Source organism: Pleurodeles waltl, chromosome 9 (genome assembly GCF_031143425.1).
Source record: "Pleurodeles waltl isolate 20211129_DDA chromosome 9, aPleWal1.hap1.20221129, whole genome shotgun sequence".
Taxonomy (NCBI): Eukaryota; Metazoa; Chordata; class Amphibia; order Caudata; family Salamandridae; genus Pleurodeles; species Pleurodeles waltl.
Window position 1 is genome coordinate 273,475,112 of NC_090448.1, and position 1,153,433 is coordinate 274,628,544.

Sequence of the window (1,153,433 nt, forward strand, 5' to 3'; positions counted from 1 at the left end):
TCAAAGGATTTCAGGCTGGAGGATCAGCTGTTCATCGGGTACGTGGGCAAGAGGAGAGGAAAGGCAGTCCACAAGAGAACACTCTCCAGGTGGGTTGTTCTTTGCATTAAAATCTGTTATTCTTTGGCAAAGAAGGATCCTCCTGAGGGCATTAGAGCTCATTCCACCAGAGCTAAGTCGGCCACTTCGGCCTTGGCCAGAGGTGTTCCTGTGGTCGACATCTGCAAGGCCACAACTTGGTCGTCCCTTCACACTTTTGCGAAACATTACTGTTTGGACTCTGAGGTCAGAAGGGACGGCCATTTTGCACTGTCAGTGCTGCAGGATTTCTTGGTTTGACCATTTAGGCACCCGCCACCGGGCATGGTACTGCTTTGGGACTCTATTCATTAGGTGAGGAATCCACAGGTAGTTGTATCCATCAGAAGAACGAGTTACTTACCTTCGGTAACGACTTTTCTGGTGGATACATTAGCTACCTGTGGATTCCTCACTGTCCCACCCGCCTCCCCGTTGCCTTTCTGGTCTTACCAAGTAATCCTTGAGTGCGCTCCTCTTGGTCTTCAAGGTTGCAATAGATGTTGTATATATGGATACTTGTGTATATTTATCTGTATATATCTTTGTGTACATACATGATTTGCATATATTTGTTCGTTATATTAAATTTACAGCTATTCATTGCAATATTGTGTATTTTACAAGGTTATGGGATGTTGCCTTGCTCTTTCATTGCATTGGGTTGTTGTTCTCATGCATGTAAAAAATGTTGGTACTGACGTCGGCACGTCGTCGAGGACCTCTTATTGCCTGTATGACGTCAGACGGCGTCGCGTGGGCTAGAGTGACGTCCTCGTCGACGTGCAGAGACTAGGAAGAAGATTTCCGTCGAATGCTGGCGCCATGGGAGTATTCATTAGGTGAGGAATCCACAGGTAGCTAATGTATCCACCAGAAAAGTCGTTACCGAAGGTAAGTAACTCGTTCATTAGGACCACCAGCACCGCCACACCATCGTGTTGACGAAAAGTGGTGGTGTTGGCGGTCATTTGACCGCCAGGGTGGTAATGAGGCCCAAAACTGTGATACAGTTTCTTACAGATGTTTTTTTCTAGAGAAGGTTTTGCACCTAAACGTTTGACTAATGATGGGGCACAATTCATGTCAAGTCAGATGTGAGAATTTCTTGAAGATGCTGGTATTCAGCATAAGAGCTGCAGTTGGTATCATCCTTATAGTAATAGTCATGTTGAGAGAATGAACTGGTTGGTGACTAAATCCAACAGAGGTCCTTTTGCTTCTGGTTTTTGTATGGGGCAGAACCCTACTAGACACCATGGATTACTTTTTTTATTTTTTTTATTTGTACCCATATGCCCCTCTAGGGGGGGGCAAGATGCCCACTAGACACCAGGGATGTCCTTTTTTTGTAGGGATGGGGTCTTTCAAAATGGGGAAACAGCTTTCTGCTCTGCGGACTGAAGCATCTCATCCCAATGGCACGCAAGAGGATATTTGATTCATTTGGGTGTTGTTTTTACAAATGGGCCAGGAGTGTTTGACCAACTCCCAATATCATCCCACTTGCAATGGTGAACAGCTGCACTTTTTGGGCATGGGTAGGCTGCCACCTGGAAAACCCTATCAGACCCAGAGAGTTCTGAAAACTAGACATCTGGGGGAGTCCAGTGTGGTGTGCTTTGCATCCATCCGACACCATTTTCTTACCCACAATGCCCTGCAAACCTCAAATGTTGACTGTGATGGAAACTTCTGGAATCCACAGGAAACAGGAACATATCCAACTGATGTCATTAGGAGTCCCAATGCAAGGGCTCCCATTGGCGTGGTTTGATAACTTCTTGTCAATGGCAATAGGCCCAGCCACACAAGTGGTGCAGCATTTTTATTGGCACAAGTGGGGCAATGCTGTGTGATAGGAATTCTTCTCATTTTTTATTGTTAACAACTTTTCCCCTGTGATGAATCTCCATGGAACTTTGACCTTGCAGACCTATTCTTTTTTTCTACACAGGCAGATGATACATATTTATGTGATTTGTTAAGGGGTGCAGAGAAAAAAGGGAGTAATAAATACATGTTTCCCCCCCCAATGCATTTTCCATAGACTTTTAAAACAGATGTAGCAGCAAAATGGCTGAACAGATTTTGATGACTTTTGGCAGGAATATAGATCATAGTGAGGAAAGGGTCCCTTCTTAAGTAAATTTGAAGTGGTTCAGTAGTTTTTTAGTTATAAGGCGCAAAATCTTGGTGCTATATTGGGCCGTGTTATACCGCAGTAATTTCATGATATACACAGCTCAAGGCAAGGACGAAGCAGTTTTTTGATTGGTTAAGGAAAACCCTTATAAAAGTAAAAACCACACGTGTTGTTTAGAGCACAGTTTGGCTGTGTTCTGGGTTTGTACGTTAGATATAGGTTTTTACTTTGTTTTTTTTCACCTATATGAAAACATGAGCCACTTTATAAAATTGTGAATATTAGAGAAACATCTGTATTTTTGTATAAACTTTTAAAAAAGGTAACAGAGTGCTGAAGTACTATGTAGGAAGTACCACAGTATCTTTTGAAATGTAAAAAAAAGGCATTTATGATAAACAATAAAAACAATAATAAACAGCAATAAAACATTATTGTGTTTTTGTTTGTCATAAATCCTTTTTCTTTTATTTCAATAGGTACTGCAGTACTTCATAGATAGTACTGCAGTACTGGGTTACCCTTTTTTATAAAGTATATAGAAAAATAAAAGTACATTTTCCTAACTATTCATACTTTTGTGAAGTGCTTTATGCCTTCTTTGGGTGAAAAAAACATAGTAATAACCTATATGCAGCGTAGAAACCAAGAACTCTAATTTACTGTTACCTCTATCTACAAAGTTGATGGAGAATGCCAAAGACACTCCACAACATGCCACTCAATGACATGACACTTCACTCTACAACACGCCACTCCATTCCACCCCACGCCACGCCACTACACTACAGTCAGCACCACTCCACGCCCCTCCTTTGTAAGACACTGTACGATACGTCACTCTATGACATGACACTCAACCCTGCTTTAAGACACGCCACTTCACTTTATGCCACTCCAAGTTTCCACTCTATGCCACTACACTCTATGCCACTACAATTATGCCCCTCCACTGTAAGATACTGTATGCGCCACTCTGTAACACAACACTTCACTCTATGACACGTCAAACACTCTACGCCACTCCACTCTATGCCCCTCCTCTGTAAGACACTGTATGACACTCCACTATATGACATGACACTTGACTCTACTCTATGACACACCACTTGACTCTATGCTACTCCAATCTACGCCAATCCACTCTATGCCACTCCACTCTTTTCCAATACACTCTACAACACTCCACTCTATGCCCCTTCATTGTAAGACACTGTAAAACACACCACTCTATGACACAATACCACTCTACTCTACGACATGCCACTCAACTCTACAAAACACCCCTCCACTCTACAACACCACTCCACTCTACTTTATTCCACTCTATTCAACTTCATTCTATGCTAATTCACTGTATGCCACTCCACTCTACTTTATGACACGCCGCTCCACTCTAAGCTATTCTGCTGTATGCTACTACAATCTATGCCAGTACACTCTATGCCCCTCCTCTCTACACCAGTACACACTACACCCCTCCATTGTAAGGTAATATATGACAGGCCACTCTATGACACAGCACTCCATTCTACATTATGACACACCACTCCATTCTACGCCACTCCACTATGCTGTACTGTACAACATTCCACTTTACTCTACAGAATTCAACTGTACTCTATTCCACTCCAATCTATGCCCCTCTATTCTATGCCAAAACACTGTATGCCATAGCACTCTACTCCACAAGATTCTACATCATGACACTGTACGACACAATAGAGCACTCTATGACACAACACTATATGCCACTCCAATCTGTGCTACTCCTCTTTACTCTGATCTATGATACTCTACTTCCTTCAAGGGCACTCTATGTCCCTCCACTCTACCACACTCTACTCTACTCTAAGACACTTCACTTTACAACACTCTACTCCACTGTATGACCCTGTACAACGCGCTACTCCATTTAACCACACTCCACTCAAATCCCTCTACGCCATTCCTGTTATACGGTTCCCACAAATAAGGTAGGACTGTGTATCGGGTCAACATAAATTTCAGGATATAGGGACTCAGTTCATCTATACTATCAGAAAATGTTGACACAATCCCTAGCTAGCTCATATTGCCCCATCTGAAACCCTAAACTTACCAGAGTATCAAATGGTATCAGCAACCTCAAACATGGCTACTCGGATTCCCAAGAAAACATGGAAAGAGGTTTACCCTTTGCTGTCTCTTTGCATGCTCAATGTAAGACACAAGAAAGATCCGAAAATGTATTTTCAAACATTTATTAAAAGAATTGTATTCTTGTTTGGAAAGCATGAAAAACGATTATTAGGCAGATGAAACAAAGCATGGTACCCAGTATTATAAGAATAGTAAAAAAAGACCAAAGTCAACTATGATTATGTTACTGTGTTGTAACACTCCTATCTCTTACACTACACTATTGAGAGCATAATGTGAGTACTTTTTGCCGTATCGATTTGGATAGCCTAACCCCCCACTCCTGGGTAAGATGTACCGGGAAGCCTGAAAGCCGGTCTGATGTAGTGCAGGCTATTGTCCTTTGCAGCATGAAGGTCAAAGTCAGCAGGGCTGCATCTCAGTCACAGTGCACCATGTTACAGGATAATCTCAGCAGACATGCTCCTCTGCTGAATGTGGCACAGAGACAGGTTATGTAATGAAAGCACTGTGTCAGAGGTGCAGATCTGATGCGATGATTTGTTCCTGGCTATGGAGCTGTCTCCAACTGACAATCTTGATACAAAGGCATTGACGGGCATTGCGTTCTATGTGCCTAGCCTTGGATGGCGTGTAGAGACTTCATGGCAGCAATGCTTATGTCTTCTAAGTACATTATTGCATAAGTGTAAAACCATGTAAAAAGTCACCATCAGAAAAGATGGCAAGCTAAAATGTGCAATCTAAAATGGAGACTCTGTGCGGGCCCTAACGTCCTTCATCACATTCACCCCCACTTTACTCCACTCTACTCTATGACCCACTACTCTACTACTTCACTGTACACCACCCCACGCCATTCTGTGCCACTTGACACTGAAATACTCTATGCTGCCCCACTCTGCCACACTCTACAATAGTCTATGTCACGCCACTCTAAACTATTCCATTGTACGCAACTCCACTCTACTCCACACTACACCACCATTCCACTCTGTGCCACTCAACTCTACGTCACTCTGTGCCACTTCACTCCATCACACTCTGCTACAGTCTACTATGTGCCTCTCCACTCCAAATCAAATCATAAATATTTATAAAGCGCGCTACTCACCCGTGCGGGTCTCAAGGCGCTAGGGGGAAGGGGTTACTGCTGCTCGAAGAGCCAGGTCTAGAGTAGTCTCCGGAAAGCGGAGTGGTCCTGGCTGGTCCTGAGGATGGTGGGTAGGGAGTTCCATGTCTTGGCCGCCAGGTAGGAGAAGGACCTCCCACCCGCCGTGGTGCGGCGGATGCGAGGGACGGCGGCGAGAGCGAGGTTGGCGGAGCGAAGAGGACGGGTGGGTGTGTAGAAGCTGAGGCGGCGGTTGAGGTATTCGGGTCCCTTGTTGTGGAGGGCTTTGTGTGCGTGGGTGTGGAGTCGGAAGGTGATCCTTTTGTTGATGGGAAGCCAGTGCAGGTGTCTCAGGTGGGCGGAGATGTGGCTGTTGCGGGGTATGTTGAGGATGAGGCGGGCGGAGGCGTTTTGAATTCGTTGCAGACGTTTCTGGAGTTTAGCTGTGGTTCCTGCGTATAGGGTGTTGCCGTAGTCCAGGCGGCTCGTGATGAGGGCGTTGGTCACGGTCTTTCTGGTGTCGGTGGGGATCCAACGGAAGATCTTTCGGAGCATGCGGAGGGTGAGGAAGCAGGAGGATGATACGGCGTTGACTTGTTTGGTCATGGTGAGAAGTGGGTCCAAGATGAAACCGAGGTTGCGTGCGTGGTCTGAGGGGGTCGGTGCAGTGACCGATGAAGTCAGCGATGGAGTCGCTGAAGAGGGCGCGTGGTCCAGGGGGTCGGTAGATGGGAGTTCCTCTGAGTGTGGTCCTGGGGTCAGTGTGGATCTGGAAGTGCAGGTGTTCGGCGGCGAGGGGGGTGTCTTCGGTGGAGGTGGTGACGTTGATGGAGTCCTTGAAGACGATGGCGATTCCTCCACCTACTTGGTTGGTGCGGTCTCTCCTTGAAATCTTGTAGCCGTCGGGGATGGCTATGGCGATGTCGGTGGCCGAGGAGGCGTTCATCCAGGTCTCAGTGATGAAGGCGACGTCCGGTGCAGTGGAGTCCAGGAGGACCCATAGTTCAACGGCGTGCTTGTGGACAGATCGTGCGTCGATCAGGATGCATTTGAGGTGGTTGATGGCACGTGGGCTGGCGGGCGTAGTGGTTTCGCGGTGGAAGGTGAGTTTGCAGGTGTGACATGCGAAGGGTCCGTGGGTACGTTTCGGGTTGGCTTGGAAGCAGGTGCTGGAGCGCCCCGGGTTGAGGGCGTGAAGGGTGATGGGGTCGTAGCGCTGCAGCGGGGTTTGGGAGTGCTGGGGGCCAGGGGTCGTGGCGCTGGGCGCGGTCCAGGCGCGGATGGGCGCAGACGAGATTGCCTTTGGCGCGCCTTCGGCGCACAACACTCTACTCCACTCTATGCCTCTCTACTCTATGCTATTCCACTCTACATACCTGCACTTTACATAACTCCACTCTATGCTCCTCCACTATAGGACCCAGTACAACATGGCAGTCTGTGACATCCCACTGTACAACATGCCATTCCACTATATGCAACTCCAGTTTACTGTATGACAGGCCACTTCACTCTATGCCACTCCACTCTACGCTATTCCACTCTATGCCACCCCACTTTACGCCATGACAATGTGTGCCATGATGCTCTGTGCCATTATACTCTATGATACGACAGTCTACAACATGACAATGTACGACACTCCACTCTATGCCACTCCACCCTATCCCACTCTACGACTCCCTGTGCCCCTCCACTCCACAACACTCCACTCCACCATCTGATACTCCACTCTAGAATGCTCTACTTCACTCTGTTCCACTGTAAAACACTCTGCTACACTCTACACAGCCCCCTCACTGCCACTCCATCCCATTTTATTCCACTCTATTCTGTGACACACTACTCCACTCAATGCCACTCCACTGTACTCTACAACACACCACTTCACTCTACGCCAATCCACTCTAGAAGACTCTATTCCACTGACTGCCTCTCCACTCTATGACACTCAACTCCACTTGCCTGTATGATCCTCCACTGTACTCTACAACACACCACTTCACTCTAGCCACTCACTTCACTGTGTGCCCCTTCACTTTATGCCACTCAACAAAATTCTGCTACGTGCCACAGTACAATACACCGCTCTACCACACTCCAGTCTATGACACTACTGTATTACACTCCCCTCAACTCTATGACACTCTACTCAACTGTACTCCACTCTACAGCACTCTACTCTACTCTGTGCCACTCTACGACATTCTACTCGATGACACTCCAAGTTATTGCACTTTGCGACACTCCAGTCAACGACACTCCACTGTTCGACATGCCACTCTATGATACTCCACTCCGACACTGTAATCCACTGCACTCTACAGTGCCCACTCCACTCTACGCCACTCCACTGTAGAACACTCTACTGAACTGTTTGCCCCTTCACTCTACACTGAGGATGCTTTATTTTTTGTTGCAGTCTATCTTATTATTAACCAAACACCCGTCGGACACAGCAGCTTTTAAGAAAGCCCTCAGCAACTACCACAAACTCATCAAGAGAACCAAGAGAGCAGCCATATTCACCCACATCAACACCACAGCAAACCACTACAAAGAACTCTTTAAAATCATCAACAAGTTCGCCAATCCTACAGCCACAGAAACCAACATACACCCCTCCCAAGAACTATGTGGCTCTCTCTCAAACTACTTTCACAGCAAAGTGACTACCATTTACAACAATTTTGACCCACAACCCGCCTATGCCGACCTGGTCAACCTACCATAAGCAACATCCGCAGGGCACGTCCTGACCACTTGGACCCCAATCAACGCACATGCCACAGACAACATCATGGCCTCCATACATTCAGGGGCACCCTCCAATCCCTGGCCACACTTTCTCCTCAACCTTGGATCCAGCACTATCAGCTCAGTACTAACCAGAATCCTCAACACCTCCATCCATCCCAGACAAATGGAAACAAGCAGAAGTCAGACCGCTACTCAAGAAGCCCACAGCTGGCCCCAATGACTTCAACAACTACAGACCCATCTCCCTGCTACTTTACCCCACCAAAGTCATAGAAAAACACATCAACAAACAGCTCATCAAACACCGGGAACAAAACCACCTGCTTGACCATTCGCAATCATGATTCTGAACCAACCACAGCACAGAGACCCCAATGATTGCAGCCACGGATGACATCTGAGCCCTCCTAGACCGAGGAGAAACAGCAGCACTAATCTTACTGGACCTCTCTGCAGCAATCAACACAGTCTCCCACTGCACGCTCCTTAGGAGACTCCACAATATCAGAATCAAGCAAGACGCCCTCAAGTGGATCACCTCTTTTCTCTAAGGCTGCACACAGAGCATCTGCCTGCCTCCCTTTACCTCTGCTTCCAAATCCATTAACTGCAGTGTACCCCAAGGATCCTCCCTCAGCCCCACCCTTTTCAACATATACATGACCCGCTGCGCAGACATCATCAGATCGCACGGCATCACCATACTCTCCTACACCAACGACACACAACTGATCCTATTACTTACCAAGGACCCTCACAATGCCCAGACCAACTCCCACAACGCCATGAACGATGTAGCTGCATCGATGAAGCACAGCTGCATCAAGCTCAACACCAACAAGACCTAGGTCCTAAGCATTGGGAGCAACTCTAGCATTTGGGACCATAGCTGGTGGCTTGTGCCCGGCAGACCTTGGAACTACTCCCACCCCAGCCAATCACGCCTGTAACATCGGCACCATTCTAGACAAGAAACTGTTCATAAGGCATCAAGTGAACTAGCCTCCTCCTGCTTCCTCATACTCTTGATGCTCCAAAAAATGTTCGAATGGAAGCCCATCGACACTAGGAAAACGGTCAGGCACACCCTAATCACCAGCCACCTCGACTACTGCAACGTTCTCTACATCAGCATTCCCTCACAGCTACTCAAAAGACTACAGAGCCTTCAAAACGCAGTGGCCAGACTCATCCTGAACCTGCCCAAATGCCACAGCATCACTCCCCACCTCAGAGACCTACACTGGCTTTCGGTCCAGAAGAGGTGCCAGTTCAAAATCCTTACTCTGGCTTCAGAGCTCTGCACAATCAAGGACCAGCGTAGATCAACCACAGACTTAACCTCCCCACCCCTCAGAAAAACCTGCGCTTCGCCGCACTCAACCTCACACACATGCCACGCATCAAGCGCACCCACAGCGGTGGCTGATCTTTTTCCTACATCACAGCCAAGTCTTGGAACAACCTACCCCAGCACCTCCGAACAGCCTCCTCCCGAGTGGTGTTAAAAAAAGGCTCAAGATATGGCTTTTCAACAGAGACACAGCAACCCCAGGGCCCAACGACCCTTAGGTGTGAAGGTGACATGCTTAACAAATGTCTGATTGATTGATTGATCGATCTTAGCTTCAGTCCCTTTCCCCCTCTGCTAAAAAAAACCTGTTTATTAGCTGATTCAGCCATGCCTAGGCTCGTGTAAATTGTTAAATTACAGTACATGTAGAAAATAAGTACTATCAGTGCAGAATGTCCTTTCCTTGGCTCAAAGATCATTAAAATGAAAAGACTGCTTATTTATTGCTTAACTCTGTATGCTATTATCTGGGTCCAAAGAGAAGCTTTGACAGGGTCTAAGTTATGCAGCTGCTCACACAAAAATAGATGTTGTTATCCCAAGTTTCTGTTCTCAAGGTTGGTGATAAAATCAATGTATGAAAAGTTTCCAAGGACATGAGTGAAATGGAAAACTCATTATTATTGGCGACAGTGAGTGGAAAAACTGAGAACATTCCTGTTGTAGCTGTAAACTTTGATCTTTGATAATTTTGTGTTGCGGTCATTACTTTCCATTATATCCTGTGTGGTTACGAAAGTATATATACTTTTGTTGGGTTGATACAGGGAAGCTTTCTTGCAGCAGGTTATTATTAAAATTGTAAGACCTCCAGTGACTGACTCCTCCTATGTGATTTTGAATCTGTGTTGTCAACTGATGCCGAAACCCAGGATGGACATGGAATGCCCTCCTCGGTTCTTAGCAGCGTGGGGAAAGGAGCAGCGTGAACCCCTACATATCCTGAAGTACCACCTCTAGAGGGACTTGTTTCCTGAAACAGAATCTGTGAGGGACCTGCAGTAGCTGCAACACACGGTGAGTGATCCATGCTCCATCCTAAAGAACTATTGAGAAGTCAGTTAGTTAGTAAGGGTGGCAGGTCGGGGAAGGGAGAAAAGGAGGCACTAATACAGAGAACAAAGGGGATTGAGCTCCTCAAAGGGAGCTGGTTCTTCCTCATCTCAGTAGGTTGGTTCCTCCAAAATAGGATATGTGAAGTTCCCAGGGTCTGTCAGAATTTTTGGAGTGCTTAAGGATAGCTTTAAAATGGGTTGGCCCTTACCAAATGTAATTGGTTAGACCAGAGTCAGCTTCCACCTTCCAGAGGGTCTCCAGCTCATAAAATAATGACAAAAGTATCAACAACAGGTTTATGTTTTAATCAATGGCATGGGTATACTAAAAAGAATAATTATTTGCAGTTTCCAATGGCAGGAACTTTTGACTTCACAAAATTGCAGTATTTAAGACACTCTGTGATTGAAAGGACAGGAAAAAGAAGATCAGACTGGCAGAATGGGACTGTTTGAATGAATGGGAGTTGAATGCCCGACAGCTGAAGTGTGCAAAACAACTGAAGGGTATAGTAGGTAGTACGTTGAAACAGGAACTCCAGCAATTTAAATAGACTAAGAGCACACATAACCATAAGGAATATTGGCGGGAAGATGCCTTTGGCAGAAAGCAAGGCTTTTGTGGCACAATCTTCAGTACCACCCCAAAATTAGAGGGCCTTCTGGTGCCACCTTACAGAAACCCTCCTTCTTATAGTGAGATACAGAAAAGTGATCAAAGTCAGAGAATATAGTACAAGAAAACAAAGGTAAGCGTAGGGTCAGAAAGAAGGCAAAGAAACCAGGTCAAAGAAAGATACCCCAGAAAAAGGCATCATTGAGGAATTCAGCCCAGCATTTGATACTAAGTGGAGATGAAACTGCGCTTGTTGGCCTAGTTGAAAAGGCCATGAATGGGCTGGCACGTGAGATAGGGGACTTGGGGTATCAAGCATATCGCAATACTGTTAATTTTGCCCAGTGACACCCTAATTACAAGGAACTCTTGTTAGCGCACCGGGAATGTGACTGGAACAGAAATCATGAGGAATTGGGCAAAGGAGAATGGGATGAAGAGGAAGCTAGAACATGGATAGAGAAGTTGTACCCGTAGATAGAGGAATGGCAGAAACAGTCAGACATGTGGAGATGGGAGAGAGAGGTAGATAAAAGGAAACAGGGGGAAGTTAGATTGAGGAAGCAAACTCAGACTCATGTTACCAATCAGACATCCTCAGACAGTTCACTGTCTGGTGATGAGACACCTTCAAATACGTCTAGTAACTTGGTACTTCTAGAATCTCAGGATGACATTCACTCAGTAGACAATATCACTAATAACACGCCTTCCTACACTTGCCCAATGAGAAAAGTGCTAGGTACAACCTTGGAGGAGTTTCAGTATATTTATAACCCCGGACTAAGATGGACTTATATACTTTTACTAAAGACTTTCTGAACTTACGAGAGAACCCTGATGCATGGTATTTAAAGGTAGAAGAGGTATAGAAATTAGTTGATCTAATGTGGAAAGCCCTGCATACCATGTTTTCAACAACTGTACCTTCAGAACTGAGGGATAAGGTTAAAAAGGATAAAGAGGTGGACTGGCCAAAGGAGGAGCCCGATTGGAATGAAAATGGCTCTGTCATTTACACCACTTTGGAAGTACCAAAAAACATTTTAAAATGCTTTGATGAGTTAGCCCCATATGATTGTGTTGTCTCTCATTATATTAATGAGACTGCTGGATTTGGGTAGCAGCACCACCAGGTTGTGGGGAGCTGAGACCAATTCCATACCGTGTGACAGGTTTCGACCTAACTCTTCCAGCCAGCTAGTAGTACCTCACCAGCACCTGAAAGTGGCTGTGATTTGCCGCAGCCGTACGCATGACGTTCTGATTTCTCAGGGAAATTAAACTTGTCTCACACATGCAAAGACAAACAGAATCAGAAATCGGTTCAATGTGTTCAATAAATCAACTGTGTTCTGGATAAAATAGCATGTACTGCAATAATTAGGGTGATAAAACGTAATGGTAGCAATGCGGTGACAAGGAAAGTGAAACATAAGGAAAGTCCCACCATAGTGTCAGAATGCTACATGTTAGAATTCCTATATATGCCACTGAGGTACTACTAGAGCACAGCAGTGTTATCCCTCATCTGCCTTTCAGGATCTCTAGGAAAGCACCAGCCCCCATACCTGGATATGGTAGTAGCGAAGAGGGTTGTTGGTCTACTGAGAGTCCTCTGTCTTATAGGTGGAAAAGACATCAAGTCCCAGCAGACAGTTGTAGTGAAGCAACAGCATGCAGTGGCAATTTCCTGGCTGGAACTCCCCATGTAACGTATAGGGGACAGAGGGATGTTGTATAATAGGACAGCTGGGCGTTCTGAGAAAACTGGCCTAACGTAAGAACACATATGTTTCCTGTGAAATAGCAAAGATTGTGGTGTTCCTACTTTGTACTGACAACAATATCGGGTACAGCATTGAGCAGGGTACAGAACGACAATGTCCTACTGTCAGAGTCACCAGATCCTCAGGGTCTGCGCACGTTCCCTACACGTCCACCACAAGACAGCTCCAATACTCTGATTAGAATGCAACAGAGTCTAAGAGAGTCCAAGTGGAGAAAAAGGGATTAGGTAGGGAACAGCTGGGAAGAAGACCTGTAGGAAGCAAAAGGTTAAAACACACAATATCAAGATTATACCATATTAATCATTACTAGGCTATGACTATAAGCATTGTCATATTGGAAACATGGATAACTTAAGCATGAACTTAAATAACTAGGCCTCAAGATGTCTGGATACCTGTGAGGGAATCAAGAAAGATTAGTACCTTTTTCTAATGAACCACTCAATGAAATGTTACACATGGATTAGAAACATCAGAACCTTCTAGCATTACACTTTCAAATTCAAGAATAGTCTTTGAATGAGGACCAGGAAATAATCTGAAAGGTTTCTATAACATGATGTGAATTGTACTAGATGGACTTATTATGCACACACAATATAACATCTAGAATTCTTAACACTTTAGATTTTCTTAAAATGCAGGAACATGAATTGCTCACATTGCAGATTTCCACAAAGGTTTATAAATGCCATGAAATGATTGTGCCCAATGAATAACATGAGTTAGGCACGAGAAATGAATTGCGCGTCTTGCCGATTCGAAGGTCACCAAGTAAATGCCATAAAACGGTAACACACATTGAATATCATGAATTTAACACAAGGAATGAATCGCGCGTCTTGACGATTCTTAGGCCACCATGTGAATGCCTAGAAATGGTCGCGCACACTGAATATCATGAATTAAGCAGAGGAAATGAATTGCGAATCTTGCCGATTCGAATACCACCATGTGAATGCCATGAAATGGTAATGCACAATGAACATCATGAATTAGACATAAGAAATGAATCTCGCTTCTTGCTGATTCGAAGGCCACCATGTGAATGCCAAGAAATGGTATCTCGCACTGAATATCATGAACTAAACACAAGAAATGAATTGCGCGCCTTGCCGATTCGAAAGCCACCATGTGAATGCCAAGAAATGGTAGCGTACAATGAATAACATGAATTAAGAACAGGAAATTAATTGCGCGTCTTGCCGTTTCGAATACCACCATATGAATACCAAGAAATGGTAGCGTACAATGAATAACATGAATTAAGCACAGGAAGTGAATCGCGCGTCTTGCTGATTCGAATGCAACCTTGTAAATGCCATAAAATGGTTGCGCACAATGAATATCAAGATTTGTACTCGAGTAAAGAATCATGCGTCTTGCCGATTCGAATGCAACCTTGTAAATGTCATTAAATGGTTGCGCACAATGAATAGCAAGATTTGTATACGAAGAAAGAATCACGCGTCTAGCTGATTCAAATGCCAGCATGTAAATGTCATTAAACATCAAGCGCACTTTCACACGCACAAAAGCAAAATAGATTTATCATGCTAATTAGGCCCAAGAACTCAAAATCCTTCGAGAACGGGATCGGGGGCCAGCCTTACGTCTTACTGCCCTGATCAAGAATCACCCAGCAAAGTGAAAGGGCGAGGCCTGGAAGATCAAAGTAGGCCTCCGGAACAGGAGCTCTGGAAGTTGCTGCTACTCTGCACTGGGACCTCTGAATAGTGAGCACGTGGAGCTGGGCTGGCTCCCTTACATAGAGTCTTGGCCCGGCCCACAAACCACACCCAGGCATGCTGCAGGGAAAGCTTCTAGAAGGCCCTGGAAAGGGGACCACACCCTGACACACTCTGAAAGCCTGCAACCGTACATTACAAATGAACAGTATTTATATGCATCTTGAACATAAGTCTTCAGGATTAAACTCTGCAATGCAAAAGGTTAAACAACAGCATATCACCACAATGCATAAATTACATTATCTTGAGAGTGCTGGATTTTTGTATTCTAGTCGCCCGTAGAGCGCGCACTGCCCTGATGTTGACAGTACTCCCCTCTCCCAGACGCGCTCTAGGGCCTGGTTTGTCTGGATTGAGACACTGAAAATGCCTTACAAGTACTGGAGCATGAATATCAGATGGGGAAACCCATGAGTTACTTTCAGGGCCATAACCTTTCCATGAGATTAAGTACCATAGATTACGCCCTCTCAGTTTGGAATCCAACACCTTCTTGACTTTGTATTCTACTTTCCCTTGTACTAGAACTGGAGCTGGATGAGGGCGGACCTTCTGGACTCCCTTTTTCAAGAGGGAAGTGTGGAACACTGGATGAATCCGTAATGATCCTGGCAATTGCAGTTTATAGGTCACAGGATTGATTTGCTGAAGAACAGTGTAAGGACCTATGAATTTAGGGTTGAACATGTGCTTCTTCTTGAAGTCTATATGTTTTGTAGAAAGCCATACTTTATCACCTGGTTGATACTGCGGTCCCTCACAATGTTTCTTGTCATAATGCTTTTTGTATTTTTGTTTGGCCTTTTCTAAATGCTGTTGAATCAATTTCTGGGTTTGATGAAGATGTTGAATGGTTTCTGACAGAGCTGGTGTAAGAGAACTTTCTTGAGGGATTGTGATAGGCAAGGTGTCAGGATGATAGCCAAACAAGCCAAAAAAGGGTGTAACGCCAGTAGAAGTGTGGAATGAGTTATTGTAAGCTAACACAGCTAACCAGAGCATTGAAGTCCAAGAATGAATTGCCTTTTCTGTGTAAGCACCTAGGTATTGCTTCAAGGTCTGATTTAGTCTCTCCATTTGACCATCTGTTTGAGGATGGTGGTTAGTAGATAGTGTGGATATCACTTGAAGTGTTTTGCACCATGTCTTCCAGAAATTGGAGGCAAATTGCGACCCTCGATCGGAGAGGATCACTTTCGGCAGTCCATGATAACGATCCACCCTATTCAGTAAAATAGTTGCCAGTTCACTGGAGGTGGGCAATTTCTTACAGGCAATGAAATGTCCATATTTCGTGAGACTATCTACTACCACCAGGATTATTGAATGTTGTTGAACCACTGGTAGACCTGTAATAAAGTCTAAAGAAATGTGCTCCCAAGAACGACTTGGATTTGGGAGTGGATGCAACAACCCTTTCGGTTTTGAATGACTTGTTTTAATGTGGGCACAGACTTCGCAGTTGTTCAATATTGTTTTAACATCTTTTGTCAGGGTAGGCCACCAAAAATAGCTTTGGATTAATTCAAGAGTTTTAGGAGTACATGGATGGCCTGCTGTAGGTATAACATGTAACCAATGAAATACTATCTTGCGAAGTTTGGTAGTGGGTACGAACAAACGAGCGTCATGAAAAGGTAATCCTTGCTTGATTGACCTTTTGGGATCTGCTTGGGCCCATGTCTGCCATTTCTAAACAGTGAAAGAATTACGGATGTCTTCAAAGAAATCTTCAGTTTTTATGATACATAGGTCTTTGTCTGGAGCAATGATAGCTCTGGAGGTTTGAACTGCAGGCAACGTGGTAGACTCTTGGCGGGACAAGGCGTCCGCTTTGCGATTGTCCTTACCAGGATGGAAAGTTACCACAAAATCAAATTCGGCAAAAAACAGCATCCAGGGTAATTGCCGAGGAGTCAAGAGTCTGGCTGAAATCATGAACTGAAGATTGCGAGGATCAGTATATATTCTGACACTGTATTTGGCACCCAGCAAATGATGTCTCCATTCTTTAAATGCGTCACGAATCGCCAGAAGCTCTTTTTCAGCAATGACATAGTTCTGTTCGGCTTCGTTCAATTTCCGAGACATGTAAGATACGGGATGAAGTTGGCCAGTGTCTTTGTTTCGTTGTGACAAGACTGCACCTATTGCCACATCTGAAGCATCAGCTTCCACTATGAAGGGACGATCCGCATCAGGATGAGTCAAGACTGGGGCAGTGGAGAAAGCTTCCTTCAAAGTTGAAAAGGCTTGGGCAGCTTCTGGGGACCATACACATTTTTCTTTCTTTCTTAATAGCTTCGTGATTGGAGCCACTGTCTGGGAGAAATGATTTATGAACCTCCGGTAAAAATTTGCAAACCCCAGGAAACATTGTACATCACAAACAGTCTTTGGGGTGGGCCAATCAGATACGGCCTTGACTTTCTTTTCTGCCATCACAATACCTTGAGGGGAAAGGATAACCCCTAAAAACTCAACTGGGATAACATGAAACTCACACTTGGTTAGTTTGCAATATAAATGGTGCCTTCGAAGGGCTGCAAGAATTTTCTTGACATGTTGTACATGTTCATTTTCATTGTCTGAGTAGATCAAAATGTCATTGATGTAGACTATGGCAAATATTCGAGGTACTCTCTAAGAACGTCATTCAAGAAAAATTGAAAAGCTGCTGGAGCATTACACAGACCAAAAGGCATGACGGTGTATTCAAAGAGGCCATATCTTGTCTTGAACGTTGTTTTCCATTCGTCGCCCTCTCTCATTCTGACCAAATGATAAGCACCTCAAAGATCAAGCTTCGTGTAGATTTTTCCTTTCTTTACTTGTTCCAACAAGACCGCAATTAGGGCAAAGGATATTTATTCTTGATGGTGACTTTGTTCAATCATTAATGAATCAAAAAAGGTACACACGGTGCCAAAAAACGCCAGAAGATTTCTTTCACACTTAATGGTTCAGCATTTGATGGGAACCAAAAAATGATCGAAGCAAGAGCCCTCACTCACCTTCCGGTGACATGCTTCATCATAGGGCCAAGCTCCTCGTCAGGCCGGCACTGCAATGCCTGACGGGCCCCACACAGGGGCTCTTTGCCGGAGATCTTTTTGAAGTGATGTACAATCGGTCAAAAAAAATTCTATGAAGGATTGGTGGAAGAATAATTAAAAATGACTAGAGGTAACAGTTATGCAAGTTTATTTGAATGCTGGAACCTCTGGCATGATTAAAAACAAAACGTGGGGATACGGTAGATTAATGCCTACACTCCCCATATAAATAAAGTACAAATTCTCACAATCGAGAGTAGTAAAAAGAGGGAAGTAAACACAGGATCCCCTGTGTTACTCGATATCATCGGTCAACATGTTTCTCGCCTTTTTTTAAGTCAAAAAATTATCTTAATGCGATTCTTCAGGACCACAGTACATACCTAATCCTTTAAGTAATCAGGACTTCCACAGTACGGAAATCCAAAAACCTAGTAAAAACAGGAAAGAAAGAAACCAAAGTCAAAGCAGCTCGCAGTAGTCAGAGTTGGAATATTCACCATATCCAGAGAAATTATCCCATACACTTGTGAGGAATCCCACACGGTGCCATGTGACGGAAATACAATATTAGTGAAGTCAAAAAAAGGCTCATTTAGTAAAAACCACAATGCTTACCCTCCAAATATTAAGGTAGGGCCTCATCGGGGAGACTTCAGGCTTTGAAAATCCACTATGGTCTAAATTAGTACACAGAGAGCATAAGATCCATCGATGATACATTAGTTCAATAAGGGATCTGCTCGCGTAGCGCAATCTGAAGATCATAACAGGCATGGAGAGTTATCGAAAACAAACAAATTCTATCACCGAAGACTATTACACGGCCTTTTAACATCTCAAAGCAGATTACAGTGAAAGGAAAAAGAGCATGGGGGCTGGTGGATGCTCCTGGTGCACTCATAAAGTAAAAGAAACAGAGAATCACTGTGTCAAACTCCATGCATATAAGTATGGATATTGATTCAGAGAAGGAAACAATGTTCCAAGGAGAGAAGTATAAAAAAAACAAATGCAATGACTATATCACATTTTGGCAGGAAGTGTCACTACTGTCTTTAAAAATATGTATAAGGCACAAGAGTATGTATAGGGACATAAAATATACATGGAAAACAAAATAAAGGCTGTCACTAAAAAGGTTTTACATACAGCCACAGATGTGCATAAAGTAAGAACATATGTCCATACCTATCGCTCCCTTTCACTTTAAGCGGGGTGGGCGTAAAACTCATAGTGCATAGTAGCTTGAAACAATAGATAATAATAAACGAGCAAACACGCGGAAATCCCAGCGTGTCTAGACTTGTTTAACAAATCAATACCGGATGAGTCAGTGCACAGTGCGTGCCTGCTCATCCGGACATTAAACCCAGAACCATGCTAGAGTTCAGTTGTACAAGCTGGGAGCCAGCGAGAAATAACACGCGCTCCCAGTTCGTTAAAAGAAAAATAGGAAGAAGAGCGTACGCGTAGAAGACCGAACGCGTCTCATCTTCATTCCAAAAAAACGGAATGTGAACGGGTGCGCATGCTGGACATTTAGCGCGCTGCTAAACTAGGGAATCCCATAGTGTCCCTGTTGAGGCCCGTATATAAACGCGGGAAGCGTTTCGCTGTAAACACCAAGGTAGTTCAATTTACAAAGACGCAGGTAAACAGTTAAAACTGCGTCTAGAGGAAAGTAATTATACAAACATCCAAAAGCTCATAAAAGAGCACTTACTTAATGTGGAGACCAGGGTACTGGACCACCTACGCCTGCTGTTGATCCCCGGAACTCTGGGGGATAAGTGATTTACACAGCCATTAAAAGGAGGGAGGAGAGAACAGAGATAGAAAAAGGACTCGTAGGGAAGATGGAGAAAAAGAATGTCACACTTTGTCGGCCATCTTAAAGGGGTCCATACAAATGATGTCTGCTACACCATCTATTAGAGAGGTCAAAGTCCCCATCCTCATCCTAATGATGAGGTTAGGTCTATGTCAAAAAAATATATATATTAGTGAAGGAAAGGAATTCCTATATAAAAGAAAAATACAAAACGATGTGGTTCTTAGTGGATAAAACTAGTCCACTGAATATCGTAGTTGAGGCCAAATATATGGGCCTTAAGCCTGAAGACCCATCGCTGCTCTTTCTCAAAAAGTCTTGTCGTACAATCTTTATTGTCCCTAATAGTTTCCAGAACGATCCATCTGATATCCTCGGAAGTGTGTTGTTTCTCAATGTAATGGTTGGTCAATTTTGTGGCGGACCTCTTACATCTAATAGTGCTGCGGTGTTCGTTAATTCTGATTTTTACCATCCTGGTCGTCATACCAATATATTTCAGATCGCACGGACAAGTAATCATATAAATACAGTCTTTTGTGCGGCAATTGGTATGGGACCTCAATTGCCAGGTCTTGGGTTCACCAATATCTACCTCATGTGTGCTCCTAGTCATTGGGCAGACATTACAACCTCCACACGGATAGTGTCCTTTTACTTTGAGCCATTGACTGGGAGGTACGTCGTAGGTCTTGTGTGGACTACTAGGTCCTTAATGTTATGAGTTCTCTTGAAGGCAAATAAAGGACATTCTAGTGTCTCGCCTGCACTTGTAAGAATCGGCCAGAGTCTACGAACAATACCTTTGATCCGGTTACTTAACGGGGTGAATGTGGTCACACAAGTCAGCCTAGATTGTTGTGTTCGGGTGTTGGTAGTCAATAAAGTTTCTCTAGGTATATTGCTGGCCCTCTTCTTAGCTTGTCGGATGTTTCTCTCTGGATAGTTGCGTTCGCCAAGTTTGCGACACAATGCATTGTCTTGAATGCGGAAATCATTCTTATCTGAGCAGTTACGTCGTATTCTCAGGAACTGGCCAAAAGGTAAGTTGTCTCGTAATGCCTTAGGATGATGGCTATTGTAGAGTAGCAGACTGTTCCTATCAGTGTGTTTATGGAACACAGAAGAGTGAAGATAACCATCTCTAAGTATGATACGTAGGTCAAGAAAGGATACCTCTTTATCAGAGATGGTGGAGCTAAAACGAAGATGCGTATCTAATGTATTAACCCACTGCGTAAAAGCTGTAGCTTGATCTTCATTGCCCTTCCAAATCACTAGAATATCGTCTATGTAACGACGCCATAGCCTAATGTTGGAAAAGAAAGGTTGTTTAGGAGTGAGAATATGGCGTCGTTCAAAAGCGAACATGTACAAGCAAGCTAGACTTGGCGCAAAAGTACTGCCCATAGAAGTTCCCTGTATCTGGTGAAAGAGACGTTTTTCAAACTGGAAGAAATTTTCTTGGAGGGCCACACCTCCGCATTGCATGACAAAACTAACAGGAGTATTGTGAGTCCAAGTCTTGGCCAGAAGTATATCCTCCACAGCAGCCAGTGTTGCTTCTTGTGGAATGTTAGTGTATAGGGCCTCCACATCTAGACATATTAATATGTCTGTGGTGCCTGCTTCGTTAACATCATTAAGTAGGACCAATGTGTCTTTCGTATCTTTTAAGAAAGTAGATGTTTTCTGGACAATCGGTTGTAGAAAAAAGCCACAACATTTTGATAAGGGTTCCAAAAGAGAACCTATCCCGGACACTATAGGGCGCCCCGGGGGAGGGAGACCTTTGTGGATTTTAGGAAGACAGTAAAAGTATGGGATCCTGGGGTTCTTTGTATCCAGGAAATCGGCTTCTTGATGAGTAATCCATCCGGCTGATTCAGCTTCTATTATCATTCCACGTATCCTACGTTGTAGGCGTGGGGTCGGATCAGTAGAAATATGGTGGTAGTAGGATTCATCACTGAGTAACCTGAGACATTCTTGTCTATAGTAGGTTGTATCCAGGACCACAATCGCACCTCCTTTATCTGCTGGTTTTAATGTAATGTCTGGATTATGGGATAAAGAATGGATCGCTGTACGTTCCAGTTTGGAGATGTTCTGAAAGGCCCTGGGAGGTTCCAGGTGTTTGATTTCATGGCGGACCGCCTTCTCAAAAGTGAGTACCTCTAACGGGACTGCGGTAGTGGGGGGCGTAAAGGAAGATGGATTCCTTAGATTGGTGTCGCCACTTGTATCCAATTTCGGGCGGTCTTTAAAGAAAAAGTGTAATCTGATCTTTCGAAACAAAGCTGCCATCTCACAGTGCAGTTTGAAAGAATCTTCTTTGGGGGTTGGCACAAAACCTAGGCCTTTCTCTTGGGGGGTTAGGGTGGAGCTGGAAAGATTTACCACTAGGGTTTCTTTTGGGTCATCACACTGCGACTTCTGGTGACCATCTGTGGTTCTTCCTGTTCCCAGTGAACGTTTCTTCCTCTCCTTCTTTTTCTGCCTCTGCCCCGGCCTCTTCCTAAAAAAAGATTAAAGTTGTATTGAGGTTGTGGCTGGAAAAAAGGCATCGGCATAGATTGCCAAGGTGGAATCTGCTGATAAGGGAAGGGGGCGTTAAAGTGAACGGGTGGAATATAGCGATTCCGGTTGGTCCTCTGTCCTTCATCGCCACTCCAATCATCCGAGCTGGAACTGTACTGTGGTGTACGTGCCCTTCGTTGCGGTGTGTCAGAGTCGTCTGAGGTATCAGAAGGTACCTCACATTGAAAGTCACCTTTTGTATACAGATAGACTTTTTCTCTATTAAAGCGTTTGGTATCCTTTTGCAATTTGTTAATTTTCTGTCGCGTCAGATATTCCTTTGTTTCGTTCAGTTCCGTATTGATCTCAGCTAAGCGAGATTTGAACTGAGCCAGTTGGACCGTGGTTTTCATGGCTGCTTCTGTGATGGAGATCTGAATGGTAATGGAGTCCGCCAATCGTTTGGAGGTGTTAATAATCAAGATCAACCAATCACGGGTGCATTTTCACGAGATTTGTGACCAATCCAGTCGAAATTGCAAGTCTTGTAAGAAAATCCTAGGGACATTGGTAACTATGAGACCATTAGGTGAAATATTGTCCCTAAGATATTCTGTCATAATAGTACCGTGTAAGACGGTTTTAATGAGTTCTTTCTTCAAAGCCGATAACTTCGTCCAGTCTTCTTTTGTACCACAGGAGGGGCCACTGCTCTCATCCCCTAGGATAGAAGGAATCTGTAGAATAGCCTTCACCATGCTGTCATCAAAGCTAAGACCTTGTAGGTCCGACATATTCACCACCAGATATAGTCTATCGGGGTATATTCAAGGAAAGAAGAAGCACCGTAGCCAAAAGGCTACACTAAATCATCAAAAAAAAAAAAAAAAGGGAGGGGCAAACGTGGGAGATTCGGAGAAAATACTCCTGGTCCTGTGTGTAGAACTCCCGACAGATAATGAATCAAAAAAGGTACACACGGTTCCAAAAAACGCCAGAAGATTTCTTTCACACTTAATGGTTCAGCATTTGATGGGAACCAAAAAATGATCGAAGCAAGAGCCCTCACTCACCTTCCGGTGACATGCTTCATCATAGGGCCAAGCTCCTCGTCAGGCCGGCACTGCAATGCCTGACGGGCCCCACACAGGGGCTCTTTGCCGGAGATCTTTTTGAAGTGATGTACAACCGGTCAAAAAAAATTCTATGAAGGATTGGTGGAAGAATAATTAAAAATGACTAGAGGTAACAGTTATGCAAGTTTATTCGAATGCTGGAACCTCTGGCATGATTAAAAACAAAACGTAGGGATACGGTAGATTAATGCCTACACTCCCCATATAAATAAAGTACTAATTCTCACAATCGAGAGTAGTAAAAAGAGGGAAGTAAACACAGGATCCCCTGTGTTACTCGATATCATCGGTCAACATGTTTCTCGCCTTTTTTTAAGTCAAAAAATGATCTTAATGCGATTCTTCAGGACCACAGTACATACCTAATCCTTTAAGTAATCAGGACTTCCACAGTACGGAAATCCAAAAACCTAGTAAAAACAGGAAAGAAAGAAACCAAAGTCAAAGCAGCTCGCAGTAGTCAGAGTTGGAATATTCACCATATCCAGAGAAATTATCCCATACACTTGTGAGGAATCCCACACGGTGCCATGTGATGGAAATACAATATTAGTGAAGTCAAAAAAGGCTCATTTAGTAAAAACCACAATGCTTACCCTCCAAATATTAAGGTAGGGCCTCATCGGGGAGACTTCAGGCTTTGAAAATCCACTATGGTCTAAATTAGTACACAGAGAACATAAGATCCATCGATGATACATTAGTTCAATAAGGGATCTGCTCGCGTAGCGCAATCTGAAGATCATAACAGGCATGGAGAGTTATCGAAAACAAACAAATTCTATCACCGAAGACTATTACACGGCCTCTTAACATCTCAAAGCAGATTACAGTGAAAGGAAAAAGAGCATGGGGGCTGGTGGATGCTCCTGGTGCACTCATAAAGTAAAAGAAACAGAGAATCACTGTGTCAAACTCCATGCATATAAGTATGGATATTGATTCGGAGAAGGAAACAATGTTCCAAGAAGAGAAGTATCAAAAAAACAAATGCAATGACTATATCACATTTTGGCAGGAAGTGTCACTACTGTCTTTAAAAATATGTATAAGGCACAAGAGTATGTATAGGGACATAAAATATACATGGAAAACAAAATAAAGGCTGTCACTAAAAAGGTTTTACATACAGCCACAGATGTGCATAAAGTAAGAACATATGTCCATACCTATCGCTCCCTTTCACTTTAAGCGGGGTGGGCGTAAAACTCATAGTGCATAGTAGCTTGAAACAATAGATAATAATAAACGAGCGAACACGCGGAAATCCCAGCGTGTCTAGACTCGTTTAACAAATCAATACCGGATGAGTCAGTGCACAGTGCGTGCCTGCTCATCCGGACATTAAACCCAGAACCATGCTAGAGTTCAGTTGTACAAGCTGGGAGCCAGCGAGAAATAACACGCGCTCCCAGTTCGTTAAAAGAAAAATAAGAAGAAGAGCGTACGCGTAGAAGACCGAACGCGTCTCATCTTCATTCCAAAAAAACTGAATGTGAACGGGTGCGCATGCTGGACATTTAGTGCGCTGCTAAACTAGGGAATCCCATAGTGTCCCTGTTGAGGCCCGTATATAAACGCGGGAAGCGTTACGCTGTAAACACCAAGGTAGTTAAATTTACAAAGACGCAGGTAAACAGTTAAAACTGCGTCTAGAGGAAAGTAATTATACAAACATCCAAAAGCTCATAAAAGAGCACTTACTTAATGTGGAGACCAGGGTACTGGACCACCTACGCCTGCTGTTGATCCCCGGAACTCTGGGGGATAAGTGATTTACACAGCCATTAAAAGGAGGGAGGAGAGAACAGAGATAGAAAAAGGACTCGTAGGGAAGATGGAGAAAAAGAATGTCACACTTTGTCGGCCATCTTAAAGGGGTCCATACAAATGATGTCTGCTACACCATCTATTAGAGAGGTCAAAGTCCCCATCCTCATCCTAATGATGAGGTTAGGTCTATGTCAAAAATATATATATATTAGTGAAGGAAAGGAATTCCTATATAAAAGAAAAATACAAAACGATGTGGTTCTTAGTGGATAAAACTAGTCCACTGAATATCGTCGTTGAGGCCAAATATATGGGCCTTAAGCCTGAAAACCCATCGCTGCTCTTTCTCAAAAAGTCTTGTCGTACAATCTTTATTGTCCCTAATAGTTTCCAGAACGATCCATCTGATATCCTCGGAAGTGTGTTGTTTCTCAATGTAATGGTTGGTCAATTTTGTGGCGGACCTCTTACATCTAATAGTGCTGCGGTGTTCGTTAATTCGGATTTTTACCATCCTGGTCGTCATACCAATATATTTCAGATCGCATGGACAAGTAATCATATAAATACAGTCTTTTGTGCGGCAATTGGTATGGGACCTCAATTGTCAGGTCTTGGGTTCACCAATATCTACCTCATGTGTGCTCCTAGTCATTGGGCAGACATTACAACCTCCACACGGATAGTGTCCTTTTACTTTGAGCCATTGACTGGGACTGGTGTTGTCAAGGGGTCGGTACGTCATAGGTCTCGTGTGGACTACTAGGTCCTTAATGTTATGAGTTCTCTTGAAGGCAAATAAAGGACATTCTAGTGTCTCGCCTGCACTTGTAAGAATCGGCCAGAGTCTACGAACAATACCTTTGATCCGGTTACTTAACGGGGTGAATGTGGTCACACAAGTCAGCCTAGATTGTTGTGTTCGGGTGTTGGTAGTCAATAAAGTTTCTCTAGGTATATTGCTGGCCCTCTTCTTAGCTTGTCGGATGTTTCTCTCTGGATAGTTGCGTTCGCCAAGTTTGCGACACAATGCATTGGCTTGAATGCGGAAATCATTCTTATCTGAGCAGTTACGTCGTATTCTCAGGAACTGGCCAAAAGGTAAGTTGTCTCGTAATGCCTTAGGATAATGGCTATTGTAGAGTAGCAGACTGTTCCTATCAGTGGGTTTATGGAACACAGAAGAGTGAAGATAACCATCTCTAAGTATGATACGTAGGTCAAGAAAGGATACCTCTTTATCAGAGATGGTGGAGCTAAAACGAAGATGCGTATCTAATGTATTAACCCACTGCGTAAAAGCTGTAGCTTGATCTTCATTGCCCTTCCAAATCACTAGAATATCGTCTATGTAACGACGCCATAGCCTAATGTTGGAAAAGAAAGGTTGTTCAGGAGTGAGAATATGGCGTTGTTCAAAAGCGAACATGTACAAGCAAGCTAGACTTGGCGCAAAAGTACTGCCCATAGAAGTTCCCTGTATCTGTTGAAAGAGACGTTTTTCAAACTGGAAGAAATTTTCTTGGAGGGCCACACCTCCGCATTGCATGACAAAACTAACAGGAGTATTGTGAGTCCAAGTCTTGGCCAGAAGTATATCCTCCACAGCAGCCAGTGTTGCTTCTTGTGGAATGTTAGTGTATAGGGCCTCCACATCTAGACATATTAATATGTCTGTGGTGCCTGCTTCGTTAACATCATTAAGTAGGACCAATGTGTCTTTCGTATCTTTTAAGAAAGTAGATGTTTTCTGGACAATCGGTTGTAGAAAAAAGTCACAAAATTTTGATAAGGGTTCCAAAAGAGAACCTATCCCGGACACTATAGGGCGCCCCGGGGGAGGGAGACCTTTGTGGATTTTAGGAAGACAGTAAAAGTATGGGATCCTGGGGTTCTTTGTATCCAGGAACTCGGCTTCTTGATGAGTAATCCATCCGGCTGATTCAGCTTCTATTATCATTCCACGTATCCTACGTTGTAGGCGTGGGGTCGGATCAGTAGAAATATGGTGGTAGTAGGATTCATCACTGAGTAACCTCAGACATTCTTGTCTATAGTAGGTTGTATCCAGGACCACAATCGCACCTCCTTTATCTGCTGGCTTTAATGTAATGTCTGGATTATGGGATAAAGAATGGATTGCTGTACGTTCCAGTTTGGAGATGTTCTGAAAGGCCCTGGGAGGTTCCAGGTGTTTGATTTCATGGCGGACCGCCTTCTCAAAAGTGAGTACCTCTAACGGGACCGCGGTAGCGGGGGGCGTAAAGGAAGATGGATTCCTTAGATTGGTGTCGCCACTTGTATCCAATTTCGGGCGGTCTTTAAAGAAAAATTGTAATCTGATCTTTCGAAACAAAGCTGCGATCTCACAGTGCAGTTTGAAAGAATCTTCTTTGGGGGTTGGCACAAAACCTAGGCCTTTCTCTAGAACCGCCATCTCTGGGGGGGTTTGGGTGGAGCTGGAAAGATTTACCACTAGGGTTTCTTTTGGGTCGTCACACTGCGACTTCTGGTGACCATCTGTGGTTCTTCCTGTGCCCAGTGAACGTTTCTTCCTCTCCTTCTGTTTCTGCCTCTGCCCCGGCCTCTTCCTAAAAAAGGATTAAAGTTGTATTGAGGTTGTGGCTGGAAAAAAGGCATCGGCATAGATTGCCAAGGTGGAATCTGCTGAAAAGGGAAGGGGGCGTTAAAGTGAACGGGTGGAATATAGCGATTCCGGTTGGTCCTCTGTCCTTCATCGTCACTCCAATCATCCGAGCTGGAACTGTACTGTGGTGTACGTGCCCTTCGTTGCGGTGTGTCAGAGTCGTCTGAGGTATCAGAAGGTACCTCACATTGAAAGTCACCTTTTGTATACAGATAGACTTTTTCTCTATTAAAGCGTTTGGTATCCTTTTGCAATTTGTTAATTTTCTGTCGCGTCAGATATTCCTTTGTTTCGTTCAGTTCCGTATTGATCTCAGTTAAGCGAGATTTGAACTGAGCCAGTTGGACCGTGGTTTTCATGGCTGCTTCTGTGATGGAGATCTGAATGGTAATGGAGTCCGCCAATCGTTTGGAGGTGTTAATAATCAAGATCAACCAATCACGGGTGCATTTCCACGAGATTTGTGACCAATCCAGTCGAAATTGCAAGTCTTGTAAGAAAATCCTAGGGACATTGGTAACTATGAGACCATTAGGTGAAATATTGGCCCTAAGATATTCTGTCATAATAGTACCGTGTAAGACGGTTTTAATGAGTTCTTTCTTCAAAGCCGATAACTTCGTCCAGTCTTCTTTTGTACCACAGGAGGGGCCACTGCTCTCATCCCCTAGGATAGAAGGAGTCTGTAGAATAGCCTGCACCATGCTGTCATCAAAGCTAAGACCTTGTAGGTCCGACATATTCACCACCAGATATAGTCTATCGGGGTATATTCAAGGAAAGAAGAAGCCCCGTAGCCAAAAGGCTACACTAAATCATAAAAAATAAAAAAAAAGGGAGGGGCAAACGTGGGAGATTTGGAGAAAATACTCCTGGTCCCGTGTGTAGAACTCCCGACAGATAATGAATCAAAAAAGGTACACACGGTTCCAAAAAACGCCAGAAGATTTCTTTCACACTTAATGGTTCAGCATTTGATGGGAACCAAAAAATGATCGAAGCAAGAGCCCTCACTCACCTTCCGGTGACATGCTTCATCATAGGGCCAAGCTCCTCGTCAGGCCGGCACTGCAATGCCTGACGGGCCCCACACAGGGGCTCTTTGCCGGAGATCTTTTTGTAGTGATGTACAGCCAGTGAAAAAAAATTCTATGAAGGAATGGTGGAAGAATAATAAAAAATGACTAGAGGTAACAGTTATGCAAGTTTATTCAAATGCTGGAACCTCTGGCATGATTAAAAACAAAACGTAGGGATACAGTAGATTAATGCCTACACTCCCCATATAAATAAAGTACTAATTCTCACAATCGAGAGTAGTAAAAAGAGGGAAGTAAACGCAGGATCCCCTGTGTTACTCAATATCATCAGTCAACATGTTTTTCGCCTTTTTTTAAGTAAAAAATTTATCTTAATGCGATTCTTCAGGACCACAGTACATACCTAATCCTTTAAGTAATCAGGTCTTCCACAGTACGGAAATCCAAAAACCTAGTAAAAACAGGAAAGAAAGAAACCAAAGTCAAAGCAGCTCGCAGTAGTCAGAGTTGGAATATTCACCATATCCAGAGAAATTATCCCATACACTTGTGAGGAATCCCACATGGTGCCATGTGACGGAAATACAATATTAGTGAAGTCAAAAAAAGGCTCATTTAGTAAAAATCACAATGCTTACCCTCCAAATATTAAGGTAGGGCCTCATCGGGGAGACTTCAGGCTTTGAAAATCCACTATGGTCTAAATTAGTACACAGAGAACATAAGATCCATCGATGATACATTAGTTCAATAAGGGATCTGCTCGCGTAGCGCAATCTGAAGATCATAACAGGCATGGAGAGTTATCGAAAACAAACAAATTCTATCACCGAAGACTATTACACGGCCTCTTAACATCTCAAAGCAGATTACAGTGAAAGGAAAAAGAGCATGGGGGCTGGTGGATGCTCCTGGTGCACTCATAAAGTAAAAGAAACAGAGAATCACTGTGTCAAACTCCATGCATATAAGTATGGATATTGATTCGGAGAAGGAAACAATGTTCCAAGGAGAGAAGTATCAAAAAAACAAATGCAATGACTATATCACATTTTGGCAGGAAGTGTCACTACTGTCTTTAAAAATATGTATAAGGCACAAGAGTATGTATAGGGACATAAAATATACATGGAAAACAAAATAAAGGCCGTCACTAAAAAGGTTTTACATACAGCCACAGATGTGCATAAAGTAAGAACATATGTCCATACCTATTGCTCCCTTTCACTTTAAGCGGGGTGGGCGTAAAACTCATAGTGCATAGTAGCTTGAAACAATAGATAATAATAAACGAGCGAACATGCGGAAATCCCAGCGTGTCTAGACTCGTTTAACAAATCAATACCGTATGAGTCAGTGCACAGTGCGTGCCTGCTCATCCGGACATTAAACCCAGAACCATGCTAGACTTCAGTTGTACGAGCTGGGAGCCAGCGAGAAATAACACGCGCCCCCAGTTCGTTAAAGGAAAAATTAGAAGACGAGCGAGCGCGTAGAAGACCGAACGCGTCTCATCTTCATTCCAAAAAAACGGAATGTGAACGGGTGCACATGCTGGACATTTAGCGCGCTGCTAAACTAGGGAATCCCATAGTGTCCCTGTTGAGGCCCGTATATAAACGTGGGAAGCGCTACGCTGTAAACACCAAGGTAGTTCCATTTACAAAGACGCAGGTAAAAAGTTAAAACTGCGTCTAGAGGAAAGTAATTATACAAACATCCAAAAGCTCATAAAAGAGCACTTACTTAATGTGGAGACCAGGGTACTGGACCACCTACGCCTGCTGTTGATCCCCGGAACTCTGGGGGATAAGTGATTTACACAGCTTTGTTCAATCCCCTATAGTCGATACAAGTTCGAAGTTCTCCATTCGCCTTCGGAACAAAAAACAAAGGAGAAGCTGCAGGGGACTTAGAAGGGTGAATGAAACCATTCTCCAAGAATTGATCCAGATACTTTCGTAAATGTTGATTTTCATGTTGTGACAGGGCGTATACACAACAGTTGGGGAGTATCGCACCTGGAACGAGATCAGTTTGACAGTCATAAGATCTATGAGGAGTACGTTTTCTGCTTCTTTCTCATCGAATACATCTTCATAGGATAAATACTTCTTGGGCAATTTAACTTCTTTCTCTGCAGCAGTGGCTATGTACGAGTTGCCAACTTTTGGTACTTGAGACTTTTGGAGGCATTGTTCTTTACATAGCGCTGATGAGAACACAACCTTTCGTTCTGCCCAATTAATCTCAGGATTGTGATGAGTTAACCAGGGCAAGCCAAGGATAATTCCATACTGGGGAGCATGGATCACGTCAAGGATGAGTTTCTCTTTATGTTTCTTTCCTCGGTTCTTATCCTCACAGATTACCGACAAGGGAACAGTCTGCAGAGTTACCGGACCTCCAGTCAAGAGTTTTCCATCTACTGCCCGGATGATTTCTGGGGTCTTTTTCTCAATACATGGGATTCCCCATGCACAAACCAATTGGGCGTCAACAAAGTTCCCAGTAGCTCCAGAATCTACTAGGGCCTTCTTGAAATAGGTATTTTTCTTTACTTGAACTTTTATGTCCAGCTTGAGATGTCTAGATTGTGAAGGGTCCACGGTGACACCCAAGAGCAACCCTTCTTTACATCTTGGGTGTTTTAGTTTTCCGACTCGACTTGTGCATTGGCTGCAACTTTCTGGACAGGACCTCGTTTGCTCTTTGGTTTGATTGGACATTCTTTGGCAAAATTACCCTTGCGGCCACAATAAAGACATTGCCCATTCTTTCTACGTAGGTCCTTTTCGTCTTTGGTCAATGTTCTCCTGATTGTTCCAATTTCCATAGGTTCTGGTGTCCAGGAATATTTTTCAGTCTTTTTGCGTGTTCCTCTTCGTTCTGTTAAACGATGATCCAGTCTCAAAACGAGGTTTATCAGGTCTTTACAGTCTGTAGGCTGCGGATCTATTTGAGCTATAATATATTTTAGATCCTCTTTGAGTCCCTTGTAGAACAAGGCCGCTTGCTTTTCTTCAGGCCAGGATGTCTCGGCTACCAGCCGGTTAAAGTTGGCTAGATATGATACTAAATCTTGATCAAATACTCGCTCAAATTCACGAACAAAGTTTCTCCAGTTGTAAAGTAGGGGACTGTCTTTACACACAAGAGGTATAGCCCAAGTAGCTGCATCTCCAGTCAGATATAATAACAAGAAAGCTACTTTGGACTGGGCATCTGGAAAGGTATGTGGTCGGCATGTGAAATGTAATTCCACTTGAACCAGGAAAGATTGCGCTTTCAAGGGATCGCCTGAGAAACGTTCTGGAAGAGCTAAAGGAATGGCCGAAGGAACATTGAGGGAAATGTTTGTGGGATTACCTCCAGAGGTCTGAGAGGAAGAACCTGGCAAAGACACACCTGTAGGATTTTGTTCCTTCTTCTCTGCCTTATCCTGTAACTGACTCACTCTCTCAGCTAGACTAGCTGGTAAATATTTTGATGACACCACTTCTGCCTGGAGCAGCGTGATCACCTTAACTAGCTCGTCCAGTGTGGCCATGCTGAGAACATACACAAACCAGGAGGATTATTAATTTGTGGGCTCACTATTCTGTCAGAGTCACCAGATCCACGGGGTCTGCGCATGTTCCCAACACGTCCACCACAAGACAGCTCCAATACTCTGATTAGAATGTCACAGAGTTTAAGAGAGTCCAAGTGGGGAAAAGGGGATTAGGTAGGGAGCAGCTGGGTAGGAGACCTGTAGGAAGCAAAAAGGTTAAAACACACAATATCAAGATTATACCATATTAATCATTACTAGGCTATGACTCTAAGCATTGGCATATTGGAAACATGGATAACTTAAGCATGAACTTAAATAACTAGGCTTCAAGATGTCTGGATACCTGTGAGGGAATCAAGAAAGATTAGTACCATTTTCTAATGAACCACTCAATGAAATGTTACACATGGATTAGAAACATCAGAACCTTCTAGCATTACACTTTCTAATTCAAGAACAGTCTTTGCATGAAGACCAGGAAATAATCTGAAAGGTTTCTGATGGATACAACTACCTGTGGATTCCTCACCTCATGAATACTCCCATGGCGCCAGCATTCGACGGAAATCTTCTTACTAGTCTCTGCACGTCGACGAGGACGTCACTCTAGCCCACGCGACGCCGTCTGACATCATACAGGCAATAAGAGGTCCTCGACGACGTGCGGACGTCAGTTCCCGTTTTTCCGTGCATTCGAAACGGTTATCTTCGAGGGAGCAACTGTTACTCTTGCGGTTACAGTGTATATCTTGCTGCGTAGTCTTTCGCTGTGGAAATAATGTCGCAGAGAAAGTCTGGATTTAAGCCTTGTCGTGAGTGTGGAGGCAAGATGTCGGTGACGGATCCTCATGCCGATTGCCTTTGGTGTTTGAGCTCCGACCACGACGTCTCGACTTGTGATTCATGTCAGCACATGAATCCAAAAGCCCTCAAGGAACGTGAGGCGAAGCTGTTTATGGCCAAGTCAAAGGAGAAACATCACAAGAAGTCTTCTTCCCCAAGACATCGGCGTCATCGAGACTCCCGGCGCCGTAGAGAATCTCGGCGTCATTCAAAGGAGACTCGTTCCAGGTCTCCGGATCGGCGCCGAAGGACATGGGAGGTCAGTCGCACGGTTACGCCGCATCCTTCGATGCCGTTGCCCTCTCCGGCGTCTCCAACTTCACCTGGACAGGCGTCGGTGATTGAGGTATTGGAGCCTCAAGTGTTTTCTCCGGCGCAGACGCCGAGGCCGGCGTCGGGGTCGCCTCCGAGACAGGCACCCCAGTATCCGGCTTTTCCCACCCCTGGAGCCGATAGTTCCGCATTCTTGAATGCGATGTATGCCATCTTCCAACAGATGGCTCCAGGGGGTGCTCCGGCTGGGCCTCTGGCCTTTTCTTTGGGTGATCCTGCGCCTCTTCGGCCGGCACCCTTTATGCCCTTTCTCCCGTTTGGGAACGTGGGCTCGGCGCCAGTGTCGGCGCCGGTGGCCGCTCCGGTGGCTTCAGAAGGATTGGCCCCGGGGATTTCCATCCCGTCGACGTCGGGATTTCGGCCTGTGACTCCGGTGGGTCCATCTGCTTCAGCTGCTCTTCCGTCGGCGCCGAAGTTACCTGTGGCGCCGGATGCGGCGTCGGTGGCTTCTGAAGATCGGCGCCGATCTTCGACTTCGGCGGAGGCATTGTCGACTCCGCGTATTGAGCAACGACTTCATTCAAGGAGACGTGCTCTCCGGGTATTAGAAGAGCAGGAGTACCAACGAGCCCTAGAGGAAGGAGAGCTAGAGGACTCGGGTGATGGGCTGCGTGGACTGGAGTCGGCCAGTGGGCTGGACACTTCCCCTGAGTGGGACCTTTCGTCCCTGGGGGAATATACTGAGGAGGCTGCTTCCTTTCATGCAGTGGTACGGAAGGCAGCTAGTTTTTTGGACCTGCCTTTGCCGGTGGTGGAGGCAAAACAAAACCTTTTGACAGAGGTGTTACATCCGGCCTCAGCCGCGGCGGAGCCTCTGTTACCATTTAATGACGCTCTGCTGGATCCGGTGTTAGAGGTGTGGAAGAGGCCGGCATCTTCCCCAGCAGTTCACAGAGCCGTGGCCAGGAGGTATCAGACGGCTCCAACTGACCCTGGTTTCCTATCTAGGCACCCTACGCCGGAGAGCTTGGTGGTGCAGGCCTCCTGTTCGTCCAAGTCAGCGCCTGGTTCTTTTCCGACGGTGCCTGGGGACAGAGATTCAAAGAAGCTAGAGGCGCAGTCGAAGAAGATTTTTTCGTCCTGCAGTCTGGCGTTAAAAGCCACCAATGCAACCTGTATCCTGGGGAGGTATATTCATGCTCTGATGGATGACATTTCCTCTTCGTTTACAGAGCTTCCCCAGGGTCTTTTGGATCTTGTCTCAAATGCCCAGGCTGCTGCGACCCAAATTATCCAGACGGGACTGGATACCACCGACTCGGTAGCCAGGGCAATGGGCACAACTGTGGTGGCAAGGAGACAGGCCTGGCTCCGTAACTCGGGCTTTTCGGCAGATGTACAGTCCACATTGTTGGATCTCCCGTTTGATGGGGACAAACTGTTTGGAGCTAAGGCTGATTCGGCCTTGGAACGTTTTAAGGAAAGCAGGGCCACGGCTAAGTCGTTAGGGCTCCAAGCTCCTTCTTCCATGGCCTCTTCCAGATTCTTCAGGAGGTTTCGTGGATTTGGGCGTGGCTCTTCCTCCTCTTCCTTTCGGGGGAGATATCAGCAACCTGCTTCTTCCCATCCCTATAGATCTTTCAGGGGGAGAGGTAGGGTCCGCACCAGAGGAGCCTCTCAGCAGCACTCTGCCTCTTCCTCATCCTCTGGCGGGGTGCAGCAGGGGAAGCAGCCTTAGGCTTCCACCATTTCCCACTCACTCCTCTCCTGTAGGGGGAAGATTACAGCATTTTCTCACCAAATGGAAGACTGTTACATCGGACACTTGGGTTCTCAGTGTTGTGGGAAAAGGCTACACCCTTCCCTTTCGGGAGTTCCCGCCCCTCATCCCGCCCCGCCCTTCGTATTGTTCAGAAGAACACCTCCTGTTGCTAGAACAGGAGGTGCAAGTCCTCCTTTCAAAGGGCGCGGTGGAGTTGGTCCCGGAGCAGGAAAGGGGTCGAGGAGTTTACTCAAGGTATTTCCTGATTCCCAAGAAGGATGGTCGTTTGAGACCAATTCTGGACCTGAGGATCTTGAATTGGTTCCTCAAGCAGGAAAAGTTCAAGATGCTGACCCTAGCACAGGTGCTTTTGGCGTTGAACATGGAAGACTGGATGGTGTCTGTCGACTTGCAGGATGCTTACTTTCATATCCCGATACTCAAGTCACACAGGAAGTATCTCCGGTTTGTGGTGGGATCGCAACACTATCAGTTTGCGGTCCTTCCGTTTGGTCTTACTTCAGCACCTCGAGTCTTCACGAAGGTGATGTCGGTGGTTGCGGCAGAACTCAGAAGGAAGGGGATAGCAGTATTCCCTTACTTGGACGACTGGTTGATCAAAGCCAAGTCCCCGGAGCTTGTGTCGCATCATCTGCAGTCAACAACCCAGTTGTTGTTCGACCTGGGTTTTTCGGTGAACGAGCCCAAATCTCACCTAGAGCCCTCTCAGCGCCTCCTGTTCATAGGGGCAGTACTGGATACAACATTGGGTCGGGCCTTTCCTCCGCCTCAGCGGATTCAAGATATTCAGGATTTGGTTCCAATGTTTCGAAATGGAGCGGTAGTTCCAGTCCTCAAGGTCCTTCGTCTGCACGGTCTTTTTGCCTCCTGCATTCTGTTGGTCACGCATGCTCGCTGGCACATGAGGGCTCTTCAGTGGTGCCTCCGAAGGCAGTGGTCTCAACACAGAGGGGATCTAGAGGGTACTGTCAAGATCTCCAGAGATGCTGCTGTGGATTTGAAGTGGTGGATTGCAAGCAACAATCTTTCACAAGGAAAGCCGTTCCAGCAGTCGCCACCAGTGGCCACAGTCATAACGGATGCTTCCACTCTAGGGTGGGGAGCTCATCTGGGGGATCTGGAGATCAAAGGTCTTTGGTCTCCAGAGGAACAGATGTTTCACATCAATCTGTTAGAGTTACGGGCTGTACGTCTGGCTCTCAAGGCCTTCCTCCCTTCCCTTCGTGGTCAGTCGGTACAGGTCCTAACGGACAATACTACCACGATGTGGTACATAAACAAGCAGGGAGGAGTGGGGTCGTACCTTCTCTGCAGAGAAGCTCTTCGACTATGGTCCTGGGCAAAGGACCATCGGATTTGCTTGATAGCAAACCATCTGGCTGGAGTTTTGAACGTGCGTGCGGACAGTCTCAGTCGCCACTTCTCGGCAGACCACGAGTGGCGTCTCCATCCAGATCAAGTCCGTTTAATCTTCCAGAGGTGGGGGTTTCCTCGGGTAGATCTGTTCGCCACTCGAGAGAACGCGCATTGTCCGTTGTTCTGCAGCCTTCAGTATCCGATGCAGGGAGCGTTGGGGGATGCGTTTCAAATAACCTGGTGCGGCCAGTTGCTTTACGCGTTTCCTCCCATACCCTTGATTCCTCGAGTATTGAGGAAGATTCGCCAAGACCGGGCTCTAGTAATCTTAATAGCTCCGGATTGGCCAAGGAGGGTGTGGTACTCCGACCTTCTCCAACTCTCAATGTGCCCGCCGCTCCGTCTCCCTTTCAGGGCAGACCTCCTCTCGCAGTCGCAGGGGCAGGTTCTACACCCCAACCTCCAGAGTCTGCACCTACATGCCTGGAGATTGAACGGGGCAACCTGAGTTCCTTCTCTCTCCCGCCTGAGGTAGTGGATGTTATATTAGCGGCCAGGCGACACTCCACTAAATCTATCTACGCTAATAGGTGGTTTAAATTTGTTGCGTGGTGTGGAGAGAGGCAGATTGATCCTTTGCATGCTCATCTATCGGACGTTTTGTCTTTTGCTCTATCTCTGGCGCAGAAAGGTTGTGCAGTGGCTACCATTAAGGGTTATTTATCGGCCTTGTCAGCCTTCATATGTCTTCCAGACCAACCATCTTTATTTAAATCCCCTATTGTTATCAGATTCTTGAAAGGTCTTCTAAATCAATATCCTCCAAAGCCATTCGTTATGCCGCAATGGGATTTGTCCTTGGTCCTGACTTTCCTTATGGGGTCCCCTTTTGAACCTATGCATTCTTGCCCCTTGAGGTATTTGGTTTTAAAAACAGTCTTCCTGATAGCTATAACATCAGCAAGGAGAGTGAGTGAGTTGCAGGCCTTATCAGTAAAGCCCCCTTATACAACTTTTTATGGGGATAAGGTGGTGTTGAGGACCAAGGCTGCTTTCCTCCCGAAGGTTGTTTCACCCTTCCATTTGGCTCAGGCAATTACTTTGTCCACGTTCTATCCTCTGCCTCATCCTTCCAAAGAGGAAGAAAGACTGCACCGTCTGGATCCAAAGAGAGCGTTGAGCTTCTTTATTGATAGAACAAAGGATCTCAGGCTGGAGGATCAGCTGTTTATTGGATACGTGGGCAAGATGAGAGGAAAGGCAGTCCACAAGAGAACACTATCCAGGTGGGTTGTTCTTTGCATTAAAATATGTTACTCTTTGGCAAAGAAGGATCCTCCTGAGGGCATTAGAGCTCATTCCACCAGAGCTAAGTCGGCCACTTCGGCCTTGGCCAGGGGTGTTCCTGTGGTCGACATCTGCAAGGCCGCAACTTGGTCGTCCCTTCACACTTTTGCAAAACATTACTGTTTGGATTCTGAGGTTAGAAGGGACGGCCATTTTGCACGGTCAGTGCTGCAGGATTTCTTGGTTTGACCATTTAGGCACCCACCGCCGGGCGTGGTACTGCTTTGGGACTCTATTCATGAGGTGAGGAATCCACAGGTAGTTGTATCCATCAGAAGAACGAGTTACTTACCTTCGGTAACGACTTTTCTGGTGGATACATTAGCTACCTGTGGATTCCTCACGGTCCCACCCGCCTCCCCGTTGCCTTTCTGGTCTTACCAAGTAATCCTTGAGTGCGCTCCTCTTGGTCTTTGAGGGTGCAATAGATGTGTATATAATATATATATTTATATATATGTATATATGTATACATCTTTGTGTATATACTTGGTGTGTGTATATATTTTAAAAGAGAAAGTTTTATATATATATTTATATAAAAAGATTTACAGCTATTCATACAATGTTGTGTATTTTTACAATATAATGGGATGTTGCCTTGCTCTTGCATTGCATTGCCTGGTTGTTCTCATGCACGTAAAAAATGATTGGTACTGACGTCCGCACGTCGTCGAGGACCTCTTATTGCCTGTATGACGTCAGACGGCGTCGCGTGGGCTAGAGTGACGTCCTCGTCGACGTGCAGAGACTAGTAAGAAGATTTCCGTCGAATGCTGGCGCCATGGGAGTATTCATGAGGTGAGGAATCCACAGGTAGCTAATGTATCCACCAGAAAAGTCGTTACCGAAGGTAAGTAACTCGTTCTTCTGTAACATTATGTGAATTGTACTAGATGGACTTATTATGCACACACAATATAACATCTAGAATTCTTAACACTTTAGGTTTTCTTAAAATGCAGAAACATGAAGTGCTCACATTGCAGATTTCCACAAAGGTTTATAAATGTAATGAAATGATTGTGCACAATGAGTAACATGAGTTAGACATGTGAAATGAATCGCGCGTCTTGCCGATTCGAAGGTCACCAAGTAAATGCCATGAAATAGTAACACACATTGAATATCATGAATTTAACACAAAGAATGAATCGCGCATCTTGCCGATTCGTAGGCCACCATGTGATTGCCAAGAAATGGTAACGCACACTGAATATCATGAATTAGTCACAAGAAATGAATCGCGCATCTTGCCGATTCGAATGCAACCTTGTAAATGCCATAAAATGGTTGCACACAATGAATATCAAGATTTGTACTCAAGTAAAGAATCACCCATCTTGCCAATTCGAATGCCACTTTGTAAATGCCATAAAATGGTTGCGCACAATGAATATCAAGATTTGTACTTGAGTAAAGAATTGCGCGTCTTGCCGATTCAAATGCACCCTTGTAAATGCCATTAAATGGTTGCGCACAATGAATATCAAGATTTATACATGAATAAAGAATTGCACGTCTAGCCGATTCAAATGCCAGCATGTAAATGTCATTAAACATCAAGCACACTTTCACACGCTTCAGAGCAAAATAGATTTATCATGTTAAATAGGCCCAAGAACTCTAAATCCTTCGAGAACGGGATCGGGGCCCACCCCGACCTCCGTCTTTCCGCCCTGATCAAGAATCACCCAGCAAAGTGAAAGGGTGAGGCCTGGAAGATCAAAGTAGGCCTCCGGAACAGGAGCTCAGGAAGTTGCTGCTACTCTGCACCGGGACCTCTGAATAGTGAGCACGTGGAGCTGGGCTGGTTCCCTTATATAGAGTCTTGGCCCAGCCCACAAACCACACCCAGGCATGCTGCAGGGAAAGCTTCTAGAAGGCCCTGGAAAGGGGACCACACCCTGACACACTCCGAAAGCCTGCAGCAGCACATTGCAAATGAACAGTATTTATATGCATCTTGAACATAAGTCTTCAGGATTAAACTCTGCAATGCAAAAGGTTAAACAACAGCATATCAGCACAATGCATAAATTACGTTATCTTGAGAGTGCAGGATGTTTGCATTCTAGTTGCCCATAGAGCGCGCACTGCCCTGATGTTGACACCTACTAAAAAGAATGAAAACAGTTCCTAGGCTAAAAGTGTGTGAGATAAAATAAAATAAAATATCACCGCAGAATGAAGCTTCTCAGAAATTAAAATTAATTATTATTAGGCTAAAGGGCACAAGTGGTAGGCCTATTACTAAAATAACGTGCGCATAAAAGCTCACTAAAATAACCTAATGACAACGTAAGGATATGAATTGGAATACAATTTAACAGGTAACCCAGAAGAAAGATGATTTGGTTCATTGTTATTATGAAAGAATAAGGCAGGCTTTTAAAAGCCATAGTGGGATGGATATAGATAACCCTGGTTCTAGTTCAGCTTTGGTGAATGTCCTGGTATATGAATTAGAGCCAGCTGTTGAACAGCACTTGTAGATAGTTTTCCCTTGCTGGTTGGTAGAACTACTTGATAAAATATTGGCTAATGCTTAATACTGCTTTGAATTCCAACAATAACAAGGGGGACCAGCATGAGAAACAGCGTAAAGATACTAGAGCACAGTTGATGGTTCAACAATTACAACAATTCAGTCCTACTAGTCGGGAATAGGTAGCAGTTTTCATGGAAATGCTCAGACCTAGAGAGGCAGAGGTTTTACGGGACGGGGCAGAGGAGGATGACCACCTCAGTCAGACCGGGGATGTTGTATATGTGGCACTGTTGGTCACTGGAAGAATGAATGTCCCAATAACCCCAATAATTCTCAAACAGGTACAAACATTCCCATGCAACGCCAACCCAATTCTTTCCCTGCCTCCCATCCTGGACCACCATTGTGTCCAATAAACAGGAATTATTTTGATCAGAAGAAGCAATAGATCCCACATCAAATGGTGGCCCAAGACATTTACAGCAAAGATTGTTATGAACCATAAGGATGCCCTCTAGGGGAACGAGGAATAGTGGCAGCTTTGCTACCAGTGGATCCATTGGGTCCTTATGTTCAAGGAAAGGTTGAAAGTCGTGATGTTAAGTTCTTCATAGACACTGGTGACACTTATTCCACATTATCAGCTAAAGCTGCTCCCCACTTGCTCCTCTCAGGGATGACAAATACATCTGCGGGGATTTCCAATGTTCCCAATACAAGCCCCGTCAGTAAACCTGTTACTTGTATTATTGGTCCCATCACAGGTAAGCAATCTTATGTGGTTTCTGACCAGAGTATTTTTAACTTGTGGGGAACTGATTTACTGAAAAAAGATGAATGCTGTCATCAAATGTGTACCGGATGGTGTTTTCTTTAAATGTAGTGATGAATATCCACTGACGTCTCAAATATATGTATATCATACTGACATGGAATGTGGTGTTTTTTTGGCTTTATACCTGATATTGTGCAAAGCAAAGTAATAGTTGATGTTAGGGTTTTGAACAAATTTGATGTTGATAATATACTCAATGTTGAACCTACTCATATTTTTTAAAGGTAAATGCTGTACTACCTCAAATACCACAGTATGCTATTTCACAACAAGAAGAGTTTGGTTTGCAGGAGATAAAATCAACATTTATCAAGGAAGGGATACTGGGGACTGTATGTAATTACCTGATACTTCCCATATGCAAATTAAGTAAGGACTCCTCAAAACCTGATTAATGGCATTTGGTACAAGACCATCACCAGATTAAGAAGATACCACAGGCCAGATATCCTGTAGTGTCAAACCCCAGCACTATTCTTACGGCTATCCCCCCTTCACCCACCTATATTTCAGTAACAGATCTGACGAATACCTTCTTCTCCATTTCACTCTGACAGCGAGTATTTATTATAATTTTCATTCATCCAGCATAGTTTCTCATGGACACAACTCCCTCAAGGGCATACAGACTCACCCTCAATTCACTTCCAAGCATTGAAAGAAGATCTTGATCAACAATTTGATCAATTAGAATCTTGGGTAGCAATATGTAGACGATCTCCTCGTAGCAGCTGATACAGAAGAACAGTATACTTGGGCTACTATAAATCTGCTTAATTTTCTAGCATCCCTTAGTCACAAAGCATCTCCAAAGAAATTGCAGTTTTTGTAGAAAGCAGGTGTTCTATTTAGGTCATCTGATTTCTAAAGGGGAGAGGAGAATGGCACACACATGCATTTGCGCAATAATGCAACACCCTGTCCCCATGTCACAGCAGGAAATAAGATCATTCTGTGGCATTGCAGGATATTGTAGACCATGGATACTTAACTTCACCGTCATTTCCAAACCTTTACAAGATCTCACACACAAAGATGTTACTGATCCCCTTCCCTGGATGCAGGTACATAAGAAGAGTTTTCAAACTATTAAAAAAGCTCTTTGTGAGTCTTCGGCTTTAGAGATTCCTGAATATGCTAAAGAGTTTCATCTTTTTACATATGAGTGAGAAGGATGTGCCCTTGCTGTCCACAGGAACACAGAGGTCTGGAGAAAAGTTGTGCATATTTGTGTGCGATATTAAAACCCATAGCATGACCATTTCCTAAATACGTTAGAGCAGCAGTTTCAGTGGAACACAACGAAAGCCTGGTTTTAGGAAACACATTGAATGTACATGTTCACTATTCTGTTAATGTATTATTAAATAAAACTCTCACACAACACTTGACCAATGCCAGATTAACCAGATATGAACTGATTTCATTATCGCGTGACGGGGATGTTCATGGGGGCCCCTGCACTGCCTATGCCAAGCGCATAGGCAGTGCAGGGGCTGCCAGGGGCCCCCTGATGCCCCAATTCCACCAGCCTTTCCATGGCGGTGCAAACCGCATGGAAAGGATGGTGGATGGAGACTCGTAATCCCCAGGGCAATGCTGCTTTCAACGCTGCCCTAGCAGATTACAACCGCTGGGACCAGCAGTCATAATGTGGTGGTCGGACCGCCACGACCGCGGCGGTCCGACCACCACTGTGAGTCTGGTGGTCAAAAGACTGCCAGACTCATAATGAGGCCCTGAATGTTTAGCATAACCAGGTAAAAGATGCCTTGACCTCATCTTCTACAACTGAAGGGCATGGACTCCAACCTGGAGACAAGGTTTACACCAAAAACTTTCAACGTAACTACTGCCTCCAACAAAGGTGGAATGACTCTAGACAAGTACTGCTAGTTGCTGACACTGCTGTGAAATGGCAAAGGCATACTACCCATGTGATTCATGCTAGCCACATGAAGAGAGTGTCCCCACCTGGCTCTACAAATAATCCTCAGCCTCCATAGACTGCAGACGTCCCACTGTATACTGATGCACCTTGATACAGTTTGAGACCAAGACCACCCTCTGGGTCCAACCGACAGCTCTATTATCGGATCCTGAGCTTTGGTGTGCTGGTAACCTCTTTTAGCCTTGTGGTGGTGAAGAATTGAGAGTACAGTATCAACATTTTCTGCATAAATGAGGTAATCAACAATAATGAGTGGCTATCCTATGATGCGGACCAATTTGACAATAGACAAAATGATTATTATGTCATGTATACTATTTACTTTTATAGCTTGTACACAAGCTAATGTTTCTGTTATTGCACATGAGAAATTCTTCAAAAAAGGGATAGCCTGCTACCCTACAATGCACCAAATGCATTGTGGACTGCCTACCCGATGTCCATACAGAACTTTACCTTCCAGTAGCCACCAAACTTAAAAAATACAAGGCTGGTTTAGATTTGCTTACTCAGGTCCTTGTCTTTACAATGAAAAACATCAAGGAATAGGATATCTTAATTGTAATAGGAACTCATATTGTGATTCAATATATTTTGACAAGGAAATTGTTACTTTGACAGTGCTCTCTATAGAACTGATAACGGTAACAAAGAAAGAAGGGAGTCACATGACATGTGACATAATATCTATGAATGCCACAGATTGGATAACACATTGTTCAGTGATAGTATAAAGACATTCTAATTATACTGCAGAGTCTAAGACAAAGGCAAATATGACCATAAACAAGACATATATTTCAGTAAATTAAGGGGCATCGCCCATGTATGCAGAGACAGGATTTTTCTTCCTGTCCAATGGGACATATTCAAACTTTTACAGTGGTACAGATGATGTAGCATTGAGTATGGTCTTGGCAGTTGGTGTACCCTGCACAGACACCCACCTCATACTAGATGGTATAAGGGGGCACTTGCTGTTGAATTCTGTGGTGGGGTAACAGACTTAGAGGTAAATAATTATAGCAATGGGAAGACATTTGGATATCTTTTAGCATTTACACTGATTGTAGGGGGGAAACTGCATCCAGAGAAGAAAAGAGCAGAGAATATTTTGGATGCAATTTACAGATATTGTTTAATTCTAATATAGCCGCCCTTAACATTGTCACTCTGGAATTAAAAAGTATGCAAACATATTCAGGAAAAAACAGATATGCTATTGACTTTGTTGTAGCACAGAACGGGTGACTATGCGCTGTCATAAAGGATAAGTGCATAATGGGGATACATAACAAAGAATGCAATATAACTGCATATATACAGGAAACAGTGAATAATTAAGAGGGCATGAAGAGTAGAAATTGGAATTAGAGTTCAGCCCTTGGAAGCTCGGGTTGGGTAATCAATAACCTGTTACTCCTAGTAGTGATTCCAATTTTTGCGGCATTCTGATACAAGCCTTACCATCCTGTATTTCTGCCTGTATCTCCAAAGTTTATGTCAGCATTAGCTGAAGCATGGTGTCTCCAGCAAATGCAGACAAGCCTGAACTGATGCAAATTATGAAAATAGAAATATAGTGAATGCCTGTGTTAGGTGTAAATTCAAATAGAGATTGAGGACGCTTCATTTTATGTCTCTACTCTACCATGTGAAACACATTTTTATCAAATAAAAACACTGAAATTCAATGCGAAAACAAAGGTTAAGGCTAAGGTATAGTTAGGAGAATGTTATTATTAAACCATTCTAAACTACACAAAACTTGAGCATTCTAAAGTTATTGTTGTAACTTTAACTTATTGTTGGGCCTGGCCCTCTCTGCAGGGTCACCATCAAACTGCTTGCCTTTATCCTCCACTTTTGTGCTGAATTTGTCTTTGCTGGCCTTAGGACTTTGTGCACTTTACTACTGCTAACTGGTGCTAAAGTGCTTGTGCTCTCTCATTAAAGCATGGCAGAAGTGGCTTGCAACAAATTGCCATATTTAATTTACTTGTAAGTCTTTAGCAAGGTGACACCACATATACCCAGGGCCTGTAAATTAAATGCTACTAGTAGACCTGTAACACTGACTGTGCAACTCACTTAAAAATCCCTTTAAACATGTCTCAGGCCTGCCATTGCAGCCTGCATTTGCACTTCTAAACTGCCATTTCAGCCTGGCAAAATAAACCTTTTGCCATGCCCAAACCTCCCTTTTTAATACATATTTTATCCCTAGGGTAGGACCTGGACAGCCCAGAGGGCAGGGTGCAGTATAGTTAAAATGTTGGATGTGTACTTTTGAGTTTTGCTTGTCCTGGTAGTGAAAACCTCCTAAATAGTTTATTCGCTTCTACAAGGCCTACCTCTACCATAGGATAGCATTGGAGTTGCCTTATTATATTTGAGAAGTGTAATTTCCAAATGGGAATAGGTAATCAGTTCATGTTAGGTGTCTCTGGAATCACAATTTAAAATCCTAACTTATGGTGAAGTCAGATTTTAAATTGCAACACTTTTAGGAAGTTGTTATTTTCCTGTCTTAGCCATTTAGTGCTTGTAGCCTGTCTATGGTCACAAGTCTGGGTGTAGCTGACAGCTGGGCTTTGTGTATTCCTCCTACACAGACACACACAATAGGAAGCTTAGGTGTGCCTGGATGGGCCATTACTGACAGGAAGAGAGAGAGGAGCTGGGGACAGCCCCATGTACATCTAAAAAGGCTGTGTCCGGCCTCCAAACAAAGGGCTGCATAGCCCTTGTAGTTAGACTGGAACCAGGATTAGGAAGGCAGGATGCCTAGGGAATTTCAAAGGGAAACCTCTTGAAGCTTCTCCCCAACTTCAAAGGCACAAATGGGTATAAATACTGGACCTCGGACACCAACACTTTAGTGCAGCTCTGGATCTGTGGATACTCTGTCAGGAAGGACTGCCACTCTGCTGGACTGCTGGCCTGCTGTTCTGAAGGAACTGCTGGCCTGCTGTGCTGACCTGCTGCCTGCTGTCCTCTTGCCTGGGTGAGAAGGTCTGGACTGCGTCTCTTGAACCCAGAACCTAGAGTGACTCCAAGGGCTAGTTGGCTGGCCTCCTGCTCGGACGTCCCAGGGACATAACAGCCATCCATCAACCTTGCATCTGCATCTGTACTCTGCCACTCAGTGATTCTACCCTGCCAAGCGGTGCCACCCCATCCTGGATCTTTGGAAGTAGGCTTAAGGTGCTCTGCCTGTCTCTAAAGACTGAGCGGAACCGATGCATCTCCTCTGCTGCTCGGTGCAAACTGGAGCAGAACCAACCCATTTCACTGCTGCATGGATTAGACCCATCGCAAAGACCTGCATCGCAGCTATTTGGAACTACTGCATTCTCCCGAATGTACAATGCATACTCAGCGCATGCTCTCGCATCCCCCATCAACGGCAGCCTTGGCAACAACGCTGGACTCAGCTTCCCAGCATCCCAGCTCTTCAGTACTGATGCATTGTCCAAACTGTGCGCCTCATCCTCAACATTTGACTTCGCATCACAAGCCCCATTGACAGGATCCTCAATGAGGATGCCCACCCTCGCATCGCAGCCTCAGTGCTTCTCTGAATGATGTATCGCTTCGGATGCACCTTGCATTTTTAACGCAGATCCTTACAATGCTCCGCAAACCAGGATTTAAGGTACTTTGTTCAGCGGGCCTAACTGGTCCCTGGTGCTGGTCCGCACTACATTGCGGTCAGCCTGAATTTGTGACCTTGTTCTGGTTCGGCCTAACCAGATAGCCACATTTAACGCTTTAAGCTTTTTGCCGCTAGTTTCACAAAAATCTTTACAGTACAATTGAATATCCGTGGTTCTACTAATTTGATTTTTGTTGTTTTGTTCTAGTTTTATTTATTAAAGAATCTTCTATTTTTCTGACTTGGTGTGGGATTCTTTTTGGGTGGTGTTTTTACTTTATTACTGTTGGAAGTGTTGCACATATGCTTTACACATTGCCTCTAACTTAAGCCTCACCGCTCTGTGCCAAGCTACCAAAGGGTTGGGCACACGTCAATTTAGGGTTGGCTTTTGCCCTATCATGAGAAGAGTTATGGTTGCTGCTTGAGAAGCACACTCCCAATCAGTAATCCCATTTTTAACAGTTATAATTTGCACCCTACCCAAATGTTAGTATAACTCACACACCTCTGTACATAGTGTTGTCAACTAGCTAGCTACACTACATCAACCATAACTTGGCCCAACATCGTGCAGAGTGTTCTCATAAATTAAGTAATTTGAGATGTCATGAGTCTTGTTAGAAATGCTTTCATTTAACATGCTATAAGTAATGTAATATGAAAAGGTATAAGGAGTGAAGTATTTTATTTTCTTTTGCTGAAAATACAAAGGAGAAATAGGACATTCACAATCACACACTCCTTCCCTGAGGTCAGGGATGTTTCTATGGTGGTTCCATGTCCCACTTAGTCCTCGTGTTAGTGATCACGGTTATTCCCCATTCACTATTGGTAACATCCAGGGTTTGCCCCATTAATAGTCTGAGTTTTAAGATTCCACTACAACTTTAAATTGAAGACAACAGTGCAGCATCACTATCGCACTAAGGGCCAGATGTATCATCACAGCCCTTTGCAATTCGGAAATAGCGATTTTTAAGAAATCGCTATTTCCGACTCGCAAAGTGCCATGTATCACATTTGCAATTCAGTAATAGCGATTTCTTAAAAATCGCAAATGATATTACCGAATCGCAAATTGCGATACCGGCCCCATTCACAGCTATGGGCCTGTTGGCCCATATCTGTGAATTTTTGGCATTTCCAAAATTGCGATTTCTGAACCAGAGATTGCAATTTTGGAAATGCAAAACCCCGGGGTGCTGGGGGCCTAAGGCCCCCTCTGCTGCACCCCCAAGCATTTTTTGGTGACATGTAAGGTGCACACATGCAAAAGGGCATGTGTGCTTTACATGTACAATTTAAAAATGCATTTTTAAATTTTGCACCTGGTCACCACCTGGTTTCTTTTAATGGTATTTTGCATGTGCAAAATGACATTCTGCGAAAAATCGCAATTTGCAATTTTTTGCTGCATCTCCTAGCAATTTGGATTTTGCGAAGCGCAAATTGCGACTCGCAAAACCAGGTCGCAATGCAAAAAAAATCGCAATTTTTCCGATTTCTTATTTTTGGTCTGCGAATGTCTTTCATGCATCGCAGACCACTTTTTTGCACTCGCAAACGGACGATTTTTGCATTTTGCACCGTTTGCGAGTGCAAAAAAGTTTCATACATCTGACCCTAAATTAGCAGCAAGTTCCACTCTTACCCGCACCAACAGATTTAAAGCATTTGCAGTTCCTGAGTGCCTCTTGTCCACGGATGCTTGAAGTTCAGGTGGGTCAGTTGCACACGGCCCAGGCAGCTGCACTCCGCGGGTGCAGAGTCTCTCACTTATGGTCACACTCCTGAATCAACTGGAGGATTTCTGGGGCTCCTCCTGCAGAGTAAGTGTTCAGTTCATCTTCCAGGGTTCCCTGGTCAAAAATGACTGTCCATGGAAATTTGACCTAGAAAAGATCCCCAGGAGAGCTCTTACTACCAGCCATGCAGTCATGCTCCTCAGAGGTAGAAATTAAGTGTACCTGGTGGCATGATCCCCCATACCTAAGATATAATTACTGCATGGGTGTGAGGGGGGTCAAATGTGCTAACTATGTCTATTCTACCCACTCAAATGAAACACCTAAGACTGGTAGAGGCAGTAAAAATGTCTTAGGCCCTCATTACAACCCTGGCAGTAAAGTCCGCTGACTGCCGTGCTGACTGCCGCCAACATACTGTGTCCGCGGCGGAAATCTGCTACGGGTATTATGACCCACACTTAGAAATCCTCCACAATACAGACACCCACACAAGTCCGCCACACCAAAGGTCAGTGATAAACTGGTGGTACCAAAACCCACACCGTTACGCCAACAGGAATACGCCCACACTATCACAACCCACGAATCAACGCGGCGGTCATTCAACCGCGGTAAGCCATTGGCGGTACACATCGCCGCGCTCAAACTACACACACATTTACAAAACACAACCACATTGGACAATTCAAACTACACACACCTGAAACACATACACACACCACACACCCACACCACTATGGGCCAGATGTAGGTAGTTCCGATTCGCAAAATCGGATACAGAACGGTGCCTCAGACACTGTCAGGATTCGCTACCCACCTCATTAATATTAATGAGGTGGGTCGTTTTTTGCGACCCCATAGCGAGTCCCTGCACTCACAGGGATGGTGGCCTGCTGAAGACAGCAGACCTCCATGTCTGTGACTGCTTTTTAAATAAAGCAGTTTTTTTATTTTATTTTGCAGTCCGTTTTCCTTAAAGGAAAACGAGTTGCAAAATAAAAAAAATAACGAAACCATTTGGTTTAGTTTATTCAGAGTAGGCAGTGGCCATGTCCAATGTCAAAACTGCAATGCAAAGTGAAGTTACAGTGTCTTACCTGTGTGTCACTGGAAGTACTATTGTATGAGTGAGCTTCTGTTGTCCACATCTTCTTCCTCTGCCTCCTCTTCCTTACTGTCCACAGGCTCCACCGCTGCCACAAGACCATCTCCAGGCTCATCCTCCTGCAGAAAAGGCACCTGGTGTCTCAAGGCCAGGTTGTGCAACATGCAACATGCAACGATGATCTGGCACACCTTCTTGGGTGAGTAGTACAGGGATACATCTGTCAGATGGAGGCACCAGAACCTGGCCTTCAGGAGGCAAAAGGTTCTTTCAATGATCCTCCTTGTTTGCCCATGTGCCTCATTGTAACGTTCCTCTGCCCTTTTCCTGTTATTCCTCACTGGGGTCAGTAGCCATGAGAGGTTGGGGCAACCAGAGTCACCTGCAAATATTCGAGGGATACACTCACCCTTAGGGACAACCCCAGACCCATATACCTACATCAACTGGGTGGGGACCATGGGCTCACCTATTAGTCACACCCGGTGCCTCTGGAGTTAAGACATCACATATGGGATGCTGCTATTCCTCAAGATAAAGGCATCATGCACAGAGCAAGGATACTTGGCATTCACATGGGAGATGTACTGGTCCGCCAAACACACCATCTGCAAATTCAGAGAGTGATAGCTTTTTCTATTCCTGAACACTTGTTCATTCCTCCGGGGGAGGGGTGACAAATGCTACATGTGTACCATCAATGGCACCAATGATGTTGGGGATATATCCCAGGGCATAGAAGTCAGCTTTCACTGTGGCCAAATCCTCGATTGGATCTGTGCATGTGTTTCAGCAGGGCAGACAACACTCTGGTCAACACGTTTGAGAACATAGGCTGTGACATCCCTGATGCCATGGCCACTGTCACTTGGAATGAACCACTTGCCAGGAAATGGAGCACTGACAGGACCTGTACAAGAGGGGGGGGGGGATACCTGTGGGCTGGCGGATAGCTGAAATCAGGTCTGGCTCCAATTGGGTACACAGTTCTTGTATTGTGGCCCTATCAAATCTGTAGGTTAGGATAATGATGGTCATTACAACCGCATACCGTACTACAACCGTAATACCGCAAACAGGCCGGCGGACAAAAAAAGGGAATTATGACCCTGGCGGAAACCGCCAACAAAGACAGCCACTTTAACACACCGCCCGCCACGGCAGTACAGACAAGCAGACAGGCGGGAGACAATGTACCGCCCACACTATTACAACCCGCCAATCCGCCACATTTTCCGGGGCGGAATCACCGTGGATAAAAACACAGCGGAAACAGTTTCTGCAATGGGAAAACGCTCACCTTAGCACATCCCACGAGGAAGGAGGACACAATGGAGCCGGAATTACAAATCCTACCTGCCCTTGTTTTTCTGCTCCTTTACGACCAACAGCTACGTAGGCGCAGAAGATACCGGTGAGTACTTCACCTACGACTCGGGGGACGGGGGAGGCAAAAGTTAGGGGGACACCCACCAAACACCCCCACCCTCGCATTATACAACATACACACCAATGCAGTCACAAAAATCAGAGTAACAACCCACAATCCCCCCGGAAGAATGCAAAGACAATGCGAAATTCGGGCAAACATTGTAATGTGCCAATATACATGTCATACAAAAATATACAGATATATATCTCAAAATCACTCTTATTTACACATACAATCCGAGAAGTAGTGCAGATATGTACAAAACAATGTCCGTGCACCAACAGTCCAAAAATGCATGGGCGAGGCCCACAATAGATACCTGACCAAAATCGGAGAGAACACTGCCGGGGCATCAGATAGAAACACTACAGGCACCTCAGGGGGAAGGGAAGGGGGGGCACCTCAGCCAGATGAATGCGAAGCCAGATCCACGACGGGGCTCCATGCCCATTGATGTATCCTGGGGAGTGCAAAGCCACAGTCTCTCAAGTCACTACAGTGGGTGGGTTGCCCACTGTGCCATCCTGGGGAGTGCAAAGCCACAGTCTCTCAAGTCACTACAGTGGGTGCGTTGCCCACTGTGCCATCCTGGGGAATGCAAAGCCACAGTCTCTCAAGTCACTACAGTGGGTGGGTTGCCCACTGTGCCATCCTGGGGAGTGCAAAGCCACAGTCTCTCAAGTCTCTACAGTGGGTGGGCTGCCCACTGTGCCATCCTGGGGAGTGCAAAGCTACAGTCTCTCAAGTCTCTACAGTGGGTGATTTGCCCACTGTGCCATCCTGGGGAGTGCCAAGCCACAGTCTCTCAAGTAGATGCAGGTCTCCACTGGTTCTTGAGGGGGACTGGTGCCCAGACTGGATGAGTCTCCCCGTGAAAGTACCTGTCCTGTCACTGTCCCAGCTGCACATGGCATAAGGATGCCTGATGTGGCGGTCCATTCATTCCTACACGGTGCATGCCCTGTTCAGCGGTGCTGTGCCATGGCGGTCTATGGTCTGTTCAGCGGTGCTTTGATATGGCGGTCTTTGCCCTGTTCAGCGGTGCTTTGCCATGGCAGTCTTTGCCCTGTTCAGCGGTGCTTTGACATGGTGCTTCTGGACTGTTCAGCGCTGCTTTGCCATGGCTGTCTTTGCCCTGTTCAGCGGTGCTTTGACATGGCGGTATTTGCCCTGTTCAGCGGTGCTTTGACATGCCGGTCTTTGCCCTGTTCAGCGGTGCTTTGCCATGGCGGTCTTTGCCCTGTTCAGCGGTGCTTTGACATGGCGGTTCTGGACTGTTCAGCGGTGCTTTGCCATGGCGGTCTTTGCCCTGTTCAGCGGTGCTTTGCCATGGCAGTCTTTGCCCTGTTCAGCGGTGCTTTGACATGCCGGTCTTTGCCCTGTTCAGCGGTGCTTTGCCATGGCGGTCTTTGCCCTGTTCAGCGGTGCTTTGCCATGGCGGTTCTGATACGGACATTGGTGTGTGGCATGACGATCTCTACACTGGGCATTGGTGTGTGGCATGATGATCTCTACACTGGGCATTGGTGTGTGGCAATACGATCTCTACAATGGGCATTGGTGGGTGGCATGACGTTCCATCATTGCCCAGTGGGGCTGTGGCATCCTGGCCCCTCCTGGGCTGTGACTCTGGCGGTGGTTTCTGGACCAGTGATGATACTTGTGCCCTCATGGGCTGTGACTCCGGCGGTGGTCTCTGTACCAGTGACGATACTTGTGCCCTCATGGGCTGTGACTCCGGCGGTGGTCTCTGGACCAGTGACAATACTTGTGCCCTCATGGGCTGTGACTCCGGCGGTGGTCTCCTGACCAGTAACGATACTTGTGTCCTCCGGGGCTGTGACTCTGGCAGTGGTTTCTGGACCAGTGACGATACTTGTGCCCTCATGGGCTGTGACTCCGGCGGTGGTCTCCTGACCAGTAACGATAATTGTGCCCTCCTGGGCTGTGACTCTGGCGGTGGCTCCTGGACCAGTGACGATACTTGTGCCCTCATGGGCTGTGACTCCGGCGGTGGTCTCCTTACCAGTAACGATACTTGTGCCCTCCTGGGCTGTGACTCTGGCGGTGGTTTCCGGACCAGTGACAATACTTGTGCCCTCATGGGCTGTGACTCCGGCGGTGGTCTCCTGACCAGTAACGATACTTGTGCCTTCCTGGGCTGTGACTCTGGCGGTGGTTTCTGGACCAGTAACGATATGCCCTCCTGGGCTGTGACTCTGGCGGTGGTTTCTGGACCAGTGACGATACTTGGGCCCTCCTGGGCTGTGACTCTGGCGGTGGTTTCTGGACCAGTGACAATACTTGTGCCCTCATGGGCTGTGACTCCGGCGGTGGTCTCCTGACCAGTAACGATACTTGTGCTCTCCTGGGCTGTGACTCTGGCAGTGGTTTCTGGACCAGTAACGATACTTGTGCCCTCCTGGGCAGTGACTCTGGCGGTGGTTTCTGGACCAGTGACAATACTTGGGCCCTCCTGGGCTGTGACTCTGGCGGTGGTTTCTGGACCAGTGATGATACTTGGGCCCTCCAGGGCTGTGACTCTGGCGGTGGTCTCTGGACCAGTGACGACGGTGCTGGCGGTTGTGTCTGGACCGCCGGAAATGATGGCGCACTTCTCCGCCGTGACACTCACAACAGGCTGGGCAGACTTCCTCTGGACCTTCCCCCCCTTTTTTGGAGTTACAGCTGACTCACCAATCGCCTTCGATCCCATGTCACTTGTTGTCCCACCAGGAGTCTTAAGACGGTCCCGTCGTCCACTCTCCAATTTCTGAGCCTTTACAGGGGTTTGGCTGCCAGTGCCTTGGCTCCGGGTCCTACTGCCTGCCCTGGTGGCCGGTGCACTCCAAAAACCTGGAACACGCACCACTGGTACTGGAGGCTTTTTGGCTGAGGCGCTACGACGGGACTGATGAATTGGAGGAGGGGGTGGGGGCAAAAAGGTCAATTTGACATAGGGACAGTTTCTGACGGACACTGGGATGGGTAGCTGTAGGGGGTCTGGGAGTGGAGGAAGAGGAGGTGGTTGTAGGAGGTGTCACTTTAGGTGTTTTGGGTGCAGGTGCAGGTACTGGAGGCTGTCGTGAGGTGGATGGATGTTGGGTGAGTGATTGCCGGCGTTTGTGTACTTTGGGAGGGGGCGTCACAGACACACTGGGAGAGGACACAGGGGACGTGTACATGGCAGTGGAGGTGGTGAGTGCAGGTGAGTGGCTTGTGGTGCTTGGTGTCCTGGTGCGAGTCCTAGTGCCTGTAGATGTGGTGCATGCAGGTGTGTGTGTAGACGAGACTGGGAGGGAGAAGGGAGAAGAGGAGGAGGGCGACACAGTGGAGACAGTGGATGTTGCTGTGTCTGTATGTGGGTGAGGCTTGCGTGAGTGCCTGTGGTGTGTGTGGTGCCTATGTTTGCTTGAGTTACTTGTGTGTGCTGACTTGTGTGCATGCTGGTCTGTAGGTGTGCTTGGGATGGGCTGAGGTACAGGAGATTGGGTCTGGGTGGAGGAAGTTGGAGGGGGGAGGCTAGACACAGGGACAATGGCTGCCACCAGTGCTGAGGCCAGAGATTGCAGGGTTCGCTGAAGGACAGCCTGACCAGAATGAATGCCCTCCAGGAATGCATTACCGTGTTGCAACTCCCTTTCTACACCCTGGATGGCATTCACAATGGTAGACTGCCCAACCGTGAGTGACCTGGGGAGGTCAATGGCCTCCTCACTGAGGGCAGCAGGCGTGACTGGGCCAGGGCCTGAGGTGCCTGGGGCGAAGGTGATGCCCACTCAGCCCATACAACGTGCTCCCTGTGTACTAACCTGTTGGTCTGGAGGACCGTAGAGTAGCGTGTACTGGGGGAGGACCCCATCCAGAAGTTTCTCCAACTCCTGTGCAGTGAAGGCAGGGGCCCTTTCCCCAGACACAGAAGCCATCGTCGCTTCCAGACCGAGTTCACAGCAGCACTAGCAGTGTAGGTCCTCTCCTGTCGAAGGTCAGGTATCTAGTGAGTGAACAGATAGAAAATGGCGGTGACGTCCGCAGCGGTGACGTCCGCGGCGGTGCGCATCATCACCGCCGGCGCACCTGTTCATTGGCTTCTGGGACCCATAGGGTCCAATGTTAACCAATGCAGCATTGCGCCGCGGTCTACGACCGCCTACCGCGACGGTGTGCAACGCCAGCGCAGTTACCCCACAATCCCATTGTCCCAGTTTAGAGGTCAGGCAGCCGCCATTTCAGGGGCCCACATGGCTTAATTTACTACTGCGTCACGCATAGCTAGGCCTATACTCAACACACATACAGGAAGGGTTTTTTGTCTGGTATAGTCTTGTGTGTAACTGTGGGTACATACCTGGAGGAATAGTGACTGGTTCTTCGCTGTTGTCCTTCTTAGGCACCGTCAGCTGGGACATATGAGAAGATGGCGGAATCCTCCGGTGCACCGACCGCTGGTGGACCTGTTGAAAATGGAAGAAAGACATATCATCGTCACCTACAGGTTTGACCGTGCCACAATCCAGGAACTATGTACCCAGTTGGAGCCAGACCTGATGTCACCAATCCGCCATCCGACTGGAATCCCCCCTGACGTGCTGTCAGTGCTCCATTTCCTTGCAAGTGGGTCTTTTCAGACAACAGTGGCCATGGCATCAGGGATGTCCCAGCCTATGTTTTCCAACGTGCTGTCCAGAGTGTTGTCTGCCCTGCTGAAACAAGTAAGGAGATACATCATTTTCCCTGAGGTGGGGGATTTGCCTACAGTGAAAGGTGACTTCTATGCCCTTGGACATATCCCGAACGTCATAGGTGCCATTGATGGGACCCATGTAGCTCTGGTCCCCCCCTGCAGGAGTGAACAGGTGTACAGGAACAGGAAGAACTATCATTCGATGAATGTCCAGATGGTCTGTTTGGCAGACCAGTACATCTCGCAGGTAAATGCAATGTTCCCTGGCTCTGTGCATGACGCCTACATCCTGCGGAATAGCAGCATCCCTGATATGATGGGTCAACTCCAGAGGCACCGTGTATGACTATTGGGGGACTCTGGTTACCCCAACCTTTCCTGGCTATTGACCCCAGTGAGGAATCCCAGGACCAGGGCAGAGGAACGGTACAATGATGCCCATGGGCGGACTAGGAGGGTGATCGAACGCACCTTCGGCCTTCTTAAGGCCAGGTTCAGGTGCCTCCATATGACAGGTGGATCCCTATTATACTCACCGAAGAAGGTGTGCGACATCATCATCGCCTGCTCCATGCTCCATAATTTGGCATTGCAACGCCAGGTGCCTTTTCTGCAGGAGGATGATCCAGATGACGGTGTTGTGGCAGCTGTGGAGCCTGTGGAGCCAGTGGACAGTGATGAGGATGAAGCTGAGGATGAAGAAAACGACAACAGGGAGTCAGTCATACAGCAATATTTCCAGTGACACACAGGTGAGAACATTTTCTGGTTTAACATTACATTAACTTTCACACGTCTACCTCTATCCTGTACCTACATTTCACTCACTATTTGTTAATTGAATTGTACCCTTCCATTTCAGTTTCACAAGTGTGGTAACCTACATGTCAACTGCTTGCATCCTTCAAGGGCTTGTGATGTGTGACATTGGTATGTTAGCCTTACAATGGGTAACCCATTATGACACTGTAATTGATAAAACAAAGTTACAAATCATAGACTGACTCCAGATTTATTTGGCTTTCAAGGGTGTTTATTTAAGTGCTAAAAAAATCAAAGAAGGTTGTAAAATGGGGATGGGTGATGGTGGAGGAATGTCCATGCAGAGTCCAGTCTATTAGTCTCACAGGTGCACTGCCCATTGGAAGTGGAGCTGGGGCAGTTCCAATCTGGACAGGGTGACAATGTGGGACAGTGGGGGGATAATCAGGGTGGTCTTATTTCCTGGCGGGGGTATTGCCATCTTGCTGTGTCCTGTTCCTGGATCTCAGGGCCCGCTTGCGTGGTGGTTGTCCATCTGCAGGGGATGGGGTGCTGGTGTGCTGGTGTGTTGGTCCTGTGGCGGGGCGTCCTGTCCACTAGTGCCGGCGGAGGTGGTGGGCAGTTCGTCGTCCTGGCTAGTGTCAGGGGCCCCTTGGAGTGCCACGGTGTCCCTGAGGGTCTTTTGAATGTCCGTCAGCACCCCTACGATGGTGCCCAGGGCGAATCTGATGGTCCTGAGCTCCTCCCTGAACCCCAAATACAGTTCGTCCTGCAGACGCAGGGTCTCCTGCAACTTGTCCAGGACCGTCGCCATCGTCTCCTGGGAGTGGTGGTATGCTCCCATGATGGAGGATAGGCCTCGTGGAGAGTTGGTTCCCTTGGCCTGTCCTCCCTCTGTCGCACAGCAGCCCTCCCAGTTCCCCGGTGTTCCAGTGCCTCCGTCCCCTGGACCATGTGCCCACTACCACTGCCCCCAGGTCCCTGTTGTTGTTGGGGTGGTGGGTTAGCCTGGGTGCCTGTAGAGATGATGTAGTAGGTAATACTAGAACTATAGGAGAAGATAGATTCTAGAATGGCAGAGGGGAGCTGGGGAGAGTCGGTGGGGAGAGGAAGCTGGGAGCTGTGCCAGGGATGCTGCTCATGGCTGTGCTGGAGATGCTGTACATTGGATATGAAATAAAAGAAAGGTGGAACTAAACTTTGTTGAAGATTCATCTTTACATTGGCGACGAGGATCACGCCGTGCAGGAGACGGATTGTAATTAAATAGAGCATCTCCACTCCTGGAAACAAATTCAGAGTCTTAACCTATGAATTCAAAAAGAAAGATACGGAACAAGAAGGAAGGAAAAAGAAACTACTGATGGAAACTTCAAACATTCATTTTTTTGAACTGGTGAACTGATGAGCAAGAAAAAATCATTATTTAAAACCTGACGGTTTATCCCTGAAAACCAAATGGTTTTATAGGAGGAAAATATTTAAAGGACCTCGTGAGAAAATTGAAGCGGAGGCTGAGCGGCTCTATAAGGGTAATTAACAAATCTTTTAAACCGTCTACGCCCGCGCGCCTGTATAAGGTTGTGTATATATATTTAAATATTCAACCGAAGCAAGCGCGTGCTCCTGCCAGCGCGTCTCTGCCAGCGCATGCACACAGCAGTCGGTATGGCGCTCGCGGCAGTACTCGCGGTCGGCATTTTGATAAACAAACACACCGCGAGCACTGCACGTGTTGCTGTCGGCGTTTCCTTAGCAACGGGCGCACACAGCTTTTGAATACAAGCATACTACGAGCGCAATTAATGCGAGTGGAAAACCTGCACAAATAAAATACGGATAATTAAACAAATAAAAGAAAAGAACTCACGTGCACACCTAATGTCTCTATCTTTCACTTAACCTTCATCTAGAAATTGAAATTGAAAAGGGACTTACTAAAAGAAATTGAAGAAAGACTTTACATAGGTTCTATATTGCTTTAAGAAAAGACTAAAAAAAAAAAGTGTATAGATTGAAATTATTAGTATAATTGACTAATATTTACAATAATTATCGATCTAAACAAATTATGGGTGATCAAAATATGTCTTCTCCACCACCCTTTTTGCCAACCCCTGGAGAGCCATCCATTCCATGGAAACAGTGGAAAAAGATGTTTTCTACCTACCTGCTAGCAATTGGAGGTGATCGTTACAGTCCAATCCGAAGACAAGCAATTCTTCTTCATCATTTAGGCATAGAGGGAAGAAGGATCTATGAGGATCTACCTGAGGTTTCCTTAGGTATGGGCGATGGTCAGCCTTCCAATCTATTTGAAATGTCCTTACAAATGCTAGATTTGCAGTTTACACCTAAAACTAACTTAGTCTTGGAACGTTATAAATTCTTTTCAAGGATGCAGAATGCTGATGAAGATGTAGCATCATATGTTGCAACCTTACGTGGTCTTGCATTGTCTTGCCGCTTCGAACAGTTATCTGATTCTTTGATAAGAGACCAGATTGTAAGGTGTGCCTACAACAAAAAGATAAGGGAGAAATTACTAATGAAAGATTCTAATTTGGATGAGGCAATACAAATTGCTAAGACTATGGAGCACACGGCTGTGTGGCTACTGGAAATGGATGGTTCAAATAAAGATGGGAAGCAGAATATTGTTAATGAAGTAAGAGATAAGAACAAACTCCCAGTTGAGGAAGTGAAGAAAAAAGTGACAAGAAATTGGGAGGACCTGAATCGTGGAAGATTTGCTGCAAGGGAAGTGAAATGTTATAGATGTGGAGCACCTGGGCACATTGCATCAAGCAAGATGTGTGCTGCAAAAACCGCTATATGTCGCAATTGTGGGAAAAGAGGGCATTTTGCCAAAGTCTGTAAATTCAAAAACAACGAAGGTGGCGGACGTGCAATTCAGGAAATACAGGACGTATGTGGAAATTTGGAAGAAATAATATTAACAGTGGAAGGAAATTTCATTGATGCAGCGTCTATGGTTATAACTGCTAGTGGAAAACATTTTATACACAATGTTGATCTGGAAAGTACAAGTATTTTGGAGAAACCTCATGCTCAAGTGTTATTGAATGACATACCAGTTAAATTGTTGGTAGATTCTGGGAGTCTGTTTACCCTCATTGCGAGAAAAACTTATGAGGAATTGTGGAATAATGAGGGTGAGGAGGAAATGCTGGAACCCGATATAAAAGCTATGGGATATGCAGGGAAAAGAATAGTGATGATAGGTATGATTTGGATGACGATCGTTTTCAAAGGAAGAGCAGTGAAAGGAAGAATATATATCACGGACTTTGGTACCAATCTATTGGGTTGGCGTCACCAGAAAGATTTGGGGATAGTCCTGAATCCCAATGCCAAAGAGCCTGTGATGTTAATGGAAAAAGGAAAAATTTGTGAAGTTAATGGAAACTCTCGTCATCCTTTGATTCAAAAGCATCCACAAGTTTTTTCTCTGAGATTGGGAGTCTTGAGAGGATTTTCTCATAGAATTGTATTAAAGAAAGGTGCAAAACCGGTTGTTCATAAAGTACGTGGCATACCTAACTTAATGAAAGACCCTTTAAAAAGTGAATTGGATAGATTGTTGCAGGATGGCATCATCGAACCTATTGAGTCTTCAGAATGGCTTGCTCCAATTGTAGTGGCACCCAAGGAAGGGGGGAGGATTCGTCTGTGCATCGACCTTAGAGATTTGAACAAAAATATTTGGGTGGACAGACAACCGTTGCCAAATATTTCTCAGATGTTGTCTGTAAAAGGTAAAGGGTGCATTTTTAGTGTGTTGGATATGTCTTCAGCATATCATCAGATAAACTTACATGAAGACTCTAGGCACTTGACTTCCTTTATCACGCCTCTGGGGGCATTTCGTTATAAGAGGATGCCTTTTGGATTAGCCTCTGCCTCAGCTGTTTTCCAAAGACTGATGGAGGAGATTTTTGGGGATTTGGAAAAAGTGTTATGCTTTCAGGATGACATTTTAATTGTGGGTAATGATGAAAGAGAGCATAACCACTTATTTGAGGAAGTGATGTCCAGATTGGAGAAGAGAGGCTTAACCATTAAGGAAGAGAAGTGCCAAATTGGGAAATCTGAAGTAACTTATCTGGGACACTCTATTAGTGGAAATGGTATTAGACCTAAGAAAAGTATTGTGGCTGCAATTGAGAAAGCACCTGAGCCAACTAATAAGGATGAATTGAGATCTTTTTTGGGTCTTGCAGAGTATTGTGCCAAATTTATAAGGAACTTCACGGAGATAGTAGAACCTTTAAGGAGATTGATGAAGAAAGGAGTAACATATGAGTGGTGTGAGGACTGTAGATGTGCTTTTCAGGATGTGAAAAAATATATTTTGAGTGCTCCTACTCTAGGCGTCTTTGATGTAACAGCAAAGACGTATGTAACCTCGGATGCGAGCAATGTAGGAGTGGGAGCGGTCTTAACGCAGGTAAAGGATGGTGATGAGTATGTTGTAGGTTTTGCTTCCAGACGTTTGCAGGGTGCAGAATTATCGTATTCTGTAATAGAGAGGGAGGCCCTGGCTTGTTGCTGGGGAATTAATCATTTCAAGTTTTACTTGTGGGGAGTGCCTTTTAAATTAAAGACGGACCATAAGCCCTTGATTTATATTTTCAAAGGGGGGCGAGGTTTAGAGGGGAATGTAACACCGCGAATTTCAAGATGGTTATTATCTATAATGGAATATAATTTTGAAGTGGAGTTTGTAAAAGGTAAGAGGAATGTGGTGGCGGATTGCTTATCAAGAATGCCTGTGGAAGTGGATGAAATCGGAAGTGAGGTAGTGGAGAATTTTGTGGGAACTATCTTGGGTGAACTGGCCTTGAGTGAAAGTGAATGGGCCAATGCTAAGGCGAGCGATTTGGTTATGAATAAAGTGGAAAGTAAAATAATTAATGGGTGTACATATGAGGATGAACATGATGGTGATGTGTCTTCTTACTTTAGGATCCAGGATCAACTGAGTATATTGGAGGGTAGGTTGTATAGGAAGAGTCAAATGGTACCACCAGAGGGAGTTAGAAAGCACATTATTGACATAACACACCAGGGACATTTAGGACGAGGTGTGATGAAAAGGAAAATAAGACAATTGTTCTGGTGGCCAGGGATGGATAAACAAGTGGAAGAGACAGTGAAACATTGTGTGCCTTGTGGTAATAGTGACAAAACTAAGATTTTAAGGCAAGCACCTCTAGCTCCCATGACTTTTCCAAAAAGACCTTGGGAAAAACTAGCTGTTGATTTCATTGGTCCTGTTTTTAAGTTGGGTGCTAGGAGTAAGTTCATTATTGTACTTGTTGACTACCATTCAAAGTGGTTTGTAATCAAAATTGTTGACCAGGTGGATACTACAAGAGTCATAGAATTCTTTGAAGAAGTTTTTTTAGAAGAAGGAATTCCAAAAACTATTGTATCCGATAATGGGGTACAGTTTGTGTCACGTAGAATGGTGGAATATTTACGGAAAATGAGTATTAATCATGAAAGAGTTGCTCTATTTCGGCCACAGGCCAATGGTTTGGTTGAAAGGGTTAACAGACTGATAATGGATAGTATTCAATTATCCTTGGCTAATCATCTCTCTTGGAGAAGTGAATTATGTAAGATGATGTGGACATATCGCACAACTCCACATTCAGTCACTGGGGTGGCACCGTTTGTGTCTCTGAAAGGGAGAATGCCTGGTGTGAAAGAATGCCCGGTGTGGTTAAAGATTAAAAGGAATGTAAGAGTGTCCAGGGAAGCAATGGTAAAGAGAGTAGAGGAGATGCAAAGGAAAAGTATCCAACAATATAACAAAAGAATGTGTGTAAAATATGGCCACATAAATAAAGGAGATTGGGTAGTGACAAGGAGAAGTGGAATAGTTGTGAAGGGGGACAGCAAATACTCCACCCCTCAACGTGTGAAGGAGGTCAAAAGAAATGTAGTAGTTTTAGAAGATGGCTCTTCCTGGAGTATGGGAAGTGTGTGTAAAGTTCATCATTAAGTTGTTAAAATGCAAAGTTCTTAGTTATTTATAGAACTTATATTGTAGCTTGTGTCAATGTTATTGTCTTATTTCTATGTATATAATCTTATTTATGCTTTTCTTTATTTGTTAGGTGTGGTATATTATATAAGGGGGGTGAAGTGTAGAGATGATGTAGTAGGTAATACTAGAACTATAGGAGAAGATAGATTCTAGAATGGCAGAGGGGAGCTGGGGAGAGTCGGTGGGGAGAGGAAGCTGGGAGCTGTGCCAGGGATGCTGCTCATGGCTGTGCTGGAGATGCTGTACATTGGATATGAAATAAAAGAAAGGTGGAACTAAACTTTGTTGAAGATTCATCTTTACAGTGCCCTGTAGTGGTGGACACACCGCTGATTGACCTGTCCTGGGTAGGGAGGTTTGGGCCCGCTGAGTGGGTGCTGTGCTGGTGTTACCAGAGGGTGGCAGCTCGGTGTTGGGCTGTGGCTGTGCAAGGGGAACCGACTGTCCTGAGGCCCACGATGGTCCGGGCTGGTCATAAGGATCCAGTGGGGCAGAGCTGCTGTCATCACTGTGGGCCTCTTCTGGGGGTGGAGTGGTGTTGTCTGGACCCTCTGGTGTGGTGACGTTCCTTCGGGTTCCTGCAGGGGTATAAGAACATGATTATGGCATGTGTGTGTGTAATGGTGTGCAATGGTTGGGTGTGCGTGATCCCCAGTGCAGGCATTCCTGTGTGGGGGCTTGTGTGGGGATGGTTGGGGGGGGTCTTCTGGGTATGCGCAGTGGGCATGCTTTAGTGAGGGGTGCCCAGGCTTAGTTGTGTCATGCAGGGCTTGGTGTTGGGATGGGTGCTTGGTGTCATGGGTAGATTAGTGAGGATTTGGGATGATAGGGGAGGGTGTGAGGGTGGGGGTGTGTGATAGCATGCAGGTAGGGTGGGGGATGTGATAGTTAAGATTTGACTTACCAGTGTCCTATCCTCCACCGACTCCTCCGAGGCCCTCAGGATGCAAGATGGTCAGGACTTGCTCCTCCCATGTTGCAAGTTGTGGGGGAGGAGGTGGGGGTCCGCCGCCAGTCCGCTGCACCGCGATGTTGTGCCTGGAGACCGTTGAACGCACCTTCCCCCGTAGGTCGTTCCTGATGTCCTCCCTATTTCTTGGGTGCTATCCCACGGCGTTGACCCTGTCCACTATTCTGCGCCATAGCTCAATCTTCCTGGCTATTGATGTGTGCTGCACCTGTGAGACAAATAGCTGTGGCTCTACCCGTACGATTTCCTCCACCATGACCCTGAGCTCCTCCTCGGAGAAGCGGGGGTGTCTTTGGCGTGACATGGGGTGTTGTGTGTGATGTGTGGGTTGGTGTATGTGTTGATGAGTGTGGTGAGTGTAGTGGTATGTGGTGTTTTGTGCGTGGATGTAGTGTGGGTGATGGTGTTGTGTGCCTCTGTGTGATGGGGTTGTCAATAGCTGTGCTATCTCTCTGGACTTCTCTCAGAAATTCTGGTTGTAGGGGTTTGTGTGTGATGTGGGTGTGTGTTTTATATTGTGTTGGGTGTGTGGGAGTGGTGTGTGTATGTGTATCAGGTGTGTGTATTTTGAATTGTCCAATGTGGCAGTGTTTTGGAGATGTGTGTGTATTTTGAGCGCGGCGGTGTGTACCGCCAATGAAATACCGCGGTTGAAAGACAGCCGGGTGGATTCGTGGGTCGTAATAGCATGGGCGTGTTTCTGTTGGCGTGGAGGTGGAGGATTTGTTTCCGCCAGTTTATCGTTGACCTTTGGTGTGGCAGTGTTGTGTGGGTGTCTGAATTTCGGCGGATTCCGCGATGTGTGTCATAATAGCTGTGGCGGTCTACCGTGGCTGCGGTGGTGTATTGGCGGTCTTCTGCACGGCGGTAAGTGCCTTATACTGGCAATGTTGTAATGACCCCCAATGTGTCTGTCCTCCATTGTCGCCAGGTCCACCAGGGGTCTGTACACGGGAGGATGTCTCCTTCTCATATTCATCCTCAACGGTTGAAGTCTAGGGAGAAAAACGATGAGCAGAGGGTCATATTCACACATCTATTGAAATAATGATGCATCTCTTCCTTTACAGACACAGTATGTGAATTCGAGAGTCAGTTGATGTGCCAATGTCTGCTGTGACGCAGTTAGGTGTCATGCCCTGTGCCCCCCTGAAATGAAGGCTGCTTGACCTTTGTGGAGAGACAAGTGGAAATGACGTAATTCCGCTGGCGTTGTGTGCCGCAGTGGTCGGCGGTCGATGACCGCCATGCAACTTCGCATTGGTTAACATTGGGTCCTATGGGTTCCAGGAGCCAATGGCGATGTACGCCGGCGGTGACGGTACGCACCGCCGCAGACGTGACTGCCATTTTCTATCTGTTCACTCACTTGCTACCTGACCTTCAACAGGAGAGGACCTACACTGCAAGTGCTGCTGTGACCTGTGTCTGGAAGAGACAATGGCTCAAGTGTCTGGGGAAAGGGCCCCTGCCTTCACTTCGGAGGAGTTGGAGAGACTGGTGGATGGGGTTCTACCCCAGTATACTTTACTCTATGGTCCTCCAGACAAACAGGTGAGTACACTATGAGCATGATGCATGGGCCATGAATGTATGGAGTGCTGTGTATGTCAGCATCCTGTGGGGGGGGGCTGAGGGGTCCTGGGCAGAGTGCTGCATGTGTGATGGTCAATGTATGTGCGTAAGGGGATGGGAGGGATATTGTGGGCCATGAGTATGACAGTCCGAACGGTATGACTAATCCTTTTTCTGCTGTCTTTTCCCTGCAGGTCAGCGCCCATCAGAAAAAGGGTATTTGGCGTGCCATCGCCAAGGAGGTGCGGACCCTGGGGGTCTTTGACAGGCGGAGCACCCACCGCGGCAGACGGTGGGAGGACCTGCGCCGCTGGGCAAGGCCGATGGCGGAGGCCCAGCTGGGGCTGGCCTCCCAACGAGGAAGGGGTGTCCGTGTACCCTGACCCCCCCTGATGTTCTGCATCCTGGCGGAGGCCTAACCAGCGTTGGATGGGAACTTGAAGGCTCCACAGCAGCCAAAAGGGGGTGAGTACAGATTCAGATTCCTGACTTTGCGCACGTTAAGTTTTTACCTGGGTGGGGCATGTGGGCTGTGGGTGCCCCTAGGTCAGGTGCGAACATGGCAGGGTAGGTCCCTTGTTGGGCAGGCTCTGAAGCACTCCAACCCCAATAGTGTTAGTGGCCATCCACTACTGGGTAGGGTCCTGTGGGTTTCAGGTGTGCAGCTAATGGTGTTAGGCATTATACCCCATTGGCTGGTGACTAGCTGTAACTGGTAGTGCATGGCCTAGTGCAGCTCCCTGTGTGTTGTGTACGCCAACGATAGTGTTGTTGCTGGCATTGACCAAGTGTATCCTCTGTCTCTCCCCCTCTTTTTGTTTTGTCACCCTGTCCTTGTGTGCATCAGCATCATCTGGCAGAGGAGCAGAGACACCGGCAATGGAGGGAGCTGCATCCCACATGGGCCTGGAGGCCGAATCCACCGACGGTGAGGGCACCAGTGGGATGGATGGCGAGGGGAGCACCATGACGGAGACAGGAGGGTACACTACAGACAGCGACTCCTCCTCCGATGGAAGCTCCCTGGCGGTGGCAGACACCTCTGTGCCCACCCCAACAACAGGTACAGCCGCCGCCCCCAGTATCAGCACCGCCCTCCCAGCAGCCCCTCAGCATGTTTCCTGTGCCCACTCACCCAGGAGGGTGGGCATTTCCTTCGTCCCAGGCACCTCAGGCCCTGCCCCAGTCAGCCCTGCTGCCCTCAGTGAGGAGGCTATTGACCTCCTGAGATCCCTCACTGTTGGGCAGTCAACCATACTGAATGCCATCCAGGGTGTCGAGAGGCACTTGCAACAAACAAATGCATACCTGGAGGGCATCCACTCTTGCGTGGCGGCCCATCAGAGAGCATTTCAGGCTCTGGCCTCCGCACTGATGGCAGCCTTTGTCCCTGTCTCCAGCCTCCCACCACCAACTTCCTCTACCCGGTCCCAATCCCCTCAACCCCAGCCTATCCCAAGCACACCTGCAGACCAGCATTCACCCAAATCAACACACAGAAGTGGCTCAGGCAAACACAAGCACCACACTTCTTCTCACAGGCACTCACACAAGCACCATCCCCATTCAGACACACCAACATCCACTGCCTCCACTGTGTCCCCCTCCACCTCCTCGTCCACCTCCCTCCCAGTAGCGTCTCCATTCACACCTACATGCACTACATCCTCATCCACTAACCTCCATCACCAGCACGCCTATCACTACACACCCCTCACTGGCAGTCACCACCCCCACATCCATGCACACGTCCCCTGTGTCCTCTCCCACTGTGTCTGTGACCCCTCCTCCCAAAGTACACAAACGCAAGCACAAACCCACCCAACAGCCATCCACCTCACAACAGCATCCAGCTCATGCACCTGCACCCAAATACAGCAGACTGACACCTCCTACAACCACTCTCTCTTCCTCCACTCCCAAACTTTCACCCTCTTCCCGCCCCAATGCCCCTAAGAAGCTTTATCTAGCCAACATTGACCTGTTCCCTACCCCTACCCGCCCCCCGTCCTTCACATCGGGCCAGCGTGGCCAGAACCGAGCCCAGCACCTCAGCCACCAAGTCCACGTCCGCTGTGGTTTCTGCAGCTGTCAGAGGCTCTTAGGGGGCACCCGTCAGGCCAGCCAGTGTGCCACAAACCCCTGCCAAGATGATTCCGCCACCTGGCAAGGTCAAGAAGGGGACAGCATCCAGCAATGAGAAGGAGCCACAACCATCCAGCAAGGTCACTTCAAAGACTCCAGCTGGCAGACCCAAGGTGATACCACCATCTGCCAAGGGCAGGAAGGGGCACAGAACACCAGCCAAGGCACTTCAGTCGTCTGCGCCTGCAGGTGAAGGCCTGGTGGTTACCAGCACAACCGCCAGCACAGCCACCTGCACCGCGGCAAGCACCGCCACCTGTACCGCCTCAAGCACCGCCACCTGGACCGCCGCAAGCACCAATACTGTCAGCAGCCCCAGTGGGCAGCCGTCTGAGGCTGCAGGGGAAGGGCTGGAGCCTCCCTCCACCACTGGCAGCACCGGCAACTGCACCGCGGCCAGCACCGCCACCAGCACCACCGCAAGTACCGCCACCTGCACCACTGAAAGTAGCACCACTGCCAGCAGCAGCAGCCCCAGGGGGCAGCCGTCCGAGGCTGCAGGGGAAGGGCTGGAGCCTCCCCCCCACCACTGGCAGCACCCCCACCAGCACCGGCACTACCACCACTGTGCAGCCGTAGACGGCGATGGATGGACGGTAGTTCTGCCTCCATGGAGTGTCATGCATCCTGGCCAACGGTGAGGGGCTGCAACCTGGCACCCCCCAAGTGCTGCATCACTGGGCACAAGGCCCCCTCCAGAACCAGTTGAAAAAGTCATCCACTCACCCTATTTTTGGCAGGATGAAGCAGGATGAAGCAGGATGAAGCACACTGGGCACAATGCCCCCTCCAGAACCAGTGGAAGGAGGCATCCACTCACCCTATCCTTGGCAGGATGAAGCACACTGGGCACAATGCCCCCTCCAGAACCAGTGGAAGAAGGCATCCACTCACCCTATCCTTACCAGGATGAAGCACATAGGGCACCAGACACCCTCCAGAACCAGTGTAGGAGCCACCCACTAGGGAGACTGTGACCTTGCACTTCCCAGGACCAAGCAGTGGGCAAACCACCGACTTGAGAGATTGTGGCTTTGCACTCCCCAGGACATCGCAGAGGGCATATAGCCCCCTCCAGGAGCAGTGGTGTTGTCCCATCTTCCGGGTGAGGTGCCCCCGTCCTCCTGAGGTGCCTGTATGTTTTCGACCTGTTGCCCCTGCAGTGTTCTCTCCGTTGAGGCAGGAATCAAGTGTCGGCTTTGCCTATGTGTTATGGCCCAATGGGCCACAGACTATTTTGGTGTGGGCATTGTCCCTCATTTTGTATATATTGTACATACTGTTCATTTATCTATGTACGTATTTCTAAGTATTTCTAATATTACACTCATTTGACTCCATTCCTTTTGTCCTTGCGTTATTCCAGAGGGTTACCGGGTGTAATGTAATGTTGTTGCATGTGTTTGTGTGTATGGTGTTGGGGCTGTGGGTGGGGGTGTTGCATGTCGCCTGTGTGTGTCACTCTTTTTCCTCCCCGCCTCCCTTGTGTGCTAGGTGCAGTACTCACTGTGGTCGTCGTCGCCAGCGTTGGTGCTCCTAGTATATGAGCAGATACACCAGCATAGGGAGGACCTGCAGCTCGGGCTCCATGGTGTCCTGGTTCTTCCTTGAGTGTCGAGAGGTGAGTGGTTTCCCTTCTGTGTACTGTTTCCGCCGTGCTTTTGATGGCGTTGGTACCGCCCTGGAAAAGCTGGCGGATGGGTGGGTTGTAATAGAGTGGGCGTTACATTGTCTTCCACCTGGCTGTTGGCAGTTGCTGCTGCGGTGTTTGTTGCTACCGCTGTGGCAGTCGGAGTGTTAAAGTGGCTGTATGTGTTGGCGGTTTCCGCCGTGGTCATGATTCCATTTTTGTTTCCCGCCGGCCTGTTGACAGTATTACCGCTCCTTTAACACCGACCGCCAGGGCTGTAATGAGGGCCTTAGTCCTTCCTAAACCCTCATGCTTGCTAATACAGATGCTGATGGGTCAAGATCTTTCGCCTGACAATTACCCACATTGTGATACTTTAACCAAGTCACCACCTTGGACTTGGAAGAACTTCTCAGTCCTCCCTTCTCAAGATGCTCCTTCTGGGACACACCATTACCATTCTCACGTTTCCTGGGCCCTACTCAAGTCACATGAGAATTACCCTGGCTCTTACCCTCTGGTTCAGAACCAGTCTGCAGAGAGTTTGTCTCTTTCTCTGACTTAGAACCATGCTGCTCTAAATTAGGGTATTCATTAATTGGGTTTAAATTAGGTGTATTACACACCTTTTCGTCAATGGCCAGTGTAGAGCATTCCGCTCTCATCGCTCACCTCACCTCGTTATCCAAGGCTTTATGCATCCATTCTTTTATGGATTTATCCACATGTTTCATGGGCCACCAGTCACCACTTCTCGGATGGCTAATTTTAACGGGAGAAAGCATCTCCGCTCCTAAAGAGCCTCTCAGCACTTCGGCTGAACATTCTCCCTCAAAATTCCAGAATTTGTCATTAACTTCATCATCTTGTTTAAGTCCAAAATATATTCATCAAGCTCTTTACCGTCCAGTGTCAGAGAGGCTAGACCCATGTCAGCCTGCCATCAGTCATCTTCCTGAGTGTCGCCAAGGACACCTTTCCTTTGTGTGTTGCTGAGGACACCCGATCTCTCTGTGCCTCAAAGGACACCTCTCCTCTTCCCTTTTTTAATCATATATATGTCGTCCAATTGCTAAGTTTTTCTCAATTTATTACCTCCTTTAGCATTTCTTTACTCCTCCTCGTCTGACAACCAAAAATACTCCTCTCCAGATTACGTCTTTCCTCTTCTTACTTTTTAAAATATTATCCACTGTTTCCTGCACTTAATTCCTTATTTAGTGCTCAATCAGTCTTCTCTCTACCTCCTCATACATCACTGCACCAGTTACCTTCACACTACTACCTTGTCCTGACTCCATAACAAGTGATACAAAAATAAACCAACCACACTTTCTAAAACTAACCTTACAAATATAAGATTTGCTGTCATGGTTTTCACTGGGCTTACCGTCGAAGTTGATGAGGGTTGGGGAACGACCCCGGTTCCGGCAGGTTCTGCTCTGGCCGAGGTAGGTGCGACCCCTTCCAGTAGCCACGGTGCTGTTTGACAATAGCAAGCCACTACAGTCCGTGCCCTCCAGAAGGAGTCCCAGAGGAAAAACCCCAATAGGGTAAAAAACCTCCAACAGGAACTCCCTGAAACAGAAGGAGGATACCAAGGCGTTAGAGTTGAAGATCCGAGGGTACAGAAAGACTGGAGACGAAAACAGATCAGGAAATACTGGATTCACAAGAAGAAACCAGCCGGAGCGTGACTACCACCAAAGGAGTGTTGCAACGCAATGAACAAGCAGCTGAATTCCCCTTATATACCCCTAGACAGGAAGTAGGAAACAGGAAGTAGAAACACCACCATCTTGGATTGGGGAAAAGAGTATAATAGTGAATAAAGCACATGCGTCCAAACAAAGAGAAACAATGCATGCTGGAAAGAGAGGAAGTGGGCAGCATGCTGGGAAAGGGAAAAGGCAGGCATAAAAACACCACCATGTGCAGGTATTCGGCTTTTGCCTGAAGATACTGTTAAGTGGTGAAGCAGAAGTTTATATAAAATAGTCTGAATGTAAAGCACACTAAATGCGCTATGCGCGGCAGGTCTGAAACCCACTCGGGGTCTCAAGTCCTCCTGCCGCGTCTGCCCTTGCGGCAGAAACGAAAGAAGGGGGTGCGGCGAGTGTCGCGACCCCTGACCAGGCTTGCTGCTTCTCCCACGGCCTGTCTGCAAGCCGCGGCTTCTCCTGCGACTTGCACACAGGCCGCGGTATTAAACAAATGCCGCACCTCGGCGACCCGAGCCTGCGACCGCGGCCGCCACAGGAGCCGCAGCGTGACAGTAGGTCCCCCCCCGAGGCCCCAGGTTTGTGAGGGAAGAGTCAAAAAAAGCGATGGACCAAAAGAGGGGCATGAACTGAAGGGGCATCCTCCCAGGAACACTCACTCATAGGGTAGCCTTTCCAATGAATAAGATATTGGAGGCGCCCATGGAAAAACCGAGAGTCACAGATTTCCTGGAGCTCGTACTCGGGCACATTATTAACCAACAGAGGGGGAGGACAGGAAAATTGTCTGTGAAAAGGATCAGGAAGGTAAGGTTTAAGTTGCGAGACATCGAATACAGGGTGAATCTTCCAAGTCCGGGGCAGGCGAAGACGCACAGACACTGGGTTAATCTTTTTGAGAATCAGGAAGGGACCATAAAAACGGGGTTTGAATTTGTTCTGAGTGAGTCGGAGAGGTAGGAATCTAGAGGAGAGCCAAACTTTATCATGGACCTGATATTGAGGAGCCCCATAACGTCTCCTATCTGCTATCCTTTTCATGCGGGACTTAGTGGCCACAAGGTTGGAATGGATAACACGTTGGACACCCCGTAGCTGTCGAACATAGGAGGATATGGCAGGAAGATTGGAAGTATCTTTCAGGGGAGTTGGAAAGGCCTTGGGATGGAAACCGTAGGAGCCATAGAAAGGGGAGACCTTCGAGGCGCTGTGCATGGAGTTGTTATAGGAGAATTCTGCAAGCGGTAAATAGGTAGCCCAATTACTCTGCGTAGCATTGCAGAAGCTACGTAAATATTGTGCGAGGCCTTGATTGAGTCGTTCGTCTGTCCGTTAGTTTGAGGATGGAACCCTGATGATAAGGCCACTTTGATTCCCAAGGTCTTACAGAATTGATTCCAGAATCGGGAGATATATTGAGGACCCCTATCCGATATAATGACCTGAGGTAATCCATGAAGTCGAAAGATTTCTTGTGTAAAGATTTGACCTAAATCTTTTGCCGTTGGCAACTTTCTTAAGGCCGTGAAGTGAGCCATTTTAGTGAAGGAGTCCACGGTTACCATTATTACGTGATTTCCCATTGAAGAGGGTAATGAGCACATGAAATGTGTGGAGATGGTGTGCCATGGACCTGGGGGAACTGGTAGTGGGCGAAGTAACCCTACTGGTTTAATACGGGGTGTCTTGGCTTGAGCACATATAGGACAGGATGATACATATTCTTCTGTATCTGTCTTGAGAGTTGGCCACCATAAGGAGCGAAGCAGAAGTTCTTGAGTAGCTTTCATTCCTCGATGACCTGCGATGGGGGAATCATGGCACATACGTAAGGCTTCAGTCTGTACTCGTTTAGTGGGTAAGAACAGGGCCTTATCATGATAGTAATACCCTTGCTCTACATGAAGTTGTGTCCGCAACTTATTCAATTCTGTGTCTTCTAGACGGGCATATTCGGACCTGACTTGGTCTAAAAAAGTCTGTACTAAACCAATGATTTTGTTATTGTCAAATAGGTTCTGAACAGGAGAATCACTGCACTCAGGGTAATGTCGGGACAAGGCATCCGCCAGGATGTTCTGAAAACCAGGGATGTATGTGATATAAAAGTCATATTGGCTAAAAAAGAAAGCCCATTGAGCCTGCCGGCTATTCTGACACTGAAAGTTTCTTAGGCATTGTAGATTTCTGTGGTCTGTCCGGGCTTCAAAGGGTTCTTTCGAGCCCATCAGAAAGTGTCTCCATTCTGTGCATGTGGTCTTTAAGGCGAGTAATTCACGTTCTAGCACGGAATAGTTAGGTTCTGAGTCGGATAGGATAAGGGAAAGGTAGAATACAGGGTGCTCTAAATCATCATCGTCTTGTCTTTGCAGTAAGGCAGCCCCAATGGCTCTTTCGGATGCGTCTGCGACCACAATGAATTGTTTGCTGGTGTCTGGGTGTCGTAGAATAGGGGCTTGAATAAAGGCTTTCTTTAAGTCTTGAAAGGCTAACTCTGCATATTGTGTCCAACAAAAGCCCTTTCTTAGATGGTCTTTTTTGAGGGTTTGAGTAATATAGCTGGTTCTCTGTGCAAAGTCTGCTATAAATTGTCGATAAAAATTGGCTAATCCCAAAAAACACTGAGGGGGTCATTCTGACCCCGGCTGTCGGCGGGAGCTGCCCGCCTGGAGGGAACCGCCAGAATACCACTGCGCGGTCAAAAGACCGCCGCGGGTATTCTGTGTTTCCCACTGGGCTGGCGGGCGACCGCCAAAAGGCCGCCCGCCAGCCCAGTGGGAAACACCCCTCCATGAGGATGCCGGCTCCGAATGGAGCCGGCGGAGTGGAGGATGTGCGACGGGTGCAGTGGCACCCGTCGCGTATTTCAGTGTCTGCAAAGCAGACACTGAAATACAAAGTGGGGCCCCCAGGGGCCCCACGACACCCCTCACCGCCATCCTGTTCCTGGCGGGCGGAACCGCCAGGAACAGGATGGCGGTGAGGGGGTCGGAATCCCCATGGCGGCGCAGCAAGCTGCGCCGCCATGGCGGATTCCCATGGGCAGCGGAAAGTCGGCGGTACACCGGCGACTTTCCGTTTCTGGCCGCGGCTGTACCGCCGCGGTCAGAATGCCCGGCGGAGCACCGCCAGCCTGTTGGCGGTGCTACCGCCGACCCCGGCCCCGGCGGTCCATGACCGCCGGGGTCAGTATGACCCCCTGAGTCTCCTTGATGGAAGAAGGAGATGGGCAATTCCATATAACTTGCACCGTGTCTGAATCCATGGCGACTCCGGTTTGGTTAATGCAATACCCCAAGTGTTTTACTTCCGTCTGATCAAATTCGCACTTTTCCGGTTTGCAGAATAGATGGTGTTGTCGGAGTCGCTCTAGAACTTGGCGAACATGCTTAGAGTGTTCTTCTCAGTGAACAGAAAAAATTAAAATATTGTCAAGATAAACCACTACTGTTTGTTGCAAAAGATCGGAAAAGATAGAATCCATGAACCTTTGAAAAATGTAAGGAGCATTGGTGAGTCCGAATGGCATTACTCGATATTCGTAGTGACCAAAAGGTGTTCTAAAAGCGGTCTTCCACTCATCACCTTCTTTAATTCTTAAAAGATGGTAGGCTCCTCTGAGATCCAGCTTGGTGAATCTTTTTGCCCCTCTGACTGCTTCTAGGATGTCCTTAATGAGGGGTAACGGGTAACGATCCTTAATAGTGATTCTGTTTAATCCTCTAAAATCAATACAAGGACGCAAATCTTTAGTCTTCTTAGGAACAAAGAAGAGAGGGGCCCCTGCAGGTGAAGAGGAGGGAACAATCAACCCGCTTTGTAGGTTCTCATCAAGGTATTCCTTAAGAATCTGCTTCTCAGGTTCTGTGAGAGAGTACATTCGCCCGAAAGGAACCACTGTATTTGGTTCTAAAGGAATGGCGCATTCGTATTCTCTATGGGGTGGCAGTTCAGGCTTTACTGGCTTCTGAAATACGTCGGCATATTCCTGATATTGCCTGGGAACTCCCTGTAGAATGTTAATAGAGCATCCCACCTTAGGGGGTGCGATTAGAAGACCTTTTGGGGACCAATAATCTCCTGCTAGGTAGCAGTGGTGCTGGCAAAAGTGAGAGGATAAAGAAATAGTTATTGTTTCCCAGTTGATGTAAGGGTTGTGTCGTGTGAGCCATGGAATTCCCAGGATCATGACGTGGTGTGGTGATTACATTAAATCAAACGAAAGGTTTTCTTGGTGTTTCCCAAACTGTAGACAGAAAGTAGGGGTGGTATATTGTACGGGTCCTGAGGCCAAGAGTGACCCATCCACCGTGTGTACTTGTTCTGGTACTTCCTTATGTAGTTGTGCTATCTGTCGTTCTTTGGCCCATGCTTCATCTAAATAGATGCCACTGGCTCCGCAGTCTAGTAAAGCCAGGGTTCTTTCTTCTCGGCCATCAGTCAAGTGAAGGATAACTGGTAAAAGAAAAAGAGCAGTTCCTTCCTCCCTGGAAGAACAAATGGAAGGTATTTCACGATATCCCGTCCTCACCCTTCTCACTGAGGACGGGAGTTGGCGTTTCCCAAAGGCTTGGTTGGACGAATGGGACAGGTGCGAATTAGGTGACCAGCTGCACCACAATATAGACAAAGTCCCTTTCTTCGTCTGTTTTCTCTTTCACTAGCTGATAAAGGTCCTCGAGCCGTATCAATTTGCATTGGCTCTTCTTCGGTGGCTCCCTTGGGTTCAGGACGGACTTCCTCAGTACGATGAGAGAAGGTTTGAGATGTCACTGAGTGTGATGGCAAACGACTCTTCCTTTTCTCCATTCTTCGTTCATTCAAGCGATATTCTATAGTCAGAGTCTGATCCATCAATCCTTTAAGGTTCTCTATCCTAGCAGAGTGCACCAGTTCGTCCTTAATGTCCTCTCTGAGACCTCTGCGGAAATGTGTCACCAAGATACGTTCCACCCAGGATGTTTCTGCTGCTAATTGTCTGAAGCGGGTGATGTATTGTAATACATCTTGATTCCCTTGTTGGATATCGCAAAGAGCTTCTTCTGCTGAAGCCTCGAGTCCAGGGCGCTCAAACATCTGTTTAAAGGTAGTGACAAAGGTGGAATAATTAGACAGGCAGGGATCATTTCTTGTCACTAAAGGAGTGGCCCAAGCCAAGGCTGGCCCCGATAAGGCGCTAATCAAATACCCCACCTTGGTCTTGTCTTGCATAAATTGCGAGGGGCGAAAGGCAAAGTAAACCGTCAAGGCATCCAGGAATTCTCTCAATTTGTTAGGCTCCCCGGAGAAACGAGGTGTAGTGGCAGATACTGACGGGATATCAGTGGTCCTGGATGCAAAGGCTTATCGATAGACGGTATTTTCAGTACGTAGCTGTTGGAGTTCTTGAGCCTGTTGTTGTATTGTCATGAGCAAGGTCTGGCTGGTGGGTTCCGTATTTGCCACTGGATTATCCATGGTTCTGGACTGCAACTGGATTTTTTGGGCGTTGCAATCTGTCACGGTTTTCACTGGGCTTACCGTCGAAGTTGATGAGGGTTGGGGAACGACCCCGGTTCCGGCAGGTTCTGATCTGGCCGAGGTAGGTGCGACCCCTTCCAGTAGCCACGGTGCTGTTTGACAATAGCAAGCCACTACAGTCCGTGCCCTCCAGAAGGAGTCCCAGAGGAAAAACCCCAATAGGGTAAAAAACCTCCAACAGGAACTCCCTGAAACAGAAGGAGGATACCAAGGCGTTAGAGCTGAAGATCCGAGGGTACAGGAAGACTGGAGACGAAAACAGGTCAGGAAATACTGGATTCACAAGAAAAAACCAGCCGGAGCGTGACTACCACCAAAGGAGTGTTGCAACGCAATGAACAAGCAGCTGAATTCCCCTTATATACCCCTAGACAGGAAGTAGGAAACAGGAAGTAGAAACACCACCATCTTGGATTGGGGAAAAGAGTATAATAGTGAATAAAGCACATGGGTCCAAACAAAGAGAAACAATGCATGCTGGGAAAAGAGGAAGTGGGCAGCATGCTGGGAAAGGGAAAAGGCAGGCTTAAAAACACCACCATGTGCAGGTATTTGGCTTTTGCCTGAAGATACTGGTAAGTGGTGAAGCAGAAGTTTATATAAAATAGTCTGAATGTAAAGCGCACTAAATGCGCTATGCGCGGCAGGTCTGAAACCCACTCGGGGTCTCAAGTCCTGCCGCGTCTGGCCTTGTGGCAGAAACAAAAGAAGGGGGCGCGGCGAGTGCCGCGACCCCTGACCAGGCTCGCGGCTTCTCCCACGGCTTGTCTGCAAGCCGCGGCTTCTCCCGCGACTTGCACACAGGCCGCGGTATTAAACAAATGTAGTGCCGCGGCAACCCGAGCCTGTGGCCGCAGCGGGAGCCGCGGCGTGACATTTGTAATCTAAATAACATCTAATAACTGTATTACAAATTAACCTAAATAATATACTTAAAATAAACTTTCTTATACTCTATTGCAATCCCAAACAATCCATTTTTACACCAAAAGACTCAGTTAAAGAAAAGTTTTGTTTCATTTGAACATCTGTACACATTCTGTTTGACCGGGTAGCGTATTCCTTATCATTAAAAGGTACTTCAGTCAACTCAAAATGTCACCCAACACTCACGAGATTACTCGTGTGATTTTGCTTAAACAATAATTTGCTGCTTCATATGCGCATGTCCTCATTGGAAGGAGCTGGCACCACAGAATAGAATGCTCTAGAGAGGAAAAACAGTAGACAACCAACGTGGTACGTCAGCAAACACCTCAGCTCCAGTTATAATTATGCTAATACAACCTCTTGGGTGGCAGCTTGAACTCAATCACTTGCTCTCTCTCTGAAACAACCGCCAACTTGGAGCAAAAAACCTTCTCAAATACTTTAGAGAAATCTCCTCTCAGCCAGATGACACTGAGGCCCTCATTACGACCCTGGCGGTCGGTGATAAAGTGGCGGTAATACCACCAACAGGCCAGCGGTAATTACCGCCAAATTATGACCATGGCGGAAAGATGTTCGAAAGACAGCCAATGTACCACACCGACCGCCAGGGCAGAAACAACAGCCACCACGGCGGTAGCCGTCTACAGCCAGGCGGCAGTCAAAGTTCCACTCACCATATTAAGACCCTGCAAACCGCCATCTTTTCCGGGGCGGTACCAATGACATCAAAAGCATGGCAGAAACAGAGCTCAGAAGTGAAAGGACTCACCATTGGAGACACAGGGAACAACCACACCTGCATGTATTTCTGATGAAATTCTACGTTCTGTTCCACCACGATCACCAATGCCAGCGAAGATGACAACGGTGAGTACAGCCACCTAGCACACAAGGGAGGGGGGGAGGAAAAAGAGAGTGACACACACACGCACCACAGACACCCCATACACACACACCATACACACAACCAGCTGCACAAGAAAACAATTTATCCCCGTAAATCGGCTGAATAATGCAAGGACAAAACTAATTTACTAAAGTGAGTGTAATAATATCAACACACTATAAAAATAACTTAGCCAATGTGACAGATATCTACAAATGTACAGAAAAAGGGACACTCCCCAGTCCAAGGCCCCACTTGTCATCTGCATCAATACGGAGAGAACACTACAGGGGCATCAGTTGGCAAATAGGCAGGCACCTCAGGGGGAGTAGTGGGTATCTCAGCCAGAAACAAGACCACTGGTTCTGGAGGGGGCCACATGCCCTGTGCTTTGTCCTGGGGAGTGCAAAGTCACAGTCTCTCGAGTGGGTGTCTTGCCCACTGGTTCTGGAGGGGGCAACGTGCCCTGTGCTTTGTCCTGGGGAGTGATGGGCCACAGTCTCTCGAGTGGGTATTTTGTCCACTGGTTCTGGAGAGGGCAACATGCCCTATGCTTTGTCCTGGGCAGTGATGGGCCACAGTCTCTCGAGTGGGTGTTTTGCCCACTGGTTCTGGATGGGGCAACGTGCCCTGTGTTTGGTCCTGGGGAGTGATGGGCCACAGGCTCTTGAGTGGGTGTATTGCCCACTGGTTCTGGAGGGGGCAACTTGCCCTGTGCTTGGACCTGGGGAGTGATGGGTCACAGTTTCTCAAGTGAGTGTCTTGCCCACTGGTTCTGGAGGGGGCAACATGCCCTGTGCTTAGTCCTGGGAAGTGATGGGCCACAGTCTCTTGAGTAGGTGTCTTGCCCACTGGTTCTGGAGGGGGCAACATGCCCTGTGCTTTGTCCTGAGAGTGATGGTCCACAGTCTCTGGAGTGGGTGTTTTGCCCACTGGTTCTGGATGGGGCAATGTGCCCGGTGCTTGGTCCTGGGGAGTGAAGGGCCACAGTCCTTGAGGTGTTGTCTTGCTCACTAGTTCTGGAGGGGGCAACGTGCCCTGTGCTTTGTCCTGGAGGGTGATGGGCCACAGTCTCTCAAGTGGGTGTTTTGCCCACTGGTTCTGGAGGGGGCAACATGCCCTGTGCTTTGTCCTGGGGAGTGATGGGCAACAGTCTCTCGAGTGGGTGTCTTGCCCACTGGTTCTGGATGGTGCAACATGTCCTGTGCTTGGTCCTGGGGAGTGCAAGGTCACAGTCTCTCGAGTGGGTGTCTTGCCCACTGGTTCTGGATTGGACAGGCCGCAGGGCAGCCCATGGAGGCAGGATCACATTGCGTCCGCCGGCGGTGACGGCTGCACTGTGGTGGTGCTGGTTGTGGTGGGAGGCTCCTGCACATCCCCTGCACCCTCGGATGGAGACACTGTGGTGGTGCTAGTGGTGGTGGGAGTCTCCTGCACTGGCCCAGCACCCTCGGATGGCTGCACAACCACGCTTTGTGGTGGGGGCTCCGTGACAGCTGCTGGTGCAGGCTCCTGGTCCTTCTTGCCTGCTGGTGCAGGCTCCTTGCCCTTTTGGGTGGTAGATGCAGGTTCCTTGCCCTTCTTGCCTGCTGGTGCAGGCGCCTGGTCCTTCTTGCCTGCTGGTGCAGGCTCCTTGCCCTTTCGGGTGGCAGGTGCAGGCTCCTTCCCTTTCTTGCCTGCTGGGGCAGGCTCCTTGCCCTTCTTGCCTGCTGGTTCAGGCTCCGTCCCCTTCAGTATATGTGGCCTGGAATCCTTTACAGTAGGTGCGGATAGAACTGGGCCCGTGGACTGTGTGGCTGAGGGTCTTGGCTGGGTTCATGATAGCCTGGCCATACGTGCAGGACGGGGGTGGAGGGGTAGGGAACAGGTCAGTGGTGGATAGGAAAAGTTTCTTAGGGACATTGGGACGGGAAGAGGGAGAAGGAATGGGAGTGGAGGATGAGGGAGTGGTTGTTGAAGGTGTCTGTCTGCTGGATTTGGGTGCAGGTGCATGGATTGTATGCTGTTGTGAGGTAGATGGCTGTTGGGTGTCTGAGTGCTTGCATATGTGTAGGATTGGGTGGACAGACACAGTGGGTGAGGACACAGGGACGTGTGCATGGATGTTGTGGAGGTGTCTACCAGTGAGGTGTGTATTCTGCTTGGTGTGGTGATGATGCTGGTAGTGGATGTGAATGGGAGGGAGGTGGTGGTGGTGGAGGAGGGGGAGACAGTGGAGGCAATGGAGGCAATGGATGTTGAAGTGTCTGCAACTGTATGGTGTTTGCGTGAGTGCTTGTGGGATGAAGTGTGGTGCTTGTGTTTGCCTGTGCCACTCTTGGGTGTTGTCCTGTGTGCATGCTCGTCTGACTGTGTGCTTGGGATTGGTTGGGGTAGAGGAGAATGGGACTGGGAAGAGGAAGTTGGAGGGGGAACGGTAGAAACAGGGACAATGGCTGCCATCAGAGAGGAGGCCAGAGCCTGGATCGATCTCTGTTGGGCCGCCAATCCAGTGTGAATGCCCACCAGGAATGCATTAGATTGTTGCATCTGGGCTGCCAGCCCCTGGATGGCATTCACAATGGTTGACTGCCCTACATAGATGGATCTCAGGAGGTCAATAGCCTCCTCACTCAGGGCAGCAGGGCTAACTGGGGCAGGGCCTGAGGTGCCTGGGGCAAAGGAGATGCCCACCCTCCTGGGTGAGCGGGCACAGGCAACTCTATGACGGGCTACTGGGAAGGCGGTGCTGGTACGGGGTGGCGGCTGTACCTGTAGCTGGGGTGGTCACAGAGGAGTCCGCCACCACCAGGGAGCTTCCATCGGAGGAGGTATCTGTGTCTAAATTGTCCCCTCCAGTCTCCTCTGTTGTGCTCCCCTCGCCCTCCATCCCACTGGTGCCCTCAGTGTTGGTGGACTCTGCCTCGTGGGTCCTGTGGGATGCAGCTCCCTCCTTCGCCGGTGCCTCTGCTCATCCGCCAGATGATGCTAATGCACATAAGGACAGGATGGCAAAACAAGAAAGGGGGGAGAGAGACAAAGGATACACTGGGTCAAAGGCTGCACCAACACCACCATTGGTGTACACAGCACCCTCACACACAGGGAACAGGCCTGCGCACTATGCATTGCACCACCACTGATATTGATAGCCACTAAGGCTTGAGGAGAGGCACACACCGCCAACTGCAGCACACCTGGGACCCATGCAGCCCTGACCAGTAGTGGATGCTTACAAGCTAGGTAGGAAGGATTATTCCTTCAGAACCCTAGCCACCAGAGGACCTATGCTGCTATGTCAGGCCTGGCCTAGGGGAACCCACTTACACACATCCACCACCCGAATACAACCCCACCAGCCGTAAGTTGTAATGATAGCCACTGTACTCACCCCCTAGTGGCTGCTGTGATGCCCTCAAGCGCCCACCCAGCTCTGGATAGGCCACCGCCAGTATGCGGGCCATCAGGGGAGTCAGGATTCGACGGGCACCCCTTCCTTGTTGGAAGGCCATCCCCAGCTGGGCCTCCACCGTCTTCGGTGCCAAGCGTCTCAGGTCCTCTCACTGTTTGTGACAGTGGGTGCTCTGCCTACCATAGACGCTCAGGGTCCGCACCTCCTTGGCGATGGAACGCCATATACCCTTCTTTTGATGGGCGCTGACCTGCAGAGGCAATAAACACAGGAAAACACCATAAGACAAACAGTCCAGCATGTTACACTTATCCCCACCATACCCGTTTCCCTCACCTTTGGCACATACATAGCCCAGCACACAGCGTGTTCACCGCAAAGAAGACATCCACCCCCCTTACACGAGGCTTTCACGCATACAACTCCATGCATTCATGCCACATGCATCGTGCCCTCAGTGTACTCACCTGTTGGTATGGAGGCCCATACAGCAGTCCGTACTGGGGTAGGACCCCATCCACCAGCCTCTCCAACTCCTCCGAAGTGAAGGCTGGGGCCCTTTCCCCGGTCAGACGGGCCATGGGAGGTTCCAGACAAAAGTCACAGCAGCACATGCAGTGTAGGTCCTCTCGTATGCAAGGTCAGGTAGCAAGTGAGGAATATGATTTAAATTGGTGGTCACGTCTGCGGTGGTGCATACCATCACCGCCGGCGTAGATCACCATCGGCCACTGTAACCCATAGGGCCCATAATTAACCAATGAGGAGTTGCACGGCGGTTCCTGACCGCCTCCCACCACGGTGCACGTCAGCGGAATTACCTCACTTCCACCTGTCCCTCCACACAGGACAGGCAGACGCCATTTCATGGGGGGGGGCAGTCCTATGGATTCGTGCTGCGTCACAGGAGAAATAGGCACATACTGAACAAATCATACTGACCCATTACAAGTTCACAGATTGCAAACCCTTGTTGTGGCTCCAATGTTCAGTTTGTGACAGCATCCTGCAGGGCAAGTGTCCCTTAGATACCTACCGCTGCAGATGAATAGGAGATGGAGATATACCCCCGTGTACAAACCCCTGGTGGACTTGGCAACACTGGAGGACAGGCACATAATACTCACCTATAGACTGGACAGGGCCACAATTGCAGATCTGTGTGCCAAATTGGAGGCTGACCTGATATCTTCTATCTTTCACCCCACTGGGATCCCCCCTCTTGTGCAAGTGCTATCTGTACTCCCTTTCCTGGCAACTGGTTCTTTCCAAGTGACAGTGGGCTTGGCAGCAGGAATGTCACAACCAATGTTCTCAATAGTGCTGACAAGAATGTTGTCTGCCCTGATAAAACACATGTGCAGCTGAGGATTTGGCCACAGTGAAAGCCGAGTTTTATGCAATGGGACATATCTCCAACATAATTGGGGCGATTGATGGTACACATATTGCATTACCCCCCCCCCCCACCAGAATGAACAGGTGTTTAGGAATCGTAAGAGTTTCCACTCCATGAATGTTCAGATGGTGTGCTTGCCGGACCGGTACATCTCCCACGTCAATGCTAAGTATCCTGGGTCGGTGCATGAGGCCTTTGTCCTGAGGAATAGCAGCATCCCAAATGTGATGGCCGAACTACAGAGGCACAGGGTGTGGCTAATAGGTGAGCCCTGTTTCCCACCCAGTATATGTTGGTATGGTATGGGCCATATAGGATAATGTGTGGCTAAATGTTGTCCCTCAATATTTGCAGGTGGCTCTGGTTACCCAAACCTATTATGGCTGCTGACCCCTGTGAGGAATGCCGAACAAGGGCAGAAGAACATTATAATGAGGCGCATGAGCGAACCAGAAGGATCATTGAAAGGACCTTTGGTTTCCTGAAGGCTAGGTTCCGGTGCCTCCATCTAACAGGTGGATCCCTGTGCTACTCACCCAAGAAGGTCTTCCAGATAGTAGTGGCATGCTGCATGTTGCACAACCTGGCCCTCAGACGACATGTCCCTTTTCTGCAGGAGGAGGAGACTAGAGATGCCCATGTGGCAGCAGTAGACCCTGTGGACAGTGAGGATGAGGAGGCAGAGGATGAGGATGAGGACAACAGAACTTCAGTTATACAACAATACTTCCAATGACACACAGGTAGGACAGTGTAACTTTACATTTCAATGACTTTGGTTGTAATCTGTGTGACAATGGCATGCTGATATCTCCCACTTCTATGCCCACTTACTGTTCCCTCTGGCAATTCATTTTGCAGATGTTGGTGAATTTACATATATTCCTGGTGGGATCACTACAGCAAGCTACAGGTCATTAATCTATGCTTATTCTATGTACATTTAATTTGAAATGTTTGCACCTGTTTCAAAGAATACATATTTGATATACATGACATACTGCAAATGTTTTTTTATCCAAGGGTGTTTATTGAAGTGCTAACATATAGGGGGAAAGTGCAATGGGATGGGGTGATGATGGAGGAAAGTCCAGGGTATTGTTCCTGTCTGTAGCACAGGTGCATTGTCTAAGGGGACATAGGAAGGGGAGCAATGGCAGTTCAACGTGGACAGTAACTGAGTGGGACACAAGGGTGACAATCAGGAGAGTCCCATTTCCTGGAGGGGGTCTTGGCAAATGTCTCTGGCTTTTGTCTGGATCGCAGGGAACATTTGTGGGGTGGTTCACCTTCTGCAGGGGGAGGGATGCTGGTGGCCTGTGAGTCCTGTGGTGGGGCCTCCTGGCCACTAGCGGAAGCGGAAGGCTGTTCAGATGTCCGGCTAGTGGCAGGGGCCCGCTGGTGTGAGACTGCCTCCCTCATAATGTTGGCCAGATTGCTAGAATGCTATGGAGATCAGGGTGTTGTTGATGGCCTGGAAGTCCTCCCTGATCCCCTGGTACTGTCCCTTCTGCAGCCGCCTGTTCTCCTGCACGTTGTCCAGGATCTGGCCCATCGTGTCCTGGGAATGTTGATAGGCTCTCAGGATCTCAGAGAGTGCCTCCTGGAACGTCAGTTCCCTGGGCCTGGCCTCCTCCTGGTGCACAGCAGTCCTCCCAGTTTCCCTGTTGGCCTGTGACTCTGTCCCCCTGAACCGTGTGCCCACTGCTACTGACCCCAGGTCCCTGACTGTCTTGGGGACGAGGTGTGGCCTGGGGTCCCTGTAGAGGTGGGCACACTGCTGATTGACGTGTCCTGGGGACAGAGGTGTGAGTATGTGGACGTGTTTCCAGATGGTAGAGGCTCTGTGGTGGTCTGTGACTGGGCTTGGGTAACCACCAGTGGTCCCTCATGGGCCAGGTAGATCGTCCAGAACCTGAAGACCAGAGTTACTGTCATCATTGTGGGCCTCTTCTGTTGGGGGACTGGATAGTGCTGGCACCTCCTCTCCGCTGAAATTGGCTGGGGTACCTCTGGGGATGTAAATGATATGTTATGGTTTATGTGTCTGACATATTGTACATCCATGGCTTCCCCTCTAAAGTTGGATTTGCCCTGCCAGCTTTCACATGTGTATGTTAGTGTATGGTGGGATTGTTAGTTCTCTATGGTGTGCATGCTTTAGTGATGAGTGTCCATGCAGGGCTGTGAGGGGTGCCCATGCATTGGTACAGCATGCAGGGCTTGGCATTGGGATAAGTGAGATGTGATGGTGGAGTGTGTGGGATGTGATGGGAGTGAGGGTATGTGATGGCATGCAGGTAGGGGGGTGATAATAGTAGAGAGTTGACTTACCAGAGTCCAGTCCTCCTCTGACTCCGGCCAGGCCCTCAGGATGCAGTATTGACAAGACTTGCTCCACCCATGCTGTGAGTTGTGGGGGAGGAGGCGGGGGTCCACCGCCAGTCCTCTGGATAGCGAGCTGGTGTCTTGCTGCTATGGAACGTACCTTCCTCCGTAGGTCGTTCCACCTCTTCCTGATGTCGTCCCTAGTTCTGGGGTGCTGTCCCATGGCGTTGACCCTGTCCACGATTCTCCGCCGTAGCTCCCTCTACCTTGCTATAGATATCTGCTTCACCTGTGCTCCAAATAGCTGTGGCTCTACCCTGACAATTTCCTCCACCATGACCCTTAGCTCCTCCTCTGTGAAACGGGGGTGTCTTTGTGGTGCCAGTGGTGTTATGTGAGGTGTGTTGGTGAGGGTGTGTTGGGTAATGTGTTGGGGTGTGTGATGTGGAGTGCATGAGTGGTGGATAGGTGTGAGTAGTGTGTGGCTCTAGTTGTCTCAGTGGTCTTGGTGTCTCTTTGGTGGCAATGCTTTGTAGTCGTAAAGGGTTGTGGGTAATGTGGGTGTGTGTTTTATAGTGGTGTGTGTGTGGTGTGTGTATGGGTGTCAGGTGTGTGTTGTTTGAATTGTCCAATGTAGTGTTTTGTATGTGGGTGTCCATTGTGAGCGCGGCGGTATGTACCGCCAATGGTTTACCGCTGTTGAATGTCTGCCGTGGTGATTCGTGGGTCATAATGTGGTGGGCGTTGTTCTGTTGGCGTAACGGTGTGGGTTATTGTACCACCAGTTTATAACTGACCTTTGGTCTGGCGGATTTGTGTACGTGGCTGAATTCTGTCGGATTGGTGTGTGTGTGTCATAATATGGTGAACGGATATCCTCCGCCGCCATGGTAAGTTGGCGGCCATCAGCGTGGTGGTACGTGGGATTTACCGCCAATGTCATAATGAGGGCCTTAATGTATTTTCAATTTGCTGAAATCATAATAAATGTAATTTGCTCACTTATTATAATCATATTATATTGAAATGCTTCTATACATTAGAAGCTTATCCTATGTACATACCCAAAACAACATATATCCTCAAACAGTCTAAAAATAAAACGTAAAATATATAAAATACTGGTTAACAATATAATTATAAAAAGAAGGTACTTATCGCTCCCAAGAGCAACTGTTAAAAGAGGACACGTGTTCTGAGAGGGGTCTACTTATGGACTACAGTGTTCCGGTTCTAGATTGTTTGTTTGGAAGTTCTTTGAAGGTGCTGCAGGAGTTACATTAAAAGATGTTATGCGTAATGGTAGCCCCTGGTCTTGAAACAAAATTACCCTGGCCCTTACCCTCTGGTTTAGAACCAGTGTGCTGAGAGTTTGTCTCCCACTTTGACTTAGAAATATGCTGCTCAAGGCCTTTGTAAACCCTATTAGCTAACTACTTGTCAGCCAACAATGCAAGCTTCTCTGAATCCCTCTCTGTCAAGTCAGTCAGGTATTGCCTGAGTGGGGTAGAGCACTCCTCCTTTGGTTTCTTTGTCACCATCAACTGGTTTACATATGCACAAGATCTTTTGGAAATTTGGCCACAACTTGGCCTGAACTGGAAGTAGAGTCACTATGGACCTGTCATTGCTGCCATGTTACGTTTCTCTCTCTCAATGATGATCTTTTCCCTTTCTATCTCTTTTTCCTTTTCCGTCTGTTTCTATTCCCACTTTCTCGGTTCCCATCCCTTTCTCTGTTTCTCCTTTCTCGCAATTTCTCTTCCTGGGTTCATTCCTCCTGTCTCTCTTGCCTCCTCTCCCCGGAGAGCTAGTCTTAGCTTTTCCTTCTTAAACTCTCTGGCTTTCTCATCTTCCTCAGCCTTAGCTTTATGAAGGGCCAATTTGAAGCTCAGTGTCTCTGCTAGACTTAACTCTCCCATCTGATTTATTCTTGGAATTGATTATAGTGGTACCCTAGAAATTTGATGTGGTGTAAACACCTGAGGTATTATAGAGATTAATGGTGATGAGTGTCTTGGTGTCTAGGGGACACACTTGGCATGTGTCTGGGACAGATCTGTGGTAAGGGAATCCACAACTCTCTCTTCCCGGGTTCCTACCATGGTTCCGCCCCCGAGTTAACTACGGTGTTGTGCCTTTCACCCAGTATCTCAAACTGATCCCTAATGAAAATAGCAATGACCTCTCTATCCCAACTTGTGGGAATCTTCCACCCTGTGTCCCAACATAAATTCTTTATCTGATCTATGGACATAGTGCTGAAGTCAATTCCCAAACTATGTTTTTTCCATTGTCTATGTGCGTTGCCTTTGTGCGTAGAATAAACTGATGCTGCTGGCCCAAATTGGATATGGCAAATGCCACACCTGCATTCAGGCTCCTAAACCCTAGGTGCCTGGCTTGCTACCAATTGTCAAAACCACTATCTAAGGGCCACAGGGCATTCATGAAGGTTCTGGGCCCAACTGTTGGGTTAAGGCCTTTTACTCCTGATGTCCCAAGGCATGATCTATTATGCATTCTGAGCAATTGTGACAAATATTCCTTCTGCACTTGACTCTCAGGATAGTATAGTCCGAGCAGTCCAAGGCTCCCTTGGGAGGGAGGTGGATACAGGAGAGTGAACATGGGCTCACAACTTAAAACGTGCACAGCACCAGGAGCAATACATCATTGTCCAGCCAAATACGCACTTTAATGCAGTGTGTGACTGACACAGCTTACAGGAATGCCGCAATTCACAAATCTGTCTGAGGTTATCTCTCTACCTCCTCACTGAATTTCACCATGCAGGCCTAGGTCTCCCAAAATGGAAGCCAAGGCCCGCCATGTAGTGTACCATCCACAGGCACACACACCCAGTGCTTGTATACTGCACAGTATGCTATCCAACCTGTACTGTACCACTCATAGTTACACATACATCTAGCGTACTATTAACATTCACGCAATGCACCCTTCATGCAATGCACCCCTCATGCATTGTACCACTTACAAATACAGATACACCCAGCACATGCATTTGTCCTACACACACTGCACAGAACTACATCCTTCAGGTACTGTACCACTCATAGGCACATATACATTCAGCAGATGCATTCACCTTGCACACACTATTAGGTACTGCATTATCCCTGTATTCGCAGCCACACATAGACCCAACACAGATACACCACCTCTGTGCAGCACTTTGCACCAATCTGATGTAGGCAATGGTGAGTTAAGCACACAGCAGCTGAACTTTAAAAGTGAGTGAGCTTGTAGTCCTCACTCCAGTGACAGAGGTTAAAAAAGACCTGTTTATTTCTCCTGATCACTACATGATACGCTGCCACCATCGCACGTGAGTTACTTAACTCCTGGTGAATGCAGAAGCATCACTATAAGAGTAGTAATTTGAGTGCCCATCCCGGTCCAACAAAACCGCAATCCATGAGACAGGCCTAAGTCATGGTGCATCCGCACAATCTGCTTTTGCCTATGACAACAAAATCCAGCATTAGGGATCCTAACATCAGTACAGATAGCCACTAAGGGCAGGGGTGCATGTCCATTACATTGCAGAGGTCTTTTCCGCCCCAACACACAGCAGACCTCAAGTAATTGTAATGACACTTGGCAATCGGAATTTGCAGATATGCATCCAAGAGATCCAAGGTTGTTAGGAAATGATTGTTAGGAATTTGAAGTTTAATCTTCTACAGGGCTTTCATCTTAAATCTGATGTTTTCAATGAAAGTATTGAGGTTCTTCAAGCCCATCACTAGACGACAGCCCCTATGATTTTGAGACTGGAAAGACAACTGGATACTCTCCATACCCTGATTCTTCCTTGGGGGCCTAGACAATCGCTGCCTTCATTTGAAGAGCTGATACTCCAGTTAGTAAAGCCTCATGTTTGGCGGCATCCTGAGGAAGTAGAGTACAAATGGTCCCCGAGAAACTGGGCCAGACAAAAATTCAATTCAATTCACAGACGTACTGCAGAATCCAACAATCTGTTGTTAGTTCTTTCCATTGTGAAATGAATTGTTAAGTCTGTCCTCCAACATTTAATGGTGATCCCTTCATCTTATCATAGTCAGCAGTGATGATTCTTGGTACCTGTGTCCTGTTTTGATTTCTGGTATGACTTGAAGGATGATGATTTACCCTCATCACAAAATAATTTGGAACCCTCAAATGCCATTTTAGGGCAGTCGCCCTCCGAGCCACATCAGTGTTCTTATCTTTGAAGTACAGATCTCTCATGGCAGCTATGAAAGCCTCTCTCACATGTGCTGCTAATCTGACCATGTCAACTGAAATATCTGATAGAAATTATATCTGACTTCCTATGTACTCCAATAAAGGAAGGCAATCCAACTCATCTTGTATTGCTATGAACAGTTTCTTAAAATCTGAGATGAGAGATTGGGCTGACTAGGCACCATGAATTCCAGCTTTTATACCCACATCCTGAAAAGACTTTTAAATGCAAAGTCCATCTTTTTATCCAATGAGTCTTTCAATATATTTTCTTCCACCACTGAAGATCTGCCTACCTGAATCCCACCATGGAATCTATATGCATGTTGTCTGGGAACAAACTGTCCATATTTCCAATAGTGTAGAGGTTGGCCGTGAACCTTGGTAACATAATCCTATCAGGATCCTTCCATTCCTGTTTGACCACATCCATGACAAACTGATGTGTTGGTAACCTCACATTAGATGGGTTTTGACCCTGTCTTAATTCAGATTTATCTGATGTTCCCGGCTTTTCCACAGGAGGTAAGTTCATATTCTCTCTGACATGAACCAAGAAGTCTTTTAACATGTCTTTTTCAAACACTATGTATTACCAATGAGAGGCGGTCATTAATTATTGTGATCCCATATGCTTGCACAATCAGACTGTAGTTTTGGTTGCACATGTGCTGTTAATGATGTTTCTATATATGTTTTGCAGTGTAATTTTCAGTGAAATTAGAGGAAATAGGGGATTCGTCAGCACTATCTGAATCCCCAACATCAGTCATCGCCTTTGCCTCTTTCCTTCTCTGGCTGGAAGCAGCAGCATCTTTAAATGCAGCCAGAGTCTGCAAAACAATTCTTTGAATTCTTTACTTCTTCATCCTTCCATGTCTTTGGCGTTTAGGGGAAGGATAGCGATCAGGGGATCAAGATAAGGAAGAAGGCGATGGAGAAACATACCTTACTGCCCAATTGTTGCACACTGCTATGAATAAATACTCTAGCCAAATACAATAAAATTGCCCAGATATATTTTACCCACTGTAAAAATTATTACTTACGCGTTAATATTTGAAGAAAAGGAGCACTGGGCTCTCGCATCTGAAACTAAAGGACTTGCATGAGCAAACTAGCCACTTCTCACTCCCCATGACGAGTCATGCACCAACTTGCATGCGCGAGAAAGCAGGAACTCCCTCCACTGGTTTCCAAGGCCTGCAAAAGGGAGTCTCAATGTGGTAATGTCCTAGCTGGCCTCAAGCTAGAAGGTAAAAGATGGAACAGCCAGAGCGAAGAAATCAAGGAAGCACCAGAGAACCATCTCTCCTATGATGCTCCTGCAATTCAGGCCAGGATCCCCCATGCCGGGCAAGGAAAGTAACCAAGCCCCAAAACAGGGAAGACTCACAAGTTTAAAGACAAAATTGGCTCTATTATAGCTTTCCACCATCTGAAATTACTCCCATTTCAATGAAGTCAAAGTAGAAATCACCATCCCCTAATTTATTTGCGAACACCCCCTCCTTTCCCCCTTCCAAATGTTGGCATGTGTATGCTTTACAGCACACAGGCAGCCTAGGTGGGTGGGGCTAGCATTCTAGGATCCTCCTGCTTTGTTGCTGTCATGAGGCGACATCAGCTTGATTGTAATGACGGGGATAAAGACATGGGACAGGGATAATGTAGCAAATATAATTCTATGTCCGGACCGGAGGCTTCGGATTATGCTTCACTTATCTTTACCTCTCAGAACACACCAGCAAATGAAATGTTTTTAACCATTGAATTCACCTCCGTTTAAATGAGCGCTACCTCTGCTCCTGATTATGCCCGAGGAGGCTGCATAATATGGATTTAGAGCGCTGCTCGAGGGGTTAGGCACCTCCCGAAGCTCATTACAATTAAAAATTAGAAGGGACACCTTGTCAGTTGGGCCCTGTATTGTGCACAGGCTTGATCCTCAGGCTCTGGCACGTGCCTTTCTGGGGCAACCCTCCCTCACTTGATCTTCACCATGTGAACTGCCTGATAAATTCACAAATCTAGAGAAACCATACAAAGGCAGACTACTCACAGGAAGAGAATGCAAATAAGGGCTACAGGGATGATTATTGTGAATATAACAGAAATTCAGTTTGAACATAGACTGTTGAGGGCCATTGATAATTCCATTCAGGATTCAGTCAGTAGATCCTTGGCGGTCTCTCAGAGGCCCTTTCAGTAGCCATTAACAAATTTTGCCCTCAGAGATAGAAAGCGTAGAGCTCAAGACCTGCTCGTATTCAACAACTGGCGGAACTACTGAGAGTGGAACAAGAGGGGCCTCATTCCGCACCTCTGCAGTCCAGGGCTAACGAAGTGTTGGCAGACCATGCCTATGGGTTGGTAGGAAACCCAGGCCCCACTGCTTCGTCACAACCCTCAGACGTGATGCAAGATGACGCAGAATCAAGGGCTTCGTCAACTTCTAGTGGAGGTAACTCTGCCTGCCTCCGGCGAAACGCAGTTGAAAAACCCATATTTAGGGCGCGCACTTAGACTGCTTTTTGGATTCCAATCCATATTCCATTATTCACCCCAGGTTCACTGAATGGTGCCCATCCAGGGAAGTGGCGGACTATGTGCAGTCGAGACTCCGCAGACGTTTTGAGAAAGATGTGAGGGCCCAGCTACGCACGGAATGCCTTTGTCCTTCACTACAGGGCAAAGTGGCAGAAACACCAGAGATTGACCAAAGTATGGTGGTATTCCTGCACAAATATGCCAAGGACCTTAAAAAAGGTATAGATAGGGTCTGGAAAGGCTGTCAAGACAATGTGTTAGACTTGGCGGGCCCCCTCACCAAAATACTGGAAATGCAACCCTCGCCAAAGAATCACAGACACAGTGGATCTGGATATTTTATTAGGTTGGGGAACGCAAATCGTGCCATTTCCTGAGAGGAGATGCTCTATTCTCATGAGGATGGTTACTGTTTGAAAGTGGATTATTGGTAAGGGCAGGTAAGTACCTACACTTAGCAATAGGCCACCAACCCCCACTATGTCCAGTTAGATCTTGATAAATTAATCCCAGCTCAACCCTTAGTAGCTTGGCAATGAGCAGTTAGGCTTAACTTAGGAGACAGGTGTGTAAAGCATTTAAAAAACACAAAACACAATAAAAATCCAACACCAATTTTAAAAATAGGTTATATTTGTATCTTTAAAATGACACTAAAATGACAAAAATCAAATGTAGGGAACCAGAGATATGAATTTGTAAAGATTAAAAGTAATCCTAGCGCTTAGAGGCAAATAGCACTCAAAGGTTTTAAAAAGGTCACACTGGACAGGGCCAAAGTCCAGAGTTCAGGCCACCCACGATGTAACACAGTTACACTTACTTTCAGAAGTGTTTCTTGATACAGGAAAGTGATGCACAGCACTAGCCAAGGGCTCAGAGGCTCTGGTTTGCCTCTTGGGGTCTGGGATTACAACTCCCACAATGCATCTATTCAGCTTATGGAGCGGTTTGGAACAGTTGTTCCACATGTCTCAAAACTTCTTTCAGGGGTCCTTTTTGGGTCCTTGAAGTGTCCACAACTTTATCCAAGGTTCCCGAATCTCTGAGTTGTTCCTTGGGAGTTGGGACTACAATTCCCAGAATGCACCTGGTCAGAATCCTCAAATGGTCACTGGATGCTGGTCAGCTGGGCTCTTCTTGCAGGACTTGATGCAGGGGACTCTGGGCAGCTCCTTTGTACCTGTAGCTTGCAAGGGGTCCTTTCTTGAAGCAGTTGAAGATAGGCAAAGTCCTTTTAGTGGTGAAGCCCAAGTGTACAGCCGGTGCAGTCCTTCAGAGTGCAGTGTCAAGGTGCAGGTCAGGGGTCCAGCAGGGCAGTCCTTCTTCTTCTTTGTCTTGTTCCTGGTAGGGATCTGAGGTGTGGATGCAGCTGTGCCACATTTATCCTTGCTCCTTGGGTGAAAAGCAGGTGGCACAACTGTCCAAATTAAGGCAAGCCATTTCCCCCTTGGATGACCACTTCCTGGGAAGTGTAGCAAAAATCAATCCGAGGAACCAACATTCTTCAAAAATCCAACATGACTGAAACTGATTTTTGGAAGTTATAACTGGCTGTGCCCACCCACTGGTGTGGCTAAAAATCCTAAACACACCCCTCTCCTGCCTTCTCCTAACCTAAACAAGAGGGCACCTAACTGTCTGGGGTTGCTGAAAATGGGGGCGGTCCTGAGCTGTTCCAAATGTCCTTCCATGCCTTTGAAGACCAATTTGTCTGCTCTACCTCATCCTGTTTCATCATCTGCTGAGACAGATTTCCTCCCCAAGGCACATCCTTTGTGTTTAGCCCACTCCACTTCACACCTCATCAAGGCAGCCCGGCCAGGCTGCCAGAGGCTGGCCAATCAGAGAAGGGCACTACAGAGCTGAAGTTGGCAACTTTCAGGTACAGTTTTAAAACTCTTTACCTGAACTGGTTATATTAAATCCAACAATGGCAGGTTGTGGGAGTTATTATAACAGTTAATTTGACAACAAACTCAAAGTATCTGTCTCTTATGGGGACTTTGTTAACTAAAATAAAGTCTCCCCATTTTAGCCTGTAGAGGCCATTCGCTACAGTGAGGGAAACATTTATTTGGCTATTTTAACTCACCAGGGCTTATAAAACAATTTTTTATAAGGTCCCTGCTTATAGGTACATGGCACTCAACCCAGGGGGCACATATGGCACATCTTAGGAGTGACTCACATGTAAAAATAAGGTCGTTTAAGACTTTGCAAGTACTTTTAAATCCAAAGTCGAATTTGCATATAACTTTACTTATAAAACAGCAAGCAAGGCAGGTCTGCCCTCAAAATGACACTGGGCATCTCAACAATGTACCTATTAGTGCACTACTATGTTGGGGTCCCTAATCCTATATCCCCTACCATATACTAGGGACTTATAGGTAGGTTGATACTGCCAATTATAATTAGCCTAATTTGCCTATCCACTTTTGACAGAGCACTGGTCCTGGGACTAGTAAGCAGTACCCAGGGCACAGCCAAGAGTCAGTAACCACCAGTATCTGTCCAAAACGTTTGGGAGTGACCAGAGCAAAAAGGAGGAGGTTCCTACAGTTACATTTTGTAACTGATTTAGCCAAATATGTGGCTACATTTTCTAAATTGGATAAAGCTCAATCCTCATTGGAAAAAGTTTTTCAAGATTCTATTTTTGGTAAGGCCAGATGCTGTAGAGGTTGAGTGCTAGGCTGTGGATATAATCAGGCCTCCACCATAGGTCTCCAACCTAGAGAAAGGGGTGGTTACAACTTCACCCAAGGACAAAATACCTTCTGCCCCTCCAGACAAAGACAATCCAGGGGCAATTACTGCAGAAACACCTTCAAAGGACGCTACACCAGATCTGCATACTTCACAAGTGAACTTAATTTCTCCCCTTCAAGTGATGTTAAGTAGGAGGGTCCGTCATTTTCTATCTCAATGGCAAAAAATCTCAAATGATCCATGGGGCAGACAGACGGTCCAGGGGTTCAAGATAGAGTTTTATGACAATCCCATTCCAGACAAGCCTCTCATTCCTCTGTCTTCTTCCCAACAAGAGATGTATTTCATAGACAAAAAAATTCAAAATCTTTTGCAGAAGGGGGCCATAGTGCAGATGATTTCTCACCCCCTAGGATTCATCAGCACTATCTTTCTAATGCAGAACAAAGGAGGTGGTTCTTGGCGGGTTCTCAGTTTGAAAGCCTTCAATGCTTGGGTGGTTTATCACCACTTCATGATGGAAGGGATCCATCTCCTCAGAGATCTGCTGCAGGTCAACGATTAGTTAGTGCGTCTGAATTTGAAAGAAGTCTTTCTGTCAGTCCCGATGTTCCCACCACACAGGCGCTTCCTACAATTCTGCTGGAGAGCTCATTGGTATGAATTTACGGCCCTTCTGTTTGGACTATCTTCTGCCCCTTGGTGCTTCACCAAGTTGATGAAGCTGGTGGTCGAAGTTCTCAGACTCAGAGGCGTACATCTTATTATTTATCTGGACGATATGCTCATCATGGCCCAAAGCCTGGACGAAGTGATTCATCATTTACACTGAGCAATCAACTTGATAGAGGATCTATGATTCATAATCAGTGTTCCGAAATCTTGTCTGTATCCATCTCAGGTGACAGAGTTTCTGGGTTTCACATTAAATTCCTGGCAAGCGACATTACAACTTCCCTCTCAGAAAACTCTATCAAGAGGGAGTTGAGACAAACACTGTCCTCTTCGACGGTATCTTTGAGGTCCCTGTCTCGATTGGTGGGACTCTTAGCCTCATCCAGTTAGGCGATCTTCCTGGTCCCTGCAACGGCTCAAGTTCCTTCATCTTTGGAAGGGTTTGTCCTATTCAGAACTAAACTTGTCCATGGAGGCCAGGACACAGATCTCCTGGTGAGTAGATCACATGGAGACCTGGAATGGCAGGGCCATCTTTAGTTGCACTCCAGATATGGTGATCAAATCGGATGCGAGTCAGTGGGGATGGGTGGGCAAGGTGCTATCCACAGGGGGCGTCGTGGGTCCCCAGCGAAACTCCAACTACACATAAATTGTACAGAGCTTCTCACAGGCTCCTTTGCGATCAAAACCTTATCCTCTCTCAAATCACAATGTTGTATCCTTCTGTGGATGGACAATATGTCCGCGGGTTCTGTACATCAACAAACTGGGGGGCAACAAATCCCGACCGTAAGTGGAGATTGCAAAAGATTTCTGGCATTTTTGTCTTCAGAACAAGATCTCGGTGATTGCAGAATATCTTCTGGGAAAACTGAATGTTGTAGTGGATTGGCATTCTCAGTATTTGAGAGACTCCATCGACTGGAAACTTAATTCCTCAATCTTTCTTCAGATCAACAGCATGTGGAGTCCTTGCAGGATAGATCTGTTTGCATCCCGACTGAACTCCCAACTTCCGATGTTCTTCAGTTGGAGGCCGGATCGGATGCATTCCTCCAGAATTGGTTCAGGAACCTTCAGTATGCCTTTAACCCTTTCTCCATGATTCCACAGGTCATTTCTCACGTGAGACGACAATTGGCCGAACTGATCCTCATTACTTCTTGGTGGCCAACTCACCCAGGGTTTCCACTGTTACTGGAGATGTCATGTCAGAATCCAATTCGGATTCCAATGTTCTGGGACCTTCTTACAGATCCCTTGGGCCAACAACATCCATTAATTCTGCTCAACCACCTCAATCTGATGGCTTAGAGGGTTTCGGGAGACGTTGGCAAATGCCAGGTCTATCGGACAGATCTTCATTCTACCGTAATCAGTCTTGGGCACCTGGTACACACATACAATATGCCTCAGTCTGGCGGTGATGGCTTTGTTGGTGTGACGAGAGGTGTGTGGATCCACTGGTCTCAGATTTGTGTGTTGTGGTGAATTTTCTTTCGTCTCTAGTGGATCAAGATCTGGCTTATAAATTCATTAACAATTTCAGATCTGCTATCTCCGCAGGACATCAACATGTAGAGGGTAAACCAGTAGGTGAACATCCCCTTGTCTGAAAATTGCTGAGAGGGATCTGTCTCATTCAACCTCCTAAACCAAAATATGCGGAATTGTGGGATTTCAATGTAGTTCTTTGCTACCTTCTGGCCTGGCCTGACAATGATGGTCTATCGTGGAAACAGCTTTCTGCAAAACTCACTGTCCTCTTATGCCTCGTATCATGTAAAAGGGTTTCAGATATGTGAGAATTAGACGTAACAGGTAGAGTATTTTCCCCCATGGGGTTCTTTTCCATATCTCTAGAAGAACTAAAACTCACACTTATTGAGTCACTTATTCTGCATTTTTAGATCATCATAAACTCTGTGTGGTCAAATGTTTATAGGTGTACGAAGACCGCACCAGAGAATATTGCCAATCTCCAGGGGGTCAATTATTGATTTCCTTGCAGAAACATTTGAAACCTGTCATTTCAGCCACCATAACAAGGTGAGTTAAATGGTTATTGATGGAATCAGGCAAAGACACTTCCCTTTTTGGTGCCCCTTCTTTAAGAGGGGTGATGGCATCCAAATTGTTTGAATTAGGTTCTAGGTTAAATCATGGCGGCAGCTGATTGGTCTTTAGACTTCACCTTCAAAATATTTTATCACAAACTTATTGTGGATGTGGCATCAGTTGTTGTGGAACAGCTTTGAGCAAGCTTAGTCTGAAGCCTCCTGTCCCGTTATAGAATAAAACATTTTCTAGCTTTCGCAATAAAGGATTTTCAATTCAGTTAAGGACACGGGAGGCGAGGATTATCCCACCCAAATGCTTGTTTTGATAATAATGAAAGTACATTATAATCGATATTGATATTGTTTTCCAATTGTTATTTTCCTTTCAATTTTCTTGGTATAGTCTTGGTGATAGATTGGTCTTATGGGATGATTTCTTTGTTCCAGGTTCGGAGAACAAACAGGGATGAAGCAGACGGTTGAACAATCCTTGGTTGCTGGTACATTGGGTTAACATTCCTGTTTCTTGGACGAAAGAGTTTTGGAGGAGGTCGCAGTTTGAGGCTTCCAATTGAGGTGTCGAGCAGATATGAGTGCTGTGAGGATATACTGCAAAGAAAGAGGATTTAAGATGGCCATGGCTGATTAAATATGCTGTTGAGGGACATGATTGGACAAATAATGTGATGTCACTGGATATATTATGTGGTATGTTTTTAATTTCAATGGTTAAAAACGTTTCATTGGCTGCTGTGTTATGAGCAGTAAAGATAAGGGAGGCATAATCCTCGCCTCCGTGTCCTTAACAGAAATGAAAATGAAAAAATTCCTAGCAAACATAAAGGAAAATTTCAATTCTGTTAAGGACACGGAGGCCAAGATTATGCTTAACTTCCTTTACTCAAACTCACGAAGCAAAAAAAAACAACAAAAAAAAACTACAAATTGGATGAATACATTCCAAAGATCACTGAACATCTGACCCAAACAGACCAATCACAGTGTCTTCCACCATATAACGCCAAAGGCCATTCCCATCTTGTCCTCTTTCTTTGTGCGCAGGCCGTCAATGCGATGATTTCTCCAGAGTATTATGCAAACCTTTCATTTTACCTCTGTTGCTAAAATTGAAAAAACATATGTTACCAGTCTGTTCCTATATACTCATGTAAATGTAATCCAATAGAATACGCCAACTTCTATATTCCACCATGAGACATAAAGTAAATAGATATGTAATAAACAGTCAAATTAAACATTTTTACTTATCCCCAAAGTAGATCTGAATAAGGAAGCCACATCAGGAGGGAAAATAACTCCGCAGGAGGCAAGGGTGAGATAACCTTTGCCTCTGTGTCCTTAATAGAATTGACATTTTCCTTTACGTTTGCTACGAAAGTTTTCATTCTATGGCAGGACAGGAGGCATGATTATGCTAGTTCAAATTTTACTTACCACTATGGAGGACAACTGTGGAGTTGGCTTAAAATTAATTCTTTTAAAAATAGAATCTGATGCTCAGTCGTCTGTTCTCAATATAGCCTCTAGACATGCGCCTAGCATTAATGCTTTGGAGGACATGGCTTCCCTGGTCAAAGGGGCCCCAAAAATTGAGACTTCAATACCAGCCTCTTGCATGATCCAACAAACTCACCTAGCCATGGTGGATTACGAAACTGGTTTGTGTGGTTTAGTAAAGGAAATCAATAACTGGGAAGTCCCTGCAGGTCTAAGTGCTGCAACACTCTCACATAATCTTTCAAACAGTTCACCACTCACAATCTGGGTCTGTCAGGAAATGCTGTATAAAATATCGACCTGGTATTGGCTTTGGTTCTTCTTGAAATGATGAAAAACACACCCTCTGGTGAAAAGGAGCATCCATGCAGATCCAGGGTCCTGACATTCAAAACCCTCTTACAAGAGATAAGACAAAATAACATGGTCAGTTTGGGAAAAAGTGGAGAGGGACGTATTTTCTGGCCATTCCATAAAAAGGTTCAAAACTTTATTCACATCCCAAGTGACTGTATATTTAGGTTGTGGAGGGTTAGGGAATCTATTGCCCTTCATAAGTTAACATACCAAAGGATAGGATCCTACTGGTTTCCCCATTACTGGCAAATGCACCGCAGAAATCCCGGACCTAAATGAGTTAACCATTGAATAAGCCTTACCTGTTCCTGCTAGGTGAGCCAGAAAATTCAATATATAGACAATGACGACCCCCACGGGAACAACCTTCTGTTCCAAACACCAATGAGACCAGGTGGACCAAGCAGATCTGTATCGTTTGTTGGTTCCTGCAGCCCAGGCCTGTCCCATGTATGTTGAAGCTGTTTCTGAAAGGCCTGGCACCTGCCAGCAGAGTCTGATATTCTCCAAGCCATCATTTGCAGAGTGTTTTTCCGAATCATCAAGTGGATTTCTCCTACAGGACCTTGCCATATGGACGGGAAGTTGGGTATCTATACTGGAAAGTCACAAGACATTTCCATAAGAAGTGGGAACCATGAGTGCAACCTCCAAACCGGAGTCACCAGTATAAGCTCCGCCTGTTGCCTCCTGATCTGGGTCGCAACCCGGACAACATAATGAACTGGGGAAAGGTGTAGTTGAGAATCGACCCCCAATCGATGTTCAGCCATGAGGCAAACAGATCCGTGTGAGGATTCCCCCATCTCTGACAAAGAGTTTTGAACACTTGGGTGTCCAGTCTCCAGTAGCTGGAATCCCTCAGATATCTCAAATTCCAATCTGCTATGTTGTTGGCTGTCCCCGGCAGATGAACTGCCTTTACCGAAAACCTTGTCTCCAGACAGTAGTGCCAAATGTCCTTGGCTATTTCCGCTAGAGGTTTCGGATTTCGTTACCCCCAATTTGCTGACATACTGCACTGCTGATACATTGTCAATCTTCATCAAAATGGAACATGCCATCTTGTCCCCTGCTAGACACTTGATCGCGAAGGATCCTGCCAGAAGCTCAAGGCAATTGATGCGCAGATCTAGCTCCTCCTGTGACCATCTCCCGCCGGTGGATATCTCCCTGCACCTGGCTCCCCAGCGGCTGGAGTCCAACTCTATGACTATCTCCAGAAATAAACCAATAATTGCTCATCTATGACATGCCTCCATGTGTGTTAGCCACCAGCTCATTTCTGTCCGGAATTAATCCGTTAAAGAGACTTCTTTGTCGTAGGAAAGACCCTTCTGGAGATGTCTGATCTTCAAACATTGAAGAGCACTGTACTGGAGGGGTCCGGGAAAAATCGCCTGCATCGAAGAAGATAGAAGACCTACTGTGCGGGCCAGCTGCCTCAGAGAAACAAAATCAGCTGAGATCATATTCCTCAACTCCTGCTTGATCTTCCTTAATTTCTGGCTTGGAAGTTCCAGGGATGCTTTGACCAAATCTATCATGAATCCCAGAAATTCTATTATCTGGGAATCAGGTCGGAGTGATTGATCACAACTCCTAGATCTTCCAGTAAGGAAATCGTCGTTTGTGCCTGCTGTAACCGGGATCTTTGGTCCTGCGCCATAAGAATGATGTCATTCAGGTAAATGATGAGACAATGTCCCCTCATGCTCAGCCAGGCAACTACTATTTTGAGTAGTTTTGTAAACCACCATGGGGCGGAGGAAAGGCCGAAGGGAAGTACTTTGAATTCCCACACCTGATCCTGCCAGGGAAATTGGAGGAACCGGGGATGAGGCGGACAGATTGCTATAGTCAGGTAGGCGTCTTTGAGATCGAGTCTGATCATCCAATCCTCTTGCCTCAGTAAGTCTCTCAGAAGATGGGTTCCTTCCATCTTTAAGTGGTGGTACACTAACCAGCTGTTGAATTCTTTTATGTTTATGGCCATTCTCACTCCTTTGTCCTTTTTACTTTCCACAAAGGTACTGCTCAAGAAATATCTTGGGTGAAGAAAGGATCTTTCTGTGGCTCCCTTGCTTACCAGATCATTGATATCGTGATCTATAAAGGCATATATATCCTTTGAAAAACAAGAGGGGTCAGCCTTGTCCTTTGAATCGGCGAACCCCAAAACTCGATGTGGAAGTCCAGTACTGTTTGCAGAACACATGCATCTGACAATATTCGTTTCCATTTGTTCAGACACTCTGCCGTCCTGCCCCCCAGTTTTTGAAGGGAAATAAAAGGGAAACCTTACCTTGATTGGGTTGGTTTCCTCTGAAGGATTTACTGCAACGGCCTCTTTGGATTTCCTTCTTAAAGGGGAAGAACGGTGAGACTCCTCTTTGGTCTGACCAGTCTGATCTCTTGGGACCTTGAAATCCTCTATTGCCTTGCAACAGGAGACGGCCAGACGAGAGGCTCCTACTTCGTCCAGCTCCAGCAAAAACCTAAGGTTTAAACACCTTTTTTTAAAGACGCCTGGGCTTTGTCCAGGGCTGTGAAAGTCTGCACAAATTTTACTAAGTCCTTCACAAATGCGTCCCCAAACAGATTTTCCTTGGCATCTGGTCCAGCCTCCGCAGAAGCCAATTCCCCCAATTTGGGGTCAAGGTGTAACAAAAAAGAGAATCTCTGTTCCACTGAGATTGCACAATTGGTATTTCCCAGGAGACAGATAGCCTGCTGGGTCCATCTAGATAAAATCTTGAGGTCAATTGCTGCTCCTGTCTTTTTGGCGTCTTCCGCCATTTCCATTATCTTTGTTAGGGGTCCTCTAACATCTAATAACTTATCTTGACAGGAACGCCAGGAGCGATCAATGCCTCTCTTTGTGTGCTTGACTAATTTGCCCATGAAAGTCACCATGGTGGTATCCAGTTCCTGGGTTGCTGCCACCTTACCCTCAATGGAGGGTCTTGGGCATTCTGCCCTCAATTTATTGCAAACCTCTCTATCTAGTGGCTGGGGAAGATGCTGCTTCAAATAAAATGCCACTTTCTCTGAATGTTCCCACTCCGAAGAGCGTGGATGCCTGATATCGTCGGGATTTAATAAATCCTTGTCATAATCCCGGTCATTAACCCCTGGAGGGGAATCCGTTTTCATCTTTCTCCTGGTCCTGACAGAGTGATGCCAGTCTCTGGATTGTTTAGACTCCCTATCAGAGTCATCAGAGTAGGGGGAATCTGAGTGCCATTGGTTCTAATCAGACCCCAGATTTGGAGGTGGTGCAAGGCCACTAGGGCCCGCCGACTGGGGTAGCTGGTGCAAAAGGTTCAATGCATATGTCTGACTTTTTATCGCCCCCTCCCCACAGGGAGCGCACCTACATCTGGACGATACGTCTGTGGCGAGTTTCCTGTAGAACTACTAGGGGTCTTGGCAGTGGAACTCTGCCACATTTTCAGTGCCAATGACACTGTGGTCCCCACTCATTTGGAAACAGCCAGATCAATCATCACAACCACCTCTGGGTCCATATTCAAGCCCTCCTGAGCCTCCTCCTGGCATATATAAACATGATCCTCAGTCATGCCTTAATTATCAACTTGAGCAACAGTAGAAAAAAACACCAAATATGTATTTTCTAACTATGCTTCCCTAATCACGAGGTACCAAAACCCTACTGACTGACTTATTAGACTTAAATGCTCACTCCTAGTTAGAGTTTATCCTAAAACTAATCTACAGAACCCTATGTAGGACACAATTTCTCAGAATCCAAAATTCATACACAGAAGTTGACTGAAAATGCTATGCTTGGGTATTGTGACCGCGGAAAAACCCTAGCTACTATCTCGCACTGATAGTGGATTTCACGCATCAGGCCGATGACCCGAACCAACATTGTTTTGAGGGGATGTCAACTGTAATACGTCATAAACATCACAACAGTAAATGAAAATCAATGCAACCTCAAATAACACTTCAGTAACCACACCAACTTATTAAGAGGTTAACCATTTTATTTCCCTAAATTAACAACGGTAAGGTCACGAAAATAATTCTCAAACATAAATGATACTTATAGAGGGACAACAAAGGCTGATTTGAACACCTTATATATCTGAGTTTAATAAATGCGGGTAGACAAATCAACTCAAGAGTTGTAACACAAAACCACAGCACCAGAATCTGAGCAAGAGAGATTGAATATATCAGTACAATGATAAACGAAGAAGCATCAGAAACATTTCATGAGCATGTGAGAAAACACCTCCCTCACTAACTACTAATTAGCATTAACATGTTGGGCTTCAAGTAAAAGTTTTAGTAAAAAAAAATTTTTAAAACATCCAGCTCGAGAAATATTAAAAATATATTTGCAGCAGAAACTAATCAGTTGCAGCTGGTATCTGGAAAACAAAAAGACACATAATAAATCACAGTCTATACATTACCAATGGTCTACAGATAACACCAATAACGTCTACTTCATCAGAGGGACACCATCAGCATCAGGTTAGACAGGAATAAGGATACGGGTAATGGTTTAGAATTTGGACTATAAGATACGCTAAACCATTAAAGCAATACACTTTTCATAAGGCACAACTCTAAGTGAGTAAAATCATCGGAATGCACTGAATGATGCTAAAGGATAGAATGTCCCGTAGGACTGAATGACCAAAAAATTACCCAACCCAACAATGGTGACAGAATGTTAAATGAAAATTGTAAGTGAAAATGATTGGATGAGACATAAGGCGAGAACATTATGACCAATCAGAATATTAACAGATATCTAAAAATTACGCATTAGTTTTACACCAAGTTTTCTAATCGCTGTTGCTTCATTGACGAAACCTAAAATAATACATTTTATATTCTTGACTTCCTTCCGTCTCATCTAAGGATCCTTTGTTCCCACTTCACCAAGAATACGAACACGTAGGAAGAACAATTTACACTGTTTCTCTTACTTCCACCCTTGAGGAAAACACACATTAGTAACATTTCCCTAACAATGAGACAGTGAAAACTAGAGAAACATTTGAAACATTTTCATTAGTTATGTTACACAATGACCTTGTATCTGCTTCTGCTTTAGTCCTGCAGATGTCACTATTACCACATTTACTGGTTAAGAAACACACTCTTCTCTTGCGAGAATTGAATAATAAAAAATAACTCAATTTAGCTTAAGTTAGCATGAGCAGTTTTTAAAATTGTGGCTATTACAAAATGTCACCTGTTGTGTTAATATGATCATTAATCAAAGTTAGTCCACACATTAGTCTGTCAAACTGAATACATACTAACTCTACATTTTTATCACCAAAATCTCTGCCTCCACAATCCCTCTTCTGATGACTATATTTGTAATCACACAAACACTCAAATAACTGTAGTTATTTTATTTAAAAATGTAGAACCTTGTTTCTTTCACCTTTTGATTAGTTTTCTTTCTCCCTGTATTATTCCTATAAAATGTATCCATTTGAACATCCAATCTTACTTCCACCCTTGAGGAAAACACACACGTTAGTAACATTTTCCTAACAATGAGACAGTCAAAACTAGAGAAACATTTGAAACATTTTAATTAGTTATATCACACAATGGCCTTGTATCTGCTTCTGCTTTAGTCCTGCAGATGTCACTATTACCACATTTACTAGTTAAGAAACACACTCTTTTCTTGTGAGAATTGGATAATGAAAAATAACTCCATTTAGCTTAAGTTAGCAAGAACAGTTTTTAAAATGGTGGCCATTACAAAAAGTCACCCATTTTGTTAATATGGTCATTAATCAAAGTTAATCTACACATTAGTCTGTCAAAATGAATACATAATAACTCTAGATTTTTATCATCAAAATCTCTGCCTCCACAATCCCTCCTCTGATGACTATATATGTTATCACACAAACACTCAAATACATTTATTTATTTAAATTTAAAATGTAGATCCTTGTCTCTTTCACCTTTTTATAAATTTTCTTTCTCCCTGTATTCTTCCCATAAAATGTATCCATTTGAACATCCAGTCTCCTCTGATTCTATTCAAATCATTACCCAAATTCCAGTTAGACAAAACACAATAATTGAAATCCATTTGACCAATGTCAATATAATACCTTCTCCCAAGTTGCCAAGCCAGTTTCCCACTGATGCCATTACCTTGCCAGCCTTTTCCCAGACAGTAGTTTCAGTTAGTTCTTTTAGCTCAATTTTATCATCTGTTAAATTATTAATCAAACCTCTAACTGATTTAGAATTGTCCGGTATGAACGAACAACAGTGACTTGAACCAAGTAATTTGCAAACTCCGCCCTCCTTCTCTCAAAGAATGTCTAATGCAAGGCGGTTCTGAAGAGCCATAGCTCTTGTAGCAGCCAATTCAGTATCTAGGAGAATAATAGCTCCAGAATAACTTGTTAACATGTTATCCACAACAGTAGACAACTTCTGTATTTTTATTGAATTCAGAACAACTCCCCCTGAAGGCATTATTGCCAAATATATCTCCCCCAATGCCGGAAACTGATTCTCGCTTATGTCTTGTTTGAATTTTAGTACATTTGGGAAACTTACTCAAGTCTTCCAACTGATACATTTTCGGAAAGACTACTCACAAATAACATGTGCCATCCCATTCTCTGGGAAGACAGTAATAAGCATTATTTCCACAAATATAATATACACCAGGCACTGGAGGGTCTTGTCCATTCAAAGTAAAATTCCATTTACTCTGAAACAAAAACACATTCACTCGTACCCACATAAATTTTTTCTAAGTGACTTTGCGGCCTGTATATACAAAGGTTCCCTACATGTTCTGCATCCAATGCCAGTTTCTCTTGTTTAGTAATGCCAGCATAAGGATAGCCAATTCCAGGTCTACGATTAAGTATTCCCTTATCTATCTTAGCTTTAATTTCTCTTCTCCTGTCTTCTGTGTTATCTAATAACTTCTTCTCTACAGGTGTCTGTAAACAAGTAAGGTTATTCCGATGGGCAAATGCAGTCCCAAAAGTTCGTATAGGCTCAAAGAAGCCCCTTCTAAAACTACATTATTATCCTCGGCTATTTTATTCAAACAGGCACAAAAGAAAACACCACATCGAAATTAGAAAGAAATACTGTATATATTCTTGGTTATAGAAACTTGTTAGTAAAAGACTAGAACTTATAGCTTAGGTTAAGGGTAAGCTATGATAGGCAATTCCCTCCTCTACAGAGGCTGGAATCTGCGTGCAGACATAACAATCTTTGGCATCCATCACCTCAACATACTCACGCAATAAGCAATAGAAGACATTAGAAGTAAGCTAACTTTCTTCCTGTAAGTATTTGATATCTATCTTAAACTTATCTACTGCTGAATGAGTAGTATTAGTTTATAAAGAACTAACAGTTGTGAGTGTCTGTGTAGCATGGTTGGCTCCATTCATCTCATAAGCAATCACACTTACAAATAACAATAAACATACTATCACACAAACAAGCGCCAAATCAATACTTATGTATTTACAACAACTATTTTTAGTATGTTGATTGCTAAAGTTTCTCATGTCTATAGAGAACCAACAAATATAAGTATGCAAAGATATGACTATGCAGCAAAAATCCAAACAAAAAATTTCAAATTTTCAGCATCAATTCTCAGCATCAATCCCTCCTAATTTTTTCAAAAGTTCACTATCAGGATCCTCCTTGTCATAATTCGGCAAAATCTGTCAAAACCAGTTTAGCAGCTTGCCAAGTTAGGTTATCAAAGTCTCTTTAGGTATGACTTTATCAAAATTCTTTCTATTTCAAAATTCAACTCAACACCAGTTCTTTTCTTTGTCTCTTCACGTACCCAAATACCAAATTGTAATGTCTCTTTCAAAACAAAAACTCAAAAACTCTTCTTGCCATTCATTTGTAGTTACATATGCCCATTCCGGACCGGAATATCTCCTGTTAGCAACTTTCTTTCTCTTTGCTCTTTGACTATTTCCAGCTTCTTCTTCACTAATGTTTTCTCTTTCATTCAGCTCTTTTTTCTTCTTGAATTGGTGGAACTGTTGTGCAGCCATTTTAGTTGTAAGCTTCATGCACGTTATTTTAGCATACTAGGCCTGCCGCTGTGCACTTTCACCATGATATGTTTTATTCAGCTTCGCTTTATTATTTTTACAGTAGTCACTTTTACGGTCTTGTTTTATTTTCTTCTATCTGACTGTTTTTGCCTAGGCCAGCACTCTGTTCTCAAACAAGACATTCTTGCTCACTCTGTGCTTCTTCCAAGGCTATAGAAAGATAGGTTGCCGGTGAACGTGTTATGAGTTTAATCTTTGACATTCATAGAAAACACACACCCTTACGTAGGGACAGTTTCTCAGAACATCATCTGTTTTTTTATAAAAACACTTCCCTGTCCTTTACATGTTAGAGGGAGATTCCAGCCAGAGAACCACAACTGTATTCTGATTGCCGAATGCTTCGCTACAGATGCTAATGCAGAATTCAGGCCTTTGCTCAGGTATGGGGGATGATGTGTCCCAGGGGAACCTGAAGGGCAGATTTAGAGCTTAACACGCTGTGCTCTATTATAGCCTAGATAGGAATTAGTCTATTGACTCTAGTGACAACATAGTAGCGTTATTTTTATGCTTTACTCTCCTCGTCACAATTCTAATCTTGTTATGTTGTGTCATCCTGGTTATTGCAGCTCACACTTTGCTAAATAAGATGCAGTCGCTTTATAAAAATTGTATTCAAACATATACTGCCTCTGTTTGTCATTATTTATATGAGACTAATGTAATTGAGAGAAACGGATGTGACCTGAGTGACCACGGCTTCCCTAAGACACCATTTATGTCATGCGATCGGCTGCCCAATCATCACTGCCCTTGGGTAGAGATGAGGCACTGCTAGTTAGCCGGAGCAAAACCCAGATTGGAGCAACAGGTGTCACCCACAGTGGGTCAGACTCAGGCCCTCATTACAACCCTTGCGGTAAATGCCGCCGTGCTGACGGCCGTCAACATACTGTGACCACGGCGGTATACTGTTACGGGTATTATGATCCACACAGAGAAATCCGCCACTATACAGACACCCACCCAAGTCCACCAGCCCAAAGGTCAGTGATAAACTGGCAGTACCAAAACCCACACTGTTACACTAACAGAAATACGCCCACAGCATCATGACCCACGAATCACCGCAGCGGTCATTCAACCGCGGTAAACCATTGGCGGTACATACCGCCGCACTCAAAATACACATACACTAACAAAACTACACCACATTGGGCAATTCAAACTATACACACCTGAAACACATACACACACCATACCCACACACCCAATCCAATATAAAACACACCCACAATACCCACAACCACTTACAACGAAAACAAATATTGCCAACTGAGAGAGAGACAAGCCAGGAGCACCCACTGAATCTGAGCCACATAACACCATCACCCATATACCATCCACGCACCTCACAGCACACACCCCAACACATCACCCCACACACCAGTCACACTACACTCATGGCACCACAAAGACACCCCAGTTTCTCAGAGGAGGAGCTAATGGTCATGGTGGAGGAAATCATCCGGGTAGAGACACAGCTATTTGGATCACAGGTGCAGCAGATGTTCATTGCTAGGAAGATGGAGATATGGCGGAGAGTTGTGGACAGGGTCAACGCCCTGGAACAGCACCCCAGACCAAGGGATGACATAAGGAAGAGGTGGAACGACCTACAGGGTAAGGTGCGTTCTGTGTAGCAAGACACCAGGTAGCCGTACAGAGGATTGGCGGTGGACCCCCACCTCCTCCCCCACAACTAACAACATGGGAGGAGCAAGTCTTGGCATTAATGCATCCTGAGGACCTCGCAGGAGTAGCATGAGGACTGGACTCTGCTAAGTCAAATCTTTACTACTATATCCGCCACCTTACATGCATGCCATCACAAACTCCTACCCTCACCCTCACCCCCATCACTCCACCACCTCACAAATACCCCACTATCGCAACCCACCCATCCCAATACCAAGCCCTGCATGCAACACCAATGCATGGACACCCATCACAGACCTGCATGGACACCCGTCACCACAGCATGCACACTAGTGACACTCACTTAGCCATACCAATAACATCTCACACAACCCAAACGTGCCTTGCTAATAACAACCATAGAGGGAAACATATCCATGCACAAGATGGCACACGCAGATACAATAACACTGCATTCAAATCCCCACAGGACCCCCACTCAACGTCACCAGAGAGGAGGTGCCACCAATATCCAGTGCCACCACAGAAGAGGCCCACAGTGATGACAGCAGCTCTGCACGCCTGGATCACGATGACCAACCTGGCCCATCAGGGGCCTCTGGACAGTCGGTTACCCTGCTACAATCCCAACCCACCAGATAGCCTCCCCCCTCAGGAAACACCAGCACAGCACCCACCCAGCGGGCCCATACCTCTGGCCCCAGGGCACGTCAATCAGCAGTGTGTCCACCACTGCAGGGACCCCAGGCAACCCCACAAACCCAAGACAATCAGAGACCTGGGGTCGGTGGCAGTGGGCACTCGGTTCAGGGGACAGAGGCACAGGACAACAGGGAAGCTGGGAGGATTGCTGTGCGACAGGGGGAGGACAGGCCCAGGGAACCCTTTCTCCACGAGGCACTTGCAAGGATCCTGGGAGCATACCACCATTCCCAGGAGACCATGGGCCAGATACTGTACAAGTTGCAGGAGACCCAGCAGCTGCAGGAGGGACAGTACCTGGGGATCAGGGAGGACCTGAAAGACATCCACACCACCCTGGTCACCATTGCAGGGGTGCTGGCAGACATGGCCAACACCATGAGGGAGGCAGTGGCACAACAACGGGCCCCTGACACTAGCCACACAGAAGAACAGCCCTCCACCGGCGCTAGTAGACAGGATGCCCTGCCACAGGACCAACAGGCCACCAGCACCCCACCCTCTGCAGAAGGAGAACCACCCCGCAAACAGTCCCTGTGATCCAGGCAGAAGCCAGAGAACATTGCCAAGACCCCTGCCAGGAAATAAGACTCTCCTGAATGCCACCCATGTGTCCCACTCTATCACCCTGTCCACCTTGTACTGTCATTGCTCCCCTTCCTATGCCCCCTTGGACAATGCACCTGTGATACAAATAGACTAGACTCTACCCTGGACTTTCCTCCATCATCCCCCCAGCCCATTGCAATACCCCCTCCACTTATTAGCACATAAATAAACACCCTTGGAACAAATACAAGTATGGAGTCTGTCAAATGATTGAAATATGTATTAGTTTAACAAACTGTAAACATTGCAATTCAAATGAACAGTTATATATACATAGGTATGACCTGTAGTGGGCAGCAGGAAACACACCAGGAGCCAGACTGGGGAACAGAGATCTGAAAATAGAGATGCCAAAGGGTACAGTAAGTGGCCATAGACATAGGGAAATCAGGCTGCCATGTTCAATGTCTAACACAAAACTGCAATGGAAAGTGAAGTTACAGTGTCTTACCTGTGTGTCACTGGAAGAACTGTTGAATGAGTGAACTTCTGTTGTCCACATCTTCTTCCTCTGCCTCCTCTTCCTCACTGTCCACAGGCTCCACCGCTGCCACCAGACCATCTCCAGGCTCATCCTCCTACAGAAAAGGCACCTGGCGTCTCAAGGCCAGGTTGTGCAACATGTTACAATGATCTGGCACACCTTCTTGGGTGAGTAGTACAGGGATCCACCTGTCAGATGGAGGCACCGGAATCTGGCCTTCAGGAGGCCAAAGGTTCTCTCAATTATCCTCCTTGTTCGCCCATGTGCCTCATTGTAATGTTCCTCTGCTCTTGTCCTGGCATTTCTCACTGGGGTCAGTAGCCATGAGAGGTTGGGGCAACCAGAGTCACCTGGAAATATCGAGGGATACCTGTAAGATACACACTCACCCTTAGGGACAACCCCACACCAATATACCTACATCAACTGGGTGGGGACCATGGGCTCACCTATTAGCCACACCCGGTGCCTCTGGAGTTGAGACATCACATATGGAATGCTGCTATCCCTCTAGATAAAGGCATCATGCACAGAGCCAGGATACTTGGCTTTCACATGGGAGATGTACTGGTCCGCCAAACACACCATCTGCACATTCAGAGTGAAATATCTTTCTATTCCTGAACACTTGTTCAGTTCTCCAGTGGGTGGGGGGGACAAATGCAATATGTGTAACATCAATGCCACCAATGATGTTGGGTATATGTCCCAGGGCATAAAAGTCAGCCTTCACTGTGGCCAAATCCTCCACCTGGGGGAATACGATGTAGCTGCGCATGTGTTTCAGCAGGGCAGATAACACTCTGGTCAACAAGTTGGAGAACATTGGCTGAGACATCCCTGATGCCATGGCTACTGTTGCTTGGAAGGAACCACTTGCCAGGAGATGGACCACTGACAGGACCTGCACTAGAGGGGGGATACCAGTGGGCTGGCGGATAGCTGAAATCAGGTCTGGCTCTAATTGAGCACACAGTTCTTGGATTGTGGCCCTATCAAGTCTGTAGGTAAGGATAATGTGTCTGTCCTCCATTGTCGCCAGGTCCACCAGGGGTCTGTACACGGCGGTATCTCCATCTCCTATTCATCCTCACCGGTTAAACTCCAGGGTGGAAAACGGTGAGCAGAGGGTCATATTCACACATATGTGAAAATAAAAATGCATTTTTCCCTTTATAGAAACAGTATGTGAATACAAAAGTCAGTTGATGTGCCAATGTCTGCTGTGAGGCAGTTAGGTGCCATGGCCTTTGCCCTCCTGAAATGGCGGCTGCCTGACCTGTGAGTAGAGACAAGTGGAAATGAGGTAATTCCACTGGTGTTGTGCACCGTTGCGGTCGGCGGTCAATAACCGCCGCGCAACTTCGCATTGGTTATCTGTGATGCTATTAATTGTGTTTGACCAATGACTTTGTGTTTCACCACTGCGCATATTATTTGCTCAATGTTCACCAGTAGCACATTATGGGGCTCATTCTGAGCCCGGCGGGCGCCTCCCGCCGGGCAGAAACCGCCGAAAGACCGCACCGCGGTCAATAGACCACGGGGGTCATTCTGACTTTCCCGCTGGGCCGGCGGGCGATCGCCAGAAGATCGCCCGCCGGCCCAGCGGGAAAGCCCCTGCAACGAGGAAGCCGGCTCCGAATGGAGCCGGCGGAGTTGCAGGGGTGCGACGGGTGCAGTGGCACCCGTCGCGGTTTTCACTGACTGCATAGCAGACAGTGAAAATTGTTGTGGGGCCCTGTTAGGGGGCCCCTGCACTGCCCATGCCAGTGGCATGGGCAGTGCAGGGGCCCCCAGGGGCCCCACGACACCCGTTCCTGCTATCCTGTTCCTGGCGGTAAGAACCGCCAGAAACAGGGTGGCGGGAAGGGGGTCGGAATCCCCATGGCGGCGCTGCTTGCAGCGCCGCCGTGGAGGATTCCCTGGGCCAGGGGAAAACCGGCGGGAAACCGCCGGTTCCCCTTTTCTGACCGCGGCTTTACTGCCGCGGTCAGAATAGCCCTGGAAGCACCGCCAGCCTGTTGGCGGTGCTTCCGTGGTCCCCGGCCCTGGCGGTCATGGACCGCCAGGGTCGGAATGACCCCCTATATGTTTTGTTCAGTTTAGCCGCCTATTGGCTTTGACATGATATTAGACATTACATTTTGTATTCAGCTCAGCTGCCTATTGGCTTTGACATGATATTAGACATTACATTTGATATTTAGGTTAGCTGCCTATTGGCTTTGACATGACACTAGACATTACATTTGATATTTAGGTTAGCTGCCTATTGGCTTTAACGTGGAGTTAGACATTGCAGTTGAAACATCGCAGATGTCTGTATTCTTCCAAGCTGTGTTTTTCCACAAGATGAACCAAGCTGTTTTCTTCACACCAGACTAGACCTGATAAGAGAGAGTACATTTGGTGTTTTCCTTTCTGCTCAGCCTTGGGAATAGGAGAAGTCTAGGAGACCTGGCCAGTCTCCAAAGGCTTGCGTAGTTTTCCCAAGTCTGAGAGGAGGGGGCATGCTTTTGTAAGGATGACTCGAGGCTACAGTGAGTTAGATTCGAATCTGCTTGACTTCAGGCTGGAACTAGGCGTCAGTTGCCAGTCTCCCGTGTGGGTAGATAATCTCTTTCTCGCAGTTGACCGGAGTCATCAACTTGCAGACCCCAGAAAGATGAAGCTGAAGATAGGTCCTACTTGCTCATACGGTGATGAATTTTGATTTTTATGCTTTGCTACTGTAATCATATAATATATATCCGCTGTGTACATTGCAACTGAGAAGTACTGTGATATATTTTGTTTTCTTGCTGCGACTACTTTGTGTGCTTGAAATCTATTAATTCGTCTCTCAAGAACTTGTGGGTGGGGAAGAATTAACAACAATAAAGGTCTTCTTTGAACTCAGGAGTGCATTCCAGAGAGGTTCTGTAAGCTCTGATATGAGATAAGTAGGAAAGAAGAACATTTTGACGTAGTCAGCAGTCTTGAAAGTCGAATTATAGATTTCTACGTGCACAATTTAAAAGTGTAATTGTTTTTTGTTGTTTAGAGAATTACAGAAGCACGGCAGACCATGTTTGAAAATGCATGTGTAGTTAAACTGCCTGATGGTGCTGTGAGAAACATGTTTTCTTTCTGTGATAAAGCATATTTAGAAAATGTGCCTTTTGGAAGCAATGATGTTCCTTTTGTTTTTGACAGAAGGGTTTGGATACTTTTATCTGCTTACAGAAAAATGCAGGAGAAATGTAGGCAGTTGGAACATGAAAATAAGAATTTACATGAGCAAATTAGCCAGAATACATTAATGCAAGATAGTGCTGAAAGTTATAAAACTGCTGTTTTAGAAGAATCTGTCTTTTCCCATTCCAGTAATGAGGGGGTTAAGACAGCTGTGAGCCAGTCTGAGCCTCCGTGTGAGCCAGGTTTTTTGGCAGTCGAAGTGCATTCCTTAACTGATAACATGGAGAACAGAGCTCAGAATGTGATTTACGAGGTACTGTCGCAAAATGCACAAGTAAAACGAAAGATTTGAGAGTTTCTTACTGTTTGCACTAAGCAAGAGACACTGAGTTTCATTAGCTTGTTTGATTTTTGGAAACAGAATAGCCCTCATCTGAGTGAAATCTTAACACTTTGGTATATGGTCACTAGGAAAAATTATATACAGCTGCACGCTTGTGATTTGGCAAATGAAATAATGACTTTAGGTTTCTGCGCAGTGCAAGAGGGAAACACTGATTTACATGTAAATCAGGAACAGGAGAAGAAAAGAGTGCCCCTAGCTAGGATCATACACTGGATCTGGTACCTGCAAGACAGGGCTAGAGTACCACAGGTAAAAGAGTCACCAGTGAAATTGAGTGCACCATTTGAATTCGTGTCCCCTGAGGATAAAAAGCATGTTTGTTTGACTAATGATTCATTGATTGAAATGTTGTTTTCTAGCACAGGAGAAGGAACTGTGTTGTACAATGTGTGTCAGACTTTAAAGCAAGAGCTGTTTGAGATGTGTCATTTTTACACTGATTCTTGGTTCATTGCCAATGGTTTAGCCATTTGGTTTCCACATGGCTTGTACCTAACTGGTTCAATTCCCTTGCCGATGTTAAAGAGAAAAATTCAGAGAGAGAAGTGTACACCCAGAATTCTGACTTAGTGGGGATGGCTAAGTGGGTGCACCAGAAATGTGAACAGCTGGGAGAAAAAGCCACTTACAGGTGGGCAGAGAGGAGTGAGATGCACATTCCCCTAGATTTGATAAAAACTGTGCAGCACGCACAAGCGCAATCTGTCCCACAAGCAGTCACAGAGCAGTTGGGGAGAGGAAAGTTACCAGAACAGAAATGGCAAATTGATCAGGTTTTAGGGCGAGTGTTTGCTGCAGATTACCAAGGAGAAATCAAAATTATGCAGATAACTAGAAAATAATCTGATTTATTCCTACAAATTGGAGACAGAATGGCCCAAATTGTCAAAAATGCAGTGAATGGAGGTTTGGTAAAGAAGGAGTCTGCCCCAGCCCTTCTGACAGTGCAAGAAAAGGGAAGCTGTGGTGCAGCAGATAAAAACCTCAGTACTGAGGTGTGTGTTGAAGCCCCAGGTGACCCTCCAGAACCTGCAGAAATCATAACAAAGGTCCCTAAAAACATCCTGCTGATTATAAAACAGGGAAAGGAAGAGGAAGGGTACATTTCAAATGACAAATGTTATTTGCAAGAAAAGTCATACTTTTTTCTTTTGCAGATCCTACCACGTTTCGCCACTGTCCCTGAGGTGTTGTGTGGTCCCCCTTCGGGTGTGTGCGTGTGGGGTCGGGGAAGGGACCGAACCCCCAACCTGAACCTGACTGAGTAAAGTACAAGCACCATGGATCCATTTTGCGCAAATGGCGCCTTCAGTTCAAGTTCAACTTGTTTGATTGCATTCTTCTACTGGAACTAAGCAACCTTAACAGTTAACTGTCTGTGTTTTTTCGTGTGGAACTCTGACTTTCGCTTACATTCCAGCAAACCTTTCAGGTGGACCGTGCACCTTTCCATGAGTAGAACTCATGCTACATCAAATTGCTATTCTAGAAACACTGTTGAATTAGAGACACTATAATCTCATTCAGAGTATAAAAGTTTCAGTCTTTTCTGTGTAGATGTCTCTGATGTGAAACGTTATGAGATCTATATGTTAATTCACTTCCATTGCTTTACAGTGATTGCTTTGATCATTCAAATCTGATTTGCTTATAATGTTTTTTGTGCTGATGTTTTTTTTTTTTAAACAAGAGATATGTGAAACAAAAATTCATTGGTCATAGGGTGGAATGTGATGCTATTAATTGTGTTTGACCAATGACTTTGTGTTTCACCACTGCGCATATTAGTTGCTCAATGTTCACCAGTAGCACATTATATGTTTTGTTCAGTTTAGCCGCCTATTGGCTTTGACATGATATTAGACATTACATTTTGTATTCAGCTGAGCTGCCTATTGGCTTTGACATGACACTAGACATTACATTTGATATTTAGGTTAGCGGCCTATTGGCTTTAACGTGAAGTTAGACATTGCAGTTGAAACATCTCAGATGTCTGTATTCTTCCAAGCTGTGTTTTTCCACAAGATGAACCAAGCTGTTTTCTTCACACCAGACTAGACCTGATAAGAGAGAGTACATTTGGTGTTTTCCTTTCTGCTCAGCCTTGGGAATAGGAGAAGTCTAGGAGACCTGGCCAGTCTCCAAAGGCTTGCATAGTTTTCCCAAGTCTGAGAGGAGGGGGCATGCTTTTGTAAGGATGACTCGGGGCTACAGTGAGTTAGATTCGAATCTGCTTGACTTCGGGCTGGAACTAGGCGTCAGTTGCCAGTCTCCCGTGTGGGTAGATAATCTCTTTCTCGCAGTTGACCGGAGTCATCAACTTGCAGACCCCAGAAAGATGAAGCTGAAGATAGGTCCTACTTGCTCATACGGTGATGAATTTGGATTTTTATGCTTTGCTACTGTAATCATATAATATATATCCGCTGTGTACATTGCAACTGAGAAGTACTGTGATATATTTTGTTTTCTTGCTGCGACTACTTTGTGTGCTTGAAATCTATTAATTCGTCTCTCAAGAACTTGTGGGTGGGGAAGAATTAACAACAATAAAGGTCTTCTTTGAACTCAGAAGTGCATTCCAGAGAGGTTCTGTAAGCTCTGATATGAAATAAGTAGGAAAGCAGAACATTATCATTGGGCCCTATGGGTTCCAAGAGCCAATGGCGATGTACGCCGGCAGTGACGGTACGCACCACCGTGGACGTGACCGCCATTTTCTATCTGTTCACTCACTTGCTACCTGACCTTCAACAGGAGAGGACTGTAGGAGGCTGGCCTGGCTTGTAGTGGGTACCAAGGGGTACTTACACTCTGTACCAGGTCCAGTTATCCCTTATTAGTGTAGAAGAGGTGTAGAAGAGGTTTTTCTAGCAGCTTAGGCTGGTAGAAGGTAGCTATAGCAGAGCAGCTTAGGCATGCAAAGCTCCTACTATACCACTGGTGTCATATGCACCATATCATAAGAAAACACAATACACAGATATACTAATAATAAAGGTACTTTATTTTTATGACAATATGCCAAAGGTATCTCAGTGTGTACCCTCAGTATGAGGATGCCAAATATACACAAGATATATGTACACAATACCAAAAATATGCAGTAATAGCAAAAGGAAGTAATGCAAGCAGTGTATAGTTACAATAGGTTGCAGTAGGAGCACATAGGTACAGGGGCAACACAAACCATATACTCTAGAAGTGGAATGCGAACCACGAATGGACCCCAAACCTATGTGAGCTTGTAGAGGGTCGCTGGGACTGTAATAAAACAGTGAGGGTTAGAAAAAATAGCCCACCCCAAGACCCTGAAAAGTAGGTGTAAAGTGCACCTATATTCCCCAGAGAGCACAAAAGTCGTGATAGGGGAATTCTGCAAAGAAGACCAACACCAGCAATGCAACCAAAGTGGATTTCTGGACGAGAGTACCTGTGGAACAAGGGGACCAAGTCCAAGAGTCGCAACAAAGTCGAGATTGGGCAGATGCCCAGGAAATGCCAGCTGAGGGTGCAAAGAAGCTGCCACCGGATGGTAGAAGCTGTGGATTCTGCAAGAACGAAGAGGACTAGGAACTTCCCCTTTGGAGGATGGATGTCCCACGTCGTGAAGAAGCTTGCAGAGGTGTTCCCACGCAGAAAGACCGCAAACAAGCCTTGCTAGCTGCAAGGGTCGCAGTTAGGGTTTTTGGATGCTGCTGTGGCCCAGGAGGGACCAGGATGTCGCCACTTGCGTGAGGAGACAGAGGAGGCGCCCAGCAAGACGGGGCCCTCACAGAAGCAGGCAGCACCTGCAAAATTGCCGGAACAGGCACTACGAAGAGGAGTGAACCGGAGCTCACCCGAAGTCACAAAAGGAGAACCCACAACACCGGAGGACAACTCAGGAGGTTGTGCACTGCAGGTTAGAGTGTCGGGGACCCAGGCTTGGCTGTGCACAAAGGAAATCCTGGAAGAGTGCACAGGAGCCGGAGCAGCTGCAAATCACGCGGTACCCAGCAATGCAGTCTAGCATGGGGAGGCAAGGACTTACCTCCACCAAACTTGGACTGAAGAGTCACTGGACTGTGGGAGTCACTTGGACAGAGTTGCTGAGTTCCAGGGACCACGCTCGTCGTGCTGAGAGGGGACCCCGAGGACAGGTGAGGCAGTTCTTTTGGTGCCTGCGGTTGGAGCGGGAGGATTCCGTCGTCCCACAGGAGCTTCTAGTGCAGAGAGGAGGCAGACTACTCCCACAGCATGCACCACCAGGAAAACAGTCGAGAAGGCGGCAGGATCAGCGATACAAGGTTGCAGTAGTCGTCTTTGTTGCGGTTTTGCAGGCGTCCTGAGCAGTCAGTGGTCGATCCTTTGGCAGAAGGTGAAGAGAGAGATGCAGAGGAACTCTGATGAGCTCTTGCATTCGTTATCTAAAGAATTCCCCAAAGCAGAGACCCTAAATAGCCAGAAAAGGAGGTTTGGCTACCTAGGAAGGAGGATAGGCTAGCAACACAGGTAAGAGCCTATCAGGAGGAGTCTCTGACGTCACCTGCTGGCACTGGCCACTCAGAGCAGTCCAGTGTGCCAGCAGCACCTCTGTTTCCAAGATGGCAGAGGTCTGGAGCACACTGGAGGAGCTCTGGGCACCTCCCCTGGGAGGTGCAGGTCAGGGGAGTGGTCACTCCCCTTTCCTTTGTCCAGTTTCGCACCAGAGCAGGGCTGGGGGATCCCTGAACCGGTGTAGACTAGCTTATGCAGAGATGGGCACCATCTGTGCCCATCAAAGCATTTCCAGAGGCTGGGGGAGGCTACTCCTCCCCAGCCCTGACACCTTTTTCCAAAGGGAGAGGGTGTAACACCCTCTCTCTGAGGAAGTCCTTTGTTCTGCCTTCCTGGGCCAAGCCTGGCTGGACCCCAGGAGGGCGAAACCTGTCTGAGGGGTTGGCAGCAGCAGCAGCTGCAGTGAAACCCCGGGAAAGGTAGTTTGGCAGTACCCGGGTCTGTGCTAGAGACTCTGGGGATCATGGAATTGTCTCCCCAATGCCAGAATGGCATTGGGGTGACAATTCCATGATCTTAGACATGTTACATGGCCATGTTCGGAGTTACCATTGTGACGCTGTACATAGGTAGTGACCTATGTACAGTGCACGCGTGTAATGGTGTCCCCGCACTCACAAAGTCCGGGGAATTTGCCCTGAACGATGTGGGGGCACCTTGGCTAGTGCCAGGGTGCCCACACACTAAGTAACTTAGCACCCAACCTTTACCAGGTAAAGGTTAGACATATAGGTGACTTATAAGTTACTTAAGTGCAGTGGTAAATGGCTGTGAAATAACGTGGACGTTATTTCACTCAGGCTGCTGTGGCAGGCCTGTGTAAGACTTGTCAGAGCTCCCTATGGGTGGCAAAAGAAATGCTGCAGCCCATAGGGATCTCCTGGAACCATATACCATATAATACCATATACTAGGGAATTATAAGGGTGTTCCAGTATGCCAATGTGAATTGGTGAAATTGGTCACTAGCCTGTTAGTGACAATTTGTAAAGAGAGAGCATAACCACTGAGGTTCTGGTTAGCAGAGCCTCAGTGACACAGTTAGGCATCACACAGGGAACACATACATATAGGTCACAAACTTATGAGCACTGGGGTCCTGGCTAGCAGGGCCCCAGTGACACATAACAAACATACTGAAAACATAGGGTTTTCACTATGAGCACTGGGCCCTGGCTAGCAGGATCCCAGTGAGACAGTGAAAACACCCTGACATATACTCACAAACAGGCCAAAAGTGGGGGTAACAAGGCTAGAAAGAGGCTACTTTCTCACAAGGACCTACACTGCAAGTGCTGCTGTGACCTGTGTCTGGAAGCAACAATGGCTCGAGTGTATGGGGAAAGGGCCCCCGCTTTCACTTCGGAGGAGTTGGAGAGACTGGTGGATGGGGTCCTACCCCAGTACACTTTACTCTATGGTCTTCCAGACAAACAGGTGAGTACACTGTGAGAATGATGCGTGGGCCATGAATGTATGGATTGCTGTGTGTGTAAGCCTTGTGTAGGGGGGTGCTGAGGGGTCCTGGACAGAGTGCTGCATGTCTGGTGGTCAATGTCTGTGCGTAAGGGGATGGGAGGGATATTGTGGGCCATGAGTGTAACAGTCCGGACGGTATGACTAATCCCTTTTTTCTATGCATATTTTCCTGCAGGTCAACTCCCATCAGAAAAAGGGTATTTGGCGTGCCTTTGCCAAGGAGGTGCGGACCCTGGGGGTCTTTAACAGGCGGAGCACCCACTGCCACAAACGGTGGGAGGACCTGCGCCGCTGGGCAAGGAAGACAGCAGAGGCCCAGCTGGGGCTGCCCTCCCAACGAGAAAAGGGTGCCCGTCGTACCCTGACCTCCCTGATGTTCCGCATCCTGGCGGTGGCCTATCCGGAGTTGGATGGGTGCTTGAAGGCAACACAGCAGCCACAAGGGGGTGAGTACAGATTCTGAATCATGACTTTGCACGCGTTAAGGTAGTACCTGGGTGGGGGATGTGGGCTGTGGGTGCCCATAAGCCAGGGCAAAATGGCAGGGTAGGTCCCTTGTTGGGCATGCTCTGAAGCACTCCCACCCCAATAGTGTTAGTGGGCATCTACTACTAGGCAGGGTCCTGTTGGTTTCAGGTGTGCAGCCAATGGCGTTGGGCAATGTACCCCATGGGCTGGTGACTAGCTTTGTAACTGGTAGTGCATGGCCTAGTGCATAGGGCTGATCCCTGTGTGTTGTGTAAGCCAACGGTAGTGTTGTTGCTGGCATTGACCAAGTGTATCCTCTGTCTCTCCCCCCCTTCTTGTTTTGTCACCCTGTTCTTGTGTGCATTAGCATCATCTGGCAGAGGAGCAGAGGCACCGGCGACTGAGGGAGCTGCATCCCACATGGGCCTGGAGGCCGAATCCACCAACGGTGAGGGCACCAGTGGGACGGAGGGGAGCACCACGTCAGAGACAGGAGGGGACACTAGAGACAGTGACTCCTCCTCCAATGGAAGCTCCCTGGCGGTGGCAGACACCTCTGTGTCCACCCCAACAACAGGTACAGCTGCCACCCCCGTACCAGCACCGCCCTCCCAGCAGCCCCTCAGCGTGTTTCCCGTGCCCGCTCACTCAGGAGGGTGGGCATCTAATTCGCCCCAGGCACCTCAGGCCCTGTACCAGTCAGCCCTGCTGCCCTCAGTGAGGAGGCTATTGACCTCCTGAGATCCCTCACTGTTGGGCAGTCAACCATACTGAATGCCATCCAGGGTGTCGAAAGGCATTTGCAACAAACAAATGCATACCTGGAGGGCATTCACTCTGGCGTGGCGGCCCAACAGAGAGAATTTCAGGTGCTGGCCAGCGCAATGATGGCAGCCATTGTCCCTGTCTCCAGCCTCCCCCCTCCAACTTCCTCTACCCAGTCCCAATCCCCTCAACCTATCCCAAGCACACCTTCAGACCAGCATTCACCCAAATCAACACACAGAAGTGGCTCAGGCAAACACAAGCACCACACTTCATCTAACAGGCACTCACACAAGCACCATCCCCATGCAGACACACCAACATCCACTGCCTCCACTGTGTCCCCCTCCTCCTTGTCATCCACCTCCCTCCCAGTTGCGCCTCCACTCACACATGCACTACATCCTCATCCACTACCTCCATCACCAGCACGCCCCTCACTGGCTGTCACCACCCCCACATCCATGCACACGCCCCCTGTGTCCTCTCCCACTATGTCTGTGACCCCTCCTCCCAAAGTACACAAACGCAAGCACACACCCACCCAACAGCCATCCACCTCACAACAGCATCCAGCTCCTGCACCCAAACACAGCAGACTGACACCTCCTACAAGCACTCCCTCTTCCTCCACTCCCAAACCCTCACCCTCTTCCCGTCCCATTGTCCCTAAGAAGCTTTTCCTTGCCAACATTGACCTATTCCCTTCCTCTCCCCACCCCCCCCCGTCCTTCACCTCGGGCCAGGGTGGCTAAAACCCAGCCCAGCACCTTAGTCACCAAGTCCACGTCCGCTGTGGTTTCTGCAGCCGTGAGAGGCTCTAAGGAGGCACCCGTCAGCCCAGCCAGTGTGCCACCAACACCTGCCAAGGCCAAGAAGGTTCCGCCACCTGGCAAGGGCAAGAAGGGGACAGCATCCAGCAAGGAGAAGGAAGCACAACCAGCCAGCAAGGCCAAGTCAAAGACTCCAGCTGCCAGAAGCAAGGAGGCACCACCATCTGCCAAGGGCAGGAAGGTGCACAGAACACCAGCCAGGGCACTTCAGCCATACAAGGCTGCAGTTGAAGGTCTGGAGGCTACTACCACAACCGCGCGCACAACCACCTGCACCGCCGCAAGCACCGCCACCTGCACCACTGCCAGCAGCAGCCCCAGTGGGCAGCCGTTCAAGGCTGCAGGGGAAGGGCTGGAGCCTCCCCCCACCACTGGCAGCAACGACACCAGCACCGGCACTGCCACCACTGTACAGCTGTCCCCGCCGGCAGATGGACTGTAGTCCTGCCTCCATGGAGTGTCATGCATCCTGCCCACAGAAAATCATGTGGGTCTGACACCCAGGTGAGTGACTGTGACCTTGCACTCCCCATGTGCTGCATCACAGGGCACAAAGCCCCCTCCAGAACCAGTGGAAGAAGGCATCCACTCACCCCATCCTTGCCAGGATGAAGCACACTAGGCACAATGCCCCCTCTAGAACCAGTGGAAGAAGGCATCCACTGACCCCCTCCTTGGCAGGATGAAGCACGCTGGGCACAAAGCCCCCTCCAGAACCAGTGGAAGAAGGCATCCACTCACCCTGTCCTTGCCAGGATGAAGCACACTGGGCACAAAGCCCCCTCCAGAACCAGTGGAAGAAGTCATCCACTAGAGAGACTGTGGCTTTTCACTCCCCCGGACCAAGCAGTGGGCAAACCACCCACTAGAAAGACTGTGGCTTTGCACTCCCCAGGACCAAACAGTGGGCAACCACCCACTTGGGAGACTGTGGCTTTGCACTCCCCAGGACCAACCAGTGGGCAAACCACCCACTTGAGAGACTGTGGCCTTGCACTCCCCAGGACCAAGCAGAGGGCATGTTGCCCCCTCCAGGAGCAGTGGTGTTGTACCATCTTCCGGCTGAGGTGCCCCCCCTTCCCTGTCCCCCTGAGGTGCCTGTGTGTTTTTGACTTGACACCCCAGCAGTGTTCTCTCGGTATTGAGGCAGGAGTCAAGTGTGGCCTTGGCCTATGTGTTTTGGCCCAGTGGGCCACGGAAATTCTGAGTGGGCATTATCCCACCTTTTGTATATATTGTATATATTGTAAATACTGTTTTTGATTTCTGAACGTTTTTCTAAGTATTCCTAATATTACACTCATTTAACTCCATTCCTTTTGTCCTTGCGTTATTCCAGAGGGTTACGGGTGTATATGTAATGTTGTTGCATGTGTTTTTGTGTATGGTGTTGGGGTGGGGTGTGGGGGTGGGGGTGTTGCGTGTTGCGTGTGTGTGTTACTCTCTCCCCCCCCTTGTGTGCTAGGTGCAGTACTCACTGTGGTCGTCGTCGCCGGCGTTGGTGCTCTTGGTGTATGAGCAGGTAAACCAACATGGGGAAGACCTGCAGCTCGGGCTCCATGGTGTCCTGGTTTTTCCTTGAGTGTCGAGAGGTGAGTCGTTTCCCTTCAGAACACTGTTTCCGTCGTGCTTTTGATGGCATTGGTATCGCCCCGGAAAAAGTGGTGGATAGGCCTCTTGTAATATGGTGGGTGGAACCTTGTCTTCGGCCTGGCTGTTGGCGGTTATTGCCGCGGTGTTTGTTGCTACCGCCGTGGCGGTCAGAGTGTTAAAGTGGCTGTATGTGTTGGCGGTTTCCGCCGTGGTCATGATTCCATTTTGTTTTACCGCCGGCCTGTTGGTGGTGTTACCGTTGCTTTAACACTGACCACCAGGGTTGTAATGAGGGCATCAGTCTCCCACACCGCAGGCAATTCTGTCGCTCGAAACCCAGTAGTCTCATTAGAATAATGAGAGCCTATGCGACATGGCGCCGCCAACGTTTGGTCAGGCTCTAATTTTCGGGTCCTCCAGAGTATCTCTGTCTCATTACATACAATGACACCTTGTGGGGGATTGAGGCTGTGATCTGGGATACAGAGAACACAGACGCAGATTTCTAACCCTTAGTAGGGGTTTTCGTGCTTTATTTTAAGTTCTATGAGAGGTGAAACACAGTGATTAGGATAGTAGCTTTTCCTTCCTTCCTTTTGTTTCTCTTCTTCCAATCTTGGGACTTCCAGGGTCTTTAATGGCTTCCTTAATTTTCTCTCTTTCGGGTGGCGGGTTTCAGATGTCCTTCCCTTGGTCCACGGTTTCCCTCGGAAGAACAACAGAGGATACAGCAGGTAAGTGGGACGATATTTTTTTGGTCTACTGATTTCTGTGATTAGTGAGGGGGGGAGGTGGGGCTGTGAGGGAAATAGTGAGGGGTTAATTATACAAGTTCTAATAAGTTTTGTGGAGTTTTTCTTTTAAGGGGATAGTTAGGAACTTGTGAGGAGGAGGGGGTTTTTCTCTCTCTCTAGAAGTTGAGTGGGAGGGTGCCCTGGGTGTCTTTCCCGGCTCTCGCCTCCTGTCTTTTCCCACCTTCCCTCTCCCCCCTCACTTTCTCTTCCCTTACTGTTGTTGCCCTTAAAAAGGCTCTGTACCTTGTGTAGCCACGACCCTCCTGGGCCGTGGCAGGCTGCTTCGTGTCCTCCTCGAATCTCTGTTCCGGCCGTCTTCTCGTCATCGGAAACTTCTCTCCGCTCCTGGTCTCCTCGTTCGCGTTCTTCTGGGAATTCCTCCGGCTCCGGTTTCTCCTCCCTCCTCTTGGTCGCGGCGTCTCCTGTTTTTAACGTTCCGGCAACCCGGAAGTCGGGCGCCGATTGCCATCTCTGCCCCCACGCGTCTCCATGACGACGTGGGCGGAGGTCGGGGAAGGCGTCGGGCGAACGCCAAGTCTGCATGTTTATAGGCGAGGCGAGCAACGCCCGCCTACACACCCCTTCCCATGAACGGGACTGGTTGAGTACCGTGGAGTCCGGACAGCGGGAGAGAAAGTCAGCGGGACACTGTCGTGCCCCAGGTATGTGCCGGACCTGAAACGTAAAGGGTTGCAATTCAAGGAACCAGCGTAATACTCGTGAGTTGTGGGAAGACAACCATGTTAATGGGGCATGATCAGTGTAAAGGATGAAAGGACGCCCCAGGAGGTAAAATTGCAAACACTCTATCGCCCACTTTATGGCCAGGCATTCCTTCTTGATAGTAGGGTAGTTAAGTTCTCTAGGTAACAACTTCCTACTGATATATACAATGGGGTGATCATATCCCTGTTCGTCTGGTTGTGCTAATACGGCCCCCAATCCGACATTCGAGGCGTCGGCAAAAAGATGGAAGGGTCTGGAAAAATCGGGACATCGTAATATGGGTTCAGTAGATAGGGCTTCTTTTAGCCAGTGGAATCCCTGGAGTTGCGCGGGGGAAAAAGGGGGAAGGGTGCTCAAGTACTGTTTCTTTAATAGATCAGTCAAAGGGGCTGTAATGGTCGAGTATTGAGGGATGAACCGTCGGTAATAACCTACCAGCCCCAGAAATGAACGTAGTTCTTTATTAGTCTTGGGAAGTGGTATTTGTCTAATGGTGTCTACCTTATCTTTTTGTGGACTCAGTACTCCTTTACCGATGACATAGCCAAGATAGGAAATCTGGGTCTGTCCTATGACACATTTTTTTGGGTTGGCGGTAAGGCCTGCTTCTGCTAATGCTGAGAATACTTTTCCTAGGTGTATGAGATGGTCTGACCAGGTAGAGCTAAAAATGACAATGTCATCGAGATAGGCAGCCGTAAAGTCATGGAAGGGTCTCAGAAGACGATCCATCAATCGCTGGAATGTTGCCGGGGCCCCATGAAGGCCGAATGGGAGGACGGTAAATTGATATAACCCCGAAGGGGCAACGAACGCCGTCTTCTCTTTGTCTGAGGGAGCTAAGGGAATCTGCCAATATCCCTTCGTCAAGTCAATAGTGGTCATAAAGCGGGCTTGTCCGATTTTTTCTAACACCTCATCCACCCGGGGAATGGGGTAGGTATCAAAAAGTGATACCTCATTGAGTTTCCGAAAGTCGATGCAGAAACGGACCGACCCATCCGGTTTCGGCACCAGTACTATAGGAGAGCACCATGGGCTGGTGGACGTCTCAATAACCCCAAGAGATAACATTTTTGTTATTTCGTCCTCTATAAGGATTTTTCTCGCTTCGGGGATACGATATGGACGTTGACGTACAATTTTGCCCTCCGGTGTTCGCATTTGATGTTGGACCCAAGAAGTTTTCCCTGGCAGTTCGGAGAAGAAACGGCCATGACTTTGGATTAATTTCATTATTTGCCATGTCTCCATCTCAGAAAGGGACTCGTTGACCCTGGGGAGTTTTTGTGCTTCTAAATGGGAGGTGGGACATAGTTCTAGAGATAGTGGTTGATCTGGGGTGATCAGTTAGGCCCTTGCTAGTGTAGGACTTCCATTTTCCGGGTCTTCCCATTTCTTTAATAGATTGATGTGATAAATTTGGGTTCGTCTGGGTTGGGTGTTTAATTCTACTAAGTAGGTCACCGGTGTGACCGCTTTTACTATCCGGTACGGCCCTTGCCATTTGGCTATCAGCTTATGCTCGGAGGTGGGACGGAGGATTAATACCTTATCGTCGGGTTGGAGAACCCGCAGTTTAGTACCCTGATCATAGTAATTTTTTTGAGTGTCTTGTGCCTTTTCTAAATGTTGTCTCACATCCTCCCACACTGTCTGGAGATGGGTTTTTAATTTGTGAATATAATCTAGGATGGGCCGCTCCTCGTTATTTTCCTCTTCCCATAATTCCGCTGCCATGTCTAATAGATTCCTAGGTTGCCTCCCAAATACAAGTTCGAACGGGCTATGCCCGGTAGAGGATTGCTCGTGTGTTCTTATTGCATATAATACTAGGGGAAGTTTTTGATCTCAGTCTTTCCCAGTTTCGCTCACTATTTTTCTCAAAAGGGTTTTGATCGTACGATTGTATCGCTCCCCTAAACCATCCGTTTGTGGGTGATATACTGATGTCTTGATTTGGAGGACACCTAGGGACTTACATATCTGTTTCATCAGTCCAGATACAAACGGTGTTCCCTGGTCGGTAAGAAGTTCTTCAGGAAACCCCACTCGGGCAAAGAATGCTATCATTGCTTGTGCTACCGCTTTAGTGGTGGTACTAGTGAGTGGAATAGCTTCAGGATATCTACTCGCATAATCTACTAAGACGAGAATATGAGTGTGTCCTTTACTGGATGGCAGAAGGGGTCCTACTAGGTCCATACCGACACGTTTGAAAGGAGTATCAATAATTGGTAATGGCCGTAACGGAGCTCTCCTAATGGCTCCTGGTTCTACCAGCTGACATTTCGGACAATGGGCACAATATCGCCGGATATGTGCATATACCCCGGGCCAGTAAAACCGTCTTATTAAATACTCCTCGGTTTTCTCCCGGCCACAATGACCTCCCCCCGGTTGATTATGGGCTAGGAAGAGGACCTGTGTTCTATAGGGTTCGGGGACTACGAGCTGTCTCTTTTTCGTATTTGCGCTGGTGAGTACTCTATACAGCAAGTTCTTGTGTACCAAAAAGTAGGGACCTACCTCCCCAGTAGGGGCATTTTTGGCAGTTTTCCAGGCATTCACTAGTGTGGGATCTTCGTGTTGACTCATTCTAAAAGACATGGGGGCCGTGTCTATATTGGCCACCAATCCCTCTTTTCTTTCCCGTTCTTGTTTGTTTGCAAATTTATGTTTCTCTGCTCTTCTTTCTCTTCGGGTCAATTTTTTCCTCGAGGGTGGGCTATATATGGAGTCCTTCCAGAAAGGGGCCGTACCCCACCACTCGTCTACTGGATTATGTTTCCGGGTTTGGTCTAGAATATCTGATAATCAGTCCCAATAACGCACTCCTCTATTAAGTTATCCATGAGCCCCACGGAGAGAAGATCCAGGTGAGTGTTCCATCCAACTTCTACCCTTGTAAGTGGATACTGAGCACGGTCTCCATGAATACAACATATGGTTACCCACTGATCATCAGTCTCTGGTATTGGGTGTATTATACTACGACGAATCACCGACTGACTGCATCCGGAGTCAATCAAGGCCAGGACCAGAGTCCCATTTATTCTAAGGGGGTGTTTAAACGACACATCACTTTTTCCCAGGCATAGAACTCTTTTCCGAGTAACGCCTATTTCCATCGGTTCTACCCCCTCATGTTTTTTTGGACATCCGCGGGTGATATGACCCCACTCCCCACAACTAAAGCACTGAGGTTGATGCATGGGACTTCTTTCCGTACTTCGTGAGGGTCCTGGTTCTTCAGTTATTCGTCTGGGAGGAAAATGAGGAGTTGTTATAGGCAATTTCCCCAAGGGTCGGGTTGGCTGATGTTTAACCTCCCCTGACCTGTGGTAAGCGCATGCTAGTTCTACGGCCATCTCAGTGTCTATTTTGGGGTGTTGCCTTATCCAGTTTCAGGTGCTGACCGGCAGGGAATCCAAGTACTGTTCTAGGATTATCACTTTGATAACGTCCTCACGTTCAGTCCCTATGGGTCCCAGCCATTTTAATCCCAGGTCCTTCACCCGGTAATAATAGGTCCGTGGGTCTTCATTGGGGCCCCATTTTACTTTTCTGAATTTTGCCCTGTAATACTCCGTATCATGTCCCACACGTTCCAAAATACTTTTCTTTATCTCAGAGTATGGTGTGATACCACCCGGATTGGCAGCCTGATAAGCAGATTGAAGCGTGCCCGTTAGGAGGGGGGCAATGTATTGGCCCCACCTATCTTCAGGCCATTGGGCGGAGGAAGCGACTCTTTCGAAGTTCGTGAAAAAAGAATCAGGGTCTTCCCCCTCCTGATATTTTTGCAATACCGAACGTGGCACATTTAGATGTACCTTGCTGGCAGCGATGGTGTCTGTCAGTTTTTTTAAAGCCGTCTCATGGACCAATTGGTTACTGGCCATGATTGTCGCCTGACTTTTTAGAGCGGATTGTAGGGCCTCTCTGTCCTCCTTGGCCTCTCTTTGTTGTGCTTCCCACACTAACTGGAGGTGGCGCTGACCTTCCGCAAGTTGTTTAATCATGTCCTCGAGACCTGGTTTGTCCTCCATGGTGGTACTGTCTCTGTAACCCGTCGGGATTTTCCAATCCCACTTCTGACACCACTGTGGGGGATTGAGGCTGTGATCTGGGATACAGAGAACACAGACGCAGATTTCTAACCCTTAGTAGGGGTTTTCGTGCTTTATTTTAAGTTCTATGAGAGGTGAAACACAGTGATTAGGATAGTAGCTTTTCCTTCCTTCCTTTTGTTTCTCTTCTTCCAATCTTGGGACTTCCAGGGTCTTTAATGGCTTCCTTAATTTTCGCTCTTTCGGGTGGCGGGTTTCAGATGTCCTTCCCTTGGTCCACGGTTTCCCTCGAAAGAACAACAGAGGATACAGCAGGTAAGTGGGACGATATTTTCTTGGTCTACTGATTTCTGTGATTAGTGAGGGGGGGAGGTGGGGCTGTGAGGGAAATAGTGAGGGGTTAATTATACAAGTTCTAATAAGTTTTGTGGAGTTTTTCTTTTAAGGGGATAGTTAGGAACTTGTGAGGAGGAGGGGGTTTTTCTCTCTCTCTAGAAGTTGAGTGGGAGGGTGCCCTGGGTGTCTTTCCCGGCTCTCGCCTCCTGTCTTTTCCCACCTTCCCTCTCCCCCCTCCCTTTCTCTTCCCTTACTGTTGTTGCCCTTAAAAAGGCTCCGTACCTTGTGTAGCCACGACCCTCCTGGGCCGTGGCAGGCTGCTTCGTGTCCTCCTCGAATCTCTGTTCCGGCCGTCTTCTCGTCGTCGGAAACTGCTCTCCGCTCCTGGTCTCCTCGTTCGCGTTCTTCTGGGAATTCCTCCGGCTCCGGTTTCTCCTCCCTCCTCTTGGTTGCGGCGTCTCCTGTTTTTAACGTTCCGGCAACCCGGAAGTCGGGCGCCGATTGCCGTCTCCGCCCCCACGCGTCTCCATGACGACGTGGGCGGAGGTCGGGGAAGGCGTCGGGCGAACGCCAAGTCTGCATGTTTGTAGGCGAGGCGAGCGACGCCCGCCTACACACCTCGATACTATATACGGAGACGTCCGTGGTATTGAGGATTTCCTCCTCAGCTAAGTAGGACATCCTATCTGATGCTGGAGGTTGTTCAAGCTTGAACTATAAAAGGAAAATCCCTTTTTGGCGTACCTTCTCTGTGGACAAATCTAACATTTACTATGGCGAATCCGGGCCAGGTAGCAATTGCAGTTAATATAAGACAACCCCTGACTACGCATTTACTGGCAAACGGCCTAACGGCCCAGGGGGTCCTGCCACATTTGTTGTAGATACAGATGCAGCTTATAGAACAGAACTCTTCTATTCCTGGGTCACATTTCCAGCAGTTGATGGGTACACAAATACATTTCATCACTATACATTTGCAAACGTACCTGGACAATACAGGGCTTATGCATATTTAGAAATACCTTTATCTTATCAAGAACATAATAATTGGCTTGATGTCTCTCTACCCCACACGATATTACCAACTAGGGTTAGGTCCTCTAAGTAATAATGGTCCTACCTGGCCTTTATTGGTCACCTATACACCCCACCCTGCAGTAGCGAACTTAGCAGTAGCTGAATTCCATCGCTTATATACTGAACTGACAGCAATATATAGACGATTAGTGCAGTTTGTAATGCAAACATTGAATACAAACCCAGTGTGTGCTGCTCCAGCGCAACCACATGCAGTGACGCCAGGCATTAATCCTGTAACTGTACATTCGATCATGGGTAAGGTACCCGACAAACGAGAAGAAATTCTGTTTTGGCTAGCTCAGAAAATAAATGCACTGGAAGCAGTAATTCCCCATACGGGACCTCAGGGTAAACATAGAATTTTAATGATGTGCTTGCCATTTGGGATGGTCCCCACAGTGGATAACTGTAATACATGGGGCACGGTGTTTGCCGCGCTCTACACTACCGCACACGGTACTCCGACACTTGGCAACTTGCCGGAAGTGTTTAAACAAATTCAAGATGAATACAGGGCCGCCCGGCCCTATATTTGGGGATGCAATTAATGGGCAATTTTGCCACAGTATCCTCAATCATTTTAAGTAACCTTAAAGAGGAAGCAGTCACACTAACAGTGCGCATGCGGCTCTGTGATGTTCCTCAACAGGATCAAGAACGCGAGCTGCAAAAGATTATTGCAGAGGCCTATTCTATCGTTGGTCGACATAGTCTAGTGGCCAGACAACTGAACCACAGTTTCAGGATAAATCTAATAAATATTTTCCAAGCAAGCTCCTGAGGGTAACTAGAAACGCTGGGATAAAAAACAAAAAACTCCTAAAAAACAGAGGGGAGAATTTCTGCGTACGGAGACTCCACAGAATAGATGTAATCTCAGAAACAGAGATAATATAACGACGCCTGATAGATATCAATATACTGATACACGCCAATCTCGCTCCTTTCAGGACTCATCGGAAAAACGCAACGAGAGAGGTGTGCGATCAGAGCGAAGAACAGAGTACGTGAAACCGAGACAGGAATCACAACGCTCATCTGAGGTTTCTGTTAAAAAAGGAAGAGAAACCTCCCCAACAAAAACCCCAATTCAAAAAGAAAAAAGTGGCAGCAGTCGCAGTTCGACATGCCACTCAAGAAGAGGATCATCTTGAAGAACAGGAAGTGGGCATTAGCGCTACTAACCAGCGCGACAGAGGTCACAATAGTTCGCCGGAGTCTTCTAGAGCATCTGGAGGTGAAAGCAACTGATGACTTTCCACAAGTATAGACTGCGGACATGCGTGTCGTCACACCTGATAGGGTCTATAAAGTAACGCTACAGTTAGAATGAGACATTGAACGCACAGTAGACTCAATGTTTTGGGATCGCGTAGTTAATATATACAGTGTTTTATTGGCCGAACAAGATTGGCCACCAGAATTTGTCTATTCCTGCCCATATAGGGAAGATGTTATTAAACCTTCTTTCTCGACCCTTGTTCCGGAGGAACTCGCAGAATCCTATGCCATCGATTGGGCATTGGCGCAAGCACCGGTGTTATATCGCAACCACGTATGATGGGACAAAGATTCCTCCTATCATGTAATTCCTATTAAAAATCAACCCCAACCACAACCTGAATATCCAATAAAACATGATGCTAAAGCACCTGTCAGAGAAATACTCACACAACTAGAGTACCAGGGCCTAATTGAACCCTGTGTCTCCCCAATGAATAATCCTTTATTCCCAGTAGCTAAACCAGACCATTCGTACAGAATAGCCTTTTAACTACAGACACCTAAATAGTCATACACGCACATATGCTATACAAAACTCAGATAGCACAGCACTGATGAACAACATAGTGCGTAAAAAATACAAAACAACACTAGACATTTCTAATGGTTTCTTCTGCCAGAATATAGTGCCTGAGAGTAGAGACTTAACAAGTTTCAGTGCACTAGGCCCTCAGAAATAATTATGTTGTTTACCTCAGGGGTACAAGAACAGTCCAGGACTGTTTGTAGCTCGTGTGACTGCAATTTTGCACGACATTGATCCTGAAGCATTGTCCTTTGTAGATGATATCTATCTTGCGAATGATGAATTACTACAATATTTAAGACGGGTAGCCCGCATTGTTGTGGAATTTGCAGAATTTGGTTACAAATTCAATAAAAAAAATTAAAAAAATAGCCTTCCTCAGCGTCCTGTTTCTGGGATATGAGCTATTGAGTGAAGGAAAGAGCATAGCGCCACAATTCTTAGAAAAATGCACACAATTACAACCTTCAAATATGATTTAAAAACTCCAATCTCTATTGGGTTTCCTAAATTTTGGCTGAATGTATATTCCAGATTATGCTTCATGCATAAAACCTTTATATGATTTAATACGTCCTGATTTTTCAAGTAAATTTTGGACTATCAAACACACACGTATTCTCAGAGATCTGCAGACAGACATGCTTGCAGCACAACATCTACACACAAGGGACAACAAAACACACTTGGGCCCTCATTACAACCCTGGTGGTCGGTGTTAAAGCGGTAGTAAGACCGCCAACAGGCCGGCGGAGAAAAAAATTGAATCACGACCATGGCAGAAACCGCCAACATAGACAGCCACTTAAACACTCCGACCGCCATGGCGGTAGAAACAAACACTGCGGCGGTCACCACCAACAGACAGGCGGAAGACAATGTACTGCTCACACTATTATGAGAGGCCAATCTGCCACCTTTTCCGGGGCGGAACCAACACAAACAAAAACACGGCGGAAACAGGACTTGGAAGGGAAAACACTCACCTCTACATATTCCACGAGAGACCAGGACGACATGGAGCCAGAACTCCAAATACTCCCTGCAATGGTATTCCTGCTCCTCTACCAGGAGCACGAAAGATGGCGGCGGCGACCACAGTGAGTACTGCACCTACAACACGGGAGGGGGGAGGGAAAAGAGAGTGACACACACACGCAAAACGCAACACCCCCACCCCCACCCTCACCCACAACACCATACACACAAACACATGCTGCAACATTACATTTACACCCTCCCACCCCCTTTCAAGAACGCAAGGACAAAAGAAAACGATTGTAATAAATAAAAATCCATTAGTCAAAACTTGAAATACAGTATAAACAATTATGTATACGAACTACACAAGTCCAGTAAGTGCACCATTCATAGTCCGTGGACCACTGGGCCCAAAATGCATGGGCGAGGCCCACACTCGATACCAGACTTCAAATGGAGAGAACACTGCAGCGGCATCAGATCAAAATGAAACAGGCACCTCAGGGGGAAGGGAAGAGGGGCACCTCAGCCGGATGAGTGCACAATGCCAGCTCCACGAGGGGGCCCCATGCCCACTGCTGTATCCTGGGGAGTGCAAAGCCACAGTCTCTCAAGTCTCTCCAGTGGGTGGTTTTCCCGCTGCATTATCCTGGGGAGTGCAAAGCCACAGTCTCTCAAGTGGATAACAGTCTCCACTGGTTCTGGAGGGGGCTTGGTGCCCAGAGTGCTTCATCCTGCCAAGGACTGAGGTAGTGGATGTGATACGCCACTGGTTCTGGAGGGGGCTTGGTGCCCAGAGTGCTTCATCCTGCCAAGGACTGAGGTAGTGGATGTAATACACTCCACTGACGGTGGTGCAACATGCAAGTTGGCCAGGCTCCTGGAACTGACCACCAGCCTCGTACGACTGACCACTGGGGATGGCAGCCATGCCTGCGGTGGTGCCACTGGCTCAGGATGTTGCGGGGCTGCTGACGGTGCTGGCGGCGTTGTCAGTGGCATTGGGGCTTGCGGCGGACTCTGTGGCATCGGTGCTGGTGGCGGCCTCTGTGGCATCGATGCTGGTGGCGGGCTCAGTGACTGCGGTGCTGGTGGCGGGCTCAGTGACTGCGGTGCTGGTGGCGGTGCAGGTGGCGGTGCTGGTGGCGGTCTTGTCCGCCGTGCAGGTTGTCGTCGACGTGGCCCTTCCTCACCTTGGATGGTGGCGCAGCTGGCTTGCCACTATCCACTTTTGTTTTGCCTGAGCCCTTGGTGGCAGGTGTTTTCACCTTCTCCCTCCGGGATGTGGGCAACTTTTTTACTTTTGGAGGTGGCGGAATGTCCTTGCCCTCGCTCCGTGGAACACTGGCTGCCCTGTTGCTTGGCACACTCCAAAAGCCCGCAGTTGCTGGCACCACTGTGCCTGGTGATGTGGTGGCTGAGGTGCTGGGTTGGGAGCTGGAAAGGCAGGCCCTAGGGGACGGACGGGGGGAGGTGTAGGGAAGAGGTCAATATTAGACAGGAAAAGCTTTTTATAACACTGGGACGGGTAGATGGAGGGGGTTTGGGAGTGGAGGAAGAGGTAGTGGTTGTAGGAGGTGTACGTTTGCTGACTTTGGGTGAAGGTGCATGGGCTGGAGGCTGTTGTGAGGTGGATTGCTGTTGGGTGGGTGTGTGGCTGCGTTTGTGTAGTTTGGGAGGAGGGCTCACAGACACACTGGGAGAGGACACGGGATGTGTGAATGGTAGTGGGGGTGGTGAGTGCACGTGAGCGGTGTGTGGTGATGGGCGTGCTGGTGATGGAGGTAGTGGCTGAAGATGTAGTGCATGCAGGTGTGAGTGGAAACGAGACAGGGAGGGAGGAGGGAGACGTGGAAGAGGGGGACACAGTGGAGGCAGTGGATGTTGGTATGTCTGCATGGGTATGATGCTTGTGTGAGTGCCTGTGGGATGTGTGGTGCTTATGTTTGCCAGAGCCACCCTTGTGTGTTGAGGTGTGTGCATGCTGGTCTGATGGTGTGCTTGGGATAGGCTGAGGTACAGGGGATTGGGTCTGGGTGGAGGAAGTTGGAGGAGGGAGGCTGGACACAGGGACAATGGCTGCCATCAGTGCTGAGGCCAGAGCCTGAAATGCTCTCTGTTGGGCCGTCTGGCTAGAATGAATGTCCCCCAGGTATGCATTTGTTTATTGCAAATGCCTCTCTACACCCTGGATGGCATTCAGAATGGTAGACTGCCCAACAGTGAGGACTCTCAGGAGGTCAATAGCCTCCTCACTGAGGGCAGCAGGGCTGACTGGGGCAGGGCATAAGGTGCCTGGGGCGAAGGAGATGCCCACACTCCTGGGTGAGCGGCCACGGGACACACGCTGAGGGGCTTCTGGGAGGGCGCTGCTGGTAGGGGGGGTGGCGTCTGTATCTGCTGATGCGGGGGCACAGAGGGGCCCACCACCGCAAGGGAGCTCCCATCAGAGGAAGAGTCGATGTCACTGATGTCACCTCCTGTCCCCGCCGTGGAGCTCCCCTCTCCCTCCGTCCCACTTGTGGCTTCAGACTCTGTTGTCTCGCCCTCCAGGGCCATGTGGGATGCAGCTCCCTCCTGCTCCGGTGCCACTGCTCCTCCACCTGATGATGCTAATGCACACAAGAACAGGGAGACCACAAAATGGGGGTTGGGAGACAGAAGAAAGACATGTTCAGTGCATGCAATACCACTACCGTTGGCAGACACTACAGACACAGCAGCCCTCTGCACTACGCCATGCACTTAGAGTTCCCTAATTAATCACAGGGACATGGGGTACAAGGCCTATGCCCGATTGCTGCACACATGGAAGTCACAGGAGCCTGACTAGGTGTAGTTGGCTCTTACCACTGGTGAGGTTGGGGTGCCACATAGCCTGCATCACGAAGGGAGCTTGCCTACAAAACTCGCCCTGGCCTAAGGGAACCCACAGCCCACCTCCCCCACCCAGACACCTCGTAATGCACGCACAGTCAGCTGAATGAGAATGTACTCACCCCCTTGTGGCTGCTGTGATGCCCTCAAGCGCCCATCCAACTCCGGATAGGCCACCACCAGGATCCGGAACATCAGGGGGGGTCATGGTGCGATGGGCACTGCTCCCACGTTGGGAGGCCATCCCCAGCTGGGCCTCCGCCGTCTTCTTGCTCCAGTGGCGAATGTCCTCCCATCTTTTACGGCAGTGGGTGCACCGTCTGTGGTGGACCCCCAGGGTCCGGACGTCCTTGGCGATGGCACGCCAAATATCCTTCTTCTGGTGGGCGCTGACCTACAGGAATAGTACAGGGGAAAAGGAAAACCTTTAACCGTCCAGACCTTCACAGTCATTGACCCACGTTCCCACCCTTGCCCTGACACTCATACAGTCACCGTCCGCTCATGCAGGCCTTAGTCCTCCCCCATATCTTCCATTCACACCACTCCAAACAGGTATTGCCCTTACAGCATGCTCACAGTGTACTCACCTGTTTGTCTGGAGGACCGTAGAGTAGCGTGTACTGGGGAGGACCCCATCCAGTAACTTCTCCAACTCCTCCGAAGTGAAGGCAGGGGCCCTTACCCCAGACACATGAGCCATCGTCGCTTCCAGACTGAGGTCACAGCAGCACTTGCAGTGTAGGTCCTCTCCTGTCGAAGGTCAGGTATCAAGTGAGTGAACAGACAGAAAATGGCAGTCACGTCCGCGGTGGTGCGTACCGTCACTGCCGGCGTACATCGTCATTGGCTCCTGGGACCCATAGGGTCCAATGTTAACCAATGCAGGATTGCGCCGCGGGCTTCGACCGCCTACCGCGCGGTGTACAATGCCAGCGCAGTTACCTCATATCCCCTTTTCCTACCTTACAGGTCAGGTAGCCGCCATTTCAGGGGGCCTCATTGGCATTATTTTTAAATGGCTCACACCTATCTAGGCCTTGCATACACACAGTGACAGGCACATTGCGGATTGACAAATGTGTGCAATAATTATTTTTTTAATACCTCTGTGTTGGCTGACTCTCTGCTCGCTGTTCTCATCCATAGGGCACGTCCGCTGGGGCAGGTGAGGAGATGGCGGCATCCTCCGGTGTACAGACCGCTGGTGGACCTGTCGACAATGGAAGAGAGACATGTAATAGTCACCTACAGACTTGATCGTGCAACAATCCATGAACTGTGTGCCCAGTTGGAGCCAGACCTGATGTCAGCTAGGAATTCCCACAGGAATCCCCCCCTCTAGTGCAGGTGCTGTCAGTACTCCTTTTCCTGGCAAGTGGGTCTTTTCAAACTACAGTGGCCATTGCATCAGGGATGTCCCAGCCAATGTTCTCTAACGTTTTGTCCAGAGTGTTGTCTGCCCTGCTGAAACACATGTGCAGCTACATCAATTTGCCCACAGTGAAAGGTGACTTCTATGCTCTGGGACATATCCCCAACATCATAGGTCCCATTGATGGGACACATGTGGCATTGGTACCCCCCACAGGAGTGAACAGGTGTACAGAAACCGGAAGAGCTACCATTCAATGAATGTGCAGATGGGGTGTTTGGCAGACCAGTACATCTCCCATGTGAATGCCAAGTTTCCAGGCTCAGTGCATGACGCTTACATTTTGAGGAATAGCAGCATCCCTTATGTGATGGGGCAACTCCAGAGGCACCGTGTGTGGCTAATAGGTGAGGACAAGGACCCTAAACAGTGTGAATAGTTGTCTTGGTCTGGGGTTGTCCCTAAGGGTTAGTGTGTGTCTAACAGTTGTCCCTCAACATTTGCAGGTGACTCTGGGTACCCCAACCTGTCATGGCTACTGACCCCAGTGAGAAATCCCAGGACAAGGGCAGAGGAACGGTACAATGAGGCACATGGGCGAACTAGGAGAATGATCGAAAAGACCTTCGGCCTCCTGAAGGCCAGGTTCCGGTGCCTCCATATGACAGGTGGTTCTCTCTACTACTCACCAAAGAAGGTGTGCCAGATCATCGTGGCCTGCTGTATGCTGCACAACCTGGCTTTGCAACAACAGGTGCCTTTTCTGCAGGAGGATGGTCCAGAAGGAGGTCTTGTGGCAGCTGTGGAGCCTGTGGACAGTGAAGAAGAGGAGGCAGAAGAAGAGGATATGGACAACAGAAACAACGTTATCCAGCAATACTTCCAGTGAGATACAGGTAAGAAGATGTCACTGGCTCACACATCTCATACAATTGTTAGACCTATCATATGTCTGTCACTTTCACCCAGTGTATGGACCCTGACTTGTCACTTTGCCTTTCCATTTCACAGATGTGGGTCCCACTGTGTGACCTCTGCTATATTACCTCATGGACTAGAGCTGTGTGATATAGGTATGTTGACAATATAATCAACATTGCTATTTTCCTTAGTTATTGCAAATACACATTTGTGAAAGCACAGACTGACTCCAGATTGTTTTGTGATTCAAGGGTGTTTATTTCAGTGCAAAATAGTGGAGGGGGTTGTAAGATGGGCAGGGGTGATGGTGGAGGATTGTCCATGGCAGAGTCCAGTCTATTTGTTTCACAGGTCTCATTTCCTGGCAGGGGTCTTGGCATTGTTCTCTGTCTTTGTCCTGGATCTCAGGGACCGTTTGCAGGGTGGTTCTCCATCTGCAGGGAGTGGGGTGCTGGTGTCGTGGTCCTGTGGCGGTGCCTCCTGTCCACTAGCACCGGCGGAGGTGGTGGGCTGTTCATCATCCAGGCTAGTGTCAGGGGCCCCTTGTTGTGCCACAGTGTCCCTCCTGGTGTTCACAAGGTCCTTCAGCACCCCTACAATGGTGATCAGGGTGATGTTGATGGACTTGAGTTACACCCTGATCCCCAAATACTGTTACTCCTGCAGCCGCTGGGTCTCCTGAAATTTGGCCAGTACTGTTGCCATCGTCTCCTGGGAATGATGGTACGCTCCCATGATGTTGGAGAGGGCCTCGTGGAGAGTGGGTTCCCTGGGCCTGTCCTCCCCCTGTCGCACAGCAGTCCTCCCAGTTCCCCTGTTTTCCTGTTCCTCTGTCCCCTGAACCGTGTGCCCACTGCCACTGCCCCAGGTCCCTGATTTTCTTGGGGTGGTGGGTTTGCCTGGGTTCCCTGTAGTGGTGGACACACTGCTGCTTGATGTGTCTTGGGGACAGAGGTATGGGCCCGCTGGGTGGGTGCTGTGCTGGTGTTTCCTGAGGGGGGAGGCTCTGTGGTGGCATGTGCCAGTGTCAGGGGAACCGACTGTCCCGAGGTCCCAGATGGGCCGGGCTGGTCATCTTGATCCAGTTGGACAGAGCTGCTGTCATCACTGTGGGCCTCTTTTGTGGGGGGAGTGGACATGTCTGGAACCTCCTGTCCAGTGACGTTGGGTAGGGGTCCTGCAGGGGTGTAAAGGCATGATTATTGCATCTGTGTGTGCCATTGTGTGCAATGGGTGGGTGACCCTGTACTCCAGTGCTTGCATTCTTGTGTAGGACCTTCGGTGATAATTGGTTTGGGGTCTGTGTGGGTATCTGTAGTGGACATGCTTTGGTGATGGGTGTTCATGCTTTGTTGTTGCATGCAGGGCTTGGTATTGGGATGTGTGGGTTGTGATAGTCGGGCATATGTGAGGTGTTGGAGTGATGGGGGTGAGGGTGGGGTATGTGATAGCATGCAGGTAGGGTGGGGGATGTAATAGTTAAGATTTTACTTACCAGAGTCCATTCCTCCTGCTACTCCTGCGAGGCCCTCAGGATGCAGTATAGCCAAAACCTGCTCCTCCCATGTTGTTAGTTGTGGGGGAGGAGGTGGGGGTCCGCCGCCAGTCCTCTGAACTGCAATCTGGTGTCTTGAGACCACGGAACGCACCTTCCCCCTCAGGTCGTTCCACCTCTTCCTGATGTCATCCCCTGTTCTTGGATGCTGTCCCACTGCGTTGACCCTGTTGACGATTCTGCACCATAGCTCCATCTTCCTAGCTATGGAGGTGTGCTGCACCTGTAATCCGAATAGCTGTGGCTCTACCCGGATGATTTCCTCCACCATGACCCTGAGCTCCTCCTCAGAGAACCTGGGGTGTCTTTGCGGTACCATGGTGTGGTGTGGGTGATGTGTGGAGTGGTGTGTGTTGTGATGTGTGAGGGGATGTGTTTGTGTGTGTTGTCTGAGGTGTGTGGATGTTGTGTGAGTGATGGTGTTGTGTGCCTGTGGATGCTAGTGTTGTTGATGGTGGTGTTTCTCTCTGTGCTTCTTTCTCAATTTTGGTAGTAAGGGTTTGTGGGTGATGTGAGTGTGTGTTTTATATTGGATTGGGTGTGTGGGAGTGGTGTGTGTATGTGTATCAGGTGTGTGTATTTCGAATTGTCCAATGTGGTTGTGTTTTGTATATGTGTGTGTATTTTGAGCGCGGCTGTGTGTACCGCCAATGGAATACCGCAGTTGAAAGACCGCTGTGTGGATTTGTGGGTCGTGATAGTGTGGGCTTATTCCTGTTGGTGTGACGATGGAGGTTTTGTTATCGCCAGTTTATCACTGACCTTTGGTGTGGCGGACTTGTGTGGGTGTCTGGATTTTGGCGGATTCCAGCCTGTGGGTCATAATAGCTGTAGCGGAATTCCACTGCCGCAGCGGTGTGTTGGGGCAGTCTTCTGCACAGCGGTAAGCGTGATTTACCACCAATGTTGTAATGAGGGCCTTGGTCATCAGAGTAATTGCTGGTGCCATCGGTTTCACCTATGTGACATTTAATGAGTGTGAGACCATCCCGATTGCATACAAATCACACTTGTGTTCAGCAGCAGAACAACGCTTTGCTCCCACTAGGAAAATTCTCACTGCTGTTCAGATGGCTGTCATTAAAGAAAGACCTCTAGCCCAGGGCAAACGCATTATTGACGTTTCTCCAATCCCAGCCCTAGAGGCTGTCGCAAAAGCCAGCGTCCCAAATGCAAAAGCATTACCTCCACATGGATAGAATGGGCCACGTCTTTGACAGCCACTGATGTAGACTACATTTTTGACCCAAAGTTACAAACTCAGGAATTTTTGCAGTACGAACTAGAGTACCCAGTTCCAACAAACACATTGCTTATTGAACAATATCATAGAGTCATGTACACCGATGGCTCTGCACAACCTGCAGCTGGTACAAAGCATCAGTATTCCGCTGCTTGTGCAGTCGTAAGTGGCTATATGGAGGACAATACATTTTGTCCCCTACATACATTTACGCAAACCCTAGGGGATTGCACAGCACAATTGGCAGAGGTAAAAGCTCTGGTGATGGCACCGGAACATACAGATCCTGTACAGCACACATTGATTGTTTGTGATTCGTACTATTGTGTCCAGTCCTTCAATGAATACCTGCGCGAGAATCCGTTCAGAGAGTCTAAAGGCAACACCATTAAACACATACTTCTGTGGAGGAAAGTAAGGGATCTGAAGGAAATGCTACCAAATGTCCATGTTGTACATACACTTAGACCCCAGCGCATTGGAATACACGTGGCTGGAAATTCACTGGCTGATGAAGCCGCAAAGTCAGCAGTAGCTACGCCTGCTGTCGCTGCAGTAACACGTTGAAGTATGAAACCGGACACAGACATATGGGCTGCTGTGAAAGCTACGGCTGATGGTATGCCCTATCCCAAAGCATTTCCTACTAAATATTCCTACCGAGTGGGAGGCTGCCTGAACGCTGAGGTTCAGATACCAGGTGTAGGGGTGCAAGATATTCCCAACAAAGACATAAGACCAGAGTTGATTAAAGCAGCGCATGAAGGGGTGGCATCTGCCCATGCTGATGTGGTGGCTACACTGTCTATCTTACAAGCCCGCTATTGGTGGCCAGGCCTCTACAAGGAGACCAAGCAGTATGTCCTTTGTTGTGACATCTGCTAACAAATTAAAGTTTCCACTGCTAAGCGCCCGCCGCAGACACCCCTCCTAATTTCCAACAAGCCTTTTGTCAGGCGCCCAAATCCTCAGGATCTGCACGTCGCCAATCAGGGGTCCCACCTCCAGGCAACACCAACTCAGATGCCTTTGTGGTGCTGAGGATTGGAGGGGCCAGGCCGGGGAAGGGAAAAAACAGGAATGGAAGCCAGGAGGGAGATCTGGAAAAGAAACGGTTAAATGCAAGCAATAACAATAATCATGATTGAATGTCAAGCAATGTCTATAATCACTCACAGGTCTTACAATCAAAGAAACTTCTTAACTTGCGATTCATGAACTCTCAGCAATATCAAGAGAGAGCAACAGTCTTCAAGAAACAGCTTAACCTTGGCTGACAGAGAATTTAGGCCGAAGCCACTGCGCTTCGTCAACACTGAATCTCAGACGAGTATGTCTCGCTAGAAGTACAAGGTTGTCCACACCAAACTCTCTGCAGTGTATCTTGTGGACTGACAACATTAACCTTAAACAACTTAAGAACGTCCTTACTTTCCCTGTACTGGAGTATATCACAGTTCTGAGTCTCCCAAAACATAACCAATGCAGAGCCCAGCAATTTGTAAAATATCAAACGTACAGTGTAATCGTTATTGGCAGAATGACACTTTCATAAGCTTTAACAATGGAGACTCACACAGGAAGAAGCCAGCGTTTCTACTGACTAGCTACTGTTGCTACAGGCGCTCAGAATCCTGAGCAGAAACAAAATACCTACTCCGATTACGGAGACCAAAAAGCCGGTGGGGGAAGCCCCTATCGGAAAGAGCTCACCATCAGTGAGTCCGACCACTCGCTAAAGGAAACTTCCAGTCAAAGTCCCAGGAGCGGCACAAGGAGTAGCACGGAGATGATTATGCCAGAGACGTCCCAGAATAGTAAGCGCCGGTATTAGGGTGTGGCTGGTTTTTATAGAGCGCCCACACCCAAGACGGCCGCCGCCCAAGGAAGCTGGGAGTTGTAGTTTTACGTGGTGGTCTTTGACAAGGACACTGTAGCCACCATCGACCACTCCTCTCAGGCAGATGGGTCTAGCTACAGGGGTGGCAGGAGGAACGCGACCTGCTGCAAGGGAAGGAGACCAGTGAGGGCACTCGTAGGGTATGGCAGATGCGCAGATCAGTAGGATGTTCGTAGCGGGAGGGGCGTTTGAGACCGCGTGTCCCCGGAGTTCTGACACCTTTACAATGTGTGTACTTGGACCATTGTGGTCCCCTAACACCAGATAGTGCATACAAATACATCCTAGTTGCTGTTGATTCCTGCTCCAGATTTGTATGGTGTGGCCACAACGCTCTGGTGACACTCGGACTGTTATTAAAGATTTGCAAGTCCTTATCAGTACATATGCAGTTGTGGCTTTCCATTCGGACCAGGGCCCTGATTTCACCTCAAGGGCTTTCAGGGATGCCCTGGCTTTGTTGGGGGTCCAACTCCAGTACTCATCTCCATTTCATCCCGAGGGAAATAGTGTTGTGGCGCGATTAAACCGTGATTTAAAGCAATCCTTAACAGCCAGAGTCGTAGGTATGGGTCGTAGTTGGCTTAATCACCTGTATGGAGTTCAGACAGCACTTAACAATCTGCCTAGAAGGTCCCTGGGGGGTCGTACTTCATATGAGTGCCTGTTTGGATCTCAAATGTATGTTCCAGATCTTGATGGTCCTGGCGTGGAGGCGGCAGGAACACCTTTTGACATAAATGAACGTGTCACTGTCTTACAGGAATTACAACAGTTCCATGACGACAACTCTTCTGCCAGTGCTGTCTCCACTGGAATTAAGGATGTACCTGTAATGCTTACCAGCTGGATTCTTAGAGTGGGGGATCTAGTACGTAAAAAGGTTGCTATGAAAAAGGAAATTGGTCCTTCTTATTGTGCACCAGTCCCAGTCTTGGGAATACATGGTACCAGAACTGTCATTCTACCACCGTTGGCAGGTGCCGAAGAAAATCGCTTTGTCTCCATCAACAATGTCAAACTACACCATGTGGCTGATCCTGCACAGCGGACCCAAAGGAACAGCCAGTAGTTCCCAAATCCCTCTCACTACTGGTCAAGGAGTTCCTCTACAAGTTGTAAGCAGCAACACTGATACCTCTCCAAACTTGGGGAGGGTGGAAAATGATCTTGCATTGGTTCCACTAACACGTAATACAGAAATAATTGATCGATTTGATACCACTTTGACACAGACGGATGGTGCTATTTACTCAGTGTTACCACGGGAAACACCGACTCCACCAATTAACACAGCTCTAGTTTTTGCACGAACTGCTTCTGGATATTTTGCCGACATCCATGATGATGCCTCAGACTCATCTCTTCGACTCCAGAACTGTCAAAAACACGTAAGCTGACTGGCTTGAAGTAACTTATTTCATTCTTCCATGGAACTATCTGTGGCTTTCTTTGACTGTTCTAGCCTTCCTGCTTTCGATTGGGTTTGTCATCACTTTCTTTTTATTAATACATGATCATTTCCTTCCTGAAAGACCAACAGTTGAACTGGTGGATGAGGTCCTAAAACCACATTATTCTTCACACAAGGTCCGCAGAGACTTGTCCTTTGTGAACATTTCCGCTATTCCAATTCCTGATGGGATTGTTTGGGATAAAGTAATATTTGATAAATACGGCTTATCGGAGGTCATTCAAATACCATATGTGTTCAAACTTTCAATGAATTATATAATAGTACCAGGATGTGAAAACAGTTGATTCTATGATGACAGAGTTGCAGTATTATACTGTATTTGAAAATGAAGATGTTTATCAATCCAAAGAGAATTATGGTGATATGTATTGCTGTAATTATTATGGGCACTATTTCATCCACAGAGCAAGCAGCCCAAAGACTGTTTTTAATTATACACAATGGGAACATTGTCCGACTCCCCCACAAGGAAATTCTAAAACATATGCTGAAAAGTTTACATATTTTTCTGGGAATGATATCAAAAATGCTGAGTCGTATTATTTTAAATTGCCACTTACAGAAAACATACATATATTATTGACAAATATGAAATTCATATATTCAGATTCCCTTGTTTCCCGGTTGACTATAGAAGGCTATGAATATTGGCTGAAGTCGATTGACTTAAAAAGTGTGTGGGGAACTAGACATTGGCAAATAAGGGGGAAGGAAGCTATATTTAGAGCATGCCTGATACCTCTTCAAATGATATTTTTAAAAGAAACTGTACAACAAACAAGTTGTTTAGGCTTAGCAAAGATTAAAGAGTTGAACACGCCCAGTATACCTGCTTCTGCAAAATTTTATAAATGGCAAAAATATATAAATGCAACTGAAGATCAGCTCGATGAATGGGTCCAGAATGGTACAATTAAATGTTTCACTGACACGTCCTGGCGGGTGGTTATTGTGGCCAATATATACTAATGGGTGTCAAAGACGTTTTATTAACTCCTCGGGGGGGTTTAGAACAAGTAGGCCGGACCCTCGATACATATCGGCCGAACATGCGGGTATAGTAACTACATATAGTGTAGGGAAACTATGCCAGCAATGGTTAAAGACTTCCTCACTAGATGCGGTTTGAGAACACCTCAGTCTCCTGTCTAATAACACCGACTTACAGGACTTCCTGTTAGGCCCCAGAAAACAGTGTAAAAGATGCTTCCTATATGAAGTGTATAATGAAATTTGGAAGCTTTCACAACAAGAAGCTGCTGCCCAGTTAAGGCAAATAGACCAGGAAAATTTTAAAAAGGCATTAGCTGTTGTAGCTAATGGGATTAATACCCTGTCCGACCGGATATACACTTTAAACAACATTGTTTCTTCTGCAATAGACATTATACAAACTGATATGTCTTCCTTACATCATGGACAGAGTCAACTAAGGCCCATTATGCAGTTGGGTTGGACACTTCAAACATTGAAGGTGGGTCGCGGTCCTTGGCAACATGTCAGCACATGGGAAATATTTTATTATTTTAATTTAACGCGACAACAACAACTAATGGCTAAGAAAGAAGCGACTTATGTCATGTTAAACATCGAGAAATTAGAAAAGTTGCCTTTTACTGTGACTGAGATACCATCAGCTGAATGGTTAATACACGGGGTCATTAATCTGCCTATTTCCACACTACAATTCACCTCCTGTCTAAAACACATTCCTGTAGCCAGATATGAAAGGCTGGGAGATATTTACATCTATGAGGTGTGGGAGCTTCCCTTCTCGTACAAATGTCTCAGTGGCATGAAAGAGGTCTTTCTTAGCAGTAGTGAATGCGAGACTTCAGTCAGCCATTTGATGGTGGGTAAGCAGCTGTCCTTGCATGGGGCGTGTAACGCGCCTGCAGCAAACTTGGCTTGTTATCTGAAGGGAGTTCCAGTCCCCTTGATTAGACCTACGTTCCAGGTGCTTTCAAACGGAAGCTATGTCCTCCTCAATGGTGAAGACTGTTGTGGGATGCGAGCCGGGATAGTTTATGTTGTTTCGGTCTCTAAGATCGTTGCATGCTGCGGGAATGTACTTTTTCCTCCCACGAAAGTAAAAGAGGTAGCTGACATTTGGCCTCATATTGCTATTTCTAATGTGAATTTTGACAAGTTGAGCAGACTCAAGGCTCTATTGTTTCAAAAACATGTGGCTCTTACTTCTGCACGCAAGATCTACGCGCTTCAGGTGGCAAGGTCGTCAGCAGAGATACAGTCCCTTTTAAGTACCAACTTTACGAGACACTTTGGTGAACTCGTGGTACGGATATTTGATGCGTCCAGTACTACTGGAATCGCAAACTTCTTTAAGGCTGTTGGTTCTGGTTTCATTCACACTTTCTCCTTAAGGTATAACAACATCTCTCTCTTGCATTATGTCATATACAGAAAACGAGAAAGGAAAATCATAAGCAATAATACTATCAAACATCAATAACATTTATTCATACTGAACACAATAATATCATACTTTTTATCAAAAATAGAGATCATTACTATATACAGACACCCCTCTGAACAAGAAACAAGCCACCATAGGACCCAGACACAAAGGAGAACACACCATGAACAGAGACAACATATACCACACACATGGACACAGACAATGTCAAAAAACAAATCTCAAGACAAGACAGAAAAGTCCAAAAAACAGATAAACCCCACCAAACAATTTCACCATTTATCAAATAACTAACATTTCACAAATTATAACAGCACACAAAATTAAATATAAATTCATAGAGATGTTACATCAATTTTTGATAACTTATATCTGAGAGAACAGTTCGCTCTCTCTCTCAATTGTCATGATGCATTAAAAAATAGGTTCCAAGATGTAATTCCTTCTATCAAATGTCCATTGAATTAATCAAAAAAAGAAATTTCCAAAAATCTTCACATATCTTTTCTGATTCCGAATTGTCTCATCCAATTTGGCACAACAAAAGTCGCAGACGCGCATTTCGGTGGACATACACCAACAATGTATTCAAATCAATTGACTCCACCTTCCTCAGGGCGTTCAAAATTCTATGAAACATGGGGTCTCCTTCGTCATATGATATCTAATGCAAATAAATATAGGTGTATAAATTACACCATCAAAATAATAAAATAAAAAATGTTTATAAACTCAAGTAATTTTCACCCTCTCGTCCCATGTCATGAAAAAAGTGTCAAAAAAAATCCCACAAACTATCAACAAAAACAACACCCTGTGAGACAGAAAAGATATAATAAAAAGTAACCTACAATGGCGTAAATGGCAAAAACAGCTTCATTTTATGGCCAACTGTAACCCAGTAACTCATAAAACACTTTCCGGTCCTTTACATGTTAGAGGGAGATTCCAGCCAGAGAACCACGACTGTATGCTGATTGCCGAATGCTTCGCTACAGATGCTAATGCATAATTCAAGCCTTTGCTCAGGTATGGGGGATAATTTCTCCCCTGGGGAACCTGAAGGGCAGATTTAGAGCTTAACACTCTGTGCTCTATTATAGTTTAGGTAGGAATTAGTCTATTGACTCTAGTGACAACATGGTCGCGTGATTTTTATCCTTTACTCTCCTCGTCACAATTCTAATGTTGCTATGTTGTGTCATCCTGTTTTTTTTAATTATTATTTTTATTAGCATTTTCAACTTTTTGGTGTACATAATCAGTTCCGCTCATTGCATACACTTGTATTAATACACCTAGATATGGTCAATTGCCGTTCATCCCAATGTTGGTTTCGGATGTGTTATTAGTGAGTTCCCTTGTAAATCTGGCACTTACGTTTTGTATGGCCTCATCTCTGTGCGCTGCGTATGTAGTAGTTACATCTATTCCTGTGGCATGCATTCTAATATCTCATTTCATTTTCACACCAGCCTAACCCTTCTTAACTATAAAAACTGTCAACTTGTGGTGTGTCCCGAAAAGGGGCAGCCTTTGACCACTACTTTGCAGGGAGAAAGTACCAAGGGCCCAGCGCCGAGGAAGGCAACCATCCCCAGACATCTCTTCCGTGGCTCCGCAACTGTGCAGGAGTGTCCCCAGGCAAGGAGAGGGGCAATCCCCCCACCTGCATCCACTCAAGGTGTTCGCATCCTCTGTTATTCTCTAGGTCTGCCCACCCCCTTTCCTATCCTTGTCCTTGGCTACTCCAAAGTGAGGTACAATCAAATGTATCCCTTAGTACTATGGTTCAGTATGTTCCACCTGCTCCGGTTCCTCCCCTTCCTCTCGATCTGTGTTGGGTCCTGTCCCTCTTGTCAGTGTCCCCCCGTCCCATTCCCTACTTTCCCATTTGATCAGAACTTCCTCCCATGAGGGAGCCAGGGGTGTCAAACGCAACCCTCGGGCCTCTTCACTTCTCACCACCTGCAGTTCAGCTTTTGCTTATTTTGTCAGGTCCCGTATCCAGTCCTCAATAAGTGGGGGCCTCGACGACTTCCATCCCGATGTGATTTGCCTTCTGAACAGTACTAAGGCCAAATTAAGGAATCGATTGCCCACCTTCCCAAGTGAGGGTCCGGTGTACAAGCCCAGAAGACACACAGAGGGGGCCAGCCCCAAAGTGGTGTCCAAAAGGCCCTCCAGGTCGGTCAGGGCTTTCCCCCAGCTCCTCAGGAGTCCAGGGCAGCACCACATCATATGGTTCAGATCAGAGTCCACTTCTCTGCATCTAGGGCATCCCCTGGGTTCACCCTCGTATATTAAATTCAGCCTGTGTGGGGTGAGGTATGTCCTATGTGTGTAATTGTACTGTATGTATCGAAGTCTAGTATTCTGCGAGACCACCCGTGGGTATGTTGTAACTTAATAGCGATTAGATTAAGCATTAGCAGAAGACATCTTGTATTTAGCAACTATTGTGAACATTTGGCGGAATCCATTTTGTATTCATGGCAGCCATTTTCTCTGCCATGTGCTCTGTCCTACCTTTCTGTTAACTACTCTTGAAAATCTGCCTAGTGACAAGTTATATTTAGCATCTCCCACTTTCGCACATGCCCAGTAAGGTCTGCAGCTGTTAGTCCTTGAAAACTGTTAGCCCCTCCTACCTGTCGACTGTGCATTTCCACATGACCTTATATGTATAGAAGTCTTGCTTCTATAATTGTACCACCTCCTTTTAGCCCCTGTGTGGGTATAAAAGGAGCATGCTCTCTTAGTTCAGTGTGCTACTTCAAACATTACCGAAGGGTGCTGTTTGAACTGTAGTACCACCTCATGAGGTTTAATAAACTTTGGGGGTCATTCTGACCCCGGCGGTCTTAGACCGCCGGGGCCAGTGTCGGCGGGAGCACCGCCGACAGACCGGCGTTGCCCCGGAGGGCATTCTGACCGCGGCGGTTCGGCCGCGGTCAGACAAGGAAAACCGGCGGTCTCCCGCCGGTTTTCCGCTGCCCTACAGAATCCTCCATGGCTGCGGAGCACGCTCCGCAGCCATGGGGATTCTGACACCCCCTACCGCCATCCTGTTCCTGGCGGGTCTCCCGCCAGGAACAGGATGGCGGTAGGGGGTGCCGCGGGGCCCGTGGGGGCCCCTGCAGTGCCCATGCCCATGGCATGGGCACTGCAGGGGCCCCCGTAAGAGGGCCCCACAAAGTATTTCAGTGTCTGCTACGCAGACACTGAAATACGCGACGGGTGCCACTGCACCCGTCGCACCTTCCCACTACGCCGGCTCAATTCTGAGCCGGCGTCCTCGTGGGAAGGTTGATTTGCCCTGGGCTGGCGGGCGGCCTTTTGGCGGCCGCCCGCCAGCCCAGGGCAAATCCCAAAATACCCTCAGCGGTCTTTAGACCGCGGAGCGGTATTTTGGTGGGGGAACTTCGGCGGGCGGCCTCCGCCGCCCGCCGAAGTTAGAATCAGGCCCTTTGTCTTTTATTTCTTTTTCTGTGCCAACTTCTTCCTATATGGTCTGAGGACTTTGTGCAGAGAAGGGCGAACCCCTTGCACTAGTAGGCCTTGCTGAGGCTTACTTCAACAAATTGGCACCCGAACAGGGACTCATCGGCGACTCGGACGCCCAACGGATTGGTTGCGACGAAGGATTGGGATCTCGCTGCGGACGATCAATGCCTGAGGAGACCTGAGTCTTGGCAACCACAGCGTTTTTCCCTTCCTTCTGACTTGACCATCCAGGTGGCGCCGGTCCTCAACTGAGATCCTTTTTGTTCATTCATCATGCAGTGACCATTTGGTCGATTTTAGAACTTGGCAATTGGGATCTGGACACCCTGTGATTGGTAAGAGCCATTTTACGGCACTTGCTGTGGGTTTTGATGCCTTTGTTTGGTAATGAAGTTTAGCACTACTTACTGTGGCTCTCGTGTTTTGGGTGACTAGTCAATTTGTGTCCTTTGAATTGATATATAAATTGCAATTTATATAGGCAGGTAATGAGGAGAATGTTCGCCAATTTAATTTTGATTTGAACGGCACCTTAAGTGCTACTTTGATTATAATATTGCATATTCTGCACTATTTTTGGCATGCCTGTTTTTAGCGCACTTCGTAGGATGTGTTGCTTTTGTAATGGTACCAATTTGAGACTGGAAGAATCGCAACCGGCACCCCCAGAGGGGACGCCCAATAGAGATATGTATGTTTAATATGGTCTTTCTTCTATAATGTACAGCACATTATGGAATGAATACACTCGTGCGGATCCTGAGTTACGTTGGCCTATGCATGGGTCATTTGATTTGCAAAAGATTGAGTATGTAGGTCAATGTATGTGTAAGCGAAAGTCTAGGCAAGATATGTTTGACTGTGTACGAATGTGGGAGAACGAAGTACGTGGACGAGTGAAGCGTAAGCAAGCCTTGCTTGAGAAAGAGCAGTGGAAGAATGTATATGTGAAAGCATTGGAAATGAGAAAGAAAGAAAGAAATGACTTAAAGGAGCTGGAAGAGAAAGAACGTAAATTACAGTTAACTGGCCAATAGACCGTTAGGCAACCTCTCTATCCTATCCTTAATAAACCACACAATGATTTTTTGTTACTAGATCACCCACCACCTCCGTATGTCGTTCCTTCTGCCCCTCATGAGTTAGCTAAGGTCTCCAGTTCGGAGCAACAGAAAATGCAAGACAGTCGCTCTATGTTGCCTGCTGACCATGCGTCTGAGCTTAGATCTATTGCTCGTAAAACAATTCGTAGCGTTGTCTCTGCTTCTGAACTTTTAGACAACATGAAAGAGTGGACGGAAAAGGAGCAGCTATATTTTACGGAGGCATTTGGCACAGAAGTTATTGAACTATATCAGATATATTCTGATGAGTTAGAGCCCGATGATGTAGCTGCTGATCATAAGCAAATGCGTGATGGTCTTTTTGTTTTCTCCCAGGTGTCTGATGCAATCAGGCGTTTGATGAAATTATGTGTTGTGGCAGTCCATTTGCAAGAGGAGAAAAGGGCTGTGGACGTAGTTGCAAGGACATCTCAGACCGGCAGGGTGCAAGCTTCCATCTTCGGAACAGATAAGACTATGATAGTTCACGAAACCAATGCGGGAGGCCGCGCTTTTGTATGTTCCTCCTAAAGGATTAGGTACAAGTGATGATAAAACTTCTGTTGATGCTAAGGGTTATTTTATTTATAATTGGGTGTATACTCCTTGGAATAGGGCAGATGTAATGGCACTTAAAATAGCATTACCTGACCCGCGGAAAAATACAGCCGCCTTTTATGAGGAAGTTGAGGGAGCAATTAGTTCTTGTACTATGACTTTGGACAACTTGATTCTTTTGTTTTACCTGAAGGTGTGGCTCTCATACAATATGTCAATGATATTTTGTTGGCAGCTGATACCCCTGAGCAATGTGAAAAGTGCACTTTGTCCTTACTTTCTTTTCTTGCTTCACACCATCATAAAGTGTCACGAAAGAAATTGCAATATTGTAGACCAAAGGTAACCTATTTAGGTCACCTTTTGTCTAAGGAGGGCCGTGCACTTACATCAGATCGTATTCAAGCAATTTTAGACACACCAGTACCCTCTACTCAGAAAGATGTTCTTGCATTCCTTGGTCTTACTTCTTTTTGTAGGCAATGGATACTAGGGTTTTCACACATTGTCAAACCTTTGCTAGCACTTTTGACTAAAGATACTCCAATGCCCCTCCCATGGACAGATGAATGTAAGACTGCTTGCCAGCAGCTACGACAAGCCCTTTGTTCAGCACCAGTGTTAGGTACTCCAGATTACATGAAGCCTTTTGCACTTTACGTACATGAGAAAGATGGATGAGCATTGTCAGTTTTAGTACAGACACATGGCGATAAGCAGCGTCCCTGTGCATATTTTTCAGCAGTACTTGACCCTGTCGCTCGAGCGTTGCCTGAGTGTTTTTCGTTCAGTTGCCGCAACAGCTGTGTCAATATGTCAGAGTGAAGGGATAGTTTTGTCACATAAGCTGTTGGTGTTAGTACCCCATGCGGTTGATGCTCTTTTAAATCAAACAAAGACACAACATTTAACTAGCTCTCGCCTGACAGGATATGAATTGACATTGCTGGCTCCTCACATTACACTGAAGAGATGTGCAACACTAAATCCAGCCACTTTGTTGCCATATCTGGTGACTCAGCCTCAGTCACAAGAAACACATGATTGTATATTCCTTACCGAAGAACAGACAAAGGTTTGTATTGATTTACAAGATATGCCCCTTTCAGATGTAGACAGGGAATTGTGGGTTGATGGGTCTTGTTTGAAGTTGCCAGACGGTATGGCCTCAGCTGCATATGCAATCACCACAATACACACGGTAGTGGAGACAGCTCGTATACTACAGAAGTCAGCTCAAGCAGCTGAACTAATAGCTTTGACACAAGCATGTGAGCTTAGTACTGACTTATGTGTGAACATTTATACAGACAGACGCTATGCTTTTGGAGTGGCTCATGATTTTGGTTTGCTTTGGAAGGAGAGAGGCTTTCTCACATCCCACAGGATGCAGATAATGCACGGAGAATTAGTGCATAACCTCTTGACTGCATTGACATATCCAAAGAAACTAGCTATTGTGAAATGTAGTGCACACAAGAAAGTGACCGATAAGATAGGGCAAGGTAATGCCCTTGCGGACCACGTAGCACTTGAGAAAGCGATGCAGCGAAGTACTACTTCTATGTATGTAGTGAAGTCACAAGCTGAACGTTGGCATAATGCTAGACAAGACGTATTAGATATACAGAAATCTGCTTCTGTGAAAGAACGTGAGCAATGGTCTGAAGAAGGACAATTGGATGATGAGGGCTGTTGGCGGAATAAGCAGATGGATAAATGGAAACTGCCTATAGCTTTTGTACAACCTATGGTTCAGATGGCACATGGGCTGGCAGATGTTGGAGCTTCAACAATAACAAAGTTGCTTATGCAAGTTTGGGAGCATCCAGAAATTTCCTGTACAGCTAAGAGAGTAGTACAGTCTTGTTTGATCTGTTTACAATACAATCCTGGAAAAGGGACACGTAATCCTGCGGGAGGGTTTGCTACACCAACTGCACCTTTTGAAGTTCTACTTCTACTTGAACGCTGCAACAATTTAAAGTATGTCTTGGTGGTGGTTTGTGCCTTCAGTAAATGGATAGAGGCGTACCCCACAAAGGATAATACTGCCATTACCACAGCGAAGGTGCTTTTGAAAGAATTTTTCCCTAGGTTTGGTGTTTGCAGACTTTTATGGAATGATAACGGACCTCATTTTTTGGGGGAAGTTATTAAGTATGTCCTGAAAGGATTAAGGATCAAACAGAAGTTCCATGCGGTTTTCCACCCACAATCAGCAGGGTTGGTGGAAAGATATAATGCTACTTTGAAGCTGAAGTTAGCGAAGATACAGGCTTCCACATCCTTAACTTGGCCGGATGCATTACCGTTGGCATTATTGTCTATTAGGTCAGTGCCAATCTCTCGAATCGGCCTTAGTCCTTATGAAGTGGTATTTGGAAGGCCAATGAACATTTAGGGAGTTCCTAAGCCAAATTCTGTATATGATGTACCTTGTGTCCTGATGAATGATTATTTGGCACAGTTAACCGACAATTTGGTTTCTAATCATCAACAGGTTTGAGAAGCACTTCCTGACAGATCTACAGGTGAAGGCCATGAACTCCAACCTGGTGACCAGGAGATGATTAAGTCCTTTGAAAGATCAAGCAGCTTAGAACCAAGGTGGCGAGGCCCAGAACAGGTGCTCCTTGCGACAAGGACAGCAGTTCGAGTGACGAACCTGATAGAATTGGGTCCATAGTACTCACTGCAAGAGAGTGCTACCTACCTTAGTGGAACCTGCTGTGCTGACCGATCATCGAGAGATCTTGACAACGGAGAAAGGCCGTGCTATATCACCTGACGAATCTGCGGAGTTCTTCCCGGACCATACGATTTCTGGAGTGTTGCGATATAATTTGAGACCGAGGAAAGAATCTGAATTTTTTTTTTTTTAAACTGGTTGAGCTACCGCCCTGGGTTAGTGAAACGGAGAGCCAATGTTGCAAGGGGGGGATCAGCCATGCATTAGAGTAGTGACACCCGTCTTGGCCCGTTGTGAAGAAATCAGCGGCTGCCCAGGGATAAGAGCTCCAACGATTGTTTTTAATTAATTTCTGAACGGGTCGATTATCACTGTTGCTAAAATGAATACCAAACTGATCATTAGTACTATGGGGTTTGTTGTTGTTTTGGTGGTTATAGCAATAATCACCTGGTTTGTTGAAAAGAAGGCTCCTGCTCGTGAGTTTTTTGTTGCCACTACTCCAGTACCAGAGGATCACTATTACTTTACGCTTCCCTATCAGGAGCAGAAGCACCGTCAATCGTACTTCAATAATACTTTCATTCAGATGTTGCATCATACTCATAATGCTACAAATACTACTAACTATTGGGAATGTGGAATGATACCTGCGCATCAAAAGAAAAGAGGAACACCTTTCATTCCTCTTTCTTTTTCACACAATGGTTCTTCTCAAGCTTGCTACACGCTTTTGTTTGTATCTGGAAAACGTACAGAGGGCGGACTTCTTTTTCGCCTTAATAAAGTATGCTACCAAGACAAAGATGGGTATCCCCAAGCCAAAGGAACTAAATGGGAATGGGAAGAGTATCAACCGGACAATGTTTCAATACCATATGTCTTCACAAATATAAGAGACTCTGACAAGAAAGAACAATTTGTGATTTCAGTTAAAAAAACTAAAGCAGATTTATGTATACGTAGCATTGGGCGAATTCCAGTGGGATAAGCGATTGTACCTTGATTTTAACTATTGAGGGTGTAAATAATAGTAGTTTTACAGCTTCACATAATACATATTTTGTTTGTGGTAACTGTGGATATTACCAACTACCTGTTGGGTGGTCAGGTGTGTGTAATGATTGCAATATTTTTCACATGCTGTATCTGTATTCAATGTGGTCCAATGTTCTGCTCCATGTGTATTACTGCTTGTGTGCCTACCAAAAGAAATATTACAGAAATGAAAGCAAAACATATGCTAGATAAGGAAATAGCTGAAATTATGAGCATAAATATACAAGATGAATGTTTAGATTATCCCAGAAAGACGAATGTCTTCAGCTAATGCTGAAAGGGTCGTCTGTTGTAACTTAATAACGATTAGATTAAGCATTAGCAGAAGACATCTTGTATTTAGCAACTATTGTGAACATTTGGCGGAATCCGTTTTGTATTCATGGCAGCCATTTTCTCTGCCATGTGCTCGCCATGTGCTCTGTCCTACCTTTCTGTTAACTACTCTTGAAAATCTGCCTAGTGACAAGTTATATTTAGCATCTCCCACTTTCGCACATGCCCAGTAGGGTCTGCAGCTGTTAGTCCTTGACAACTGTTAGCCCCTCCTACTTGTCGACTGTGCATTTCCACATGACCTTATATGTATAGAAGTCTTGCTTCTATAATTGTACCACCTCCTTTTACCCCCTGTGTGGGGATAAAAGGAGCATGCTCTCTTAGTTCAGTGTGCTACTTCAAACATTACCGAAGGGTGCTGTTTGAACTGTAGTATCACCTCATGAGGTTTAATAAACTTTGGGCCTCATTCCGACCCGGACGGGCGGCGGACGCCGCCCGCCGGGCGGAAACCGCCCAAACACCGCCCCGCGGTCAGAAGACCACGGGGGGCATTTCAACTTTCCCGCTGGGCCGGCGGGCGATCTGCAAAAGATCGCCCGCCGGCCCAGCGGGAAAGCGCCTTCCACGAGGAAGCCGGCTCCGAATGGAGCAGGCGGAGTGGAAGGTGTGCGACGGGTGCTGTGGCACCCGTCGCGCTTTTCAGTGTCTGCTAAGTGACTCAATCCGCCAGGGTCAGAATGAGGGCCTTTGTCTTTTATTTCAGTTTCTGTGCCAACTTCTTCCTATATGGTCTGAGGACTTTGTGCAGAGAAGGGTGAACCCCTTGCACTAGTAGGCCTTGCTGAGGCTTACTTCAACAGGTATGCCAGGACCCTTCTCCACTCTGCCTCCGATAAATCTTTACCTAATGTCTTGTCCCATCTCTCCCTCAGTGTCCGCAATGGGTCAAGTGTGTCCTCACTCTGGGCCTTATACAACCCGGATACCTGGTGTCGGTCAGTTCCAGAGGTCAACAGGAGATGTAAGATCCGGTGTGTGGGAGGTTCTGCATTAACTGTGTCCCAATGTGTCTTTATGTGGTGTAACAGGTGGTGATGTAGTTGAAATTGCCCGGTTGGTATTCCTTTCTGACCAGCCATTTCTGTGAAAGTTCTTAATATCCCATCATTGAAGAGGTCTCCTATATTCTCTACTCCAGTTTTGGCCCAGACTCCCAGCCCGGAGCCCAGTAAGAAGCCCTCCTTGGTGCCCTGGGTCATCACACCCAGGGGGAGTGCAGTAGAGTAAGGGTGCCCGTCCCCCATGCGTCTCAAGCATTGTTTCCAGCACGAAAGGGCTACCTTCGTCATGATGCTCTTATCCTGCGCCTTCACTCGTCTGCCAATCATTTGTGCTATGATCCGACCTGTGTCTATCACACCCCTGTGTGTGCACCTGTCCAAGCGCCCCCCCCCTCCCAGAGCACCATCTGGAAATCCACTGTAGCTGGCATGCCAGGTAGTAGAGCTCAAAGTCCGGGACTCCCAGACCCCCTGCACTAGCCGGTCTACACATGATCGTGAGTGCCGTGCGTCTGCGTCCGCCATCCCAAATGAGGTCCCTGAGGAGACCGTTCAGTTCCCTAAACCAGGACAGTGGGAGTAATGCTGGCAGGTTAGTGAAGTAATAAAGGAGGCGCGGTAGCAAGACCATCGTGGATAATGCTACTCTGGGCATTATGGACAATTTAAGAGATCACCAGAATCCCACAGAGGCACGGAGCGATCGGGGTGCCCTTCCCACATTACCTTCCAGTAGGTCCCTGAGGTCATGAAATACCTTTATGCCCAGGTATTTGAAGGTGTGTGGTGCCCATACCATATCCTCCGGGCATGACTGGGGGCGCGGCCCTCCCACCACCAAGGGAAATACAAAGGTCTTACCCCTGTTAAGACGCATGCCGGATAAGCTCCCAAAGCAGTCCAGGATGTTGAGTGCCCACGGCAGTCCCGAATCGGCATCACTTAAGTAGATCAATATATCGTCAGCATAGAGGGAGACAATGTGTTCGTCCTGTCCCCACTCGATTCCTCTTCCCTTGCCCTCCATCCTTAACCGTGCCGCCAGGGGTTCAATCGTCAATGCAAATAACAATGGGGACAGTGGGCACCCCTGCCTGGTGTCCCTGTATATAGGATACGTTTCCGATATCGTCCTGCCCGTCCTAACTTTAGCCAGTGGGGCTTCATATAATAGGTCTACCCATCCCTCCCCCAGTCCCATCCGGCGCATGACAGTCCTCAGGTAGTCCCATCCAACCGAGTCAAAGGCCTTCTCAAAATCAATGGCCAAGAGGGTCCCCGCAGGGGGCCGCTCTCCGCGCGGCATGTGCAGGATGGCAAATACGTATCTAAGGATTAGTGAGGTATTGCGTGCAGGTACGAACCCGTTCTGATCCTCATGGATCAGATTGGATATATGTAGGAGCAGTCGGTTAGCCATGAGTTTGCTGAGGATTTTAAAATCATTATTCAGCATCTATAGTGGGCGAAAGTCGGTCACAGACGCGTCGCCTGAGTCCGTCTATAGAGGAAGGTGTAATATTCTCTGAAGGCATCATTTATTGTTCCCTGCGTACTTCTGTGTTCCTCCTTCAGGTCTCTGACTCCTACAATGGGTGTCTCCCCTCCTCTTGGCCTCACCAGACAGGCTAACATCCTGCCCGATCTGACCTCCTCCGCCTGCACAGAAGCCCAATGTCCCTGCACTGTGGCATCTCAACTGCTCTTCGGCCTGTGAATAGTTCTTCTTGGCCTCCTTGTATCTATCTCGCTCAGTCGCCGCTCTGCTCTCCTCTTTTGTGTCGTCCTGGTTATTACAGCTCACGCTTTGCTAATTAAGATGCAGTTGCTTCATTAAAATTTTATTGAAACATATACTGCCTCTGTTTGTCATTATGTATATGAGACTAATGTAATTGAGAGAAACGGATGTGACCTGAGTGACCACGGCTTCCCTGAGAAACCATTTATGTCATGCCCTCTGCTGCCCTATCATCCATGCCCTTGGGTAGAGATGAGGCACTGCTAGTTAGCTGGAGCAAAACCCAGATTGAAGCGACAGGTGTCACCTGCAATGGGTCAGACTCAGTCTCCCACACCGCAGGCGATTCTGCCACTTGAAACCCAGTAGTCTCATTAGAATAATGAGAGCCTATGTGACAGAACCACATTAATATTTTCGCCTTTTAAGCTTTCCTCTGGCCAATTGTCATCTTTCAAAGGTTTTCACATCAAAACTCTTTTCAGAATCGAACTCGAATTCTTCCCTCCTGATGTTCCCGCAATTGGCTCAGGAGGAGTCAAACCCACTTGGTCAGGATCTGTCTCGACTCCCTCTCCATGGGGTCAGTCACTGTTCAGTCTGGTGTGTCAGACCACCTGCTTCTGAGGACACCCTCCTCTGAGCAGAACTTCTCTCATTCAGGTGTGTCAGGCCACTTGCTTCTGAGAACACCCTTCTCTGATCAGAACATAGGTAAATCAGTTTGAACATTTCCAGGTATCACCTCCAGTTCTTCTCTTTCTTGTTCTTGTCAGGGAATAATTTTAGCTGCTGGCAATCTCAATAGCTCTTCTTCTTGTTCTGTTGGATTGTTCACTTTCCGTGTATGGCTTGCATGCACCCAGTTCGGTAAACCTGGCCACTTCTCAGCCGTCGTCGTTATCACTATCACCTGATAAGGGCCCTACCACCTTGGCTCCAAACATGACTTTCTCACATGTTGTTTTGCTTTCCTTATCTTATGACCGAGCTCACAAAACTTCTCTGGAATGCACTTCTTAGTTTAAGGAAGACATTTATTATTACTTTACCACGAGGTTTATGAGAGACGAGATTAGTAGGTTAGAAGCACACGTTTAAAAGTAGTCACAGCAATGAAAGCAAAATATATCAAAGTACTTCTCAATTGCAATGTACAGAGCAAATACATGTGATTATATCATAGCATAACTTCAAAGCAAAGAATAAAAGTCAAAATTCATCACCGTAGGGCCTATCACTGCTCGTCATCTTTCTCATGCCTGCAAGTTGATGAATCCTGTTCAACTGCGAGAAAGAGATTTTCCACTCAAACGGGAGGTCAGGCAGCTGAAGTCTGCTCCTGACTGAAGCCTTGGAAAATTCCCCCTTGCTGCTGCCCAGGGACATCGTCTTATAATGCAAAAAGCCTGCTAACAGGCCACTTAGTCACAACATGCTGGCTACTGTACATAGTGGGAAGAGAACAAGAGTTGGAGAGTGGCCAAGTCTCCAAACCTCGTTCGTTCCCAGGCTGGATAAAGAGGAAAACACAAAATATACGCTCTCTTATCACGCTAGGGTTCGGTATAAACACAATACGAAAAACACAGCTTGGTCTATCATGTGGAAAAATACAGCTCATCTGCAATGTCTCAACTGCAATGTCGAACTCCACGATAAAGCCAATAGGAAGCTAACCTAAATACCAAATGTAATGGCTAATGCCACGTTAAAGCCAATAGGCAGCTACACTGAATACAGAATGTAATATGCTACTGATGAACATTGAACAACTAATATGCGCAGTGGTGAAACACAAAGTCATTGGTCAAACACAATTAATGGCATATCACATGTTTACGAATGACGACCCAAACACCAGCTCTCAGGTTATGTCCCTGACCTTGGGATTGTTGAATTGTGGTTACTTCCACCTGATGAGAAAAAGATCGAACCACATCAGCCAAACCTTTGCAGTATTCTAACACCATGTCAACTGTAATATTTACAAGCAGCGCATTTGCATGAATCGCTGGCAGTCTCATGGCTCTCCCCATTAAAATCTCATAGGGCAACAATCCTGTCTTCTTGTCAGGGGTACTTCTCATTGACCTTAGAACCAGTGGTAAAGCATCTGACCAGTTCAGATTCGTTGATGCACACATGTTTCCAAGTCTGGACTTCAGAGTTCCATTCTTGTGCTCTACAAGTCCTGAAGCTTCTCAGCAGTTAATACAATGGAGTTTCTGCTGAATATTTAAAGCTGAACATAGTAATTTTATCACTTTATTGTTGAAGTGGCTTCTCTATCTGATTCTAAAGAGACTGGGAAATCAAAACGTGGAATCAATTCTCTAAGTAGTAACTTAGCTACTGTGAGACTATAATTTCTCCTGATAGGGTAAGCCTCAATCCAGTGACTGAAAATGCACACAGTTACCAACATATATTTCAAACCAGCACGTGCAGGCACCTCAATAAAATCCATTTGCATTCTCCTGAATGGACCTCCTGCCATGCCAATGTGTCTCATATTGACCACTGTCCCTTTGCCAACGTTCATCTGCTGGCAGACAATACATCTATGACAAACTACTTCGGCAACTTGTCTAAATTTTGGGTTAAACCAATGTTGCTTAAAACTCCGAATCATTGCATCTCTTCCTATGTGTGCTTGCCCATAGTAGTATCTAGCCATTTGAGTCATCAAACTGTTTGGCATAACCACCTTCCCTTCTGCTGTCACCCAGATATTATCCTTCCTCTGGATTCATTTAAGTTTCACCCAGTCTTTGCATTCTTCTTTTGGAACATTGTCTTGTAGAGCCTTTGGCTCTTCCAAGGTATCACCAATTTCCCTTGCAATAAATACCATTTAGGGTGCAGAATTTTGCAACCTGATCTGCGTATGCATTTCCCAATGTCACATAATCATGTCCCCTTTGGTATGCATTGCCTTTTACCACAGTAATTTTCTCAGGTTTCTGAACAGCTTGTAACAATTCATGAATTCTTTCACCGTTCCTTACAGGTGAACCAGAAGAAGTTAGGAAACCTCTTTGTGACCATATCTGGCTAAAATCATGCACAATGCTGAATCCATATTGACTATCGGTATAGATTGTTACTTTCATCTGATCCAAAATTTGCCATGCTCTAGTAAGAGCCGCCAACTCTGCTATTCATGCAGAAAACACTCCTCAAAGCCACAAAGCTTCCAGTATGCCAGTAATGGTACATACTGCATATCTTGCTCTCAGTGTATCCACATTATCTCTTAAGCAGGAACCATCAGGTGTCTCTAATATCTGCTCTGGGTTTTGTGCATAATTCTGTAATTTCTAAACAGTCATGTTCAGTATCATCCAATTTATCTGAACCAACTTTTTCAACTGGGAGTAAAGTTGCTGGTTTAAGCATTGTACACCTTTTGATTGTCACATTAGGAGCTCCCAGAATCACTGTTTCATAACGTGACAATCTTGCATTGGTCAAGTATTGTGTCTTTGAACATGTCAAAAGAATTTCTATTGAATGAGGCACCATCACAGTAAGAGGGTATCCCATTACAATAGCCTCACTTTGAGCAATGCTCTGCTCTACTGCTGCAACAGATCGCAAACATCCTAGTAAGGCTACTGCGACTGGATCCAAAGTAGCTGAAAAATATGCTACTGGGCGATTGACACCACCATGTGTCTGTGTCAAAACAAACAAAGAACATCCATCACGTTCATGACAAAACAACAGAAAACTCTTTGTGTAATCAGGCATACCTAAAGCTGGAGCGTGACACAAACTCTCTTTCAGTTCTGTGAATGCCTTCATACATTTTGCATCCATCTTATAGGATCGGAAACATCCTTATGTGTCAATCTCTGTAGAGGTCTTGAGATAGCGGATAAATTTGGAATCCACTGATGACAATATCCAACCATTCCCAGAAACATCCTTACATCTTTTTGAGTACCTTGTACTTTGCAGAATTGTCGCAACTCTTTCCCTCAAGATTCTTCTAATCCCTTTTTTCAATCAGATGACCAAATATCTCATCTCTTCCTGACAATATTGCAATTTAGCAGGGGACACTTTATGACCATTGTCTCCCAGGAAATTGAACAACGCAATTGTATCCATTTTTCATCCTTCTTTTGTCTTTGATGCAATCAATAAATCAACTATGTATTGCACCAATGTCGATTGGTAAGGCATTACCAATGACTCCAGATTTGTTTTCAAAATTTGATTGAAAATCGATGGTGACTCTGAAAACCCCTTCGGAATTCTACACCAACAGTAGACTCTACCCAAGAATTTAAAACAAAAGAGATATCTACTGTCCTCATGAAAAGGCACAGAGACAGAGAAAAATACTTGACACAGGTCACAGTAAACCACTCAGCATCACAAGGAATCTGGAACATAATCACAGCTGGATTTGGCACAACTGGACAACACTTGGTCATAATATCATTGATTTTCCTCAAATCCTGCACAAGACGAATGTTCCCACATAATTTTCTCAAACCCATTATTGGTGAATTGCACGGACTACTCAACACCTCTTTCAGGACTCCTTGCTCCAGAAACTGTTCTATCAAAGGTCTTATACCTTCAATTGCCTCATTTGTCATTGGGTACTGTGGAGTCTGAGGAAATACCACATTCGGCTTTACTGCAACTCTGACTGGTTCCACTCCTTTAATCAACCGACTGTTTTTCCCTGAAAGGTCCCAAACCTTAGACTTAACAGTCTTCTGTAAATCAACTGGAAGATCCTTTATCTCGAAAACTGGAAAGAAACTAATCAAATCAGTCAAAGTGTTTTCTTCAACTTCTGGCTCATTGAAACTAATCAAAGGAAACTCTTCAGACACTGGCTCATTGTTAACAGTAAGTGTCGAGTCATCATCATCACTGTTTGTCTGAATCTCAATTCCCTCATCTGAACAAGTAATTAAACACTTTGTTTTACACACTAAATCTCTACCTAGAAGTGACACAGGACTGAAATCACAAACCACTAATTTATGCAAACCCTTAAAATTACCAATTTTAACAATGACTGGTTCTGTAAGAGGATTTGTCAAATGTTGGGTTGCAACTCCCACAATCTGAACTGCCCTCCCTGACAAAGGTAAATCTGGAACCTCTACTGATCTCACCGTTGAGCGTGTAGCTCCAGTATCACCCAGTAAAGAAACTTCATGACCATGTATTTTTTCCTTTACATAAGGACCTCTCTCATCCACTTCCATTGATGTTGCCATCATACACTCCTCCTCATCTGAGCCATCCGTCAGCCATACATTGTTTATTTCATTCTCACTATGTAAAGGAAATTGATGCACTGTATTGACACTCTTGTTTTTTTTCTGATTTGTGACCACCTGAGAAGGCATCACCTGTTGCTGATCCATAGGATTCTGTGGCACCTGAATTTATCTCGGTATCTGAATTTGTTGTGCAGGCACCATATGCATCTGCATCTGTGGCTGCAACTGTTGTACCTGGGGCATTTGTATTTGTTCTACCTGCAGTTGTATATTTTGCATTTGCTCCATTGGCTGCAAAGGCTGGAAACTAGTATTCACACCATTCTGAAAATTCTGATTTTTACCTCTTATTCTGGGTCCTCTAATGCTCTGATAGGTTTTGATACCATTTGTCTGCTGAACATCACCTCCTTGGTTCAACATTGGGCACTGCCGTTTCCAATGTCCAAATGCTCCGCAAACATGACAAGGTAACATTCTTTTTACCTTGCTGCTCTTCTTGCATCATCACAGCCTTCAAATCTACATTCCGATTAATAACTGGAAGCATCATTCCACCTAGACCTCTACCTCTGCCTTGATTCTGAAACATACCATTCCCCTGCGGCTGTTGAAAATTCCCCTGCATTTCTGTCTTTGCAGCTTTAATCTGCGTCATCATTGTCTTCTGTTTCAGCTTTCTTTGCTTCATGTCGATCTCATCACTACAGTATTTTGCATACTGTAACACCTCATCAATTGGTTTAGCTTGCCAACAGATCAAATGACTCTTAATCATCTGGCTAATTTCTGGTCTCAATCCTTCAACAACCCTGAACACAAAATTAATCATGTCTTTCGGCTCAATTGTTTCCGTACCACTGTTATGTTTAAACACTTTCAACTACCTTTCATAATACGCAGGAATCGACTCTTTCCCTTCCTGTGCTGTTCTATCTATGTGCTGCCAATCAATACGTTTCTGCAAAATCCTCGTCTTCAGGAACTCAATGACCTTATAGTAATATTTCATTACTTCTGGAGATGGTGCACCTGTTTTCAAATCTCTCTGTGGTTCGCTTGTAGGCCAATCTACACTCCTCTTACACTCCACCAATCTGCTGGAACAACAATATCAAAGAGAGTATTCAAATCCTCCCACAGGCATTTTGCAAGCTTCACAAACCTATCTGTCTGCTGAAACCATTCCACTGGCTTCTATCTCAACCTTGGATAATCATTTGTAAAGCTTAAAATATCACTCCTACTCCAAGGTACATGTACAAAATTCCCTCCAGGAGTTTCTCTCATCGGCAACATCTTCACCAATTCTCTTGTCTGTGCTTATATAAAGAGGAATATCTAAATCTTTCTTAGGCCTTTCTATTTTCTTGACCCATCTGCCTTCCCATTTTTCTAAAGTGCTCCAAACTTGTACTCTCTCGAGTAATTACCTAAGGTGTGTTTTCATTCCTGCAGACCTCGGTGCGCAAAATCTTCCTCTTCAAAATTTAATCTATAACTTCTTTTCAGGTCTTTTTGTTTTTGTAAGATCTATTCCATGTTGATCTGCTACTTCCTGTAATTGTTGATGTACTTCCCCTACTCTTTCTGTAATAATCTTACATAGGTATCTCAATTGAGATTCAGTATATGACTCGAGTCTATTTACACCCATTGTCCCTTCAAGAAGCTCACCTGCTTCTTTTGATAATCTTGTTCTGTTTACAATCTCCTCTTCCTTATTCTGATTCTCTGGAGTTTTTAAAACACTCAAGACTTCTAACCATTTTGTTATTTCCTGTGCAGACAGACCCTTTAAGGAAACCTTGTCTGGCTGAGCACTCGATGTCTGCTGCTGTATCGGACTCACACCTAGTGGAGTAAACAATCCCTTCTCCTGATTCCTGCATGATCTGATACCAGAATTCCTAATAGGAGGCAGATCTATTAAAGACCTTGACTTGTTTAGGATTTGTCCTTGCCCTAAGGCAGATATAACCCCATTCTGACTCTGAACTAAAGAGTTTGCTACACCATTGTTGCCCTGGACATATAATGGCATAGGTGGACCCATTGTAATTGGTACTGTAATCGCATCTGGGCTTCATGTTTCAACATTCTATGACTGTATTATCCCCATATTCTGCATCTGTGGTATCAATATTGGAGTAGGCTCCTTCTGAATTAATCTCAGCTCTTGTAGATTCTGAACTGAAGATAACACTAAATTAGTAGTCGTCCTTACAATTGGAACCTCTGCATAAATCTCTGAAATATTTATCTCTGGTCTTTGTCCATTGTTTATTGACCCATTAAAACTACTCTGCATCTGTACTTCTTCTCTTGGACCAGAACTACACTGACCTAAGCTCTGTGAATCTCGTCCTGAAGAACTCTGATTCATTTTGGAGTTGACCTGTAAAGGACATTCTGTGGTGACACAATCACCCTGAACTGAACTCTGTGATACTACAGCTGGCAGTGGTGCAATAGGACTCATACTACTCGTTCCGGAACCCTTTTGAACCACATATGGTGGCGGACAATTATGCAAAATCTCAGATATAAACTCATCATGGTCCGATTCTTCATCATCGTACAAAACTCTTTTAAGCTCTTTTGATTTCTGTCCCTTGACTACTGTAGAACTCTCTTTTTGTCTTCTTTGTAACCTTGTTTGACTCATTCTCATCATCTTCTGACGATGCTGGAAACAACCGAACTCCTTGTAAAGTAGCTAGTCTCCACTCTCTCTGCTTACTGTCCCATCTAGCCTCTGCTGAATACTTTTCTACCCTTCCCATTCTCCTCTCAAATTTCAAAGACTGTTGCTGCCTAGCCACTAGTTCCCAAATCGCTAAAGCTTCGAACTTAGCTGGTCTTGGAGGAGGTCTCAAACTATACATTTTCTGCCTCAGATTCTCCAAAATCCTCAAATTAAAAGTACAATTTTCTAGGAAAGCTAGACAACCTTCTTTCTTTGTGATCTTAATCCAATGTTTCAACCAAAGGCATGCTTCGGTACCCTTCTCCTCAATTACGATATATGCTGGAGTACCTTCTGGCGGACAAATGTCTCTCTCTCTTGCCGGAATATACTCATCACCTCTAAAAGCACTTTTAAAAGTTTTAAAAAACTTAATTTTTAACCAAATCTGTTCAAAAAGAATGAATCAGGAAGTGACTACAATCCTCTTCGGTGCTCTTCTCGTCCAATCGCACCCAGCGATTGTCCACCAATCTGTGCACGAACCTTCTCACTAACCAACCTATCTCAGCGCAGCACAAAACTGACGTCACACCAACACACACACATCCGCAGTGCGGCAGTTGAGGCGCTGTCAAAGTCTTTTGGCTTCTCTTCAGTAAACTCAGCACACGCAAACTAATGCAATATTAATTTGCGAGCAATTTCTCAAACCAACAGAAAACAAAATGTGTCTATTTACTACAGGTAGGGTAACACAACCGCTTCAGGAACCTTCCAATTTCACTATTGGCTTTCACACTTGTAGCTATTCTTTTTCACAGTTCCCCACATTCGCAAGCAAAATTCGACCTGCAAATTTCACTCTCAGCCGATCATTGGATACTGTCCTGGTGCACATAGAACTCGCCAAATCTCAGTCGAAAATTTCAAACACCCAGATTATTTGGAAACTCGATTTACCAACCACGCCGGATTGGTCTATTAAATAGACAAATTACAACATATACCAAGTGTCTCACTACACTTGTCAATATACTCCGGAGTATCAGACCTCTCGCATTAGATCTGTCTTATCAACAACCATGTGGACAATTTTTCTGAGCACTAAGCGCCACACGCATATGAAGTTCGCTGACTTCCCTACTCACATATCTCTTTTGGAGTACACCCACTCTCTATAAACTCACAAACAACTCAATCGTCTGCAAATTAGCATAAGCTGTGCAAGTGCATATTCTAACCACCCTCAAGTCAACAGCAGAACGCTAAAAACACTCCCTATCAACCTAGAACATCTCCAAGGACTGGGGAAAGTCACTTTAGGCATCTACTAACTCATTTTGTCAAATCCGTAAACCATCTTGAAAAATGAATAATCAAAACACACTAAGAAACTTTCACAAATTATGACGTAAACAAGCGCAGAGAAACCCTAGCTATTATCTCAGACTGAATAGTGGATTTCACCTATCCGGACGATGAACCGAACCAACATTGTTTTGAGGGGATGTCAACTGTAATACTTCATAAATATCACAACAGTATATGAAAATCAATGCAACTTCAAATAACACTTCAATAACCACACCAATTTATTAAGAAGTTAACAATTTTATTTCCCTATAATAACAACGCTAAGGTTGTTGCATAGGTTCTCATTATCCTAATTAGACTACTGGATTCGGATGGCAGAATCACTTACACTATGGGAGACTGAGACTAAACCCACACCAGGTGACACCTGTCGGCCTAATCTGGGTTTTGTTCCGGCTAGCTAGCAGTGCCTCATCTCCACCCGAGAGTAGGGATGATTGGGCAACCGAGCGCATGACACAAATGACTCCTCAGGGAAACCGTGGTCACTCAGATCTCATCCGTTTCTCTCAGTTACATTAGTCTCACATATGCAAGGACAATCAGAGGCAGAGTATAGTTCAATATCGTTTTTATTGAAGTACCTGCATCTTGGATAATAAGACATGTATTGCAATAACTAGGTTGAAGAAACACAAAAATAACGCTACCATGTTGACACTACGGTTTTTAAGGATAGTTCCTAGCTAAGCTATGTTAGAGCACAGTGTGTTAATCTGTAATTCTGCCCTTCAGGTTCCCGCTGGGAAGACATCATCCCCCATACCTGAGTAAGAGGCCTGTATTCTACATAAGCAGGTGCAGCGAAGCACTCACCAATCAGCATACAGTCGTGGTCATCTGGCTGGAATCTCCCTCTAACGTACATGGGTCAAAGAAGTGTTTTTATAATAAAACAGCTGATGTTCCAAGAAAGGATCCCCACATAAGAGTGTGTATGTGTTTCTGTGAACATTAGAGACAAAGCGTACCACTTTTGCCGGCAACCTATCTTACTGAAGCCTTGAGAAAAGCACAGAGTGGAAGACATGTCTTGTTTAAGAACACAGTACTGGCCTAGGCAAAGAACAGCTATATAGAGAAAATTAAACAAGACCGCAAATGTGGCTATTGTTAAAATAATAAAAACAAAGCTGAATAAAATATATCTAGGTTAAAGTGCACAGTGGCAGGCCTAGTTTGCTAAAATAACGTGTATAAAACTATAGCTAAAATGGCTACACAACAAGGTCACAAAAATAATTCTCAAACATAAATTATACATATAGAGAGACAAAAAAGGCTGATTCGAACGCCTTATATATGTGAGTTTAATCAATGCGAGTAGACAAATCAACTCAAGAGTTATAACACAACACCACAGCACCAGAATCTGAGCAAGAGAGATTGAATACATCAGTATAATGATAAACGAAGAAGCATCATAAACATATCTTGAGCATGTGAGAACACACCTCCCTCACTAACCACTAATTGGCATTATCTTGTTGGCCTTTATGTAAAAGTTCTAGTAACACAAATTTTGAAAAACATCTAGCTTGAGTAATAGGAAAAACATATTTGCAGCAGAAATTAATCAGTTGTAGCTGGTACCTGGAAGAAAAAAAACACACATAACAAATCACAGTCCATACATTACCAATGGTCTACAGATAACAGCAACAACATCTCCTTCATCAGAGGGACACCATCAGCCATCAGCATCAGGTTAGACAGGAATAAGGGTAGGGGTAATGGTTTAGAATTTGAACTATAAGATACGCTAAACAATTAAAGCAATAAGCTTTCCATAAGGCACAACTTTGAGTAAAATCATCAGAATGAACTGAATGACGCTAAAGGACAGAATGACCCCCCCAACAATGGTGACAAAACGTTAAATTAAATTTGTATCTGAAAATGATTGGATGAGACATAAGGCGAGAAAATTCTGACCAATTAGAATATTAACAGATATCTAAAAATTACGCATTAGTTTTACACCAAGTTTTCTATTCACTGGTGCTTCATTGACGAAACCAAAACTAATACATTTTATATTCTTGACTTCCTTCTCTCCTGTCTCTTCTGAGGAGCCTATGTTCCCACATCACAAAGAATACGAACATGCAGGAAGAACGATTTACACTGTTTTGCTTACTTCCACCCTTGAGGAAAACACACGTTAGTAACATCGCCCTAACAATGACACAGTCAAAAGTAGAGAAACATTTGAAGCATTTTCATTAGTTATATCACACAATGACCTTGCATCTGCTTCTGCTTTACTCCTGCAGATGTCACTATTACAAGATTTACTGGTTAAGAAATGCTTTCTCTTGTGAGAATTGAATAATGAAAACTATGACTAACTCCACTTAGCTTAAGTTAGCATGAGCAGTTTTTAAAATGGTGGCCATAACAAAAAGTCACCCATTTTGTTAATATGATCATTAATCAAAGTTAATCCACACATTAGTCTGTCAAAATGAATACATAATGACTCTAGATTTTTATCACCAAAATCCCTGCCTCCACAGTATTGATCGGTATCGGTCTGACAGAATCTGAAAGATCCACTCTTTGCGATTGTAAAATGGCCGCCGCGTCTCCAGGACTCTACCAGTCGAACTCCGAGCGATCGGAGACTGGCTCAGGCTACTCGGACACTGTGTACCTTGTGGTCGCAAAGCCCACCCAAAGGACACAACACAAACCGCCCAGACACTTCACAGAGGGCACCTGTGCAGACGTGCACCACGAACAGCGCTTTCAGAAACACGCCGCGTCTGCCGATATACTGCCAAGCACCCAATGCCACCCATCACAAGATAAACGCCACAGTTAAAAAACGCAAATTACAACACCCACATAGAAAAATCGAAGCATTTAACTAAAGCTACTGTGAGCAGCAACGAAAGAGGACAAGATGGTACAGTTCTTTGGTGTTATACAGTGGAGGACACTGTGATTGGACTGATTGGATCAGATGTTCTGTGACCTTTGGAATGTATTCATTGGATTTGGTTGTTGTTTTTTGCTGTTATGAGTTTGAGTAAAGAAAGTTAAGCATAATCGAGCCTTCGGTCCTGTCATAGAATTCACTGTCGCGATAGCTAGAAAAATGTTTATTCAGGTATCTGAAATAATGAAAGCAGTGGTTGGCTGCTATTTTCCCGCCCACAAAGTCTGACGCACGCAAATGCGTTCTGCGCATGCGCGCAACATGCCTGCATTTATTTTCATCCTCTGCGTTAGCCCAAAGTAAGGCAGGACTCTAAAAAATAGGCTTCCCATACACATTCGAACATGGGAATCTATATCAATGAGACTTCTATAATTTTCAGGTCAAGTATTTAATTGCGATTAAACAGCGGAATAACGTACCAAATGTTCGAGGAAGTGTTTAAATATGTCTGTCAGAGTTCTATATTACTCCTGCTAGTTTCCTTGTAGTCCTTCTTCCTTGTTGGTGTTTGTTTTGCCAGTCTTTCACACACTCTGTAGTCATTACGGAATGTGTTGTCCATCTTTTATGTCAACTGGGTAGACCCTGTTGAATAGAGACCGAAAAGCATTACACTTGCGCTCCAGTAGCAACAGAGAGCGCTGTTTCGGGTGCGCCCTATAGATTTTGCTATCACGCAAGCTGCTGCCACCATTATGTCTTGCATTGCTGACTGCTAGCGCCTCTGGGTGTTGGACAGCAGATGGCAGTGTGTCGGATTCAGCTCCGCTGCTAGTAGTTCCTCTTGTCGGCTGCGCCCACTCGTAAATTGCAATACAGCAGCAGCTGGAGAGAGAAGATGTCAAATCAGGAGGACCCGGTGCAGCGCGAGATCCACCAGGACTGGGCGAACAGAGAATACATCGAAGTGATAACCAGCAGCATAAAAAAGATCGCGGATTTCCTTAACTCTTTTGGTGAGCCGGGGGAGGAAGGGCTTCCTGGAGATACTCTTTAGAGATCCTGGGCCTTCAGTGGGTCTCGGGAATCTGCGCCTGCAAGGGTGGGGCTTTGCCTGATATGGGGCGGCGGTAGTAGCATCTATTCCTGTCCGTAAGTACCTGTCTCTCTGTCGCCTTTCGAGGCGGCCGGGATACGAAGATTGTGCTCCAATGCAACTAAGAGCTTTGCCATAAGTGGGTGTGGTGAGGAGGTCCGGTGCCGTGACCCACGACAGATGGAGAAGTCGAGCCAGGACCGACTGTAATAGTCTCTGGCCCCAAAAAAGAGAGAGGGGATTTGATGAGCCGATTGTAAAGCAACGTATTCTTTAATGTAGTGTTTTTTTCTGGGACAGATTTAATATGTTAGGTCGAAGTCTACCTACCAGACAGCACAGCAGCCTGGTTTGCTTGACACCTTGAGAACATTTGGAAAAGAGACTTGGGAATGCATTCTTACCATTGTGCTGCGATATCGTGTATAGAATGTGATTGTCATAGATTCAGTGCTTCAAATGGAAAAATAGAAGTGCAGGCACTCCGTACTAGAGTACATGCTTGTTTCTGAGAAGTGCCGGTACCCTCCAATTAAAAGTATTGCGTTTTTCTTGAGCAGTGCAGGTACTCTCCCTCTCAAAATAAAAAAGTGCTGGTACTCCGTACCGGACAATACCGGCCCATTTAAAGCACTGCATAGATTGCAGGTTAACTTAACGGGATTCTGCACACAACAATTATCCCTGAGCTCCTGTTGAGCAGACGTGTCTCCGCCCACTGAATAAATGCATGAACACTTAAACGCCAACGAGTGTTCACTTCACATTGCCTTTGTGGCATGTAACCTACGCGTGGTTGCTTTTTGTTTGCTGGATTTATTTGTTTTAGGTCGTCCAGCTTGAGTTAGATCCATCCTTCAGAGCATAGCAACTGTCAGGCTCTGTCTTCCGAGAGAGCTTGATGTTTACTTTTCTTTCTCTGACTTCAAAGAGAGAGGCTTTATCTGGCAATTTCAGAGTGTGACAAGGGGGGGTCTTTTAGTCCCTTGATTCTGCGTAGGGTTTTCTCACTTTTTTCATTTGCTCTTCGTGCCTCTGTCGCAGCTTCTGGGTTTTGCTTAGCACGTGACACCTTTGGGTACTGTCCACTCTATTTTCCTTACTTACTAAAGGCTTTTTTTTCTTCCACACAACAAAATTGAAGTGTCTGTAAATAAACTGTGCAAATATTTCAGAATATATCAGAATTAGGAAAGCACAAACAAAGCAATTTTTTTTGAGATTCTGAAGTGCACGTTGAAAACAAATCATGCCCATTCTGAGCAGCAACTGCAAACTTGTAGTCATATGCACAACTGTAGGGAGGTTCTCAAATAGCTTGCATGGCTCTTCCTCACCAAAGTGAAGTAGGAACGACCCAATTCACGATGCCATTCACCTCCCTAGTAGCTCTGAAATAGTCTCCCCGCCCATTTTCCATCAGGGCGTGTCTGTGTAGTCCCCTTGGCTAATTAAGTTTCCCCAGTCCAGTGATGCGCACAGCGGATGTGACGCTAGCGCGCCTAATGCAAGCCAGTCTGCACCCGTCCGCATCTCGACCAGAGCCAGCCATGCTGCCGGTGAGGCCTGCCTCAGTGCTCCATTACAGTTATACTCCAAGGAGAGGCTGTTGAAGCTGTTAGTTGCTTCTTCTCTCATGTTCCAAAGGTTTAGCATTTACTATTGTTCTGGCTCCCTCCATTGCTGTATCTGGAGCACTTATAGAGCCCCCCTGACTGCCCGGTTAATTCTCTACAGTTATTGTCCAATACTTTAGGTCAGTTGTCTCCTCTTCATGCCGATTTCATGGTACTAGGATATTTTAATCTACATATTGACGACTTGAACTGCAGACTGCTCAGCAGTTTCTGACCTCCCTGAAAGGCTTTAATTTAGAACAGCTAGTAAAGGAGCCCACCCATAAGGCTGGTCGTACTCTCAGTCTTATCTTACCTAACTCCTCGACGTTCTTGGGTAAATCTGCATTAAAGATTACCTAGTCTCAGCATTTTATTATATTCCTTTTAATGTTCTTTCTATGGTACCTTGCAGTCTGTAGGGTCTGTTCCGGAAAACTAACAGACCATGGCTAAAAATCTCTGATTCCCACCTTGTTCCAATACCCCCTTCAACTGCACAGGTGTACTGTAACAGGGTGTGGCGTGTTTTAATAATTGGCTCAGCAGTGCTCTGGATATTGTTGCCCCTCTAAAATCCTCCACTTCCAACAGATCAAAACCATTTGTTGCTTGGCTTTCGTATCCTTTAAGGGGGAAAAAATCTTTATCTAAAAGGCCAGAACGGAGATGGAGGATCTCGTATGAAAAGGTGGCTAAAGTGGTTTTTCAGGACACATTGAAAAGGTATCATGCTGCCATCCGGAAGGCTTAAAAAGCTTTCGGGGCCTCTAATAAACCTCATGAGTTGTTCAAAATTGTTATCTCGTTCCTTTCCCCAAATTCAGCCAAGAACATCGCTTCCCCCTCTCTTGATTTATGTGAGAATCTTTCTGTTTTCTTTTTAAATCCATCTATGAGCAGTTTTCTGCGCAGGAGTGCATAGGTCCGGGGGAAGCTTTTTTCTTCTCAACCTGGTCCACTGCTTACTATATTTGAGCACATATTGTTAGAAGAATCAGCAGCTGAGCTTAATAAATGCAAATCAGGATCCCCTTTGGATCCAGACCCACCCGCCCTTCTAACATATGCCACCCTTGTGGTGAATCCCATCTTAAACAAATTTAATTATTCTTTGGATTTTCCTTTAGTTCCTAAGAGCTGAAGGCAGGCTTTCGGCTTCCTTTACTAACATCATCGGCAGACCCCGAGGTGCTAAGTAATTTTAGACCAATGTCACTCTTACCATCATCCGCTAAACTCTTGGAGAAATCGGTCAGTAAGAAGCTGTCTCACTTTCTAAAGTCAAACCATTTGTTGAATGATTCCCAATCGAGCTTCAGTGTGGGAGACCGTACAAAGTCTGCCTTGCTTGAGGGAATGGAATTTCTAAAGACAAATCCGGACCAGAACTCATCTGCTGTGGTGATTCTGCTGGACTTGTCCTCGGCGTTTGATACGGTTTCTCATCCTATTTTGCTTGACAGCTCAAGAGGATTGGCAGTAGAGATCAAACTTTGTTATCAAAGGCCATTCTCGAGCAGTTTTTCTTTCTTCTTGTATCTCCTATTTTAAACCATTTGCCGCTTATGAAGTTGGTAGAGGCACGGGGGGCCATCAGGTGACCTCTTGTGCGGATAGTACCCAGCTCCTTTTGGCTTTTCAAGAGAATGCGCCAAAAGATTTGGGTTTCCTTTAAGCTTTGCTTGAAGGCAGTGGTTGAGTGGATGAATGCAAGCTGTTTAACGCTTAATTCTGAAAATACCGAAATTCTCTTCTTTAGCACTAGTACCTCTCCTGATTGCAGCAACTGATGGACTCCTCTTCCGTCACCTATTGTGAAAAATCTGGATGTGAAATTTGTCGCCATTCTTTCTTTTGAGCCCTATATAAGGCTATTTCTGCCTATTGTTTTGCTACATTTAGGTTCCTAAAAAGATACTCCACCTTATTCTAGAAGACTTTCCCAAAATGATTGTTCATGCCCTGGTTACGTCCAAATTGGATCATGCCAATAGCTTATATCTGGGTCTACCAGCACACCTAATTCAACTCTTACAAACAATACAGGACACTGCTGCTCGTCTAATTTTGAAGATTCCTCCATGGGTCTCAGTGTCTTCCCACCTATGCCAACTTCATTCACTTCCAGTTACTAAGAGGATCTAGTTGAAGACACTAACCTTTGCCTTAAGGGAATTTGTGTGAAAAGGTCCCCTCTGACGAAGTAGGAGATTTAAGCCCTATTGTCAAGTCAGATCCCTGAGATCCAGCAGTCTCAAACTTCTCCAACTGCCTTGGATTTGTAAGGCCAGGAGAGGCGGTAGATCTTTTGTTTTTCTGGCTTCTAAATTGCAGAATGCTCTTTCTCTTAGTTTGTGGTGTAGGGATTCTGAAATAGTTTTCAGAGAGAATCTTAAAACTCTGCCTTTTGACTCTTGTCTGGAGGGCATTTAAGCCAGCGGCTATATGATGCTCTGTTCTCAGACCTTTACCGCTAGCGGCGGGATGCCTGTTTGGAGGCTGCTGCACGTTTTAGAAGTGACTTATATGGGCTGCAGATAATCAGTCATACCCTTCTATATAGTGACTTGTCTGCATAGCTCTGACATTTTCACCCGATGTTAATGTCTCTGTTTATAAATCTCTTGTTACTTTCCTTTATTTGTGTTCCCTGAGCTGGTAGATGAGGTGGCTTTAGGTAGCCTAAATTCACTTACTTGTCCTCTTAAATGTCAGTTTTCACTACCGTGATAAGGCTGTATGCACGTTTGCTGATTTCACCTGGTGGCTACAGTGTTAGGATTCTGCCGCTGCAGGGAGGAGGGCGTATGGAACACATTTACATATGCTTGCAGCCCTCCAGATCCAGACTTGCCATTAATAGACACAGCTCTTGTGCCGTACTGTCTCCAGCACTCACCAGTCCACCTTTTTTGTTGCAGTCTACTACAACTGCTGGCCTCCGCTTCAGAATGCTCTGTCCTCTATGGCACAGTTAGGCATCCAGTTTGACTTTGGATTATTCAACCAGTATACTACTTGCTAAGGAGGGATTGGACGTTTTAGTTTTCTCATTCTCATGCATCCACCAATAGCAATGATGGATTGGATTCATGGCTCTACCTGCTGCAGCCTTTGCTCTTGCCCTGTGTAACGTAACACTGCATTCTTGTCGCCAGTGTAGCACCTTTTGGTTGAGGCCCCGTACTCCCACATGGCTTCCAGGGAAGGCATGAAACGAGTACAGACAGAAGTATGTTGTGGGGATCGACCACATGAGATTAACCTTTTTTTCCACCCGACCCTGCATTAATGCACATTTATTAATGTATCCCTCACCCAAGACTGGCTCTCTGCAACATCATAGGGAAGCCTTAATAGCTGAGTGGCTCACTATAAATGCCGAGCTATTGTTTCTGTGAACAATCATCAAACTTATGTATTGTGTCTCTGGGCAATCACCTAACCTATGTTCTATGCGCTAATTCTCTATATAAAAACATGCACATTTTAGTATTAACCTTGTGCATCAGTACTGCTGTTTAAGCCTCATTAGGAAAATTAATTCATTTTTCAATGCCTCTTTTCTGTCAATCCATCCTTCACCATTAAACATAAAACCAATATTTTAGTACAGCTTGAATAGTTCTTACAGCGAGATGCATGAAAACATGTGGGTGTGTGTTTGTGTATGTATATATACATATATATAATCAGAATAACCAATATTGTCAGAATAAAGTACTTAAGCGTAACTCGAATACATAGAAGATTGAGAACTCTGGTCCTCCATTGGGTAGAATTGAAGCTTATCTCAGGAGGGACTAATCTTCGCCTCCATGCTCTTAATAGAATTGAAACTTTTCCTTCCGCTAGCAAGGGCATTTTTAATTCCGTAGCCGGACTGGAGGCGAAGATTAGGTTGGTTTGAAGCTCATCTACAACCAACGTTGCCAAATTCTGCCTTGGCATAAAGTAGAATCTCTTGAATGCTAGGACCAATCTGGTGCGTTGAGTATATCCTCCAGGCGAGCCCCTAAGGAAAAGGCTTTTGAGGCCATAGCCTCCCTTACAGAATGGGCTCTAAATATCGAGACATCAATTCCTACTTCCTGCAATACTCACCTGACCCATCGAGGAGTGATAGGAGAAGACACAGCTTTGTGTGGCTTGGTGGAGAGGCTTGAGGGTCTCAAGCGGTCCAAGGAGAGGACTGCATAGGCGCGCAGCGAGCGCCCCCTATGATGCATGTCTGACAATAAGGGGACACTCCCCCTCCTGGATACCAGAGGCCAATAACCTCTAGGTATAGGGCCACCTCAAGGTAGTTCCTTGGTAAGGTAGGCCGTTTGCTTTTCTTCTTAGACCTGTTACCAACTGAACAGTGTTTTCTCAACTCCTAACATGAGTCTTAAGGATCCGTTGCCCTTATGAATGCCCGAGACCATCCTAGGCTCACTACTGAGTGCAGAAACATGTTGGCTACCTCTCTTTAGATAGGTGACCCTGTGAGTCCTTGCTTTCACAGAGGTGTCCCATTCTACGCTTTTAACCACACCAAACAGACCCTATTGTTAAATTGTAACTTTACACAGGTACCTGTTTAGGTGTTTTTATTCCCTAGATTAGCTCGATCCCGATCTTTCAGACCTAGAATTTATTTACGCACTCCCTCCTGTTCTTTTAACAGTGAGGTTGAGTCCACCCAGGTGGCACTGTCCTACCTGGGTGGGGCTAGGTGGTCAAATGATGAAGCATGACACTATATAGTGTGTGAGACCACCTAGTCTGTAAAGGCAATCTCCCCCCCCCCCCCCCCCCCCTTTTCTCCTCTTTAACTGCTCTCCAATCTCATACTGACCCTCTTCCTCTAATAGAGGACCACGAGGAACCAAGGGCACAATTAGTACCCTTGGTGTCTATCCTTCGATTTATAAGAGAACCCCGTACTCCTTAGTGTGCTTTTTGGCTTGGTGGAGAGCCATTAATAGTTGACACTCCCCAGCTAGATGGACCTCTTCCGCCATGACTTCGTATGCCTTCAGAGCCCAGACAACACATTCGGGTTTGTCTGTAAGCAAGGGTAAGAGACTGTCCTTGTGTTACATTTGGTCCGTCTGGAACTATGCAATGTCATCCCATCTGGGGTAAAGACTCTGCTGGTAATATCCAGTGCCTGAACATCGGAGACCCAACAACAAGACACCAGGCACAGCAAAGTAGCCAACTTTGCCGACATCTGTTTCCTCAACAAGTATTTATTGGATTGCCTCGATTTGAATAATTGAAGGGCTTTGTTGACCTCCCAGAGAGTAGAATATCTAGGACCCGGAGGAAGGGACACCCTAATGCCCCTGAAAAGTTTGCAAACCAAGGGGTGTTATCTGACAGTGCGCCCGTGCACAGGAAAATGACTCGCTGAGAGAGCAGAATGAAAGATGTGGATGGACTGATAGGCTAGACCATGTGCCTCCAACTATTCGATCGCGAGCTACCAGTAGCTCCCCGACCCCTTCAGAGTAGCTCACAGCCTAGAGTTCATTTTGAAATAAATGCAAGGTCACATTTTTCTTTTAAAGCTAAGGGAAGGCTGTGTTTATTTTACATTAATATCGTCAGGCTGCAGATAGCAGGGCCTTACAAGGAGCAGTGCTGGAGTCAGATTTATGACCCAGGTCACAGAGGTGAAGAAGTGAAGTACTAAGGTACTTAACGCTTAAATAAAAGTCCTTGTCAACTCAGTATTGGAAGTCAGAACAAAATATTGTTTCTCAGTCCTTTTAAATCAGAGAAAATTAAAGTTACCTCATATTTAGGTTAGCTTTTTTAATTTTCTCAAATTATTTTTCAAAGTGTTGCATTTACAAACAGCAGGCCTCTTTCTCCCACTGGCCGTCAGAACACTGTGGAATACTTGTAACTGAAAAATACAATCATTTTTTTAAATGGGAGAAATTTAATTTGCAGAAAAATGTTTCACAATATGAACATGTTTGCACTTTTAACTTTCTCCCATTTAAAAACAAGGGTGTATATTTGTGTTATACATGTAACGGTGCCACTTAAGGTGTGCCCTGTGCCACAAGTACATACGACCCCTGCTCTGTTACCCATACTAAAATATACCATTCATATGCACACATGTTCATGCATCGTCAAAGACCAGGCTCTCCCTGACACACGTGGCAGGCCGGTCATAGTGCCCCATGTCAAAGTATTTTGTTCAAACCATATAATCTTGCTCCTGCAACATTAGGCTTAAAGTTAAGGAAGTTTACCGTGTTTGGTAATAATGCGTGAGTTGTTTAGCCTTCGGTAGCTCATGATTTTCATTGATCAAAAGTAGCTCTCGCTACATAAAAGGTTGGAGACCCTGGGCTAGACCATCAGATACCAGGGATGCCAAGAAATCCAAAATATGAACAATATCCATCCCCACGGGATCAGGGTGCTGAAGATTATATCAACGCAGCCATCTAGTCCAGGCTGATCTGTACCTCTTATTGGTACTGTCTGGCCATGACTTTGCGTGTAGGACGTCAGCCTCTTGCAAAAATGCCTGGGATTGTCCATCATTCCCTGTAATCCTCCAGGCCATGAGACGGAGACAGCCTTCCATCACAAGGTGGTGACAGTTCCCCTGTGGATTGCAGAGGAGATCTGGGAAAAAGGGGAAGATGGTTCGAAAAATCCTAAGAAAGTTCCATCGGAACTGGAAACAAAACTTGAAATTTCCAAATGGGGGTGACTACCACCAAGTCCGCCGTCTGCCTCTGAGTTTGAGGGGACAGTCTCTTGATCATGGCGAACGGGGGAAAGGCATACCTCTTTTCCCAGCTCCAGTCTTGTAGGAACGTGTCTGTCGCCGTCACCAGGGGGTCCGGTTTCCAGCTGCAGTATCGGTCCAGCTGATCTAGACATGAGGTAAACAGATCCATCGTGAAAGGGCTCCAGAGGGATTCTATCCAATGAAACACCTGCAGGAGTATCTATCAGAGACTGATGTCCCTCCAGTGACGGGAATTCCAATCCGCCACTTCATTAGTCTTTCCTGGAAGGTGTTCCACCATCTCCGAAATCTGGCTGTCCAGGCAGCACGCCCAGAAGTCGCGTGCCAGATTCAATAGGGTTTCCGATTTTGTCCCCCACCCAAATAGTTTATGTAGCGGACTGCTGCCATGTGTTCCAGCATTTCACTGCAAAAGACCCCACCATGAGTTCCAGGCAGTTGCTATGAAGAGCTTTTTCCTCGGATGACCAGCTTCCTCCAGTAGAGTAATCTCCGCACTGTCCCCCTGAACCGCTGGCATCGGACTCAATGATCTGGTCTGGTTGGGATCCGAAGATGCCTGGCCAATCCAGGCTTCCATGTGCAAAATCCACCATCTCAGCTCCTCCTTGGCCTCCTCTGTAAAGGGAACTGATTAAGAGTATGTGAGACCCCTTTTTAAGTGAGAAATCTTGAGTCTCTGGAGGGCATGAGTCTGGAAATATGCCCTGTATGGAGGAGGATAGGAGACCTTCAATCCAAGCGATTTGTGGCAGCGATGTGATGTGCTGGGTTTGGCCAGGGTTCTTCTTGATTTGTGTTTGATTTTAGTTAACTAGCGAGAAGGAAAACTCAGCGTGGCTTGGACAGAGTCCATCACAAAACCCAGGAATCGAATCGACTGGGATTGAAGAAGGGAAGGTTTTGTGTCATTTATCACAAATCCGAGGGATTCCAGCGGGGAGATGGTCTGTTGGAGATGTCCCAATATTCTCTGTGGTCACCGATCTAGTAATAGGATGTCATCCAAATAAATGATCATCATTAAGCAGTTCCGGACCTCTTTATCCAAGGCCTTCCTGAAGAGGCTCGCAACATAGGATGCAACCTTTGTGGCCGGAAACCACTGTGTAGAGCATGGATATAGCAGCTCATCAGGGTCCAGCATATCCAAGTGTAAGAGAGGTTGGTCATTGTCTGACTTATTGTCCTCCGAAAGGGAGGAAGAGGCAGCAGATAGTCGCCAAGGCCTAGAGTATTCCCTGTCACCCTCCCCATCAGTAGCTGAAGGGGAGTCCGAGCCGTCTGACGGAGGGGAGGTATTGGGAACAGGCGAGGGGAACCTAGGAGGAGGGTGGGACTCCATAAAAGCTTTCTTTAGCTTTGCAAAGGCGTCCAGGTCCACCCCTGGTTCATGTGCGCGTTTATGTGCCGTATCTAAAGATGCCTGGGGCTGCCCGGGAGGTGAGGGGGTCCAAAGGCCCAGATGGATCTTCCCTCCCAGAGAGGGGTTGAAGTCACTGTGTTTGTAAAAGAAGTATTTTCTTCTCCAAAGGTGCCACAACCTGTGAGACTGCCTTAAAGATGGACGTATCCATAAAATGACAGAACTCACTGTCAATAGGGAGGTAAGCAATCTATTCCTCCTCCAAGTACTCCTCACCCAGGCAGAATCCTGCTTTTGAATTGAAGTAAAGTAAATGGAGGGGTAAATGCCCTCTATTATTGGCAGTCAGCACTTACAACCACGGCCAGTGGAGTTAAAATATATAACAGCAGGAGATAGGGAAACATGGGGAACAGGACAAACACATCCGCACCTACAGCTACACATTACCGCACAACCTGCTCATCAACACCCCCTATGGGCAAACCCTTTACATCCCTATGCAATGGGCTGTGTTTCGGTCAAGCACGTGCCCAAACTAGTCCGACGTAGGATGCGTTAATAACGTGGGCACATCAGTTCCTTAAAATCGTCAGAGAGATAGGAAATATAGGGACCCCATGTTTTATCAGAATTGGGCAGGGATCCAGTAGCCACTGCTGTCAGTTTCTCCATTCCCAGTATATCCCATAATTTGTGTAGCCAGTCTGTGTGAGTGGGGATCACCTCGGTACCCCATCGGGCTGAAAGAAGCTGTGTAGCTGCTCAGATCGCCAATGTGATGGCTCTACCTTTCGGGGCTTTGAGGGGGAGTATGTCTGTGGGTTTGGAAGCCCGAATAGTACATAACCGGAAAAGCGTGGTATTGTGGTGTCATAGACCTCATCAGTAGTGTTCAAAATGTTGTCCCAGAAGGAGGCTATTCAAGGGCAATGCCACAAAAGATGTGTTAGTGTACCTAGCTGTCTACATTGTCGTCAACCGGCGACCTATGCCAGCGTGAAGTACCAGTAGTGCACTATTTTAAAAAATAATTCTTTAGTGGTCATATTGCGGCTGTCACTCGCGCACAGTGTAGCACACCCCGCCATTCCCTGTCTGTAAAAAAACATTCACGTTCGGTTTCCCATCTGCGCCTCGCCGTGTCTGGGGCAAAATCGGTGGTGTATTAAAAAGCCATAAATGTCAGATATTAGCCTCTTATCATTTGTGCGTGTTAGTAACCACTTCTCAAAGGGAAGGAGGGTCCTACTCGCGTGTGGTCTCATCGCTGGAGACGACACCCAATGTTGGAGTGCCAGGTATTGCCAATGGACTGTTCGCGGGAGGTCATAAGCCGACCGTAGTTGAGTAAATTCCATGATGCTGTGGGCATCAAGAAGACCTTAAATTCTCTTACAGTTGTAATCCTGCCAAATCTTGAATAAGGGCCCAGTAAAAGCTGGAGGGCAATCTGGATTGCCGATAATCTGCATTTGCGGAGATTTGAGAGAGGGTAGACCCTTATTTGTCTGTACCTTATCCCAGACATCCACCATGTCTTGCAGGTCGGGGGAAATATAGACTACCGGGGGCGATGTGCCCGAAGGAGCCAGAGGATCCGCCAGATATGTTGTCTTGCCACTGCCTGGTAAATAAAGCACCAGTGTTTCCCAGTGCTTTCCTGGGACCATTCCACTAGGTAGCTTAGTTGGGCGGCCTGGTAGTAATTAACCAAATGAGGGACTCCCAATCCTCCCCTGACTGCGGGAGATAAACCTGTGCCTGTGCCATTCTTGCCTTTTTCCCAGCTCATATGAAGTCCTAGATCAGCCTCTGTATAGTGTCAAGTACCCCGGGCGGGGGCTGTAATGGTAAAGTTTGCATAATGAACAACACTTTGGGTAGAAACATCATCTTTATAGACGCCACTCGGCCCAGCCAAAAGAGCCCATAGCCTCTCCACTTGACCAGGGTTCATTCAGCTGGGAGGTGTAGTTACTGTAGGAAGTTGGCTCTGTATGCACTATTTCAAAGTAAGGAATAGTATGCACAGAGTCCAAGGGTTCCCCTTAGAGGTAAGATAGTGGCAAAAAGAGATAATACTAATGCTCTATTTTGTGGTAGTGTGGTTGAGCAGTAGGCTTATCAAAGGAGTAGTGTTAAGCATTTGTTGTACACACACAAGCAATAAATGAGGAACACACACTCAAAGACAATTCCAGGCCAATAGGTTTTTGTATAGAAAAATATATTTTCTTAGTTTATTTTAAGAACCACAGGTTCAAATTTTACATGTAATACTTCAAATGAAAGGTATTGCAGGTAGGTACTTTAGGAACTTTGAATAATCAAAATAGCATATACAATCTTCACATAAATCACATATAGTTATTTTAAAACTAGACAGTGCGATTTTCAACAGTTCCTGGGGGGAGTAAGAGTTAGTTAGTTTTTGCAGGTAAGTAAACCACCTACGGGGTTCAAGTTTGGGTCCAAGGTAGCCCACGGTTGGGGGTTCAGAGCAACCCCAAAGTTACCACACCAGCAGCTCAGGGCCGGTCAGGTGCAGAGTTCAAACTGGTGCCCAAAACGCATAGGCTTCAATGGAGAAGGGGGTGCCCCGGTTCCAGTCTGCCAGCAGGTAAGTACCCGCGTCTTCGGAGGGCAGACCAGGGGGTTTTGTAGGGCACCGGGGGGGACACAAGTTAGCACAGAAAGTACACCCTCAGCAGCATGGGGGCGGCCGGCTGCAGTGTGCAAACACGCGTCTGGTTTGTCATTGAAATCAATGGGAGACCAAGGGGTCTCTTCGGCGATGCAGGCAAGGGGGGTGCTCCTCGGGGTAGCCACCACCTGGGCAAGGGAGAGGGCCTCCTGGGGGTCACTCCTGCACTGGAGTTCCGATCTTTCAGGTCCTGGGGGCTTCGGGTGCAGAGTCTTTTCCAGGCGTCGGGATCTGGGAGTCAGGCAGTCGCGGTCGGGGGGAGCCTCGGGATTCCCTCTGCAGGCATCGCTGTGGGGGCTCAGGGGGGGGGGGCAACTCTGGCTACTCACGGTCTCGTAGTCGCCGGGGAGTCCTCCCTGAAGTGTTGTTTCTCCACAAGTCGAGCCGGGGGCGTTGGGTGCAGAGTAGCAAATCTCGCGCTTCCGGCGGGAAACGCAGGTTGTTTAAAGTTGCTCCTTTGTAACAAAGTTGCAGTCTTGGATGAACAGAGCCGCTGTCCTCTGGAGTTTCTTGGTCCTTCTAGAGCAGGGCAGTCCTCTGAGGATTCAGAGGTCGCTGGTCCCTGGGGAAAGCGTCGCTGGAGCAGTGTCTTTAGAAGGGGGGAGACAGGCCGGTAGAGCTGGGGCCAAGGCAGTTGGCGTCTCCGTCTTCTCTGCAGGGTTTTTCAGCTTAGCAGTCCTCTTCTTCTTAGGTTGTAGGAATCTGAGTTCCTAGGTTCTGGGGAGCCCTTAAATACTAAATTTAAGGGCGTGTTTAGGTCTGGGGGGTTAGTAGCCAATGGCTACTAGCCCTGAGGGTGGCTACACCCTCTTTGTGTCTTTGTGCCTCCTCCCTAAGGGGAGGGGGGCCACATCCCTAATCCTATTGGGGGAATCCTCCATCTGCAAGATGGAGGATTTCTAAAAGTCAGAGTCACCTCAGTTCAGGACACCTTAGGGGCTGTCCTGACTGGCCAGTGACTCCTCCTTGTTTTTCTCATTATCTCCCCTGTACTTGCCGCCAAAAGTGGGGGCTGTGTCCAGGGGGCGGGCATCTCCACTATCTGGAGTGCCCTGGGGCATTGTAACACGAAGCCTGAGCCTTTGAGGCTCACTGCTAGGTGTTACAGTTCCTGCAGGGGGGAGGTGTGAAGCACCTCCACCCAGAGCAGGCTTTTGTTTCTGTCCTCAGAGAGCACAAAGGCCCTCACCACATGGGGTCAGAAACTCGTCTCTCAGCAGCAGGCTGGCACAGACCAGTCAGTCCTGCACTGAACAATTGCGTAAAATACAGGGGGCATCTCTAAGATGCACTCTGTGTGCATTTTTTAATAAATCCAACACTGGCATCAGTGTGGGTTTATTATTCTGAGAAGTTTGATACTAAACTTCCCAGTATTTAGTGTAGCCATTATGGACCTGTGGAGTTCGTTTTTGACAGAGTCACAGACCATATACTCTTATGGCTACCCTGCACTTACAATGTCTAAGGTTTTGCTTAGACACTGGAGGGGCATAGTGCTCATGCACCTATGCCCTCACCTGTGGTATAGTGCACCCTGCCTTAGGGCTGTAAGGCCTGCTAGAGGGGTGACTTACCTATGCCACAGGCAGTGTGAAGTTGGCATGGCACCCTGAGGGGAGTGCCATGTCGACTTAGTCATTTTCTCCCCACAAGTACACACAAGCTGGCAAGCAGTGTGTCTGTGCTGAGTGTGGGGTCCCTAGGGTGGCATAAGACATGCTACAGCCCTTAGAGACCTTCCCTGGCATCAGGGCCCTTGGTACCAGGGGTACCAGTTACAAGGGACTTACCTGGGGGCCAGGGTTGTGCCAATTGTGGAAACAATGGTACATTTTAGGTGAAAGAACACTGGTGCTGGGGCCTGGTTAGCAGGGTCCCAGCACACTTCTCGGTCAAGTCAGCATCAGTATCGGGCAAAAAGTGTGGGGTAACTGCAACAGGGAGCAATTTCTTTACAGTTACCTTGAGCTGTAGTTGCTGGGGTGGTGTGAATCTGTAAGCCTAGAAATTGCACTGCTTGCTTGGCCCATGTAGAGGACGGGGCAGGCGTCAGTGCTTCCACCTCTGTCTCCAGTACGGTCAAATTGAGAATAGAACATTTAGACAAGTTGGCCTCGAACCCAGCCACACTTCCAAAGGCACTCAGTTCCCCTAACACTGCTAAAAGCGATTCATTCGGTTGCAACAATTAGAGCAGAAAATCATCTGCATATAGTGCTATGTTGTAGTCTCGGCCTCCCATCAGGAGACCACTGATATTCAGATTTAGACATATACGCTCAGCGAATGGTTTCATATAGAGGGCAAACAGTAAGGGTGACAGTGGGGAGCCCTGCCTAGTCCCCCTGGTGATAAGGAAGAGAGCTGATAGGCCACCATTAACACTCACTCGGGCCTGAAGAAAAGTATAGTTTCACTGTACCCATTTGCAAAATCTCGGGCCCAGACCATAGCGGAATAGGACTGTGAACAGAAAGTCCTAGTGGACCCTAAGGAAGGCTTGCTCCGTGTCAATAGAGAGTAATAACAATGGTGGGCCCGTTGCACCTTGTCTAAAAGGTGACAAAGCCTCCTAGTGTTGTGGGCACAGGTTCTCTCCAGAATAAATCATGTTTGGTCTGGATCTATAAACCCTTGCATGTAGGGGCCCAGCCTGTTTGCCAGGACACTAGTGAAAAGTTTGACTTCCACATTGAGTAGCGTAATAGGCAGATGGGATGAGTAGAGGGCTGGGTCCTGTTCAAGCTTTGGAATGACAGTGACCGTTCACAATTGCATTGAGGGGGTAAGTGTTCTCATAGTTGCAACGCTATTAAAGAGCATTGGTGCTAGGAGGTCCCCAAACATTTTCTAAAACTCTGCCCCAAACCCATCCTGTCCCGGGCCTTTCCTGAGGAGAGGTGTTGTATAGCTGAAAAAACGTCAGTAGAGGTGATATCTTTATCCAATGCCTTAGCTGTCGACTGTGGGATTTGGGACAAGAGCATCAAATCCAAGTAACTCATGATTGCTTCAGCATCCAGTCTCTCCCGTGCGTAAAGGGAGGCTTAACATTTCTCAAATTCCTGCAGGAGCAACCCATCAGTATCAGTGGCAGCACCATTCTGGGTCTGTATCACATTTACCCCTTAAGTTGCATCGCCTGTGCACGTAGCCGATGTGCCAGACGTCATCCTGATTTATCCTACCCCACATAATACATTTGCTTGGTACGCACCAGTTCATGTTCCGCAATGTTCATGTCTAAGGCCTTCAGTTGTTTACGTGTCACCCCAAGCTGGCATCTAGTTTCAGTGGCACCCGTTCCCCCTATACCTCTCTTCCAGTTCTTTTATCTTGGATCCAATTGCTGATGCTTCTCCTTCCGGAGGGCGTTAGAGTGCGCAGCAACTGCTATAAATTAGCCCTTCACCCCTGCCTTCAGAGCATCCCACATCCCAACCACTGAAGTCTCCGGTATGTCATTAATTACCAAATAAGATCTAACCGTGTCCCTTATTTCTGTGCATACCTCAGCATAAGTGAAAAGTTTAGTGTTGAGTCACCATAACCTACACCCCTGCCTCGGGGCTATTATTGCGAAATGCAGTGTGATCAGGGCATGACCAAAAAGAGCCGATCTTTGTCTGCATGATTGTTTTTAGGAGACCGGGGGTGGCTAAGAAGAGGTCTAGTCTTGCATATGTCTGATGTGTATCTGAGAAACGTGTATTCTCTAAGTGGTGGGTTGTGAGCACATCATACATCTGTTAACCTTCCCTCCTGCAGCCAGTGTTGAAAGCCCGTGGAATATGCTCCTGTCTGCCCATATCGTTGTGCCGATCTGTCCACAAGGGCATCTGGGACCACATTGAAGTCGTCCCCTATAAAAAATGTCCGTGTCTGTTGTAAGCACCTGCCCAATGGTCTCTCTAAGAAACCCCTCCTGATGTCCATTAGGGCCATAGATACAGGCCACCGTCAGTTTATAGCCATGTATATCTATATGCAAGGAAATGAGCCTCCCATTCATCTCTGCCTGGGTACCCAGCACCTTCCCTGGGAAATGTGTAGCTAGTAAAATCGCCACCTCCACCTGCTTCCCCGGTCCCGATGAGTGGAACTGTCTATCGAACCAGCGTGATCTCAGCCGTTTCCAGTCCGTTCGCAGCAAGTGTGATTCTTGTATCAGACATAAGTCGCATTTGGTTTCCCTGAAGAGCGAAAGTAGAGCTCGCCTTTTCACTGCAGCATTAAGGCCTCTAACATGGAGACTGATTATTTTAATAAACATGCATGTGGGGTAACAGAGCACAGGAATGCCATTGAGTGCTTAGCCTGCATCTAGATGAGTTAATTATCAGCGGTGTTCGTACTGGCATCAAAGAGTAAGGTGTGGCTGGAATAGTCTACTTAAAAACAAATAGACCAAACAGATAATCAAAAACTGAACCAGTTCCCCGCCTGGGAACCACACAAGGTCTGTTGGGGAGGTACATCCTACTGTACCAGGTCGTTCTCCGTCCCGCCGTCTTCCATGTTGGAAGCTCCGCTGTCGTTCTTGTCTCTCCTCTTGCTTCCAGTTGCTGTCAGCTGCTTATCTCCGTCTAGGAAGTCCCGCTCGGGATACTCCCTTGTGTGGGGTCTCCCTGTCACCCCCTCCCCACGCATGTCAGCTCCTCCAAGCACTAAGGATCTGCTTCTGTCTTGGAGACACTCTTGGAGCCGCAAGCTGCGCAGCAGGTCTGCCCGCTCCTTCTTGCTCTCCTTTTTGGATGGTTTATGGGTTTTTCCTTTGCGCTGTCGAGCAGCATGCCCACGACCTCCAATGTCTGCTCGCGAGGTCCGGTCTGGATCGGCCAAAGAAGGTCGGCCCTGCCCCACATTCATGTCTAGGAGAGATTCCGCCTCCTCCAATGTTCGAATAATGTGTGTCTCATTTTGTCAGACAGACTAGCTGGAAGGGGTGACCCCACTTATAACGAATACCTCTCTCTTGGAGCATGGCCGTGACAGGTCACAGGGCCTGACGGCGCTGCGGTGTTAGTGATGAGAAGTCTTGATACAAATATATTTTGTGGCCCTCAAAGTCTATTGTGTTCAGGTCACATACCGCTGCCAGAATTTGTTCCTTCTGTTTGTAGTAGTGGGGGCACGTGAGTATGTCCTGTGCCTGGCCTGGAGTCTTGGAAGGGCGATCCGTTTTGTGTGTGCAGTCCAATATTATCTCCTGATCTTTAAGTGCTGGTGCAACCTGCCGGAACAGGCGTATCACAAAGTCCTCCAGTGACCCGGGCGTCACCTGTGTTAGTACTCCCCTAATACGTTTGTTGGAGCACCGCGACCTATTCTAGAAGTCTTCAAGTCTGTATTGCAGTTCACAATTGGTATCTTGGAGGGTAAGAATTTCTTGTCCGTGGCGGTCCAATTCTTCCTCTTGGGCATCATGGGTGCGTTCCACCGAGTCCACTCGCTGTTCCAGTTCCGCAACCTCACTCTTAGTTCCTTAGCCGTGGTGGTGATCTCCTGCCTAAGGCTGGTAAGTAGCTTCCTTCTGTGTTTCAGAAAGCCTGACAGATTCTTCCACAGTGATACATTCCAAATTAATGCCTGTTTTGGAGTGTGCACTTTCCTGAATTCTTTTATGTTATCCACCTAATCTATTTTTTAAAGCCTTTCTTTTATCTAAGCATTTAATAAGTGCTTCCTTCCCAGTGCTTCTTGCTTCTATTCATAGTTTTGTATTTGTAACAATGTTTTTCATTTCACCTCGAGCTATGTCCAAGATTTTGTTTGAGTTTTGGCATCTGTGCTCTCAAATGCAACGTCCCTTTTGGTTCTAGGCCGGTTTAATGACCTTTATGACATGTTTCCTTACATTTGAGGCATATCTGTAAACTGAATAGTTCTGACATTGGTTTTAGGGCAGACAACTGTGTCAGTTTGTTTACCAGAGAAGACTATTTCTAAGTTAGTGAAAATAGGCTGGATTACTCTTTAAGGATCAGTGAGCTGGTTGGTTTTTCAGGGGATTTTGTCCCCATTGGTAATTTGTTTTCTTCTTCAATAGGATTGGGTAAACTGTGGCAGCCTCCACGATCTCCCGATATCTACAGTTCATATATGATAGTGAAGGGTACGGAACTGGAGGAATTCTAGCCTTGGGAGCCTAGACCACTCTGTGACATACCTTCAAAAGCCATATGACCGAAATATACAAAGATCCTAAATCACACAACCCAGCTGTGTTATAACAGTTAAAGGAATGATGGGAAGGGGACATAGAGGGCTTAGAAGAAGGTGAGTGGGAGTAGACCCTAAGTTGCCATAAGATCAGGGTTTTGGTTGGTGAACCTCCTCATACTGCATCGCTCACACTACTAGAAAATTACTGTGATGAAAAAGGGTAAATCCACTTCCAATCAGTTTGGGGGGGTTGTGGGTCAATGCTATTTTCACATCCTAGGGTCTTGTCTAGAAATACAGGCTTTCTGGACAGCACATTGGGACCGCAAGGGACAGGCGGTGGGTGGGGGGGGGGCAGGACTGGATCAGACAAAAAGTATGCACTGAATATGTAAGGGAAGGCGCATCTTTAGAACATCTTTAGTCCATCATTAGTACATGCCAGAAGGTTTTGAATTTTCCTTTAAATGATGGATGAAAACAGGTAATTGGTCCTCCTAACTCCTTTGTAGTGTTAGGACTGCTATTACAGGACAGGTTTTACTAATTTTCTATGTAGGCCTTTTCTGCATATGCTGGTATGTGCTCTGTTGGACTTGTTTTATCTGTCTCACAGCTCGATGTGATGTGTGGGTTAAGTTTAACCAGTATGAATCGTAGCAGATAAATGCAGAGGTGTGCCTAAACAAGGGTTTTGATCTTCAATAAACTGTGTTCTTGCATTGTGGACTGGGAGTTGAAATTGACTTGATGTGGCAGAATACTACATGTCCATTTTTTAAGTCGAGCCTAGACAGTGCTTGTGCTGTCGCTTAGCGACCTGTTGTAGATGGTTTGTGAGGTTCAGATCCACGCAGTCATTGTGATTTGTAAATGCCAGTGTCCTTTAAAAGTCCCTGCTTGTTAGTGGGTAATCTTACTCTTTGTCCCACCTTTTTTCCTTTTTGTCTCCTCACAGGAGATCGGACCAACTACTATCTAAATAACCTGCTCACTATTTTAAGATGTGTTCAGTGATTACTTTGATCTTTCATCTGGAGCACTGGAGAGTACTTCTTGTCTTTCTGAGCTCTGCTGGAGACAGGGTTGTAAATGTTATCTGGTCACATTTGCTGTGCATTCCAAGACTTTCCTCCATGTTGTCCTGCTCGTTTGTTTGCATCAAGAGTTTAATTATTGTTTTACTTTGGAGGCGGTGCGCCTTTTAACGACAAGCCCGCTTTCATTTTCACTGTCACAGGTTGTTTCCTGCCCGTGGCCGCCTGCTCTCCCTGTGCCCGCGCTCATTTTATTGGTGTATTACATGTATTTGTCCCTCCTTTGTGTGTCTCGTTCCCTCCCTTGTTGATTTCACTAATGGTTCCTTTTGGTCGTCCTGTAGGAGAAGGAGGCAACACCTTGCGGGTGGGAGCCGCGCAGGGGCCTGGGCTTCACACTCTGCTCTTTGTCGCTCGGTGCAATGCCCAGCAGCTTGTTTACTTTAGGAGCTGTGTTTCTGCTTATTGTTGGCCAGCCTCTCCCTGATCACTAGTGTAACCATTTCCTGTCACTTAATCTTCCAGTGCCCCTCCCCGGCCCCCTCATCCTTCCCACAACACTGCTTGCCCGCACCCAGCACCCCTCCAAATTCTCTGCTTGTTTTGTCTTTTAATTGAATTTAAATTACCGCTTAATTTGCACTGCCGTCACTTAATCTCCCTGTGCCATCTCCCCTCACCTGTCCCACAACACTGCTTTTTTTAATGAATGTTTCTTCCTGCACATTCTTTTAGGTTTGCTCCTCCGCTTGTTTATCAGAACGGCGTGCGATTTTGTGCTTAGCTGACAGCGTTATTCTTCTTCACTTGCTGAAAACCAGGATTTCAACTGACAGCGCTTACCCTCTCTTTCCTCTCCTTTTCTTTATTTGTTCCCCTTTGAAATGGATCCTAAAAAGAAAGAAACACTGTGGCTGCACATGTCGTGTTTTTCTGACATTTTGCTGTTCCAAAGTGCAGCCTTGGGACGGAGAGGAAAACAAAGGGTTAAAAATGCGAGGAAAAAACCCCAACAAGATAGAGTAGTCGCAAAGAAGGCAGTTCGGTTTTATTCACAACCACACGTTAGCGCCACCTTACAGTGTTTGCCATTGAACCGCTACTTTTGTTTTCTGGTCTTTCTTTGAACAACATTGTTTTCCCCAGCTGGGGAAGTACACCATTCCTGGAGGTACTGCAATACCTGGTTGATGTGTACAGTGAAAAAACATTTAACTTTGATCCTCGGCTCATCTTAGGTCCACTTGCACTAAATCCAACCGATGGCCTGGATTTATCTGCCTCACCATGGTGTAGGGGCCCCCCTTCTGAAAAGGATGAACACCACTCCCTAACCCATCACCACACACATTTCTCACTGCCCACCTCTCTACAGTGTTCACTTCTCCTGCTGTGCTGCTGGCAGCTGTCCCCCCTCTCTTTCTACCCCTTCCTCTTATTCCCTCTCTTTCTGTCTCACTCCTCACCTGCTGAAAACAATGACTTCAGCAAACGGCTCTTACACTCTCTTTCCCCTCCTTCCGCTCCTTTTCTTTATTTGTTCCCCTGTGAAACCCAAAAAAAATAAAACAGCATTTTGGCTGCAAATGTCTTTTTCTGACATTTTTCTATTCCAGAGTGCAGCCTCGGGACGGAGAGGAAAAAAAGGTTCAAAATACAAACAAAAAAAACCCTAAATAAAGCAAGACAGAGTGGTCGCAAAGTGTCCAGATTGGTTTTATTTACAACCACACACATTAGCGCCCCTTGTCAGAGTTTGCCAATTAAGTGCTACTTTCATTTTCTTGTCTTTCTTTGAACAACATTGTTTTCCCAGGGGTGGGAAGTGCCCCGTTCCTGGAGGTTCTGCAGTACCTGGTTGATGCATACAGTGGAAAACATTGTAAGTCGTTTAAGTTTGCTTCTCAGCTCATCTCTGGTCCACTCGCAGTAAAACCAACGGATTGCATGAATTTATCTGCATCACCACAGTGTAGGGGACCCTTTTGAATATTATGAACCCCACCTACTCCCATTCACCACACTCCTCTCACACCGCCCACCTCCCTACAGTGTTCACTTCTATTCTGCTGCTGTCAGCTGCCCCCCTCCTCTTTATTCCTCTTCCTCTTATTCCCACTCTTTCTGTCTGTCTCGCTCCTCCTCACTTGCTGAAAACCATGACTTCAACAAACATCTCTTACCCTGTCTTTCCACTCCTTTCCTTTATTTGTTTCCTTTGTGAAATAGACCCAGAAAAGAAACACACACTTTGGCTGCAAAGGTCGCATTTTTCTGACATTTTTCTATTCCAAAGTGCAGCCTCAGGACCGAGAAAACAAAAAAAAGGTTCAAAATAAGGGGGAAAAAAATAAACAAAGCAAGACAGTGGTTGCAAAATGGGCAGATTGGTCTTACTCACAACAATACACATTATCCTCACTTCACAGAGTTTGCCAATGAAGCGCTACTTTTTTTCTCCTCTTTCTTTGAACAACATTGGGGCTTATTTACAAGCCCCTTGTGCCGCTGGTACGTCACTGTTAATCATATTAAGAGTGGCGCTCTGGCGTCGCAAGGGGCTTGTAAGTAACCCCCATTATTTTCCCCGGGTGGGGAAGTGCACCATTCCTCGAGGTACTGCAATACCTGGTTGATGCATAGATTGGAAAACGATTCCCTGTGAGTGTTTGCATTTTCCAGGGTGTTGTTACTTTTTTTCAGCCAGCATATTACTCTTGTCTTGTTCTCAGTGCTGGCTACTGACATCTTTAGCTGTCCGACCAGGCCGTTTGTGTGCAAAACAATACCATATACATTTAGAGAGGGTCTTTCAGCTTTCATTCAGCTTTTGCCTTGTTCGGGTGAGTCTCTTTTAGTTATTGGCTCACTGGGTTTTGCTTCAGGATTGGGGACCGGATCACAGCATATTATGGATGCTTACTCTTTTCACTACGAATTTCAGGATTGTCCTTTCTGAGGCAGTGCCTGAATGGAAATGTGCTAACTCTGCTTTGCCATTTGTGGCAAACTTTGTTAGTGTTCGGAAAATCCCCTCATCTAAGATGGCCACAGAATCATGACGTTGACACATTGCCATCATTGATGGGGGATTAACCTAATAAAAGTGCTACGGCGGCGGGGGGGGGGGTCTGCTTATGTCTTTGCAGCTCAACTGCCATAGGGAAACCATCTCACCTAAGATGGCTGCACATAGTACCATGACTCCAATGCTGTGTGTATCCTGAGTGCATATCCTTTGCAAAATGAACCGGGGTATGCAAGTGTTTCTTAATGTGAGGCCTCCAAATGTGGATATGAGCTGGCTGCACCAGAGGCCATGCAGGGTTTTGCATTAAGCTCATCTGCCCACTCACTATGCACTGCATTTGCTCTTGCTACGTGTTGCCAACATGAGCACTGCATGCACTTTTCACAATGAGTACCATAAAGAAAAGACATGACTCACTCCAGTGCTGTAGGAATTTGCTGAATCAGACGCGGCTGACTACCATCTTTCTGCTATCTGACTGATCGTTGGTAAGTGTCACTGTTAAATTATAGTTTGCATATGCGAGCATGAGAGCATAGCTTCCTGTCAATAAGAGAAAGAGCGAGGCCAGGTAATTGCGGGCACGAGAGCAAAGCTTCCCGTAGGTGAGCCAGCCATTTTTGAGGGTTTGATGTTTCATGTTTTTTTTGTGTCTGTTGATGTTTAGCATCTGTAACAAGTAATGCCAGTAGGTTGGTGGTTAGCTAACTCCTTTCAAGCATTTAAAAAAAATAAAAAATAAAAACTCTGGGTGATGAGTAAAAATGTAAAAAAAAAAAAAAAAAAAAAAATGACCAGCAACCTTTCAAAACTAGCCTAAAACACTTTAATAATAGTAAACCGCTATGGCGCTGATTAGATCATTGGGATTTTCAGTGCTTGACAAAATACATATGCATATGGGAGCTTTCAGTACTACAACTCCAAGCTCGGTCTGTAACCCCTGTAGCGGATCAAAACTGCTCTGTAGGCTGCAGAAAAAATAACCCGTGGCTCTGGCCAGTTTATCCCTATATCGGACTCGGTCTGTGCAATATCACTCATCTAGGCTGTCACTCTGTATTCCTTTAATGAATATCAGACTGGTCTCCATTGTACAGTAACACAATAATGGGTACAGGCTTTTCAACCACATACCTGAAGCCTGCTATGTTATATGTAGCAGGATCTGACTTTAACAGCCCTAGGCATTATATTCCCATACTGGCCATTGCTGGGCTGCAGTAGTCCAGTAAGAGGCCAAACAGCCCCAATCTTGACATCCCGACAAAGGCTTCCATACTGTGCTAGATGGTGCAGAATCAAATCATGTAGCTCACAGTACATATCCCTGCATGAGACGCTGTTTCAGTTGTCGCGAGATAAATCTCTGAATTGCGGATTGCATTGAAATATTTGCACCCTTAAGTACAAGATGCATGCAGCTGTAGGCTTCTGGTTGCACTCCTCTACGTTAGAACCGTGGGTGTGTTCTGCCCTGCAGTATTAAATACTGTTGCTCCATAGTGGCATGCAACAAAACGCTGTTTCAGCTGTATGCTGCACAATCAAAGCTCGCAGCTCCAGGCTGAACATGGTACCCTATACCGGACTGTTATTCATTGTTTAATGAAGTAGTTGGTTCCGGTACCCTGAATGTACACTCTGGTATCATACTGCAGTCTGTGCTGCATACTGCAGTATGGCGACCCTCGGCTCAGGTTGTACGTCTTAAGTGAACCGTGCCATATAATAGTGTCACAGCCATAGCTGGGGCTCGGGCTGTAAATCCACATACTGGACCCTGACCTATGTTCTATGATCAGTTTTAAGCTTATGTTGCTCCTAGCCCTCACGTATATGTAAACTGTGTTACAGCGTTATGATATATATTGCAGTATGAAGCCTAAGGCGTCATGCCAAAGCTGTCCATCCCCAGGCTGGGCTATGTAATGCAAAATTGAAACCTTTAGCTGTGTGCTCAGGGTGAAGTCCTGTACTGGATTCTAAGGTATGCTGTCTAAAATGGGATTTGCTCCTATAGTTGCAGAGAGCTCGGACTGAACATGCGTATATGGTCCCAGTCTGTTTGAAATATTACAGTATTAATAACCATACGTTTACCAAGCCTCCTTTATTAATAGAAGCGTTGTAGTCTGTAGCTCTGTAATCAGGATGTATGTGCTGTACCCGACACTGGGGCGTGTTATATACTTTAGGCTCAGCTGTGGACCATGAAGGCTATGCGTCCTGTATGGTCTAGGCCTATGCTGCATATTACACTGATCAAACCATAGATCGTGGCTTGAGCTGTACATATCTGTATCAGTCTTTACATCCTCATATGTACTGCAGCATCAAAGCTTACAATCCCAAGGTAAGTTGGGCTGTTCAACTTACCGTTTTATTGCCTCATAGATTCAGGCTGTACCATACCATGACTCTGCCTATCTTGAGTATCTAAACCTACATCACAAGGCTCAGGCTGTAAGCCATACATTGGCCCCAGACTGTAGCATGCAATGCTTATGTTTCACCTATGCCTTTACATTTCTCAGGTTGCAAAACATGATATTTCAAGCCTAGCCCTTGGTTGTGTTACATACTGCAAAATCAGAATATATAGGTCCAGACTGCACATCATTTACCACAATTCCTGGGTTTGATATTTATTGCGTTATGAAATCACCCCATATCTGCAGGCTCATGATATATGTCCCTGGCCTTCGTTGTTGGGTTGTGTGATTAGTACACAATCTGTGGGCTTCAGGCTGTATATTGTTTTAATAGACCCTCATGACTATGATGTGCATTGCATTGTAGCAACCCATGATGGTGATGATAGGCTAAATATCTAAATACAGAAAATTCACAGACCTAATGAGCTCTACCTCATCAGGGTCTGCTTGTGCAAAGCAGCAATGGGTTCTCTTGCTGTGGCCACCTCTAAAAACTGTGGTGGTCTGCACTGATCTCAGTTGGATAGTCGCTAGTGTGTCAAGAGTCTCCCAGTAAATGTAGACTTCAAATAAGAGAAAACAGAGCACCTGCTCCGCAAAGAAGTGCTTTCAATAAAGATATTGAAATGTTTGTAGCCTCATTGAAGGCTTTCTACTGAGTAGGTTTCTATATAAACGGTGATTGGAACTACAAACCAAAGGTAATGAAGTATTGCAAACAGTATATAATATCAGTTTAAAATATTGTGATTGTTCGAAAACGAAGCATGAAATCAGTCATCGATAAAGATTTCTATTAGAATATAGAGGTGTGTTTATCCAAATACTCGAATTATATCAAGTAGAATGGGAGTTAATTTCTGTGGTTCACAATCTTGTATTGCTATTTATCATTAATACGTCTTGAGTCCCTTTCTGTAGAACATTATAATTTAAATTAAAGTAGATTTTTACTTCCTTCTGACAAAGATCCGTATCTCCCCTTTAAATCTGTTAATATTATTTGAGTGACGGGCTTTGTTGTAATTAACTAGGAATTGCACAAATCAGTTATTGTGATTTATCAAAATTAAAGTGCAAATCGGGAAAATTAATTTCAAACAAAAGAATGTAATAGAAGAAAACCGCAAGTAAAGTTTAGTTTATAGGCATTTTTTTTACAATTGAAAACTAACCTAGTGTACGCCCATGGCATATCTTTATTGGCATGGATTGATTGTAGCAATTATGCGGTGCTTAAATATAACTGCATGGTAGAAGACCTAGTGTAGCCGAGTTGACTTAAATGTTTGCATTTCAAGCACTCTGATCTAGGGTGATAAGACTCCAGTGTTCTTCTCACATTCCATGCTTCAGCCTCCTGTGTCTTTTGTGCATGATTGGCAGTTCTACAGCTGTGGATCAGTGGCAGCACCCACCAATAGTAGTTAATTCTCTTGGGAAGGCAGGCATATGACCTTTTTTTGCACTCAAAGCGCTGATGTCCCCTAACAAATACCGTAAAACCCAGTTCAGTGTTTCATGCCAGCCTATCTGTTCTAAAATGACGTTGATTATGAGAGTCCAGTATGTCCACTAATCAGATGACACTAGATGGGCTGAATGTGGAAACGTGATTATGCTGGGCCGCTCTATATTGCCTTTTTCCTCCATAATGCTTACCATTCCAGTACCTTCTACATTCAACATCCATACTTATCTTGGGACAACAACATTAACCCTGGACGTGCAAAACTTCTGTAGATTGCCATATCATCTGTTAGGGCAACTAGTATTATTCCACACATGCACCCACCAGTGTTAAATTCACATCTGCTCGGTGTGGGGGCGCCAAGTGGCTTTATTGATCAGTCTGTTTTACTCCCCTCATATCTGGGACGGAATCTGATCATTTAGCAAAGGTGCCTGTGTCAGTAGCGCTTAGGTTTTTTTAAAAAAATGTCTCTTTATTGATGAATTTGTATATAGAATTAAGGCCATTATACCTTATTACCAGTATCAACAAAAGAGTTTTGCAGAACAGTTCTCCCCTCCCTTATTCCCCTACCTGATACAAAACCAGTTGATACACAGTGAGCAGAAGATTTGGAACCCCCACTTCCATGCAGCTGCACATATCAGTAACTCCAGTAACATGTCAATTACCGTATTTAGCGGCGTATAACACGCACTTTTTCTCCCTGAAAATAGGGGGCAAATGATGTGTGCGTGTTATACGCCGATAAAATGTAATGGGTTTTTTTTCTGAAATTTCCTCTTAAAATGAGGTGCGTGTTATACGCCGGTGCGTGTTATACGCCGATAAATACGGTAAATGATCGCTCCAGGGCATCGCCATGGACATAGCACCCAATAATTTTAATCCCCCCATTGCAACGCCGCAGGCCTTTTGTCGTGCCTCGAGCACAATATACCCCATACCTCTTCCACGCTTAACACGATCTATCCTCCCCCACACCCTCTACTTCATAGCCTTCTGGCACTTTTACTTCTGTACTTACTTCTCTCATAAGTCTTTCCCCCACTATGGTGTACTCTCTTATATCCCTAAGACAGTTCATACACAGGAGTCTAGGGGACATCCACTGTTTAGCTAACTTGCACTTACCTAACCAGAGACTCGGGGAAGGGAAGCCCTTCCTTGGCTGTGGTATGAGACCGGACAAGCAGTCTCTATTGGAAGCGATGATGCCCATCTCAGATTAGTCATGACCTCCTCCCACTAGGGGAAGACGGGACCACTTTCCCTTGACATAAGTTTAAATGTGCCATTGTCCTTGGTGTATTTTATGAAGGCAGGGACCAATCCGAATATATTTTCTGAAACCTTTCCAGGGTGAGGTATGTGCGGTGCAGTGAATGTAAATACGCCTGCTTAAATGGTGTCTTGCTCACAATATGTTGTACAAGTGCACAGGCATTCTTCCAATCCTTATCGGACAGTGGCTGCATTAATCCTTCTCCTACCTGTGTTTTATCTTTGTTTGCTTTTTTTTTTTTTTTTTTTTTAAATATATTTTTATTAACTGTTTGCTGTTTTACATATGTAGGTCAATTTACAGTAACATTTTGTCCTTGTTGTACATTTTTACTAACTGATCTGCACCTCTGTTCTGCTTTGCTTTCAATGTGTTTCACAATTACCTATTCATTTCAGTAATTTTATAATATTTAAACAACATTGTTTCCATCTCTTAATCACTCCGTTTTTTTGGTGTCAGTTCTTACAGTACCCTTTGTTACTTTTTATATTAATGACCTTATAACAGACTTAACTCCACTACAAGCTCTGTATAAACTTATTGGCTTATGTGGGTGGATCTGCGTCGATTCTAAAGGGGAGGGTTGTCATGTAGTTTCATGTTATGTGGGATTGGCCTATATTCCGCTACCCCACCCTACTCTATTCTTTTGTTATTGTGTCCTATCCCCCGCAGTCTCTCTCCCTGCGTCCGGCCTGGCGGGGCGCCTAGTGTTCCTCCCGTCATGGTTCCAGAAACCTTCCCTCTACCAGCATAACTGTTGGGCCTTTCGGCTAGTTCATCCCACCCCCTCAGGTGCTATCGGCCCCTTCGTTAGGTCATCCCAGTTTGTCACTAGGTTTTCCCACTCCGAGGCGATGGGGGTCTGGCGAACTCCCCTGGCCTCCTCAGCCTTAAGGACCTGTAGCTCAGCTCTGGACCATCTTGTGACATCGATTCTCCATTCCGTTAGTGAGGGGGGTGCTTTAGACTTCCAACCCTTCGTAATCAGTCTTTTATAGAGGGCTAGTGACAGGTCAAGAAAACGACCCCCAACCCTGCTCCATCTGGCGCTGGCTCTAAGGCCCAATAGGCATATGTCGGGTTGGCCGGAGCTCCGTCCTGAACAGCTCCGTGAGGGTCGCCATCATCGCGCCCCAACCCCTCTGGAGTGTCGTGCATCCCCACATCATATGATCAAAGTCGGGCTCACCGTCTCCACATCTGGGGCATGTCCTGGGCACCCCCCCATATATGCGGTGCAGCCTTTGAGGGGTGAGGTATGTTCTGTGTAGATAGTTGTATTGGATGTACCTCAGCCTCGTGTTGCGTGAGATCACCCTAGGGTAAGCTAGTGCTCTGTTCCACTCTGACTCTGACATATCCCGCCCAATTGTCTTCACCCATTTTTCTCTTAGGGATTGCAGGGGGTCTACGGCTGCCTCTATTTGGGCTCGGTATATTTTTGCAATCCAGTGGGGTTCCTCTCATGCTGTCAGCAAGAGGTGAAACACCCCGTGGGCAGCGGGTTCTGCGTTGATCGTGTCCCAATGCCCCTTCAGGGTGTGCACCAGCCTCCCGAAGAGTAAAAATTGTCCTTGTGGCACTCCCCCACCTGCTATGTCCGCAAAGCTCCTCAGCACCCCCTCCCTGAATAGCCCCCCCACTGTCACTATCCCTGCTCTCGTCCATGGTCCCAATCCCAGTCCCCCTCGCTCTCCCGCACCCGTGTCCAGAGCGACGGCCGCCAGTGGCAAAGCGGGAGAGTACGGTGGCCCCACCCCAGTCCTCCTCTCGCACTTTTTCCAGCATTTCATCGCCACATTGTACATTATGTTGTCTCTAATGGGGGCAATCTTCCTGCCCGCCATATTTGCTGCTATCCGAGCTGTATCGATTTCACCGTGTGCGGTAGCCAGGTCCCGCCGTCCCCTACCCGCCAGCCAGCCGGCCACCCATTGTAACTGGGATGCCAGGTAATAAGCCTCAAAGTCTGGGGCACCCAGACCCCCCAACCGTGTCGGTCTGCAGATGGTCGAGAGCGCCGTTCTTCTGCGGCCCTCATCCCATATCAGTTCTCTGAGCAGGGCGTTCAACTCTCGGAACCATGCAGAAGGGACCTGTAGTGGTAAGTTAGCAAAGTAGTAGAGGAGGCGTGGAAGCATGACCATTTTTGAGAGCGCCACTCTGGCCATTATTGTTAGTTTTAATGATCTCCAGAACCCCACCGAGGAGCGCAGGGATCTGAGTGTCTTACCAAGATTACCGTCCCTAAGGTCGCCCAATTTGTGAAATATTTGTATGCCCAGGTATTTAAATGTCCGCGGGGCCCAATTTACGTCAGTTGGGCACGCATCAGGGCGCGCGCTGTCTGGCATCAAGGGGAACACATATGTCTTCCTCCGATTAAGCCGGAGTCCAGATAGGCCCCCGAAGTCTTCCAATATCCCCAGTGCCCACGTGAGTCCACTTGACCCGTCCCTCAGGTAGATAAGTATATCATCTGCATACAGAGAAACTATATGCTCAGTCGGACCCCAAACGATTCCCTTACCCATGCCTTCACATCGTAGCTGCGATGCCAGGGGCTCAATTGCCAGGGCAAACAATAGTGGGGACAAGGGGCAGCCCTGCCTAGTTCCCCTGTATACTGGGTATGCACTGGAGATCGTCCTTCCGGTTTTTACTCTTGCTAGTGGGGATGAGTACAGCAAGTCCACCCATTTCACCCACTCCTCCCCCAGCCCCATTTTAAGCATCACCGTCCTTAAATAGTCCCACCTGATTGAGTCGAAGGCCTTCTCGAAGTCCACCGCGAGTAAGGCCCCCTCTGACGGCCTCAGGTCCCTGGGCATGTGCAAAATCGTGAAAACCCGTCACAGGTTCAGGGAGGTACTACGGCCGGGGACAAAGCCGTTCTGGTCCGCGTGCACTAACTTGGTCATAAGGGGGAGTAACCGAGCAGCCATTATCTTGCTAAGAATTTTGAAGTCACTGTTTAACATTGATAAGGGCCTAAAGTCAGTCACCGAAGCTTCCCTGTCTTTCGTCTTGGGGAGCGGCACCACTAGAGCCTCCCGCATTGTGCGCGGTAGCTCTCCGCATTGCAGTGCCTCCGCATACATCCCTGTCAATTGGGGAGCCAGCAGCGATTTTGTATTTTTTATAAAAATCCATGGGGAGACCGTCTGTTCCTGGGGTTTTTCCAGGTGCTAACTGCGCTATTGCTTCGTTTACTTCATCCACCGATACTGGTCCCCCCAGGCTGTCTCTCTCCTCTACACTCAGTGTTGGTAGTGGAGTTTGCTGTAAGTACCTATCAAAAGACTCTGTCTGCAGTTCGCTGGGTTTCCCGTACAGCTGCGTATAGTACTCCCTGAATGCGTCATTTATGGGGCCCGGCCTGAGCCTGCGGGATCCCTCCCCATCTATCACACATGTGATAGGCTCACCTTGCCCCCCCGGGCGGACCAGCCATGCCAGCAGTCTCCCCGATCTGCCCTCTTCCGCCTGCAGGGATGCTAAGTATTTTTGCCTATCGTGGCACGGGAGTGCTCTCTGCGAGCGCGGTTATATTCTTCATTTTCCTGAGCTGTCTTACCCTGTCCTAGCTCCCCCTCGTGCATGTCCGTCTCCAGGGCATTCAGTTCCTTTTCAAGTGTGCGCCTCACCCCCACCGACTGCCCCAAACAGAAGCCCCTCGTCACCACTTTGAGTGCCTCCCATTCCAAGGCCCTGGAGGGGATGGACCCATTGTTCGTCTCAATATATTCTGCCAGGTGACCACGTAGGGCCTCTCTGTACGCCTGGTCCTCAAGTGCTGAGGGAGAGAGTCTCCATGACGGTATGGGGGTCTATCCTCCGACACCCTCATCGTTATTAGCAAGGGATTATGGTCAGACAAGGTGCGGGCTAAGTATTCCGAGCGTGTCATATTGTTTATCAGGCCTGCCGTGCAGACTACTCTGTCAATTCTTGTGTGCACTCGGTGGAGACCCGAGTAGTATGAGTAGTCTCTGGCAGTTGGGTGATGCATTCGCCAGACGTCCGACAACCCCCACGTGTCCAGCCATTCGCTCTACCTTTTGGCTGTTTTAATTGTCGCAGCCCCCTGTAGAGGCGGGGTGGACTTGTCCATATTAGTGTCTAGCACTGCGTTAAAATCCCCCCCCCACTAATAGTTCTCCGGCACTTTGGCATGTGAGGTGTCTCGATAGATTCGACATGAAGGGAACCTGGTCTTGGTTGGGGGCATAAATGCAGCTTAAGACTATCGGTATACCCTGTAGCCTCCCTTCTAATATCACAAATCTTCCCTCACGATCTATGTTGGAAGAGGTCACTGTGAAGGGGACCCCCGCTCTGATCCATACTAATGCACCTCTGGCGTAGGCTGAGTATTCCGATGCAAACACCTGCCCCCTCCACCTGCGTCTTAGTTTCTCTCCCTCTCCAGGCGCCAAGTGAGTTTCCTGCAGTAATGCCACCTGTACCCCCCTTCTCTTTAAGTAAGAGAGTATTTTGTGCCTTTTAGCTGGTGTGCCCATCCCCCTAACGTTCCAGGTCAATAAGTTGTAATCAGCCATTTCATGATAACAGTCTGGTGACAATGTCCCCGCTTCTCCCAAACCTCAGGGTTATTTTCCCACGTATTCATGTTTTTGCCATGGTCTAACTCCGCCACCCACTTTGCCATATTAACTTGTAACTGTGTATCCCAACTCCCGATCCCCAGGGCACCTCTTAACCTGTGGGCTGCCCAGAAAACTATGCAACCGTGCAACTTGTTCAATCTCTTATCAGCAGTTCTCGACATTCTATTGAATAGGCGAGGTTCTGGTCCGGGGGGTGGCCAAGTCCGGAGGGGCCGCTATTTCACATGACTTGTCCTGTCTCCGGCACCTTCCGCAGGCCCAGGCTAGCCAAGTTCGTCAGACGTTTGTGGGGTCACCTTCGGGGCTCGGGCCGAATGCTCCAGGTCTCCCGCAGAGGACACCAATGTGTCATCCGTTTCATTCCCAGAACCTTCCTGGGGGGATGCCTCACCACCCATGCGTGCCGCTGCTTCCAGTGCTTCCTTCCTGCCTTTCTCTTTCTGTGTTTGCGTAGGTGCCAGTCGTCTACGATCTTTGGACTTCCTTCCCTTCAGAGCTCGGCGAGCCCTGCCCTCAGTCGGGCCCTCTCCTGTGGAACCTCCCGCTTGGGAGCTGTGTGTCTCCAGCCATTCCCATGCCTCCTCAGGGAATTGAAGGAACGTTGTTTTCCCTTCCAGCATCACTCTTAATCTGGCTGGGTAAAGTAGCGAGTACTGGATTCCTTCCTCCCTTAGGGCTCTCTTGACTGTCAGAAACGAAGATCGCTTATTTTGTACCTCCAGGGTGAAGTCCGGGAATAGTGTCACCTCCCCATTTGCGACTTTAAATGGGCCCGATTCCCTGGCCCTCTGCAGGAGAGTGTCCCTGTCTCTGTAATGTAAGAGTTTAGCTATCACGGCCCGGGGAGGCCTCCCCGGAGCAAGGGGTCTCGCCGGTACCCGGTGTGCCCGCTCCAGCGTGTAGAAGGGGGTCAGGCGCCCGGGCGCCACTGTCGTACTAAACCACTTCTCCAGAAATTTAACAATGTTCGCCCCGTCTGTCCCCTCCGGGAGGCCCACCACGCGCACGTTATTCCTTCTGTTCCTCCCCTCCGCATCTTCAGCTCTCTTTTCGAGGCGCGTCACTCTGTCAACCAGGGAGGTCACTTCAGCCGCCAGGTCTTTCTGTTTTGGTGCAATGTCCGCCAGTACGGTTTCTGTCTCTTTGACTCTGTCTGCCAGTTTATGGTGGTCCGCTCTCAGTAGGCTCACCTCAACCGCTACCTGGCTGATCTCCCGTTGCAACGTTGTTTTGGTGTCCTCAATCGCCCCGAGTATTTTATCTAAAGTATCCTGGACATTGACCTGCGTGTGGCCCTGTGGGTCCGGTTCCCCGCTCTCAGCCAGAGCCGCAGTGTCCATGTTTCTGTTCTTGTGGCAGCTCTTGGAGGGCATCAGATCGGCAACGGGCCTCGCCCCGGAGTCCCTCGGCAACGGCCCCAGCGGTTTCTGTAGTTACACTCCGGGACGTCACTCCCCGTTCACCATAGGCCTCGCTCCTATTCCCGGTTGGTACTCAACGGGATCCCTCTACCCCATCAGGACCCACTTTTTTCCGGGCCGTGGCGCCAGGGGCTCCGCGCTGGCACTCTCTGTTTAGGCGCTAGCCTCTTCAACTCCGGGCCCTTTAGCCCGTCATAGGCTCACAACTGTTGCACCAATTACACTTCTGTGCTCGGTCCTGCTCATTTAGAGGGTCTCCAGCACTCCAATGCGCCCGGGGGAGTCCGAAGTTCAATCTACTGGGTAATCCACCCTCCGCTCACCCCCAGGGCGCGATCCGCCACTCACCAGTTCCGTCAGTTGATCCTTTTGCCTCGCTGGCTTGACCCTGTCAGCTCGATCCTCCTGCCCCGGATATCAGGTCAGCACCCTGGGGTCCCGGGTCGATGCGGTCCAGGGCCACCCATCTCTGGCACCCAACTCGAGTGGACCATCTGTCCCGCAACAATCTCACCAGTGTTTGCTGGGGTTCACCAGGGCCCGTTGTCCTCTGTTCACTCCGCTTCTTTGGTGTTTGCCAGGGCCCAGAGCCCTGCCTCAAGTCAAGCGGCCTCGCCGTTTGCCCCCAGGTCAGGTCGTCACCTCGGAATCTCCCCGCTCCGTTACTCACTCATTCATGGCCTCGCACCGTCCCCAATCCTTTCTGGGGCCTCGCCCGTGTTCTATAATATCGGCTCTTTGCTGCCCAACAGAGCGCGCCTTCCGCTGGGCCACCGTGCCCCAATCGGCCTCTCCGCCACCGCAGGGAGTCTCCGCCGGCGTCCCCCGCTATCTTCGGGCCTCCGAGCCGCCTCGGCCCGCAGCCCAGCCCGGAGGCGCAACCTCGATCTCGGGCCCGCTCTCGTGCTCTCCCGAGGCCGCCCGCCTCCGTGGGCGCCGTCTCGTCGCACCCCGACTGGGCGCGACCATACCTGGGCTCCCAGGCCCCCCTCCGGTACCTCCGCTGCCGCTGGGGAGCTCGCCCGGCGTCCCCCGCCGCTCTGAGCCGTCCGCCCTCACGCCGCTACGGATCGCGGCTCCACGCGAGGCCGCGGCTTCGGCCGCGCGCTCAGGCCTCCGGCTTCCAATGTCTCCGACGGGCCGATTCCGGCACTCTCCGGAGTCGCCGCAGGGGCCCACCCACGCTCGGTCCCCTCCGTCGGCTTCGCCCCACAGCCTGGACCTCGATCGGCCCGGGGAAGGTGCGCTTCCGGACCTTTACTCGCCGGCCCCTCCGGAGCGAGATATTCAGCCGTGTGCCATCTCCGGGTCCTTGGCCACGCCCCCATCTTTGTTTGCTTTAATGCCTTGAAGATCTTGGGGGGTGGCGGAGCCATTAAGCGAGTACTGTTGGTTCTCAGTATAGCCTCAAATATATGACTGGGTTTTGGGGGTATTCTAAAATCCCTTCCAGATTTGCCCGACTGTATTAGCCAGCTTGGCAAACTGAAAGAATTGTCCCCAGCTTAGAGTAAAAGTCTTGTTGAATGTAATACATTTATCAGCGTGGTATAATCCTCCCGTCGTAGAGCACCTCTTGTCCTCCCATTGTGTCAAAAGACACAGTATGGCTAATTATCTGAAAGGGCTGCAACCACCTTAAGTGAAGGCCCTGTGAATAGCTGTTAACACTTAGTAGTTAGATACTGTGGAAAATCCTTGTTGCAGACCATATTTACTCAGCCTGCAGATTTCATCAGACGTGTGATGAGTGTTGACTGGCTCTGCCATCTTGCTGCCTGTTGTGGCTTTCGTCTACATTCTGTTTTGAAACATGCCTCCAGTAGAAGCATGTACAGTGTCTGGCAGCAGTAAGAAATAGGACGGGTTCCTTTTTAACAAGGACATCCTTGAAGTCTTTCCTGCTCGAATCAATCTGACAAAATGCTTAAAGTATGGATACTATGAGAGGCCAAATGATGGTTGTAGCATTGCTTTAAAAGTGTTTTGCGGTTCATAGTGAATTACCACTTACACTTGTGGTGTTCTACAGTATTCACTGACATCACAGGCCAACTGATATATTGACTGGTGTGTAAAGATCAGGCTTGCACAGAAGGGTATTTTGTTTAGATAGTAATAACTGATTTGTTAAATTAAAAGTTCTGTGACTACGCACTACATGTTAATTCCATTTGATCCAGCTTGTTATCTTAAGGACACTCTGGTCTTAAAAAAAACTTGTGCTCAAATGAGCATGTGATTGAAAGCTGAAAGTACATATGTAAACAAATAATCTTTATCATAGCTAGATCCCTTTACTTTTTCATGCATCACAAAAAACTGGTGGAGGATATTTTCTTACTGGGAACATATGGGTATGAGAGCACCTTGGATAAAAAACTGCTTCAGTTAAAATAAAACGCTCAGGAGATAGAGTCCCTTATTGATATTTAAAACATTACTTAAACATAAATGCTTTATTTTAAGGTCACATGGGCAGGCTGAATACACTGTTCTTAGGCCAGGTTATTGTAATATTCTGAAGGTTCAGTAGAACAATTTCATAATTACTAGAGATTAAGTATCATCTGTTATTTTCTCTTTGTTTAGATATGTCGTGTCGGTCTCGACTGGCAACTCTAAATGAAAAATTGACAGCTCTAGAAAGACGAATAGAGTACATCGAGGCAAGGGTAAGCAAAACTGTTGATGTTCAGAATTTGTTTAATACTTCATAGGCATTTGTCAAAGGCAGCTTTTAGGTCAACTACAATACAAGATGGAGTTGTAATTTTTAGAAAGTATATTTATCATGCCCTAGTTAAGCGTGGATGTAAATCACTGTTTCTATACAACACTATCTAAGTACCGTCTGGAGAGCATGGCATAATCTTTAATAGTATGTAGCATGCATGGCATAATCTTAAAATTTGTAGGCATCCTCATTCTAACTACAGTGATTAAAATGATGGAAAAACTGTATTAGAGTGGAATGCAAACAACAAAGGTTAGAAATTGTTACCAGAAAGGGCAAGTTACACGGGTGGCAGAAGCACATGAAACTCAAGGTAAAAAAAAAAATAATGAAACTTTATTCCTGCTTACGTTCTTGGATACATGAAAGAATCGTAGAGGTTCTCTGTTATTAACAATCTCTGTTGGACACCTTTTCTTTAGATTGTTGTTTATTGATGTTTCCCTTTTTCTGAAATGGTAGACTTTCACAATAGTATAGGTGTTTGGTTGCTGCCAAGTGTCTTTTTTTTCCTGGAAGTTATGTTGTTCACATAAAGCAATTTAACATCTCAAACACAGCATGAAATGTGGGTTGCCTCAGCTCTTACCAATGATCAGTTTGTACACTTCCTCTCAGCTTCAAGTCTGGAATTGTTTGTATATGTTACTGTGCTATGCTTGGGGCTTTTTTGGGGCATAGACCAATAGTTGACTGTTTAAGACTTGTATTTTAGAAACTCTAAACCTCAGACTTAATCGTGGGCAGGGAAATACAGGGGAGCAGGAAACTGCCAATAATGCACAAGTGGGTTGGCATCACATACTACATTTGTTCCTGCAAAGTACCAAACCATGACAGTGGACCTCTGAATAACCCTTATTCCATAACCAAACAATGACAGTAAATTAAATCACTCTGTTCCGACCTACACACCCCAACTTTGTACCTGAAATTTAGAAGATGAACAATTAGAAGATCAGAGCCCACTTAGCGGGAACATAGTTGGTGAATTGAGTAGTGAACACTACATGTCTTGGTACATTCACTTTCAGTAAACTGACTTGGTCAGCATAATGAAAGAAAAGATTGGGGCTCACACCCTTTGTATTTGGAGGAAGCTAAGCAAGTTAAGACTGGATCTTACAAAGTGATTGATAGATACAATGTAAAATACAAGAATGAAGCAAGTACCAAAGTAAGCACACCACATATTCTACGATGGGGAATGTTAATATTCATTTTAAGATCAACTATTGCTAAGAGAAGACATCCTATATAGAACATGCTTAATCATTTAGTAGGTATGAGCTGGTTACTTTTCTGCTTGTATATGTCAATGACTGTTGATGTAAGATAAAGAAGATGGGTAAAACTTAAAAACGCAAGTAAAGTTATTCAAACTAAAATTCATAGGTCAGAATGTTAGTTATTCTTATAAACGAATTAAATGTTTTGTTGACATTAGAGGGTTGTTTGCTTACTCTGTGTAATAGGTTATCTTACCTTAATACTTATCAGTATAAAATACAGTAACTTTATGAGCTACATTTGCAGAATGTGCAGCTGTTCATGGGTGTGGCGAATGGTAAAATATAGGCCTAATTTTGAAGCAGGTACATTTGGTACGTTTTAAGACCTCAGAAGTGTATGTGAACATTGTGTTCAAACACGCATGAAAACCGGTTTTCTTTTTTAACCCACCCTTATTCATTTTTTAAAGAACACATCCTTATCTGATCAAGTAATCGTTCCCTTCTTTTCCATCTTAAGTTGTTTTAGTTTTGCAAATTATGTAACTTATTCACATAAAGAAAAATGTGAAATGTAATTGTAAAAGGCAGACTGCTTCGACCAGCATCATTTTGAATGCACGTTGGCTGGGTTAAACAGTGAGTCTTGACTGCTGTACAGCAAGGATTTTGAATAAAACATGATCCTTGCAGAATCCAGAACTTTAACACACCCTGGTGGTGTTAACAATTATTGAGTAAACAGACCTAGGTATGAATTGCTAGGCTCTGCCTAGGCTTGTCTGACCTAGAAGGATTTACTTGGTCTTTGGTGTTGTCTGAAATTTCAAAAAGAAATTTTTTTTCATCAATCTGAATTGTTGTATTGGTGAATACATGCTATCTGTGTAAGCATCTTTAATGCTGATCCAGGAATGTAGCCATGTTTAAATATTCCCGGAATTCTCTAGGTTGTATGGAGCGTATCCTTCCTGTGCCATACATCTGAGGCAAGTAGGGGATGATATTACCCTCACCTTCTGCATTCTGCACCGTAGATATTTTAGTTGTATTAGGCGGAGCTGGGTTGCAATTGCTGGGTGTTTCATGCCTGCCCTGGCATCTGCCCAGTCCTCATTTGCGAGATTGTCCGCTGCCATGTGAAGCGAAGAGCCTGAAAAGGATCTGCCATGTGCTGTATCAGCATGTGAAAGAGTTAAGTCACTTTATGGTCAGTCAGTTCCTCCATAAGTAGTTTCACCTTTAGTGGGCAAAACTTGGGAAGATTTTCAAGGTTCGAATTCTGTGGTGTCGGAGCATGCCTCAGTTGTAGATAAAGATAAAATTGACCATGGTGTTGGTCGAACTCCTGTTGTAAGTCCTCCTAGTATTTAAGAATCGTGCCCTCCCTCAGGTCTCCTAGAGTGCAGATGACAATGGCCTCCCACCCCAGATATTCGCTCAGTAGAGCGAATAGTCTTAATATGTCACCCTCCCACAGCGGGGTCTGTTCCCTCAATTTATGTAGCCACCCCATGCGTCTCAGGGTAGACTTTCATATCTGGATTACCACTCGGGTCAACGGTGGGAGTTGCAATTGCCTCCTTATAGTAGGTGTTCAATCCCTCATTTGTACAGCGCTGCTCTATCACCCCAGGGGTATCTGGGCGCTGAGGGTGCTGGGTCTACGTTGAACAGACTGGTACTGAGTTACTTTCTGAAGACTACCAGGAAGGGTGATGTTCGGAGCTGGATGGGCAGTTCGTTCCAGGGCTTGGTGGCGATGTAGGAGAAAGTGCGGCCCCTGCTGTGGCTGCAAAGGATGCAGTGGAGTGTGCGGAATGCAGTTTTCTTGTGAGTCAATGGGAGTTCTGTTGATTGTTGTTGTAGGATGGTCCTTGATCGTGTAGAGTTTTGTAGGCGTGCATGAGGAGCTTGAACATGCACCTCTTCTAGATGGGAAGCCAGTGGAGTTTTCTGAGGTGTTACGATCTTTCTGTTGTTGAGTGGGAGACATCTGAAGATTCTGAGGGGCATGCAAAGGATGTGGAAGCAGGAGGAGGCAACGGCGTTGATTTGTTGTTTCATGATCAGTTCACTTTTGAGGATGATGCTTAGGTTTCATGCATGGTCTGTTGGTGTCTGAGTGGGCCTGGGTAATGCTGGCCACCAGAGGAGGTTCCAACTGAGATGTTCTTCCCAAAGATCAGCACTTCTATCTTGTAGGAGCTGAGTTTGAGGCAGCTGTCTCTCATTCAGTTAATTATGTTGGTCATGTCCTTGCAGAAGATGGTTTTGGCTTTGGAGGGGTCCTCGGTGAGAGAGAGGATTAGTTGAGTGTCGTAATCATAGGAGATTATGGTGAGGCTGTGGGATACGACAGTGTCTGCCACGGGGGGCGGGGGAGGGATATGTAGGTGTTGAACAAGGTGTTGCTGGGGGACAATCCTTGGGGTACGCCGCATATGATGTCTTTGGGAGCTGGGGTGAAGGGGAGCTGTCAGATGCTCTGTGTGCATCCTGTGAGGAAGGAGGCGATCCACTTTAGGACATTTTGCTGTAATGCGATGTAGCAGAGCCTGTTGATGAGGGTGTGTTGGGAGATGGTGTCCAATGCAGCAGATGGGGCGAGAAGGATCAAGGCCACGGTCCCTCTGGTCAAGAAGAGTTCTGATGCGGTCTGTGGCCACGATCAGTGGAATTTCAGTCCTGTGGTTGGCACAGAAACCGGATTGTGAGGCACCAAGAAGGTGGTTTTGTTTCAGGTATTTGGTGAGCTATTGGTTGATGGCTTTCTTAAGTACTTTGGACGGTTACGGGAGCAGGGAGATAGGTTGATCATTTTTTAGGTTGCTGGGGTCGACTGAGGGTTTGTTTAGGAGGAGTCTGACCTGCAAATGTTTCCGTTTATCCAGGAACGTTGCTGTGGAGATGGAGGTGTTGATGATGCTGGTGAGTTCCCTGTGGATTGGGTTGGATCCGAGGTCGAAAAAGTGGTGAGGGCAGGGGTCATAGGGCACCCCGGAGTGGATGGAGGGCATGATGGCTGCGGTGGTCTGAGTGGTGAGCGGAGACCAGGTGGTGATTATGCGGCTCTTGTGCCCTGGTTGGTTGAAGTTGTAGAGGTTAAGTGTGGTGGATTGGGGGGTTTAAGTTGTTGTAGATGGTGGCAATCTTGATGTCGAAATAGTCCGAGAGGGAGCTGCGGAGCTGTTGGGAGAGGTGGGCAGTGTTTCCTGTGACTGTCGGGTTGGAGAATTCCTTGACTATTTTGAGGAGTTCCTTCGTCTGGTTGACTGCCATCTCGATATGGGCTGTGATAGCAGTTTTCCTGACTTCCTTGATGCACAGGTGGCAGTTGCTGTGGGCTGCTTTGTGAGTAGTCCTGTCAGAGGGGTTCCTTGTGGTGTGCCATTGTTTCTCCAGTCAGTTGCAGTTGATGGTTCTGAGCCCCACGGTTTACCAGCTGGCATGTTTTGTAGGATTTTGCTGGTTTTAGTGGGGCAGCTCTGCCAGCACATTTGGTGATTCATGTGAAGAAGTTCTGGACTGCCTAGTCAAGATCTGATGACGCTTTGGGTTTGGTGGTGCTGAGGGCTTGCATCCACTGCCTTGGTTATCTTGCCCCAGCTACAGTGGGGGAGGCTGTGGTGCTTGGTGATGGTTCATTGAGCATATGCCAGCGCCAAGATGCTACCGACTCGAAAGACAAAAGGTTTGATCGATTTATGTCTGAAAGTTATGGATATACACATGTCAGAATGATTTATGGTAGGCCTGTCAACAATGATTTATGACCCGTAACTATCATAAATTTAAACGTGGTTTATGACAGGCATCAATGATTTACGGCTCGAATAAAACTAACAAGGGATGTATTGCTATAAATCCATGTTAATACTCTGCGGCCATTATATTCCAAACTAAGCAAAAGTGTCTAGTATTGTTTGTTCGGGAGCAGGCTGCATGCAGGGGTTTATATTAGTGGCTGCATCTTCTTGGTTATAGGCACGGGCCACTGGGATAATATAGCAGAGGATGACCAAATTAGGTGAAGATTTGACTGAATTATGAGGCATATTGTAGCTCATTTTGTGATAGTATTACTTCATTATTTCGTTTTTTATTTTATTTTATTTTTTTGACACGTTAATACTGTTTGGAAAAATATTTCACTTTAACATTACCAGTTCAGCTCCCATATACAGCAAAGAGCAGTTAAAAGATAACCAGTCAAACTTTGGAAAGGCCCTTCCAGTGCGCAGAAAGATGTGTCAAAATGTTTTTTTCTATCTCAAACAAATCAAATGCTACAACAAATTTAGGAAAAAAACTTGATTTTGCAGTAAATAATGGAGCATGTGGTAAGGGCGAAAATCCATAATTATAAGAAAAATGCAGAGACCGCAGAATCTCATAATTCAAGTGGCCCTGCTTATATGTCGGGGAGAGAGAGACATCACCCAATTAGCTGGTACTTATTCAAAGCCATGAAGTGCATCAGTAAAATCGAGTGGATACTTTTTTTTCCAAGTATGAGAGGTGACAAATACGGCAATAATTCTAATTCTTCAGGTGTAGTTCTCCTTCCTGATGTTAGGAAAGCAGTCTGTGGTAGAAAAGTGTATTTACAAGACTTGGTCCAGAATACCGGGATGCAGTCGCATTTGAGACTGGTTGCCTTTTTGTCTGACAATGACATGGCTGGGAAGTAGTACTGCAGTAAACCTCAGCTCTCACCTACCTCAGATTAAAAACTCTGTATCTCTATACTGCTTGCTGACAGGGTGATTAATAATATGCCTGGTTTGTCTAGAGCCTACAAAAAGAGGGTAATTTTCTACAGAATCTTCTTCTGTTGTTCTAAAAATGTTATGTGCTGTTTGTATTAGCAGAATAATGGGCCAGATGTACGAAGCGTTTTGCATGGCGCAAACTGTGAAATTCGCAGTTTGCCCAATGCAAAAGCGCATCGCGATGCACAATCCCATTTTGCGAGTCGGTCCCGACTCACAAAATGGGAATGCGACTCGCAAATAGGAAGTGGTGTTCCCTTCCTATTTGCGATTCGCACTGTGATGCAGAATTGCTTTGTGACCGCGGTCGCAAAGCAATTCGCAGTTAGCACCCATGTCAAATGGGTGCTAACTCATTCGCAAAAGGGAAGGGGTCCCTGTGGGACCCCTTCCCCTTTGTGAATGTCGCCATAAATATTTTTTCAGAGCACTGCCTACTCTGAAAAACCAAATGGTTTAATTTTTTCTTTTGTATTGCAACTCGTTTTCCTTTAAGGAAAATGGGCAGCAATACAAACAAAAAAAAAAACTGCTTTACTAAAAAAGCAGTCACAGACATGGAGGTCTGCTGTCTCCAGCAGACCACCATCCCTCTGAGTGCAGGGAATCGCAAAGGGGTTGCAAATTGCGACCCACCTCATTAATATTAATGAGGGGGGTCTTTGTGACCCCCTTGCGATTCGTAGAAGGTGTCGGAGACACCATTCTGCATATGATTTTGCGACTCGGAAATTGCGAGTCGCAAAATCTATTATTCCTACATCTGGCCCAGTGTGTCTTAAATCATAGAGCAGCGCTTAGGCGTACCCAAAAAAGGCTACAAGCAGCACTTTTCAAAACTCCCAAGTAAATAGATAATGTGTTATTGAGCTCTAAACTTGCTGCTGCAGTCACTTAATTCCATTCTGTTATGTTTCATTCACTCCACAGGACGTATACTTCCAGTATTGCCAGTGAAAACCATTCTGCAGTTCATAAATCTAATGCAATCTTAAGCCAAAATTGCATATTTGAGTAGTTGATAGTTTGTTAGATCATAACACTACATTCCAGCTTCGGAATTCAGCTATTGACACATTAGAACATTGCACATTCATATTTATATGTATATAGCAGATAAAGAAACATGTGACAAGTGCGACAAATCCATAATTAGGAGTAAAAAAAAAAAGCTGCAGCTGCATAATCTCATTCATTTCAGTGGCCCTGCTTACATGATGGAAAGAGAAAGATGTAATATAATCAATCCCAAAGAGATTCCCACAATTTATTTTTGTGAAGTATCCACATAATGGCTTTTGTAGGTATCCATAAAACACTAACTTTGGACTAAACATTAGGGCAGAATGTGCTCTATGCTTTAGCCCACTGATTGCAGTATTTTTTTAATAAGCATTCTTTATCACATATTTCAAACCCAGTACAATACCTTTCCCTATCTCATGTGTGGAAATATTCACAGCAGTAAACTCGTTTAAGAAGTGAAGTCATAAAGTGAAAGCAGCCAAATAAAAATTTGTTTCCTTGTGAACCCGGTTTAAAATATTTCCACATAGGACTACAAATCTTATCATGTTTCTTCAGGCAGCCTCTTCTCATGTATACCTCCCTTTTCACTAATCTTGCAGAAGTCACTCTACATTTGTGGGATTTATCTAATTTCTAGTTTCTCACTATGTCTCTTTTAGCAGTGAGGAAACCGAGCCCAACCAAGATTCATATGGGGGGGCAAAGCATCTTGCACCCCCCGCCTTATCACTCCTAGCAGGAACATTTTGGGGGAAATGTGCACAGGTTGCCCGGAGTCATGGATAACGTTGTACCGAATCTCCAACAAAAAGTAAAAGTTGACGGGTATGTCCAGATAACATGGAACCAATCCCCATATTTTTACCCACAATTTTCTAGCGTCTGTTTGGAAGGTAATAGAATCTTTAAAGAAATGCAATCTGAATTAAACGCTGGTGTAGAGATATGGCTAGTTTGCAAGGAGCCAGTCTGTTCTCAACCCATTCCTTATCTTCCAGTGTCCCACTGTCTATTTTTACACGCATCACTCAGTGCTGTGAACCCGTCGGAGAAACTTACTGTTAGGGGGGAAAAGTATATTCAGGATATTCCGTGTTTCCTCCAGTATTCCTAACCTTTGCCTTTAGGGTGTTGTAGTCCAGGATAGATTTTAACTCGGTTTAATTGTAATCTAGAGCATTTCTCATGTGTAGAAATCTAAAAAAAAATGCAAATGGTTAATTTTGTACTCTTCTGAGAGCATTTGAAAGAGATTTAGGTGACCTGCATCCCCAAACATCTCTCATCCTTGCGATACCAATAAGATCCCACTGTTGGAATCCCTTCCACTTCTGATATCTGTTTCATTATCGGGCAATGTCATAACTGGGAATCCCATGTAATTTAATTCTGCCAGCTAATCCATTTCAATGCCTTACGCCAGTATTTCAAGACCACCTTAGTGCAATCTGGAAAATAATTTGTAAAGTAAAGAGCCATAGAGGTATTTTGGTAAGTTAAAACACTCAAAAAGCTGTAGTTCTAAACAGATTGATGGGCCACCTCGATTGCCAAAGAATCAGCCCTTTATTATAGGGAGTTGCAAAGCAGAGTACTATATTCTCATATCAGCCATGCCAGACTCTCCATCGTATGTGTATCACATGTGTATTGAATTATCTTTTCCCATGCAATTCTTGTGAATTTTCCTTTCCACATTATCTTTTGGGACAAGCCTCTGATGGTATTGAAGAAGTTTTCAGGTACTTCCGTGGGATAATTCTCAGCCACATATAAAAGTTTGTATAATACGATTATATTTAAAAGTGCAACTTAGCCCATGATGTTGATCAAAAGAGCACCCTGAGTGCAGAGATCTTTTAGCAAGTTGCAAGTGAAGGGACTAGGTTTAGCTCCCAGCTTACCATTAGGTCTAAAGAGATGTGCATCCCAAGGTATTTAAAACTGTGCTAGCCTATTCAGTAACTTTGCGTACTCTCACAAAGGCAATCCCTTCTTATTGTAAATAAAGGTGATTTCTTACAGTTTAGCAGGAAACCAGATGCCTTCCCATATAGATCCAACATCTTTATCAATCTGTCCCCAGTGCATGAAGTGTAGCAAAGGAATAGCAGCATGTTGTCTTCAAATAAAGCCACTCTGTCTTCAATCAGACCATAGCACTAATGCATTCTTTTGTATCCATGTTTGATCTCATTATTGGTACGGGGGATAAGGCGATATGAGGTGCCTAGGTCTGAGGGCTGCTCTGATTTGATGATAACAGATAGTGTACCCTCTATATGGTCCGGGGAGGAGAAGCCTTGATGGGCTACCTTGTTGACTAATGGCACAAGATGTGGGGTTACAAGAGACGTTTGTTTCTTGAGAAATACAGCTGGGAACCCATTGAGCCCCTATGTTTTCCCTGGGTGCATATCTTTCAGTACTACCGATGCTTGTTCTATAGTCACTGGTGCTTTTAAAAGCTCCCATTCCACTCTTGACAATGTTGGGACAGTGAGCTTATATGCCAATCATCTCTTGTGCTCTTTTAGGGAACAAGCATACTTTATGTAGTTGTCTGTAATACGCAGTGAAAGTGTCCACAACACCAGTGGTGTAATACACCACTGAGCTGCACTCATCCCTTATCACAGCTTAAGTTCCAGGGTCCATGTCATGGCTGGCTGATAAAGGAGCCTTCTTGATTTCTCACTCATCTCCTAGACCTTGTTTTGAAAGGCCAGCCATTTCTCGCAGGCTTCTTCAGTGATCAAGTTTTTAAGTTTGTGGATCGCTAGCTCTAATTGTCGCAGCAAGACTGCTTCTGTGGTTGTAGTATATTCTTGTTAAAGAATCCCGACTCTTCCGTCTAATTCTGACTTAGCCACCTCTCAATCCCACACCCAGCCCTTCAGGCCTTTGCCCTACCCCTCAAAATTGATTTGTTAGCTTCCATAGAACTTCTTACATTTCTAGTGAGCCATCATTTAGATCGAAGTAACTTAGGGCTTGATTTAGATGTTGGTGGTAATGGTCCAGTTGTTGACATTTCGACTGTAACCCTTCCGGCTGATGCGACAATCCACCCGCCATATTTAGATGTTGGCGGTCCCACAGAAGAAAAACCGTATTTGAGTGGCTGTCTCTTCCAAAAAAACATCAGCCGCATCAATGGCGGGAAAGGGAAACTAGGATGCCGGTGGGACTGCAGACAGCTTTCCCACCATGCAGAGATAGGTGTGTGCCTTACCGCAAGGGAAAAAATGGAGGTCCGACTGCCACTCCTTAGTTGGTGTATTACCCCCCCTCTATCTTTTGATGGCCCACAACTGGACAACACCTGCTGCTGCCACCAACCCATGGTAAGCCCCCCCCCCCCTTTTCTCCTTTCGAGTCAACAGACTACAAGGTAGGGATGCTGCATTGCCAGGGTACATTGCGTAGGCGTTGGACGGGAGGTGGGAGACCACTGGAGACATATACATGTCACAGTAACATGGTTGGGGACACACGGGTATATATCACGTATCACACAAATATGCAACTATCATTATGGTGCCAGTATTCATTGGCACCAAAATGATTGTTCATTCATACCTTTCAACTGTCCATGTGTACACGTTGCCAGGGGACCCTGTAGCTGTCATGTTGTGCTACAATTTGTGTGTGTATCTGTTTGTGTAGTTGTGTGTGTAGTTGTGTTTGTTGCGGTTGTGTGGGTGCAGTGTCAATGGTGTGTTTATGTTGTGGCATGGATGTGTCAGTGTGTTTTTGGCATATACGGGTTGTGTTGTGTCAGACAGGCAATGGGTAAATGTGTATAATTGTTGTGTAGTGTGGAGGTGCACCTATGGCTAAGGGACAGTGTATGTCACTTACCACCCTTCCATAGCCACTGCCATTGTATGAAGTCCATTGAGTCCCAATACAGTCTCCCACCGTCTGTGAACCGCCGCCAGTACACCGCCTATAGGACTGTAACATCTAGATACAATGGGCGGAACACAGACGTCATGACAGTCTTCTCGGGCCCGCCGCCGACGCAGATTGGCCGTAAGTACACCAACCTCAAAATCAGGCCCTTCGTTTCTGTACTAGTATTGCTGACTCGCGATCTTTCAGCGACCAGGCATTAATATGTCCTAGCCCCTGCTTTCATCAGTGTGCACCCCTTAGATTTATTTCCAATGGGTTTGGTCTGAACCATGTGGCAATACGTGTATCTTGTTGACCTGTTGCAAGACAGCTGTGTGCATCAGAACAGAATCTATATGAGAAAATGTTCAATGTGTGTCTGAGATGAAATTGTATTATCTATTAGGGTGGTGCTGCTTTCTCCACACATAATACAGGCCTAGTGGGTATGTCCATACATGGAGACTAAACGTCTTTCACAATGTTTGGGGGTGGACTACAGGGAGTGCAGAATTATTAGGCAAGTTGTATTTTTGAGGATTAATTTTATTATTGAACAACAACCATGTTCTCAATGAACCCAAAAAACTCATTAATATCAAATCTGAATATTTTTGGAAGTAGTTTTTAGTTTGTTTTTAGTTTTAGCTATGTTAGGGGGATATCTGTGTGTGCAGGTGACTATCACTGTACATAATTATTAGGCAACTTAACAAAAAAAAATATATACCCATTTCAATTATTTATTATTACCAGTGAAACCAATATAACATCTCAACATTCACAAATATACATTTCTGACATTCAAAAACAAAACAAAAACAAATCAGTGACCAATATAGCCACCTTTCTTTGCAAGGACACTCAAAAGCCTGCCATCCATGGATTCTGTCAGTGTTTTGATCTGTTCACCATCAACATTGCGTGCACCAGCAACCACAGCCTCCCAGACACTGTTCAGAGAGGTGTACTGTTTTCCCTCCTTGTAAATCTCACATGTGATGATGGACCACAGGTTCTCAATGGGGTTCAGATCAGGTGAACAAGGAGGCCATGTCATTAGATTTCCTTCTTTTATACCCTTTCTTGCCAGCCACGCTGTGGAGTACTTGGACGCGTATGATGGAGCATTGTCCTGCATGAAAATCATGTTTTTCTTGAAGGATGCAGACTTCTTCCTGTACCACTGCTTGAAGAAGGTGTCTTCCAGGAACTGGCAGTAGGACTGGGAGTTGAGCTTGACTCCATCCTCAACCCGAAAAGGCCCCACAAGCTCATCTTTGATGATACCAGCCCAAACCAGTACTCCACCTCCACCTTGCTGGCGTCTGAGTCGGACTGGAGCTCTCTGCCCTTTACCAATCCAGCCACGGGCCCATCCATCTCAGGGGTGTGGAATTTATTAAAATATCTACTTGTCCACGGGACAGGTTGCTTCTCAAATCTACTTGTCCTGTAAAAAGATCTACTTGTCCCTTTGGTGCCATGTAGTGTGGCGCCAAATTATAGCAGCAATCTCATTATGTAAGAGCTCTGATAATAGCCTCTCTGATTATGCCAGGGCTACTACCATAGTAGGGCTTGAATACTTGCAGTTTCAATCCCTACTGTAGCAATTTCCTTATTTTTCCACCTTTCTGCAGATCTGCATACTGGGGCTGGAGGAAGCAGTAAGCAATAGTTCCAGGGCTGGAATGCCTTTGAGTCTGCAAACCTACTAACCTGCATGTTTTAAAGATTTTCACCAGCTTCTCTCTAATATTTTCCCATAATAAGAAAGGGTGGACATTTACTCCTGACAATGGCAGGATTAGAACTTCTTCCAGGGTTGGGAAGAAAGTGGCTGGAGGGAAAATGAACTTGCAAATGCTCAATAGATTTTCACATGAGCAAATCTACACATGCGTATTTACCCATGCTAAAATACAGTTCACAAATATTTTATAGGGGTACGACATATACCATGGGTGCACTTCTGTGACTTTCTTTAAGAATTTGGGGCCACATGTAGGTAGGTTCAGATTTGTGACCCGCAAATTGCGAGTCGCAAATCCGAATGTAGGATGGTGTCCCTGACACCATCTGTGATTCGCAAGGGCTTCGCAAATGCACCCCCCTTGCGAATGGCGGCCTCACAGGCTGGAGACAGCAGACCACCATGTCTGTGACTGCTTTTCAATAAATAAATGCCTCCTTGTACTTATGCCTTAGCTCAGAACAGACAAAGGGGTAACATATTAATTGACTTGGCTTTTGCACTAACAAAATGTGCAATTGCAAGAGTTGGAAGTCTTCTCCTCTGCTTGTGCACACTTGGAAAATACAGATCTGGGAGTGGGTGCAGGCAGAGGATGATGTGGTTAAATGATTATGGTATGTTTCTGACCCACGGTTCTTAATTTGTTCAAAAAAAAAAAAAAAAAAAGTGTTTGCCAGTGCCTTTCACAGGAGGCCACTGTAGTTTGCACCCATTGCCCCTGCCATTGATAGCATCACCGCAAGCACTAAACTTTACTCCTACAAGTATGACAGTTTAGACTTTCTAGGCCACTCAGTTACAACAATGGCTAGGGTGACAGGTATTCGTAATTTTACTGTATTTTGAATTATAAAACAGCTGTTGTGCTCATTTTAAAATTAGGTAGCACCACCATGTGGTGGACTGTCATAAGTGCCAGTGTTGATAATAAAGTGCTGGTGCTGAGCACAGGAAATCATTGGCTTAAATTAAGCACTGCTTTCTCTAGATCCAAGGTCAGATTGAAGGCCGCAGTAGATCTCCGATATGAACTCCCTTGTAATACAGCATGCCTGATACCACCTGGTTGCCTTTCTCCTAACAGGTGCAGCAAGTGCACATTAGTGAAGTACCTCCAAAATTCCAGATTCCGAAAACTTAAAACTTAATGTCAAAACTCAAGGTTAAAATGTTATGCTACTAGTTTTTGCCTAGCTCTGGAATTGTATTGTATATATGTTTTTCTGCCAAATACCTCTGTTTAATGAGATTGCATCACTTGTCAAATAATCTTTCAACAATTGTGTTCTTTTAACATTTCTCCGGTTGATTTTTTTTTTTTCATCATTCTGTTGCTTCATATCTCTCGGGTTTTTAAAATCTCAAAATCTGGATATTTTGAAAGAGCAGCAATTGTGGGCTTTATTTTTATTGGCATTTTGTCAGTTACACAGACCAGCAAAGCATGGTGTACATCGGAAATATTACGACTGGCGTAACACAGTATCAAATGACTCAGCATTTTAAATAGTTGCCGATTTTAAACAAAAACAACGCTTGCAAGCCACGTACAAAGCTGAGGCCCTAGATATTAGCTTGTCTAGACTCAAGTGCTATTGCCAAATGCCAAGAATGCATTAAAACAATAGTGAATACAATCATAGTCAAACTAAGGTTCATGCACTCAGCGTGTATTACAGTGGATATTCTGACAATTGAAAAGGGCTATAAGAGGATTGGGGGGGGGGTTGGAGGTGTTGGTGGCTTGGGGGGAATGGTGGGCAGGGAATACAGGGAAGTAGGGTGGGGGGGGTGATCACACAGGAAGGGCAGCGGCCCAATATGAGCCCTGGCCACCAGCTGAGGTTATTGGGCATTTTGGGAATGACCCGTACATAGTACTAAGAGGGCTGGTCTTTAGCTGCAGTCCCTTGCAGAACTTCTCCAGCCGAGTGTCCCAACCACTGGAGATGGAATATTTGCGGAGACTTCTTGTCACATCTCTGTGTAAGGCTTTACTTTTCATACCTGTGCCCAGGCCACCATCGACGTTGCCCATGCAGTGGAATTAGATGGAATCACTGTCTTCCACCTGCAGGTGAGCAGGTGCTTTGCTTGGATAAAGTCATATCTGTGAAACGTGTAACAGCCCTATTTCTGTTTGTGTGGCGCGTTAAACTCAGCAAGCACACTTACCAGATATGTAGTGTAGTGAGGCCTATGCAGCTTGACAGATGCGTCGTCCCATCTAGCCAGTATCCGGCCAGTGACGAACAAGCCCAGAGCATGTGTAAAAAGTCTGCACCTGGTGTAGGGCAGCAGGGACAGGTAGTGTCAGCATGGTGAAAGTATTGATTCGATTTTCTGGGCAGTTAAATAGGTTCTATGTATTATATAAAGCTGTATCAAGTTGAATCATGTGTTACGGGAGCCTAGGCATGCCATGCCATTGTCAGTACAGGGATGTCCGAAGTCTGTGTCTCCATGTTGACGCAAAGCAGTAAGGGGAGTGGCTGCGCGAGGGCACAGGGGATCACCTTTCGAGTGAGTCAGATAGCAACCTCTTCCCAGTACGTGTAGATATTGAATTGTAAGGTGTCTCCAAGGAGTGAAATAAGTTTGTGTTGATGTATAAGGGCAGATTGGCAAAATAATACAGCTAACATGGCCATCTTTGTGAGGGCTACTCAGCCTGCCACAGAGGGTGGTACAGTTTGCCAGAACGTTATTTGCAGCTGCATGACCGACACAGGGCAAACCTGATTTATTTTTTATTAGGTCTGTAGGCGCATGATAAACACAAATGCCTAGGTATCAGAAAATGCACGGTTGCCATGTCCGACAGGTGCCGCCAATGTAAAGTGCTGGATCACCCGTACGATTCGGAAGTGGAAAACAGCAAGACTTGCCCAAATTCACTTTAAGGGCCAATACTGCAGCAATCAGGTCAGCCGTTGTTAAATGGTGGGTGGGGACGAAGGTACAGAAGCATGTCATTCACGTAGAGCCAGATTGAATGTGTGCTGTCACTGAGGGATATACCCCATCATTTGTCTTGTGTACGGAGAAAGTAGGCCAAAGGCTCCATCACCAGGGAAAACTGGAGCGGGGATAGTGTGCAGCCCTGCCTCGTGCCTTTCTGTATCTGTATTGGGTCGGAGCTATGGCAGCCTATTTTACCCTGGCTGTCAGATTGGCGTACAGTAGCTTGATCAGAAAGAGAAAGCAGGTTCCCAGACCATATCTGGAGAGCACCTGAAATAGATAGGGACATTGTAGATGGTCAAATGCCTTCTGCAGATACAGCACCAGAATCCCGATTGTGGATGTATCTGCGGTGCATTTTCCAGTACTCTTAAAATAAATAAGTAAATAAAATAAAAATTTCATAAGTTAAGGGAGATGCTCCTAAATGGCACAAACCCATTCTGATCGAGATGGACCAGTTGTGGGACCAGGGTTGCAAGCTCGTCAGCTAGGATCTTCACCATTACTTTGAAGTCTGTGTTGAGAATCACAACGGGCCTGTTGGACTCCAGCTCCATTGTGTCTTTCCCTGGTTTAGGAAGTGAGAGGAGTAAGGTGTCATTTAGCATGGGTTGTAAACAGGCCTCCGATAAAGCCTCATCATATAGTGTTTTTAGGTGTGGAACCAGTGAGGAAGCATAAACTTCGTAAAATTCGGACTGTAATCCTTCAGGCCCAGGAGTTTTGCCCGTGTTGAGTGGGCGAATGGCCTCCTCTATCTCCAAAAGCATAAGTTCCCCACTAAGTTCTTCTCTGTGTTCAAACAGAGCCTGAGGCAAAACATTGTCAGTGAGAAAGCCCTCAATCTCCCCTAACAAAACAGACCAGTATAATGTTGGATAATGCCATGTAAACGCAGCATGTATATCTCTGGGTATGTAATATGACCCCTGTCCGGTTAAATGGACAAAATGGGCCGCAGTGGTATCTTCTGGCATATCAGTCATGCTGACAGTGTTCTTGGCTTATTAGCTTCAGCATGTGTTTTAGCATGGGGGCTGCATAATTAAGACATCACAGCCTCTGCAGCAACGCTCTGTGCTCTTGCGGCTCCTTATTGAGGCTTGCTCTGCCTGTTTCTGAAGACCGGGCCAGACCCTCAAATCTGAGTAGCTGCTGTTCCAAATGAGATATTTCATTGTCAAGCAGACTGCGCATGTTCGATGAGTTACCCAGGCAAGGACCTCTAATAAACCCTTTGAAGTTAACAGTCTGAAGGTAGCAGTATAAGTGTTTGTATCAAAATATTCTGCTATGCAAGTACTGACTGAAGCCCTAAACAGGGGATCTTCCAGCGTTGATGCCTGGAGTCGCCACATGGGTATTAGGGGAGGGGTGGGTGTTTGCTCCGAGTCAAGCTGTAGCTGTAATGAGTCATGATGGGAGTGTGTCCTACCCAGATTGTCTGTGTGGGATTGTGTCTGATATGCCTACGAACCGATCTATATGGACATGCAGTCAGTGTAGGTGCGAATAGCATGAGTATATCCACGCATTGGCATTACACTAGTGTCAGTTGTCCAACAAGCCCCAACGTTGTATCAATGTACTTAAAGTGTGGGCATTTCCATGTGGCTGTGGTGCGGTGCGCAAGCTTGAAGGAGCAGTCTAGGGCCACATTGAGAACACTTTCAAAATCTCCGCCTATAAGCCAGGGGAGTCTTCTCTACCCGGATATGCTCATGGTCCGCGTGCTAAAGAACAACATTTGCTCAGTATTGGGCGCATATATGGTACTTAGGAGCATCTGACGGCCATCTTGCTGGCCGCCACTAAAACATATCTGCCCTCCTGTTCTGTGAGCATGTGTGCAGCTGTGAAGTTGAGCCCCATCTTAATCCACACTAGTACTCCCTGAGGGTAGGTGGAGTAGTTAGTGGAATATACCTGTCTCCTCCATAGCCTTTGCAGCCACAGAGCCTCCATCTGGGTAATATCGGTTTCTTGCAGAAAAGCAATATATGTCGGTCTGCAGCTGTAGGAAGTTGGCTCTGTATGCACTATTTCAAAGTAAGGAATAGTATGCACAGAGTCCAAGGGTTCCCCTTAGAGGTAAGATAGTGTCAAAAAGAGATAATTCTAATACTCTATTTTGTGGTAGTGTGGTCGAGCAGTAGGCTTATCAAAGGAGTAGTGTTAAGCATTTGTTGTACACACACAGGCAATAAATGAGGAACACGCACTCAAAGACAATTCCAGGCCAATAGGTTTTTGTATAGAAAAATATATTTTCTTAGTTTATTTTAAGAACCACAGGTTCAAATTTTACAGGTAATACTTCAAATGAAAGGTATTGCAGGTAAGTACTTTAGGAACTTTGAATAATCACAATAGCATATATACTTTTCAAATAAATCACATATAGCTATTTTAAAACTAGACAGTGCAATTTTCAACAGTTCCTGGGGAGGTAAGTATTTGTTTGTTTTTGTAGGTAAGTAAACCACCTACGGGGTTCAAGTTTGGGTCCAAGGTAGCCCACTGTTGGGGGTTCAGAGCAACCCCAAAGTTACCACACCAGCAGCTGAGGGCCGGTCAGGTGCAGAGTTCAAACTGGTGCCCAAAACGCATAGGCTTCAATGGAGAAGGGGGTGCCCCGGTTCCAGTCTGCCAGCAGGTAAGTACCCGCGTCTTCGGAGGGCAGACCAGGGGGGTTTTGTAGGGCACCGGAGGGGACACAAGTTAGCACAGAAAGTACACCGTCAGCAGCACGGGGGCGGCCGGGTGCAGTGTGCAAACACACATCGGGTTTCTAATGTAAATCAATGGGAGACCAAGGGGTCTCTTCAGCGATGCAGGCAAGGGGGGGGCTCCTCGGGGTAGCCACCACCTGGGCAAGGGAGAGGGCCTCCTGGGGGTCACCCCTGCACTGGAGTTCCGATCCTTCAGGTCCTGGGGGCTGCGGGTGCAGGGTCTTTTCCAGGCGTCGGGATCTGGGAGTCAGGCAGTCGCGGTCAGGGGGAGCCTCGGGATTCCCTCTGCAGGCGTCGCTGTGGGGGCTCAGGGGGGACAACTCTGGCTACTCACAGTCTCGTAGTCGCCGGGGAGTCCTCCCTGAAGTGTTGTTTCTCCACAAGTCGAGCCTGGGGCGTCGGGTGCAGAGTTGCAAGTCTCACGCTTCCGGCGGGAAACGCAGTTGTCTTGAAGTTGCTTCTTTGGAATCAAAGTTGCAGTCTTGGATGAACAGAGCCGCTGTCCTCTGGAGTTTCTTGGTCCTTCTAGAGCAGGGCAGTCCTCTGAGGATTCAGAGGTCGCTGTTCCTGGGGAAAGCGTCGCTGGAGCAGTGTCTTTTCGAAGTGGGGAGACAGGCCGGTAGAGCTGGGGCCAAAGCAGTTGGTGTCTCCGTCGTCTTCTGCAGGGTTTTTCAGCTTAGCAGTCCTCTTCTTCTTAGGTTGCAGGAATCTGAGTTCCTAGGTTCAGGGGAGCCCTTAAATACTAAATTTAAGGGCGTGTGTAGGTCTGAGGGGGTAGTAGCCAATGGCTACTAGCCCTGAGGGTGGGTACACCCTATTTGTGCCTCCTCCCGAGGGGAGGGGGTCACATTCCTATCCCTATTGGGGGAATCCTCCATCTGCAAGATGGAGGATTTCTAAAAGTTAGTCACCTCAGCTCAGGACACCTTAGGGGCTGTCCTGACTGGCCAGTGACTCCTCCTTGTTATTCTCATTATTTCCTCCGGCCTTGCCGCCAAAAGTGGGGCCGTGGCCGGAGGGGTCGGGCAACTCCACTAGCTGGAGTGCCCTGTGGTGCTGTAACAAAGGGGGTGAGCCTTTGAGGCTCACCGCCAGGTGTTACAGTTCCTGCAGGGGGAGGTGTGAAGCACCTCCACCCAGTACAGGCTTTGTTACTAGCCACAGAGTGACAAAGGCACTCTCCCCATGTGGCCAGCAACATGTCTCGAATGTGGCAGGCTGCTAATACCAGTCAGCCTACACGGGTAGTTGGTTAAGGTTTCAGGGGGCACCTCTAAGGTGCCCTCTGGGGTGTATGTTACAATAAATTGTACACTGGCATCAGTGTGCATTTATTGTGCTGAGAAGTTTGATACCAAACTTCCCAGTTTTCAGTGTAGCCATTATGGTGCTGTGGAGTTCGTGTTTGACAGACTCCCAGACCATATACTCTTATGGCTACCCTGCAGTTACAATGTCTAAGGTTTGGCTTAGACACTGTAGGGGCACAGTGCTCATGCACTGGTGCCCTCACCTATGGTATAGTGCACCCTGCCTTAGGGCTGTAAGGCCTGCTAGAGGGGTGACTTATCTATACTGCATAGGCAGTGTGAGGTTGGCATGGCACCCTGAGGGGAGTGCCATGTCGACTTACTCGTTTTGTCCTCACCAACACACACAAGCTGACAAGCAGGGTGTTTGTGCTGAGTGAGGGGTCCCCAGGATGGTATAAGATATGCTGCAGCCCTTAGAGACCTTCCCTGGCATCAGGGCCCTTGGTACCAGGGGTACCAGTTACAAGGGACTTACCTGGATGCCAGGGTGTGCCAATTGTGAAAACAAAAGTACAGGTTAGGGAAAGAACACTGGTGCTGGGGCCTGGTTAGCAGGCCTCAGCACACTTTCAAATCAAAACATAGCATCAGCAAAGGCAAAAAGTCAGGGGGTAACCATGCCAAGGAGGCATTTCCTTACAGCAGCGCAAATATAAATATAAGGACGATAGGGTGTATGTATCCCACGAACATTCCATGTTATGATATTAGTGTCAGTTATCGTGATAGGATTTGAGCAAAGAGAGCCTGTCTACCCCATGGGTCGAGGCCATTCCCGCCTTAAGCGAAGTAGGCAAAGCGAGTGCAGCATATGATAATAAACCAAACAAAATCAACCAAATAAACATAATACCTGTGATACCATTGAGCGCAGGGAATACAACCCGCCCAAAAATGTAAAGAAGGATATGCTGGTGGTAAAGGGCTGGTTCTAGGGTATGGATAGCGGCAAAAACAATGAGGATATTGGCCGTATCCCATGTGTGATGGTGTTAGTGTTGTAAATGGGCCCGATGGCCACCAGTACCCCCATGTAGTGGGCAGAGGCGAACAGAAGACCAGAGAAGGAAAGCTCCTTGCAATCCTAGGAGGGACCATGCTAGTTATTCATAAGTGACATTGCTATGGAGGTGGGGAGAAGAGTGCAGCAGGGGAAAGGGCTGCCTGAGGCATCACAATAATTATATTCATAACTCGTCAGCCCACGCACAAGTGTGAGGGATGGGGCAGGAAGAAAGGTTTTTTTTTTTGGCTTTTCATTGTAATGCGCCAGACACAGTGTGCTTTTAAATGCACTGTTCATTGATAACTGTCAAAAAGATTTCTTATGTGTGGAAGCTGCAACTCCTCGTTAGGTGGAGAAGTTTGACAGATGTGCTGTGAAATGCATATACCCACCAACCCACTATTCCTTCCCTCCACCGATGCCAATTCAGGATTTCCATAATTTTCCTCTATGACTCTCACACAGAGTAGTAAAGAATTATCTTCATTGACTTAAAAAAAAAAAAAAAAAAAAACATGCCCATTGGACTCTCTCTTCATGTTTGTAAAGATAATCTCATGGTTGGTTTAAAAACTTACTGTTGGTTTACTTGTTTGGGCGCGTCATGCGTTTTCTGGCATTGATAGTAACTGTTGTTTCTTCTGCAGGTGACCAAAGGTGAAACTCTCACATAAGTAACTTCGAAGGTTTGGAAAGAATGGATGTTAAAACGCTGACCAATGTGGAAAAAAATAATCAATGAACATATACATTTTTTTTAAATATTTTGTTTGTTTCATCGTAACTTGATGCTGGCAGGGGCGTTAACTGCTTTTGTTAGTTCTGAACATGTCCCATGAAAAAGGACCTCTGTACCTGGATTGGTGGCGTGCAGCTTCATTTGATGTGGATAAAGAAAACAAATTGTGGAACTGAGGTTGGATTTTATGTCACCAAAATGTGACTAAACAAAAGTGCTAGCCTTTCTTTTTATCATGTGCACACAGAACCTTATCAGCTCTTTCATTCGTTCAACCTCCACATTTAGCTGGGACTTTTCGTAGTTTTGAAAAACAGAGTATTGTCTTAAAAAAAAGTGTACATTTTATTTCTTGGAGTGAATCTATTGCATAAAGACCTGGATGGGGTGGTCACATACATTAGCAGGTCCTTGTCTTGCTTGCCCGCTCCCCTTCCACCCCCTCTGCCCACAACCCTCCTACGAATGTGGTCTTAGTGCTCCTTATAGACAATTGCTGCTAACATCTGTGTTGGAGAAATTGTGGCAGCATGTATTTTTTAAATATATTGAAGAAAATCTAGTTGATCAGGAATCATGTGCCAATTTAGTCTTCACAGGGGTGGTTTTTCAGAATGTCTTTCTTTAAATGTAACAAAACGTGTTGTTTTAACTTGTTTAAACAATAAAACGTATTTGATTTCTTTGATTGGATGCTACTGATGCCATGAACAGAGGCTCTCTTTTTGACCACTTACCCATCCAAGCTAATGGGAGGAATTTGACTGTTGCCTAAAGAACCGCTTATCCATCTGTTTGTGGGGAAGAAAAGGTGAATAATAATCAAGCGCTATAATCTCTAAATGATGATTGATTCTGTGTCAGGAACGGAGGCGAGGATTAGGCTTAGTCTTTCTTTACTTTATTTATTTAACAGCAGCATTAACCAAAAAATATTAATCACTCATCAGAGCTTTGTTTCCCATAAGAGTCTGGAGAAAAAAAAAACCACAAACAGTTCCAGTAGACATCAGCCATTCATTCAATGGCTACCATGTCCATGAACAACTTGTGCAGTAGTCCTTCCTTCCTCTTTCTTCACTGCTCCAGCGGCAAGATAAGTACCACTCGTCTTACTATTCTTCTTATAGTGTAGTACGTTTTAATGTTTCTGTATTTCTATGTGTACTAGGAATAGTTCAGTTTTCTTTGATTATTGCTGTCATTATAGCTGCCGGAAAGATATTGACCCTTCACGGCAGTTGCATCTATCGAGTCCGAGTGCGGGGCAGTCTTCTGACCGCCAGAGGGCTCCGCACATACTTGGAATTCCGTGCTCTGTGCATCACACCCGGCAGCCAACATGCATCAGTTTCGAATTCCAAAACAACCAAAACTGACCGCCTGGGAAGACTCCAACGTCTCCGCGCTTTGTGCGAGCTGTCCTTTCATAAATAGATTTTGGGAGCCATCCTGGGGCTTGACACCTATTATGGTGAGGGCCTCGCAGACCAACAAGTTGAAAAAAAAATAAAAAAGGGACGTGGCCCAGGCAAATATAACGCTTGGCGTTATTAATTTTTCTCCTATAAAACTGTAAGGAGAGACAATTACGTCCTGCATTCCTCTTCTGCCCTAGGCGCGCATTATTCTTGGGCCTCCCCCCTGAACCCTAAGTGCCATCATTGAGTGAACGCACAAGGCACCTGCAGCGTTGTGCATATTTAACCCTTGCACTCCCAATTTTCAGCATGACTAAAAAACGTCAATTTAAAGACCCCTCGGGAATTTGTAGAAGAGAAGCAGATATCCAATCTGCCAGTTGCAGACAATTGTTGTCAAATAATGGACACCTCTATTTTCAAAGTTGTGACTCAACTGGTTGCCCTCCTGGAGAGTAAACTAAACTTGATGGCATCCCAATGCCCGTTACCCCTCACAAGGGAAGACCAGTCTGGGCCCTCGGTCTTCTACCTCTCGGGCAGTCACTGATTCTAGATCCCAAATGAAAGCGAGCAGGAGAAGATGGCGTTGATTTAGAAGCCTTTGCGTTCATCAAAAAGGCATTTATGGACCCCACTGCCTGGTCCTTTTAAAGACATTTCGCCACTACACCTGGAACCTCTCGAGGCTGATGATTCCCCGCACACCTCATATAGGGATAAGGACCCTGACAGACCATGGCACCCCGCTGGCCCCTCAGACTCTTCATAAGGGGACAACAAATCAGAGAGTACTCCCCTTGATGACTCAGATACTCTGGATCCTGAGGACTTAATTCATCCACAATCGGGGAAATGGGTCCCAGCACCCAAAGTGGCTTCCTGCGTAGCAGGGTGCCTCAGCAAACCCCTGGATAAGGAGGTGAGGAACCGCCTTAAGGTGGAATGTCTGCATCCCTCCCTAGAGGGCAAAGTGGCGCTCACCCCTGAGATTGAGGCCAGGATGGCCTCTTTCCCAGCTAAATTTGTAAAGGGATTGACTGGTCTTTGCGGGCTTGCCAGGACAAACTGTTAGATGTAGTGGGCCGTCTTGTAAAAATTCTTGATGTGGCGGAAAACGCTAAGTCTTCGGGTTCCCACATCTCCCCTGAGGCGTTGTCAGGCCGGGCCCACAGGCCATAATTTTCCTGGGCAATGCAAACTGCCCACTCTTGACAGAGACACACATATCCTTACTTGTCAAAGTGGACGCCAAACTGGGGTAGTTGGCCACATCTGAGACAGGCCTTGTAACACAAGGGGGTCTTTTCGGAGAACCTTTCATCTGGGAGTTGGGGAAATTCGTGAACACCTTCACCTCTCTGTATAGGGCTCAAACATCCATTAGGAAATTTTACTCCCGCCGTGTTTTTGCCTTGGCCGATCGTGGAAGGGGGTGCTTGACCGGCCGCCTCCCTCAGAATGCCTTCAGAGGTCCAGACACCAGATGAGGACAGTGGCAGGACATGTCGCATTTTGTTACCTTTTATCCAACAAGGAGATACCCCAGACAGCGGAGTACCAGAGGCTTTGACAGGGGAATAACAACCCCTTCAATCCCCATCAAGGTGATTGTTCTCCCCTCTATGGGGTGTCCTTTGGGGGGGAAACCAGGTTGGCACAACTGGGAAAGCCTTACTTCAGATGCCTGTCCCCGGCAGACAGTGAAAGGGTTTCATATAGAGTTTTATGGCTCCCCAGTCCAAACCAGGAAACCACAACTTTTAGCTTTTTCTGCGACCCAGATGAACCCGGTGGATGCCGAAAGCTGCAAACTCTTGGGGAGAAGCATGATAACCTGATCTTCTCTTCATCCCACAGCAACCTCTTTCTGGTAGAAAAGAGGGACGGGAGGATACCGCCTTGTTATCAACTTGAAGGAAATAAACAAATGGGTGGTATTCCGTCACTTCAAGATGGAGGATATTCACCTCCTATGAGACCTCCTGTAGGCCATCGACTGGCTAGTGCGCCTTGATCTGAAGGACGCTTATCTTACGGTGCCCATCTTCCCTCCACATCGTCGCTTCCTCCAATTTCAGAGGAGAAGCCAAATATTTGAGTTCACTTCCTTTCTGACTTTCTTTGGCCCCATGATGCTTCACCAAGCTCATAAGGCCCGTGGTGGATTTCCTCAGGTCCCTCTGTATCAGACTCATCGTCTACCTAGACGACCTTCTCCTCATGGACCAGTACCCTCATCGGCTGTCCACTCGCCTTCAATCCTCCATTCATCTCCTGGAACCTCTCGGCTTCATCATCGAGTTGAAATCTGCGCTGATCCCTTCCCAGTCCCTCCAACTTCTGGGTTTTGTGGTGAACTCAGTCAAAGCCACCCTCAGTCTTCTCTCTCGCAAACTGTCTAAAATCTGTCACAAACTCAAACAGACTCTAGCCAAGGAAACTATTTCCCTACCGAACCTGGCTCACATTGTGAGTTTTCTTTCATCCTCCACTCAAGCTATCTTTCCAGGCCCTCTTCATGGGGCCCTGCAACGCCTGAAGGTCTCACATACTCCAAAGTAATCCCCCCCTTTCGGAGGAAGCCAAAGAGGATATTCAATGGTGGATCTCACACAAGGAGGCATGGAACAGATGTGCCATCTTCGGCTCTCAACCGGATTTGGTTAGACGGAGAGTGGTCTTCCAAAGAGCGGTTTCTCCATATGAATTGTCTGACGTTATTGGCGGGATCCTTTGCAGAAAGATGTTGAACACGAGACAAACCTCAATGCTGTGTTTTTCTGAAGATGGAGAATGTGGTGGTGGTCCGCTACATCAACCATGTGTGCTCGAAAAGACTGTCCAACCTGGCGAAATCCATTTGAGAATATTGCCTCGACAATCGAATTTCATTGGTGGCAGGACACTTACTGGAGACATCCAATCAAGTGGCGGATTGGCACTCACATCATAGGCACGACTCGAGCCTTTGGAAACTCCACAAAGGAGTTTTCTCAGCAATCAAAAACAGATGGTTTCCCTTCTCCATAGACCTGCTTGACTTCAGGCTAGACCACCTGGACAGGGGCAGCTGGAGACCCGTGTGACTTGGACAGATGCGTTCCTCCAGGATTGGTCCCAGGAACAGGAATATGCGTTTCCCCCACCCCCTTTTAATGATAATGAGGACATCTTCACAACTCTGGAGACAGAAGGTGGACCTGAATTCCAGGATAATTTCATATCCGAAATTTCCAGATGGCCCAAAGCTATGCGTAGTCAGAATGACAAAAGCCTATGAAGTTATGACGAAAGAACTCTGCCCACACGGATAAAGACAACTACTTATCGCTCTGATGAAACCTCATAAAACGGTCTCATCCCCTACAATCGCCAGATGGGACAAGTGGGTCATGAGTGAAGCAGGGATAGACATACCTATATATTGATGCACACTCAATGAGAGAGGCTATGGCATCTAAAGCTTTTTCCTTAGCAGCTTGTTTAGAAGATATTCTTAACGCGGCCGACTGGTCCTCGGATTCCACGTTTAAGGCCTTCTATTTCAAGCCTGTCTAAAGTGTGGCCTCCCTAGTGGTCAATAAACTTTAAACTACCTTAATCCTCGCCTCTGGTCCTGACATAGTATGAACCATTTCTTTGCTATTGTAACACAAAGTTTAAATTCTATTAAGGACACCGAGGTGAGGATTAGCCCACCGTATAGACTGTGAGTCCCCGCCCTACATATCTGGTGGGTATGTTAAGTTTCTTGGTCTCATCCAATACAGATCATGTTGTGGTGTATCTATCGACAAGTTTTTGCATTTATGATGGTTCTTTGCAGATGATGCTATTTGTTGTAAGCCTTGAGACTGCCCTTCTACAATCTCTTTATTATCAAGGCTTGAAAAATCTACTGTACCACTGCTATGGGGAGTTTTATTTTATGAGGACAAGCTATTTTAAGAGTCCACTCAACCATTCTGGCAAGTGAACAAAGAACAGGTGTTCTGTTCAGTCAGAAACTGAATTAGCAATTAAGATGCCTTTAAATCTTATTCTTGTCACATTTACTAGGTTTTCAGAGGTCAAAAGTCAGTTTGTCGTCTTGCAGTGCAAATAGTTTTCCTTGTGACTGAAGAGTTCCAGGATTTTGTAAGGTGAATTGTCTGACCTATGTGAAATGAAAGGCTTTTGGCATCAGGTTTTTCCTTACACACAACACATAGTTATATATAGTTATATATATATATATATATATATATATATATATATATATGTGTCAACTTTGCAAACATTTCAAAATCTATTTCATTAGCTGTGAAAGACCATCTTTTCTACTTCTGTGTGATGAACAAAAATATTTCATTAGAATGAAAAAAAAAAGTCAGAACACTTTACTTGGTGATGTGCAAATGTTAAATGTTTTCTGAAACCCAATTTTAACAGAATATTGTTAATACACTATATAGTTTTATCAGTAAAGCTGAAGTTAGTGGGAAGGTTTTCAGACATTTATTGGAAATGTACTGTCTGTAAATGACAGTGCGCTACCACATCATGCTTTAGTAATATATTTATTAAAAGTGAGTGTTCAAACATAAACTGAGAAACACTCCTACCTTGATGGCAAAGCTATTAGTAAACTAAGAGGCAAGTCATGCATGGATCATGTGTACCCTATATATGGGCTAGATTTATTACACATGGAGCAAACGTTTAGTGCATTTAATCAAACAAAAGAGCAAAAGAGGATTATTATTTTTTTTTTAATAGCAGAAATGCTGAACTCACATATTTGAAGGCGCACTCATATGTGAGAATGAAGAAAAAAAGTTACTGTAAAATACAATATTTTCCTAGGGTCACACAATTTGGGACTCGTTTCCCGGTCAAATACATTACAGTCAGGTCAAGTTGATTATTCAAGCTACTCAATCTGCAGGTCTAGTAACATTTTAATAATTTTTTGAGGCCTGATTGTGTTAAATTATGAGTCGGTTTATAAACCAGTTGTGAGTTTTTTTTTTTTAGGAATGCATACCTCAAAGCAGGATTGAGGAGTTCCATACTTGCTGAAGGTTGCAGAAAGGAAGGACTACTGCACGGGTTCTTCAGGGACATGGCCGCAACTGATGGGCTGACATCTACTGGAACTTTTTGTCTCCTCCCTCCCCCCCCGCGACTCTCATAGGAAACAAAGTTCTGATAAGTGATTAACATTTCTTGGTTAATGCTGCTGTTAAATAAAGTAAAGAAAGACTAAGCCTAATCCCCACCTCTGTGTCCTTAATAGAATTGAAACTTTCCGTTACAATAATTATTAAATTTTTAATTCTTCACAGTTTTACTTACATGGTGAAGTAACTAGACTGTTCATTTGGTAGATGTACATTGAAGACTATATAGGTTTCCGGTGTTTTTTTTATTTATTTTTTATTCAAACCATTGTACTGCGGATGCTTGACAGCAGGTGCTGGAACACTGTACACAACCAAAGTAAAACATATAAAGTCTATAACAAAACACATACAAAAACATGAAACTATATATGAAGCAGCACTTTAAAACTATTTTTTGACAATAGCTGTATGCTGAAAAATGTATTAATTAAATTAAAGACCTTAATGCAAGAAGAATTTCCAATGTAAAGTTTGTAATTAAGATCAGGCATGGTTTTAGAATCTTACTGCTTAAAGGACAGTTCAGCAAATCTAGGTCTTGAAGTGCATTCTCTCACCATGTTTTGTACCTGGTAAACAATCTTCCAATTTAGCTAAAACAGGTTGGGAGCTCTACGTATTACTCTCTACGGACAAAGACCAACTATCATGATACATGAGTTTATGTCTAGAGATCCTAAGCACTGGCTGCACCAACCATGGTGAAAACAATTTTTTTTTAATGGCATTAAGTGTTACCATGCACTGCATTTATCAGAATGCACCTGATTGAACTGGGTGTTGGGATGAAAAGGCTGTGTGCTCCCGTCCTGTTTTTGCTGTTAACATTTAGGCCCATATTTATACTTTCTTAGCGCCGCATTTGCATCATTTTTTGACACAAATGCGGCGCAAACTTGCAAAATACAATTGTATTTTGTAAGTTTGCGCTGTTTTTGCATCAAAAAGCGGCGCAAATGCGGCGGTAAAAAAGTATAAATCTGGGCCTAAGCTTTCTTCTCCTGCTTTGAGCTCCACGCAAATAGTTTTTCTAGTCTCAGATATCACTTTAAAAATAAATGCTGGAGGCCAACGATCCATTCACCTCAAGAGATCTTTATTTCGTAGCTTTGAATAAAAAATTTGCTAGCATTCGCACCAAGAATTTTCAATTCTATTACGGACACGGAGGCTCAGATTATGCTTCTCTTTCTTTACTACTCAAATTACAGCAGCCAATCACAAAACACACAAACTCAAACTACATTTCCCAACATGCTTTTGTCAACATGTCCACCAATCATGTATCCTTAGATCCTATTAGAGTCCATAACGTCAACCAGAACTCCTCTTTCTTTACTCTGCAGAACTCCATCACGATGAACCTTCGTTAACCAAAACTTGACGAACATCTTCAAAGAAACCCCATCTGCATGAAGAAAACCAACCACAGAAAGAACCAGGCTTGAAACAATTCTCCAGGTAGTCAGATTTCAGCTCAGATCCTAAGAATAACCTATGGTAATCTTACTCACACACATCATATCTCGGGTGGGCAAACTTAAATACTACATACATATCGTTCAAGTACTACATTGATAAATGACACAGTCATAGATAAAGTGGGATAATCCTCGCCCCGTGTCCTTAATAGAATTGAATTCTTGGTGCGAGTTCAAGCAAATTTTTCATTCTATGTCAGGATCGGAGGCTCAGATTATGCTAGTTCAAAGATGCATGAAAAACTCTTGACGCAAAATCACCCACTGGTTTATAATAAAACTGCTTAAAAGTAGAATCTGAAGACCAGTCAGCTGATCTCATAATGTCCTGCACGGACACTCCCAAATGCACAGATTTACATGCCATCGCACCCCTAATCGAGTGCGCACCAACTTGTTGAAGATCAATGCCTGCCTCGACCATTAAATCTCTTAACCACCTCGCAGTGGTCGCTGCAGAGACACTGATCAAAGGCTTACGTAATGAAATCAGTAATTGACCCATCAGATTTGACCTCAACGTTCTAGTACGTTCTTCAAACGACTTCAAGCAATTGACAACACACAATTTAGTGGAAAACGAATATGCAAAATACTCTATACTTATAGATTTTTATTTTTTTTTAGTCATTGTAGAGATAGAGAAAGAAACACCCTCTGGTGTAAAAACTCTACCTTCAAGATCCAGAGCTTTCACATCCGATGACTGTCGACAAGCTGCCAAATATAAAAGCATTGCTAATTTGGCAGACAATTGTTTCCTTGTCAAAACCAGAATTATCTGGCCAAGTCTCAAACAATCTGTGAATCAGATTCACATCCCACAGACACGTGTATTTTGGGTTTGGAGGAATGGAAACTCTCACACCCTTAAGGAGTTTAACAACAACAGGATGCATGTCCACTGGGTTGTTATTAACTCTGACATGGCCAGCTGAAATGGCTGATCGAAAATATACCGTTCCAGGCACCAACATTGCCAAGCTCTCCAAGCTTAGGAGTATCTCTTCCTAGTAGATGGTGCCCATGCTCTCCTGATAATGTTTGCAGCCGAGTCCGAAATGCCTTGCAAGTGCCACTGTTGCCTGTAAGCCTCCAAGCCATCAGATGCAATTGTCTCCCCACTACTAGAGGATGCCTCACGCCCTGGAGGCCCAACAGCATGTCCGGAGACCAAGGAAGACATAGAGATGAATCGCTCGCAAGCTCCAGAAGTAATGGGAACCAAGGTTGTGCCCTCCAAATTTGGGTGTTCAACACTAGTTCTGCCCCCACCTCTTGATCTGAGTCGCCACCCTTGGAATCATTGCGAAGGGGGGAAAACGCATAATTGAGAGACCCTGACCAATCCTGAGCGAAGGCATCTGTGGCCTTCGCGAGAGGATCCAGCCTCCAGCTGAAGAACTCCTTGAGCTGTCGGGTCAGACATGAGGCAAAAAGGTCTATCTTGCACTGACCCCACAGTTGTTGAGTTAACTGGAATAACTGAGGAAGAAGCTTCCAGTCGCTGTAGTCCCTTAGATACCTGGAATTCCAACCTGCTACTACATTGACCTGACCCGGAATATACTCCGCTATCTCTGTCAACCTGTGGGCTAAGCAATAATGCCAAAAATCTTTGGCTATCTCGGCCAGGGCAGGCGACCAGGTGCCCCCCCAACTTGTTGATGTATCTGACTGCCGAGATATTGTCCATCCGCAGAAGAATGGAGCACAAAACCTTCTTGGCAGATAAGGTCTTTATTGCAAAAGACCCTGCCAGTAACTCCAGACAATTGATATGCAACTGAAGCTCCTGCTGAGAACATCTCCCTCCTGTCTAGATGTCCCCACATCGAGCTTCCCAGCCCCACCAGCTGGCATCCGATTCTATTACAGTCTCCGGCTGGGAACTGAAGATAGCCCTACCATTCCACGCATCCACTTGCATCAACCACCAACTGAGTTACATTCCCACCTCCTCCCTCAGAGGAATCAAATCGGAATATGTCAGGCCTCTCTGAAGGTGCTGGATTTTGAGCCTCTGTAAGGACCTGTATTGAAGGGGTCCCGGGAAAATCGCCTGAATTGAAAATTGAAGAGGCTAACTAGCCCACAGTACCTGTGATTTTCCTCTGAGACGGCGAGGGCTGGGCTAACGGTACCTGCAACTCCTCCTTGATGTCCCGAAGCTTGACTTTGGGAAGGATCAATTGGGACATCTTGGAATTGATCACAAAACCTAAGAATTCTACTGTTCTGGTGGGAGCAAGAATCAATTTTTTTCTCATTTATGACAAACCCAAGATCCTGTAGAAGAGAGATCGTCATGACACTGTGCTGCTTGAGCAGGTCTTGGGATTTCTCCATAAGCAGTGTATGGCCCAGATATATGATCATGCGAATCCCTTTCTCCCTTATATGCGCTACCACCAGCTTGAGCAGCTTGGTGAAGCACCAAGGCGCTGACGAAAGCCTGAAAGGCATGACTAAATACTCCATCCAACTGTCCTTCCACCTGAACTGGAGGAATCTCCTGTGAGGATGCCAAATGGGAATAGTGAGATGCATCTAACCGCATCAACCAGTCCCCTGTCTGAAGGAGATCTGGCAACAGGTGAAGACCCTCATCTTGAAATGTCTGTATACAATGAAGGAATTGAGCTCTTGGAGATTTAAGACCAACCAATGCCCTCCTCCCCTTTTTTGTACCAGAAACATTTTGCTGCATAACCCTGGTGGGGTTTGCAAAAGGCAATTGCCCATTTTTGGAGCAAAACCTGGATCTCTAAATCGATCATGCTGGCATCTTGTAGGGAAAAACTGAGAGGAGGAGAAGGGCTCTCTTGCTGCGGAGTCTGATAAAACTCTAGATTAAAACCTTGTACTGCCTGCAACACCCATGTATCTTGCATTATTCAACACCAGTTGTGGAGAAAGTACTGCACGACACCCCCCCCCCCCCCCCCAACTGAATGAGAGAAGAATCTACAAGTCTCACCTGTGGCAAAGCTTGGTTCGGCGCTGGTTCTTGAACCACCCGTTGACCTCTGACAAATGTAACAGGAGCGGGAGGGGAAGAAGGTGCCTCCTCTTGAATACTCCTGTAGCCTTTCTGGCAGCCTTGGAGAAATGGATGATCTGACGAGTGGCCCCTGCCTCGCCCGGCCCACCCAAAAAGGCCAGACTGGAATACATTCTTCAGGTTCGCCTGTGCCTTATCCACTGTCGTAAACGTCATCACATACTATGCGATATCCTTCACAAACTTGTCACCAAAGAGATGACCTTCCGTTAGAGGACCTGCATCTGCCATTGCCAGTTCTGGCAAAGAACGTTAATCCTCATGAGTGTGACTTCCGTCTTTCCATTGATATGGTGCAATTGGCATTGCTGAGAAGGCAGATCGCCCTCTGCGTCCATTCAGCTAGGATGTGCGGATCGATCGGAGGAGTGCCAGTGTCCTTGGCCTTTAACGCCATCTCCAAAATCTTCGCCAAAGGACCTGAAAGGTCTTAAAGTTTGTCTTGCCAAGAGCGCCAAGCTCGATCATTGCCTTTCTTTGGGTCCCTGGTGAACTTCTTAAGGAATGTGAGCATGCTTGCTTCAATCTCCAGGGTCTCTGCCACTCTGTTGGGGATTTCGGGCCTAGGGCATCCGGCCCGCAATCTATAGCCTACCTCCTTATCGAAACTCTTTCTTAGTTTGTCATGTAAATAATCTGCCACAGCTTGCACGGGGCCCAATCCGCCGACCGATGATGCACTCTGGCCTCCGGATTAAATTGAAACGGATTAGGAGGAGACCTGGAACTTTCCTTCGCCTGGGAAGAAGACCACTTCTTTGCTCTCTTGCGTTTACGCATCGAGCTGCCGGAGTGAGAAGAGTCAGAAGCAGCTGAATCAGAGACAGATGAAAGTTCAGCCTCAAGAGGGAACTCCTTAGAAGTAGAGGGGAGGGAACAATATACATGGTCCGATGCGGAAGACTGAGTCAAAGCTGACATGGCTCCATCATGAGGCCAGGAAGGGGACTGAGCTTTGGGCTTATTCGAAACAGTAGGACCATCGTCTGCCAACTTGTCGTCTGGTAAAGAAATACAGGCTTCAAGGCTGCCATCACGGCCTGATTTATTTTCTGCGGTACTGAAACTGGTAGCGCCCTGCTGAGAGACTGCTGAACTGAGGCGTTGATAACTTCAGACAGACCATCTCGCAATTGATGACCGAGGGCCTCCTCAAAACATTGCCCATAGTCCTCCTCAAAGAGCAAAGCATATATGAAGGAAAACCAGCTAGACAACTGAAAAAAAAAAACGGGGAGGAGCCACCCCAGGTGCAACGAAAAATGGCCTTGAAATGCTGACTCCTCAGCAAAGCTGTGCAATAATTATTGCAGCCCCCTACAGAATGTCGAGGGCATCAGGGAGAGCCACAAAGAAAACCAAATCGAAGAATATATAAAGAGTGTGCACACCGCTCAAGATGTAGGGGTTGCTCCATTATTACAGCCAGGTTGCAGTCTTTCCCGTTGACAGGCACGCCAGCAATGCAAAAAGAACGAGTTACTTACCTTCGGTAACGACTTTTCTGGTGGATACATTAGCTACCTGTGGATTCCTCACCTCATGAATACTCCCATGGCGCCAGCATTCGACGGAAATCTTCTTACTAGTCTCTGCACGTCGACGAGGACGTCACTGTCTCGCACGCGACGCCGTCTGACGTCATACAGGCAATAAGAGGTCCTCGACGACGTGCAGACGTCAGTACCAATCATTTTTTACGTGCATGAGAACAACCAGGCAATGCAATGAAAGAGCAAGGCAACATCCATTATATTGTAAAAATACACCACATTGTATGAATAACTGTAAATCTTTTTATGTACATATATATATATATATAAAACTCTCTCTTTTAAAATATATACACACACACCAAGTATATACATAAAGATATATACACATATACATATATATATATATATATAAATATATTATATATACATCTATTGCACCCTCAAAGACCAAGAGGAGCGCACTCAAGGATTACTTGGCAAGACCATAAAGGCAACGGGGAGGCGGGTGGGACCGTGAGGAATCCACAGGTAGCTAATGTATCCACCAGAAAAGTCGTTACCGAAGGTAAGTAACTCGTTCTTCTGATGGATACAACTACCTGTGGATTCCTCACCTCATGAATAGAGTCCCAAAGCAGTACCACGCCCGGCGGTGGGTGCCTAAATGGTCAAACCAAGAAATCCTGCAGCACTGACCGTGCAAAATGGCCGTCCCTTCTAACCTCAGAATCTAAACAGTAATGTTTTGCAAAAGTGTGAAGGGACGACCAAGTTGCGGCCTTGCAGATGTCGACCACAGGAACACCTCTGGCTAAGGCCGAAGTGGCCGACTTAGCTCTGGTGGAATGAGCTCTAATGCCCTCAGGAGGATCCTTCTTTGCCAAAGAGTAACATATTTTAATGCAAAGAACAACCCACCTGGATAGTGTTCTCTTGTGGACTGCCTTTCCTCTCCTCTTGCCCACGTATCCAATAAACAGCTGATCCTCCAGCCTGAAATCCCTTGTTCTATCGATAAAGAAGCTCAACGCTCTCTTTGGGTCCAGACGGTGCAGTCTTTCTTCCTCTTTGGAAGGATGAGGCGGAGGATAGAACGTGGACAAAGTAATTGCCTGAGCCAAATGGAAGGGTGAAACAACCTTCGGGAGGAAAGCAGCCTTGGTCCTCAACACCACCTTATCCCCATAAAAAGTTGTATAAGGGGGTTTTACTGATGAGGCCTGCAACTCACTCACTCTCCTTGCTGATGTTATAGCTATCAGGAAGACTGTTTTTAAAACCAAATACCTCAAGGGGCAAGAATGCATAGGTTCAAAAGGGGACCCCATAAGGAAAGTCAGGACTAAGGACAAATCCCATTGCGGCATAACGAATGGCTTTGGAGGATATTGATTTAGAAGACCTTTCAAGAATCTGATAACAATAGGGGATTTAAATAAAGATGGTTGGTCTGGAAGACATATGAAGGCTGACAAGGCCGATAAATAACCTTTAATGGTAGCCACTGCACAACCTTTCTGCGCCAGAGATAGAGCAAAAGACAAAACGTCCGATAGATGAGCATGTAAAGGATCAATCTGCCTCTCTCCACACCACGCAACAAATTTAGACCACCTATTAGCGTAGATAGATTTAGTGGAGTGTCGCCTGGCCGCTAATATAACATCCACTACCTCAGGCGGGAGAGAGAAGGAACTCAGGTTGCCCCGTTCAATCTCCAGGCATGTAGGTGCAGACTCTGGAGGTTGGGGTGTAGAACCTGCCCCTGCGACTGTGAGAGGGGGTCTGCCCTGAAAGGGAGACGGAGCGGCGGGCACGTTGAGAGTTGGAGAAGGTCGGAGTACCACACCCTCCTTGGCCAATCCGGAGCTATTAAGATTACTAGAGCCCGGTCTTGGCGAATCTTCCTCAATACTCGAGGAATCAAGGGTATGGGAGGAAACGCGTAAAGCAACTGGCCGCACCAGGTCATTTGAAACGCGTCCCCCAACGCTTCCTGCATCGGATACTGAAGGCTGCAGAACAACGGACAATGCGCGTTCTCTCGAGTGGCGAACAGATCTACCCGAGGAAACCCCCACTTCTGGAAGATTAAACGGACTTGATCTGGATGGAGACGCCACTCGTGGTCTGCCGAGAAGTGGCGACTGAGACTGTCCGCACGCACGTTCAAAACTCCGGCCAGATGGTTTGCTATCAAGCAAATCCGATGGTCCTTTGCCCAGGACCATAGTCGAAGAGCTTCTCTGCAGAGAAGGTACGACCCCACTCCTCCCTGCTTGTTTATGTACCACATCGTGGTAGTATTGTCCGTTAGGACCTGTACCGACTGACCACGAAGGGAAGGGAGGAAGGCCTTGAGAGCCAGACGTACAGCCCGTAATTCTAACAGATTGATGTGAAAAATCTGTTCCTCTGGAGACCAAAGACCTTTGATCTCCAGATCCCCCAGATGAGCTCCCCACCCTAGAGTGGAAGCATCCGTTATGACTGTGGCCACTGGTGGCGACTGCTGGAACGGCTTTCCTTGTGAAAGATTGTTGCTTGCAATCCACCACTTCAAATCCACAGCAGCATCTCTGGAGATCTTGACAGTACCCTCTAGATCCCCTCTGTGTTGAGACCACTGCCTTCGGAGGCACCACTGAAGAGCCCTCATGTGCCAGCGAGCATGCGTGACCAACAGAATGCAGGAGGCAAAAAGACCGAGCAGACGAAGGACCTTGAGGACTGGAACTACCGCTCCATTTCGAAACATTGGAACCAAATCCTGAATATCTTGAATCCGCTGAGGCGGAGGAAAGGCCCGACCCAATGTTGTATCCAGTACTGCCCCTATGAACAGGAGGCGCTGAGAGGGCTCTAGGTGAGATTTGGGCTCGTTCACCGAAAAGCCCAGGTCGAACAACAACTGGGTTGTTGACTGCAGATGACGCAACACAAGCTCCGGGGACTTGGCTTTGATCAACCAATCGTCCAAGTAAGGGAATACTGCTATCCCCTTCCTTCTGAGCTCTGCCGCAACCACCGACATCACCTTCGTGAAGACTCGAGGTGCTGAAGTAAGACCAAACGGAAGGACCGCAAACTGGTAGTGTTGCGATCCCACCACAAACCGGAGATACTTCCTGTGTGACTTGAGTATCGGGATATGAAAGTAAGCATCCTGCAAGTCGACAGACACCATCCAGTCTTCCATGTTCAACGCCAAAAGCACCTGTGCTAAGGTCAGCATCTTGAACTTTTCCTGCTTGAGGAACCAATTCAAGATCCTCAGGTCCAGAATTGGTCTCAAACGACCATCCTTCTTGGGAATCAGGAAATACCTTGAGTAAACTCCTTGACCCCTTTCCTGCTCCGGGACCAACTCCACCGCGCCCTTTAAAAGGAGGACTTCTACCTCCTGTTCTAGCAACAGGAGGTGTTCTTGTGAACAATACGAAGGGCGGGGCGGGATGAGGGGCGGAAACTCCCGAAAGGGAAGGGTGTAGCCTTTTCCCACAACACTGAGAACCCAAGTGTCCGACGTAACAGTCTCCCATTTGGTGAGAAAATGCTGTAATCTTCCCCCTACAGGAGAGGAGTGAGTGGGAAATGGTGGAAGCCTAAGGCTGCTTCCCCTGCTGCACCCCGCCAGAGGATGAGGCAGAGTGCTGCTGAGAAGCTCCCCTGGTGCGGACCCCACCCCTCCCCCTAAAAGATCTATAGGGATGGGAAGAGGCAGGTTGCTGATATCTTCCCCGAAAGGAAGAGGAGGAAGAGCCACGCCCAAATCCACGAAACCTCCTGAAGAATCTGGAAGAGGCCGTGGAAGAAGGAGCTTGGAGTCCAAACGACTTAGCCGTGGCCCTGCTCTCCTTAAACCGTTCCAAGGCCGAATCAGCCTTAGCCCCAAACAGTTTGTCCCCATCAAATGGGAGATCCAACAATGTGGACTGTACATCTGCCGAAAAGCCCGAGTTACGGAGCCAGGCCTGTCTCCTTTCCACCACAGTTGTGCCCATTGCTCTGGCTACCGAGTCGGTGGTATCCAGTCCCGTCTGGATAATTTGGGTCGCAGCAGCCTGGGCATCAGAGACAAGATCCAAAAGACCCTGGGGAAGCTCTGTAAACGAAGAGGAGATGTCATCCATCAGAGCATGAATATACCTCCCCAGGATACAGGTTGCATTGGTGGCTTTTAATGCCAGACTGCAGGACGAAAAAATCTTCTTCGACTGCGCCTCCAGCTTTTTTGAATCTCTGTCCCCAGGCACCGTCGGAAAAGAACCAGGCGCTGACTTGGACGAACAGGAGGCCTGCACAACCAAGCTCTCCGGCGTAGGGTGCCTAGATAGGAAACCAGGATCAGTTGGAGCCGTCCGATACCTCCTGGCCACGGCTCTGTGAACTGCTGGGGAAGATGCCGGCTTCTTCCACACCTCTAAAACCGGATCCAGCAGAGCGTCATTAAAAGGTAATAGAGGCTCCGCCGCGGCTGAGGCCGGATGCAACACCTCTGTCAAAAGGTTTTGTTTCGCCTCCACCACCGGCAAAGGCAGGTCCAAAAAACTAGCTGCCTTCCGTACCACTGTATGAAAGGAAGCAGCTTCCTCGGTATATTCCCCCGGGGACGAAAGGTCCCACTCAGGGGAAGTGTCCAGCCCACTGGCCGACTCCAGTCCACGCAGCCCATCACCCGAGTCCTCTAGCTCTCCTTCCTCTAGGGCTCGTTGGTACTCCTGCTCTTCTAGTACCCGGAGAGCACGCCTCCTTGAATGCAGTCGTTGCTCAATCCGCGGAGTCGACAATACCTCCGCCGAAGTCGGAGATCGGCGCCGATCTTCCGAAGCCACCGACGCCGCATCCGGCGCCACAGGTAACTTCGGCGCCGACTGAAGAGCAGTTGAAACGGATGGACCCACCGGAGTCACAGGCCGAAATCTCGACGTCGACGGGATGGAAATCCCTGGGGCCAATCCCTCCGAAGCCACCGGAGCGGCCACCGGCGCCGACACTGGTGCCGAGCCCACGTTCCCAAACGGGAGAAAGGGCATAAAGGGTGCCGGCCGAAGAGGCGCAGGATCACCCAAAGAAAAGGCCAAAGGCCCAGCCGGAGCACCCCCTGGAGCCATCTGTTGGAAGATGGCATACATCGCATTCAAGAATGCGGAACTATCGGCTCCAGGGGTGGGAAAAGCCGGATACTGGGGTGCCTGACTCGGAGGCGACCCCGACGCCGGCCTCGGCGTCTGCGCCGGAGAAAACACTTGAGGCTCCAATACCTCAATCACCGACGCCTGTCCAGGCGAAGTTGGAGACGCCGGAGAGGGCAACGGCGTCGAAGGATGCGGCGTCACCGTGGGGCTGACCTCCCATGTTCTTCGGCGCCGATCCGGAGACCTGGAACGAGCCTCCCTTGAATGACGCCGAGATTCTCTACGGCGCCGGGAGTCTCGATGACGCCGATGTCTTGGAGAAGACTTTTTCTTGTGATGCTTCTCCTTTGACTTGGCCATAAACAGCTTCGCCTCGCGTTCTTTAAGGGCCTTCGGATTCATGTGCTGACATGAATCACAAGTCGAGACGTCGTGGTCGGAGCTCAAACACCAAAGGCAATCGGAATGAGGATCCGTCACCGACATCTTGCCTCCACACTCACGACAAGGCTTAAATCCAGACTTTCTCTGCGACATTATTTCCACAGAGAAAGAGTACGCAGCAAGATATACACTGTAACCGCAAGAGTAACAGTTGCTCCCTCGAAGATAACCGTTTCGAATGCACGGAAAAAAGGGAACTGACGTCTGCACGTCGTCGAGGACCTCTTATTGCCTGTATGACGTCAGACGGCGTCGCGTGCGAGACAGTGACGTCCTCGTCGACGTGCAGAGACTAGTAAGAAGATTTCCGTCGAATGCTGGCGCCATGGGAGTATTCATGAGGTGAGGAATCCACAGGTAGTTGTATCCATCAGAAACACGTGATTCCAGCGTCCTGTCAACGGTCGGGAGGAAGAGAAATTGATGAAGGAATGCACATAGCCCAAACCTACTAAAACTACCAATTGGGCTATGTGCACCTTTTACAGCTCTCCTCCCCGGGCCGTATTAGGGAAGGCGCTGGGGAGCGCTGTAAACGCCGTGTACAACAGGGCAGCAGTCCCATACCAGGCCAGGCCTGAAAAAACGCCCCAGAAAGCAGGAACTTACCTGCAAAGGCTGGCGGGCGTAAATGAGCCGAGCGGAAGCTTCGACCACGCGGTGTATGCTGAAACATTCGAAAACAAATGATCACAGTGGCAGCAAACTCGCGCCACCGAAGCAACACAGCCAAAAGGAAATACAATTAAGGTACAAATGACACTAACACATAAGACAAGTCAAAACAGCAAAAGCACCATGAGGTAAGTGAGAGCACTTGCACACGAGCAGCAATGAAAGTGGAGTTCTGTTTGATGTTGTGGACTCGAATAGGGTCTAAGGATACATGATTGGTGGACATGTTGACAAAAGCATGTTGGGAAATGTAGTTTGAGTTTTTCTGTTTTGTGATTGGCTGCTGTAATTTGAGTAGTAAAGAAAGCATAATCTGAGCCTCCGGTCCTGACATAGAATCTGCCTTCTCAGTGATTAATCAAACCTGCTCGTTGGCCAAAAGTATCAGAAAATAATGAACTAGAGTATACTGTCGCTTTGGCTGCTCTCTGGTGCTTCTTCTCACTGGAGAAGGTTTTCTAGTTCATATATCCATATGAGGCCAACATCTTTAAAGTGTAGGTGAAGTAGTTCTACAGGAATACTACTAATACCTTGCATACCCATAACTGTATTTATGACATTGCACTTCTACTAACAGTTGGACATTTCCGAGCCAAGAGAGGCATGTTCCTTTCTAGATGAAAATTACGTTGAGTGGTTCTACGTGAGTATTACTCCGCCAACAAATTCCCTTCATGTACTCCAACATGACTTTGTGAGGTGGCACCATGATTTGTATGTGGTGCACTTTATGTAGTCTTGTCTTCTCTGATTAGCAATCAAACTATGTCTTCAGCAATGTGTTTAATCTTGCCTTTTGTGACTTGCAGTCATTGCCAAGCCTCCAGGTAGAAAACAAATCTGAGTTATGTGAGACATGTAATGGACTTCCTCACACCATATCAGTCAGTGATTAAGGTGGCACGTGCAAAGATTAATATATTAATGAGATCGAGAGATTTGGTGGAAAGCTCTGACTGTAAAGGGCAGGACTAATCACGATACTGGTAATGGTAGACCTCTCCAGATTCCTACATACATCTCTGATCATACCAATTCCTTTGACTTGTTCATATTGTTAGAACAATCAACCTTGGACTACTGGGGTTTGCAGAGACACTTTTACAGAACAGTGTTACAGAAGGTGAAGTGCAGCTCTTGTTCCTTGTACTTTGAATTGTACTTTTTTCAGCGCAGGACTATTTCCATGCTTATTGGTACCAACTGAATTGTAAAAAGAAGCAAAATGTATTTGTATAACAAAATGAAGCAGCCATCTCTTCTGAGAATCCTTCACTGAATAAAAATAAAAATTAGGTCACTTCTTGCCAAAGGTAACCAGTGCATCAAACCAACTCCAGTTTCTTGGTTTCAGTTCAATAGGTCAATCAACTGTAATCGACAAATTCTTAGAATTAGTCAATATGTTAAATCAAGCACTTTTGCCATATTTTGAATCTCTCAGTTCATGCTGCAATGGAGAAGCACTCTGGACCTCCCTGAAGCCAATAACAATCACACATCACCAATACCTTACTTCATTAAAGGCAGCCTTCTTGATGATAGTGTTCTAAATACAATCATAAGCACATGCACAAAATTAGTCTTCTCTCAGAAATTGGCAAATTCTTTCTCTTCTCAGTAAAAATAAACCCTGGTACCAGCATGGCACTGCAAATACTGGCTAGGTTCTCTATATTCCCTGGAAGGGTCACAGAGAAAGCAGTCACTGTACAAGTACTGGATCACAGAGATGGCATCACCCAAAGCCACCAGTGTCAGGGTAGGTCATGCTGCAGCGCTGAAATCATCATGGAACTGAATGGTGCCCTCCACTTCTTGAATAATCTAGACCAAACTCTCCTAGCCCTACTCTGTCTCTTAGTTGTGTTTTATACTAACGCAATTCGGCTCCTGCCTATTGACAAGACCACAATGCCTGAAAACAGTTATCTTGTTAGTCACATCCCTCGAGGGCCTAGTCACACACTGCAGTACTCATGCATTACAAAATGCCAATCACAAACGGATGGCTTGAGACCCCCATCTCTTATCTATTTGGAAGGAAAAGGGTGAGTGGTTGGAAAGTGGGGAAAACTTTCTACTAAATGGGAACTGGTAGCAAAGAACACTTTTTATACAGTTCCTATATTGCACTCCTTCAAAATGCTTACAGTTAGCAATCCTTTTTGTAATTTTTGATGTGCTATCAGTGTACACTCTGCTCCAGGGTGTCGGTACTTAGTCCAAAAACAAGCTAGCTGTCAGTTAATATTAATCCCATAGATGCACTGTGGGCTGAAATCCATTTGACACATCAGTAGTCGAGATTATCCGCTGTAATCCAAGAAATTCAGTTCAGTTGTCCCTTTTACCTTGAATCAACAGTATTTATTTTTGCACAATTTTGTGTTATTCAACAAAGGTATTGTTTAGAATAAAGCACCTCAATCCCTCAAAGAAATCACCCCCTCATCCCTGTTGCATTTTGGACTAGGAAGTCCCTTATTAGGGGGACGAGTTGTATCACATGATTTAAAAAAAAAAAAAAAAAACATAAACACAGACATTTCCCAGTTATTGATCAGTGAGCTAACTGTAACCGCCAATGCCATGCACTTATGAACTCACATCATTGATGACATCATCCAATAACTGATAGTTTGCTATACACTTTTCATACTAGAGGGTATTCAACTAGCTACACCTAGACCCATTTTTCTATTGCCTTTGTAACGTTAATGGGAGTAGACTTTCACAATATGTAGGGGACTATGTGATATTACTTACGTTTACTAGATATTATGCCTTTTTTTTGTTTTTTTTTTTAACTTATTCAGTTGGATAAGAAAGGTAACATGCGATCAGCAATTTATTAACCTTAAATACATTTCAAAAGAGTGTTTAATCTTCATTTTCCATGATAACATTTACCTGTTAAATACCTCACCTGATATAAAATGTTAAGTCAACTGCCTCACAGCCATGCATTACCAACTAATAAGGCATGCACAACCCTTCATAGCTTGTAAAAATGCCTTACAGATATTCCTGAAATAAGCAGAATGGCGTACACCGTTAGAACAACGCTGCAGTTACTACTATATTGAGACTTGAACCATTTGTCATCACTGATTGATAAATTATACGTTCTTCAACAACGTATTCGGTTTCAGAATTTTCACTACATTTCTTGAAATAAATATCCACAACTCATAAATCTTTAGTTTGTAAGGTGTTGGCTGCGGTTCGATCAATCATCCTTGTCTAGTCTAGAAGGCCAATAATCCGATGAAGATGCCGGGGCAATACGGGACGCTTTGTAGGTGGTTGAACTGCCAGAGTAGCTGCTGGGTGGCCCTCATGTCACTCCAATGACTGCAAGTGTGTTGCAGAGTGCTTGATTGACAAACGTATTTCTATTTTTATTGATAGTTCTTTCACATGTGGAGCCGGATGAATGAGGTGTAGGGGGTGTTGAGGGTTGATTCCACTATTATAGTGCAAAAGGTGAATTCTCTACTCTTCTTTCGGTGGTGATCTGGACTATGGCGCTCAGTGATGGCATGCTTGGGCCACTCCCATCATCGCATAGACTTTGTATTCGTTGCTGAATCTTTGATGACATTGCCTGATTGTGGCCAACTAAGGGTGGGGCCTGGGTTTTGGGTTTTTTTGGGGATTGTTTCTGATGTTTGATTTTTTTTTTTCCTTCTTTTTCCTTTGCCCTGCCTGCGTGCTCCTGCACCAGCTTCCCACCTCGCAAACAGTGGAGGGGGCTGCACACTGCTTGCGATTCACATGGCCACGCGTGAATATAACATATTGACATGGAATGCGAGGGGCATGGGCACCCATAGTAAGCATTACAGGATCCATTAATACCTGAAGCGGCATAACATCCAGCTTGCCTGCCTTCAGGATAGATTTCACAGCAGGGAAACTCTGTAAGAGCTGGCGAGGGTTGTTACTAGGTACCATTTACTCTGCCTATGCTATGGAGTTTTACTATGAGTGGCTCCTGTTCATGTCTGAGCATACCTTGGTAGACCCAGAGGGCTGGTATGCTGTTGCAGAAAGCACGTTAAATGGTGAACCTCTCACTTTAGTGGTATTGTATGCTCCAAATGTGAGTCAGACCATCTTTCTTACCTCCCTGACACTGGCTTTTCTCTCTGCAATGTGCCCGACATTCTGGTGGTGAGACTTCAGTTGCGTTCTAGAACTAGCGCTGGATCTATCCACTCCTCCCGTGCTGAAGGCCCAATACACCACCATAAGGCAATTGCAACACTGGGCCCACAATGTAAAGGTGTTAGATAGTCGACACACGTTGCACCAGAGAAAGTACTCCCATTACTCTGCCATTCTGCCATACATGCTTTCTGCACATAATTGATTTGGTGTACAGTAGGGGGAGTAGTTAACAAATGCAAATGAGTGAAGTACTTAGGCAGAACACTGTCTGACCATTGCCCCCTTAAAAGTGACTTTTCAATGGGGGAGGCTGTGTCTGGTGTTCCCCACCTGGTGCCTGCAACCATTTGCATTAGCAGACACGCCATTCCGGACCCATGTAGGTGAACAAATCGGTAGATACTTCATTGAGGATGAGGGCTCTGCTACAGATTGAATGGTTGAATGGGATGCATCCAAAGTGGTGTATGTATGATTACACGGTTTGGCGTGAAACTGGGTCTTCAGACAGATGTTGGAGCTGGAGACCAGACAGAGGAGAGATTGGGCAGCTAATCCTTCCGGGTACCCCATGTTGGAGAGTATCTGGTCTGAATACAGGGGAGTGTCCAAGCGCTTATCAGCCTTTGATTACAAAAAATATACCAAATGTCATCATGAACTGGGAAACAAAGCCAGTGGCCTATTTGCCTGACTGCTGATCTCTGAACGCCCGTGCACCCATATTGGAGAACTCCGATCAACTGCAGGCCCTCTGGTGAATTCTCAATTGGATATTGAGAGAGACGATTATTATAGTGCACTATATCTGGCCCCACCAGGTGTTAGTCAAGTTGCGATTGCCACCTATCTGCTTCTTGTTGAGTCACCCCTTCTTAATCTACTGTTTATGCAGGAACTGGACGTCCCCATGAATCTTAAAGGTCAAACTGGCGATTAAACAAATGGCCAGAGGCAAGATGCCTGGCACTGAAGGACTGCCCATAGAGTTCTATGTCACATTTGAAGCCCTACTGGATCCCTGTTATTGGGATTATATGAACGGGCCAGGGAACGCGGCAGACGTTTGGATTGCATGCGGGAGGCCTTGATTGTGGTGCTTCCAAAGCCAGGGAGGGACCCACTTGAGGTGACCTCCCATCGGCCACTCTCATTACTTGATCTTGGCTATAAGGTGTTGGGAAAGATCTTGGCAAACAGACGGTCCCTAGTGGTACATACGGTGATTTATCCAGACCAGAATGGTTTTAGCACAAGCAGAAATAAGTTCCTGAATTTCAGTCTGTTATTCAGTATCATGAACTGGACATGCAGAAAATATACTCAGTGTTGGGTGGCCCCGCAGGACATTGAGAAGGCGTTTGATACCCTGGAGTTGACTTACTTGCAAAATGTGCTGCTGAAGATATGGTTGGGATCGGGGTTCAGCAGGTGGATAAAGATTCTGTATGAATCCCCTAGGGCCAGTATACACTCAGGTGATATTATTTCGGACAGTTTTGCCAAGAAGCGCCACACCAGGCATGGTTGCCCCATGTCTCCCCTGTTGTTTACTCTGGCCATTGAACCACAACCTGCCTGCTGCAGGGGCGGGCACCCTCATGGAGATGTGGGGTTGGGGACTGCCCTAATATGGTGGTGATGTATGGGACGTTGTGATGACTACTTTACTTGACTAAATTAAATGATCGCTCCAGTTGATCAGACTGTTGCTGGCAAGGCATGGTATGTTGCATAGTTATTGTTTGGGAACGGGTGGCTCCCTGATGGGAGATACGGTGTATGCCTCTGTTGGTAAGGGGGGGGTTTGTTGATTAGATGCCCGACTAAGTCCCTATACTCTCTACTTCTGAATATGGGCGAAGGGACAGTTGTTTGCATGATATTATGTTTCTTGCTTTGTCCATGCTCCCGTGTATTGATACATTGGGTATTTGGTCCGAGTCTGCCTGCACACTATTAATACTATATCTTGATGTTTAAGGCACCTGTTGCATGTAAAATCAATAAAACTATTTACAAAAAAATAATCTTTATGTAGAAATTGTCAATAGCACTAAATGACAACTCTTTAATGTCAGCATATGCATAGAAATGTACAGATTACTAATGTATTGTAAGGAAAAGCTTTCGTTTTTTTTCACATATTCTTGCAGCAGGACTTTGATTTAAGCTACAACTGTTTAGCTTTCAGGAGTTAAAATAGAAAATTCACCTCCTAGAATGTTTAGGGAAATCTGCTCTTTCCCTTGTATTCTAGAGTAGGAACAGAAAATTTGACATTTCAGTGTCCACCATTTCCACTGCTGCGCGGAGGGCACACTTCAGGGCAAGAAATATGAATGTGCAGATGAGTGGCTCTCTCCAGAGATTCTCCTAACAAGGCATCTACAAACAGAACACACCCTAAAGAAATGCATGTACCTGTTTAAAAAAAAAAAAATGAACCCCTTTCGTCAAAGAGTGAGCTACAATCTCATTTCCCTGGAAGAACCAGGAGTGGGAGGAAAGGCCAATCATATCTCGATTGACTAAACAAATGTGCATTTCACGTGGGTCTGTGGCCACGTGAAGCCTGGTGGTCCCGGTTTTGAGACTCAGGACTGCCTAGGGGTCAAGCTTGTGCATATTCTAACGCAGCAGCTGTTGATTGCCCTTTGGTCGGTAACTTACTCTGTTTTACAATGCACAAACTGTAGATGAGAAAAGATGACACCAAAGATGGTGGCCTGATAAAAGCAGATGAGGTCCAGTATGAGACTCGCATAGCTTCCCGTCTTAAGACATGCAATAAATTGTTAATAATGATAGTGGCTACTGGTATTTTAACAATCACTTTAGGCAGCACTTACACAGCACATGCTTTATTACCAAGGCAGCTTATGAGGCTTAAAATGGTGCCGACCAGGAGGAGACACACAAGCCCACAAGATAACGCACCACCTCTTATGGGACATTTGTGGGGTAAGCATAGCGAGGGTTGTGCTGCCATAGTGCAGAACTTCAGGTGACCTTGTTTGCTGATCTTACTGTTCTCATCATCAGTTATAGTGCTCAGAAGCCTTTTGCGCAACACACATCTGCAAGATCCTATAGGCGGCACAAACTATCTGAAATTGGTTGAGGTAGGAAAGTGTTATTGTTTGAGACATCATGGTCACACATGCCAATTCTATATCTCAAACATGCCGACTTAGTCAAAATAGCAGTCCATGAACAGAAATCCAAACCCAGAAGAACCAAAGCTGACCCGACCCAAACCCTGAATCCTTAATTAAAAACAAAGCAGTCATCAATACCACCATGGAGACCGTCCTCAAAAAACTTTCAGATGTGATGGAGTTATGCCAGAGCACTAAGCTCAGTACTGACCATTTGCAGCTAGACATCTCAGGAATGCACAGTGACATCAAACAACTAGCTGAAAGAATAGTAACTTCCAAAGTAAGATAAGCAACCTGTAACCATGTAAAAAGCCTTAACCTACATCAACTCCTAATCACTCAGCCTTGAAAGGGAAGAGGCTGAACTAGAGGACAGAAATAGAAAAGGGAACCAACGCAATTTTGGCCTTTCTGAAGGAGCAGATAACTAGTTGGGCTTGTGTGTATAATTCCTAAAAAATTGGTTCTCCAAAAGTCACTGGCATTATGTTCCCTAAAGGCTTTGGACTAGGGAGCGACCATTGTGTCTCCTCACTATGGTTCTGACAAATGTCGTATTCCTCTACCACAAACTGATTGCTTGCAAACCTCTGAGATACGATCATGCAGAATTGATTGTAGAATCCATTTGTCATACTAAGGGGCATATTTATAAGCCTCTAGTGTCACATTAACTAAATTTTGTTTACGCTAATGTGGCTCAATGAGGCTAAAATCCTAGCTCCATATTTACAAAGTGGCGCAATGCATGCATTGCACCACTTTGTAACACTTTGGGCTACATTATGCACCCCCCCCCCAATTGGGGTGGGGCGGTGGTGGGGGGAAATGGCGCAAGGAGATCTCTTGGATTCCCTTGCGTCATTTTGTACGGCACTTTTAACGCCTGCTCAGAGCAGGCGTTAAAAGGGGGCTTCCAGTATTTATAATTGGCCCCTATGTACTCTGCATTTCATTGGTATTACTGGCTCTTGCGGTGACTTGTGCCCGGTGAAGGACATCTCGCCACTCCCTGTCTGTAATTGTGCGCTCGCATTCCATCTCCCATCTGCGCCTTGCTGGTGCTGTGGAAAGTGCGATTAATGTGAGCAGCAAGGCATAAATGTCGGCAGGAGCCACTTGTCTGTATCTCTGGTCAAAACCCATTGTTCAAATCGTGTAAGGGGTCGACTCTTATGTAGCCGTATCGCAGGCGAGGTTACCCGATGATGAACGGCCATATATTGCCAGTATGTGGATGTCAGAAGGCCGTACCCTGCCTGGAGACTGGAAGTCCATGACTCCGTCCTCGTCAAAAAGGTTGCCTATCCTCTTGCGGTTTGCTTCTTGCCAGGGTGTAAAGGCAGGGTTGCCAAATGTGGGGAGAAGTCTGGGTTGCCAATAAGCGGTGTCTGTGGGGAGACTGGCGTGGATAGCCCTTTCGGAATTCGTCCCTTGTCCCATGCTCCCATTGTGGCCCTCAAAATAGGCTAGACATACACCCCTAGTGGTCGATGTTTCTTGGGCAGCCTTGGTACCTTCCAGATGTGGATTCCTGCCACTGCCTGTTCGATAAAACACCAGTATTTCTCCGAAAGGGGTCGGGCCCATTTGACCATGTAACACAACTGTGCAGCTTAATAGTAGCTCAACAGGTGTGGGACTCCCAACCCTCCCTAGGTCAGCGGGAGTTATGCTTGGCCTTGGACATTCTAGCCCTCCTACCGCTCCAGATGTACTCCCAGATAAGCGCTTGCATTTTGTCTAGAAGGTTAGGGGGTGATTGCAACGGCAGGGTCTGCATAAGGTAAAGTATTTTAGACAGAAGTGTCTTCTTGACCGCAGCTAGGCGGCTAGCCAGGAGAGACCGTGTGCCTTCCACTTTGCTAAGTCTGAGCGTGCGGTGTTTAGTATCCTATTGTAGTTACAGTCTGCTGTTTCCTCTATTGTGGGAAGTATCCGCAGGCCCAAGTACGTAATACCTTGTGTAGCCCACGAGAAAGGAAGACTAGCTCCCAGCGGTGCCCTTTCAATGTCAGGAGTGGTGAAATTCAATATGGATGATTTAGTGAGATTGGTTTTTAAAACTTGTTACCTTACTAAAAGCCGTCAGCTCCGCCATGACCCCAAGGAGAGAAGTCTGAGGCTGGGTCAGGTGAAGGAGCACATCGTCTGCATAGAGAGCCAGTTTATGCTATCTACCACCCATTGGCACACTGAAAATGTCCGGGTGCTGCCTTATATGCTCAGCAAAGGGCTCCATATATAAGGCAAATAATAGAGGTGAGAGGGGGCATCCTTGTTGAGTGCCCCTTAGGATAGGAAATTTCTGGGACAGTCCCCCATTCACGACGACCATCGCTCTAGGCTTATCATAATTGCATCAGATCCACTAACGGAAGCTGGGGCCTAGTCCAAGTTTCCTTAAGACAGTGTAAAGATACTTCCAGTGTACTCAGTCAAAGGCCTTCTCTGCGTCAATGGAGAGAAGGAGGACTGGAGTTTTAGAGCGATGAACCTTGCCCAGTAGGTGACATAACCTCTTAGGATTGTCGCTACAGGACTGTTCTGGAATGAACCCAGTTTGTTCCGGGTCTACCAGAGCCTGCATGTACGGTTTCAGCCTATGAGCTAGGGTACCAGTGAAGATATTAGCGTCCACATTTAATAATGTGATGGGTCGGTAGGAGGAGCTTAGTTGCGGGTCATTCCCCGGTTTGGGGATAGCTGTCAGTATACCCAGTTGCACTGTAGGTGGGAGGGGGTGGGATGAGCCTGGCATGTTGTACAGTCAGGCCAGCAGAGGGGCTAGCTGGGTTCCAAAAGATTTATAAAATTCCGCTCCAAAACTGTCCGCTTCACGGAGCTTTACCTGGCTGCAGCCGGTGTATGCTCGCGAGGACTTCTGCAGGTGTAATATCCCTCTCCATGGTGGGACTGTCTACAGGTGGGATTCGGGGCAGAGGAGCGAAGTCCAGATAGTCCTCCATACCTTTATGGTCGAGCTCCTCCGCGGAGTATAAGTCTGAGTAGAAGCGCTCGAATTGATGACTGATCAGCTCTTCCTGACATGTCAGTGTACCATCAGGCAGCCTTAGCTCTGCCACCCTCCGCTCCGTGGCCTGTGTATGGAGTTCGTGGGCCAGCAGGTGACCCGCCCTGTTTCCCCCAGCATAGAACTTTTGCTTAGTCCAGAGTAAGGCATACTCCGCCTTATCCTCATCCAAAGCCTGTAGCTGTTTCCGATGTGTGGTGAGTTGCCTCCTCATTGCTAGGGACCCCGTCTGACTATGTGCCACCTCCAGGGCCCTTATGTTGTCTTCTAGTTGTTGACGCTTATTACAGCATGTGACATTTAGTCTCGCTGCTATTGTTAAGAACTGACCTATGATGACTGCTTTAAATGTTTCCCAAACGGTCGTGATATTGTTTGTGGGTATATCATGTGTGGTTAGAAAATGGCTTATCGTATCCCTAATTTCCACCAAAATATCCTCATACGCTAAAAGTCTTATGTTAAGACGCCAGTATCGTCTACCTGGAGTGAATGCGGGTAGAGGAAGAGAGAGCGTGAACGGGGAATGATCTGAGATTGAGGCAACTCCACACTCCGATTGCAGAGCTGGTAGTCAGAGTGGTAATGCGTGGAGAGGTGAGGAAAAGGTCTACATGGGCATATGGCTGATAGGCGGCCAAGAAAAAGGAGTATGCTCTATCTGCTGGATGTTGCCGGTACCAGATGTCAGTCTGTACTGCCCCCACAAGCCATTCCTGAAAAACCTTTGAGAAGGCTCCTGTTTGGCCATATCTCTGGATGGACCTATCTAAGTGGGGATCTGGGACTATATTAAAGTCTCCGTCCACTACAATATCTTCGTCAGATGTCGCCAGGAGTGGAACGGACGATCAAACCAGCGTGACCTCAGTCTTTTCCAGTCTGAGCGAAGTTAGTGAGTTTCCTGTAATAGACATATATCACTCTTCTTGTCTCTAAGCTGCAGTAGAAGGGCCTGTCTCTTCACTGGGGCGTAAAGGCCTCTTACGTTAAGACTAAGGCCCATATCTATACTTTTTGATGCAAAACAGCGCCAACGCAGTTTTGCGTAAAAAAAATTAGCGCTGGCTAACGCCATTCTGAAGCGCCATGCGGGCGCCGTATTTATTGAATGACGTTAGCCGGCGTTAGCCGCCGGCGCCGTCTGGTGTGCATTAAAAAAAACGACGTACACCAGGCAGCGCCGGCATAGGGGGATATGGAGCTTGGGCGTCAAGAAATGGGGCAAGTCAGGTTGAGGCAATTTTTGCGCCTCAACCCGATTTGCGCCATTTTTTTTCACTCCCATAGAAATGACTCCTGTCTTAGCAAAGACAGGAGTCATGCCCCCTTGCCCAATGGCCATGCCCAGGGGACTTCTGTCCCCTGGGCATGGTCATTGGGCATAGTGGCATAAAGGGGGGCACAAATCAGGCCCCCCTATGCCACAAAAAAAACACTTACCTGAACTTACCTTAATGTCCCTGGTATGGGTCTCTCCAGCCTTGGGTGTCCTCCTGGGGTGGGCATGGGTGACAGGGGGTGTCCCTGGGGGCATGGGGGGGCACCTCTGGGCTCCTTCAGAGCCCACAGTTCCCTTAACGCCTGCCTTTTGCAGGCGCAAAAAACGGCGCAAAAGCGGCCGTACGTCATTTTTTTTGACCCGCCCACTCCCGGGCGTGATTTTTGCCCGGGAGTATAAATCCCACGCACATGCCTCGGAGTCGATTTTTTAGACGGGAACGCCTACCTTGCATATAATTAACACAAAGTAGGTGTCCACGCTAAAAAATGACGCTAACTCCATGGACTTTGGCGCTAGACGCGTCTAACGGCAAAGTATAAATATGGAGTTAGTTTTGCGTCGAAATTGCGTTAAAAAAAAACGATGCAATTTCGGCGCAAACGGAGTATAAATATGCCCCTAAGTACGGTTATCATTGGGGAGGTAGATGGGTGTCGCTGTACTGTATGTCGTATGACCAGTGCATTATGAGAGTGTCCCTACGCATGAGCCCATGAATGATGAGGAGAGAAGGTGCCGCCCCCTCTGGGTCAATGTGGGAAGGTAGTAAAAACGAACAGTCAACATGGGGTGAACTATTAACTGCGTTCCCCGCCTGGGAACAGTCACTAGCAAGTCTGGGGTTTTGGATCACATCATCAGTCCGTCAGTTGTTCGACCACTACTCCGATACATTGTACCTGTGATTGCTGGGTTTGGTCTCTGAGGCGCAGCGGCGCTTCTTCCAGCGTGCGGATACTACGAGTTTCATCTGCCAGGTGAAGTGAAGGCGAAAGGGGTGGCCCCATATATATCTAATACCTTTCTCTCTGAGGAGGTCCGTCACAGGCTGGATCGTTCTAAGCCGCTGCAGCATTAGCATCGATAAGTCCTGAAACAAGCCGATCCGATGGCCCTCAAACTGAATTGATACTGTGTCACGGACCGCTGCCATTATGGCCTCTCATTGTTTATAATAATGGAGACAGGTTAGTATGTCCTGAGCCTGGCCCGGAGCACGAGCAGGACGGCCAGCTCTATGTGTTCTGTCAAGCACAATGTTCTGCTCTCTCAGTGCTGGGGCCACGTGGCGAAAAAGGCGCACCACAAAATCCTCCAGGGCGCTATCACTGCCTGTGCCGGCACTCCTGTTAAGCGAATGTTAGAGCAACGCAATCTGTTCTTTGGGTCCTCTAGTTGATATTGCAGTTCTTGGTTCTTGTCTTGTACGGTGAGGAGTTCTCTCCTGTGGCAGTCCAGTTCTTCCTTACGTGTGTCATGTGTCTGTTCCAGCGTGTCTACACGCTGTCCCAGGTCGACCACCTCTCTCTTAAGGTCTTTAACGTCTGCTGTTATTTCCTGTTTCAGTGTTGTGAAATCTTCACGTAGAGACCCAAAGAGTTGCTCCATGAACACTCTCGACAATGGTGCTTCATCGCCTTCCGATGGACCTGGCTCTGCTGTCTCTCCGCCCTCCGCCACCCGGACCCCAGGCGGGGCTGCTTTTTTGACTGGGGTTTTATTGAAGAGGTCTTTAAGAGAGTCCTCCTTCTTGTTGTGTCTCTGGGACGCCATCCCTGTTAACCCTTGTCTTATTAAAGGCTCTATCTGGACCATCGTCGTCCTACTGCTGCCTCAGCCCACTCGCCGCCCCAGGAATGCCGCTTGCGCTGATGCCTTCAGTGGATATGCTATTCCACAGATGAGTGGGGGGGCCAAGGGCCATCTCAGTGCCCACGGCAATGTGCTCCATCAAACAGGTAGTGGTGGGCCCCGGTGCATGGGACAGCCAGGACTGGTGAATTGCCGCCACTGCACCAGCTTCAGTTGGTACTTGTTCAGCCCCACCCAGGGCCTGCTACTGAAATGCCATCTTCCTTCCATCTGCTCAATACACTAGGCCAGCAAGGCTCTGCTGTTTAGCCACTAATCTGGACCGTGCCAGCCGCCGCAGGCCGCGGTTACCTTCACTCTGCACGACCGCGGTGGGCGATCGCACACCCTGTCCCTGCAACAGTCCCTGCACAGGCCTTCTCCTTGGCCTCCGCCGGGGCTCCTCAGCTGTTTCTCCTTGCTCCTGTCCTGTGTTGTCCAGGTGCTTACATAGCCCACGCCGCACCTCAACTGTTTCTCCTTGCTCCTTCGCCTTTCCTGTGACGTCCTCCTGGGCTCACATAGTCCACGCCAGCAACCTCACAGCGGCAACCAGGCCTGCAGCGATCAGGCGAGGACAGCTGTTCTCCAGGGGCCTCTGTACCAGGGGCGCCTCTCCTCTCTCTTTCGTGCTCATCCTGTGCCGCAGCCTGGGTCCGCAGGGCTCCCGGGCCCACCCGATGGACAGGGCCATCTGGGGAGCTACACGCGCTTGCCCGTTGCAATCCACACCATCACGGTGTGGAACTCTTCATCCTCCACCCCACGAAGCGTCTCCCCAGGTGGGGTTCTTCCTCCATGCTCCCCTGTGCTCCAGGATCTGCCCGGGCTGCAGTGCCTGCTTCAATTGGCCCGGTCTCTCCCTCGCACTGCTCCGACATCCGCCCGGTGGTGTCCAAGCTCACAGCCCAACGGGGCCCACACTCCAGGCTGCAGTACCCACTGTGTGGCAGTGTCAGGTCCCCACGTCCAACTTCAATACTTTTTGCATTTCCAGCGCTCTTGAGTAACAGCAGGACATTTCTTAAAATTTGAAACATGAGTTAGTGAATCACAATGATAACATACCGGTTTGGTTGTACCACAAACAAAACTTTTTTTCCTTTGTTCATCATCATACTAGTTTGGTGAGCAAGTTGTTTGTTACTACGACTATGGTCATTGTGAGGATTAACCCGTGACACTTAACTACACAACTTGCAAAATTAGTATGTTGCAATTGTTTAGAATCTTCAAGAGAAGATTCTATGCTCTTTGCAACATCTGTTGCTTCATTCAGTGTGGGATACCTCAAGCTAATAATCTTTGTGGAATTTTATTTTTAGAATAGCATCTAGATACAATTTGGTCTCTAATAAGTTGTGCTGTAAAACCTTCCAACTCACAATATGCTGCAAGTACTTTCAAAGCTGTAACATATGAGTCAATAGATTACTTTGGAGATTGTACACATGTAAAGAATTTGTGACCACACACCACCACATTTATTTTTCCTTCAAAATAAAGTTCTACTTGTTTAAGCGCAATCTCAAACTCTTCAGCATCATTACCAACCAATTCCAGTAAATGATCCAAAACATTTTGACCTTCCACACCCAATTACTAATACTATAGGTTGCGTTTCCTACTAGGTTTAAACTTCAATCCATCTAGGGCTCCTAAGTGTGCAGTGAAGGTTCTGAACCAAATTCACCATTTTAAAGGAGGATCGCCAAGCTCCTGTAAAAATAGAGGTGGCGGAGTGACAGCTTGCATATTATTAACTTGTATTAAAAATTGTGCTGAGAAAGAAAACAAATCTGTAGTTCAGTGCAGAGTACCACACAGTAAATTGATCAGCAATTCAAAAGTGTAGTAATCACTGAATAATGTATAATCAATCAGCACAAGCTAGTGTACTAATTAATCACTGTGAAGATGAAAAGTGTGCTGATCACTGTTGGTATACCGTTGACTGGCATATAACATAAGAATAACAGTAGGTGGCAGTGTGGGCCAATTTTTCCAGCAGAAGAAAATTACACAAAATTCAATTCTAGTTTGTGTCAATGAAAATAAAATTGACGTAGAAGAAAATCTTCAACATTTAGGCCCATGTTTATGAAGAATTTGTGCCACCATAGCGTCATTTTCTTTTTGTTTACGCTAAAGCAGCGCAAACCTACCACCATGTTTATATTTATATTTTGAGTTAGCATCATATTTTGGGAGCCTTGCATCATTTTGCAACATTGATATGCAATGTAGGCGTTCCCTTCCAAAAAATGACGCTAGCCTTCTAGCGCCATATTTACTGCCTGATGCTAAAACGACGCACAGGAAGGAATTGGTCTAAAAAAAATGACGCAAAGCCAGACCCCACTACTCACGGAAAACACACAGAAGAAGCATTGTCTACCTCCTGGATAGCATGGAACTGTTAATGCTCCCGCTTGGCACACACCACAGACAACAGCGACTACAACAGGTCCCTCCAGCACCACCACAGCAACCACAAAGGCAGAGCAGAAGGCAGGAGAGGATATTCTGACAGCACACAACCATCTGTGTGCTCAGGGAACAAGATGTCCTCAGAACCTACCATCTGAAGTGGGAGCCCATTGTATGCCTGCTGCATCCCATAGTGGCAGACATCACTGCAAGGGTGGAAACTCGAACTAATATACCACCCATGACCAAACTCCTCGCAGTCCTCCATATGCTGGTGTCAGGATCATTCCAGACAACAGGTGCACAAGTGGCTGGTTGCTCCCAGACATCATTCTCGGCCTTCCCACCAAAGGTTCTGGATGCAATCATCCACCTCACACCCCACCACATCTGCTTCCCAAACACCCTTGCAACTGCTGTTGGAGACCAAGCAAGGTTTCTACCAAGTCAATGAGTTCCTCCATGTGCTGGGTGCAATGGACTGCACCCATGTCCAACTTGTGCCACCTGCTGCAACAGAACACCTCTACAGGAACCCTCACACACCAATTCGATAAATGTGCAGGCCATTGTGGACCACTGTGGGCTCTTCACAAACTTCCTAGCCAGATATCCCAGCTGTGTCCATGATACTTACATATTCCAGCACTCCACCATCAAGGAGCGGTTTCAGAATGGGCAATATGGCAATGGCCTACTCGTAGGTAAGCCACCATCCCAACCAGTACACAGACAACACACCAACCTTGTAGGACAAACAAGACATACACCATACTAACACACATGGGTAGGGGAACACAGATGTACAGACAACAACACATGCTACATGCCACACTACATCGCATTCATTGCATATCACACACACATACATACATACATATGTTCATAATGCAGCCACAACCTGACTGGCATACCTTGTGAAGGACAGGCAAAACTAACCTATGTCCCCTTTGCATACAGAAGCTGGGCCCAAACAACCACAAGTGTCCACTGGTTGGCAACTAAACACAGATCCCACTCTCATAACATCAAACAATGAATAGCTCAGCCATGTGAATGTCAATGTAAAGAAAGTCACATATTGGCACAGCCCCACATTTGTCATGGTGTACAAGCTTCTGGTGGCACCAATATCAAATGCCACACAAGTGTTGCCATGACCAAAAGCATATCACCTGCACATACCTTACGTACCTTTAGTGAGCACCTTCACCTGTCTGCTGCATTGTGTTGCTCAAATAGGAATACAACATCACCAGCCATGAAAGACCATGAGGCAGATAAATGAGAAGTGGTGCTGCACCTAGTCCAGTGCACTTCACATGTGCCCCTTAGCGTCCAGTAATTCCACCATGTGTGCCACTCATACAAGTAACAGACCTCCAAGGAGCACAATAGGTACAATACTGTAAAGTTAATGGATGCCACCGTAGGACTCTGTAGGAGTATTGAGAACATACCTGACCTTTCATGCACCATACATAGGGACCCATGCAAAAATATGGTGTTCCCCCTACTGACTCCTGCACTATGCATGTGTTGAAAGTGTCTGGGAGAAGTCACATATAGGAACCTTGGAGATTGCACTACTCCTATTTTGTCACTCCTCCAATTGGGTGAATCCCACCCTTGTACACATGATGGCTAGCACAGCCATCATCTGCCACAAAGGGTCACAAAGTGTTGCATTGCAAGCGTAGTGCCACATGGTAACACGAAGGCCTGAGTTTGGCTCTGTAGGGAGTCAATACAAATGACATTGTTGTGGTGCAAGGAGGTGGTAGGATCCACTAACAATAGGACACAACCTTAAATATGGACAATACAACACGTTTGGCATGGTTGAACTGTCAGTTTGGATTAATTTGACCATCACCAGGTCCCTGAGCCACAACCCATGATAGTAATGTCCATCAACACAAACCAATGGAACCATACTACAAAACAGGAACACACACAATACCAGAATCAGGTTGGAGTCACCACTCTACCTAAAACTAACATCTGCCATGGAACATACAAAACCACAAATATGCATTACCAACACATGTTCTCTCATTCCTTTGTAGCCGACCAAGGTTACGGCATACAGCCAGGGGTGATGACTCCTTTTTGCAACCCGACAACAGTGGAAGAGCAGGCATACAATGAAGAGCGCAGAAAGACACGAAATGTAGTGGAGAGGACATTTGGGCTCCTGCAGCCAAGTTACAGGTACCTGGCCCTGACAGGAGGAAGCCTGTTGTATGCACCATCGCTGGTATGCAAGATGATACTTGTATATGCAGTCTTGCATAGCGTGCATACGGACCAATGTTCCCTGGGATGATCTGGTAGATGTCCCCAATGAGGAGGATGACGACAATAGCAGCAGAGGTGGAGGGAGAACAACAGAACACTGCTGATGGAGTTTGCAGGAGACAACAAATTTTACAGAACTTCTACACCCAGATACTGTACAAATAATATCACTTTTTAATAATCACCAATAAATAATTTGGCACCTGAATGTCCATTATCTACTCATTCTCCACTACATATACCATTGGAATGTCGCTCATACCTCTGAGAGCAGAAAAGAAACACAACAGTAACGAAGATGGTTGGAACATAGGTTGTGATGTAAGAGGGTATAGCGCCTCCATGTCACCTCTGTTACCTCCTGTGTAGCAACACAGTACAGACGCTGCACCGGCTCCAGCGACACCTCACATCCCAGACTTCATGCCATGTCTTTGACCCTGCCTCATTTCTAAGGTACTGTACCCGTGGTTGATGTGATTCGACTCCATGACCAGCACCACACTCCCTCACGAGTGGCATCAAACTGTTGGGAACGACTCAGTCACGATGCCAGGTGTGTGGGCAGAAATACTTAATACATTACCTCTGAGATAAGCCTGACTGCTCGTGCCAATCTACCAAGGGGGTGAGCAGGGCTTATTTTAGGATTATGAATCCCTTACCCTGACTAGAGTGAGGGTCCCTACTTGGATATGTATAACTGATTGCCAACTAGATACCCCATTCCCAACATGCACATTACTCCGTTCGATGACTTCTTCAAGAACATTGTTAAGTCAATCAATACAATTATTAAGACCAATAAAAGGCCATGTATATTTAAAAAAAAAAACAGAAGTTACTAAAAAAGGTTTAGTGAGGTGAACCTAAAAGACTTTAGAAACTACCAGTTGGCATTCCTGTTCAGTCAAGGCTCTTCCTAGCTTAAAAGTGCTGATATTTATTTAACTCCCTGGCTAACTCTTGAAAGAGCACTAATGGGTAATCTGTCTTTGATATCTGCTGAAATTATTCCAAAACGTAAAGGCTTTCAAAATAACAACTCTTGAGAATACAAAGGAGGGGATTCCAAAAAGTGACTCAAAATTTTCAGTAATTAACTCAATCAACTTAGCGTCACTGTAGTAAAAAAACTATATTGAAGTAGATTGGTAAAGTACCCTTATGAAGAGCGGAGTGAGACAGGCATTAGTTTTATGAAGAACCTGGGTTCTAAGCGCAGCCCCAGATCTTTCCCCACTTTTTCACCTAGAAACCATCACCAAATCTGGCACAATCTAAATTTCTACTTCTTCATAGGTATTTCTGGATGCTAGATAAAATCTTAAGACTGGGAATTTTAGATAACTCCTGTTGGAGTCTCAAAGCTGCATCTGATCTAGCACATGTGTTGTGTCCTCTTTTATAGGCTTTCTAGGCTAAGATTTATACACATGTTAAGCAGCGGCAGCTCCTCAGCAATGGAGGAGGAGCATCACCCCACTAGCTTAGAGCCAGCAGCTGAAAAATAAAACAATATTTCGTTTTACTTTTCAGCTGCTGGCTCAGCTGAGCCAGCGTGTGAAGGGAGGGGCAGGACTGGGCCATGGGAGGGGGAAGGAGGAGTGCACTTAAGTACACGTTAGTTTGGCTGGCTGTCTTAGGCTGGCCAAACTGACATGCTCACTTAGGTTTCTCCAACCCTGCTATGTACACAGCCGGGTGGGAGAAACTGCACAGACTCAAATGCAGTGTCTGGGCTGCAGATCAAGATGCTCAGGCCAATCCTGGTGCTGCTCTCATGCTAGGAATAGCATGAAAACAGCACCAGGATTGCATGAGGAGCCAGTGCTGGTGTCTCAGGGACTGCTGGGACACTGCCAGAAGAGGAGCGTGAGGCGGGCAGCAGCATTGGGACAGGTACGTTTATTTTTATTTACTCCCCGGTCTCCTTCTGCCCCCTCCCCCCTTGAGATATGAGGCCGCTCCTAATATTAGAAATGTACTTGGTAATTCACCCCTGCCCCCAAACGCAAAGATGTATTTTCTGGTTTGTACTGCAGCGAACTGTGACCACTGGATCCCTTTTCCTTATAAGGCCAATGTTAGTGGTCATTTTCTACAGTAAAACAATGCCTGAGAGGATATCTTCAGATGGGAAGTCTCTTGCTTCTCCTTGCCGGTTCTTTACTTTTCCTTAAGGTAAACATGCACTTGGAATTTAACTCCCTCCATCTGCTGGATCAACACTTGCTGTTGGATCGCAGTGTGTTAGGTTAAATAAACACCTCTGTCCTGACTACCTGCAGTAGAAAAGTGGAGGATACAGTAGGAGCTAAATATCTTTTTGTTTAACAAAAACAAGAAACTTCTTTACATGTGAATCTAATCTAACAAATTATTTATCAGTGTTGTAGGAACATCACTCGTTTTGGCATGGTTACCCCACACTTTCTGCCTGTTTATCAGTGTGTTTAGACTGTTTCACTGGGATCCTGCTAACCAGGACCCCAGTGATTGTGCTCTCTCCTCTAAATCTGGTTATGTTGATACCCTTTACACCCCACAATTGACACAGTGGTGTACCCCTGTAAGTCCTTAGTATATGGTACTTAGGTACCAAGGGCATTAGTACACTAGGGGTCTCCCATCGGCTGCAGCATGTATTATGCCACCCATGGAAGCCCATGTAAACTATGTCTGCAGGCCTGCAATTGCATCCTGCATTAAAAGGTACATACAACCTTTCACTGCTGGTCACTGCATCAGGTCACTGTAAGTCACCCTTATGGCAGGCCCTCCTAGCCCAGAGGTCAGAGTGCAGGTTCATTTGTGTGAGGGCACCCCTGCATGAGCAGAGATGCCACTACAAACTCCAGTTCCAATGCACTGGAATTCATAATTGTAGGGATGCCATTTTACCCATATACTGGCCACAGGCCAGTACCTGTGGTCCAGCTATATAATGGTAACTCTGGTATCAAACATGCCGGAATCATACTCCAGTACTAATGCGAGTATTGGTGGTATGATTCCATGCCCTCTGGGGGCTCTTTGGAAGACCCCAGTATTATTCCTACCAGTCTTTCAGGGTTTGCGGGCAGCCCGTGCTGCTGCAGCCTCTAAGGCAGGCTTCTGCCCTCCTACTGCTTGACCAGCTCAAGCAGGGGAAGTCAGAGCAAAGGATTTCCTGCAGGAGAGGGAGGCAACACCCTTTCCCTTGGAAATAGGTGTTACATGGCTGGGGAGGGGTAGCCTGCCCACAACACCGATTTGCTTTAAAAGGCATATTCGGTGCCCTCCTTGCATAATCCAGTTTACCCCTGTCCCTGCTCTAACACAAAAGCACACAAAGGAAAGGGGAGTGATCACTTCCCTGTCCATCACCTCCCCAGGGGTGGTGTCCAGTCCTCCTCCAGGTGGCCACTTGATTCTGCCATCTTGAAAACAAGATGTGCAGAGGCCCCTGGGAGAATCTGGTTGGTCAGGACAGGTGACTGATGTCAGTGACCCCCTCTTTTAGGCAGTCACCCTCCAGAGTGACCGAGCCACCTGTTAGGGCTATTTAGGGACTCCCTTGTGGGTGGGTCCCCAGATTCAGTGTGCAAGACTCCACCAGGACTCCTCTAAATCGATCTCTTCTGCTCCTGGCCACCGGAACCGCTGCTGGACTCTCGAGGAACCAAACAAGCCTGCAACTCCAGAGACCTTGCCTTGCAACAATGTTTCTCTAGCTCCTTCCAGCATTTGCAACATTTCCACTGCTGTGCATCCTCTGTGGTCAGCAAGACTTCAGCTGCACCAAAGAAGTAAGAAGGAATCTACCTTGGAGTGAAGGAGTAACTCCCTGCATCCGCAGGCACCTAAAGCAACAACGTCCAGCTGCCAGGATCTGCTCTGCTCTGGAACTGTGTGGATCCTGCAACAAAGTTGGTGGTGCTGAGTGGTCCTCTCTGCCCTCTGTCCAACTTGGGATACAGTGAACCCTTGCCTCTCCTTGCAGGACAGTACCCCTGTGTACCACGACTCTTGCAGCAACCAAGGCTTATTAACTCCAGCTCCAAGGGATCTTCAGGCTCCAAGTAGCCTCGCCTCCAGCATTTCTTCTGTGCAAGGACAGTCTCTTCTCTGCTGCTCCAGCGACGTGGGACTCCTTTCCAGGTGTGCTGACTGGGCCTCACTGTAACTTACTGTTCCTGCTGCCAGTGGGTTGCCTGTGACTGCTTCTGCTGGCTCTCCGAACTGCTGAGGGTCAGCTCGGACTCCCCTCCAAGGGTTGAGTTCCATGGACCTTGCTGGTCCTCTTCTCTGCAAATCTTCCTTTGCTCCCACTTGCATTTGCCAAGGTTTGTTGGTGGTCTTCCTGACCACTGACCATCTGCGACCCGGCAACCGATGTGGGACATCATCTGCATGACTCCAAGGACCTCTGTGCAACTCCTGGGCTCCATGGCTGATCTTCATCTTTCACAGTCGACCTGGATCTTCATTCACAGAAGGATGGGTAGTGGCTCCTGCCCCGTCTGGACACTCCTGTGTGGACTCGACTCTTCCAGGATCCACGGGGCTGGTCCTGGTCTTGCAATCTTCCTTTTCCAGGTCCCCTTGTTAGGCTTTGGGAAGACCAGGTAACTTATTTCTGCTCTCCTGGGTGCTGGGGATCATCTAGGTACTTACCTTTGGGGGTTCTGAGTCCTCCCAGCTCCCTTCTAACTATTCCACATCCTTGGGTGGGGGGCTTCACTCTGCATTCCACGATCTTAGTATATGGTTATGCCCTCTATAGGGCCCTAGCTATTTTTCACTATTTCTTCCAATGCTTGTTGTTCCTATATGCTGAGTCCTAATAATTATATAGTATGTACTTACCTCCGGTTTGGGGACTGGCTATTAGTCATCTAGTTCAGTGCTACTGCAATAAAGTGCCTTTATTTTTGTAACACTGTGTGGTTCCTTTCATGTGGGATAGGTTGCTGTGTGACTGCTGTGGTATTGCAAGTGCTTTACTCTCCTCCTAGATAGGTCTTGGCTGCTCACCACAGCTACCACTAGAGAGCCCTGGTTTCTTAGACACTGTATGTATTCACTAATAGGGGTTGCCTGGATCTGGTATAAGGCGCAAAGACCACAGGTATCCACAAACACCAGAACAGCTTCCTACATTGGTTGTGCAGCACTGGAATACGATACTTGCAATGGCCTTACCATTCTGTCACTGGTAACCTTCCACAGGAAAGTACACTACTAGTCTATAGTGTACACTACACTAAGTAATTAGGATCACTAGGCTTCTAGTTTAGATAAGTTGGTGGTCCGGCATAGCGCTTTCTCTAGACCCTTTAGAAAGTCTAGTCACTTAAAGTAGGTAGGTACACCCACACTACTCTAGAGAAAATGTCTTCAGTGGAAAACACAGCTGCGGACCCAGACTCTCAGTTTGAGGGCTTTACCTTTCAGGAACTGAGGGGGATCTGTGCTTCCAGGAAGCTGAAGACAGCAAGAAATCCCAACAAATCTGTCCTCTTAGGGCTGCTCCTCCAGGCTGATAGCCAGAACACTACAGATCAGGAGGAGCAGGAGGGAGATGCTGAACCCCCAGTCTTAGATAGGGTAGACCTTAACTTCACTGGGGAGGGTCAGGAAGAAACTGGGGAACACACCAGTCCTGTAGGGAGCACTCGTGGCAGTGTAAGGAGGGGCACACCAGTAGGTCCACTTTCACTCCTAGGGGGTTGGTGCAAAGGGACTCCAGGAGGAGGGATAGGTTCTCCTCATCTGTCAAAACCCATGTCTATAGGACCTCCTAATAGACAGACCACTCTAACTCAGGGAGGAGTCCCTAGTTAGGGAATTCCACAGACTAAAGGTAGACCAGGCCAAACTGAGACTGCAGCAGCAACAGTTAGCCATAGATAGGGAGGCCCTGGCAGTGGAGAGGGAGAGAGAGAGTTTGGGGTTAGCATCCCATGGTGGCAGCAGCAACTTTAGGGATACCATGGAGGACTCATATGACTCCAGGAACCTAAGCAAAATCGTCTCACCTTACAAGGTTGGTGATGCTATCCACAAATGGTTCACTGCCTTGCAGAGGGCCTGTAAAGTTCAGAGGGTCCCTCAAAGACAGTGGGCAGTCATCTTGTGGCTTTCCTTTTCTGATAAAAGGCAGGGACAAACTCTTCACTTTCAGTAAAGAGGATGCAGATAACTATGAGGCACTTAAGAATGCACTCCTTGATGGATGTGGCCACAGAGGAGTATAGAACCAAATTCAAGGAGACTAAGAAGGAGTCTTCCAAGGATTGGGTAGATTTTGTAGACTGCTCTGTCAAGTACCTGAAAGTCTGGTTACATGGCAGCAATGTGCATGATTTTCAGGGTGTGTATAATCTTCTTGTGAGAGAGCACAGTCTTAATAACTCTACATCTGATAGACTGCATCAGTTCTTGGCGGACTCAGATCTGACTCTCCCCAAGAATTGGGTAAGAAGACAAACAAATGGGTTCACACCAGGGTGGGTAGGAAATCTTCCACAGAGGACGACCTCAAAAAGAAGAATTCTTTCAAGAATTAGGACAAGGATGGGGACAAATCTAAACAAAAAAAGGTCATCATCAGGCCCACAAAACTCTTTGGGTGGGTTTAAGTCCTCTTCCTCTTACCACAAGAAACCTTGGTGCTACACATGTAGGCAAAAAGGCCATAGGACAGGTGACAGTACCTGTCCTAAAAAGAACACCAAGCCTGTTATTACCACTACCACGTCTACCTCTAGTCCCCCTAGCAGTAGTAATAGCAACAGTAGTAGCAGTCAGTCCAAGGGTGTAGCTGGGCTCACTCTGGGGACTGTAGTAGGCACCGGGTTAGTCAGAGACACCACTGAGGCAGTTTTGGTCTCTTATGGTGGCATTGACAATGCTTCCCTAGCTGCTTACCCCCTTAATATAGATAAGTAGAGGCAGCATCCCCTTTAAATGGTGTTCAGGCTGAGGCCTACAGGGACACAGGTACCAGTGTCACAATGGTGACTGAAAAACTGCTGTCAACTGAACAACAGCTATTGAGTCACACTTACCAAGTTACTGATGCTCACAACAGCACTCAGTGCCACCCCATGGCTGTTGTTCACCTTAGCTGGGGTTGAGGGGTTATTGGCCCAACAAAATTGTGGTATCCACTGATCTACCCATAGTTTGTCTGTTGGGTAATGACTTCAGCTTGGGTTGAAGTCGAGTTTGAAGTCCATGCAGCAATGCTGGGTATCCCTGGGCACATCTTTGCTTTAATAAAAGCAGAGGTGAGCAAGGAGCACTTGAGCTTGGAAAAAGGGCACAGGAAGCTCTTAAAAAGAGAGGCAGGCAGAGTAAAAAGTTACCCCCTGCCCAGGCTTACAATGAGGATCCCACTCCTAAGGGAGAGGAACCTGTTTCTTGGGTGGCACCTATACCAGAGGAGCTTAAAGGTGATACAGCAGAGCTCTTAGGTGCAGGAGTACCCACCAGGGAAGAACGCAGTCTAGAACAGAAGTCCTGTCCTACTCTATAAAGTCTGAGGCAGCAAGCTTGAGCTCAGGAATCAGGGAATGTCAGTGGGACCCATAAGGTCTACTGGGACAACAGCCTCCTTTATTCTGAGGCAAGGGACCCCAAACCTGGTACACCACCAGGAGGTTGGTCATGCCTCAAAAGTTTAGGGAGTTTTTGTTGACCTTGGCACATGACGTTCCCCTTGCAGGCCATTTGGGGCAAAGAAAAGCAAGACTTCGGACAGACTTGTCCCTCACTTTCACTGGCTCCACATGTCTGAGGATACAAAGGAGTTTTGTCGCTCCTGTATAACCTGTCAAGCCAGTGGCAAGACAGGTGGCACCCCAAAGCCCCCCTAATTCCACTACCAGTGGTTGGGGTACCCCTCCCCCTTTTTTTTGTAAACACATTTTTATTGATATTTTCAACTAGTAAATGATCATACAAATATAGTGGAATACATCTTTTTCCAGCATTATGACTATTCAGTTCTTCTCAAGTGTTCCACCACGCTGAGTCTTTAGGAAATCTCTGCCGTCCCCCCTCACCAGTGAGTCTAATTTTGTGTTGTGTGATGAACATGAACAATTTGTGGTGGGGTCAGTTGTGCACCATTGTCCTGTGGGTGAGACAACGTCAGTCTCTTGCACCGGGGAATTTCTGCTGTCAGGTGTGATGTGGTTGGATCTCATCAGTTCCTCATTTATTCAGGGTCCTGGGTAAACTGGGTCGCTTCTCTCATGGCTTCCATTACAGTGTTCCACCCTCTTGCTGCACCTAGTGATCTCGTCCCTCTTTTGGCCTCCCTGAGAAGTGCATCTCCCTCACATCTAGCCCATTTTTCTAATTCTCTATTCCAGTTAGAAATTCCCAGGCCAGTTGGGTTTTTCCAGTTCATTGCAATCTCTCTCTTGGCCAAAATATAAGCAATGTCCTGGAACCTGCTAGTTACCTTCATTTTAGACGTATGTGGAAACCATCCAAGTAGGCAATGACCCATTGTACAAGGAACCACCTTATCTATTGCAAGTGCTACCGATTGGGTCACCTCTCCCAGAACATCCCAAGTTGTGGGCAATCCCAGAACATGCGTTTGAATTCTGCACTGAGTATTCCACATTGTGGACATTTCGCTCCTTCTGTGTTGAAATGCCTATTAATCTGACCAGGGGTTAAATATGCTTGATGGAACACATAAAAGTAATTTAATTTGAATCTGGCATTTCTCGACTCCTTAGGGGTGCCTTCCAATATATCCTGCCACGCCTTGTCATAGCGATGCTCAGATCTTCTTACCATTTTAGTCTAAGGGAGACCAACGGGAGGGTCATATCTGACCATATTCTATTATATAAATTTATGACCACTTTTATCTTACTCGTTGAGGTCGTCAGATAGGTACAAGTCCCCTGTGTTTGTGGCTTCCCCAGTCCCGCCCGCCAGTGCTGTTGAATACTTGCAGTGATCGAACCATAGAGCAAGAAGTGACCCGTCGGCAGATCAAACTCTGCTCTAAGATCCTCGAATGGTATCATTGTCCCTTCTTTAAACAGGGTGACCACGGTCAGCACCCCTATGCATACCAGGCTTAGAGCCCCTCTCCCAGTTACCCCTATGCAGCAGTGCTGATACAGACATCAGGGGGAAGTCTGGGGAATATGGAGTCTTTATCTTACATTTGCGCAAATAGCTTGTCCAGCACTGTACAACTGTTTTCAATTCAGGGGAGTCCTCTTCCTTGTTATGCCGGATTCCCGATAGCACCTCCATTAACCTCGTTAGCGGAGGGGTGAAAGGCTTCACCAATGCCTCAGGATCACATCTGCTCGCTATCCATTGTGTGAGCCTCTGGAGCTGTGCCAGTCTGGCTACATTAGACCCATATAAATTATTTTCATGGAATGTCCGGGGCATGCACAAGATGGCTAAAATGTATAAGGCATTCTCATACTTACACAGAAGAGGAGTCCAGGTGGCAATGCTACAGGAAACGCACTTAACACAAGCAGAGGGGAAGGCTATACAGAAATGATGGAATGGCCAAGTCTACTGCACCACTTATTCAGCTTATGTAGGGGGACCCTGATATGGATATGAGCGGAGGTTTCATTCCAGTTGCTGGACAGCCTCATAGACCCGGAAAGGTGTTTCATAGCTGTAAGAGAGAGATTGGAGGGCAGGGAGCTTGTGATGATTAATGTTTACGCACCCAACACGGACCAGGGCACATTCTTTGCACAACTTTCTACCCGCCTGGCACCATTACTACAACCCTCAATAGTACTGGGAGGAGATTTCAATTGTGTGGCGGACCTCATTAAAGACCATTCCCACCCCCCATTACACGATTCTTCTACTAGAGTGGCACGCCAAATTACAGCTTGACAATCACATTGGGGCCTAGTCGACGCATGATGAAGGCTGTACCCAGACACCAGAGATTACTACTATTTTTCCTATTTACATGAATTACATGTACGGCTGGATGTTTTCCTGTGCACACCAGATGTGTTCTCTATATATACATAATGCTGAATATTTGGCTCGCACCATCTCAGACCATAACCCAATATTACTATCGTTAAGGTGGGGTTTGCCTCTCCCCCCTATTCCCATAATGGAAATTAAAATTGGAATCGTTGGAGGATGCACAATATCAGGGGGAGGTGAAACAACATATTGCTCAATTCTTTGTGGATAATGAGGCCACAACCAGTAGACCCCTGATAGAATGGGATGCTTTTAAAGTAGTATTGAGGGGGAGGTGCATAGCAAGCTCGGTGGGGTGTGTAGAGCATTACTCAGAGACACCATAAAGGCAGAGAACAAACTGAGCGAGGCAGAAAAGACCAGACTGAAGAATCCAGACCACAAGAATAATATTTTAGAGCTAAAAGAAATAGTAGCGAAATGTGTTGAGCGCCTTTGCTGCTTTGACTATAGGAACTACATAGCCAGAGCTCACGTAGAGAGGGATGAAGCGGGCCGTATGCTGGTGTGGGTTGCATCGCCGACTAAGTGAGGCTCAATAATTTTGGAAATGAAAACTGGTATGGGGAATAGCCTCTATAAACAAGAAAAAATGAATGCACATTTTCTGGCTTTTTACAAGAGGTTATATAAAAGCACCCTCCAGTATGATGGAGAATCCACAGATGCATACTTGGCCCAGATACCACTTGCCACACTTACACCTGACATGGCAGAGCAACTGGGAGGAGCCATTACTCAACAAGAAATTAGGGGCGCCATTAAAGACTTAGCTAGAGAGAAGACACCGGGGACTGATGGCTTTTCAGTTGAGTGTTATGCCATGTACGTTGATTTATTGGCCCCCAAGGCTGGAAGCCCTCTATTCAGTCCCCAGAGAGCGGGGAATATTACTAGCAACAGCGAGAGAGGCAGTGGTAATACCCCTACTAAAACCTGGTAAAGATCCTACAGAATGCGATGCGCACAGACCATTGTCCAAGCTGAATCTGGACTACAAGATCCTTAGTAAGCTATGGCGACAAGACTCCTCCCTTACATGCCGAAGCTGATACACCCAGACCAAGCGGGCTTTGTCCCAGGACGAAACACAGCAGGTAACATACGCAGTCTGCTGGCAGTCGTGAGAGACCCTTCCCATGATGACGGAAGTGCTGGCAGTGGACATTGAGAAGGCTTTTAATAGCCTAGAGTGGTGCATCCTTATATGCAGTGATGGCAAAGATGGGTTTGAGGAACAACTATATTGCATGGGTACGACTGCTTTACACTAAACCAACAGCTAGAGTTTGCACTGGTCGGACAATATCAGAGTTACGCAGTGGAACAAGGCACCAGGCAGGACTGCCCCTTGTCTCTATTGCTGTTTGCGATGGAGCCATTGGCAGCTGTAGCTCGTAGTGAGGAGGGAGGCCAAGGAATACGAGCAGGCAGGGGAAGACACTGCATAGCCCTTTACGCTGATGACCTGCTGATTTTTCTGAGGAACATGCATAAGGACCTGCCAAGGGCCCAACTGATACTATCCAAGTTCAGAACTGTTTCGGGACTTGGAGTTAACTGGGACAAGACCAGATTGTTCCCTCTGGGTCCTGCTGGGGCGCCCCCTCCTGAGCTGAATACTGTAATATGGGAACCACGTTGCCTTCCCTACTTAGGGGTCAGTGGTTGGGGTACCCTTTGAGAGTGTAGGGGTGGAAATTGTTGGCCCCCTGGACCCTCCAGCCATCTATGGGAACGGGTTTATACTGGTGATGATGGATCATGCCACCAGGTGCACAGAAGCAATACCCCTTATGACCACTACAGCTCCTGCAGTGGCCAAGTCCCTCCTGTGAATCCTTTCCTGGGTGGGTTTTCCTAAGGAGGTAGTGTCAGACAGAGGTGCCAACTTCATGTCTGCATACCTTAAAGCCATGTGTACGGAGTGTGGTGAAACATACATATTCACCACCCCTTATTATCCTCAAACAAATGGGTTAGTTGAAAGGTTCAACACAGCCCTCAAAGGTATGATCATGTGATTCTCAGAAAAAACTCAGAAGAAGGTGGTATGTCCTATTGCCTTCTCTCCTCTTCGCCTACAGGGACGTTCCACAAAAGGAAGTGGGCTACAGTCCCTTTGAGCTTTTGTTTGCACATCCTACTAATGGTCCACTTGCCCTTGTGAGGGAAGGTTGGGATCAACCTCTCACACCTCCCAAACAGGACATAGTAGATTATGTGCTAGGCCTTAGATCCAGGATGGCTGACTACATGAAGAGGGCATCTAAAAACCTTGAGGCCAGCAAAAACTACAAAAGCAGTGGCATGACCAAAGGGCTCTACTGACTGTTTACAAGCCAGGACAAAAGGTGTGGGTCCTGGAGCCCCTGGCTCCCAGGGCACTGCAAGATAAGTGGAGTGGTCCTCAAACTATTGTGGAGAAGAAAGGTGAGGTCACCTACTTGGTAGACCTAGGCACTCCCAGAAGCCCCACAGGGTGTTCCATGTGAATCGCCAGAAGCCTTACTATGACAGAGCAGACATGACATTGCTCATGGCCACTAGTGAAGGTCAGGAAGAAGAGTGAACTTCTCCCTGACCTCTTATCCCACAACCTAATGGATGGCTCAGTAGAAGGAGCAGTTCTTGCCGAGTGCCTCTCTGACCAGCAAAAGGATGACTGTAGGGATTTCCCGGGTCAGTTTGCTGAACTGTTTTCCCTCACTCCTGGTCAAACCACATGGTCTGAACATACCATTGACACAGGTGACTGTGTCATAAAAAGCAAAATATATAGGCAGCCTGATCATGTCAAAGAATGCATCAAAGCAGAAGTGCAAAATATGCTTGATTTAGGAGTCAATGAGCCTTCAGACATCACTTGGGCTAGTCCTGTAGTCTTAGTGCCCAAGCCCCACTCTCAAGATGGTAAGAGAGAGATGAGGTTCTGTGTTGACTGTAGAGGCCTCAATACAGTCACCAGGAGTGATGATCATCCAATCTCTATGGCGGATGAGCTGATAGATACTCTGGCTGCTGCCAAGTACCTTAGCACATTTGATTTGACTGCTGGTTACTGGCAGATAAAATTATCAGAGGATGCCAAACCTAAAACTGCATTCTCAACACTTAGTTGGCATTATCACATTACAGTGATGTCTTTTCGGTTGAACAATACACCTGCAACATTTCAAAGGTTGGTGAACAAAGTTTTCCCTGGAAAGCTTTAGTGCGGCATATCTAGATGATATAGCTGTCTTTCGCGCCACCGGGGAGAATCACCTTGCCCACCTTGGAAATGCATTTGAGGCCCTGAAAAAGGCAGGCCTCACTATCAAGGTATCAAAATGCCAGATAGGGCAGGGCAAAGTAGTTTATTTGAGCCACCTAGTAGGTGGAGGCCAAATTCAGGCACTTCAGGGCAAAACCCAGACAATCTTGGATTGGGTTGCCCTTACTACTCAAACTCAAGTCAGAACCTTCTTAGGTTTGACTGTAGGTTTATTAAAGCATATGGTTCCAATAATGGCACCCTTAAATGACCTTACATCCAAAAGGATGCCAAAGAAGGTTTTGTGAACAGCCAGCCCCCAAAAGGCCATTGATGACCTGAAACAGGCCATGTGCTCAGCTCCCATTCTAAGAAGCCCTGATTACTCCAAACAATTAGGGACATATTTATACTCTGTCTGTGCCGAATGTGCATAAAAAATGTTGACGCACATTCAGCGCAAACCTTGCCCCATATTTAAACTTTGACACCCGAGCCCGCGGACGTCAAAATCTCACCGTGTGCATCATTTTTTGGATGCGGGAACCCGCCTTGCGTCAATCATATGCAAGGTAGGCGTTCCCGTCCAAAAAATGACTTAAACGGCCGTGCGTCGTATTTATGCTTCTGGGCAAAAATGCCGCACGGCCGGGAGGCGGAGTCGGAAAATGACGCACAGCCCGATTTGCGTAAAAAATTAACGCCTGGGTCAGGGCAGGCATTAAAATGGGGCAAACACCCCTGTATTTAATCAGAACACACAGAAGCAACAGCAGAGCAGCAAAAGGGAGACATGGAGGTGCTTCTCATCCAGCGTGCACGCAGACGCAGAGCCCAGCAACAACAGCAGCAGCCACCACAACACCAGCAGGGACCCCAAAGGCAGCGCAGAAGGCAGGAGAGAATATTCCGCACCAGAACAACCCTTTATGGCCTCAGGGAACATGACATCATCCAGAGGTACAGGTTGAACTGGCAGGCCATTCAGCAGCTGCTGCGCAACATAGAGTCACAGTTGGCGCCCACCTTGCTGACACCCCGCACCATCCCAACAGAAACCAAGCTGCTAGCTGTACTTCACATGCTGGCAAGTGGCTCCTTTCAAAGCACTGGCGCCCTGGTTGCCGGAATATCACAGCCATCATTTTCTGCCTTCTTGCCCAAAGTACTGGATGCCATCATTGGACTCACACCCTGCCACATCTGCTTCCCAAACACACTGAAGAAGCAGCAGGAGACAAAACAGGGGTTTTACCTAATTAGTGGCTTCCCACACGTCCTTGGTGCCATTGACTGCACACAAGTACGCCTTGTGCCACCTGCTGCAACTGAACACCTCTACCGTAACAGGAAGCACACACATTCCATCAATGTGCAGGCCATTGTCGATCACCAAGGATTGTTCACCAACATCGTGGCAAAGTATCCTGGGAGTGTACATGACTCATTCATCTTCCATCACTGTACCATCAATCATCACTTCCAGGATGGACGATATGGCAATGGACTACTTGTTGGTAAGTACAAAAACCTACTTATATACACACTGCACAGCAACCCTCTAGGACACACAACACATACACGACAGCAGCATGTGGACAGGAACACACTGAGGTCGTGACATCACTAGCCAGGTCTCATAGGTCTGCAGTGAACCTGTCACACATCTGAAATTAGTGTACAGTCTAATGTTAAGACGTCAATGATCACAACGCATGGAGAGGTTTGGCCAATTGTCACCTTGCAAAATGTAAGCGGATCACAGATGTTTAAATTAATCCATTGCATAAGTCTAAATGTATGGGATGTCCAGGGTACATAGATGCTAACGTGTTACCACCACTGTCAATTTGAATCTGTGTATGGAGCTATCATCTCACCCTCAGTGAAGACACAGGGACACCTGTATCACAAGTCACAATGCTAGGGAGTGCACACTGTACTGCAAATCCCAAAACATACTGCTGACAACCGGTCAGCAGGCAAACACTTGTTCAGCCAAGGAAAAAACCCATTGCAGATGGTACATCCTCCAAGCCTAGGAATCAACACAATAACACAAAAGAGTCACAGACAACAAAAGACAACTACTGCCATGCAAGCTGATATCAATGGGGCAAGCTGCATTACCATGATCCCATTCATTTTCTTTTTCAGCTGATCAGGGGTATGGGATCCAGCCATGGATTATGACACCATTTGGCAACCAAAGCACTGCAGCAGAGCGTGCCTACAATGACGCACATAGGAGGACACGCAGCATAGTCGAGAGGACCTTCGGCATCCTCAAGTCGAGATTTAGGTGCCTCGACATCACTGGTGGCGCCTCCTATATTCCCCAGAACTAGTCTGTAAGATCATTCTAACATGTGCCATCCTGCACAACATTTGCATACGAAGGAACATTCTCCTTTTTTTAACCAGAGCCACACATGCCTGAAGAGGAGGATGCTGGCCTGCAACATGAGGGGGAACAACAAAACACAGCTGCTGGAGTGCATAGGCGCCAACATATTGTGAACAATTTCTTTTAAACCAACTCACCATCACCACTGTATTAACTAATGTAAATAAACACCGATAATAATCACCATTTCATGGTCTGGGTGATAATTTTTGCTCCCCTTTATCTCTAACCATCAGAATAATAGTGTAGCCTCATGGAGCATTGCTGATATACCGATCATGACACTCAAATTTCCTGAGCAATTGTGATGCGTATAATACAACAGTCACATATACACACAATGTAAATGACATATATCCTGTACGTTTCACCTTTGAAGGGCAATAGCAGAGGACCACACCTATTTCACACATACATGTTGGCAATGTGGTTCATCGCAGCATATGACACACAACTAACACCATCAGTCTATAAGGGGGAAAAAAATGCCTCGTACATGACTCAGTGGATGTGCTATTGCATCGGTAACAGGAATGTATGACCAGACCCTCAACAGCAGTAAGTCGTACAGCACCTATCTTTGCAAGGACTATCTGTGACTAGAGTTCCATAGAAGCAGAACATAGACAGCACAAGTGCCACACCTATGACAAGCATTGCACACATGACATTCCATGTACATGTCAGCCCATTTCTTAACTCCTGACACACCCATGACTCTGGTCTCAACCCACCTGTCTGAAGAGGTCTCTGGAATGGTAATATGTGTACCCCAATATTGCCTCCTCTACACACAGAGACTAACAATAGTCATCCAGTGTGCTACACCCTTTCCTATGGTATGCCATTGTCATAGTACACCTGACTGCATGGGCATCAGGTCAATTAATACACTGGCTTGTAGTTTCTATGCCCTGTTATCAGCTGTAGATTGCTTCCAGTGTGAAAGGTACTGTTGGCCACTTGAACTCGGATCTCACCTACAGGACTTGTGATAAACTGATGCAGCACACACCTGTGATCACCTCCATGCACACCACCCATTTCAACATGCACTGCCAATGCAGATGATTGGAACAGCATAGAATTTGCCATTTTGTCAAATACACTGTTATGCATTGCTAGAATTTAAGCCGTGTAACACAGCCCTTGGGTTTATGTGTCACCTTCAAAAACACAGGACAAACACAGTTTTCCTTGTCAACTGTCTTGTTCTTCCTCCGACCATTCGTAGTCAGACCACTGAGTATGTACCTTGTGAAATTGCAGAATCCTGATTGACCCTTCATCCTGTCAGCCTGACTGGCACCTGTCTGAGTGTTACCCTAAAGGTCCCTTGTGGCTATATATGTACCACACTTGCGTTACCAAACCTCACATTCCTCAGGGGGTATTTTGTCAGGTGCTTCTTCATTGCATACCCAAATACATTGTGTAGCATCATCTGCTTTTTAATTGTACCATATTAGTAAAATTGTCTTTGAATACCAACATCATGGCCTATCCCTTGTCTGGGTCTCATGTATGCATGAACGACAAGGTGTGGCAGTATACCAGGGCCGTATGCAGGGATTGGGTATGGTGCCTCCAGCAGAACCAGCAACCTCAGATAATGTGCATGAAAAGTCAACACATGTTAGGACCCCGACAGTTCACATGCAGAATCACATTGCTCACAACATATTGATGGTCTGTGCGTGGTGAATAGCTGCAAGATTAATCAACACAAAGGCTATGATGTTCCCAGATGCAGTGGGAAGTTTACAGGCAAACCTGTGTACAAATGTTTGTAATGACACCTGCCAGAACATGACTCCTGACATATGATCTCACTCAGCACACCAAGGTTGCCCTGTTGACAGTCTCATAACACGTCTGTGACAGGGTGGGACCATCCCCATGTAGGTTCTTATATCCTCATCGACTTTACTTCCATTGATCTCAGAAGGATACTCAGTAGATATAGGAATAGGCGCAACTGACTCATGATGAGACCGGGACGTAGCAGAGGACCACACCTATTTCACACATACATGTTGGCAATGTGGTTCATCGCAGCATATGACACACAACTAACACCATCAGTCTATAAGGGGGAAAAAAATGCCTCGTACATGACTCAGTGGATGTGCTATTGCATCGGTAACAGGAATGTATGACCAGACCCTCAACAGCAGTAAGTCGTACAGCACCTATCTTTGCAAGGACTATCTGTGACTAGAGTTCCATAGAAGCAGAACATAGACAGCACAAGTGCCACACCTATGACAAGCATTGCACACATGACATTCCATGTACATGTCAGCCCATTTCTTAACTCCTGACACACCCATGACTCTGGTCTCAACCCACCTGTCTGAAGAGGTCTCTGGAATGGTAATATGTGTACCCCAATATTGCCTCCTCTACACACAGAGACTAACAATAGTCATCCAGTGTGCTACACCCTTTCCTATGGTATGCCATTGTCATAGTACACCTGACTGCATGGGCATCAGGTCAATTAATACACTGGCTTGTAGTTTCTATGCCCCGTTATCAGCTGTAGATTGCTTCCAGTGTGAAAGGTACTGTTGGCCACTTGAACTCGGATCTCACCTACAGGACTTGTGATAAACTGATGCAGCACACACCTGTGATCACCTCCATGCACACCACCCATTTCAACATGCACTGCCAATGCAGATGATTGGAACAGCATAGAATTTGCCATTTTGTCAAATACACTGTTATGCATTGCTAGAATTTAAGCCGTGTAACACAGCCCTTGGGTTTATGTGTCACCTTCAAAAACACAGGACAAACACAGTTTTCCTTGTCAACTGTCTTGTTCTTCCTCCGACCATTCGTAGTCAGACCACTGAGTATGTACCTTGTGAAATTGCAGAATCCTGATTGACCCTTCATCCTGTCAGCCTGACTGGCACCTGTCTGAGTGTTACCCTAAAGGTCCCTTGTGGCTATATATGTACCACACTTGCGTTACCAAACCTCACATTCCTCAGGGGGTATTTTGTCAGGTGCTTCTTCATTGCATACCCAAATACATTGTGTAGCATCATCTGCTTTTTAATTGTACCATATTAGTAAAATTGTCTTTGAATACCAACATCATGGCCTATCCCTTGTCTGGGTCTCATGTATGCATGAACGACAAGGTGTGGCAGTATACCAGGGCCGTATGCAGGGATTGGGTATGGTGCCTCCAGCAGAACCAGCAACCTCAGATAATGTGCATGAAAAGTCAACACATGTTAGGACCCCGACAGTTCACATGCAGAATCACATTGCTCACAACATATTGATGGTCTGTGCGTGGTGAATAGCTGCAAGATTAATCAACACAAAGGCTATGATGTTCCCAGATGCAGTGGGAAGTTTACAGGCAAACCTGTGTACAAATGTTTGTAATGACACCTGCCAGAACATGACTCCTGACATATGATCTCACTCAGCACACCAAGGTTGCCCTGTTGACAGTCTCATAACACGTCTGTGACAGGGTGGGACCATCCCCATGTAGGTTCTTATATCCTCATCGACTTTACTTCCATTGATCTCAGAAGGATACTCAGTAGATATAGGAATAGGCGCAACTGACTCATGATGAGACCGGGACGTAATTGTGACAACATACACCCCTAAAAAAACAACTACATTAGTGGCCAATGCACACATATTGAGCCATAGGCATTGAGGTATTGTACTTATGTGCGTCACCTTGCTATCCTCTCCTGACCCCAAACATGCCCAATTTGTGCAATACATATATGTAGGCCACACATATGGCCATCTAGTGCATCAGCCAAGCGTGAGAATCATGTTAAGGAAGTAGCGGATCATGGTCCGCAGCAGTATGATGTCTCACATGTGCCCATACACCGTCAACATCAAAGTGGGTGCAATCAGCCTATCTCAGTTGTGTCACAAATGTAACATTACATTAAAAAGGCAAAATTACCCAAACCCAGTTACTGCCCTGAAATTTTGACACATACGCGTCAAAAAATGACGCTCATGCCCGAAAAACAACACATTATTCCCTTAAAATTGGTTAACTGTTAAGACTATTTCCAAATATATAGATGCGGCCTAATTTTTACTCCTGTGCGTCGAAAAAAATGACGCACATACTGTATGCGTCAAAAATTATGACGCATAATGATAAAAACGGCGGCCAATTTATCCAGGAAATGATGTAATAGGATATCCTGTTTACAGAATATGTACAGTGGGGGTACTTTCACTTTCACTTTGCAGTCTGTGATTCTTCTAGACTGTGTGGCTGTGTTCTGAGTTTTGTCCAGTGAAATTGTGCTTTTGTCTCCTGTGTGCTCCATTACTTGTTAGTTTGTTATTTAAACTTGTTGTTGTATACTGTCTGAGTGTTGATTGTGTACTATTGTCGAGTATTGTATTGTCTTTGTTTTTTTGTGGGAGTCTGTTGTGGGTAGTGTTAGTTTGGGGATAGTTGGGCTCTTTTAGTTGTTAAGTTTACTTTTTTGGCATTCTATTTTCCCCCTTTTCTCCTTTGTTCTTCTTTATCCCCTATTCCCCTTTTCGGTGATAAGATGTTGGGTAGGCCACATCTTGGCAAGATGGGTGAGGAGGAGCATGGGGGGCTTATATGGCTGGTGTGCCATTTCCTCCCACTGATGATTGAGGCAGGGTGATACAGGGGTATCACACTGAGGAACGTCGAATCCGTTGGGGAAAGGTCCTGCATCACTTGCAGCGCGTGTATCAGAGCCAGAGGAATGACCACCAGCTGAAGCACCGCTGGGCTGACCTCATCACCAGGGAGCAAGATCTGCTGGAACACCTGGGAATAGTGATTGGTGAACCTGTTGGTGAGTACAAATCATGTAAATGTGCACAAGTAAAAGCTCTGTAGTGACATCAGATGATTTGTACAATATCTCCTGGCTAAGTTGTTGAGTGTGTGGAATGCTTCGGAAACATACAGGGTCATTGATGAACTATGTGAAGGACCACAATTGCTAGCTGTCAGGAAGCAAGTGCTCTGCAAACTTAGTGAATACTTTTGCTTAATGTAATTTGGTGCTGCCTTTGTGTCAGACAGCAACACAAATTAGGAGCCAATCATTTCTATATAGGTCACATTTGCCAGTTAAGTATAGATTTTCCAAAATATTGGCAACCTTTATTGACGCAACAGCTAGACTGACTTTAGAAACACTACATGATGCAGAAATTGAGTGCAGGCTTCACCTCAATTGATGATAGCAATGTGGCCCAGACATATGTATCATGTGTGTCTGGTGAGTGTGTAAGGAAAGCGTTCACTGAAGTTCTATGGATTTTAGGGATTATTGCGGTCCTTCATGATTTTGGATACATGTCAGATCTGGATTTGGAAACATAGGGAAAAAGTGTAAGGTGCCCTCAGCTAACATTTTACACTGGTATTTGGTGTTCCACCTTTCGTTTAGGGATGGCAGGCCAAAGGTATGCACATGGGTTCATATCTCTATGGTTGGTGCAAATTACCAAAGCTGGGCCACATCAAATGAAGAAACTGTAACAACATGAGGGCTTACAAATGTCCCTGCCCCTCTGTACATTGTACCTATGGGTCATAAATGTGTCATGGCCACAATGGCTGTTTGACTGGTAACGCACTCCTCAAGTAAACAGGCTTTGGATGTCTCTCTTGGATGCACATGATGAGACGAATACACGCCATTATTGTGTCTGCTCACTAATGAAGGAGCATGTTTGCCACCTCATGATAGTTAGGGCCACTGCATATGTGTATAATTGTCACAGGAGACCCATGCTATGTACATGAAAGCTGTGCTATATCGGATGCAGTATCATCATGTCTGAGTGGCTTTACTTACTTATGTCATCTTACACATCGTTTTTGTCTTTGGACTTGTTGTCAGTGCACAGAGTTTGAGCACATTTCTTCCTTCCAAGCCTTACAGGTGGACCAGCACCCTACACTGTGGGCGAGGTGGCTTCATTTGAGGACCCCGACAACTCCAGTAAGTGTTGATATGTCTGTTATGTGTTGTGTTTGCTGGTGATGTGTGATGGACTCCTGTGTGTTGAACACATAGCAAGGTGTGATGCGCTGGCCCATCATTTGGCTTGTTCCATGAGTGGGATTTCATTTTCTAAGCATTTTGGAGTTTGCCAATGCTTATCCGATTGTCTTATCTAGGGATTCTAGGTCATTCCTGTAGGCCCCGCAATGTGACCTGGGGTGAGTCATGTGGATAACACTTGTATCAACAAGAGTCGCACTGGACCTAATCTCAGATTTAGTCTGCCTGTCAGACCCACATTCTCCCAGAGTGGGGCTGCAAAATGCTTACCCACAGACTTCTGCTTCCCTATTCACTAATGTACTTATGAAACTGTAGGGTGAACTTCCTAGCAGCGTGTAACTCCACATGTAGTGCTCCAAGTATGTGGCACTTGAGCGCAATGGCCTAGGTGTGCATGCAAATCATGGCCCGGGGTGTTCTCGCAACTCTGTGTCTGTTGTAAGTCATGCCTTACTGGAAGTATATGATGTGGACAAAGGTCTGCATTTCCAGACATGTGTGGCGCTGGGATTGGTCAAGGGTTTGCTGTCTCCTATTTGTAGATACACCTTACCTGTGGTGTGTGTGTGTTGAGCCAAACACACGTCCAGCTTTCATAATCTTCCTGGGTGTCCATGTTGTTTGAAATTGTTAGTTGTTTCTCCACCCCCCCCCTCCTCTTTCCATGTTCTTATACTTAGTGGGCTTAGTGTTAGGTTAGTATAGGCTGTTAGTTTAGTTAGTGGGTGTGGGGGTCCTGATTATTTCTATTTTTTCTTTTTGAGTGTGTGGGTGGGCTATGTTGGGGTTCTTGTGTGTTTAGAAAAAGAATAAAAATAATTTTAAAAAACAAAATACAAAAAAATATATATTTTAGTATAGGATAGTATGTGTTTAGGTTAGTATCTGTTGTCCTCCATGTGTCCCTTCTCATAAGGGGGTGGAGGGTTGATGTTTAGAACATTTCGTTACATGTGCGTTTAACTTAGGTTAGTTAGGGACAGTTGTGGGTAATGAGTAGTTCGGGTAGAGTAGGGTAGGTAAGACTTTTCCCTGAGTTTCCTCTTCTGTTATTAACGTTTAATAAATATATAGTGAACTCTTTACAGTATGTGTTAAATGCTTGTTGATCAGGGCCTTGGCATAAGTGTACATGAATTTTGGTCTATTACATTTGTGTCCTATGCTACAAACAAATCCCAACTGAGCTGTAAGATTGCCAGCTACCCCAGAGCTACCTTGCAAAGATTCCACCATTAATTGCAACCACCAATCACAGTTACTATGGATCCCAATGTGTTTTTTTCATTCCATATGTTTTCAAAGTCACAAACAGTGCTTCCAGATTTGGTATTGGGGAAACTGTTTTATGTCTGACTGCAGTGTGATGTTCAAGGAAACCCTTATAAGGTGAGTGGTCGTAAGCACTCTTGTAGTATCGTCTTCATGACTCACAGACATCATTTGTGACACTGTTCAGCATGATTACTTATTTGGATGTTAACTCAGACACCTTCATTCATGCAGTTTTTTTTACTGTTTGCTTAGATTTGTGGGCACTGTTATATGTGTTAGTATTGCATGGTGACAACATTTTGCTGCCACTATTTGATGGCTTAGATATCCCTTGAGGAAGCATTATTCTGTCCAACACAGCATGATGGTGTATGGTTTCTCTTTTCATCAGATATTACCTTCAGGAAGGGCAGAGTATGGTGCAATCCAGGCCACTGTGCATAGTTATCAGACTACATAATTTCAGGACAGTTGTATTGACAAGCTACGTAATTTGACAGTAAGCACATTGCAGTTATCTACTGCACAGTTGATGTGTCACATTACACGGAGACAAAGCGGTTGTGTAAGTGCTATTTATTCAAAAGTGCTGTAGTGGTTTATGTACATTGTCCATGATTGTGAGTCCATTATAGTGACATCTTCCATTGTGGTCCCACACAAGTGGTAAAGGAAAATGCATTTGACATGCTGGGGTGATGTGTCAGACAGAGCAGAGGGACAGGATTTGCCAATGAGTAAGTGAGAGACAATCACTGGGCAGGATGACTAGATAAACAGTGGTTTGCAGAACAGTCATTGAGTACAGTTGTTGTAAGACTGGCATGTTACAAAGCGCTGGACCTTGGTAATAGTTGGCCATGTGGCAGGGACTAGTGCTTCTGCGTACTTTTCCGTGTGAAGGTGATCTGTTCCATGTCTTCTTCTTCTTCTGCTGTGTGTGTTGCCTCCTCTGTCCTTGGTGATTGTTGTGAAGGGGCAACACACACCTCAGTGTTAGAAGACGTGGAGTCAGACATCCCGGTCACTGCTACCTGTGAAGGTCTTAAGGGCAGTACTGCTGCAAGGAGGATCTGCTGATTCTTAAGAATAGCAGCCGTATCAGGATGGTAGGCAGCCAGGTCGGCCCTGAGGGGGTCATGATTGCATTTGTGCATGCAGTGGAAGGTTTGGGGTGCGAGGTGTTGTGGCAACTCCCTTACTGCAGTGGTGAATTCCTTGACAGTTTGTTGTAGTCCTTGCAGGATGGATGTTAGGGCATGCATGGCTGCTGCCTGATCTGCAGATGACGACATGCACGAACACACCCCTTCTAGACTGGTTGCCATAGTTTGCATCCCCACCCGCACCTCCTTGGCCAGCTCCCACTGTAGTCCGACTACAGTTCTCTCAAAGCCGGTGCCTGTGTCGTCTGGGTCCTCAGCTGTATTGGAGCTGGCAGGTCTTACAATTGGTGTTGTGGGTGGGTCCTCTGTGATGGCTGCTTGTTCTGAGCTCCTCCTTGTGACATAAGGTGGGTTCTGGAGGGTTCCAAGGTCATTGTCTGGTGGCTGATGTTTGTCAGCTCGTCATCAGGGTATTCCTGGACAGGGATATCCGCAGGAGATCCATCATCCGATGCAAAGAAATAGGGTACAGTTAGTGTGTCTGTGTTGTGGCATTGGTGATGTGACATGCCTGCCTTGTGATGTTTTCACATTGTGATCTTGTTTCCTGTTCATTGCTCCAGTCTTTCAGATGGGCATTCTCCCAGGCCTATGGCCCACCTGCATGTCACATGTATTGTATTAAGTTATTAGACTTGTCAGCATCATCTCCTCTAGTGTTGTTTTAGGCCAAATAGTGAATTGCCACCTTCTTGTCCTACTCAAGCCTCCGTCTACATCCATTCTAATGGCGAGGCCTTTCACTGGCTGTGTGTGTTCTGATGGCACTAGCAGCACACTTAATCTGGACCTGCACCAGTCTCTGATCTTTCACATCCACTTATATGTAGTTGAAATGTAGCGTATCCTATGCATACCATTGTTATGGCACAATATGGATGTTAGCATTGGTAATGTGTACAGCTGATGTTGGGGAATGTGTGGTACATTGCATTGCCCTGATAGTCGTAGCAGTGTCCTATTTCCTCTGACTGTGCAGGTGTATGTCAGTGACCAGTGACATGTGTCCTCCCCCTCAATGCTGTTGTCTGAGCAGTATGACATTTGGGATGTTGCATTGTGACCCAGGCACAGGATGGACCCTGGCATATGCAGCATGGGTGTGTCCTTAGTGCTGTGTAGCTCCTACTGTTGATGACATTGGCTGATGTTTGCAGCAACTATGGGCATTCACATTTGACAGGACTGGAGCCTTTGTCTTGTTTCAGGGGATTGTTAAAGTTGTCATCCTCAACCCACTAATTTAGGTGTGTGTGATCCATGGGGACGTTACTGCCATTGGCAACTTGAGCTGCACTCAGAGCGGAGGTGGTAGTGGCAACTGTTGTCACGGTTACATTCCAGTTGTCGGTATGGCTAGAGGTTGTTAATTGGGCCCTAGTTAATGTAGGGGGTATAGTGGCTGATGTGTGACGGGATGTCAGTCTGACGTTGTGCCCTTCCCTCCTGGCGTGCCTTTACCTTTGCTCCACCGTTGGCAGGGCAGCATGCCCCCATGGGACTGTTGTTGGTGTAGTGTAATGGTGTGCCCCAGCTTCTCTCTGTACAGGCCATGCCCCCATGCCATACCCCTTTACCCATGTCACTCCATGCATATGATGACTTCCATGCATTTTGTGGTCGGTATCCACCCTGCTTACAGTTGACATTAGTGCATTATAATTCCTCATGCGAATTACCCTGCATGTGCGTTGTCTCCTGGTAGTCTGCGCTGTCCTGTCCTTGAATCCCTGTGACGATCTCCTCCATGTGGTCCAGGGCCTCCTGGTGTGCTGGACTCCCACCTCCAGTCTGCAGTGCTGCCTTCCTGTTCCTGGCCATCTTTTCCTTGGTCCTGCGCTTGCAGTCATGCCAGCATTTCTTGCACTCAATGACTGTTCTACGTACTTCTGCCACACTGTTAATCTTGTCAACAATTTGTTGCCATATTGCCTCTCTCCTACTGATTGGCAACATTGAGGTGACAAACAGTCGGTGCTGGTGTTCCGTCACCTCTTTAACCAGAATTTCCTGTTCCTCTGCACTGAAGCAACACTTTCTTTTCTTCTTCAAACTGTCCTGGGCCTTGTGTGGGTCCTCCTGGCTGGTTCCTGGTCTGTTGTCATCTTCCTGGGGTCTGTACAGGCATCTGGGATCCATTTTGGCTCTCCTCTGCTGAAATGGCGGTGTTTGCGGGGAATTTTGACGCTATTGCGTCAAAAAACGCCACATATCCGGTGTGCGGTGTCGTAAATCGACCCACAGTCATTTCCGCCGCGTTAATGTCGTTTTGCTTGACGCTGCGGTGTGTGTAAAAAAAAATGACTTACACCTGTGGTTTGCACCGCCGGGCATCAATGTATAAATTTGACACCCACACGGCGCACCGAAATGGCGTTAGCCGGCGGTAATATTTTTTACGCAAAACTGTGCCGGCGCAGTTTTTCATCAAAAAGTATAAATATGGGCCTTAATTTGTTTGGACAGATGTTTCTGAAGTAGGAATAGGGACAGTTCTTTTACAACTAAATGAAGCGAGTCAGGATCAACCTGCTCTTTTATAAGTAGAAGGTTGACCCTCAAAGAGAAGTGTTGGTCAGCCATGGAGAGAGAGGCCTTTGTCGTGGTCCAAATTGCTGAGGTGCCCATCTCTCTACAGAGAATGGATTATACCGTGGAACATAGACCTGGGAGTAACCACTACAATGCAGATGAACTCTCCAGATATTTCCACTTAGACAATGAAGACTCAACTGGGCAAGGTTAGCCTTATTGTCCTTCGTTTAGGGGGCTTGTGTAGGAACGTCACTCTTTTTGGCATGGTTAACCCCCCCTCCCCCCCTCTCCCTCTCTTTTGCCTGTTTAGCAATGTGTTTCGATTGTTTCACTTGGATCCTGCTAACCAGGACCATAGTGGTTGTGCTCTCTCCTCTAAATTTGGTTGCTTTGGTACCCTTTAATCCCCCAATAGCCACAGTGGTGTACCCCTGTAAATCCTTAGTATATTGTACTTAGATACCCAGGGCATTGGTTCACCAGGGGTCCCCCATTGCCTGCAGCATGTATTATGCCACCCATGGAAGCCCATGCAAACTGTCTGCAGGCCTACCATTGCAGCCTGCGTGGAAAAGTGCATACACCATTTCACTGCTGGTCACTGCACCAGGTCACTGTAAGTCACCCCTATGGTAGGTCCTCCTAGCCCAGAGGTCAGGGTGCAGGTTCCTGTGTGTGAGGGTACCCCTGTATGAGCAGAGGTGCCCCTACAAACTCTAGTTCCAATGCACTGGACTTCATAAGGGCGGGGAAGCCATTTTACCTGTGTACTGGCCACTACCTGTGGTCCAGCTACATAATGGTAACTCCGAGCATAGGCATGTTTAGTATCAAACATGTCGGAATCACACCCCAATACTAATGCCAGTATTGGTGGCATGGTTCCAGGCACTCTGGAGGCTCCTTAGCGGACACCACAGTATTGCTCCTACCAGTCTTTCAGGGTTTGCAGGCAGCCCGAGCTGCTGCGGCCCCTCAGATAGGTTGTACCCTCATGCTGCTAGACTAGCTTAAGCAGGGGAAGGCAGAACAAAGGATTTCATGTGGGAGAGGGAGGCAACACCCTCTCCCTTGGAAATAGGTGTTACATGGCTGGGAAGAGGTAGCCTCCCAATGCCACTGGCTTGCTTTGTAGGGCACATTTGGTGCCTTGCCTGCATAATCTAGTTTGCACAGGTCCAGGGGAATGACCACTCCTCTGTCCATCACCACCACAGGAGTGGTGTCCAGAGCTCCTCCAGGTGGCCACTTGATTCTACCATCTTGGAAACAAGATGTGCAGAGGCCCCTGGGAGTATCTGGTTGGTTAAAACAGGCGATTGATGTCAGTGACCCTCTTTGATAAGTGGTCATCCTGCAGAGTGTCCAAGCCCCGTTAGGGATATTTAGGGACTCTTTTGTGGGTTGGTCCCCAGATTCGGCGTGCAAGACTCCACCAGGACTCCTCTGCATTGACCTCTTCTGCACCTGGCCACCAGAACCGCTGCTGGACTCTTCAGGAACTAAACAAGCCTGCAACTCCCAAGACGACCTCACCTTGAAACATTGTTTCTCCAGCTCTTTCCAGCATTTGCAACATTTCCACAGCTGTGCATCCACTGGGGTCGGCAAGACTTCAGCTGCACTAAAGAAGCAACAAGGAATCTCCTTTGGAGTGAAGGAGTCACTCATCCGTGGGCACCCAAGGCAACAATGTCTGGCTGCTGGGATCTGCTCTCCTCTGGAACTGCAAGGACCCTGCAACACAGGTGGTGGTGCAGAGTGGTCCTCTTGGACCTCTCTGCCCAACTGGGGAGACAGTGAGCCCTTGCCTCTCCTTGTAGGACAGTACCCCTGTCCACTGAGACTCTTACAGCAACCAAGGCTTGTTTACTCTGGCTCCAAGGGATCTTCAGGCTCCAAGTAGCCCTGGCCTCCAGTACATTAGCCGTGCGAAGACAGTCTCTTCTCTGCTGCTCCAGCGACATGGGACTCCTCTCAAGGTGTGCTGACTGGGCCTCTCTGCAACTTACTGTCTGCTGCCAGTGAGTTGCCTGTGGGGGCTACGACTGCTTCTGCAGGCTCTTTCGACTGCTGAGGGTCAGCCCTGACTCCCCTCCAAGGGTCGAGTTCCCTGGACCTTGCTGGTCCTCTTTTTCTCTGCAAATCTTCCTTTGCTCCAACTTGCCTTTGCCAAGGCGTGTTGGTGGTTCTCCTGACCACTGACCATCTGTGACCTAGTGACCAACGTGGGACATCATCTGCATGACTCCAAGGACCTCTCTGCAGCTCCTGGGCTCCGCAGCGGACCTTCATCATCCTCTGGTGATCCGAATCATCATCCACAGAAGGGTGGGTAGTGGCTTCAGCTCCGTCTGGACACTCTAGTGTGGACTGGACTGTCTCCTTCTTTTGCAGGTCCTCCTCTTCCGGAATCGCCGTTGGGTTCCACCGGACTGTTCCTGGTCTCGCTATCTTCCTTTTCCAAGTCCGTCGCTGGGGATCATCTAGGTACTCACATTTAAGGGTCCCGAGTTCTCCCAGCTCCCTTCTAACTATTCCATATCCTTGGGTGGGAGGCTTCACTTCGCATTCATCTATCTTAGTATATAGGTTGCCCCCCCCGCTCCCATAGGGCCCTAACTATTTTTCACTATTTCTTGCCAATGCTTGTTGTTTCTCTATGATATTTCCTAATAATTACTGTATATATATATATATATATATATATATATATAGTGTACTTCCCTCTGTTTTGGGGACTGCCTATAAGTCATCTATTTCATTGTTACTGTAATAAAGTACCTTTATTTTTAGAACACTGTGGTTCCTTTCAGGTGTGATACGTTGCTGTGTGACTGCTGTGGTATTGCAAGTGCTTTACACTCCTGCTAGATATGTCTTGGCTGCTCACCACAGATACGATTCCCTTGGCTTCCTAGACACTGTCCTTATTCACTCATTGGGGTTGCCTGGACCTGGTATGAGGAGCAAACATCATAGGTGTCCACCACACACCAGGCCAGCTTCCTAAAGGTGCCATTTGTAACTATTAAATGTATGTAAAAGATCTCAGTAGCAGACTAATGTGCGAAGGTCGCATACTCAATTTTACACCGACTACATATTTTAATAGAAGATACAAGCAACAGGACACTTGAGGTCTATTGTAGGTTCTGTTCATAGTAACATTCTCTGCTTTGCCAATTAACACCCACCAGTATTGTCATACGCTTCATGTGAGTGTTTAAGCAATCCTGTTGTCTGTTTGGGCTCTTCCCACTGTCTTTTTCTCTAGGGCATGAGGTGTGTTGAAGTATATATACACTTACAGGAACACTAGCTCCCTCTGCCAGTCCTCTACAGTAGGTATTGAACCTTGTCCCTGACTGATAGATACCCTCCTCCTGGAAAGTAATAGGACCATCACTGTAAGCCATGTGGAGACCGGCAGCTCTGGAGAGTCACTAATGTAGATTAAGGGGGAGGGAGAGTTGGGGGGGGGGGGGGGGGGAGGAGGTCATAGGTGTAAAGAGTGCCAAAACCTGGTGCCAAAAGTCAGTCAGCCTAGGAAAAGTCTTTAGGGACTAAAGATCTGAAGGGACCTAGACTGTTTTCCACCTCATATCTTTTGTTTTTCTTCAATTTTGACCTCATTTTCTTTAAGCCTCTGTTTCTCTGTTATAGTTTCAACTTTCTTTCCTTGTCTAGCAATTTTACTTTCTTATTTGTTTGCGATTTTCCCTGTTGTAAATGTCAAGATTACCATCTCGGATGTCAAGACAATTGTAATATGTGTTAGTAAGGCGGATGCCTGACTGACACTAAACACCACACACGACTGCAGAACAAACTTACAACAAATCCCTTCTTTGAGAGAGCTAGGGATTCGGAGTAGAGCTAGAGGCAAGTGTTGCATTTTCAGTTTTGGCTTAATTTTCTCAAGATTAAATGGAGCTTCTTTCTGGGCCTCTTAGATGATCCTAGCTGAGATTCCAAATATATCACCCAGTGGGTTCTTTCTGTTCTAGTCCTGGAGTAGGCACTTATGCCAATTTTTTTATTCCAATTCAGACAAAGCGCAATCTTGAAGATGCTCATCAAACACAACGCCTTTGCCACAGCCCTTGAAAAGTTATTGCTTCTTTTTCTTGGGCTCAATTTGCGAATCTAGTTGTAATTTAGAGTACAGCATATCCAGAAACATAACCCTGATGAAACCCAGCTTAAATTCATCTCTTCCTCAGAATTCTGAACAAGAGACATCCATTGAAAGAACTTCAACACTTGACTAGCAGTGAAGACTCTGGCTCATATAATGAATAGGGTGGAGCTGCAGTGTCTTCGGGGACAGATGAGTACTGTCAAAAACAAGCTTTTGTGACTGTGTTAGATATACTGAAATAATTAAATTATATTCTTTGAAATACTGTGAAATTGTATTATTGCTTTTTCTTTGTCTTATGATGGAAATATATTTGGACAGTATCCAAGGCATTTAGTGCCTATTGAACTGTACTGACCAAAAGTTGTTACAATGCTCCATGACGGAATTCATGGCCAGGTACCCAGAGCAGTTAAAGAAGCATATCCTGTTTTCTAAGATACATAAAATCAATCCATCAGTTTTTGTAAAGCACAGCTACTCACCCGTGAGGGTCTCAGCGCTCGTTGGGGGGGGGGGGGGGGGGGGGAGTTTCGCAGGGGGTAGGGTGGAGCCTCATCCGAAGAGCCATGTCTTGAGGTTCTTCCTGAAGATGGTGAGTGATGGGCGTTGTCTGAGGTATAGGGGTAGGTTGTTCCAGCTCTTTGCTGCGATGTAGGTGAAGGATCGTCCTCTGGCGGTGTTTTTTTCTAATGCGAAGGATAGTGGCCAGAGCCAGCTGAGCAGAGAGAAGGGATCTGGCAGGGGTGTGGAAGGAGATGTGGTGGTTCAGGTAGGCTGGTCTGACGTTATGTATGGTTTTGTAATACAGCCACTTGTGCCCTTCCATATATGATCTATTATCACTATGCTAAGGATGCAAATATAAGAGCAGACTATCGATTTGGCCAGAGTCCTATAAGAGAGCGGCGACTCTGACCTCCTGGTCAACGTCTGTTGCCCTCCCCATTGCGGCTCCTCCTGCTGTTGCGGCCTCTCTCTTCAACGAACTGAGAGCTGGCCTGACTCTCAGTTTGAGGTCCACCTGCATCCGCAGGCTCCTGCCTACGCCTCATCCCTGGTGACTTCGTGGCCATCTGCAAGTATCTTCTGTCTCTCTTTACTCCTGCCTTTTACTTCTGTTACTTTTTCTGTCTTTTTCATTTTTCTCCCTCCTACGTTTTTCCCCGCACTGCTGCTGCCCCTGCACCCCCCCACCCCCCACACACAAAGCACTTTTCCCACCCTCCCGCCTCCCAGCTGACCGGTCCCACCGCCTTCCTCCCCTTCTTAATGGTGGCTGTGCCCAGCGGGCGTGGCGCTGCGCCCATCAATGGCTGGACTGCACCTAGCACCATGGACCCCGGTTCTCGCCCCATCTGCCGGTTTGACACCAGCAATCTATGCGCCCTCAACACAGGAAGATCATCAGCATGCCACCAAGCCGACCCAAGGAACCCCCATGGACCTTTTTCTTGCTGTGCCTGCTCCAGCATTCTCCAAGGACCACTATATGATCCCGCACCAAGCACGGACACCCGCCTCAAGTGCATACTCCTCAACACACACTCCCTTGTCAAGCACGCAGTTGAAGTCTGGGACCTCCTCGACTCTACAGCCTTGGAGATCGCCTTCATCCACAAGGACAGAGCCAACCGCCTGGAGGAAGCATTGCCATAATCTACAAGAACAATCTCCGCATGGCTACCACCATCGAGTCACAGTCTCAGTCCACTCACAACCACCTATATTTCCAGATCCAGACCAACCACCCGGGCCCCAACCCCAGATCTGAGAAGATATCCCCGACCTTGTCGTCCCCCAAGCGCTCACCTCCTCCGACTACATCCTACTCGGCAACCTCAACTTCCTCCTTGATACCCACGTTGACCACAACACCTCAAACCTCCTGGATAACCTCACAACTCTCAGCCTCAAACAACTCATCAACGTCCCCACCCTCAGAGCCAGACACATTCTCGACCCCATTTTCTCAGCAGGGGACAACATCACCATCTCCCACACCACCGGACACCATTGGACCAACCCCAAGTGCATCCACTTTACCTGTACAAAGAACACTGCATGCCACTACATCACTGTCTCCCGGCAGACGCTGGGGCAAAGTAATGGAAGCACAACTCGCCAACACAATCAACCACTCCCTCCTACCGGACGCAGCGGATGCAAATGGAGCCGCAAGCAACCTACACTGCTGGCTCTCAAACTGTGCCCACAACATAGCCCCCCTCAGGAAAACAGCAGGGAATCGACAGAGCAAAAACACCCAAGTGGTTTAGGGCAGACCTACAGGAATCCAAGCGCTCCTGCAGATGACTGGAACGTAAATGGAGGATCAGCAAATCAATTGAAGACCGCACAGCCTACAAAAATGCAGTCACCACGCACCACCAGAACATCAGAACATCAGAGCTGCCAAAAAAGCTGCCTTTCAAGCACGCCTCAGCAACAGTGCTCGCAACAGCAAAGAGCTCTTCACCATCGCCACCTTCTTTCACTGCAAGATCCAGGACATCTACGAAGGCTTCAGGAACCAAATCTCGCCAGCATCGCTCATCACCACAGATCTAGCACCTTACTAGATACTGAACTCCTGGACCAGCATGACCATAGAGGACACCCAAAGACTGATGAACTCCATCCACTCTGGAGCACCCTCTGACCGCATCACATCCTCCACCTGGCAAACACAACCATAGCACCAGAGCTCTACCGAACCATCAACCGATCCTTCGAGACTGCCACATTCCCCTCAGACTGGAAGCACGTCGGAATCAGCATGCTACTCAAGAAACCCACTGCCGACCGTAGGGACAGGAAGAACTACAGACCCATCTCTCTGCTCCCTTTCCCAGCCAAGGTAATAGAGCAAGCAGTCAACCAGCAACTCATCTAATTCCTCGAGAAGCAACCACAACAATGAAACCACACTCTTAGCAGCCACCGAGGATATAGCATCATACTGGACCGCAGAGGTATGGGCGCACTTATCCTCCTCGACCTCTCTGCCGCATTTGACACTGTCTCCCACTCCACCCTCTGCGACAGACTGCACGACGCCGGCATCTGAGACAAAGCCCTGGATTGGATCAGGTCCTTCCTCACCGGAAGAACACAGAGGGTCAGACTACCGCTGTTCACGTCAGAACCTAAAGACACTTGCTGTGGAGTGCCCCACGGATCTTCACTCAGTCCGACGCTTTTCAACATCTACATGGCCTCACTTTCCATGATCACCAAACAACACGAGCTAAACAAAGCTTCCTACGCCAACGACACCCAACTGATCCTCTCCCTGTCTGAGGACTCTGCTCAAGTCAAGAGAAATTTCCACAATGGGATGAGAGCAGTCGCCACCTGGATCCAGCTCAACTTGGATAAGACACAGATCCTTGTGATCGGCTCCACCCCTTCTGCCTGGAATGACGCATGGTGGCCCACCGCTCTGGGTAAAGCCCCCGCTCCCACTCAACAGACATGCAACCTGGGCATTATCCTGAACTCCTCTTGATCAATGACCCGCCAAGTCAATGCTGTCTCTGTCATGCTTCCACATCCTCGGCCTCCTGCGGAAGATTTTCAAATGGGTTACCCCGACACGAGATAGACAGTCACCCACGCACTCATCACTAGCAAACTGGGCTACGGCAACACACTCTATGCCGGCATCACCAAGAAACTTCAATCAAGACTACAAAGAGTCCAGAATGCAGCAGCCAGACTCATCCCGGACATCCCCCGACACAGCTGCATCTCCTCCCACCTCGGAGACCTACGCTGGCTCCTAGTCAACAAGCACATCACATACAAACTCCTAATCCACACCTACAAGGCACTGCACAACATAAGACCGGCATACTTCAACCACCGCCTCACCTTCTACGTACCCAAAAGACGTCTCTGTTCCTCCAAGCTCACCCTTGCAGCTGTTCCCAAGATCCGGAAAAGTACAGCAGGAGGAAGATCCTTCTCCTACCTAGCAGCCTGAACATGGAACGCACTACCTCTCAAGCTCAGGCAGCTCGCATCACAGAAGCAGTTCAGGAAGGACCTCAAGACTTGGCTCTACGACTGAGCAGCACGCCCACATTCATCGCCTTGAGACCCTATGGGTGATTAGCTGCGCTCTACAAATCCTTGATTGATTGATGAAATGTGTTTGACTGATGCCTCTTCCAGCCCTAGCTGCCCCATCTTGCCCCAGCTGATGATGGAAGTAGGCAGGATTTCTATAAATATGATAACTGTATTAACTCCAGCTGCCTTGGTCTTGTACGCCCTCTTCTGTTATCTCCTTCCACCTGCCCTAAATTACATCAGTGAAGTTATTTCATGACAGACAATTAATAACATTACTGACTGATGAGACGCAAGGCCTGATGGGGATTGTGGGTTGCAGGGGAGAAGCAACAGTATTTGAATGTAAGTTGTGCACACTAGGTCCTCAGACTTAATGTTTACTCTACTCTTAGAGATCCATTTCCAATATGCTAATTCAGTGGTAAAAGCATCTCAAATTTTGTCTCGAGTCTATGTGACTATACGTTCTAGATTTATTCTAAATATGCAACAGGCTACATCTTTAGATGGGTCCTGGTGCTTATAATTTTAAGATGGGTCAATTGATTATTTTTTTTTTTTTTACAACTATCTTTATTAGGACTTTTTGAGCAAATGCACGTAAGAACAATTGCAACTGAAACAGGGCATCAACAACGTTTATCAGAAAACAGAGACGCAGTAGTCAAAGTGAATAAAAAATTACATTGATAAAGAATTGCTCTGCAAAGGGGAATAAAAGTCAAGTGGGAAGGAGTTTGTGATAGAAGAACAAGTTACTTGCCTTCAGGAACGCATTATATGGTAGAAACTATAACCCCAGATTCCTTACCTTAGAACAGTATACTGAAAGTACAGCCCGTGGGCCCCATTCGGCCAGTCTGACCTTTACATGCGGACCCCATGGCAGCAGCAGCACTGGGCTGGTGTTTACTCAATGCGGCAGTAACATTAAAAAAAATTAAATAAACAGGCAATCCTTTATTCAATCGTTAATTGAAGATAAAGAAAGGACGTAACTAGGTTGTCCTGCACTGCTCACCTGTAGGAACACCTTCGTTCTTAAAGATTTATTGCACCAAAAATGTAAAAATGCAATAAGGTCTCCTAAAACTTCAAAAAGTGTATTTCATTAACACTCAGAACCATTTCATCCTAGTACATCAGATTATATCAGGGCATTGAGAAGTATTTTTTAAAGTGATAGTTTTCAAACAGAAAGATTTATTCTTCCCTCCACCCTGATAACAAAGGCAAGTTAGTTATGTGCACTTCTTGTGCGACCTGGTTTCCTATTATACATGAGCAACATTATAGTTACATCAAGGACAGGAGAAGGGTTTGTACAGCGCACATCCTGATGTCATGCACTGTGAGGTCCTCTTAAATACGATAATGTAGAAATTCGAGAGAAAGTGAAATACAACAATTGCCTAGGATCGCACAATTTGGTAAAGTGGGGAAGCTGGGATTAATTGCAGTTTATCTGGTTTCACATTGTGCAGTGCAGCCACTAGATATGTATGCTCTGCTGCCTTCTACACCCACCATACTGTCATAACCCCTCTCCAAAGCCTCCCACCCTTTGACTGCTATCCTGGTGGCATCAATGCGGCCCCCTGTGACACCACAGACCAAATTTGTGGCCTCTAGGAAATGTTTGCAAGTAACCATGCCTTAGAATTTTCCCAGGCAGCAGACTGGATCTGGAAGATTTTTCCTGAGCATTACCCCTGCGCACCACTAGGTGGCATTTTTCAGCTCCAGGTGCGTCTACTGTGCCAGCAGTGATATCCGCAGGACCTATATAGGGCCCACCCACATGCGCTAACATCAGTATCTTTTCACAACATTCCATGCCAGAAGCGCAGAGCAAATAAAGAACACTGACCAGTGGTGTGGAAAACTAAGGCCCTGAAACGGTAACATCCCTAGAAATTAGTTCTGAGAGCGGGGGAGGGTGGGTCGGTAAGGAATCTGCTGTTTCTACTAGGTAAGGCGTTACCAAAGGTAAGTAATTTGTTCATCTGACAGAGACTTCTAACCACAGATTCCATACCTTAGAATAGATACCCCAAAAATACCATTCCTGGAGGTGGGTCTGCAGACCATTTTCAGACAGGGAAGTCCTTCACGACCGAACAGGCAAAATGCCCATCCCTAATGACCTGAATGTTCAGGCAGTAGTGCGTAGTGAACGTGTTGTTACCTGGCAGATATCCAGGGCCGGAACTTTACATACTAACGCAGTAGTCGCAGTTTTAGCTTTGGTGGAATGGGCTTGCAAGCCCTCAGGAGATTGCTTTATGGCCAGTAAATAGCAGATCTCAATGCAGGTCACCACCCATCTGGGGATGTGCTGCTTCTGCATGGCCCGACCATTCTTCTCTCTAACATAGCCCATGAAGAATTGGTTGTCCACCCAGAAGTCTTGTTTGATGAGGGTAGAATGACTACGCTCTTTTTGGGTCCAGACAGTGGAGTTGCCCCTCTTCTTTAGAGAGATGTGGAGGAGCATAAAAAGTAGGCTGGATTGGCGTTTTTTGGAATGAATAACAACTTTTGGATCAAAGGAGGTTCTTGAGCAAAGCATCAGTTTGTCAGGATAGAGGATAGGAGTCTTAGATAACAAGGCTTGAAATTTGTCTTAATTGTAAGAAGCCTGAAGGGACAATAGTGGAGAGACTCAAAGGGAGCACACATCAAGAATGTCAGGACAAGATTAAGAACCCACTGAGGCATGATAAAAGGTGAATGGGGAAAGAGATGTACAAGACCTGTGAGAAACCTATGTACCAAAGGAGACTTGAAGAGGGATGGCTTGCCAGGTAATTGAAGAAAGGAGGAAATAGCAGAGAGGTAGTCCTTAAGAGTACCCAGAGCACCGCCCTGCTGGGCAAGAGAAAGAACTTAGAGGATAACCTGAGAAAGTAGGGTAGAAAGGAGATCAATCTGTTATTCTGCACACCATGCCACACATTTTTCCCAATGGCAGCCGTGTACTGTCTTAGTGAAGGGACGCCTGGCTGCCAAGATGACAATACAGACTTCGTGAGGAAGGTTGAAAGCTATCACCTGCCACTGCACAATCACCACGCAAAAAAGATGGAGACTGGATCAGTTTGGGTAGAGGACCCTCCCCTGTTGCTGCAACAGAAGATCTTCCCAAATGGGCAGCCTGACTGGAGGATCTATGGTCATGCTCAGTAGCTTGGGATTCCAGACTCTGTGCCCAGTCTGGCGACACAAGGATGACTTGGGCCTGGTAGTTCTTGAGAACTCTGGGCAGGAGTGGTATGGACGGAAAGGTGTACAGGGCAGACAGGACAGGAGCAAACATGAGCATTTTGAACTTCTTCTTGAGGAAGTAATTGAGGAGCCGTAGGTCTAGGATTGGAAGAAGGCCTCTGTCCCTTTTCTGCACCAGAAAGTAGTGGGAATAGCAACTATGACACACTTCTGGAGTCGGCACCCGCTCTATGGCTCCCTTGCCCAAGAGAGCTGTGACTTCCTTCCAAATCCTCCTTGTCTCCAAAGTGAGGAGCTATCAAAGGACATGTCCGTTCGGGAGGATTAGACATCACCTGAAAAGTCAGTGGTCCTCAACCGGGCGTGGTGCCTCAAGTCCACTGCAGACTAAACTGAACTAACTAGTAAGTTGGTTGTGTCAAGTCCACAGCGAATGGCGAACTTAGCTGCATCTTTCCCATCTACAGTAGCCTGAGGAAGTACGGCCCAGGCCTCCTTTGGGGTCGTTGGCAGCACCTGCACAACTGTGTCCCACAAAGCGGGCCGACAGGCATGCAGTGTTCACAGACTGCAATGCCAGGTTGTTAGAAGAAAACATCTTCTTTCTCAAGGTGTCTAGCCTCTTGGATTCGCTGTTCGGAATCTGGTAGAGAATGCACCAGGATTTATATGGGACGTAGAGGCCTGGACCACCAAGCTGTCTGGGGTAGAGTGTTGGGTGAGAAAATTTGCTGCCCTGTGGCAATGGCAACGAGGCAGTCCTATTCACAGAAGCCCCTGTGCTGTGTTTGGACCAGGTCCCCAGAAGGATGTCAGTGAGGGCTTCATTAAACAGGATTAGTGGTTCAGAGGGGGAAACTCCCAGTTGCAGCACCTCTGTCAGGACACTGGTCTTGTCTGGCACTAATGGCAAATAAAGGTCCTCAGCTACCCTCCCTACAACCACTGCAAAAGAAGCTTCCTCCTCCGTAGCCACAGTAGTGGGAGAAAGCATATCAGTATCTGGAGATTTATCCAGTCCACTGGCTTTACCCAGTTCCTCACACTAGTCCCTGCTGGGGTCATTATAGGGTTGATATTCTTCGGGACTTAGTGACTGCATCCATTCTTCACCAAGTCCCAGTCAATAAGATTAGAAATCTGGCTCCGACCTGGGAGGTACGACTCCAGTCTGTGCTGGAAATTGCATCAATCGATGCTCCTCCAGCTCCGTTTTGGAGTCGGGATCAGAATGGGAGCAGCACTGCCAGTTGGCGCCGGGAGCATCTGCCTCTGGGCCGGCATCAGGGAAGGTTGAGATGTTACTACTGGTGCAAGGCTGGATCCAATAGAGTATCCATGAGGCCCGATTGAAGCCAGGGCTGGAGCTGCCAGCAAGGAACCGGAAGGGGCCCGCAGACTCTCCATGGGGCCCAAAGGCGCACTGGGGGAGTCAGCCCACCCAAAGGGGAGGCATATGGCCTCATAAAAATCTTTCAATGGGGCAGGGGTCCTGGAAAATTAGGAAGGCCCAGTCCGCCGAGGCCCAGGCTGAACCGCCAAGCCAGGCCTTGAATGTTGATACTCACTTTTCTTTGTCAGCTGACGCATGAGGTAAAGTCAAAGACCTCTATGACAAATTATTTTTCTTGTGTCGGGACTTACCTGAATGGCCTGATGACTTAGAGTGGGATGACGGTCTCAGACTCTGCAACCGTCTTCGGAACATTCCTCTTGACTGGGACCTCGAATGTCGTTGCATTGCACGTCGGGCCACCATAAGCTTGAAGGAACATTGTTTTAAGGCCTTTGGGTTCATGGCACAGCAGTCGGAGCACGACTTAGGGTTGTGGTTGCGCTCCAAGCTCCAAAGGCAAACAAGGTGCAGGTCCGTCACTGACATTGGTCAGTGACAGGCACCGCATGGACTTTCTGGGTGACAGCCCTGGCATACCAGGACGAAAAACCTCAAATGAATTTGACAAAATGTTGAAAAAAGATATGTCAAAAAGTGACTGAAGGGCTATCTCTTCCACCTCTCTGATCAGCGCTGGCTGGTGCAGAAAGAAAAGAACGGATGTCAGAGCACCAGGGTGGCACCTATAGGGGTGCCGCAGACATCACTTACGGCACAGACGCACAAGGAGCCGAACTATGTCACCCATTGGCACACAGTTGTATTGCTCTTGAAAAATCTTCCAGATCAAATCTGACGCCTGAGGAAATTCTTAGGTAAGGAATCTGCGTTGCAAGTCTTTATCAGATTAAGCAAAACTATAGTAAGGCTCAAATCTCCTTTAAGTAGGCAAGGGCACAAGTATGAATAGCAGGGTCCATCGACATGGACACCATCATGCTAAACTGCACTACACTGCACATTTCAAGGTAATCTGCATGTAGTCATTAGAGCAGGCTTCTCCATCAAGTAGCTCATGAGCTACTGGTAGCTCTCCAGTTACCTATGAGCTCACCTCTATGCACTTCAGACTATTAAATTAGAAGTTTTTGTTTGATGCAGTTAATATATGTATACCAAATTTGAAAAGTGTGCATTCAATATGAAAGTGTGTGCATATTTTCAGAGTCCATAATTTCCAAAATCTATTTAAACCTGATATCTAAATCATGTAGCCTTGAGAGACGTATTATTAATATTATTACCTTGGTGCCAGTGGGCATTGCACCCGTGGCTGTTATGTTTTGCCCTTGTAGAGGTGAAACTAAACTAAGCTTTTTTTTTTTTTTACATTACTGTTGGCTGCTTTACATTACTACTGGGGTGATAATGCCTGGTGACGTTGCATAGGGTGGTCACTAATATAATCCTGTCTGATGTGTACACAACACTAGTATTATTAGTAGCTCTGTATGATTTTCACTCACTATAAGTTGCTGTTGTTAGTGAAAAGGTTGGAGACCCCTGCGCAGGCTTCTCCTACGAGTATCTTTCTAGCTACCTATGAGTAGCTCCCCTGTGTGCACTCCAGCCTACTAAATTAGAAGCTTTTGTTTGATGGATTTAATTTTTGTATACCAAAATTGAAAAAAGTGCATTTGATATGAAAGTGTGTTTTTCCAAAGCCCATAATTTACAAAATCCATTTAAACTTGCTATCTGAATGATAAATCATGCAGCCTAGATAGGCGTATTACTGCTATAATGACCTTGGTGCTAGTGAGCATTGCACCTGTGACTTATGTATTGCCCTTGTAGAGGCATTCCAAACTGACTAAGCCTTTTTACATTACTGCTGGCTGCTTTACATTACTACTGGGGTGATAACTGCAGATGACTGCATATGGTGGTCACAAATATAATCCTGTCTGATGTGCACACAACACTAGTATTATTAATAGGTTGGTATGATTTTCACTAAACGTAAGTAGCTCTTGTTAGTGGAAAGTTTGCTGCTTCGGAGTATCGCTATCACTCATCATATGTCCTTCACACCACTTTCCAATACACCCTCTCACACCACGGCGTGGATATCAGTGGTGCAGCCAGTGCATTGGGACCGGGGAAAGGAGGGGGGAGGCCCTGCCTGTTCTGTACCAGCTGCAATTAGATTGTAGACCCCTCATTCTGAATGACTTAAAAAAACAGAGCCTGCTTAGAGCATGGCACTGTCTACTGTAGAGAGAGGAGTTGCAGTGTGAAGACATTGGAGAAGAGAGGACAGGATAGACAATAGTGATGAAATGAAGACAAGAGAGAAAAGAAATGGAAGCCAATGAAAGGATGATAGGAGAGAAGAGAAAGGGGGCTGAAATAAGCATGTCAGGAAAAGAAATGGAGAAGTAAACAAAATATAGAAGTGATGGTCAAAATATAAGTAAGAAAAAGTGAGGAAAGAGAACAGTCTAATTAAGGGAAAACATGATACTATGCAGCAAAACGTTAAAGGATAGTTAGGAGACGGGGAAGAGAAATGTAGGAGACGGGGAAGAGAAATGAAGGAGAGGGTTGAAGAGGAAAGGTGGCACAGGAAGAAAGGAGATGAGTGATGGCTATGAGTTGACAAGAAACAGAGGAAGGAATACAGAAGAGAGATGGAGCCCGGAGGTGCAAGGGGCATTACACGCTAATTATGCCCGTCTTATTACTGGCCTGGGATGTAACTGCCCCCTTTCCCATTCTTGCATAAAGGCTTTGTACTGTTGCTTTGCCAGTGTCTAAGGTATGCTCTTTATCTCTCATCTACTTAAAAAATCCTCTATCTGCATATCTTGCACTTCATTGCCTCTTCATTACTGTCTTTTCACTCTGTACGTCTGCATGTATTTCCTTGCATTACCCCCACTTCATCATACCCACATACACACACACCTAGAAACTCCGCATTTTGCAGTCAGTATCGAAAGTTATGTGCATACCTTCAAGCTAAATTGTAATAACAATCTACACATATGGGACCATGACTGTGTGCTCTGCAAAAAGTCTGACGACTGATGGAGCATTAAGTCTGAACACCTTATGACTCCATAAGAGGCACTGGGAGAAACCTGCAGTGCCTTTAGCCTCAACTCCAGAACTGCCAAACAAACACCCTCCTCCTGAACACCCATCCACATATTAAATCACCCATACACCTACAGACGATTCAGTTCAGTTTGGAGTATCTCAGAGTCATAGTAACATAGAATATAAGCAACAAAAACATTGGAAAAAGCAAATAATTTTAAGAAATGGTAAATGAAGCAAACTGTAAACACAAACAGCATTGCTGACATTGATTACCTTAAGTGTTTTTACTGTAATTGTTGAGAAGTTGATCAGTGTTTTGTCTGTAGAGTTAATGACCTGAATTTAGCCTTGTCATAGTCAGTTTTTAGTTACTGCCAGTCTGTGACTCTGCCTCACTTAAAGCTCTGATTGTGGGACTTGTTAACATTCCAGGAATCTGGATAGACTAAGGTCCTCTTGTTTAAGGATCTCGGGGAAATGGAAGATTTGGAGTGAAAAGATCCCAGGGAAGTGGCAGTTTGTGACGTTTTAAGTTAGTGCAACTAGAAGTGTTACATTATAACAAGAAAAAAGTTGAAAAGACAGATATTTGTCTTCGGGCTCCTACCAGATGTGTGATTTCTTCAACACTAAATGGTTCTGCCCTAGTGTTACGGGGATCGATAAGTGTCTCAACAGAATACCTAAGGTTACACAGGGCCCATAGAGTAAAATAATGATACAGAATGCAGACTGATGCTATAAGATAACATTGTACAATTTGAGATTAGTGGTTGCTCGCAGAGTTATGGCCAGGCTGTGGAGCAGGTCTAAGATCCTGACTTTGGGAAGCTGGCATGGTAATAAGGCCTTGTGTAAGCTTGCTGAGAAACGTGTGTGAGGGTTTGGGATGCCCTATGAAATTCAGATAAAATCTGGAGGCCAAATATGAAATACAGGAGTAACAAGTGATGGGGCAGATGGGTAAATGAGTTCGTATTGAATACATGAAGGGGATTGTTGCTTGTGACAGACGGACGGAGTTAACTGGCAGGGATATATGCTCTTCCAGCCTCCCACCACTTCCTTCTCCCATTACTACTGCTTCTTAATTCTAAAACCTACACCGCTCAGTCTGGTGTCCTCAATGGGCGAAGCGTGTGCACTAATGCTACTAGAGGGCACGTGCATCGTATTTTCTTGATTTCTTACTGGTTAGGATAAAACAAACATTTTGTTGTTTAAAAATAATCATTGAAGAAAGAAATAAGAAGTGGCCTTTAAATCTCTAATTATCTATGGAAAATAATGTCATGTATACCAGTGCTTAGTATGTTTATATTGCTGAACACCATGTTTGTTTCATTCTTTAATGTGCCTACACCAGGAACGGACGGTCCATACACGCTTTACAATGCTTCTGAAATACTTTCCTCTGCACATTGTATTCAGCCGCATTGTACACATATATTGTAGATGCCGTCTAGTTCTTGCTTATTAAACCCAGTAAAATTATGTGAATTACTAAAAACATACCACTTGATTTATAAAAGCTGATCGCACCCAAAAACAATAATTGTGGAAATCCTGAAAAGCTCCTTAGTCTTCTTTGCTAGTCACCCTTCACACACTTGAGGTTTTCGCTTTTATCAGTGAACTGCAACCTCACAACAAATTACCTTTACGTTGTGCACTCAGTAAGTCGTTGCTGTTTCCATCTCCGTTAAATGTAAATGATTGCCTACATCAAATCTGGATGTGAAATAAGGAGTATTTCACATTCAGCCCACGCCTCTCAATTGGCTCAGGCCAAGAAATAATCACTCGGGAGAGTCGGGTATATCTTCGTCATTGTATTGTACAAAATAATACAAGTAAAACAAGTTTAAATATTCCGCTTGTAAAAGGGTTATGCTACTCAGTCAAATTTCACCTCGACGTCTGTAAATGCCCATACAAGCAATTTCAAATTATATAAAACTATACAACTTCCGTGTTTGTTAGTGTTGTGAAATTTAGTACGCTATTCTCTTCTGTGAAACAGTTGAACTTCGCCTCAATCAAGTTTTACAAGAAGTCTCCCCACCGTAGAGCTTGTACATGTGAACAGGCGACGTTTTTACTTTCAGAGAGTGCCACATCTCAGAACGAGTTCTATACAGTTTGGAATTTGATCTCGTTTCTGTCTTTCTTATACAGCAGTTACAGTTTAAAAATAATAGTGCCAACAGAGTAGGGGGTCAGCAGTCAACAGAATGTAAAATCAAGTCCGTTAATTCAGAATATTAAAAAAGGAAGTGAAAAACATGGAACATTAACAGCACCTTGATGGAAAAAACATACAAGCATTGCTTGCCGTACACAAAACAAGCCAGTGTAAGATTGTAAGAGGTCATACATATATCGGTTTGATTCACTCACAAAGGAGGGGGTCAATGAGACAGGTGTTCTGTCGTAATACAGAGCACCCGGGACTGTCCTTCCAGGTTTTAATGTAACTTTTGCAGCTCTCATGGGTAACCACTAGTTCCCGTTATAACCCAAGGTTAAGAAGCACGGGTGACTCTGTCCTTTCACTATTTAGTGTCCATCACCACTCATGTCTCTAGATTGACCTAGAAGAGATTGTTTTTTTCAAGTTTTTTTTATTTTTTTCAGACAGGCTGAATGAGCATACTTAAGTTTTTTAAAAAAGTTTTAGGATATGTCTCCCTTAACTCGCAACCAACAGAGGGAAATAAAAATTGCCGGTTTCCTTCGTGTCTGCTAATACATTTAAGATTCAGGCGAACAACTGAAGCCCATACAACTTTAATAATCATTCTAATTGTTTCAACATTCCATATAAGGGACGCATAAGGGTCAAACTTCAAGCAGACATCTAATATAAGGAGTTGAAATGCACTTCATGACAAATCATGGGTAAGAAATTACATTCATCTGGCCCTTTGATAGCTGCATAGCTTTTAAATATTTTAAGTTTGAAACGAATGCAAACGTTATAAACCACTCCATCGTTCTTTCTACTCTTATTTGCAGCTCTGTCTATATTAAAAAAAAACTCACTATTAAAAAAAAAAAAAAAATCTTATTGATGCTAAAATACCGGTCAGTCAATTATATCCAGAGACAATCACCCCAACATCAAGAAAATAAAGTGATGACAGTCACATTATAAGCTAGTTCTTAACATGGCGTAAATGAAAGTGGAACTCTGAAAGGAATGTTAACCTGGGATGTTGAAAATTACACTTTATATGTGTATCTCCAAAATAACTGCGTTCATAATTAAACCCAACATCCTAACAAACATCTTAATGCAAATACATTTATTTTTGCAAGCCCGTTAGCCTTCCAGACACAGTTGTATCTAACATATTTTGGCTTACATTAAATACCCTTCATTAGTCAACCAGTTCAACTGAAAGATGCATGCTTTCTCAAGGAATAATGTGGTTGCTCTGCTTCACATCAATTTACCAGCACAGAAAACAAATTATATCCATCAGGTGCTTTTGTTAAGGGGAACACCATAAACAGCTTTTCTATTTTGATACTTGGTCACGTTAGGACTTTGAAGGATTTGCCATACTGGAAATGTTCATCTAATCGTTTGGTCATTGGGTGGACTTATAACGGCCTCTAAGCCAAGCTGTCTCTGAGCCCATTACAAAATCTTTTCTGCACTTTTGATATAATTGCAGATGACCAAAATGTTATAAATGTATTTTTTACATTTAAACTTTAACTACAACAGCAATCTCAGAGTCATCATAAAGTACTTTATACTGCTGCGAGACTGATCCAATTCTGTGCTTCATATGAAGTGAAATGAATGGCTGCATATATGTCATATCTAAGGCTATGTTCTACTTTCTGCAGCAGTTCTAGGCACGATTGTACTCTTGATTTCAAATTAGGTCCACCATTTTACAAAAGTGTTAATGAGCTCAAGGTTAGCTCTTGCACAGACCCGGCAAGAAGGAATGCGCACCTTTGTTTCCCCTGCCACCCCAGGTAATACTTTTATACTTGAAACCATTTCTGTTGACGGTATTCTAGATTAGTTTTCTTGGAAGACATTAATATGAACGTTGCCTCCCTAGAGAGGCAGATAACAATTCTGTTATAGTCTAACAAACATATTGGGCAAGTACGTAAGCCATGAAAGTCTGCAAGCAATGGGCCAAAAATTCTGTTATAGTCTAACATATTAGGCAAATACGTAAACCATGAAAGTCTGCAAGCAATGGACCAAAAAATGCATAAAAATGTAATCAACAAATGGTTGGAATGGAAGATGCTGCATCGAGTAACTACAGCACATACTGTGTTCGCCCGATTACTGGCTAATATCTTGAAACAACACTTAATACATCAAACATAGTGAGGTCACTTTAAAGACAGACTCCCTCAAAGGAGGCACTCTTGGCTTGTTTCCCAAGAACCATAAGAAGACACTGATAATGTGTAGGGCATATACTGTATTCAAACAATGGCTTAATTGGGGTACAAAATGAAATATAGAAAGAGCATGCCCTACAGGATTTCCTGTTGCCTTATTTGGCCTGGTAATACTTTTCCACTTCTAGTAAAGTTCTTTGTCAGGTGCAGAACACAATGTATCTCCTTGTTGTTCACTGTATCAGGATTTGAAATCCAGAATGGATAGTATTTCTCCGGTACATATTGCATCTCTGCCCATGCAGTAGGATATGATCAAGAGGACTGTGCAAACTACACTGTATCCACCTGGTTTTCCTTTGGGGAAACACAAGAAAATGAGAGCAAGCTTCTGTGGCACAATCACTCGTCTCTCTAGTCATAATGCTGGTTGGCAGTGCTTGGATGACCAAAAAAACACCGCTGTGTCGAGGGCCACTGCACGCGGCCAGCCTAAGAACGACTGCACTAAGGTGTTCCATGGTGCAGGTCCAACAATCTCGCACAAGTTGCTCTGCTACCTTTGCTGTGGAAACATCGCAGAGTTAGGGATCTTCTACAGAAGTCCTGCATCCCAAGCCCATCCTCGACTCGCGTCCAAAATTCTAGAACCCTGTCAGAGGTTAATCAAGTCTTAAAACAGCATGCTCTGTCGCCGGTTCTTCCCATTACCTAGAAGGGACCCAAAAATATCATTAGACGCAAGTCATAAAATTGCTTGTAGTTTTATATATGAAGTCAGACTTAAATCGAGCTCAGATTGTCAATCTACGGAATGCTAACTAAATTATACTCGTACATAGTCCGGCTTGAGGCTCAAAGCAGGCAAACAAGATCCCATTCATAAACTCCTTTCTGAAGGCACACTAGCTGGCTGATTTCGAGTTTGGCGGATGGGGTTTCACTTCGTCGGGGTGACAGCGTAAAGAACTCAATCGCCCTGACGGAGTCCCTGCCTGCTAAATTTTGAGATGTGCATCAGAGCGCATCGCTAGCATGGGCAGGAACTGCTGTCACAGTGGTACCTGTCAATGCATTCTAAGTTTGATGGACGGCTCCTTCAACATCACTAAGCCATAACGCAAACTTACAATTTTTTATTTTATTTTCCAAAACAAAATCCCAAACCGGGATTTTGTTTGGGAAAATAACAAGAAATACCACCTGTCTTGCCAAGGGAGTTTTCGCCCATAACAAGGAAGGCAGTTTGCTGTTTGCATTATACCTTAATCCCAGGTTTTACCTGGTGGTGATGGACAGTGAAAACTGGCCATGTGTTCATCAACTCTAAATTGGGTGGGCAGACAAATGGCAAATCTCTGACAGCCCTTACTCCGCCGGAGGTTTATGTCAACATAATGAAGGTCCACCTGCCTCTAAATGAGGTGAGGGGACCTTCAGTTTGGCAGAGCTCTCTCCGCCAAACTCTAATTTGGCCCCTAGGAATGCAATGACTAGGGAACCTAAACTTCAGGGAATTGTTCACGTAGAACATTAACTCACTGCAACACACAATAGCACCACTATTCTTGCAGTTCCTTAAAATGTAGGTTTGAATTATCTGTCAGCTTACAAAATCTTACTGATTCTCTTACATTTTTAACCTACAGATCCTTGTTTCATTTATGAAGCAAGAAAATACATCTACGGAAATCTTGACCTTTCTGTGTACCGAGATGACTAAAAGGACAATTATATGTCTTAGCTTGCTGGCTATCGGGTTATAGTTTTAAATTCTTAGGAAATTCATTTCCAATTAGGTTTTGACCAAAATATGATAATGTTATTCTATTGTTATTCGAAAAACAAGAATTTCCTTGGAAAACGCCTCTTTTTCAGACAGCAGATTAACACATCAACCCCTAAAACTGTTCACTTATATAAAGAGAGAGCGCAGGCTGTCATGGACTAACGTTTTTAGTCAGCAAAATCATGACCAGTGTTCAATCTTCAAAATTTCGATGGCAACGGAAATGCTTGTGAGTTTTTGTACTTCAGTCAAAGTGGGAAGGAGCAGTGACTGTGTTCAAATACCTATGTAATCTATCAAACAATATCTGAGCAACTTACAGTTTTATGGACAAGAAAAGAGGCTTTCATGCTTTCTTTTAAAAAATGTAAAATAGATTTCCATTGTAACAGTGATTAGACGAACACGAAGGAAAGCACTTTGCTACTTGTCATCTAGATTGTTTATTTATACACTGGGATTGTCAGGGCAATTACATTTGTCATAAAACATTTACTAAAAATCACAATGCAATGCCAAGAGATCCAGCTCCAAACTAAACTGTCTTACCAATAGTGCTAGAGATGACATTTGAAGGGTAAGTGCCTCCCATGCGGTTAGGCTTATGATCACTATGAACGTGAGGAACCGCAAAAAATCAAAGAGGAGACGGGAAAACACCAATGCCCTGGTTACATGTTTATTGTAAAAGGTGGCATGAAAAACACAATCACGTGGTGATATGCCACACAAGGAATAGGGATTAAAAAAAACTAAATGACATAAGGAGAAAGCAGCGAAATAATGTAGGCTTGGTAACAGGGAAAGTGAAGGTGGCAGGAAAAACATAACCCCCTGGCTACATGGCACACAGAGGCAGTAGGCACACGGAGAAGCGAGACAAATCATGTAGCCTTAGCTACAGGGCAACTGAAGATGGTAAGAAAAACATGAACCCATGGGTATATGGCAGGTAGAGAAAATGGATGGCATCCAAAGGAGGCAGGAAAAGTATACAGACTTTTCTACTGGCCCATGGGAGAGGCAGGAAAAGTACTCCTGGCCATATGGCCAACAAAGAAGACAAGACAACACAGACATGGCCACACTAAAGGAGAAGATGGATAAAAAGAAAGAAACATCATTATGCTGAAGCTGCCCTGTGCAGAAAATGTATTGTAATTATGTTTAGACTTCAACTGGGTAGCGGATATTTCCTGGTAGCAGCAGCGTGGCTGTAGCCTGGAGCCGGACCTATGCTTCGACCGCAATCTCTTCTTGTGCTTAGTGATGCAGAGTTTTGTCTCCTGGTCCTAAAGCGCTTTAAAGTACATGAATGCATGTATGAGTTGTTTCCCGAAGACTGCTTTCTGCAGTCCTGGTCCAGTTTGAATCCTGTAGTCCACTGGGGACATAATTCCCTAGCATATCTGGTTCTGCATAGTCACTTCCTGAGTGGTATAGAACCACCGCAGATCCATATGGTGTTATCTACTGGTGCACAGAAGCATAGCTGCAAGATGTCGCCAGATCCAGTTTGGCTCCTGGAGGATATTTCAAAGGTGAGGAATCTGCAGTTACAAGTATCCACTAGAAACATCGATTTACAGTACCTGTCAACTGGTCATAGATATCTCCTTTGGGCTATATGGAAACATACCACCAACATATATGTTTAACATTTACAAATCCTAAGATTTCTACTGTTGGGGGCCAGATGCCTCTCGCCCTGACTGGCAGGTCGGGATATTGGTACTGAGTGTAATGTTTGTCAGACATATTCCCCCCGAAACATGGTAGTTTCCTTGAAAGTTCCTCACACAAGACCATATTCCCTTCCAAAGCTTGACCTAAATTCATGTTCCCCAATGTCTTCTGAGTTTGGGGTTATCCGACGTGGGCGGGTTTCCAAGAGTGTGCTAGCATCCACACACTAATGATGCCAGGAAGAGTTTTTTTTATAGAGGGAGATACCATGGAAAATGTCTGCAGTATATGAACACATGATCAGCCAACACCACACATTTCTGAAACAAACAGGTACTGGAGGTGATGTCACAAGCATAAAACCCTGCACGTTTTATTACATATAATACTCTGCAAATGGCAAAGAATGGATTTAAAAAAAATACAATTTCTTATCTTTTCTGTGAGGCAGAAAACTCCAGAGCTTCAGGTTAATTGCAAATATCCTACTATCCAATGTTCCCACACTAATGACAACAGTACCCCTACATGTAGACAGGCCTAATGTAGGGTACAGGAATATTCTAAAATTGTGACCACGTTAAGACCACAAAGACACTATATTGACTTCACACTGTCACATACTTGACCTATTCTTGCCAGTTATTCCCATATGAGATACTGCTGTTATTGGCAGACATGTGAACACCGGACGTAGGGAGTTTTGCTGTCTTCCACAAATTCCAGAGCTTTCCGTCACAAAATATGAGGAAATCTTTTTTCTTTAGCCAATGATTGACCTGCACATGGAACTCTAGGTAAGAATAAGTGGTAGCCATCCTCACAAGCCAAACCATCCAATGCATTTTCAGGTGTCTAGTGTTCAGAAATGTATGGAGTTGGCGAGCTTCCATAGCTGTGGGATGATTACACAATCAGGCACACACTTATGTGCTCCACTGAGGAGTCCAAAGCTGTATGCAGTTTTTCTTGAGCTAAGACAAAAAATAAAAATAGCATCCCAGCTCCTTGCTTGTGTGTTTATGTGTGGGCGTTTGTGCCCCAGAAGGGAGCCAGATGCAGATGGATTTTTTTTTTAGGCTAAGAAAAAATCTAAGTAGTGTCCGGACTCATCATTGGTGCACAGATGCGTTTGTGTGCCTACGCCCCTGTGAGGAGCCAAGCACTGTTCAGATTTTTTTCTGCAGCTAAAATCTAAACAGTGCCTGGATCCTCACCGGGGCGCATGAGCTCAGAAATAAGTCTGAAACAGTTTGTATATTTTTTTTCCCTAGGCTATAGAAAATCAAAATAGCCTCTAAATTCACTGTAGGGTACATACGCACAGCTCCTTCCTCTTCCATTTTTTCTCTTGGGAAGCGAAGCATTGTAAAGGAAAGTGATATCCGAAACTGAAACAGGAAATAGGGGCTGTAAGGGGAGTGAGTACTAGAAACTATCCTAGCTGCGCCCCCCTCACCTCCTTGTTCATTCATTCTTTTAGTGGGGTGGTAGGGTTGGTGGGAGAGAGGGCAGGAGCAGCTGGACAGCAGCTCCCGCCCCCTCTCACAGCTTCCTCCCTCCCACCGGCAGAAAACAGTGGGCATGAGGCAGCCTCATTTGGGAGTTTGACAGTGCCCAAAAAGGATCTGGCATTGCCAACCCCTTCCCCCAATCAGAATGACTAAAAAAATAAGGCCAACATTTGGGGTGACTGGTACCTTGGTTGCCAATGACACATATATAACTCATAGGGCTGTCACCCTTTCATGACGTGTACGTCAACTGGGCAGACACGGTGTTAAGGATGGATGGGAGAAAGAAAGTTAACAATGCTGACAAGGTCCTTTGAAAGGCTAGGAGCATTGCCAATGCTGGATGTAAAATAGAAGCAATGAGGTTTTTAATTGAGTTCATAACCAACAACATTTTCCCACCTCCGTTCTGCTCTTTCAGATCCTGTTTTAGCATCTGCCAACTCTGGGGGGGGAACGTGGACAAAGTTGTTGCATTGCCCAACTACATTTTTATGATAGGAGTCGTCGAACTGAGAGCTGTGATAAGTCAGAATGTGAAAACATTAAAATATCAATCTGGATCCACACTAAAATTTGCTACGGAGTATGAAAGGATTTATCAGTGTTTTGGCTGAGTGGAAAGTGATGAATATTCTGTCTTTTTCATATGTTTAGTAGTCGAAAATGAGCCGCAGTGTTAGTGTTGGCAAATTCTATTGCATGGCAGAACTGAAAAAAAACACAGATTTCTGGCATACGAGGCACGTTAGGATGTCTGAAGAGAAGTTAAATGAACAGGGTAAGGAGATGGGTGTAGCGGAGGAAGGAAAAATGAAACCTCTGCCTTTGATATTTTAGCAAGATGAACTACAGTACAATTGTGAGACAATCCAATTTACATAGAATTGAGAATGTTATGGAAGAGACAAAATGTGGGTATCTTCAGTGTAAAGATGGAAGGACAGGCCAAAAGTGGCGAAGCAGTCACCAAAAGAAATGAAGAATAGAGAAAACAGGAATGCATCCAGAAACGGATCCAACATTGAGCCTTGAGTGATGTCATGCGAGTGAGGAAATTAAAGTTGCAAGTGATTGAAAAGGCAAGGTAAGATACATAAGACTCCTCTTCTCTTTCGTACTACCCCTTTTCAGTTCCCCATCATTTGAGGGCTACTTCATTAATATGAATGTGAAAACCTAATGTGAATAAGTCAATTACATGCAAACACGCCATGTCTGTTGAGTGGAGTGAGCGGAAACCTTTGTTAAGGGGTTGAACAGGTTATCAGAGGAGAAATACAAAATAAGGCATTTAACAACAAGACGTTACAGTATCCTGGAAACAAAAGCTAGAGGAGATACTGGATATGTTAACGCAGACTGGAATGAGCTTACAGTTTGGTGAATAAAATAATAAAAACTGTGACGATAAGCCTTGAGATCCAGCGTGGGCTTTTTTTCACACCACCTACAAAAAATTGCTCTCATCTTAGTTTTAATAGAGTGAATGGTAGCTGAGATCCATGGGTGTGGGTGTGAAGCAAGTGAGAGACTGTATGCATAGGAGAATGTGCAACAAAAATTATTTTCAAGATACTGCTAAATTTTGTCCAATGTCAAATTTTGTTGTAGGGGCTTGGTGCAGAGATGCTGGGACGAAATCAGGAAAATAGTCCCTTTTGGAAATAGGACTGAGGGAAATCCGAGGATGGGGGCCCATATATTAACCAGAATTTTTATGAAGGTGTGGCCAAACAGACATCGGTCAATGATAGGTATAGATTGGGTCAATGTGTCGATAATCAGTATAAGATCCAGGGGCTTTGACCAATAATACAAAGGTAGAGTGGGTGTTGAGATGAGAGTGATCAGGCAGGAGCTGAGTATGCAAAGTACTCTGTAAATGATTGTTGAGATCTAATTTAATGTCCAGAAGCTAAGTGAGTGGAGTGGTGAGCTTAACAGAATCAAAAACAGTATATAGGTCATCAAAAAACAAGCCAATGGAACATGGAGTGCAGTTGGTACAATCCTTAAGATTTGTTTTAACCTTTGTTGTGAAGTCCCCCTGTATTTTTCCCATTATGGCACAATTTGTCAGGCTTCCTGATATAAATGCATCGTTCAAAATGCATATCTGGTGCACCTCAGTAACATCCTTGGTGTTCTCTGATATAGGTTAAACACTCATTTGGGCAATCAAGAAGGGCATTCCCTCAATCCACTCTGCACACAGCCTACCCAGTAGCCACATTACAGTATTTTATGGTGAAGTGGGGGAATATAGGGGTGGGTGCCCATGGCTTTCCCTTCTAAAGGGAGACAGAGACCAAGACCAAATGTTTCCCTTTCTTGTTTATTAGTGAACCTTACGTGCAGTGTTCTTTTAATAATGATCACAAACATGCAGAGAGGTTGCGAAAGAAAGTTTCTTATTTGTTTCTGTTCATGTATTGTTAGGGCTTACCTGTGTTGATCATGATCATTGTGTTGTATCACATCCACACTATACCTTCCTCTCCTGTTTTTTGTCTCCACAAACATACTATGGGGGTATACAAAATGTCCTGCAATGGGTGCCATCCCTAAAAGCTCCTGTGAGGGGTGGGGGAGAAACGTTGCCACAACCTGTTTGGCTGGATCTTCAAACTTAGAGAGGAGCTGGCTGGCTGCAGGCTGCTGCCAGATGGCCTAAAATTTTACAGAGAAGAATTGATTATTAATTTTGGACAGTGCTCTAATACCCTGAGGCGTCTCAGCACTGCTAATAAAAAGGTGATATGCAAAAGGCGAAAAAGGTACAGTGTTAGTTTAAAAAAGCCAGGGTTTTAATGAATTTCTAAAGGACCATAGACTGGGACTATCTTTTAGTGTTAAGGGAAGCGAGTTCCAGAGTTTCACTGTACCTAAAATGAAGCTTCTCCCACTCCAGTGAGCTATGTTGGTTCTGGGGAACACTAAGAGCTAAGCAGTGGCTGAACTTAAATTCCTTGATTGGGTGTACTAGGTGAAGCGATGTCTCAGGTGATACGGACCAACATTATGAAGTGCTTTAAAGGCTATACATGATGGTTTGAATTGAATTATTTTGTCAATTAGAAGCCAGTATAATTTAGTCAAGCCATGGGACACCGACTGATGCTTATGGGTGCCCAGGAGCAAACATGCAGCTGCATTTTGTAGCATCTGTAATTTCTGCAGAAATCTTTTTTGAATATTTTGAAATAATGCCTTTCCGTAATCAAGTTTGGACAGAGCTAGGGCAGTCATGACTGGCTTCCGGAGGTCAGATGGAATGAATGCACAGATCTCCCTAAACATCTATATGACTGATGTGACCACGGCATCTGATCTTTAAAGGTCAGTCTTATGAAAAATAATCCATAGCTTTCTCACCTCACTCACAGGCGAAGGTAGGTACCCCATGTCCCTAAACCACCATCTGAAGGCGAGTGAAGTTTTAGGCATTTAATCTTCATCCACTCAATGATCTGAGTCATACAGATGTTAAAGAGTTCAGCTGTTTCTTCTGGATTGCTGGACACAGACGATTTCTGGGTGTCATCAGAATAGGAGACGACTGAAAAGCTGAAAGATCTGATGAGCCTTGCCAGTGGGGTCACAAATATTGAAGAGGGTGGGGCTCAATGAAGACCCCTGTAGTACCCCACATGGCTGCCTAAACCTATCTGAAGAATACTCTCCCAGCGCCATGTGTTGTTCCCTATCTAAAAGGAAGGATCTTAGAACTGTCGAAAGCTGCCAAGAGATCCAGTATGATTAAGGCTGCCTTACCCCCTTCATCAAGGCCAGATCTCAAATCTTCAGATGCTGCAATCAGGGCAGTCTCTGTGCTATGAGCATCTCTGAAGCCAAATTGTGCTGGGTGCTGCAATTTATTATCATTTATGAAGGACGTGAGTTCAATGTTTAGTGCCTTTTCAAAGACTTTCAATGGAAATGGCAGTCTGGAGATGGGCCTATAACAACTGTGTTCCAATGGTTCCAGGTAAGGTTTTTTCATTAGTGGTAGAATGGATGTCCTCTTCCACTTGGCCAGAAAAAGTCCTGTTCTCATGATTTCATTAAATACCTTAGTCAGTTGGTCACTCACAACTTCTGGTGCAAAATGTACTATACTTGGAGGACAGGGATCTAAGGGTGAGCCTGATTTAGTTGTCTTCACTAATTGTAGATTCTGCTCTGTGTCCAAGGGTGAAAGTGTCTCCAGCAGTTTTATGGTAGGGAGTGTTTTAATAGCCGATTGAGCCTCTGTAGTGTTTTGTTTGTTAATAGGGAAAGTGTTGAAGACTTCCTCTACTTTGGTCTGAAAAAGTTTTTTCTAGAGACTAACAAAAATCAAGACTAGTTATTGTGAGTAGATTCTGGTACTTTAGCTAGACTTTTTACCATAGCAAATAATTCTTCAGTAGAGTTCTTAGACTAAGATTTTGTTAGAAAAGTATCGTAATTGGATCTCCACTTCCTTTTTTCTGACAAAGTTGTTTTTACATTGTGAGTTCTTTGGTGGACCATGGCTCAGAAAGGTTTTTTTTTTTCCTATTTTTGAAAATAGGGCTTCCTGGAGCTAGTGACTCCACTGCTGTCCTGATCCAAGAGGAATAGGTAAGGTCTGCTGAATGTGAATCTGATTTGCCATTTAGCTTAGTGTTGGATAGCAATGTCTGAAATTCAGTGGGATCTATTTTTTGTCAGATTCGACCTCTACTAACAGACAAAGAATTGTTATGTCTGCGTTGCGGACATGGCGTACCAAAACTGAATATCACCACTTTATTTTCTGACAATAATAAGGGTATCACATATAAGACCTTCAGTGAGGAGTTACGTATTCCATCTATTATGTGTCCTGCTACATGTGTGGGATGCACTACCAGCTGACATAAATCAAAATTGGCGAACGCGTCGACCAAAGAAGAAGTGTCACAATCATCTGATTTATTCAAGTGAAAGTTTAAATGTCCCAATACCGAAAAATCAGAGGAATCGATACTGGGTTCTAGGAACGTGCTTAGGTTGATGATAACAGAGGTTTTCGTGCCTGGAGGTCGGTAAACCCCTAGGCCTCTGAAGGGGTAGGTTTTACCTAGTCCCATTTGAAAAGAGAGGATTTCGCAGTCAGACCACTTCTTACTGGAGCCTGATCATGACAGATAATACCTAAAGACAACACCCAAATCCCCCCGCCCCTCCTCTACCTAACGACCCTCAGAATTGTGTATCCCACAGGAATCGCTTAGGCCAAATCTAGGATGGAGGCTGGGTCCGCCTAGGTTTTCGTAATGAATATGATATCCAGACTGTGTGTACCTACAAACTCAGCAAAGTATAAGTTATGCTTCACTAAGAATCGCACACTGTGTAGTCTACAGCTGAATGATTTCAATGGGATTATGTGTGAGGGTCCCTGGGAGTTTACAGTGTGGCTGGTCTGGATGGTGTGATAGGTGAGAATGAGTTTACAAAGAGTGCACTGAGTGGTGCCAAGATGCGGCTCGTATTCATACCAGCTGTGTTCAGTTTGAACAGATCCTCTCTTGAATATCTCACTGAGGACGTTAGCTCTGGTGAAAAAGGGGGAGGGGTATGGGCGATTGGCACAATCAGTGCGCAGATGGGTATACCTGGTGCGCTCGCGCTTACATATATTCTTGAATAGCCCTCAGAGAACAGGGGGCGAGTCCTGGGGACGTGGCTGCAATTGGTGCTTCCCGCGTGTTGCAGCGTGTTGTGGCAAACTAGTGGGGAAACTGGGGCCCAGCAAACCTTTCAGTCCTGCGGCAGGCTTCCCTGCCTAAAACTGATACTGGTAACTTAAGTACAATTAAATAAAAAATGCGAAATTCTAAACCACATAACGTTAATAAAATAGGGTAAAGACCATTTCTAAGATGGTGGATGCACTAACCGGAGCCAGGCTCCAAACAATTGCACTGTTGTGCATACAAGGAAAGAAAATAAAGCAAGCAGAACGGAGTCAGTATCTCCGGGTTAGAAGCTGCGCAGACACGCTTCCATATGTTTTTAACTAGCCCTTGGAGGACAGGAGTGTGTTCCGGGGCCTGGCTGCAATCGCACTTCCTGTGTGTTCCAGTGTCTGGTGGCAAGCTAGCGACGGGCTCCCCTGCGTAAGACTGATACTGGTAACTTAAGTAAACATTTTTTTAAATGTGAAATTTCAAACACACAAAATCAATAAAATAGGGTAAAGACCCTTTCTAAGATAGCACCCGCGCTAACCGGAGCAAGGCAACTCCAAACAATTGCACTGTTGAGCCTTCAAGGAAAATAATGTGAGCAGAGATCTACTCGAACTTGGACTATTCGAACAAACCTGGACTGTGTAACGCTAAGTGCTGTCAGCTTCCTCATGACTGGAAATGGACCATACGGGCCTTTTGAGGCTTTGCTGGTTTGCCCTGCCCCTATCCTGCCTGTGTTGAAGTCACACCCCAAAGGGCCCAAAAATGAGCATAGAATCTCTCACAAGAGGCTGAAGGAATTGAAGGGTCCAAGCAAATGACTTATGTTCTATGGGCTCATACACGATTTGTCTCAGAAGGTTTGACTGCAGCCAGCCCCTTTCACAATCGAGGCTGATTACCCAAAAGTGAATCCGCGGCAGTGTTCCCCCTTCTATCATGTTGTGTATATTTATTTTCAATGACCATCACTAACCTTAAAAATGGAGATAAGCTAATCTTTATAGTCATTTTGTTCCTCATAAAAGTTGGAGACGTTTTCCCCCTGCAGAGTTAATGGCCTGCAGGTGTACACATTGCCAATAGGCTGTTATTCTTTCACGTCCTTGGTGGTGATCCTCGGGGCTGGCAATACTGGGGTTTTTGAGCCGGATTCAAGGTCGCAGATTTTGGTGGGAGGATGGCAATCCTCCACTTCAAGAGCATGGCCTTCTGGGTTGGTCAGGGACAATAAACGATATGGGTTTGTAAACATTAAGATTGCGTGGAAATGATCTAACTGCAATGTGCTATTTTAAATTTCCTTTTCAAGAGCGTTCCAGTGTTTGAGATCATCTGCTGACCACAAACAATACAGAACTAGTAATCCAGTGGACCCGTTTATCACCGTCATTTTCGTAATAACTTTTTAATTGTAGGTTTCATTTTTTATGTGTTTTTACCTTTTGACCGTTGTTTTTAGGGCATGCGCCTGGAGACATACACCAAGAAGTCAACTGTTTCCTACAGATTGTCGCCAACAGTTAGTGAGAAAAGGCAAAAACTGCTGAAATGGGAGACTTGATGCATGCAAATATATATTGTGCACAAGGTTCGTTAAAACTTACCAGTTAGCTGAAGGCACACCGTTTCCACTCTCGACTTTGATCACACTTGAAATAACTTATACTCACTCGCATTCCACGGGAGCAATGCATTCATATGTGAAATAATCCCTCAGTTTGGACATATTTACAATAACAAGAGCACGTATGCAATTTAACATTATCTCCGGGGCATTCGGTCTATTTTCGGCTTTATCTAAATTAGCATATGCACACATTAGTCTTGCTAAACCGAGGGTCTTGCTATGCCGGTTAATGGCCACGGCTTTTGGCTTTCTCACAGTTTAACCAAATCATTCTCATTTATAATTCCAGGAAATTATTGCTGTGAAGATGTTGAATAGAACATCCAATTAAGAAAGAAAACCATGCACATGAATGTCAGTTTTAATTATGCACAGTCTGCGACCAATCACAGTAATGTTCCATCAATGGCTTTGAAATAAAACATTAACCCCTCACTCCTTCCGGTATTTAAAACTACACACCACCTGAAAACATGCTAGATTCTAGTTCGTGCCATAAAATAACAGCATTCTTTGGAAAACTGTTGGGTAAGACTCCTGTCAGATCTGGAGCAGGCAAATATTGCTGACTACAAGTGTACCCCTACTAAAACATTTAAAATCATTCAAGTTTATCCCACTGCATTTAATGAACGAAAAACACAATTAATATAAACTTATTTTCCTAACGACTGACCTGAACTTTCAATGATAGAATATGGTTCAATTTCCCCCATCAATATGGCATATTTTAGGTCACACCGGACAGGACTTCTAAGCACTGTGGAGTACTGAAATGTCTCTAAAATGGCATTAATGACAGAAGGGACAGTACCTAATTTACATATCATGTTCGGATGAAGGTCTCATTTTTCACTTTAGAATTGTTATGAATTGTTATGATGCATCGTGAATCTCGATGCGTCATAAGGGCTCGCGGGGGAGAGTTGCGGGATTCGATGAGAGACGGTTGGGCTGGAGTTGGAAGTATAGCCGTACGCCAGGTTGTGCTTTGAGAAATAAAGTTAATTTCTCACAAAACTACGTGCTCCCGCTGCCTTATTTCACAACATTTTTGGCGACGAGCTTAGAGAAGCACAACCTGGGTCGGCTTGACACTCTTTGCGACACTTACCTGGAGTCTTCCAAACCTTGCTGGAGAGCTGTTCTCAGCGACCTCTTGAGGAGATTCCCTTCTCCCTTTCAGCGCTGTGGAGAAGGGAGGGGCCGTCCACAAAGACTAGACCGGCGAAGGCGGTTTTCCCTGCACTTCCTCATTGGATTCATTGGCCTTGCAGTGGGAGGGGCCGCAATGTTAATCCTCATTGGAAAAGACTAGTCTGCATTCTTTGAGCCACCAAAGTAAGAGTACACGGACTCGGTGCTTCTGGAGACAAGGAAACTATTTCAAAGCACTGGTGAGACTGTTCTTTTACCCATTCTTAATTCAACGCTTATTGCATGTCCATGTGTGTGGATTCGGCACATTTATGACACATTAACGGTGTGTGGGACTCAGAGCAGTTTTATAGTCACTCAACCAGTAACACGCAGATTTCAAGGAAGTTTAGAAAAAAGGATTGTTAGTTACTGGTCTGTTCAAGAGCAAAAGCAAACAGATTTTTAATGTCATGGCTTCTCTAGGGAATATTATTACACCGCCCTTTTTTCTACAACATGCAGGCCAGCCTGACATTTGTTGCAGGATTGGATTGAAATTTTAGAAAATTACATCATGGCACTTGGCGGTCAGGGCTTTATGTCTGCCAGGAAAAAGGCAATTTTATTGAGTGCTCTTGGTAATGAAGGGCAGCAAATTTTTAAATATTTGCCAGTAGCATTAGGGCCCAACGGTCAGCCCATGGATGATATCTACAAGGAAGCTGTGAAAAGGTTGGAAAATCGGTTTGCAAAGGAAGTCAATTTAGTTATGGCAAGATACAAATTTTATACACAACCTCAAGGGGAACATAAGTCCATTGATGAATTTGTGTCCAGGTTAAGAGAGCTCTCCATCAAATGCCGCTTTGGCAATATGACTGAAGAATTGATTTGTGATCAGCTTATCGTGCAGTGCAGGGAGAAGAAGATACAAGAGAGGCTTTGGGCGGCGAAAGATCCTTCTCTCATGGAGGCCATTGGAATGGCTAAGATAATTGAAGAATCACAAAGGTGCATGAAGGAACTTAACAGAAGGGACAAGGCAATGGATGTTGCAGCAATTAATCTGAATCAACAAGACTCTGATGAAAATGGAGTTTGTGCAGTTAAGAAGAAGGGTTATAGTCTGTCTAAGGGCAAGGTTGAACAGAACTTCTCCAGTGTCAAGAGCAAAGGGGACGGTACCCATTGTGGCAGCAAATTTCATGATTCTGACTCAAAAAATTGTTATGCCAGTAACAACATGTGTAGGAAGTGTGGGCGTAGAGGCCATTATGCTAGAGTATGTAAAATGGACCTAAGTTCTAGTGTGGGAGTGGTTGAGAATGCGATGGGAAGTGTGAATACAGACAGGGTTCTGGTAGTAGGGAAATATATTAACTCTGACAGTACGGTTTACTTCGGGAAAAAAAGGAGGTTATCTAGACCTAAAGCGATTTTTAAAGTGTGTGGGAGAGACGTTGAACTTATGGTGGACTCTGGATCCATGTACACAATCATGTCTGAGCGAGTTTTCAAAATGTTATGGCAGAATGTCAAACTTAGACCTAAGGATATAAACCCGGGAGGATAGCAGGGTGAATCCATAGACATTTTGGGGTACATGGTGGGCAATATTCAGTTTGGCTCACGGTGTGTCGAAGGGAAAGTGTATGTGTCCTTAGAGGAACCGTCTATCTTGGGATGGATGCATCAGTTTGATCTGAACATTATTCTGAATCCCAGAGCCCCAAACCAGGTTGTTGGTGGTTGACGAACTTTCCCTGGAGCAGGAGTTGTCTGAAGCAAGGAATGTGTTTAGCAAAAAGTTGGGATGTCTGAAAGGGTACGTTCATAAAGTAAATGTGAAGTTAAATGCCATTCCAACTCAACATAAACTAAGACGGGTACCACTATCAGCATGTGAGTGTTTGAAAGAACTGTTGGTAGAGATGTTGAGAGACGGTATTATTGAGCCTGTTGAAGCGTCTGAATGGGTGTCTCCGGTAGTTATCACCAAGAAGGCCGATGGTCGTCTTAGGTTTTGTGTTGACTTATGCTCTGTGAACCAAAATATTGTGGTGGATGTCTTTCCTCTTCCCAATATAAATGAGTTACTTACGAGGGTGAAAAATAAGAGATACTTTTCCAAACTGGATCTAAGGAGTGCGTATCACCAAGTAAGGTTACATGAGAGCTCCAAGTCACTTACCACTTTTATCACTTCAGAGGGAACATTCCAATTTACTCGCTTGCCATTTGGGTTGGCTTCTGCTGCCAGTGTTTTTCAGCGGGTCATGATGAAAGTTTTAGAAGGGATGAAAGATGTGATTTATTTCCAAGATGACATTTTGGTGATGGGAACATCGGAGAGGGAACATAATATCACCTTACGCTTAGTGCTGAGGAAATTAGAGGAGCATGGTCTCACACTTAATCAGGAGAAGTGTACTTTTCTGGCTGAGCAAGTGGAGTATTTAGGCTATAATGTTGCTATGGGCTCAATCAAGCCAAAGCGTTCCTTATTGGATGCTATAGGAAGGGCACCTGTTCCGAAAGATAGAGACCAAATAAGGTCATTCTTGGGATTGGTAGAATACTATGCCAAGTTTGTGGAAAAATTTGCAGAGAAAACAGAGGGCCTGAAGAAGTTGTTGCGCAAGGGCAGCAAGTTTGAGTGGCAAGAGGAGCAACAACTTTGTTTTGACAACATAAAAGAAGAGATATGTCAAGCAGGCATATTAACGGTGTTTGATGGCAGTCTTAAATCTGCACTTACTGTTGATGCTAGTGCTTCTGGTCTTGGAGTGGTTCTTTCTCAATTTCATGGTAGGGAAGAAAACACTGTAGCTTTTGCTTCTCGTACTCTTACGACTGCTGAGCAAAACTACTCAGTCACAGAACGTGAGGCATTGGCAGCAGCCTGGGGGGCTGAATACTTCCTTGTGTATCTATGGGGTTTACCGTTTGTTATACGGACGGATCATAAGCCGTTAGTGAGAATTTTAGCTCCTGGTGGTGCAGGAAAGGGTTCAGCCAGATTAGCTAGGCTTGCATCAAGGCTTCAAGAGTATATTTACACCGTTGAGTTTATACAGGGGTGGAAGAATGTTCAAGCAGATTGCTTGTCCAGACTGTCTTTGAACTGGAAGGATGTGGATCATGTTGGAGTGAAAGATATAAATATGGAGGGTGCTGTCGCCAATGTACATGATGTAGTGGATAGTGGAAATGGTTCATTTTTGGGGATGCAGTGGGAAGAGGAGATGGCAGAGGACCTGGTGCTGGATGATGTAATTAGGATGATTAAGTTTGGAGCAGTAAGGGAGAGTGTGTTGACCCCTGCTGTCCGACCATATCTAAAGGTGTTGGGGGAGTTGTCTGTTTGTGGTGGTGTGATTATGAAGGGAGATTGCTTTGTCCCTCCTGTTGGGTTACGCTTCCGTATTTTCCAGCTGGCGCATGAGGGTAATCTGGGCCAAGGGTTGACTACCAGGAGGGTGAGAGAAAGCTTTTGGTGGCCAGGGATGGACAACCAGATTAAAGAATGGGTGCGTAATTGTTGCTTTTGCAAAGAAAGTGAGAAGAGATTGGTTCTCGAGAAGTGTGAAGGTGGACATATAGAGGACCCTGGGAAAGCATGGCGTACTATTTGCTTGGATTTTATAGGACTACTGAGGGAATTGCCTTCGGATATGAAATTCGCTGTGGTGTTGTGGATATTCACTCTAAATGGTTGGTAGTAGAATTATTAAGAGACATCTGGTACACAACTTACCTCACATGACATGGTAGAGTTTTTAAGAGCTTGGGGAATCAGGCATTCATGTACTTCCTTATACAATCCTAGAGGGAACAGTGTGGTCGAAAGAGCTGTCAAACTACTCAAAGGGTCTTTGCAGTTGGCTTTGACAAACCAATGTGATGTTAGAGAGACCATTTTAAATATGGTATGGGCCTTCCGCACCACGCCACACAGTGTTACTCAGAGGATTCTTTTTGTGGACATGAGGGGCCGATTACCTGGCACCAAGTTAGTACCATCCTGGTTAAGCAAAGTCTTGTATGATGGAACAGGTATCAAGGACTCAGTCAAATCTCCCAAGAGGAGGGACATACAAACGAGGGTACGAATTGAGATGGGTGATTGGGTCAAAGTGTGGTTGAGCAGGATCCAAAGTGGGTTAACCAAGTTCAGAGGGCCATTCCGAGTTCAACAGGTTGGCACATATATTGGAGAATGGTGAGAGGTGGAATCTCAGAAATGTAGCATTATATCAGAAGGGAGGAAGTGTTGATAAGGGAGTTGCTGAGGGTTGTTCAGGGTTGATGTTTATGAGTGATGGTGAAGTGAATAAGGAGAGTGATGGAATGTCTTTGGTTGATGGCACGGATGAGTCTGGAAATGGCTCAGTTGAGAGCATGAATGCTCCGGTCCTTCAGAAAAGGATTAGAAAACCACCTTCTTATCTTGAGGATTTCATTAGATGATTTACATTTATTGCAAAGAGTTTTATTTATTATAATTTTTCTGTAGGAGTTTTGTCTTGTTTCCGATTTATTATGCTTATCTTTGACTTATAACTTTCTTTTACTCTTATGGTTTTGAGAATTTTTATTATCTTTGTAGTCTGTTGGTGAATGGGAGAGGATGTGTTATGATGCATCGTGAATCTCGATGCTTCATAAGGACTCGCAGGGGAGAGTTGCGGGATTCGATGAGAGACAGTTGGGCCGGAGTTGGAAGTGTAGCCGTACGCCAGGTTGTGCTTTGAGAAATAAAGTTAATTTCTCACAAAACTACGTGCTCCCGCTGCCTTATTTCATGACAAGAATCTAATCTTGTGATAGTGTGTGGACAATTGGGTTGCCTTGGAATCAACGTAAAGATCAGTTTAGGATGGAATAGGTAAAAGATGCAACTGTGTTGGGCAACTGCTGTCTGTGTTAACACGCAAGACAGTGCAGATACAGAGTTGCTATCCCGCGGAAAGAAAATCCAAACAGAAATAAATCATAATAGTGGAAGCTATATCAAGCCTTTTTGGTTTTAACTTATTTTGCATTTTCTTTGAACTGGCTAATGGACAATTAAAAAAAAAATCCCTTTACAATCGAGATTTAACTGGACGTAAACACTGTATCTTTTAAATTGAATACCCCATTTATTTTCATTATATACAAACCTGTGAAATGGTTTTCTACATTTCATCAGGATCTCTAGGTCTATATTGTCGGGAACATTACAGTGGAAAAAGATTAGACGATTAAAAATGAAGGCTTGTCCAATTGTTTAACTTCTTTCAAGGCTGGACCGGGAGTACCGGGTATTGGGCATTTCCAAGTGGCCTGGAAAGGCGGGGCGGTTTTGTAGCAGTGGAGCAGTTTTAAAAGCACTGCAGAGTTCCTTGTATATCCAATAGCTTTCGGGCAACAATAAAAGTACCAAGAAAACTCCAGTGAATAACGTACCTGCTGGAGAAAGATAAGAGTTTGTCTAGTGGCAGTTTTGACTCATCTGAGGTAGCGCAGAGGGATTATATGCCTGCTGCAAAGAACCTATACTACGCATATCACAGAACAGTATTTCATGTGCAATGCTCAGTGGATACTGCTTTTCTCACAGAGATCCTTTTGTTACTGTGCAGTTCATAAGTTACAATCATAATCTAGCACCGTGAGCTATGAACTGCCATCAACGAGCTGCATGCAAACTACATGGTACAGATTAGAAGTTAAATGTTTTCCGAGTCTTTGATTATCCTAATTTTATCATAAATGATTTGTGTGGGTAGAACTACACTATTAGTAAAGTCAACACTAACCACTGTGTTATGTCCTGAATCCTGAGTTTAAACTTCTTAGAGCAGGAACTCTTAGCACTTGGCTACCAGTACGGATGACGTGAATCCTACACTTAGCCTTAGGGTGGTCTTTCCCAAAACTTTGTGCCTGCTGGCCTCCATCTTGACTGGATTTTAGCCCTGTAGGCCTTAGGACTCTGTGCACTTTACCACTGCTATCCAGTGCTAAGGTGCATGTGCTCACTACCCTGAACATGGTTTGATTGGCATATACCTGACTGGCATATTTAATTTACAGTAAGACCCTTGTAGAGTGGTATACCATATAACCAGGACATGTAAATTAAATGAGGCCTGCAGCACTTATTGTGCCACCCACCTAAGTAGAACCTTAAAGCGTGTCTCAGGCCTGCCACTGTGGCTTGAATGCAATGTCCGATAGCCATGTTGACTTGATATTTAAAACCCCTTGCCAAGTCTTAAACTCCCATTTTATTATATATAATTCACCCCTAAGGTAGGCCCTAGGCAGCCTATAGCGCAGAGTGCTGTGTAATTAAAAGGTAGGTCTTGTACTTTTTAGTTCCACATATCCTAGTAGTATAACAAAAAAAAAAACATGTGTGTTCTTACTACTGTGAGGCCTACACCTCTCATAAGTTAACACTGGGGATTCCTTATTAAATGTAATACGTTTTAATTCCTAAACCAGAGGCATTAGTTATATCATGTTTGGTATCAATGAACTTGTAAATAAACCCTTTTTAATGGTAAAGTTGGATTTATTATTACAAGTTTGAAAATGTCACTTTTGGAAAGGTGACATTTTCCTGCCCTTAGCCCTCTGTGCCCGCAGCCAGCTTTAGGTCACATGACTGTAACTGACATTTGGGACTATGTGGATTCACCCCAGACAGTCACACAATATTGGGATTAGCAGAGCCTAAAAGGACTTTCCACTGGCAGAATCGGAGAGGGAGGACGGAGCTGAGCACAGCCCCACTCACATTTGAATTGGCTGAACCCTGCTGCCACACAATAGGCTTAACAACCCTGTATTGTTAGTGCAGCCAGCTAAGGGCCACGGCAGGGGGAGGCAGAAAATTCCTGGAACTTCAGAGAACCCTTCTGGAAACGTCACCCAACTTCTAGGAACAGTGTACCAGGGTATACAAAAAGGGCTATCAGACCTGCTCCTCAGTTCACTACTGAACCTGCGGAAGGGCTCTCAGAGAACTGCCTGCTGCTACGACCTGCTGTGCACACTGCCAAAATGCTGCTGTACCTGGAAGGACTGCTTTGCTGTCGCTAGCCTGCTTCAAAGCTTCAGAGGCCAGCCCTGCCGTAGGGCCCTGCATCTCCACCTGCACTCAGGACTTCAGAAGGGACTACAAGGGCTAGTTTAGTTTAGCTGGGCTTCTGTTCTGAGCCACAGGAACATAACAAGCTCCCTCCATCTTGAACCCACACATGGCCCCAGCCTGTGTGTGTCCTAAGCCCCCAAGAGGTCTCCATCCACTCCTGGACCCTTGGTTGTGGTGCTAAGGTTGCCCAGATGACCAATTTCCAAAAGTGAGGCCTTAGACAAAATTTGGCCCAAAAGTGGTCTAAGAACCAGGAGGAGACTGGAACCAACCTGCTCACCTATCCGCCCAAGGTTTATCTCCGGTCAGATTGACTTTGAGGCTTCTCCTGCTACATTGTTCTCCACAGCAGCAAATCCTTTACAGTGGCTCCTCGAGAAAGGGGTATCCTACTCTGTGGAACTGTCTTCGGCTCCATCCCGCTGGAAATTTTCGACTTCCAACTCGACGGCTAAGTCCGAAGGTAAAAATCTTCACTGCACACCACAGCTATCCAACAATGTTGCTCCCTCCTTGGACACTACTGCAGCCTTGCCCCCACTAAACTTCTATCTTCCCAGAGACTCTATCTTCAAAAATAAATTGAAGTCCGAAAGTAAGCGCTGACCGGGCCCAATCCACTTTGTGTATCCGGACCGCACTCCACGGAGGTCGGACTCAACTTTTGACTTTGTCCCAGTCTAACTCAAACAGATGTCCGCGATTGCTGCTTTTCGGTTTTAAGCACTATTTTACACCTAAAACTTAAAAAAAATCATAACTCTGGTTCTACTAATTGGATTTTGAGGTTTGGTGTCAAATACTTTATTAAAATGTTCTCTATTTTCCTTAATTGGTTTGGGATTTTGACTGTGTTGTGTTTTCACTGTGCTGCTGTTTGCGTACTGCATAAATACTTAACATACTGCTTCTAAGTTTAGCCTGACTGCTTTTTGTGCCAAGCTAACCACGGTGAAGCACAGGTTAAATTAGTGACTTCTTGTGGTTTGCCCTGCAAGGGATTGTGGCTGTTGCTTGCCCAGAGCACACCCCAGTCAACTAACAACCCAATTTGTGTGTGTTGTAGAATGTACAATTTTTGCCATTTCTTTCCAAACTTTCCTGGTTTGGGGGGGGAGGGTTGGGGGGGGGGGGAGGAGACACCACAAGCCTCATTGTAGTTGTCAGGCTTGTTTGCTATGCACCCCATGGGGCCTGGTCTGACAACATGTGCCAGGGCTGCTTTGAGATCCTTATCTGTCCTTGACTTCTTTAAATCACCTTTTGTGCCCAAGGAAGGATGGATAGCAGTAAGGAGGAACTTAACACAGAGGTGTGGACAATAACTGATGCTTGTCTTTCTCTACACCTAACCTCTGGTTGCCTAGTGATAACGAAATGGATATTTAGTCGCAGGTGTAATTTTGAAGTGTGAAGAATTTTCTGGATTCACAGGATTTGATTTATCCCACCATCTAGTGAATGCATCTGTAATATTTCTCTTTTAGTCCAGTTTCTCATTTTTGTGTTGCAGTGTCATTGGTCAACATAGGGTGGAATGTCGTCACCTTGTAATGTCAGACGTGTGCTCAGGAAACTCTCTGCAGGGTCACCATTCTAAGAATCTTTTTCCCCTTAGCAGCCTTATGTTCATGTTTGTTTGGTTCCTGTTTTTGCATGTGTTGACCTTAGCCCATCGCAATCTGTTTTAAAGCACCTAATGTTTGGTGTGATGGGAGGGCTGCATTTGAATCCATGTGACTCTTCAAGCTGCAAACCTACACCAATAGATGTTTAACCATTTTGTTTTGCAACAGGACTCTTTCCAGGTTCTCATGCTGTGTATTGATTTTGTAGCTCTTGGAGGTTGGGTTGAAATGAGCTTGTGCTTGCAAACAGATGCTTTAATACTCTCACAATATCTTACTTGCAGATGTGATATAATCTTTGGCAGGAACTGTGGGTCAGTTTGCATGACTATCTATCTTTGTAATTATGGCTCCTGTGTGGTAAGCACTTGTACCTCGCCTACCCTCCATAGTGATGCAATTGCTATTAGAAATGCTATTTTTATTGTCAGGTACATTTGGTCTGCTTTATGTAGTTCAATGGTTCCTTCATTAAATGTGCAAACACCAGACTAAGGTTCTAATTTGGTGTTAGTGCAGATCTACATGGAGATATTCTCTTTGCTTCTTTTAGGACTATTTTGATGACTGGTGTACTGAAAAAAACTTCTACCTATGTGGTTCCTAGTGTATGCTACTATAGTTGACAGGTGTACTTTTAGCAAAGTATGAGTTAGCTTCACAGAGAACCTCTATGTTGCACCACAGGACATCTCTTTTCTATTTAGATGTATACCATTTATTTGTGCTTGAGCTTCTGACTTCTCTTACAGTGTCAATGGCTCTCTTTGAGAGGCCCAAATGTCTAAAATCTAAGTTTTCAGGAGCCAATCTGCTAGACTGAGGTTGGCTGGCTCCAGGTGCGTAGATCTGGCCCCTTTGCATTGACAGGAGGTTGAGCAAGGCTGGGAGCTTTATTTTATTTCTCTGTGACTGTTACATGAAGTCAAAGCACCATGTTTGTCTTGCTCGCTGTGGTAAAATTGGTGTCATGGCGACAGTTCCCACTTAGTTATTACTAGTGGTATCAGTGGTATCAGTGGTATTGGGGGAAAAGTGAATGCAATTTTCTCTAAATAGTCTACCAATAGCTCATTCCCTTGGGAGAGGTGGAGTGGCTGCCTGGACAAGAAGATTTGGCATTTTGTGGCTTATGGTGTTAAAACAAAATCTAATTCTGGTGTTCCCCACTGTTGGAAAACCTTTCCTACTACTTGTTGTTTTAACTCCCATTTGTGAGAGACAACTTCTTGTCTGATTCATCTGTCTGCATCTAGTTTGTATATGTGGTAAGTGTATTGTCATCAGGATTATCAGCCTTTAGATGACCCATTTCCAAATATCTTGGTCTGGTTTTGACATTGCTTATTACCTTGTCCCTCCTTGCTTGTTGAGGTAAAACACTGTGGTTGTGTTGTCCATTCGGATTTGTATATCCCTCCCTCTTACTTGTTCCTAGAAAGCCCTGAAAGCTAGGAAGATTGTTTTTAGCACTAAAAATATATAATTGTTGTTGTATTGCCTGCTTTTTCCACAACCTCCTGAATGTTCAGGATCACCATATGTGCTCCTCAATCTGTGCTTGATGCATCTGTGGTAATGGTCACTGATGGGAGTTGGTTGTACAAAAGGTCTGCCTACAGTTACATTGCACAACTTTCACCATGCCTTTCCCATTTCCTTCTGTAATTTCTGTGTAACAATCAATAAGTCCTCCCAACACACCGCTGCTTGTGATCATGGACTCTGTAGCCATTCTTGAATTGGTCTTGTACGTAATCTGACATATGGGATCATCAGATTGCACTAAGCCATTATGTCTCTCTGTCTTCAATGCCAGAGACTGCACCTCCTGGCAAAGGGGCAGTTGCTTTTGGCTGTGAGGAAAGCTTTTGCCCCCTTGAATTGAGTCTTGATCCTAAAAAGACTTTTACCCTTACCGTTATTGGTGACAATGTTTGCAAATATTTGAGAAACCCAGTCTTTGCAGTGTGTGCATGAATGTCTTAGAGCTCCTTTGGCTTGCTTTTCCTAGCCAGTCGTCTAGGTAGATGTACACATGCATCTCCTGTCTTCTTGGTTATACCACTACCTCAGCCAAACATTCTGTAACATACTGGTACCAAAAGAAGTACCTTGAATTGATGGTGTACCTGCGTCACAACAAAGCAAGGGAATATTTTGTGCTTCTGGTTCATAGGCACATGTAACTAGACATCCTTGAGGTCGACTGCCGCCAGATTTAGTCATTTCCATGCACACCTGAGATGACCTTTTGAAGTGGCGTCATCCTGATTTTTTGTTTTTATGAATTTGTTTAAGAACTTGAAAACTAGAATTGGTGCTAGGGCCTTGCCTGATTTGGACACCAAGAAATATAGAGTAGATTCCCTGATTGCTCTCTTCTTTGGTACTTTATCTGTTGCTTGTTTTTGCAGTAGTTCGTATAACTCCTGTTGCAAAATTTCAGCTCTTCTTTCGTATCTGTTCTGTTTTTTTCTGGTTTCAGCTCTAGAGGAGTTTTTAGGAGCTCAATACAGTAACCACACTGGATGATGTTTAGCATCCATCAGTCGGAGTCGTTGGCCCTCCACTCCTAAACATTCACTTTCCCCTCCTCCAATGGTGTTATGTGGTGGGATTCTTTTTGTGAGCAGTCATATGCTCGAACAGCCCACCCCTTTTGGAGGCTGGTCCCTTTCACGCCTTAAAAGGGATGGGATGTGGAGGTGAATTGCCAATGTGGTGATGTTGAGGTGAATTGCCAATGTGGTGATGTTGACTGCGGTGCACCAATTTTTGATAATTTGTTTGTGGGGATTACGGGTTGAAAGCTTTCAGGACAGCCTTCTCCCCGGGAGTAGTTCCCTTTCTTGCATGCCGTTGGAACGGCATGATTCCCATGGCCCTTGCGGTCCTGTTATCCTTCTTTAATTTGGTTGGTGTGTCTCATTAACTGACCTTCTAACTGGTTGTTCCCCTGTGAAAGGAGTGTTGATAATGCTTGCCTGCTCCTGGTTCTTGAAGCCAGAGACCCAAGACAGTGTCTCCTGAGGGCAGAACCAGCGCAGAGTTGCCTGCTTGCTGTATCTATGGAATCTACGGCAGATCTAAGACAGGTTTAATATGCAGTCTTGCCCTCATCTACAACATGTTTTGCCCTCTTATTGTATTGCTTGGGCAAGTGCATCATTAGTTCCCTGATTGTTTACCACTGTTAAAGGGCACAGCAGTAAGAAGTATGTTTGAGTTGGCAATCTCCCGTTGTGTGGCAGCTGCTTTCTTGGCTAGTGCCTCACAATCTCCTTCCCTTTTTCTCGTTTTCAGATTGAGGGCAAACTGCCATTGGGACACCGGCTCTCTAGCTACAATTTTTGAGTTTGCCACTGCATTTCCCTCAATGTATTAGGGTTACTTAAAGGCGTACTTATATTTTTCTCTCCACCTTTGGTGTTACAGGTTTGCATGCTTCCTGTTCTCAGAGCACCCCCCCCTCTTTTATCAAGAGTGGTTGGCAGCAAAGGAAGGTACTGGTTCTTCCTTTTGATAGTTATGTGGGTCTCAAGAGAAAACAACCCTGTAATTGTTCTTCTATTTGTACCTCATATTTATAGCCAGCTCTATCTCTACATTGCAAAGTCATTTGCAAGCAATAGCCTAGAAGGGTAGGATTCAATACCATCCTATAGAGAATCGGTGTTGAGGTCTAGTCATTCTGCCTTTGTGCTTTTGAAATCTTGAACTAAAGAATAAATAGCTGTTGGTGTACCTCTGGATGGACTTCTGACATTCTCAGCCATGCTTGCCTTCGGAACTGGACACTTCTGTTGGTCTCATGTGAATCAATGTCAGCTGCATCAATACGCTTTGTAGTTTGGAGTCTGTGATAATTTTACCTTCCTGCACTAACTTCATGCCTCTGGTCCAAAGGGCCCTAGCAGGTTTTTCACCAGCTGCTCAACTCCTCTCAGTGGTACTTCTTGTTCCTGGACTGGAGGCCCACTGAGTTGGTGATGAGCCACTGCACCAGTTAACCACTGTTTTGATGTTTGCACGCTGCATCAATTTTGCAGCTTTTCTTCTCCAGTGGTGGCGCTTTGCTGGTGCCCAGGTCATGCCTGCTTTCTGGCAATGTGAACCATCTAGGACTCGGGGATATGTGGCCTTTGATGTACAAGAGGCCCACATGTGCCACCTTGTACCATTTCTTGAACCTTGGTATTACAATTCTTGTTTTTATTATATACTTGGCATTTTTGGCCACACAATATGGTCCATGTAATTCAGCAAGGGCAAGAACTGAGCTGATCCTTCAGGCTTAGTGATTGTTTCTACCCCAAAAGGTCTTCCTCTTCTATTACATGCAGCTTCACCTTGTGGTGATCTGATGCCCTCTCGATGATGGTGTGATATGCAATGGTGTCATCCGGCTGCAAAGCCTTCACTGGGTATGGTACTAAAGAAGAGTCATGCATGGGATCCACGCTGTAGCCATCCCAGCGGTCATTTCCATCACCAATGGAAACGGGCTCATCATACGAACCATGCTCTTATAGCTCATGGTGTGGTCAGGGTAAGTGTGTACCGATGGTTGTGCTGACAGCAAATGTGCTGGTGATTGTAATGGAGGCTAGGCTGGTGTGCTCCACATGAGGAGGGAGGGCATTTTACGTTTCTCTGATAAGGCCTGGTCAAAGAAAAGCTTCCTTTAGTTAGGCTGTGCTGGTCCAGGCTCCTGCAATGGTGAAACACGTTTTTGGCCTAGAACGTGTGAGTGTAAATGGGTTTCATCAAGCTGTTCAGGCATTTCCATTGAGGGTGTTTACTCACTTGACATTGACACAGGTGTTGATGTCTCCTCTGAAGCTGACTTTGGTGCCACAGGTGTTTTGGTGCTGAGATTTTGTCTCTAGGCATATGGAGCTCTGACCCTTTTATCGCGATGGGCTGTTCCTGCAGAGTGCTCTCAGGGGCAGTGGTCAGCGCCAGATTTTGAGGCCTTTTTGTCGAAATCTCAGAGCTCTATCAATGGTGGTGCTTGTCCTGAACTAAGACACAAACACTAGAGGGACAATTCTCTGATGGCATGGATGCCTTGGGTGTGCTGCAGCGAATTTAGTCATTGTACAAACAAAAACATATTTAAATAATAAGTGAAAAAGCCAACTTTTGAGGTGGGTAGTCATACTTAGATCTTACAAGCATACAAGTGAAGTAACAAAATGTGCTGATATAAGTTAGCCTAACTGTTGATGCCAAGTTAACAGGGATTTATATATTAACACTGGAATGAGTTTTACAGTGGAGACAGAAAAATTAAATCTACACCTGCACCTACATCAGGTGTACATACGTTAGATGTGAAAAAGTTAAAGACTTCACGTATAAATCATCCAAATGATGATTTTACATCCAATGTTTATTCTAGATTAGTTCAGGAATACACTAAAGCTTTAGATGCTGAGGATTATTACATTTGAGCACACTTACCTTCTTCGGCGGCAGAATATGAGACATATCATCACATTCCACTTTCATATGCAATTATGTGTAGTACATTACTTTGTTTTATAGACAAGAGCTTTTTGAATATTATTTTTCTAACAGTGATATGATTCTTTCTAAAAGTTCCCCTTCAGAAACAAATGAACACTCATCCACAAAACTAAGGATATGGAGGTTGCAAGGTCCTTCTTTAGATCCCCTACAAAGATAGACACTGTTAAGCTACATGAACGAAATTTGACATGTCTAATGAGACCACTAGAAAATACATTTATTCTAGCATTAGAGAAAAGGAAATTTTGCCTTTCACAGAACAAACAAGGAGGAAGATGTTTTCAAGAATGTTTGGAAGAAGAATGAAGATGTATACAAGACTGGGAAACGATTTGCAATTTAGCTTTATTGCTTCCCAAGATGTATCATGTAAATAGCACTGAAGGTTTAACAATTACTTCATCTCACAGACACACACGTACAACCATTGACGGGACACAATTAGTAGGAGACATTTTTAGGACAATTATTTCTCCAGTGGGCATGATTTTGAATGATGCGAAAATCAGAAAGCTCTCTACTGTATCAGATAAGCTAGCTACTAGTACACTGGTGCCTTGTTAGCAATTAATAACGAATTAGTAGCTATTAGATCAAACGGCTTTAGATATACTGCTGGCTGAAAAGGCCGAGTCTGTAAATTGTTGAAGGCTCAATATTGCTGTTCAGACATACCTGGTGAGAGTAAGATGATTGAAGAATTTGCAAAGAACATTTCTGATTTAAAATCTTAATTACAAACTTTAGAAACGACTAGTGTGTTAGAAACGTTAGGCAAAGGTGCTTCTGCAGTAGGTAATTGGCTTGGAACCATAGGGAGTGGATGTTTAGGGGTCATATTAAAACATGTATTATTCACTGGCATTTGCTTTATATGCTTAAATGTTTAATATAAAGGATTTGGGTGTTACCTAACAAGTAAGAAAAACAAAAACGTAAAGGAGAGAAGAAACAAATGGAAGAAAGAAAGAATAGGGCATACAAGAAGAGGAAGGACGTTCAGGAAGTTCATCCATCATCCAAATGATATTGTGCAGAGTCGTGAGAAACCTGATAGTTCCTCAAGTGCCAAGAAAGCAGTGATGTTCATCACATCACATTCTGCACAATATCATTTGGGCGATAGATGGACTTCCTGAGTTGGCATATATCATGCATGCGTCATTAACAACACAAAAGAATGATGGACGGAGTGCTGACAATGCAAACACTCTCCCCCAGTCACAGATCTGGGTTTAATCCATCGTTTTTTTGCTGCCCATGCCATTCCAGTTTGGACCCAGCCATATGCAAATCAGTCTTGACCCTGTTCCCCATGGGAACAGTCCAGCCCGAACTGCCAGGCTAGGTCTTCCCTGGACTGGAAACAAGCATCCTGGGACCGGTTTCGGGGTTTCACCCCTCATCAGCCAGGCTAGCTTGAATCCAGTGGCATGGGAAGCACAGGACCCACGTCTGGGCATACCCTTCCCACTTAGGGCGACATTAACAACACAAAAGAATGATGGACGGAGTGCTGACAATGCAAACACTCTCCCCCAGTCACAGATCTGGGTTTAATCCATCGTTTTTTTGCTGCCCATGCCATTCCAGTTTGGACCCAGCCATATGCAAATCAGTCTTGACCCTGTTCCCCATGGGAACAGTCCAGCCCGAACTGCCAGGCCAGGTCTTCCCTGGACTGGAAACAAGAATCCTGGGACCGGTTTCGGGGTTTCACCCCTCATCAGCCAGGCTAGCTTGAATCCAGTGGCATGGGAAGCACGGGACCCACGTCTGGGCATACCCTTCCCACTTAGGGCGACATTAACAACACAAAAGAATGATGGACGGAGTGCTGACAATGCAAACACTCTCCCCCCAGTCACAGATCTGGGTTTAATCCATCGTTTATTTGCTGCCCATGCCATTCCAGTTTGGACCCAGCCATATGCAAATCAGTCTTGACCCTGTTCCCCATGGGAACAGTCCAGCCCGAACTGCCAGGCCAGGTCTTCCCTGGACTGGAAACAAGCATCCTGCATCACTAGGCATTCTCGAATTCTTTCTCTCATCCCGGTGTCTTTTTGGGTGCGTATGACTCTGTAGTAAAGGTATTCACCTCAGCTGCTGCGGTGTTATGGCGTTTAATTTTCAGATTGTGTACCTCTGTCATCTATGAGATATTATAGTGTTTGATTTCTATACACTTTCACAGCCTTGAAGAAGTCACGGATGTGACGAAACAAGTGTCAGCTGTAGAAGAATTTGTATTGTGTGCCAATAGAAGGATCTGAATTCCATTTATCTACGCATCCTTAATGTTTGGATTCAGGACTGATATGGGACTCAAATGTCAAGTGTGTCTGGTATCTTTTGAAAAAACACACTTGATGTATTATTTCAATTTTGACCGTCATACTTACCAACATTGTATTTTTCCGTGTATTGAAATATTGATTACTGGATTATATTAATTTCTAAAGATGATGCTTACAAGACTAATGTTTATTGAGTAAATAATTAAACAAAAGAATTTAGAGCATTACAACCCTTTAACTCACACAAATTCTCCTATCTGTCTGTACTGAAGTCCTTAATTATTTTACTGTTTATATCAGTGGTTCCCAGCCTGTGGTCCATGGCCCCCCCAGGGGTCCGTGACAGATTCCCATTTGGCAGAAAGGCACTTCTCCAGCTGGGACCTCTTGAAGCATATGTGTGTTTTTATATGCATTACTTCATTTGTGCAGCAGTTTTAAAAGCACTGCAAAGTTCCTTGTACATCCAGAAGTTTTTGGGCAAAAATAAAAGCCACAAGATAGTGCTGGTGATTAATGTACCTGCTGGCCAGAGATGGGGTTCTCTTGAGGGGTTGTTTTGACTCATCTAAGGTAGTGTTGAAGGTTCATATGCCTGCTGCAAAGAACATCTATCATGCAAAGAGCACTATTTTATGTGCATAGCACAATGGGTTACTGCTTTTGTCACCGAGAATCTTTCGTTACTGTGCAGTTCATAAGTTAGAATCATAATCTAGCACAATGCGCTATGAACTGCTATCAAAGAGCTGCATGCAAACTACATGGAACAAATAAAAAAAGATGCCCCCTCCTTTCATTTTCCGTATGCTGCTAAAAAAAAGTTTGCTTGCGTAGAAATACATTCTTCTTATTTAAGTTAACGCTAACCACTGTGTTATGTTCTGAATCTAGAGAATGTGATTCTCCAGACCAAGCACTTTTAGAAAATGCCGACCAGTATGGATTCCATGTGAATCCTACACCTTGTAGTACCTTGTAAAGTCCTCTGACACCCTACACTGGTATGAGAGGTGCTATAAAACAAATGATTAGATATGACAGAGAGGCTATGGAGCTATGAGAAGCACTTATGGTTTTACTCTCTTTCCCTATCACATATTTATGTGAAAAAGCTTTCTCAGATCTTATGTGCCTAAAAAATGAAAACAGAAATGGCTTGAGAAATGTAGAATCTGACCTGAATAAATTGGAACATTAAAAAGTTAGTCGCTGAGATGCAGCGTCAACGTTTCCATTAAACATTCTTGATTTTTGCATATTTGTTCAATATAAAATAATTATATCTTTAGTGATTTGAGTATTTGTTTGGTGTGCACTTGTTTGTGATTTTTAAAAAAAAAATTACTGTTTTAATGTTTGTCCCCAGCTTCTAGTAGTGATTAAGTGGGGGTCCTCAGGAGTCAAAAGGTAGGGAACCACTGGTTTATATGGTTTTGCTGTAGATGATTGCCCCTTTCAACTTCCCCATGTTGATGAACAAAAGTCCATATGATCAGTGGTGAGTGTTCCTTAAAGATTACACCAGAGGATTAAGATATAGAAGACACGCCTCTGTCAGGTGCTGTCTGTGACCTTGGTGCAGGTTCTACTGAGGGCTCTGAAGAAGTCTTATACTAGGTCCTTAAAATCGGAGTCCCCTTAGGACAAGGTTTCTAGACTGTGATTTCCTTGCCCTTCAAAAATGCAAGATTTGCACCCTCTCTCCATTAGAGTATGTACCCTCAATGTCCTCAATACTGGGCTCTGTTGATGGCTTGGGAAAACCTTTGTTCTCGGTTTTGTACCATGCCTACTGACGTTCTTCTGGATAACAATCGGTCGTTTTCAAAGGCATGATAGGTCAAACAGTTATATTCCTTGTGGTCTCTGGGTAACCAGAGATTACAGGTTCTATCATGGATTGATGATGGGAAATTTCTTTTACACTAAGGGAAAAACTGGAAGAGTGTATACGAATAACCCATCAACTATGAATCATTCTTGTATGTTTTTGCCTCAAATAATCATGTGGCTCAGGTCAATACTGAAGAGTTTGTTGTATATTCGTCTGTAGCTTGGTGGTTCCACAACTCTGAAAAACATGTCCATTTCCAATGGCATGAAAATCACTTTTAGGTACTGTCTTTGCCCTGGAGTTTTTTTTTTTTGGGGGGGGGGGGGGGTCCACGAGCCACCTTGAAATAGAAAACTTTACTTTGAGAAAAAAAACTTGTAACGTACGTGCACAATATTAGTTGGCAAGTGTGTACAAGATGCGATCTACACATGGTATGAAAAAATCGCTTCCTAGTGGTATGGAGTCAGCATTAATGTATACAGAGAAAGACTGTACAAAGGATATATGTTCACTTAAGACTCAGTGTGTTGCACCCATTCAACTGATTATCGGCGTAGCTTGAAGAACTGAAATGTGGGGTGAGTCAAGACATTGATCTCTTAATTGACCACCACACAACTATAGCATTTTGGGATGGCTGTGGGAGATGTTTATCAATGTTGAAACATTTCTGGACATGCTAGACCATAATCTGAATTTTTCATTTATCAAACACACAGATGTAGTATTTGCAATAAATGAACTCCGACCACCAACTACATTCACACAGAGTTAGTAGTACTCCACAATGAACTTTATCACAGAAGAAACAAAATGCCTCACTATGTAAAAACCTCAACCCCAATACAGGGGTGCTATGTGCATGTATATCTTAAAGAGTTCCCGTACAACCACCACACCAACAAGAGGCTAGGAAGATCTTGGGAGAATCACTTACAAAACTAATCTTAGCAGTTTACAACTTAGACTTGAAAGAGACGTAAAGGTTATTTACCATAGAAGAATTGCTATCAGTCAGGGAAGGTAAGGTTAGCAGAGAATGTGTTCATGAGTTACTGCAATCCGACTGCTTGTCTGGAAATATTCAGACGAGGCAGAGACAATCTTGTGGTGAACTGAAGGCAGAAAAGAGAAAGAGCAGAAAAAGAAATTGACAAAGAGAGGAAAGCAATATAAAGCAGGTAAAAGCATTTGTGGGAAACTAAAGAAGACAGATTTGACAGACTCATGTAAAACAGAAAACAGAAGTGAAAAACCAAAGAGACACAAAAAAGGGAGAGTTGGAAACAACAGCATGATTGATGAAGCAGTGGAAAGGGAATTAGAAATTTGGGAGGAAGCTAAGAGGTGGTATAACTGAACACAATAAAAAAAGAACAGCCCTCAATGGTGCATATGTGGCCTTTGCACTTTCTTAAATTGTATGCATAATTATTACACACTATCAAAGTGTAACTTCATGGTGTTATATAAGAGCTTACATTCATGAAAGCAAGTACAGCTTCCTGTGGCCAGTGTTCTTCCAATGGCCACAAGGTCCTGCAGGTACTCATTACTTTTAGGCTTATTGAATGCATGTCTAGAAGCAACTCTCTCATCCCATTCGTGTTTCCCCACCGCCCTCCTCCCGTTCTCCGATGTGTGTTCTCCCACCACCAACACCCCCATGTTTGTTCACAAGTTGCACAGCACTGTGTGCTACTGTGCAACATGGCTTAAAGATGAAAAACAACGCTATGACATGGTCAATGCTGCCCCCTTCACAGTTTTATTTAGGTCGCAGCTAACAATATCTAACAACATCTTGGGAACATTCTTAAAGTTGACCTAGGAATGCATTCTGCCTGTTGCTTGCCATTGGTTTTGTGGTTTTTAATTCACATTCTCTTGCTTTCCAAAAATTGGCTTTATTTGATTTAGGCTGTCCTGCTCAAGTTCGACCTTTCCCTTGCCCAAACTTTATTTACAGTATCCTTCAGCATGCTCCCTTTCTGTAATCAGGCCTGTAAATCTTGTTCTCATCTCGTCACATTTGCTGTGCATTTAAAGACCGAGGTCAAATGTGAAGCACTGTCTTTCGAGGGCGCTTTTTTCCTTTTGTTTGTCTGACTTCAAAGTCAGAGGATTTATGTAACAGTCTTGCTACATACTGAGGCCCAACATTTAAATGAACTGTGTAAGCATTTCAGAATATATCAGAATTAGGAACACAAATGGTATTTCTGAACTTTGTTAGAAACAAATACTTTGGTATGACAAAATAAAAAAAATATTCTAGGTGCTGCAATTTCCACACATTTTTATCTGTGCACTGTATAGTTTTGTCAGTAAAACTGTGTGTCTGTGCAACTGTAATGGTTATTTCAACTGAAACTGTGTGGTCAGTAATGGCAGTGTGCTACTACACCATGAATACTCCACTCTACGCCACTCCAAACTACTGCACTCTTCTCTGCACCACTCCACTCTACGCCCCTGCACTCTGCACCACTCCACTCTTAAGCCACTTTATGCTACGCCTCTCTACCCTCTATCACTACACTCTTCGCCACTGTGCTCTATACCACTCTAGTCTACACCACTCCAATCTAGGCCACACCAATCTACTCTGCACAGCTTCACTCTATGCCAATGCACTTTACTCTGTAACACTCAACTCTATGCCCCAGCACTCTGCGCCAATCCACTACACGCCACTCTAATCTACTCTACTCTGTACCACTACATTCTACACCACTTTACTCTACACCATTAATCTTTATGCCACTCTACGCAACTGCACTCTACCATGCACCACTCCACTCTATGCCACTTCACTCTACTCTGAAATAATTTACTTTATGCCACTGCACTCTGTGCCACGCCACTCCACTCTACGGCATTCTACTCTTAGCCACTGCACTCTGCACCAATGCAGTGTACTGTACAACACTGAACTGTCCGCCACTCTGCACTACTCCACTCTACGCCACAGTACTCTATGGCACTAAACTCTAATCTGGACCACTCTATGCTACTCTATATTGCACCACTCTACACCACTGCACTCTGTGCCCCTCCACTCGACTCTACACAGAACACCACTGCACTCTATGCCACTCGACTCTGTGCCAATGCATCACTTAACTCTGTGGCCCGATACTCTGTGCGATCCCACTCTACACCACTGCACTCTACTATGCATCAATCTAATCTACGCCACTGCATTCTGTACACTGCTGAATTCAATGCCACTGCATTCCACGCCATAATACTCCACACACTCTATGGCAATGCACTCTACACCAGTTCACTCTATGCAACTGTTCACTACTCCACACTACACTCTCTGCCACTCCACGCCATTCTCCTCCACGAAACCAACTTTTTGCCATGTTGAACAGCAGCCATGCTGGCGTACAAATTGGCTAAACACATTGGCAAAGCCAATAGTTCTTTCATAGGTGAGACCTATTGGCTTTGCCGATGATTTTTTTTGTTTACTTTAAGCCATGGTGAACAGCAGCTTGTATATTTATTCATCTCTGGCACTGGCTATTTGATGATAAGACTATCGGGCTGTGATACCAGACAAAAACTCCGGAAACCCCTGGGCATGGTTGCCATCTCCATTTTCTTTTTTCTCATTTTGCCACTTCCAGTGTTCTTTGGGTTTGCTAGTTCTTCACACCTGCTCCTTTGACTCTTCAGTTCTAAATTACCTAATTTCCTGAGGACGTGGATGGGGTGTATGCGACTCCAGAAAATTATTCAAGCTCCAAAACTATTCCAACAGGTAAGTAATCATTTCGTTTTGCATCATGAATCTTTTCTCAATTCATTTGCTGTGCACTGATTTTGTAGCAATAGTCTCTGTACATGGGGGGCTGGGTTTCAAGAGAGTGAGTTTGAGAACAAGTGTTTTAGTATCTTCTGTACCGACAAATACTTCCTTGCTGACCTGAATATCCTCACATCAGTCTTTTTGGAAGGTATTTATGGCTGCCTTACTGTCATCTATGGAAACATTAGTGATAAACGCTAATGTTGTCCGGTGCTTACTGTTGTGGTTCGTTTTAGGGCCTTACTCGGTCACATGTATTTTAGCTTAGGCCTGTGCCCCTTAACATAGCTGCATGCTCTATTTTTGTTCATTCATTCATTCATTTGAGCATAACTGGCTTTTAGCTGGGATGTTTTATTTTTCAATCAGCTGCTATTTTGCAAACTCGTTACTGATTTCAGTGCACAACATTTTCACAACGTACTTCTGCTCAAGATTGACCATTGTGGTACATGATAATCTATCTAGTATTGTCGCCACAAGAGTGCTAAGATAGCATGACACTTAGACACATGATCATGTTGAGCCTGTTTCTTTGAACATAAACACATTTATTATAAAACAACACACAAGCCAGAGAAGGTTAGATAGGTCATTCCAGCCAGGAGATCCATCAGTGCTGTATGCCATTGCACTGCTACTTTGCTGACCTCAGCCCTGTCTCTACAATTCACCAAGGAGATGGCAGGTGGACGCCTATTTCAGGTAATGGGGGCAGATGATCTTTCCATGGACTAAGTACGGACAGGTTTGGGCTAGTTCTGCTATGCTCTAGCTTAGAAACTTTGAGTTTGGGTAGAATTCCTATGCACATGTTTATTCCAATATGGTAGGGCTGTTAATTTTCTTTTCACTTATGGTAACAAACCTGTTAGTGCTCTGCCTCATCTTCTTAATAATTGCAGCCCATATATTTTATTGTAGCTTGCAGTCTTATCAATAAATGCATTGAAAAATGTCCTGCATCTGTCTGCCTATGTGTGTGTGAGATGTGTGCTAACGAGAGAAAGGGGTAAGACATGACGACCACGACAGTGTCATGAGTCAGGCTGCCACAAATCACCTTTACTTTCTAGGTTTTAGTGAGGTGCTGCTAGCTAGCCGAAAGGGTTAGGCAGACCGCTACCAAACGGTGTGGGATTGACTCAGTCAGCCATAAGCAGTGGTGCTGCCACCCGGAACCAGGAGTCTTGTCCCCATGACAAGAGTCCTATATGACATTACTGGTGAAGCGTGTTCCAGGTTATTCTGTCAGTGTCTGCCCAGCAGTTTCGTAGCATATTTGTATTGATGGTACAATACATCTTGCAATGGTCCCCTTAGTGGTTATGGGATACTGCCATCGTGGGGTGTACTTATCAGACTGATGTTTGGTGAGTTACTTGTCTAGAAAGCTCCTCTTATCAAGGTTCTTCTGGCAGGTGCACCTCTGAATAGCCCTCATGCCAAACAGGTTGGCCTCTGTAAAGGGCATATTGATGACTGATACCTTTACCTCTTGCTTGCACCCTCCTACTTACAGCCATGCATGTCTTCTGGGGGTTGCACCTGTAGACACCTGCCTGCTTGCAGTGTCTGCTGCATCCAGTGCCGACATTAAGCAGGCATTGGCTATGGTCTTTCTCTCATTTATGACTTTGTTTAACCCTTTTCCTGTATTGTTTGGGAAGGTGATGCACCAGCATTTCCATCTCTTCTGAGTGCTGACGGCCATACTGGTCTAGGAGGACATTCAAATCAGTTATTCTCCACTGCGTGGCAGCTGCTCTATCCATCTTCCCACCAACAATTTCCATATTCTTCTTTCCATGTCAGGAGGTGGTCCTGTTGATGTAGGAACATTGATCCTCTTTCTGGCTGTGGTTGCAATGACTGAGTTCATCACTCCATTGGCCTTTATGTATGTGGCGTATTGTGAGGAGTACTGGTACTTATTTTCCACTCTCAGTGTCACTGCCTTAGCGGAAGCAGGTTCTCTGAATGCTTTCTTCTTATCTAGGATACTCAGCAAAGGCAGATGCTGATATTTCTTTTGAGACAGAGTCAGGGTTTCGACAAGAAGCATGATTCAGTCTGCTCCTCCGGGTGCACACCATAAGTGTCTGCTGCTTCTTTAATGAGCACATTGTAGACTGCTATGTCTTCAGACGGTGAAGGCTTCCAGTGGTGCCAATTAGCACTCCCTCCCAACGAGTAATTGTGAAGATCTTGTTAATCCCCTGCCATCGTTTCGAGACTTTGAATGGAGCCCTGTTCGTAATGGTGGTACTCCTCATACAGAAGCTCTTGGTATGCCTCGTTGGGCTGTGGTGGTGTTGGAGATTCAAGCTCACCATGTTCCCTCCACCTGCCCTTTTCCCCCTTCCACTGGTCTTGTAGCAATATGGAAACCCTTGCAGGACTAATTAAAGTTCCATATCTACAGTAGGGGTGCTGCATTTCTGCCTTGAGCCAACGCTTCTTTCTCTCTACTTCAAGGTCATGTTGTTCAGCACTAAGCATCAGCTGTATCTTTTTCTTAAAAGTCAGTCTTTCAACACTTTTCCTGCTCTCTGTCTCTATCACTTCTTGTCATATAGCCAGTGTCTGAGGGCTTACCTCAGACATTGTCCCTGTATTTGGAACCATCGGGTTCTCTGTGTATAGTTCTCCCTTCCATCGTAGCGGATTTCGGAATTAAGGGGGCTTTTGAGGACTTCAAGATAGGGAGTTTTTGCTCTGTCCCAACACAGGGCTGAGGTGTTACCTGAGGCTGTCTCTTTTGTGCACTCCTTTTTCTCTCAATGTCTTTCTTGAATTGTCTGTTTCATGAGGATGACATTACCCTTTTAAGTGCCATATCCTTCTTCTTGCACTAGTTCAGTGTCCTTTCAGATTTCCTTCCTTGATCAAGGTATTTGAGGCAATGTTGTTTCCGCTGCAACTACATCATTGCGTAGTGCATTCATATTTGCTGCTCTCTAACTTTCAGTGCCTTGGGTTGTAATTCCCCTGGGTGTAGGGTCCTTTGGCAAACAAAGCTTACAGACTTTGTGGGTGTCCTTCTGCAGATACTTGTGGTGACATTTCAAGCAAACCCTAAAGGTGGCATTCTCCATCTCCCTTGATGTCTCAGAAACCATGGCAGTGCATTCCCAAAGACACGGCTAGATTCCCACAATGGCAAACATGATGCTGAATTTGGTTTCCCATTGAGTTTTTCAATTTTTCTTCAATGTCAGTGGTTGAATGGGCATTTTTTATGTCCTGTTTTCCAGTTATTTTCTCAATGTTTTATCAGCTAATTCACAAATCTGCTGCGCCTGTTCTTAATTTGCTTCCTGATCCAACGGTCGAAACAAAATCTGAAGTGACAGTTACATGGCATAGGTTGGACATCACAGGAAGATGGACTTACCACCAAATGGTTGACAATGCCTGAGTTGTGTATGGGGTGGGGGGGGGCGATTTGCAGGGAGTACTAGAAATAACTATTTCCATTAACCACAAGATGGAACAATAATTGTCAGCTTTTAAAGCCAGAAAATATTCTTGTCACAGAAATTATTTTCAATTGGTCAATTTACCAGCAACATCCTGCTTGCAGTTCATGTTCCACTGATTTTGGGCTTCTTTCTGTATTTTGCTTCCACTGCATGCTACTAAGGAGATTACCATTCTGCCACTTGGAACGTTCCTGTTATTCTGGAAGAAACTACAGAATATGCTCACTGCAAGAATATAGTAGTTTGGAATGCATATTAGAAACCAGAATCCAATAGAATCAAAAGTATCAATTTGAAAAACTGGCATCTACTTAATATATCTGATGTTTTCCAGAAGAAACCTATGTTTGCCTTCAAAAAGGGTAAAAATCTGACAGACCATCTAGTCAGTGCACATATTGACCCTGAACCAGCATCACTTAGACATCTATGGGGATTAGAACCAATGACAGGACATTAATCCTGTGGTAGTTGTACTACATGTGCTACTACGACAATGTTTAGAACTTGTATGATTAATGATAGAAGCTGGACTCAAACATCATATTCTAATTGTGCTTCCAAGAATGTAGTCTAATTCATAGAGTGTCCTTGTGCTCTGATTTACATCAGCAAAACTACTCAGGAAGTGCGGAAAAGAATCACACAATAGCAATCACATATTCGAGGTAGGGTACAATTGGTGGAACATTATTTAAAAATGACACATGCATCCAATACGATGAAATGCTTTGCACTGGAAGTGATAAAATGTTTTAAGCGCAGACATGCTCACAATTGTGAGAATAAGGTGATCCGCTTGGCAAACTCAATTCAGAAGGGGCTTAACCAACAGGTGGAGTGGCAAGTTCTAGCTACACTTTAGAAGAATCTGTGACTTGGATTATTTATTATATAGTAATGTAGGGTTTATTGCCTGTGTGCCTACAGCAGTTATTGAGTGATAGATTAGAACGTCTCTACAGATGTATGGGACTTATAGGATTAGTGTCATATTTTCTTCATGTTTGGAGTCCCGTTATACACCAGTTGTGAAGGAGACTTGTTGTGGTGCGATACCACATGATTGGTTGTACTAAACTTTGAGAAGAAAGGCAGTGATCCACACAGGTTGGTAATATCTTCAATGGAGCCCCATTCCTTCTATTTCTTGGTTCCACTCTGAGCTCCAGGTTGGGTTAAGTGTGGTATGTGTCTATATGTGAAGATATATTGTGTACGTCTTCCTGTAGAAGCATCGGATTACATTGAATTTATTGTTCCCAGGAAGGCCTAGACACGTGAGATGACAGGCAGCTGCTATTGTGTGTATGAGTTGGTGGGAGCCAGTATTCTGGGATATAGTCTGTTTTGCATCATGTGTTTTTTTTTTTATTGTTCTATGCTCATTAAACCTGGGCTAGGTATTGGTTTGTTTCATGTTCTTTCTTTCACAATATTGGCACTGAAGGAACCTTTCAAGTTGGCCGCCGTGCTTCGATATGAAACCATGTGACCTTTAAAAGGCTCGTCCAGTCATGGTGTATATTTAAATCAGATAATGGCATCTTGGTTCACTGCAGACACTCATTTTTTCCCAGGTTGGAGAAGAAGTTGATGTAGGGTCGGTGGCATTGATTTTTTGACAGTTTTGCATATGTCAGATGTATCCCGATTAGAAAAATTTGGATGGTGGAGGCTTGTATGTAATAATTAAGTACCTCAATGTGCTCGTGAATAAGGAGATTTTATCTATGTTGGGGCATTGAGCATAAGATGATGATATGTATTTTCCTATTAATATTGATTATACAGAATGCAGCGTCTAACCTGGAAGCTAGCCCTTAACTTTCATTTTGTGATAAGATTTTGGCTATGCATCGAATTTAGTTCTTTGGTATAATGGATATGCTGATAAGTTGGCTGACTATTTTTGGGGTGTTTCAGCACCAGCACAATGCCAGATATATTTGACCACTTTCTGGACAACATGACGTCTGTGTGTACAGGTATTTTTGATTAACAATGGGAGCCCTTCAGTAGAGAATCGTTATTGACCACAGCTGGATCTGTTCTGGTCACTGGCACTAGGCCCAGGGGCAGAGTTTTTAATCGGCACAGGCAGGGCATTGCTGGGTGGTAAGTATTTTGTGGATTCCAGAGATTTCCATCACAGAAACATGTGAAAATGTGTGACCTCAGGTAAAGCTGGAGGTTTGCAGGGCATTGTGGGTAAGAAAATGGTGTAGGGTGCATGTCAAGCACATCACCCTTACCTCCCCCAGATGTCAAGTTTTCAGAAGTGTCTGGTAGTTTGTTTTCAGGTGGCAGCCTACCCAAGCCCAAAAGTGTAGTTGTTCAGGATTGTAAGTGGGACAATACTTGGAGTTACCCAAGCACTCCTGGCCCATATGTAAAATCAACACCAAAAGAGTCAAATGTCCTCTTGCTTGCCATTGGGATGAGATGCTTTAGTCAGCAGGGGGAGCAGAAAGTGTGTTGCCCCCTTCAGTTGGGGTGGGGTGCATAACCATGCCCACAGTGGAGAGCAGCCCCCACTGCTCTATATTTTATTTTAAAAACTCCTGGTGCCTATTGAGCTGTCTGCCCCCCTGGGGGACATACCAGGGGTAATCACCCCCCATATGCCCTGCAGGGGGAAGAAAGACGTTGTCCCCATTTATTTGAGAGTGGGGGTTAGAGCATGGCCATGACCCCACCCCTCCTTTTAACAAAAAAAAAAAATATATATATATTCCCTGGTGTCTAGTGGGCTTTCTGTCCTCCAGCCACCCAGCCCCTGAAGAGTGTGGGGGCCTTGGCATGCCCATTTTGGGCAGTCCTCACCCCTACATATTAAAAAAAAAAAAAAAAAAAAACATGGTGCCTAGTGGGCTTTCTGTCCCCCTGGTGGGTACAGGGGGGCATATTAGGGGGCAGAAAGACTTTAGTTCCCAAGTATGTTAGGTGAGGGTATGGCCTTGCCAACTGTGGGCAGACCAAACCCCTCTTTTATTTAAAAAAAAATAAAAAAAATCCCTGGTGTCTAGTGGGCTTTCTGCCCCTCCCCCCCTTCTAGGAGTGGGGGAGGGGAACAGTTAGGGGTAGTAACCCCTATCTGCACCCCGGTGGAGCAGATAGACTGTTCCATTTTGTTTTTGGGGGTCGGTGACGGCATTGGCATGCCAATTTTGGACAGCTCCCACACCTACATCAAAAGAAAAATCCCTGGTGCTTAGTGGGCATTCTGCCCCCCCAGGGGACAGATCAGGAGCTATTGGCTCATCTGCCCCCTGACTGGCTTGAAAGACTGAATTTGCCTAAAAACTGGGGTTGGAGGAGCAAAAGCCCTTGCCCAAGGCGCCACTCCCCCCCCTTCCTGGTTTCTATTGGAGTAGAAACCTGCTTGGGGAATCGGTCTCCTGAGGCCATTCGCAAACAGGGATCCACTAGGGAAGGGTTCCATTTAAAAGGGGAGAACCTCCCTTTCCTAATGATACCTCTCTCGTCTGTTTTGGTGGTCAGGGGGCTGAAACAGCCCAGAGTGTACTGAGGCAGTGAAAGTGAAATAAGCCGATCAGCTCAGTTCACTTTCGTTTTCAGTGTAATTACATTAGTGCGCCATGTGCGGTGATAGTCATTTCACTAAAAACCAAAAACATTTTTAGGAGCAGAGGAAGCTATTCCCCAGCTCCTGAGGCGGTTTTCGGCACAAGGAAATCCCTCTGGTGCCTGCACCAAAGGGTTGTTTTATGCCATGTGCGGGGACACCAAGGAGCTGTCCTACTCCCAGGAGCACTGTGGCGTCGGGCGGCTCCCTGCCATCCGACGCACACAAGTGGTTAAATACAAATAGGTATTGCCAATTGTACATTTTAAGACAAATTTGCAGGAAAACAATCAGCACTGTAAACAATATGGTGACAGAAGCAGCACATACGCAACATTTCTTTTAAATCACATTTAAATTATAATGATTGAAGGTTTCTCGAAACCTTTTTTTTCATCTCAGGCTGTTGCGGGACTGTGGACTGTATATTTTCTGATGGTTAGTATCCAGCAATCACCTCCTCAGGAGATGGCAGTCTTTATCACTGCACCAGCCTTATAGCTTTATTCTGTGGTAACCCTACTACTGCTACATAGATACTGAGCGCTCATTCACTAAAAACCCTGTGCGTATTAATTCCTAGGATACGGAGTTTAGGAGATTGCACATTCACACCTCATAAAACACCTTAGACGTTTATGTTGCATTATGAAATGTTCTTCCTTGCACCACTTACCACAGACTTCCAGATGCACAGTTGTAATATTAGATCTGGTCTACAGGGCGTTACTTTGTCAACAGTCTTTCAAACACCAATCATTGGGCGAGCGATTTGCATGATTACAAGCACTGGCTAATCAGGAGATGTGCTTTACCTGTACAAATATCTTCAACGCGGTGTGAATTTCACTTTCAGGTCCCAATACCTGCTGGTTAATGGCCATAACAACAGCAAAACAATACGTTTTAACGGTTTTCTTTGTTGCTTGGATTCTTAAACCAGATTTTAAAAAGTAACTGCTCTTCGTAAATGAATTAGTAGGTTTAAAGAAAACTAAAAGTAAAAAAAACATAACATAACTTCAGAGGAGATATTGGCGACTCATTCTGGAAAATCCTTCACCGCTGATGTTTTTCAGTTGGCTGACTAATTGGATTATTCTATTTGAAGACACAATTATCACGTGGCCATGTGGACAGAGTAGTAACATTTAAATGGCTCCTGTGACGCAGGGGCACGTAGATAGTATGTTGAAGAGTTGAAGCTTGTCGAAACTGGCTGCAATGGACATTAGTACTTGGACAGTACACAGTCATATTTTTCTCACTCTAGCTACTGGGGAATAGCACACCTATAAAGTAAAGGACATTACGTAATTGACAAAATGCAGCGTTCCTCACGCCAGGGATCTCTTTGTTAACGGCCCCACGGGTAGGATTTGCTTAGCAAGTAAATATGTATTTTAATAGAAATGTATGTTTACTGTATTTATGACTGACACAGTGAAATGCAAAACCATATCTCACGAGTATGAAATTAGGTGCTGCTTACCTGATTCTGGGTAAGATGGTGATCGGTAGCCCGGATCTTTCTGCAACTGGATGTCTTTTAGTGAAAATATGGAAGCAGCTAAATAAAAAGGGTGTGAAGTGTCAGTTTGTAATTATCCGATATTTAATCAGACTGAAAGCAACTGCAAAACCAGTATTTAATATACAATTATATTTACAAATATTGAGAACCACAACGAGTGCAAGGAAACATCTACTACAGAGGTATTTCAGACCTCTAATGTGGGTCGCTAAGAGGAATACATTCCATGGTATTGTATTTGTGCTACCAGAAAAATCAACATGGCTTTGCTCTCTCATCAATAACATTGAGAGAAATATTACATTTCTTTTGTTTTTCAGAAGTAGCCTAATTGGGGGTATACTATTAAAACAGGTGACAATGGAGCCAACCTGAAGAAAAGTGGAAACACTGTAGTTTGACTATTTGTCTCTAAACTGTCCTTTAGTACATAAAGTATAGGCACCTTCTGCCAATCAAATACAACACCTAAATCCCTACCAGAAAGCAGCAAACACTGATGTGATGTCACTGCACTTTTAAAGTCAGTGGCCTAAAGAAATCATGATTGTCTCTATGCTTGGCCATTTAATTACTTTGAAACAAATAGAGATTTTTAATTTTTTGCAATTAAAAAAAAAACATGCAAAGCAGCCCACGGACATATATACCAATGCAACTGTTTACAACAGTTTATTACCTATACACATTACAGATGTTTATTGGAGCACAGTTGAGGGAATCGTATTTTGTATGCCACAATAGTGTCTATTCAAATTTTCAAGCTGAGTAAATACTGGACTTCCCTTGGGCCTTTACTGCCTCATTACCCTTCTAGACCTAGAGGCCCTAGGCAACCAGCTTCCTTTCAAGGGTCCGAGTCTGGCTCATACCCACCCACTGTGTGCCGCTCTCACACACACACACACACACACACACACACACACACACACACACACAGATACTGTATGCCGGGGGGGGTTGTTTCGAGACGTGGATCAAGGAAATATAGCCCTTTTCACAAAAGACTCTTACATTCACCCAGGAGAGAACACCATTCCTATCACCCATTCCCGAATAACATGTCTTTCCTGTACTAATGTTAACTTATTATCTCTCAGATGGTCTACCCTTAACCTTTTCAATGCGGGTCACGACCAGTGGCCGACACTAGGGAGGGGGTTAATAAATCCTCGGGCACGTTGCACCGAGGATTTTTTTTTTTTGGTGTCCCAGGGAAGCTTCTGTGTCTCCCCCCGCCCCCCACTCGCCCCTTTGTGACGTCAGCGCGCCGCCCTGGGGCAAAATTTATTTGTTTAAAAAAAATAATAATAATAATGGACAGGAGGTCGCACGTGGGCAGGGCGACCCCCTGTGGGGGAAAATGTTTTTTTTGTTGTTGTAGAGTTTCCCTGGGGGCCATTTTGGCCCCCAAGGAAACCATACAACAACAACAACAAAATTTAGCTATATATATATATATATATATATATATATATATATATATATATATATATATATATATATATATATATATATATATATATATATAGATAGATCTATATATGTAGATATATCTATGTACATGGATATATCTATAGATAGATCTATAGATATATATATAGATCTATCTATATACATATCTATGTAGATAGATATATATATATAGAGATATATGGAAAATGTACGTGGCATTAGTCGCTGCAGATTCACATGCTGTGCACATCCCGCCATCTGGTGTTGGGCTCGGAATGTTACAAGTTGTTTTTCTTCGAAGAAGTCTTTTCGAGTCACGAGACCGAGGGACTCCTCCCATTTCGACTCCATTGCGCATGGGCGTCAACTCCATCTTAGATTGTTTTCCCCGCAGAGGGTGAGGTAGGAGTTGTGTATGCTAGTAATAGTGCCCATGCAATGGAGTGAATACATATGTACATAATGAAGTTTAAAGTAATATATTTACAAATTTACAAATGTTCAAGATCAACTTCTAAACGGCTACAGGCTCCTGGGGAGGCGGGTGTGCGCATGTGAATCTGCAGCGACTAATGCCACGAACAGATGTACACTGGGTAAGTGACATTTTCCGTTCAATGGCATGTGTAGCTGAAGATACACATGCTGTGCATAGACTAGTAAGCAGTTATCTCCCCAAAAGCGGTGGTTCAGCCTGTAGGAGTTGAAGTTGTTTGAAATAATGTTCGTAGTACAGCTTGACCTAATGTGGCTTGTTGTCCAGTTAACACATCTACACAGTAGTGTTTGGTAAATGTATGAGGCGTAGACCATGTTGCTGCCTTACATATTTCGTTCATTGGAATATTTCCTAGAAAGGCCATGGTAGCACCTTTCTTTCTGGTTGAGTGTGCCTTTGGTGTAATAGGCAGCTCTCTCTTTGCTTTAAGATAGCAGGTTTGAATACACTTAACTATCCATCTAGCAATGCCTTGTTTAGAAATTGGATTCCCTGTATGAGGTTTTTGGAAAGCAATAAATAGTTGTTTTGTTTTTCGAATTAGTTTTGTTCTGTCAATGTAGTACATTAGCGCTCTTTTGATGTCTAATGTATGCAGTGCTCTTTCAGCTACAGAATCTGGCTGTGGGAAGAACACTGGTAATTCTACCGTTTGATTCAAGTGGAACGGTGAGATCACTTTTGGTAAAAATTTTGGATTTGTCCGTAGAACTACTTTATGCTTGTGTATTTGAATAAATGGTTCTTGTATGGTAAATGCTTGAATTTCACTCACTCTTCTTAGAGATGTGATGGCAATCGAAAATGCAACTTTCCATGTTAAGTATTGCATTTCACAAGAGTGCATGGGCTCAAAAGGTGGACCCATGAGTCGTGTTAAGACAATGTTGAGGTTCCATGAAGGAATTGGTGGTGTTCTTGGTGGTATAATTCTCTTTAGGCCTTCCATAAATGCTTTTATGACTGGTATCCTAAATAATGAAGTTGAGTGCGTAGTTTGCAGGTAAGCTGAAATTGCGGTAAGATGTATCTTTATTGAAGAGAAAGCTAGCTTTGACTTTTGCAATTGTAGTAAGTATCCTACTATATCTTTGGCAGATGCGTGTAAGGGTTGAATTTGATTATTATGGCAGTAATAAACAAATCTTTTCCACTTATTTGCATAGCAGTGTCTAGTGGTAGGTTTCCTAGCTTGTCTTATGACCTCCATACATTCTTGTGTGAGGTCTAAGTGTCCGAATTCTAGGATTTCAGGAGCCAAATTGCTAGATTCAGCGATGCTGGATTTGGATGTCTGATCTGTTGTTTGTGTTGTGTTAACAGATCTGGTCTGTTTGGTAGTTTGACATGAGGTACTACTGAGAGGTCTAGTAGTGTTGTGTACCAAGGTTGTCTTGCCCATGTCGGTGCTATTAGTATGAGTTTGAGTTTGTTTTGACTCAATTTGTTTACTAGATATGGAAGGAGTGGGAGAGGGGGAAAAGCGTAAGCAAATATCTCTGACCAGCTCATCCATAACGCATTGCCCTGAGACTGACCTGGATGCGAAGTTTTGGCATTTTGAGTTTTCCTTTATTGCAAATAGATCTATTTGTGGTGTTCCCCAAATTTGGAAGTAAGTGTTTAGTATTTGGGGGTGAATCTCCCATTCGTGGATCTGTTGGTGATCCCAAGAGAGATTGTCTGCTAACTGGTTCTGAATTCCTGGAATAAATTGTGCTATTAGGCGAATGTGGTTGTGAATCGCCCAATGCCATATTTTCTGTGTTAGGAGACACAACTTTGTCGAGTGTGTCCCTCCCTGTTTGTTTAGGTAATACATTGTTGTCATGTTGTCTGTTTTGACAAGAATGTGTTTGTGGCTTATTATGGGTTGAAATACTTTGAGCGCTAGAAATACCGCTAACAGTTCTAAGTGATTTATGTGAAACTGTCTTTGCTGTATGTCCCATTGTCCTTGGATGCTGTGTTGATTGAGGTGTGCTCCCCACCCTATCATGGAAGCATCTGTTGTTATTACGTATTGTGGCACTGGGTCTTGGAAAGGCCGCCCTTGGTTTAAATTTATACTGTTCCACCATTGAAGCGAGATGTATGTTTGGCGGTCTATCAACACCAGATCTAGAAGCTGACCCTGTGCTTGTGACCATTGTGATGCTAGGCACTGTTGTAAGGGCAGCATGTGCAACCTTGCGTTTGGGACAATGGCTATGCATGAAGACATCATGCCTAGTAGTTTCATCACCAGTTTGACTTGTATCTTTTGTTTTGGATACATGGTCTGTATTACATTGTGAAATGTGTGAACTCTTTGTGGACTTGGAGTGGCAATCCCTTTTGCTGTGTTGATTGTCGCTCCTAAGTATTGCTGTGTTTGACACGGCAGAAGGTGTGACTTTGTGTAGTTGATTGAGAAACCTAGTTTGTGGAGGATTTCTATGACATATCTTGTGTGTTGTGAACACCGTCTTAGCGTGTTGGTTTTGATTAACCAATCGTCTAGGTACGGGAACACATGTATTTGCTGCCTTCTGATATGTGCAGCTACTACTGCCAGGCATTTTGTAAAAACTCTTGGTGCAGTTTTTATTCCGAATGGCAACACTTTGAATTGGTAATGTATCCCTTGGAATACAAACCTTAGGTACTTTCTGTGTGAAGGATGTATTGGTATATGGAAATATGCATCCTTTAGGTCTAGTGTTGTCATGTAGTCTTGTTGTTTGAGCAGTGGGATTACGTCTTGTAATGTAACCATGTGAAAGTGATCTGATTTGATGTAGGTATTTAATGTTCTGAGATCTAGTATAGGTCTCAGACTCTTGTCTTTTTTGGGTATCAGAAAGTACAGGGAGTAAACTCCTGTGTTTATTTGTTGTTTTGGTACTAATTCGATTGCTTCTTTCTGTAGCAATGCCTGAACTTCTAGTCCTGGAAGATCTATATGTTGTTTTGACATATTGTGTGTTTTCGGTGGGACGTTTGGAGGGAATTTGAGAAATTCTATGCAATAACCATGCTGGATAATTGCTAAGACCCAAGTGTCTGTTGTTATTTCCTCCCAATGTTTGTAAAACTTGGTTAGTCTCCCCCCCACAGGTGTTATGTGTTGGAGATTTGTGACCTTGAAGTCACTGTTTGTTTGGAGGAGTTTTGGGACTTTGGAACTTTCCTCTATTCCTTTGGAATTGTCCCCCTCTATATTGTCCCCGAAAACCTCCCCGCTGATACTGGCTCTGGTAATTGGGCTTTGTTTGTGAGGTTGTGGCTTCTGTGGTTTGCCCTCGAAACCCCCCTCGAAATTGTGTCTTTCGAAATGTGCCTCTGCTCTGTGGGGAGTAGAGTGCGCCCATGGCTTTGGCCGTGTCAGTGTCTTTCTTAAGTTTTTCGATCGCAGTGTCCACCTCCGGCCCAAACAACTGCTGTCCGTTGAATGGCATATTCAGCACAGCTTGCCGTATCTCTGGTTTAAATCCTGATGTACGCAGCCATGCATGTCTCCTTATAGTTACTGCTGTGTTGACAGTTCTAGCAGCTGTGTCTGCAGCATCCATTGCTGACCGTATCTGATTATTGGAGATACTCTGTCCTTCTTCTACTACTTGCTGCGCTCTTTTTTGGAACTCCTTGGGTAAATGTTCAATAAAGTGTTGCATCTCATCCCAATGGGCCCTATCATATCTGGCTAACAAAGCTTGCAAATTTGCAATACGCCACTGGTTTGCTGCCTGTGCCGCCACCCTTTTGCCTGCAGCATCGAATTTTCGACTTTCTTTATCTGGAGGTGGTACATCTCCTGAAGTATGAGAGTTGGCTGTTTTGCGCGCTGCTCCCACTACAACAGAGTCTGGTGTTAGCTGTTGTGTAATGTACACTGGGTCTGTTGGTGGCGGTTTATATTTTTTATCTACTCTTGGAGTAATGGCTCTCCCTTTAACAGGCTCCTCAAACACTTGTTTGGAGTGTTTTAGCATTCCGGGTAGCATAGGAAGACTCTGATATTGGCTGTGTGTGGACGACAGTGTATTAAAAAGAAAGTCGTCTTCAATGGGCTCTGAATGAAGGCTGACATTATGAAATGCCGCTGCTCTTGACACCACCTGTGCGTAGCCTGTACTATCCTCTGGTGGCGATGGTCTAGCTGGATAGCATTCAGGACTATTATCTGACACTGGTGCGTCATAAAGGTCCCATGCGTCAGGGTCATCTTGACTCATTCCCGTGTGAGTTGGGGATTGCATCATTGGTGGAGTGGCTACCGGTGATGGTTGCGGAGAGTGATGTGGGGATGGTGGCGGTGTTACTTGTTTAGCCACCTTTGCGTGTGGTTGTTTGTCCTTGTCTTGGAAGGCAAGCTTGCGTTTCATTTTGACTGGAGGAAGAGTGCTGATCTTCCCTGTATCTTTTTGACTAAAGAGCCGTCTTTGTGTGTGATCTGGCTCTATTGTCTCTAATTCCTGTCCAAATCTATGTGTCTTCATTTGTGTGGACAGTCCTTGTTCCTCAGTGTAGGAACTTGTTTTCGGTTCCGAGGCCGGATGTTTCGGTACCGAAACCTTTTCGGCTGCTTTTTTCGGCTCCGACGAAACCTTCTTTACTTTCGGCGTAGTGCTCTCTCGGTGCCGACCCGTTTCGGTGCCGCTATCTTGGTGCCGAATCTTCTCTGAACCACTATCTCGGGCCCGAGATTGCTGTGTGCCGGAATCTCGACCGGAGTCGGATGACTTCGACACCAGCTCGCACTTTTTCGGTGCCGATGAACGGTCACCTATTTTTCGAGTTAAGCCATGGCCTGTTGGCGGTGGCGTCCCCTGGGCTTCAGCGGTCTTTTCGTGAGTTCTTTGTTTCGACGTCTTACTCACGGTTTTCGGCGTTTCCTCGGGGTCGATCTCCTCAGAGTCCGAATCCTGGGTGGAGAATGTTTCTTCCTCCTCCTCGAAACGCCCTTGTCCTGTCGGCGCCGATGCCATTTGCAGTCTTCTTGCTCTTCGGTCCCTGAGTGTCTTCCTGGACCGAAACGCTCGACAGGCCTCACAAGTATCCTCCTTGTGTTCTGGTGACAAACACAAGTTACAGACCAGATGTTGATCTGTATATGGATACTTGTTATGGCATTTTGGACAGAAGCGGAATGGGGTCCGTTCCATCAGCCTTGAAGAGACATGTGGCCGGGCCGACCAGGCCCCGACGGGGATCGAAAAAAACCCAAAGGGCCACCGGAGCTCTTCTTAATTCGGTGTTGATCTGTTGTAACTAACCCGATACCGAACGCAAACAATACCGATGATTTTTCCGAGATTCTAACTAACTTTCCGACCCGAAACACGGAGCGAAAAGGAACACGTCCGAACCCGATGGCGGAAAAAAAACAATCTAAGATGGAGTCGACGCCCATGCGCAATGGAGTCGAAATGGGAGGAGTCCCTCGGTCTCGTGACTCAAAAAGACTTCTTCGAAGAAAAACAACTTGTAACACTCCGAGCCCAACACCAGATGGCGGGATGTGCACAGCATGTGTATCTGCAGCTACACATGCCATCGAACATATATACATATATATATATATATATATATATATATATATATATATCACTTTTGTCAATATGTGTGTGGTTTCCCTGTGGGCTGCGATCGGCCCCCAGGAAAACCAGACCCACATATAAAAGTGATATATATATATATATATATATATATATATATATATATATAAAAATAGATTTGCCACCAGTTGTCTTGCAGTTGCAGCTTGCGTCTTCAAAGCAATGCACATACTTCAACTGACGCATTTCACCTGTAGCTTTTAGGCAGCAATAAACAAGTCAAGTAAGTATTGTGAATATGTTTCTGCTACGAAAGGATCAGACTTTTGTCTAGTGGCAGTTTTAATGCCATAAAGAAGCGCAGAAGGTTTATATGCCTACTGCAAAGAGCAAATCTGTATTTTATGTCAATAGCTGAGTACCTTAGTAAAGTCTGCCGTTACCTGCGCTATAATACAAATGAAATGTATGTGCAGGGCGGCTATGGAGAGATGAAAGGCACTTTTGCTGGATGGTAATGAGGGAATCCGAGGAGGAGGAAGTGGGAGCACCAATAATGATTGTTGGACTGGGCGCAGGAGGTGCTAAAGACTGTGACGAATGGTATGTGACAAGGTGTTTCTGAGTGACTTGAAAGAACATGCTGATTGAGGGAAGAAGCGCATGTAAGGTGGCCTCTACTGTTGCACGTATCTCACACACACCATCGATTTTGTGACTGTCTACGTAGGCTAGTGTTTTAGAGCAACAGTTTAGCCAATAGCAGAGATGGCATCTTGATAGATGACTGCTGCTGTCACTCGGGTTATAGAGGACAGCTCTGACATAGGATCAGAGACTGAGACATCAGATACTGAGACAGCATCTGAGGGATAGGACAATGGCGCAAACTCTGGGAGTGATTTTTCAGTCGGAGGAGTCCCATTCGATAACTCCTCTTCCAGTACATTATGAGGGAGGTGATGAGGACAGTCCTGCTGTCTCTCCGCAAGCAGTCTGTGCAACTGGGTAATAGTGGGTTAGCCCAACCCAGAGAGCAGGTGAATGCGGCGGCAAGCAGAGAGAGAGAGAGAGAGAGAGAGAGAGAGAGAGAGAGAGAGAGAGAGAGAGAGAGTGCTCTCTTGGGAGCTTCCCAATTTAGTTCAGCCCCAAATTCCACCGCCAAAATCGTATTGTGGAGACATCAAAATTATCTATCGCAAAACAAACTGGTTTTGTAAGGCAGGCAACTGTGTTTTTGGTCTTGGGTTCGGCAGCCATATAGAGAAACACACTAAACCCAAACATTTCTGGAAACTAGACATTCGGGGGAGTCCACAGAGGTGTGACTTGTGTTGATTCCCCAAAGTTTTCTTACCCAGAATACCCTGCAAAGCTGAAATGTTGAATAAAAACTCTATTTTTCTCGCATTTCTGTCACACAAACTACAGGAATATGCTGGGATCCACAAAATTCCTACCATCCAGTGATTTCTCACCTGTCCTGATAAAAAAACTACCCCACTTGAGCACCTACACCTAGTGCCTGCATCAGGAATGGATCACCCCAGGGTCAACAGCTGCCTCATGTAAGGACCAACACTGACCGTTGTGTGATCTATTCCTGTCGCGGGCACCAGGCCTACCCACACAAGTGAGGTACCATTTTTATCTGAAGACTTGGGCGAATGCTGGGTGGATAGAAATTTGTGGCTCCTCTCAGATTCCAGAACTTTCTGTCACCGAAATGAAAGGAAAAAGTGTTTTTTGGGCCAAATGTTGAGGTTTGCAAAGGATTCTGGGTAACAGAACCTGGTCAGAGCCCCACAAGTCACCCCATCTTGGATTTTCCTAGGTCTCTAGTTTTAACAAAATTTGCACAGGTTTGGTAGGTTTCCCTAGGTGCCGGCTGAGCTAGAGGCCAAAATCTACAGGTAGGCACTTTGCAAAAAACAGCTCTGTTTTCTGTCAAAAAATGGGATGTGTCCATGTTGTGTTTTGGGGCATTTCCTGTTGCGGGCGCTAGGCCTACCCACACAAGTGAGGTATCATTTTTATCGGGAGACTTGGGGGAACGCTGGGTGGAAGGAAATTTGTGGCCCCTTCCAGATTCCAGAACTTTCTGTCACCGAAATGTGAGGAAAATGTGTTTTTTTTGCCACATTTTGAGGTTTGCAAAGGATTCTGGGTAACAGAACCTGGTCAGAGCCCCACAAGTCACCTCATCTTGGATTCCCCTAGGTCTCTAGTTTTCAAAAATGCACAGATTTGGTAGGTTTCCCTAGGTGCCGGCTGAGCTAGAGGCCAAAATCTACAGGTAGGCACTTTGCAAAAAACAGCTCTGTTTTCTGTCAAAAAATGGGATGTGTCCACGTTGTGTTTTGGGGCATTTCCTGTCGCGGGCGCTAGGCCTACCCACACAAGTGAGGTATCATTTTTATCGGGAGACTTGGGGGAACATAGAATAGCAAAACAAGTGTTATTGCCCCTTACCTTTCTCTACATTTTTTCCTTCCAAATATAAGAGGGTGTGTAAAAAAGACGTCTATTTGAGAAATGCCCTGCAATTCACATGCTAGTATGGGCACCCCGGAATTCAGAGATGTGCAAATAACCACTGTTTCTCAACACCTTATCTTGTGGCCATTTTGGAAATGCAAAGGTTTTCTTGATACCTATTTTCCACTCTTCATATTTCAGCAAATGAATTGCTGTATACCCAGTATAGAATGAAAACCAACTGCAGGGTGCAGCTCATTTATTAGCTCTGGGTACCTAGGGTTCTTGATGAACCTACAAGCCCTTTATATCCCCACAAACAGAAGAGTCCAGCAGACATAACGGTATATTGCTTTCAAAAATCTGACATCGCAGGAAAAAGTTAGAGTAAAACAAAGAAAAATGGCTGTTGTTTTCAGCTCAATTTCAATTTTTTTTTTATTTCTGCTGTTATTTTCTGTAGGAAAACCTTGTAGGATCTACACAAATGACCCCTTGCTCAAATCAGAATTTTGTCTAGTTTTCAGAAATGTTTAGCTTTCCGGGATCCAGCATTGGTTTCACACCCATTCCTGTCACTAACTGGAAGGAGGCTGAAAGCACCAAAAATAGTAAAAATGGGGTATGTCCCAGTAAAATGCCAAATCTGTGTTGAAAAATGTGGTTTTCTGATTCAAGTCTGCCCGTTCCTGAAAGGTGGGAAGATGGTGATTTCAGCACCAGAAACCCTTTGTTGATGGCATTTTCAGGGAAAAAAACACAAGCCTTCTTCGGCAGCCCTTTTTTCCCATTTTTTGGGAAAAAACGAAATTTTCACTGTATTTTGGCTAATTTCTTGGTCTCCTCCAGGGGAAACCACAAACTCTGGGTACCATTAGAATCCCTAGGATGAAGGAAAAAAAGGACGCAAGTTTGGCGTGGATAGCTTATGTGGACAAAAAGTTATGAAGGCCTAAGCGCGAACTACCCCAAATAGCCAAAAAATGGCTCAGCACTGGAAGGGGGGGGGGGGGGGGGGGGGGGACGGCCCAGCAGCTAAGGGGTTAAGAGAATTTTGTCACAGTGTAGGTTTTGATATTAGCCAATAAGTTTTGATTTTCCACTGTGAAGAAAGACTCACTTCAGGTCTGAGTTTCCACTCTACTCAATGACTTTCAACTCTCTGATGTGCCCCCATGCTGTCAACTCGTCTTCTTTCAGCCCACCCCAAATCTGGCTTCCTGAGATGCTAATGACTTGAGTCACAGTGAGCAATGGCCTGCCATGTTTTGCTTGCAATTTGGGAAATGACCCAATTTTATGAATTCACCAAAATACATATCTATATTTGCAATACAGCGTTTCGGCTTGCACCTCCGCAACGCAATATACAATTACATTCTCAGTGACCGCGCAGATAACTTTCAGACCCGTTATCAATGAAGATTCCAAGTGGGAAGTAGAATCAATGAAGTCCTGAGATATGCTGTGGTATACAGTGATGAGGTAGCCTTGTCAACAAGGATAAAATTAGTTTGAAGGCAATGATTGTTAACAGTAGATCCAGATGTTTTACCCGCACTCTAGTAGTTTTCTCTTGAAGACATGTTTCAGAGAAAAAATCTAATTGTCGGAGAGTAATGTTTAAAATGGTATTTTAGGGGCTGTGAAGTTTATTATTTTTTGGTCTATGTACTGTTTTTCACAAACATGTCTTTAGCACTCGGTCACATAAATGACAGAAGTCTGTCATATTAAGCATGTTGTTGTATGCCACAGATCAGTGGTTCTTACCTTTGACTTTTGTGGACTCCTACTTAATCATTACTGGGATCAGGGGGCCCTCACTGAATCATTATTGGAGTCTGGGGACCCCTACTGCGTCATTACTGGAAGTCAGGGACCCGGCCATCACAATTTCAATGATTTGAAGCACAAAACAATGCACGAAAATACAGAAACAAGCATTTATCCAACAAATACATGAACAATGCTGTTTAATTCACAAATATGAAATCAAAACGTAATTTTAATGGAAGGTAGGAGCTTTTCTAAATTCAATTGAGGCCACCCGTCGTCCAAATTGTACTCTGTTTGGTGCACTTGCACTGCTCCCAGGAATCAGTCAGAGGATAGCAACATAATGTTGTCAGCTCTCACAATAAGTGCTTGCAAATTAGGAGCTCTGTGATAAGCACAGGAAATGTTGTTTGCATTCTATTTTTGTAGTGAGGGTGCTGATTGAAAGTAATTTACCATATAAAGTGTCTTTTTCAAGCCTGCTTTTGATGTTATTTATAAGAGCTTCCCTGTGTAGCCACAAATATGTGTTGGGATGTTGCTGTATAATATGGAAATGAAAGCTACCTACTGAAATAGTGTAAAAAGCACCTGTAGATGTTCGACACATATACCTGATGCAAAAGTGTCATATTCTAAGGTTTAACTATACACAATGTTTAGTTTAATGTGGTTGACAAAGTCCAGTTTAAATACAGATGAGTATCTGGTGACTTGTTCTACAGCGGTTACAATTTTCAAAACAATGCAGAGTACCCCATCCTGAAAATGGACACAAGGCTAGACTGGGGAATTTGAAAACAAGATAGAAACTATTAATGTCGGTGGCAGAATTTTCATAGTTAAAATAAGCCAACTATGTTTCATAGCCAGACTATGGTAGGGAATTTTAAGACCCTCTAGTTTGAACAGTCACACACCCACGCATTCATGAGAGAGTCAGTCTCAGTCTCTCTCTCGAAAAATAAAGTACATCCTTTTTAGATACTATGGTTTCACATTTTAAGGCACATCTGAAAAGGACCACATTTGAATTTCACTTTGCTATCATTAAGTAAACAAAAAAAATCAGCCAAAATTCCTACGTTGTGTGTGAAAAAGTGCATCCCGCGATGCACTATTAGTAGCAATAAACTGAAGTCAATATTTATTTTAAGTTGATCAGCTTCCCATATTGCCCGTGAGGTATGCTGGCCTACTCCTCTTACAAAACTGCTAAAGCTCGGTGATGTTTTAGAGCATTCTTTTGTGCACTGAACTCGTTAGCCTTAACCGCTGCATCTAAATCGTGTTGAAGCCTCTAATTCGATTTGGACATTCCTAAATATAGATTCTTTTCATTTTCAGCTATACAGATGTAGGTTTACATGTGTGTTTTGGACCACTGTTGTGCAGCATGATTCACTTTGTAAAGATTTACCTGTTGGACAGATTGTCACACGTTTTCCTTTCAAATGCTGGTATAGAGAGAAATTCATGGTGGACTTATGATTGTCAAGGGCGTTATGTCCCCCCCCCCCCTTCACCACTATGCTTGTTGTTTCATACTAGGTTCTTTTTGTAATGTGTAGCATTTGTTTTTTTGCCAAAAACTTTGCGTTACGGATGAACAACTCCGTTGGACTAAATGTCATTTAGATACTGTTGTGCAAACCTAAAATGTCACCGTGTTCTACCATTCCACAAAAGCAATACCTGTTCAATCTGTTCAAATGCAAACTCTACCATTTAGTGTTAAGAGGCTTGCAGATCACAGAATGTAGGTTGGTGGTCCTTTGTGATCATAAAGAGCATCACGAGGTCTGATCTTGCTGTGAACCTTCTGGGATACCCACTCCTGGATAGACTGGCAACTGTTCGAAACTTTGTTAAATTGCAAATATTCCTTATCACTGGAAAGAGGAGCCTCATACTGTTTGGAAATTACATAATAACACTTCCCGGACTGTTGAGGAGCAATGATTCTTTACCAAGAGACCATTTCAGATATCTTTTAAGCAACAAATTCCATATTTTGATAAACCTAATTTTCAGGTCTAACTAACAAAATAGTGTTACATACAAGCAGTCATGCTTCCCGATGAACCTGTAATCACATGAACTTGTTTGGCAGCACTCGATTGGAATTACTGTCTTGATATGGAAGCAGTATGGCGCACATTTTAATGGGTTTGATAAAATATTAAGAGGCTGCACTTATTTTTGGCATTACTGTTCACACAGACACAAAAACATACTTATGTTCAATGGTATATAACTACTGGAGCTTATTTTCCCCTTCCCACTTCTAGGACAAAGGCACTGCACAACTGAATGTATTTAAAATGGTTTAAAATGAAAGCAACGTTGGACTTAACATGAACCTGAGCATACTTACTATCCGGCAATTTAAGGACCTGCTCCCCGAGACTCTTAAAATATGGATGTTTCATTGCTTCTTCCGCTGACGCTCTTGTTTTGGCTTCATACTGCAATAAAATGTAACAGCATTAGCATTTTTTAATTGTTGAATTCTTTCAAGTTATGTTTTTCCAAATAAAAAAACAGATATTGAAGAATATGACACTGCCAGTAAAGGAAGACCTACTTACAGTTACCTAACCAGCACATATATCTATTTCACCTAAATATTATTACCATCCATTTTATCTTTCACATTTATATAACATACTAATTAGGAATTCACGAGACCCCCAGCTCAATATGTGCCTAGCCAACTCTGGGATGAATGATAGCACGTGGGCTTTTAAATTACGTCTGGAGATCCGGTACTTTCATTTCATCTTTATAAAGAAGATATGGAGCCCACACTCTTGTGCCTTACTCAACTTAAAAAGACTGGGTTCCTCTGTCTCTAAGGAAAACGTATAGTTATTAGAAGGACTTTTTAACCACCTCTAATTCATTTGTTGAAACGGAATTATGCAAAACCCTCACCTACATGTGGTGGCATGCTTCATCGCAGGGGTGTTCGTTCTCTACCAACAAATAAAATATTTTTCCAGAATGTTCATGATGACTTGAAATAGTATTAAGAATAGGATCAGAGGGTTAACACATTCAATTCAAAGCCTATACATACTGTCATTAATTCTGACAACAGTGCTGTTATCACATCAGAAGTAGAGTGAATAACAAGTTACTTACCGTGGGTAATGCTCTCTTTAGTGGATATTCTGCCCAACTACAAATTTCCTCAAACACCAGCTGTAAACATTTGAGTAATTATGCCTATAGGCCGACAGGTGATGCCTTTGGACTCCATGTTGGCTTCACACCTCCTCCGGAAGTGTAAGTATGGAGCGGTATACAAGGGCTATCCCTACACAGTGGCGTCAGTTTACACCAAAGTGTTTTGCACCACTAAGACACAGTATGTCAGTAACAGACTGAGAGCCGTGGCGGTGCGCAGAACCTAGCAATACATTAAAGGCTACTCTACAGAACAAGGAGGGATGTGGGTCAGTTAGTCATCTGCTGTTGGGTAGAGTACCCACCAGAAACAGTGTACCTACGGAAGGTAACTTGTTTTTCTGATGGGTACGTTTAGTAACAGATTCCGCGCCTTTTAAATAGAAACCAAACAAGCACTTCCCGAAAAAGAGGAGCTGAGGAGTGGACTTTAGACTAGGAAACTACGCAGGGACGAACAGACATGAGAGCCTTCGCTGCAGACCTGAGAGTCCAGGCATTATTGCATGGTAAAGGTGTGGACAGATGCCCATGTAGACGTCCTGCAGATGTCCAACAACAGATCACTGCGGCGAAGGCCGTAGTGGCAGTCTTAACTCTGGCAGAATAACCCTGAAGACCATCAAGACGCTCAGTTTGATCAATGTATACCACATTTGCAGAGAATGATCCAGCAGGTTATGGTCAGTTTCCGGACTGCCTGTCCCTTTTTTGTCCTGGAAACCCCAATAAAAACTTGGTCATCTACTCAGTACACCTTAGACTGATCTATATAAGCTAAGGAATCTGTTGGGATGAAACTAGTGCAGCCTTGCCTTCTGGATATGGCAGAGAGAAAAAAAGCAGACACCTTGATAGATTTCCCCAGATGGGAAAGCTGATACCATCTTGGGTAGAAATGATGCACAAGTCCAAAGCACCAGCTTTTACAGGGTGGTTGCCTCGACAGTGCCTGCAGTTCACTGACACTTCAAACTGAAATAATCACAACAAGGACGACATTTTTAAAGGTCAATATCCTAAAGCAACAGTGGTGCACAGGCTTGAGGAGATAAGAACCAAATTAAGGTCCCCTTTAGGTATAACAAAAAGCATGGAAAGAATTATGTATGCAAGCCCTAACAAACAATGCACCACAACTGGTGAGAAAGAGAGTACTGATCAGGTAATCATAAAAATATGGCAGGGGAGTACAAATAACATTTAATGCTGCCTAAAGTAAGGCCTTGCTGGCCTAGACACAGGACAAACAGAAGCACCTCGGGGGTGGAACCTGCAGCAGATTTAACCAACAGTCTTCGCAAAAAGCCAAAAACCTTACCCACTATCCACAATAGACTGTCTTTATGGATAGATGGCGAGATGTCAAAATGATATTCACCACTTCCTCAGGCAGATCAAATAAACTCAGCTCATTCTGTTCAATCTCCATGCATGGACGTAGAGGTTGTGTAGGTTTGGGTGTAGCACTCTGCCTTGTTAGGACAGCAGGGGCTTCTGGTCCAGCGATTGAGCAGAGGGAACATGAGCAGACTCAGCAGGAAGGTGTACCAAATCCTCCAGGCCCAGCAGAGGGATATCAGTATAATCTGAACTCTATCTCTCCCAGCCTTCTTCAGAACCTGGGGAAAAAGTTAAAAAGGTAGGAATGTGTAGAGACAAGAGTCCCACTAAAGATGGAACCATCCTTCAAGGTGCACACTGGTGGAAAAGTGCACAAAAGGTGAGACGAGTGTTCTCAGTAGATTGCCTTGAACTAACATTTGATGCAGATACCACTTGTGTTCTGCTAAATGGTGTCTGGTGAGCTTATCCACTGTGGCATTCAGGGACCTGCTGCATGGTTGCCAGTCAAGGAAATTCAGTGGAGGTCCAGCCAGCGCCCCTGCCTCAGCAGCTCCTGGCATATCACACAAGTCCTCATATCACCATGTCTGTAGCAGTGCCACATGGCTGCTGTGTTGTGTGGCACACAATTGCCCTTAATGGAAAGTAGAAAGGCCTTGAGAGCAGGCTCGATGGGATGCAGCAGTAGGATATGAATTGGGTACCTCTGCCCCAATAGAGACCAGAGGCCCCTGATCTCCAGCTCATCCAAGAGGCCTCCTTTTCCCAGAGCAGATGCATCATTTAACATTGAGAGGTCTAGATAAGGTAGAGAGAACAGCCTGCTGCAAGTCAGATTGGAATTCTTCATCCACCATTGAAGACCTTCAGCTAACACATGGATGTTGCCCGAGAGGCAGCTTCAAGTGCTGAGCCTTTTGAAAGTAGCGATTCTACTGCAGAGACAGATGGTGCCAACTGGAACGTGGCATCAGCAGGATACACATGGCCTGAATATCAAGAAGCCTCAGAGCTGTCTGGGTCAGAAAATAGGACCATATTTGAAGCATCTGGATCATATCAGGACTGTTGGGGACTTGCGACGGGAAAACAAGCTTTTGGCTCTCACCTCCCTTAAAAAGGGAATTCCCTGCAGTAGCCTAATAGGGAATTTTGGCTCACTGATGGAGAAATCCACAGAAGACAGAAAAGACATGGTTGTCCAAAGGAGGTCCGTGAAGGGCTGTGATGAGCCTGCTTTCAACTGCCAGACATCTAGGTATAGGAAAATGTGATCTTGGGACCTGTGAAGATGGGCAACCGCTACCTAGGTTACCTTGGCAAATATCTTGGAGATGCAGAGATGCAGCCAAAGGACAGGACGGTGAAGAGGAATTGCCCCTTCCCCACAACAAAGTGGAGGAAACACCTGTGGGACCGCAGCCTGGGTACATTAATCTTATGGGTACTGTGTCCCAAGGATACTGTTCATACTGGGTATCTAGGGTGACAAGAACCTGGGCCAGAGAAAAGGGTGAGACCCTTCCAGCACACGTAAGGCAGCTGGAAGGGATTTTGTCCTTTCTCTGTGGATGTGTGGGGACTCAGAATTTTAAGGCTGGGTTTTGTGGAGGCAGATTGAATCAGCAGAGGTGTGTTCTATTTATGTTTTTTTTGGACTTTCAGTCGTGGAAAGGATGATAATGGCCAAGGTGGAGTGAAGGAGGGTCGTCCAGTTCAATCCCTGACCAGGCAGAGACACAACAGGTGGTCACAGGTGTACCACTGAAGTGATTAAACACTAATGCCCAGCAAGAGGTCAAAATAGCTCCTCACCAAAACATCCAAGTATGACTAGTATGTGAGGTGTGCTTGCACTAGCTGGAAATAATGCATAATCTAAAAGAAAGAAGAAGGACAGCAAACAGGGAATGACAAAAAAGAAATACATTTATTACTCACTAATGCTCAAACAATTCAGAAGTGCCCTAATAACGTGCTATCTCTTCTTGGAGAACTTGACATTCTCATACATAAAGCAGATTATCCACCTACAATAAAAAAGTTTGAGAACCGCAAATCATTGAGGAGGGAGAAGTTCTACTAAGGAACCCTGCTGAAAGAGATACTCTGGCAGCAAAAGACTATAGTCAGCAGTCTTTTGTTTCCGTGCTCAGAGCTCAATGATTCAGTCTAAAAAGAGTAGTGCTCTGACTTGGTCCTGTGGGTATCCGAGCTGAGTGGCATACTTATGACCTTGGGCATGGTGTTCATTCAAGGACTACTGCTCTTTGGTGTCGCGCTCAAGGAGCCCATGTCCCTGCACTGAGTGCTTCAAGGTTGTTGCGTAGGCTCTCTTATTCTAATGAGACTACTGGATTTGGGTGGCAGAATCACTTGCACTGTGGGGGGCTGAGTCTGAACCCACTACAGGTGACACTAGTCGGCCTATTCCGCGTTTTGCTCTGGCTGACTAGCAGTGCCTCATCTCCGCCCAAGAGCAGGGATGACTGGGCCACCGAGCGCATGACACAATTGACTCCTCAGGGAAATTGTGGTTGCTCAGATCTCATCTGTTTCTCTCAGTTACATTACTCTCATATATACAAGGACAATCAGAGGCAGAATATAGTTCAAAAAGGTTTTATTGAGGTAACTGCATCTTAAATAATAAATATGTACTGCAATAATTAGGATGATGGAGCATGACAGGATTAAAATTGTGACCAGGAGAGTGAAACATAAAAATAACACCACCATATTGTAACTAGAGTCATTAAAATAGCTCCAACCTAGGCTAAGTTGAAGCACAGCATGTTAAGCTCTAGTTCTGCCCTTCAGGTTCCTCTGGGAAGACATCATCCCTCATACCTGAGCAAGAGGCCTGTAGTCTACATAAGCAGCTGCAGCGAAGCACTCAGCATACAGCTGTGGTCATCTGGCTGGAATCTACCTCTAATGTACATGGGTCAAAGTTGTGTTTTTATAATAAAACAGCTGATGTTCCAAGAAAGGATCCCTACCCACGACTGTGTATGTTTCTGTGAACATTAGAGACAAAGCATACCACTTTTGCCGGCAACCTATCTTACTGCAGCCTTGAGAAAAGCACAGAGTGAAAGAAATGACTTGTTTAAGAACGCCGTGCTGGCCTAGACAAAGAACAGCTAGATAGAGAAAATAAAACAAGACCGCAAATGTGGCAATTTGTAAAATAATAAAACAAAGCTGAATAAAATATGTCTAGGTGAAAGTGCACAGCGGCAGGCCTAGTTTGCTAATATAAAGTGTATGAAGCTATATCTAAAATGGCTACACAACCAGGTCTGCTGCGATTTCGGTTTGCCTTCTTTAATGCCAAAGATGTCTGGAGTCAGAGGAAGCCTGATGCATCACAGTGTACCTAGCACTTCTCCATTACCTAAGGGTCTTCCTTCAGTGAATGAGGAGGCGTAACTTGCAGGAGGGGGCGTCATAGCTGAGGAAAAGGCACAGATTGCAGACATTGTGATGGTCCTACTATGGATATTTAGAGTTACAACAGGGGTAATGATGGAAGGGTGTCTGTTTCATCACTCTCTTGGACTCTGCATTCTTCGATGCCAAAGGTTGAGGCAGGACAAGCGGTCCTCGAAGAAAGTCACAAAGGTGCTGACTTGTTTTCTCATGTGTCTGTGTCAAATTCAACTGTGCATGTCTAAAAAAGAAACAGGACAAACACACAGCCCTTTTGATGTCTCTCCAAACTCAATAGGGAAAAAATAATAGAAGATGGAGCCAGTTCTCACCAGCGCTGCCCACTAGAAGAAAAGGCTCAGCACATCACATGACTTGAAAGACTTTGTAGAAGAAAAAAAACTTGCAAATGTCTCAGCCCAAAAGTAGGCGGCTGGAGTATGTACAGCATGCGTATCTACTAATGTTTTTAATATTTAACCAAAATTCAATTTAATTGTGAAGTCAGATTTTTTATAAATATACAAGAAAAGTAACTTTTAGGAAGTTAGACTTTGTCTGCCTGAAACTCCATCTGGACAACTTGCGTTAACCTGTTGGCAGCAGCCCAGTCAGTACTTTTCCCCCTTGTTGAGCTGTGAAAACTACTCACAAAGCAGAAACAATGGCTTAAGACTTGTGTGTAAGGTACAGGACTCCTCTCAGCTCAGGATGGACAGCTGAGAAGGTCTCAGGAACTTCATTAACTTGAACCGGACCAGAGCAAGACCTACCCATTCACAGTTGAGTATAAACACAGACCCAGGGAAATCTTTTGTTCATGGGCCACGTGTAGCCAGCTTGGCACCAGCCCAGTGGGAGGAGAATCTGGTTCCAAAACCACTATGGCGTGGTTGCGGAGAATGGGACTGCTCAATTCCCTAGAAAGTCCCCTGCCTGTGACATCAGTCGCCTACAAGGGTTGGATTTAACTCAGAATAGTGCACTGTGCGATAGCTTGCTGTAAGGCAAAATTGGAAAGATGCCCCGTTGTGAAATGTTTTATCACTGATTCATTTAGGAGTGAGCTTCCAGGAGTCACCGCCTTCCACTGGCCAGTGAATCCTATAAAAGTAGCACCTCATCTGTAGCTCATCAGAACAATTCCTGGAACTTTGGAAGAACAGAAGACTGGATCCGCTGCTTGTGACCTTTGTGGAGACTTGAGGGACTAGACCGGCTCCCACTTGTATCCCAGACTGAGAAGTGGATGCTATGGGTCAGGTGGATGACCCAGTGTGGCTACAGGACAAAAGCTGCACAAGTTTTTTTTCCTGGAGTGTTGAGATCACCAATAAAAGATGACCAGGACTGAATCTTACAGGTTGCCTCTGTTAGAGTGAGTACTGGACACTAATTGCTGTTCCTTAAATCTTGGGACCTTTAGAAGAGATCAAGGTCAAGTGCTTGAGAAAATCTGAAAATCTGGGACTTTAGGTTTGACTCCAAAAACCTCAGGAGCTTCTGTGGGACATAGCTGCAATGGTATTTGACTTAGAGTGGATGTATTTGGTTACAGCATCCAGGCTTGCCCTGCTGGAGGATTTTGAGCTCCAAAAGAGAGACTACGCCTGAAGGTTGAACTCAACCAGGTAAAGAAGAGCAAAGTGTCCGACCGACGAGAGGACCTCGGAGGATGTAAAATTTGAATTTGAATTTTCCCACTGATAGAAATTTGGGCAACAGGACCATGTCCAACAGCTTTTGGACTTTAAGATGGCAAAGTCGAATACAACCTTCTTTGCTGGAGGATTTATACTTCCATTTCAGAGAGGGTAAAAACTGACCAAAATGACTCGTTTGTGGTATCACCTTGCTCTCCATCACGTTCAGCCTGAAATTGTGCCTAGATTCTAGTTAACCAACAACAGCGATTTTGATTGGCGCACTACCTTTTCTTGGAGCTTGTAGCCTAAAATGTTAAATATTCATATCTCTGGTTCCCCTTATTGGACTTCAACCATTACTGTGTGATTTTTTTTCTAATTAAATTGGTCTTTATTTTTAGAATTTGGCTGCATGATTTTTATTTTGTTGCAATATTTTAATTGTTTTGTTATTGCTAAATACTTTACGAACGTTATCTTAAGTTAAGCCTTTCAGTTCTATGCCATAACTACCAGGACGTTTGAGGTTTATTACTTGAACTTGTGCAATCCTCTCCATCAAATAACCCATTTTCGTATTCATGGTACATGTTGTGGTCAGGGCTTGACATCCTTTTAATATTAGTTCCCATTATCTAGCCCTACATAGACAGACAAGAGCCCAGTTAGGCACCCCATGTGACTTAAAAGTCACAATGATGATGGAAGACTACCTGTCAAGTCCTTATACTAATTCCATGAAAAAGGGTTAGTTTGCAAAATAGTGCAACAAAAAATAACCATACAAACATTATACACATCTGAGTAGAAGAATGTTATCAGGGAGTCTGTTTTGATTTGAGAAGTAAAGTATCTGTCGGAGACAACATAAGCACTTTGAAAACTATGTATAGAGCACCTAACTGTGGGGTAGTCATAGATCTTTCCATAGATGAAGGCAGGGGGGGTGGGGGGAGGGCACTGCTTAAGCAAACATGGTTAACATAGCAATTACCTGAAGAAGCTTTGCCAGAAGATCAAGGCCATCATTATCTAACCTGAAACAACAGTAAAAAGTTAAAAAAACAACAACAAAAAACAATTTTATAACATTACTTACACAATTGCCACCTGGCACACATCATGCTTTTTACAACTTCATTTTCTAATTTCAAGACGCTATAATGGTCACGGTCAGCATTATCAACAAAGGCAGTTCAGAACGCAGCTCCAAAATACTTAAGATATTATTTTAGCACACTGAAATACATAATATTCTGTAGAATGTCCAATACATTCATATTCATAGTTGCACAGTGTTAAATATGTTCCTATAAATCTTTTAAGGGGAGGTGGATTTAACATATTTTTTCTACACATCATACTGCATATGCTTCAGACGGAGCCTACGGTCAGAGAGAAATATCTAAGAGAACTACAAGAGAAGTTTATAATCTCACACTTCACTTTTAGATGTTCTCTACGTTTGTCTAGCAATTAACCTGGACAAGTCCAGTGCACATTTATGTAAGAATCTGAAAAAAACAAAAATGGAATTTGCTAAATAGGCATTAGAAGGTAAGCAATCATGGTTGTTCATTCACACTTCCTTTAAAGTAACTGCAATGGATATGAAGAAACAGACATTTACATGTTTCATGTCAGAAATGCTGTATTTTGCAAGTTCTGGGATTTTAAAGTGGAGAAGATATTCATGTGTTGTGTGACCAGGAGAAACCAAAAATGATAATGTACTTACAAATTAGATGGCAACCCTCTAACCCCAAATAAAATACCCTGAGGAATGCATTTTGTTTTTCTGCATCTAGAACCTTACGTTTGTGAGTGGAAAAAATATCAGAAAAAGTAAAAACATAAATACAAACATGAGTCTTCAAAAACTGAAGAGGTAGCCAAGTTAAATGGTGAGTCTTCATAAATGAAATATATGTGTTTATATTATAGAATAAAATGTAACCTATTAGCCCTGATGGGTTACAAATGAAATGGTCTTGTTAAAAGGCCCACCCAAGGCATTTTGGAACCTTTATATATACCCTGTAGAAGGCAAACACCATTCCCTCCAAGGGCTCGTTGTCTAAATCCTCAGTTCTTACTGAAATGAGACGTAACAGCTTCTTAACTTTGAAAATGGTGCTATGAAAATATGTCTTAAATAGGACTGAGCAAGCAAGCCCTACTGCCTCTAGATGGGTTCATTGACCCGGAAATTAATAAAACACAAGGGGCCCAATGAGGCATTTTACATCACAGAAACTGTCTGAAAATCCAGATTCAGTGCCACTGATGAAATTCCTCAATGTTTAAGATTCTCTCTGTATGTGTGTGTGTGTATATATATATATATATATATATATATATATATATATATATATATATACTAGAAATTAATATAAAACAGTTATCTAAGATGAGGTGAAGTGGGACTTTACTGCAAAAACATAGCTCTATATTTTTAAAGAGACACCATCAAGGGCATCATTTATCGGATCTGTGAACTAAAAAGACCATTTGATACACATCAACACAAGGTGGAACCGTGTTGTTAGGAACAAACAATTCCTATTTCGATAACAGCAACAGTCTGTCTGTATACCTCACCACTGCTTTGAAAGAAAAACTCATTTTTTCTTAGAATAGACAGTCACTAAGACTAACGAAAAGCAGCCAGGATCTTAATCGTAACATAGGCCAAACAGATCTAACCTATTTAGAGTGCATAAACAAACATATGCACTTTAAAAAAGGCAGATGGGCAATACGGGGTCCTGCATCCACCCCACTGTAACCATGCCCAAAGTAGACCAGTGTTCACTTAAATGTAGATTTTTTTTTTAAAGCATAATCCATCATGGTTCAGTCTGACCTGTATGAAAATTGTTCACGAAGAAGTGATATTTAAGGACCTACAATCATGGTCACTGGCTAAATATGGAAAGAGAATTGTTTTTCATCAATTTTCCCCTTATCTGGAACAGTCTTCTTGATTCAACCTGTAAAATCAAGCAGATTTTTTTTATTCCCACTAGACTAATTGCACAGCTGTTAGAACCTCTCAGCAGCACAAACTGTAAAACACAGTTACACATTAAGTAAAATACAAGGTCCTTTACTGGTTAACATGAATTATTGCATTAATTGACTTTAAGTCGTGATTGTATTATGTTTCGGTCCAATTTAGGAAGATTATTTACGTGATCTGATTTATAGGAGCAAAAATATCAAATGAAAATATAAAGTAGTATGCATTACCCTACATAAGAATTTGTAAGAACATGCAGGGATTATCTGTGAGGTAGAGGGGTTGTTGGAAGTAGATGTGATGATTGTCTTCTCGCCTGTGCTGTGCTCGAGGACTGAAAATTGAATCTATAATCCTGATTACTGGAAACATGTAATCTTTACATGTTGAATGGAAACATGTTGTGGCTTCTAGTAAGTAGTCACAAATTGGAGAAAATATAATCAAATATCTATGAAGATAAATGATAGAAACTGCTGACCAATAAGCATAAATGTATGCTATCTGCTCTGTCCCCTAAGTCTTTCTTCAATCTCATTCAAACTCTAGTCTTCACTTTTCTCATCATTAGTTTGACGACTCAACATACACTGAACTCCCTTCAAATCAAACATATTTGTAATAATTAACTGTATAATTAGGATACTGATACAAGATGGGAGGATTTCATTTATAGTCTTTACAGTCACCATTTGCAAAACATAAAATGGCACAACAATGATCAATAATAGCATCTACAAGAAATTATTAATTATTGTTATGTGTCCTCTTGAAGGCTTAGGTATAGGACTGTTCTTTTAGTCAAAACATATCTTCTAGCAAAATACAGGAGGCCAAAGGCTGACTAAAGCTTCGATATAAACTGTGTGATGATCCTCATATCAGTTATCACTCTTCATGTTGTTTACAGCCACTGAGCGGTCATCACAAAGGCTAACATTTCCAATGCAAAGCCTTAGATCCTAGATGGATATAACAGGCCACTTCCTTGACTGGCACTGAGGTAGACTATGTATCGGACTCTAAACTGCAAACACAAGGGCTTTTCCAGTACGAATTAGAGTACCCCATGCCCACTAACATTATGTCTCTTGATCAGTATAAATATATTATTTACACCGATGGCTCAGCCAACCTGTTGTAGGTACTAAATATCAATACTACACAGCTTATGCAGCTGTTTATGAGGAATGGAGAATTCCACCCTCAACAACCCTTTACGCAGCCCCTTAGGATGTGCACTGGCACTGGAACTTATGGATCTTGAATTCCTGACACCTATACTGTGTGATTCGTACTATTGTGTCCCGCCTTTTAATGAAAATTTGCATTCCTGGAGTCTCAATGGATTCAGAGACTCTAAAGAACACACTATCAAGCATAAAGTGCTTTGGGGAAAAGTAGCAGAACTGAAAGACAACCTGCCACAGGCTCACATAATACATACATTGGGCCATCAACATGTTGGAATACAAGTTGTAGAGAATTCACTGGCTTATGAAGCAGCTAAATCTGTAGTTGTTACTTCAACTGTAGATGTGATTACTCGCTCTCAAACAAGGGTGGATGATGAAAAACTAGCTTCTGTAAATGCCCCGGCTGACGGAATCCCCTTATAATACCAAAAGCATATCCAGCAAAATATTCCTACCATTTAAGTGCCCAAAATATTCCTTATGAAAGAATTTCAGGGGAGGGTGATCGCAAGAACCCCAACCAAGACCATAGGCTAAAACTAATTTAAGCAGTGCATGAGGATGTTCCCTCTGCTCAGGCTGGTGTGGCAGCTACAATTTATTTGTTACAAAAACATTACTGGTTGCATGGTCTGTACAGACAAACAAAACACAGTATGTCCTTAGTCGTGAAATTTGCCAGCAAATTAAGGGCTCCACTGTTAAGCGCCCACTGCAGACACCCCTCTTAGTCTCAAGCAAGCCTATGCAGTGTGTGTACCTGGACCACTGTAGTCTCTTAAATTCAGCTGATGCATACAAATACTTTCTACCTGCTGCAGATTCTTGCTCCAGATTCCTTTCGGTGTCACCACATTGATAGGCTGAGGACTGCACTGTTATTAAAGATTTGCAAGTCTTCGAGAGATATGCAGTATTTGCATTCCACTTAGACCAGGGCCATGCCTTTGCCTCCAAAGCATACAGCAAACCAACAACATCCTGGACCACTATCAGTCTTGATTCAGAAGTAACCATAGCACTGAGACTGCACTCCTTGCCACCGCAGATGACATCTGCACTCTCGACCGAGACGAAACCGTCGCCCTCATCCTCCTGGACCTCTCTGCCGCATTCAACACAATCTCGCACAACACACTATGCACCCGCCTCCACGACACCGGCATCTGAGACTCAGCACTGCAATGGCTCTCCTTGTTCCTCTCTGCAAAACACAGAGGGCCCGACCCCCACCCTTTCTCTCAGAAGCCACCAAGATCAGCTGCGGCATCCCCCAAGGATCCTAGCTGAGCCCCACCCTCTTCAACCTCTACATGAGCACAACAGCCGCCATCGTCAGAAGCCACGCACTCAACATAGTCTCCTACGCCGATGACACCCAACGGATAGTCTCCCTCACCAACAACCCGGCCACTGCCAAAAACAATTTCTAAGAAGGAATGAAAGCTGTCACCACCTGGATGCAAGATAGCTGCCTCAAAATGAACTCTGACAAAACAGAAGTCCTCATTCTCGGCTTCACATCATCGGTCTGGAACGAGTCCTGGTGGCCCTCCACCCTCGGAAACACCACCACCAACCACGACCGCAACCTCTGCATCATCTTAGACTCATCGCTCTCAATGAACTGACAGGTGAGCACTGTCTCATCGAGTTTCTTCCATGCCCTGCGCATGCTTTGAAAGACCTACAAGTGGATCCCCACCAAAACCAGAAGAACAGTCGCCCACGCCCTTGTCAGCAGCCGCCTCGACTACGGCAATGCTTTCTACGCCGGAACCACCGCCAAGACCCAGAAAAGACTGCAATGCATCCAGAACGCCTCTGCTCGGCTCATCAAGAATGCCCCATGACACAGCCACACCTCCGCCCTCCTAAGAGACCTACACTGGCTGCCTATCGACAAGAGAATCAACTTCAAGCTCCTGACCCACACCTACAAGGCCCTAAACGACACTACCTCAACCACAGACTCTCCTCCTACACTCCCGCCAGGCAACTCCGCTCCGCCGACCAGGCCCTCGTCAAAGTCCCCTGCATCTGAAAAACCGCAGCCCGGGGTAGATCCTTCTCCCACATCTCCGTCAAGACCTGGAACACCCTCCCCATCCACCTCAGGCAATCTCCCGCCCTGTCTCAGTTCAGGATGGACCTCAACACCTGGCTCTTCGACTGATCCTCGTATCCCCGCCTCCTCCCCCTTTCCACCCCAGCCCCTTGAGACTCTCACCGATGAATAGCCACGCTCTACAAGTCCCTGATTGCAATACTGCGATTGCAAGGATACTATGGGAACCCTGAGTGTAACTATGCATTATTCTTCACCCTATCACCCAAAAGGAAATTAGCTAGTGGAGAGAAAAAAATAAGACATAAAGCAACCTGTAACAGCTAGAGTATTAGGTTTGGGTCGTAGCTGGATCCAGCACCTGTATGAGGTCCAGAGAGCATTAAGTAATCTGTCTAGAAGATCTTTGGGTGGCCGTACCCCATTTGAAGTCCTGTTTGTCATTCTGATATATATCCCAGATCTTGATGGTTCTGGTGGAGTGGCGACAGAAACTCTTTTTGACATAAATGAACGTCTCACTGTCTTACAGGAACTACAGCAATTCAGAGATGAGCGTTCTACTGTGCATGCTGCCACTTCCGAAATGAGAAGTGCACCAGCATCTATAGGCTTGACTCCTAAAGTTGGGGGTTTATTTTGAGAAAAATTTGCTAAGAAAATATTCTACCCATCTTACCATGAACTGCTGCCAGTCCCTGGAATTCAAGGTACCAGAACTGATCTTGCAAACGCTTGCTGGATGTAAAGACAAATGTTTTGTCTCCATTGATCGTGGCTGATCCTACACAGTAGGCCCAGAGCATTCCTATGTAATTCCCATCCCCCTCTCACTACCATACAGGAAATACCTCTCCAAGCTTTAAGCAATGCTGGAATTGTTCTCCTAGGGTAGGGATAGCTGAGAATGAAATTCTGTTGATTTTAATTACCGCTACAAGTACCAGAAATGTACCAGATGAAGGTCTACAGTCTTCTACTACTTATCAAAGCAACGGAATTGTTTATGATGAACCATCTTTAGAGGTGTCTACCAGTTCCCTTTCACCTGCAGTGGCTCCTGTCTTCACACAGACTGCTTCTGGGTACTTTGTCGATATTGACGACTTGTCTTCAAATTCCAACACCACTTTGCTGGTATACGTCAGCCTTTCACTGGCTTTAATGTACTTATCTGATATGTCCAGAGTCCTATTTGTGGATTATACTCAAATTGCTTGCTCTGCTCTTGCGTATAGAGTTTTTGATTGTCTTTTTCTTGCTTATAAATAGGAATTATCTTCCTGAACCTTTTGGTGTTAAACTGGTAGATGAGGTACTGAAGCCTCAGTTGTCTTCCCTCAAAGTGCGAAGAGACTTGTCCCTAGTGAACATTTCCACTGTTCCAGTTCCTGATGGTTTTGTGTGGGAGAAGGTTCTATATGTTATATTTGGTCCTACAGAGACTATTCAAATTCTGAATGCTTTTAAAATTGCTATGGACGATATCATCACACGTGGCTGTGTCTGACTGGGATGTGAAAACAGCTGATTCAATCCTTTCTGAGCTTGAAAATTATATTGTATTTGAAAGTGAAGATATGTTCATGAATTCCGCATATTTTCGTGAAATGTTTTGTTATCAATATGAGCACTGTTACCTACAAAGAGCTAGTATTCAACAAACAATCTTCAATTACACACAATGGGAACATTGCCAAACTCCACCAGTGGGGAGTTCTAAAACATATTCAGAAAATTCACATTTTACTGGGCATGATATGGCTGCTTCTGTATCATATAATTTCAAATTACCAGCAACAAAAGCGAGAAAACATGCTGACTTCAATTTAATTTGTTTCCCACCTAGCGGTCAAGGGCTATAAATATTGGAAAGAAACAATTAAATTGAAATCAGTGTGAGGAACTGAAGATTAGCAAGTACAGGGCATGAATGCCTTTTTTAAAGCATGTCTGATTCCACTGCAGATCATTTTTCTTAATGACACTGGTTGGCAGACAACTTGCCTAGGCCTAGCAAAAGTTAAAGACATGAATGTGCCCAGTATTTCTTCAATTGCAAACTCTGACAATTGGCAAAGTTTGGTTAATTACACAGAAGATCAGCTCAATGGTATAATCAGAAATGGTCCATTTAATTTTACACTTTCAGGTCCCTATGGGTGGTTATTGTGGCCAGTAGACACAAATGGTTGTTATGCACGTTTTATAAACTTTACACAGGGTTTTTAAAGCAAGCAGACTGGACCCCAACATTCCATTTTGACAGCAGTGAAAGAGCACCTCGCTCTCCTCTCTGATGACATGGATTTCCAAGATTTCTTGTTCATTCCTAGATCACCATGCTCTGAAAGATTCCTGTCTGCAACATACAATGAAAAAAGGAAGCTGCTGCTCGTTTAAGACAAATAGATCGGGCAAACTTAGAGAAAGCATTAGTCGTAGTCGATTTTGGGATCAATACACTGTCCACTCGCATTTACATATTTAACATTATGTCATTTGCAACTGATACTATACAAAATGACATGCTGTTTTCACAACTTGGAGAGAGTCAGCTTAAATCCATAATGCAGCTGAGTTGAACATTACAAGGTCTAAAATCGAACCATGTGCCCTGGAAGCACATGAACTTGAAATAGTTATTCTTGCCCTTAATTTAACACGCAAACAATAGAAACTGGTAAAGAAGGATGCAACAGACAATGGTTAACATAGGAAAGTTGCCTTTCACAGTGGCTGAAACACCAACAGCAGTGTGGTTAGTACAAGGAGTGATCTTCTTGCCAATATCCATATTTCAATTCACATCATGTTTGAAACATTTCCCAGTAGGTAGGTTTGAAGCTTTAGGGGAGAGTTTTATACACGAGGTGTGGAATCTGCCTTTTGATTACAAATGAATGAGATGGGGAAAGTAAGTGTTTCTTACTGGTAGTGATTGTGAAACTTCTGTAAACCACTCAATGATTTGTAAACACAAGAGAATGCATGGCGTATATAACGCGTTGGGGGCTACTTAAGCTTGTTACTTAAAGGGAGTTCCTGTCCCCTTGATTCATCCAGTGTTTCAGTTACTTTCAGATGGAAGTTACTTAATGCTGAGTGATCAAGGTAGCTGTTTGATGAGAGCAGATGCCCTGTATGGGATTTCTGTTTGTCAAATAGTTCTGTTATAATATGTTATGCCCCTCACACATGAGATCTTAGATGCAACATTTGCATCAGGGTTGTACTTACAACACAGTATGGGTTATTCTATAAACGGTGCACTGACCCAGAGGGGCAGAGGGCATTCTGGCCATGACTACACTGGGTGACATTCAGCTTGGCTGGCACTTATCTACTACCCCCGAGAGTACTGCCATCTACATCGCAGGCTGACCCCTGACACTAACTCCACGTAGGGGGTTGGGGCTAATCCCTTAGATCAGGATAGGCGGAAGGGTACACCTGCTATGCTCAGAGCCAAGACATTGGGTTAGGTAGGAACCACAAGCACATCTAGAGCCACATTCATCACAGCTGGATCGTTTATCTTCTTTACCATGTTTGTAATGCTTATTACTTTGCTTTGTTTCATCTGCCTAGTTATTGTAGCTCACTCTTTATCTGCCTGATAGCAAATGTTTTAATACATCTATTGAAAACTCATCTTGCATCTTTTTGTCTCACCTTGGCATGCATGAGTACAAATACGAAAGGGGTAAGATCTGTTTCCACAGCTTCACTGAAGAGTCAGAATGTCTTGTTCAAGTTGCCATAATCACCTTGCACCCTAGTGGGTGTGGTGGTTTGGGTGAGGCACTGTGAGTTAGCCAGCCGTTAGACTGAGTCGCTCATAGACTCACTCTCCCACACTTTGCCGTTCTACAGTCATAAGCATGCAGTCCTATTACCCAAGTAGGATCCACATAACAAAGTATACACTGTGCGTATTTGTGAATGTATGGTGCATGATGCATTCAAAGTGTGTCTGAGTGAAATAGCGTCACGGAGGCCTGTGGGATCCATTTGGGAGGACTCTGACCCAGTCTTTTGCCCAAAATGGAGGTATTTCCAGATAGTGGACATGTATTGCTGACATTCCTAACGCTGGAATATAGAGACCATGACAGTGGAGTGAGGGGATGGAAGACCATGCTCCTTAGAAATTCAATTAGCCTTCTACTGGCCAAGAGTAGTCTCTTAGTCTTCCTGCAGCACTGCCGTTTGGTAGATGTTGAAGGTGAACAGCTGCACTGGAGGCTGTGTGGTGCACAGTGAAGGGGATCCATTAGAAAAAGCCCAGCCTATTGTTTTGTCCCCAAGCAGGCCTTCAGTTTGGCTGATGAATGCCATATGCAGAAAGTTCACATCTCTTTCTGCCTCTGCTGTGGGTACTCAGGCTAGAGCCCGCTACACAACACTATCTATTCACACACAATATACATTACAGTGGTGCCTGCCATTGCGAAGTTATAGTTAATCTGGAGTTTTCATCGGAAAGGCCTTTTTTTTTATTTTGCTGATAACCTCGGCGACGTTTGACTAATCTGCACAAAACCTTCAAATAAAAATATGGTCATCCAACCCAGCTCCTTCCTGGAAAATGTTGGGGTGATCTGTATTGTAGAAGCCAAGAAAAGGCAGGGTGGGGGGCCTCATAATACTAATTCCCATACTAATTGCCATAGGAAACTTCTCTCAGTTACAGAAAAAACAACTGACCAGAATTACTAATTTGGCAAAAAGTCAGAACTTTACTCACAAAGTGTGTTTTTCCTTATTTGGTGTAAATCCTTGTTTATTAACCCTCACAAACAGTTAGATATATCCAGATGGTTAGTTTTGCGGGCAGCTGCTGTACCCAAAAAATATTTTTTTTGAATGGCCATTCTCAGTGGCTGAGAGGGTCTTGTCTCCAGTCGGTCATTCTGGCTCTGAAGTACCAGTGCTGGTACTCTAAAAAAATATTGCAGCCTCTATTACAGAAGTTGGAGCCTTGGTACCGGAGTCCTGAGAAAAACAGAAGGTCACATAAGAGGGCAAGTGTCCACACCTTGACTCCAAGTGGACCCTCTCAAATCAAATAAAAAAAATAATACTTTGAGTCACTGGTACTGCAGTACCCAGTTCCGCTGTACCCAGTAAGGGTGGATGGGTACCTGACTGAAGAAAATCATAAAAAATAAAAATACCAAAGCATGGCCAAACGTTAAAAATAGACCAGACCCTGCAGCTAACCGCCATTATGCAGGATTTAGACTTTTCAGTGTGGGATGGCCATCTGCACGTGTTGATCATAGGATGTCCGATGGATTTAGTGTATTTTCAACATAGAATGTGATTTAAAAAAACACAGAAATTGACTGGAAAAACACAGAATAAACTTATGTTAGTTAACTTTTGAAATGGTAACTAATGTTTAAAAAAGCGAAACTCTCCTGAAAATCCTGAGCTATCTTCCCTGAACTATATTTAGTGAACTACATATAACTTTTGCCACCCTAAACCACAGCTTATGATCTCACATAATACATCACTCGTGACATGTTAAATTACATCCTTAATGATAACACTGATGATACCTCAAATTACATCATTGATGACATCCGGTGAATGTGACAACATTCTATAAGGTTTGTGGACATGAATTAGTTGAACATGTTATACCTGCGCCTAATTTTCTATCACCAATCAAGTAATAATGGACATAACGTTTAACTACATTCTGGACACATACCAGTTCTGTCAATTCCCCCAGATTTGGTAGATGCTACCCTCTTAACAAAATATTTTTCCATTGACTTTAATGGGGTTACCCCTTTTTTAAATGTTGAGCACCCTCCAATAAAAGTAGTTTATTCTCTATTCACCTTACTAGGATAACCCCGTTTAAAGACTTCGCATGACCATCAGTTTTAAGTCAAGAGGTTGGCAGGTATGCATCTAGTACTAGGCCCTTTGAACAACCCTGCCTAGTTTGACAAAATACACTACACATATTAGTGAGATAAGTACAATGGCATACAAACTTAGACCAATGCTCTAAATTTGAGATAAACCACCTTCTACATTATATATTATTCATTAACAATATGCAAGGCCTCAAAATCTTTAGCAAAGTTTTGGAAATAAACATTCACACTTATAAATGTCCTTGTTACACTGAATTTATCTCCAGCACTGTATTGCAACTGTTTAACATGAGCACAAACCCAGACATTCAAGCGTTGGCTTTTCCTAGTTGTTGTGTGACAAGCGTCGGCTTTAAACCACAATCTACCTTGCAACATGTCTCGGTAACCTACATCAGGTGACGTCAGCCTTTACCTTGTTTAACACTGAGTAATACTTGCACCCCAAATGTACTGATTTGAAAACAGGGCACCATGTAACAACATGCACAACCACACTTGCCTCTAGGGCATATGCTACTTCAATTCTATGCACTCACAGTTGAACGTACAGTATTTCTATGCTCTAGCTGACATAAGCCCTTTACTAAAGAATTTCTTTTAAAAAATGATTGAGGGCCTACGGAGTAACATTAATATCAAAATCAAGGATGATGTAATTTGAGGTGGCATCAATGGTGTGTTTCAACAGGTGATGTAGTGAAGTAATATGTGAAGTCATGAGCAGTTAATATCAGATGTTCAAGATATAGTAATTCATTAAACTATTACTCGCGGATTTCAGGGAGTTTTTGTTTGTTTTTAATAGCAGTTCTCATGTCAACATCTAACTATTACGTGACTTTAATCCTTATTTTTCTAGTGAAGAAAAAAAATATATATACTGAATATTAACACTGAACAGATCAGGGGAGGCAACAGTCAAGAAATGCAGGTTAACAGAAACCAATGACAATTTTCAAGTTACATGGGAAATGTCAGTATTTTAATATGTCGTATACAATTATTTGTTTTTAGGCGGTGCCGATGTCTCTTTATAACTAATAAGGGCTGCAATAAAGAATAATTAATAAAATATAATCCTTACCGCGGTGAATGGTTCACTAACGGCTCTGGTCGGTACTTAGGAAACTTATACGACTTAAACTCTTCGTTAGTTGACAGTGCTGGCCATGTCTCTTCTGTTGGCGTACCTACAGACAATAAGCAAGACAGAAGATAAGAATTAGTGGCTAAAAGTAACATTTTAGAAACACTTTCCAGTTTGATTGAGACAAACAGTCAAGTAATGTAACTGCTGGTAATCCTCTACTCTTATAGAATAGTTCATCGCACACTATTCTTATAGTCATACTGTCCTTTATTGTCTAATTCGGTTCCCAGACCACTAAGATGATCCTGTCATTTTGATACCACCTACCTGGTTCGTTGAGGTCTGGAACTATCAACGCCTTCTGCATTTTAAAATAATAAATATGAAATAAAGCTGTGTCATTATCGCCTCAATCAGGGACCTAACGCAACAACAGCCCTTAATTGAATTCACATATGTAATTCTGGAATACTCAGCACAAAAAATAGTAGATAAAAAGTACACTGTGTGTAAAACTGCACAATCTTCTCCACTCTCACTAACCTGTTTATCACTTCCTTATCTCTGGAGCGGTTTGGCATGTTCAGCTTCTTGCAGAGCGCAAACATGGCAGTCAGTGAGATATGAATGGCATGATAGCTCTCTTAAGTAAGCAACTGCTCGGCTTCTACTCTTCTTACATACATCTTTGTGACAGGTCAATGAGGAGCAGAGCTGCTCTGCTCAACCACTTGCCACCTTAGGTTATGTATTGAGAGAAGACGATGGAGAGGTATTTGGACTGGTGGTTGGAGAACGAGTATCTGGTTCTTCCACCCAGTGCTTAATTTGAAAGAGAATGAGTGCCAACGCCCAAAGCTGAGCTCAGAGGCCCGAGGCCACCGATACTGAATGCCAGCACAGCCATTACCAAGGCTGTGCAGTCTGCAGTCCACCTCATGCCTCTAGTCCACTACCAGACACTCCCTGTCTACTTATCTCACTCTTGCAAGTTCCTGTATTCTCCTTCTGAAACTTTTTCTGTCTTTCTCTTCCCCCTTTTTCTCATTTGTATGCTTTTCCCTTTCTTGCGCTCAGGAAATATTTGATGAGGAAAAATAAGTGCCTCCCCACCGCAACCACTGTTTCAGATTAAGCATTGCTCCTACCAGATGGCCAATAGGACTCAAAGTAATTCTTAATTTAAGCAAAATCACAATCTTAGAGAACAACTTCATGGATCTCTGCATTGCTATTGATACACCTAAAAGTACCTGTAGAACAGAATTCTTTAAACAATGGCAATCAGGTTGCGAAACATGAGCACTCATTTGCCATATAACAAAATATAAGTATAAGTACAAACACCATGTTATGGTGCAAACTAACTATTACAAAGGGACGTGATTGTTTATTGTTTAAAATACACGTTCGTTAAAAGAGCATTAGAGTCAAATTGAACTGTGAAAGTCTTTCAAAATATATAATAGTTTGAAATAAAAATGTCATTGGGTCCAAATCTCACATCCTTCCAACTGAAGTAACCTGGTCTTTTCTAGAGATCCTATTTATCGTAGCAGTATTGGCTAAACTGGAGAACAGGGTTTGAGAAACCACAGAAGGTCAGTGGGTTGTACTGTAAATCTGAGGGCTTGTCAGGATAAACGTCAAAAAAGTGAAATGCTATGATTCGTTTAAAACTGGAAAACTGCATATTGTTTTATTATCAATAACTGCTATGGGGTGAGTCAGTGTTACTTCTCTGTCAGTGTATGATTATCAAAGGTATTCGCATACACGTACAAATCTCTACATTTACGGATGCTAGTTCATACTAGTGACTGAAAAAATTTGCACTCACACACTGATTTATTCACACTGAAAATTATGGCAGTCACAGCTTCTCAGAGTAATCCTGGAATTCGTATGGAAGGCCAAGAACATCAGAAGCCTATTAAAAGCGCAGCTAAGTTAATGCAGGTACACGTCAGCAGTGGCGGCCCCCACCCCATGAAGAGTGTCTGTCAAGGTCAGCCTAACAGACACTCTTCATGTTCAGGTCAGGCAGCCAGGAGCAGACATGCGCGATTTGCGCAAACTCCTGGCTGCCTGAGCTGAGGAGATCACAACTCCTATGGGCGTGACCACCTCGGCCCAGCAAAGATGCCTCGAGGCCCTCCCCTGGGTGACGAGGAAAGCGTCACCAATTGACACTCTCCCTGGGCGCTTCAGGTTTAAGCCCTGAAGCGCCCAGGGCGAGTGTCAATCAGTGACACTTCGTCACAGAGTGGGGTGGGGTCAGAAGTCTCACTGACCCCATCCCACTCTGTGACAAGGCTGGGACTGCTGCCTTCCCTCATTGGCTGACCTCAGGTCAGCTAATGAGGGAAGGCAGCAGTCCCAACCCTCCTGGGACCTGGAGGCTAAAGGGAAGTGTGTGTATGTATGTGTGTTATGTTTTACATTGAATGTTTGGTGCGCGCGTGCATGTTTGAATGGAATGAGTGTTGTTAATGGATGTGCGTGCGTGTGTGTGAAAGAATGAATGTGCGTGATCTTGTAAAATGAATGTTTGGTGTGTGCGTGCATGTTTGAACGGAATGAGTGTTAATGGATGTGCGTGCGTGCCTGTGTGTGAAAGAATGAGAGTGTCTGTGTGTGTGTGTGTGTCTGAGTGTGTGTGTGTCTGTGTGTCCCGCCCGCCCCCTCCCAAAGCTGCCGGCCGCCACTGCACGTCAGTCCTTCTTAGTAAATCTGGCCCTGAATGGTGGACAAAAGGTTTTCAGCGCCTGCTGACAAAGTCGAACCTCACTTGTGGGTCGATGCTTGCCGCACACACGTCTGACGTCTCAAGTGCTCTTTGATCTTCGCCAAATGCAGAGGGAAATTCTGAGCGTTGGAATCAATTATTAATATTATGTAAGAGAGAAAAGAACCAGTCAGTAGATCCTAAAAATCAATACACTTAGGTAAGCGGATCAACACCCCATGCTTTGAAATGTAATACACAAAACAAAGGCTGTGAGTCGGTCAGAGCAGAACACGAGGACTACAGTTTAAGGACATTTGTAAAACTTAATATAAGACAAGCTTGCGAAAAAAATCCATTCTTTATACGCCAGTTGCACAGCAGCAAAGCAAGTGCTGAAGTCCATTAGCTTTCTAATGTGTACCAAACCGCAAACGCTTTCTTTAAATAAGGCCAGACAGAAGCCATGCAGACTTTTACATTCAAACGTGCGAGGGCACAGATACACACTTCAAAAGTTATACAGATTTATTCATCAGCTGTTCTTTTAAGTGGACACGTTAAATGCTTAACCAGCTCTGTCAATCTAATTCCAGTCTTCGTTACTTCTTTTTAAGTGCACTATAACACTTATTGCATTAAGTCGGCAGTAGAATTGCATTGAAAAAGTATGGGAACTATGATGCTGCATGCAGTGGGGGTGGAGTCAGTGAGCATGGGGATGGGAATACAGGTGTGGCTATAAAAAATAAAATATTCTGTGAGTTTGTTTTGTCTTTCACCATCAGGTGGCTTCATATAACATGCAGCTCAAATAAAAAAAGAAGAAAGGTTTTGCACCATAATGAAACCTCTATTAGTTGATGCACTGCAGAGGGTGTGTAACCAGAGAGTCACAGAATTAAGTCTTGGTTGGTTTGGTGGAGAAAAGTGACGTGTACTTTGGGTGCTAGGAGGTCACAGCCAGTAACAGAAAGCACTGTGAATATGTAATTCATTATTTTAAAAGACTGCTAAAAATGTTTAAAATAACATGGTGCTTCTAGAATACAGATTTTAGTAATACCCACATTATACATAATGCATGTTTTTTTACATTACTGTCCCTTCAACACCTCAAGGTTTAGTAAGCACTGAACAGCCCAGTTGTTAAATCTTTGTACTACCACTCAAAAAGAATAAATCTTTGTCACCACAAAACGTCCGAGTGATTATGTCAATTAAAATAGTACCGCCCCACCCAATCTTTCTTTGCATTTGCAGATTATCTCGCAGCGCACATTTGCATTTCTCTCAGGCAGCAGGCTCCCTGGCAGGAAGGCTTTTTTAGCTGTCTGCCCGGCTCCGGCTTCTCCACAAAGGAGAATCACTGAAGGACATTTCACCAAAGGCACTCCTAACGGGACGGCTCTGTTTTTGAAATAAGTAGGGGAATGGTGTTTCGTAAATCATATAAGTATGGGCACGTCATGCCCTTCCGATCTGCCGACTTCGACCACTGCATTAAGTATGCTTTTAATTAACTAAAATAAATGATTGCTTGAGTAACAAACCTAAAATACAGACAGAAAACAGACCAAAAAACCCGCCTGAAACTGATGCTCTAAGGATCTGGCATTTGTGTGTCCTCAACACCTTTAAAGCAGCTCCTGCTGCTTGCTGGAGTGTAGTGCGGTATCCATCCAGTGTAGTAAATAACCCATGCCCATTCAGCCGAAAGCAGACAACAGTGAGTCGTCAGTGGTGCACTTTGCCCTAAATGTCTGAATAAAATATGGTGTGCTACGGTATGCCTTTTACACACATCACATTTCCTACAGAAACAGCTGTGGCATCTTGCCTACCAGTTGAATACCAATCTCAGAGGCAGATCTCAAAGTGATGAGGTAGAAGGTACGCAATTTGGAATGTGAAGCTAGAACCTAGTCAAAGGCGGAATGATGCAGAGCCAGATGGTCTCCAGCAGCTGACATGGATGGGATGTTTCCTTTTTTTTTTCTTTTACAATATTGGTGGACCTTACTTCACATTGGCGACGTGAGCGGTTTCACCCAACTGGTCAAGGATCTCTCTTTGCCACATTATTGAAGGGAGGCCGGAGCTCTACACTTGTTCAACCCCATTAGGGAACGTCTCAACATGCATATTAGAGACGGTGAACGCTTGGGAAATTAGACAAAGGTTTGACGTTTATTTGACAGTGTAAAGTTAATTAAAACCATTACACAAACAATAAAACGTGAGGTTAAAACACACAGTCCACAGTAGCTCACAATATTAAAATACCAGGATTGGCAGTATGATATTCATAAAAAACATTCCATTAACAATAATCCCCAAATTTTAGACCTCAAGAGTAGTTTCACTCTAGAAATGGCAACAATGGTAAAGAGCAGCACCTCAATGCCTACAGTAAGAGTGCAAAAAGCAAAGAAGGGGAGACCGACCTCATAACATCTGCACCATTTGTGTACTCTCAATAACATACAGCGTAACATTATAAAAATACAATAATTCAGAAAAACCTTTCCATGAATGTTAAAAAACAGATTTAGAGTTTAAAGGGGCTTGAGGAAGAAAAATGTGCCCTGAAACCTAGAAGGGCATTAGCGCAGCGATATCTGTGAAAATGTGCAAAAAATGTCAAAGTTTAGGAGAGATTTCCACTCTATGAGAGACGTACAATTCATAACCATCTTTTTGTCCTTTACGTACAGTGCTTCAGAGCCCCTCTCTGGTGTTCCTCCCAATGGGTTGCAGGCCAGGAATGGACTTATAGCTTACAGACGATTAAAGATTACTTCTTGCCCACTTTCCTCTACTTGAGTATCAATGGCTCAAATAAAATAGCATTAGCGGAGCATAATTAAATCACGTGCCTGTTTTCTGTATCCTAAAGCATTGAGAGCCTGCTCCCAAGTTCGTCTAGAAATTCCACCTGTCTGCAACTGAGCTGTACATCCTCCCTTTTAACCGTGCCAGAATCGCCGACCTAAACAGACCCCTTTGGAGCCACGCTGGCCGAAGAAAAGTCTTGCAGTCTTCTGCAGTGCCCTTGTAGAAGCATATATGAAGGATCAATGTTTCTAGGGCTAGCCCGCAAAGCCGGCAAACACCTGACATATTGCTTTGTTTCCATTGGGGGAGATACACGTGCGTCGGAAGGCAACCCAGGCGATACTTTAGGAAGGCTGTTTTAATCCGTGGTCTAAATGCCGTGCCCAGGTAGGACTGCAGGGCGATTCGGTCATATGATGGCAAAACAAGCCAGGCATGGCCTCCTTTTGTTAGGGTTTCTTAGGCCATTAACTGCAATTTGATTGTAGCACTTTCCTTGGTCAGTGACAAGCTGATATGAACTATGACGGGCCCATTGATTTGTTAGACCCAGTGCAGTCAGGTAGGACTCGAGGTAAAGCTGGGCAGGAGAGCTGGCTACGTGGTGATTTCAACCCAAAGAAGGGAGCTTAGAGTGCCAGGTCTTGCCGCCTTAAGTTTTTAGTACATGTTAAAAAGTGCCCCCTTTCTCCCTAATGTCTGTCTGGGAGGCCAAATCCGAGGTGAACCTGGGCCGGCGATATGTAATTTGGTAGACAGAACAGTGCTTAAAGAGCTTGATAATAATTTTGTCCAGTTGCTCCCCACCTCTGCCTCTCAACGTTTCACTGCTGTATTTTTGACACGTTTAAATGCAGAAGTTAGAGAAATGGATTTCCGGCTGACACTTTCCAAATGAGGCTTAAAGGAGCCATTACAGTCTTGGGGGACACCCAGGTTTTTATATTCATCCACAGACTCTATTTTACTGTCACTCAGGTGCCACTGATGCCAGCATTGTGTTGTTGCACTGAAATACATTGGTTTAGATTTTCCCAGGGTGATGAGAAGAGCTTTTTCTTCAGAGTATTCAGCCAGGGCATTAAGTCACCTCTGTAGACCTACTCTGGTATGGCTAAAAAGAATGAGATCCTCAGCATAAATCAAACATCCCACAGCCGTTTTCCCCAGACTTGGAGGATGAGAGTTAACTTTGTCCAACCTTGGTGATAGACCAGCCAGAAAAATGGTGAAAAGAAGAGGAGCCTGTACACTCCAGTCACAGTCCTGGTCAAGTTGGAATTTCCCTGGAGATGTGCGTGCCATTGCCCAGTGTGACTCTAACCCAACTATTTGTGTGGAGAAGAGTTATTGCACTAACAAATGAGCCGGAACGCTCCACTTGGAAAGTTTGGCCCATAGTTTCCCTCTGTCTACACAAACAAATGCAGCCTTGTAGGCTATGAATGAAAGGAAGAAGGGATTTTTGTGGCGCTGACTCTGATTGAATAGTAACGACACAGCCATGAAATTAGCAGTTGTGCCGACCCCTTTGGAAAATCCTGTTTGGTTAAACGGAATTAGGTCATTATCTGCAGCCCAGGCTTCGAGTTCCTCCAAGAGGAAGGAGACAGAAAGCACTATGTATGTTGCGTTTGAGTGTCTCTGTTTGCTGGCCAGATGGTGACCCTATGGATCTGCAATGCCATGAGCCTAATGATTGGTGCGGGCAGAAGGCAACAAATTTGCGTATAAACTCCAAGGGTTTGTGCTGCTTGTCCGGGGGCAGTGTGGTCTAATATGGAGGACCACATTCGCTTGGCTTTTCCTGATAGTAAAGAAATGGTGTCTGATGACTATTCAAGCTTCCTACCATTGTTTGTATACACTGCGTGCAGCAATGCGTCTGTTGGATCATGGTGGTTGACTGCATGCGCAAAATACAGTTCTTGTGGCAAATGATCACTTTCACCTCTATTTGCTGCTTGGAATTTCGAGATTTGATGGAACAAAGAGGATGATAAGATCGTGAAGTCTAATAGTGTTCTCGCCCTCTAGATATAGAGCGTAAATGAGGTAGGTTGATCTGTGCTTTAACAGCCGTTGATGGCTTGAAGGCCCATTGCTTCTAGCTCTTTTATTAGCAATTTCCCTGGCTTGTCCCTTTTGAAGACTGCATGCATAAATTGATCTAGGACCTGCCAGAAGAAGTTCTGTGTCACAATGGCTTCATCAGAGCTCTGTGCCCAATAAGTTCATATTAAAATCTTCAGACAGGACTAGCTCCCGGCAGAGTGTGTTATCTTGCAGCTCTTCTATCTCCTTTTAAAGATGAGCTATTGCCTATGATTTACAAGCTTTCTCCGGGGGGAATACATACATTTTCTCTAGAGCTAGATAGAGTGTAGAGGGGCCTTGTGCGGTGGAGAGCAAAACAGTTTGTAAGGTTTTGTGCATGACTGGGGATATATGGTGGCTCCCCTTCATAGCTCAACTGATGTATATAATAAGTCCACCACATCACACAAATTTCCAAAGCGGGGTCTCCTTGCTGCCGGGACATGATAACTCACATATCCTGACATGGGCTGCGTTGTTTCCGCCCAGGTCTCCTGCAGCATTATTATTTGAAATTATGTTAAATAGCTCAGCAGGTTCTTATTCTTCAACTTGTCCAGCAGACTGTTAATATTCCAAGAGCATATGCTAAGGTTGGGTCTGTGTTCCGAGTGGTCGATAGTTGTCCTGCTTCTTCATGGTTCCCTTGGTACAGTGCTCAGAGTTCCAGGGAGCCAGCCCCAGTCGTCGGTAGAGGAGGGGTCCTTAGGGCAGTACGAGGAGACTCCAGCAGCGTATGCTGCTGGAGACGGTGGCACCTTACTTTGAGAGCCCCTTAAAATGTTGCCATGGATAAGCTGCAGAGGCTGAGTTCCCCCGTAGTCCGATCATGACAGTTGAAGATACAGATATGCCGGTTCAGTTGCAGAGGAAACTTGAATCCTTCAGTTTCTAAAGAAACCTTCAACTCTCAGAACTCGGTTAGCTACTTCAACAGAGGTCCAGGTCACTTTGGTTTTTTCATTTGCTTGAAATGCAGATGTGGGTATAAATTCCACTGACGCTGTGTCAGCAGAGGTGAAATTTCCCATCTCGGGGAGCTGGCTCATTAGCCGGAAAATGTTACCCTGGTTCAGCAGGTCGAATGTGCCCTTGGATTTTAATTCCAAATACATGAAGTTGCTCTGGAGCATGTACTGCCATTAAAGGAAGTCGGAGCTAGTGGCTCGGAGATAGCCTGAGGTGAGAGTGTCTTGCTGTCAATTACTGACTCATGGTAAATAGACTTCTGAGGTGCTGGTGCTGCCGGTGCAAGGTTGCTGCCCTGTGGACTACAGCTGGCGGTTCTTTGGTTTAACGAGTCTAAAGACAATTCGACCAAGCAAGTCTTTTTTATCCAAATCTGTTACAGTAAGCGATGCATTGGGTGGTGCACAGCTACCAGCATTGAGAGAGGCAGTCCGGAAGGTCCCACACTGCCTGGGAAGTTGATTTGATGAAGAATCAAGGCTTGACTGATTTGCCAGCCTAGCAGCATTGGGCAATGCTTGCTGAGGGGACTTTGTCACCAGTGCATAAGGACTGGCTAGGGTGCCATCCCTAGTTTCTATGTGAAGGACGCATGCTTAAGTCCGGGAGGAGCTCTGTGAGATAATTTTACTTTGCCCTTCCAGGTGGTCTCCATGTGTACCTGATTTAGAACTAGATGGCAATTTGGTCTGTCCTGTTCGATTGCTGAAAAAAGAGTAAATAGTCTTCTTTCTGAGTCCTTTCATCCTGTGCTTCTGCCCTTTCCGTCAGCTTTTCTTCAGGGGCTCGGGTGGTGAAAGGCTTATGGCTGGGACATCTCTAGTATTCAGAAGATAGTCATCCGAGTCAGTAGCTAAACATGGGTGATGGCTGCCCTGGGGGCAGCTCTTAGGGCTAGGGGCTTGTGGGGCTGCTTTGATAGGCTCTGCTGTTTGACAGTGCGATGCTCCCCTGTAGGCTCCTGTTTATGTGGCTGTGGCGGACACGCTCCCCGCAAAGAAGACAAAGGGGAGGAGTGTTGATAGGTGCTAACCACTTGCAGCGTCGCTAGCAGACTTAGGGTTGACCACAGCATATTGTGTCAGAGCACTTTTCAGATCTTCAAAGCCACTGCTTAGTATTCCTTGTAGGAACACCAACTTGTCCGGGATTGGAGAGCAGGAGCAAGAGCATACCAGCAGCCAGGAGTCAGCTGTTTTCTGGGCTCTAACTATCAAGTTGCTGAAATTTGTGATTTTCGAGTCGATCCCTAAAGTAAAGACTGCCAGCGTGCTTAATAATTTGATTTGAGTGTCCATATTTGCAGACAGAGTTGGACGCTTCAGCGGTAAGCTGGAGGGTGTTATGAAAGGCACTCAGAATCGCCGCTACACCTGGCTCTACTATGGTATCAAAGTGTGTACTGATACCCATGCTGTCTCTGGGGCAGTGCAAAAAACTTTGGGTGAGCGAGGGGTGGAGCTAGTATAGTTCTGCCCAGTGTCGCTGTCACTGTAAGTTGCTACCATTGCTTCCCACTCCAAAAAGTGAGTGAAGAATTCTGCTGTGTGATGGTCTCTGAGTTGCCCTGAGGTGCGGAACGGTCAGCGGAAGGCTAGCCATAACACTGGGTTGTAGGATTCTTTGATGAAAGTTGGCCAGGCATTGGGTGTATTTATCTTAAGCTGTGCTGAACGACACTGGGACTGGCTCTAGGTGAATAGTCTTGGTTCGGTTCAGGCAATAAAAAGTGATTTACACCTACCGGCTCGGCCAACTGCATTGGTTGCGTAAGATCCGAAAATGAAGGTGAGGAGTGAGTAGGTTTTACTAATAAGATAGACTTCTCTGCAGGACTGCCAACTCCATCTTCGCGTTAAGTCTCTGTTGCAGAGCCATTTAAGGTTACTTGTGCCGCAGTAGATGACATGGCTGAAAAAGTGTGGCTGAATCTGTGGTGGTCATGTGGGCTGGGTGGACACCCATTGGCCTGAAGATTGTATGATGTATTCTGGGCGAGGCCGAAGGCGGCTACTTGACTAATGATGGAAGGTTCCACTGGGGATGGCATGCCTACAATGCTTGAGTTTGCTGCATAAATAGCCGAAACTGGATCTTTGAAAAAAAGGAACTTAGCGTTGACTTTAGACTGATGCTTAGGGGCTGTGAGAATCTCTTGCACAGTCCTGGTGCCTGATTGATTGGTTTTGACCTGTATTCCCACCTGAGTGCATGCGGCTGAAGCGCTCCCCTGTGAATGCTTCGCTGGGTCAATAATGTTCGCAAGGTCTTCAGGTATTTCAACCCCTTTTGCAGAGCTGATCTCTTTTTCTGGCAAGAAATTGGGGGCGGTGGGGAAGGCGGGGGGCCCTTGTCTTGCTATAATGCATGTTTAGCTGGTTTGCTGGGTTGTCCTGCTACCGGTCAGGGACAGGGGTCAGGTTCCTATAGGTTCTAGCAGCCTCCTTTGAACCCTGGGTGCTCCTACATGTGCCCCAAGGGTGCTGCTTGTTGTCTTTTTGCTACGTTATTGTATTTAAGCGCTCTGCCAGGTGGTGCGCCAAATGTCCCTCCAAAGACCAAGTCCCTAGTGATGTATTCGCTGATTTAACTAAGTCGCAAGCAGAAAAGTAACAATGCTGCAGTCAGAGGGTAAAACAAGTCCTGATGAGACGTGGTGCTCAATAACTTAGTTGGGTTGAGAGGGAATGGGGTGCCAGCAAGCAGGTCTCACTCGGGTTCCACAAACTGCACCCAGACCTAGCTGGGCCATTTCCATGAAAGACCCCCCGCGGCGCACTCTCAGCAGCAGAGGAATATAGCTGCTTCGTTTGCTGGGCCCCCTTCATGAGCAGGAAATCCTGCGTTGCTGTGCTGCACTGCACTGCGGAAGCAGCAGCGCATGCCTCGAGACCCTAGAACTGCCTTACTCCCTCACAGGCTGAGGGAGGTTGAAGGGGGCAAGAGGCAGAAAGCTGAAGACTCCTACCCCCTAACTTGCTTCATTGTCACTTCCTTTTCCTTTATTTCTTTGTACTGGCAGGCAGGCGTATAGGCGAGAGAGTGGTCAGATGCAGCAAGGGCTTAGGGCACAGGCCCAAGGTCCCTTACTCGTGCCTTTGGGTGATGGTGCAGCGCTGTATAGGGGCGTAGGAGGCAGAGCTGACAAAGCGACTGATGGCGGTGGCAGCAGCAGTTCTAGCTGTCAGGTCAGATGAGTCTGCTATGACACGGCTACACTCCGCTCCGTGGCCCGTGCCTGTCTGGACAGCAGCTGCGACTGCCCGGGAGAGGGACAGGTTACGCGGGTAGCGGATGCCAAAGGAGCCCGGGAGTGGGACACTAGGCACGGGGCTCTTCACCTCAGTCCTTGTCTCAGTCAAAGGTGGAATGACAAGGTACTGTAATTTCTATTTTACAGATGACAACTCACTTTACGAGAAGCGTTTTCGTTCCGCTCGGTATTAGGCTAAGCTCGTCACTGCCCTTGCGCACTGCCTTCATCTGTCAGAGACGCACGCATTCTTCTTGAGGCCTTTGTTCTCTCACCCACCTGACGCAAACAACGCATCACAGTTACCTTCACGTTTTCCGAGCTACATGCTGCTAGGAGACACAACTCATACACTTTGAACAAACCTGAAGAGCGTGGATGATTTGTGAAGGGAATGCTTTCTGATGGCTGTAGCCACTCAGTGTTTTTCCACTTCAGGAACACGTGGTGTTGTCTACTTATGAGACAGCACAAAATAGTGCACACTCACTCAGTTCCCAAAGTCAGTGTCATATAACGATCACTAATAAAGTGGTTCTAGCACAAACCTTTATTATAAACTGCACCACCTACGATAGACATCCACCTGCTCCTAGCGCTCAGAAGTAACTGTCAGTTCTCAAACCTTAGCATTCCGATGCGGAATGTAATGTATGATAGAGCACGAGAGCTTAAAAGACACAAGACATCTTTCTTCTTGATGCGCTATATACTATTATTACTGCTTAAAAAATAACCTGTGAATAATACAATATAAACTTGACAAATGTAAAATATACAATATTAACCTAACAAATGTCGTAAGTTACAATAGTGAAAGAAAACAAAAAAGGATGTTAAAGCAGAATATCCAAAGAACTAAATAGGACAGTATGATCCGATATCCATACAGGTTTCTTTCTCATTCTTTTACCTTCAATAACTAACCTATCACCAGTTCCTACCCCCAGAGGCTTCACCCTCCTTAATCAACTCTTGCAAAAGTTCCCCTTGCTCAATATGGACACCCGAATCTTTCTCTCTTTCCTTGTCTCCACTAGCAGAATCTGCGCCATATTCAAAGTCATCCACACCATTGATTTAGAATACACCCAACTATCTCCTTGTAAGATGACAATACGTTTCAGGTTCCAAACTTTACCATCACTTAACCTTACAGCATTCTTAACAACCTCCATCAGTTCAAAATGTTCTGAAAGCTGACCTTCTCCTTTCTTTACCCTCCATGGTTTCTTTACTTTAACTAACATTCCTACTTTGACATGGGTTCCCCTCACAGTACCTCTTCCATGGTCATACATGGATTTGTAACTATCATGAATGTTTTCCAATCTTTGTCTTACAGTATCTAAATCCATGGTGACAATGAGATTTTCAACTAACCAGGCGGGATTTCTTTTAGCCCTAGCTACTCCTCCCCTCATAATCTCAAAAGGGGTGCACTCTGTCATCTCATTAATAGTAAGATATCCATACATACACATTGTGCATTTGCAATTCCCATTTTTCACTTTCAACACCGGTGGACTAAATGGCCCCCTTGAGCACTCTGTTGAAGCGCTAAATCATACCATTCTGACAAATTTTGTGCAGGGATAGCATATGATGCCTTATACCTATTCTTTGAAAATAGTTCTTTGCTTTTCCTGATAAAAATTATTCACCATTATCAGTGATCACTTGTATAGGTATACCTTTGTCAATAAATATCTTGTCTAAGAAACACAGGACCGTTTCCGTGTCTACTTCAGCAACTATCTTAATGGCAGGCCACCTAGACAAAAAGTCTATTGCAGCAATAATGTATTTACCTTTGACACCTACAGGATCCATTTTGTCCAGTGCAATAGTTTCACAGGGACTTTTTGAGATACAAGATTGAAAGGTTTTCAAACATTTATCACCATTATCACACGTTATGCAGTTACATGACAATGCTCAACGAAAATATCAATACCTGGCCACCAAAAAACATTTTTTACTGATAGCTTGGTTTTCACAATTCCTCCATGCCCCTCATGGCACTGCACTGTAACAAATTTTCTTAAGTTAGTGGGAGGAATCGCATTATATCCTCGCCATAAAGTTCCTTGGGCTAGTTAATGACTTCCCAAAAACACCTCAATCCTGACTAACACACCTTTAGCTGGCCATCTCTCAATGATGTATTTCAGCACCTTCTGTATTATATTGTCCTTTACATATTCTCCTTCCCAAGTTTTCTTACTAATGAAGGGAATTCCCTCATCATGCACCAAAACAACATGATATTCATCCCACTCACTACTTATGTTGTCCTTAATTCGTAGAGACATCCTAGATAAAAAATAAATGTTAAAGATTGGCCGGTACGTTGTTCTTACCAGGCACATATGATATTCTGTATATGAAATCTTGGAACCTCATGGACATTCTTGCTATGCATGCAGATGTTTTGATAATGCCATTGGTAGAGAGTGACAACTAACGGTTTGTGATCACTTATTTCACACACTTTGCCCCACATAAAAACTCTAAAATGCTCCAGAGGCTAAAGTCTTTCTTTCTATAACAGAATATTTCTCCTCTGCTGCTGTAAGAGCTCTAGAAGCATGAGCTATGATTAGATTCTCCTTTTCCTTTCCTTCCAATTTTGGGGACAAAACCACACCCAACCCTTCTGAATTGGCATCAGTAGTGATGACACTAATCAAATCCGGATCAAAACCTGACAGTGCGGTAGCTCTTGCAATAGCGGACTTGACATTTTCAAATTATTTTTTCACACTCCTTGCCTCAGTTAAATTTACTTTTGTTATTGAGTAACAGTCTTATATGGAAAGTTCTACATGAAAGAAATCTAATGTACTTGGCATAAAATTCTGTGAGACCAAGAAAAGACCTATCATCATCCTTACAAGTGGGTTCTGGAGCCAATTGTATTGGTTCCACCAATTCTGGCTTGGGCTTCACCCCATCCGCAATCAAACCATGCCCTAAATTTGTAATTGCATGTACTGCAAATTTTCATTTGGAAAATTTTACTGTTAGCACCCTTGTGTCTAGAATTCTTAATACACATTCCAGCGACTGATCATGCTCAGCCCTGTCCTTCCCATAAATTAAGATGCCATCCTGAAAACACTGGACGTTGGGCAGTTTGCCAAATAATAAATGCATATGTCTTTGAAAAACATCGGCAGCTGATGCTAATCTAAATGACATCGTTTTATATTGATAGCAGCCTATAGGTGTGATAAAAGCAGTGTAATTCCTACAACTTTCTTGTAATACAATCTGGCACTATGCCCCCCGAAAGGTCTACTTTGGTGAAAAATGTCAGTCCCTTAACTGAAGACATCTTGGAGATGCGAGGCAATGGAAATTGATCTATTAGTATATTATTATTTAGATAGCGCAAATCAATGCATTACCGAATATAACCATCAGAACGTCTGGAAATTACTACAGGTGAGACCCATTCAGACGATTCTATTATGTCTTCAGCCACTAACTTAGTCCATTCTTTTTCCACCTCCTTCCTGACAATCATAGGTATATTTCTTGCCTTAAAGACCTTAGGGACTGTGTCTTTCTTTAACACAATAGTATGTTAAAAATTGGTTATTTTCCAATTTTGTCACTGAAAACTTTAGGACATTTTTCAAGCATCAATTTGCCTGTATGTTCGCTTTCACAGATCACTATGACGGGTTCTGGGCTATTGGTGTCAAGTATAATTCTGAGCTCGCCTTGGTCGAGCCACCCTAAATCAGAAGGTCCCTTTCTGGCCACATACGATTTGCATACACTTTTCACATTTAAATACTAGCTTCCAGTACCCACAACATTTCAATTATTTATCCAGAATATCATTCTGGAGAAATAAGAGAACTCTTCAGAATACTGCCTAGTTTTTCAACAAATTTTGCATTTCAAACTTTCTCATTTTTAATAGAATATTAAGAGCCGGAATCACCGTAAATTTGAATATCGATCCCTCCAATGGTCATGACACATACAGGTTTCTTTTTAACCATGGCACTGTCCACATTCAAAATTTTGTTTTTATTATCCTTAATATTTAAAACTAATCTGTCATCATCCTGTGTGTCAAAAGAGCATGAGTCCTTATTACTGGCTTCATCATCCACACACTCAACCTTTAGATTTTTTCTTCTCCTGCATACTTTGAAGAAATTACCAACCATGCCACATATGGAACATTTTTGTTTGAGTGCAGGGAACAACTTGCTGTTGGCTAAATGTCATTTACTGGTGCACCGTAAACATCATTGATACTCTCATCACTATCCTGTGGAAAAACCTGCATCGTACAACACTTACACACACTTTGGGAGACACATATCTATCAAAATCACTAATGGCACAGTCAAAAACATTTCTATCTCATTCGCCCCCAGTTTCCTAAGACATTTGGTTACACACTTTTAAATCTTCAGAACTTACGCAATGTAAAAAATTTGTTTTTTTCTGTTCTGGTGACATATCACCCTGTTCATCTACCGTTTCCATGTAGTTTAGGAAAAACGCTTTTTAATCTGGTCATTTCATCCAAGGAACCCTTCCAGCAGGCCAAAACGACTGTGGAGGAGGCATTAAAAATTCTGTACACACATTGTAAATCACTTCTGAAAATAGTACAAGTAGACATATAAGTGCCACGGACTAGTTCACTATAAACTAGTGTCCTATTTTCACCCCATTAGATGAATTAAAGATGAAAAGACACATCCACAATAAGGTATATCTTCCAAACAAAATTAAGGGACCTCCTAGTTTACTTTCAAGCACAACAAGTCTCTCTAAGTCAGTGCTGGAGGGAGGAAAGATGGGTCTATCGGAGCAGGTCTATGTTGCCTCAAAATTTGCCTGTATGCAGATGGCAAGAACCGAGTTCCAAAGATCACTCGGAGGTCCCAGGAGGGTTGGGACTGCTGCCTTCCCTCTCTGGCTGACCTTAGGTCAGCCAATTAGCCAACTTCGTCACAGAGTGGGATGGGGTCAGTGAGAATGCTGACCCCTTTCCCCTCTGTGATGAGGTGTCACTGATTGACACTCGCCCTGGGTGCTTCAGGGATTAAACCTGAAGCGCCAAGGTCGAAGTCAATCGGTGATGCTTCCCCTCGTCGCCAAGGCGGAAGGGCCTTGAGGCATCTTTGCTGAGCTGCGGAGGTCACACCCATAGGAGCTGTGACCTCTTCAGCCCAGCAGAGTTCAGCTCAGGCAGCCAGGAGTTTGCGCAAATCGTGCATGTCTCGCTCCTGGCTGCCTGATACGAACATGAAGAGTGTCTGTCAGGCTGACCTTTGCTCAGCCTGACAGGCACTCTTCATGAGGGGTAACAGGTGGGGAGGCATGGCCCCTCTGCTCTAAAGGACAGGCCGCGGCTGGCTGCTAAGAGACTGTCAAAAAGCCTGCACAGTGAAGAATAAATGGCCACTGCAATCCAAGTGCATTCCAAAATAGTGGAATAGAAAGGATGGCAAACATTTCCTCACCTTGAAAACACACTCACACCCACAGCCCACTGGACAAAGTTGGGGTTAAGACTCCATTACTAGTAAATCAAGTGAAATAACATAATTCAATGGGCTTGGAAAGGAGATGATCTTTTTTTTGGGGGGGGGGGGGGGGGGGAGGGACTCTTATGTTAGAGGGGCATGCCTATGGATGCGTAGGCATGGCATTGTGGGTTCTCCTTGGTATGAATTTAATTGTACTATTTATGTGGTTACATTTCTAATCCTGCAACAACCAGTTGAGACTTCAGAGTTATGAACAGAAGAGGGCTTAACAAACGTACCACTGTGCAAAAAGCCAGTGACCTCTTGTAGAATGGAAATGCTAATAAGCATATCGTCATAAAGAATGGGTCAAACATCAGGGCCGGTTGGTCAAATGATGAACAGTGTGGGTGCTAATCCACTAAATACAAAATGGGACATATTTAAGAAATTAATTGAGACTGGGTAGAACCAGATCTTTTTTCTGGTGAACGTCTTTCCATCTAAATTAGGGACTTAACATTTTAAAAGGCATATCATATACACTTCTTATCGAAGACTTCTTGTAGTTTGCATGCTGGCAGGAGCAGAGAATAAAAACCTAGTTTATACAGAGTGGCTGTTTAAAAAAGCACTTTCAAGAGCACTACGAGTTATTTAGTCCAACAAACAGCCATAGAAAGCCTTTGTTAATGCCAAGCCAGACTAACAAACTTACAGTATATAAACTATTTAGCATTTTGCCAAATCTCAGAACCACATACACTACCTCTAGCTACATGCATACGTTGTCCTTTCCTTTGGACAAATACTTACACATTTTGTTCAACAGATGCAAAGACAAGATGCCAGTAGGTTGGCCTGTTTGTCAAACAAATGTTTAAACAACAGTATCAGGTTAACTTGTCTATAATACTTTTATCCTGCAAAAGCTATATGAAGGAAGCCACAAATTATTTCAATCTCCAGAGATTCTCCATGAAACAAATGTTCATTAGGAAGAGACACTCCAAGTAAATAACATGCACTTCTCCTATGCGTCTATGAGTGGAGCAAACTCTCAGTCAAACGTCCACAGAGATCGGGACTGGCTGGTAGTATTCACTACGATGCAGTATAAATTCACACTGATGATCAGATCCACCACAAGGCCACCGACGCCACTAATCCATCACAAAATGTAAATCTTAGGCTGACTGTTTCCCTTTCGAGACTGGCCTCACTCACACACTCTGAAACCAGACACTACTTTGCCCCGTAAAAATCCCAGTCACCCTGGGATTGAGAGTATTATAAACTCTGGTAACCCTTACTGCCACACCTATAGCACTGTCAGAGATGTCACACATAAATGTAAATATTACCCACTCGTATATAACACCTCCGCATAAAAGTCTCCACTCAACAAAATGCACACAATCATTCCCCCACTTACGGCATTTTGGATTTCCCATCGAGCACTGTGATACTTTCAGCTGCATTCATTTCTGGTATTCACACTTATAAGAGAGGGGTACAACAGTAACAATGCGAACATACATGAGTTTCTTTCATTTGATTTCTCATGTAGTTTCCAATGTTTGTAACTGTATACATTTGGTCATTTTCAGGGAAACATTGCCCCTTCAGCCACTGCCCACTCTGTGCATAGCTACTGTACATGTCATGAGTGTTAAGGTCAGGTCAATAAACCAAAATTGAATTTCACTTCACTGCCCTGTGCGAACGATCCCAACAAGAAGGCAAATGGTAACAGTGATACTGGCTATTCACAGCTGCTTGTATCAGTGTTATAATCTTCATCCAGTATACCTCTATAATGGAGAATGCCCATGGCATGACAGTGGTCTGCATTGGGTAAGTGGAATCTTGTACAATTGCCTAAGCCTTTGCCAAACAACGTATGTATTATCAAGTGTGACATACGTCCTTTGTAGGTAACTGAATTTTACTAGTTTGATTTTGTTTTTATTTCTGGAGACGTGGGCTGCATATGACACTATTTTGTCACCCAAATCACTTACCAATCATTCCTCCCTATGCAGCCCTAAATAAACTTCTAAGTGGCTCAGTTAAGGCCTCTATTAGTTTGGCACGTAAATGTGAGACTATTATGCTCCCTATTACCAATGATACTATATCCTCTAGTGAACCGTGTGGCTGCGGTTCAATGTTATCTTTGTGCCATGCAGACTTAACGACAATGACCAGTCTGAGCCCTAAAGGTCAGGAATTATCGAAACAGGATCTTGTACCTCCCCAATTTTAGCAGTTTGGTGGGAGGACGATTTAATGAAGCAGACACACAATGAGGATAGCACTTATCTGGACTGCAAATGAGATAAACACCTTTCTTACCAAGAGTCTTAAATATCAGATGCAACTCGTCTTCTACAGTTGAACCTGGAAAAAGTGGTCGCCCCGTTGCCATTTCGCAAAATATACAGCCTACGCCCCTGTGGAATTAGAATACAAAATTACTTATTAGTAAAAACACATTACTATGAACATAATACACTTTCTGTGTTTTTTTCATTAACAAAGGTGAACATCTGTAGAGCCCCCATCTTTTAATTCATGTGAGTGGGGATAGGGACGTGGTGTTGAGGGGTGTAGGAAAACAAATTGATTACTTACCAGTAGAAGTAGTTTTGCATCTTAAAGAGTTTTCTGGATTCACATGCTGTGCATTATTCCGCCATCTAGTGGTTGGGTCCAGGATTGTTTCTTTCTCTTTTGGTTTTCTGTGTGCATCGTCGACCACCATTTGGTTGCATGCCCATCCCCTATGGGATGTCAGACGGCACCCCAGATGTTCCTGTGCATACTAACCATCTTCAGATTTTTTGTTTCTTCTTTCTTTTGGGTTTACTTCCTCCTTGTTCTCTTCTTTCCTACTGGGTTGCATCTTCTCGTTTCCGGGGAGGTGGGTGTGTCGCATGTGAATCAAGAAAATCTTCAAGCTGCAAAACTAATCCTACTGGTAACGATTGCGTTTTGCAGCATGAACTCTTTTCTGGATTCACAAGCTGTGCATTAGATTATATAGCGGTATTTCTCCCTATGGGTTGGTTGGGATGAAATGAGGAAGTGTTAGCAAACAGGTGTTGTAGCACTTTGTGTTCCACCTGTGCCTCTTTGTTCATCTGAATGTCCACACAATAATGTTTTGCAAAGGTGTGATGATGCCAATGCTGCTGCACAGATTGTGTTTTTGGGTATGTTGGCTAGGAATGCTAGTGTTGTGCCCCTTTTCCTTGTTGAGTGGGCTCTTGGCACTGTGGGCAGCGTCATTCCTGTTCTAGAATAGCAAGTCTCTGTTACCAAAGTCCATCTTGAGATTGTTCCTTTAGTAACTGTTCTCCTTTACGAAACTTTTTGTTTCTTGCGATAGTATATTAAAGCCCTCTTTAAATCCAATGTATGCAAGGCTCTTTCTGTTTGTCTTCGGCTCTTTGAAGAAAGATGGTAGCTGAATATTTTGGCTGACATGAGAGTGGGTCACCACCTTGTGTAGAAACTGTGTGTTAGTTCTGAAGACTACCTTCTCATTGTGTGTCTGCAGGTATGGTTCCAGATTTGTTAGTGCTTGTAGCTTGTTCACTCTGAGTAATGATGTGATTCCAATTGGGAACGCTATCTTGTGTGTGAGTAATTTAAGATCTGCATTGTGATTTAAAATCCGTCTTAAGTTCTGTGATGCGCTGGTTCAAAGGCTTTGTCATTAATTGCATTAGCACAATGTTTAACACAATTTAACTGGAAATGATCTAGGTGGTGCAATTCTTTTGGCTACTTGCAAGAATCTCTTTATTACTGGTGATGTAAAAAAACTGTTCCCTGCACTCCCCCGGTATAGGCTACTATTGCTGTCAGGTGTACTTTTAAAGATGAGTAGGTTAACCCGTTTTGTAACGGTGAGGTAAGTCAATACAGTTTCCTGTTTCTTCCTTTTCTCAATTTTTGTGTTATTTGTGTACCAGAGAATGTACCTGCTCCTTTTTGTAGCATAAAACTTTCTGGTTGTAGCTTTCCTTGCTTCTTTAAGGATTTCCCTTGTCCTAGGCAGCAGTTGTAGATGCCCGAATTCTAAGTATTCATGAACCAGGCCGCTAGCCTGAGGGTTGCTGGCTTCAGGTGGTACACTCTTCCCCTCCTGCATTCTTAGCAAATCCTGATCTGCCTTGATTTTCAATCATTTGTCCCTTGTACACCACTATAAGGTCTGAGTACATGGTGTGTCTGGGCCACCGTGGAGCTAAAAGAATGAGGTTTGTACCTGGCTGTTTGTCTTTTTCTAGCACCTTCAGTATCATGGGAATCGGGGGAACAGCGTATGCAAATCTCCCTGTCCAGTTTATTGACCGGGCATTCCCTCTTGGCTGATGGTGTTGAAACCTAAAAGGTGAAGTGTTGGCATTTTGCTTTTTTGGCTGCTGTCAAGAGGTCTATTGTTAGTCTTCCTGAGACACTGAATATTTTCTCCAGTGTTTGTTTTAATTCCCACTAATGGGAGATGGTTTCTTATCTGCTCTGTCTGTCCGCCTCCATGTTCTGTATTCCTGGTAGGTGGACAGCTTGTAGAGTTAGTCTCCTTGCTATTGCCCATTTCCATATCTTTTGGGGTAGTTTGCTTAGGGTGGAACATTTCGTGTCTCCCCGTTTGTTGAGATAAAACATGGTTGTTGTGCTGTCCGTCTTTATTAGTACAGTTTTGCCTGACGTGTGATGGAAAGCCCTCAAGGCTAGGAACACTGTTTTCATTTCCAGGTAGTTGATGTGTTTCAGTGCATCTGTACTGTTCCACTGTCCCCATAACTTCAGGTTGCCTGTGAATGCTCCCCAACCTTTGTGGATCCGGGGATGCCTCTTTAATCTGGTCAAATATACTTGGGAGCATGGGAAAATATAGGTTCCTCTTATTCAATGGCATTAAGGTTTCAAGGAGAAAACGTGAATGTCCTTTCTCCTCCTCTAATTGGAGCCCATAAGTCTCTGCAACCCTCTTTATGTGGCGGTTGTAGAGGTTGTAGAGGCCTCAAAGAATAATTGTCTACACCTTCTTCTGGGGACTCAGTGTCCAGATCGTACCAGGATTCTTCCTCAAAGCCTGCTGTTCACTTCAGCCTCCTTAAATTCACGTAACTCTTCCTGCTTCTCTTCATGAGGTTCTGGTGTTGCTGGGGCCTCCAAGGCAGGTAGTCCTTGGGCATGGTGGACGTTGAAGGCTTGGTCGGGATCTGAACATTCTTGAAGAAGTCGAACAACTTCTTCCTCTGCAGGAGTGTGGCCATTTCGGCCTTGAGGCTTCTCTTCTTTCTTTCAACCTCAAGTGTTTTTTTTGGCGTCAGCCTCTTCTTCGGCATCAAAAGATCTACTGTCTCTGGAGCCTTGGTCTTTCCTCTTGCTTCCTCTTAAGCGGATTAAGTCGTTGGCGGGTTTTGACGGTGTTTTGCCTCCATCGCTATCCCACGGTCGGGATCCTTGGGCTTAGGTTGACGAATGTTTTGGCGCCAGACTGTCTTGTGGAACTTACTGTCTGAGGGTTTTGGGTCAGATCCGCTCTGTGGTTTTATAACCTTAGGCTTCTTTTCGGTGTCCTTCTCTGCCCTTTTTGCTGCTTGTCTCTTTTGGGCATCGACCTCACAGATAGCGACATCCAATTCCCCTCTATGCTCTGTCTCAGCGTCTTCAAAGTTCTCCTCGTCGCTGCACAGGCCGAGGTCCTTCAGCAAAACCTGTGTCTTTTGAGTGCTGGCCATGGTGGAGTGGTGTTCCAGCCTCGCTCTTCGGCTTACCTTTAGTGTTTGGTACGATCAAAGCACAGGCCTCGCAGTTCTTGACTCGGTGATCCTTCAGGAGTTTGTAGACCTCATGGGGGTCTCTGTGGGCAAACCTGTGGTGGCAATTGGGGTAGAAGGGGATATTTTCCATGATCCCTACCTTCTCTGACCACGTGGCTGGTACCAATGGGATCCTTGTTGGGTGGAGAGAAAAGGGTCCCATTCTCTCCTGTAATCTCTCTCGCGGTCTATGTTGAAGCGGTTGGTTTTCTTCCAAATACTTCTGATTTTTTTTTTTTTTTTAAACTTTCAGAGCTCATCCATTCCTTCCACACTTAATGGTGGAAAAAAAGAAACAGAAGATGGCAGCTATGCACAGGAACATCGGGGGCATCATCTGAAGTCACAGAGGGAATAGACATACCACCAAATGTGATCAACGACATCCAGAAAAAAAAAAAGATAAGAAGAAAAAGAAACAATTCTGGACCCAACTACTAGATGGTGGAATAATGCACCGCATGTGAATCCAGAAAAGGATTAATGCTGCAAAGCACTGAAATGTAAGTACTTTATTCCATGAAGGTTGTTCTATTATTCACCACAAAAGTGAAAAACAAATAACTAAAAATATATAGCTCTGCAATGCAAATATCTTTCATTATTCTATGCCTTTGTGGAAAAATGCACAGATAATGTCAAATACAGCATGTAAAATTCAGGGATTTTTTCCTAGATGGCTTAAAGCTACACTGAGGCAATGTCTTACATCCTGATGTATAAAGACTCACACATATCTGGAGAAACAACCAACTGTGCTTCAACCCATCATTAGTTCTCTCTGTTAGTAAATCCAGAACAAGACTATTACATGTTGTGACTGGATTAACTTAAATAAATTGGCTTCTTATATTTCTACACTTTTCCAGTTTCAAAGTAGTGTACATAAATTTCAGGCGCTCTACTTCCATGTAATTACTGAGGAATAGTCAAACCTCAATGTACAGTTTGTTTAGTTCTGATGTTCTACAGGGTTTTCTACAACTAATGGACGATCTTAAACTGTCTTGATCTCCTAAACATCCTCTCCCTACAAGAATCTTCAGAGACCTCTTAAAGTCAGAACGTAGGCCTCCTAAACCTATTCTTAATGCATTTTTGCAATCAGGAGTGGATCCAACGGAGTTTAAACTCTCAGCTGTTACTCTACAGCAGAAGAAATTGTACTTGGATTCAAAAGTCCTGTCTAACCACAGCCATATATCGAAGATGCCCTGCGTGGTTAAGATACTGGAGACCACAACCTTATCATCAGACTTCTGCTTCCGTTTAGTACAATAATTTGCTGCACCCTCTCCAAGTGGGCTTTCATCCCAGCGGTAGTAGAGATTCTAACACTCCACAATCTACAATGATATGCAGATGTCAATCTTCTTGCTACACTGATTCTTTCAGACCTTTCATTGACCTTCAACACGGTCCATCATTAGGTGTTGCTAGATTATTATGGTATGGAAGGTCACACCTAGTCTTTACAAATTTGTGTCTAAAAAGGCATTCTGAATTACAGCTAGAAATATTTCTTCTGTATTCCGCTTGCTATCCTGAAGGCTCCTCCAAGAGTCACTACTGTTGCCTCTACATTTCAATCTACATACGGCCTTATTGATTCATTCATTGGGTTTGTATATGTATGCTGATGACATGTGCAACACTTTAAAATTTCACTAAAGATCCTGAAGCTGTAGCCATTCAACTTTACTCTTGTCACTAGACTGAAACCATTGGGGAGACACTTAATAGGCAGCCTCAAATAAAAATACCAATATAGTTCCTGCATGGACATCTGTAACAGCTAAGTTAGGATGAGTTCAGTCCTTCACACTTGGATATCCAAGTATGCTGCAGTAAGCATTATTTTGTGGGTGATTTGGAGGAAGGGTGAATGGTGCTATGGAGCAATCAGGTTGGCTTTGATATAATTTGTGATAAGGATTAAAGGAGATCAGCTCACATGCACTATTAGCAGTGAAAAGTTGAGAGAATGCAATGGGATGCAAAACAGTCATGCTTAGAGACATTTTCCTTTTCTGTTTTGGTCACTGAAAAGAAGGGGACTGTAAGATCTCTAGTTCTAAGCAAAAACAGGGCAGTGGTGGCTGTCTCCCTCTGTCTTGACGAGCAGTGTGCAAGATTCTAGTGGCTGACAAATATTTGCTTGATAGACAATGGAAAGCTATTTGTATAGAAGAATGGGGCTACTCCTCATTCTTGATTGATGTGTTCCTAAGCAGCTGTTATGGGATTATGATGCAAGATAATTAAGATGTTTATGGTGTTCCTGGTGTCAAGAACAGTATGTACAACCATTGCCTACTCTGTTCTCAAGTATGTCTGCTCCTAGACTCAGACGGATGTTTTCCGTAGACTTTTATAGTTACCTGATGTACTACTGTATGGTGTTTTAATTGAGTATAGTGCCTTTAATGTGTATAGCACAATTATCTTGTGACATATACCAGGACATACAGAATGGCTTGGACTCTCAATACCATCTTTTCTCATTCACTCATCCCAATATAAATGCACCACAGATCCAAATGGGAGAATATCTTTTGGGTCAAAGTATTTAGTAGACATACAACAAAGTTACAGCAGTCATTCCTACAGATATTATTGGAGCCTATATCTAGGTTTAGTAGGGAATGCTATCTTGTAAGTAGTTAGAATTTGCTTACAATAATTGTGTTTTAATTAAATGTTATTAAATTGGTGTAGGAGTTTTGTTTCACATCTATCAAGCAATGCAAGTAGCTACTCTTGACCATTCCTTGACCCCATCTGTTGCAAAATGAAGAAGAACCAGACATTCCATTGAGTCAGAGCAAAAATACAATATGAGTAAAAGCAAAAACTCCAACTAACGGATTCAAACAATGACTAAGATGAAAGCTGCCTGTGGATGATGCATTTATAGACGTAAAATGCCCAAAAATATACATTGCAGAGCAGATGAGAGGACACCATTATACATAGCGTAAGTTGTAAAATAACGGATAATACAAACTGGGGAATCAAAAGAGAATGCCAACCAATGAAATGAAGCTAAGATATCAGACCAGATAAGGTACAACTTTAGAATGATAAAGAGGGAGAGAAAACAAAAAAGTCTAAGGCCCATATTACAAGTGGCAGAGTTTCACTTGGAGTGATAATTCAGGGTGACATTTCCTCATTTCACAATTAGAATTATCTTTTTGCCCAGAAGCATCATAGACCCAATTCATATGGGTTCTAGAATTGAAGAAAAAACAAATCACAATAAAGGATCTCTATCTCCAAGTAAGTGCTGTTATTTCTTTCTTCTGGTAGGAAAAAGTGTAATCTGTGGATTTCAGTGTGTGAACAGTGTCTGGAATCAAGAATTCCTGCTCTTCGGTATGCCAAGACCAAAATTCACTTAACTCATAATGCTGGCCTTAGAAGGTAGAGACAACTGAGGAGAGGTACTAATAACATTAGTTTTAAAGAAGCAAAACAGGGACACGAGATAGCAAGTGGAAATTACACTAATTTCAGGTAGTCACAGGTGTTTACTACTTCTTACAAGAAGAATGGGGCATCTGCACTATTTAAAGCTATTTAAAGAACCAGAATACTGCCTTCTGTATGCTGTGTGTGTAAGGCTGAATGACAGATTGATAGTGACAACAACACTGACGCCTAGGAGATATGGCTTATTTATTAAATGCTGTGGATACAGATACATGGCTTCTGTTGCGCTCTTTGTCCACACTGACATCCTTAAGAGTATGTTTAATTTCTCTGTGAGACAAAGAGAAGCCTCATGGAATCTAATGCCACATCCAATTTCCAGGCCCAGCAACAGAAGGAAATAGCTATTCCAGAATCCACTTGGATATGAGAGGTCTTAAACGGCTATTAACTATCTTCAAACTCTTTTGTCTGGTACAGCGATGATTGAAGCGGACTGCATTTATTAAAAATCCCCCAGGAAGGTCTGATGCTTCCACAGGAATGAATTCATGGGACAGCTGAGGCACAAGAATGTCAATAGGAAAAATGGGTACTACTTTTGGACCAAAGGAGGAAATAAATGATGGCTGAGTAGATAGCAGATGCTATGAGTATTCACTACAGTGGCAGAAGCTCTTCGAAACTGGCTTCCTTTACGTGTTGTGCATCCAGTACAACCCAGACAACACCGATATAATTCAAATCTGCATTTCCTTCTTGACTGCAGAAGTAATTAACATCAAAATTAAAAACACACTATTTGTTGTCACCCAAGCACATGAAATTGATGTTAAATTCTTTGTTTTGAAAAGTGGTAGTAGCATTAACTGGGAAAATCTTCAACTGGATCCAAGCAATCAGTGGCCAGTCCCAGAGCATCTACAGCTGTGCTAACTGAAACATACACTGACTTCCCATTGACCACTTGCCTTCAATATGGGCTTCAAACAAAGGGCCATATTGAAACGATATTTTGTGCACAAAGGAAATTGAATCTTTGGTTTCAGATAAATGTGTGGGGTGGAATACTTAATTTTCAAAAACGTGTTTAAGGATAGTCCTCCTTATTGACGTGACACTGTATTTGAATATACTAGAGCTGATGCTAATATCCAAACAACTGGGCCTTACCAAAATAACTCATTTACTTCTAAATTACTATAGGCTCTTCACCTGCCTCCCCTATGCTGATGCATATTATCAGGCAAGCTTTCCCCTTCAGATTCTTGATGGCATTTGATATATGCATATTCTTCTTTTATTTATAATTTACCACTGAAAAAAATGAATATGGATAACTAGTTGACTTCAAGAAACCTTTCAGTATTAGTTAAGGATTTTTTTTTTTTCTATTAATGGATTTGGGTAGTCAGATTTAAATCCTTTTCTGGCTAGAACTGAAGAAAAGTACAAAAAAACCTCATACTTTATGAGGGCCTTGGATTCCTCTGTTGCTCCTCGCATTACCACATTTTCAGGTAGCTACATAAGTATCTTGTTCAGGTCATGTGATGAACTGACAAGTGATGGGTTCCTCAATAATGGAGTTGTAGGCAGTTGCAGTAAAGAAGATCATAGATCTGTTGGTCAAGTCATCTTAAATGAGAGTACCTTATATCTCACTACACAGGCACCATCTAACAGAAGACATGGCCTAGAAAAAAACTGAATCTCAATTTTATAAACAATCCTTGGCACTAAACAGATGACACTTTTTGTTATCATTAGAACAGCAACACTGGCTATCTTGTTTTATTATTGTGACCCATGACCACCACCCCTTCACGGTCGCAGACAAAAACACATCCAAATTTTAACTCTATGTAGGTTTGTTCACATCAGTAAAAATCTGCACACATAACAACAATTCACAGATGTAGTGCACTATATTACTTTTATTACAAAATTAACATAAAGTCAACAATGTAAATACAAACAAAATACTTTATCCCCATCACTCTACTTTCATAATATACTCTCCTGAAAAACAACCTTACGTGATTCATCCTACGAACATCAGTTTGTCTCCAATCCCAATAACCTGATCACTTTAAAAGAGAGGGGCAGAAGAAGAGACCCATTTACCCTCTCAAATCAGGTCACAATAGATTTATAAATACACTGACAATGTTCTGGTAGCTGTACACATGTTTGCCAAGTCCTTCAGGACAGTATTCTTGAATCTTTTTTAACCAGCTGCCTTTAACAAATAATCCATTTAAAAAGTAATTTCTATTATGATATGCTATAAATGGAAACAAATCAAGACTGTGAATTTGTTCAAGAATTGACAAAGCTATAATAACCAAGAGTTCACAGAATGTAGCTTCTCAATCCTTAATACTTTGTAGCTGCTTGTCTGCAATTTTATCAACCAGTGTGCACTCTGCCCCTAAATCACTTAAGACTGCGGCTTAACAAATATCACCTTCTACATCTATCACCAAATAGTATCCACAGCTCAAGTGTCCTTAGGCCACAGTAATCTTTCTACATTATCAACTCTGAATAATGATCAGAATCATACATTTATAATCTTCTATATCCTATTGTTGAAGCACCTTTCACTTCACCTAAAAAGAAAATACTTATCTGATAAAAGCATGTAGAGTGTGGTTGTTTGCTCACTCTTGTATATTAATAAATGTTTGCAACTTGATACTACATTTTAAAAAATAGAAACCAAACGTTACTCTGTTCGGATGAGCCAAAATCAGCTAATTTGAAAACAGCTCTGCAACTCACTAAAATTACAGAATGGCTCATTTTTATGGCCGATGGCCACATTGTGATCCTCTCTCACAGGTGACTATACTTCATATTGTTACCAAATAACTTCTTCAGTCCCTGTTTGGTGAAAACCTCCAACCTACCTAATCGTTTCCTTGGACACTGAATAGGTGTATATTCTAAAAGTGGTCTTAATTCAAAAAAGTCTTCTAAAGTATTGTGCTTTTAAAATTCAAGAATCCCTCTATTGTTTTTCCTTAGAAAAAGACAACTTAAATCTAGTTACTTTTATGTTTTATACCTCACATAATTATCTACTAACACATGGCATTTGTAAACGGTGCTAGACTTCCAACACGGCATATCTTTTCCAAGTATTTGCTGACTGTCTTGCACTATACACCGATCACCGAAGGACTAGACCATAGAAAATAAAATGCCAAATCCATAGTGTCCCTTGGACCTAACTCACTCTACTAGGTTAGCATCCTAGAGACCTTGAAAGAGTGACCTTCTGCTGCCCAAAGTCACCTCTAATTCAATATTCATAGTCGCATAGTTTAAGATCCATGCAGGCAAGAACTAATTGGCTAATAACACTGGAATGCAGTATCATATGGTACCATCTTCATATGGCATGTCACAACAATGGATGCAGCGAGTACTTACCAATAACTGAAAATACGCCAGCTTCCTCTGTTTCAATGTCTCACCCTCTGTTTGAAAGCTAAAACCCAAACAGCTAGTTCATCTTTTTAAAGTAACCCTGAATGCCAAAAAGTTATCAAGCAAGGAGGAATATCTCAGTCAGTATCACCCAGAATCAAATGGCTATATATTATTAGCGGAGACAGTCTCACAATACTCATTTTCAATATAGGAAGATGTTGGATAGCACATTAAAGTTAGAGGTGCCAGCATCATCACAAAATATGAAGGCAGTATTTCACATGAAACTTCAGGTATCACTCTGACCTAGGTAACACTCAAGAGATTCAAAAAGAGTAGCCATGCTCACTCGTGCCTCGGTTGCGAACATATGCCACAACCATACTGAAGTTTAACTTAAGCCAGTGCAAAAACTAGCTGGTAAGGTCCAACATGCTGTCTTTGTGCTAAAGTCAGGAAAATTAATGGAATGAAAGATAAGGAGTATTGTTGAAATACTGGGATAAATATTAATTGTTGGGAAATAGTCATCATTCCAAAAAAATGAAGAACAGAGATTGACTGGAGAGCAAGTCCTTATTGGAACTGATGCATTGTATAAAGGCCACACAGCATTATGTCTTCAATGGGAAGTAGGGCCATCTTTAATGTTCAGAATGCTCACAATGACTTGAGGATCTTGAATCATGAAAACAATTTAGTGGTATTCATGTATTTAGAATTTAGAAGCATCACAAGCTTGGTGTTTTTGGGTCCTAACATGGTGGCTTGCAGGATCCATGTAGATTTAAGTACAGAGCATCTACATCACTGATTTATATTTCTGACTATATGACATTTCTTAAAGCAGCAAATGATCCAGGAGAACATTTAATGATCCTACTCTGCAAGGAATTACTCGAAGGAAAACCGTTTAAGCATTTTTTTATGCTTACCACATATCAATTGGTGTAGAATATTCTGTTGAACCCAACAAAACATCAGGGGGCCGATACCACAACGTAACCACTTCATTGGAGTATGTTTTGGTAGGAACGGACTTTGCCCGGGCCAACCCTAAAAAAAGAGCAAATTCAGACAAGATTACATTTAAAGGATATACCAGAATTTCTGACTAATACACACATTCTCCAATCACATTTTTTCTTTCCTTCATTAAATGCATACATTTATATCTTGTTGAGTTGAACAAATTAGGTGTTATGCTAAGCTATCACATGTATCATAGTTCAGCTTCAATTAATCACTGTTTTTTTTTTTATACATATTAAAATGTTGTCAAGACAAAGGTTCATAGAATGCCTTGGTTAACCAGAATCAATAATAAAAATGACAGGATGCCATTTCTATAGAAATTATAGACTTCAACAGTAAAAAAATAAATAAAAAAACAAAAATCAAAATACCCATGATGCATCACTCTTGATATTTAATCTACGTGTATATTATACAACCTACACCTCTTTCGAGAAAATGAATTATGACCATAATTCTGATGTGCAGAAAAAATGAAGAGAACAATACGAAAACTGTACTGTTATATTCTAAAACCACACATTCCAGTATTAACACAACTGTGGTCCTGACATTAAAAGTCAGATGGCTTTTCGTCTAAAAATAATTATCTGGACAGGCTATAGTCTCCTTAAGTGTGGATCACAAATACCCTCACTTTTAAAGAGTGTATTTGGAAGGCACCAATGCAGCAGAATCCAATCTGTAATAATAAATATCCTACTATTCTATGCTCCCACATATCTTATGATAAGAATGGTACCTCACTTGTGCGGGTAAGCCTAGTGCCCTCAACAAGAAATGGCCCAAACCACAACATGGATGCTTCACGTTTTTCCACACAAAACTGATAACTTTTTTGCAAAGTATGTAGCTGTGGATTCTGGGCCCTAGCTCAGCTATCACATAGTGAAAACTAGCAAACCTGTCATTTAAAAAAAAAACTAGACCCCTAGGGGAATCCATGATGGTGTGACGTGTGTGGCTCTATCAAAATCGTTTTACCCACAATTCCTTGCAAACCTCAAACCTTGACTAAAAACATATTTTCCTCACATGTGTGTGATGGAAAGTTTTGAAATCTGCGAGGAGCCACACATTTTTTTCCGCCCACATTCCCTAAGTCGTCTGAAAAAATGGTACCTCAATTGTGTCAGTAAGCCTAGTGCCCGCAACAGGAAACTGCACCAAACACAACATGAATACATCAAATTTTTCCACTCAAAACTGAATTTTGAGCTGGGGAAAGTTGGTGCACATTAGCCCATTGCTGGGATGGGGCAGGGCTGCTCCTCCCCTCCAATTATAGCCCTGGTGGCCTAGTGCGCTTTGTGCACCCACTAGGGGCAGAAATACTGCTGGGGCTTTTAAAAAAAAGGCTAGGGCAAGACCAGATGTCTGGGTGTGCCGTCCCTACTCATTTATGGCTGCATTAAAATCTCCCTGTGTTTAATAGGCTTTCTGGCCCCTGGAGACAGAAAGATGTTTGGGCCCGGGAAAGGGTGAAGGCTGTAGTCCATTGTGAGGGGTCAGTTCCCCCCTCACAAGTCTCGGGTGTCTAGTGGAATGGATCCCTGCTTGGGTGATCCTGCCGGGATCTCCCTCCTTGGGCAATACCCAAGCAGGTATCTACTAGAGAAAGGTATCATTAGAATGGGGTGATTCTCCCCTTCCAACGATACCTCTTCTGTGTGCTTAAGTACTTGAGGGGTGTTGGACTTTTGCTTTTGCAGGGTCATCCCCAGACTTTTTTGCCTCCTGCCTCCTATATTTTTCTGACATGTTGCTGTTGGCTTTTCAACTCTGAGCGCTTTACCACTGCTAACCAGTGCTAAAGTGCATATGCTCTCCTGTTTAAATTGTATGTAAGTGGTTTATCCATGGTTGGCATATTTGATTTACTAGTAAGTCCCTAGTAAGGTGCACTAGAGGTGCCAGGGCCTGTAAATCAAATGCTACTAGTGGGCCTGCAGCACTGGTTGTGCCACCCACATAAGTAGCTCTGTAATCATGTCTCAGACCTGCCACTGCAGTGTCTGTGTGTGTATTTTTACACTGTAAATTCGACTTGGCAAGTGTACCCACTTGCCAGGCCTAAACCTTCCCTTTCCTTACATGTAAGGCACCCCTAAGGTATGCCCTAAGTAGCCCCAAGGGCAGGGTGCAGTGTATGGATAAGGTAGGACATATAGTAATGTGGTTTATATGTCCTGACAGTGAAATACTGCCAATTTCGTTTTCACTGTTGCAAGGTCTGTCTCTCTCTCATAGGATAATATGGGGGCTACCTTTAAATATGATTAAAGTGTAGATTCCCCTAGAGAAGAGATGGACAGGTGGAGTTTGGGATCCCTGAACTCACAATTTAAAAATGCATCTTTTAGTAAAGTTGATTTTGAGATTGTGAGTTTGGAAATGCCACTTTTAGAAAGTGAGCATTTTCTTGCTTAAACCATTCTGTGACTCTGCCTTGTTTGTGGATTCCCTGTCTGGGTCAGTTTGACAGTTGGGTTGTTTTTCACCTCACACCAGACAGTGACACAAAGGGAGCTGGGGTGTGATCTGCATTTCCTGATTAGCCGTCTCTGCTAGGAGGGAGGGGTGGAGTGGTCACTCTCATCTGAAAGGACTGTGCCTGCCTCTGACAATGCTGTCTCCAACCCCCTGGTGTGTGTCTGAGGCCTTGCCTGGGCAAGGCAGGATTTCACAAGAAGGTGTGAGTCCCCTTTGAAGGAAGGTGACTTCAAAGACTAAAATGGGTATAAGAAGGGCACCCAAACTTACAAACTTTAGAAACACTTCTGGAACCAAGCGGAACCTCTGCCTGGAGAAGAGCTGATAGCTGAGGAAAACGTGCTGCCCTGCCTGTGACTGTGCTTTGTGGAGCTTTCCTGCAGTGCTGCTTCTGCCAGAGTAAGAGGGCAAAGACTGGACTTTGTGTGCCTTCCATCTTGAAGAAGAAATCTCCAAGGGCTTGATGTAGAGCTTGCCTCCTGTTGTTGAAGTCTCAGGGATAGCAAAGACTTCTTCCTGCCAGCACCTGGAGTCTCTGGAGAGACCCCTACTCTGCTCTGTGGTGCCCTTCCAGTTCCTGGGACCCTGAAAGGAGAGGCTGGCAGCCTAAGGACAAAAATACACGCACCGAGCACCGTGCGGAGAAAAGATCGACGCGAATCCGATCGCGGCTGAGAAAACGACGCGACGCCGGTTCCGCAGCTGAGAAACGACGCCGCAGGAAACGCGACCGAAAAACCGACGCCCGGAGCAGGAGAAACGACGCGCAGCATCGCTGACGGAGGCTGAGAGATCGCACCCTGCGCCGCGGGACTTTCGGATCGTCGTGTGGCTGGCTTTTTCGACGCGCACCGCCGTGCCGAGTTGTTTTCGACGCACACAGCCGTGCAGGGTTACTTTCGACGCACACCGCCCGTGCGGGGTTATTTTTGACGCAAACCAGGTACATTTTCACGCTAGCAGCGCTAGTGTGGTGTTACAACTACCTAAAGACTCTTTTTATTTTAAACCTTTAAAAAATCATAACTTGACTTGTGTATGTTGGATTTTTGTCGTTTTGGTCTTGTTTTGTTTAGATAAATATTTCCTATTTTTCTAAACCTGTGTTGTGTCATTTTGTAGTGTTTTCATTAAGTTGCTGTGTGTGTTGGTACAAATACTTTACACCTAGCACTCTGAGGTTAAGCCTACTGCTCTGCCAAGCTACCAAGGGGGTAAGCAGGGGTTAGCTGAGGGTGATTCTCTTTTATCCTAACTAGAGTGAGGGTCCTTGCTTGAACAGGGGGTAACCAGACTGTCAACCAAAGACCCCATTTCTAACATTGGTGGCAGCGGTGGGATTTGGACTTGTATTTGTACTTGACATACAGTAATTAAGTGTACACTACTGTTTTGATCTCAGACCACTACGTGACCACATACTACTTGTCTTGTGATTCTGCTTTTTGTTCTCTGATGTCCTCCTGGAAGTATTGATGATATTTTTGGACTTTGTTTTTTTGGTTGTGAAGCCTTTGCAGAAATGGAAGTCAATTTCTGGCACCTATCTATGTATAAAAAGTGGCAGCTTAAAGCATTCTGCATGGAAAGGGGACTGGCTGTGAACAAGGAATCCAGAAGGGAGGATCTTGAGTCAGCCCTGCTTCAGGATGAATTGAAACGTTGTCAGGCAACACCACCAAATGAGTCTGAGGAGGATAACTACTCTGAGGAGGAGGATTACTCCAAAGAGGAGGGCAGTGGCCCTGAGGAGGGAACAGAAAGAGATGATAGGCTCCTAGCTCGAATCCGGAGTCTGGAAGAGTTTAAGAGGGCCGAGGAGAAGAGAGCCTTAGCCCTGGCAGAAAGGAGGAGGGACTTAGAGATTAAAAAAATGATTTATGCTTACGAGCTTAAATTGAAAGAGCTGGAAGTCATGAGGGCTGAGTCCAGCTGGAATGGTGGCAGCAACAATTGTATATCCAGTGATGCTGCAGAAGTACACATGCCCAGAGAGGTGGTGCCCTACTTGAAGGAGGGAGTTAACACACGCCAGGAGGTTCAGGGGTATGAGGTAGCTCCAGTGATGCACAGGGTCCCTGAGGTGGATTGGGGAACTGGCATGGGGAGTCATATTCCTACTGGTGGGAGGGACACTCTACTGACTCTAGGTGAGAGTGACAGGGAGAGGGGTTCCCCCCAGGTAGAAGTCCTGGTTATGGAGTGTGAAGACATCCCAGAAGAGTGTGGGTTGAGTGTCAGGGACAGTCAGGTACTGTCTCACCAGTCTCAGGAGGGTGATGTGGGGTGCTTTTTCAAGGCAGAGTCACTGGATGGTTGGGTGAAGGGTACTTTGGTTAATTCATGTGAGGGGCTGAGTGATGTAATTGCTGGAGAGCATATGTCTAGTCCTTATTTTCCAGAGCTATGCCAACACCAGGTGGAGTGTGAGTTCTCTGACCCCAGGGAGCTTACAATGGAGGCAGACTTCTGGGTGAGTACCAGAGAGTCTGAAGAGGCATTTGGGGGTGCTCCTGAGAGGAGTGGTCTAGGTAGTTCCCAACCAGGTGAGGTAGGGAAGGATTGTAGTGTCCCAGGTAGGTCCCAGTGTAGTGGGATGGGTGAGGGACCCCATGTCCAGTCTCAGAGGAGAGGGAATGGGGATGGGTTGAGGCCCAAGGTGCCCGAGATCCGGTCCCAGGTCCTGGAGGGTTCCCTGCGGGAACACCAGGAGGGGAGCCTAGCCTGTACCATAGGGCCATCTGTTGAGGGAGACCCCACAGTGTCAGGAGAACTTGGGGGGGCGGCTGTAGCCAGCGTCCCACCAGTTCTGGTGTCTGGCAGTACCACTCCTAGTGAGGGGGTGCAGAAGTCCAGACAGAGGGTTGAGAGGGGGTTGCGGACCCCAGTGGAGAACCTGGAGGGTCAGGGGTCAGCTCTGAGAGCAGAGCCCCCCATGAATGACCTTGGTGAGACCATTTCTGGGCTGGGGGGAATCCAGACTCTGTCAGATGGGCAGAGGTCAGGAGACCTGCGCCAGCCAGACTCTTGTGTGGCCCTTCGGGACAGTGTGTCCCTTGAGGGGGGTAAGTGTGCCCCCCTGGAAGTCCTGGTGTGCCAGGCAATGGTTCAACCGCAGGGTGGTGACTCTGGGTTGAATAATCAGGTTCAGGGGGTAAACTCTGACCTGATGGGGGGTAAGTGTGCTCCCAAGGAAGTCCTGGTGTGCCAGGCAGTGGTTCAACCGCAGGGTGGTGACCCTAGGTTGGATGACCAGGTTCAGAGGGTAAACTCTGACCTGGTAGGGGGTAGGTATGCCCCCCAGGAAGTCCTGGGTTGCCAGGCAGTGATCCAGTCTGTGGGTACAGACCCTGGATTGGGAGGCCAGGTTAAGGGTGTCTCCCCTGACCTGGAGGAAGGGGCTACTGCTAACAGTGCCCCTACCATGTTGTCTTCTGGGGGGGCCACTCCTAGTTGGGTGGTTCAGGACCCCAGAAGAGAGGGCAGGGGGAGGGAAGCCTCACCCCTGGCCCTGGTCCAACCTGAAGGTACAGACCCCAGGTTGGAGGATCAGTTGCAGGTTAACATCCCTGCACTGATGGAAGAATTGTGCAGGACTGCTTCTACAAGCACCCTGACAGTTTTGGACTCTGGGGGTGCCGCTTCTGCAGGGAGGGTACAGAGCCCCAGAGGGGAGGACCAGGGTCAGGTTGTCATCCCTGACCTGGTGGAAGAGAGAGTGGTCAAAGGGTGCCAGGCACCTGGGGCTACCACCCCCCACTCTCCACAGTCACAGTGGTTAGAGAGGCCTGAGGTCGGGCTCTCATCCCTGACAGTTGTCTGGGGCCACTGTGGCTTGCTGTCCTGGTGGACAGAGTTGCCCCTGGGGGGGGGGAGGACGAGAGTCACACCCCGGGGGTGGAGTGGGCAACACCACTGTGTTGGCCCTGGTGGTACTATCTGCCCATTGCAATACATCTGTGAGCAAAGTAAAGTTAGGTGTTGCACAGATGGTGTCTGTAGATGTGGAGAAGGGTTCCCCATGGGTTAGCTTAGTGGGCCCTGAGAGTATGGACAGAGGGATCCAACTGGAGTCAGGAAGGCGTAGAACTGGAACATGCCCCTGCTGTTGTGGGCCTGGGTCCCTGTTCTATCGCCCCAATCAGGGAAGTACATCAAGGTATTGATTGTTCTCCCCTGGCTTTAGGCTGGTAGGGGGTCGTGTTGGACTTTTGCTTTTGCAGGGTCATCCCCAGACTTTTTTGCCTCCTGCCTCCTATATTTTTCTGACATGTTGCTGTTGGCTTTTCAACTCTGAGCGCTTTACCACTGCTAACCAGTGCTAAAGTGCATATGCTCTCCTGTTTAAATTGTATGTAAGTGGTTTATCCATGGTTGGCATATTTGATTTACTAGTAAGTCCCTAGTAAGGTGCACTAGAGGTGCCAGGGCCTGTAAATCAAATGCTACTAGTGGGCCTGCAGCACTGGTTGTGCCACCCACATAAGTAGCTCTGTAATCATGTCTCAGACCTGCCACTGCAGTGTCTGTGTGTGTATTTTTACACTGTAAATTCGACTTGGCAAGTGTACCCACTTGCCAGGCCTAAACCTTCCCTTTCCTTACATGTAAGGCACCCCTAAGGTATGCCCTAAGTAGCCCCAAGGGCAGGGTGCAGTGTATGGATAAGGTAGGACATATAGTAATGTGGTTTATATGTCCTGACAGTGAAATACTGCCAATTTCGTTTTCACTGTTGCAAGGTCTGTCTCTCTCTCATAGGATAATATGGGGGCTACCTTTAAATATGATTAAAGTGTAGATTCCCCTAGAGAAGAGATGGACAGGTGGAGTTTGGGATCCCTGAACTCACAATTTAAAAATGCATCTTTTAGTAAAGTTGATTTTGAGATTGTGAGTTTGGAAATGCCACTTTTAGAAAGTGAGCATTTTCTTGCTTAAACCATTCTGTGACTCTGCCTTGTTTGTGGATTCCCTGTCTGGGTCAGTTTGACAGTTGGGTTGTTTTTCACCTCACACCAGACAGTGACACAAAGGGAGCTGGGGTGTGATCTGCATTTCCTGATTAGCCGTCTCTGCTAGGAGGGAGGGGTGGAGTGGTCACTCTCATCTGAAAGGACTGTGCCTGCCTCTGACAATGCTGTCTCCAACCCCCTGGTGTGTGTCTGAGGCCTTGCCTGGGCAAGGCAGGATTTCACAAGAAGGTGTGAGTCCCCTTTGAAGGAAGGTGACTTCAAAGACTAAAATGGGTATAAGAAGGGCACCCAAACTTACAAACTTTAGAAACACTTCTGGAACCAAGAGGAACCTCTGCCTGGAGAAGAGCTGATAGCTGAGGAAAACGTGCTGCCCTGCCTGTGACTGTGCTTTGTGGAGCTTTCCTGCAGTGCTGCTTCTGCCAGAGTAAGAGGGCAAAGACTGGACTTTGTGTGCCTTCCATCTTGAAGAAGAAATCTCCAAGGGCTTGATGTAGAGCTTGCCTCCTGTTGTTGAAGTCTCAGGGATAGCAAAGACTTCTTCCTGCCAGCACCTGGAGTCTCTGGAGAGACCCCTACTCTGCTCTGTGGTGCCCTTCCAGTTCCTGGGACCCTGAAAGGAGAGGCTGGCAGCCTAAGGACAAAAATACACGCACCGAGCACCGTGCGGAGAAAAGATCGACGCGAATCCGATCGCGGCTGAGAAAACGACGCAACGCCGGTTCCGCAGCTGAGAAACGACGCCGCAGGAAACGCGACCGAAAAACCTACGCCCGGAGCAGGAGAAACGACGCGCAGCATCGCTGACGGAGGCTGAGAGATCGCACCCTGCGCCGCGGGACTTTCGGATCGTCGTGTGGCTGGCTTTTTCGACGCGCACCGCCGTGCCGAGTTGTTTTCGACGCACACAGCCGTGCAGGGTTACTTTCGACGCACACCGCCCGTGCGGGGTTATTTTTGACGCAAACCAGGTACATTTTCACGCTAGCAGCGCTAGTGTGGTGTTACAACTACCTAAAGACTCTTTTTATTTTAAACCTTTAAAAAATCATAACTTGACTTGTGTATGTTGGATTTTTGTCGTTTTGGTCTTGTTTTGTTTAGATAAATATTTCCTATTTTTCTAAACCTGTGTTGTGTCATTTTGTAGTGTTTTCATTAAGTTGCTGTGTGTGTTGGTACAAATACTTTACACCTAGCACTCTGAGGTTAAGCCTACTGCTCTGCCAAGCTACCAAGGGGGTAAGCAGGGGTTAGCTGAGGGTGATTCTCTTTTATCCTAACTAGAGTGAGGGTCCTTGCTTGAACAGGGGGTAACCAGACTGTCAACCAAAGACCCCATTTCTAACAAGGGGCTGAGATATTCCTCGAGCACGTAGGGAATCGCCAAACTCATAATGAGCCCATGTATCACTCTACTGAGTGGCTGTCTGGAAGGTATAAACAAAGTCTAACTGGGAACTACACCCACTTATGTGTACTAGAACAGCCTGCAGGCACCAATCAAGGGCAGGAAAATGCCAGCTTTCTGAAAGTGGCATTTTCAAAACATAACTTAAAATCTAACTAACATTAAGAAGGATTTTAAAATACAATTTCTAAGACACCAAACATGAATTGGTTGCCTATTCCTAATCAAATGTTAGCAATTATTAATTGTAATAAGGCAACCTAATGTTATTGTATGGGAAATGTAGGCCTCACAGTAGTGAAAAATTAATTTTGGAGTTTTTCAGTACCAGGACACATAAAACCAATGTGCATGTCTAACATTTCTATTACAGTCACCCTGTAATATGGGCTACCTACAGCCTGCCTCAGGGGTGGTTTGTATGCAACAAAAAGTGATTTTAAGACTTGACAAGAGGTTTATATTGCCAAGTCAAATTGACAGGTTAAAACGGTATTCACCCTGCAATGGCAGACCTGGGACATGTTTTAAGGGGCTACTTAAGAGGGTGGCACAGTGAGTGCTGCATGCCCGTTATACCTTTTAAATTACAGGTACTGGGTATATGGTATATTGCTCTACAAAGGACTTATAAGTAAATTAAATATGCCAATCAGGTTGAAGCCAATTTTACCATGTTTAAGGGAGAGAGTACAAGCACTTTAGCACTGGTTAGCAGCAGTAAAGTACACAGAGTCCTAGAACCAACAAAAAAGAACTTCAGCAAAAAACAATGGAGGGTAAAGGCGAAATGTTTGGGGAAAGACCATCCTACCTCTGACAGGTCTAACCATCAACCAATTATGGATAGTGGGAAGTCCTTTCAGAAAGGCGTATGCCACTCAGGGCCCAGACTATATTCATGGCAGTGTTGCCCTCTGTGTCATGCACTATGCTTCAAATTCCATGTCTGCAAAATTAGGCTATGTTTGGGAGTCAAACTCTATCTCAGCTCCCCCCGGTAAGAACAAATGAGACCAGTTTGCAGGCAGTCATATTCATTCAATATTCCTAGCATATCAGGTATTCACTGTTCAGGCATCTTTAAACAGATCAACATGTCTTCAGTGTATCTGTCACATTTCCTTTTTATTTGCTAATCTGTATTATTTATTCTAAGCAGTTTGACAACAGGCTTCATAAAGGGAGCCAAAGGATATGCCTTCCGGTGCCTTTCACAAGTGAAGTGCTTTATGAAATTGACTGAATTGCATTCACTCTCAAATGTGCTGAGAGTACAGGAGGCTGATCTAGGTTTTAATGATAGGACCAGAAATAAACTACTCCAGCATCAGAGACTGGAATTTACAAGCCAAGGTATCAAAGACCTTCTCAATGTCTGGCAAAGCCACATAAATATGTGATCAGACAGCAATAAAAAAATGCTTCCATGTTAATGATTTTATAAAGCACATGATTACCTGGATGTGTCCTGGCACTCGCTCTGCTAAAGGTATGCTGCCCTCAGGAAGATTATTTACAGACAGAAAAGCCAAGTTTCTAATTCTTTCAAACCATATCAGGCATGGATCTAATGTTGGGGGGGGGGGGTAAGAGGTTCCAAATGTTTGCTGTGTAAATGACAAAACCGTTTGCCTCCACAGTCAGTGCGCCAGCACTTTGGAATTACCAGTGTCTTGTCTCTAGAAGAACGTAAATTCCAGCTTGACTCTTAATAACTAAACTTGGATAAAATAGTCTGGGCTAACGGGATACAATGCTTTGTAAGCAGTGCATAGTGCCTTGAACTGGATTTGTAGTGCGATAGGGAGCCAGTGCAGTGTATGGATAGCTAGAGAAGCAGATTTAAATTTAGGAATCCCCAACAACAGTTGTCCTGCAGCATTTTGCAAAGTTTGAAGTTTATTTAGGTGGAGCTGCTGCATACCAAGATAGATGCCATTACAATAATCCAGTTTTGAAAGCACCAAAGCTGTAACCACCATTTACTCAAAGGACAGAAAGGGGAGAATTGTTTTTTCAGCAACCTCAACGTGTAAAAAGAGGACAATGTAACTCCATTTACCTGGTCACCAAAGGTGAGCATGATGTCCATGATTATTCCAAAATTCTTTGCTTTACTCACTGGTGTAGGGAGTGTTCCCAGATCCTAAGGTCACCACTGAGGAGTCCAAAATAAGGACAGATTCCCAAAAAGAATATCCTCTGTTTATCAGAATTAAGGTTTAGACAATTTTTGACCTTCCACAGACTGACTGTAATCATGCAGTCATGGAACCTCGATCCTATATTGATGTCGTTAGGCGCCAAAGACATGATTTGTGTGTCATCAGCTAAGGATGTTAAAGAAAAACCAAAGGATCTAATCAAAGTGCCCAAGGCTGTAACAAACATTAAACAGTGAGGACCTCTGAGGGACCCCACACAGTAGAGAGAAAGGTTCAGAAACATACCGATCAAGAGCCACCATTTGCTCCCGCTACATAAGAAACTATCATAGAAGAGCAAGTGCAGTCCCACTGATCCCAATCTCCCAGAGCCAGTCAATCAACCACTCACGATTGAGAGCATCAAAGGCTGCCAACAGTTTGTTTAAGATGAGGGCTGCACATCCTCCTCCACGGTGACTCTTACTTTCTCTGTTGCCTTGATCAATGCTGTCTCAGTGCTACGCCCACTACGAAAACCAAATTGAGTTCAGTCAAATATCTGATTGCTCTGAACAAAGCATGACAGCTGCTGATTCATAGCTTTTTCAATAATCCTTGCAGGTAAAAGGAGGCGAGAAATAGGCTGCTAATAGCTGGATTTAGACAGGGTTTCTTTAATAGTGGTAGAATAGAGGTCACCTTCCATTGTTTGTGAAAAGATCCTGTCCTGAACATCAAATTAAAATAGTTATGGCACTAGAATATGGAGGGCAGGGATCAGAGGTGATCCTGAATTAGCCAGGAGAACTTGCTTCGTTTTCTGCTTGTGGAAAGTAGAGAAAATACTGAACTGTTGTAAATCTTGACTTACCTACTTGTTATTTTCCCTCACTGTATCTTTACTACTATCAAGCTGATCATAGATATGTACAACCTTATCTTGAAAAAAAACTTGCAAGAGAGTTGCAGAACGCTTGATTGGAGTTTGTCTGATTTTTACAAGGAGATGATGACAGTTTCTTCACTACCTGAAATAACTCTTTGGATGAGTTCTTGGAAGATTCAAATTGTTGAAAAAAATACACTGATTTCTCTTTGATCAGCAAGGATTTGTATTACACAAGGCACTGTTTGTAACTTTTCTTTTATCTTGTGATAAATTAACAAACCCTTGAATGATTGTGATTTAGCAAGCTCTATATTAAATGAGAGTGCTTCACAGCATTGAATTGAGGCTGGGCAAAAACTGGCCTGAAAATAATCCCTATAAATGATCGCCAGTCTCCCATCACATTTAAAGGTTCTGTCCAGTCTGTAGTGGGTAAAACCAGGAGGGATTGCATATGCTAGGTCAGGTCCAGAAGCCGGACCAGCCTAGGTTTCTGTTACAAAAGCAATGTCAAAATGATGACAATCTAGACACATTGCAAATTCTAATTTATGTTTTATCAGGGATATGGCATTAATAAGGACACAGAGAATTTTATTTTTGTTATGAATAGAGTTAGTTTGTGGCCTGGGCGCGGTCTTTGTCATTTAAATGGGAAATTCACCACAGACTCATTGTTGTATTATAATTAAGTATAAAACATGGCTGGCATAGACGTGTTAACTGTGATATTACCTTGAAAATGAATCTTACCAATAGTGGGTATAAGTATTGTATTATCTACAATAATTACCGAGAGGTACAAAAGTATTTAAAATCTATGGAGTCACTCTCAGGCTTTGTTACGCAAATGACTATAGTTTCCCTCACTGATTTGGCCTCTCTGAAGAGACTCAATTTTAGGTGCAGCATCTTGATGGACATTGTGAATGCTAATTTTGATGGTCGCTGGCTAAAGACAGAAAGCACTGTCAAATTTTAGAACTCTCACTGGTGTCTCTGTTGGGAACTGTCTGTCATCAAGATGATCTCTGAGCCATTATTGACTGTCCTTTTGTGGCTGGGTGGAAGTGCCATGACAAATCAGAATACTTTAATACAATATCAATCACGGGTAGACTTGAAATTCCCTAACATAGAAATAAACATGTGGGACAACAGGCTGGCAAAACTCACTCAAGTTTTAACTAAAGTCCCAAAAGGCCTATGTGGTCCTTTAAGGAGACTTTGTTCTGAACCGTTTCAACACACTACCCTGGATTACACAATTTAAGATTCTAAATAGACAAAATCGGATACCACAGCTTTGGCATCATGGCATCCAACTTTAGCCAGCTAAATTCCCACTTCCACATTGACTGTTGACTTTTCTAGGACGTGAAGAGCATGGTAAGGGTGTGCAGCTTTTCTCTCACCCCATGGAAGAAGTCATCTTTACTACAGCTGCTAACATGTGCTCCAAAATTGGTCTATGGAAGGAAGACTCTTGGAAGTATCTCCTACTTCTGCATAGCCTGATTTCCATTTTTGCCCACCACAAGGAGAATATAGGGAGGAAATCCCCTTACCACAGTTATTTGGTCTCGTTTGCAATCTCTTAGGCTTGTGGATTCCTACAGCCCAAAACTTAACACCCAATCATGGTGCTAAAGACAACGTGGGAGGCACAGCTGGGCCTTCAGATACCCGAAAGTACTTGGGAGGTCAGTTTAGTTGCATAATCCTAATCCTAGAAACAGCAATAGGAAATTAACAGACTAGGTGCTTCACTGTACCTAATGATTCAGTTATTCTTGTCTGAAGCTTGTTGGAGGAGTGCAGAGCAAGTGGAACTTTATTTGCATATGTTGTGGGGCTGTCCTTGGAATTGCCAGTTCTGGCTATGCGCACTGAGTAAAACAGATGAAATGTTAAACCTTACAAAAGAAGGTATGTAACATTTACAACGTGGCATTTGCCACAATGGATATTACACTGCAAGCCGCAGCTAAGTGCAACAAAAGAGCTCTTTTTAAGCACAGGCCTTTATAACATAGGTACTTTTTTTTAACATCATTTTTATTTCACTTAAAAATAAAGAAGGGTTTAAGGCTTATGCCATGGGCTCTTCATTAATGATTTCCCATACTGAGAAAGGTTGGAAATTTACTCCTAACAATAGCAGGCATAAAACACATTCCTGGGTTGGGAAAAGAGTGGTTGGAGGGAATGGGAACTTGTAAATGCTCAACAGATTTTTGCATGATCAAATCTACACATACACATTTGCTCATGCTGGAATGCATTCACAAATATTTCCTGGAAATACAATTTCTTGGTCTACTCTTGTAAATTCTTGTGAACTCATGAAAGCTGTAAATCTGCACTAATGAAAGGACAAACCATAGGTGTACTTTTGAGAATTTCTTTAATAATTGGGCCCCTATTTAGGTCTGGCGCTAACCAGGACTTTTTGTGTTGTTTAAAATTTAATTACAAGACCACAGGCTCCCATTATGCATTATTCCTTTAATGCAACTCCAGGCAGCACTTGGAAGTATAACATCATAAAAGGAATATTCCAGAACAGAACATATACAACATAATAATGAGACTATGTTAGAAACAATCTGCCTCTTTTAAATGCTGCTCCCCGCAGATAAGTATCATAAAGCAACTTCTCTTATCTTTGTTTTGCCTTTTATTAACTTGTATGTATGTTTCCTAACATTTTGGGCTCCAATTTATGAAATCTTTTCATTGTAGTTTGTTTACTTAGTGACTTTTAGATTATATAGTTATTTTCACTGCAATTTTCATTACCGGCTTAGTGGTGATTACCCCGCTTCTGCTGAGGGCAGTGTGCACTGTGTTTCTGTTTAGAAGTGTCAGCACACTCCTGCCGAGGCCGGTGTGCGATGTTACTAAGTAGCAGTATTTCTGAATCCCACTTCTGCCAGGGACGGAGTGCGTGTTGCGCCTCCTTCTCGTTTCAGCCCCATGTCCCTTCAGGTCTCAATTCAGGCCGGTTTCGGGGCAGAGCTGCTACGAGACTGTTCCTTTTGGTCGCAGCACTCTGCAAGGCATTTTCTGGCCCTGAGCTTGACGCAGACATTCTTTCCTGTTGAGGAATGAGCTCGGCAACAGCCGATGCTCAGGTTTCTGAGCAGTCAAGTCCCAAGAGAACTTGAAACTTCGGTCCACGATTAAAGGAAAGATCATGACCTCTGATTAGAATGCTTGGGGTTTTTAAACCTCCACAGTTGACAGTTACAAACCCTGCTTAGCTGTTTTATAGGGACCAGCGATCAGCTCTTTAATGTGTTTGACTATTTTGACACCCTGACAGCTCTGCATTGTAACTAAGGTTGCCATACAACTTTTAAAGGAAATTTTAGGTTTTCCCCCTAACTTCTTCATTTTGTCTTGTACGTGGGTTATCACTTAGCTCTGTTTTATCACTATGACCAATGTTGCAGATGAGAGCCCTAATACGGCTCAACATCTTATTAATGAAGAATTAATCAAGAGATTAATTCAGACTGAAAAACTCACTTGTGTGCAAGAAACCGTAGATGACATTTAGGGCCTGATTCTAACTTTGGAGGACGGTGTTAAACCGTCCCAAAAGTGGCGGATATACCACCTACCGTATTACGAGTTCCATAGGATATAATGGACTCGTAATACGGTAGGTGGTAAATCCGCCACTTTTGGGACGGTTTAACACCGTCCTCCAAAGTTAGAATCAGGCCCTATGTCTTTAAAGGGCCCTGAGCCAAACTCAAAGGGAACCACGTCGGAGATTTTAAAAGGGAGGGGGGGATGAGGGTGTGTGTGCAAAAGGAAGAGAAAATCTAATCACATTGAGAAGGCCAACACACCTTACAAAAAATCCAAGCACTTCGCAAAGAAAGGGAGGTCCATGCACCTCGCAGAGAAAAGGAGGTCCAAGCCCCTGGCAAAATGTGGGTGTTCCAAGTGGCATAAGAATGAAAGTGGTCCCTCAAGATTCAGCAGACTCAGATACTCCAAGTTGCCTACATGTAGTTGATGAGGGGGCGTCTAGAAGCACCTGAAGAATCCCCAATTGAATACATCCTGACTTAGAGCATGAGGATATGGGTAATGATGACCAGTTGGAGGATAGCGACTGCTCTACTTTCTCTATGGATGTAGTGAAGGACCTCTTAGGGGAAGAGATGTTCTCTCCAGATAAGATAAAACACCCCAGGTGTTCTGAGTGGTGGCTCCTTGATCATGTGGCTAAATTGATCAGGAATCCCCTTGATAAAGGAGCACGTAATCTGTTAAGGGCCGAATGGCCCAGGCCGGTTATTGAGGATAAGGTGCGCCTTACACCTTGCTAAGATCCTGAACTTATAACATTTCTTTTTAAAATGGGTAGATAACCTGGAGAGATCACTCAGATCTTGTCAGGGCTGCCTTCTCGATACCACTGAACCCTTGGCTAGGATCAGAGACATGGCTGAGGAGGCTTACACCAACAACCTTCCTATAGAAACTGACCTACCCAGAGGCTGGAGCTACAAAGCCATGGTGCTTCTTGGCAACGCCAAAATAGGGCTCAATGCAGAAAGGCACAGGGTTGTCTTGATGAAAATAACCTCCAAATTTGGCAATCTGGCGGAGAAAGAACCCTTGGGGAATCCCAAAGGTATCTTATTTGGGGAAGATATGAGCAAAACTGAGTAAATATGTGGCAACTTTTCCCGCCTTAGACAAGGCGCAGAATAATATGCATAGAGTTTTTACTGCAAGGGTGTTTGGATGGGCTGGCAGAAGGGGACTTCTGCCGGCCGTGGCTTACAAAGGTCCTAGATTTCCAACTGCAGAACTTCGAGAAGTTCTTACAGAGGCAGATCATCATCGAACTTCTTCCCTCAGAGAGGGTGTGCTCGTGGAAAAGGACCTAGAGCACAAGAACAAGCCTTAGCCAGATTTAAGGGTGAGTACCATGGTCTCTCCTCTTTCATGTTCGCCAGTAAGAGTGGGAGGTTGCCTCAAACGTTTTCCCCAAATTGGGAATCTATTACCCAGGATCCCTTGGTTCTGGAAACCGTCTGTTGGTTCAAGATAGATTTTAGGCAGGAACCGGTTCAGGTTTTTCCCCCAAGGAGGAATGGTCCTATCTTCTGCCCAATTTCAGATAGCAGAGGATTAGGTAAAGACTACGCTTCAGAAGGCACCATCCTTCAAGTTCCTTTGGACCAAAGGGTTTTTGTAAGCACACTCTTCCTGGTGGAAAAAGAAATCAAGGGATGGAGACCCGTGATCAATTTGAAAGAACTGAACAGATTTATAGTATACAGACACTTCAAGATGGAAGTGATCCATCTGCTAAGAGACATGTTGTTAGAGGTCTACTTCACAATTCCCATGGCCAGGGTCCACAAACCCTTCCTTCAATTCACCTTGCAAGGTCGGCTTTATCAAGTTGAGGCCCTACCTTTCATTTGATCGTCAGCAATGTGGTGTTTCACAAATATTATGAGAACTGTAGCCTCTTACCTCAGAGAAAGAGGTGTTTGAATGATTGTTTACTTGGACGATTTACTCATTATGTCACAATGCGCAACACAGATCTTGAAGGATCCAGAGATTGTCAAGTCTCTTTTGGAGAGCTTGGGATTTTTTTTTTTTTTATAAACAAGGAGAAATCTGTTCTCTCCCGATCCAGGTCTCTGGAGTTCTTGGGTGCCACGATAGATACTGTTAATGTGGTTCTAATGATACCCTTACAAAAAATCTCCAAGATCTGGAAAGAGATTAGATACATCAAACGACAAGTCTTGTCGCAGAGGGAACTTGTCTGGCTTCTGAGCCTCTTGTCATCTTCCATTCTGGCAATCTTTCTGGGTCTGTTACACTATCGAGCCCTGCACAGGATAAAGACGAAAGTCTTTTGCAAGGGCCTTTCATACGAAGACAAGGTATCGTTGGACAAGAAAGCAAGGGAAGAGTTATCTTGATGGTTGGAGGACTCAGATGCATGGAATGGCAGGGCAATCTTTCATTGTTCTCCAGATTTTGTTTTGAAATCAGATGCCTGTTTAGTCGGCTGAGGTGCACGTTTGGGTCCCGAAGAGACTGGGGTCTTCTGGTTGCAAGCAGAAAAAATACAACACATCAATTATTTACACCTAACCACAGGTGTTTATGCAGTGATGAGTTTCAAACATTGTTTGCAAGGCAGGGCAGTATTGTTGGAGATGGACAATGTTTCTGCTGTAGCGCATATAAATTGCTTAAGTGGTACAAGATCCCTTGACCTTCCAGAATTAGCAAAGAAACGTTGGCTTTTTTTTTGGAACATAAGATCAACCTGAGGATGGAAAATTTGCCTGGAAAGGCGAATGCTACTGTGGATTGGAATGAAAGATTCTTGTGAGACTGAAGCGAAAGGAAACTGAACAAGTTTTATTTCAAGAGTCTTTCCAAGATTTGGGGCCCTCTACAATTAGATCTGTTTGCGAGCAGACTGGCAAACCAGCTGATGGATTACTTCAGTTGGATGCCAGACCCAGGTGCTCTAGCAGTGAATGCCTTTCTTCAGATCTAGAAAGGGACCAGCGCCTATGCTTTCCCTCCGTTCTCTATGATTCTGAGAGGTCCTCACAAGGTGAGGTTGGAGAAGTGCTCCCTCGTTCTGCTAACTCCATTTTGGGTTTTCCCAAGCCTGGTTTCGAGTACCATGGAGTTAGCCTGGAGAGTGTCATAGGTCAGCAATTTCTGCATGTCATAGCCTAAACAGTGGTAAAATGGTAGGTAAGAACGTCTTAGTCTTTAGAGGACTTAAAAGCATCAGGTTGAGATGACCACCCAAGGATAGATATGATACCCTGAGGAATGTTAATTTAGTCCTTTGTTTACGTCCTGGCAATAGATTTCTGTATCTGAAGAGAATTTCTATGAAGCTTGCCTCATTGCTTTGTCTAATTTCGTGCAGACGAATTTCTGACATCAAGGCTGTGGAGGTAACAGAGTTTATGACAACTTTGAGATAAGAAGAACTAAAACTATGCCCGATTCTATTTTTTTACCCAAAATTTGACTCTTGCAAAAAAAATAAACTTTGTGTTGTGGATTGCATGAAGGAGTACGATGCTAGAATGGACGGAGTTTGTTCTCATGGTACATACTGGATATTAATTGAATTTCTCAAGCCTTTTAAAACATATCACAGCAACTATTGCTAGATGGCTATGAAATTGGCTATGCAATTAGCTGAATCTTTAGCAGACATTTTCTATGCAGTGTCTTCTCTTGCCCCTAAGTTTGATTTCGCCGGCATGACACTAGACGCAGAGACCACTTTAAGGAAGGTCAAAACCCTGATAAAATATATGATGCACTACTCAGCCGGATACCAACCCAGATTTGTGACACAGAAGCATTGTGTTACTAGGTAACTTCTCTTTTTAGCAAGAAATGTTTTGACAACCTTTAAAAAAAGGCTGTTACTCCTCCATAACAACCTTCATCCTATACTGTGTCTCCCCCTCCTAAACAAAGTACTGAAGAGGATGGTCAGCAGACATGTGTAAGAACATATTGACTATTATCAAGTGAAAAACCTGGGAATGCCACAAAAATGCCACTTTGATACTGCAGTTATCATTTGCTGCTCAACTGCTGCTAAGGTGCACCCAAAGTTATTAGTACTGTTTAATCACTTGATCTGCTTGACCATTCTACAGTGCTACAGGGGTAATGAGATATCAGAGGGGTTGAGGAGGTCCTGTATTAATGGCCAAACACACAAAGCTATTCTGTCGGTGCAAGGCCTGTGATTTCCAAAAGCACAAGATTGCAACTTTGAAATGCCTTTTGCCATGTACCAAACCCCTTTTACAGCTAGAAAAAAGTATTTCTGAATTGCAAAAGTGGTTTTGTGACTCTCCGAATTGCAAATACAATTTGTCCCAAATCACAATGAGGGTATCAACAGTCTGCAATCTGGTTGCAGTCACAAACCACTGAACAGTTACCGACACGTCAAAGGAGTTGCTCCCTGATTTTCAAGATGGAAGCTGTTCCTGTTAAACAGCTTTTCCCTTTGGAAGATCCTCGTCCCTAAGGTATCTTTTGGTGGAGTTCCAATATACTCCCAAGACTGGGTTATATGGATGAGCACTGTCAGGCACACACTGCTTTGAAAAGCAAAAAAAGGATTGGGATGTCTGAACATTTCCTGCTCTCCAGATATGAATGTTTCACTCTTAATTCTTGACAAGACAATGCTTATTAGAACAACTGCTAGACCAGCATTTCTAGAAGGCTAGCTCCATACTCGCCAGTGACAGTATGTTTTAACCACAGTAAATTGTGAGGCACACCAACAATTGTAGGTCACATCCTGGTGTGCCCATTGCAGGTAGCCATATGGCCGAATGAAAACCATGCCAAAGGGCTTCATTTTAGAGCCCTTTCCTACCTTAAACATGAAATCTGGCGCCAAGCATTATAACCCAAACCATGCTGCAAAACAATATAATGGGAAGAGTTCTAGACCTACCGCACACTACTTCAACCTCAGAAATAGAGGACAAATAAACACTACAGAAGCCTATGTTGACAAGGACAGTTGGAGCTTCAAAGCCAACAGCATTACATTTATTGAGCCACCCCTACACCCTGTCCAGATGGCACAACCTGTAAGCGCAGGAGTGACAGATGAGAACAGACATGAGGATCTATCAAAGCCTTTCCTCCCAAGTGTGTTACAGGAGCTTCTTGCACAGTTCAGCATGAAAAATATGCAAGAGAGACGGTGCAGGATGAGTTTCATTTCAGATGTTTAGCTGTCGGTTTAATCACTGGGACTCAAAATATTTAATATCTAAACCACTTTATAATAGTAGAGGTTGTATTAACAGTTTCTTCATTTATTCCCATATTTATTGATGTTGCCATTATCTACAGGGTGAAAAACTGTAAACTTGTTTGCCTTCCAGGATATGTTATCTAGAAAACAATGGCAAAATAATAGAGAAATATTAGTCTGTTAACTAAGGCACGGCTGTATGGTTTTCAAACCACTGACAGCCTATGATAAATGTTTATTCTTTTATGTCATGGATGGTCTGTACAATGCTGATCAATAAAACATTGTGGTTTGTTAATTTTGTCTACATATAGCCAGCAATTCTTTATTATGCAGTACAGCGCACACAGGGACTGCAAACCAATGCACTTTAAAATTAGATGCATTAGTTATTAGGAAAATCAGCATTTCAGATTCAAAATATTGTCAAGGGAGATATCGAATATGGGAGGTATGCAATCTTGAATTTTAATGAGAGCTCTCGCTTGCACTTATGCGCATCCCATGAGTGAACAGAAGAGCTTAGCAACAACAATGATTTAGCTGGAAGGAGAAATAGAGGAGACCAAATAAATTAGCAATAAACTTTGGCTTATGTAGCAATGTCTGTTTATTTGATTCATGAAAAGGCCATTTAAGAGCAATGCTCATTCAGTGAAAACACTGGGATAAAAAGTGGAAAACAACCGTAGAAAGGTAGAACAGGTTGCCGTTTGCCCTAAAACACATTAAGAGTTTAATTTTTTTTTTTTTTATATTGTATCAATCAATTAATCAGAATTTATAAAGAGCAGAAAATCACACTTGAGGTCCTCATGGCACTGAAGTTGCTAGTTCCTTTGAAGTGCTCTGTTCATTCAAACAGTCATGTCTTCAGTAATTTTCTGAACTTCTGGAGAGATGCGGTGTTCCTGAGGTGCAGGGGAGGGTTGTTCCAGGCTTTGGCCACCAGGTGAGAGAATGAGCACCCTCCGCAGCTGGGTGGGCGGTTCCTGGGGGTGTCTGTGAGGAAAGGGGTGGCAGATCGCAGGTGTCTAGTCTGTTGGTGGCATGTCATTCGTTTGTTGATGTATGCTGGTCCTTCGTTGCATAGGGCTTTGTATGCGTGAGTCAGTATCTTGAACTGGCATCTCTTCAGGATCAGAATCCAGTGTAGCTTCTTGAGAGGTGGGGTGATGGGAGTCAGACTGAGGAGGGCAAGGATGAGTCTTGACGCTGAGTTTTGTATTGTCTATAGTCTCTTCAGGAAGTATACAGTGATTCCTACGAAAAGAGTATTACCATAGACCAGCCTCCTGGTGATGAGGGCTTGAGTGACTGTCCTTCTGGTGTCAATTGGGAGCCACCTGAAGATCTTACCTATCATGCATAGGGTGTTGAAGCAGGTAGACAAGACTGCGTTTTTCTGTTTCTGCATAGATAACTTGCTGTCCAAGATCATGCTGAGGTTGCGGGCATGGTCTGTCTGGACGAGGGAAGGGCAGAGTTCAGCAGACCAACAAGTGTAGTTCCGGACGAGGTGTTGCTCCTGAAGATGAGAACTTCCATCTTGTCTGTGGTGAGCTTGAGATAGGTGTCCTTCATCCAGTCGGTGACGTTCACCGTGCATCTGTGGAAGTTGGTTCTAGTGGTAGAAGGGTCTTCTGACAGCGAGAGGATGAGCTGGACGGCATCTGCATTGGAGATGATGTTGAGTCTGTGCGATCTGACTGTGTTGGCCGGGGGGTTATGTACATGTTGAAGAGGGTGCGGCCGAGGGAAGATCCTTGTGGGATGCTGCAGATGATCTCCTTGGATTCCACGGTGAATAGTGGGAGATGGACTCTCTGGATTCTTCTGGTAAGATACGAGGCGATCCTTTAAACGCATCTCCCTGGACTAAGATTTGGCGGAGACTGTTGATCAATATATGGTGGGAGACGTTGTCGAAGGTGGCTGACAGGTCCACGAGGACGAGTGCTGCTGTTAAGCTGTGGTCTAGAAGGGCCCTTATGTCGTTGGGGCTGCAATCAGGACTGTCTCAGTGCTGTGGTTGACTCAGAATCTGGATTGAGAGGGGTCCAGGAGGTTGTTATCTTCTAAGTGTTTGATGAGTTGCTGGTTGAGTGCCTTTTCGGGAACCTTTGCTGGAAAGGGGAGAAGAGAGATGAGCCGGTAGTTATTCGAATCTGCTGGGTCAGCAAATGGTTTCTGAAAGAGGGGTCTCACTTCAGCATGTTTCCAGTTCTCAGGAAATAGGGCCGTGGTGATGGAGGCTTTCAGGACTTTCTTGAGCTTGTTGCCAGTTGTCTTGCTACTGAGGCTGAAGATGTGGTTGGGACATGGGTTCGTGGGTGCTCCCGAGTGTACGGAGCTCATGATGGAGATCGTAGCTTGAAATGTGAGAGGGTCCCTATGGGTCAGCAGGTTTTCGGGGTACGTGTTCGTTGGTGTAAGCTGGTGCTGTCGTCGATCTACTATAGTGTTCCTTGTTTCTTTCAGGAGGCAGTGGCACTGACTGAGTGCTGTTTTGAAAGTGGAATGATCTTCTGTCTTTTCGGTAGTATGCCACTTCCTTCTAGATGGTGGCAGTTGCATTTTGAGGATATCAGCTCCACAGTGAATCAGCTGGCTCTTCTGGACGGTACTTTGGGTTTGACTGGGTTGGAGCGGCGATGTGTAAATGCATTCTGAGATCCACTGGGAGAAGTTCTTCACAACCTGTTCTGGGTCGTGTAATGTGTCTGGGAGGTGGGAGTTGACAGCGTTACTCCACTGGTCTTTTGATACCTTTTTACAGTTTCTGCATGTGGAGCTGGTGGTTGTGGTGCTAGTGTTGGTAGATTCTGAGAGGCTGAAGTGGATGCTCTAGTGGTCGGTCCAGTTGAGGTGTGGGATGTGGTTGTACCGACTCTGTTGCTGGACATAAAAATGGGGTTGAGATTGTGTCCTGCTATGTGGGTCGGATTGGTGACAAGTTGTTGGAGGCAGATATTGCTCATGCTTTCCAGGAGATCAGTTGTGTTAGTGTTGTTGGGGTCATCAAGGTGGAAGTTAAGGTCTCCTAGGAAGATGTTGTGCTTGGAATAGACGGCAATTGGGGCGATGAAGTCAGGGATGGCATTGCAGAAGCTGAGGCATGGTCCCGGTGGTCTGTATGTGAGGATGCATTTGATGGTGCTATTTCCGCCTGTGTGAAGTTGGAAATTAAGATGCTCCATTAACCGGGTTGGGTCATATGAGAATGCTGTGCAGTGGAGGGTGTCCTTGTAGATGATGGCAATTCCACCTCTTTGTTTGTTGACTCGGTCCTGGTGTGTTATCTTGTAGCCTTCGGTTGTGGCGATGGAGACGCAGGCACGGAGGCAGTGCTCAGCCAGGTTTCTGTGAGGAAGATGATGTCCGGGGTGAGGGATGAGATTGTGTTGAGTAGAATGCACTGAAGATGTGCCATGGCTGTCCCAATCGGTGTGGTGGGCACAGTCGTGTTTGTGGTATCTTGACTTTGTTTGCTGCTTCGATGTTGCAGGTGAAGTGGCAGTGATTCCAGAAGAACAGTCCTCTGGTGGTGCGTGGAGATGTGCTGCAGAAGTACTTCTTGTTGATGTGCCCAGGGCTCGCAGGTCTGTTGAGGTGCAGGTGGTGCAGCTGCATGGGGTGGAAGAACCAGGATTCCTGGCACTGGAAGCCATTCAGGCATGGACAAGAGTGGGCAGGCTTTCCTTTGGTGAGCCGGCAGCATGCCTGCTGGACGCCTGTGCTGCGGCCTCCATTAGGTTAGTCCTGGGAGTTGGGAGGGGTGCCGGGAGGCGGTGGGAGGGGTAGGCAGAAGACAGGGTAATCGGCAGGAGCGGCAAATGAGTTAAGAACAAAGAGAAGCAGTGAAAAATGAGTGAACACGATAAAGCACTCAGAAAACGGGGTGAAAGGAAGGAGAAAGCAGTAAAAAACGAGGGAAAAACAGGGGAAAGCACTCAGAAAAGGGGGTAAAGGAAGGAAAAAGCATTAAAAAAAACAAGGGAAAAGCAGGGGAAAGTACTCAGAAACCCGGGGGAAAGGAAGGAGAAAGAAGTAAAAAATGAGGAAAAACCAGGAGAAAACACTCAGAACAACGGGGATGAAGAAGAGTGATCTAGCAGCACGGGAGAGCCGGGCCTGGGACCTATCTATCTACTCAAACTAGGGGGCCATTATATTAGAATCCCAGATGTTTCTTGCATTAAAACCATATTAATGCAGGAAATAAGTATTACCCTGACCCCTTTATACAGTATTGTGGTCTCCATCACTATACATAGAAAGCAACTGGACAGCTGTTCACATTGTTTTCGCTTCAGGAGATACCAATGCAATGTTGCCAAGAACGTTTAGGGAGCTGTGTTCTGTGCACTGTGTTTTATTTTAGCTGGTTATCATTCCACCAATAATATTTGTTCCTGCAATAGGGCAAACTGAGTGTGTGGATTTCTGCTGCACAACACATAGGAAAGAGGTCAAACCTGAAACGAAACCATACCTTTAAAGTAATCGAACAAAATACTAAAAGTTGGGCATGCGTCCTGATGGACACATTCCCAACCACACCATCTAATGATAAAACCTGTTTAGCAGGTCTTGGAACGGTCACCAAATGATACTGGATTGACCCTACTTTACAAGTGCATGATTTACAGGTTGTTCTCACATTATTAAATTGAACAGAGCATCATAAATTACAGGCGTAATAAGGCGGGCCAGCAGAAGGAAAATGTGTGTTAACATGTTACTGAGTCCAGGTGTTTGATAACCCTATATCGGTAAACCGGGAAGGAAGCTTTTATCAGGAGTGACTCAAAATGTGGGTGAGCTTACTTATGCAATTATTATTCCTCTTCGAGGTACTCCTAATCCTTAGCAAGGTATAGATTTGCTATAGGTAACAACAGATGTACACAGGATACCATGTAGCGGCAATTACCCGTCTTCATAACAAAATTAATGTTTCTCTCACAAAAGTATAGCAACCTTTTGTGACACAAAATGTTATACATTTTCTTATAAAATCAAAGGATCATCGCATAAGACCAAGCCATTGTTTTTTTGGGCATTTTACTAAAGCAATAGGGCAAAACTCAAGAAGGAACCAGTAATCTCTAGATAGTAAAACAGGTAAATGGGCTGGGGGCTTCCTTCTGGAACTGGTTAGTAATGTTCAGTCCCGAGATTAATTCTCAGAGGTTAGACTCAACCTTTCATCCTTCAGGGGTCAATAAAATGAATCATATTGTACTGGATAACTATGCAAGCTTCACAGATGTGGCTGAGGTGTGCTTGTTCATCTTAATGAACATTATCAACATTCCAAGAGGCGCCAAACTGTAGACAGCAGAATCATATAGGTAGGCTCACTTACTAGCTCAAGGGTGCAGACTCTGCCAGCATCTCAGTTTCTGAATCATCTGCTTATTTTTCCTCTGTTAGATCCACCCAGTTACCTCCGTTCTGGTTTGTCTTGATTAGACACTCCCGACTTCACATATGACTTGCCTCTTGCTGAAAATTACTATGGTGGTGCACTCACTTCTACATCCCTAACTAGCATACACACGCTCTCCGTGCCTTGGCGTTTTTTCTACAAACGAGTTCCCTCCCAAATTTCCCATACACGCCCAACTTCGTCTCCCATATCTTACCTCTGCGCACCTGCTGTTTGCTCCTCTAAGTCTTACTATGTCTGTATTGTAATAGCCAGTATTCCTTCCTTAGCTTGCAACCTGTCAATCGACTTCTGTACCAATGACTTATTTTTAAGGTGTTCTTAAAACTCAAGGTTCTGCAAAGTTTAGGGCAACGACCCATATTTTTTTAAATTAAAAAAATAATTAAAATAAAACGTACTTGCCCTTTTTATTGTTGGCATCTCAACAACATTAACCTTCCTATTCATCAAATCGCACAACATAAGAGACCACCTTAACATACGAGGGTTTTATATCATCATTTTTATTATTGTTTTTCTAATAACAATATTTGAAAACATCTGATTTCAGAAGCAAGCATGAGGAAAAAGGATATTATTTTGCATTTGGGTTAAGCGCAGCGGCATGAGTATATGCTCCTGCGCAATACGGCCTTCAGCATGGTAAAGCTGAGAAACACAGGCCAACAGGCATGGTTGAAATTCAACATGATTTGACAACTGCTTTGAATGTGCAAAAGATGATGGGATTACAATTAAACAATTCATACACGATGGCCTCACCAAAATCAGCCAGTTTCAGCTCTCCTTTGTCATTAATGAGAAGGTTCTGCGGCTTGAGGTCTCGATGTAAAACCTTACGTCTGTGACAGTATGCCAAGCCTCGTAGTAACTGGAATAAAAAGATCTGTAGGGCGACAGAAAAAATATGTATGAGTTGGTTACTAACAAGAATCGAAGGGACAAGGTGGAATGGATCATCACCTCAATTTTTCTTAAACCATCTTTATTGTTGTTTTCAATTAAACAAACTTTTTATATCAAGAATTTAAGCAGAGTCCACGTATTCGATAATTGATGTTTGTGATATTCATTTTTTTACAAGTATCAGATTAATCCTCAAGATATGTGTGGAGTTATGGAAGTGGAGTTATGGAAGTAGAGATGGGAAACAAACAGGTTTAAACATGAAAACGGTGTAGAGGGGACACCAGTGCTAGATTGCCTGTGGGAGGGCTGGTTGAAATTAAAGAGTGGGTAGGGAAGTTAACAATAAGCAACGTCGGCTATATTTGTTTGTCATGTGTGAGGGTGATCAGAGGCAGCTGACTCCAATCTGTCACTCCAGAGAGGTTACCCTGAACAAGGATGGCGGTAAGAAACCAATGGAAACTCATGGGAGATACCCTAATTTTGAGTCACACAGTGTAACAGTGAATGGGAGTAGCGGGATAGACTATTAAGTGTATTAAGTCTCCGCTGCACAGCATAACCTCAATCGTCGCCTCATTCACAGTGAAAACAAAAAAGAACCATTAGTAAAACAAGAGAAATGGGTTCTGAGAAGAACATAATTTCTGTGAAATGACTTATTTCTCTTCACAAAGAAACAGAAGCTCACAAACCATTGTAGATGGGAGCACTGTACTCAGATAAGTGATGCTCCCCTTCACCCTATTCCATCACTGGTTGTCAAGGGCTCAAATGGCATATGGACAAAAACACAATGTACAACAATTAAATCTCAAACCATAAGTGTGACAGGGTTAACGAGTGAAGTAAACCATTACATTTGCTCTAAACAGAGAAACGTCACTACGCAGAGCAGTTAGAGAAGCAGGGTAATTGTGGGCAACAAGAATCTGCATGAGACAAAATAGAAACCCTCAGAGCCCAATGAAAAGCAACAATACAGAGTGGTCATTTATTTTTAGGTCGAGTGCACAAGCGCTCTGGCCTGTTGTCATCAATCTCTGAGCTTGTAACCACACTCACAGCAGGCCCATCAGTATCACTCGTTCATGGGCTTGCCATTCAAAAATCCTTTGTTATAATTCGTAAATAATTTACGTTTGTCCCTCCTTGGGGCTGTTTTGTTATCGCTTTGGCCATCAACCCTGTTACATAGATAATTGCACTTTTGCCGATATGTTTGACTGCAAGCAAACTTCTTTTTCCTTTTATCTCTCTCCTTTGGCTCCTGGTGATGGCAGCTGTGGCGCTTTGAATCGGCTCACGTAAGTCAATTGTTTTACTTTTCATTTTCAATTTATGTGGCAAGAAAAGTTCAGTTAGGGCTAATAGCTCTAACTTGAGCAAACACGAGATCCCTTGCATTGCAAATGCTTGCTTCTCAAGCTGTCAATTTTAGCTCCCGATCCAATACTGCTCTCCTCAGTGCTTGCGAATATGGGGTTAAGCCCAGGTCCTTCTGTTACAACATAACTCCATCCTCATGTAAAACAGAGACCCCAATTGCTTGGTCCAGTGTACAAAATCACTATTGCGCAGCCTTGGAGATACAAGAATAATTCACAGTTCTCTGCTTATGCACAACCTGTCAGGATATTGGTGATGGGAGCAACACATACAGGAATTTTTGTTCCGGAAAGATGATCAATCCTTTCTCCTCTAGGTGTAAAAAAAGGTCTCACTTTACCTTGTGTCTAGCGAGGCAAAACTATGAGTAGTCAACCCATTTAGGACAGAGTTGAATTTTTTTTGTCATGCAAGGCCCTCACAGGCAATAAATGTGATTCTGCTTAGGCTGTCTGAGTCTGGAAACCTTCTTAATGACACACGTCTGAAGAAAATCATGTGTTTAAAACTCCTTCAAGGCTGGTGGTAGCATCATTTGAGGCTATCAGAAAAATTGCATTATGCCACTTTCAACCTTATCAATGGGACCCCACACAATGCCTGTATAGGTAGTCTGGCATTCACTTGCTTGTGGCATTCGCAGCAGAGGTATAATTGTGCCTTGCTTAATCTTAATTCCACCCAAATGTGTGTAACACATATGCATTTTGCTGTCCAATGTCCACTGCCACATTTCTTAAGTCTTAAGCCCCAACCCTTTTCACAAGGCTTGTTGATGTAAAACGTCACTGCCAAGTTGGGGGGAAAAGTCTATCTATGTTCCATACACTTATGACTGAAAACTCCTTAAAGCCATTCATCACTTCCAGAATGTAGATGTGAAGAGCCCAATCCTGTTTATTTCATTGATGACTGTATTTTCAATCCATCAGTGATTATGGATACCTCCTGGTCTGAGAAGAAGAGAGGCACCCCTTCCCCAGTGATACACTTTTAAGAGGTTAAACAATGCAGACTCATAAGGATTGTCCACAAACAGCATGTCTTCTTCCTCATCTCAACAACAAGAAACCTACATCCAAGACAGTTGCACCTACCGGTGAGCATGAAAAAGCATACAAACCCAGGATGCCATCAGACACTATGCTTTCTGGTACCACCAAGTGATAGTGACTAAGCATTTCATGAAGTGGCACCCTTTGTCCTGTAGGGATGAAATCATCCATGCATTAAGGGTGTGTTGACAAAAAGGCATGCAAATACATTCAACCCTTGTAAAGTGACTCCAGAAATACCCCAATTGCAACTGTTAAATTGAGAAAAAATATTTAACAGGTTAATGCATAAAATTATGAAGTATCATTAAATAATTTATTCCGAGTCAAATATGTATTAGCAATATGCCTAGGTCAATACCCTTTTGCCCTATCTGGGAAGTAGGATAGCACCTTGCCTTGGACCTACCTGAAAAACACACCAACTGCGAATAAATAATGTTAGCTAAAAAAGTTAAGAGCATTCATGTAAATGGCTTGCCTACAGATTGGCATGTTTTGGTTTATTGTATATAGTTAATTAAAACCACTACACAATTAAAGAATGCAAAATCAGTTCTCAAACTAAAACAGTTAATAAATATTGACTTAAAACAAAGTGCCGGTGCACAGTTAATGCTGGCTATTTAGTTATTGCAGTGTGTGCCTGATCAACGTTCACTGTTTTTTCGTATGTCATCAAAAATGTAATTATTTTACAATGTAATCAAGGGTCTTCTGGATTAAGTCTACTGGTCACTCTGGCCCTATATGTTCGAATTGCTCTATCAAGAAAGCATCCTCTAAGTAGCTTAACCCGTGCTTGCCACAGGGAAGGGCAAATACATAGCAAGTGTATAGATTTTCCTTTTCGCTGCCACATAACCTGCATATTTTTAGGCCGTTATATTTCCATTTTGGAAGTTGTGCAAGAGCCGGGAGCTAACCAGTGTAGTGCCATCAGCCTTTTCTTGAGGCGAGGTGAAAAAGGTCTAGCTTAATTATGCAGCTGGCTTTATAACATCAATTATTACTAATCACCATCCACGCATGTGCCCTTTTCCTAAATATATTTTTATCTTCTGTAACTGAATGCAACTTTGCTGCTTTACTGGCCAGATACTTAAATTCTAAAATAGGTACATTATTTTCCCATAGTTCCTCCGAACCTGTGTACTTTATTGATGTACAAAGAAACTTGTGATGATTACAACTATGACTGTTTTCCACGGCCAACCATAAGGTACTATTTAACTTGTTATCCTGGGATGCCTTAATATTGTACCATGTTTTGATAGCCATATATTTTCTTGATAGAGTCTGCTGCATCAGGCCAAATTCAAGATGAACTTGCGCCTGGGAAACGTTTTTCGACAGGCCAAACACTGACTTATAAGTAATGACTTGCAGATTGTCCTGCAAGTGTCAGTCCTTCCCATGCATGAGCATGCTGGAATATGCTATAGTGGGGAGAAGTTTTGCAGCCATTATCATCAATAATGGTTTAAACGAGTGACCCTCTAATTTTTTATGAAGGATACAAAATGCATGGATTAATGCTTTGGCTTTCCTGGTCATATAGCGTTTCTGCTCCGCAAAGCTGAATTTATTGTCGAAATAAACTCCCAGATATTTACAGGTGTTAACTTCCTCTAGGTTCTCATTGTCCAGTAGGATCTTAATCAGGCGACCAAAGTGATTTCTGAGCACCATTAGTTTTTGTATTGTTAATTTCCAGTGTGTTTTTTTTGGTCTACCTTGATAGCTCACTGACTAGTCTTTGCATGCCAATTTTAGATAAACTCAGCAGCACTTCATCATCGGCATATGTGAGGTGGATCAGGTTCAGGTGGCCCAAGCGTGGTTGGTGGGAGTCCACCTCCTTTAGTCTTTTTGACATTTCAGCCATAAAGGGACAGAAGAGATGAGGAGCCAATATGCATCCTTGTTTCAACCCCACTGCTGCTGCAATTTTTCACGAAAGCTTGGACCCGTCACCTGTTTTAATCTGTATCCATGTATTTATAAGTAACTATTCTATAGCCCGTAAAAGGTTGTCGAGAGTACTCACCGACTTCAATTTACATCACAACAACCCACGATCGAACAAAAGTATAGATTTTTTCCTTGTTTGATTACATTTTTCAGCTAGTACACTTAAAGCTAAGATGTTCGAGGTGGTGCCAAAGCCGTTTCTGAAGTCTGTTTGATTTGCCGGTATTAGGTTATTATTTGATCAGTCTTTCAGCTCTTGCAATATTAACAATGCAAAATACGTGGCTTCAGAATTAATTAGGGATATGAGCCAATAGTTTGCTAGTGCTAAATGATCCCCACACTTAAATATTGGGTGTATTATTGACCCCCTCCAGCTGGCCGGCATCATACCAGCAGAAAACACTTCTCTGAAAAGGGGGGACAATACTTTTGCCCAGTTTTTGGTTTCATTTTTAAAAATAATGTAGGGGATGCCATTAGGGTCCGGGGTGCCATCTCTCCGCCCCATTGCTATTATCTTTTGAACCTCGGTATGGGAATAAGACAACAGCTCAGATTCTGAAGATTTGATGTTATCATCTTTTTACATGATAGGGGCACTGATTTCCGCTGCCAGAGGAATATCCGTAGATGCCAAGGATGAAGTGACAAACGATTAATATGGTGATTTAGAAATGCCTACGGTTGTATTCTAACCGAATGCACTGAGCAAATGCATAGCCCAGGTTTCCCCTGGCACATTTGTGGTAGTTTCTTAGAAGATCTACTGTATTCAAGAAGATGCAAGTGTTTGTTTATTTTGAGCTGTGCATGAGCTTCGCCCAAAAGTGAAGACTTTTTTCCTTCATCAATCTTACCAGACCTGTTTTTTTGTAAGCCTTCCATAATGCTCTTATTGTATCCCTGGTTCTGTTTACCTGTATATCTACTTTCTTTAAGGTACTAATTGCCTTTTGAAGCTCCCTCCTTAAAGTGACGGCTCTTGATGACAAAGCAAGTTGATTTTTGGTAGAATTTTGAGCCTTCTTTAATAGTAGGGCTTAAGAAAGCAGCTTTGTGGATAAGATCTTCCAACATTCTTTGTCACTTTTTGTTAGTGAACGTGAATTTTCCAGCAGCTCTTTGGCCAGCTTGGATAGATCGACTAAAGTGTCACTGGTCCACTTAAGTCTCTTTAAGTTAATACTTGTGAGGAAACCAATGTTAGGATGTGCTTGAATGTGCTTTGGGAGATTTATACGTAATATCACGGTTTGATAAGCTTGATCACTTATTGGAGTGAATTATAATGCAAATGTTCTAAAAAATTGGGTAGTTTAGATACAATTGTGTGGACGCGCCGTAGTAGGTATACTTTGGCGGATTGTCATCACATGACCTTCTGTTGTTCACTCTGAGGCCTAAGTGCTCCAAAGCTGTGACAAGCCACTCATCCTCGATATCACAGCATTTAAGGCTGAGATGTTTCTGATCACGTATTTCCCATCCCCCATCTATTGCTTGGTCTATAGGTAGAGGTATTGTATGCAGTGAAATGTCTGATGAACCCAATCTATACTATGAAGACACTGAAAATTATGGAAAATGCAAACTAAGAAGAAATAACCAGAATGTTGCTACAATTAAATTGAGCAGGGTGCACTCTTAGTAGAGTGAGGGAAACAGCATAAAAGCTGGAGGGCACTGACCCAATTGTCTTTAAAATTCACTATGGTGAACTGGAAAACTAGGGTAAACCTAGTGTTAGGCATCCTATATTCCAAACAATACCAGAAAGATAGAGGACAAACAATCCCCAAGCACATCCTCTTGGTTATATATATATATAAATCACACAAAGTTTATTGAGCAAAGTTTTTTTTTTTTAACCAATACTTAAGCTCACATACAGGTCCATAGTGCCGTCCTACATAAGAATCAAACAAGATATTTGAGGGGTCGTCTCACCCACAACTTCTTGTGGCATGCTTCATCATCAGCGTTTCCCTACACTGAAGTAGGACAGTGTCACTTCAGGGAACTTGACCATAAAGGTAATTCTTAGATATTATTATGTTCGACAGGACAAACTACAGGTGGTCCAGATATGAAGGTTAAAAACATCTAATGGTATACCCTAAAGTTTTACTCGAGGGCACCCTTAACATATTTAAAAGAATAGTTTTTAATGTGTGGTACAATGTTGACTAAAATGGACCACCTCACCATCCATAACTGCCAGCATGTTTTGATCGATATCTAATCTTGTATAGGTCAACAGTCTTCTTCAGGGCTGAGAAACTCCTTAACTAGCACATACATTTAATGCAATTAACATGAGGCATAAGGCTCTCACAACCTTCTACCGCTGTACTAGTATGTGCAACGTGAAGTACAATGGTTTTGTAACTGTACTGCAGGGAGACTGTATCTCTTGCCTCACCAATAGCAATTTAGTTATTGTACACATTTTGTGCCAAAACCGTACCGAGGTTTCACCGAATCCTTCTTCAATAGAAGTATACCTTAAAGACAGTCGTGCATCTCACCAAGGACAGTTTGGTCAAGTCTGCTGTTTGTTTTTTTGTTTGTGTTGTTTATTTTTGCTTACTGTGCTCGCAATATGTAACATAAGTTACTTATTAGCCAGCCACAGCAATAAAACATAACTTAATTAAACATATCACAAGGGTAAAAACTAAATGTTTTGTTATCAAGTCAAGTCAAAGGAACTTTATTTCGGCTACAAGAGCCATAAAAGCGCATAGCAGCAATAAATACAAATAAATAAATACACAAAATAATAAGTGTAACAATACATATAATAATGATAAAATGGAATAAAGATAAAATACACTCACACAATGTGATGGGACAGTCTTGTTGGAACCATTAAGCAGATAAAAATTTCCCTCTAGCAATCCAGCTAGCTCTGAGGAACTTGGCAACGGCGATCACTAGCGTTGGCCTAGTATCTGATCGGAGGATTCGCATGGCTATTTCAGAGCTGCGGACTCCCAGCAGTCTGCATGCCAGGCCAGCCATTTCCTGCGTGAGGCGGTGTACGTGGGGCAGGCAAAAAGGACGTGAGGGAGGTTCTCAACGGGGGCTATACAGGCTGGGCAAGCGGCTGATTCTTTTTGTGATCAGCAGCTGGTGAAAAGTCTTAATGGTAGCGTTCCAATGCGGAGCTGAAAGTACAGTTTCCTTTCCCTGGGGAGCGTGATTATGTCCCAAAAGGCCTCATACTTGCATGTCTCTTTTAAATTAACAAAGTTACAAGATAATGTAGTGTGAAGTGCGGCCCCTAGATCTTCGTGATCTGTCATTTGCCAATATAGTTTCTTTAGTTGGCTTTTAGAGGGAAAGACGGAGGTGGTTAGTGAATTCCAGAGTTCACTGATCCCGAGTGAGTAAAGTGACCCCTTGATGTATCGTAGCCAGGGGATGCTGTGAAGATGATCAGCTTTTAAAATAACCTGCAGGGCTTCAGTAAAGGTTTCAAGCTCTGGGGTAGTCCAGAGATGTCGCCAGTGCAGGAGAGGGCATAGGCGGGCTTTGTGACCGATGCGTTTTATGCCAAGATCCTTAAAAAGGGGGAACAGTGGAATGCTTGGCGGAAGAGAGTTGTTTTCAGCGATGGTTATGTCTTGTTTTTTAGCGTAACCCCATAGTTCAGCCCCGTAAAGTGCTGAGGTCACAGCCTGGGCTTCGTATATCTGTATTGCTGGGCGAATTGGTTTTGTGCGCGAGAGGTGAAGGTTTTTTAATAGTACCCCTGTTATTTGCTTTAGTTTTAAGGCTTGCTTTCCTATGTGTGATTTCCAAGACATGTTGTCAGTAAATGCTATACCCAGGTAGCTGAAAATGCCCACCTTCTCGAGTGTGGTGCCCTCTAGTGTAAGCTTCCCTCTAAAAGATCTATGGTGATTGAGGGTCATTAGTTTTGTTTTAGAGGCATTGATTTCAAGTCCCCGCGTTGAGCAGAATTTCTCAAAGCACGTGAGGAGTTTCCTTAGACCACTAGGGGTCTTAGATATCAGGAGAGTATCACCTGCAAAGAGCATGACAGGGATTTTTTGTGTGCCAAGTGATGGTGCGTCAGCCTCCACTCTGAGCAGGGAGGGTTGATTTCATCGATATACAGAGAGAAGAGGGTTGGGGCAAGGACACACCCTTGCAGCACACCCCTTGATACATGGATTCTATCAGCTAGTTGCCCCTTATTGTCCCACCTGACTCGTGCGCAGTTGTCCTCGTGGAGCCGTATCAATAGTGCTAGGATAGACTCCGGGATTCCCATTCGGGAAAGAGTGTCCAATAGTTTGTTGCGAGGTACTAGGTCAAAAGCAGATTTTAGATCCACGAAAGCTACATAAAGGCTCCCTTTAGCATTGAGCACTGTTTTCCAGTATAAAAACAGGAACCTGAGGACTTGGTCAGTGGTAGATATTTTTTTCCGGAAACCGGCTTGGAGGGGACTAAGGATATCATGTTCAGTCATCCAGTCCTCGATCTTTCCCAAGAGGCAGTGGCAGAAGACTTTTTGCACAGTCAATTAGACTAATTGGTCTGTAGTTGCAGGGGAGTGATCTGTAGCCCTTTTTAAAGATCGGGACAACAATAGCCCCTTTCCAGGACTCAGGGATTGGCGCCCCAGATGCTATTGCGTTCGCTATGATGGTGAGGTATCTTGACCAGGATGCAATGTCGGTTGAGAACAGGTCTGCTGGAACACCATCAGAGCCAGGGGCACTACCACGTTTTATGGTGCCTAGGGAATATGTTATGTCACTTTGAGAGAACAGCTGGGGCACTTCAGTGGTGGGTGCTAAAGAAGTGTTTAGGCAGGGGTCCATGTGAACAGGAGTGGGGCTATCATGGTCATGGGAGTACAGCCTACTAAAGTGGTCTACCCAGTCTTTCGGGGCGATGTTGGTTGTAATGTTCAATCCACTGCTTTCTGGTCCTCGCGCTGCCAGGGACCAGAACAGACTACAGTTCCTCTTGCGCACAGCGTTGCTAAGTGCTGTCCACCACTTATCATCTTAGTCACGCTTGGCTTTGCGTATTGCTGACTTGTAGGACTTTCTAGCTAAGCGGATGGCGGTGACATCCTTGGATTTAATAACTTGGATTAAGTGCTTATTTAAGGACCGGCACATTTTATTGAACCAGCGGTGCCTACCTTTGGGTCTCTTGCCATCATGGGCTGTGGATACTGAGAAGTGGGCTGCGATATCCCTGAAGCATGAGGTGTGGATTAAACTTATTTCCTTATAGGGGATTGCGGGACTCACATCTAGGTTCATTAATGTAGTCTTTAGGGTGTTATTAGCTGCGTTGATGAGTGTGGACCGAGCAGCAACCTTGTCCCACTTTAGGTGTTGTTTGTCGTTAACCAGGCTAATACCCTCTGGTGCTGCTACTGAGGAGTTAATCGTGGGCGAGTGGTTGCCCAAAGCTAACGTGTGGACAGAGAGAGGATTATGATCACTTTTAGTTCTTTCAACGATCGTCATGTCGATGACTAGGGGCCATAATCGTATGTCGAATAGCCAGTAGTCGATTCTGCTGGTGTGGTTGGTTTTGTTGAATGTGTGGCTGCCTTTGGCGTCTGATTTGGTTCTGCCATTTAATGCCCTGAGCCCAAATTCCATGGTCAGTGACTTAACTTGGACAGCAACCTGCGTCCATCTCGATGGGTGGAATGGACAGGGCGGGGATAGACCAAGCTCGATCCTACTCGTCTGTGGACCTGAGATCATACCAGTCTAGAGGTTTGAATGTGACATTAAGGTCACCTGCCACGATGGTTTTATGATGGCGGGGACAGTTCTGCAAGAGGGCTGCCAGGACACAAAAGGTTTTGGAGACTTGACCCCCCCCCCGACCCCTCGAGTGTAGATATTGAAGATGTTCACAACAGTGTCAGGTCCGAATGATAGACGAAGACCTAACAGGTCGGGAGAATCAGTGGGTAGCTGTAATGTACGACAGTTAAGTGATGTTCTGATCCAGATGGTCAAGCCCCCAGAAGGCCTGCCTCTAGTACTGGGCACGGCAGGGATGTGGAAGTTTGAATAGCCTGTTCGAAAAAGTGTGTCAGTTGACCATGTCTCTTGGAGAACACATATGTCATGTTCTTCAATAAAAGAGGTAAAAGATGGAAGAGGGAGATTAGATTTCAAACCTGCCACGTTCCATGAGACAAGTCGTACCCCAGTGAGTGGAGGAGCTATCCTGTCTAATTGCCTGGTATTTACTTAATTAGCTGCCAGAGGTTGGTTTGGCAGGTGAGGTTAAGTGGGAAGAAGTGGATCAATACCAATATTGGTCAGTGAGACCTGGGGTGAGTGGTGATGTTCCTCTAATGGAGGTGACCTGGCCCTGGTGAGGGAAGTGCTTGCAGGCTTGGCTGTCAGTTCTTGATTTGGTGGGCAATGTTCCTGCAAGATGAGAGGTGCAGTATTGTCATATTTGCACAGCAAGCCGTCAGAGATCTGGGGGAATATGTCATGAGATGGAGAATGAGTACTTGCACTGGCAGTGTTAGGGATTGCAGCAGGCCTGGAGGTGATTGATAAACGTTGGTTGCGTGGTTTTTCAGCATAGATTTTAGATGAAGCTTTGAGTCAATCGTTCTCACCAAGGGTAGATACATTTTTTGCTGGACAGTAGCTCGGGCAATCCCCGTAGTGCCCGGGTGGCCTTGGGTATTTGAACTGGATGCGCGAGTGTGCTGGTGGGCTTGTTCTTGCATCTAGGGCCACCAAACTGTCCACCATGGTCCCGTCCTTGAGTGTCAGTTTTAAAATGTCAAAATGTGTTCCTCGGTCAAGCCATCTTGCTACATTAATGATGTCCTCGCGTATTACAGAGCAACAGCCTCTTACATGGCGAATCAAGTTAATTGCCTTGTTTTTAATAGAGTCTGCCCCTTCCTTTTGTGTCGATGTGTTTAACTTGGGAACGTTGACCATTAGAACTACATTTCCTGATTGAGACCAATCAGTGGCAGGCTGTACAGAGTATTTTGGGGCAGTATTGCTCATGAGTTTGGGGATTTTGTGATGGTCGTCTAGTGTATTTCCTGCGCCTGAGCTGTTATGCAAAGGAGGCTGGTGGAAGTTCTTGGTCTTAACACCGGCTGGGAGGAGGCCATCACAACTGGGTGCTGGAATGCCTGGTAGGGTTGGGTTTTGGGTAAAGTTCATGGTGGCCGTGTCATCTGAAAGAGTTAACTGTTTTACTATTGCAATTAAGGAGTTAACCATGAGCTTAAGTTCTAGTGCTTCCTTTTTTAATTCTTGTATGCATTGAATGTGCTGTGGGTTTATGTGAGTTGACTGTGTGTTTGCGGCTGCTAGCCCATCCACCCTGGTGCCTGGGTCAATGTCATCATGTGATTCTAGGGCATTAATAAACGGGTTAAAGCGTTTGCTGCACTGGATGAAATCGTTAGAGCCCAGTGGTAGCTCGTTCACTAGAGAAGGAGCAGTGTGGGTGATAACATCACTGCCCTCTCCCTGCCATGTATTGACTGTGTCCTGTTGCCCACATTTCACAAAAATCTCAAATTTTCTTTGGGACAGCCCTCCTTTTGGTTGGGGAGTGCTCCCCCCCCAGTACCGTTAAAATTATTTCCCTGAGGAGTAGTTAAAATTACCTCGCATTCACCCAAAAGAGAGTTCTGTCCATAACGCAGTTACTAGCTGCATGCTTGTGCCTTTTTCGCTTAGCTTTTAGCACTGCCCCAGCTTCAGCCTCTATTGCTTTCCTTTTACCCATCTGGAACTGTTATTGGTGATAAAATGTTTTACAGAGTATCAATAGAACTATGCAACCTACGGGATGGCACAGTATTGACAATAGCGCGTAGAGCTAAGATCATTGATGCCTGCTTGAATGGTCAATGTTAGGGGGGTGGCCCAGCCCGGCCTCTTCCGGGCGTGGACGGGCCCGTCCTTGGCCACACGCGCGTCCCGCGCAGTGAGGTGCCCACACGCGTTTTATAGCGCTCGTTGGTGTCAAGTGGGTGCAGGTGAAAATGGCCGCCTCCTGGGGCCTCAAAGCAGCTTGGGATATGTAGTCCCTCTCAAGTCTTTAGTGCGTCCCCTCCACCTTGCCTGCATTCCCAGCCGTCACCCAGTCTACTCTGACGCACCTCTGGTTCCATGGACATCCATCATTGCCAGGCCTTGGCTGGCACTCACGAGGGCAGGGTGGCCGAGGAGGATACCCTCTGCCTTGCCTGCACTCCCAGCCGTCACACCAATCTACTCTGACGCACCTCTGGTTCCCTGGACACCCATCATTGCCAGGCCTTGGCCGGCACTCATGAGGGCAGCGTGGATGAGGAAGAATCTTCAGGAGCTCCCAGGCCAGGGTGATGTGCTGAGGGTCGGCTGCGGGGGCCTTGTTATGCCGCGGGGTTGGATCAGGTGATAGATTTGGCGCTGGAGCAGGGTGCGCACGCACCAAGGATGCGGAGCCTGGTTTTGGTATTCATAGCAGCATGGACATTCCAACTCCGCAATACTGCAGACTCATAAAAACAGCATTGCATTTATAAAGCATCACAGATAAAAAATAAAAAAAATAAAAATTTAATCAAACATCAAATGACCTAAAACACATCGACCAAGCTAAGAAATAAAAAGTCAAGTGTTTAAGAGGGAAACTGTGCAAATGGTATACATTTTCTTTTTAACTCCACAAACGTCTTAATTACGGTAAAGGTAGAGTCATAAAGACTAAATTTCCATTGAATTTTCACTAAAATTCTGTTAGGGGTCAGTTAAGGGAGTGGCGCTCCCATTCCCTTCAGCTCTTGTCCATGCAATCATCTAGTGGCTACAAAATATTGCAAAAGACTAATGACCTGCTGAACCTGGTGCCATAGAGCTAGCCCTTCAAGAAGACATTGGTCAGAGAGTCTACGTCAGCTTCAGTGTTGTGAAGGATGGGAGGGGCAGGGCAGCATCTTTCGCTCATTCCCGCTTCTTGCCCTGGACTGCGCCCTCAAGGTCGGAAAGGCGTGGCAGACACTGGAAGGTCAAATTTACTATTCTAACTCCAATCTTAGAATATTTGTGGAAGAACAACTTTTGCCCAGAAGAACAAGTTACTTACCTACGGTAACAAGGTATCTGGTAGGGACTATCTAGCTGCAGATTCCTTACCTTAGAATTATCTGGCGTCAGCATCGAATCCAGAATTTTTTCTGCTGAGCAGTACCCTGCGCACGCCGCCTGGCGTCGTCGTTCAGATCCACGTGCGTCGTCAGCGTCGTCAGCGTCGTTGGAGCAGTCTATGACATCAGGGTTGTCTATACAGACGCCGTCTCGGCGTGCGTACGTCAGTTCTTTACCCACAACTTACCACGCCAGAAGCGCAGAGTCATGGAAGAACCAACAGTTATGGATTTTACCTCTTTATTTGACTGAAGTAAAAATTCTTACATGCCTTTAAGAAAGGCAAAAATGCCAAAATCATATATATATATATATACATATATATATATATGTACGTACATATATACATACATATATATATATATATATACATATATATATATGGAAAATGTCACTTACCCAGTGTACATCTGTTCGTGGCATGAGAATCTGCAGATTCACATGCTGTGCATATCCCGCCATCTAGTGTTGGGCTCGGAGTGTTACAAGTTGTTTTTCTTCGAAGAAGTCTTTTCGAGTCAGGAGATCGAGGGACTCCTCCCCTTTCGGCTCCATTGCGCATGGGCGTCGACTCCATCTTAGATTGTTTTCCCCGCAGAGGGTGAGGTAGGAGTTGTGTATATAGTAATAGTGCCCATGCAATGGAGTAAGTATGTATGTACATAATGTGACTAAAAGTGATATATTTACAAATTTACAAATGTACAAGTTTTATTTTTTATTAACTTATAACGGCTACAGGCTCCCGGGGAGGTGGGAGGGCGCATGTGAATCTACAGCGTCTCATGCCACGAACAGATGTACACTGGGTAAGTGACATTTTCCGTTCAATGGCATGTGTAGCTGCAGATACACATGCTGTGCATAGACTAGTAAGCAGTTAACTCCCCAAAAGCGGTGGTTTAGCCTGTAGGAGTTGAAGTTGTTTGAAATAATGTTCTTAATACTGCTTGTCCTACTGTGGCATGTTGTGTTAACACATCCACGCAGTAATGTTTAGTGAATGTATGAGGCGTAGACCTATTGGCTGCCTTACAGATTTCTGTCATTGGTATATTTCCTAGAAAGGCCTAGGTGGCGCCTTTCTTTCTAGTGGAGTGTGCCTTTGGTGTAATAGGCAGTTCTCTCTTTGCTTTTATATAACAGGTTTGAATACACTTAACTATCCATTTGGCAATGCCTTGTTTGGATATTGGATTCCCTGCATGAGGTTTTTGGAAAGCTACAAACAATTGTTTTTTTTGCGAATTTGTTTGGTTCAATCAATGTAATACATTAGTGCTTTTTTAATGTCTAATGTATGTAATGCTCTTTCAGCTACAGAGTCTGGTTCTGGAAAGAACACTGGGAGTTCCACTGTTAGATTTAAGTGGAACGGTGATATGACTTTTGGCAAAAATTTGGGATTTGTGCGTAGAACCACTTTATGTTTGTGTATTTGTATAAAGGGTTCTTGTATGGTAAAGGCTTGTATTTCACTTACTCTTCTGAGAGATGTGATAGCTATTAGGAAGGCTACTTTCCAGGTTAAGTATTGTGTCTCACAAGAGTGCATGGGTTCAAATGGTGGACCCATGAGTCGTGTTAATACAATATTGAGGTTCCACGAAGGAACTGGTGGTGTTCTTGGTGGAATGATCCTTTTTAGACCCTCCATAAATGCTTTTATGACTGGTATTCTGAATAGTGAAGTTGAATGTGTAATTTGCAGATAGGCCGAAACTGCTGTGAGATGTATTTTAATGGATGAAAAAGCTAACTTAGACTATTGTAAGTGTAGTAAGTAGCTTACAGTGTTTTTCGCGGATGCGTGTAATGGATGAATTTGATTATTATGACAGTAATAAACAAATCGTTTCCATTTATTTGCGTAGCAATGTCTTGTAGTAGGTTTTCTAGCCTGTTTGATGACCTCCATACATTCTTGTGTAAGGTCTAGATTTCCGAATTCTAAGACGTCAGGAGCCAGATTGCTAGATTGAGCGATGCTGGATTCGGGTGTCTGATCTGTTGTTTGTGTTGAGTTAACAGATCTGGTCTGTTTGGTAGTTTGATATGAGGCACTACTGACAGGTCTAGTAGTGTTGTGTACCAAGGTTGTCGTGCCCAAGTTGGTGCAATTAGTATTAGTTTGAGTTTGTTTTGACTCAATTTGTTTACGAGATACGGAAGGAGTGGGAGAGGGGGAAAAGCGTAAGCAAATATCCCTGACCAACTCATCCATAACGCATTGCCCTTGGAGTGAGGCTGTGGGTACCTGGATGCGAAGTTTTGGGATTTTGCGTTTTCTTTTGTTGCGAATAGGTCTATTTGCGGTGTTCCCCAGGTTTGGAAGTAGGTTTGTAGTATCTGGGGATGAATTTCCTATTCGTGGATTTGTTGGTGATCCCGACTGAGATTGTCGGCTAGCTGGTTTTGAATTCCTGGTATGTATTGCGCTATCAGGCGAATGTGATTGTGAATCGCCCAATGCCAAATCTTTTGTGCAAAGAGACACAACTGTGTTGAGTGTGTCCCTCCCTGTTTGTTTAGGTAATACATTCTTGTCATGTTGTCTGTTTTGACAAGAATGTGTTTGTGAGCTATTAGTGGTTGAAATGCTTTCAACGCTAGAAACACTGCTAGTAGTTCTAATTGATTTATATGAAGTTGTTTCTGCTGAGTGTCCCATTGTCCCTGAATGCTGTGTTGGTTGAGGTGTGCTCCCCACCCTACCATGGAAGCATCTGTTGTGATCACGTATTGAGGCACTGGGTCTTGGAAAGGCCACCCTTGGTTTAAATTTATAGGATTCCACCATTAGCGAGGTGTATGTTTGGCGGTCTATCAACACTAGATCTTGAAGTTGACCCTGTGCTTGTGACCATTGTGTTGCTAGGCACTGTTGTAAGGGCTGCATGTGTAATCTTGCGTTTGGGACAATGGCTATGCATGAGGACATCATGCCTAGTAGTTTCATCACTAATTTTACCTGAAACCTTTGGTTTGGGTGCATGCTTTGTATTACGTTTTGGAATGCTTGTACCCTTTGTGGACTTGGAGTGGCAATCCCTTTTTTTGTGTTGATTGTTGCTCCTAAGTATTGTTGTATTTGACACGGCTGTAAGTGTGATTTTTGGTAGTTTAGTGAGAACCCTAGTTTGTGAAGGGTTTCTATGATGTATTTTGTGTGTTGAAGATACTGTTCCTGCGTGTTGGTTTTGATTAACCAATCATCTAGATACGGGAATACGTGTATGTGCTGTCTTCTGATATGGGCTGCTACTACTGCAAGGCATTGTGTAAATACCCTTGGTGCTGTTGTTATCCCGAATGGTAACACTTTGAATTGGTAATGTACTCCTTGGATTACAAACCTTAAGTATTTCATGTGTGAAGGATGTATGGGTGTATGGAAGTACGCATCCTTGAGATCTAATGTTGACATGTAGTCTTGTTGTTTGAGCAAGGGGATTACGTCTTGAAGTGTCACCATGTGAAAGTGATCTGATTTGATGTAAAGATTTAGTGTTCTGAGATCTAAGATGGGTCTCAGAGTTTTGTCCTTTTTGGGTATTAGAAAATACAGGGAATAAACACCTGTTCCTTTCTGATGATTGGGTACCAGTTCTATTGCGTCTTTTTGCAACAACGCTTAGACTTCTAGTTGTAATAGATCCAAGTCCTGTTTGGACATGTGTGTTCATGGAGGCACATTTGGTGGTAATTGTAGGAATTCTATGCAGTAACCATGTTGGATAATGGCTAGGACCCACGAGTCTGTTGTTATTTCTTCCCAGTTTTGGTAAAAATCTGGTGTTATGTGTTGGGGATTTGTGACACTGAAGTCACTGTTTATTTTGAGGGGTCTTTGGAACTTTCCTCTAGTTTTAGGGAACTGTCCACCTCTGTATTGTCCCCGAAAGCCTCCTCTCTGATACTGGCCCTGGTATGTGGGTCTGGTTTGTGAGGTTGAGGGTTCTGTGCTTTGGGCCCGAAACCCCCCTCTAAATTGTGTCTTCCTAAATGTGCCTCTGCTCTGTGGGGAGTAGAGCGCGCCCATGGCCTTGGCCGTATCTGTGTCTTTCTTCAGCTTCTCTATAGCTGTGTCCACCTCCGGCCCAAACAACTGCTGTCCATTAAAAGGCATATTAAGCACAGCCTGTTGGATTTCGGGCTTAAATCCGGAGGTGCGTAGCCATGCGTGTCTCCGAATAGTGACCGCTGTATTCACAGTTCTTGCGGCTGTGTCCGCTGCATCCAGTGCCGATCGTATCTGGTTGTTTGAGATACTTTGGCCCTCTTCCACCACTTGTTGTGCACGCTTCTGGAACTCTTTGGGCAGATGTTCTATAAAGTGCTGCATTTCATCCCAATGAGCCCTGTCATATGCATATGCATTGTCTATTGTTTTTTTTTTAGTAGTTGTCACAGTAGAAGAACGTGTACCTCTAACCATGTGGGTTGAAAAGTTCCAGTATATGAGATAGATCTGCTGTATGACATCTAGAGTAGCAAGATATTTTCTGAGGAAATCTTTTGAAAGTATGTATGCCCACTTGGGCGGTATAAGATCCAATGTTAGTAATTCCAACATGGGTACAAGTATTTAACATATTTAAAATATTTAAGGTTTATAAGAAATATATTGAAATTTTAAAAATATTTATATTGTGTATACCTTAATGTTGTAATGATCAATTTTATAATATTGCATTTTTTTCAATTAGATTTTACTTGTTGGATAATGATACTATGATGAATTTCATGACAGAATGTGAATGAATATTAGAACAAACTGGATTAATATTGTGTACGATCAGGGTAAAAACTACTGTGCGAATTAGTTTATATGTACACTCCAAGGTGGCCGCTGTGTTATGTGCTTTATGGTTGATGTATTTAAGATTTGTCTGTTGTCTATGTTTGTGATTAATTTGGTTTTTTAACTGAAGCACCTAAGCAGTAATCTATCCATGAGTAAGGCGGTTGCCAAAACGCGTTGGATGTTTATGCTGGATTAAATTAAATTTAAGAAATATTTTTTCATTTTGGAGGTGTCCTGGTTCTCCTGATATTTAAGGGAGTGTTGTAGGATATATATATATATATATATATATATATATATATATATATATATATGTATAAAAATATCCACAGAGCGGGAAGGCTTGGGAGGGTGTAAGGAATCTGCAGCTAGATAGAGTCTCTACCAGATACCTTGTTAATGAAGGTAAGTAACTTGTTCATCTGATAGAGACTTCTAGCTGCAGCTTCCTTACCTTAGAATAGATACCCAAGCTATAACCCAGGGCGGTGGGTCTGAAGTAGATTTTTATACCAGGAAGTCCTGCAAGACAGAACGGGCAAAATGCCCCTCTCTTCTCACCTGGCTATCCAGGCAGTAGTGTAGGGTGGTTAGTTTTACGTATTCATTGCGCTTTAGCTTCAGGCTTTAGGCCTTTGTGCATTTTGCCCTCAATATATTTTATTCATTTGCTAATAGCTTAGAGCCTCTGTGCACTTTGCTCTACATGCTTTTTATTAGGCTTCGTACTGTTATTTTTCAAATAGCCAGTTCTACGGTGTTGTTTTTTATTCATATCACACTGTTTTGCCTACTCTGCACTGGAGTTCTCCATAACATATTTACTCTGTGCTTCAGTCAAGGATACAGTCTGGTACATTGCCGATAGACGTGGTAAGAGTTTAGACTCGGCATTCCTGCGTAGGGACATTTTGTGATCTCGCTGACATGTTAGTTATAAAATCACTTCCTTGTCCCAGTACACGCGAGAGGGAGATTCCGACCAGGGAACCACAACTTGACGCTGACTGCCTCGTTGCAGATGCTGAACCAAGATCACAGGTCTTTGCTCAGGTATGAGGGCTGATATCCCCATAGTGATTCTAATAGGCAAGCTAGAAGCTTAACATGCTGTGCTCTAGATAGAACAAGCAGAGGGAGAGTAGAAACTGTTTGACAATATGATAGCTTTGTTTTTATGTTTTACTCTCCCGGTAACTATCACAATCCTACTGTGTTGTATCGTTCTGGTTATTGCGGCTCACGCCTTAATATCTAAAATACAGTCGTTTTATTAAAACATTATATAAAACTTATACTGTCTTTGTCATTTGTATATGAGATCATATTGGAAATAAGAGAGTTGGTTTGGATCTGAGTAACCACGACTTCCCTGAGAAGTTCCAAAGATGTCATGCGCTCGGCTGCCAAATCATTCCTTCCACATGGGAGAATATGAGGCACTGCTAGTTAGCCGGAGCAAAAACCGGATTTAGGGTGACAGAGTTCTTTACACATGGGTTAGACTCAGTCCCCCACACCGTTATCGATCCTGCTACCTAGAAATCCAGTAGTCTCATTTAGAATAATGAGAGCCCACGCGACAGTAGTGTTTTGCAAATGTGTGCAAGGAAGCCCACGTTGCAGCCTGACAGATGTCCACCACAGGTACACCATGTGCTAATGCAGTGGTAGCAGGTTTACCCCTAGTAGAGTGAGCTCTCAAGCCCTCAGGAGCCTGCTTCTTTGCCAAAGCGTAGCAGATCTTTATACAGAGAATGACCCAGCGCAAAATGGATCGTTTCTTTACTGCCCGACCCGTCTTTGCACCAACGTATCCCACAAAGAGTTGGTCATCCACCCGGAACTCTTTAGTGCGATCAAGATAGAACGATAACGCTCTTTTTGGGTCCAGCCGATGGAGACGCTCCTCTTCCTTAGAGGGATGCGGTGGTGCAAAGAAGTTGGGCAGGGTGATATTTTGACCCGGATGGAAAGGGGTCACCACCTTGGGGAGGAAAGAGGCACGAGTTCTGAGAACCACTTTTTCAGAAAAGATTGTGAGATACGGTGGTTTTGATGATAAAGCCTGTAGCTCACTCACTCTTCTGGCAGATGTAATTGCCACTAAAAAGGCTGTCTTAATAGTGAGCAGGCGAAGAGGACAGTTATGTAAGGGCTCGAAAGGAGCACACATAAGGAAAGTAAGAACCAGATTAAGGTCCCATTGGGGCATAACAAAAGGCACAGGCGGCAACAAATGCACAAGCCTTCTCAAAAATATCTGTACTATAGGTGATTTAAACAAAGATGGTTGATCGGGCAACCGAAGAAAGGCCGATAAGGCTGCAAGATAGCCCTTGAGAGTCCCTAAGGAGGAACCCTGTTGGGCGAGAGATAATATAAACAAAAGGATATTAGACAGAGAAAGAAGAAAGAAGAAAGAGGATCAATAGACCTCTCTGTACAATATGAAACAAAACGTTTCCAACGGCAGGCGTAGATCGACTTAGTAGAGAGACGCCTGGCTACCAGAATGACATCACAGACCTTGGGAGGGAGGTTATACACCATCAACTGTCGCCGCTCAATCTCCACGCATGAAGGCGCAGAGTTGACAGATTCGGGTGGAGAACCCTCCCCTGCTGCTGCGACAGAAGATCCTCCTGAAGAGGCAGCCTGATTGGAGGACCGATGCTCATTTTGAGAAGCTCTAGATACCAACTCTCCGTGCCCAATCCGGAGCCACTAGGATTACTTGGGCCCGGTCGTTCTTGATTTTCTTGAGAACTCTGCGCAGAAGTGGTATAGGCGGAAAGGCATACAGGAGGCCTGAACTCCACTCGTGGCGAAAAGCGTCGCCTAGAGATAGCCCCCTTGAAAACTCCAACGCGCAAAACTGCTGACATTGCGCGTTCTCTATGGAGGTGGACAGATCTAACCAAGGCTCTCCCAACTGCTAAAAGAGTCTTTGCGTCACCTCCGGATGGAGACACCATTCGTGATCCTCTAAGCATTTTCGGCTGAGCTCGTCCACCCTGGCGTTCAGAGAACCTGCCAGGTGTTAAACCACCAGGGTCATGCCCTGCTGTTCCAGCCATGTCCAGAGACGTAGAGCCTCTTGACAAAGGGTCCACGACCCCACACCACCCTGCTTGTTGCAGTACCACACTGCAATAGTGGTGTCCGTGAACACCCGCACTACCTTCCCTTTCACAACAGGAAGAAATGCTTTCAATGCTAGTCGGATCGCCTGAAGCTCCAGCAAGTTGATGTGGAGCCCAGATTCCGCCGGAGCCCAGTGACCTCTGATCTCCACCTCGCCCCATTCCAGAGGTGACCCATCTGTCACTACTGTGAGATCTGGTTGGGGAAGGGAGAGGAGTCTGCCTTTGACCCAATCGCAGTTCACTAACCACCACTGCAAATCCTTTGCAGTACCCTCCGAGATCTGAACCACGTCAGTAAGATTTCCCTGATGCTGTGTCCACTGGAACTTCAGGTCCCACTGCAGAGCCCTCATGCGCCATCTGGCATGCTTGACCAATAGGATGCAGGAAGCCATGAGTCCCAACAGCCTCAGAGTCTGTCTCACCGAAATCCAGGATAGAGGCAAAAACATTGGTATCATAATCTGAATATCCTGGACCCGCTGTTCGGGAGGACAGGCCCGATACTGCACTGTGTCCAGAACAGAACTTCTGAGAGGGAGTCAGGTGTGACTTCTTCACATTTATAGTGAACCCCAGCGAATGCAGAAGGTCCGCCATCATCTGGAGGTGGGTGACGAGAGCCTGGGGTATTGGAGCCTTCAGCAGCCAATCATCTAGGTAGGGGAAGACTGAAATCCCTGACCTGCGCAGATGAGCTGCCACCACCGACATCAATCAATCAATCAATCAAAGGCATTTGTATAGCGCACTGCTCACCCGGAGGGTCTCAAGGCGCTGGGGGGGGGGGAACGCTACTGCTCGAACAGCCAGGTCTTGAGTTGCTTCCTGAAGGCGAGATGGTCTTGCGTTGTCCGGAGGTGGATGGGGAGGGAGTTCCATGTCTTGGCTGCCAGGTAGGAGAAGGATCTTCCTCCGGCGGTGGCTCTGCGGATGCGGGGGACGGTGGCGAGAGCGAGGCTGGCGGAGCGGAACTGGCGGGTGGGCTTGTGGAAGGTCAGGCGGCTGTTGAGGAACTTGGGGCCCAGGTCGTGGAGGGCCTTGTGTGCATGGGTGAGGAGTCGGAACGTGATTCTTTTGTTGACGGGGAGCCAGTGCAGGTCTCTTAGGTGTTCGGAGATGTGGCTGTGTCGGGGGATGTCCAGGATGAGTCGTGCTGAGGCGTTCTGGATCCGTTGGAGTTTCTTCTGGAGTTTGGCGGCGGTGCCGGCGTAGAGGGCGTTCCCGTAGTCCAGCCGACTGGTGACGAGGGCCTGGGTGACCGTCTTCCTGGTCTCGGTGGGGATCCACCGGAAGATCTTTCGAAGCATGCGCAGGGTGTTGAAGCATGAAGATGAGACGGCGTTGACTTGTCTGGTCATCGAGAGGGAGGAGTCCAGGATGAAGCCTAGGTTGCGAGCGTGGTCCGTTGGCTTGGGGGTGGCTCCCAGGGCGGGGGGCCACCAGGAGTCATCCCAGGCGGATGGTGATGATCCCAGGATGAGGACCTCCGTCTTGTCTGAGTTCAGTTTCAGGCGGCTGTTCTTCATCCATTCGGCGACGTCTTTCATCCCTTCGTGTAGGCTGGCTCTGGCGGCGTCCGGGTCGCTGGTGAGGGAGAGGATCAGCTGGGTGTCGTCGGCGTAGGTGATGATCTTGAGGTTGTGTTGACGTGCGATGGTTGCGAGGGGGCTCATATAGACGTTGAAGAGGGTGGGGCTGAGCGATGACCCTTGTGGAACTCCGCAGATGACTTCGGTGGCCGCTGACCGGAACGGGGGGAGGCGGACTCTCTGGGTTCTTCCGGCGAGGAATGAGGTGATCCACTCCAGGGCCTTCTCCTGGATGCCGGTGTTGTTCAGGCGCTGTACCAGGGTGCGGTGGCAGACAGTGTCGAACGCTGCGGAGAGGTCCAGGAGGATGAGGGCCGCAGTTTCCCCATTGTCCATTAGGGATCTGATGTCGTCTGTGGCTGCGATGAGGGCGGTCTCCGTGTTGTGGTTGGCTCGGAAGCCGGATTGCGAGTGGTCGAGGGATCCGTTGGTCTCGAGGAAGGCAGCTAGCTGTCTGTTGACTGTCTTCTCGATGACTTTGGCAGGAAACGGGAGGAGCGAGATGGGGCGGTAGTTCTTGAGGTCGGAGGGGTCTGCAGTTGGTTTCTTCAGCAGGGCACTGATCTCGGCGTGTTTCCAGCACTCCGGGAAGGTGGCGGTGTTGAAGGAGGCGTTGACGATGTCACGGAGGTGGGGTGCGATGATGTGGTCGGCCGTGTTGAAGATGTGGTGTGGGCAGGGGTCCGTAGGGGATCCGGAGTGGATGGTGTTCATTGTGCGTGTTGTGTCTTCGGTGCTGACTGGGGTCCAGGTGCGGAGGGTGGCGGTGGGGGGCATCGGTTCGGTGGTGGGGTTTGTGGTTGGTGGGCCGAAGCTGTTGTGAATGTTGGCGATCTTGTCGTGGAAGAAGGCTGCGAGGGAGTCGCAGAGGTCTTGCGAGGGAGTGATGTCATTGTTTCCGGCGTCGGGGTTGGAGAGCTCTTTGACGATGCTGAAGAGTTCCTTGCTGTTGTGGGTGTTGTTGTCCAGTCGTTCCTTGAAGGCTGTCTTCTTTGTGGCGCGGATCAGTTGGTGGTGTTTGCGGGTGGCGTGTTTGAGGGCCGTCATGTTGTCTGTGGTCTGGTTGGTGCGCCAGGTGTTCTCCAGGGAGCGGCAGTTCTTCTTGGAGGTGATGAGCTCGTCGGTGAACCAGGAGGCTTTCTTGCTGCTGCGTCTGCTGGGGGGGTTCTTCTTCAGTGGTGCGAGGGCATCTGCGCAGTTGGTGATCCACTGTGTGAGGTTGTTGGCGGCTTCGTTGGGGTCCGTTGAGCTGGTGGGGGGGTTCTGGCTGAGGAAGGTGGTGAGCTGGTCGCCGGTGATCTTGTTCCAGCTCCTGCGGGGGGTTTGTTGAGGGTGGTGGTGGGTCGTCGTTTTACTGAAGCTGAAGTGGACGCAGCTGTGGTCAGTCCACTGGAGATTGGTGGAGTGGCTGAAGGTGACATATTTGCTGGATGAGAAGACTGGGTCAAGCGTGTGGCCGGCGTGGTGGGTAGGGGTGGTTACCAGTTGCTTGAGTCCGAGGTTGGCCAGGTTGGCCAGTAGAGCAGTGGTGTTGCGGTCCTTGTCGTCCTCCAGGTGGAAGTTGAGGTCCCCCAGGAGGATGTAGTCGGTGGAATTGATGGCGTGGGGGCTGACGAAGTCTGTGATGTCTTCGCTGAACTGTGTGCGTGGTCCCGGTGGTCTGTAGATGAGGGTGCCTCTGAGCGTGGTCTTGGGGTTGGTGTGTATCTGGAAGTGGAGGTGTTCGGCGGAGGTGAAGGTGTCATCGGAGTTGGTCGTGATGCGGATGGTGTTCTTGTGGATGATGGCGATGCCTCCTCCTGTCTGGTTGACGAGGTCCCTCCTGGTGATTTTGTAGCCTTCTGGGACGGCGATGGCGACGTCGGGTGCTGAGGAGGCGTTCATCCAGGTTTCCGACATCACCTTTGTGAACACCCGAGGGGCACTGGTGAGACCGAAAGGAAGCACGGTAAACTGAAAGTGCTTGTGGCCCACCTTGAACCGCATGTAACGCCTGTGGGCTGGCAGGATAGGAATATGGAAATACACATCCTGCAAATCCAACGCTACCATCCAGTCTCCTTGGTCTAGGGCAGACAAAACCTGAGCAAGAGTGAGCATCTTGAATTTCTCCTTCTTGAGGAAGAGATTGACGTCCCTTAAATCCAAGATAGGGGAAGGCCTTTGTTCTTTTCGGGAATCAGAAAGTAGCGGGAATAACAACCACTGCCTACTTCTGATATCAGGACTCTTTCTATGGCTCCCTTGGCCAAAAGCCGTAACTTCCTCGCGGAGCAAAACCAGATGGTCCTTCATCAGCCATTCCTTTGTCGGAGGGATCGAAGGAGGGAAAGACTGGAAGGAAAGGGAATCCGTATGATCAGCAGGACCCACTTGTCCGTTGTGATGAAAAGCCAGTGAGGGAGATGAAAATGAATCCTCCCTCCAACCGGACGGACGTGATCCTGCAGAACCATACTAGGAGGGCTTGGGTGCAGTGGAGGGGGGGTGTGTGGTGGTCGACCTCTGGCCAGACCATCTGGGTCTGATGTTACCACAACCACGTCCTCTTCCAGGATGTTGTGAAGCCTGAGGACGGTGGCTAAACTGTGACTGGTGTGGTACCACGCCCCTACCGAAGCCTCGAAAGGGGCGAAAGACATACTGCTGTCGTGCTGGCGCTGATAGGCCCAAGGATCTGGCCGTAGCCCGAGAATCCTTGAACCTCTCAAACTCTGAGTCTGCCTTTTCGCCAAAAAGGCGAGAGCCACCAAAGGTCATGTCCATCAAGCTTGACTGGACATCTCCTGAGAAACCAGTTGAACGTAGCCAGGCGTGGCGACATAGGGCCACTGACGATTAAATTGCTCTGCCCAGCGAGTCGGTCGTGTCCAAACCACACCTGATCGTAAACTTGGCTGCATCCCTCCCATCCTTGACAGCCTGGGTGAGAGTGTCCCGTAAGCCCTCCGGGACCTGGGGCAGCACTTGTGCCACTGTATCTCATAAAGTATGGGAATAACGGCCCAATATGCAAGAGGTGTTTACGGACCTCAATGCCAGGCTGGTGGAAGCAAACATCATCTTCCCAAGCTGATCCAGCCTCTTGGATTCCCTATTCGGGGGACTGGAAGGGAAGGCACCACGGGAAGTAGAGGCTTGGACAACCAAGCTCTCAGGAGTGGGGTGTTGAGCCAGGAAACGAGGGTCGCTCAGAGCAGGTCTATGGCGGCAGCCGACAGTCCTATTCACAGGAGGCCCTGTACTGGGTTTGGACCATGTACTCAGAAGGACGTCTGTAAGAGCCTCATTGAAGGGCAAAATCGGCTCCGATGTTGTCACCCCCGGTTGAAGCACTTTTGTCAGGATATTCGTCCTGACTGGCACCGTAGGCAAATCTAGGTCCAAGACCTCAGCTGCCCTATGCGCCACCACAGCAAATGAAGCACCCTCCTCCATAGCCACATTAGGAGGAGAGAGCATACGAGCATCTGGAGACGTGTCCAGTCCACTGGCCTCCCCTAGACCCTCATACCAGTCCTGCTGCAAGCCACATTCTAAAGGATCCTCAGACCCCTCCCATTCCTCTCCTGTGTCTGGCTGATCTAAATAATGCTCAGACAATGATCTGGGCCGAATTGGCTCCGTCGGAGTCGACGTCGTCGCTCCGGATCATCCAGAATAAGAATGGGGCTACCACTGGCGGGTGCCGGTGACGGAATCGTCAACGTTGGATCCAGTGCCGGAGGAGGTCGACTGTGAGGGACCGGCGCCGGTCCGGATCCGATATCGGATCCTGGGGTTCCCCCAATGGGGCTGAAGCCGCCGAATCCGAAGGGGACCCTGCTGACCCCGAAGACCCATCAAAGGGTGCAGTCCGCTCAAAAATGAGATGCATGGCCTCGTAAAATTCTTTAATCTGAGCGGGGGTTGATCCGATCCCCAGAAAGGGGGGAAGGCGCGGAGTCGGCCCTGGCGACGTCTCCGTGGAACCGCGCTCGGAACATCGACGTTCCACAGATGCCTTGTCAGCCGACGGGCGTGGCGAAGTCGAAGTCCGCTTGGACTTCTTCTTCTTGTGCCTCTTACCTTCAGATGACCTCGAATGCGAGGAAGAGGACTTGGGGCTCCGGGAGCGGTGCCGCGACCTCCTCCTACTGCGGGACCATGACCTCTGCTGAGTCGCGCCGACCGAGGAAGTATGTCGGGCTGCGAGAAGCTTGAGGGATCTCTCCCTCAAGGCCTTTGGAGCCATGGCCCGACACTCGGAGCACGAGGTGGAGTCATGGTCCTTCTCCAGGCACCAAAGACAAACACGGTGCTGGTCCGTCACCAACATGGTGTGATAACACACCACATGGCTTAAACCCGGTCTTTCTCAAGGACATGACATCAAACAGTCAAAAAAGCCTTGACAAACCGTCAAAGAAGGGTAGCTCTTTCCGGGACTGCATTAACCGGCAACGAAGGAAAAGAACTGACGTATGCGTGCCGAGACGGCGTCTATATAGACAACGGTGGCGTCATAGACGGCTCCAATGACGCTGACGACGCACGCAGAGCTGGTCGACGCACGTGGATCCGAATGACGACGCCCGACAGCTTAGCAGAAAAAATTCCAGATTCGAAGCGGAAGCCAGGGAATTCTAAGGTAAGGAAGCTGCAGCTAGAAGTCAGATATGCCAGTATTCAATTAGTTTCCTAAAGTGCCTGTGGATTTTCTAGCTAACAAGTCGTTGAGATTGGATTACTTAGTTGAAGTGTTCTAAAAAAACATTGCTTGATTTCTTTTGGAATGGGCGCAGTAAAGTGTAATATCAAAAACAGCCTTTTAGAGTTTTACCTATACTGTAGGAAGCTTGGTGTTTATGTGGTATGTGAATACCATGTAAAGGGTCCAGGGATTCCCAGGGATTTCTATGCAACCCACAAAGTGCTCTATTTAGGCGTAGTGTGGTCGAGCAGCCTTAGGCTTAAAACAGAGGAGTGCAAGACATCTACAAATACACACAACAGTCTGCAAATGAGAGACACCACTCAAAAAAGGAGATCCACACTAATTTATTGAAATAGAAGGTATCTTTATATATGTTGAGGCATCAGAGAAAAATAGTTCAGGTAAGTACGCTTTTAAACAGAAAATCTTTTAACTTTAAATAGTGGACACAGAACAATTTCTGAGTTCTGGAATGTTATCTAGGGGAGGAAAAACAAGTTCTGCAAACAAGTGGAGAAAAGCGGCTTACAAGAGCAGTCTTCAGAAGTTGAGGTGAGCAGTGGGCAATGTCCAAGGCAGCACCAGCAGTACACCACCAGCCGCATTGGGGCGGCCAGGTGCAGGGTGCAAATCAGTGTGCAAATACGTTTCTATTCGGTCACTGCAAAAAGAGGCTGCAGGCTCTGGCCAGGAGGCCAGTCGGGCTGAACCAACAGTGGGGCTTAGGCCTCACGATGCTCGGGAACAGGTATGCACCTTTGGTCCTCTTCTCCAAGGTTCAGGGGTGACGGGTGCAGAGGTGCCCTTCGGTGTTGGATCTCCTTTACCAGAGCAGTCACGGTAGAGGGGGGACTGTGTGCGTTGTCGGAGAGTCCAGAAGGGTTAAACTATGATTGACTCGGAACCTGGAGGTCCACTTCAACTGAGAACGGTGACGGCGGCTGCAGTGGTGACTTCAGGTGTTGGGTTTTGACTGTTCCGGAGGCATCAAAGTCCCTTCTTTGGAGTATGCTGGAGAACAGGTCCATTGTTCATGGGAGGTCTTGAGTCTTTTTCGAAGGCAGGCAGTCCTCCTGGGTTTCTGGAGTCACAGCTGCAGGAAGAATCAACTTTGGTGCAGATTTCGATGAGGGATGAAGACAGGCCAGCAGGGTCGCTACCAGGTCAGCTGCTTCTTTTTCTCTTATGCTTTCGTGGCACTGTGGTGTCCTAGGTCTTCTTAGGTCATCAGAATCTGCTTCTCTGGTGTCAGGGCTCCCCTAAATACTGAATTTAGGGGCATTAGGGGTGTGTCGGTAGTAGCCAATGGGCTACTGACCCTTGGGGTCACTATGCCCCCCCCCCCCCATATGAACACTTCCTGTGGGAAGTGGGCATAACGCTGTCCCAGAATTCCTAGGTATGCCATCACACAGATGGCTACCTTTGAAATTTTGTGTCCACCTCGCAGTAGCTCACCTTAGGGGTGGTACTAGCCAGGAGGTGACACGCCAAATTGCCTAGCTAATTTTCCCACTAGTCCAGGTGCCTAGTGGGCGCTAGACAGGGAGAACGTGGCTTCCTCTCCTGTGAGGAGAGCCAGATTAGCATTTCAAAGTTAGCAGCCATTTGAGGCTTGCACCTTAGGAAGGCTAATCAGCAGGTCATCCTTTGGGAGGGGGTGTTACACCCTCTTCCCGGACAGGCTTTTGTTCTTGGCCTCATGAGAGCAGAAGGCTCTCACCCTAGGGGATCAGAACCGTGTCTTGGGTGGCAGAAACCAGTCAGCAAGCACACCAGATGCTGGTAGGATTTCAGGGGGAACCTCTAAGGTGCCCTCTGGAAGCATGTATTGCTAAATCCAACACTGGTATCCATGTGGGTTCACCAATACGAGATGTTTGATACCAAACATCCCTATCTTCAATGAAGCATCATGTAGCTGGGGAACTCGTATTCACCAGTGTCCAGCACATGCATTTAAAATGGCTTCCCTGGCCACTTACTATGTCTGAAAATTGACAAAGACATAGCAGGGGCATATCTGCTCTTGCGTATATGCCCTCACATGTAATATAATGCACCCTGCCTAGGGCTGTAAAGCCTGCTGTAGGGGTGACTTACTTACACTGCATGCAGTGTTAGTGGAGGTGGCACACAGGCTGTGTGCCATGTCGTGTTTCCATTTTTGTCTGCACCAAGACACGCAGCCTTCAATAGCAGCCTGTCATGTGCTTGGTGAGGGGTCCCTCAGGGTGGCACAATTCGTGCTGCAGACTTTAGGGACCCTCTTTAGCACCTCAGGCCCTAGGCACCAGGGATACCATTTACTAAGGAGTTAAAGAGGGTGCTAAAGGTTTTGCCAATTGTACAGTTTTAGGGGACAGAACACTGGCACTGGAGACCTGGCTGGCAGGGTTCCAGCGCACTTCAGTCAAAGTTGCATCAAATACCAGGCAAAACCTAGGTGGGTACTGCAACAAAGAAACCAGTTCCCTACAAATGCACTTTATTTTTTCAAACCACTACATTTTGATAAATCAAGGGCAATACATCACTAACCTAGCTTCAGGGTATTTTAAACCTCAGGTCAAAAATGACTGCCTTATTTTATAATGCATTGGTAACTACATATTTTCCTTTCATTCTTTCTGGGGACTCTAATAACAGCGATCTATATATAATTACTTATTACACTGACAAAATATGAGGGTTAAATTGGTGGTTTAAAATTGAACCTAGAAATGTAGTCATTAATTCTAATAAAAAACAAATACCTTTCCATAACCAAGTCATTATTTAAAAAAAAAAGTGTAAGGCCTGCTGTCACCTATTACAATGGAGAAATGAACAGGAGACTAGATCAATATACATGTGTGTCACTGTATCTGCTTATGCTCATGAATGCACATTTTACTGGCTGAACCACAAAACAGCTTTGGACAGTTCTCAGTTGTTTTAAATTCAGTTTGCCAGTTTAAAAGATTATTAGAGTTTATCAATTATTTAATGTTTGTATGCAGATCACTAATGGCATTTCTATGTCCCCGTTAAGACCATTAATTCCAATCAATTCCTTAGTATTTTCAAGAATCTTATCCCAGCTTCTTTCACACATTCCTAATATTTTATTTGTCTTTTTTGATCAGGTTACTGCATTACTTAGCCACCTGTACTTTTCTACACCTTATTTTTATAATTCTCGGCAGAATTTTGTGTGGGGCTTTGGGATTTTATTAGATTTATGGAATTTGTTACATTGGACCACAATAACATGGCAAAATTGTGCTTCATGCATTCATTGAATCGAATTGTTTGCTCATTTTGGCAAAACTTAAAAATCACTGTTCTGTTTATGTGCATTGCTGTATTATACTTTTTGCATGTCGCGTTTTGATTACTTTTCAGAAGTGGTTTTTGCAGAGTTTTTTGCAAGAAAGTCAATATTTTACGCAGACTGCCATTTCCACTATTTTGAAAAACATATGCATAGTATAGAAGTGTTCTAGAACAACAGCTTGCTTTATGCCCTCAAATGATAAGTCTGCCGACGCTGCCAATTAAGAATCTTCAAACTGGAGCAAACAGACTCCTATACCCACAATCAGGAATCTTTTCAATGACTTAAAATTATTAAATAATTTCTTAGATATTTAAAGTTATAATATCTCCCGAGAACACTAACAATTCTATACAAGAGCATTTCAGCAGAAAAGCCTCACAGTCTGTGGACAAATGTATTCCATTAATACTGGACTGATTCCTAAGTTTGGTGACTCGGTGACTGATTCCTAAGTCTGAAAATAATTTATCAAAGCGCAGAGAGCCAGGGAGATGTATCTCCACCACATAATAGAAGCCTGCAATTCTATGTTTCCGTTACTGATGATTTTATGCCAACCTGTCTTTCTGGTGACATTTCCCCTGATAGTTCTATGTTCAGCAGTCTCTAGGTTTAAACTTACACGGAAGCAATGCTGAATGAAACCAGGCACGTTTCACGAACGCACTATCAATCTTTATTGCAAATTTAGTACAACATACCACTACTGTGTCAAGACGTTAACTTTTTAAAATTTGTATGGAGGTTGTGGCCAAGATAGCGGCTGAGGCAGAAGTACAGCACAGAGCTCCATTTGCAGCCCTCGTTAATCCTTCAATTACCTCGTTCTTCCCGGGCCCTGCACCTTTCTGCCTCATGCCCTGAGCCCTTCGGACCTGAAGTAGGGCTGGCAGCCACGGCCCGGACTTCATCAGCTCACCAGGGCTGACATGCAGGCTGCTTACAAACGTGGCCGCAAACCCGGCCGAGAGAGAGGGTAAGCATGGGACCTCCTTTACTGGCGACACGAGCCTCCCCCTTATTGGGGCTAGGGGCTGACCACCACCAGTGTGTGCTGCGGTGCAAGTGAGACGACTGAAATGCGGCTGGACCCGCCCTGGCCGCATCAGGTCTGCTGTCTGGCCTGCTCATGCATCAGACTTCCTGCTCTGAACTAGGCCGTGCAGCGAGTGCTTTGCTTGTGGCAGTGCTATACTTGACGTGGCATCCTGCGGTGCATCACCTGCACCTGAGATGCCAGATCCTGGAAGTACAATAGAGGTAGGCTGGCCGCAATATCGGCACTCTACTTTCCACCCTCAGATGGGGTGGCGCCTGCACTCATGGGCCATAGTGACTGAGCCCTCTGAGGGAGAGCTACTACTAAAATGCTGGCCCGAGTGGGGCTTTGACAATACTGAGCAGGTGATCATTTGACACTGATCCCCAAACAGATAGTGATAATAAGGTGGGTTGTGTACTGCATCAACTGGCTTGGGGATGATGGGTTGCTACAGCTGAGGACTGAATGCAGCCCACGGGGGACTAGAGGACTGTACCCCGACTGAAGGCCTTATTTTATAGCACAGGATGGTGAAGCCCAACTGGGCCCAAGCTGCCAACAATTCCGCTCAAGGGCATAATGGACTTCCTGGGAGGGAGGAACCCCACTGAAGGCTACCCTGGCAAAGCATTCAGATAAGTCTAACAATTTTATAAGCAATTCAGGCCTGGACTTCATTACATTTGTACAACATGGATAGAGATAAACTAGCTGAAGAACTTTTTGAAAACCTAGCCAAGGGGGGTACAGTTCAAAGCTCAGCACGAAGCAGCTTAAATACATCTAATGAAGGTTTAAGGAGCAAATGTATTAGGCTAGAGAGATTGAAAAAGAGTGAACTGTCCAAATGGTGGGACGGGGCGACACTTAAACAATATAAGAAATTGAACCGCATCCCCCGTGGTTTAAGATCACAGATCTTTCCCACATATGATGACCTGGATATGGATTTGCTAGCTCTGTGGGATAATGAGCTGACTAAAATATCCATCAATTTCATTGAGCTAGTAATCATTAATGCAGAGAGGAAAGTGACACAGCTACAAAGAGATATTGTAACTCTAGAAAAGGAAATTGTTAACTTAAATCTCAAAGAAGCAACTGAAAAAAATTATAAAATCCTGGAGGAAATTTTACTTAAGTATCAGGAAGAGATTACTCAGAGAAAAGCCCGGAAACTCAAACGGGATGAAAAGGACTACTTGACAGGGAGAATCTTCACCTTCTCAAGTAAATATGATCACCTAGTACACACCAATGTAGCCCCAAGAAGGGCAAGCACGTCCAATATATCAGATTCAACATCGATTAGCACCTCCTGTAGGAGGTAAGATTCTGCAGAGACTTTATTTGGATTGTTCAGGTGTTAATCATAAGCATTGACTTAAGTGTATTTCTTAGGGATCACATTAAATGAATACTTATATCTCTTTGTAGCCTTGGAATATACGGACCTCAAATTACTCGTAAACTACTATAAATCGAGGTTAGTAGGACTAAATTTCTGAACTGATTTGGGACCTTTAATTCGGGCATTGGTTCACTGATTTGGTCGTATTGGGTGTTATTTTGATCCATTAGATATACCGATCGGATGTGTTGCATAGTCAAAATAAGGACACTTTAAAGTAACTCACGTTTATTTGAGTAAGTAAGTTTATTTGTCATGTTTACTTGAGTGTACACAAATCACTAGGTTATATTCTTTACTTCGTACTGATCACATTGCATCTAACTTCCTGGTGTTTGTCAGCACCGTGATCACTGTTATAGGTTAAATTGATAGAGCACCAATGTGAAGGTGCATTAGGTGATGATATTTTGGTTTTTTGTCATTAGGCATGGGGTTATAAGGCTTGTAAATTAGGTAAATCACTTTTCCTCTCACACCCTTTGGTGTACACTGTCTTTTTCTTCTCTATAGGACATATGTCAAAATTTAACACCAAGTAACATATGGTTTGAGTATTTTGGTTTCTAATATAAAATATGTATTCATAATTTAGAGCCCTGAAGAAGTCGTTGGGGACAAAAGGATTATCCCAAGACGAAACACGTGTTGGCTCAATGTGTATGGCTCAAGATGTATCTTCATGAAACATATTGATTATTGGAAGATGTGATCCAATAAATCCTGGATGGAACTGGACTTTATAAAGACTGATGTGATATTTAAGATTGCGTTCACTTGAACCTTACTCACTTGAATTTTGACCTGTTTGATCGCTATAACTGATTAACTGTGTGAAATTTGTTATTTAACAAAGAAATACGAGGGGGGACCTCACTGTATGTTTATCATTTGTTTGGGTTTCTTTGAACCTTTAAGGGAAGGGTGTTTTCCCTAGTGTAGGCAACCCCTAATGAGATTTGTGGCCAATTAGCTTCCTGAGCGCCATCAGTCCCTTATCTATACACCCAAATTCTTTTCACAGGTCTGCTGTCTGGCCTGCTCATGCATCAGACTTCCTGCTCTGAACTAGGCCGTGCAGCGAGTGCTTTGCTTGTGGCAGTGCTATACTTGACGTGGCATCCTGCGGTGCATCACCTGCACCTGAGATGCCAGATCCTGGAAGTACAATAGAGGTAGGCTGGCCGCAATATCGGCACTCTACTTTCCACCCTCAGATGGGGTGGCGCCTGCACTCATGGGCCATAGTGACTGAGCCCTCTGAGGGAGAGCTACTACTAAAATGCTGGCCCGAGTGGGGCTTTGACAATACTGAGCAGGTGATCATTTGACACTGATCCCCAAACAGATAGTGATAATAAGGTGGGTTGTGTACTGCATCAACTGGCTTGGGGATGATGGGTTGCTACAGCCGAGGACTGAATGCAGCCCACGGGGGACTAGAGGACTGTACCCCGACTGAAGGCCTTATTTTATAGCACAGGATGGTGAAGCCCAACTGGGCCCAAGCTGCCAACAATTCCGCTCAAGGGCATAATGGACTTCCTGGGAGGGAGGAACCCCACTGAAGGCTACCCAGGCAAAGCATTCAGATAAGTCTAACAATTTTATAAGCAATTCAGAACAGTAAGACCTCCCTGAAGACCAAGATTGACAAAGTATCTTTGGAGGTCTCCTCTTTGCCTGTGAATCATAGAAAGTTATCAAACAGGGTCGATGATGCAGAGTCTGCTATAACTGTAATGCAGCACACACTCAATGAGGTACATTCTGAGACGCAAACAATAAAAAACGAAATAAAACACATGCAACTGAGGGCAGAGGATGTTGAGGACAATCACGGCCCAACAATATACACCTCATGGGAATTCCCAGAGTGTACTGAAAGGCCGAATACCGAGCTGTTCCTAGAAGGCTGATTGATGTGAACTGTACTGATGGGGAAGGTGCCAAAATTGAAAGAGCACACTGTGCCCTGGAGTGACCATCAATAATTGAGCGCTTACCAAACTACAAAGACCGTGATCTTATCCTACAGCTCTTCAGAAGGAAAGGACCATGGAACTATGAGGGATTCACCATCAGAGCGTATCCTGACTACGGAGTCCAACAGTGAAAATCATACTCAGCGGTTAAGCAACACCTCCACCTAAGTAACCTAAAAGTATGCTGTTCTCTTTCACGCCAAAAGTTGGGTGGTAGAAGGGGAGACAACACACTTTTTTTTAAACCTGAGAGGAGGCCTGGGTTTGGCTGCAGTGGAAGGGTGAGTTGCCCCTGGCGAAAACTGGCACTGCAATAGGAGATCTGGGAGTCACAGACATACAGACTGAGGCGGAGCTGGAAGCGGTTTGGCGGCCCATTCTCCGAGCAGGCTGCCAAAAAAAAGAGTTCATATGGTGGCTGAAGTGTTGCAACACAGCAAAAATACTTTAACTGTTCTCTCTTTGGAGCATGGATCAGATTCTGTGATTGGTACTACTAGGTCAAGTGCCTCGGGAGACAGCGGGTGCTGGGGCCTGACTCTCATTCCCTGATCAGCAGATAATGCAGGATTCAGGTGGCACAACATTGTGGATACTGCTGAGCCATTAATGGCTACTGGCACACGCACAGTGTAGGATGAGGCGGGTGATCATTGTAAGGAAGAAACCAGCCTCACTGGATCACAACAGAGAAACTGGTGTGTCGCCATGTAAACAGTATGGAACACAGAATTAAGTCCTATGTTTATACACCTGTAGCTTGAACTGTGGTGGCTTTTCGAGGCAGGCACCTATCACTTGTCCAGGCAAGGAGGTGGGGGGTGTAGGAAACATTCTTGTTTTCAGTTATGGCTCAGTTGGGACAGCACCAGCGCACCTATCGAGGGGAGTACAAAGGGACACTCTAGCTGGTCACATTGTGGGACTCCCACGAAGAACGGAGGCTTTCTGTGGATGGGGAACATGGGAGACACTCCACCCGCATCGACACCAGAGTATAGTTTCCTACCCTGAAACAATTAAGGGATGGCAACACCTAGGAAAAGGCATGCAGTGTATGCAGATCACAGACTCCACCACATACATATTGCCTGTTTGCAGGAGACACAATTGGTGGCCACTGAGTTGCAAAGACTACAGGAAAGGTGGAAGGGTAGAGTATTCTGCACAGTATAGTCCGCGCTGAACTGGATCTATAGGAAGTGCTGAACTGGATCACCCCAGGTGTCCCCTATGTAGAGCAGTCTCATAAAATTGATCCTGAGGGCCGATATGTGGTACTGGAGGGGCACCTGGAAGGGGATCCCCGATCACTGATAGCGATTTACGCTATGAATGTGCAACTCTGATTCCCTGGCTCTGATCACCAAAGCTATTCTAAGGAATTTCCAGGAGCCCTGGCTTTTGGGGTGGCGATTACAATTGTGTCCCAAACATAGACCTGGACAGGTACACCCTACTGTCAGATAGAGCCTAATTTCGCAGGTTTAAGCTACACTTACACCAGTGGATGGAGAGCGGGAGGATGCACAACATATGAAGATTTGCATCTGGAAGATAGGGAGTGCTCTTTCTGTTCTCCAATGCATGATGTCCTTACCCAGCTAGATTTATTTCTTGTTTATGATGAAGTGAGCTCCCGTTCCTTGGAGGCATAATATGTAGCCTGTACTATGTCAGACCACTGGCCACTGCAACTCGCCACACAGTGGGGCAGTGTACCGAAGTACCAACCTGGGGACTTTGGATAGACATGTTGCGAACCATGCTATACCATAGCCACACACATCACACAGTACTTTAACAACAGAGATGGTTCTGCCATGACAAGAGCTGTTGAATGAGAAGCCTTCAAAGTGGTCATACAAGTGCATTGCATTTTTACTACATTTGAGGGGGGTTAAGCAGATGCTACGTAGGCAATCTTGAAGGCTGAGGGATCCCTGCGCCAGGGAGAAAATTAAGCCCCCTCGCACCAGCACAGGATGCAAGAAGTCCATGACCTGTGCAGAAGCACACATAACTGAGTGAAAGATTGATTGCACTAGATTATAGGGAACCCTTGTCTCGCCAGAATGGAGAGGGTGATTGAGCCAGCTGACTGATAGCGAGGAGAAATACCCCACCCCTCCTATAGGGCAATTCAGGAAGAGGAGGAAACTGTCTGCACTCCTAGACTAAAATTATTGGCACATTCAAAGGCTACTACTGCACCCTATATGGCAAATGGGGAGCCCCTGTGATGATCAGATCCATGCTTTCCTCCAAGAGATCCCCTGCCTCAAATTAATCTGCTCCAACGAGCAGAGATGGATGAACCCATACAAGTGGTGGAGATACAAAGGACCATAGCCCATATAGCCCAGAATAAGAGGCGCTAATCCCTTGAAGAAGAAAGTGACATCGGGGAGAGACATGCGGGGGACATTCACAAGTCTGGGGAGATTAGCCCACATATGGGGGAACAGAGAGGAAATAGGAGTTTGGACATACACAAGCTAAGAGAGCGGATATTTGGGAGAGGGCTAAGAGAGTATGGCAGTAAGAACTGATGGCAAATGAGAATGACTAAAACGAGCACCGCTGCAATTATATAACAAAATGGAACGTGTCTTGATTTCTGCAACAGTGTGTGACTACAGGGAGGCGCTCCCACAGGACTCCAGTTTTAGTGACAAGGGTTATGAAACTCAGTAAGCGATCATCTTGCATACAAAAAAATAAAATATTTCACAGTTGGTGCACCCGAGTGAGTGCCTGGGTGACGGAGTGTTATTCACAGTGGAGGTGATGCCCTGAATGGGGGTTATTTGACTATACTTAATTGCTCACCATATGTATACACTTGGTACATATGAGTGGAAACACGCTTGTTCTTGATGTTTGTATATATTTATATGTTGGTTTGTCTGCCTTTCTAGGTACTTTTCCAAAGTGTGTGTACTAACAAATGGACCACTAAGTCTGGGATACCAAACATATTACAACCACAGGTACGGGGTGAAGATAGAGGGATCCACTGTCCAGGTGAAGGCCATCAGACCTACAAGGGCAGAATGAAATGGCGGAAACATGTTGACATACTAGCAGATGGCAGGGGTGATCGGGAGATAATTCCCCATTAACACTACCACTACAGGAGTTTTTTTTTAACACTATCAAGGGGACCCAGGAAAAAAACTAGAAGAGGGTATGAGATAGCTTTGATGTATATATGTTCTGCAAAATAGAATGAGGTTTACGTTGTGTATTGTCTATACCCCCTCCCTTTTGCTCCATCCCCGACTTTCGCTATAGCAGGGATGTTGAAGCAGTAGACTAGATGATGAAGCATGCCACAATCAGTGAGTGAGGCTAATTTTTAAGAACCTAGGGTTGTTCCTCACATGGGCAGGTTATTGACGATTTGTAGAGAGCACCTATCTTTCCTCCTTATCCTATTTTGTGTAAGTGTTTTTTCAGCAAGCTTTGTGGATTCCTATCCAATCTCATTTGGGGGGCTGGCGGGAAAAGGACGGCACTGGTCGTTATGCTGCGTGCCCTACAGGAAGGGGGGCCAGGGAGTCCCCAAATATGAGCTATATTATGCAGCAGCACAACTGGAGTGGCTGATGCAATGGCAGGGGATGATACAGATAGTGGAGGTCCAGCGAGGACTGGGCAGAGCATATATCCTCACATGGTTGATGCTTGATGCCGGATGCCTACGTCAAGCCTAGTTAGGTGATGCTGGAACAGGTAAGTCCACACAACAAGGGCTTGCTCCCCTCCTATGCAACCCAGCTACCCACCTGATCTCTGGCATCCATAGTAGATGCTCTGTCACGCCATGAAGCTCTGACATGGATGGAAGCCGGAGTGTTTTGTGCTGTGGACATATATGCAGAGGGTATCATGCAAACCTTTCAGGCGTTGAGAGACAAGCATGGAATACCACTGTGCCAATTTTTAACATATAACACCCTGCAACATGTTATGTCCACACAATGGGTACAGGGACATTCTGAGCCAACCTCATCCCAGTCCCTGCAAGCAATATTGACACATGGTGACTAAGAAAGCTATAACCATGTTGTATACTGCTCTCCATTTGCAGAGGTGTGGGTCATAGCTCACAATTCGGGGTAGTTCGGCGGCAGCATTAGACACAGAACTCAGTGACAAACAATGAGCGGAGCCGAGGCAACAAGTGAGGGAAATCTCCAAAAATCACCAATTCCAATACACCCAATTTAATTACTTACACCAGACCTACCTGACATCACAACACATTCCCTGCATGTTCCTGGGTGCGTCCTAGGAATGTACCTGATGTTGCACGCTGGCGCCAATCACATGGCCTTGGTTTGCGGTCTGTTACAACAGGCATGGCTAGGGGTAGCGATAATAATATCCGAACTAGCAGACTGCGCAATTCCACTCATGCCAGAGTTCTACCTGCTAGGTATACGCTCAAGGACTAAAGAGCACACGCTTACATGTAGGTTTACTAACGTAGCATTAGAAGTTTTCAAACAACAGATAGGGATGTCATGGAAGGACCCTGCAACACCTGGTGTTTGAAATGGGCCAGGGCTAAGCTAGATGTCCTTATGAGGGCCCAACCACACAGCACAAGGGGTCTGGTAATCACTGAGTGGGATGCATTCGTTCTGAACCTCATAACCAAGAACAACAAGAGACTGTTCTGAGAGGGCCAATGGGATACACCCTAGGATCTGAAAACTGTATTAAATGTATTGTGTTTCTCAGTAACCTGTATATCATACACACTCTACAAAAAAGCAGGAGGGTTGGTGTCACATGTACGAGGTGTCCCAGTGTTTGTTGAATCTTGCCTTCAAATGCTTTCACCCTGCTGATTATTTTTAGGATGATAGTGATGGTGGATAAAGTCCTGCAACTTCAACAAAACTGTTCACAGGAAGTTACCCAACCTTGCTGTTCTTAAATGGTTAAATGCCAATAAAGATATTCAAAAAAGCCTTTAAAAGTTTGTGCACAAATTCAACATCATGTCTTAGTTCCAATAACCAAATAAAACACTAAGTAAGTGGCCTATGATAAAAGAAAACACTCAAATATCTTTATATGAATCCTAAAGTGTACAGTTAACATAGTTATTCACTTATTTTACTGAGCTTTTTTCAAGGACTGCCAAAAACCCATTGTCATAATCACATTAAAAAGGCTTGGCAGCAGTGCGATGCTATTGTATCTGCTAACTCTAGTAGCCCAACAAACTTAATACTTAAATTATAGTCTAAACAATATGTACACCAAAGGAAATGGCAAGCTTGTACAGTTCTTTAAAAATCCCATCAAGAGTAGTGCTAAGTTGATGACATTGCATGTTTTTGGCAGGTAAATTCTCCCTCAAAAAGTAGGCTCTCACCCTTGGGAGGTGTGGGGTCGGGCTGGTACATGGTAGGTTTTTCAGGGGGCACCTCTAAGATGCCCTTTGGGTGCATGTATTAAATAAACCTTCACTGGCATCAGTGAAGTTTTATTAATATGAGATACCAAACATCTCTATTTTAAGTGAAGCCATCATATAGCTGGGGAACTCATAGGAGCCAGTGTCCAGCACATGTACTAAAAATGGCTTCCTTGTTAACTCAACTCACTATGTCTGAGAATCGACAAAGACATAGCAGGGGCATATCTGCTCTTGCAGATATGTCTTCACATGTAATATAATTCACCCTGCAAGATCTGCTATAGGTGGGATTTGCATATATTTCATGCTGTGTTAGGGGACATGGCATACAGGCTGTCTCATGTTGTGTTTTCACTTCTAGCTGCACCAAGACACGCAGACCGCAATGGCAGTCTGCATGTGCTAGGTGAGGGGTCCCTTGGGTTGGCACTTAGGGGCTCTCTTTGGCACCCATGCCCTAGGTACCAGGGGAACAAAAAAGTGTCCCTGCAACCTGGGGTACACTGTACTAGGGATTTACAGGGGGCGGTGGGGAGGGGGGCAATAGTACTGCCAATTAGGGAACAACTGTACAGTTTTAGGGAAGGAGATCTGGCACTGGGGACCTGGTTAGCAGGAACCCAGTGCACTTTTAGTCAAAATTGCATCAAATACCAGGCAAAAAGAGGAACTTTCCTACAAGCGCTAATTTAAAAAAAGAGAGCAAACATTAAAACAAAGTTCAGGACTGTTTAATAACTGAAGATAAAATAGCACAACCCTGCTCTTCCTTAACCCCATGGGTTTAAAAAACGGTTTAATAAAAAGAGCTGTAAAAGTTTCTAGAAAACGAAGTGCATTATTGTTTGCTCTGCCTACCCATCACCAGTGGCTGTTCGCGGGGCGCAGAATGGGCAGGGGCAGCACGCAGACGGGTTGAAATACAAATTCGAATCAGGTGATGCAGAGACTGCCAGATAAGCTTTACTAGAGCATTTACATAGATCATTATGCAGTTTCTGTGAAAGGAGGTGCTCTAGAAAACAGAACTTTACCTTCAACTTGTCAGCCTTTTTTAGGGTAGAAGGTGTGCTAAATAAATCGTATAAGCTCAGTACCTTTATAACATTCTGGATGCAGGCCATCTGAGGGATTGAGGAGCCCTAATCCAGTTTAATCTAAAATAATTTCCCTGTAAGACTTTCCTCTGTGTTAGTCCAGATGCTGACCCAGAGAAAGAGAGAAGCCAGCTTGGCTTTATCAGATAAATACTGGAGGTTTAACTCTGAATGAATTATAAAGTAAGAGCTGGTGGAAGGTAATAAAAACCGCCTGCAAATGTTATTTTCCTCAATTTGGATGGGATTAACATTATGATGATGACCTCAGACCCCCACGCCATATAAAGCAGCTGAAAAACTGGGAATTAAAGATTTTAAAAAAAGGAAAAACTATTCCCCGGCCTGTAGCCTGAGGCAAATTAATTATTGCACCAACCGATCCATTAAACTTTAGACGCAAACAACTGATCTGTGAATGCGAGCAGCCTGAGGAATCAAATGTAAACACTAAAAAAATTAAAACTGCTCACCCTGCTATATTGTTACCCTTTCATGGTTAGGTTTGATATGTTATGCCTACCGGGCCCACTTGCCATAATCTGCACAGGAATATACTATTTCCAATAGCTAGTTACCAAATCCAGCCAGCTCAAAGCTCAAAGGATTCCACAAACATACGTAATGCAGCTGGTGTCCGTCTCATGACTACCAGGCACCTAGATAAGTTTGGACCTAAAGGGGTTTGAGACTGGATTTTACTGCACTTATTGAAAAACCTAGTTAGTGAAGTAGGTTTATGGTGACCTGAATGCAGTACATTCTTTTGGGGCACTTTCACATGGTCACTCTTCAAGATGTCATTACTAGCAGCTTACTAGTGCAGACATAACATGCACGTCAGAGGTGGCAATCAGTGGTAGGTGCGCAGCAGGAATATCTACAGTGGCCTTGGTAAAAGAGGGACACAATTTATTAATGTAAATGATAAAAAGCAACGGAGCCAGGATACATCCTTGACATACTCCATGAGCTAATGGGAACATGTCAGACATACCTCATGCCTTGCCAAAGTGAACCTTCACGCCAATCCTGCAACATCAACCAGAGTTTGGTTCTTTTGACAAGGTCGAAAGCTGTCGACAAGTACAGGGGACAGCGCTTAACAATGGTATATTAAGCAATGGCCAGATTCAAATTCAAGCACTGTTACACTGTACCCAGCCCATGACAAAACTATAATGGAAGGGACATAAGATTTTATAATGTTCAGCCCAGGATTTAAAATGGTTGAATATCACCCATCCAATGACCTTCAATGTCCTATCGAAAAGAGAAATAGGGCAATTCCATTTTGGTAGCATTCTATCACTTATTCTAAAAAAACTGGGACCAATATAAGCACTCACGCTACATTTAAGAATCTTAGGTCCAAGAATGGTCTCATGGACCCATCTTTTGGGGGGAAAAAGGGAACAGAGTGAATAGCCTTATGTGCCTTGCTGGTGGAGTATAACAGTTCTATAGCTCATTTCTTGAGCAGGGCCTGTACTTCTTCCCCGAGCAAACTGTTGATGTTGCAGAGAAAGTATATGTTTGTGATAACATCCAGCATGACAACACCAGCTGGTAGGTGTTGACCATGGCCCGAAGGCAGTGGTGGTCAAACAATGGAGTTTGGCCTGTCTGGCATGGGTAGTTGACCCTTTGTGGTGGTCTCATGGTGTTGAGATGGAGGGGGCACATTACTCAAGGCTTGACCTGGTGGGAACTCGGGATTTTGTTCTCAAGAGCCTGAGCTGTCATCTGGAGAAAAGGTTCCTTCGTCAGCAGCTGACGTCTGTGCCTGTAACTCTTCCTGAAGGTCCTCGGGTGTGACGAGTTCTGGTACTTCTACAATGCTGTGGCGGGAGATTTTGAGTCATCGAGCTTGACGATCATGCAGCATCTTCTAGGACCAAAAAGATCTGCAGGCCTCGTCATGTTCAGGGGAGAGGCACATGTTACACACCTGATGGAGATTGGTGTGCGGGTATTTGACATGGCATCGAGGACAGAGGTGAAAGAGCATTCATTGCATCAATGGGCAGACATGGACTGCGGGTGGGGGGAGATGGCGGGGGTTTGAGCCAAAGGTCAGCTCCCAAGGGCAAAGATCCTCGAGGGCTGTGGCTGACTCGAGTCACCCCGACGAAGATGATGCCCTCAGGAGGGGAAGGGAAGCGAGGGGCAGGGGAAGCAAGGGGGGAGGGAGAGAGCAAGAGAGAGAGGGAAGGAAGGAGAGAGGGAGAGAGAGAGAGGGAGAGAGAGAGAGAGAGAGAGAGAGAGAGAGAGAGAGAGAGAGAGAGAGAGAGAGAGAGAGAGAGAGAGAGAGAGAGAGAGAGAGAGAGAGAGATATATATATATATATATATATATATACAGAGAGAGAGAGAGAGAGAGAGAGAGACCGAGACCAACATCAACATCAAAATCATACCAATGGTAAACCCTAAGAGAAATAACCTTGTTACTTGGAAAAACATTCTTAGAAGAAAAGAAACTTGCTCACATCCGAGCCCAACACTAGATGGCAATATTATGCTATGCATGTACATCTACAGCCACACATGCCTCGAACATTACATTTTTGGAAGCTATAGGAATGTAAGGCTGCAAAACAGGTTCTAGCATTTTAAGGGGTTTTACAGAATTTCATATTGACATGTTTAGTGTAGCTTGAAGGAGAAACGAGTAACAATTGATCTTGTTTGCAATATTATAAAATAAAGTCTGAATTCTTCTACATTCTATATCACTTCAGGGAGAAGGTGCATCCCTTACCACTCTGCCCAAACCACATTGCCTAAATGACACTTGCATATTTCCTAAAAGCAGCATCTCCAATGTAGAATTAGTTGACAGACAAATCAGTGTGGTAGTCCCACAACTTATGACATATCGCTATATTATTTAATCTGAGCTTTTTATTGATTAGTTCTTCCCTCACTTATTCAAACATTCCATTATTCGTGGCAGTTCGCAACATGTTTTATATTTAGTGTTCTGATATTACTCTATCCCTTACACTACTGAAAGAGAAATTTCAATTAACAGGAACTCAGAAATGAAAAAACGATGGAAAATGTATACTTGACAGCCACAAGATAGAGTTCAACAACTGTTAATCTGCACCAAGAGATCAATGGTTCAATTGCGTTTTCATCAGTTCAATGTGTCAATAATGGTGTTAATAAGGTATGGTATAAGCTCTTCGACTGCTGTACAATGATGCAAAAATGTACCATTGGCCTTTGTGAGAATATACAAAATCACTTTCATTTATTTTTTTTAAATCTGTTTATTGAAGTTTGACATTTTAGAATATAACAATGCCTTCGACGGTCAGTTCAAAATAACATGCAATGACAGAGTTTAAACACGAACTCATGGTAAACATGTTCTGTCAGGAAGCCAAATGCAGATTAACGGGCAAAACACCAGCAGCGGTGTGGACAGGTGCATACATTTTTATTATAATGAACTTACAGACATCTTCGCTTGGCTACCCTTCAACACTATTCACAGTTGCCATTGCTGAATGGTTGTACATGACGTTCCCAGTGTTGAAGACTTCGGAAGGTGTATGCATTAGGGGCATCACAATGGATAAGGCAGGTAGCAGCAACCAAACGTCTCGGTTACGTATCCAAGGTCCCTCCCACATTGGCAATGCTATCATTAGAGTTGTGTGATCAATTAGACTGCATGTCAGACAGAACAGTATTCGAAGTAAGTGGCAATAGGATATTTTCTCAGCCCTAATGTGTCTTCTCTGTACAAGGCTATGCTTTCAGCTTGTGCCCATTTAAGCATTGAGAGTTCCCAGGCTGTGAACAGTAGGTGTTCGAAAGTTTCCATCTCCACGTAAGAAGACGCTTGCCCGCTATAAAACCCAAGTCTAGAAAGCAGGAGGTCACCCTGTGTTTCCTGTGTCTACAGTACAACCCCAGATGAAATATTTCCCACTTGTGCACATTCAGGCACTCTGTACATGCAAATAAACTGGAGGTGACGCCTGTCCAGTAGGTATGCAGCCTGGGGCAGGCCCACTGAATATGCAGTAAGTCAGCATCTAAGAGAGCAAAACTCCGGCAGGCTACATCTACTCTGAGATAAAACTGGTTCACATTAGCAGGAGCAAGGCAAGCCCTATGTATTATGAAAAGATGAATGAGCTGAAATTGGGCATTGTGCAGCACATGCTTTGGGCTCTCAAGCAGTGCAGAGGCATGTAAGTCCACTTCCCAGCGCTGCCATAAAGGAAAGAGCTGTGCAATAGTGTGGAAACGGAGGGAATCAGAAAACCAACGTATGAGATGTCTACCCCTACCCATTACATGTAAATATTGAATAGTGAGGTGCATGGGTGATTCAATAGTCAAATCTCCCCAGTGGTTCCCTAGTGTGGCAAGCAAGGAATTGTGCAGTATAATTGACCAGAGGGTAGGCCATCCTCCTTCATCAGCTTATCAAATGCCGCCAAGGTACCATCCCTGTACAAATCTTCCAATGTGGGCAACCTGCAGTATGCCATGCAGTTAATTTGGCTGTCGACATAGGTCCACCAGTCCTGGGTGTTTCCAACAGAGCCAACCCTGGCACATAGGGAGCAGGTGCTTAGTGATGGGAAGGCATCTACGATAGCAGTGATAAGCTACCCCCAACAATAGGGAATCAGGTGCTCATATGCAAGGGTGGAATATATTCAGAATGTCTGACCGGCTCCAGCAAGGAGAAGACATGACATCACTTTCATATTCAGTAGACCCACTAAAGCTGAGACTTTACATGCCAAGAGGTCAAGAAAAGTATTAATATTTATAAGGTAGCCTAGCCGTATTTGGGCTGAGAGGATGTTGGTCATTTATATCTCCTCCCTTATAAATATGAATTAATTAATGTTCTTGTCATGATAATGGAACATCATTAGCATTAATAATCACAGCAATTTAAATTTTGTAGGCCAGCAGACAACAAATCATTGACAAATGTAATTACAGCATTTCAGATGTTGTCTGGATCTTGGGCATTCCTTTGATTCTAGACCGTGATTAGTCAAATTCATTAGTTTCTCTTACCTTGACATTCTGAATGCTCATAATATTGCCGCAATCATCCATGTATTGTTTCAAATCCTTTTCCTTTAAAAGTACAAAATTACATTTAAGAGTTAAGTGAAATCTTAACTGTTGAATGTCCAGTGCAATGGCCTACAAATCAGCTTGAGGAAGTACATTTTTAGGGAGGCAACCAAGAATTTTAAAGCTATGTCAACAAAATTAACCACTCTTCTAGACATGAACAGCTCCTGGTTACTAAGCATACAGCATGTGAGAGGCCAGGCATGTTCTACAATTACTATTAATACAGACTTCAAGAGTTCTTTTTTATCTTGCAACAAAACAGGACATTAAGTGTACACAATTTTCTTTGTACAATAGGCACATGTAGAATTTCAGGCTAGTAAGTGTGGGCAGAACAGTTTGATTTTGGTTCAGAAATCTGAAGCAAAAAGTAAATGAATACAGCTATGTCTTGCATGCCTACCAAGTGACTGATACACGTTTGAGGGAAAGGAAAGGCAATATAACTATCTTTGAGAACCTTGCAACCATCCCCTGCCAAATCTTCCAAGTCATGTAAGTGTTATCAACACTTTCATGGTTGTTGATTCACAAACCTGGATAGATTTGGTTTATAACCACAGATACTCAAGTCTCAATTTGGTAAGAGTCTCCCTAATATAGCCGGACCAGGAGGAATCATCTATTGCTGCCCATAATTGTACTTTTAGTTTTCTACTAGGGGCACATTTCAGTCCAAAAGAAGCCACCAGAAAAATCTCAAAACATTATAGTTCTGGGGTAATACATTCAAATGTAACCATATCCCCGAACATGAGGTAGATTTCAGCAACAGAGGTATAGTCCTAAAAACTAGAGACTGTGCATGCTCAAGCCACTATGACAATATAGACAGAAATACAATATAATGGTAGGGGAGCATATTAATCACATTTTACAGAAACCTAAGACATGATTAGAGAAAATGTAGGAACCTCTAAACAATCGCTGCAATGCTTAATTCCATAAATTATCTAATTTCACTTAGTTCTTAAGTTAGCGAAATACAACTTTTGCTTCCTCTGCTCCTCCACACAAAGTTATGATGTTGCTGGTGCGTTATCAATAGTTCAACAATCATTCAATTACCATTAGAACAGATGCCAGGCCCAAAAACCATTACCACGGACCTAGAAACATCAACAGGAAGATGATTGTACATAAGGCAAGTATGCAAGACTGTAAAAAGACATTGCAAGTCAATGGGAGTGTCATCCAATTAAATGGTGTTTTCTGCATACTGCAAAAAAGTAAATGGTGACCATTTAATTTTAGTGGAAAAGAGCACACGTTAGCAAGCAGCCATTATCTGCAATGGAAAGGCTGAAAATCAAGGGTGCAAACAAACCCCTGCTTCAGCCCCATTTAGTTACTTTCCTCGAAATGTGAAATTTCTAAACAAACTTGTTTTGTACCCAAGTAAAGATCAAGTTTTACAGACAAGTACAAGGTAATAAAATTGATTTAGGAAAGATTCTTGGATACCCCAATTGCATAACTTTACCCATAAAAAATACCTCTACTGACTCAACCACAGAATATTTTATAATCAATAAAACAAGCATATAGCTTACACTTTGCTTGCAGACAGCATGATGGGCCATCAACCGCTGCACAAGGGCATTCTCTATTGTTTTGCAGTTTTGTCTGTAACCCGTCTGACGGAATAGATTAAGGTAGCTCTCTGCCGCACAACTTTCAACATTTCAAAACAGAATTTAAAAATCATATAAACATATTTTCTTAAATGACTTGAGTTGAATATGTAAAGGCTGGATCGAATACAGACTATCTAGTAAAATGGTTGTATGTAGGGTTAAAAGAATAAGAATCAAGATAACTTTTATTTGAAGCCTTTATGATCATTAGTAAACAAAGTTTCCAAAAGAATGGACCAAGAAGGTTTAATCAAGTATTCAAATAACGAGGGCACAGTATCAAGCAAAGATTACCACGGCAACATAGCCATCCTCCAAAGCATTCCTTGCTTGATTGCTCTCTCTAGCTCAACAATCGCTGACCTGTGGGGTACAACATTAAATGGGGATGGGAAGGTGGGACTGTGAAAATCCAAGTGAATCTACGTGGATGGTGACATCATTGTTGCATAGCCCAGATCAGATAAAAATAAATCTAGAGCTGATGGCTTCATACTGTCAGTCCAGGAACTGTTACGTAGGAAATAATCAGTACATAAAACAATTTTGCTCCGGTATGAAACAACTTGTGCTCAGGATTCTTTGCATTAAGATTACTTTGTTAGAGGCTTAACTCGAGTGATCCTTTCAGGTGGTTTTAAGAAATGGTGTGCTACCACTTGAAAAGTAAAAACAACCCACCCATAGTCAGAATGTTTTAAATAACTGTTGTCCAATTACAACTTACTGGTTTTAGACAAGTTCATGATGACGTATGTATCAGTATAGGTCACATGTGTTTTTAACTAAGCACAACCTCCTGTGATCAGACTAATCATGATCTTGAGCTGTCTGTTGTACCAGTTTGCTGCCCTCCAGGTGTGTGATGATTTTCTACTTTAGTGGTTGCCAGTTTGGTGGTTTAACTTCAGGGATTTGAGTGGCATTCAATGCAGCTAAAGATAGGCCACAATTGAAAACTGTGCTGTATTAGGTATGTGTTTGGGCATGGCTTACCGTTTACACTTTCTGAAATTATTAAAGGGTTAAGACAAAAAGACTGACTTCAAAACAGTCTTGATCCCTTTTGGGTTACATAAAAGCCCCCCTTCTCAGGCCCATATCATTTAGCATATATACAGAGCTGAATGGAGTGTTTGGTGAACTAATTAGAAATCTGAATTGTATAATTATTTGTTTTTTATTCAAGTCTACCACCATAAACTGTGGTAAAGATATTTGTTTGAAATTTGCATATAGTAGAATACACATTTCCCAACTTCCCCAATACATATAAACACTCCATCGAAAGGAGTAATTTACGGGTGAATCATTAACACTTTGTTCATTAAAAGACTATTACGTCCTGTATAGTTCAGCGTTCTTCAGACCAATGTGTCAGATAAGACATTTGTGTAACAAAACTACAGATCTTTAGGCTCCGCAATGGCAATAATTCATGATCGGAGAGATCAGGTCTTTGAGCTACAGGAAGAAGATAATAAATCATTTTATAGCAAGCCTCCTTAGGGCCACAAAAAGAGCCAAGTCATTAAATCTTCTGGTCCCATCTCTGATGTTCAATGTGCGATCAAATAGGCCAATAATGTTGTGGTAGAGATACATAATCTGATACTTATACTCACAAATAAATATATTGTAATGCAGAGGGGCTGTACTTGATCTCAGTCATTTGTAAGATGCATTAGCCCTGGTTCTGCACGCCTAGAGCAATTATTTTGAATGGGTTAAATATAATTTATGAATTATCGGACAGTGTAACAAACCAGCTGTAAAAACCTAAAATGCAAGAGTTAGAATATGTAATTTACAGACAGAAAACGTTTGAATGTATGCATAACCCTTATTGGTCTTCTAACTTATATCGCAAGTAGTATTAGTATCTGTCTCTCATTCAGGACGTTATAAGTGAGGTAACTAACAGAGACTAAACTACCCCCATCCTCTAATCAAACATGGCCACTGCACCATCTTGAAAGATGTGAGCAGGAATAAAAAACAAAGTATGATTTCTGAGTGCTCTTGATTCTATGGCACAGTAGGATATTGAAAACCAATGTCCCTCAGAACAATTTTCCCGTGTCCAATCTCATGCCTGACCAATATCTGATGTCACTCTACTAAAAGGTAATAAGAATGACCTGAATACAAAGAATGGCATACAGGCTGAGCACTATTGTTTTGGTAATCAATTCCCAAAAACACCAGTGTGCATACTTCTTTGATTGACTGTCTTGAGCCTTCCTCTAGCACGGCCATAAATGGTTGTTCAGATAACAGCATGAAACAGATAAGGCATTTTCAGTCCCAGAACTCAAGACAATTCCTACTACCGGACAGCTATTTAAAAAATACCAGAACCTACTCTGCCTGTTCTCATGCCCAACCATCAGCATGTGTCATGGAAAAAGTTGAAATCAATGACAACACATATATTAAACACTTCGGTGCCTGGGATATAAAGGTTACGTCCTCCGCAGCACCCCTCTGTATTTGATTATTTTTTTTTTACAGATGGGGAGCGACCCCTTAGACAAGGGTCACTGCCCTGAGGGGCAAATTTATTTTGGGCCATTTCTGCCCCCCTTGGGGTCAGATCGGCTATTTCTACGAGGCCAATCTGCCCTGGGGGCAGTGGGGTGTGTGGGGGCAGTGGGGAGGAGGGCAGAAACCTCTTAGGCAGCAAGGATTGGTGTATGTGTGTGTTTTGTTTGGGGGGGGGCATCCCCTTGGGCAAGTGTTGCTCCCTATGGGATGGGGGCACATTACTGCTGGCCATTTCTGACCCCCTTGGGGGCAGATTGTCCTATTTTTGTAAGGCCCATCTGACCCCAAGGGGGGCAGAAAGCCCAGCAGAGACTAGGGAAGAATTTGTTAAACAAAAAAAAATAAAAAATAAACGTGGGACAAAGTTGTTCGGCCCACCGGTGGGCAGATGGGCAATTACCCACAATTACCCATGGTCCACTCCTTTGGGGGTGGGGTTAGCCTACAAGATGCCAAGGAATTAAAATAAAAATAGTGGGCGGTGGCTACCAACCAGTATGGGCATGGGTATGCCCCACCCCAACAGTAAGCAAGAGGACATTTGATTATTTTGGGTTTTGGTTTTACATTTGGGGCACGAGAGCTTGTCTAACTCTCAAAATTGACCCACTTGAAATGGTGAGGGCTGCACTTTTTGGACTTTGGGATGCTGCCATGTAGAAAAATCTACGAGAGCTAGACACATCTAAAAACTAAACATATGGGTGAGTCCAGGGTGGTGTGCTTCACATACACCCCGCACCATTTTCTTACCCACAATGCCCTGCAAACCTTCAACTTTGCCTGAAATCACACATTTTCCCCACATTTTTGTGATGGAACCTTCCAGGATTTGTAGGAATCCACAAAATTTCTACCACCCAGCATTGTTGCATCTATGTTTTTGCCAAGTTTTGAGGTTTGCAAAGGATTCTGGGTAACAGAACCTGGTGCGAGCGCCACAAGTTACCCCATTCTGGGTTCCCCTAGGTGTCTAGTTTTCAAAAATGCACGTTTGGTAGGTTTCCCTAGGTGGCGGCTGAGCTAGAGACCAAAATCCACAGCTAGGCACTTTCCAAAAAGCAGGTCAGTTTTCTTTGGGAAAATGTGATGTGTCCGTGTTGTGTTTTGGGGCATTTCCAGTCGCGGGCACTAGGCCTATCCACACAAGTGAGGTTCCATTTATCAGGAGACTTGGGGTAATGCTGGGTGGAAGGAAATGTGTGGCTCCTCTCAGATTCCAGAACTTTCTATCATCGAAATGTGAGGAAAGAGTGTTTTATTGCCACATTTTGAGGTTTGCAAAGGATTCTCCTGGTTTTCCCTAGGTGACTAGTTTTCAAAAATTCACAGGTTTGGTAGGTTTCCCTAGGTGCCAGCTGAGCTAGAGGCCAAAATCCATAGCTAGGCACTTTCCAAAAAACATGTCAGATTTCAATGTAAAAAATGTGATGTGTCCATATTGCGTTTCCTGTTGCGGGTATTAGGCGTACCCACACAAGTGAGGTACCATCATACAGAATAGAGGAACAAGTGTTATTGCCCCTTGTCTTTCTCTACATTTTTTCCTTCCAAATGTAAGACAGTGTGTAAAAAAGACATCTATTTGAGAAATGCCCTTGTAATTCACACGCTAGTATGGGAACCCCGGAATTCAGAGATGTGCAAATAACCACTGTTTCTCAACACCTTATGTTGTGCCCATTTTGGAAATACAAAGGTTTCCATGAAACCTATTTTTCACTCTCTACTTTTCACCAAATTAATTGCTGTATACCCGGTATACAATGAAAACCCATTGCAAGGTGCAGCTCATTTACTGGCTCTGGATACCTAGGGTTCTTGATGAACCTACAAGCCCTATATATCCCCGCAACCAGAACAGTCCAGCAGCCGTAACGTTATATTTCTTTCAAAGTTCTGCCATAACTGGAAAAAGTCACAGAAGAAAACGTGGACAGAAATGGCTCTTTTTTTTTTTTTTCACCTCAATTCTTTTATTTTAGCTGTTGCTAGTTTTCAGAAATGTTTAGCTGTCTGGGATCCACCATTGGTTTAACATCTATTTCTGGCACTAACTGGAAGGAGGTTGAAAGCACAAAAAATAGTAAAAATGGGGTATGTACCGGTAAAATGCCAAAATTGTGGTTTTCTGATTCACGTCTGCATGTTCCTGAAAGCTGGTCAGATGGTGATTGTAGCACCGCAAACCCTATATTGATGCCATTTGCAGGGAAAAGCTTTCTTCTTTTTTCCCATTAAAAAATAAAATAAAATTAGCTGTATTTTGGCTAATGTCTTGGTCTACTCCAGGGGACGCCACAAACTCTGGGTAGCTCTAGGATCCCTAAGATGTTGGAAAAAGAGCGTGCAAATTTGGCGTGGGTAGCTTATGTGGACAAAAAGTTATGAGGACCTAAGTGCGAACTGCCCCAAAGAGCCAAAAAAAGGCTTGGCACAGGAGGGGCAAAGGCCTGGCAGCAAAGGAGTTAACAACATAATAAATGTGTTGGAAACAATACTACATTTATCAGTGCTAGCTGATTGATTATGGGCGCATGAAGCCAAATACTGAACCGTAATATGAATACAGACATAGGTAATCATTCTTGATTAAGTCCAATTGAATTTAACAAATTACTTAACTGTCACAATGGTTTTGCAGCTTGGGACCATTCAAGATTCCCACTGCTGAATGATTCCATCTTCTAGGGGATGGAATCAAGCAACCCAACCAAATAAACACATACGTTCGACTTTTGGGCATCAACTATGGGTTGAGTCAGTGTGACTCATGATGACTTCAACTATAAATCCACAAAAAACATAATCTTTGGATTATTTTTTCCACCAACTGTCTCAGAAGTGAGAGGCTCCGTCGGAGGTCTATCACTATTCTCATGTAGGTAATCTAGTAAGGAAATCAGTTGAATCCCAAATCTAAACTCATTTTCCACCTTGTTATTAAAATTAATCACCATGAGTACTGACTAAATCTCTGCCATGATGCAAGCTATTTTTAAAACTGGATTATCTTTTAATTTCTTCCATCAGCATATATCTAAGGACTACTTTATGTAAAAATATTTACTACTCTCATCTGGATAATGAAATTGAAATGCTTGACCAACTGAGCAATAACCACCATCTTCAGGTTTGGATCTTTTTGGTGTAATAAGCAAAATAATCTATGCTGTTTGTAGACAGCGTATCTGCCAGGCATGAGATTTACGTTCTTTGGCAAGACAAGAGTAGGTATAAGAAGAGGTCAACTAGCTATGTCATTTGAAAGAATTTGACTTTAGAAATAATGTCTGAGTTTGATACAAGATTCTCAGATCAGGTTTCCCCAGCTTTAGTTGCAGCAGAATAAGGACTTTATCTAGCAGTTGGGATAGACAACCCCTCCTCTGTAAGTCCTCAAGCGCAGCTATAAGGCAGAGGATGGTGCTGTCTCTAAATTCCTTGCAACAAGTAAATGATAGATCATTAAGTCCCACAGATCTACTTCTCATGACTTTTTTATTGCCACTCATGTCACCTGCTCTACTACTGGTTCACTTAAAGACAATGCATTTATCCTGTCTTTTCTAACTAACTTATTGTATTCAAGGTAGGCGGCCTCAGGGTTCGTGATTTCTCCAACCTAGATGAATATTTTTTGTAAGAAAAAAAGAAATTCCAGGGCAAACAGGCTTTCAGGTCCCAAGGCCAATTACACTTTTCGGTCACCTGTTCAGCCACTGGCTAACTGAAATAAATTAATAAATTAAATACATTTTAAAAATAAACTACAAAAATCAACACCAATAAAGTGTGACGTACTCATCACCAATCACCACTGTAACTCAATTTAGAGCAATTGTCAGACACCTTTGTTGTAGGACTCTCATCATGGGGATGAGACTGCTGGTTTTGGGTGGCGGCATCACAGCGTGTAGGGGACTAAGTTGATCCCACACCTTCGGATAGCTGTAGGCCTAACCCTTTTGGCTACCTAGCAGCAGCTCACCAAAACCAAAAAGTCTCATACATGCAACGACAAACAGAAGCAAGATTTGGTTCAATACATTTATTGAAGCAACTACATTCCATGTAAAAAGGAGAAGATGAAACTCAATACAATTATCATTGTGACCAGGAAAGAGAAACAGATAAAAAGTCACAACATCCTGTCACACTAGTGAGTCTAAAACCCCTACCTGCACAACTCTACATGCGAGCATTAGGAGTGTCAGCCCTAATCTCCATGTTCTAGTCTCTCCAAAGAAGCAACATTCCCATACCTGAGAACACATAGGGGTTTTGTCTGTTGGTCTGCTAGCAGTCCTTCCAAGTGGATGGAGTGACGAGGCCAAGTTCAGCAGAGCTGCGACTACAAGGTACAGCCTGAGATGGCTTGCTGGAATGTCACCTCAAACCTGGTTTGGGGCAGCATACTGTTTTATAACAAAACGTGTTGTTGTTCTGAGAACTGCCATGACGTGATAATGCATCTTTTCTTTGTTGGTTAGACGTCACACTCTTGAACAGGTATTACTCAGTAAATTATCATGTAAAACCTTGGGCTGAGCACGAGATGAAATGTCATTCAAAAGAATTAATAACAAATTCTGCGTGGAAGGGCAGCTGATAAAAATAATAAAACATCTCTACTAAAATGAAGCCTTACTAAAATAATAAAAAGGAATATATGAAGTGAACTATGTAAAAGGGCACAGACCCAGAGCTAAAATACGTGTGCCCACGCAGAGCTTTAAAATAAACCCACAACACCTTCTAAATTCCATGCAATACCTACAGTAAAAATATCGGTAAAGATCAATTTCCCAGGTCTGCCATTTACTCTAAATTGAGTTACATAGTTGATTGTGGAAAAATAAAGAGAAGAGAGTATGTGTCACACATTATGGGGGTTGATTTCATAGCTTATTTTTAAAATGCACACATTTTTTACTTGTTTTGTTTTGATATCTGTGTGCGCGACAAGCAGTATTTCAGTGCTTTTCAATCTCTCCTTTCCCTGGAAAGTAGATTCTGCTAGCTTGGAAGTGTGGATTCTGCCTGTCTGTATCCAGGAGATTCTGTATATAGCAGCAGCTCCCTCCTCTATTCCACAGGAGCTAGGGCTTGCTGTTTGGCTCTCTAGCTCCCAGGCAATCTGAGCCCTCCTCTAACACCTGCACTGGGCCTTTAAGTTTGTGGAGAGAACCCCAAGACAGCCTCCTCCATTTTGTGAGCCCAACTTTTTCACTGAGCCTTAACACAGCCCAGTGATCAAGAAATCCCAAGAGACTGGTAAGAGCCCCAGACTTTCTGAGAAAACTTGTTATTTGTTAAAAAGTGTTTGTACTGCTACCCATGCCTGTTTATTTTAAGTTCCTTGTATTTCAGCCAGCGTAGCCTTTTTAAACTGCTGTTTTTTACCCGTCACTGCTTGAAATTTCCCTCCTAGTTTGTGGCAAAAGAATGCATAAAGCCAACAGCCAACCCTTCCCCCCTTTTTTTGTTTAGAAAGAAAAGGTTCCATACACCTCAGTGGCTGACCAGTGTGTTTAGGAGACTGCTTAATATGTTTCTGTGATTTAAATTGTGTTTAAAAAGTGTCTGTACCACTTTTTTGCCTTGAAAAATACAAATATCTGAGTGTGCGACAAGTAGTATTTCACTGCTTTTCAATCTCTCCCTTATCTGGAAAGTAAACTCTGCTAGCTTGGAAGTGTGGATTCTACCTGTCTGTATCCAAGGAGATTCTGAATAAGGCAGCAGCTCCCTCCTCCCTTCCACAGGGGCTTGGGCTTCAGTTAACGGTGCCCTTTTATAAGTTTCTATTGGTTGTTGCATATGCTGTTGTGATTGCTTGCTGTGATTAGTATTTCTATTGGCTTAAGGATAAGGGTCTGGGTTCTGACTGGTACTAGGGTTGAGATTCCTACTGGTTCAAGGTTTTAGGGTTGGTGTAGTGATTGGTACTAGGGTTGGGATTATTATTGGTTCATGGTTTTAGGATTGGTGTTGTTGGTACTAGGGTTGCGATTCCTATTGGTTCATGATTATAGAGTTGGTGTTGTGATTGGTACTAGGGTTGAGATTCCTAATGGTTCATGATTTTAGGGTTGGTGTTGTGATTGGTTGTCAGGACTCTGGGTGTGATTGGTTAATAGGGCTTGGCTGTAGGGTTTAGGGTTACAAATCGGATTGGTTAGGGGAAGGACTAGGTTTCTATTGGCCAATAGGGCTATTTAAGCTTAGGGTCAGGGTGTCTCAGTCCGGGCGTTGAGGCTAACAGTGGAGAGTACAAGGGCAGTGGGCGGTTGCCTGTTTGGGCCTGTTCGGGCCCGGCCAGGCACAGGGCCAGAATCCTGCCCAATTTACCATTTACCAGAAAGGACCCTACTCCCTACCCATCCTTCATAATGCAAACACAATATCAGCAAAGACATCCAACTCATGCAGCACAAGCGGATCTCATACAGATTGCAATGTCTCATCAACCAACACAAAACCCCACATACCACACCTACACACATATCCACCACAACTACAACAGTAAGACACCTTCATTCTCACCCCAAACATTATTCTGTCCATTCCCACTAACTCATCTTGCCATCGTCCACACAACACAAAACCACATTATGCATTACTTTCAGCCATCCTGCCAGACAACCTTTCAGCTCCTGCCAGACAACCTTTTATCATGACAAAACCTAAACACAGCCTTCCAACACATCATCCACAAACACCATTCCCCTCTCCTCACCAATTACACACAATCATTACACTTCACTCCACCACACGTTACCTCTTTCAGTGATCAAAACTAACAAAAACACCCCTAACCCTCATCCATCCCCTTACACACCTCATACACCCTTCTCCAAAACAGATCAACAACCCAGGTAATATTCTAATATCACTCACCAGCACTAACTCACATACAAATCCTTTGCAGAAAACCACTACAACAATATCTCCTCTCACTATTCCACAAAAACAAAACAGACCACACACATCAGCACCTCAAAATAACATTGAAAACTCAAATATTCAGATGCCTCAGAGCCGTTGATAGGTGGATGACGTGCAGCCATCTCAAACTGAATGCTTCCAAAACATAAATACTTAGATGTGGTGAATGGAAAAATTATAACCCACTGTGCACCTGGCCTGACGATCTGGGACCACTTCCTCAAGTATCCAAGGAAGTTAAAAACCTTTGAATTACCATGGTTAACAATGATTTCCCAAGTGGACAAATTAGCACAATCAAGCTTCATCACCTTGAAGACTCTGCAATGCATCTTCCCATACCTCTGATTTTCCACAAAAGGTGCAGGCTACTATCTCTTGATCTATCCAAACTGGAATATGCCAATGGTCTCTACCATGGATTTTCTCTATCTATTTTTAAAAAAACTACAACATATTCAGAACTCAGCTGCCAGGCCACTATTACATGTAAAGCCACATCTTCCCTGCCTTGAGAGCACTACACTGATTACTTATTGCCAGAAGGTCCACCTTCAAGCTGCTTTGTATCACCCACAAAGCTATACATGGAACAGGACCACTTTTCATCAGAAACAAAATAACCAAATACATTCCCCAAAGAAACCTCTGCTCAAGATTGGCACACCACTGTACAAGAAAAAGACAATGGGTGGTACATTCTTCTCTGTTCAAGCAGCGAAACTATGGAATTCATTTCCCCCAAAATGTAAGATCCACGGATAACTATCTTGCCTTCAGAAGACTAGTCAAGAGTTGGCTCTTTCCTTCATAACCACCATATTCAAACAGCAATGGACTGCATATGCCTGTGTTGCTAAATATTTATTATCTGTATATTCTACATACGTATAGTTTGTTAAGTAATATGTAAAGTTACTATTTCATAATAATAAATTATACACATACTCTTTAAGCCTGTATAACAAATGTATATTTACTCATGGTTATATATATATATATATATATATATATATATATATATATATATATATATATATATATATATATGTATATTGTTCTATTCTTACCATGTTCATAGATCATTGCATAACTCCTAGATAAGTTGTTATATTAAATATTTATGAATCCCTGCTTTCTTTTTTATATCACAATGAGCAAATGTTATCTTAACTATTTAACAGCAAGCATTTCGCCATTGAAAAATTGAGGAAAGATAAATGAATATTTGAAAAGTACACTTATTAACATCAAATATTACAAATCTTGAAAGTGTGTTTATACAATACAATACTACTTTTCTTCTCATATTATACCATTATATTTCTTACACATATATTCCCTTACTATGTATTTACATATCTATGTATTACTCAAGTCCTACTGTACTAGAGTAAAATAAAATTAAATCTATAAATAAAATAAAAATAAATAAAATATATATTAAAAAATTAAATAACAAAGAAATATAACTTTTACCAACTCGTAAGCTTTACTCTGTCTCCCCATCACCATATGTCTATCAATCTATCCTCCATCTCCACTCTGACTCATCTCAAACCCATTATACTACTTTCATCTGTAAAATAACCGTGCCTAAGCTCTCCCCTACTCTACCACATCTAGCTCACCCCAAACCTCAGTTTACTACCATGATCTCCCAAACGACCCTACTAAATTCTCGCTCATTTATTCCACCTTTATTCATCAAAAACTCCTCCTGACACTACGATGTCCCTAACCCCTTTCCACAGACTCTTCCCTCCTCCATCTCTCCTTTACTCATCACAAACCTCATCCTAATACCTTCAAACTCCTGATTAACACTTCTGGATTCTTTCCTCCTCTATTCCTCCAATACTCTAGTCAATCCAACTAACAAACGCATATCCTCTGCTCAAATTAACTCATAATAATATTAATACTGTACTCATATTTCCCTATACTAATCCACCACTAATTCCTCTTGGGTTCTGGAGTAGCGTGCTAGTCGCCGAATAACACTTCAAACACCTCATCAGGGGTAGTAAGCGCTATATAAATACAATTACAATTTATTCATCTAATGTGGAGAAATCAGAAATCCAGATGCCTCTTGCCTGGAGTAAAAAAAAGTTCCTTTGGAGAGACAAGATTTATGCATTTGTTTTTGTTAAACTACTTCCAGCTCCAGTTCATGCAGACAAAAAGCAAAACAAGACTAAAAAGGTGTTTACAAAGAGCATATTGTGGAAATGTTTTTATCATCTGGACAGACCTTTTCATCTCCAGTGCAATTACTATTATTTTTAACCTGTTCTCTTGTAGTTGTTACGTTAGGCAGATTTGTAGAGCGCACTATCACCGGGGAGGTTATCCTACTAATAGCAGGGATGTTGTTGGAATTAATGGAGTGGACATAGGTGGTAGCGGACATCTATTTGTACAGTGGAGGTATTCATTTTGTTGAAGGGCTATTTGGAGAACATAGGTTTGGGATCCTTTCAGGTCTGGTGATTCGAAGTATGTTGTTGAGCTACTGTGCGCATTTTATGGTGTGACAGAAGTGGGATTCTAGTTGGACCTGTGTGTTCTTAGAGTGGGATCTAAAGCACTATAATAATATTTTCTCTTGATTATATTGTCTTTCAAGTTTCTTTTTTCTATTTACCACAGTAAGCGTTAGCCTTTATCAATATTTCATGTCCTCCAGGGTTTGCTTATCATGATTTGCATCTCCCTTTGGTTGCACTGTTGCGACTTGCGCAGGTCCAGACATAAGTGGCTATAGGTTTGCGTACATTACAAGGACTTACTTTTTCCAATAGGGTACTACAGCACTAGTGAGGGATGTTTGGCATTGTTCTGAGACGGCACTGTGTTCCTGTGGTTGTATCTGTGCATTGTTTTTTCTTATTAGTAGTTTGTCATCTGATGTACTCTAATTGAAGCTGTCCAGTCTGTGCATTAATCCCCATATATAGTGCGAGGTGTCTGGGTATGTTGTGTGCTGAGGTATTCTTATATGTAGCTTCAGATTATACAAAACATGCCTGCCTGGTTACTAATGAGCCTTCCAAGGAATCAATCCGCAAGAAAGTCACTGCACACCCTCTATTGCCTTCCTGTGAAGCAACAAATTACATTAAAGGCCTTATGCATTTTGCATAAATCACACCAGAATAGAGGCCCCACTATGTCAAGATCATTGACCACTCACTACATCCCTGGAAGACCTCTCAGATCCTCCTCTGTTCACCTGCTACCAGTTCCTAAAGTAGGAAGATCTCGTTGGGGGAGAGAGACGTTCCTTTTTCAGTATTTAGCCCATAAATTATGGGACACTCTCCCTCTTCAGCTGCGCCTTGTACCCTCTGAACTCCCCTTTAGCAACGCCTTGAACACTTGGCTTTATTTGAGTTAATTCTTCCAGTGAATTCATATCTTGTGCTGTTCTTGCAGTGGAAAACCTTCGGGTAGCTATGCGCTATATAAAACTCCCTGAACAGAACTGAAGAGTGTGCTTGTTGGTGTTATGTTGGGCCATAAAAGCCTAGGCTTCGTTGAGTATTTTTTCTATCTTCATGTATTGTTCATAGGGACTCTTTCACCCGTCTGTTTGCTTGATTGACAGAAATTTTATGATCGGACGTTCATCATATCCTTTAACTCAGTTTCACAATTTTGCAATAATTGACCGAAAAATTACTGTAACCTACCCCTTTGGGGTAACCTGATGGCACCAACCAAAGTCAGCTTGATGTAAAGCAGGATAGCAGGATTAAGGTACCTGCTTAAATCATAAGTTTACCCAGCATTTCTTGAACGTTATGCAAGCTACAAGGCATAAATTCATACTGCTCTATTATCCAATCATCATAGACAAATCAAATCAAATATTTCTTGTGGGCATAAATCTGTAAACTTGTGGATGTAGATTATAATTATAATCCTCTTTAAACACCGTATATCTCTAAAAGACATTTTTTTTATATTTCCGTCCCCAATTTGAAAAAAACTTTCATAAAATAATTTTTGCCAGTGGCACTATTAAAATGCAGCTGCACATTTTAGACACTTAACTCAATTCACTGTATTATGTTTTAATTCCATTTGAAAGGTATTTCATTAAATGACAATTTATGACAGCATACAGCCCAGACACACCATTCATATATAGACATTTCTTCATTTTAAGGTCACCCTCTGGGCTCCTTTCAGACATCTGAAAATATCCTTTTACTGAACAAAGTAATTTCAAAACCTATTATATGAAATTCCCAGGTAGCGGAGTAAAATATCTTTCCCATTTACTAACTTATACTTTTTTAAAGCTACTATTGATGCTTTCCTACTACTATAGATGGAATTGCTTTGCACACACTCGTTTAACCTAAAACCTTCATAACAAGTTTTCTCTTTGAAGCTTCTGTGCATGCCTCTTTTATTACCACATATGGAATGGTTGACCATACATTGGTTTAATGTAAAATCTTTCTAGCAGAAAGGGTAAAAAGGAAAGGTGCTTCGTCAGGCAAGCTATATCTGCCCTTAGCCCCTTCAGTAGACATATGACGAATATTTCCAAACCAGAGTTTGGTAAATAAAAGGCTCAGATCCAGCAGCCTGCTATCCACTAAGAAAATATTGGTTTTTACTCATGAACAACCCTTCCATTAATCAATATATTACCAGTTACCCTCAAGTAGGCTTTAGGCGGGCACCTAACCTACGCAATAAACTTTGCCCCTCATTTTTTCAACGAAGACCCTCTACCACCTTTATACCATCTAAACCAAAAGGTTTTTATACTTGCAGTAAATGCTCTGTATGCAAAATGGGTCTTTCCAAATCCACATCAGTCAACATCAACAACTGTACCCATCGGATCGCTGACTTTATGAACTGTGCCAGCACTTATGTGGTCTATGCTATTTGGTGCCCTTGCAATCTAACTTACATTGGTAGTACGATTCGTCCCTTAAAAACCAGAATCCAGGAACACACGCAAGTCCGATATCCAGGCACCCATGGTTGAACACTATATTAACTGTCATCCACATCAGCGCACTTTTACGTTCAGTGGCCTATGATGCATTAAACCCTCTCCAAGAGGAGGCAACACATTACTGCGACTACGCCAAGAAGAAGGTCGCCTAATTATTAAATATGATACAGTCAACCATGGCCTGAATAAAGACCACGAATGGCATTTTTGGCTTATGTAAACAATAATGTGGTTTTCTGCTTCATTTATCTTATTTTCTCTTGCAATTTGTATTATGTTAATATCTGTCAAGCCTTACTTTAGATATTACAACATTGTATTGTTTTTGGTGCACTCCTAGCGACCCTATAATGTATATGTTCTCTTTTTAATGGTCTATCCACTCAAATTCTACATATTTTTAGACATACACAAAAACTCTGTTTTTCGTTTTCTCTCTTTATCTAGTTTTTCCTTCTTGTATTTTATCTCCCTTTCCCCCCCTAATTCTCTGTTTTCCCCTCCAACTCACTTTCTTCCTACAGAGTGGCCTATAATATTTTCATATACACTCTCTATTCACTGTCTTTTCTCTTTCTTTTACTAAATACTGGAACACTATAATATGGTACCATTTGGTCCCCTAAGACGACGGGCCATTGAGTTCTGATGACTAATCTGCCACTCAAATATGGCACTTGCTTTCTCTTTTTCTTTTCTCCATTGTTTACAAAAATGGCGCCCATCACTTTTAGAATCGTCGAGTCAGTCGTTTGTTTTTAACCTAAACACAACGACGCAATAGGATCGCTCCTTTAGCGACGTGCCCGTCCCGTTTTCCAGAGGATTGCCGCGTACATGCGGCTTTCCGCTTCTCTATGCACTCTTAAGGTGAGAATGGTAGCAATTCTGTTTATTAGTAGACGCTCTACTAACATACGGTGAGTTATTGCTCACATCATCCACCTCGTGATACTAGATTTACCTGACTTTTAAATACATTTTATTTCCAATTAGTGATTTCACATGAATATCAAATATTTGTTTAACACGGTTGAATACACGTGATGAGTTTTTCTCAGTCAGCAATTTACCTGGTTATATCACATGTGTTACGATTGTTATATCAAGCATATTCTAGATTACTACTTCCAAGCCTGGTATATTTCAATATTTGACTTTATTTCCTTACAGAACATGTCTAACTCATTATTGAAATCATAAATATTTGCCTTATCTTTAACGGTATGATTGCTAATTTTTCTTATATTTTCTTATCTTTATCTCTCTTTGCTAAGCACTGTTTTATTTTATATTCACATCTTTATATCCTTTTGGGTAACTTTTGAACTCGATGTACTAGGGCACCATTACGTTTATCTGACACTAACCTCCTTTTGTATTTTTCCTTTAAACTAGAATGACACTAGTTGAATGACCCTTGGTTACCGTTTTGGCCTTACTAACTCTTGCTGCTTTCACAGACTTCTTTTTTCCGTAACATCACAGATTCTGACAAATCATAGACTTTGTAGCACGTTTGGTATCTGACCTCTTCATGTTTTTTTTGTCTTAATTCTGTTGTAAAAGTCTAGCCTTGAACCCCACCCCATTCACTCACTAACTCGCTTCACGCCTGGTTTCAGTAATCTTTCCGACTCTGGACAATCACATCAGAAATCTTTCCGCACGGGATCCGTCGTTTGGCTCACCATTTGGTGGTGTCTGATGGTGTTCATTTCTCTTTTCATTATATCAGACCAACCTTATTAGAGACATTGATCTTTTCTTTCTTTTCCAGCCTTGAGAAAGCCCCGGCGTATATAGCCAGAGGGGGCGAAACACGTGTCGGCTGATCTTTCCTTTGTCTCTGTCATCGCTTTGGACAATACTTTTGCTTTGAACAAAAACATTTGTTGAATAAATGGAATCAACACGTTTATTCTGTACAACAATGAAATAAAAAAATTGAAAAATTTAAGAACGTCAAGAACTGTTTGGGTGTGACTTTACCTATTTTTTGTACCATATGCTATGTAGCTATATTCGGGGCTGTAACACCTTACTGAAGGCTTGCGATCATGCAATAAAGATTCTTAATTCAACCCAGCAACCAAATGGAAAGTAAAAGAGACATTCAGTCCAAGTAAATATTTCAACATAGACTCTGAATTGTTTACAAGTCCAATGTTGGTCTCAACAAACTCTCCACAAGCTGATATGTAATTATTATGCTTCTAGTGTTCCCTAGGTCTACATTACTAAATCATGGTAATAAAAACTCTACAAAGATAAAGCCTTGAATATTAAAAAACTGCATCATAACTGGAAATTTGAAAAGAGAGATTGATTGGAGAAACACTGAAAGGCTGAAAGGGGGCACAAATAACATTAACAGTGCCACAGCAAAGTTCTGCTGAGCCAAAGAGAACAAATACGAGAATATCAGAAAGCATCAGCTGAAGTAGACCACACACTTGGATGAAAGGAATGAAATTGTCCATCTAGGGCAAATCAAATTCACTCAGTTGACTGCGCTCAATCGTCGTTCATACAGATGTAGGTTGTGGTAGTTCGGACAGGAGCTCCTCTCAAAGTGGTAGATGAAGCCACACAGGGGAGGTGGGGGGGTTAGATGTCTATAGCTCAGCAGTTTGGAGTACAAGACCCTCTTGGATCAGACTGTGGCAATCAGAATGAGCTGAGCCCTCTGCTCTGATCTTCTGCAGAACCTGGGTAACCAGTGGAAGAGGCAAGAAAATGTAAAGAGACAAGAATTCTACAGCAGTGGTAAAGTGTTCCTGGGAAAGCTGATGCTGAAACTCAAGTGGAAAAGGCTCAGCTACGTATGATCTCTGCAGGAGTGAAAAGGACAAATCCAAGCATACCTCACTGGGAGAATATTCCTTGAACTACCTTAGAGTGCAGATGGCAGTCCTGGTCCAGAGCTTGTCCACCTTCGACTTAGGGATCCTGCTAGATGGATCATAGTCTGGGAAATCCACTAATGGTCAACGAGCACCAGAGTTGCGCGCCTCATAGTACATCACACATTACCTACCCCACACTGCCCTGTTTGTTGCAATACTGTCTGCCAGTTGTGTTTTCTGTCCGAACTTACCCAGGGCTGCCTGTGATGGAAGGCAGAAAGGTCTGGAGAGCCAATTAGACAACATGCAGCTCCAGAAGATTGATATGGTTCCGCTGCTCCAGCAGGGACCAGCGGCCTCTGATCTCCACTTCATTTAGGTGGCCTAACCATCTCAGAACTGACACGTCAACACTGTGAGCTCTGGATGGGGAAGGGTGTTCTTGATCCACAATGTGAGGGCCCAGGCCACCTCATCTAACACATGGATTTTATCTGAGAGGCACACACAGTGCTGAGCAGAATGAAGTCAGAGGTTCCACTGCAGAGCCCGCATGCACCAACTAGCATGGGATGCCATCAGAAAACACAAAGTAGAAACGTCCAGGCTAATATACAGAACAGAACCTGAAACATAGACACGATATACTGAATGTCTTGGCCTCGCTGTGGGGCAAATGGTCAGTGAATGCCAGTATTTAGAATGTCCCTGATAAAAGGAATCCTCTGGGAAGATGGTATTTAGGCATGTTGATAGAGAACCCCATGAAAGACAACAGCAAGATGCACTGTCGATAGGTGGTGTTTGAATACCTGTGTCAAGCCCACGTTCATATGGGTACAGGAACACATGTACACTGACCTGCAAAGGGATTTTGGGATCACCATCTTCAGTAAACACCTGAGGGGTTAAGGTGAGGCCAAAAGGCAAGACAGTGAACTAGAATTGCTCTGACCCCACTTTGAAGCAGAGAAATACATGTGGGTCTGCAGCACAGGTACAAGAAATTATGCACCCTGCAAGCCAGAGGCAATCATCCCATCCCTAGCATCTGGAGCAGTGAGGATCTAAATTAGTGACAATCTTAGATTTGTCTTTCTGCAAGAAGGTGTTCAAGAACCTAAGGTCCAACTTCAGCCCGTGGTTCCCCCCCCCCATCCTTCTTAGACACCAAGAAATAACAAAAAAAAGCATCCTTTGCCCCTCTTCTTCTCAGCGACTATATTGCTCCTTTGCACAGCAACAACTGAACTAATCTGGCAAAGATGGAGGCATGTCTGAGTGAAAACAAGAGAATTTAGTGGGGTAGGTTTGAAAGAAAGAGGAAGGCGCAAAAAGATACACGACCTGTAGAACCCACTGGTCTGAGGTAACTGCATGCCAGCTTGGCAGACACAAACATATTCATCCCTATTCACTGCAGCTGACTCTCAAAGGGAAACTCAGAGTAACCTGTCTGGCATTGGAGGCGAAAGATTAGATTAGGCCTCGCTGATGGAGGCTTCATCTTCAGTCACAAATGCCCCCTCTGGGGTTTCAAAAGGGTTGGATATGCAGATAAACCGGTTGAAGTAACTGCCTCTGTCAGTAAGACAGGGCCCTGGAGTAACCCCTGATTTTCCAGTACTATTGATGGAACTGGCAGGCTGGATATAGCAACCCTGGGGAGCAGGCTGTAACATGGCTATCTTTGAACTGCTCCATAGTTAAATCTGCCTCATATCCAAATAGCTTGGTATTATCAAAAGGCATACCATAAAGAATGCCTACATGTTCCAGGAGAAACCATCTACTGATGACGGCGAATCACTGCTACAGTGCCTATGCTAAAGTCCACACAGTCTGTGTCCAGGCCAGCCTGTAAAATGTACTTGGCCACATATTACTTATCACGGACTATCTATGAAAAGGTATTTCTGAATTATTTAGGGCGGTCAGGCAAGATCTCGCAGACATATTGTACGGCATGAATGTAGCGCCCCAAGAAGCCAACAGTATGCAGAGACCGTAATGATAAACTGGCACATTACAACACATACTTGCCTAATGTATCAATGTGTTTCAATTCCCTGTCGGATGGAGTCTTAGGGAAGGCATTCGAGTTCACATTGGTGACTGAAACCTGAACTACAAGTCTTTCTTAACTGAGGTGTGCACCTAAAAGGCTCCATCATACGGAGCAGTCCTATGAGGCTTCACTCAGCAGTAACATGGTTATGGTCATGCCACCCTCAGGGCTTCTGTCAGCATCACTGAAAGACAGCAACAGCTCTGAATTTGAAGGGCCAGAGATCATGATTCCGTAAGTGAATTAGCTTTTATTTCCACACAGTTCCCACAGCATGCATCTGCAACTTCAATACCTTTGCAGCCCTAAGCCCCACCATCGCAAAGACACTTTCCTCAGTAGGATAGTTCAATGTCACCTCTCAAGGTCACAAGCATTTTGAAGATTTCAATGTAGACTAGCATCAGTAAAGTCAGGGAGAGAAAAGTTGTCTCCCTCATCACCCTTATCATCGGGGGCATGCTAAAGGCATCAAGGTGCCAAATATACTTGCAGCAAGGCAAAGGCATCAGTGGGGAATACTCCCATGCCATGGGCTGTCCCTTGGTGATTTGGTAGCATTGCACTCTTAAAAGACACTAACTACCTTCAGAAAAGTCAAAGATGGCCCAGGAAATTCTAGGCACATTGACTCCAGGTTTGGAAAGGGTTGAAGTTGGATGGCTGGTGCCAAAGTGGGACTTTAGGAAAAACTCTCAACTGGGCTTTTTCTGTTTGTCGTTCATCATCAACAAAAGCAACTTAATTCCTCAGGAAAGCATGAGGAAAATGTTGCTTGCCCTGTCTCGAGAAATCAGTAGCTTGTACTGCAGTAGATGCACATGCTCTGCACTCTCCAGACGTCAAGTGTTGCTGGCGGACATATGCAAGTTTTTATTTTTTTGTAGGAAGACTTCGACCTCTAGACATCTTGTGACTCCTCCCTGAAGCCCACAATGCACCAGGGCAAGGATTACACCTCAGATTGTGATTTCCTCTTACCTCCCAATGGTGGTGGGTATTTGTAATGCTATCTGTATTTAACCACCAACTGCATCTGGACCACTGATTCCATTTTGTACTTAGCTTCAGGTGCCTGCCGTCACATTCGTGGCGCAGGTCAACAGCAAGCTTGTTTTCCATATAGAACGTTTTCACTCTTTTCACCGGAACAAGGAACAATTACTGGGGGATGTGGAGGTGATAAGAGTGTACCAGGGTTAGAATGTTTTCAGTAGAGAAAGGTACAGCTCTGTTTCAGGAATGTGTATTGGGGCAGGGCCCGCTCCTTTGCATGTTTTTGATGCAGACAGAGTACAAACAGCGCTTGAATTTCATAACTTACTCAAAGGAAGGGAGAGAGTGCCAGAATCTTCCGCTTGGGTTTGTTTAAGGTATATGAGGATGGGGAAGCTTGGCACTGAGGTAAAAGTAGCTCACCTGAACGTGGACACAGTTCAGCAAACACCCAATGTTGGAAAAACCTCCTGCCTCAGCCATCCAGGGTTCCTTGGCTTGATGATGCTGGCAAGGATGAAGAGTTCGATCCCCATGTTGATGCATTTTTATTCTTAATTATCTAGCTTGGCTGCGCCCATAAATATACATCTATATATTCACTGCATATATTCATTGTTGATGTACTGCACTTTTTATGCCAGTCATTGTTTAACTGCTATGAGTATTTTAGAATTGACATATGTTTTACTGCCTTCAACTTAAATGCTCATGTTTATATTTTTGTGTGCTTTTATTTGATATTTGGAAAGTGCCTTAATAAGTTCATTACTCAAAATAGGAGTGCTGCATTCCTTGGCATCGGTTTCCTATTAGTTTGAAGTAAAGAAGAACAGTATAGTAAGTGAAGCAGAAGGGTAAACATGTATATTTGCATTGTGAATGAATACCTAAAGTGAAATAGTAACATTTAAAGCTTCAGTTCGCATCCAGGGGTGATCAACCAAAACTTGGACAGTTCAAACAGCAGGTGCTCCAGGTGCAGACATAATGCAAGTAAAATTGCGAAGAAAACAGTATAATGCACAATTACATACACTTAGACCTGATCGCGAGGAAATTCAGAAATGTATCAGTTCAGGATCACGGAAAGTCCAATATTAAATGAGTGACCAAGACTAGGAAATGTTGACTTTTTGACACTCAGTAAATGACTGAGGTGAGTTCTTCTCAGAACACAAAGATTGGTAGCAACCAAACTTGGTAATGTGCGCCAAACGAATCATTTGTGGCCACAGCGGTGCTCTAGCAGATCTGCAGATGAGCTGCTGAGTCATATGCAAATAGTATATCTATATTGAGACTCTGATAATGTCAGCAACCATTTTTCTGATGGTACATAATTAGTTTAACACAAAAGTCAATGTCTTTAGTACCTCTATTTGTTTGTTTAGGTAATAATGGAAATAGAGCTTTCAGTTTGCTGCAAAACATGCCTTTGCAATAGGCCTTTGTGCTACACACAGAATGAGCGTACACATCTCTGGAAGACTAAGCTTCCTAAACACTATGACCTCAGGTGGCAAATTGTAAGATTCATTTCCTTGAGATATGTATGTCTCAGTTGAACCCAATTCAAAGTTGAATTATTTGCCCCGATGGAAAGGTTCTTGTGCAGGCGGATATATAATTCCAAAAGCACTGAGAATCAGGGTTACCTTGCCCAAGTTGATGCCACTAGAATGACAGTCACTGACGTCTGCTTGCTTTGCCCATGGCCTTAGGTGTAGGTATATGGAGGCAAAGCACGTGCATTTTGCATTTTCTGCTGTGGAGTACATATCGACTATGGGATCCTCCGTTTCTTGATGTAACGCTTAAGTATTTCAGAATTCATCTCTCATTCCAGTACTCTCTGCTTAGCAGTCCTGCAAAGTTCCTGTCTATCTCAGCAGATGCTACTCTAGGAGCTGGATCTGACTGTGAATGGCCCAGTGCCAGATCATTTAGACTAATTCTGACAGCATTTACAAGTGAGTACCCCCCTCCCCCAGCTTTTAAACGTAACACATGGCTGTCAATGCTATTTGTCCTTAATAGAATTATTTTATTTTAAATGAGTGCATTAAACCTTTTGAGCTTCAACTGTATTGCTGTCAGCATGAGAAAGTAGACTTTTTCTCCATTCCTTTGCAAGGTAACCTGAAAAGTTAATGCTTATCAGATGTGCTCCACGCTGTATAAGGGAGGCTCCAGAAAAGGCCTCCTTACTGGCTCTCAAAAAGTGCTGAATTTCTTGATGGTTGACCTCGGACTTATAGGCATTGATTATGAATCCAAGATGAGTAAGAGTGTGAGCTAGGTTTTGCTGCTGGTTGCTGCTCTTTACTAAGCCAATTGTCCAGATATGGACACACATGGATGGCACTGTGACACAGATGTGCTTCAACCAACAGACATTTTTCAAACACACTTTGGCTGAAGAGGAGGGCACTAAACTGGTAGTGTCCGCCAATCTCATATCTGCGATATGATGATGTAATGGATTAATGGGGATATGGAAGTAGGCAACCTTGAGGACCGGGGATTCCATGTGGTCTCTTACTGTCTATCCTGGAATTTTCCTCTACTTATATACTTGCCTCCCTTCCTACATTATTGTGTAGATACCCCACATACCAACTACTATAATCATGCCACATGTACTTCCTATCAATCCTACCCATATAAGAAGTCCAAAAACAAAACGGTGAACCTGGTGATTTCCAACCAATATTTATTGAGTTTATCGTTGGGCTTGTCTCTTTTTTCTATGCTGCATGTGTTCTGATAGCGATAGTATATCAGTACTTGTGACCATCTTGAAACATGCTGCATTATACTTAACACAGTCATTTATAGCTTGGAAACTGTATTTTCCCCATAACTATTGGGGGACAGACACTCCTCTTAGAATGTTAACCCCCAACTTATCTGGATAGAATATTTCCATCCATATGCCCCAACTCGAACAGAACAAATATTTATTTTCTTTAAATCCTGACCATGCAACATCAATTTCCCTTGGAACACTTCCACTTAAATCTTGTGCAGCTGTGTTAAGAGTAAATATCAAGCACAGCACACTTTTCTCTTGCTTTATGGAATTTCTGTAGGTTCTTTTCTCTATCACGGCTCCATATTTTTTCACTGTAATACATCTATAAAGTCTTTCTTTGTGATAGTTCTGAATCCAGTGTTCTACCAGTGGTGCTTTAATCTTCTCGTGGGCATATCATTGATTTATGCTTACTTAACCTAAGCTCTCATTTCACAATCTATTTCTTCTACATATCCTAAATTTCATGGACATAAAATCAAATATACCACATTTTTGGTTATGTGGTTTGTCATTTTCTTCAGTATGACCTTGTGTCCTCAATAATTAAGGCTGTATTTATAGCTCCTTCACAGGCACGGCAGGCGCTTCAACTATGATTATCCATAATCATTGTATGTCGCTGTGTGTGTGTGTATATGCACACACAGACATACATTCATCTATATATATATACACACACACACACACACACACACACACACACACACACACACACGTATACATATCTTCCTACTTGGGGCACATTAGCCTCCCATGGTTAGTGTGGTGTGTTATACTATTTCTCTATTGGGTTTATCACAGGATTGTTCTTCTTTATCTGTATTGTGTTTCTTTTAGCTATATCTTTCTCTTAGTTGGTTTCTCCCACTGCTTCCCCCACGTTCCCTTGTTTTCTTAGACTCTCCGGAATGTAGAATGTGGAGAGCCTTGGAAGGACTGGGAGGTGGAGTGGATGCTCTGTATCTTAGTGGTGGATGAAGTTTCTTTTATGGATCAAACAGGAAATAAACCTGCATCAAATCTCAATCCTGGTGTGTCTACTTGAATCTCTACATTGGATGGTCCTGTAATACTACATTTTTGGCGACGAGGGTGGGATACCCTGATTTCCAAGACCTCTGAGACTGTTATCTTTGGAAACTTCAACACCTTTATTTATTTATTCGGTCTCTAGCGTTTAAGGAAAAAAAAAAAGGTACTGTAAAATTCTTGTTTTATGTGGCTCATATCCTTTCTCATCGGTTTCCTTGAGCCACACAGTTATCCGTCTGGTGTTTGTTTTTGACTTTCTGACAAGCGTGCGGCAACCGTCTCCTTTAACCGTGCCTCTGGAGACACACGCTCTGCCTCATGCTGTGTCTGATTACTGTTGCCACAGCGACGTGTACGCGTGCCTTCACTCTCCGGCCGCGCTCGCTGTTTCTAGCTTTGGCTGACTACTGTTGCTACAACAACTTGCACGCGTCGTCTTCATTCTGCCGCGCGCTCAGTTTGAGCTGTGCCTGACTACTGTTGCCGCAACTATTGTTATATTTCAGACTGGAGGTTTTCAAGCTTCTTGTTAACTTTTAAAGATGTGCATTTTCACGCGTATGGGCTTGAGAGGCAGTTTTTTCTTCTAACTTGTGATTATTGTGTGCCATAAACAAAATAACAGAGTTAACAAAGAGGCCAGTCTTATATTGACTCTCAATACACTACTCTTGTCGGCCTGCTCTATGCTTGTCATTGTTGCTGTTTAATTTGTCCTGGATATTTTTCCTTTACGTGGCATTTCAGATTTTTGTGTTACAATTTCTCTGCAATAAAAAGATATAATGCAGAACATTACACCTCCACCATTTTTTCTTGCTCTTCCAGGAGAACCTCCCATACCGTGGCAAAAATGGAAAAAGGTTTTCCTGACCTACATGTGCGTCTGTGGCAGCAATTTGTCGCCTGAAAGAAAAACTTCTGTTTTACAACATTGTCTTGGTGCGGAAGGTCAGGAAATCTTGGAAACTTTACCTGCGATAACAACGTCAGATGGTGCTGAAGGTGACAACTCACTGAATGAATTTGAATCTACTTTACTTAGACTGGACAAGCACTTTCTACCTAAAGTTTCAATCATTTTACAACGCTACTACTTTGGGAAACGCAAGCAGACTGATGATGAATCTATTGAAGACTTTGTGACAGCATTACGCAAACTAGCTTCATCATGTAATTTCAGAGAGAATCTAGAAGAGCGCATTAGAGACCAATTCATGCTTGAATGCAAATGCGACAAAGTAAGAGAAGCGTTATGGGCCAAGAATGACCCATCATTGGATGAAGTGTTAATTATTGCTAAGCAAGTTGAACACTCCATGGCTTGTATTGAAAATTTGAGGAAATCGAGAAATGTTTCTATGGATGTCCAAGTTCTAGATACCAAAACGAATAACAAATCTCAAGCAAACATTAGAGCAAGACTGACGTGTTTTAGATGAGGCTCTACATCTCATCTTGCCAATAGTAAAAACTGTCCTGCAATCCACGTTACTTGTAACAAATGTTCCAAGAAAGGACATTTTGCTAAATATTGTAAATCATTAACTAAGTCTAATGTCAAAGTTCAGGAAATTGAATGTAATGGCGATCGAGATTTTGTTCTTCAGATTATTAATGATGTTAATTGTGTCGCTAATATCAGTTGTCCGTTTCCTTCGGACTTTGTGGATGTCAACGGAACATCTATATCAATGATGATGGATTTGGGCGCGAAACTTTCTCTAGTCTCAGTTTCAGATTTTACTAAGCACTTTAAGGGGAAAGTTTCTCTACTGGATCCTGACATAATTCCTTACAGTTATGGTGGAAAACCTATTGAGCCGAAGGGCTACTTTGAAGCCACCATAACCTTCAGAGGGAACACAATTACTGGGAAAATATATGTTCCGGTTATTGGCGACACAATTCGAAGTTGGCCGCATCAGAAAATGCTGGGCATTATATTGAATCCCAATTCTATTCCTCAGGTGTTGGTTCAAAATGTGTGCAGCATCAAAGACGACATCATGGGTGAATTTCCTGATGTATTTACCTCTACAGTTGGGTGCATTACAGGATACAAACATCATATTTGTCTTAAGGAGGGTGTCAAACCAGTAGTGTGCAAGGTCAGGAAAATTCCTTTCACCTTGCAGGACAAAGTTAAATCTGAATTGCAAAGGTTACAATCTGAAGGCATAATTGAAGAAGTCGAGGCTGCACAATGGATTGCCCCCATTGTAGTTGCTGTGAAAATATCAGGTGATATTAGACTTTGTGTGGACCTTAGACATCTCAACAAAGCTGTGATTGAAGACAGATTTCCATTACCCAACATCAATGAAATGGTCAGTCTTTTAGGAGAGGCTAAGTATTTCACAACATTGGATTTGAGTTCAGCTTACCACCAGGTTGAATTGTGTGAAGAATCCAAATTGCTGACATCGTTCATCACTCCCTTTGGTGTGTTTAAGTTTAATAGGATGCCATTTGGGTTGTGCTCTGCTGCTTCCGTGTTCCAAAGACTAATGTACCATATTCTTGGTAAGACTGATGGTGTTAGTTTTTTTCAAGACGATGTTCTCATTTTTTCTAACACTCTCGAACAACATCTTTCTAAGGTTAGAGAAGTCTTGAAAATTTTCCGTAGTAAGGGACTCACACTAAAGGGAGAGAAATGCAAGTTTGCATGTTCAGATATCACTTATTTAGGCCATGTAATTTCTGCTGAAGGTGTTAAACCAAAAGAAGATCTAGTTAAAACTGTTGTTAACTTAGCTGATCCTGTAAAAAAAAAAAAAAGACGTGCAAGTGTTCTTAGGCATGGCGGAATTCTATTCTAAGTATGTTCCCAATTTTGCCAGTAGGTCTTGCTGCATTAGAGAGTTACTTAAGAAGGGTGTTGAATTTGTATGGTCAGAAGCGTGCAGGAAAGAATTTGAGGATTTAAAGAATGCGCTATCTTCTGCTCAATGCCTCAGCAGTTTTCGTCCAGGGTTTCCATGTTGTGTCATAACGGATGCCTCAGATAAGGGTTTAGGAAGTGTTCTTAAGCAAAGGTATGATGGTAAGGATGTCACGATTGCATTTGCCTCCAGAGCGTTGAGGGGAGCGGAGTCCAGGTATTCCACCATTGAAAAAGAGGCACTGGCTATTTATTGAGCTATAAAGAAGTTTAAACAGTTTCTTTGGGGATCTCAGTTAGTTGTGCAATCCGATCATAAGTCTCTACAAGAGGTTTTTGAGAAAAAGGGGCTAGATTGTATTTCCTCACGTATTTGCAAGTGGATTGTTGGTCTCCAATACTTCCAATTTTCTGTCAGATATGTCCCAGGGTGTGAGAATCGCACAGCTGACTGTCTGTCAAGACTAAAGTCACTTGGTTGGGACCAAGATACAGACTGTAGTACATGGTGGGTTGATGAAAATGTTAAAGTGTGCACTTTGACTGATGGTTGTATCACAGAAGATGAGTGGTTAATGTAGTTTAGTAATGATACTAGTTTAAGACGGGTGAAGGATCTGATTGAATCTAATCACATTCCGGCGGATTGTGACGAAGAGAATGTGTATAAAAAAGTTTGGAATGAGCTTTCAGTCGAGGATGGTTTGGTCTTTAGGAGTGGGAGACTAGTTCCTCCTTCTGGTTTACGAGAAAGGTTGTTACATCTAGCTCATTTGGGCCACCATGGAATTTGCAAGATAAAGGAACGTTTGAGAGAATTTTATTGGTGGCCGAGAATGGATTTAGCGTTAGAGAGAGTTGTTTGCGACTGTGTAGAATGCAAATTTGCAGATAAAACGCTTAAGTGTAGGTCTCGTCCACTGGAAATTAGTAAAATTCCTAATGAAGTGTGGGAGGATGTTGCGATGGATATTATGGGACCTGTGGTCCTGTTTCTAAGTATATTGTAGTTGTAATGGACATATTGTCTCGCTGGCCAGAAATTCTGATTACCTCTGACATAACATCTCAGTCTATAACAAACTTTCTTGCAGGGGTATTTTCTAGGGAAGGATACCCCAAGTGCATCATAACAGACAATGGTGTTCAATTTACCTCTAAGCACATGTGTGAGTTTTTAGCATCTAGAGGCATATTACATAAGAAAAGTGCTCTATACCATCCTGAAACCAATGGTATGGTTGAGCGCTTTAACAGGACGTTAAAGGAAACCATTCAAGTGGCAAAATTGACAGGGCATGGTTGGATAGAAGCTGTCAAATCTATAGTTGAAAGTTATAGATATACACCACATTCCAGTACTGGTCAGTCCCCATTTGTATTGTTCAAGAAAAGAGTGCCTAACACCAATATAAGTCCTTCATGGGTGAATAAGTATATTGGAAAGGAGTTGAATCACGAAAAAGTAAAAGAACCACCTGTAGCCAAAGAGAAGACTTTGCAGGAGAAGAGGAAGTTGACACATGACCTTTGTAAAGCAGTCAAACCTCTTGTTGTTGCAGTTGGTGACTCTTAGGATTAAGCTACTGAAAAGAAATCGCACACGTTTTTCTCACTACAGTAAAATCTTTAAAGTTATCAAGGTGTTTAAAGGGGCTATCACAGTGGATGATGGGTGCATTTGGAAGAATTTGAATAGAGTTGTCAAAGTGTGAAGATAAAAAAAATAAAAAAACCTTTATAATTTAGGGGGGAAGATAGTGTGGTGTGTTATACTATTTCTCTATTGGGTTTATCACAGGATTGTTCTTCTTTATCTGTATTGTGTTTCTTTTAGTTACATCTCTCTCTTAGTTGGTTTCTCCCACTGCTTCCCCTACGTTCCCTTGTTTTCTTGGACTCTCCGGAATGTAGAATGTGGAGAGCCTTGGAAGGACTGGGAGGTGGAGTGGATGCTCTGTATCTTAGTGATGGATGAAGTTTCTTTTATGGATCAGACAGGAAATAAACCTGCATCAAATCTCAATCCTGCTGTGTCTACTTGAATCTCTACCTTGGATGGTCCTGTAATACTACAGTTATCCCTTTCAGCTGGTGACACAGTTGGCTATCAAATATAAAATTATTCATTAGAACCATTTCTAAGCACCTGACACTAAACAATACCAGTACTTCAGCTTTACATTTCAGTAACAATATCTTCAGCATTCTTTTTAGGGTGTTTCAATAGAGGGCTTAAATATCCACAGTAACTGATTATTTTTTTTGCACTAGATAGAATATTCTCAATCTTGCCATGTAATTGGCATCCCTAATGTATGAATCCAGATAGGCTACTACTGGTTCCAGGCAGGTTTCTACATACTTTGATGCAGGTTCTGTGAATTAATTGAGGCCACTTCAACAGATGTCTCATTCTCAGTAGTACTTCCATCATCAGATTTTGCATTTTGTGTTGCAATGTATTTAATATGCCAATTCTAACTTGTAATATCCTGAATCAGAAAGCAGCACTTTAATTTTATATCTGAACACGTACAAGTGTCCATTAACGCAATGCCCCCTTCTTTTATAACATGGTTTAATTGTGATACAGGCATCTTGCAGTTTTACCAAGGAGAAGATCTACTCTCTTCTTATATTTGCTTTGCTAAGTACTACAAATTTGGTGATATTCCCCAATTTATTTATTTTTTGTCTCCTGAGAGTGGTGCCTGTTCTCCATGCTCAACTATTTTTGAGGTGGAACTTCACATGGTCGGATCCTTGTGTGCAGAAGGAGATGTGTGTTTTTAGAAAAGTCTTCATCCAAAGTGCAAGTGCCTCGTTCCCCTGCCTCTCCCCGCCCCCAGGAAGTCTCTCTACCTCGGAGTTGGAGCCTTTTGAGGAAAGGCTGTCTGGGTTCTCTTCTGCTTGGTCTGGTGACATGCTAGACTAACCTTCCACCTCTAAGTAATGTCCTTGGAGTTGAAGACAGTCTGAAGTGGTCTTGTGCAGCATCTTCGAACATACCCAGTGACACTTCCTCCTGTATCATACATTTTTATACTTAAAGGGCTTATAGGTAAAGCAGCTCTCATCCTTGTGTCCTTGAGGTAAATAAAGGTTTCATACTTGATGAATGTCCGTACCTGGGAATTTAAAATTGCAATTAGAGGAAAACTGGAAGGACATGCTCTCCAAACACCCATCAACTCCAACTTAAAGAGTCATTCTCTATTGATCTGGTTATCGGTTATACTCCTCCAGTTCAGCTCAAATTCAAAGTGGCGATGACAAAGAGGAGCCCTTTGATGTTCTCTGTTAACATCCGGTGCCTGAGGTTAACGGATCAAGGTTATAGCTCAACAATCCCAGAGCTTAAGATGAACATCTTAACCAGATCACTGGATAAAAAAAGACTGCTTGAGGTGGAGTCTTTGTCCTGTGTTCTGTGGTATTTATGCAGGAGTCACAAGGTATCTTGAGATCAAAGAGTTATTCAAAGAAAACATCGAAATGTCCCTTTCCAACACTAGATTCCAGGAGTGTGCACAGCAAATGATGTAGAGCAGCAAATGCAACAAACATATCTTTTGGTGAATGATGATCCACATCAAAAAAAAGACTTAGAGTGAATCTGCCAAAAGAATTCATTAAGAAAGACTTTCGCCACTCACCTATCATGAACATGGGCAGTTCTGCAGACTAATATTTGCAAGCACACTGTCAATTTGGAAGAGGGTTGTATTCAGAACATCGAGCATAAAAGCATCATTCTACCAAAATATTGCAGCCAGACTATCAACTACCAAAACATTTTGAAGGTAAATATGTAAAATTAAGTATTGCTTTATTATTCTTTTCTCTCTTTACTCCACATCTACATACCTTGCATAAGTACAGTAAATTTAAACTTGAATGTTTCTTCCCTTCACAACATTATTTTAGTGGTTCACATTATGGTTACAAAATTTTGGTAGCACAATATTTAAAAACAGATATTCTGGTGATATACCCAGAACAGAGAGTCTAAGGCTATGCACGGTCTTGAAGTAACACAACACAAAAGCGGACATCCTGAAACTTTCACAACCAGCATGGCTGTATGCACAATGTTATAAATTATAGTATTTACCACTGTAACATAATTAACCTAATAGCTCTTCTCTGTCGTGGTAAACTCAATGTGAAGTGTTGTGGGCAGCTCTCTGACAAACAAATGAAGCAGAACTCTATTGTCGGGGTTTGATTTGAACTTTCATACTAAGAATAAATGCAACACACTTCCATATTCTTCTCAAAGAATTATTCTTACCAGATATTCAAAGACCAAAGTTAAAGACTTCTCTGTGTGTACAATGTCATGCAACGTCACAATGTTTGCATGCTTCAAATCCTTTAATAAGGACACTAAAAGGGAAAGAAAGAATGCAGTACATTAGTAGAATGAAAGGAGAATCCTTACACTGACAAAAGTTGTCACTAACAAAATGTACCTATAACCATAAAATATTTGAAAAGGCTAAACGATGAATACAAGTACTCGTATGCGCCAAAACTCCTATGTGGAGTAATATATATATATATATATATATATATATATATATATATATATATATATATATATGGAAAATGTCACTTACCCAGTGTACATCTGTTCATGGCATGAGACGCTGCAGATTCACATGCTTTGCACATCCCGCCATCTAGTGTTGGGCTCGGAGTGTTACAAGTTGTTTTTCTTCTAAGAAGTCTTTTCGAGTCACGAGATCGAGTGACTCCTCCCCTTTCGGCTCCATTTCGTATGGGCATCGACTCCATCTTAGATTGTTTTCCCCGCAGAGGGTGAGGTACGAGTTGTGTATTACAGTAATAGTGCCCATGCAATGGAGTGAACATGTATGTACATGATGTAGTTTAAGGTTATATATTTACAAATGTTCAAGATCAACTTCGAAACGGCTACAGGCTTCCAGGGAGGCGGGTGGGCGCATGTGAATCTGCAGCGTCTCATGCCACGAACAGATGTACACTGGGTAAGTGACATTTTCCGTTCGATGGCATGTGTAGCTGCAGATACACATGCTTTGCATAGACTAGTAAGCAGTTATCTCCCCAAAAGCGGTAGTTCAGCCTGTAGGAGTTGAAGTTGTTTGAAACAAAGTTCGTAGTACTGCCTGGCCTACTGTGGCTTGTTGTGCTGTTAACACATCCACACAATAGTGTTTGGTAAACGTATGAGGCGTAGACCATGTGGCTGCCTTACATATCTCAGTCATTGGAATGTTTCCTAGAAAGGCCATAGTAGCACCCTTCTTTCTAGTTGAGTGTGCCTTTGGTGTAATAGGCAGTTGTTTCTTTGCTTTAAGATAACAGGTTTGAATGCATTTAACTATCCATCTAGCAATGCCTTGTTTGGAAATTGGATTTCCTAAATGAGGTTTTTGGAAAGCAGCAAATAATTGTTTTGTTTTCCGAATTTGTTTGGTTCTGTCAATGTAGTACATTAACGCTCTTTTGATGTCTAATGTATGTAGTGCTCTTTCAGCTACAGAATCTGGTTGTGGGAAGAACACTGGTAGTTTAACTGTTTGATTCATGTGGAACGGTGATATGACTTTTGGTAAGAATTTTGGATTTGTCCGTAGAACTACTTTATGCTTGTGTATTTGAATAAATGGTTCTTGTATGGTAAATGCTTGGATTTCACTTACCCCTCTAGAGATTTGATGGCAATTAGAAATGCAACTTTCCATGTTAAATATTGCATTTCACATGAGTGCATGGGCTCAAAAGGTGGCCCCATGAGTCGTGTTAAGACAATGTTGAGGTTCCATGAAGAACTGGTGGTGTTCTTGGTGGTATAATTCTTTTTAGGCCTTCTATAAAGGCTTTAATGACTGGTATCCTAAACAGTGAAGTTGAGTGGGTAATTTGCAGGTAAGCTGAAATTGCTGTAAGATGTATCTTAATGGATGAAAAATCTAGTTTTGACTTTTGCAAATGTAGCAAGTAGCTTACGATGTCTTTAGCAGATGCGTGTAAAGGTTGAATTTGATTATTATGGCAATAATAAATGAATCTTTTCGACTTATTTGCATAGCAATGTCTAGTGGTTGGTTTCCTAGCTTGTTTTATGACTTCCATACATTCTTGTGTAAGGTGTAAGTGTCCGAACTCTAAGACCTCAGGAGCCAAATTGCTAGATTCAGCGACGCTGGATTGGGGTGTCTGATCTGTTGATTGTGTTGAGTTAACAGATCTGGTCTGTTTGGTAGTTTGATATGAGGTACTACTGAGAGGTCTAGTAGTGTTGTGTACCAAGGTTGTCTTGCCCAAGTTGGTGCTATGAGTAGGAGTTTGAGTTTGTTTTGACTCAACTTGTTTACTAGATATGGAAGGAGTGGGAGAGGGGGAAAAGCGTATGCAAATATCCCTGACCAACTCATCCATAATGCATTGCCCAGAGACTGATCTTGTGGGTACCTGGATGCGAAGTTTTGGCATTTTGCGTTTTCTTTTGTTGCAAATAGGTCTATTTGTGGTGTTCCCCAATTTTGGAAGTACGTATGTAGTACTTGGGGGTGAATCTCCCATTCGTGGATCTGTTGGTGATCCTGAGAGAGATTGTCTGCTAACTGATTCTGAATCCCTGGAATTAACTGTGCTATTAGGCGAATGTGGTTGTGTATCGCTCAATGCCATATTTTCTGTGTCAGGAGACACAACTGTGTTGAGTGTGTCCCTCCCTGTTTGTTTAGGTAATACATCGTTGTCATGTTGTCTGTTTTGACAAGAATGTGCTTGTGGCTTATTATTGGTTGAAATGCTTTTAACGCTAGAAATACTGCCAATAGTTCTAGGTGATTTATGTGAAACTGTTTTTGCCGAGTGTTCCATTGTCCCTGAATGCTGTGTTGATTGAGGTGTGCTCCCCACCCTATCATGGAGGCATCTGTAGTTATTACGAATTGAGGCACTGGGTCTTGAAAAGGCCGCTCTTGGTTTAAATTTATATTGTTCCACCATTGAAGCGAGGTGTATGTTTGGCGGTCTATCAACACTAGATCTAGAAGTTGACCCCGTGCCTGTGACCATTGTGATGCTAGGCACTGTTGTAAGGGCCGCATGTGCAATCTTGCGTTTGGGACAATGGCTATGCATGAGGACATCATGCCTAGGAGTTTCATTACTATTTTGACTTGTATCCTTTGGTTTGGATACATGACCTGTATTACATTTTGAAATGCTTGTACTCTTTGTGGATTTGGGGTGGCAATCGCTCTTGCTGTGTCGATTGTTGCCCCTAAGTATTGCTGTGTCTGACACGGCTGAAGGTGTGACTTTGTGTAGTTGATTGAGAAACCTAGTTTGTGTAGGGTTTCTATGACGTACTTTGTGTGTTGTGAACACCGTTCTAGTGGGTTGGTTTTGATTAACCAATCGTCTAGGTACGGGAACACATGTATTTGCTGCCTTCTGATATGCGCAGCTACTACTGCCAGGCACTTGAGCATGAATTTTACATCATCCATTCAAAATGAAAACACTGGCAAAACCAACAGAGCTGGCTGTTTTTCACTTGTTTTTTTTTTTTTTTACTTTTTTTTTATGTAAGGATTTAAATAGCAGTGAAAACATTTGCGTAATTTATCTTATTAAGTGACTTTCTTGAAAATTGCACAGACTTATGCATAATTTCGAACAATTAAAATTGATCAGAAAGCGCCAGAATACAGAGCGAAAACCACACTTGCTGTGAACAACAGCCTCTTGCGTTCTAGATGTTTGTATTGTTCATGAGTGCCTGTGCTACAATTTTGCAGTGAATGGAGGAGTAATTACTTGATGTGGTGTCATTTAGGAAACTTTGAGCTACAAGTGTAACATGCAATTCTAAAAATTACGTCAATTACAGTAGCCTAATTTAGACTAGGCCAGGGCTTAGTTTTAAGGATGGGTGATTCCAAGAATGAGTTACCAGCTTGACGAATGGTTAAGTGCCAGAGTCCATGGAAAATTGATGGGTTAGTTCATGGGTTGGTGGCTGGCTAACTGGGTGAATGAGTGCATGGGTGTATGCAGGCAGGTTAAACAAACCTTACAGAAGGAAGAAATGAACCACAGCTGAGACATTATATAAATGCTATGAATTACCAATATTATGCTACTGCAAGCATTACACCATGGTTGGACACCATAAAGCCAAGAGCACTTACAATTGGCAAAAAATTACCACCATTATGCCAGTGCAAGTCATTAAAGAAGTGGACATCGTTATGCCAATAAAGCTAAAAATATATCAATAATTACATCCATTAACCCTTGATCAATTGTACCTTCAGTCAGGAATACTTAGAAGAAGATAGTTATCTCCCCCTCCATTTAATACCAAACCCATGCATTTCTGCAGCAATCTACTTTTCCTTGCCATGTATATAGTGTTTGGTCAACTCTGTTTTTTTTTTATGCCTGGCAAGGCAGCATTGGAAATTGCCAATGCATATGGCTTGAACAAACCTGAATTGGGTTATAGCAAATAGGGACCTCGCTGGGCTAAGAATGGGAGCTGGGCTGGTATTTTTCACAAACACTGGATTTTGTAATGTGCTGAAGAGAGAATCTCCATTAATTCAGAGAAGAAATGGCTGCAGTATGTCCTTTCCTCATTCACAGTCCATCCGAAGATGGACATCATACTTCCCTGTTTTTACCTTATTAGACAGTAACTGCATGTATGTATTTGGGTAATATATATGTCTCAACCTAGCAGGAGGAACAGAGCAACGTACGGAGCCATGGGCCATGATTACAAAATTGTTAAGATAGTTGAGAAGAGGGGCTATTAAGTCTGTAACGGGCAAATGCATTATAACGCTGTGCAGAACTAGCGTTGTTTGAAGAGATTGCGGAAAACTGCTATTTTAATCACAGCTCTGGCTCCGAAAGAATAGCATTATATTTCTATAAATAAGTTTGTTTTATGTGATTCGAATTTGTCAGAAGGTTTATCAATACACACATCCTATGGTTCGGTTATGATTTTTCTTCTCAAAAAGGAATAAAACATCTTATGCCATCCTAGCAGAGTGATCTTAACTGTCTGGAATAATCTGTATCAATCCAGAAAGCTTTGGTTAAGATCGACATACTAGTAGACCACATTTTAAAAGGTCATTTGATTTCTATGTCAGGACCGGAGGCAAGGATTAGTCCTGCCTTCTTTTATTTTATGCTCCGGGACTTCAACATATACAGATAAACTATCTTTCCCATCAAACCATGGGAAAAGAAATACAAAAACCTTTGCCCAATGAACAGTCTCTTTTGTTCTCATCCGACCGTCTTCCCCTGTAACTCCCTCTTTCTTTCCTGCTCCCGCATAAGATAGATGAGTGTACTTTTTTCTCTGTTTTTAATGCCTATTTGTGCCTGATTTGTTCTAACAGGGTTTTTTTTCTCCTTGTAGCACACGCCACCCCGGGAACACCTTCCAGCACTCCATTTGCGGGTTGTATTTAGGGTCGAGCCTGCGTCGCATGCGTATCGCTAGCGAAACGCTTTAGGTATTACAAAAGGGCTCGGAGCCCCATCGACGTCACGTCAGTGTCTTTCATTGGCAAGTTGGCTTGCCTGTTAGAATCCGCTTCCTTTGATTAGTAGAAGGCACGCATACATCATGCCTTTTCCGGTGGTTAGCCCTCCTCGAGCGCAGCGACCAAGTACAGAAAACATGCGAGGCTCGCTGGGTTTGTGGACTACTTTTTCTCTATTTTCGCAGCGCGACCTTGCTGGGCAGAAGTCGAGCGCTTCGCATACTATCGACCTTGTTACACAGTTAATTGCACTTTTGCCGGTTACGTTCATAATTGCACTTTTGCCGATAGGTATTATTACGTGGGAACTGTAGCAGCACAATCACACAGTTTTTTTCTTTTAATTAAAGAAAAATCCGGTTGGGAGTTTACAACTGTGAATAGCTGTAACTCCGACAAATGTGAGAACCTAGTGCTTTGCATATGCTTGTTCATTTATGTTCCTGGGGACTGCATGAGTGCGCAGGGCAATTCAGCCCACTACACTGTGCACGATTTTTGGTAGATGAGCTACGCCAACTCACTGTCCGCGGGAGGCATGCTCATCCTCAGAAGTTTTTCGACAAGCAGTCTGCCTCGCGTAGCCTTCCTCATGGTCAATTTCAAGCCCAGGATGCCCGGAAACCAAAAATGCCCTGCGGGGTCTGTATTTCATCTGAGATTTGTAGCAGCATGACGCCAGCATTCTATCCTCTATCTATCTTCCCTCATCTGATTTAAGGAAATCATTCACACGTGCCATGTGCTAATTACTGCTGCTAGGGGGCTTGGCCCAGGCTCATAATGATTAACCCTTTAAAATCATTGCAGCCTGTTTCAACTCCAGGTTACTACTGATTGCGTGGTCCTTAGTGTGCCCCCAGTCACTGATGTCGTCCAGTACCACATTCACAGCCCTACAAGGTGCTTTACTAATAACAAAGCAGCTACACATAGCTCATATAAATGGAGGATGAATATGTGGATGAGGGGTCCATCTCTGTTCTTACTCTTGATGACATTCTGTGAGGCAGTAGATGCCTAATCCACCAGGCTGTAGCACCAGGAGAAGTTTAATTCAAATAACATACTCATGCCCAACTCCTTTAAACATAACTATGGACGCACCCCATCTCAGGGGTTCCCTCACAATGCCTCACCAGGCTGCACAACAGCCTCCCAAGTGCAAAGCGGATGCAGGGATGGGTCTGAGCACGTTTAGGAACATCAAAAAGGCTTTCCTTGCAAGGCCTACCGGTCTTGATGAGACCCAAGTGGTGCTACTGGACCCCACGCTGGACAACATGCCTTCTACCCCTTCCTTCCCAGATGGGGACTATGACGACTCCGACAATTGCCCAGTGGGTTAGCTGGGTCACGCAAAAAGCTGGCATTAACCTGTCGAATTTTGGTGCTCACTCGGTGAGAGAAGCAGAGGCTTCAAAGGCATTCACTTTGCATGCCAGATTGGACGATATCATTAATGCGGCCGACTGGTCGTCGGACTCCATGTTAAAGAGGTTTTACTTTAAGCCGGTCTCAGATATGGCATCCTTGGTAGTGGACAAGCTTTGAGCTGGCATAATTTTCGCCTCCGAGACAGAATGAAAAATGTCCTCGCATTCTTAAAGGAAAGTTTAAATTCTATTAAGGATACGGAGACGTGGGCATTTCCATCAAATGTTTCAGGGGACAATTCCTACCCTTCTTTGTGAGAACATCACTCATTAATTCCTCCATTACAGGGAGTGCAGAATTATTAGGCAAATGAGTATTTTGACCACATCATCCTCTTTATGCATGTTGTCTTACTCCAAGCTGTATAGGCTCGAAAGCCTACTACCAATTAAGCATATTAGGTGATGTGCATCTCTGTAATGAGAAGGGGTGTGGTCTAATGACATCAACACCCTATATCAGGTGTGCATAATTATTAGGCAACTTCCTTTCCTTTGGCAAAATGGGTCAAAAGAAGGACTTGACAGGCTCAGAAAAGTCAAAAATAGTGAGATATCTTGCAGAGGGATGCAGCACTCTTAAAATTGCAAAGCTTCTGAAGCGTGATCATCGAACAATCAAGCGTTTCATTCAAAAAAGTCAACAGGGTCGCAAGAAGCGTGTGGAAAAACCAAGGCGCAAAATAACTGCCCATGAACTGAGAAAAGTCAAGCGTGCAGCTGCCACGATGCCACTTGCCACCAGTTTGGCCATATTTCAGAGCTGCAACATCACTGGAGTGCCCAAAAGCACAAGGTGTGCAATACTCAGAGACATGGCCAAGGTAAGAAAGGCTGAAAGACGACCACCACTGAACAAGACACACAAGCTGAAACGTCAAGACTGGGCCAAGAAATATCTCAAGACTGATTTTTCTAAGGTTTTATGGACTGATGAAATGAGAGAGAGTCTTGATGGGCCAGATGGATGGGCCCGTGGCTGGATTGGTAAAGGGCAGAGAGCTCCAGTCCGACTCAGACGCCAGCAAGGTGGAGGTGGAGTACTGGTTTGGGCTGGTATCATCAAAGATGAGCTTGTGGGGCCTTTTCGGGTTGAGGATGGAGTCAAGCTCAACTCCCAGTCCTACTGCCAGTTCCTGGAAGACACCTTCTTCAAGCAGTGGTACAGGAAGAAGTCTGCATCCTTCAAGAAAAACATGATTTTCATGCAGGACAATGCTCCATCACACGCGTCCAAGTACTCCACAGCGTGGCTGGCAAGAAAGGGTAAAAAAGAAGGAAATCTAATGACATGGCCTCCTTGTTCACCTGATCTGAACCCCATTGAGAACCTGTGGTCCATCATCAAATGTGAGATTTACAAGGAGGGAAAACAGTACACCTCTCTGAACAGTGTCTGGGAGGCTGTGGTTGCTGCTGCACGCAATGTTGATGGTGAACAGATCAAAACACTGACAGAATCCATGGATGGCAGGCTTTTGAGTGTCCTTGCAAAGAAAGGTGGCTATATTGGTCACTGATTTGTTTTTGTTTTGTTTTTGAATGTCAGAAATGTATATTTGTGAATGTTGAGATGTTATATTGGTTTCACTGGTAATAATAAATAATTGAAATGGGTATATATTTTTTTTTGTTAAGTTGCCTAATAATTATGCACAGTGATAGTCACCTGCACACACAGATATCCCCCTAACATAGCTAAAACTAAAAACAAACTAAAAACTACTTCCAAAAATATTCAGCTTTGATATTAATGAGTTTTTTGGGTTCATTGAGAACATGGTTGTTGTTCAATAATAAAATTAATCCTCAAAAATACAACTTGCCTAATAATTCTGCACTCCCTGTAATAGCTATCTTTGACGTAAGGTATACATGTGCAAGGTTTTTGAATATATCTTGGATTTGAATTATTTGTTCCTTTCCTGTTCTTATATTGATGAAGTCAGAGACTCTATTGTTCCTAATGATATCGTTCTGGTTTTATCTGATGGAAATAATGTTTTGGATACAAGTCTCAGTACATTTTTTGTTATATTCCAGGTTCTGAGTCCACAAAGGAAGAATAAGGAATTTGTTTGCAATATCTCCTGTCACATGAAAAAACAGAGGAAGTTATGAGGGAAGATGGTTATGAGAACAAGAGAGACTGTTCATTGGTCAAACGTTTTTGTATTTCCTTTCCCATGGCTTGATGGGAAAGTATATTATTTGAATAAATTGAAGTGCTGGAGTACATAATAAAAGAAAGCAGAGAATAATCCTTGCCTACATGTCCTAAACAGGATTGTAACTTCCCTTTATGAATGTTTCATTCATGATGTTGTGAGCTACATAAAAGGCATTCTATGTGACCAGTCAAAAATGCTTAACTGGATGAAGCAAAATATATAACGGTATAGTAAACAGTGCAAGTATTATTGGTTATTACTGGTACTCCGATGCATCAATCCAGTCATTACTTTGAAGGGCAACAGTGCCGGCTTCTTTCCTAACTTACTTAACAGAGCCATGGATTCACTCATTTACACCAGCACTTGTCTAGATATAAAATGTATGTCAGCTGACTATGGATCGTAAACTCGGACTATACTCCAGTACCCTTAACTGTAAGTATACTACGGCACAGCATGTCTCTTGCACATGATGGAGGTCCTGGCATTAAGTGCTATCGAAGTGGGGCTTTAACACAATTCCCCAAGGAGCGCAAAGTTGAAAGACAAAATTCGTCTTATGAGGCAGGATGGAAAAATGCACCCATCATGAAATGGTTGAGAGGTGAGGTGAATCTTATAAGGCTCAACATGAAATAAAATGCATTTCCTGTTTTGTAAACGCAGTTGGTGATAAATATTAAGGTCAGTCAGAAACTTCTAGTCTATGGTGGAATAGAAGAGTATTAACAGCATGTCATTTATACTACCAAAACTGCAGAAAGTTTGTGTAAATGCAAGTTCCGGTACGGACTGAGAAATTTGTGGCACATTTTACTTTTAGTGCAAGGGGATCCACACTTAAGCAGAGAACCAAAGAAAAGCCTAGGCCAAAACAGAGAGGATTTTATGAGTCTTGTGGTCCATGTTTTCTTCCTCATTCTAGAATTCTTTAGTGCCTGAAAAGTTAAGCTACAACACCAGCACGTCTGTCAAGCAACATGGCGGCAACCGTTGTGGCATAATTGTACTTTTAAATGACAGGCAAATATTCTGCTGGAATATGCTAAATTAAAAATTAAAAAAAACAAAACAAACAAAAAACACAGATGAGAAACCACTGGCAGGCTCCTCTTTACAGTTTAGCCTTTACAAAATAGGATTCATACTTCGAATAGTGGTTCCAAATGTCAACAATAAATGCGGTTACTCATGGAGAAAATTAAACGTAATACTTGTTGTACATTGTAGGAATCTTCACTTTAGTCTTAAATACAGAATATTCCTATCTGCCTCGTGGGCACTAAAATGTCAAACCTACATCTTTATATTCATAGGCGCAGAAAAACGTAATTTGCAAATGAAATCTTTTTTTTATTTTTATATAACCAATTGTATTTCTTTTGAACAGTGTGCATTCGTCATACATCATTAGTAACAAGCATTGAATATTCAGAACTACAGCATCACGTCTGTTAATTTCTACACATTGTGGTTTTCTTACATTGACAACCAGTAGTAGTTCCCCCACACTTTATAAAGAGCACTATTTCCGGGGTCAAGTAAATACGGCGCCCCAAGACCAATTAAATCTCTTTCCCAACCGCCTCCCAAAAGGGCCCTAGCAGAATGCAGCCCCATACCACATGAAAGAAATCCCCTGTGGAAGGCTATACTTAGCACAGGCCAGGTGGGCTTCTGGGAACATTTGTTGCATACATGCAGGATATAGGTGAAAATAATTTAATTGTACCATGCGTAGTCGTGTGGATACAGCCAGTTTCCTTGGGGCCAGAGATGCTTCCCGCTAGTCGTTGTCTTAAGTCTCCAACCCAGTTTGCCCATTTCTGTCTCAAAGAGTCAAAGCAGTTGGGGGCCTGAGTGAGCAAGGATCGGTAGATTTGGGATACTGCATTTTTCCCCAACTGCCCCATTAGTATCTTTGCCTCCAGTGGGCTGTATTCTGAGAGCTGAGTGTCCAGGGGGATGTGTGCCCCGAGCTAGGGCGTGTCGCATCTATAGGAAGCGGAGAATGTGTGTATTGGCTAGAGAATATTGCTCTTTTAAGTAATGGAAGGACATCAGATTGTCACCTTTGTAGAGGACTCCCAGGTATGTGATCCGTATCTGGTCCCACTGATGGAAACCCTTCAGTGTTGTGAGTTGCTGCAGCCATGTGCCCTACCACGAGGGAGTCATCTGCTTTAAACGACAGTCCCGCCATATATCAGGAGCAAAGTTGCCCTCCAGCAGTCTACTGCTACTTGAGTACATGACGGCATCTCCCCGGACACCCCCACACCTCCACATACAGTAGGGCCAGAAGCCAATTAAAACTCACTGACTAGAATTCAAGGTGGTAGTCACGGTCGACCGAGCCTCCTGTAAACCACTCATTGACAAGGACTAGTTGTGCAGCAGGGTAGTAGGCATACAAGTCTGGGATTCCCCAACCCCTCTTCAAATGGTGACTTCAGCGTCAAGTTAAAGGCTACTCTGTGCCACCCTCCATTCCTCATAAAGGTTGTGATGGATCAGGGAATTAAACCACTCATGTCATATAGGGTAGGGGAAGTTCGCCAAGACATAAAGGTAAGAGGGAAGCCATATCATTTTAAAGATCGCAGTGCGTCCCATGGGATTGAGAGTTAGGCCCTTCCAACTTTGCAGATTTCGATCAAGGGCTGAGGTCAGACCTCTGAAGTTAAGCTGTCATGCCAGCTCAGGGAAGTTTGATATGTGGATCCCTAGGTATTTAAAGGCATTTCTCTGTATTGGGAAGTTTGGGCAACGGGCTTCGGCGTCTCCTGCCACCTCTACCAGGGTAGGCTTGTTTGCACTGATGCGAAAACTGGAGGCCTCTCCATATAAGTCCAGTAATTCTAGACATCTAGGACCCGAGGTTGGAGGATCTCCAAAAATACCAAGATGCCATCTGCATATAGAGTAACTCTGTCTTTCAGCCCGTTTCCCCATCTCCTCCCCCACACTAGAAGGTCGCAACGCAGCATGCGTGCCAAAGGCTCTATGGCCAGAGCGAACAACAGTGGGGAGAGGGGGCACCCCTGGTGCATTCCCCTATAGCTCGGGAATGGGGGATAAAACTCCATTCACATGGACTTGGACGTCAGGCTATGGTACAAGAGATTAATCCTTTTACAGAATTGTGTTCCCAGTCTTATATGCAGTAGGACCACTTCCATGAACTCCCATGAAACAGTGTCAAATTATTTACAGAACTCTATCAGGAGGAAAGCCAGTTTGCCATTAGGTTCCGAGACTCGGAAAAGGGCCACCTGAACCCGATATATACAGTGCTGTGTGCTTCTGCCTGGCATGAATCCACATTGATATGGATGGATAAGATAGGATAGTGCACAGGCCGGATGTGTCCCTAAAATTTTAGCACAAATCTTAACAATGCAAACGAAACCTACATAGTCCAAACAGATTAGGAACCCATCTATAGTCCGTGAATTGCAACTGTCCTCTTTGCTTGTTTCTTGATTCAAGCAATCTAGAGGTCTCATTATGCTGCACAATGCTTGAGAAGTGTGCCTCGTGTGGAGGAGGATGCTATCCCTGTGAGACTCTAAGTCAGTGTTTTTCTTCATTCCCATAATTAACCATAGTTTACTATATCAATTACATAAATCACAAATGTGCGTTAAAGGGTATGTCCCCTTTTTAGGCAAAGCGGTCCATCATAGCAGTATGGATGACTACATTTGTTAGAGAGTAAGCTCCTATCCTGACTCCCCCACATGAAATCGGACATCCATCCAGGCAGTTTTCTTTCTGGTGTTTCCAAGATCTTTACGCTCACAATTAATTCTAGAGTTGTGAGAACCTCTCTCCAGGCCATATGCCCTTCAACAGTGACTCGACTTCTTGTCATCAAATGCTTACAAGTGCTTTGCATTCCCAGGCCACCAACATAATATTTTCCTATCCTCGTCTCACCCCTGGGCATGGGCAATTCCCCTAAAAATATTAATAAAATTATATACTATTGCACACCATGAAAATCTGACCTTGCCCCTCTTCCCATTTCTGCTGACACCTCGTCCTGGCTGGCAAGCAACTTCTAGGAAAATGTATAAATCCTGGTATAAAGTTGGGAATCATCTGTCACATTACGCATCAGTTTTTTCCAAGTGGACAAGTGGCAGCTGCCATTGCCTGTGGAGATAGTGGCCAATGCATATCTATATAGCTGAACCTTTCCTCTACCCATATCCCATAGTCCGCCTTAATTTGTTCAAAGGATTTTACCTGTTTAACAATTAAGTTCCCTATCTTTGTGCAACATGCCTTTTACTACCTGTGGAACACATTCAATGACCTTCAACATGTACTTGCAAAATTCACAATCTTTTACTTAATGTGCAGGAGGAAGGCAGACAATTAATACATTTATTGAGTCCGAGGCAGCCTTCTTTCTCCCTCAGGATGGGCACTTCACAAAGAGTGAAGGCATATAAAGAAAATACCCCTTCAAATTTCATAAAAAGAAGGTGGAATACATTCAGACGCATTTGAAATTTTGACAGAGAAGGAAAAATCCGAGCTGTGGGTACAAACCTCACAAATAGGGTGACAAAACATGAGACTTATTCAGAGATCCTCTCAGTATGTAAAGAAGTGAACCAGTGAGACAACTGCCGGTCCCATGCATGCTAGGAGATGGAAGGTTCTTGCTTCTTAAACTTAAAAAGCAGTGCATATTTTCAGTACTTCTCCACAATTTAGCCTATTGAGTTGATTTTTTTCTTCCCCAAAAATAGTCCCTGGTATTTTGCACCTCCCAAAACCTACAAGCATAGGAAAGTCTGACCATGGTGCTATTGTAGACAGCGGGGGATCAACAACCGCTTATATAGTTACAAATGTAAGCTAATGTTTTCTTCAGCTCCCGAAATGCCATGCGGTAATGGAGCTCACATCACTGAATTATTAGGTTGTGAGCAACTGGAAAATCTCATTAGAATTCTCAAAGTCTTCCTTATTTAGTTAGCATTAAAATCACTCTCCCAAGTAGCGCAAACGTCTGCAAATTCCTTTATGTGCTTTCCTTCGACTACAAGATTAGGTATTCTTTTGGCAGCTACATGTTGATATTTCCTACTGAAATGATGGCTTATGCATTAACAAAAAGTTTAAAAATAATGATTTTGGAGAACCCCTTCCAGAACCCTTAACATATGGCCTGCATCTGGGAAAGTGCAGTTTTCACCTCCAATTAATGCACATTATAAATCTGGAATTTATGTTTTCCACGGTCGCTGCAGGAAGGTGGAAATATTCATTGTTTATGACTATCAGTGAAGATCCTATGATGCAGAACTAACATCACTGTGCAAGAAACAGTTTTTCACATAAATGATTTGCAAACAGAAGCAAGAACATCTCACCCTCTCTGATGGCTGTACAAGGGGCTCCTTCTTCATGCTCTAGCCGAATCTCCTTCAAAGCAACCAAATTATCTGTCAGTTTACTTCTGCCCTTGTAAACTGTCGCATATGTTCCCTGTTGAACAAGAAAACACAATGGCAATTTCCAGCAATGAAGCCTATGAAGGAACACTTTACTGCCCCGTTCAAGAACATTTATTATTAAGACAATCTTGATAACAGTTTATGAAGCTACTTTCACCCGGTGGAAGTTATGGTTTCCACCTTACTAGAAACAAATTAAGTAACAATGTTAAGAGGCAGTGCTTTTGAAGAATACAATAAATATACCATACAATGCGGCACAAGGGGCACACTAAAGATCAAGAGTAAAGGTGGTCTCAACATCTCCTCTGCTATGTAGCGCATTCAAGGTTGCTATCTCTTCATAGTGTAAAAGGGCTCACTCTGACAGCTGTCAAATACTCCAGTTTTTATGGTTTGATGGCCCTATTTTTCTTTTATTTTATTGTGAGTTTTTTCAAAGCAACAAATATGTCACATTGGGACTACTTCTGGCTGCTTTCAGACATACTTTAAATGCATGCTCGGAGTGGGAAACGGGCACAATGTAGACATTGGGTTAGGTTAGTGGGATGTTAGCGATGGTATAGAAGCAGAGTAAGTACGTGCCCTGTGTGGCTGCAGAGTTGAGATTTTTGAGTCTGGGGAGGTTAACAAGAGTTTAAAGTTGCATAGCTATGGGACATGGAGGACGCAAGTTGGCCCAAGAACACTGCTGACGGTATAGGTATACTTGGGCACCCTTTGCCAATGCCATGAATCACTGGGAATTTTCCTTTAGGAGGTTGCTTTTAAGCATTTTAATAAACAAATGGGGAGCTTGAATCTTTAATGAAGGAATTACTTTGACAGCTGAAGGGAGTTTGGTCCTCATGTTTGTTTAACTTTTGTTGAGCGAAAGTCATATCTTCACAATGTGTTAAAGTACATATATTATAATGTTACAGCAACATTTTTAATTATATTTTTTTAAAGATATATATATATATATATATATACATATATACATATATATATACACATATATACATATACACACACATACCGGATTAAGTATATCAGCACTTGTTAGACTTACTCACCTCCCCTAGTTTGTCAAGTTTGATGTAGGTCTCTAATTTTCCAAAACCAATTTCTGACTGAAATAAAACAATTTTGAACAGTTATTGAAACATATGATTTACATAAATTACTACTAAAACATGGTTTTATCAGTTTTATTAGAACACAGAAACACCTAATTTTATTTTGCAATTGCTTTGAAATACTGAAACATAATTTAGTACAATATTCTATACATGTTGTATAAAGTAGATTCTAAGATTCTATTCTCAGAAATAGGCTTGCTGTGCTAAAAGAACCAATAGGAAAAGGAAAAAGGCATATTTTTCTCTATGGCAGCTTTAGAGAACATACCTTTCACAACCACCTCAAAAGACAACGGAATGAGAATCCAGTCACGCATCTTACAGTTACGAAAATACAGATTTGCATTATTCTAAATACTGCATGAAAAAGAAGGACACTAAACCACAAATATATGTAGATGCGTTGTAAAGATGAATATTGGAATATTTTAGATGTTGTATGTGCTATAAAATTGTGAATTCAGCTCCAATACTATTCAGCAGAACATTGTTTTGTTTGATTTACTGCTCAGGAAACAAGATGGCTCTGCACTCCACTCACTGGGTGTCAGAAAATGAAGATCAAGAAAAGTCCAGTTAGGAATTTATAACATTTCTAAGACATACTTAGGGATTTATATTCAAAAGCAAAATAAATAAAAATCTGTTAGGTTGTTTCATGAATTCTGATTTTTTGCTCCTAACAAGCTTAGCTGAGCAAGCCTTATTGTGTTAAGGAAGATGCGTATCAATGCTACACGACTAAGGGAGGCTGATATTTGAAAATCTACAGTTCATTTTTCCCAGCATTGAGGTTTTGCATTTCAGCAGGTAGAATAACTAACATTTTGACTTAGTTCGCAATGTTGATCTTAATTTATTTTTTTACTCATCACAGAAAAGGCAACTAAATTCTATTCTGTGTTGAACAAACACAACCATCTTTAGGTTGAGCGTGCAAGCGTTCAGACATGTTGTAATCTATCTGTGGACTTTTAACCACGCCCACTGCACGCCAATTACTATCACTCGTTTATGGGCTTGCCTTTTGAAAATTCTTTGTTATCTTTGATAAATGCTTTACGTTTGTCCCTCCTTGGGACAGTTTTGTTACCGCCTTGGCCATCCACCCTGTTACATGGATAATTGCACTTCTGCCAATACGTTTGACTGCAAGCGGACTTCTTTTTAATTTTGTGACTCTCCTTCGCGCTCATGCTCATGGTGGCTGTGGTGCTTTGAATTGGCTTTCTTACGTAAACTGTTTTACTTTTCATTTTCAATTTATGTGGCAAGAAAAGTCCAGTTAGAAGGGGTGTGGAATTTATTAAAATATCTACTTGTCCGGGGGACAGGTTGCTTCTCAAATCTACTTGTCCTGTAAAAAGATCTACTTGTCCCTTTGGTGCCATGTAGTGTGGCGACAAATTATGGCAGCAATTAATAGCCTCTCTGATTATGCCAGGGCTACTACCATAGTAGGGCTTGAATACTTGCAGTTTCAATTCCTACTGTAGCAATTTCCTTATTTTGCCACCTTTCTGCAGATCTGCATACTGGGGCTGGAGGAAACAGTAAGCAATAGTTCCAGGGCTGGAATGCCTTTGAGTCTGCAAGCCTACTAACCTGCATGTTTTAAAGATTTTTACCAGCTTCTCTCGAATATTTTCCCATAATAAGAAAGGTTGGACATTTACTCCGGACAATAGCAGAATTAGAACTTCTTCCAGAGTTGGGAAGAAAGTGGCTGGAGGGAAAATGAACTTGCAAATGCTCAATAGATTTTTACATGAGCAAATCTACACATCGTATTTACCCATGCTAAAATACAGTTCACAAATATTTTACAGGGGTACAACATATACCATGGGTGCACTTTTGTGACTTTCTTTAAAAATTTGGGGCCACATGTAGGTAGGTTCAGATTTGTGACCTGCAAATTGCGAGTCGCAAATCCGAATGTAGGATGGTGTCCTTGACACCATCTGTGATTTGCAAGGGCTTCGCAAATGCCCACCTCATGAATAATCATGAGGTGGGTCGCAATTTGCGACCCCCTCGCGAATGGTGGCCTGCTGGAGACAGCAGACCACCATGTCTGTGACTGCTTTTCAATAAAGCAGTTTTTTTTTGTAATGCAGCCCGTTTTCCTTAAAGGAAAACAAGATGCATAACAAAAATGAAACGTTTTCGTTTCATTTTTTCAGAGCAGGCAGTGGTCCGCAGGACCACTGCCTGCTCTGAAAAAATGTTTACAGTGACATTCACAATGGGGAAGGGGTCCCATGGGGATCCCTTCCCTTTTGTGAAAGTGTTAGCACCCATTTGAAATGGGTGCAAACTGCGATTGGTTTGCGCCCGCGTTCGCGGTCACAAAACAATCCTACATTGCACTGCGAGTCGCAATTAGGAAGGGAACACCCCTTACTAATTGCGAGTCGCAAACCCGTTTTGTGATTCGGTAACCAGGTTACTGAATCGCAAAACTGGGTTTGTGCATCGCAATGTGCTTTTTGCATGTCGCAAACAGCGAAAGTCGCTGTTTGCGACATGCAAAAAGCTACCTACATGTGGGTCTTGGTCCCTAATTAGGTCTGGTGTGAACAAAGACATTTTGTTTTTATTAAACTTCTATTTCTCTCTCTTTCGGCTGGCTTTACTGTGAGTGATCGCATTCTGCTCTTCCACAAGGAGCATATTGCCACACAAAGTAGTTTTGTTCAGTGTCAGGAACTACAGTGGCAATCAGTGACGTAACGAAACTGGAGGGTGCCCCTTTGCAAAGAACATGGAGGAGCCCCCTCTCCAGACTCACTCAGGGCAGGTGCTGTGCTGAAGGGGCCCCCTGGAGGGCGGCTGCGGGCCTTTGTTATGCCGCTGGTGGCAACGTGTGCTTTTAGAGTTCAAAAACTTTTTGGGGGGGTTTTGCCAGTGTTTGTTACAATGTTGAGGGCCTGGTAGCTCCCACAACAATAAAGTGTTACAAAAGCCATGTCAAAACAAGACACGCATTGATGAAACTAAAAGACTTATAAAAATATGTCAGATCAGTTGGCTTTGTCAGTGTTTGTTTATTTTCATGCTTCCTATAATCGTGTTGAAAATGGTTACACAGATTTTCCATTAGAAATATTTTTGGGAAATACTAGCATGCTTCAACACATTTTACTAAATGACACTTCATTTGCATATAATCAGAGAGCATTCTGGGAGCATTATACTTAGCCTAAACTTTTCAAACATGTATGTACACGTATTTTTTTTTGTACTGGAACCAACGTCAGTAGTGAAATGTGACCTTAAAACATTTATTTACAGCACTCACTCTAATAATGAAGACTTTCAAATAATGAACCATAAATACAAGTTCGAACAGCATTATCTTTTGGAAACACATTACCTCAACTGCAGAGAGTTCCACGCTCTGTAAACAGGCAGCCAAAGGGTTTGGTCTGCAGGGGGTTGGGCCTACTTGACCCAAGGACAAAACAAACATAAAAACTTGTTGCCCTTGACCCCAAACAAGATGTCCCGGGCGTCGGGCTATAGGAATTCCACATCCCTGAGTTAGGAATTCACAATGCTAATAGCTCTAACTCAAGCAAATGTGAGACCCATTGCATTGCAAATGCTTGTTTGAATGATGGAATGCCTTTGAGGTGTTAGTGTACACATATGTAAAAGCAGAAAGTATTAGGATCCTTTCAGTGTGATTTACCTGTTCGTATAGGTTTGTTTTTGCCTTTGTACTACAAATGTGCATGTGGTGTGTGGAAATTAAAAATTGTCAGTTTTCCGCTATATGACAAAGAGTACGAATGTGAAAAATATTTTACTGTTTTGTATGCAGTGAGTGAGGTGGTGTCTTGGTGTGCTGGAGAAAACCTCTCTCTAAAGTAATATATTCTTCAAGCAATTGGGAATTTAAAAGAGCATAAACTGCACCAGATATTTTGTCTCATTCGGGAATCAGTGTATATTATAAATCTGAAGACCACAAACTACATGTGGAACTCTAATCCCATGTGGGGAATTGAGCAGCCAAAATAATGAATCAATGCCAGGGGCCGAACACTCATGTGTGGTGATATTATGTATCTCATGACCCACTGGGTGTGATCCAATGCAGTCAGGAAAACAAGCATTTGCACTGCAATGGGTCTCACATTTGCTCGAGTTAGATCTATTAGCGGTATAAACTCCTAACTGGACTTTTCTTGCCACATACCTTGAAAATCAAAAGTAAAACAGTTTCACATAAGGACGCCAATTCACAGCACCACAGCCACCATGAGCATCAACGATAAGGAGAGACGCAAAAGGAAAAAAGTTCGGTCACAGTCAAACTTATTGGAAAAAGTGCAGTTAGCAATGTAAAAGGGGCGATAGCCAAGGCGGTAACAAAACCTTGCCAAGGAGGGACAAACGTAAACCAAAGCCGTCAAAGGATTTTTGAAGGGCAAGTCCACGAACGAGTGATAGTGATAGTGATGGGTGTGAGGTGGGCATTGTTAAAAACCCACATACATACCAACACATCGGAAAAGCAGCGCATGCGCGCTATGCTCAACCTAAAAACTCAAACTTGTGCCATCTGATTGGTATCAAACAAACCACAGAGAAATCAGTAGCTGCCAGTTTGCATATCGTAGAAAAAGGGCATCTCAGAAAAACAATCGAACAAGAGGACTGATAGGCAGCTATTTTATGGAGAAACAATTTCCCTTGAAATGGAAGATATTTGCAAACTTGGAAAACTTGGGTTTTAAACCAGTAGCTGAAATCATTCAGATATGAAGTATGGTGTTTCAAAATGCTCAGCTATCGGCGGAAATGCACTGTCAAACACTGAACAGTACCCCACAGTCAGTAGGTTTCCCACTATAAACCAGTCTTTGCAGCAGAGTAGGCAAGATCTCTTCCCTCGAACAGAGCTGCTAAAGAGTACACGAAACATTTCTCTAAAGTCCATTAGTACATAAAAAGGCTACAGTCACAGCAGGAAGACCACTACTTTTTACTGCAAACTACCCACCATTCTGCTTCTTTCTAGCAACTTGTAACAGGTATCAGTATTACTCAACTCCAATGAATGCACTACGACAAAATGAAGTGGGAGAGATGCTGAGCAAATCCAATCAACCTGATTCAATCATGCGACCTTCAGGATACATAAAATACGTATGCAGTGGATGAATTTGTCTAGACTCTTAGGCAATTATATTCCGGAGGTTGAAAAAAGCTGGACCAACTTGGAAGGCCTCACAAGTAGCTATGTGAAGGCAGATAAGAGCAGGCAAGAGCAACACATTAATTGCAACATTGCTGACTCTTTCTGCAACCTAATTAGCAAAAAACACACAGTGACTACCCATAGAGCTTATACTACTAATGGAATCCCACAAAAGTCAGTCTGACCCCCCCAAATCAACTGCATTCCGTTTACCTCTCTGGATGAATATGAGCCAGTGTCAAGTGACGAGAGTGGTATGTGAACCTAAGTGGGGCTAGACTGAAGGTGAGATCAATGGTATAGATGTGTTTGGAGAATGTGAAAATGATGCCATTTCCACGTGCTCAATCTTTGCTTCATATACAAAACACAACAATGGTTCCCTTTGGAGAAGTTTATAGGCTTAAACTTCTGAAGCAAGAGAAGTATTACTTATTTGTAACAGATTAAACAGCGTATTTATTTACTGTCCAATCGTATCAGTTAGACAACAACATATGCAATAGGTGCTCCTTTAAGTGACACAGTGGCAGTGATTAGTGAAAAAGGTGAAATAGGTGCGCTGGTGCTGATTACAAAGGACAATCCATCATCATTATTGAAGGAATAGTGAAACAGTTTCCAGGGTAGATGGCTCACAATTCGAGTACATGTTGTGCACTATACTATTTGCCAGTCAATAACGTAATACATCAACATTTTAACTCCTTGACTAACTCTAATGCTGGTCTTCAGAAGGACACAGTTAGGGGAAGCAACCTACAGAATTTAACAATAATAATACAATCCATTAATTATGTGTACACGACCAATGAAGTATAGTTGATCAAATATATTCGGTAATGTCTTATCTCACTATCAAGAAAAAATCAATTATGTTACCTCTATATTTAAGCTGCAACTCTGAGGATTATAAATAGCACAGTGTGAACCATACACAGTATTTGAAATCCCCTAAAGAGGTTGAAAAAAGTATGTTTTTCGAAAGCCTACTACGATTCCTCTTGCAGGTACTCATGGACTTGCGTGTAGTCATCAAATAAACATGTAGGGTGTTAATAATTTTAAGATACTTACATTCACATAGGATTCAGTGAATAACTGCTTAGATATCTCCCAGAATAAACATTATCAAGTGGCCAAACGGTGCACTGCCTAGTATTATTATCACTCACATATTAGGGTCAGCAAAAAGTTACATAAACCCGGCAGGCTATACAAAACACTGAGTACTAAAATCTTTAAAAGATAATTGCTGGGAATCACATGGCTAATCATGTATTGGAGTAATGACTGTGTAATAGCATAATAGAGGATCAAATGGATAAACAGGGTGTAGCTAAGAAGCAAGCACATCACAAAACACATTTCTCGAAAGAACTGTTAGTCTAAGTATCATGAAATATATTAAGGGAGAACTCTTCTGTTTAAATCAAAGCTAGTGAAGAAATGTACACATAAAACAGATTTATCAGAAAATAATTCATTTGGAACGATCTTAAGGAAGGGGACCAAACTCACCCGTTCCAAGGATAATACATACAACTTACCAAACTTTCTTCATTCTAAAGGAGAATGTACAAAGGAAAATCATGAATGTGTTCGTTCAAAAGTGAAGGGATTATGCCATCTCAGTACTTATCTATACTTTTATGTATTTGTTGGTAAGCTACACTGCAGGATCTGCATGATTTGTGCAATTTCTGGATCACTGTTCCTGGGGGACGTTGACTCAAAAAGTGCTTGTTCACCTACAGAGTTCCAGTTGTCTAGCCTCCAGATGAGGGGACAGAGATGTGTTTATCTGTAGTGCTCTGTCATGCTAAATATTTGTCCCCCTCCATAGGCATGGGTGGCTGGCTCCAGGCCTGGGTCGTTTTCTAAAACAAGACTATTAGAAGCACACAGAGATGCTTCAGAGGCCACTGAGACCACAGCAGACCATTCAAGGGGTCAAAACTGGGATATCAACTAGTCAAGACAGTCTCCCTCCAGGGTACTACTCGTGTGTGTAGTCACCCTTGCTGGCAAATTGCTGCTGGTTTTGGAAGAGGTAGAGGCCAAGCATGTGAGACAAGGAACTTCTTGACTACAGAGCCTCCCACCCATTTTCAATGCTAAATGTGGACACAAAGGTATTCGGTAAGGCACTGGCAAAAAAACTCTAGTACATAAAGACCAGGATGGGTTTATGCCACAAAGGAGGACTGGTTTGAATCTGAAAAATGTTACTAATGTTCTGGAGAAGATTTAACCTAGCAAGCAGGTGCCCACTCTGGCCTCTTTGGATAGCGAGGAGGTTTTCAACTCCATAAGATGGGTGTTCCTACTAAGGATGCTTCAACAGAGTACTTTGGCCCTTAATGCATCAAACAGATTCAGTTCCTATATAAGGCATCTTTGGCCTATGTCAATATGAATGAAGATCACTATATTTGGGAGTGGAGCGATGGGACCATGGTATCAGGTAGGGATGCCCATTTCCTAATTCTTGTTCGCCTTTGTAATCGAACCATTGGGGTGCTTCTTAGGATAGGTGACTCGGGGTCTGGGATCAAGGTCAGCAACAACGAACGTATAGTTTTATTGTATGCGGGCAGATGATTTGTCTTTATTGGGACCCAGCAACCACAATGGCATTCGTAGCATCAACACTGGACTATGTTTCAGATTCAATGGGAAGCAGTGTTATTTTGATACGTTGGGATCAAAGCACACACTGAGATAAGTGAAAATAGATCCAACTCTAGGGAAGACCATTGCAGACTTACATAAATCCATCACACTCAGTACACTACAGCTCCTCTTGCTGCTTGGTCAGGAAGCAGTAGTGAAATGGTGGCGTTCCACCCCACTGGATCTACATTGTCAACAGCTGCTTGTTAAGAACCGTAGAACCATATTCAAATGTAATGCCCTGTGGTGAAAAACTAGATAGGCAAAAACTAACAAATGAAAAGGGCAGGCTCTAATTACCACTTTATTCATTTGGGTGCCTGAAAGAGAACAGATACCCATCAGTATGTTTTTAAATATTTTCAATCAAAGTCTGTCTTACCACCTGATGGCATAGGTGAATTCTGGAAGGAGTTTTCATCTCTGAGGTTTGACACTGTGACATGCAGGACGAAGATGGGCACTTATATCCAAGCAAGCACCCTGCCTCAACTGTGTTTGAAATACATCATGCATGCGGAATCAAGATTATGGCCCTCATTATGACCCTGGTGGACAGCGGTATTGTGGAGAAAAGTACTGCCAACAGGCTGATGGTACTTTTCCCCATTATGACACTGGCGGTTTGGCTCAGGCCAAACTGCCAATGTACCACTCCGTCTGCCACGGCGGTAACAGCCACCGGGCTGGAGACTTCAGTCTCCAGCCAGGCGGCCGTCACTAGCCCCCTCGCGGGAATATGCCCCCGCCTACCGCCATAGTTTTCGTGGCCTCCTTACTGGCACGAAAACCGTGGTGGTAGGCACTATTAGTGACAGGGAATCCCTTCCCTGTCATTAATAGGGGTCTTCCCCGCCCCCTCCCCAGATTTACCTCCCATCCCTCGCTCTCTCCAGACCCACCCCCCCAACATACATGCATCTTCACGCACCATCACACACACTCATACACACACTTATACCCACATGCACCCATGCATGCATTCATCCATTCACACACATCCAAACACACTTACATACAAACAAGCACACACACAACACAAAATACACACACTCACACATATACCACACGAAACGCACACCCGCATTCACGAACACACAAATATACACACACACAACACCCCCGCCCCCTCCCCTGTCAAAGCACCCAACTTACCTGATTTCTGGGTGTCCTCCGGCAGGAGACAGGGCGCTGCTGCCAGCAGCAGCGTCCTCCAACAGAACACCATCAGACCGTATCATGGGTCATGATACGGTCTGCGACGGTCTAGTGGCGTGGCGCTGCTGCTGGCAACAGCGCCACCTTACCGCCGTCCGCCGCCATGACTGTAGCCGGAATTCCGCCATCCTTCTGGCAGTATTCCGGCGACGGTCATAATATAGCGGTTGGCCGGTAGCCACGGCGACTGTCTTTTGGCGGCCATCGCCGTGCGGTAGGCGGTTTTTACCGCCAATGTCATAATGAGGGCTTATGTATACTCACAAGATTTTGGCCGTGGGGGGAAGTATTTACTGTTGTCCATTTCACTCAGTCACCTTTGATTAAAGTCCTGCTCACTAGACCACACAATCTAGAATTAGGTTTCTCTTTGCTCCATTAACCTTATGAGTATGACATCACTGTTGACGTCACCTCTCCTCTTGAATCCCCTGTGCAGGGTAAGGAAATAATGGGTTAAGGATTTCACTTGTTGTTTCAAGCCTCTGCTTGCTCTAATGCTGCTAGTGAGTTGGTACTTTATGAAGCCACCACAATTCATTTTACAGACGACCCAAACAGCCAACATGAGGCCTAATATGAGTCATCAACATGATTACAAGGGTGCTCTGATGTCAATTTAACTGCTTAAGATGGAAGATTAATTGACATCTCTAATAATCATAATCTGTAAAGCACAACTGGTTTCAAAAGATGAGCTCCTAAAATTCTTGGTACCTACACATTTTAGAGGTATTTGCAATATAACGTTTTACATACTGTGGCATTTTATATCTTCCACCTTTACAAAATTAAGAATTCGTCATTCATTCCATTTCGTCTTGACTTGCTATAGTGTCAGACGTGGCTTTCTCTGCAGGAAGGCTCTTCCTGACCTTTTTCTTATTTCTCTTGAGCCTACCCCATTTGAATCTTCATACTGTGACCTTGGTGCATGGGTTCCTTTTTCTGAAGGCTCTTAAACAATGTTCTGAAACTGGATATATTTATCTGCTCTCTGGGCTCAGTTTTCTCCTGCAGCATGTATAGGTAGGTAAGTATCAAAAGTCTACCATATGTTTGTAGTGGATACCTCGCTACTTACTATTTAGGTAGCACTTCTTGAGTTCTTCTACTTTGTGTTCCCTCTGAATGAAACATAGATATGATTACCCCCGCCCCCCCGTTGCATTGTGTTCTCCTCTTGTGCCCCAGAGGTATACAGTTACACTTGCTGGCATTGCTTGCAACGTTCTATTTTTTGCGCAGCCTCCCTTCATTTCTACTGATACAGGAGTGTAAATCTAGTCACTCTGGAACGCAGGGTTTGAAGATCCTGAAATAGAACAGGCCACAGTACAGATTACTTTCTTGCTATATATGGGTTCAATTGAGAATCCTTTTCGCAAACGTTTTTTAAAGTCCACTTTCTTCACTGCTATGAAGTAACAATAGTCCAAATAAAAAAGCTGTAGGCAGAGCAGCCTACTTCAAAAAAGGAGATTTCACAATGTCTGTAACAGAAGAGCATAGCCCCTGAAGAGAGCAAGCATTTTTAATTAAAAAGGAAAGAAAGAGCCAAAAATACATAAAAGGAAGGCTGCCCCAACAAACAGAAAGCAAAGACATTTGAAAATAAAAACAAAAGCAAAGTACGACAAGCCATATAGGCAACAATACGAAGGTTGCAATCCATAACGGTTAAAAGACGTTTATCTTATTTAATTTGTATGTTCGTTCCTGTCTTAAAAATAGCTTTGATATCGGTAACCATGTCTGGTACCCACATCAATTACTACATTGTATATGCCTAACTAGTAACAAGGGCGTGTGGGACTTTTCACCTCAGGGCTCGAGTGGCAATCCAGACAACTCGATATTAGAGCTCGTGTCTATCGCTTGCTATTCCGGGGTGGAACAATATCCCTCTCTGTGACAGTCCCCAATCTACAATTCTATATGCTCCGTTGGCCCTGGTGTTCCCATTGGTTCCACAAAACCTTGCCGGCTCCGGTTTAAGGATCAATTTCGCTACCTTGGTGCCCAACCCCAAAACTAATTTGCTTTGATAATTAATCACTGGAGTAAAACAGTGTGGAAGGTCTGACTGAAATCGAAGAATATAACATATTACTTTACTATGAGAAATGCCCAAGGTGAGTCAGGACAAATCCTTCAATTTGACATAACGATTATTTATGAAGACATTTTGTTGCGTGGGCGTTCACGTAGCACATCTTATTTATCGGTTATGTTAGGACTGCCAACAGATTCAGGATCGGTTTTGTAAACTCGTAAGACTCAAATCAGCTGCTCTAAGTAATGAACAATCCGTGTGGTGGTGATCTTCATAAAAACAAATAGTGACTCAAAAAAACGTAGAGAGTTTTACACATGGACGTCATTTAGGGGGTCGTAGTTGCGACTCCTGGCAGTGCCTTTGCGACCCTTGGCACTGCCTTTGCGACCCATGGCTTCAGAGGCGGCAAATTCAGTGCCAGGACTCCAGTGGCAGCTCGTCCTTATGGACGTCAGTCGGAGCTCCACGCTCTTGTTTCCTGTCAGTCTGTTATTACACTAATAGTAAATAATAGAACCTTATCCACAGTTAGTATAATAAAAATGTGAATATGCCCTCCCATGGCAGCTGAGATGAGTAGAAATGCTTTTTAAATGTATATTGTGTGCGTGCTTGCGGGTAAGAGTGTGTCTAAGTGAGAATTTGTTTGTATGTTTAAGTATGTGTCTGAGTGAAAGTGGAGGTCAGAGGGTGTGTGATGTCACTCCCGCTACCCCTGTCATTTTGGTAAATTGACGCCCGTGGTTGTACACTAAGAGATTGATATCATTTTGCCATTGCTAAAATAAAGTAGTGCGTTATTTCTGCGATAACACCGCATCACGCCACTGAAATACAAATAATGGGTTCCACCAGCATGAAGCTGAAGCGTTTAGACGGACCAGTACAAGGTTAAAAGCACTTATGTGCATTTGAGGCAAAATCTACACGCAATGGAGAAACAGTATATATTATAGCTCCAGGACAGACTGAGAAGTAAAATCTAAATAAATTGCCTTACAGTTCCCATTTTAAGTATCCTAACTACTGAATAATGGTTGTGTCGAAAACGAGGTTGAATGAACATTTTGTTCACACTTTGTGTTAGATGACAACATATTTCAGAGCTGCCGTTGATTGGATGCATGCCATTAAGGATTCATAAACTGTATTAGAAGCAATTAAATATAAGAGGCAACGCAGCCAAGGCGAGTCAGAATGAATATCTTCGGATCTCAATCATATTTGCAACATTGGCGGCCATGTTCTTGAACTGAGTTTAGAAACAAGGGCACTTGGCTTCTGTTCAGCCAGCATAAAAAGAAAAATAATCCGTTTAACTGCCTTTTACAGTAAACAGATGTAAGAATGGTTTATGACTGCAATTAACACAATTACTGGAAAAGGCTCGAGAAATTTACACATGATGCATACGCCACTGGATTCCTGCAACAGTCCAGCAAGGTCTTCGTAAATCATTAAACATGGAAACTCCTGTATCGTGTATCCTAGTTCTTTTTATTTAAGCAGTCTGTAGTAAAGCACCCAGAATACGAAGAAATCAACGGAGAAAAGGCAGTCAAAAATTCGCTTCGATAATGTTATATATTTGGCAAAAACAGGAAGGTTTTTTTCAAGTTTCAAAAATGCTAATTAGTATTCTGAGGGCTTCACTGCACATTACATCATATGACCTTTGACTAGACAAAGACATCACAGGAAATAACATCCGACCCATATCAAATTAGAGAAAATCACCGGGGGCCAAAGATCGAGCAGAACATGAAAACAAGCATTTGCAATGCAATAGGTGTCACATTTGCTCGAGTTAGATATATTGGTGTTGTAAATTCATAACTGGACTTTTCTTGCCACATAAATTGGTCAACCTGCCTCATAATTTTGTCTTTTCTGCAACACAATTCCAGTGGCCCTGCATATAACTGAAGCACTTCCACTTACCTTCTTCTTCTATCTGCAGACAAAATGAAAATGTTGTCCTGTAGCATCCTAATTTAATTCTGCCATGCTAATTCCAAAAGTATACCACTTTTACCACCCCACCATCAGAGTTGCTGGCTGGCTAACACAATTCCCCAAACAAAAGACACAAGACAGCCACGGAGGAGTAACAAGAGAAATGAACTAGAAGGGTCACCTAAACATTTCAAGAGTGTTTAAACAGTCATAGTGTAATAAGGATGTTAAGATGGCCTGAATCATGGTCACATGGAAACCTCTAGGCGCCAGGGCAGATTTTTTTTTTGTGTTTTTTTTTTTTAGAGATGGGGAGCGACCCTTGGGGGGGGGGCAAATTGTATTTAGACCATTTCTGCCTCTCTTGGGGGCACATCGTCCGATTTTAGGTCAATCTGCCCCCAAGGGGGCAGAAACCACTACGCACCGGGGAAATTTTTCTGGCGCCCATGTCACGCAAGGGAAGCGACCCCATAGGCAAGGGTCGCTCCGGGGGGGGTGGCGGGGGGGGCTGGAGGGGCATATTTATTTTAGGCCAAAATCCACAGGTAGGCACTTTGTAAAAAACACCTCTGTTTTCTGTGAAAAAATGTGATGTGTCCACGTAGTGTTTTGGGCCATTTCATTTCGTGGGCGCTAGGCCTACCCACACAAGTGAGGTATCATTTTCATCGGGAGACTTGGGGGAACGCTGGGTGGAAGGAAATTTGTGGCTCCTCTCAGATTCCAGAACTTTCTATCACAAAATGTGAGGAAAACCTGTATTTTTAGCCACATTTTGAGGTTTGCAAAGGATTCTGGGTAACAGAACCTGGTCAGAGCCCCACAAGTCACCCCATCTTGGATTCCCCTAAGACTCTGTTTTTCAAAAATGCACACGTTTGGTAGGTTTCCCTAGGTGCCGGCTGAGCTAGAGGTCAAAATCTACAGGTAGGCACTTTGCAAAAAACACCTCTGTTTTCTGTCAAAAATTGTGATGTGTCCACGCTGTGTTTTGGGGCATTTCCTGTAGCGGGCGCTAGGCCTACCCACACAAGTGAGGTATCATTTTTATCGGGAGACTTGGGTAAACGCTGGGTGGAAGGAAATTTGTGGCTCCTCTCAGATTCCAGAACTTTCTGTCACCGAAATGTGAGGAAAACTTGTTTATTTAGCCAAATTGTGAGGTTTGCAAAGGATTCTGGGTAACAGAACCTGGTCAGAGCCCCACAAGTCACCCCATCTTGGATTCCCCTAGGTCTCTAGTTTAAAAAAATGCAGAGGTTTGGTAGGTTTCCCTAGGTGCCGGCTGAGCTAGAGGCCAAAATCTACAGGTAGGCACTTTGCAAAAAACACCTCTGTTTTCTGTCAAAAATTATGATGTGCCCACGTTGTGTTTTGGGGCATTTCCTGTAGCGGGCGCTAGGCCTACTCACACCACACAAGTGAGGTATCATTTTTATCGGGAGACTTGGGGGGAACATAGAATAGCAAAACAAGTGTTATTGACCCTTGTCTTTCTCTACATTTTTTCCTTCCAAATATAAGAGTGTGTGTAAAAAAGACATCTATTTGAGAAATGCCCTGTAATTCACATGCTAGTATGGGCACCCCGGAATTCAGAGATGTGCAAATAACCACTGCTCCTCAACACCTTATCTTGTGCCCATTTTGGAAATACAAAGGTTTTCTTGATAGCTATTTTTCACTCTTTATAATTCAGCAAATGAATTGCTGTATACCCGGTATAGAATGAAAACGCACTGCAGGGTGCAGCTCATTTATTGGCTCTGGGTACCTATGGTTCTTGATGAACCTACAAGCCCTATATATCCCCGCAACCAGAAGAGTCCAGCAGACGTAACGGTATATTGCTTTAAAACATCTGACATTGCAGGAAGAAGTTACAAAGTAAAACGTAGAGAGAAATTGCTGTTTTTTTTCACCTCAATTTAAATAATTTTGTTTTTTCAGTTGTTATTTTCTGTAGGAAACCCTTGTAGGATCTACAGAAATTACCCCTTGCTGAATTCAGAATTATGTATACTTTTCAGAAATGTTTAGGTTTCTGGGATCCAGCATTGGTTTCATGCCCATTTCCGTCACTGACTGGAAAGAGGCTGAAAGCACAAAAAAATCATAGAAATGGGTTATGTCCCAGTAAAATGCCAAAATTGTGTTGAAAAACTGGGTTTTCTGATTCAAGTCTGCCTGGTCCTGAAAGCTGGGAAGCTGGGGATTTTAGCACTGCAAACCCTTTGTTGATGCCATTTTCAGGGGATAAACCACAAGCCTTCTTCTGCAGCCCTTTTTTCCCATTTTGTTGAAAAAAACAAAAGTTTCACTGTATTTTGGCTAATTTCTTAGCCTCCTTCAGGGGAACCCACAAAGTCTGGGTACCTCTAGAATCCGTAGGATGTTGGAAAAAAAGGACGCAAATTTGGCTTGGCTAGCTTATGTGGACAAAAATGTATGAGGGCCTAAGCGCGAACTGCCCCAAATAGCCCTGGCACAGGAGGGGGAAAAGGCCTGGCAGCGAAGGGGTTAAAAAGACACTGAATGGTGGGAGGGGTTATTATTTTGGGGGCCCCACTAACCTAGTGTGGGGACAAGAGATGATGTAGACAGAGAGAACATGTCGTGGTGAATGTTTTAAAGGTGGTCCCATTGTCCTAGGACCACCACAGGCTATGTTATGAGCAAAAATCTTTTTTTTAAAGTAATGGCTTGCAAAGCATTATGGGGCGAGTTTCAGGAGTGCAGTGAATACTGTACTATCGGCTATCTCGCTGTGTCAGAAAAGCCGCTTAGAGGATTTCTGTGTTTTTAGCATAAAGAATTTATCAATTACAAGTGTTTTTGTGAAAGCTATGGAGCGTGATGGGGAGAGACAAAAGAAATGACGATTAGGTAACAGTGTGAACAATGTGACCAGCGTTTCAACGCCGATGGAGTTCAAGCTGTTTGCAATGTGAGAGCCATGGCTGCCATGGAGCATGAAGTTGTGAGACAAAATAAAAAAATAGTTTACCCATGCTGAAGTATATCGCCACTCATGCAATAATCCATGTAACGGTGTCAGTCTGCAAGGCGGTAACAAAACCGCCACAAGGAGGGACAAACGGAAAGTATTTACCAATGGACATCAAGTGATTATTGAAAGGCTGGCCAGGAATGAATGAAAGTGATGGGCGTTGTTAAAGCCCATAGAATAGATTACAACAGGTTAAGAAGTGCTTGCACGTTCGACCTACAAATGACACATTAACAGATGAGCAGTGATGGCAGCCATAATTTCACAACCAAACGACATTAAGAGGACAGTCACAGTACAGTCTTTTTTGAGAGCTCACATGATCAATATAAGGTCACAGCACTTCATCGATGGCTACTTCATGTCACTGAGTTCACATTATGATTTTGGTGACGTGTGAAAAAAGTTTCTTACAGCAGGCACAGCCAGCGCAGATCTGTCACCAGCAGAATCTACTTTTCCAGTTCTGGGCGTGGAAGGATCCTAGCAACACTAGCAGCAATCGCCTAGTCCCCCCTACACATGGAGGCGCTCCAGGGGTAACCCTACTTCTTGACATAGGGCAAGCCAGCAACACTTGCTTTACCAATTCTTGTTTTTTGTGTGTATTAGCCCAGATCTAGAGACCACTGGCCTGAACAGATGTACACAGGGGGATCTCAGAAGTCTTTGTAACATTTATCAGTTTGTGCCTATTAAAAATTCTCTCAGAAAGTAGTTTTAGTACATGCAAACAAGTGAAGAATGGGACCAAGGGTGTTGTCTTATTTTGAAATCAAACAATATACCCAAAAATATTTGTAACTTGAAAACAAATCTGAAATGTTGATGACAGTTTTGCTACACAACTGTGCAATTTGTTTGCTGATAAATTAAAATGTACCCAAAAATATATCTGCAATTTGAAAATAAATTATCAAGGTTGCAATTTTTAGGGCAACTTTAATTATTCTTCTCAACGGCATCTTTTAATAAAAATGTTGGATGCACTGCAATAGTTTAAAATAAAGTGGACAATCTATGTAAAACAATTATAGGTAACATGACAAATAGATAGATGGCCCCCATTCTTAAGGAAAGTCACAAAGTATACCTGCATATGAATGACCTTGAATGGCACTATCACCCAAGCTCACGTAATGAGCCGACTGGGACTAAGGAAAAACCCTCTATGTGAGAATCGAGGCCCACCTAGTTCAAAGACCACAGACCACCTGGAACGCTGCAGCAAGACTCATCCTGGATCTCACTTGTCGCACCAACATCACCCCCACCTCAAAAAACTCCACTGGTTCCCAGTTCAGAAGAGATGCCAGTTCAAGCTCCTCAGCCAGGTGCTCAAGGCCCTGCAGAGCACCAGACCCACCTACATCAACCACCTCCTGAGATTCCACAAACCCTCCGGACACCTCTGCCTCCCTTGCGCTGGCCCATACTCTCTGCATATAACGCAGCAGAGCAGAAGGACACTCCCTATCTCACAGCCAAAGCCTGGAAAGGCCTCCCCAGGACCTCCCCTACTCCACAGAAGTTCTGTAGGATGCTGAAAACGTGGCTCTTCATCTGAGACCATGGACCTTGTCAGCGCCTGGATACCCTCAAGGGTAACAAGTCGCACTCTACAAGTCAACTGACTGATTGAATGTCTGCAGATATATGACTTTCGCGAATTTACAACCTAACTGAAGTGGAACTGGAAACATTCAAATGCTGCAGATATCCAGGTGCACTCCTAGCACATTTTTATGAATTTCATTTTTGTATGAGAAAATACACATATGCTTAAAAAATCCACTGAGCAAGGCAAATTCATTTATTAAAACTTGCACTTCTGTTTTTTTCTGCAGGCAGAAAATAGTTCCCCCATGCAGAATCTCCTTTCCATACACTCCCATCTTTTGTGGGAAGTGCGAGGGATCCTTCCGTACATGTAAAAAGTGTTACTATTGGCTTTGTCAGAAGTAAATTTATGAACTTTTCCTGGGTCGGAAGGAGTTTGAAGGAGTTGGTGATTACCTTTGAAAACATACTTTTGTTTAGAAGTGTGTCCAAACTCAATGCACTTTCCAGCCCATGGAACTACCACTTTGGATAACTTCTAGCAGCTGAGAGTCAGTATGTTCATTCAAAAATATTTTAATGAGTGACAAATCAACTTTTATGCATGTAAACCAAACCTTCACGTGCAGATACCCCATGATATTTTGACTCTGAAAAGATATTACAGAGTTTATATAATTGTAAAATGTTATACCAAAAAATCATCATTCACATACATAATCATTAAACTTCTAAGGTCTAATCACAAACCGTCCCACTCTACTTGCTTTGTTTAGTAGACAATGTCCAACACCTTCCCCTCCTGGCCCTCTCCTATGGCGAAGATTTTCTGAATCCACATGGTTTTCCTCACAAAAAAACATCCTCACTTCCACCACATGTTCCAATTCTAGCGTTTCTACTGGAACTATCTGTCAGCTTTTCTTGTGACACGTTCTCCTCATTCAACCATTCATAATCCAGTCTCCTGGTATTCTTGCCAAGTTCAATATTCTCCGATTTACTCCTGTCCTCACTATTTATTATTTTTTTTACACAAGGATAAAGATGATAAATGCCAAACCTTCCCATCACTCAACATTACAGAGTTACAAAAGATTTTCTGTATTGTCATAGGTTGAGAAACGACTCTGATCTTTACCTAAGAGTCTGTTTTTCTTTACCTTTACCATGCCACCAATTTCTAGATGCACTGGTTCACATTTATGTTTTAAATCATGATATTTCTTGCATACAGTCTGTGATTTAATTAACTTTTCCTTAACTGTATCAGGTGACCAATCAATTCTCCTCAGTGTTCACATCCATCCAGTATTATATTCGGACATAGCTGTTCTACCCCTCATTAGTTCAAATGGACTTGACTCTCTAGAGGTGTAATTCTATATGCCGATATTTTATACAATTCCTTCTTCCACGCTAGGATATCATTCGCCAACTGAATAATGCATTGGACTACCCGATTAAAACGCTCAACATCACCATTCCCTGTTGGATGGTATACTGATGTGGTCTTACCTGTGAATTGTGGTCCATTGTCGCTTACAATATATTTAGATAAACCTTCTCTAATGAAAATGTTATCCAAGAACTTAATAATGCTGTCAAAGTTGGCATTCTGTGTAATCTCCAATTCTAGCCATTTAGTGAAATGATTGCTTAATACAGTAGCATATACTGGTTCCTCATGTTCCCGAATGGGGCCCACAATATTTACACCCAGTCTTTTCCATGGCATATCTGAGTATTTCAATGGATGAAGTGGAGGTTTAAGAGTGATTTGAGTCTTGTCAGAATTTTTTTACATTCCATACAATTCCTGACTTTTCTCTCAATCTCCAAGTCACATCCTGGCCACCAATACCAGTTTTTTACCCTATGTTTAGTCTTACATATCCCTAAATGCCCTTCATGACACACATTTAGGAGTTTTTCTCGCAATGTATCAGGTGGAATTAGTCTCCCATTCCTCATAATCAACCCATCGTCTATCGATAATTCATTTCTTACTTCCCAATAAGGCAATAAGTTTACCTAAATATACTTCTTGCAAGGCCATCCTTCCAATAACATTATACCTAATTTACTTTGCAACTTATCATTTCTTTGGGAAATGTCCCACTCTTCCTTCGTAATACTTGGGAATTCTTCTACTATATTTGCCACACATAAATCATCACTCATGTCTTCTGATACATTAGATGACAAGGGTAACCTACTTAAAAAATCCACAGCAACATTTTTTACCCCCAGAACGTACTGTACTTGGTAATTGAAATCAAACAACCTTATTGATACGAGCAAGTCATGGTGAAGCACTGTATAGACCCTTTGTAGATGAAACCCTGCTTAACGGTTTGTGGTCACTATGCAAGATAAATCTTTTCCACCAAACGTATTGTCTAAAATGCTCTAGACCCCATATACATGCTAGTGCTTCTCGCTCTATGACCAAATACTTTTCTTCTGCAGCTGTTAGAGAACAAGAAGCAAAAGCAATGGTCACTTCCTTGCCACACTCCTCCTTTTGTGTAAGTACCACATCCAATCATCTACAACTAGCGTCCGTAGTGACTATGCTCGTTAAATTTGGATCAAAACCCAGTAGGGGAGGAGAACCACACACTTTATTTTTTAGAAATTAAAAATTCTCCTGACTGGCGGACCATTCAAATTTGTTCTTCGTTTTAAGTAGTTGTCTAAGTTCATAAGTTTGAGATGATAAATCTTTCACAAACTTGGCATACAATTGCACCAAACCTAAAAATGCCCTCACTCCATCCTTGTTTTTCGGAGTAGGTGCATCCTTGATTGCTTCTAATAAATCTCTTTTCTGTTTAATTCCTTCTCTGGTAATAACATGCTCTAAGTAGGTTACTTGCTCCTTCGCAAATTTACACTTGTTCAACTCTGCTGTTAAACCCTTCTCTTTTAAAATACACAACACTAGTAACATTTTTTATCATGCTCAGCTCTATCTTTCCCCATCACTAACATGTCATCTTGAAATATCAACAAATTATCTATACCTTTTAATAATTCATACATTAGTCTCTAAAACATCGCAGCTGCTGATGCAAAACCAAAAGGTACTCTCTTGCATCTATAACATCCAAAAGGTGTTATGAACATAGTGTATTTCCTGCTATCAGGGTGTAGGCAAACTTGATGGTAAGCAGCAGTAGGATCAATAGTTGAAAACCACTTTACACCTTTTGTGAGTGCCAGCATTTCATTGATTCTAGGTAACGGAAACTGGTCAATTAGTATATTGTTAGTAAGATCGAGCAAGTCAACACACAATCTCAGTTTTCCATTGGGTTCCCTCACTACGACCGAAGGTGACACACTCTGATGACTCCACCCTCTCAATTATGTAATTCTTTTATAACTCTTTTATTCCAATTTTTTTTCCCATACTTTTTTGTTCATAATAGTATGTGGTGACCATGAATCTGCCACTAATGAGATGTCAATACCACCTATACACACATCATATATAGGTTTCTTTTTTTTCTTATTTATACTAGCATCATCATTCAATATGTGCTCATTATTTATACTTAAAACACACATACTCAGATCTGTGTCATCTGAGGAGCTAGTGTGATCATCTTCTTCTTGGTTTACAAGTTGTATTTTTCCTTCTGATATTTTTCTGGCAAACTTTCTGGAAGTGTCCCATCACACCACACCACACCACACTTCAAGTTCCTTGTTGGGCATCTTATCATTTGCCAAATGATTTGCACTACCGCATCTGTAGCATTTATTTCTGGTAGGATTCAATTGTTTACTTCTCCCTTCCAATGCAGTTTGACCTCCATATTTTTTCTTGGTTAAGATAGGAGTTGGATGCTTACTACCTCTCATTTTTGCTACTATCTGTTCTGTATTTTTGTCATTTCCATCCTTCAAAACGGCTTTTGCACACCTTCCTGTCAATTCAGCTCTTTTCACAATATCAATTACCTCCTGGAGAGGTCTTTCTCCCTTCGCCCATAACTGTTCCTAAATGTGTTCATTAGATGCTCTCATCACTATTTGTTCTCTTATCATTTCGTCATGTCAGGTTCCAAACCGACAAGTGATAGCCAATTTCTTCAATTATGAGACATAGTCATCCTTAGCCTGTTTCCTATTGAAAAATTTGTGACGGTCTACTGCAACACATACAGTTGGTTTGTAATAATTATCCAAATTATCCAATGTATTTGTGTAGACATTTCCATCCTCTGCAAGACTAATTTTTTTATTTATTCCATTGTACAGTTTTAAGCCACCCGCTCCTAGACAATGCAGTAGAATTTTCTTTTTCTTTTTTGGAATTAACTCATCTTCATCATCGAATGTGAATATATAATTGATAAAATATTTTCGCCATTCTTTTCCATTTTAACGTAGGTTCTCCAGAGGCTGAAATGAACGCTTGCGGAGGAGACAAATTATATATATTTCCAGAAGCCATTTTCTTCTTTTGTTTTGAAATATGGTTGGCAGTATGGTTTACTGCACATATTTAGTTTATGTATAAATATCAGCTCAATGTATGTTTTTTTAAGTTGTATTTCTTAAAGTAAGAAATTTTTGCCAAATGTCACTAGACCCAAAATAAGCACATTTGTAAGCACCAACAACGTGATGCTAATCTTGGCAGAATGTGTTCTACAGTGTTGTTGCTGCCGGTGGTCACGTACAGTTTTGACTATCGAAACACAACCCTCATCAAGAAAGGGAACGATTGCCCTGCGAGGAGACTTCAGCCCCCGTCAGCTGTTTGGAGACGTCGTGCTCAACAACCAATCAGGAAGCAATCAGGTTGCTAGGAGACATTGCGCACACAAAAACGCACATCAGCTGGGGGAGCAATCAGGTTGCAAGGAAACGATACAGCACATAGGCTGCTGAACGACGCTGTTTCAAAACAGAAATGCAAGTACCCGACAGTTCCTTAATATATTTATATATACTTGCATGATTTCTTCTTCCTGATCTTCGTACACAGATCGCATGTACCTTCCTGTTATTGCATAACGAGCGTCCAAATCATTGGTGGTGCATGCGGTTCCCAAAGTGTGTTGCTCAACTCGTCGCCAATTTGTAAAGATGACCCTCAGTCAGGGGCTCCATTCTTCTCAGATTATTTCAAGTGAAAATCCATGTAAATACAACACACAATATAGAAAAGACCATACGCCTTCTGCTCCCGTATCCTCACTCCTCCCAACAGACCCGCACCAGCAACATTCCACCCCACCAACATTCTCCCAGTGAGGTATGTTGCTCATGCAGTACGACGGGCTTCACGCGCACATCATGCCACACAAGTTTCATCGCAACAGTCACCAGTGCGTTTAGAGACAGAAAGGAAAAGTTAAGTAGGTGCTCAAAGGAGCCCGAAAGCACCCACTGGCCTAGAATAAGGACAGTGACTAGATACAAGTTCAGTCTAGACTAGACTAGGCCAGGTCAGGACGGGCTGACTTCCTCTTTTTTTAGGTTGGGCCTAGGTAGCACACATGCGCTGTCCCTCAACATGTTGTGTGGAAGCCTGGTAAGGATGGTGTTCAATGCGTCTCCATGTCTAAGATGAACTCCTGTTCTTTAAAAGGCCAGTATTGCGAATAGTACCAGGCATCTGCCCACTATTCAGGAAGCTAGTTCTTTCAAACAGTACATTAAGAGGAGGCTTGCACTGACTTGCCAGCATTAATATTGTTTTTGTTTGTGAAGCATACATTCATACTTTCACCTACAAAGAAAAGGATGTAGTGCGTATGTGGGATTACTGTAACACAAACCTAGCCAAAAGGCAGTGGAGCAGTTCAGAGGGTCAAAGACTAGCATAGCGGCAACTAGCGACAGGGCAGGTAGCTGGTTTGTGAATTACTAATGCATTGTGATGTAGTCTTTTTTTAAAGAAGCGAGTCTTCAATTCAAACGTAATCAGGAAACTAGAGACAGTCGAGATTATCTTTATAGATCAAATCTGTTTATTGGCTTTTTCAATTATAGAATCATAAAACATCGCATGCACAACGCGTCAGAATAATACAATTCCGTTGATATATAGCATACATCAGGCGCAGCAATAGAAAATACAAATTCAACTTTGTTCCCCCGCGGCTGGCATACAGTACGACAATCAAGCGGTCCCAGGCCTCATTTCAGTGCAATCCCAGCCCTGTGTATACATCTCTACTGCAAGATCGCCCCCATTGGCTCAATTCAAGTTCAGAACCCTCAAATGGATAGGACATGTCAATTCTGAGAACTCCCCAGACAGTATTTGTAAAAATGGTTGCCAAAGTTCCCTAAAGTCCCCACTCCGCTGCTGTGAGGTCAAAGTAAGCTTTTCCATAGAGAGGATAAACCAGAGCTTGTGTAGCCATGAAGTCACTGTTGGGATTTGGACAGTCCCCCACACGGTTAGCAACAGCTGTAGTGCCGCGTTTAAAGCCAAGGCCATCTGCCGTCCCTTCAATGATCTCAGGGGGAAAGGGAGAGGGTTGGGAAGGCCAAGCAAAATGTAGGCAGGGAGTCTAGGGATCTGAGAATCAAACGCCTTGTCAATAATGTCTATTATGTTCTCCCAGTACCGATGAAGTTTAGGGCAGTGCCATAGTAAATGGACAAGCGACCTCCCACCCCCACTCCAACAAAGGTTAGACTTAGTGGGATCCCAAGCGTGAATCCTTACTGGGGTGTAATACCAAGAGGAGGCCACTTTATAAGCTGTCTCTGTACATGCTGCATTGTAGGCTGTGTGGTGTGCCCTGTAAAAAATGCTCTCCCACTCCTCATCTGAGAGCTCCCTCTCCCACCTCAGCTGGCCCTTAGTCTTAGGCGCACAGGCCTCCCCCTCAGGAGAGCGTAAAGCTCCGAGATCACACGCTTATTGTCCTTTTTCATTAGAATCCATTTTTCAAGCTGTGTTAACGGTCTATCTATTAATGTTCTGTTGGCTGGTGTCAGCGCCCAGTGTCGTATTTGATAATACATCATCCTGTCAGCCTCGGTCAGGACGTATGTCTCCCTCAGTTAGTCAAAGGGGATCACCCCCTGCTCATCAAATAGGTATCCTGCCCTTTTACAGCCCCCTTCGTGCCATCGACGCAAGGCCTCCGATTGAAGACCCGGACCAAAATCAGGGTTTGCACCCAAGGGGGTCTTGGGGACAGGAAAGTCGTCAAGCCCACTCTGCTGGCCACCCGATCCCACACCCTCATCGACACCTCTGTGACTGGGGATACGTACAACCCCCGCGCTCTGTGACGGCGCCTAAGCCAGGGCTCCTTCCATGTGTGAGAGCCAGCCACCGCCTGGTCCATGAAGCACCAATGTTTCTCGGAAGCCGGGCGGCTCCATTCCAAGAGAAAACGCAATTGTGCTGCCTGAAAGTATCGCAGAAGGCAGGGGACCGCCAGTCCGCCCTCCTGCTTAGGGCGGTACAGCAACCGTCGTGACAGCCGTGTCGCTTTCCCTTCCCATATGAATCTTAGAACCGCTGTTTGGAGGGTTGCTATCGTTCGTGGCAGGGGTTCTACCAGAAGTGCCTGAAACACATACAGTACACGTGGTAGGATGGTCATCTTCACTGCCGCCACCCTGCCCAACCAAGACAATTTAAGTCTCCCGAGGTCTCTAAATCTCTCTGAACCTCTCGGATTAATTTCGTGTAGTTCAACGTCGCCGTGCGAGCGACCGTGGAGCCCAGCCCGACCCCCAAGTACGGAAGCTTTGAGGATGTCCATATAAAATGGAATCGGGCCTTCAGATCCCTTTCATGCTCGCCACTGATAAACCTGCCCATAGCCTGCGACTTTAGCAAATTTATCCGGAATCCCGAGACTCGTCCAAATTCCTCTAATACACCCATTAGTACCGGCAGTGAGGTAGCAGGTTCCGCCAAAGTAAGAATGACGTCATTCGCATATAATGATATGATATGCTCGTCATCCCCAAACTTCACCCCCGTGATTCGAGGGTTGTGCCGAAGCCTCTGCGCCATAGGCTCCATATAAAGCGTGAACAAGAGAGGTGAAAGCGGGCACCCCTGCCGGGTCCCTCTTTGAACTGAGAATGGTAAAGAGAGCATTCCGTTAACTTGGACCGCCGCCAGAGGCGCCTCATAGATGCAGCGAATCCATGCCATAAAACCCGGGCCCAGCCCGAAGCGCTCTAGTACCTTGAACAGGTATCGCAAATGAACCCTATCGAACGCCTTTTCAGCATCGATAGAGAGGAAGAGCGCCTCCCTGCGCGAGCGTTCAGTTTTATCCAATAGATGAAGCAGTCGCTTGGTATTATCACTACACTGCCTATGCAGTATAAATCCCGCTTGGTCGGGATCCACAAGTCCCGGCATATAATAGTTGAGACAGTGTGCCAGAATGCCAGTGAATAATTTGGCATCAATATTCAAGAGGGAGATCGGCCTGTATGAGGCGCATTCCTCGGAGTTCTTTCCCAGATTTGGAATAACCACGATAGTAGCATCTAGCATGCTAGGCGTAAGAGCCCCCGTGTGTCGAAAGGAATTAAAGAGGCGCACTAAAACGGGTACAAGTTCCATACAGAAGGATTTATAAAAAAACGCGGAGAAACCATCGGGCCAGGTGACTTCCCGGTCTGCAAGCGCGCAATTGCGGATATAACCTCCTCTGCCCTTATAGGTTGATCTAACGAAGTCGCCTCCCTCTCAGTCAAGGGAGTAATTGCTATACCCTCTAGGAAGGCCTCCGGAGTTGAATTACCGGGCTCCTCAGCCCCATATAGTCCCCGGTAGAATTCCACAAAGGCCTCCGCTATTTGGTCGCTCGTACGTGCTTCCGCTCCCGAGGGAGAGCAAACCAGTTTTATCATTGATGCCGCGCGCTGCGCTCTCAACCTATGTGCCAGTAGCTTCCCACATTTGTTACTTCCTGTATAGTACTTATGTTTAAGATGGACTACTGCATACTCTGCCCTGTCCCAGTCCAACCTCCTCAGCTGCTTCCTTACTTTCTCAAAGCTCTCGCCATATTCTCGGTGCTCCGGTGTGCTTATGTGAGCGCTCCAACACCCTCACTCGCTGTTCTAAATCCTCCCTGAGTTGTCTCCTTGCCTTATTGTCCATAGCAGAGAGCGACATCACCTCACCCTCAATACAGCCTTCAATGCCTCCCACAGCGTCGCAATGCTTGCTGTCCCGTCATCATTAAGACTGAGGTAGTCTATTATTGCCCTGCGAATCGCCTCTAATGTTGCACCATTCTGACGCACCGAGTCCCTAAATCGCCACCCTGATGCGCCCACGCGCTCCATATTCATGTGAACCTCAACTGTAACCGGGGCGTGATCTGACAGGGCTCGGGGCTCAATCACTGACTCCCTAACCCGGGGAAGAAACTCCTGCGAGGCCAAGAAAAGGTCCAACCTAGCATATGTTTTAGTCACTGCAGAGTAAAAGGAATAATCTCTTAACGTGGGGTGCGCACTCCTCCACATGTCGACCAGGCCACACTCACCCAGCCACTGACGACCAGCCACCATCATAGATCCTGTCTGCCCATACCAGTGACCTGAACGATCCAGGTCACCATCCATCACCAGGTTAAAATCGTCCCCCACCAGGATGGCCCCATCAGGGGATTGCAGCAGCGGGGTCAGAGCCTGCTTTAGGAAGATTTCCTGCTGGGAGTTAGGCGCATATAGGGAAGCAATAGTGAAGGGAAAAAAAACAGTCTCAACCTCATGGCTAAAAGCCTCCCTGGCACCTCATGCAGTTTTGTTATCACCTCCCAGGGGAATGAGCGCGCTAAAAGTATCGCCACCCCTGCATGCTTTGATGGTGCCGAAGACCAGAACTGCCTGGGGAACCACTTAGAGCGCATACGATAAGTATCTTTTGGAACAAGGTGTGTCTCCTGCAGAAGGCATATATGACTCCCCGATCTCTCCAAGACAGACAGGACGGCTAGCCTCTTGGTAGGCTTATTGAGCCCCCAGACATTCAAGCTTGTACATTTAATAGTCATATCCTATATTGAGGGCAGCGTACAGGAGGGAAGGGAGCTCGTGGGAGGACCACCCCCTTTATCACGATCTAGACCACTATAACACCAGGGCCTGAGTATCTCTCTACAAAAAAGCCAGTATCGCAGGGAAACCCAACAACATTCAACCAATACGCACAACAGGTGCATAGAACACAGAAGTCCTCGAAAGTCCATCTTCTGGAGGTTAAAATCTCCACGGGGCAGTATATCCATCCATGTTTAATAACCAGTTCCATCGCCCCCGCCGCCCCGACCCTCTTCAACAGTCAATATGCCATTAGCAGCAAGGCCAAAAACAATCAGGGACCCCCCGCCCCCCTTCTTTAAGCTGAAGTTCCGGCGGCCACGGTGTTCAAAGCAGATTCCCTCTCCGACCTCAGCTCCGAGGCCGTTGGGCGCTGCTTCATTTCTCCTTCCGCCGCCAGCGCGGAGGACCCCACACCGGCAAGATCGCCTTCTCGCTTGCCTCTTGGCCTATATCCTCCAGACCCAGGATACAGCTTGCTTCCAAAACGGATTTCACCTGCCGGAGCTGCTCCTCCCAGCGGAAGACCAGGCGGAACGGATGTGCCCAGGAGTAGGACACATTGTGCGCTCGCAAGTGATCCGTGATCGGTCTAAATTCTCTCAGCCTCTGCAGGGTCCGCACCGAGAGATCGTGAAATAGCTGGAGTTCATGCCCTCGAAAAAGTACCTGCTGAAGATTGCGAGCCCGCTGTAGGATCTTTTCTTCCAGAACAAAGTTATGGAGACAGGCTAGACACAATGAACTCTATCCAGGAGTACCTCTTGTGTCTCGTCCGGGCCAAGCAGAGAGCGAAACAGGCCCGCCACATAGTCCCCAATGTCCTCCTTTTCAGCACCCACAGGAGCCCCTCTGATGCGAATATTTTGTCTCCTCAAGCAGTTTTCCAAATCCTCGCCTGCTATCTGGAGGAGATCCTGCTGCTCTCAGAGGCGAACTACCTCCTGTTGCAGGCCCGCCACTTCTTCACCACGGGGGATCTCACCATCTTCCAGCAGCGAGACTCGCTCTCCCAAGGAGGTAACCTCTCCTCGCAACTCCTGAGATATGTCCCTACGCAGCTCCTGGATGTCGCTCCGAAGCAAATCAAACAGGGAGGTCAAAAAGCCCTTCGTAACGGGTGAATCCTCATCTGGGTCCATCTCCACCCGACCATCCAGGGCCCTCGCTGCCGGCGAGTCCTCAGCCATACCCCCCAACATCAGACGGGCCCCCATCAGCATTTCTCTCAATGAGCGCTCTCGCTTGGATTTAGACGTCGCCATGGCACACCGGCCTAGTCTCAGTTCGCCAGATCAGCCCCTCAAGTCTCTCCAGGAGCTCCGTCTAAGTCAGATCACCAGATGTCGCCGTGTCAGATACTGCACCTGGGCCTAGCACATGGTAGCCACCTATTGCAAAGCTCTGCCTTTATAGCCTCTACCTCCGTATGTACGGGCCCACGCTTACTTGAACTCCTGATGTGGAAGTGTAGCAATATTGGGGAAAAGCAGCGGGGGCCCCCCGTCTTCACTCGGGGCCACAGTCTTCTACTCTGTCCCGCATAGGGGCGTTATGGTGGGGGGCGCCAGTTTCCAGCCCCGATCAAATCCTGTATGCAGGGGCGCTCCCCGTGCCCAAGGCGCTCGTGCGTCCCGGGGTCCCAGCCCCCACTGCGGTCCCGCTGCTTGCGGGGCCCAAACCGAGCCCTCCAGGCCCTCGCCCCTCCAGCGCTGAATCCAGAAGGCCGCCGTAGGAGGGCTCGCCTCGGCGCCCAGGTCGCCGACAGCCTTGCGGCCCCGATTGCAGTTCGGGGCCGACCGCTCCTCTCGCCACGGGAGCAGCGCAGCTCACCCCAGTGACCTTGCCGGGCAGCAAACAGCTCACGGGGGCTCTCCTCGCGGGGGCCTCCAGGCGTCCCCCCGCCGGGCCAAACAGCGGTTTTTCAGCCCAGGGCAGAGGAGCTCGGACGGGCACGTCCTAGCGCGCCGCCATCTTGGACACAACCCTAGAGATTATCTTTACAATCTGGAACATTAGTGTACAATAAAACATCCTCAGTTCACGGGCAATAATATATAGCCATGGGATGCATAAAGGAAAGGACACAAAACACAGACTGACTACTGCTAGCCTGCTATAAGTATAGGCACCCCAACCACGGGATAGCCAATTCTAACAGAAAATGAATCACTAACCCTTTCCATCCTACCTAGACCGATTTATTGCAACTATGCTTACTTTCAGAGTGTGATTCCGATGTCTCACAGAGATTTACATTGCTTCTGTGAAGAATCAAATAGTTAAATTTTGAAACTATGTTTGATGGTACCACTGACAGCCTATCAGTAAAGTACTAAGTTTCTTTCCTTGCTGATATATAGTTATATAGTGATAGATGTTCTACGCAATACACAAAAAAGTAGGGGAACAAGATTGGAGTGCTTGACTACTTCAGAATTCGGGGTTTTGGTGAGCTCCCTTGAAAACGAAACGTGATGAGTGGATTGCTTGAATTAATCTCAGCCATAGGTAACTAACTCTTGGCACATTCCAGTCTATTGTTTTTTTGTGCACCATGCCACCTCATACAGGAACCAGCCCTATGCAAATTAGCCTTGGCCCTGCGCCAACAGGAACTGTAACCCTAGTTAAGTCCTTTCTGAATGGGAACACAAGCACCCCAAGAATGATTTCATTCTAGTTAGACCTTGTGTAGAGGATGAAGCTTGAGCCCTGTGGTACAACGAGCACGGGAACCATACCCTCGCATCGAGATTTACTTCACTGACATTGAATTACAAGGTCTAAACAGATCTGGCTTGCTTGTTTTCCTACTTGAAGGTGAACCGATGATCAGCTAGGTCGCATCACTGAGTGGCTGAGATTAACTCAAGCACTCCACACAACACCTTTTTGTACTCTTTGAAAAATCTTAGTCTCAAATCAATCAAATGTTTTAAAATATGTTTTTAACTGTAGTGTGTTTCATCCAGGCAGAACTTCTGAATTTGCTACTAGCCTGACTGTAATAGAGTTTCTGGTCCCAACACAAACAACAGCTGTCCTAAAAAATATATGGAAGAATGGAATGTAAATCAAAGAAAGTCTGTAGCTATTTGCTTGGCTGTTGTATATTATTTTATAATTGCAGTTTATCTCAAAAACACTAAAGGGGTAAAATCAACGTGCTGCACCCAAATCCCCAACTTTAATGGACAAAAGAAGAGGTCAACTCAAGACATGTCCTGTAGAAAAAGAATGGGAAGAGGAGAGGTATAAATAGCCAGGCAAAGAAATGACAAGTGAGACAGAAGGAGAGAAAGAGTCATGTGGCATGTGTTCAATTACACACATCACTATAAATCACAAGCGCAGAATATGTGTGGCACAAAATTATTTGTTTTGGTTGTTGTCTAGTTAGCTTGCATAAACAACATGCCTTTCAGATCTTTTTTTCATTTAATTCTTCTTTAGACTGCCTTTTTGTCAGAATGAAAAGTGCTTTTAAGTGTCAACTTTATACTGGCAAGAGTCCCTCCCTCGTCACAGAGTGGAATAGAGTCCGTGAGACTTGCTGACACCACTCCACTCTGTGACCGTGGTGTCACTGATTGACACTGGGCGATCAGTGACGCTCCCCCTCATCATGAGGGGGAGGGGCATAGAGGCACTTTTGCCATGCTGCGAAGGTCACACCCAGATGGCTGTGAAATGCTCAGCCTGGCAAGTTCATCCAGAAGCCTATGCATTTGGCACATTGTCTATCTCCTTACTGCCTGACCTGAACAAGAAATATCAGTCAGGCTGACCTCTGATCAGCATGACAGACACTCTTCTTCTCTGGAAAAAGGTGACAGGGTGTGGCCTCTTTACCCACATGGAAGGGCTGCAGCTGGGCTGACACCAAGTAACAGCAACTAAAAAATCTCACAGAACAGCAATTTGGTTCCTGCAAACACACTGTGCATAAGTCTCTGTTTTTAGTTGTGTAAAACTTTTTTTGACAAAATTAATTTATTTTCTAAAACAGTTTGATGTCATCATTGGAAGAAAATGATCAATTTCCACAGATGTTAAGATGTATCACTTTTGCACACAGTTTTCCTTTTCTAATAAAAAAAATAATAATAATTTTAGTTTTCTAATATTATCATCCACTACAGGGCAATTTTAGCAACCCCTACACCAGGACATGGCCTCAATGGCCTACCTTAGCAAATATGTCTAGGTCTATATTCAGGCACTGTCAGTCTGCTTGTTGTACTAGTTTCCAGGTCTCGCATAGGCAGTCACGCTTTTGATTTTCTTCCAGCTAAATTGTAGAATTTATCGTCAGCTGGTCTCCGCTCCAGATCCGATCACCTAAAGTTTCATAAAGAGTTAAAAGTTCTGGCTTTTGCCGGCTGATGTTCAGTTTTCACAACTGTTTTCTGTCAGTGATATGCAAGCGCCAAGATGCCTGGGTGATTCATTAAGCACACACTTCGTCCCCTCTCTGTGACCGGGCAAGAGCCCCGAGTGCATTATTCCTTGTATCTAAATTAAAAATCTGAATGTTAACTGAGCAATGATGCTCTCCGCCCTCTAAAACATAAGGATAAAACACCAAATACAAGACGAAAGTACTTCAAAAGTATTTTAGAGCTGTCTAAAGTATTACTAAATGGGTACTAAAGCAAACAGACTTTTGGCCAGGAGGGCTTACACAAATAACATGTCAAGTGGTTAACAAATAGCTGGTATTCTTTGCAGAGAAAGATGGCTACCCTAACATGGTACCATACTGTTGGTCAAATCAATTTGGAATCCTACACTTTCCTAGGCAGGATGCTGAATTTTACGAGGGTAGCAGCTGCTCTATGGGTTGCCAGAAGTTTATAAAAGGAAAGAATTCAAGGTGTTTTCGGCATCCTTTGACAAGTTGGTCGTTAACGTTGAATCTGCTGTCAGTCTGTAAATCTCTTCAGCAATGTAATATGTTCAAACTTTCATTGGGTTTTAGAATCACTATCAATTATTCTTCAGAACTCAACTTTTATGGTTCTGTCACAGTAACAATATAAATGAGGTATTTATTTTAAGAAAGGCACTACTAACTCTTTTATTGCGGCGCATCTACTCTCCTAGTTTGAATATTTAACACTCCCATGTGGAGAAAATCCCATGGTGTCAGTATGTAGAAAGAGGTTTCCTTAAACTTGGGCTGGGCTCCTATTGGACAGATCCTTTGCATCTCCCAAAAAACGCACCACAGATTGTGAAAGATGCATATTGGGTGAGTGTACAAACATCTACTCTAGCAGCTGTTCCGTTCCGGAATATGAGGGCAGACTAACTGCTTAACGGCAGAACATCACAAAATGTGTGCATCGCCAACATATATTTAAAAATCACATCTCGGTGCTAATCGAGGAGGATTTAGTTATAGATACTGTGGATATTTCCCTTGAGAGCTGAATACTTTTTCATTGTACCACACTGCTTTTTCCAGGCAGATTCTGAGTCTTATTTACACCTTGGCCAACAATCCACATGAAGTGGCAGGATCAGACAAAGGGATGTGCAAGGCAGAAAAGAACTTGTACACTTTTAAATGATTGCACAATATATATGACTGTATACCTACATTGTTCCTATAAAACATTGACAACTTGCCCTCCCCTGGGGCAAGCAGGATTGCTCCTTGGAATTTGTGTGACTCACTGCCATCAGTTTGAAAATTCACCAGCCATCAAAGACACAGACATTATTAGAGCATGACCCTGATTTGGATACAAAGCTGTTGGGTATGAATCATGATTAAAAACTATAAAAGTCATCATATATGCACTCTGTCACTCATCTTTGCACTCATGCATTTATCTACTGACTCGTCCTTGCGCACTCATCCTGGGACACAAACACAATAAAATACATTCACACAATATACACAAGATAAATGAAGACAACACAGAGAAAATAAAACATGCTTCCTGTGCACAGGGACAAATGATGTATGATAACAAAAGTAGCTGGTTTCCATCTTGCAGAGGTACTGAATATGGTCTATTGTTTTAAAATGCCAGCATGACCACCTAGTTTAGGACCACGTGTTGGCTGGCATCTTGGAATGGTAAAACAATGATACTTCACGGACAATAGCATTCCATAATGGCTGCATGGTTTAGAGGAAGAAGTCAAGTGGGATGTAGTGGACTACTAAGGAAATGAGCAGTAAGCAAGCAATCCATTAGCACTAGCTAGAGACTTGCAGTATACTTTTAAACAATTAAAAGACAAATAAAAGAAGCACAGAAATTAGAGGAAAACTCTAAGAGGATAAAATGTAAAAATAAAGAATGGCCAACCAGCCCCCAGATACTGAAGCATTTATTTTCAGGCAGACGAGCACCTGTGATCAAACACTGTCATCATTCACAGTACAAGAAAGTCAATAACTGATATCGACTAAACCATTACCCCATTAAGTATATTATCCTGGATGGAAGTAAATGTTTAAATGACACTCAGACAGACTAATGGCAAACGAAGACAAGTATACACACATATATCTATACATCTATATATATATCTATATATCTATATATCTATAGATATATATATATATATCCATCCAAGAAAGAGGCGACTCAAACAGATGATTTAACATTTCCAAAGAAATTCTAGCAAGGAGATATACAGTGGAAAACTTACAACACTAGGATTTGCTAGAGGGGGTAACCAAAACAAACATCTTTCCATAGGTGTATTTATCTGTGAGATTTCTTGTAACAAGATACCTTCTGTAAGCTTTAATGCACAGTAACAAACAAACCACCCTTAAATGACTATTGAACTTATGCATTTCACAATGTCAGGCCTTCTGCCTTGATCATAACTTTTCATTACATTATAAACAATCATGCTTATAACTTTCACCATTGACTTGTCATCATAAACTATTCAGATCTACTGTGCTGGCTATAAGCTTTTCTACAGGGTACCTGTCAGGTGTAACTTAATAAAAGTACAAATATGTACAAAATGACAGCTGTCTAAACAATAAAAAAATCCCTTCTTACAGAGCCTGTTGATAGTGCAAATCTTATGTCCCTATGGGTTGTTCAGGTGGGTCATCAGAACCTTTGCCTATTACTGAAAATTAAAATAAAGGTTTTAGCAGTGTAATAATAATCTACTCCTACCAGCCTATTGCCTTTTAACATGTGTATCAAAATAGGTCAGGTGTATGTGCCTTGTCATAACTTTTTATTATTAACAGATCACTCCTAATGAATCAGATGTAACGTTTCAAAGTGTAGTGATAAGGCCTACTGCCTTTACCACTGGCTTGACATCATACTCAAGACAGACTAACTGAAGTGCACTTAAACTGGAAACATTCATTCATGCAGTTCTAAAATTACAAATATGTACAGAATTACAGTTGGCGAAACAATACACAACTCCTCTAAATAGTGTCTAACAAGAGTCATCAAAATGAAAATCTTCTACTCCCAGGGTTTTTCAGAGTGTGTGACCAATGCCAAAACTATTGCCTATTATATAATGCGTGAGATTACATGTAACCAAACACCTGCCTACAGCCTGTAACATAGTGGAATGACAATCTACTGTTAAAGACCCACTGGATTCAACAAATGCTGGTCACAATACGTAAGCCAGCCCTACTGACTGTCATAACTTTTCATAATAAACAGCCCAGACCCATAACTTTTCATTGCACACAAATCAGGCCTATAGTTACTTTTCATTGGCTTGTCACCACACAACAACTCAGGCCTATTGTACTGTGCAGTAAGCTTTGCCAAAAGGCAACCATCAGGCACACAGTCCTAAAACTATAAATGTATACAAAATTACAGTTGGCATCACACAATTACTATTTCTAAAAAAAGGGCTTAACAAGGATTCTCACAGTGCAAAACGTTTACAACCAGGGTTTGTCACAGACTGTAACCAACACCAAATCTCTTGCCTACATACGGCAATTGGTGAGATTCCATGTAACAAAATACCTATCTGTAGAGAGCCACACCATTGCTGGCTCATGCAGCTGGATAACCAAACAAAATAATTATAGCTATATGGAGGGGAACCACTTTTTTGTGGAAGCGCACAAATTCAGCCCAATCAAAACAGATACTCCTGTCAACCAACATGTGGGCGGAGCAAATGGCCTTCTCAGTAGTACTTCTGAAAGCTTTTTTCATGCTGATCACATAAAATGAAGCAACAGTTGCACAGTCCAGTCAGACCTAAAAACATGAACATCTATTTTGTTGGGATCATAAGCAAACAGGGCTGAACAGATTTCGCTAGCCTTCTACCCTATTAAAAAGAATCAAAATAACAGAGCTGCCAAGGTTTTCGCTTGAGAGTACTGGTTAGTTATCAATGGCACATTAATGTCGGCCATAAGAGTTGCAGTACTAGAAACTGATATATCTGAGAAGAGTCTACATAGGGTTCACCACACACAAAATGTGATACGTACCAAAGATGCTCTTCGAAGTCGTCGACTCATTGGCTTGTCAAAAGGTGGGCTGTTCATAGCAAATTTTTCCAAGTACCCTTCAGGCAATCGAATGTCAGCAGGAAGTGAAAGTCGTTTGTTGATGTCCTGGTGAAGATATAAAGTCAATATGTTTACAAGAATCTGGTAAAGAACTTTAGCTTTAAAAAACACGTCAGCTACGTAATCTAGAAGGCAAATGTACAGCCATGGCAGTCACAACAATAAAACTACGGACAGGAGGCAACTGAAAAAGCTGCGTGATTAAATTAGACTTTTATCCATAGCACTTGCACTCATATATGCCACATTTAATTTATTTATTTTGTCTAATAATTCTAAAAAATACTTAGGTATTTATATTCAGGTAGAATAACTAACATTTTGACTTAGTTTGCAATGTTGATCTTATTTTGTTTTTACTCATCACAGAAAAGGCAACTAAATTCTATTCTGTTTTGAACAAACACCACCATTTTTAGGTTGAGTGTGAAAGCGCTCTGACATGTTGTAATTTTTAACCACGCCACCACACACCCATTACTATCACTCGTTCATGGGCTTGCCTTTCAAAAATCCTTTGTTCTCATTGGTAAATGCTTTACATTTGTCCCTCCTTGGGAAAGTTTTGTTACCGCCTTGGCCATCCACCCTGTTACATAGATAATTGCACTTCTGCCAATACGTTTGACTGCGAGCAAACTTTTTTCTTTTTGTCTCTCTCCGCGCTCACACTCATGGCGCCCATGGCGCTTTGTATTGGCTTTATGTAAACTGTTTTACTTTTCATTTTCAAATTATGGGGCAAGAAAAGTCCAGTTAGGAATTTACAATGCTAACAGCTCTAACTCGAGCAAATGCAAGAACCATTGCATTACAAATGCGTGTTAAACTTTAAATAATGAGTAAAAGCACCGCTGGAATCGTCAAGATCATAAAATTACCTGCAACAAGTGAGTCGTTTACCAAAAAAAAAGCTATTAAAATATTACAGCATAAGAGATTGGGAATAAAACCGTAAAATAGTTTGGAAACACTCTAGTCTATCCCGGTACCTGTGGCTGTGAACCACAATCAGGTCCCCTGGTCCTCGTGGTCAGCGTGTGTTGCCCTCTCCAGCTCCTCTGGCTGCTGCTGTCACTGCCTTTTGCCTGGGACGAACTGAGAGCCTCCTGACTCTCAGTTCGAGGCTCTCCTCCCCCCTGGTGGTCTAGTGGCCATCACAAGTATTGTCTCTCTGTCGCTCTTTCACTCTTGCTTCTTCAGCCTTGTTTCACTCGTTTTTCTGTTTCTTTTCCATCTCCCCTCCTTTCCTCTGCCACCCCGTGCTGCTCAAGCCCTGCCTCCTCCCCTCGCGAAGCACCTTTCCTGCCCACCCACCCCAAACCCCCCATCTTAATGGCGGCCATGCGCAGCGACGTGCCACTGGCGTGCCAAAGACAAGCCGTCAGTCTCTCTGCGCCGGGACCGCGCACAGCGCCAGGAACCCTGGATCACCGTTAAACCACCCCCTGGACTGCCTCCGTTATGACGCCGAGACCCTCCACCGCCTCAACACCGGACGTCTCAGCAACTGCTACATCATCTCCCCCAAGGACACCCACGGACCTTTCACCTGCAGGAACTGCAACTTCAGCGCCAGCCTCAACAAGCTGAAGGTACTCTCCACACACAGAGATACCAACAACCTCCACAACCCCATCAACTCCTGCTCCTTAACATCGGCTTCCTCCACAAACATGCCACTGAACTCTGGGATCTGATAGACACTGCCCGACCAGACATCACCTGCCTTATCGAGACCTGGATCAACCCCACCTCAGGACCAGACATCGCCATCACCATTCCCGACGGATAGAGCATCCTAAGGAGGAACCGGCCCTCCCGCCCGGGCAGAGGACTCGCCATTGTACACAAGTCCTCAACTATGTGTCAAGGCCGTCCCAGAAGAACAATGCACCACCATGAAACACCTTCACTTCCTGGTTCACTTCAGCCACAACTTCTTCATCTGAAAAATCAAGAACGCAAGCAAGGACGCACTCCGGGATCGCATTAACTCCTCCACAAACAACTCTAAGGAACTCTTCTCAATCATCGAGTTCACAGATTCCTCCCTCAGAAGTCACCAGCATCCCCCCGTCATGGGACCTCTCAGACAAACTCACCACCTTTCTCCACAGCAAGATCCAGGACATCTACAAAAGCTTCCTCCAGGAAAATCCTGGCACCAGAACCCGTGACAGACCCACCCCCCCTAGAATCCAGCTAGACCATACACAGCTTGTCCATACTCACCACAGAGAAAACATTCAGCATCATGATCAGCACCCGCTCCGGACCCCTGCCCACACCACATATACATCAAAGCCAGCGCACACATTGCTCAGAAGCTCCGGAAAACAATCAACTGCTCCATCAACACTGGCACCTTCCCTGAGGACTGGAAATATGTAAAAATATGCCCTCTCCTGAAGAAACCTTCAGCCGACCCATCAGAACTAAAGAATTTCCACCCCACCTCGCTACTACCCTACCCCGCCAAAATACTGGAGAAAGCAATCAATGCACAACAGAATTTCATTGAGGCCAACTCCTCCCTGGACAGCTCCCAGTCCGTCTTCCACAGCAACCACAGCACGGAGACAGCCCTCCTCGCAGCCACCAACGACATACAATTACTCCTAGACCGTGGCCACACCGCAGCGCTCATACTCCTCGACCTCGCAGCAGCCTTCAACGCGGTCTCCCACAGCACTCTACACACCAGACTCCATGAAACTGGACTCCGCGGAAGAGCCCTGGAATGAATCCACTCCTTCCTCGCTGGGAGGATGCAGAGGGTCAGACTCCCACCCTATACATCCAGACCCACCAGAGTCAACTGCGGAGTCCTCCAAGGATCCTCACTGAGTCCCACACTGTCCAGCGTATACATGGCCCCTCTTGCACCGGTTGAGAAGCCACGGTATGAACATCATGCCGATGACACACAACTCATCATTTCCCTAACTGAAGACCCGGACACGGCCAAAAGGAACTTTCACTCAGAATTGGAAGCCTTCGCCGCCTGGATAAGAGAAAGCTGTCTCAAGCTCAACTCCGACAGGACTGAGCTTATCTTCAGAAATGACACCTCAGCCTGGGACGACTCCTGGTGGCCCACATCTCTCCGTACCCCCCCTGCACCGACTGAGCACTCCCACAACCAAGGCATCATCCTCGACTCCTCCCTATCTATGACCCGCCAGGAAAACTCAGTTGCTTCCTCCTGCTAGCACACACTCTGCAAACTTCAGAAGATCTTCAGATGGATCCCTTCAGACTGCTGCAGGACAGTCACTCACGCCTTAGTCAAAAGCAAGCTCGACTACGGGAACGCCCTCTAAGCTAGCACCTCAACTAGAAACATAAAAAAACTACAACTCATCCAGAATGCCACCGCCAGACTCATCCTGGACCTCCCACGCTGAGAACACATCTCCCAACACCTCAGGACCCTCCACTGGCTCCTGGTCGAGAAATGAATCACCTTTACACTACTCACCCATATGTATAAGGCCATACACAATGCAGGACCAGTCTACCTGAAACACCGAGTCTCATTCCACACTGCCGACAGATCTCTCCACTCAGATGGCCCTGGCCTCCATCCCTTGCATCCGCAAAAAAAAAAAAAAAAAAAAAAAGCAGCTGAAGGACAATTTTTCACCTACATTGCAGCAAAGAGCTGGAACAACCTCCCCCTGCAAAGCAGATAGAGCCCGTCCCTCAGCATCTTCAGGAAGAACTTCAAGATGTGCCTCTCCAGATGAGGTCCCTCCCCTGCCCCCCAGCGCCCTGAGACTCTCACAGGTGAGTTGCCGCACTTTACAAAAACTGATTGATTGAATCAACCTCAGAGAATGTATAATGCTAGTTCTGCATAGTAAGTGATCTGTACTGCTTTCCGAATAATTCCATCACAAAGGAAGTCTGACTCGGTTTTGTGAGTATTTGTTTTAATGGTTTTTTGGGGTGGAAATCTTTCTTTAATGCCAAAAATGTAACCTACCCAGACTAATTTTAAAACTATGGTTGCTACATTTCGTTTCATCTTCATGTTCTATGTACAAATGATGTTAGCAGATGAAACAAAATGATTGAATCAACGTTGGGTAATTAATTTCGAATTTGAATACATAGCATTCCACATTAACTAAATGTATTTTTATTTTCACATTAAGAACTGATCTAGGAAAATGAAAATTGCCTCCATAATAATAGAATTTTTTATTTTATGCCGCTGGTTAATTGATTATCTAGGAAATCAACTCCCCTGGCAGAGTTTTGACACAGATCCCAATGGTAAAATGGAGCATAGGATTCAGAAGGGAATAAAAGCTATTAAAACTAAAAATTGTTGTACCACTAGTATGGAATCTTCATCATTGGCATTAAGGACGGAGAAACTGTGCATGACCATTACAAATTATCGAAGACCAGCTGCCAACATACGAGGCCAGAATGAGGCACCAAACATAGTAGGTAATAAATGGTGGATGAGGACACAAGCAGCCAAAGCCCTGGAAGATTTTGAAACTGATTTTGAAACAGAACTGCCCCCATGTCTGAATCAGTTGATGCAAAAACGATTTATCAACATAAAGTTGTGTTCTCTGCTAGTGTCCAGTGGTTTGTTCATGCTCTACTGCAGGACTTAATGGCAATCTCCTGGGTTTCTAAGTACTCAGAGAGGAGATGCATGGTGTGCAAATGACAGCTGATCAGGAACTATGCTCTCAATGAGCAACAACAGAGAGAACTTTCTCATCCCCACATTCCCTCAATGGGTTGGATGCCTTCCTCAGTGGAATGTTAATTTAGTTGCCTTTTTGGAGCAAATTCAAACACGCTTGGTGAAGCTAAGTGGGGGCAACCAGAATGACTGAGGGACTCTCCTTAATCTTCAAAAGTACCCCTGCGAATCAAAGGATTTAGAGGAAAAGCCAATAAAAAAAGCACATATCCAGTTGAGTACTGGGCAGTCTTCAAGGGAGCACGGCCCCATGCCCATCAGGTGTGTGGAATTCCTATATGGCCAACGCCCAGAAAGAATTGTTTGGGTCAAGGACAACAAGGTTTCATGTGTATTTTGTCCTTGGGACCAGCTGGCCCAACCCACTGAAGCACAAACTCTTTGGCTGACAGTTTACAGTACCATACTATGGATCTGGGAAGAGCACTATCTGCAGTTAAAGTAATACTTGTGTTCATATGTTAACGCTGTTCAAACTTGTATTTATGGTTCATTAATGTAAAGCCTTAATTATTAAGGTGAGTGCTCTAAGGAAATGTTATAAGTTCATACTGCACTAACGAAAGTGGTTCCAGTATAAAAATGTGAACACACATTTGCAAAGTTTAGCAATATGAGGATATGTATAATGCTCCCAGAATGCACTCTAATTAGATGGAAATATATGCGGAAGCTGGAACGCAAGATTGAAGTTTCTTTGCTTTTCAAAATAAAAAGTCAACGAAAAAACAGAACTAGGGAAAAAAAAAAAAAACTTTTTGCTAAACTACTGTAACATTTTAGGTAGCATTTTTTGAAGCATCACTTAGTAAAATATGTTGATGCATGCTAGTATTCCTAAAAAATATTCAGAATGGAAATCCGTATAACCAGTTTCAACAACATAATGGGAAACATAAAACTAAACAAGCACTGGCAAAGCTAGTAGGTCTGAAATTGGTTGTCAGCCTTCTGGTTTTGTTAATGTGTCTCTTGTTTTGGCATAATTTTTGAACAACTTTATTGTTGTGGCAGCTGCCAGGTCCTCACCATTATAACAAACATTGGCAAAAAGAAAAAAAAAAATGATCTAAAAAATAAAATAAACACACATTGCCAAAGTAGGTCCTGGCACAGAACAAAACTACTTTGTGTGCCAATGTGATGCTTCTGAAAGAGCAGAATGCTGTCACTCACAGTGGCGCCATGAGCGAGCTTTTTAATTAAATCACATGATAGAAAGTTAAAATTGATGTTAAAATGTAATTTAGACTCTAAACAGTGTGTACAGAAACAATATTGAATTTCTTGTGATTATTGAAAGATTAGCGAGTTTGCAAATGCGCTTAAAATGAGAGAAATGCAACTCTGTTATACTTAATGAAATGCAATAACAAAGCTTTTCCGTTTAAAATGAAATGTATTACTCATCCTGATAAAATATCAATGATGAATTTATAAGTTTGCATATATGTGTTTTACTAAAACATTTTAGATTTTTCCTTGCGTTAGCATAAATAAGGACTAAAAAGTTTGCGTTTTGCAGACATGTAAAAGTGTTGAATTATTTTTTCATAACATGAAGTCTTCTTTCAGATTTCATTCCCACAAGAAGCAAACTCCTTTTTATTAAGTCTATTGTTTAAATGTGGAGAGATGTACCCATTTGTCCTTGGAAACATTACATAGCAGGAACATGGACTGAGATTGTATACGTCTTTTTCAAACCTGCTTGGAGTCACAAGGAAAGGAGATGTTTCCATGACATGTTTTACAAGAGGTATGCTTCTTGCAACTAGGAGTCTTCCAACTGATTTTGATTGGTCAATGCCTATTCAATGTAGTATGAACTGACAGCTTTGGGGAATCTGATTGATTTCTGTACTTTGATACATCAATGGACATTTGAACTTTAGTCAGTCCTGGTCAGTACTGAGGAGTCCTCAGAGCTTGCAGAGAGCTCCTGATGCTTGCAGATGCCTTGCTGGTCCTGATGTCATGCTGATGAAGATTCCCTGAATGCTGTATTACTTGGAGAGATATCTTCCTCTCTGCCATTTGCTCTCACCCTTGAAAAGCCCTTTCTAGATTTGGTAATCCTTTTAACAAGTTCCCTTCAGAAGAACTGTGTCTGACCTTCTGATATGCTGATGATTTCTATTTTTACTTATTGTTTGCCAAATTTAGTTAGTATTCTGCAGTCCAAGATTATCTTTTTCCAAATTATTTTTGTCCTTTTTGTATTTTGCCCACATGTGCCTACCCACAGAAGTACTTCCCTAATTTGGTTAGCTGTAGGTTTGACCTGTGCCCAGCCAAAGATTATTGACTATGGTACATTTGAATCAACTAATGATCGTAAAATCTGAGCATTGTTTAATCTGTGTCTCAGATATTCTTATTGACGTTATGTATTATTCTTGTTGAATCTTTAGTTTTATTAATGTTAGTTTGCCTGAATTTATTTTGACGCCTTGGGCATCCCTTGGTGATTATGTATTTATATAATTTGGTTTTGTGCATTGTCTACATGACCTTGAGCCTGTGCTTGTCATACATCGTTTAATTTTATTCCTGATTGGAGTTTTCCTTCCATGGCCATATTCGTCATGGTGTCTAAAATGTTTGGGCATTGTTGAAATATTTTGATGGTTCTCCACACTTCTTTCTGGGTCCAAAGGTCCATGGACCTCTGTGAAGCATTTGATTCCTGCAAAGGATGAAAAATACATCCACAGAGCTGGTAGCAACCTAATGGTTTCATCCTATAAGGGGAGAACCATATCTTTGTTTAGTGTTAGAGAGGTGGGATTGACCCCATGTCATTGCCCAATCTAAAAATTGCCCACCCTGTGATTGGTTCCATGGTCCGTTTCAGAAATTGATGAAGCTCCAGCGATGTGCCTACAAGTGACGTGTTGTGGAAGTATAAATAGGGTTCTGCGCTTGTGATGCTCTTGGCTTGAAGACTGAAGTGAAGTGTGATGTTATGAAGTGTTTTGCGGAGTTGTCATCCTCAAAGTGATTGTGGCGCTTTGTGCTCAAACATGTCTGCCGTTGTTGACGGGTCAGTCATGGCCTAGGATTCCAGAATAACGCAGAAGTGTAGAAGACATTTGGTTAATTTATTTTCTGCGTTGAGGTACTTGTCATGAGACGTTGTTGACGGTGCCAATAGTATTTCCTTGAGTAAGTGCAAGTTGTTGGTTGGTATTAAGTGAATCCAAAAGGCCTACAGAGGATGTATATCAACTAGGAGTGAGAATTGCTGGTCAAGTTTCACTCACTGATTGTGAAAGCCACAGTCAGAAGTACAGCCCCGTACAGCTTTCGAACTGTTTGAGTTCCTACCCATAGTGTGCAGACAAGTTGTTGGTTTTTGCTCGCAATATTTTGCATTAGATGTAAGTGAGAGATTGTGTGAGAAAATTGCGAAACGATTGCAGCTGCTGAGAGAAATAGAGTGTGAGGTCATTCGGTGCCACTCTGGTATAGGTCGGTTAGTGTGAAGCCACGCTGGTAATGGTGGGCAGTAGCACAATGTTATTGGCAACGCTCTCTACGCAAGAACCACGGCCAAGCTGCAGAAAAGACTGCAATCCATACAGAATGCCTCAGTACGCCTCATCCTGACATCCCCCGCCACAGCCACATCACAGCCCACCTGAGACCTGCACTGGTTCCCAGTCAACAAGAGAATCACATTCAAGCTCCTCACCCATGCTCACAAAGCACTGCACAACACCGGACCAGACTACCTCAACAGAAGGCTCTCCTTCTACACCCCGACCCAACAGCTTTGCTCTGCTGACCTTGCCCTTGCCACCGTTCCACACATCCACAGAACGACTGCCGGTGGCAGATCGTTCTCCCACCTCACTCCCAAGACGTGTAACACTCTTTCTATCCACCTGAGACAGACACAGGACCTGCTAAACTTCAGGAGACACCTCATGGGATGGCTGTTCGAGCAGCAGCAGCCCCCTAGCGCCTTGAGACCCACACAGGTGAGTAGTGCGCTTTACAAATGCTATGACTGATTGATTGAAAACAGCTTGCAAAAAGGATTGTGAGACTGAAATTACTTCCTGATTTGATTGAAAACCGTTGTGGTTATTTAGTTTGTGCAAAAATGAAACTTTTCAATGCATTAAGTGCATTAAGAGGAGATGTGTATATTCCAGCCGTAGAGCGTGAAGACGCTCCAACCAAAGGAAACCCAGATTATCATGCAACATCAATAAAAGGAGTTTCTACACGTTTGTGGTTGGAACAATGGTGTAAATGACTAAGAAAGAGAGTGCATTCGCTTTTTCTCATTATGGAACATTTAAATTGAGGGTGTTAGACAATTTCAAGAGAGTATAGTATGAGTCAAAGCCGCCTCAGATCCACACAATTTGAAGCCCTTAATATTTGGGATCTTATTGCAAGACAGAAATCAACAACAAAATTTGAGAAAAGAATGCAGAAAGCAATTAAGACATTAGCGAGATGGGATGAAGATCAAAAAAATTTGGAAAGCAGATATATTAAATGGAGTGAGATTGTTTCCAGCTATTACAGAAGGTGGTGATGGGAGTACAAAACCTAAGACTAAAAAAAAAAAAACAGACTGCAAAGACCGAGCAGACAGCAGAAAAGGAAGATAAAAAGGCGATCACATATGAGAGGGATTCAGAAGATTATTTCATAAATCAGCTTTTGATGAATCGTCCTCCACCGTATCACTCAGTTGAGGCAGAAAGGAGTAGCGAAGCAGTACAGAATGTAGTCTCAAATTGCCAACTGCACCAGTTGCACAGGTCCTGAATCAGACAGTTCCAGGAATACCTGCAAATGCAGTGAATCAAGTGCCTATGGTGTATCCACCAGTTCAGACTGTTAATACAGCACAGTCCACCTCAATTCCAGTTGTAAATCATGCAGTACTAAGCCCAGTCATGAATCAGGTAATGCAAAGTCCTAATGTGAATCAAACAGTGCAGACACTTAATGTGACTACGCCTGTGCAAGATTTTAATCAGAATCAGCCTATACTGATATTTATTCCAGTGCCGACAATGGTCAAATGTCACCCCAAATCAAACAGGGCAGATTTTTACAGAATGTGCTGGAATGACAATTCCACAGAGTCCGAAAAATTGGATTGGTTCCGATGCACTAACAGTTCCCATGACTAGAAGTCCTGTTGTTTCTTTGTATGCTTCAGCCAATTCTGGAAGTAACACCCTTTCAATGAATGTTTCAGCAGTTCCTGAGGTGCCAGATGCATCTGCTGGGATATCACTGATTGGTACGCAGCAATAAGTTAATTCAAACAATTTAGACATGGAGAGATGAGCTTCCTCTGATCCACAGCTACATGAATTGCAGAACCTAACCATAGGTTAAATCAGGCAGGACCAGTTCTTGATGCAAGGAACCCCAGTTCCTTACATGCCTACACCAGATCAGATTACGAGTGTACATTTTAGTACCCTGCAAGTAGATGTGCTCCAAAGAAATAATCAGTTTGCAAAGTCTTTCAGCACAACAACTGACTGATTGGTTAAACAATCTGAGCCTACAAGTTGCAACAAATGGCAACGTTAAACCAGAAGAGACACCAGAGAGAGACAGACAGTGAATGTGACCAAACTGAAATAAAATTAAACAAATTAATTTTGGGAACGTCAGATGCAGAACCATTAAGATGTACACAGAAGATGAATTGTGATTCATGTGTAAGGATGCTACCCAACATAAAGGAAAGGCTTAGGAAACGTTAGGAGAATTAGCTGAGAAATGTGAAGCGGACTTAGAAAAATCTAAACCTCTAAAGAGAAGTTACAGATTAGAGTTCAGCACCAAAGACATTAACATGAGATCACCCGGAATGAGAGTGTACATTAAGGAATTAATCACATATATTCAAACATGGGGAGCATTAAATAAATGAGAACGCAGAAAGGCTAAGAAAAGAGATCAGAATAAAGCAAAGCAGAATTTGTTTCTGGCTGGAGCAAATCAGGCTGAGGACAATGTAAAAATGAGAGAAATACCAGGTGGAGGTTATGTGCATGTACCCTGGAGTGGGAGTGATATATTGTCATTCACTGATAATTACCCGAGAGCGAGAGAGAAGCTAGTGGAGTGGTACAATCAGACAGAAAGGAATTGTGAATCTTTCAAAATGCCTGTGGGAAGATTTGAATATGTTGGGGTTCCAGCTGACTTGTGGACTCGGTGCAAGAGAATTGTTGATTGGCCTGAACGTGGCTCTCCGAGAGATCCAGTAAGAGGTGCGCCGACTGATGAGGTGATGAAAAAGTATGATAAGGTAACTGAATTCCTGAAGAACAAAGTATCTCCGAAAGATATTGAATGGCAGAAAATTGTCAGGATATCACAGGCTATTCATGCTTATTATGAGCGATTGTTGCAAGCTTTCCAACAGCATAGAGGTACAGAGAACATAGAGCCGATAGATATGGGTCATTTTGAGTGTAGGTTCGTGCAAGGATTGAAGCCAGACATTAATGCAATGATTCAGCAGCATTTGATTTGTTGGCAGAACAAACCCATTGATGAGGTCCTGCGGTATGCAACGTACTGTAATGATGAAATTGAATTGAAGCACAAAAGGTTGAGGGAAAAGCTGATGGTGATGCAACGGAAGGCTGCACAGAGGAAGTCGGAGCCCACAGATGACGGCGAACACAAGTGGAATGCAAGTTGTGCAACAGCAGGGTAGTAATGTGGTTCAGTCTAGAGGGAGGGGACGTGGTATTCAGGTAGATCAGAGTGGAAATTAGGATGACTTTTAGTCACTGAAGAAAACAAATCAATATAATGCTTGTGGAAATTTTGGTCATTGGCCGAGGGCATATCCCTATAATAATGCGAATAATTTGGTAAAAAAATATTGGAGTTGCTCAGATTCGAAGTAATAATCAGGTTCAAATCCAGAGAGTCCAAAGACCCCGAATTCCAAATGTACGTTTCTCCAGTACAACAAATGCAGGTACCACAAGCCCCTATGACAGAGCAGCAGGTGATTGTTCCTCAGCAAAACATGAATCAAATGGTGAATGCAAGCCTGAATAAATTGCCAAATGCAAATCAGATAGCTCACAATTTCCCTTAATTGATTTGAGCGATGCAGACTTCTAAGAAACATTTCACAGTGATAGTTCTGATGATGAGGATTGCATGCTAAGTGCATCCTAAGAGGAAGATCAGCATGGCCCCTATGTAAATGGCAATGTTATGAGACACGGTGTGTCATTCTTGGTTGACACTGAAGCTATACGTTCGACTGTCAGAACAGCAGAAGTGCCAGAAATGCCCCTATCAGGAAGGAGACTTCAGGATGCAGGAGTAGCAAATAAGCAGGTGACAATTCCTGTTACAGAACATGTTCCAGTAAAAATACGTTCATTTGAGGAAAAGGACCAATTTGTGGTTTGTGATTCAAGTCCAGTAAATCTGTTAGGACGTGACCTATGGTGTCAAATTATTCTTGTATGCGTAACTGTAAATGTCAGGGTAAGTCCAAAGAGTTCTCACACAGTGTCCATGCTTTTCGCTTCAGCAATGCTACTCAGTTGTTTCATGATAGGAATGAAAGAAAATACTAGATCATAGTTTGAAAAGAAGTATTGATAATACTCCTGCTCGTACAATAACGTCAGTAGCAGACTACAAGAAATTCCATACGTTAGTGGGAAGCTGTGATAAGTGATTCCTTCCTGTACTGAAGGAATTTGTGTGCAAACATAGCAATCACAAACCGCCATGGTTTTGTATTCATATAACAATTTATAATACCCATTTGATGTCACATCTCCCTTAGAACTGGCAGTATGTAAATGTGTCTCATCTTCATACATGAGATCTTAATCTATGAATGATTACTCTAAATTCGGGGCACTTGTGACTGACATTTTCTCACTCATTTTTATTAGGCAAACTCAAACCAATAATGATCAAAATGATCGCAATTGCACATACTATTATTAAACCTGCACACATACTTACATTTACTCCTCTTAATTTGATCAGGTTTCATGGCTTGTCTAGGCACAGACCACATTATACTTCTAATGAAAATAAAAAATGCAAAAGCGGCTTTTAATTATTTCACTGTCTTTTTCAGGATTTTCTGTGAGCAAAGCAAAATCAAAGACGAAAGCTGTGTTTTGCCTTGGCAAAAGGAGTCGTTTTTTATCTCAAGTTTCCCCTGAAGATTAGGGGCCGAATCATAAAAGAAAGTATCAAAAGTACACCAACAGTTTATGTCCATCCATTAGTGCAGATTTATGGCTTTCATGAATTCACAAGAATTTACAGAAGTAGGCCAAGAAATCGAATTCCCAAAAAATTTGTGAACTGCATTTTAACATGAGCAAATATGCATGTGTAGATTTGCTCATGAGAAAATATGTTGGGCGTTTTAAAGTTCACTCTCCCTTCAACCACTTTTTTCCCAACCCTGGAAGAAGTTTTATGTCTGCCATTGACAGGAGTAAATTTCCAACCTTTCTCATAATGAGGAGTGATTAGAGAAGAGCTGATGCATAGACTCAAAAGGTCATTCCAACCATGGAACTATACCATAGCTACCTTCAGCCCCAGTATGTAGATCTGTGGAAAGGTGGCAAAATAAGACCATTGCTAGTATTCAAACCCTACTACAGAACGAGCCTTGGCATAATCAGATAGGCTATATAAGAGCTCTTGTACAATGAGATTGTTGCCGTAATTTGTCACAGCATGAAAGGGACAAGCGGATTTTGTTAGAGGACAAGTAGCTCTATGAAGCAACCTGCCCCATGGACAAGTAGATATTATAATGCATTCCACACCCCTACCTATCAAGGAGCCAATTTTGTTACGTTTAGTGTTCAGGTAACATTTAAAAGAGCAAGATTCAAAGAGTTCAAGCTGAGGATTGAGGACAGCTTTGCCGTATAACTGGCACCCATATCAGAGGTGAACTGGACAGGGTTTGACAGTTTTAGTTCAGCTATTACTGGTCCAACGGATCTAGCAATTCTGACCTGTTCGCCATTCAGTTCACAATTCTTGAGGGAGTTGAGGAGTAGCACAAAAACAGCACAAAGAAGACTAAGTTATGAGGAAACAGAACACAGTTATCAAGGGAGACTCCTGACAGTTCTGGAGTTGTGCTGTAACAATATGTGCCAACTGCTGTTCCTTTAACAGCTGTATTGGCGGGGGGATGTTGGAATAACACACTTGTGGATGTGGTGTGCCTCTCTGGGTCGAAGGAGACCTCCCAACCAACATCACTGTTACCAGGTCTCTGAAGAAGCAAACTTAAGGAGGGATGTTGCCCTTGCTGCGCCTTCTGTGTTGTAGTGATAACTGATTGTGTGCCTGGAAAACAGGGAAGGTCAGCCTCTTGCACTTTTTCTTACAGCAAGAATCTCTGTTCACTGACAGAGTGCCACCTCCATGGCATCGTGACTAGGTTCAATAGCAGGTTATCGAGGAAAGGCGTACTTGCTGGGCTTCTCAGTTTAAGTGGCAAGCAGAAGCGTACTGAGAAGGATGAATTGGCTTAATTCTATGGCGCAATGGTAGCGTAGGACCTCTACATCCAGAGAAAGAGTGGTGCTTGAATCCATGGTACAATAGTCACCAGAAAACTGGTTTGATCGTCAAACCTCCCTCAGCTGTGAGGCACTTTACACCCTTTTTATGGACTATGGCAGCTGGATTCAGTTGAAACAAGCTGGCCAGAAAATTAGCAAAACATTTTAGGTACTTTGAACTTGTGGTTACATACAACATTTGTGGTGGACCTGTCTGGGTGACTCATGTGGCAGGGTGAAGTTCTTCTAACCACCATCTGATTTCTTTGTAATGATTCAATCCAATACATCCTTTGGGAGTGGTCCATCATTACTCTGCACCAATCCAAACGGTTCAAGGAGGTACACTGTACCAAATGCAGCACACAAAAAGCAGACCAGGACGGCATGACTTCTCCCCAAGCAAGAAATACAACTTTTGTGGGTCAGCTGCTGCCAATGGTCAACACAAGGATGACTAGAAGCCTAAGCACTGGAACATAAGCTATTTGAATTAAAAGAAAAAAAGAGGATGAAAGTGGAAAACCAACAACAAAAAAAAATGCAAATAGTATGGCCCTGTGTTTACAGTTTGTTGAACGCAAAAGAAGCAGATTCTAATCCACAACTGACAGCAAAAAAAACACATGCATCTGAAAAGGTATGGATATGCACATTTCAGGGCGATAAGACACATAGAACACATGCATGCATGTGAGGTACTGCTGTGAAATAGCACTGATATACCAGCTACATAACTTTCCATACAGCTAATATGTGGTAGGGTATCCACAACACTGAGAATGAAAAGAATCAGGCCGTAAGAGTAAGACGCCGCCAGTCATTAAAGACAAACCTGCCCCTTTCATAAATAAAGCAAGTCTTCAGTGGTGAAGTTCAACTGAGATATAGATGCCAAAATATTTTGGGATCTTTTGCTTAATATTGACTTTTAATATATTTACTAAACTTGCAAACTACCAACCATCCTACAGGGACACAATTATCTTGTACTTCACATGGCACCTTGTTTCATTCCTGAATCCTTAAGCTACAAAGTACCATGTTTTCTGCCTCATAAATTTACCAAAGAAACAGGATGTAAATTGCACTTATCAAGCAACGCTTTCTATGGACTCTAAAATGACAAAAAAAAGGTTGACTTAACTTTAAGCATGGCCTTTGAAGGGGTGAAAAGATACCCTACCTAGGAACATATGGTTGAGGTTCCTGAAAGATGGAGTGCACAGTTTAGCCCTACATCAAACTAATCTTTCAAAGACTGGTGTTCCTCCTCTTCAGAGGAAGGGAAGTACCTTCCCGCCAGAGAGAAGGGAGTTTGATTGTTGCGCAGCCACAGAAATCCTGTTCTTGTGCTGGAGTAGATGTGATGGAGAAGTCTTTTGGAGTGAGCCAAACATGGAAATAAATAATAACGAAATTAGCTTCCAAAATGCCTGGACAATACATTATGGGGGCTTCATTATTGCGTGACAGAGTCACCTCTCACATGCGGAGTTCCATTGGTTAAGTCATGTAAATTAAGCAGCAGACCACGCAAGGGAAGAACTCCTGGAGATTTGACAAATGGACTAAAAGAAGGGACGAGATGTTTGAAACAAATTTCAAGATGTTATCGAAACATCAAATATTTGTGGCCATAGAGGCACCTAGTACATACTGAATACTTGGGGGTTTGAGAAGAAGGAAAGATTGGATTCTCTAGACCTTTCTGTGTGAAAATGTTAGGCTCACTATGGACACAAACATCTCAAAGCCGATTTTATCATTTAGGAGTCATTGGAACCCTGCTAGTGCAGTTGGGCTGCATGGATAGAGGGCATCAAGCTGGCCACATACAAGGCCTAGAAATGGAAGTAACCCAAACACCAACAGAGACTACATGACTTTGGAAACCCTGCTGAGCCACCAAATCTGGTATGTAAACAAGCAGCAAGAAAATACAAAACCAACGACAAATGCAATAGATACAAAGAAAAGACCACCAAGGTAGAGGTGACAGCTGAGGTGACTGTGTATTCAAAAAGACACTACGAAGAGGTTCTCCAAAAGTGCCAAATAACAGAGGCACTGAATAAAGAGCACGGCACCTATGGACACTACTCTTAGAATGGAAGTTCACCACTATGGAAAAATCAGTTCTCAAACTAAACAGCCCTGTCACAATGTAGCATGCAAAGATATGGACGGTTATGTTTAGTTCAGTTTTTGTAGTTGGATCCGGAGGGCACATGTAAGAGGAGGCTCTGAATCATAAAGCAAGTACCCATGTTTATATGGGGCATGGAAGAAAAAAAACTTTTGTCAAAGCATGTTGCGCAGACCATGTAAAGAGTTAAAGCCCCGTGACACAGAAGGGAAGAAAGAGAGACGGAGGTGTTACTCATTTTTAATATGGAATGCCCATGAAAAACCTATCAAGAACCGGCATTAAAGGGCACACCAGTGAGAAGGAAAAAATCAATAACTGAATGGCAGGGAAGTTCAAATTTGGATTTAACATTTTGAATTAAAGCATAGGAACAAGAGCCAAGTAATCAGAAGTGCAACAAAACAAGACAGAAAAGGCAAGTTGGGAAAACGAGTGAAAGAAGGCACTCTGGCAAATGATATCTGATTTACAAAGCAACCAAATCAGAAGAATGATTGTAGGCAGTGGAAAACATGGGATAGGACAGTGATCAATGAGTGAGTGAAATTCACTAGCAGAATGTTCATAGTCCAATCCCTTGTAAAGCTGCTAAATGAGAATTTAAAGCTTCGCGGAACTGATGTTTGCAAACCATCCCATCAAAATAAATATTACACACTTTGATCCAAGTCAAAATCCACTGATACTCTAAAAGGCATTGAAGGACGAAGTGAGAAGGGAAAATCAATAACCGAAGGCAAAAGAAGCTAAACCCCTCTAAATGTGTGTAACCCTCTAAATGTGTGCAAACCCAGCAACAGTGCAAAGCTATAACCGGTGTGGTTGCTTATTCAGGCCAGACTTCACATGGATCAGACATCTGTGAGGACCTGGAGGCTAAGATCCTAGGACTTTCTCCAAGAAGAGAAACACATTTGGGAGTTAAACCGGATGTAGGAGACAACCATCTTGTAAGATTTGAAATGTTTCCCCACAGAATGATATAAATGGTCTTCAGTGCACACCACTCATAAGCAAATGAAAACATACACTGAGAGGACAGGAATGAAATGATGCTTGTGAAACGGTGACAGACAACAAAATATTTTGCCAAGGCCAAACTGCACCACAAAGTTGCCTAACAATATGCACCCGCAATAGCCTAATGTATTTAACTCATAACTATACATTAACTAAACTAAACCACATCATAACTTGACATACATTACAGGACGAAAGTCTTTGATAGAGCAAACTAACTCTGCTGCAGCATAACCCACTCATTTTACCACCACTATCCTTAGGACCAAAACGAATATACTAGTTAAGAACACAAACAAATAGAGCTATATAAAGTAGTTGGCAAACAGGGGCGCTTTGACAGATCAGACACTACCGACTAGCCAAATGTCAGCTGTTTTCTTTTGAAAAATTAAATAAATATCACAAACTAAGGCAAATGCACCAACTGCTTCGCTCAGAGGCTACACCAAGGTGGGACCCAACTGGTGACAAGGATTTGTTTTCAGTACTTGGTGGTCACTGTCTCTTCCAAAAGTAACTAAATGGCTTTGTGGTAATTTAACAGGTTGATGGAATGTCAATATGTTTTAGGAAATAGCTGACGAAAAACTACTAACATAATAAAACAAACTGATTATTTAATGAGAATGTACTTTTGTGAGGGATCGTCCTGTAGAAATATCACAATAACCAGCAAAGTGCATTTTAAGAGATAATAGTAGATAAGACTTGAAGGCTACAGACACATCACATTGGATATTCAAATTGAAAATAATCTTGGTTCTCAATTATTTTATTCTAACAGTGGATTTCAAGGATAACTTGAAAAACAACTTTAGCGAAAATCACATAATTTTCTTCAACTTACTTCTGTCGATATTCGCCTGTGGTGGTGATTCCTCATTCGTACACGGACAGGAGACTGTATTTCATCAGAGGATGTCCCTGAGGCTTGGTCACTTTCACCATCTGAACCCATTTTCACATTTTCATGCACAATGCCTATATTCAACCAAAACCCACAGTTACGATCACAGTTATGCCTTCAAAAGTTAAAGAAGCAGACTAAGAGGAAAAAAAACATGATGCCTAATTCAATACCATTGAAATAAAATAAAAAAGATTTAAACATTGTCATTAATTTAAACTTTATACAGCATAGTTTCACAAAGCAATAAACGTACATTAAAAATAAGAATTAAAAACACACATATTAAATAAAATAAAATTTTGGACAAAAATCTCCAGCAGTCATATCACATACTACCTACACATAGTAAGTTCATAAATCTCCCAGGGACTGCCTGATTCTTAAGACGTGCCATAAGAATGATGAAACACTTGCAGATGAATGCCGCTTTAAAACGTCCAAGATTGTGCTCTTTTAAAAGGCTTTTAAGAAAAAATGTTCTAAGCACATTTTAGAAGCTACAAAAATGCATAAGCTGTAACATGCCTTGAGCTGAGCCGTTATCACAGGTACGTTTAGCTAGGGCTTTAGCTCAATCATAACTACAGGGAAAAGTGCGCTTGTCGGGTACATGAAACCTAGGTAAATTGTGCCCTTTTTTCCTACTTTGTGTTTCGAGAACAATAAATTCCAGTTAAAGCACCGTTTAACAGTGCCTAGGTCCTCTCAAGCTGTAATGGATGTCTTTCAAGATGTGGTGTTCCTCTGTCAACTCCTTCAACCTAGCTAAGCTGACTCTACCCCCAGCCAGAGAGTCCAGTAGGGAAAGGTGATGACCCTTATGGGCCCCTTCTTAAAAATAGGCACAATTAGTAAACCAAGATTCCCTCAAAATGTTGGTCAATAACTGCCAATAATATTATCCACTTGAAAACAGATTTATTAACTATTAATGCTGCAGTATATACACTTATTTCTTACATTATTGTATTGCGTAAAAAAGGCCCTCTGCATAACTCTGGAAAGCATTAGCTCCTACCCAGAGCACATAATGGCAAGTTCTGTGGGTCGTCTTTTGCTCTGGCATACACAACAATGGTAATTACACTGCCAACTTCATGTTCAAGACTGCGACCCAGAGAAAGCCTCTATTCTAGAAGGGCACATCATGTGCACTCGCCTTTCAAACGGGAATGGCTACTGACAGCTCATCTGGCTGTCGAGGATTGGCAGTGGTGGCAGCAAAACATCATAGTTGTAGGGCAGGCCTTTTTACCAGGCTCCTGCTCAGGAGAATTGTCTATAGGCATTTCATGTATTTTTCAAATTGGTGGCCCGTCCACTACAAATGGATCCCACGTTTCATCCAAGTGTGTGCATTAGTTCTGTGTGGAGGGGTTGTGCATTTAGTGTGGCTACTACTCACTCTGGAAAATATTTGAATTTACTAAATATATGGCACTTAAGATGGAGGGGGCACTAGTCAGTAATGTGAATTGCAGGGCTCCTCCGGGCTATTCGTGGGATGGTTTGAAGTGGGCTACACTCTAGTGTGTGGTGAATAGGAGAAAGTGGGTCACTTAGACGCTCAGTGACATTCCACCCGACTTTCCTGCCCTACCGGACACTGGATGGGCTATTTCACACACAGATTTGCAGGTAGTTAAGACAACCTCTCCCTCAATCGTGCTCTTGTTTTGGATTGCCAACGACATGAATCCCACTACAGGAGACACCCAACTCTGTCCTACCTTCTGGCTGACACCAGAACACTAATTATGGCTGGACCAGTCTGCGAGGAACAAGCAAAAGGGAATACTTCCCAAAACCATTCCCACAGCTGACTCCTGGAATACACAAAGTTTGAGTGCAGCTGTAGAGTAAAGACAGGACTGAAACTTCCCAGTCAGTATGCCAAGATTTCACTACTACAATCTGGGGTTACTCACCGGTGGTGAACAAGAAGCTTTTCTGTGCTCCCTGGTTGTGGCATTTACCATCAAATCCAACATGGTAACTTTGTGACCAGAAACATGGAAAGTTTCAGAGCCTGTCAGGAGATGCTGTCTTCGGGACTGCATTGAAGGAAGGAGCAGATGAACTGCCCTTGCACAAGAAAGATTCTGTGTAGCAGAGGAGGGCAGCAAAAGACCTGAGGAAGTAACCAATTGAAGCTGGCGTTCAACTCCGGAAGACCTGTATCACTCACATCAGAGTATGGGGTCTAGGTGACCTAGGTGCCCTGTAGCACATGCTGAGAAGCTTGAATGCATGTGACTGTGTGGTACTTTTGAAGAGCAGGCTTTGTGTCTGTCTCACTGAATAATACTAGTGCCTGGGTTCTAAAAATGTGAGGCACTGAACGCATCATGACAGCCTTCAGCAGTTCAAACCACTAAACTATGCCAAGGAAGGTATCCCCCGTCATTGGAGAGGACATTGACTGATGTTCTGCCATCACCAAAGCAACAAGGCCAAGCGGGTGACTTTAGCAAACCTAATCTACCACCGGTAAAGCACAGCTGATGCTCGCCTTATCGGATGTGCATATGTGCACACACAGCAACAATATCAGGTGGGATGGGGCAGAGACCAGGTAAATGCACAAATGGTGGTTGTGCATGAAAACACACACTTCAAATGTGCTGCCACAGCAAACTGCCACCATATGTAGGTCAACCTTGTACTTCACTAAGCCCACCAAGATTATAGAAGATATTGCGCAATTGTGCCTGTGAGAAGGAGGAGATTCATTGCTCCTCTGAGAGACTGAACTAATCCAACTCCTAGGATATGGAGAATAGCCCTTCGGACTGCAGGAGCCACCACAGGTACAATTCCATTGGAATTCCATTTAGAGGCCTGTTTGCACATTAGGTTACCAATCAAAACCTCTCCTGGGAGGAGATGCTGTTCCCCAAAATTACCCCCTCCCCCTCAGCCCTTTCCCATCCCCAAAACACACTAAAACATGAATATTTATACTAGATCAATAACTTAAGTGCTTTCTGAATTTTACTAAGTACTCTGTGGCATGCAAAAGTAAAGTAATTTCCTTTTTATAGCTAGAAGAACTGGTTGGAAAGTGATTTACTAACTTACACTAGATGGTTTGTTGAGTTCTTAGTCTCTAACTTCACACCCCCAAGTAAGTCTTGGACCACTTTACTTTGCAATCCTGATGGTCATATTCTAAAGGGGTCTGTGTAATTGACACTCAGGTTTTGGCTTAACATTAAGGTAAGATTCACGACACCACTGGTAAATAAGTGGCTTTGATTTCTGAGATCTGATTTGTATGTACTAGTACTCCCGAAAATGCCCACACAATTAGTAGCAACTTAATTCATGCCTACAGTATGCAGAGATGTTTCCATTTCATTAGAAACCATAGATTAACTCTGTGAAGATGGACACAAAAATGCAATGTGAAGATTGAAATCACTAAAAGACATAATGCAATTACATCTGAAGAATAACTTAACTATCCATTACCATTTTTCTCTCCACTAGACATATTTTTGGTATAGTTAAACTTTGGACCAGAACAAACTTCAACATATTTTAAGCTATTAGAAACAATCAAAAAATAATCATCTTTACGGGACAAACAGCAAACATTTGAGAAACTTATAGCGAAAATGATTTTCTTGGCTGTCATAAAGTTCTCTGACCACTTCCAAAGCTATAAGAAAGGGCTGGAACAAGGAGTATGCCCTGCAGGTAAACGCCAAAAGAGTCGCAAAGCATAGCATTGGAGGATCAGTGACCTTGCTTAATTTGAAAAATTTGGCGAGGATGGCAGCAAGAGTTTATTTATGGTATTTGGTAAACAATTATTTTCTGAAAATGTACGACTTAGAAATGTTAAATACTTATGTAAGCATAATGCTGATTGACCAACTAGTAGTACTAAATGTATGGCTAAAAGAAAGAATCTGCAAATTGAAGAAGCTAGACTTTGTCACAACATTAAAAGTATTGAATCAAACTTTACTTGCACGTGAAGATCTACACTGGTTCACAGTGGTACAGAAAGAAAAAATAATCAAGATTCTTGCACCAATATTAAGGCACAGATAGGCAGTGGCCCCAAATATCTACAGGTATTATCCCAACCCTAGACTGTGAATCGCAATACAAGTTCTAGCTAGGCAAATTTGCTCACAAAGCAAAATTTACCCACAAGCAACACGAAGGAAGACTGATCCGGGCACTGAGTGCCTAATTGTGTAATTCACTGCAACTGAACCACAAGAAACTATTATGTGCACTAGAGTTGAAAACAATACTGAAAACATGACAATTCTTAAAGACTTTTCCCACATACCATGAACCTTCTGGAACTATCCCCCTCAATCACTTCAGCAAACCCTAAAGAAACAAATATCTGCATAACCACACAGAAACTCAACAAACCACCACAAATATTTACTCTACCTCCACACGAAGTAGCATTTGTCAAAAGTCAGTGCTTTTATAAACAACTGAGAAGTGAGAAGAGAAGTTTGACTGAAATAAGACTAAAATATATGACCTAGACATTTTTAGGCTAAAGTGATTGCTCCAGAGGCTTTGGTCGTCCTTTGGACTTGAAGAATGGATTTTTTTTTTTATCATACACAAGTTTTGCTTCAAACATAGTGCGTTTAATGGCAGCACACTGCTTTACCTTGGAGCTATGAGGCTAGCATGATAATTAATGCACTACAAATAATACACAGGATTAGTGGGATTTGGGACCTTTGTGTTAAGTAGCTCAGTTTTCAAAGTAGTAGTAGAACAACTAATATTACAAAAGCCACTTCCTTCAGGTGGAGGAAAAAGGAAAGAACTGTCAACATAGGTCAACAAGAAAAACAGGGGCCTGCTATACATCACAGTATGCCGGCTATATCCAATAATACATTAAGTACAAGATCTAATATACAGTATGTTAAATAGAGTCAATGCACAGCACTGAACTGTACTAATTACAAAATAGGGCTTATAAAACACTGTTGTTGGATTTATATTATCACAATCTAGGTTTTCATTAAAACCGTTACTGATAACGTCTGTATCTTTTTTCTGTGGCAGTTTCACATTATTTCTTCTATGAAAGATATATTAAAATAATAAAGGTGGATAAAAGAAAGCATACTGCTGCCTTAACATGGTGTACATATACTTGCAACAACAATTTAAACTAAGCATAGCAGAGGGCGGCCATCTAGCAAAAAACAAAAGACAAAAAAAACAATTAAACATAACCGAGTCTTTTTTTGAACATTTTTCAGGCTACAAAGTGCAACCACTGAAGCAACCAAAAGGGATCCCCACAAACCAGCTGAAAGCACACAGCTCTAACTTGGGGTGCTTAAAAAAACATGGTAAGCTCTCCTGGGGCCATGGATTCAATGGCACAGAAGACTTACTGTGTTTTTTTTTTTTTTAATGTTGCTTGGGGCTGCTGCGCTCCCTGCAGCACTCCACAACATTAAAACAAATGTCTCTTCTAGATGCACCACCAGGAATAAAAAATATAATAAAAAAAATCCCTCTCAAGGCATTATGGGGTGCTCCTTGCACGAAGCAGTGAATAGTAACTGATCAGCTTCTGATGCTCATTTATTATTCCTTTTTTTTGCTGTTTCTTTTATTTGTGCCCCAGTGCCTACCTGTGACAACCACACCCCGCCAAATGTTGAAGGCCACAAGCAGAGAAGGCCCACGCAGCCCCTACCAGCTCACCAGCCAACACCGATACTGGTTGCCGGCGGGAGATGCCAATTTGTATTTTTTTTTTTTTTTTAACGGGGCACCCATAACATATGAATTGTTGGGGCACCACAGGTGGAGAGGAGCCCCAAAGCCCCCTTAGCCCTGCTATTTCCCAAGCCAGCATCCATCCTGAATGCCGGCAGGAGCTGGCTCAATTCTGTTGCTCCCACCTGGATAGGAGAACCTTTCTTCTGGGCGCCTGCTGGGAAGAAGCAAAGTTGTGTTCCCTGCGGGCAGAAAAAAGCAGTGTCACAGGGACAGAGTTCCCGGGGAGGTGAACTGCTCAGGGACGAGGTCCCAATGCCTCCCTCTCCTAAATTCGAAAGCTAGCCCCAGGGGATGGGGTCCCTAGACCTCCATGAGGTTCTGCGTTGGGACTGCATGCTCCCTTCTCCTAAATTTTAGAGTTTCACACCCCTGGAGGACAGTGCCCAGTGCCATATAAAGCAAGAAGGAATGGCTGTGAGCCCCCTCATGGAAAGTCATTGCTTTGAACCCCCCACGCCCTGTTATACTTTTTTTGACCTGGGGTGGTTCATCTTGGACACCCACCAGGTGTAGAGAGGCAGGCTATCCCTATCTTGCCTAACTATTATTATTATTATTTTTTCCATAGGACACGAGACAAATAGTGGTTCTGTTGTTGACTTGTGCTGAAGCTCTGGCTAGGTGAACTCCACTACAATACTACAAATAACAAACAGAACATACTGCTCTCTGCTGATTCCATTAGTTTGGAGCCCTAAGTGACTAATCACACACATGAGCATCCCTTTCTCACACAACCATTCTTCTCTTTTATCACTCATCTCAAAAACAGGCCTTTATTGTCTCTCACAAAAAAGCAAATTAGATCTACAACAGACAATCCTATGTGTGAGTGCTGACTTCCAGCCAATGCCTCTCTTTCTTCTAGGGGTCTTAAAGTGAAATGATACGTCTATTAAATATGCCCATTGAGCTAGTACAAGCAGCAGCGCGTTCTATGTGAGCACACAAAATAAAGGCACAATTCAGTCACTGTGACCCAGTTTCTCAAAATTGCATCGGTTATTAAGATCGTCGGGGATGATTTACATTATCCTTTGTTTTTGTGCATTGTTTTAATATATGATTTTGCTTTAATGACAAGTACTTTCAATCACGACTTGTGTCCATCTGTCTGAAAATGTGCATGAATTAAGAGGAACATTTCAAACTTGAGAAGATGAACGTGCCATATACCAGATGTCATTCGCTACCTCTCTTCTGAAAGCGATAGTGCTATTTTAGTTCACCCACAACCTGTCAGCCACCTGCACACACAAGCTGACGGCAAAGACTGAATTCGTGAGGGCTGCAGAAATATATGCCTACCCTTCCTGGCAGTGCAATTCCACACGTCCTACTCAACCTTCGGCATCAATCGTGCCTGCGTAATTCGTAGAATTCTTTGTCACTGTCTCAAGGGGATTTATGACTGACACATAGCCATACCCAACACTTACATCGAGATGCTCTTCCATCCACCCACCATCGCCCTCTGAAATTTTAAAGTACTACTTAAAGGCTTGGCACCTCATGATCTTATTAAAAAATGCAAGAAAAAACGTACTCTAAATTTCTCATCCAGTTAGGGGATTTGCAATAAACTTTAGTCATGACACAAGCAGCATTTCAATTCGTATTAAATCTTTTCACCTCAACTGTTATCCTGGATCGTTGTTTTCAGTTCTTCAATATCACAAAGTGAAGAAAAAAAACATATTCAGGGTTCATGTTCTAGCTTTTACGTGTCTAAGAACTACTGTGTATAATATTAGTACAATAACATTACTCACAGTGGGCTGTGGATCAGGTTGTTGCTCACCATTCGTTGCCTTTCTCTTCTACCTGAATTGCTTGCTTCTTATTCAATGGCGTTTCTTATGCTCCTTGTGTTTCCCCTTCCATGGAGCCTAGTACCTTAAACATAATTTTCATTTAAATACTTGTATCCCTTCCACGTCACTACATCGGGGAACTACTTTTTTTCTTTCTTTCAGCATTGCACTTGACTGCATGTATTTTCTTGCTCTCTCCTCTGTATGCTGCTTCTCCTTAAGATACCCGCTCTGACACACTCCGTGTGTTCAATCGCTTCTTCCCCCCCCCAACCCACCTGGTCTTGCTTGCCTTACAAAAAGCACTGACAAAGGCAAAGGCAACATGTAAGACCTGCTGGCCTTGTCAATGCTTGAATAAAATAGGCTCCTTTAATTAAATCCATTGTTCTTAGCACTCTCACAATCTTTTCTATGAGATTATTTTGCAATCCACATTCATCAATTTCATTCATTTCTGGATCAACGGTGTTATGCAGAACTTAGTATATTGTGCTAACTCACAAAGGGTAAATAAACCTTCAAACTTAACTGCAAACCATTTGGAGGGATTGTGAATTTTGAGAATCCACTACTGTGTTCACTGATTAAAACAGTCCTAATATCCTCACCAGTGATGGTCTATGTAAAACTAAATTCATGACTAAAGGGATTCGGAATCCATTGATAGAGCCATCATTAAGGACAGGCCAGTATTGTAGCAAAATGACGGGGCCCCCTACAGAATGCGATGAGGGGCACTCAAGTCTCCCACATCTCTCAGATAGTTATTACCTTTGGGTTGAATGGGGCCCACTTGAGGGTTGGGGGCCCCCTCTTCACCACCAGGGCTGCAGAGGGCTGAGTTATGCCCCCCTGCAGGGAGGATTACAAAAAGAATTCCTGACCACTGGAGATACAATTCTCCCGGATTTCATGAAAAAATAAAAAGCCAATGATTCTACTCAATATAGAAAATAGAAAGAGCACCTCTCAATCAATGGCAAGTTGCCTTATTCATGTGGCAAGAGACCAAAAGCAGAAATACCAACCAAGCAAAAGTGGTGAAGTGAGGACATGAAAAAAACATGTATACTCCTATGTAGTACATTCAGGGGCGCAGCTTGGTCGGTAAGATGGGGGGTGGGGAGGCGGAAGCTTCAGTTTTTCCAACAATGGCTCTGGCATATACTGTTAAAATCCATTATATGGCAAGCAGGGCGCATGAGAGGAACTAAAGGGGCAGCGCAGTGAGAGACGAACCCGGATTGGTATGGCGCAGTAAGTGAAAGAAAAAACATTTTGTAAAATAACCAACCTTCATGAAGACTTTTTAAAACAGAGAGGGAAAGAAAGTGTGTGTGCCTTTTTGTCCGTGCGTATATACAAATGACTATTGTAATCCGACAGACACCTCTCAATATCTGACTGAAAGCACCTGTATCCAACTATTTAGCAGAAAATACATTTATTAAGGGGGTGTAACAGCCCAAATACCACCCGGAAGCTACGCCCCTATGTACAATCTAAAAAGGAAAGATATTTCTTACATTGCCTTTAAAGCTCATTTGATTTGGGGGTAATCTTTTTGTGAAACAAGATTTCATTCATTTGGTTAAAGGACAGAAAAGCAGAGACCCCAGAAACCCCTCTGTGGTCAACAGCTCAGTCGTGGCTCTTAGGGAAAGTTATGAGTCGATAATCTCTAGGTACTGTGAGGGAGTTTGTGGTCCTCTTACTACAAACATAGAAAGGTGGACTCCAATACGTATTTTAAGAACTCTGGACAGTGTTTCACTTCCACTTACCTCAAGAAAGATAAAGGGGCAAGCGTCTCGAGCTTTTTCTCAACAATCTATGAGAAGTTCTCATAAATTCTTTCAGATCTTTTAAGAAGCTAATTCACAATATGGGAAGTAAACTGAAAGGAATACCAACTTTCCCTGTCTTTTGAAGGGCAGGGTTTAGCTAAGACTAAGGTGAGCCAAAAATAAGAAACAAGGGACGCAAGGTAAATTTTCTCTGTTAGAAACTGATAAACAAAAGGAAAAGGAGCAGTTGAACAGCTATACTACAAGGAAACAGTGCAACACGCAAAAGTGCAGATAAACTAGCCTGTTGGCTCAAACAATCATGCTGCCAGTTGTATTGTGGACCAAATAAGACTAATCCGTAATCAGGCAAGTACAAGCGTAAGCCATTACCGTAGTAAAGCTTCAGACACTTGCAGAAACACTTGCATAATACCTGCTCTGATCAGAGATGCCTTGGTGGCAAGCGCTCTAAACATTTTTACAAAGTTTTCGTGGATTTCTGCAGAGTATTAGTCGAACAGCCCCCTTCTACACACCGGAAAACTGAGTGGAATGGGGGAGTGTGAAAAGGGTACCTCACCTCACTACAGTTAACCTTAGGCAACAGAAGTCTTAAAAAAATGTAAGACGCAATTTCTCAGCTGTGGATTCCAAAGATTGTAATCTTTGATCAATGGGATGGAAGTTAAGAAGGAGACACAGATCACTGCAAATAGACCCACGGCCTCCTCTTGTAAATTATCTTTACCAGTCACCTTCCTAACTGACTGTCTTCATACATCAGCCCATCCCACCAACAAACACACTACCCAGGGTTTCACGATTTGACAGGGAAAAACAAAAACACCAAAAAATAAAAATAATCAAAATTGGTACTTTAGGATCCACCCGAGATTTTTCAAATGGGCGAGCAAAAATAGTAATTACACAATTAGGCTGATTCAATTTTAGTGCTTCTGGGCATTCAATGGACCGAAAAAAGGCGGTAAAGCAACAGGTCAACTGTCAGAGCAGATGTTCACCTTCTCTGCTGCCTTCCTGGCAACGCCTCTTGCAAATGTACAGGATCTTCCTCCTGTGCTCACAGCCTGCTACACGGCCAACTTCATATGTACCTCTCGCCACTGCCCCCGCTGTTCTGTGCCTCCTGCAACTCCTGTGTTCTTTGCCCATGGCTCCTCTGCTGCCCTGTAAGTCCACACTATTCCCTCCCGTCCCCTCAGGCTTTCATACCCTCAAACTCACACAGTCCCACTGTGTGAGACACAATAATAGCTCCCATTACACGGTCACCCAGTGAGAAGCCAATATAACACGGTGACAGGGGAAACGAGCTGAAGACCACTATAAACAGTGATTTTCAGGTCGTTTTTGGAGGCTATCTGCCGACGTCCATTAACCCTCCAGGACATCAGCAACCTCAGGAAGCTTCTTTTGTTTTTTTTTTTTTTTTTTTTTTTTTTAAAGAGGACGGGGTTTGGGGCAAAATTTCCTCTTTTGTGCTTCTTGGCATGAGGTCACATCCTCTCCAAGGCCCCGCGCCCTCATCATACCGAGATTTTTTTTTAACCAGGTCTGGACTCTTCAGTCCCTCCTCTCCCAACCCCATGTTTTGTCGCTTGTGCCAGCCCCCATTTTCTCCCCCAACCTACTGCTACCCTGTGCACCCCTGGAATGCAGGTTGTCTGATGCCAGAAAAGCAGGCTTTCAAAGTGAAATCTGAACCAGATTTACTCCTGTTTTGAGGTGTGGTGCGGCCGGACACTCTGCCAAGTGAATGACTAATTTGGCAGTCTCCAGGAGTGATAGTCCACAGAGTGATAGTTTTGTGACAGGCACATTTTCTGCCTACTGCAAAAATACCACCGATTTTGGGACTGCAAGTTTTGTGGCCTTGATTGGGAAAGATTACCACAAAGTTTGCCAAACTAGGCCACAAAACTCTGGGAGTTGGGAGCCTGAAAAAGGGGATATACTAAGAGAACATTGGGGGAATAAGCTGTAACCAGAGCTTAGGAGGCCCTTGTAGGCGGCTGGCTCAGTTTATGGTGTACATCTATACTGAGTGCCGGCAACCCTTAGTGATAGTGAATATGTGTCCTGATAGCGGAAGCTCTCTAGGGGTAGCTGAGGCAAGCAGCTAAAGCTTATCCAGGAGGAATGTAAAGCACTTGCAGTACCACAGTAGTCAGTCGGAAACTCACTCACAAGAAAGAGGCACACAAATGTTGCAAAAATAAAGGATACTTTATTACAACACTACTACTAAACTAGCATTGGTATATATCCCTTGTAGATATCTACACACAATATATACACAAAATAACCATCAGAAATAGTATAAAATTACACGGGGCCCTATGGGGGGGAAGGCCGAACCATGTACCAAAAAAGTGGAACGTGAAACAGTGAGCCTAACCAAGGTAAGTGTGGTATTTAGCTAGGGGATGGGGGCACTTAGAAACACCTGAGGTAAGTACAGCAGGTAACCTCAGCAGCCAGGAGAAAGGAAGTTACCCACACAGTTATCCCATAGAGTAACACAGAGAGTAGTTGGAGTTTGTGAAATTCAGGACCCTTCCTAGTGGACCCCAAGGAAACCAGCAGACAGGAGGATGGATGGATGGAGAGTGCCCCTGCCCCAGGATACCCAGAAGACAAGAGTACCTACACCAGGGACCTGGATGCAGAGGGGAAAAGGGACTCTCACTGAAGTCAGTGGATGCCTCGGATTGCCCAGCTGTTGTCCGACCCGTGGACCAGGCCAGGGGAACCCAGAGATGGATTCTGGATGAAGAGGACCTGCAAAGGAAGGGGATATACTCCAGCACCCTTGGACATGCCCAGGTGGTGTAGGGGGAAATGCCCACCCCCTTGAAGATGACGTTCCTGCAAGTCGGTTGAAGAAGTAGTCCAGATGCGGGGTCTAGGAGCTGCAGAAGATCCCAGGACTCGCCTATGAGCTGTCCCTCAACAGCTGCAGGATTGCAAGAGGGTTAGTGACCAGCCAGGTCACCAACAAGCACTGTCAAATGCAAACATGAATTGTAGAAGAGTTTTGAGGACCAACAAGGTCTAGGAGACTCTAACCCAGGAAGGGGGGGGGGGGGGCGTCAATACCAGCCCTCAGGACACAGGAAGGCCAGCAGAAGTCGATGAATCCTCACGAGTGACCCACAGGTGATGGATATAGGGAATCACTGCAACATCTCACCAGCACAGCAAAACAGAAGTCCCACGTTGCTGCAGGACAGGGGCTGATCTTCACGTCACAGAGTGCTGGAGGCCAGGGCTTCTTGGTGTCTCAAGATCTCCTGGAGGAAGAGTTAACAAGGCTTCACAAGTGTAACAGTCGTGGTGCACAGGGATTCCAGTTCAGTGGCAGGAGCAGGGGCCCACAGTCTCCCAAGCTGGTTAGAAGACAAGCAGGACCCAGAGGAGGGCACAGACTCACCACCTGTATTGCAGGTTCTTCAGATGTCTGTGGACAGCAGACCCCACTAGCCAGTCGTCACTGTCTTGAGGTGCCTGCGGTTGCAGGGGAGTGACTCCTTCACTCCAAGGGAGATTCCTTGGTGCTTACAGGATCCGGAGAAACAATGTTGCAGTGGGAGCCTTCCCAACAGAAGCAGACTTGCTCGGCTCCAATGAAGACCATCAATGGTTCCAGAGGCCAGGAGCAGAAGATGTCTTGCAGAACGTTTCTTGAAGAGTCTTGCTAGACGAATCTGAGGCCCCACCCGCATGGAAACCCCTAAGTAACCCTAAAAAGGGATTGGTCACTCTCTGCAATGACCCACCTATCAGAGGGTGACAGGGACGCCATCTACCTGGCCTAACCTGTCAAATGTTCTCAGGGACCTCTGCACATCTTATTTCCAAGATGTGCAGAATCAAGTGGCCAACCTGGCAGAGCTCTGTGAACCTCCCTAGGGGAGGAGCTGGACAGATGGGTGGTCACTCCCCTGTTCTTTGTGTAGTTTCGCGCCAGAGCAGGAAGCAGGGGTTCCTGAATAGGTGCAAACCGGATTATACAAGAAGGGCACTAAATGTACCCTTCAAAGCAGTCTGGTGGCACTGAGAGGCCACCCCACCCCAGCCCTTAGACATCATACACAGGGAGAGGCGGTCACAGTTCTCCCTTGCAGGAAATTCTTTCGTCTGCTCCTCCAGCCTGAGCCTGGCTCACCAACAGGAAGACAGCATAATGTGCGGGGTCTGCAGCAGCGTGTGCTGGCAGCTAGACACAAGAAGGCTGCAGCAGCAGAACTGGGGGATCATCTAAGGAACACCCAGAGTACACAGTATCATGCAACTAACACTGGAATCTGTGTATTTGCATGAATCCAACATGCTTGATACCAAACATGCCTAGGTTCTGAGAAGCCGTTATGTAGTTGGACCAATCGTGTTGATCAGTGTCCACTACATACCTTAAGATGGCTTCCACGATTTGGTATGGAGTCTGGAGGTATACCCTGCTCATTCAGGGCTACCCTCACACTTACAGACCTGCACCCTACCCTTGGGTAGAAGGGCCTACCAGAGGGGTAACTTCCAATGTCTAAGTGCAGTGGTCAGGCTGGGTGGTGAAAGGCTGCATGCACAGTTTCACACAGGCTGCAATGGCAGGCCTGCAGTCCTAGTTTGCATGGGTGCCCATGGGTGCCATAATACATGCTGCAGCCCATGGGGGACCCCTGGTGTACCAATGCCCTGGGTACTATATACTAGAGATTTACATGGGTGCACCAGTATACCAACTGTGGATGTAAGAAGTTACCTGCAACTAAATTTAGGGAAGAAAGTACATACACTGGGGTCCTGGTTAGCACGATCCCAGTGAACTACAGTCCAAACACACTGACATCAGGCAAAAAGTGGGGGTATCTATGCCAGAAAGATGGCACTTTCCTACAGCCCTAGATCCATCAAAACTGAATGACTGGTTTAATTCTGGCTTCAAGCTATTAATATTAACTGAGTGAATAATCCATACTCTGATTAAAAGGCAACTGAAAAGAAGCAACTGTGAGAAAGCCACAGAAAGAATAATAAACCACACATACAGGAAGATAATTTGCAAAGGGGTGGGGGGACTGAACATAAAATGGGTGTATGCCATTACAAAAGAAAATGAATATAATAACACATTCTTTATGACTTAATTCTCAGGAATGGATTACAACGGAAATAGTTAAAAATTAAAAGGCATGTTTATTCCTTATGTTCACATGTAGGCAGTAATGACACTCCCACAGCAAATTACGTTCGGTCTTTGCATATGCAAACTGTCTAAAGCAGTAGGCTGCTCTTAAGACTGGATTCCATACCGTATTCTAAGCATGTCCCTCCAATCCCCTCTATCAAGGTCAAACGGATGTGTGTGGTTCTTCTAGAATCAGACATTTTCATCTCCGCATAATATTCCTTCATTTCAGAGTACTGCCTAATGAGGTCTGCACAGCAGCCTCTAACTGGAGCAAAACTTAACAGAGCAATACTCCTAGTGTATTCTTTGGATAGTGTTTGTAGAGCATATAGTGCCTATCAGGCGTTAGCTGTATGGGCTGCACATTGTAGCTGAATGCCGTTGGATTTGTGGGCGCTTGTGGTGATGAGCGTTAGAATATAGGCGCAAGCAAAGTGGACTGTTGTTACATTCCATAGTGTTATAAAACAGAATGCTGGGAGAGGATTCCGGGCCGGTGCTGGACGTGTACTACGTATGCCCTTGCAACATATATTAAAGTAATATGGAAAAGATGAACGGAGTATGCGATGATTAGTACAACAGCGGTCTTTTGCCACTTTTCTGCATCAATGCCGCAAGCAATTCACCGGACTTTTTAAATTGTCGTCTAACCTGTGTTCCATTTTTGTTGCAATGATGCGGCTGAACTTTCTTTTTCAGTCCACTTTAACAACTACGTTCTCCATTCACTCGTCTGTGGTCAACTTTCAAGACATGGCTATCTGTAATTTAGCAAGGAAAGTGTCAAGTCTACAAACCTATTCTGATTTTTTTTTTTGTCTACCTCTTAATTAGCCCCAATAGGCAGATTATTCAGGCTAACATGGACTCATTTTGCACGCGAGTTCCAAAACCATTCCGTGACTTTTCCAGTACTCGCTCAGTCTCACACAGGCCCAGAACATGTGCATGAGGTCTTGCTGTCTCTCGCGCACCGCAGACTAGGGTTTAAGGTGTCTGTGTTTTAACCACTGTGCTGTCAAATAGGCCCTATGTAACATGTTGAATTGGATTTATTTGAATGTCACGTCTGAATACTTTCGTAGGGTATACTATTGAGGAGGAGCACTCAAAATCTGTGACCCACATATCCACGTCTACCTCTAGGAGCCACCATGTCAAGTTTAGACATGGTAACACTACTGCAGTATAGTAGTTATTGCCTTATTGGGGTGGAAGGGAGAATTTGTGCTTTGGGGGTTCGGTATCTCTGCGAGAGGAGCTAGTGAGTCATGGGCCAGAAATCTCCCCACTGATATTGTTTAAGTTTGGCGTAGTTTGTTTAGTGTTTGCAGCATCCCATCTACGAAGAGGTTAGCAATTTTAAAGAGGGTCTGCAACAGCAGCTTGGGTTGTAGCATCAGGGGAGCTCTGGTGAATTTGCCTCGGATATCGGTGTAAGGCACCTCTTATAGTTGTGTCTTGCTGTGGCTCGACACAGGTGTGACATGCTGCGTGGGTCTAGTAGAATGTTCACTTAGGATGAACAGTGGTGAGATCCCCAATATATTTAAGTTCCTAAGCATTAGAACTGGCTGGCCATCTTGAAACCCACATCAGCTCGGCCAACCAGTAATGCATTTCTTAACCAGGGTCTCCTAATCCTACCTCTGAGGTTGGGAGCTGTATTTTCCACAGTGACACACTAGGTCTTCCTGAACCCCATATTAGCTCAAAAAGCAATGTGTTAAGGGATTGTAATGTTTTCTTTTGAAACTTAGCATGTTTGCTAAGAAAAACAGAAAACTGGGTAGGACAAAAGTGCCATTTTGTACATCACAGACAGTGATAATTCTTTCCCCAAAACTGAATGCCGGGACTGCCTGGATCCAGTCATCACTGCACTGAAGTTCCTCTCCACCCGCTCTGCTTCCCCAAGGCGTCAACGTCAGGCAAGTCTGAATGACAGCATAAGGCACTGGAACACCCACCACCCTCCCTCTGCTCTCTAAGTCAAGAGACAAGAAAAAAAAATCAATTAAAGTGCCTATTTATGAGCATGGCCCTTCTGCTAGGTAAGTTGGCATGGCATAGCGTACTTCCGGAGAATTCTTCCACTCCAAAGCTTGGGGGGACGAATACCTCATTGCATGTTCAGACAGAACGCTGCACTTCTGTTTCCTAATTGTGAACAACCTGGAGACTTGGCACAGGGCTGTACAGAGTGTGAAGTTTTAAAATTATGATGCAACGGGGCATGTAAGATCATGCAGGATTTATCTGCAGCATCCACTATGTTAGTAATATACCACGTGCAAGGTCTCGCCGTGGCGAAAACAAACGAATAATTTGACTGATTACCATTAATCAAGTATAACTTGGTAGATGTCGGCCAGCAAGCTCTTGTGATCTATAAATTATAAGAGTTAACGGCATTTGTTAAAACTAATGTCTATTGACGTTATTTTTTACTGCTAAATCAAATACACAATATATATTATGAAAACTAAATTACGTTTCCATAAATGAGAGTAACAAGAATAACATGAAAAGACAAACTGTCTCTGTCTGTAACGCTTTAGTTACTGCTCTCCAGGTTATTTGCTAATAAGGCTAGAGAGACTAGCAACTATACGTGCCAATTTGTACCAGAAGAAGCTAGTCATGATACGTAGAACATACATTCTTAATTACCTTGTGATGTGATAGGAAGCTGACAAGGTGCACATTCTGCAAATGGCATGGCTTTTCAGCGCCAATCACGTTCGATACCTTCTTGCCCTAGTTCTTAGGATTTCACTGCAGGCTAGAACCTGGTGGAGTTAGTGAATTTTAGAAATTGAAGCATTCTGAGGAATATTTAATGTTTTGTTGGTGATCATTTAATGTGATACATTTGTTGCGATTAGCAGTAGGTCCAATCAATGTGTTTTGCTAACCGGGTGATATGGCATGAGTATTGCCAGCTAAGTTTGAAAGTGTAAGAATTAATTGGGATATTATATCTGTACCATTCTGCACCTGTGAACGTTGCTTAAGTTCTGGTGGCACTTTGAGCACATACTTTTTTAGTGGTAAGAGCTGATGTGAGCACGCTGACAACCAAGTATATCACATGCTTGACAGGGTGATGGTTGCTACATATATGCACTCAGCCAGCAGGGTTCTGTTGTGACAGGTCTAAGTCTGGCATAGCGAAATAGGTGACCAGTCAGATTTTTCCTGGAGGTCAAAAGATTGGTTGAGAGTTTAATCTATAGAGAGAGAGCATTCTATAAAGTAGGTGCTAGTATAGTGAACGAGTGGGAAAACACAATGAGAGGTTATACTTGTGGGCTAGTAATCTGATGTGGTTTTTGCTGCTTTGCTTCTGGACAGACGACTGTTGAGTTATTCCGATTGCCAAAGAATAGGAGCTGCTTGGGTAAAGCTCTTAAAAACCAAACAGCAGGTCTTGAATGCAATCCATGCTTTAACTTGACTCCAGTGTACGGCACCCCTTTACAGGCTTCCTTCATTTTAGGGCAAAAACCGTGCCCACTGGTGAGTTTTGACCCAATAGACAACACTACAATAATCTAGTCAGAGATAATTGTTTCTTCTGAAACTAGGGCTCATCTTTAAGGATAGCGAGTGTAGGATCAAGTGTGGGTCTATCGAAGCTATAATAACTTTTGATGACAGCCTGTTCTGGGTCTGTGTGTTGTTTGTTTGTAAAGTGAACTCTTTAAGATGTCATGTGAAAGACTGTGTCGCTCAACTCCCTATACCAGGTCCAAATAGGACCTCCTACATCTTGGTGCAACTCCACTGGCTGACCTGCCTATCCACATCGTCTTCAAAATTAGCCGCACCATCTACAAAGCCGTCTGAACAGGCACCACAGTCTACCTAGCTCACAAGCTAATCACCTCCACTGGCTAAGGCCCTGGCCAGAGCAGCCTCCGACTGGAGATGAAGTGCAAAATAAAAAAAGAGGAAAAGAGGTCCTCTCTATGTATGTACTCAGGACCTTGAAAGACATCCTTGTATCTACAGGACCACTCCATACCCTGCTACAATTTAGTCAAGAACTGAAGATACACCTTTCTAAGAACAATACATCACGACGATGTAACAAGCCAGAGCCACTCAGGAAACCTGCTCCTTCTCCAATCTGATATTCACTGTATCCATGTATTTAAACCAGTACAAAGTTCCACTGCCACTTGGCTAGGTCTACGCTATACAACTACTACAGGCATTCATGCATGCAAGATTCGGATGACTTCCTGTCTCCTAGACATGAGGTCAGAAAGCACACCTGCCGTCCTCTTAGTCACCCCGAAACTGTTTCTATCAACACCTCACAGAGAAAGCAAGAGGGCAAGCAGTGACTGATTCCAGGGTAACCAGTATGTCCTGAGGAAAATGAATAATCTAAAAACGGTGCATAAACCAGAGAAGACATCTGAAATGACCTCAATAGCAACTATCGACAACCAAAGAGTCAAGAAAGTAAGAGAAGGATGTGATCTGGGGATGCAAGAAAAACGCAAGGAAAGCATGCACAGAGTAACAGACTGTGTCGACCTGCACGGAATTTAAATGGTTGGGTCTAGGTCGCTAAGAATGCTGCACTATACAGGGCCTGTTGCTCCTGTCTTATGATACTGCTGAATAAGGAGGTAAAGGGTTGCCATGCAGAGATAAATACTGAGTAAAAGTGGCTCTAGATGATTAGGGGTAAGGCTGGCTGTAGAAACCTCCGTGAAAGAACACATCTTACAGAGCGCTAACAGATGTGGGGTACTGTCAACTAAGCACTCCAAGCACAAAATGTACTAGTCAGTTCTGGATAATATACTGTTGCTTCATGCCTAGCAAAGCAAGTTTACTGTTGCTACATCCGCAACAAAGCAAGAAGAGCCATCAGATTAGAACCCTCTCCTCCTATATACAGGTTGCAAGGGTACGAAGTTAGCTGTACCGACAGATGTGTAAAAAAAAAAAAGTGTGTGGCATCCTAATAAGGTAATACATTCAAATGCAGATGACACCTTTCAGAATGAAGGTGATATGGGAAGGTTTGCACAAATAGCCTTGGTAGGCGTAATTGCCCACCACCCGCCAAACACCAGGAAGACTTACATGCAAGTCCCTCCTTTGGCAGCAGGACAGTCCCTGGGAAAGAATGGCACCAAAGAATAGCATCAGACTGCTGAAGCCCTCCCAATTACTGGCAAAATCACCCAAACACAGGCCTGTAAATGCTTCCACAGTAGGGTAAAGAGGGAGGAGAGAAAGAACCATACTCAAAACTGCATTAGGGCTGCAGGAACAAAAATGAAGCACTGGATGCGTTTGGGAGTGTGCTACCAGAAGAGGAACAGTAGCAGATGGGTGTTCCAGACACCCACTCAACCCAAAGTGCTGGATGGCAGCAAGCGCAAAGAAACCATCCTGTGATAATCCCTGGCAAAATCAAATGTTTCTCTGAAGAGAAAAGCATAGATGGTCCATCAACAGCCAAGTAAGGCTGGCAAAGGAGAGATTAGGAAGGCTGACTGCAGGAGTACTGCAGACTATAAACCTCAGGCCCTTCTCACTCCTGTTCTAACACATAGAAGCAAAGAACAAACTTCTTGCCTGACTGAGCGTACACAGGCTGCTGGTCTTCTGCTGCTCCCAAAAGACTATACCCACAAATAGGCCAGAGGAACTAGAGTGCTCATCAGCAATGAGCCCAAAGAGCAGCAACCATACCCAGTGCCAACTAGACTGCATCCTCAAGGCTTGTCAGTCTCCTCCCGCTGACCACTCAAGCTATGACAAACTATGCCACGTCAGAAAGGAAGCATTTGGGAGTGTGCTAGCAGAAGAGGAACACTAAATTGAGTGAACCTGTGGTGTTGCCCATGTGCTAGACTGCTCGAAGGCAGCAAAAACACAGAAACCCCCAGCATCAAACACCCGCAAACCCCATTAGTTCTGTGAAAGGAAAGGCATTCATTGGCCATGAACATCTAAGCAAAGACGGCAAAGGAGAGATGAGGAGGGATGAATACAGGCGTGAAGCAGCACTGAAGACTATGGCCCCCTGGCCCCTCCCACCCGCATCTTAACACATGGAAGAAAAAAAAACCTTCTTCTCCGTCCGAGTGCCACATGCTGCTGGCCACCTGCTCTCTCCCTTCTACACCCACAAAGATGTCAGAGGAACTAGAGCTCTCATCAGCAGTGAGATGCAAGAAGAGCAACCAGACCCACTTCTGACTAGACTGCACCCTCACAGCTTGCCAATCTATCCCCAAGCTGACCACCCAAGCCACGCAAATTACGCCTTACAGACTCATCGACAGGAAAGGTTGCAAGATCATGCTGGAGAAGATGCAGGCCTGGAAGTGTTGAAGCTACCAAAAGGAAACCCGGTGTTGGGAGCAACATCAACTGAAATGCAAGAAAATGAGAAACCGTAACTCAGGATCAAATATAGGCATGAAGGGAGATGGTAAAGGAGATCCATAAAGATTTGATAAAATTTGCTGGAAGCTCCAAGCGCTCAGAACTTACATTGTTGTCTGGTATCTTAATTATCTTCACCTGAATCGTTTTTAAAAATCAATTTCACTATAAAGGGAGAAATGTGTATAAAGATATGGTTGGTTTATGATATTCCTCTTTGAAAATTTCATTATTCTCCCTCTTTTTCTCATCCTCTCATCCTCTCTATGCTTTTCCGTCATATACGTCTATCCATTTTGGACTGGTTAGGGCACCTCATGGTGTGCTTATGGACTGGTTAGGGCACCGAATGGTATGCTTATGCACTAGTTTGTACTTTAGATTTGCTCTTTTTATCCCCTTCCACTATTCAATTAACTTCTCAGTAGCACTGTGTTTGTTTTCCTTTTTCTGACAGTAATTTTAAAGACTGCAATAAAGATAATTTCGATTAAAAACAAAATCAATTCCAACTATTACATTAAAAAAAAAGCTGGAAACTGTTCTGGAAACTGTTGTCGTTTGACCCATAATATATCACTCTTCAAAGTATTATTAACAGCAAATGACTAGCTGTTATTAAATCTTTACTGTATTTGTTTTATTAATTACTTCCAGTTTAATATAAATACAGCAGATGTGAAGATAAACAATCACTACGCAGTTTTGTTTGTATCTGTTACAGGGAATAAGGATACATTTCAGTCATTATTAACATATTCCACACAGGAAAGCAGCCTATCTATATCTCTGGCACCCTCAACTACCAAATCCATGTGAATTAATTCAAATGAGATGTGCACTTGCCATGCCTCCCTTATCTTACAATGTTTCAGAGGACATCTTGTAAATAGGTTTTTAAACAGCCATGCAGCTATTAATCCCCACCAAATACCCACTGAGGAGCATAGGGTCTGCAGTTCTTCAGTTCGGGGCAATATCACTTAGCCAACACTACACCCAAATGTAATAGCACTTTCATGTAACAGTTTGAATCAAGGCAATCAAAATGTGTACAATGGCTAATTTAGGGGACAGCATTATGGGTCACCTAGGCACTTGCAAGAAGATGCCAAGGACCTCTCTCAAAATATCAGAATCACTAGACAGTCTACAGTTGTATCAAATAAAGTGCAGGCTGTAGAGTGACACCTCAGGCACGTCAGGGAGTTCTCCCTACTTTAACAATGTATGATTGGACCCCTCGCCTAAAGCAACTGGTCCCAAATACAAGAGGACACTTTCTTCAATACAACTAGACAATGAAAAATGTAACTTTATTATCGATCAGTCTCAGGGACCTCAAGCTATACCATATTCCAACACAGACATTTAAAGCTAAAACATTTTGAAGATTATTCAATTAGGCCAATCTAAAATACCTACTTTACAATTCATATTCGATTTTCAATCCCCTGTATCTATATGAATGAACTGTGAGTTATAAATCTTCTCTTTTACAGTGTAAAAGTAAATGGGAACTAAAACCAATTCACCTCAATTTGCAAAAGATAAGAAGCAGTCATTGTTATCATCTACACATCACGAGCTCAGGGCGATTTCTTATTTAAAAAAAAAAATCAATATTGGGGTGACCTTAGCTCAAGGAAATTTACTTGGTCTGACTTTGTAGCATCATCAAGGGCACAGTAAAATAAGTAATAAATTAACACAGGTCTTTCTGCAGTAAGACACATATGAAGGGAGATAAGCCTTGTTCACAATTGTAGTTGCAAGTAAACCCATGGGGTGGTTATATATATATAACTGTTGAAAGAGTAACTGGACATTTCATACCTAGTACCCTTTAGCCTACATTATTGCATAGCATCTTCTCAATAGCTGCAATGATATTGTAATTGCATTAATGCTGGGTGAATATTTAATGTAACGATCCAAAAGCTCCAGGAGTTGCGCACAGTTTAAATTTTGCCAACTGTGACTCTCGCCTTTTACCCCTTTAAGACTCTTTCATAAAATGTTAAACAAGATTTTAACACTGGTTGAAGGATGGATCTGATTATTAGCAGTAGCTTTGATACACAAGCTCTAGTTAACTAACACTTCACTCTTTTATTAAGGCTACATTTGAAACTGGTAGCAGAGCTTACAACTACCAAGTCTCTGGATTAACCAATATCTCTTTTCTATTCCTTTTCAGAGTATAGATGCTGTGAGGCAAGATAATAGTTATTAATGGTTAATAACCCCAACCTTAGAATAAAGATGTCAGTCACAAAAGGTTACCTACTATAAAATCAATCAGCCAGCGTCAGCAACACTGCATGAGAAGAATTGAGCTTTTCTGCATACCATACTTGCCTCCAGAAAGGACAAGTGATGTCCATAGGCCTTTTCTGTCCCCAGAAGGGAACCAGCAAGACTATACTGAATTCATGGCTCTTTCTTTTTGCACATCTTCTTTCAGCTGGAGGGTAATAGGAGTGTAACATGCAGAAATAACACTCTCCATCTTAAGATGCACAGTTCTCAGCACACATGAATCTTTGCCAATCCATGTAGAGACATAGTAGTATGCTATAGCATATCCAGATGTGTCTATCTTAAAATGTTATGTTAAAAGAGCTTGGTATAGCGTAACAACTCACTCCCAACTGAGTATCTTGGCGTTTTCCCAGGTCAAGACAACCCATTAAAATAGCCAGGTCTTCAACAGCTTTTTAAAACTGGCAAAAGTTACTAGAAGATCGAATACAGAGAGTGAGCTCATTCCAATGAAAGGGGACCAAGTGTGAAAAGGCCAGACCACCATATCATGAGGTACATGTAAACGGCATGGAATTAGGAAAGCTTTGTTTCTAGGCTTAAGGTTTCTGCTGAGGAGATAAGGAATAAGCTTCTTGAGCAGATAAGCCAGGTCCATGCCTGCCAAATATTTATAAGCCAGGTAGAGAAGCTTAAACAAGGACCGCTTTTTAACCGGTAGCCAGTGAAGAGCTTTGAGAGTGGTAATCGAAGGGGTACCCAGTGGGAGACTGCAGACTAAGAGTGCCGCTTTGTTTTGTATCACCTGCATTTTAGCCAGCAGTGCTTCATTGGCAGGTATCGGTAAGGCGTTTCCATAGTCCAAGTGACTCATAATCGCAGCCTGGATTAGAGTTCTCCAGGACCTCAATGGTAGCCACTGAAACACCTTTTTAAGCAAACGCATGGTGGCAAAACAGGTACCAGGCAGACCAAGCATGATCTTTCATGAAGAGATTGTCATTGATTATAAAACCGAGATTTTAACTGCCCCCCGGGACAGGGAGCAGAACCCAGCTCAGAAGGCCACCAGCACACTGACCAAAAGGTCTCAGCCTTCCCAAACAAAAAATCTCGGTTTTATCTCCATTAAGCTGTCGACAATAGTGTGTCATCCAGGAGGCAACTTTCTTCATGCAGTCAATTAACCCACTAGTCACATTTTCTGGCTTCTGCCCCAATAAGATGATTAATTCGGTATCATCTGCACAGGATCTAATTTCAAAGCCACTGGATTTGACAAACTTAGAAAAAGGAACCACATAGATGTTATACAGCATAGGTCTCAAATTAGAGCTCTGGGGGACACCCTTGTTCATAGCCATCTTTAGGGATTTAAAGGAATCAAGTCAAATAGTTTGGGTCCTGTTAACCAAAAAAATCTATGAGCCAACGCAAGGCCTTACCACAGATGCCTATTTCATAGAGCCTGCGGATCAGAATGGAATGGGAGACCATGTCAAAAGCGGCTGATAGATCGACTAATACCAGCATAGTAGAGGGTGGCATCATCTAGTGAAAGTCTAAAAGAATCGACTACAGCCACCTATGAGGTCTCTGTACTGTGAAATGCTTTCAAACTGGATTGAGAGAGGTCCAATAAGCCATGATCTTCTAAATAAGACGTGAGATGTGTATTCAAAAGACCCTGTAAAACCTTACAGAGAAGGGGGAGGAGCGAAATGGGCAGATAGTTGGACAAATCATTGGGATCCACACTGATTTAAAAAAACATAAATAGGAGGTAACCTGTGCGGACGTCAACTCCAGAGGCAGCTTTGTTGAATTATAGATTAAAGAGAGACACAATAGACAACGTCAATATAGCTGAAAGACTGGCCAGGATATAGGGGGTTTAGGATCCAAAAGGGAACCCGATTTAGCTTTATCTAACATTTCCCGGACTTGATTATAAGAGAAGATTGCAAACAACTCCAATAATACAGAGGAATTTGAGGGTGGAACGTTATAACTAGATAAGTCATCCACTTATGGAGATGAACTAGGAAAGTTCTGGTAGAATTAAATGAATTTCCTCTCAAAATGATCAGCAAGGGAGTCACACAGCCTGATGAAGCTGAAACAGTAGATATAAAGGCCAGTGCTTGGTGAATTCATTAAGCACCCTAAAAAGTTATTTGGTCAAATTGCCGGCTTAAACCTGTTAATGCTGTAAAGTCTACATGCTTCTCTTATTTTTGTGTGATAGGCAGAAAGCGCTGTTTCACAGTCATTTTTATCAAGGGGGGGGGGGAGGTTTATCAGATGCTACCTCCTTTTCCAGTCTTCTACTAGTTGTTTTTTTTTGGTCCTCAGCACCTCTGAGTACCAAGGTGCAATATGTCTGAAGGCACTGGATTAACCATATTTAAGGCAAGCAATTGCATCAAAAGCATGTGTACGGAGTTATGATACACTGATAAGTCAGTATTTATATCACTGCTATGCTTTAACTCTGGCAAAAAGTGAAAACTAATGACATAGTAGTCGGTCCACACTAGAGACTGCGGGGGAGTCTACCTTTAAGAACAGAGTAGGTGAACACATGATCTAGAGCAGTGGTCTCCAAACATTTTAATGCCGCGCCCCCCCAGCTGAAAAATAAAGATCATTGGGCCCCCCCTCAGACTTTTTCACAAATATTTTGTAAAGTTGGCAATGCTTAAATATGTCTTGACAAATTTAAGCAATACAGTTAAGTACTGTTACCTTTTAAAAAATGCAATAACTTGTTTCTGTATAAAACAAAACACTTATCTGTGTAATGCTTCTATTGGCCAGAGCCTGGCACCCCCCCTGGGATCACTTAGTTTAAAAACCCCTGATCTAGAGTATGACCAGCTATATTGGTAGGGCCAGAGACCTTCTGCTGTAGCCCTACCATCTGAAGGTCCGAGTACAGGTAAATTACTTCTGTAACTGAGGTATCTTCCCTGGGGTAATAAAAAATCCCCCGTCAGAAGAAAGTTATCTCTGGCAAGCACTTGTGGTGAGTGGAGAAGGGGGGGAGGGGGGGGGGGGGGGCGGGAAGACTAAATGTTCTAACAACGTATGATTAAAATATTTCTTAGAGCCTAGAGGTGGATAGACTACAGCACCCTCCCAGAGGTCACCGGAGAGGGTTTCCATTTTAAAAACGCACATCTCCAAATTGTCGTACAGAACAGTGTCAATAAGGGCAACCTTCAGAGAATCCTAGAAGGCCATAGCCACTCCACAATCCCCCCTTGGATTTTCTGTCCAGTCTGATTATCTTATTGTCTTCTGGAAATGCCACAGGAATATAGGGGGGGTAAGGGGATTCAATTGAGTTTCTGTGATGAAACATTAGTCTAGGAAATGGGAAGATAGTAAATCCCAGAGTTGGTAGTATGTTTGGGAAATGTCCTAGCATAATAGTAGAATCCTTTTAACATCCAGAGATGGCTAGAGGGTTCTGAGGTGGTGTCTCCAAGGTTAAGAGGAAAGGGCTTTCCCCTAGCTGCCACTTAACACCCCCCCCCCACCCCTTCTACCAGGAGACTAGACGAGCAAGAAAACCTGCAATGAAGGCAGGAAGCCAGGCCCTCCAAAAACAGCAGGTATTGGACATCATGCAGTATAACAACATTGTACATCATCATATTTCTAATCTTTTTAAATTCCTCACTAGAGTAGCAAAGTATGGCTTCTGGATTGACCTCTATGGAAAGAGATACAGGGGGGCCCTGGTGCCTGGCGACTTTAGGGTACGGATGGGTGCAGAAGGGATTGCCTTTGGAGCGTCACAAATATATAGGTGGGCAAGTCTAACTGACCTATTGAGACTAGACTGCTAACCGTACTAAAATGGCGGTTATGGCCATCAACTGGGAAATAAATAGAAAGTAGCCTCTAGCTCTCTGAGTACAAACGGAACAACCAGGACGGACTGATGAGCAGAGTCAATATCTTAAAATCACCCTAAAGAGGACTCCCCAAATCACAATAAGGTACTATCCTTCCAACCCCCAGACTGTACAAACTGTGCTAAAAATTATATGTACAAGGCTCAGGGTAAAAGAGTGTGAAAAGCACTCACTAAACATTAAAATGCAGCGATGGTAAAGTGCAGCATGAGCTTAAATAGTGGAATACTGCCTGAAAGGGGCGTATCCACACTTGCAATACAAATAAAAATATACCTATGTATACAATGAAAAATAACACAGGTCACAGGGACGTTATAGTTAGGAAAAAGAAATAAAAAAACGTTAAAAATTAACTTAGAAAACCCAAGGTTACGGGGCGTTATAGCTAGGTTCTGAATTTACTCGCAAAAAACCTGAGAAATTCAGTAGTTATAGTTGGTAATAAAAATATCAATGAAACATTTGAAGTGAAATTATTGAAGAAAAAACGGTGCATGGTGGGGGGCACAAGTTCTAGATATCTTAGGCCGCTGGTTATAGTTACTTAAAATAATGTTACGAAACTATAACTCGTGGCCTAAAGTTACTTTCCGGCATGAGTTATAGTTTCTGCAGATAAGTATAACTATAGCCACTGAATTTCTATGGTAAAAACATCAAATTAGTTATAATGTCCATGTAACTTTTGTGTTTTTCAGTGGGTTTTATTAAAGCACAGGTTAATATTTGTGTCAGGTTGTGGCAAGCCAATCAGGGCATTGCTTTTCCCCAGCACCCAAGGAGGATCCAAAGAGGATCTGAGGAGGATCCTCAAATCCATGGATTGCCCACCCCCTCAAAAAAGTGCAATTATTTGCCCATTAAGGGTCCATGAGGGACTCCTCCATGTGTCCTATGGGGTCAGGATACCTGTATCCTGACCCCTTATATGTTTTTACACACATGCATATACAGTTAAGTACAAGTTTAAAAGGAGTAGAAAACAATATTTTGGTGAAGCCTTCTGAGCCTGTCCACATGGTTGCTGTGCATTCAGGTGGGAGGAAAACAAGAAAAGATAATGCGTACCATCATCTATAATTTCACTGCAGGAAGACACAAACACTGGCAAAGCCAATAGGCATTGGCTTTAAATGGCTGAAGGTGCTGAAATGCTTGTTGGCACTGGCATATGACTGCACTTGTCGAGGTGCTTGCCTGGTCCTTAATCCTTGAAAGGGTGGCTATTAAAACAAATTGTACATTTCGTAGTGACTGTCATGTGCTGTGACGCAAGAGTACACATGCTTCCAGAACCATGGCGGCCATTTTGATTTACCATACTAGCATGGTGGACGACCAACAGTAGATCAAAATTTTACAAGAAAATAAACCACATTGCAACAAAAGAAGCGAAATAAAATGTTCTGTCCTTAGCAGGCTTAGGGAAAGCCTTCAAAGCCATAAAGATGTCATTCGAATCAAGGATAGTGAAATAGAAGGGTAAGCCATCCGATGACAAAAGGACAGTGTGTAAAAGGGATTCAGAGTACATTCCCAAGTTGTACTCAGGTAAATACTCATAATAAAGACTTTGTTTCTGAATTAGGGCAGAGGGGTCCCACTAGTAAGTGGTAGTTTTATGACTAAGATTTCAAAACTTTGCTTGCAACCATAGAGATTGGTAACAAGAAGAAGCGCACACCCAATCCCATGGACATCAGATTTCATGAATGGAGTTAAGGTCACCAAGAACTGTGCCTCTCTCAGTCACATCTGGTTATGTGTTCAACATTGAGACACCTCAGACCTATGTCCAAATGCCTGTGGAGAAACTTCTCGGCTGTAAGATGACCTGAAGAAAAGCAAAAGTAGTAATAATGGAAAATATGTGTGCCTTTTCTACAAGTTAAGAACAAATTAATAATTTACCTTGCCACACAATCTATTACTTGGTAAACAATAGGCATAGTTCAGTCCAAAAATCTAACCTGTTCTAATAGATTAATATTTACAAACATTTTTGAATGTGAAATGAAATGAAATGAAATGAAATGCAGCTCTTTTCACTATTTCTGAAGTCTATTTCACTTGCTGACTGCTGAACTGGGAAATAAAATTGCCAATACCACATGGCAGATAATGCTAATACCTCTGCTGTGCTGTGGCTTCTGATGGATCTGGGGGACAGTTGCTTTTTAGCTTTTGGCTACAGACAGCCTTAGCTGTTGGTTGTGAAAACTAACAAGATTGATACACAGGTGCAGCCTATCATGGATGGTTGCATTGTGTCAGTGACTACATTATATCATTGGTGATGTGGCTATGATGATTTGCTACTTAATCATTTTACAAGCATGGAATTATGGCACCACCCCGCCTGTGCTTTTGTTTGTATATCCTGCATACATTCCTTTTCAGCTGACATGACATCTAAACAATGTATGGCAAATGTGTTGGCTTTACGCGTCGCCAACTACAGGAAACAATAACTATACGTTAAACATAATTGCCACAGGTTAGAAGACCTATTTTGATGACCCTTTAAGAATATATATATATTTTTTTTTTAATAGTTCTTTACAGGTTTTTTTTTTTTTTTTTTTAAAGATGGCAGGAATGTGGAGGGGATAAAGAAAGTAGGGATAGTCACAGTACCCCTGCCCCACTGGAGGGTCAAGATTAATGCAGGATGACAATCAGCCCTAAGGAGGAGTGCCATAAGTAATCCCCAGGATTCTTAAAACTCATGTCTCTTAAGGGCCATCTGAATTACCACTAGCAATCTGACAAAGTTAAGATGAACTGGGGAACCAGGAGGCCACAACCTCAAACTCATACTCTGTCCTGCACCACAAGGCAGCAGACCGATGTGTACCAAATTAGATTCATTACATTCAACTGGTTCCTCCGTATGAGCAGTCTCTGATACACTGACCACCTCAGACTGATCACCCCTTAACTTATCACCACCACCACGGCTCTAAGTATCCCAATCCCTCAGCATTGTAGATGACACTTCTATTGTTTATTCACTTGACCCTCCAGTGTTTCTTCCAGAATGTCCAGTTATCAAATTATGTCATCAGGAGGAAACCTGCCCTCTAAATTCTGAATAGTATATGTCGGAGAGTTAGACTCTGTGGCTTCGACTCACCTTTGCCTTGCTGCCAACTATAGCCTCTGCTCCCTTCCTAAGAACTCATAACCATGGACTATCAGCTCTTCTGTGTTCCTCAATACACCTTCCTGCATAACTAAATGACCACCACTCAGTGCCCCTTGTTTCCTAACTGCAGCTATAACTATGTATTCCTCTCTGACTAACCTGCCTTCCCAACCAGACGCACTATCTCCCACAAAATCCTCTGGTAAGCGGTCAGTCTCACTATGCGGAGAAAGTCCTGGGTCATCTCATATTTGGTCTGTCAGCAAGAAAAAAGCGCACATAAATCACTCCAGCAAATGCAGACGTCTCCAATGCCCCAGCCAACACATATGTATGGTACAGCCTGAGCATCTCTGTTGAGTCTTGGTTTGCCAAAATGTAGGTCAACCAAATCAAGTGCTCTCTAATGTATGGTATTATGTAGAAAGTAGTCGCTGTTGCATATCCTATCAAGTCTAGGACTTTGCGTGAATGGGAACATGGATATTATGCCCGACATATGCCAAGGCCATAAGAGCAAAAGGCAGGATCAGATGATATTCCTTTTAGGCCAATGTCACCAGATTGCCACTCTACCAGTGGAGCTCTCTAAAACACCAATCTGTCATGTTGGCCACTGACATTCAATCTTAAATTGTTTCCTAATGAACACTTGCTTACGTATGTAAAAAAAAAAACATACTGTTGTGGTGGACTGTCTTTTCCTGGAAAGGAATATTTTCAGCATACCTATACGGAACACAGAATAAATCCTACACTGAACAGACCGATTTTGAATCTGATCTGGCATGAGCAGAACAAACATAAATCAAGTGTGCCAGTATAGTTTTGTGTTCCGTTAAGCATATTAATGCATGTTGTTCAAACTAAGTTGTATAGAATCTGCTAACCGTGCAAAGTTTACTTACGGTAACAAAACGTTATTTTTTTTAGAATAAGGATTCACTTTTTATCTATACCCAAACGTGTTGCATAATCAGTTTTTTCATGTCTTGGAATTCACACAACCCTACCAAATAATCTGGCATCTAATGTTGCACAATTCTAATGGCCCTTACTTCTAGAGGCGTTACAACCATGACACACACTAGCAATCTCTAATTAACTCACGTTATTAAACAATCACACCAAAAGAAAATCACCCATGCTTGCCTGGTGCCGACAAGAAAAATACAACTCTCAACATATAGTTTAGTCTTGTCAAGGTTAAGTTAGTCTCTTCAAGGACAAAAAAGCTTGAACTATATCCTAAACAATTATGGCTGTTCAAAAATTAAAAACAATATTTTCCAGGAAGTCTACGTGACTCACATATGAATGTACATTTCATAAATGGTGGAGCAAATTAAGTGGAGAAAATACACCTGCTTTGTGTTTGTAGGTTGAGCCTGCCAGACAGAGTAAGCTATCTGGTTGCAAAAGACCTATTGTCTGCTTACTAAAACCTTACAGTGGGCTTAGAGCCCACCCCTTGCCTACCACTAGTTGGCTTTATTGTCATTCATTTGCTTGCTTCTTATTTGAAGGCCTATTTGTTCATATATTGTGTTTGTCTCTTCCCGAGAGCATAGCCTCTTAACTTGTGTCCTTCTACTGCTCACTTTTAGGGAACTATTTTATTAGTTTTACATAAGTACTCTATTAGACTACATGTGTTTCCAGCTGTAGCCTGTGTGCTTCTCTTCACCGCTCACGCTCTGTGTTGCTTATTCTCGTCCATATGCCTACCTCTCCCTCCTTCGAGTGCTGCTGTCTCATCTGTGTGCTTCTCTTCCCTTGCCCTCCGAGCTGCTCCCTCTCTCTCCTATGTGCTTCTGAGATGTTCCCTCCCTCTTGTCCTGCTACTCACTCCCCATCCTCTGTGTCCTTATTTCTTCTTCCCCCAACTGCTCCTCTGTTACACCTCAAACCACTCTAGTATGCACTTCCTTATTTCACTTCTGTGAGCATGCAGTCTGACAGAACTATGTTACCATCTTAAAAAGGGAGTAGCAAAAGAACCTTTTATCAGGTGGAATTGCAAGTTCATCCATTGGATCTGCATGTATTAAAGTCACCTAGAATTCCCTATTAATAATGGATTCTGTTACATTTTTGGCCCTCTCCCCTAGGTCGGTATAAATATGTTGATCTGCATGTCCACCCTGCCCCCCGAGGGCGCTAGGCCACCCCATTTTTTTTTTTATGTTACCACTGATTCTCTGCAAATTTGCAAAAAAATATTTTTTAAAAGGTTTTCTGATCTTGGGGTATTCCCTACCCTGCCCCTCCCGTATGTTTTTAGTTAGCCTTTTGATAGGACTGGGAATGATGTCCCCAAGACATAAAATGGCTACCATGACATCTTTGTTGATGTGGTGGCATCCAATAAAATGCTTACTCTAGATTTGTCGCCACACGCATCCTCCGGCATGTGAAGTATACAATTTTTTTAAAACATTAATTTCCCAAAATCCATCGAATTACACTAAAGCACTAAAAGCATTTTTTTCTGGATTTAGATCTAGCTTTCTTCCAAATTCGGTGTAACTTCATTCAGCAGATTTTGCAGTATTGCTCTTCAAATTTCCTATGTAAGCTTGCCTGTAGAAAATGCGTTTTGGACTCCCTCTTTTTCTCGGTCCTCACTTGACAGATCACGCCGAAACATTCCAGAAGGAGCTAAGGTGGATGAGACTTTGTTTTTTTGGAAAGTTTTGGAAAGATTCTTCAGATTGTGCCAAAGTTATTAGAAAATCAACAAAAAAAAAAATCTATAGAATCTTGGTCCTCATTAGAACTCCCCAGTGGTCACTTGTAAATCTGGTAGGTAGTCAGAGTCAATTACATCGGACTCACATCTAGAACTCTTTCTAAGATAGGTTAGACGTAATCACATAATAGGCTGCCACGAATATGGGGACTTATAGGTTTGAATCAGCTCCAAAAAAGTCAGTAGGGCTAACATAATAAGTTTGAAAATTAATGTTACAAAATACATTTGCTTCAAAACCTAATCTAGAAAATACAATTTCAAATAAGCAATAACATATACTTTACATTAACTATAAATTGGATAGTGTATTTGAAATTAAGTAATTGAGAGGCCATACCTTGAAGATGGACTCAAATACTAATCCAGACACAGACTAATACTGAACCCAACCTAACTAGCCCTATACTAAACCACAACAAAAACTGACGTGGATTCTAACCCTAAACGACATATCCATTCCAAACCATATTGTATGTAGCCCTGCTGTATGAACGGGAGAAAATCTTCGTGTTGCTATGCTTACACATGAAGGCACTTCTATGTTTGGAAATCCATACACTGACTTTGAGATGTCATTCTTAAATGCTCTAGCTGACATGGTAAGCTGTTCAGATAAATCACATAGTCGCTATTAGTGTGGTCTTCTATGATCCAAGGAGTTCATAAACCTGTGTCCATGTGTTATGATGTCTTAGTAAAATTTGAAGGTTTTATTGTTAACACACTGCTGAAGGTCCATCACTCCTGGAGGGGCCCAATGGTGATTATCAATGTTTTGTCAGAACTCCTTCGGGCGGATAGGAACCAGAATGTTTCTTTGTGATTTTGTTCCTCACTTAAGAACAAAGTGAGGGGGGTGCAGTTCATCACCTGTATTTGAGGCTCCTACAATATTCACCGACTCTTAAGTATATTTGACATTTTTGTGTAGGTGGTAATGAGTGATCTTTTCTGATACAGTATTTTCCCGAAATTCCTGGAGGATATCCCTATTGTTTTTCTTTGACTGCTTCAGAGCTTTGCTTAACCAATTTCACAGGCATCCCCCATGTTATCAGCATGTTTGTCGGGGTCACAGATTGCCCCTTTAATTTATTGAATGCCATAGCAGTTCCTCGCGGTTCTTAGTTAACAGATAATTAAAATTGACTTTTGGGTGCCGGGTGTCGTATTTCAAAAGGGCACCGTGGCTGGTGGGTGTTATGAATGCCTCGTTTGCCACTTTACAAGTCTCACTGATGATTAAAAGTTCCGAGGGCAGTTTGTTTCTGTTCGTGAAATTCAAATGGAGATCACATATACTGAAGCATTCTACAAACTTCACGGCCTGCCCCTCACTTCCAGTGCAGAGGAGAGGGCCCGATGATGATGCATGCTACTTTAGTGGGTGCGCGATCTTTACGTATTATAACCCTTTGGGAAATACTGCTTTAATTAACTTCACATTTAAGAGGCTTGTCTGTTAACTAAGTAAAAGCCAAACTGATCGGTGATGTTCATTCTAAAAATGACCTCCAAATATTCCCCATCAAACTGTGAACTAGCCAACTTCAATGACACAGGGTTACAGTCCTCAAAATACTATCTCTCATCTTCCGTCAATGGTCCTGTTAGTTAGCAAATTAACATTGCTCCCCTAGAGCCACTGCACAACTTCCCTGAGAGCCCCAGACCACGATGACATAACAGACCCATGCATGACAAAAGATGCGATTCAGGCAGGAGACTCTTGATTAATGAAGCAAAAATGTACTATTTTAGCGGTCTCCCGCCTAGTATTGCCTCTGATTCAACTTAAGGGAATCGAACAAATACATTTCGAAATCGCCCACGTTCTTGTTCTAAAATGTTGGTATGTATGAAGTCAATACATACTGGATCCAACCTGCATGCACATCACAGATCTGACCCCGAAATACAACCAAGCAAGTAACCGTATTCCTGCAATAATATGCTTATTCTGTTACACTGTACCTCTTTCTGTCCATGCTACATAGGCACTTAAGATGCACAATTATCAGCTCACCTACTGTCTCTGCAAGAATAGTCTTCGTGTGTAATTCTTTGTACCCATTACTTCCTTTGATTTAGTTGACCAAATAAATGTCATAAAAATGCCCCACCATCTATACACACATGTAATTCAACTAGGCAGCTCTTAGCAGGTAATGATCTTGCAGTCCTAAATAAGTTGAGGTTAAGATCAACACTGTGGCCACCGGGCTATAGGCGATAGTGCCCTCGATGGTGTAAGTCAGAAAACCACCAGTTCCTCTGCTCAATTCATCCTTTTATTTTAGGGAACAGACTTTTTGTCAACAGTTAGTTTTCAGAGGCAGGGGACAGACTGCAATCAAAATAACTACAAATACATTAAAGTAATTAGCAGGTAGAGTGCAAAGGTGTCATGTAGTTGGGGCAGAAAGACAAGTATGCCCCTCTGTACATCAATCTTGTAATATGCATATGTGAATAATAAATATATTTAAGCCCATCAATCATAAAACTTGACCAATTGCCTCATCATCAATTTAGGGGTCTTGGCTCTCAAGTGACCCGGAGATGCTGAACTATGAAGTGTTGAACATTCAAACCACTACAGAATAATTCCAAGGACAAGTGTTATTCAGTCCAACCTTAATTTTTCTAAACTAGCATTTTCATTTTGATTTCATTTAAAAACCAAAACATTGCAAATGCATCTATTAATGTCTAAAAAATATGTTTTTAGTAACACAACACCAAGATCAGAAACGAAAGCTATGTTGCTCCTGTCTTGGATAGTTAAGTACGACAAGTAATGGGGTGTAGATACTCACATAATGTTCTCAGGTGGGACAAAAGATAGACCTGGAAGATTGAAGAATTTGCATAATTCACCTCCAACATTAAGTAGAAAACTGGAGAGGGAGTAGATGCTAAAATATATTTAAATATGTATCACCTGCACAGACATACTTTACATTTGACTGGAAGGTTAGGGTGGCTATAGGACGTATGGATAGTTATTCTTAATACACCATAGGACTCCATCAAAAATCAAACCAGCAAACGAAAAAACATTATTCAGCAATTGTATCTCCTGGCAGTTTCGCAGAGTTACCATCTTGGCACGTTATTAACCCATTAGCACGTTTTACATGAACGTAAATAGAATGTTTAATAACACAGCGGAGAGACCAAATATGAGATGATATTCTTACAGATACACAGTTCTCATCCAATAAATCTGAAATAATATGTGGACATAAAAGGCACAGTAAACTAACAGGTCAATTACTTCTCATCAACGGATTACGGTTTTTTTTCGGGTGGGAGGGTGTGTGGAGAGAGGGCTTCTTATTAAAAGTTGCTTATCAGATACACCTAACGCAGTCTTACTTCGGAACCCGGTTTACAGTTTAGCGCAGATGGTTTTAGTGTTCTTCAGCTCAAGAAAACATAACCACTATTAATTTACACCATGAGATAAGAAAACATTCAAGCATACTAACTTTAAGAGCAATTGGAAGAGATCACCACTACTCTTTCAGGGTTTCCACTCACCTATTCTGTTTCCGGTAGGTCTGCAATTTTCCAACATTTTCAGCATCCGAAAAGGAGAAAGTCTCTGTCTGTCTCGGTTTGCATTCATGATTTCCAAAGAATAAAAATCTGCCAACGTGTAAAAAATATAATGCGCCTGGAAAATAAGCCCCAAGGAGCAGAGGTCCAATTTAATTATGCCCCCCCGTGGATTTGAACAAAGCAAACCCGAGTTGCATACCCTGGGGGATTCAAAACGGCGTCGCCTGCATGCCTAATGTCCTGCTGAATTCCACCGTAGTGTAGCCGCGCTTCCCTAAGGTGAGGTGTGAAAGGTTCACATCTCTAAAAATGAAGATGTCGTCCGAAGCACGTCGACAAGTAATATATGCTGCGTACTGCTCGGTGGCTGAAAGATTTCAGGGCTCGGCAGACCTGGTCCGAGCCCGCGGGGGGAACCTCAGCCTCTCTAAAGCCTCTACAAAGGGCGCGCATGACAAACCCAAGAGAAGACCATGCGTGCCCTATATGTTGGGGCTCAGCGGACGGCGTGGGGGACCGAAAGGACGGCGTCGTTAGCATATACAGATCTGGGATGCGGCCCGTCACGCGTGCACTCGAGCAGTCCTGCCCTCGGAGGACAGACAGGAGGCATTACTTATTCCATGACAGGCACCGGAGGCTGCAAGGAGTCATCGCACCGGAGGAGGCTGGGCTCCGCGTTAAGGAGGATCGAGGTGTTCGCTTTCCTGCAGTGTGCCGGGGACCGCAATATGCCCTTAATTTGAAAGCTAATAAAACGGAACATTTAGTTAAGCTGGAACTGCATATTAAAAGCACTACACAGCACAATAAACGACTGCTTAGTGCTACAAAAAACATAACAATAACGTTTAATAAGGGATTAAATCGGGTACATTCACAAGTTCACTTATTTCAGGAAATCTTCCCTGTCAGAGCAGTCATTATATACAGACTATCATACGGCATGAAAGGACATGCAAAAGAATTTCAGCGATTACTTTTGTCGCTTCAAAAACACAACATTAAATCTTTTTTTCTACAATTAACTTGACGTGAGGAAGAGATCAAAATGTCTTCGCCGTATACTGTAAAATGGCATGGTGCATATCAGTCAGTCAGCATTTCACTCTTCACCTGAAAGTATATTATGAAGCCCTCGAAAGAACTTGTTCCGATTTTCAAATAAACAGAATTACTGATGAATAGAGATCAACGGCGGGCTGTTTTTTCACCAAGGAATTAACAAGAGACACCAGAGACCAAAAAATAGAAGCGCAAGTTGTCTCGGATGCCACTTGGAACCAGCAGCGGCCGTCGTAAAAGGCACAGGCTCCCTGCCCATACACCTTTTTCCTGAGCAAGTGTCAGCCTGACGCACACTAGTAGGCCAGGCAGGCACTGTACAAATGTTAAATGTGCGTTCGCCTGGCTACCTGAGTCAAATTTGCCAGGATGAAGATTTCACAGCCCAGTGGGCATGACTACTTCAGCTTGGCAAAGTCTAAAGTGAGCCTCCAATTCATGACGAAGAGGAGCGTCACTGACAGACTCCGACCTGGGCTCTTCAGTTTTAGACCTTGAAGTACCCAGGAACGAGTATCCATCACTGATATTCATCACAGAGTCGGGTGCGGTCAACAACTCACTGACCCCATCTCACCCTGTGACAAGGCCCTCCCCTCATTGGCGGACCTTTTACAGGTTCAACAATGAAAGGAGGCAGAGGGATTGTCCCTTCTTTCAGAAGAAGCTTCCCTTCAGGCACCCAAGGGTGCATGAGCGCGTGTATGCATGTATGTTTGTGCGTGCCTTCTGGTAATGTGTGTGTGTGTGCTGGGTGTATGTGTGCGTCTGTGTGAGCCCACTCCTGCTGCATATTAGGGGCAGCCACTGAAACTCCAAGGTGAGGACCTCTCCGTTATTGATACCCACTCCACTCGCCACCTGTGGCTATCCCCAAAGCTGATTCCACTAATTAGGTATGCAGAGGAAGAGCACTCATGGAGTGTCATACACAACACAAATGCTTAAAATTTACCTGGCCTATTGCCTTATTTACCTTCCAGTTTTCTCCATTACCATATTTTTTGTGTACTTGTGCATGTTAAACTTTCTCCACCTTCCTCAGTAGTCCCATTTCCGCTCTTTGTTGGACAGCGGTCAGTAAATAAGCAATTGGCAGCAGCTCTGTCCGACTGACATTAGAAATATGCTAATTCGCCTGCCTATACAAAGCTGCAATGGGCAGGAGTGAGTGGGTATGTACAGGACACCATAAGCACCATCTTGCCCTCTTTTATTGCCGTTTCTAGATATGATCGAAAAGGGAAACGGTGGGAGAGATGAATCAATGTTTCTAGGTCCAGGATAGCAGCGTGCAAGCGCTGCTTTTCCGACGTGTTGGTAGGTATCTGGGCTTTTAACCATGGCCACCTCACGCCCATCACTATCATTCGTTCATGTGCTTTCCTTTCAAAATACTTTGTCTCGTTGGTAATTGCTTTACGTTTATCCCTTCTTAGGGCAGTTTGGTTACCGCTTTCGGCATCGACCCTGTTAAATGGCTAATTGCAGGTTTGCCGATAACTTTGACTGACAGCAAACTTTTTTCTTTTTGTCTCTCTCCTTTGTCTCACGGCGGCGCTTTGAATCGGCTCGCTTATGGAAACTGTTTTAACTTTTTTTTCCCCCAGTTTGTGTGACAGGAAAAGTCCAGTTAGGAGTACAACGCTAATAATTCTAACTCGAGCAAAAGCAAGACCCGTTACATTGCAAATGCTTAGTTCATATGCATTCCACCATCATCTTCGGATCTCTGGAGAGGCAAGGGTAGCAGGGATCAGCACACATCCTTCCACTGAGCCTCGAGAAGTCTGGGCAAGATGGCACACCAAGATTTGCGCTTCTACTGCATTCCTTAGGTCTTAGAAGGCCTCGAGGGAAGCATGATAAAACAAGGGAAACTTGTAGGAAAACTGGGAGGATGTGTGGGAAAACAGAGAAAGTAGACGCTTCAATACTGTCACCCAACAGCGTAGAAAAGGAAGTTTCAGTTTCACTGCTCTAACAACTGAATTTATTGGAACAGCATTGAGGATTTATCATCTACAAAGCACTGTCTAAACTGGTAGCAATGGACTTCCAAACATTCATTCATATTATAGTGAAATTGAAGTGGATCTGGTGCAGAACTAGACAAATTAATCTGCCAAAGTGTCAGTTAGAAGTACACAAATAAATGTAAATATTTTTGTCACGCTGGTTGAATACTGGGTGATGGATTGCCCATCAGCCATCTGCCCAGGAAATGACATCACTGGATTTTCTATCACTCATCTGTACAGGAACCAACTTCTCTGGTTCCTGCCAAAAGCATCTTTAAAAGAAGAGGCCAAGCACAAGAACTTAATTTCCCATGACCCATCTGCGCAGGTAGTTACATCTCTGGGTTTCCCATCATCCATCTGGTCAAAAAAATGACATCACTTATTTTAATAGCACCCTCCTCTCCTTCTCCCTCCCATGGCTTATTAATGGCGGCTGTAGCACAGACTTGCATCAGATGCATATAGCAAATGTGCTGATGGCCTGAGGGCAAGCCTGTTTGCGCCTGTCTATTCCTTGAACATGCCCGGTGCTAGACACCCTAGTTCTTCCCTACCCACTGCTATTCTGCTGAGCTCCATAAAATTCTCAACCTCAGCTGCCGCTCTGCTGGTACACCGCACCACACAACACAGAGGGAGTGTTCACATGCACCTCGTGCAAGTTCCCATGCACTCTCCCAACTCATATACCCACCACTTTCATGCCAACAACACCCATAATCCCAATTGCTCACACTGACACAAACCAGGCATCTGCTAGCACTTAAACAGACTAAACACTCCACACTTGCATGCATGCTCCTCAATGCCCGCTCGCTCATCAAACATGCTATATAGATTTGAGACATATTACATAACCATGGTCCGGAACAGCTCTTCCTCACAGAAACATTGGTAAACCCAGCCTCTGCACTGAGCATCACTACAGCCATCCCCACTGGCTACAAGATTGCCAAGCAAGACCTTCGGCACAAGCCCAGAGGCGGAGTCGCCATTAAATTCAACAACAGAATCAGCTGCACCACCACTACATGGCCAAAACCCCACCCCCCTTCCAGCGAAATCGAACACCTCACGATTAAGATATGCATCACAGCCAACTTCGTCCTGGGCAAAACCTTGTATACAGACCACCAGAACCCAGCACCAATTCGGGGAAATTACAGACATCATCACACCACCTCATCATCAATGCCAGTGCCTTTATCTCTTCAGAGATCTTAACCTTCACCTAGAAGACCTCAATTACTCAAAACATATGGCCCTTCTGGGAAAACTTTGGAATCCCTGCACTCACCAAGCACAATACCAAACCCACGACACCATCAAACACCTATTGTACCCTGTTTGTTCTCAATCAGCATCATCACAACCGAGAAGCAAGCGCCTATGACCTGGACAGGCCATGCCCTTGTCAACTGCAGCATACTCGTCCGACAACACGAACACAACCTACACCACTGGAACCACCCACAGCAGCTAGAAAAGTATCACATAAGAGGAGTGGGGCTTCCGCCATAGCCACCCTGTCGCATGCACACCAACAGCTTGGCGAAAAACATCAAGAATTTTAACAGCTCGATCACAGCATGTGCAGACACCATGGCTCCCCTCAAGCACAACCCAACGGCAACAGCTTGACCACATGCCGGTCGTTACACAGACGAACTCAGGCTGACAAAACACCACTGCAAGCAACTGGAGTACAAATGAGGACAAATCAAGGCACTACAGATAAAGTCATCTTCAAATCAGCCCTAAGAAGCTACCACCAGCAGATACGGAACACCAAGCTCAAAACTCTTGCAAATCACATCAATGCCTGTACTAACAACAAGAAAATCTTTGCCTTCATCAAGGAATCCACTGCACCTCCAGCACCATCACAGCCTCACAAGACCGAGGAAACAAACTCTTGGAATTCTCTCTAACTAAGTCACCTCCATATACTACAACTTCGATCCTCAACTGGACCCAGTCATTGGTGCAGCTCAACTTCTCATCACAGTCAAAGAACGATACCGGACCTCATGACCCGCCATCACTATCAAATTTCTGCTACCATGAAGACCCTCCACTCGGTAGACCCATCTGACCCTTGCCCAACTATGCCTTTACCAAAGGACTCCTACGACCACCAAAGCACTAACACCCATCCTCAACACCTCCATCGATTCAGCTACATTCCCAAACACCGTGAAACAGGCCACCATTGTTCACTCACGCTCAAGAAACTGTTCCCCAACCCAGCCACGCTTTCCACACTACATCAAAATCCTCTCCTATGCTGACGACACGCACCTCACTCTCCCTCTCAGACAAGACCCAACACAAGAAACAAGTTCATCGCCTGTATGACCGAAGACACTAACTGAATGAAAGCTAACTGCCTCAAGTTTCAAAACCAACATCACAGAAGTAGTAATCTTTGGCAAGAATACCTCACAATAGGACATCAACTGGTGGCCGGCCAAACTCTGACCCACACTCAACACCCAGGACCTCAGAATATTCATGAATAGCAAACTGGACATGACTGCACAAGTCAACACTGTCACTGCATCCACACCCTGAAGATGCTTAAGAAGATCTACAGTGGCTCCCAAGCATCACTAGAAAATCGGTCACCCATGCCCTAATCACCAACATGTTGGGTTACAGGTACAGTCTGTACCCCAGGATCACTAAGCAACTTAACAGAAGACTACCAACCATTCAGAACTCAGCAGCCAGACTCATCCTTAACCTCCCACTTAGAACTCCATTCACAGCACACCTCAGGATGCTCCAAAGGCTCTCAATACACAAATGTGCTATTTTTATACTCCTCATACACACATTCAAGGAACCACACAAATTAGGCCTCCCCTAGCTGAACAGTCGCAATTCCTTCCAACCAACCACCCAGACATTACCGCTCCGGAGGACTAATACTTGCACACATTCCACAGACAAATCAGATGCGGAGGACGGGCCTTCTCTTACATTGCTTCTAAAGAAAGAAACACATCCCATTCACATCCGAGCCTCATCTCTTTTTGAATTGAGCAAGAAGCTAAAGACATGGCTATTCAATTAACCAACCTACCATGAGCATATCTAGATCCAGGCACCTTCTCGGTGGCAGACTATCCTTGCACATCATGGTGCACTTTGCGAATACACTACATCACATGAAGCAATTTCTGTTAAAAATATGCAGAAAATGACAAACTTTTGTACATACAGGGGTTGCTTCAATTTTTTGCTCAAACCTTTTTATTACATTTAGGAATTTCATTTCGCTAATTTTAGCCACTGGATAGCAGACAGAACATGTTTGGGACTAAATATGTATTGCAATGCTACAGAATTCGCATGAACAACATTTTTAACAGCGATATCGACAGGGGCGGTGGAAAGTTGAAGGTTATCCTGTACCAGTCCGCAGGAGGTTATAGGGTATCTTGTGGCAGTCAACCTTTCCCACACCCTGTTACCAATCACCACATCTGTTAGACAATAGACACCTTAATATTATCTTGAGCTCCACATAGTCTGTCGTACCCTTCTGCATGTATGTGGTCACCAGTGATGCAAATCAAGTCATCATTTGTGATCTGTGCACCAGAATCAAACTTTACTACCTAGTTCCATAAACTCATAGACCACAATTCACTTCTGCAATATGACAGCCACCATTCCTGTGCGCTCAGGGATATTTTACTATTAGGAAAATTGCTATGCCTACAGTGGAACATACATTAAAGTGGATTATTTTAAATGATCCAATAACCTATATCAACCAATAATTAAAAGAGGCTACCCATGCAGAATTGTAAGCAAAGTACAAAAACATGGATTGTTTTGTCCATGTGAATCATTACTAACTCCATGGACAAAAAAAACACTAAGAACTTGCAGCTGGGGGTGAGTCACAAAATTCAACCTGGTCAGCAATAACTGATCAGCAATAAGATAAAAAATAGTCTCATGTAAGTAATACAGCATTTCAGCATCAGGACTTTACTTCAACAAGCCACTATTGCCTTTAAGCACAACCAAAACATCAGCACATGTAGTTGGAGCATACCTATCTAAGCAGTAGAGAAACTGTTCCATACATAGCATGAGCAACCTGGTCTCCCTCTAGTTGTGGGACATTTCAGCTTACAGATGTCCAACAGAAAGACACTTTTTTCCCAGTATTTCAGCCATGACTGGATACCTTTAACGAAAATTAATAGCACAAACAATCTATGGAATTTCATGCCTTTGTAATCTTCTCTACATTGACCATAACACACACAAATTCAAAACCAGAATCATGCAACACGGAGACTTTGTTGTCTAACTGAAAATGAGCCACTGGTTAACCAATGTCTGGTTAAAAAAACATCACAGTGAAGATGACTTCTACTAGCCCAAGCAAGTAAATGTTCGTCCAGTTGCTATGGCCATCTCAGAATGCTTCAGAACACTTTAGATCTGCTTCCTCTCCTTTCTAGAAGGCTAATTGTACACGTTCTGATACTATCATGCCTGGATTATGGAACCTCGCTCTACCTATGTCACTTAATGGCTACAAGTTGAACAAAATATGGCAGCTTACATTTTGCTCAACATTCCAAGCTCAGAGCACGTTGGTTATGCCTCACTGGCTCCCAACTGAACAAAGGGTGAAGTTTAAGGCCCTGTGCATGGCACACAGAGCAATTCATGCAAAATTTTCTAACTACAACGATTTATTGTGAATATCCAACTTTATTGTGAAATGCCTCTTTGTGGTTAGCTTTTAATAATCATAATAGATACTGCTTAATTTGTTCAAATGACGAATGTCTGTATATTATCTATATCTTTACATGAGCAAGTTTTTCTTACAATAACATTAATCCCAAGTATTTTCCCTTTCTCTATCCTTAACCCCATTGGTGTGTGTGTCTGCCAATGCCCGACACACGCACACCCTCCCTTGTGCGGGCCACAAATACTGACCAACGCCAGGGAGGGTTTTTTCAAAATCCTCTGCTGCAAGAAGCAGATAATTTTTTGAATTTACATCCCCTCGGGCGACACGGAAGAGCTTCTGTCCTCCCACCCCTCTCTCCGTGATGTCTGCGCACCAGAGCAGAAAGGAGAGGTAAGGCCGCTTTCTGCTCCGGTGAGGAAACGGGCCCGAAAAGGCCTCCCCAGCCTTCAGGAAGGCATCGTTTGAAAGGGGAGATTCTCCTTCCTGAAGATCCATGCCCAGGGAACCCCACTAGACACCAGGGATGTCATCTTAAGGTATATGTATATGTATATGTATATGTATATATATATATATATATATATATATATATATATATATATATATATATATATATATATATATATATATGGAAAATGTCACTTACCCAGTGTACATCTGTTCGTGGCATTAGTCGCTGCAGATTCACATGCTGTGCACATCCCGCCATCTGGTGTTGGACTCGGAGTGTTACAAGTTGTTTTTCTTCGAAGAAGTCTTTTCGAGTCACGAGACCGAGGGACTCCTCCCATTTCGACTCCATTGCGCATGGGCGTCGACTCCATCTTAGATTTTTTTCCCCGCAGAGGGTGAGGTAGGAGTTGTGTATGCTAGTAATAGTGCCCATGCAATGGAGTGAATGCGTCTGTACATAATGAAGTTTAAAGTAATATATTTACAAATGTACAAATGTTTAAGATCTACTTCTGAACGGCTACAGGCTCCCGGGGAGGCGGGTGGGCGCATGTGAATCTGCAGCGACTAATGCCACGAACAGATGTACACTGGGTAAGTGACATTTTCCGTTCGATGGCATGTGTAGCTGCAGATACACATGCTGTGCATAGACTAATAAGCAGTTATCTCCCCAAAAGCGGTGGTTCAGCCTGTAGGAGTTGAAGTAGTTTGAAATAATGTTCTTAGTACAGCTTGACCTACTGTTGCTTGTTGTGCAGTTAACACATCTACACAGTAGTGCTTGGTAAATGTATGAGGCGTAGACCATGTTGCTGCCTTACATATTTCGTTCATTGGAATATTTCCTAGAAAGGCCATGGTAGCACCTTTCTTTCTGGTTGAGTGTGCCTTTGGTGTAATAGGCAGTTCTCTTTTAGCTTAAAGATAGCATGTTTGAATGCACTTAACTATCCATCTAGCAATGCCTTGTTTTGAAATTGGATTTCCTGTATGAGGTTTTTGAAAGGCGATAAATAGTTGTTTTGTCTTTCGAATTAGTTTTGTTCTGTCAATGTAGTACATTAGTGCTCTTTTGATGTCTAATGTATGTAGTGCTCTTTCAGCTACAGAATCTGGCTGTGGGAAGAACACTGGTAATTCTACCGTTTGATTCAAGTGGAATGGTGAGATTACTTTTGGTAAAAATTTAGGATTGGTCCGTAGTACAACTTTATTTTTGTGTATTTGAATAAATGGTTCTTGAATGGTAAATGCTTGAATTTCACTCACTCTTCTTAGAGATGTGATGGCAATTAAAAATGCAACTTTCCACGTTAAGTATTGCATTTCACAAGAGTGCATGGGCTCAAAAGGTGGACTCATGAGTCGTGTTAAGACAATGTTGAGGTTCCATGAAGGAACCGGTGGTGTTCTTGGTGGTATACTTCTCCTTAGGCCTTCCATAAATGCTTTTATGACTGGTATCCTAAACAATGAAGTTGAGTGCGTAATTTGCAGGTAAGGTGAAATTGCCGTAAGATGTATTTTTATGGAAGAGAAAGCTAGTTTAGATTTCTGCAAATGTAGTAAGTATCCTACTATCTCTTTTGCAGATGCGTGTAAAGGTTGAATTTGATTATTATGGCAGTAATAAACAAATCTTTTCCACTTATTTGCATAACAGTGTCTAGTGGTAGGTTTTCTAGCCTGTTTTATGACCTCCATACATTCCTGTGTGAGGTCTAAGTGCCCGAATTCTAGGATTTCAGGAGCCAAATTGCTAGATTCAGCGATGCTGGATTTGGATGTCTGATCTGTTGTTTGTGTTGTGTTAACAGATCTGGTCTGTTTGGCAGTTTGATATGAGGTACTACTGAAAGGTCTAGTAGTGTTGTGTACCAAGGTTGCCTTGCCCATGTTGGTGCTTTAGTATGAGTTTGAGTTTGTTTTGACTCAACGTGTTTACTAGATATGGAAGAAGTGGGAGAGGGGGAAAAGCGTACGCAAATATCCCTGACCAGTTCATCCATAGTGCATTGCCCTGAGACTGATGTTGTGGGTACCTGGATGCGAAGTTTTGGCATTTTGAGTTTTCTTTTGTTGCAAATAGATCTATTTGTGGCGTTCCCCACATTCTGAAGTAAGTGTTCAGTATTTGGGGGTGAATTTCCCATTCGTGGATCTGTTGGTGATCCCGAGAGAGATTGTCTGCTAACTGATTCTGAATCCCTGGAATAAATTGTGCTATTAGGCGAATGTGGTTGTGAATCGCCCAATGCCATATTTTTTGTGTTAGGAGACACAACTGTGTCGAGTGTGTTCCTCCCTGTTTGTTTTGGTAATACATTGTTGTCATGTTGTCTGTTTTGACAAGAATGTATTTGTGGGTTATTATGGGTTGAAATGCTTTCAGAGCTAGAAATATCGCTAACAGTTCTAAGTGGTTTATATGAAACTGTTTTTGCTGAATGTCCCATTGTCCTTGGATGCTGTGCTGATTGAGGTGTGCTCCCCACCCTGTCATGGATGCATCTGTCGTTATTACGTATTGTGGCACTGGGTCTTGAAAAGGCCGCCCTTGGTTTAAATTTATACTGTTCCACCATTGAAGCGAGATGTATGTTTGGCGGTCTATCAACACCAGATCTAGAAGTTGACCCTGTGCCTGTGACCACTGTGATGCTAGGCACTGTTGTAAGGGCCGCATGTGCAACCTTGCGTTTGGGACAATGGCTATGCATGAGGACATCATGCCTAGGAGTTTCATTACTAATTTGACATGTATCTTTTGGTTTGGATACATGGCTTGTATGACATTTTGGAATGTTTGGACTCTTTGTGGACTTGGAGTGGCAATTCCTTTTACTGTGTTGATTGTTGCTCCTAGGTATTGCTGTGTTTGACACGGCAGAAGGTGTGACTTTGAGTAATTGATGTACTGTCCTCAGGAGGGGACGGACTGGTAGGGTACGAGTCTGGGCTGTTGTCCGATACTGGAGCATCGTAAAGGTCCCATGCATCGGGATCATCTTGACTCATGGCAGTATGAGTCGGGGAGTGCATCAGTGGAGGAGTTGCTACTGGTGATGTGTGCACTGATGGTGGTGGAGAAGGTGGTGGAGTTGTTTTCTTTGCCACCTTTGCTTGTGGCTCCTTGTCCTTTTCGTGAAAGGCAAGTTTTCTTTTTGTTTTAATTGGAGGAAGAGTGGTTATCTTCCCTGTGTCTTGATGAATGTGGAGCCTCCTTTGAGTATAGTCTGGCTCTACAGCTTGAAGTTCCTCTCCAAATCTGTTTTTTCATTTGTGAGGCTAATCCTTGTTCCTCTGTATAGGAACCTGTTCTCGGCTCCGAGGCTGGATGTTTTGGAACCAAAACTTTTTCGGAGGTCTTTTTAGGCTCCGAAGAAACCTTTGTAATTTTCGGCGTGGTGGTGTCTCGGTGCCGAATTTGTTCGGTGCCGCTGTCACGGTGCCGAAATTTCTCAGAGCCGATGTCTCGGGTCCGAGATTGCTGTGTGGCGGTATCTCGAGCGGAGTCGGATGACTTCGACACCAGCGTGCCCTTTTTCGGTGCCTTGGCTCGGTCACCGCTTTTTTGGGTTAAGCCATGGCCTGTTGGCGGTGGCGTCCCCTGGGCTCTTGTTGACTTCTCGTGAGTCTTATGTTTCGACGTCTTACTCACGGTTTTCGGCGTTTCTTCGGCCTCGAGCTCTTCCGAGTCCGATTCGTGGAAAGAGAAAGCTTCCTCTTCTTCCTCGAAACGCTCTTGTTCTGTCGGCGTCAACGCCATCTGCAGTCTTCTGGCTCTTCGGTCTCTTAACGTCTTTCTGGACCAAAACGCTCGACAGGCCTCACAAGTATCTTCCTTGTGCTCTGGGGACAAGCACAAGTTACAGACCAGATGCTGATCCGTATACGGATACTTGTTATGGCATTTTGGACAGAAGCGGAATGGGGTCCGTTCCATCAGCCTTGAATTCACACGTGGCCGACCGGACCACCGGAACTCTTCTAAATTCGGTGTCGATCTGTTGTAACTAACCCGATACCGAACGCAAACAATACCGATGTTTTTTCCGAGATTCTAACTAACTTTCCGACCCGAAACACGGAGCGAAAAGGAACACGTCCGAACCCGATGGCGGAAAAAAACAATCTAAGATGGAGTCGACGCCCATGCGCAATGGAGTCGAAATGGGAGGAGTCCCTCGGTCTCGTGACTCGAAAAGACTTCTTCGAAGAAAAACAACTTGTAACACTCCGATCCCAACACCAGATGGCGGGATGTGCACAGCATGTGTATCTGCAGCTACACGCCATCGAACACATATATATATATATATATATATATATAGATATAGAGAGAGAGAGAGAGAGAGAGAGAGCGCTTTGCAGCACTAAAATGTGAGGAAAATGTGTTTTTTTATAGACAAACTTTGAGGTTTGCAAAGGTTTCTGGGTAACAGAACCAAACCTAGTGACAGTCCCACAAGTCACCCCATTGTGGATTCCCCTAGGTGTCTAGTTAAAATTTTTTACAGGTTTGGTAGGCTTTCGTAAGTTCAGGCTGAGCTACAGCCCAAAATCCACAGCTGGGCACTTTCTGAAAAAAACAGCAGTTTTCAATGGAAATGTGTGATGTGCCCATGTTGCGTTTTGGGACATTTCCTGTCGCAGGCAGTAGGCCTACCCACATAATTGAGGTACCATTTTTATCGGGAGACTTGGGGGAACACATTATAGAAGAACAAGTGTTATTGCCAAATTTGAACCAGTGTGAAGAAAGTCATTTTGCACAATGCCCTGTAATTCACATGCTAGTATGCCCCCCTTCCCGAATTCAGAGATGTGCAAATAACCACTGCTTCTAAACACCTTATCTGTACCAATTTTGGAAAAACATAGGTTTCCTTGATACCTATTTTTCACTTTTTATATATTACCAAATGAATTGCTGTATACCCGGTATACAATAAAAACCCACTGCAAGGTGCAGTTCATTTTTTGGCTCTGGGTACCTTGGGTTCTTGATGAACCTATAAGCTCTATATATCCCAGCAACCAGAAGGGTCCAGAAAACAGTATATTGCTGTAAGAAATCTGCCAAAGCAGAAACAAGTTACAGAAGAAACAGTAGAAAGAAATGGCTACTTTTTTCAACTTCATTTCAATATTTTTTTATTTCAACTTACTTTCTATAGGAAAACCTTGAAGGATCTACACAAATCACCCCTTGCGGTATTCTGAATTTTGTCTACTTTTCAGAAATGTTTAGCTGGGCAGGATCCACCATTGGTTTCATACCCATTTCTGATACTAACTGGAAGGAGGCTGAAAGCACAAAAAATAGTAAAAAATGGGTTGTGTACTAGTAAAATGGCAAAACTGTGTTGAATTTTTTTTTTTTTCTGATTCAAGTCGGTCTGTTCCTGAGAGCTGGGAAGATGGTGATTTTATCATTGCAAGCCCTTCGTCGATCCCATTAGCAGGGAAAAAAACAGATGCTTTCTTCTGCAGCACTTTTTTTCCTATTTTTCCCCCTAAAAAATATTTTAGCTGTATTTTGGCTAATTTCTTGGTCTCCTCCAGGGGAACCAAAAAACTCTGGATACCTTTAGAATCCCCAGGATGTTTGAAAAAAAGGAAACACGTCTAGTGTTGATAGCTTATGTTGACAAAAAGATATGGTGCCTACGTGCAAACTACCCTAAATATCCAAAAAAGGGCTCAGCACAGAGGTGGTGTAGTTTTTCTGCTACATTTAGCCATTTAAAAATTACGTCTTTTGTTTTCCATAATTTCTTTTTTTGCATCACAACAGTACAGTTCTATTAGAGATATCTGAGTAAAGATGGAAGCAACAAAATTATACAGGCTTATCCATCATCATTGTTACAAAGGTAAGCTTAGATTAATTTCAGCACATCCAGCTGAACTCTTGTTTTAGTGGTAAAATTCTAATACTTACTAATCAAGTTTTGCTTCATTTTTTTCTCGTCTGATATCATAAGTTGGTGTGACATAAACCAAGACTGGGACATACTTTAAAAGGAATGCACTACTGAATGGTTTTAAAGAACATCTGAAAATGTATTAAGCATTTCAAACACCATAAAGCTGGCCAGTTCCCATCCTTACATCCAAATTTAGTCTGTGACAAACCAATGGCAAACCAATACTGGTATAGGTGCCAACTGTCAGAGATTAACTTGATTTGCCCAAACAAAATTGACCTTTAAGTAAGCAATGGTATATTATATTGTTTTGTACAGTTAAAATGTATGAGATATATATATTTTTTTTCAGTGACAAAAACAACAGTTACAGGGACGTTATAGGTAGTTAGGTTCACATTTTAAACGTACAAAATCCTAGAAATTAACCTTTTCTAGTTAAAGTTGTTTCAAATAACTATAACACGCACCCTTTTCCCATTAATAATATTACTGCAACTGTTAGTGTTATTATCGATTAGGTTATCAAAGATGTCATGAGTGTCGTAATATCTGGGGTAATTAACAGTGCATGGCGAGGGTGTGAGATATAGTTATTTTAACCCACAAATTATAGTTACTTGAAATAACTAACTATAACAGGTGAATTTGTATGGTTTTGTATGTTTAACCTTAACGTTCCTGTAACCGTTGGTTTTTCTGTGAATTTGTAATGTTTTTTAAATGCAAATTTCCAACTATATCATCCCTGTAACCTTTGTTATTTTCAGTGAATTCCTATTGTTTTTTTAACGCAGCAGGTCAACCCCCTACCTGCATCTAACCACATGCTGTGCAGGGCCTTCGGCAGTGTACAGCTGGGATTGGCCGCTCCGTACAGCTCCGAGTGGGTCTGTTGGGTGTGGGGGATGTGTGTGTGGGCGTGTGTAAGTGGGTGTGCGAGTCTCTGAATGGGTCTCTCAGTGGTTGCACAAGTCTCTGAATGGCATAGTGAGTATGTGCATGAGTCTTAGAGTGGGTGCGTGAGTCTCTGAGTTTGTGACAGGGTGAGCTAGTCTGACTGGACATGTGCATCTCTGAGTGTGTGAGCCGATGCCTGAGTGGGTGCCTGAGTGTCTGAATGGATGCGTGGTGGGTGCATGGCTGTCTCAGTGGGTGGATGAGTAGATGCATGAGTCTCTGAGCGCATCTATGAGTGAATGCATTAGTGTTTGAATTAGTCTGAATGATTTTTTTTTCCACTGAAATTCGTAAATTCATCGCAACATTACACAGGGGGGGCCACACGGACGGTCGTGACGAATTTGTGAATATTGCGTGTGTAAAAAACGGATTCCCCACATATTATACACATCAGGGGGTCCCTCGATGACCTCTATATTCCACCCATAGGGTCAGGGTACCTCTACCCTGGCCAGTTATATCACTTTTGATTTGAATTTTCAGCCCAGGGACTGTGTTCAGTTACCTAAAATGGCAGCGCAACTTTCCGCTCAGGTTGCGGCCAGCCAATCACAGCATTTTTGATGGTGTGCATATTTGCGAATTCGCTGCGATAACCGTGAATTTGTTGCGAAAGATCTTAGGCCCTAGATATACAAATTTCTTCTCCCATTAATATCTTGAAAACTGCTGAACGAATTTACACCAAATAACAAGCATTCACAGTGCAATGGGTCTTGCATTTGCTCGAGATAGAGCTATTAGCTTTGTATATTCCTAACTGGATTTTTCCTCCCACTTAAATTGTAAAAAAAAAAAAAAGGTCAAACAGTTGACTTAAGTGAGAATTCAAAGCACTACGGCTGCCAAAGGAGAGACACAAAAAGAAAATAGGCTTTCTCACAGTCCAACTTATTGGCAATCGTGCAATTATCCATGTAATGGGCAGTCTGCAAGACGGTAACAAAACCGCCCCAAGGAGGGACAAACGTAAAGCGTTTACCAATGATGATAAAGGATTTCTGAAAGGTAAGCCTCTGAACCAGTGAAAGTGATGGGGTGCGGTGGGTGTGGTTAAACGCCCACAATACTTACAACTGGTCAAAGTGCTTTCACGCTTGACCTAAAAAGCACAATCTGCGGAACAAAATCTAGTTTTTTGCCTAATTTGGTGTAATTCAGTCCAGCGGTTCTGGCTGTAGTCGTGTTCAAAAATCATATAGGAATTAACATGGGAAACAATTTTTTTAACCCCCTTTTTCTTGGCCCCGCTTGACAGAAACTGTCCATGTGCAACAACAATCACAGCATACTGTTTTTTTTAAATGGAAAATGTTGTGAAGATTCAAACGACACCAAAGATTTAGGCAAGTCAGAAAACGCTTTTCCTTGGAAACATGGTCCTAAGTAGAACTATCTACTAGTGACCGCCGATAGGTAATATTTACTTTGATATATATCTACACTACATCAAGTGGAATAGTATATATATCAATACATAGTCTCCTATTAGTTAACACTTTTCTTTTTTTTTTAACTTGGTGAACAATACAAGTCAATAAGTATTAGAAGGGGGTCAATATATAAAATATATATATATATATATATATATATATATATATAAATAAATAAATAAATAATCAATCCACAGTAGTCTGTGCTCCCAAGCGGGAGAGGCTTGTGATGTCGGGCACGGTACTGACAGATACGTCCAAACAGCCAAAAAAGGATGTGAGCTTGATCAAGGCCGATTTGGCGGAAACGTGTTTCAGCAGGAGCTGAGATTGAGATAGATAGATATTTCATGTCCAGCGGAAAACATGAAATCCAGTTAACAATTGGTTGCTTTAGTTCTCCATAGGTCATCCTACTTGAGCACACTGCAGGTTAAAAGCTTGCTTCTACACTCCATTAGAAAACGACCTCCAATGCTTTCTGCATGAAGTCTATTCTGAAAAGACCTGTAGAACGCATGTTTCAAAACGTAAAAAACGAATTCTCAGTACAGGCATCTTCCAATACTCACCTCGGGACTGGCAGGTGAAAATCAACTCATCATTCTGTCTTATGATCACCTTGAAAATGCCACAATACACAGCAGATACTACCTTACTCAAACGACCAAACAAATCAGACTGATACATTCTGAACAGCAGAATAATTTCATATTTGTTAAGTTACAAAGTATGTTCTCAGACTCTTTTTAAAGCAAGAGCCAATTTCTTTTGAATTTAGCAAAGAACATGCGCTTACATGACATAGATTGGCAGAACACCACAAAACTGCAACTACATAAATGCAATATTGGTAAAAAGCCTGCATCTTGTTAATTCTGCTAAGACTAACTTCAAATAAAGGAGCTGGGAGTGACATAAAAAAGAGTTTCCAAGTCTTGAACTGGTACCCATTTTCAAAAGGAATTTTCAACAAATACCTTCAGAAACTTTGGAGAACAAACTGTAGCTGCTACTCGCAACAAGGCAAGCTCCAAACTAATCAAGGCTTTCTTTCACTACAGCTTAATGAGGACTTAACTACTATTCAACCTTTGAGAAATGTTGACTATTCGTTGAAAGCAGGCATCATCCGCTCCTGTTTTAAACCTTCCTGAATTAATTAGAATTTGAAAAAGATGCGTTAGTGAACGTTTTGCATCAACGTGCCATATGCCACTCTTCTAGTGGACATTTGATAGACTTTCCCCAATATTACCATGACAGAATATTACATGACCAACCAACAATAGTCTCATTATCCAGTTTGTATGGATATTCAAAGCCTCTTGATTTCAGACCCTATGTCCTGGAAAAAAATAACTGGGGGGTGTTGCTTAGGAGAATTTGCTACACTCTAGAACAATATAACTAAGGGGTGTTTCACAGGTCATTTCTCTACACTTCCACTCCTTAGCTGAACCTCATATTTATGTTCGAACCCCTTCAATCTTGCTTCTGATCATCAAACCCACAACTTGTAGCAATCTCCTTTGTCATTCAGATACTTTGTGATGAAATCTAAGGTGATGAAACTGAGGTCAATTCAGCATTCATTATTAAGAACAAGGTTGCAAGTGTAATCTATCCATTCATAGTGGTCAGAAATGATAGCCCTCGTTAGATGGCGTAGGAACTACAAGCACGTTTTGCATAAGGCCACAGCACAAGCAAAGTATACCTGTTTAAACTCCTTTAGCTTTTAGCAAGGAAAGCAAATAACTTTGGAGAGGGGAGGTACTTGCTTTTCAGCATTTTGAATTAGCAGCAGTTATTATTTAATCAAGAGTCAGTGGCTAGCGCCTAACAAGAGTAAAGGGCCAGTGAAGCTTCCTTGATGCGAAGTGACTGTTCAAAGATAGCCAATAAGACCTCGCTTCAAAGAACACATTTAATGGTTTGCCTAATTATGTATAAGTCCGTGCAAGCTTATCATATTATCTTCGTATCCTAAATGCACGTAGAGCAAAAAAAAAAAAAATCCACATTTTTCACGTAAAAGGAGAATAGGAAGGATTTTTATGAATAATTTTGAAAACAACTATTGTGCTGCTGAAGCTGGTAAGCACGTTAAATGATTTCTAAATTTAGGCAGAGTGCTAAAATGTGCCTACCTCGGTAAGTGCAATCGCCCTCCCCCACAAATTTCTAAAAATGATAATTGCGTGTAAACGTCAAAGTAGCAGCACCCAAGGTTGTCGAGCTCAACCAGTGACAGACTGCTCTTGAACTAATGTAGGAGGGCTCACCCTTCTGCTGAGTACTCTAACTAGGTCAGCCAACAATTAAAATGCCAGTGACAAAGTCATTGACGGTAGAGCTATTCGAAAAGAAAGCTACTACTGCAAAAGCTCAACCATTGAACAACCAGCCTGATGCCGACATCACCACATCTACCAGTCACTCGCGTCCTGTGACAAGACCCTCGGGGAAAACACAAGGGGTAGACGGTAGCAAATAGTTATTTATATTGACATCTAAACAAGAGAAAATTAACATCTGGTTTCGAGACTTTCGCTACAATCTTCCTTATGCAGTCTTTTGTTAAGGCAGGTTTTATTGTAACGTGAAAACATTTTGCAATATACATTTAACCCTCATTGTCTATAGTTCTAATCCATCAAATAGGAGCATCATAACAGAGGATACATATTAATGCAGTCGTAAGTGTTCACAAGAACAAGGTGCTTCTTCTACCTTTCAATTCCAGGATAGTGGCTCCAGTGTATATTACTGTGCATAAAATATTCAAAGGGGAGAAAATGAACTGAAGAGCATGACTGGAAGCCGATAGCCTACAGCTTTTCTTTCCGAATACCATTGCATAAGCATTCTGAATATGCAGCACTTAAACGACGTTACACTATGCAAGGACTCCAAGAAATGTATTAAAAAGTAACATCCTAAGGCTGCACAGCAGGAGCAAAAGGAGACATTTTAGGCGTGCGTTGTGAGCGAGAGTTTCTGTGCAGTATCCCTCAGCCTGCAGCTCAGAAGCAAATGGCACTTCATTGAAGGATCTTTCTCGTCCAATTCCCAGCCAGGCAATCTGAAATATAGCTCTGCGTCAAAGCCAAGCGTCAAGCCATCATACCAAGGCTGGCAAGGAAAAGTAAAACAATTTCCGTCAACCATGAACAACGCAGCTTCATTTCACAATTGTCTCCTGGCTTGAATTGTATAACTATCTTTACACGAGCATACACTGGAAAAGTGGGCAAGGTTATGAATATTTTATTTTAATGAGGACAGAATACAGACTAAGGGCCTGATCTATAACACGGCGGACGGGTTACTCAGTCACAACGGTGACGGATATCCCGTCTGCCGAAATCTAAATCCCACAGGATAGAATTCTGTATCAGGCCCCAAGTACTTTGATCAGAATTTAAAAATTGTGTGCTCTGTGTACTAAAAATAGTAGTAAACGCTTGTAACCCAAGAGCAGAAAGGTAATAAAATCTGAAAAATGGATATGTTTTGTGCGTTAAGATTTGCACGGATCAACTGACACAGAGATGTTTAAGACATCTAACTACATTGTAAAGTAGATAACTTTCAGAAGGTGCTGCTGGAGAAGTATTTTGTATGATTCAACCAGTAATCTGAGCAAGCAGTGATCCAAGGGGGTCTGCGCACCAGGTGCGGCCCGTCCTTTAGGGCGGAGGGGCCACGACCCCCACCTTTTGACCTTCATAAAGAGTGTCTGTCAGGCTGAACAAATGTCAGCCTGACAGACACTCTTCATGTTCAGGTCAGGCAGCCAGGAGCAGACATGCGCGATTTGTGCAAACTAATGGCTGCCCGAGTTGAACTTTGCTGGGTTGAGGAGGTCACAGCTCCTATGGGCATGACCTCCTCGGCTCAGCAAAGGTCCCTCGAGGCCCTCCCCTGGGTGACGAGGAAAGTGTCACCCATTGACTTCGACCTGGGTGCTTTAGGCTTAAGCCTTGAAGCGCACAGGGCGAGTGTCAATCAGTGACACTTTGTCTCAGAGTGGGGTGGGGTCAGCAGTCTCACTGACCCCATCCCACTCTCCTGGGACTTCCGAGGCTGAAGTGTGTGTGATCTTTTAAAATGAATGTTTGGTGCGTACGTGCATGTTTGAAAGTTATGAATGTTGTTAATGGCTGTGCATGCGTGCGTGTGTGTATGAAACAATGAGTGCGTGTTTGCTTCCCATCCGCCCCCCTCCCTCCTAAAGCTGCCGGACGCCACTGCTGCGCACTGTATAGACTTGTCAAGATGGTTCCATAAAGCTCTTATTGCTTAATAAAGCTAAGCTGCCCATGACTAAATTGTTACACTTTCAGTCATAACAGATGGCTGTTCACCAATGGGTCTATTACAGGTATCAAGACAATCCTGTTGAGATGGTACCAGGAATTACCAGCCCCATCTTGAGTACGAAATCTCACCTGTGGATTTACAAAGGAATTTTGGAGGTTAAAAGCGGCATAAATCTCAGAATGAAATACCAGACAGTAAGGAGGAACTACCAAAGGAATCAAAACTGAAATTGCAGAGTTCCGTAGTAATGCCTCATTATTAGGGGACCCCTAACTATCCTTTCTGCAATCCCCAACTGGGAATACAGAATGATCAATGCCTCTGATGATATAACTTGAGGAGAGGGCAGGGGTTTGTGGGGACTTAATAAGGCCAGCAACACTGCACTCATTATGTGGCTCCAACATTGGTATGAAAAGGTATCTGCATAATTCAAGTTAGTGAGTCCTGCTTTGATAGGATTTTTTCAATAACGTTTTTGGCATTTGTCTAATTAACAACACTTAAAACAAAATGTGATTTGACACAAAACACAAAGGCAAGAATGTATGATAATATGGTTAGACATATCAGTATACAATTAGGCATTTGAGTATCTTGGAAACTTGCAAATTACGCAATGTTTCAGCAAGAATCAAGGCAAAATTCTAAACTGACCCACTCATGGGCCCCATATCTTGGTATGTTGTTGTGAACACCCCCCTTGCTTGATAGATTTGATTTTCTAATATTAAACACATTCCCTAAGTCCATCATCGAAAGAGTGGGGCAGAAGTCAATCTTGTGGGTCTTGCAAAGTCCATCTTGGTAAGAAAGGACCCCAAACCAGTACGCAGACCCTTCATGAAAACCCCCCCCATCTTCTATAATTCCTAGCAGAGCCAGTCAAGGAGACAAATCAGCAGGTAAATTAAGCACTAACAAAAATGTAAAGGCAGATGGCTACCAATAGGTATGAATCTCCTTGCATTCTCAAATCTCATGAAATAAGTTACTGGCTGGAGCATGCACCAACAGAAGATCGTAGACGACATCTTTCCCATTCCCCGAAGGCATGCTGGAGTGAAATATACTCTATGCCGATATTTAAACTGAATTAGGAGAAGTCTAGTTAGCACTGCAAGTATTCTGGCCACCATCTGTACCTCCCACCAGTCATACCTAGATCCTCTCCCAACTAAGTCTAAATTCTACATATTTGTCAGGGGAGCTACAAAGTTATGATAGATGAGTGATAACTTCTTTCCCCTCACTGGCAAAGTCTTTGCGTGCCTTCTACGAGGCTGCATTCAGAGGGACTAGCAAATTCGGACTTAGGCATCTATAAGTGATATATCAGCTAACTTTTGATAGGGATTTGGCAGTTAGCTAAGCCCCCCAAAGAATTGCAGCATAATGTTACGTTGACATTTTAGGGTGAAGATCCTGTCATTTGTGACGAGCCATCCATCCAAAAGGGTGGACCCAAACATTCAAAGAACATGTCATCCTTCTCCAAACCAGCATGTTCCAGTTGGAATGAGCTCAGCCTTGTGAATCATATGCAGGGATCAGTGTGTTCCATATCGGAGAAGCAGTTTTGATTGGACAATTACTGAAGAAATCACCATGAAAATATGGTCTAAGATTTATTCCATGATTCGAAATGTTTGGAGCCAATTTATAATAGACAGGGAAAACCTGGCCAGGAGAAAAGCAGGGCTTTAAGGGGTCCAACAAGTGTAAAGGCTGTCAATATAGCCAGGGTTGTAAGTAAGTCAGGACACCTCATCTAAGCGTATACAAATATACAAACGGGTCACTTCCCAAACAGAATACAAAATGTACAGTATGTTAGCTTGCCTGTGCCAGAAAATATATAATGGAAGTGTAATCTTGACATTTAATATCAAATTTTGCATGCATATCAAGGCCATTAGGAACACTGATAGTAGCTACTAGTAGCTCGACACTTTGAACAATTTTAGGTGGGAGATGCTACCTCCCCAAGATATTCTGTAATTCACTGTGTACTTAGGTCGATCAGGGAGGAAATAGGAAACTCATTCCGAGAAACCTGGAATCAAAATATATCGTGACCTTCGATAGTAAAGAGCCAGTAGGGTTAAATACCAAAGAGATTTTTTACATATGATTAAAAAAAATGTGTCTTTATTTTAAAAGCAGTTGTTGAAAGTGTAGTGTAGCCATTTTTAATATAGCTTCATGCACTTTAGTTTAACATAGTAGGCCGATGTGCACTTTGCCCTAGATACATTTTATTCAACCTTGCACTGTTATTTTACAATAACCAGTTTTACGGTCTTGTTTTCATTTCCTTCTAGCTCACTGTTTAGCTTAGTTCAGCACTGTGTTTTCAAATAATGCATTCTTGATCGCCCTGTGCTTCAGTCAAGGCTACAGTCTGGTACATTGCCGGTAAAGGGGTAGAAGTTTAGTCTCCAGTATTCGTAGAAGATACACATTCTTACGTAGGGACATTTTCTTACAACATCTGCGTGTTAGTTATTAAAACACTTCTTAGTCCTAGTACAGGTCAGAGGGAGATTCTAACCAGGAACCTACAATTAGATGCTGACTGCAGATTACAGGCCTTTGCTCAGGTATGAGGGTTGATGTCCTCCCGGAGGAACCTGAAAGGCAGGCTTAGAGCTTCACATGCTGTGCTCAGAATATAACTTAGAGAGAACATAATCTAGTTGCACTACGATAGCCTTATTCTTGTGCTTCACTCTCATCGTTATTATTTCAATCCTACTGTGTTGTGTAGTTCTGGTTATTGCAGCTCACGCTTTGCTATCTAAAATGTAGTTGTTTTATTAAACCAATCTTTAAAACTTAAACTGCCTTTGTCATTTCTATATGAGACCATACTGTGTATGAGAGAACCGGTTGTGACCTGAGTGACCACAACTTCCCTGGGAAGTACTAAAGATGTCATGCGCTCGGCTGCCCAATTGTCTCTTCCCTTTGGGAGAGATGAGGCACTGCTAGTTAGCTGGAGCAAAACCCGGATTTAGAGTGACAAGGGTCCATCACCGTGGGTCAGACTTAGTCCCCCACACTGTGAACGATCTTGCTGCTCAAAATCCAGTAGTCTCATTAGGATAATGAGAGCCAACGCGACAAAAGAAATGAAGTAATGTTTTTATTACTGTGTACAATCTTTAGAAAAGAATATGTTTTTATATTTCTCTAATATTGTGCTGCTTCTTCTGGGATAAATGGGAACTATAAAATCAAGTTGCAACCTTAAAAGTTGATATTATTGGAAATTTGCCCATTGGGGTATGATCCGTCCGTACACTGATACTGAGCAGAAAATTGATGTTACTCTAACTATGCCAATAAAAAGTTGCATGAACTTAGGATCAGGCATATTGGCGAAACATTTCATTGCCCGTAAAAGAATGCAGCTTCCAACACAATATTATATTAAATTAAATAGATTTCCATTCATGTGCAACTAATAAAAGTTTGAAAGGTGTCCTGGCACTTGTACAACCAAAATGCAGTAAGCTTAACAATAGGGCACATTAGAGAATGCAAAGCCAGGTTTTCAAAGCTTTCCAGAAGGCACCCTGATGAAACGAAGAGGAGTAGGTAGATTGTTCCATAGGCGTGCACAGAAAATGCTCTTCCACCTGCTCGTATACTTTTAAACTTGAGGGGGACAAGCAGTTTGGCATCAGCAGAACACATATGTATATCCCACAATAATGAGAAACCCAATAATGACAGTTTGTTTACCTGACATGTAACGGACAAATCCTGATCAATATGAAACCAAGATTCTGGACAGAGGAAAAACCCAATGGGGCAGAATCACCTGACATCCACCAGAAGACAGAGTGGAATAGATGGCTTGCCGACAGAGCAACACAGGATTTCAGTCTTACCCACAATGAATTTTAGGAAGTGCTGATCTAACCAAAAAGTGATGTCATGCATACAATTGTGAAAGGCCTCAAACGGAGAAGTCAGTTAGTCAACTGATATGATCAGCTGGGTGACGTCAACGTAATTCATTAAGTTTACACAATGAGATCTGAGCAACTGAGTCGGAGGTCTTAAAAAAATATCGAACAAAGTTGTGGGACGCGGCCAGCATGCGCACCAAGTAAGATGTGAATTGAAGGAGCTCTGGACCCCGGGGGCAATAACTCAGTGACGTCTACTGCACCGGGCCCGGGAGCTGACTGAGAGCAGCAGAGCAGTGGAGGTGAAAGCAAGTCGCTCCAGCTGCTAGCAAGGAGACCTTTGGTGTGGCCAGTGGGGCGGAGAGGCATCTCATTGCGGCCTGGTCTGACTGGAGCCGCCATCTGGCCTGGCTGGAATGCTGGCGGCTGCCCGTGGGGCCTATGCCTTTGTGCCGGGCTGATTTACCCCAGGCAAGTGGATCCGGGGCAACCGTGGCAGGGTGCCCTGATTGGCAGGAGGGCCCAAAGAGATACGGCCTGCCTTCGGGGATACATCGTGTCTGCCACCCCTCCACGCGGCGATCGGCAGCCCGCAGGGCCTTTGTCTAGGCCGGACCGTCCTGCGGTTTGCCATGCTTGGCCGCGACGCTGGAACTGCAGCTTCTGGTACCCCTGGATGGCGAAACTCATGCTTGAAGGAACAACTGGACAGGAAAACTGGACTGTGGCATTAAGGGTGAAGACCTGGACGTCAGCACATACTGGGACCCCCAAGGTGAGCTGAGCGTGGGGGTGTGTGATGGGGACCCCTGGCAGAGAACTGTTGGACCAATAGCGCTTGAATCGTTGGAGCAGGGGATTCCCCAACGGCGTCCATAGCCAGACGGGCCGGTAGGGGTCCTGGCATTGGTGTGGCCCGCAGCAATTGGGGGAGGAGCGGCGCTTGTCGAGCGGATTGGTAGTGACACTGGGGCTGCAGACTGATCAGTGGGAGGACTACCCATACCCGGTACCAGTGCTGCTGCAGCTACCTTTACGGGACCCCTCCCTCTCCTCTCCCAGACTACTCATCTGGGGCACGTTCTGGAGGCGTGCCTGGCAGGTCCCTCGTGGCCAGCTTGAGATTAGGGGAGTGCTTCGCTGACGTGCTACCACCTCCCCTGCTGGACTGTTGACAGCCTCTTACCTGGAGCCCCTGGTGGCTGGAGCAGGGGGGTGGGGGGAGCTGAAGAAGCCAACTACCACTAATCTTCTGTGCTCACACCTAGCATTGTCTAGAGAGAAATCTTGTAGATCACATGCACCATACAGGGTATTTTGGATGAGCCACTCTCTGTTCGTCTGTCCTGCGTAAATGTGTCTCTTGAAGACCTACAATGGTGGTGTTGCGTTGAAGAATATATCTCCAGATCTGTTTTTGCTTTTTCGGAGAGTTGAGTCCCCGGACATTTAGAGATAGTTGTTCAGACCTCCCCGCTCCCCCCACCCCGTATCGTACTGAAGGGCACACTCCCCCACTCCCCTCCCGCTTCATGTATCCCTATCTAGTGCACCTGGTATGACCGTGCGACTCCCCTCTTTTCCCAGATTCTTAATGCAGACCTGAGGAGTAACAAATAAGAATTACCTTCACAAACAGTCCTAGGAAGAGCCTTGAGGAACTCCTTGGTTAATAGCTTTATAATTCGAAGGAAAAGGTATGGGATAGATACCTTGAAATCTATTTTTAAAGTCAGACTGGCACTATCTCAGAGCAGTACCTCTATTTATCCTCCTAATAATTATGTGTTCATACAAGGAGTGCCTTGGGTTACTTAGGTCTATGGATTGTAGTAACATCATGACCAAGGCCAGGGAGGCTTAATGAGGTGATATGCTGTCCTGTTACTGCACCAATAAACCACTTTAGTAGCATTTGTCAAGTGCACCTTTTTCTCTGATGGAAGAAGTGCTGCATGGATTGGAATGTAAGGTCATTGTGGTGTCCGTCAGGATTCCCCTTTGACCAGGTGTCAGCAACCACATCATGTTTTCTTGGAGGGCATGTACTTATTCTATATATATATTATATTATGTATATAGAAAAGGCATGAATTGTTTTCTTAAAAAACGTAGTCCTGTTTGACTAATCTGCATAAAATTTACCCAAAAAACGTATTCTGATAAGTGTTTGGCTTGGCAAGTTTTGTGCATAGCTGTTGTGAGGTAGGGATAAAACAAAAATATATATTTTTTTTCTCCAAAAAAACAAGAATTAACAGACTGCATGAAACTAGAGCTTTACTCAAGAAAAAGCCTTACATTTGTCCAGTAGTGTGAGAATGGGGTGAGCTTGAAAGGAATTAAAAAAAAAAAAAAAATTGATCTTGACCGTTAGCCTAATTTTTAAAAAAAATTATCAAATTCTATTGGATGAAGAAGAACAATCATCATTTTGAGTCTGTGGAACCAAATCCGAGCCCACACATTCGATGCGTTTGACTGACTGGCCAAAGCAGAGATCTGTTCCTGCCACCATTACAAAATGTGATATTCAGTATCCATGTCTTGGAAAAAAATAATGAAAGCCAAATGGGGCAGGGAGTGCATTCCCTGGCTCAGATAGCATGTAAAATTTAAAAATATTATTAACATTTTGCCAGCGCACCCCTAGGTCCACAAAACCTGCCCCAGGGTCCACAACCATCAGAAAAGGGATCACAGAACTTGTTAAACCCCTTTCTTTTGTCCGAGAACCCTAGCTAGTGCACTGCAAACCTCCTCAGACTCATGGCCTTGCTGGAACTCCCCAAGGACTCTCAAACTCAGTCTGCAAACCCTACTGACATTCAGTAAGATTGTGTGGGTTCACTATGACTGTGCACACAAGGGATTGGCTGGAGGATTGAGTGAAGGGTCTGTCAGAAAGTCATGTGCACCATGGTTGGCTATTAGTGGAGTTCTGGTACAAGGCCTAACTGAAAGGCAGAGCATACGTCCAACCTCTGCCGTGCACAGCTAAAGGCTATGTGTAGTGGAGGTTGGCTATCCACATAAGGCTGGGCCCCCAGCAGTCAGTGAGTTTGACACAGGATTGGGTCACAGAAGTTAAATGTAGTTTACGCTGATAAAAAAAAAGCTTAAAGAACAAAGGTTAAACACAAGAATAAATTACTTACCTTACTTTCTTGGTAGATACTTTAACTTATCGCAGAATCCTCACTTCTGAATTCTTCATAGGTGACAGACTGGCTCTGGAAACTTTTTCAACCAATACTTCAGCGTCCTGTGTGGCTCCACGGTGGCTCTGTCATACCAGAAGTGACAGACAAGGGCTTCATAAAAGCACCACCCCTGTGCTCCGACATCAGTTTCTTGCTTATCTCTTACAACCAAAGGTAAGTAACTTGTTCTTCTGATGGATACTTGTAACCACACAATAGATAGCAAAGAAGTATCTCCCTAGGTGGTGGGTCTGTTTAGTTGACTCAGAACAAAACATCTTGTAGGACCATGTGGGTGAACTGTTCTTCCCATCAGACCTGACAATCAATGTAGTGCTCAGTCAACATATGCACCAATGTCAACATTGTAGCCTGGTAGATGTTAAGGACAAGCACTCCACATGCCAAAGACGTGGTAGCATCCTTAGCCACAGTTGAATTGGTTCTCACACCATCCATCGGCTGCTTCTTGTCCACAGTATAGCAGATCTTAATCTTTAGGACTAGCCACCTCAACACGGCCCTTTTCTGCACAGCCGTCCCTTTCTTCACCATGGAGAACATCACCAAAAGCTAATCGTCCACACAGTGCTCCTTGGTATGATCAATAAAATAAATGAAACCCCTTTGAGGGATGAGGAGGGGCAAAGAAGGCAGGCAGGGTGATAAGGTTGCCAAGCATAGAAAGGCCCACAATTTTAGGCAAGAAGTCTATCTGCAATCTCAATCCAAGATTGTAGGGGAAAAAGTGGCGTGGTCGGTTATACTACCAGTGCATGAAACTCACTCATGCGACAAGCTAAAGTAATCAAAGTCAAGAGAGACAGACAGCAGCTATGTATTCGCTTGAAGGGCATGAGCATGAGAAATGTTAGGACCAACTTAAGGTTCCACTCAGTCATTACAAACTGTGTGGGAGGAAATGTGTGTGAAACCTTCTATAGACCTCATCACAACAATTTATTTAAAGAAGGCCTCTGGTCCAGTAAACATAAAAAGGCTGAAAAGACAAATAACCTTTAAAACTGTCCACTTGAAGCCCTTTGTGGGCCAAAGACAAACTAACAAAAGAACATCCGACAGCTTGACTTATGAAGTGTCACTTCTAGCGCCTTGAGACCCGCACGGGTGAGTAGCGCGCTTTATAAATGTTAATGATTTGATTTGATTTGCAGCTACAAACCTGTGCCACGGCTTTGCATAAATGACTTCAAGGAAGGGTGACTCGCGGCTAGGATGACCTCCACCACCTCAGACAGGGGAGATCAAACACAGTCAACTGACAACGCCTAAATCTCATGCATCAGGTATGGACACACAGATTCAGGTGGAGGACCCTGCCCGGTTGCTGAAACTGGAGGTCCTCACAGAGCTGCAGCCTAATCAGAAGGCTGATGCTCATGCCTAAAAGTTCTAGGCACAACGCTCTCCTTGCCCAATCAAAGCCACAAAGATAACATGGGGCCAACTGTTTTGGATCTTTTTTTTTAGAACTCTGTAAAGGAGAAGCAAGGGTGAGAAGGCAGACAGGAGTACTGTTTTTCATTCCAAGCGGAATGCATCTTAGAGTGAGCATTTTTGCAGAGAGTCCAACATGCGCATCCTTTGACACTATGCTTTCTCGACTGTGGTGTTAACATGTAGCTAGGGTTCACCCCACTTCTGGAACACCCCCTAAGCCACCGCAGGATGTAGACATCATTTGTGCTTTGCCATACATCGACTGCTTAGCTCGTCTGTTCTGGCGCTTCATATCACACTAGGTGTTTGCCATAAGGAAAACCCCATGAGACACAGATCCTCCTAGTATAGCACTGTGCTCTGCTTGTTGCAATGCCACACGGTGGTGCTGTTGTTTTGTGAGAACCAGCACCAGCCTCCGCTGATAGATGGCAGGAAAGCCATCAGAGCCAGATGTATGGCGTACAACTGCAACAGACTGACATCGAGCAAGCAGGCTTCTGTAGAGACCAAAGTCCTCTGGTTTCTACCTCTTCCACATGGTCTCCCAATCCGAGTAGTGATGTGTCTGCAACCACTGTCTGCTCTTTATTTTGCGGGAGTCAGGAGGGAGTTCATGGGTGGCGAAGGGAGAGAAGCCTGTTGTTGGACCAATTGTATTCTAGCACCTCCACTGCAAATCGTGAGCAGTCTCACCAGCTACTTAGATGCGCCAGATTTCCTCAGATTTGGGGCCACAACACTTTAGATTCTGTTGCAGAAGCTGCATGTGCCACCAGGCATAGTCAATCATAAAGGCGTAGCATACTAGGAAGCTAAGATACCTCAGAGCTACTAGCTACTCTCCCCAAGACGCAGGACTGAGGCTGAAACATTTAAATCAGACCCGAATGTCCTAGATTCACTGCGGCTGAGGGAAGGCCTTTCATTACACTGTACCCAGAATTGCTCCAATAAATGTCATCCTCTGCAAAGATCAGGTTCAACTTTACGTTGTTGATCATGAATCCAAACAATGTCAAGAAGTTTGCCGTCACTTGGGGGTGGCCTATGACTGACTGTGGTAAGCCTGAGGTAAGGCAAAACTGGTATCTCCAACCTCTGAAGGTGTGCTGCTGACACGCCCTATCACTTTTGTAACCACCCAAGGGGTATTTGTGAGGCCAAAAGGAAGCATTGTAAACTGACAATGCTCCTGGCAGACCCTAAATACAGGTAATGGTCTCTGGGACTTCAGGACAGGTATAAGCAAAAACACACCATGCAGATCCAAAGACTGGATCTTTACAGTCAGGATCTAGGCTAGTGTGAGCATTTTTAAATTGTCATTTTTCAGGAAGGCATACAGAAGTCACAGGTTCCATAGAGGCTGGGGGCTCTGTCCTTTTTCTGCAGAACAAAATAGATTAACAGCCCTTGCTTCTGAGTCAGGAACCCTCTTAATAGCACCCTTTGGGAAAAACATTTGTGGCTCCTGTCACAGAATGTGAAGGTGTTCCTCTGAAGGATGTCAGACTTCTATGACTCGTCTGTTGGATGTGATGGATTGCCACCCTGAGATGAAATAGTAAATACTGCCCTCTATAGGATGGGTAGTCGCAGCTAATAGCAACCTAAAGTGGCTTAGTGGCTGCTGCCGCAGGGAAAGAGGCTGCTTGCCAGCCTCATGTCCCAGCTGCGAAAGGACTGGAGTGACGGTTGGGCACACTTATACAGCCTATACTCAAGTTACTCTGGAGCAGTGTCTACTTTTTCTCAACTGATGTCAGAACTGCTTGGTAGGACTCAAGAAGCGCTCTGAGGCTCTCGTGTCCCACATTAAATTATGTATTTGGCTCAGTCTCTATCATCGTGAATTGTCTAAGCCAGAGAGGCTCAAGTTTTACTTGTACCACTGGCAGAATCTTGCTGGCCATGTCCCCTGAAAATAACCCCCAACAAACAGACTACAGTGGCTAATTTCAATGCCAGGCTGGTTGAGGAGAACATTTGCTTTTTTTAAAGCTTCAATCCTCTTTGAGGCTCTATCCGGAGGAGTCATAAGGAATGGATTGCGGTCACCTTACTGGCTGAAGCATTAACCACCAGGTTCTCTGGAGTAGGATGTTTAGTGAGAAACAAACAGGATGGCCCGGTACTGGTCTGACACATGGGCACCTGACTATTAACCGGTAGGTAAAAACTTGACTTGTCAATACACTAAAGGTGTGGAGTGTAGCTGGAAGGAACTGGACTATTAGGCCCTGTTTAAGAGACGCTAGTTAGGTGCGTATTTTCCAGGTAGAAATAGGTGTAAGGAGTGGCTGTGTCTTTTGAGGGAGTTCCCTTTACGACCAGGTGGTCTAACACACATTATAGTGTCATGATTCATCATTTGACCATAAAGTCCCTTGAACTGTTATTCAAGAGATTGCTGGTGACTTCAAGGGTAGCTTCCTGTGAGATGTTTGTATATAGGGACTCAACGTCTAGAGTTATCATTCTCAACAGAGTCCTTACCACAGTTTTTACACTTACCTACAAATACCTTTATTAAATCATTTCCAAATGAAACAGGTGATTTGTAAGGTAATTTCATTCATCATTTCCTTATCTGGATCCCTGTAATATCCAGTCAGATTTAATTTCAGCGCTCCCTCAGCAGTTCTTTTAACAACGAGGTTGAGTCCGCCCAGGTAGTATCATCTTACCTGGGTGGGGCCTAACAGATCAAAGTGCACAAGGAAAGGACTTGCTGGTGGGAACCCACCCTTAGGCCCCGGAAATTTCTTGGGGGCCGAAGATATGCCAGAGGGAGTCTTAAGCGTGCAGAAAATTGGCAACATAGCCTAATTGAAGGCCTTGATCTGCTGTTGCATTGGCAATAGCCAGGGAAACTTGGGGCGCACCGGGGTCAGTTCAGGAATCTTCTCCATGACCAAGAACAGGAGAGAGAGAGAGAGACTGGCATGGTGACACCCTTACTCCTTCTCTTTGGATTGGGAGTGGTGGAATGGGGTCACATCTTGCTTTGCTTTTTTCTGCTAGTAGTGGGACTTACTGGATAACTTTTACTGGGAAGTGAACCTTTCACAGGGGCTGCCCAGGGAGTGGGACCACGTCCACACCCATGACTTGCAGCAGAAGTGTCCCTTAACAAGGTCTTCGACTTCTTATGTTCAGTGATATACATCCTTGCTTTTCAATCCTGCATCACCTTCGGGTGCATGAGAACACACATACAGCCCGTCTTGGAGGCATCTCCCAAGCCAGAGACACATCTCCTGAGGATCTGTAACTTACATCTACTTCCTACAGTCACGGCATGGTTGGAAACCTGAAGTTTTAGGAGAGGTCATTGTTCCTTAACACACTGGATTCCATTTTAGGAGTAGTTGGGAGGCTGACTACTTTGGGAGCAGAGCTCTGGATCCGTATCAAAACGCGCAGAAAGAAAAGGAATGGACGCCAGCGTGTAGAGGTAGCACTTATATGTGACTCCATTCCATCACTTCTGAGGCAGCAAGGAGCCAGCACAGATAATTAAATTGGCACTTAGAGTCACACAGGAGTCTTGCTGCAAAACGTTTTCAAGTTCAATCCAACACCTGGTCAGTATTATAAGGTGAGAAATCTGCAGTTAGAATTAGCCATCAGACTTTATGGATAGCTTTATTTAGAACTTTTAAAGGGGTAAAAAAAAGTTGCTAATTGTTATGGTATATATGTTGTTGAGAGAGTTATGGACACAAGGTCACTGTTTTTTTGTTTTAATTCTTAACCATACCTGTGCTTTTACTGTGTGTTTTTTTTTTTTTTAAAGTGAAATATTTCTCTCTGAAATATCTAATGCCAGAGGAATGCTGAGGTTGACTGCCCCAGCAACCAGTATCCTGGTAGACTGCCATGATGTAATAAGCAGCTGAGTATGTTCAGGGTGGTACCAGGAACTGAGTTAGGGGTAGATTAAGTGCTTAATTTGAGCCAATGCATCGGGCCGACCGGCACACATTTTTGGGGAACGGCACTTATATTTTCTTATAAAACTATGATCTAGAACAAGAGAGGAAAAAAAAACAATGTGAAATGAAAAGAAAAAGGCTGAAAAACAGCTGGAAAGGGGAGAAAGCATGGATGAAAATTAACCTGCAAAAGACAGAAAGAGTGGTATGAGGTGGAACCAACACTAAGCAGCCTTGGTATTAGGCGATCTGCTCTTTGATATCGTTGGCTGTTGGATCATGAGCAAAAATGTGGGTTCTGCACTTATTTATTTATGAAGGAAGCACTGGACTCCAACTTTTCTATGTGATTTCTCTAGCACATGAACTCATTATTAGTGGCTAGGAGTTCTTTGTTTTGACCCACACTGCACTAAAATGAAAGCATTGTCAGCTAGGGACTAGTACCCAAGATCTCGGATAGCATCTCAGAACTACCTAAGAGACAGTCCCTTCCTTCTCCAACTGCTGTCATTGTGACAAGAGGTTTGGCTTCTTCAGGAGTATGTATCTCAAAGAAAGTCTGCCCCAGGAGCAAGTGGCTCTGAATCTCTCCAACAGAGGGAGTGGCAGATGTTGCACAAGAAACCATGGTGACACTGCTCAAGGCACAGTAAGCTCAATCTTGGAGGCTCACGTTTAAGAAACCTGGATTTTCAGAAACAGCACTCCTAAAACGAGCAAAGATGTACAAAAACTGCTCAGGACGAATGAACAAGATTCAGTAAAAAAACAGAAACGCTGAAAACTACACCTACACCTGGGTGGTTCTCGTTCGGAAGCTCAGTCAGGTGCACTTAACACGTTAAGCTAAAGTAAAGGCACTGTTGTGAAAAATGATTCCATAACCATCAGTAGGTTATAATATAAGTATTTATTTTATTTCAGTAAGGAGCCCACCAGACGTATCTTCTCATGTGCGAAATCCAGAGCAACCGTTGCTTGGAATCTCGCACACAAGAAGATTCCACAATGCTACTATGAGCGTGTGAAGCCACAAGCTCAAGAATGAACTATGTACACATGTAACACACCTTCCCCTTTATGGAAAACAACAAATACCATTCTTATACATAGGTTCTTGTATAAGAGAAAGATATACAAATAAACATCTTTACATTTTGAAGGTACTGACACATTGCGATTAGGTCTGTCAAATCTAGGGCTAACATGCCCCTGTACAATCTTCTAAACTCCAGTGTGAATCTGTATCAAAAACAGTAGAGTCTTCATTTTAACTTCAAGATTTTTTTTGCTTGTAAATCCGTCAATTTGATTACATCCCTTTTACTCCACCAGCCTTTCTCAAAAAGTAACACTGAACTTCTAGATACTCTCTAAATCTGTGTAGGACCCACAGATTTCGAATCCCCCCCCCCCTTTTTTTTTTTTAACTCTATACGTTATTTTTTTAAAAAATTTAAACCCAATTTCCAATATTAAAGATTACATCCTTCACTTTGATTTTTTTTTTTATTATCAAAATAGACTTTTGTTCTACTTTGCGATTTCACCTATTTTTCTTTTAGATATCGTTTTTTTTTATATGCAGTATCTGTACCCAATCAGGATTCACCAGTAACTTAGGAGTTCTGCATCTGATCAGCTCAAACTGTGAAACCCCTGTAGTGGTATGTGGAGTTGTAAGATAATTCCATAATTTTTGCCTGACAAAACATTCCACATCCAAATTGTTGGCCACTGCTGTTTGAACCCCTTCTTTTAGCACTCTATTAACTCTTTCTACTAAACCATTCGAAGATGGTGAATACAAAGCCACATGAAGATGCTTAATGTCTAAAGATTTTACAAAACATTTCATACTTTAAGATGTAAAATGTGTGCCATTATCTGTGACCAAGAATTTAGGTGGACCCTCAATACCAAATATGTTGTTTTTTTAAATCTAATTACATTGTCAGTGGTAGGGGATGGTACAAAATCCATGTACACCCTTTTCGTAAAGTAATCTACTAGTACAATCGTGTATCTCTTATCTAAGTTTAAACACTCAAACGGACCAGCAAAATCAAGTGCCACTTTGTCTCAGAAGGCTTCTGGCATTTGTACAACATTTAGAGGTATTTCCAAAGTTCCCCAATGCTTATCTGAAAGCAGGCATGTAGTACAGGTATTGATACATTCAGCTACTTGAGCAACTAAACCTGGCCACCAGTAAAATTGTTTTAGGTTTTTGGCAATACTATTAACCCCTAAATGATCTTTGAGTTAACAATTAATATACCTCTGATTTTATGTGGAGGAATACATTTGTCGTTACACATGAGTATTCCTTTCACAATGTACAACTCATGTGCCACTTGTGAAAACTTTCTGACCTCTTTGCTTAGGTATTTTTCTTTTGGCCATCCAATGTTTATGAATTGTATCACATCTTGCAATATTTTATCTTCTTTAAGAGCTTCCATCCAATCTTAGTATGACAAACTACTATTGCTTTAAACTAAATCCTCAACCATGGCTATGACACTTTCAACCTCTTCAACGTATTCATTTTCATCATTATCTACTAATGGTATTCTTGACAAACAATCAGCACGTACATTTTTACCCCCAGAAATGTACTTTACATCAAAACTAAATTCTTGTAAACATGATAACGTCACAAGCCGCGTGGAAGCGTTACCTGTTCCAGTACCATTAAGGAGATATACTAGTAGTTTGTGATCAGGGTATAAGGTGAATCTATCACCCCACAAAACGAGTTTCTCTTTCAATGGTACTGTAGTTGAACTCTGATCCTTTTACGTATCTAGAAGCAAAAGCTATAGTAACCTCCTTTCCATCAGTCCATTGTGATAACACTGCACCAAGGCCTATTTGGTTTGCATCCACAGTAAGTAAACATTATACACCAGCACTAAAAGGTGTCAATGCAGGTGCTGAGATTATCATGTCTTTAATTTTGTTGAATGCTTCTAACTCTTCTGAGTTCCAATTGAATTTTACACCTTTTTTAAGTAGAGCTCTGAGAGGTTGAACTGCAAAAGCATAACCATTTACAAATTGTGAATAATATTCACTAAGTCCCAAGAAAGACCTAAGGGAATCCTTATCAAAAGGTGCCTCTTTTATTGCCTTAATTAGACTACATATATGTTTGATACCTTCTGATGTTATATTATGCCCTAAATAATCAATCTCATTTGTCAACATTTTACACTTTTCAGACCTTAAGGTAATCCCATATTCTTTGAAAAGAGATAAAACTTTACGTAATATACTAACGTGATCTTGTTTTTTACCTGCAAATATTAGAACATCATCTTGAAATGCTTGGACACCCTTAATATCCTTAAGTACATTGTCCATGAGTTTCTGAAATACACCGCTGAAGCTAGCCCAAAAGACATTCTCAAAAATGTATACGCTCCAAAAGGTGTTATAAACGTAGTTAATTCTTGTGAATCAGAGTCCAAGGGAATCTGATGAGAAGCAGACTTCAAATCTAAAATACTGAAATATTTTGCTTGCCCCAAATTCGCTAATAGTTCCTGAATTTTCGGAAGTGGATGACAATCAATTTTTATATTCTTGTTTAACTAATGTAAATCTGCACATAAACAAAACTCTCCATTTTTAAAAAAAAAAAAATTTTTTCCAAGAACAATTGGACTAACCCACTCAGAAGAATCAGTTTCAGCAATAATACATTCACTCATCAAGTTCTTTAACATTTTCCTTAAACTATCTCAGGCACTTAAAGGAACTGGTCTCCCCTTATGAACCACTGGAACTGCATCCTGTTTCAGTCTGATGTGATGTTCACATTTCTTAACACAACATATTTTATTTGAAAATACTTCATGAAATACTTTAATAATTGAACTAGCCTTATTATCATCAACATTTTCAATCTAGGAAATATGCTTGGGAGCCATCTTCACTGGTATACTCGCTCCAGGCACTAACATTAATCCAAGTTTGGCCAAATTCTGACATCCTACTAGATTACGGCCTTTCAATGCTACATACATTTTGTGGTAGTTTTTTTACCCAAACATATCAAGTCATCAACAAAGTAACCAAGCATATGAATTTCTTGTTCTCCAAATGCTTTTGAATTAACATCTGGAGGTTGTAATTTCTTATGTCTCCATACATAAAAAAAATAGTACATCGGATATATTAGTAATGGGTGCTCTAGAATCTGCCATCATAGGGACTAAAATATTTCCCGCAAGTACACCACATAACAGGCCTTTAGCTTTACCTTCATTTACAGTTACATGTAGCAATATTTTTGAAAAATCATTAACTAAATCATTCTCAGTATCATCATTCACTTCAACATCAACATTATTAATTCTTTGTTGTTTCTTTCCTCCTTGACACACACCTTGAAAATGTACTATTTTCCTACACTTGTTACATAATTTACCAACAGCAATTAACATTGTTTCCCAAATGTGACTTAGAACCACATCGAAAACAAAATAATTGCATTTTTCTTTGTGGAATACTTTGTTGTTTCTTCTCATTTAACTGCACTAAAGCAACAGTGCCCATGTCTTTATTTTTAAATGAAACTTGTTCCTGGGAAATGAGTCTACCTGAAATTAAAGAACGCTCAATGCCTTTAGCAATGTCTACAACTTCTCTCAATGTTGGGTCTCAGCAAGCCAATAATTGCTCTTGTATTTTTTTTTCACTACAACCATAAACTAACTGATCTCTAATATACATATCTATTGTTTCTCCAAAATTACAAGAAGAGGCTAATTGCCTGAGAGCAGTTACAAACTCTTCAATACATTCCCAGTCCATTTGTTTCCTTTTGAAAAAATTAAATCTCTATAATAAAACAATGGGTTCCTCAGAAAACTTCCTAGCCAATCTGTTAATAACGTCTGTATACTCATCCCATTGGCCAAAGTTCTCGAGAGGGGCCTCTAAATCTGGTAAATTGTCACATATTTGCTGGCCCTCTTGTCCCAAGTGACTGAACAGAAAAGCCAACTTAATTTTTGGTTTGAATTTTGTAGCATCTACTGCCACGAAATAGTTCTCAAAACACCTCAATCAATTATTCTATTTCATTAGGGGTTTCCTTGGATGTTGCAAAAAAGTTGTGATTTGTATTAGATATTGATTGGATGCCATGTTGAAAGAAGTGGCAAAACAGAATTTTGAAAATGTATAAAAACACCAAAATATTCAGTTTCCGACTGTTGTATACCAAAGTGCTGCAAAAGTTTAATATAGTGTATTAAATTGCACTATTTAAAGATGGCTGCCACTGTAACCAGAAACACAAACCTAGTACTGGTACTTTACTAATAGTTAAGACTATCAAAGAGTCTGGACCCTCAGCTTGCCGATTCAAATAAACTTGCTGACGCACATGACGCGCCGGAGGGTCTGGAAAACCAGGTTTCCAAATCAGGCTTTTTGCTAAAGAACATCCAAAATGGCTGACGCGCCTGGCCTTGGATCAAATGTAATGCATGACCTGTGCTGACGTCAGCGTATATCCTTTAACACCATTCCGGCAGCGTTATATCTTCAAACTAAACTGGACAGATGCACCAATTTCAGGCCCTTACAGGCGACTCTGCGCCTCCCACGGAAGAACTTGCACTGTAAACAGGAAACATTTCTCGAACTGAAAACCGCGTCCTTGCCCTCCGCGTTGTCTGACAATCCAGGGCAGGAATAAAAAACACTGGTGGGCTCCTAAATGAGATCCCTTTCTTGTCGCCAATATGTGAAAAATGATTCCATAACCATCAGTAGGTCATAATATAAGTATTTATTTTATTTCAGTAAGGAGCCCACCAGATGTATCTTCTCATGTGTGAAATCAAGAGCAACTGTTCTTCAACCGTTGCTTGGAATCTCACACATGAGAAGATTCCACAATGCTACTATGAGCGCGTTAAGCCACAAGCTCAAGAATGAACTATATACACATTTTCTATACTCTCCCCCACTCTCCATATGTGTTATGATGGCTATATATACATGTAACAACGGTGGAGGAGTTGGCAGAGTGGGCTTTTGGGTATGATCCTAGGTGTTGACCTTCACTGGTCATACAGTAAGCTACTGAATTTCTAAACTGCTTTGGTACTGGGCCCTCACCACCGATTCAGGTAAGAGCATCCCAGGCAAAGAAGGCAAGTGAAAGGTTTTTTGTGAGGGTCGCACAAAGTCATACTACTTGTACCAGTGATGGAATGCTGAAAATATGATCTATTACAGGCAAACTCATGGACGTCATTTAAGGGTCGCAAGCTTGCCCTTTGCCACCCCTGGCACTGCCTTTGCGATTCCTGGCTTTAGAGGTGGCAAATTCAGTGCCAGGAACACAGTGTCAGCTCGTCCGTTCGTTGAGGTCAGCTGGGACGCCACTATCTTTGTTTTCTGACATTTTTTATTATACTAATAGCGAATAATGACAATATTATTCACTATTAGTGTAGTAAGAAATGGGTACCGTTTGCTGGAATACGCCCTTCCATGGCAGCTGAGGTAAGTAAAAATGCTTTTAAATGTACGGCGTGTGTGTGCTTGCGGGTGAGTGTGTTTATGTGAGAGAGAGAGAGTTTGTTAAAGTGTGAATTTGTATGTATGTGTAAGTATGTGTGTGTGATTGAAAGTGAGGTCAAAGGGCACGTGATGTCACTTCAGCTCCCCCTGGCATTTTGGTGAATTGGCCTATGGGCAAACACCTCCTAAAATAGAGTACTTACTAGAACTTCTAACCTGATTGAACTGGCCCTCCTATTGTGATTCTCATGAGTTATCAATCAGTGTCCTTAGTATACCTGAAAACATTTGTTTCTCTTGTACTTCTGGCTCACTAGCCACAATTTCATTCAGACATCTGCTTCCTCTAATATTCATTGGCCACTGTAATCAATCCAATACACGTTGTAAACCAAGAACTAAACAGCTTAAAATTCAGTAAAACAGGAACAGCACCTCATAAGGTAAGCTTATCTAAGGCTGCTGACAAAGCAGGTGCAGCATTGGAAACGCATGGCATACAACCTAACGGCGCTGGGATCTGCCATTTTTTGAAAATTAAGACTTGCTTTCTAAAACAATATTTGTAAAATAAATCGCACAGAAACGGTTTTGATGGAAAATAATTATAACTAAAGACGTGTCATCCAGTACAGCAGTTCTGCTTTTCTAAAAATACACCACTACCCGTCAGAGGGAGGTATCGGGCATGAAAGGAGAAGAAACAACCCTACTGCTGGTTAGAACAAATTAAAATTTCTTAGTAAACAGGAGTACATTTTTTATGGACGATACAAAAGTGCCCAAAACATTTCTGAAGCACGGTCATACATAAATAACACTTACAGTACATATCTCTGAGTGTATACGTGTGAGCTTATCCAGAAAGAGCAATCCATGATTCTTTTCGTTGGACAACAGATGCATAAAAACGCTCGAGTCTCTGTAGATCTGACTTAAAAAACCCGGTGATCGAACGGTTGGAGATTGTTGCTCTAGTGGATTAAATTAGGCTATATTTAGAAGATGATGCTGCAGTGAAAAACAATTGTAATTCAGGACATGTTCTGCTGTAGAAATGGATTATCCGAGCTGAGAATTTGGTATTCATACGGTTTATTTTAAGTTTCAGATTCTCATTTACGTAACTATTAAACGCTATAAATTTACCACTGGTAGAACTGCTGCCAAAGATTATTAACATGATGGGCCTTACTACAAGGCTCCCTTCCCTTTAATTCCTACTGGACCAGTACGAGATACGTTTTAATTCCACATAGCTCGAGCCTTTCACTCAGATAGTCAACTTGCAGGAGTCCATGAGTGATATCGATCAGTCCTAGGGATTTCTCACTTCTAAGGTGACCCTCAGGGATGCACATACTGGGAATTACTATAGGGCCCTCATACTAATGTCTACGTGTTTTATATGAAGAATCATTTAGATATGGCTTGCTGGACTAGGATCTTTTACTCGCAGTATCAAGTCTCCTCGACATGGAAAGTCTTGATGTTGTACCCACACGTTTCATTCCTTCTGATTGGGGTTTCTTTGCCCTGCTTTTGAATATCTACTCAACACTTTTGAAACCACTGAGTTTCCCTCTTCCCTAGGCCCAGAATACATCCACTATAATCGAAATCCTCCGTAACAAGGGAGTAAACTACCTGTCAGTTACTTCTTCTATCCCTTGACCCTCACTTCCAAGATTTCTTCACTTTTATTAAAACTAACCTGTTCCCCAAGGCATCTTCCTTAAAATAAGATTTTCTCAGGTGACGACACAGAGGGCTGCAATGCCAAACTTCAACAGTGTCTTTGCATGCTCAGAATACTTCACAAAATACACATTGCATTCATAGCAATACCGCCTTTGCAAAGTCTATACATTCACTGTACTCTTGAAACGACAACACCTTTTCACTCACATGACCCCCTCACCCCAATAAGGTTATACTTAAAGCAACCCTACATTTACAGCACTCACTGCACACTTTTATTCACATCACTTCTCAACTGATAGGATCCACAAACTCTCATCACTGCTGTCTTTACAGCCCCAATGCATGTACAGTGCTCCTACAGTTATGACATCCATCTCTTCCCACTTACACTCACGGTGGCCTTGTGATGAGGGCCCCTGTGCATTCCAAGCACTGGTCGCTAAGTCTGCAAGTGACCCTCGCATCTGAACAGGCCCAGAAAGAATAGGGAGGGCACATGAGCTGTATTGCCCCGGGAATGCTTTTCACTATTGGGCTGAAGCACTCTTTCAACTAAGCTTTACACTTGCAATCTAAGCACGTAGTCCTGCAAGTCCGTTCCCACTTTCTACTGTGCAAAAGAATATAATTCTGCACGAGATGTCATCCTTTCCTTGCTCAAAGTTAGACTGGGTGTTAAATGAAAGTAGACTTGATTTCTATAACACTAGACTACATACAACCTTGTGATTATGTTTTATTTTACAGTTGTCATCACAGAGTATTGCAGTGTTTACGTGCCCCCTTCTGCAGAAGATCAGGGTAACTCTTCTTGTGATCCAGATTGCACATACTTCCCCCTGTGGTCATCGGATGTGTCGCTCTCCTAGTGCTTTAATATTATTAGACCAAACACATTCACATCCAAATGCTCACACGCTCTCAAACACACACCAAAAACATCACCTATGCAAGCGTAGATATCCCCACAGTATTCACAGATGTAAATTCACCCTAAAACAAGGGGGGGGAGGTGTGTGTGTGTGTGTGTGTGTGTGGGGGGGGGTGGAGTGAGGATGTTGCACTAAGTTCCACCAACTTTAAAACCGACCCGGACTATGCATTCCCCCAAAACAAGAACAAGCTTTCATCAGCCAGGGCTTGTACACAGGAATCCCTCATTGAGATAACAAGATGGAGTGACCAATTTAGGGTCGCCACCCTCCCCCCTTTCCACCTTCCCTTAAGGGCTAACAAAAGGATACCTAGAGGAGAAACAATATTTAGCTTAAGGGGGCGCGCTATATCAGAGGACCTACAAACTGCTTTAACGCATATTTTGGAATTACATCCTTATATCTTGGCAATAAATGATCATATTTACCAGTAGTTCTTTGTGCATTATTTAAACAGACCACGTTCAGGTGTAAACAGAACAGATGTCTGAAGTGACAAAATCCTCTAGATAGTCTATTCCACAACCCATTTCAACACCATGATTAACAGTGCATAGTATTCCCAGGGACGACAAAGTGATCCTTCGAGAAACAATGGCTAGAAGCTAACAGTAAAAGATCTTGTGGAACATCCTGAAGAGTCTGACTCTAGTTTCTACGAATGCATCAAGGTCTATGTGACAAGGTTCACTGATCAAATCCTTACTTAAAACTCATCAGTCGTAGTCCTTCAAATGGCCACCCATGAAAACAAGACTCGAGTCTCCCTAGACATTTAAACTCATGCCCCAGACTCACATTTCGGTTGGCCAGACCAATCAGAATCTTGTCTTCATGGGTATGCATCAGATTTTTTTTCTGGTGGCAGGGGACATATAACATGAGTAACACAAATAGTGAGTTGCCATCAAGTATCAGCCAACAGGGCACTCCTAGAGAGAGCCAAAGAAGCATCCATGGTCCTCATGGAGAGGGCGTTGATGTCCGCTGCAGGGTCTTTCTTAGCAAAGGCACAGAATATCTTAATGCAACATGTAACCCAATGTGAGATTGTGCCCTTATTAGCTACAGCAAAGTTCACAAGTGGTTGATCATCTATTCTGTCTTGTTTTGCGAGACTGATACAGTAGAGCAAGGCACACCTGGGATCCAGCCTATGCTATTACTCCTTCTCCTTAGGGGGAGAGGATGGGGGAGAGGATGGGGGTGAGGACGAGAGAACGATGGGACTAGAGTGGACTGGTCTACGAGAAAGTCCAACACAACTTTTGCCAAAACCACGACGACTGTGAAAAGCACCAATTTATCAGGGTGGCCCACAGAAAGGTGGTTGGATTGAAAGGCCCTGCAGGTCACCCACTATACGGGCTGAAGTTTTGTCCCCAAGAAAGCAGCTTTTAACATTAGGGAAACTGGGCAACTGCATTGGCTTGAATGGAGACACCATAAAGAATAAAAATACCAACTTCAAAACGCACTGAGGAATAGTGAACGAGCATGGAGGAACACGTAAACCAAAAACTTCAGGAACCATGACTTAAAATAATGAACATTATTCAGAGAGGCACACAAAGCTGCCAAACATCCAAACAAACCTTTACCAGTAACGACTGCCAAGCCTTCTGGGCTAAGGGAAAATGCAAGGCATAGAACCTCAAAGTTGGGATTGCAAAGAATCAAAACCCTCCAACATACACCATTCAACAAGCTCACTCCAACGGCCCACATAAATTAATTTTGTAGCGTTTTTCCTAGCAGCTTAGATGACATCACCCACTCCTGTAGATAAACAGAAGGTCTGTGATTAGCACGGCTAAACTCATGTATGCAGCTGCAGCATTAGAGGACTGGGTAAAGAACCCAACCACCCTGGTAAAAAAAGCAAGTGCAGCAGGATAGGGGAAGGAAGGAGGACACAAATGCTGAGTTCTCACAGATCAGTATATCAAATCAACTTTGCCCAGTCTGTAGATGTAAGGATCAGTTGTGATTGATCTTCTTGTGCCATAAGTATGACTCTCCACAGAAGTAGTATTGGAGAGAATGCATAACGCACACTGAGAGACCATGCATATCTTAAGGAATCTCACATGGAACTATTAAGGGGAACTGTATGGCACAAAATCAAGGACACTTCCTGTTCAAGATCATCACAGAGACCCTAACACCCAATCTGGAGAAGAGCATGTACATCACTATGGCATGAAGCTCCCACTTATAGTTCTCTAAGGAAAAACAACTTGCCACACTCGCTCTCAAGCTGAGTGAACCTATGAGGTGGGCCACAACTGCGAAAATACCAATTTGCAGGGCTCATCACCCCATCTATCGATTTAATAGAGGGTGGGGGTGTTGTTCGACAGAACCTGAATGGTTTTCCAGAGATGGGAAGAAGTTCTTTAAGGCATGGTGGACAGTTCACACTTCCAGTAAGTACATTTATGCACAAGACCACTCAAAGGAGACTACTAGCATCTTGCCATGATGTCACAAAGATGACCATCAGGAACCACTGAGGAGGCATCCTTAACCTGGGAGCATGCAAAAGAGGAGGGTAGAAAGGGTGATCCACCAAAAGATTAAATGGCACGCCTACCAATGTAGATCTACTTGACAGAAAACTGTACATCAACACTTGATCTGTGAGACTCTCCTGATGTTGGAGCTTCCATTTCCACCAATGAAGAGCCCTCATCTGCCACTTGTTATATTACACCAACGGCCAGTGCCTTGGTAAACACTAGTGATGCAGTTGCCAGGCCCAATGGTAGAACTGTGAACAAATACAGCAGTGTTTCCCGAGTGTTAAGAATTACAAGATGAAGCTATGCACACTGGAGGTTCAGGGACAAGAGGCAATCTTCAGCAGAGAGAGCCAACAACACCGGTCTTACGAATAGCATAACCAACTTGTAATGCTAAATGAACTGATTCAGACGGCAGGGTCATGGATGTGTCTAGGTCTCCGTCTTTTGTGGGGGCTAAGATGTAAGGAAGTAAAATCATGTGTCCATTTTTTTTAGGGCACTATCCCTATCAGGCCTTTGTTCAGAAGAGCAAGAACTTCTGCCTCCAAGATCAAGGCATGTGCAGGAGGGAATGTCCTGATGGAAGGAGGGTACTATGTCGAGAAACGCAGGAATGGTAGGCCATAGCTTTTTATATAACTGGATGACACATCAATCCGTTGTGGTCATCTAATTGGTGGAGAAATGGAAGTTCTTCCCAACACTAGATGCTTGTGCCTTAAGGCAGTATGGGGAAAAACAAGCAGGAATCAAACATGTTCTGCAGCAACAGTCAATGGAGGTTGGACAACAGAGTCAGTGTGCTGCTGCTCCTGTTCCCTCCATCTGGTCCAGAAAGGAGCAATACATCTACTGGGACCATTTAGGAGTCATGGACAGCAGAGGAAGTGTAAAGTGGGTGTAATCTGCAGTAGAAGCCAAGAGGGGCCCATCCAATTTAATACCAAGATCTGAGCCAAGAAGAATAACTGCGTTTACTTCAATCAATCTAAAGTAGTGATACCCCTGCAGTGTGCTGGAAAACAGAAGGCTGAGAAAGATTGTTGGACAAAATGGTTGCGAGTTACCTCAGGCAGCGGTTGGTTATTTGTGACAACAGACAGTATTTTCCACGTGGTGGAGCAAACTACAAATCGGAGATCTGAAATGGTGTGCAAGAAACATAGCTAAACTGCTGCACATTATTCTATAGAGAAGCAATTTTTTATTTATATACATTTGACATGAACACTTTAAATAAGGTTAGATGGACACCTTGTGATTCACGCTGGTGGTCGTCAATATAATAAATAAGTCACTTTTCAAATGCATGAGCAACAGTGTTCATTAACAGATGGCCTTCTTGGGAGTGTCATTATTTATCACATGAGGCCTAAGTGGAAGTAATGTACAGAAAAGTGTGGTCCGTATTTAAAAAAAAGACCCACATTGGCCACTGGTGAATGAAAACGTAGAACAGACTATCATAGTGTACAAACCGGAGGAAGAAATATGGTGCCAGCATCGAGCCAAAGTGAAAAAGACCCCTAAGGTGAAACCAGATATCCAAATTAGAATGGCCAGTAAGTGTAGAAAAGACAGAGAAACAAGCATTTGCAATGCAATGGATCTCGCATTTGCTCAAGTTAGAGCTTTTAGCATAGTAAACTTCCAGCCGTACTTTTCTTGCCAAACAAATTAAAAGAAAAAACACTAGCGCGATGGTGCTATGTAAAACCCAGCGCAATCGCGTTGCGTGGAAAATAAAAAGATAAATTAGTGCAGAAACCAGGCTTAAAACATCGAGCCTCGTAAGTTTTAGTAGTTGGCCGGTGCGCTTGAGGAGGGCTAAACACTGGAAAAGGCATGAGGTATGCATGCCTTTCACTAATCGATCAAGCGGATTTTAAAAGGCAAGCTCATAAACCAATGAAAGTGACAGGCGTGACATGGGCATGGTTAAAAGCCCAAAGAGAGATCACAACAGGGACGGAGTTCTTGTGCGCTCGACCCTAAAAAGGGGGAAGCAAGAAGGGCACAAAACATCTCAAAAGACACATATATACTTGAGTAAAGAGGAGAACGAGGAAAGATCAGTCATAAGGCTCTCCAGGATAAAGACCCATGCCAGAGGAAGTAGGTGACACCAGTAGCTTTAAAAACATAAGTGAAAGAGAAAACAAGAATGGAGATATCTGAAGTCCGTAAATATCAGTTAACGTCAACTGTTACAAGTATATAATCATACGAGGAGCCGGCAAAATAACCAGGAGCCCCTGAAAAGAAGGGCAGAAAAAATAAAAATAAAACATAGATGATGTGTAATAAACGGAGGTAAATAGACCGATTTCGCCAACAAACAAAAATGATACTTGGAATGTGTATATGATACATATCGAAATCTACATAGTAGTAACAGTTTATCAATCACACATGGATCAAAAAGAGTACACAGGAACCTATAAATGAAAGAGCATAAATTAAACGATTGGTAAATTGTTAAAAAAAAAAAAAAAAAAAAACAGGAGTAAATAGGGCCAATATCGGATGGACGGAGTGTAAGAGCCAACTGTGAGTGGCACAAATCTGTGAATACATGCATACCTGAAACATGAACCAGGTAAACTCTAGTAACTTGATAGCAAATGTGCCATAATAGCCCCTCCATAGTGCTGGGGAAGAAAAATATATATAAAATCACATCAAGGACATGGCCAAATTCGCATGGAAGTCTAATCAATATAAAAAGAAATGTCCCTGTGCTTACCAGGAGATCAGCAGGTCGCAAGTGTACTCACTTCAAAGCGAAAGAAAGCACCATGTCCATAATGCTTATTTAGTGTACTGCACATAAAAGTAGAAAGAAGACTAGAACGAGTCCACAGGTGTCGATTGTGCATAAAAGCGCTTCATCTAGACATGTGCTGTGTCCCAAATAAAACCAAAAGCTGCTCAACGAGTCACAGTATGCTGTAAAATTATGAAAAAAAATTGCTCAAAGTAGTAACACCGATATTGGTACTCATTATGACTGCGGCGGTCTTTTGCTAAGACTGCCGCAGCCGCCGGAAGACCGCCAGGTCTGATGGTCTTCCGACTGCTATATTATGAATGCCACCGTATATCCGGACTGTCAGCGTCGGATATCTGGCGGCATTCATCATGACAGCGTTTAGGTGGTTCCACCGCCCGCCATGCCAAAAAAAGACTGCCCAGAGAATTACAACCAGTAATTCTTTGTGACGGTCTTCTGGTGGCGTGGCGGTGCCGGCGGTGGGAGCGCCAGTCCCGTACCCTAACCGAGGAGCACCTCTTCGGACGAGGTAACTGCCATCCGCAAGGGGATGGGGGTGTGTGAATGGGTGTGTGTGAGTGTGAGTGTGAGTACGCATGACATGACTGGGGGTGGGATGGGGAGTGTCTGACGCGTGCCTGTGTGTGAATGTGGCGATGCGTGTGTATGCATGTGGACGGGGGTGGGTGTGTGTGCATGGGTGAATGGGTAAGGGGTGTGAGTGTGTGCATGTATGTATGTATGGAGGGGTGGGGGATGGGGAGTACGCGTTTAGGGGTGTGTGATGTGTATTGGTATGTATGCATGTCTATGGGGGTGAATGTTGGGTGCGTGTGTGAGTGTGTCTGTGTGAAATTGTGCGTGATTGTGTGTGTGTTGGTGCATACGTGCAGAGTTGTTTGGGGGGGGGAGGGTTCGAGATACCTTTCTGCCAGCATTTTGTGGCGTTGAGACCACCAGGAAAATGCTGGCGGTGTTCCAAGTTGGAATGACCTCGGCGGTCATCCTACTCCCGCCGGGCTGCATGGGGAAACATCCAGCCCGGCGGGCCGTGATAAAGCAGCGGGACAGGCAGGGAAGCCGCAGTTTGGCATTGGCCAAACCACCGCTATCGTAATTTGGCAGTCTGCATTGAGTGTCCCACGGCGGTCCATGGACCACCAGGGTCATAATGAGGGACATTGTTTAATAATGCTGTATGAAACCACCGGAAGAGTATGCCCCTAGAAATAGAAAGGGGACTGGTTATTATCCTTCGCAGGACAAATGCAAGCGCATTGGAGGTGCCATATTGCAAAGAAAAATGAGAAAGTTAACATAAGGACATAGTGGAGACGACAAGGTGAAATGTCAGTGTGACCGAGAGCCTTATGAAATAAAGGTATGAGGCTAGTTGTAAGTCCAGAGAATGGACATCACTATTATGTAAGACCATGATAATACCAGAATAAGTCAAGTCTCCCCATACTGAATGGCAAAGGCTGCCTAGAAGATAGAAAGTGCTAATCCACTAGTCCTACATTGTAGCATCTAAAACAAATCAGTAACTCATTGTACGTCTGATCATGAATTAATTAATGTAAACTTGAAAACTATAAAAGTTTGAACAGATTATTTCTGAAGACATGACAAAGCAAAATGAAATACACGTATGGACCAAACTGATAATTATCAAGCATACAGAAACAGCCCCAATATAATTGTTGGTAAGAAAAGTAGCTAATTGCAATATTGAACAATTGTCAGACAACTCAATATCTAATTTATTTTTTTAGTGATTATAAAGAAGCTCAACATTAAACTTAAAAAACGAAAGTTCAGAGAGCAAGAAAATCAGTCATCCAAACACGGTCTGTATTTACTCCAAAATTCAACACCCTGACTTTGCTGGTCTAGATTGTTTCAAGTTTCCTTAGTGCCCATGTTCCATCAACACCACTAGGATGTTCTTTGGCCAGCCACGCAGCATGGAACCTAAGTTGTGTAAGTTCTGCCATTCCATATTGGAATGGTTGGAGAGCGGGTGACCGTTGTTGTGATTCTTGATGGCCAGGATATGCTGTATGCCCCCACACAAATACGCTGGCATTTACAAATGATGCAATAAACCACATATTTCGTATTACAGTTCACAAGAGCATCAATGGTGTACCTGGTAGTAGTCTTACATTGCTGAAACTGCCACATTTACACAAGCATTTCGGTTGTGGTGGTAACCACCCTGGCCTAGTGTCCCTCTTCATAGCACCCAAAAAGCTAGGGCACAGTGTGTGAAGTGAAGTACTGCCCCGGCTGCAGATCTGAGGACTCGCTCAGGGACATGCTACAAGACAATTCAGGACATACAAGACTTCCAAAACTTATCTTAGGACAACGCTGATACACCTACACCTTCCCTCACACAAATGTTGTCAGATTTAGATACATCTCCAGATCTCAGTCGGAAAAGAAGAAAAGTAATCTTCGTTCTACTTTTATGCGCAAAACGCTATGTGTTACAGACATTTCCTTTCGCTTTGAAGTGAGTACACACGCGACCAGCTGATATTCTAGTATGCACGCAGTCTTTGCTTTTATTGATTAGACTGCCATGCGATTTTGGCCATGCCCTTGATGTGATTTTATGTTTATTTTTCTTCCCCAGCACTATGGAGGGGCTTATCATGGCACATTAGTTACTTGATACCAAGTGCTCTTTCTGGTTCGTGTTTCAGGCACGCATGTATTCACAGATTTATGAGCTGCTCACAGTTGGCTCTCACGCTGTCCGATATTGGCCTATTTACTCCTGTTTTTTTTTGTTCTTTTTGCAATTTACCGATTGTATGGTATAAACCCAGATGAAAAGAGACACAAGGCAAAGTTGGCACTTAACTAATCATAGGCATGCAAACGCACTAGCGACAAACTAAAAAAACAAAAAAACGTACCTGCCTACTGACAGATCACCGCTCTTCTGCTCATCTGGCTCAACAGCAGGCACAGACTGCACTGTGGACAATCCTCACGCTGTTGAGGCAGCATGATAGCAGCATCATGATTGGCCTGAGCGCCCTCGATTTGTGCTCCCAGGCAGGCTGGTAGCCTATGCCTACTGTCTTTAACCTCACAATACAGCTCGGGTTGGAGACAGCTCGGTGTGCATGTCGGTTTGCACGTCCTGAGACGGCTAGCCAAACCCACATATGCACGGAGGGGAATGCACACCACTCCCACTCCATGGCTGTCATCACGATGATGACCTCGACCCAAAGACTTGGCCAGTGACGAAAAATAAAATGATAAAAAAACACTGTTTATTATCATTTCATTTTTAAAGTTTTGTCTCTGGTCGCAGAGGGCAGCGCTCCTCCGCCTAACGGAGGAGCCGCCCCTGTGCAAACGATGCTCTTCCACATAACTAAACAGCACCTGCCTGGATATAAGGAAAGCCTATGTATACCTTAAAAGGACCAAAGTAGGACATTGGTCTACAGACAATTCTTCAGGTAATGGTGAAAAATGTAGAGAGGTACGTTGGTACAGCCTCTAACTATACCACAGTAATGCAAACTCTGCGGTCCCAGAAATCATAGGAAAATCCAGAACAAGGTAATAATAAAAGGTTGCTAAAGTAATGCAAACTCTATTATCCCAGAATCCATAGGAAATCCCAGAACAAGGTAATAATAAAAGGTTCCTAAAACAAAACCTTACAAATCCTGCACCAGCTTACAAAAACAAAGAGAAGGAAATAGAAAAGGCTCCTTATCTTTGCGAGGCTCCGCAGCTGTGGAGTTCTGGGCCCCTATGCTGCTTACCAAAGAAGTGAAGCAACACATCTATTGGTGCATACCAAAGGGTGCAAAAAAGGGTAGGTTTCTAAAAAAAAAAAAAAAAATTAAAAGCATCAAAAAGTATATCATCTCTTAACGAGTGAGTGGCTGGTTATGAATATAAAGGATGAGTAAACCGCTCCGCAGCAGAAATATAGCCATAAGCGAAAGCTCCTGAGTGGTTGCCTGTGGAAGAGATGAGGTGCTGTTTGGATCTAAGATTTGAAGGTTTTCATGGAACAAACATTATGGATGTTTGGGTGTCAGAAGCAATGGACTGAGTTGAAAGGTAAGGTATAAATTAATAAAAAGGTTTCTGTCAGTCAACCTGAGTGACTGCATGGACGACAGAGGGTGCTTGGTGTATGAAAGGGGCTGTGTTAATGGACTGAAGACGAACTGTATTATTTAGCAGAGCTAAGGCTTTCTAAGAGACCTTTGCAGCACCATGCATTCTTCAAGCGCTACCTTAGGGTAGCAATTCATGTGAATGACCATCTGACAACTTTCACTATGAGAAGTTCTTTCCTTTAGGCATGTGTCCTATGCTGTGTGACTGCTACATCAGCCATGGCGTCTGGCATATTAAGGCTGTCTGATTTTGAAACCTCTCTGGCCTGCCTGTGAGCTATTTAGGTAAAGAAACGATTGTTCACCACAACACCACTCATCAATTGTATTTGGCGTGCAGTCTGGCGGAGTAGGAGGCATTTAAGTAGTATGGATAATTGAATACAGACAGCAGAGTCCACATCATTGATTTAAGATATAGGTACCAAGCATTTAAGAGGAATTCTGATGCAAGGTAGTGACATGTATCTTCACTATACCAAGCACTACGCAGGGGCCGCCCTACCTTCAAAGTATCTATTAAGTCTAACTGGCAAAAAGGTCTTAGGGCTCAGCTGTGCAACACTAAATGGGATCAGATCTTTGCCTTCACAAAGTAGCTACAAGTAAACGCTCGATTAAGACTTGTGCAGCTCAAGTACATAGAGAGGCCTACTTTATTTCTACAGTAATACACAGTATCTAGCAGTCCAACCCATATGATTACCCAAGATATAGAGCGAGGAATGCTAATACTGTGTATATGATTTGATCGTCCCCGACAGTGGCGGGATTCTGGATACAGGTGATGGCCCAACTGACATGACCATATGTGTCCCCCTTAAATAATGTATGGTGAGATTGTACCGGAGTCCGAAAAAAATGTTGTTACAATTTTGTGGCATGGAGCCTACAATTAACTAAGAGACGCAAAGCAACATACTGGCTGGAAATACGGTCACATTTTGACAGCTGGTGTTATGGTAATCCGGTGTGGTTGGGGGTGGAGATGACTCGCTTGGCTACTGTCAGTGCTTTAAATGGAAAAATAGAAATGCGCATACTTACTCTTTAAGTACCACTTTGCCCCTGAGAAGTGCCAGTACTCTCCCATTAAATATATGTCAGTGGTGCTGAAAAGTACAGGTACCTCTCCCTTTCACATTAAAGTAGTGCAGGTAATCCATACCAGACAGTACCTGCCAATGTAAAGCATTGCCTAATGTGCAAACTGATGCGAAGTTAGCTGAAGACCCACACGATTGAGGTACTTTGACAGATGACTTGGCAGGACTGTCTGGCTGTGAGACTTCTTCAAAAAAACTCCCTAATTAACGAAATATATAAACAGCATGAATATGTCAGTTATCTATTAATTGGAAGAACTGCCTATCCTTAGGTCTTTTACCTACCAGGGGAGGCCTGAATCAAGAGCTATGTGGTGATACTTGAATAACTATATTAGAACAATGAGACTTGTTTTTTTTTCTGCTACATTATGTTACGAAAAATAACATTGGTCAAAAAAACGGATTGCCAGGCTCCACACTTTTTGGAAGGTGGTAGATGTAGCATGCAGGCTTATGAGTCACCTGAACAAGTGTTCTGGTATTCTCGTAACGCGCCACTCCCAACACAACTCCCTTCTCCAACAGTACTTGAATCTCACATTGAGCTATGTTTTAGGCAGTAAAAACATTCCCTCTTCTAGTGATGGGCGTGGACCAGGCAACCAGTTATATCTGACAGACTCCCGGGGCCGTTCTCCAATCAGATGTAGATTTCAGTAATAGCAACCTACATTTGGAAATGAGCTTATGCAGGGGCCTAGTTATCATCATTGCAAAAGGTGCAATGGCACCGGGGCAAATGTATACGAGATGCCCGACTAGCTTTTAGCACCCATCCAGGCTGACCCTATTCCGCTGTTTGCAGTAAGGTACATGGTACCCTTACCAGTTCACTGCACCTACTATTGCTGGAGAGATTGTGCTAATGGCCAAGCATTGCCTTTGAACAACAGTGAGGGAAGAGGGGGGCACTACTAACTGGGTGTGTGCCTGGGCCCATATAAAGAGAAACAAAATAGGATGCTTGTTTTATGGCCTGGCTTGACAGCGCAGCTGTCGCCAACAATTATGGGAGGATGACTAGAAGATGGGCTTTGGCTCCGCCCAAGCCTTGGGAGCCAGGAGTACATATTCCGATTGGTAAGACGCTTCGTGCTTCCATCAAAAAAAAGCTAATCATCCGCACAGTTGAGATCCTTTCTTTTTTTTTTTTTTTAAATCTATGTGCCCAATCTTAAACTTTCAGGTGCACACACGTCAGTGTAATGCCATTAAAGTGTCTAAGATAACTAGTAATTTATGCGGCACAGATGGAAAGATGGAAAAAGGGCAATCATTATCCTACATGTATTTTTAGGTCTGGCTTGACAGTGCAACTGTCACCTGACCTATTAAACTAACTTTCAGCATATTTAAATATCAATTCCCACACTATTTACTTATAGTACTTCACATCACCATAAAATGTTCTTTAAAGCCAACCTACTGGCATTGTCATGCTTGCTAAGTTTTGAGGAAACATCGATAGCTTGTTATCTGGCGCTACACTGGTATTGCCAGATGACATCAACATTTTTTACCAGATGAGGGCAGCATCCTCAAAGTAACAAACTGGGATTTCTTATAAAACGCATGAAGAACTAACTGCCTGCATTCGTCTGGCATAAATAGATCTATGCAGCCAAGAGTAAACTTGACTTTAAACGACTTTTGATTATATACAATAAAGTCACCACAAAGGTAACAAACATGGAGTTTGAAGGAAGATGTACTTTTTATTAAAACACAGTGGGACCTATTTAAGATTCGTTGTAGTGGAAATTCGTTTAATTTCCGAAGAAGACTGTAAAACCAGGTGATAATCCATCGGACTAATTTCCTCCCTAATGCTGTCGCTATCAATTTACTTATTTACAAGTGTATCACGCACTGCGCAGAATATAATTTATTCTAGGCTCTGACGACAGAGAGCGAGAGGTGGGTCAGATTCTTCCCACAGTCAGGAGGCGTAGCTGTGAGCGGTGGGTACGCAGTAGATAACCGTTTAGGTCGAAAGTCGAGGTTCAGAACAGGTGTATTTTTATTTTTTAAAGGAAACAGAGCTCTTCCGTTGTGGAGTGAGGGAGAAATTCACAAATCTTGGCCAGCGGCAACCAGGGTCAAAAACGTACGAAAATAAATAGGCTGCCGTTCTGAAATTTACTAATCGCTTTAGGAGGTTTTGACAGTGTGCTCTCCAAACTTTTGTTCCTCCTATATGGGGCTGTGCTGATTGATGGCTCTTTCTTGTTCGCTCCAGGCTGCTTTTCCCATCTCTTTCATTATCTGTTATCGGCTGACCCATGAGATCTTCACAATGAAACAAAGGCAGCTTACTCAAACACTGCCAGAGGACACGAAAACGGAATACTCTCAGCTAACAAGGATTAACGCATTCACTTTGCCGGCTTCGTGAAGCATAGCCGGAGAAGAAATTAGGTCCCAATCTTTCTAACAATAAGTAACATGCAGGGGAAGTGGGATGTATGATGGAACAACGCATGCGTATAGCACGCATGCCTTTACAACGCGGTCTCTACAACGACCACGTCTTTACCACGGCATGCCTTTCGGTGGCAGCCGGTATTTTTAAGAGGGAGGGGGCGGAAAGCACACACTCATTCATTCATTCACACATGCACATCTATTCATTCATTCACAACACTCATCAGTATTCAAACCTACACCTAAAGAAAGGGCTGCGGCAGGTGACTTTACCACGCATGCATTTACAATGAAATTCATTCTTTGTAAAAGCATGTTTGGTAAAGGAACATGCGTGGTAAATGCTCCATGCCCGCACCTTACACCTGACACCATACACCAACCACCCAAGCCCTTAAAACTGCCCCTTCCATCCTCAGCCCTGAGCCCTAACCTCCTCCCCCGCCCCTACCATGCCCTGTTCTAAAAACCTATCTCGCCCTGTCCTAAAAACTACCAAACGCCCCTCACCCCGCCCTAAACCTATCCTGACCTGTCCTGAAAACGACCCCAACCCCTGCTTCCACCCTAAAACCTACCCTGCCCTAAAACGTACCCCATACTGTTCTAAAAACTACCCTGAACCCCCTGCCCTAAACCGTAAAACCTACCTGTTCTAAAAACTACCCCGCCCTAAAACATACCCCGCCCTGTCCTAAAAACTACCCAACCCCTGCCCTAAAAGATACCTTGCCCTGTCCTAAAACTACCCCACCCTGTCCTAAAAATTACCCTGATTCCCACCCTAAATCCTAAAACCTACCCTTCCCTAAAAATTACTCCGCCTCCCGCCCCCACTCTAAATCCTAAAAGCTACCTTGCCCTGTCCTAAAACATACCCCACACTGTCCTAAAAACTACCATGCTCCCACCCTAAAACCTACCCTGCCCAGTCCTAAAACTATCCCACCCTGTCCTAAAAACTACCCTGATTCCCGCCCTAAATCCTAAAACCTACCCTTCCCCAAAAACGACTCCGCCTCCCGCCCCCACTCTAAATCCTAAAAGCTACCCTGCCCTGTACTAAAACCTACACTGCCCTGTCCTAAAAACTACCCTGTATCCCTGTCCCCACCCCGAACCCTAAAACCTACCTCGTCCTGTCCTAAAAATTACCTGACCTCCGCCCCACCCTAAAACCTACCCTGTCCTCATAAACGAACCCACCCTGTCCTAAAAACTACCACCCTGTCCTAAAAACTACCCTGATCCACCGCCCTAAACTCTACCCTGTCCTAAAACTTACCCCAACCCTCCGCCCCCACCCTTAACGTCACTCTGTTCTAAAAACGACCTGACCCTGACCTAAAAACTACCCCGTCACCACCCCCATCCCCAAACCTGGCCCCACTTACCTCTCTTATCTGGTCGCTACTCTTTCCTGTTCTGCCTGGACTGCTCTCTCTGCCGTTACCACACATATGAGTGGCAAAAGCATGTGTGCTAAACACATGCGTAGTAAACACACATGCGTGGTAATGGCAGCATGGCATTGACCGTGTTGCTAGTGATGTTTCCCCTCAGAGTCACTATCACCCCGCAAAAGTTCCCTCATCTCTCCATAACCCTTCTCTCACATACATTTAATTTGTTTTGAATTGCTGGTAAACACTGGCTTTATTAATCCACTCAGCTATCAGCATAAAATTAGGCCTAGGTGTAGTTCTGCTACGTGGAACTATACAAAGTGCCAAAAAAATCTGCAGCGCTATGTGGAGTTCCACGAGTGGTGGAGTTTAGGTAAGGCACGCTGTTCGCACTGATTTTCAGTGTGGGAGGATCTACTGTGCTGTAAAATCAGTGCGAACGGCATCACGAGAAGCGCATGAGTGCGCTCGAACGGCAGCCTCCTCAATGCGAGCAGCAGCTTCCTGATTGCGAACGGTCACGGCCTACCATGACTGCTAGCGTACTGAAATCTCGCTCTCCAAATCAGCGGTATCTCACACTCGTGCTCACTAACTTAACGTTGGCGAGCAAGAGAAATAACTCCGTTCCGCGTCACTTCACGGAGTTTTTCAGAACTCAGTATGGAGTGGGGACTCTGCAAACTCCACAGGCGGAGCGGCATTCTTCACCCACCCCTACATAAAATTCCGATCTGTCCTTTGCAGCAGTTATATTGACCCTCTCCACTACTTTATGGTAAGTCAAATTTGCTGGTAGACAAAACTCTTATCTCTCCATCTCTCTCTAGCAGGAAGAATTATCTTGACATTTTTATTGTGGGCTGAAAGTTAAACGCACAAGGAACTCTGTAGCCAGTTCTTTTAAGTTATTGGTAAACACGGTGTCCCACCCCTGAAGTCAGTGACCCCCCAACCACCGCTTCCAAATCAGCACCCAGTGCACACGCACTGGACGCAATGCCCTAAAGCCGGACCGGTGCAGGAGTGTGCAAAGGTTTTATTACTTGTTTAGGCAGCATTTACATGGATACATTTGCTACTTCACGAAGTTTGAAACTTTTTTGGCTTTGAGAAAAAGGTGTAACAATTGTAAGTTTTGCAACAACATATGATGCATATGTTTTTATCTCAGCACTAAAACATGTTCAGGAGAAAACGGTATTCTCCTCTGCAATGCCATTTTCATCGAAAATCTCAGCAAAACATTTTTCAGCAGGAACCATGTCTCATATGCACATACCATGAACTGCGGTTCGTATTTGGCAAGGTTGGGTTTGTTAACATGATTATCTACATTTGCAGAGTAAAAATTAAAGTAAATACAAACCAGGACAAAAAGCAAAGCCTGTGGGCAAAAAAATCTTCACATACAACTACTGGTCTGTGTAAGGAAATGCCTCCTTGGCATGGTTACCCCCTGACTTTTTGCCTTTGCTGATGCTAAGTTATGATTTGAAAGTGTGCTGGGACCCTGCTAACCAGGCCCTAGCACCAGTGTTCTTTCTCTAAACTATACCTTTGTCTCCACAATTGGCACGACCCTGGCACCCAGGTAAGTCCCTTGTAACTGGTACCCCTGGTACCAAGGGCCCTGATGCCAGGGAAGGTCTCTGAGGGCTGGAGCATGTCTTATGCCACCCTGGGGACCCCTCACTCAGCACATACACACTGCTTGCCAGCTTGTGTGTGCTGGTGGGGAGAAAATGACTAAGTCGACATGGCACTCCCCTCAGAGTGCCATGCCAACCGTGGCGTAGGTAAGTCACCCCTCTAGCAGGCCTTACAGCCCTAAGGCAGGGTGCACTATACCACAGGTGAGGGCATATGTGCATGAGCACTATGCCCCTACAGTGTCTAAGCAAAACCTTAGACATTGTAAGTGCAGGGTAGCTATAAGAGTATATGGTCTGGGAGTCTGTCAAACACGAACTCCACAGCACCATAATGGCTACACTGAAAACTGGGAAGTTTGGTATCAAACTTTCTCAGCACAATAAATGCACACTGATGCCAGTGTGCACTTTATTGGAAAAATACACCCAGAGGGCTTCTTAGAGATGCCCCCTGAAAACATACCTGACTTCCAGTGTGGGCTGACTAGTTTTTGCCAGCCTGCCACACACCAGACGTGTTGCTGGCCACATGGGGAGAGTGCCTTTGTCACTCTGTGGCCAGTAACAAAGCCTGTACTGGGTGGAGGTGCTTCTCACCTCCCCCTGCAGCAACTGTAACACCTTTCGGTGAACCTCAAAGGCTCACCCCCTTTGTTACAGCGCCACAGGGCATCCCAGCTAGTGGAGATGCCCACTCCTCCGGACACTGCCCCCACTTTTGTCGGCAAGGCTGGAGGAGATAATGAGAAAAATAAGGAGGAGTCACCCCCCAATTAGGACAGCCCGTAAGGTGTCCTGAGCTGAGGTGACTCTTACTTTTAGAAATCCTCCATCTTGTAGAAGGAGGATTCAACCAATAGGATTAGAGATGTGCCCCCCTCCCCACAGGGAGGAGGCACAAAGAGGGTGTAGCCACCCTCAGTGCCAGTAGCCATTGGCTACTGCCCTCCCAGACCTAAACACACCCCTAAATTGAGTATTTAGGGGCTCCCAGAACTGAGGAAGATAGATTCCTGCAATCTAAAGAAGAAGAAGGACTGCGGACCTGAAGCCCTGCAGTGAAGACTGAGACGACAACTGATTTGGCCCCATCCCCACCGGCCTGTCTCCCTACTTCGAAGAAAACTGCAACAGCAACGCATCCAACAGGGTCCAGCGACCTCTGAAGCCTCAGAGGACTACCCTGCATCTAAAGGACCAAGAAATTCCTGAGAACAGCAGCCCTGTTCAAGAAACTGCAACTCTTTGCAACAAAGAAGCAACTTTTAAAGACCACACGTTTCCCGCCGGAAGCATGAGACTTTCCATTCTGCACCTAACGCCACCGGCTCGACCTGCGGAAAAATAACACTACATGGAGGACTCCCCGGCGACTGCGAGCCCGCGAGTAGCCAGAGTTGACCTCCCTGAGCCCCCACAGCGACGCCTGCAGAGGAAATCCAGAGGCTCCCCCTGACCGTGACTGCCTGCTTCAAGGAACCAGATGCCTGGAAACCACACTGCACCCGCAGCCCCTAGGACCTGAAGGAACCGAACTCCAGTGCAGGAGCGACCCCCAGGCGACCCCGTGCCTAGCCCAGGTGGTGGCTACCCGAGAAGCACCCCCCCCCCTGTGCCTGCCTGCATCACTGAAGAGACCCCCGGGTCTTCCCATTGATTCCTATTAGAAACCAGATGCCTGTTTGCACTCTGCACCCGGCCGCCACAGTGCCGCTGAGGGTGTTCTTTCTGTGCCTGCTTGTGTACCCCCCGGTGCCCTACAAAACCCCCCTGGTCTGCCCTCCGAAGACGGGGGTACTTACCTGCTGGCAGACTGGAACCGTGGCACCCCTATTCCCATTGAAGCCTATGTGTTTTGGGCACCAGTTGGACCTCTGCACCTGACCGGTCCTGAGCTGCTGGTGTGGTAACTTTGGGGTTGCCTTGAACCCCCAACAGTGGGCTACTTTGGAACCAACTTTGAACCCTGTAAGTGTTTTACTTACCTGTGAACTTAACATTTACTTACCTCCACCAGGAACTGTTGATTTTTGCAGTGTCCACTTTTAAAATAGCTTATTGGCATTTTTGTCAAAACTGCACATGCTATTGTGATTATTCAAAGTTCCTAGAATACCTGAGTGAAATACCTTTCATTTAAAGTATTGTTTGTAAATATTGAACCTGTGGTTCTTAAAATAAACCAAGAAAATATATTTTTCCATATAAAAACCTATTGGCCTGGAATTTGTCTTTGAGTGTGTGTGTGTGTTCCTCATTTATTGCCTGTGTGTGTACAACAAATGCTTAACACTACCCTCTGATAAGCCTACTGCTCGACCACACTACCACAAAATAGAGCATTAGAATTATCTATTTTTGCCACTACCTTACCTCTAAGGGGAACCCTTGGACTCTGTGCACACTATTTCTTACTTTGAAATAGTATATACAGAGCCAACTTCCTGCAGTCTGTGATTAATAATAGATGAGGAGCGCTGTAGATAATGTTGGTGGGTTGCTAAGTACATTCTGTAAATGCAGTGGGGTTAGATATCTATCTACTTATTCACCATTACAGATGGAGGGAGAATAAGTGATTGGCCCAGAGGAGCTCACGCTTGGATTAGAACGCAGGATGCAATGTCGCCAACTTACACTCTAAATCAGAACTCCTTCAAGAGGTAAGGAGTAGCCCTGGGTTCATTTTTTTCCATTGATAAATATAGTGCACGAAAATCAGTGACTATTTACAGGTATGTGCTCGTGTTTCGATAAGCAATAATGTAGTTAAATACATATTCAGTATTCACAAAGCAGTAGGTTATGTATCTGCCAGTAAATTGTGATGTACCTGTCAAAGGTTTTGGCTTATTGATGCTGGTATGTCACAAAGGATCTTTATACAGTGTGAAACTGATGAGGGTTAGAGTTCTAGGCTTTTGTTCTAACTGTCTTTTTGTTACTCCTGTTCTGTTTGCAAACTAGATTGCTACAATCGTCTGGTAGACCCCATTTAGTTAACCAGCAGTTGTGCAAAAATCCCACTTTATCTCAGATAGGGCACCTACCCACCCAGTTTTTTGACTGATTAATCAGTGTTAGCTAATAATAATTAACTAAAGAAAGGATTCAGAAGATTATGGATTTAGCATGGTCATTTTTAACTCTCGGTATGTTAGGAGAATAGAACGTGACTAGCAAGATTGCGGATAAAACGGAGTACTCTCTGGGCAGCAATCTGCTTTGTCAAAATAGAGCTCGTCCAGTCAACTTGAGTGAACGCTCGGGCAAAACAGGGAGCAAGTAAGTGGACAGACAGGGAGAAGGCAAGTCTATGGAGAGGCGGGATATGGCTATTTCACGGTTGGATAGGCATGGGGCCCGTGTGTGGACTGACCGGGATAGGGCAAGCACATGGACAGAATGGATGAGAGTGTGGTTCGATATAGGAGGGTGCACAGACTCACAAGGGAGAGTGTGGAAAAATGGGGAAAACGAGTTTGGAAATGATGCGGGGAGAAAGTTTGGACCAATTGGGGGGAGAGAGTGTAGACCAATGAAGGAAGAGCATTGAGTGACGCGAGGAGAGTTTGAGAAAGTTGACTAATGGGCGCAAAGGACAGTGGGAGAGAGTGTGAGAGTGAGAGAGAGTGTGTGTGTGTGTGTGTGTGTGTGTGAGAGAGAGAGAGAGAGTGTGTGTGTGTGAGAGAGAGAGTGTGAGAGAGAGAGAGAGTGAGAGAGTGAGAGAGTGAGAGAGAGAGAGTGAGAGAGTGAGAGAGTGAGAGAGAGAGAGTGAGAGAGTGAGAGAGTGAGAGAGTGAGAGTGAGAGAGTGAGAGAGTGAGAGAGTGAGAGTGAGAGAGTGAGAGAGTGAGAGAGTGAGAGAGTGAGAGAGAGTGAGAGAGAGTGAGAGAGAGAGTGAGAGAGAGTGAGAGAGTGAGAGAGTGAGAGAGTGAGAGAGTGAGAGAGTGAGAGAGTGAGAGAGTGAGAGAGTGAGAGAGTGAGAGAGTGAGAGAGTGAGAGAGAGAGAGAGAGAGAGAGAGAGAGAGAGAGAGAGAGATTGGGCCGGTGGGGTTAGAGGATGTGTGGCCCAACCGGAGTAGTGAGTGTGGATTAAAGCGTGGAGGTTGGTGGGGAACAGAGTGTGAATCAAGGGTTGAAGCAACAGTGTGGACCAACATGGGTGAGGGGGGGGGGGGGGGGGAATAGAAATAGAGTGAACTGACAGAGCATTGGCAGGGGAAAAACAGTGTGTGCAGATCATGGGTACTGAGAGACTGAGTTGAGGGGGAGAGGGCAGAGTATTTGTTTGCCAATGTGCACAAGAGACCAGAGTGTGTGGTACAAGGCAGACCTACTTCAATCTCAATGGTGTTTCACTAAAACATGGACACTGATTTTTATTACGTGTGAAGTAATATTGCTGTGGTGATTTTGTGAGCGCTCGGTAACATCTTATAATATAAGACCAACACCTCTTAGATACTAATGCTCAATCTACACACGAGGGTGCAGATTGTGAAGGTTCAAGTGAAACACTCAGTCTGTTGGGACACAGATCCTCCAGGAGAGGCAGTCAAAGTGAAGAGTGAACGCTCAGTCAGGATTTCAGAATACCAATCCTTCAAAGCCCAGTCCAGGGCTATGAGTATGAGCCGTGCTCAGCTTCTGCCTGACCTTCAGGACCCACACAATAAACAGCAGAAGTGTGAATGCATTTAAGAGATCAGAGTCCCATCAAAAGTGGAGTCTCTAGGGCACAGAAGGTCAGATAATTAATATCTTCTGCAACAGTGAAAAGGTATATCCAGGAGCAAAGATACCCTGAGCCACCCCAAGAGCAAGTTAACACCTGCAGAGTTAATCAGCACTGTTTTTGAGGGATTCCACTGGGTAGTTAACTGTCAAGCAAATCCTGTGACCTACCAGCCATCACTAAAAGCCTCAGAGTCTTCCGAAAGAAGGCACGAGGAGCCACTGCGTAAAGCTTATTGCAGTACTACCCTAGCAGTTGTGAGCTACATCATCACTTAAACATTCTTCACCTTCACGGAGTGCACAAGGATCGTTCAAGGGCATCCAGAGAGTTTGCTGTTCTAGAAGGTTTAAATGATAGTGCTCCTCCATGACAAACCTAAGATCCCCGATAGCGACCTCATCCAGTTGATAGCCCTATCCCAGTAATGATGCATCCATCACCAATGAAAACTCTGAAGTGGGTAAGACTGGCATCTGCCACTCAAATCATATGGGGTCCAATAAAGCCACATATTCCACTGGAGGCACCAGGCTTGAGGCATAAGCAGAATACAGAGTTACAAAAGTCCAAGAAAACTCAGAGCCTTCACTTTTGGAACAAATGCTTTCATTTGAAACATCAGGATCATAGCCTGAACATCATGGGCTCATTGCAGGGGTGGAAAAGCCTTCAAAGCCACCATGTCAACAGTGGTGTCTAAAAAATAAAATCCTTGGCACAGACTTAGGTAGGATTTTGTCTCTTGGTTAGAGGACCCAGGATGGACAATAATGACCTGTGGTCCACAGGTAGCCTAATACTAGGTGCAAAGAGCCTGCTTTCAGCAGCCAGTTGTCATGGAATGGGAATACATGTGCAAATATGTGCTGCAGCCACCAACATTACTTTTGAAAAAACTCAAAGGGGCAGACTGGAGCCAAAAGACAGGAAGGTGAACTGAAAGTAATCTGACCCTACCATCAGGCAGAGATACTTCTTTTGGGGCTGTAAGATTAGTATAGTAAAGTACATTTCCTGCATCTCCAAGACCGCCATACAGAACATGCGGTCTAAGGTGAATATAATTTGGGCAAGAGTCATCACTTTGAACCCTTTCCTGAAAAACGTGTTCAGCAGTCTGAGGTTGAAAATTAGCATCAGGCTCCTGTCTTTCCTGGGGAATAAGAACAACAGAGTAGCATGCCATTCCTTGCTCTGCATGGAGTACCATTTCAATTGTATGCCTGACTAGTAACATCAGCACTTTTCATAAGAGAATATCAGAATGATCTACCAACATCCAGTTGAGAACCAGAGGAAAGTGGGTAAGGGTTTTCAAGAAGGACACAGCAAAACCGAAGAATCAGAAAGACCACTTAATCCAGCGTAATTGAGTTATAGAATAGCAACTGGATGTTGGGCTTTATTGATTGTGTGACGTGACATTGGCAGAGCCTTTTCTGAAGATGGTTCTAGGTCGAAGATTGGAAGTGGGAGCCAGTGTCAGCAGTGCTAATGAAGGAGCGACCAGCAGAGCATTTGGGGTATGCCCTGGTACCACAGGCAGACTGGGCTGACTGCATGGGGTCAGTCAGCCCTGAGGGAGCAGGCAGATCCATGGGGCTTGCAAGCACAACAGAGGGATCCAGACACAGCTAAAAAAGCTGCATGCCTCTTTGACAGCCACAATTTGCTGGAGAGATCTATGGTACATGGGGCATATAGGCTCCATATTTCGCATTGGATCTGGTAGGATGTGTAAGCCAGAGTTGTCTTTCTTTGAACGCAAACTCTGTTTTCTCCCTGAAACAGCAGTGGCTAAATGTTTAAGGTTTATATTTATTTTTATTCCTTGACCTGACTCTCAACTTAGACTTGAAATTACCAGAAGGTGAACCAAATATGTATTAGCCTAGGCATTTTGAATGAAGGGACCCTTTTTTCGTTTGCCAACAGAGTTTATCTTCCCACTTTCTGACGTATCATGGAGTGTTTATTGGAGGACGTGAATTCATGATTAGTGCTGAGGCACTAAAGTCAGTTGTCTTGTGGGTGCAGCACACACAACAGAGCTCAACTCTTTTCTCTTATGGGGCTGGAGATGACATCTGTCAAAAGTTTAAACGAAATGGCAGAAAAAAAGACCTAAATCAGCAGAAGGTCGGGATTTGCATCAAATGGCAGAAAAAGGGAACTGATATCTGCATGCATGGGTAGCTCCACACAGTTCCATGTAAGTGGGTTAGAGTTGTGTTGGAGACTGACGGCATCACCTGCTGCATATAGAAGGTATTGCAAGAGTGTTCAGATTCAACCTGGCATCTGGAGAGATTTACACAGTAAGCAATCTGTAGTCAGAAGCATCCATCAGAAAAACCAAGGCTTGAAATACCCCGTGTTAGTACACCTCTGCGAGAAACCCAGCAGTAGAGCTACAAGTGGCATAAGATTTTTGGGCATAACACAAATATAACCAAGCAGAAGTGGGTGGGACCAGGTTCAAAACAAACTGGGGAAAAACTGCCACTGTACTGAACCGTGATAGTGAACTGAATGACTTACTGTGAAAGTTGTTGCTTTCGTTTTAATTGCATGTTCTCTACATAGCATTCAAATTTCGGTTGGCACGTATTATATTGCTATCCACTATTTTGTCGGATGTCTCGCCACCTTACATATTAGTATTTGACTACTTTGCGAGTGACTAGCTTCTAGTCAGCTGGTGTTTAATTCCCTTTTCTTTCTGCTTGATGAAACATAATTAATGTTTAGTTGTATTACTTTTCTTACCATTACCAACGGTAGATTGGGCACTCAATATTTAATGTGAAAATCGATGATAATGGTATCCGGCTATCTTATATCTATCTATAATACAGAAATACAAAATTTACCTTACTGGCATTTACACATTTTTGCTGTCTTTCCGCTTTAGATATGAGCATTTGACTCAAGTAAAGCCTTATTGGGGGCATGGGTTGGCCATCCTGCAAGATGGCCGCCACTCTGTGAGGCTCTGAAGGCAGGGGCATAAATCCTTCGATAATCCAGACGATCGGCCATCCGAGGCACTCTTTATAAAGCACACAGTGTGTTGAACTGGTGAGGAGGCGAGAGAGGGTGAAACGGGGCCGGCTCGGCGGCGGACAGAGCAAGCTGACCCGATCGACCTGCTGGCGGTGAGGCCTGGCAGAGAGGCCTCTGCCTCATGGACCGCCAGGGGACATGCTGGCTGGGCGGGGCCCTGAGGTGTGCCGGTAGTGGAGGAGGTCAACTTGGAGGGTATTGCCTGCCCCCCCAACCAGCACACCTGGAAGACGAAATCTGGCGGTTGGTGCCTGCGGGGCTGGGCCAGATCGCAGGCCCTGCAGGTGGGGGTGCCGGTGCAGAGGGGCCCAGGATCGAGCCGGTGGTGGTGAAGGTCGGTGTTGGTGTACGCTGCCTGGCCCCACCCCCCTGGCGCTGGATGCGGTTGCCCGCGGCTGCCGACCTATTGTATATAATAACAATGAGCTCAGCATCTTCCCTGACTACACCTCCCGGTTAAGCGCACTCTGAGCCACACGGACGCTAAATTCTCCCTTATTTCCTCAGCTAACCTACGTGTTCAACATAAAAGCAAACTAAATTTTTTCATTGACCTGAAACAGGCAGTAAAATTTGCAAAAACCATTCCCAAAAGAGTGGTTCCGGGCTGCTCGCAGGAAAAAGAAGAGGGTGGAAATAACCTTAGTGATAATGACTGAGAGCAGCCGTTCCTGAGGGGCGTCTGTGTGCCTTGGCGATGCCCTGTGGTTTGCTAGGGCCTGTGTGCGAACTGAACTTTGGCAACGACCAGCCCGTTGGGCTCCTGGTGATACGAGGGCTCCTGCCCATCCACCCATATTGGGTGGTAAGTCTGATGGCCAAGCCAGCACCCTATTGGATGAGTCCAAATAAGTTGTTTGCTGTTATGAGGTGGGATATGATTTTGTGTGAGAGGGATGGGGGGGGGGTCTGGCTCAACTGAGAGGCCAGAGTGGGTGGGGGGCAGTAGATGTATTGTTGGCTACTATGTTTAATGTGTTCCCTCTGTTTCTTCTTCCATGTACCTCTCTGTCCTCGCAGCTGATTCGATTTGCGGCTAGGTTGGGGGTGGTTGTGGAGCGGTTGAAATGTCTGCGATGATGGCCCCTAATGATGCGACTCCTGTGAGATGCTTGACTTGGAATGTCTGGGGGTTGGATGATGGTTGCAAGATGAGATTGGTATCAGCTTATATGCAGCACCATGCGACAGACATTTGCATGCTTCAAGAAACCCACCTGACTAATGCCACGAAACACAGGGTGAGGGCTGGATGGATTGGGGAGAGCCATGTGGGAGCATACACAAGCTATGCGAGGGCAGTGGCCATCGTGCTTAAAAATGGCCTGCAGTGACGTACTGAGAAAGTGCTTACAGACCCGCTTGGCCGCTCTGTTATGCTAAAGGGTACATTACAAGACAGACCGTGGTGTTACTATATAGTCCCAATGTGGATGACCCAGAGTTCTTTGGGGAAGTGTGGCGCCTGGTGTACGCCTTAGGCTTGGGGTCTCTGCTTTGGGGAGGTGATTTCAATGTGTTGCTGGAATCTGAGGCAGATCGTGAGAGCCGAGCGTGGCCTCAACATGTGGCAGCTGCTAAGGCCTTATCCCCGATTATGGCCGAGGATGCTGTGGCAGATCTACGGAGGGTGAAGCATGGCGCTGAGAAAGAGGGAACATGCTTTAAAATAGTACATAATAGCTGGTCTCGCATTGATAGATGGCTCGGAACCAGGGACGTAGAGCTCTGGACGGAGTCTATTGAACGTCTGCCTCACACTCTGTCAGATCATTCTCCAATTCTATTGGAGTTGAGGATTCCTGGGGGCCCACACTGCAATTTTTCATGTGGCTGCTGCACGGCGCTTAGAGATGAAGCCTTTAGGGAGGAGGTTCAAACCACTATGGTGGAATGCTTAACTGTTAATCAGGGTTCAGTATCCCTGGCGGGCACCTAATGGGAGGCATTTAAGGTAGTGATCCGAGGGAAGGGGGGGGGGGGGTAGGATTGGGGGGGGGGGATGAGAAATCCACCTTCGCTGCACGAAGCCCTTATTATTACCATATTGAAACCAGGTAAAGACCCGTGCCTTTGCGACTCATATAGACCACTATCGCTTATAAACATGGACAATAAGATACTAGCAAAGCTAACTGCGGCTCAACTGCTGCCCCTACTCCCGTCTCTGGTGCTACCGGACCAATCTGGTTTTGTGTCTCGTCGCTCGACCTTATATAACCTTTGTACCTTTTTTGTGGTGACCCGGATGGTGAACCCTGGAGACTGCGCTGCGGCTGTGTTCCTTGACGCCACAAAAGCATTCAATGCCTTGCGCGGCCTATTGACAAGGGTGGGACTGAGCCCTAGATTCATCCAATTCTTCTTCTTCTTATTGTACTCGGCTCCAACGGCGAGATTGAGAATCAACGGGATGGTAACAGAACCTTTCCCTGTGTCTATATAGTCTCTCGACAGGGCTGCCGCTCGTTCCACTGCTATTTGCGGTGGCGATGGAGCCACTGGCCACGTGCTTGAGACAATATAATAAACACAGGGGATTGGCGTTCAGACAACATCCAATCCTGGTCTCTAGGTATGCTGATGATGTTGCTCTATACGTGCGGGACCCCCAGCTTCATCTCGACATACTAGTAGATGAGGGAGTACACTTTGGTCAGCTCTCTGGGATTACAATAAAACTGGACCAAGTCAGTAGTTTTCCCCGTCGGCTTCTACAGCACAGTACCGCTCAAAATACCCCTTGAGTTGGGCTGATGGCCCAGCGCACTACCTGGGCATATGGCTCAGCAGGGAGGTGCATAAGTTATGGTCAACCAATTAAGGGAAGGCCATTATGTGATTGGAGGACAAGGTGGCGGCCTGGTGCTCCCTCCCGCTCTCGCTGACTGGCCGTACAGCCATAGCCAAGATGGTAATTCTGCCCAAATTTCTCTACCTGTTTACCAATATTCCCCTCGCTCTGACGTCCTTCACTCATAACTCTGGCCTGGGCAGGCAAACAGCCCAGAATCTCATGGGAAATGCTAATGCAGCCGTTTGAACTGGGCGGCCTGGCCGCCCCAGATCTAGACCTTTATTATAACTGTGCACAAGCTCATTTTGTGCATTTATGGATGCACCGCATAAAATATTTACAGCATTTGGCTCCGGAACACGATTCTGTTTGACACAATTGGCGCTCTGGAGTGATTTATGGGCCACCCAGGCCTAGGGCATGGGGTGTCGCCACTATCGAGTGCACGGCACGATTAGCGGGCGCTCCTGTGGTGTGCTGGGGAGCCCTTTGGGTCCTCGATGCCGGCGCGGGACAGTATGAACCTGCGGACATCGCAGGGCAGACGGATCTGCGAGCGTCTGCACGATCGGAGTATAGCTACCCTGGGGTTTTGGTATCCAGAGGGGTCGTTCATCTCCCAGAAGCTGTGCTTTGCAAGCCGCACAATACCGCTCTATATCTCTTAACTTACCTATGAATCAGGGCGTTTTTGCAGGCTAGATACCCTGGCTTCCCTCGGTGTGCCACGCCCTGGAGCTGGTGTACAGGTCCCAGTCTCCTCGTTGACTCATCACAGGCCTGTATGTTTACATGCAGACGACTGCGCCCTCGACAACACCCAAAGCCAGAGCGCATTGGGAGGTGGATATAGGTGAGACCCTTCCAGATGATGTGTGGCGTTCTTGCTGTGCGCATATGTGAGAGCTGTCCCCCAATTACAGATTGCGCCTAATACACTTTAAATTCCTGCACCGCTTGAACTACACGCTGAGGTGCCTTAAGAGGATGGGTGTCTGGTTAGATGCAATAGGCGTGCAGCGCCGGAGGCGGATGATTTCCTGCACCTGGCGTGGGGCTGTGGGGCGTTGCAGAGGTACTGGATGACTGTGCTGGGTGCACTTAAGGAAATGGTCGGGATCGCGCTATCGTGGTCTCCCAAATTTGCTCTCCTGGTGTATGTCAAGGAGGTTCCCCCCCAAACCCAGGAGACTAGTGGGGCTGCTGTTGGTGCTGGCAAAGCGTAGAGTGGCGATGTGTTGGGGTAAAAGACAGACACCCCGCTGCCGGGATTGGCTTCGTGATGCTCCGTACTGCCAGGAACAACTAATAGCCTACGGGAAGTGAATGCCGTCTAACTCCCTGCCATGAGATATATGGACTCCCCTGCGGTCCTTCCTTGCATCTCGGCCGTAGTGGTGTGACACGGCTGAAGACACATAGGACCAGATATGACCGCGATGGCCCCCCCTGATGTGACGAGCCAACGCCATACCCCTTCAAGTAGGATGTTACAGCTGCGAGAATTCCTCTCCACCTTTCCCCTTCCCCCTTCCTTCCCTCCTCCCTCTGTTTTTTCTTCCCTTTTATTGTTTCCTGGTGCAGACGGTGACCTGCATAGTTGAGCAGTATGACCCTTTTCTGCTTTTGTCTTCTTGCATGACCTCATGCCACATGGTTAGTCACCTGTCAATGAACCAGGGTGGCTATCGGTCTAAAAGTTGATTTTAATGTATGAACACGAGGTGTGCTTTCCGAAATCCGAAATTTGCTCACTCTGCATTTTGACCGATGGGCTGGGACTGTCTTGTTATGTTCTACTTCACTTTAATAAAAGCAATAGAAAGAAAAAGTGCATTATTGCAATATAGCAGCTAGGGCATCAGAATTCTTCATTGTACCACATTTCACTGCCACAACAGGCTGCAAGAAAGCTAACATCCAGCTGGTTCTCTGTGTCCCAAAAGGGACGCTTTTGTATACAAGTCTCCACTCCATGAGCTGATTAGTATTTTGGATTATGTTTTTAAACTTGTTAATGAACCAGTTCTTTCTTTCCAAGTAACAGGCGATCCCCCATAAAAATGTAACAGGTTTCATGTAGCTTGCAGTGAAATTCGGGTGTGGAGTTTTCACTCCTCAAAAAACGTTAGCTGTTAAAGAGCTTACCCTAGTATTTTGGAGCAACAGCATAACATCCCAACTGATATAGGTCTGCACCCTGTACACGTAGGAACCACAATCCTAGTCAGGGAACCTATATTATCCTGTGCTCACCCTCTGGTAGCTTGGCACAGAGCAGGCAGACAACTTAAAAGGCAATGTGTAAAGTATTTGTGTAATAACTCACACAGTAGCACAGTGTAAACACCACAAAAATACACCACACCGCTTTAGAAAAAGAGATAACATTTACCTGAATAAAAATAGGCTCACAATGACAAAAAATCCAATATGCATAGTTTGAGATATCACTTTGTAAATGTTTAAAAGGGTCTCAATCCTTAGGAATCAGTTGTATCTTTGTAACACAGTACCTGGGATGTGTCAAAAATAACGACGCACGGGGCAGCAGAGGAGGAGACTTGTTGAAAAATAAGGTGCTGCGTCGGATTTTACGGCGCAGCACAGACAATGCGTTGTTTCTTTCCACACTGCAAGGTGGTGTGTCGATTTCCAGGAGCGCAGCCTTAGTACCTCACTGAGATGCAGGCAGTGCAGTGATTTTTCAGCTGCGAGGCAGGGGTTGTGTCAGATTTTCAGGTGTAAGTCTGGTGCTGCGTCATTCTGAGCGGCGGTTCACCGATTTGTCAGTCACGATGCAGGTGTTGCGTAGATTTCTGCAGGCATTGCGTTGATTTTCCGACGCATGAAAATTTCCTGAAGGGGTGAAGTCTTTGTTGGCCCTGAGACTTCAGAAACAGGAGGCAAGCTCAATCCAAGCCCTTGGAGAGCAATTTTGGAGGAAGATGGAGTCCTTCCAGCAGAGTCAGGAGCACCAGGCAGCAGGGCATCAAGCAGGAAACAGTCCTTCAGCAAAGCAGATCAGATGAGTCCTCTGGGCAGCCAGGCAGTCTCTCAGGTGTAGGTCCAGAAGTGTCCGATTTGGTGGGGTCAGAGACCCAGTTTATATACCCAAAAATGACTTTGAAGTGGGGGGAAAAGAGTGGTTTTGAAGTGCACAAGTTACTCTTTCAGCCCAGTCCTATTTGCAAGGGGGGAGGGGGGCCTATCAGTCTTTTGTGTGAGGGTAGGCCACTGACATTTGGAGTGTAAGAGAGAGACCCTCCATCCTTCCTGCCCAGGGAGACCCATTCAGTATGCAGATGTGACTGACTGTCCTGTGTTAATGGTTGTGTGGGTGGAATGCACAAGGGGCACTGTCAACCAGCATAGACCATACGTGGATTGGAGCCAGGGCTGTAAGGCACAGATGATATTAAGTGCAGAGAAATGCTCACTTTCTGACAGTGGCATTTCTAAAATAGTAATATTAGAATCCAACTTCACCAGTATGCAGGGTTTTCTATTACCATTGTGGCCATACTAAACATAGCACGGCTACTCCTTCCAGATCAGAATTGACCACTTAAAAGCATATGAGAGCGGTTCTAATGCTAGTCTAGGAGAGGAGTAGGCCTCACAGTAGTGGTAAATAACTGTGTGAGTTCTTTTTTTTTTTTTTAACTACCAGGACATGTAAAACACATAGGTACCTGTCTTGGCATTAACTTACATAGCACACTGCCCTATGGGTTACCTAGGGCCTACCTTAGGGGTGACTTGTAAGTAGAAAAAGGGAGTTTAAGGCTTGGCAAGTAGTTTTAAATGCCAACCTGAAGTGGCAGTGAAACTGCACACACAGGCCTTGCAATGGCAGGCCTGAGACATGGTTAAGGGGCTATGTATGTGGGTGGCACAATCAGTGTTGCAGGCCCACTAGTAGCATTTAGTTTACAGGCCCTGGGCACGTCATGCACTTTACTAGGGACTTAAAATAAATTAAATATGCCAACTGGGTATGAGCCACTGTTACCATGTGTTTAGGGAGAGAGCACATGCACTTTAGCATTGCTTAGCAGTGGCAAAGTGTCCAGAGTTATAAAGCCAACAAAAACGAGGTCAGAAAAGAGGAGGAAGAAGGCAAAACGGTTGGGGTGACAGAGAGGGTAATTTTCTCTCACATACACACACACACACGTATATTTATTTATTTTACATGTGCTGTACCCCTAAAGGGTTACACTGAATGTTGAGGTTTGTAGTAAGTTTAGGATTTTGGCAGCTACACACAGAGCACCACACAGGAACATGCATAGTCACCTTAAAAGTTAAATTCTTGTACATAAGCCAGTAAGACTGCTACAATCCATTGGCAGACTAAACCAAAAAAAAAAATAGGTGGATATTTTTGGCCAAATACTGAAAACCTACTGTGTTTGGATTTCATATGCCACTCTTGAGAGCACACATAGTTAAGGGAAGAGTGGCCTGTCCACATGAATTCTGCTGATGAGCTGTCAGCCGCAAATCACAATGGTTCTAGGTCATATGTCAAGACCATTCCAATGGCAAACAAACCTGAAATTAACTACGTGCCTCTCATGTGGACCGCCAATTTCACAGAGTTTCATAGACCACTGCAACATTATGACTTGCCGTTCCCTTTTTTTAGCCCACTGTAGTTGGTTGGGCTAATATGATCGTTTCACACCCTGATTTACATATACATACGAATAACGTAAAAAAGAAGAAAAAAAATATCACCCCACTCTACCTGGAACCTTGGATACTCTGTGCATTCATTCTTTACAGTCCGCCACTAGGAATGCTTTGGTGGAACCCAACTTATTTTCTCCATGTTGTTGAACTGCACTTTGGGTCATCCTGTTGAAGTTTTCTATTTGATAGGTGAAAAACTGGGCCACTGGGACCACAGTAATTACAGCTATTCATTTATTACCTTATGAGTTCAGACTGCAGTAACTGTTGTACTTATAGGATTGCACCTAGGCTCACAGAACCTGATGAAATTCCACAATTCACAGGACTATAATTTGTAGCCTAACTGGAGACAAACAATTGTCATGCCTATCGTACATCATGGACTAACAATAGACTAGTGCACTCCTCCACTGTACACTAACTCTACTCTGACTATGATAAAAAGAATATGGAGCTATGCTTCTTTTAGTCTCCAGTAGAAAAGCTTCACCGTTTTCCTGCAAACCCACTTTTTGGATGAGTCACATACTCTGGTTCAAACTCTACTAAAAAATATTACTATTAATTTTCACACTAACAATTACTTCTTACTACATAAACATCACTACATTGCTATTCTGTGTTTGTAGAGTGGAGGCGCTTGTGGAGTATCTTCTGGCTTGACCCACTGTAAACTGGTACTCTCCCAAACAATTGGAATGGTCTATCGTTCTGCAGTGTCATGAGTTGGAATGGACTGTGATGTAGCATGGGGACTAGGTATCATATCTATTGTGTCAGGTGTCAGGTGTGCTGTGACACGCTTTATGGAATTGTAATGTGATGCACTGTGTAATCTGTCTACCTGCCAGGGTCTGCATTGTTGGCATTATTTGCATTGTCTCAAAAGGACAGTCGAATGCCCATCACAATAGATCACCCGTCATACACCCAACACAGTTCAAACAAGCTATATCGTTTGTCACATTAATGCTCCCTGCAGCACGTACTAGAAACCATGGCATCAGAAAAAAAGTGCTGTATACGTCCAACATTGCTCATTTTCTCCATATAGAAGGCAATTACGGGGCTCTCGACAGCACAGACCACCAAAGTACACCCTATCCAGTGAAATATCCATTCAACAAACCACATCAGACAAAACTTATCTCACAGCACAGGCATGCTACATAGTTGGACATTCTACAGCTCTCAATAATACACATCATAATAAAAATATACAAAACAGATATGCTGTGGAAAAACTCATCATATAAGACAGCCATAACACATTGTCACAAGCAGAAATAAATTCCACGTCAGTAACCCCAGAACCGTGAAAAGTCCAGACTGCTTTAGTCTTATGAATGGTATATGGAATATGCACCATGCAACTGGCAATAAATAACTGGACACTAAGGTGACCATCACAGTGCTCCTATTGTCACTTATCACCAAGATAAACGACCCACACTCTAACATCAAAGACAACACATCAGATACAACACTTCTCGTATATCCATTCATTGCATAACTTGCACACACCAACATTGATACCCACCATGCAGAAGTAGGCATCACATCTCCTGCTTTTTGGCTGGTTGGTGCTACTGAAATTCCATATAGATACACACATGAACATATCAGACAAAAAAGCACACATAGGCAAAGAACATGCTTCATACAAAATATCACCTCCAACACAGCTTAACCAAGCTACATAGCCTTAATGTAGGAATAATGGCTAACTGTTGTGCAAGAGAACTTTACCAATATTTGATATGTGTAAACAATCAGTAATGACATCCAGCTACACTACTCAGGGGCCAAAATCATACACTCGAAGATGGCTGAATTGAACATTGCCATCCAACGTCGAGATGGGTCGGAATAAGGCACCAACAACATTTAAAAAAACAAATCAGATGTGGTCTAAAATGTAAAATAGAGAAGCTACTGAAGACATCTGTGTGACGGAAAGCTCTGCGCTTTTCCAATGCTACTTAGGTAATATGACCTGTGCTCCTTCAATGCTACTAACGTAACATAACCTGCACCCTAACATATTAGCTAATTTCCATCCTGGCACGTTACAGGGTTAGGTGAGACAGACAGCCACTATCACAGTAGGGATTCAGCCACATCAATGATTTGCATCCTTAGTATGTGAGCGCTGAAATTAACATTAATAAATATTTTGCATTTATTTTGAATATATAAGATGTATTAACACTGAAATTAATAACGTGTGACACATAATGTACCTACTTGACTGGCCACCATCACATGTAAGACCCAGTGTATATGGTCTTTTCACAAACTAATGTACTAATATTGTATTAAGCATCATAATCGTTTTCAAAATGCATTGCTCGGTTATATTAATGGTTAAAACAATGAGAGTTTTATTCTCACTAACTGCAGAGCCACAAGCAACTAAGGCTAGTGTGAAAGTCATTTGTCTGCCAAAGTTCTAGAAGCTGTAACTTATGAAATCATTCCATATTCATTGTATAACAGAGTTTATTGTTTTTAGTTGCATATCTGTGTAGAAGCTTGCACTAGCAAAATGTATTTTTGTTGAGGAACTGATGTGTTTTTGAAGGTTTTCTGCAGTCTCTGTAACCACTGTCTAGCAACGTATTTGGAATGTGCTGACCAAAAGGGCTTACTGACTGCAGACGGAAGGAGGAGCTGGATGATACATTTAGTATAGTTTGGAGTTATGCACATGGAGAAGACCCAGTCATCACACTGCCAATGTTGTGCTCTATCTTTCCTAATGGATTGCCGACATCTAATGATTTTGTAATTGGATTTTCTTTCTTCGCCTGATGTTTCTGACCAATAGCAAACGTGTGTTAGATTTGATTTAACAACTGTGGGCTGAAAGTTGAGTGCGATTTTCTTCTTGGGCTCTTTTCATTCTGATTCTCATGGTGACCTGTCACTTTGACACTCCGTGCCTTGCCAGTCAGTCTACTGACGTTCTGGTACTTTATTATTTTCTGAGTTTACTATGCCTGTTCAATGCTGAACCAATGCTCTCATGGTTTAGTGATCTTATAGTCCAAATTCTAAAATGTTCCCCTGTTCCCGTCCGGACGCTGATGCACTGTCCCCCTGATGAAGCTGAAGCTGTTTTGCTGATTCCCTAGGGATAGGTAATATGAATAATCTGTGCATTGTTTGTCTTTTGTTTTTCAGGTACCAACTGCTACTGTTATGATACTGCTACTGTTTTGATAGCGCCATAGCTAAATGTTTTCTAAACTGGTGTTACTAAAACGTTTGCATGAAGCCCAACATGCTAATGCTAATCTGAAGTAAGTGCAGTGTTTTCTCTACCCTTAATCTGATGTCAAGTTATTGCTGAACAAATGAGTGTTATTTCTCTTGCTCAAATATTGCTGCTATTAATGAGTAGTTTTGCTGTTGAAATTATTGTTCTTATTGCTTTGATAAAGTTGAGATTCTTTAGGAGGTTTGGTCAACCTGTGATGTTTCTTTACTTTTACCATTTGGTGTTGAGAGTAATTTTCGTGACCCTAGCATTGTTAATATAGGGAAATAAACATTTTAATTGCTAATAACAGGTGTGGTTATTTGTGGCCAAATGGGTCATGGTGCGTTCTTTACTGACACTCTAATGAATGGTGTGTGCTGTTTTGATACTGTTCTGTTTTATAACTAACTCTATAAAATTTAAATGAGTCAAAAGGTCCATCGACCTTAAGCAATGCGTCTGCTTACTATTATCATAACAAAATAGATAAGCAGAGGGCGCACTAGCAAGTACACAAAGAAGGCACCTAAATTTGACCACAAACCCCTAATGCGCTAGGCAGCAAGTAAAAAACGAACTTGATGGCTAAATGGATGCATCTTTTGAAGCCAAGACCGGTAGTAAAGTTTAAGGTCAGTGTGTCATCACCAGTCATGGCTGGCGACTTAAAGTGACGGGCGGGGGGGATAAAACAAAAGTAAACAATAAAAAAATAATAATAATAAACGTACCTGAACGTATATGGCGCTCTCCACTGTACTGCAGGCAACAGCTCCCAGCCTGCCCTGTGCCAATCATGACACTGTTCAGAGCAGCGTTATCATTGGCTGGAGCGCACCTCCCCAGGCTGGGTGCTCCAGCACAGCGTGGGAGCCTGTGCAGGTTCTCTCCAACTCGGCAACACAGTGCTGGGCTGGAGAGAGCCCTTGTGCGCATCTGTGTTTGGCTGGCCCGAGACGGCCAGACAAACATACATATGCATTGAGGGGAGTGCTCTCTGCACTCCCTTCACTGCTCCTCACCCCATGCCCCCGCCCCTTTAGAAATAAAAGGATAATAAAAATCGTTTATTATCCTTTTATTTTTAAAGGTTTGCAGCTCCTGCTGCTGGCAGTGGGGATGCTAACGCTCCTCCGCCCAAGCGAAGGAGCCGCCCATGGTCATCAGAGTCTCAGAAAGGGGAACAAACTAAGGTAAAATTATCACAGTATCAAACCAACCATGTACAAAGGCAGAAATTCAGGTCTCATAAACTCTAAAAATCCAAGAATAAAAAATATAGTAGGCAAAGCTGGTTTTTCGATTTTCCTGCAGGAAATATATATATATATCTCGGACGTTACCTTACATATGACAAACCTAATCCCGCTAGGAAGAGAACCCAGAATGTTACCTTTTCCTCACCTTTGTTAAAACACTTACAAATGATTTGTTTGAATAAAAAAGTATGACTAAACTAGGGCTTTATGAAGGGTGTGAAAAACAACACAAACTTTTGTCTCCCACACAATGCTTCTCTCTGTAATGATGGACTAGAAACCAAGTTTGTTAACTCTCTGCACATATCTGTACAATGCAATTTACTTTTTTTCCTTCTCAAGAAAACCAGTTTCTTCCCCCACTTTATCTAGGAAAGCATTCTATGCAAGTAACTCTCTTATTTCAAGTATGAAGATTAAACTCTCAGCATGGGGCAACAGTCACAAAGTGAGGTTTCCAACAAGTGTAAAATTAAGTATCAGTAGCTTGTGCAATAAAGTTAACCTGTGTTAAGCTTGGATGTTATCATTCTCATAACGTTCCTGGCTTCCATCTGAATTTACATCCGACTCCAACCAAGAAAACTAAGACCAATTAACATTTAAGTAAACCCTTGTGGAACCACTGACTTGCTACCCGGTACACAGCAGGGCTCTGGCATCAGTTATTCTGTCAATTATAAATCAAGTTAAAACCAATAACCCGAACCTGACGGTCCCATGATTTATATAAGCTCATTATGCAATTACTAGCATATTTTATCAGTTAAAGATTTTATGCTCTGCAATAAAGATGTCCTCCTGCATGTATTGCTAGAAACATTAGTTAGATATCCTCTTGGTACATGATAGCAAAAGAATGTGCTAAACACGCTAAGCATATTCCATGGACCTGTGAAAGGAAGGAGAGGCCATAGCAGGAAACACCACACAGTAGCGAACTAGCACTGGCAAAGTCAATAGGTCTGGCCATGTTAAGACTGACTTTTTTATTTTTTTATTGTGCAACTATATGCAATGGGCATTAAAGGTTTAAACGAAATACACAAAATATTAACACGGCCATTTAAAGAAGGCTTTCAAATGTTCAAAGTAAAAATGATCCATTGGTAATATAGAGAATAAAGGTCAGGCATACAGACAACTAATGGAAAAGATGATCAAAGTCTCATCACACTAAGTAACAGCGAAATCCAAAACTGGCGGGGGTCGGACCTGTGAGATTCAAAGTATGCCATACCTGTGCTCACCATCTGTGCATCAAGTGATGAAGGGGCTGAATAATCGTCCATCAAAAGATTCAGGTCCTACATGAAAATAGTTTACTGATAATATAACACAAGTTTCAGTAATAAACCTACACAATCAGCAAAAATGTTTGCTTTATATCCAGGGGCGATTCATAGTTACAAAGGTAATAGTGCCAATTGCTGTTATCCACATTTAACTCAGAATTAAGGTAGACAATGATTTCTCCATCTGGGCTCTACTTTCTGAGGAATTAAAAAAATGCTGGACATCGTTACTGTCATAACTTTATTTTTATTATGGGAGTTAGAATTGGGTGACTATGATTAAATACACTCCTTTGAGCTTATTGGCCCACAACAACTTGCTAACGATGCAACCACAGGTCAATATTCTAATCTACACCCATGTACAAGACTAAGCATACGGTTGTGATGTTCAAGTATTTCCCACCGGATTAGTGATACACTGCACTTTTTGAAGAATGACTAGCGTACCACATGCGTGGGTACGGGAAAGAATTACGTCCAACTGGGTTACGACGGAAAAGACTGAAAGATCAAGAGGGGTGAAGCAAAGTTGCATCCTCGCTCCCATTCTTTTTAACCTGTACGTAGTCGATATTAATCAATATTTAGCAAGAGCACAAGTATTTTCACTGAAACTGGCAGGTCAGAAAATTCAACTTCTGCAATATGCCAATGATGGTATTATTTTTGACATCATGCAGATCCGTTTTGAACTTTCCGAGAGTGCTCTGGAGGTCTACAGTAAAATGAATAATATTCAAATTAACAGCTACATAGAGGGATCTGATATTTATCCAAAAAGAAACGAGAGTAAGATCAATCAAGTAACTGGGCCTGTCTTTTAAGGAACAGGCTAGTCATTCTGATCAGAAACGTACCTGTTCACCATTGACTTTGACATTCTGCAAACAGCTGCAACAAATGAATAGCCCCAACCTGTGGGCAATCTGTAAGGTCATTAACAGTAAGCTTACGTCGTCTTTGATGTGTGGAGCATGTACGTTTAGAGACCACCTTGCCTGAACCGGGCAAAGAATAAGTGCTACAGTTCAGTATTTGCCCTGACAAATTCATGATGCTAAAAGCACAGTTTCTAGCATATGGATTGAAAGTGAAAAACGCAAATAGAGGAACGCTGACATGTACAGTTTGGCAAATGATTTCAGATGAAAAGTCAAAGTGGCACAAACATCTGAGCGCTTCAATTGAAACCTTGAAGGCACAGGATCTCTGGCAAAGTGCTATTCCACCTATAACACTAGGCAGAATCCTGATGAAACAGGCAAAGTTAGTATCAAGATATCTTGATATTGAAGCGGTTAACAACCTTGCCTTCTAAAACTCTGCTCTGTTCCAATATAATGCGGGCAGAATTACCAATTTTCTGGATTACCAGCTGAAACTCTTGGTGAAAAAACAGTTCTATGACTGAGGAGTGGCATAGTTCCTCTAAAAGAGTATCATTATGGTTGTGTAACTGGCTCAACTGACTGGGCCTGCAAACTTTGTGGGGTGGTATCGGAGTCCTTAATGCATATTATCTGCATTTGCGAGCCGTTGTTGGCCAGAGGCGTTACTGACTGCGTCTTACAGTTGCAGATAGGAGCATGCCGGGAAGCAATTACGGCCTGTTTATAGCCGCAATCATCCCAGCTCGCATAAAGATTTATGAAATTCGTGAAGTATGCAACAACATTGTTGAAGGCTGCTTCAGATTAACATAGCCCCAGTAAGTGACTTTAAATATAAGCCCATCTCAGGGCGCTTCAGAACTATAAAAAGCAACATCCATCTCTTGGCTAGCGATGCTGCAATCCGAAATAATGGGCTAGGGGCTCCAACTGACATGTTAATTCCAAAACTACAGGGAATAATCACTCTATGACCTAGCTAGAAAAAATAGTAGAATTGTAAAGTTACTATAACATTACTTGATCAAGTCCTTGTGATGCAATTCATGCCCAGGGATATAATATATAACTCTCTAATTGGGGATTGAGGCTGGGGGCTGGGAAAGTGAGAGTGGGGTTGTGCAGTATGCATGTCCCCCCGTTGCTGAGCAATTTATGTGAGAATTTTGTAGTAAAGCAAATTGTCATGGGTCTAGGACTGTTTTTATGATCACATACGACCATAAATAATAGGACAAATCGTAAAAGTTATTTTAAAGCACGTTTTTGCATACTTTGTACACTTTTTATAATTGTTTTAAATTAACAGTGCAATAATTTTTAATCTAATCTAATATATTGCTCTGGACCTCCGATGAAATAGTTCAAGACAAGTGTTGGAAATGTGCCCTTTCTCCAGGGTCACCTCAAATGTTTGGTCTATTTGCTGACCTCTATTTGAACTGCCTTTAATCCTCTGTGCACTTTACTCCTGTTATCTAGTGGTAAAATGCTTGTGCTCCCCTTTTAAACATGGTCAAATTGGTGGACCCCCAATTGGCATTTACTTATAAGTCCATAGTATATGGTACTACCTGTCCCGAGGGCTGATAAATTAAATGCTACTAGTGGGCAGCAGCACTTATTGTGCCACTACATTCTGGGTATGCAGTTTTAAATTACACACCTAAAATTGTCCTTTTAATACTTGTATGTCCTCTAAGGTAGTCCTTAAAAGCTCTTAGGGCAGGGTGCAAGGCACATAAATATATAAGATGTACATATGATGTTTTACATATCCTGACTGTCAAAAATCGTATAAGCCGCTTTTACTGTAGTTATGTTAAAAAGATTTGTAGAGCGCACAACTACTTATAAGGGCTCCCTGGCTCTAACAGGAACTATGAAAAAGAGAGCGCAAGACAAGCTACTTCTTATGTGAAAAGGTAGGTCTTTAACTGTTTTTTAAAGCTGAGCAGATTGCTAGTGATTCTCAATTGAAAGGGGATAAAATTCCAAAGCTTAGATGACAGGAAAGCAAAAGATCTCCCACCACCCCTGGATCTAAAGATCGTGGGGCAGCCAGAAAAAAACTGATTGTTGGATCTTAAGTCGCACGTTGATCAACAGGGAATAAAAAGGTGACTTAAAATATGCAGTCTATGGGCATAGTTCACTTTATGAACAACGCATAAAGTTTTGAAATAAATCCATTGTTTTCTGGCAACCAGTGTAGATGGACCAGACCCGAATGGGCCTACTGAGATTGGGGGATGTGTAACAACACTCTAGCAGCCGCTTTTTGGATTATCTGCAACCTCCTGATGACTTACTCTGGACTATCCAGAAAGAGTGAGTATCTATAATCCAGCCAAGACAAAAGGAGGCCTTGAATTACTGTTATCCGTGTCTCCACAGGGAGACATCGGAGTGTCTTCCTAAGGGCTCCTAAAAGGGCAGAAAGGGACCCTGCAACCTTCCTGGCCTGAGATGCCAATTCGAAATCTTTGTCTAAGAAAACGTCTAAACTCTTGACATCCTTTTTTGGAGAGGGGCATTCTCCTAGGCACCTAGGCCAGGTATGTTTGTCCCATAGGGAGGGATTGTTTCCAATCACCATCACCTCAGTCTTGTCACCATTTAAGAGAGCTTCTGGTCATCCATCTGTTTTTTTGACCCAGGCACGTTGACAACCTTACGGAAGTGACCCTGGATTTATGGGTCAGAGAGATGACAATTTGAGTAACATCTGCTAGGACACCATTGAAAACCCAGCGAAACAAATAATGTGCACTAAGAGCTGAACATACATATTGAAAAGAGTGGGACTTAAGAATGAGCCTTGAGGGACACCACATTTAAATTTATGGCTGTCAGAAAAACAGGGTGGTAAGGCTGGCTCTCCCATAGGTTAACACTGGGTTACACCATCACATTCAATATGTGCTAAATTAAGTTTGGAAATAGCTAACACACATTTAAGTGACATTTTAATGGTAATTTATAATCTAACTTGAATGCAAAAGTCGGATTTTATGTTACTATTGAAGAAATTACACCTTTAAAATGTTGGCATTGTAATGTGTAAAACCCAAAAGGCTCATGTGCCAGTGTCCAGCAGTCACCTGACCCCTGATGGCACTCCTGTACTGAGATATTTGTTGGTTCAAGACAGTGGACAAAGAGAACTCGGTGAGAGGAGGAGGGGTCTCCTAGCTTTACAGGGTAGCTTAGATGTGCCAGGTCCCTTCTTGAGCTTCAAAGGATGCCTACCCTGTCAGTGGCAGATGTAGCTCACACCTAGGCCTGCCTCCCTTTTGTCTCTCTAGTCAGGCTAGCTCCAAATCCAATCAGAGGTGGAGAAATTACCAGAACTGGTTTAGAGGTAGGGAACTAATTGCCTCCACCCACAGACTAGCAGTGGCATAAAGGTGGACCCCAAATACCTCTCCTCAGAACACTCCTGGACCTGTGTAGAATCAGAAAAAAGACTGCAATGCTATCTGAATCTGCCAGAACGACTAGACCTGCTTGCCTTGAACCCAGGACCCCAGAAGAAACTGGAGGGGTCAGTTGGCTAAAAGGGCACAACAAGCTTTCAGAGGCATTTTTCTGCTTCCCAGCCGATAACTCCCACCTGGACCTGACCTGGCCTCTGCGGGAGAATACCGATACCCAGGTACTGTCTTCAAGATCCTGGACTCTTAGTTTTAGTTCGAGTCTACTCCTCAGTGCCTAACTGCAAGCTTCACCAGATTTGACACCAAGCATCGATGCCAACAACCTTCATCGACTGCTTCACCAGGTTAGATGCCGAGCAGCAGCTGATCGTTGCTCACATGCTTTCTTGACCGATTCACCAGACCAGATGACGAGCAGCCACCAATCGTCTCCAACATCTCACACAGAAGCTTCCAGTCTTTGTTGTGCCATTCCTCAGATCCAGCTTGTTCGTTCTGGCAGATGATCATGTTTTCTCCAGAAAACATAAAGGTAGAAAGTAAACTTTCCACTGGGACAAACCTGGATACTGTACCTGACTAATGGTTCTTCGCAATTGGTTTTAAATTTTGACTTTGACCTGGTCTAGCATGAATAGATATCCACGGTTGGTGTTTTGCGCTTTTTGGAACTACTTTTAATTCAAACTTTAAAAATTCATGTCTCCGGATTCCACTATTGGATTTCTGTAATTTTATTCATTCATTTTTACTCTATTGTTCTAAAATGGTTTGGGATTTTTCGTATCTTGTATTTTCACTTTATTACTGCTTGAGTGTTGCATAAATACTTTACATGTGGCCTCCTACATAATACTGGCTGCTCTGTGCCACAGCTACCAGAGGACTGATCACAAGTTTATTTAGTGATGTTTGTGGTTCACCCGGACAAGGATTGTGATTATTACATGATGTATGTGCCCTCCAACTAATACTCATATTTATTACAACCAGTAAATGTTGCATAATATAACATTTCAGAGTGAAATGAAATAAGGTTATTATTTTGACTTTGTGTAAACAATGAATGAAGAAAATAAATTCGGTTTTGAATTATAAACCTCTAAATTCCTACTGCATCTTTTGTTCATGCTGAATACATTTTAGTGAAAATGCTATGCCTTTAAAATAAGCTCTGTTTGACAATAGTCACATAAATTACTGCTTTGAGAACATATTTTATGTCTAGATGCTGTAACAAGTCTTACTTTCCTCTGTACCACACATATAGTTTCTCTGGGTAGTTAATTGAAAGTCCATGTCTTTTCTTACCTGCCTCCAGCTCCTTGCCAGCTGGTTTATGTACGAGTCCAGTAGTTCTGTCAAATGGATACTCTCCATTCATGTACTGAGACTTCTTTGGCACTGCTCGTCTACAAGCTATCTATGGCTGAAAGCCAGGATGAGCACTGAAACAGGTTATAGCTAAAGAGTCTCTAGGTGCTGTTACCGCTATTTTCAAGTTTGTTTATATGTTTGAAGATGCTAGTTTTGTTTAACAATCATCTAAAAAAATAAATAAATAAAAAACACCTGGCAATAAACTATGCTGACAACAAGCAACTACATTCCAGCGTAGCATCACCCACCTGATGGTTACCCAAGATGAAAGTCTGCTATTTACTGAAAGATGAACATCACCAAGAGAGTCTGTCCTAAACAGTAGCTTGCTTCAACCTGAGATCAAAGCTGGGCTCTCTATGACTACGACATGGTGTTGGAGGACTTTCTCCGTCTCTTTCACCTTTTGTTTAAAGTCTCTCGGTTTCCACATGGACTACAGTTTTTTCTTTAAGGGCTAGGTGAGACAAAAGGCAAACTACTACTCAAGCATTTACAACATCAAATAACAATGGTAGTAATGCAATCCTCAATGACCTCCTGCACAACATATGTACTTTGTTTAAGGCACCGTTTTCATACCTGCCAGATTCATCATGCACCACAGTGAGCACGAACACAGAACTCTGTCAAACTATCTTCAGTGGCTACCCTTCACAGCTGATATCCATTTAAAGAGCTCTACATGCTGTCAGCACAAAAGAAAGGGGAACATACAGGAAAACGTGCAGCATCATTTGTTGGCATTTGCCCCATACAAAGCTATTTCTAAAACAAGTGGCGAGCATGTCTTTCTTTCTGCAATTCTTGGATCTCCAGTCTCTTCCAGGCTTCTCAAACTAAGATGCAAGACTCTCATTCTGGACGAGGTTGTTTCAGAGACTGGTCCCCTCCCTCGAAAAATTCATCAGGAACTAAATAAAACGTACTCTTCAGACAAAATCTGCATCACTACAAATAACACCTCCTCTGCCCACATACCACCCCTCTACTCCACCTGTACTTCTTTTAAATCAGGTCTTATATCTAACCAATCAATAGAGCACACATATCTTATATTTAACCTATGACTCATTCCACCCAACTACGTAATAGCCAGTGTGCCATCTGTAGCCAGGCTCTGGAGTGATGCATCTCTCGTAGCTATTAAAACATGTTAGGGGCGGGAACTTAGTGCTTGTTATATGAACACTACAAATAAAATAACAGAATAAACTACCATAATTTAGAAATAGACGTGGAACCATTTAAACGGAGGGGCTTTTCTTTCCAATCCAGATCATCATTCTTGAATAACTGCTACGTTGATGAAAGTCCTTAATGTAGAAGTGAAAGTTAACAATGAAATCCAACAGAAAGATTCTGGCTGTACTGGATTTTGGGAAATATTCCATAACCAAAGCTTAAAAGTAACAATACGCCGATTTTCAACATTACTAAGTTTGTAATAACATAATTGAATAATATTGGTCCTACTAGGGAATCTCCTGACAAGCCACTAGAATGGTAAACTAGGGATTTGGGATACTTTATAAACATCCACACTGCAAGGAGGCAGAAGTGGGCAGAGCAGTACATGCAATTTCCAAAATATCAGGCTGCTCACAAATAAGGCAGTCTGTAATGGTACTGCCAGGTGTAAACAGTAATTGACAATGGATAAACAATAATTATCTGTGTCATAGAATGTCACAAGGCTAAATTGTAAGACAAAGAGTAGGAAGGTAATGAAACATTTAACCAGCTAAAAGGAAATGGAGTTGGATTACATGGATCTTAACTAATAGATCTAATACACGCCAGAAGGCTTCTGATAGTGGCTAAATGAATAAAGACAAAACTATTCAGGTGGATTGTCTTGTTGATTCACACATCTTTAAACTTTGACAGCCTCGACTATGACATTTAGCAGAGGAAAGTACTGAAGAGTACACTGGCCGCATATTTTGGCTTAAAAAAAATATGTATATATATATATATATATATATAACAGATCAGGAATCTGTTAAGGTGGTAAATTAAAGGAGAATAATTCAATATCATTCTGAATATCCATACTGAAAAGTTCCATGGTGAGCCTCCAGTGTAGTAGCTTTAACCACCTTATTGGCATTTGACAAATGACTAGCACTCCCTCATCCATGAAACCACTTCAGGATAAATGTCACAAAAGAGAATGTAGAGGGGGATAAACCAATAAAGCATAGCCTTCCTAAATATCAAAAACATATGAAATGCTAGTGGCCTATAGTTATGTACAGGTGCGGAAGACAGGGTGAAAAAAATCATGTCTGCCTATAACCAGACTGTTGTATTTAAAGGACGAAAGCCCTCCTTCACCCTGACGTGGCATGCTTAATCACGTGGCCCTTTCTCACACAGCTATCAGGAATGACAGTCTTGTGGGTTACAACTGTCCCTAGAGTGGTGGGGAGCACTCAGGGAGTGAGGAGATCCTACAAGGTCATAGGAGTGGGTCTGGAAAGCAGAAGATAAAGACAATTACTAGTGAAAACTACCTCTTGCTGGGCCCTATGTAAGCATTTTTTTCCCCCCAAAGGGTAGGGGTACAATTCAAATCGCTATCGAAGGTTGACATGTTTTTCCTGTATTAAACCCTTCAAAAGGTGACAAAAACCATATAGTGCAAAAGTTGGTAAAACAACGAACTAGACAGGCCTCACTTCGAACCACAAATTGCAACACCGCACAGCTGTGTCCTTTTGAGCAGAGAATAATGGTTAATGTTTGTATCCCCAACTGTTAGCTGCACCGGACAGTAGATCTCATTACTTCAGGTTGTAAGCTACAACTACTAAGATAAGATGCCACACAATATTCTTTCAAGAGAACGGTCCTTTATTACCGTTTGTGGTGACAGTTAATACAACTGTACACCTCTCCACATTAGGAATGAGCTGCCCGAGCCTAAAGAATTAAGCTAGGCCTAGGATTTCCCATTAATTACATCTGACAGCCAGTCACGTATTTTGTTTTATGGCACCCGATCAAAAAACAAAGTAACAGAGAAAAATATATTAACATAGTACGGAGAAACGAATATACAGAAATAATATATTTTTATTTAAAACCTGAACACTCCAACTCTGTTTATTTGATCCAAAGCAAACTTACCTGACATATTATGCTGATTATTCACAAAAGTGCTCATCAAAGAAGACATGAAATTCAGAGGTTTCTACAATCTTCCCAGGTGAGACGTGAATTTATTAAAGATCAGTATTTTCCTTTCCATGATGATTCCCGGGGTGAGACAATGAGCCTGGTCAAAAGCAAGAATCAGCATGTGGGAGGTTGGCCTTGCCAAGTCCAATCAGTTTTGTATAGGATGGCTCTGTCACCCACTGAGGGCGCTGGTGAATACGGAAGTCTTAGTCAAACAGCCAGGTCCGTCAGGGTGGGAGCTGCTCGCAGGTACAGGGGCAAGTTGTTCCAGGTCATGGTGGCAATGTAAGAGAAAGACCAACCTCCGTTGAGGATGCAATGGATGCAAGGGTTGCATGAAAGGATCAAAGCGGAAGAGCGCAGATGTCAGGCGGGTTTGATGGAAGTTTAAGCAGTGGTTAAGGTAGGCCGCCGGTACATGATTGTGTAAGGCCTTAAAGGCATGTGTGAGAAGCTTAAACTGGCATCTCTTTCAGATAGGGAGCCAGTGGAGGTTTCTGAGGCAGGGGTGATGTGGGATCGTTTGGGAAGTTTGAGTAGGAGTCTGGCTGCAGCTTTCTGTATGGTCTGGATTCTTTTGAGGTGTTGGAGTAAATGCAGGAGTAGAACGTGTTGCTGTAGTCAAGCCACCTGATGACGAGGGTTTGGGTGACGGTCCTTCTGCTGTTGATAGGGATCCATCTGAAGATTCTGAAGGAGCATGCGTTTTTTTGGCAGTTCATGGTGAGTCTGTCATCAAGGATGATGCCAAAGTTGTGGGCACAGTCTTTGGGTGCCTGTACGAGCTCAGAGGGCCGCCAACTGTTTTCCCAAGCAGAGGTGTTCTTCCCAAAGATCAATACTTCTGTCTTGTCGGAGATGAGCAAGAGGGAGTTGCTTCTCATCCAGTCAGCGACACTAGTCATGGCATTAATCTATAAGTTTGTTATAGTGGTGGTGGGGTCTTCAGTGAGTGAGAGGACGAGTTGTGTGTAGTATGCATAGGATAGAATGCAGAGTCTCTGGGTTCTATGTTAGTGAGGGAAGTCATGTCAGGGTTGAAAAGGCAGGGGATGAGGGATCCTTGGGGTACGCCGCATATGAAGCTGTTTGGTTTGGAGGTGAAGGATGGAAAGCAGATTCTTTGTGCTTATCCCGTGAGGAAGGATGGGATCCCCCTGAGGGTGTTAACCTGGATGCCAATGCTGTTGAGTCTGTGGATGAGTGTGTGGTGAGATAGGGCATCGAAAGCAGCTGATAAATCGAGAAAGTTCAGGGCTCCCAGCGGTTGAGGAGGGATTTGATGTCATCGGTGGCTGCGATAAGTGCTGTCTCTGTGCTGTGGTTAGGGAAGAATATGGATTGGGAGGCATTGAGCAGGCTGTTTTTCTCTAGTTGTTTGGTTAGTTGGTGGTCAATGTCCTTCAAGGACTTTGGTTGGGTTAGGGAACAGTGAGATGGGGCAGTAGTTTTTGAGTTTCACTGGGTTCGGTGAAGGGTTTCTTCAGGAGGGGTCGGACCTCAGAATGTTTCCAACTGTAGGGGGAAGACTGGCATGGTGATGGTGGTGTTGAAAACGTTACAGTTCCGCAATTATTAACTTGGATCTGAGGCTGAAAAAGTGGTGGGGGCAAGGGCAGTGGGTGCTCCAGAGTGGATGGAGTACCTGATGACAGAGGTGGTCTGCGTGGTAAGGGGGGTGTCTATGTGGCAATAGCTTGGCTGGTGCGCACCTGTGGGTCAGGGATGTTGGTGGTGAAGCCGGAGGTTTGGGAGGGGGGGGGGGAGGAGGTCAAAGTTGTTGTAGCTGGTCGCTGCAATCTTACTGTAGAAGTAGTCAACAGTGTGTCTCACAGCTCTTGTGAAAGGCGAATAGTGTTCTCAGTGGCTGATGGTCACGAGTATTACCTGACTATGTTGAAGAGATCCTTGCATTTGGTGATCCAAATCTGTGAAGATCTGGATTGCCTGCTCCAGGTCTGACACAGCTTTGGGCTGGACGGTGTTGAGGGCTTGTGTCCACTAGGTCACTGTCAATTTCTTCCAGCAGCGTGAGAGGAGCTGCGGGCTTGGTGGAGGTGTCCCAGGAGCCTGTGATGGTTAACTGGACGATGGTGTGGTCGGTCCAGGTGAGTTTGGCGATGTGGCTGTACTTGACTCTGCCGCTGGATGTGAAGATCGGGTCCAATGCGTGTCCTACGCTGTGTGTGGGGTCAGTGACCACTTGGGTGAGACTGATGTTGCTCATGCATTCCAGTAGATTGGTGGAGCTGTCATTGTATGGGTCCTCGAGGTGGAAGTTTAAAAAGCTGAGTATTATGTAGTGCTTGGAGTCGATAGCAAAAACGGCAATGAAGTTGGAGATTGCATTGCAGAAGGAGAGTCAGGGTCCAGGTGGTCTGTAGGTAAGGGTGCCTCTGTTGGTGGCATCGGTTAGGAGTTGGAAGGTGGTATTCCATGATTGAAGTGGGTCGTCTTCTGTGGCAATACACTGGATCGGTACCTTAGGGGTGATGGCCCCTAGCCTCCAGGTTTGTTTGCGCAGTCTCAGTGCATCATTTGTATCTATCTGGCGATGCAGTGGCGATATCTGGGTTGAGGAGGGGCTGAGCCAGGTTTTGATGATGAAGATTACATCAGAGGAGAGGGTGGTGATGGTGTCCCAGATTTCTGTGGCATGTTTGCAGAGGGATCCGGGGTTGAGCACAATGCACTGAACTAGTTCTGATGTGATCGTGGAATTTGGATGGGAGTGGTGAGGTTCCTGTGTGGGCGGGCAGAGTGGTGTTGCAGGAGAGGCAGCAGTGTCGGCAGGTGAAGGGTCCTTTAGTTGAGCGGGGGAGGGGATGTAACAGGTGTTGTTGTGGTGTGAGGTCCAGGGCAAAAAGCTCAGTGGTGGAGTATTGATGGGTGGGCAGAGGGCCAGTGTTTCTGGTTCTGGGCACGGCCAGGCGCAGACGAGCTTGCCTTTGGTGCTGCAGCCTCCATTAAGCAGGTTCTGGGGGAGGGAGCGGTGCTATTTGGGCGGGCCAGTGGGACTAGTGGCGGCGGAATCGGACCAGAGTAAATGGATGGAAAGGGAAACAGGAGGAAAAGGCAGCAGTGGGCGGAATAATCTGCTGCAATAATAAAGCAAACAGCAGCAAAAAGAAGTGACAGAAACAAGCCGGGGGACAAAAAAATGACAGTGAAAAGGGCGATCAGTGAGACAAAACAACCAACAGAGAAAACAGTGTCTAAGCAGCGAAAAATGGTGCCAACGAGCAGACAATGAGCAGTACGGAGGAAAAATTGGGAACCAGGCATAGAGCAGTGCCTAGGTCCGGCCCACAGGACCAGAACACGGGGAGCAAAGCGGTACACCAGATGGGTCAGAGCAGGCAAGCTGCAAGACCAAGAGCAGGAGGGGTGGAACTGGTATAGGATATGCTTCTAGGGTTTTAGCCCAGAATGCCACAAACCTTTCATTTTTCGGCATCCATGGCCTTTGCTTTGATACCCGCACTGATCTGCGTTCCTTCAGCTTACATTTCTGAAAACTGAACCAGTAACTGTAGGGCAGACGACGTTTCCACATATCCTGCCACTGTCACCTTCACTGTGATGGTCTCTGCACCACAGGTAACAACGTGTGAGCACAGAAAAGGGGTCACAACCTATAACTATGGAAGGAGCATCTCTGGTATTGCCCATAAATTACAAATGCCACAGACTGGACCAAACACATAGCCCATTTACACCTTTCTACTGTAAGCCTGTCACCTTGAAACTGCATTCTACGATCACTCTCAGATAGGAGGGATAAGGTGTTCAAGAGAAGTTATTGTGCCTCTTTTCACGAGCAGTCCTCAGCAGTGCATGGACATGGAGGACTGTTAATGCGGGAACATCAGATTATGGTCTTCAATTAAAAAAATAAAGAAAGAAAATTCACAAAGAGAAACTCATCACTCCTGTGTTCCTTATGATTCATGGGCCCCAATAATCCGAAATCTTGCAAAAGTAAAGTGACTTCTGGAATTGCGAGCAGGACACACCTACTGCCTTAGAGACTCTTGCTCATCAGTGTCTAGAAAAAGGCACTCAAAAAGGAGATATTTGGGAGAAGAAATCAATTTTTTATCCAGTCTTCAATTAATAAACCGTCTGTCATATAGGAGGTGTGCTTCTTCAAGACAGTCTGATTAGCATGCGCTGAATTAATTTCATCATCAAAACATGGAGAAGTATCATCCTATGTTGGTTTTGTTTTGGACAGAACCACGTATTATAATCACTTGATCCTTAAAGAGGTTGAGAGGCAATTGCGTTATGTAAGTAAAAACTCTCAGACACACATTTCTAGTTTCCATACTCAGTTCGAAATGGCTTACATCCATATCGTCATGAAGTCATGCAAGGAAAAGATACGTGCTAGCACATTAAAACGTTTTAGCCCCCTTTAGCCACAAGAATCAAAATACACGATCCCTTTACTCAGAGGTCTTGTTTGACTGTTTCCCTAATGCAGACCGTGTGGTAGAGCTGGATGCTGCTTTGCATCAATTAAAGCCCTTTATTTTCTTTGTTTGCTTGCTCTGTTTGGGAAAGGACGAGAATAGGTTACACGGACTTTGTTAGTTCTCATCCAGAAAACAATTGGATATACTTTTTGTTTAACGGGATGCTCCTAGCCATCCAGGTTCCTGTTCTTGAGGCCTGGAATTCCCTCAGAATGCTTCCGGAGACCGAAATGGCCTGGGATTCCCAAATGTTCCGTATAAACTGGGGTTGTTTACAAGACACATGTTCCCTTAAATTATTTTATCAGTCAGTCTCAGAAGTAGACATTTTGGGTCACGCAGAAAACCCCTCCTCTTCTCCCAGTTTTTCATAGAGATCTTTGGGGGTCGGAAGGGAAAAATGCAGCGGATGGGAAGAAGCTGGTCAAGCTCAAAGGACCAGGGGTTGTGTTACACAAAATGGGAGCATTCACCAGCTGTGCAGGTTTAATCCCATGCCCCCTCACATTTTGTTGTTTGGTTTTTATAGCAGAAGCTGTGGAATTCCTTGGCGTTTCTGCAGGGAATGGAAACCTTGCTGTGCAATATAAATCCCTCTCAGAATCCGCCCACAGTTGCTTGCACCATTCTTAGGGGGGGTTGATGTTGAAGGTGTGCACCTTACTGTAAGCCAGATCTCCTCTGCGATCTCCTTCTCATTTTTAAGTATTTTTGGAGTGGATATATGGCTTCTCTTCAGGCTCTGTTGAGACCTGTTCTAATTAATTTCAACACGTAGCTATGCAACATGCTCGGTGGCTATAAATTTCAGCATACAGGCACCAAGCCAAGCTGAGAGGGTTCTACGATACTGTTGATTACGGATATTCCTGAGAGTGGACGTTCTCAAATAAATATTTGTCATTTCAGTTATTATTAGAGTTGCTCATTTGTTCTGTTCCCTGTGATAAATGCTCAGTGAGGATTCGTAGAGATCTCATAGTGGAAAATCAACTATTCCCGGACTTCTCCAAGAAGATCCAACAACGAACTGCCTCATTCCTGGCTGGGAAGAAACGGCTTCGAGCACTGAGCATGCCATATGCAATGTTGTTCCCTGCCAAACTACAAGTGACTTACGCAGAGGAGGTGCTGTTCTTTATCAACTCCGTGGAGCTCTGGGACTGGCTGGACAGACTGCCACAACCATCAACATCTCCCGGGATGGCTGACCGCAATACCTAGAGGCAGACTCCCAAGAAGAATACGACATACAAGTTGAGGGGCGCCCATTCCACATCCCAAGCCCTGAAGGACCAACAGCGGGTGTTAAGAGAGGTGGCCGCACTCAGCACAGCTGGTTCGTTTCTCCTCCCCCCTCCATCCCCCTTCTTCAGAGACGATGACTCCGGAGGCTCAGACTCCAACCTTGCCTCGGTGTCCTCTCGAGCCACCACAGTCTTCTTACCCAAGATAACACAGGTCACATCAGATCATACCATCTAAGTAAGCACCAAGATTCAATTAACATGTTTACTGCTCTAACCTTTCCAGTAACTTGTTTATAATGAATGCAGAGATATAATGGCATACTTAGGCCGGAGGAGGGTAAGATATCCTAAACTACAACTGGGTGGTGTGCTGTGAAGCCTGGAGGCAAGATTCCTGGCAAACACTCCCAACCCCTCTTATCATAGTTGTGCGGTTGTTGACTGCATGAAAGCTAAGAGTTGTTTGGTTGGTTTGGATGGGATGGCGGTTACCTCGTGTCCTAGGAATGGGGAGTTGTAAAGTTTGTTTCTGGTTATTGACCATTAGAAGCTGGCAACCCTTGAAGGTCCCCGGGTGCCATGGCATGCCCCACTGGGGAAACTACCCTGCATGCACAGCATTACACACTACCAATTAATCTCCATTCCATCTATGCACAAATTCCATGGCATCCTTCTTAACATATAATTTTCTCAGCTGAAATGTATGGGGCCTCAACAACATGTCAAAAAGTACAAGGTGTACACATACCTGAAACGGAGAGGGACTCTCTTTGCTATCCTACAAGAGACCCATCTTAATGTAGCTGAGAAAGAGACCCTCAGGAAAAGATGGCAGAGCCAACTATTTGCCACCACACATTCAGCTTTCGCTAGGAGGGTAATAATCTGGGTTACGCCCGGAGTTCCATTCCAGTTAACCTCAGAAATTTTAGCCCCCCAGGGGAGATATGTTGTGATAACAGGACATCTGGCAGGACGTGACCTAACTGTGGTAGGATTATACGCTCTCAATACAGATCAAGGGGAGTTCTTCAATGACATGTCCGGATTACTGCCACCATGTATAACACAAGACATTCTGATAGGAGGGTATTACGATTGTGTATCAGACCCTGTGTTAGATAGGTCTCACCCACCTCTCCCTGATTCGCCAGTACACCGAATGGCACAGAGGTTCCATACATGGCAGCACAAGTGGGGGGCTAATACACCACTGTAGACAAGTACACCCTGATTTATGACAGTATTCCTTTTACTCGGGAATGCATGACTTACATGTGCGATTCGATGTGTTCCTGTGCTCCCTGAGTGTCATAGCGCTGTCCAGTCCACAGGATACCTATGCAGGGCCATATCAGACCACAACCCTACACTGCTACCTCTCTGTTGGGTTCAAGAGGTCCCTCACATCCCCAATTATTGATTAAAAGTAGAGGCACTAGATGACCAAGTACTCCGCCATAACATAGGTGAAGCAATACGGTCATACATCACGGACAACAGGGCCACAGCATCCTCCATAATGACTAAATGGGATGCCTTAAGGCAGTCATTTGGGGAAAATGCATAGTCAAAGTGGTGAGGCCATGGCGCACACTGGTTAAAGAACTTGATAAACTTGAAAGAGCACTTAGGGAGTTAGAGAATGGAAGACTGGGAAATCCCAACCTGAAACAGCAATTACTCAATAAAAAGGAGGCGTTGTCCACCGAGAGGCTCCGGTGCTTTGATTACCATGAATATATGATATAGCCACACTCGGAACAAGACAAGGCTGGCGCACTATTGGCTTGGCTAGCTAACCCTGCCACTAAAGATATCTTATCCTCGAGGTGGAATCTGAGAGGTGCACCCAACTTTATACTCAGCAGGCAATAAATGACCACTTCACTGGATACTATAAATATTTATATGAAGCACCAGGAGAATGGACCCTCAGCAGGTAGCGGACTTCCTTGGCCATACAGAGCTATCCACTGTGTCCCCGGTTGAGGCAGATGAACTAGGAGGAACATCACACCACACATGACCCCAGGAAAAGTAACAAGCACCGACTGCCTTCCACTTGAGTTATACGCCACATATGCGGAAGACCTAGCCCCTAGACTGGATAAACTGTATACTGAAACCCGCGCAGGAGACCATCTTCCTGCAACAACCAGGGAAGCTTTGATGGTTCCCCTGTTAAAACCTAAACGCCCATCACATGAGTATTCCAGCCCTTATCTATGCTTAACATAGATTATAAAACATTGCGCAAAATATTGGTCCCCAGTCTCCTCCCTCGAATGACAACCCTGATCCACGCAAACCAAACCAGTTTCATACCTGGGCGTAATACGACCTAGAACATTCTTCGTCTGCTAGAGATATTTAATTGTGCCCCCACGACCCACCCAGAAGCAATGATCGCATTGACTGACATAGAAAAAGGTTTTGATAGCCTTACAGGGCCTTACATGCCTGTCGTACCTGGGGTTCTGCGTGTTCCACAACAAAGGGGATGGAGTAGAGACCAACGTGGGGACATTGGTGAAAAATCTAAGGGGAAGCGTTGCATTTTGGAAGACCCCTCCACTATCAGTAGTTGGCCGAATCGCAGTAGCCAAGATGGTCGCCCTTTTCAGATTACTGTCCTTCTCTACCCTCCCCCTCATAATACCCTGTAAAATATTCAAGGAGCTCAACACCCTGTTGACCAAACTCATCTGGCGTTCGGGCGGAAAGTATCACTCACTAAATTGCAGCGCAGAACAACAACGGGGGACTGGCGGCACCTGACAGAGTCGTATCATCTGGCCGCCCAACTCCAGTGGCTGCACCCTCTGGGCAACAACAGTGGGACTAGATCTCACCCTGATGCCAGGGCCCTCTACTGGGTGCTAATGAACCCACAAATCCCCTTGGAGGTTCATGGTCCTGAGCTGGAGGTGGTCCACTGCTGTTGGCAACGGACCCTCCAACGCACTCAGACAGTAGCCACATATTCCCTCTGAACCAGCCCTACGAAATATGGCAGAATGGTCAGCCTACGGAGTGCACCACATGGGAGACCTCTACAACAATGGGGGACAACTGTTGTTTGACAACTTATCCACTACTTATAATATCCCAAGGGGTCAATTCTTGAGGCAGAGTGCTCCAAGTAACGATGACGCGCCATTGGGGGTACGGACAAAGGACAGACAAAGGGACCCCCCCAACTCCCCCCAATAGCAGATGCCTCACACTATGCACTACATCAGGCCATACCAAAGGTGTATCCTGCTTAAACAAGTCCCTTCGCCACAATCTTCGTAAATCATTGAGCACATTACGAGATTCGTGGGAGCGAGACATTGCACACCCAATAGCGGGACAAAATCCTCATGATTACTTATACGGTGACCCATAACACCAAAATTAAGTTGATACATTTTTACTACCTACACAGGGCATATCTTACCCCAGGACACATCAGACAACACTTTGGGGCCCACGAGACAACCTGTTTGCGTTGTGCGCAAATGGGGGCAGAAATATACTATATGGTATGGAGTTGTCGAGGGTTACTGGCAAGAGATAGCAGACCTACTCAAGGATGTAACTTCCCGAGCAATTCAGTGTTCCCTATTGGCGTGCCTACTAGGGGGATTTCCTGGGCATACAGAGCACAAAACAACCAGCAGATTCATAGACCCTGCCTTGACACTAGCGAAGACAGAAATTACAATGAATTGGAAATCTGCCAGGGGATGCCACTTGACTGAATGGAGACAGGACCTCCTCCAATGGGAGGAGTATGAGAGTGCAGTGCTGTTTCAGGAGGAAAAACGGTGTAAGGACAGATGAGACGGGACCAAGCTTGGGACCTATTGGTAGATTGTCTACTAGATGACAATCATGATTCCCCCACCCCGACATGACAGACCCTGTAGACCAGTGAGAGATAGTACATACTGGGCTTAAATTGGGGACCCTTTGGGAATATACATAGGAGATGGGCAAAACGCAATATGTATACGGTGGAGAGGGTCCAGATATTACACATGACTCACAGGAGGCCAGAACTCGGAGGAGGTTCACAGGGGTGCTTAGGTTGGCATGTTGTTATTGTTTAAGTTGCATAACTGTGTTGTCTACTGAAAGAATATTCCTGATTGTATTTTATCATGACATCCACCAACTATCACTAACACTGTTTATTAGTGTCATACACTTGTGGTAGCTGTAATATTGCCTTACAGTATGTACCCGTTTGTATTGAAAATGCAATAAAATCTGTTTAAAAAACGTTTTTTTCAGGCTGTTTCCCTCGTGGACTTCTCTACCATGGCCTCTGTGTTGCTCTCTGTTATCTATGTGCTACTTCCCACTCCCCTCCATGTTGTTCTCACCTTTGAATACTTCTAATGTTGCTTACTCACTCATGTGCTACACCTTCCCACCCCATGCTCCTTGATGCTTCCCCCGCCTGTGCCTTTCTTTTGCACACTGCCCTCCCACACCCACATGCCCTGTTCCCAACTCACCCGTGAGCTTCTCCTTGCCTGCTTCAATATTGCTCTTTCATCAGTTTCTTCTCATCCAGTCGCCCTTGCCCTCCATGTTGCTCACCCTAAATCCTATATTGTTTCCTCCACCTGCACTGCTGCCCTCACCCACTTTAAGAAACAATGGTTTTACAACTTTTTTTCACCCTTTTAAACGAGCTAACTCCGACTGGTAACTAAAAGGAAAAAAAAATGCCTGTGTCATTTTGTAGGTGCGCACCCAAACAAAACAACATGTGTGGCCACGTCAAAGGTTTTTTTCTTTTTTTTCATCCTTAGCCATGCTATGCAGCATGGCTAAAAGCTCATTGGCAAAGCCAATAAGTCCCAAAGGTGAGACCTACTGGCTTTGCTAATGCTTTTTCCTTTTAGTCAGTGTGATGTTAGAAATTTTCTGTACTCAAATTTTCCAGTGAATTCCAAGTTTCTTCTAGCAGGCTTGATGAAGTGAGTGAACCGTGGCTGTTAGTCAAAACTGTGTTGAAATTCTTGGGGCTTGTGTAACAAGTTAGGGACGTGTGCACTCAGCTCTTGAAATTCTACTGGACTGCTCAGTGAACTGTTCACTCCTTCAAGGCTGGCTGATGATAAAGACCTAGAGTGCCGATAGATTTCACTGCAAGTTTGGTTTCCTCAAAGCAGCTGTCTCCAGTGGTCTTTGCCTCGCCGGCACATCGGGCAAAATGATCCTGCCTAGATGGCAAGAGTTCCAAAAGTCAATATTCTGATAGGGTTTCTATGTTTAAACATTATTCTGTGATCTAGATTGTGATGATCTGCCAGTGCATCTCAGGCTTTTTATTTTTTTGTTCCCGTCTTTTTTTTCCAGTGTGATTGGGTCTCATTGCGTGCCGTTTGGCTCACGGATTTTAACCTATACAACATGTATGCCCCTTGTTGAAGAGTCTGATACAAGTACTGCCAAGTATTGATACAGTTTGGAATTCCATGTCTGCCGGGTACCCTTGTGTTCCTGAAAGAGTCACTTGTAACCTTCTGGTCCTTCAGTACATCAAGGCATGTTAGTAACAGCTCTCCTTAGGGTGGGTGGTTTCATGATCTCAATATATGGATGACTGACAGTCTTTTAAGCCATTGCCTTATTTGTTCATCAGACATTTGCTTTCCTTCCTCAGTGGTGTTTTGCAGCCAGTACATTTACAGGGGTGTTGAACTGTGCATGCTTTGTTATCGTCTGCTAAGGGTTGTGAATAACTTGGCATTTGCTTGTTATATCTTTCTAATATAGAAGGCTATGACTTGGAATAAGGATGACATTCTCAAGTTTCTTAATGGTACCATGCCCATTTCACAGAGTCTTACTCCTCATCACAGGCCTAGATGCAGATCCTTCCTGCCCTCCTGTGTGGTCTGTCTTCAACTGAGATATTGATTGGTCTAACAAACAGGTTCTCCCAATGTAAGGTCAGGCACTTAGGTCTACGTGGCAAGAAAGGAGGAAATGAACGATTTTGTTAAATTTGAAGGTTTAGCATTGTTGTCAATTTCCTAAACATGATTCTTCATCCTTATAAAGACTATAACGATGAACATTGGTAATGAAGATTACTGTTAACTAATCAGAGCAGCTTTGTAAGGTCTGGAACCTCACTTTAAGTCGGTTTCTACATTCGTCCAGAGCTTTTATGTTTCAGAAGGGACTATAGCAAAACGTAAAGCATGTCTACATCTTCTCCAAAGTGTTTTCGTGGAGATTTGAATATGCTAGGCTTGTAAATGCTTCATGATCTACAGCAATGTAAATCAATTTAAAACACCAGCCAAACTTGAGTTTTCCCTCATGCTTGCCAATTCTTTAGCGCACTTTCCTCCTGGTAGGATCTGCCACCTTACATTAGTAAATACCTTTCTAATATTTGCTTTTAAATGTGCTATTGTGAAGCTCAATTCCCATTTTTTTCTTTGGCCAAATAATAATTCCATCTGATTTAATCCTCATTTTTTATTTGCATAACAGAATTTAATTTAAACAAAAAAAGGCGCCTCAAAAATAAAGACAGTGTTAAAGAGGCAAGAAACAAGACAAACACAAAAAGGTCAGAATATTCACCCAATGTGCTTTTCCTGGACAGGGCGAGGTAGGAGCTAACACTTGCTCCGATCACGCTGTAGGGCCGCCGTAGCGGGGCGTTTTTGAAAGAGCCCGTGTACTGCTGGAAGAAGGAATGCATGCTGTGGGAAGAAGGAGGCTTGCCATTCTTCACGATCGGTTCTATTCCCCACGACAGCAGGAAGAGAAAAATCCAGCAGCAGCAAGAAAAGCAAAACAGAGAAAGTAAAAGAAAAGAAATGATACAAGAAGGAAAACGAAAGGGCATCTGTAAAATACAATAAGGATTTTGCAAATTTCAGGAAGCCATTTTACCATCTACTTCAGGTTTGGGACTGGCTATGGGGTGCACTTAGTGCACTGTGTATCACTTGAAGGGGTAATATCAGACAACTCGAGGGCAAAATATTTCTTACTCTCATGCACCTTTTAATGCAGCAGTAAAACCAAAAATCTGAGATAATATATTTCAAGTTTTAGTTAAACATAATTTTGTCTAAAGCGTGTTGGTTTGTTTATCTGAAATACTGGATTAAAAGGACTTGCTCATTGCATTATGTCTAGATGCCTTCTGAAGACTCGTGTTTCGATAGAAAAAGATGTATGCATTGTTCTGTTGGACCATAATAGCTTTTCAAATTCAATATCGTTCTTGGGACTCTGACAAGTATACATAAAATAGTCTTGCACCTACTTGGAATGGAAAGTCACATTCTGATCTGCTGATTCTTTAAATTCTACTGGGGGCCTTTCAATAAAATGTAGAAAACCTTTCATCATATGACATTGAAGGCCCTTATTTTTCTACTTTTAAACACATTTTATTGAGTTTTTAATAAAATAAAACGAAAGCAGTTTTCACTAGTATAATGCATACAATGATTTAAGCAACGTTATAGCTGTAGCTGCTATCAAACCAAGATAGTCAAGGGTAATTAACTTCCCTCTGCCTCCTGCCGTGCCTTCCTCCATTTGTACATATTAATAATCATTTTGGCAGTGGTCACTTGCGGTTGGATCCGTTAGTTAGTCCACAATAGTCTTTCCACGCTTACAGTGGGCAACTGTTCAATCACAGTAAATACAATGCATATGATATATTTGCAAAAGCTCTGGCAGGGCATGTCCTTTCTTGACCGTGGGGGTTCCCCGCGGCGTCCCTGTTAGGGGGCGTGTTTGTTAGACTTTCAGCCAACGTTTTCCACATTCTCGCCATTTCCAGGGAGCCCCACCCTCTTTTAGCTTCTCGTAGCAGGACCACCCCCTCGTAACCTGCACATCTCTCCAACTCCTTCTTCCACACATTCAGTTTAAGGCCTGCCAGGATCTTCCAACTGCGTGTTATTTCCCATTTTGTAGGTAGGAAAAACAGATCCTGGAATCTACTTGTAGCCTTGATTTTCACTGTGTGCGGGAACCACTAAAATGAACAATGTTGTGGAGCGCAAGGTACCTCTCTGTCAATTTTAGCAAGAGTGTCCGTTACGTGCTTCCAGTATGCTGAGAGATGTGGGCAAGCCCAAAGCATCTTCAATAGTACAGCCCCCACCTCATTCCGCTCACTTCATCTCGGGCATTTTGCAGTTGTGACATGGAAATTAAAGTTAATTCTCCCCGGTGTAAAGTAAGCCCGGTGGGTTACATAGAAGTAAATCAACTTGAAGTGGGCATTTCTTGACACCCTCGGTACCCTCTCTAAAATGGCTGCTCAGTATTTATCGGGGAAGGGTCTTCCTAGGTCAGCTTCCCATTTAGTTTGGTGATTATGAAAAGGAACCAGACCATCTGCCCCAATCGATCTGTACACAAAAGTGGCAGCTTTAAATGCCACGGAAGATGTGGAAACGTACTGAAAGGTCTGATGATGTAGTGGTTCCTCCAAACCCCTCCTTCAGTGCTTCTGTATCGCAGAAGTCACAGCCCTATGCAAGACAAAGGGGCCTGTAGGAAGGAGAAACACATTTATTCAGTCCTTAGCACTGGCAAATATCAGGCATAAATAAAGGTTTAATTCAACTTTCTACTGTGCCATACTTGCAGTAAAAATCATAAAATGTCACGGCAATGACATTTTGAACTACTTTTTTAAACTTCTTCACTACTGCACCAGGAATGCCTATTGGTATATCTGTTCACTGATTATGGCTGTTGTCCATAATACACATCCACATGAAATTTGAAATGTGTACCTCATTTTTTTGTTACTAGGGAACTTGTTTGGCACTCATTGAGACTCGCTCAAATATTAATGATTTTGAAGGAATTACAATGAACATTTTATATGTGTTCCTAGAATACTGGGTTTGCCGCTTACTTCTCTTTGAAGTTTTTTTTTTTTTTTTGCCACTCAAATGAGTATTGAGAAGCCCACCTGCGGAAAATTGGTTCACTTTAGCGCCATGGATTGTTGGTTGAAGGTCATCAAGGACATCGATTAGTATCATGGAAACATTCTTTTAACTTTCCAGAGGGAGTTCAGTAGATTTAGTTTTGCATGGTGACTGTTCTGGAAGTTTTAAAATGAATGCAGACAAAATGGGTAGGCAACTGAAATTGTGGTAAAAACACATGTAGGACTTTTTTGGTCTCCAATTTGTTGTTTGTTAGGACCTAACAAATACCCTTCACTAAAGGTGAGGTCAACAGCACTGTCCTCAGTGCTCTGAAGGCCTGCTCGTAGACAATGTCAGTGATTTAATCAACCTAATATGCTAAGTTTTAAATTGTTCTTTTCAACAGTACGCATTTCAACCTATACACTCTTCCCACACCAGCATACAAAAACACATTTCTTAACCACCCGGGATTTTGGAACACTTTCCTAACATGAAAGATATAGCATTTCCCTCAATTCTCTGGATTGACCCAAGTAATACAGTTCAGTCTTTAATGTTTTCTGGGGCAGGTCACATAATACTGTATCAACACAGACTGCTTAGCAAGCTGAGGCTCCAAACATGTTGGCTGTAATCCTGCAGATAATTTGTTATTCCAAAACGGAAAAAAATAGACCTTTTTGTATTATAATCTACTCTATTTCAGGATGTTATTTTTTTATGAATAAATCCGTTACTTTGTGGTATTTCCTATTAGGTAGGACAAAGGCCAGAAATCTTCCTAATTGGGAGTATTTTTCTTATTTGTTCCATTCAAGCAGATTAAAGATCTTGAAAGAGGAGAGCTGAAATTTAGCTCTAGCCAGATATTGCATGTGTGCCAAAATCACTTAACAACCAATGGGATTAAAACCAGAGAATGGATACCATAGACAAAATATTTTCAGTTTGAAAGATCAGGACATTCTTTTGGAATGCCTTTTTGCTTCTCTCAGGAAATATCCACACAAGCTTGTAGCAAGATCAAATGTCCATACTGTCCGATTTCAAGAGGTCAAGAGGTTTAGTTTGGATGGCAGCCTCTTTGTATGCCTCAAAGATATTTGAAGAAGGTCCGCAAATCACCACTACTTGGGCCTGTCCAGAGCAATCAATATCAGTGTCTTCGGAATGATTTAGCTTCATGATCACTGCTTGTATTAGAGGAATCGGAGTATAAGCACTTATTAATGTTTCTGTCCCTTACATGAAAAGGGCATTGCCTAGTGACCATGGTTCCCATCTCCTGAAGGCAAAGCCTCTGCATTTTTCATTTAGGGCAATGGCAAATAGATGTATCTTTGGAAAACCCCAGCCAGGAAGATGGCTTGCAATACTCAGTTGTCTATGATCGATTCACACTTTTCTTCTAAGAATCTGTTGTGAAAATCTGATCTTTGATTTTGCTGTCCGGGAGTTGAAGCTCCTTTATGGAGCGGTTCCTGTCTAGCAAACATGAACATATCTTCTGAGCTTCTAGCGACCAGGATCTTGACTTAGTGCCACCTTGCTTGTTTATGCAGTGCATCATGATGGCTTTGTCCATTTGCACAAATATCTGCTGTTAGAGTTGACCAGAATGCAGTCAAAGCTAGGTAGATCGCTCAGAGCTCCAAGACGTTAATGTGATATCTCTTTCCAAGTCCACACTTCTTGAACTGATAAACACACTACATGAGTACCCCATCTCATGAGGCATCTGTTGCAATCATCTGGGTGGAAAGATTTCATTGAAATTTAACTCCCTGTGGTAGGCTGCATGCGTTGCATCACCAGGACAGAGACCGTCTTACTGCTTAAAACAATCTGATTTGACATTCCAGTTGTTCTCCCTCTGAGCCCAATGATTCTGCAAACATTCATGTAATGGCCCCATATGATGTGTTTTGGCACCACTACAATGCATTAAATCACTGAAGTAGAGAGGACATGTGACAGGCTGTCAGAGTTGGAGGCTTATTGAGAAGTTGACACTTTTCTCCGGTAGATAGACTCCTTAACCCTGTTTTGGTTGCTGGCTTTGAGAAGCTAATGGGATTGCCCCCCACCCCGCAATACCAGATTTGGAATGAGGGGACAATTCCAGGAACAGATACATGTACAGATACATGTAGATCTTCTAGTGAACTAAGTGGGCCACTACCACTAGAATACATTTGAAGAAGGTCTGAGAAGTAGACTACAGTCCACATGAAAGAATGGTATACTGCAAGTGCATGTTCCCAACCAGGGATTGTTACTGCTGTTGATGGATGCATTAGGGCCACTGAGGGGATTTAATCTTCTTCAATGGACAGTCATTGTGCTGCAGTGTAAGAAAGTACCATCTTTCTTGGCATGTTACCCCCAATTTATGCCTGTTTGTCAGTATGTTTTGCCTGTCTCACTGGGCTCCTGCTGGCCAGGACCCCAGTGCTCATTGTTTGTGGCCTAATGTATGTGTTGTCAGTAGTGCTTAACTGTGTCACTGAAGTTCTGCTAACCAGAACTCCAGTGCTTATGCTCTCTCTACTTCCAAATTAGTCACTATAGTTTAGTGACTTCATATTGCAATTGGCACACTGGACCCCCCTTAGTATATGGTACCTAGGTACCCAGGGCATTGGGGTACCAGGAGAGCCTTATGGGCTGCAGCATTTCTATTGCCACCCATAAAGAGCTCAGACAAACCTTTCTTCAGGACTGCCAATGTAGTCTGAGTGAAATAGTGCACACACTATTTCACAGCCATTTTCACTGCGCTTAATTAACTTGTAAGTTACCTATATGTCCAACCTTTATTTACTGAAGGCTAGGTGCAAAGTTACTAAGCGTGAGGGCACCATTGTACTAGCAAAGATCCCCCACACTGTCCAGGACCAATTCCCCAGACTTCGTGAGTGCAGGGATACCATTACACGCATGCACTACATATAGGTCAATGCCTATATGTAGCTTCACAATGGTAACTAGGAATATGACCATGTGAGGTGTCTAAGATCATGGAATTGTCCCCCCCATTCCAAATCTGGTATTGGGGGTTGGGGGCAATCCCATGCATCCTGGGGGCTCCACCATGGGCCCTCAGTACTGGCACATCAGTCCTCTGAAGCTTGCACTGCAGCTATAGCTGCTGCCACCTCACAGACAGGTTTCTGCCATCCTGGGGTCTGAGCAGCTCAATTCCAGGAGGGCAGAACAATGCATTTCCTTTGGGAGGAGGGTGTTACACCCTCTCCCTTTGGAAATAGGTGTGGACCAACACGACCCAGACTGTCCTAAGGTCCAGTTGTCCAAGTTTGGTGAAGGTAAGAGCTTGCCTTCCCGGTTTGCGACAGTACCCCTGTGAACCGCGTCATCTCCAGCTGCTTGAGCTTCTGTGCACTTCTTTCAAGAATCTTTCGTGCACAGTGTAGCCCAGGTCCCCAGCACTTCATCCTGTGACGCACAACTCGCTGAGGAGGGGTAGCCTCCCAGAGCCTCTGGAAATGCTTTGAAGGGCAAAGATGGTGCCCCTCCTTGCATAAGCCAGTTTACACTGGTTCAGGGACCCCCAGTCCCTGCTCTGGAGTGAAACTGAACAAAGGAAAGGGGAGTGACCAGTCCTCTGTCAATCACTGCCCCAGGGGTGGTGCCCAGAGCTCCTCCAGTGTGTCCCTGGCGTAAGCCATCTTGTTTTCCACGGTGTGGGGACACTGGAGATCTGAGTGGCCAGTGCCAGCGGGTGATGTCAGAGACCCATCCTAATAGGTGCATACCTGGGTAGTTAGCCAATACCCCTCTCAGGGATATTTAGGGTCTCACCTGTGGGTGTCTCTTTGGATTCAGCTTGCAAGACTCCTCAAGGAACCCTCTGCTTCAGCTTCTGACTGTCGGATCAACCGCAGACTGCTCCAGGAACTGCTGTACCTGCAACAAAGTATCCAGGACGACTCATGTGACCTGCAACTTCAGCTCCAGCCAGCATTTGCAAGTTTCCAAGGAGTGCATGCTCTGAGGACGACCTGTCTTCACCCTGCACCAGAAGAACCGAAGGAACATCCTGTGGAGCGACAAAGTCACTTCCCTGCTCCTGCAGGCACCTTCTGCGTCAACGACCAGTTCTCTGGGACTCCTCACCTGACGACGAGCGTGCTCTCTGGAACACAGGTGGTGGACCAAAATGACCCAGACTGTCCTACGGTCCAGTTGTCCAAGTTTGGTGGAGGTAAGAGCTTTTGCCTTCCCGGTTTGCGACAGTACCCCTGTGAACCACATCATCTCCAGCTGCTTGGGCTTCTGTGCACTTCTTCCAAGAATCCTTCGTGCACAGTGTAGCCCAGGTCCCCAGCACTCCATCCTGCGACGCACAACTCGCTGAGTTGTTCACCGGCGGCGTGGGACCTTCTTTTGTTGTGCTGCACCAACCGCAATTTGCACCTTCTTTGTCCCCCTGTCCTGGGACTCCCGTGGGTGCTGCCTGGTCATCTGTGGGCTCTCTCCAGTGTTGGGAGCCCCCTCTGCCTCATCAGTCAGAGTTGAGGCCCCCAGGTCCCTCCTGGGTCCAGGCAGCGCCATTTTGACACAAACCACAACCTTGCTTGAACCAAGGCTTGTTGGATGAATCCAGCGACACAAACAGCCTACATCCAACATCTCGACGTGGGACATCTCCTGCACCACGCAGGAACCCGCAGCCATCTTCTCTGGTGCACTTCTGCAGATTTCTTCTAACCGGAGAATCCTCTTTTGCACCATCTTCTAGGTCGGCAGGGGCTCTGGTCCTTCCTGGAATCTTCTGCGACTTCTGGACTTGGTTTCCTCTTCACAGGTCTTCATTTGTTGCTTGAAGTCTTGCTTGGTTCTTGCAATAACTCTTATCACGACTTGTAGTGTGTTCTGAGGGAACTTGCAGTACTTTACTCCTACTTTCCTGGGCTCTGGGGTGGGGTATTTTACTTACCTTTGGTGTTTTCTTACATTCCCAGCACCCCTGTACACACTACACTTGCCTAGGGGGGAATTTGTGATTCGCATTCCACTTTCTTAGTATATGGTTTGTGTTACCCGTAGGCCTATTACATTCTATTGTATTTTCTACTGTTTGCACTATTTTATGACTATTTACTTACCTGATTTTGGTCTCTAGTGTATATATTGTGTATAATACCTCCAGAAGGAGTATTGCCTTTAAGATATTTTTGACCTTATGTCACTAAAATAAAGTACCTTTATTTTTGGTAACACCGAGTATTGTCTTTTATTGTGTAGAAGTACTGTGTAACTATAGTGGTATTGCAGGAGCTTTGCATGGCTCCTAGTTCAGCCTAAGCTGCTTTGCTACACTACCTCTAGACAGCCTAAGCTGCTACAACACGGTCTACATTTCACTAATAAGGGATAACTGGACCTGGTATAAGGTGTAAGTACTTTAGGTACCCACTACAAACTCGGCCAGCCTCCTACATGCAGTTTTTGTGGAAATACTTACACATATAGTACATCTTCCCTCCCTCAAATCCAACTGCTTTCAAGGTCTCGACTTCATTTTCCTTGCAGATCATCTCCTATTTGACATGTTGCCCAAACAGGAAGGATGAGAAAAAGGTAGACAAATCATTTTAAACTGTTTATTTGTTTTTCAAATATATCAGCTGCAAGCATGAGGATCTGCCTGTAGTTATCCAATGACCGATATCACCAGATCTGCAGTGAAGTGATTTGAAATTGAACAGCCTTTCAGGGCCACCTCTGCAAAATCCTGCTCTTTCTCTAGGCACCTCTTCTCTAAGATTCTGTGAGGTTTCCCAGAATGCCCAATCATATGTCCCTGAAAGGGCCATGAAACTGGCAACCTTAACAGATTCTTTCCTGCTGCATCAATTTCTTGCTTCCCCAGTCAAGAGAAGGACAAATGTTTCTGGAGACAAAGAGTGGTGTTTTCCAACTACTGACACCATGAGTAAGGGTTTGAGTCATGTCGAAGTAATGTCTGATTCTGTTCCAGAAGCCTGCATTTTATCAATAGCAAGGTTTGGCAATATTTCCTCTACTAGATCCAAGATACCCAGAACTATAGGAAGTAAAGGTTTCGACACTGAACGTCATTTTAGGATCTTCATAATAATACAGAGATGCCAAGTGAAGAACTTCCAGAAAAACATTCAGTTTTGCAGTGCCTCTGGCAAGGGCAGCTTGAAACATGGTCATGTTGTGCAGGAAGAAACATTAGCTGGAGATCCAGTTAAGGATGCAGGAGTCTATGAAATGTGTATGCTCCATCTAGTCTATCTTCGAGGAGTCTGTAAAGGCGAACCTTTATGACTGTGCTTCCGCTGCAGATGCTAGTGCTGTGGAGGAAAATCTTGTAGCATCAAAGCTGAAAATAGAGGCAGTGGTGAAAAATTATTAGTTGACTTCCCTGAAGACAAAGGCCTTTTCCTGATCGGTAACACTTAGTGTTAAAACAATTAACTTTGGTGCCACTAGTGGCAGGAGATTTAAGAGTTTCAAAGGCATCTGTACTGAATTCTCCCCAGGGATTCTAAAAAAAAGGCCAAAGCGGAGCTAATGCCTCATCTGGAGTGGGTAACACAGTCGCTTTCTTGGTGAAGAAATCTCTTCTACTATCGATGCAGATGATAAATCCTCGATATGATCTATGTAATTCTATGTAATGCTGACGTTAGTGCCAGACGTCAAAATAGGTCTCATTCTCGTGCCTTGATGAAGTGGTATGATGTTGATCAAGAAGGTGATGCCAGACCATGGGGGCACTTCAACACCAAAGATCTTCCCAATGCCAAACGGTGGTGGTTCTTTAGCGTCAATAGCAAGCCTAAAGGAAAACATGTCGGCAACATACCTGTAGCCAACATGAACCTTTCTGACTTTGGCAAAACTGACAGTGACAGGTGTGGCAGGAATGGAGAGGTCTGTCTGATTGTCTTTCACATCTCTTCTCCCTGGATCTTCCTCTTAGGGGTACTTTGAGGCTGAGGGTTTAGCCACAGTAATGTAGTATTCCTGGCTGGTCCCCATTTGAGTTTCCTTGTCTTTGGCCATCAGGACTTCAAGCTTGCCCTTAAGTCTATTGCCTTCATGGTGTTTAAGTATCCTTTTAGACATTTTAAAAAATAATTCACATTTAGTAGTAGAATGTGAATTTGGGTGGTACACCATACAGACTTTACTGGGTCCAAATCTGCTTTTTTCCTGCCACATAATGGGAACTTTACAAACAGTAAAGCCATTGTGAGCAGAATATTTTCCTGAAAAAGTCTGGAAATGTCTTCCAATATCTCCCATGATAAATATCAAATGTTAATGTAAATTTCTGACTAAAAACCCTGGAGAAATTGGAAAAAACACCACACACAGTGTTCTTAGGTCCCAAACACAAGACCAAGAATAAAACTGGTTCAGAGAGGCAACTACGTGTACAGTGCATTTGGAACTGGAAGCATCTAGGCATCTTGACAACACAGACAACCTTTGTTTTTACTATGCTAATGCCTGCCAAACCTGTTTGTATCCTTGTTCAACAAAACTTTTAGCAGCAGCTTAGAATTAAGTTGCTGTAATATAGCTTTGTTATTGTATTTTTAGTGCCGTTTAAATCAGGAACAAATTTGCCTTGATAGACTATTAAGTAGAATCTTTTTTATATATATTTTTTGTTTTTTTACTTTGGACATGTTAGTTTAGTGAACTCTCTTTGGAAGTAATTTGTGGACTAAGTGTTCCAGTATGTCTGCATGCACTAAGGAATTAATTACTCTAAGGCTAAATGACTACAAGGATCATGATGATTGAGCCACTGATCAATCATCTAATAGGAACTTAACAGGAACTCAATTATTTTGACGAAAGGAACTCAAAGACGGATAATTTTTATATAGGGGTTTGAAGATGGAAATATTTACTGCATTATTCTGCAGATAACCGCTAACAGCCTTTTGATCTAATATCTGGTTTACAAACTAGCAAGATTCCCTACAAGAACCCTACTCTCCAAACTTGATTCCTTCTTCGACCTCCCATAATTCCCACCTTAAAAATACTGGACTACAAAAACTCCAGGCTCATTGCCTCCACCAATAGGACTGTCTCACATTTTTTTTACCACGTCAGTGTCTTAGAGATTTTATGTAAGATACCTCAAGGAGGAGTTATTTGCGTCTACTGTGCTCTTATTACTAAAAATAATTACTGCTTCAGTGCACAATCACCTCTTTGCCCCCAAGGTATCTAAAGACACACTGCGTATCTTTATTTCTGAATTTACATGCTGTGCTCCTCTTGCAATTTTTGAGCATAACAGAAAGTCAATTTCCCAATCACAGACCTTGGCTGGTAAGGCAGAGAAGGATATAAGTCTGTGTGTGGCGTCATAATTCTATTTTTATGTATATAGTGCTTACTACCCCTGATGAGGTGTTGATTTCAGAATTAATTATCCTAGGCAGCACAGCCCCCAGGACTTTTTGTCAAATGTTACAAGCGTGACAATCTAGACTATCTTGCTTGCTTATGAATAACTTCGATGAAGGATTATTCAGATGCAGAATCATAGCCACTAACAGCACTGGGGGAGAGCCTGGATAGTTTGATGACCTAACCACTGCTAACCCCCTCCCTAATAGTGAAAATCTGGTCATTTTATTTCAGGATACCTAATTTTCTTCTCAATGCACAGATGCCCCCTCAGGGCCTTACAGCACCATGGTAGGTACAGTATGGGTTAGTAGAGTGCAGTGACCTTCTAGATTACATGGATTTGACTGGCCAACAGGTTGAAATATCGTACCATTTTAGGAGCTGGCACAGTTAGAAAGCAGCTAATGGAGCTCGGAGGGAAACTCCTCTTTCTGACAAAGATTACAATTGTGAGCTGTACCAGATTCAAAAGCTTCATTTACTATGTTTCCAAATTACAGAAAGACTATTACCATGGACAATTAGTGTGATGAATGGCAGTGGCGCCTAAATTGAGACTAGGTCCTTCGTTGTTTTCTCCTCTAAAGGTAGAGATATGGTTAAGGCCTGCATAGTCAAAAAACTGGATATTTTCACTTTCTTTTCTCACTCACCTTATTCTTGGTTCACTTTTTCATGACATTCAAGATGGTTTAGGAGCTCTACTTTGGAATCAAGTTTTACAAGTATCACAAGAAAAAGCTCTTAAACAAAGCCAAATCAGAAGTCTTAGAAATGTCAAGGCCTTGTCCTCTCATTATAGAAGTAGCAGAAAACCAATTCAGCAGCCACATGAGTGACTCAGAGGGGGAGCATGTAGAACTGCTAACCCAAGGGTTGGTTTCCCACTACGTGAACTATTTAATTGCCCAAACAAAAGACATCAAAACGGCATCTAGAATGAACAGTTTACCTGGTTTAGGGTGCTGCTGGGCTTTGATCCAGGAGAAGCGTGCTCCTAGTAGATCGAGAAAAAAAAGGGTTGAGGGGCAGGGGGAATCTCATTCTGGTAGGCTGAGGGCTTGGAGAGAAGTAGAAACCTGCTTCTTGGTACTTGAGACATAACCAAATTATTAGCTTCTTAAGGGTGGAAGCCTGAGTAGCTGTTGTTGTTATTAGAACTTGTGACCTACAGATGACACCAGATGTTACCAACACGAATCTTAACTCTCTGAGCCTTGTATTAGCTCAGTGATGAAACATTACTGTGAGTGGAAAATAACTGTCACAATGCGTGGATTATCCGCACCTTTAATAAAGGTAATTAAACGTTTTTGGTTGTACTGCTGCTTTAATGCACATTAATCGCACAGCATAATACACAAAGCCAAACAAGGGCACTATAAACATTCTCAAATTTGCAATATTGATTTTCTGAACACTGTAGTCCTACAGGTATTGACTGGCCTTGCATTCCTAGTTGTTTTAATTAATTAGCAAAGCAGGTTATTTTTAAGCCAGCTGCACAAGTGAGCACAGTACATGATGCAGGTATCCAAGCTTAAGCAGACTTAAAATGGCTTTAATGCATTCAATTGAAATATGAAAGAAAAGTACATGCAGTAAAAAAAAAAAAAAAAAGAACTGGATAAAAAATACAGGCAGGAAAAGTTGAGTAAGCAGTAGTTACATGAGTGGGCCGGATGACTGACATGAGGGAAAACAATTCCAAAACTGGTGGTAGATGACCTGCAGAGACGTTCATGGGATTTTCACAATTATACTCTAAAATACTTGAAGAGAAGAACTACGCCAACACAAAAATATTTAGTTTTCTTTATGCTATTTGCCTATGACGTCTTGAAATAATTTGTTGCTCCTACTGTGGAAAACCTAATTTTTACCGCCTTTTTTCAACATAAACTAACAAGTGTCACTCATTCTGGGGGCAACTACAAAAATCTAATTTTCATGTCAGTAACAAGCACAAAGCTCATGATGCTGTGGCATTTTCCATTCTGAAATAACTGTTTTCTGTGTTACAAGAAAATCTAAACAGAAAAAGGTGATTTAATTGAAACAACAAAAGGAAAATGCTCCAGACACCTTTGAGCGGATGCAGTTTCTATGTTGCTATTTTTTTAATTAATGGATGCGCTACATCTAGATTTAGATCCCGAATCACTGTATGGAAGGAGGAATTTGAGAGGTGCAACTATATATCAAGTAAAAAAAAATATTTTTGTTATAATGCACAGATAAAGCCAATCATATACAAAATAAATGAATTATCTGCGACCTGGAATATAGAATTTTAACTGTTAAGAATCACCACACACACCCGAAAACAGCTACTGAGCACTGATGGATTCCCAGAGTTTTCCTCCTTCAGGGTTCATGCCTATAGGAAATATAAATATGTATTAAGTCGGAAAGCACTGCCATTTTCTGTAACCTTAAATTAGTTTAGCTAAAGTATCAGTTTAATGGTAAAAGAGCATTAATATACTAAGCAAAACATAATTTAGCTTACAGAGGTGTACCCCAAAAATAGTCTACTATTCCTTACCGGCAAAAAAGCAACAAAAGAGTAAAAGTCAGCCAAATTGACAAGTTCTAGGTCGAGAGAAAAGCAAACTGAAGTCTTTTTGCGGTAAAACATATTTTCTAAAAAAACAACGCGATTCAAGTTTGTATGCTTACGTGTGGGGTATTTATTTAAATGTTAAGAAGTTAAAGTTTTCCCGGTCAGTGTATTACTGCAGATTACAACCAAACGAATAAGCCAATCCCAAACCTAACCTGCAGATCTCACCAGCAACATAGCACTACCTTATTCATCTTGCAACCAACTCGTTAGTATGGAAAAATGTTTTTACTTCCAGGATACAAGAAGTTTAAGGACATTAAGTGAGAACATCAGCACACCAATTATCCGTCACTGTCGATAAATCGGAGCTACTATTTTACACATTAAAAAAAATACATCAAAAGAAATCCTTCCCGAAACTGTACTGCAGCAAGTAGAGAAAGCCCTAAATTCTCCTTCCCATAATGGGAGCTGGATGTTCACTTCCCCCACTACATGTCAAGAGAACCAGGGTGTTCAGTCTTCCCTGTTCTTTGGGACATTGCAGCCTCAACTATGGTGTTGCCCACTAAAAAGAGTCAGGCTATAAAAGTCAACAATATATTGTTTTAACTGGGTATTGTTGATACCAAACAATATATAACAATCTCAATCATTTGGGTACCACAACACTATCATTCCACTGATCTCGACCCTGTTTTATAATTTCCCAAAAAAAGTTGTGCAGAACAGTACATGACAGGACCATGCACCAGTACATATATACAAATCTTTAATATTTCACTGGAATGTCTGAGGTATCCAATACAGAAGTCAACAATTTAGCTTATTTCCCAGTGCTGCTAGCTTTTCACTACCCAAAGAACAGTCCTCCTAGTGTACGCATCTCTCAGGTCGTTTTGAGAGACTAAACACAGCTGCAGCGGACAACGCGCCTGTCCTTTGGACAGGAACAGACAGGTTGTAGTTCAGTCTGGAAGCTGTCAAAGTCATCCATCAAATGGCTTGGATAGTCATGCAGGATGAAGGATATTTTTCTCTTAGCCAAAAAGAGGGCCAAGCAGCCTGTAAATTGTCTGACTTTCTTGAGCAGGCCAAAGTGTCTCGGCAGCAGCACTCGGGGTGAGAGGGTGATTAAATGGTAGATAACATCTGATTGGTAGGCCGTTATCTGTGTGCAGTACTCAGTCCTACATGCGCAGCTCCAGGCTGCATGTTTGCACATACATACTACAGCAACTACCACTAAGTCCAAACTTTCTTGCTAACCTCCCTCTGCTCGCTCCTTGTCTTCAACTTCCTATTTGCCAACTATCTATATCCTACATATTATTTACTCAGTCCTTTTCCTCACCTCACTACATTAATTCCTTTGATCTCTCTAAACTACCTTCTCAATCACTGCCTTATTATGGTTACCTTTTGACACACCTGTCCCCAAACTTTGATTCTATATAACCAAGATCTAGGACTTCACCTTTTGTCAGCAACGAAAAGCTCTGACAACTATAGCTCAAAGTGTTGCAGAAAAAACCCATAAAAAATAAAGTAATCCGGCTATTACTGATGTCACCAAAAAAAAACGCTTGGTAAAATGTTGCTATTAATCTGTCCTGAATGAAGTTTGGGGACTGCCACTAGCAAGTTAAATCATAGTGATATATGTGGGTTATCGCTTAAGGGCCCCACAAAAAGTAAGGATGCATGGAAATGAGCTATAAATGAAGAAGGACAATTGAGGGAGGCAAGAAGAGACGAAAAGGAGGTTTAGGATACCGGAGCTGAGCAGAAATGATTAATGAAATAGCTAAACAGCAGAGGCAGCCAGTCAGTAAATGAAAATAACGAGCTAGCATAGTTGGAGAGAGGGCTGAGGAGGCTCCCAAGGTAGGAGCACACCTATTGGAGAATATCACATACTATAAGGTGCTATATGAAAATGTCACTTACCCAGTATACATCTGTTTGTGGCATGTAGTGCTGCAGATTCACATGCTATGCATATCTCTTTTGACATCTAGTGTTGGGCTCGGAGTGTTACAAGTTGTTTTTCTTCTAAGAAGTCTTTTCTGAGTCACAGGACTCCTCTCGGTTACAGTGCATCGACTCCATAGTTGGATTGTTTTCCCGCAAAGGGTGAAGGAAGGAGTGATAGAGTATAAGAATATAAAGAGATGTCCATGTAAATGTAAATGTATATACATATATGTACAACTGTTAAACTTGAACGACTACAGGCTTCCGGGGAGGAGGGAGGGTGCAGCACTACATGCCACAAACAGATGTACACTGGGTAAGTGACATTTTCCGTTTGATGGCATGTGTAGCTGCAGATACACATGCTATGCAAAGACTACAAAGCAGTTAGTCCACCAAAAAAATAGCGGTGGCTAGCCTGTAGGAGTTGAAGTTGTTTGAAATAGTGGTCTTAATACAGCCTGGCCTACAGTAGCCTGTTTGAGAAAACATCAACACAATAGTGTTTTGTAAATGTATGAGGAGTTGACCATGTGGCAGCTTTACATATATCTGCCATTGGTATGTTTCCTAAAAATGCCATTGATGCACCTTTCTTTCTTGTATAATGTGCTCTAGGAGTGATTAAAACTTTTCTCTTTGTTTTGATGTGGCATGTTTGGATGCATCTAACAATCCATCTAGCAAAACCTTGTTTAGATATAGGATTACCTTTATGTGGATGTTGAAAGGCAACAAAAAGTTGTTTTGTTTTTCTAAAATCGTTAGTTCTGTCAATGTAGTACATAAGAGCACTTTTAGATCTAAGGTATGAATAGCTCTTTCTGCTACCGAGTCTGGCTGTGGAAAGAAGACTGGCAATTTCACTGTTTGGTTGATGTGAAATGGAGATACTACTTTTGGTAGAAATTTTGGCTTTGTCCCAAGTACATGTTTGTGTACTTGGAAGAAATGTTCTTCAAGAGTGAACACTTGTATTTCACTAACTCTTCGTAAAGAAGTCATAGCTACAAGGAAGGCAACTTTCCATGTTAAAAATTGAATTTGACAAGAGTGCATGGGTTCAAAAGGTGGGCCCATAAGTCTGGTAAGTACGATATTTAAATTCCAAGAAGGAACAGGTGGTGTTCTGGGTGGAACAATGCATTTTAATCCTTCCATGAAGGCTTTAATAACTGGAACTCTGCATAGAGAAGTGTGTTGAATAGATTGTAAATAAGCCAATATTGCAGTAAGGTGGATTTTGATAGATGAGAAAGCTACATTTGATTTCTGCAAGTGAAGTAAATAGCCTAGAATAGCCTAGAATATTTTGTATAGATGCTGTAAGTGGTTCAGTGTTTTTAGATTGACAGTATTAGACACATCTTTTCCACTTGTTTGCGTAACATTGTCTAGTAGTAGGTTTACGTGCTTGTTTAATTACTTCCATACATTCTGATGGAAGCTTTAGGTAACCAAATTCTAAGTCTTCAGGAGCCAAATCGCCAGATTGAGAGCCCTGGGGTTTGGGTGTCTTATTTGACCTTTGTTCTGTGTCAACAAGTCTGGTCTGTTTGGAATGAGGTACTACAGACAGATCTAGGAGTGTTGTGTACCAATGCTGACGTGCCCACGTTGGGGCTATGAGTATCATGGTGAGTGATGTTTGACGTAGTTTGCCGACCAGAAAGGGAAGGAGTGGGAGAGGGGGAAAAGCATAAGCAAATATTCCTGGCCAATTGATCCATAGATCATTGCCCTTGGATAGGGGGATGTGGGTGTCTGGACGCAGAGTTTTGGCATTTTGTGTTTTCGCTTGTTGCGAATAGGTCTATTTCTGGTTTCCCCCACTTTTGAAAGTACCTTTGAAGTACTTGGGGGTGAATCTCCCTTTTGGGAGTTTGTTGGTGATTCCTGCTTAGGAGATCTGCCAGCTGATTGTCTATCCCTGGAATGTATTGTGCTAACAGATGAATGTGATTGTGAATTGCCCATTTCCATATTTTTTGGGCTAGTAGGGACAGTTGAGATGAATGTGTCCCACCCTGTTTGTTGAGGTAATACATGGGTGTCATGTTGACTGTTTTTATTAGAACAGTCTTCTATTTGAGAAGAGGTTGAAACACTTTTAGGGCAAGAAATACAGCTAATAATTCTAGGTGGTTAATGTGGAACTGTTTCTGTTTGGCATCCCATTCCCCTTGAATGGTATGATTGTTGAGATGAGCTCCCCAACCTATCATGGATGCGTCTGTTGCGATTATGATCTGAGGCACAGGGCGCTTGAAATGACCGCCCCTTCATTAGATTGCTGTGATTCCACCATTGAAGGAACATATGTGTTTCCCGGTCTATCAACACTAGATCTTGAAGTTGACCATCTGCTTGAGACCACTGTTGTGAGAGGCACTGTTGTAAGGGCCTCGTGTTTAGTCTTGCATGTGGAACTATAGCTATGCAAGATGCCATCATCCCTAGAAATTTCATGATGAATCTTACAGTATTATTGTTGATTTGGCTGTATTTGTGGTATGAGTTTTGGAAAGTTTGTATCCTTTGTGTATTTGGACATGCTAGGGCCTTCTGAGTATTTAGAATAGCACCTAGGTAAGGTTGTACTTGTGCTCGTTGAAGGTGTGATTTTAAGTAATTGCGAGTGACCCCTAGCATACGTCCGGGTTTGTATCACATATTGAGTGTGTTCTTGGCATTGTGTAAAATTGCTTGATTTTATTAGCCAATCGTCTAGATATGGAAAGAAGTGAATGTGTTGTCTTCTTTAGTAAGCTGCTACTACTGCTAGACATTTTGTGAACACTCTTGGAGCTGTTGTTATGCCGAATGGCAGAACTTTGAATTGGTAATGCTGTCCTGCTATGACAAACCTGAGGTATTTTCTGTGAAGATGGATGGGTATGTGGAAATTCGCATCTTTGAGGCCTAAAGCAGTCATGTAATCCTGTTTTTGTAGTAGTGGAATGACAACCTGCAGAGTTACTGTGTGAAAATGTTCTGGCAGGATGTATAGATTGAGAGGCCTGAGGTCTAAGATGGGCCTGAGGGTGCCATCTTTTTGGGGAATGAGGTAGTATAGTGAATATATTCATGTTTCCTGTTGAGAATGTGGAACCAATTCTATTGCTTGTTTTAATAGTAGAGATTGTACCTCTTCTTGCAGCTGAACGTTGTTTTCTGGGGACAATTTGTGGTGACGTGGTGTTATGTTTGGAAGGGTGGAGATTAATTCTAGGCAATAGCCATTGCGTATAATTGATAATACCCAATTGTCTGTGGTGCTATTTTGCCAATGAGAACGGAATTGCTGTAGTCTTCCCCCCCACAGGAGATGTGTGGAGTGGAGAGGGGAGAATGAAGTCACTACTTAGATGGTGTAGTGGTTTGTTTTGAGGCTTGGAACTTGCCTCTGTTCCTGAAATATTGTCCACTGGAGGACCCTCTAAATCCCGCTCTTTGAAACTGAGTTTGTTGTCCCTGCTTTGTCTGGGAGGTAGATGAATCAAAGGATTGTGGCTTAAATCCTCCTCTAAACTGTGGTCTGTGAAAGGAGCCTCTATATGGTGTGGTTTATAATGCCCCCATTGCCTTAGCAATGTCTGAGGCTTTTCTCAGTTTCTCAAAGTTGTGTCTACTTTAGGGCCAAATAGATGTTTCTTATCAAAAGGCATGTTAAGTACTGCCTGTTGTATTTCTGGTTTAAAACCATAGGAGCGCAGCCATGTGTGCCTTCTAATTGTAATGGCAGTGTTGACGCATCTTTCAGCTGTATCAGCAGTATCGAGGGCAGACCTTATTTGGTTATTACTTATAGCCTGTCCCTCTTCTACCACCTGTTGCACCCTTTTCTGATGCTCTTTTGGGAGGTTCTGTATAATATCTTGCATCTCATCCCAATGGGCTCTATCATATCTAGCCAACAGTGCCTGAGAATTGGCAATTCTCCATTGGTTAGCCGATTGTGTGGCTACTCTTTTGCCAGTAGCATCACATTTTCTACTTTCCTTATCAGGAAGAGGAGCGTATCCTGTTGACTGGCTGTTGGCTCCTTTTCTGGCTGCGTTAACTACCACTGAGTCCGGAGGAACCTGGTGTGTTATATAGTCTGGGTCCGTTGGGGCAGGTTTATATTTTTTGTCAATTCTAGGGGTAATAACCCTAGCTTTGTCAGGTTCATTAAAAATGTGTTCAGCATGTTTAACCATTCCAGGCAACATTGGGAGACACTGGTTACCTGGAGTGAGTGGAAGACAGTGTTGAATAGAAAATCTTCTTCCAGGGGTTCAGAATGCATAAGCATCCCATGATAAGCCGCTGCCATAGAGGCTACCTGACTGTAGGCAGTGGTGTCTTCTGGTGGTGAAGGTTTTGAGGGGTAGAGGTCAGGATCATTTTCTGGAATGGGATCAGGGTCATAGAGAGCCCGTGGGTCCACTTTATCTCCATGCAAGTATAATGAGTGTGTGGGAGAAGGCAGTGGTGGTGGACTATTGTGAGGGGAAAAAGAAAGTTGTGGAGAGTCGAGGAGGAGAAGTAGGGAGAGGTGCTGGTTTCTCCTTTAGTTTCTGCACTTTTGCTGGTGGTTGAGCAGAATCTAACTCCTCTTGAAAGGCCAGCTTTCTTTTTGTCTTTAAAGGAGGTGCAGTGAAGATACGACCAGTCTCCTTATGTATATGGATTCTCGATTGTCTTTCACCCATAACCTCGAATATTGGCTCAATCTCAGTCTCTTCTTCGGGAGCTTTGTGAGATTCTTGCATGGGCTTTGAGATGTGCTTTAAATTTTCTCGAAAGTCCTTGTTCCTCTGTGTATGAGGATTTTTCGGCTCCGAAGTTTGGATCTTTTTCAGTCCCAAAAAGGAAGCTGGTTGTTTCGGCTCCGAAGCAGGGTGTCGAATTTTCGACTCCGAAGAGTGAGGGCGTTTGCTGGAGTCAGAGGTAAAAGTTTTAATGGTTTGGACGGAGGAGTGGCCTTTTTCGGCGCCGATCCGGAAAGGTCGGTCGCCGACAGTTTTTTTTCCGGTTAAATCATGGCCTTCCAGCAGTGGTGTACCCAAGGCCTTCGGTTGTTTTTTATATGAGGGCGTAGGGGCAGACGTACTCACATGCTGGCCTGCCGTGATGGGTCTATCATCTTCCGATTCTTGTTCGGAGTCAGTGTCTCGGATGGAGAATGCTGTATGCGCCTGCTCTTCCTCCATGAAGTTGAGATGTTCGGTGCTCTTGGATGCCATTTCTAGTCTTCGGGCCCTGCGATCTCATAAGGTCTTCGCTCAAAACGTTTGACAGGCTTCGCAGTCTTCCTCTCGATTGTCCGGAGAAAGGCACAAATTACAAACAGGTAATGGTCTGTATATGGCACAGAGGGCAGAATCAAAATGGAGTCCGATTCATCAGGCTTTCCATGCCGTATGCCCGAGTCTGGCGCACGCGCCCGAAGGATGAAATTTTGATTCCGACAGTACTACCGGTTCGATGCTAGATGGGAAACGCGATCATAACAATACCGACGAATAACTATGTTTTCTAAGGATTTCAGATTCTAAATCTCGGAGCGAGAGGAAACACGTCCGAACCAGACAGCGGAAAGAAAACAATCTAACTATGGATTCGATTCCCATGCGCACTGTAACCGAGAGGAGGAGTCCCTCGATCCTGTGACTCCGAAAAGACTTCTTTGAAGAAAAACAACTTGTAACACTCCAAGCCCAACACTAGATGTCGGAAGAGATATGCATAGCATGTGTATCTGCAGCTACACATGCCATTGAACATATATATATACATTTCAATTTGGGACACGCAACCTAAAACAGAAGGTTGCATATGTATATCTAATGAGGTCCCCGATTTCCAGTGTTGGCAGTGTATGGAAAGGTGAACAGTAAAGTGAATGTATTCTTTATTTACTACACTACAAACATGCTAGAAATGTAGTAGTCGCTATGGAAGCTGTGTTATATGTGCTTTTTTTTCATTTAAGAGAAAAGAAAAATAAAGATGATAAAAAAATAATCTACTGAATGTAGAAGAGAAAGGCATTGTGCTAATTTGGGGAGTTTTTAAGCCAGTCTTTAGCACAAGAGGCTAGTTATTTTGTCTGCCCACATTTATCACATGATGGGTGATAGCAAACTAAAGAATGCAACAATCTTAGTGCAAACTTTAGACTCATTCAAGATACACATGCTTGGAAAGGCCAATCGACATTGGACTATTAATGTAAGCTCCGAGTACGGTTAATAATGGAATGACTGTTGTGCTTGGCAAAGAGGTTCACTAAATAGGTTTATATGTGAAAGTGGAAGGGTCTTCGTTATTCATCTGTGCAAAGCTGTCATTATTCAATCCACACCAAAAACAGCCATGTTGAAATGGCGAGCTGTCAGTTTTTGGTTGTAAAAGGCAGGTTGTGGGAGGAACCGGAAAATTAATCAAAAACTCACAGCAACTCTCTTCCAGTCGTTAGGAAAACATTAGCACAGAGACCCTAATTTTACACACATTATTATACTGGAAGCAAGAGGTAAGGTACTCATTGGCCGGACCAATAAACAACTGCTTTAATCTAAAAACTGTTGACAATGTCATGGGAATTTGTGAGACACAGAGAACATTTAGTTTCATTCTTCTCTCATTTTAGCTTCCCACCTCCATGGCTTTCTAATCCTGTGTAAAATTAGAATATCCCTGTATTAGTTATCGCTGCATTGGTCACTTGTTGCAGATCCTAGAGGGATGTCTGTTTTCAGGAATTTATCTGGCTAGAAAGCTTGGTGAACCCACAACCATTTAAGTAAGAGCGCCCATTACATTTAAATTGATTTAAACTACACATAATCAACATTACAGCCATTATAGAGTGGGTCTCTTTAAGGATTGTAAAGACTAGAGACACGTCCTCGCTTCTAAAACTATTCCTCAATTATTTTTGTTTTTTTCCTGAGATAAGTGTCAGTGCCATAGTCTATATCCCAGTTTCAACTACAAAGGGTTTTTCATAGAGCCTGGGACAGATGGTTGGGGGGGGTGGGAGGGGGGGGAAGGACGGGGAGGTATTTACTGTGCAAACCAGTGCAAAACTGTAGATCATCACACAGGATCTCTATTTCATAACTTAGAAGTACAGTGACAGCCCCATTGTTCTGTGGGTCCCTTCTGGTAACAGAGCATGTTTCTATGACCTCTCCTTAAAGAAGAGGACAGAACTAGAAGCACTTCAGATGAGGTTATGCATTTTGGCACAACAGTTGGAGCAGATACATCGATATCCTTCCGATGAAGGAGCCTTAGGCTCCAAGGGTACACAACAGTAGGTCAGTGCGCTTAGGATGCAAGCTGGTGGGTTAGTACACCTCGCACAATGTAATACAGGAGGGTTGGCTAGCATCCATAGGATGAGCTTAAGTGGATAACGATCTCTAAATTGCAGCAAAGTGTGTCGGGCTAGTACCATAATAATGCAGTGCACTGTGGTTAGTTAGTGCCCACAAGGTGAATTGCAGATTAGAGTGTCATGAGAATACATGACAGTGTGGTGGATTACTATCTCCAAAATTCAGTGCTGCTTGGTATGTTGGTGCCCCTAGTGCAATGTGGTTATTATGACAGTACCCTTAAGATGTAGTGCCGAGTTTTCTGGAGGTCTTAGTGCCAGGTCTGGGGTATTACAGCTTCCACAAAGCAATGCAGTGTGGAGCATTAGTTAACCTGAGCAGTACATGAGGTTAGTAACCTGAACAGACAGACATCACTGTACCACACTCACCACTGTTACAAAACAAAGTACAGGTTTTAACACACAACACCATAAAAGACCTATGGTGTAATTCTGCAGCATGAATTAAACACAAAGAGCAAATGAAGCAAAATTAATTATGTCAGGCATGGCGCTTCTAGTAAAAACTGAACACCAACTAAAATCTCAATGACAACTCTCTTGCAGTAATTTGTATATTGGACTCTGTTGGTCATACATTAATTTGGCAACAACAGATAAAGCTTTCTTCTTCTACCTGGCCTAAAAAGAAGTATGGCCAAGTCCTACGCTAGCTCAATGCCTCTAACTTGTTTCTTTAGTTCAATCATGTGATTGATAAACAAGTTACTTACCTTTGGTAACAAATTATCTGATAGAGACATATTCTAGTTGCAGATTTCTTACCTTAGAATTTCCCCCAGGTGTCAGACTGAATCTGGATATTTTTCTTCAAGCAGTACCCCTGCGCGCCGTCCGGTGGTGTTGGTCGACTCTGCATTTTATCTGGCACCGTGGTCGCCAGATGGGACTTCCCAGGTCATATATAGGCACCACTGTGGCCCACTGACATCCCTTTCTTTTCACAACTTTCCACGCCAGAATGACCCTGGTGCACCAGAACTAGGGCCCTGAAAGGGAAGACCCAGTCCCTAGAAATCAGCTCACAGAGGTGGGAGGACAGGTGGGTCAGTAAGGAACCTGCAACTAAAATGAGTCTCCACCAGATAATTTGTTACTGAAGGTACGTAACTTGTTCATCTGAGCGAGACTTCTAGTTGTAGATTCCTTATCTTAAAATACATACCCAAGCAATACTATCCCCAAAGGATAGTCTGAGAACCAAGATCATACTAGGAAGTCCTGCAGGACCGAACAGGCAAAGTACCCATGCCTTTTGACCAGAGTGTCCAGTAAGTAGTGTTTGATAAATGTGTGCAAGGACGCCTACACTGCTGCCTGGCATATATCCCGACTGGAACTCCACATGCTAACACAGTGGTGACAACTATTGCTCTGGAAGAGTGAGCGCGCAAACACTCCGGGGTTGCTTTTTAGCCAATGCATAATACATTTTAATGCAAAGAATGACCAATCTAAAGATGGCTCTCTTCTGCATTGCCGACCTTTCTTTGGACCCACATAACCTACACAGAGTTGATCATCCACCCGGAACTCTTTGGTACAATCAAGATAGTACGTCAATGCTCTTGTTGGGTCCAGGGGGTGAAGTCTCTCCTCTTCCTTAGAAGGACAAGAGGGCAAGTAAAAAGTAGGCAAGGTGATGGACTGGTCTACATGAAAGTGCATGACCATTTTCAGTAAAAAGGAAGCTCTGGTGCAAAGCACCTCCTTGTCAGGATGGATGGAGAGGAAAGGTGGCTTTGAGGAAAGAGCCTGCAGCTCACTCTGCAGGCAGAGGAGATGACTACAAATAAGGCTGTCTTCAGAGTAAGAAGCTGAAGCGGGCAATAGTGAAGCAGCTCAAAGGAAGCACACATCAGTAAAATAAGAACTTAGTTCAAATCCCATTGGGGCATTATGAATGAAGAAGGAGGAAACAGATGGGTAAGACCCTTTAGAAACATTTCACAAAATGTGAGATTTGAACAAGGACGTTAGCCAGGCAATTGGAGGAAAGCTAATTTGGCACACAAATAACCCTTGGGGGTGCCCGAGCAGAGCCCTGCTGGGCCAGAGAAAGAACAAAACAAAAGAACCTCAGAAAGGAGAGCAGAGAGGGAGTCAACAGACTTGTCTGTACACCATGCCACAAATTTGTTCCAACAACAGGTGTATACTGTTCTGGTGGAGGGACGCCTGGCTGGCAAAATAACATTACAGACTTCGGGCTGAAGGTCAAATGTTGTCAACTGCTGCCGCTAAATCTCCATGCAAGGAGGTGGAGACTGGACAGGTTCTGGTGGAAAATTGTCCCCTGCTGCTGTGACAGAAGATCCTTCTGAAGAGGCCGTCTGAGTGGACGATTGATGGCCATGCTCAAGAAATCTGCAAACCAGACTCTTCGTTCATGCCCAGTCCGGAGCCACAAGAATGACTTGGGCCCGTCGTTCTTGTTCTACTTGAGAACTCTGGGAAGAAGAGGTATTGGCAGAAAAGAGGTCAGAGTACCACCAGAGACGAAAAGCGTCACTGAGCAAGTGCCGCCTTGGAAACTCCAGCGTGCAAAACAGCTGACATTGTATGTTCTCTGCAGAGGCAAACAGTTCCAACTAAGGCTCTACGCAGTGCTGAAAGATACCTTGCACCACCTCCGGATGGAGACGCCATTCATTATCGACCAGACATTGATGGCTGAGTATGTTCGCTCTGGTGTTAAGAGAGCACACCAGATGTTGAACCACCAGGGATATGCCCTAGTGATCCAGCCTCATGACAAAGGGTCCACAACCCCGCCCCGCTTGTTGCAGTACCACATGGCGGTTGTGTCGTCTGTGAACACCTGCACCACTTTCCCTTTGAGAGAGGGAAAGAATGCTTTCAATGCTAGCCTGTTTGCCCTGAGCTCCGCCGGAGACCAGATGCCTCTAATCTCCACCAGTCCTATGTGGCCGCCCCACCCCAGGAGTGATGCAGCTGTCATCACTTCAGATCTGGTTGGGGAATGGAGCGGGATCTGTCTCTGACTCAATCACAGTTCAATAGCCACCACTGTAGATCTTGCGCAGTCCCCTCCAAGATCTGGACCATGACGGATCCCCAAGCTGCGCCCACTGAATTTCAGGTCCCACTGCAGATCCTACTTATGCCATCTGGCATGTGTCACCAGTACCACGCAGGTGACCATGAGGCCACGGAACCTCAGTCATTCTCACCAAAATCCAGGATACAGGGCCGAAACATCTGAATCATAGCCTGAATACCCTGGACTCGCCGTCCAGGAGGACAGGCCCAAAACTGCACAGTGTCCAGAGCAGCTCAGATGAAATTAAATGCCTGAGAGGGAGTCAGGTGTGACTTTGGCATGTGTATAGTGAACCACAGCAAATACAGGAGACGACAGCCTGCGGCAAGTCCACTTTCAACAACCAGTCGTCGAGGTAGGGGGGAAGACTGAATCTCCTAACCTGAGCAGGTGAGCTGCGACCACCACCATCACTTTGGTGAACACCCGAGGGGCGCTAGTAAGGACAAAGGGGAGCACGGTAAATAGAAAATGCTTGTGACCTACCACAAACCGCAAGTAATATCTGTGGGCAGGCAAGATGGGAATACAGATATATGCGTTCTGCAAGTCCAGCGCTACTATCCAGTCTCCTGGGTCGAGGGCATAAAGGACCTGAGCCAGAGTGAGCACTTTGAACTTCTCCTTCTTGAGGAAGAGATTGAGGGACCAGAGGTCTAGGATAGGGAGGAAGCCCTTGTCCTTTTTGTTGACCACGAAGTAGCAGGAATAAAAGCCACAGTTTATTTCTGGCACAGGAACCATCTCTATGGCTCCCTTGGCCGAAAGAGCCCTAACCTCCTCAATGAGAAATGCCAGGTGATCCGGCCTCATCCGATTGAAGGATGGTGCCATGGAATGGAGGGGTAGTCTCAAAGGGGAGGGAGTAGCCCATTCAGACTATATGCAAAACCCACCTGTAACCTAAGGGTGTGCCTGCGCAGCAGGTGATGGCTAACACTACCTCCGACTGTTCCCTGGTGGTGAAGCATCAGACTAAGAAGGTTTGGAGGCTGTGGCTGAGGAAAGGGGTGGGTGAACTGGCTAGACTGCTGGCTCCCTGATCCACGTGGATGTTGGATCCCACGTCCTGGGCCACGCAGAGGCTGGTCAGCATGCGCAGCACAGTGGCTGGCAGGGAACGGATGTGGCTGGGGTCGCCTTCCATAGCCACAAAAAAGGGGTGAAAAGCAGACTGAGGGAGCGAAGGGCAGCTGAGAAGCCTAGGACTGGGCCATAGCCTGGGATTCATTAAAGCACTCGAACACTGAGCCTGCCTTGTCTCCACAGAGTCAGGGATTGGACATTCCCTGAAAGCCAGATGTCCTTAACCAGGAGTGGTGCCTCAAGGCCATCGCTGAAGCAACCGATCTGCCTAGCGAGTCAGTCGTATTCAGCCCACATCGAATTGTGAACTTAGCTGCGCCTCTCCAGTCAGTAGCATCTTGGAAGGGAATTGCCCGGCCTCTTTCGGGACTTGTGGCAGAACTTGCACAACTGTGTCCCATTATGCCAGGCTGGAGGAAGAACACAGCTTCTTTCCAAGATTATCGAGCATCTTGGATTCCCTATCCAAGGTTGCAGAAAGTAACATACCATGGATGTTGAGGCTTGGGTAACCAAGCTCTCAGGTGTAGGGTGTTGGGTCAGTAAAGCTGGGCCATTAAGCACAGGCCCATTGCGGTACGGTATTGTCCAGATCACAGGTGCCCCTGTGCTGGGTTTGGACCAGGTCACCAGCAGGACATCAGTGAGGGCTTCATTAAAGGGAAAAACGGGTTCCGACGTAGAAAACCCAGGCTGAAAGATATCAGTCTGGAGAGTAGTCCTAAAACCTCAGCCGCTCTTCACACCACCATAGAATAAGAAGCTCCCTCCTCCGTAGCCACGGTAGGTGAAAAAAATAACATGCAACCATCAGGGGAGGTGTCCAGACCACTGGCTTGACCCAGTTCCTGAGCCCAGTCCACAGTGTCTTCAAGCCGGTATTCTAAAGCATCCAGCGACCCCTCCATACCCTCATCCAACTCCCACCCATAAGAATAAGGGTCAAGATATGACCTACGGAGCTAAGTCCCCACGAAGTCAGAATCGGCGCCAAGCAACTCCGAACCGGCTCCGTGGTGGAGTCAGCAGTAAGTATGGTGTCAACAATGCCAGCAGGCTCAAGCAGTGTGAGGAGCACTGACACCAGAATCGTCATCGGGGAAGGTTGCATGGTACGGTTCCGATCCAGAAGCAGATCCCTGGGTGCTCCCCAGAGCCGAGGCCAAAGCAACTGGTGTGGAACCCAAGGAGGTCCCTGCCGACCCAGTGGGGCCGCAGGGCGCTCCAGGAGGGGCGGCCTGCCCAAAGATGAGGCCCATGGCCTCATAGAATTCCTTTATTTGGGCCAGGGTGGCTCTGGCTCCTGGAAACTCGGGGAGGCGAGGAGCCGACCGAGTAGGCTCTGAGGATAGAGGCCTAGAGCAACAAAGCTCCTTTTCCCACGTGGCATCATCCAACCGACGGTGTGAAGTCAAAGAACACTTGTGCTTCTTCAACTTCTTTTTATGCTTACCCTAATGTCGCAACTATTTTGAATAGGAAGATGACGAATGATGGGGACTCCGCAAGGTGTCTCTGGACCTTCTTTTCAACCAAGAGCGATGCGGAAATGGGCGCACGGCTGTGTGTAGCTTTAGGGACTGCTCCCTCAACGCCTTCAGGTTCATGGCCTGGCACTCTGAGCACGACTTTGGGCCGTGGTCACACTCCAAACACCACAGACACATGAGCACATGAGGTGCAGATCCGTCACGGACATCATGCAGGGCTTGAAGATGGTCTTCCGTGACGGCATCCTCAATGCACCAAGAAGTCAAAAAGCTTTGACATAAAGTTGAAAATCTAGTCAAAAGCAACTGTAGCTCTCTTCAGATCTGTGCGTGGGCTGGCGGGAAAAGAAAAGAACCAACGTCAGCACGCCACAAGACAACCATTTTCCTATCCTCCCTTACTTGACCTAATGACGCGTGTCTTTTGGGAGAATCAGAAAGCAAAAAAGTGATCATTAATATAGCAGTTTCTAACACTGGGACCTCATAAGACTGCCATAAACATTAGATTGATAATTGAGCAGCCCTGGAAAGAAACTTGACTGCAGAAATGTGTAGTTACTCTGGCAAAATAGCTGCTATCTATTCAGGGGCTACATGCGATGATTAAACAAATGACTGCAGCATCGCACAGGGAGGAGTTTGGGTGCCAGACAAGAGCTAAGAAACTGGTATGATGAAGATCAAGTTCTGCAATTATGCACTGTAAACATTTACTTGAGATTATCCTCTTAAGGTTAGCATAGTAGGAAATGATCAAGATTAGCTTAACAGGAATTGATGAAGAGGTACATCTGTGCCAGATTAGAGAATAAACTTGTGAATAAATTAATAATGTTCCCGACAAAGATCGATTACAAAGGATCTGCTGAAGATAGAAAGGGCAGACACAGTAATGCTACGTTCTTAATTTAAATCAGCACTGAATCAAATTATCTTCCACAATTTTGGTAGCATTCATATACTAACGGAACACAATCACTTACTCAATAACAGAAAGGCAGGTAACTTGCCATTGATGTAAACACTGGTCATTTTTAGTCCAGCAAAGAAGTGTTCCGACCTCCTAGCAAACCTCCACAGCAGGCCTTACAGCCCTAAAGACAGGGTGCATGGTAACTTGGCATTGATGTAAACACTGGTCATTTTTAGTCCAGCAAGGAAGTGTTCCGACCTCCTAGCAAACCTCCACAGCAGGCCTTACAGCCCTAAGACAGGGTGCATTATATATGATGAGAGGACATATCTGCATGAACAGATATTCCCCTGCGATGTCTAGGATTACTGTATGTTGCAAGTGAACAGGGAAGTCATTTTAAGGTGTGGACTGGACACTCATTACGAATTCCCCAGCTACATAATGGCTTCACTGAAACCCATGGGGTTTGGTATCAAACACCTCGTCTTAATAACTCAAGATTGATGTCAGTCTTGGATTTATTCTGACGAGCACTCATAGGGGACCTTAAAGGTGCCCCTGACACCTACAAGTCCTCTAGTGCAGTGGTTCCCAACCTGTGGTCTGGGGAGCCCTGGGTGTTAGCAAAGCCTCCTCAAGGGGAACGCATTTGCTTAAAAAATTTAATAATATTAACAGATTAGATCCCCAGCTTTCAGTAATGACTCAGTGGAGGGGTCCCCAGATTCAAATTATGATTCAGTAGGGGTCCCTGGGTTCCAGTAATGATAACGTGTGGGTCCACAGAAGTCAAAAGGTTGGGAACCACTGCTCTAGAGTGCTAGCTGGCTAGTCTTGATCAGCCTGCCAAAACAGATGTGTTTCTGACCCCCTGGAGGGGATAGCCCACGCTCACATATGTCAGAAACAATGCCTGCTCTAGAGGAAGATGTTATCACAGCTTTCAGTAGGATGGCTAGTGAACCTGCATACCAAGGCCAGGGACTTCAAAGACCTTAACGCTTTTGGTATGCAACACCGGCTTCTCCCCAGACCTCGGAGTTGCCTCATTTGGCACCAGGATACGCAGGAAATTAGCTATTCAGAAGGTGTGTTCCACCGTTGGGCTAGACATACCTCTTATGTGGGCTATCCGAAGTGGACACCCAAGGAGGGGTTCTACCATCTTGTTTTTAGTGGAACAGGGGCAGGGTTATGCCCACTTCCCACAGGAAGTGGTCATATACGGGGAGTAGTCATCCAAGGGGTTAAGTAGTCCATTGACTACTAGCCTACACTCCCCCAAACTGTCCTAGTTTCAGTATTTAGGTGGCCCCCGACACCAGAAGAACAGATTCATTTGACCCAAGAAGAAGAGGACAAAGAAGAGACTAAGAAGCGAGAACTGTGGACTGCTGGTAAACATGTGGCACGAAACCCTGCCTGCTTACCTGCTCTTGTTCCAACAATAGTGACAACCCGACTCATCCTGCAACTGTACATCCTCCAAAAGCCTTGGAGGGCCTCCAGAACTTCACCAAGTCATCAGCATCTCCCTTTGAGTGGAAGATCCACTTCTCTGCATTCTACAGACACCAGCTGCAACACCCAGCTCACTATTCTGTTGACCACCCAGTCCACTAACACAGCAGGTGCCAAGAAGCAGTCTCCAAGCTCCAGCAAAGCCAATCCATCCCCCCACCAACTGAGACCTGGACTTATCAAAGCCAAACTGCACCACTGCCTGGGGTAACGGACCCCCTTTGCAGCTACCAATGCTTGTTTTGAGTTCAAACTGGACTCAAACACAGCGATCAGAGACCAGGTGTCGAGGGACATCAGCATACCAGAGCCCATCCCTAGAATGATCCTACTGCCCTCTTCTGTCAGTCCACCTAAGAACTGTAGGTGCCTTGATGCAGGAGCCCCAGTGACCAAGACCCACTGTACCCGAGCTCCATGGTTCGGGTCCACGTTAATAGACTGTGTTCCTTTGTTCTCAAGACCCCCAGCAACCAAGCTCCCCCGTTGGGAGCTCCTGGACTTGTTCCTAAGTCCCCCTTTGCAGTCCTTTTCTAGCTGCACCCTCCTCTTGGCCAACTGTGCAGTGCGCAAGGCACCCGACTCAACCAGCACCACTTCACCCAGATACCTCAGGGCAGGTAAAACTGTACTGCTGGTGATTTTAATGACCTTACCCCTCTGGCACTCTACAATCTTCAGGGCACCCCTGAGAACTGTTTGCAAGGACCCCCTTGCAGAAAAAGTACTTTCGAGTCTTTACCTCCTGAATGCACATTTGAGTAAACATGTTACTTGCTTGCTAAATTGATAAAATTGCAACAGTGGGGGTATTACATTTAAAATTGAATCTTTATTGTGTACCAAGTCTCATAAAATCTCTATTTTCTGAGTGACCGTATGGGGTGTCAGGAAACTACTGGCTGAGAGATGCTGTACCAACATTATCAGATTAACATTGGAAAGCTCAATAATGATGATATTCCTTAAATAGAAAAAATAAGATTTTTGGAGGAACAGCAGAACATCACAAATACTCCTTGGGGTCAAACATCCTACTGCATCCACTTTAATACATGAAAGGAATGAACAGAGGCAAACGAGAACACCCTCTACAGGGGCTGGTTTCTAAATTTAACACAGGAGTCCAGTTTCCTTCTCATAATTAAAGAAAGATGTAATTCCTCCTTTGGATTCTAAAACAATAAGTCTTAAGACCTTGATACCCCAGCATGCAGAAACTAGACACTGGTATATACTGTACCAAGTCATACAACAAGTATCACAACTTTTTATACTGGCCCTAGTGGAGCAGGACACATCTTTGTAGTTCTTGGTTTGTCTTTGTCTTTTCATTTTCTGAACATCTGCCTTGCACAGGTATTATAGTAGACACCATTAAGAGTTTTTGATACAGTGAAGTATTTGTGACCTATCGGTGCTCCTCTAGAAGTTTTGTTTCTTTTGGTGAGGGAAGAGATTTGATGGTAGCGCGGTTGAGATATATATATTTTTTTATAGTTGTGGCTTGCAAAACACTCATTGCACACATCAAAATAAATTCATTTTCAATAGCCCTCACAAACAGGGAAATATAGATAAGGAAAGTCAAATATCAAAAAGGCAGGTCCTGTAAGGTTTTTAAATAACACAGCAAGAGCTAGTGGGAGCATGTGTTCTAACATGAATTTTGAAAAACTGTATGATTATGACTGCAACCCACATACTTTCTGATTAGGTTTTGATTAGTGTAAAAGATGGAGTTGCAGGTGTTGAACATACGCTATATGCTCCTCTTTCCGGCTAAGTTGAAGGTGATCTACGGCATTTCTTCCTTGTTCTTAGAAACGTTGCAGCAGGCATGGAAGTGGGCGACGGAGCATAGGGAGCTGCATCCAGAAGTGGTTTGGTAGCTGACCTTACGAACGGGGCTGATGCTTGTCCGCCTTGGACTGGCGTGGGATCTCGCAGGCACAGGTCCAAGTGGAGGCACCACCAGTGTGGAGGCAGAAGAGACACCTCAGCGAGCCCAGCCCTGGGACTGGATCCGTTGTGGGCGGAGACCCATGACTCGTCTCTGTCAGACACTCCGGCAATTTTCAACTCCAATCGGTGTCTTCCTTGATGGGGCCAGGAGGCGGCCTTGAACTATGGAACTGTGAATGCCACTGTAACTAGTACTGTAGTATGTTTGGATGGAGTTACTGTGGTCTTAAGTCCTCCCCACAGTGAGCGGGCTGGGGGATAAGTCTGTGTTTATGTTGAAGGGTGAGGCTGTAAGCGCGGAGTAACGCCTCTCATTACATGTTTACTACTGCTGTATTTAAGCTGTCAGTCGGATTAGCCATACATGGATGGGGGTATCCAGATGTAGATCACCTAACACCTCCAATAGTTACTTTAGGTTAGGATATTCAAGGGGGCAACGGACCCTTCTTGGGTGGAAGTGTCGGGGGAGATGGGGGAAGGGCACTGTTTTTGTTACTACAGTAGTTTAGATGGCATGCTGTTTCCAAGTTTGCAAGCAGGTTTTGTGCACCGCAGCAGTTCCACACAATTATGCCTTCTGAAACAGCCACAGACTGGGTGACGGAGTACTAGTGTCTGGCTGCGTGGTCCACCGCCCCCGCATGCTGTCCTTTGCCTGTCAGGATGCCCTGTGGACCAGATATCTATATACTTACGCACAAGATGATTTAGATCATTTCATGGAATGTTAATGGGCTCCTAGACTGCATTAAACGGACCGCAGTACTTAGATACATCAAGAGACATTCCCCAGGGGTTGTCCGACTGCCGGAGACGCGCCTACTGGGAACTTGCTGCTCCTTTTTGGGGCGCTTCGGATACGAAAGGGTCTACCATTCGGGTTTATGCAACGGTTCCAGGGAGTGTCCCTGCTGCTTCATAAGTAGTTACCACTGACTGTTACTAAGGTTCACGAGGACCCATTGGGGAGGTACATTAGAGTAGGGGGTCAGGTGGAGGCCAAGCAGTATAATTTGATATCCTGTTACAATCCCCCACATCAGTTGCAGGCTACCTGTGCAGTAATTGGATCGCTGTTGGCGTTGCTTCCAGCCGGCTTCACACTGGAAGGGGGTGACTTTAATGCAGTGCCAGACCCGCTCTGGGATGTCTCTGCAGAGCCCAGCTCTGAGGTCTTCTCGGATGTTTCCTAGGGGCATATACGGCCATGCTCAACTGTTCACGGATTGGGGTATTGAGTATAGACACATCGACCGATCTGGAGGCTCCATGCTTCGCATCTGAAGTCCCGGAATCTGCCAGTTTCTTGAGGCTTTCTTTCAACGCAATGTGGGCTTGGTAGCTTCTGGCTGACGGTGTGGGCTGCCTGCAAGTCGACAATGAGGGGTGTTATGAAAAGGTATATTCGTGGGCAGGAGCGGCGCCAGGAGGCGCAATGTGAACAACTTGAGGCTAAGATATTAGAGCTGGAGGGGCGAGCTAGGGACACTGATGCACCAGCGGTGCAGTGCCAACTGGTCCTGGCTCGGTCAGAACTACGCCACATATCTCTTGAGTAGGCTAAACAATTTTGGCAGGCTTCCACTAGGAGAGTGTCTGACATGGGCAGGTAAGTCACGTAAACTGCCCTACTTGGCGACGCATGGGGCAGCAGCTAGAGTGGTCCCTGCCATACAAGATAGAGAGGGAAACACCTAAGTGGAGTTGGAAGTGATTGACCAGGACTTCGCAGCCTATCATCAGGATTTGTATTCTAAAGACCCCTCCTCGTCTGGTGGAAGAGGGTTCTCTGGTTTGGGACCTCCTGGTACCAACTATCCCATACACTCTTGCCCATGACTTAGACCAGCCACTAACAGCGGAGGAGGTGGATGTCGCCATTTCGGAGCTTAGTGGGGGTAGAACTACCGGGCTGGGCGGATACCCAATAGAGTACTACAAAAGGTTCCGCTCACTGTTCGTACCTCATCTCCTGAATCTTTATGGTGAGGCCCGGTCAACTGGGGGTTTTCCCCCTGAACTTAACTTCACCACTATCGTGGTCCTGCCCAAGGAAGGGCAGGCTCCAGACTAATGTGCGTTGTATCGGCCAATCTCCCTCATCAATGCGGATATTAAAATATACGCTAAAGTACTGGTGTTATGTCTTGCGCGTACACTGATCCACCTCATTCATCCAGATCAATGTGGCTTTATTCCTGGCACAAGCACTCGTCATTGTACCTGAAGAGTTCAGGTGGCCTTATCTCATGGCTCTTGCTCAGTGGTCCCCTGGCCCTTCTCCTCATAGATTTTTTTTTAAGGCATTCAACACATTTCATGGGAGTACATGGAGGTAATCCTGGCATGTATGGGGCTGGGGCCATTGTTCCGCTGGATGATCCATCTCCTGTATCAACGTGCCACAGCCCAGGTACAGGTAAATGGGGTGCTCTCCCAGACATTTCCAATTCAAAGGGAAACACGGCAGGGGTTTCCCCTATCCCCGTTGCTCTTTGCGCTGGCGACTGAGCCCCTGGCGTGCTTGCTGTGGAGTGATCCTCTGATGTGAGGCTGGAGATGGAGTGGAGGACAAAGTGGCACTGTATGCAGAAGACGTCTTGGTGTTTCTTATTGATCCGCCCGCGTCAGGACCCATATGCGTAGAATTAATGGTGCGGTTTGGGGAGTTGTCAGGACTCCAGGGCAATGCCCAAAAGTCTACACTGGTGGAATTCAAGGGGGATACGAAGGGTCATCAGTGGTGTCCCCAAGTCCCAGTGTGGAGGAATGTGTTTACAATACTTGGGAGTCCACGTTGCCCTTCTGCACGACTTATCGTGGGTACTAAATCATGGGGATTTGTCAGCGCATCTGGACATGGACCTGCAGGATTGGAAGGACCTCCCCTTAGAACCCTTTGGGTGTACTGCCCTCCTCAAAATGATGTGGCTCCCCCGATACTAGTATGCCCTCACAAACTACCCTTACCAAATACCAAGGGCGTGGTTTCGCACTCTCACTTTGAAATTTACCAACTTTATTTGGAATGGAGGGCGGCACAAAGTAAGTTCCCGTACAAGGGGGGTATGTGAGTCCAAGATCTATATATCTATTTAGCCGCCCAGGTGGTGCCCATAAATGATTGGTTTGCGGGAGGTTGGGATGACCCGGCTTATCGACTTGAGGTCCACTAGGCAGGCTTTGGAGGCCTACTGGATATGCTTTATGGTAGCAAGATTCCTGTCCAGACTGCGTCTTGCACCTGGGTGGCGTTAGGTTGCTGGAGGGCAGCCCTAAAACTCCTAAAATGGGAATCAGGGTTTTACTCTAATGACTCCACTGTGGCACGGAAACTGACTGCACCAACTCACTGCATTAAAGGGCTTTCAGTAATGGACTTATTAGGGGCATACTTGGGGGGATGTGTATACAGCAGACAACCGTATGTCATTCCAGGACATGAGAGAACAGTATGGGCTACACCAGACACAATTCTTCCGATACCTGCAGCTGTGTCACACCTTAGTTGCCCACGTTTCCGTAAATACCCAGCTCCCCCACTACAGCCCACTTGAGGCGAAATTGTTAACTGGGAGCCTGGGGAAAAAAGCAATGCCCCAAGTTTATAAATCTCTACTTACGAATGCCCCGGATGGGTTTGACCACCTGCGACAGAGGTGGGCGCAACTGGTCGGGGAGCTGTTCGATAATGACTGGCGGAAGGCATTATTGCCCCTGACCCCCCGCGAATTAGCCATCTCAGCTAGGATGCCAATGGTGCAGTTCAACTACCTCCACACATCTTACTTTACCCCTGTAATAATGTTGAGGATGTCAGGCAGAGCAGGATCTGCCTGTGCTAGGTGTGGTCTCCTGGGGGGAGACTTCCTCCAAGTGACTTGAAGCTGTCCCCAAATACAACCCTTTTGGGAGGGGATTGGAAAGGAAATGACAGAGATCCTGGGGTGTCCTACAGATTTAGGCCCCAGGGTGCATTACTTGGGCTATTGAAGGAATTGGGGGGAGGGGGGGGGCACCCGTGCTGAACGGACATTTGTAGGAGTTGCATGCCTTGTCGCTAAGAGAGATATTGCTCGCAAATTAAGTCTTCCTGGGGCTCTCGTTGGCGGGATGGAGGGCGGGGGTTGATTGGTGTGCGCATCAAGAAAAGCAGATCTATGCAGCGCGAGGGTGCCCACAAAAACGTGATAAAATATGGGGGAAATGGTAGGCCTAACATGATGTTTTATTGTAATGTAATACTGAACACTGGTTGTCCAGCATTTGAATGTGTCTTATGCTCTGATAATAAGATAGACTTGCTGCTTCTCATATGGAAGTCACCTCCTATGATAGAGAAGGAAGCAATATACATCAAAACCCTATGAAATTTAGAAGGATGACTTCAACTCTTCACTTGCAAGAGTAGACGGCGGTAGACCAAAAACTACAACCCATTAGCTACCGACCACCCAGTGCTGCAGAATAAGTGGACACAAAGACAGACCAATTTTCTGGGAATCTAAAGGTTATGTTCTTGATGAATTGGATCTTTTCCACAAATACATATATAATTGACTGGTTAGCAATGAAAAAAAAACAACCAGTTTGCATACTATGGCTGTAAATCTCAGAAGATTCTAAACCACCCCCTCACCTAATGAGTTCTTTAACTTAGCAAGGAATATAGACTCTTCCTCTGAGTAACTAGAGTAAATGTGGTTTCCAGAATCAACTAACAAGACATCTGGCTATATTCTGGGTGCACCAGAAATCTCTAGATGTACTATAATTGAAAAAGGCCACATGGATTGGATTTAGTGCTTCATCACATTATCATGACAAGTGTTCAAACATAACACTATTTCAAAAGTTAACTGGTATCAGATTTTTGGAGAAAGTGGGTCATGAAGTTACCAACTTAACTACTACCATGTTAGCTGGGAAATAACAGAAAAAAGGAGAAATGCTGCTGTAAAGGCTAGAAGAGTGGGTTGTGATAGAAGACACCAGCACTGGCCAACTTGCTGAATAATGGCCTGTACCTGTAGGGTGTCAAACTGGTAATATTTATTGACAAGGAAAAGCTTGTACGGAGGGTGTGGGGGGGGGGGGGAATCTGAGCTGATGCCTGACTGGAATTTCAGACTCAAAAAGCCATGCTGAAGAGTAGATTGTATCTATAAAATCAAGATTATAGCATAATTATTGCAAAAGTGACACAATGACCCCCTGTAAAATACTTGCCCTTGATGTTAATGTCCTTTCAGGAGTCATTTGTAATGCCAATGATTTTACAAAATGCAAGAAAAAAGAGCATGCGGCACCGTCAGCTTGTTTTCAATCAGCTTTGTAAAAGAGGGAGTGGTACCAGTTTATAATCCTTGCCACTTTTCACCTGCATGAATTAAACTTTATAGGGTTTCCTCTATTCACCTCTTCGAACACAAGAAGGATTCAGGGAAAGATGTTCGGCAAAACAAAGAAAGTAGGAAGCTTTCAGAAGAGCTCTAAAACAATGCTACTCATAAATCTACCAAAGTCAAAGGAAACATATCCCTAATGAATCACGCTTTAGACCATAAACTGGAAATCACCAAGCTCCCTTAAAATGGATTACACTGATCAAAATATGACATCTGGAAATAAAAAAAATAAAAAAAAACTTTCGATTCTGTTCTTTGATTTGGCTTAGTTCTGCTTGGCTTTATATTTGGTCCACAGTAATATCTCACTGCATTTCTTTATCCATTCGAATAACAAGTAAATCTAAACTGCTAAAATTGGTTTGGTGGGAGGAGTTAGGGGTAACATCATGATTTGCACACTTGTCTGTTGATGCTAGACAATATCTCTTTAAAAGAGCTTTTTGTGAGGCCAAGTTATTATCAGAGTAATCATTTCAGTCAATCTTGGAGATCTGAGTTTGAATGATAGCCTTTCCTTTCTATTCAACAGAGAACTGCGTTTAAATATCACACCGGTACTGCTGAGATGATCATTGCTGGTTGTTCACTGAATCTATAGATCAATGACCATAATTTCATAGTACCTCCCCCAGTGTGCTTTGCATTTCTGAGTATTTATAATGGATTTTAAAGTATTATGTGGAAAGTAAGTGAAATTTGATTTGTGGGTAGGTAAGGACTGTACAGGCTTTTCATGCCCTGTAAGTGAGTGAAGTAAGAGCTAAGTGCAGACATCTAACCTGCCTCCATCTTCCTCCAAGCACTAATGTGATATAATTACTGAATTTCAATAAAATGACTTTAAGACACACATACATGAGGTATAAGATCTCATTAGTGACAGATTGACTCAAATTACATAAATCTGCATTCATTACGAGTGCTATCCTGTTAGTCAGATTTTTGTAATTTGAGTCCCCCGCTCTGTGAGCCATATTAGACCATGGGGTCCCCATCTCTCAGAGCTTTATAAAAAAAAAAAAAACATTAATTAAGGGGGAGGTGAGCTGGCGCCCCCACCTCAAGCCATGCTGGGCCCTGGGGACCCAAACGCCCAGGGGATTTCTTTTCAATTAAGGCAAGGGGGGTGGCCCCTTCCCCGAGCCTTATTAAACTCTGGTGAACCCCTCCCCAGGGGTGTTTATTTTCATTAAACGGGGGGAGGGGCATATGGCCCACCTCCCCAAAGTTTATTAGCCCCTGGGCATCCCATCCCCCAGGGAGATACAAAAATATGAAAAAGTTAAGGGGGCTGCGTAGACTCCCTCCCTGAGCCACGATCGGCTGTGGCCCCCCACCCTAGTGAAAATATAGTGTCCACTGCCTCTATAAAAATGCAAAATGTAGTCCCCAAACGTTTTTTGCATTAACAGTGACATTACGGGTTCCTGTGCTGAACAGGTATTAACCACTTTAATTTCAATGTCTGGATTAGAAGTAGGGGCAGGGTAGAGAAGCTAGGTGTTGTCATGTATTGATTTTTGTACTTGTATATTTTTTTTAATTCCAGTAAATATGATTGTTAGGAGTCAATTCTTTCAGTCTGCCTGTGTCTATCCTAATTTTTGCCCAAGACAATCATACTTGTTCATGAGTCTGTTTCTTGATAAGGATTACAGTTCAGACATCAAGATCCTATCTTTGTTTCAATATTTTTGGTTGCTCAGCTTTGGAGTTTACATCTTTTGTGGTCTGACTTTACTTGTGGGTTTTGGAAAAACAGTTCCAGTCCATAACTGTCTTTATTCTACATTAGCTCGATTAATGTTTCCTCACTTGCATCAAGGGAAATTTTTGGAGGCCGGGAATATAGCGACCTTTTGAGGAGGACATTGAAATCTCAAAATGTGCAAAAGCAGACAAATGGTCTGTGACATCTATCAAGATTCCCTACGCTATTCAAACTGAAGATAAATCATCTTTAGATTACAAATACAATATTTAATCCCCGATGTTCAATTCAATAGTATCAAGAAAAAAATATATATTAACCATTTCCTTTTATATTGTTTTTTGATAGAAACGCCTCTACCTGTTTCCATGCAAGAAGCATTATCTTCAGATTTGTTAATATGTCTGTAACCTTAAGAGTCAGTAGGTGGTTGTTTGAGAGGAGAAGGTGGTCTAAAACTCAGGATTAGAAAGGTCAAATCAGAGCTATCCTTAGCAGTTACGAGATGCTGGATTTTGCATACTTTAGAAAAGTCTTGTATATTAGAGGAATTTGGGATGAAGGAGGAAAGGAAATGGGGTAGAAAACACAGGAAGTTCCCCCAAAAAAACTAACACGACAGCATTCACCCTCAAGCACTTTTCCCAAATGGGAAACAAACTTTGTACACTGCACATGGAACTCTGTGGCAAGGAAAAGGTTCGGCTCTAAACAGACTACTAATTAATATGACACTGTTTGTGCATCTATGCTAACCTGAAGAAAGATGCTAAAAGCATTTGAATAGCCAATTCTTCTCTATGTACAGAATATAGCATGCTGCTCTGACAACCCAGTTCTAAATTCAAAAAGCTAGAAGTCCCCTGCAACAAGTTTTTTCTGGAATATAAGATGACATGCACAATAGATGGGAAGCCCTCATGACTCGGATAAGAAGTTTATGTATGCATAGGGATGTTTGTAAGGGGGCATCCTGCAAAGCTTTCAAGTGACTAAATCGTTTGAAGCAGCTTTTTGTGGTCCAGTATGCATCTATAATCATTCACAACCAGTTCGGGAAGAGGAACAATTAAATTATGATAACCTTCAATCACATGGTTTGTAATGGTACCATGGCATTGTTGTCAAACAAATTAACAACACTGCAAACAAAATGATATAAACTTGAAGCAGTTTCCTTATTTGGCTGCCATCAAAGCTAAGGGGAACTCAAGTAAAGCCAGTCTGTCTGTGAAACGTCTGCCACATTTACAAACACATTTAACTCTTACTGCACATTTTAACTTACTTTAGTAATTAAAAACGATGGAATCACTTTTAGAACTCTTGAAAGAAGTTAACTCTTTGTAGATTATGTGGCTCCTCCACCAGCATCTCTTTGCCGGTGCAACTCGGTTTGTTTTGAGGATGGCCAATTCAGTTAGATTGGAAACAGCATGGTCTTAGAAAATAGAGAGTTATTCTAAATAAATGCTGAGAGCTCTTCCTGGATGGAGGTCACACTAGATAGTCAGTTGTAAGTAATGTTTCTTGGATGTAGCAAAGGAGTTTGATGATTATAGGCAAAATAACATAAAAGAAGGGCTGTGCTATTTGAGAGACAATTACATGTATAGTTGCAACCATTTTCATTTAACTCCACAGCCTAATCATACACAGCCATGATACAAGGAGGTGAATTTGGAGTCTATATACTAATTTGGAATTACCCCAATAAAGTATGGAAACATCTTTTACGCTACATTAGCCTACTGAAAAGATGTTATTCTTATTAATAAGAATATCAGTATGTGGGACCTCAATATAAGCCCTATCACTTAAATGAAAGGCCCTCTGCAAATCCGGTTAATCATGTATCACAAAAAGCCAAAAAAGGAGGCACAAAAAATATTAAACTCCTTATCAATCATCAGAAAGAATCCAGTGCCAAAATCGTTTTCCCAAAAAATAAAAAATAAAAGTTTAAAGGGTGACCACTTTATTAGGCCAACACATAATTAAGAGATGAATAATCAAGTTGGGGATTAGAGAGTAGACTCAGCAGTACCATATTTAGCATTGTTGCTAACCTATAGAAGTGATCTTACAAGCCTTATTGAGAGGGTTTTTCCATCAAACACTTTATACAGCTTTTCTACATCTGCATTAGTAACATTAACAAACAGCAACGAAGTAAACAAACTACACACTTCACAACACCCTCCCTTAAACCCACAGACGTTTAACATAAATAAAAGGCAAGTCATTTTCGGATTCCAACATTTAAGCTTTAAGTCTGCCTACAACATACACAAAGTAATGCCATTATTGCTTGTGTACATGACGTACACAGTAGCGTCATTTTGAGGAAAAAATTAACATTTCTGACAACAGTTCACCCTTAGGGAAATAACATTTCTACTGCATATAGCTTCGTGTTTTCTTTTAACTTTCAACGAACTGTCCCAAGACCTTTCCTGAGAAGTGGCCCAGCTGAGCGTGTGTTTGAGGCATTGAGGTGTTTGCTGTTCTAGGGTTCATCACATCTATTTTAAGAACATGGCTGATAACATGCTGTTTGGTGAATGGGTGGGTACCTAAAATGTCACTTGCTCAAGTGGATCCTTGTGCACTCCCCAAACCTTTTAAATGAGGAAAGATCACCTTGATAACACACCCAATTTTTAATGGCAAAATCCCTCCTTTTGACATCACAAGGAATCTCCATTCAGAATAATGAATTTTAAAGTTATGAATAGGCAAGTGCAATACAACTAAGCACATGAGCTTTACAGGGTCCCTCACATTTACTACTACACTATAGCTACACATACAAATGGTGAGGGCAATGAAACCTAGGTGTTCCTAAATTTAAAAACAAATGCAGCACGAAATTTCTCTGGGATGCTTTTCGCATCAGTGGGAAGTGTTATCTGTTCAAGTGTTAGCATGCAATTCTTTGTGCCAATGGAAGCAATGAATTATGGTTACTGCAATGCTAAGCATGTCCAAATGCCGGACCGTTAAAGCTAGCACTGAAGCCCGTGCATGAGGAGTTAAAACATAAATTATGAAAGATCTGACATTTGAGAAGCTTGGCGGGCTGTGGGATAACAGTTGCGAGCCTCTTACCGTTGTCCTTCACATTGTTGTCATCGAGGTTGATTTGTTCCGCCAACTCGGATAACGAGTCATCCACAGGGCGGCTGCTGCGCAAGGACATGGACAGCCGGCGCTTGATGATCTTCATCCTATCCATTCAATGCTACAGATAAAGTGTCTGCAATAATAAAGAAAGAAGAGCCATGAAAGAGGGCAGGCACAGTGTAGTACGCGCTCTACCACAGTGAGGTCATGTGCACTACTTAACACTTTGACCTTTGTGTACTCCACAGGACACTGTGCTTACAGTGAAAACACTGCGCAGGGAGAAAAGAACTTACAAAAGATTCATTTTAACAAGAAGATAAACCACAACTGGCATGCAGAGGCCTACTGAAGAACCCTGCTGTACCTCAAAATCTGGCTATTGTATATCGGTGCAGAGGACTGACTGAATCGGTTAGTGCAGCCACATGCGTAACTGTACTGTAAGCAGAGGGAATTTTAAGAGACCCTTAGCACATATTCCAAGGTCTTCCTTTAAGTAGCGCTTAGCCACTTTGAAGCTGGGCAACACTGAACTACTTTTGCTGCAAAAGCACCACATGAACAGTGTATCTTTCCTAATCTATTTCAATTCAAATATGACAACTCAAAATTGATGATTAAAACTTTTTTAAAGACTTCCTTATTACCTCACTTTGTTGTTTTGTTCTGCTGAAAGAGGATCATTTGCAAAATTATTTTTGAGAATTAATTTCTCCAAATATCTTACAATCTTCTCTAATTGAGGATTTTCCATTCTACCAAACTCTAAATCGGACACTAATTTTCGCTACCAGGAAGCCATGCTTAACAAGATGGAAAATGGGTACAAAGCATTTGACTCCAACAATGGGGGCCTCCAAACGCTGTCAGGGATTCTTACACTTTTCAATAACAAGGCTCGTTAATTTAGTAACTAGCATGTGAGCCTACCAGAATGATTGGGAATTACAAGTTGTTCAAATGCTGCCTAGCACATCCTTACTAGCATTCACAAATTCCCAGAGGTCAAGTCCAGAAACAGATCAGAAACTGTAACTATTAATCAGGTTTATGCTACTAAGAGTAATTCTTCAGACTGAAGAGTAAAGGACTGATTAGCGAGACTATAAGTGAATGTCAATCAATGGCTTGCCATTCTCTCAAAAATATGGACCGAAGCCAGTGGCACGTTAGCTCCATGATTAAAGAGCATTCAAGAGTGGTTCGTGCAAACTGGAAGAGGTCATAACTGACATGCGAAGACATGGCTCAAAAACACACCAAGAGGTTTAGATTTTGGCTATGCATGCAGGGGCGCACAAGGGAATACACCAGCTCATACATGTCTAACACACACAAAAGGACAACCATTTTCAACAAGTCCAATAAACATATAGACAATCAATGGCCATTACATGCCACTTTGGCAAAAAACGGATTCTCCGCCCAATCAACAAGATGCAGCAAATTATAGCCTTTGTTGATACAGAAGGCAAGGTTTATGCAAACTTACTATGAGGGTCTTGGTGGTCTGGGTAGAAAAGCCTCATCTAGTCCCCTTGTTTGAAATCAGTTTCAGGGCTCAATGCAGCATTTTGGATGCCTGCTGGTGGCTTCTGTTTCAGGCATATCAATTAATACTTACAACTAAAAAAGTTTATATGCATGCTACACTGATTAACACCACATTTAGTGGCGTGGACTGTGTTTTGCTGATGGAAACATCTTGGGTTTGTGGAATTCTGAAATGCCTTCTCGGAGCTACTGAATTTCTATACATGGGGACTGGAGTACAAATTAAAGTTGGGGGAGGTTTCACCCCCGATATTCAACCTCTCCAGAGCACCTCTGGATAAGAATTTCAAAGCAGGCAGATTACTTTCGCTGAGAACTGGATCAACATATATCGAAGTGTTACAGTATGGCTACAATAAATCCAAGAAGCTGGGTGCAAATAAAGATAAAACAAAGATAATGATATTTGGAAACAGCATAGGAGGAGGTGAATGGTCAGCAGGCAAGGCACAAGAAACTGCACACTAGGCCAAGACTGGTCAAGGTGAAGTAAGCAGAGAACAGATGAAAAGGTGCAAGGCACACCTGCCATAGAAGGGGTTGGGACGAGGCACGGCATATTTAGGAAAAGACGCTTCAGGAGTAGCATGGTGGATGAGGTAAAGCACAGAGAACCAAGGCACTTTCTGTGGTCACAAAGGCAAGGCACAGCATAGGGTGAAGCACAGCATGGAACAGTTTCAGATCAAGCTGGATACTGGAATAAAGTAGAACAGGTAGAGCATGGAGGACGATGTGCAGCACAAAGGTAACGGGGCTGAAGCTCAGCAGGACCAAAACAGAGACGAGGCGCAGCAGGTGCACAGCAAGAGAGACAGTGGGAAAAGGGAGATAAAACAGCAAAGGGAGCACAAGGAAGGGAGATGTTACAGTGAGGCAAGACAGGCAGGGTAGGAAGACATAGCACTGGCTGCAGACCCACAGAAGGTAGAGCACAGAAAGTCAACAAACAATAAGCAGAGCATGGACCATTGCAAAGCCAGCAGAGCTATGGAGTGACTTGCAGCCAGCAGAGATGGAAGTGACGCATAGCTTGGGAGTGATTAAGAGCCGCAAGAGTTGGTGACAGTGACACACAACCAGCAGAGTTGGGGGGAGCGGGGCAGAGGTCGATGCACAACCAACACAGCAAGGGGCGATGGACAGTCAGTAGAGAAAGGCACAACAAAGAGAAACTAGAACACGGGGTGACATACTAAAGGCAGAGCTGGAAAGTGTTGCACCGTCAGCAGAATATAAGCTGATGCACAGCAGGAGAGCACAGTTTATCACACTGCTGGGTAACAGAACTGCCAAATCATGGTCTGCAGAGGGTCAGATATTGTCGAATGATACTCAGAGAGTTACTGAGGCACAGGTTTATGGGGTGAAATGGGCACGCTGACGTACAATATGGGTAAATTGTCTTGTACAATAAGGGGGCCGCATCGATACATGTCAATTCATGTATGACACATTAAGGTAGTCCCAGGTATTTGACAGCAACATCATGCATGTTCTTATAGTTTTAATAGCTGAGACAGAACTATTAAGAACCTGAATTTGGAATTCAGACAATGACCTGTGTGTATGTAAATATGAAAAGCTACTGCCCTGGAAATTATTGATGTCAAGTCAAAATGTACTTTATACTGGCTCTGAAAAACAGAAAACAGCATTTTGCATTGAAAGAATACTGTGCAGAACTAGCACTCAACTCTAAAAAATGCCACTGGCAGTATAAGGATTACAAAGCTAGCCATTCCACATTTTTTATCTCGTTTCTCTCATGGTTATAATTCCTGAAGTAGGAGAGAAGAATACTTTTTTGGGTTTATTACATCAACCAAAAAATGTTTTGAATAAATGGCTTTTAATGATGAAAAGAGCAGCAATATTAGTTTATTTCAATTTCCCCTCCTACATTTTTAATAGGACTCCCAGGATGCGACTGAGCAGAAGTTTTAGGATGGATGTATTCTTTAAAAATATCCCAAGATAACATTAAAAAAACTAATGATTCTGGATGGGTGGATGAGGGAAATTCTCAGAGTTATAAAAATCGTACCTAAGGCCTTATAGGTGGTGCAGTAGCAATCTTCCCCTTCCTTCTGCAGTACTGTGTAAAACTACCCTCATTCCAACTTTTAAAAAGTAACAAAATATACTCAGTATAAACAAAAAAGATTGGCTGGTCGGTGAATAAACTGAAAAAAAAAAACTGACAAATTCTGAAAAAGCACTGGGGAGGAAATTCTATTGACAAAGTTATGGGTTGGCAGTGATAAAGAAGGAGAGTGAGGACGCAAGATAAGTATAACATAACCTGTTTGTAGACAAAGCAATGACAAATGCAAAAAGAACAGTTGATGGGTGGTATGCTGAACAATGTCAAACATTCACCCCTAGGCACAGATCTGGGCCTAAAATCCATTGTTTTTCCCCTCACCATGCCATTCCACTTTGGACCCAGCCATAGGCAAATCAGTGTTGACCAGTTTCAAGCTAGCCTTTCAAGCAAGCCTGGCTGATGAGGGGTGATACCCCGAAACCGGCCCTAGGACGCTTGTTTCCAATCCAGGGAAGACCTCGCCAAGCTGTTCGGGCTGGACCATTCCCAGGGGGAGCATGGGTCAAGACTGATCTGCATATGACTGGGTCGAACCGGAATGGTATGGCAAGCAAAAAAAAACAAAAAAAAACCAATGGATTTAGGCCCAGATCTGTGACTGGGGGGGTGACATTGTTCAGCATTCCGTCCAACATCTTTTTTTTTTTTTTTTTTTGCATGAGTCAAAGTACTTACACACTCTTAATAGAGTTATTGAAAAGTACTAGATTCAAAAGAGTGATCTCAATTCACAATGAGAATAATCAAAGCAAACAAAATACCTTTGTGATTCACAAACCCTTTCCGCCAGGTGCAGTTCCTGTAAATCAAGGTTGCCCACATTTCCAGATTACGTCAGTGAAGCGGTGAGAAAGTGGATTATTAGTTGGAGTGGATGGCAGGCCACTACATGTCAGGTCACTATTCTTTTTGTGTCCAAAAACGTGTTCTGGAATTTAAACCTGTGCTCAACCCTTAATAGCTACGGCACAGAGCATTCAGGTAGAAGTACCAAACCAGTTAAAAAGCCAAAATTACACCACAAAAAAAATCTCACTCCAATTTATAAAAACAAAGCATATTTTAATTAACAAAGGGACATAAAAATGACCAACATCTAACAAGGGGACCAGAGATATGAATTTTTAGAGTTCTAAATGAAAATAGTGCCAAAAATTGTTAAGCATTAACAGCAGTCATCTGGTTGCTCTGGACTGATACCTAGCTGTGATGGAGCACAGGTAGGATACAGTGTCCAGAGTCCTCCTGGTCAGATGTTTTACATTCTAACCCTTATCCGGCATGGGAGTAGACTGAGACCCAGATGGGTTCCCTAAGGCCGGGTATGCGATAGATGAAGTCCTGGTGAAGCTGATGATTTTGGGAAAGCAGTGATTGAGACAAATTCGAAATTTGCACCCAAGAAACGTCCTTCACCAGCTTGATGTTTTTGCCTGCTTCACCCAGTGAATAATTCTACCTTTGGATTTAGTCACTTATTTGGAGCTCTGATTTATCTAGTGGCACAAGTCTGACAGCTGCAGCTGAACACAGCTCCACAAGGGAATATACCTTCTCTGCAACATCCCACTCAAATGGGTTTGCCGCTGCAGAACAGTTCTGAGTGGGAGCAACTGGAACCTTTGCCTCCACTACAATGCACCTTCACTGGATTGAGTTAGTAGAGCTCTCCTGGCCTTCTGTCGGTTCTCCAGGCAAAAAAGTCACATTTTTAAATCCCAGATTTTAGAGTTAGGCAGTGCGATTACCCTCCAATACCAGCAAAAGGTTCCAGGACCTTAAGGACCTTAACATTTTAAGGTCTTTCAGGTCCTGGGACCTTTTGCTGGTATTGGAGAGTAATCGCACTACCTAAACTCTAAAATCTGGACCGCATGAAGCACGTTCGCAGAGACGAGAAATTGGGGAATGATCTAAGGGCCTGGTCCGCTATGATACTTGAATTGAAAGAACTGCAGGGGCTGGCTACTGCAGAAGGCGCACCCACATGCTACAGTGAATAACTCCTGGTAATGCTGGGAGGAAGTGAGATGAATCCTTGGATTCTGGAGGGATGTGTCATGAACACCCTTACACTACCCATAACAAATTTCTTTTGCACGCATGGACAAGCCAGGAAGGAGAGGAGGGAGGGGTCTAAGTTGTTAGTTATTTGGTTTAGTGAATGGACAGCTGTTTAACCTTTCTCATACCAAGGTGCTTTCTTGGGTATAATTTGCTCTGTTATTATCTCTTGCCAATGTTGACCTTCCTTCATCTCCAGTGTACACATATAATATCTGTACAGTTATCCTTGCACTGCACCGTGTCAGATCTTGACGTGTACCTCAGGTGATGCATTTGTGCGGACCGTGGAATAATGTTTCTGTATTTGCTTAAAATGAATGGAACTGTCAGTATATCAGATGCTGCATGTTTTTTTACACTGTACTCACTAAATCCTGTCATATAAAATGTGTTTTCAAAAAATCGAAGTTTAACATGTCCTACTTTTAAATGTCATGCACTCAGCCCTATGGGCATTTATGGCTTATTTAATATTTAAAAGGAGGGTGTAGGCAGATCCAAGGGGGTTATTTTGACAGGTCAAATTTAAAGATTAAACATGCAAAGCCAGGTTACTGTTAACAGCCTGCGGTCATGTTTTGCATTGTCATTTTAGTGCAGACACAATGAGCCCACTAGGGACATTTAACTTACAGACCCTGGGTACACTATGTACCGTGTACAAGAGATCGATAGGTAGGTAGATTAGATTTGTCAGTTATGCATATGTCAATTCAACATGTTTTTAGGGGTCAGAGCACATACAATGTGTGCCTGGCAGCAGTTTCCCAGTGAGCACAGTCCAAATCCCAGCAGAAAAATATAGCAAAAAGGGTGAGCATGTAAAAAGGAGTAGGATTTGTATAAAACCTTTCCATCGCTCGATGAGACACCATGCTATCCAATCTTGCTGGGCATAGATGCAAAAGCAGTACTGGATGTGCTATCTATTACAAATTAATTTCATGTTGTATGTTTTATCTATTACAAATAAGTGCCACGTATTATGCGATGCCAGCAGACTCTGTTCCAGAGGGGCAATATTTGGGAACATCATATGCACCCTATTTCCAGAAAAGAAAATGTTTTGCATGGTGTTTATATAAAGCTGTCACAATTGTAGTCTAAGGGTCATGTGAGTACTGATTTTGTGAAAAGCCAAGTCTATTGCCTTTCTGATCTCTTATTGTTTGTTTGTTACTCATTTTGTTTTTGAGAGCGTATTTCACAGCTTGCAGGTATGTGCTGAGTGGAAGCTTTCAACTATATGTTTTTGATGAGGGAAATTAAGGAGTAAAGCCATTCTCTGGCAGAGTTATCTGTGGTTGTACAGACTTACATAAACATCCCTTGGCATACCTGATGTGAAATTTAGAAGTATTTGAAGGATATACATGTATTCAACTGGCAACAAATATACAGCCTTGAGTGCAGGGGTCTCATCTACTTTGTTTTAAGACTTCTCTGGTTGAAGTGATTTCTTGTAGCGTCATGATTAGCCTTTTGGAAAATCCCTTGTAGAGTCTACTGGCATATTGTAGACATTACATCACTAACGCTTTTGATGCCTATATCCTGTGAGAAAGCCCCAAGTATGAATAGCTATCTAAAATATACGTCTAAGTATAACTGGTCTAAGTAGCCTATGTGTGTAAGTATTCTCACTGTGTGCAGTAAGTGTGTAGAGGGAGAGGTTTGAAATGAGAGGTTTTTCACTTCAGTAGATGTATTTAGGGTGGTCCTGTTCACAGGGGCTAGGGGGATACAGTCATAGTTTTGCATAAATCCAGAGGTGAAAGAACTTTAATGAATTGCGCTGTAGCGACTTCTAGCATCCACCATTCCACATGTTCCTTTGCCGGCAGGCATTCACAGAGTCTTGATATCTTGACCTTCAATGAAGGTTCAGGATGAACAGGAAGAGAATAAGATCAGGAAGAGGGGATAGTTGGACACTGAACTGCAGAAAGAGTGTTAAACTCTACTGGATGCTAACTGGGAAGTGACAAAGTGAAGAGTTCTATGGAGGTAGTCTGACAATTTGGGACCTGTACTAAAGTTAGGATTTTATCTTTTTACAGAATAGTCTTAGGGCTAGTAGTTTGTGGTCTACAGTGCCAAAAGCAGAGAACAATTCAAGCAAAACAGGGTGGGAGCCTCTACTGGCATTGACTGAGTTCTTGAGGTCGCTTCAGATGAAGATTAGTTGTGGTTCAAAAAAATTTCCAGGTCTGGATCCTATATGTCTGTTCAACTTTTTTGTTCAAGGATGATTAAAAATCAGGGAGACCACAGTCTTTACGAGGAGTTACCTAGGAAAAGTATATTTGTTATTGATCCCTAGCTTGCTGGGTCTGCCTGATCCAATAGTTGCTTCTTTAGTATATGTCTGATTCAGGATATTTTGAGGTCACTTGAGAATTGTCCAATTGATAAGGAGGAGTTGTTGATTGCTCTCACTGGTATGACAGCAAAGGATTCTCAGAGCATAGCTTTGAAAATGGTGTGTAGCTGGAGTAGTGCGTTCTGCGTGGTTGGCAGTGAAAGATTTTTTTGATGACTGGTAAAGTGAGATTCAAGGTTTTTTTTAATGAAGTGCTTTGATAAAAGGCTTTGCAAAGCTCATTACACTTTTGAAGTATAGGAATGAATTGGTTATAATGAATTTCAATCAATCTTTATTGGATTTTTCTGGGGTAAACAATACAATGAAAAGAAGACATACCCACCTATTAACCCTTTCTGACCAACAAACTCACCCCAAACCCTCAATTCTACAGCACCCTAGTTTCTTCATGCTGGCTAATTTGAAGAGCTCTTTAGATGTGCAGGCATAATTGAATCTCCAAGATTCTGTAAAGCCTTTGAAGTCACTTCTGTAATGGATACTGTACGTTTTCTTCCATCATCTATTAAGTTATCATATTTCCTTTTTACGAAGTTCTACTCCAAATTAAACCATTCTGCATTCATAATTTGTAGCCAAGGTTGTCTCGTTTTCAGGGGCAAAAAGGACAGATGATGGACGGAATGCTTAACAATGCAAACATTTACCCCAGTCACAAAGACCTGGGTTGAATTCATTGTTTTTTTTGCTGCCTACCACGCCACCCCAATTTGGACCCAGCTAACGTGTGGCCTGCCAAATGGGTGGATCTAATTATCAGCTTCTAGATTAGTGAGCAGGCATGTGGTTTGATATAACAATGGTATGTCAAAACAGGTATTGAGATTTCCCAAGATACATATATTTGATTCATCCGTTGGAATATATCATTACGTTGCCTTGTTTCAATGGTAAAGAGAATATCCTGGTGCCGATCCAAGTCATAGATATACAATTTCTATTTTTACTAGTGCAATCTGGAGTTTGGTAGTAAGCATGTGACATGACCGTAGTATTTCCCAGCACTGGTCGTGCTATATGAACGGTGGTGAGGTAATAAAAGATTGCTCCTGCTGAAGAAGTAGTAGACAGCCATCAAGACTGGTTGCAATGGACTTCAGACCTGTAAGCCCCAAAAGACTACTAGTTTCTTCAGCTGCCTGGCAGCTGAGATGGGATTACTAGACCCACTCTTTTTCTCAGAGCCTTACTTCTATGAAAATCAATAGGTATGCCTTTTAGCTCATTCTTCTAGTCATTATTACAGCCAGGATATTTTTGATTCCTCTCCTGTGAGTGGAGCATCCTAGTGGGAATGTTTCCTGTTTTTACTGGAGCTCCCTGGGCAGCTTGTGTATTCAATCAAGGGGTGTGCTTATGCTCTTAGTTGCTCAGGTGATCTCTATAGAAAGCCTGGAAGCCAGTAAGATGTTGGAGGCAGGTTCATCTTTAAGAGTGATGATAGAGAGTGTGGGGATTGCGTGGTGTCTTGGTTTAATTGATCTTTCTGGAAAATGATCTTTATATAGCTCTGGCCTGTTTGGCAAAAGAGGTGCGAACGAGGTCTTGATAAAGAGTATGCTAAACTTCTTCAAAAATGGGAGTAGTGGTTTCACTGGGTTTGGTCGGAGGGAAAGATAGGTGTACTAGGCGTGTGGGGAGGGAGTGGGAGAGGAAAACATTGGAGGAAATATTTGACTGTATAAGAAAAGTACTCAGGCTGCTCATGAGAGAAAGGTGTGAAAGGAAGCTTTAGGGAGAGATCCTCAAGAATGTAATGGACTGGAAAGGTAATATTTTCTGTATGTGCACCAGTTCTAAGTCTTGTAAGTAAAACATTGTACAACGTGAGTCTGGCAGTGGATTTTAGAGGAATAGGATTAGTAAAGTGCTTTTGAGATTTGTCATTATTGACAGAAATGATAGAGAATGAAGGTAGTTGAGTGTATGGTATAAACAGCAGAGTAAAAGAGTAAGATGAGGCAGGCTGTTAAAGCAAAGTGAAGTTTTTAGCAAGTGAGGTGAAGAAAGGCATGATGTAGAGTGGGTGCCCTTAGTGAGGAATCACATGGTGGTTTGAGTGAATGTTAGCACAGGAGAGTGGGGTACAAGAAAGAGGATATTGGTACAGAAAGTTAGGTAGGGAAAGGGGTTGTGCATGTAGTTTGTCATCAGAAGTTTTTTTTCAGTAGGGGTTTAAAGGCACAGGGAGAGAGGATAGGTAAGGAGAGTTGTAGGTGGAGAGTGCGGCTGACTGAAGAGTCAAGAGGTACATTTAAAGAGAAAGGAGAAGTAGGATTTCTAAGCAGCCCTTTCTAAGCCAAACAGGGGATACAGCATGGGTAGGCACTGTTAACTTTGATACATTTTGCTCCAGCAATTTGGGTCTCACTGCTGCTCAAGCCAACTGGTATTTCTATGAAGTATTCATTAAACTGAGGTCATGTAAGTTAAGCACTTGTATTCATATGCTGCTTAACCTAATTGCACCTTTCTGACTGTGTGTGTGGGCAAGAGGGATGCTAATTTCCACGCTCACAACCGCCCTACAGACTCCTGAACCAGTCTATAGCACGTCAACTTAAATTCTCAGTATTCTCATTATTCAAATATTTGCATTCTTAATACAAGATCTACTTTGACACATCAAGAGTTTTGTGATTTCCTGAATATGGAAAAAAACAGCTACATGTTGCTCAGTAGATTCATTTAGAGGCATTCATTCTGGAATAGAATGCCAATGCTGTTTTGGAAAATGTCCTCTTTAAACACTTTCAGAATATATCTCAGAAAGACAATTTTGCAAGTAACCCAGAAGACCAGTTTTAAGAGACCTTTTAGCTAGTGTTCACTATATAAATATAACTAATAAAAAAAAAAAAAGAATAGGGTTCTAAAATTTTAGAGTCCCTAAAATCTTGACTTTAATAATATTTTAACACTGTTCACATCATATTTAGTTTCCCAATATTACACTTGATAATTTGGGCACTAAAATCCGGCCTCCTTAAACAACTCCGCATAAACATTAGTATATACATGGACTAGAATAAAAATTAAAAAAAAAGGACATTTGGAGTGACGAGGAGGAAAAAAAGCAGACTAAATCAGCTGACGAGAATGAGTTAAAAATTGCGTCTTTTTCTTATTTTTCTTTAGAAAGTGGAGCAGTCTTACAAGCAAAAAGGTTACTGAACCAGTATTAAGAAAGTGGAAATGCCGTCAGTGTTAATTCTAGAAATTAACCACGTTTTTAATTATGAATAATGTGCTGATTTTAGTTTTAAATTTGACACGAATATGAAATAGAAAGTGCAACACTCCTTACCCTAGTGCACATTTAATCCTGCTTAATAGCGCATGAGTCATCACAATGTGAATTTGAGAACAGCACTTCTAATCATGCTACACCCACTTAAGGGACGTCACCAGGAGAGTCAACAGAACTGTATATAGCCGCGCTTGCTATTAGTCAGAGGAAAGTGTATAATCATTACATTTTTTTCACATACCAGATCTTAACGTAGGTGGCGCAACACACAAAAGCACACTCATGACTGCAGAGGAGGAAATGACTTATTCAACATTTTATCTCGGTTTCGGTTACTCGTACGCATCTCGGAAGTCCGCAACAACGAGTTGCAGTATGACACCTGTAGTCACACACGATATTCACACAATTTAATGGTCACATTTAAAAATAGAAAACTGGACTCAAATAGGTAACGCCACTTGAAACCTTGCCGAGTGAAATGTATTGCTTTGACGATTTCTGCCATGAACTTTTTGTTTTGCTTTTAAAATGATAAACAACAAAATTATAAGTAATGCCACTTAAGTTACCAGGCTGCTGACTAGTGATGACATACCATTTCCCTACTTGGGTTTATGTGTATAAAACCATTAAAGTCGTTAGCTCGTAGGAACGTGTTCGAAAAGGAAAGGAGGAAGTCATCTCCATATTAAAAGAGGCACTTTCAAAAATATGGGATGGGGTCGGGCTTGAATTTCATTAAATAGGTGCACAAGTACAATTTATACAACATTTAAGACTAAGGTTTACCTTTATTTTTCAAGAAGTAAAGCTCGCTCTGTTAAAGGCTTTCTTGTCCCATACGGCAAATGCTCTGAATTAATATGCAAAACAATAAACTATGTTTTCAACTACATATATGTTATGGAATGGAAACACAAGAAGTTTGACACTGAAAAATACCAGACATAGACTGATCTGTGAGACCAGCCCTTCAGACATTACCAGATTGCACTACAGGCCAGTCTGACCCTGGGCAAGGACTGAGGGAAAGCCGAAGAATCAAGCCATTTGCAAGCCGAGGCAGTGACTAGTTACAGTTTAAAGAGTCTGTAGCTAACTCAACTAGAAGAGTTTGTGCCTAGCTGCACGTGGAGGATGTTGGAGTATAACCGCAGAGATAGCAGCTACTTAGATTACGGTTAGTGACCCGGAAAAGTATGCAGCTTTGTAGAAACCCACTTCAAGTTGTACTGCTGCAAAAGAAAACAGCGAGTTGAGCAGTGACAGCATCTCTGCCTAGTTAGGCATTCATATTCAGCAAATGATGACTTGGTTTCAGTTTTCACAATGGTTACTTTTTACAGTACACAATTTACGGAAATCTTGCCGAACGTGCAAAGCCACAAACCAGTTGCACGAAAATTAGCATAAATAGGCTTGATGTATTCCTGTACTGATGTGGAAACCTAGGGTGCTTTCAAACGGATGTCACTTGGAGAGAGATCAAACTCCCAAACAAAAGATTATCCCTAGGAGGATTTAACAGGCTCGTCGCAGTGCTCTGGAGTTGTGGAGAATCACAAAGGTTAGCTATATTTCCTTTCAAGCAACTTTTTAAAATAGTCATTAACGGCGGGGAACACTTACAGAGCCTGTATACTGGAACAAACCAAAGGCATGTGGGGGAGCAGGAATACCTTACACAATAAAGGCAAAAGGGAACATACTTTGTATTATGCAGTAGGTGCTCTGCGAGGTAATTTACATGAGGTACTAGAGATTATCAGGTATTTAGACCTTATCTGTGTCTCCCCAATGATGTTGAAAGTGGAATCTGAGAACGTTCAAAGTAATAGGGTTTAAATATCCATCTCGAACTGCACAGGGCAGGCATGCGCAATCCTTCCCAGGTGGCTTTGCAGGATTTTTTTAATGCTGAAATTGTGCATTTTATGATCACAATTGCTCAGAGATTTAATTTGTCTTTGCATTTGCTTATCTGAGGCTGCCCTCTTTCAACTTCACTCTGCGTTGGACAGGTCCTCCACTCAAGGGCACTGTGACAACGATACATGGGTGTGTGGATTTCAAATGAGTCATTTCAAGCAGGGTAATGGGAATAAGTGGTAATAGGGCTGAAGTGTGCAGTGCAGATACAAAAACTAAAAAGATGGCTCCTTAAGTCGTAAATGCTTATGATCCACCTCAGCCCACCACCTACACATCGCCCCAACATCTGACGAAATGGGGTAAGGTGGGTTCAAACCTGAAGACTGAAGGGGAAGGAGTTGGATCACAGATGTTTTTCAAGGCTTGGTGAAAACCCATTATAACATCTGGGAGCAGTGGAACATTCAGGTAAGTATGCAGTGAACAAATTAACTTTGTACAACACATACGCTTTAGAAGAATAAAAAGGATTCAAGGAACTATACCTTGGACAAAACCAAAATGTGCAAAGAGAAAACTGGAAAAAAAGTCCTTCAAACAATGCAAACATGAGAGAGAATTAGAAATAGGACATTTTGGAGCTTAAAGAAAAAGAAAGTCTGAGATCTAACCATACATTGTCTTGGGCAACTCCAGGTGACCAGTAAGGAGCGCTCAACAGGAACCCGAAGAATGGGAACGGGAGGGATATAGATACAGACACACACAAATAGGCACAGCTCCCGCACCCTTACAGTAACTCTAACCCCTGTTCAGAATTGGGAAACATGAAAGTGGTTTATGACTGTCTAGAATATTCAAAGGTCATAACAAGTCTGGCAATTCAAGCAGTTTTTTGTGTACAATTCTAGTTTGAACCTACCATGAAGTTGAAAATTCTGCTAGTCAACAATATAAAGGTTAATAAAGGAGTATTTATGTATACATGGAAAAAATCACATCTTTAAAATGTAACCTTTACTACTGGAAACAACATTGGGAAACACTTCCCTTAAAGGCACCAAGACCTTCATTTACACATTAAACATGATTATCATAAATGGAGAAAGATCCAACACCTATGGTTGGTTACAAACTATTTTCATGTAAGCAGTGCCATTTGTATATCAATCTGAATTAAAAAGAACAAATGAAATGTTAAAGTAGGTTAACACAAAATAATCTAGTTTCAGAGAAAAGCAAAACATCTTGGAAATGAACAACATCAAGCATTTATCGTATGGTCCTATATTTAAGAGAAATTGAGAACATTTGACAAAGTTCCAAACAAATGAAAAATGAAGACAAAGCTAACTGCTTTCACTTAAATATACTCAAAAGGTCTGGATACTGCACAGCTGTGCTTTACGTCAGCCCCTGAACATTTAGAGAGTCAGCATTGTTGAATTAGAACTCAATACGTCAATGTTGTTGAAGTCCAGAGTCAAAGAAATGTTGATATAACTCAAACGTCCCCATCTGGCTGGTTGTACATGTAATAAGGACATAATTGATTTTTTAAGTAAAAACGTAGGTGAAATTAATCCAGACCCTAAATGGGTCTTGAAAGCTATGAATAAAGGGCATGTTAGTTTACTGCACTTTCCCTAAAAAAGTCTCCCACACGGATAATTGGACTACAGTTTCTAGAAGAGGTTCCTTCTGGTGGTAACAGCTAAGAAGGGATGAGGTTGCAGAGACATGGCCAAGAGAGACAGAACAGCAGAAAACAGAAGACAATAAAAGAAAGAGCAGAACAGAGTGGTTGGTAAAGCCCATAGGGAAAGCTTGCTAAGGTGAGTGAAATGGTAAATTAAAAGGATGAGCATGATAGAAAAATGAGGATTAATACTACACAAGGTCTAAAAAGGAGAGAGAACGATCAGGAGATAGTAGGAAAAATATATGTGGTAATCCTAGTTGTTCATCATGGGTAGCTCCCATGAACTGGAGCGTATGAGATTAACACAGAGACATTTCCAGTTTTAAAAAGATACTTAACAGAGTAAATATGCTAATGCAAAGGAAGTACTTTCTGTTGTTCCCCCTAACACACTGGTGAAATGGGGTTTTTGTGATTATCATTACATCTAACATTTTGATGACAAAGGTCAAAGCTTAACGCTTGCACTAATGTAATGCAGTATTCATATTAATAAGGTTTAAATACAAATTCAGCATTTCTTCTTTTGAAAGGGCATTTCATATTTTCAGACAAACCTCCAGAAACCAGCAAAAAAATATTTTTCAACTATAGAGCAATCTGTACTAGTTTAGTCACTTCAACAATCCTAATAGACGGCCACTGATCTGTGTTACAGCTCATCAACAACACCCCATTCTAGGTAATAATCTGACTTTTTCCACCAATATTAAAGAAGCCATTATGGCCTTCCTCTCAGAAACGTCTGCAGGGCAGCTTCTTGGGCATCAGTTCACAAGTATACCAAGTATTACCTTCCAGATTTTGACATCAGTACTGACACCTTGGTAGGGGGCATATCTGCACAACTTCTATACATAAAGAAAACATGGAAACAACGGAATAATTAATTTTCCAGTTTACAGATTTGAAAGAAACTCCCAAGAGAGAGGGAATGATGTCACATATTTCTGGTACTATTTCTTCCTCTCTGATATCTTCTTTCAATTCGACAACCCTCCCAGCGCCCTGTTACTCCAGAAGCAAAGCCCGAAATTAATCCTTTGGGTTCTTAGTCTAGTCGTCAAAACTAACTATGCCGATTCATAGTGTTACATATTCTGGGTTTTTAATGAAACAATTATTTGAAAATGAAAAATGGTTCAAGATCCGGATCCCAAAACAAATTTGAATCAAGGAAGAGAAAGACTAATGTCTATCAATAATAAAGAAGATCTGACAATGGAAAAAATGAATATGGGTATGCTTTCGCTTAAAAAGCAGAACATACTCTCTTGCTACCTCACTGAGGAGCATCAGCCTCAAGATCCAATTTGATGCACACCGCAGAGTGACGTGAAGCACAAAACCCAGTTTGATGCACACCAGAGAGTGATATCAGACACAAGCAGTCATGAACAGTGAGCAGCAACCACTAGTGGCAAGTACAAAGATCTGGTAGTGATAGTTTGAGAAGCTGGCACTGTAGGCAATGTTGGTAGCTGTGACTTGTGTGCAGTGTTGTGTTGGGGATTGGAATCAGTCAGCAGTAAGAAAAGCTGATACCTGTAGACAGTGGGGTGATAGCACTGGAGGATAATCTGAGGAGCTGACAGTCGAAAGTGAAGAACTGACACTGTTGGGAAGTGAGTAGCTGGCACTGTACACAGCGTGGTAAACCAACATTGATACCCAGTGAGGAGTTAGTACATGAGGTTTGTAGATGTTGACGTTGACTTAACTTCAAATTCACAATCGTAAACAACCACCTTGCACAAGTATCAAATTCACTCATAGTGTTCAAGAAAAAGATCTGTTTATTAAACAAGTGGACTGGGAGAGAGGAAAGAGAATGAATTGAAGACCATCTCATAAATTTACTCTGGCTTTCTGACACTGCCGGTAATACATTTCTTCGGCCCTCAGCGAGTTATTTAATCTCATTGGTTTAAAGGAAAAGCATAAGCAGATCTGCTCACATAGGCTCATCTGCCCTTCTTTAGTGCTTATAAACATTGCATTTGTTCAGAAAACGATCATCAGACAAGCATGTCTCTTCATTGTGCCCAAGCGTGCTACTGATATTGAAGTAAATAAGGTGGTAGTTTTTTTATCTGTACCATCGCCAACTGGGCTGTCAATTGGTGCATCGGATTATGATAATTTGACTAAATCTACGCTGTACAGTAAATCATTTCTCAGTGGTTGAAGTGAGACTGAGACAGTGAGCTTGTTCTCACTCTCTGTAAATCCAAGCGATAAGGAACGTTTCCTAATCCTGCTGGCAGAGTGTTCCAGAGTTTTGCAGTCTATGCTGCAAAGGAGGGCTCACCCATTTCGGACTTTCTGAACCTTCTACTCTCAAATGTGGCGCAAGCAAAGTCATTCAGTCAACTCTGGTAAGAACACATCACAATCTCTTTAACTGAACAGAGACTGCTTAAATGTATTTCATTCCCTTGGGGTCCTATGTTCCAATTTCAGTACTGCTTTCCACGGCACAGCATAATATGGAAGTTGCTGCCCCCTTCATCCATAGGTCCAGAAGGATTACATCGATAAAGGGCAGGAAAAAACACAATAGGTAGTATATTCAGCATACTAGATTGAGTATCTTATCAAATTATTAAAAAAATATAAAGAAAATAAAGTACGTCATGACTATGTCTGATAACGAATGTCGTGAGGAGATGTGCCTAAAATGTAGGAGATCAGCATTATGAAAATGGCTATATTTTTCCATAACGTGAATTCTCTTTAAAGAGAGTTCCTTTTCCAAGCCTTTTTCAGTTAACCAGAGAACCAACTATGCCTATGTTTGACTAACTTTAATAAAGGAATTTTGGTTAAATTTAATTCAATGAATTTGTCTGGTGAGGCTGATGGCGGAGGGGTGATACATTTGCTATGATCAACAGTAGCAAATACACACAAGATTGATTAGGGGATGACACACCATGCACACCGCTTCATCTGTCACATGCCTATACTTAATATCCACTGGAAGGAAACTCTATTGAATATATAGAGAGGACCTCCGGCTGCCTTCATGTGGCATGGTAAGACCTAAAACATCAATCTGCTTCAGCTCACTCGATTTAAAGACTAAAGCAATCCTTGATACTATTATCTGACTTTGAGCCAGTTGCAGTGTTTGGAGTAAGTAAAGACGAGAATGGTCATGGTCTTTCCAGAAACTAATTGGAACAGAGGAAGAAGAGGAAACAAGAACTTTCAGGGTCTACCAGAGCAGCATATACACCATAATTTAAACAGAGGATATAAGGTGCAAGAATAACAACTGGTAAAGGATGATGGATCTTGGGCATCAGATCTTACAGGATACCATCCATAAATGGTGTAGTAATGGGCATATCCCAGGGTACCCATCAAAATGTTTGTTTGGGAGACAGATCTAATACTAGAGAGCCACCACAGAAAAAGAGGAATAGCCTGCTTTTAAGCTTTATCAATAACAAGCCTAATGGGAATCTTGTTGGAGAGAAAAATAAGAAGCCGACTTTCTGAGCATGAGTAAGGCTGAGACAAGTATGGATAAGTCATAAAAGATTGTGGTGGTACCATGCTTTGCTACAGTGGATATCCTCAACATCATTAGCAAGATTGGGTTCTGGTAAATCCCAGGCTTGCTCAGTGTGCATCATCTCTCATATAAGATTGGCTGATTTCCAGAGATGTTACTAGACCTCAGTGGAGAAGAGGAGCCAAAAACTAAAGAATAAGGCCCCACAAGCTTAAAAGGAGTCACCAACGATGCCAGAAGTACAATATCATGGTATGCCCCATTCTCAGACCTTTCAGGCATTTTGAAGAAAGCCAGTGTAAGAGCACAAGAGCTCTCAGTCTGAAGGAAGGTTGTGTGGACATCTTTGGAACAAGACAAGTGTAATGTCTGAGACAAACTTCAAACATGCCACCCGTTCGGTGTTCATTAGAACAAAGAGTCCCCTCCAGCTCGGAATGACTGGACTGGAGACTTAAGCGTTTTGATGATGCTGTTGTGGAACATAGTCTGACAATAGAAGGGCCTTTACCATGGCAAGAACTTCACCCACTCAACTGAAGCTATGCAAAATGCTGTATTCGGATCCAGTACCAGGAGAAGCAAATCACTGTTATGAAGGAAGTAGGTCGAGGTGCAGGATTATTATTTTTTTTATAATACAGTGGTTGCTGACACATATTATGAAGAGATATAAACTGATATTCTCATCCAAATAAAAAGCAATGGTTTAGCTGACCTTGGAAGGGTAAGTAACCTGCATTTTACATCCAGACGGCTGTGGCAGGCACATTGAACTGTAAGTGTGCCTTCATGCATAAATTCAACAGCTGGAATTTCTGCCCATTTTGTTATAATGTAGGAGATTTTGTATTTAAATCAGACAGCATGTATGTTGATTATAAAGGCTAAGTGATATGAGGCACACAAAACAATGCTTTCTATGTATAAATGTGGCACTTTCTTAATTGCTATATTTATAAACTGCACTGCTCCAAAATGCCCATGGATGTTATGAATTAGACTTGCCAGACAGCAGTATATCAGTGCAGTGCAATATATCCCCTACAAAGGGCAACTTCACATGATGTATATATATCTTCTTCTAGGGCACGAAAGTAATGTCATGCAACACAAGGTGTGATATACTGAAAGTTACATATCTTTACAGACTATCTTTATGCATACTTGATGTCGTTTGTGTAGTGTATTTGCTGCTGGGATACAAGACCAAGCCATTTACATTTCTCTTATTTTGTCCTCTTGCTACCATCGGATGCCATTTCGTGATTTTGGGGCACTGCTGTGCAACAGTCAATTCGAGCACAAAGTGATGCAAGAATAAACCTGCCATGACTAATAACCCACTGGGATCTGTTATAAGGGGGCTATTAACTCAGGAGTTTTGCAAGTGATACATAATTTATCTCTAACCATGTTAAACAAGATCAGTGATATCCTGTCCCTGAGATTCCAGTATATGTATATACTGGACTGCTCTTGTTTGTTCATCAACAATTGATGGTGTCTGCGAACACCATCATTTGCAAATTCACTCTCTGGGACTAAATATAAAATACATGCTTTTCTTCTCCAGTAAAAGGGGTGTGGAGTCATAAGAATTGCAGCAAATCTATTACCTACATCTTCTGAGGAAGAATGTCGGAAAATTAAACACTTACATTAGACCAGAAAGTATTTTTGGTGAGTCACTTTATGAACCTATGGAGATAGTTGGCTTTTCATGTGGCTCATGTTGGACACTTTATATCTTAGGCTAACTGAAATGTAGCCATCATTTCTCGTGTCCATTAGACCCTATTAAGTATGAAAGGTGGTACATGTTGAGGGCCGATGGTTAGACTAGGATTCTAACCCTTACTTGCTAGTAATCTGTAAATGCCATATTTCCCATCAACTAGCTTTGTTCGGGATTTCTCTCAGAAAGTTGTAACTCCTGGTGATTCTTTCTTAAATATTTGCCCTCATCGTCAATTCGTCACCATGAGTAGCCACTAAGGCCAAGCAGAGCTTGGGGAAAGAAATCCATAATGAAATCTGAAGGTCTTTGAAGCTTGATTGCGGACATCCAACTTACTGATGTAAGATGAAACCAAGTGAATACCTATTTTTCTGTCATAATTGGGGTTGGGAAAGAAGACATGGAATCAGAGCTGCATACCATTATATGGGATTTTCGTTTCATGACCAAGTAGCCAGACGTGTGGCCAACTTCATCAAAAAGGCAATAGCCTACATGACAGACTGTATGGGTCTGATGCGAGTAGAACCTCATCACCTTCATACAGAGCAACTGTATTTATGATCCCTTTTATAAAAAACATAATAATTCTGCCTCCACGTGTATGCCAATGACTCAACAGATGAGCCAAACAATATTGGTGACACGAAACACCCAAGCCTTGTGCATTTTTTCAATACAAAATTGAGGAGGGTGGTGTCAAAAACACTTCCCAAGGGCGAGGGTTGAGAAAGGTATTCTCAAGTCGACTAGTCCCAAAAATTGGATTCCCCAATTGAAAGAATTTCAGAGTGGCTCAAAGAAAATAAAAACAATTAACCCAGTTAACAGCTGTGGCTGCCTAAGAAAGTAAGTGAGCAAGTGTCAGATTTATAGAACATGCGAGCAAATTATTAATAGCAAAATATTATTGAGGAGATTAAGGCTTTTCAACATGGGCCAAACTATCAACTAACCTCTTAGCCAAAATCCATTAAAAAAAAAAAAAAAAAATGAAAGGAACGATAATCAACAATTCTGGTCTTATTCATCCCACCTGGTGGGTCATTACCCAGTTTCAACTTCCAAAAAGTGATGGTAAGAATCATGACCCTTAATATCAGAAATTATCCCATTGAACAAATCCTTCAGAATCTTCAAGACAAGTGTTATCTTGACCATCTCTTCAAAAAGAACATATGGCCTTCCAGCTGTACTCTTTTATAACCTTCAATACACTTACCATCTCTTTCTTGATTCAAATTTAGCCACTCTTGTTTTTCCTGTCCTGGGTCAATCATTTCGGAACTTTTTAACCATACATAAATAGCACCTACAGTAGATAAGAACTCTTCTTTGCACATTGAAAATATTGATGCAATGCATCCTCAACCTTTACACAGTGAAAATACCTTACATTTGTGCATTATATGACTATCTCATGAACTCCATATTTTATTGAACTTGGCCATCCAGGTCAATAGCTCTTCACTATCCTCACCCTAGTAGTTATATTGTGAAGTGCTAATTTGCCTACCTACTTCAACACACGTCTAATCTGGCACCATATTCCATGTTCACAGACTTGAAGGTTTTCCTTAGGCCCCTCTCTTACCAATACTCCCACTAACTTATGCATTGAGCTAACCTTAGCCCTAATATCGCTCGTGTTCCAGATGATGAGACCCATTTCCCTGATCCCATTACATAGTTTTATTTCCATAGTCACGCATCATAAGAAAGCTTTAAAACTGCCTCCAACAACTACTAGTGAAGCTGAGCGTATTTTACATTGGAGAAACTTTTCATTTTTATTTTAACCTCTCCCACTTACATTTTAGTATGTGAAATATGGGCTCTTTCATTCTGGTAAAAATAGATTTCTAATATAAATACCAAGGTGAAATATAGGCCTTTGAACATACTTGTCTGTCAGAGGAATACTCCCCAAAAGTAAGGAGAAGAATCCTTGCCTCTGCTACAGTCTACCCTAGTTCGCTTCCAAATAGGGTGAATGCAATTATCTTGGTTTTAAACTTCTCTCACAAACACAACAGTCCCATAATGAAAAAGAGGCCTTCTGGCTTCAAATTGACTTTTTGATAGTGTGCAAATAGCGTCTAAGGGTCTCCTTGAGATCAAAAGCATACACACACTCATAGTTTACCTAGATCAATAATGAGGACATGTAAGAGACATCCGGCCACTATCGATAATAAAGGGAAGAAACCAACCCTGCATAACCAAACAACAACCTGACAAAGTATCACCATGCCAACCATTTTCTCATAATTTTGTTCAAATAATTGCACTAAAAATTAAACTTCAAGTAAGCTGTGTAAGCACATCCAAGAATGCAAACTCAAAACGTTGGCTGAAAGGTAATACCTCATTTAATTTATATGTTCATAACTGGCCACCTACACACGGGTATTAACATGTCAGCAATAATACCTAATAGCATTCCACTGTAAGAACACGCACAAAATTTCTTAATTTGACATAAGTAACAATTTCTTAATTCTTTTCCACTAGTGTTCCTTTGAATATTCCTATCAACTGCCCACTGTTGAAAATTTGGAGCCAAAGGTGTGATGCTTCACATTTTCCTCTTCAGTTAAAATAGTGAGTAAAGCCTTGTTCACAGATATTAAATATGTCATTCAGTAAAGAAAATGTATATGCTCTTGTCGCAAAGAAAGCAGTTTTATTTTGTAGAACTTGATAAAACGGGTGAATAAATACCTCTTTGATCTTAATGTTAAGGTCTAAAGAGGACACCATTGAACGCCCCATCCTCATAAGAAAAACATCTTCTGGGAAAACCTCATTGAAGTCAGACAACTTAAGAAAGTTAGTCCCTGCCAACAACAAGTCCTAAGAAATTCCTGCTAGATCCTAACAGTGACAAAATTATCCTCACCTGTCTAAACATTCCAGTAGAGGCCTAATCTTGGAACATCATTACCACGCGCTTTTACACTGCAGTTACTACCTTACCCAATGTAAATGAATAATCAAACTGTATGGTCAACACATTTATTTTAACATCTTATCAGGATCAAATAACGTTAAAGTGTGAACCTTAAGGTTATGTCAGAAACAATGGCTAATAAAATTATGACTTGATAGTTGTAAATAGTTTGAATTCATCTAACCTACCTCAGATGGCCTTTGGCTCTCTGAGAGAACATCAACATCTCATATTTTGTTCGAGCATCTATCACAGATGGCTATAGATAGCAAAAAATGTTGGTTGTTACAGACAGGCTGCTTATATTGTAAATCTTCTTCCTCCACCCTCCTATCCTGCTATCCAAAGCCTCTATACAGAGGGTCTGTTTTGCTTTACTGCTGACAGAGCCAAAATACATACACTGAGAGGAGTCAAAAAGATTCTCTTGAATGAACTTCTTAATCTAAAAAATACATTTATTATATCTTTTGCAAGGCTCGTGAAGGAAGGCCAGTATAGCCGAAAGTTTACTTTTAAATGTGCAACAATGAAGTAAGACCATGTACAATGAATCTTCAATCTATAAACAGAAAATATATACATACAAAGATACAAATACCTATATTGATATATGTATACATATATATTCATACACAATGAAAAGCAAATCATTAATAAAAATGCATCACCGTAGGGCCTGTCTGGTGCTTCATCTTTCTCCTGCCATCAAGTCGTTGACCCCGGCTCGACCACAATGAGAAAGAGAGAGATCTACCCTCACGGGAAATAAATCAGGCTTTCAACATCTAAATCCTGATTGAGGTCTTTGAATCGCCCACTGTCGACCTGGGTCTCTTATATACCTTAAACAAATGAGGAAGAAGCTTTCTGGAGAAACCCCTCCCAAGAAGTATTAAAAAATGCTGGCTATTTTAGGTCAGCTTTGAAAGAAACACGTCTGAACTTGGCCAAAATCCCAAGGTGTCTTTCGCAAAACGAAACAGTTCCCTGCTGTAGCAAACATCATTCTAGTAAATCATCCTTATCTTGCTGGCTTACTCCTTCATGTTATGGCTTAGCTCTTCAGTGACAAAAGAACTTGCATAACATGTTTTGTACGGAAAGCTACTTGGACCTTTAACGTGGCGGTGAAGCTAAGGCTAAGCTGAATACAAAATGGAGTCTGTAACTGGTGACCGCTAATGTGACGGTGGACAGCGAAGCCAAGTGGTGCGACACAAAGTCAGTGGTCAAGACACAAATATCACTACAGGGTCACAAGAAAGCAAAAAACGATTTTTTGAACAGCACATGATAGTTCGAACACGTATAGGCCACATGCCCAAAATAATACTTTATCCTACACCTTTCAGGAGTATTGAATCTTTTTGAGGAACGGTCCAAAAACATCTACAATTCGCAAAATTGTTGGACTGTATGTAATTTACTCTCTACTTTCTTAAAGAAGCTCACATTAACTTATGGAATTGGGTTAATTATCTTGGCACCAAATGAGGAAATCTGTATTTTATTTTAAAGGAATGTACATTAGTAAGCAGCAATTTGAACAAAATTAGAGAAACCAACAATCTAAGGGTGCAGAGCCTCTTGCTTGCTAGATTTCTTTATCAGAAAGAAAATGGGACTATCTGAATAAGCACTATCCGGATGAGGTGGTGAATGCACAGACAGCACGACCAAGAAACTACTTGGTTTACCTAGTGTTCTAGGATTTGCAATTTGATCCAAAGGAAATCACAGTAGCAGGCAACTTTGCAGAAATCCAGTGCCATAGAAGCCAGGATCAAATAAATCCATGTGTAATCCAATAATAACTGGGTTGCCACATTAATTTACTAACCGCTACAAAGGTCTGTGTGGTTTAAAATTAGAGGTACAAGTTAGGACTTCTGAACACACTTGAACTCTATGGGCTGGTACAGTCGCCTGATCTGTCTGTAAGCCAGTACTTAATTTGTGAACAACAACCTCAAACAATCCAGATTACAAGCCTGGCAATCTTAGCAAATGTTTTAGATGATGCTGTAAATGGGTACAGAAATAGTGGTGCAATCACAGAGGTAGCCTGGTGTTGGTGAGGAAAAACAAAAAAAATCACAAGAGTTAGAGCAAAGATTTCACTGAAGGTAAACCCATTGCAAGATTTTTAGACATGACTATGCATGAATCATGACAAAGTCAACAGGCCAGCCTTTAAGAGCAGAGAGCAACTGGCTTTGCTGTGCTTTTTCTGTTTTTTAAATGTATCCAACTTGGTGAAAACAAAGTTGCCCCAATTTGCACAACAATAACACTAATACACTTTTGTGAACTAGTTGGGTGAGCAGAGAAGAGGTTAGTAAGTTATTCTTTTTAACTATTTTTTAAGTTTGAGGTTCACTGATAAGGGCTGTTTCTTTAGGTTTCGTATGCACAGCACTTGCACTATCCTTGCAAAGTCTTCGCCACTTACTTACCTGAACTTCCTTTTTGTTCATTCAATCGTCGCTCTAACGTCTCTTGAATTTACATGCTTTTTTTTTTTAGCTAGCATGTCACTTCAAGCTCTTCTGTTCTGCTTTTTGTTCTGCCTTTGCCGCTGCGTGGAGCGTTGCCCAAGTACACCTTATAGTTTTTGGTGATTGGTAACTTGTTAGTGTTTGTACTTGAAAAGATTAACTGAATGCATGTCAATTTGCCCTGAAATGTGTGTAAACAGGTGGGCCAACCTGCAATGGAGTATCAGGTGCAGATGTAAAGCAAACAACGAGTGTGCTCATTATGTTGTGTTTTTCATTACTTAATAATTACATTTCTAATGAACAGTTGTAAATGTTACAATTAGTTGTGTGTTGCTTTCTTAAATTTCTCTTACTCATTTTTAAAGAAAAGTAATTTGTATAATTGGGAGAGGTTTTATTTCGAATTGTTATTCTCTCAGTGACTTATTAACAAGCAGTCACAAGTGGAGTTATCTTGCAGGCACTAGGGTCATGGATTTGAATGGTGCCGCAGGTGCCGTGGTACCAGGGCCAAAAGTTGTCAGAACACCTCTAAAATACCAGATACTGCTTTATTTTACTACTAAATAAGCAGTCACAAGTACAAATATCTTGTAGGCATTAGGGTCACTATTTGAATGGTGGAGCGGGTGCATTGGTATCGGGACCACAGGGTGTCAGAACCCTGCTAAACACAGATTATTGCTCAATTTTACTACCAAACCTGTCACAAGTGCAGTAATCTAGCAGGCACTAGGGTCATGACTGCAATGGTGTAGCAGGTGCAATGGCACCATGCCCAAAAGCTATAGACAGCACACTGATCCCTTATTATTGCAATACTTTACTACTAAACAGGCAGTCACAAATGCAGTTACCTTGCAGGCACTAGGCCATGCTTTTAGTGGTGCAGCTGGTGCAATGACACTGCAACAAACGCTCTAGGAACCTCTCTTAACACCAAATATTGCTATATTATACCACTAAACAGGCAGACACTTGCACAGTTACCTTGCAGGCCATTAGGGTCATGATTTTAATGGTGCAGCAGGTGCAGTGGTATCATGCCCAAATGCTTTAGGAACCCCACTAAACACACGTTATTACTGAATTTTACTTCTAAATAGGCAGTCACAAGTGCAGTTACCTTGCAGGCATTAAGGTCATGATTGTCACAAGTGCAGTTACCTTGCAGGTATTAAGGTCATGATTTGAATGGTACAGCAGGTGCATTTGCACTAGAGCCAAAAGTTGTCATAGCTCCTGCAAACACCAAAGATTGCTATATTTTACTACAAAACAGCCAGTCACAATTTCGGTTATTTTGCAGTTAAAAGAGGCATGATTTGAACGGTGCAGCAGGTGCAGTGGCACTTTACTAACTACATATTACTATACTCTGATACACTGCCATATTAAATAAGGTATAAATTACAAGTTTGGAATCCTGGGATAATTCAACATACATCACAACGTCAACTACTATTAACCATTTATGAAATTTAAAACAAACATTTTTTTTACATTTATTATTCCAATTAGTAAGATAGAATGCAAAAGAAACAAGCATTTGCAATGCAACAGGTCTTGCGTTCGCTCGCTTTAGAGCTATTAGCGCTGTAAACTCCTAACTGGACTTTTCTTGTCACATGAACTAATAATGATAAGGAAAACAGTTTCACATATGCAAGCTGATGGTCGCCATAAGTGTGAAGGGGACAATGAAAAGGAAACAGAAGTTCGCTCGCAGTGAAACTTGTTGGCTAAAGTGCAATTATCCATGTAACGGGCAAAAATGCAAATATCCATGTAACGGGGTCTATGTCATGCAAAGCGCTCGACTTCTGCCCAGCGAGACAGCGCTGCGCAAGAAATGAAAAGATAAAGTAGTCCAGAAACCAGCTGAAAAAACAGAGCCTCGGATGTTTTCAGTAGTTTACCGATGCCCTCGAGGAGGACTACACACCGGAAAAGGCTTGACTTATGCATGCCTTTCACAAATGGAATCAATCGGTTTTTAAAAGGCAAGCCCGCAAACTGAGTGACTGGCGTGACATGGGCGTGGTTAGAAGCTGACTTAGAGATTACAACATGGTCCAGAGCGCGCTCGCCCTAAAAATAATGGTGAAACCTATTGGTTTTGCCAGTGCTTGCAGTTGAAAGCATTGGAATCAAGTGCTCTATGAGTCTGTGCCTTGGCACAACAAGGATCAAACGCAGGCAATAATCATATGATCAGGTAAGAAACAAGAGAACAAGGTGATAAGAGAAAAGACTGAGATCCGGTAACAGAAGTCTAGTCAGGGGGAGTTGGGGCTGAGATAAAGAGGGAGGGGTATTCCAGGTCAGACAGAAAACAAAACAAGCACTGGCAAAGCCAACAGGTCCAGTCTATGCAAGATGTATAGGCTTTGCCAGTATGACAGTATGATTTAGCCATGTTGTACACCAGCTTGGCAGCTGTTCAGCATGGTTACAAGTTAGTGGCATAAAGGAGAGCAGTGTAGAGTGTCATAAAGTAGAATGTTACGGGGAGAGTGGGGTAATGGGGTGGAACAGAGCAGAGTTGAGTAGTGTGGAGTGTCTTGGAGTGGCATAGATGGCATTGACAGTGTTGTGGCATGAGTAGAGGGTCATATAGTGGACAGGTGTACAGTGGAGCAAAGTAGGGTACAGTTGAGAGGTGTAGAGTGCAGTATAGTGTCAGACTGGAGTACAGTGTCAGAGTGGAGTGGCACAGAGTGTTGTGGAGTGGTGTAGGGCAGAGTGAAGTAGAGTGTTGTGGAGTAGAGTGGCATAGGTCAGAGTAGCGGCATAGGCACTGAATGGAATGGCACAGTGGCGAAGTGGGGAGTACTGGAATAGAGTAGAGTGCAATAACGTGTCATGGAAGAGAGTGGTGTAAAGAGGCATAGAGTGGAGTAAAGTCACATGGAGTGGTGTAGAGGACTTCCGTAGAGTGGTGTAGGGTCGTACAGTGGCATAAGGTGGAGTAGAGTGTCACACAGTGGATTAGGGTTTAATGGAACAGAGTCAGAGTGGAGTGTTGTAAAGTGAAGTCGAGTGGGCTACAGCGAAGTAGCGTAAAGTACAGTGGAGCAGAGAAGATTGGCTCAGAGTGCAGTAGTTTAGAGTGCATTGGTTTTAAGTAAAGTGGTGTAGAGTGCAGTGAGGGAGTAGAGTGGTGCAACGTAGAATGCAGTGGCGAAAATTGCAATGGCATAGAGTGGTGTGGCACAGGGTGGAGTCCAATAGCGTAGAGTGCAATGGCACTGAGGAGACTGTTTCAGAATAGAGTGAAATGGTGCAGGATAAAATGGAGTGGTGCAGGATAGAGTGCACTGGCCTAGGGTGCCATGGAGTGCAGAGGTGCAGAATAGATTAGAGGGGCATATAGTGTAGTGGTGTAGAGTGCACTGGTGTAGAGATGAGTGATACAGAGTAGACTGAGGTAGTGCAGAGTATTGTGGAGTTCATTCTTGAAGAGTGGAGTGGCAGAGTGCAGTGGCCTAGAGTGTAGTGTTGCAGCGTAGAGTTCTGCAGACAGCAGTGGCACACAGTACAGTGGTGCAGAGTAGAATAGAGTGGCTTAAAGTGCAGTGACAAAGCGCAATGCTGTAGAGTGGTGTAGTGTGTAGAGTTCAGTGGCAGAGTGCAGTCTTGCAGAGAAGAGTACCTTAGAGTGCAGTGGTGTGGAGTGCACTGCCATAGAGGACATTGTTGTAGAGCATTGCAGAGTAGAGTGCTGTAGAGAGCAGTGGCATTCAGTACGGTGTTTCAGAGTAGAACAGAGTGGCATAGACTGCAGTGACGTAGAGCGCAATAGTGTAGAGTATTGTAAGTTGTAGTAGAGTGCTGGAGAGTAGAGTATAGTGGCATAGAGTGCAATGGTGCAGAGTAGTTGATGTACAGTGCATTGGGGTTTTGAGTAAAGTGGTGTACAATACACTGGGTAGAGTGCAGTGGTTTAGAGTAGAATGGCATAGAGCGTAGTGTCAGAGCATAGAGGTACAGAGTAGAGTGGTGCAGCATAGAGTAGAGTGTTGCAGCATAGAGAAGAGTGGCACAGAGTAGTGGTGTAGAGTGGAGTGGTGCAGAGTGAAGTGGCCTAGACTGGTGTGGTGTAAAGAGCAGTGGTTCATAATAAAGTAGCGTGCATTGTCACATAGTACAGTGGTGCAGAGTAGAGTACAGAGGAGTAGAGTGATGTGGCATAAGGTGCAGAGTAAAGTGGCATAGAGAGCAGTGGCATAGAGTACAGTGGTGCATAGTAGAATAGAGTGGAGAACTGTTCAGTGGCACAAAGTAGAGTGTTGCAGAGTAAAGTATACTGACTTACAGTGCAGTGGGGTAGAGTGTATTGTTTTGAGTAAAGTGCTGTAGAGTGCAGTGGCATAGAAGGGAATAGTGCAGAGCAGAATAGAGTGGTGTAGGGTGCAGTACACAGGATAGACAGTTTCAGAGTTAAGTGAAACGACGTAGAGTGCAGTGGCAGGGTGCATTAGTGCAGAGTAGATTAGAGTGTCTTGGCATAGAGTGCAGTAGCGTAGAGTGGAGCGGTGCAGGGTAGACTGCAGTGGCATAGTGTGGAGTGAAGCAGAGTAGCGTATAGTGCAGAGGTGTAGAGTGCATTGGCATAGAGTGTCACAGAGTAGAGTGATGCAGAGTAGGCTGCAGTGGCGTAGAACGCAGTGGCAGAGCACAGTGGTATAGAGTTCAGTGGCAGGGAGTGCAGTGTTGAGGAGTAGAGCGGCAGAGTGCAGTATTATATAGTGGAGTGGCATGGAGTAGGGTGGCGCAGTGTAGAATGGCAGAGAACAGTGGTGTAGAGTTCAATGGTGCAGAGTAGTTTGCCATGGAGTGCACTGTTTTTGAGTAAAGTGGTGTAGAGTGCATTGGCACAGAGTGCAGTATTTAGAGTAGAGTGCAGTGGGGCACAATGGTGTAGAGTAGAGCGAATGAAGAGGTGCAGCGCAGATTGCAGTGGTGTAGAGTGGAGTAGATTGTTTCAGAGTAGGGTGAAGTGGTGGAGTGGAATGGTACACAGTAGATAAAGTGGCAGAGTGTAGTGGTGCAGAGTACATCAGAGTGGCGAACAGTGGATGTCAGAGTGCACTGACGTGGTGCAGTACAGAGTAGAGTACACTGGTGTAGTGTGCAGTGGCACTGAGTACAGGGTTGTAGAGTGGAGTGGCGCAAAGTAGAGTGGGTTAGAGTGCATTGGCGTAGAGTGCAGTGGAGTAGAGTGGAATGGTGCAGAATAGTGTGCTATGATAGTATGGAGTGGTCTAGAGTGCAGTGGTATAGTGTGGAGTGATGCAGAGTAGAGTGCAGTGGTGTGGAGAGGTGTAGAGTGCAGTGGGGTTAAGTGAAATATGCATGGTGTGGTAGCACACACACCAATTACAAACAACACATCTTCCATTGAAGTCACCATTACATTTGCACAGAGATACAGTTTTACTGGTAGAAGTATACAACACACTAATAATGTGTGGAAAAGCCCTCCCCTAGTGTATTGATTTGTTTTGATTGTACTTAAATATTTCTTTCCAACATACTTCAGAAATGCCCCCATTAGCCAGCATGATTGTCAAGTAAATCCTCCCACTTTGAAGTCAGAGAAAGACAAGTAAAAAGAACCTCAGAAGACAACGCATGCCATTTGACCTTTGAATGCATAGCAAATGTGACAAGATAAGAAAAAGATTTTGGGGGTGGGGGAGCACTCGTAAGGATACTGTAAATAAGGTTTGGGCACGGCAAGGGACAAACTCAAGCTGGACAGCCTAAAAACAAAAAGCCAGCATATAGAAACCAGGAAAATGAGAGTAAAATACCACGAAGTCAATGGTAAGCAATGGGTGGAATGCATTCACAGGTAAGCTTTCTGAATGTATCCAAGTTGTTGTTAGCAAACCAGGCTTCGACCTAAAAAGGGCTATCAGAGGAATCCAGAAGAATTTAAGCAATAGAGAACCAGGAAAAAGATTTATCGCTAATACTTGGTTGTGTGATTCCCATTTGTTTAGTTTGTTCCCTATAGTTGCGATCCCTATGACTTTGTTTTGTTTGCTCTGCCTCGCTGTTATTTCTCACTGCTTACCTGTACTTCTTGTGAAGCCGGTTCCTGGGGCAGAGTCAAACCGGCTGCCTCCTTCCTCAACGCGAAGTCACGCTCTCGCCTTCAAAGTTTGATTATGCTCTTTATCGCAGCGAAGGTCTCCAGGTGCTCCCCGTGTTCATCACCGGTATTTCCTATCAGAGCATCATGTGCACCACAAGGGAAATGCACTGGTGCTTTATTGTCATCCATAAACACCTCTGCAAGAAACGATGCTTCTTTTACTAGACATGTGCTTCCCTATATTTTTCTTCCACCACGTACAGGTTCAGGTAATTTATTAAATATAGCGCCCCACAGTTTCTTTGCAGCAGACATTATCAGTTCTACTTGCAAGTAAATGTAAAAGGATAGCACGGTCAAGGAAGCTTCTAAGCCAATTGCACTGCATTGACCAAACACAGCCGTCCTACAAAAGGCCAGAAATTATGTATTTTTGCACTCTGACAGTTTCCCTACTTACAGTCTACTCACTGTGTTCCTGCCAGCTGTTTGGTAGTTGCACGAAGTGAACATAGGTGTTACTCATATAACCTTGGCTGTGCTTTTGTACTTTGCCTGCTTTCTTTCGTTTTGCACAAGATTCTCAAAGCAGGTGGTGTGTGTACAAAGTCTGCCCTGTGCCACAAGGCCTGCATTTTAAATCTCACACGAAGGATGACTCATTGACGAGTCAATGAGTCACCGGTCACTGCCGATAACTGTTGTGAGGTGCAGATCATACGAATCCCAGGAGATTCAACACACCCAGGCCTATACATTCGGTATGAATAACTGTTACTTACAGCACTTGGAAACGCGTGAGGTTTGGTAACAAGCGCTGTAAAAAGAAGCTATTTGTCATCTGAGCCAAAGTGGGAAACCAAAGCAGCCCTGGCAAATTTTGGGTGCACAGAGATAGAGCCTGGCCACTACAAAGGGGTTTAGGGTTGGGGTCTCCCCTCCAACCCCACCAAGAAAATGTAGGGAGAAATAAATGGCAAAAACGGTGCATTCTACAACGCATTTTCAATATAAATTCAACTGTATTCGTTTTTAAAGCATAGTAAATGTTGACATTACAGTGCACCGGGATACAGCAATCATAATTGGGGCTCTTCAATGGTTCCCTCACCATCACCCACTACCAGCTCTCGTCTCTCCATAGCTCCGATCTCATATGCATTTCATTTTTTATAGCGCCTCTCTTACCAGCGTAGGGTGTTGGAGAATTTTACATCACACGCACATAGATGTTGAAAAAATGTCGTACTGCAAATGGGAGATTCTGGTCTTTTATTCACAGCTTACTACTCTCAAGCATGATGTCCCCTTCGCCCCAGTCAGCAGGCAATTACTGACGAATCAAGCCTCGCGTCATTAGCCTTCTTTAATAGAGTTTAGAACAAGTTAAATGCCTTTACGTCATAACAGCACCTCAAGGCCAGTAATAGGATCACAACATATCCCCTTCCCTTACCAAAGTAAAAGTACAATAACAATAATAGAACTGAGCAATGGGACAATATAATTAACAAAATAAAGTAAAAAAATAGGAACAGTGTAATACTGTAATTATGAGATAATTAATATAGCTGATGCTGAATAGAGGTAAAACCTGAAGATGATCACCTTCACGGATTATAGAATAATGCACTGAAAACTGTACAAGTTTGTACAAAATGATAATTCATTGAACATAATCTTTTAAAAACACACAGGGTCTTCTTCATCTTGGAATTCTACTAATTCATACACTGGTTCTTGTGTTGACACTGGAAGCATTGGTAAAGGTAACCGTGTCTAGGACAATCACAACTTTCAAACCTGCTGCTCAGGGCACCTGAATTCACAACAAATATCCACTGCACTCATTATTACTGTCATCCTCTCTTCTACACTCCAGACTCCTGTATTTGGCTACCCTGCTCATATTCCAACATTCCCCATTAGTCAGAACTATGTGCCATCTAAATACCTCTTTCACCTGGAATAGTCCAAGAAACCTTTTCAAACCCTTCTTCATACATCCAGACTTAGGTTTGACCCAATCACCTAGCATAATCTTGGAGTTTAGCAACACAAAAGGATGAACGACTTAATGCTGAAACTTTTCAAATGCTCACCCCCAGCCACAGATCTGGGTTTAATCCATCGTTCTTTTGCTCACCATGCCGACCCAGATAATCTTGGATTTGCCATACTAGGTTTGAATTACTTCACATACACCACTCTTGCCTTCAATCACGTTTTGCATCCATGACAGATTAAGTTTGGAAATGGGTTTCCTCCCCTCATCAACCAAAAAGAAATGTTACTGATACTTGTGTTTTTTGTGGTGCAATAAGCCCACACCAATTCTGAAATAATGATCTTTACACATAAACTATTGGGTTCAGCTATCTGTAGTGCTCCTTTAATCATGTGATTTGCCCTTTCCACAATGCCAGTAGCACTGGGAATGTACAAAGCAGTACGTGAGTATCTTATGTCACAATTCATTAAGAAGTCTTTCATTTCAGCAGATGTCAGCTGGGTCCCATTATCGGTAATTAGTACAACAGGCAATCCTTCTTCACAAAATACTTCACTCAGTGCTCTAATGGTTGTACTGGTAGTGACCTCATGAAGAAGTTTTACTACTACCCATTTAGGATGGACATCAACCAACATCATTGCAAACTTTCTTCCATGACCTAAATTTGACATGGGTCCGATGAAATCCATATAAACACTATGCAAAGCACTTCCTGGATCATTTATACTGCCTAATGTGATTGAGAACAAACTTTTAGACTTTTGTCGCTTTCTTTACATGCAGAGCAATGTTCCATGCACTGCACCACATAGCTGGCTATTGCTGACGAGCAAAATTCCATTCTCTATCTTTTTTTGTGATAGTCTGTCCCAGATGACTCGTGTGCAACGTTAAAACGTATTTTAAGTTCCTCACTGGGTGGAACTATTTTGTCCCTGTGCATGTTAATTTTCCCAACCAATTCAGAAAGTTCATCCAAGACCTTCCCATAAGGCTGAACAATTGTGGGCAGGGTACTCTCTCTTCGCTGCCCTTTCCTTATCTCAATTACATATTTCAATACATTATCATTAATCATGACTTTATACCATTCTATTTCGTTCACAATCCCTTTTACTCCAATGCACAACAGCACTCACACTTGCCACTGCTCCTTCCAGTTCACTACGCATTACTCTTTCCTAATCTACACTCTCCCACCTCATTGGCAAACATGACAAACAATAAGCTTGGACATTTCTCCAACCAGGGATACACTATGGAAAAGTTGTATTCTTCTAGATGAGATGCTAGCCTTTCTAATCTTGCTGAACCTTTCCCTGTGCCTCCTGGTGACAGGATCTTCAAGAGTGTTTTGTGATCGGTTTGCAAGACAACATGACATCCCCACATATATGTATGAAAATACTCTATACCCCAAGTTGCTGTCAAAGCTTCTCTCTCAATGATAGCATAGTATCACTCAGAAGTTTTAGAAACCATCTTCTTTACAAAACCGTGCATCCGAGACAGTACAGCCCCTAGGAGCATCTACTGTTACAATCGTTTTCTTCTGTGTACAAAGGACACTAAAGTTTTTGCATTGCACACTTAGTCTTTGATCTGTTCAAAGTATTTTTGTTGTTTATGATCCCACACAAAGTGCACACCTTTGCCCATGATGATTTTCTTATTCTCTGTTTTGCTGGCAAAGTATTTCACATATTTAGAGTAGCACTGTATTAACCACAGGTAAGAGTGCAATTGTTCCTTGTCCACTGGTGGCGGTGCACATTTAATTGCAGCAAACAAATCACTTTTTGATTTCACACCTTGCGATGTTAAAGTATGGCCCAAATGTTCAATTTCTTCCACCAAAAATAGATTTTTTTTCTTATTTCAGAGACAACCCTGGATCATAGATATGATCTAACTGCAAAGTGACATTGTGATTGTCAATTGTATGTCCAACACCTGGATGTCATCCTGAAAATACGTGACATTGTCCAAACCTTTAAAAACGACATTCATCACCCTCTGGAAGACACTAGCCACAGATAACAATTTGCCAGGATGCAATTTGGTTTGTTAAGTGTCCTCTCATGGTGATGAATATGATTAATGGCTTGGAATCCGCATGTAAGTGTACCTGGTGGTAGGCATGCTTTAGGTCCAGTTCTGAAAAAAAATATTGTCCCTTTGAGTAACAATATAAGTTCATTAATATTTGTCAAAAGAAAGCTATCGTCTTAAAATCAACAAAATCTTAAATTGCCATCTTTTTTCATGATAACAACAGGAAGTACCCAATCAGATGCATCAGCTGGTTCTGTCACCCCACTCATAAGCATTTCAGTCTTTTACTTCCTCTCAAACTAGGACAAGCACAGCACTCTTCTGAATTTGTGTTGAACTGGGATAGCTCCTTCTCTCAACTTTTTCTTATGAACATATCCCTTCAACTCACCATACCTTTTTTTAATTAATTTTTTGCCCTTGCAAAATGTCTTCCAGTGTAACCTTGACCACCATTATTTGGGTAGGAGCCCACAGATGTATTATTATGTGGCGATCATATCGATGATACCACCCCAAAATGGGCGGTCCACATTCCGCCACATACACTTTGCCTTAAGTACTCCTATTTTTTAAACTTATGTCTGTGTGCAAGTAAGCAATTATGTCAACTTGCTCATCTTGATATCCACTCAGGTTGATATCTTTTGGTAAAAACCACACAGATGGCCATTCCGGTAACAGCATCTTTTTTATGTATGATGGTATACAATGAATCAGAATATACCATTAGTTCCACAACTTTGTTCTTCATGGTAAACTCCTCGTTTCATGTGCCTTACATATCTCACTCATGTACAAGACAGTCTATAGAAGCACTGCCAACAATTCCGGATACATTTTCCTCCACCATTGCAACATTTCCTTTGTTATTGCACATCTTAGTAAAATAGCCTCTACGCCCACATTTTCTACAATCCTTCCCAATGACATAACAACTCTTATAATCAAAATGATAACTACTGCAACATCTGTTATATTTTTTACTCAGATATAATCCCACTGACTGGTCCACTAACTGGTTTACCAATATTTTTGGTTGACCATTTAGATGTTACTGCAACTTCACCTTCAACTAATAACACAGCGCTTCTAACCTCTTTTCCTTCAAATTTGTTCATACAATATTCAGACTCTTCAACTACTTTTGCAATTTCAATGACACCTTTCATAAAGGGGTACTTTGCAGCCTATAACCTCTCTTGCATTTTACGACTCCAGCATTAGACATTTATTTGATCTCTAATCAATTCATCTGTCATAGCTCCAAATTTACAATTTACAGAAATTCCCTCAACCTTGTTACAAATGTGTCCACTGTATCGCCAGACCTCTGTGGTTGAGTATAGATCTTGTATCTTTGCATGACTATATTGGAACTTCTAGCAAATCTCAATTCTAAAATGTTTCTAGCTTCTGAGTACATTTCTTCTATGGCCTGTCCCGTCTGATTGACTTCCTTGGGTATTTAAAAACATGTTATCAATCAAAGGCATTTGTATAGCGCACTGCTCACCCGGAGGGTCTCAAGGCGCGGGGGGGGGGGAGGGAACGCTACTGCTCGAACAGCCAGGTCTTGAGTTGCTTCCTGAAGGCGAGATGGTCTTGCGTTGTCCGGAGGTGGATGGGGAGGGAGTTCCATGTCTTGGCTGCCAGGTAGAAGGATCTTCCTCCGGCGGTGGCTCTGCGGATGCGGGGGACGGTGGCGAGAGCGAGGCTGGCGGAGCGGAGCTGGCGGGTGGGCTTGTGGAAGGTCAGGCGGCTGTTGAGGAACTTGGGGCCCAGGTCGTGGAGGGCCTTGTGTGCGTGAGTGAGGAGTCGGAACGTGATACTTTTGTTGATGGGGAGCCAGTGCAGGTCTCTCAGGTGTCCGGAGATGTGGCTGTGTCGGGGGATGTCCAGGATGAGTCGTGCTGAGGCGTTCTGGATCCGTTGGAGTTTCTTCTGGAGTTTGGCGGCGGTGCCGGCATAGAGGGCGTTCCCGTAGTCCAGCCGACTGGTGACGAGTGCCTGGGTGACCGTCTTCCTGGTCTCGGTGGGGATCCACCGGAAGATCTTTCGAAGCATGCGCAGGGTGTTGAAGCATGAAGACGAGACGGCGTTGACTTGTCTGGTCATCGAGAGAGAGGAGTCCAGGATGAAGCCTAGGTTGCAAGCGTGGTCCGTTGGCTTGGGGGTGGCTCCCAGGGCGGGGGGCCACCAGGAGTCGTCCCAGGCGGAGGGTGATGATCCCAGGATGAGGACCTCCGTCTTGTCTGAGTTCAGTTTCAGGCGGCTGTTCTTCATCCATTCGGCGACGTCTTTCATCCCTTCGTGTAGGCTGGCTCTGGAGGCGTCCGGGTCGCTGGTGAGGGAGAGGATCAGCTGGGTGTCGTCGGCGTAGGTGATGATCTTGAGGTTGTGTTGACGTGCGATGGTTGCGAGGGGGCTCATGTAGACGTTAAAGAGGGTGGGGCTGAGCGATGACCCTTGTGGAACGCCGCAGATGACTTCGGTGGCCACTGACCGGAACGGGGGGAGGCGGACTCTCTGGGTTCTTCCGGCGAGGAATGAGGTGATCCACTCCAGGGCCTTCTCCTGGATGCCGGTGTTGTTCAGGCGCTGTACCAGGGTGCGGTGGCAGACAGTGTCGAACGCTGCGGAGAGGTCCAGGAGGATGAGGGCCGCAGTTTCCCCATTGTCCATTAGGGATCTGATGTCGTCTGTGGCTGCGATGAGGGCGGTCTCCGTGCTGTGGTTGGGTCGGAAGCCAAATTGCGAGTGGTCGAGGGATCCGTTGGTCTCGAGGAAGGCGGCTAGCTGTCTGTTGACGGTCTTCTCGATGACTTTGGCAGGAAACGGGAGGAGCGAGATGGGGCGGTAGTTCTTGAGGTCGGAGGGGTCTGCAGTTGGTTCCTTCAGCAGGGCACTGATCTCGGCGTGTTTCCAGCACTCCGGGAAGGTGGCGGTGTTGAAGGAGGCATTGACGATGTCGCGGAGGTGGGGTGCGATGATGTGGTCGGCCGTGTTGAAGATGTGGTGTGGGCAGGGGTCCGTAGGGGATCCGGAGTGGATGGTGTTCATTGTGCGTGTTGTGTCTTCGGTGCTGACTGGGGTCCAGGTGCGGAGGGTGGCATCGGTTCGGTGGTGGGGTTCTTGGTTGGTGGGCCGAAGCTGTTGTGAATGTTGGCGATCTTGTCGTGGAAGAAGGCTGCGAGGGAGTCGCAGAGGTCTTGCGAGGGAGTGATGTCATTGTTTCCGGCGTCGGGGTTGGAGAGCTCTTTGACGATGCTGAAGAGTTCCTTGCTGTTGTGGGTGTTGTTGTCCAGTCGTTCCTTGAAGGCTGTCTTCTTTGTGGCGCGGATCAGTTGGTGGTGTTTGCGGGTGGCGTGTTTGAGGGCCGTCATGTTGTCTGTGGTCTGGTTGGTGCGCCAGGTGTTCTCCAGGGAGCGGCAGTTCTTCTTGGAGGTGATGAGCTCGTCGGTGAACCAGGAGGCTTTCTTGCTGCTGTGTCTGCTGGGGGGGGGGGGGGGTTCTTCTTCAGTGGTGCGAGGGCGTCTGCGCAGTTGGTGATCCACTGTGTGAGGTTGTTGGCGGCTTCGTTGGGGTCCGTTGAGCTGGTGGGGGGGTTCTGGCTGAGGAAGGTGGTGAGCTGGTCGCCGGTGATCTTGTTCCAGCTCCTGCGGGGGGCTTGTTGAGGGTGGTGGTGGGTCGTCGTTTTACTGAAGCTGAAGTGGACGCAGCTGTGGTCAGTCCACTGGAGATTGGTGGAGTGGCTGAAGGTGACGTATTTGCTGGATGAGAAGACTGGGTCAAGCGTGTGGCCGGCGTGGTGGGTGGGGGTGGTTACCAGTTGCTTGAGTCCGAGGTTGGCCAGGTTGTCCAGTAGAGCAGTGGTGTTGCGGTCCTTGTCGTCCTCCAGGTGGAAGTTGAGGTCCCCCAGGAGGATGTAGTCGGTGGAATTGATGGCGTGGGGGCTGACGAAGTCTGTGATGTCTTCGCTGAACTGTGTGCGTGGTCCCGGTGGTCTGTAGATGAGGGTGCCTCTGAGCGTGGTCTTGGGGTCGGTGTGTATCTGGAAGTGGAGGTGTTCGGCGGAGGTGAAGGTGTCATCGGAGTTGGTCGTGATGCGGATGGTGTTCTTGTGGATGATGGCGATGCCTCCTCCTGTCTGGTTGACGCGGTCCCTCCTGGTGATTTTGTAGCCTTCTGGGACGGCGATGGCGACGTCGGGCTCTGAGGAGGCGTTCATCCAGGTTTCCGTCAGGAAGGCGATGTCTGGTGCTGTCGAGTCGAGGAGGTTCCAGAGTTCGACGGCATGCCTGTGAACGGAGCGGGTGTTGAGCAGGATGCACATCAGGTGTTTGTTGCTGGGGCTCGGTTTAGTAGGTGCGGTGTTGGGTCGGAGGCTGGTGAAGCGGCGGGTCAGGCAGGTGAAGGGTCCGTGGGTGCGTCTCGGGGTGGCTCGTAGGAGGCGGTGTTTCGGCCGGCGTTGAGTGCGTGGAGGGTTTTGGCATCGTAGATGTGCAGGGTGTGCTGGCGAGGGCGAGGACCAGGGGGTCTGGCGCTGGGCGCGGTCCAGGCGCGGACGGGCGCAGACGGGCTTACCTTCGGCGCTCAGTCGGCGCTCAGTCGGCGCTCAGTCGGCGCTCAGTCGGCGCTCAGTCGGTGCTCAGTCGGCGCTCAGTCGGTGCTCAGTCGGTGCTCAGTCGGTGCTCAGTCGGTGCTCTTGCTGCGCGCGGTCGCCTTGGGGGCGTCATAAGTAAGGAGCCGGGAGGGAGGAGCAGCTGGGTGGCGGGAGCGGGGCGGCGAATGCAATTACAGGGGGGCGGGCCGCAGGGAGGCAGCGGCGGGAAATACCAAGAAGCAGCGGGCAGCGGGAAATTCCCAGGAGCAGCGAGCGAAGGAATCTGGAGGCAGGAGGCGGCAAAGGCAGGCAGGAGCGGCAGCAGTGAGTGGGGCGACCAAGCCCTGTGGAGGGCTGAGCGGTCACACTCTGTGGTCCCCTACGGTCGCCTTAAGTAAGGAGCCGGGAGGGAGGAGCAGCTGGGTGGCGGGAGCGGGGCGGCAAATGGAATCACAGGGGGGCGGGGCCGCAGGGAGGCAGCGGCGGGAAATACCAAGAAGCAGCGGGCAGCGGGAAATTCCCAGGAGCAGCGAGCGAAGGAATCTGCAGGCAGGAGGCGGCAAAGGCAGGCAGGAGCGGCAGCAGTGAGTGGGGCGACCCTGTGTTATCCTCCTTTGCCTAAAGAACATAGTAATATGGCTCTTTTTCTGTTAGAGGAATTCTGTCCTTGGTCAACAGAGACTCTTCGAGTCTGAGACATTGTTTAGAAAATATCTTAAAACTTGATCTACACGATTCCTGGCTCCCTTTGCTATTCCTACCTGTTGTAAGGGGGTATGTAAGGGAAATTCTAAGCCACCCAGGGCTTCCAGCAAGGATGTGGAATTCCTATTGCCCGACGCCCGGGACATATTGTTTGGGGTCAAGGGCAACAAGTTTTCATGTTTATTTTGTCATTGGGACGAGTAGGCCCAACCTCCTTCAGCACAAACCCTTTGGCTGCCAGTTTACAAAGAAGGGAATTGTCTGCAGTGGAGTTAATATGTGTCCATAAGTTAATGCTGTTCGGACTTGTATTTATGGTTCATTAATTAAAAACCTTCATTATTGAGGTGAGTGCTGTAAACAAAAGTTTTAAGGTCACACTGCACTACTGACAGTAGAATCAGTTAAAAAAAAAAAAATAATAATAATAATTAAGTGCATACCTGTGAAAAGTTTAACAATATGAGTCTAAGTATAGTGCTCCCCAAATGCTCTTTCAGATGCAAATGTTTGCAGAAGCTTGTGAGCAAGAGTGACGATTCTTTGCTTTCAAAATAACATGTTCCAGAAAACATGCAAGTAGGAAAAAAACGTCTTGCTTCTATGAAATAGTAGGTGCTATTTCTTTGAAGCGTCATTTAGTTGAATGTGTTCATGCATGCTAGCATTTCCAAAAAAATTGTCCTAATGGAAAATCAGCATAGCTATTTTCAACAAGATTATGGGAAGCATAAAAATAAACAAGCACTGGCAAAGCCAACCGATCTGACGTTTTTTGTGAGTCTTTTGGTTTTCACAATGCGTATTTTGTCTTGACATGACATTAGTAACACTTTGTTGTTGTGGGAGCTGCCAGGCCCTCACCATTATAACAAACAATGGCAAAAAGAAAAAAAGGTTATGGTCTCAAAAGCACACATTGCCACCAGTGGCATAACAAAGGCCCCACAGCCCCCCTCCATGAGGCCTCCACAGCACAGCACCTGCCCTGAGTGAGTCTCAAGGGGGGCCTCTATGTTCTTTGCAGGGGGGCCCCCTCCAGCTTCGTTACGCCACGGATTGCCACAGTGGTTCCTGGCACTGAACATAACTAATTTGTGTGCCAATGTGCTCCTTGTGGAGAGCATGATGTGATCACAGTAAAGCCAGCTGATAGATAGGGAGAAGAATAGAAGTTAAAAAAAAACTAAATGTCTTTGTTAAAACCAGACCTAGTTAGGAACCCAATTCTTAAAGAAAGTCAGAAAAGTGCATCCATGGTATATGTCTCTGAATTAGTGGCTTTCATGAATTCACAAGAACTTACAGAAGCAGAGCAGGAAATTGTACTCCTAGAAAATATTTGTGAACTGTAATTTAGCACAAGCAGATATGCATGTGTATATTTGCTCATATGAAAATCTATTAAGCGTTTACTAGTTCTCTTTCCCTCCAATCACTTTGTTCCCCACCATGGAAGAACTTCTACTTCTGCCATCGCCAGGAGTAAATTTCCAACCTTTCCCATTATGGGTGAAAATCCTTAAAATATGCACATTAGTAGGCTTGCAAACTCAAAGGCAACCCAGCCCCAGTATTTAGATCTGCGGAAAGGTGGCAAAATAAGGAAATTTCTATAGTAGGGATTGCAATTGCAAGTATTTAAGTCCTACTATGGTAGTAGCCCTGGCATAACCAGAGAGGTTTTTATCAGAGCTCTTACATAATGAGATTGATGTCATAATTTGTCACTGCACTACATGGCACCAAAGGGACAAATAGATTTTTTTACAGGACAAGTACATTTAAGAAGCAACCTGTCCCATGGACACGTAGATATTTTATTAAATTCCACACCCCTGCTACAAAGTTAGGAAAAGTAATGCTTGGTCGGTCTGGAGGAAAAACTAGACTGATGACCACATGTAGCAAGATGCAGACAGAGCTAGTGAGAATATCTGGACCTTATTACCTGGGAAATTATGAATATCAAAAGCTCATCAGTCTGGTTAAGGGACAAATTAGCAAAATGTATTACTAGAAACTCGACAAGAACTTGTACCGTGGTATATTGATAGAGCTTATGGAAACACAGTAGTTGGAGAATGTACAAAGATCGAAAAATGTGACCCACAATCGGGCTGGATAAGAAACTAGTCTGTTGTCCTCTAGTAACAAGCTGCAAACATAGCTAGCAAAAAACAAATATATGGGCCCAGTTAGACAGGAAATCATAATGACCCAGAGATAAACAAGGGTAAAAGTGGGGGTCAGTCTAAAGTGATTTGCAAAAAAACTATTGTTTCCTAAAATTAGAATCAACAATAGGTTTGCTGTGACAAAATCAGGATATTCCCAGCTTTCAGGAGTAAAAAAGAAAAGTAATTGAATACACCAAGAAAACTAACAGGTACTTATGCCATTTACCATTTATGATGGTAGAACGCTAAACGTCTAAGCAGGCTTGCTAAAGAGGTTTGAACAATCCTCACAGAATCAATGATTTTTCTGATTTCTCATCTGGCCCATCTAAGTCTTTTCTCGCTATCTATGTTTGCACGTTGTTACTAAAAGATCAATAGTGTACTTTCTTATCCAGACTGACTGTGTTTCACATTTCAGTCTGTACACTTTCTGATTAAAATATGGTAAGCATTTTATGTTAATTGGTGCAGGACAGCACAAGAGTGCAAGGCATTCAAAAGGTAAAGATATCCAGTGCAAAGATCTATCCTAAGTTGGTAGAGCCAAACAGCACGTTAAGGGGTGCACTGAGGTGAGAGGTGTGCCCCATGGGAGTGGGAATCACCAGCAAACAAATCAGTAACCTTTAAAGAAATAAATCCCCTTGCTGACTAAAGGCTGGCATCAGGAAGGATGGCTATTTCAAGAGTGAATGATAGACAAGTGATTCTCAGACGTCAGAGGGTTACAGTTCCCACATGGAGTGTGATGAAGAATGTAGAAGACAGGCTCACATAAATCTGTGAGTGGGGTTAGGGTGTTTGGAAAGGATAGCAGAGCCATTAGTAATGGGCTCCATCAGATAAGGACTCAAGTATCTCTGCAGGGGATAGAATTCCTGAAAAAATAAACAGAATGTAAGTCTGAGTGCGATCACTCAATTGAAAATTTAAGTTATTTATAGAGCTCTCTAAGGTAACCTACAAATATTATCTACGATTTAGACTGAATATTATGACTGAACAAATACACACACAATAAAAGTATCTTGATGACCAGGTCATTTTTCATGTCTACTTAGAATGAATATGAACCAGTGCTATGAAATGTAATTAGTCACTTAGGTTATCTAAATGTGCTACATCAGTGGTTCCCAACCTGTGGTTTGAGGACCCCTCAGGGTCTGCAAAACGTTCTCAGGGGGGTCCATAATTGCTTAGAAAATTAACTAATATTAACAGATAAATAAAGTGACTAGGTGTACAATTGAATTTTTTTTAAACGTACTGTAAATGTTAAGGAATTTGAAATTGGAGCCTAAAAATTAAACTAGTATCATCAAATTGAATTGTGGGAGCAGTGCAGGTGCATCAAACAGAATATAGTATGGACGATGTATGGCTTCAACTGAATTTAGAAAAGCTTCAACATTTCTGTTAAAATGTTTTTTTTTATTATTTTATTTGTTTGCAAATTAAACAAAAAGGTGTTATCATTTGTGTATGTGTTTAATGGAATGCTTGTTTCTTCATTTTTGTATAATGTTTTGTGCTTCCAATCATTGACAGTTTATAGGCCTGCCCCCCACCTCCTTCTGGCTTCCATTAATGACTCACCGGGGGATCCTCGAATTCCAATAGTGACTCAGTGGGGGGATGGAGGTTGGAGGCTGGATTGCAACAATGATTCAGTGGAGGGCCCCTGGTTCCAATAATGATAAAGTCGGGGGGTCCACAGAAGTTAAAAAGTTGGGAACCACTGTGCAACATGAATATAACTTCTATTAATATTCATCACAGCCACAAGAGGCTGATGCAGATGGACAATTCAGTGAGTGATCCAAAGGACAAACTTCAATTGATTAAAGCCCTGAGTGTGTCACATATCATTAAAGAATTACAACATCACAAACTCCTAAAGACCAAGGGTTCTGAGCTGGGCTGACATTTTAAAACTGATGAATTTACTTATGTGGAAAAATGACTATGCCAACCGATATCAAATTCTTAGCCTGAAAAAAATAGTTGCAGTTGACAAGAACTAAAATAAGCATACTGAAATCACAATGAACTGAGTTATTTGGTAAACTCTTTTAGATGAAAATTTAAAGTTTGTGATGTTTTTGTCCATTCCTATCTATATAGTGAAAAAAAAACAGAGGAGACACACTAAAAATGAAGAATTATATAAGGCGGAGCGTACATATATTAATATGTTTGGTTGTGCGTTAGTCGTGAAAGCATTGACCCATGAGGGACTTATCCTTTTACAAAAAAAAAAATTGTAATAAAGAGAGCTCAAGTCACTGATTTGTACTTTGAAGAGCAAGTGAGAACAACTCTCTCCTGTTCATGCCCACAACACCATTTCAACTTTTCAGGCTGCACTGATTTTCTATGACACGTAACATATTGAGAGCAGAAATTCACACAAGGACTGACGGTTCACTTTACCAAAACAACACTAAAAACATGTTAGCAAGGCAAAGCCTTCTACGAGTTTCATTCCTTGGATCTCTTTGTCTTGCTTTAGGACTCCTAAGAAATATGTTAGCTTTGCTGAAATCAGCTTTATGTTTTTATTCTAAGAACTGAGAAAGCTTATGACAGGAAAGGAAGTGGGGCAGGGGAGTTCCACTCTGACAGATCACATGCGTTGACTTCATTAGTTTTCATTTTAATGGTCATTCATTGCCAAACTTTTAGTCAATTAAGTATTTATGCTACCATTAACTGATGCGCCTACAATTTGCGAAACAAACTTGAAAACGTAATCACTTCAGAAGACCTAAAACTTCAGGCACACCATGTGAGCATAGCACAAATAGGTGTGTGAATCTGCTACCCCATAGAAATAGTTTAAATGTGCAATTTAATGTAAACCCCCCATAACTTATGAATGTATTTAAAATGCGTTGTCAATCTGTTTTTATTAAAACAGAAAACGTGGTTACATTGACATGCTTGGAAATCCCCACTCTGAGTAATCCACAAATAACACTCACACTGTGGAAGCGTCCAGTAAAAATGTATGCCATGTCATTGACCCAGTGCGAGGCCTAAATGATCTGTGGAACAACACTAAAGGTTCAACAGTGGTCTAATGCTGGGAGAGTTTGTGTTAGTTTGATGGTGTGTGAGCAATCAATACCCTCACCCATGAAGTTGAAGAAAATCGCTACTCGACCCTCTATTTTTATCATGCTTCACCTTAGGTCAATAATCCCTAGGCCAGCTAAAAGTCAAAATACAAAACCTGAGTGGTAGGCTTAAAAAAAGGCATGCCCCCTAAGCTGCTAGGGCTTTTTCCACCTCAGTGCCAAGCCGTTTTTCGATATTTGGAGCACTTTGAGCTTCAGTCTTCACAGCTTCCACAAAAAGGTATCCAGGCCAAAATTTGTCAGCCACATCATGGACATCCTGAAGGAGCCCAAGGTTTGTAGATTTCCCCATAGGGATCTGAAAAATAGCCACAATACAGCAATTTTTAAGTGATGCAAGGAACTGTATTTTGTTTTCCTAAAAGTGGGATCAACAACAGGTTTGCTGTGTTAATATTACCATCTTCCCAGCTTTCAGCAACAAGCTTAACAATAATCCCCGTTGTTTACTGGACTTTCTGGCTAACTCCAGCCACCCATGGGAAGAGGTGGGTAGATTAAGGTAAAGCCCCAGAGTTTGCTCCACTAGGTGGAGGGGCAGAAGACTGCTCAACGTTTTCTGGGGTGGAGGCAGGGCCTGCTGTCTGGGAACTGCCACCTGCTTACTCTTTTAGTTGATCAACTTTCGCTAGTGAGTTGTGGTCTTCTGGGGGCGGGGTCACATTTAGGGGTGGAGGGGGGTAAAACCCACTTTCTGCGAAGAGGGCACAAAGACTGTTGGGCATTCAAGATTTAGGGAATGGTCCAATGCCTGGGCAGACCACTCTCGCCCCTTGGGGACATATTATGGCAAACCTTCAATCCAAAAACTGTTGTGCTCAATGTGGGGTGGAGGTAAGGATCGATGGGCCCCCTCACTCTCCTTCCCCCCCCCCCCCTTTTTTTAAGCCATTTCCCTCTGTTGGCTAGTGGAATTTCTGCCTTCAAAGGGGCGGGGCTGGGGGAGCGAGGCGCATTCTGTCCCAAGGGTTCGCAGGAATGGAGAGACTGTTGGTCTGTTCTGGGTTGTGGGCAAGGCCCAAAGCCCCCTAGCTTTTTTTTTTTTTTTACTGTTTATTTTTCCCTGCTGCTTCGTGATTTGGGCCAAGCTCCCCATATGCCCTCCAGCGGGGCTGAGTGACTGTTCTGCCCTGAGGGCGGAGCACATGCTCATGCCCATGCCCAAAGAGCCTTCCACCCCGAATCTGAAAACCCTGGTACCAGCGGGAGAATCCATGTTTAAGGATTATGGTCCCGAGTCAATGGCCGAGCAGGAATTCACTTCTCAGAGGTACCGCTGCAAAAGGGATACACAATCAGTGTTTAATGGGCAGTTATGCTCCCCCCGAGCACCACTAAAACGAGTGTGTAAGCACCTAATGGCGTGGTCTACTATCATTTTTTTTGTTTACTTTGACATCAATGTGATGCGCACCCTGTGATTCACAAAGAAATAAATAAGTATTCTGTGAATGCGAGGGTAGCTTTTTCCTCGAGTTCCAACTTTGATTTCTAATGAGAAAATAGGTTTTTCTTTAGCAGTCCAGCCGATGAACCATTCATGTCAGCTGCAGTAGAGAGGTAGTATGGCTTTTGTGAACTGTTCGTCTTTCACGCTGAAGAAGTTAACATCCTCCCACATGCATTAGGGAGCTGCTCACTTGTTCATTCACGTCCACTTCACTGCAGGTGTTCACTAGTTTACCTTTTTAGTAACTCTACAGGTTTCTAAAGCTTGATTTAGAAGCACAAATTCTGTGCTGTACTTCTAATTCAGAGCCATTTTGTAAAGGGACACTGGCCACCTCGCAGATACGTCAGTAACTGCACAAACACTTCCTTCCACCTTCAGTAATCGCATCTTCTCTATGTTATTATCATGAGGAAAAATTCAACTGCAGTGAAAGAGGTAAACAGCTTTTACGGAGAGATATCACCCAATCATCCCCTGGAAATGAATGCAAGATATATATATATATATATATATATATATATATATATATATATATATATATATATATAATGTTTTTTTTTTAAAGAACAGTTTTAGATTTGATGTATGCATGTGTCCTCATTTACTTTCTTTCTGGTATGAATGCATCGTTTGATGATCCTGTTGGAGGTTTCATCTGAGGCATTTTGTGTACAATTTTTATTGTTCCGCATGGATTCTTTCAAAGTGCAGTGGGTTTAGAAAATAAACCGTTTGTGACTTGTGTTATTTGAGTGTTTAATTAATAATGTATTACCAAAAAAGTGACACCTGTACATACATATGGTTCTTTAAATAAAGAGAAAATGTAAATCAGATTTAAAATATTTCATCTAGGTAGGTATATTCCATCACCATGACTCAAAAGACTGCATGCAGCTTCTCAGACTTGGTGGTCGCGTCTGGAATAGTAAGGTTGAAGTGGAGGACCAAAGTGAAAGATGATAAGTAATATTGGGAAGATTACCGCACAGAGAGGCAGGACTATGCATATACTAGGACCAGTAACAGGATTAAATGAAATTGAGGTCCAGGGTCACCTTTCTCCCCCTACAAAGTATGCTTAAAATAAACACTACTCCCAAATCACCAGTGTACTAACAATAGGACCTTCCTACATATCAGGAGTAGGTTCACCCTAGGGAGAATGTGCGCTTTTCTCGGTAGGCAAATGTGTGTTTTGAGTAGTTCCGAACCAGGCCAAGAGCAGGTATGCCAGAGTATGCAGGTAAAGAACTCTCCACTGGCTAGCGTGAGCCGGAACGGGCTTGTTGGTTTAAGGGCAAGGCTGTGGATCACCTTTGCACTGAGAGTGCGAGGGACCCTCCGCTGCGAATCCCGGCGAGTAGTGCGCAAAACGCGCAGAATTGCCCACTTCCGACATCGGTCATGAACTCACTGTCAACCGCCAGGCAGTGTAAACGAACTTAAGCGAATTCTTAGGTTAGCAGCAGCGGAGCTCAGTGGCAACACGGACTCAGGCCTCACGATTATAACACCATTGCTGGCAGCTCACTCCTGAACCAAGACGCACATCCGAGAACCCCGAAGCCCACTATCGTAATGCGGCCAGTCGAGGACTCCTGTCCCTCCATTGCTGACAGAGGTAAAGCAGACAGCACATCCCAGGCACATCATTTACCTGCCGCGAGTCCCGCCTTCCGTCCGGGGACGGGCTCCCTCACTCTTCACTGGGTGACTCTGACTGTCCCCCTCTGTGAACCGCTGTCCAGGTCCGAAGCAGCCGGAAGATTCATGTGAACGGAACCAGTGTTGACGGGTAGACTCGAGTCTGAGAGCCACCCGGGCTGTACACCGCGTAAGAGCACGTCGCCTCCAGGACACGCTGAAGTACATCCACACTACGGGTATTATTCCTGTGCCTGCACATAGGTGTTACTTTATTTTAGTGTTTGCCCCTTGTAGTAACACGGCGCTTGTTTTCGTGTCACTGGTAGACCCATATAATTATGTCCAGACCCGTGCTGGCTGGACTTGGGTCGGCAAGAGCCACTCGGCCTGTGCGCCGCGTCATTAGTGCGTCGCTTCCTGTGTCCACCCCCCCACTGCTTCCCATGCAGCGATGTTCTTGTCCGTGTGCGGATCTTTTACGACCTTTTAAAGTTTCATTCGTGTACACTCTGTCGAAAGCTCTCAGATCTGTTTTCGAGCGTTGGTCTCTTGGTCCTTACGGGACACGGCGTGTTCACGGTGGAGTGATGCTTTCCTGCAGTTAGACTAGGCTTCTCTGCACCGACTACTCTTCGGGTTGGGTTCTCATTCTGCGTCCGTCTCTTTTCCAGCTATGTGCTAGTGGATTGCCACCGACCCCACCTCCCCCACGCCCCTTCTGGCAAAGCCTTTTTTTTGTCCCGTTGGGGCACTTCGCGCTTAGGCCTCCATGTGTTTTTGTCCACATAAGCTATCCACGCCAATTTTGCGTCCTTCTTTTTCCTACATCCTGGGGTACCCGGGGTTTGTGGATTTGTCTTGAGAATTTTTTTCTTTTTTTGGGGGGTGGAGGGGGGTTATTGGAAAAAAGTGCTGCAGATTCCAGCACCTGTTTTTTCTCCTGCAAATATAATCAATGAAGGCTTTGCGGTGCTAAAAAAAAACATCTTCCCAGCTTTCAAGAACAGGAAGACTTGAGTTACAAAAACCAAATTGTTCAACACCGTTTTGGCATGTTGCAGGGACAGAGCCTATTTTTCCTATTTTTTGTGCTTTCAGCCTCTTCCCAGTTAGTGGTAGAAACTAGGGTGACCACCTGGCATTGAGGCAAATTCTGGACAGAACTGTAAAAAATTCAGGACAAAGGGTCAAAATTCAGGACAAAAATTCAGGACAAAGGTCAAAATTCAGGACAAAAATTCAAGAACAAACGTCAGTTTTACAGACACACGCAAGAGAGGCCATGCCTCACTATGTTGTCAGTGCATTTATGTACTCTTTTTTTAACATAGCACTATTTATTCACTATGGACCTTTTGTGATTGCCTCCTGGTGTGCTACATTCAGGTGTCACATTACGTCCTTGTTCAGTAGTAAATTAATGCCCTTCACGGCAAGGCCATCACCCCTACCCAAATCTATCCGATCTTTCCTGAAGAGAAAGTAACAGCAACATTTTGATTATGTTTCTGAACATTTCAAAACCCCTGGCAAACAGTTTGGGAAACAATAAGGTAATTAACCTTATGCTAGTTTAAACAAATTGAACAAAAACATCTGGCTTACCCCAACCGCCCACGGACTTTCAACCTATTTTTTTTTTTAAAGAGGCAGGGCAGATGGTATGGGTGACAGTCTCACACCTAATGACAGGATGTGATGTACCCATAATTGTCTGTAGTCTCACTGCACTAGAGTGTATGTTTGGGACTCTACATTTATCTCAGAAATGGGAGCCCGGACTACCAATCAAAGATAATAAAAGAGTAGGATGAAATCGAGATCAAATGGGAGATCCACAGCAAGTAATTCAAAGGGTTGTTGCTAACAACTGGATAAATAAAGAAGAAAAGAACAAGGTGGGACAATTCCTAAAATCAGACAAGATGGGTCCACCAAGACTATTTGAAGGTATTGGGTACCTGGGGAGTTGTCTGCACACAGGAGCGAAACAGAAGGGGCACTCTCAAGTGGTTGAACAATCAACACCCATCCACCTTGGCAAACTCTTCTGGTGCAATGGTTCGCTGTTAGTGCTTGTGAAGGGTGAGCAGGGGCCAGACCCCTTGCAAGGTTGTGCAAGGTAATTGCCCGCTTAGTCCATGTCTTTATATGGTTTTGAAATTGAGCAAAAGCCAAACTAGAGATCTGGGTTATCCCTAAGTGTCAAGTACACATAGAATCTTCAAAATATTTGGAATGTAAATTGCGCAAACAAAATTTACAAATTTTAAAATTTAATTAGTGTTTCTTTAACATATGGCACTGTTTTCGCCTTCATACACAATTAGATCTCAGATTGAACGGGGAACCAGTTACCTTTTGATACCTAGTGATTAATATCTACCATTCTTACACTGATTTCCAGGATGAAAATCTCGGCAGAGCGAACGGTCCCTCCAAGCCCAGTCTGCTTTTTGGTCTTCTCTTCTGCTTTCTGTAGAGGCCATGTGGCACTAGCGAAGATGGTGTGCTACCCCAATGATAGTATTATTTTGCAAACCTTCCCCTACTCATCCTTCATTCCTTCTTCAGACAGGCCACACATCTGATTGGATCGCTGCGCCATCGGAAGCTCTTTCCACTCTAAAGCTAACTGTGACTGCGGGTGGATTAGATCTTCTGGACTTAGAATGCTTTTATTCAGCTGCAGATGTCCAATGGGTGGCTCACTGGCTTTCTGCCCACCTCCCTGCATGAGATGGGGTTTACCAGTAAAGACCTTTAAGGAAGGCTTAATGCACTGCTCATCGTTTCCTACTGACCATTCTATGGATCACCATCCGGGGTTATCATGCATGGCTTTCTCTTGCCTTGTCAGAAACTGTAAACTCACTGACACAAAGAAACCCTATGCTCCTGCACTACCTTTGCTAAGCCTTCCCACTTGCACAGGATGGCTGTGCTCAGAGCAACTCCATCAGTGGCATGTTGCAGGTGTCTTAAAATTGGGGACTTTGTTTCTGAACAGTGAGCTACTAAATTTCCAAACCCTTGTGGCAGACTACCATCTTCACCACGGTCAACTCCTTACTTACAACCACCTTAAATAATCATTAAATGCCCTATTTCATGTCTGCTACCTAGCACTAACCCTACAAGAGGTCTGCCAGAAGGTCTGTACCATAGGAAATGGTGGCAAACTGATAGAATGGGTGTACAGACCTATCCTGCAACATGGAAACCACTCCAGGTCTTCTTGTCATACTACCTGGGTGATTGATGTAGCCAAACCTCTGCAAGATATGGACTAAAATACTGGACTTTCCCCAGAAAGTATTGCATAGCTGTCACTTTAAGTAAATTCATAGTGCTTCCTTGTGAATGCATTCTGCCTGTTGCTTGCCATTGGCCTTGTGGTTTGTAACTCACAATTTGTTGCTTTCAATTTGCTGGCTTTATTTGTTTTAGGCTATTGCAGCTTGAATTCTTCCCTTCCTTTGCCAAAACCTTATTTACAGTATCCTGCCGTGTGCTCCCTTTCTGTAAACAGGCCTGTAAATCTTGTTCTTATCCTATCATATTTGCTGTGCATTCAAAGAACAAAGTCAAATGTCAGGCTCTGTCTTCAGTGGGAACTTAGTGTTTACTTTCCTTTCTCTGACTTCAAAGTGAGAGGATTTATGCAACAATCTTGCTGGATACTGGGGTTAGGAAAGAGTTTTTTCTATCACATGACAACATTTAAATAGACTTCAGAATTAGAAGTACAAATCAAGCACATTTTTGTTAATTCTGAACTGAGCTTGAAACAAATACCTTTACATGATTAAAATAAATCATTGCATTAGGTGATGCAATTTCCACACATCATCGTCTGTGCACAATATAGTTTGATTTGAAAAACTGTATATCTGTGCAAATGTAATGGTCATTTCAATCAAAAATGTGTTGTCTGTAATGGCAGTGTGTTACCACACCATGCATGCTCCACTTCACACCACTGCACCCTACTCTGTATCACTCCACTTTACGCCACTCCATGCCACTGTTCTCTTCTCCATTCGGAACCACTCCACATTATGCCTCTGCTCTCTATGCTACTTCACACTATGCCTCTCTACTCTACTCTGTACTACTCTACTCTAAGCCACCGCACTTTGCGCCTCTCTACACCACTGCGCTCTGCTCGTCTGCACGCGATACCACTCCAGCCTAGGCAACACCAATCTAATCCGCACAGCTCCACTCTCTGCCACTCTGCAACGCTGCACTGTACGCCACTGCACTCTAAGCTAATACACTCTATGCTAATGCACTTTACTCTGTAACACTCAACTCTATGCCCCTGCACTCTACATCAATACACTGTACATCATTCTAATCTACTCTGCACCTCTGCACTCTATGCCACGGCACTCTACACTACTTTACTCTATGCCATCACACTCTATGCCACTTTATGCAACTCCACTCTAACCTGCACTTCTCCACTCTAAGCCACCTCACTCTACTGTGAAATAATCTACTTTATGCCACTGCACTCTGTGCCACTGCATTCTATGCCACTGCACTCTACCCTGCACCTCTCCACTCTATGCAACTGCACTCTACTCTGAAACAATCTATTCTATGCCACTGTACTCTATACCACTCTGACCACTGCACTCTAGTTCAATGCACTCTACACCACTGCAAACTGACACTCTGCAACACTGCTCTGGCCGCCACTATACTCTACACCACTCTGCTCTGTACTACTGCATTTTGCACCAATATACTCTATTCCACTGCATTCTATGCCACTCTACTCTGCCCAATGCCACTCTATGCAACTGCACTCTACACCAGTGCACTCTAAACAACTGCACTGCCCTTTACTCTGCACCACTGTACTCTATGCCACTGTTCTCTGTACCACTCTACACCACTGCACTGACATTCTACTCTGCAACTCTGCACTCTACACCACTCTACTCTATGCCACTGCACTCTATCCACTATACTCTACTCTACACCACTCTACAATACTCCACTCTGCACCATTCTACACCACTACACTCTATGCCACATGAGTCTAATCTGCACTCTGACACTGCACCACTCTGCATTACTGGACTCTCTGCTACTCTATTGTATGCCACTCTACTCCACTGCACTCTATGTAACTGCACTCTGCGCCAATGCACTCTAAACAACTGCACTGTACGCCACTGCCCTCTACTCTGTACCACTGTACTCTACGCCACTTCTCTGTGCCACTCTACTCCACTCTACATCACTGCACTGACACTCTACTCTGTAGTGTTGCACTCTCCACCACCGTACTATACACCAATGTACTATGTACTACTGCATTCTATGCCACTGCACTCTGTGCCACTCTACTCTGCATCACTCCACTCTACAGCACTTTGCCCTACTCTGCACCACTCTGCACTACATCACTGCACTCCCTGCATCGTGAGTCTACTCTGCAATCTTTGCCACTGCACCACTCTACACTACTGCTCTCTCTGCTACTCTATTGTATGCCACTCTACTCCACTGCACTCTATGCCACTCTACTCTGTCCCATGCCACTCCATGCCACTGCACTCTAAACCACTGCACTCTACGCTAACGCACTCTAAACAACTGCACTGTACCCCACTGCACTGTACTTTGCACCAGTGGGCTCTACGCCACTGCTATGCTACTCTACTCCACTCCACACCACTATGCCACTAGCTCTAAGCCATGCTGAACAGCAGCTACTCTGGTGTATAACATGGCTAATGGCTAAAACACATTAGCAAAGCCAATAACTCTTTCGCAGATTAGACCTATTGGCTTTGCCAATGTTTGTTAGTACTATGAGGTACCGAGGTACCTGAAAGAACTGTGAAAAATACAATTACATCATAATAAAGGCTGCTACAAAATGCGCAAATACATTTCGGTTAAATAAAAAAAAAGTGCTTCTCAAATACAGATTTGAATAATATACAGTTTATACCTAGTGATAAATTTTTTTATAACACTCCATTAAAACCACACACTCCACAGCTCACCTTGGAACACCATTACAATACCTCTCTAAAAGAAATATCTTTGCCACCAGAAAACTTCAAGTGACTCCTTTTAGTAAAGTCAATGCAGGTTTTCAAGCCCCTTTGTATTTGCAGATTTACCAGTTGCCCACATTTGCATGTCTTTAGGGAAGGAGACCCCCTGGCAAGAAGGCCTTTTCTTATCTGTCTGCTCCTCCCTCCCTCAGAGCACAGGAGACCCCCTGCCTTCCAGCCCAGCTGGGGAAACTCCTCTGCCGTAATTTCGCCCTGCCTCCGTTGCCCTTTAGGTGAAAGGCTAAAATTACGGACAAATGGCGTCCGTTAAAGCTTTCATCACGGACAACGGACAGCAGGGCGAAATTACGGACAGTCCGTGAAATTTACGGACGGGTGGTCACCCTAGTAGAAACGGGTGTAAGATCAATGGTTGATCCCGGAAAGCCCTATATTTCTACTAAGTAGGCAAAATTCTGAATTCAGCAAGGGGTCATTTGTGTAGATCCTTCAGTTTTCCTATAGAAAAAAAATAGTTGAAATGGAAAAATATTGCAATTGAATACTAGCATGTGAATTAGAAGGCATTTCTTAAAATAAGTTATTTTTTAAAGACTGTATTACATTTGGGAGCACAAATGCAGAGAAAGACAATTGGGAATAATACTTGGTCTACTATTTTGTGTTCCTCTAAGTCTTCAGATAAAAATGGGAACCTCACTTGTGCTGGTAGACCTTGAGTCCGCGACAAGAAATGGCCCAAAATGCAACATGGAGACATCACATTTTTCCACTGAAAACCGACCCTTAATTTGCAATGTGCCTAGCTGTGGAATCTGGAAAGTTCTGGAACCTGAGGGAAGTCCCATACTTCCTTCCACCCAGCATTCCCCCAAGTCTCCCAATCAAAATGGTACCTCACTTGTGTCGGTAGGCCTAGTGCAGCAACAGGAAACGTCCCAAAAGGCAACATGGACACATCACATTTTTCCACTGAAAACAGACCCTTATTTTGAAATGTGCCTATCTGGATTTTGGGACCCAGCTCAGTCTAGCACCTAGGGAAACCTAGCACACCTGTAAATGTTTGAAAACTAGACACCCAGGGGAATCCAGGATGGGGTGACTTGTGTGGCTCTTTCTAGGTTCTGTTACCCAGAATCCCTTGCAAACCTTGCAATTTGTATAAAAAACACATTTCCTCACATTTCTGTAATGGAAGGTTCTGGAATCTGTGGGGAGCTACAAACTTATTTTACCCAGCATTCCCCCAAGTTTCCTGATATAAATGGTACCTCACTTGTGCGGAGAGGCCTAGTGCCTGTGACAGGAAACGCCCCAAAATGTATTGTGTAGACATCAGAATTATTTATCACAAAACAATCTGGTTTTGAAAGGGATAATCAACGTTTTTGGTCCCGGGCTTGGTGGCCATCTAGAGAAGCCCACCAAGGCCAGACATTTCTGAAAACTGGATACCCGGGGGAGTCCAGGGAGGTGTGGCTCGTGTAGCTCATCCAAAAGTTTCTTAATCAGATTCCCCTGCAAACCTCAAATTTAGCTGAAAATAAATCACATTTTCCTCACATTTCTGTGTGGGATCACTGCGCCGGCTCAAATTTCCTATCACTCAGTGTATCCCTTGGTCTCCCGCTAAAAATGATACCGCACATTGTGTGGGTGGGCCAAGTGCCTGAGAGAGGGAAGGGCCAAAAATGTGTAGATTGACCTTTTGGATTCACTTTAGTTCCCCACTCAGTTTTTCATTTGAGCATTTTTAGGCTGACTCTGCTTTGGGCACTCACACAAGTAAGGTGTCATTTTTATCAGGAGACCGAGCAGAACATTGGGTGGTAGGAAATTTGTGCTGACACTGTGATCCTACAACTTTCCACACAGAAATGTGAGAAAAATGTAAATTATAAGCTAAATTTTATGTTTGCAGGGGATTCTGGGTAAGAAAACACTGGGGGAGCCACACCGGCAGCCAAGTGCTAGTCCACACACACCGCCAACAAAATGCTAGTACACAGCCAACCAAATGCCAGTGCACGCAGACCATCAGCCGAACTCCAGTTCATACACACCCACAAACCTTCCCTGGTTTCTAGGGATTTTCAGCCTCCTTGGGGGCAGATGAGCTTAAGAACATTGTTTGTCTCAAGGGGGGCAGAAATGGCCAAAATGTGTGCCCAAAGAAAAGGGGTGTGACCTTTGCCTATGGGGCCTCTCCCTGACATTCCCATAAACATATCCCTGGTGCCTAGTGGGCTTTTTGACCCCCTAGGGGTGGGCAGATCAGGTGTAATAACCACCTTCTGCCCCCCGGGTAACAGAAAGACTGTGCCCATTTGTTTTTGCGGGGGTGGGGACATCAGCAAACCCATTTTGGGCAGCTCCTTCCCCTATTCAAAGAAAGAAATAGTCCCTGGTGCCTAGTGGGCTTTCTGCCCCCATCAGGGGCTGTTGCCCATGTCTGCCCCCAACGGGGGGCAGAAAGACTGCCCATTTTTAGAGGGGGTGATGGGGGTATTAGCATGGCCATATGGGCAGCCCACACCCCTACTCTTGTGAAACAAAATACTCCCTGGTGCCTAGTGGGTTTTCTGCCACCCAGGGGAGCAGATCAGGGGCTATTGATCCCATCTGCTCCCAGGGGGGAGGGCAGAAAGACTGTGCTCATTTTTCAGAAAGGGTGGGGGCATTGCCAAGCCCATTCCAGGATTGCTCCCACCCTTACTCTGACTACATAAAATACTTAAAATACTCCCTTTGGCCTAGTATGCTTTCTGCCCCTGGGGGGGGGGGGGGCAGATTGGGGGCTATTGCCCCCCACTATCCGTCCCAGGGGGCCAGAAAGACTGCTAATTTTTTGGGAGGGGTGGGGGCATTTTCAAGCCCATCCTGGGCAGCCCCCACTCCTACTCTGGCTAATAAACAATCTCCCTGGTGCCTTGTGGGCTTTTTGCCCCTTTGTGAGGGAGGGGGGGGGTCAGAAAAACTGATTTGTGTGATAAATGTTGGGGGGTAGCAAAAGCCCTTGCCCAAGGGGCCGCTCCACCCTCCCTGGTGCCTAGTGGGTGGATCCCTGCTTGAGGATCGCCCACGTGCAGCGATCCCCAAGCAGGGATCTACTAGGGAATGGTAACATCGGAAAGGGGAGATTCTCACCTGTCCAGTGATACTTCTCCCGTCTGCCTTGGTGCTCAAGGGGGCTGAGATAGCTCCCTGAGCACCAAAGCAGCGAACGTGAAATGAGCCGATTGGCTCTTTTCACTTTTGTTTTCACTGAAATGATGAATGCATGCCATGCGCGCTGCTCGTCATTTTAGTGAAAACTAATAGCAGTCTCAGGAGCTGGGAAATCTCTTTCCCAACAAGGCTGCTTTTAGAAAAAGCAAATCCCTCTGCAGAAAACAGCAGAGGGATTTGGTTGTCCAGCGAATGACCACCCTGGCTGAGGACGTAACCAATGAGGTCTTTTTCCCGGCGCCAGGTTTGGTCCTTCTAAGAGGAAATCTCCCCAGGCCAGTTAAGTTTACAGGATTCTACTTGATTCTAAAACTATGGGACAAAGTAAGATCAGAGCACAACATTGGCAGCATGAATAAATTTTTTTTTTTTTTTTTTTAAAGTAGAGTCCGTGTGCCCTGCTTGTTAATATATTAATGGGGTCTTGTATTTCTGGGCCGGCTAGGTGTCCTTGCAAAAGTAGATGAGGCTAGCTTCAAGTAGCTCTCCGCCCAACGAAACAAAGGTAACTAATAAGTGCTTGATTCGCGGCGCTCCACATGTGATTAATGCATGCTCATTAACAACAGAGAGCATGTTCTCTATTTCAGACTCTTGGTACAATTTATTTTTTTATCACTTGTAATCCTCGCAATTGGTATCACCCTCTCCACCCAGTGGTGTTAGTGGAGTGGGATCATGTATAACGGGACACACTTGTTTTTGGTGACACTGGATCATACTCTGATGATATACTTACTGTTGTAATACCATACGAATGGTATAAATTCATGTTTATTGTTGATTTTTATAGAGACGGTATTGCCCTCCTCCAGTCCTGATGAGGCCCTGACTGATGAGGCCGAAACGCGTTGACACATCTCCTGGTAGTTTGTGGGCTTGCAAATTAATGTACTATAATTTAGAAACTTGATTTGCACTATACAATACCTGTGGAAAGAAATATATAGGTATTTGACAGCTAGGTGCAGCAAAGGCCCACAACCATAGCATTGTCAGTGGATTACAACTTTAATTTTGTGTTAGTGACCACAATGTAAAGAAAATATGTGGGGCATAACCCTCCTTTTTTACACCGTCAATTCTCAGGGATTTGATCATTTGTCATAATTGTGTGTTGTTATGTTTATTTTTATGTTATGTATATATTGTTGTTATAGAATGTTCACTGAATAACCACAGCTGCCCCCTTTTTTTAGAATAATTGAAATAAACAAGGGAAATAAATTGACCCAAGAGACCAGGATTGAGCACTGTTCTCTTAAATCAATAAGTGTATTTGTCCCTACCTGCCGTTCTTTTGTGTTTGTCCCTGGGTGCCCATTAGTCACCCAAAAGTATCGAACTGTGCTTAGCAAAGCTGGGGACGCGTCCTGGGATGAGTTTTACTGTCTTGGGCTATGTGCAGTGGCTACCTGTTGAACTTTGGCTTACAACGGGAGGCAGCCCTAAGGATCCTTAGATGGCAGTGGCCTGTTTCTTACCCAGCTGAGACTAGCAGAGATGCAGTCTGACCCTGCTGGTGTGCGCCCTGGGGTGCTGCAAGTGAAGCTTTATCTGTGGCACGCTGGCTTGGTCCCCCTGTGATTGGTGACAGCATGGGCAGTGTTTCACCGGAGTGCCTTTTGCAGTGGGGTCCAGGGCCGGTCTGTGGCTGGCCAGCACAGCAAACTCAGAGTGGTTTAGCGGCCCCTACAGAAGCTGTGTGAGGCCGGGACCCAGTGCCTCCCACCTGGCAGCACCAGTTCTACTCCTAGAGTTTGTCGTGGAGCATGTTCGTAGCTGTGCGGTACTACATGGGCCCCATACAGCATGTTGAGGATGATGAGGTATTGGAGCCAGGAGGAAGCGGCCTGTGGGCCTAAAGAAAGTGGCTGCAAAGTGTCTGACCCAGCCAAAAGAGCAGTGGGAGCACCCCATCCACGTGAGGCACATCTAGGGGTAAGTGGACTCTGCTGTGCCTCGAGTGTGGCCCTCGCCCCAGCCCCATTGCTATTTGGTGTAGATAGTGAACCGTACCATGGTAGTGCGCAGTGAGTGGTGGGATTTGCAGGCCATGAGACAGCCGTTAACTGGGGTGTGCCCAGACATGATATATGAGCCCCTGAAGAAGTCACGTGTAGGACCCACCTTACGCAGTTCTGCCTACACGCCTGAACAGACACCTGCAAAATGAAGTCAGCACATGGCCGCCTGGGGCTCCTAGAGACTCTGATCCAGCGAGAAACGTGAGCTGTGTTGCAAGGGCTGCATTGGCTGCTGGGGGAAGTAGTCCGGCTTGACATGGTGAATCTGGGACTGCTGAAAAGGGGCTTGGCCCCCCTGGGGACATAAAAGCTGGAGCGCTGGAATCATTCTTTGCATTGAAGCTGTTGAGGTCCCCCCTTACTACTCTCTTCTCCCCACCCATGCCATTCATATTAGGAGAGGACCGTGGAGGATATCTTGTTGGGGGGGGCTGTTTGGAAACAGGGTGCTGGCCTGGGTACCCTCGGCTATACAAAGCATCTATAATGGAGAGGTGTTTGTGGGTAGGGTACCTGCTGTTCAGAGACTTGGAGGATAGCTTTCCCCCTTCCCTTCTCACTCCCCAAGCAGTGTTCCTGCAGTATTTCCTGTAAAGTGCACGTGTGCACTTTCAAACCCTGACTTCCCTGAGCGCTCAATCTCAGTTGTGAAGCACGCACATATCAGTTAGAGATCAGTTACAGCCCCTGCTTTTAAAATGCGTGCAGCACAAGCAAGCCATCATAGCGGTCGCAGTCGGAGGGAGCTCCCGCTCCTCCTCAGCTACAAACGATCCTGCCTGACAGTGGATCGTCCCCACCAGGGTCTAAGGGTGGTAGTGACTTCGAGCATCTGTGGGGGAGCCGTATGGGCCAACGGCGAACCGGTTTGCTGGAGCGGATGGGCTACTGGAGGAGGGGCGCAGAGTGGGCCTGGTAAGCCCTGATCCGCGGAGTGCGCGTCCCGGCCCTGTGAGTGGGCTTGTCTGGCATGTGTGGCTGGCCGGTGGAATTGAGCTGGGGGTTGGCCGGGCGGAGGTGAGGCCCGGATCGTGTGGCGTCCCGGATGCAGTTGGCTTCCAGGGGGGCCCGAAGCCTGGAGGACGAATCCCAAGAGGCAGGGCCCAGTCGCCGGGCGAACGCTAAAGGAGGCGGTGTGTGGCCCGGTTGTGGCATTTGGGAGCCCAGGGTGTCGCTGTTGGGTGCTGCTTCAGTGGTCCCCCACCACACTACCTGGCTGCATGATCCATTATCGTCCCTCCCTGATGGGCCTCGTGCTGCATTGAGGAGCGGCAGTTGGCGAGTTGGCCCGACCTGGAGGCGACTCCTGAGGTGAGCGTTGTGGGGGCCCAAGGGAAGGGGTGGTGCCGCCAAGCATGGGGGACCGTGCGCTGTCCGGGAGACATCTGAGACATGGCCTGTGAAGAGCCAGTGAAGTGGTGCTGGCGGTGTGTCTGCTGGTCTGCCTGGCCAATGAGAGCTGTGTGGGGGCTTGAAGGCTGCCCCCCTATGCCGCCTGATTCTTACTGGGGGTCTGGAGTGGATCGTCAGATGCACTGGAGGTGGCTGCCTCTCCTCCTCTCCCCCCCTTTTTCTTTTTCTTTCCGTAGATGTGAACTGCTCCGACTCTGGCAGCTGGATCGGACTTGTTTCACGGGCTGGAGCCGGACTGGCTGGTTGTGCGCTGTGGCCTGAATTATACTGGCTCGGGGTGAGACAGATCTGCTTGGAGCCCTCCGACTGAGGGGACACGTGCTGCTAACTGGTGTGAAAGGGCTGCTGAATAGAGTGCTGGGATGCCCCCTTGCCGTCCGGATCCTGGCCCCGCTTTTATGAGAGACTGACCACTCTGAGAGGGACGAGTGAGGGCAGGATCCTGGCGATGGGACGGGACAGACCCTTCCAGGCTAAGACAGCCCAGACTAAGATCGACCAGTACACGACGCCCAGGGACTCGGGTGCCGGATGTGGCCGGGGAGGTTGCTGGTGCCCGGGCCCCCACCACCAGAAATGGCCATGCTTCTGAAGGCGATCCAGGACTCCCGGGAGGCAGTGGAGTCCAAGGTGGATGGAGTCCGCGTGGACCTCTCCCTGGTGCGGCAGGATCTGCGGAGAGTGGCCGAGAGGGTGACTGAGGCTGAGACTCGAATCGCAACAGTGGAGGACATAGTTACCGCCCTTCAGACACAGGTTACTCAGTTCACATCGAAAGTGGCCGGTCTGGAGGAGAGAGCCAAGAATGCAGAAAACCGGTCACAAAGGAACAATCTTCGCCTGGTGGGGTTGCCGGAGGAGCTAATAGGAGGCAGATTGGAGGATCTTATGGAGTCCTGGTTTCAATCGTGGGTGTCAGAGGACATGCTCTCAAGTTGCTTTGTGGTGGAGCAGGTGCATTGGGCGCTCCCCAAGCGGCCTCCACCGGGGACCCCTCATCGGCCGGTGCTGGTCCGGCTCCTCAACTATAGAGACCGTGATACTGTTCTGGGGGAGGCCCGCTCCCTGGGTGAGATACGCTATTCTAATACCAACATTTTGATCTTCCCTGACTATACTCATGCTGTGCATCAACGCAGGCAGTCATATGAGGATGTTAAGCAGAAGCTACAGCCCTGAACATATGCTACATGCTTCTCTTTCCAGCCAAGTTGAAGGTGATTTATGGCAATTCCTCCCTGTTCTTTGATATGCCGCAGCAGGCATGGGAATGGGTGACGGAGCAGCGGGAGCTGCATCCTGGGTGTGGTTTTGTGACAGATATCAAGGGTGGGGATGAGCTGAGGCCTGCTGTAGAGGGGCGCGAGCGCCGGCGGAAGTCCAGGCGGCGTCCCCGGCATGGCAGCGGAGCAGATGCTTTGGCGAGCCAGGGCCCGGAGACTGTTTAGCGGCAGGCGGAGTCCCGTGAGTCGTCTCTGTCTGATACTCTGACTATTTTCGATTCGGGCAGTGATCCTCCTTGATGGGGCCTGGACGAGACCTCGAGTTGGGGTGCTTAGACAGTAGCTGGCACCTGCACTGTAGTTTGGCTGGATGGATTCACTGTGGCACTGGGCTGTCCCGACAGTGGGAGGTCCAAGGAATAGCTCTGTGTTTATGTTCAGTGATGGGGCCTCAGATTCAGAGTAATTCCTCTCACTGACTGGTATTACTGTTCTCAAGCTGTCAGGTGGATTATCCGTACATGAGCGGGGGTGTCCAGACGCAGATCGCCAACTCCTCCACAAGTTACTCTACGTTATGAGGTTTGGGGGGGTTGACAGGCGCTTCTTGGGTGGAAGTATGGGGTGGGGGGAGTTGGGGGTCAAGGCCACTGTTTTTGTTCCTGTAGTAGTTTAGATTACATGTTATTGTTAGGTTTTGTACAACACAGCTGTTCCACACACTTACGCTTTCCGACATGGTCACAGACTGGGTGATGACGTACTGACATCTGGCTGCACGGTCCACCGTCCCCGCATGCTTGTCAGGTTGCCCGATGGGTCAGCTACTTAACTTCTCACGCAGAAGTTGATTTCGGTCATTTCAGATAATATTAATGGGCTCCTACACCGCATGAAACAAACCGCGGTCCTTAAGTACCTCAGGAGGCATGCCCCGGGGGTTGTCCTACTGCAGGAGATGCATCTATTGGGAACTCACTGCTCCTTTTTGGGGTGCTTTGGGTATGACAGAGTCTATCAATCGGGGTTCATGCGAGGGTCGAGGGGAGTGGCCCTGCTGCTTCATAAGTCGCTACCATTGACCGTTACTAAGGTTCACGAGGATCCGCTGGGGAGGTACATTAGGGTTGAGGGTCATATGAAGGCCAGGTAATACAATTTGGTATCCTGTTATATTCCCCCCATCTTTTGCAGGCCACTTGTGCAGCGCTCGGATCATTGTTAACGTCGCTTACAGCCGGCTTCATACTGCGAGGGGGATGATTTTAATGCAGTTCCGGATCTGCTCTGGCATGTCTCTGCAGATCCTGGTGCTATTCGACATGCCTGAGCAACAACCCTTCAGACATGGGCCGACTCATGGGGGCTTTGTGATATCTGGTGGGTGTGGCACCCAGGTACACATGCCTACACCCATCAGTCCGCCACTCATCACACTGAGGCCCGTATTGATCTTATATAGGTTCCGGCGATGGACGTCTTAGATCTGAGGTTAGTCCGCATCCTTCCTAGTGTTATATCTGATCATGCCCCATTGTTCACGGACTGGGGCTTTGAGTATCGGACACATCAGTCACAAAGATCAATCTGGAGGCTCAACGCGTGGCATCTGAAGTCCCCAGAATGTTCTAGTTTTGTGGAAGGGGAACTTAAGGCCTTCTTTCAACACAATGTGGGCTCTGTGGCTTCAGGAGCAACAGTGTGGACGGCCTGTAAGCCCACAGTGAGGGGTACCATTGAAAGTTATATTCGTAGGCAGGAGCAAAGCCGCAGGGCGCACTGCGAGCAAAGATAGAGGAAGATAGATTGGCACTATAAGCGGAAGATGTCTTGGTGTTCCTCAGTGATCTGCCTGCGTCGAAGCCCAGGTGTGTAGAACTACTGGAGCGGTTTGGGGATGTGTCAGGACTCCTGGTCAGTTCCCAAAAGTCTGCCCTGGTGGAGCTTAAGGGGGATGCAGAGGGTTGAATGTGGTATCCCCAGATCCCAGTGCGTAGGAACGTGTTTAAATACTTGGGAGTCCACGTGCCCCTTCTTCCTGACTTAGCATGGGTACTAAACTTTGGAGATTTGTCGGTGCATCTGGATGGGGATCTGCACCGTTGGAAAGATATCCCTTTAAACCCCCTTGGGCGAACTGCTCTCATCAAAATTATGTGGCTCCCGATACCCATATGCACTCACAAATTACCCATACCAAATACAAAGAGTGTGGTTCCGTACTCTCACCTCAAAATTGACTGCCTTCATCTGGAATGGAGGGTGGCACAAAGAGGCCTTTAATACCGTGCGCAAATCCCCGCACGAGGGAGGGATGGGGGTCCTAGATCTATATGTTTACTACTTAGCTGCCCAGGTGGTGCCCAGAAATGATTGGTTTATGACCCGGCATATCGACTTGAGATCCATGAAGCGGTCTTTGGGGGCCTACTGGGTATGCTCTATGGTGGCAGGGTTCCTGTCCAGACAGCGTCTTGCACCCGAGTGGCGGTGGGTTGCTGGAGGGTGGCCCTGCGACTCATAGGTTGGGATCTGCGTCTTACTCTAATGACTCCATTGTGGCATGAAGACTGGCTGCACCAGCTTGCTAACTTACAGGGCTTTCAACGCTGGGACTCAATAGGGGTGACTTACTTGGGGGATGTATATACTGGGGACAGCCTTATGACATTCCAAGACATGCAAGAACACTATGGGTTACATCAGACACAATTGTTCCGATACCTGCAACTACATCATGCCTTGGGTACACATGTTTCAGTGAACGCCCAGCTCCTCAATTTTAGCCCAATTGTGGCAAAATTGTTGTCTGGGAGCCTGGGAAGGAAAGCAGTGTCCCAGGTTTACAAACCTCTATTCATGAACGCTCCTGATGGGATTGACGGCCTGCAAAAACGGTGGGTGCACTGGGTGTGTGATCTGGAGGATGTCGATTGGTGGGAAGCACTGCTGGCCCCACGGGAGTTAGCCATTTCAGCTGGCTGTGGATGGTGCAATTCAACTTCCTCCACGCATCTTATTTAACTCATGCAATAATGTCAAAGATGTCTGATGGAGCGGGGTCCACCTGTGCTAGGTGTGGCCTCTTGGGAGGGGACTTCCTCCACGTCACTTGGAGCTGTCCTCAAATATGACCATTTTTGGAGGGGATTGGCAGAGAGGTGGCAGATGTCTTGGGGCGTCCTATAGATCTTGGCCCTAGGGTTGCGTTGCTGGGTCTGTTGGAGGAGGTGGGGGCCCCGTGCTGAACGGACATTTGTGGGAATTCCCTGCCTTGTCGCTAAGAGAGATATTGCTCACGGGTGGAGGCGCTCCAGGGCCCCTTCTTTGGCCGGATGGAGGACCGGGGTCGACTGGAGTGCGCATCAAGAGAAGCCGATCTATGCAACACAAGGGCACCCTGAGAAACATGATAAAACTAAGGGGGAAATGGTGGGCCTAACACGGTGCCTGTTGTAATGCACTACTGAGCAATGTTTGTTTCAGCATTGGATCGTGTCTTGTGTTCCGTACCTGTATTACTGCTGTTGATGGAGCTTACTGTGAGTGTACTGTTCTTTAATTAATTGAAGACAAAATTAATACATTTGGGGCCAGATGTAGCAAGGCATTAGCGCCTCGCAAACGGCGAAAAACGCCGTTTGCGAGGCGCTAATGCCTGTGCGCGACGCAGAAACACATTTTGCGAGTCGGAACCGACTCGCAAAATGTGTTTCCGACTTGCAAATAGGAAGGGGTGTTCCCTTCCTATTTGCAACTCGCACCGCGATGTAAGTTGATTTGTGACCGCAAAAGCGGTCACAAATCAACTCGCAGTTACCATCCACTTGAAGTGGATGGTAACTCATTCGCAAACGGGAAGGGGTCCCCATGGGACACCTTCCCCTTTGTGAATGATCACAAAAATAATTTTTCAGAGCAGGCAGTGGTCCAATGGACCACTACCTGCCCTGAAAAATACCGAAACAAAAGGTTTCGGTTTATTTTTCAAAGTGCAGCTCGTTTTCCTTTAAGGAAAACGGGTTGCACTTTGAAAAAAAAAACCTGCTTTATTGAAAAGCAGTCGCAAACATGGAGGTCTGCTGACGACAGCAGGCCTCCATGTTTGCGAGTGCCCATAGTCGGTATGGGGCCGCAATTTGCGACCCACCTCATTAATATTAATGAGGTGGGTCATTGCGACCCCATACCGACTCGCAGAAGGTGTCTGAGACACCTTTCTGCATGTGGTTTTGCGAGTTGCAATTTGCGAGTCTCTATGACTCGCAAATTGCAACTCGCAAAACCATACTTACCTACATCTGGCCCTTGGTTCTTACAAATGCAAGCAGTGTGACAAAGTGGTTACTCGCATGCTGAATAAGCACAGGGAGCAGTATAGGTGATATACGCTGAAAGAGCGGGCCACTGTGGAAGAGGAGAGAAGCAGTTTAGCATTAATCTTCAGCTGTGGTGTGTGAGGCTGAGAGGGTCCGAAGTTTGTATAACCTGCGGCCTAAAGCTTGGTTATAATGTTTTGCATAAAGTTTGAGCTATGGGCATTGGCAGCTGATGCTCCGCAGGGAGGGCTTTTCATGTTCTTGGCTCACCTATTCCACTGCTGCAGTGAAAATAAAAAGGATGACGACCAGCCTGCTCTCTCCCTTGATCAGTGCACAGGCCCAGCTGTCTCGGCAATTTTTTGAGCTGAGTGAGCGCTGAAAAGTTTGTCATGTAATTCATACAACAAACAACATAAACAACATAAACTGTGATAAGGTCTCTTCAAATTCAAAAATGCACACACAAAAGCTTGACAATAGGTCACATTATATCAATGCAAAGGGAGGCACTTATTAATAGTGAGACGTGAACCTAGATCCACTTCTGCACTGTGCCCTGGCAACAATGCTGTTTGTGAACCAAGAGGCAAGTACATTGTAATGTTCACCCCGTATGTGGCCCACATTCTTATAGATAAAGCAACATTATAGTCTAATAAATGAAACACAATAGGTTTGTACGACCCTTTCTGAACTCACATATTTGAAGCTAGCTTCATATGTTATAATGAAGAAAATGGAGGATTGCTGAAATAAAATATTTGATTTAGGTCACTCAATTTAATAAAGTGGGGAAGCCAGGATTAATTCCAGGTTTTCTGGATCCAGTTTTTACAGTGAGCCACTAAATGGGTATCTATTTTTCTGTTGTTTTTTAACTGAAACACTTGCTTTGCTTTTAGCATAATTTCCCATGTGTTCCAGTTTCTATTGAAAGAAAACAGTGAACTATGTCAGAATGTTAGCATTAATGTCATTTTTGTCACTACCATTATCTTAGAATGCCTGAGGAATTTAAGTTTATGCAGAACACCACTGGCATAGCAAGTGTGGCATGGGCCCTAGTGCAAGGAAGAAAATAGGTTCCTTGACCAATATTTCAATGGTGAAATACAGCAATAATCAGCTTTCAGAAGACCCCCCAGGCTTGTAGGCCCTGGTGTCACTGCATCTTCTGTACAAATGGAAGCTGCATCTGCAAAGCACTAGATGTAGCATTTTCTTTTGGTGGCACCAGCTCACTGTTTTTATATACTGGGCATGAGCTGATGCTAGTACCAGGAGTCTAGCTACTATTCGTGCAGCAGGTGCAGTGGCACCAGAGCCCATTGAACCACATAAATACAGCAAAATTACATGGAATTACACTAGAAGTGTAATCAGGCATTTAGTGCTGTTTTCTCACGTCCGAAATGGACCTGAAGATGTATTTTGCTATAATATCGCTAAATGCTACAGAACACATATAGAAGCGTGATAAGCCACTCATGCTTGCTAAATGTGCTGAGCTAGGATTTTCCTCCTAAAATATTCTCAGCATATAGCTCTATTTGTACTCAGTGCAAAATGCACCCTTGTGTCCAAAATGGACAATAGCACTAAATGCAAAAGAACACGAACAGCAGCACGAGCATCCACTTGTGGTGGCTAAATTAGTTGTTACTGTACTTATTTTTCCCCTAAACAGATTTTATTTATGTGAGCAGGTGCTCTGCCTTCCTTCTTATCTCATATCAGAGCTTACAGAACATATCAAGAATGCACTTCTGAGTTCAAAGAAGACCTTTATTGTTGTTAATTCTTCCCCACCCACAAGTTCGTGAAAGACGAATTAATAGATTTCAAGCACACGTCGCAGCAATGAAAACAAAATATATCACAGTACTTCTCAGTTGCAATGTACACAGCAGGTTATATATATAATGCAAAGCATATACAATCAAATACTTCACCGTGTGAGAAACTATTTACAGCTTCATCTTTCTGGGGTCTGCAAGTTGATGACTCCGGTCAACTGAGAGAAAGAGATTATCTACCCACACTGGAGACTGGCAACTGGCAACTGGCACCAAGTTCCAGCCCGAAGTCAGGCAGATTCGAATCTAATCTCTGAAGCCCGAGTCATCCGTTACAAAAGCGTGCCCCCTCCTCTCAGACTCAGGAAAACTACGCAAGCCTTTGGAGACTGGCCAGATCTCCTAGACTTCTCCTCTTCCCAAGCCTGAGCAGAAAGAAAAACACCAAATGTACTCTCTCTTATCAGGTCTAGTCTGGTGTGAAGAAAACATCTTGTTTCATCTTGTGGAAAAACACAGCTTGGAAGAATACAGCTTGGATTCTCAACTGCAATGTCTAACTTCACGTTAAAGGCAATAGGCAGCTAACCTGAATACAAAATGCAATGTCTAATATTATGTCAAAGCCAATAGGCAGCTGAGCTGAACAAAATGTAATGTATAATATCATGTCAAAGCCAATAGGCAGCTGAGCTGAATACAAAATGTAATGTCTAATATCATGTCAAAGCCAATAGGCAGCTGAGCTGAATACAAAATGTAATGTCTAATTTCATGTCAAAGCCAATAGGCAGCTAAGCTGAATACAAAATGTAATGTCTAATATCATGTCAAAACCAATAGGCAGAATACAGAATGTAATGTCTAATATCATGTCAAAGCCAATAGGCGGCTAAACTGAATACAGAAAGTAATGGTTAATGCCATGACAAAGCCAATAGGTGGCTAGGCTGAACAAAACATACAATGTGCTACTGGTGAACATTGAGCAACTAATATGCGTAGTGGTGAAACACAAAGTCATTGGTCAAACATAATCAATAGCATCACATTCCACCCTATGACCAATGAATTTTTGTTTCACATATCTCTCGTTTCAAACAAAAACAAAAAAAATATCAGCACAAAAACAAAACAAAAAAACATTATCAGCAAATCTGGTTTGAATGATCAAAGCAATCACTGTAAAGTAATGGAAGTGGATTAACATATTGATCTCATAACCTTTCACATCAGATACATCTACACAGAAAAGACTGAAACTTTTATACTCTGAAAGAGATTATAGTGTCTCTAAAATAGCATTTGATGTAGCATGAGTACTACTCATGTAAAGGTGCACGGTCCACCTGAAAGGTTTGCTGGAAGGTAAGTGAAAGTCAGAGTTCCATACGAGAAAACACAAACAGTTAACTGTTAAGGTTGCTTAGTTCCAGTGGAAGAATGCAATCAAACAAGTTGATCTTGAACTGAAGGCACCATTTGCGCAAAATGGATCCATGGTGCTGGCACTTTACTCAGCCAGGTTCAGGTTGGGGGTTTGGTCCCTTCCCCGACCCCACACACACACATCGAAGGGGGACCACACAGCACACTCTGGGACAGTGGCGAAACGTGGTAGGATCTGCAAAAGAAAAAAGTATGACTTTTCTTGCAAATAACATTTGTCATTTAAAATGTACCCTTCCTCTTCCTTTCCCTGTTTTATAATCAGCAGGATGTTTTTGGGGCCCTTTGTTATAATTTCTGCAGATTCTGGAGGGTCACTTGGGGCTTCAACCCACACCTCAGCACTGAGGTTTTTATTTGCTGCACCACAGCTTCCCTTTTCTTGCACTGTCAGAAGGGCTGGGCAGACTCATTCTTTACCAAACCTCCATTCACTGCACTTTTGACAACTTGGGCCATTCTGTCTCCAATTTGTATGAATGAATCAGATTCTTTTCTAGTTATCAGCTTAATTTTGATTTCTCCTTGGTAATCTGCAGCAATCACTTGCCCTAAAACCTGATCAATTTGCCATTTCTGTCCTGGTAACTTTCCTCTCCCCAACTGCTCTGTGACTGCTTGCATGACAGATTGCTCTTGTGCGTGCTGCACAGTTTTTATCAAATCTAGGGGAATGTGCATCTCTCTCATCTCTGCCCACCTGTAAGTGTCTTTTTCTCCCAGCTGTTTACATTTCTGGTGCACCCACTTAGCCATCCCCACTAAGTCAGAATTCTGGGCGTACACTTCTCTCTCTGAATTTTTCTCTGTAACATCTGCAAGGGAATTGAGCCAGTTAGGTACAAGCCATGTGGAAAACCAAACAGCTAAACCATTGGCAATGAACCAAGAATCAGTGTAAAAATGACACATCTCACGTAGCTCTTGCTTTAAAGTCTGACACACATTGTACAACGCTGTTCCTTCTCCTGCGCCAGAAAATAAAATTTCAGTCAATAAATCATTAGTAAAACAAACATGCTTTTTATCCTCAGTGGACACGAATTCAAATGGTGCACACAATTTCACTGGTGACTCTTTTACCTGTGGTACTCTAGCCCTGTCTTGCAGGTACCAGATCCAGTGTATGATCCTAGCTAGGGGCACTCTTTTCTTCCCCTGTTCTTGATTTAGATGTAAATCAGTGTTTCCCTCTTGCACTGCGCAGAAACCTAAAGTCTGAATTATTTCATTTGCCAAATCACAAGCGCGCAGCTGCATATAATTTTTCCCAGTGACCATATACCAAAGTGTTAGGATTTCACTCAAATGAGGGCTATTCTGTTTCCAAAAATCAAACAGGCTAATGAAACTCGGTGTCTCTTGCTTAGTGCAAACAGTAAGAAACTCTAAAATCTTTCGTTTTACTTCATTTTGCAATGGTAACTCGTAAATCACATTCTGAGCTCTCTCCGTGTTATCAGTTAAGAAATGCACTTTGACTGCCAAAAAACCTGGCTCACACAGAGGCTCAGAATAGCTCGAAGCTGTCTTAACCCCCTCATTACTGGAATGGGAAAAGACAGATTCTTCTAAAACAGCAGTTTTATAACTTTCAGCATTATCTTGCAATAATGTATTCTGGCTAATTTGCTCACGTAAATTCTTATTTTCATGTTCTAACTGCCTACATTTCTCCTGCATTTCTCTGTAAGCAGATAAAAGTATCCAAACCCTTCTGTCAAAAACAAAAGGATCATCATTGCTTCCAAAAGGTTCACCACAGAAAGAAAACATATTTCTCACAGCACCATCAGGCAGTTTAATTACACATGCATTTTCAAACATGGTCTGCCGTGCTTCTGTAATTCTCCAGACAACAAAAAAACAATTACACTTTTAAATTGTGCACATAGAAATCTATCATTCGATCCTACCCCACTCCTGGTACCAAAATGTTCTGCCTTCCTTCTTATCGCGTATCAGAGCTTACAGAACATATCAAGAATGCACTTCTGAGTTCAAAGAAGACCTTTATTGTTGTTAATTCTTCCCCACCCACAAGTTCGTGAGAGACAAATTAATAGATTTCAAGCACACGTCGCAGCAATGAAAACAAAATATATCACAGTACTTCTCAGTTGCAATGTACACAGCAGGTATATAATGCAAAGCATATACAATCAAATACTTCACTGAGTGAGAAACTATTTACAGCTTCATCTTTCTGGGGTCTGCAAGTTGATGACTCCGGTCAACTGCGAGAAAGAGATTATCTACCCACACTGGAGACTGGCAACTGGCACCAAGTTCCAGCCCGAAGTCAGGCAGATTCGAATCTAATCTCTGAAGCCCGAGTCATCCGTTACAAAAGCGTGCCCCCTCCTCTCAGACTCAGGAAAACTACGCAAGCCTTTGAAGACTGGCCAGATCTCCTAGACTTCTCCTCTTCCCAAGCCTGAGCAGAAAGGAAAACACCAAATGTACTCTCTCTTATCAGGTCTAGTCTGGTGTGAAGAAAACATCTTGGTTCATCTTGTGGAAAAACACAGCTTGGAAGAATACAGCTTGGATTCTCAACTGCAATGTCTAGCTTCACGTTAAAGGCAATAGGCAGCTAACCTGAATACAAAATGTAATGTCTAATATTATGTCAAAGCCAATAGGCAGCTGAGCTGAACAAAATGTAATGTATAATATCATGTCAAAGCCAATAGGCAGCTGAGCTGAATACAAAATGTAATGTCTAATATCATGTCAAAGCCAATAGGCAGCTGAGCTGAATACAAAATGTAATGTCTAATTTCATGTCAAAGCCAATAGGCAGCTAAGCTGAATACAAAATGTAATGTCTAATATCATGTCAAAGCCAATAGGCAGAATACAGAATGTAATGTCTAATATCATGTCAAAGCCAATAGGCGGCTAAACTGAATACAGAAAGTAATGGTTAATGCCATGACAAAGCCAATAGGCGGCTAGGCTGAACAAAACATACAATGTGCTACTGGTGAACATTGAGCAACTAATATGCGCAGTGGTGAAACACAAAGTCATTGGTCAAACATAATCAATAGCATCACAGCAGGTACAGGTATCAGTAAAATCACAATGCAGAATTACTGAAATTACCTCAATTACTCGACAATTTTGCTGAGGCCTAGTAAATTGCTGTATTTACTAATCCCAACTACAGTCAAAGGGGTAATTTTGCTTGCTTGCAGGAGGGCCCATGGCATCCTTACTATGCAACTGGCTATTATACTTTGCATTCCGGGACCGAATTATGATAAGGGTGCACTTTTCCTGTTTGCGCAATGGTGCCCCTTCAAACAAGGCGTGCTGTGCGCAAACAGATAAAGTGCGCTCAAGAGGGTTGCCCTCTGAAGGCTCAATGACAATGCCCACCTTTTTGTGGTGCACTTCAGGGCATCTTATGACAATTTATTTGCCTTTGCGCTTGCGTCCATAATATGGCGCTGGTGCAGAGGCAAAGAGATTTCCTCATTTGCATGAGGCTATGCCCCCAGGCAAATGAGGGAATTCCCTCTTGACATAGCAACGGTTCTACATGTGCGCCAGCGCTATCAGTATTACAGAAGGGGCCGCACAGGTGTCTTTGGCCCCTTCTGTAATACCAAAGTTCCCCACAGGAGCATAAAGTGGGGGCACATGCCCGTTGTGCCAAGGCACACTCTTTGTAATACAGCCCCTGGTCTTTTAAAAAATATGCATAAACCTGAGCTAGGTGTCACTCCTAGCATCAATGGTCTTTTTGGCAAAGAAGTGGATTTGCGCAGAACATTGCTCAGATAGCATTATCATTATTTCAATTCACTGCATCACCACTACTTGTGTATGAGTGAACTTCAAACCTATCTCTTCTTGTTTCATACAGGCTTCTCTTCTATCTAAAATAACATTGTCCGTTTGTTTCATTAACAGTAAATATATATTTTAGTGTGTATGAGTTTAAGATCACTGTTCAGTAAATTCAGCAATAAATGCATGTGTTTTAGAAATACACACCACACACATTCTTACATCAAAAGTTTTAAAAATATCCTGCCCTTTATCAGTTATACTTTAGCCTATGTAATGTTCATGTTTCTCCAGGATGGGAAGAGAATACTTTAAGAAAAAGAAGCGCCCAAGCTGTGCTGAATTTTAAAAGAGAGCTTAATACTAACAGTCTTCAAACCTGTGACCTGTAAGCTGCAGATCTCTGCAGTGGATGCATTACCCATCTGAGCTACCTTGCATGTTTGCTAAGGCACATGCATAACAGTATGTGTATAATTTTTCTAGAGGATCACTAAGGTGGTCATTACAACCCTGGCGGACGGTGTTAAAGGTGCGGTAATACCGCAAACAGGCCGGCGGACAAAAAAATGGAATTACGACCCTGGCGGAAACCGCCAACAAAGACAGCCAATTTAACACACCGCCCGCCACGGCTGTACAGACAAGCAGCGCGGCGGTTACTGCCAACAGACAGGCGGGCGCCAATGTACCGCCCACACTATTACAACCAGCCAATCCGCCACCTTTTCTGGGGCGGATTCACCGTGGATAAAAACACGGCGGAAACAGTTTCTGCAATGGGAAAACGCTCACCTGAACACATCCCACGAGGAACGAGGACACCATGGAGCCGGAACTACAAATACTCCCTGCCCTTGTCTTTCTGCTCCTTTACGACCAACAGCTACGTAGGCGCAGAAGATACCGGTGAGTACTGCATCTACGACATGGGGAGGGGGGAGGCAAAAGTCAGGGGGACACCCACCAAACACCCCCACCCTCGCATTATACAACATACACACCAATGCATTCACAAAAATAACATTAACAACCCACAATCCCCCCGGAAGAATGCAAAGACAATGCGAAATTCAGGCAAACATTGTAATGTGCCAATATACATGTCATACAAAAATATACAGATATATATCTCTAAATCACTCTTATTTACACATACAATCCGAGAAGTAGTGCAGATATATACACAACAATGTCCGTGCACCAACAGTCCAAAAATACATGGGCGAGGCCCACAATAGATACCTGACCAAAATCGGAGAGAACACTGCCGGGGCATCAGATGGAAACACTACAGGCACCTCAGGGGGAAGGGAAGGGGGGGGCACCTCAGCCACATGAATGCGAAGCCAGATCCACGACGGGGCTCCATGCCCATTGATGTATCCTGGGGAGTGCAAAGCCACAGTCTCTCAAGTCTCTACAGTGGGTGGTTTGCCCACTGTGCCATCCTGGGGAGTGCAAAGCCACAGTCTCTCAAGTCTCTACAGTGGGTGGTTTGCCCACTGTGCCATCCTGGGGAGTGCAAAGCCACAGTCTCTCAAGTAGATGCAGGTCTCCACTGGTTCTGGAGGGGGACTGGTGCCCAGACCGGATGAGTCTCCCCGTGAAAGTTCCTGTCCTGGGACTGTCCCAGCTGCACATGGGATAAGGATGCCTGATGTGGCGGTCCATTCATTCCTACACGGTGCATGCCCTATTCAGCGGTGCTTTGACATGGCGGTCTTTGCCCTGTTCAGCGGTGCATGGACATGGCGGTCTTTTCCCTGTTCAGCGGTGCTTTGACATGGCGGTCTTTGCCCTGTTCAGCGGTGCTTTGCCATGGCGGGTCTGGACTGTTCAGCGGTGCTTTGACATGGCGGTCTTTGCCCTGTTCAGCGGTGCTTTGACATGGCGGTCTTTACCCTGTTCAGCGGTGCTTTGCCATGGCGGGTCTGGACTGTTCAGCGGTGCTTTGACATGGCGGTCTTTGCCCTGTTCAGCAGTGCTTTGACATGGCGGTCTTTGACCTGTTCAGCGGTGCTTTGCCATGGCGGGTCTGGACTGTTCAGCGGAGCTTTGACATGGCGGTCTTTGCCCTGTTCAGCAGTGCTTTGCCATGGCGGGTCTGGACTGTTCAGCGGTGCTTTGACATGGCGGTTCTGATACGGACATTGGTGTGTGGCATGACGATCTCCACACTGGACATTGATGTGTGGCATGATGATCTCCACACTGGACATTGGTGTGTAGCATGACGATCTCTACACTGGGCATTGGTGTGTGGCATGACGACCCCTACAATGGGCATTGGTGTGTGGCATGACGATCCCTACAATGGGCATTGATGTGTGGCATGACGTTCCATCATTGCCCAGCGGGGCTGTGGCATCCTGGCCCCTCCTGGGCTGTGACTCCGGCGGTGGTTTCTGGACCAGTAATGATACTTGTGCCCTCCTGGGCTGTGACTACGGCGGTGGTTTCTGGACCAGTGACGATACTTGTGCCCTCCTGGGCTGTGACTCCGGCGGTGGTTTCTGGACCAGTGACGATACTTGTGCCCTCCTGGGCTGTGACTCCGGCGGTGGTTTCTGGACCAGTGACGATACTTGGGCCCTCCTGGGCTGTGACTCCGGCGGTGGTTTCTGGACCAGTGACGATACTTGGGCCCTCCTGGGCTGTGACTCCGGCGGTGGTTTCTGGACCAGTGACGATACTTGGGCCCTCCTGGGCTGTGACTCCGGCGGTGGTTTCTGGACCAGTGACGATACTTGGGCCCTCCTGGACTGTGACTCCGGCGGTGGTTTCTGGACCAGTGACGATACTTGGGCCCTCCTGGGCTGTGACTCTGGCGTGGTCTCTGATACTTGGGCCCTCCTGGGCTGTGACTCTGGCGGTGGTCTCTGGACCAGTGACGACGGTGCTGGCGGTTGTGTCTGGACCGCCGGAAATGATGGCGCATTTCTCCGCCGTGACACTCACAACAGGCTGGGCAGACTTCCTCTGGACCTTCCCTACCTTTTTTGGAGTTACAGCTGACTCACCAATCGCCTTCGATCCCATGTCACTTGTTGTCCCACCAGGAGTCTTAACACGGTCCCGTCGTCCACTCTCCAATTTCAGAGCCTTTACAGGGGGTGGGCTGCCAGTGCCTTGGCTCCGGGTCCTACTGCCTGCCCTGGTGGCCGGTGCACTCCAAAAACCTGGAACACGCACCACTGGTACTGGAGGCTTTTTGGCTGAGGCGCTACGACGGGACTGATGAATTGGAGGGGGGGGTGGGTGCAAAAAGGTCAATTTGACATAGGGACAGTTTCTGACGGACACTGGGATGGGTAGCTGGAGAGGTCTGGGAGTGGAGGAAGAGGAGGTGGTTGTAGGAGGTGTCACTTTAGGTGTTTTGGGTGCAGGTGCAGGTACTGGAGGCTGTCGTGAGGTGGATGGATGTTGGGTGAGTGATTGCCGGCGTTTGGGTATTTTGGGAGGGGGCGTCACAGACACACTGGGAGAGGACACAGGGGACGTGTAAATGGCAGTGGAGGTGGTGAGTGCAGGTGAGTGGCTTGTGGTGCTGGGTGTCCTGGTGCGAGTCCTAGTGCCTGTAGATGTGGTGCATGCAGGTGTGTGTGTAGACGAGACTGGGAGGGAGAAGAGGAGGAGGGGACACAGTGGAGACAGTGGATGTTGCAGTGTCTGTATGTGGGTGAGGCTTGCGTGAGTGCCTGTGGTGTGTGTGGTGCCTATGTTTGCTTGAGCTACTTGTGTGTGTTGACTTGTGTGCATGATGGTCTGTAGGTGTGCTTGGGATGGGCTGGGGTACAGGAGATTGGGTCTGGGTGGAGGAAGTTGGAGGGGGGAGGCTGGACACAGGGACAATGGCTGCCATCAGTGCTGAGGCCAGAGATTGCAGGGTTCGCTGAAGGGCAGCCTGACCAGAATGAATGCCCTCCAGGAATGCATTACCGTGTTGCAACTCTCGTTCTACACCCTGGATGGCATTCACAATGGTAGACTGCCCAACAGTGAGTGACCTGAGGAGGTCAATGGCCTCCTCACTGAGGGCAGCAGGGGTGACAGGGACAGGGCCTGAGGTGCCTGGGGCGAAGGTGATGCCCACCCTCCTGGGTGACCGGGCACGGGGCGAACGCTGAGGGGCTGCTGGGAAGGCAGTGCTGGTAGGGGAGGTGGCGGCTGTACCTGTAAAAGTGGGGCGCACAGATGGTGCCGCCACCACAGGGGAGCTCCCATCGGCGGACGAGTCCATGTCGCTGGTTGGTGATCCGGTGGCCGACGTGAAGCTCCCCTCGCCCTCCGTCCCACTGGTGCATTCAGAGTCTGTGGTGTGGCCCTCCATGGCCATGTGGGATGCAGCTCCCTCGTGCTCCGGTGCCACTGTACCTCCGCCTGATGATGCTGATGTACAAAAGGACAGGGAGAGCAAGAAAAGGGGGGGAGACAGAACAAAGAGAGTTTTAGTGCATGGCATACCGCTACCGTTGGCGGACAAGACAGACGCAGCAGCCCCATGCATTACGCCGTGCTCCTGACCTCTGCACATGCAATTTCTGGGATATGGCCATCATGGCAATGGTGGAAATCTGCACACATGGATGCCACAGGGGCAACTATACCTCAACTTGGCACTCTGCTGAGGTGGGGTTGAGTGCCACATGGCCTACATAACGGAGGGGCCTTGCCTACCGAATTCGCCCTGGCCTAGGGACACCCACAGCCCACCTCCCCCACCCAGACCCCTCCACTGCACGCAAAGTCCGCAGAATGAGGTTGTACTCATCCCCTTGTGTCTGCTGTGATGTCCTCAAGCGCCCACCCAACTCCGGGTAGGCCACCGCCAGGATCAGGAACATCAGGGGGGTCATGGTGCGACGGGCACCCCTCCCACGTTGGGAGGCCATCCCCAGCTGAGCCTCCGCCGTCTTCTTGCTGCAGCCGCGAATGTTCTCCCATCTCTTCCGGCAGTGGGTGCCCCGTCTCTGGTGGGCCCCCAGGGTCCGGACCTCCTTGGCGATGGCACGCCAAATGTCCCTCTTCTGGTGGGCGCTGACCTACATGACATGCACAAGGGAAGAGGAACAGTCATTACCAACTGCACCGTCAATGTGAGTGGCCCCCTCCCTACTCTGGCCATGTGGCCCATTCATTCCCATGCATAACTGTTCTATGTACTCTGCCCCCTCCCCTCTTCCACCCAGCCCTCTCCACCCAGGCCTAGCCCATACAACGTGCTCCCTCTGTACTAACCTGTTGGTCTGGAGGACCGTAGAGTAGCGTGTACTGGGGTAGGACCCCATCCACAAGTTTCTCCAACTCCTGTGCAGTGAAGGCAGGGGCCCTTTCCCCTGACGCAGCAGCCATCGTCGCTTCCAGACCGAGGTCACAGCAGCACTAGCAGTGTAGGTCCTCTCCTGTCGAAGGTCAGGTATCTAGTGATTGAACAGATAGAAAATGGCTGTGACTTCCGCGGCGGTGACGTCCGCGCCGGTGCGCATCATCACCGCCAGCGCAACTTTTCATTGGCTCCTGCGACCCATAGGGTCCAATGTTAACCAATGCAGCATTGCGCCGCGGTCTACGACCGCCTACCGTGACGGTGTGCAACGCCAGCGCAGTTACCCCACAATCCCATTGTCCCACTGTAGAGGTCAGGCAGCCGCCATTTCAGGGGCCCACATGGCTTAATTTACTACTGCGTCACACATAGCTAGGCCTACACTCAACACACATACAGGAAGGGTTTTGTGTCTGGTGTAGTCTTGTGTGTAACAGTGGGTACATACCTGGAGGATTAATGACTGGTTCTTCGCTGTTGTCCTTCGTAGGCACCGTCAGCTGGGACATATGAGAAGATGGCGGAATCCTCCGGTGTACCGACCGCTGGTGGACCTGTTGACAATGGAAGAAAGACATGTCATCGTCACCTACAGGTTTGACCGTGCCACTATCCAGGAACTATGTACACAGTTGGAGCCAGACCTGATGTCACCGATCGGCCATCCGACTGGAATCCACCCTGACGTGCAGGTGCTGTCAGTGCTCCATTTCCTTGCAAGTGGGTCCTTTCAGACAACAGTGGACATGGCATCAGGGATGTCCCAGCCTATGTTTTCCAACGTCTTGTCCAGAGTGTTGTCTTCCCTGCTGAAACACGTAAGGAGATACATCATATTCCCTCAGGTGGAGGATTTACCTACAGTGAAAGGTGACTTCTATGCCCTTGGACATATCCCCAACGTCATAGGTGCCATTGATGGGACCCATGTAGCTCTGGTTCCCCCCGCAGGAGTGAACAGGTGTACAGGAACAGGAAGAGTTATCATTCTATGAATGTCCAGATGGTCTGTTTGGCAGACCAGTACATCTCGCAGGTAAATGCTATGTTCCCTGGCTCAGTGCATGACTCCTACATCCTGCGCAATAGCAGCATCCCTGATATGATGGGTCAACTCCAGAGGCACTGTGTATGGCTATTGGGGGACTCTGGTTACCCCAACCTTTCCTGGCTATTGACCCCAGTGAGGAATCCCAGGACCAGGGCAGAGGAACGGTGCAATGATGCCCATGGGCGGACTAGGAAGGTTATCGAACTCACCTTCGGCCTCCTTAAGGCCAGGTTCAGGTGCCTCCATATGACAGGTGGATCCCTATTCTACTCACCGAAGAAGGTGTGCGACATCATTGTCGCCTGCTCCATGCTCCATAATTTGGCATTGCGACGCCAGGTGCCTTTTCTGCAGGAGGATGATCCAGATGACAGTGTTGTAGCAGCTGTGGAGCCTGTGGAGCCTGTGGACAGTGATGAGCATGAAGCTGAGGAAGAAGAAAACGACAACAGGGATTCAGTCATACAGCAATATTTCCAGTGACACACAGGTGAGAACATTTTCTGGTTTAACATTACATTAACTTTCACACGTCTACCTCTATCCTGTACCTACATTTCACTCACTATTTGTTAATTGAGTTGTACTCTTCCATTTCAGTTTCACAAGTGTGGTAACCTACGTGTCAACTGCTTGCATCCTTCAAGGGCTTGTGATGTGTGACATAGGTATGTTTGCCTTACAATGGGTAACCCATTATGACACTGTGATTGATAATACAAAGTACCAAATCATAGACTGACTCCAGATTTTTTGATGTTTCAAGGGTGTTTATTGAAGTGCTAATTATTGGAGGGGGTGGTAAAATGGTGAGGGGTGATGGTGGAGGAATGTCCATGGCAGAGTCCAGTCTATTAGTCTAACAGGTGCACTGCTCATCTGGGCATAGGAAGTGGAGCTGGGGCAGTTCGAATATGGACAGGGTAACAAAGTGGGACAGTGGGAGGACAATCAGGGTGGTCTCATTTCCTGGCCGAGGTCTTGCCATCTTGCTCTGTCCTGTTCCTGGCTCTCAGGGACCGCTTGCAGGGTGGTTGTCCGTCTGCAGGGGGTGGGGTGCTGGTGTGGTGGGCAGTTCATCGTCGTGGCTATTGTCAGGGGCCCCTTGGAGTGCCACGGTGTCCCTCAAGGTCTTTTGAATGTCCGTCAGCACCCCTACGATGGTGCCCAGGGCGGAGCAGATGGTCCTGAGCTCCTCCCTGAACCCCAAATACTTCTCCTCCTGCAGGCGCAGGGTCTCCTGCAACTTGTCCAGGACCGTGGCCATCGTCTCCTGGGAGTGGTGGTATGCTCCCATGATGGAGGAGAGGGCCTCGTGGAGAGTTGGTTCCCTTGGCCTGTCCTGCCTCTGTCGCACAGCAGCCCCCCCAGTTCCCCGGTGTTCCTGTGCCTCCGTCCCCTGGACCGTGTGCCCACTACCACTGCCCCGGGTCCCTGTTGTTGTTGGGGTGGTGGGTTACCCTGGGTGCCCTGTAGTGGTGGACACACCGCTGATTGACCTGTCCTGGGTAGGGAGGTTTGGGCCCGCTGGGTGGGTGCTGTGCTGGTATTACCAGAGGGTGGCAGCTCGGTGTTGGGCTGTGGCTGGGCAAGGGGAACCGACTGTCCTGAGGCCCACGATGGTCCGGGCTAGTCATCAAGATCCAGTGGGGCAGAGCTGGTGTTGTCACTGTGGGCCTCTTCTGGGGGTGGAGTGGTGTTGCCTGGACCCTCTGGTGTGGTGACGGTCCTTCGGGTTCCTGCAGGGGTATGAGAACATGATTATTGCATGTGTGTGTTTCATGGTGTGCAAAGGGTGGGTGTTTGTGTACCCCAGTGCAAGCATTCCTGTGTGGGGGCTTGTGTGATGATGGTTATGGGGGTGTTCTGGGCATGTGCAGTGAGCATGCTTTAGTGAGGGGTGCCCATGCTTAGTTGTGTCATGCAGGGCTTGGTGTTGGGATGGGTGGTTTGTGTTATGGGTACATTACTGAGGATTTGGGGTGATAGGGGAGGATGTGAGGGTGGGGGTGTGTGATAGCATGCAGGTAGAGTGGGGGATGTGATAGTTAAGATTTGACTTACCAGTGTCCCATCCTCCACCGACTCCTCCAAGGCCCTCAGGATGCAAGATGGTCAAGACTTGCTCCTCCCATGTTGTTAGCTGTGGGGAAGGAGGTGGGGGTCCGCCGCCAGTCCGCTGCACCGCGATGTTGTGCCTGGATTCCGTGGAACGTACCTTCCCCCGTAGGTCGTTCCACTTCTTCCTGATGTCCTCCCTATTTCTTGGGTGCTGTCCCACGGCGTTGACCCTGTCCACTATTCTGCACCATAACTCCATCTTCCTGGCTATTGATGTGTGCTGTACCTGTGAGCCAAATAGCTGTGGCTCTACCCATACGATTTCCTCCACCATGACCCTGAGCTCCTCCTCGGAGAAGCGGGGTGTCTTTGGCGTGACATGGGGTGGTGTGTGTGAGGTGTGGGGTCGTGTATGTGTTGATGAGTGTGGTGAGTGTAGTGGTATGTGGTGTTTTGTGCGTGGATGTTGTGTGGGTGATGGTGTCCGTGCCTCTGTGTGATGGGGTTGTCAATAGCTGTGCTCTCTCTCTGGCCTTCTCTCAGAATTTCTGGTTGTAGGGGTTTGTGGGTGATGTGGGTGTTTGTTTTATATTGTGTTGGGTGCGTGGGAGTGTTTGTATGTGTATCAGGTGTGTGTATTTGTAATTGTCCAATGTGGCGGTGTTTTGGAGCTGTGTGTGTATTTTGAGTGCGGCGGTGTGTACTGCCAATGGAATACCGCGGTTGAAAGACCGCCGCTTGGATTCGTGGGTCGTAATAGCATGGGCGTGTTTCTGTTGGCGTGGAGGTGGAGGATTTGTTTCCGCATGTTTATCGCTGACCTTTGGTGTGGCGGACTTGTGTGGGTGTCTGAATTTCGGCGGATTCCGTGACGTGTGTCATAATAGCTGTGGTGGTCTACCGCCGCTGTGTATTGGCGGTCTTCTGCACGGCGGTAAGCGCCGTATACCGCCAATGTTGTAATGACCCCCTAAATGTTTTCATTTAGAAGCTTCAAGCACTTTTATTTCTTTTTAATACTGTACTGTGTATTTTTTGCTCATTATGTTGTGACTCACCATAGGAACAACTGTAGTTCATACAGCACCTGGCTCCTGTCACTCCATTACCAACCTGTATATTCTTAGTTACACTTCTTTTTCCATGCCCCTTTTAGAGTTTCTTTGCCAGTTTCAGTTCACTTAAAGCACTGCTTATAGGTGCCATACTGTTAGGACTCACTCTGAAATATGGACTGCAGGGAATGATTCCCCCATGTTGTTTGTAGCCCACAAAGACCCACAATCAAAGTATGTGCACGTTTTCTCAACTCCTCCACACATGCATATAAGGCCAGGGAGACAGATTCATACTCTCTCTCTCTAGATACTGATGTGGAAAGTACATTTGTGGTACACCACATACTCTATTATTATGGTATGGTCACAAATACCTAATGAGATTTAAGTCTTCAGGTTCTTGGAGTGATGTTTCACTCTGTAGTATGGCTCTTGGTGTTACAATCGGATGCAGCATCTTCGATGTACATCACAGTTGTGTATCAGGTTTTAAGGGTTATGGCAGTCTGCTACCCATTTCTTATGGCCTCAAAGTATATCATCCTCATTTTTCAGTGCTAATATCTATTGTACTACAAGCCAAATGAAATGCAAGTGTTTGAGAAATAAGCTATTTTTAATTAGAAAGAGTACTTATCGTATTTTTTGCAGTCCACTTGCTGTATCTTTTCATGTGGGATCTTCTAAAGGATCGTATCTGGATCATCTTCTAGCTTGCCCAGCTCTACCACTCTAGCAAAAAGAATGGCAGGGAAAAGCTGCATCACAGAAGGTGTAACACAGAATGCACATTTATAAACCTGTTAGAGTAATGACTGTTAATAAAGCAACATATGAGCACATTTTGTTTTGGCCTAAACTGTAACCCCAGGTAACTATCACATGCATGGTAAGTTTTTTGCTGCACACAGCCTTGGCTGAAGATCACAGAGACCTTAAACGTGCTCACACAGAGGAAAAAAATTAGAGGGAGAATTGACCCTCAGTGTGGATGCCTTGGGACACCAGTGACTAAGGCATTTGGCATACAGGACACTATGGGGGTTATTCTAACTTTGGAGGAGTTTTAATCCGTCCCAAAAGTGACGGTAAAGTGCCGGATATACCACCAGCCGTATTACGAGTTCCATAGGATATAATGGACTCGTAATACGGCTGGTGGTAAATCCGTCACTTTTCCGTCACTTTTGGGACGGATTAACACCTCCTCCAAAGTTAGAATAACCCCCTATCTCTCTGAAGATAGGATTCACAAGTAAGTTGACCTCCCCTCCATTCTACATCATACCCTGCCTGTGTGTGCAGCTGCGACAACAGATACTATAGTGAGTGACTTCTTTCATTTTTCACAATGGCAAAACATAAGGATCCTTGACCACCTCACCAAGGCAAAATTGACAGAAATATCAAGGCAGTCAAACCTCCCCCGATTGACTCTGCTTCCCCTAAGTAACCTGATAATGCAGCCCTTTTAGCAGAGATTCAAACCTCTAGGATGCCACTGGAAGCCAGGAATGGTGATGTCTGGTCTGAGGTGTCACTTTTGAAGCAGGACCATCGCAATGTTGTGAGCCATGTGATAGACGTGGAGGATAGGGTTTCTGAATTTGAAGATACGATGCATTCCTTTGGGAATGACCTGGTGGAGGTGAAGGCGATCACTAAGATCTGGAAGGTGGGTGACGCTGAGAACTGTGCACGATGTAACAATTTGAGGCTGGTGGTCGAGGGGACCAATATGGTTGACTTTCTGGGGCAGTGGCTGCGTGCCAACTTTACGGCTGATAACTTCTCCACATGCTTTGTAAGCAAGCAGACGCACAGAGTGGTATTTAGTCGGCCGCCGCCCAGTGACCCCCCCATCGTCTTATAATTGCACTTTTCTTGAACTTTTATGATCAGGATGTGATCCTTAGGGAGACAAGGCAGAAAGGGCTGGGCATATATGATGCATTCACCATTATATTGTTCCCGGACTACTCCAGGGAGGTGCAGGCGTAAAGGAAGACATTTGACGCAGTAGAGGCCTAGCTGCATTCCATGCATTTAGCTTTTCCCTGGCAAACTGAACGTCTTGTTTCAGTACATTGTTAATTTCTTCCTAACACCTAAGGACGCCTGGCACTGACTTGAGGAGAGGCCCCAGCCTCGGCCTTCACAGGGATAGCCATGTCAGAAAGCTAGTCATGGATGTCGGGGGCCAGGCCAAAACATTGGTCCTCGATATGAGATAGATCTGGTAGTGGTGGGGGTGGACCCACACAAGGAGATGCTGCCGGCCTGGTTGGAGGGGAGAAGTTGATGGACTCAGAAGGAGAGGGGTTCTTCTGGGGAACCAACCTTCCTTGCCGGGTGAGGATGATCTGTCAGCTCGGCAGACAACGGAGGATAGTCTGCACCATGGCTCTGATGGGGCAGCATCTTGCCATGAACTGAAGCACTGAGAAACCAGAAATCCTGTGGTCTCTTGATTTTGTGGTGGACCATTAGGGCCCCCCGGGGTGATATGTTGTGGGCATATGGAAACACAATGTCTGGTCTGTGGTTGCAGCTTGCTGAACGCCCCCCCCCCCAATTTGGTGTGTTTGGTGCATGTTGTGCGTGTGGTACGTGTTGGGATTTCTATGAATGTAAAGGTGGAATATGCGTTAATTTTGTAGTGTGTGATGGTTGGTGGGTTGGTGAGAGACAGATGCAAGTAGTTATGTTTGGTTCGGAAGGGGTAGATACTTGCAATGGTGGGACTGGTGGGAGGTGGAGAGGGAAGTTGGGGGGGTTATGTGTTGGGTATTTTTTGTTGCATTGTTTGTTGGGAGCAACAGCAACTGTATTGTAGCATGCAGTCCTAGAGTGGGACAGCCATCAGGTTGCAGACACAACAACATCCACAATGCAGGATAGGCCTTTGTGTGATGCACACTTTTCTATATTGTCCTGGAATGTCAATGGCATGGGCAGCAAAGTAATGCGGGGATTAGCCCTTTGGCACATGCAGGATTTACTTCTGGATCCAGGGGTAGCTATATTGATAAGGAAGACCTCTCCGTTTCAGGTCATTGACCCCAGTGGCACATATGTCAGGGTTCAAGGGCTTTGGCAAAGGACAGACACCACCCTAGTTAGTGTTATTCATACCTTTCTGAGGGGCTTGGGCTTTCTAAAAGGCTCAACTATAGTTTTGCTCCAACGGGTGAAGTAGGGGTGGTATCCAGGGCAGAATATTTGCAGGGGGACTATCAGACGCTTACCCGCTCTGGGTCTCGGTGGGGAATGTGAAGAGAGGGGGGTCTGCGGGATGGAAGTTAAATGTTGACTGCAGACATGGCCAGAGAGATACAAATTGACTCAAAACTGTACTTCTCTGAGAATAAGGACTCTGTGGAATTTGCCCTGACACTCTGGGAAGCATATAAAACTTCTTCGGAACCACGTACAGAATAAAACAAAAGGCGCAAAGTAGAACAGATTTAAGAGCTTCAGCGCCAGTGGAGCACCCTCGAAGATACACATCAGGGTCATCCTACTTCTCAGACTCTTTGGCAACTTAAGGTGCTGTGAACAGAATACTAGAAATGGACCTCAGATGAGGTGAAGCGGATCAGATGGCCAGCCATCACTGTCTCTATGATACCTGTGATAAGGGGGGCAAACTGCTGGCATGGCTCAGCAAGAAAGAGGCAGAAGCGTGCTGTGCGGGGACCTTCATCTCTTCCACGGGCCCTATACGTCTGACACCCAAATAGTGGGGTAATTCACCCGCTATTATGTTGTGTTCTACAGGGTCCGTTTGCTCCAGGGAGCTGTTCAAATCTAGGATTTTCTCATGACAGTGACAACCCCGGTCCTCTGCGCAGAGGACCATATGGATCTTGTGGGGGAAATAGACCTCTCCGAGGTACAGACAGCCACTGTGAGGCCTAAACCTGGGATGGCCCCTTGGCCCAATGGTCTCCCGGCTGAATTTTTTTAAAAGGTCCACTAGCATGGCAGGTCCCCATCTCCTGAACCTGTTGTGTGAAGCAAGGAACCAGGGGGCACAGACACCAGACTTAAACTGTGCAACCCTTCCTGCAATATACAAAGAGGGCAACCCTAAGACCAGCTGTGACTCATGGTGCCCGATCTCGCTTTTAAATGTAGAGGCTAAGGTGTTGGCCACTATCCTGGCGATTAGGCTGTTAAAATTTAAAGCCTCACTGATACATGAAGACCAATCATGCTTCATGCCAGGCAGATTCACCTAACTTAACTTGCAATGATTGCAAAATAGGCTGGCAGAATCTCAAGGCAGGGAAACACTCCATGTCTTTCTGTCGCTGGATGCAGAGAAAGCATGTGATGCTATTCATTGGCCCTATTTGCAGCAAACACTGGTGAAATTTGGTTTTGGTCCTAGGTAAAGGCACAATATCAACCCCCTACCACTGCAGTGAGAGTTAATGGGGTCCTTTCGTAGACATTCCCGATTGGACACGGGACGCAGCAAGGATGCCCCTTATCCCCTCTCTTTTTTGCCCTTACGTTGGAACCACTGGCGTGTATGATCTATGCTCACCCTGATGTATAGGGATTCAGGGTCTCGGAATCCAGTATGTTAGAAGAGAAACTTTCACTTTCCACTTACGATATCCTTCTCTATGTTAAGGAGCCTTATGCCATGATCCAGGTAATCTTCCAGACCTCAGAATTGTTTGGTGGCTACTTGGGCTACAAAATTATTTGGGGGAAATTTGTGCTATTCCACCCTCATGGCACCCCTGACGCTGAACCTTTGCCGGGTAGACTGTGAGTTGAAACTGTGAGTTATGAATACCTGAGTATTCATGTCACACCTGATAGGGACCTGTATCTAGCTGACAACCTTGGGAAGGTATACTGTACCTTTTGGGAAGATGCTGAATGTTGGTGTGGGCTGCCTCTGACAATCCTGTGTAGGGCCGTCATCTTTAGGATGATTACGCTCCCCAAGCTGCTATATAGCCTCGTAAATACGACATATACTATCCTGGAGGAGATGTTTATCAAGATTGATAGAGAGGTGAGGATATTACTGTGGAGTGCGAGACACCCCGTGGAGGTGTGTTGACGCTCCAGTGGAACTCTAATAATAATGTAGGAATATCCATTCTGGATGTACGGGCATATTGGGCAGCACACCTGATACCCATTGATGACCTGATATTTGCATCACCAACCAACGTATGTGATAAGGAGGGGCCAGATACAGCTGCGCTCCCCTCTATATTAAATATATATAGTGGGGATGGTTCGGGCAGTTGACTCAGATGACTTAGGGGTTTGGTAACGAGCCTCCAATACTGTGGGCTGGGCATCTTAAGGTTACCAGGGAAACACCACTGTGGGAAGGAGGCATGATGAGAGAATTTGGGAAACTACAAGAGTTTGAGTCCTGATACTTGATCGGCATCTCCAAAATAGGTGATAGGCTGGAAGATGGGGGCTTGATGACCTTCCCTGTCTTGAAGAAGGAATACCACCTCCATCAAAATTAATACTTGAAATGCCTGGCTAGCTGAGATATTAGATATAGTTGACATACCTGAGTATGCCCCGCTTGAGGGTAGGCTCCTAATGGAGGAGCCGGGGGCATGGCCATCTCATAACTTATAATACTCTCAATAAAAATATCCTTGATAGACTAGGCACACTGTGAGAGAGATGGGTGACTGATGTAGGGAAGATTGAGGATACTGACTGAGTGGTGGCCTTAATGCATCACCAAAAAGTTGCAATAAGGTCAAGGCTCCAGCTAATATGGTCCTCCATCTGGCTTAATATCAGCCATGGCCTGTCCATTGGGGCGGAGGGGCCACGCCCCCCACCTTTTGCCCCCCAAGAAGATTGTCAAGCTGAGCAAAAGTCAGCCTGACAGACACTCTTCATCTTCAGGTCAGGTAGCCAGGAGCTAGACATGCGTGATTTGCGCAAGGTCCCGGCTGCCTGAGTTGAACTTTGCTGGGCTGAAGAGGTGACAGCTCCTATGGGCTTCACCTCCTCAGCTGAGCAAAGGTGCCTTGAGGCTCTCCCCCTCGGTGATGAGGGAAGCGTCACCCATTGACTCTGACCTCGGCGCTTTAGGTTTAAGCCCTGAAGCACCCAGGGCAAGTGTCAATCAGTGACGCCTCGTCACAGAGTGGGGTGGGGTCAGAAGTATCACTGACCCCATCCCACTATGTGACAAAGTTGGGACTGCTGCCTTCCCTGATTGGCTGACCTCAGGTCAGCCAATCAGGGAAGGCAGCAGGGAAGGCAGCATCCTAAACCCTCCTGGGCCCCTCGAGGCAGAGCTGAACATAAGTGTGTGTGTTTTTTTAAATGAATGTTTGGGGCGTGCATGCGTGAATGTTTGCAATATTTGATAAGGAGTGCAGTGAATGGATGTGTGTGTGTGTGTGCGCATGTGCGAATTAATGAATGAATGAGTGAGTGTGCATGTGTGTCCCGCCCCCTTCCCTCCTAAAATTACTGTCTGCCACTGTTTAATATGACCCAGCAAAGCTGAATAGGATGGGGAGGTCGGCTTCCCTGGATTGTTTGAGATGTATGGGGATCAGAGGCGACTTCCTGCACACACTTTGGAGTTGTCCCATTATACAGATTTATTGGACCCAGGTTGTTTAAGGGCTCAAGGCTATCTTAGAGGTCTATGTCCCACCTGACCTGAAATATGTCCTCCTGGGGATACCGATGGAGGTGGATGTCCTAAGGGCCCAACTCCTGTTCTGTAATCTGGGTTTGATTGTGGTGAAGAGAGATTTGGCCAAGGGCTGGAGCGTACAGGAGGTCCTCACTCTGCATCAATGGAAGGCAGGTATGGGCATGTATATGGCTGCTAAACAAGTCACAAATAGGAGCAGGGGGTTCCTCAATAAAGTTAGCAAAGTATGGCGATCCTGGTTGCGGTATTAAGACTTGAGGCCTGAGGCTGATGAGGCTGGTAATTTGGGACCGGGACTTGCAAATGAGGCGTCCACGAGTGTCTGGATAAAATGACACCTACATTGGAATACCCTGTGCTGCTGGTTTGCCTTACTACTGTACATTCTGTGTTGTGGTCATTGATGGAATTGTTGTTTCAGGAGAATTTTCTCGACCTCTCTGATGTTTCATTGCCTTTGATGTTTTGGATGTTGCATTCTTGCTACTTTCAAGTATGTATCCTCTAAAGACACTGTTTTGGATCTCTACAATGTTTGATTATTTTGTTGTTTCCAACAAATCAAATAGAGATATTTAAAAAAAGAACACAACATGAACGCATCACATTTTTGTCACTGAAAACTGACACTTTTGTCAATGTGGGTAGCTGTGGATTTTGGGCCCTAGCTCAGCCACCACCTATAGAAACCTAGCAAACCTGTATATTTTGTGAAACTAGACATCAAGGAGAATCTAGAGTGGGGTGACTTGTGTGGCTCCCACCAGGTGTTCCTACCCAAAAGCCTTTGTAAACCTCAAGGTTTGACGAAAACATACTTTTTCCTTGCATTTCTGTGAAAAAATCTGGAATCTGCAGGGAGCCCCAGATTTCCTACCACTTATCATTCCTCCAAGTCTCCTGATAAAAAATACTTCACTTGTGTGGGTGTCATGACCACACAAACTTGCCAAATCAAATCAAAGAAATGCTTGAGAAAAGCAATGAGATATCCTTAGTGGAGACAGCAAAGCCCAAACTGGAAGAAGATTTGCAGAGTAATCTTGCGCTTATTTTAAAGGAAGAATCAAGAAGAGAAGATTCAATATGGCCGTCGTGAGTCCTGAAGGTTAGTTACAGTTCTAGTCTTGCAATCGGTTGGTTGCTAGGTTACGAGCTCACCAGCTGGAAGCTTTGCACTTCAACTGAGGTCTGACAGGAATCAGCTGTGTGGAGAGAGAGCGCGCTTCAGAGCAGAAACTCCTGTGAGGTAAAATTACACTTGAAGACTATTTTACAGAAAACGTGATAAATATTGTCAAGGTTTATTCGAGGAGTTTGATAGTAGACCGTTCCAGAGGAGGTTTGGCAAGGCTACAGAGTTTAATGTATGAATAAACCTTATGTTTACAAGGTTCCTGTTTAAGATACCAAAGTCAAAAGAAAAACGAACTTTAACAAGCAAGTATTTACAAATACCAAGGTTATAAACAAAGGCCGAGCTTAACGGAGAAATGAATGTTAACAAGTAAGCATTTGCAAATGCAACAATAATAAACCGAAGTAGAGTTTAAAAGAGAAACAAACTTTAATAAACAAGCATTTACAAATACAAGTTATCGACAGATGTCGAAGTAAGAAAGGAGAAACTAACTTTAATAAACAAGCATTTACAAATACAAGTTATCAACAAATGTCGAAGTAAGAAAGAAGAAACAAACTTTAATAAACAAGCATTTACAAATACAAGTATTGACAGAAGTCAAAATAAGACAGGAGAAACAAACTTTCACAAGCAAGAATTACCAATGCAATAAATGTAATTGAACTCTCTAATGTAAAGTAGAAACCAACTAACATCAGCTGATTTGGAGAATGCATTATCGCCAACTATATATATATATATATATGTATATATATATATATATAGCAACATAAAACCAATCTCTAACAAAGGTTGAGAAGTTCATCCAGAATCAGTAATAAGCATTTTTAAGAAGAGCTTATCATTCATAGAGAGAAGCAAGGCTACAGAGAACCCAGGGTGAGTGAAGAAATAATAGAATTAAATAGAATTAAGTGTTAAGAGTAGAAAGTGCAAAACTGATGTTGTATGTCCCTAGTAATTGCGACTGAGACTCGTGCAGGTGCTGCATCCAATCTTAGACGTGAAGAGGCAGACTGAGTACTGACGTTCATCATCTCTGTGGCAGTCTCTCTACAATCCCATTCCCCTTTCCCCCTCTGGGGTACTCAGCACGAAGGATTAAAATTTGTTGTGAGTAGCTCGGGTCGGGACTGAGGAGTTATCTTCTGCTTCTGAGGAAATCGAATTGAAGTATCCTGACAGATTGAAGTGCCTTCACCCTAACTTTAGAGAAAAACTGATTTCCTCCTGAGGAGAATGGCAGAAGGAATTGATATAAAAGCATTAGCCACCGTTTTAGAAGGGTTACAGAAACAATTAAATAACACCATAGAAGAAACAGTCCAAATAAAACAGTGAATAAATGAGTTAGGGAACACCGCTAAATCAAATGAATCTGTGTTTTCACAAATCCCTAGCCCTTCACAGTCTGCAGGTATATCCACTCAAGTAATTCATGCGGTTTCCCCTATTATTCCTTTGGCTCAACCCGAGCGCTTCAGTGGGGATCCAAATAAGGCGCAGATTTTTCTGACCCAATGCTCATTGCATTTTTTATGTAGACCAGTCATTTTTTCCGAAGACCAGTCCAAAGTGGCATTTATATTGTCTTATCTGACAGGTGACGCGGCCGCATGGTCCATGCCAATAATTTCCAGAAATTATCCTGTTTTATATAATTTCCAAAATTTCAAGGAAGAGCTCTTAAGAATATTTGATCGGCGAACTGCAGCTCAAGCCACTGACAATGAACTATTGGAAATCTGGCAAGGTAATAAAGATCTAGTAGCCTATCTGGCTCATTTCAATAAACTCATTGTAGAGACTGCCTGGCCGGAGTCAAAAAGAGCTGCCATATTTTATCGTGGAGTGAGAGATGAATTGAAAGATGCCTTAGCACAAGTTCCAAATAGACCCACCAAAATTTCGGAGTTAATTGATCTTGCGTTACAGATTGACCACCGGTTAAACGAACGAAGAGCAGAAAAGAGAAGAGAATATCGACCATTTCCCCTGAGAATTGATTGTGTAAGAAATTATCATACGAGAGCCGGAGAAGGGATAACGATAGAAGAACCAATGCAAATTGGTTCCATCCGAGGTCCTTTATCTAAGGAAGAAAAAGAGAAAAGAAGAGTGAATCAACTATGTTTATATTGTGATGCATCTGGGCATTTTGTTAAAAACTGTCCCAAGAAACCCAAAGCTCTTCAGTCGGGAAAAGGCCAGCTTCATCAGTAGAGGGAGTTGCCCTGATGAAAGCAGAACCCAAGACAACTCCTTTATGTCAACGAGTGGTAAATACCTTACAAACCACAGCGCCACATTTAGTACAGACAGTACCAGTTAAGACCCTTGAGAAGGAAATTCAAGGGATCTCAGTTATGATAGACTCTGGAGCTACGGGCAACTTCTGTGATATCAAATACGCTCGTAAAGTGGGTATTCGATTTATCAAGAAATCTACTTTGGAAGTAGTAAGAGCTGTGGATGGAACCAATCTTTCTTCAGGACCCATTTCCCATGAGACTGAACCAATTCAGATGCAAGGTTTTGGTGGGCATCAGGAGCAGATAATCTTTAATTTGATAGATGCTCCACAATTGCAACTCATTTTGGGTCTGCCCTGGCTTACAGAACATAATCCACAAATTGATTGGAGCAAGAGAACGATCAAGATGAATTCCTCTTACTACAAAGCGAATTGCTTTCATGATGGAGTAGAAGTGTCCACCAAGTCCCAAGCGGCCTGTTTATCATCACACTCTTCAGTGATCTGTGCACTAAAAACAACAGAAATCCCAATAGAATATGAGGATTTAGTCGCCGTTTTTGATGAAAAGGAGGCTGAGAAATTGCCGCCACATCGACCCTACGACTGCAAAATTGAACTGGAGCCAAGTGCGATATTGCCATGTAGCAGAATATACGCATTGACCGAAGCAGAGAACCAACATTTAAAGGAGTATTTGGATCAATATCTTGCTAATGGTTTTATTCGTCCTTCTGAATCCCCAGTGTCATCCCCACTATTTTTCATACCAAAGAAGGATGGGGGTCTTCAAACTTGCATTGATTATCGAGCCCTGGATCAGGTTACCATCAAGAACCAATACCCACTGCCTTTAGTGTCAGTTTTATTAGATCAAGTAAAGAATGCTAGAATCTACACCAAATTGGACCTGCGAGGAGCATATCATTTGATACGAGTGGCTTCAGGGGATGAATGGAAAACCGCTTTTCGGACTCGATACAGATTATTTGAATATCAAGTGATGCCTTATGGGTTATGCAATGCTCCCGCTGCTTTCCAGCATTTCGTCAATGATATATTACGAGAATTCCTCGACCGCATTGACGTGGTTTATATAGATGACATTTTAATCTTTTCCGACAATCTACAGGAGCTCATTTCCCATGTTCGATCCATCCTCACAAGGTTGCAAGAAAATCATCTCTATGAAAAATTGGAGAAGTGTGCATTTCGTGTGGAACGAGTTGAGTTCTTAGGATTCATTTTGTCTCCAGAAGGAGTTAGTATGGATCCTACCAAGATAAAGACAGTGCAACATTGGCCTTCTCCTTGCAATGTCAAAGAGATCCAGAGTTTCTTGGGGTTCGCTAATTTTTATCGAAGATTGATATCCAATTTTTCTCAAACAGTTACACCCATTACTCGATTGTTGAAGAAAGGAGTGAAGTTTGAGTGGACAAAAGAAGCTGAAAATGCTTTTAATTTTTTGAAGAATTCCTTCGTCTCAGCTCCAATCTTGCTCCACCCCAATCCGGATGAGCCATACTATGTGGAGGCAGATGCTTCAGATGTTGCCTTAGGAGGTATCCTTTCCCAGCGTCATAAAGATACAGGTCAATTACATCCAGTGGCCTATTTCTCTCGCAAATTAACACCACCAGAGATAAATTATTCAATTGCGGATAAGGAGCTATTGGCAGTCAAAGAAACTTTTTGTGAGTGGAGGCATTACATTTTGGGCGCTAAACATAAAGTGACCGTTTACACGGACCACCGAAATTTACAGTTTTGAAAATCAGCTTGAACTCTAACAGCTAGGCATCTGCGTTGGTCCCTATATTTTGCAGACTTTGATTTTGTTATCACTTTCAGGCCAGGAAAAGTAAATGGGAAGGCAGATGCTCTATCTCGAATTGATACCGGTGCAGTTAAAGAGCCTCCAGAAAAATAATTGATTATTCCACAAGAGAAGTTCATATCTGCCATATTGTATGAAGATTCAACCAAAGAAATTCAAGAAAACTTAACATTCGAAGGAATGTTGAAGTGGTCCAAAGAAGGTCAAGGAAGAGAAATCAAAAATGGTTTGCCATACTTTAAAGGTGCACTGTATGTTCCGACTGTGGAGCTGCAAGAAAAAATTCTTCAGGCTTATCATGATGATCAATTGGCTGGACACAAAGGAATTCAAAAAACTCAAAACCTGATACAATGAGAATTTTGGTGGCCAAAAATGAAAACTCAGATAAGACAATATGTGTCAACTTGTGACAAATGTCGAAGAGGGAAATCAAATAGAACAGCTTCACAAGGTCTGTTAAGACCTTTGCCCACTGCACCCCATGCCTGGCATACTGTTACTATGGATCTTATAGTGGACCTCCCTAGTAGCCAAGGTTTTAACACTATCCTAGTTTTTGTAGATACTTTCACTAAAATGGCGCATTTCATCCCTTTGAAAGAAATCCCTCGAGCCCCACAGGTTGCACAGATGTTTACACAACACATAGTACGCGCCCATGGTATCCCAAAAATTCTAGTTTCAGACAGGGGGTCCCAATTTGTTTCTCGCTTTTGGAAGGCCTTTAGTAAAAGATTAGGAATTGATTCTCGTTACTCTACCAGTTACCATCCTGAAACCGATGGGTAAACAGAGAGAGTGAATCAAGAGTTAGAACAGTATTTAAGACTCAATTTATTTGATCAAGAGAAAGAATGGCACGAGTTGATGTGGGCAGCTGAATTTGCTTACAATAATGCTGTTCATTCCACCACTGGGTTCACCCCCTTTTATCTGAACCATGGTAGACATCCTAATGTAATGTTGGGTAGAGAAGATGATTCAGTGCCTGCAGTAGAAGAGATGGTGAGGGATTTGCAGACCACGTTAGTTAGGGCTAGAAAAAACATAATTCAAGCAAAAGATTCATATAAGACTCAGGCTGATAGAAAAAGAAGAGAGAGACCCATTTATTCGAAAGAAGACAAAGTTTGGTTATCCACTCGTCATTTATGTCTCAAAGGAAATCGCAAATTTCAGCCACGATTTATAGGCCCATTTAAAGTTGACAAGATGATCAATCCAGTGGCAGTTAAATTGCAGTTGCCAGCTCATCTAAAGATACATCCTGTTTTCCATGTCTCCTTGTTAAAGAACAGTCCTCCAAATTTACGTCAAAACTCTCCTCCAAGTCCTATCCAGATTAGCTCCGCGAAGAGTATGAGGTCAATCAAATCTTAGATTCCAAAATCCATAATGGCAAGCTTTATTATCTAATTGATTGGAAAGGTTATGGTCCAGAGGAACGATCCCGGGAGCCACACGAGTATTTACATGCTTCAAGATTAGTGAGAAACTTTCATAGAACCTACCCAAGCAAACCTAAATTGGAGAACTGTTCCTTGAGGGGGAGTACTGTCATGACCACACAAACTTGCCAAATCAAATCAAAGAAATGCTTGAGAAAAGCAAAGAGATATCCTCAGTGGAGACAGCAAAGCTCAAACTGGAAGAAGGTTTGCAGAGTAATCTTGCGCTTATTTCAAAGGAAGAATCAAGAAGAGAAGATTCAAGATGGCTGTAGTGAGTCCTGAAGGTTAGTTACAGTTCTAGTCTTGCAATTGGTTGGTTGCTAGGTTACGAGCTCACCAGCTGGAAGCTTCGCACTTCAACTGAGGTCTGACAGGAATCAGCTGTGTGGAGAGAGAGCGCGCTTCAGAACAGAAACTCCTGTGAGGTAAAATTACACTTGAAGACTATTTTACAGAAAATTTGATAAATATTGTCAAGGTTTATTTGAGGAGTTTGATAGTAGACCGTTCCAGTGGAGGTTTGGCAAGGCTACAGAGTTTAATGTATGAATAAACCTTATGTTTACAAGGTTCCTGTTTAAGATACCAAAGTCAAAAGAAAAACGAACTTTAACAAGCAAGTATTTACAAATACCAAGGTTATAAACGAAGGCGGAGTTTAACGGAGAAATGAATGTCAACAAGTAAGAATTTGCAAATACAACAATAATAAACCAAAGTATGTCGAAGTAAGAAAGGAGAAACTAACTTTAATAAACAAGCATTTACAAATACAGGTTATCAACAAATGTCGAAGTAAGAAAGAAGAAACAAACTTTAATAAACAAGCATTTACAAATACAAGTATTGACAGAAGTCAAAATAAGACAGGAGAAACAAACTTTCACAAGCAAGAATTACCAATGCAATAAATGTAATTGAACTCTCTAATGTAAAGTAGAAACCAACTAACATCAGCTGATTTGGAGAACGCATTATCACCAACTATATATATATATATATATATATATATATATAGCAACATAAAACCAATCTCTAACAAAGGTTGAGAAGTTCTTCCAGAATCAGTAATAAGCATTTTTAAGAAGAGCTTATAATTCATAGAGAGAAGCAAGGCTACAGAGAACTCAGGGTGAATGAAGAAATAAAAGAATTAAAGAGAATTAAGTGTTAAGAGTAGAAAGTGTAAAACTGATGTTGTATGTCCCTAATAATTGCGACTGTGACTCTTGCAGGTGCTGCATCCAATCTTAGACGTGAAGAGGCAGACTGAGTACTGACGTTCATCATCTCTGTGGCAGTCTCTCTACAATCCCATTCCCCTTTCCCCCTCCGGGGTACTCAGCACGAAGGATTAAAATTTGTTGTGAGTAGCTCGGGTCGGGACTGAGGAGTTATCTTCTGCTTCTGAGGAAATCGAATTGAAGTATCCTGACAGAGGGTGGGGCTAGTGCTAGCAACAGGAAAGGCCCCAAAGCGCAACATGGGCACATCACATTTTTCACAGACACCAGACTCTTTTTTTCTCTCAATATGTCTTGCTTTGGATTTTGTATCCTGTCTCAGCCGGCACCTCGGGAAACAAAGCAAACCTGCTCATTTTTAAAAAAACTAGACACCTGAGGGAATCCACACTGGGGTGACTTGTGTGGCTTTCATGAGGGTTTCTTACCCAGAAGTCCTTGCAAACATCTGACTTTGACTAAAAGAACACATTTCCACCATATTTCTGTGATGCAAAGTTATGGTATCTGTAGGGAGCAACACATTTGGTTCCCACCAAGTCTCACGATAAAAATAGTGCTTGTGTGGGTAGGCGTAGTGCCTACAACAGGAAAGACCCCAAAATGGGGGTAGCAGCTTTTTTGTAGCCTAGTGTTAGAAATGAGGTCTTTGGTTGGCAGTCAGGTTACCCCTTGTCCAAGCAAGGACCCTCACTCTAGTCAGGGTAAAAGGGAATCACCCTCAGCTAATCCCCGCTCATCCCCTTGGTAGCTTGGCACGAGCAGCAGGCTTAACTTCAGAGTGCTAGGTGTAAAGTATTTGTACCAACACACACAGTGATTCATTGAAAACACTACAAAATGACACAACACAGGTTTAGATTTTTTAAAAATATTTATCTGAACAAAACAAGACTAAAACGACAAAAATCCACAATACACAAGTCAAGTTATCAATTAAAAACCAAAAAGAGTCTTCATGTAATTTTGAACTCAATGCTAACACTGTTAGCGTGAATATGAACCTGGGTGCGTCAAATAAACCCCGCACGGGTGAGTGTACATCAGAAAGAGCTTGCGATGCGTGAATTTCACTCACAAGCGAGACCGTGCGTCGTTTCTCCTTCAGTCGAGTCGGCGTGCGTTGTTTCTTCTCACCGCAGGAGAGCGATGTGTCGATTCGAACCTCACTATAGGGTCCAGGCAGGCCTTGCGTCGTTTTTGCACGGCCAGCGATGTTTGCGTCAGAAATCCTGCTGCATGATGATCCGAAAACCACGCAGCGCAGGTTGTGATCTCACCAGCCTCTGTCAGCAAAGCTGCACATCGTTTCTCTAGCCGCGGGTGTCAATCTTCTGGTCGCATTGCAGGTGAGCATCGATTTTCAGCCGCGAACCCGGCGGTGCACTGATTTTTCAGCCACAGAGTCGCATCAATCTTTTCCCCGCACGGCGGTCGGTGCGCGGATTTCTCACTCTTGGGCTGACAGCTTCTCCTTTCAGGGTGCCAGGAACTAGATGGGCCCAACTTGGCAGAGTAGGAGTCTCAACAGAGGCTCCAGGTGCTGGCAGAGAGAAGTCGTTGCTGTCTCTGAGACTTCAAACAACAGGAGGCAAGCTCTAAATCAAGCCCTTGGAGAGTTCTTCACAAGAAGGAAGGCAACACAAAGTCCAGTCTTTGTCCTCTAGCACGGCAGAAGCAGCAACTGCAGGAGGGCTCCACCAAGCACAGTCACAGGCAGGGCCGCTCTTCTTCCTCGGCTCTTCAGCGCTTCTCCAGGCAGAGGTTCCTCTTGGTTTCCTGAAGTGTTCTAAAGTCTGTGGTTTTGGGTGCCCTTCTTATATCCATTTTGCCCTTTGAAGTAGGCTTACTTCAAGGAAAAGTCTCTCTTGTTTGTGAAATCCTTCCTTGCCCAGGCCCCAGACACACACCAGGGGGTTAGAGACTGTATTGTGTGAGGGCAGGCACAGCCCTTTCACATGTGAGTGACCATTCCTCTCCTCCCTCCTAGCACAGATGGCTCATCAGGAAATGTAGGCTACACCCCAGCCCCCTTTATGTCACTGTCTAGTGAGAGGTGCAACCAGCCCAACTGTCAAACTGACCCCGACAGGGAATCCACAAACAGGCAGAGTCACAGAAAAGGTTTAAGCAAGACAATGTTTACTTTCTAAAAGTGGCATTTTCAAAACACAATTTTAAGATCAACTTTACTAAAATGTGTATTTTTAAATTGTGAGCTCAGAGACCTCAAACTCCACATCTCTATCCACTCCCAAAGGGAATCTACACTTTAATCATAGTTAAAGGTAGCCCCCATGTTAACCTATTAAAGGGACAGGCCTTGCAACAGTGCAAAATGTATTTAGCAGTATTTCACTGTCAGGCCATATAAAACACATTACTATGGTGGTCATTCCGCCCGTCGGAATCCGCCTGAATACCGCCCCGCGGTCAATTGACCGCGAGGGGTATTCTGACTTTCCCGCTGGGCCGGCGGGCGATCTGATTCAGATCGCCCGCCGGCCCAGCGGGAAAGCGCCTTCCACAAGGAAGCCGGCTCGGAATCGAGCCGGCGGAGTGGAAGGCGTGCGACGGGTGCAGCAGCACCCGTCGCGCTTTTCAGTGTCTGCATCGCAGACACTGAAAAGCCTAGTTGGGCCCTGTTAGGGGGCCCCTGCCGTGCCCATGCCATGGGCATGGGCACGGCAGGGGCCCCCAGGCGCCCCGCGACCCCCCCTACCGCCATCCTGTTCATGGCGGCTTTCCCGCCATGAACAGGATGGCGGTAGGGGGGGTCAGAATCCTTGGAGGATTCTAAGGGTCAGTGGAAAACCGCCGGTTTTCCCATTCTGACCGCGGCCAAAGCGCCGCGGTCAGAATGACCAAGGGAGCACCGCCGGCCTGTCGGCGGTGCTCCCGCCCCCGTTGGCCCTGGCGGTAGAGAACCGCCAGGGTCAGAATGAGGGCCTATATGTCCTACCTTAAACATACACTGCACACTGCCCTTGGGGCTACCTAGGGCCTACCTTAGGGGTGCCTTACATGTATGAAAAGGGAAGGTTTAGGCCTTTGCCAAGTCGAATTTACAATTTAAAACTGCACACACAGACACTGCAGTGGCAAGTCTGAGCCATGTTTACAGAGCTACTAATGTGGGTGGCACAACCAGTGCTGCAGGCCCACTAGTAGCATTTGATTTACAGGCCCTGGGCACCTCTAGTGCACTGTACTAGGGACTTACTAGTAAATCAAATATGCCAATCATGGATTAACTAATTACATACACATTTTGTATAGGTGCACTTGCACTTTAGCAGTGGTAAAGTGCCCAGAGTAACAAAAACAGCAAAAACAGAGTCCAGCACACATCAACAACCTGGGAAACCGAGGCAAAAAGTTAAGGGAGACCATGCCAAGGATGAAAAGTCTATCACCGGGGAACGACAGCCACAAGGAAAACCTACCAAACCCAAACATTTCTAAAATCTAGACACCCTGGGGAGCCATGGGTGGTGTGCTTTGCATAGATCCAACAAGGTTTTCTTTCCTAAACTTGCACATTTTCTTTGCATTTCTGTGAGATAAACTTCCAGAATCAGCAGGAATCCACAAAATTCTTATCACTCAGCGTTCCTCCACTTGTCCTGATAAAAATGCGACTGCACATGTGTGGCTGGGTGTACTGAGGTCACCGGGAATCTCACAGAGCAACTCTATTGACCCTTGTTCTAGGCCCAGCCATACAAGTGGGATATCATTTTTATTGGGACAAGCAGCAGAATGCTGGAGGGTAGAAATTTTGTGAATCCCTTGGATTTCTGGAAGTTTATGTCACAGAAATGCAAGGAAAATGTTTGATTTTAGTAAAAGTTTGAGATTCGCATGGCATTGTGGGTAAGCAAATATCATGGGATCTATTCGAGGCACACCTCCCTAGACTCCCCGGATGTCTAGTTTTCAGAAATGTCTGTTTTTTTTTAGATTTCTCAGTGTGGCCACCGAGGCCAGGTTCAAACACTGAAGTTACCCCTATTGCTGATTTCTCCACATTGGGTTTCAGGGCATTTTGTATTACAGGCACTAGACCCATCCACACAATTGGGGTAGCATTTTTATCAGGGCAAGTGGGGGAAGGCAGGATGGTAGGCATTTTGTGGATCTTGGTGGTTTCCTGAAGTTTATATCACCGAAATACAATTTTAGTTTCAGAAAGACTGGTGCACCTATTCTGGGGTGGGAGCACAGCTTGATGCCTTTCTGTACCCCCAGAAGAAGATTTTGGGTAAACACCCTCAACCACCCTGAGGGGGGCAGAAATCCTGCTGCACCTTTTCTAGAGAGGGAACAAGATGTGATGTCTGGGTGAACTGCCCCCTACACCTCTTTTGCCCTGCAGCACACCTTGGTCCCAAAAATAGGTGCATCATTCTTTCTGCCCCCCTGGGGTGGTTTGAGGGTGTTTACCCAAACTCTTCCTCTGGGGACAGAAAGGCTACTAGATACCAGGGGACAAATATTGCCAAAAATATAAATAATGGGGGTGGGGCAGCTCACCCAGGCATCACGCCTTGCCCCTAGTCTGCAGTGGCATTTCTCTCTGGTGTGTAAGTGGGCTTTCTGCCCCCAGCAGGCCAGATTGGAGTTAAAGACTGCTTATTTGCCCCCTGGGGTCATATTGGAGGTGGAGGCTAGGCACGATGTGTGGACGGGGCAGGCTACCCCCACACCTTGTAGTAATAAAAAAACTCCCTGTTGTCTAGTGGGCTTTCTGCACTGCAGTGGGGCAGATTGCAGTTAAAGACCTCTTATTTGCCTCCAGGGGACAGAAAGACTGTTGTGGGTCATTTGAGGGGTGGGTGTTATGCTCGATGCCAGGGTGGACCACCCCACTCATTTATACCCCAATAAAAATCCTAGGTGTCTAGTGGGTTTTTTGCTGCTTCCTTGGCCAGATTGGAGGTAACAAACTCCAGTATGAGGGCAGAAAGACTTTTGGGCTTTAGAGGAGGTGAGAGCACTAGCCCATTGTGAGGGGGGCATTCACCCCACTCAAAATCCACTCTCTGGTGGTCTAGTGGACTTTCTGTCTCCTGCTGGGGGCTGATTAGAGGAAAACACCTCCAATCTTCCCCCCCTTAGGGGTATAAGGATTGCTTGTAATTTTTCAAGGGGTGAGTGCCAGGCCTGATGTCTGGGTGGGCCGTCCCCACCCGTTAATGCCCCTATTAAAATCCCTGCTGTCTATGGGGCTTTCTGTCTCCCCAGAGGCAGATTGGAGTTAGGCAGGTTGGATCAGGCAGAAAGACCTTTGGGCCTTGGGGAGTAGGGGAGCATTAGGTCATTGTGAGGGGGCTGCTCTCCCCTCATAAAATAGTCCTTGGGGTCTAGTGGGTGGATCCTTACTTGGGGTCTGCCCTCCTGCGGTGATAGCAAGGATCCACTAGGGAAAGGTACCATTGAAAAGGGGAGATTCTTCCCATTCCAGTGGTACCTCTCCTGTCTGAATCGGTGCTGAGCATTGAAGCAGTGAATGTGAAGTAAAATGAGCTGATCAACTCATTTCACTTTCATTTGTAATGACGTCAGCACACCATGTGCGCCGATCATCATTACAAAATTTAAAAAAATGCCTTGTGTTACTGGGGAAGCTCTTCTCCAGCGGTCTGAAGTAAAATTAAAAAAAAGGAAATCCATCTGTTGCTGGCATCAGAGGGATTTCTTGCCGCAGGTGCTAATGCGTGCTAGAGCCCTCCATAGCACCTGAGCACTGGTGCTATGGACGTCTCCAGCACACATATAGCACCTAAGCGGTTAAAGACAAAAAAGGTGGTCATTCCAACCCTGGCGGTCGGTGTTAAAGCGGCGGCAAAACCGCCAACAGGCTGGCGGGAAAAAAAATGGAATTCCGACCCTGGCGGAAACCGCCAACAGAGACCGCCACATTAACACACCGCCCGCCACGGCGGTACAAACAAACAGCACGGCGGTCACCACCAACAGACAGGCGGGAGACAATGTACCGCCCACACTATCACAACCTACCAATCCGCCACCTTTTCCGGGGCGGTAGCCCCGCCGATAAAAACACGGCGGAAACAGCCATTTCGAAGGGAAAACGCTCACCTCCATACACCCCACGAGGAATCAGGACAGCATGGAACCCGAACTCCACATACTCCCAGCAATAGTCTACCTGCTCCTCTACCAGGAGCACGAACGCCGGCGCAGAAGACAATGGTGAGTACTGCACCTACGACACAGGAGGGTGGAGGGAAAAAATTACGGGTGCACACATACGCGACACACCCACCTTCACCCTCACCCACTACAACACACACATCAATGCATAGCAACACATCAGAGTTACACCTCCCAAAACCCCCCCGGAAGAATGCAAAGACAAAAGGAAATGATTCTAAACATTGGAATATATTGCAATACTTGCAAATAATTATATATACACATCAAAAACTCTTATATACAGAAATTTACAAGTCTGAGCATTGTAGCAGGCATTGTTCGTGGACCACTGGGCCCAAATCACATGGGCAAAGCCCACACAGGATACCTGACTCCAACGGAGAGAACACTGCAGGGGCATCAGATAGCAAAACTACAGGCACCTCAGGGGGAAGGGAAGGGGGGGCACCTCAGCCGGATGAGTGCACGACGCCAGATCCACGAGGGGCCTCCATGGCCACTGTTCAATCCTGGGGAGTGCAAAGCCACAGTCTCACAAGTCCAGACAGTGGGTGGGCTGCCCACTGCTCAATCCTGGGGAGTTCAAAGCCACAGTCTCACAAGTCCAGACAGTGGGTGGGCTGCCCACTGTACCATCCTGGGGAGTGCAAAGCCACAGTCTCACAAGTGGATAACAGTCTCCACTGGTTCTGGAGGGAGCCTGGTGCCCAGAGTGCCTCGTGCAGCCCTGCCCGAGACAGATGCGGGCCAGCCCCTGCCGCTCATGGGCTAGCGGTGCCTGCGATGGAGTGGCCAGTTCAGCGGTGCTTGAGACGGCGGTGCCCAGTTCAGCGGTACTTGAGATAAATGGGCCAGTGCAGCGGTGCTTGAGATGAAGGGCCCAGTGCAGCGGTGCTTGAGACGGCGGTGCCCAGTGCAGCGGTGCTTGAGATAAAGGGCCCAGTGCAGCGGTGCTTGAGACGGCGGTGCCCAGTGCAGCGGTGCTTGAGACGGCTGTGCCCAGTTCAGCGGTGCTTGAGACGGCAGTGCCCAGTTCAGCGGTGCTTGAGACGGCGGTGCCCAGTGCAGCGGTGCTTGAGATAAAGGGCCCAGTTCAGCGGTGCTTGAGACGGCAGTGCCCAGTGCAGCGGTGCTTGAGATAAAGGGCCCAGTGCAGTGGTGCTTGAGATAAAGGGCCCAGTGCAGCGGTGCTTGAGACGGCGGTGCCCAGTGCAGCGGTGCTTGAGACGGCGGTGCCCAGTTCAGCTGTGCTTGAGATAAAGGGCCCAGTGCAGCGGTGCTTGAGACGGCGGTGCCCAGTTCAGCGGTGCTTGAGATAAAGGGCCCAGTTCAGCGGTTCCGGCCATGGCGGGGAGGTCATTTGCCACCTGTCCTGTGGCTGGCGGGGCCCTCCTGCCCACCTGTCCTGTGGCTGGCGGGGCCCTCCTGCCCATCTGTCCTGTGGCTGGCGGGGCCCTCCTGGGCAGCTGTGCCGGGGCTGTTGGTGGCCTCCTGCCCACCTAGGATGGGGCTGGCGGGGCCCTCCTGGCCAGGTGGGCTGATGGCGGTGTTGTCGGACGTGCTGCCCTTCCCAGCCTTCCCTGATCGCCTGTGGCCCTTACCCACCTTGGGCGGTGTGCCAGCTGTCTCTATACTCCCTGCCGGAGCCCTGGTAGGGGTTTTAGTCCCTGGTGTTTTCACCCTCTTGCGCCGGCCACTGCCTATCTTTGGATGTTTCTCCGGGGGTGGGCTGCCCCTGCCTTGGCTTTGCACCAAACTGGCTGCCCTGGAGGGTGGGGCACTCCACAGTCCATGGCAGACTGTGATGACAGGGGCCGGTTTTGTCGTGGCTGAGGTGCTGACTGTAGTCCTGTGACATGGACGGGGTGGGGGAGATGGTGGAAAGAGGTTGTGCTTGTAGGAGTTGTAAGTCTGGTGGCTTTGGGTGCAGGTGCTTGGGCTGGAGGCTGTCGTGAGGTGGATGGCTGCGTTTGTGTATCTTGGAAGAGGGGGTCACAGACACACTGGGAGAGGAACCAGGGGACGTGTAAATGGCGTTGGGGTGGTGACTGCACATGTGCGGGGGGTTCTGGTGTGTGTGCTGCTGAGGGACGTAGTGGCTGAAGATGTTGTGCATGCAGGTGTGAGTGGAGATGTGACAGGGAGGGAGGAGGGAGACGAGGAGGAGGGGGACACAGTGGAGGCAGTGGGTGTTGGTATGTCTGTATGTGGATGTTGCTTGTGTGAATGCCTGTGTGATGTGTGGTGCTTATGTCTGGCTGAGCTTCCCTTGGGTGTTGAGGTGTGTGCAGCCTGGTCTGATGGTGTGTCTGGGAAAGGCAGAGGTACAGGTGATAGGGTATGGGTGGAGGAAGTTGGAGGGGGGAGGCTAGAGACAGGGACAATGGCTGCCATCAGTGCCGAGGCCAGAGTCTGGAATGATCGCTGAAGGGAAGCCTGACCAGAATGAATGCCCTCCAGGTATGCATTACTCTGGTGCACCTCCCTTTCTACACCCTGGATGGCATTCAAAATGGTAGACTGTCCGACAGTGAGCGTCCTCAGGAGGTCATTGACCTCCTCACTGAGGGCAGCAGGGGTGACTGGGGCAGGGCATGAGGTGCCTGGGGCGAAGGAGATGCCCACCTTCCTGGGTGAGCGGGCACGGGCCAAACGCTGAGGGGCTGCTGGGAGGGCGGTGCTGGTGCGGTGGGTGGCGGCTGTACCTGTTGTTGCGGGGGGAACTGATGTTGCCGCCACCGCAAGGGAGCTCCCTTCAGAGGACGAGTCGGTGTCACTGATGTCTGCCTGAGTCCCCGCTGTGGAGCTCCCCTCGCCCCCCGTCCCACTGGTGAATTCAGAGTCCGTTGCATGGCCCTCCATGGCCATGTGGGATGCAGCTCCCTCGTGCTCCGATGCCACTTCTCCTCCGCCTGATGATGCTAATGCACACATGAACAGGAAGACCACAAAAAAGGGGGGGGGAAGAATAAAGACATTTTGAGTGCATGCATTGGCGACACCGTTTGCGGACAGGACAGACACAGAAGCCCCCTGCACTACGCCGCGCACTTGGGGACAACTACTCAATCTGTGGGACATGGCCTACAAGCCTATGGACGACATCTGCACACATAGATGACACAGGGCCATGATTAGCTGTACTTGGCACCCTACAGAGGTGGGGGGCGGGAGCACAGGACCATGCCTTACGTAGGGGCCTAGCCTACAGAAATTGCCCTGGCCTAGAGATACCCACAGCCCTCCTCCCCCACCCAGACACCTCCACTGCGCGCAAAGTCAGCAGAATGAGAGTGTACTCACCATCCTTGTGTCTGCTGTGATGTCCTCACGCGCCCATCCAAATCGGGGTAGGCCACCGCCAGGATCCGGGACATCAGGGGGGTCAAAGTCCGACTGGCACCCCTCCCACGTTGGGAGGCCATCCTCCGCTGAGCCTCCGCTGTCTTCCTGCTCCAGCGGCGGATGTCCTCCCATCTCTTTCGGCAGTGGGTGCCCCGTCTGTGGTGGACCCCAGGGTCCGGACGTCCTTGGCGATGGCACGCCAAATGTCGATCTTCTGGTGGGCGCTGACCTATATGAAATGTACAGGGGGGAAAGAATAGTCGTCAGCTTCTGCACCCTCAATGTGAGTGGCCCCCCATCCCTACCCTTGCCATGTGGCACATGCTCTCACCGTCATTTGATGCATGCCTCAATCGCTCCCCTCCACCCCATTGTTCATCCACCCCACTCAACACAGGCATAGCCCATAAAGCATGCTCCCAGTGTATTTACCTGTTTGTCTGGAGGACCGTAGAGTAGCGCGTACTGGGGGAGGACCCCATCCACAAGTTTATCCAACTCCTCCGCAGTGAAGGCAGGGGCCCTTTCCCCAGTCGCATGAGCCATTGTCTCTTCCAGGCCGAGATCTCAGCAGCACTTGCAGTGTAGGTCCTCTCCTGTCGAAGATCAGGTATCGAGTGATTAAGCAGTTAGAAAATGGCGGTCACGTCCGCGGCGGTGCGTATCGCGACCGCCGGCGCACATCGTCATTGGCTTCTGAGACCCATAGGGTTCAATGTTAGCCAATGCTGCATTGCGCCGCGGTCTTCGACCGCCTACCGCCACGGTGTGCCACGCCAGCGCATTTACCTCACACCCCATTGTCGCACTTTACAGGTCAGGCAGCCGCCATTTCAGGGGCCCACATGGCTTACTTTTTACTGCATCACACATACCTAGGCCTTGCATCAACACTCATACAAGCCATTCTATGCATTGATAAACGTGTTTTGTGCAAGCTGTGGTTATGTACCTGTGGGTTGATTGACTCTGTGCTCGCTGTTGTCCTTCATAGGCACCGTCCGCTGGGACATGCGAGGAGATGGAGGCATCCTCCGGTGTACAGACCGCTGGTGGACCTGTCGACAATGGAGGAGAGACATGTCATACTGACATACAGGCTTGACCGTGCCACTATTCAGGAACTGTGTGCCCAGCTGGAGCCAGACCTGATGTCAGCTATCCGCCAACCCACAGGGATTCCCCCTCAAGTGCAGGTGCTGTCAGTGCTCCATTTCCTAGCAAGTGGGTCATTTCAAACCACAGTGGCCATATCATCAGGGATGTCCCAGCCTATGTTTTCCAAGGTGTTTTCCAGAGTGTTGTCTGCCCTGCTGAAACACATGCGGAGCTACATCGTTTTCCCAGAGGTGGCGGATTTGGCTACAGTGAAGGGTGATTTCTCTGCCCTTGGACATATCCCCAACATCATAGGTGCCATTGATGGGACAGATGTAGCTCTGGTCCCCCCCCACAGGAGTGAACAAGTGTACAGAAACAGGAAGAGTTATCATTCCATGAATGTGCAGATGGTGTGTTTGGCAGACCAGTACATCTCCCATGTGAATGCCAAGTTCCCTGGCTCAGTGCATGACGCGTACATCATGCGGAATAGCAGCATCACTTACGTGATGGGTCAACTCAAGAGGCACCGTGTGTGGCTAATTGGTGACTCTGGTTACCCCAACCTGTCATGGCTACTGACCCCAGTGAGGAATCCCAGGACAAGGGCAGAGGAATGCTACAATGAGGCCCATGGGCGAACTAGGAGGGTGATTGAGCGGACCTTCGGCCTCCTGAAGGCCAGGTTCCGGTGCCTCCATATGACAGGTGGATCCCTTTTCTACTCACCAAAGAAGGTGTGCCAGATCATCGTGGCCTGCTGTATGCTTCACAACCTGGCTTTGCGACGACAGGTGCCTTTTCTGCAGGAGGATGGTCCAGATGGTGGTGATGTAGCAGCTGTGGAGCCTGTGGAGAGTGAAGACGAGGAAGGCGAAGAAGACGACATAGACAACAGGAACACAGTAATACAGCAATATTTCCAATGACACACAGGTAAGAATACACACCGGCATACTACATGTACTTTAACACTACAACCTCTCTACTGTCTGTCCTTTTCACCAATGTATGGTAACTGAGTTGTGATTCTCCCTTCCAATTTCAGAAATGTGGGCCCCACTGTGTGACATCTGCTTTGATTCCCCATGGACTACAGCTGTGTGACATTGGTATGTTGGCATCACAATGTAAATAAGCATTTTGGCACGGTAATGTCTAATACATATATTCAATATCACAGCCAGACTCCTGATTGTTTTGTGCAATAACTGTGTTTATTACAGTGCTCTATATTGGTGGGTGGTTGCAAATTGGTGAGGGGTGATGGTGGAGGAATGTCCATGGCAGAGTCCAGACTATTAGTTTCATAGGTGCATTGTCCAAATGCCTGTGGAAAGTGGAGCAGGGGCAGTTTAAGGATGGACAGGGTGACAATGTGGGACAGTGGGATGACAATCAGGGAGGTATCCTTTCCTGGCGGGGGTCTTGGCATCTTACTCTGTCTTCTTCCTGGATCTCAGGGACCGCTTGCGGGGTGGTTCTCCTTCTGCAGGGGGTGGGGTGCTGGTGGCCTGTTGGTCCTGTGGCGGGGCCTCCTGTCCACTAGCGCTGGCAGAGGTGGTAGGCAGTTCTTGGTCCATGCTAGTGTCAGGGGCCCTTTGTGGTGCCACAGTGTCCCGCAATGTGGTGACTACCAGATTCAGATGGTGCCCAGGGCGGAACTGATGGATCGTAGTTCCTCCCTGAACCCCAAATACTGGTCCTCCTGCAGGCGCTGGGTCCCCTGAAACCTGGCCAGTACCGTCGCCATCATCTCCTGGGAATGATGGTACGCTCCCATGATGGAGGTGAGGGCCTCGTGGAGAGTGGGTTCCCTGGGCCTGTCCACCCCCTGTCGCACAGCAGCCCTCCCAGTTCCCCTGTTTCCCTGGGCCTCTGTCCCCTGGACCGTGTGCCCACTACCACTGCCCCCAGGTCCCTGTTGTTGTTGGGGTGGTGGGTTAACCTGGGTGCCCTGTAGTGGTGGACACACTGCTGATTGACGTGTCCTGGGGACAGAGGTATGGGCCTGCTGGGTGGGTGCTGTGCTGGTGTTGCCAGAGGGGGGAAGGTCTGCTGTGGCCTGTGGCTGTCTGAGGGGAACCGACTGTCCCGAGGTCCCCGATGGACCGGGCTGGTCATCTAGATCCAGGTCGACAGAGCTGCTGTCATCACTGTGGGACTCTTCTGGGGGTGGAGAGGACATTTGTGGACCCTCCAGCGCGGTGACGTGGCGTTCGGGTCCTGCAGGGGTATAAAACCATGATTATTGCATCTGTGTGTGCCATGGTGTGCAATGGGTGGGTGCCCGTGTACCCCTGTGCTTGCATTCCTGTGTGGGGGCTTTTGTGACAGTGGTTTGGGGGGGGGGGAAGGGCAGTGGGCATGCTATGGTGACGGGTGTCCATGCTTTGTGGTCGCATGCAGGGCTTGGTGTTGGGATGGGTGGGTTGTGATGGTGAGACATTTGCAAGGAGTAGGAGTGATGGGGGTGGGGGTGAGGGTGGGGGTATGAGTTGGCATGCTGGTGGGGTGGGGGGATGAATTGTGAAGATGAGACTTACCAGAGTCCATTCCTCCAGATACTCCTGCGAGGCCCTCAGGATGCAGGATCGCCAAGACCTGCTCCTCCCATGTTGTAAATTCTGGGGGAGGAGGTGGGGGTCCGCCGCCAGTCCGCTGAACCGCGATGTTGTGCCTGGATACCTTTGAACGCACCTTCCCCCGTAGGTCGTTCCACTGCTTCCTGATGTCATCCCTATTTCTTGGGTGCTGTCCCACAGCGTTGACCCTGTCGACTATTCTGCTCCATAGCTCCATCTTCCTGGCAATGGAGGTCTGCTGCACCTGTGTTCTGAAGAGCTGTGGCTCTACCCGTACGATTTCCTCCACCATGACCCTGAGTTCATCCTCAGAAAACCTGGGGTGTCTTTGCGGTGCCATGGGGTGGTGTGGGTGATGTGTGGGGTGGATTGTGTGGTGCTAAGTGTGGTGATGTGTATTGGTGTGTTGTGTGAAGTGCGTGGTAATATTGCTGGGTGATGGTAATATGCGCATCTGGGTGCTCGGTCCTCTATTTCTCTGTGCGTGGTCCCGATTCTCTATGAGTGGGGGTTTGTGGGTGATGTGGGTGTGTGTTTTATATTTAATTGGGTGTGTGGGAGTGGTGTGTGTATGTGTATCAGGTGTGTGTATTTCAAATTGTCCAATGTGGCTGTGTTTTGTAAGTGTGTGTGTATTTTGAGCGCGGCGGTGTGTACCGCCAATGAAATACCGCGGTTGAAAGACCGCCGCAGGGATTCGTGTGTCGTGATAGTGTGGGCGTATTTCTGTTGGCGTGACGGAGTCGGTTTGGTTATTGCCAGTTTATCGCTGGCCTTTGGTGTGGCAGACTTTTGTGGGTGTCTGTATTTTGGCGGTTTGCGTGTTGTGGGTCAGAATGACCGTGGCGGTTTACCGCGGCGGTATGTTGGCGGTCTTCTGACAGCGGTATGCGCCTTTTACCGCCAAGGTTGGAATGACCCCCAAAGACACCACATGAATGTGCAATATTTATCTTCCTCCTCAAGTGTTAACATTTTGCACTTAGTGTAAGGGGTGGGCTAGAGACTATTTTAGTTCATTAAACCCAAACGTTTGTGAAGGACAAGGATACTGACGTAGTTTGTGTTTGCTTTGCACTTCACACAGTGACTGCCCAGCTTCCCTTTCAAAGATCTTTGGAGGTGCTCCTCCAGGGTGCCGCTATACAGCATTTGATCCCAGGAAAGTTATTAGGGTTGTGTGATAACCAGGTGAAAGACAAACCCTGATAAAATGGAAGTGGTGTCAAACTTGGGGCCATTGAAATGGACTTGAATATTGACAATGAGATGCACATGTTTCTCTAATACTGGTCTGTGGAATGTTTTCTGTTCCTGGGGCAATACACTGCATCTACCTGCATCCTATACGCCTATGTATGCTTACCTGTATTGTATTCTGTTGTTTGATAACACGTAAGTTTTTGCAAGCATGCTTGCTTGCAAAGTGGTCTTCATACTGATTTTGATTCCTTGATCATTTCACCACGCCATGCCTTCGTACTTACTCCTGTTTTAGTTTGGTCTGGTTTCTCACGGCCACTTACGTGCCCATTTTTAAATGTACACTTCTGTACCAGTAGTATACATTATAGTTGTTTTAAACTTGTGTCATATTACAATTTTTCATTTTATTGTGCATATTGCTAACTTGACTTTTCTTGGCCTTGAGCATGCCCATACCTGATTGTATATTTGTAGACTTCATTTGCTTATTATGCCATTCATTATTGTGTTTTTCAATTTCGGGGATCTGACATTTCTTCATTTTTCCATCTAATATTTCCAGCAGAATGTGTTCTATTACTATACAAATGATCATTAGGCTGTTAGCTGGGTGGCATTATATACGTGTCTACTGTTTTTCTGTGCAATACTTTACACACTCTTGCCCTTACACTTTATGGGGCTGTGATCAGCATTTATAGTGAACCCATCCCTTGACACAATATTTCTTTGGTGCCTTTGTTACAGCTTGATGCTGCTTACACCTTTACTTACCTCTTTCTTTGCTCTGTGTTTCGGGCTCCTTTCACTCTGTGATGTAGCACAAGGGCAAGACCGGTCTCTACTCATGAGCGTCTTACAATTTGTCTACATTTTTTGTTTCTGTCTCCATAATTGTTACTTGGATGCCCACTTAAGGGCCCTTCACAGTTATTACTACATGATTGCTCCTTTACTATCTTGCACCTTTAATCATGGCACCCATCTTTCATTTTAGACTCAGTTTAGTCTTCTTTCCCTTTTGACTCCTTCGGACACCAGTAGCTTTAAATACCCGCTTCTGTATGGGGGCGGGTTCCACTTGACATTTTTGACAACAATAGGAGCGGGGTGAGTTGAACGCTAGCACGTTCCCACTCCCTTTTCTCTTTTGGTTTATAAGGCTTTGGATGTGGGTCACATTTAGAACTCTGCCATTGTGTGTGTCTTCAGGCCTATCATAGTCCCTTGCAAGTTTCAAAACGTTGGATTGCTTGCATTATTTACTCTTTGGAGATATTTGAATGACGATAAGCTGTGTTTGCTTGGTATCCCTTATATGTGGTAGATAGTGTATTGGGCGTTTGCCCCCAATACCTTACTTTTGTTGGTGTGCTTATTTGGGTTTTCCAGTGTGTGGATTTTATTGGGATCACTTACCTCTGTTACAGATATTAATCACATTTATGTTACATTCATGGTTTCTAGGGTGTAGGTGAGTCACATGGCCATTGTTTTTTAATCTGTGGTCAGATTGTTGCCGCCCTTTCCTTGGTGTTTAGGCCATCCCATTCCTCCATTTTTGTCACTTTTTGTAGAATGCTGAGGGCCCGAGAAGCCCTATGTACTTTTTGGCACGCTTTGTAGGTTTTGGTGCCCTGCTGCTGGTGCAGTTCTGGTTGTTCTTATGAGGACTTCATTGAAGCCCTGTCTGGACATAACTTTGCTCTAGGTGGACATTTGATACAGATGTACTACGTTGTTTAGGTACTTATCATTAATCTTCTTCACGTGCTGCTCGTGATGGGCTTTGTGCTTTACGTTAGCCATAGCCTTTTTCAGGACGATCTGCTCATCTATCTCTAGGGTCTCCGGGGTGAGCACGCCGAGGGTAGGTCTTCCAAATCGAGGACGCCTTTTTCAAAAAGCCATAGGCTGGATCGTGCTACTCCCCAAGGGGCCCCCCATACGAAGAGGGCGGGCGACCTTTTTTGTTTGAGACTCTTGACGGGACAGTTTACTCAAAATGTAAGTGACTGGTACCTATTTTCTCTCACACACATAATTGGTTAGTGATATCTTTTATATATAGCCAGGAGAAGTCTAGTTTGTTATAGGTCCTGATGAAGCGTTAAAGGATCTTTCACGACCACATTTACGTGAAACATGTTGACCAGACCCTAGGGGTCAGGTGACAATTTCCCAGTACTCCAGGCTTTCAAAGTGGTTGAGCATTATTCTCATAGTCCACTTAATTATGTTTTTAATCTTGATCGTGACCCCTTTTGAGTGCTAGTAAACAGATTAGTTTAGGGGTCCCTAATCAATCTTAATTATCATTTTTTTCACTCTCCTGCCATAACAAATGCCTGACCTTTTTTTATTCAACGGCAGTCATCATATATAAAAAGATCTCTGGCAAAGAGCCCCTGAAAGGGGAGCCCGTCAGACATTGCACCAGCCGGTCTGACGAGGAGCTTCCCGATGATGAAGCATGACACCCTTCGGGTGTGTGAGGGCTCTAGCTCCTGAACTTTAATCGTCCACCCTAGATATAGGAACAAGTGTACTTTTTGCATAGAGAAATCTATACTTTGCCTTGGTTATGATCTCCACACTCTGTGGTTTATTTATATTTGGATGTATACCTTAACTCTCTCGTTCTCCTCACCTAGAGGGGTTTGGTTTTACTGTTTTCTCTGCCCTGTTTGCTTTGGGATACTCCTTTCCTCACAACTTCCATTTTCTCAGGGTTGGTCCTTGACCTGGTTATCACACATGATGTTAATTGGCTTCCACACGTACATTTTTGCAGCCTTGAAAAAGTCCAGTGGACGAAACATGTGTCGGCTGACTTAAAGAATGTACTGTTATTATGTTTTGAAGAGTTTGGAAAAATAAATGCTAATAAGTTCACAGGCCTGTTTTCTGGTGTATGTCTCACTTATCATAGTCTCTTCATACAACAAATAGATCCTTTGTGTGTGCTTCGGGACCTTCTCAGACTCCTCTGGACTGGTTTTGTAAGACAAATCTGTTCACCCTTGGTGGTGGAGTGTTGTGAGCACCACATTTATGGATTGTCTCTACTGGGTTTTTGATCTGACTTTATCCACCCTAACTTTCATCTATATGGGTTGTGCAAATACTAGAGCATAACCACCATTTTCTATATCCAACCTACATGAGGTATAACTGCCAGGATGGCTTCTATTTATTTGGATAAAACATCTGACATCCTAAAATGATATTAATTGTTATGGTCCTTTAACCAATGTGCTTAGGCCTTAAGGTTATGACTCCAACTGAACGGGTGAAACCAGACAGGTTATATCTTAATACTTCCCTATATAAAGGCAAACGTGCCAGGGGTGGCCTTTATTCCCACTCCTCTTTGGCTTGGTGATGGAACCTATGATTGAGACATTCTAATGAGACAATGCCTAAAAGGAGATCAAGGTGGGGTACTGGACACATGTAACATTATATGCAGATGACATTTTACTGTCCCTTACAATAGGGATGCAACTAAAGCTCACACAACTTAATTGCTTTGGAAAGACAGAAGACTGAGAGTAAACCTAGATAAGTCGTATATTCCTCCTGAGACCATCAGTGGATCCGGCCAGCGGGTCCTCCCTGATCTCTTGCTGATGTAAAACCCCACACCCTTCAAGTATCTAGCAGTACAATGTACCACACAGGTGATGGACTGACACAAATATACTAACAGCACCTTAAACACTCATTTGGAATATGCTACCTCTCTCGACTGTGGGCAGAATAGTTATCACCAATATAGTGGTTTCACCATGGTTCCTAAACTACTTTATCACCATCCCACTATGCCTGCCAAGATGCTTTTTTGCTGCAATAGATATTGTTCTGACAGATCTAATGAGAGAAAATACAGGCATCGGGTGTCCCATGACAAGCTCCAGCCTAGCCTGGAAGGGCTGGAACATGGAGATGTATTACTTAGCAGCACAGCTCCAGTGGGTGTCAAGATGGTGGGCACACCCCATAACCAGGAGATATACATGTATGGCAATGCAGGTGGTGACTACAGTATGACGTGTTTCCTCTCAAAACTGCAGAAGTGTTAAGCCACCCTTGCTGATGCAGGTGCCAGGTAGTGCTGGACAGAACGTTACAGAAAATGCATGCAAAGGTAGCATATGCACCAGAGCTCTCACTGTGGTGCTTGTCTGAGCTAAAAAGACTGGCATCAATCTCATATTGGGTGATCTGATCGGGGACTCGGGTACAAACCCTAGGAGATTTATGTGAGGGAGATGTTTTACATACATTCCCCACCCTACAGGACATTCACCTGATAGCAACAGCCCACTTTCTGACCTTAAATGCTGTGACACTTTATCAGGAGGCTCTGGCTGTGAACCGCAGATGCACCAGTATCTCATTTTGTGCTGGACAAAATACTCAAACAGGAAGGAGGAAAATAGTGATCTAGGGGTGCGGAATTTCTGTAGCCTGACACCCAAGATATATTGTTTGAGGATTTCATGTTTCTTTGTTGGGACAAGTAGGCCCCACTCTCAGCAACACAAATCCTGTGGCTGGCAGTTCACAGGGAAGGGAAGTGTCTGCAGTTGAGGTAATATTTGTGTTAGTTTTTTAATGCTGTTTGAACTTGCATTTATAGTTCATTAATGCAAAGCCTTTATTATCAGGGTGAGCACTCTAAATAAATGTTGTAAGGTCACACTGCATCACTGACAGTGGTTCCAGTGAAAAAAGTGTACACACTATTGAAAAGTTTAGCAATATGAGTCTAAGTTTGATGCTCCCAGAATGCTTGTCAGTCTTTTGGTTTTGTCAATGTGTGCCTTGTTTTGACGTGGCCTTTGTAACACTTTATTGTTGTGGGAGCTGTCAGGCCCTCACCATTGTAACACACATTGTCAAAAAGCAAAGAAAAATGTTTAGTCTCAAAAAGCACAAATTGCCGCAGTAGTTCCTGGTGCTAAACAAAACTACTTTGTATGCCATTATGCTCCTTGTGGAAGAGAAGAATGCTATCGCTTACAGTAAAGCCAGCTGATAGAGAGAGAAATAGAGTTGAAATTAAAACAAAATGTTACTGTTAAAGCCAGACAACATGAGGGGCTCGATTTATAAAGGAAGTCACAAAAGTGCACCCACGGTATATGTATTTGAATTAGTGGCTTTCAAGAATTCACAAATATTTACAGAAGTAGACCAGGAAATCATACTCCCAGAGAATATTTGTGAACTGTATTTTAGCACAAGCAAATATGCATGTGTCAATTTGAGCATGCAACAATCTATTGATCCTAAATAAAATAAGGGAATTGCTATAGAAGGGTTTGAAATTCCTAGTATTCAAGCTCTACTATATTATTAGCCCTGGCATAATCAGAGAGGCTATTATCAGAGCTCTTACATAATGAGATTCCTGCCATAATTTGTCGCTGCAGTACATGGTACCAAAGGGACAAGTAGAATTGTTTACAGGACAAGCAGATTAAAGAAGCAACTTGTACCATGGACAAGTAAATATTTTAGTAAATTCCACACCCTTGGTGACCCAAGTATATTCAGCACTGACTGAATAACATGAGAGGTGCATCACTGCAGTTGTTGAAAGCAAAATTGTCCAGGGACGTTAGGAAAGACCTTACATATGCAGAGGGGCATAAAGTTGTAGGATATCCAAAAATAGTGTCCAGGAACACTAAATTTAAATTGATTAAATTTAACATCTAGTACCTTACTTATTTCACACCCTACTGGCTCCACCAGATGTATCTTGCAGTATCGGATTGGTGTCTCAGGTGCTAGAATGGAGAAGCTGACCTCTTGCACGTTTTCGGGCTGCGCGTTCATCACACAGTCCTGGTCGATCCCTAAGCAGGAAAATGGACAGATGCCAAATAGAGTGATCTGGGGCACCTGCAAGACATGCCTGCTGGCCTCATAACTAAAATCAAAAATATTGCAGGTTCACTGACATGGAGGCGCTCTTAGCTAAAAGACTGAGGGGGTCATTACAACATTGGCGGTAAATGACAAAAGGTTCGTCCTCTATGCTCGTTCTCAAAAGGTGCGGTCGCAAGGCTTAAGATATCTGCATTTTGGTAAAAGGATGTCAGGTGGTCCCGAAGAATTTTCTTCCTTAGTACTTGAAAAACATAGGGAAAAATATGCATGGGAGTGGGCTTTAACTTAAGCTCCAGTATTGCATAGACACCAAGCGGATGGGATAAAAGAAACTGTTTCACATGTGGTTCCCTTAAGGAGTGAGCCCAGGTCTGGGTATAATCATGCCTTTTCATTCCACCATGAACATTTCTCTTTTTCCAATAATAAAAATGTTAATGCACATGCACATGCACTGGACTAATGACAAATCTAGCCAGAAAAAAATATAAAACTATGTTAGACATATTCAATGGATTCTTTAGTCAAAATAAAGGACACAAATCTAACCACTTTTTCATTCAGCAGTTTTCAGTACACTTACACAAAATTGCTATAGACAAAGAATAGCCCTGGACACTTTGCAGCAAGAATTATGAAGATCTCATAAGAAGATCCTAAGATGCTATCATATATTGACAACATCTATGTGATAGATGATGTCTTGATTGAAGTCACGAGTAGGTTGCATGGAGCCTGAGAAGAGTGTTGGATAACTTGTTATTGCTTCAATGTGACAACTAATCAAATTACGGTGAGAAGAGAATTATAATTTATGGGGATGGAGACATTTTTAGAGAGAACCTATGTAGTATTGAAAGATATAACCACGCGGTAACATGGACCCTAATAAATGACACTAAAAGAGTGAAACTGTGTAAGAACTGAATGAGCTAGGGCTCTTATCTATGACAGCAAAATTATGACATTATGTGAACTCAAAATATTGGATGATTGTTCTCGCTGTGGCTTGGGGAAGGGAACATGGTTATCTGTATATGTTTTGTAAGAATGGATTTATGTATGCTGTGCTTTAACTGAGTAGGGGTGGGTTGGAATACATAGATACATTGGATAAAAGAGTGTTGTGTGCTGTTTTGAACAGAGGGTAAGATCGTATTTGTTATATGGTTGAAAATTTGGTTTCCATGTTGGATTTTAATTTTGTGATTTCAGCCCTGAAGAAGCAGCACTCATCGACGCGAAACATGTGTTGGTTGGAAGCTTTTGGTTTTGTGTATTTAGAAACAATTGCAGCTTTTCAAAAAAGGCAGGAAGCTCTTAGTTTTGCTTATGTAGAAGCAAAGGCTTGAAGTATCTGCGCAGAGCAAGTCCTATCTTTGCCCAAGTCTTGATGCACTTGATTGAACACCTAGATAGTGTGGACAGCATAGTGACTTTCTTAGCCCAGCATAGATATAAAATACATTAAAAAAAAATCTAAAATTGCATATCTGAATATGATTTATTCAGTGAGTGTAAAGGATTGGCTCCTGTCCTCCTGCAGGAGAGTGTTACTTTATAACCTCCAAACACATTGAGGAAGTTAGAAAGCCTTGTAGGGTTTCTTAACTTTGGATGAGCTTACTTATCAAATTATGAAAAATGAGTTAAACCCTTCCATGAATTAATTACTCACACATTTCTTAAAAGAATTGGAAAAATACACACAGTTCTCTTACGTGGACTAAAGGCAGACCTGCTAGAAACTAAGGGCCTGATTTAGAGTTTAACAGAAGGGTTACTCTGTCACAGACATGATGGATATCCTGTCCACCATATTACGAGGTCCATAGAACATAATGGAATCGTAAGACGGCAGGCGGGATATCCATCACGTTTGTGGCGGAGTAACCCCATCCGCCAAACTCTAAATCAGGCCCTAAATATTTAAAGACATGGGAGAAGATAAAGCTAGTGTATCATATTCCACTTCAGGCTCCTCATATGTAGTTTACAGTGAGTGACAGAGAACTCTAATAGCATGCAGATCACATTTGTATTCCCTTGCAGGAGCACTATTTACTCATACTAAGAAGGTTCCCATCAGCTATACTCAAGAAATGTCCACTTGCACTTTGGAAAAATCATTATATTTTCTCCCCTACACATACTGAAAGCAGCAGCATCAAAAGCTAGTATTCCCAATGCACACACTCTACACCTTCAATGGGTGCAGTGGGCTGATTCTTGAAATACTACTGATGTAAAATTTTAATATGATCCAACATTTTGGACTCAGGAAGTTTTGCAATATGCACAAAATATTACACAAACTCCAAGTATACTACTTATGCTTGTGTATGTGTGTGTGTTCTATATGGATGGCCTTGCGTAGTCTATGTTTAGTTCTAAACAGAAATACTTCATGGCTCGTGCTGAAGTGCAGGAAGTTTTTGAAGATGGCAACTTCAAGGGACTTTGCACACACACTAAAATCCTGCATGACTACATTATACAACTATCAGAAATACATACTCTGCCACTTGCCCTTCAGAAGCCTGATCTGTCAGTGCCCACACCGATTGTATTGGATTCAGTATTCTGTGTACAGGAGTACAATGTAGGTTTATCGCATCAGTGTTTAAAAATAATCAGAGATCCAAATGGGAATTCAATTAAAAGAAAACAGCTTTGGGAAAAGGTAGCTATTTTACACGACAAGTATCCCTTGGTCAATATTCAGCACACTGTGGCCCATAAAAGTGAAGGAATTCACACTAGAGGGAATCATGCCTCAGATTTGGTTACACAGACAGCAAAGCCAATCTTTAAGATAATTGTTGCAACTTGATCTCAAACTAAGATTGTTGCAGATATTTTAGTGGCAATAGAGTCAACATTGAAAGGAGAAAAGCTTCCTGTTTCCCCTATAAATATTCTTATACTCTTACTAACAATTACCTGAGAATGAGAATAAGCATATTCCCAATTAGCAAGTTAGATTAGATTTAGTCAGCTCATGAAGATGTGGCTTCTGCTCTTGCTGACATTGGCTCTAACATATTAACGCTACAGCAATAGTACAGACGGCCATATTTGCCAACGCTTACAAGAAATATGTGCAGCGATGTAACATTGTCAACAAATAAAACATTCAACTACTGTAAGACCAGCACCTACTTCCCATACTATCTCCGACAAAGCATTCAGAGTAATTTTCCTCAACCATATCTGTCTATTGGTGAGTGTCAATATAAGTGCATATTGGTTGTGGTTGATTGCTGCTATAGATTCCTTTGGGTTTGGTCACAAAAGAGTGTCACTTCTTGAGCTATCATAGTGCAAATGTCTACTAGCAAAAGGCGGAGTTCATTGAGGGAATGGCCTGGCATTTGCTTCTAAACTATTTATGGATGCTATCTCTCCTCTGGGAATACGTCTCCTATATGTGCACCCATTCCAGTTGGAATTGAACAGCATTGTAGAGCGAGCCAACAGTACCCTTAACCCCTTCGCTGCAAAGGCCTTTTCCCCCCTTAGGTGCCAGGCCTTTTTTGGCTATTTGGGGCAGTTCCCACTTAGGCCCTCATAACGTTTTGTCCAGATAAGCTACCCATGCCAAATTTGCGTCCTTTTTCTCCAACATCCTAGGGATTCTAGAGGTACCCAGAGTTTGTGGGTTTCCCTGAAGGAGTCCAAGAAATTAGCCAAAATACAGTGAAACCTTTGTTTTTTTGAAAAACAAAATAGGGAAAAAATGGCTGCAGAAGAAGGTTTGTGTTTTTTCCCCTGAAAATGGCATCAACAAAGCGTTTGCGGTGCTAAAATCACCATCTTCCCAGATTTCAGGAACAGGCAGACTTGAATCAGAAAACCAAATTTTTGAACACAAGTTTGGCATTTTACTGGGACATACCCCATTTTTACCATAGTTTGTGCTTTTAGCCTTCTTCCAGTTAGTGACAGAAATGGGTATGAAACCAATGCTGGATCCTGGAAAGCAAAACAATTCTGAAAAGTAGACATAATTCTGAATTCAACAAGGGGCCATTTGTGTAGATCCTACAAGGCTGTCCTACAGAAAATAACAGCTGAAATAAAAAAATATTTAAATTGAGGTGAAAAAAACAGCCATTTTTCTCTATGTTTTACTCTGTAACTTTTTAAAAGGAATATACCATTACGTCTGCTGGACGCTTCTGGTTGCGGGTATATATAGGGCTTGTAGGTTCATCAAGAACCCTAGGTCCCCAGAGCCAATAAATGAGCTGCACCTTGCAATGGGTTTTCATTGTATACCGGGTATACAGCAATTCATTTGCTGAAATATAAAGAGTGAAAAATAGGTATCAAGGAAACCTTTGTATTTCCAAAATGGGCGCACGATAAGGTCCTGAGAAGCAGTGGTTATTTGCACTTCTCTGAATTCCAGGGTGCCCATACTAACATGTGAATTACAGGGCATTTCTCAAATAGACCTCTTTTTTACACACTGCCTTACATTTGGAAGGAAAAAATGTAGAGAAAGACAAAGGGTAGTAACACTTCTTTTGCTATTCTGTCTTGCCCCAAGTCTCCCGATAAAAATGGTACCTCACTTGCATGGGTAGGCCTAATTCCAGCGACAGGAAACGCAACATGGACACATCACATTTTTACATTGAAAACTGACGTGTTTTTTGGCAAGTTACTAGCTGTGGGTTTTGATCTCAAGTCTAGCTCAGCTGGCACCTATGAAAACCTACCAAACCTGTGCATTTTTTAAAATTAGGCACCTAGGGGAATCCAGGATGGGGTGACTTGTGGGACTCTCACAAGGTTCTGTTACCCAGAATCCTTTGCCAACCTCAATATTTGGGCAAAAAAATGCTTTTTCCTCACATTTCGGTGACAGAAAGTTCTGGAATCTGAGAGGAACCACAAATTTCCTTCTACCCAGTGTTCCCCCAAGTCTCCCGATAAAAATGGTACCTCACTTGTGTGGCTTGGCCCAGTGCCCGCAAAAGGAAATGCTCCAAAACACTATCTGGACACATCAAAATGATCAAATACGAAACTACCTGTTGTTGTGTGGAGGGAGGGGGGAGCATCCGCGTTTCTGGTTCTGGGCTCAGCAACCATTTGGGGAAACCTACCAATCCCAAACATTTCTGAAAACTAGACACCTGAGGGAGTCCAGGGTGGTGTGACTTGCGTGGATCCCCCAGTGTTTTTTTACCCAGAATCCTCAGCTGAGCTCAAATTTAGCAACATTTAGTTTCCACATTTCTGTGTGGGATCACTGCACCGGGACAAATTTCCTACCACCCAACGTTCCACTCTGTCTCCCAATAAAAGTGATACCTCACTTGTCTAGGTGGGCCAAGTGCCTGTGAGAGGGAAGAGCCAAAAACACGTCGAAATTGAGAGGGAGCCAAAGAGGATCTAAAAGGGCAGTTTGAAAAAATATATTTTTAGGCTCAAGTGGGGCAGAATTTTTATTGGTATAGATGCGACAATGCTGGGTGGTAGGAATTTTGTGGATTCCTGCAGATTCCGGAAGGTTCCATCACCAAAATGAAGGAAAAATGGGTGATTTCCAGCAAAACTAGAGGTTTACAGGGTGTTGTGGGTAAGAAAATGGTGCAGGGTGCATGTGAAGCACACCACCCTGGACTTACCCATATGTTTAGTTTTCAAATGTGTCTAGGTCTTGTGGATTTTTCTACATGGCAGTGTCCCAAAGTCCAAAAAGTGCAGCCCTAACCATTCCAAGTGGGACGATTTTGAGAGCTAGCCAAGCTCTCATGGCCCAAATGTAAAACCAAAACTGAAAATAATCAAAGTCCTCTTGCTTGCCGTGGGATAACATGTTTTAGTGTGCAGGGGAGAGCTGGTCTCGTCCCCGGCACACGGGAACCGTGGCCGAGGGTGACACCAGCTCATCCAAAGCACCATAGGGGTTAAAGAAGCCTTGAGTACTAGGCCACTGGATATAGGATTGACATGGCTACTTAGACTATATGGCATTCAGAGAGGACAGACTAAATACCTTGCCTAGAGGATTATTAGGTGTTCATACCTATACAAATTATTGGTGTACAAATGATTGCGCCTGATCTTGATTTCCCTGAAAAGGTGTCAGAGTCAAAAATTTAATCACCGGACCCTCTTTCACAGTTGAATCTGTTGCAGATTGTTAAAAAAAATTAGAAGTAAATTGCCTAACATGAACAACCCTGACTCTGCCACTGCCGATGAGAAAGCTACTAAAGCTGATGATGGTGGCTTCCAAAAGGAGAAGAGCTGGATCTGGAAAAGACCACTGATAAGCAAGTATTTAAACCATCAGACAGACCACTGTTTCCAGTCTTAAGGTAAAAGGCAATAGGACAGAAATCTTACAGTTGCTTCAAAAACAGGGAAGTGTGGATCAATCACATCACAAAGCACTGTGTGGCCAGTATCGTACAGCAGACCTCAATTCACTCCCAAGTGCCTCTGGAGCAGATCAATGCATCACCTCCGTACTCTGGAGGGTCTTCCCCAAGAAGAGTACAGCCACATTTAAATCTTCACTCCCATTCCGGGGATTGATGAGATTGTTGTGTCTCAAATTTTACACCAAGCGCCATCTACATCAAATGAAGAGTCAAGTGCTGTAATACAAGTGCCAGTTTCAACAAGTGAGCCTGATGCTGCGATATCAACAATTGCACCCTCAGGATTAGCGTCAAGTGAGATATGCTGAAACTGGACAGAGAGATCGGGGGACTGAAGTATCCGGCCCTGGAACTCTGCTATCTGGAAGCCCAGATTCAACATGCCATGCAGTGGCGCGATGAGGGTGATAACTGGAGAAAGCAGCTAGTAAGTTGAGGGATGGAAGTGGAGGGGCTGGTGGTTGTAGTGATGTAAGGCAGGAACGCACCTAAAAAAAGGTCCATACATTGTGTGGCAAACTGCATCAGCATGAAAGGTGGCGGTGAAGAGGGTGTTGCTGCTCCCACTTTATCTAGATGCCTTTATATGAACTGAGGACAGTTCTTTAGAAATATTAGTAGAAATATGTTTATGGTACAATGGCAGGAATGTGGCGATCACACATTGGGAGATTTATACCCAAGTGATCGGGTTATCTCCTTCATGGATGCCCAGGTCAATTAGGGGTTAGCCCAGGCCAGGTTTTGCAGTATGCCAAATTAGCAAAAGCGGACAGGAAAATATAGCAAGTTTTTACCAGTGCCATTGCAGTCACAGTCACCATGTACGTACTACTGGAAATGGGTCAGTGTCGTAGGCTGACAACAATCAGGTACAGGGCGGAATATAATGTGGCATGAGCGCTGGTGAGGGAGGTGTCCAGCAATGCACGCCTCCAACTGCCACATTTTAATTGTCCCCGACATACCTAAATGACCCCACTTAAGCGACACAAAATGTATATGCACAGAGCTCTGACGTGTCTGTGCTTTGGGATGCTGGTGTCCACTTTTGTGCATATGGAGTGGAATTGCCCTGAAATTAATGTGTATTTGCATCAGGTAGTGCATAGACTGCCCCCGATCACTGCCACCCATATTGCTGCTACCATCAAATACTGCATATTATGCATTATCTGTCAACCAAGACACATGAAAATGCAGCATAAGTTTATAATATTAGCATTGTACGAGCGAAGAAACAGGTGGTGACAGTATGGATTCAACCTAGGTGACTGACTGTAAAATCCAGGTAGCAGTATCTAATAGAGTGGTTGTTAGCGGAGGAACTCTGGATGCCAGATATAAGGAAGGATGAAACACAATGAAGGATATTCTTCAGTGGTCCACAATGATGCAGTTGTTGTGGGGTGGAAGATGGAAATGTTGAGCCCAGTGGGATGCCCGAAGACGAAAGGGCACAGACTCTCAAACACTGATTGGCAAGGCTGAATATAATGTGTTTGTGGGAAAAGGGGATTTACTCAATTTATATTGCATAGTGTATATTTGGGTTTGTTTTTGATGTCCCTGGCTTTTTACTGAGGGCATAGAATATGTAGAATAGAGTGTATAGAGGTTTGGTGATTGACCATCAGCATTGATACCCCAAGATGACCATGTAACTGTAATTGTGATCTCTCAGTAGAATATTGCGTCTAATGTTTTGTTTAATAAAAATGCACGTTCTGAAAAATGATTGCACCCTTTGTGACTTTGGTTTATTATGAACCAGCAACAAAACCCACATCAACTGCAATTATTCAGTTGCAAGAAATAATGCTATACAAAAATGTCTCTGATTCAGGTCTCTCCAGTTTATCAGCACTACAAATGCCTTCTTGCTTTTTGTTGGTTCCAAGACAGATACCTTTTTCCACTGGGGTCATATATCTGCATTGCTATTTTATTTGTGTCCAGTTTAATATATTATAATGTTGATTATAATCTTGCTGGATAGCACGTGGGAACTACATTCCTGATGAAACAGTGTTGTTTCTTCAGGAACCACATTCTTCTTCCAACAGAGCAAAAAGGGATAATCATGCTCTGAACATCAATGTGCTTCCTGTGCTAGGTGGCGGTATTTAGGTAAGAGTTCCTTATCATTAATGGGTCTGACAGAAATAATTCAAATTCCCTATGTTTCAAAACTCTAAATCTCCCTGGATGAAATTATCATTCTTCATCCTGTTGCAAATTCATGGGACATAAATGCTGTTAAAGAATTCATGAATGACTTGAATTCAAAAGCTCAATCAGACAAAGAGAATCCCTGTTTAAACACAAAAATCATCCAAAGCTATTTTGTATTCATCATTATGGACACCATTACATCCATCGATCCAAAAGCCCTAGAGATATATATAATTACACACAGGGGGAACTTTGCCATTTCCAAGCCAAGACTTTCCTTAGAAGATTTTCCTGTTTTAATAGTGGTAACAGGTCTGCTTCATTTGCTTTTTATTATTCTCAAGAACTGAAAAACTGAAAAAGAACCTGATCGCAAATAACAGGTTTATTTATTCCAGAGAGATTATTGATTTACCTGCAGAACAAAGCTATATGTACTGGAAATAAATAAATATGTGTATTGGGAACAAAGTTTTGGCAAAAAAATGATGCCGATGTCTTGTTCAGTACATGCATGATTTCGAAAGAAATTATATTCCTAGACATAAAGCTTCCGCAAACTACATGCTTGAGCTTTGCATCTTTTAAAAACTTAAAGATACCATTATTTGCAAAAATGCATTTGATAAAGTTTGCAGGCTTCTAATGGAATGAAAATACTACTAGCAATAATTTCACTGAAGTGGTGGATAATGGATCACACAACTGTGTTTGGTACTAATGGAATAGCATTGTGGTCAACAGATTCTTAATAATGTATGTATCAGTTTCTGTCAAAAGCTTCTGGTCCAGGTATAACATATAATCTCACATGACTGTAATTACCTACAGTGTTGGAAATTCATATCAGAGATGGATGCCCATTCTAGTTTGAATGCTGCAAAAGAACAGCTATCAAAGCTCAGTGAAGGTATGGATTTAAGTGATTTTCTTCTGCGGCCAAATCCCATAAAAAATAAGACATATATGCCCCTATAAAAGTAGAGTAGGTACATTCTGAAGATAAGCTGCTGAAAGAATTAGGGAAACTAACAAATAAGTAAAGCAGGGCACATTTAAAATGATCAACTATAGCTTTAAACACTTTCCAAACACATATTCACAATCTCAACCATTATTACACACTCAAACTTATTAAAAAATATTTGAATCTCTTGCAACAAGGGTAGTTTCAGATGGGGTAATTGCTCAATTAAATTGAGCATTAGAAACTCTGAAACTAAAGTGCCATGGCAGCTCAATAAACTAATCAACCATGTTTCTCTTCTTTTATTCAATCCCAAGACATATAACAATCTCCAAAAAGAAGGCATCATACAATATTCTGTCAGGTAAACAGAAAGAGAACATTCCATTTTCTGTAGCAGAGGATCCACATCGTATGTGGCTCCTGCATGGAGTAATCTCCTTGGCAACCAGTGTTTCTCATTCATGTGATTGGCAAAAACATATCCGTGGGTGGTATGAAAAAATTTACACTACTTTTCTTCAGCACGCCTGGAGATTTTGTTTTCAGTTCAGCGAGACGACAGCTCTGCAGTCATTTGCACATCTGCATGCACTAACCCACAAGGATACACACTCCTTTGTGATTCTGCCACAATGCATGGTGCTTCTATCTCTTTGAAGCTCGGCCTTACTTGTAAATGTCTTGCAGCACCTGCCTTATTTATTCCTTCTTATCGCACATTATTAGGAAATGATTCATATTTGATTACAACAATTACCCCCATGTTTTGTGGCTGTATTAACTATTCAGAAGACTGGAAAAGTGGTATTACATTTTATTCTTCCACAAAGAAACTGTTTGAAAGAGTCCCTTGATCAAAAGTAGATACAATAAACATGTGCTTTGATAAATTAAACATGCTTATTGCAATTTTGAAACAGAAAGGTGTCTCTAAACTCTGTGGCAGAAACATTTGCCCTGCAAACAGCCCGGTCTACGTCTGGAATCCAATAGCTTCTGCAAACTGAGGGCCTGATTTAGATTTCGACAGATGGGTTACTCCATCATGTCGGTGACGGATATCCCGTTCCCTGAAATATAAATCCGATTTTTCCTTTGGGAGTATTCTGTCTGCTGAAATCTAATCAGACCCTCAGTTCCCAACACATTTTGCTGACTTATTGCTCATTATCTTCCATGTATCAAACTCCACATTCATAATTTTTTTTTAATAGAAACTTCACTTTTTCATAACAAAGAATAACAGTGCACACTACATTCCAGACAAATACAAAAATGGGTAGCTTCAGACTTATAATACAGTACCAGCTCCAAACACTGTACACATTTCTCATTGTCACACAGCAGTAGCAATGAGGTTTAATTAACCCACTAGGGACAGTGATAGTCCCGCCATTTTCCCCAAAACTTGCAGAATTTCTTGAGGCATTCTTTTGCCTTGTAAATATGTTCTTCAAATTTTCCACACAAGTCCATGCCCCTCCTCCATGCCTCCAGAGGGGGGAATGGGGGGGGGCGCCATGGTCGCTGTCAAGTGGCGGGCTATGTCCTGTGTGCCAACCAAGGCAAGCTGTAGATATCAGAAGAACTGGGAGGGAGGCATGCTAAAATCAGCTTGAAGTTCTTCAAGCAACCTCATGTGGTCCCCTCTCCAAACCACCTAGTCTGTAGATCCCTATATTGTTCCATCTGCAGAAGCATTCCAACGAGGCCACCTTTGCCAGTCATGTGCCCTCCCACAATGTGATCTCCAGAGTAAGCCTCCTAAACCACCCAGTCCAGCAAAGTTCTGCACACAATTTGCGAAAGACCACCTGGGTAACATCTGGGAATGTGGCGGGGATAGGAGCCCCGTAAAGAATGCCGATCACTCTGTCAAGTCCTAGTAGGGCGAGCTTCCTGCCCAATAATAAATCCTCATGTCAGCCATGGCCAGTCCTCCATCATATGTCGCTCGCATGCACTCCCTGATGGCCACCTTGGGAGGGCCACCTGCCCAAATGAACCTGAGTCCCATATCCTGAATGTCCTCAAGCCATGCCTGTGGGATAAATGTGGGGTAGTTTTGCAAAACATATAGGAGTTTTGGCAGGACCATTATCTTAAAAAGGGCAACTCTGTTCTTGACATTCAGCGGAAGGGTAGCCCATCGCTTTATATCCTCCCAAACTGTATGCGTCACAGGGCTCAAATTCAGGCTCCATGTTAGACCTTGTTCTCAGGAGATATGTACACCCAGGTTCAGGAAGCTGATCCAGCAGATCAGAATCTGAGATTGCCAGTCCTATTCTCATTGATGACCCTGGAGTGGGACCAGCAGGTACATGCCCCAATTAACTCGCAAGCCTGACACTTCCCTAAAAAGCTGCAGTATTTGGGGGCCCTGGTTCCAGTATTGGCCGGATGAGACATGAACAGCAGGATGTTCGTCTGCATAAAGGGCAATGCTGTCCTCCTGCGTGAGGCCACAGTCGATGCCCCATACCTGGCATTGCATCTCACTCAGGTCACCAAGAATTCTATAATCAGGGCAAACAACAGGGGAGAGAACGGACATCCCTAACAGGTGTTCTGTCCAACACAAAACTCCCACAACAGGACCCCATTGACGTGCACTCTGGCTCTTGGCCAAGCATATATTACCTTAACATATGCCCGAACCCGAGGTCTGAAGCCCATGTGGTGCAACGTTTCCTCCAAGAAGGACCAGTTAAGTGTCGAAGGTCTTCTCGAAGTCAGTTAGAAGGAGAGCCACTGGGCCTCCCAGCGCTTGATACAGGATAGGACCACCTGTACTCTCCGAATGCAATGTCTAGTCCCTTGGCTGGGGATAAACCCACATTTTCTGGGCGGACAATGGAGGAGAGAACAGTCAGTAGCCTATTAGCCAGAATAGATTTTAACTTTGCTGTTAAGAAGAGACATCAGCCTGAATATGGCCCAAGTAGTTGGCGGTCGGCCAGGCTTGGGAAGGGCCACTATTGTGGAGTGGTCAACTGCGGGAGAAGACGGCCCTTACTATTCACTTCATGTAAAAAGCGGAGGAGGGTTGGGGCAATGTTGTGCTGAGCTTACAATAAAACTCCATTGGGTAACCGTCGGGTCACGGTGTGTTGTCTGGATTAAAATCTGACAGGGCCACACCTACTTCCTCTGCTGTGAAGGCTTGCTCCAGCTCCGCCCTCTGGGAAGCTGATAGGTGAGGCAAGGGCAGCTCAGCAACCACAGGGAACTCCAATTCCTGGGTCGGGCGCAGTTGGGATGCATACAGATTTTTATAGTAGTGGGCAAATGTTGCAGCAATCTCTGGGAATTCTGTTACCCAATGCCCAGAGTCACCACACATCCGAGGAATGATGTGCGACGTCGCCTGTTGTGTGGTGAGCCAATGGAGCAGTTTGCTTGTCTTGTCCCCCCATTTGTATACTCGCTGTGTCAAAACCATCCAACACCAGTGAGCCTCGTCTGGACTCAATTGTCGGAGAGACTGTCTATCAAGTTCCAATTGCCACTTGTCTGTCTCAGTAAGTGCCTGGAGGCCCGTGTGGTCAGAACCAGGATAAAGGCTTCTAGGTCAGTGATCTAGGAGATTTTCTCACACTCCACATCCCTAATATAGGTTTGGGCCACTCCCCTCATATAAGCCTTTGCAGTCTCCCAGAAGGTGCTCACCAACTCCACTGAGCCCTCATTCAAACCAAGAAAACTAGAGAGTTCATTGCTGAGAAATTCTATGAATCTCTCGTACTGAACAATCCATGTGTTAAGGCGCCAAAGTGGGCTTTCGCCAGGAGCAAGCCTACCAAAACAAATTAGAGCATGGGTAAGATCAAAAAGTCCTCTGAGCAGAATCAGAGCTCCAGAGCATTGAAGCAGGCCTTCGCCTGGCAAAAATGTGTAGTCAATACGCAGCAGGGACCCATGGGCAGCGAAGGTGTAAGTGTAATCCAGTGCACCTGGGACCATATGTGGCAGGCATCAGTAAGTCTCAACCCTTGTACCCAATCCCCCAGGCCATGGCAAGGTCTTTGTGTCCTCCCTCTTAAGCTAAGCCAGTCCTTACTATTCATTATATCATTAAAATCATCTCCAACAATGGTTGTCCTGGGAGGAAGTGCCACAATCAGGTCTCTAATCACTGTCAGTGTGGATTGGTGCAGGGCAAGTTGGACATATACATTCACGATGTTGTATACCACACCTTCCAATGTACCTTTATTATTATATGGCTCCCCTGGGTGTCACAAACCACGCTTGTGACAGCCAATAGTAGGGACTTATGTATGAAGAGTGCCACCAGCCTAGGTCCCCTGGCATGCCCCGCTTGCAACACCCTATCGTACTCCTTATGGGACGGGACAGTTAAAACTGTGCAGGTGTGTTTCTTGCAGCAGCAGTTGCCCCGGTGTGTGATGCTGTATAGATTGGAAGGGGAAACGGCCTTAACAACGCGGCTCGAGTCACGTTGTGCCTTTACAACGGGCCCTGAACCACGAATGCGTCTTTACAACGCATTCCTTTACCACTCAAGTCATTACAATTAACTTTAAGTCCAACACTTTCCCTACTGTGGCGCTGACTGGAGTTGGAATAGTAAACTATACTATTCCAAAGTCCAGCGCTTTCCCCAAGGCAAGTCCTTGTAATGACTTGCGTGGTAAAAGAATGCGTTGCAGAGACGCATTCGTGGTTTGGGCCGCGTTCTTAAGACAGGTGCGCTAAAGACCTGCGTTGTTCCGACACACAACAGATTGGAAGACATTCCCCTCTTTAAAATGGTACAAACATCAGAAAGAGCGCTCAAATCTAAAAGTAACTTAAGGGTGACATGATAAAGAAGCGACATAGAACGGGATAAACCTTTTTCCAACTAAGTTAGAAAGACACCAAAATAAATAGATGAAATATGTGAAGAAACAAGATCAAATAATAATTGTGTGATATGTTTGGACCCACTCACAATGAGAGCGCAAACATGTAAACAGAGAACAATATCACCCTTATCTGCAGCAAGTTCAAACCACTATAACTTCAATCGTAAATTAACAAAACTTTATCGTACTTATTGCATGCATGCCACACCATCACCCAAATTCAAGTGCATGCAACCCTGTGTCAGAAGTAACAAAGGCCTAAGAGGGCCCAACAAAATAAAGTGGAAAATGAGAATATCCTTGTATAATGAGAAAGGCTCCACTTTCTTGAAATCGTGTTGAAAACGACGATTAGAACCTGAGAGTTCGATACCCCAGGTCTCGACATCAGAAATAATATAATGTAGTAAGTACAAGAAACAGACTAATTCACTACTCTAACTTGCGTTTGCACTCAGTGAAGACTTCTATGTGCATACTTATAAAGGACAAAACATAAAGTAATCTTCATATATAGCAGTGATATCAGCAGAATTTCAACCACGCTTCACATCAACAGAAGACATTGGTGTAGCTGTAACCCAAATTACTGTAGTCTCATGAGTAACATATCCGACAACCAGACATATACCTTTTTCATAGCAATGTGAACTTAAATGAGATAATCAGAAGCTACTATTTTTTGTTTATATAATCATAATCAGAAGGCTGTCACAGAGCGGTCTACAAGTGCAGGTGAGTTTAGTTGCAACTTTGTGGAAACTTCTTGTCTTGTCACTTGACATATATCCACTTGTTCTGTTTGGTGCAACATTGATCATAGAGCCCCATCATTATTGTTAGTAGGCTGATTTCGGGAAGAAGTGTCCTTGAGCTGCACCTCCTTTGTCCAGGACTCCCATCATTATCTTGGCCTCCACAGGTCTGAACTCCGGGGTGGACATGTCCGGGGGCATATGTACTCGTTATGCATGGCATAGCTGTGAGAATTTATGGAAGTGATAACATGTATGTCTGCTGGAGATTTTAGAAAGAGGACATATGTGTGCCTGTCCGGACATTGCCTAATTGTAAGATGCCTATAGTATCCCACTGAGTGACCCCCCTCACACCACTGCATCCCCCAACCATGTGCCAGGCCTCAAGGGAGTTTGCTGAGTACCTTTCATCTACCACCCTGCATGGCGAACCACAGCTTTCGACCCATTGAACACCAGACAAGTCACTTCCAGAAGTGCGATGGGAATAGCGCTGCCATAGACCATCCCCATAATTTGTAGGAATACCAGCAAGGCAAGCTCAAGCCTGTAGGCCAGGTCTGACGAACCCCCATTGAACCAGTCGTTTCTAACCAAGGGGTGTGAGGCTAGGTAGTACAGATTCAAGTTGGCCATACCCAAGCCCTCGTCATATGGAGTGCACTGACAGTTGGGGAAGGCCATGAGCCCTAGAACTGTGCCATAGGAAGGAGATGGCTACTGAATCCATCACTCAGAATCAGTGACGAGAAATCATGTGTGGGAAAGTTTGGAAGAGGTATAAAAATCGAGGCATAGTTTTGTATAGTGCTATTTTCCCCTTGACATTCAGCGGTAGCATCTGCCACTTCTTAAGGTCAAGTTTGATTTTGTGGGCTAGGAGGGTAACTCTGAGGTATCATATTAAGGCGTGGTTGAAAGCCACTTGGATGCGAAGTAGTGAAAACTGAGGCTTCGTATTGGGATAGATGTTTGCCAGACCATGCAGTCTCACGCAGGTGCTATCAGGACTAGTATTGATTTAGCCGGGTTGATGACCTACCGTGAGGCATCCGCAAAGAGCTGCAGAAGCCCAAGGCACAGAGAGCCACTGCTGGCTGGGTTTGAGAGGTACAGTAGTACGTCATCGGCGTAAAGCACAATGCGGTCTTCATGGCACATGTACCACTCCCATCCCCTAATCTGAGCATCGCATATTATGAGTCAGGCTAAGGGCTTAATTGCCAACACAAAAAGAAGGGGGATAAGGGACAACTCTGTCAGGTCCCCCTATGGATGAGAAATATATGAGATTCCACCCTGATGATTTGCACGCCCGATGTTGGATTGGAATAGAACCAAACCACATAAGTGGGGTCCAAACCCTGCCTTCTCCAGTACCTGGAACAGGCAGTTCCACTCTACTGAGTCTAACGCTTTTATAAAATCTACTAGGAGCAGAGAGCGAGTAGGGATATCTGCAAAGGCTGATGAGCCGATATCACGAGAAGGAGTCTCAGACACTGTCTTGTACTCCTTGTGGGCATTAAGCTGTATTGGTCTGGGTGAACTAAGGATCAGAGGACTTGATGTAAGCACACGGCCAAGAAGCATGCAAAGAGCTTAACCTCCTCGTTGATAAGGAAGATGGTCCAATCGTCTGCCTAGGAGATCGATGGTGGGTGCACCTTCAGTATAACCACTATGGTAGCCTGATTAAGGTCTTGAGGGAAAGAGCCGGTCTACGCCGCTTCTTTGAGGAGACGTAATAAGTGAGGGGCAAAGATGTTCTTATACTTAACATAAAATTCTGTAGGATATCCATCAGGGCCAGGGGTCTTGCAAGGCACCTTTGCCAAGATCGCACTCCCAATCTCTTCGACTGTAATGGGTTGCTCCTCTCTGCTTCAAACAGGCTGCGCAACAGCACCTTGTCAAGTCAGAGGCAGCCAACTTCGCAGTTGGGCGCAGGACCACAGTGTAGAGTGCTGCATAGTAGTCAGCCAAATATTGAGCAATATTGTGAGAAGTACGGTGAGTGCGACCTTGGTATTTTACCAGCCAGGGGTCTAGACACTAGCCAGTACAGCAACTTGCCATTCTTATCTCCCCATCCCTATACCCACGCAGTGGATGCATGCCAAATCTGTTTCGCTACCTCGAGCGAGTGGATTCTAATTTCTTACTGGTCCAAAGCCAATTCCCTGGTGGTGGAGCCATGGGGAGCTGTGGAAAGCTGCGTCTCCAAACGAAGGGCATGAACTTTGTGCTGCCTAACGTGTTGGTATTGTGTTTGCTCCTTATGCCATAATAGACTTCTGGAGTACCCACAGATAGTAGCTTTAACGCCACCTAGAGTGTGCCTACCAATTGTACCGACCCTGTATTTGCTTGGAAGTACGCCTCAAATCCATGCCTCACGTTTAGAGTGTAAGTCTCATCTTGAAGATGCCAAGCATTGAATCACCACTTGAGGTGCCAGGTGGTGTCCGATGTACCAAAGTGAAATAGCTATGGGGCGTGATCAGAGATCCAGTGTGGAAGTATTTGGACATGTGAAACCGTTAATCTATTAGTAGCATGCATGAGAAGCATACCTTTGCATGTGTGTGTATGATGAGTGGCTGAGGTGTGTGTGTATTGTATCCGTCTGGGGTTCCAGAGTCTCCACACATCACACGAGCCCAGAGAATGCACACATTTGCATAAAAAGGTAGCTCTATGATGTCTTGTTTCAGATGGGGGCTCAGTGGAAATTATTCTCATGGAGCCCGGGGGCCCACGTCTGCATGTGAGAGGCCGGTGCTGAGTGTAACAAGAGAGCGACTGAGTTGAGGCCATAGCTGGCTGCACCGTGTTAGGTCAATGTGACAACCTAGAAAGGAAAGGAAGACCCAAGGACAAACCAAAAACATATAGCAAAACAGAACTGCAAAAAACACATGGCAAAAGAACCATTTCCCCACAACGCCCCTCCACCCCATACTTCCCTGTAAGAGGCATCTGTAGCCCTAAAACATTAAACCCAACACAAAACTAATGCATCACGAACAGGTGTGGAGTGGCGGACCCCTCCACGAAGTAGGATCGGTACTCTGCAGTGCTGACGTCTAGGCTGGCAAACGTGAGCATCTCAGGTGATTGTCTGCAGTGTTAACCCTGTGTCTGAATCTCTGAATAGGCAAACTGTAACACAGTTAAAGATAAGAGGGCACCTGGCTCAATCGTTCTTCATTTTGGTTTGAAACGTGCAGGACCTCACCGGTCTCCATAGATTGGTCTGGACACTGCGGCGGCAGTGGCACAGAGGAGCTGGAGCTCTGTTAAGGGCAGGCGGCATGCGTGTTGCGCCTCCCTTCGCGAGAGAGTATGCGAACCCGCTTCAAGCATCTATCTGCCTCTGTGCCAGTTTTGGATGGGTTGCCAGCAGATGCGGGAGGAAAGCGAGTTGGCCGGTGTAGCTGCTTTAATTCTTTAAGCCATTTCTACACTGATTGAGGATTTTCAAAGAAGCGCGTTATGCCAGCAAATATCACCTTAAATTGTGCTGGGAACAGGAGCATGTAGGACAGTTGAACAGCCTGGAGCTTCGGTTTGACAGGTTCATAAGATCTGCACCTGGCCTGGACCTCTGGAAGTGTAATCAGAGAAGATACGAATATCAGATATCAGATATTTGATATCAGAGGTCGGAGTGTACTTGAGCTTCTCTCAGAATACAGTCCTAGTCTTTGAAATTATAGAACTGCGCTATCATGGGCCGGTGTGAAGTGCTATGAGAAGGTCTAGGGGTGAGCTTGTTCCTTGGGTAACCATGAACTTCAGCCAGTCCTCCAAGAATTCAGTTGGTTGAGTGCGTTCTCTAGAAAGCAGAGGAAGCACAGGTTGTTGAGCCACGAGTGATTCTCTGCATCCTCATTGTGGTGGTGGAATTTGTTTGTACGAGTGAGTAGGTGAGCTACTTTGGCTTTGAGATCAGAGACCTCGTCTTTATCTGCGGAGAGACACCCCTTTGCTTCAGTTATGCAATGGGTGGCATTTTGCAGGTCCTGACAGAGGAGTGCTACATCAACCTGCACCGCTCATATTTTGTTTTCAACCACTGTCTGTGAGGCGTGGATGGCCTGAAATATCTTGTCCAGATCTCCCCCAGGAGGTGCATCCTTTTCCAAAGTCTCTCCACACGCAGTGCCAGCCGGAGTAGTGAATTGGTGAATATGTGGCTAGGAGGGGTGAGGTTTTACAGCCTTCTCCTTCCCCATATCTGGCCACTAAACAGAGGTAATGGGCATCACTGAAGCCTGGCCCACTTGCTGTGATCCGCAGCAGCACGATCAGCCAGCACAGAGTGGGTCGTTGGCTGCGGTTACAGAGGATGGGGAGGCAAGGGGAAAATCAGCCTGCCAGGCAAGGAATCAGCACCACTATGCACATGGCAGGCAAGCTATGGCTGATCAGTCGTGGAAGTACAGGAGACTCAAAATCCCTGCTGCACACGGCCTACATCATCCTGCCCATAGGGCTTGATTTGACGGCGTCAAGTCCTTCTGGTGGAGAGCAGCAAGTCTCGAGGATCCAGGTGTTTTGCTTTCCTTCTCTTATCTTATGACCGAGCTGACAAAACTTCTCTGGAAGGCACTTTTTAGTTTAAAGAAGACATTTATTATTGTTACTTCACCACGAGGTTCCTAAAAGACGAGATTCGTAGGTTGGAAGCAGATGTTTAAAAGTAGTCACAGCAATGAAAGCAAAATATATCAAAGTACTTCTCATTTGCAATGTACACAGCAAATACATGTGATTCTATTATAGCATAACTTCAAAGCAAAGAACAAAAGTCAAAATTTCATCACAGTAGGGCCTATCACTGCTCGTCTTCCTTCTCATGCCTGCCAGTTTATGACTCCTGTTCAACTGCGAGAAGGAGATTTTCCACCCAAACGGAGGCCAGGCAGCTGACGTCCGCTCCTGACTGAAGTCCTGGAGAATCTCCCCTTGCTGCTGCCCAGGGCCACCGGTAAAAGCAAAAATGCTGGCTCAGTGTGGGAACCAAACAAGTTTGGAGAGTGGCCAAGTCTCCAAACTTCACTCGTTCCCAGGCTGGATTGAGAGGTAAACACAAAATCTACGTTCTCTTATCAGTTAGGGTTTGGTGTGAATTTAATACGAAAAACACAGCTTGGTCTACCATGTGGAAAAACACAGCTTGGAAAAACACAGCTCATCTGCAATATCTCAACTGCAATGTCTAGCTCCACGTTAAAGGCAATAGGCAACTAACCTAAATACCAAATGTATTGTCTAATGCCATGTTAAAGCCAATAGGCAGCTAAATTGAATACAGAATGTAATGTCTAATGCCATGTTAAAGCCAATAGGGAGCTAACCTAAATACCAAATGTAATGTCTAATGCCACGTTAAAGCCAATAGGCAGCTAAACTGAATTCAACATGTAATATGCTACTGGTGAATATTGATCAACTAATATGCACAGTGGTAAAACACAAAGTGTAAGGAAATGCCTCCTTGGCATGGTTACCCCCTGACTTTTTGCCTTTGCTGATGCCAAGTTATGATTTGAAAGTGTGCTGAGGCCTGCTAACCAGGCCCCAGCACCAGTGTTCTTTCCCTAACCTGTACCTTTGTCTCCACAATTGGCACACCGTGGCATCCAGGTAAGTCCCTTGTAACTGGTACCCCTGGTACCAAGGGCCCTGATGCCAGGGAAGGTCTATAAGGGCTGCAGCATGTCTTATGCCACCCTGGGGACCCCTCACTCAGCACAGACACACTGCTTGCCAGCTTGTGTGTGCTGGTGGGGAGAAAATGACTAAGTCGACATGGCACTCCCCTCAGAGTGCCATGCCAACCTCACACTGCCTATGGCATAGATAAGTCACCCCTCTAGCAGGCCTTACAGCCCTAAGGCAGGGTGCACTATACCATAGGTGAGGGCATAGGTGCATGAGCACTATGCCCCTACAGTGTCTAAGCAAAACCTTAGACATTGTAAGTGCAGGGTAGCCATAAGAGTATATGGTCTGGGAGTCTGTCAAACACGAACTCCACAGCACCATAATGGCTACAATGAAAACTGGGAAGTTTGGTATCAAACTTCTCAGCACAATAAATGCACACTGATGCCAGTGTACATTTTATTGTGAAATACACCCAGAGGGCATCTTAGAGATGCCCCCTGAAAACATACCCGACTTCCAGTGTGGGCTTTTACCAGCCTGCCACACACCAGACATGTTGCTGGCCACATGGGGAGAGTGCCTTTGTCACTTTGTAGCTAGGAACAAAGCCTGTAGTGGGTTGAGGTGCTTCACACCTCCCCCTGCAGGAACTGTAACACCTGGCGGTGAGCCTCAAAGGCTCACCCCCTTTGTTACAGCGCCACAGGGCATCCCAGCTAGTGGAGAGGCCCGCCCCTCCAGCCACAGCCTCCACTTTTGGCAGCAAGACCGGAGGAGATAATGAGAAAAACAAGGAGGAGTCACTGGCCAGTCAGGACAACCCCTAAGGTGTCCTGAGCTGAGGTGACTTTGACCTTTAGAAATCCTCCATCTTGCAGATGGAGGATTCCCCCAATAGGATTAGGGATGTGACCCCCCTCCCCACCGGGAGGAGGCACAAAGAGGGTGTAGCCACCCTCAGGGCTAGTAGCCATTGGCTATTATCCTCCCAGACCTAAACACCCACCTAAATCGAGTATTTAGGGGCCCCAGAACCTAGGAAGATAGATTCCTGCAACCTGAAGACGAAGAAGGACTGCTGACCTGAAGCCCTGCAGAGAAGACGGAGACACCAACTGCTTTGGCCCCAGCCCTACCGGCCTGTCTCCCCACTTCGAGAAAAACTGCAACAGCGACGCGTCCCCCAGGGTCCAGCGACCTCTGAAGCCTCAGAAGACTACCCTGCATCTAAAAGGACCAAGAACTTGCGAGGACAGCGGCCATGTTCTAAAGAAACTGCAACTTTGCAACAAAGAAGCAACTTTTAAAGACCACACGTTTCCCGCCGGAAGCGTGAGACTTTCCACTCTGCACCCGACGCCCCCGGCTCGACCTGCGGAAAACCAACACTACAGGGAGGACTCCCCGGCGACTGCGAGCCCGTGAGTAGCCAGAGATGACCCCCCTTGGCCCCCACAGTGACGCCTGCAGAGGGAATCCAGAGGCTCCCCCTGACCGCGACTGCCTGCTTCAAAGAACCCATGCCTGGTAAACACACTGCACCCGCAGCCCCCAGGACCTGACGGATCTGACCTCCAGTGCAGGAGCGACCCCCAGGTGGCCCTCTTCCTAGCCCAGGTGGTGGCTACCCCGAGGAGCCCCCCCCCTTGCCTGCCTGCATAGCTGAAGAGACCCCTGGGTCTCCCATTGAAACCTATTGCGAACCCGACGCCTGCTTGCACTCTGCACCCGGCCGCCCCTGTTGCGCTGAGGGTGTACTTTCTGTGCCTGCTTTTGTCCCCCCCAGTGCCCTACAAAACCCCTCTGGTCTGCCCTCCGAAGTCGTAGGTACCTGCTGGCAGACTAGAACCGGGGCACCCCTATCTCCATTGAAGCCTATGTGTTTTGGGCACCACTTTGACCCCTGCACCTGACCGGCCCTGTTCTGCTGGTGTGGTAACTTTGGGGTTGCCCTGAACCCCCAACGGTGGGATACCTTGGACCCAACTGTGAACCCTGTAAGTGCTTTACTTACCTGTGAAACTAACAAATACTTACCTCCCCCAGGAACTGTTGAATTTTGCACTGTGTCCAATTTTAAAATAGCTTATTGCCATTTTTGCCAAAACTGTACATGCTATTGTGATGATTCAAAGTTCCTAAGATACCTGAGTGAAATACCTTTCATTTAAAGTATAGTTTGTAAATCTTGAACCTGTGGTTCTTAAAATAAACTAAGAAAATATATTTTTCTATATAAAAACCTATTGGCCTGGGATTGTCTTTGAGTGTGTGTTCCTCATTTATTGCCTGTGTGTGTACAACAAATGCTTAACACTACCCTCTGATAAGCCTACTGCTTGACCACACAAAATAGAGCATTCGAATTATCTCCTTTTGCCACTATCTTACCTCTAAGGGGAATCCTTGGACTCTGTGCATGCAATTTCTTACTTTGAAATAGTACATACGAAGCCAACTTCCTACACAAAGTCTTTGGTCAAACACAATTAATGGCATAACACCAGGAGAATGGATTGTGAAGGCACAACTTTGTGGTAGGTCCCTGGCCGAGAGCCACACCCACCTCATACACATGGAGCAAGGCAGCGAGGGGTAAACCCAACACCAGGGGGGAAGAGAAAGAAAGGAGTCTTCCAGGGCCTGTTCAGTTCACCCCAGTTGTTGGATCTCATTTATGTGGTGGTGGGAGGGGGGAAAGGGTCATCCACAAGCCCTGGTCAGTCCAGGGCCTTACAGTGGCACCTGGGCTGGCACCCTGCCACAAGGGTAGTAAGAGTAGGAGTGAGAACACAACAAGGATATTGTCAGATCCCCTCCTCTGCAGAGCCAGTCAGCAGCATTTCCAGTCACGGTGTAGGTTGCTGCACTGCACATGTGGTGCTGGAGCCTGGGCCCTGGGCCCGCATTCAACATCCCAACCAATGCCCCGTTGGTCGCCTTACTGTATTAGGATGTGGTGTGGGAGGGTCTCCATGGCCAGTCATCAGGCCCCACATTGAAATAGTCCCCGATCGCTCTGCGGCCCCTGCGAGCAACAGGCGGCGGGAGCCCATCCTTGTATCTCCTAGGTTGATCAGTTGTGGTGTAGGCCGGGTACCTCAAGTCCCCTGTTGTTTAAAAAACATTCACTGCCTTGTCTTATCTACTTTCTTTCTGTATCCATTCATAGTCTGTTTGCTCTTAGGGTATTTGAAAATGCAATAGTGTAATATTGTTGGAATCCCTCACAATGTGTCTGGCTATAGTTGTGGGCTTTTTTCACCTCATTTTTAGTTCACCAAGGTGACTTGGGGCAGCTGGACCGGGGGCCTTTTTAGGTAGCCTAGGCAGCACGCATGCACTGTCTTGGAGACAAGCCGTATTCAATCTGTGGAGTTACAGCCCACCCATTGTTTTTTGTTCATCCCTTCCATTGTCCATCAAAAATGCTTGCTTGTCATCAGTTTCTCGTACGCTCTCTCTCACAAACTTTTCCTGCCTCTCTTATGTGGTTGACTTCAGGTCCTTGAGCACAGTTTCTTTCCCGTGTCTTTTAAAGTTTCCATCTCTCAGTCCCATGCTCTCCTCCTCTTCTTGGGGTGTCTACCACTTACACAGACGCTCCCTCTTTATACGTCTGTTGCCTGCTCTCCCTTTCTTTCTCTCTTTCTCTTCTGCTCTTCTGTCTGGAGTTCATTCAGCACTTTGGGCACAAACTATCTATCACTCTCTGTCTTCCTATCTATTCTATGCAGCTCACATCCCTATCTATCCTCCATGCCACATAATTCAACTCCAAAACCAAAACATGAGTAGAAGACATTGGGGGTCATTACAACTTTGGCGGGCGGCTACCGCCGGGCGGCCGCCAATGCGGCCGCACTCCCGCAGTGCCCATTTGGACATCCCCGCCCGCCCAGCGGGATGTGGGCCGCAACATGGGAGCTGGCTCCAAATGGAGCCGGCGGTGTTGCGGCCGTGCGACGGGTGCAGTTGTCAGCAGAGCAGACAGTGAAAAGTCGCATGGGGCCCTGTCAGGGGCCCCACGACTCCCTGTGTGTCTAATCATGTTGATGTACCTGTATGTCTGAAAATGTATCCAGGGATCTGAATGTTGGGTGAGAGTGCTTATACTGGAAAAACAGAAACATTAAAGTGACTTTTGAGACCAAAGAATCCTCTGCATGGTAATGGAGTTACACACTTTTCCTGAGTGCCCCAACTGTACCGATGTCTGGATCCCTTATGCTGATGTTGTGCTGGATGTATGTGAGCCTGTGAGTGGTACAATACAGAGCTAATGCAGTACCAATGTATTTGCCCTGCAAGAGCTAATGCAGTTGGCACCTGAACACTTTTGACTGTAAATATAGAATCAAAGTGGAACTCTTGAGAGTCAGACTACCAGTGAGGCTTCACCTGAATGTCACCTATAATGAATTGGGAATAACCACTATCACTAGAGTGAGGAGGGCGTGAGGCTTGTGGAATTACCTAAAGAAAACACTAGAGCCATGACCTCAGGGGACTGTTGAAGTTATCTGTTATGGTCGTATTTATTTTTGTGTTAGTGGCGGTAAAATAAAATGCAATTTTTTCAAATATTTGGCTGGACAATCATTTATTGCTGCTGTGAATATTTTGAGTTGTGAGTCTGAGTTCACCAGCTTGTGTCCACCCCCCTTGAGAAACCGTGGACTGCTCGACCAGCGCTGTTACTAAGAGTAAAGTGCTGAATGGGTCCTTGGCCCAGCTGCTTAGGATCCATAGTATTCCGGGCTCTGGGACATCACGAGTAAAAGGCCTCAGACCCTGGAGCTGGACATGTTAACTCCTGCTTGCCCATGGGCTTCTGAAAGGGTTTGTGACAGATGGCAGCAAGCGGTGGGGAGCCTACCATTTAGGACCCTAGGATACAGGTGTATCCAAAATACATTTGTGACATTGGCCATTTCCAATTTGCGCCAATATTACAATAGGTCCAGTTTTTTTACACACATAGGCGACACGCATAGACGATGGAAAACACAGGGATGGGAATAGACCTCAGCACCATGTCCATAGATCCGATGAAGGATTTATGTAGGGGTAAAGGGTGGATGATTCCCAGTAGTGAGGGCAGAGAGGTCCTTGCTAATTTCATTAGAGAGTGGTTGGAGACACTGAGGGAAAGGGATGAAGCTGTAGTTGATGATAGGGAGGGAAACATGGTAGGAAACCAGGAAGAGAGTGCAGTGTAATCAGGTTTTAGCACCCTGCTAGGGTAGATCTATCCCACGTAGAGTGTGTCCCCTACTACATTTCCAGAGTTTCACCAAGACACTCACCAACTTTAAGGTCTGGAGTACCCCAGGTGTGTACACCACCTCGAATTTCTAGGGGTTCCACTGCCACCAATTTCAGGAGTAAATCCCTTTAATGGGTTACGTTTAGCAGAGACTCTGAGCTTGTAGTTGACGCTTCAGAAAGCTAAGTCTGAGGAAAAAGAGCAGGCCAGAGAGTTCAAGAGGGAGAAGCTGAGACTAGACAGGGAACAAGAGGATGGGAGGCGAGAGAGACTGGAGGAATGGGCCCGAGAGGAGAAATTGCAAGAGAGGGAAGAGAAACAGAGAGAAATGGGGTACAAAATAGAGAGAACCGGTGGAGAAATAGAAAGAAAAGGAAAAGAAAACTAAAAAGGGAAAAGATAGCCCTTGAGGCAGAGAAATGTAGTATGGCAGCAATGACACCTCCATCTAGGATAGGTGACTCTACATCGAGTTTAGGCCAGATTGTGGCCAAGGTTCCAAAAGATCTTGTGCATGTGTATGTAGAAGGTCAGGACATTTCCGAATGGTTTGTGAGCTTTGAGGTAACTTTTAAGGTGCATTAGATCCCTTCCAATTGCCATTGTAAGGGACAGCCGTAATTGGAAGGATGTCTGTGGCAGACCAGATGGTCTATGAGCGAATAAAGGAAGCTCTGATTGGGTAGTTTGAGTTGCAGGCAGCTCATTACCTTCATAGATTCAGGGACTGCAAGCTAGTGGATGGTGTTCTGTTTTAAACTTAGGTTCATGGTGTATTGCATGATTGGAATGAGTGGACTAGAGGGATGGTAGCCAAGGACTTTCATTCCCTTAACTGGGTGATGGTGATAGAGTGACTTAAGGATGAGTGGTCTATCCCAGGCAATACCTGTATGATTTGACAGCGAGGGAGCCACACAAACTTGCAGTCTAGGTTGACGAGTGGGTAGCTAGCATGATTTACAAAGGGCTAGAGCAGCAGGGTTCCAAGCCAAAGGGGGAAAGGAACTCTCATCTGACTGGTTCCAAACTGGAGGATAAGAGCAAGGGTAGTTCTCATGGTACTTGAGGAGATAATGGTAATGGTGTGTTCAGAAAGGAGCATCATGAGAAGGGAGGACAGGGAAGTTCTTCCTACTCCAAGGTGGTAACTTGTGTCAAGTTACACAACGGTGAAGAGACCAGAGAGGGCCCAGTTGCACTCAACCTAGTATATGTGGCCATCTGGGAGAAGGACTCAGATGCTCTGAAGCACATTCATCCTACTGCAATGGGGTTTTTGTGGTGAGTTAGCATCAATGGCAGGAGAGTGCCTGCTCTGAGGGATACTGAAGCCTTTTGTACTATGGGTGAGATGCAGTACCTTAAGACTGAGGAGATACTCCCTGGGACCAAGGATACAGGTTTGGTAGCTAGTGAAGAGGGCATGGAGTATCCACTTGTCAGGGCTGAAATTGAGCTCAAAGGGAAGGTGGTGTTAGAAATGGGGTCTTTGATTGGCAGTTAGGTTACCCCCTGTCCATGCAAGGACCCTCACTCTAGTCAGGGTAAGTCACACACAATCCAAATTATCCTGTGCGCACTCCCTGGTAGCTTGGCACTGAGCAGTCAGGCTTAGCTTAGAAGGCAATGTGTAAAGTATTTGTGCAATAAATCATGCAATAAGACATTATAGCCCATAAAAATACACCACACAGGGTTTAGAAAAATGTATAATATTTACTTGATAAGATGCAGGCCAAAATAATTAAAATGCAATAAGTATATGTTGAGATATCACTGTAAAAGTGATATAAAGTGTCTTTAGTCTTTAAAAAGCAATAAATGTTTCTTTCAAGCACAAAGTACCTGGTTCGCGTGCAAGATCTCTGCAAAGAACCACAGAGGAGGAGATGCGTGGAAACATAGGGGGTGTGCGTCAATTTCTCGGCCCGCACACAGCAATGCGTTGTTTCGTTTTCACACAGGAACAGCTGTGCGCCGATTTCCGGCGCTCAGCCGTGGATCATCTTCGGGATGCAGGGTTTTTGGATGCCCCGGGGACGTTGCATGGATTTCTGGCACTGACAGGACAAATTCACAAGGGCTGCGTCAATCCGGTGGGCGTGCAGTGAATTTTTTACCATGGTGCACACAGTGCATTGTTTCTGGCAGGCTATGTGTCGATTTTCGCTGCACAAGGAGTACTTCTTGTAGAGATGAAGTATTTTTGCTCCTGAGACTTCAGGGAACAGTAGACAAGCTCTATCCAACCACTTGGAGAGCACTTCTCGCCCCAGCCAGAGAGCAGCAAGGCAGCAGGACAACAGCAAGGCAGCAGTCCTTCACAGAAAGCAGTCAGGGGAGTCCTTTGGGCAGCCAGACAGTTCTTCTTGGCAGGATGCAGGCTCTGGTTCAGGTTCTCTTCTCCAGGAAGTGTCTGAGTTGGTAGGGGCAGAGGCCCTGTTTAAATACCCAAATATGCCATTGAAGAGGAGGAGACTTCAAAGAGTAGCTTAGAAGTGCACAAGGTCTCACTTCAATTCAATCCTGTCTGCCAGGGTCCAAGTAGGGGGTGTGGCAGTCCTTTGTTTGAGGGCAGGCTACAGTACTTAGACATGCAAGTCATTCGAAATGCAGATGTATGCAAGTGGCGCTGAGTATCCTGTGTTTGGGGTGTGTCTGAGTGAATGCACAATGGAGCTGTCAACTAAACCCAGCTAGACGTGGATTGTAAGGCTTAGAAGGATTTAAAAGCAGAGAAATGCTCACTTTCTAAAAGTGGCATTTCTAAAATAGTAATATTAAATCCAACTTCACCAGTCAGCAGGATTATGTATCACCATTCTGGCCATACTAAATATGATCTTCCTACTCCCTTCAGATCAGCAGCCCCGATGTTAGCCTATGAAGGGAGCAGGCCTCACAGCAGTGTAAAAACGAATTTAAGAGTTTTACACTACCAGGACATGTAAACTACACAGGTACATGCCCTGCCTTTTGCCTACACAGTACTCTGCGCTAAGGGTTACCTAGGTCATACCTTAGGGGTGACTTATGTGTAGAAATAGGGGAGTTTAGGCTTGGCAAGTACTTTTAAATGCCAAGTCAAATCTGGCAATGAAACTGCACATACAGGCCTTGCAATGGCAGGCCTGAGTCAAGGTCAAGGAGCTACTTATGTGGGTGGCACAACCAGTGCTGCAGCCCCACTAGTGGCATTTAATCTACATGCCCTGAGCACATATAGTGCACTTTACTAGGGACTTATAAGTAAATTAAATAATCCAATTGGGTATGATCCAATGTTACCATGTTTAAAGGGAGAGAGCATATGCACTGGTTAGCACTGGTAAAGTGCGTAGAGTCTTAAAACCAGAAAAAACAATATCTAAAAAGTGGAGGGAGGCAGGCAAAAAGTTAGGGGTGACCACCCTAAGGCTGTTAGATCTAACAGCAGCCATGGCTGATGTAGGGGTAAGGGAAAAGCAACATGCAGGATGTCTCTTGGGCAATAATTTGATAGTCCCTGGCATGGTGCTAGGATCAGAAACCTTTATGGATGTCCAGAGCACAGACTGCACATCAGTCTCAGAGTGAGACAAGGATCATTCCAGATTTACAAGGCCAAGGACTATGCAGGTTTCAGGAAAGGGCAGACTCTGGGAAGACGATGGCAGGGGAAGTCATAGCTTCTGCTCCAGAGGAAGGGGAGGATGAGGCTGGGTCACTTAAAGAGCTGCAGGGTTTGCTAACTGCTAGTGGGCTTACCTGGGAAGATCTCGACAAAGCACAGGAGTAGTATCCTATGTTTTTGGACTTCAGAAGGAAGCCCAAGATGAGGTCTACAAAGGAGGGGTTGAGAAACACTATGGCACTCATTACAACCCTGGCGGTCGGTGTTAAAGTGGTGGTAATACTGCCAACAGGCCGGCGGTAAAAAAAAAAATGGGATCACGACAACGGCGGAAACAACCAACACAGACAGCCACTTTAACACTCCGACCGCCACAGCGGTAGCAACAAACACTGCGGCGGTCACCGCCAACAGACAGGGGGAAGACAATGTACCGCCCACCCCATCACAACCCGCCAATCACCCAGCTTTTCCGGGGCGGTACCAACGCCATCAAAAGCATGGCGGAAACAGTGTTTGGAAGGGAAACTTCTCAACACTCAACGAAGAACCAGGATGCCATGGAGCCCGGGTTGCAGGTCCTGCCCATGATGGTCTACCTCCTCATCTACCAGGAATACGAAAGACGGCGGCGATGACCACAGGGAGTACTGCACCTAGTACACAGGGGAGGAGGGAGGAAAACAAGAGTGATGTACACACACGTAACACGCAACACTCCCACCCTCACCCACAACACCATACACACAAACACATGCAGCAACAGTACATTTACACCCAGTTACCCCCTAGAAGAACTTGAGGACAAAAGGAATAGAGTTAAATCAGTGTAATTTTAGAAATAGGCAGATCTACGTAACAATAATTAAAACAGTAGCTACAAAAATATACAATATGTACATAAGGCTGTACATTGTCCCTTCCAAATGTCCGTGGGCCACTGGGCCAAGCCCACACTTGACTCCGGCCTCAATACGGAGAGAACACTGCAGGGGCATCAGGTCGAAAACAAACAGGCACCCCAGGGGGAGGGGGAAGAGGGGAGCACCTCAGCCGGAAGATGGAATAACGCCACTACTCAAGCCCACTGCTTGGTTACGGGGCCTGCAAAGCCACAGTCCCTAAAGCGGGTGGTTTGTCCACTGCTTGGTCTTGGGGAATGTAAAGCCACAGTCTCTTAAGCGGGTGGTTTGACCACTGCTTGGTCCTGGGGAGTACAAAGCCACTGTCTCTCAAGTGGGTGGTTTGCTCACTGCTTGGTCCTCGGGAGTGCAAAGCCACAGTCTCTCAAGTGGGTGGTTTGACCATTGCTTGCTCTGTCCTGGGGAGTGCAAAGCCACAGTCTCTCAAGTGGGTGTTTTGCCCATTGCTTGGTCCTGGGAGTGCAAAGCCACAGTCTCTCTAGTGGGTGGTTTGCCCCCTGCAAAGCCACAGTCTCTCAAGTGGGTGGTTTGCCCACTGCTTGGTCCTGGGGAGTGCAAAGCCGCAGTCTCTCAAGTGGGTGGTTTGCTCACTGCTTGGTCCTGGGGAGAGCAAAGCCACAGTCTCTCAAGTGGATGCCTTTCTCCACTGGTTCTGGAGGGGGCCTTGTGCGCAGTCTGCTTCATCCTGCCAAGGATTGGTGAGTGGATGCCTTTCTCCACTGGTTCTAGAGGGGGCCTTGTGCCCAGTCTGCTTCATGCTGCCAAGGAGGGGGTGAGTGGAAGCCTTCCTCCACTGGTTCTGGAGGGGGCCTTGTGCCCAGTTTGCTTCATCCTGCCAAGGATTGGGTGAGTGGATGCCTTTCTCCATTGGTTCTGGAGGGGGCCTTGTGCCCAGTCTGCTTCACCCTGCCAAGGAGGGGGTGAGTGGAAGCCTTTCGGCACTGGTTCTGGAGGGGGCCTTGTGCTGAGTGATGCAGCACTTGGGTTGTGGCAGTTCACATTCCCTCATCTGGGTGTCTGAGGCGCAGGATTTCCATGGACCAGGTTGCATGATAGTCCATGGAGGCAGGGCTAGACTCTATGCTGCGGCGCCTAAGGCTGCAAACTGGTGGTGTTGCTGGTGCTGGTGGGGGTGCTGCCAGTGGTGGTGGGAGGCTCCAGCCCATCTCCTGCAGCCTCGGACGGCTGCCCACTGGGGATGCTGCTGCTGGTAGTGGTCCTACTGTCAGCGTTGCAGGTGGCGGTGCTTGCGGAGGTGCTTGCAGTGGGGCTGCTGGCGGTGCTGGCCATGGTGCAGGTGCCGAAGCTGCCAGTGGTGGAGGTAGGCCCCAGCCCTGTCCTGCAGCCTCAGACGGCTGCCCACTGGGAATGCTACTTCTGACAGTAGTGGTGGCATCGGCGGTGCAGGTGGCAGTGCTTGCGGCGGGGCTGCTGGCGGTGCTGTCCGCGGTGCAGATGACAGGGCTGGCGGTTCAGCTGGTGGCCACCAGGCCTTCACCTGCAGCCTCCGACGGTTGAAGTGCCTTGCCTTGGGTTTTCTGCCCCTTCCTCACCTTGGCAGATGGTGGTGTGACCTTGGCTCTGGCAGCTGGAGTTTTGGAGGAGGCCTTGCTGGGTGAGTTGTGCTCTTTGCCCTTGCTGCATGTCGTCCCCTTCTTCACCTTGGCAGGTGGTGGAATGGTTTGGTCCTTTGCAGGGGTTGGTGGCACACTGGCTGGCCTGACGGATGTCCCCTCTGAGCCTCTGGGAGTTGGAGGTACCACAGCGGACGCCGACTTGGTGGCTGAGGTTATGGCCTGGGTTCGGGACACCCTGGTCCGAGGGGAAGGACGGGGGAAAGGTAGGGAACAGGTCAATGTTTGCCAGGAAAAGCTTTTTAGACACACTGGGGCCGGAAGAGGTAGAGGGTTTGGGAGTGGAGGAAGAGGGAGCGGTAGTAGGAGGTGTCTGTCTGCTGAGTTTGGGTGAAGGTGCATGTGCTGGATGCTGTTGTGGAGTGGATGGCTGTTGGGTGGGTGGGTGCTTGCGGTTGTGTACTTTGGGAGGAGGGGTCACAGACACACTGGGAGAGGACACAGGGGACATGTGAATGCATGTGGGGGTGGTGACTGCCAGTGAGGGGTGAGTAGTGATGGGCGTGCTGGTGATGGAGGTAGTGGATAAGGATGTAGTGCATGCAGGTGTGAGTGGAGACGATACTGGGAGGGAGGTGGATGAGGAGGAGGAGGGGGACACAGTGGAGGCAGTGGATGTTGGTGTGTCTGCAGGGGTATGGTGCTCGTGTGAGTGCCTGTGGGATGATGTGTGGTGCTTTTGTTTGTCTGAACCACTTCTGTGTGTTGATTTGGGTGAATGCTAGTCTGAAGGTGTGCTCGGGATAGGTCGGGTTTGAGGGGATTGGAACTGGGTAGAGTAAGTTGAAGGGGGGAGGCTAGACACAGGGACGAGGGCTGCCACCAGTGTGGAGGGTAGAGCCTGAAATGCTCTCTGTTGGGCCGCCACACCAGAGTGAATGCCCTCCAGGTATGCATTACTTTGTTGCAAATGCCCTGCTACACCCTGGATGGCATTCAGTATGGTTGATTGCCCAACAGAGAGGGATCTCAGGAGGTCAATAGCCTCCTCACTGAGGGCAGCAGGGCTGACTGGGGCAGGGCCTGAGGTGCCTGGGTAAAAAGGAGATGCCCACCCTTCTGGGTGAGCAGGCACGAAAAACACGCTGAGGGGCTGCTGGGAGGGAGGTGCTGGTGGGGGGGTGGTGGCTGCACCTGTTGTTGGGGTGGGCACAGAGGTGTCTGCCACCGCCAGGGAGCTTCCATCGTAGGAGGAGTCGCTGCCTGTGGTCTCCCCTCCTGTCCCCGTCGCGGTGCTCTCCTCTCCCTCCGTCCCACTGGTGCCCTCACTGTCGGTGGATTCGGCCTCCAGGCCCATGTGGGATGCAGCTCCCTCCGTCGCCGCTGCCTCTCCTCCTCCGCCAGATGATGCTAATGCACACAGAGACAGGGTGACAAAACAAAAAGGGGGGGGAGAGACACAGGATACACTTGGTCAATGCCAGCAACACCACTTCTGTTGGCGGACACAACACACAGGGAGCAGCCCTATGCACTAGGCCATGCCAAACCAGTTACTAAGATAGTCACCAGCCCATGGGGTACAATGCCTAATGCCATCAGCTGCACACCAGAAACCCACAGGACCCTGCCCAGTAGTAGATGCCCACTAACACTATTGGGGTAGGAGTGCTTCAGAGCCTGCCCAACAAGGGACCTACCCTGCCATTTTTGCCCTGGCCTAGGGGCACCCATATCCCCCATCCAGGTACCTCTTAACACATGCAAAGTCAGGAGTCAGTATCTGTACTCACCCCCTTGTGGCTGCTGTGATGCCTTCAAGTGCCCATCCAACTCCATATAGGCCACCGCCAGGATGCAGAACATCAGGGGGGTCATGGTGCGATGGGCACCCCTTCCTTGCTGGGAGGCCAGCACCAGCTGGGCCTCCGCCATCTTCTTCGCTCAGTGGTTCAGGTCCTCCCACCTCTTGCGGCAGTGGGTGCTCTGTCTGTCAAAGACCCCCAGGGTCCGCACCTCCTTGGCGATGGCACGCCAAATACCCTTCTTCTGGTGGGCGTTGACCTGCAGGGAAAAGACAGCAGATAAGGGAATTAGTCAACCGTCCGGACCGTCAGACTCATGGCCCACCAGATCCCTCCCATCCCCTGACGCACATACATTGTCCACCTTACATGCTGCACTCTGGCCAGGACGCCTCTGCCCCCCTCTACATGTGGCTTACATACACAGCACTCCATACATTCATCTCCCATGCATCATGCTCACAGTGTACTTACCTGTTTGTCTGGAGGAACGTAGAGTAACGTGTACTGGGGTAGGGCCCCATCCACCAGTTTATTCAACTCCTCCGCAGTGAAGGCAGGGGCCCTTTCCCCAGACACATGAGCCATTGTTGCTTCCAGAAACAGGTCACAGCAGCACTTGCAGTGTAGGTCCTCTCCTGTTGAAGGTCAGGTAGCAAGTGAGTGGATAGATAGAAAATGGCGGTCACGTCCGCGGCAGTGTGTACCGTCTCCGCCGGCGTACATCGCTATTGGCTCCTGGAACCCATAGGGGCCAATGATAACCAATGTGAAGTTGTACTGTGGTCTTCAACCGCCTACCGCAACGGCGCACAATGCCAGCGCAATTACCTCATTTCCACTCGTCCCTCCTCACAGGTCAGGCATCCACCATTTCAGGGGGGCACAGGGCATGGCACCTATCTGCGTCACAGCAGACATTGGCACGGCAACTGACAGTCTGGTTCAGATTTTGGTTCTGTAAAGTAAACAAATCATCATTAGTGCAATAGATGTGGGAATATGACCTTCTGCTCACCGTTCGCTTCCATAGGCTTCAATCGCTAAGGATGGCGGCATCCCCCGGTGTACAGACCTCTGGTGTACCTTGCGACAATGGAGGACAGACACATTATCATTACATGCAGACTTGATCAGGCCACAATCCAAGAACTGTGTGCCCAAATGGAGCCAGACCTGATGTCAGCTATCCACCAGAACACAGGTATCCCCCCTCTAGTGCAGACCCTGTCAGTGCTCGATTTCCTGGCAAGTGGTTCCTTCCAAACAACAGTGGCCATGGCATCAGGGATGTCTCAGCCATTGTTCTCAAATGTGTTGACCAGAATGTTGTCTGCCCTGCTGAAACACATGTGCAGCTACATCGTGTTCCCCCAGGTGGAGGATTTGTCCACAGTGAAAGCTGACTTTTATGCCCTAGGTCATATCCCCAACATCATTGGTGCCATTGATGGTACACATGTGGCATTTGTCCCCCCCTCCCCAGAGAAATGAACAAGTTTTCAGGAATAGAAAAAGCTATCACTCTAAGAATGTGCAGATGGTGTGTTTGGCGGACCAGTACATCTCCCATGTGAATGCCAAATATCCTGGCTCTGTGCATGACACCTTTATTTTGAGGAATAGCAGCATTCCATATGTGATGCTACAACTCCAGAGGCACTGGGTGTGGCTAATAGGTGAGCCAAAGGTCCCAACACACTAAGGGGGTGATTCTAACTTCGGCGGGCGGCGGAGGCCGCCCGCCGAAGTTCCCCCACCAAAATACCGCTCCGCGGTCGAAAGACCGCTGAGGGTATTTTGGGATTTGCCCTGGGCTGGCGGGCGGCCGCCAAAAGGCCGCCCGCCAGCCCAGGGCAAATCAACCTTCCCACTAAGATGCCGGCTCAGAATTGAGCCGGCGGAGTGGGAAGGTGCAACGGGTGCAGTTGCACCCGTCGCGTATTTCAGTGTCTGCTAGGCAGACACTGAAATACTTTGTGGGGCCCTCTTACGGGGGCCCCTGCCGTGCCCATGCCATTGGCATGGGCACGGCAGGGGCCCCCAGGGGCCCCGCGGCACCCCCTGCCGCCATCCTGTTCCTGGCGGGCGAACCGCCAGGAACAGGATGGCGGTAGGGGGTGTCAGAATCCCCCATGGCGGCGCAGCAAGCTGCGCCGCCATGGGGGATTCCCAGGGCAGCGGTAAACCGGCGGGAGACCGCCGGTTTACCCTTTCTGACCGCGGCCAAACCGCCGCGGTCAGAATGCCCTGTGGGGCACCGCCGGTCTGTCGGCGGTGCTCCCGCCGACCCTGGCCCCGGCGGTCTAAGACCGCCGGGGTTAGAATGAGGGCCTATGTGTAGGACTCTGGGTATGGGGTTGTCCCTAAGGGTTAGTGTGTGTCTAACAGTTGTCCCTCGATAATTGCAGGTGATTCTGGTTACCCCAACCTCTCATGGCTATTGACCCCAGTGAGGAATGCCAGGACAAGGGCAAAGGAATGTTACAATGAGGCACATGGGAGTACAAGGAGGATTATTGAAAGGACCTTCGGCCTCCTGAAGGCCAGGTTCCGGTGCCTCCATCTGACAGGTGGATCGCTGTACTACTCACCCAAGAAGGTGTGCCAGATCATCGTTGCATGTTGCATGTTGCACAACCTGGCCTTGAGACGCCAGGTGCCTTTTCTGCAGGAGGATGTGCCTGGAGATGGTCTTGTGGCAGTGGGGGAGCCTGTGGACAGTGAGGAAGAGGAGGCAGAGGAAGAAGATGTTGACAACAGAATCAATATTTTTCAGCAGTACTTCCAGTGACACACAGGTAAGACACTGTAGGTGCACTTTACATTTCAGTTTTCTGTTGGACATTGTACATGGCAGCCTGATTTCCCTATGTGTATGGCCACTGAACGGGACCTTTGGTATTTCTATTTTCATATCTCTGTGCCCCACTCTGGCTCCTGCTATGTGTACTGCTGCCCACCAAAGATCATTCCAAAGTATATTTAACTGTACATTTGAGTTGCAATGCTTTGATAATGTTGTACTAATACATTTGTGAATCATTTGACAGACTCCAGATTAGTATTTGTTCCAAGAGTGTTTATTTAAGTGCTCATAAGTACAGGGGGATATGCAATGGGCTGGGGTGATGGTGGAGGAAAGTCCAGGGTAGAGTCCTGTCTCTTGGTATCACAGGTGCATTGTCCAATCGGGCATAGGAAGGGGAGTAATGGCAGTTCTACGTGGACAGGGTGACAGAGTGGGACAGAAGGGTGACAATCAGGAGAGTCTTATTTCCTGGCAGGGGTCTTGGCAATATTCTCTGGCCTCTGCGTGGATCGCAGGGACCGTTTGTGGGGTCATTCTTCTTCTGTAGGGGGTGGGGTGCTCGTGGCCTGTTGGTCCTGTGGTGGGGCCTCCTGTCCACTAGCGCCGGCGGAGGTGGAAGGCTGTTCATCGGTTTGGCTAGTGTCAGGCACCCGTTGTTGTGCCACTGCCTCCCTAATGGTCTTGGCCATGTCAGCCAGCACCCCTGCAATGGTGACCAGGATCGTGTAGATGTTAGTTAGGTCATCCCTGATACCCAGATACTGTCCCTCCTGCAGCCTCTGGGTCTCCTGCAACTTGGCCAGTATCTGGCCCATAGTCTCCTTGGAATGGTGGTATGCTCCCAGGATGCTGGAGAGTGCCTCGTGGAGAGTGAGTTCCCTGGGCCTGTCCTCCCCCTGTCACACAGAAATCCTCCCAGCTTCCCTGTTGGCCTGCGCCTCTGTCCCCTGAACTGTGTGCCCACTGCCACTGACCCCAGGTCCCTGATCGTCCTGGGTTTGTAGGGTTGCCTTGGGTCCCTGTAGTGGTAGACACACTGCTGATTGACGTGTCTTGGGGACAGTGGCATGGGCCAGCTGGGTGGGTGCTGTGCTGGTGTTTCCTGAGGGGGGAGGCTCTGTGGTGGGTTGGGACTGTGGCTGGTTACCCGACTGTCCAGAGGTCCCTGATGGGCCAGGTTGGTCATGCCTGGCATGCAGAGCTGCTGTCGTCACTGTGGGCCTCTTTGGGGGGGGGAACTGGATGTAGCTGGCACCTACTCTTCAGTGACGTTAAGTAGGGGTCCTGTGGGTATGAAAATGCAGTGTTATTGTGTCTGCGTGTTCCATCTTGTGCATGGGTGTGTTTCCCTGTATGGTTGTGATTTCCCTGTCAGCTTTGCCTTGTGTGAGTGGTGATTTTTTGGGCTGGGTGAGTCGCTCTACTGGGCATGCTATGGTGATGGGTATCCATGGAGGTCTGTGTTGGGGGTCCATGCTTTGGTGTTGCATGCAGGGCTTGATATTGGGATGTGTGGGTTGTGATAGTGCGGTATATGTGAAGTGGTGGTGTGATGGGGGTGAGGGTAGGGGTAGGAGTTTGTGATGGCATGCAGGTAGGGTGGGGGGGATAAAGTAGTAAAGATTTGACTTACCAGAGTCCAGTCCTTCTGCTACTCCTGCATGGCCCTCAGGATGCATTATTGCCAAGACTTGCTCATCCCATGTTGTTAGTTTTGGGGGAGGGGGTGGGGTCCACCGCCAGTCCTCTGTACAGCTACCTGGTGTCTTGAAACCACGTAACGCACCTTCCCCCGTAGGTCCTTCCCCCTCTTCCTGATATCATCCCTTGTTCTTGGATGCTGTCCCACAGCGTTGACCATGTCCATGATCCTCCCCCATAGCTCCATCTTCCTTGCAATGGACGTCTGCTGCACCTGTGCTCCAAATAGCTGTGGCTCTACCCGGATGATTTCCTCCACCATGACCCTTAGCTCCTCCTCAGAAAACCTGGGGTGTCTTTGGGTTGCCATGGATGTGGTGTGAGTGATATGTGTGAGGATGTGTGGGGTCATGTGTGGGGTGATGTGTTGGGGTGTATGCTGTGAGGTGCGTGGATGGTGTATGGGTGATGGTGTTCTGTGGCTCTGATTGAGTGGGTGCTCCTGGGTTTTGTGTCTCTCTGTGTGTGGTGGCAATCTTTTTTTTTCATTGAAAGGGTTGTGGGTAATGTGGGTGCGCGTTTTATAGCGGTGTGAGTGTGTGGGTGTGGTGTGTCAGGTGTGTGTAGTTTAAACTGTCCAATGTGGTGGCGTTTTGTAAATGTGTGTATATTTTGAGCATGGTGGTATGTACCGCCAATGGTTTACCGCGATTGAAAGACAGCTGCGGTAATTCGGGGGTCGTGATACTGTGGGCGTATTCCTGTTGGCGTAATGGTGTGGGTTTGGCTATCGCCAGTTTATCACTGACCTTTGGTCTGGCGGACTTGTGTGGGTGTCTGTATTGTGGCGGATTTCTCTTTTGGGTCATAATACCCGTAGCGGAATACAGCCACGGTCACAATATGTTGGCGGCCATCAGCACGGCGGTAGGCAGCATTTACCACCACAGTTGTAATGAGGGCCTATGTTGGCTGTGAGGATTGCTGAATAAACTGAGAGCTGGGTAATCCTGAGCCAGTAGCTAGACAAGAGGCTAGTGGTTCCACCAGTGCACAGGAACCTCCTGTTGTCACTGGCCCATGAAGTGCGTTTAGCAGGACATTTGACGATTAGAAAGACACTGGATAGGTTGGAACCTCTATTCTATTTTCCAGAGATGTATAGAAACACAGAGGTTCTGTTGACCTGCCCCTCTTGCCAGCTGAGTGGTAAGACAGGAGGCAGGACTAAAGCACTGTTAGTGCCTCTTCCCGTTGTAGGTGTTCCATTTGAGCAGGTAGGAATAGACATAATTTGTCCATTTGATCACCTCACAGTTAGGCAAGGAGTATATCTTGTTTGTAGTGAATCATCCCACCAGCTACACAGAAGCTGTACATCTCAGGAGCATAACTGCACGGATGGTAGCAAGAGCTCTCCTAGGGATCTTTTCTAGGTCAGATTTCCAAGGAAGGTAATGTCTTACCCAGAAACCAATGTCATCTCATCTCATGAGAGAGATGTGGGAGCAAGCTGGTGCAACATATGGCTCCCCCACAGCATACTACGCTCAAACCAATGGTTTGGTGGAGTGGTTGAAAAAGAGACTGAAGAGCATGATGGGAATTCTGCCAGAGAATCTAACGAGAAAGTGAGATCTTCTCTTGCATGTCTCTTGTTTGCCTACTGAGAGGTTCCTCAGAAAGGAGAAGGATTTAGTACCTTTGAGCTTCTATATGGACACCCAGCGTGGGTCCCTTCACCTTTCTCGGAAAAGGATGTAAAGTTGCCTCAGAGCTTCCACAAGTATGTGGTGAACTATGTGATTGGCCTTAGGAAGTTGATGGCATAATACTTAAGTCAGCTAAAGGGAAGCCTTCAGGCCAGCCAAGCACTGATGAAGGACTGGTACAACCAGAAAGCTATGCTGACGGGGAATCAGGAAAGTCAGGTGGTGTTAGTGCTAAAGCCTATTTTTCCCAGGGCTTTGGATGACAAATGGTGTGGGCCAGACAAGTTAGTTCAGAAGCTTTCTGAGGTTATCTTCTTGGTGGACACAGGTGCCACATGGGAACCCAAGAGGGTATTCCATGTAAATAGGCTGAAACCTTACTTTCAAAGTGATTATACAGTGAATATCATGGCTATGCCAGATGAAGTGAGCCTCTTCCTGACTTGCTTCATTGTGACACGAAGGATGGCACTGTGGAAGGATATAGCACCTGAGTTAACACATGTGCAGCAGAGGGAATGCAAAGAGGTGCTGTGACAGTTTGCCAAACCTATTCTCACTGACTCCTGGGTTGACCTGTCTGTGTGCATGATATAGACACAGGTGACAGTCTGCCAGTGAAGGGCAGGATGGACAGAATGTGTTCCTGGGTTCAGGGATGTATTAAGGCAGAAGATGCCAAAATGTTGTACCTGGAGGTTATTGAGAGATCTCTTAGTCCATGATCTAGTTCTGTGGTTATAGTACCAAAGCAAGGGTGTACTGACTTCCGATACCCATTCAATCCCAAGAGCCTATGAACTTGTGGATCAGTGAGGTGCTGCAAAGTACTTGATCAGATCAGTGGATATTGCCTGATTGCTTTGGTACCAAATGCCAAGGAGAAGACTGCATTTTCTATGCCATAGGGGCTATATCAGTTCAGGGTGATACCCTTTAGGTTGAAGAATACTCCAGCCACTTTTCAGTGACTGGTGAACCATGTCATTGCAGAGTTGAAAGAGTTGTGTGTGGCCAACCTGGATGACATTGCGGTGATCAGCAGTTCACGGGATGGACAACCTGAAATACCTAGGAAAGATGTTGGCTAGGATACAGGCGGCAAAACTGACCATCAAGACAACCAAGTGTCAGGTGGGTCAGTCCCCTGTAGTTTACCTTGGGCATGAGATGGGGAGGGGGAAGATTCACCTGTTGGATGCCTAGATTGAATCTATGATGGAGTGGGGAAAGCATACTACTCAGACTAGAGTGAGGGTGTTTTTAGGACTCACTGGGTATTACAGGATATTTGTGGTGGACTGTGGAAGTATAATTGCCTCATTGACTGCTTTGACCTCCAAGAAGCAGCCCAGGAAAATTATATGGACTGAGGAGTGTCAGAGAGCATTAGAGGAACTGAAGGTGGCATCTGACTAAAGTCAGCCTTTCATTGTCCCGGCAAATGCCTCTGAAAAAAGAAGTCTGAGTGGTGTTGGATCAGCTGGATGACAAAGGTAGAGAGCACTCTGTAGCCTTTATTAGAGGGAAGTTACTATGCAAATAGAACAGGGCAGCTATTGAGAAGGAGTTCTTTGCCATAGTGAGGGCCTTGGGTAAATTTGATCCTTATTAGGTTGGCACTAGATTTGTGGTGCAAACAGATCAGACACTACTGAAATGGTGGCTGCCTATGGACAGAGTGAGTCACAGGTTGTTAGGAAGGTCTATTTCTTTGCAAGGGTTAGACTTTGTGGTAGAGCAAAGAGCCAATTTGAGATACAGGGTTGCTGATGGACATTTCTATCAGTTTTACTGATTTGACCACCCAGCGTAGGAGTTGACTCGGGTGTTTTGTTTTGTGGCTCAGATTGAGTGGGTGCTCCTGGGTTTTGTCTCTCTGTTTGCAATCTTTTTTTTAGTTGAAAGGGTTGTGGGTAATGTGGTTGTGTGTTTTGTAGTGGTGTGAGTGTGTGGGTGTGGTGTGTGTATGTGTGTCAGGTGTGTGTAGTTTGAATTGTCCAATGTGGTGGTGTTTTGTAAATGTGTGTGTATTTTGAGTGTGGCAGTGTGTACTGCCAATGGTTTACTCGCGGTTGAAAGACCGCTGCGGTGATTCGTGGGTCGTGATACTGTGGGCGTATTCCTGTTGGCGTAATGGTGTGGGTTTTGCTATCGCCAGTTTATCACTGACCTTTGGTGTGGCGGACTTGTGTGGGTATCTGTATAGTGGTGGTTTTCTCAGTGTGGGTCATAATACCCGTCGTGGAATACCACCACAGTCACGGTATGTTGACATCCATTAGCACAGTGGTAAGTTGCATGTACCGCCAGGGTTGTAATGCGGGCCTGTATTTTGGCCAGGTGGAAGAGGTGAAAAAAACAGCCGCAGAGACACAACATCTAATGAGTCTAGGATTGCCAGCTGGCGATAAAATTAGTATTTTAATGTCCTGACTGGCACGGAAATAAAAAAAAAGCGTCCAAAGCCACCATTTTTTCCTCTGATCACTGTGTATTTTAAACAGTAGACACAAGGCAGAAGCACTTAAAAAAGTGTTCTAAAGCTGTCTTATGACTACTCGTTAAACTAAACAAAGGCATAATCTCTATGCTATACAGAAATACAGATGTTATATAAAGAACCCTCTTTAATTATATTGCTCTGGCTTTTACTGAATCTTAAAACATGGTTAAATAGCAGTTTATTTAATTTTGTAGTTTTATATGGCATGAATGCAGACCAAGGGTACAGGGGTGATTGACTAGTTACATTACACAAGAGCAAATTACATTACACAAGAGCAAATAATTTTCTTTTATTTCAACCTTACAGTGATTTGCCCTGAATCACAGGATGTTGTTCTGACTCTGGGACTCCTTGGACATAGTTTTAAGTTCAGGAAACAGATGGGAGCACCCTGCCTCATACTCCAGCATGCAGTCAGTCCCATTGCATCATGGTAAATGCAGTACAAATGTGTTTTTCCTCCATAAAGTAGTCTGTAGTTTTTCACCTTAGAAGGTGCAGCTAGTGCTGTAAATCTCTGGAAATGTGTTTCTGGGCTTACCCAGAAACACTTGTCCAGAGATTTACAGCACTTGCTGCATCTACTAAGGTGAAAAACTTTAGTTTACTTTATGGATAAAAACAAACTTGTACTGCATTTATCATGATGCACTGGGACTGACTATATGCTGGAGTGTGAGTAGGGTGCTCCCTTTCTGGTTTTTATAGTTTCAAGTTCGAAAGTCACCAGCTCCGTTCATAACTCCATCCTCTATTTTTCTTCTCCCTCAGAAAGGTGGTGTTGCAGCAAGTCTATGAAAACACACCCACTCATCCACCAAGGCTTGAAAGACAATGGGGCCATGGTGACAGGTCTGGGGGTCACAAGAAGCACACAGCAGCTACCACTGCAGCAACAGAAGGGGGGGGGGAGCAAAGGCCACAAAAACACCCAACCCGAGTCACCTCCTTTCCAGTCCACTGTAGCTTCAGGGCCATCGCCTTGCAGGGGAAAGATTAAGAAAAGCACATAGCTGCTACTCCAGGGGGCTGAGTTGAAGATTACCCTATGGTCACAAAATCACCAGCTCCACCACCCCCTCCTCCAGCAAGTTCCTGCATACACCGACCCTCCCCATTCACCATGCCCTGAATGTAATGGCCCAGCTGGGAGGGCGTTAGGGGAAAAGACACTCCTTCAGGGCAGGGCCAACTCCACAGGGTGCAGGGGTAAGAATGGTTAATGGGCCAGAGCAGCACCTGTCACCCAGCTAGGCTGCATCTTAGACTCAATTCCTCCCTGCCCATCATAGCCTCAGGGCGATGGCCTGGCAGGGGAGGAATGAAAAAACAGACATGTCATGGGCTGGGTGACAGAGGCCCAAAAAAATCGTCCCACAGATCACTTTTGGCATTGGCCCATCAGCCAAATGCCCGACTGCCTGCCTTACCAATCCGACCCTGTGGCTGAGGCCCTGGTTTAAACTTTTGATACACAGAACTATGTGGCTGCTTTCAGAAGAAAGAGAAGGCAGAGTTGTAGACACTTCAGAAGGAAGCAGACCCCCAACACAAACTTCAAAGCCTCAGACTCTAAATCACATTTGGTGCCTGTAAATTGACTATAAAAAGGGGAACTATTGAATGCAAAAATTGTCAACTGTCAAGCAGCCAGTCAGGCTGTGCAAGGAGAAGCTCTGCATGACTTTTTTCTGTGACCAAGATCGGGGGACAAGGCATGTTAGACTCCCAGCTGGGTGAGAGGACATCATTCAGGGAATCCAAGACCATCTGTCCTGAAGCCAGTAGTACCAGCAACTGCCTGCTTTCCAAGAATGTTGTGAGGATCTCTTGGACCCAAGTTGATTCCCCTGTTTTTAGCTTCATTTTATATTTTACATGTTTTAGCTGCATCACTTTAGCTGTGACATTTTGCACATTTTGCTTATATGATGTTCTAGGAATATCTTGTATGAGTTACTTGTTTTAATTAGCCTTTTCTCGACATGTAATCAGTACATTCTGGTCAAGACTAGGAACATAGTACACAATATCCTAGTGCTTGCATTGCCTGTTCAGGAGATAGCTTCCAATATTTAGATTTAGACATAGCATTGCATCAGGGCTGTGCTTCCAACAGGGGGGGAGGGTTGTTATTATATAAATGATGCACTGACCCCGAAAGGGCAGAGGGGCATTCCAGCTGCAACTATCCTGGGATGAACGCTGTGTTTGACATGCACCTGTGCTGGCGCTAATCTACCAGCTTTCTGAGAGGATTGACATCTATAGTACAGGCTGATTCTGGACACCATTTCCAGGTATGAGGCTAAGGATATTCCTATAGATTGGGACAAGCAGAAAGGTTCAACAGCTATGCTTTCAGTACAGTCTTAGGTACGAACCTCTAAAATCTCTAAAACTCCTTCACCATGGTTGTACTGTTCATCATCTTAACCATGTTCATAATGCTGATAACTTTGCTCTGTTTCATCTGCTTAACTATCGCAGCTCATTCTCTCTATGCAAGATTACAATTGTTTCAATGCAAGAGTAATCCGACGAAAGAGTGAGGTCTGTTTCCACTACTTCCTTGGGAGTCAAAGTGTCATGTGCAGCATGCCATAATCACATTTCACCCCAGCAGTGTTGCGTCTGGAGGAGGCTCTGTGATCTAGCCAGGAACTGGGCTGACCGTCTCTGACGGTGTGGAAGGACTCAGTCCCCCACATTCTGAATTTCTACCGTCCTAATACACAGTCCTATTATTTTAGTAGGAACTGTATATCAAAACCAGTGTGACCTGTGAACAAGAGGAGGGCAGTGGAGGGAGCGAGGCTCAGTGGGCAATCTTGTCAAGTATATGCTTGTAGCAGTGCTTAATTTGTGCTTGTTGTTTCTGGTGCTGAGCACCAGCACTTATTTTGTGAGGGGCAGGGCTTATTCTTCTGCCTAAAGCATTTGCTTCGAGCAAAAGACACATGGGAAAGACGGAAGAAGGGAAAAACGAAAAAGCGTCACAAAGGGAGAAAGCTGCGAGAGGGAGCTGAAGGGACAGCGTGTGGCTTTATATGGATTGAAGAGGCCGAAGATGGCTTCAGTATTACTCTGCCTCAGTATTCTGTGCTCGCACATTTAATTGCAGCAGCCGCGTGTTTCAGAGGAGAGCTTTGGGCACTGGCAGATTTTTATTTACAAATTAAGCACTGGCTTGTAGTGAGGTGTGAGGAGATGGCTGCTGCACCTATTGGGTCGTTGCCCGTGTGCAGGGAAAGTTGGCAACCATCATATGCCAAAGGAGGGCAGCTGTGAAGTGAACCATGATCATTGCTCTGCTGAACAGGTCATCACCAGTGTGCAGTGAGGAGTGGGTAACCCTGTATGCCATGAGGGGTTATCATGACCATATTAGTGTACAGAGTGGGCTGTTGCCCATGTATGGTGGAATGTCTGCAACAGTGTATGCCAGGAGGGAGCCCAGGAATCGATTGTAGTACTGAGATGGCCCTAGCTCTTGTGTGGTGGTGTCCTGGTGTCCCCCGTATGTCAGGAGGGGCCACTGTGAGCAAATCTGCTGTGCTGATTGGGTTGGATCCAGTGTGCAGTGGGGAAACAGTGACCTGGTATGTCAGAGGGGGCCACTCGAGCCAAGCAAGAAGTGTGAGCCACTGTGGGGACCCCTGTGGGCCTGAGGACTGAGGACCAGCGTCAGATCCTTCAAACTACTTCCTTCTACTCAATCTCCCCCTTCCCTTTCCACTCACTGTTGGAAGGACCAAAGAACGTATGCAGCTTGGAGGAGCTACAAAGAAATCAGGTCACTGGGGCCACATTACATTGTGTGAGGAACTTGAGGACTGCTGAGCGCAGCCCATCTGGGGCGCTTGAAGAGAACTTACTGGAGACTGATCAATCAGTTCCTGTGCCCACAAATGAGGCACGCTCAGAGACTCTGGTAGCTCTGATCTTGCATGTGCAGGTAAGACTGATTTCAGGCCAGTCAGAGTGGGACTCCTGCAACGCAGACTACTAGTGAGGCTTCACCTGAATTTCACCTATAGTGACTGGAGAATAACCGCTATTGCAGGAGCAAGGGGGGAGTGGCCCTCAGGGAACCATCTAAAGAAACACTAGAGCCCTCACCTCAGGGGACTATAGAAGTGGTTTGTGAATGTCATATTTCCCTTTGTGTAAGTAGTCATAAAATAAAATACTTTTTTTTTCATAAAAGCAAGTATTTGGCTGGACAATCGTTTATTGCTGCTGCTGCATGTATTTTGAGTTGTGAGCCTGCGTTCACCTCCCCTGTGTCCACCTTCCCCCCGAGGAGCCTTGTAGTACTTGTCCCACGCTACTACTTAGGGTCAAGAGCTGAAAGGATCCTTGGCCAAGCTGTTAGGATTCATAGTGTGCTGGCCCATGGAACATCAGCAAAATGAGAAGCAGAGGTGGGACAGTTTGAGGATGGTGAATGAGAAGAGGCCCTGGGGACCCCCTAGGACATCGCAATCAAATCTGGCTTCAGGCTAGTCCTGCTACGCATACTGCATCGCTCCTACTAATCACGAACTACTCTACACACCATAGGTAGATAGCCAAAGGGGGCCTCCTTGCAGGACAGTGGGGAAAGAGGAACCTTCCTTCGTATTATTTGGGGCTGCCACAAATAAAACCCCACTGGTCCTCTCCAAAAGCCATGATGCACACAATTACGGGCTACCAGATGCTGGACACAATCAAATGTGGCATACTCATTATCTGGGGCATGGCGCTCACTCAGCCTGAGGGTGGCCAAGAGAAACATTTCCCAAAACCTGAAAAACTTCCGCCCCATCTCCCTTCTGCCTTTCCCAGCCAAAGTAATAGAGAAGACCGTCAACAAACAGCTGACCACCTTCCTGGAAGACAACAACCTGCTCGACCCCTCACAGACCGGATTCCGATCCAACCACAGCACAGAAACCGCCCTCATCTCAGTCACAGACGACATCAGGACCCTGATGGACAACGGTGAAACAGTCGCCCTCATTCTTCTCGACCTCTCGGCTGCCTTTGACACCGTCTGTCACCGCACCCTAATCACCCGCCTCCGCTCCACCGGGATCCAAGACCAGGCCCTGGACTGGATCGCCTCCTTCCTCGTAAACCGCTCCCAAAGAGTCTACCTCCCTCCGTTTCGCTCAGAACCCACTGAGATCATCTGCGGCGTACCTCAAGGCTCATCACTCAGCCCGACACTCTTCAATGTCTACATGAGCCCCCTCGCTAACATCGTACGCAAGCACGACATCATCATCACCTCCTACGCCGACGACACCCAACTTATACTCTCCCTCACCAAGGACCCCGCCAGCGCCAAGACCAACCTACAAGAGGGTATGAAGGACGTCGCAGATTGGATGAGGCTCAGCCGCCTAAAGCTGAACTCTGAAAAAACTGAAGTCCTCATCCTCGGCAACACCCCGTCCGCCTGGGACGACTCCTGGTGGCCCATGGCCCTCGGCACCGCACCGACCCCCGCAGACCACGCCCGCAACCTCGGCTTCATCTTGGACCCCCTTCTCACCATGACCAAGCAATTCAACGCCGTGTCCTCCGCCTGCTTCCTCACCCTCCGCATGCTCCGCAAGATCTTCCGCTGGATCCCCGCCGACACCAGAAAAACCGTGACCCACGCCCTCGTCACGAGCCGCCTGGAATACGGCAACACCCTCTACGCTGGGACCACCGCCAAACTCCAAAATCGCCTGCAACGCATTCAAAACGCCTCAGCCCGCCTCATCCTCGACGTACCCCGCAACAGCCACATCTCCGCACACCTGAGACACCTGCATTGGCTCCCAGTCAGCAAAAGGATCACCTTCCGACTTCTCACCCACGCACACAAAGCCCTCCACGACAAGGGACCGGAATACCTCAACAGACGGCTCAACTTCTACGTCCCCACCCGCCCCCTCCGCTCCTCTGGCCTCGCACTCGCCGCCGTCCCTCGCATCCGACGCTCCACGGCGGGTGGGAGATCTTTCTCCTTCCTGGCGGCCAAGACCTGGAACTCCCTCCCCACCAGCCTCAGGACCACCCAGGACCACTCTGCTTTCCGGAGACTCCTAAAGACCTGGCTGTTCGAGCAGCGATAACCACCCCCTTTGTCCCTAGCGCCTTGAGACCCGCACGGGTGAGTAGCGCGCTTTATAAATGCTAATGATTTGATTTGATATGATTTGAAAAGTGAGGAGCGACAGACCTGCCAAAGCTATGGCAATGGCAAAATGACACGGACTTGTGCATGCTCACCGAAAAGACGATATACCCGAGCAGAGGGTGCCCCAAGAAATGGGAAAAGACGTGGTCCTCTTGGAGAACTAAGAGAGAGAGTGGGAGTGATCAGGACGAGGACACTTCTGGGGTTGAATAAAATGATGACCTGAAGGGGTGTGTTTTGGCTTTTACTATCTCATGCTTGTACTGTACCTGCCTCACATTTGAAATTGACATCTAATATACTGATATGAGCTGCGATGTATTATTGCTTGCTTGTTTGCATCTTTTCCTACCTATGAAGCTCAATAAAAAGATTTCTACAAAAAAGTTGTATTATATTTCAAACAATGTTACTGATTAACTCATGAATTTTGGAGAAAAAATTATAAAACATATTTTATTTTGATCATTGTTACTTTCCAACACTGTTTTAAAATGTTTTAAAAGGCTCTATGTTTGTCATTCATGCTTCCAGAGGACGCAAGACAACTTCTCATCCTGTGCAAAGGTTTATTTAAATACTCTCAACTTTTGACAAATGACACTGCTGCATCTAATACATTTTAAATTTGGTATGGATGCTGGGAATCATTATGGGAGAGAACTAAGAATGGGCTCCCACAAGTAGTTTTTCATCACCCCTCAAAATCTTCTGAATAACCTGTTGTGTGTTAGATGTGAGCTCAGTGAGGAGAAAAGCTGATATTATCACAACATCCATCAACAAATGAACAGCTAGGTATGCCGCGCCCTTGGCGCGGCCACAGCTTGTATTCACTTGATTCAGCATTGCAAAATATATGTGATTTACGTTCATAGACATGCCCATGTTCAACAGATGTTTTCGGAGTCTCAATAGATCTCCAAAAAGCTTGATTTTTGCCCACTTTGTTCATGTATTTTTCTGGTCCATAGAGGCTTCTTCATAGGCCCCCGAATTCAGAATCCTGTGGCTGAGCCTGCTTGTAATACTATATTAAAACAATGTTTTGATCACGCTTGGTGCCAGAGAAATCTTAACTTTCCAGAGCCATGCTGGTCTCTCACCTGGACTAAGCCTGCATCAGTCCAAGATTTCAATTCGTTGTCGCCATTGTTGTACGGAAGCTGGGATACCTCACACGGGCAGCTCTGGGGTATAGGCTAAATTAAGATTGGACTTTCAGAGGTATTTTGAACAACAGTAATCAGCAAAACGTGCTAGGATCGACCAAAGCTGTGTTCCCCAAGGGTCTTCTCTATTGTAATTGTCCCCAACGTATTGCATACATATATAGCCTCAAGCTATCCTTGAGACTGCAGCCAACTCTCACTGGCGCTGTTCTGTTAGGTAGTAAGATTTTAAGGCAGACACATTTAAACCTCTCTCTCTTCATAAGTATAAGTTGCAAAAGTTGACTCTTTACACCAGCTTGCTCCCCAGTACAGATGAAACAACATAGGGGCACATTAAAGAGCCCCTAGCACCACCGTAGTGCTGCCATAGCGTCATTCTTTTAATGCTAAGGCAGCGCTAAAGTGGCTTTTCTGCTGCACCATATTTACAAAGTGGTGCAATGCCACTTGTGCCACTTTGTAACCCCTTGCGCCACATTATGCCTGTGCCAGGCATAATGTATATAAGCAGGCGTTCCAGCTCTAGGAGGCCCACAAAAATGGTGCAGTGAAATATAAAAGATTTCACTGTGCCATGAGCAGTAACCTATGGGCCTCCTTGCACTTTGCTGCGCTAGCATCAACACTGTTGATGCTAGTGTAGCAAAGTGCCACATTAGCGTAAAAAATATAGACACTATTGTGCTAACAGCTGCCATGGTGCACTCTATTATAAATACATCGCAACCATGGTGTTGTTAGATGCCAGTAGGTGGGCGCAAGAAAAGTGGTGCATCATAGCTGATGCGTCACTTTTTCTTAAATATGGGCCATAGTGTTAAGTTCTTGAAATAACTGCTGTCTGAGTTTTATGTCAGAATATTGAGCGACAAAAATATTGTATGCTAAACAACTATAGAATATTGACTAACAACATATTGTGAAACTAAGTATGTATAGTTAAGTATAGATTTACTATTTTTAACTTCACATCTATGTACCTGCACAGATAGTGACATTACTGGTTCCCCATCAAATAAATCTAAAAAAGAAAATGCCAGGCAAGACAACTTCATTTCCCATCATCAATCTGCACAGGAAGTGGCCACTGATTTCCCAGCAAATAATCTTTAAAAGAAAAAGCCTGACAGGTGGACTACTTTCCACATCATCCATCTGCACAGAAAGTGAAATAACTGCATTTTGCATCATTCAGCCCACAGGAGGTAACATCACTTCCTTCATTTTCCTTACTTCAGTCTGCTCCTTAGTGTCTCCCACTGCCTGGCATCCCCAGCAAATGGTATCCACAGTGTAAGGCATTAACTGTTCAGGTCTGTTTTTGCCAGGAAAGGCTTTCTTTGGGACAGAAACCCTATTTCATTGAAACTTACAGAGAAGCTATAATTACTTGCCTCACCAAGCAATCTATACTGCCAATCTCCACAATCACACCTAGACCAAGATGACAAAATAGTCACACAACATCATCATAACACATACCTATCCCACTAATTACTTCACAGCCACAAACTACATAATAAACATTCCAACTCATACTTATTTAACCCTTGCACAGCAGTACTCCATGCACCAGGTATCGCAGACCTCATCGCTTACTGCAAGTTTTATGTCCTGTTTGTCACAGAAACATGTTTACTCCCTACACCATCACACAACCTAGATGTCCTTCTTCCCATAGTTCACAGCATCCATCATGTGGAAGGTCCACATAAAAGGAAGGAGGCTTTGCTTGCAGTCATACGCCCTCCTGGTGCTGCACTCTAGGCAAGCAAGTGACACTCAACTCCATGGAACTACTGACATGCCACTTCACACTCTCTGCAGCTCAGAATGCCACACTTCACTTCATCTACAGGCCCCCGAACAGAACAAGGACTTCACTGATGAATTCTTAGCTCTCCTTGAAACCTCATCCATCCAACACACCATCTTCTTGGGTGATTTCAACCTCCCAGAAAACATAAAATCAAAAAAACGTGACACACTCCTCAACCTTAGCAACACACTCTGTGTGATACAGCATGTCACCCAAAGGCCACCTTCTCAACCTCATGTTTTGAACATCGCCAACAGTCCAATGCATACCACCCATACTACTGGAGTTGACCATTCACCTCACCATCCCCATCTCCATCTCCCTGCTCAGCACTCTACCAACAAACTGAGTTCAACCCAATACTAAACCTTCAGACTCTTCAAAGGCTTCTCCATAGGCAACCTAATACATTAACTCATTGCTTCCCCTCCTATCTCCAGGTCCAAAGCCAACACCCTTCTAAATGACTTTAATTCCTTATGTTCGCACATATAAATTGTATATGTAGAAAGCAGCCAACACATGTTTCGGCCAACAGGACTTTTTCAAGGCTGTGACAACAAAAAATAATAATATTTTTTGTATGTAAATACAACAGAACATAAAGGATAGCGCGCAGAGACAAACAACAGATCACACCAATTGAATAAAAAATATATACTTATTAAGGTTGAGATGCTCTCATACAGGATGAGAAACCAGACTCTACTCCAAAGATGCCAAACAGAGTAGTGCATGAATAAAATCAAAGGTTGTAAAAATTTGTGAGGAAGAAACTAAGCTACGAACAGAACATTATATTTAGAAAGAGAACATATTTTGTTGTATTATAAAAAAAGGAAACAGAGTGTAGTACCTGAGCCCGAAGAGGGAGGAGAGAATAAATATCAGGTAGCCTGGTGTGCAGTGAAAAAAGAACATGCGAAGAAAACTCCAGTAGTACAGAGGAGAAACTTAGCACCAAAAATGTGAACACATAAGATTATATATGAATGGCTAGAGCAACTCTGTGTATGGAAATGAGTTATAGCCGTAGTGAGGATTAGTTTAATTTAATCACTAGGTGAAAAAAGCTAACCCTGGAGGGTAAGGAAAGTAAAGAAAAAACATACCAGAATTATGCACACATGTGGACGTCTCCATAGAGAAACCACGAAAATTGATTATTTCCTGAAGTAGTTAGTGGGGTTTCCTGATCTCAGGAAACATTAGTTTTGTATGACGTTAGGGCCATAGAAGTAGGCACTCAATGAATTTTACGTGTGGTATAAAGTGGAGGGCTCTGATAAGCCCATTTATCTATGAAGACAAAAAAAATTGGAAGCAAATGCCATAAGAGGAACCCACTGTTACCTCGAAAAAAACAATAAACAGGAAAACGAGGTACAAGCAAACAAACGCAAACGTGGTTAGGTCAGAAATTAACAGCTCTAATAAATAACACCAGGAAACTAACGTTGGTTCAAGTGCAAGTTGTAGACTAAAGGACATTCCAAACAGGGAGATCCCCATATGTGTATAGCGTAACTGAAAACTGGAAAATGTCCAGTAGGAGTAATTTTAAAAAGCTGTTTAAAAGATGGACTACTAAAGTGAAAATAGCTGCGACAGGGTATATTGCACAGACATCGGGACTAAAACTCTCATATTAGTTGTGAAAGAGGTGAAACATATCGGTATGCTTAACCGCCGAAACAAATAGAGCACGGTCTGCAAATAGAAAGTAATAGACTGCTGTCAAAACTGGTTTGGTGCGTAAACGCAAGTGCGGGATAAGGAATTGCTTGTACCTAAAAGAAAAACAAAAACTTTCCCGTACTCTCCAAGTCTCCGAGAGTCGGAAAAGCCGATGTCGGCGTGTGTGTGCTGTGATCCAGAATAGCACAGCGATCCGCCATTCGCATCGTTTATGAATGCGATGGACATCGAGAAAGGAATAACACAGGAGGCACAGTCATTCTATAACTGCAACCCCGAGGAATAGTGGGGGCCATCTTGGGAAGTAAAGAAAAAACAGAAGGCTTGATGAACAAACTGGCGTCTTTGCTTATAAAAAACATATTAGGAAAAATATTAGGGAGAAAAGGAATTATATTCCTAGTGAGGATGTCACATGGTACTGATATTTAGACTTTGAAACTAAACAAAAATCCTGACTAAGGGAGAAGCCGCATGGAAAAATGGTATAGAGCTGTGACACCAAATAACACCGAGCTAAAGAAATAGGTGTGGTATAAGTTTGAAAAAGTAAGAGAGCAGGGCTGGACAATAAATCGAAAAGGAAAGGAAATGTGCTATAGACAGGTACATAGGCAAGATGCAAAACTTATAATTAATCTACCTATATATAATTACTTGTATCAATGGGGAAAAAAACCCAGCTTGTAACTTATTATACAGGGACATCTGTAAAAAAGTTCAAAATGCATAGATCAAACATACACAAGAAGATACATATTGGTGTGTATACTAATATGTATACATATATAAACATTTGTAAGTTGCACGCATACCGACTGAAAATAAAAATAAAAATACAATATCCGAGGCCAACCAGGTATAGGGAGACCAAAGAATAACAATTATAAGAAAAAATGCAAGTCCTTATGAATATTCAGGCCTTTTTCCACGGTCCTCAGTTTGATAATCTACCTGCTCTCAAGGCGTCTCAGAGACAAAATCCTATTGCCCCCTCTCAGATGTTTATTTATTGAGTCAATTCCATGTACAGTGATGTCCAGAATTTCTCTTTGTCAATGTGCCTTGTTGTAGTGTACCGCAAACGGATAGTTTGTGTTGGATGAGCGGATGGCTCTCAAATGTTCCTGTATTCTTTCTTTCAGAGGCCGAATAGTGCTCCCAACATAGATGAGGCCACAACAAAGCTCGTATTGCAATTTATAAAATGTTTGATCTTATGTGTAACATGTGTATTGTATTGGAAACATATTGTCTTATCCTTGATGTAGCCACAGATGTTGCAATGGCCACATTTGTACGAGCCTTGTGGCGGTTTCGGTAACCATGTGTCATTGCTAGCAGGGGGTATGAAACTGTGACATAAGTGGTCGCGTAAGGTTTGTCCTCTCTTGTAGATAATGCTTGGTCTAGTTGTCAAACTGCCCTTAAGTATGTTGTCAGTCAACAGTAACGACCAATGTTTCCGCATAATTTAGAAAATCTGAGTACTCAGTGCACTATGTGTAGTAATAAGAGACAGTTTTTTGGGGGTTTTATCTCTTTTAGAACTTATGAGAAGGTCAGAACGTTTGGTTTTCTTAATTCTATTCCTGGCCTCTTTTAGGGCATGTGGGTGGTAGACCCTCTGTGTGAATCGTAGTTCCATGTTGTGCAGTTCCTTCAGAAAAACCCCGTCTTCACTACAGTTCCGACGGATCCTGGGACTCTCCCCAAAGGGGATTGCTTTTATCTGAGAGGATGTGAGCTCATAGCATGTAAAATAGCATTACATGCTGTGGGTTTCCTGAACAGTTTAGTGCAGATTTTTTTGTGGTCAATATAGAGTGTGAGGTCAAGGACATTTATGGATGACTGACTGAATTCATGTGTGAACCTGATATTGAAAGTATTCGCATTCAGATGTTGAGTGAAAAGCATCAGAGAATGTGCATCACCAGACCAGAACAAAAGGATGTTGTCGATGTATCTTCCCCAATACAGAATCCAAAAGATCCCTATCACCTGCAGAGTTCCCCAAGGGTTCCATATTGTCTCCTGCCATCTTCAGTCTCTACATGGGACCCCTTGGGGCTCAACTCACAGATAACAGTGAGATTCATCAATATTCTGATTATATACAACTCTACCTGAAAGACAACCAACACCTCAAACACTGCCTGCACCTCATTCAGACCTGGATATCCAGTGCCTAACTAAAGCTCAAAACAAACAAAACAGAAATCCAGTCAATCAATCACTCAATCAATCAAAATATATTTATTCAGGTATAAAAATATTCATAAAAGAGATACACAAATAACATCATACAAATAAGTCACCAAGATCATCCACAAAACAATAAAATTGAAAAACATTGATCACAGAGCATACACAGTTAAAGTGTAAAAGCTGTTTTCTTCTGTGAATAGCTTTCAGAATGTAAACAGATACTCTACGGCATACAGCCACATTACCAGAGTTCTAATAAAATTAAAAGCATCTTTATAATAAATACGTTTTTCCTGTAAAAACATTGGTCGCAATAATTGTTTTCTCAAATCCCTATAAAAATTACAAAAAAGAACAAAGTGCATTGTGAACTGAGTTGACTTGCCATCACATGGGCAATTGGGTAACTTTAGGGGATGGAGGCCAATTTTGGGGAAAGCAACAATAAAGTGCAAAGTGCCAGTTCGTAGCCTAGTGAGATAAAACATATGTTGAATATTTGATACTAAAATAAGTTAACTTTGTACATTCAGTTGCACAGGGCCTGAAAGATACCTTGACACTGAAGATTTAAGATGCACTCTATCCTCCCTTTCTGCAATCTTTTCCCCCATGAGAATCATTTTTAAGTTTTTCTTACTGTATTGCAATGCACTGGCAGGGTCCTCAATACTCATGTTCCCACCCATTTCCTTTAAAAGGCTATCCACATACGCCGGCCATTGAATTCTTGTTCTATGCTCCAAAGTTAAGCACTCTACTAGTATTTCACTAGTACACTTAGTACCGGCTTTACTCCAGGTACCGTACCACAGGGTGATGGAACTTATCTGTAAGTTGACTTTTAAATAAGAGAAAGCCAGTTCATTGTGAACTATAAAGGAAGAAGTCAAGGAGGACACTGACAGTAATTTACAAAGAAGGAGATCCTCCTGTGACTGTAAAAGGGAACACCCTGTCTGGCCCCACAATGAGGCCCCATAAATTACACTAGAAATAATTTTGCTTTTGTACAGAGTCCAAAGCTCTCTAATAAGCTTATTACCAATTTTAGCTTCAAATCTGAAAAGGGTTTCAGAGGATCTTACAAAATTCTGTTTTGCCACTTTCAAATGTCTCCCCCATTGGCTGTTACTAGTAAACTGAACCGTTAGATAGGAAAACATTTCTGTTTCAGCAATGACTTCTCCCTTGATGTGATGAATTCTCTTTTTAGACCTCCCATTTCCACATATCATAGTGAATGTTTTCTTTAAGTTAATTTTCATGTCTCTATTCTCCATGTACGAGGCAAAGCCATCAATCAACAGCTGAAGGCCATTATCAGTTCTAGAAATCAGAACGCCATGGTCTACATACAGGAGGACCGGGGTCGTATGCTGACTGACGCTGGGGGCATCCGCCTTGATGTTTCGCAGGAATTCGTACACCCCATTAATATATAATGAAAATAGGAATAGTGCAAGGACACAAACTTGACGGATCCCTTGTGTTACCTTAAAATGTGATGTAACCTCTCCCCTTATTCCGTAGAGTACTTGAGTGGCTAGCTGTACATATAGTTGTGATAGGAAAGATACTATCTCAATAAGGGCTCTAATTTTAATCAGTGACTGACATATCTTAGTGTGGTTTATTAGATCAAGGGCATGGCTCGGGTCGACAGCATAGATGATTGTGACCCTCCTTGGCCAGAGTATATTTACTTATGAATCAATGGAGGTTTTTGCATTGTTTCGTAGTACCCACGCCCCTTCTAAACCTATATTGGGAATCTGTTTGGTTTTCTGTCACCTCCGTTCCAGCCTCTCTAACAGACCTCTACCCATGAATTAAGATGAAGAGTCCAGGAGGGATATGGGGCAGTAGCACTTTGCATCCCCCATCCCCTTTTTAAAAAAATTGAACTATAATGCTGTCTGTCCAAGACAAAGGCAAGTGTCCTGTAGCTGCCGCGTTGCACACCTGTGTCAATATAGGGGCCCATAGGTTGCTGTTCGATTTGAATGTATCAATTGGAAGCCTATCTGGACCCAGTGTCTTCACAGTAGCAAGCTTCTCGAGAGCAACAATCACCTCTTCCAAAGTAATAGGTTCTAGGAAGAATGGTTCTACATGACAGTCTGCACTGGTAGAGGAGGCCAGAGATTGATTGTCTGGGTTAAATAATCGGCCATAATGGCTTCCCAGTCAAAACTCCAGTCATTTGCCAAGAACAACAAGCAAACAAAAGTACAAACCTGGCTCATTGACTTGAACTTTGACTGCTTTGAACCCCAACTTTCACTGAATGCCAAGTTGCTTGGATTTACCTTAGACACCAACCTCTCCCTCAAGGAACACATTGCCAAAAAACAATGACAGCTGTGTACCAGCTTTTTTTTCTAATGGAAGTTTAACTATATATTACAGAATGAGACTTGATATTCTCATTGTATAGCATTTGAGTAGAATAAAACTCAAGGCAAAAGCAACATATTGGAAATGGGCACTGTGCCTAATTGTCATTATGTTGCGTTTAAATGTGCACCCCCAAGTACTTATAATTGTGTGGCTCTCATTCCAAATCTAATGTCAGTCTTACAAACCTGTCGGTGCTACAGTAGTTGAAGAGGAATAAGCAGGATTGTACGTTATAAGATTAGCAACACCACAAACATAGTTAAGTGATGCATTATTGGCTTCAAACGAGTTTTTACGTATTTGTATGAATGAGGTAATCATCCTCACGGATCGTAATCGAAGGCTTTCTTCTCGTCCGTAGAGCACCATAGACTCTAAAAAAAAGCCTTTGACATACTGTCAGTCTTCTGTCATTCTGCCATGATGAGGCACTCATGAGGACATTCAAACACTGCACGTTTTGCTTCACATATAACTCTAGTCCTGGTATTTACACCACCATTCTGATGCACTATGGTCTACGTGGTTCTTTCTGTCGGCAAACTTTGCCTAGATAGTATCCTGGAGGTGGAACTCTGTTCAGTATCATGGACCCTGATTCCTGTGGATATTCTGACCCGTATATAGATGCATTCTGGCTTTGCCTCTTTCAGTGCCCCAATCTACATTCCTTCTAGCTTTCCTAGTCTTTCCCTCTCCATATCCAGACACAATTCTGCTGTTTTCAATGTCGTTTCAGAGCCTTTGCCACTGCTCCTGTTGGGTGCAGATTCTTTGTCCTGTAGTTTAGAATTCCTTGGAGTGCATACGTCCAGTCCAGCCCTGTTTTTGTTTCTTACAATTAGGTCTTGCTTTTCCTGAATCATGTTTCTGTGTTTAGTTCCTCTTCTTCCTTTTCCTTCTCCTATGCTAACATAAAATCCTGGTACTTTTTTTCCACAGGGTACCATTGAGTTCTGATGCGTGGTACCTCCTGCAGAGACTTATTCAGTGCCCTTCTTCCTTGAGTGCTACTTGTTTGATTGTTAAATCTTTTCCATTACAGGTGGATCATTTTACACAGAACGTGTAAACTAACAATAATTTATTCTGCTCGTTGTTTCCTTTTTCCTTCATATTTTTTTTTTTGCACTGCATATGCTTTACCTTTTTGTTTCCATGTTCATACTAACAATCCCAGTCTAACTAACCTGCTACACATCTCAGCTTCTGTCTTGCTCTTCTCCTTCCATGCTTTCTGGTACACTCTTGTGTGTGATAATCCTTTACTCCCAATTCCTTGGTTCCTGCAAACAGCAAGCTCCCCCTGTTAGTTGTTCTAGTCCCAGTCTTAGAAGGGGTCCTGACACATATTACCAAGAATATGGAAAAGTCTCAATATATTTGGAGGGGCCCCTGCCTGGCGTGAACCTGATCTGGTCTGGGTGAACCAGATTAAGTAGCATTGATAGCAGTTGTGGTCAAGACCGTCTCCTGGATTCTACAATCCATAGTGAGCATCAATATGGAACAATAAGAGGAGCAGATGGAATCACAATTAGGTTTTGGTAGAACCACAAATAGAGTGTCCTGTGTGGTCGGAGGCAGGATGCACTTAGTCTTCGTAGACAAGTATATGCCAAGCAAGGGCTGGGCCAACTGCTCTTGGAATGTATGGTAAAGTAGGCAAGCCAATGATACTCAGAGTTTTCCCAGAGGCCAGTGCCACAGTTGTTTTAATTTTGGCTAGCGGTACTGGGCTGTCCAGTTCACTCTCTATTAATAACCTTAGATCTGGGTGCTTCACACAGCTACAGCAGTGTGCCATCACAATTCAGTGAAAATTAGTGTAGGAACAAGGCATTGAGGTTGGAAAAAGTCTTACTGCTGTCAGTTTTCACGCACTGTTTCCCCATTGACCCGTTATATTGCCTGGTTAATGATTGCACCACCTTCATACAGGCCAGTGTGACCACCAACTTACCCACCCTGTAAGCTTATGAATGCTGTCAAGCTTATGAATGCTGTCTAGTAATATATATTTCCGGAGGTTGAAAAGACCTAATAGGAATTCACAAAATGATTTCTATCTGGTGTAAATGTGTTTACTACTGCAGATTTCTCCTCCTTGTGTGCAGAGAAATTCACAGTAGTAAACCCCATGCAACAAATGTGGTGGGCATTAAACGGTGTGCTTTGCCAAGTTACGTTTGTGAATGCTTGGGGTGGGAGGGAATCATGGCTGTAGTAGCCAAGACAGTGGACACATTTTAGTCCGACTCTCGTACCTCCGCTTAGATTCTGTACAATCTGTCTCCACAAATTCTCCTCTCTGCCTTTGCAGTTCTGCACTGGTGAAGTGACCGAACAATCTCCAAACCTGAAGTAGCGCCTACAGAGTGAGCCACACCATCATGGAACGGGCCGAGGTAATTTGCCAGCAGATTGAGAGCCTATTCCCCATCTGCATGGATTGATGGGACTCGGGGTTGGGAACCGGCAGGAAGTGGTGCTGACGTGGTGACTGGCAGATGGAACGGTTGGCTGCGCTGAGGGCCTGGGAAGCCGTGGACATAGCCTGACCCTAGTGGGCACCTGAGGAAGGAGGTGAGGACTGTCGGACTTGAAACTGTGGGGACAGGACACAAGCTCCCGATCCATGCTGCAGGGCTGGCGGGGCTGCTGAGCTCACTGAGAAAGGGGAACGGCTAGCTTGAACCCCCATGTGGGCTGGCATAGTACTCTTCCCACTCCAGAGGTATTTACTGACAGCCTCCCTGTCTGTGTACCAGATCCTACACAGAGAGCGTGAGTCTCCTCTTTCCATGGTCCTAATGTAGAAGCGGGCCAGTGAGGCATAAACTGTTGGAGCAAAGACCAGCCTCACAGTTTAGTAAGGTGGCGGGCCTGTGGTGCCCCTTGAACTGGAGTGGCTGGACTCATTTGCAGCACCATGGGAAAGACAAAAGTCTGGTGGCAACAACTCAGACCAGGATCACCACCGCTTTGAAAAGCACTCTTAATCTTAACTCTGCAGTGGATAATGTTTCACACCCACATTCATCTGAGTTCTCTGACAGCCCTGTCATCCTCCAGGTCATCCAAGCCTCACAGGAAGCAGTTGAGATGAAGGGGTAGGTAAGTTGAAACTGATATGACCGTGCTCCACCAAGATCTCCAAAACATAGCTGGGCGGATCTATGAGACCGAGGGGTGTATATCCTTGCTTTAAGATGAGGTGACCTTCCTTAAAACCACTGTCTCAAAACTCGTCTCCTCTGTGATTCACCTGGAAGCAAGAGCGGAAGATGCTGAAAACTGCTCCAGCTCTAATAATCTCTGACTGGTCGGTTTTCCAGTAGGAGTTGAATCTGCTAATACGGACACGCTCCAAGAAACCAGGCTACTTTCCTTGCTGCCAAAGCAGACATTGTCTCAGTGTTTTCTGATTGAACGAGCCCACAAATCACTAGCGCTGACACCTGGCCCTGGGGCCCACCAAAACTAGTTGGTTTCCTTCCAGCCCATTACATGAAGTCGGTCATCCTGTCAGTGGTGAATGGTGGGCTGTTGATAAAGGGGTACCCAGACGCCGGAGCTACTTGACCTTTCGGCGGCCTCAACACAGTCGACCGTGAGGTCCTGGTGAACCGTGTCAGGGCTGCAGGCTTTCAAGGTACCGCCCTGGAGTGGATTATCTCATTCTTGAAGGACTGGTTGCAATCAGTGAGGCTCTCCTCCTTCTGCTCTCATAAGGTTAAATTAACCCACAGAGTACCTCAGGAATCATCCTTATCGCCCTATATATTTAATCTATATATTTGCCCACTAGTGCAAGCCCTGACTCTCATGCAAGTCAAAGTGTATAATTCCCCTGAAGACATGAAATTAATCTTCTCTATCAAGAATTCACCTGAATCAATATCAGCCATTCAGGGCACGATGCTATTTATATATGATTGGATGAACTGTAACCAACTTAAACTGAATTCTGACAAGACAGATATTGTCATCATTAGAAAACAACCTAATGTATGGAATGCCACCTTCTGCCCCTCTACAGTAGGCACCTCACCTCAGCCCAAGAATTCAGTCAAAAGTTTGGGAGTACTGATTGATTCTAACCTGTCAATGGAACCTCAGGTTGGTGCCACGGTCTCAGCTTGCTTTTTCCAACTACGTAAAATCAGGAAGATGAGTAGACTTCTTTCTTTCAAAGCTCTTACACTGTGATTATTGCACTGGTTGTTTCGAGAGTTGACTATGCTAATTCCCTTTACTTGGGCCTTCCCAAGAGGCTAGTCGCTCGGCTCCAACTAGTACAAAATCAGGTGGCCAGGCTTCTGTAACAACTACCTCAGAAGTGTCATATCACTTTCTGTTGGGGGGACTGCGTTGGCTACCAATTGAACAATGCTCTGTTTATAAAACCTGCTGCACCGTCTTTAAATCCCTACATTGTCTCAGCCCGGCTTTCATCTCGGCTCGTATCCATAAATACGTACCTGGCTGAATTTAAGATCTTCTCACTTGAATCTTTTTTCCATTTCCCATCTTCAAAAAGAAGATGCTGGAAGGGTCAAGTTTCTCGTCACTTGCCCCCCCCCCCACATTTGGAACACCCTTCCTCCTGATATTAGGTTCGCTCCTTGTTATCTTAAATTCAAGAAACTCCTGAAGACTTGGCTCTTCAGATTAATCTATGATTAATCTCAACAGAGTGTTTAACTGAAAATTTGTTTCTGTAGCCTCAGCGCCATGAGACCTTTGGTGGACTAGGGCTTTATAAGTTCAGATAACATAACATAAAATAACATAACATAACATGATGTGATACTGTGAGAGGCGAGAAAGGATGGGGAATTCAAATTCCAATCTTCACAGATCAGCATATTCCCAGAATATACTAAAATGGTCCAACAGTGCAGTAAATCATTTAAAGGAGTCAAACAAATACTGCAGGCGATGAACTTGCATTATATGTTGATGGTTCCATCTACCCTAAAAATCATTCACAAGGAAAGAACAAATTTTTTCGAATCTCCTGAAGAAGCCTGGGAGTGGGTGGCAGAAAAGATAAGCCTGTGAGTAGTCCCCACACAGAACTCTCTCAAAAGCATAGTAGATGGCAGCCGCCAGGGTACGTACGCCCAAGATCACAAAGACATCCGAGATCTTGCATTGGTGTGTCGTTCTGCCTTACTTTGCCTCCTAACAGGTATTACAATTATCGGGAGGGGCTTTAATGCTGTAACCAACCCAACTAAAGGCACAGCAGCTACCCCCTTGACCCATAGCAGGCATAATGCTAAACTCCTGTTGTCTTGGATGTTTTCTCTCGGTATATGCAACACCTGGAGAGTTTGGCACCCTCATGTAAATGCTTATACACACTTAAGTCCCTCTCTCATATTGACTTAATCCTTCTTCCAGTGACGTATGTCTGACAGGCCTCAACGGTGGAAATCCTTTCTCACACAATTTCAGCTCCATCAATGAAGCTTCAGCAGCTATTAATCCTCGATAGAGAATCACTGCGTTACCTAGCTTTGGAGGAGGCCCGTCGGTGTTAGAGGGCTTCCCTATGCAGAGTTTATGAGTATGGTGATAAGTCCAGTAAATTGTTCTGTTGGCTTGACATCCAGGACATGACTTCCCAGATTGTCCCTATTATCGTTGATAACCAAGGGATAAGACACACACACACACACACACACCACGGACATTGCAGAGACGTTCGCCACCTACTGTCAGACCCTTTACTTCTTCTGTCTTCCTCCTGGTAGGGATGGGGACAGATCCATCCTGGAAGATATGCTACTGCTGTTTCTCTCGATTATAGATGGAGAGGACTTGGGTTTACCACTAGCTGCTGAGGAAATCAGGACGGCCTTTTCTGAGTTGAAATCTGGGAGGACTCCAGGCTTAGACGAGTTCCCCATGGAGTATTATCTTAAATTTTGGGATCAATTAACCCTCCCTCTCTTTCCACTCTGCAGAGAGGCTGTGCAGGTGGGGATGATCTCTACTGAGTTAGATCAAGCTACCGTAGTAGTTCTCCGAAACCGAGATGTCCCCCGGACCGATGTTTCACCTATATCATTGATTAGTGCAGAATTAAAAATATTTGCAAACTTTTTGCCCGTAAGTTAGTCAAAGTACTTCTGTACATGGTCCAGCCTTCCCAAAGGGGGTTATTCTGCGGCAAAGCACCAAACTTTACATGAGGCGCCTCATTTGGTGCTGGCTTCTGCCCAGACCACTCAGGAATTTGAGGCTCTCCTCTTGGCGGATTTTGAAAAGATCTTTGATTATATTGATTGTTCCCTTCTTGAAGGTTATGGAACGTATGAGATTTTTTCCACAATTTCGTCAATATGTGAATCTTTTATATACAATGCCCTTAGCACAGCTACCATTAACAGTGAACTATCGAACCCCTTTCTGATTCATAGGGGTAGTAGACAGAGGTGCCCTTTCTCACCCCTTCTTTTTGTCCCAGCAATTGAATCTTTAGCTAGATTGATTCGATGCAATGCTCAAAATCCGGGGCTGGACGTGAGATGGAAATGAGAAAGACAGGATAGCTCAATATGTTGACAACGTTCTATTGTTTTTATTTAATCCCCATGAGTCAGGGCCATGGATACTACACATTCTGGCCTGCTATGGGGAAATATCTGGCCTGCAGCTGAACTGGACGAAGTTGCTGTTGATTCCATTCAGGGTAGATTCAACAGTGACGAACTATCAAAAGCAGATTCCCATACGCAAACTGAGTTTTCGCTATCTAGGCATCCACATTGCACTACAATCCAACCTTACTTTGAGTCATAATCTTTCTCCCCACGTGGTCTCGAATGATACAAGATATCCATAACTGGCGCAAACTTCCTCAGCAAGTACTTGCCAGAAGATGCTGGTTCTCCGAAGATTCACAACTAATAGAAGAAAACATAGTTAGTCGACAAATGTAGCGTCCAAGAATATCACATGATCGAGTCCGCTGCCCTGGGCGTCATCTGTGGCATATCCCTCATAGGTATCCGATTTCAAGCTTAACACCTGTGCTGTAATCCTAGTGTCAATGAGTGCAGCTGAACTACGAGAGTAACCAAAAGTATATGTAGCCACTACTCTCCACTGCCGTCCCTTGGTGGGCTTTCCATCTTTGGTGGTCTGTGCCTGGTCCATCGTCTTCAACGCTGCGGTCTGAAGAACTGGCCCAGCTGCTTATAGTTGCATACCTTACTTCGAACCCCCTATTCCGGATCCTCCTTTAGAACCACGAAAAAGGCGACTTGCTCACCATTTAGTATTTTAAGTTTAAGACTGGAAAACAGAAACATTTAGTGGAGGCCCAGTTCACCGAGTTTCAGGTTCGCTATGTGAAAGGAGCTTCGTATATGTGCACTTTTTTTTAAACAATTTCGAGAGGGTTGTTGTGACACTCCTGTTTTAGGAGCAGATGTTGATCTATGCAGTTCAACAGTTTGGCCACTGCTGGTCTGTCTGGCACCCCGAACCTCGGAGCAGCCGCTGGAATCCTATGTACTTGTTCCACCATGAAGAAATTGGAAAGGCCTTTCGAGGTCATAACTGTACTGAACCAGTTTTCGAAGAACATTTGTATGCTCTGCCCCTTTGGCTTTCACTGGTAGGTTGCGGCGGAGTACATTTCTGGTTGGTGTACAGATGTTATAAAGGTCCATGGCGACAACACCTATTATGTGTTCTAGGATATTTCTTGTGTCTCTGATGGCTCAAAGTATGGTATCCAACTTGCCAGAGTGGGAGTGAGCCATTCATTCTGTCACAGTTAAGTGACGTGAAAGAGTCTGCATGTCATTGCCATCCATCGACACATATCACTGTGCTTTCTGAGATGTACCTTTTGACCTGCTTGAATGAATGTTTGAATGAACGAATAAATGAATGAATGATTAATTAACAAAAACATTTATGAATTGAAAAAGTTCGCCCGAAGGCTTCTCTATGCTATATTAAATATCAATATCAAAACTGATAGAATGACTAAAAAAACTAAATTACAAAGACTAATAATACAAGAAACTCCTCAACATTTTCCTGAAGGATGGTAAATTCTCCATTTGTCTGAGCACCAAACTAAGCAATTTCTATACACAGGGAGCAAGAACCGAAAAGGCAATACCACGTTATCTCAATTTTCTGAAAGGTGTCAAGAGGAGGAGTCAGTTTCCCTACCACAATGATCTCAAAGTCTTATGTCTGAGAACAAGAGATTGTAGGGATGACTTTATAGTTCTATAATACGCTTTATAAGAAGGGTTTTAAAATGTATCTGCTGCTCTACCAAGCGCCATTGGACTTCGAGCCTCTGAAATTCTATTTGATTCCTGCAGGTTAATTCCTGCTCCAACTGCCCAATTCTGAACTCCCTGGAACTTCTGAATTATAGTTTTTGGGAGCCCAAGACAACATAAATTAGCATAATTCAATCAAAATTTAATGACAGCATTGGTTACTTTTGTTCTACATTTCCCTGGGAAAAAGGGGTCAGTTTTATGCAATTATCTTAACTTTAAAATACAGGCTGAAAACCACATTTTTTTACTTGAGATATAAGACTAAGATCCTTGTATACATTAGACTTATCGGGACGTTTGTCAGGATATATCATCCATGCTAAATTAGTCCATAAGTAGTCTCTTCTAACCACCAGATTTTCATTTGTCAATCCATCCAGCCTAAGGAAATTCAAATTCATCCAGTTTCCTACTGAGACTGCACAACTATTCAGTTCTTTCGTATGTCCACTGGTTTATTAGATCACAGAATAATCTGCATATTATTGATGCATATTATAACCTCAAAGCCAAAGCCTCTAACAATTGCAGATAAAAGGGTCATGCGTATATATGGTTAAAAGGATAGGGGAGAGTGTTGATCCTTGCAGAACTCCACATAACAGCAGATTTATTTTAAATAAAAGAAACAATTTCAACCTAAAGTTCCTCTTCATCAGCAATGGCCTAAACCAATTCAGATTTGGCCCGGCTATGTCTCCCTCCTCCAACTGCTTGCCCTAGATCACATACCGAAGGCAGCCAGTAGATTAAGCAGAATGAGACAAGAGGTGTCCCTGGCATCTTGATTGAGTATAATCTGGTTAGAACAGAGACCAGCGAAAATTCTATTGAAAGATAAGACTGAAAACCTAATTGACTACTATCTACCAGCTTGTTCAATTCAAGATGCTCCTTGAGCCAACGGGAGATAAGCTATTCTTCCATTTTTGCAATTGCCAGAAGTAAAGAAATAACCTGATAGTGGCTACAGAGGCATTGAATTTCTTAAGGTGAGCAGTGCTTAATATAAACTGCTATTTGCAAATGGGTCCCACCACCATTCATTTTTAGGAACCAGGGCGTATTTTTCTTTCTTTATAATTTGACTCAGAGCAGGGGAGAGAAAGACAGAAATGTGAGACAGTGTGAAGAGAATCATGGAAATGTAGTGGGAAAGGGAGAAGAAAGGGATGGAAAAGAACCTGCAGGACTGAGATAAAGGGACAGGGAGTGTTGTTTGGTGGATGAAACAGGATTGGGATGATATCAAAACTAGACAGCTTTAGTATTTGGTAACTCTTACATTCAACCATGCTGGCAGTGGCCTCCTGAGAAAATCTTTGGTCACTAGCACTTACTAAAAAAAGTTCTGAAGGACAGGAGAAAAAGAGGATTTACCACTGCTAACTTCTAGCTATTAGGGACAGACCCTGTGGTCAGTGAAAAACTTGAAAAAGTAGTAATAGTTGGTGCCATTATATGTTCTCACGGTATTAGTGGGGCAGGAATCCTCTAGGGATCCTGATTTTGGCTCCAAGAGACTTTTTTCTACCTCTTGTTCGGTGACTAGTGGTGGTGTATTGATTCAAGAACTAACCAATTTATTCTTCTTCAACCTGATGTGTTCTGCATAGCATGCTTGCTACTTCCAACCTTAGGCTCCTTGTGAAGAGTTTGAATTTAACAATGAGACAACTAGTGATAATTTCACAAAAAAGCTGCTGAATCACATAAAGAAGGCCAATAACAGGTAGGATTCAGAGAATAAAAGACCACCTGAAAAAGCTTTCAAGGGTTGCATTCAACTGACGCAATAGCCTTTATTTAAAATGGCTCACAATTAAGCTGATTTTTTCAAGTTATCCCTTTACTTATTGTGAACGGAGTCTTCATGACTTCTTTTCCAAGTTCTCTGTCCTTGACTGGCCCTTAATCTCTCATTCTTGAGTAGCTTTAGTTTCCCCTTGTTGGAGGGGGATGTTTTCATGAAGAGTTAGGAAGAACAAATTTGTCTGTTGCATAAAGCACAGCACTGAGGCAGAGGTAAGTATAGGCATCCATTATTGGGTATGACACCAAACTATTTTAAATTATGTTCTGATTGTTCATCAACTTCGGCTATGTAGGACTCTCAGCTGTTCCTTCATCAAGGCGCAGAAAGGGCCCAACAGGGAAGTCCAAACTGCCCAAACCATCACACCATTATACACAGGGCAGTTATCACCACTACCCTGGTTTACTCTTTAGGATCCACCCCACTTGGTCCTTTCGCCATCCTCAGGAAAAGGAGGTGGTGTCCAGGAAGCCCCAAGAAGAAGCGAGACAAAGCAGAAAGGGTAATCCACTATGCCCATCCTCACAGCAGGCACCCTCCCTCTTCTGCTTAGTCTTCAGGAGCGTGCTCTGATTCAAACAACAACCAAGCGCAGAACCTGACTAGATACCCAGCAGCTGCGAGCGCCCCACAGACAGAAAACCCATTCTCTTTCTCTGTGCTACCCTTCTCAATCTCTTATAGGAATCATGCTCTGTTCCCAGATGCCTAGAAGCACCTCTGTCCTAGAATCTGTCCAAGCCCATCATCACCTCTCACTCTATAGGTGGGACCGCTAACGGGAGCTCAAGAATTCAGTCACGGGGCCGCAACTTCATCGTGCATTCAGTCACGTCTTCAAGTGTGTAAAGGTGACACCATTTTGATTGGCTGACCATACTCACATCTTAGCCTTTCCCTTCTGCCACTTCCAGGACTATGGTTGGAAGTACTACTTACTGCTTGGAGTGTGGTAAGCAGTGGAAAATGTTTCTGCAAACCTGCATAAGCCGAGTTTCTCTCAGGGAAGGAAAGGCTGGTTGTCCTGCAGAGGGGAGAGTAAAGTATAGAAAAGTAAAGAATAGAAAAAAGTACTTTACTGCAGAGTAAAGTATAGAAAAAAGTGATAGATAGAATAATTGAATTAATCTCAGCTACTGGTAATTACTCGGGCCACATTCCAGTCTATCATTATTTTGCATGCCATGGGCCCTTGTACAGATATGGCACACGTTTCCTGTTTCCACCACAACGCACCTTAAAGCAGGTGTGCCAGATGCAAACATGGAAAGTGAGCCCTATTATGTTGAATGCGCTGCTCTCAGGGCAGCTGCAAACTTGCTCTGCCACCACGAAAGCGCATTCAAGAGAAATACTGACCAGTTGTTTAAAGTCTGATCCATGTTTCTTTGTGCATGCAACAACCTGTCTGTATTTTTAAGAGGGATTAAGGATCCCTTTTCAGGCGGGTGCAGTGAATGACTACACCCTTCTGCAAGGGGATGTCTGGGTGTCCATGGAACCCCCTTTCATCCCTCTAGAGGGCTGCCTGTAGAAGGTGCACTGGAAGAACACCACTTTTTTGTGGCACACTTTCAATTTGCCTCCTAAAGGCATGTTTGCCTTCTGCGCCCACATCGGTAATATGGCATGGGCGCAGAACCAAAGAGATTTACTCTTTTGAATGAAGCCCCCTTGCAAATGAGGGAATGCCTCTAATGATAGCACTGGGCTACATGTGCACCAGTGCTTCTGTATTACAGAAGGGGACACACAAGCGTTTGCTGCCCCTTCTGTAATACCAAAGTGCCCCAAGGGTGCACAAAGCGTGCGTAAACGCCTGTTGCACCCCTGGGTCTCTTCTGTAATATGGCCCCATAGGAGCAACAATGGTCCTGAGTTGCTTGAGTTCTGGTTCAGTTTGGACCTTACATGGCAGTTTGGGCCTGGACCGTTCCCATTGGAGCAGAGTCAAGACTAATTTGTATATGGCTAGGTCCAAACTGAGGTAACATGGTGAGCAAAATAACAGATAATTGCTGATGGCTGAGATTAATTCAAGTATTCCATCCATCACTTTTTGTATAGTTGAGTAAGTCACCCTAAGTGAGACGGGTATGCCCAGGCTTGGGTTTGGTGCACTATGTGGTACTGGAAACAAGAAACACGCTTGTGTTTTGGTTCTGGGAGGACTTGGCCTGGCAGTTCAGGGTGGACTGTTCCCAAAGGAGCAGGGTCAAGACAGATTTAGATATGGCTGGATCCAAACTAAGGTAGCATAGTATGCAATATATCGATGGAATGGAATGGGGTGGGGTGGGACTGCAAGTAATTATCAGTGGCTGAGATTAATTCAAGCATTCCATCCATCACCTTTTGGTATTTTAGAGTGTGTCATCCTAATTAGGCTGGGCATGGCCTGACCTGGGTCCCAAGCACACTGTGCTACTGGAGAACAAGTTATACCTGGCTGATGAGCTCTATTAGACCTGTTCGTCTTAGGGTTGTCTCGCCTTTCTCCTTCATTATATAGCTAATCTAGATTTTGATGGCCATTGCTAACCAGTGCTAGGGCGCAAGTGCTCCCTAATTAAAACATGGTAATATGCCCCATTTGGCATTTTTAATTTACTTAGATGTCCCTTGTAAAGAGGTACTACATGTACCCAGGGCCTGTAAATTAAATGTTACTAGTGGGCCTGCAGCACTGCTTGTGCGACCTGCTTAAGTAGCCCTTTAGACATTTCTCAGGCCTGCCTTTGCAGCCTATGTGTGTGCAGCTTGAACTGCCATTTTGACATGGCAAGATAAACCTTTCGCCAGGCTCAAACCTTCCCTTTTAATACATGTAAGTCACTCCTAGGATAGGCCCTTGGCATCCCAGAGGGCAGGGTGCAATGTATTTAAAAAGTAGGACATGTACTTTTAAGGTTTGCATGCCTCTGTAGTGAAAAAACTCTTAAATTCTTTTTTTTACTACTGCAAAGCCTACCTCTCTGGTAGGATAACATTGGAGTTACCTCATTACATTTTATAAGTGTAATTTCCAAATAGGGACAGGTGATCAGTTCATGTTTGGTGTCTCTGGAATTGGAATTTAAAATCTTAACTTCTGGTGAAGTCGGATTTTAAATTACAAAATGCTGCTTTTAGAATGTTGGGATTTTCTTGCCTTAGCCATTTAGCCATTTAGTGCCTGTATATTGTCTCTGGTTACATGACTGGGTGTAGCTGACAGTTGTGCTTTGTGTAGTCCTCCTAGACAGCCACACACAATAGGGAGTTTAGGTACGAAATCACACATAGGGGGTCATTCCGACCCCGGCGGGCACCGCCCGCCGGGCGGAGACTGCCAAAAGACCGGACCGCGGTCAAATGACCGCGGCGGTCATTCTGACTATCCCGCTGGGCCGGCGGGCGATCTCCAAAAGATCACCCGCCGGCCCAGCGGGAAAGCCCCTGCAAAGAGGAAGCCGGCACCGAATGGAGCCGGCGGATTTGCAGGGGTGCGACGGGTGCAGTGGCACCTGTCGCGATTTTCAGTGTCTGCAAAGCAGACACTGAAAATCTTTGTGGGGCCCTGTTAGGGGCCCCACGACACCCGTTCCCGCCATCCTGTTCCTGGCGGTAAAAACCGCCAGGAACAGGATGGCGGGAAGGGGGTCGGAATCCCCATGGCGGTGCTGCAAGCAGCGCCGCCATGGAGGATTCCCTGGGCCAGGGGTAAACCGGCGGGAAACCGCCGGTTCCCCTTTTCTGACCGCGGCTTTACTGCCGCGGTCAGAATGGCCGAGGAAGCACCGCCAGCCTGTTGGCAGTGCTTCCACGGTCGTTGGCCCTGGCGGTCGGTGACCACCACGGTCAGAATGACCCCCATAGTCTAAAGAGATGTTGACCATCTGGGGTCTGGTATTACTTGCTTTGTGGCCCACGGTGCCCTTGTTAGGCAATTGTGAAACAAATTCCTGCAGTCAGGATCTTGCTATGCATATTTCACACTTCCTTTGCAAAGGACGACTTGCTTCCATTTGGATTATTTCTTAAGGAAATATAGAATACAAAGAAGTATTTTCTGAAAGTAATTTTGTGGTTGGAAATACACTTTGAACTAAAATTGGGCACCTATAATAAATCGTGATAGGTCTGTGGTTTGTTACATTTTTCTAAGGATTACACTGTGATAGACTATAAAGGATTCTTTAGCGTTCACTTTCTTTCTCATACTATATATGAATGTAAAAGCAGAACGTGTAAGAGTTCTAGAATGCTTTACAAAATTGCTAAACTAGGGAACAGCAGAATACTGGCATTGTTGATTATCTTGCTGTATTACAAGTGATAAGTAGAAAATGTGCTCATCTTCCACAGAGAATGCATAGTGATGAAGTTTAAGGTAGTTATTTAAGGTATAGGGAGAAGTGTTAATGAACATAAAGTCAAGGTACTCAATCTTTATATGTTTAGGTTTCAATAATTGCAAGTTCCATATCAAAGTACAGATACTTAGATACACAGAAATATTGCTAAGGTACATCCATGAACTATTACAATGAAGCGTAGAATCCTTCATGATAAATTATCAAAGCTATTGTTTGCCTGTAGCTAGTCACTACATCCTGCAGACATCATTGACCGACAGAAGGAAGGGAGTAGCTATCGATCCAGCTTTCTGTTTTTTCTTCCATCAATCTTTCCTCCTCTCCAGCTTTCTTTCTTTTGATCAATTCTTCCTTCTCTCCAACCTTCTGTCTTTGTTATTTCTTCTCTTTTCTTTCATCCGCCAGCCTTCCTATATGTATCCGTCCTTCTGTCCATTGATCCGTCCATCTATCCATCTTACCTTCCTTCTTTACTTTCACTCCAACTCATTTTTTCTCTCATTCATTCATCCTTCTCTCCATTAATCCTCCTCTCCATCCATTCATCGGCTCTCTCCCTCCATTGCCCTTTCCATTATCCATCATAGCCTTCATCCACCCATCCCTCCACTCTTTTCTCCATCCATCTCTCCATTCTATTCTCCGTCCATCCATCTCTGCATTCATCTTCTCATCATCTTTATTACCTATATTTTTTCTCTCAGTCCCTCCTTCCGTCCCTTCCACTGCAAGAGGTCATATTTATGAGCTTCTTGGAAACCAGAGTATGTCAAAGTCAAGGCACCATAAACAACTTAAATGTTTCATGCTACAGAGAACAAACAGCCCAGCAACACCTAGTCCACCACCTCAAGCTGCTAAAGTGTGTGTGTGTGCTGGTGTGTATGGTTGGGGGAGGAGGGAATGGGTGTTAAGGAAACCCCTGAGCAGTAGTGATGAGCCTCAGTGATATAGTTCAGTATCTTTATTTGTGGAGGCAGTGACAGACGGAAGAGCACATTGCTCCTGCTGGATTCTGAGCACAAGGGAGTGCATAGTGACAGTATCCATATGTCTCAGGGTCCGCTGTAAGCAAGACTACCAGTCAGGGACGTCATCGATAACATCGTGGGCAGAGGAACTCATCAGGAGCATATCTCATTCTATCTGCAGCTGCATCTGTTTTCCCACCATAAACTAAGTATGTCTTTAATGTTATGTTTATTTATTACTAGTTTTAATGATCACAAGAGGCTGGCATACAAATAAAGCTATCTCTGGACGGGTCCCTATCAGCAGAGCCTCTGGAAATATGCGATGTTATGGCTGTGACGTTTTCCGCATAATTATTGATGTGTTGTGTTTTCCACATAATCCACAATTTGCTGCATAAACGGCAGATTTTACACCCCAATAATGATGCGTCCAGATCTAAAGGGTTGAAAGTTACTATTCACACAAGTTACCGCGCAGAGGAAGTTCCTTCGCAAAGATTGTCTGGTCACACTTCTGTTTCTTGTTACTGTACTTGGCTGTTAAACTGGGACTAATGAGGTGACAACTTTACACAGACAGGGTTAGTATGTGTAAAAATGACAAAATGAAAAAAGTAATACTACTGTAAAATGTGTCACAAAACTACGCGTAATTTGCATGTCCTTGCCGCATAATTAATTCAACCATGTTGAGTAATTGGGTCCTCCGCTGTCGCATAATTCCAGTGACCCTGCCTACAGTACAGTTGGCCGAAAACCATACGAATTGGAGAGGAATAATTAAGCAATGCAGTACAACAAAACAAATGTCTCACTGCCATCTAGTGGCATGTAAACGAATTAATCGGCATTCAACATGCAGTACGAGTGTACTCTGGTTAAATTAACTAAAAATCTGTCTATTTTAATGTATAACATAATTAAAGTTGATATAGCATCACAAGGGTGTGCTTAGGGATATTCCCAGGAATACAAAAACGCTGCCAATAAATTCAACATCTGTAAAGTTTTGAGATCGAACATAAAGAGTGTTTTGGGAAGGTAATATGTAGTTGTCCATTAATACTGGTCGTCATTAAAACAGGTATTTAAGTGGAATGTAATTATCTTTTACACGCTTCTCTTGTCAAAGTTGCAGAGGAGTAAAAACGTCATGCTTGTTTTTATTTTTCCCATCTATAAAAAAACAAATACAGACAATATAACTGCACAATAAAGTACATTTTTGTGTGCGTTGGGTCCTGTTAGAGCTGTGCACTGGCAAAGCCATCAGGTCTGCTTAAAGTATGGAGTCCAGGCTAATCATTAAAAATACTGCTACAGGGAAAAATCAAAACTAAAATAATTGTTTTCAGTATGCAGTGCCCCTATAAGATGAAGGCTTTACACTGTGATGAGTGTAGTTTTCAGATGTGGAATAGATTCTCATGCATGTAAATGCAAGCAATCCTCAGGAGGCGAATGATATACTAAACAAATAGTTTTATATTATTTTGGGTGGAGCAACACCTTCTAAGTGTGTATTTAAAGAATTGGCAGCAATAGGTATGATTGCACAGTGAAGCCTGTCCTATAAAACAGCTATCCAGATGAGGTTCTGATGGCTCATCTTAAGTTTTCCTTTGCTAAACACCCTTTGTTGAGTCCTCAGTGTAGCAGGCAAGGTTTGGTGCCTTTTCTTTGTGCAGCAATACTTTAGCTCTTGAGCCTTGATTCTTCTTTGTTGCTGGTTTTCTTTTGTCCTTGTAATCTGATTTCTTGGTCTAGGGATGCCCACTAAGTACTGTGCTATGGTGTGCTAGATACAGTGGTCACCTAACATTGGACACCCAGAAGGACAGTCCATTCCTGACTGTAAAAGGACCAGGAGGAAGCCTCAGTTGGGGGACTTCAGAAACCACCAGGACCTTCCACCAGAGTGCTCCGGCTGACCTATGATTGTGCTTCAAAGAGACCTACCTCCTGCTTCTAAGGGCACCTTTGCACACAGCTCCTGGCTCACCAATTCAGTCAGCACCCGGCTGCTCTGTGCCCTGCACCAAAGATTGCTCTGTGCCATAAGGGTCCCCCGCCCCTTGCAACCTCAACACTCCAAGGGGGGCCACCAGGCTTACTTTTAAGTCCGCCTCTGCAGTATTTTTTCAAGTGTTCCCCCACAGTTGCCTGGCACCAGCTCAAATGACTTTCAGCAGCTGCTCCTGGTGAAATCGGGATCTCCCCGAACTTTTCCAGCTGGTCCATAGTGCACACCAACGACCTCGACATACCTGCAAAAGGACAAAAAGAAAAAAGGGAGCACACTGCCTCACACTCAAGCAAAAAGTTAGCCCCAATGCATCATGGTAAATGCAGTCACTTCGTTTTGTGCTGAAAAAATAATCAAAAGTCTTTCACCTAAGTAGGTGCAGCAAGTGCTGTGTATCTCTGGACACGTGTTTCTAGGTTTAGCCCGTCATCAGCAGAGAGCAGCCAAGTCTGTGGGGTTGCTTGAAATGCTGCCAAAAGTCTTCTCAGGTTTATGTACCACTCACTGGCGCACAGGTGCCTCTCCAGAGCTCGTCAGCTCGTTAGCTCAAGGGAGCAGTCATTGGACAAAAAGAAAAAAGGGAGCACACTGCCTCACACTCAAGCAAAAAGTTAGCCCCAATGCATCATGGTAAATGCAGTCACTTCGTTTTGTGCTGAAAAAATAATCAAAAGTCTTTCACCTAAGTAGGTGCAGCAAGTGCTGTGTATCTCTGGACACGTGTTTCTAGGTTTAGCCCGTCATCAGCAGAGAGCAGCCAAGTCTGTGGGGTTGCTTGAAATGCTGCCAAAAGTCTTCTCAGGTTTATGTACCACTCACTGGCGCACAGGTGCCTCTCCAGAGCTCGTCAGCTCGTTAGCTCAAGGGAGCAGTCATTGGACAAAAAGAAAAAAGGGAGCACACTGCCTCACACTCAAGCAAAAAGTTAGCCCCAATGCATCATGGTAAATGCAGTCACTTCGTTTTGTGCTGAAAAAATAAACAAAAGTCTTTCACCTAAGTAGGTGCAGCAAGTGCTGTGTATCTCTGGACACGTGTTTCTAGGTTTAGCCCGTCATCAGCAGAGAGCAGCCAAGTCTGTGGGGTTGCTTGAAATGCTGCCAAAAGTCTTCTCAGGTTTATGTACCACTCACTGGCGCACAGGTGCCTCTCCAGAGCTCGTCAGCTCGTTAGCTCAAGGGAGCAGTCATTGGACAAAAAGAAAAAAGGGAGCACACTGCCTCACACTCAAGCAAAAAGTTAGCCCCAATGCATCATGGTAAATGCAGTCACTTCGTTTTGTGCTGAAAAAATAATCAAAAGTCTTTCACCTAAGTAGGTGCAGCAAGTGCTGTGTATCTCTGGACACGTGTTTCTAGGTTTAGCCCGTCATCAGCAGAGAGCAGCCAAGTCTGTGGGGTTGCTTGAAATGCTGCCAAAAGTCTTCTCAGGTTTATGTACCACTCACTGGCGCACAGGTGCCTCTCCAGAGCTCGTCAGCTCGTTAGCTCAAGGGAGCAGTCATTGGACAAAAAGAAAAAAGGGAGCACACTGCCTCACACTCAAGCAAAAAGTTAGCCCCAATGCATCATGGTAAATGCAGTCACTTCGTTTTGTGCTGAAAAAATAATCAAAAGTCTTTCACCTAAGTAGGTGCAGCAAGTGCTGTGTATCTCTGGACACGTGTTTCTAGGTTTAGCCCGTCATCAGCAGAGAGCAGCCAAGTCTGTGGGGTTGCTTGAAATGCTGCCAAAAGTCTTCTCAGGTTTATGTACCACTCACTGGCGCACAGGTGCCTCTCCAGAGCTCGTCAGCTCGTTAGCTCAAGGGAGCAGTCATTGGACAAAAAGAAAAAAGGGAGCACACTGCCTCACACTCAAGCAAAAAGTTAGCCCCAATGCATCATGGTAAATGCAGTCACTTCGTTTTGTGCTGAAAAAATAATCAAAAGTCTTTCACCTAAGTAGGTGCAGCAAGTGCTGTGTATCTCTGGACACGTGTTTCTAGGTTTAGCCCGTCATCAGCAGAGAGCAGCCAAGTCTGTGGGGTTGCTTGAAATGCTGCCAAAAGTCTTCTCAGGTTTATGTACCACTCACTGGCGCACAGGTGCCTCTCCAGAGCTCGTCAGCTCGTTAGCTCAAGGGAGCAGTCATTGGACAAAAAGAAAAAAGGGAGCACACTGCCTCACACTCAAGCAAAAAGTTAGCCCCAATGCATCAGGAGACATTGGTAAACGCGTTGCATGATTTTATATGCATCTTTAAAGTATGTCTCCGTTAATTTCTATGGTGCGTAATTACCCACAAAGAGACTATTTGTATTAAAATTTTAAAAAAATCATAACTTACTTACCCAATTTTGATTATGTTGGTTTTAAACATTTTATAAACATCTGAAGTATTTTTGTAAAGTGGCCTCGGGTATTATTTTGAGTGCGTGGTCTCATTGTTTGATACTGTGAGTACAGCAAATGCTTTGTACTTCTACAGATTTGGCCTAACTGCTTGGCCAAGGTACCACAAACATTAGAGCATTAGATGGTCTGGTTCCTACCTCAGTGAACCAATTTGTGGTTACCTGGACCCTCTACACAGTGTGCCTAGTTTTGCCCACTACATAGAGGGCCAGCCTCCTGCATCATTCACAATAGCCCCCATCTTGGCCTCTATAGCTATCTTAAGGGCTAAATAAACCACACATGACACCTAACAGGCAGGAGAAGTAAATCCAGCCTTTTCCTGGAAATTACAAAAATGAAAAAAAATCCAAGCCAATGAATTATCTCTTCTCTTTCCAAATGCGGACACTGTAGAACAGCCTTCCACTTGCTCTAAGACGTACCACTAACTTTGCTGTTCATTTGAAAATCCTAAGAATGCATTTCCTCAAAATAGACCTTATTGTCATTTCCTGCACCTCTTCCTTTTCATTGCCTTCTTTAATGTTACTTTTCCCTGCATTGCTCTCATTTTATGAACGTTATAGGTGGTTATTCTTGTTGTTTCTCCTCCTTCGTCAGCTTCTAAAATACATCTTGCTCTATTGTTCAGAGTATTCTTAAATGGACTAAATAAATATATGGATTCCAAGTTCCTGCCTAATGATATTTTAAATTCTGTAAAACACCCTAACCCCACATTGTCAGGTTAACCACATTTACTCAAAGAAAACCTCATGGTTATGGAAATACCTTTTTTAACACTCGCTACCACATTGCGCTCTTTGTAGTATTATTATTAGTTATTGGTGTATTTTTTTCACTTTTGAGTACTTCTATTTTAGGTGGACATATCATATATATCACCCACCACTCTGCAGTGTCCTGTTTAGTGTAGCATGTCCACTGCAAGGTTTTTCTTGTCATTATTTACAGTCGATTTCATACAATTATAAACTCAGAAATTTGAAGCCTATTCTATATACATTTAAAATCAGGACTACAGTTACCAGAATGCAGAGAAAAGTCCTGGCCTGGAGAGAAGGGACCTGTAAACCGCGAGGACCTGGTAACTGTTCAAAAGTAGGCCTTGAGCTGTGTTATTTGTTAATATTTAGGGTCCTGCTTATGTGTACGCAACGGGGTAAGATTAAGGCAGGGCAGGCCACCCCCATCACCTCTGCTACTGGCAAGATACTAGGGACAGCTGATGGATTTGGTTATTTGTTGGGTCTGTGAAAGGTCGCCCCCAGAATCCCTTTTATTGAGTGTGAAATGTGAGCTGAAACGTCTTTGAGCGTTTTATTGCTTCTCAATATTTTCACATATGCTTTGAAACTACTATTAGGTCCCCTGGGCCTGTTCTCAGCAGTGAGCTAGCTTTGTACACCTCTCTATCCTCTTTCCTTGTTACATTCCTCTCGTACATTCTAACTCAAGACTTGCCAGTGACAACACAGTGGTCTTTAGCCTAACCAGCAATTTGCAAAGCCCACACATGGCTATCTAACTCCCCTCTACCTCTGAAGATTGGGGTTAGAGGTCATTTATGAAAAGGCACCCAAATGGAAGCAAGAAGTACTTGCCTACAAAATGTGATCATCAGGAACCTGAAGGCCCTCCAGTAATACTGGGATGCAGTGTGTGGTAGTTTGGGTAAACGGTAGGAGTGCATGGTCCAGTTCTTAATTTGTAATTAAAAACGTGCTGGTGCTTAAGCCTTCCTCTTAAACACGCGGCTGCTGCAATTAAATGTTCAAACACGAAATTCTGAGGCAGCAAAATTCTTAAGCCATCTCGAGCCTCTTTAATCCATTTAAAGCCACTCCCTGCCCCTTCAGCTCACTCCTGCAGCTTTCTGCTTTCTCCATTTGTGACGCTTTTTCATTTTTCTCTTCTTTCATCTTTCCCATATATGTCTTTTGCTCGCATTGAAAAGCTTGAGGCAGAAAAATAAGTGCAGACCCTCAAAAATAAGTGCCGGTGCTTTGCACCGGAAACAACAAGCACAAATTAAGCACTGGACTATGGTAGTCTGAGGAGTGCGAGCGTGAGATCATTAGAATACTGAATGTGGGAACCTTGTGAATGAGGACCATTAAAGGGAGCGGAGTGGAGAAGGCACCATGCGCCATACCCTCCATCCTGTTGTTGTTCGAGAATCTTTACTTCACAGTGCTAACGCCATTTATTTCTGGCTTACTGTGGAGATCACTCATAAGCTTGCTTGGTAGCTTAATACTCTGCGAATGACCCAGCATGCAGCAAGTTGATGCTGCATGTGTGTTCCATTCCACGTCTTTTTGCTGACCGTTGAAATACAGCTTTATTTTTATATATATCCATTAAAGGGGCTTCTAGGTGTGGAAAGCGGTACTGCCAACTACAGTGAATGCCCCAGGATCTATCCTGGAGCCACAAATAACTTTTTTCTACAACTGGTTGCTCAAGTGAAAATACAAGAGCAAAAAGAACAGCTGATGGACAGAATGTCAAACAATGAAAACATTCACCCTCAGTCTCAAAGATTTGAGTTTAATCCATCATCTTTCTGCCAACCACGCCACCCCAGTTTCGACTCAGCCATATGCAAATCAGCCTTGACCCTGCCTACCATGGGAACAGTTCAGCTCGAATTGCCAGGATAGGTCCTCACTGGGCCGGCAACAAGCATCCTGTGTCTGGTTTCAGGGTATCAGCCGGGCTAGCTTGAATCCAGTGGCGCAGGGAGCACGGGACCCACATCTGAGCTTACCCAGCGCACTTAGGTGCAACTAAAATCAAAAAGAACGGATGATGGGCGGAATACTAAACAATGTAAACATCCACCCCCAGTCGCAAAGATCTGGGATTAGTCCATCATTTTTTTGCCTACTACCCCAGTTTGGACCCAGCAATATACAATTCAACCAGGAGGAGTGCAGTGGGAAGTGGTCAATAGCCACATGCCGATACCGCTGGGCTTTTGAGGCTGTTAGAGTGGGCACAGAACGTGGCTGATGGCCAGAAACCCATAGTCTGCAGCGCTCTGTGAACAAGGAGGCTTGGACCTCACCTGGGTTTGATGACAGTGGTATTCTCCCTTCCGAATTCACTTACAGCAGTGATCACTGATGTTGTGAAACTGGTGTAATTGTGACATTAACCGTTTCAATGTCACATATCTGACCAATAATAATATTTATAAAGCTGCTGTTGTCCCAGCTGCAGTACCACTGATCCGCAGTGTGTAATTGCAACAATTGTATAAAGACAAAAATGCATGCACTACCCCTGATCATTGTAAGGCGTCTTTGCTGCAACTATATGCGGGGAACTAAGGCTAATCTACATTTTTATAAGGCAGTTAATAGGCGTTGTCACAATTGTTACTCGTAAGAATAGTGTTATAACATTACATCATTGTCGATATCATTCCCAGTGCTAGGGCTGATTACTTTGTAAGATTAAATTTGCTAAGACAGTACACCCATGGTACATAATGGTATTTTGGCATCTTACACAAGTGATAACACATTAAGGTAATTAAAGCACTTTGGGTTAAGGCACACTTCAGTTCTTATGATGACGGCATAAACGGTGCAATGGCCTTTCTCTATGGAATCAAGTCACTGTTCAGTAACAACAGCAAGACTACAGCCTTAAGTTATTTCCTTAGGGCATGATGTACTATCTATTGCATCACATTTTTTTGCTGCATCTTTGATGTAACCTGAGATTATTTCTGCTCTACGACAGATCATCAAATCCATTACAGCGCGTAAACAGCAATCAGTAGGATTGCCAGTGATAACGTGTCCCTTTATGACTAATTTATACACTCTGGGACTCGTTTTAGGCCAATTAATCTTTTGATCCTGATTGAAGACACCTTAGGACGAGATAGCTAATCAACATTTCAATCAATATGTCAATAACGTCATCAATGTTTATCACAACAAGACAATTCAGATTAGATAAAGACATTAATAAGATTCAAGAAACCACAATGACCTTTCAGTCATGAATAACCACACCAGTTTAGAACGGTTTTGTGATGTTTATTCCCTTAATAGCAATAAGCTCATCAACATTGTCATAATTTGGCAACTCGAATAAGATTTCATCAAAGCAAGAATTATGAATATTAGAACATAGCACGACGTCAACATAGATTATTCTTAGCAAAGTAACATTAGCGCACCATTCCAACAAAGCATAGATTCAGTCATTTGTCTATTTGCGTCTGTATAGTGAACTCCTTGACTAACCTCGAATTAGCATCGGCATGTTGGGCTTCATGCAAAATAATTTAGCAACATCAATTTGGAAAACTTCTAATTAAGGTCTCTATCAAAAGAAGCAGTTGGTACCTAGAAAGGAAAAGCAAACAGACAATCACAATTTTATTGTCATATAGTTACCCTCCGTATTAGGTCAGCATACAGATTCAGTCTTCGTCCTCAGGACCTCAGTTGATTCGCCATCAGCCAAGAATTCAGCAAAGCTCGGCAAGGCAAGGTAAAAGGGTTACTGCCCTCATAAGGAGGTAAAGTACAAATGGACAAGGTAAGGGCCAGGATGGTTTGAAAACCAAACAACAAAGTCTCTAGGTAGAGTGACAACGTGTCTGGGTCATAGCAATGGCATCTCCCTAACTACTAGTCTCCTCTCCGTGCCATAGATTTGTATCCCTTTTCTGTTGTACAGTCCCCTAAAATGTAATTGGGTGATGTCGGCACCCCACTATCTCCATCCAATAGGTTACCAATTAGCTCATCAAATTTGTCACCCATAACAGCTCTCACGTAGTTTATTGGTCCTTATGATTGACGCGTCCAGGGGTAGAACATCTGGTATGATTTCATACTCTCGTACCCCTCTGCACATCTTCAGTCTGTGGCTCCATTGTCTGTACCGGTTCAGGCGACCTTGTACCTGGGATTAGTCTACACTGTTGCATTCAGCAAGAATGTTTCCTTGGGCAAGTCGAATTTCATGAGAACGAATCTACTACAGTTACATTCATCTTCTAGCCTTTGGAAAAACAAGAGTTCATGTCCTTCAGCAAGTTAGCACACATAATTAATGTAAGACCATACTTTAACAATACATTTCATCGTTATTAGTCAGTTTCATTAGTCCCCGTTTATGTTGAAGGCCACTCCCCGTGGGCACATTTCAAGCACGCGTTTAGCAAAATACATTAGTACATTTTCTATGCGGCATTATTATACATTAGTTCATAAACATTTCAAGCTAATATTGAGTATCTGAGCTACGCTCTCTCAGTCCCTCCTCTGACGACACTTGTCATCACACAAAACCTTTCCCTTCACAACCTTTCATTTTCTTCAAGCTACGCATTTCAATTTCTTCTTCTCTGTGTGATTTTTCCCAAATTTCTTTAAACATTTTCTCCTTTTCCTTTTCTTCTTTTCTTTTATTGCTTTTTGCCAATTTTCTCTTGATTCGTTTACTAATTTTGCAGGATAACCATAGTCCAAATAGACAAATTAGAACAATTAATATGCCCCCTATTATTTTTGCAAGTGTCCCACTCCAAATACTACTAAACCAATCCCCTACTTTAGTAATTCCTTTCCCAACCTTTTCCCACACTCCTGGTTCCTTCAGCTCTTTCAAGTCTGCACTATCTCTTGTTAGATTAGTAAGCATACCTCTAATCTTATTACTATTATCAGGAATGAATGTACAACAATGGTGCTCATTAAGCATCTTACAGACTCCTCCAATCTTTGCTAAAAGAATGTCTAAAGCAAGCCGGTTTTGAAGAGTCATAGCCCTCTCCGCAGCAAGTTCAGTATAGCCCCTGTGAAGTTTGTCAGCATGTTATCCACAATAGTAGGCAACTTTCGTATCTTTATGCAGTTTAAAATAACCTCTACTGAAGGAATTATGGCTCCGAATATGTCACCTACGACAGAAGCCGCTGTATCTCTCTTTTGTCTAGCATGATGTAATTCAGACATTTTAGGAAGTTGCTTTAAGTCATCAATCTGATAGATCTTTGGGAAATCTATTCCCAAATAACATGTCCCATACCATCCCTTAGGAAGATGGTAATAAGCATTAAGTCCACATATATAATAGATCCCAGGGATCGCTGGATCCTGTCCATTTAACATGAACGTCCATTTACTCTGAAACAAAAACACATGTCTGCATTCACTCGTTCCCACAAATAAAGTATCAAGCTCAGATTTTGGTCTATATATACATAGCCTACCTGCATGCAGTGCATCTATAGCTAATTTACCCTGTGTCTTTATTGCGGTGTAAGCATAATCATTTGCAAACGTGCGTTTTTATAATCCCTCTTCTAGCCTTTCTTTTAGTGCTTTCTGTCTATCATCAGTGTGATCTAAAAAGATTTTCTCTACAGGTGTTAGTAAGCAAGTTAGATTATTGCGGTGGGCATAAGCTGTTCCAAATGTTAGTGTCGGCTCAAAGAAACCCCTAACTAATTTTATGCTGTGTTCTTTAGCTAATTTGTTTAGAAACTCAATTACAGGCACAAAAGAAAACACTACATCTAGATTAGAGTAGAAGTATTGCACATCTTCTTGATTATAGAATCTTGTTAATAGCAAACTACAGCTTATTCCGTAAGTGAGCGGCAGACTGTGATAAGTAACCCCTTCTTGTACTGACGAAGGAATCTTTGTGCACACATATACATTTTTCACATCCATTGTCTCAACATACTCATTCAGCAAGCGATAGAAGAGGTTAGTGGATAGTTCCCCCTTTGAATTAGTTCCCTCATGCACGTATTTAGTATCTTGCTCAAACTTTTCCCACGGTGTTAGTGTAGCAGTTTCTGAAGTTGAAGCATTGTTAGTCACTTTCTTATCCACCAATGGCATTCCCACAATCACACTTATAATTATTATTGCACACATAATTACCACACAAATAGCCAAACATGCACGAGTCCTACCCTTATTATTATTATCTCTAGTGTAATTCATGATCTGTAAATAATCAGAGAGTGGAACAATACAAAGCAACAATCAACTTATCAACTTGAGGATGATATAAAAAGTTTTTTTTTTTTCTATGCAAAAGTCTCTCTTTCTCAGCAAGTATTTACAGCGTTTCACTCACTCCAGGACCCTTGTCAAATCAGGTTAGCAGCTTGTCATAATCGGTTTTCCAGAGTCAATTCAGGTTAACAGTGTCACATCCGGTAAGTTATCAGTCTCTTTTCTCTCAGCCTTTCAGCTTTCAATTTCAATTTCAATTCCAACACAGTCTCTTTCTAAGGTTGAATTCAAGTGCTGTAGTATTGACCTGGGATTTCTCGATTAAAACAAAACGCCAATAATTCTTGTTGCCATTCAGCTGATGTTGCGTACGCCCATTCAGGACCTGCGTACCTTCTGTTTGCGACTCTTTTTTTTTTCAGTTTGCGGTCACCCTGTAATTCTCCTTCACTGAGATCTTCTTTCCTGGTTTATCAACTTCTTCCTCGATTGTGTCATTAGGGATCACTTTCTCCCCTGCAGCTTGTGTCTCCGTCCAGTTATCTCCTTTAAGTATTTTCTTTCTGCTTGGCCTTTCAGGACGTTGAACAGTGCCCTCCTCTTGTGCTATGGTGTTTTCTCTTGATGGACCTGCAAGCGTCTCAGGAGGAGTCAGAACACCTTGACCTCATTCTGCCCCACTTTCTTCGCCTTCAGGGTCTGTTATGGGCTTAACTTCAAACCCGTATCCGTCTGCTTCTGGGAGAACCTCTCTTTGTTTTTGTTCCCCTGTTGCCTCAGCTGAGATAGGCTCACTGTCACCTCTCTGGAACTCGTTTACTGTTTGAGTGACTAAGCCGTCCTCAGCAGGCTCTCCTTCAGTCTCAATATCCCTTTGATTTCTCTCCAGCCCTGAGACATCCTTCTCTGCAGCTGTTGTTTTGGACAATTCAAGTTCCTCATCAGTTGGACACGTCACCTTCTTTGTGTGACTGGCATGTATCCAATTTGGAAGACCTGCACATTTCACAGCTGTGGTAGTTGTCAGTATTACTTGATATGGCCCCTTCCAACGTGGCTCCAAACACAACTTCCTCACGTGTTTCTTGACAACAACCCAGTCACCAGCTCTCAAGGTATGAGCTGGATCACTTATCGGTGGCAATGTGGTAGCCTCCACCTGGTGAGAGAAAGAGAGGACCACGTCAGCCAGACCCTTGCAGTAGTCCAGCACCATATCATCCGTGATATTCACAAGAGCATTTGCAGGCACTGCGGGTAATCTCATAGCTCGACCCATAAGAATTTCATGAGGAGACAGTCCTGTTTTCTTATCAGGTGTATTTCTTATTGACATCAGCTCTAAGGGCAATGTGTCTGGCCATTTCAAATTGGTAGCTGCGCACATCATTGCCATTCTTGACTTCAAGGTACCATTCATCTGTTCCACTAGTCTTGATGCTTCAGGGCAATAGCTACAGTGCAACTTCTGTTCAATGTTCAATGCGGCACACAAGAGCTTAATCACCTCATTGTCGAAATGCCTGCCCCTATCTGATTCTAAAGAGATCGGAAACCCCAAACGTAGTATCAGTTCCCTAAGCAGCAGCTTCGCTACTGTGAGGCTGTAATTTCTACGTGTAGGGTAAGCTTCAATCCAGTGACTGAAAACACACACAATCACCAACACATATCTCAAGCCTCCACACACAGGCATCTCAATAAAATCCATCTGCATCCTGCTAAACTGACCTCCAGCTCTCCCTATGTGGCTCAAATTCACCACGGTCCCTTTCCCCGCATTCACCTGCTGACAGATGATGCACCTGTGACAGATAACTTCTGCAGCTTGTCTGAATTTCAGATTGAACCAATCAATTTTAAATAGCCTGATCATTGCATCTCTCCCAACGTGTGCTTGGCCATGGTAAAACCTTGCGAACTGCGGCAAAAGACTGTTTGGCAAAAACATTTTCCCCTCCTATGAGACCCACAAGTCATCAGACCTCTGTACGCATTGCATTCTCTGCCAGGAGTGTTTCTTCTCTTTACTGGCATGTCCCTGCAAAGGTTTTAACTCATCTAATGTGTCAACCACCCTTAATGCATACCCTGTGCATGTTCCATTCTCAGTTTCAGGTAAAATTTCCACTGATCTCGAAACGATATATTTAATGGACAAAACCTTGCAACTTGATCTGCATATCCATTTCCCATTGACACAAAGTCTTGTGATTTAACATGAGCATTGCATTTCACCACGACAGTTTCAAGAGGTAACTGAATCGCATTCAACAAATCCTTAATTTTCTCACCATTTTTCACTGGAGAACCAGAAGAGGTCATGAAACCCCTCTGGGACCACAATTGGCCAAAATCATGTACAATTCCAAATCCGTATCTGCTGTCAGTATAGATAGTGACTTTCAGGTTTTCAGCTGCGTGGCATGCCCTAGTAAGAGCAATTAATTCAGCCACTTGAGCAGAGTATACTCTTTTGAGCCAGGAAGCTTCTAAGATACCAGTGATTGTACACACGGCATATCCAGCCCTCAGTACTCCTACTGCATCTCTCAGGCATGAACCATCAACAAACATAATGTAATCATTTTCCTCCAATTGGGTATCTTTAATGTCAGGCCTTGGTTTGGTGCACAGATCTGTTACCTCAAGACAATCATGTTCTACTTCCTCTGCATCATCAATGTTCACATTTTCAATAGGAAGCAAAGTTGCCGGGTTCAATACAGTACATCTTTTAAGGGAAACATTTGGTGACCCCAGTATAATTGTCTCGTATTTTGTAAGCCTCGCATTTGTCATATGCTGCGTCTTGGTTCGGGTCAACAGGATTTCAACTGAATGAGGGACCATTACTGTTAGGGGATGTCCCATCACTATACCTTCACACTGAGTGAGGCTTTGACCAACTGCTGCAACTGCATGCAAACAACCTGGTAAGGCTGCTGCGACTGGGTCCAAAGTAGCTGAAAAATATGCTACTGGGCGGTTTGCACCTCCATGGACCTGTGTCAGGACAGACAAAGAACAAGCATCACGTTCATGACAAAACAGTACAAAAGGCTTTGTGTAATCAGGCATACATAAAGCTGGTGCCCTGCACATACTTTCCCTCAGTTCCATGAATGCCTTCTTGTCTTTCTCAGACATGGTTATGGCACCCGGCACATCCTGAATCTCTTTAACCGTCAACCTCACTAAAGGTTTAGAGATAATCGAGAAGTTGGTAATCCACTGACGATAGTAGCCCACCATTCCCAGGAACATCCTGACATCTCTCTTTGTTGTCGGGGGATTCATCTGCAATATAGCTGTCACTCTTTCTTTGGAAATTCTTCTAGACCCCTTTTCAATCAGGTGACCCAAGTACTTCACCTCTTTCTGACAGTATTGCAGCTTCTTTGGGGACACTTGTCCGTTCTTTCCCAAATGATTCAGTAAGGCAATTGTGTCATACCTGCAGTCATCTTTTGTCCTGGACGCAATTAACAAATCATCAATGTACTGTACTAGGGCCGAACTAAAAGGTAATTCTAATGACTCCAAATCCTTCTTCAATATCTGATTGAAGATGGAAGGTGACTCAGAAAACCCTTGAGAATTTCTGCACCAACTATAAACCTTATCCAGTAATTTGAAACTGAAAATAAAGTGGCTGTCCTCATGAAGAGGCCCCGAAAAGAATGCTTGTGACAGGTCCACAACTGTGAACCACTCTGCATCACACGGAACCTGAAACATAATCACTGCCGGATATGGCACTATGGGGCAACATTTTACCACAATCTCATTTATTTTCCTCAAATCTTGAACAATTCGGACTTTCCCACAAGGCTTATTCAGACCCATTATTGGTGAATTACACGGGCTGCTCAATACTTCTTTCAGAACCCCTTCCTTCACAAAGTCTGCAATTATCTGCGTCACCTGTATAAGGACGTCTTGTGCCATGTGATACTGCGGTACCTGGGAAAACGCTGCATTTGGCTTCACCTCTACTTTGACTGGTTCTATTCCTTTTATTAGTCCCACTTCCTTTCCTGTCAGATCCCACACCTTCTCTATCACTGTCCCCTGTAATTCAGCTGGTAAGTCATTCACTGTGAGCATTGGGAATAAGGTTATCAAATGATATTCCTCATTTACCATCTCCGTCTCTAGCTCAGAGATCTGAACTACGTCCCCTTCATCATCACTGTTTTGTCTGCACCTCAATCCCTTCATTGGAATAGGTAATTGAACACCTCGTCTTGCACAATAAGTCTGTTCCCAGTAGGGATACGGGACTCGAATCACAGACTACAAATTTATGTCATCCCTGGAAGTTACCAATCTCAACTTGGACTGGATCTGTAATTGGGTTCGTCAGGAACTGATTTGCTACTCCTACCACCCTCATAGTACCCCCTGAAAGTGTCAATTTCGGAACCTCTGCGCTTCTGACTGTAGAGCGTGTAGCTCCTGTATCAACTAGGAATAAAACCCGTCACCCATCACCTTTCCCTCTACATAGGGTCCCCTCTGATCTACTTCTAGGGAAGCTGCGAGCCTGCACTCCTCACTATATGAACAATCATCCGAACATTCATCGTTTATTCCATCCTAACCACGCAAAGGGAACTGTTGTACTGTGTTATTTTGTCTCATTGTTTGACCTGTGACCTGTTGAGGAAGCATCACCTGTTGCTGTCCCATTGGAGCTACTGGTATCTGCATTTGCTGTCTAGGTACAATGGGAATCTGCTGTTGTACTTGTTGCACTTGTGCTGGTTGAACAAGCAGCATTTGTATCTGTTGCTTGGGCTGTAAACCCTGCATCTGAACCATGTTATTCTGGAAGTTCTGATTTTGACCTCTCACTTCTGGACCCCTCACATTTTGAAATGTACCAACATCATTGCTTTGTTGAACGACACCATCTTGCGCCACCATCGGACATTCCCGCTTCCAGTGCCCCACACCCCCGCACGCGTGACATGGCAACACCTTTTTCATCCCCTGTACATCATTCTGAACCACAACAGTATTAATATCCGGACCCCTGTTCCCAAAACCTCCTCGACCTCGTCCTCTTGGTTGCGCCTGAAACATTCCATTTCCCTGCGGTTGCTGCTGTACCATCTGCTGGATTCCATTTCCCTGCATCCCTGCCTGCGCTGCCTTAATCTGCATCACCATCACTTTCTCCTTCAACTTTCTCTGTTTCAGCTCAATCTCATCACTACAGTATTTCGCATACTGCAACACCTCATCAATCGGCTTTGCTTGCCAACAGATTAAACGATTCTTAATCATCTGACTAATCTCCCTTCGACAAATCTGAACACAAGGTGATTCATGTCTTTCGGTTCTATGACCTCAGTGCCATTATAGTGTTTGAACGCCTTCAACAACCTCTCATAATAAGCATGGCTCAACTCTTTGGCCTCCTGTGATGTTCGATCTATTTTCTGCCAATCAGTCACTTTCGGCGACACCTTCTGCTTCAGAAACTCAATTTCTTTATGATAATACCTCATCACCTCTGCCGATGGTGCTCCAGTAACTTTATCCCTTGCCGGCTCTTCTGTCGGCCAGTCCACACCTCTCTTGCACTCAAGCCATAAGTCAGGTGGAACTATAATTTCAAACAGGGTATTCAAGTCTTCCCAGAGACATTTCGCAAGCTTCACAAAGCTGTCTGTCTGCTGATACCACTCTATCGGCTTCTCCCTCAACCTGGGATAATCATTTGTGAAGGAGAGGATGTCACCTCTAGACCACGGTACATGAACCAAAACCCCTCCAGCTGTTTCTCTCATTGGTAACATCTTTATTGTTCCAGTGTCCGGTGCGGTTTTAACCTGCTTTGGTTCCGGTCCATCGCCTACCTCTTTGTCTCTCTTCTTTGCCCATCTGCCTTCCCACTTTTCTAATGCTCCCCAAATCTGAGAACTCTGCAGTATCTCTTTGAGATGTGCTTTCATTCCGGTAGATCTGATGTGTTTGAAGTCTTTAGGCTCAAAGTCTAACCTATAGCTTTTTTTCAAATGCTTAGTATTTTCTATGTCTATGCCGTATTTGTCTGCTAGGTTTGCCAACCTCTGATGTACCTTGCTCACTTCTCTGGTTATTTTGGGGCACATGTACCTCAATTCTGCCTCTATATGACTCTAATCTGTTCACCCCCATGGTCCCTTCTACTAGTTCTGTGGCTTCTACCCCCAGTCTCACAAAATTCAGGTATTCGTCTCTTTCTGACTTTTCCGCTGTCACTGTAGTAGACTGCGGAGTGTTGAGCTTATCTAACCACTCATTCAATTGTTGCGCTGTTAAGCCTTGCAACAAGACATTTCCAGACTGCACCATGGGTGTCTGTGTTGTATTTGTACTCATTACCTGTGAGGTTAGCGTACCTAACCCTGCTTGTCTCATTGTCTCCAAAGGAACCCCAATTGGACTAAAGTCTAACAAGGATCTTGACCTTTCGGCTGACTGACCTCCTTGTGTCATTTCCTGCAGGTTTCCGCTAGACCCTCCTCTTATCGCCTCTTGGGTCATTACTCACTGATCACACATGCCAGGATTACTTTGCGCATATAGCGGTACAGGTGGACCAACAGTAATTGGCAATGATATAGCAGCTGGTGACTGTCCAAGTCCCAAACCCTGTGGAGCATTAACTCCCATAGCTTGATTTATCATGGGTGCTGTACCCACTGACTGCGGTCCTACAACAGACGTGTAACCCGGAACCACCTGTTGCTGCTGGTAATTCGGAACCATCTGTTGCTGCAGCTGGGGCAGCAATTGTGGAGTTGGCTCAATCTGCACTAATTTTGATCTCGTATATACTGGATCAGGCGGCACCATCAAACTCATAGTTGTCTCCAATACTGGGACATCTGGATAGAGCCTCTGAATCGGCGGTAGTTGCAACTGTATCTGCATGTCTGATGCAGTGGGTACACTGACACCATTCTGTATCAAAACTGTATCACTTGTCTGTACTGTATTTGTGATTCCTTTATTTTGTGCCGGACCTTCAGGACCCACACTAGTGCTCTGCGTATTGTCATTTATGGCATACGGTGGCGGGCGATCATGTAACAACTGATTAAGAAATTCTTCATCATCTGAATCATCTTCATCTACCCAAGACCTCTGCGTCTCCTTTGTTTTACTAGAGCCCTTATCTGTCTTACAAGTGGCTTTCTTTTCCTGTGTCTCATCTTCTTGAGTTATTGCCGGAAACATCTTAAGTCTGTCAACTATTCCCCTTCTCCACATCCTGGGCTTGTTATCCCATCTAGCCTCAGCTAAAGTATTTTTTGCTCTTTTCATTCTCCTTTCAAATTTCTGCTGTCTCTGTCGTATGGCCATCAAATCCCAGATTGATAATGCCTCATACTGAGCTGGTCTTGGAGGCGGTTTTTGCACACTTAACATCAACTGCAAATTTTCCAAAAGTCTCGTATTAAACGTTCTGTGCTCCGGAAACGCCAAACATCCCTCCTCTGTCAGTTTGCACCACTGTTTTAACCAAAGACATGGCGCGACTCCCTTCTCCTCCATTACGATATAAGCTGGAGTACCCTCAGGCGGTGTAGGCTCCCCCACATTCGCTGTAATGAATGTATCTCCCCTCAAGGCACACATTAAAGCCTTGAAAAACTTAATTTTTGCGTCTTTTATTTTGTTTAGAATCTAATCAGGAAGTGACTTTAATTCCCAGAACACTCTTCACCCACCTTTCTCAACCAATTGCCTCTCACGGACGGCTGCCAATCCGTGCGCGACCCCTCTCGGCAACTGACCTATACAAGCGCGGCTCAAATGACGTCACACTCACACACACTCTGCGGCTGACAAAGTCTTGCTGCTTGTCCTCCTCACACAAAACTAATGCAATATATTGCGAGCACATTTTAACAACAAAACCCAAATTTGCCGGTTTACTACAGGAAGGGTACTTAATCGCTTCAGAACTTTACAGAGATTTCACTTGAAGCCTCGGCTGCTACTCTCTCCTTCTCAGCTCCCGCACACGCAAGCAGAATTCGACCCGCAAATCCTACTCTTGACTTGTCAATGGTTCGTTCTAGTGCACTTTAGAACTTGCCAAATCTCCATCGAAGGTTTCGCTCACACACTTCGACTCAAACTCGACTTGTCAACCACGCCCGATTGACCTATTAAACCGCACAAATTACAACATAAACCCAAGTGTCTCCTACACTTGTCAATATACTCCGGAGTCTTAGACCACGACGGGTCCGTACATCACCAACAACCACGTGGATAATTTTTGAGCACAAAGCGCCACACTCACATGAAGTTTGCCGACTTCCCTACTCTCATACCACTCCTATTAAAACAACATTACCTTGCCTAAATTCACACAAACTTCACAAATCACCTGCAATATGCATAAGCTGAGCAAGCGCAAATTCTGGACCACACATGCTAGAACGCCAAGAACATACCCAACTCACTTAAGCAGGCTCCGAGATTCCGGAAAAGTCATGGGGAATTTAGAAACACATCATACCTCCAACTTGCATTATCTCAAAAAAACAATTTTAAACAATGGTCCTTCGTCCTAGGGCCCCCAAAGGGCCAAATCGTCGCTCTGCTACCAGAACTGATAACGCGTCCCTTTATGACTAATTTATACACTCTGGGACTCGTTTTAGGCCAATGAATCTTTTGACCCTGATTGAAGACACCTTAGGACGAGATAGCTAATCAACATGTCAATCAATATGTCAATAACGTCATCAATATTTATCATAACAAGACAATTCAGATTAGATAAAGACATTAATAAGATTCAGGAAACCATCATGACCTTTCAGTCATGAATAACCACACCAGTTTAGAACGGTTTTGTGATGTTTATTCCCTATTGATTACAATCCTAATAGCAAGTTTATCAGCCTTAATAGCAATAAGCTCATCAACATTGTCATAATTTGGCAACTTAAATAAGATTTCATCAAAGCAAGAATTATGAATATTAGAACATAGCACGACGTCAACATAGATTATTCTTAGCAGAGTAACATTAGCGCACCATTTCAACAAAGCATAGATTCAGTCATTTGTCTATTTGCGTCTGTATAGTGAACTCCTTGACTAACCTCGAATTAGCATCGGCATGTTGGGCTTCATGCAAAACAATTTAGCAACATCAATTTGGAAAACCTCTAATTAAGGTCTCTATCAAAAGAAGCAGTTGGTACCTAGAAAGGAAAAGCAAACAGACAATCACAATTTCATTGTCATATAGTTACCCTCCGTATTGGGTCAGCATACAGATTCAGTCTTCGTCCTCAGGACCTCAGTTGATACGCCATCAGCCAAGAATTCAGCAAAGCTCGGTAAGGCAAGGTAAAAGGGTTACTTCCCTCATAAGGAGGTAAAGTACAAATGGGCAAGTTAAGGGCCAGGATGGTTTGAAAATAAAACTACAAAGTCTCTAGGTAGAGTGACAAAGTGTCTGGGTCATAGCAATGGCATCTCCCTAACTCCTAGTCTCCTCTCCGTGTCATAGGTTTTTATCCCTTTTCTGTTGTACAGTCCCCTAAAATTTAATTGGGTGATGTCGGCACCCCACTATCTCCATCCAATAGGTTACCAATTAGTTCATCAAATTTGTCACCTCATAACAGCTCTCACGTAGTTTATTGGTCCTTATGATTGACGTCTCCAGCAGTAGAATGTCCGGTATGATTTCATACTCTCATGGTCCTCTGCACATCTTCAGTCTGTGGCTCCATTGTCTGTACCAGTTCAGGTGACCTTGTACCTGGGTTTAGTCTACACTGTTGCATTCAGCAAGAATGTTTCCTTGGGCAAGTCGAATTTCATGAGAATGGATCTACTACAGTTACATTAATCTTCTAGCCTTTGGAAAAACAAGAGTTCATGTCCTTCAGCAAGTTAGCACACTGCACGTTAGAAAAACACATTTTATATGAAACCAGGCAGCTAGGCCTCGACTCATGCTAACTAAGGCCTAATGATTTATTAGCAGAACTTTAGCATATAACCTTTGATAGTTAGTGTAAGACCATTCTTTAACATAACATTTCATCGTTATTAGTCAGTTTCATTAGTCCCTGTTTATGTTGGCGGCCACTCCCCGTGGGCACATTTCAAGCACGCGTTTAGCAAAATACATTAGTACATTTTCTATGCGGCATTATTATACATTAGTTCATAAACAATTCATGTTAATATTGAGTATAAACTATGCTCTCTCACCAGAATCTCTGACCTAAGTATAATCAATAACAGGGACAGTAGCAAGCATGGAACAGCAGATCTTAGCATTCGCAAAATATTATTTTTTGCAGTTTCTATGTGTCTCTTAAATGCATTCTGCGCAAGGCATTTTAAGAGAATGCAGAGATTCCCTGGACCACTGTGTGATCCTCCAAAAGCCCGAGGCGACATTCAAAAAGCAAAAGTTGTCCTGGGGGCAGGTTTTCCTTTGTAAGTGTCATCACCCGATTAGAAGGGGCCCCAATCGTAGTTGTAAAGCATTAATAAATTACATTGCAATTCTTAAAGAGGGGGAACACCCCTTTCATGGCCACCCCAACTTCCTCATTCCAAGGAGTTGCAAGGTGTACATTGTGAGTTGCTAAGATTCTGCAAATTGCAATCTCTGAACCATACGCCTTTTGGTATATAGGACCATAATCTTTAAGAAACGTTTTTTTTTTAAAACTCAAACACGTTTATAGTGTTTATATGTTGGGCAATATGGCCAAAAGGCGTACGGTTCAGAGATTGCAATTTGCAGAATCTTAGCAACTCACAATGTACACCTTGCAACTCCTTGGAATGAGGAAGTTGGGGTGGCCATGAAAGGGGTGTTCCCCCTCTTTAAGAATTGCAATGTAATTTATTAATGCTTTACAACTACGATTGGGGCCCCTTCTAATCGGGTGATATTGGTTCCTGACAATGCCTTTAGTCAGTCAAGGGGACTCCTGTGGACCAAATAGCACGTGTCCACTGGGACACACTTCATGGGACATAAAGGTAAGGTGCTCGAGTTGTGGTAGCACCCTTAAAGGCATCTGTCCAGAGTACTTTATTTCGGGGGTAGTAATGGGTGGGTTGCAGTGGAGATAGTTGATTGTCAGTGGCACCAATTGGAACGGAGACACCACCGCCTGTCTTAGCCCCAAGTTAGAAACTGGAGTTCAGGTTTATAGTGCAACTACAACTTTGCGTGCATATATCTCTGACCATATGTTCAAGAGATTAGGTCAGAACATTTCAGGAACCTGGGTGACCATCTGCCTCCAATTTTCCTTGACAACTTCCCTGCAGACTTTAGTTACTAGTGCCTTATTCTTTGTCCTTCTGGACAGCTGCTTGTTCCTCCCCTTACTCTAGACAGTTTAAGTTCCTCCATCTCCTAGGAGTGTAGCATGGCTTCCTTCAAAACCCCAGTGTGAATGTTTTGTATGAATAAAGAACAGCTGGCGTGTGTATCAAAATGTAGCAGCATCTCTATCCCAGCAACAAAGCGTCTGCCACTGCCTAAAATAATTCTCTCCTACTTAAATCACAACATGGGATATGGAACTATTTATAACATTCAACCTATCCATGCACTTCCTTAAAAGCTGCATGTGAATTCCCACACCACCATTTGGTTTATAAAACTAAAAGGAAAACAGTAAAAAATGTATGCAAATTTTTTAAAATAATACATGAAGATAATAATCAGTTCAAGAAAATTACTTGTAGAATTGTTTCCAATTATATTCGTGTTTTGAACATTCGTTTAATAATTCTCACAAGTTGACTTTCTTACTGAGATCAACCACAGTCTTTTTTGAAGTCTACTTCTTTCTGCAAACTTGTATCTACATTGACATACTTTCATACTAGCCACAAATTCATATTCTACCATATTCAGTTTTACAGCGTTTTGGAACAATTTTATCTCTGTTAATGTCCTAGTACGTGTTGAACAATCCTTCTTCTCTACTGGAATCTTCGCCCTAACTAGTCACCTACACATAATTGTTTCCATTAAACGCTTTATTGTGATCAAATACCACATTCTTGTTTTTCTTTAAATGTAGCTCTCTTTCTTACCCATCACACTTAATACCCGATTCAGTTGTGCCCTTCTTCCAAACCCTTTTAACCCACACACACGTGTATTAGTACACATTCCTTCAACAAAACTGACATGCCTTTTCCTTTTAGTGGTATGAGGAATCACTTTTATGCACTCAACCTGTTACCATTTTTCCAATGTAAACCTTTGCACCTGGCTAGTTGTACACCTTCATTCTTTGTCTTGTTACATTTTCCACCATCTCGCTAGTTTTGGGAATGCTACATGACATTCTTCTTTATCGCTCTTCCACTCAAAACTTTTTTCCATGGTATGTGATACTGATTGTACTCCATTATCTGTTGAAATAGACACGGAATAACTTTCTCTCCTTAATATTTCCTCAAGATGCTTTTTGGCAGTGGGGTAGCATCAGTCACACGAGCAACTTCTGGCCTCCTACAATGCAAATCTATTCAAGAACAAAATACATGAAGTAGCTGCTTCACCATAATTGTACTAATTATATCGAAAGATGCTTCTTTCAATTGCTTCTAAAGTAATCCTCTTCTCTCCAATGGAGGTACTGTTATTCTACAAATAATGTCACTAAGACACCAATGTAAAAGTCTTACTATTTTTCCATGTTGTGAGAAAACTGGGCTGATTGCAGAAGCCCCCTAACATTTTACCTCAATTTTTCTGGTATTTTGCTGACTCCGTTGGGGCCCTGAATACTGCTAACCAGTCCCAGGCCCTGTGCTCTGTATAAGATGAGTATGCAAAATAGGCTAATTATAATTGACTTTGCCAATCTACCTATAAGTCCCTGGCATATGGTAGGGCATGTAGGTAAAGTTACCTGAAAATTCGACTTTAGAATTCTAAGTACATCCAACATCTTAAACTACCTTATTTTTTACATTTAAGTCACTCCTAAAATGTGTCGCATGTGTCCCCAGGGTTGGGGTCAGTGTAACTATAAACAGGGACCTTATAAAATATGTTTTATAAGACCTGGTAAGGAAAAATAACAAAATACGTTATTCCCTCATTGTAGTAAATGGGTTCCATAGGATAAAATGGGGAAACTTTATTTTAATTAATAAAGTCTTCAGAAGAGCTAGATATGGCAAGTTTGGTCACAAACTGATTGTTATAATAAATGCAACAACTTGCCATTGTTGGATTTAATATAACTATTTCAGGGAGAGTTTTAGAACTCTTCCTCAAAGTTATCAGTTTCAGCTCTGCGGTGCCCTTCTCTGATTGGCCAGCCTCTGGCAGCCTGGATGGGCTGCCTTGATAAGGTGTGAAGTGGCCTGGACTGAACACAAAGGAAGTGTCTGGTGGCGCAGATCTGCCTCAGCAGATGGTGAAACAGGATTGGGGGAGAGTAGCCAAACTGGTCTTCAAAGGAGGGAAGGACATTTAGGGCAGCTCAGGACCTCCCCCATTCCCTGCAAACCCAGACAACCAGGTGCCCTCTTGATTAGATTAGGAGAGGACAGGAGAGGGTTGTGTAAGGATTTTTAGCCACACCAGTGGGTGGGCTCGCCAGACCTAACCTCCAAAATTCAGTTTCTGCCATTTTGGGTTTTTAAGGTATGTTTCTCCCTGGGATTGATATTTGCCACACTTCCCAGGAAGTTGTCATCCAAGATAGAAGTGGCCTGCATGTGATTGGACAGTTGCCCCACCTACTTTTCAACCTAGTAGAAAAGATGCATTTGGTAAAGTTGCACACACACCTCAGATCCCTACAAGGAAGAACTACAGAAGAAGGACGGCCCTGCTGGACCCCTGACCTGCACCTGGACACTGCACTCTGAAGGACTGCACATTTGGGCTTCGCCACAAAAAATAATTTGCCTGGCTTCAACTGGTTCGAGAAGGAACTCCATGCTTGCTACAAGTGAAAACTAGCTAACCAGTGTCCCCTGCATAAAATCCTGAAGAAACTGAACAACTGACCTCTGTCTAGTGGTCATTTTGGAGTTTGAGCCAGGTGCATTCTGGGAGTTGATGTCCTAGCACTCAAGGAGCAACTCAGAGCTTCTGGAACCTTGGGGTGAGCCATGGAGTCCAAAAGGACCTTCAAAGACCTTGCAGAAGAAGTTTGGAGACCTTTTGGAAAAAAGCTCCATAAAGGGACCAACCTGCAGTCCTAAGTCAAGCCGGCTTATGTCGACTGTAACCCGGCATGACTTGCAGATATATCCCGCTGTAAAGCTCTGCAGCCTCAAACTTCCAGGATTTCAACGGGGGCTCCTGGAAAGGCAAATCAACGATGTTGACATTGAAATCGGCTTGCTGTGGAGGGTCGTCCGACATTGGAAAGAAAAAGCTCTAAAAAGTGATGAACGTAAAAAGTAGGCTGGGACTTCCCACACAGCGGATCTGAGGAGGGCTCCAGGGACGTCGGATCAAGATTCAGCTTTGGCCTGGACAAAGATTTCCATCCTGAAAAATCATGCAAGTCCTCGTGTAGAATTCTTCAACGAGGTCTCCTGTGACACGTGTCTGAAGAAGGCTCCAGCTGGTTCGGTTCGGATTGGTGACTTCGTCCCGCTGAAGAAAATCTTCAAGAAAAAGACTAAGGCGGTCATTACAACATTGGCGGTAAAAGCCACTTACCGCTGTGCAGAAGACCGCAAACACACCGCCGCGGCCACGGAATTCGGCCACAGCTATTATGACCCACATTTCGGAATCCGCCAATATTCAGACACCCACACAAGTCCGCCACACCAAAGGTCAGTGATAAACTGGCGAAAACAAAACCTCCACCGTCATGCCAACAGAAAAACGCTCGCACTATCATGACACACAAATCCATGCGTCGGTCTTTCAACCGCGGTATTCCATTGGCGGTACACACCGCCGCGCTCAAAGTACACACAGTCTTACAAAACACAGCCACATTGGACAATTACAAATACACACACCTGACACATATACACACACCACTCCCACACACCCAATACAATATAAAACACACACCCACATCACCCACAAACCCCTGCGACAAACAATTCAGAAAGAAGTCCAGAGAGAGACAGCACCAGCAAGAACAACTGCACCCACAGGCACACCACACCATCACCCATAGAACTTCCACGCACCTCACACAACACACCACTACATATCAGCACACTTATCACCACACACTCCACCCCACACATCACCTACACCACCCCATGGCACGGCAAAGACACCCCAGGTACTCGGAGGACGAGCTCAGGGTCATGGTGGAGGAAATCGTCCGGGTAGAGCCACAGCTATTTGGAGCACAGGTGCAGCACACCTCCATTGCAAGGAAGATGGAGCTATGGCGAACAATAGTGGACAGGGTCAACGCAGTGGGACAGCACCCAAGAAATCGGGAGGACATCAGGAAGAGGTGGAATGACCTACGGGGGAAGGTGCGTTCCTTGGTCTCAAGACACCACCAGGCGGTTCAGCGGACTGGCGGCGGACCCCCACCTCCTCCCCCACAACTAACAACATGGGAGGAGCAGGTCTTGGCGATTCTGCATCCTGAGGGCCTCGCAGGAGTAGGTGGAGGAATGGACTCTGGTAAGACAAATCTTAATTATTACATCCCCCACCCTACCTGCATGCCAGCACATACCCCCACCCTCACCCTCACCCCCAGCACCCCAACTCCTCACATATGTCCCAACATCACAAACCACCCATCCCAACACCAAGCCCTGCATGCAACAACAAAGCATGGACACCAATCACTAAAGCATGCCCTCTGCACATACCCATACAACCCCCTAAACCATCATCACACAAGGTCCCACACAGGAATGCAAGCACTGGGGTACACAGTCACCCACCCATTCCACACCATGGCACACACATATGTAATAACCATCCTTTTATACCCCTGCAGGACCCCTACCCAACGTCACCAGTCAGGAGGGTCCACACATGTCCACACCACCAACAGAAGAGGCCCACAGTGATGACAGCACCTCTGTCCAACTGGATCTTGATGACCAGCCCGGCCCATCTGGGACCTCGGGACAGTCGGTTCCTCTCACCGACCACGGACAGGCCAAGGGAACCCACTCTCCACGGGGCCCTCTCCTCCCTCATGGGAGCCTACCACCACTCCCAGGAGACGATGGCAACGGTACTGGCCAAGTTTCAGGAGACCCAGCGCCTGCAGGAGGAACAGTATATGGGCTTCAGGGAGGAACTCAGAACCATCAGCTCCACCCTGGGCACCATCGTAGGGGTGCTAAAGGAAGTACTCAACACCAGGAGGGACACTGTGGCACTACAAGGGGCCCCTGACACTAGGATGGACGATGAACTGCCCACCACCTCCGCCAGCACTAGTGGACAGGACGCCCCGCCACAGGACCACCACACCAGCACCCCACCCCCTGCAGAGGGAGAACCACCCCGCAAACGGTCCCTGAGATCCAGGACAAAGACAGAGCACGATGCCAAGACCCCCGCCAAGAAATGAGACCACCCTGATTGTCATCCTACTGTCCCACTTTGTCACCCTGTCCATACTTAAACTGCCCCAGCTCCACTTCCTATGCCCATATGGGCAATGCACCTGTGAGACTAATAGACTGGACTCTGCCATGGACATTCTTCCGCCAGCACCCCTCACCATTTCACTACCCCCTCCAATATTGAGCACTTAAATAAACACACTTAAAGCACAAAACAATCTGGAGTCTGTCTGTGATTTTGAAATAGTGTATTAGCAATTACAGTGACAAAATGCTCTTTCAATTGTAATGTCAACATACCTATGTCACACAGCTCTAGTCCATGAGGAATCTAAGCAGATGTCACACAGTGGGACCCACATCTGTGAAATGGTAAGGGAAAGTGACAACTCAGTGACCATACACTGGGTGAAAACGACAGACAGTAGAGAGGTAGTAGTGTTAAAGTACATGTAGTAGGCAGGTCTGTACTCTTACCTGTGTCTCACTGGAAATATTGCTGGATCACTGAGTCCCTTTTGTTCATGTCTTCTTCCTCTGCTTCCTCCTCTTCACTGTCCACAGGCTCCACAGCTGCCACAACACCGCCATCTGGACCATCCTCCTGCAGAAAAGGCACCTGTCGTCGCAAAGCCAAGTTGTGAAGCATACAGCTGGCCACGATAATCTGGCACACCTTCTTTGGTGAGTAGAATAGGGATCCACCTGTCATATGGAGGCACCGGAACCTGGCCTTCAGGAGGCCAAAGGTCCGCTCGATCACCCTCCTAGTTCGCCCATGGGCCTCATTGTAGCGTTCCTCTGCCCTTGTCCTGGGATTCCTCACTGGGGTCAGTAGCCATGACAGGTTGGGGTAACCAGAGTCACCTGCAAATGGTGAGGGACAATTGTTAGACATGCACTAACCTGTAGGGATATCCCCAGACAACCATTCCCACTGTCTTGCTTCCAGGTGCTCACCTAATAGCCACACACGGTGCCTCTGGAGTTGACCCATCACATAAGGGATGCTGCTATTCCGCAGGATGTAGGCGTCATGCACTGAGCCAGGGAACATGGCATTCACTTGGGAGATATACTGGTCTGCCAAACATACCATCGGTACATTCATCGAATGATAACTCTTCCCTTTTCTGTACATCTGTTCACTCCTGTGGGGGGGCCAAAGCCACATGGGTCCCATCAATGGCACCTATGATGTTGGGGATGTGTCCCAGGGCATAGAAATCACCTTTCACTGTAGGCAAATCCTCCACCTGAGGAAAAACAATGTAGCTCCGCATGTGTTTCAGAAGGGCAGACAACACTCTGGACAATACGTTGGAAAACATAGGCTGGGACATCCCTGATGCTATGGCCACTGTTGTTTGAAAAGACCCACTTGCAAGGAAATGGAGCACTGACAGCACCTGCACTTGGGGGGGGATTCCTGTGGGATGGCGGATTGCTGACATCAGGTCTGGCTCCAACTGGGTACACAGTTCCTGGATTGTGGCACGGTCAAGCCTGTATGTGATAATCACATGTCGCTCCTCCATTGTCGACAGGTCTACCAACGGTCGGTACACCGGAGGATGCCGCCATCTCCTCACATGTCCCAGCGGATGGTGCCTATGAAGGACAACAGCGAGCACAGAGTCAACCAACTTAGAGGTACGTACACACAGCTTACACAGTACACTAATCATAATCCGAAATGTGGCCTGTATGTGTGTTGAGGCTAGGCCATAGGTATGTGTGACGCAGTTAAAAATTAAGCCATGTGGGACCTTGAAATGGCGGCTGCCTGACCTCTAAAGTGGGACAATGGGATGTGAGGTAACTGCGCTGGCGTTGTACACCGTTGCGGTAGGCTGTCGAAGACAGCGGCGCAATGCTGCATTGGTTAACATCGGACCCTATGGGTCCCAGGAGCCAATGACGATGTACACCCGTGGTGACGGTATGCACCGCCGCGTACGTGACCGCCATTTTCTATCTGTTCAATCACTCGATACCTGATCTTCGACAGGAGAGGACCTACACTGCAAGTGCTGCTGTGACCTCGGTCTGGAAGAGACAATGGCTCGAGTGTCAGGGGAAAGGGCCCCTGCATTCACATCGGAGGAGTTGGAGATGCTCGTGGATGGGGTCCTCCCCCAGAACACGCTACTTTCCAGTCCTCCAGACAAACAGGTAAGTACACAGGGAGCATGTTGTATGGGCTATGCCTGTGTGGAGAGGGCTGGATGTAAGAAGGAAGGGGGGAGAGTGCTGCGTGCATGAAAGACAGTGAATGCATGTGCCACATGGCAAGGATAGGGATGGGGGCCAATCAGTTTGATGGTGCAGTTGGGAATAACTTTTTTTTTTCCCTGTACATTTCATGTAGGTCAGCGCCCACCAGAAAAAAGATATTTGGCGTGCCGTCGCCAAGGATGTCCGGACCCTGGGGGTCTACCACAGACGTAGCACCCATTGCCGGAAAAGATGGGAGGACATTCGCCGCTGGAGCAAGAAGACGGCGGAGGCTCAGCTGGGTATGGCCTCCCAACGTGGGAGGGGTGCCTGTCGCACCATGACCCCCCTGATGTTCAGGATCCTGGCGGTGGCCTACCCAGAGTTGGATGGGCGCTTGAGGGCATCACAGCAGCCACAAGGGGGTGAGTACACTCTCATTCTGCTGACTTTGCGTGCACTGGAGGTGTCTGGGTGGGGGAGGTGGGCTGTGGGTTTCCGTAGGCCAGGGCGAGTTCTGTAGGCAAGGCCTCAGCACTGATGGCAGCCATTGTCCCCGTCTCTAGCCTCCCCCCTCCAACTTCCTCCACCCAGACCCAATCCCCTGTACCTCAGCCTATCCCAAGCACACCTACAGACCAGCATGCACACACGTCAACACACAAGGGAAGCTCTGGCAAACATAAGCACCACACAACCCACAGGCACTCATGCAAGCATCACGCACATGCAGACACACCAACATCCACTGCCTTCACTGTGTCCCCTCCTCCTCGTCTCCCTCCTCCCTCCCAGTCCCATCTACACTCACACCTGCATGCACTACCTCTACAGCCACTACGTCCCTCTCCAGCACACCCACCACCACACCCCGCTCATGTGCAGTCACCACCCCACCACCATTCACACGTCCCCTGTGTCCTCTCCCAGTGTGTCTGTGACGCCCCCTCCCAAGATACACAAACGCAGGCACACATCAACCCAACAGCCATCCACCTCACGACAGCCTCCAGCGCATGCACCTTCACCCAAAGTCACCAAACGTACACCTCCTACAACCACCACCTCTTCCTCCACTCCCAAACCCCCTCTAGCTACCCGTCCCAGTGTGTCCCAAAAACTTTTCCTGTCCACCCTTAACCTCTTTCGCACACCTCCCCCACCCCGTCCGTCTGCTAGGTCCCGAACTAGCACCTCAGCCACAACATCTCCGGGACCAGTGGTGTCTGTAGTCACCGGCCACCAGGGCAGCCAGTGTGGCACGGAGCCACAGCACAGACAGTTCCCCACCTGTGAAGCATCAGAAGTTGGCCAGTGCCCGGCGGGAGAGGGGGAAGACTCCAGCCACCAAAGCCGCTCCCAGGGGTCCCGGTGGGAGTGTGGAGTCAGCTGTGACAAGGTGGGGAAGGGCCACAAGAAACCCGGCAAGTCTGGGAAGAGCAGCACAGCAGAGAAGACCGCCATCATCCCCGAAGCCCAGGAGCCCACTTCCAGCACAAGCCCAGCTGCCCAGGACAGGACCGCCAGCACTAGCCCACCTGCCCAGGAGGCAACCACCAGCACCAGCCCAGCTGCCCAGGAGGCCACCGCCAGCACCAGCCCAGCTGCCCAGGAGGCCACCGCCAGCACTAGCCCACCTGTCCAGGAGGCCAGCACCAGCCCACCTGCCCAGGAGACCACCGCCAGCACCAGCCCAGCTGCCCAGGACAGGACTGCCAGCACTAGCCCAGCTGCCCAGGAGGCCACCGCCAGCACCAGCCCAGCTGCCCAGGAGGCCACCGCCAGCACCAGCCCAGCTGCCCAGGAGGCCACCGCCAGCACCAGCCCACCTGCCCAGGAGGCCACCGCCAGCACTAGCCCCGCTGCGCCATGAAGGACCACCAGCACAAGCCTCGCTGGGCCATGAAGGACCGCCAGCACAAGCCTCGCTGGGCCATGAAGGATCGCCAGCACAAGCCCACTGGGCCATGAAGGACCGCCAGCACAAGCCTTGCTGGGCCATGAAGGACCGCCAGCATCTGAGACCCTGCAATGGAGACCGCCATCTCAAGCACCGCTGAACAGGGCACCGCCAACTCAAGCACCGCTGCACAGGGCACCGCCAACTCAAGCACCGCTGAACAGGGCACCGCCATCTCAAGCACCACTGAACAGGGCACCGCCAACTCAAGCACCGCTGAACAGGTCACCGCCAACTCAAGCACCGCTGAACAGGGCACCGCCATCTCTAGCACCGCTGAACAGGGCACCGCCGACTCAAGCACCGCTGAACAGGGCACCGCCATCTGAAGCACCGCTGATCAGGGCACCGCCGACTCAAGCACAAGCACCGCTGAACAGGGCACCGCCATCTCAAGCACCGCTGAACATGGCATCGCCGACTCAAGCACCGCTAAACAGGGCACCGCCATCTCAAGCACCACTGAACAGGGCACCGCCGACTCAATCACCGCTGCACAGGGCACCATCATCTCAAGCACCGCTGAACAGGGCACCGCCATCTCAAGCACTGCTGGCCCATGAGCGGCAAGGGCACTGACGCAACTGAGTCCGTCACGGGGTGAATGATGCATTCTGGGCACCATGCCCCCTCCAGAACCAGTGGAGAAAAGCATCCACTACCCCAATCCTTGGCAGGATGAAGCACTCTAGGCACCATGCCCCCTCCAGAACCAGTGGAGACTGTCATCCACTACCTCTGTCCTTAGCAGGATGAAGCACTCTGGGCACCAAGCACCCTCCAGAACCAGTGGAGACTGTCATCCACTACCTCTGTCCTTAGCAGGATGAAGCACTCTGGGCACCATGCCCCCTCCAGAACCAGTGGAGACTGTTATCCACTTGTGAGACTGTGGCTTTGCACTTCCCAGGATATGGCAGTGGGCAACCCACCCACTGTAGAGACTTGAGAGACAGTGGCTTTGCACTCCCCAGGATTGAACAGTGGGCAAACCACCCACTGTAGAGACTTGAGAGACTGTGGCTTTGCACTCCACAGGATTGAACAGTGGGCAAACCACCCACTGTAGAGACTTGAGAGACTGTGGCTTTGCACTCCCCAGGATTGAACAGTGGGCAACCCACCCACTGTAGAGACTTGAGAGACTGTGGCTTTGCACTCCCCAGGATGGGACAGTGGGCATGTGGCCCCCTCGTGGATTTGGCATCGTGCACTCAAGTGGCTGAAGTTCCCCCCCTTTCCCTCCCCCTGAGGTGCCTGTTTAGTTGCTGTCTGATGCCCCTGCAGTGTTCTCTCCGTCATGGTCGGGGATCTTGTGTGGGCCTCGCCCATACCGTGTGGTCCCAGTGTTCCACTGACTTTCTTAGATTACTACCTGGACTACTATGCTTGGTATATATTATGTACATGGTGTATATATATATTTCTGCCTACTTGCTTTTAATATATTACAATGGTTACACTCATTTCCTATTTTCTTTGCATTCTTCTGGGGGGTTTGAGGGGTGTAACTGTGATGTATTGATATGCATTAGTGTGTGTGTTGTAGTGGGTGAGGGTGGGGGTGGGGGTGTTGCGTGTTGCGTGTCCCTGTTTTTTCCCTCCCCCTTCCCCTGTGTCGTAGGTGCAGTACTCACCGTGGTCTTCGCCGCCGGCGTTCGTGCTCCTGGTAGAGGAGCAGGAAGACTATTGCAGGTAGAATTTGGAGTTCCGGGTCCATGGGGTCCTCGTTCCTCGTGGGGTGTGTAGAGGTGAGCGTTTTCCCTTTGGGATTCCTGTTTCCGCCGTGTTTTTATCCACGGTGAATCCGCCCCGGAAAAGGTGGCGGATTGGCCTGTCATAATAGTGTGGGCGGTACATTGTCTCCTGCCTGTCTGTTGGCGGTGACCGCCGCGCTGTTTGTTTGTACCGCCGTGGCGGTCTGAGTGTTAAAGTGGCTGTCTTCGTTGGCGGTTTCCGCCACTGTCGTAATTGCACAATTTTTACCGCCGGCCTGTTGGCGGTCTTACCACCGCTTTAACACCGACTGCCAGGGTTGTAATGACCACCTAAGTCCGAAGGTAAACTGGACCGAAGCCCCCCGCTTGCTGTAGGTGAGCATTGCTCCATCGTGGTCGGCCTCAAACTTTGATTTTGCCCCTGTCTAGTGGGACCAGATTACCAGATTGGCTGTTTTAGTTTCAATGCACTAAAAAACATGAATTCTTTAAATAATTCATAACTCCAGTTCCCTTTATACGATTTTGAGCGTTTTGGTGTCATTTTAAAGATAGAAAAATATTCTTGAGTGGTATAAATTGGTTTTAGATTTTTATTGTGTTTTACTTATTCACTGTTTTGTGATTTGTAAATGCTTTCTACACCTCTCTCTTAAGTTAAGCCTTGTTGCTCATTGCCAAGCTACTGAGGGTTGAGAGGGGATTAATTTATTGAGACCTGACTGGACCTAGTGGGGGTTAGTGGCCTATTGCTAAGTGTAGGTATTTACCTGCCTTTACCAATAATCCAATTTCCAACATTTTTTGTATGCCGTGGTGGGATCCTGTAGTTGTGTTTAATATCACATTACAGTTTTATGTGAAATAAGTAAAACATCCTCTTAATTGACCTAGAGCAAAAGTATTTTTTGATTTTTCAAATTTAGACTAATTTTGTAATTACTTCTTCTGATCAATTGGTGGCAAAGTGTTTTTTAAGTGCAACAAAACTTAAGGGAGACCATGGAGCTTGATCTGACTATCCTACACACACTCACTGCAGCTTTGCTTAGGGTGCTGTGCAGGAAGAGGGGATTACCTGCTGCTAGCAGCCTTAGGAAGGATGTGATATTCAAGCCCCTTGAAGCCTGGATAGTGCAGATGGGGGCAGAGAAAGCTTCTGAGGTAGGAAGGGAGAGGTAAGATGTCCTCTCCAACCTCCAGGAGGAGAAGGATGATCACCTGTTTGTGACATCAGTAGTTAGGGCCCCAGCCACAGCTAGTGGGAGTGTCGGGTCTGTGGCATCAGCCCAAGAAGAAGCAAACCTGTACCTCAGGGAAAGGGAACTTGAGGCCCAGGTAGCCCTGATAGATTTGGAGGCTGAAGAGTTGGCCCTAGAGAAGAAGAAGTGGGTGGGCAAAGATTGAACAGAGAGATAGTGGCAGTGACAGAGAAGTTGAGGTGTCCGTAGGAGGGGGTTTCTGCTCCAGGTTACCCAAGTCAGTTGTTCCTTCTTATGCAGAGGGGGATGACATAGACAAGTGGTTAGAGGCATTTGAGCGGGCTCTGCAAATGAGAAGGGTTCAGCCCCAATATTGGGGTTCACTCCTATGGGAGATGGTTCCAAAATCTGGGCGGGACAGGCTCCCGACCATAGGGGTGGAAGAAGCAGATTCCTATCCCAATATGAAGAGGTGTTTAACTGAAACGTTTTGTCTGATCTCCAGAGCCGTACAGAATGAAGTTTGGGGACAACCAGAAGGTCAATACCCAGTCTTGGGTTGACTTTGTAGACACCTCACGTAAGGCACTAGAGGGCTGCGTACATGGTAACAAAGTGAACACTTATGAGGGGTTATACAATTTGATCACGAGGGAGTACATCTTGACCAATTGTATCCAAGAGAGGTTACGCCAGCATCTAGTGGACTCTAAGCTGACCATCTCCTGAGAGCTGGGAGAGGTAGCTGATTAGTGGTTGAGAATTGGGGTGGTTGTCAAGTCCCGGGGGGAGACTCCAAGAAAGGAGGGTCAGGTCCGCAAAAACCTAAAGAGGAAGGTGGTAAGCCCACCACAGAGACTCCCTCTGTACCCCAGAACCCTAAAAAGGAGGGGAGTAAATCCCAGTCTGACAAGCAGAGGCAGGGAGACCCAGAGTTAAATAAGCTCTTGGACAGAAAGGCCTGCTTTGACTGCCAGCAGACAGATCACTTCAGAGGAGATGCAGCCTCTCCCAAGAAGGTGGTTATCACTGGGCTGTCGAGTGCAGCCATAGAGGAGGACTCCTCAGATGATGAGGTCCTCATAGCATTGGGCTGGGAGATAGAACCAGATGGTAATCTGGTGATCCCTTAGGGTGGAAGTAGGCACTTTCACCCCTTTCAGGTGAATGGGACCCCTACCACTGGCCTGAGGAGATCCGGAAAGTCAGGATAGCCGCAGGTGAGGTCACCACCAAGCCTGTAGCCATAGTGTCCCTAGAGAGAGAGGCTATCCTTGACTGGTTGAGGGTGAGGGTCAGTGCTGACTTTCCCTTAGATTGCATCGTGGGCCATGACCTCCCAGAGGTGAGTCTGGTTCCAGAGGGGATGGTCGCCAAGGGCACCCCACCAACTCAAAGTCCTGGGGAGCCAGTCCCTACAGTTAGGAGACAGGGGTCCCCGAAAAAAGGGAAAAGGAAAAGAAGGGTAGGCCACTCCTAAAGAGAGCTCCAGTGAGCCCAAGGCATTTTGCCTTAGTTGTGGTAAAAGCCCAGAATTGGCACTGGTGAGGTCTCACCTGAACCCGAGGATGTCCTGAGTAGTCAGGCAGCGGTCCAGCTGCAGGGTGTTGCCCCAGCTGCAGCTTGTTGCCCATGCCTGCACTAACAGAAGGGAGAGTGGAAGAAGGCTGTCTGCTATAGGATGTGGTAGCCCCCCCTTTAAACAGCAAGAGGGGTGCCAGGACCCCACAGTTGCCCCTAAAGCAGCTCACCCACCTTTTAGTGGAGAGCTTAAGGTGTGGTTCTGGGTGCTGACAGCTGTAAGGTGTCAGTACCCCTTGCTGGGTGCTGGCCTTCATGGCAGCAGTGCACTTGGCCTGGGAGGCAGACCCCAGGGCCAAAAGCAAAGTAGGCCCCCTGATCCTGATGGTCATGGTGTGGCTGCTCAAATGTTCGGTGACCTCTTTGGGTAACCAAGTGTTGCCCTAGAAAAGTTAGGGAAAGGGGAGGTAGGCATCTCACTACCCAAGCTGGCAGAGCGAGAGGAGCAAGACCCCCCCTACAGGGAAGTTACAGTTTAAAATGGGTCATTTTACTGTTGGGGTGGGTTCACTAGGCAAAGGGAGTGACCATGGCAGGAGAATGTAAGGCAGAGTAGGCCCTGCAAAGGGACAGACAGTTTTCCTCGCTGTCTTCCTCACCTGATAAGCCAGGAAGACTCTCCCAGGGTTGGGCTGAGTCTCATGGGTGTGTGGGCTGGGTAGCTTGTGTGAGTAAATTGGGCTGGTTGCAGAAGCCCCCTAACTTTTTGCCCCCATTTTTCACTTTTTGCTGGTGTTTTCCTGACTCTGATGGAGCCGTGGGTACTGCTAACCATTCCCAGGGCCTGTGCTCTGTGTAAAATGAGTATGCAAATTAGGCTAGTTATAATTGGCTATGTCAACCAGCTTATAAGTCCCTAGTATATGGTAGAGCATGTAGGTTTAGGGATCCTAGCATAGGTAGGCATTTTAAAGGCAGCCCTGTCTTGTTGGCTGCTTTTAAATACAATTACATGCAAATTCGACTTTGGAATCAAAAGTACTTCCAACATCTTAAACTACCTTATCTTTACATATAAGTCACCCCAATGGGAGCCGTAGGTGCCCCCAGGGTTGGGTGCAGTGTAACTATAAGCAGGGACCTTATAAAATATGTTTTATAAGCCCTGGTGAAGAACAATAGCCAAAATCATTTTTCCTTCATTGTAGTGAATAGCCTCCATAGGCTAAAATGGGGAGACTTTATTTTAATTAATAAAGTCCCTAAATAAGATAGATATGGCAAGTTTGGTCTCAAACGGATTGTTATAATAAATGCAACAACTCACCATTGGATTCAATATAACCGGTTCAGGGAAAGAGTTTTAGAACTCTTCCTAAAAGTTCTGCTCTGAGGTGCCCTTCTCTGATTGACCAGCTTTTGGCAGCCTGGCCGGGCTGCCTTGATGAGTTGTGATGTGGCCTGGGCTGAACACAAAGGAAGTACCTGGGGGAAGAGATCTGCCTCAGCAGATGGTGGAACAGGATGGGGGAGAGCAGCCAAACTGGTCTTCAAAGGAAGGAAGGACACTTGGAGCAGCTCTTGACCTCCCCCATTGCCTGCAAACCCTGACAACCAGGTGACCTCTTGATTAGATTAGGAGAGGACTGGAGAGGGTTGTGTTAAATATTTTTAGCCATACCAGTGGATGGGCTCAGCCAGACCTAACCTCCAAAATTCAGTTACTGCCATTTTTGATTTTTAAGAAACGTCCCTGGGATTTATTTTTTGTTACACTTCCCAGGAGGTTGTCATCCAAGAGGGTAGTGGCCTGCCTGTGATTGTACAGTTGCCCCCCCTGCTTTTCACCCCAGGAGCAAGGATATGTTTGGCAGCGATGCGCCTCAGATCCCTACAAGGAACAACATCAGAAGAAGAAGGACTGCCCTGCTGGATCCCTGACCTGCACCTGGACACTGCACTCTGAAGGACTGCACCAGCTGCACACTTGGGCTTCTCCACAAAAAGGACTTTGCCTGGCTTCAACTGGTTCAAGAAGGGACTCCCTACTTGCTATAGGTGAAAACCAGCTAACCAGAGTCCCTTGCATCAAATCCTGAAGAAACTGTCTAGCTGACCACTTTCCAGTGGTCATTTTGGAGTTTGAGCCAGATGCATTCTGGAAGTTGGAGTCCCAGTCCTCAAGGAGCAACTCAGAGCTTCTGGAACCTAGGGGTGGGGGTTGGACTCCTAAAGGACCTTCAATAACCTTCTGGAAGAAGATCCCGAAGTTTGGAGAACTTTTGAAAAAAAGCTCCATAAAGGGACCAACCCGCTGTCATGAGTCAAGCCAGCTTATGTCGACCGTGACCAGGCCTGACTTGCAGGTTCGTCCCGCTGAAAAGCTCTGGAGCCTCAGAGTTCCAGGATGTCAATGGGGCTCCTGAAAAAGCAATCTGATGATGTTGATTCGAAATCGGCTTGCTGTGGAGGTCGACGTCAGAGAGAAAATCTTCAAGAAAAAGACTAAGGCCCTCATTACAACATTAGCGGTAAATGCTGCTTACCGCCGTGCAGAAGACCGCCAACACACCGCTGCGGCCGTGGGAATCCACTACAGCTATTACGACCCACAGGCCGGAATCTGCCAAAACCTTGACACCCTCACAAGTCCGCCACACCAAAGGTCAGTGATAAATTGGCGATAACAAAACCTCCACCGTCACACCAACAGGAATACTCCCACAGTATCACAACCCACAAATCCACGCAGTGGTCATTCAACCGCTGTAAACCATTGTCGGTACACACTGCTGCGCTCAAAATACACACACACTTACAAAACTACATCACATTGGACAATTCAAACTACACACACCTGACACACATACACACACCACACCCACACACCGAATCCAATATAAAACACACACCTACATTACCCATAACCCCTTACACTGAAAAAAAGCAGAGAGAGAGAAAAGCAAAGACTACACCAGCATCCAGAGGCACACAACACCATCACTCATACACCATCCACACACCACACACCCCAACACATCACCTCACACATCACATCAACCATCACCTCACACATCACTCACACCACATCATGGCACCTCAAAGACACCCCAGGTTTTCTGACGAGTAGCTCCGGGTCATGGTGGAGGAAATCATCTAGGTAGAGCCACAGCTATTCTGATCACAGGTGCAGCAGACATCCATTGCAAGGAAGATGGAGCTATGGCGGAGAATTGTCGACAGGGTCAATGCAGTGGGACAGCATCCAAGAACAAGGGATGACATCAGGAAGAGGTGGAACGACCTACGGGGGAAGGTGCGAACCGTGGTATCCAGACACCAAGTAGCTGTACAGAGAACTGGCGGTGGGCCCCCACCTCCTCCCCCACAACTAACAACATGGGAGGAGCAAGCCTTGGCAATAATGCATCCTGAGGGCCTCACAGGAGTAGCAGGAGGACTCGACTATGGTATGTCATATCTTTACTATTACACCCCTCACCCTACCTGCATGCCATCACATACTCCCACCCTCACTCTCACTCCCATGACTCACCATCTCCCACACACCCCACCATCACGCCCCACCACTCCCACAACCAAGCCCTGCATGCAACAACAATGCAAGGACACCCATCACAGACATGCATGGACACCCATCATCAAAGCATGTCCAATAGAGAGACTCACCCAGGGCACACAATCACCACTCACACAAAGGCCAAGGCGATAGTGCAAGCACAGTAATAGAGGGAAACACACCCATTGCACAAGATGGCACACACAGATAAAATAACAATGCATTTACACCCCAACAGGACCCCTACCCAACGTCACCAGACAGGAGGTGCCAGCCATATCCAGTCCCCCCATAGAAGAGGCCCACAGTGACAACAGCATCTCTGCACGCCTGGATCAAGATGACCAGCCTGGTCCATCAGGGACCTCTGGACAGTCGGTTCCCCTGCCACAGTCCCAAGCCACCACAGAACCTCCCCCTCAGAAAACACCACCACAGCACCCACCCGGTAGGCCCATGCCACTGTCCCCAGGAGACGTCAATCAGCAGTGTGTCCACCACTGCAGGGACCCCAGGCAACCCCACTAATCCAGGACGATCAGGGACCTGGGGTCAGTGGCAAAGGGGAACAGGGTTCAGGGGACGGAGTCACAGGATAACAGGGAAGCTGGGAGGACTGAGTGAGACAGGGGGAGGACAGGCCCAGGGAACCGACCCTCCTCGAGGCACTATCAAACATCATAGGAGCATACCACCATTCCCAGGAGACCATGGGCATGGTACTGGCCAAGTTTCAGGAGACCCAGCGGCTGCAGGAGGGACAATACATGGGGATCAGGGAGGTCCTCACCAACATCTACACCATCCTGGTCACCATAGCAGGGGTGCTGACTGACATAGGCAAGACCATGAGGGAGGCAATGGCACAACAAAGGGCCCCTGACACTAGCCAAATCGAGGAACAGCCCTCCACCTCTGCTGGCGCTAGTGGACAGGAGGCCCCGCCACAATAACAACAGCCCACCAGCATCCCACCCACTGCAGAAGAAGAACCACCCCGCAAACTGTCCCTGCGATCCAGGCAGAAGACAGAGAACATTGCCAAGACCCCCGCCAGGAAATAGGACCCTCCTAATTGTCACCCTTCTGTCCCACTCTGTCACCCTGTCCACCTTGAACTGCCATTACTCCCTTTCCTATGCCCCATTGGACAATGCACCTGTGATACCAAGAGACTGGACTCTACTTTGGACCCTCCTCCACCGTCACCCCTTCCACATACCCCTATACACATTAGCCCCTAAATAAACACCCTTGAATCACAAACCAATCTGGAGTCAATCTGTTCTTTCACAAATAGATTATTACAACATCATCAACAAATATTAATGTAAATGTTAATTTGCTCATACCAATGTATGACGGTTGTTGGGCAGCAGTACATATAGCAGAAGGCAGAATGAGGTACCCAGATCTGAAAAATTGAAAACCAAAGTGAACTGTCAGTGTCCATAGACAGAGGTGAAGAGGCTGACTTATACAGTGTCCTACAGTATTCAGAAATGTGAGGAGCAGTGACAGTCTCTTACCTGTGTGTCACTTGAAGTACTGCATGATGATGTTCGATCGGTTGTCAATATCTTCTTCCTCTGCCTCCTCTTTCTCACTGTCCACAGGCTCCACCGCTGCCACAAGACCATCATCAGGCCCATCCTCCTGCAGAAAAGGGACCTGGCGTCGCAATGCCAGGTTGTGCAACATGCAGCATGCCTCGATTATCTGGCACACCTTCTTCGGTGAGTAGTATAGGGAGCCACCTGTTATATGGAGGCACTGGAATCTGGCCTTCAGTAGGCCAAACTTCCTCTCAATAATACGCTTAGTTCGCCCATGTGCATCATTGTAGCGTTCCTCTGCCCTTGTCCTGGCATTCCTCACTGGGGTCAGTAGCCATGAGAGGTTGGGGTAACCAGAATCACCTGCAAATGTCGAAGGATAACTGTTAGACACACACTAACCCTTAGGGACTACCACATACCCAGACACCTACTCATACTGTGTGGGGACCTTGGTCTCACCTATTAGCCACACACGGTGCCTCTAGAGTTGGCCCATCACATAAGGGATACTGCTATTTCTCAAAATGTAGGTGTAATGCACAGAGCCAGGATACTTGGCATTCACATGAGAGATGTACTGGTCCGCCAAACACACCATCTGCCCATTCATCGAATGGTAGCTTTTTTGATTTCTGTACACTTGTTCATTTCTGCCGGGGGGGGGACTAATGCCACATGTGTACCATTAATGGCACCTATGATGTTGGGGATATGTCCCAGGGCATAAAAGTCAGCTTTCATTGTGGGCAAATCCTCCCCCTGGGGAAACACGATGTAGCTGCGCATGTGTTTCAGCTGGGCAGACAACACTCTGGTCAACACGTTAGAAAACATTGGCTGACACATCCCAGATGCAATGGCCACTGTAGTTTGAAAGGAGCCACTTGCCAGGAAATGGAGCACTGACAGGACCTGCACAGGTGGCACAATCAAGTCTGTAGGTGATAATGATGTGTCTGTCTTCCATTGTCGACAGGACCACCAGGGGTCTGTGCACCGGAGGATGACACCATCTCATCATCTGCCCCAGCGGATGTGCCCTATGGAGGAGAATGGTGAGCAGGGGGTCATGTACCACGGAGGATGACACCATCTCATCATCTGCCCCAGCGGATGTGCCCTATGGAGGAGAATGGTGAGCAGGAGGTCATGTACCACATAGGTTGCACAAGTGTGTTTGCAGTAATGTGAGTAAATCCGTGTGTGGCGTAGTTTGTCCGTATATCTGCCAAATTGTGCTGTGACGCAGTTAGGTGCCATGCCATGTGCCCCCCTGAAATGGTAGCTGCCTGACTTGTGAGGGGGGACAAGGGGAAATGAGGTAACTGCTCTGGCGTTGTGCAGCGTCGCGGTAGGCGGTCGAAGACCGCCACACAATTCAGCATTGGTTATCATTGGGCCCTATGGGTTCCAGGGGCCAATGACGATGTACGCCGGTGGTGACGGTACGCACCGCCGCGGACGTGACCGCCATTTTCTATCTGTTCACTCACTTGATACCTGACCTTCAACAGGAGAGGACCTACACTGCAAGTGCTGCTGTGACCTGAGTCTGGAAGCAACAATGGCTCGAGTGTCTGGGGAAAGGGCCCCTGCCTTCACCGCTGTGGATTTGGCCAAACTGGTGGATGGGGTCCTCCCCCTGTACACGCTACTCTACGGTCCTCCAGACAAACAGGTGAGTACACTGTGAGCATGATGCGTGGGCAATGCCTGTTTGGAGTGGTGTGGATGGAAGATACATGTGGGGGGGGCTGAGGTCTGCATGTGAGGATGGTGAGTGTATGTGCGTCAGGGCATGGGTGGGAGCTGGTGGGCAATGAGTATGATGGTCTGGACGGATGAGTAATTTCCTTTCCTCCTGTACCTTTCCGCTAGGTCAGCGCCCACCAGAAGAAGGGAATTTAGCATGCCATCACCAAGGAAGTGCGGACCCTAGGGTTTTTCATAGACGGAGCCCCTACTGCCGCAAGAGATGGGAGGACCTGCGCCGCTGGAGCAAGAAGATGGTGGAGGCACTGCTGGGGCTGGCCTCCCAACGTGGAAGGGGTGCCCGTCGCACCATGAACCCCCTGATGTTCCGGATCCTGGCGGTGGCATATCCAGAGTTGGATGGGCGCTTGAGGCCATCACAGCAGCCACAAGGGGGTGAGTACAGTGTCATTAAGCTGACTCTGCACGCTTTACGATGTGTCTGGGTGGGGGATGTGGGCTGTGGGTTCCCCTAGGCCAGGGCGAACTTGAAGGGTAAGTCCCTTGTTGACCAGGCTCTGAGGCACTCCAACCCCAATATTTTTTGTGGGGATCTAAAACTGGACAGGCTCCTGTGGGTTCCAGGTGTGCAGCAAATGGTGTTAGGCATAGTACCCCATGGCCTGGTGAATTTCCTACTAACTGCTAGTGCATGGCCTAGTGCATAGGACTGCTCCCTGTGTGTTGTGTCCGCCAACGGTAGTGGTGTTGCTGGCATTGACCTTGTGTGTATCCTGTCTTTTCCCCCCTTCTTGTTTTGTTACCCTGTCCTTGTGCATTAGCATCATCTGGCGGAGGAGCAGAGGCACAGTGATGGAGGGAGCTGCATCCATCATGGCCCTGGAGGATTGAATCTACAGAGGGTGAAGGCACCAGTGGGACGCAGGGTGAGGGGAGCACCACGACGGGGACAGGAGGGGATACCAGCGACAGCGACTCCTCCACTGATTGGAAGCTCCTTGGTGGTGGCGTACACCTCTGTGCCCACCCCAACAACAGGTACAGCCGCCACCCCCCCACCAGCACCGCCCTCCCAGCAGCCCCTCAGTGTGTTTCTCGTACCTGCTCACCTAGGAGGGTGGGCATCTCCTTCGCCCCAGGCACCTCAGGCCCTGCCCCAGTCAGCCCTCCTGCCCTCAGTGAGGAGGCTATTGACCATGGCATCCTAGTTCTTCCTTGGGTGTCGAGAGGTGAGTCGTTTCCCTTCTGTGTACTGTTTCTGCTGTGCTTTTGATGGCGTTGGTACCGCCCCGGAAAAGCTGGCGGATTGGTGCCTTATAATAGTGTGGGTGGTACATTGTCTTCTGCCTGGCTGTTGGCGGTTACCTCCACTGTGTTTGTTGCTACCGCTGTGGTGGTGGGAGAGTTAAAGTGGCTGTCTGTATTGGCGGTTTACGTCATGGTCGTGATCCCATGCCTGTTGGCGGTATTACCGCCACTTTAACACCGACAGCCCGGGTTGTAATGAGGGCCTAAGTCTTTAAAAATTCATATCTCCAGTCTCCCTTATTTGATTTTAATCGTTTTGGTGTCATTTTAAAGACAAAAATATACTCTATGTTTTTATACATTGGTATTGTATTTGTATTGTGTTTTGTGTTGTAGTTATTTACTGTTTTGTGATTTTTAAATGCTTTCCACACCTGTCTCCTAAGTTAAGCCTTGTCGCTCATTGCCAAGCTACCATGGGTTGAGCGGAGATTAATTTATTGAGACCTGACTGTACCCAGTGGGTGTTAGTGGACTATTGCTAAGTGTAGGGACTTACCTGCCCTTATCAATACTCCACTTTACAACACATATCACATCAAGTTCTGGCCACCAACACTCACACCATATTCTACCACTGGTTTTTACCATCCATAGGTATCCTTTGTGAGTCATTATGAACGATCTCAGTTTATCTGGCAGAATCAACCTCAGTCCTCTGAATAACAGATCTTTGCTGATGGCTAATTCACCTCTAACTACTCAAAGTGGTTTACATTCTAGATCAATTTTGTTCTTTTTGTTCCATGTGTTGAGTAGAAAATGTGTAACTTCATAGAATGTCTCATCCCTACTCAATACTTCTCACCATTCTTTTTCTGCAATGATTTTGTGTAATTATACACACTTTCCCTTGTTAATAATCATGTTTTGTACTAATATACAGTTTTCGTGTCATCATTCCCACTAATCTGGACAGATAGTCTGCAGCATGATTTTTCACACCCAGTATGTATTTTAATGGGAATGTGTGTGCCCTCAAATGTATAACACATGCAAAAGATGCAGGCTGCCACCATATGTAATCCTTTGGTCATAAAAGTCTCACATGCTGGTTTATGGTGTGCCCTGATAGCAAGTTGTGTGCCTGTTATGAATCATCGACCTTTCGCAGGTTCCTTTTATTACAAGATCTATTGGAGAAGACAACCGGCCTCAGTCCCCTTCAAAACGCCAGGGTAAACTGACATCGTAAGAACACTTGATGCCTTACACTCTGGAAAACAATACATCATACCACATTTACATCATAACACATCTCCCCCTCTTCAGTATCATTTAAGAAAACAAACATAGGAACAAAACAAAAAAATAATCCTTTATTACTGTCTCACATAATTTTCCAGATAATTTGATGTCCCACAGATTCTTTTAGTTTGTGTCAATCCTCCTAACTCATCAACATAGTGTCCTGAAACATTGACACTCAACTCTCTGTCCCTATTCACCTCCTCATCTTTCATAAACATCATACCTGAACATCCGTCATCCTCTTCTCTCACACATTCTCCTCCCTTTTGATATAATGCCACATTCCTCAAATTCCATCTTTCACCATTTCCCAGAATTGCAAAAAATGTTCCTACCCTTTGAATGTAGAAGGGACCTCTGAACTTGGAGAGTCCTCTCAAGACTATACTAGACCTTATTTTGACCCAGTCTCCTGCTCTCAATTTATGTTTGGTTTCCCTTTCTATACATTTTGTACTTTCTTGACTCCTGCCACCATTTACAACCCATTCCTTTAGCCATGCGGGAACCAATTTTGTGCCTGGTAACCATCCACGCATAGATCAAAAGTGTGTTTCCTGTGTCACACTATGAGTAGTGGTGCGATATGCCCACACCATATCAGTTATCATTTTCCTTATGTTGCACTGACTGCTAATTGAATAGTACCTTTAACAAACCTGGTAGCCTTTCTGCTACACTTTTTTCCTTGAGGATTATATAATGAAGTGCGCAAATGTCTAACACCACATTCCCCCAATCATTTTTACCGTTTAATGTGAGATTAATTTTGTGCTGTTGTTAGTTATAAGAACTAAAGGAACTCCTTCCTCCTTAAAAAGTTTCTCTAGTATCTCAATCGTGGTTCTTTTTGTAGCATTTTTCATAAACTCTACAACTAACCACTTGAAATGTATATCTATGATTACCACTGCATACTTCATGTTGCCCAGCAGTTCCACCAAGAGCCCAATGAGATCTAGACAGACGGTGTGCCAAGGTTTACCTGGATCCTCTAAATTACCCTCCATCCCCTTATTAGTTATTTGCAATCGTGGCTGATCCTTTACCTGCACTACTTTATCTTTTTATTTTCCATGCAGCGGGATCACGCTGGGTTTTACATAGCGTGATCACGCTTGTTTTTTTGGTTTTCAATTTATGTGGCAAGAAAGGTCCGGTTAGGGGTTTACAATACTAATATCTCTAACTTGAGAAAATGTGCAACCCGTTGCATTGCAAATGTTTGTTTTATATTGTCAAAGCACAGTTGTTGTTCTTCCCCCCACATGAACCTTTTTCCTTTACGTAGTAACTTCTTCAAATTTTCAGTTGTCTGCAAACCTTTCAACAAACTTAGCATAATATTCTATGAGACCTAAAAATTGTCTTAACTGATTTCTGTCCCCTAGAACAGGTGTTTTACTTATGGCATCCAGCAGAAATCTTTTGTATCTGATTGCTCCCTTTGAAATAGTTTATCCCAAATATTCAATTTGTTCAGTCAACAATACACATTTCTCATGATTCAATGCTAACCCTAACCCCTCCAATTTTTTTAGCACCATTCTTTAACAATGTTGTGTTCCTCTACTGTCTTCCCCATGACCAATGTGTCATTCTGAAAATATATTACATCTTTTATTCCCTCCAATATTCGTGTCATCATTCGTTAAAAAAACACTCACCACTGATGATAATCCAAACAGCATGCAAGTAAATTGAAACGTACTCTCTAATGATATGAATGCTGTTAATAGTCTTGATTCTTCATGTAATCTGATTTGATGGTAGGCACTCCTCAAATCTAATTTTGAGAAACACCTGCCATCCTTTACCAATGACAACAGCTCATTGATTTGAGGACTGCAAGTCCACACATAATCTCAAACAACCATCAGATTTCTGGGTGATGACAAGAGGGAAGCTCCATTGAGATGACTCCACATGTTCTATGATTCCTTCCTTTAACATATCGTTCAACAGTTCTTTCACACCATCCCTCACTGATAATTGTACCCTCCTCAGCTTATGTTGTACCAGGACAGCATCTTCCCTTAATCTAACTTTATAAACATAACCCTTCAAACATCCCAATTTTTTCTCAAAAACATTTCTTACATTGTTCAATACATCTTCTAATCGAATTTCCTCCAGAAACATTGCTTGATTGGGTGCTCTAGTACTTATTATAATATTTAAATCAAACTGGTGCATCCATCCCAATATTTGAGGATCATATGCTGATATATATCCCTTGCCCTCGATGTACCTCGTTCCATATTGTATACATCCTTTCATGCATCCCAGTATATTAATAGATTCTCCTTGGTATCATCCTGGTTTAATGTCTTTTGATACCAATTTTACATTATTCCACTGTGCCTTGAATAATCTTTCTGGAATGAAGATATACATTGACTTGGAATTAACCATGAGTTCTAATTCACATCCGCATACTCTACATTTTGCAGTTGGCCAAGACATCCTTCCATTGTCACCTTTCTCCTCTAGATCATGATCTACTACCAGTGCTCTACCACCATATTCATTTTCATCTATAGCTTCAATCACTCCCACTCTATACCTGTTGTCCTTACTTCGTTTGTAGTTTTCTCTTCACATCCTTGCATAATGACCCTTACGGCCACATTTTCTACAATTCTTCTTACTTTCAAAGCAAAGCACTTTTTTGAATCAGAATCACAGTATATGCTACCACAGCGAGCACATTCTGTCCCTTTGCTTTTGAAAACTGGCATTGTTGTCTCCTTCTATTCTCTTTTTGTTTTAACAGCATTGACTTCTCCTTCACTACCTGGGACATCTGTATTTACTATAGAGACAGCATTGACTTCTCACTTTTGTTCAATTCTTTCATACACTGCTGAGATTCCTCAATCATTTTTGCCATTTCCATTGCTTCTTTGAGCAAAGGCTCTTATGCCGCCCATAATCTTTCCTGGATTTTATTTTCTCTACATTGAACTATAAGCCGATCACAGATTAATTCTTCAGTCATGTTTCCGAAGCGACATTTAATTGAAAGTTCTCTAAGTCTAGCTACAAATTAATCAATGGATTCATATTCAGCTTAATGTTGAGTGTAAAATGTATACCTAGTGTTCAGTATTAGGGAAAGATGCGGAAGACATTGTAACGCGAAGGGTTAATTAGCTTGAGCAGTGTAGATGAGCGTAATGCCTGTTGAAACCCCCTCCCAAACATCGTGGAAAAGTTCATGATATTATTTTCACGCTTGTTTGTGTAGAAGACTCCGTCTCAACCTTGAGAACGAGAGTACAGGGAGAAGATGGAATGAAAACAAAGGCTGGAGCAGAGCAGAGCAGCCAAGTACTGATAACATAGCTAGAAAATGCCAGAATGAGATAGAATCCAAGCTTCGAGTTATTTAAGCACTGAACTGTGGGTGAGGGATTTGGAAGCTCGCAGATGGAATTGTGGAAGCTGCCATGGCCCAGCGCTGCCTCCCTGTTTGCTCGTGGTGCTTGAGGGGGAGAGAGGTCCAAGCAGGCGATAGAGGGCTCCCCAGCATGTTGTGAATTAAGTTAAGTTCCACACAGGGATAAAACACCTTTGTTTCCCTGCTCTATTATTATGACTGATTATTTATGCCTGCACTGTGTTTATAACCTGAAGTATTCAGCTCGTTTTTATTTTGCTTTCTAAACCTATTAGTGTGAACTGCTGCAATAACTGAAACATGCATTTAGGTGTGCAGTAAATCAAAGCTTATCAGAAGTATTTAGTTTGTTTATAAATTGCCTCCTGAACATCGTAGTGAGAGCCTGCTGCAGTAATTGAAACATGCATTTTGGTGTGCAGTAAATCAAAGCTTATCTGAAGTATTCAACTCATTTATATTCTGCTTCCTGAATATCGTAGTGCAATGCATTTTAGTATACAGTTAATCAAAACATATCTGTCAATTAATTCTTTGCCTATATATATAAATAGATGCTTTTCATTGCTATTCTTATTCTACTATTGTTAATGTGCTAAATGTTTACATTTTACCTGCAATTCTAGTAAAGCTAAATTGTATTTATAATTGGCATGTGGTCCTTCATTGAGCGTCCTTATTGACTTATACCGAACAGGTGTCAACCAGACACCTGCATAAGACATTTGGTACCAGAAGTGGGGTATAAGTCAATAATGCCTCTTTGGGGACGTAAGAAAAGTGAGGCAGAGAGCGGAAGGCAGCATGGGTCAGAAGCCAGATCAATTCCAGGGTGGTTAGCAACTGACCCGTTCTCTGGTGTGGCATGACTCCTGAACCAGTGGGCAGCGCCGGTGGTTAGATGAGAAAGTGACTCCTCTCTTAGTGGAAGATGCGGTTGAGAGTGTGAAGCTAAAAGGGGCAAAGCTGGAGCTGAAAGCAGCAGGGCAAGTGGGATGGCTTTGCCTGTCTGCGCTCCGTACGGTATACAGGAAAACATTAACACACAATGCAGAGATAATAAAACTGCGGGATGAGGTTGCAGCCTTGCAGGAAAGGTAGTTACTTATGAAAGAGACCATAGAAAGTGCAGTGACTCGGGGTGATCAAATGGAGGCAAGGTGCACCACATTAGCAGTACGAGTAGCAAAACAGAAGAGTAGGCAGAAGCCTAAAATGCCCTCAACTGTGCAAGTGAGGGCACTGATACGCAAACAGAAGAGTAGGCATAAGCCTAAAATGCCCTCAACTGTGCAAGTGAGGGCATTGATGCGCAAACAGAAGAGTAGGCAGAAGCCTAAAATACCCTTAACTGTGCAAGTGAGGGCATTGGTACGCAAAGAAAATTGGGATCCACATACTTGGGAGGATGAGGTGGAAGTACGTGTAACAGAACTAGGTGGAGTTGAAAGTGGAGAAGGAAGTGTAGGTGAAATTGAAGGTGAAAAGGGAGCGAATGGCGGGCAAATACAGAATTCTTGTTTGGTAAGAGATTATACGCAGAGTGAGTTGTTGCAGAGAACCCGCATGTTTAGGCAGATGCCTGCAGAGCCTTTGTTTAAATGGTTGGTGAGGTTGTGGGTCACTGGAGCAAAAGATGCATTACAGAATCCTTTTACGTTAGGTCCCATCACAGAAGGAGACCCGTTTGAGCTGGAAATGATAGTACAGGATGATGTAGATGAGGTAGTGATGTGGAGCCTATGGTAGAGGCAGGAAAAAATGAGGGTGCCACAAGATTGGGCCTTAGTAGCAATAGAATGCATAACTGATGATCGGCCGGTCACTTTAAAAACATGGGTCCCCTTACTAGGTTGGACAAGAGACGGAGGGGTTGGCAATAAAGTAGGCAGAGCGCAGGAGTTTGCCATCGTGAAGTGGAAATGGTATCTGCAGCAGCGGGCAAAACCAGGACCAGCAGGAGTGTCGAAGTTACAAGAAGATAAACTAGGGGCAGTGGACTTGCAGGCAATGGTCCCTGCACTAGAGCCCTATGAAATGGAATCCTCACCATTTAAGACAGCCCCGCCTTTTGAACAACTCACCGAAGAAGAACGGCAAAATGCATGGCTCACAGATGGTACCGCCCGGTACTATCAAGGAAAAAGACAAAGGCAAATAGTCGCATTCCAGCCTGCTACAGAAACTATGTTGCTGCGAGAAGGGGATAATGAATCAAGCCAGCTTGCAGAACTGCAGGGGGTAGCAGCAGTGATTGAACCAGCCCCCATCAGAGAGAAAACATTTGTGCACACTTACAGTCAGGACACTTACCAAGGACTAGCAAGCTGGGCCCCGACTTGGCGCAAGGATGGATGGAAAATTAAAGGCACCCCCATTTTGGTAGGCGAGCAGCTATGGGAAGAGATGTGGGAGAAAGGGCACAAATGTCAAATCTATGTGGGACATGTGGACGCCCATTGCCCATTGGATACCTCACATCCATCTCTATTCGACAACACCGTAGATCAGATGGCCAAAACGCGAACGGTGGTCATCAAGGAGGAAGCTGAAGCTGCTTTAGCAAACAGGGCCCATGCAACATCCGGACATCCAGGAGAGAACGGCACTTATGCATGGGTACAGCTACGACAAATTCCAGCCACTAAAGAACAAGTGCAAAAAGCAGTAAAGGAGTACCCCACATACAACCGGATTAGACAAATGCCCTTGCAAAAGAAGCCTAGCGGCCATATCAGAAGTGGAACTGCAGCTACTACAGTGTGGCAATTGGACTATATCGGGCCGCTCCCAAAGGAAGGAGGAAAAAGCTACGTATTGACCATGGTGGACACCTACTCTGGCCTTATGTTGGGTATGCCCTGTAAGTCTGCAGACCAAAAGTCCACTTTGCGAGGGCTAAACTACCTGATAAAACATTATGGGGCACATGATAGGATCCAAACAGATAGGGGCACACACTTTTCAGGGAAAACAGTGCAGGGCTGGGTGCAGGAACAGGGAATTCGGTGGATTGTGCACCTTAGTTATTATCCACAAGCTGTAGGCATGATTCAGAGATATAACGGATTGTTGAAAGAACAGCTAAAAAAGTTATCAGCACATGATAGACTTGCTCAAGTGATTTGTGAACAAGCGTACACCCCTCACATTGAAGAAAGATCTGCCCCCCCGATAACACCCAGAGAGGTGAGGGAGGATTTGGAAGCACAGGAAGAAAAGAATGGGTGAACCATCCAGGAAAAAAGCCAGAGGCAGGAGAGCTATTGAGTCAAGGGGTGGGGAGTATGTATATTATACTTTTAAAGAACTCAAATTTACCTGTATTTGTACTTGCAGTGAGACTTACCCCACGGTCGTAAATGATGACATCTGCATCGATGACGTGGTTCATGATTATAACCGGAAAAAGTGTATGAGTCCAACCGAATATAGTCTGTCATGCCACTTGTGCACCTCAAGCAGCTAACATAACTGATGACCAGGGAAATGTTTTACTTTGCAACGTGGAGGTACCTGGAGGCAAGTGGATGGCTGCCAAAGCTGTGACCTGGAAGATAACTGGACAGCAAATCCCACATGCCAACGGACTGAACAAGGTGGAGAGGACGCCAGCAACAGTACAGGCTTTGAGTTACATGCTAAACATGATATGTAAATATTGTGATACCAGGACACATGGTGGTTGTTACATTGAACAATAGAATACCAGCCTTCATGTTTTACATAACCGAAAGACGCATGGTTAACAACTTAAGCAACGTTTCTATAATGCGATATAGAATAGGATGTAAGCAAGTTCTGCATGCAAGCATAATTAATCGTATTGTGTTACAGATAATGTTTTGTCAAGGGGAATGTCTCAAAGTATGATCTATTATGTGCACCATGGACACCACAGTTATGGCCCTTGCCAAAGTTACGCAATATGAGAGATCTAGGGTCCTTGATAGCTGGGGCCACCAGAATCGGGATAGGGGCCCTGAATTCTTTTGATGTTGAAGCCATTAGGAATAAGCTATCTTCTACAGGATATAGTACAGGAGAGGCCATAAAAGTAATTTCTCAATGGGGGCCTACACACTCACAAGAAGTATGGAAAGTCCTGCGTGGGTTGTATCGTGATTGGCAATGGCATAATTTCACATATGAACAATTTGGAAAAGGCTTTCAAAGCACCCAAACAATGTCCAAAGGAATTCAGTGCATACTATGGCAAAGTGTTGTTAATCAACAGTATGTAGATTTCAAAGCGGAATGGGGACAGCTTCAAGGTGAATATTGGAGACAACAATTGCATTTGCCTGAGGAAATATGGGTAAAGCCTATACAATTCCATTGTGAGGGAGAGATGTGTTATGCTCATTTTGATATAGCTAGAAGTAATCTTCCTCCTGAAATATGGTGCCCCTTTATATTGCTCCCTGTAGTAATAGGTGAAGAATGGTGGATACCTCACACTGACAAAAAATGGATTGATCAAACAAATCACACCGTAGATCCCACTAGATGTGCAGAATGGTCTAAGGGGTGGGTACGTACCCACACTGGACGGGCGCTAGACCAATGCCTTCACCCAATACCAGGAGAATGCGAATGGTTACCTTATACTATTAATGGCACAGAGTTATATCAGATAGGAACAGAGAGTATATGTTACGTTACCAATCATCCCTTACTTATTAACGGATTTATACAAACCACCGGAGAGCAAGTAATGTGTACGCGCAATATTACCAGCATTATTGACATAGGCACTCACATCTTGTACCGACCAAGTTCACCATAACCACATTACAGACGCAAATGCGTGCGCAGTTGGAGTGGAACATCTCGCTTGTTGTTAAGCTACCCAGACAAGAGGCAATAAAGCACTACGCACAAGTTACCTTTGCTAAATTTGATATGGCAGCTAAATACACCAAGGATACAGCCATATTGATGACCATAAACACTAAACAGCTTATGCACACTGCTTCATGCATCCAGCAAATAACTGAGCACCATTGGTATGACATCTTCTTAGGCTGGGCACTAGGAGCCATAAAGACGCTAACTATAGTGTTACAACAGCTAATTTGGTTATTGATTGTTTGTGTTATGCTAATGACTATACTATGTAGACTATATGTATGCACAAAGCAGTTTTCATACTAAAGATGCAAGCGCTTAGAATAACGTTGACCAGTATTAGTAGCAACCTAGCTAGCGGAATGTCAAAGCAAATGATATCCGTTTCAACATGCATCACGCTCATCTAAGGGGTGGAGTGTTCAGTATTAGAGAAAGATGCGGAAGACATTGTAACGCGAAGGGTTAATTAGCTTGAGCAGTGTAGATGAGCGTAATGCCTGTTGAAACCCCCTCCCAAACATCGTGGAAAAGTTCATGATATTATTTTCACGCTTGTTTGTGTAGAAGACTCCGTCTCAACCTTGAGAACGAGAGTACAGGGAGAAGATGGAATGAAAACAAAGGCTGGAGCAGAGCAGAGCAGCCAAGTACTGATAACATAGCTAGAAAATGCCAGAATGAGATAGAATCCAAGCTTCGAGTTATTTAAGCACTGAACTGTGGGTGAGGGATTTGGAAGCTCGCAGATGGAATTGTGGAAGCTGCCATGGCCCAGCGCTGCCTCCCTGTTTGCTCGTGGTGCTTGAGGGGGAGAGAGGTCCAAGCAGGCGATAGAGGGCTCCCCAGCATGTTGTGAATTAAGTTAAGTTCCACACAGGGATAAAACACCTTTGTTTCCCTGCTCTATTATTATGACTGATTATTTATGCCTGCACTGTGTTTATAACCTGAAGTATTCAGCTTGTTTTTATTTTGCTTTCTAAACCTATTAGTGTGAACTGCTGCAATAACTGAAACATGCATTTAGGTGTGCAGTAAATCAAAGCTTATCAGAAGTATTTAGTTTGTTTATAAATTGCCTCCTGAACATCGTAGTGAGAGCCTGCTGCAGTAATTGAAACATGCATTTTGGTGTGCAATAAATCAAAGCTTATCTGAAGTATTCAACTCATTTATATTCTGCTTCCTGAATATCGTAGTGCAATGCATTTTAGTATACAGTTAATCAAAACATATCTGTCAATTAATTCTTTGCCTATATATATAAATAGATGCTTTTCATTGCTATTCTTATTCTACTATTGTTAATGTGCTAAATGTTTACATTTTACCTGCAATTCTAGTAAAGCTAAATTGTATTTATAATTGGCATGTGGTCCTTCATTGAGCGTCCTTATTGACTTATACCGAACAGGTGTCAACCAGACACCTGCATAAGACATTTGGTACCAGAAGTGGGGTATAAGTCAATAATGCCTCTTTGGGGACGTAAGAAAAGTGAGGCAGAGAGCGGAAGGCAGCATGGGTCAGAAGCCAGATCAATTCCAGGGTGGTTAGCAACTGACCCGTTCTCTGGTGTGGCAGGACTCCTGAACCAGTGGGCAGCGCCGGTGGTTAGATGAGAAAGTGACTCCTCTCTTAGTGGAAGATGCGGTTGAGAGTGTGAAGCTAAAAGGGGCAAAGCTGGAGCTGAAAGCAGCAGGGCAAGTGGGATGGCTTTACCTGTCTGCGCTCCGTACGGTATACAGGAAAACATTAACACACAATGCAGAGATAATAAAACTGCGGGATGAGGTTGCAGCCTTGCAGGAAAGGTAGTTACTTATGAAAGAGACCATAGAAAGTGCAGTGACTTGGGGTGATCAAATGGAGGCAAGGTGCACCGCATTAGCAGTACGAGTAGCAAAACAGAAGAGTAGGCAGAAGCCTAAAATGCCCTCAACTGTGCAAGTGAGGGCACTGATACGCAAACAGAAGAGTAGGCATAAGCCTAAAATGCCCTCAACTGTGCAAGTGAGGGCATTGATGCGCAAACAGAAGAGTAGGCAGAAGCCTAAAATACCCTTAACTGTGCAAGTGAGGGCATTGGTACGCAAAGAAAATTGGGATCCACATACTTGGGAGGATGAGGTGGAAGTACGTGTAACAGAACTAGGTGGAGTTGAAAGTGGAGAAGGACGTGTAGGTGAAATTGAAGGTGAAAAGGGAGCGAATGGCGGGCAAATACAGAATTCTTGTTTGGTAAGAGATTATACGCAGAGTGAGTTGTTGCAGAGAACCCGCATGTTTAGGCAGATGCCTGCAGAGCCTTTGTTTAAATGGTTGGTGAGGTTGTGGGTCACTGGAGCAAAAGATGCATTACAGAATCCTTTCACGTTAGGTCCCATCACAGAAGGAGACCCGTTTGAGCTGGAAATGATAGTACAGGATGATGTAGATGAGGTAGTGATGTGGAGCCTATGGTAGAGGCAGGAAAAAATGAGGGTGCCACAAGATTTGGCCTTAGTAGCAATAGAATGCATAACTGATGATCGGCCGATCACTTTAAAAACATGGGTCCCCTTACTAGGTTGGACAAGAGACGGAGGGGTTGGCAATAAAGTAGGCAGAGCGCAGGAGTTTGCCATCGTGAAGTGGAAATGGTATCTGCAGCAGCGGGCAAAACCAGGACCAGCAGGAGTGTCGAAGTTACAAGAAGATAAACTAGGGGCAGTGGACTTGCAGGCAATGGTCCCTGCACTAGAGACCTATGAAATGGAATCCTCACCATTTAAGACAGCCCCGCCTTTTGAACAACTCACCGAAGAAGAACGGCAAAATGCATGGCTCACAGATGGTACCGCCCGGTACTATCAAGGAAAAAGACAAAGGCAAATAGTCGCATTCCAACTATATCGGGCCGCTCCCAAAGGAAGGAGGAAAAAGCTACGTATTGACCATGGTGGACACCTACTCTGGCCTTATGTTGGGTATGCCCTGTAAGTCTGCAGACCAAAAGTCCACTTTGCGAGGGCTAAACTACCTGATAAAACATTATGGGGCACATGATAGGATCCAAACAGATAGGGGCACACACTTTTCAGGGAAAACAGTGCAGGGCTGGGTGCAGGAACAGGGAATTCGGTGGATTGTGCACCTTAGTTATTATCCACAAGCTGTAGGCATGATTCAGAGATATAACGGATTGTTGAAAGAACAGCTAAAAAAGTTATCAGCACATGATAGACTTGCTCAAGTGATTTGTGAACAAGCGTACACCCCTCACATTGAAGAAAGATCTGCCCCCCCGATAACACCCAGAGAGGTGAGGAAGGATTTGGAAGCACAGGAAGAAAAGAATGGGTGAACCATCCAGGAAAAAAGCCAGAGGCAGGAGAGCTATTGAGTCAAGGGGTGGGGAGTATGTATATTATACTTTTAAAGAACTCAAATTTACCTGTATTTGTACTTGCAGTGAGACTTACCCCACGGTCGTAAATGATGACATCTGCATCGATGACGTGGTTCATGATTATAACCGGAAAAAGTGTATGAGTCCAACCGAATATAGTCCGTCATGCCACTTGTGCACCTCAAGCAGCTAACATAACTGATGACCAGGGAAATGTTTTACTTTGCAACGTGGAGGTACCTGGAGGCAAGTGGATGGCTGCCAAAGCTGTGACCTGGAAGGTAACTGGACAGCAAATCCGACATGCCAACGGACTGAACAAGGTGGAGAGGACGCCAGCAACAATACAGGCTTTGAGTTACATGCTAAACATGATATGTAAATATTGTGATACCAGGACACATGGTGGTTGTTACATTGAACAATAGAATACCAGCCTTCATGTTTTACATAACCGAAAGACGCATGGTTAACAACTTAAGCAACGTTTCTATAATGCGATATAGAATAGGATGTAAGCAAGTTCTGCATGCAAGCATAATTAATCGTATTGTGTTACAGATAAATTTTGTCAAGGGGAATGTCTCAAAGTATGATCTATTATGTGCACCATGGACACCACAGTTATGGCCCTTGCCAAAGTTACGCAATATGAGAGATCTAGGGTCCTTGATAGCTGGGGCCACCGGAATCGGGATAGGGGCCCTGAATTCTTTTGATGTTGAAGCCATTAGGAATAAGCTATCTTCTACAGGATATAGTACAGGAGAGGCCATAAAAGTAATTTCTCAATGGGGGCCTACACACTCACAAGAAGTATGGAAAGTCCTGCGTGGGTTGTATCGTGATTGGCAATGGCATAATTTCACATATGAACAATTTGGAAAAGGCTTTCAAAGCACCCAAACAATGTCCAAAGGAATTCAGTGCATACTATGGCAAAGTGTTGTTAATCAACAGTATGTAGATTTCAAAGCGGAATGAGGACAGCTTCAAGGTGAATATTGGAGACAACAATTGCATTTGCCTGAGGAAATATGGGTAAAGCCTATACAATTCCATTGTGAGGGAGAGATGTGTTATGCTCATTTTGATATAGCTAGAAGTAATCTTCCTCCTGAAATATGGTGCCCCTTTATATTGCTCCCTGTAGTAATAGGTGAAGAATGGTGGATACCTCACACTGACAAAAAATGGATTGATCAAACAAATCACACCGTTGATCCCACTAGATGTGCTGAATGGTCTAAGGGGTGGGTACGTACCCACACTGGACGGGCGCTAGACCCATGCCTTCACCCAATACCAGGAGAATGCGAATGGTTACCTTATACTATTAATGGCACAGAGTTATATCAGATAGGAACAGAGAGTATATGTTACGTTACCAATCATCCCTTACTTATTAACGGATTTATACAAACCACCGGAGAGCAAGTAATGTGTACGCGCAATATTACCAGCATTATTGACATAAGCACTCACATCTTGTACCGACCAAGTTCACCATAACCACATTACAGACGCAAATGCGTGCGCAGTTGGAGTGGAACATCTCGCTTGTTGTTAAGCTACCCAGACAAGAGGCAATCAAGCACTACGCACAAGTTACCTTTGCTAAATTTGATATGGCAGCTAAATACACCAAGGATACAGCCATATTGATGACCATAAACACTAAACAGCTTATGCACACTGCTTCATGCATCCAGCAAATAACTGAGCACCATTGGTATGACATCTTCTTAGGCTGGGCACTAGGAGCCATAAAGACGCTAACTATTGTGTTACAACAGCTAATTTGGTTATTGATTGTTTGTGTTATGCTAATGACTATACTATGTAGACTATATGTATGCACAAAGCAGTTTTCATACTAAAGATGCAAGCGCTTAGAATAACGTTGACCAGTATTAGTAGCAACCTAGCTAGCGGAATGTCAAAGCAAATGATATCCGTTTCAACATGCATCACGCTCATCTAAGGGGTGGAGTGTTCAGTATTAGGGAAAGATGCGGAAGACATTGTAACGCGAAGGGTTAATTAGCTTGAGCAGTGTAGATGAGCGTAATGCCTGTTGAAACCCCCTCCCAAACATCGTGGAAAAGTTCATGATATTATTTTCACGCTTGTTTGTGTAGAAGACTCCGTCTCAACCTTGAGAACGAGAGTACAGGGAGAAGATGGAATGAAAACAAAGGCTGGAGCAGAGCAGAGCAGCCAAGTACTGATAACATAGCTAGAAAATGCCAGAATGAGATAGAATCCAAGCTTCGAGTTATTTAAGCACTGAACTGTGGGTGAGGGATTTGGAAGCTCGCAGATGGAATTGTGGAAGCTGCCATGGCCCAGCGCTGCCTCCCTGTTTGCTCGTGGTGCTTGAGGGGGAGAGAGGTCCAAGCAGGTGGTAGAGGGCTCCCCAGCATGTCGTGGATTAAGTTAAGTTCCACACAGGGATAAAACACCTTTGTTTCTCTGCTCGATTATTATGACTGATTATTTATGCCTGCACTGTGTTTATAACCTGAAGTATTCAGCTCGTTTTTATTTTGCTTTCTAAACCTATTAGTGTGAACTGCTGCAATAACTGAAACATGCATTTAGGTGTGCAGTAAATCAAAGCTTATCAGAAGTATTTAGTTTGTTTATATATTGCCTCCTGAACATCGTAGTGAGAGCCTGCTGCAGTAATTGAAACATGCATTTTGGTGTGCAGTAAATCAAAGCTTATCTGAAGTATTCAACTCATTTATATTCTGCTTCCTGAATATCGTAGTGCAATGCATTTTAGTATACAGTTAATCAAAACATATCTGTCAATTAATTCTTTGCCTATATATATATAAATAGATGCTTTTCATTGCTATTCTTATTCTACTATTGTTAATGTGCTAAATGTTTACATTTTACCTGCAATTCTAGTAAAGCTAAATTGTATTTATAATTGGCATGTGGTCCTTCATTGAGCGTCCTTATTGACTTATACCGAACAGGTGTCAACCAGACACCTGGATAAGAAACCTAGTTATCACTAAATTTACTTACTTTGCAAATCTGCTCTCTAATCTTTTAATTGCTTCCTTATAAACATCGTCCATAGGTTGGCCATTAGGACCCAAAGTCACTGGCAAGTCCTTGAAAATTCTTTGCCCTTCACTACCCAGCGCACTTAACAAAAGTGCGTTTTTTCTAGCCAGTAAAAAATTCTGACCATAAAGAGCTATGAGGTAGTTGTCTAAGATTTCCACCCAGTCCTCCCAACATATGTGAGGTTGACCAGGTTGTAACTAGAAATATGGCGGTTTTATGATGTTTCCTTTTAATGCCATAGTTGCTTACATTTGTAAATAATAATTAGTTTGTTATAGAAATATCAACAGTTTTTGGATATAAAAATAAATAAATGCCTTCCTGTAGAATGTTAATGTATTGTACACTAAATACATTGTCTGACATAAAGCATGTTAATGTTAATAAACACAAAACAAGATGTGCAAATCACAGCTGCTGGATCTGCTCAGTCATACCTATAATAAATCAAAGGTGTGCAGATCGCTGATAAAAATTTTACTGGTACCCGCATAGCGTGAAGGTACCCACTTCAACTAGCACACGAAGACCTAGAGGTGTGCGAGTCACCACTCCTGCTGATCCAATTGTCTTTGTGCACACGCTGACTTCTTACGTGTACACGTCACTCTGGCTCTGCCTCCATGGTGTGTCACTGCTTTCTGCTCCCTGGGTCGCAGAACAATCACAGCCACGCTCCCGCTGATCCAATTTTCATCATGCACATGCTGACTTCCTACGTACGCATGTCACTCTGGCTGTGCCTCTTTAGTGCATCACTGCTGTGCGCTCATTGGGTCCCAGAAGAATCACAGCTTTGCGACTGTGCTCACCGCTCAATGCACGTTCGCTGAAACACCAAACACACATTCGCTGGAACACCACAATGCAAATCTTCCGAGAAACAGTAAAGTGCCTCGCGTGCTTATGTTGGAACTCGTACATTCACCATGCAGCACAAAAATAATTAATTTCAGTGTACCTCGTAATTAGTGAGGATGTGGTCCAAGATCTGAGTACACCACACTTCAATACACCACACCTCAACCGAAGAACGTAAAATCTTTTTCCTAGGCTTGTGCTCCTGGGACCACCCAGGTTGTGTTTTCTATTTCTTGAAGTCCGGTTCGTTCAGATCACTCCAACCAACAGCCACTCGTTGCCAAATATTTTATGAATCAGGACTCTCTCGCAGGTGCATTTTAATAGAAGATATTTTGGAGAACACAATCTGGTGTCGGTCCCCTTCAAGACGCCAAGGTAAACTGGCATCCTTAGAACAGTTGATGCCTTAATCTCCAGAATACAATACATTGTAACACATTTAAATCAAAACAGTGCCCCACACAATACATCAAACCTTCTCATTCGCCCATTCTGCAGCACAAACTTCTTTCTCCAGTGGGAGACATCTATTGTTCAAATCTCTCAGAGCTGCTAAGGGGACAGAACAAATGTATCTCCTCCTTCATCAATTTGCTTCAAACTAGACCCTAAACAATTGTTGCTGCCATTAATAGCAATGACATTTTTCTGTCCCAAGTTAAAGCTTTCTGATGTTTGTGCTATATTTAGGGCCACATGTATGAAGGTAATGGTTTGCGATTACCAAATAGTGAATCTTGGCGATTTGATATTTGGTAATTGCAAACACCAATGTACAAATATGTCTTTGACACATTATGCGATTTCCAGTAGATTGCAAATAGACCTACCTTATAAATATTAGTGAGATAGGTCTAGGTTTGCAACCCATTGGGAATCACTAAAAACACAGGGATGGTGGCCTTCTGGAATCAGCAGTCCCCATGTCTGTGCAATCTTTTTTTTTAAAATGCAGTCTGTGTTCCTTAATGGAAAACAGGTTGCGTTTAATAAAAAAAGGAAAATTTTCTTTTCATTTTTTATGAGTAGACATTGGTCCATGGGACCACTGTCTGCTCTCCAAAAAAGTTTTTACAAACATTCACAAAGTGGAAGTGGTCTCCTGTGGGCCGATTCCCATTTGTGAATGGGTTAGCACCAAATTGAATTTGGCAGTACATTGCAAATGTTTTGCGACCACATTTTGGTTGCAAAATATTCACACATACCACTGTGATATGGTATTAGAAAGGGACACCCTAAACATGCCTCATCCTAATACTGAATGCAAACCCAATTTGCGATTTGGTAGTAGGTTACAGAACCCAAATAGGGCTTTCTTCATCCCAAGAAGCCTTTATGCATTTGCAAATGTGTTGATTCTGTGAATCAGCCTGTTGGCGACCGGCAAAAAGGTTTGCACGTGTGGCCCTGAATTCTAACTCAATTTTCTCAAATCCTTCACTGAATTTCTCATCCATGATAAGCTCTACTTTCATCTTTAAGTAAGCCCTGAAAGAGTCATTTTAATCACCAACTTCCTGGGAAGTTTTTTGTAATACTTTACCATGCCCATGAAATGAAAAACACCTTTTCTTTAGGTAGGAGTTGCTACCATTCTAATGATATCAAGTAAATTATGCTTGGGTTGAATCCACTTATCAGAAGCTTGACATGCAAGATAACAAAGTTGTGCTTTTTCTCACTTACACTTTTCATGACAAGCCATCCTTTAGGAATATCTTAAGAACAATTCTCACTCTCAAATCATGCTCTTCTCTGTCCTCATCAAAAATCAAAATGTCAGAAACTATTCACAACTGCATTTTGTAGTTCATTTAGTAGTCCTACAACTGTACCACTAAAGTACTACAAAAATGCTATTGTGAGAAATTGGGTTGTTGGTTCACTGGAGTGTGAACCCTGGTCAAGCAACAACCACAATTCTTGCCAGGGTAAGGCACAAGCAAACACCAAATTAACCTGTGCTCACCCTTTGGTAGCTTGGCACAGAGCAGTCAGGCTTAACTTGAAGGCAATATGTAAAGTATTCGTGCAATACTTCAAACAGTAAAACAGATTTAATAAATAAAACAAGATCAAAACAACAAATATCCAATGAGTAGAACTAGAGTTATGATCTTTAAAATAATAAATTGTAGAACAGCACCAAAAAGCATAAAGCTTCAACCGTGTCTACCTGGTTGTGCCAGGCCCATAAACAGTCACAAGTTCAGGCTGACTGCGATGCAGAGCAAGCCGGATACAGGGACCCAGTCACGCCCATTCAACAAAAACCTTAAATTCTAGTTGCAGAGTGTTGCGTGGATCCGCATTGAAGATGCGCCGCTCAGCCGAAATGATGCATCTGCTCTGAGATGCGACGAGGCTGCGGTGCAAGGTCCTGTTACATCATCGTCCAGGACCCTGTTGATGGGGCCTGCGATGCGAAGTCTGATGTCGGGATGCGGTGTGCAGCTGGCAATGTGTCCGTTCCGAGGAGCTGTGATGCAGAGTCTGCCATTGTTGCTGAGGCTTCATTCAACAAAGAATGCAAGGACCTGGGCCATGGATATGTTATGTCTTGAAGGTGATGCGTTGGTTCCGAGGACTAAGTGAAGTGATGCAGGTCTTCACATCAGGCCCAATCCACGTAGCAGCAGTGATGCGCCGGTTCTGCTCGGGATGCACCAATTTGTAGAGGAGATGCATCAAATCTACTCAGGGATGTGCAACTCAGCAGAGGCAATGCATCAGTTCCTTAAGCAAGCACTTCAGGCCCACTTCCAAGGGCCCAGGACTGGGGTATCACTACTTGGCAGGGTAGGCTCACAGATGGCAGAGGCCAAGTGCAGGTGCAAGGTTGTTGGAAGTCTGTTAGCTTCAGATCAGTAGGCCTGCCAACTAGCCCTTGGACTCACTCTGGGTTCAGGAGATGCAGGTTCAGTCCTTGCCACTGAGGCAAGAGAGCAGCCGCCTGCAGGTCAGCACAGCAGGGCAGCAGTTCCTTCAGGGCAGCAGTTGAGCAGAGTGGTAGTCCTTGTAGCAGCACAGCAGCCCTTCTTCCTTGCACAGTATCTACAGGTCCAGAAGTGTACTGATGCGGTGGTGTCTGAGGTCCTTCTCTTATACACAGTTGTGCCTTTGAAGTGGAGAGAAGCTTTTTGAGGCATGCCTTTGAAGTGCAAAAATGCCCTGCCTTCCCTGTCCTGGCTCCAGACTAACTACAGGGGGTATGCTGCCCTTTGTGTGGAAACAGGGCACAGCCCATTCAGGTGTTAGTGAGGCTAGGCCCAAATCTTATATCCTATCCTGTCAGAAATGGCCCATTGAATCACAGATAAGATCTATTGTGTGTGGCTGTCAGGAGGGAATACACAAAGCCCAACTACCAAATACACTCAGTGATGTGACTAGAGACAAGCTCAGGCTCAAATAGCTAAGGTAAGAAAATGCCAATTTTCTAAAAGTGGCATTTTCAGAACTGTAATTTAAATTCTGTCTTCACCATAAATTAGGATTTTAAATTAGGATTACAGGCACACCAAACTTGAAAGTGTTATTTCCTCCCATTTGGAAGTTACACTTATAAAATGAATAAGACAACCTCAGTGTTATCGTATGGGAGAGATAGTGAAAAATGAAGTTAAGAGTTTTTTACTACCAGGGCATGTAAAATGTAAATGTACATGTCCAACATTTTAAGTATACTGAATCCTGCTCTTGGGCTGTCTGGAGCCTACCTTAGGGGTGACATATATATTAAAAAGGAAGGTTTAGACCTGGAAAAAGGGTTATTTTGCCAGGCCAGCATGGCAGGTTAAGACTGCACATACAGATTCTGAAGTGGCAGGTCTGAGACATGTTTAGAGGCTAATTGAGTGGGTGACACAATCAGTGCTACAGTCCCACTAGGAGCATTTGATTTATAGGCCATAGTCACATGTAAGGCACTACATTAGGGACTTAGAAGTAAATTAAATATACCATATGGGTATAAGTCAATGTTACCATGTTTTAAGGAAAGGGCACAACCACTTTAGCACTGATTAGCGGTGGTAAAGTGTACAGAATCCTCAGGCCAGCAAAAATGAAGTCAGCAAAAAGAGGATGTCCTAAGGCAAAATTTTAAGGGAAACCACACCAAGGATGCCAGGTCTACCAGCTATTCACAAACTTACAAGTGTAAATGTACACCTCTCATATCTGCTCTATGAGGAGATCAGCACACATATATTTACTACTTAATAGTAAGTGTGGGAGGGAGTGTCTAGGTGGGATAGTTGGAAAAGGGACATACTTGCTCCTAAATGGGATGGCCTATGGGATGAGTAAGGAGGGGTTTAGTGTCACACTCTCACCTGGTTCCAACCACGAAGGCGAAGCTGAACCTTTTATCCCCCAGAGGGCAGTCCATCATAAAGGAACCCTAAACCGTTAAATCATACACTACCCTGGGAGGGAAGGGAGGTTGGGACAAAATAAGAAAAGATAGAATTGCAGCATTGGTTCTGCTCTGCTGCCTTTTGATACTATGTAAGAGGTTCTGCATTCCCTGGATCTTTTGTGTTGATGTAGTGCACTAGAAATAACAAGAGTAGTTTATCAACAGTTCTCAGCATACAAAGATTACATAGTTAATCACAATATTGTACCCTTACAGGCTTCACCACAAATACTGCATGAGAGCAGTTACAAATCAAATTTTAAGGGTAGAGTTTCCGGCACTCCCAAGAACCATTTTACATTTAGTTCTCTCTACGAGTTCGTATACATATATATTGCGCGCTAATAAGTCCTCTTTCATTCTTATTACAACAATTTGTCAAGAACTATTGTCAAGAATTATTGGTGGGTGGATTTGACTTCTGATATACATCAAGTCCGGAGAGCCCACTCTGTAAAGGAGTTCAGAGCGCTAAAGTTATTGAAACAAAGGTAGTGTCCAATTTCCAGAAAGCAAGCTTGCTCCATTCAAAACTCAGTCTTATGGATAGTCTTAGGCTTAATCCAAGCTTAATCTAACCTGTGATCAAGTACTAAGCCTTGTCTCTCCTACTTAAAACTGGAATCTGGAAGAAGTCTTTGTACCTGTAGTGGAGGGAGCCAAAGAGGAAGAGGGATCGCCACACTGCAGGATCACAGGAGTTGTAGGGAGGCTTGGGCTGAGGAAGACTAGAGCACTGGAGGAGTCTGATCGACTCAGGAGTTGAGGTCAGGGATGATGCTTGCTCAGGACAGGAACAAGGCCAAGCCCCGACTCGAGTTTTGGGTGCGGTTGAAATACTTTTTGGGTGTGGCTGACTCCTGAAAGGCACGTGGCTCACGTGGGAGACAGGAAGGTTCCAAAGGGCCCTGGGAGAGAACACCTGTCGCCTAATGGTTTTTACCTTTAATGCAAGCAGGTGGAATCATTTAACATTAGCAGATGGAGTCAATAGGTCATGGCAGTTGGAACCAATAAACAGAAGCAGGTGGAATCAATTAACATTAGCAGGTGGTATCAAAGGGTCATGGCAGTTGGAACCAATAAACAGGAAACACATATCTACTCTTTGCAGGTGTGCAAACGAAAAACTAATTGAATAATGGTACCAGAATGTTATAATGGTCTGGGAATGGGTATGCTAAAGGGTTAAGTGCAGTGGGACCATAGGGCCTGAGGGGTGTTTATTCTGGTGTCGCAGGACACCTTGAATTGCCACAGGGGAAAAAACAGCATGAACCTTGTGCGCCAGACCGACTGTACAGAGGAAGCAAGAGGGGGTTGTGACAGTAGGGAGTGACTTAGGAAGGGGCATGCTCCCAACCAGAAAATAGTAATCTGATTGCTATTCAAAAACTGCAATTCTAAAGCTACTATAGCAAAAACGGACCTAAAACAGTAGTACATTACTCCAGATCAGAGCTGAAGTAAGCCACACACCACAAATGGCTACCCACTGTGCCCCTACTTGACTCCCAACTGCAAAATTACCTCCACAGAGTAGGAGCATCAAGGGGGCAGGTAGGCACCTCAGGGATGAGGGGAGGGAGAGGGGCGGGTTTGGAATTGGGAGGGGGGTCCTTGGGCTTGGGCTTGGAAGGGGTAGACTTCTTGGCAGTGGGAGGGGCATGGGCACTACCGGGGGGCCAGGGGAGAACTTGGAGGTGGAAGAGCTGGACTTTGGGAGGGACACAGAGCACCTGAGGGTATCATGGGGCGGAAGGGGGTAGGGATCAAGAAGGATTACAAGAGGAAATGTTTCTTAGACACACTGGGCGGTCATGGCAAAAGGGTTTGGGAGTGGAGGGAGAGGGAGTGGTTGTGAGATGTGTCTTGGTGGATGTCTTGGGTGCAAGTGCATGTGTGGAATGCTTGCGGGTGCCAGGTGTCTGTTGGGTGGGTGAGTGCGGGTGTTTAGGCGTTTTAGGAGGAGGGGGAGGAGGTACCTGGAGATACTGTGGTGGATGGGTGACTGTCTGTTGGGGTGGTGTCTGCAGGTATGGTACATGTGCTGCATGTGGGGTGTCAGTGGTTGTTTTGGCTGCGGATGTAGTGATTGGAGTGGATGGTTGCAGGTCTGCTATTGTGCTGACTGTGGGTAATATAGGACTGGTGGCTGGATCCATGAATGATGGTGTGGTGGCTGCAGGTGTGTCTGGTGTAGTGTCTGTGAAGAAGGGGGTGGTGGGGGAGTCAGGGCAGGGAGTGGATGTTGGTGTGTCTGCAGGTGGGTGTTGCTTGTGTGCATGCCAGTGATGGGTCTTGAGGTGCTTGTGTTTTCTGAGGTACCCTGGTCTGTTAAGGTGGATGCATGTCTGTGTGTACGTGTGCTTTGGATGGGTGCGGGGAGAGGGGTTTGGGATTGGGAAGAGGAAGGTGGAGGGGGATGGGAGACAAAGGGAGACTGGCTGCCGTCAGAGTGGAGGCCAGAGCCTGATAGATCTCTGTAGGCGAGCCATGGCCCCGCGTATGCACTCCAGGAACGCAATGCTCTGTTGGTCTTGAGCTGCCAGTCCCTGGATGACCTTCATGCTGGTGGACTGACCCATAGAGAAGGACTTCAGGAGTTAAATAACCTCCTCACTGAGTGTAGCAGGGCTGACTCAACCAGAGGCAGAGGTGTCTGTGGCGAAGGAGATGCCCACCCTCCTGGGTGTGCGGGCATCAGCAACTGGGCAGGGAGCTACAGGGAGGGCGGTGCTAGTAAGGGGGTGGCAGACAAAGATGGTGCTGGGATGGTCCCAGATGGGTCTACCACAACCAGGGAGTGTCCACCAGATGTGGTAGATCTGGTCTGCCCCCATGCCCCCCCCTCTCCATACCCCTTTCAGCCATTGGATGTGCAGCTTATTGAACACAACAATTCAAGCCTCTACAGTAACAACACCTGATTAGTCCATGTCCTCTGTAATATGTCAATTACAGTGAAGACTTCGCCACTCACAGACCCCACAGCACCTACCTGTCATATTACATGGCTGGCCACTCAGTACAGTGATGCCATTATGAAGAACAATTCTGATTTAGCCAATACAAGTAAGACACCCAAACATCTGATGTGTACTATGTGAATCTGTGGTATAGCCATATGATCAGTCAGACCCTATCACAGAGCAAGAGCCGGTGACACCCAACACATATATCACCACTCAGCATACTGCTAAGTGCATCTACTATGGGCCATGTACCACATATAACACATCCAAACACATCCAAACACATCCACAGATGTACCACTGGAACACACATATTACATCATGGACCACTTGCAATGCCACCATACCTGCAGGTAAACCAGTTGGACTAGGCACCATGACAACACCTTCCTCACACATAGCAATCCACAACTGGAAAAACCTGTCACAGAGCCCAGACAACACACATCTCAGAGGGGAATTATTTGCATTCATTAGGCACCCATGTACAAAAACCACTGTCTTTACACCAATCACTCATCCCACTACCATATGAGGCAGCCTGAGGGTATTGAATCCAAGATTTGATTCACATCAACATGCCATGTGTCATACAATACCAAAACCACTCCTAATCTGACACTACCTATTACCCAAGTCAAGCAGTAATAGTCACAGGCCTTCAGATGTGCCCCCAAACATCCATGAAGACATGATGTGGGCAGTGCCCCTTGCAGCCCCTGGCACTGCTTTAATGATCCTGGGCCTCAGAGGTGATACATTCAGTCCCCGGAACACAGGGGAAACTGGTCCTTATGGACATTGGTAGGGGCTCCATTCCCACTGCTTTTTGTCAATTTTTGTGTACAGTAATAGTGAATAACATTAGGAGTACAATAGCTGCTATATTACCCTCCCTGGCAGCGGAGGTAAGTAACAAATGCTTTTAAATGTATGGTGTGTGAATGTGCACAGGTGAGTGTGTGTATGTGAGGCACAGTGTGTATGTGTGATTGTGTATGCATTCATAAGCATGTTTGGATAAGTGAATTTTAAGGCCAAATGGCGTTTGATGTCACTGCTGCTACCCCGGCCTTTTGGTGAATAAAGTATGTGACTTCCCCTTGGGCCTTGGACCGGTAAGGTGGGATATCTGAGGGCCAGGCACAAGTGAATGAGTAGAGGAGGCTCTTACATGAGCCTTACTACCTCAAACAGTAGATTTCAAGGTGGAGGCACTTGAAAACGTAAAGCATCCCTTTCAGACATATATTGGAACTGTCCCACTACACTTCACAGTCTTCATCATTTACCCAAAGTGGCCAGTCTGGCCTTTAACTGGTCCCTAAACTTCAGTGACTGACCTTGGACCCCTCCTCACCCCAGCAGACAGTAGTGTTTAGACACAGGTCGTCTCAGCAACTTTTTAAGCACCCATGCTAGTTAGGCATCTTGGGGAATAGTCATTTTAAGGCTAAAACTGGAAAGAGACTATTTTGGAGCATCCTTTGCTGAGCATAGGGGCTCAAACACGTCAGCAAATACCCAAGACCCTCTGAGCATACCCGAAGGATCATATTGACCATAGTGAACAAATGTATTTGTAGATTTTTGAATTAATTAAAAAATGACAAAACAAGAACGTAAACATTAACATAAAACTTCCTAGATATGGTGTTCAATTGAGTCCCTCAGGAACCAGATTCTTCTACTCAGAATCTCTTTATTAGGCTTTTAACAAAGAGTATAGTTTGGTGCCGAAACATTACAAGAACAGGATAATACGAAGAAGGATCTCAATGACAATGGACATGCAGAGAATGGATAGATCAGTTCAAGAAAAGCGCTATAGTCGTCCCAGTCTCCACCGAGAACATGAACAAGGTCATGAGGACAGCAAGTAGTTAGGGAAGCTTGGATCAATGGAAGCACTGCATAATAGGGACTTGAACAATAACAGGTGCTCAGTGGTAAGAAAACAGGGAGAAGTCTCCTTTCTCTGCTGTAGTTTGGGTCCTGCTGCTTTGTCAGGCTATTAGTGTTTGGTAGTTTATCCCAAGCGGTCAGTAAAATGTAGCGGCAGCGAAATGTCGTCCGAAGGCCGAGTGGGTCCCACCGCGACGTGAAGAGCCAGATTGTGACCCATGAAAACCCCCAGGTTTTCTGCTTTCAAATTTCTGGTTTCTGGACCTCTTCTTTGAATAACTGTCCCTTTTTGGAGAGCCACCATTTTAAACTTCTGTTAAAAATAGATTTGAAATGCGGCTGTCAGTGCCTTCCTTTTAAAAATAAAGCTAGCTGGTGTGGACAGCTGTGGGAAAGGAGTCAGGACATCTGCTGCTCTGAAATATTCCAGCTGGATTTTTTTAATCTGATGAGCCTATGGACTGTTGGGTCCCCCCCACTGTATAGCATTATATTTTTTTAATGTACCCTTCGGAGGTGAGGGACATGGGAAAGCCTGGCCTTGGAGCTAGGGGAGCACACTGGTCTGTGCCAGTGGCACTGTGGAAGCTGCGACCCACCATAAGAGTAAGGAGCACCTTTGCCCTCTCATTCTCCCCCTCTTCACATGCCAAGCAGGTGGTAAAGAAACAAGCCCCACCTGCTTCCGCAGCACAGTTATATAACCCCTGAGTAAGGTATTGAAACCGGTGTTCCCACAGTTTTCCTTCATTCCATTTTGGTAATACTTGTAATTTGTGCATAGTAATAATTTTGTATTTGTAAAGAAAAAGTCACTTACTTGACATTTATTAAATGTTATTTGTTGAATCTTGCTATCTGAGATTCTAGTCTACAGCATCTTCCTGAGTAAGCCATAGAATGCTCTGCATTGCTACTCTCTGAGTCAAGTGCTACGAGGGGCACTCAGTCCCCATTTTAAATATCCACAGTGCAGAAGCAAGGGACACCACAAGTGAAAGAACACAGTTGACATAATTGGGGCACAGTAACTCTGATTGTCCTCGGACTCAAGGGCCCGGATTTCTCACACAACCCAATATGAAAGAGCCACACCACAACACATATAAAGACAAGCATTGCCAACGCCAATAGATCTGGTCTTTGTGCGGTGCTTGCACCTAAAAACACAACTTACTGGCACTTGTATGCACAGCACACACAAACCACATGAATTTTGTAGCAAACCAGACATTATACATATAGGTAGCCCACGTGCAAATAAAAAGACTCATTATCAACAAGTGTCAAATGCTCACATGTAGTCACCAATGGGCACACAGGAAACGCTTACGCTCACACACTCACCCGAACTCATAAAGCCACACATGGAGGATCAAAAACAAACAGATCTTACACAAGCAAGCACATATTCAGTTACAGACTATACAACTGTAAATAAACATGCACGCACAATGGTGTGGTTAACACTTGAGTGTGAGAACGTTGGTTGGAAGATATTTGACCCAATGACAGATATTCCTGCCAGGGCCGGGAGCAACCCCACTTGCAAAAGCATGACCTAGACCTGGGAGAAGGGAGTTTATCTTGCACATGAGAATACCTGCAGTAGACACATTTTACTTTAAAGCAGACGCAAGTAGAGAGAAGGAGGTGAACACTTGCCAACAACATCAGAAGAAAAGAGCAATCCTACCTCAGAACGCACATAAGCAAAAAACAATGGGAATGTTAAGACCCGTGGTTACAGTTGCTGTTGTGCACGCTCAACCGCAAAGCATCTTACATTACAAGCATTACAAGCATCAACATTAGGCTGCGATAAGTATCCCTTCGCCTCTAGCTGTACAGAGCATAAATTGCCCTAAGAGTGATTAATGGAAGACTAATGGCCCTAGACGTAATATGCATTCTTTGCATAATGTGTTTTCCTGACGAATATTTGAGTTGTTGGTTGGGCATTGAAAGATGACATAGCATGCTTTTCTTTTGTTTATTCACACTTCATATGCATGAAAGAGGTATGCACATCAGAAAGGGGGCTTGGCATTTCACCCATCTGTAATTTACATGGTTCCACGGAGTGGAAGCACCAGCGCATTTAGGGGCATATTTATGAAAAGTGGTGCTTCACCTACTGCAGCGCCAATTGTCTTGTGCCCATTAGCACCTCTCTAAAACTACCATGTGTGCGCTGTATTTAATATAAAGCACACCATGGCGGAAGTTAGGGAACTAGCGTCAGAATTTTTGTACGCTAGTTCTGTTGGAGAGTAATTTTATAATCAAAATTAACATAAAATGTTTACGAATTAATGCCTAATGATGCCGCATAGAAAATGTATTAATGTGCTTTTACTAAACGTGTGTTTGAAATGTGCCCACGGGGAGTGGCCACCATTGTATTAGATGATTAATGAAATTGACTAATGATGGATTACTAATGTACTAATGTATGATTTTTCTGTATTAAGGTTAGGTATTATGTATTAGAATTGCTAATCAATCACTAGGCCTTAGTTAGCATGAGTCGGGGCCTAGCTGGCCGGTTTCATATTCAATGTGTTTTTCTAATGTGCAATGTGCTGACTTGCTGAAGGACATGTAGCCGTACTTTTCCAGAAGCTAGAAGATGTGTGTGTAACCGTAGTAAATTTTCTCATGAGAACCCGACTTGCTCAAGGAGACATTCTTGTGGAGCGCAACAGTGTAATTCGCAACAGGTACAAGGTCATTTAGACTAGGGAAGACAATGGGACTACTGACTTGAGTAACATATGTCACTTATTCCTCACCTGACATTCTACCTGTTGGAGGCGTCAAACCCAGGAACCAATGGGCTGCGTGAGAACTGTCAAAAGTGGAAGACTCTAATGGGGTGACCGTTGGACTATTGGATGGAGATAATGATGCACCAAATATTGACCAATTGGAAATTAGAGACTTGTTCGACAATTTTAATATAACCGCATGACCCGAGGAGAAATCAGCCATTCTTCACCATTCCTTGCCATTCCACCGAGCCATTATTAGCCATTATTCTGTCTTAAGCTATACTTTGTCATTATTCTTTGAGACTGTGCCGTTTAATCTTCTGATACTTTAACCATCCTCAGCTCATTCCTTACCTGATACTTACTTTTCCTCCTTATGAGGGAAGTGTCCCTTATTACCCGTCTTGCTGAACTTTACTATGTTTCCTGGCTGATGGCGAATCAACTGCTGTCCTGAGGACGAAGGCGGAATCTGTATGCTGACCCATTACGGAGGGTAACTATAGGATGATGAAATTGTAATTGTCTGTTTGCCTTTTCTTTCTAGGTACCAACTGCTTCTTTTGATAGAGACCATATATAGATGTTTTCTAAATTTGTGTGGTTAAAATTGTTTTGTATGAAGCCCAACATGCTAATGCTAATTCGAGGTTAGTTAAGGAATTCACTAAACGGACGCAAATAGACAAATGACTGAATCTATGCTTTGTTGAATAATGCGCTAATGATACTCTGCTGAGAATAACCCATGTTGACGTCATGCTTTGTTCTAATGTTTATGACTTTTGCTTTGATGAAATCTTATTCATGTTGTCATATTATAACAGTGTTGATGTGTTTTCTGGTTTTGAGACTAATAAACTTGCTAGTAGAGTGTGATCAATAGGGAATAAATATCATGAATATTACGAAATATTGTGTGGTTATTTCATGACTGAGAGGCCTTAGTGTTGCTTGACTCTTTCTTATGCCATTATCCAAATTGAATTGATTTGTTATAGTGAATATTGATGAGTTTATTGATCTATTGATTGCTATGTTGATTAGTTGTCTCTTCCTAAGGTGTCTTCAATCAGGGCCAAAAAATTAATTGGCCTAAAACGAGTCCCAGGCTAATTAATTATTTAAGACGGGATGCGTTATCAGTTCGGTGCTTTGCAGGATTAGCATAAAAAATGTTTACGCTAATCCTGCAAAGCACCCAGAGGCCCATTGTATCCAATGGGAGCCTCCTTTTAATGCCTGTTCAGAGCAGGCTTTAAAAGTGCAGAAGAAAATGATGCAAAGAAATCTCTTAAATTTCTTTGGGCCATTTTTTCGGCTCCCTTAACAGGGGAATGCCCCCTTTGCATTCTTTATACCTGATGCATGCATTGCCCCACTTTGTAAATATGACGCAGCGTTTTTGGCCATCGAACACCAAATTAGCATACAAAATTACGCTAATGTGTTGTTGAAATAGCACCAGGCCCTCTTAAATCTTGGCCTTATTGTCTCCTCCTGTAATGTTCTAACAAGCCAGGAACTGGATCTCTTTGTGTCTATGGTTAGACTCTATGGTTAGACACGTGTGAATATATAATACTTTAAAACTGATGGAACTTGTCTCTGGCTCAAATGTAAAGATAGCCCTCCCATGCATACGAACCATGTCTTTCTGTCTTTTAGGACTGAGATGTTCTTACGACAGAACCTATTTTAGATCCTTATGTCTAACTATGACATTGAAGTAATCAGTCATTGTTTCTTGTTTTTATGTGTACAGAACCAATAAAGATATTTAAAAAAAAAAAAAAGTGGGTGGCAAAAATAATCCTGGATGCTATGTTGTTCAGGATACCTTGCCCACATCACTCATGCAACAAAGGCAGAGTACCGGAAGCTGCATCTCAGAGATCACTCTCTAACTCTGTGGAATCCATGGGACGTATTTTGTACTTTGTTATGTAAATTATTCACAATATTTTGACAGTAACCTGTTGTTATATAAAGTGTCATAAGACAGTGCTGTTCCGAGGTGCTGTAAATATTAGCCACTACTATTAACAAGTTTATGGTACCTAATTTACCCATCTAAGTAGAGCGTTGAACTCATTGGATATTACCATGATACCTGTGAGTGTGATAGTGTGAATGTGATAGTGTAATTGTGAGCTAATGATGGTGTGAGCTAGTGAGGCTGATGAGGCAAGTGCAACAGCTGACTCTGACGGTGTGAGTATGATGGTAGTGAGTGTGGTGGCGTGTGTGTGTAAGATCGCCGTGGCAAGTATGATTGTGATGCGTGCAACAATGATGACTGCAATGGTGAGAATATGTTGACAGTGACTGCGATTGTTTCAGTGTCATGGCAATGAATGTAGTGGTCCGAGTGTGACGTGTAATGGCTAGAGTCATGCAGTAGGTATGATTGCAGTAAGTTTAATTTTACGATGTTCTAGTGTAATGCGCAGGGCAGTGTGCTGAGCGAGCATGGCTGGGAACACTTCCGAGCATGGAAGGTGAGCAAACATGGAGGCCCTAGTGATCTGTCCTCTTGCTCGTTGTACAATTACGTTTTTCAAATAATGTCATTTGAACATTTGAGAAGACAGAAAAACACTTATTGTGAAACAGAGTCGTGTTATAACCACAATGGGGGCACCACTTTGCCTTCAAAGTGATGCGGAAAACTACACCTAAAACCACTATTCCAGTTTGCTAAAATTGCGTCGCCTTAATATGGAATTCCGAAATAAGGTTTGGAGCTATAAAGGTGAGAAAAGTTCAAATGGCAATTCCACTATTGAGAACAACAATTAAAACAAATAATGTTGCAACCTTTTACGAAAATTGAACTCGGTGTTTTGGAATTTAACAGATATGAATCCACGTTTTTATGTTTCTGTTTGCCAGGAGAAGTTTAAATTCAGATACCAATTACATCCATCTCATGTTATGCAGAGAAAGATATTGCACAAATTTGGGTTACCTGTGGAAAAACCCAGCTGGCGCACTAAAAGTTAGTGATCCCTCCTTATTGCTAATTGTCCGATTGCGGAAAAAAGTCCGGCTTCTCATCTTTGTGTTCATACTTGACTGGTTATTGTGATCTAGGGCAAATCGCATGATACATTGTTCTTTAGAGCCCTTGCTAGATAATATTTGTGGTGTGAGCAGGAGGTTTACATGCTAAATAAAAACTTTAATTTGCATTTATTAGGTTTGCTTACAGACAGCTTTAGCGGTCTCGCAAGACATCTTGCCATCACAAAATACACACACATCACACAGTGCACACCATATAACATCCAGAAGGCAGCTTTGGGTCAGCCATCTTAAGCAATTGTTTTGCTTGGGTGGTTTCTTTTCAAGCACAGGCTCGATGGGCGGTTTATCACATCATAGATCAGCCCCTAGCATTTTGTAGATATTTACGTTAAAAGAGTGACAACTCAGAAATAGACATTCCCCATAATTAAATGTGATATCTATTAAATAAAATAAATTGCACCACTCAGACCGCATGACATCCTCATGGATGCTTTAAAATCGCACAGTTGAGAAGGGCAGCTGCACTGTGCCCCCCTGACCTCCCCACCATTCCTCTCTAGATGACCATTCTAAAAGAGCCACCAGACACTCTCTATGTCACCCCACCTGCAGTTCTAGCAAACACGGTCATTTTTAGGTCGAAGCCTACTGTGTAGTGCAGCTGTCTGGTTTGCTAAAGACATCTTGGGGACATTCATAAAGCTTCTGTGGGAATTCATTCCACCCTTTTCTTACCATTGGCTTTGTAGTTTGTGACTCACATTCCCTGACTTTCTATTTGCTGGCTTTATTTGTTTTAGACTGTCCAGGGTGAGTTTGTCCCTCTCAAGGTGCCAAGACTTTTCACACCAACACACCTTGTATTCTTCCATGAGTGCTTCTTTCTGTAAATAGGCCTGTAAATATTGTTCTCATCCCAACACATTTGCAGTGCATTCAAAGACAGGGGTTTAACATCAGACTCTGTCTTCTGAGGAAGCTTGGTGTTTACTTTTCTTTCTCTGACTTCAAAGTGAGATGATTTATGTGACAATCTTGTTGGATACCGGGAGTAGGAAAGGGTGTTTTTTCCAAGAACACAACATTTAAATGAACTGTTGAACTATTTCATAACAGATCAGAATTATGAACGCACAAATGAAGCACATTTTATGTTAACTCAGTAGTGTGTTGGAAGCTAACACTTTAATATGATCAAAACAAATCAGTACACTAGGCGATGCCATTTCCTCACATTATCGTTTGTGAGCTGTATAGTTTTATTAGTAAAACTGTATATCTGCAAATGAAACGGTCATTTCAACTGAAAAAGTGTTGCCTGTAGTGGCAGTGTGATACCACACCATTCATCCTCTACTTCACTCTACGACACTCAACTCTGCACTACTCCACTTTACACTACTCTGCACCACTGGACTCTGCATCCTGCTGCACCACCCCATTCTAAGCTACTGCACTCTACACCAATTCACTCTATGTCTATCTGCTCCACTTTATGCCAATGTACTCTATGCCACTCTACTGTTCACAACTGCACTCTTCGCCACTGCATACTACACCACTCCAATCTACTCTGCACAACTCCACTCTACGCCACTCTGCAACATTGTACTCTGCGCCTCTGCACTCTATGTCAATCCACTGTAGCCACTCTAATATACTCTGCACCAATGCAATCAATACCACTGCACTCTACACCAATTTAATCTGCCGCAGTACACTTTACCCGACGTCACTGGAATCTACCCTGCACCACTCCACTCTACACTACTGCACTCTACTCTGAAACAATCTACTCTACACCACTGAACTCTATGCCACTCTACTCCACTCTGAGCCACTCCACTCTATGCCATTGCACCCCATGCCAGTACACTCTACACAACTGCACTCTATATCACCACACTCTATGCCACTGCACCTATGCACTCTATGCAAAGCCAATCTACTCCACTCTGCAACACTGCACTCTACGCCACTGAACTCTGCGCTGCTGCATTCTATGCCAGTGCACTCCATGACACTATACTGTACATCTCTGCACTCTACGCCACTGCAGTCTGCAGCACTCCACTCTACGCCACTGCACCCTATGCCACTGTACTCTACAGTACTATATTCTACTCTGCACCACTCTATGCCACTCTACTCTGCACCACTCTACACCACTGTACTCTGTGGCACTCTACTCTGCACCACTGCACTCTACGGCACTGCACTCTACTCCACTTCGCACCACTCCATTCTGCACCGATTCTCTCTGCACCACTGCACTCTGCTATGCAGCACTAATCTATGTTCATACACTCTACACCACTGTGCTCTACACCACTGCACTCTATGTCACTATACTCTGCAACACTCTATGCTAATCCACTCTTCACCAGTCTACTCTATTGTACTCCACTCTAATCCACTCTTTGCCACACTACATGACTCCAGTATATGCTGCTCCATTACACGGCCCTCTATACCTCTCCACTCTACAACACTACCTCACTCTTTACCATTTCACTGGACAACACTCCACACCACTCTTCTCTACACCAATAACATTTAGCCATGCTGAACAGCAACCTCAATAGCTCTTGCATATGTGAGACCTGTTGGCTTTGCCAGTGCTTATTATGCTATGCAACAGATATGTCTGGCAGCGATATCAGAATGGTCTGGCATGCGTAGCAATAAAATCAGAAAGCTGATGCTGATCTGTACGTAAACAATCACTCAATATTCATGGTGTAAGCGGAACGCGCATTGCACGCGGCTATCTCTTTGATGGGAGCTGCTGCGGTTCATTGCTTAGGATTTTGGAATATGTGTACATGGAACAGTAGGGCACAGTTTGATCCCCACTGGGCCCAATGAGACATTCAAAGATGCTGTTATCTAAAATTATGTATTATTTTCAAAAACACTTTTAATCTTACATAAAGTTGGTTATAAATGTATTCTGAAAACCCGCAGGTTTCTGTTAACTTGGTGATAATTGATCGTTTAGGGCCAGTTTCAAGCCTGCCAGGGGTTACACAGAAAAAAGAAACATTTTGTTTTCCCGTCTCCTTTGTCACACCTCATACACAGGTCTCAAATGACCAGGCGCACTGCGCCGAGCGTCTTTAATACATCTACACTGTTTCCATGTTTTTCTATCGTTGTCATGAAGGTTGTTGTGTTACTCTGCTAAAATACTGGTGAATGTTTGCACGAGTTCTACTGATGACAAGGTTCCCTTATTTAGAGTGTGTACCATCTTTGCAAACATTTTTAGTTTCTCTTGCATAATGTTGGTTTTAAATGTATTCTTAAATCGTGCAATGTTCTTTGAACTTGGTGAAAACTGATCCTGGTGGAACAGCCAGTATTATAAAAGAAAGACATCCTATTTTCCAATCTCCAAGGTTACGCTGTATATAAAGGCCCCAAGTGGCATACTCTCTTACAGTATTGCATTAAAACGGCATTTCACTCCACGAAAATGAACCATGAATAACTTGCCTTGCCTTCAGCAAAAGAAAAGAACAAAGGCTCTTGTAATGCGCACTACAACATTCTCCATACACATGCACTGTAGCAGGATTAACTGCACAAGGAATTGAAAGCTTGACCTTCATTAGCAGTTCATTACTTGGAATCACCAAACCACCTGTGAATTTTTCATATTTACTTTAATATTCGTTGACATTCCCCCACCTTCTCACAAACAATTTTTTGTTGAATGGTGTTTCTCTGCCACATATTAAAGATATACAGTATTAATAAACATTATAGAATGGGTATTCTCAACTACCATATAAATGGGTCATGGAATGCCCCCTTCCTGAACTCTGGTAAGGCGCCTCCTGAGCTCTGGTAAAGCGCCTCAGCATTCTTGCTGAAAGTGCAACTGTCAGGCTTATAGGCAACCTTATTATCAGCCTTATTTGTAGCTGTAGCCTTTCCTGGTAGTTTTGGTATTCTGTGCTAGACGCACTTTGGTCATTTTTGTACTCTTCTGCTGCTTTGTATTCTTCTGTTGCCTTATATTAATAGTTTGTGTATCCTTTGTAGCCACATATTTTTGGCGTTTGTATTCCTTAGCCCACTTCGTCTCCCCTCGTTCAGCCTCCGCATCACCCCGCTGTTTCTCCACTGATTTTTCCCACCCCGCTGCCAGAAACCCCACCCACCACACCCCACACTCCCATGGACCTACTTAATGGAGGCCGCAGCACCCGTCTCTGCCTGGACCGCGCCCAGTACTAAGAACCCTGGTTCTCCCACATTCCACTAAAACTCAGCCTCCGAACTCCAGGACCTGGGCTCCCAGGATTCAAGACAACTGCTGCAGAGCACCCCCCTGGACCGTTTCACCTGCAACACTGAAGCTTCCACCGGACCCAGGCCACTGTCCTCCTATCCCAAGGAACAACTCCACTGCCTACTGATCAATGCCAGATTCCTCAGCAAACACATACACGGAAATATGGATACCTTAACCACTCTCAACTCGGACCTGATGTTCATCATCGAGACCTGGGTCACCCCTGCATCAGCCCAAATATCACCTGCACAACCCCTAAAGGGTACAAGCTGATTCACAGAGACAGCCACAAAAGCATTGAGGAGGCATCACCATCATCCACAAGGGTAACTTCCTAAACACCACCATTGAGGACAACAGATCTCCCATCATGAAAAACCTTAACTTCCTAATCCAAACTGATGCCAGAACCACCATCAGAGGAACCCTTGCCTACTGGCCCCTGCCCCACCTTCTGCAAGGCCATCACCTAGTTCATCTCTCCCCTGGCCATTGACTCTAGACACTACGTTTCCTGGCGGTCCTCAGTTTCCATCTTGACGACCCCAACAACTGCAAAATCTACAACTTAAGCAAAATCGGACTCAAACAAGTAGTCACCAGCCATACGCATAGCGCAGGACATACCCTGGATCCATATTTTCACAGCCCGCATGACGGAGCTAACATGGACTGACCACCACATTGTACACTTCGCCATAACAAGCACAGTGGAACCGTCCACCGCACACACTGTCCGCACTCACTGCAGGTGGGGAAAGATCACTAAGACCAAATGGACCACCGCTGTCAACTCCAACAGACACAACCCCTCCGGCAGACTTGAGCAAGACACCTGCAACCTCTCTGAACGGATCCTCAACTTCACCAATAAGGCAGTCCCCAAAAGGAACTCCAACACCAGAAGATCCAGCAAGCCCGCCACCTGGTTCACACCCAAACTCCACCCACTGAAGAGAGAATGCAAATAACTAGGAAGAACATGATGCATACGCAAAAACGTAGTGGACTGCACCACCTTCAAAGCAGCCCTCAACAAATATCATCACCAACTCAGGGTAGCAAAAAAGGATGCCTTGATCAGCTGCATTGAGAAAAACAACAACCACTCCAAGGAGCTCTTCAGCATCATCAGAGAATTGTCCCGACCCGGAGCCACCATGATCACAATCCAATCCTCTCAGGCCCGCTGCAACACACTGGCAGACTACTTCCATGACAAAATTACAGCCATCTACAGCAACTTTGACCCTCAACCCTCCAGCATTGACCACCTAGAGATGCCACCCTCAGCCACTTAATCACTGACTGGAAGCCACTATTGACTCAAGTAACCACAGCCTTCATGAGGGTGACCTGTTATGGATCACCAAATTACCCATTCCCCCATTACATCTTCAACCTGGGACAGAGGGAGATCAGCAGCACCCTCACTCCCATCCACATTGCCTCCATCACAATGGCCACCATTCCTGACACTTGAAACCATGCAGAAGTAAAACCACTCCTAAAAAAAAGTCCACTGGCCTAAGCAAGCTCAAGACCTACTGCCTGATCTTACTGCTACCTTCCACACAAAAGTTCTGGAAAGAGCCATCAACCGACAACTCTCTGAACACCTGGAAGAACACAATCTACTGGACACCTCCCCAACCAGTTTTCATGCCAACCACTGCACTGAGACCACCTTGATCGCCACTGTGGATGAAATCAGAGCCATCCTCGAACGCAAAGAAAAAGTAGCCCTAATCCTCCTCGACCTCTCAGCAGCGTTCAACACTGTCTTCCATCACACTCTCATCACCAGACTCCATCACATCGGAATCTGGAGCATCGCCCTCAAGTGGATCCACGCCTTCCTTACAGGACACACCCAAAGAATCTGCCTACTCACTTTTACCTCAGAGCCCAAGAACATCATCTGCGGTGTCCCCTAGGGGTCCTCACTCAGCCCCACTGTTGGAAAATGGGTTATTGATAGGGCAGGTAGGTACCTACACCTAGCAACAAGCCACAAACCTCCACAAAAGTACAGTTAGGTCTCAGTAAATTAATCCCAGCTCTACCCTTGGTAGCTTAGCATCGAGCGTCAAGGCTTAACTTAGGAGACAAAGTGTAAAGCATTCAAATATCACAAAACAGTAATTAAATAAAACACAGGAAACAGTTTAAAAATCCAAAACCAATTTATAAAAATAGCTTATATTTTTATCTTTAAAATGACACAAAAACGATTAAAATCGGTTCAGGGGAACCGGAGATATGAATTTTTAAAGTATTATTATTTTCTAGCGCTTAGAAACAAAAAGCGCCAATCGGGTCATCTGGTTGCACCAGGACCGGGGCAAAGTCAAACTTTCAGGCCGACCGCGATGGAGCCCTGCTCGGCTACAAGTCGCGGGAGGCCTCGGTTAAAAAGTTACCTTCTGACTTAGTCTTTATTTTGAAGTTTTTCTTCACCGGGACGAACCTGCCAGTTGAATCCGACCTCCTGGAGCCCTTGTCCGGATACGCGAAGTCGGTTTCCTCGGTGGTGATTTTTACCTTCGGACTTAGTCGTTTTTTCAAGATGAAAATCCTTCGACCGGGGTAAACCTGGATCTTGATCCGACGTCCATGGAGCCCTTCTCGGATACGATGGCTGGGAGGTCCCGGTCAACTTTTTACGTTCGGACTTAGTCTCTTTTTTGGATGTTTTTCTTTACCGGGACGAACCACGAAGTCAGGCCGGGTCGCGGTTGAGGCAAGCCGGCTAGAATTTCCGCGTCGGGTCGGTCACTTTATGGAGCTTTTTTTCAAAAATTCTCCAATCTTTTCCAAACTTCTGGGGCTTCACCCAGATGTTCTTTTAAGGTTCTTTTGGGGTCCACAGCTCACCCCAAGGGTCCAGAAGTTCTGTGATGGTCCTTGGGGGTGCGGACTTCAACTCCCAGAATGCACCTGGCGCAAACTCCTTTTTGGCCACTGGGCAGTGGTCAGCTGGTCGCTTCTTTCAGGAGTTGGTGCAGGGGACTCTGGTTAGCAATTTTTCACCTGTAGCAAACAGGGAGTCCCTCCTTGAACCAGTTGAAGCCAGGCAAAGTCCTTCTTGTGGTGAAGCCCAAGTGTGCAGCTGGTGCAGTCCTTCTGAGTGCAGGGTCCAGGTGCAGGCCAGGGGTCCAGCAGGGCAGTCCTTCTTCTTCTTTAGTTCCTTTCTTGTTGAATTCTGGAGGGGATCTGAGGCGTGGGTGCAGGTCTGCCAGTTTTATCCTTGCTCCTGGGTGAAAAGCAGGGGGGCCCTGGTTCTCCAATCAGGGACAGGGTCGTCCCCCTGTGATGACCACTTCCTGGGAAGTGTGGCAAAAATCCATCCCAGAAGGCAACAGTCTCTAAAAATCCAAAATGGATGAATCTGATTTTTGGAGGAGAGATCTGGCTGAGCCCACCCACTGGTGTGGCTAAAAATCATAAACACACCCCTCTCCTGCCCTCTCCTAATCTAATCAAGGGGGCACCTAGCTGTCTGGGGTTGCAGGATGTGGGGGTGTTGCTGGGTGCTCCAGATGTCCTTCTCTGCCTTTGAAGACCAGTTTGGCAGCCCTCCCCCTTCCTGCCTCACCATCTGCTGAGGGGAGATTCTCTCCCCCAAGCACATTCCTTTGTGTGAAGTCAGGCCACTTCACACCTCATTAAAGTAGCCTGGCAGAAGCTGCTGCAGGCTGGCCAATCAGAGCACAGCAGCAAAAACAATGCAGAGCTGAAATTGGCAACTTTTTAGGTAAAGTCTAAACTTTTTACCTGCACTAGTTATATTAAATCCAACAACTGGAAGTTGTGGGATTTATTATAACAATCAATTTGATACCAAATTCTTGGTATGTAACATTTAAGGAGACTTTAAAATTTAAAATAAAGTCTGCCCATTCTAGCCTATGAAGGCCATTTACTTCAATGAGGGAAAAACGAATTTGGCTGTTTTTACCTCACCAGGGCTTATAAATCTATTTTTATAAAATCCCTGCTTATAGTTACATGGCACCCTGCCCTAGGGGCACATAGGGCACACCTTAGGGGTGACTTATATGTAAAAATAAGGTAGTTTAAGACTTTGGAAGTACCTTTAATTCCAAAGTCGAATTTGCATATAACTTTAATTTAAAAGCAGCCAGCAAGGCAGGCTTGCTTTTAAAATGACACTGGGCACCTCAGCAATGCACCTAGGTGTGCACCACCTATGCTGTGGTCCCTAAACCTACATGCCCTACCATATACTAGGGACTTATAGGTAGGTTAACTTAGCCAATTATAATTAGCCTAATTTGCATATCCATTTTACACAGAGCACAGGCCCTGGGACTGGTTAGCAGTACCCAGGGCACCATCAGAGTCAGGAAAACACCAGCATAAAGTGGAAAATGGGGGCAAAAAGTTAGGGGGCCTCTGCAATCAGCCCCAGTTTCTCACACCCACCTTCTTCAACACCTACATGACACCACTGGCTGACATCGTCTGCAAATATCTGAAATATGTTGATGAAGCTGAGAGACACTTGATGAGATCAGGAGATTATGAGTTAACAACATATGAGGCATACAAACACTCCATTGTAAAGTATCATACGTTGCTTGAAGGATGAAGTGATAGTGGTCTTTGGGGAGATGAGGAATATCAATTTTTGTATGTTAAGAAACCAGAAGCTCCTTTTTTTATTTTCTTCCTAACATATGTGAAGATAGACACAATCCGCCAGTTAGGCCTATAGTACCTGCAAATACTAGCCTGCTTGAGCCTACGTCCATTTATTTTAATTACTATTTGTTGCCTTATGTTTTTAGCTTACCCTCCTATTGTCGAGACAGTACTGACTTTATTTCTAAGATCAGCAGGATTCGTTGACTAGATACTTATCAGTTGGTTAATAGATGTTGCTATACCTTAATACAAGTGTCAGCCATGAGCAAGGTATTTTTGCATGCAAGCATTTCTTTAGAGACAAGTCAATACATGTCTATGATCACTCTATGATGCTTTTTGAAATGCTCAGGTATTGCCTTGAAAATAACATTTGTGTTTAATGAGACATGGTTCTGACAAAGGGTCAGAACTGTAATGCGCAGGGGCTTTTCCCCAAGTTTTGCCTGCATTTTCATGGGTTGGAGGGAAGAAGAGATTATTTGGACTGATGCCAACGAACTCTGGACAAAACATATAGTTCTGTTTACTAGGTATATTGATGATTTATTCATTTGGGATGGTACCAGAGAAATCTTTCTTGACTTTTTCACACATATTTCCACAGATGATTTAAATTTGGCATTTATGTATAAGATAGATGACAAGGCAATGGAGTTTTTGGAAATATTTATCCAGATTGAAAAGGGAGAGATACATACCTCCTTGTATCGGAAGCCTACAGCTGGCAATAGCATTTTGCATGGCCAAAGTAATCATCCCACCCAGCTTGAGCATATGGAGTTCCCCATAGGGAATACCCTATGGGGAACTCCATAGAGCAAAGCGTAACTGTAGTAACCTTCACACGTACCAGGAAGAAGAACGCAAGATGCAGGATAGATTTCGGATGAGAGGTTACCGTGGGAAGGTTCTGCATGATGGCAAGGGGAAGGTAAAATTGAGTACTAGAGATGAACTTCTGTTTCCCAGAGCTAAAAAGAAGAAAGGGTATAATCAAATTCATCTGATCACTACTTATAATGTAAAATCACATTTGATTATAAAGATGATTTGTAAACATTGTATTTGGTTAAATCTGACCCAGTGATTGGCAGTGACCTATCATCAAATCCTTCAGTTACTTACAGAAAAGCACCTTTCTTGGGGACATGCTAGTACACAGCAATTTGACTCCTAGGAAGGATGTGGAAAGGTGGCTGACAGAACAACATGGCTTCTATGAATGTGGCCATTGCAAAGCTTGTAGAATAAGTACAAATATTAAGATGTGCTCCCTAATAACTGGAAAAGTCAGATACATTAACAAATTTATTATTTGTAGAAGTGATTTTTGTGTCTATGTATTAGTATGCCCTTGTGGCTTATGGTATGTAGGGAGCATGATTTTTCCGGTTCGGAAGAGGGTATTAGAACAGATGTGGGCCATCAGAAATGCTGACCAGAGCCAGCCTGTGGCAAGACATTGGTCCCAGGTTCACAACAGGGATACTGATGATTTGTCTTTTTATGGTGTTGACAAGGTCATCCTTAATAAACGAGGAGACAGGGAAAAGAAACTCAGGATTTTGGAGTCGGAATACATTATCCACCTGAACAGTCGCATTCCTGTAGAGTTACATTCAGATGAGGAACTTTTTGTTCACATTGGTTGATTAAATAATAATGGTTTCATAATAAGAAGCTGTACAGAAGGTATGAGGGAACATATAATCTGGTATTGATTATTTTCTTTTGTGTAGTAGGGCTGGTGTTTACCATTCCTTATGTGGTGTATTTTTTGGAGTTATTTACATATTTACATTAATTATGATATAGTCTCAGTGGCTAAGAACACATGCTAATGATGGTGTGATAAGAACCACTTGGCCACAATTTATTACCATTCATAGGCACATTTTTCAAAGTATTGCAATTGTGATTATGAATTTATGCATTTAATTTTTACTTATTTTGTTATTTTGATAATGCCATGAATATGACTGTTGAAAAATGTTGGAATCAGATGTTCTAATATTGTTTCCATTCTAAGTTATATTGTTTATGGGGACGTCAATCTTTTTTCTTCAATCACTGGGAATGTGAAAGCCTGTTTTCATACTTTATTGTTGGTTGTATAATGTTTTTAAGGGGAGTGGGGCACGGTTTCCAAAATGGCTGTGAGAAAAGTGGCCCTGATCGAAACGCATTGCCAATAAAACTTTCATTTTCAAACATTCCTATTCCTGGAGTGCGCTGTGCTGTCCGTTCTAAATAACTCAGCTGTTTGTGGATTTAGGATGGATCCTGGCTTCCCGCATGGTGCACCGACCTCGCTAGGTGAATGTGACCGGCCCCAGCTGGGATTTTGTATATATATATATATATATATATATATATATATATATATATATATATATATATATATACATATGTACACATCAAAACATGTGTCAGGGGTTGCTTTTGCTCATTCCAGGTTGATTTGAATGGTATTTTATCAGTCCAAAGCTGTAATACTGTGCTTGGAGTGATGAAAGGCTTTTGTCATTTTACACTTCGGCAAGGATGGCACTGGGCCAGTCCTATGCTTAAAGATTTTGCCGTACAAATGGCAAAACACTTTGTCGCATTTTAGCTTGGGTTGGATGGCACTGTGCCAATCCTATGCTTAAAAACGTTGCGAGAAAAAACAGACATTTTAGGCAAGCAAATCCAAAGTGTCGCTGGTATTGTAGGGTGCTCTTAACTGGAGCTGCTCTCCACCTAAACTTGGGAACTACCCAGAGTTATATATGACCCTAGTGGCTGTCACCAGTGGTGACTGCCACTGCAGTAAAAAATGACCACTAAATCTGTAGTTAGTTATAGTTAGGTCTTGCTTTCCATTAAAAAAGAGCGTTTTTTGGTTTGTTAATAAGTTTGGCCCTGTTTGATAGATCTTCACAAAAACGTCAAACAAAAAGTTCATCCACCTCAACACCTTCCTGGAACGTTTCGGGGTGATCCACCTAGCCGGGGTCAAGAAAAAAGAGGAGTCCCAAAACATAAAATCCCATGCATTTTCCATAAACTTCTGTGGACAAGGCTATGCAAAAACTGCTGAACAGAATTATACTAAATTCAGCAGGAAGCTAGACCTTGGTCTGCAGATTGTGCTTTCTGTGATTTCGTGTAAATGTGTTTAGTACTTTTTAAGAAATTAAGGGTAAAACATAATTATATAGTTTGGCAGTTGGGCTCGTGAGAGTCCTGTAAGCCTCCCACAAGAGTGCAAATTAAAAAATAGAGTCCTGTGATTAGCTAAGAGGCCCATGTTTCCTGTTAGCCTTCATTCTGTTGCAGGAGGCAGAGGCTCCCATGAGTCTCACGAAAGTGAGTACTTGGCTGGCTGATGAAATGCTGGAAATTAAATGGCTGCCAATACTGTCTATTGTGAAAAATTGGAGGTGTTGTGGAAATGAAGTAAAAAAGCCATATAAGGGGGCAGCAGAAAGGCATGCTGCCCCCCTTGATTTGGACAGAGGGTGTCTAAGGGATAACTACTGTGAAGAAAATAGATGAATATTGTTTTTAACTCTTTTTTATGATTTCACAGGACTTTCACGAGTAAAAAGCAGTAGATGAGTTCTGAATGCACTCCAGTAGTAGGAATGCATGTTGTGGTCCTTTTTTTGAGAGGAAGTATGCAACAAATAAGTACTGTGATTAGTAGATGGTAAATTGCTATTTTCAAAAAAGATTTACGATCTTGCGAGAGTCCTGCAGGCTCATGAACAGTAGAGAGGAAAAGGTGATCTTTGAATATACTGTAATATGCATACTTGCTACTGTGGGAATGAGTCTTACTGGCAACAGTGTTTATCAGAGTATATTATTTACGCCCAATCACAGTCTTTCCTTAGGGTGTGTTTCCATTCCTGAACCTCTCACAAGAGTCTCCAAGCATCTCACAAGATTGTAAAAAAGAACACGTCCGTCTATATCTTCAATAGAACAATACATAACTCACTTTTCTAACTTAATCAATATGTCTAATGTTCTACTTTTTACAAAGTTACAGGAAAACACTGTAATTAACTTAGCTCTAAGTATGTGATGTTGCAAGTGTCTTGTGAGAGCATAAACAGGAAGTACAGCCCCTCTCGGAGTCCACACAGAGTATTGTGCATCTCAGTCCTGTGAAAGTCATCACTTCAAAAAGAAAATATCCAAATATCTTTTATTTACTATTGTGTTATAGATTACCATTAAATAATAACAGAAAGCTTCATAAAGAACTCAATGCAATAGATCAGAATGAAATTTAAAACTCTACAATCTCACGATCAGCCTGCGAGCATCTCACAAGGCTCTCGCCAGAGTAATGGCAACTTAAAATAGATTGCTGGTATCATGTATCCATATGAAAGTAGCATGACCTAAATTTTTTAATGTTTATTGGTTTAATTCTCACACACATTTTACGAACATTTTGCAAAGTATGAACCATCCCCTGTAATGTTACAACAAAAAAAAATATTCTTTTTACAAAATCATATCTGAGCACACTATTACAAAATCTTTCTACCATATATGCACCCACCTAAATAACTGACTTTAAAAAAAACCAGAAATTCACTGAAAAAAAGGTTAAAGTAATGTTATAGTTAGGTGTAATAAAAATTTCTGTTTTCAATTCAAATATCTATTTTTGGTTTTTAAAAAACCATAGAAATTCACTGAAAAAAACAAAGGTTAAAGTAACGTTATAGTTAGGTGAATTTCTCAGTGACAACGCTGATGTTTTAAACAAAAAAAAACAGAAATTCACAAGTGATGGTTCGCAGCACTAACTATGACTTGTGCCCCCACCATCCACTGCTTTTAAACTCAAATGTGATATCACTCATGACATGTTCTATTATCTCATTGATGACATCACTGAGGACATCATCTAATGAGTGTGCTAGTTTGTTTTACAGTTTACATAGTGGGATATGACCACAATAGTACTTTTCTACCTGGTTTTGTACAACCTAGGTCCAGCTAATGGTTGTATGTGTTTACAAAGCACATGTGCTCCTAATGCCTCATAGATGTGTAGAGGTATTGAGCACTTTATAAATGTTTGCAATAAAGAGTAACTTGGTGGGGAAGCAACAGTTGAGCTGTATTCATTTTGCTCCACTCAACCTTTTGGGTCTGCTAAAAAACCTCGGAACAGGAGAAAGATTCTACTCAGTAGATACTAACTTTTGTAAGCATTCTTGAGTTATTACAGATAATTCTATCATCATAAAAGTTTATACTTTACATAGAAGAGTATGTGCACCAGATACTAACCTTTGTATGTTTACTTCTTATACTTCACAAGATGGTCTATCTGTAAAGATTTCTTAACAGTATGAAGGGTGCACGTAGTATGACCTTTTGCACATTCAGAGCTTGTTTTTTCAGCAAGTAGTGTCTTTTTTTAGAACTGAGCATTGAATGTATACTGTTCTTAGTAGATTCTTTTGAATACTCTATGGTGTATTTTTCATGAGACATTTACGGTTTGAATCAACTCTCTTTATAGAGTAAATGCTATTTGCAGAACTCTGTTCTCGATAGGTTTCGTGTGTGTCTGAGGTTTTATGCAGATAAAAGCTGTCCCTAGTAGGACATTTGTTTTGGAATCGGCATTCACTATGTATTGTTTCTCTAAACAGCTGAATATATTGAAAACATTGTACAATAAGACTTTTTAATATATCTATGGTTGATTGTTAATTTGCAGTATGCTTGGTCTATAGTGTATGGTATAGGGTCAGTGTTGCATAATGCTTGCTTCTAACACCTAAGGGAGTAGTTTCTGTGTTGGTAGAAATGATGTCTATCTTCTCCTTAGCTGTTTTGTACTTACTGTCAGATGTCTAATGCCATAGTAATGTATACATGTAAATGCAGGAAAACAAAGTTTGGGTGAAATCATCAGTGATGTCATCAATGATGTCATTTGAGATGTTCTCAGTGATATCATCAGTGATGCCATCAATAATGTCATTTGAGATGTCACAAGTGATCTCGTTTGAAATGTCATCAGTGATGTCATCAATGATGTCACAGAATGTCATTAGTGATGTAATATGTGAGGTCAGGAGCATCATTAGCAGTGCATAGTGACAGCACAAGTTATAGTTATCTCTGCTAAATATAATTTGTGAATTTCTGTTTATTTTTATTTCAAAACATTCATGTCAATATGTCACTGACATATTCACCTAACTATAATGTTACTTTAACTTTTGTTTTTTCAGTGAATATCTATCTATCTATCTATCTATCTATCTATCTATCTATCTATCTATCTATCTATCTATCTATCTATCTATCTATCTATCTATCTATCTATCTTAGTGAATATATATATGTATGTAGTAGCTAGCTAGCTAGCTAGCTAGCTAGCTAGCTAGCTAGCTAGATAGATAGATAGATAGATAGATAGATAGATAGATAGATAGATAGATAGATAGATAGATAGATAGATAGATAGATAGATAGATAGATAGGATGGTGACAAAGTATTGTTCTCAGCTGGCAATGTACTTGCATTATAATTATTTAGAGCAGTAACTAAGTCATCCTCAATTTCTTTAGCAACTGAAGTCAAAAATGAATCTAAATAAACATCTGTAGAATGCTGACACTGAAATGATGACCACTTTTTTTCATCAAAATGCTTTTTAGATGGTCCATAAAGTTGTACATTTTTTTCCAAGAAATTTTGAAAAATTCTGTTGTTGAGTATCACTTTCCGTTTTCATCTTCTGATTTTGTACTGATTACCTTTTTATTAGCCTAAAAATGCAGAAGAGATATGCTGACATTGCCATTTGCTAGGTCTTGTGTTGGGGTTTCGTATCTTGAACTTTATCATAACAGCACAAGAGCATTCATTGCATATTGGGATAATCTATTCACCATTCCGGTTTAGTTATACAAGGATACCTGGTTGAGGAGAGGACACTTCAAACTGTGATCATGCAAATGGGGAGACTTTTAATAAAACAATGTATTCAGTGTTCAAACTGTGCATATTAATTACTGAAATGGTAGACATAAAGGGTGTTCCTTTTCATATTCACACTAACATAACACTCAAAATGCTAACTTAATCAAAGCATCAATTGAGTAAACAATTTGGTTAATGGTGAGTAGTATGTTGACATTACTAGGGATACACAAAGATTTAAAGTGGCATACCTTCCAATCACACACATTTTATATTTATTTCAAAGAATGTTAAACACACAGACACTACAAATAGTGGATTCCACTAATCCTGTTGTGGCACCTAATGTTGTGCTGTCTGTGTCCTTCGACGAATATCATGCCACATCTGGAATCCAAAGTCAGTGGAGTAGGTAATATTAACAGAGAAAATAGACACTTGGGAAAGCTCATTAGAAGTCTCATGTGTAATGCAAAATTGGCTAACAAGCATTACAAATATTCTAAGTGTGATTTGGAACCAGCGCTTCACCATCTGATCAGTTGGAGCTCATAATGCTAATTTCTATATATTTTCATGCTCCTTTTATTACATTTTGTGAATGAAAGAACTGAATAAAAGGACACATGGTCAAAATTAAATTCAAGATACACACTAACAAGTAGGCATCTAGCTCTTCTTGTGGGAAGAATGTGAGAAGACTTTAAGATATACGTACAGTGATCTATAGTAAAATAATGCCCACTAAATCTGCACTTCGCACTTGACTTTGCCCACGTCAAATTGAGGCTATGCTTACTTGAATGGTCAGGCTAAATGTGCAATGTCCAACACCAAAATACAAGGTGGATGCAAAGGCTTCCGTGGTGCATTCAGCAAGTATAAAAACGAATTACCATGTGTTATTAGAAGCATCTGTGTAGATTCAAAAAACTATTACCTCATAGGCACCCCAATATATAAGGGTCCTCAGCATCCTGTGGTGTCCAATGTAACAAACTAAGTACAGGTGACACATAATGCTTACACTTAATTCATAGTTTTTACCTCTTTGCCACATACAAGTGTATTCAGCCCAGGTAATAACCAGTTATCATCCAATAGAATCATTTGTCAAAACTACATGTGTGAAAGGTTGAACTGATACTTCTCTGATTCAAATATGTATACAAAATATGTAGTGCTGACAGGATAATATCTCTAAAATGGAGTGTTGCCATAAAAGGTATCTATGAATTCTTTCCAATAAAGCAGTGGTCCCCTACCTATGGTCCTGGGACCCCTGGGGATCTGCGAAGCCTCCTCATGGGGTCCATGCCTGCTTAGAAAATTAAATACCCTTAACAGATTATTAAAGTGTACATAAATAAAGTGGCAAAATGCACAATTGAACATTTTTAAATGTACCGTAGATATCAAGGATTTTGAAATTGGACGCTAGAAATGAAATTAATATCCGCAAATTGATGTGTGGGAGCATTGCAGGTGCATCAAACAGAATATAGTATGGGTGATTTGTGACTTCAGTTGAATTTAGAATAGCTCCAACCTGCCCATTAATTTTTTTATATTTATATTTTTTTGCAAATTAAATAAAATGTGTGTTCATTTGTGTATGTGTTTGATGGAATACTTTCTTTATTTTTTGTATATTGTTTTGATGTTCAAATCTCAAGAATGTTTAGATCGGGGTCCCTGCATTCCAGTAATTACTCAGTGGGGGTCCCTGGATTCCAATAATGATTCAGTGGGGGGGTCACCGTTTTCCAGTAATGATAAAGTGGTCGTCCACAGAAGTCAAAAAGTTGAGATCACTGCAATAAGGGACAGAACTTAAAACCAGGCTTCTGCAACGAGTAGCTCATGAGCTACTGGTAGCTCACCAGCTACCTGTAAGTTGTTCTTCTATGAGCAGTGTAGCCTACTAAATATCAATCTTTTCATTGGTTGAATTAATATGGACATACCTACATTGAGAAGTGTGTATTCATGATGTAAATGTGTATATTTTCAGAAATCATAAGCGGATGATTGGTGAAAAATGGCTGATTTTCCAAAATATATTTACAACTGATATTGGAGTGACAAATCATGTGGCATTGGGGAGACTTATTACTAACTCTATTAACTTTTTTACATTACTGCTGGCAACAGTGCTTGATTTGCTGAGTTGATCACTTCTAGTAATTTTGCAAACAGTGGCCACCAATAAAATGTAGTCTGATGTAGTCACTACTACTAGCTCAAGATGATTTTCATTGAAAGTAAGCAGCCCTTATTACAGAAAAGTTTGGGGACCCCTAACTTAAACATATGAACTATAATTATTTGCTTCACATAATGTGTGGCTTGGTCAGTATTCGGTTGCCTCTTGGAGTTTATGCCCCTGCATCCTGTTATATTACACAACAATGTCCTATGCCTAAAACCAGACCTAGCTTTGCTGAGGCTTGTTAGTTGTATCAAATTAATGAGTAAAACAAAGACTTTGTTGTGAATACTTAGAATTGAACATGTTTCAATTCTGAAACTATGAGACAGTGAATTAGGGATTACTAAGGTGTGTGGACAGGCTAGTGGTATTCACAGTGTCTCAGTTATTCCTGTTCTACCCTTTACACCACTTTCCTCTGCTATTTCTCACTCTGTTAGATACTTACTCCTGTTTTCTAACTCCTTATTGAATCCTCCATCTGTATATTTTTCAAGTCATCTCTACTCTTCGGCCCCATCTTTTCACTTTCTTCTTCCACATGTACTTCCTTACATTGTCTCTACTTCCCTATGTCCACATATAAACCAGCAGTCCATTTGAGATGAGACCAGAGTACTGTGAATATTCTAACCTTCACAGAGGCTTCATGATTAGGAGTAAGAGCTAATTTTGCTAAACTATAATTCAGCTGGACTAAGTTATTAAACCATGGAGGTATGCTTCTCATATCAAGTGTTGAACAGCTTTTCAAATTATGTTACCCCCTTTATCATTTACTGTCACAGTCTAAAATCTGCTAACAAGCAGACTGTGATAAGTATTGTGAAATAAGCTAGTAAGTAAACTTTCGAAAGTAATAAGCACAGGCTAAGTGTAATCGGGCTACCAAATATCTCTAAATACAATGGGAGCACCCAGGTAAGTGGGGGCACCTTGGCTAGGTCAGAACACAGCATGGAATGGTAATGCAGAAGGTGCCACCTAGCAGCAGGAAGGGGTGCAGTGTGTAGGGCTTAACATTCGTGGGAGCACAAATAGTAGAAACGAGTAGTAAAATACACTGTAGCTCAGCGGGTTTAGTGTAGTGTTGGCAACACTCTACAGATTATCAGACATACGAAGTTTTGGCTTGGGGCTCAGAAGGGAGCAATTTGGGCAAGCAGATGATGATAAGTATGCCATGAGCATGATGCTTTGCAGGACTAGAAAATATTGCATGCCCAGCTGTGGATAGGAGTTCATATTTATTGTTGCCATTCGACCTTGAGAAACTCACCTAATGACGTCTGCAAACGGTCAGAAGTGGCAATGAATTACAATGATGACCTTTAGGCTTCTGCCACTGCCACCAGCCTAGCTGCAAAGGCATAAAGCGCCTAGGCCAGACCTGCGAGATTGCTACCGCACTATTAGTGCCGCTGTCCGGTTTTCATCTCCACAATGGTCATCCTCATGGAAATGACAGAGACAATGTTGCTCTGCTTTCACATATGTAGAGCGCAAATAGCATCCCCAATCTTGTGGACTGTTGGCATTAGGTGCCGGGGGACCACTCACACTGCCCTAAAGCCAGCAATATTTAATATGTTTAAGATGGAATCAGTTTGCATTTCTGTTATTAAGGTGAATGTTTTATATACAAAAGCAAGAGACACCCTTAACCTTTCATCCCGCCAAATGCCAGTAAATAAAGTACTATAAATTGGATAGTACTAAACATGTTATTTACAATAGTATGTGCTATTAAAAAAGCAAGGTATTATTATGCTGTTAGAAACAGCCTACTGCGATAGATTGCACTCGCCTCAAGACATGCCATATGTCTGCAACACTTTTTAAATTAACTGAGCACATAGCTTTGATCAGGAGATGTATTGATTGTTGTGCGGGGCAAAATCTCCCTTAATAGCATCAATTTATTTATACAACCTGAAACAACCCCCTTTGTGACAATTACTTAGCATATGCATGCTAAATTACACATGAGAGTGAATGATGTTTATTGAACATACAAACATATGACAAGGAGAAAGGTGTTCAAATAGCAATGCCAATCAAGCTGTTGACACTCTACTACAAAGCACTACACAACCAAGGATCCCCATGCCTCGACCACTGCCTGAACTATCCCCAACCTAACAAAGGCCCCAGATCCACCTCCGTCTACCTCGCCCACACCCCTGCGTCTGCAAGAGCAACCAGGGAGGATGAGCTTTCTCCTACTCGGCTGCAAAGACATGGAACACTCTCCCCCTCCACCTTAGGTTCTCCCCCTCCATCCTGGAGTTCAGAAAGTAGTTCAAGATCTGGCTCTTCAACTGAGTCCTCCGACTGACCCACACAGCAACAATGCTTGGATACCCTCAGATGTGCTAAGCGGGCTCTACAAATCTGATGATTGATTGAAATATAACACTGTCTGACCACTGGACATGTATGTGCGAAGTATCTTTGTTAATATGCAGACACACATTTTGAGTCTAAATTATTGGAAAGTAGTTTATGCAAAAAGACCCTTCTGTATCTCAAAGCAATTTAATAGCTGATGCACAAGTATTATTACCACTGTATGTCCAGTAAGTCAACATTTACACAGCACAATCAGGGTCTGAGTTAGACCTTGGAGCATGGAGTAGCATCCATCAAGGCTGCAGAGGGCTTAATTTCTGCCACCCTGATGGATGGGAGTTCGTCCTGTTTAAACATAACCACCAGACCAGAGTTCATATCTGTACATTGACCGACTGCGACCGTGGGTCTCTTCAAGATACAAAAGGTAGGGATGATGGCTCCCATCAGTTTTGATGACCATCCACCACACTTTTAACCATTCAAAACCAAACTCACAAAATGGGAGCTTGTTGTTGAAAAATAAGCAACTCCAATGGCTCTTACTCCGTCGGGCTGTTGGAGGTAGCTTATTGTTGATTGAGCCAACGGAGGGGTGTGGTGGTCTCCATCAATGTAAAGCTGACAGAGGGTGGAACATTACTTTGGTAGACAGGGTACTTCATCACATTTGAGACAAAATACCCTGTCTGCCAAAATATAAATCACCGCCATCCACCAAAGTGTATCGTCAGTGTGTTTTTCAAAGTGTATTTTCCTTCAAGCAATAAGCAATGGCCCGCAACTTTCCTACAGGAGACAGATACATCACACTGCATCTTAACAGTTACCTAGGTCAACGTTCAGATCTGATACATTCTGAAAGTCATTTACCAGTTCTACAATGGTGTTTATTTTGCTTGGCATTTAATTCATGGCCCAAAACCTTTTCTGATTTGAATAGTGAACAACAAATTAAGTCCAGAAATGTGTCAGTGAGGCAACATCCCTTTGCCAGGGTACCACAGACAGTGGTCTACAAGTTCCATTCTTTTAGTGAAGGGGGAGCAGAAAGAATCTGGTATGTAAATCAAAGAAAAAAGCATTTTTATGTTTAAAGACTGATACTTTGACCCACTAGTCCCTGGCAAAGAAGGGCACTGCTTTGTTGAAGATATACATATTGTGCACAAGCAAAATGCCATCACTCATAGTCCCTGTGCTCTAGGCTCCTTGTGTGTGGAAGGGGAACCTGAAGACACTACAACAGGCCAATGAATGAAGAAGACTGATTGTACTCCACTGTATAGAGGTATGTATATGTATGTATGAATTCTTTAAGGATGTTTGAAAAGAAAAGGTCTGGCTAATGCCAGACCTGAAAAGACATCTAAGGGGTGAACTACTGATATGGACTCCGATTCTACTCTGATCAAAAGATTTAAGATGGACGGTATTACCCCAATTAAAGGCGGCAGTTAGGCCATGAATAAGGTCCAGTTTCTCAACATTGCTCTTGATTAGGTGTAGGAGAAGGTTTATAACCAATAATTGAATGAATCAAACACCGTGTTAATTGATCCGGAGTCGCCAAGCTTCCTAAAGCTTGGCAACTCCGGATCAACTAAAACGGTGTTTGACTCATTCAAATATAGTACCGTCCATCTTAAAGCTTTTGATCAGAGTGGAATCGGAGTCCATATCAGCACTACATTCTCTTGTTTGTCCTGACGATGATCCTTAAATCAAGAAGGATCGAAAGGTCGACCATTTTGTAGAGCTATAAATGGGGCCTTATGTGTTAATTCATCATGTGTGAATTAAGCATTCAACTATCTTGTTCCACATGTATTTAAATTGTATCCAACAACGCCTCCCCATATGCTGCAGTGTTTGTATATTTGCGTACATAGTTGGTTTGTGTGTGCTTCACTTGCCCCATTGACAAGCACAATATGCACAAGCACTTTATGTTCACTTGCACTTTTTGATTATGAGAATTGGGACTGCTGTGCTTTCTAATGCTATTTTAACTGCAATATAAACTTTAATTTGAAAATGTATGCTTCCCTTTGGTTACCTTAGTTTCCAAGGTTCTATAATAATGGTTTTGAAATTATCCTTGTTGAGATATTGTTGCAGATGTTTTTTGCTAAAAGAAAACAGGCATGATTCCTTACCCGAGGTCTTGGTGAGTCGTGGAACCAAATGTGGGCTCTTACAGCATTGTTTTCATGTGCAGCCGGCCCCAGGGGATTGAATTATCGCTCCCGCCATTTTGGAGTGGTGTGCGCATTTCCTCACAAGCACAGCTCCACCCTCAAATTGCCACATTTACTAAAAGCAATTTGCATATTTCATGGTAGCCCCCCAGCTTGGCACACGCTTAATCAGCCTTCTTAATGGGAACATTATTTTCTACTTGTTAAATGGAGAATAACCGCTTACACAGTTTTTCTTTAACTTAAAATGGTGCCTCATCACAGCACATTCAACGGTTATACTGCATGGATCTTTTGAATGCTTTCAATGAATATCATAACATAATATGAGCCTACCCCATATGCTCATATGCTTTCCTCACAAATATCTAAGATTGTACATATCAGTTTATTTTGCACATTAAATTGTTTTCTTAAAGAAACTACCTTCTTTATGAAGGTTAACTGACTATAGCTTATACTCAGAATTATTTCAGCCATTAGTGCCCATGTTTCCGGTCTTCAATTCATCACAATTACCTCACGTGTTCTACAAACTGTGGACATTTAATGACTTCCTGTATTCTCTCCTTTTTTCACAGACCTTTTACTCTTTATGGGGAAAATAAGAAGTCTCAAACTTTCTAATACTTCTAAAAAATGTATTCTGTCAGATTCAGAGTCTACACACAACATGGATGGGGCTATCTCACAGAAAGTCGAATCTCATTTAGGTACCATGACCAAAATTTCCTTGTTAAGCAAATTATCGATGGGATTAAAAAAAGGCATAGGCGCAAAAACGTTGCAACATCCAATTGAAAAATGGTCTTCTCTTGAATCATGAGCTTCAATAATGAAACAAAAAGCAGAAGGTTTTCGGATAATAACTGCATGTATCTCTCACATGGAATTAGACATTTCTCTTCTCAAAAAACACATAAAGGATTTTGAAAATTGTAATTGCATTAATAATTTATGCATTTATGGACTACTGGAGAATACCAAAGGCTCCAATCCAACTGCCTACTTCCAGTCTTTTCTGCCAAATCTTCTTGATATGTCTACCACCAAACCTCTCAATATACAAAGGGCACATATACTCGGTCCCAGAGTATCTACAAAACTGCAAGGGGTTGTTTTATTCTTCTTTCAATATACTGACTTATTACAAGTGATGTCAGCTGTCAAAGCCAAAAAGCAAGTTCTCTCAGCTGGCCATAGACTTTTCGTTTCCAAGACGTTGTCAAAGTCACTGCAGATCATCGTAAACAATTCCTGGACATGTGCCCTTAGTTAAGAGCCATGAATGCTAGATTTGATCTTGTTCATCCTTACTTATTTAACGTGAGGCACAAAGAAAAAAAACACTACTTATGAACAGCTTGCTGCTCTTACGAGTTTTCTCCAACAACACAAAGCAGATGATATGAACACTTCAAGATTTACTTTAGTGTCATTTGATCTCTAATGCTTGTTTCTTTTCTCGTTCACTAGTTATTTAGTAATGATTTTATTTATTTATAATTGTTATGATACCTTTTCTTGAATTAGAACAAATTTTAACACTGAAATGTTTTTCGTTTTGTGATACAGGTATGTGCCTTACCGTCTTGTTCCTGTGAGGTCTCAATTATATGTGATGTCTTCATTCAAGTCAAAGCTACCCTACCACCCTCTGGAGTCTGGGTGTTGTCACCGTTGTCTTCTGGTGTTGCCATCCTCCCTCTCATTTTTGTGATTGTAGGTATGTTTTTCAGTTGTCATATGTATGACTTGTATTGTCTTTTTGTTCTCTATTTTGCTATTTCTTTCCTCAGATATCTTTCTATTGTCATATTCTGTTCTTCCCTATTTTGCATCCTAACACCCCTTTCCCCCGTCTCCCTTACTAAACAAAATTATGATTTTCTCCTACACTTGTTTCTTACTCATCTCAAAATTGTAGACATAACATTTGCATGTGCTATTACTCTGCTAATCCATTCTAGGTTACCACATGGAATCTTAAAGGGTTGGGTAACCCTATTAAGAGGCACAGAGTGTTATCACATTTAGTTAAGCTAAAAAACTGATATTGTGTTACTTCAGGAAATACACCTTTCTGAACTAGGGGTTCTCAAACTCAAGAGATGTTGGGTAGGTAATGTGTTTGCTTCCCATGCCCTAGGGAAAAAAATGTAGTATCAAAAGCAAAATGTTATATATATTAACCAAGAGACTGATTGTGAAGGTTGATGGATTATTGTTAAACTTCTGATTGATAAAGTACCTTTAACTATTTTAAATGTATATGGTCCAGTCTCGGTTGACAATACTTTTTTGACCAACATCTCTGATAAATTATTTTCATATAGAGATGATTATATTATATTTGGTGCTGATTGCAATCAAATCCATGATACTATAGCTGGATAGAAACTCAACAGTCAAGTTTACTCACACTAAAATAGATACACAATTAAAACACCATCCAACATAAGTCCCTAGTTGACATTCAGAGGTTATGCCATCCTGACCTCCAGGAATATACTTTTTATTCAGCTCTACATTATACACAATCCCATATATTATCTCTTTTTCAGTAAGTCATTAACTCAGCATGTATTTCAATCTGAAATATATTATCTACTTTAATATCTGACCATGCACCAGTATATGTTGACCTTGATCTTATACCTGTCTCATCATATCCAAGTAGGTGGCGTTTCAACAACTCACTACTTATAAGCACTAAATTTGCATCCCAATTTGAAGCTTTTGCTTCTGAAGTCTTCGTTATTAATTCAACACCTGATATTTCTTTTGCAGTGATGTTGGATTCCTTTAAAGCAGAAGCAAAGGGTTTTATAATAAATTATCTTTCACACAAGAAAAAATCTCTGCGAGCCCAATCTAAACCATTTATTGCATTAAATAAAGAAATTGAAATATACCTAATATCTTTCTGAAAATGAAAGCTATCTACAGAATCTTATTGATGCTAAATTAACCTTTAACCGACTGGCAACAAACATTGCTTCCTCTTACTTATTAAAAAGCAGTGCACATCATTATGGAGATGAAAACAGAATGGGGAAATTGCATGGAAACTACTTACAAGGCAGTAGGGCCAGAATTAAAATAGAATCCCTACGTACAAATACCTGGACTACTCTTTTTAAAGATAAGGATATTCTGTATGAGTTTTTAATTTTTATAAAAATTTATACACCCTGGAAACACAACCATTGCAATTAGATTAGATTAACTATTTTCAACCCATTGCATCCCCTACCTCACAGCATACTGAATCCGCTTGAAACAGATATCTCACTATTAGAAATTACTCATGCCATATCTCTCTTATGTAGAGGGAAAGCTCCTCGACCTGATGGCTTTACCACTTAATTTTACAATCATTTTGCCTCTTCTCCCTAACCTTTTACTTCTATTTAATTCATTTGTCACTAAAGGGGCTTCTCAATGCTCTTTCCAAGATGTCATGATTTGTTTGCTTCCAAAAGATAATAAGGATCTCTCACAATGCAAGAATTATCGACCTATCTCTTTAGTTAATACTGATTACAAAATCTTTGCAAAGATTTTAGTACTACGCCCGGACCCTATTTTACCTGATCTCATAGGTCCTCATAATACTCCAGTCCTCTTCAATGTCTTTAGCAAAGCCCCTACTTTGGACCAACCTATACCTGCTATACATTTAGATACAGAAAAAGCTTTTGATAGGATTGGTTGAGAGTTTATCTTTAAGGCATTGAAATGGATTGGATTCCCAACAAGCTCATTCCTTTAATTTCCTTACTATACACAGACCCAAAGGCTGCAATTTGTGTTAATGGTATGCTTTCAGATTGCGTTTCTTTATCCAGAAGAGTATACCAATATTGTTCACTAGCACCTTTTTTGTTTATTATTGCACTTCAACCATTTCTAACCAAAATTAGACAAGACATGTGCATTTCAGGTTTTCAAGTAGATCTTAACCAAATTAAAATGCCAGTTTATGCAGATGACATTCTTCAATATTGCTCCAACCCTATGGCTTCTCTCCCTCCGTTCCTTGTGCAAGTTTTCACCTTTTCTCATTTATCGGGTTGTAGGCTTAATGCTGATAAATGTGATATATTACCTTTTAACATCTTAAGTAATAAACAACTTTTTGAATAATCAGGTTTTGCTTGGTAACCATCCAAAATAAAGTACTTGGGATTATGATTTTCTAAAAGAATTAAAGAGACTTCAAAACTAAATTTTGAATACATTACCAGAACATTAAATTATAATATTGCCCAATGGCATCCACTCTTTCTTTCTTGGTGGGGTAGAATTGCCTGTATTAAAATGATGCTTACACCCCTGGTAGTATATGTTATTGCTATGATTCCTGTCTATATCCCTGACTATCAAAATTAGATGCAATCTTACCAAAATGTTTCTAGAAAGGCAAATCTCCTTGTGTAGCTTTATCCACATTAAGAAAAAATAAATCAAATGGAGGCCTTGGATTCCCACATTTAAAAAAAATCATTATGTCAGATGGCTTTCTACAGATCTTCCCCTACACCTTCCCTTGTGGCTGTAGTTGGAGTAATCCCTCATCATTCCTTTCGAAATAAAGGAAATCCTTGCTTTCACAACCCCTACAGCTCTCCCATTATTTCTCGTTCCTGCAAGCTTTGGAAGTCTCTCCTCACATCAACACACCCTTCGGTTGAAACATATCAGCAACAACCTATTTGGCACTAAAAGTCTTCGTGAATAAGGAACCATTCGGTATATTGGAAAACTTGGCAGGCCAAAGGTTTGTGATGGATATCACCACTCTTCACAAATGATCAGCCTACATCCTTTACTGACCTCCTAACACAATTCTCTTTACCATCTACATTCCAAACACAACATCAACTCTTATGTACCTCGATTAATCACTATATTTCTTACTGCCATCTTTCCCTCCATCCATATCCACTGTACTCTTTCCATTAATACACACTAACCCATCAGCTTCCACTATTTATACATCTGTACAAATAACACCAAACAGAGAAAAATAAAAAACTGAACTAGCTTGGGAAAAAGATTTAATATAATGTTGGCATAATACGATCTGGGCCAAGAAATGGCTTAAATGTCAGAAAACAATGAGAGCTGCAAATACCACCCACCGCCTCATCATCTTCTCATTGTCCCTTATTTACCCCTGTGACACTAAGGGCCTGATTTACAAGGAAATGGTGCAGCGCGGTGGCGCAAGCAATCTTGCTATGTTGAGCTGTTTAATTTCCAAAACCCAAGGATGCATATTTAAGAGAATACTGCACACCCCTGTGTTTCCCTCATGCCGGTGCTAAATTAACTGCCTAGTGCCCTTGCTCCATGGTGCAAGGATAGCTACGTTGCAGGGGAGATTGATTTTGTGCAGGGAAGGAGCAAAAAATAAGCAGAAATAAAAGTATTTCCCCTCATTGCGCCATTCTAACGCCTCCCCTGGGGTTTATGATTTCTTGTAAATCTGAGACAGTGTCAAAAAGCCATGGGTCTTGTGTGGGTATGTCCAGAGCAACACCTATGCATGCCCCTTAGCCACAGAAAACTACATTGGAGCAGTCCATATCTAAAAGGCCGCATTAAGCCAGAAAAAGTGGCTTAACACTGCCTTGTAGATATGGTGAACTACATAGCGCCACCTGAGCTTCACAAACAGTGACGCTATGGTGGCACTTGGGCCCCGTTAATGAGACCCTAAAATCCTCCTCTTCTACTGCAGACTCTTCTGGTTGGTCTTTGTCCATGCCCAATTGCTGATTTAAAACATATATTATTTGATTGCCCTCCTATTCACCAATGGTAGAATTTGGTCTGGTGGCAAATTAATGAGATTTTTAAAACTACCATTCCCTTTTCCATATCTAATATCTTCTGGGTAGTTTATCCCCTCAATGGTCTCATATGTCCTCATGTCATAAATTGATAGATTTGCTATAGGCTTTTGCTTTTCACTTCATCACATCAAACTGAGTGCAAGCCCACAAAATGTAACTTTCAAATCCTGGTGGGATGCTGTTTGCTTACATCATAGACTAGACACTAATTACTTCTCCCCTGTATCTTTAGCTATAAAGAGAGATCTTTTATGGATTCTACTAAAAACATATTCATCTCCCTCTCCCTCCCATGTTAATAAAATTATTACAAAGTCAGATTAGGTAAGAAAACCACCATGAATTCACCCTACTGCTCTAACTCTAATATCAAACGTTGTTTACCATTCATAAGCTCATTTATATCATGTTTACATTTTTCCTTCTTTTTATAACATCTAGAGCTCCTTGATGTTATCACTTGTTTTCAAAATTTACAAAATTCAGTCCATACTGTTCTATTCAATTTGCATTCCCCCATCTTGCTTATGTATTTATACCATATTTACAGCGTTTTTCCATATTCTTCTATGCTTATATATATTTATAGCAATGTTATCTCAAATTTACATTCCTGGCTTATTGTCTTGTATGATTTATTTTACATGATCTACATTAACTAAGGTTTTGCTGTTTTGAATTGCTGTCTTCAATAAACTCAAGTTTTAAAAAACAAAGCAGTGGTAAAGTGTGTTGAGTCCTAAGGCCAACAAAAACGATTTCAGCAAAAAGTAGAGGGCAAAGGCAAAATGTTTGGGGATGGCCATGCAGAAGGGGCCAAGTCCAACAATCCTGTAACCCACGCCATGTGGTGCTTCACAAATAACTTTCTCCTTACCCACAAATATAGCTGAAGCTGCCTCTCACACAACCTTATTACTGCATCTGGGGGTTCTAGTAAATCAGAGGATGTTTTACCTGTAAAATGCTTGACAAAAGCTTTACATTTTGTAGCACACCTGTCTATTCTCAGTGAGGGCTCATCTATTCAAATAAAAACTCATTCATTGGGAATGGGCAGCTCAAATGGCCAGTAATAGTTACAAAAATGGTGGAATGCAATCTGTAATCCCGAGGAGCGTCTTCAGTGATGTTTTAGACTAGCTGTGTAATGAGCTTGACAAAAACAATTATCTGGATACTAAATATGGGCACATGCAAACATTTAGGAAGTTTAGTCACTTTGAAGAAGTCAGTCACACTGGATTTGACAAGGGTGGGGTTCTTCTCTAAGGTTGTGCCACATAACTAAAATGAACCAAAATCAAATTGTGACCATAGAATCTGGGTAAATATTAATTTTTTTCAGTTATTACCTGAACAAGATATTTATCGAGCAGATGTCTACTTTTTGTTTGTGAAGAGAACAGCCTCACTTCATTTGATTCTAAATCCAAAATGTAAGATATGGCCCCTGACAATGGAGCGTAGCCTACCTGTCATGGTTACAGAATCCCCCACATAGACATATTCTGTCAACCCTGATATCACACCTTTTTAGTTTGAATCAAAGGATCCCTCCTGATCCAATAAACCAACCACCGAACCTAGACAGCAAGATACAGAAAAAAAAGGAGAATCACTATCTAGTGTCCGATTTCAAGGGGGCGGCATACAGCAATAATCTATTCAATTCCCACTTGCTATTGACCCCTGTCATGGTAACCTGATTAAGCTCAGGTACTTTGGGTCGAAACAAGTTTATTTGTTTAGACGGTGTACATAAAGACTGTTGGGACAGGAATGGCCTGGCATGATGTACAGTTGTGTCCCCTTCACTGTGTTGCTGAACTGCAAACCTGTGATTATGTTTTTTTTTTTTTTATGGGATTAACTAATCCTGTGTAGGAGCACTGACCAAGGCCTGGTTGTCGACAATGATTGGTTATAGATGTTGTCCTGACCCAGGAGGGGCACACCAAGTACACCTTCATTGTACAGGTGACTATGATCCCTGTCATGGATTTCACAAGTGATGGTTAGTGGTGGCAGTGTACCATAGTTGGTGAAATATAGTACTAGTCGTTAGAAACGGGCTTTTTCCTGTGATACATGGATGTGCACTTACAAGTCTATTAATCTAACTCACGATGAACCCGCAATCCTGAACAGTGGCATCCTGTGCATCTGGATGGCGATATTAGGTGTAATAGCAGACTGGTACTCTTGACAAAGGTTTGACTTCTCAGCCAGTCCAACCACAAATCCCGTGGGGCCTACTTCACCCCTATTTGGCTTGACTATTGTGTTTTACTGTGGATGTAAGCCTTCATGAGAGTGTGCATGTATATGTTCTTATATAAGCACAACTTTACAAATCATAAGTGGATTCAGTCGATGTTCTTTAGGGATATTTGGGCCATTAGACCCATACAGGAGTCACACTGATGGTTGTAACATGTAAACCAGATCAGTGACTCAAAGGTCTTAAATAGTCTTGAGCATCCATAAACAGTACAAATGGAGTACTTATGCGTTTTAATCTTATCATTGTGGCCATTATTAAATTAGCCTGCTATGGTTATATTGTAAATAATTTTAATAGTGACCCATCCCTACAATATCAAGGGCTGCCAGATTAATGGTTGAGCCCATCCAAAGGTACAATCTTTCTGGGTGAGAGGTCCAGTGATGAAACATACTACGATGTAAATGTGCGTATGGACCTGTCTATAGACGTGTAGGTTTGTACTAGGCTGGGCTGTGGGTTTAGACATATACTGTCACTTCCAGTTATTTCTGAGCAAAAGCTACCTTATCTTTCATGGTGTTGTTATGACTTTGGAGAGATGCTTTCCTCTTTCCCACTTTCGGTGTGAACGGTTTTTCAGTTTAATTTGATTAATTCCCTCAACATAAAGTTATGTTGGAGATGCTGTGGCAGACCTTTCACAACCAAACATCAACTAGGCTCACCAAATCATCAATGTGCCATTCGCCCTTTGCCTTACATTTTCCAGTGCAATAGCTCTCCTGCTCCCACTTGATCTGAAAGCAGCCAGCAAGAGAATGTGTGGCAGATGTCACAGAGACAGGCATGAGTAAACCTTCAGTTCCACAGCAGTTCTGTGGCGATCTTTGACATAATACCTGTGCTCAGTCGTCACCTCTGCTCTGGTCTTTTGATTTTTCACTCTACTGCCTGGGCAGCCATTCTGTGGAGCTGTTTTTTATGCCCTCCCTTGGCCCGAAAGCCAGCACCTAAAAGACTACATAGACAAAAACTTAAAAATCAAGATTCATTATACACTTCTGGTCACCTGCCATTCCTCCTTTCCATCCTCAAGCTCAATCCTAGTTGCATTCCAGCATGTATTATAGGACACTGAATAGGGTCACTTTAAAAATAAACTGCTAAATGCTGTCACCATTGTCCTATATGGCTTTTAGGCAGTAAGTTTTGCCCTCTGTAATACCTCAGCTCCCTGTCTTGATATACATTGTTGACGGTCTGGCACATCCCAACACAGTGCAAGAATAAACAGGGGGCATAGTTAGTCAGTGAGATTCGTGGGGATGGGTGAATCTCAAATTTCCCAACTAAAAAAACTGTGGGCTGCAGTGTAGAGGGATGAGATGACCAAGGCTCAGGATGGACTGTTTCCCATGAGAAACAGGGTCATTATTGAAGTGCATTAGGAGGATCTCTGTCTAGAGTGGCAAAGAGGCCGCAAAACAGTGAGCTGGAATGCTACCCTGAGTGATTGCCACTCGTTAGATTATTTGTAAACATTCATCCCTTCAGCTTTTGGGTTTCGATTGCTAACAGTATGTCTGGAAACTTTGTACTGGTGCAACTTGCAAAGCTTCCTACTACCATTGTTTGTGAAATACCAAAAACAAGTATATTTACTCCCATTTAGGCAGTAATTATTTAGGTGCAGATATAGTACTATTTGTTAAACCAACACTATTTTTAGTTAAGATCCCAGTCCAAAAATTGAACAAGTTAAAAGCTCTTAGCGAAAAGAATGAGAGAAACAGACACGGAAATAGCAGACCTGACTCAAGGCCTCCAGACCCAACTACCTAACCAAGATTGCATTGGAGTTGTTTTATGCCTTAAACGCCCTTGCTGAATCTAAACCCCTGCCTTCCTTATGTGTGTGAGCCTAGTCGATCTCTATGGGAACTCATGACTAAGGTCACATACCACACAACAGCCTTTAGTCCCTGCCACAGGATCACTTATTATAAACATATTTTCACTGCTCCTACTCTTCATCTCTGTTACAAGAAGCATTGATAGTAGGGTTGTCAAATAGGTGTAAGTGGACAGGGGTCCATTTTACAAATCATTTTATCAAGTGAGTGATGGTCCCATGTACTAAGCCCCAGTCACAAATAGAGGAGGGTGCAGACAATTAATTAATAGGGCAAGCCAGAGCTGAGTCGTGGGTCTGGATTGGCTTTAAGAGTCTGTGCAAGAGCAGAGCCATTAAATGTTTTGGCATGTATACCCTGCAAAAAATATAATGTAAATATATGACACAATCCCTTCGAAATTCAAAAATGTGTATTTCTTTAAATTGAGGAAGCGTTTCACTTTAGTATATCACATTATAACACTGCATAGACAGATATTTGGTAAAAGTGATAATTATTAGGAACATTTATGGCTCTATACCCAACGACAATTCCATTAGTGAACTAGGAGGCAAGTCAGTAGTCATGTAAATCCTAAACATGGCTTTGATTCTTATTATAGATGGAGTAACATTACAATTTATGAAATCAAACATAGGAGGTGCTTTTACAACGCACATCCTGAACTCAAGTATTTAAAAAAAGGTGCGCTCTTTTGTGCTAATAAAGAAAAAGGTGGCTCTGGGAAGTCAAAAATGTGCCCAGGATCATTTAATTTGGACAAGGAGCGAAGCAGGTATTGGTTCTAAGTTAACTGGTTTCACATTTGAAATTCAGTCACCAGATGGGTATCTCTTTCTCTCTCTTGTTTACATCAAAGGTCACTGTTTTGTCTATCATCCTTAATTCACGATAAAAAAAAACAACATAGGTATAGCAGATCTGACTCAAGGCTCCAGACTAAATTGCCAATTCAAGAATGCATTTATTTGAGAGGGTGTCACACCCCAAGAATACCCCTAAAGCCATGCCTCTGAGACTAAGTGGCACATGTTTGAGCAGTTGTTTCTTAGTTCCCATCAAACACCCACACCTTAAACTGAATTAATCCATTTTTTATGCCACAACTGTGGAACTCCACCAAAATGGGATTGTCCTGAACCTTGGAAAAATGCAGAAAGTAGTAGATTCGCCAGAACCATCATTCTAAAAGGTCGAACAATGGGCCTCATTTACAAGGAAATGCGTCAGTTCCCTTGTGTCGCCCTGCGCCTCCCTAATGACACTATGGTAGCGCAGTATTTATAATAAAGAGCAGCATGGTGCTCGTTATCACAACTGCGTCAAACCTTTTGACACAGTAGTGGTGGTTTGATGGACTAGCATCACAAATGTTGATGCTAGTCCAGCAAAGCTCGGGGAGGTCCACTTAAAAGAGCCTAGCATTGGTTTAATCAATCAATCAACCAATCAATCAATCAGGGATTTGTAAAGCATGGCTACTCACCCGTGACGGTCTCAAGGCGCTGGGTGAGGTTGGGGGGGAGGGTGCTGAGGATCAGTCGAAGAACTAGGTCTTGAGGTCCTTCCTGAACTGTGATAGGGTGGGAGATTGCTTGAGATAGATGGGGAGGGTGTTCCAGGTCTTGGTGGCGATGTGGGAGAAGGATCTTCCTCTGGCTGTGGTTTTCCGGATGCAGGGGACGTTGGGGAGGGCCTGGTCGGAGGAGCGGAGTTGTCTGGTGGGAGTGTAGATGGAGACTCTGTGGTTGAGGTAGGTTGGTCCGGCGTTGTGTAGAGCCTTGTGGCGTGGGTCAGGAGCTTGAAGGTGATTCTCTTGTTGATAGGCAGCCAGTGTAGGTCTCCTAGAAGGGCGGAGGTGTGGCTGTGTCATGGGGCATTCTTGATGAGATGGGCGGAGGCGTTCTGAATGCGTTGCAGTCTTTTCCAGGTCTTGGCGGTGGTTCCGGCGTAGAGTGCATTGCCGTAGTTGAGGCAGCTGCTGACAAGGGCCTGGGTGACTGTCCTTTTGGCTTCGGTGGGGATCCACTTGTAGATTTTTCAAAGCATGCACAGGATGCAACCTGATGAGACGGAGCTCACCTGTCGGTCCATTGAGAGCGATGAGTCTAAGATGACGCCGAGGTTGCGGGCGTGGTCGTGGGGGCATTTCCAAGGGTGGTGGACCACCAGGACTCGTTCCAGGAGGAGTGTGTGGAGCCCAGGATGAGGACTTCTGTTTTGTCCGAGTTCAGTTTGAGGCAACTATCTTTCATCCAGGCGGTGACTGCTTTCATTCCTTAGTGGAAATTGTACTTGCCGGTGGTCAGGTTGTTGGTGAGGGAGACTATCAGTTGGGTCTAGTTGTTAAAAAATTATGCTACAATGGTGCAACTAAATCTTGTAGATTTCACTGCACCATGTTTTTGGACATCCCTACGGGGAATGCCTCCCTTGCATACATTATACCTGTGCAGGAATAAAGTGGCACAAAGGTTAACACACTGGTGCAATGGTGACATTGTTCTAGTTTGCGAATATGGCAGAGGGTGAGGGACTGTTTTATGCCGCCATTGCATAAAAAAAATTATGCTACAGCGGCACAACAGGCTTGTAAATGAGCCCCAGTGGTTTTTAAGGTTTGCACACTTTTACTGTAGTAAGACCACTTTGCTCAGACAGTCCCAAAATACACATTTTATCCCCCGCCATTTTTTCCCAGATAATAGTATTGCTTGGGGAGAACAAAGAGCTATTGTCTATAAATGGGGCTTTTTGGAGTGGCACCATCAACTGCTGGTTGCATGACATCAGGTGAAAATCTTGAGGGATTAATGCAGTCTATATTTTTTTTAATCCGTCTGGGGCTTGACAGCAAGGCATCTGAGGTGGTGAGAGTTGTTTGCTGAGTAAGATGTTAGCATTACTTTTCAATCAGGATGAGAGAATTTAGCTTTAACCTGGGAACACAGACGAAGTAGAGAGGGCATGATTTAATCACCTGATCCAGCTGTATGACCACAGAACTTTATAGCTCCATTGGTTTTTCAGATGTTCCTGGAAGAAGTCCTGGAAGGGGTTACAACGATTCAAAAGAATGCATGGATAAGACTTAGTGCCGGAAAGTCAAAGTGAGGTTACTCTATCAAGGTCCATGTTTGTTTGGGGCAACCCAAACCACAGAAAAAAGATGGTGCTACAACTTCCTCTTGGCTGGGCATTCGGCAGTAACCTAGACAGACATACTCTTGAAGTGACAATAGTACCAGTTGTGAATTCCATTGTAAAGTCTGTCAGAGCTGGCGCAAGCATTGTTGCACCACTGGGAAACTGGCATTTATACACTCCTCACATTAAAAGGGCCTGATTTAACGTTTAAAGGGAAAATCTTGTGCACTTATATTCTTTGCTTGTGGCCTTCATCTACAACCAGACCTGTCTTTTCCAGGTTTGATTGATGCAACATGGAGAGGGCAGGAAGCAGAGGCAATAGGCAAGAGAAAGAAGACCTGAGGTAAGCAATATGGAGGCCAGGGCGGGGAGGAGAAGCAACTGTCAGGGGAGGAATGTAGAGTGGGCGGGGTAGAAGCACACAGACGAGCAAGCAATGGTTGACTAAAGGGGTGGAAGAAAAGTAATGAGCGAGGGAGGTGGTGCGGATGAAGGGGAGCAACATGGAAGGCGGCAGTAGGGAGAAGAATCAATAGGTGAGTTCAGTTTAGGGAAGTTAAATCTCAAAGGAATGAGATGGAAACACATGCACTCTCATGGAGTTCTTACACAAAAAGAAAAACGTAGTTCCTTAAAGGAACTATGAGAGCCAGACAATCAAACAAATTGTAAAGGGGCAATGCTCAATTGGAGGGACAAACCTATCAAATAAGATATAAAAAATGAGAATGACAGTAAAGCTAACAACTGGTAAGCAATGGGTGGATCCAAGATCCTCTATGTTGTTGGTAAGCTGACATTTGTATCTCATGACAGCGTATGCAATGCCTAGCAGACATGACCTAAAAATACAAACACAGAACACAGCCAATGTAAATAAATACATTAACTGGGCTTCCTTTGGTCCATAACACCTCTTTCTGGATGTCTCTATAGATTTTCTGGATGTAAAAGTCAAAATGTTATCTTCAGCCATAATACATGCTGTGCTATACTATCACCACATGCTTAGATAGTTTGCCTCACGGTGCTCAACACAGGTATTGCAGTCATCCTAACTTTATTTGCCATACCAGTGCTGTTTAGGCTGGCACTTGTGTGTCTCCTCTGTCCCAGAGGCAGAGGCTTCTGAAAGCACTACATGCGGCTCTATTTGCAATTTTACATATTTAGCACTATTAGCTGTATTATTTGTTTGGTGGGGAAAGCAATGCTCCACCGTTCGAAATCACCCAATGTCTAAATACATAAACAGGCAATAAATCAGAGTACATGCTTTGATCACGATCAAAGAATGGCAATGGAAAACGTTGGACACCTTTTACTTTAGAAAATTTATTTTATTGTGTTTATGTTATTTGCATAGTGCACACTGCATAATTAATCACTTCATGGCACTTATGGTTAGGAGAAGAGACCCATTAGCAAGGTTTGTTGTGTTATGTGTTGCTGTTGTTGATTTGGAGTGTAGTATTTCTGTTGTTCCTGTGTGTTTGCAGGGTGAGGTGCCTCGTTGATGTGTGTGACTGCGGTTCGTAGATGGAGCATGGCTCGGCTGTTTACCTTAAAAATGGGCAGTATGTAATGGGTGATTGAATAACGGGCTGTGCCCTTGTTCTCGTTTAACACCTCGTTCTTCCAACTGCTTAATGTCTTTAATCCTTGTGAGCTATTTCTCTTTTAGCTAGGATAAATCCCAGGTCTAGGAACTTACTGGTTACCTTCGTTTAGGGTGTGTGAGGAAAATTACTCAGCAGGCAGTATGAAGGGTCTTGTCGTATGTCTCTCTCCACCATTCCCGACTGAGTATCGAAGATCTCCTGCCAATAGTGTTAAAGATTCAGACAAGACCACAGCATATGGAAAAAGTCTGCACCAATGAAGCCACATCTTGGGCATTTAGCATCAGTTAAGTTACATTTTTTATTGATTCGGCCTGGTGTGAGGTAACTCCTATGCAAGATATAGAAATTAATTTGTTTGAACCTAGCACTCCTGGATATTTTAGGAATCTGTTCTAGTATCGTCATCAGTCTTTTATCATCTATAGGAGCCCCCGTATCGTCTTCCTATTTCTGTCGGGAAGAGAGTAGTGGTTGGAAGATATCTGTTCATATTCTCCGATAGAGGCAGGTGACTGCGTTGAATGTTCCGAATGCAGTTGCTATATACGAGCGTCCGATGTGTGTGGGTGGTTCAGCTAGGCCTGATCACCAGTGTTTCCTCATTGCAGCTGTCAATGCCCTATGGAAGAAGAAGTGTCGTGCATGTAAGTCATAATTCGTTTTCATGGTCTTAAATGGAGGCAGTGTATTCTCTGTATAGCTCTCCTATCCTGCCTGCTTCTTTGAAGTTCAGGAGCCCATTCCAGTTGCCTCCCAGTGGTAGGACAGATAGAAAGTCCATTGGTAAATCTGGGGAATATTGGAGTTTAGTCTTTGTTTTTTGCCAACATCTGTGTCAAAAGTCAGCAAGTACTTCATATTCTGTTGACAGTGCCTGCAATTGCCAGTTCAGGCCCAGTAGAAGTTTGAGCGTTGTTGGCTTCATTTGATTCTATGTCTGCGGGGCACTTTCCCCTCTTTGTTAATGGCCACCTTGCATCTTCCCGTGAGTGTTGCAGTGTGATTTGGCAGTGTTGCTTGACAGCAAAGCCAGTTTTAGGAAGTTTGTGCTGGGCTTGTTACTGGCATTATAGAGAGCGTGGAGCAGGAAACTGTGGAGGTTGAGGGGCACGCTGGGCCTTCCTTGACCCTTCCATCAATTGAGATGCTGCAAACTATGATTACTGCAGCTATAGAGGCTGCAATGAGGACCCGAACCTGATCCAGTGCCCCGTAACGTGCCTCGCTTGGAACCTGTTCTCTTGCCAGATGATGGTGAGGAGAATGTTAATGTGAGATTTGTGCTAGGCAAAGACTTAATAGATGAACTTACTAATATTAGAGACAATTTGGAGCTTTCTGCTCCTGTGATGGCTTCTGCAGAGGATGATTTTCTGGCGCAGTATCATCACCCTGAACCTGAATCTCTTCCTTTGCATAGCTCTGTCAATAGAGTATTGACCAATGAATGGACGGATTTGGAGCCCCAATCTTTTCCTCATTTCTTGCTGTATCTTTTGGAAGGCTTTCCAGAGGAATTTCCTTCTAATGTTAAAGTTGACAATCTTATAGTAGGTCTTTGTACTAAGGGGTTGGTTGTCTCAGAGGATGCCCTTCTCCCTGACCCTGTGGAGAGGAAAATCGAGGCTGCCGTGAAGCTTTGTTATGCTGCTTCTAACTTTTATGTACACTGTGCAGTCCCTATTACAGGACTTTCAGGTGTTGACTGAAAAGATGTCAGGAGGGTCTGATTGTTCCTCTCTTCTTGGGGTCACGGAGCAACAGGTCCATTATCTCTCAGCCATTTCTTTGGACAGCTTATGTTCATCAGCTGCAGCACCAGGGGCGGCTATTTCGGCACACAGGACTATCTGGATGCACTCATGAAAGACAGATGCCTCTCAGAAGGCGATACTTTCAAATTACCATTCTCTGTGGGCAAAGCGTTTGGCCAGGAGCTGTAGGATCTGGTAAAAAACACTGTTGAGAATAAAAAATTGATCACCCCACCTAAACCTGTGGGTAAGGTTAGGGGTTTTGGTTTTCGTAGAGCTTTTGGTCATAGCTATACCAGGGGTTCCTCTCAGCCCTTTCGAGGTAGGGGTCATGGCCGGCTCCCTGGGTTACGATAAATCCCGGTTCCATCATCACTCCGGGTTCAACGCCCAAAAACCCCAGCAGCACACTTCAAAGACATGACTGTGCCGCGTCCCTGCCAGTGGAAGGCCGGCTTCAGGCAATCAGCCATGTTTGGCGGAGTACTGTTTCAGATGCTTGGGGTCTGGAGGTCGTTTCCTGCAGCTACAAGATTTCCTTTGTCTCTCCTCTTCCTCCTTTTTTAGGATCACTCCAGTTCCACAGGACCCTCCGAGGTGAAGCAGCCTGCTGGAAGGTGTTCAGTTGCTTTTGGACAAAGACACAATTTCAGTGGTTTCCCCAGAGGAGGAAGGCCCGGGGTTCTACTTTATTCTATTTTTGGTACAAAAACTTTCAGGGGCTTTCTCTCCTGTGGTGGACTTGAAAGGGGTGAACAGATTCATTCCTCACCAGTCATTCAAAATGGTGTCTCTCTAATCCATCATGCGTTTTATAAATCCAGGGGATTTTTTGTATTCCATAGACCTACTGGCTGCTTATCTGCACCTCCCCATTCATCCAAATTCCCAGCAGTTCCTCTGGTTTGCAGTGGATGGTGTCCACTACCAAATCTAGGTTCGGATCTACGGGCTGTCCTACGCCCCCATGGGCTTCACCAAGGTGGTACCTTCTCTGGTGGGTATTATTTATTCCACAGGAATAAAGGTTTTCCCATATTTGGATGACTGGATCATTGCTTCTTCTTCTTCCTTTAATGCACAAGAAGATATCCAGCATATCTGTGCGGTCCTGGAGAAGCACATGTTTCTTCTCAATCTGGAGAAGTCCCATTTGTTCATTTCACAGTGCCTCCAGTTCATTGAAGTGGTGTTTGAGACAGATCTGTGGCTGGTGTTTTTGTCAGATGAGCGAGAAATACGACTGATGTTGCATTTGGAATCTCTGCTGACTCATACTACTGTTCCTGTAAGGACTTGGTTGTGCACTCAAGGAGAGATGGCATTGACTCTGCCCATCATTCCTTGGAGCCGTTTACATTTGTATCCTCTGCTTCACCACCTGCTGCATTTTTGGGATCCACTGTCACATGAATGCGAGCTTCTGGGTCCAGTGACATTGGAGGTCAAGTCGTCTGCAGTGGTGATTGGTGACGGGTCACCTGCTCCAGGGGTTTCTCCTGACTCTCGCCCCTTTGAGCATTGTGACGACAGATGGCACAAAGGTGGGCTGGAGTGCCATTTGGCAGTCTCAATCTTTCCAGAGAAAGTGGCTACCTGCATAAGCCTCCTGGTTTTACAACTGGATGGAACTAGCAGCGGTCTGGGTGGCTCTGCTCACGTTTGCCAGTATGATCAGGTGGTTGTGTCCAGACAGACAACTAAGTGGTTCAGGCCTACATCAACAACCAGGGGAGTATGGGATCTTGGAGTTTGAATCGCCTGACCCGGGGGATTTTCTGTTGGGCAGATCAGAATCTATTACTCTCTTGGCAGTATATCCTCTGGGGAAAAGAATGGGCCCGCAGATCACTTGAGCAGTCATTTTCCACCTTTGGTAGCCCTCTGTCTGCATTCTGTCCAATTTCATCAGATCACCTTGAGGTACGTAGCCACGTAGCCGGACATGTTTGGAACAGAGTCCAAGACTCTTCTCCTTCCCTTCTGTTCCCTGATTCACTCTCAGGCCACATGGGCGACAGATACATTGTCAGTGAGTTGGCCGGAAGGTCTCCTTTATTGTTTTCCTACCTTCAAACTTCTGTCCAGGATTGTGGGGAAGATTCAGTCAGACCAAGCAGAGGTTATTCTGGTGGCTCTAGGTTGGAGCAGGAGGTGTTGGTTTCCCCTACTCATTCAGTTGTCTGTATTTACCCAGTGGCAGTTACCCTTGTCCCCATCCCTGCTGAGGTCCCCTGCCTGTCGCTGGAGTCAGCGAGGCAACTGAGATTAGGGGTCTTGCATTTGAAAGGATGAGGTTCATTTCGCAGGGTTGTTCTGCAGTTGTGGCCTACTCTATTCAGCACTCTAGGCATCCCTCTACCCTGAAGACGTATGGGGGTCGTTGGAGGAATTTTGAAAAATGGTTGGGAGATAAGTTGGTCTCTCCCTATGTGTTTGATCCCAGTCTGATCTTGAGTTCATGAGGGGCGGGTTTCTGTAGGGTCTGACAGTTTCCATGATTTGCAGCCAGTGGGCTGCAATCCTGGCTATCAGGGGCCCTGATGTTTTGGCCATTTCTGGTCTTGTTTCACAGTTGTTGCAGAGTTTTTTCCTTAAAGGGCCTCTTTTACATTCTTCAGTTACCCTCTCCGGATCTTACATTGGTTTTGCATTGTCTTCAGGGTCCTCCGTTTGAGTCACTTGAGTCTTCAGATTTGAAGTTTTTATCTGCCAAGGTGGTGTTTCTGGTTGCTGTCTGTTCCGGAAGACAGCTTGGAGAGAATGGTGCTTTGCTGTCTTCTCCTCCCATTCTTAGATTTTATCCTGATCAGGTGATTTTGGGACCCAGTACCTCTTTCCTCCCTAAGGTGCTTACTTCTTTTCATTCCTTGGAAGACATAGTTCTCCCTGTGCTTTTCCCAAACCCTTCCCCAGATGAACAGGCCCGATTGCATACCCTGGATGTTCACAGAGCTTTGTCCATTTATTTGGCATGCACAGAATCATTCCAAAAGGTGGATTCTTTGTTTGTTACCTTTGGCCTCTTTACTAAAGGTCTTTGTCCCTCTTCTGCAACCTTGTCTAGGTGGGTGAAGCTGGCAATCACAGGGGCATATGAGTCTGTTAGTCAGCAGTTGCTGGCTTCTGTTCAAGGCAGGTCTACCAGGGAATGTTCGCTTCCTGGGCAGCATTCAAGGGGATCCCGCTCCATGATATCAGTTGCGTTGCCACATGGGCTCCCCCTCATATCTTTATGTCCCACTATAGGTTGCAAGAGGGTGGTTCTTCTACTGTTTTTGCAGACCATGTATTGTTGGTTGTGCATGATGCTGTTAACGCATCTGACCTTACTAAGTAAACTTACAACGGGACGTGAATAGATTGATTAACCTTTTGACTCGCAATTAAGACGTTCTTACCAAGGATCCAGTACATAATAATCAATACACAATAATCAATTAGCATTCAATAACATTAATAATCCATGGAGTCAGTAATTGTCACGCACCATGACCTTTCAGTCATGAATAATACCTTTAGTAAAAGAATGTTTATTTCCCTAAATTAACAATGCTAAGGTCATGAGGGATGGGACGACTCCTGGTGGCCCACCGCCCTAGGCCCGCACCCACACCCGCAAATCACGCACGCAACCTCGGCATCATCCTGGACCCCTCCCTCTCCATGACACAACAAATCAATGCACTAACCTCCTCCTGCTTCCACACACTCCGCACTCTAAAAAAATCCTTCAAATGGATTCCCCCAGAGACCAGGAAGACAGTCACCCATGCACTCATCAGAGAATCCAGAACACAGCCGCACGCCTTGTCCTTGGCCTCCCCCGCCACGAATGAACCTCACCACACCTCAAATCTCTTCACTGGCTCCCCATAGACAAGAGAATCACTTTCAAGATCCTCATCCACGCACACAAATCCCTCCACAGCACCGGCCCGACCTACCTCAACGAAAGAGTGAACTTCCACACTCCCACCCGCAACCTCCGATCAGCCGACCTCGCACTAGCTACAGTCCCCCGCATCCATCAAACCACCACAGCAGGCAAGGCCTTCTCCTACCTCGCCCCCACAACTTGGAACTCCCTCCCCACCAACCTCCGCAAAACCAAAGACCTCCTACTCTTCAGAAAAAACCTCAAGACATGGCTGTTCGAACAGTAACCCCCACTGCCCCCCCCTCACTAGCGCCTTGAGACCCTCACGGGTGATTAGCGCGCTCTATAAATATTTTTGATTGATTGATTGATTGATGTAAATTCATCTCAAAATCAGATGAAACACATACAGAAAATACACTGGTTGTCTAAGGCGACAGAAGAAACGCAATCTAATCAAAGCTTGAACTACAACACATTCTAAAGTTATGGTGCAAATCAATAACCAAGTCAACTGCATCAACGTAATAATGTACATGGAATTCAGCAGAGAAATTCATCAAGCATTAGTCCCTATTATCATAATCTATAAGTGAGGATCCTTAACTAACAAAAGATTAGCATCAGCATGTTGGGTTCATGCAAAACAATTTAGTAACACAAATTTGTAAAACATCTAGCTATGGCTCTATCAAAACAGCGCAGTTGGTACCTAGAAAGAAAAAGCAAATATGCAAAATAATCACAGTTGGATATACCTATCCTCAGGGTGGATCAGCAAAGCAGAATCAGTCTTCATCCTCAGGACATCAGTCAATCAGCAAGACATCATGCTTCAGCATCAGAATTTAAAGGGCATTGGTGGTCATTCCAACCCTGGCGGTCGGTGTTAAAGCGGCGGCCAAACCGCAAACAGGCTGGCGGGAAAAAAAATTGAATTCCGACCCTGGCGGAAACCGCCAACAGCGACCGCCACATCAACACACCGCCCGCCACGGCGGTACAAACAAACAGCGCGGCGGTCACCGCCAACAGACAGGCGGGAGACAATGTACCGCCCACTGTATCACAACCTACCAATCCGCCACCTTTTCCGGGGCGGTAGCCCTGCCGATAAAAACACGGCGGAAACAGCTATTTCGAAGGGAAAACGCTCACCTCCATACAGTCCACGAGGAATCAGGACAGCATGGAACCCGAACACCACATACTCCCAGCGATAGTGTTCCTGCTCCTCTACCAGGAGCACGAACGGCGGCGCAGAAGTCAACGGTGAGTACTGCACCTACGACACAGGGGAGGGGGGAGGGGAAATTATTATGGGTACACACATACGCGACACACCCACCCTCACCCACTACAACACACACATCAATGCATAGCAACACATCAGAGTGACACCCCCCAAGCCCCTGCAAGAATGCAAATACAAAAGGAAATGATTCTAAACATTGGAATATATTGTATTACTGCCAAAAAAATATATATACACATCAAAAATTCTTATATACATAAATGTACAAGTCCATGCATTGTAGCAGGCATTGTTCGTGAACCACTGGGCCCAAATTACATGGGCAAAGCCCACACAGGATACCTGACTCCAACGGAGAGAACACTGCAGGGGCATCAGATAGCAAAACTACAGGCACCTCAGGGGGAAGGGAAGGGGGGGCACCTCAGCCAGATGAGCGCACAACGCCAGATCCACGAGGGGCCTCCATGCCCACTGTTCAATCCTGGGGAGTGCAAAGCCACAGTCTCACAAGTCCAGACAGTGGGTGGGCTGCCCACTATTACATCCTGGGGAGTGCAAAGCCACAGTCTCACAAGTCCAGACAGTGGGTGGGCTGCCCACTGTTACATCCTGGGAAGTGCAAAGCCACAGTCTCACAAGTCCAGACAGTGGGTGGGCTGCCCACTGTTACATCCTGGGGAGTGCAAAGCCACAGTCTCACACGTCCAGACAGTGGGTGGGCTGCCCACTGTTACATCCTTGGGAGTGCAAAGCCACAGTCTCACAAGTGGATAACAGTCTCCACTGGTTCTGGAGGGGGCCTGGTGCCCAGAGTGCTTCGTGCAGCCCTACCCGACACAGATGCGGGCCAGCCCCTGCCGCTCATGGGCCAGCGGTGCTTGAGATGAAGGGCCCAGTGCAGCGGTACTTGAGACGGCGGTGCCCAGTGCAGCGGTGCTTGAGATGAAGGGCCCAGTGCAGCGGTACTTGAGACGGCGGTGCCCAGTGCAGCAATACCTGAGACGGCGGTGCCCAGTGCAGCGGTACTTGAGACGGCGGTGCCCAGTGCAGCGGTGCTTGAGATGAAGGGCCCAGTGCAGCGGTACTTGAGACGGCGGTGCTCAGTGCAGTGGTACTTGAGACGGCGGTGCCCAGTGCAGCGGTGCTTGAGACGGCGTGCCCAGTGCAGCGGTGCTTGAGATGAAGGGCCCAGTGCAGCGGTACTTGAGACGTCGGTGCCCAGTTCAGCAGTGCTTGAGATGAAGGGCCCAGTTCAGCGGATCCGGCCATGGCGGGGAGGTCATTTGCCACCTGTCCTGTGTCTGGTGGGGCCCTCCTGCCCATCTGTCCTACAGCTGGCGGGGCCCTCCTGGGCAGCTGTGCCGGGCCTGTTGGTGGCCTCCTGCCCACCTGGGATGGGGCTGGCGGGGCCCTCCTGGCCAGCTGGGCTGATGGCGGTGTTGTCGGGCATGCTGCCCTTCCCAGCCTTCCCTGCTCGCCTGTGGCCCTTCCCCACCTTGGGCGGTGTGCCAGCTGTCTCCACACTTCCTGCCGGAGCCATGGTAGGGGTTTTAGTCCCTGGTGTTTTCACCCTCTCGCGCCGGCCACTGCCTATCTTGGGATGTTTCTCCGGGGGTGGGCTGCCCGTGCCTTGGCTTCGTACCAAACTGGCTGCCCTGGAGGGTGGGGCACTCCACAGTCCATGGCAGATTGTGATGACAGGGGCCGGTTTTGTCGTGGCTGAGGAGCTGACTGTAGTCCTATGACATGGACGGGGTGGGGGAGTTGGGGGAAAGAGGTTGAGTTTGGACGGGAAAAGCTTTTTAGGAGCAGTGGGACAGGTAGGTGTAGTGGGTATGGGAGTGGAGGAAGAGGTTGTGGTTGTAGGAGTTGTAAGTTTGGTGTCTTTGGGTGCAGGTGCTTGGGCTGGAGGCTGTCGCGAGGTGGATGGCTGTTGGGTGGGTGGCTGCCTGCGTTTGTGTATCTTGGAAGAGGGGGTCACAGACACACTGGGAGAGGACACAGGGGACGTGTAAATGGCAGTGGGGGTGGTGACTGCACGTGTGCGGGGGGTTTTGGTGTGTGTGCTGCTGAGGGACGTAGCGGCTGAAGATGTTGTGCATGCAGGTGTGAGTGGAGACGTGACAGGGAGGGAGGAGGGAGACGAGGAGGAGGGGGACACAGTGGAGGCAGTGGGTGTTGGTATGTCTGTATGTGGATGTTGCTTGTGTGAATGCCTGTGTGATGTGTGGTGCTTATGTTTGCCTGAGCTTCCCTTGGGTGTTGAGGTGTGTGCAGGCTGGTCTGATGGTGTGTCTGGGATAGGCAGAGGTACAGGTGATAGGGTATGGGTGGAGGAAGTTGGAGGGGGGAGGCTAGAGACAGGGACAATGGCTGCCATCAGTGCTGAGGCCAGAGTCTGGAACGATCGCTGAAGGGCAGCCTGACCAGAATGAATGCCCTCCAGGTATGCATTACTCTGGTGCACCTCCCTTTCTACACCCTGGATGGCATTCAAAATGGTAGACTGCCCAACAGTGAGCGTCCTCAGGAGGTGAATGACCTCCTCACTGAGGGCAGCAGGGGTGACTGGGGCAGGGCCTGAGGTGCCTGGGGCGAAGGAGATGCCCACCTACCTGGGTGAGTGGGCACGGGGCAAACGCTGAGGGGCTGCTGGGAGGGCGGTGCTGGTGCGGTGGGTGCTCCCTTCAGAGGACGAGTCGGTGTCACTGATGTCTGCTCGAGTCCCCACTGTGGAGCTCCCCTCGCCCTCTGTCCCACTGGTGAATTCGGAGTCCGTTGCATGGCCCTCCATGGCCATGTGGGATGCAGCTCCCTCGTGCTCCGATGCCACTTCTCCTCCGCCTGATGATGCTAATGCACACATGAACAGGAAGACCACAAAAAAGGGGGGGGGGAAATAAAGACATGTTGAGTGCATGCATTGGCGACACCGTTGGCGGACAGGACAGACACAGAAGCCCCCTGCACTACGCCGCGCACTTGGGGTCGACTATTCAATCCGTGGTACATGGCCTACAAGCCTATGGACGACATCTGCACACATAGATGACACAGGGCCATGAATAGCTGTACTAGGCACCCTACAGAGGTGGGGGGCAGGGGGCACAGGGCCATGCCTTACGGAGGGGCCTAGCCTACAGAAATCGCCCGGGCCTAGGGATACCCACAGCCCTCCTCCCCCACCCAGACACCTCCACTGCGCGCAAAGTCAACAGAATGAGAGTGTACTCACCCCCTTGTGTCTGCTGTGATGTCCTCACGCGCCCATCCAAATCGGGGTAGGCCACCGCCAGTATCCGGGACATCAGGGGGGTGAAAGTCCGACTGGCACCCCTCCCATGTTGGGAGGCCATCCCCAGCTGAGCCTCTGCCGTCTTCCTGCTCCAGCAGCGGATGTCCTCCCATCTCTTCCAGCAGTGGGTGCCCCGTCTGTGGTGGACCCCCAGGGTCCGGACGTCCTTGGCGATGGCACGCCAAATATCGATCTTCTGGTGGGCGCTGACCTATGTGAAATGTACAGGGGGAGAAAAATAGTCATCACCTTCTGCATATTCAATGTGAGTGGCCCCCCATCCCTACCCTTGCCATGTGTCACATGCTCTCACCGTCGTTTGATGCATGCCTCAATCGCTCCCCTCCCCACCATCTTTCATCCACCCCACTCAACACAGGCATTGCCCATAAAGCATGCTCCCTCAGTACTAACCTGTTGGTCTGGAGGACCGTAGAGTAGCGCGTACTGGGGGAGGACCTCATCCACAAGTTTCTCCAACTCCTGAGCTGTGAAGGCAGGGGCCCTTTCCCCAGTCGCATGATCCATTGTCTCTTCCAGACCGAGGTCACAGCAGCACTTGCAGTGTAGGTCCTCTCCTGTCGAAGATCAGGTATCGAGTGATTAAGCAGATAGAAAATGGCGGTCACGCCCGCGGCGGTGCGTACCGCGGCGGTGCGTACCGCGGCGGTGCGTACCGCGACCGCCGGCGCACATCGTCATTGGCTCATGAGACCCATAGGGTTCAATGTTAACCAATGCTGCTTTGCGCCGCGGTCTTCGACCGCCTACCGCCACGGTGTGCCACGCCAGCGCATTTACCTCACATCCAATTGTCGCACTTCACAGGTCAGGCAGCCGCCATTTCAGGGGCCCACATGGCTTACTTTTTACTGCGTCACACATACCTAGGCCTTGCATCAACACTCATACAAAGCATTCAATGGAGTGAGAATCGTGTTATGTGCAAGCTGTGGTTACGTACCTGTGGGTTGATTGACTCTGTGCTCGCTGTTGTCCTTCATAGGCACCGTCGCTGGGACATGCGAGGAGATGGCGGAATCTTCCTGTGTACAGACCGCTGGTGGACCTGTCGACAATGGAGGAAAGACAAGTCATACTGACATACAGGCTTGACCGAGCCACTATTCATGAACTGTGTGCCCAGCTGGACCCAGACCTGATGTCACCAATCTGCCAACCCACAGGGATCCCCCCTCTAGTGCAGGTGCTGTCAGTGCTCCATTTCCTTGCAAGTGGGTCATTTCAAACAACAGTGGCCATATCATCAGGGATGTCCCAGCCTATGTTTTCCAAGGTGTTGTCCAGAGTGTTGTCTGCCCTGCTGAAACACATGCGCAGCTACATCGTTTTCCCTGAGGTGGGGGATTTGCCTACAGTGAAGGGTGATTTCTATGCCCTTGGACATATCCCCAACATCATAGGTGCCATTGATGGGACCCATGTGGCTTTGGTTCCCCCCCACAGGAGTGAACAGGTTTACAGAAACAGGAAGAGTTATCATTCGATGAATGTGCAGATAGTATGTTTGGCAGACCAGTACATCTCCCATGTTAATGCCAAGTTCCCTGGGTCAGTGCATGGCGCCTACATCATGGGGAATAGCAGCATCCCTTACGTGATGGGTCAACTCCAGAGGCAACGTGTGTGGCAAATTGGTGACTCTGGTTACCCCAACCTGTCATGGCTACTGACCCCAGTGAGGAATCCCAGGACAAGGGCAGAGGAACGCTACAATGAGGCCCATGGGAGAACTAGGAGGGTGATCGAGCGGACCTTCGGCCTCCTGAAGGCCAGGTTCCGCTGCCTCCATATGACAGGTGGATCCCTATTCTACTCACCAAAGAAGGTGTGCCAGATCATCGTGGCCTGCTGTATGCTTCACAACCTGGCTTTGCGACGACAGGTGCCTTTTCTGCAGAAGGATGGTCCAGATGGTGGTGTTGTAGCAGCTGTGGAGCCTGTGGAGAGTGAAGACGAGGAAGCCGAAGAAGACGACATAGACAACAGGAACACAGTAATACAGCAGTATTTCCAATGACACACAGGTAAGAATACACACCGGCATATTACATATACTTAAACACTACTACCTCTCTACTGTCTGTCCTTTTCCCCCAGTGTATGGTAACTGAGTTATGACTTTCCCTTCCGATTTCAGAGATGTGGGCCCCACTGCGTGACATCTGCTTTGTTTCCCCATGAACTACAGCTATGTGACATTGGTATGTTGGCATCACAATGTAAATAAGCATTTTGGCACGTTAATGTCTAATACATGTTTTCAAAATCACAGCCAGACTCCTGATTGTTTTGTACAATAACTGTGTTTATTACAGTGCTCTATATTGGTGGGTGGTTGCAAATCGGTGAGGGGTGATGGTGGAGGATTGTCCATGGCAGAGTCCAGACTATTTGTATCACAGGTGCATTGTCCAAATGCCTGTGGAAAGTGGAGCAGGGGCAGTTTAAGGATGGACAGGGTGACAATGTGGGACAGTGGGATGACAATCAGGGAGGTATCCTTTCCTGGCGGGGGTCTTGGCATCTTACTCTGTCTTCTTCCTGGATCTCAGGGCCCGCTTGCGGGGTGGTTCTCTTTCTGCAGGGGGTGGGGTGCTGGTGGCCTGTTGGTCCTGTGGCGGGGCCTCCTGTCCACTAGCGCTGGCAGAGGTGGTAGGCAGTTCTTGGTCCATGCTAGTGTCAGGGGCCCTTTGTGGTGCCACAGTGTCCCGCAATGTGGTGACTACCAGATTCAGAGCCCCTACAATGGTGCCCAGGGCGGAACTGATGGTTCGTAGTTCCTCCCTGAAGCCCAAATACTGTTCCTCCTGCAGGAGCTGGATCTCCTGAAACCTGGCCAGTACCGTCGCCGTCGTCTCCTGGGAATGATGGTAGGCTCCCATGATGGAGGAGAGGGCCTCGTGGAGAGTGGGTTCCCTGGGCCTGTCCCCCCCCTGTCGCACAGCAGCCCTCCCAGTTCCCCTGTTTCCCTGGGCCTCTGTCCCCTGGACCGTGTGCCCACTACCACTGCCCCCAGGTCCCTGTTGTTGTTGGGGTGGTGGGTTAACCTGGGTGCCCTGTAGTGGTGGACACACCGCTGATTGACGTGTCCTGGGGACAGAGGTATGGGCCCCCTGGGTGGGTGCTGTGCTGGTGTTCCCAGAGGGGGGAAGGTCTGCTGTGGCCTGTGGCTGTCTGAGGGGAACCGACTGTCCCGAGGTCCCCGATGGGCCGGGCTGGTCATCTAGATCCAGGTCGACAGAGGTGCTGTGATCACTGTGGGCCTCTTCTGGGGGTGGAGTGGACATCTGTGGACCCTCCTGCATGGTGACGTGGCGTTCGGGTCCTGCAGGGGTATAAAGGGATGGTTATTGCATCTGTGTGTGCCATAGCGTGCAATGGGTGGGTGCCCGTGTACCCCAGTGCTTGCATTCCTGTGTGGGGGCTTTTGTGACGGTGGTTTGGGGGGGGATGGGTATGTGCAGTGGGCATGCTTTGGTGATGAGTGTCCATGCTTTGTGGTCGCATGCAGGGCTTGGGGTTGGGATGGGTGGGTTGTGATGGTGAGACATTTGCAAGGAGTAGGTGTGATGGGGGTGAGGGTGTGGGTGGGGGTATGAGTTGGCATGCTGGTGGGGTGGGGGGGATGAAGTAGTGAAGATGAGACTTACCAGAGTCCATTCCTCCAGATACTCCTGCGAGGCCCTCAGGATGCAGGATCGCCAAGACCTGCTCCTCCCATGTTGTAAATTCTGGGGGAGGAGGTGGTGGACCGCCGCCAGTCCGCTGAACCGCGATGTTGTGCCTGGATACCATTGAACGCACCTTCCCCCGTAGGTCGTTCCACTGCTTCCTAATGTCGTCCCTATTTCTTGGGTGCTGTCCCACAGCGTTGACCCTGTCGACTATTCTGCTCCATAGCTCCATCTTCCTGGCAATGGAGGTGTGCTGCACCTGTGTTCCGAAGAGCTGTGGCTCTAACCGTACGATTTCCTCCACCATGACCCTGAGTTCATCCTCAGAAAACCTGGGGTGTCTTTGCGGTGCCATGGGGTGGTGTGGGTGATGTGTGAGGTGGATTGTGTGGTGCTAAGTGTGGTGATGTGTATTGGTGTGTTGTGTGAAGTGCGTGGTAATATTGCTGGGTGAATGTAATATGCGCGTCTGGGTGCTCGGATATCTATTTCTCTGTGTGTGGTACAGATTCTCTAGGAGTGGAGGTTTTTGGGTGATGTGGGTGTGTGTTTTATATTTAATTGGGTGTGTGGGTGTGGTGTGTGTATGTGTCTCAGGTGTGTGTATTTTGAATTGTCCAACGTGGCTGTGTGTATTTTGAGCGCGGCGGTGTGTACCGCCAATGGAATACCGCGGTTGAAAGACCGCCGCGTGGATTCGTGGGTCGTGATAGTGTGGGCGTATTTCTGTTGCCGTGACGGTGGAGGTTTGGTCATCGCCAGTTTCTCGCTGACCTTTGCTGTGGCGGACTTTTGTGGATGTCTGTATTTTGACGGTTTGCCTGTTGTGGGTCAGAATGACCGTGGCGGTTTACCGCGGCCGCGGCAGGATGTTGGCGGTCTTCTGACAGCGATAAGCGCCTTTTACCTCCAGGGTTGTAATGACCCCCAAAGTCTTTAAGCATTAAAGGTAAGCGCGCCTCTAATCAAGACACATAAGAAAGTAATAACCTCTCTGTCAGGAAAAATGGGCAGTAAGCTGTCTTCTCTCAGAATGAGCTCTCTTCCCTTTGTGCAGTGTCATTAAGTTAAAGTCACCTAAACTATCCCCTAAATCCGTATTGGTAAGTTAATCGTATGTTCACCCTCTGTCCAATAAAACTATTATCCCAAACCTATGAATTCTAATATTTCTCAGTTCTCATATTTGGTGATTGGTTCATCTTGCGATGTCCTCATCATCCGGCTTGTCAGGTAACAATATTGTTGCAGCTTCTAGTCAGTATCTTCATTGTTCTTGTCCTGGGAAAGTCAATCTCACACACATTACACATAAAATGTTGCATTTGCAAGAACATCATCTCCTAGCAGTGGGTTCTCACAAAAAGCTTCCGTTATGAGCACATCTAAACAATACAATATAGATTCACAGTTTAACTCACTTGGTCAACATTTGTATTAAACGCTAAGAAGTACAGCTTTTACATGAGGCCTGGCAAATAGGCCAAGACACTCGCCAAGTTAAGGAAGCTAAAGCTTAATTCATAAGCCTCAATATGACATATTACTGCATTAGTCTAACATATATTCAATATCTCATAAGTATTCAATCATTGATTAGTACATTTCATTAACATTGGCGGCCATTCTTCATGATCACATTTTCAAATGCGTGCATTATTTTTCTACTTTATTACATTTTCTACATAAACATATTATTCAAAATACATAAACTCTCATTAATAATTTTTATTAAGGCACCTGCGCTAGCAATGTTTGATGGCAGTGTTCTGTTATGATTAAACACCTGGTGCTGCACTTATGGTTCAGTGTGTGTTCTTTTTGGTGGGTCGCTTTTTTGACCAAAATGTATCTGCTTGGGTATTGGCTCATGAAGTAGAGACTGGACGAGGAAGACGTATGAGGAGGTAATGCCCCAGTAAACTTTATTACTCCGAGTACAGGTCTTCCTCCCCTCAGTCCTGAATAACTCACAAACCCTCCCACCCCCTACACCTGGTCCAGTTCTGTATTTTGGTTCTTTGAGCTTGGATATGTCAGGATGTGGTTGGGGGGGGGCTTCCAGTTATATGGCATGCTGGGTTAAGAGTTGCCATATCGGGTGTATTTTTTGGCTGGTTAGAGTTATCAATATTTCCAGAAGCAAAGGACTGTGCATGAAGTAAGAACTGAGACGAGGAAGACCTGTACTCAGAGTAATGAAGTTTACCGGTAAGTAACTGGGAATTCTCCCGTCTCTCTGTCATCTGCTGATGTCCAGTGCATTATATATTACTGACACCTGCTTGTGATGGTGAAGAACTAACCAGTGTGAAGGTGTACACTTGTCATAGGGAGGCCATGTTGGGTCAGAGTGCTACTTGGTTGCTTTCACAGCTTTTAGGGCTGAGGAATCCTTAGCCCAGAGAAACCTCGACACAAGCCTGAGGGGGACAACGCACAATTTTCTCACAAGCACGCAATGATTTACGCCTTGGTGTCCTTCATTTTCCAATATTTCATAGTCTTCTCTTCAGAACTTCCTGCGTAACATAGATACTTCTCAGCCGAACTAATTAGTGAATTGCGCTGTTAAAAATTCAGTTGGCACCCAAATGAAAGGAAAATTCACACGGAGAGTCTGGCGAGCTGCCACACTACCTACCTGCACAACTATCCCACTGCCACAATACCCGGCATCTGCCTGTTGTCTTAGTCCCCCTATGCGAGAACAGGAATAGCATTGGTTGTGTTTATTTTAAAACACGTCCTGTTCCAAGGCTGCATATTGTTACTGACAGGGAGGCAGGCCGTGTCAGATTAAAATGGCAGATCCTTTCATTCTGTGGTTTATCTGTCGACTTGAAACACCACTGCTAGGGCAATGAATCAGGGCATGCTATTCCCCGTATCCCTTTTCTCTTTCTGTTTGCGTCACTTGACCTGAATAGCATCAGTTAGTCATAAAGGATAGCTTCATGCACTAAATGTGTCGTATTCAATGACGAAACGGAGCGATGATCTGGCGTAGTACTGTATGGAGTATACTTTTCAATGCCACAAATATGGAAGTCATACATTTAAATGCATTATTTTCTGTTTAAGATAATATATAGATTCGTTATTCTGTCCCTTGCATTTTTAGGTTTTCTAACTCTTTTATATATAAACCCTGAATGACCGCTATAGAGATGCTAATTGTGGAGTAGCTGGTGAACACTAACGAGTCTACACTAGGATAAATAAGGGAGGAGAAGGTCGGTTTCCCTCAGTAAAAATACACGGTAGTGCAAAAGGCACTTATAACACAGAGGGCCTCATCTACAAGAAAATGTCACAGCACGGTGCTGCAAGCAATCTTGTTGTGCCAAGCTGTATCATTTAAAAACGCAGTGATGCACCGTATTTAGAAGAATATGGCGCATCCCTGAGTTTTCTTCAAAGCCAGCGCTAAATTAGCTGCCTAGAGTTACCGTAGCCACCCTTGTGGCATGGTGCAAGGATGGCAGCATTGTGGAGTTGATAGTTTTTGTGCAGGAAGGGACACTTTCCTGCACAAAACAATCTTTAATGGCGATTTGCTCCTTCTATGTGTGCTGCAAAATGCAGCACACATAGAAAGAGCAAAAAACAAGGTGAAATAAATGTATTTTGTGCCACTCTAATGCCTCCCCTCGTCGTTAGTTTTTGGCCCTGCCGCAGCTTTACGATTGGAAATCTGAGGCAGTATCAATAAGTAATAGGTGTTGCGTGGATACGCCCACAGCAACAGCATTTGCATGTCCCTTAGACACAGAAAACTCCATCGGGCGGTGTAGGAGGCTGGCCTGGCTTGTAGTGGGTACCAAGGGGTACTTACACCTTGCACCAGGTCCAGGTATCCCTTATTAGTGTAGAGGGGTGTCTAGCAGCTTAGGCTGATAGAAAAGGTAGCTTAGCAGAGCAGCTTAGGCTGAACTAGGAGACGAGTGAAGCTCCTACAGTACCACTAGTGTCATATGCACAACATCATAAGAAAACACAATACACAGATATACTAAAAATAAAGGTACTTTATTTTTATGACAATATGCCAAAGTATCTCAGTGAGTACCCTCAGTATGAGGATAGCAAATATACACAAGATATATGTACACAATACCAAAATATGCAGTAATAGCAATAGAAAACAGTGCAAACAATGTATAGTCACAATAGAATGCAATTGGGGCACCTAGGGATGGGGTCAACACAAACCATATACTCTAGAAGTGGAATGCGAACCACGAATGGACCCCAAACCTATGTGACCTTGTAGAGGGTCACTGGGACTGTAAGAAAACAGTGAAGGTTAGAAAAATAGCCCACCCCAAGACCCTGAAAAGTGGGTGCAAGGTGCACCTAAGTTCCCCAAAGAGCACAGAAGTCGTGATAGGGGAATTCTGCAAGGAAGACCAACACCAGCAATGCAACAACAATGGATTTCCTGACGAGAGTACCTGTGGAACAAGGGGACCAAGTTCAAAAGTCACGATCAAGTTGGGAGTGGGCAGATGCCCAGGAAATGCCAGCTGTGGGTGCAAAGAAGCTGCCACCGGATTGTAGAAGCTGTGGATTCTGCAAGAACGACAAGGGCTAGAAAATTTCACTTTGGAGGATGGATGTCCGACATCGTGAAGAGCTGTGCAGAGGTGTTTCCGTGCAGAAAGACTGCAAACAAGCCTTGCTAGCTGCAAGGGTTGCAGTTAAGGTTTTTGGATGCTGCTGTGGCCCAGGAGGGACCAGGATGTCGCCAATTGCGTGAGGAGACAGAGGGGGCGCCCAGCAAGACAAGGAGCCCACTCAGAAGCAAGCAGCACCCGCAGAAGTGCTGGAACAGGCACTACGAAGTGGAGTGAACCGGAGCTCACCCGAAGTCACAAAGGAGGGTCCCACGACGCCGGAGGACAACTCAGGAGGTCGTGCACTGCACGTTAGAGTGCCAGGGACCCAGGCTTGGCTGTGCACAAAGGAAATCCTGGAAGAGTGCACAGGAGCCGGAGTAGCTGCAAAACACACGGTTCCCAGCAATGCAGTCTAGCATGGGGAGGCAAGGACTTACCTCCACCAAACTTGGACTGAAGAGTCACTGGACTGTGGGAGTCACTTGGACAGAGTTGCTGAGTTCAAGGGACCTAGCTCGTCGTGCTGAGAGGAGACCCAGAGGACCGATGATGCAGTTTTTTGGTGCCTGCGGTTGCAGGGGGAAGATTCCGTCGACCCACAGGAGATTTCTTCGGAGCTTCTAGTGCAGAGAGGAGGCAGACTACCCCCACAGCATGCACCACCAGGAAAACAGTCGAGAAGGCGGCAGGATCAGCGTTACAAGGTCGCAGTAGTAGTCTTTGCTACTTTGTTGCACTTTTGCAGGCTTCCAGCGCGGTCAGCAGTCGATTCCTTGGCAGAAGGTGAAGAGAGAGATGCAGAGGAACTCTGATGAGCTCTTGCATTCGTTATCTAAAGAATTCCCCAAAGCAGAGACCCTAAATAGCCAGAAAAGGAGGTTTGGCTACTTCGGAGAGAGGATAGGCTAGCAACACCTGGGGGAGCCTATCAGAAGGAGTCTCTGACGTCACCTGCTGGCACTGGCCACTCAGAGCAGTCCAGTGTGCCAGCAGCACCTCTGTTTCCAAGATGGCAAAGGTCTGGAGCACACTGGAGGAGCTCTGGGCACCTCCCAGGGGAGGTGCAGGTCAGGGGAGTGGTCACTCCCCTTTCCTTTGTCCAGTTTCGCGCCAGAGCAGGGCTGGGGGATCCCTGAACCGGTGTAGACTGGCTTATGCAGAGATGGGCACCATCTGTGCCCATCAAAGCATTTCCAGAGGCTGGGGGAGGCTACTGCTCCCCAGCCCTGACACCTTTTTCCAAAGGGAGAGGGTGTAACACCCTCTCCCTGAGGAAGTCCTTTGTTCTGCCTTCCTGGGCCAAGCCTGGCTGGACCCCAGGAGGGCAGAAACCTGCCTGAGGGGTTGGCAGCAGCTGCAGTGAAACCCCGGGAAAGGTAGTTTGGCAGTACCCGGGTCTGAGCTAGAGACTCGGGGGATCATGGAATTGTCTCCCCAATGCCAGAATGGCATTGGGGAGACAATTCCATGATCTTAGACATGTTACATGGCCATGTTCGGAGTTACCATTGTGACGCTATACATATGTCGTGACATATGTATAGTGCACACGTGTAATGGTGTCCCCGCACTCACAAAGTCCGGGGAATTTGCCCTGAACAATGTGGGAGCACCTTGGCTAGTGCCAGGGTGCCCACACACTAAGTAACTTAGCACCCAATCTTTACCAGGTAAAGGTTAGACATATAGGTGACTTATAAGTTACTTAAGTGCAGTGGTAAATGGCTGTGAAATAACGTGGATGTTATTTCACTCAGGCTGCACTGGCAGGCCTGTGTAAGAATTGTCAGATCTCCCTATGGGTGGCACAAGAAATGCTGCAGCCCATAGGGGTCTCCTGGAACCCCAATACCCTGGGTACCTCAGTACCATATACTAGGGAATTATAAGGGTGTTCCAGTATGCCAATGTAAATTGGTGAAATTGGTCACTAGCCTGTTAGTGACAATTTGGAAAGAAATGAGAGAGCATAACCACTGAGGTTCTGGATAGCAGAGCCTCAGTGAGACAGTTAGTCATAACACAGGTAACACATACAGGGCACACTTATGAGCACTGGGGCCCTGGCTAGCAGGGTCCCAGTGACACATACAACTAAAACAACATATTTAAAGTGAAATATGGGGGTAACATGCCAGGCAAGATGGTACTTTCCTACAGGCGGGCCATATCTAAAAGGCTGCGTTAAGCCAGAAAAGGTAGCTTAACACTGCCTTGTAGATAAGGTGCACAGCACAGTGCCACCGGAGCATCGAAAGAGTGATGCTCCGGTTGCACTAAGGCTTCGTAAATGAGGCCCATAGTACTCTATCCGCCAAACTCTAAACGTATCCCTTAGTTATGTTTCCTCTTCTGGAGGACTGAGACAAGGTGCTGAGGCTTTGCAGGGAAGGGACACCCCCTATAATTGGAAAAGTGAATATACTTGCATATGTGTCTTGTTTACTGTGAAAATACAAATGCTAATATGTGCCTTAGGGCCATATGTACGAACACATTTTCCCATTGACACAGAATGGGAAAAACCCTTTGCTACATCTGGCCCTTAATGTGCTCTATTACATTTTATTACTCAATAGCAATTTTAATTTTGTAGTTGCTCGAAGTCCATTAATGCTTTATTGTAATTACAATGTACATGCATTTTAAATGTTGTTTCGTTTTGCTCTTCCATATTATATGCTGCACATTTCTGCTGAACCATTCTTGCAAACTGTAACCTTGTTCTGATGTCAGCACAATGAAGCAGGGATTTAAGAAAACAGTAGAGTCAGCTCTTGTTGATAGCAGATGTGTCAGTTTGTCAAGGTTTTCTCCCATACTTCCCACAAGAAGATCCTGGCACCTGGTCATGAGTTCTTGTCTACAAACACAACACCCTCAACGCAATACACACCTGCTCTGCCCCCACCCCCACAAACCAGCCCCGCCGCACACCACCCCACAACCAGAACACACCCCGCAACAACACCCTCATGCACCACACCAACACCACCCACCACAACCACCTCAACTGCCTGCTCCTCAACACCCGCTCCCTTCACAAACATGCCATAGAACTCTGGGACCTCATCACATCACACTCACCTGACATCACCTTCCTCACGGAAACCTGGACCAACCCCTCCTCGGAACCCGACATAGCCATCGCCACCCCCAAGGGATACAAACTCCAATGCAAAGACCGCCTCAACAGGCCAGGTGGTGGCATCGCCATCCTACACAGGGACACCATCAAAGTCACCACCAGCTCCCAAGACACTATAGACAACACAGAACACATGCACTCCCTAATCCATATTAACAACAACTCCACTCTCAGAGCTACACTAATCTACAGACCACCAGGACCACGTCCCACCTTCTGCAACACCATCGCCGACACCATCAGCTCACACGCCCTCACCTCCACAGACTACATCCTCCTTGGTGATTTCAACTTTCACTTGGAGAACCTTCAAGACCAAAACTCTACCTCCCTCATAGACAACCTCACCAACCTCAGACTCAAACAACTGGTCACCGCACCCACCTACTCAGCAGGACACACGCTCAGTGCAATCTTCACCTCAAGCCAACACATAGCCTACACCCACACCGCCAAACTCCTCTGGACTGACCACCACTGAGCCCACTTCTCCTTCACCAAACTCCCCACACACCACCATCAACACACCACACCCTACCACATGTGGGACAAGATCCCCACAGAACGCTGAGCTGAGAAAATATGGCAACAAGAACCCTCTACAACCAACTTCTCCACCCTCAAAGCCACCATTCGCACCCATCACCAACTCATACGCACCGCCAAAAGAGATCACTACAAGACACCCCTTGACAACAACTCTCAAAACAGCAAAGAACTCTTCACCATAATTAAAGAGCTAGCCAAAGCCAGCAACATAGACCCCACACATACACAGCCCCTATGTGACGCCCTCTCCAACCACTTCCACCACAAAATCCTGGACATCCACAACAGCTTCATACCACACACACCCACCACACACACCCCTCACTCACCCAACTCAACCCCCACTCATGACCCCCCCACCACACTCACCACCTGGGCCCCCACCACACACAAAGAAACTGAAAAAAACATGAACTCCATCCACTCCAGATCCCCCTCCGACCCCTGTCCGCATCGCATCTACAACAAAGCCAGCCCAACCAGCGCCCCATACTCCGCGACATATTCAACTCCTCTTTCGACTCCGCCACCTACCCAGACCCCTGGAAGCACCCGGAAATCACCCCTCTCCTAAAAAAAACAAAGCCGACCCGGAGGTCCTCTCCAACTATCACCGCATCTCCCTCCTCCCTTTCCCCGCCAAGGTTGCTGAGAAACTAGTCAACTCCCGCCTATCCCCCTTTCTCAAAGAAAACAACACTCTTGACCCCTCACAATCCGGGTTCCGCAAGAACCACAGCACAGAAACCGCCCTCATCGCATGCACTGATGACATCAGGACCAAAGTCGACAAAGGCGAGACTGTCGCACTCATCCTCCTAGACCTAACCGCAGCCTTTGACACTGTCTGCCACCACACACTCCGCACATCCCTCCACAACATAGGAATTCACCACAAAGCCTTAGACTGTCTCACCTCCTTCCTCACCGACCGGACCCAGAGAGTCCGCCTTTCACCTTTCCACTCCACCGCTACCAAGATCATCTGTGGAGTCCCCCAAGGGTCCTCCCTCAGCCCCACACTCTCCAACATTTACATGATCCCCCTAGCCAACATCCTCCGACCACATGGAATCACTATCCTCTCCTACGCAGATGACACCCAACTCATCCTCTCCCTCACCCGCAATCCCAACACCGCCAAAACCAACCTACACGCTGCTCTCCTCGACACCGCCAACTGGATGACAACTAAACACCTCAAGCTTAACTCCAACAAAACCGAGATCATCATCTTCGGCCCCAACAAAATCATATGGGACGACTCCTGGTGGCCCACCGCCCTAGGCCCCGCACCCACCACCGCAAACCATGCACGCAACCTCATCATCATCCTGGAACCCTCCCTCTCCATGACACAGCAAATCAATGCACTAACCTCCTCCTCCTTCCACACACTCCGCATTCTAAAACAATCCTTCAAATGGATTCCCCAGAGTCCAGGAAGACAGTCACCCATGCACTCTTTAGCAGCAGACTAGACTACGGTAACACCCTCTACGCCGGCACCACACTCAAACTCAAATGCAAACTCCAGAGAATCCAGAATACAGTCGCACGCCTTGTCCTTGGCCTCCCCCGCCACGAACAAATCTCACCACACCTCAAATCCCTTCACTGGCTTCTCCTACCTCGCCCACACAACCTGGAACTCCCTCCCGACCAATCTCCTCAAAACCAAAGACCTCCTACTCTTCAGAAAAAACCTCAAGACATGGCTGTTCGAACAGTAATCCCCCAACCCCCCTCCCCCACAAGCGCCTTGAGACCCTCACGGGGGAGTAGCGCGCTCTATAAAAAATAATAATATTTGATTTGATTTTTTGATTTGTCTACAAATTTCTTTTCATTCACTTGCATTCAAGAAAAAGTATATAAATGAAGCTCCAAAATGTATAGGTTTTAGCATAAAAAGCTTCTATTGATCCAGGGCGAAGCTCTAATCCATTGAAACAGCAGTTGTAGTGCTTCTTGTTGAATGCGTGCTGACTATTTTTGCATTAAACACATTTTAGAGTACTATGCACTATCATAGTTATTGTGTTTTATCTTTCAAATCTTTTTGCTGCAAAGAAAAAGGCTTCAATCGGACAATGACCTCAACATATCATGCAGCCATGCCCAATTACAGCTTCCTCCTTGCTCAGCTGGAGGATTTTGAGAATCAAAAATGTGAATAAGAGCCTGATTTAGAGTTTGGTAGATGGGCACTCCATCACAACATGACGGCTATCCAGTCCACATTGCACTTGTGGGGAATCACGTTTGTAAATCATGTTTGTGACAGAGTACTTATCAGCCAAATTCCAAATTAGGCCCTACATTCAAAGGAAAAACAACCTTGGCTCAAAATAAGGTGGAAAATATACTCCAGTGGCAAAGCAAAGTTGGTGACTATGAAATCTTGATTACTCTCACATTGAGCTTTTGGCCCAAAAACCAAGGGCTTCAGTGGGAGCTCAATGACAAGGTATCTGAATTTGAGGGAACCCCACCAGCTTCAGCCTAGTGTCTTTCCCCACTCAAGGACTGTTTGTTATTAGGTATGAGGACAAATATACAATAGAGGTTTCACAAAAGTTCAGAATCAAAACATCAATGTTATAGATTGATGCCTATATGTAAATCAGCCATATTATACATAGTTAGGTGATTGGTACAGTTAACTACAAATTTTCTTTCTATCCCTGGAAGATTCCCCAAAGGCATTTGAATGTTATTAGTCTACTCACTCGAGGACTTGGAGGTCCAGGAAAAACTTCCATGTTAGAAGGTAAAAACTTTGACCCGTATAAGTGGCGTGGTTTACCCAACCTCTGCTTCATCGTGGTGTACCTAAAATTATGTCTACGTCATGGTCAGCCATGACTTTCAATTGGTGTTTTATATCTTCTTGATGCATTTTGCCTTAAAACATAAAAACATTATGGGCCTGATTCAGACCCTGGCGGCCGGTGACCGCCAGGGTCACCGGCCACGGGAGCACCGCCGACAGACCGGCGGTGCTCCAAAGGGCATTCTGACCGCGGCGGTTCTGCCGCTGCCAGAAAGGGTAAACCGGCGGTCTCCCGCCGGTTTACCGCTGCCCTTGGAATCCCCCATGGGGGATTCTGACACCCCCTAACGCCATCCTGTTCCTGGCGGTTCGCCCGCCAGGAACAGGATGGCGGTAGGGGGTGCCGCGGGGCCCCTGGGGTCCCCTGCCGTGCCCATGCCAATGGCATGGGCACGGCAGGGGCCCCCGTAAGAGGGCCCCACTGTGTATTTCAGTGTCTGCCTAGCAGACACTGAAATACGCGACGGGTGCAAACTGCACCCGTCGCACATGCCCACTCCGCCGGCTCCATTCGGAGCCGGCTTCCTCGTGGGGAGGGGTTTCCCGCTGGGCTGGCGGGCGGCCTTCTGGCGGTCACCCGCCAGCCCAGCGGGAAAGCCAGAATGGCCTCCACGGTCTTTCGACCGCGGAGCGGCCATATGGCGGTTCCCTCCAGGCGGGCGGCGACCGCCGCCCGCCGGGGTCAAGATGACCCCCTATATCTCCCATTCTCTACATAAGATTTTCATTGTTTTATGTGTCATTTTGCTTATTGCATTAAAAACAATGCTTACTTACTTGGTTTGGGAAGTTCATTGTGTGGTCTTCATAACTTTGAAATTGCTTGGTGCTGCTTGAACCTATGTCCATTTCTCTAGAGAAATGCATGATGCTTTGCCACACTAACCAAAGGATGAGCAAATATTCTAGGGCAAAGGAAATCAAACAACAAACAATTCTTGTCCCTTTATTGTCCCGCTGCTTTCCTGAAGCCTTCTTTAGTGTAGAAAAAATATGATTTGTCCCCTTCTTTCTGGCATTTTGAAGTTTAGAAGTTTTTACTTAGGATGGCAAATACAGAACCGTTATGAAAGGAATTAACCCTACTTCTTTCCAGGATGAGTACAAGGTTTGCTGAATCTGGCCCATTAAACAGAAAGTGTCTCTAAAAAATAGCCAAATTTCTGGCTTCACAGCCTCGAAGCCCTTGGTCTCAAGTGCAGGTGTTTCCCGTGTAGGGATGCACTTATGATATCTGTGCTGGCCACCAGTTATCTTCCTAGTTGGGTTCCGGAACCCCACTGATGGATGTTGATGACATGTTTCACAGTCAGCTTCACAGCCACTTTCTCTGGCAATTGGCATATTCCATAGCATTTATGCCTGCATGCCCCACAAGTGTAGGTAGCTATGTATCTCTATCAATGGGTGTCCGTACCTTCTTGTGGATATTCCTCTGGTTCTCCAATAGTCAACCCCCTACATGGCTCAAAGAGGAGAGTCATCACAAGGAGAGTAACTTAAATTTATTCTGACAATCTATTTGACACAATGTTGCCTTGGAGCCAAATTGCCTCCTTTTCCTTTGATTTGTGTCCCTTAATAAATATTTGAAGATGTGGTGTGTTCCCGTGGTGTCATAATTATATAAAAATCAAGTAAAGATAAAATCTAAGAAGGAAAACTGAAAGGGTGACTCAAAGAATAGTGGACTGACATCATTTGTAAGCAGAGACTGACAATCTTGTTACACATCTGGGTTCCAGATAGCACTCTACTCCAGATGCAATACCCTCATTTCAAATCCCTAATATTTTAGCTTCTGATGTAGACACTGGGCCTAATTCACAAAACAGGTAGAAAAAATACAAACATAGAACAATGAACAGAGCATATTTACTGCCTTTTGCAATTCGCAAACCTTACTTGGGGAAAGGCAGCCCAACTGGATAATTGCACTTTTATTTATGTATTTTTTCTCCTTGGGGCAAACTTTTTTCCCCTGGTGAAAAGCCTTCACCTACACCCTCACACAATTTGTGTGTGTTTTGTTCCTTCTCCAGTTTCGAGGTGGATTTACTCTAGCCCTTGGTGGACAGAATCTCAGATCATGTCTAAGGTGGGAGAGGGACAGAGAGAAGTTTGTAACTACCCCAAACCTATTACCTGTGGGCATTCACAACAATGGATGTACGTTACAATGTTGAGTGGGAAAATATCACCCTGCAATACTATTCTGTGACAAATATCGAGTATCACAACAGCAAGAAGGCATTTATCCACAGGTGAGGATTGAGTTACTATTATGAATTTCACATCTATTTAACTTAAAGTTATATTTATCTTCAGGTTCATAAGATGTGAAGCTAAAATGGTAAATCTATGTCTACTTATATATGCTTACCTTCACAATATTACGGTTGTCAACATGGCAAGATGATATTTAAAACTCAATACTGAATTGTAATGTCCACAAAGACAAACAATACCTTGATCTGTCATATTCTCACCGCTTGCACAGGGCTTACTACTGCATAATGTTATGTAGCTGTGGCTTACATGTAAGCAACTCTAAACTCATTTTTGTCCGCTAGCTATGATTTGTGGATACCCCACAGGATAATTCCAGCTACTTTCGTCTGCAATTATATGTATATGCCAGAAAATGGGCATGTGATTTGGGCCCATTTGCCTTATGAGGTTTATTTGTAAGTATAACATTAATTAATGTGTGCCAAAACCTGATTTATTTTAGTGATGGGAAGCTGGGATAAGCAGAAGACAATGTGGCGTCCCCTCTCCACTTAAAGTCTATCCTACTGCTGTTAAGGGCTGACCCCAGGTTTTTTACTACCTCGTTCCTCTTCTTTCCAGAAAGATGATATTGGCAGCCCCCCCAGGAAGCCGCTATGCCTTGTAAGTAATACTTGGAGGTGATGGGGGAACACCAAGCAATGTGGAAATTCGAACAAGGCATTCTACAGGATAGTACACTAGTTGTTAACCTTTTGACTTCTGTGGACCCTGTTGAATCATTATTAGAATAGCAACTTTGATGATTTTAACCATAAAACAATAAACACAAAAATACACAAACGTACTTTCATAAAAAAATACACGATTCAAGAAATATTTCATTTAATTCACAAACAAATATTAAAAAATCACATCTGTGCTTTAATGGGCCGGTTATAGCATTTCTAAATTCATTTGAGCTCACCCATCATCCATGCCAAATTCTTTTTGATGCTCTTGCACTGCTCACAGAAATCACTCTGAGGATACCAACTTAGGACCAGATTTATCAAGGTATTGCAATGCCCTTGTGTCACCCATGGTGTCGTAAGAGCAACACAATACCTAAATTAGTTTTACCAAGCCACACAAAACCACACTTTTACCTGTGTTGCTTGGTACATCTGGAGTAACCGAAGGCAGCGCAAGTCGCCCACACATCAACATATGGATTTTGAGGCATTTCTAGATTGACCAATACTGGTAAGCCTGGGAAAGCGTCAAAATGCTAAGCCTTCCCAGAGAAGGCTGAACGAGGAGAAATATTTTTATTTCTCTCATTGTTTCCTCTTTCAAAGTGTGCTGCAGAATGCCTCACACTTTGAAAGAGGAAAAAAAAGCCTCAGAGGATTGTTTTTGTGCAGGAAGCTGTCCCTTCCTGTGCAAAAACAATCCTGCCTGCGATGCAGGCACTCCTGAACCACAACGTGAGATGGTGCCTGTGTTGGTTCTAGGCAGTAGATTGTGTGCCAGTGCAGGTAGAGCAGGAAAGCACCATATCTGGAAAGATCTGCATTCCCATGAACGCCATTTAGGGGTCGGAGCTGTGACCCTTGGCCTAAGAGGAAGCAGAGGTGCAGCACATTATTACATGCGGAAGGTAAACAGGGCTTGCAGCCCTATTCAGCTTTAGTGCTGGAATGGGCTGGCCTTCTGCTGCTGGGAGTATCATGAAGCAAACACCTCCTCAGCCTTTGTTGCACATGGATCTTGCAGTTTGCAGATAGTTTCCTGCTTGAAAGGGGTGAGGAAACCGACTGGGACAGAGGGTGGTTGCGGGGGGAGGAGGGGGATGGGACATTGCTCTTAAATGTATTTGTTAACATGTTGTCCTTAAATGAAATCTCTAGGAAATGCTTTGTGTTCTGCTGCAGGGAAAAGAAACAGGAGAACTAGAAGCGAAGTTGGGAAATACAGTAAATAAAATGTATTTTTTATATATATAACTTAGCTGCTGAAATACGTAAAAATAGTAAAGCAGCAATTCTGGTCCCCTCAAATATTTAATTTGCAAAGCTTTGCACACAGAAACCACGTCCCAGTCCCTCTACAGTTCTCTGCAGCAGTTCATCATGTGGGCTAGTGCATTTGTTACAAAACTATAACAACTTGGAAGCCTTCCAGAGGGTTCTCCGGTATGCCAAGTGCCTACTGAGCTGCTTCTCAGTGAGAGTGATCACCATTTTGGACTAGAACTGAGAGGTAAATAAAGTGGGATATTCAAAGGAGAAACTCTTGGACCTAGCACCCTTGTGTGGTTTAGAAGCATTGTGTTTTAAAGTGTATGTCACGTATGTGGCTACGCACCTAGTGCAAGACCGAAAGAGTGACTGCACTAGTATATTTCTTGAGTTTTTGAAGCTCTACAACTTATTTTACCCACACCTGGAAGGATTGGTGTTTTTATTATTATTGTATTTAATTGAATCCCATCCTACTGACCCAGTGGGAATCGCAGGTGTGAGAGAAATAAAAATACAAGAAGTGCTTTCGAGGACACATGTGCTTTACAAGCAGAGATGCATCACTGTAGAGGTTTTTTTTTCACAAGAGGGAGGTACATCATAGAAAAATGTGCTTGACGGTAGGGAATGAATTACAGGAGATATGTCGTACAGGAGGACGGGTGCAGGCTCCTTAAAAACATGAGCTCAGCAAGGAAGAGTACATCGTGAGAAATGTGATTTACTTGGCAGAGGTGCTTTGCAGCTGAGGGGTATTTTAGATAGCAGGTGCTTTACAGGATGGCACTATTTTGCACAGCATATGTTTTTACCAGCCAGATGTCTGATGCAGGAGAGGAGTGCTCTACAGGAAAGTGTTCTTTTCTGGAGAAGATTGCTGTATCAAGCAGAGGTGCTTTAACAATGAGAGGGATTTTACAATAGAGGTGTGCTTTACACAAGAGCAGTTGCTTACAGGGAAGGTACTTCACAGGATGTGTACTTTACAGTTGGTGTACCTCACGGGAGTAAATGCCATAGAAGGTTGTGGGGCATCAAGGGAGAGGATGCTTTACTGGAAATAGTCCTTTAGACAAGAGAGGTGCTTTACAGAGAGAGGTGTTTATAAAAGAGTTGTGCTTCGAGGAGAGTGAGGAGCTTTAGAGGAGAGGAGTACTTTAGAGAAGATGGATTCTTTACAAGAAAGAGTTGGTTTAGATGACAGAGGTGCTTGATATACTCTACAGGGGAGAGGTTCTTCCCCTAAATATGATTGGGGGACTTAACTTTTCCAAGTGCCATAGTGTTTACAATGCGGTCGAGGACAATGGCACCTTTGGCGGACGAGGCCGACTTTGTTTACCCGGACTGCACACTACTACCCAGGGTTCCACTACGTCATGTGGAAGGGGACTGTGTATGTCTGGCTACTCCTGACGGAATTCCTAGTGGCTGGGGGGATGCTGGCCTCAGAGATGTGAATTGGTGGGATATTTGGTTTGCTGGATGCAAATGGTATGTTGGGAATGCCTCGTTTTGCTACTGATATTGCTCTTGTATTTTCTTTTCTATACTTAAATTAATTTCTATTTTGTGAAGCCAACTGTACAATAGGCACAACACGCACTGTTAGTTGGGAGACTGCTGTAGAAGAATGGAAACAAGACAGTCCTTTTGGATTGTATGATTGCTATTATTTCCTACTTACGTAATCATTTTTTTTTACTTGTTCTCATCTGCTGTTGGTATTTACTGTGTGGTGATCTTCTGTGGTATTTTGTTTGTGCTTGATAAAACCAATTTCACTAACAGAAGAAGGGTTCCATGTTACTGCTTTGTGAGAGAGAGGTGGGCACTGGTGCTTCCCAGGCGATACTTGTTTTATATGGAATTTTATTACACAAATGCTGCCCATGCTGTATCTTTCCGCACCAAGAAAGCTGTCACTTGTGCTTCCTGATTTGTGTATTTTCATTTTGTGAAGGATAAATGCTCAGGTGCTGCTTGTATAATGCCTTCTTGTGCCTGGAAATCTTACAATGCTGGTTTGTGTTCGGTGTGTTAGAAACCTGCAACGCTGCTCCTGAATCTGCAATGTATGGTAAACATTTGCACTTCCACAGTCAGTACTGTACCTGCACTGTGTCTGAGAGGAAAGCTTGCATTACTGATGCATGTATGTCACCTTTATTTTGTTTGGGGAAATCGTGCACACCTGCCTGTGGTGTGCCCATTTTGAGTATATATGAAACTTGGATCACTAATTGTGCAGTACCTATTGTAAAGTTTGTTCTGCTGTTGTGTATACCATACCTATTTTCTAAGTGGGAAACCTCCTGTGTTGTTGCCTTCACCTTTTAGTATGTTGCAAGTGACCAAATATTGTTATGGGCCCCTTTCAACAGTTATCTACGCCCAGGTTTAGGATCCTACACAATGTGGAAGCGGTACTAAACCTATAGGGCTGAGGTTACAGGGCTGGATATCAGAAAATAACTCACCAAGATGGCAGTAAATGACACGATGAAAATGAGCGAAATGAGGAATGATGAGGCAAAGGAAGAAATAGAGCAAGGAACAATAGAAAATATGGAATGTATGAAGGGGAGGGGACAAGGTGAGAGTGAAAAGAAAATGTGAGAGAAAGGGGAAGAAGAAGAATAGTAGAGTGAGAAAAATAAAAAGCAAAGGAAGAACTCGGGGAAAGGCATATGAAAAGAAAAGGCTGGAGATGAAACAAAAAGGTGGTGTAAGAGCAAGTTAGAAACAAAGTCTGAAAGGGTAAGAATCTAAAAAGAGATCTTTTTGTACTGGTATATTAATGCATGATGCAAATCAATATTGAGTTGATCTGCATGTTTTTCCAGGATGTATTGCAAGGTACACTGTAAGAACGCTGATGAAATCTAATTACTTTACTACATGTATATACTGTTGCCACGGAAAAGATGTGAGAAATCATTAGCTGTCAGTATTTGGAGACCAAAGCAAAATGCTAACCTGGAAATTGCAATAGTTTTGTAGATATATTGGCATTAGTGAACTAATGCTTTATGTATGTCAGGATTGAGATGCCTTTGAGCAATTTCAATAGTTTTATGGGATAAAATAGCTGTGCATTATAACAGCCATCTGAATGTTTCAATAATGTGAATACGATTCATGATGTAAGCCCAAGTGAGACGATTGTGTCTCAGCATACAATAGTTGTGCCAGGGAATATGATGCATATTTAGGTATTTCTGTGATTAGCTGGCATTTGGCTATATTAATTGAGCATAGTTGTAGGTCTTAGGCTGTAGTTGGACATATGAAGGTTAATCCCAGATATTTGAGATTTCATTGGACATCCCAGGTTCTAATCAGACATTTATGTTTCTATTTGGGCCTGTAAACACTTTCTAGAATTTTACATCTGTATCTGTTGAGGTAACCATTTTAAACCTAATTTATCTACGCAGCTATGTTTATAATGCTTGATCAGCAACTAATCAAGTCTTTTGTCTGATTTAGTTGCTTTTCTGTTATTTAACCCCTTCCCCGCCAGGGACGTAATGGTTACGTCCATGGCAGCGCCCGTGTGGCGCCATGGACGTAACCATTACGTCCTGGGACTGGCAGTCGGGGGAAGCGCTGGCGCTTCCCCCGAGGGCCGCCCCTCAACACCCCCAGGCCAGGGCTGAAAGGGCAATCCCTTCCCCTTTCACGCCCACCCCCCCGCCCCCCCCCCATGACGTCAGCGCGCGATCACACGCTGATTTCATGGAAAGGGGGAAAGACGCGCTGGAAGCCATTTGCTTCCAGTGCGTCTAAGGGAGAAGGTGAGTTTTTCACCTTCGTGCGGGGTGGGGTGCTCTGAGAGAGGCATCGAGGGAAAGGAAAGGGTTTTCCTTTCCCTCGATGTCTCTTTGAGCATTCCTGCTGCCCGATCGCGATGCGATCGGGCAGCAGGAATGCCCACTAGACACCAGGGATTTCTCTTTTGAATGCATACTAGTGTAGGGGAGCGACCCCTTGGGCAAGGGTCGCTCCCCTTTGGGGGCACATGTATTTTACGTCGTTTCTGCCCCCTGGGGGCAGATTGGCCCTATTTTTAGGCCGATGTGCCCCCAAGGGGGGCAGAAAGCCACTAGACACCAGGGATTTTATTGTTGATTTGTATTTTTTGTGTTGGGGGGCGGCCCCTTGGGCAAGGGTCGCTCCCCTTTGGGGGCAAATGTATTTTACGTCGTTTCTGCCCCTCCCGGGGGCAGATTGGCCCTATTTTTAGGCCGATCTGCCCCCAAGGGGGGCAGAAAGCCACTAGACACCAGGGATTTTATTGTTGATTTGTATTTTTTGTGTTGGGGGGCGGCCCCTTGGGCAAGGGTCGCTCCCCTTTGGGGGCAAATGTATTTTACGTCGTTTCTGCCCCCCCTGGGGGCAGATTGGCCCTATTTTTAGGCCGATCTGCCCCCAATGGGGGCAGAAAGCCACTAGACACCAGGGATTTTATTGTTGATTTGTATTTTTTGTGTTGGGGGGCGGCCCCTTGGGCAAGGGTCGCCCCCAGGGGCCCTCATGTATTTTTGGGCATTTCGGCCTATTTTTTTTAGGCCTTTCTGCCCCCAAGGGGGGCAGAATCCCAATAGCGCCAGAAATAGTATGTATGTATGTGTGCTTTGTGTTGGGGGTGGCCCCTTGGGCAAGGGTCGCTCCCCCCAGGGGCGCAATGTATTTATTGTCGTTATTCTAGGCCGATCTGCCCCCAAGGGGGGCAGAAAGCCACTAGACACCAGGGATTTTATTGTTGATTTTTATTTTTTGTGTTGGGGGCGGCCCCTTGGGCAAGGGTCGCCCCCAGGGGCCCACATGTATTTTTGGGCAGTTCTGCCCCCCTTGGGGGCAGATATGCCTATTTTTAGGCCTTTCTGTCCCCAAGGGGGGCAGAATCCCCATAGCGCTAGGAATACTATATGTGTGTGTGTGTGCTTTGTGTGGGGGTGTGGCCCCTTGGGCAAGGGTCGCCCCCCCCCCAAAGGGTGCAATGTAATCTGGGCGATTTCTGCCCCCTCCCCTTGGGGGTAGATTGGCCTATTTTTTTTTAGGCCCATCTTCCCCCAAGCAGAGAAGACTAGACACAAGGGAAAATGAAAAAATGGTTAGTGGCGGAGTGTTTGTCAACTGGCGAAGTATTTGCTTTTATGATAATAACAGTTTTTCTCCTTTTTGTTCTAGTTCAAAGCTTTTGCTGACTTTGCTGTGGCTTGTTGCAGTTTTGGCAGTAGTTGTCCTGCGGTTTGCGTAGTTGCATGTTTTAGGTAAGTAAATAAATTTACTCCAAGTGAGTATTGTTGCAATGCATGAATGACATGTTTGTAGGTGGTGTACTGAATGCAGGATTGTGTGTGAAACTGTCCTTAGAGTTATGCACAATGATTATTGTGTTGTCTTATGTCTAATTTGCTTTTTTTTTCTCTTTTTAGTGGGATATCGTTGGTGATTGCTGTGGCTGTGCAGAGTAGTTGCTGGTGAGTCAAGCTTTTTCAGGCAAGTGAGCAGTATAGTTTTTGAGTTTATAATTCTTAGTGATAAACCTATACTTTGTTACTTATCTTACACAGTGCTGGTTGTTGGTGGTGTATTTGTCCAGTTAATTTTTGTAGGAAGGATCATGGCCAGCCGTAGGATGACCGCTCAGCAGGTTGTTAGTGTGCTTTTTGAGTCATCTTCTGACCATGAATATGAGACTGACTCTGCATCTGAGGCAGAGGAGGAAGTGCAGGATTCTGGAAGTGAATTTTCTGTCAGAGATGAATCATCTGATGATGAAGCCACTCTCAGTGCTGATGAAGGGCCTGTTTTAGAGGAGGACAGTGATGTGCCAATGGTGCAGGAGCCAGCGGCTGAAAGGCTTCCCATTGGAAGACCTGACGCATGGGTTGCACCAAACATGGAGCAGCCACAGTTGCCTGCGTTTACTGGTTTTCCAGGGTGTCGAGTTAATACGGAAAACTTTTTGCCCGTCAACTTTTTTGAGTTGTTTATGGACGATATATTTTTGGAAGAGATTGTTGAGCAGACTAATTTGTATGCAGAGCAGTTTTTGAGGGACAACGCTGCCAGACTTAGGCCACACTCTAGAGCTAGCCGGTGGATTCCCACAAATCTAGAAGAGTTGAAAAAGTTCTTGGGTTTAACTTTTTTGATGGGGCTGATAAGGAAGCCGTCGCTGTCTTCATATTGGTCTACTAGTCCCTTGATGGCAACTGCTATATTTCCTGCCATCATGAGTCGTAACCGGTATGAGCTTCTTCTTCGGATGTTGCATTTTGTAGATAATGCTTTAGCCTTGCCTCAAGATCATCCTGATTCTGACCGTCTTTTTAAGATTAGACCTGTCCTTGATCATTTGGTAGATCGGTTTTCAGAGATCTATGTTCCAGGGAAAGAAATATCTGTAGATGAGTCTTTGGTCCTGTTCAAGGGTCGTTTGGTTTTTAGGCAGTACATTCCTAGCAAGAGGGCACGGTATGGAATTAAATTGTATATGCTGTCAGAAAGTAGTACAGGATATGTTTATAATTTCCGGGTCTACACTGGTAGGGATTCCAATATTGACCCCCCTGGTTGTCCTCCCACTTTTGGAGTTAGTGAGAAAATTGTGTGGGAACTTGGTAGATGACTGTTTAACAAAGGTCACCATTTATATGTAGATAACTTCTACACTGGAGTTCGGTTGTTCAAGGAGTTGTTCAGAGTGGACACTGTTGCTTGTGGCACAATCCGCTCTAATCGGAAAGGCTATCCAAAAGAGCTTGTCTGTAAAAAACTTGAGAAGGGACAGTGCAGTGCCTTGCGGAATGATGAGCTGCTAGCTCTGAAATTTGTAGACAAGAGGGATGTATACATGCTAAGCACCATCCATGATGAGAGTACTTCACCTGTGGCTGTTTGGGGTCAGGTTGCCGAAGTGCGCAAACCTGTGTGCATCTTAGACTATAATAAGCACATGGGTGGTGTTGATAGAGTAGATCAGAGGTTAGAACCTTACACTGCTGCTCGTAAGTCTTATGTGTGGTATAAGAAATAAGCGCTTCACTTGTTCCACTTGGCAACTTTTAATGCTTTTGTTGTGTTTAAGGATAGTTCTCCAGAGTCAAGGATGACATTTGTGAAATTTCAGGAGTCTATCATAGCTAGCCTTGTTGTGCTGGAACAGGCAAGAGTTCCTAGAGAAGCAGTGGTGGAGGATGTGGCTAGATTGAAAGATCGACACTTTGCTGAGCACATTCCTCCCACGGCCAAAAAAAACTTTCCTGCTAAGAGATGTAGAGTCTGTGCTCGAAGAGGTATCAGGAAGGAGACTAGGATGTACTGCCCTGATTGTCCTTCAAAGCCTGGGCTGTGTGTGGGTGGCTGTTTCAGGAGCTACCACACACAGAAGAATTATTGGGAAATTCCGTGAGCGTAAACTGGTGTTTTATATTTTTATATGTTCGGTTTCACGGTTGGCATTAGTCATGTATTCAGTTAGAGCTTTTGTGTTTGTAGTTTTGTACTAATTTATGATTAGTGGTTTCTTTGTTGTTTAAAAACAAAAAAAAGGGGATGGCATGTGTAGAGTGGCGCTTGGCTGGCGGCGTGGGTGTGGTGGCGCTTGGCTGGCGGTGTGTGTGGGGTGGCGCTTGGCTGGCGGTGTGTGTGGGGTGGCGCTTGGCTGGCGGTGTGTGTGGGGTGGCGCTGGGCTGGCGGTGTGTGTGGGGTGGCGCTTGGCTGGTGGTGTGGGTGGGGTGGCGCTTGGCTGGTGGTGTGGCGCTTGGCTGGCCAAACGCCAGTCCACACACTCATCAGCTGGTGTGATTGCTGTATCAGGCATGTGGGCGTATGAAAGTGATGGGCCCTTGACTGGCGCTGTCTGTGGATGCGAGTCTTGTAATGTGCTGGGCCCGTGGCTGGCGGCGTGAATGGTCTAGTGCATGTCATGTATGAAAGGTGTGTGAATGGACTGTAAAGCGGTTGGTGCCTTGTCGTGGCTTTACAGCTCACGAGCTGTGAGTCATTGGTTCAGTTTTTTGGCCTTTCAGTTATTACCAGTGCATTTCACTTTTGTGAAATCTCTTGTTAATAAAATTTGATCTACTGAACCATCACTCACCCTCGTGCCAAATCCAACCAGTATGTGTGGTACAAATGACAAAACCTGCTCCGCTGTAATCAGGCGTCGCAGCACACTTGAGACACGCTAGGTGCCTCGGGTGGGACCCCGATGATGAAGCATGCCACCAACTTGGTTGGTGGGTGAGGGGTCTTCTTCACATAACCTAAGTGTGTTTCTTTTCACAATTTTAGTGTTTGGCACATCACGGACGTATGTGCACACATCAAAGTGATATATTCCAAAAATACCTGTGTTTGGGGGGGAGGGCCCACCTATGTTTTTGGTCCTGGGTGCGGCCGTCATGTAGGGAAACCTACAAAACCCAGAAACTTTTTAAAACTAGGCACCCCAAGGAGTCTAGGGAGGTGTGGCTTGTGTGGCTCCCCCAACATTTTCTTACCCAGACTCCTCTGTAAACCTCAAAATTTGCATAAAAAAGCATATTTTCCTGATTTTTCTTAGTAGGATCACCGCTCCAGCACAAAATTCCTACTCCCCAGTTTTCCCCTCAGTCTCCCAAGTAAAATGACACCTCACTTATGTGGGTCCCCAAAGCAGAGTCCGTCTAAAGATGTATAAAAGAATATGCCCTTATAAACTTGCTGTGCTATCCCTTCTATCCCTTCAGGTTTTGGGCCTTATTCTGTTGCAGGCACCTGGCCCACCCACACAAGTGAGGTATCATTTTTATCGGGAGACTTGGGGGAACGCTGGGTGGAAGGAAATTTGTGGCTCCTATCAGATTCCAGAACTTTCTGCCACAGAAATGTGAGGAACGTGTGTTTTTTTAGCCAAATTTTGAGGTTTGCAAAGGATTCTGGGTAACAGAACCTGGTCCGAGCCCCGCAAGTCACCCCTCCTTAGATTCCCCTAGGTCTCTAGTTTTCAGAAATGCACAGGTTTGGTAGGTTTCCCTAGGCGCCGGGTGAGCTACAGGCCAAAATCCACAGGTAGGCACTGTTTTCTCCCAAAATTTTGGATGTGTCCACGTTGCGCTTTGGGGTGTTTCCTGTCGCAGGCGCTAGGCCTACCCACGCAAGTGAGGTATCATTTTTATCGGGAGACTTGGGGGAACGCTGGGTGGAAGGAAATTTGTAGCTCCTCTCAGATTCCAGAACTTTCTGCCACAGAAATGTGAGGAACATGTGTTTTTTTAGCCAAATTTTGAGGTTTGGAAAGGATTCTGGGTAACAGAACCTGGTCCGAGCCCCGCAAGTCACCCCTCCTTGGATTCCCCTAGGTCTCTAGTTTTCAGAAATGCACAGGTTTGGTAGGTTTCCCTAGGTGCCGGCTGAGCTAGAGGCCAAAATCTACAGGTAGGCACTTCGCAAAAAACACCTGTTTTTTTCCAAAATTTAGGATGTGTCCACGTGGCGCTTTGGGGTGTTTCCTGTCGCCGGCGCTAGGCCTACCCACGCAAGTGAGGTATCATTTTTATCGGGAGACTTGGGGGAACGCTGGGTGGAAGGAAATTTGTAGCTCCTCTCAGATTCCAGAACTTTCTGCCACAGAAATGTGAGGAACATGTGTTTTTTTAGCCAAATTTTGAGGTTTGCAAAGGATTCTGGGTAACAGAACCTGGTCCGAGCCCCGCAAGTCACCCCTCCTTGGATTCCCCTAGGTCTCTAGTTTTCAGAAATGCACAGGTTTGGTAGGTTTCCCTACGTGCCGGCTGAGCTAGAGGCCAAAATCTACAGGTAGGCACTTCGCAAAAAACACCTCTGTTTTTTTCCAAAATTTAGGATGTGTCCACGTTGCGCTTTGGGGTGTTTCGTGTCGCCGGCGCTAGGCCTACCCACGCAAGTGAGGTATCATTTTTATCGGGAGACTTGGGGGAACGCTGGGTGGAAGGAAATTTGTAGCTCCTCTCAGATTCCAGAACTTTCTGCCACAGAAATGTGAGGAACATGTGTTTTTTTAGCCAAATTTTGAGGTTTGCAAAGGATTCTGGGTAACAGAACCTGGTCCGAGCCCCGCAAGTCACCCCTCCTTGGATTCCCCTAGGTCTCTAGTTTTCAGAAATGCACAGGTTTGGTAGGTTTCCCTAGGTGCCGGCTGAGCAAGAGGCCAAAATCTACAGGTAGGCACTTCGCAAAAAACACCTGTTTTTTCCAAAATTTAGGATGTGTCCACGTTGCGCTTTGGGGTGTTTCCTGTCGCCGGCACTAGGCCTACCCACGCAAGTGAGGTATCATTTTTATCGGGAGACTTGGGGGAACGCTGGGTGGAAGGAAATTTGTAGCTCCTCTCAGATTCCAGAACTTTCTGCCACAGAAATGTGAGGAACATGTGTTTTTTTAGCCAAATTTTGAGGTTTGCAAAGGATTCTGGGTAACAGAACCTGGTCCGAGCCCCGCAAGTCACCCCTCCTTGGATTCCCCTAGGTCTCTAGTTTTCAGAAATGCACAGGTTTGGTAGGTTTCCCTAGGTGCCGGCTGAGCTAGAGGCCAAAATCTACAGGTAGGCACTTCGCAAAAAACACCTCTACTTTTTTCCAAAATTTAGGATGTGTCCACGTTGCGCTTTGGGGTGTTTCCTGTCGCCGGCGCTAGGCCTACCCACGCAAGTGAGGTATCATTTTTATCGGGAGACTTGGGGGAACGCTGGGTGGAAGGAAATTTGTAGCTCCTCTCAGATTCCAGAACTTTCTGCCACAGAAATGTGAGGAACATGTGTTTTTTTAGCCAAATTTTGAGGTTTGCAAAGGATTCTGGGTAACAGAACCTGGTCCGAGCCCCGCAAGTCACCCCTCCTTGGATTCCCCTAGGTCTCTAGTTTTCAGAAATGCACAGGTTTGGTAGGTTTCCCTAGGTGCCGGCTGAGCAAGAGGCCAAAATCTACAGGTAGGCACTTCGCAAAAAACACCTGTTTTTTCCCAAAATTTAGGATGTGTCCACGTTGCGCTTTGGGGTGTTTCCTGTCGCCGGCACTAGGCCTACCCACGCAAGTGAGGTATAATTTTTATCGGGAGACTTGGGGGAACGCTGGGTGGAAGGAAATTTGTAGCTCCTCTCAGATTCCAGAACTTTCTGCCACAGAAATGTGAGGAACATGTGTTTTTTTAGCCAAATTTTGAGGTTTGCAAAGGATTCTGGGTAACAGAACCTGGTCCGAGCCCCGCAAGTCACCCCTCCTTGGATTCCCCTAGGTCTCTAGTTTTCAGAAATGCACAGGTTTGGTAGGTTTCCCTAGGTGCCGGCTGAGCTAGAGGCCAAAATCTACAGGTAGGCACTTCGCAAAAAACACCTCTACTTTTTTCCAAAATTTAGGATGTGTCCACGTTGCGCTTTGGGGTGTTTCCTGTCGCCGGCGCTAGGCCTACCCACGCAAGTGAGGTATCATTTTTATCGGGAGACTTGGGGGAACGCTGGGTGGAAGGAAATTTGTAGCTCCTCTCAGATTCCAGAACTTTCTGCCACAGAAATGTGAGGAACATGTGTTTTTTTAGCCAAATTTTGAGGTTTGCAAAGGATTCTGGGTAACAGAACCTGGTCCGAGCCCCGCAAGTCACCCCTCCTTGGATTCCCCTAGGTCTCTAGTTTTCAGAAATGCACAGGTTTGGTAGGTTTCCCTAGGTGCCGGCTGAGCAAGAGGCCAAAATCTACAGGTAGGCACTTCGCAAAAAACACCTGTTTTTTCCCAAAATTTAGGATGTGTCCACGTTGCGCTTTGGGGTGTTTCCTGTCGCCGGCACTAGGCCTACCCACGCAAGTGAGGTATAATTTTTATCGGGAGACTTGGGGGAACGCTGGGTGGAAGGAAATTTGTAGCTCCTCTCAGATTCCAGAACTTTCTGCCACAGAAATGTGAGGAACATGTGTTTTTTTAGCCAAATTTTGAGGTTTGCAAAGGATTCTGGGTAACAGAACCTGGTCCGAGCCCCGCAAGTCACCCCTCCTTGGATTCCCCTAGGTCTCTAGTTTTCAGAAATGCACAGGTTTGGTAGGTTTCCCTAGGTGCCGGCTGAGCTAGAGGCCAAAATCTACAGGTAGGCACTTCGCAAAAAACACCTCTACTTTTTTCCAAAATTTAGGATGTGTCCACGTTGCGCTTTGGGGTGTTTCCTGTCGCCGGCGCTAGGCCTACCCACGCAAGTGAGGTATCATTTTTATCGGGAGACTTGGGGGAACGCTGGGTGGAAGGAAATTTGTAGCTCCTCTCAGATTCCAGAACTTTCTGCCACAGAAATGTGAGGAACATGTGTTTTTTTAGCCAAATTTTGAGGTTTGCAAAGGATTCTGGGTAACAGAACCTGGTCCGAGCCCCGCAAGTCACCCCTCCTTGGATTCCCCTAGGTCTCTAGTTTTCAGAAATGCACAGGTTTGGTAGGTTTCCCTAGGTGCCGGCTGAGCAAGAGGCCAAAATCTACAGGTAGGCACTTCGCAAAAAACACCTGTTTTTTCCCAAAATTTAGGATGTGTCCACGTTGCGCTTTGGGGTGTTTCCTGTCGCCGGCACTAGGCCTACCCACGCAAGTGAGGTATCATTTTTATCGGGAGACTTGGGGGAACGCTGGGTGGAAGGAAATTTGTAGCTCCTCTCAGATTCCAGAACTTTCTGCCACAGAAATGTGAGGAACATGTGTTTTTTTAGCCAAATTTTGAGGTTTGCAAAGGATTCTGGGTAACAGAACCTGGTCCGAGCCCCGCAAGTCACCCCTCCTTGGATTCCCCTAGGTCTCTAGTTTTCAGAAATGCACAGGTTTGGTAGGTTTCCCTAGGTGCTGGCTGAGCTAGAGGCCAAAATCTACAGGTAGGCACTTCGCAAAAAACACCTCTGTTTTTTTCCAAAATTTAGGATGTGTCCACGTTGCGCTTTGGGGTGTTTCCTGTCGCCGGCGCTAGGCCTACCCACGCAAGTGAGGTATCATTTTTATCGGGAGACTTGGGGGAACGCTGGGTGGAAGGAAATGTGTAGCTCCTCTCAGATTCCAGAACTTTCTGCCACAGAAATGTGAGGAACATGTGTTTTTTTAGCCAAATTTTGAGGTTTGCAAAGGTTTCTGGGTAACAGAACCTGGTCCGAGCCCCGCAAGTCACCCCTCCTTGGATTCCCCTAGGTCTCTAGTTTTCAGAAATGCACAGGTTTGGTAGGTTTCCCTAGGTGCCGGCTGAGCTAGAGGCCAAAATCTACAGGTAGGCACTTCGCAAAAAACACCTCTGTTTTTTTCCAAAATTTAGGATGTGTCCACGTTGCGCTTTGGGGTGTTTCCTGTCGCCGGCGCTAGGCCTACCCACACAAGTGAGGTATCATTTTTATCGGGAGACTTGGGGGAACGCTGGGTGGAAGGAAATTTGTAGCTCCTCTCAGATTCCAGAACTTTCTGCCACAGAAATGTGAGGAACATGTGTTTTTTTAGCCAAATTTTGAGGTTTGCAAAGGATTCTGGGTAACAGAACCTGGTCCGAGCCCGCAAGTCACCCCTCCTTGGATTCCCCTAGGTCTCTAGTTTTCAGAAATGCACAGGTTTGGTAGGTTTCCCTAGGTGCCGGCTGAGCTAGAGGCCAAAATCTACAGGTAGGCACTTCGCAAAAAACACCTCTGTTTTTTTCCAAAATTTAGGATGTGTCCACATTGCGCTTTGGGGTGTTTCCTGTCGCCGGCGCTAGGCCTACCCACGCAAGTGAGGTATCATTTTTATCGGGAGACTTGGGGGAACGCTGGGTGGAAGGAAATTTGTAGCTCCTCTCAGATTCCAGAACTTTCTGCCACAGAAATGTGAGGAACATGTGTTTTTTTAGCCACATTTTGAGGTTTGCAAAGGATTCTGGGTAACAGAACCTGGTCCGAGCCCCGCAAGTCACCCCTCCTTGGATTCCCCTAGGTCTCTAGTTTTCAGAAATGCACAGGTTTGGTAGGTTTCCCTAGGTGCCGGCTGAGCTAGAGGCCAAAATCTACAGGTAGGCACTTCGCAAAAAACACCTCTGTTTTTTTCCAAAATTTAGGATGTGTCCACGTTGCGCTTTGGGGTGTTTCCTGTCGCCGGCGCTAGGCCTACCCACACAAGTGAGGTATCATTTTTATCGGGAGACTTGGGGGAACGCTGGGTGGAAGGAAATTTGTAGCTCCTCTCAGATTCCAGAACTTTCTGCCACATAAATGTGAGGAACATGTGTTTTTTTAGCCAAATTTTGAGGTTTGCAAAGGATTCTGGGTAACAGAACCTGGTCCGAGCCCTGCAAGTCACCCCTCCTTGGATTCCCCTAGGTCTCTAGTTTTCAGAAATGCACAGGTTTGGTAGGTTTCCCTAGGTGCCGGCTGAGCTAGAGGCCAAAATCTACAAGTAGGCACTTCGCAAAAAACACCTCTGTTTTTTTCCAAAATTTAGGATGTGTCCACGTTGCGCTTTGGGGTGTTTCCTGTCGCCGGCGCTAGGCCTACCCACACAAGTGAGGTATCATTTTTATCGGTAGACTTGGGGGAACATAGATTAGCAAAACAAGTTCTATTGCCCCTTGTCTTTCTCTACATTTTTTCCTTCCAAATATAGGAGAGTGTGTAAAAAAGACATCTATTTGAGAAATTCCCTATAATTCACATGCTTGTATGGTCACCCCGGAATTCAGAGATGTGCAAATAACCACTGCTCCTCAGCACCTTATCTTGTGCCCTTTTTGGAAATGCAAAGGTTTTCTTGATAGCAATTTTTTACTCTTTATATTTCAGCAAATGAATTGCTGTATACCCGGTATAGAATGAAAACGCACTGCAGGGTGCAGCTCATTTATTGGCTCTGGGTTCCTCGGGTTCTTGATGAACCTACAAGCCCTATATATCCCCGCAACCAGAGGAGTCCACCAGACGTAACGGTATATTGCTTTCCATAATCTGAAATTGCAGGGAAAAGTTACAGAGTAAAATGTAGAGAAAAATTGATGTTTTTTTCACCTCAATTTCAATATTTTTCTCTTTCAGCTGTTATTTTCTGTAGGAAACCCTTGTAGGATCTACACAAATGACCCCTTGCTGAATTCAGAATTTTCTCTACGTTTCAGAAATGGTTAGGTTTCTGGGATCCAGCATTGGTTTCATGCCCATTCCTGTCACTGACTGGAAGGAGGCTGAAAGCACAAAAAATTGCAAAAATGGGGTATGCCCCAGTAAAATGCCAAAATTGTGTTGAAAAATTGGGTTTTCTGATTCAAGTCTGCCTGTTCCTGAAAGCTAGGAAGCTGCTGAGTTTAGCACTACAAACCCTTTGTTGATGCCATTTTCAGGGGGAAATCCACAAGCCTTCTTCTGCAGCCACTTTTTCCATTTTTTTAAAAAAAAAACGAAATTTTCACTGTATTTTGGCCAATTTCTTGGCCTCCTTCAAGGGAACCCACAAAGTCTGGGTACCTCTAGAATCCCTAGGATGTTGGAAAAAAAGGACGCAAATTTGGCTTGGTTAGCTTATGTGGACAAAAAGTTATGAGGGCCTAAGCGCGAACTGCCCCAAATAGGCAAAAAAAGGCCTGGCACAGGAGGGGGAAAAGGCCTGGCAGCGAAGGGGTTAATAATTAAATGATCTTGCATTTTTGTAGGTTTTCATCAAGGATGTCACTTCTGTGATACATACCATTGAGGACAAAGGTCATGTGATGTCATCACCTGAAAGGATGTATAATGTCACATCCTGTGATGTCATCGGGTTAAAGGAAATGTGATGTCACTTCCGCCACCCTTGGAATTTTGCTGAATTGATTCCAATGTGCATTCCTATCCTCTCCCTTTCACGCAGCTCAGTAAGGTGTCTTGCTGTGTTGTGTGAAAGAAGGATGAATCTGACCCTTAATTTTTAGCATCCAATTTCGAATTCCTCCACATTTACATAACAATTTACATTTTACAATGTTACATTTTGCTTCTTTCTTTATATACACTTTACTCTGTTACTTCTATTTAATTTTCTAAGCAGTCGTGCACACCCTGACTGTGCGCCGCAGACCCCATGGGTCACTGGACCACAGGTTAAGACCTGCTAGGCTAGTGAATCCATCCAACTTGTACCAATTTTACCCTGTGAAAGAAGAGAAAGGAAAGACATAAAAAAACCTCTAAAAAAATGCCAGCAAGTAATAAGGTAGAACAATTAAAAAAGGCAAAACATATTGCATAGTCCTGAGTCCAATGGAGTAGCTCAGACTTTTCATTGTGCTTCCTTCTGCCTCTCCAAGCACCACTAATCTTGAAGTGCACAATACCAAATGCACCCTTGCGAATCCATGATAACAAGGAAGATAGGCCAAGGGTGCTTCGTCCCTCACGTCCGCCCCTTCCAAAAGAAACCTGTAGTGGTCAGCCTTAAAAGTCCTATGTCTCACACATCTCACTGCATACTCAACTCACTCAATCCCACTTCTTACCCTCGTCCTTCAACAAAGCTCTCTCTAGGGATGCTCTCTAACCCCCACTTATCATCAATGCCCTTCTCACTCAAAGCATCTTCCCAGAAGCTCTGAAGATAGGCCAGGTTCTCCCACTGCTAAAGAAACCTACACTAGACCATGGCGACCCCACCAACTTTACTCATCTACCATTCATTGGGAAGATCATTGAAACAGCAATGCAGTCTGTGTTCTACTTCAAAAACACATCAATGATAATCATCTCCTGCATGACTACTACTCTTTAGATCACGCTGTAGCACGGAGATCGCTAACTTACACATCATAGACAATGCCCTCCTGACCACAGAATGAAGAAGACATCTGCCTCCTGATATTGCTGGACATCTCCACTTCAATGGTTCTCCTCTTACCTTTCTAACTGATATCAGTTTGTTCATCTGGGCACCTCCAGGACCTAAAAGATCTGTATAACCAGCAGAGTTCCCGAAAGTTTCATAGTATTTTCTGTCATCTTCAACCTCTACATGAAGTTGCTTGTATGCTCTACTCACAGATAACAGTATCAAGATTCACCACACCAACTCTACTTGAAAGTCTGCTCTGATTTAGACACCTAATACCTCAAACATTGCCTGCACATCATTCAGACCTGCCTATCTGAAGCTCAACCCAGCCAAGAGAGAATTTGTGCTATTTGCCAAGAACTAACAAGAAAAAGTACAAACCAGGCGAAATGACCAAATTACCATGGACACCAACCTCACCCTCAGAGATCACTCTGCCAAAAAAAGAAAGACAGCCTAGAAACAGCTCAGTCCTCTAAAGAGACTGAAACTGCTTCTTGCAAAAAGCTACTTCAGAACTGTTGTTCAATCCTTGTACTCTCCCATCTGGATGGTGGTACACCCTGCTCTACGGCTTTCGATGCTCCACAATGTCACTCCTGTATGTACAGCAACACAACAAGATGATAGAAGGAGTGCTGATACTTTTCAGACACTCACCCCCAGTCACAGATCTGGGATAAATTAATCGTTCTTTTGTTCACCATGCCACCCCAGTTTAGATCCAGCCATATGCAAATCAGTCTTGACCCTGTTTTCCATGGGAACAGACCAGCCCGAACTGCCAGGTCAGGTCCTCCCTGGACCGGAAACAAGCATTCTGGGACTGGGTTTGGGGTATCACCCCTCATCAGCCAGGCTAGCTTGAATCCAATGGCACAGTGAGCAATGGACCCACGTCTGGGCATACCCTGGCCACTCAGGATGACTTTAGCAACACAAAAGGATGATGGGTGGAGTGGTGAAACTTTTCAAACACTCACCCGTCACAGATCTTTTAGTTTTGCCTTATTTACATTTTTTATACTGTTTTTTTCCAACTCCCCCATTCATTTTTTGTTTAGTTGCTGTTATTCCTGCATTATTTCTTTTCTATCTTTCTTTGACCATTTATATTCCACCCCTTCATTGCACTTCAGTGTTTCAGAGCCATCATCATAGGCTATAGCTCTGCCTCTCCATTACATATAGTGGAGAAGTGCGGCTCAATGGTTAGAGCGGCAGTCCCTGAAGCAGAGATCTGGCTCAAGACCAGGGTTCAAGTCCCGCTTTGGCAGGTCTTGGGCTCAATTCCCCTTGACCAGATAATTCTCGCCTCGGTGCCTAATCTAATTCATGGGTCCCACTCTGCAACTCTGGGCAATAGCTTGCTTAATCTCCACAATGGCCCCAACAGCTCTTGGATGCTTGGCTTCACCCTGGGGGTGCTCAGGCGTGGGTGCCTCACAGGGAAAAGCCAGGAGGGGTTCCATAGCGGTATAAGTACAGCGCCTTGAGACCCTAACGGGTGAGTAGTGCGCTATACAAGTGCTAATTTACATTTAAATTTTTACATTTATAGTTTTTGGTTGGCTTGACTTCTAGGCTTTTCTAACACTGTGAACCAACAAAATGCCCAGAGTGATATTTTTGATAGAAGATACTGCAGTGCATCGAACTGTAACATTGTATTGTGGTTGCATTTTTAAGAGGAGGTCTACCTGGCATCTAAAAAATTGGTTTTTCTAGCCACACTGACGGGCTCAAGTTCTTCTGCAGGAGAATTGCTTGATTATTGACAATTGCTATTACTCACTAGCTACAAGGGCGATGTTGTGATCGTGAACACCCCCGTGTTACAGCTGCAGCAGTGTTTGTGCTACTTATGGCCTCTTTTATCTGCAACTCAGCAAAAGCACACATAATGTACACTACAAACAATGGCTTCATGGAAATGGGAAAGAATAGAAAATTAAAAAAAATAATGGATGAAATGAGTGGAAGGAACCGATACCTTTGTGGATGAAAGGATTTATGGTTGAGTGTTGCGGAAATGGATGGATGTGTGAAAGGATGATTGAAAGAAAGGGTGGATAGTGGATACTGAAGGGATGGATAATGGATTGAGAATCTTGGTGAAAGACTGGATGAGAGAAAGTAAAGCTTAAATCATGGTGACTATGGGTGAATATAGTAGGAAGAATGGAAGACTGATTGGATAATTGCTTGGGTGAATAAACAAGGGATCTCTTCTGTAGAGGGGCATGCTGCTCACCTACTTTGCTTACTTTGTGTTTTATGGTTAACAAATATATGGTTCAAAGTCAGGGATATTCTAATTTGTGTTCCAATTCCTTGACTCTGTATTTGAAAAACAAGGCAGATATGTATCCCACCCATCATCATCATTCATCAGCCTCCTACCTGCCTACCATGGCATTTCACCACCCATGCAGAAAAAGTACACTATGGTTCAGTTCATGCCAGTAATGTTGGTAGTGCAATGTGCGTCTGCACCACTTAATGCAGCATTTACAAATTTTGAAAGGATTGCAAACCAAACGCACAAGGTGTGTTGTTTTTCCTTCACCCACTCAGTCACCTATTAGTACTTACATTCTTTATTCTTTCCTACGTTCTTCCATACCTGCATAACAAACAAATTGAACAAACAATTATTGGCATGCCCAGCATTTTTATGGCTTTGTGAAATGTTTCCAAAATATATTTCATGGTTTCTCATAACATATTTATTTTACGCCTGTTCAGATTTTTCACTTTAGAGTTTTGTCTATACAGTGCAGTGCTTAATTTGTGCTTGTTGTTCCCGGTGCAGAGCACCGTCACTTATCTTTGAGGGCTGGCACTTATTTTTCTGCCTCAAGCATTCACTGCGAGCAAAAAACACACATGGGAAAGACGGAGGAAGAGAAAAACGAAAACTCATCACAATGGGAAAAAGCAGAAAGATGCAAGAGTGAGTTGAAGGTGCAGGGAGTGTGTTTAAATGGATTGAAGAGGACCGAGATGGCAGGATTACGCTGTCTCAGTATACCGTGTTCACACATTTCACTGCAGCAGCTGCGTGTTTAAGGGGAGGGCTTTAGGCACTGGCACATTTATATTTAAATATTAAGCACTGATAATAAGCCAAAGCTTAAGCACATGATGAATCGATGATCAGTGACAACCTTCTATACTACAACAAAACCTCCTCCTACTCACCCAATCCCTCTGCCTTACCCTGCAATAGAGTAGGTTGTTTCCTTTCCTTACTGCCCAGAGAAAACATTTGTTGGAAGGAATTTGTAGAGGTGGGCGAGGCCAGTGAGTAAAGTGGGATTAGTAAGTGCCCGATTTGATTTCAAGTTTGGTATAAGGGATAGTCTGTGATGAACATGCCAAATATAATCTATCTAGCACATTCCTTTCTCTGTAGTGCAGTGCATCATTTTCCCCACCATCAACTTACGGCAAACAGGATAAATATACCTGCATTTTATACCTGACATGTGTGACTTTTTGGAGTCAGGGTGGAAACTAAGTGAATGGCTTTAGGGAGGAGCAGGTCCGTTGGAATTAAAGATAGATAATTGTCAACTACAGCTGCCCCAGCTGCAGACAGTAGCAAAGTACTCAAAGCACTGGCTAGCATGCCTTCATTAATTTGGTGCAACAACTTGTACTCCATAGTTCATAATACCTTACTCATAAATGAGAGATAATTCATTTTTATTTTGCACTAAAAGTGACTGTTTAGTTACTAGAAAAGCTTTTAAAAGAAAAAAAAATGAAATCACAGTTTTTTTTATCTGGTGTAATTCTGCCTTAATTTTTTTCTATCAGACAGTCAGTGCTTTTTATGTTTGGCATGTGTGGGTAAACAAATAAAATTGGTCCTGCGACTCTCCTAATCATAATCACATCAAATTCCAATGTCCCTAGGGGACCAGCAATGTAGTGCTTCTGTACCACCCACTAACTACTTTTGAATATGTATTTGTTCAGAGCATTGTTTACAATGTGTCTTTTTTCGTTTTGTTTTTCTTGATAAAGCTACTTTTGCTGGATGACCACAAACCAGGAGATAGAGGCCCATCTGTGATGGCAGAGGTTGTAGAACATCCATGCCGAATATCCGCAGCTGGTGGTCCTGGAGAAGGAAAAGGGTGAAATAGCTTCCTCTGACCCAGGACCCAGATCAGCAGCACGCCATCCTGGCCTACATTGCCGGCGTCAACGCCAGCTGTCAGGGTCCCTGAGTACACCTGCTGCCACCCCCTCCCTCTCTGACAGGGAATTGCTCCACCATATCCTGCAGTATATAGGCTGGATGGAGAGCACGCTCCCCAGGATCGAGCAGAGCCTAGACTAGTTTCGGACCCATATAGAGAGTGCCACTTCTGAACCCTTTTTTACATTTCTTGTTTTGGTGGGACCAACTTGTTGCGGGTGGAGAGGGTTTGGAGGGAGCTGGGACTGGGATTTCAAATTGGACTTCTCGTTGGACTTTTTGGGGATGGGGCTGTTTGTTTGGGGAGAGGGGTGGGCCTGTTGTGGGTGGAAGAGTGGGTTTTTGTATTTGTTAAAAAAATAAAAAAGGGTTAATTTATTTTACTTGATTTATGCATCAAATGGTTATTTTGGTGTTTTATTTTGAATGCTGTCTTTAAGTGTAGCCTGTTTTTTAAATCTGCTAAAAAAGTTTGTCATTTACTTTTACCCTTGCTCTATTGCCCTCTGCAACTCTGCAACTATATTAACCACTAGGGTATGATTGCCATTGCCTATTTTGCCTACAACAATCTAGACACACACAGACCACATCTTCTTCAGTAGGAGTTAATTACTAACTAAACAAATTCACTTCAATCTATAGTTCTCTTATCTGAATAGATGAAGCAAGGGAATCTACTTACTACAGGGTTTTTCTTAAGATGGCATCTTAAGGGGGTGGTAGGTAGTAATAGTAGCAAGCTAGCGTGCTAACAGAGAAGACAGGAGGTACCACTCCTACCTATGCGAACTCCAACTGCAGGATTAATCAAAGAGTTATCCATCACTGTCAACTAGATTAAAAGAAAACAGAGAGTTAGTGAGTCATATTATATCATAACTTTAGGAAGACCGAGACCAGACGATCACAATGACAGTATTTGACAGAAACAATGAAGATCTGATATGATAATAAAAACTAGCAAATCAACTTCTTCTGAGCAATGGTGGGGAGCTAGTATTTAAAAACTAAACTTAGAAAATGAAATCATGGAGTCAGGAGAAAAGGGCTCAGAGTCAAGAGTGGTTGGACGAGGTTAAGCATTTACGCAACACACAATACAAAGCAGAAATGATGATGTTGATGGGTCCGGTGTGGAATACTGCTCAGGTAATAGAAGGTCATGCAGTGGTTAGGTATCACTTTCATCACATCTGCCCCAGCAAGTATGTGATCCATTAATGGTGTAAAATTAAGTCACACCTCAATAAATCACACAGCCCAGGGAAAGAAGATTAGGGGCTCAATGAATAGATGGGAAAGGGAATTTGGGAAAAGGTGTGACAAAGGTAAATACTACACTAAAGAAACCACAACAATATTAATTGGTGCGCCGAGCAGTACAACCTGTTATGGAAGGAAACAATTAAAGGAGTAGTACGACATAGTTCTGTTAAATGCATTGCAAACAGTCCTTCTGCCCCTGAGAGACCCAAAGATAGTATATCTCTAAATGTTATGTCTTCTAGGTTTGAAAAATACAAATTATGGAGGATTGAAGTTAACCCACCCAGTTCTAAAAATTATGATTGTTAAAAGGAAAATGATGCTGCATTGCCAAATTGACCAGTGAATCTCCATTCTTCTTGGAATGTCTGTCAATCGTGGGTGCCTGGCTGAACCTGTCTGGTAGGTAAAGTTTTCTTCATACAGAAGAGGACTAGGAGAAGCCCTGCATATTGAAAAAAACAGTAACTGTATTATACAGTAAGAAGGACAAAAGGAAGCAACGTTTGACACTGCAATGTAGCAAACCCATATTCAACAGCATTTCCCAAATCAACACACCTCTCTCCAGTCCACAGAGCTGAGTGAGTACTGGGCCTCAGAGTATTTGCCATCATCATGGTTTCTCTTTGAAGTCAATAACTTTCTCCTTCTAGCTGCTGGTAATCCGGCCCTTCCATCCTCTTCCTCCTGATTCTGAGTAACTTTGTCCCAGTCCCAAACTGAGCAAGGTAGACCTGTGTAGTGCACTGCTGTTGAATAACAAATAAACAAATAGAAAAGGAGTATTTGTGTAGATGTGTGTTTGGTAACTAAAGTAACTGGTCTGGTCTGAGGAACGAGAAAAAAGGAGTGGACCCTGCAGGTAAATTTCACTAAGTTCGAAAGACCAATCATTTTCAGGAAAAAAATGATCACCCATCATCCCCCAAACATTGCAAATCATGAGAATCAAGTTTACAGATTTATTGAACTCCCTCCCTCACTGTCAGCCACCACATACATCATCAATCATCACTCACAATCACTCACATATTACCACTCATTGGAGCAATAGTTAGTAGTTACCTCTTCCAATCTAAGCATGGTGGTTAAACAAAATATTATCTCTTCTTTGATTATAGCAAGTAGCAACCCATTGGAATTTAGCAGTGGCACTGGCAGTCTTTTAATCAATGAGGTGTGAGACTGGTCCTCACTGTCACAACTACACCAGCTGCACTGACCACATGTTCAGTGGACATGATGGCTACAGGACAAGCCAGATACTTTATTGCCAGCCTGTTAAGCTCTAGCCATCAGCCTGTTTTACCATACCAATGCACCAATGGGTCTTTACTGGACTTAAGACCTGCTCCTGAAATCAAGTCAATGCAGAGGTTGGGTCCAATTCTTCTGATGCTGTTGTTGCCGGTGCTCTTGTTGCCGATTTTGGCTGCTGTGAGACAAGACTGCCCTCTCTAGAAGTTGAAGGCGGCACCCCAAAACTGCAGAGTGGGACTCTAAGTTCCAGCCATTCTTCGTCCAGTTCTCTGGCTTGATCGACAATCCACCTCTTGTATTTTCAAACATTCCTGTCAGAAAAAGAATGAAAAGGTGAAGATTTTTTTTATAGTGTGGATCAAGTAGGGTGGCACAGATGTACTCTTTGGATGAGGTAATATCATTTTTCAGCCTTGCATTACAAGCCAAGTGAAGGATTAAGCTCTCAATTAAGGCATGCGCTTCTAGGCTTTCATTCACCCCTCCGAGTGTGAACCTTTCAGACACCTTCTTTTAGCTGCCCCTTTCACAGATACAACGTCTTGACAGATTGGCCCAATGCACTGTCCTCCTTGCTAACTTCCCACGTGAAAACTTCAAAAGGGGGCAGCATCTGTGCCAGGCATGTGACTAGGCTCCATTTGTCCACATCCATGGTCATAGCTTTCCCAAATGCATTCCCTCTTAGAATGCCAGTTATTGATCTGTTTGTACTGCTCAAACAGACTTTGCAACATATAATAGTGTTGGCACCTCGTGTATCAGAGCTTTAACTGGTACTCTGTGACCACGATGAATAATCCGCAACTGCCTCCGGGATTTAAAAAAACAACTGAAATGAGTGCAGATTTGTCTGCAGGTGGTCAGTATGTTGCTAACTATGTCTTCCTTTTTTAATAAGTCTTGCACTTCCAGGTTAATTCAGTGCACCAAACACAATACCCTGAAAGAGTCACCGTCTCCCATGGCCTTGACTATGTCACTTCCATTGTCTGTGGCAACAAATCCATTTTGGAGACCTCTGGGTCGCAGCCATTCAGACACCTTGCTATTAAATATGTCCAAGATGTCTGCAGCTGTATGTGATTCGCCATGGTGAACATGGGCATGTTTGCATGCCACCAAACACTCTTAAAATTGTCTTCAGGGACAAGACCTGTAGATAGCTTTTGATTTACCCCTGAAAAACAGACCCAGTCTGCAGTGATGCATATGTAATCACTAGTCTCACCACTGGTCCACATGTCTGTCGTCAGGTGGGCCCGGATGTATCAGAGCACAAACCGCTTTTCCACTGCCTGCAGAAATTTCAGCCTCACAATCAGCACCAAGAAGACTGAGGTCTTGCCTCAGCCTGCATCGCAGAAGACAGATGCCGAACCAATCATCACCGCTGAAGGAGAAATCCTGAAGGCTGTTGACAAGATTACATACTTCGGCAGCACACTTTCCAGATCTGGGAACATTGATGAGGAGGTAGACACACGCTTCGCCAAGGCAAGTTCTGCATTTGGGCAGCTGCGGAAGTCAGTGTGGGACAGAAGAGGAGTCAAACTGTCCACAAAGCTGAAAATGTTTAAGACAGGTGTACTGCCCACACTACTGTATGCCTGTGAGACATGGATTGTGTACAAGCGCCCTGTGTAAAAGCTGAATTGCTTCCAAATGAACTGCTTAAGAAGGCTGCTGAAAATTACCTGGCAGGACAAAGTTCCAGGCACTGATGTCCTCTTTCAAGCTGGTCTGCAAAGTATCTACACCCTGCTGAGGAGAGCACAAGTCAGATGGGTAGGCCACCTTGCACGTATGCCAGACATATGCCTCTCTAAGAGACTATTTTATGGTGAACTGGCAAAAGACAAACACACTCAAGGTGGGCAGAAAAAGTGCTTCAAGGACATGCTGAAAGGCTCTCTGAAGAGCTTTGGCATTGACCCGGACTCTTAGGAAACACTAGCACAAGACCGCCCCATCTAGCGAAGCTGCATCAGCAAAGGTGCTACCTCCTACGGGCAGAGCAGGCAGGACTGCAGAGGCGCAGAAGAAGCAAATCCATAGCCAACTCTTTGACAACCAACCCAGAAGACCACTTATGCCCAACGTGCGGCAGAGCTTTCTGAGCCTGCACCAGACTGATCAGCCACAGCCGGACACATCATACCCAGTCAACCTCCTCAACGTGATGTACTTGGTCATTGTCAACAACAATGGATGAACAACAACAACAGTGTGAACAACACTTTTCTGCAAAGCTTGTCCAACCAATTGCAGCACATCGTGGGGCAGCACTGGAACAGCAACTCAGGCAAAATAGGTCCTACTTCGAACTGTTCATTTTAGGCAGATGGCTGCCACAAACTCTAAGAATCCCACTCCTTCCACAAAAGAAAAAGGGAGGAGGGCCAGCGATATCATTTTTGCCAGCTTCCTGTTGTACAAACGTGCCATTGGGTCGTCGTAGGGTCTCTCCTGCCTATATGTGCCCCTAATTGTGGCCTGGATTGTCTTCTTTACTGGGGCTACTGACGCAGGTGACTTTTGAGATGTAGGTGGTGGTAGACTCAATGTGCGTCGTGGTGCAGTCACTGTATGCTGTGGTGTCTCCATCTGATTTTGAGTCTTATTGTGCTATTGTGAGGTCGCTGAGGTAGGTGATTCTGCTGCACTGCTAGGGACAGGACTGCTTTGCGTAAGGATGTCACCCTCTTCCTCCTCACCTTCACAACTGTGACCAGGTTCAGCTATTTTTTTAGGTGCTCCTCCCACTGGGTTGCATGATGTTTTTTCATATGGGTCGTCTGGTCTCCAGTACCATGATGTGAACAAGGCTTACTTCGACAACAACTTGCTTGGCAAATAGAGCATATCGCAATGTTCTCCTCCTGTTTGCTAATTGTAAAAAAGTCCCAAACTGGAGGTAGGTGGGTGTGTCGATTGCCTCTCTGTAGTGCATGCTTCTACTGAGGTGTGTGTTGGTACAGGTTTCTGCTGGGGTCTTACAAATATTGGAGCTGGCTGTGGTGCCTGTGCCACATCCCTCAGAGAAGGTTGGATATTAATGTCTGACAAACAGAGTGAACCACGCACCCTTCAAGTAGGTTAAAAAGTATTGATATTGTTACTTTCCTCTGATAAATTGTAGGCAAAATGGCAAAGACCCTTTGAGGTACTAAGGCCTCATTATAACCCTGGCAGTCGGTGTTAGCTTCCACAATGACTGACTCATCATCATCATTCGCCTCATCACCTCCGACCATGATTGTAAGGGGTTCTAGAACTTTTCTTTTCCCTTGTCTCTCCTAGCGTCTCTTGGACTCTTCCGGGGTCCAACCCATGTCTCTACCACCATCATCATCAGAAGTGGTCCTTGGAGAAAATGGTGGAGTAGTGCCCTTCCTTTTTCTTGATGGTGATCTGGGAACCATTGATTCTAAAAGTGGAGGTTCTTGCTCAGCAGGAAGCTTGGCCTCCTGTTCTGCTCCAGTTTTGGGAAGATCTACTATTGCTAGCTGCAGCTTCTGTCCACATTGCTTTGTTTTCTGAAATGATTGGATACTACTTTGAGAAAGAGACAAATCTAATTCAATGTCACTGCATCATCATGATTGCAGCGGCAGCCTCACTGACAGACATGGTCTTGGGCTTAGGTTGGGATGGTACTGTAGATGTGGGAGTGCTGCTCCCAGGTTCCTCCTGGGAGGCCAGTGTGGCAGGCACACTTCTCCCGAAAAAGGTTGTGGCCGGCACACCAGTGGTGGAAAGCTGCTTCTTCTCACTGACCACTTTCTTGGGAGCAACTTTCTTTAGGGTCATCATAAAGCTCTCAGTTGGCAGTGGCACTAAGCTGCACAAGCAGAAGAGATTTGAAGTCTTCACTGTACATGCCTTCTCTTTGGCTGTACTGCGGGTGATGTGATGTCTCTTCTTTTCTTGTGCACCTAAAAGCAACTAAGCAAGAATAATACATAGGTAGTAAAACGTGACATTGCTGTAGGTTGAAATAGTACAGACAAATGCAATCTTAGTGTGGTTGGTTACTTATGTAATAAATACCAATTTACTCAAACATTGTAAATCACACCATACAATTTAATTTCAAATCAGGCAGCACAACATGCAGAAATAGCTCTTTGCTTTATTGCCATCTGTTTTAAAGGAAACACCTATGTTAGTCAGAGAGAGAGAGGTACACGGGTACATGGAATTATGCTTAAAAAATCCTATGGCAGCAAGGTGTTCAAGGTAAAATGGAATAATCATTAAAACAATGAATTATGCTGCAGTGATTTGTCTTCAGTGTGCCACAGCCAGGGTGACCAAGAGGAAATGGAATTATTATACACCTAAAGAAGCTGAATGCTGTTGTGCGGCTGTGGGACTTTGGTGGATGAATGGATGTAGGAATGGTTATTGGTGTGGATGGCTGGATGAATAGAGACAAAATGCAGAATTGAATAAAATGAAATAACACATTAACAAATTTATAAAAATAAATAACTAAAATTCAAATTCAAATAAAAAAACAAGAAATTAAAAGAATAAAAGTACAAATTAATACAAAATATTAAAATAAAAGCATAAATTAAGTAAAGAATTACATTAACAATAATAGAATAAAAATTAAAATCTACAATTAAAATGAACACATGATCAATAATTAATGATGTTTGTATGTAAGCCTAGGGATAAGACACACTGGCTGGATGCACAAAATGGCTAACAGCCATATGGTAAAACAACAACAAGGAGCTAGGAGTCATGGCAAACAAAGAACACATTAAAGCCTATGGCAAAGGGAGAGACACTGGCTGGATGGACAAAATGGCTGCCAGGCACATGGTCAAATAACAACAGAAAGTAGCAAGGAGGCATGGGGAGCAAAGAAAGAACACATGCAGCCTATGCAAAGAGAGGGACACTGACTAAATAGACAAAATGACTCCCAGCCACATGGTCAAACAACAACAACAAGGAGAAAGGAGGCATGGAGAACAAAGAAAGAACACAGGCAAACCTATGGCGAAGGAACACTGGCAACATGCACAAATTTGCCACCAGCCACATGGTCAAACAACAACAAAAAGGAGCAAGAAGGCATGGGGAACAAAGAAAGAACACATGCAAGCCTATGGCAAATTAACACTAGTTGTATGCACACAATTGCTGTCAGTCACATGGTCAAACAACTACAACGAGCAAGGAGGCATGGGTAACAAAGAAAAGACACAAGCAAGCCTTTGGTAAAGGAACACTGTCTGCATGCACAAAATGGCTGACAACCACATGGTCCAACAACAACAACAAGGAGCAAGGAAGCATGGGGAACAAAGAACACATAAAAGCCTATGGCAAAGGAACCGTGGGTGGATGGACAAAATGGCCACCAGTCACATGCTCAAACAACAACAACAAGGAGCAAGGAGATATGGGAAACAAAAAAAGAACACAGGCAAGTCTATGGCAAAGGCACACTGTCTGCCTGCACAAAATGGCCGTCAGCCTCATGGTCAAACAACAAAAGCAAGGAGCAAGGTGGCGTGGGGAACAAAGAAAGAACACATGCAAGCCTATTGCAAGGAAACACTGGCTGTATGCACAAAATGGCTGCAAGCCACATGGTCAAACAACAGCAACAAGGAGCAAGGACAAAAAAAGATTAACACATGGAAGCCTATAGCAAAGATACACTGGCTGGGTACAGCAAATGGCCACAAGTCACATGATCAAACAACAACTGTCAACAAGGAGGCATGGAGAACAAATAACACATGCAATGCTATGGACATAGACTACACAAAATGGCCCCTGGCCAAACGGCATGGAGAAAAAAGACAAACGGTAGATGATGACAGACATACACACACACACTCGCACACACACACTGGCCATAAGGAGGCATGGTGGTAACACTGAAGAAAACAGCAATGCAAAACATGAAAATTAACTGAGCTATACAAATTTCACAATAGTACACTTATCCTCCTATGCCATTAAATATTACCTCACAACATATACACTTTTTGCAAGAAAATGACTTTTAAAAAAATAGCCAGGATTTTTAATTCAATCCCATGCCACCCCTGCTCTAAATTAAGTTTTAAAACAAATGTTTATTTCATGCACTGTTGAGTACTAGTACTCGGTCTACTGGCTAGATGGTCCTTTGGAAATCTAGGCCACACAGTAAAATGATATTGTAAATGTTACAAACATGCAGAAAAGGACAGGTACTGGCTGAGCAATGCAACAATTTTCCTTTACAAAAGATGAAAAATCAATGACATGCAAAATAAATAATTAGGTCCATACTTAAACTCCAAGACACCTACCACTATAAAGTTGTAAAATCAAATTAATGTACAAAGAAGTATTGGTGCAACAATTTTCCTTTACAAAAGATGAAAAATCAATGACATGCAAAATAAATAATTAGGTCCATACTTAAACTCCAAGACACCTACCACTATAAAGTTGTAAAATCAAATTAATGTACAAAGAAGTATTGGTGCATGCCCAAGTAAACAAACAACACCCTTAGTTTTGGAACTTACTTGTTTGATTTCACAAAAACAAATTCCTTACATACAATGGTATATCAAAGAAACAAAGAAAATCATCCTTCCACCTAAAAATCAGAGTGAAAAGTGGGCAGGAGATGGAAAAGCACTAGGAGCAGCCTGCTGGACAGGAACAGAAAGTTGGAGTCTCTAGGGTACTTCCTTCCTATTTGAAAAAAAAAGGCTTCTCAATCTAAAAAACAACTTGAAGTGTCCATTGGAGAAAAAAATCCACTCAAAGCCACTTTTTGACTAGATTTAGATGTATTTGGAGTATAAAATCTACTCCAGGTGCATTCGTGAGTGGGACTGTGTTGGCCGCCATCATGGCTGGAAGCAGCACGAGTACACATGAAGTCTTGCACGCGTGGCTGGAAACAGCACGATCAAATGCAAAGGCTCACACATGCTTGGTAGCGGCCTGGGAGCAAACCCAACCTTGCACGTGCGAACGAATCACACTCTGTGCCAGATTGTGGAATTTGGGTACTCTGTTTAGTGGAAAGTGCCTGAATTCTGCAAACTCTGCCAGCGGAGCAGAGTTCTATGCCCAGGCCTAATCTGCATTTGATTTGGGTATGAAGCAGTTTGTTCAATATACAAAAATTATGGCGACATCCTGCAATCTGGCTATCCTTTCCGGAGGCAAACCTGGAAATTCAGTGTAACAGGTCTCACTTTGGGACTAGTGAGAACTCTTGCATGGCTGATGAGTCAGCCTGTTCCAGACTTATGAGCATTCCAGCTGTCGGACCACGTCACAACCAATCAGACATTGACAGGAGTAATCAGGAGAGGAACATCGGGAAGCGCATGAGTTACACCGGGAGAAAGAAGATGCCAAGGAAGGAAGGCGGGGAAAGAGCGAATTAGCTGAGGGCCCAAGAGGAGAGTGGCAGCAGCTGTTGAATCCACCAACGACATAGGGTGGCGAAAAGAACTCCAGAGAGGAGGGCAACATCGGAGAAGCCACGGACACAAGGGGAGTGCGACCATCTAGAGAGGTGCTTTTATTCTTACCGCCGCAGTTTCACTGGAGTAGTGCGGACAAAGGAAAGTAATAGGGATCAGAGTATGAAGAAGTTTTATGGGTGGAAGGGGTTCCCTCAGGTGTGGCCATCACCAACCACCTATTGTTTGAGAGCAAGGGAAACCATTCTGGTGCATGCCGAGAAGGGATGAGGTTTTTTCCCCAACCATATCACGTTCTGCTTACTTTGCACTACTTCTGTATTTTTATTTCAAGGGGCATCTGCAATGCTGATAAGAATCAACTTGGGAGAAAATGAAAGGGGAAGCTTGCATCCAGAGAGAACGAGAGACCTGATTCCGCTTGGAAAAAGTTATTGTTTCTTTTCTTTTCATGGTTCCTGTGTCAAAAATAAAATCCCTGGTTGAGAAAAGACAAGATAAGCACTAGTGTCCTCTCTGACTCTGTGGCTACAGTGGTGTCAGAAGTAGGTTAATGGATCCAGAGATGACCCAACAAGTAACCAAGGAGGACATGATTAAATAATTGGCAGAAGGGCAGAGACATCTACAGTTGGTTATGGAACAAGAAATGCAAAATGCACATGACCAGGAATAGCTACAATCCACCCTAAAGAACCAGGGTACTATGTTATTTGATACACAACAAGCTCACAACTGCTATTAAGAAACTGACAGAAACTATTGCTAGTACGAAGGTCGATCTGAATGTCCCAAGCTCCGTATTAAAAAACACTTGGTGGGTGAAGATCCAGACTATTTGTTCACCAATTTTGAGAGGGTAGCATTCTCAGCAGCATGGCCTCTGGAAAGATGTGGCCAGTATGTTTCCCCCCTTCTGTCTGGTGAGCTACAAACTGCATATTAAGCGCTACACTAGGAGGAACTACCCCATTTGAAGAGATAGAGAAAAGCATTTTAGAGAGATTAGGATATGATGAAGAGTACTACCGCTCTAAATTCTGACAAGAAAAATGGGGCCCTATCAATGATCATCAATCCCCGTATTATAGAGTCCAGCATTTGGGTAATTGGTGGCTAAACCCTCCAGTTCCATGACAGTGGAAATTATAGAAAATATATTTTTGGAGCAATACTTAGAGGTCCTTCCTACTTCTACCCGGACATGGATCAAACAACACCCTAACATGACAGTCACACAGGCAGTTGAACTTGCGAGTGCTTACCATAGGTTCCCAGAGTTTAAGACTATTGCACCGCAGGGATTACCAAACTTCTTTTGGAGAGGTCAGAAATTAGTTCCTTCCTAACCCATGTATTAGCCCAAACCAAGATCCAAGACCACAGAAAAAGAAATAAACTAAGGCCCGCAATTCTATCAGTGTGCTGAATGGGGCCACATAGTGAGGAATTGCCCCCAAAGAGCTATACAGCCAGAACCCATGGAAATAGGCTTCTCTATGTGATGGGTCTTATATCTAGGTGGGGGACATCCACTGTATAAAACACCAGTGGTTGTTAATGAAACTGTTCTTTCTGCTTTAGTCGACTCAGGTGTCAATGCTCTACTGTCAATAAGACAATCACACGTACCAACCAATCAAGTCCTATTGGGTGATAATGTAGTTATCACATTTGTTCAAGGGGATGAAATTACATATCCAATAGCTATGGTTCTAATCCAGTAGCAATGAGTTATCACCCCTTTGTGAGTAGGGATTATACCTACTTAGCTGAGGACTTAATAATAGGTACCAACTAACTCCAATTCCAACAACTAGTAGACTATGCAGGGAAATTGGAGAGAGGATCAAGCTGGTTAGAGGAAGCACCTTTTGCCCAGGAAAACTTATGTTGGGGTAAACCCAAACAAAGCAAAAGCAGGAAAACAGAAAACAACATTATTTGCCCTTAATATACTAGAT

At 44.6% G+C, this 1,153,433-nt stretch overlaps 2 protein-coding genes across 9 annotated transcripts; one reads left to right on the plus strand and one right to left on the minus strand.

Moving 5' to 3' along the window:
* The first annotated feature begins 172,781 nt into the window (after positions 1 to 172,781).
* On the plus strand, positions 172,782 to 231,939 carry BRK1 (BRICK1 subunit of SCAR/WAVE actin nucleating complex). Its single transcript, XM_069206694.1, has 3 exons — positions 172,782 to 173,030; positions 209,655 to 209,737; positions 231,160 to 231,939. Exons 1-3 carry the CDS (start codon positions 172,913 to 172,915, stop codon positions 231,184 to 231,186), a joined length of 228 nt encoding a protein of 75 aa, XP_069062795.1. The 5' UTR covers positions 172,782 to 172,912; the 3' UTR covers positions 231,187 to 231,939.
* An 80,870-nt stretch (positions 231,940 to 312,809) lies between these two features.
* Positions 312,810 to 833,964, minus strand: LOC138259164 (cyclin-dependent kinase 17-like). Of its 8 annotated transcripts, none has more exons than XM_069206696.1 (17): positions 833,554 to 833,964; positions 783,949 to 784,096; positions 740,954 to 741,115; positions 603,119 to 603,252; positions 584,700 to 584,825; positions 548,396 to 548,452; positions 547,251 to 547,365; positions 532,967 to 533,061; positions 499,829 to 499,891; positions 452,484 to 452,607; positions 425,418 to 425,538; positions 414,122 to 414,219; positions 394,366 to 394,471; positions 382,087 to 382,129; positions 373,850 to 373,940; positions 359,680 to 359,757; positions 312,810 to 316,084 (listed from the first exon to the last, which is right to left on the minus strand). In XM_069206696.1, the coding sequence occupies exons 2-17, from the start codon at positions 784,073 to 784,075 to the stop codon at positions 316,047 to 316,049; spliced, it is 1,578 nt and encodes a 525-aa protein (XP_069062797.1). In that variant the 5' UTR covers positions 784,076 to 784,096; positions 833,554 to 833,964; the 3' UTR covers positions 312,810 to 316,046. The 8 variants fall into 8 exon arrangements, with proteins under 8 accessions (XP_069062797.1, XP_069062802.1, XP_069062803.1 ...); XM_069206695.1 differs by lacking the exon at positions 312,810 to 316,084 and adding an exon at positions 348,287 to 348,405; XM_069206701.1 differs by lacking the exon at positions 740,954 to 741,115.
* Between the last annotated feature and the right edge of the window lie 319,469 nt (positions 833,965 to 1,153,433).

Bases quoted from the DNA above. Each gene is read 5' to 3' on its own strand.
- BRK1 (XM_069206694.1), top strand. From the start codon at position 172,913: ATGTCAAATCAGGAGGACCCGGTGCAGCGCGAGATCCACCAGGACTGG. The intron at 173,031-209,654 runs GTGAGCCGGGGG...CTCTTTGTTTAG, and splicing joins GGATTTCCTTAACTCTTTTG to ATATGTCGTGTCGGTCTCGA. The intron at 209,738-231,159 runs GTAAGCAAAACT...TTTCTTCTGCAG, and splicing joins TAGAGTACATCGAGGCAAGG to GTGACCAAAGGTGAAACTCT.
- LOC138259164 (XM_069206695.1), bottom strand. From the start codon at position 784,075: ATGGATAGGATGAAGATCATCAAGCGCCGGCTGTCCATGTCCTTGCGC. The intron at 452,608-499,828 runs GTAAGAGAAACT...GTCGCCCTACAG, and splicing joins TGAGCATTCAGAATGTCAAG to ATCTTTTTATTCCAGTTACT. The intron at 359,758-373,849 runs GTAAGTATGCTC...CTTTTTATTTAG, and splicing joins GGTCCTTAAATTGCCGGATA to CTGCTTCCATATTTTCACTA.